Source organism: Rhinopithecus roxellana, chromosome 18 (assembly GCF_007565055.1).
Source record: "Rhinopithecus roxellana isolate Shanxi Qingling chromosome 18, ASM756505v1, whole genome shotgun sequence".
NCBI classification, from domain to species: Eukaryota; Metazoa; Chordata; class Mammalia; order Primates; family Cercopithecidae; genus Rhinopithecus; species Rhinopithecus roxellana.
The window spans coordinates 48573703-49659844 of NC_044566.1; the positions used below are offsets into that span (position 1 = coordinate 48573703).

Below are 1086142 nucleotides of genomic sequence, written 5' to 3' on the forward strand. Positions count from 1 at the left end.
CAAAAAAATTAGCCAGGCGTGGTGGTGCACACCTGTAATCCCAGCTACTCAGGAGGCTGAGGCAGGGGAACCACTTGAACCTGGGAGGCGGAGATTGCAGTGAGCCGAGTTTGTGCCACTGTATTCCAGCCTGGTCACAGAGTGAGACTACGACTAAAAAAAAAAAAAAAAAAAAAAAAAAAAAAACTTACACATTTGGACCTTCCTCTCTTGCTGCTGGGAAACCTGTGACCACATGAAAAAGCCCAAGTTGGCCGGGCGCGGTGGCTCAAGCCTGTAATCCCAGCACTTTGGGAGGCCGAGACGGGCGGATCACGAGGTCAGGAGATCGAGACCATCCTGGCTAACACGGTGAAACCCCGTCTCTACTAAAAAATACAAAAAACTAGCCGGGCGACGAGGCGGGCGCCTGTAGTCCCAACTACTCGGGAGGCTGAGACAGGAGAATGGCGTGAACCCGGGAGGCGGAGCTTGCAGTGAGCTGAGAGCAGGCCACTGCACTCCAGCCTTGGTGGCAGAGCAAGACTCCGTCTCAAAAAAAAAAAAAAAAAAAAAAAAAAAAAAAAAAAAAAAAAGAAAAAGCCCAAGTTAGCCCACTAGAGAGGCCACATGGAGGAAAACCAAGACATCCGGGCTGCCAATTTCCAACTTAGAGCATTCTGGACCATCCAACTCCAGCTGAGATGCCAGCTGACTGCAGTCACATGAATGAGCCTGGAAGTGAGCAGCCTATGAACCATCCAGAGAAACAAAGCCAAAGCTGCCACCTCACAGAATTGTGACCTAGTGAGTGAAAGCAGTTTTCAGTCACTATGTTTTTGGGTATTTTGTTATATAGTAAAGGCTAACGGATACAGAAGTACATTCAATAATAATGTTTATAGTGAGAGCACATGGGTTCTATTTCGTTAAGAAGATATGCATTTATTATTAAAGTATGATTTATTTCACCTATATTTCATCTTTTAAAAATTATTTTATTTGAACATAATAGATGCACATTATATATATTCTTAATATATAATAATAAATTAATATACATATAACTTTTAATGATAAAAGTGAATGATCAAAATATTTGAAAGAATATTCCACGCTGGGGATAAGGGACTCTGGAGACCCAGAAAATTCTTTACAGCCTTCAGGTCCTAGGAGTGCCCCTCCTCCCTCCTAATCTTTCCAGCGGTTCAGCCATTTCTTAAATATGAGATAGTAGGACAGGTAAGTGTAATTCAGAGTGGCCTGCAATTATTTTATGCCAAACAGAACTTCAGCCAACAAATAAAAGTAAAATCTATAAATGTCTACTTAAATTTTTATTTTTAAAAAACAAACGTCCTTGAGCTGTCATTGTTTTTATAGTTGTAAACCTATTGCTGATTCTAACCTGATGTGAGAATTAGTATGAGTCCTTGATGTAACTGCAATTCTTTCAAACTCAGTTTCAATAGGAAGAATCAATATTGTGAAAATGGACATACTGCCCAAAGTAATTTATACATTCAATGCTATCCCCATCAAGCTACCACTGACTTTCTTCACAGAATTGGAAAAAAGTACTTTAAACTTCATCTGGAACAAAAACAGAGCCCACATAGCCAAGGCAATCCTGGACAAGAACAAAGCTGGAGGCATCATGCCACCTGATTCAAACTCTACGGCAAGGCTACAGTAACCAAAATAGCATGGTACTTATACCAAAAAAGATGCATAGACCAATGGAACAGAACTGAGGCCTCAGAAACAACATCACACATCTACAACCATCTGATCTTTGACAAACCTGACACACACAAGCAATGGGGAAAAAGATTCCCTATTTGATAAATAGTGTTGGGAAAATTGGCTAGCCATATGCAGAAAACTGAAACTGGACCCCTTCCTTACACCTGTTACAAAAATCAACTCAAGATGGATCAAAGACTTAAATGTAAGACCTAGGACCATAAAAATTCTAGAAGAAAACCTGGGCAATACTATTCAGGACATAGGCATGGGCAAAGACTTCATGTCTAAAATACCAAAAGCAATGGCAACAAAAGCCAAAATTGACAAATGGGATCTAATTAAACTACAGAGCTTCTGCACAGCAAAAGAAACTACCATCAGAACAAACAGGCAACCTATAGAATGGGAGAAAATTTTTGCAATCTATCCATCTGACAAAGGGCTAATAACTGGAATATACAAAGAACTTAAACAAATTTGCAAGAAAAAAACAACCCCATCAAAAAATGGGCAAAGGATATGAACCGATACTTCTCAAAAGAAGACATTTATGCAGCCAACAGACACATGAAAAAAAGTTCACCATCACCAGTCATTAGAGTAATGCAAATCAAACTACAATAAGATACCATCTCATGCCAATTAGAATGGTCATCATTAAAAAGTCAGGAAACAACAGATGCTAGAGAGATTGTAGAAAAATAGAAACGCTTTTACACTGTTGGTGGGAGTGTAAATTAGTTCAAACATTGTGGAAGACACTGTGGTGATTCCTCAAGGATCTAGAACCAGAAATACCATTTGACCCAGCAATCCCATTACTGGGCATATACATATACCCAAAGGATTATAAATCATTCTATGATAAAGACACATGCACATGTATGTTTATTGCAGCACTATTCATAACAGCAAAGACTGGGAACCAATCCAAATGCCCATCAATGATAGTCTGGATAAAGAAAATGTGGCACATATGCACCATGGAATACTATGCAGCCATAAAAAAGGATGAGTTCATGTCCTTTGCAGGGACATGGATGAAGCTGGAAACCATCAGTCTCAGCAAACCATCACAAGATCAGAAAACCAAACACCACATGTTCTCACTCATAAGTGGGAGTTGAACAATGAGAAAACATGGACACAGAGAGGGGAACATCACACATCTGGGCCTGTCGGGGAATGGGGGGCTAGGGGAGGGATAACATTAGGAGAAACACCTAAGGTAGGTGACGAGTTGATGGGTGCAGCAAACCACCAGGGCATGTGTATACCTATGTAACAAAATTGCACGTTCTGCACATGTAACCCAGAACTTAGATTATAATAATAATAATAATAATGATAATAATAAAGAATTATAACAATAGCTCCCATTAAAAAAAGGTGGCAAGATGCTTAACTCAAATGATATCCATTTTTTTTTTTTTTTTTTTTTTTTTTTTTTTTTTTTTTTTTTTTTTTTTTTTTGAGGCGGAGTCTCGCTCTGTCGCCCAGGCTGGAGTGCAGTGGCCGGATCTCAGCTCACTGCAAGCTCCGCCTCCCGGGTTCCCGCCATTCTCCTGCCTCAGCCTCCCGAGTAGCTGGGACTACAGGCGCCCGCCACCTCGCCCGGCTAGTTTTTTGTATTTTTTAGTAGAGACGGGGTTTCACTGTGTTAGCCAGGATGGTCTCGATCTCCTGACCTCGTGATCCACCCGCCTCGGCCTCCCAAAGTGCTGGGATTACAGGCTTGAGCCACCGCGCCCGGCCATGATATCCATTTTTATATCCAATTAACATCACTATAAATACAGGAATACATTGATTTAAAAACAATCAATCTCTGCATAAACAAAGCCAGTGTTAATTCTAAATAAACTTCAAGCATCATATTCCAACATCAGTTCTCAATTGATCTAGTCTTTTCAAGCAAAAATGCTTATTTTGCTGTAAGCAAGACTACTGGAATATTACTGTTTTAATCCTAATGTGCTTCATTCAGATGAGGGGGCATCTACTTCTCCTATTCTTATTTTACTGATGAAAATACATACAGAAGCATTCTAGTAACAAAGGATTTATCAAAATCTCCCAATAAAAAGATAGTAAATTTCACAAATGGAACCTGGGTTGCCATGCTATTTAGATTTCCCTGTGTATAATACTTTTCATATCCTGTATTATAGCAACAAATAATTGTAATATATTATTTTATGTAATTACTTTAAAATTTTATTTTCCAAATCGAAGATAGATAAACTGTTGGCTCAGAATGCAGGCATAACAAATTCAGCAATGAATGGTTTCTGTCCCTTGTAAATAATGGCCATTTTGATAACCTTGATTCAAGGTGTGAGAAATATTATAATGAAGGTTATGCTAGGTTAATTATATTTCATGTTGCAGGCATTGCAGATTGAATTGTTTATTTACAGCCATTTATTACAGTTAGAAAGTACTGTCATCAATTTTGATTTAGATCAATTTTATTGAGCAGGAGGGGGTTGGTTTAATTGAAAAATTTTGTATTTTAAAACACACTTGTGTTCTATTTTCTGGATTTGAACATGTAAGACCTATACTTGCTACTCCTTAATGACTTCTTGCATGTACTTGATTTAATTGAATTGAGTAATAAAACTTATATCCCTAACAGAAATTTCCAATTAAGATGTACAGGAATATTACAATTATTTGAAGAGACATAACTGTAGCAGATATATGTCAATCTATCCTCTGACAATATAATCGTCTACATTAAGTGATTTCATGTCTTTGAGTAAAGGCCCAAATGTTACACTATCCCAAAAGAGTCAAGAGAACACATTTGGATTAGAAGGACTAAGATCTTGACTTCATGGAAGTGTGTCACGCCATATAGTTTATCGCACACTGTGTTTACAGCTCTGTATTTCCATCAGTTACTATTTGTTTAACACAGTGTGCCTGGAAGTATACTAGGTGCATTAGTCTGTTTTTGTGTTGTCATAAAGGAATAGCAGAGACTGAGCAATTTGTTTTAAAAAAATAGGCTTAACTGACATACAATTCTGCAGGCTGGGCAGAAAGCAAGGCACTGGCATCTATTCTACTTCTGGTGAGACCTCAGGGAGCTTCTACTCATGGTAGAAGGTGAAGCAGCAGCAGATACATCACATGGCGAGAGAGTGAGCAAGAGAGAGACTCTTTTAAACAACCAGATCTTACATGAACTCAAAGTGAGAACTCACTTACTAATCAAGGGGATGGGTGCTAAGTTGTTCATGAGGGATCTGCCTCCATAATCCAATACCTCCCACTAGACCCCACTTCTAACATTGCAGGTCACATTTCAACATGAGATTCGGAGGGAAAAAAACATCCAAAACATACCATTTCACCTCTGAACCCCCAAATCTCATGTTCTCACATTGCAAAATACAGTCATTGCATCCTAATAGTTCCTCAACGTCCCAACTTGTTTCAGTATCAAGTCCAAAGTCCACTCTTATCTTGTCAATTTTACAGCCTCCATTTGCACAAGAATATCAAGACTTTTCTCCTTTCTCCTGTTCTGCTAGCTCTGCTGGGTGAGGAGTGAGTGCATTTCTCCGCGTTTATGGACTCGAGGGTGGGATGAGGACAGAGGAAGGGATCTGACCACTTCTCACAACCTCCACTGTTACCAAGCAGGTCAGAGCCAGCTTTAGCTCTTGCCTGGATCACTGCCCTAAATGCCCATCAGTCTCTCTGTTTCTACCCTTGGTGTCCACCATCTGTCATCAGCCCAGAAGTTAGTGCTGACCCTTTCTAAACATGAATTAGATCATGCCACTCCTCTGCTCAAAAACCTGCAAAGGCTCCTCCTTTTACTCAGAATCAAATCCAACATTCTTACAAAGGGCATAAGGCCCTGTATGATCTGGCCCTTACATTTGCCTCTGCAATACCCCAGCTGCTATAGCTGTGCCCTCCTTGCTTGCTCTGCTTCAGCCACACAGAACTCCCTGTGGTTCCTTGACACAGTCTGTGTGATGCTTAGATCCTGTGCCCTGCCTCTTCCTGGACTGCCCTTCCCTCAGACAGCCATATCCCTCACCTCCCTCGGGTCTCTGCTCAAATGTTAGCTTCTCAGTGAGGCCTATTCCGCTTATCCTGATTAACAGCACACTTCCCATTCCCTGCCACAGCTTTCCCAACCACCTTACCTGCTCTCCTTTTCTTTCTCGTAGCATTTACTAATACACATATTGCTTGTTATGTAATAGGACGTCTTATGTATTTACTATTTTTTGCCTTTGTTTTGCTTGCCAATATATTCAGTGTCTAGAATGGCACATGGTACATAGTAGGCATTTGAGAGATAGTTATTAAATGAATGAGTGAGTGAAGATTAAATTCTGGTCTTGTCGGAAATGGGATGGAGAATGGAGAGGGTCTTGACCTCTCTTACAATCCCAAGATCGTGGCATTATTGAGAGTTCGGGCCAGTAAGGCTTTGCTGCATAGTGTCTAGCACAATGTCCGTTCAGAGGATTCATTTCCTCCTGAAAGCCCTTATCTGGTCTGTACCTCAGACTCATTTTCTCGCTACTAGCTAGCATAATTTTAATCTTATCTCTTGCATAAAAGAGACAAACATTGGAAAGCATTTATCCTTTGTCTACTCCATTTTACATGACAAAGGCTCACTACTGGACTTCTCTTGGAGCTGAAAGGGTTTAGGGAGTGAGAAGTCTCATTGAATACCCCCTCCCCCTGCCCAAACAATATATTTGAAAACTTCCTTTGTAAATTAGATCTTGGCTGAATTCAAGGTGTAAATTACAACTGCAAAGACACTACAGTTATGTGATTTGTTTAGACTCTATTAACGATATCTAGTAAAACTGTCTTTTTTCTTTTGAAGAATCAAAGTGAAAGAGGTGAAGAAAAGAAGGAAAAGGTAGAAAACGTAAGGAAAGAAAACTTCTGCCTCTTTGTGTTAGGATTTCAGTTTCTTATATTGGAATCCAGTGCCTCCAGTACAGTTGTCAATCAGTGTCTTAAAACATCCAGCAAGCACTGCCGACTGACTCTTAACTCAGATTTTAGATGCACAAAAGCCAAAGAAGCTCAATTTTCCATTTGGTTAGCACACTAAATGACACTGGCTCCTTCTTAGACTAGACTGCAAACGTACGCACTTTTACTTACTGCAAAAATAAAATCTGTTAACTTTGGCTTTACTGATTTGTAATATTTGATAATTCTACCAGGGCTAAAATTTGCCTAGTAATTGTTTATATAGAAATAATTTCCTAATTTAAAATGTGAGTAGGAATGCAAATAAATAGTTAAAATATTTGTGGAAACATTTCATTTTAAAAAATCTTGTACTCCTTTGAAATTATTGATTTAAATCTCCACCTGGGGCAAGGGCAAGGAGACAATGTATTTCTCTTTGTAGTCTCACATCTAGGGTGCTCCTGGTACAGAATGGATGTTCAATAGGTTACAGTTGAATGAATGAAATAATTCATACATTAAAAATATTTATTTAATAAGGAAGGTCCCCAAAGAGCATTTTACTTGAAAACAGTGTGTTGACCTAGTCTTATACTGCCTGAATCTGAAAGTAATAAAAATGCTTGTCTTTAAAAATAACCCCTGAATCCAACACTATTTGGCAACATTCAAATGTTAGAGGATATAAACTAAGATGTTCATAACCTCTAACCCAGTAATTACACTTCTGGCATTCAACCCTGAGAATGCAGTAATAAAAACTTAATGTAATTTAAAATAGCAAACTATTTTATGTAACCTCAAATGACCAGCAGTAGATGATAGTTAAGTAGCCAATGGCAGCTATTGACAAAATGTGATGCAGATCTTAAAGGCTGTATTTATAAAGTATTTTATAACATAAAAAGTTCTACCGTACTAAGTTTTAAAAACATGATTTTAATTTACATTTATAATATAAATGCAAACAGGCCAAAACTATGTGCAGAAAAATTACTTGAAAGAAATATAACTTGATGTTATCTATGGTTGTGTGTGGGTGCGACAATTAAGGATTTTTTTCTTTTTAACATTTTTTACCATAAATTCCTTTTAATGTAGTTTATATTCCAAACTGGCATCATCTCATGCCTAGGCCATTGCAACAGCACCCTAACCAGTCTCCCCACTTTGACTATTGTATGGTTTTTTTCCATCTAAATATTAGCTAGAGTGATCTTCTTAAATAAGTTGGACCCTTCTTAATAGATTGGTTTTCTATTACAAACAGAAATCCAAAAATCCTTAACTGGTTGAAAATAATTTGCTTGATCTGACCTACCATCTATGTCCTATATTTATCAGGTACACATTTAAAGACATTTCCCATTTCTCTTGAAATTTATCATTGTCTTCTTGAAAAACGTTAAATCTATTTATGCTTTTCAGTTCACTAAATTTCAACAAAATTGTTGACTATAAATTATATTTCACACTCACCACTTACTCAACTTTCAACAACTTTTACTAATAGAACCTGTGTGTATTTCACATCCTACCCACAGAAATATAGTGTAACCAAAAAAAAGCATCTGAAAATGCTGCTAGTAATATCTACTGAGGTAAGGGAATATGAATGAATGATTGACAAGATAAATTCATGTTAAGCAGTTTTTCCTTTTTTATTTTTATAAGAGGAGTATGCTTTAGTGTCAAAAACCCTATTTGTTTGAGAGAGATGAAAACTATTGCTCTAGGGGAGAATTATATTAACATTTATTGAGTTCCGATCTGTGGTGGTAACTAGTTCATATTTGTTATCTCACCTAAGTTTAGAAGTGTTGGTAGATACCTGACACGAGGAAAACAAACAAAGATTTCCAAAGAGCAAGTCTAAAATAAAGCTGAATCTTTTGCTTAGTTCTAGTTCAGTGGGTCTCCCTGGATAAAAATTAAGAGGGATGGATTAGGCCAGGTGCGGTGGCTCACACCTACAATCTCAGCACTTTGGGAAGCCAGCTGAGGCAGGTGGATCACCTGAGGCCAGGAGTTCGAGACCAGCCTGGCCAACGTGGTGAAACCCCATCACCAAAAATACAAAACTTAACTGGGCGTGATGGCAGGTGCCTGTAATCTCAGCTATTGAGGTGGCTGAGGCAGGAGAATTGCTTGAACACAGGAGGCGGAGGTAACAGTGAGCCAAGATCGTGCAACTCCACTCCAGCCTGGTGTGGAGCGAGACTCCCTCTCAAAAAAAAAAAAGTGGGCGGGCTAGATTACTGCTGTTTAATAGCAAATAATACAAGCCAGATAGATAATTCTTTTTTTGTTTGTTTTTTTTTTTTTTTGAGACAGAGTCTTGCTCTGTCACCCAGACAGGAGTGCAGTGGCGCAATCTTGGCCCATTGCAACCTCTGCCTCCTGGGTTCAAGCTATTCTCCTGCCAAAGCCTTCTGAGTAGCTGAGTACAGGCGCATGCCACCACGCCTGGCTAATTTTTGTATTTTTAGTAGAGATGGGGTTTCACCATGTTGGTCAGGCTGGTCTCGAACTTCTGACCTTATGATCCACCTGCCTCAGCCTCTCAAAGTGCTGGGATTATAGGTATGAGCCACTGCGCCCAGCTGATAATTCTTAATTTCTAATAACTACATTAAAAAAGTAAAAATGAAACAGATAAAATTAATTTTAATGATAATTTTAATGCATTTTATTTAAATCAGTACATTTAAAATATTACCATTTGAATATGTAATCAATACAAAAATTATTAATGGGATAGTTTACTTTTTTTTGTACAAAGTCTTCAAAATCCAGTGTACTTAGAGCACATCTCAGTTCAAACTAGCCACATTTCAAGTGCTTAGTAGCCACATATGGCTAGTGGTCACTGTATTGAGCAGTACAGGACTTGATGATAAGGCAAGAGGAGAAAGTAACCAAACAAGAGAGAGTCAAATTCAGTTCTTTTGGCTCATTGGGCAAATCGTAAACGCTTCTCTGGGATTAGTTGCCTTCAGTTTTTACAACACCAAAGCTGAGAAGTCTGGTTACAAACAGTCTGAGTTGGGTTGTCCAAGATTCTAGCCAGCCAAGAGTCAATCAGTGGATGAGCTTAGTTGCACATGGGTGAAACTTGGCAAGATTTATCTTTGCCATCCAAACAGGTCTGCAGTTCACACCAGATAAGAATGTTATGGTTTTTTCTTATTTAATCAGCCATCCTGATCTTTAGTTAGGATGACCATAGAATTTTTTGTCCAAACTGGCACACTTTTGAGAGACGAAAAAGGCACCATTAACAATAGCTCTGGGACAACAGGCATAATATGAGACTGTTCCTGCTGGCAAATCAGGACCCTACCTTTAGTCAATGTTTCCATCTCTCAAATGAACTTGGGTTACTGCCAGTAGTTACATGTATCTCCAGGATTCATGTAACTCAATGAGGAGGTGCCAGTTCCCACAGCAGCCTATGCACAAAGCCCTAAATTTCTCCTGTAGGAGTCGTCCCAAGAGCCTGCATCATACAGGATCCTTTACTCCCATGTCTAATAACATTGCTTTGATGCAATTTGCAAGCTTCCTGTTTTTCAATTTTCCACTCTGGGTCTTGTTTAAGTTGGGGGTTTAATGAGAAATGGCTGTTGTTAGCTAAATGACACTTCTTTTTGGCAGGGTCTCCCAAGGAAACTAGAGGACCAGTAAACAAACTGCATGAGGGTGGACAGAATAGCCCCCCCTTTTTTTTGGTCCTCTCTTTTCTTTCATTTTCTCTTGTGTATGAAAAGAAGTACAGCAATCAGCTGTGACAGCTGAGAGAAATGTTTCATGGGAAGTAACAGATGGCTCAAAGCCACCTTCATTTCTGAGGAGAGGGAGAGTGCCTGTGGGCCTGGAAAATTAAAGGTTTGGAAACTAATTTTGTTTGACTCTTTAATCCTTTTCAAACATAGGCCCAAAAATGGAAGATTAAAGGATTTTACTTTTGCTGCTCAGTAAATTCAGCTCAGAAAAGTAAAAGATGTAGAATGGCTGTGGATAAAACAAGAAAAGCCCAAACAGGAGGAACTTACCTTTATTAGCCCAAGGATAGTAAATTCCTCTACTTAGGATTTTGTTGTTGTTATAGTTGTTTATGTGAAGACTGGAGTGGTTTACAAGATTGGAAGACAGTGGGTCACCAGACAACTAAAGTTATAGTTTACACAGAAGCTACAGTCAGAATACTCAGAGCAAAAAGGCATAAAGTGATATTTAGAGGTAGGTTTGTATGAGCATTACAGTAAAGTAATGAAAAGCACAAAGGACTCAGATCCATTCATTCATTCACTAGATGTTTTATTGACACCTACTATGTATCTGGCAATGTTCAGTTCTAGGTTCTGGTTTCAGCTGTGAACAAGGTAGAGAAGGACTCTGTCCTCTACAACAGCAAGAAGCTGACAGTAAAGAAGTAAATAAATAGTGAAATAATTTCAGATGTGTATAAGCATGTGAAGAAAGTGTAAGAGTATTGGGAGAGAGTATAACTAGAATGAAATGATGGTACTTTAAATAATGTGGTCAAGAAAGGCATCTCTGAGGTGACATTTAACCTGAAACTGGAATGCTGAGAAGGACCCTTCCAGTGTCAGGAGTACTATATGAAATAGCATATTAGACTACTATGTGCCAGGCACCGTTCTAGGTAGTGGGGATACTGGGTGAACAAATTAGTCAAAATTTTTGCCCTCATAGAGTGTGCTGCTCCTGATTCTTCTTCTTCTTTTTTCTTTTCTTTTCTTTTCTTTTTTTTGAGACCAGGTATCCCTATGTTATTCAGGCTGAAAAGCGGTGGCAAAATCACAGCTCGCCGAGCCTCAAACTCCTGGACTCAACCTTCTGAGTAACACTACAGGCACTCAACACCATGCCTAGCTGTTTTTTTTTTTTTTTTTTTGAGATAGTGTCTCACTATGCTGTTGGTGCAAAGGCTTTAGGCAAGAATATGTGTAGCTAGTTTGAGTAACAGCAAGGAGGCCAATGTGGCTAAAGTTTAACCCTAAAAAGAAGACCAGTGTATACTTAATAGTTAATATTAGAAGACAGTGGGTACTTCGAAAGTAGAGAGCATCTTTGTATTCCAGAACTGTCATCTTCTTGTCCGGAGAAGCTCTTATCCAACAGTGGAAGGCCTGTGTTTAGCTCTGGAAGATAACATTCACTTTAGATAGAGTTCTCTTTTAATATTTTCCTCATCTACCTCAAATTTCACAATTCCTTTAACATATTACATACACCAGAAGTTTACATGTGTCCACAGGTAGTTTGCTTCAATATTTCCAACTTGATTTATTCATTTTTAAGAAAAGATTAAAGATTCTCTGGCCAATGCTATAAGACTTTATTCATGATTTCAACCAATTATTAGTATAATCTTCCATTTTTTAGGGGAACTTCCACGTACCTTTCTGTTATTGATTTCTACTTTCATTCTGTAGTGGGCAGAGAAAATACTTTGTATGATTTCAGCAGTTTTACAAAATTGAGATTTGTTTTATGGCATTCAATGTGGTCTTAATGATTATCCTGTGTGCATTTGAAAATAATGTATATTCTGCTGTCGTTGGGTGGAAGATCTCCGACTATCCATTGTCTACTGGCTTGCATAGCTTCTGAAAATTAGTCTTCTGTAACTTTCATATTCATATTTGCTACTCTGTATATATCTACATGTATATATATATCTTTCTTTCCCCCCTGCTGCTATTTTTTTCTATCAATTAGTGATAGAAATGTATTGAAATGTGTATTTCTCTTTTGAGTTATACCAGCTTTATCTTTATGTATTTCAAAGCTCTATTATAGAGGCATAGATATATATAATTATGTCTTGTCAGGCAATTTGTTAATCATTATGGCAATATTCTTGGAATATATTTTGTCTGATGTTAATATAATTGGACTTTGCTTTTTTGTTCAATCTAAAAATTTCTACCTTTTCATTGGAGTGTTTAAACAACTTAAATTTAACATAATTTTTATATAATTGGGTTGCAATCTACCATCTTGATAGCTAAAAGTTCTATTTTTAAAACTTTTTTTTCTTTTATCCTTCTCTTGACATCTTTTGGAGTAAATACTTTTTATCATTACATGTCATCTCCACTATGGTCTTATTAACTATACCTCTTTTTGTTTTAGCAGTTTCTCTAGAAATTGTAATGCTCATTTCTGAATTACCACTTTCTACCTTTAAATAATCAAATACTATCTGACATACACTATACAAACCTTATGACAGTGTACTTCCCCATTCTGTCTTTTGTGTTATTGCTGTGACAGATTTTTCTTCTACATGTTATAAATGCCACAATACATTAATACTATTTTTGTTTTAAAAAGTTAATTATCTTTTAAGCAGACTACACATGAAAAAAGCTTTTTTGTTTGTTTGTTTTTTTTTTTTTTTTTTTTGAGACTAAGTTTCACTCTTGTCACCCAACCTGGAGTGCAATAGCATGATCTCAGCTCACTGCAACCTCCACCTCTTGTGTTTAAGCAATTTTCCTGCCTCAGCCTCCCAAGTAGCTGGGATTACAGGTGCGTGCCACCACGCCCGGCTAATTTTGTATTTTTAGTAGAGACGGGGTTTTGCCATGTTGGTCAGGCTGGTCTCAAGCTCCTGATCTCAGGTGATTCACCTGCCTTGGCCTCCCAAAGTGCTAGGATTATAGGCATGAGCCACCACACCCAGTGAAAAAAGTTCTATATTTACCCACATATCAACCATTACTGATACTCTTCATTCTTTAGTGTAGACCCAAATTTTCAGGTACTCTTTCTTTCTGATTTTATTTCTTGCATTGCGGTTCTGGCAATGCAATGGCAATGGCAGTGAATTCTTTCAACTTTTTTCTTGTTAAAGAGTCCTTCTTTTTTTACTTAGTTTTTTCAAATAAATTTTTTCTGGATATGGAATTCTAGTTAGATTTTTTCCTTTCTTTCGGTGCTTCACTCCATTGTCTACTGGCTTGCATAGCTTCTGAAAAGAAGTCTTTTGTAACTCTTATATTTGATACTCTGTATATTTATCTTTTCCCTCTTGCTGTTCGTAAGATTTTCTTTTTATCATTGATGTTCTGAAATTTAATTATGATACGCCTTTGTGTGGTGTTCTTAAAATGTTTATTCTGCTTCTTCTATTATCATACCATTTTTATTAACCATCATTCCTTTTCTTCTCATTTCTTACATTTTTTTGGAGTAATCAAATATTTTGTATTATTTTCTTTTATAAGCATATTAATTATAATTTTAGTGATTAATTTAGAGATTATAATATACACACTAGACTTATTATGGCCCATAATAAATTGATATTTTTAACATCTCCCAGACAATGCAAGGACTTTGGATATTTTAATGCAATTTTTTACTTGCTGCCTTTTGTGCTATTTTTGCCATATGTTTTAAACCTTATAACATATAAATATGTTTATTTATAATAATATAAATATATTTATATTGTTACCTTATTGTTTATGCAGTCAATATATTTACTCACATGTTTACCCTTTCTGGTGCTCTTTCTACCTTTGTACATTTCTGTGATTCCATTTAAAATAATTCTTCAACTTCCTGAATAATTATTTTAAATATTTATTATTGTATATTTGTGTTTTTTTGTTAATATGCAAACATTTTTCCCCCTTGATTTTTGAAGAATATTTTCACTCAATATAGAATTTTATGTTGGCAGTTATTTTATTTAAGTAGTTTACAGATCCTATCCCCTTGTCTTTTGTCTGCCATTGTTAATGTTGAGCATCAGTCAATTTATCATTGTTACTTTTAAAGTAATAAGTCTTTTTCTTTTAGCTGCTTTTAAATTGCTTTGCTTGGCTGGGTGCAGTGGCTCATGCCTGTAATCCCAGAACTTTGGGAGGTTGAGGTAGGTGGATCTCCTGACATCAGGAGTTTGAGACCAGCCTGGGCAATGTGGTGAAATCCCATCTCTACTAAAAATACGAAAATTAGCTGGGCATGGTGGCAGGCGCCTGTAGTCCCAGCTACTTGGGAGGCTGAGGCAGGAGAAGCACCTGAACCTGGGAGGTGGAGGTTGCAGTGAGCTGAGATCACACCATTGCACTCCAGCCCAGGTGACAAGAGCAAAACTCTGTCTCAAAAAATAATAATAAATAAATAAATAAATAAATAAATTGCTTTGCTTTTAGCTTTCAGCAGTTTGAATACCTTGTGCCTGGAGTAGTTTTCTTTGTATTTAATCTTTGTTGAGTTTCTTAGAGCTTTTGAATGTGTGGGCTGATATGTTTCACTGGACTTTGGAAATTCTCAGTCATTATCTCTTCAAATATTGCACCTGTCCCATTTTCTTACTCATTTACTTCCATAAGGCCAATCACAAATGTTAGCTCTTTCTGACTATATTTTATATACCCTTACACTCTTGTCATCAATTGTCTCAAAAATACTGATAACAGTAAAGTTGAAGTCTCTTTCTGATAACTCCAATATCTGAGATACCTGTGGATCCATTTCTACTATTTGCTCTTTGTCTCTTGATATTCAATTCTTCGGTCCTATGTCCAGGCATACTCAGTCATTTTCAATTGAATAATTCCTATTACCTATGAAAAATTGTAGTGGCTCTGGTGATATATCTTCTTGCACAAAAGATTTATTTTTCTTCTTGGAAATAATGAGAGTAGAAGTACGTAATCCTGGTTCAAAGGGGAATTGGGAGAAATCGAGGCTGAGTTCCTGGTTTTGTGAGGGCTTGTCTACTTCCAATCTGCCTTTACTCTCAGTGTGCAGTTCTTTCTGGGTCTCAACTCAGTAGCAGAATGTTTACCACTGCCTCTCATCTTTGGTTGGGCTTTGAACTCCAATTTTCATCTCCTAGCACCATGATACGAACAAAAATTTGCTAGGCTTTTAAATCATTTTATGCATCTTTCTGTTTGCCTTCTAACCCTGCACAGTTTAGCAATGGCACAATGTCTCAAGAGGAGGAGCAACAGATAACATTAATTTGTTTCATTGCATTTCCTTTCTTTCCAGGATATTTATCTCCTAACTCCTTTCTGCCTTGATTGTTGTCTAATGCCTTCAAACTGCTGCATTTTACTATTTGTCCAGGTTTCACTGATGTTAATAAGGAAGAGCTGATTTGATATAAGCTACTCTCTGATTCTTAAAAATGTGGATGAACTGTGCTTTTAAATTTCTTTTAATTCTAAATATAATTTTGATTAAAATTTTATTTAAACATCGAAAGATCTTATATTTCTTCCATGTCAAATAACAGTCTGAAGTTAGGATGCCTATTATTTGACAACCGCATTTTTAATAGATGACTATAATGTGGTCACTCTAGAAGCCAAGCGGTAGGAGGGAAGAAACAAACCAAGAGATCATATCACCAGCAAGTTGTTAGTTGAAACCAAAGGGAAAGGTACTGGAAAAAAAAAGCTCTTCAATGTCAGTGTGGGTGTCTGTAGGAGAAAGAGAACCATTAACAGTTCATTTATTTTTAGAAAATATCTATTTCATTCTAAAAATATGACTGTTTATCAAGTAGCACTATGATCAGCGTAATTTTGTAAAATGAGATGTTGACTGAGAATCAGGTGATAATAATCATTCTGTGTCTGCTGAGGTTTTGAAAATAAAGTGGCAGAACTGAGTAGCCCCTCTTCCTTAACTATTGAAAAATCAGCAGTGCATCCGTCATGGTGAGAGTCAGTAACGCATGGTAGCGTTCACAGAAAAGTGATATTCTGTGCCCAATTTATACTAAGGGTAGTTATGTACAGTGAGTGAATTGCAGAAGAAACGAACAAACACAACCTCTGGGGTTTTAATTGGGGTGTCAACCTACAGGAAACTATTAACTTGTGTTCCCACAACAAAAATGTTAAACCACCAGGGAGTGGTGCTGCAGTTCACAAAGCAGGTGATACCAGAAAGTGCACGGAAGAAATCCAAAGAGAGAGTCAAGGAATGAGAAGGAATCTTGGCATCCTTGTGTCTGGAGTTCTAATTCCCAGATTTTGTCACTTCTTAGCTATGTGTTCTTAGTCATACGGCCTAAGTCTTTCCTTCTTCACTTGTAAAATGAGAATAATAGTAATACCTACAGTGTGAAGCTGTTGCACAGATGAGCAATCTCCTAGCAAAATGACAGGCATGAAGAAACTCTTAATAAGTAATTGGTATTCCTGTCACTTCCTCCTCAAGACCTCCAGAATAATAATATATATTTGGATATTTATTGGTGTGTAATAATTTACATGGAGGACAATTTGCCTCATTTTTTTTCAGAAGGAAACTTTCAATTTTTATATTAGCAGAGTCATGTGAAACCAGAAAACAGTGAGATAATGATTTCATTAAAATAACTCATAATAATTATACCAAGAACTATTAGAAATTTCTCATGAGGAAATGAAACAATTAAAAACTATGAGGTTGAGAACGAAGGAAATCAAACTGTGGGTAGTCTTTGTAATTATGATTTGTATTCCATTTATCATTTGAATACAATGAGACCTCATTGTAGGCTTGGTCCTTTGTCATCAGTGCTTAGAAGCACAAAAATTAATTGTGGCACAATGACCTTGACACTGATCAGCATGCTATTTCTCGTACCACAACTTTAAAGGTTATTCAGAAATAAGAGCCTTTACTTTATTGAGCCTACCTCACCCTCTTCTTCATGTCCTCAACTTAGCTTCTTACTGGTTTATAATCCACAGCCCACAATTAAAATCATTCAGTCTCCTTCTTAACTTCCTTGCCCCTTCCTCTTCTATTATGAAGGCTGGCAAAACACCAACTTTCTCACTATCCCTTCATTTCCCTTTATAAAGAAACTTGAGATTTCTAGGCTTGTTTTCCCTACTCTGTCTCCACTAATTTCTCTTAAATCTTCTCCAGTTGGGACACTGTGCCCACCACTCCTCTAAAATTGTTCATATCAGAGGTATCAAATCCAGCAGTCAACTCTACATCCTTATCCCATTGAGTAGTATTTGATTCCCCACTCTGACAAGTCTTTAATTGACGACGGGGACACAAAATTACCCAGATTGTCTCAGATTTCACAGGCTGCTTCTACTCAGTCTCCTCTGAGGATCCTCTTTTTTTCTGATTTCTGAATATGGGAGTGCACTGGGGCAAGTCCTCAAACTCCTCTTCATCCAGATTCACTCCCTTGATGATCTCGTTCAGACAATGACTTTAAATGATATCTACATATTTCATCAAGTCTAATATGAAATGAAGGAAGAGATCAAGTTGAGCAATTAACTTTGAAGTATTTTAAATTATTCTTAATTAATAGACTTGATTTCTTAGAGCAGGTTTAGATTTGCAGAAAAATTGAATAGAAAGCTCAAGAATTCCCATATACTCCCTCTCCTTCCCCTAGAGTCCCCTGTTATTAACATGTTGCAGTCGTCTGATATATTTGTTTTAAGTTATGAACTAATATTATTAAATAGCATTATTATTAAATAAAGTTCATAGTTTGTATTAGGGTTCACACATTGAGTTTACATCCTGGGGATTTTGACAAATGCACAATGCCGTGTATCCACCATTATAGTTTTATACATGATAGTTTCACTGCCCTAAGTAGTCTCTGTGCTTTCCCTGTTCATCCCTCTCCCCTCACCCCCCACCCCTGGCAACACTGGGGTGTTTTAATTGTATGTGACTGAATGACTTGACTCTTCCCAGGAGAGACAAGAAAAAGCCCATCCTTGAGTTTTCTGCTACTCCTGACACACTGCCTTTGTGTTAAATGTTCTTGCTTTTCAAAGTTATTAAGGAACAGCAGCACACTTCTTGGGTAAAAAAAAAAGGAAAAATGCCACTTTACCTAATAATGTTCCATCTTGTACCTCTTTCAGAAAGATTGCTTGGTTTCTAATTATCACTCAGCTGTAGCCTCTGCTACTGACGTCTGAAGGCTGTGATTAGCATGGGAGTTCGTTGGGAAATAGTTTCTCACATAGATTCATTTCCTTTCTAGGATTCTTCCCACTCTCACTTTTTTTCTCTCTCTTCTCATCTCCATTTTCTAATAAGTTTGAGTTATTGAGATGTTTTCATCTGTTTTTATGCAATGCCACTTTAATTAAAAATGCCAAAAGCAAAATGATTTTTCGAGCCAGTCCTGAAGGAAGGCTGTGCTTGAGAGTTTCCAAATGGCAGATGCTCCAATATTGGTATTGGGAGTTGGGGAGTAGGAAGTATGGAGAGCTACAAAAGGCCTTGTGTCTTTCTGGAGGATGGAACAGAAGGACCACTAAGTGGATGGCTTGTCTTTACTGGTAAGGAGAGGGTTTCTATCCTAGTTATCTCAGGACTACTTGCAAAGGTGATGGAAACTTGGCAGGTGGAAATAAAGCATTGTGGCCTTCAGCTTGACTCCTAGGGGGTTCTCCCTCCTTTACTCATAGGACCGCAAGCATTGGATTGTTTCATAAGCCTTCCATACTAGGGTCTCTCCTTGAAAAAACCTGCCAGTTGCAAAATCATAGCTATTACCAAATGCAGAGAAATATTCTCAGTGCTAAGGGAGAAGATCATGTATCCAAGAGAGGAAATTATATTCATTGGGTAAACTGAGTTCTAAGAATGGTTCATTCTCCCAAATGGCTTGCCATTTCCCAAATGCATGTATTGATCCCAAGTGCTCAACCAGTGCCAGTGTTGCCATTTCTTTCTTTCTCCCTCCTTTTCTGTGATGTCTCCTTTGTGGCTCCAGGGAGAGCCAGTCATGCCTTCTTCAATCTCCCCATGGTTCTTGAGACATACCTTTAGTATAACACTCTTCATTCTCCACTAAGTGACAAGTTCTTTCTGAGAGGCAAGAAGTTTATCTAGAGCAGAGGTCCCCAACCCCCAGGCCTGCAGACTGGTACCAGCCCGTGGCCTGTTAGGAACCAGGCTGCACAGCAGGAGGTGAGCAGTGGGCAAGCGAGCATCACTGCCAGAGTTCTGCCTCCTGTCAGATCAGCAGTGGCCTTAGATTCTCATATGAGCACAAACCCTATTGTGAACTGTGCATGTGAGAGATCTAGGTTGACTGCTCCTCATGAGAATCTAAGGATTGATGATCTGAGGTGGAACAGTGTCATCCCCAAACCACCTCTCCCTCCCCACCCCAATCCATGGAAAAATTGTCTTCCATGAAGCAGGTCCCTACTGTCAAAAAGGTTGGGGACTGCTGATGTAGATATCCATGATCCATAGTCAGGTTCTCAAGGAATTGTCAATTGAAAGAATGAACTTTAGACACAGTATAGCAGGAGTCCTGCTATACTGAAAGAATCTTTTAGACACAGTATAGCAGGAGTCCTGGCTAAAGTGCAAGCTGTGTTGACCCTCTGGCCACTCCAGCATGTCTGGAGGATGAATGGAACTAGCCTGCTAACAGGAATTTCATGAGGACTGAGAATATTCTGGGAAAGAATTAGTTCTGTAAGACTTGTTCCTGGAAAAACCTAATCTCTCCTGCCTCCAGGCCTCTACACATGCTCTGCACATGTTCTGCCTGAAACTCTGCCTCCACCTCTTTACTGAGCTAATTTCATTCATATTTCAGAGCTAAGTGTCTTAGGGAACTTCTGCTAGCCACCCAGACCGTCAGCCTCCGTGTTCTTCCTCCCTTGCCTACCCCCTAGCTCCAATTTCTACACTGGTACCTATATCATGCTTAGTTACTTGTCCAATGTTTGTCCTACCTGCTTGTTTGTAAACTTCCTAAGGTCAAAGATCATCTTTGTTATGCTTATTGCTATACCCCTAGAATTAGGCTCAGTTCCTAAACATAGTAGAGACTCAAAAGTATATGTGAACGAATGAGTGTATGCAAATGCCTACTCAGTGTTTCACTGCTGTGTCTCATAAGCATAACAAACCTAGTATGTTGCAGACTTTTGATTTCCTCCCTGCTTTTATCTTTTTGATCTCAGTAAATGCATCATCATCCATCAGGTTGCTCAAGCCAGAAACTTGGTAGTCATCTTGATTCTTCTCCCTTACCACACCTCTATATTGAATCTATCAGCAAATCCTTCCTATTTCAAAATGCATCTCTCATTTACTTATGTTCTTCTCCACTGCTGCTGTCCTACTTTAAGCCATCATCATTTCTCACCTGAATTATTACAAATAACTTTCCTATTTCCCTTCCTGGTCTCTTCCAATCTACTCTCCACACAGCAGCCAAGATGAACTTTACATTTTTTTACAAAGTGAAAACAAAACTGTTCATTCCCTTTCTATTTAATGGCTTCTCAGGTTCAACCTATAGAAGTCAAACATAGCCTGCCCCACCTTACTGTCCAACCCAGCCTCCTCCCATTCTGCCTCTCTCACTTGGCTCTAGCTACACCCACTGCAGCTTTATTTTAGGTCTTTGAATGGCCCATGTGTTTTTCTTCCTTATACTCCCTTTGCCTGTGAAACTCTTTCCCCAGCTCTTTAAATGGTTGTTTCCTTCTCACCCTTTGGGTCTCAATTTAAATGTCATTTCCTGAAGGAGGCCCGCTCCTGACCACTCCATCAGCTCTTATTCCTTATCACAGCACCTTGACTATTACTTTCTTAGCACTTCACTTAAGTAGTTACACATTTAGTAATTTGTTCACCTGTTACTGTTGGTCCGCACACTGGAATGTAAGCTCCAATATGCTTCTTTTGCACATAGCCTCTACATCATCAGCCTATTTGAGTGCTCAGCACATAATAGATGTTTAATAAACATTTGTTGACTGAACAAACAGAAGAATGATTGAACCAAACTCAAGGACGATGGGGTGGAGATGAAATGGAAGGGTGGCCCTAGGAGTGGTACAGGGTCTGTCATAACTGGCTGTCATGGCTCAGACATCAGTTCCTTCTGCCTCAGTCACCATCAACTTTGGCATGGACATCGACAGTTAACAGGTTGTCTAGTGGGCAGTAGAGGCCAAGCTGTCACCTCTGGCAGAGATGAGATGGACGCAGCCCCACAGTAGGCTGGACTGTCTGGGATCCAGTCACAGTTGAGGAGGTTTATTGCCTGAGCCCTTGAGTGGTGCCATATGGGAGGAATTTTGGCCTTGCTAAGACCCACATGGGAAGACTTTGAAGGGACTATGGATTCTACAGAGGAAGTGAGGGCGGAGCCAAGAAAATGCTATTTTGTGAGAGTTGTTGTGGCCAGGGACATGTAGGTCTTGATTGCCTGTCTTGTCTCTCAATTGATAATGTATTTGGAGTGTGGTTTTTACCTTCAAGACGTTTAGAGTGAGCAGTAATGGGATTCACTGGCATCAATAGCAGTGGAAGATGAGGACTCAAGGAGTTAAACAAAACCTCAGTCCCACTGGTGGTAGTGGTTGCAATTTTATGAAGTCACTTTGGAAGTACATTAAAAATCAAATACAAAAGATCTTTGAGCCATGTTCCAGCTGTTATGAAAACCCTTCAGGTATTTATGTCAATGAGTACATTAACAGTCTTAATATGTCACAGGTGGCTGCATTTTATTTTTTAAAGCATTCTTAAAAGGTGATCCAATTTAAGTATATATTTGGGCTAAATTCTCATCCTTTGTGGCTCCATAGGGACATGAATTCATTAGTGAAAAGGCATAGAATTCTTTAAAAGGAAGAATTGTCTACTAGTTAGTGAGTTGGCCTAAAATATTGGGAGCTCTATATCCTGTTTCCACTCTGTTCATGGTCAAATTATTTCCTTCAGTGGGAGCTGGTTTGTCTCAGGGCTGATTTTTTTGTTGTCCTCCTCAACATGAGTCCTGGGTGAGGAAAACGAGATTACAAAGAACCAACATGTATTAGTCTTGCCCAATACCCAGCCTTTTTAGGCTTCCTTGACTTCCATAGCTGAGGCTACTTAAGCCCACTTTCAGACTCAGTCATTTCCCAGGTTTAAGCAGCAGTCAAGTGTTCCAGCACACCCCCTAAATCTCTGCACACAGTCAGATGTACCTCTGAGCAATTCTGACCTTGAGCTCAGCATTGCACATAGTCCCTTCTGTCACCCAAGATCTAGTCTCCACCTCACATGCCAGTTCTGAGAATCGGGCTTCTCCGTTGTTGCTAGTACCTGAGTTTCTGTGATGGAAATCTGATTCTGCCACTGTCTCTCTTTTTTAAAAAATCCATTAAATTTTTTTGTATTAAACATACATAATCTAAAATTTACCATTTTGACCATTTTTAAGTGTGTAGTAGAGTGGCACTAAGTACATTTACACTGCTGTGCAATCATCACTTCATCCCTAGAAGCTATTCATCATCCCATACTTGAGCTCTGAACCCATTAAACAACTCCTCATTTTCCCCACTCCATACCCCTAGTCCCTGATAACCCCTATTTTGCTCTCTGGCCATTGGCATTGTCTCTCTCTCTCTCTCTCTCTCTCTCTTTTTTTTTTTTTTACAGAGTCTTGCTGTGTCGCCCAGGCTAGAATGCAGTGGCATGATCTTGGCTCACTGCAACGTCCACCTCCCAGGTTCAAACGATTCTCCTGCCTCAGCTCCTGAGTAGCTGGGATTACAGGCATGCGCCACCATGTCCAGCTAATTTTTGTATTTTTAGTAAAGAAGGGGTTTCACTGCATTGGCCAGGCTGGTATCGAACTTCAGACTTCAGGTGATCTGCCCGCCTCGGCCTCCCAAAGTGCTGGGATTACAGGCGTGAGCCACTGCGCCTGGCCTTGGCATTGTCTCTTGTACTGAGTCTTGCCTCATTCTTGCCTGCCCACTTCTTTGTTCTTTGACCACAAGGACTAATCCAAGATCAGAGTCTTATATTTTTAAGCCCAACATAGATGGTGAAACTCTGCTATGTGCTTATTTTCTGTCTTTCTAGACTCCTGATGTGAAGGTTAAAGTGACTCCATCTTGGAAGTGAATCCACCATAATGACTTCTGATTAACCCCCTTTCCAGGATTGATTCTGAGATTTCCAGTTTATCTCTGCTTCTTGTGTAAGAGCACATAGTTACCATAAATCCTGTCCTTAGATCAAATCAACCTTCATAAACTCATACTTCCCATAAATCCTACCCTTAGATCAAATTCCTTCCCATTCCCTCTGAAGTATGTGTTCCCTTTTCCTAGGGTATATAATCCCTGGGTCTGGGAGTAATGGTGAGGAGATTTACCTGACTTGCGTCTACCGAAGACCATACTTCTGTCTGTAAGTTCCTCAATAAAATCTCTCTGTAATGCAAGCAGGACTTGTGTGCCTCCTTCTTTGGTTATTAAGTTCCTTCTGCATTTTGGGGGTTGCTTTACATATACAGCCCTTTCATGAAACACCTATTACTCTACCCTTCAGTCTTCATTACTTTTCTCTGGTTGTCTTTCATAATTTTCCTACTAGGTTGCTCTGAGATCTTTGCTTCCAACACATTCTCTCCCCCTCCCACCCCCTGCCCCCATATCTATTTCCCTACCCTTGGATACAGCGTTCTATCTGCTAGACTATACTTCTCAGGGCCTGTAGCCAACATTTCTCCCTACTCCCCAATTTCAGGCCTTGGCTCTCCCAGCATGCTCTATTCCATTGCTCTTCCCCAGGCTATCTGGCTGCCCTTGAGGCATGAGAACATGACCCTTCAGTGCACAGTCACATGGAGACAAAGCCACTGGCTCTGCAATCTTTAGAAGTGCAAAGGTCTCACTCTCTCTAAGAGGATATAGATTCAAATTCAGAATTATTAGCAGAGGGCAGTGAGAATTCGCAAAGCACTGCACAAGGAAAATAGCACTCTGGTAACAAAAGTTGAGATGAGTTTTAATAGGCTAGAGTGACTCAATATAAAATGTCATTTTATATGTAGGTTTAAAAAACTAATTTCAAAGTGATCAACAACATTTCCCCAGGCCCTTCACCCCGACATGTAAAATACGAATCTCTTTGACAACATCCCCAATAAAAGTGGCCCTGACTTTCTTTGGAAAACTCACTGACAGAGATCTAAGTACATCTCAAAGTGTCCCATTGTTTCTAAGTTGGTTGGATTGTTAAAACCTAACGTCCTATTCGGAAGAGATTTCTTCTTCTAATGGGCAGTATTATTCTTTGCATCTGTTCAAGTCTGAGCTCTGCCCAAGAATTGGTTTCTATACATTTTAATAGGAGGTATTTTTAGAGGTCAGTGAAATATTACTGTGAAATTGAAAAGAATGACCCAATTCCTCATTTCCTTTCATTAGAAGTGATACATATTAAATCTTATCTCCCACAGAAGAGAGATGAAGTAGAATTAGATATTCTTAATAACTGAATTATCAAGTACTCCAGTTTCCCAGTGAACCTTTGAAAATAGTGCAGATTTTCGATTCAAAATAGCATTTGGGTCTTCTCTGATCGTCTAATACTCTTTGTCATGTGGTCAAGATCAAGGCAAACAGGAACAGGGACTAGGGTCTCAGCGTCAGGCAGATGAGAGAGGTGATTAAAGCTGAAATGCAGTGTAGAAGGAGAACCAAATAAGGTGACTTCACCAGCTGTGCAGGAATCAAAGACAAAAATGATCAGATTAATACAAGAAACAGAGATGGTGAAAGCATTTGAGGGACAAATTGAAAGAAGAAAATAAATGATAAAACTGAGGCTCAGTGTTGCTCAGAAGAATTTTCTGGTTTGTTAGTGTCGATACCCATTGGGAAGGCCAAAGCCCACCTTGTTGCCTTCACTCATCAGAAGGTGACATTTTTGTTTTGGGTGTCTGATGTCCACTAACATAAGCCAAACAACAGGACAAAAAGATGTCTCGAGTCATTTTTAGTTGTATAAAGGACATTCAGTTTTTATTTGAAAGACCTAGGTTCAAGTTCCAATTCTGCAACTTACCAGATGTGAATTCAGAATCACTGACCCTCTCTGAACCTGTTTGTTTTCTAAATAATAATAACAAAGCCCAGTTCTTAGTCTGTAGGCATCCAATGAGCTCAGGATTCTTTGAGCATTAGGGAGCATTCTACAGTAATTAAAGGTAGATTTTTCTAAAAGAAATAAATCTTGCAGGCTCTGAAAAGAAAAACTTGGCTCTTTGTTTCTCAGGAGATGTCAGCTGCATAAAGAGAGCAAGGTTGGGAGAGTTTGTATTTTCCTGTACAGTTCTGTTCAAATGTTCCATGGCATGTTTTTTCAGCTGCTAATAATGGAAATTCCTGCTGCCAAATATGTATTAATGATAACACCATTTAAACCCTTCCTGGCTGCCACTTTAGCACTAAGCCAGCACATTTGGGTTCCACGAAGCCAGATGGTCACCTTTTTGTGGAATTTAGCTTTATGATGCCATTTCAATTGATTCTAGACTTTGTTATGTGGTTTTCCCCTAATCTGTCTTACATTATTACAGGAAAGAGAAGTGTTTTTTAAAAAATAAACTTGATTTTTTAGAATAGTCTTAGACTTACAGAAAACTTGCAAAGACAGTTCTTATGCCCCATGCTCTGTCTCCTTTGTTATTAGCATCTTACGTTAAGGCACATTGCTGCAATTAATTCATCAATGTTGACACATTATTATTAATTTCAGTTCATACTTTATTCAGATTTCCTTAGATTTCACCTAACGTCCTTTTTCTATTCCAGCATCTCATCTGGGATGCCACATGGTATTTAGTAGTTGTGTCTTCTTAGGCTGAGACAGTTTCTCATGTTTTTCATTTCTGATGACCTTGACAATTTTGAGGCATTTTTTTGAATGTCCCTTCATTGGGAATTATCTGCTGCTTTCCTCATGATTAATCTGGAGTTACAGGTTTGGGAGAGGGAGAACACAGAGGTAAAATACCATTTTCCTCATGTCAGGGATACATTCGATGAACATGACTTACCACTGTTGTTGACTTTGATTACCTGGCTGAGGTGGTGTCCAGCAGGTTTCTCCAATGGAAAGATATTCTTTTATTCCCTGTTTTCTGAAGGAAGTGATTGTGGGCAGACCACACCGTCTTACCTCTTTGAAGGTGGCGTATCCACATGAATTAGTCAGAATTGTTCTGCATGGGAGATTTATCCCTTTTACCCCATTTATTTCTTTATTTATATCATTATGGACTCATGGACATTTATTTTATATGTTGAATTATAATCCCATACTACTTTATTTAATTTTTTGCTCAAAATTTTCCAACTTTGGCCATTGGGTGCCTCCCTTCAGTTAGCTCCTGTATTCCTTTGTAATACCTTCCTGATTGTTGGGTTTTGTTTGCTTTATGTTTGCTTTTGTATTTTGGACACTTCCTTACTTTCTTGCACTATAAGATACTCCAGGCTCATCCTGAATAGGTCTTTATGGTGTTGAGGTACATATCTTCTATACTTAATTTGTTGAGAGTTTTTTATCATGAAGGAATGTTGAATTCTGTCAAATGTTTTTTCTGTTTCCATTAAAATGATTATATGGTTTTTGTCTTTCTTTCTGTTAATGTGATGTATTGCATTTATTGATTTCTCATATATTAAACTATTCTTGCATTTCTGGAATGAATCCCACATAATCATACTTAATTATATTTTAATTTTAAAATTTTAATGATCTCTTAAATTTATTATTACTGGCTTTATGGCCTAGCATAAAATCTATGTTGGAATTTTTTTCATGTGTACTTGAAAAGAATATACATTTTGCTGCTGGTGGTGGAGCACCTCATATATGTCAATTAGATCAAGTTGATTGATACTGTTTAAATCTTTCTAGTTGTCTTATCAGTTAATGAGAGAGGAGTATGTAAATCTCCAACTATAATTCCAAACTATAATGCCAACTATAACTCCAACTGTTTCTACTACCAGTTCTGTCAGTTTTTGTTTCATGCACTTTGGGGCTTTGTATAAATTATGTATTATAAACTATACATTTATAATTGTTTCATTTTCTTGATGTATTGATCTCTTTATTGTTATTAAATATCTCTCTTTGTCTCTAGAAATATTTTTTGTCTGAAAATCTATTTTGTCTGATATTAATGCAATAATTTCAGCTTTCTTCTGGTTACCATTTGCATTAGTGCATCTCTCTAAAGTGTGTCCCTTGGAACACAAATCTGCTGTAATTTATTTTTTTGTTTCTTCATTGTTGGTTATTTATGTTAAGCATTGTTTTGTAGATAGTTTCCTTTCAGTTGTTTAATTATTTTCTTAGAATAAAATTCATTTAATCTTCATCCCTCAAACCAGAAATGTTTCAAAAATTTTTCCATAGTTATATGGGCATAGTGATTATCCTTAGGGAATTATAAATTGATGAAAGTTATAATAATTTTGAAAGGAATTGTACTATATGTTTTATATTTATTACATAGTTTAACATAATCCTTAAAACAATATGGTAATATAGATATTTTTATTATTTTTATAATTGTATTTTGAGATGGAGTCTCACTCTGTCACCCAGGCTGGAGTGCAGTGGTACAATCTTGGCTCACTGTAATCTCTACCTCCCGGGTTCAAGCGATTCTCCTGCCTCAGCCTCATGAGTAGCTGGGATCACAGGTGTGTGCCACCATGCCCAGCTAATTTTTTGTATTTTCAGTAAAGACAGGGTTTTGCTATGTTGGCCAGGCTGGTCTTGAACTCCTGACCTCAGGTGATCCTCCCGCCTTGACCTCCCAAAGTGCTTGGGATTACAGGCATGAGCCTGTAATTTACTTTCATTTTTACAGATAAATACCTAAGGATCATAGAGATTAGGCAACTGGTTTAAGTATACAGAACAAACACTAAATGAAAGAGCCAAGGTTTGAATTCAATTTCTGTTAGACTCCATGAGGTAATACGAAGTTTTTCTTTAACTCTCTCTCCTTTCTTAGTTCATTGCTCTCCCCACACAAGCATTTTTTTTTTTCTCTTGACCTATCCCTGCCCCTTTCTTTTTCTTTTTTCTTTTTGAGACAGAGTCTTACTCTGTCACCCAAGCTAGAGTGCAATGGTGCAATCTCGGCTCACTGCAATCTCCGCCTCCCAGGTTCAAGTGGTTCTCATGCCTCAGCCTCTCGAGTAGCTGGGATCCCCGCCCCTTTCCTTTCAGATACTTAGTGGTTCATAGTGTGAAAGGAAAGTAAACACTTTCACTATGCCAAAAAGAAAAAACTTAAGCTGAAAGCTGAGTCATGCAAGAAACTGCCTTTCCTTTTGTTCCTAAGCAGACAGCTACAGATAAAAGGCTAAACATCTCCACAGGTAGCTACTCTATGTTCACCTTATCTCAATTGACTGAATGTGAAACAAATATATAATTGACTATTCTCCTACCTGCTCTTTATCTCTTGCAACATGTGGATTCAGCAATGTGAACATCCATCCCTTTCCTCTTTCCCCTCCTGCCCACTGTCCTCCTTTAAATATTGAAACCCTCAAAATCATCTCTAGAAAAAGGCACAGATCATAGACTGTTTCTGTGGTTCTGTGTTCTTTTTTCCTGGTCCTGTCCTGGCAAAGTCAACTTCTGAATTGATTTAGACCTGTCTCAGATGTGTTTTGGTTGACAGTAGCAAGTTATTGGTCCCTCTCTGTCAGAGCCCAGAAACTGTGATGAACTCATTCACGGTTGTTGATGCCCTCTATAAAGGTATGGCCACGAGTGGGAATCCCATTCCATAAGAATGTTATCTTATTGTTTCAGTGGAAGGTCAGGAAGAGAAATACGAGATGAGGACTTGGGAAAGGGGAGTTATTTTTGCTGTTGCTGTTAAAGTGGTATATATATATATATTGTGTGTGTGTGTGTGTGTGTGTGTGTGTGTGTGTGTGATGGTGGTGATGGCCTATGTATTCTCAATGAGATTTCCTAAAAATATCCAATCCTGTCTCTCCAGGCTGATAAGTAATATCTGCTTACATAGCATTTATCACATATCATTTCACAACAGTTTCTTGGAAGAAAACCAAAACTGATCATAAAACATAGAAATAATTGGCAAGTAGATTGATGATAGTAAAATCCTTTTGTACATAACTGAAGAATAATATGGGCAAGACAAAGAGGACTTTTGTCTGAATGGGGATTAGTCTATCCATCCATCAATCTATCCACACAGATATACATAAATACACACATCTGTATATTACTCATTCTATATATGCATCTGTGTAGATATAGATATGGCTTCTCTATGTCAAACTAGCAATTACTTTTTCAGCACAAAATACCTCACTCAGCAATGATCCTCATTAATGAAATCAGATTTTGTTGCATCACCAAAGAGTTCAAAAGCTATTCTCCCTTTTGTATTCTCTGCCAATGGCAAGAAACACAAAAGAAGAAGACTGAACTTAAACTTAGCAAATTTGAAGTGCGGGGAGAATTTTATAAATGGCATAAATGATTTTTGATACAAATAGTGTTATTTCATGTTAATACTTTCCCAGAGTCACCATCCTTTTTTGAGTCTTCAAAGTGATTTAATTTTGATCTTTTAGAAATGTTCTTTTCTCCTGAGAAAAAAATTTGTCATGGAAACAGTGGCAAATGTAAAAAGTGTGGGCATTTACAGTTTCCCAAACTGTTAGAATTCTCAAGTCCTGTCCCTGTTTTTTATGATGGTGGGGGCACAAGGGCAGGGGTATGGACTGAGGGAGTGTTTGCACCAAGAATAATATCTAGAAGAGAGTTCTGTACATTTCAGTCTGAATTTCACTGGGTACATGCCTTATGGGGAGAGACTAAGATGTAGAAACAGAGAGAAGAGACCACTGGTGAGAAGATGAGGTCCTTCCTAAGATTCTTAATATAAATTTATAAACATACAGGTGTATGTGTGTACATATATGCTTTGTGCGCATAGGTATTTATGTGTTGTGTGTACACATGTCTGTGCATGTATATGCATATATACACATATATACACACATTACATACATATATACATATGCATACTTTTTCCCACTGAAATTGTTGGAACTCTTGAAAGTTGGACTTGAGTTATCAAAAACAATGCTTATTCTTTTCCATTCAATACCAAGGAAATCATATTTACCATGGGTCCAGAAAAGTCTTTTCTCTCTTTCCCCTCCCCATTACCCACCAGTCTCTACTCCTTTTGCACATGCTATTTGGTCACTGGCCATCCCGAATGGCTCATTTAGACAGAGGTATGTGACCAGGACAGGTTAGGGGTCGAGATAAGGTGGATGTTTGCTGTAAGGCAGTGCCTTCACTCCTTCCTAACCTGGGCTCGTGCTTCTGGGCATGTGAAATGTATTGGTCCTTACTCTGATTTCCCAAATACAACTGGAAAATGTGAATATAAATGCCTCTGTCCTTTAGCGAGATGTCTAGAGGGCTATCTGAGGGCCTCAGAAGTAAAACTGACCTCCCCAGGGAAATTAGGCTCTCAGTTCCTTTCCTAATTCTCTGTATCATAATAAAATATGAAGTGGAAGATCTAGACCACCACCTTAAATTTGCAGATGAGAAAGCTGGAACTCAGAAAGGCTGAGAGGCTCAAGGTCTCACAACTGTTTCTGCTCAACTGGGAGATGAATTTGTTTCTCTGGCCTGTCAGGCCAACATTCTTTCCACTCAGCTATGCCGCCTCCTGCCTCCTAAAAGGATTCTAGCAGGACACTCTGATGAAAAGGACCTTGTCTTTTTACATCTGCTGCTTAAAGTTTATTTTATCATCACACAATTTTATGAGTTAAGCTATGTACATAAACAAATACTATTACTTATTACTTGTTTACTATCGCCCTCCTTTTGGACATCAGAAAACCGAGGGTCTGTGTTGCAGTAATTCCCACAGAATCTCAAAAATGCACCCAGACTGCTCTTGCTTGCAGGACAAACGCACAGCACAAGCTTCCGATGAGGAATGTGGCTGTCGCAATAACAGGACGCCACGATTCAATCCCTTCCCACGGCTGGCCCCGGCTGCCCACTCACATCAAGCAAGGGCACAGCATCCCTTCCGACAGCCTGACCCCTACCCCCAGATAAATCGACATGTGGATTGCAAAGGCATTCATAGGCGATGGTGCTAAGACTGCTTGACGCTGACACCACACTTTGATCATTCAGTCAAATCAAAAAGCATTTATTAAGCATCTGTGTGAGGCTCCCTCCTGGGACTTCTCTTTGTATCCCTAGCATTCACACTTCCCTGCTTTTCTTCTGTGTCTCTTCACCCTTGCCCAAGAAAACTCCCCTATCCACAGGAATCTCACTGCTGGTGTTATCATGTCTTACCCAGAGTGGGATCCCATTTTGGTTTCTCCCAAGATGCTATTCAGTGTCCAGAATGGAACTTGGGGAATGGACCGCTCCTTTCTCCATTGTAGAGTCTACGCATCCATCTCTGCTTTCGGGAGATTCTGTGTGAGAAGCACCTTAGTTAGGAATCAGAGAAAATGACGATGAAATTTCAGTCTGTTTTCTTCTTTCAGAATGCAGAGTGAACATTTAGGAGGGTTTTTAGAAAAGCAGTTTACAGCCAGTAGTTGGAAGCGTTGAAGTGTTTTTGCAAGACCAATGTCTCAGATTACAGATTTATGATTTACTTGAAAATAAATCATTTATTTTAGGCTTGGACTTTAAAAAGAAAAAAAAAATAAAAGCTTAGAATGATTTTCTTCAAGTTTTCTATGACATTCTTTACATCAGGAAGAGAGATGAGGGAAGGCAAGATGGAGGTTTTAGAGAGAACAGGGTTCCAACGTTATTTTTCCCTTGGTTCATTTATAAGACTACATTTTCCTAGCTGCATACGCTATTTCCATTGTATGACTCACACAGACAATTTACTACATTTAAAATTGTGTTAAATTCTTTCTGAAAAGCTTGGGTCAAATACACATACTATGCATACAGTTGGAAATTCTTCCTCATAGATCAGCTCACGGTATGGATGTTGTAGTTGTGTCCTTGTTGTCATGGCAACTAGAAAAGGGTTAAGCCAGGGCCTCAGAAAACCCAGAGGGTGTGCAGTAAAATATCATAAGTGTGTATATACTTCCTAAAATATACTTCTCAAATATGCATTAAGAAATCTTAAAACCACTGTCTTAAAATTAATTTTTCATTCCTAGTATTCAGGTTATTGCCTAAAAAGGGTATTCTTAAAACAATCTCTTTCACCTCACTCCTTTTCTCTCTAAATTGTCATTTAATGACCATTTATCTCAAAAGACAGACTATGTAAATCCATGAGAAGTGCTTTGGTTTTTAGATATGGATGAGAGACATGCCAATGAGAATATGAATGAAGTTGTTTTCTGGCTGAAACAAACTGTCTTTTTTAGATCTCTCTTTTAAATCCATTTATATGAGAGTAATAAAACATTTTTCTCCATTTATTTAAGAGCTTACTAAATAAACTTAGGCAACCCTTAACAATGCCAAGATGTTAAACATTCACCAGCTCTAAGAATTCAGACTCTTCTTTGTGTTGGCTGATGGCCCTCAGGTCCCTGACTACCCCTTTTAATTTTCTTACACACTTTACCCTGTGAGATAAATTTTAAGAGTTTATCCCAAAATAACACTGGGTAGGAGTACAGAATGCAATTCTGTTTGATTTTTTGTTTGTTTGTTTGTTTGTTTGTTTGAGACGGAGTCTTGCTCTGTCACCCAGGCTGGAGTGCAGTGGCCGGATCTCAGCTCACTGCAAGCTCTGCCTCCCGGGTTTATGCCATTCTCCTGCCTCAGCCTCCCGAGTAGCTGGGACTACAGGCGCCTGCCACCTCGCCCGGCTAGTTTTTTGTATTTTTTAGTAGAGACGGGGTTTCACCGTGTTAGCCAGGATGGTCTCGATCTCCTGACCTCGTGATACGCCCGTCTCGGCCTCCCAAAGTGCTGGGATTACAGGCTTGAGCCACCGCGCCCGGCCTTGTTTTTGTTTTTTGAGATGGAAGCTCGCCCTGTCACCTAGGCTAGAGTACAATGGCGCAATCTCAGTTCACTGCAACCTCCGCCTCCTAGGTTCAAATGACTCTCCTGCCTCAGCTTCCCAGGTAGCTGGGATTACAGGCACTGGTCACCATGCCCAGTTAATTTTTGTATTTTTAGTAGAGACAGGGTTTCACCATGGTGGCCAGGTTGGTCTCGAACTCCTGACTTCGTGATCTGTCTGCCTTGGCCTCCCAAAGTGCTGGGATTACAGGCGTGAGTCACTGCGCCTGGCAGAGAATGCAATTCTTATAAGGCCCAGAGCCATTGCAGCATTCGATGAAACACCATATTTTATATCTATACATCTTTCCTATTTATATTTCCATGTGCAAAAGGAGGATGGGTAAAAAAACCTTCACTAAACGGTTCCCTGTCCCACTGCCCATTTCCTAAGGGTATCAGAGAGAGTATTAATACATCCCCTGGTCTATAATGCCTGGCTTAACTTTTAACCTTTGACACAGTACCAAAGTTTTCCACACCCTTTATTTATTTCAATATATTTCTATGTGGGAAATATATTTTATAATGAAATAATAAATGATAAATCATAAATGGCTTTATGATTTTATAATAAACATAAATTTATGGGAATATACTTAAATGTTCACTTCCAACCTTTGATACCATCTCATATTTAATATCAAAGAATCAAAAAAATATTTCAGGGTCAATATCCTGGCCCTTCTTCTGCCATCTGGTGGAGAAATAGAGAAGCAGTGAAACTGAAGAAACCAGGAGTTTCTTCAGTCCTTAAATGCATCAGTCAGCAAATGCTTGTGGGATATTATTACTATTTATTATTATTATTCATCAAACAGTACTCATCAAGACACTTCGTATGATTAAACATCATGCTCTGCAAAGTAACCACATTCAGTCTCTGTCCCCAGAAGAACTATGAAATATTACATGATTGAAATCTCCCGGACGATTTAGTTATTTTCAAGCAATCAGTTCAACATACAGTGTAAGGAAAGGACTCCTTAAGACTATGAGGTTAGCATTTAGCTCATTTTAGTAGTAATTTACTTTATAATGATATTCTGACCCCAAGATGCTAATGCTTTTCTAAGCACTTCTAAAGAGAAAGAGAGAAGGGAAGGAGAAAGAGATGGATGTAACTCTCTAATGCCTTACAAATCCCCAAAATGACATTTTAGGCTCATTTTTAAAACCATTTAAGAGTGTCTGAAAGACTCTTTATGAACAAAAATAACATGTCCATGAGGTATCTGCATTTTCATCAAATTTATTATATAGTTTACAGGGTATGGAGAGCGGAGATGTAATAACAAACATCCTAACTATCACAGATTTGAGGAAAGTGACAGCCTCCTCAAATTAACTGGAACAAAATGATGTTCCAAGCCTGCTGAATTACCCCATACATAGCCGCATCTGAATTCCCATCTTCTTGCCAAATTCCACAGAAAAGAGGCAGCCAGAAATCATGGAGGAAATACATTGATTGCCATTAAATATCCTGTACATTTCCTGGAAATGTGGTTCTTTATGCTGATGGATTCTGGTTGAAGGCACTCAAGACCAAAGGGCCATGCTGTTTTGTATTGACAGTGGCTATTGGCTTGGTCCATTGCCACATGCTCTTTGATTTTAAAAGGGCATTGAAATCTAAGGAAGGCCCTTCACAGTGTTCCATGACATAAATAGAGAAAAAAGCAGTGCTGATGTAACCAATGCTCTCTTAACTCGATGAGGCTCTCGAAGGGGCTATGGAGCAGAGTGAACTCCCACCCCTACTTCCTGCTTCCTCCACTCAGCACCCTCTTGGCCCAAATAACCCTTTGGCTTAAAGAGGGGAGGAAGGTTCCATCTTGAACATTGCCCATTATAAATAATCAGTGTGCATATTTTGGATGTGCACTGGCTATGTGATGCTTTTCTAAACAAAATGAGAATTTATGTAGCCCCAAAATAGACTACATAAATTACATCTTTTAAAAATACATCCTCTAGGGTTTTTGTTTTCTTTCTTTCTTTCTTTTTTTTTTTTTTCTGTAGCTGCTTCTTTATTTCAACTTCCCCACACACATCTTTGACTGCTGTGGCAATGTGAAAGAAAGGTCAATGCAATTTCACAATTGATTCCTACAAATTCTTTCCCTACCAGAGTGTCCACGAGGGAGATCAAGTAACATCTGCCTGTAAGTGGTGGGTTTGGAACCCATGGAAGAGTAACTGGTGATCACCTGGAGCCAATATGGGTTTCTTAATATTAGGTTATGTCAGTCCAAACTCATTTCTTTCATTGAGATTGGTACTGTAGTATAAATGCAGTGTAGCTAGATGACAGCAAAATTTCCTGAAAGGTGAAGGAGAAAAAAATGAACTGAATCCAAATGTGCTGGATTTGGGATAGATAGATAGATAAATAACAAAAGAGGGATGTTTCCAGTAGAAAGCTAAACCATTCTTTTCTTTTTTCACATTTTAATTAATAACTTGAAAGAAATATAACAGGCATGCCTTTAGAAATTTGCCCAATAAACATTCAACTGAGGATGCTCTTGATGACAGAGCATGGGCTGGGATTTGAGAGTAGCAGTACAGGCAATGCAGAAAGCCTGACCTGTGGGAGGCTGCAGGCTCTTTAATTATGCTGATGCTAGCAAGCAGGAAGAACTAAAGATTGGATAACAGAATCACAAGCAAAAGCCGTGCAAACATTTTTTAGGCTAAATTTCTCAGAGATGTATGTGGTATTCTAAATTCAAGATTAAAAAAATAAGAATCCAGCAACAGAAGAATCCTCTTCCAGAATAGGAAGCTATGGTGTTAGTAACTGCTTCATGAAAAAAAAATTAATGGTTTGAGATGACGGATATAGGGTGACAATGTGACGTAGCTCTCCAAAAGACCAGTGCAGTCTTGGACTGCGTAATGTAGACATATGAAACCAGAACAAATTGGCAACCACCCCTTTATACCTTGTGAGGTTTCTAGTGATCTCAGAGTGTTGTATTCTCCAGTGGACCCTGTACATTAGTCGGGCCACAGACAAACTAATGCCTTCCCAAAATATCTACTGAGATGATTATGGGCTAGACACTAGAAGCTATTCTCCAGCAAATGTTTATTGAGTGCCTACTTTGTTTCAGTCACTAATTTTGGTGCTGGGGATAAATGATGGCTACAACAGACAAGGTTCCTGTTCACATGAGGATGATTATTTAATGGCTAAACAAAAGACAAATACATAGTTGATAAGATAACTTTATATAATGATAAAAGCTACTTTAAAAACCACCAAAAGCCATGTCACGTGAAGCACATTGAAAAGTACTAGAGATCTGATGTTTAGACTGGAAGGGGAAAGATGAAAGGAACACACAAATATCTTGTTAAATTTAAGAAGATTGTTTTACATAGGAGACAGACTAAATATATTGTGTAAGGGCCTGATGAATAGAACTATGGCCAGTGAGAGACACAATTGAGTCAACGTACAATAAAACTGCCTATAAATCTAGTTATCCCAAAAGAAATCAAGGCTACTCCAGAAGAAGATATATTCTCCAATCTACTTACCAAACCAGAAACTGCACAACTCTTTTGATCAGGAGTTGTAGGTCCACAGCTGGAAGGTTCAACCTCTGTGTCCCTCCAGTACTTTGTAGGTGCCACTAGTAGCTCTTCTCTCTCAGCCCATGGAAATACCATGTCTGTCTCCCCAGCTAGACTGTGAACCTCACGAGAACGCAGGCTGCGAATACATATTGTGACTTTCCTCCTAGCACGGCACATGACACCAACAGGCGCTTAATAAATGTTCAACAGAAGGAATTAAAGTATCAAATGGGTAGCATGATTGGAAGACTTTTAAGATACTTACCATCATGTGGTTCTATAAGTTGTACGTATTTCAGGGAGTGGGTTATAGAAAATCTTAATTGTTTACTCGAAAATGTCAACTAGGCATCCCTCAAATATCTAAAACCCAATAAATTAAAACATGTACCTCTTTCCCAAAATAACTGTTTCTCTGCTTATATTCAACATCTTATAAGGTGGCATTGTTATTCACTGAAACAAAGGATCTGGGCATAATTCTGGTTGATTTTTTTCCCCTTCCACTCCATAGTCTCTCTCTCTCCAATTCCTGGGTGGTTTCCTTAACTTTGCCTAAACCATCCTCTCCATTCCCTACAACCTTGGCTCAAGCTGTCGTCATTTTTACCTGTTTTCGTAATCAGGAATCATTCAGTCCCAAGTGACTAAAAACTAACTCAAGCTTGCTCAAGCAAAAATAAACTTATTGGTGTATGAGGGATGTAGACTCTAGACTCTAGACTGTTAGAGGCTCAAACAATATTAATACAGCTCTGTTTCCCCTTCTTCTTGTTCATTTTCCTGCAAGTATTGACTTAATGATCAGGTTTTCTCCATGTAACAGGAAAGATGGCCTCTGGAAGCTGCAAAGCTACATCCTTTTATAAAGAAGAAGAAGAAAAAGAAAGCAGAAGGAGGAGGAAAAGGAGTAGGAGAAGGAGAAATAATTCTATGTCTAGGCGTGCATATGTGAATTTTCAGTAGAGAAGCTTGATAAAAACTGCTTGGATTATGTGCCCACCTGAACCAGGGATGGGTACTATAATGGGTTGAGTTTGGGTTATTTGTCCACCCTTGTTTGAGTGGGCCAGGCAATGAGAGACAGGTGATTCTCTTCCAAAGAAACAGATGCTAGACAAAAAAACAATAGCTGTTCTGTACAGTCACGCTCTCCCACTAACTTCCTAATTATTCCGTGTCTCCTACTTCCTCAGTCTATGCTCTTTGTTGCCCCCCCACCAAAAAAAAAAAAAAAAAAAATGATCTTCCTAAATGGCAATTCTAATTCTCTGTCTTCCCTCCTGAAAATGCTTAAGTAGCTCCTAGTGGCCTGTAAAGTCAAGTCAAACTTCATTAGATTCTCACTCCTGCCTACTTCTGATGTATTTCTCCCTAGACTACTCTCCTGGCCAAAGCTCCAGCCATTCTCAACTGCTTGCAATTTATCAAGCATACAAGATTATTTTGTGCCTTCAGTCTTTACTGTGTCCCTCTTCCCTTCCTCCCATTAATTCCACAATCCCATTAATTTCTTCCCAAGAGGTTGCCCAGTAAGCATCTCCCCCCCACCCCCACCCCCCACCCCTGAAAAAGCCTTTCCAGCTCTCCCTCAGGTAGGATTTATCCACGTGTGCCCTGTACACACCTCTGTCTCTTTAGCTCATGCATTCGTTTACATGCCTGTCCCCATCTAATAACTTGTCAGCTCCTGGAGGACAGCGATCAAGCTTCATTCATCCTTGTGTTTCTGGTAATTACCCGCAGACAATAGGCACCTAATAAACCCTTTTGAGAGAGAATGAAAGAGAGGAAGGGAGAAAAAAATAAAAGGAGCTAAGGACAGGAAGAGATTCCTCAGGGCTTGTCTTTTCTTCCCAGATAATAAATACATTTTGAAAATAATATTCTGGGCAAAAGCTCTTGCCTTTGTTATCTAAATCAAGCCATGAGTAATAGTGAGAATTTCAGGTCCAGTCACTGTGAAAGGTAGATGCAGGGAACATGGGAAGAGGGGACAAAAAGGTGACCTTTTATGGCATGGGTCAAGGTAGAGCCCCTGCATCTCCCACCCGTGTAGAGCGGGAGCCGGGTCACAGACTGATGACGTGCCATCTGCAGCAACATGCCATGGCCTCCCTGCTTCTGGCGTGCTTCTGACTGGGCAGTCATGTGGAGAAATGAAAATGAATGGAGAAATTAAAAAGGCGACCTAATTTTCTGCTGAAAGCATTTCCAGTCATAGGTCTGAGTGCATTTTAATTATACCTGGACACAGGGGCCCCCACTCAGACCTACCTGCAGTCCCAAGTGGACTGTCCCTGTGACTGTAAAGAGTTGTCTGAGCTTGTGCTTCTCTCCAGAGCCTGACATCACACTGATCATTAAGCAACTGCGCAGAGGAGCAGCTGGGTGTTTCCATGGCAACCTGCACTGGGTTGCCTGCAGAGCTTGGTAACAAGAGCATTTTATTATGGGTCATTAAGGGCAAAAGGCTTGATTTACATTATTTCCTGTAAAATCCTATTATTTCAGGTGTTACATTCCATCTCCATCTATGCTGCTTTTCTAGAAAAAAATCATGTGGGTTATTAGGTGGAGAAACCACAAGAGGCTTCAGGTAAACCGAGCCATACAGTGATCTGTAGATGAGAAAAGTATTCTGCCAAAGAGATGTGTGGTCCAGAGGTATCTAGTGTTCTCCGAGGCCAGAGAATTCCTGCTGTGAAATGTGAAGTCATTCTTTTTATTGTCTGTTCCCTTTGCCTGAGTCATGCTTTTGACTGGCATTCATGAGGATTCTTGGATTCTGCTAAATAAGTATCTTATTAAATAAGTATACTTATAAATAAGTATCACCAAATCTGGCCTGACTGTTGCTTAGCCACATCAGCTGCTGTCTCAGGTGTCTTATATTCCAGAGTGACCAAAATGCAGCAAATGGTAGCTCCTATCAGCACTTAAGCACATAAAGTTCTAGAAGGCTGTGAGCCTCTCTCTCTCCTCTCATCTGTACTTGGGAGCAGGGAGATTAAGTGTTCAACTCTAGCCAGTGTCTTTCTGGTAGCCCAGGCCCCCAGCCAGCACTGCACACTGACCTGGAGTAGATGGACAGTGATTGCCTTTGAAGTGTGGTAGCATTAAGTCTATTTGGGGAAGGGACTGTGGAAGGCCATTGTCTCACAGTTCCATCTGCTATCTATGATTAAGGATATCGATTCTACAGAGGCCATACCACAAATGCCATAGAATGTGCTCAAGCTTCCAAACCTGTGTAACCCGACGATAGTTAACTTAGGCCTTTCTGAATGCTCACAAGTACTTTATGACTGAGATGATGCTGGGGGTCTTGCCTGTCAGGATGAGAACTGAGAACTAGAGACAAGCAGCAGTGGGGTATCATTCTTAAGTTTTTTGAGCTCATTTAGTACTGTTAGGAATATGTGAGAAGCTTCCCTGTTGAGAAAAAGCATTTGCCTAAATGAGTGGAACAATGGGCATGTCATTGAATTAGTTCACGGTTTCACTGGCATGTCACACCATCCTCCAAGGATGCAGTGATCGACTTCAGATGACCCAAAGCAGAGCAGTGACCAGCAAGTGGGTGATTGTGCATCCTCTACTTATAAAGATGATGCTACTGAATTGCAGGCTATTTTTTAACAAAAGACTCCCTCCTCTTAATATTCACCAGAACTGTTAGAGCTAGAAAAAGTAGATTTTTGTGTCAAATTGCAATCTTTGAACTATAGAATTAAAGCATCCCTAATATGAACAGTGCAATCTCTTCCATTTGGGTTGAGTGACCCCAGGCAGAAGGCAGGAGAATTAAGACAATGTGGAGAATATTCTCGGGTGTATCTGCTGGTGAGAGAGAAGGACCAGAGAGGTGAGAACAGTTCAGATTTCCTGCTGAGCAGCATGAGGCACCAACACATAGGACATCCAGTGTACCTTTCAAGTCCAGAAGATATGACTTGAGGGTCACGACAAAGAGATTATTTTACAACTTGCTTTTCTTGCGCCACCAAAGGGTTTAAGCTAGATTAGATTTGGAAAATGAGGCTATAGTCATTGTATGTTTAATATTGTGAACAGAACATATACAGAGCAGATTTAAGGAATGAAAACATATTAGACATAATAATGACAAAAAAAGAGATACAAAATTTTAAATAAAATCCAATTCAATAAAATGGAAAGGTCCTAAAATTGTTGTGGTGTTAGTTACTTCTGAATGTGCCCTTCCCTTGTGTATTCCTGGCTTCTAAATAGAAAAAATTAACAACGATCTGTATTACCAAAAATAACAGTGAATTATTATAATGGCTTGAGCAAGATGAACTAATTTAAGGAATGAATCAGTTATATCTCAGACCGTTAAAAATTAAAATAATCTTGTTCTGAATGAAAGGTCCGACCTGCTTGTGAACATGTCTCAGAGAAGATTCCTCTTTCATATCATTTCTCTTCTTACTAGTTGTGAAGCAAATCATTACAACTTTCCAGGCCTGTCTCTCCTCAGTTCCTGAAGAAATCGTTACCTTGTCATTTAGCATTGGGCCTACGAAAAACCAAAAAGTGTTGTTGAAAATGAAAGGTTTAGTTATTTCAATACTTTGGCATAGGCAAAACAGTTACTTGAATGATTTTTCTTTTCTTTCTTTAAAAAAGAAGAGTAATATCTATTTACGAGAGGAAATTTAAAGTAATACTGACTCCTGGCTTGACACTTCTTTTCGTACTGCTTAACTTCAACACTCCTCATTCCATACCTTTTGCTAACACTGGTGACCACATGGTGTATTAACACAGTGACATTACACTTCCTCAGTGTGAGACCTTTTATTGTTTGATTGGATGAAATGGTCAAAGATGTCAAAACAGTCCCCTTATAAGATACCTTTACAGGCTAATTGGGAGTCAGCAATGGTCAGGCCTGGAGACCATTTAAGTTACAGCAATCTCCAGGGCTGATTAACAAAGAGATCTATAGTTAAAATTTCATAGACTAGCAAAGCAGAATAATAGCTTTTCACTGTCTGTATCTGAGTCTCAGGAGTTTTAAAATCATTAGAGCTATAACAGAAAACTGGCTATGGGGAGATTCCTAATGAATGATCTCAACTTTACCATAGTACAGCTCTCCAGAGACAAAGATTTTATGACTGCATGGTGGCTTGGCTCAGATTTCCTATGTGTGTGAACGCCACCTAATGATTTTCTGCACCATCTTGGTAGGATAGTAGGAGGCCGGCACACTGGCTATGGAGTGCAGATGGAGCTACTAAGCCATTGTAGTGGGTATGGTATTTATGTTGGCAATGCATTAAGCCACACTCTTTTTAATTTCATTTTTAAGGATTTTAGGTACACAGCACAGGTTGATCATACTCATTAGTCAAAGTCATGCTATTAGCATCAATCTGAGGAAAGTCCTTGATTTGTTTTAATACTTTTCTATTCATCTTCCATTTCTCATCCTATTCCTTTCCCTATTCTACTGGGAAAGTATGTAAAAGTATGTCCTGTCCTTCCAGGCCCACCATATGTAAATGTGTGCATTATGATCCAGCAATTTTGCCCCTGGAAGCAGACCACAGAGAAAAGCTAGTACAGATTCACAAGGAACTGTGCACATGTTTCTTTTTCACAGAGTTGTTTGGGCAGTAAAAAGTTGGAAGCCACATGTGTCCATCACCAGGTGAAGAGATGCATAAATTATGGCTTATACACATGGAAGACTACTATGTAACATTTGGAGGTAAGGAATTAAATTCTCATATAGTAGCATGAAAAATGCATGAAACAGAATGAGATCTAGAACACAATGTCATTTATGTAAAATTTTCAAGCCATACACATAAAACAAGGCTAAGTATTTCTGAAGATACGTGATTATTTCTTGTTTTTCAAGGAAAAAATGGATGTAGTTTATTAAGAATGAAGAGAAGAAGGACAAAGAAAAAGAATAAATATAAGAAAAGGGGAAATGGAGTGGCCAATGGATACAATTCATTAATTACATACCAACACAACAAAAAGTATGTTACAGTCATTCTCTTATTTCAAACATATTAACAACCTATGAGGTAGATACTATTATTTCCCCTACTGATAGTTGAGGCAAAGGAGACTTGGAAAAGCTAAATATCTATCCAAAGTTTCACTGCTGGAAAGTGGCAAACCCAATTCACACATGTAGGAAATCTGGGCCAAGCCACCATGCAGTCATAAAATCTTTGTCTCTGGAGAGCTGTACTATGGTAAAGTTGAGATCATTCATTAGGAATCTCCCCATAGCCAGTTTTCTGTTACAACTCTATTTCAGCTACCAACTAACTGTTAATGGTTTTTGTTTCCAAGTGTCTAGATTCCAGGAAGTATTAAAAGTAGAAGACACAAATATAACCAACATTAATATATTCAGCTTCCTAGAAACACATACATTTGTGTCTGATCTATACCTTAGTGTTTCATTAATTTGGTTAGCGTGAGTTGATATCTAAGAAACAAATAAGGCTAAATGCACTTCAAAATTTAATTTCTGGATGTGGAAAACTGAGAAAGTTTCACAGTGTGGTGACTCATCTCCTTTACTGACTCTGAAAACCTGACTTGACCCTATGTTTTATTTCTCTTCAAATTCTGTAGTCTCTTCTCAGTAGATTATTAAGCTTCTGAGAGTATGTGTTGCGTTCCTTATTAATATAAAATATAATATAGTTGAACTTTAAAATATGAAAGAAAAATGTTAATTAACTGTAATAAGCCATTAAACTTTCTTCCTAGAAGTTTTATGGGATGTGTCTAGGTTGCTAGAGATTAAATTTAATAGCGATAAAATCTCTTGGCTATAAATCTAAGTAAATATAACTTTTTTTCAAAAAAGAGTCTATAAAGCCAGGCCACACACCTATCATTGAGGCTCTTCTTGCTCTGTAATTGCTTCGCGGAAATGTCTTGTGAGAGCTCTGGCAAAGATGGCGCAAAGTCTGCTTCTGATCAATGAAAGAAACCAAGACCAACGCGAGTGGGTCACTCCTTTGGCATCACTAAGTAATATAAATGCTTGAGATTTTCACTATTCTCATAAATATTTTCAGTATGTAATCCAGAAAGAGAAGTAAAAAATTCAATTAGGAAGCCATGACAAAAAGTATTGTCTGTTGATAATCTCATATGAATCCTCAAAAGCTAGAAGAAAAAATTGGGGGTAGAGTGGGAGGGGAGACGAAATTTGTCTTAGATGAACTTTGATATTCATGATTCCAGAAATAGAAAAGGAATTGAATAGTAATAGCGGAAGGCAAATGTAATACTTTCTATCTCTCAGATATTTACTAGCACCTATTACAAAAATATTTTTATTTCCACTAAGAAGAACCTAATTAAAGGAGTCTACATGGATTCTATTTCTTTCTGTAAAGCAATGGTTCTTTGTGGTTTGGGGGTTAGAAACCTCTTTTAAAATTTCATGAAAGTTAAAGACAATCTTTTTGCAAAATGCACACTCATGTGTCATTTTGCATAAAATCGCAGGGGTTCATAAATCCAAAACGCAAGGACCTAGATTAAAAAGATCAAATATATAGACTATACAGCAACGCAATCTACATTTCCCTCACCAGTTCTTTTAAATTTTTTAAAGTTTTCTAAGAAACACCTTGACACTTACCGTTTTTGCAGGTGTTCACAGATTATACAGAAAGAAAATCAATCATACTAATTTGAGCAAAGCCCAATTTTGACATAATTAGATTTTGTTTATTTAACTGGAGCTGCCATTGAATTCCGCAAATTGCAGACATCATAATGATACTTCTAGCAACAAGTACCAAAGGACACAAAAAATATCTGATTACCAAGGAGAAGTCTAGTGATGCCTTGTACTTGTGGAAGGGGGTAATACTAATCAGTGGCTATATAAAACTAATAGCAGACAACTAAGAGTTCATCAATGTTTCTAACTTTTTGAAAAAGTAAATCTATTAGTGTATTCCAGTGGGGTGTAGTTGACACTCAATTAAAATATTCTTGTCTAACCCCCATGACAGGTACATTATTAAAGTTTAATGCAATCATATTTTGGCAGCAAATAGAAATGTTATTTCCCAGGTGCACTGAATCAAATTGAAAACATTTGTTAAGTGATGAGATCAATTCTTTGTCTCGGGGTGGTCTAATGAGAAGCATTTATCCATTAGGAAAGGGTTTAGGTTCCAAAGCTATATGTGCTGCTTACCTTAATGTTCATCTCCATTCCTCAGTGTCTTCAAAACAGGGGTGCAACAGAGATCTAAGATATAGTTAGAATCTGTTCATCGAGTTCGGCCATGCCTGATGAAGGATACCATTTTCTATTTTCAGTTTTTTAAAGTTGTTTCTGTGTGGATGATATTATTTAAAGCAACATGACAAATACAAACTAGATAATGAGAAGGCAGGAGGTATTATGAAGATTCCTGAAACAGGAAGCAGAAAGACTGGGTATGATACCTGGCTCTGTCACTGAATAACTGTGGCAACTTGCATAATCTCTGTGGGCTTTAATTTCCTCATATATAAAGTGAAGATAGAATGCTTATCTGTTAGGGATTTTTCCGAGTTGTCACACCAGCCATTATAGGGAAGTACGTTTTTCTCAACATTCCAAATGTACTTTATATTTACTTTTTAAATTCTTTGTAGTATCAATGTATACAATTTTAAAACATGAATATTACAACAAGACCCAAAACAACAGCAATTTTTAAAAACCAGCAGTTTCCTTTCCAGGGACAATGACTTTCAATCAATGTCCCTGCTTTCCAGGGACAATGACTTTCAATCAATTCTTTTGTTTATTTTGTCTTTTATCTCCATTTTTAATTTTTTTTTTAAGATGAAGTTTTGCTCTTGTTACCCTAGCTGGAGTGCAGTGGCACGAGCTCGGCTCACTGCAACCTCCGCCTCCCGGGTTCAAGAGATTCTCCTGCCTCAGCCTCCCGAGTAGCTTGGATTACAGGCACACTCCACCATACCCCGCTAATTTTTGTGTTTTTAGTAAAGGCAGTGTTTCACCATCTTGCCAGGCTGGTCTTGAACTCCTGACCTTGTGATTCACTCACCTCGACCTCCCAAAGTGCTGTGATTACAAGTGTGAGCCACCACGCCCAGCCTATCTCCATTTTTATAATATGCTTATAATTTCTGGTTGCTTCCTCACATTCTGATATGGTATATTAAATTTGTAAATTGAATGATGTGAAATTGCTTCTTCTACACCACCCTCAATACACACACACTTTCCTCTCACCCATCCTCACCAAAAAAGTTATCACAATTTGTGTTTAAATAAGTATTCAGGGCTTACATTATTATGGCAATAAAAATGTTTAGAGCCGAGCCATGTAATCTACTATGATGCCATTTCTTTCTTAGAGAACTTTTTCTGATGTGATTTGTGTTTGTATATATGCCTTTTCTAGTTTCCTTTTCATTAATTCCTCTTCCAAATCTCCCCCTGAACTACAAATACCCTGTCAACATGATGAAATGCATCAGGTTCAATTTCTTTTTCCTATAACCTTCTTGAAGTCCTTTGTCTTGCTGCTGTAATCATTACTCTTTCTTGTCTTCATTCATCCTCTCTTACCACTTCCTCTCTTCATCTCTCTCCTTACATCCATCCCCCCTTCCCTCCCCCCTCCCTCCCTCCCTCCTCCCTCCCCTCCCTTCCTCCCTTCCTCCCTTCCTCCCTTCCTCCCTTCCTCCCTTCCTCCCTTCCTCCCTTCCTTCCTTCCTTCCTTCCTTCCTTCCTTCCTTCCTCCCTTCCTTCCTTCCTTCCTTCCTTCTGACAGAGTCTTGTTCTATCACCCAGGCTGGAGTGCAGTGGCGTGATCATGGTTCACTGCAGGTGAACTTTCTGGGCTCAAGCAATCCTCCCACCATAGCCTCCTGAGTTGCTGGGACTACAGTTGCATGCCACCATGCCAGGCTAATTTTTGCAGAACCAGGGTTTTGCCAGGTCACCTGGGCTGGAATCATTACTGTTTCTATGGACTCCTAAGGATGTATCCTCCCCAACAACCTGGTGATTTCATTTTTCCCCTGTGATTAGAGCCCCTATTTCCTAAATTTCTTTCTTGTTTGTTTTTTCTTAATTTAGATAGAGTACATTATCTCGTTGCTTCCTAAGAAAGTATGTGTGAAAGGTAAATTTTTGATATTTGAAAGTGCCTCATCCTTAATTGACAGTTGAGTTGTGTATAAAAATAAAGATCAGAAATTATTTTCTTGGAGAAATAATATGAAGTGAGGTATGTTTTTCTCTGTTCAAAGACATTGCTATTGTCTGCAAGCTTTCAGTGTTATTCCTGAGAAGACTGATGCCATTCTAATTCCTAAACTATGGTGTGTGACCTATATCTCCTCTCTGGAAATGTGTATGTTTTATTGTTCATGAATGTGATACCATTTCAGGACCGTGCAGTTTTGTTGTCTTTTCATCTTGCTGTGCTGCTGTACACTTGAAGGGCTCTTTTATTGGAATTCTCATGCCCTTCACTTCAGGGAAAATTTCCTGCATTACTTACATGGTAATTTCCTCCCCCTCTGTTTTCTAACCCCTTTTCTAAGTACACTTCAAACAGTTTGGTTTTCCATGTGATTCCACATTGACCCCTTAAGAAAAACTTGGTATCTTCAAATCCTAATTCCTGGAAAGGATGGACACAGCAATGCTGACTTCATAGGGCTGCTCATACAAGCCAGTCAGCCACTGTCATCCACAACCCTGGGCCATAACTCAGGTCACAGGGATGCAGCTTTGCTCATTGCTTACACAGCCAACCAGAACAAAGATTCTCACATTGCCCTCTTTTTCCTTCTTTCTCCCCACTCTCTTTCCTTCTTCATCCTTCTTCCTCTCTTGTCCTCATTCGTCTTCCTCACCTCTCTCCCTTAGGACCACTTTGTTCTCTTCCTCTTTCACCCTCTTCCCTTTTCCCTTAAACTTCACCATCTGCCTCCATCCTCAAAGCCAGGGACACAAACCCCTGAGCATTGTGCCTAAACATTGTACAGTGCAAATTCCACTGAAAAGGTAGACATTTTTTTGACATGATACAATGCTATTTTTCTTTTCTTGGGCTGCCATAACAAAAAAAGCAAAAATTTAGTATCTTAAAACAACACAAAGTTATTGCCTTGTGGTTCTGTAGGTGAGAAATTCAAATATGAATCTCACTGGACTAAAATTAAGATGTCACTAGGAGGCCATGTGCAGTAGCTCACACCTATAACCCCAGCACTTTGGGAGGCCCAAGCGGGATGATCACTTGAGCCCAGAAGTTCGAGAACAGCCTGTACAACATAGGGAGACCTCATCTCTACTAAAAAGAGAAAAGAAAAACAAAGATGTCAGCAGGGCTGAGTTCCTTTTTGGAGGGTCTGGGGGAGAATGTTTCCTTGCTTTTTCCACCTTCCAGAAGCCATCCACATTCCTTGGTTCCTGGTCTCTCCCTCCATCTTCAATGTCAGGAACAACAGGTCAAGTCCTTCTTACAGTGCATCTCTGAATAGGTAGATTTTTATAGTATATTTGCATTTGCTAAGTCATTAGAAAGTAGTCTTTATATGTTCCAAAGGCAAAAATCAAATAAATCAGTAAAAGGTTTCTAGTTAATTGCTAAGTTTTATTAAACACTTATTATTTGCCATTCATTTTGCATGTGTTATCTGATCGAAGCTTTTTAACAAGTCTGTGTAATAGGTACTCTTATAAGCACTGACTTAGACATGATGAAATGTAGGGAAATTAACTTCTTTACCCATAGAGCCACAAGAGAGGCTCATTCACAAGTCTGTCCGGTTCTCAGATCCATGCTGGTAATTAATCTACCATGGTGCTTCCTGACAAACACTGTTTAAGGCATTAACATAACCTGCTAGGCAAGCTCAAATAATCCAAGTGCCCATACAATTTAAAAATTGCCTTGAAATTTTTCATGCCCTCTGTCTGTTTAGCAATACCTGCCTCTTCCACCTCTTTGCAAATCTCTAGATTCAGAGATGGATGAGTTCTGTCAGCTCCTCCCCATATCCTGAGCTCTCTCGTCCTCATGGGAAAAGGAAATACAGAAAACGTAGAGTTTTCCAGATTGTTTCTAGTTTGGCTTACTTCTTTTTGGATGGAAACATTTGGCAAAGTGATCTTTTTAAGGCTATTATAACAATTATATGCAGCAAGCTTCTTAGGGTTCATTTAAATAGAAGTGATTTTTATCAATTCAAGTTCCTGGTCTGCACTTCAGTTACTGTGACTGTTTTGTTTCGAGCTGTAAATCTAGTCTGACTAATGCAGGATAATGAGCAAAGTCTCCCTGCTTTGTCTTCACTATAACTCAGCCATGTATCATAGTACAGAATCTCGATTCTGACTTTAGATATATATTGAGCAGCTTGTCAGAAGCTCAGCTGGCATTGTGTATGAGGGTAGGAGGAGTTGCTACAATTTAGACGTAACAGAGTTTTTTTCAAAAACTTTTTTCTTTCAAGTGACTTCCACCCCCTGATTCATTTTCAACTTGGAAAAAATATCAGGTACACAAGGGACTCTTAGAGCTGGATTTTGGTAAGCACAATGTATAATTCAGTATCTTTTTTGTAAAGGCAATTTTTATTTTTTAATTTATTTATTTTTATTTATTTATTTTTTTTGAGACGGAGTCTGGCTCTATTGCCCAGGGTGGAGTGCAATGACGCAATCTCGGTTCATTGCAACCTCCACCTCCTGGGTTCAAGCAATTCTCCTGCCTCAGCCTCCCGAGTAGTTGGGACTACAGGTGCCCATCACTGTGCTTGGCTAATTTTTGTATTTTTCGTGGAGACTGGGTTTCACCATGTTGGCCAGGATGGTCTCAAACTCCTGACCTCAGGTGATCCGCCTGCCTCAGCCTCCCAAAGTGCTGGGATTACAGGTGTGAGCCACCATGCCCGTCCTGTAAAGGCAATTTTCAAAAAGCTATTTCTATCATTTTTTAAACTGATGTGTTCTTTGACTGCCACACCAACTTTATGCCTTATTTTCAACATCTTCAGGGTATTTTTTTTAAAATTATTGCCTTAAAGTCTAACGAGTCCAGGCGCAGTGGCTCACACCTGTAATCCTAGCACTTTGGGAGGCCTAGCTAGGTAGGTGGATCACCTGAGGTCAGGAGTTCAAGACCAGCCTGGCTAACATGGCAAAACCCTGTCTCTACTAAAAATACAAAAATTAGCCAGGTGTGGTGGCAGTCGCCTGTAGTCACAGCTACTTGGGAGGCTGAGGCGAGAGAATCGCTTGAACCTGTGAGGAGAGATTGCAGTGAGCCGAGATCACTCCACTGCACTCCAGCCTGGGTGACAAAGTAAGATTCTGTCTCAATAAATAAATAAATAAAAATAAAAATAAAGTCTAATGAACCATATAAAAGATACTCTAAAATATTTCTACCCTTCAAAGCTAGTTAAGTCTAGTACCTGTTTCATAACAAACAACGATCTCAGTGAATGTTCTGCTGTAATTTCCATGGTAAGAAATAGTTCTTCATAGTCATGTGGCTCCCAGGGTTCTTCTGAATTGGTTTGGAATCCAGGACAAATGGTAGCTTGTTACTTTTAGCAGTCACCACCAGGTGACCCTGTATGGTGTGTGTGGGCAGAGAGGCAGGGTCAGCAAGGTCCCTGAGTATACTGGGTTAAATAGTGCCCTCCCCTCCTCACTCAATTCATGTCCACCTGGAACCTCAGATTGCTACCTTATTTGAAAATAGGGTCTTTGTAGATATAATTAGTTAGGTTAGGATGAGGTCATACTGGATTAGGATGGACCCTAAACCCAATGACTGGTGTTCTTATAAGAAGCAAAATAAGAGATGGCTGGGTGCGGTGGTTCATGCCTGTAATCCCAGAACTCTGGGAGGCCGAGGTGGATGGATCATGAGGTCAGGAGTTCAAGACCAGCCTGACCAACATGGTTAAACCCTGTCTCTACTAAAAATACAAAAAAATTAGCCATGGCTGGTAGCATGTGCCTGTAATCCCAGCTATTCAGGAGGCTGAGGCAGGAGAATCGCTTGAGCCTGGGAGGCGAAGGTTGCAGTGAGCTGAGATCGTGCTATTGCACTCAAGCCTGGGTGACAGAGCAAGACTCCGTCTCAAAAAAAAAAAAAAAAAAAAAAAAAAGAAGAAGAAAGATGGCTGTGTGATGACAGAGGCAGAGACTGGAGAGATGCAGCCACAATGCCAGGAGCCACCAGAATCTAGGAAGTGGCAAGGAAGGACTCTTCTCCTTCCTTCAGAGGGAGCATGGTCCTGGCAACACCATGAGTTTCAACTTCTTGCCTCTCAACCTATGAGAGCATAATATTTGTATTGTTTCATGCTGCGCAGTTTGGGGTAACTTGTTTCAGCAGCCCTAGGAAATGAACAAACTGAGGAATCCCTGAAGGATGTCACTAAAAGGGGGCAGGCACAGTCAAGACTGTCCTCTCACTCGGGACTCCTGGGCAGAGGACTCTCAGCAGCTACGCTGTGGGCAGCGGGTGAGAGGAATGTCCTGGGGGGCCAGAGCATAGTGACCAGAGATGGGAGTATCTCATTTCAACCAAAGTGCGGCTGCTGAGATGTGAGGAAAGTCCAAATTTGATGCAATCCTGAGAACACAGAGTTAGAGTTGCAAATTAAATAGACTCCAGGAGTAAACTGGGAGGGAAGAGCCTCCGTAACATGGTGATCTTCTCAGTATACCAGCATGCATAAATTTAGGGCCACTGAGCCCAGCCTGAAATTTCTGCAAATAGTTGAACCACAGTAAATGGAAAGATTTTCATTATGAATTATGGGAAAGTGTTCCTTGGGGAAATCCAAGCTTGGTACTCGAGCCAAGACTCCACTCTAGCTGAATTTGGTCATGTATGCTTATATAATAATGACATTGATACATTCTTTCACTATTTGATGGTCAGAGCCAAATTATTTTTTAATGGTCGTGCTTAATATTTATTTACAAGCAGTCCTCCAGAAGGCATGGATTTCACTGAGGAGCTGACCTTGGTGAGGAGCTGTACTCCCACCATGATCGCATGACTGTGAGGGCTGCTTTGAGTTCCTTTTCTAAAGGGTGTTAGTGCTGGCCGGTGGGAAATTATAAATGGTTACTCTCAGACACAGCTTGGATTGATCCAAGACCTAGTTAACAAAGATGCTCTACATGAGGACAGAAAAGGTAACTGTGGAAACTTTTCTTTAGTTCTGCAAAACTTTTTCCAAACGATTATCTCTTCACATAGACTTTTCTAGACCCAAACCCTCAAGGCTTTTAGGAAGTAATGATTTTCTAGTCTGGATTCAAACCAAGACCTAAAGCCCCGAGTGCCTGCCAGGCCCAACAACATGGTGCGACTCAGCGTCAAACCTGCATGAGTCTCCTCCCTTATTTCTCTTAAAACCAGTGAAGCTGGCCCAAAACCTTATTTCTGAAACTTTTATGTTTCATTTTTCCCAGAGGAATAAGTTACATTCTGATTCTATAATAATCAAATCACAAAAGAAACCATTGAGGGCATTTGCTTTGATGAACTGATGAGATGAATGGTTAATTGTCTGGAATTCAGCTTCCTGGAAAGGCAAATGGAGGTATAGGAAGGCCAAAAATCAATATTAAAATTAAAAAACAAAGGAAAGAGGAAAGAGAAGAGAAGAAAAGGAAAGTAAAAGAGAAAAAGAAAGAAACAAAGGAGAAAAAACTATAAAGTGGAAGAGGGAGAATGCGGAAAGAATATTCCTTTGGGTTGTATATTTGTCTGCTCGGGCCACCACAACAAAATACCACAGACTGGGGGGCTTAAACAATACCAGTTCAGTTTTTTCACATTTCTGGAGGCTGGACATCCAAGATCAAGGTGCAGGCAAGACTGGTTTCTTCTGAGGTCTCCCTCCTTGGCTTACAGTTGTCTGTCATCTTACTGTGTCCACACATGGCCTTTTCTCCGCATGTGTACCTCCCTGGTGCCTCTTCCTCTTCTTGTAAAGATGCCAGTCATATTGGATTAGGGTCCTGGTAAGAGGAGCAAAGGACCTGATGTGAGAATTCAGCACTTGGTTCCAGCCTTGATTTCTCCCTTAGCCAGCCAATTCCCAACACCTAATCCAATATGACTCATTCCAATTGAATGACTTCTTTAGGGACCCTGTCCCCAAATACAGTCATATACGGTACTTGGGGTTAGGACTTCAACATATGAATTTGAAGAACACAATTCAGTCCGTAATAGGTTGTTTGGTGACTACAGCTCGCCTTTAACAGGTTGTTTGGTGACCACAGCTATGCCTTCCCTGGTTTAAACTCTTTAGCTCATTTCTTCTTGTTTACTATGGACTGAAATGCTATAACGAATGACTTCTCAGAGCTTAGGCTAGGCCCTGCAATTAGTTCATCCTTTTTCTTAGGAGAAATTATGTCCACAATAATAGCTAATTAACGTGCCAAATGCATATACTATGTGCATTCACTATCCTCACAACTACATCCAGTTTTTATCTTTGAGAAAAATAAGGTTTACAGAGATTAAGAACCTTGTTTAACACCCTGAAGCTAGTAGATTCAGCACTCAAACCTAGGTCTGCAACTCAAAACTCCATGCCTTTAAGCACCAAACCACACTGCCTAGAATGGAGGAGAAATATCGGAATGTTCTCTCTTGGCATAATTTAGCAGCAGCAAGTGGGTTCTAGCCCCTGGATAGTGTGGTGAGGTGGTTTGCTTGAAGAAGCAACCATAGTTTGTCTTTTCAAATTTCCTTAGATGCAGGGAGATTTCCACCCCCACTCCCTAAGCAAGAAAGGACAGAAGAAATAAGCCTGCTTCTGTCTACCCCAGCCATTTATGCCTCCAGGGAACAGGATCAAAGGACCTCATGTGAGAGCTCAGCACACTTGGCTCCAGCCTCGATTTCGCCCTCAGCCAGCCAATCCCCCATGCGCTCATCTTCTCCTCACTGGTGTAGTAAACTTTCTAGAGCAGTCTCTTTCCCTGGAGAGGGAGAGGCCCCACAGGGGTCCTGCTGAGCCAGGAACCCCGAGGGCAAGGATTTCCAGTTCCCTGAGAACTATAGCAAGCAAATCAGTCACACATCGAAAGCCACATTTTCCAGTCATTTTTATTGGTAAGAAAATGAGTACTTTGATCTGCATCTCTCTGTCTTATTTCTCAACTGAGTTCAAATTCAGAGGGATGTAGGGGGTTTTTAATTGGCCTCTCATACAAAGAATGAGAGTGAATTTTGGAAGCATACAGACCTAGATTTGAATCCTAGCTCTTCACTTACTAGCTATATGACTTTGGTCCAGTTACTCAAATTCTCTGAGCTTCAATTCCCTCAGCTACAAAGCATTAGTCATAATACCCACTTCACAGGGCTCTTTTAACAGTTACATGATGTAAAGTATATAAATCTATGCACCTAATAAGTATTTAACAATTGTTAGTTTCTTTCCTTCTTTTCTCTTCCTCTTAGTCACAATTCAACTTTCATGAGTTGTTTTTATTAAAGAAATATATTTCCTAGTCTATAATCCTTTATTACAAATATTTAAGTTGATTTTATGATATCTCATGGATATTGGCAATAAGACTAAACTTGTATAAATAAGTCTTACTGAGTTGCTATCTTCTGTAGATTTGGTCTTCATAGCTTAAATCTTTGAGAAGATTTATCCTACTGGAAGCAATACATCTGATGTGATTATTTCAGCAGCATACAAACTTTTTAATTGTATGATTTGGTTGTAGTAATTAGGCCCTTTAAAGGAACTACAAAATAGAAATTTGAACATGTAAACAATGTTAAACTTTTTAGAATCCAAAGTTGTTATTTTGCCTTCAACGTATAATACTATTTAGAGAAGGTAAGAAAGGGATAAAATATTTTTAGATTTGAAGCAACAATCTTTCAGATTTCATTATTCAATTCTTTTACATTTGTTCTGATGAGAGAACTAAAAGCTCAGCCTTCAGAGGCCACACAATGTTGCTTGCCCAGTGAGTCCATGATTAAATGTCTTCTCACATAGAAAGAGAGTCAAAACAAACAAACAAACAAACAAACAGCTGACAGATGAGAACTGAACATTTCTCACTGATGTACAGCATCACTCTTCATTTGGACGTGAAAACGACAAACAGGTGTGTGACATTGGCTTCAATAAGTACTCAATCCCCATGAGTAGATCATGGCAGCTCTGCCTTTAGGCTCTATGCTTAAGCAACTTTCTGGTCCAATACAGAAGACGTGCCTTACCAGGGCCCTTTGAACACAGGGTTTATAAAGGCTCTACCTCGGGATGTAACAAGCCGTCATGGAGGCAAAGACTAAGTTAGACAGATTCATGGAGATTTTGGCTTAATTCCTGGCTCAAAGCTTAAGCTCAGCAATGCTAATGATGACAGGAGACAGTGGCAGTCCCAGGTGATACTGAAAATCACCCAGGGCATCTTGGTCCCTTCTCTTGGGTATAGGTGATGGTAATATTACCCTTCTCCAACATGGACTTGCTCAGTGCTGAATGCTGCCTTTCCTTCACCTTTAGATTTCTTTCTGCACTGGCTCCAGATCAAGAAAAAGAGAAATAACAGAAAATAACTCTAAGTGTTTCCTTGAATTCTTGGAGATTGTTTGCCCTGAATCAATGAGGAAGAAGGGTCTGCTGGTGGTGAGAGGGGCACACCAGTTGGTTTTTTCTGTGCCTGCAGTCCATCCTCAACTACCCCCTCAGAAGCCCATCTTTGTTTCCCAAACTCAACACAATTCTTTAAGAAGCGTAACAAAAGTATGACCCTTCCCACTCTCCTGTTGGCTTAGAGGTCAGAAAAGGGAAAATAGAACAGAAACAGGGAGTTGGCATGAAGTCCCAAATTCCACCCCACTGTAGTCATACTCTTAGTTTTAAAGGATGCTGACTCAATATTTAACCTTCCTCCTTAGAATGACATAAGGGGTTATAACTGCCGTAACTTTGAACCGCCACCAGGGTTGGGGATTTGAAACAAAATAAAGATGCCATTTTTTTTTTTAGAGAGCAGCACGCTGTGACTATCTTCAGTATGTAGTTTTTGAAGTGTGATAGAAGTTATTTCATTCAAAAGAAACTTGATCAATTTTTCTACAGTAATTAGTGGAAAATCATATGAGACTGTATGAAGGTTATGCACTGTTTAGTGACTGCCTTTGACATTGCTAGTTGAAACAACTTATTGGAGCAGTAAAATGCTATTGAATGTTCCTTGCCTAGAACATGCTCAGGTTGCCAGCATTAGACAGAAAGAACTGTAAGATATAAGTAGTTGTGAGGCTGTTGAGGTCATGCTTCTTTTAGAATTAAGTTTATCTGAGATTTCAAAGTACAAAAACATTTCAATAGTATATCCAATATTTCAATTGTATAACAGAACACATACGCCCGTGACAGGGCATGTCACTGTGACAAAAGTTAGTACACCATAGCAGCAATCTTGGCATTTGCATTTTTTAGGTTTAACAAGAAAAGGACTTTAACAGGTATGGATATTCAAGGCCAATCTTATGGAGGCTGATTATTTGTTAAATAATTTATTAAAGTGCACTAACTCTGAAATTATAATGTACCCCAATGCATATACAGAGGTATCAGCTACAAGTACAGAGGTCTGCAGACAGGCTTTCCTTAATTAGGAGAAACTGGATGAAGCAAGAACACAGTTGACTATGCTTTTTAAAACAAAAAAAAATCAAAAAGCAATTTCATTATATATTAAATTTTTCACATATATAAGGTACAATACAATATGAAATGAAAGTTGAAGAAATGTGCCTAACTAGAATGTGATCATTCACATTTCAACCATTACCAGCCAGTGCTACTGCAGGAAGACCAAGTCTGCTTTCTTTCCCATCCTTGAACACTTTTGAGTTATCCCCTGTGCTTTTTGATTACAGACAAGTCCCAGATCTTTATCCTGTTTATGGTACCTCTAGGAGCCCAGCATGAAATTCCCTCCACTGCTTCCTCTCCTGTCCCTCTTTCCAGAAGGCTCCTGAAGGTTTCATTTTGTTGCCTGTTCAGTCTCAAGTAGTCCCCATCACTGACTCAAGTTTTCTATCATTTCATCACTGAGCTCTGATAGTGAGTAATGAGGCATAAGACAAGATACTACAACTAACACAACAGTTCAGCTCAGGAAGGAAGTTGCATCTCATCAAAGTTTTGAGGGAAGGAGAATAGAGTCCTGTAAACCAAAATGCCAGTGATGGCCTAATAGTGTTCCTACCTTTGTGAGATATCACACAGTCAGTATCATCGACAGCTCATCCTCTTCTGAAGGAGAGCTGTTTACCCATCTCTTGGGAAGGTTCAAACTATTTTTTTTTCCTATTCTGCAATCTGTCCTTTTCAAGGCCAGACACAGAGTGAGAAGAATGAGACCTGGTCAAAAACATCTCTTTCCTCCTAGCTTCTCACCCTTGATCATTTCCTTCCAGTCAGGAAAGTTACTTTCTAGCTCACTGAACACATGCAATGGCTTCCCCACTTCCTCCTTGAACAACGATTACATCAAGCATAGAACCAATTCACTTCATGCCAATTTTGTGACTCAGAAAGGGCACTCTTCTATTTTTGTTACTTTGAAAATATTTGGGTTTGTGGGAAATGTCTTGGAGGGTTTGCTTTTATTATTTCCTTGCACAGGGCGTTCTCAGTGCCTGGCCTCCTCTCACATTTAGGTGACAATTAGGGTCCATGCACGGTGTGTAACAACACTTCATAGCTGCCTTTCTCTTTCCTGATTTCCATTAAGCAGAGTTATTTACATTGTTTAGTTTTGTTTCTAACTATAAGAAAATACAGTCATGAAGGCAAAAGTGCTCTTGATTCTTGGCCGTGCTCCCCTCCAGTCAGTGGCAGAGAACACCTATAGTCCCCCAGCTCCCACTCAGGCTCTCACCTGAGGTGAGCAAACATATCCGCTCATGGTGGAAAATCCAAAACAGGGACAAAAAAGCATTCCTGAGCCAGGAGCAGAGTCTTCATGGTGTTGCTGATCACTCACATCGCTCCTCCAGCCTGTGCCCTGCTGGGCTCTGGGCCTGAATCTTCACGACTTTATGTCTTGGCTCTCAACACTGTGTGTCTCAGGGCTTGGCCTGGTCAATCTTTGCCCATAGTTCAAGACATAAACTGGTTACCACATAACCTTCCTTTTACCCCAAATGTTGCATAAGATGAAGATGAAACTATGCATGTGGTCATAACCTGGCACCCACATGTGAGGTTCATGTCAGTGAAACTTTTGAAGAATGAGAAAGTGGCTGGGTAGGGCAGTGGTAGCAGGTAAGGCAGTAGCACCAATGACTTCCATAAACAAATAGCAAATTCCATCCTTCCAGGCTTGGAAAATAACAATCTTATTCTTTTTTCCTTAGGTAAACATTTAAAAGTAAAATATCTGGAACCACACACTGGACAAAGAGACATTTGTTTTCTTTTTCTTTTTAAAAATAATCAGATAAGAAAAATTATTAACAGAAAAGAGATTGAGCATAAATGCCCAATATCATAAAAAAGAGTTGTACTTAATACACATCTCAAACAAAGTTAAAGTGTCCCAAAAACATTTAGCATTTCAAAGTAAGATATTTGCAGAAAGTGTAAGAAACTAACAAACAGTTTTTGTTTTTTTTCCTCCTCTAATGCAAAATTGCTTTTGTTATTTGCTCATAAGATCAAGTTGCCCCTTTTTGGCACAGACAGGGGATGATATTTTAAACTGAACTGAATCAAATAAAAGATGCTGGTGGTTTCTTCCTCTTTAGGGCATAGACCAGTCAGGGCCTTGCCAGGTCTTGGGTCTTCCCAGGGTCACCTACGGTCATTTCCTGACCACGGAGCAGGCACTATGAAGGGACACAGTATTACTTTGATATCTTTGCTTCAGAGCTTCCAGGGCACAGGCTTTCATTTGAGTTTCTGGTTGGCAAGTTCCCATAAATATGGTCTTTTAGCCAAAATAACCCACCTCAATATTGTCCCAAAGGATTCTAAAATAGATGTTAGCCAATCAGGTTTGTAACTAGTACCAGTTTCCCCCCAACCCTTCTTCTTGAACAGTAGCTCTTTCTGGAAAGCAAGCAATTACTACTGAGAAATTATTTGTTTCAAACCCATGAGCAGAGTGCAGAAAGAGTATTTTGAGTAGGATGCCAGTTTTGTGATGTTTGTTCAATCATTAACATATTACATTTTCGGGTTGAATAGCTGAAGGTCACCTAGAAAGACGGGGACAAGGATTTTGAACCAGAAACACAGATTAGAGAATTTGACCGATTGTTTAATTTTTCAGATGACATTCAGAAAGTTTAGGATTATTAAATCTGGCCTGAGCTAAAGTTTTTGTTTCAGTATCTGGGAGGAAACGTTTTGCTAAGCAAATTAAGAGTATAATAAAATTATATAGTCCATTTTAACCTACTAAAAAGAATAAGGTATAACTATTTTCTTTTTGTTTTATTTCTATAGATCATTGCTTTGTTTTATAGTGAAAACAATTTTATTTCACATAGTGATTCGTGTAACTTTTTTACATGATAGTAAGAGAATGAAAGAGTATGTTTGGAAAGACTTGAAATTGAGTGGCAGAAGATTTTGTTTCAACATCTCACTTCTTGATCTAGCTCCATATTTTAAAATTAATTTCTATTATATTCAGTCAGTATTGATATAATTATATTATGATTGTAGGTAATTTGATGAAAAATAGCATCAAATCTAATAGGACTAGGAATGACTACATTATAACATATTATGTCTTTGAATCAGCAGTACTATATCAAACTGCTTTTTCTTTACATCAATTACTGTCCTCTTTTCACAGTACAGCTGAAATAATTTCCTTTTTGGGAAGCCAAAAGGCAAAGCAGAATTGTTTCTCAGTTTAAGCAGCAGGACATTTCATATTCAAGGTGTAAGGTGTGAGGCAAGAACCAGGTGAGATGGGCCAGGACCATGGCAGCAGGTAAGAGCCAAGCAGCTCAGCAACCAGACAGCAAGAACCCACTGTGTCTGGAAGAGGTGACCCCAGCTGGTCCCCACTATTGAGACACGGGTAAGGTTTTTCTTGAGTCTGACTCAGCCAAGAAGACCCAAGGAACAAATATTGGTGAAGCACAGGATAATCATGATTTATTATCCAAACGGGCACACCTTCGATTCTGAAAGAAGATGCCATTAGTATTGATGCTAAGACAAAAGGCATACATCAAGCCTACTCCAGGCAACGTAGGACTTCCAGTCACCCAGGTAGGATCTAGACAGGGCTGTACAGTTTCCGCATCAGAAAAACTTCAAGCAGAGAAAATCATTTACCAGCATTTTCATTTACAGGTCAGGCGGTTAAGGTGTGGGCTGTGAAGGAGACTTTCTCAAAGGCCGACAGCAAGTTACTGGCAGAACTGGGACTAGAACTAGAATTTTCTGCTCCCAGTTCAGTGTTTTTCTATCGTACCACATATTTGCATAGTGTTTTATTCTTTTCAAAGCATGATCACAACCTCATGTAGCCCCAAGTTTCCGTAGGTCACAGCATTCAGGAATATAAACAGTCACAGCAATAACAAACTGTTTTCCTGGTTCCTTCTCTACTTGTGATTTCAAAAATTCCAGTTTTACTTTAAATTCCCATTAAACAATTCCTAGGAGTCTCCTGGAGTCAGCTCATGTTTGTTCATGAATAAAATCCTCCCTCCACTATGTGGAATCCATCCTTCCCCTCGGCACCCTCACACTAGGGCAGCAGAAACATCATGTGCTGGTCTGGAGGCAGAGCTGGGCTCGAGTCCCTTGCCAGTATTATGACCTTGAATACAACGTTTAAGGCCTAACATTCTTCTAGGCCTATATTTCTGTAAAATTGGCCCTTTAAAGAATTACTTTATCGACCTGTAACCACTAAATGAAATAAAGTAGAGTTGCTTCTCATTGTTTGTGGCAGTTCCACTCCATAAAGTCACTCCAAATACTGAATTAGCAAACACTGAACCAACGTTCCTCATGGAAATACAGAGTTAGGTTCCTGTGAGTTACTGGTCACAATACTTTTGCCAACCAATCAATACAATTCCCTTGTTTTATGTGTGTTTCTGTTTAAAGGCATTTTATCCGATATATTTGACTGATTCTTTAACATTAAACTCCTAGCCAACAGCACTATAACTCATGCCTGGTGGAGATGTATCTAATCATGTATTCTCTGTAAGGCAGATCACAGCCTCCTTGCACACAGGAATGCCAGACAGCACTTCAGCACTAGCTTGGAGGCTACTTGAAACAGTGAAATATCTACAAAAATGCAAAAAAAAATGTGGTACAGAATAGACCACCCAAAGGACCCCAGTTTATGGTATGAGAGCTGAAACTAAAAGGCAAAGCGTCAGGAGGAAGGTGCATTCTCACTGGGGGACTTAAATTATCCTCTGCTCTGTGCTTGTCCATGAATGACCATGAAAGCATTGCAAGTATTGATTTTGGGGTCATAAATAAATTTTAGCAAGTAGATGAATGCAGAATTTGTGAATAGTAAGGAGCGACCATATATAAAGAGCTTAGCACAGTTCACGTCATGAAATTCCCTAATCGATGTTCACTGTTGTCATTCTTGTGTGGTTCTTGTTAGTGAGGAAAAGCCCCCTACCAAGTCCTAAGACACAGGAGAGTCACCTCTACCAAAGGAGATACTGTGTTCTCCAGGACAAACAGTAGGTGGGTCTAGCTCATTGATGAAGCCTTGCATCCCACATAAGAAAAGTGTTATAAATTTTTCCTAAGAGGTTCCACATTTCACCAATTAATGGGCTCCCAGTGAGCCCATTCCAGGTTCTCTAGAGTTAAACACTACTGAAGCCTTAGGTGAACATCATGTGGGTCTGAAATTAAACATCCCTTTCCCCTCCTGGGCCCCAGCTCTCTGCATCTCACCCTCACCGGGTGTTTATATTATGTGTGCAAGTGCATGCTACAACAGAATGAATGAATTACCCAACATCAAATTCACACTCAAACTTGAACACTTCCCAGCGTCTCATACAAAAGGTGCATTCAGATTTTCTTCTCCCTCTTCTTAGTTTTTGTTTCTCGAGTTTCTCCTTTAACTCTCTCTGTGCCCTTGCATGTTCTCTCCTATTCTTGGAGTATGTTCTTGAAGTGAATTTATTCCTCCTTTGACTGCCCTCAAGGTTTTCTCTTTCCCTCTCCTCCTTGAGGCTTTGTTTTCTGGCTTATTCACTGTCTCAAGTTCCAGTTTCTCCCTCCTCCAGCAGATCCCCTTTCTGCAGATCTTTCTATAATTGAGCTTGTTATTTTCCTCTGGCCGTCTTAACTTCCAAGAATGGCTTCCTCCTCGGCTTGCCCTTTCCTCCCTTGTGGCCCTTGGATGGGGCTGTTTTCTCTGGGGCAGGCCCAGACTGTCGCCTTTCCACAGCAGGGAGGTGTCTTCTCCCTGCTGTTTTCTTCCTGTGCTTTTTGTTTAGCCCTAGCGGCTCTCTCAGTTTCCCACTTCCTCTTCCTCTCTTATCTTCATCTAAATCCATCACCCTTGACTCATGTGATTTGTAGCTTTCCATTTTGCAAAAATTGGACTGTCTTAAAATAGGTTGTACTTGAACACTCTGTGTACCTCCCTTACAGAACGGTGCCTTATTACATGAATCTGGATACACTGCAAGTCACATCCTGACCTCTAAATTGCAACTCCTCGCAGGCCAACCTGTTGTGATTGCCTACCAGTGATGTGCCTTTTGTCTTCCAATACCAGACTCAGAAAGACCTGATGCAGTTACTTCAGTTCCGGAATTTTAAATATTATGCCCAAACATTAATTTGCTCTGTGATTTTGGTACTATGATCTTTGCTGCTTTCACTTCCTCTACCCTGCCCCACTTACCCACTCCACTCTCCAATTACTCTCCCACAACTGCTCTCCTTAGCATTGCCAAGCACTTCCTAAAACATCCATCCAATGACCTTGCCTTAGTACCATTCTCCTTTCCTTCTCAGCAGCATTCAACACTGTTCATTCTTCCTTCAACAAATAGTCATTAAGTGTTTCTCTGTATCAAGCACTGTTCTAGGCACTTAGGATAGGTTAATAAAACAAAGATCTCTGCCTTTGTAAAGGTTATATTTTATTGGTGTAGAGAGGCAGACACTATACAACATATAAAATTGTAAATTATTAGTAGTGGTTATGAATTAACTACACACAAATTAGTAAGTAAATGATCCAGTGTTAATAAACAAAAGCTAGAGAAAAAAGGAAAAATAGGGCAGGGTAGGGAGTCACAGAGGTGCAAGTAGGAGGAGGTTTTGGTGTTGTATGGGCAGTTGGGTACATTTCACTGAGAAAGTGACAGAGGCTTGCAGGAAGAGAGGGAGAGAGCCATGTGGACCTCAGAGAGAGGGTGCTCCAGGTAGAATCTATAGCCAGTGCTAAGGCCCTAACTTAGGACACGTCTGTGTGTTCAGGGAGCAGCAAGGAGGCCAGGTCACTAGAAAGGAAAAAGCTGAGGGAAGGCTCATAGCAAGGGGTCAGAGAGCTACAGAACCCAGGCCATCTAAGGCCTTGTAGGCCACTGTTGATCACACTCTCCCTTGGCCTCCATACAAACGCTCTGTGCTGGTTCTCTCCTTAGTTTATTTCCTCGTTTCCATCTCCAGGGACTCCTGTCCTTGGCCAGTCCCCACACAGTTGGGTTTTCCAGGTGTCTTTTTCGCTGCCTTCTCTGCTCCCTCACCATCTCTCACTTTTTGATCATATCTACTTCCTTGGCTTCTACTACAGCTAATTCCTAGAACTTTTTCCAAGTCATATCTGCCTCCAAGGTACTGTTTCTAACTTGGTATCTCTCTAACATCTCACACTCAGCATGTGATATCAGCTTTCTCTCAAGCCAGTCATTCCTGGGGTCCTCTCTATTTCCATTAATGGCAACTCTATTTCCTCAGCCACTTGGGTTTCAAATCTTATAGTTGTCATTTTCCTCCTTACCTAATCAGTGTTTAAGGGTTCTTAAATCTATCTTCAAAAAAGGAAACTTCACATGGGGATCACATATCCAATAGCATTAACTACAGTTCACCAGGTCACTTTTAGACCTTTATGATACTGTCATATATGCTTACCTGAGTTCTGTATTACAAATAATATTTTCATAATGAGTCTAACAAATCAGAAACTAACTTTGCTTTATGCTCGAATCATTCGAAAGTTTATAATAAAAGGCAATTCCAAGGTAAACAATTCTTGTCTACCTTGTCAACTACACACAGTAGCTATAGTTTTGTAAAAACGGACAGAAAAACAGGACTTGGATTGCAAGTTTTTCTTTTGGTGTGAGAAACTTCAGATCCTGCCATTTGCTGGGCCTTCCCTTGCTCTTGTTCATCATTTGGATGGCCGCGCTGCAGCTCCTATCTGGCACTTTGATTCAGCTGTTTATCCCAGATCCATTCAGGAAGGAATTCAAGGAACGAGCAAAATCCCTGGAAGTAATTTATTGAAAGTAACCCATCCACCCTCCAACCTAATGAAAGATTTCATGGCTTACAAGTCTGAGTAACTCACAACCATCTTCCACTGCTGAAGTCCAGTTTTCAATAGGAAGTCCATCCTTCACCCTATTCCTTCTTGTGCCACAGGGGTATTTTATTTACTCTTTCTCCAGACATTGTTATTTTCTGTGGCACTTCTTTTGCAATAACAAGAAGTCAGGTTAATCACCTTCCCTGCATATCTCTCCCGTTCTCTCCCTCCCTTGCTCCTATCTCTGTCCTGAGAAGCCACTGAATGGCCTACATTTAGGCAAACCAAGAAAGACACAGTTAGACACAGCTTCTCCCTCTTAACAAGTGTTATTTCTGCCTCTTAGGGGCACATAAATTCTCCTTTCCTGTTTGCAAAACTGTCCACTCTTCTTCCTTTGGGAAGAGGTAGGCAGGCTCCAAGGAGGGGCTATGCTCACTGCATGTGGCACGAGCTCTGTGTTCTGTTGGCCAAGATTCAAAACCAGCACTGGAACAAGACCGCATCAGCCACGGGGTCCCTGTGCGGGGTCCCTGTCCATCCCGACAAATGGACGACTCACTTCCAGAGACTGGCCACTCAGCAGCCATGCCCAAGAGGCTCTGACAGTGTCCTAACGTCAGAGCTAAGGCACTGGGGGGTTTGATGGTTCTGAGGCACTCGTGGAGAGAGGACAGGGTTGGGAGGTAGAGGAGTGAAGAAAGAAGGGCTTGAACAAATAAGGCCAGAGGGGATTTCTCCCTTCCCAAGGAGCTCCCAGCCACCACACAGAGTTTCTGGGCCTCACAAAGGCTTTTCCCAGCTCACCAGCCTGTCCGACCACAGCCTAACAGTGAGACCAGAACAGACACATCCTTAAAGCACTTAGACTTACTGCAAAAAGCCAGCGTAGGTGTGGGAAGAGTCCAGTTTATTTGGGCTAGGGTCTATGGGCTGCGGTTTCCTCACACTTGATCTTAGCCGACAGGCTGAGAATTGACTAGGTTGTGATTTCTCAATCAAATTTTGTTGGGAGCTCCGACTCTGAATTCGAGTGCCACTGGCTGCTGTATCTGCTTTGTATCAACTCCAGGTGCTCCTCCCACACCTAAGTCTGAGGTTTAAGAAGCACAGTAAAGCTGCTATGAATTCCCAGCCATGGGAACTTTCCTCAAAGCCTCATTGTCTAAACTCTGAACCTCATCATAACCTCAGTTCTGCCTAGCTCCTAACTAGTAGGTTTCACAATTTGATGTCCTCTTGCTGTGCTGTCCCACTTGGAACTGGTAAATGAGTTCTGGACAGGTATCCTTGGCCTGTGATACCTGTAAAAACCAGACTTGCAGAATTGTTTTCAGGCACGCAGAAGGGCTTTGACCTCTAATAGCCAGGAACGGAGCCTGGGCAGACAGGATATTCCCTAAGTATAATGGGATCTGGCAACCAGCTGTAGGGTGGGAAAATGTACAAGGGGAGGAGATGCTTGTATGTAAATAGAGACTCATCTAGATTCCAGGGGTATACATTTGATGGGGCAGAAATCCTTGAGAAGGCACAGCTGAAACATCCTTTGTTGGCCTGACATATTCTGTCACTGTTTGAAACTAGGAAAACCTCATTGACCAATCTGATTAGCAAATATTAATTAACTAATTCGGTGAAAATGTATTTAACTCAAATGAGCAACAGATGTAATGTTCCATTGTACACTTTATTTAAATATTTATCTGGGCAATTTGGTCAACATTTTAATATTCATTATACATACGGGCATATTCTGGAAAGATACATTTGGTTTTCCAGTTTGCCATCTCTGTCAAGAGGTATCCTGGGTTATGTAGCCTGTGTCATTAGTCGTTGACTAGTTAGCCTTTTAATTGTGTGAAGGAGAATGATGGGTAGAGTACGAAGAGAGAAGTTTCTGGAAATAGTGTTAAATTTTGACATAACTTCCTAAACCATCCTCTTATTCTTTGCCGACCTGAACTACAAGGTCAAGTGCATAGGTGTGCTTAGGAAGCCGACAGTGCCCTCTGCCCCCAGGGCCTTGGAGGTAGAAGTGTGGGTGCACTCAACCCCCACAGAGCTGACTCTGAGCTCACTGCCCAGACAGTTGCAATAAAACCCTCCTTTCACATGAAAGGAATAATGAAAAACATAAAACAACCCTGCTCTGTACCATATTATCCCAGGCAAGTGTAGGAAATCAAGTCTGAGTCACCCATTTAAATCCAAAGTGCTATTTTTAGTTGGCAGTGTCAGCTGTTATTTGACATTCATCCTGATGTCTAGGCCTTTTGGCCAGAGTTCTAGTCATTTGCTGATCATTAATGGAGTGGATGAGACAAGACTTATTAACAGGGTTCAGTTTGAGGGTACGGATTGGTGGCATAACGATCTCACCTCTTTTCTGCAGAATGATCAAAGCTCAGCAGCTAAGAGCCTGTGAACAAACATGACTCCCACCCACATCTTCCCATCTCCACCTTTCCAGAAATAGGCAGGCTTTTATCAAAGAGCTTTCTTGTTCGATGCCACTCTACAAACATAATTTGGGAAAGGTACTATTTTGAAAACCAAGACATTTTTAAAAGGGGCTTTTTTCAAAAATGTAAAGCTGGACTTCACTACTGATGTGTTTATATTCACGGATCACTCAGGCTTTCTGTGTCTCAAGCTTTGTGTGTATTCCCAGAAATTTGGCAAACCTTTCTTAGGCGAAGCCTCTGGAAAATGTCTTTCGTCCTCAGGCCATTCAGCAAGATCCTAGAATCTGGGGATCAAGGACTACAACCCGGAAGGGACCAGGCTCAGAACCCTGTGGGGTACTAGGCAGGAGGTAGGTCCTTCAGCCCTGCTCCTTGAGGTTATGTTTACTGCTACCCCTTACACATCCACCATGCCTTTTGTTTAATCTGGTAGATAAAGCCTTCCTCTTGGTGATTCTCATGTTCCTAGATTCCAGCACAACACACCTGCTGACTGCCAGGAAGTGCTTTTCACCCCAGGCTGACCAGTCAAGGGAATAACCACAGTCTGGGAACCAGAGAAATTCAGCTGCATGTCTGAAGCAATTTAATTTATCTTAATACATTTTCACAAGTGGAAAATGTGGAGGCCAGCACTGTGTAACTTAGTAAATTCAAAATATGGGCAAAAACAATCAAATCTGGTTTTTCCCTGTGTGTCAGATGATTTTTACCATATTATGTAAATGTCTTCAACCAAAGGCAAAGGCTTACGTTCTCTCAGAGCTTCGTTATCATCAGGCATTTGAATTACCAGGAAAACAATTTGGTAATATATGTCAAAAGCCATAAAAACATGACTTTTTTGTGCAAGTGATTCCATTTCTTGACATTTTTTGAAATATATCCTCAGGAAATCACCATTGCACACAAAAATTTAGATGACTGAACAATCATCTTGAAACAGACCAAATGTCCAACAAGAGGAGATTTAGGATAAGTAATGATTAATTCATGTCACAGAATACAATGCAGCCATTTAAAACCTGTATCTGTGAAGAATAGTTAATTGCATGGCGAATATTCCATATCAAACACACAAAAATGATAGAGAGAGAGAAAAAGAGAGAGGGGATTGAAGGGTTGATGGGGTGGGGGTGATGAGATTGGAAGCTGGGAGACAAGAGAAGAATAGAATGTGAACAGCTGTACTTCTGATATGTGGGATCACAGGGCAGGGGCAAGGTGTGGGCTATTCCCTGGAATGTCAAGATGAGCACATACGCTCTACAGAGGACTTGTCTACTGCTCTGTTGGTTGGTGTTGGTAAGCTATTCCTGAAAATTTTAGAGTACTGAGAAGCAAGGGTAAGTGAAATTATGAGCAAATGGAGACCACATACCCTCTGCTCAGAACAGGAAGTCACTCCACTTACGGGGCATTCTTGACATGTTTAATTAAACTCTTCTTTAATTAAAAATTAATACCAATGAAGAGTCCTTCATCTCCAAGCTTTCTTATAACCATAGCACTATGCATCAGTCTTTCCTTCCCAGGTGCACTTCTTGAACTATCAAAGTCAACTTGCTTGTAATCTATTCACTTTTCAGCTCATTAAGACTGGGCTTTGACTTGCAGCACATCTTTGAAATTGCATTGACAAAGATCCCCAGGTGGCTTCCTAATTGACAGTAGACTCTTTCATGTTCTCAACTACTTGGACCCACTTCCATTTTTAACAGCATTTAACCATTTCTTGTTGAAATTTTCTCTAACACTCTTCAAAGAGGTCATTCTCACCTGGTTCCCCTTCTCTTTCTCTCTTACCATTTCTTCTATTTCTCCTTTGCTGGCACCTCCTATTAGGCCTGGCCATTTCCACTGACCTCCTAAAAAATATCTCCTTATCTTTCAAGACTTAGCTCAAAGTTTAATACCACTGTGGAGTCTTTGTTCACCCACTCAGGTTACCTACTGGCCTCCCCAGAGGCGGACTGATGTGCAGGTTAATTAAACTTCAGCATCAGAGCCCTTTATTTGCAAAGACCTTGGGCCTCATATGTTCATGAGGTCCAAGATCTTTGTAAAATTTGCAGCTCTAATCTATTTTAATTGTGACAGGTTAAGTCTAGGGTTTCTTTCTACTCTGATCAGTCCGTAATCCCCTTTGTACAAGTCTCCTCAAGTTGGGTAGCTTGGAATGGCTGAGAGCACTTTGGGGATTCAGCTTAGGGAGAGCTGAGTTAGAGAATCACTTATTTGGCTTTAATAAGCTATATTTACGTGGTTTATAATCACTTCAATGTCTACTGAAGTGACACTAGCTGTCTGGTGTAGCATTGGCTTCTAGGAATACCTCCTACTGCCCATGGGGCTGCCCTGTGCTGTGACACTCAGGGGCAGGCAAGGCCAAAGGCTACATCACAGTAAGAATGGCCTGATGTGCCTAGCACTTTGTGAAGGTACTTAGGTGAAACAAGGTTTTAAATCTATTGAACTTCTTTCCGATCTTTAAGGAATGATTTGGCTTTCAATCAGATCTAGTCAAAAATATCAATAATTTAAAAAACAAAGTTCAATGAACCATGCTGGAGGAGAGACTGAATTATGTTTCTGGTCTCTCTATAGAAAACTATATTTAAAAGTCATTGTTACATGAAGACATTATCAAAGAGTACACAGCCAATATATATGAGGAAAAATCTAACAGAGGTTTGTTAGACAGTTCGTTAAGAAAAATACCATGTAGGGTTTTTTTCCCCTCTGGATTTTGTGATGCTTATGGTATTTGTTAGATTTTTTTTTTAATTTGAAATTTGTTGTAATTTCTTTCCTCACTTTGAATAAAAATTCCCTTTTATACTTAAATTTATATTTGTAATTTAAAATTCTTTTTCTTAAAGAGAGTTCTGCAAATCACACTAACTTCAGGTTGCACAAAATTGAGTTCCCCTGGCCTCCCCTACAGACCCCAGATAGCAGCCTCAATTCTTCACCTTGTAGCTCCATTGCTTAGACCAGGCCCAAATGCCCACTGCATGCTCAAAAAATGTTTGCTGAAAAATATTTATCTAAATATTGATATTTAGATTAATACTTAGATAAATATTAAATATTAAAAACATTTATCTAAAATATTATGATGTCACACTTAGAGTTCACTTGATCTTAATGAACTCAGAGAATAACAGCATTAGTACACCCTCAAAATCCAATCCCAGTTCAGAGAAATGGCCTTCAGTTTATATGCTCCTCTGCTCATATAGTGCTTCCTCCCACTGGATCTCATTTAATCTTTACCATGTCCCCAACTCCTAATAATTTAGAGACACAATAAAGGAGAAGAGTAGGAACATCTATCATAGGTGACTCACAGTATAGTGTGCAACAAAGTAAAAAAGAAATTAAAGAACGATGATGGAAAATACCTGCCAAGCACCCCTTGAAACAGTGGGTTCCTGAAATTCCATTATCTGCAGAGACTGCCCATCAGTTAGGAGAAGAGTCAGGGCCTAATGTCTTATCTTCAAACATCAACTCCTTTGCTTTATGACTTTGCTTTGCCTTAAGGCCTTGTTATTTCAGGTGACAAACTCTACCCAGAGGGCTAAATTATAGCTATCCAGCCAGTTGCTCAGTCTGCAGAGTACACACCCAAGTCTAGCTTTTTCAAGTTTCAATCTACCTCTTGCTGGTCTTCTGGGGAAACTCTTTACATGGGGTTCCAGATACACTTGCCTTAGGCTGAGTCTAATATTGATTCCTTTCTTAAGTCATTGAGTCTTAATTCTGGAGTCATGGCTATTTAATTTGCTCCTTTCTCTGGGTTTTATAATCAGAGTCCTATGACCTCACTGCAACCTTGACCTCCACCCTCATTCAAGTTCTTTATTGCTTTGATGACTAGTCTTTCCCTAACATTTAGGTTTTCAAAACCATGGAAATGCTGTCCTATTCTTTTATCCTTTGTAGATGTTCATCTGACATCTTTATCATCAGATCCTCTACCTTGGCATCCCCTCTCTCTAAAGATATTACAAGCAAATTTTCCAAAGATAATTCACATTTTGCTGAAATATAGCTCCTCTGGTTCAATCTGCTTATCTTCCATATTCTGATCCTGTCAGTCAACTTATAAATAAATATAAAACTGACATCCCCAAACCCATGTCTACAGTCCACTTATCCACTATACACCTGCTTTCTATGAGAGAGAGAGAGAGAGAGAGAGAGAGAGAGAGAGAGAGAGAGAACCCACAGATGAGCCCAGGAGTTATGAATCAAGGAAAAGGCCTGGGTAACCCAATTGAGAAGTCAATAAAAGTAAACACAATATAGTCAGTATAAATAAAAGAAGAGGCCATGGGAAAAACCAGCCATGAAGAAGGCAGAATTTTCATCCAACATTCTAAATAAAATAAAAAGAAGATCTGGAAAACCAAGTTGTGAATGGCTTTCTAGAGAAAATTGAAAAATAAATCTAAAGCCTTGAAGCATAGGACAGATACCTGAAACAAGAAGCAAAATAAAGAAAATATACAAGTATATATCTCAGTGGCAAGAGAAACATTATCTTCTTCTGTAAAGAAAGGCCAACCAAACTGAAGATACAACTTTTGGGCCTTTGAGGTCCATATGGGAAAACAGTGAAGAAGAAAAGCCAATCACCAAGACAAAAATGTGGGCAAATTATCTTCATACCTTGTAAAGAAGAGCTTTGCAGTTCATTTTTTTTAATGTGCTGCATTTTGAGATCTGATATTTAAAAGAATAATAACTAGATTAAAATAGAAATGAATTAGCACAAGAAATGTAGAAGGTTAAAAAGAGAACACTTAAAACATTAATTCATATGAGAATTACTTGGAGGTGGAGTCAAAGTATATTCAAGTCTGAAGATATAGGGACAATGCATTTCAAATACATTAAGAATATTTGCTTCTTGTTTTGGAATAAATTTGGGATGACTCCAATGACCAGTTACTCATAATTATAAGTTTTTCAGAATCATAAATTCAAAACCAATTAACAATAGTCCCAACCTGGATTTCTCCCCAGTTCCCTTGATAAATTGGCTGTGGGTGTCTCTTGATAGAGAAATATAACCAAGTTCCATTAGAATTTTTCAGAGGCTCTGACATTCTGCCACCAACACACAGGAAGCAAACAGGTTTTTTTCTACTGCTGTTGGTGTACTTTGTGCTCAGAGAATAGAATATCCCAGGGGAGTGTCAAACCATGAGAAAAGGAAAGATATAAAATCTGCATCATCTGGTCTCGGCCATGTTTGGAGGATGGTGTTTTGCATATGCTGATAGTGTGACCCTGTGTTTACACTAGAAAACTTGTTGCAGGGTGCGGTGGCTCACGCCTGTAATCCCAGCACTTTGGGAGGCTGAGGCGGGCAGATCAGAGGTCAGGAGATCGAGACCATCCTGGCTAACATGGTGAAACCCTGTCTCTACCAAAAATACAAAAAATTAGCCGGGCGAGGTGGCGGGCGCCTGTAGTCCCGGCTACTTGGAGGCTGAGGCAGGAGAATAGCGTAATAGCATGAACCCGGGAGGGGGAGCTTGCAGTAAGCCGAGATCGTGCCACTGCACTCCAGCTTTAGTGACAAAGTGAGACTCCTCCGTCTCAAAAAAAAAAAAAAAAGAAAAAAAGAAAACTTGTCCTACTCCAAGTCAGAATAAATGTGCACATCTTTGACAAATGAAAGGCTCCACCTGGGAAAACAGGAGCCTCAGGATTTTACTCTCTCCAGGTCACTAAATCTTGGTGTCTTGGAGTAGACAAAGGCCAGTGACAATATCCACACCATTCTTCATCCCCCTTTTCACCCCCTCGCTAGGACTACAGAATTTCCAGGGACTGGATATCAGTTGTTAACCAAACACAGTGACCATCACTGCTTTCTGTCAGTTCACAAGGAATCCCCCAAAAGTAATTCTAGCAGTATGAAACGGCAAGAAAAGTAAGACAGAAAGGTGCTTTTCTTTCTGTTTATCCTAGAAAATGGTCCCCCAAAAGGATTTCCGAAAGCCATTGTACAGGATTGCATGGTAGACAGATATACTCATACCAAGGAGATGTGTTACACTTTCCTGATTGTTACAAAGAAACACACCCCTATTCTTTTCCACCTCCTAACCCCATTCTTGTGTCTGCTTGGTACTCCTGACTTTGGCATATTTCCCTGGCAGGGGAGACAGTTTGTATAATCTCTGAAGTCTTGTCCCAGGAGGAGACCCAACCTTACAAAAAGAGTTGTGTTTCCTGAGGAGGCACTGAATAGCCTCACTGTTTTCTCAGGAAGATGCTGATGTGTCCACTTTGTGCTTAATCAACCACAGGCCCAGATAATTCAAGCAAAGAGCTACTGTAAAGAGTTCACATCTGAACTGTTTCGGACAACTTATTGGCAAGAATAGAAGTGTTCCAAGTTAGGGCTATTTCTCACACAAGAAAAGCAGGCATTACTTGGTTGACATGTCTCCCAACAAGCTCAGCTTTCACTTCTTTAGCTGCAGTGAAAGGTATTATCTCCATGAGCCAAATTTTAGGTAGGTATTGCAATAAGGGCCGTCTTGGTCTATAAGAGCTCATCAACACAGGTCCCAACTGGAATTTATACATCTTGGGAATACTTTCATTGATGAATTGGAACCATATTACTTGAATCAAAGGGAAATATCTAAATTCTAAAAATTTAAACTAGCTCTGATAGTCTCACGAAATTGATATTATTTTGATACAATGTATCAGTGAAACCTAATTTAGATAGGCAAGATTCAGGATTAAGATCACTGGCATTTTAAAAAGGTGACCCCTAAATTATTTGACCCTCTTTCTATTGAGAGACAGGTCTATGTCCTCTTCTCATAAGTCTGGCCTTTATGACTTCTCGATGAGCTGGATTCAGAGAAAGAAACACTATGCTAGTTTTCATACCCAGGTTTCAAGATGCTGGGTTTTCATAATCTATCCCTTGGGATGCTCATACTTGAGATTCAACCACCATGTTGTAAGGAAGCTCAGGCAGCACATGAAGAGACCCACTTGAAGAGAAGCAATATCCCTAGCCCACACTCTCACTGACTTCCCAGGTAACAGTACCAATTTGCCAAGCATGTAAGTGAGCCATCATGAAAGTGAATCTGCCAGCCTTAAGTCAATCTGCCCAAGCTGACCCCCGTGTTGAGTAGATGAGTTGTCTTTGCTGAGCACTAAAAAAATTGTATTTTCATGAGCAAAATAAATCCTTTCTTGTTGTTGAAGTGTTTAAATTTTAGGGTAGATTATTATGAAGCAATATATAACTGATACAGTCAACTTGCCACAAGATATTTTTGCAATCCAAAGATTTAAAATAGATAAGGAGGTAGGACAGATAATCTTGTAGAAGCTATGGAGGATAGAGCCTTGGCCAAGGGCACCCCACATGGCAGATGTGGGGAGACTCGTGGAGATTTACATGTCAGGGAAAGTCAAGAACAGGAGGGTGGGCAGAGAGAGGCCCTCGACCAGTGCAAGTCAAGAAAGAAAGATTAAGGGACCATCAGCTACAAGATACCAACAACAAAATGAGCCTAACTCTCCAAAGCAGGTGGCAGCCAGGGCCCACTCAAAGTCCAGCACCAGGCCAAGGGTCCTCTTCTCTCATGCATTGAGGGTACATGAGCTGCACTCCCATTACCCAGATATCACCTTACACAGAGTTCCAAGAAAAGGGGAGACATTCAAAAGCCTAAGCAATTATCCCAAAGCATTGATTTAACTCTTGGAGACAGTTTAAATGATAGAACCAAATTGAACTGAAATTAGTGTGTATATGGGAAGTGGAGAGAGTTACCACTCAGTAAGCTGGAGCGTCCTGAGGATTTTGTATCCCATTGACCAGTGTCTGTACTAAATGCCTACCTAGCCCTTGATGCTTTCTTATTCTTCCTACCACAGAGTGATTTGATTTCTTTTTTGGCAACACTATTCCCCAGGCTTGCCCAATCATAAAAAATCAACTGGAGAATTTATTAAAAATACGGATTCTTATATTTTATATACAGTCCCACCTAGCTCTAACTGAATTAAAATCTCTAAGGGAGAGTCTGGGAATCTGCACTTTTTACAAGCACTTCTGTTGATTCCTGTGCTCAATTTGACAAACACTGCTCTAAGTTCTAGCTGAGCTTCACCACGTTAAATATGATCCTGCTCTAAGGTCTCTAAGTCCTGCTGCCTGACAGGCTGCTCCTGGCTGTGTTTGCAACTACTATGGAAATATGGTGTTACTCTTCTTGGACCACAATTCTTCCTGATTATATTTCTTTCCCTTAAATGTTTGGAGTCAAAGTGTTATTTCATCATCATGCTTACACACAGCCAAATTAAATTATGTCAAATTTGGTTAAAGATTTCAAGTCCTTTAAGTCATGCAGATGAATCAACAGCTTGGATGGCTGCATTTCCATGTGTGAACCTGGCCATCCAGATTGGTTTGGGGTGGATGGGGCCAATCAGAGCAAAGCTAATGGTTTGTGTTCCCTGTTGAGGCAAGGAGTGCCCTTTCTCTACCCCAGATGTGAACAGGGGATGCATATATCCCTGTTTGCAGGGGTATTAATTATAACCTTTGGGGGAGAATCCCAGAGGTGAAGGTGATTCTACATGTTTAATCTGCTCACCAAGAAAGTTTGTAATTACTACACCACACAGAGAGCAAGAACCTATGATCCTATCAGACGCAGTCTAGACCCTGGAGAAAATAAAGGTAAAGTAGCCAGGAATCCTAGTAATTTACAGTAAAGAAAGAAGATGGCAAGAAATGTGCATGACCTGAAGGCAATTTAAAGAGAATCTGTGGCTCATACAGGAAAAGCCCTTCTCTTCCGGGCACTGAGTCATCAGTGTCAGCCTCTGGAGAGCAGTGCAGGGGATGTGTAGTCAACTGCAGATCAGCTGGACACAGCAGGCCCTCTGGATAATGGACTGTTTGGAAAGGGGGACAGAAGGATGAGTAGGATATGGTCCCTGTCCTCCCATTGTAAACAAACTTTTCAGCCTATGTGGGAAGTGGCCAGGGTGTGATCACAGTCCTGTGGGGGCACCAGGAAGAAGCCACCTGCCCTGCCACCAGGGATCAGGAAGGGTTCTAAGAATGAACCTGATTCTGAGAATGAGTAGACTTTAGTTGTTGGATTGTTTGCATTGTTTGATTCATTTTGTTTTTGTATTTTACCATGTTTTACTATGTTCCAACAAAGATTTGAAGCAATTTTGAGTTGGGATGTTCCAAGTGGAAGTGCACCGAGGGCAGAGAAAACAGCAGGAACTGAGGCATAAAATCATGATAAATGAACACAGCCAGAGTAGTAAGTCAAAAGGGGCAAGTGGGGCAGTAAGAATTGTGGCAATGACATTGTTAGAAGGTGATTTCACCCAGCTGGGCTGGGCACAGTGGCTCACACCTGTAATCCCAGCACTTTGGGAGGCTGAGGTGGGCAGATCACTGGAGGTCAGGAATTTGAGACCATCCTGGCCAACATGGTGAAACCCCATCTCTACTAAAAATACAAAAATTAGCCAGGCATGTTGGTGCACCCCTGTAATCCCAGCTACTACCAGCTACTACCTCAGGAGGCTGAGGCAGGAGAATCACTTGAAGTTGAGAGGCAGAGGTTGCAATGAGCCGAGATAATGCCACTACACTCCAGCTGGGGAGACAAAGCAAGACTCTGTCTCAAAAAAGAAATAAAAATAAAAAATAAACAATAAACAAAATCTTCAAGGCTGAACACATATGGGATGTGGTGACTTAAAGAAAGGGGGAATCATTGAGAACAACTCTGAAGTTTCTAGTTTTGGCACACACTAGATGGAAACATAATTAGCCAAGATGGAAAATACAGGATAACCCTCAGGTCAAAGAAGAAGGGAGATTCTCTCTTAGTCTGTTTGTGCTTCTACAACAGAACACCTGGGTAATTTATAACGGCCAGAAACGTATTGTCTCACAGTTCTGGAGTCTGGGAAACCCATGATCAAAGTGCCGGCATCTGGTGAGAGTCTGCTTGCTGGGTCCTCACATAGTGGAAGGAGGAAGGAAAAGAAAGCAAACTCACTCCCACAAACCCTTTTTATAGCAGCATTCATCCACTCATCAGGGCAGAATCTTCATGACCTAAACACCTCCCAGAAGGCCCTGCTTCCCAACACTGCTGCATTGGAGATTACATTTCCAACACATCGATTTTAGGTGACACATTCAAACAATAGCAGACACCCACGCAGGTGTGAAGCACTTACTTCAGAACCACTCTGTTCAGAACTGAAAAATATAGGTTACGTAAAAGAAACATCTTGGAACAGCTACCAGCCACGGGAGGGCTCCAACCTCGGGAGGGAGCAGAACAAGGTTAATTCCAATGAGAACACAAAAGTTCAAACACAAGATGAAAATAGGGTAGGAACTCAATTTGCACAACACCCTTAAGACCCAGGGACTGCTTTTCTGACTACACATATGCATCATTTCATCCTCTGTTTCTTTGAATTTTGGTGTTGCAATTGTTTTATTTGATTTTGGTTAAACAGAAAATGCTCTGAGAAGTGATAGGGTACCAACAGGCTGGGAGACACCAGCACTAGTCTCTCAGTTTCACTCCAGAGAGGAGCAAGGAAGGGGGACAAGACAGTGGGAAATAATGAACAAAGCAGCTTGGACTCTGGAGCCCAAAAGTCAGCTGAGGAGCCATGGGAACTTGTCAGACCTGCCAATCACCTAAAGCATTAACCTGTGAAAAGACTGTGCCCACCCAGCCCAGGCCTCCGGATTGCACAGGACAAGCCCTGTCCCAAAATACAGCACAGAAACAAACTGTGAGCATACCTCAGCTTTACTGCTGAGTGTGTGAACCACTTTAGAGAAAAACAGTGGTATTTTGTATAAGAAATTGGCAGGACCCACGGTGTTGACAGTGCGCCGAGAGTTCATGTCTGACCTCACCAACTCTCAGCCTATTTGAGTTTCCAGCCCCTCTGAAGCTTGATGACTACACATCACTAAGGCCTCTGATTATGGAAACATTTTCTCTACTGTGTCCTCCAACTGTCAGTTGAATTGACTGGTAAAATTTCAGCAGACAATAGTGAGACTGTCAACAAAAACAGTAACTTTAGCGATTCCAGAGAGATCTCTGGATTTACTTGGAGGATGTCAAGAGTTCAAGCGTGGTGGAGGGGTACTGAGGAAGAATGGCAACAACTCGAGCAAGACATATTATCAGAAAGAAATTGTCCTTTCTGGAAGAAAAGAGGTATCTCTGGGTAAGTAACTTCCTGCCAAATATATAATTAAATCATAGAATAAATCTGTAGGAACCCATTACTTCACTACCTTTGTTAATTTTTCATTCAAATATTTGAAGCCTAGGCAGGGTCCTGAATGTCTAAGAAACAAGGACTGCAGCGGTATTTTAAACAACAGAATAGTGGGAAATAGTGTGTTTCAGCATGAGAAACCCTTTAAGGGAAAATGACATTAACGTGAGTTTTCTGTGATCACAGAGCACCAACTCCGGATAAGAGCACCAATCCTGAAAGGCCAACCCAAGTTGGGAAGAATTGGGTGGAGCCCTGCTCAAGTGGGGTTTAATGTTTTCCCTTACTATCTCTGTTAATATCAAACTTTCATCTGTTGTTAGTGAAACAGAAAGGAGGGATATTTAAAATATTTAATAAATAGAATGACAAGGTCTGGGCCAATCAAAATGGATGTGGGAAAGAGTCTAAGCATGGGGGCAGAGTGTTGTTTCAGTAGCCTTGGCAGGATGCACTAAGAGGCCAAACTAGGTAATGACGGTGGGAATAGAGAGGATGGTTTGAATGCTATATCCAGAATTTATTTCCTTCGGTAGGTTCTTGGTCTCGCTGAGTTAAAGAAGGAAGCTGTGGACCCTGGCGGTGAGTGTTACAGCTCTCAAATATGGCGTGTCCAGAGTTTGTTTCTTCAGATGTTCAGATGTGTCCAGAGTTTCTTCCTTCTGGTGAGTTTGTGGTCTCGTTGACTTCAGGAATGAAGCCGCAGATCCTCGCGGTGAGTGTTACAGCTCACAAAGGTAGTGCAGACCCAAAAAGTGGGCAGCAGCAAGATTTATTATGAAGAGGGAAAGAACAAAGTTTCCACACCATGGAGAGTGACCCCAGCACGTTGCCGCCACTAGCTCAGGTGGCCAGCTGTTTTATTGCCTTATTTGGCCCCACCCACATCCTGCTGATTGTTCCATTTTCCAGAGCGCTTATTGGTCCATTTTCCAGAGTGCTGATTGGTCCATTTTACAGAGTGCTGATTGGTGTGTTTACTATCCTTTAGCTAGATACAGAGTGCTGATTGGTGCATTTACAATCCTTTAGCTGGACAGAGTGCTGACTGGTGCATATACAATCCTTTAGTTAGAAAAGTTCTCCAAGTCCCCACTGGACCCAGGAAGTCCAGCTGGCTTCACCTCCCAATGCGAAGGACATTATGGCATATACTTAACAGCTCTTGGTAACTGACTGGAAGCACGTGCAATGAGGGGTCAGAATCAAAGATGATGGCAAAGCTGTGAGCCTCCATTCCAGGGAGAATGTGGTGCCTTTAACAGAAATTAGTAATTTAGAAAAGGTCCAGGTTAGGGTCATGCCAGGAGGGGATAAAGAAGGAAGGACTCCAACAAGGGCATTTGATTTGATAGACCAGCAGGGAAACCAAGGGGAGGACTGCAACAGAGAGTTGCAAATGTGAGATCAAAGGTGAAGAGAAAACTCGGAGATCGGGAATTAGCTCACACAGACTTAAGTTTTTACTGAGCATAAAAAGACATAGCTTAGTAGCTGCTCTGGACACTTCAATAGGTGGATTAGGACCCTGGTGCTGGTGCCCACTTGCTCATTTGCTAAGGCTTTTTGGTCCTTCTTGTCCCTCAGAGAAAGGTTCGTGGGGCGCATGGAAAGTGTGGCTTCTGAGCCTTCTAGCTGGGCTGCATTGTGCAAAGTGGCTCGGTAAAGAGGCAAGACAGAAGAATAGGACAAGAGAAGAGGCAAGCTTCACCCAGAGCTTTTCTCAACCACCAGAGAAGTACATTTTTAAAGTTTTTAAAAGTAGATTTGTAAATCAGTAAAAACGGAGAAAATATTTTACAAAACGAAAACTTTTACATGAAGAAAATACTTAACGTATCACTAGGAAATGCTAGATCTTTCAGAGAAGTTTTAGTCTAATCCAAAAAGCTCAGTATCAAACTATCAAACTATCCAATATTTTTTTTCCCTCTTAGAACACAAGACAATATTAATCAAAAATTGGTAGTCATTATTAACTTTTTAAATGACTAATAATCATTATAATAATAATAATAATACAAATCTCACCTCATCAAGTAGAATCTTTTTGTATTGTGCTTTAATTGCATTTACTCATTAGTAACTTTATTTATCTTTGCTGGGTATTAATTCACTATTTATTTCATCCTTCAAAAAGATGTCTTTAATTTTTAAAAATGTATTCCAGGCAACTTCTGGACTGGTCATTTAAAAAACTAAGAGTTCCAACAATCCCACCCCTACACAACAACTTAGCTTGTGTGACAAAACACTTATCTAATTAACCATTCCACTTCATCAAAAACAATTATAACCACATTCACTTGGATAATTTTCTTTTCTCCCAAATTTACTTACATTTCAAATAAAAAGGGAAAGTAAAACAAAGTGACCAAGTGTTCACGTTCTGGAGTCGGAGTCCCTCAATTTCAATCCTGGGCCCTGTATTCATTTCCTAAAGCTGCTCAACAAATTACCACCAACTGGGTGGCTTACAATAACACACGTTTATTTTTTGGCAGTTCTGGAGGCTAGAAATCCTAAAGGAAGGTGTTGGCAGAGCCATGCTCCCTCTGAAGGCTCTAGGGAAGAATCCCTTCTTGCTTCTTCTGAGCTTCTGGTGGCCCCAGACATTTCTAGGCTTGTGACACTGTTACTCCAATCTCTGTCTCCATCTTCCCTTTGTGTGTCTGTGCGTCCGTCAGTCTCTCAGAAGGACACTCACAGTGGATTCAGGGCCCACTCTCATCTAGCATGACCTCATTTCTAGAGGCTCAATTTAATCGCATACAAAGATCTTTTTCCAAATAAGGCCAAATTCACAAGTACCAGGAATTAGGATTTGGACATATCTTTTTGTTGGGTTGGGGGTGCAGCAAAATTCAACCCACTCCAGGCCCTACTACCAACTGTGTGACCTTGGGTCACTTATTTTACCTCTCTGTGCCTTTGTTTCCTTGTCTGCAAAATAGATATGGTACTAGTACCCAATAGTTGTATAAATAAATAATACATGCAAGCCGCTTAGCACGGTACTTGAAACATAAATATTAGATTATTCCTATTTGCTTGGTATAACAGAAGAAACACACAAGCGAAGAAAAAAAACAAAATCAATATGACACTGCTCCTTTAACATGCACAATACATTTCTATAGTATGTATTTTTCATTTTAAGTTTTATACAATATTTATATCATTTCTGAATTACCAAATACTTGTGAAATAGAAAAAGGTGTTTGAGAATAATATTAGGCCCATTGTATTAGTCTGTTCTCACACTGCTATAAAGATACTACCAGAGCCAAGTGTGGTGGTGCACACCTGTAATCCAGCACTTTGGGAGGCCAAGGCCGGTGGATCCCTTGAGGCCAGGAGCTCAAGACCAGCCTGGCCAACATAGCAAAAACCTCCATCTCTACTAAAAATACAAAAATTAGCCTGGTGTGGTGGTGTGTGCCTGTAGTCCCAGTTACTCAGGAGGCTGAGGCACAAGAATCACTTGAATCCAGGAAGCAGAGGTTGCAGTGAGCCAAGATCATGCCACTGCACTCCAGCCTGGGCAACAGGGAGAGACTCTGTTTAGAAAAAAAAAAAAAAAAAAACAGAGACTACGTAATTTATAAACAAAGGAGGTTTAATTGACTCAGTGTTCTGTCTGGCTAGGGAGGCCTTAGGAAACTTACAATCATGGCGGAAGGGGAGGCAAGCACCTTCTTCACATGGAGAGAGAGGTGCAAAGGAGGATCTCCCAAACACTTATAAAAACCATCAGATCTTGTGAGAACTCACTCACTGTCATGAGAACAGCATGGGGAAAACTGTCCCATGAAACAATCACCTCCCTTTCTCTACATGTGGAGATTGCAGGTCCCTCCCTTCACACGTGGGGATTACAATTTGAGATGAGATTTGGGTGGGGACACAGAACCAAACCATATCACCCATGTTGCAACTTAATAAACGGAAGAACTGTGTGGTTAAGTAATTGCAATAGTTAATAGCTAAGCTAGAACTTGAACACTGGTAGTGGGGCTGTACATGCAGCACTCTTTCTACTATGGCAACTTATCCCGGCAAGTTATTTTATATTTTTATGACAAACCATCCTCCCACATCCGACCCTTTATCTGGGTATAAAGAAGGGATTGTGGTAAAGATCTTGACTGAAATATACCTCTGACCCCTTATCTGAAGAGATAAAAAGGGAAGATGAATTAGAAAACGGGGAGGGAAAAATATGCGGTGATTAAAAGGTGGGCTTTATTTTAAATTTCCTTTTCTTTCAAGTTTTATATTTAATACTTCAGTGTGTTTGGTTCAAAACGGGTTACCAAGCAACGGCTTCAAGGCAAATCACCTCAGATCTGCTCTCCATTCCCCCAGGGTTGTGGGGGTCCGAAGCACAAGCAGATGTCTGGAGGGAGCTATTACGCACGTCCTCCCTTTCTTAATTTCCCCTTCTTAATTTCGCTCGGTGGCAGTAGCAGCAGTCACAGCCCAATTTCTATCACCTCAGCAAAGGAGGGGGCAGAAACAGGTAAGAAACTGGCAATAAAAGGGCAATAGGAAGAAGGCTTTAATCTAAGCCTTTGCCAACTGTGGTGAAGACAAACCCACTCCATTTTGTTCCAAAGGTATTCTTTGGAAGGAAAAAAATTAGATATGTTGAAAGGAAAGAATATTAAAAAGGGATTCCAGTGTTTTTATCCAGATCACTCAGCCTCTAGTTCTGAAATTCTCCTGAGAACTCTTGCTAGAAGTCAGAGTTCCTTCAACAGAAAAGAAGAAAAGAAAAAAAATTAAGGGGGAAGTGGTGAGATAATTAGGTAGGAACACACGCTTATAAATTCTATCCCCAAAATACAGAGTGTGAATAATTATATAAGGAGATGTAATATGAGTAAATATGGATATTATAACCTTCTTTGCAAATAGGCCTTATACTATTTAAAGTCAGTTTAATAATCTTGTGGTTTATTCTGTAATGTATTTTCCAAATTGCTGTAGAAAGCCTGAAGGCACATGTACAATGAAATCATTCAGCAAAGTTTTTTAAACAATTGATAATAGTAATAAAATGAAAACTGGCTGTGCTTAACTGTAATTCACAGTGAGTGAGATAATTCTCTGCCCTTTTATGGCATTTGTCTCGAAGTGACTGACCTCTGGGTAAGGATTAATTAAATCCCACAACTGGAATGAGAGGCAAAATTCCAGACAAGTACAATTAAATCCTGTTATAAAGCACCTTTTTATTCATAGATTGGGTTACACCTGGGTCAGATTATGCCCCTGGTGTACACGAGAATGCAGAACACATCTTTCACTCTGTAACCCCGAATGCGTATAACACAAGATTATCCTTTGTTCAGGAAAACTGATTTAATGACTGACTCGAGAACATTTTGCTTTTCCTCATCAATCCCCTGCTGCCTTATAGCTGCTAGTTCCCAGATGATGTCCATGTAATCCCACATTTAAAATATTACAAGATTTGACAACATGATACAAGAATTAATTTCCCAAACTCAACTGCTTCTCATTTCTCCAATCTGTCTTCAATAAAAGAAACAAACAAAATGTCCCATGTGCTGTAGCAGCTACTTCAACTAAGCATTAAGAGACTGGTCTTTCTTCCTGCCTTCAGTGCTGGGTTTTATTTAGTTACATTATATTTTTGGAAACTGTATTTTTTAAAGATATGATTTCTTTATACTTGTAACTTGAAGTCTGCAGGGTATATGTCCTCTAGTAACTGAACTAAGAGCCCAAAGCAGGAAATGGCCAAACAGCCGTCAGTTGTGATACTAGGGCTTTGAGCCACGACAGTTTTCAATTGCATTTGGACCGGGAACCTTAAAATGGAACACAGCCCATTCAGGTAACTCTGTGCCTTTTTATCAGCCATCCTTTGGGCCTTCGTGTCTCATTTCCTCTCGCCAAGTTAAACCTGTTGATTAGTTAGACTCCATTAACATCATCCACCATCTGCAGAACATGCTTCTCAAGATCATGGCAGTATCAAAGGACTTCCTTGCCCATGTGGCACAGGCCCAAAGCCCAGGTTAAATGAAAAGATTTGACAATGTGCAAATAAGACACAGAAGTCACATATGTAGCTTGCTTTGGCTTCAAATAAGCTCTGACTGAGCCAACCCAAATCTGAAGCGATCTAGAGAAGGGTTTTCTGAAAAGGCTTCAAGGAGGCCAGAAGCTTTAGGATATGTTTTAAATGTTAAAATTTCAAGGAATCAAGAGACTGGCTCCATGAGAAAAGGGTATGCTAAGGGCTGGAAAACATTTTCAGAACGTCATAAGCACAAGGAGGTGAGCTATGAACATGCACCAATGTGCTTGGCTGAAGGAGACAGAAGTCCAAAACAGCTGTGTTTTACCCAAAGCCTCTCCAGAAAGTTGATAAGCAAATATACCCTTGAAAGAAAAACTGCTTTTCTGTTGTTACATTTAGTGTGGCCTATTACAGATCCTCAGATGCCTCTTCTGGCTCAAATGATAAAACAATAGATAATATTTCTGTATTACTAATCTCTAAAGGACAATGAGTTGCTCATTGTCATTTTGTTCACATATTGAAGATAACACAGACACTGTTACAGTAGGTAGGTAGTCAGACATGAGCAGAGCAGGAGAGGGCCCCCGCCAACCAGGAATGTCAGGCAACCATCAGGTGATGTCAGGTGGTTGTTAACTCTCTCTCTAAAATAATTATTGGTTGCAGTTGGCGCCAGGGAAAGGCAGTCTCCCAGGAGAGAGAAAAAACCAGAAGTGGGTGATCAGCAGCTTCCTGGTAAGATCTCAGGAGTTGGGAGAGCAGGCTCACACATGCACATTAAGAGGTGAAATGGTGGAGTTTAACTGGTATATGACCTTCGAGGAACATTCGGTTGGTAAGGGAAGTGTGCCTCAAGTGAGCATGCATACAACTTTAGTAAACACACTGCGCATGATCCCCTCCCAAGTGCTGGCCGGCCACTGCTCATACAGACAGCCCACCCCAGGGGAATAAACGCAAGATCCCGGAAGCATGCCAACATATAAAACCCCAAGTCCAAAGGTCAGAATGCATACTTCATCTTTCAAGTCACCTGCTTGGCTCTCTTCCAAGTATACGTTACTTCCTTTTGTTCCTGTTTTAAAGCGTTTTAATAAACTTCCACTCCTGCTCTAAAACTTGCCTCAGCACTCTGCCTTATGCCTCTTGATCAAATTATTTCTTCTGAGGAGGAAAGAATTAAGGTTGCTGTAGATCCATAGAGATTCACTGCTGGTAATATACTTTGGTGCCACATGACTCGGATGCATTCTGCTGCTAAAAAAGGACTTCATAGAAGTGTGTAAGCAAGGAGCTACCATAAAGATGATGTCCAAAGGTAATGCCTTAAACATGAACATAGCAGGTCAGAGAAGATTCCAGTTCCAGTATTCCAAGGTTAGACATGATAAGAACACTGAATGCTATTACAAAACTTAAATCCATGTTTCTAGAGATGACACCTGCATTCAGCCCTGGCATTGCTATCTCCATAGCCAGAGCACAAATCCACGCCTCGGGGTAAGCCTATAGAATTCTCCAGTCAAACGTACAGTTACAACTCTTCTTCACCATTTGCTAAAGGAATCTCTCCTAACCACGAGCTCTGGAGATCACAGTGAGGATGAGAGCAGCCAGCCCTGTGTGAAACTGAGAATTTTTTCTCCTTCGACAGCTTTTCTAATCACCACTGATCCTGCTGTTCAAGGATTTCCAAGCTAGCGGAGCAGAAAGCCCCAGAATCCCAAGAAGCCTCCTTTCTCAGTGTCTGGGCCACTGAACTTCTCTAGACCTCATCTCATTACCGAGGCCCGAGGCGCTCAGGGGCTCCCGGAGGGCTTCCTCTCAGGTCGCCTTGCTCATTCTCTAGAGCATAAAAAAAAATAACCTGCTGATTTTCATTTACTTGTAGAGGATGTTCTCCTGGCTCATTTTCACCCAGAGTAAACTGAGCAAAGTAACATCAACTAGTTAATTCACTTTTTCATTAACTCAACAGACACTTTTTAGTCTTACTCTGCACAGGATGCTCTGTTAGGTTTTATGAGGGGTGGGGCATGGAGACAGGGATCTCTGGGAATGTGGCAGGGAGTGCACTCAGAGGCTGACATGTGGTGGCTGCCACGCAACTCTGCCTCCCACCCTGCTCTAGGAGTTCACTGGGTCAAGAGTGTGAAGAAGTTAGGAGGATCCAGTGTCTTTGGGGGCAAACACTACAGGATGAAGGGACTGTGAGGGAGGCTTGGAGAAGTCAGCTTTAAGCCACTTTTTATTTTACTTTTGGTATTTCTCCTTTTATTCAGGTACTTTTTTCTCTTCCTTAGTAGTTTTATGTTCAGGGGCACATGTGCAGGTTTGTTACACAGGTAAACTTGTGTCATGGGGGTTTGTTGTACAGATTATTTCATCATCCAGGTGTTAAAGCCTAGCACCATTAATTATTTTTCCTGCTCCTCTCCCTCTTCTTACTCTCCACCCTCCAATAGACCCCAGTGTGTGTTGTTCCCCAGCCATTTCTGCTGGGTGAACACATTTCCCCTCCATGTGTTCATGTGTTCTCATGATTTAGCTCCCACCTATAAGTGAGAACATGCTGTATTTGGTTTTCTGTTCCTGCGTTAGCTTGCTATGGATAATGGCCTCCAGTTCCATCCATGTCCCTGCAAAGGACACGATCTCATTCTTTTTATGGCTGCATAGTATTCCATGGTGTATATGCACCTCATTTTCTTTGTCCAGACTATCACTGATGGGCATTTATGTTGATTCCATGTCTTCGTTATTGTGAACAGTGCTGCAGTGAACATATGCATGCATCTTTATAACAGAACAATTTATATTCCTTTGGGTATATACCCAGTAATGGGATTGCTAGGTGGAATGTCATTTCTGTCTTTAGGCCTTTGGGGAATTCCCTACACTGTCTTCCATGATGGTTGAACTAGTTTACACTTCCACCAAGGGTGTATAAGTGTTCCTTTTTCTGCACATCCTCACCAGCATGCTATTTTTTTGACTTTTTATAATAGCCATTTTGACTGGTATCAGATAGTATAACATTGTGGTTTTTATTTGCATTTCTCTAATGATTAGTGATGTTGAGCTTTTTTTTTTTTTAAATGATTGTTGACTGTATGTATGTCTTCTTTTGAAAAGTGTGTGTTCATATCCTTGCCCACTTTTTAATGGAGTTGTTTGGTTTTTTTGTCTTGTAAATTTAAGTCCCGTAGAGATGCTGGATATTAGATCCTTTGTTGGATGCATAGTTTGCAAAAACTTTCTCCCATTCTGTAGATTGTCTGTTTACTCTGTTGATAGTTTATTTTGCTGTGCAGGAGCTCTTTAGTCTAATTAGATCGCATTTGTCAATTTTTGCTTTTATTGCAATTGCTTTTGTAAGCCAATTTTTATATCCAAACAGCCACCCTCCTCCTAACTTTGGACAGAGCTTACTCCAGAAGACAGTCTTGGAGTAGAACACCATGGACCAAGTAGTCACCAAGCATGCCCACTGCCCTCGATTGTACATTTGCAAATACTTTCTTTGCCTTTTCAGACATTAGCAGAAACTGTTGAATAAAGGGATAAAGGAGGTGAGAATACTGGTCCTTTATCAGAGAATGAAATAAGCAAAAAGACAAAATCAGAAAAGTAGAAATGCAGAAAATGACTGTGTTCCTTTGTTCTTGCCTCTTTTTTCCCCTCAAAAAAGGGAGAATGCGCCACTCCCTCCATTTTCTAAGAAAAGAAATAAAAACTGAGTGGCTAACTGATGTGCTTTCTAAGGATAGTGCCAGCAAGAATAGAACGCAGACCTCTTTCTCTGAAATTTTGATTTGCATGAATTCCTCATCTTCACCTTGAGAAAGGTTCTCTTTCCCATCTAAGCCTCAGAGTAAGATACGTTTGGGCTCTGATTTTTGCAGAGCATCTGTTCCTAAGTGAGAATGGCCACTGGAGTTTGGAAACCAGAAAGCAAGAGAAATGGTGTCAAGGGACACAAAACTGTTTTAAAAAGGAAAAACCACCAAATCTCTCTCTCAATCTCTCTCTTTCTGCTCTCACACACACAGATGCTCAATATTGGCAATGTTAATATATCTTCTGAAGAGACAGAAATGAATAAACCTAACAGAATTCATCTTTAGAGAAAAACAGATGGTTATATAATATGGCTTTTGAGTGAGAAGAATTCCTAGAAAGAAAAAAAATCAATTGACAATGCAAATTAATTATTGCCACTCACTGCCTTTTTTTCTTTGCACAGAAGATAATTAAGATGACACTAAGAAAAACTGGTTCACAGAAATCAGACCTAACAAGTCAAACAGGTTCTTCCTATGTAAAACCAGTGCTATTGGTGTCCTCTCCCCACCCCCGACCCCTACCATTCTATCTTCCTTCCCTTCCTTCAGCAGCCATTTCCGCTGGGTGTTGCTGAGCTTTTTGTTGAGTCAGCCTGGCATATCTTTCATTTGGCAGGCTTCTGACAGGCGGGATTGACAGATCTTCGAGACTCACTCCCATCCATCAGCCTGAGAGGCTTCACAGGGCTAGCCTTCAGTGCCTGTAACAGCACTTCCCCAGGGCCTGGCACACCAGCCAGGCTAGTATCAGGGAAAAGAGCACACGGCAATTTGCCAGGCATTGCCCTGCATCCTCATGCACTCACTTGCCAGGGTAAATGGGGAATGCTCCAGGCCTCATGTTGTAATCTGGAGGAGGCCAACCTCAGCTTAGTTCACATTTGCGGTGTGCACAAACACATTCATGCACACATAGGTGCACACATACATAGGCATGCACAGGCATGCACGTGACAAAGTGAGCTTAAAAACAATAAATTTTACATATTTCTCTTTTTTTTCTTATTTAGCACAAAAGAATGCTATCAGTCTCCTTAGATGGACGTGCCTATGACACTTGCCACGCTTTCCTTTTTCAATCATCAGCAGAGAATGTCTATTCTTTGCACTCAGACTCTCAGCACAAGATGCACAAATGATGATTCCAGAAAAGTGATCAGGACAAATGTGTGGGGAAATAAGACTGTTTTTTAGTTCAACCTCAGTGAATAATGTTTCTTCACACTGCAAATGTGGGTTAACATGGCAATATTTATCTGCTAGACCCTGTGAAATTGCCTCCCACCCACTCCCTATTCCTGGGTTTCAAATTCTTATTTCCACAAAAATCTGCAGGTCAAACTATTTGGAATATGGAAGAATAATATTAAGGTGTAACTTAAATCTCAGTGGTTTGTTGAAACATTGCTATTTAGTAAACGTGTATTTGTGGAGGAGGACTTCAAGTTTTTTTCGCTTCAAATCCAAGTGAGATTTAAAAAAAAAAAGCTAATCCCCATTGTTTATTGTCAGAAAATCATCGGCCATTTATTAAAGAAGCTGATGCAAGAAAATGACGTTTGCTCTACTCAGATGTCAACCAATGGAAGCAAAGTCCACTATTTGAACCCTGGGTGTCCTGTTATTTAACAAAGATTTCTGGTGCCTTTCTTTAGGAAGGTGAACATATCTACCAGGAGAATGAAGGTATTAAATCTAGTGGTCCTTTGATAGTAAGAATCACCCAGGTGTTTGTTAAATGTACAGATTACCAGCATTCTTCAATGACATTTCCCATTCAAACAGTGTGTATCTGGAGCCCCAGGCACCTAAATTTTTAACAAACTCTTTAGGTGAAGTTAAGCAACTTGCCTAGTAGCACATTGCTGGCTAGAAGTCAAACTGGGGCTAGATCCAGTTTTTTTGACTTTTAGACCAACAGTATGGACAATTCTGTGCTGTATCAATTTTATCGTGGAAAAATAGCAAAGTTGTCAGGCAAAGAAATACAGGATGGTATACCTTTAAGGCAGCTATATTTACATGAAGCTTAGGTGGCAGTGCAACTTGAGAGTACTACTGAGCCATCACTTAAGGTTCTAGTTTTGAAGACCATATGCTATCCTTCTAATTTTAGTAACTATTTTTAACTTTATAAGTTTGTGATAAAACTAGGCTATCCCCCTATACAAATCCCCCAAATGCAATGGTCAGGATTTCACAGTCCAGTCATCACAAAATGTTCAGAAATCCAGCCTATTCTACTTCAAATCTCCATTTCTTCTTTTTTTTTTTTTTTTTTTTTTTTTTTTTTTTTTTTTTTTTTTTTTTTTTAGGCGGAGTCTCGCTCTGTTGCCCAGACTGGAGTGCAGTGGTGCAATCTCGGCTCACTGCAAGCTCTGCCTCCCGGGTTCACGCCATTCTCCTGCCTCAGCCTCCCAAGTAGCTGGGACTACAGGCGCCCGCCACCTCGCCTGGCTAGTTTTTTGTATTTTTAGTAGAGACGGGGTTTCACCATGTTAGCCAGGATGGTCTCGATCTCCTGACCTCGTGATCCGCCCATCTCGGCCTCCCAAAGTGCTGGGATTACAGGCTTGAGCCACCGCGCCCGGCCTCTCCATTTCTTCTTTGTCCCACTTTCTAGGTTCTCTGAGAGTTCATAGGTATCTCAAAGGAAGGAGTCTAGTTTACTGTATGCCAGTAGGGAAAACATATCCATGCCCCCTCCCTCACAGTATCTACAAGTCCAGGACAGAGTCTTGCTTTCATCACAGTGACAATTCAGGGGTGATCTGGGCCATCCTCAGTGTTACCCACAATAAAAGAGGCTCCCAGCACCTCTGGCTATGGCTTTTTGGGTTGAAATCCATGTTATTTCCTCTGCCAGACCCTGGGCTGTCCCAGGATGGCTATGGGCAGGATCTGGATGGAGCTGGGTGGCAGAGATGGGCTCTAGGACACCCCACAATGAAATATATTTTGAGGTCAGCTCAGAAATAGAAGTGTCTGTATAAATTTCTTTTCAAATTTCAGTTTTAGTTCTAGCTTCTTGCAATAAAATTCCCTACTCCTAGGACTTCTAGTCAGTATCAATTTCATACAAGAAGTCTCAGCCTATTTCTTATATGTATATTCTCTTCTTCATCTGAACTTGGGATGCTCCCAAATGATGCCCAAATTTGGTACATTTAAATGAAGTCAAGCAGGAGGAATTCTCAAAAAAAATCATTTTATCCAAAATAGCAGGAAGCCTCATATTGGAAGGTCACCAGCAAAGACTATCAAAAAAACAGACTTTAAAATTCATAGTTAGGACCTACATGATATGCTTTAGCAGCACCAAAATTTATTCCTGAAGCTAAACTATTATTTTGTGTGACTGTTCTGCAACCAGTCATGAACTTCTTGGGGACAGAGACTGTTTGTTCTTCATTATGTGTCCTCAGCACTTAGCCCACTGACAGGCACATAGTGAAAGTTTAACACATGTATACCGAAGAAACAGATTGCGAAAAGTTGTCTTTTCTGAATTGTGCTGGATACAAGTTCAGGGAAAGCAAAGGCAAAAGCCAAAAGCACACACTATTGCTGCCTTTTGAAAGTAATGGGTTGGTCAGGTGGGGTGGCTCATGCCTGTAATCCTAGCACTTTGGGAGGCCAAGGCGGGTGGATTGCCTGAGCTCAGGAGCTCGTGATCAGCCTGGGCAATATGGTGAAACCCCACCTCTACTAAAATACAAAAAAAATTAGCTGGGCATGGTGGTGTGCACCTGTAATCCCAACTACTCGGGAGGCTGAGACGGGAGAATCTCTTGAGCCCAGGAGGCAGAAGTTGCAGTGAGCTGAGATCGCGCCACTGCCCTCTAGCCTGGGTGACAGAGCAAGACTCCATCTCAAAAACAAAAAGCAAAAAAAGAAAGTAATGGGTTAAAAGACTACAACACCATATATGTGTTGTAATGAACCTAGAATGTCCTAAAATATATTAAGATTTGGGCCCTGGTGGTGGAGCCAGGGGGAGCTGAGAGAAGCACTCCGCAGAAAGAATCTTCTTGTCCTTTGTTAACTGTAAAATCCTCAGCTCTCCCGGAAGTAGCCCTCCTTTGGTGGAACTCCCTGTAATGTAGGGTTCACTTGGGGGGCATTTACCAGTAAGCCAATATTCTCTGGGCAAGAACAGCAAGCAAAGTAATGCTAAGCCGATGGGCCTCTTAGGCCTGAGGAATTCAGGGATGACTACCTAGGTGGTTTGATGGCAGCAGGAGCTGTGGGAAATGGACAAATGGACAAAACTGGTGTGAGTTTTTAAGCAATACCCAACTTACCTTTCTTGGTGACATTTTACAACATGTGGCTTTTTTGCTTGATTTACAGCCACATCCAAATCACTGCTGAAGCAGCTTCTCTGCTTCCTACTCCTAAATGCTAAATACCTTGGCAAGTTTGGCACATTCTTTACCGATATTACTCATAGATTTTTTCACTAGAGACTTTGACATTTCTTAAGTAATGCCTGAGACGACAAATTAGCTTGGAGTCAATCTTCCCATCTATTTTTATGCAACGTTTGTTTCCATTTGACTATAAATAGAAAAAAAATTGGGGAAAAAGATAACTAGGAAAATTGATTTTTAAAATTCTCGCATTAAACCGGGTTATAAATGGATGGAAAACTGGGCTTGACGGTTGACATTAAGCAGGTTACTTAGTCTCTTGCTGTCTCAGTTGTATCATCTGTCAAAGAGTAAGATTGGATTCAATAATTGAATTGTCATTTTAGGATTGGCACAAGGAAAATGAAATTTGCTAGCAGCCTTACATTTTTTAAAATAAAATTTCTGCTAAATTTTAACATATGTATAAAGAAAAGTGGCATATTGGCCAGGCACGGTGGATCACACCTGTAATCCCAGCACTTTGGGAGGCTGAGGCGGGCAGATCACCTGAGGTCAGGAGTTTGAGATCAGCCTGACCAACATGGAGAAACACCATCTCTACTAAAAATACAAAATTAGCCAAGTGTGGTGGTACATTCCTGCGATCCCAGCTACTTGGGAGGCTGAGGCAGGAGAATTGCTTGAACCTGGGAGGCGAAGGTTGCAGTGAGCTGAGATCGCACCATTGCACTCCAGCCTGGGCAACAAGAATGAAACTCCATCTCAAAAAAAAAGAAAGAAAGAAAGAAAGAAAGAAAAGTGGCATATTATGATGATCTTGCTTAATGAATTATCACAAAAAGAACTCAACTATCTAAGCACAACCTTGACGAAGAAATCAAACATTACTAGCATCTCATGCCTCTCTCAAGGCCCATTCAATCCCCACCCTGCTCAGCCTTTTCCAAACATAAACACTTATCATTACTTCTAAAACCACAAATTAGTTTGCTTTTGAACTTTATAAAAATGAAATTATACCATATGTTTTTTAATGTCTGTAAGACATATATTGGTCTATAATTTGGCGCTAATCAAAATTTAGATTTATCAACATAGGTGACCAAGGTTTTGGGCCTTCGTGCCTAAGCCTTTATGTCATTCAGAATTACTCCGTATGTGGGGAAGGAAGTGACTCTATGTATTTTGAGCTGAAAGATATTTAATGTACATAATTAGAGTTTCACATAACCATTGAAAGAGCTGGGGAGGCAAAGGTCAAGAAGGCCACTTTAGGAGACCTTGTGGTATAGGGATCACAGAGAAGCCACTGTTGATGACACTGGCTGCCTATCCACGGGAACCCAGAGCCAAAGGAAGCCCTCAGTGAAAATCTCAGCTCCCCAGCCAAGACTGTTGCAAGAAAAAACACATTCTCCTTCTCTTCCACCTTTCAAATCTCATGTGAATTCTTCCTACTGGCAGCTTTAACCCAGAATCTGATTCAGGAAAACGTTCTGTGACCTAGGGAAGAAGAACACTGAGAAGGGCAATGAAGACACGGAGCTAAAAGCAGGTAATGTGGCCAACACTTAGTTATAAACTAGCTGGTGGAAGCAAATTGACCTCTCTGCATTTCTAATCTTCTAGTCTCTCCTAAGTCTTCAGATCCATTTCCAATACAAATCCTATAGTGCCCTCCTTAGGGATACTTAAAAGCCTGCTTCTATTTTACTTATTTCAAAACCAGTGAGTGACTTAGAAGGTCTTCTCTTTTATTGCAGATGCGCAGGGCAGCTTCTGAAGATCAGCAGGCCTGTGCAGCATCATCTGAGGGGCCCCAGAATTAAAGCAACATGAAACTCTTCATACTGAGCATGGCCACTTCCCACTGACCATGACTCACAAATGGTGAGGCCACCTGACAGCGTTGATGATAATTACTATTCCTCATCTTCTGCTAATAGAAACTATTTTCTCCCCTAATCTAGGTTTCCAATTTTAGAAGCTGCTCTGTCCTCATAAAAGAATTACCAGGAAGATAGGAGGTTTGTTTGCTTGCTTTTCTGTGCATCTAAATACCCTGACAATCTAATCTCTGGAGAGTCTCAGTAACCAGGCAACACAAGTCATGCTCCAATTGTGCGGTCCTCAATCCACTTTTCCTGTGCTATTCCAGTTCAAAGTAAGAATACCAAAGGAGAACTGCAGAAGATAAATGTGGATCTTTATTACTACAAGTAGATAACTGGGCCTGCCCACTCTTCTTATTGCTGATTAGAAATTCTGAGGCAAGTGCTTTTAAAAAGACTAGAACAGCACATTTTACCTAAGAGTAAGATTAAAGCTAGTAACCTGTTTTTCTTACAAGAAAGAAAATGGAAGCAGATAGCTTTTGTCTGGTGACAGTTTATTTTAACCCAGATGCTTCCTCCATTTGTAATCTGGCCTCATTTGTGTTTTCAGAAACATTGCCAATTCAGATGGGTTTCTTGGGTAAGGACCTAATGGACAAGGTTAAACACAGCTGTTCTGGTGGCTGAACTCCTTAAGAGTCTAGCAGGACCAGAGCAAGTAAAATAAACTCAGAAAGGGTTGTCTGGATCAGTGTTTCTAGAGACAAAATGAGTATAAATGAGCATGGAGTCAATAGGGCTCCTGGGCCAAGGTCAGAGGCAACCTGGGGACGTGAATTAACAGTGGAAGAACACTGCCTATAGTACATTTGCTATGAGACAGCACAGAATTGGACATTCTGGCCTTTAATCATCAGGCTATCGCAAGGAAAAGTGGTCCAGATTTAGTACTGTGTCAGCACTTTTTATAATAAATGTTTCATTTACTAGGAATTTAGCTATCGAGTTACAGATCATAAAAATGACACTCAAATGCAAGGTCAAACCGCAAACATTTATAATTCCTGTCTATTAGCTAAAATACACAGTCCTAATTATCCAGATGAAAGGGGTAATTGTTTTCCCAAACATTGCTTCAATCTCTAGTGATTTACAAAGTACTTTTACACACATCATCTCGTCACAGTGGTGTGTATGCCCTTGTTACACAGATGGACTGAACTGGAAATTGTTTCATTTGTCAGTTTTAAGTATCTTCCTTTTCCCTGTGGGGGGTTTCTGTAAGGTCTGATGGATGTATTATCATCTGGATCTTCCAGGCACATGGCACCTCTAAAGAGGCCGATGAACTAGCGCTATCAGTTCTAACACCTTAGGCAAGAATCCCTCAATCTCTCTGGGTTTCAGCTTTCTCATATGTATACCATAGATATGTTGTCAAAATTGTGCTAATCTTCACCAACTAATAAGAAATGACAAGAATGAGATTTTTGTGGATATGGGACTTTAATACACAGTGAGAGGAATATAAATCAGCATGACTTTTTGCCGGTGTTATGTAATAAAATTTAAAATGTACATACCATTTCATGCAGAAAATTTATATCCAAGAATCTATCCCAATGAGGTAGTTACATAAATATGCAAGTATACACAAGATGTTCATCACAATTAGAAACAACCAAAATGTCCACCAACATGAGACTAGTTCAAAAAGATACGAGGTATTCATGCAAGAGACTCTATGCAGCCACTGAAAAGAATTATGTAATTCATATTCGTTGACTCAGATAGAAGCTCCATCACATATTTTCAAGACAAAAGGAATTACAAAGCAGTGTGGTTGATGTAATCCCATTTATGTGCAAATCAAATAAATTCCAGATTTCACTGTGGTTCAATTCAGCACAGTGTCACATTCACAGACATAACCCAGCAACAAAAAGGCATTACAGAGTAATTTCAGCCTTGGCTCTCCATTTTCAGAAAACATTAAAGAACCTACAATTCCTAACCCATAGCACCACATCTTAAAATAACATCTTAAAATAATCCCACCTTTTTCATCTTGTTCTCTAATTCTCACATTGTAATAGCTCCTGAAGGCTTTCTCCTCCCCAATACTCTTTTCTACTCTCAACCAAAGACATCACAATGATACCCAAACAGATCAGCCACTTCTCCTTTGTCCCTCTTCCTTCTTTCTTTGTTTTTTTTTTCTTCACTGATTACCACAATCCGAAAAATAAGGTGGAGAAAGAAGAAAATGCTAAGTAGACAAAATTTCCTTTCCAGAGAGTAGGAGAAAAAGAGGTTGACTATACATATACTACAATGTCTTAACCTTGTAGCAAGCGCAAAGTTATTTAAGTGATATCTACTGCATATATGCCTAGAAGCGTCTGCAAGGATGTTGACAAAATTCTTAACAATAATTATCTCAGTTGGGATTTCCCTGTGAACTTTGCTTTTAATTTTATATCTCTCCTTATACCTCTTTGAGTTACTCATGATGAACATGTTTTGGTTGTAATCAAAACCACGACATAAACTTATGTCAACATGTAAAAAAAGAGGTTGTAATGATGCTCACAAGGAACAATAGACATGAAAAAATATACAATTTAAGTACAAAGTATAAGCATTTTAAATAAATACTATTGGACCATCTCTTCCAGTTTCCCACATTAATAAGCTCCATTATTTTGGAATTATTTTAATTACTCCTACATGTTAGAGTTGGTTAATTTCTGAACAACAGTCAAATACTCCCCTATGTTGCTTAATCTGTTGTTTTATTATCAATCAGCTCTGCTTAATTTGCGAGTGCACTGGGTTATGACTTGTACAGCATTTAATGATTTGCAAAATAATGTTAAGTATTTTAAACTCATTGCGATCATTTTTATTCATGTGCTCTGGAAGCCATCATTTTGAGGGGATCTCTTTGGAGAAGAAGGATTTGGTGTATGTATATTTGTATACATTTCAATTTCTCCACACCCACACATCCTGATACCTCTTTCTAAATATATAGCACTTATTTATTTTTATGATTCATGAGCCAGAAAAATTTTCCTCAAGATCAATGTACTTGCCTGTGCAGTTCCCAACATTCTGACTCATGAATCTCCTCTTAGCTGGGGAAATTCTGAAGAGAAGTTTGCAACATGTTGCCGTGGGGCCCAGTCACACAGCTGCTAATAATAAGTGCCAGGCAGCGGGTGCTCCTTGTTCCTGAGAAGTGAGCTTGTCAGTCAGACTCCCCACCCAGAAATGCCAAATGGCACTCTTGCTTACGGCTGGAAATTACATCCTGGGAGTTTCAGAAAGCAGAATTTGTCCCTTAACTACTGTATTTACACCTCAACACTTCTTCAGCATTATAACTAAATACCTGATTCAATTCTAGTCATAGACAACTTATAGCAAGTCTCTTTGTGAGGAGAAAAGAAATAACTACTGTTCAAAAATCCTAAAAGACCTTGAAAAATTGGAAAAAGTGATTGGAATCAGGCTTCAGCAGGCTGGCTATAGAACAGAACCTTCAGAGTGGGGAAAGTACCCAAAGTAAGTGGAAAATGGCTATTTGGTCCAACAAGAAGTAGGTGTCAGGAAGGGACTCTACACTTTAGTGATATTCTATAAATATTAAGTGACATTTTAATACATTTAGCAGGGTGTATCTATTGGCTTTCTTTTTATTCTGGAGAAGCTTGTATTTTTGTCCTTCAAAGGGTCACTTGAGCATCCCTCAGTAATGTGAATAAGGGTGAGTAAGCCCCATTGAACTAGAACTATAATCTGATGGGACTCCTTTACCTCCCATTGTTTAGTGTGACCTGGGAAATATTGCTTCACTTTCTAGTAGGAAGTAGATCAACCTGCCCAGAAACCTAGGCCCTTCTACTCCTGAAAGAAGAGCTTGGTGGGGTTATCACCTCCTGAGGGAAGCCTCCTCAAACTTCCCTCACTAAATGATTCTCCTTTTATGTAATTTCACCTTATAGCACTTCATCCTTGCCTTATCACAGTTGTGGCTTTGCATTTTACACTGTTATTCTTCATTTAATGTTTCAATCCTACCCTGGGCTTTAAGCAACATTACATCAGGCCCAAGGTTTTCTTTGTTTACTATTATATTCCTAATGCCTCACACAGTGTCTGACTCACATTAGCACTCAAAAAATCCAGTACCTGTTGAACAAATAAATGCATGAATTGAGAAGATCTTTTTAGAATAATACCAATCAAGCTCCAGGGACAGAGAGCATTAATGTCCAAATTATAGGTATCACCAAGGTAGAAAGACCTGAAACCAGGAGACATGCCCTAGATTTGAGTTAGAAACAGAAAATGAGGTGGTTGTTTAATTTCTATGATGTGGAAGACACTAGAACTGGTCCTGATCCGTTGTTTCTGGGAAGGCCTGTGCTAGCACCTGGCTGGGTATATAATGAAAAAACAAAACAAAACAAAACCCATGTCTGTGGATGATAACAAGGGCTTCACACTTTATTATGGTCTAAAGTGATCTTAACTGAGCAATGGACAGGAAGTGACCTTCCCTATAAGGATTGCTCCGGTCAGGAAAAGACTCTCAAAGCAGAAGATTTCACTCAGCCCCACTTCCATGTTCTTGGAAAGCATGCAGTGTTTAGCAACAAGAGCAGGCAGAGTCAAATCAATACACAAATCAGGCTTCACCTCCCTGCCTGCCTCTTCTGCTGGAGGGATCTAACAGGTCACCTTACCCCATTGAGGTGCTTCACATCCAGTGGGTGGTACCCCATGGATTGTCACCTACCTTCCAGTCATTTTCACCTGAATCCACCCTACAGTAGATAGTACCTATGAAAGTCACCACATGAGCCGGGCGCAGTGGCTCACGCCTGTAATCCCAGCATTTTGGGAGGCTGAGGTGGGCGGATCACAAGGTCAGGAGATGGAGACCATCCTGGCTAACACGGTGAAACCCCGTCCCTACTAAAAGTAGAAAAAATTAGCTGGGCGTGGTGGTGGGCACCTGTAGACACAGCTACTCGGGAGCCTGAGGCAGGAGAATGGCATGAACCCAGAAGGCGGAGCTTGCAGTGAGCTGAGCTCTTGCCACTGCACTCCAGTCTAGATGACATTATGACAGTGCAAGACTCCGTCTCAAAAAAAAAAAGAAGAAGAAAAAAAGAAAGTCACCACATGAAGGAATTGACATCTTTATAAATCAAAGGTCAGTTGGTTTGAAGCCAGTGCCACCCAGTATAAGCCAGGCCACCCTCAAAGGACAATTTGTACCCTATATCCTGACGCCATTAACTATTCTTGCAAGAGAGAACTTCCATCTCTGTATTTCCAGCAAGCCTGACCTCTGCTAGGAGCTTTTTCCCCTTCACCACCATTGTCTACCCACATGACTCAGAACAAGACTGAATTTCTCCCTTGCCAACACTTAACTGATTCCAGGATACAAGGTATCAATGACATTAGAGCTGAAAGAAGGAGAGACTGAGTGTTTGGACTGTCTGTTTTTATAGCCACTTAAGGACTTGTGTACCACACCCTAGGAACTTCCAGTGCAAGTTATTTCCACCCAAAACTAGGTAGAGAAGCAGTCTTGTTATATAAAGACCAAATGATAATATATCATTAAGCTCAGTCTGCCTCTCACCAGTGTAACCTAGTTCTCAATCTTATCTGTTATCACCCAAAAATATAGATTGAATCTCATCACCCTTTGGTTAAAATTCTCCAGGTAATTCTCATTACCTACAGCAGAGGATCCCCAACCCCCGGACTGTGGCCTGTCGGTTTCCATGCCAGTCTGTGGCCTGTTAGGAAACAGGCCTCACAGCAGGAGGTAAATGGCAGGCCAGTGAGCATCACCACCTGTGTTTTCCCTCCTGTCAGAGCAGTGGCAGCATTAGATTCTCATAGGAGCACAAGCCCTATTGTGAACTGCGCATGTGAGGGATGGATCTAGGTTGCATGGTCCTTATGGGAATCTAACTAATGCCTGATGATCTGAGGTGGAACAGTTTCACCCTGAAACTTCCCCCCTACTCCCTCATGCGCCAACCCCTGCTTCATACATCCTTGAATTTGTATTAATTGTACAAGTTTTAAAAATTTCTTCTTAGATATTTTAAGTTTAAAATAATATGTACTCAAAAATTCAAACAGTATAAACAGTACAAAGAAAAAATATCATGTTCCCCTATTCTATCTCCACATTGGAGGTAAACTATTAATGTTTTGGTATGTGGCCCTTCAGATCTTCTTCTGTATATAAACTCGTATGTACTGGAGTTTCATCATAACTTAGCAAACCAACTAATGCAAACATATAAAAAACATGTAGAAACAGATGGAAGGACACATTAATACAAAGAGAAAGCAATATATGTCTTCCTCAGTAAATCATCTGCTTCTTTAATAAGAGAAGCATGCCTTGCTATTTGGTAAATCTCCAGGGCCTATTAAAATTACAGTATAGGAGCTCATTAAATGTTATATAAACAAAAAAAAGGAATAAAAATTGCCTTTAGTAAAGATCGATCTTTTCTTCGTTTTAATGTGCACCTGAAAAATATGCATTTTATGTGCTCATTGATACAGGGGACATTTGTCAAGCATCTGCTGAATGCTAGACGTTGTGGCCCCTATGGCCATGAATTGGGGCAGGTATATACAAAATAATGACAAATAGAGGTAAGGGCCACAAGAACATCAAAAACGAAGTCCCACAGGCAATCAGAGATAACCAGAGAACATTTCCAGAGAGCCGTGTAAGCTTAGTATAGGTGACCTGCCAGTCAACTTTGAGGTGGGAGTACAGATGAGACTTGATTAGTAGTACATAGTGATTTTCATGGCCAATTTCAGGTAATCGATATAGTTAAGAATCAGTTCTCTTAAGTCAATACAAGCCTTCTCCAGCACACCATTGAATCAGGGCTTGCCAGTCAGCATTTTGGAAACCCCCTTTCTCCTGTCACCATGACCTTCCAGTGCCACATCATTTCAGCTACTGCACCCCTCCCATGCACTCTGCAAGTGAAACACGGTGTTCTGTGGGATGTCTGGGCAAATGGAGACTGGGGGCAGTAGAGAATTACTTCTAGACCTGATTCAGCTTATGGAAAACAGCCCTCTCCAGGGATATATGCTTTTTGTCTATCTTACTGGCCCTCAAGGTGTCCATTCCCCTGTCTTTTCCCTTTCACATGGCTTGAGCTGATGAGTTCCTCCCCAATACTTCCAACCTAGTTTTGTTGAATGAGCCAGAAATCTCTCAGAAAGACAAGGAAAGCCAGTGGCGATTGCATATTGTAAGTAGAGTTCGACTCTAACCAAGCTCACATCCCCTGAGACTTCAACCTGTGTATTTATATATCAGATTTACAGTGGAATACATGGCCTGGAGTCTGAGAGATGAGTCAGAGTGTATTTTAAGAAGTATTGGACACATCTTCAGATTGTATTTTTCTTTGAAGCCAAGAACAAAGTGTACCAGCTACGCCATGAGAAGTTATCATTTCAAGATCCTGTTTTGAGAAATCATACAGTATAAGTTTCTAGAAGAGGGACATTACAGGAATTAGTCCATATGAGTCCAAAATATTTTCAGTAGGAGTATTTGGGTTTTAGCTCCACCGTTTATCGCAAATCTTGAAAAATATAAACAACCAACAAAAAAACTCACATCCACCTCTTTGGGAGTTTGAAATGTGTTTTTCCAAGTAGGGCATCAACCTACAATATTCTCATTCCTCAGACTCAGACTTGCAAATGAGTGTGAGATTCTAATTTTACACTCAAAATAAACCGTGAAAACTAGTAAGTCAAAAGAGGTCTCTTGGAGAATAAATCATGCCTTCGAGGATAAAAACAAAGGGTGGGGGATTGTGGAGACAAAATTTAATCCAATCCAGTTAAAGTCAATGAAATAGTATTTTTTGTTGTTTAAATTAAGAATATCAGTGTACTATCCCTGAAAATTACCAGTGTATGTATTCTTTTTCCATGGAAGATTTCAGACATGGGGTATTATTAAAGTAATTAAATTACTGACACGGAAAAGAAAGCAATGTTTTAAGATGAAGTATAATGCATAAAAAACCAAAGGCTGAAGCAAGAAAGAACTCAGCACAAGAAACAGACCCACGCAACAGATGAAGGCTGGGCTGGATAACCTTTCACACAACATTCCCAGCCAGGGCCAGCTTCATGAACATGCCGCCAGTGCAGTCTCACAGGGCCTCATTCTCACAAGGGCCCCATAATGCTCTGTGGTTGTCATTTTGAAATTCTCCATTTTATCTTTGAATTTGTGTTTTGAAATGAAGTCTAATTAGGCAATGGAGCACGTGCTGGTTTCTTAGAGCCTTAGTCCACAGGAGGGCCTATCTCCTGCCACTTCCCTGGGGAGGATCCTCAGCCGCCCACTCTTCCACTCCCTGGTGCCTAAGGCCATGCCCAGCCTCCCCTTCCTGACCCTTCCTAGACACGGCTGCTGCCCTCTGGCCCCTTCTAAAGCTGGGCACAGGAAGGATCTGAGTGGAACTAGTGTGTCTGGGCTAGGGTGTGCTGGTGGCTAATCCCACCCTAGGCTGACAGCATCACTCTGCATTAGGAAGATGACTTGCATCTTATATTTCATAGGATGAACTGCATGTGTAGGATATACCAACCTTAGTAAATTCCAGAAAGGGTCCTTGGCAGTCTTTTTCATTCACTCAATCAATATCTATTATGTGCTGGACATAATGCTAAGCCACTCAGCATACATTTCTAAAGGGAGCTTAGGGTCTGACAGAAGAAAATGGAGAAGAAGAGGGAGAAATAATGTCAACACAGTGTTATAGTTGAGGAATAGGTAAGATACAGTGCTGTCTCAGAGAAGAAAGTGATCCACCCTAGGGACTTAGAGAAAGGTCAGAGAATGAACCTTGGTTGTGAAGGATAAGTGGTAGTCTGCCAGGCATGGGCATGGTGGTGGTGGAGTGGGGACAATTCAGACAGAGAGAGCAGTAAGCACAAAGACGTGTCAGGAAAATCAGAAACACATGCTTGGAGATCTTTCTAGGAACATGCACTATTTTTCATAATGACTGAGAAGAGACAAAAAAGGAAGGGAAGGGAAGGAGGGAGGAAAGAGAGGGAGGAAGAAAGAGACAAGAAAACAGAAAGAAAGAAAAAGAAAGAAAAGAAAGGAAAGGAAGAAAGAAAGAAAAAGAAAGAAAGAAAGAAAGAAAGAAAGAAAGAAAGAAAGAAAGAAAGAAAGAAAGAAAAAGAAAGAAAGAGAAAAGAAAGAACAGAAGACAAGGAGGAGGAGGAGGAAAGGAAGGAAGGAAGGAAGGAAGGAAGACAGGAAGGAAGGAAAGAAAGAATGAGAGAGAGAGAAGGGGGAGGGAAGGAAGGAAGGAAGGAAAGGGAAGGGAAGGGAAGGGAGAGAAAGAGGGAGGGAGGGAGGGAGGGAGGGAGGAAGGAAGGAAGGAAGGAAGGAAGGAAGGAAGGAAGGAAGGAAGGAAGGAAGGAAGGAAGGAAGGAAGGAAGGAAAGAAGGAAGGAAGGAGAGAAAAAGAAGGAAGAGAAAGAAAGAGAGAGAGGGAGGGAGGGAAGAAGAGAAAGAAAGAGAAAGAAGAAGGGAGAGAAGGAGGAAGGAAGGAAAAAAGGAAGGAAGGGATGCAAAAGGAATCAAGTTTGCTGCTGGTCTGGAGTTTGAGTGTGGAATTGGGATCCAAAAGACAATCAGAAGGTATATTTTAAAATGGAAAGCTAGTGTACAGATTTTGGGAGAAGCTGGATGGAAAACTTCACTTTTACAAAGTGAAGTTAAAAATGCTTAAGGCTCTCCAGAATCTCTCTGAGGTCTTCAGGATAAAATCTAAACTCCTTTGGTGAGGTGCATATCTGTTTTTGGTTTGGTTTGGCTTCCATTTATTTAGGGTTGTTTGTTTGTTGCTTTGCTGTTCTAGCTTCTTCTCCTCCTCCCTAACTTTTTGAAAAGTTGCCATTCCCCATTGCGCATAGGTTTGGTGGGGTAAAGCCCAAGAATGAAACTGTTTCTGTACTATATTTTCTAGTTCCCATTTCTTGGCATTTTAGAGCTCCCTTGGTTTCTGATCATTGCCAAGCCCTTGTTCTCAAGCCTATGATCAGACACATGAGAAGCATGATGTTCTACTAATAACCTTTTATGCACAGATAAACCCAGTCCATTTCAGTGGCTTTCAGTCATTTTGACCATGTGTATTCATTTTCAATTGCTGCCATAACAAATTATGCCACATGCTTGACAGCTTAAATAGTACTTATCTTCACAGTTCTGAAGGTTGGACATCCAACATAGGTCTCACCCGGCTAATATCAAGGTGTTGGCAGGACTGTTTTTTTTCTGGAGACTGAAGGGGAGAATCCATTTCTCTGCCTTTTCCAGCTTCTAGAGGCTGCCCTTGTTCCTCAGCTCATGGCCCCCTTCCTCTACCTTCAAAGCCAGCATTGGTGGGCTGAGTCCTTCTCACCCTGCTGCCTCTCTAGTTCTCTGTAGCTTTAATAAAGGTTTTGCTCTTTATACAAATTACAAAGATTCCAGATTATACCCACCTGGAAAATTCATGATCATTTCCTCCTCTCAAGGTCTACATCTGCAAAGCCCTTTTAGCAATTTAAGGTAATATATTTGCAGATTGCTAGGTTTAAGGCTAGGACATCTTTGGAAGCCAGATCATCCACTACATGAGGTGATCGAGCTTTGCATCATAACTGTAGGATGGTGACGTAGGATGACTCTGAATCATGCTGTCCACTGATGTGATGCCCTGAGAAGAGCAGAGCATTGGGTCTTCAGCATTGCCACTGAGGATGCATGGCCTGGATCTGGGCATGGGGATCTGACAGACCCAGGTAGAAGGAAATTATACAGAATAAATACAGAATTAAAGACAAAGTACAGAAGTTAACACATCAAGGCCATGGAAGATGGGGAAAGAAGAAGGTGCTCTTTTGGATAGAAAGTAACTGAAGAGATGACAACTAGATGCAGTGCCTGATTCTGGAGTGTGGCCTGGGTTCAGAAAGGGAAAAGAGACATTATGGAGACTGCTGAGGAAACTTAAATGGGGTCTGTGGATTGGAGGGTAGTGTAAGATCAATGTTAATTTCTCAATTGGGAAGGTTGGCTTGCAGAAATGTAGGAAGTGTCCTTGTGTGGGGCTTGGTGGGGGGGAAGTACACAAAGGAGGATGTATACATGATGGGGCACTATGTTTGCACCTTTTTGTCAAAATGATTCAGAAAAATACTAATGGTGATGGAGATTATACACACACACACACACACACACACACACACAGAAAGACAGAGAGAGAAATAGAGAGGATGAAGGAATAAATATGGTAAAATATTAATATATGGAAATCTGCCTGAAAGGGATATGGTGTTCTTTAAATTTGAAATTATTTCAAACTGAATTATAAAAAATGATGTATAAGGTTTATGTTTATTGAAATTGAAATATGTCCATGATTTATTTATGTAGAGTATTCCATATATTTATATGTTAAAAGAACTAATGGCCAGAGAATTACTGGTATTAACATTTTCCTTGTACTTCTTGAATTACTAGAGATTTTTATGAGCTTTTAAATTTTCCTAATCAAAGGAAAATAAAATATATTTCCATTTTGAAGCCAATCTTGTAAAAACTTCACAATACAACTTCTTATTTGCAAAACTTTTCAAGTCTGTTTGTTTTCACAAATGACAGGAATGAAATTACAGTATGCCTACAAATAAATGCATGCATATAAGCAACTCATACTTAGGAAAGACACAGACACGTAGATGTAAAATCATCACTTTTTCTAAAGTATACATTTCGATAAGTTCTAAGCAGTGACCTAAAGTTGTCACTAAATGCCCTCAATTACATAATTATAAGTACTCAATTACATTAATAGTCCTAAGACTTATAAGCCAGCAGCTCAGAAAATTAAAATTAAATCTAGTGACATTTATATAATACTTTACAGTTAACCAGATTATTTCATTAAATCTTCAGAATCACATTGTTTTGTCTTGTATTATTATTACACAAAAATCCATTTGTGCCCCAACCCAGACCTCTCTGCATCATGAGACAGGAGCCAGCAAAAGTCTTTTCTCTCTTGGGTCAGGAGAATATAGGAGCGATCAAACAAAACAAGAGTGGGAAGAGCAGGAATGTGATTAGACACTGTTTCTTTGAGACAGGGTCCTGCTCTGACACCTAGGCTAGAGTGCAGTGGTGCGATCACAGCTCACTGCAGCCTTGAACTCCTGGGCTCAAACAATCCTCCTGCCTTAGCCTCCCAAGTAGCTGAGGCCAAGGTGTGTACCGCCACACCCAGCTAATTTTTTAAAGCTTTTGTAGAGATGGTGTTTCACTATGTTGCCCAGGCTGGTCTCAAGCTATCCTCCTGCCTCAGCCTCCCAAAGTACTGAGATTATAGACAGGAGCCTATAACTCAGTATCTAGTTGCCTATAACTATGTATCTAGTTGCCTCTGCGCTCAGCCAACTAGATACTTTTTAAAGCTGGCTCTTGTTGTAACTTCTCACCCTGAACCAGTGATGCAGGCAGTCAACTTGCGGTCATGATTAGGGCCTGGTCTGCTTTCCGAATCTACTTCAGGAAGAGAGAGGGGCTCTGCTCAGAGAGCTGCAGGCATCAGTGTTCACCATCAAGCTCTTCATTCATTAATCCCAAGAGGCCTGAAACTTATGGATGTGAGGAAGTAAGATGTTACATTAAGAGAAGGGAACATAAATCTAAGCAAATGAATGATTAAAGCTACTTTTCCCAAATCAAAAATCATTACAGATCAATACCTTCATTTATTGGGTAAAGGTCAACCTCATTAACAATGAAGCCCATGCCTCTGGAATTCTAGCTGTGGACACTGGAGCTGTGCAGCTAGTGCCTAATTTTGCAGGTATCTCATCTGGTGAGTTACAGATCAGCATAGTTTGTAAAAGGAATTTTGTCTTTTGCATACCTCACAATAAATACCCTGTTTCATTATGGTAATCCAAGTTGGGTTTCTGTCATTTGCAATCAAAGGAGTGCTAAGCAATATGTGTGGAAAAGAACGGCATCTGTGAAACCAGCATTCTGTCCTGGTCTCAAAGCAGCTTGTCTCGGACAAGTAGAAATCTGCCCTAGGCCCAAGGGGGTGCCAGCTTCAAGCCACTCCACAGGTGCTTTGTGTGATGGAGTCCTCCAGAGGGTTATAGGTTCTTGCCAGCATTCTGGGGCTGAGTGGGAAAGGGGGCCATGGTGGGGGTGGGGAGGGATGCAAAACTGGCTTCTTATCCATCATCAAGAAAAAGATTTTTGGCCGGGCGCAGTGGCTCACACCTGTAATCCCAGCATTTTGGGATTGCCAAATGCAAGATTTGCTGAGGTGGGCAAATCACCTGAGGTCAGGAGTTCAAGACCAGCTTGGCCAACATGGCAAAACCCTGTCTCTACTAAAAATACAAAAAATTAGCCAGATGTGGTGGTGGCAGGAACCTGTAGTCCCAGCTACTCAGGAGGCTGAGGCAGGAGAATCGCTTGCACCCAGGAGGCAGAGGCAGGGGTTGCAGTGAGCTGAGATCGCGCCACTGCACTCTAGCCTGGGTGACAGAGTAAGACTCTGTTTCCAAAAAAAAAAAAAAGAAAAGAAAAAAAGAGTTTTCTTCAACTCTCCTAGGAAGACATTTCCATATATCATCTCCTACAGAAGTCTTATCATCTTAAACACCTGCCTGATATGTAGGTTCTGAGAGTCAACCCTGCTGAAATTAACTTTGAAATATTTAAATATTTAACAATTTAAAAGATTTAAAATATTTGGAAGAATTTTAGAAGGATAAGAAAGAAGAAAAAGGGAAATCTAGAAATGCTTAAGTGTTGATAGTCTCTCCCACTACTTCTTACCTTCCCTCTAGACTTACTTTGGGGAGGAGGTGGAGGGACATCTAGAATTTTTTCTGAGTTCCTACTTTATCTAGACAGAAATATCAGTTTTCCTGCTGTCTTAATCAGTTTAGACTGCTATAATAAATATACCATAGACTGGGTGACTTAAATGACAAATATTTATTTCTCACAGTTCTGGAGACTAGGAAGTTTGAGATCAGGGTACCTGCACATCCAGTGTTTGTTGGGGGCTCACCCCCTCGTCTGCAGAGGGTCATCTTTTTATTGTATCTTCACACGGCAGAGAACAGAAAGAGAGCTCTCTGGGGTCCCTTTGGTAAGTCACTAATCCCATTCATGAAGTTTCTACCCTCATAACCTACTTACCTCCCAAAGACCTCACCTACTAATACCATCACATTGGAGGTAGGGATTTCAACATACGACTTTTAGGGCAGCATGAACATTCCGTCCGTAAAATTTCTTTTGTTAGGTTTTCCTTCAAGAGGAACTTTTACACACTTAAGGTACTCAGAGGGTAAAACAACCTTCTTACTCAACTTCCCACTTCAACTCATGCTCCCTTCACCCATTCTTCACATAGCAACCAAAAGGCTTTTTTTAAGATATAAAATCAGAACACTAAGTCCCTTGTGTAAAATATTGCATTTGTTTCCCACCATATGTAGAATCAAAACCAAATTTCTGACCATGATTCCCAGAGCCCAGTATGATCTGAGCCTGTGTATGTCCCTAGTCCCAAAGGATGTCATCCTTTTCCTCACTTAGTCTCTTCCAGCCACCCTAGCTTCTCTCAGCCTCTGGAAAGCACCTGGTCCAAAACTTATTACTCTAAACCAGACAAATTGTGCTTACAGGGAAGCATCTGACAAAACTCAGGTCTTAGCGAAGCCTGTGGAAAAGACTGCAATGCCAGCCAATAAGAAAGTTCTACCCTGGGAGACAGAGACTTTTATGGCAGCAGATGCATACCTGTTATTCAACTGTCAATATACGGCAAAACTGAGTGAGCAACTGCCTAATTTTCCCCCTGTTCTGAGTACCAGGGGATCTCAATCATCACTCGAGTGGCACTAGAAAACTAACACCAGGCTCCTGGCAGTAAACAGGGTCACGGTTAAAAACAGAAGTTAGGCCGGGCGCGGTGGCTCATGCCTGTAATCTCAGCACTTTGGGAGACCAAGCAGACAGATCACGAGGTCAGGAGATAGAGACTGTCCTCGCTAACATGGTGAAACCCCATCTCTACTAAAAATACAAAAAAATTAGCCAGGCATGGTGGTGGGCGCCTGTAGTCCCAGCTACTCAGGAGGCTGAGGCAGGAGAATGGTGTGAACCCAGGAAGTGGAGCTTGCAGTGAGCCAAGATCGTGCCACTACACTCCAGCCTGGGTGACAGAACGAGACTCCTTCTCAAAAAAAAAAAAAAAGAGAAAGCCAGAAGTTTGATGTAGATGAGACTGGGTTTGAAACCTGACTTTCCCACTTTGTGGCTATATTCCTTAAGCAAGTCACTTAATTTTTCCAAGCCTCAATTTTCTGCACTTTAATGTGTTAATAATTTGACTTTGTGAAATTTAAATTAGAAAAAAAGTATATAAAGCCCTTTCTTGAAGCAAGCATTTAGGCACTACTAAATTCTGAGTGGTAACTAAACAGAACTGTAGTCTTGGCTTTTATATTTGCTTTCATACTCTTTATAGGTGCAGAAGCTAAAAGATTGGTTAAGTAGGAAAAGAGACAGTAAACCAGTCAATTTCTTGTTGGTTGTGATTGTGCTAGACTTTGCCTGCAGCCTTTACAATGCCTGGTGCAGTGCTGAGCACATGGTGAAGCAAGGTTACTCAAGTGAAGCATGTAATCTCCTACATCAGAAACACCTGTCATAATGCACATTCCTGAGCACTGCCTAAGAATTCTTAGCCAGAGTCCCTGGGGTTGAGGACAAGCATAGACATTTTAAACAAATCCTCTAGATGATTCTCTCTACACATATAAATTGAGAATATGTAACTGAGTCTCAAAACAAAACTGATGGGTTGATTGAGCAAAAAAAAAAAAAAAAAAAAAAAAAAAAAAAAAAAAAAAAAAAAAAAAATGACAACTCTGGTCCCAAATGCAGACAATCTCCATCTAGCTTTGCATATTTTAAAAATGCTTTCTTCCAAACATAAGTAATATATTATATTTTTTATGAAAGGAAATGCAGCGAACAAAAGGTCAAGAGTTGCTGGGATATTTATTTCAAAGCCTTAGAGACTACCTCTTTGACATTTCAAAGGTCCTCAATGGGCCTGTAAATTAAATGTTATATGTCCCCATGTTCATGAAAATCCCTTCTTCTAGAGAGCTTCCTCCCACAGAGCAGGTTCTATCAGGTAGAGGCTTATAACTTATTGATAATATTAATGTAGCACCCTAAGTTAGCACAAGAGCACTCTTACCACCCTGCATTTGTGTAATAAAGCACCTGGCTCCCCTTTTGATGTTTGATTGCTGATAGCTTTCAATTTACATCATTTCCCTTCTCCTTTTGTCCCATATATTAGTAAGCTGATAAAAAAGCCTGGGTGCTCCCTCCCTTGGCACTCATGGGAAGTTCAAATCAGCACATGTGAGGGAACCCTCACCCCAGCCCTGTGCCCTAATTTTCATAAAACTCCAAGCCAGTGACCTGTCCCTGCTCTCTCAATCCATTTTTGGACCTTCTTGGGAGTTCACTGTGATTTCCTTAGAAAGTCTCATCATGAGAGTAGTGTGTGTGTGTGTGTGTGTGTGTGTGTGTGTGTCTGTGTGTCTGTGTGTGTGTGACATCATCAGTCTAGACACAGGAACTAAATTTTCTGGAGGAGGGGGAGTCTATACAGTATCCATAAAGTGACCTGAGCCATCTGAAAAATGGAAGAAGCCTTTTCATCCATCTCGGTAGTTTCTCTGTCCAGTCTACACAAAGCTGAAACCATCATTTTCACAACGTGCTGCTCTGATTTCGTCATTTCTTCACTTACGTTTAGAATTTAAAATGTTCAAGGGTTCCCTACAAAATCAAGTTCTAAGACCTTAGCCTGGCCTCTAAAGCCCATAATTTTAACCCAATTTATCTTTCCAGACTTTCCCCCCTACCATTTTCTCATACCTTGTTCTTTAGCCAAATAGCTGATCTACTGATTGCCAAAGGAATTTTAATGTCTGACTTGTATTCGTAATTGGACTTGAATGTCCTTTTCCACTGTTTTCTTAAAGTATTACTTTTATCTCAGGATATTATTTTAACTTTCAATTCTTAAAATTTTTTCTCTACTAGATTTTAAGAAACCAGGAACCTTCTTTTGTTCACTCTGTAGGACTTAAGGCAAAACCTGGCACATCATATGTGCTTAATGAATATTCATTCTTCTGATTTGCTTTGATAAAGCATCATAAACCTACTCCAGGATTTCTTAAGGGTAAAAAATTAAAACAAAGGATAATTTTTTATGTGAAATTTTCAGCAAAACGTTATGTTTTAATCATGAGTGACTTTATGGAATTGGGTTTGAGGTTGTGTTTTGTTTTTTTTTTTTTTGAGATGGAGTCTCACTTTGTCACCCAGGCTGGAGTGCAGTGGCATGATCTTGGCTCACTGCAACTTCTGCCTCCTGGGTTCAAGTGATTCTCCTGCCCCTGCCTCCCGAGTAGCTGTGACTATTGGTGCATGCCACCATGCCTGGCTAATTTTTTGTGTTTTTAGTAGAGAGGCGGTTTCACCGTGTTAGCCAGTATGGTCTCCTAACGTCGTGATCCGCCCATCTCAGCCTCCCAAAGGACTGGGATTATAGGTGTGAGCCACTGCGCCTGGCCTGAGAAAATATTTTTAATATAAAATGAAATGAACTAATTTACACTCCCACCAGCAGTGTAAAAGCGTTCCTGTTTCTCCACATCCTCTCCAGCCTCTGTTGTAGAAGACAGTGTGGTGATTTCTCAAGGATTTAGAACCAGAAATACCATTTGACCCAGCAATCCCAATACTGGGTATATACCCAAAGGATTATAAATCATTCTGCTATAAAGACACTTATGTTTATTGCGGCACTATTCACAATAGCAGAGACTTGGAACCAGCCAAATGCCCATCAATGATAGACTGGATAAAGAAAATGTGGCACATATACACCATGGAATACTATGCAACCATAAAAAAGAATGAGTTCGTGTCCTTTGCAGGGACATGGATGAAGCTGGAAACCATCATTCTCAGCAAACTAACACAGGAACAGAAAACCAAACACCACATGTTCTCACTCATAAGTGGGAATTGAACAATGAGAATACATGGACACAGGGAGGGGAACATCACACAGAGGGGCCGTCAGGGCTGGGGAGCTAGGGGAGGGACATACTTAATGTAGATGAGGGGTTGATGGGTGCCGCAAACCACCATGGCACGTGTATACCTATGTAACAAACCTGCACGTTCTGCGTATGTGTTCCAGAACTTAAAGTATAAAAAATAAAAAATAAAAAAAAGAAATGAATCTGTCCTTTAGTATGTTGTGATGAAGAAATTTGAATGTTTCTCACAATTGTCATTCATTAATAATAAAATTAGCTTAGACTAAATTCAATTAATTGGTTTGTTTCAAATGTACTATTTTTTGCAGGCTTTTTCCAATCATACGTTTTTAGTATAGATCTTGATCATTTCATTAGCAATAGTAGGCACCTTATTGCTAAAAAGTACAACATGCTAATTTTTTCCCATAGGATTGGTGTTCACATGGGCATACATAACAAGGACCCGTTGCTCCGTTAAAAAGCACTTTTTCTCACGCCTGTAGTCCCAGCACTTTGGGAGGCCGAGGTGGGCGGATCACGAGGTCAGGAGGTCGAGACCATCCAGGCTAGCACAGTGAAACCCTGTCTCACTAAAAATACAAAAAATTAGCTGGGCATGGTGGTGAGCACCTGTGGTCCCAGCTACTCGGGAGGCTGAGGCAGGAGAATGGTGTGAACCCAGGAGGCGGAGATTGCAGTGAGCTGAGATTGTGCCATTGCACTCCAGCCTGGGTGACAGAGCAAGACTCTGTCTCAAAAAAAAAAAAAAAAAAAAAAACCACTTTAAGCCTCTAGCTAGTCTCCTCTCCAGGAAGATAATAATTCAGAGATCATAACTTTTTCTGTAACATCTCTAGTCATGCCAGTAAAGCTTCTATCACAAAGACAAAAGACACACCATGGCAACTGATAGAATTCTCCAGTATTTACATGATAGACAAAAGGTATAAGTGACTTACTTTTCCCTTATAATTGGTTAATGCAAAGAAAATGATATCTAGCAGAAAGTCTTCTATAATCTAGAAGCTACTTGAACATACCTATACCAATGCCTCTCTCACAAAAGCGACTAATAATATCCCCGAAAACAGGTTCTATTCTCATTTGTTAGACAACTTGCTTCATAAAGACTAGTCTATAGATCTGGACATATAACAATCTGGGAGCTGGGTGCTGTAGATTAGAAATGAAAATTACTTAAGTAACAAATGCAATGGGTCATGTACTTGAACCTCCTCAAACATTTTTGGGAACCATGTTAAAGCTTGAGTTGTTTATTTGTGCTGTGTTTTTGCAAAAGTGACACTACTTTGGGACTGGACCACATGGGTCATGGCTTTATAAGCATCACATCAGTTCGAAACTCTAAATTCTACAACACTTTTTCAGTTTTTCTGCCACAACTTCAGCTGCCATTCACTGAAAAGCTCACTATATTTACAACACTCAAGACATTTTTGGGTGTGTAGTCTTCCCCATCTCACTCAACACTCTTCATATGTCTCCAAAATTGCTTCCAATTGAGCATAAATTCTTTATTCCCTATTCTCCCTCAAAATTCCTGCATACAGCCTCACATGTCTGAAATATTTTTCATTCAGCTACTGTCCACATTTTCCACTTTTAAATGCTCCATGTATTTGGATACTCTGAAAAAAATCTCAAAATTTCTGAAGTCTCCATAGAGAATTTTACATCTGCCCCTATTCATTTGCTACTCTGAAACATACTTTCCCATGTTTTCTTCCTATCTGACACTTTTTCTGGCTATGTAGTATTGATTATAACAGCATCTACATCTAGCTTTAGCAGACTATCCACTATTGATGCGAGACACATCTTTATTCATAATAATGGAGGTTAATGAAATAGTTATTTCGAATAAGGCTGTACAAGTCACTAAGAATGACATGTGAGCAGTGTATCACTAAACTACTCCCATCCAGGATTTATTTTGTCCTTAAAAAAAAATACAGCCTAATTTTCTAGCTCCACAAAGCAACATGGAAAAAGAAATCATTAAAACAAACTGATGTGAAGTTTCTTAACAAATGTGTATTATTTTGAATATCCAGAGTTACCCCTTATGACTGATTATAACACAAACAACTATTTTTTGGTAAAATATGGAAATGATTCTATGAAGACTAAAAGTGCAAGTAGAGAATATTTAAATATGCTCATATATTTAAAACATATCTGGTAAATAAAATCTGAATATCTCATTGATATCCCAAATTAGATCTCTAATATTTGCATCAATGAATAAAGTAATTTCTAAATAAAAATCATGTATTCAATAATGATTATATCTTATTATTTCTTTTGTACTTGTCCTGTAATAATCAAGCCAGCAAATCTAGAATAGCCATTTCGTAATATAATAATATTGCCATCTCTTTGTGGGGATTTTATTCTATTCTTTAAAAAAAATATTTTTTTTAGACAGGAGCTCATTCTGTCATGCAGATTGGAGTGCAGATCATAGTTCTTTGCAGCCTCAAACTCCCAGGTTCAAACTCCCTGATCCTTCTGCCTCAGCCTCCCAAGTAGCTGGGACTACAGTAGGCACGAGCCATTGTGCCCAGCTTTGATTCCAAATATGAGCAGAAAACCAATCCCAAAATGTCTCCTTGGCTGTGATTCATTTCTTGGCTGCCATTTTATTCTATTACATTCCTGAAAAGAACATGTTAACAAGGGGCACTTTTCTTGTCAATCAGCCATTAGAACAACAACAGAAAAAGTGGCAATTCTTATTTCTGTTTCAAAGACTTTTTATCAAGAGCTGGTCACTCTATTTTTGGGCAAGAGCTGATTTTAAATTCTTAAACATTAAAAAACTAGCTTCCAGTTAAAATGCAGATTGAACACAAGTATTTACTATTTTTTTCTCCAGAAACCTCATAGGGAAAGCAGTAAAGGTGCTAAAATATATAAATCCATAAGTACAAAGAAAAGAGGAAAATAAATGACTATAAAAAGTTGAAAATCAGAAATCAGATGGGTGAGAGATTGCTGACTTAGGAAACTAGAAAAATCCTGGAAGAGCTATGGAGTGGGGAAACCTCCAAGGTATGTCCAGACATAAGCAGATGCATATTACAAAGCCACAAAAAGCCTTAGTATTTGGGGTACCAACTACCTCTGAAAGTGGGGGGCTCAAGTGAGGCTAGAAGCCAGAAATTTGATTGAAAATTCATATAAGAAACAATTATCCCCAAAGATCTCTTCCCGCAGCCTGCTCAGGCAAATAACTACCTCTTTTCCCCGCTTGAAAGAAAACAAAAGGTATGTTCGTTTCCTGGAAAGACTGAACCAGAGAAACTCTAGCTTCATCTCACTACACATAGTACAGAAGAACTATACTGAAAACAGGGAGAACACGCCAAATGTGAAATTTCTGAAAGGTGAGCCCTCCCCACCCCCACCACAGCCCCCTTTGCCACTCAGCCCTAGAAATGCCGGCAGGAAGTCATAACCCTCAGGCATGAAAAAGGAGGATGCATACCCAGGGAAACTGACCCAGCAAAAAGGTCTGCAGATACTAAAGCTGGGTTTCCTGTAAGAAAACACCTCAGCTAGATAATATGTTAGAGCTCACTTCTCAACAAGGCCCATCCATACTCATTCAGGGGTTATAAGCAGCCTGTTTTTGTATCTTAACCTGTTTTGTATCTTATCTCTGTTTTTGTATCTTAAGCAGCCTGTTTTTGTATTTTAATCTTGACCTATGGTATACAAGACATAAACCAAACCAAAACAAACAAAAAAGAGAAAAAAAGAAATTTAAAGAAAAAGGCATTGAGTAAAACACTAAGAAACTGTCAATCAAAACATAACTAATCCTCATAATTCTCAGAGAAATAAAAAAGAAATAGCATCCACAAAACAAAAACAGGAGGCTATAAAAAAGCAATATTTTGTGAACAAAAACTCTTGGAAATCAAGGGAACAAAAGCAGAAATGAACATTTTAATAGAAGGAATGGAAGATAAAGTTTAGTAAATCAAGTAGAAAGTCTGATAGTTCAAGAGATAGAAAATAGAAAGATTAAAAATGTAATTGATTTAGAGGTTCAACATCATTTTAATGGAATCTTAAGGGAGATTTAAAAAAAACCCAGGGACATAGAAATTATTTAAAAAAGAATTTGAAAATGTATCAGGATTAAAAAACTTTGAAGGATCCACAAAATGCTCAGAACAATGCATGAGCAAAGATCCATATTGGTTCCTATAGTCAGAACATTTCAGAAGCTGAAGGACAAAGAATTTCTAAAACCTTCTTGGGAGTGAAAAACTGACGAGGATTAGGAATCAAACTAACATTGATTGCATTATGTTATTACAACTGCAAAATAACAAGGGTATTATCAGAAGCTAGAAGATAACGGAGAAATGCCTTCAAAATCCAGAAAGAGAAGTAACTTTCCATCTCACCACCTAGTCAAATGATCAATTAATTACCAGACTAAAACAAAGGCAGCAAGTTCTCAAAACACTTATCTCCTATGAACTCTTTCCTAGGACGCTACTACAAAATGTGCTCCATCAAAACAAAGGGTGAAATCAAAAAAGAGGAAGATGTGGGATGCTGGAATTAAGGAGCCCACACAAGAGGAGAAGGGAATCCCAAAAATGGTAAAAAAAAAATGCTATGGTCAGAATATGTCCCCCCAGATTTGTATATTGAAACTTAATTGCCAATGTGATAGTATTATGAGGTGTGGCCTCTACGAGGTGATTATGTCATGAGGGCAGAGTCTTCGTGGATGGGATTAGGGCCTGTATGAAAGGGCTGGAGAGAGTGAGTTCCCTCTTTTGCCCTTCCATCAGGTAAGGACACAACATTCCTCCCCTCCAGAAAATGCAGCAACAGGCACCATCTTGGAAGCAGAGAGAAGCTCTCACCACACACAAAACCTGCCGGTGCCTTGATCTTGGACTTCCTAGCCTCCATAACTGTGAGAAATAAATTTCTATTGCTTATAAATTACCCAGTCTGTGGTATTCTGTTATAGCAGCACAAATAAATTAACACATGAAGGCAGATTCTTTGGCAACATCTAACGCTCATTGTAGACCTAGAGATCAGTCAGTCCAGACTTGAGGGGGGATAGAGGGCTATGAGAGAGATATTTTCAAGAAAAAAAAAATGTGATAGGTTTCCTGATGTAATTTAATATATTCAAAGGAAACAGTTTTGGCAGAGTTCAAGAATGAATTAATAGTAGTAAACTATATAAAACAAAATGAATGTGGGCAAGGAGGTGATTATTGTCTCTAGGGAAAACAAAAAGGTATAGAAGAATGCTGTGAAGGCCGACTGCAGTGGCTCATGCCTATAATCCCAGCACTTTTGGAGGCCGAGGTAGGTGGATCACTTGAGGTCAGGAGTTCAAGACCAGCCTGACCGATATGGTGAAACCCCGTCTCTACTAAAAATACAAAATTGGCCAGGCATGGTGGCACACACCTGTAATCCCAGCTACTTGGGAGGCTGAGCCAGGAGAATCACTTGAACCCGGGAGGTGGAGGTTGCATTGAGCTGAGATTGTGCCGTTGCACTCTGGCTTGGGCAACAAGAGCAAAACTCCATCTCAAAAAAAAAAAAAAAGAATTCTGTGAAAAATATTTACATGGAAATAATAATAATAATATAACTAACAAATACTGACCTAACAAAAGTGATCTATGTTGAGAAAATGTAAGAGAATTGAATTATGCTCTATAGTAGACATCATCTAAAGCTGAAAATCAAGCAATAAAATTATAAGTAAATTGTTGAGAAATATTAAATTAAATACCAGAAGAATGCTGAAAGACTTGAAAAGCTTGCTTCTTGAAATGAGATTTAGGAGTAAAGGACTACTTTTTTCATTTAAAGGTTTATAGTGCTATTTGACTATTTAAATATGTACATATGTAACTTTGACTAAAAAAATATAAAAAATTAGAGAGTATGCTAGCTATAACTTAGTGGTACAAAATTGTAAAGAAGAGTTTACTTAGAACTGATTCTAAAATGTATATGATAATGTAAACTATCTAGAATCACCAAGATAAGCTACAAATGTTTTTGTAAAGCTTTGTAATTGAGTCAGTGTGATACTCGCACAAAGATAGACAAATATGGCAATAAGACAAAGTAGAATGCAGAGAAGGACCCAGTTATATACAGTCATCTGATATACAACAAAAACACCACTTCAGTTAGGGTGAAAAGACTGGAATTTTCAATAAATGTTGCTGAGAAAAAGAAAAGAGAATAATATGTTTAAAAACTTGGAATAAGAAAAGACTGAAGCAGTTTAAGAAAAGCACTGTTTTTAAAACAAAAAATTGATAAATTAAATTTCATCAAAATTAAGAACTTCTATTAATCAAAAGATACATTAAGAGAGTGAAAAGGCAAGCCACAGACTGAAAAGAAAGATAGTTGCCATATCTGACAAAGGACTTCTATTTAGAATATATGAAGAACTACCACAGATTAATAATAAGAAGTAAATCCAAGTTCAATAATTGGCAAAATACTTGAGTAAGAACTTAGCAAAAGTGGATATCCAAATAAACAATAATTAAACAGGAAAAATGCTCAATTTTATTACCCGTTGGGCAAATACAAACTAAAACTAGAATGGTTACCACTCTACACTCACTGTAATGACTAAATTTAAAAGACAAGTACTAACAAAAGTTGCTGAAGATGTGGAGCAACAGGAATCCTCATATGTTGCTATGAAATTTAAATTGTAAAAGTGCTTTGGAAAAATGTTTGGCAATATCTATGTGCCTATCCTGTGACATAGCACGCCCACTTCTTGGTAAAGACACAAGAGAAATACATGTGTATATCCACCAAAATATATATAAAAGTATGTTCATAGCAAATTTATTCATTAAAGTAAAAATACTGGAAACAACCCAAATGATCATCAGCAATAAAATGGATAAACTGTGGTATTTCATACAATAAAGTGTATGAATACCAATTTTAGAAAGCCACTGTTATTACATGAAACAATATAGACTCTTACGGACATACGTTGGGTAAAAAAAGCTGGACACAAATGTTGTGCATGTAGTGCAATTCCATTTATATGAGATTTACAGGCAAAACTTACTTTTAGTGACAAATCAGAATGATTGCCTCTAAGGGCAGGGATATTGACTGGGAAGGAGCAAAAGGAAGCTTTCTAAGGTACTGGAAATATTTTGTATCTTGAACTGGTTTGTGGATCCATGGGTCTATGCATAAATAAAAATTCAACAAGTTGTACATTTAAGATTCATGCACTCTCCTATATATATGTTATATCTCAATATAAAAGAAAAGTTCATTTGGGGGGACATACTGTCATCTACTTTATGCCCCTTCGCCTTACTCTAGGCCTCATGTCACCATTACTCTGATTTCCAGTACTCCTAGTAAGGCCTGTTTATTCTTGGAGTTCAAACGGAGAGCAAGTTCCCAATTGTTCAGCCCCATGATTTTTCTAGTGTCACATTATACTGCTTCACACAACCCCTGCCAGAAACCATCTTTTGCTTAATCATCTCATAAGTATATACCATGCCAGACACTCTAGCCTTCCATCAGCAATAAGTAAAATGCATGCTTTCAGGAAAAGTGCACAAACTATTTTAAAAATTCCAATGCCATCAACTTATTCCACATTCTAAGTTTGCTAAAGTCTCCATTCCTACTCCACTTCCCTAAAAAGGAACAAAGGAAGAAAAGAGAAAAAAAAAGAGAAAGAAAAGATGGTTCTCTAAATTTCTATTTTTTTTTCTGGTGGCACAAATTCATTTTCTTTATCTTATAATTCTTACATGTTTCTGCCTCTCCCTTTGCTTTACACTCTTCTTATTCCCTCTTTTCTCTCTACCTATATCTGTTGTATTTTAATAAGCCATATAAAGAATGAGGTATCCTTAAATGACTTTTTAATTAATAGATTTTTTCTAAGAGCAGAAAGTACAGAGAGTTTCCATATACCCTCTCTCCAATCTACCCTCCGTTATTCCCAGTTTTCCGATTATTAACATCTTGCATTTGTGTGGTACAATTAATGAAGCAATATTGATACATTATTGTTAACTAAAGTCTATAGTTTACATTAAGATTAACTCTGTGTTGTACAGTTCTATGAGTTTTGACAAATGCATAATATCATCTATCTACCATTACAATTTTATACAAAATAGTGTCCCTGCCCTAAAAATCCCTCCTCTCCCCTTCTCCATCCCCCATCAAACCCACGACAACTTCTGATCTTTTTACTCTCTATAAATTTGTCTTTTCCAGAATGTCATATAGTTGGAATCATAAAGTATATAGCCTTCTAGATTGGTTTATTTTACTTGCAATATGATCTAGGTTTCCTTCATGTCTTTTTGAGGCTTGATAGCTGACTTATTTTTATCATTGAATGATAGTTTATTATATGAATATGTCATCATTTGTTTATCCATTTCCCCATTGAACAACACATTGGTTGCCTTCAGTTTGGGTAATTATGAATAAAGTTATGTAGAGTAGGAGAAAAAAGTTTTCTTTGCCTTCTTAGGTTCAATGAAAGAGGCTTGCAAATTAAACGAACAAAGGACTGATTAATAGGAGAAAAGGTTCATTTTGCATGCACAAAGGAGCTTCACAGAAAATAAGTGAAAACCCAAAGACATGGTTAGACCCAGTACTTATATACCACTTTAACAAAGGGTGATAAAGTGTGGAGAAGTGACAAAACAAAGGAAAGCAGTTTGAGTTTCTAGGGACATTAAATTACAGAAAGGTAAATACATGGGGGAACCTAATGGAGGATAAGAGTTATTTTAGTAAGGTTTGCTTATGCAGACACATCTCATGCCAGCTTTCTGTCTCCTGTGATGAGAGTTGTTTACTGCCTCCTGGCATGGGAGAGCAGAGGGAGGATACCTTCACAAAGGGAAATTTATGCCATGCTTTAGGCAGAAAGAGAGACGTCAGAGAATTCCTCCTATAATTGCCTTGAGCCCAAAATAACACTTATGCCAAAGTGGCATATTTGGGGCTGACATAGTCTGATCCCCTTTGGCTACCATAAACATTTGTATGCAGGTTTTTGTGTGAAAATAAGTTTTCTACTCATTTTAGCAAATACCTGGGAATACAATTGGTAAATCATATGGTAGGACTACATTTTGCTTTGTGATAGAATAACTTTTTAAGCATTCTAAAAATGAAGAAATGAGATACATCTTCAGAATAGGACATTAGAAATAGACTTCCTTCTGTTGCCACTCTAGTCCTACTCAGTAATGAGTCTGATAATTGTTAATTTATTAACATTATCCTCTACATTTCTTCTCTTGAAGAAACCTCTGAATTACTTGGTATAACAAATCTGAACCAAGTAAATAATATGGCTGGGCAATGTGGCTCACGCCTGTAATCCCAACACTTTGGGAGGCCAAGGTGGGTGGATCACCTGAGGTCAGGAGTTCAAGACCAGCCTAGCCAACATGGTGAAACCCTGTCTCTACTAAAAATATACAAAAATTAGCTGGGCATGGTGGTGCACACCCATAATTCCAGCTACTTGGGAGACTGAGGCTGGAGAATCACTTGAACCCAGGAAGCAGAGGTTGTAGTGAGTTGAGATCGTGCCACTGCATTCCAGCCTGGGTGACTACAGAGCGAGTCTCCATCTTAATAATAATAATAATAATAATAATAATAATAATAATAATATATGGGTGGTGAGGAAGAGAACCCAATGTCTTCAACAAAATTCCATAGGAAAAGTCCCTATCTTACTCCTAATAACTTCCACAGAATACCACTGATTCTTGGAATTCTTTTTAGTAATTCAATAATTTTTGAATAACTTCACTGTTCAATAATTCACTTGGAAGTCCTATTAGGGGAGATTTCCTGGTCTCCTGAGCGGGGGTGCCTATCCATCGGTGTTGTCCTAGTGAAGCAGGGAAAGAAAATATAATGTGATATTCAAGTACTTTTAATCAAAAGAGAAAAATAAACTTTTGTTAAATTTTTCCCATCTGCCCAGCTCTGTTCTGTGTCTTTTGCATATGTCATCTAATCAATTCCTCCCTTCAATGCTATTATGCTGTTACTATTATCACTGTTTTACTTTCACGGGAAACTGAGACTATGGGAGGTTAAGTAATTGCTGCAAGGAGCTGAAGAGTAGCAGATCTCAAATTCAAACTTATTTCAAATTCCATTAAACCAAGTAAAAGATAGGGACCCTTCCTATGGAATTCTGTTGAAGACATTGGGTTCTCTTCCTCACCACCCATGTATTTACTCCTTAATGCTCTTTAATGTATTACCATCTCTGGGTATTTGCATTTTAAATAAGGGTGCCAGAAAATAATACAAAGGAATTGGCATCCAGTTGAATTTTATCAATCCTGTGGTTCACTCCCCTTAACCTGCCCCAGAAAATACCAGAGTTCATCTAACTAATTCATCTGAGGATTGTCCATGGAATTCATACTCTTTAAACAACAAAGGAATGTGAGATCGTTATTCCTACAAGGACTTCAGAGTTCAAATGAAAGGAACACTGTGTTGACACTGCTTAGAGTCTTGGGAAAATGAGACTGCGTGTTTCATGAATGAGAGTATAAAAATCATTTTTTGTAGAAATACATCTATCGTTGGATGTGTTAGTCTTACCTACTACTGGGAGTATCCAGTCAAAATTAAGTGATTTCACACTAAGCAAAAGTGCTGAGATTTGCTGATCAGGAATAGGATACGTCAGATACTTTAGAGCTAGCTCTGTGCTTTTAGTATCAAAATAAGTGATTTCTCTCTTTTGTCTCCCTAGATGACTACTGGGGGACTAACAGCTGTTTAAATGCAACAGTATTATGACCTTCTGCCAGTCATAGGTAACACTGTTATTGCCCCAAGATAATTTACTCTCCCAAGTCTCAAGGTTACATTTCCATCATGGAGCCAGTATTTTCCCTTCCTCAGGTGAGTCTTGTTTGTCCAAGTACTTTGTAGCATGGTGCTTGTGTACAATGGTATTAAATATTTACTGGCAAATGCTATAGCCTCATTGTAAAACAGGAAATTAAATATGCAAGTTATTTCTTTACAATGTGATTACTGCCATGATGGTTTAATAATCTGCATTTTGCAATCTGCTATACAACAAGAACAATGTGGTAGTATTAAAAATAATTACAAGAGACCCTGAAATTCTTAACAGATACACCCTGAAACATGTACACATTCCCCAAATCACAGATACCATTATAGCACAGAATTTTCCCATAAAGTTCAGTCAAGTATTACTAAAAACTTATAATTAACCCCTTAAGACCTTTAGAATTCTGTAGAGGGCTAGACTCATTTATAAGGCTAATAATACAAATTCTGTCTGGAAAACTTATTGAAACCGTTTGTGAATTAGCTTTCTTTATTTCCTTGTAGAGCACATGGTAAAAGCATTCATAGCATGGATCCAAGCCGCTGCCAATGTGGCATTCCCACTCCATAATTTATCCCAAACTCCTGTTTTTCTGCATATCATCTGTTTCTTTGTTTTGTTTTGTTTTGTTTTTTAACTTTTTTTCACTTCTATGCCAACACAATTTGCTAATTGGTTTTAGTTTAGTTTTTGTTTTTCTGTTTGTTCCTTTGTTTAGCAGAGACATTTTCCGTAAGATACAGAGGTTTTATTGTTTCACAAAAGGCATGCAGATGGGAAGATGAGCTAAGAACTATGAAGTCAGCCTAAGATAAGGATGCTTGTTATTGGGTAGGCTATACCCCAGGTAAGTTACTCACTCCTGCAAACCAGCCTTTTCTCAGTATATAGGATTCCAATGTGCACCTTGGCAAAATTCAAATTGTTACATTATGTGGACCATTGGAATTACTTGGCAATAGTCAAAACTATACATGTTAATTCTCTGGATGCCTAAGGTCTTGCAATGATTTTTTAAGATTCTAACATAATCTGTAAACGTATACTCTGTTTGAGAGCGGGAGGGAGGGACACTAAATTAGTTAGTCCCATTGTGAGTAAGGAGCTGGGTTATTTGCTTTATGCTTTAGAGACATGACATCATTTAATTCTCATGGTAACTTTATGAGGCAGGTATATTATTCCTATTTTTACATGAAATTAAACTCAGAGAAGATTTAAACTTCTCCAATATTACACAACTAATAATTGGCTGGGAAACAATTCAAAGTCAGGTCTGTCTGACCCAACGATGTTATTTTCACCGGAACCTTGCTACACAAAATGTCCTCAGACCACAGCCTCAGTGTCACCTGAGAGACTGCTGAAAATGCAGCATCTCTGAGAAACGTAAACCAGCTTATAATTACAGATACTGAGGTCTATCAGATCTCATTGTGGCCTAGGAAAGAATGGAAAGCAGAGAAACTGAGACAAAGAGAGACTGAAGGGGTTAACAGAGTTGAGTTCACTACTTAATTAAAAAGGTAATCTAACTCTCTAATCTGTTCTTTTTCTCTGGAAACTTTGTACCCTGTCCTTCGGTAGCTCTAGATCCTCTGTTTCCAAATATGCTCCTCTCTTCTTTCTCTACTAGTGGTACTGCTACTTGCTCAGGCCTAACCTAGGGGTCATCTTTAATTATTCTCTTTTCATGGTCCTACATTGTAATGCATCACAAATCCTTTTGAATTCACCTTCAAAATAAATACCAAAAGTCAACCACCTGTCGCCATCACCACCCTAGTTCAAAACACCCTGTCTCTTTCTTGGGGTGAGACTATTACATAGTCTCATAACAATATATATAATAACTATAATGATTGTCTCTATTCTACTCTTCAAACTCCTGTAAGTCATTTATTACTCCTGTAAGTCAAAGTGGTATATTTAATTACTTCTAGTAACTCCTTATTGCATTTAGAATAAAGTTCAAATTCCATGATCTGGCCACTGTTTCCATCAGCCTCATTCTCATTTGTCTTGCCTGAGTTACACTGAACTTCTTTCATTTTCTGGAACATGTTAAGCTCATTGTCACCTCAGGGCCTTCATATTTCTCTCTGTCTGGAATGGTACATGCTACTCCCCCAGATCTTTCTGTGATCTTTCTCATCATTCACATCTCAGCTCAAATATCAGCTCCTTAGAGGAGACTTATCTGATCATCATAACTAGAGTAGCCTCGCCTTGTATCTGATCTTCTATTTCATTTTGCTGTTTTATATATTTTAATAGTACTGTTGCAGGTGGATGCCCAGGGAACCAGAGAGTGAGGAGTGGTTTTGCATGGAAGAAGTTATTAGAGGTGTTCTTGATCAACACCTGAAGACAGGAAGGAAAATAAGAGTGCTGGGAAAAGGGAGAAATTAGGCTACAACTGTGGTCTCAACAAACACCTCAGCCAATCCCACAGGGATTTCTGAAGCTAGAATGACTTTTTAGAATATACCAAGTTTCAAAACGAGGAGACAAGTCTTTATGCCCCCCACATTGGATGCTAGCTGCCCCAAGAAGGCACAGCAGCTCTTGAGATGAGACAATTTCCAAAGAAGTCTGAAAGCCAAAACTATCTGTTTGCAACACTCTTGGCCTCTTGAGGAGTAAGATTTTTAGTATTGAATAGGAATATGGGCAGCATCTCACCACAGTCCATCCTTTGAATCCACTGCTTTGTATAAATTCTGGAGGCAGCTTAGTTAGGATGCTGGGGCATCTGATTCTCAGTGAAAATTATTGAGGTTTAGTGGAATGAAATATACCTCTAGCCACTGCAGCCAGTCTTGGGATCACATTCTCCCTCCTCTACTCTCCATTCTATATGCTCCCTAAACTCACCTAGAAACTCCATGGGTTTATTTGTCTTGCCTGGTAGCATGAACCAGACCCTTATCTTGTGGGATCTGAGCTCTCAGTCACCATGTCCTTCTCCGATTATGACTTTTGCACTTGTCTACTATTGTCAAACTTGGGCAAAGGAATAACAAGAGGCACCTAAATAGATAATGTAGGTGCCATATATATTCTTCCCTGTCTCCATTGTATAACAGTAGCCCAATGTCCTACTGATACCAGGAAGCATCCCCTTCTTGCCTGTCGGTCCCTTAGCACAAAGATCTCAAAGTGCCTAAGAGTCACCTTCAGCTTATAGTTTAGTAAGATTCCTGCAGCGTCCTCTGGTGAAAGCATTTCCCCTCTGGGAACCAGGACCACCAAACCCACAGAACCCAGAGACGCCAGGAAAGGAAGATACATCCCGCAAGCAGGTAACTGGGAGAGATTAAGGACCATTCATGCCTCTATCCCTTAATTCCAGGACCCATGTATTCTATCTAGTGGTGATGTAGCACTACATAAAATTCATTGATTACTGGTAAGCATCACACCCTAGATAAATGACACCCATCCCCACAAAGTATAATCTCAAACCTCCTGCTTCAGCTGTTCTTTGAACATACCTTTGCTCTGCTAAGCCAGCAGCTTCTGGTGGTATCTGAGAGGACTGGTGGATTTCTTAGTCATGTGCCCACTACTGCATCCCCTTTTCTTCAAAGTGGGACCCTAACTCTGATGCCAGTATGAGTCATTCCGTGCTCATGGACACATACTGCATAGGTCCTCAAGTAGTAGTGCTGGTTGAAGCTCTGTGGAAAGGAAAGACAAACTTTTATGTATATTCCCCAAATATATTTCTATTTCTATCAAAATAAGCCACTACTCTTTCCAGGGTGGAAAATGTCTAATGTGTTTAACTTGCCACCAAGTGTCTAATGTGTTTTACTTGCCACCAAGTGGCTGGTTGGCATCCTGGATGGTTGGTGCTGTACTGGGGACTCGGCATTGGTCTCTGCTGCTGGCCATGCTGATTTCTGTTGGGCTCGTCCATAGTACTAATCTCTACCACCAGTGACGGTGTCTTTACTCCTAGCTAGGCAGCAGGTCATCCAGCCCCCAGATGCTAAATCAGTGTCTGTTTCCTTGATATTCTGCTAGTACTAACTGCTGCAGATCAGGACTCCCAAGAAGTAGATTGAGGTAGAGATTAATAAATAGAAAGTTTATTAGGGAGTCCTCTTGGTCCTCACTGATGGAAAGGATAGAAACAGGATTAGGCAGAGGAAGAAGTCGGGTTGTTATGTGGTCCCAACAAGGACCAGAGCTAATCCTACCAAAAGATGGAATAGACCTTCAGAGTTGTCCTGAGCTGGGTTAAGGGAGTCCAGTTATTGGATATGACTACCCTATAGGCAGGAAACATGACCTTTGGCAAGGTGACTCTCTTCAGCTAAGGCAATTCCCAAAGAAGACTATGTTACTCAGGGTTCTCCAGGGAAACAGAGTTAATAGGATGGATAGATAGATAGATAGATGGATAGATAGATAGATAGATGGATAGATAGAGGATTATGAAAATTGGCCGACATGATTATTGAAGCTGAGAAGTTTCATGATAGGTCATTTGCAAGCTGGAGAACCAGGGAAGCTGGTAACTTGCTTCAGTCTAAGTCCAAAGGGTTGAGAACCAAAGACCAGAGAACCTGAAGTTCTAATGTTCAAGGGCAGGAGAAGACAAGTTTCTCTGCTCCAGAAGAAAGAGCAAATTCAGCTTCCCTCTGCCTTTTTGTTCTATCCAGGCCTTCAGTGGATTGGATGGTGCCACACACATTGGGTGAGGATAGATCTTCCTACTCAGTCTATTGATTAAAATGCCAATCTCTTCCTGAAACAACTCTACAGCTATACCTGGAAATAAAGCTTTACCAGCTGTCTAGGTATTCTTTAATCCAGTCAAGTTGACCCATAAAGTTAACCATCACAGGGTCTGAGAGGTGAAGGCTGTGTATAGACAGCATTCCTAGTGACCAGGGAAATAAGAACATCACACCTGAAGGGGTGTCTGGGAAGGCTATGGTAGAGCTAATTACAAGTATGTGTCATTATGTGAAATTATTTTACTTAATTTTTTCCTCTCATTTATTAAATATCTACCCTAAGCAAAACTAGACACCATGAGGGCTGATAACTTACCTATTTGGCACGCAGTAGGTAGATTCTCAACAAATATTGTTGAATTTTGAATAAGTAAATTAAAACTGGTTATAACTCCTATCAAAATAACCAAAGATAATTTATAGAATGTTATTTGAGGGTACAATTTCACCAATAGATTGGAGGGGTTTTTGTGCGTGTTTTTGTGTGTGTTTTTGTTGCTCTCTTCTTCCTTCCTTCCTTCCTTCCTTCCTTCCTGTTTGTCTTTTTGTAGTTCAAAGCCAGAATATAAAGGTCTGCAGAAGTCATAATCAGATACCTCAAAATCATTCATTTTTTGGATGCCATCAAAAGAATTGTAGTTATTTGGAGGAAAGAAGGAAGGAAGGAAGGACGGACGGACGGAAGGAAGGAAGGAAGGAAGGAAGGAAGGAAGGAAGGAAGGAAGGAAGGAAGGAAGGAAAGAAAGAAGAAAAAAAGAAAACAGCCTTAGAAATTGGTTTGCCCACCACTAGAAGAATTCATATTTAAGAGTAATGGCATGAGGAAAAATAAATTGAACTGGAGTATTTGGGTATGTGTTTATGTGGCATAAACGTAGGAGAGCTGGTTGCTCCCAACAGCTGCTATGGTGAAGCTGAGACCACATCCCTTGCATTTGAAGCCATAATGGTTTCAAGAGACCTCACGTTTGTGAGGCAAGGACTGGAAAAATCCTGTTGTTATAGAGAGCACATTTTGGGGTAAATTCTTCCTTCAACTTGGGGCAAAGTTGCAAGGGTGAACTGGAAACCTTTTTAGGTCCACTACAAGTTTAAAATGCGATGGAGGAGTGAAAAAAATATCAGAGTTTGGTCACTGGAATTTCTGGAGCAGTTCAGATGGTAAAGTTACGACTCCAAGTACCAAAGGGTCACCCTATTCAACTTCAGGGAATGTCTGGGCCTCCAGTGATATTTTACTCCAACTTTAAATCACAACTTCAATTCACATTTTAAAGAAAACTAAGAAAAAAATATATTAAGCTATTTTAAAATTATGTACATTTACCAATTAGATTAAAAACTAGATGCCAACTTGTTACAAAAGCCAAGTGGAACTACAGTTTTTATCTGTAGTTACCTAAAGAAAACCACGTATAAATTTTGTTAATATTTTATATCTATAACTGTTTACCTACATATCTATGTACATTTACATGTGTAGACAAATAAAGATATATCAGATGCCAGCTGACTTCCAGATAGTGATTGGTAATATTCTTTTGAAGATAATACTCTTCAAAGCCATAATTTTTTTTTTTTTTTACTTTTCATAATGGCATGAAATATGTGAAAAATAAGAAAAAATATCTATGAAAACAGCTAGTGCCAAAATCAAACCGAAAATTCAAGGAATGCCAAAGTCTGAAAGGGCGTTATTTGTGCATACTAGTGAGCTGAAGTGGTCAACCACAGTCACCAAACAGTTCTCAACCACAGTCACCAAACAGTTCTCAGTTCACTTGCAAGGTCCATTGTAGGATTTGCTCATCTGGCCTGTTCATTCTTCTTTGGCTTCTGCATGAACCTAAATAAATACATTCTTTACCCAGAAGGGTGCGTCCATCTTGTGGTGTGGGTCTGGTTATTGGCGTCAGGAAGGAACTAAGTATTGAAATTGGCTGTGGACTCCATGGTCTACATTGCCTTTGAGCCGCAGTCTTGTTTGCTTAGGGAGAGGAACAGCCTGCAAGGAGGAGGCACCTTCTTCCTCCACTGCTGAATTTCAATGAGCAGACAGAATCTATCAACAAAGTCAGGGCACTGTAAGGCCTGACAGGCCCCGGGCCTCTTCTAGGCTGACGCCAGATGGGATTTGAGCCTGATGCAGAACTTGTTACATTTAATGTTAAAGAAACATGAAGCAACAGCATGACCCAGGAGGCGCTTTCTCCTGGAAACTGAGGAGTAGAAGTTATCGCCAGGCAGCCTTCTCTTTCCTGCCCTGCTGTCTGATGCTACTCAGAAATAAAGGCATCTTCTTTTTCAGATAACTATATAAACAATACATAATAGGTGCTAGTTACACATTTTACTACCATAATTCACAAAAAGAAAATGCCACAGCTTATAAATTGTGAGTGTGTGAATTTTGAATTTCATTTTGTCCTTAAAATGATTTCCCTTCCCTAAAACTTGAATGCCAGTACATTGAGCTGCCTGTATAAATTAACTCAACAGTTTGGGGTGTGACCAGAGAGCAGGTTTAACTTCAGTACCAGGCTTACCAGATTCAAGGGTTCATAATACAGCCTGGTCTGTTTCTGGTTTTATCTAGTTGTATACTGGTGGGAAAACATTTCGTAGTGGTAACTTGTTCAGTATTACTCCTCCTAGGGTGTCTGAGTCCTCTTAATTTATTTCACTGACAAAAAGCATGTTTTTAATCTGTCTGCATCACTGAACCGACTGAGAAAAGGGAGAGCACAAAATAGATTCTATTCCTTGTGAATTATTAAAGCAAGCTGTCAGCAACTATAAATCCTGCTAACGGATGACAGCCTCAGAAACACAGAATACAATCTGTACAGCCTAGTGGAACAAAAGAAAGAAAATCACTTCTTGAATGGAAAACTGAAGAAATTCCTATTTAAATTTAGAACATGAATTTCAAGGCCATCCTGACAATCAACCCAAATCCAAATTAACCAATAAGTCCTGTTAAGCCATGGTTGGATAAACTTTTATACCATTTTGTTGTTGTTGTTCTTGTCTTTCCTTAACATCTTACCTGGTTGAGATCAGAGTCAGCCAAAGTGATTTAAGCGATGTTTCAGAGGAAAAGTTTGTGGACACTTAATATAGATACCTTTTAAAGCCTTTGTCAAAAGATGTAAAAATTGTATATAAAATAAATGTAATACTTTAACCACTAAATGAAACTAAATGATACTGAGTTCATGTGAGTTCCATTCTCCCTTTTGCCAATTCTAATTCATTGTCTGTTCATTTGGCAAGTGTTTGCTGGAGTCACACAATAATTTATTTCCTCTCTGTTCTTTTTGCAGCAAATACTCTTGGGAAGGTATTTAGAACTTTCTGGCCAGAAAAAGAATATGAAAAAAAATGTCTTTACTATGGTGTTAACCAAAATTTTTCTATTTCACCAGTTTGGGAGTTTCTTTTTATCCATCCTACATTAGTAAATGCCAGGGAGTAGCTAAATATTAATAATGTTGTTTTTCTTTTTCAAGAAACACCATGAGCTCCACAGACTCTCTGATTCAGAATGAACTCATGGCCTAACGTCCATGAGACACAGAGCACCAGACGTCAGGTCCAGAGCTGCCCTGCCTGGGGTGTGAAGGGGCCCCTCCCCTCTCTGAGCCTCGGTGGCCCCGCATTCGTATGACCTGAAGAGTAAATGCCTCCTGAAGTTTTGTACTCGAGGCACCTCACTCACCCACCCTGGTCCAGGCCGTGCCTCAATGTTACTACTTTGGTAAGCTTTATGACGCCAGAGCCAGCGAGTATGAAGGGCTTTCTTTATTCTGTCTCCTCACAGTGTAAGATGGGTGAAAACTTAAACAGCTCACCTTGCCTCCAAGATTAATCACACTCCCAAAGCCCAGCAATAGTGGATGCTTTCTACATGAGCTGCCTCAAGTTGGGGTTAAAGAAGCATTGTTGCACCAAGAGTATTCAGAAATTGCATCGAGGGCAGTGTCTGAATGCTTATACTGGACTGTTTTGCTCAACAGTGATCGCTCCTTTGGTTTCTGTCTTGTGCTTTGGCCCTGATTTTTGCTAACTGTGACTTTTGGCTTTGTTCCTCTTGGGTTTCTGCCTCCTGGCTTCCGCCTTGTCTCAGTAGCAGAACTTCCAACTCTGACCGTTAGCTATGTCCTTGATCTGGTTTGTCGTGTAGATTCCCTTTGGGTTTCCTGCCCTTTTTTCCCCACAGTCCTGGGCTAAGGTCTGGAGGCCATTTCAAAATCCATGATGGTCACTGTGAGTATGTCCTGGAAGGGACAGAGGAGGCCAGAAAAACTTGTTTTCTAATGCTATTTTCCTACCATATAAAACAGATTTTTTAAAATATATTTTGCCCTTCTGGAATGCATAGGTGTGTTACAAAAATTAACATCTGTGAAGCCTGTGTGGATTAATGTGCAAAGCATTCGTGTAGAAGATTGCCAAGCTATTGCCTTGGCAACAACTCCACAATAAAAAAGAAAACCTTTAACATAAGCTGTAATTACAAAGTAAGGCGGCTGTTTTTGTTTTTATCAACACAGCAACTCTGTAGTTCCAGGTGCCAGTTATCCCCTTCAAATTAGCTATTGTGATAAATTATCAGTTATTTCATCTATTTCAGCAGTAAACTTCTGTCCAAAAAATTGTTTGGAGTTACCTTTTGGTATTCCCTTTACGACTGGTAGCAGGCACGTTAAAAAAAAAAAATCCTTAATGGTAAAAAGTCTTTGTCCTACCAAATGTGGGGGGAAATTTAGCCATAATCTAGGAACTATTGGAGAGAGAGAGAGACAGAGACAGTGACAAGGATAGATAGATAGATAGATAGATAGATAGATAGATAGATAGATAGATAGATAATTATGTCTATCACTATCAGACCTAGTTCTAAAGTAATAAGGTAGATGTGTGTACATGCATGCATGCACGTGGGGCAAAGGGGAGGCAGGTGTATGCATGAGGGAGTGAGAAAGAGAGAGAGAGAATATCCTAGGCATTCCAATTTGTTGGTGGAGTAGTGATTTTATTTCTCACCAAACAAAGGAAGCAAATCTAACAGGCTATGGATGCTACAACTTCCACTCTTGTCAGGAAAATTTCTCAGTTTCAGTCTTGATTGGAAGCAGAAATTTTTTTGAAACACAGATGATGTTGTCAGCTGGAAGGCAGAAGGTCTCATGGGACACACCACAAGAGTGTCTTTCCTCCGTCCAGGAGTCACACAGTCTTGTCATCATCTCTGCTGCTGCAAACCAGCCAACATGGTTAGATGTACAGACTTGTGAACACTTTCAATTGGATTTTTGAGGAAAAGGTTATTCTCCAAACTGGTCAATTTGTTCCTAAGCTTCAAGCTCTCTCTCCCTTCCCCATCTAAAACACTTCCTTCTTTTTCTGCTTCTACTAGTCTTTATTTCATTATTCTCTCCCTCAGACCCCTCTCTGCCTCTATAAAGATAAGCAATTATTTTAGGCTTCAAACAAGATGCTGCCCCCTGGGGGACCTTCAAATGTAGTAAGTCTGGGAGAAGGTGGAGGATTTGCAGATCAACAGCTCCCTGGTCGATACTCTGGGATACCTTGCAGTTAAGATCAAGGGACTGATGCTCGTAGTTTTACTACCTATAGAAAAATCTGCAAGTAAAGAGAAACCAAAGCCTCTCCCCTTCTCTTGAGGAATCTGGTTGCTGCTTTCCTTCCCGTTGGCAGACAATCCAATTTTCAGGTGCCCAAAAGAGAAACATTCTTGCTTTATGAATTCTGGTATTTCTTAATTCGTACTATGTATGATTCCAGACCAACATTAACAATGGACTGAATTCCCTGGGATTATAATACTCCCTGAATCCCAGGGGATCTGCCTGTCAGATTCTGGTGAGGACCACCTGAGGCTAAATCAGTACGAAGGCATTCATCCTGCGTTATTGCTCCTAATTCTCCATGGCGCTCTTCAACTTCTTACTCTGTAATTGGCATACCTACCTTCCCAATTTGCCAGAACTGGCGATTTGCCACATTTCAGAAACTACTTTTGTGTATGCCAGATTATACCGAGGTTCTATGTTCATGGGGTTTTTAAAATCTCTTTTAATCCCTTTGCTTGATAGATCACTAAAATATTTCAGGGTGGATTTGTTGGGTCTGTTTTCCTGTTGCATAAATTCAATTCAGTTTAATTTATACCTGGAATTTTACTACAGATAAATATAATCTTTAGTAAGAATTCCATAGTTCCATATTTAAAGCTGCAGAGGGGTACATACAAATTTAAGGCATGGTTTACATTCTAACTGGGTAGATAATTCAAGCACAAAGAGAAACATAATATAGGACAGAGTAAGGTGTTGTGTCCTAACACATAGAAAGTTATTCATTTACTACTATTCTGTCATGTGTTGACCATCAGGAATGGGATACTGATGAGAAAAAAAAGATGAACAACACAAAGAAGGAAAAGGGCTCTATCAAAGAGTTCTTACCAAAGATATGACTAACACTGAATTCTGAGAGGGGACTGTGCTCTTCTAGCTATACCAGAACCCTCTAAATAGTGTAAAGTCAATCTGTTTTCAGGGTATAAGGGTGGAAAGCTATTACATTATTTTTGTAATGGTGAAATTCAAAGGATGGAAGAGACCTCACAGACCACTTGAGCCAACCTTCCAGAAGAGGCTGAATTCCCTCTTTCAACAGAAATCTCCCTGTATCAGGGACAGCCCTTCCAATAAACCAACCCAGAAGTGATTCATTCACCTCCTATTGACCCAGCAGCCCATTCCCTCTTCAGACAACTCTGTTCAACTTTCTTACACTAAGAGGAAATCTGTTTCCCTAAAATCTATACCAGATGGACATCTAAACTCTTCCAAGAAAGCCCTTGGATGTTTGAAAACAGGTATTGTGACCCACAACCCAACTTGTTGCCTGTCTTATCCCACCACATTTTTCTCTTCTACAGCTAAATTCCCTCAATGGATATCCAATTTCCTCAATGGATAGCTCCCTCACAATTCTTTTATTTTGTTAGAATGTAAAAATAATAAACAAATATTATAGAAAACACATAAAAATATAAAGAAACAACCCTAGAAGTGTGTGATCTAGTTGGAAAGATAATGTGTGATAAGGATGCTATAAAAGCACAAAGGAAACTGTATGTGGCATAGTCCAGAGGTAGGAAAGTGCATGATATTTAGAAAACTGGAGGATCTCAATTTGGGAAATGATCTGTATGAGAGAGGGGTAAAAGATGAAACTAGAGATCTAGATGGACATAAACCAAATCACAAAGGACTCTATCTGTTAAGACATTTTATTTTTCTCCTAAAAGTTGTAGGGATACATGCCATTAATGTGTTTAAGGAAAGGAGAGATAAGATAAAATGTTTCTGAAAGGTCATTCTGCTGGCAGAGTGAAGAAAGAATTGAAAGGAGCAAGCTAGGATCAAGAAGAGATCAGTTGGGAGGTTATTACAGATAAAGAAGTGATGAAAAACAGACTGGCAGCAATGTGGGAGTGGGAGAGAGGCATGGAAAAAATATTCAGGTGATAGAGTCATTATGATTGGTGCTCAATCGAAATTTAGAAGTGAAAGGGTCTGGGAACTGAGTGCATGGCAATTTGAGGAACTGAAAGACTCAATGTGGCCAGAACAGAGTTCATTTCAGAGAAGTGGTAAGAAATGAGAGTAGAGATTTGATTGGGCCTGGTATAGGCCCTTGAAAGAGGGGTAAAGGAGTTAGAACTTCATACTCAGGACAATATGAAGGCTTTGAAGAATAGTCATCAGAAGAGTGTCCTAAGTAAGAGTTCCATTTTCAAAAAACATTCAGGTTTCAGTGTGGACAATGAATTTTAGGGGAGGGGGTGAGATAGGAGGTAGAGATGAGAGTATTGCAATAATCCATCCACATGAGACAGCATGGTAGCCTGGATGAGAATAGTAGGACTGGAGAGTGGTGGATTAGAAATACTTAGAATGAACTCCAACAGGACTTAGTTATTGTTATGATTATAACATTATAACATAATACCTCAAGTCTAGTACACATCTACTATGTGCTTGGCACTGTGCTCAGCAGTTGGTAGGGTGAGGTCAGACAGTAAGAAGCCATGGATAATTCTTAGCATTTTGATTTGGTCAACACAGAAGGTAAGGGCAGGGCAGGTTGAAAAGAAAGACAAAAGGTTCTAGTTGATGCAGGAATATCAATGAACAGTGGAACATACATGTCTAAAGTTCAGGAGAGAGATCGGGCTAGATTTGAGAATTATTAGCATATAGGTGGCAACTAAACAGATGAGAGCAGATGAGGTTCCTGGGAGAAGGTGTGGGGTAAGAAGGGACTGTGGTCTAGAGTAAAACACTAAAGAACAGAGGAAGTCGCTGATTTTTCCTGTTGACCCAGAAATGGTACTTAAGCCTGTAGCTGACAACTACTGGTTCTAAGTGCCTAACATTCTAAACATAAGTATCAATAATCTATGCTAAATGTTCCTTCTAGGACTTACTAAGAATTTCAGACTTGCCCCTACAATAGTCATCCCTTGAATAGATTTGCCATGAAGCTAATGAAGCTTAGGGTCTCTCACTTGCACAGGCTGTTTCTATTGTCTCAATAATATATTTCCAAATCACATGTTTTTATAAAGTTTGAAAAAGTAAAATACTTTAAATGCAACCATTAAGACTATTCCAACTTCTCTCCATCACACTTTCCTAGAAACATTTGGTATAACAGGTTTTTGAGTTCTTCTAAGGGGATGTTGAGTTGGGGACTCATTTAGTTTGGGTTTAGTGGAGTATTTTTATGTAGGTCATAGTCACTTTCATGTATAGTTAAGTTATTGCTTGCTGCACTGGTAGAGGAGAAATGTTCGTAAAATGAACATTTCACCACACCAATTCACTCAGAATTGTGACAAAATAATGCATGACCAGAGGACATATAGTGATATGAACACTGCACTTGGCACTGGAAATACATAAGAGGCAAAGAAAAACAATATGAAATGTTTGGAACTAGAAGCTAGCCCTTTAGAAAATTCTTCCAAATCTTACAAATCATGTATGAAACTAATTTGACCAAGGTTTTCCCAAATTTGACAAAAATCCTAAAAATGTATATAACTATTCCTATAATGAGTTGTGAAACCGTTTATCCTTTGAAGAATCAAAGGGTAAAAGAATACACAGTCAAAATTATATTTAAGGAATTAATTTAAGGCTGGGCACAGTGGCTCACACCTGTAATCCCAGCACTTTGGGAGGCCGAAGCAGATGGATAATTTGAGGTCAGGAGTTCAAGACCAGCTTGGACAACATGGTGAAATCCTGTCGCTACTAAAAATACAAAAATTAGCCAGGCAGTAGTGGTGCGTGCCTGTAATCCCAGCTACCAAGAAGGCTGAGGCGGGAGACTCACTTAAGTCTGGGAGGCAGAGGTTGCAGTGAGTTGAGATCGTACCACTGTACTCCAGTCTAGGTGACAGAGTGAGGCCCTGTCTCAAAAAAATAAAATAAAATAAAATAAGAAAAGAAAAGAAAAAGAAAAAAGAAACTAATTTAAAGACATGTCTTTTTTCCGAATTTCTTGTAGTAATTGTCAGGTTTCCAAAATGTGTAATTTAGTATGATCATTACTAAAAAATAAACAGAAAAAGCATAGAGGTATTTATTTATTTACTGTATTATTTTTGTAGAGAAGGTGTCTTGCTATGTTGCCCAGGCCGATCTCAAACTCCTGGCCTCAAGTTATCCTCCTGCCTCACCCTCCCGAAGTGCTGGGATTACAAGCATGAGCCACTAAACCTGGCAAAAAGCATAGATTTAAACTCAACAATCACTAATTATATTAAATATAATTGATCTAAACACACCAAATAAAAAGCAGAGATTGTCAGATTGGATAACATCAAAAAATAACTACATGCTGTCTATAAGAAACCCACTTTAAATTTAAAAAGCAGATGGGTTAAAAGTGAAAGAATGAAAAAAGATCTTCTATGCTAACACTCATTAAAAGAAATCTAGAATAGTTGTATTAATATCAGATAAAGTGCATTTCAAAGAAATAGCTGGAATAAAGAGGGTCATTTTTAATGATAAAGGAAGCAATCTATTAAGAGGACATGACAATTCTAAATGTTTTTGCACCTATGTAGCTTCAAAATACATGAAGTAAAAACTGATAATACTGGAAAAACAAATAAATAAATCCACGGTGAAAGTTGAAGATTTCAACACCCTTCTCTCAATAATTGAAAGTGGATGAAAAATCATGAAATACATAGAACACTCAAACAGCACTATCAACAAACCTGATCTAACTAATCTTTTAGAAGACTCCATCCAACATTCACAGAATACAGGTGGTCCCTGACTTACAATGGTTTGAGTTACAGTTTTTCAACTTTAAGATGGTGCAAAAGCCATACACATTCAGTAGAAACCCTACTTCAAATTTTGAATTTTTATCTTTTCTCAGGCTAGTGATATGCGGTACTATACTCTCTCAATACTGGGCAGGAGCAGCAAGCCAAAGCTCCCAGTCAGTGACAAGATCACAAGAATAAACAATCAATACTCTATAGCATACTCTGTTGCCAGGTGATTTTCCCAATTGTGGTCATATGTAAGTGTCCTGAGTGCGTTTAAGGTAGGTTGGATGAATTAAATACATTTTCAACTTAATATATTTTTAACTCACAATAGGTCTATTGGGACGTAACCCCATCATAAGTTAAGGAGGAACATCTGCATACATTTTTTTTTTAACAAATGCACATGGAACGTTTACCAGGTATATTCATTTCCTAGGGCCACCATAACAAAATACCATAAACTAGGTGACTTAAAACAACATAAATTTGTTGTCTTCTGGTTCTGAAGGCTAGAAGTCTAAAATCAAGGTATTGGCAAAGTTGGTTTCTTCTGGAGGTCCTGAGGGAAAATCTGCTTCATGCCCTCTTTCCTAGCTTTAGGTGGTTACCAGCAGTCCTTGGTGTTCCTTGCTTTGTAGGTGTGTCACTACCATCTCTGCCTCTGCCATCACATGGCATTCTTGCTGTATGTGTCTGTGTCCAAATTTCTCTCTTCTCACAAGAACAACAGTCATTGGATTAGGGTCCACCCTAATCCAGTATGACCTCATCTTAACTTGACTACATGTGCATCTGCAAAGACCTTATTTTCAAGTAAAGTCACATTGACAGGTATGAGGGGTTAGGACTTAAACTTGTATTTTGAGGGAACGCAATTTAACCTGCAAGACCATACATTTAAAAGGATTGAAACAACACATATTCTCCGACCACGATGAAATTAAATTTAAAAATCAATAACAAAAATGCATTTAGAAAATCTCCAAATATTTGGAAACTAGACAACACTTCTAAAGAACAAACCATGAGTGAAATTAGAAATTGAGCTGAATGAAGATAAACACTCTGATTGGCTACAGCATAGTGTTTGCCTTATTTGAACATGGTTCAAACAGTTGGCTATGTTTGACTGGCTAAAACTCAGTAATTAGCACAAGTGTAGGCTGGGTCTGTTTACACCTCCACTTGTTACAGTACACAATGAACAGAGAAACCTTTAGAATGAACTTAAAATATGTAAGGAGGCAGCTTTAGGCTAACCTTGATTTAACAACACAATATATTGAAATCTGTTAGATCCAGCTAAGGAGTTTTAGGGGCATCAGAGGTTTAAGAGCTTATAGTAAGAATGCTTGTATTTGGAAAGCAGAAGGGTTTAAAACGCATGATTTAAGTTTGCACCTTAAGAAACTATTAAGAGAGAAAGAAAAGCCCAAAATAAGCATAAAAAGGAATTAAAATAAAAATAGAAATCAATGAAACGGAACACAAAAAAGCAGTAAAGAAAAACCAGTGAAATAAAATAAAAACCCCAGTTCTATGGGGAAAAAAGTCAATAAAATTAATAAACTCTAGCTAATCAGCTAAAGAAGGGAAAACAAATAAATTGCCAATATCAGGAATGAGAGAGGAAATATCACTACAGATTCTATAGTCATTAAAAGGAAAATTAGGAGCAACTTTATGCCAATAAATTCTTCAACTTAGATAAAATGAACAAATTCTTTGGAGGACACAAATAACCAAAGCTCACCTAAGAAGAATTAGCTAACCTAGATTGCCCCATATCTTTATTATTATTATTATTATTTTGAGACAGTCTTACTCTGTTTCCCAGGCGGAGTGCAGCAGTACGATCTCAGCTCATTGCATCCTTGACCTCCAGGGCTCAAGACATCCTCCCGCCTCAGCCTCCAAAATAGCTGGAACTACGGGCACATACCACCACACTCAACTAATTTTTGCATTTTTTGTAGAGACGAGGTTTCACCATGTTCCCCAGGCTTGTCTCAAATTCCCCATATCTTTTTAAAAAATTGAATTCACAGTTAAATTTCCAAACACACGCATCTTTAAGTTATTTTTGAATGTTGATTTATATATTTTTATTTTTTTCTCTAGTTGTTTTTAAAATCTTTATCTTTTGTGTCCTGTAGTCTTGCTATAATGTTGTCCGGTGTAATTTTAGCATGGGATCCATTGTGTTTCCTCAATCTGAGGATTGATGGCTTTCATCAATTCTGGAAATTTCTCAGTCATACAGTCAGACGTAGGACTATTCACTCTTCACATCGCAGTTTAAGGTTCCCTTTTATGTCTACAGCCGCAGAACATACTCAAGCACACAGCTCTCACCTAGCTCAAATTCCAGTTCCCATAGGCCCTAAATTATTATAACTTTTCTAAATTTAGGTAGATTCTTTTTATAAACGACCAGTACCCTGTCTCTAACTTTAATTAGTAGAATATTGAAAAAATACAATCCTGAAGTAGACACATTTTGGAGTATCTGCAGAGTCCATACCCCTTCTTTGTATTTGATGTCTCACTTTCAACCCCTGTGACTCTATTGTATCATAGTACCTGTATTAGTCAGGGTTCTCTAGAGAGACAGAACTAATAGGATACATACATACATACATATATATATGTGTGTGTGTATATATACATACATGAGTTTATTAAGGAGTACTGATGCACATGATCACAAGGTGAAGTCCCACAATAGGCCATCTGAGGCAAGCTGAGGAGCAAGGAAGCCAGTCTGAGTCCCAAAATATCAAAAATAGGGAAGCCAACAGTGCAGCCTTCAGTCTATGGTGGAAGGCCCAAGAGTCTCAAAGCTGAAGAATTTGGAATTTGCTGTTTGAGGGCAGGAAGCATCCAGGACAGGAGAAAGATGTAGGCGAGAAGACTAAACCAGTCAGTCCTTCCACGTTTCTCTGCTGCTTTTATTCTAGCCTCGCTGGCAGCTGATTAGATGGTACCCACCCAGATTGAGGGTGGGTCTACCTCTCCTAGTTCACTGACTCAAATGTTAATCTCTTTTGGCAATACCCTCACAGACACACCCAGGAACAATATTTTGCATCCTTCAGTTCAATCAAGTTGACAGTATTAACCATCATAGTACCTCTTCTCTCTTAATTAAACTGAAACAAAGGCGGGCACCTAGCTCAAATTGAGTTCCCTTTTTTAGAGTAAGCCAGTTTATAGAAGGCAGAAAGAGAAAAAAAAAATGTAACCAAGGCCTTTTGAAGGAGGGGCAGTAGGATGAGGATCAGAAACACATAATTAGTATTGTCCTGAGAACTGACACACTTCCTAAAAAATTAGATTCCACAGGATTTTAATCCCCAAAAAACCATGCAGTTTACTTAAGTAAGATAGTTGGTGTGGAAATATTTTGGCTGAACCAGAAAATCAGAGCATTTTAATTTTCTAGTCATAGGCCCTGAATCTAGTCTAGTTTAATTTTCTAGTCATAGGCCCTGAATCTTTGAGTCTGATCATGGGAGATAAAGAAATTTTTACTTTTTTTTACAATAGTAAGTTCGCCATTTGTGATAGTTAATACTGAGTGTCAACTTGATTAGACTGAAGGATGCGAAGTATTGATCCTAGGTGTATCTGTGAGGGTGTTGCCAAAGGAGATGAACATTTGAGTCAGCAGGCTGGGAAAGGCAGACCGACCCTTAATATGGTGGGCACCATCTAATCAGCTGCCAGCGAATATAAAGCAGGCAGAAAAACATGGAAAGGCGAGACTGGCCCAGCCTTCTAGTCTGCATCTTTCTTCCATGCTGGATGCTTCCTGCCCCCGAATATCAGACTCCATGTTCTTCAGTTTTGAGACATGGACTGGCTCTCCTTGTTCCTCAAGCTTGCAGACAGCCTATTGTGAGATCTTGTGATCATGTGCATTCATACTGAATAAGCTACCATATATATATTATACACACATATATATATCCTATTAGTTGTTTGTTTGTTTTTTTTTTGAGACTCGCTTTTTTTTTTTTTTTTTTGAGACAACAGAGTCTCGCTCTGTTGCCCAGGCTGGAGTGCAGTGGCACTATCTCGGCTCATGGCAACCTCCGCCTCCTGAGTTCAAGCTATTCTCCTGCCTCAGCCTCCCAAGTAGCTGGGATTACAGGTGTGCACCACCACACTCAGCTAATTTTTGTATATTTATTAGAGACGGGGTTTCACCATGTTGGCCTGGCTGGTCTCAAACTCCTGACCTCAGGTCATCCGCCTGCCTTGGCCTCCCAAAGTGCTGGGCTTATAGGCAGGAGCCATCACGCCCAGCTCTATCCTATTAGTTCTGTCCCTCTCGGAAACCCTGACTAATACACCATATTTTATGTGGCACAGTTGTGTCAGTTACCAATTAGAGTTCTATATTCGGTGCCATAGATCTTGTTTTTTTGTTTTTGGTTTTGTTTTTTGTTTTGTTTTGTTTTGTTTCTGAGATGGAGTCTCGCTTTGTCACCCATGCTGGGGTGTAGTGGTGCCATCTTGGCTCACTGCAACCTCTGCCTCCCAGGTTCGAGCAATTCTCCTACCTCAGCCTCCCAAGTAGCTGGGACTACAGGTGCACACCACCACACCGGGCTAATTTTTGTATTGTAGTAGAGACAGGGTTTCACCATGTTGATCAGGCTGAACTCCTGACCTCAAGTGATCCACTCATCTCAGCCTCCCAAAGTGCTGGAATTACAGGCATAAGCCAGTGCACCTGGCCTGATCTTGTTTTTAGAGGAATTTCTCATAAGATGTTGCTAGCAAACTGTCTTATTAGTGGCTGGTATTTTTTTTTTTTTTAATCAATTCTGTTCTATGAATGTTGTAGCAGAAAGTAGAGGATGGCTCAATGGGAGACTGCTACCTTGACATCCTTTCTTCTATCTCTACATATAGAAGTCTATAGATAGTCTACGACTATCTTGACATCCTTTCTTCCACTCACTTTTACAAAGCAAAGCTATCAATAATGCTGTCTGATTATCTGAACTCTGACTTTTCCACTGTCATAAATAAGCTTTTCCAAAATAAATTTCTTCTTAACAAAAAATTTCTAGCTTCACAGATTTCAAGAATATTCTTCCAAACCTATACACAATCTCAATTATCTTTAATCACTTTAACTCACCCATTAGTAAAATGATTATTTTCCATCAGTTCCTCTATCTATAATGCTTTTCATTACATATATATATATATATATAATTATTTTTTTTTTGAGATGGCGTCTCGTTCTTGTTGCCCAGGCTGGAGTGCAGTGGCACGATCTCGGCTCACTGCAACCTCCATCTCCTGGGTTCAAGGAATTCTCCTGCCTCAGCCTCCCGGGTAGCTGGGACTACAGGCATGCATCACCACGCCCAGATAATTTTGTATTTTTAGTAGAGACAGGATTTCTCCATGTTGGTCAGGCTGGTCTCAAACTCCTGACCTCAGGTGATCCACCTGCCTTGGCCTCCCAAAGTGCTGGGATTACAGGCATGAGCCACTACACTTGGCCTTCATTATATTTTTATAACAAAATCTAGCTCCCTCTTCCAGAATAAATGCCTCTGGAAAAGTCTCAGATATAGCCTAGTACTTGTAATTGTAAGTATGTGACTAGCATGGGCAAAAGCATTAGAATGTTTCACTCAGAGAATTCACTGGAAGATGAATCACACATACTCCTTTTTCCTCCTTTGGACAGTTAGTGGTCAAAAGTCCCAGAGTGCAGCTTAGGGCCATTCTGGCTTGATTTGCTCAATGACCACAAGAATGGTTTCACTACCTGTTCTTTAGTCTCAACAAGCAGAAATAATAATTCCACTTCCTTTATGGGCAAGAGCATTAATATGAATGTGTTGGTAAAACAATTTGAGGTTTCAAATGATCAAAAAGAGAGGAAAGAGTCAAACTGTGAGTCTTGGAAGGAAAAGGAAGGTGATATAGCCTGAATATTTGTTCCCTCCAAATCCTACATCAAAATTTGATCCCCAGTGTTGGAAGTGGGGCCTGGTAGGAGGCGTTTGGGTCCTAGGGGCAAATCCCTTATGAATGACTTGGTGCCGTCCTCTGGCTAATGAGTGAGTTCTCGCTCTATTAGTTTGTGTGGGAACTGATTGTTAAAAAGAGCCTGGCACCTCTTCTTTTCTCTTGCTTCCCTCCTCTCACCATGTGATACCTGATCCCCTTCACTTTCCACTTTAAGTGGAAGCTTCTTGAGGTTCCTTGCCAGAAGCAGATGCTGGTGGCAACCTACTTATACAGCCTGCAGAACTGTGAGCGAAATAAACCTCTTTTATTTATATATTACCTAACCTGAGGTACTTCTTTATAGCAATGCAAAATGGACTAAGAGAGAAGGTTATTATAATTCCAGGAGATTGAAGAGCCTCTGCTTCTGCTTCTCAAGAATATTGCTGAAATCTTAGAAAGGAGTGTTCACACACATTTCTCTCAATTCCTGATTATTTCACCAATGGCAGGAGAAGTTAGGCCAAATCATGCATGCTAATTTTGCTTTTAAAATTGGAGTCAGAGGTCAGGTGCAGTGGCTCATGCCTGTAATTCCAGCACTTTGGGAGGCCGAGGCGGGCAGATCACAAGGTCAGGAGATCAAGACCATCCTGGCTAAAACGGTGAAACCCCGTCTCTACTAAAAATACAAAAAATTAGCTGGGTGTGGTGGCGGCCGCCTGTAGTCCCAGCTACTCAGGAGGCTCAGGCAGGAGAATGGCATGAACCCAGGAGGCAGAGCTTACAGTGAACCAAGATCACGCCACTGCACTCCAGCTTGGGTGGCAGAGTGAGACTCCGTCTCAAAAAAAAAAAAAAAAATTCGAGTCAGAGACAATGATCAGTATAAATATTCAAGTAGAATTTATACTAAGTTCATATAATCTCAACTGCAGATCAGCATTACATGCCAGGACCAAAATAGAGAAGGAGGCGACAAAAAAAAAAAAAAAAAAAAAAAAAGGAAACATAAGATACAGGTATACAGTATTAATAACTTCAAACTTTATTTTCTTAGATAAAGCAGATTAGAGTAAGTGCATGCATATACTATTCACACCTGAATCTACCACCCCTCATACTCAACTCCATCATCCTCATAAAAAGAAAAAAATATTAAAAGTTTAATTGCTTACAATTTAAATGATTAATAAATTACATTAAATCATCCTTAATAAACATTAATTCTATTAATTATTCTTTAGTCCCAAGTATGATCCATTAAGAGAATAAGGGAGAAAAGGGAGTAGAGAGTAGGCAATAAAAAAGAAAATGGTAAATAGAGAAGAGAAATAAATGAGAGAAAGGGGGAAAGACAATGAAGGAGGTGAAGAGTAACAAAAAGAAAGTCAAATATATCAAAACAATTGGAACGAGTACAGATAACAGACGTAATTTTTTTAAAAAACTGAAGTAATTATAAAATGTCTCTCCCTTTCTTTTTGCCTCCTTCTTCATTGAATTTGTAATAATCTTTTAATTTAAATGTTAATAATAGAGGACATATAACACTTGAATTTTAAAAAATATTTTAATTTAAATTTTAAGAAATTTTAAAAATATAGTTTCCTAAATATTAAAAAATTCAAATGAGGTCTCATTTGACCAAGTGTGCTAACTCTGCTTTTTGCACCTTTTGAAAGGCATCATGATACTACAGTTTGTACAGTTAAAATAAAGGAATTTTTCAAAATTCCTTTTTCACCAGAAAATGAACTCTGAGCTTGTATTCAAGGATATGTCAACTGCTATCTCTTTGAAACAACAAAATGAAAAAAAAAAAGAAAAAGAGTACTACTGCCCAATGCCTGGTAGCTAAAATAATGAAGCTCTTGTGGTTTTTTGCAGGGGGGAAAGCAGAGGGTTAAATGGTCAGCCAACACCTCCAATTTTTTCTGTCAAGTAAGTCTGTTAAAACGTTAAATCAGCTGGGAGCGGTGGCTCACGCCTATAATCTCAGCACTTTAGGAGCCCGAGGCGGGTGGATCACCTGAGGTCAGGAGTTCCAGACCAGCCTGACCAATATGGTGAAACCCTGTCTCTACTAAAAATACAAAAATTAGCCGAGCATGGTGGCATGCACCTGTAGTCCTAGCTACTCAGGATACTGAAACGGGAACATCGCTTGAACCAGAGAGATGGAGGTGGCAATGCGCCAAGATCACACCATTTACTCCAGCCTGGGTGACAAAGCAAGACTTCGTTTAAAAAAAAAAAAAGTTAAATCAAGTTAAATCAAGTGAGTGCACATGGAGGAAAAGCTGCTGGTTGTTGTGGCCATTATTCCCTATACTACCTATAGCAGCAACCAGAGCAACATTACTTAATGTAAAAAACATTTTAATTTATCAAATGAAATCCACAGCAAAGATTCTATCCTACATGAACATGAAGATCATGCCTAGTGATTGCTTCACAAGGTTCAACTATTTAAACTTTCATTTAATAGTTCATATTTTCCTACTTCTATGTCTATATTAACAAACTATAAATTCCTATTTAATTGTTATATAAAAGCTCTACTGTGACAGGCATTGGTGCTGAGATTTTTCGGTACAGATTCTCAGTTCTGCAGAATAAGATACCTAGAGTGCCTTTACTACAGAATGGGGCTCACCAGGTCAAGTTTGAAAGAGACATTGATTAATATCCTATCTCCTAGACAAATATTTCTTATTCAAGCAAATTATGAACTCACTTTAAAGGGAAGTGTCAAAAAAAATCTATATTCATATAACACTATTTTACCTTTTAAACACACAATTATGAAACCCAAAGAAATTTATAAATATATACTATAAACACATTAAAACAAAATCAGGAAACCTCAAATTTGCAACCTTCATTTAATGGGTGATGTTGGTTTGCTGAAAATAGATCTCTGATCTCTAATGTAGAAAAACAGAAACTTGGATCTAATTTTAAAATATACTCTTTCTCAGCCAGTGGCGGTGGTTCAGGCCTGTATTCCTGCAATTTGAGAGGCTGAGGCGAGAGGATCACTTGTGCCTAGGAGTTTGAGACCAGCCTGGGCAACAAAGTGAGATCCTGTCTCCACAAAAAATAAAAAAATTAGCCGGGCTGGCTGGCATGTCCCTGTAGTCCCAGTTAGTTGGGAGGTTGAAATGGGAGAATCCTTTGAGCCCAGGAGTTCAAGGCTACAGTGAGCTATGATCACACCACTGCATTCCAGCCTGGGTGACAGAGCAAGACTCTGTCTCAATTAAAATAAATAAATAAATAAATAAATAAATAAATAAATAAATAAATAAAAGTTTTAAAAAAATACTGTCTTCCACCTGTGAAAAAGATACCCCATATTACATAGAATGAAGTTTAGCTCCTTAGCATGGCACTCAAGACACTCCAGTCAGATGCTTTCCAACCTCATTTCTCTCTGCGTTCCTCACTCAACTTTCATCACCTTCCAGCTGGATGACTTGCCATTCTTACAAAAAAACCCAGTCCTCTCGTGGACCTCTGACTGTGCCCATGCTGACTTCTCAGCCTCCACTCTTCTCTGCCTACCAACATTCTAATTTTGCTCTTAGATTCAGCTTCAAAGCCATCTGTTCCATAAAGCCATCTCCTAGTTTCCTGGTCTTAACAACTACACCGTCCCCTGAGTTTCCAGAATGCATTGCTCATATTTGTTTTTATGTTCCCTGGAAATGTTAGCTGTTCATAGATCTATCTTCCTCATTACACTGTTAACCTTGGGGGGAAAAAATACAAGCACAGCTTTATTGAGCTATAATCCCATAGAATTCACTCATTTAAACTACGCAATTGAATGATTTTTAGTGTATTCACAAAACTGTAAAACCATCATCACAAACAATTTTAGAACATTTTTTCTACCTCAAAAGGAAATCCTATACCCATTAACAGTCACTCCTTACCCCCCTACTCCCAGCCCTAGGCAGCCCTTACACTACTTTCTGTCTTTATAGATTTGCATATTCTGGGCATTTCATATAAATGGAATCATCCAATATGTGATGTTTTGTGTACATGTCATCTTCTAAAGGCAGAGATCAAGTTCTATTCATAGATGAAAAAGCAAATGAGCAGGATCTATGAAAATGAGTTTGCAATCAGACCTGAGTTAAAAATCTCAACTCAGCTATTTACTAGTTGTGTGACTTTGAGCAAGTCACTTCATCTCTCTGAATACCAGTTTACTCATTGTAAAATGGGGATAACAATCCTTCCCTTGAAAGATGGTTGTGAAAATTAGAAAGAAGATATGAAAAAAGTTCCTAGAAATGGGTTTGCTCAATAAACAGAAGGTGTTATTTGTATTTATCTTTGTATACCCACAGTATCTGGCATAATGGGTAGTAATGTGTGTTGATTAATTCATTCATTAAGGATGAAGAACTTGAATGCCTTTCCTTCAGCATGCTAATAGACTGTTAACAACTTAGGGGAAGGAGCTAAAGTTAGCAGGGCAAAATCTTTTCTGGAAGATGCAAACTAGTTTCCATTTGTTTCCAGCTACTGTTCTCCCTCAGAAGAAGACAAACCTGGTCAAAGGACCAGTGAGACAACAGAGCCAATAAACAAATCTAGGATCTGAAATCAGAGGGAATCCAGTTGGGTTCTAGCCCTGATACTGCATTCCGAAGTCATTTAGAAATAAAATCAGCTCCATCCATCTCAACTTCTGGTTTCATTTGCATACACTTCATCTAATAATCATTTTTGCTTTCCCTATTATGGGACTAAAAAACCTGAATCTCACCTGAGCAATGTTTGAATTCTCCTTAAGACAGTTGAGCAATACCATCTGAATCATGAATAAAGAAAAGTACATAAAGAGAAAGGCACAGAATAGGTGTTTATCCAAAGGAAAAAAGTTCAACCACCAAAAAGCAATTAAATTATATCTAGAGATGTCCAAATAAATTAGGAATCTTCATCATAGGAACAGTAAGGCTCCCTCGCAGAAAAGAAACGCATTAGAATATCGATTCAATTCCCCAAAATCAAGAGAGGAAAGAGTAAAATAAGTTTAGTTGAGTTATACTTGTAATAGAAGTGATGACTGAATCAACAAACTAAAAGAAATTGAACAGTCTGCCTTAAAACAAAAAGGATATACAAGTAATTCAATCTCTACAGGAGAGAAACATGAAAGAATTTTTAAAGGAGAAAGGAATGTGTTTGCAAAAAATTTCAATGCAAGTTATATGAGTTTTCTATAGGACTTAATTTTTTTAAAAAAACATAACCCTCAAAGCCATAGAAAAATTAAGAAAACAATTATTTAATTAGAATAGATCATTTGGCAATTGACCACTGAAGCAGTTTAGTTTTACCAAAAGAAAAAAAAAAAAAAAACAGAAAATGATCTTGTAAACTTTTGCTATTTTGACCTTTTTTAAATATTCAGGAAAAAATACCTTCTAGCTAAAAGCATTTGTGAAATTCAGATGTAGACATACAAAACCGATGTCACGGAAATGCTTAAATTGATAAATGCCAGCGCTTCCAAGCAGGCTGAGGAAATTTTTAAACACAGCCATGAGGAAGGATCCATAATTGGCATGAAAATAGGTTGAGTGTTCCCATCTCAAATTGCTCTCTTTAATTGACTGGTTTCCAAATAATCCATCCCATCATGAGAGGATGTTTACCTTCCCATCCTAAGGAAGAGGGTCAAAAAGTTCTTCCATCCACTTATCTCTTTAGAAATAAGACAAAAAATTAAAAAGAAGTATATCAATTCCCAATAGATCTAGTTTCTTATGCCAGTGGTCTGCTCATATAGGTTCATAGACAAGTGATTCTAAAATCTCATGCCATCTCCTCACCTCCCTTTTGTGTAAACAAATTTCCTTTCAGAAGATAAAACACCTGAGAATCTGTTTCTGCATCAGAAGCACACAGGTGGGAACAGCCCCTAAAGCTCTCTAAGGGTATTTGCCCACTGTAAATAAATGTTATTCTCTGAGTATCTGGACCTAAAGTTAGGAATGATGTATATATTTTTCTTGTCATTATTTTCTGTAGAGGTCTATTGAAAGTATTTTCTGCCAGGCACGGTGGCTCACACCTATAATCCCAGCACTCTGGGAGGCCGAGGCGGGCAGATCACGAGGTCAGCAGATTGAGACCACGGTGAAACCCCGTCTCTACTAAAAAATACAAAAAATTAGCTTGGCGCGGTGGTGGTGCTCGCCTGTAGTCCCAGCTACTTGGGAGACTGAGGCAGGAGAAAGGCATGAACGTGGGAGGCGGAGCTGGCAGTGAGCCGAGATCGCGCCACTGCACTCCAGCCTGGGTGACAGAGCGAGACTCCGTCTCAAAAAAAAAAAAAAAGTATTTTCTAACACATCTAATGTCGCAAACTACCTGAAGAACAGGTCCAGTCCAGCCCAGTTCCAGTGCTCAGGCCTCAGGAAAGGGAAGCAAGCTATGCAGCTTTGACTGGGATTGTTTGAGAAAGAAACCCTCAATACTGAGACACACTTTCAATACTGAGCGTCCATGGAAGCGATCCTTCAAGCTTGGGAGTTGTGAAAGAAGAGGGAGAACTCAGGTAACAAAACACTGTCATTTAGTATTACCCTAAGCATAACTGGAGCATACTGAAATCAACCCCAAACAACGTGAAACTCACTGCAAAAAATAAACGGAACATAAATATCCTTTAGTATAAAATGATAGCACAGAAATATTGTGATTCACCAAGCCTCTGAACCCTTTCTAATATTCGTAATTATCCTGGTTTTTTGCCCCAGCTTTAAATGTGATGATTCAATCTTTTTCTGACAAGACACACAAAATTAAGCCTTAGAGGTTGAGTTTATTTTTGTGCCCTTAATACTTCCCTAAAACTTTTGTTTCAAGAACCAAAAATCTACTATCCAGGCTAGTAATAACTAGACTCCAGTCCTATCTTTGACTTTTCGAGTGACTTGGTACTTTACCCAAGTTAAGTGCATATTTTCTTTCTCTCTCCAGTTTCTCTTTCTTAACATGGAAACAATAATATGGTACCTATAATTTGCCTTACTAGGGTTATGGCAAATATTCTTCAAACTCATGAAAATTCTTCTGAACAAATATGAAGAGCCATTTTATATTGAAACTGTTATGATACACATTAAGAAAATATTAAAATAAAACATTACAGTAATAGCTTCACAGTGGCTAATAGAGCTGAAAGGCATAATTATACTTACACACTAACCCTAAGGATACCTGATTACTGACCACAGACATTTTACTTCTCAGAAATGAAGGACATAATGGTCTGTTCAATTTATACCTTTGTCATCAAAATCATTTATATTAACAAAAGTTCTATCCACTAAAGAGTTATTGCCTGTGACTCACATATTTTAAAAATATGCAGCCTGACTAAAGCATCCTCCAGCATCTCAGATCTCTCTTAGCCCAAAAGAGGTATGCAAATCTGACTTACTACTTAATATTATTATCAAGATTAGTTTGATGGGCAATCTAAGTAAATCTAACCAAAATAAAAAGAGTAGAATTATGGAGCAGGGGAAAGCATATGTAATTCATTCTACATCTGTTATCCTGGGGTCAATTCACCAAGATACTGGCATTATGTCACCTTACAGATACCAAGAGCCCAGTATCAAGTGAGGTATTAGACTGGATCACCTCTGTGCTCACTTTCAGGGGAAGGTTATGTGGAATGATAGGAAGGTTTTAGTTCCTGCTCCCAAATTTGAACTGAAATTTTAATTTCAGTTTGACCTGTTATATAATATTGGACAAATCATTTAATCTTTCTGAGTATCAGTTTCTTCTGTATAAAATGTCAACAACCCAACCTTAGAGAGTTGTAAAGGCTTTTGTTGCATTCATCACATCCAATTTTATTTTGTTTACAGTTCTGTCTCTGAGATTCCTGAAGGCAGGGACTATGTCTTATCCATCCCTAAATTTTAGGTAGTTAACATAGTGCCCAACAAATAAAAAACATTCAATGAATATTTGTGAAATTGTGTTGAATCAACTATTTGCACTAGTGCAGCCCTTTGACAACATACTGAATAATACTTTTATAAAAACAAAAATTACAGTTTTAAATTCAGATGGTATGGTAGATTAGATGATTGTTCTGCAAATATTCACCTTTGTCCCACTCCTTGATGAGAAAACTATATTCCCTAACCCCTGGAATTTAGTCGTGCCCATATGCCTTGCTTTGGCTAATAGGATGCTAGTGACCATGACCTGAGCAGAGGCTTGAACTGAGCTTGCATAACCGGGCTTGTTTTCTTGAACTGCTGCCTTTCACCATGAGAAGAGCGTGTCTTGTGTAACAAGTAGCCCAAGGAGGATGAGAGATATTTGGTGCCAAGCCCTCCCAAAGCCAGGCTGGGTCAGCCAAACCTCAATTGACTTTTAGATGTGTTAGCCAGAAACACTTATTACTCTACACCGTTTTGGGTGGTTTGCTAGACAACATAATTGTGTTGTGGCTTATTGAAGCAGATAGTGTTTGATTAAAGAATGTACACCATTTGCTATGCTATAAGTTCTCAGAGTGGACTATACTTTCAAGATGAGTCAATTTTTCAATTGAACTCAGTAGATTACCCACTAATATAAATGTGTTATTTGTATCTTATGATTCCAGTGGTATAGTGGTTAAAATTGATAATCTGAGAGCAATTTCCTCAAGCAAAGTATTTTTTTCTAGGTGAAGTTCACCATGAGAAGTTCAAGTTCATTTGAAGTTTAATCTAGTGGGAAGATTTCCCTTCTCCACTGCCTCTCATGTCACCCATGAATGCCTGGTGCCATTTTGGGAAGAACCAAATTTTTTTTCTCTGTAGGCAGTATGATATAGGGAATTACTCATGGGGCCATGTGTGCAAATTGAGGAAGGAAAGGCGATGAGCAGCCTTCTACTCATGGGAGTGGAAGCAAGTCCTGTTAATGTCTTAACACTGCCTTTGAGTTTTTCTCAGGCCCAGTGTCATATACAGCACTTTTATTTGCTGTTTGAGCATCTCTAGACACATTTAACTTTATGATCAGCTAGATCCAAACAATCAACTGATATTGGAAAGCTTAGGTCATTTGTAGACCTATGGTCAGGTATTCACTCCTATCAGGACCTGGCAGTAAGCCACAAACTGTTTTCAGAAGGAAAACAGTGACTTGATAAAGAGGTCATAGACTTGTTGCAAAATCCTACGGGCTCACACCGTGATTCTCTTAGTCAAACTTGGTGCAGGGCCAGGCTCCATTTAGATTCCTTATCTGCCACAGACACTTAAGGAACCTATGTTCCACTGGTTTATAAAAGCTGAAATTGCAGAGCCTCTTATAACTAAAATCTAACCAACCATGGATTTCTTTTTGCTCTGGACTCCATTCAAGGCTGGAAATATTTTTGGTCAGTGATTGAATGAGTCAGAGCAGAACAACCAAATGTAGTATATGTTGCCTCAAAAAATCCAAAGACACCTACTAAACATTGTGCCTCATTCTCAGTGGTAGGGGCACAAAGGTGCAAAATGTTTGCCTCTGGACAGAATAACCCAACATGATGCAGACAATCTGACTCTAGAAACTTTGCTGAGATGGTAGGCACCTAAATGTTCATGGATTTTCTCCTCCAGCTACTGCCACAAATGTGCCTTAAAGGTTTCTAGGGTATCTGTTACTCCCTGCTATGCAGATCTTAACAGTACGTCGTCACAGATGTAGTGTACTAATGTGATGCTCTGTGAGATGTTAGGACATTTAAGGTCCTAGTGGGCCTAATTTTGGCACAGAGCTAAAGAGCTGACATAAGCTTTAGACCAGATTGTTCTTTGGAATAGTGGGAAAATGGGCTAATTTAATGACTGCATGTTAGATGCCAAGAGAGGTGTCAGTTTGTTTCAATAAAAAAGGCCACAGCTGAAACAGCAGCTTAACTGAAGTAACCATTGGTTGAGTTTTAATAATCCATTGTCATTCATGAAACTCCAGTCAAATTTGTATGTTAAATTTGAATATAAAAGGAATCACTTCTCCAAACAAACATAACTTCTAGGTACATAGCTTCTAAGTTTTCAGTGGTGGCAATGATCTCTACGGTGCTTCAAGGATTCAGTATTGCTTTTTGGTTTACTCTTTTGGTAGCATGAGGGAGGAGCTCCAGGAGCTTCTGCTTGGCCCCTGTATTAGCCTTTAAAGCAGTGTTCTTTTGGCATGTATCAGAATCTCTTGAATGGAGAACATAAATTGTTAAACCCCACCCCCGTTTTTGATCCAGTAAGTCTGGTTGGGGTTTGAGAATCTGCATTTTTAGATGTTGGTGATACTGATGCCAGCATAGATTATGACTACAGACTACAGACTGCAGATTGGGTAAGTGAAAAGAAATTTTCAAATAAATTTACCAGCCTCAAGCATTTAACATTGTACCAGCATCAGTCAGTGTGTTTTACAAATAAGAAAGTGGAGACAAGGGTGAAGTTAGTAAGTCAATGCAGTGGCAGCTGGTGAAGAGATCTCCTATTATCCACCTCATATAGTTGCTATAAATTTTAAATGAGGGGATGACTGTAATGTGATCAGCACAGTACCTGGTATATGGAAACACTCAATAAATATTATTTTAGTTTTTTTAAAATTAATTTTAAAATCCACCCAACATAGCCACTAATCACCTACGCATCTTTGTATTAGTTATTTAACCATTTGGGCACTGAGTTTTTTTGTCTATAAAATAAAGAAGTTGTAACAGGTGATCTTTAATGTCTTTAAAAATCACTAGTTTTACATTAAAAGGAATCTGTCATAGCTGTCTTAATTAAGGTTTTATACTCACTGAGGGTGATCTTTCTTTATAGCTCTGATATTCTGAAAATCTTGTTCCTTATTTATCTTGTCTAAATTTTGCATCCTGTGGAATACATACTTTTCTAAAAAGTAGATTGGACTTTAGGCCAGTTTCTACCTATATTTATGCCTGGGAACTCAGAATTGAGGTACTATAAAGAGAAAAACCTAAATAGTAAAGGCTGTCTTTTCTGTTTATAGGGTCATACTTTTCCCATTTGGGTTTCTCTAAGGCTTTACTGGAGAGAACTAAAGCCCCTTTAGCAAAAGTGCCACAGAGACATAAAAGAAGCTGCTGTTGTTTTAATTACATGGGTCTAATTATGGTAATGTGATAGATAATTTACCATACACTGAGGGCTGGAAATTTCAAGTTGTTTGGAGATTAGAACCTGCAAATCATTTAGATTAAAATACCAATGACTTCACTGAAGGGCCACTGTCTAAAATTCTGCACAATGATATTATTCTTATCATGAAAATTTAATATGTCATTAACCACAACTTGATGAGAAAGCAAAATAGACCAAAAATGAAATGTGTGCTTGCCAAAATGGTTAATTTATCATTGACTATTAGTTTGCCTTCTTTCAAAATGTCCTCTTTGAATCTCACTGCCTCTTGCCTGTACAATAACTACCCTCTCTGTATTGTATCACCAATTTTCCCTATTTCCTGCATCTTTGTTTTTGCACGTAAAATACTGTGATTTCTCCCATCTTAAAAACAACAACAACAACAACAACAAAAAACGAAAGCCTCTTTTGATCTCACAGTTCTTCATAGATACTGCCTCTTTTCTTCTCCCTTTTGTAGCAGTGTACCTCAAAGGCACAGTGCATATTCATCTCTCCATTTCTTCTTCTCCTGTTCTGTCCAAGATTCCTATCAGAGTCCCCTCCATTTCAATGAAGCTACTATTGCCTTTACCTCCATTAACTTCCACATTGCCAATCCAAATGTCAACCTCGGTCGTAGCCAATTGTCCTCCTTTTTGAAATATTTTCTCAATTTGGCTTCCAAAGCACTACTCTATCCTGCTTGCCCTTCTCCCTCTCTGGCTATTCCTCCTCAACCTTCCTTCCTTCCTGAACGCTCCCTATCTTCCCTACCACTAACTGTTGGAGTTCCCCAGGCTGAGTCCTCACACATCTCTTCACTAACCACATTATTCTTCAGATGATCTCACTTACTCTATGGCTTTAAATACCATCTATGTGCAAATGATTTCAAAATGTCTCTATGTCCAGGCCTTTCCTGATTATCCTATCTAAAATAGCACTCCCTCCTGTCATTTTCTATTCCCTTTCCTTACTTTACATTTTGTGACAGCACTTACTTTTTAGCAGTGACTTTATATTATATGTCTATTTGTTTATTTGCTTATTGTGTACCTCCCTGACTAGAATGTAAATCTCATGAGGGCAGGGACTTAGTTTTATTCCCTGCTATATCCCAGCACACAGAATAGGGTGATGGTGGTATGGAATATATTAGGTACTCAATAAGTATTTGTTGAGTGAATCATTAATGTTCAAATTTATTATTTCAAATCATTGAGCACTCATTTATGTTATGTAACAGTGCAAGGCAAGCAAATAGCTTTCGCTCTAAGAGTGGGATCACTGCAGCCTGCCTGGGTTATTTACCACACAGCACAATGGTGAGAGGGTGGAGAAGTGGCAGCAATTCTAATTTGTGTCCAAACAAGGGAATGGCAAATCCAGTCTAGTTTAAGGCAGTTGAGGTTGGGATGGGGAAAACAATGGGATGGGTGGGCCTCCGCATAGGGGCACAGATTCATAACTATTAGGTGAAGAATAGAGACAACAGGGCTCCAAATATAAACAAGGTAGTCCAGAGAAACTATCAGTTGTTCTGAAGCAGAAGAAAATTTGCCTAGCCCACAGGAGACCCACAGGAACCCAGAGTCTGGTTCCTTGATTTCAGCATAGGTTCATGGCCACCTGCAGATGCTGGATGATCGATCCCGCATCAGCTGTGGGGATAGGGCTGGGGCAGGTTCTCTGGGGAATACAAAAATAAATATAATCTCTACCTTCAAAGAGCCTGCAGATTTATAAGAGATGCTAAGACACAGCTAATAGAAGTAAGAGCATTACATAACATGTAATGTGCTCAGCAGAGCTGTGAAATCACAGCAAATTATATCTGTAAAGGAGGCTATTTATGGATTGTGTTTAAATATAGAACTAGTCTCTTGGGTGCAAGAAAAAGAACAATTTACTAGTTATGTATTTCTTCATTTGCAAAATGTAGGGTTTAGAAAGAATTTTTTATGTTTCCTTCTAGTGCTAAATTGCTATGATTCTTAATTCACACACGTAAGCTTATATAAGTAAACCTGTATACACCGATAATAAAACCGCATTAATTTGGACTTTGCTTATTTTGAACTTATGACCAACCATCAAAGGTTAGTTGAATTTTCATTTTATCAGTAATATTAGTAGCTTGCTCAAAAAGACTGTAAACAAATTAAAAAGGAATGCTTACCAACTTTAAAGAATAAACTGTTTTCAAAGCATTTAGAACTCTTATTTGCAAACAAATAGCTGAAGTGGATGTCAGCCACTTGGACTGATGTTTTGATGCATTTCACACAGACGCCTGAACTAGGGCCACCTGGAGAGAAGGGAGTTGACACACCAGGTCCCTGACCCTCATCTCACCTCAGAGCACCAGGAAGTCAGAGCTTGCCTTGACTGAGGACAAAACCAGAGGAAATCATTTGCAGCAGCACTGGGCCTGGCAGATTATGAGCCTCCTGCTGTATTTCTTGCTCTGGCAGTACAAGAAACTTTTTTAACAAAGAAGATGCAATCTTCTTTATTAATAGGTTATTGTATAAAATTCATCCATTCAAAATGTTTCTTGAATGCCTACTACGTTTATCGACTGTGCAGGAGGCACTATTATATATCCTTATTACATTATAGATTTTCAGTACCAAGTGTTTATTTCATTTACAGCTCTTGAGGATGTGTTTTAAGATATCTTATTATTCACAGTTAATTTTAATAAAAGTTGCAATTACATTACTTCAAAAGGCTACTTGTGGACCTCACAGTAAATGGGGATGTTACCAAAAGAAGAAACAAGGGTGATTATGGAATACTAAAACTTATCAAAAGCTTTTATGATGAAGGTCAGAAAAGCTGAAAATCAGAATGGAATGCAAATTGAAAAATGCCAGGAAGGGAATGCAAAAACAGAATCTGGAAACCACACAACTAAAAATTTTCATTATACCTTAGACAAATCATCACAAAGTTGATCCTAAATTGAAGACAGATATAAGAAAGTAGTAATAGGAGTTATACAACCCATCAGATGAATTTAGTCACTCTCTGTGACTGAGCCAAAAGGCTGATCAAGGGAGGCCAAGGTCTTCAATCTCCCTTGAACACACCGAAGTCATTCCAACCAGATGTTTTTCCTGATGTTGCTTTCTTCACCCACTGTCTGACTTTTCAGCTATTGTTCTATCTTCAGATCCTTGCTGCAGTTCTAGCTTCTTCGTGCAGCCCTCCCTAATTCCTCCTACCCAAAATGAAAGCCACTTTCTGGATGCCCCAAAAACCTTACAACATTGCAGTTTACCACTAAATGGTTCTCTAATGAGTATGGAGTTCTTCTGGATTAGGCTACAAATACCTTACTTGCAGGATTCATACTTTAAACCTTTTAGTGATTTATTAACTGATAAGAAAAGTCTTACAAGATATAAAAATTTAGTCACATTAAGTAAATATTGAATGACTTGCATTTGTCAAAAAGAAAAACTGTAGAAAAATAAAACTACTTTGGAAAATTTGGGATGTAGGGTTCATAATACCCACTGCACCTAACTCCTTATAAGACATAAAGGAGGCACTTTTGGCTGACAAATCGATTGATGAATGAATGGTAGTAAGAAAGTTTTCTTTACTGAGACCTTTCATATGAAATTGATTAGTGCAAATAATCATGCAGTCGTCTCAAAGTAAACTCAAAACGTTCACCACCACCACTACCACCACCGCCCCCTAAAAACTGCTCAGCCTCCAGTATTCTTTTATGCCTAATTAAAGGCATCACTCCCCACTCAGTGACCTAAGCCAGGAACCTGGCAGTCGCAAAGCACTTTCTCCTTATTTCCATATTTGATTCCTCACCGAATTCTGTTGAATGTCTCAGATCCATCCCTGCCTCTCCTTCAGCAGAGATTTTACTTGGTTCAGGCCTTAACATCCCCACCCACCCAGACTCTATGGTTATTTCCCAACTGGTTGCACATATCTGGTCTCACCTCTCTTCAATCCATGCCACATACAGCCAGAGAGGATCTAAAATGCAAATCTGTTCACGTCATCCCCTTTCTAACTCTTGTAATAGTTTCTAATGCCTAAAAGATAAAGTCCTATCTTATTTGCATGTCATTCAAGGGCCCTTTTAATGTGGTTCCAGCCTTTCGTTTTAAAATCAACTTTGGCCACTTGTCTACATGCATCATACCTCTTCCCATCTAAAATTTCAAAGTCTAAAGTTGTCAGACTTGAAGTACCAAGCCATTTTATCTCACTGTGTAGGACAATATTTGACCCTGTATCCATTTAAACCAGTTGACTTACCTTTATACGTAAACCAAGGACCAATTTATTTCTTGATCACCTCTGCAAGGCTGATACTTTGGTCACCACGATGGCTGGTAAATGTCCCTAATATAGCAATTATTTGATCATATACCCATTTAACCTACTAGAACTTCTCTACTGTCAGAAGGGCAGGGAGGGACATAGCAGATCCTGGCATGAGAGGAGAGTATATAGTTTGGCATTTTCATATATCAGCATCACTATAACAACCACTCAAATATTTGTTGAACATTGGTGAGTCAATGATGAAAGAGTTTAGAAGAAGGAATTTCAGGGAAGTGGAACAGCAGGAGCAAAGGCTCAGAGGCAACAGTGAACTTGCAGTAGGCTAAGACCAACCCAAGGTAGTTTTTTTTCCCTGACACTGCTAAATTGAAGGTTTTTATAAAGGAGCTAAAAATTAGGAAAGCGGCCAGTCTGAATAAGCTGTGACTCAATAAGTAGAAGATGAAACCAAAACATAACTCAAAGACTTCGGCCTGGGAGACTGGAAGATTGGTGACAACTTGATGGAAAACGATAAGCCTGAATTGTACATTCAGACCAATCCTCACCATCTGAATTTGAAAATAATAATAATAAAAAAAAACAGTCTAAGAGGAAAAACTGAATAGTTACTACAAATTACCTACAAACGTCCTTGCCAGTATGAGGATTTATGCCACCTGGTGGCAGTTCACCTAATTTTGTTATTCAATTCTTTACAGTAGTGCAAACTCAAAATTTGTACTTCCAAACTTGAGCACAGTGTCAGGCATGAAGGAGCTATTAATTTTTTTTTTTTTTTATGTAGAATGAATGGATGAGTGGAACGTGTAAATAAATTATTCAATGAAGCAAAGCTCTGTGGTGAAAAAAGCTCTGATCCGAAAGTCAAGAGAGTTGGCATCTAGTTCCACACTAACTGTGGAGTGATTCCCAGGTCACAGACCTCTTTCAGTTCATGTCCAGCTCTAACATTCTTGACTTTATATTTGGGTTTCAGTGTATTTATCTGAAAAAAAAATGATATGTAAAAATTTCTTACAGTTATATTTGAGCTTCTGTTTTATATGTATATAAAACAATATGTTATATATATAACACAAACTCAACAAAAACTCAAATAATATAACTGTAAGAAATTTTTACATATCTTTTTTGCTATATATGTATATTGGGGTTTTTATTTGAAAAATTATTAACTAAGCTCAAAAGTCCTTGAAGAGTCACAACATCAGAGAGGTTGTCAGGAGTGATACGTACACTTCTGGCAATTGAATTTGAACTTACAGCTGGAGGAAACTTGCTGGTTCTAAGTTCTCTTCTGATTATGACATCATTGTTTCTCCTTTGCCAGATGTTTCTAATGATAGCTTTCAGATGACATTCCTCCTATTTGGTCCAGCCTCAGAATCTCCTCCTACACAGCACATTTGACCTCTTCCTATGAGTATTCAGGCCATACTCACAGGTGGGAATTGAAGGGTGAGTACACACTACTATGTGGTGTTTTTTTCTTTTTAGGCTAATATTATGTTTAATAAATGGGATTATGCTATTATATGTGTTTGTCTACTTCTCTCAGCTAAAGGAAAAGATCTATCCAAAAAGGGACTTTTAAAAAAGTTGTATTCCTAACACAAGGTCTTTATGCAATGGACACTCAGTGTGTCCTTTTCAATATTGATCTTTATGATGAGAGTTAAAAAGCATTATCCAATGTAGTGACCAGGGAGGGACTTATGTAACATGATTTGGAAGTACTAGTAGTGCCAGAAAGTAACAGCGTGCTAAAATCACATCCCACAATAATGGGAGTATGTCAAAGGGACACAGGAACACAACTGAAAAAGCACCAATGGCCAATTTAAGAAAAACAAATAAATAATATTAGATTATAATCTAAAGTATATAATAAATATCCATGAGTTCATACTGACTTAAATAAATGGTTGGATAATGGGAGACGGTAGACAAATCTCAGGTATAGAAGAATTTGTAATGATTGATGTAGATATCCGCCATCACAGAGTGAAACATAACCCTTCACTCTTTAAGTGTGGGCTGTGCACACACTGCCATAGAGTGTAGTATGGAAAGGGAATCACCTTGTGATGGAAAAACCTGGCAAACACTGCCTCAGTCAGACGATCAACAAAGGCTAAGTCAGGTTGGTAGCACATACCCTCCATGTGAGGTAATGAGAATAGTTACCTCTGTGGTCTTCCTCCCCCAAATCCATATCCTCACTCTAATCATGAGAGAAACATCAAACAAATTCCAACTGAGGGACATTCTGTTAATACAAGATACCTGACCAGTGCTCCTCAAAGCTGCCAAGGTCATGAAAAATAAAGTCTGAGAAACTGTGATGGCCAAGAAGAATCTAAGGAGATATGACAAATAAATTGTAATAAGTTATCTTGCATGGGATCCTAGAACAGAAAAAGAACATTAGGTGAAAACAAAGGAAATCTGAATAAAGTATGGACTTTAGTTAATAATAATGTATCAATATTGGGTCATTAATTGCAACAAATGTACCAAACTAATATAAGATGTCTCTAATAAATGAAACTGAGTGTTGGGTGTATGGGAACTCTGCACTATCCGTGCAACTCTCTGTAAAATGTTTATTTAAAAAATGAGTCAAATCTCCCATCACATTCATCAGAAACCAGTGCCATGTGGAGATGCAAGGAAATGTCAAACTCTTACTAAATATCTTTTGGAATATCAAATAGCAGAAAATTAGATAGGATATTTTAAAAACAGGGATCTTTGAGGCAGGAGAAAGATAAAAAATGGCTTAAGAGCAGTTATATATTTTTTATTTGAATAAAGTAAAGTTCATTAAAGAAAATACAGGAAAAACTACACAAAAGCAGAAAAAGGAAACAAAAGCTTTCATAATTCTACCATCTAACACAACTACATTAGTATTTTATTTTCAATTTTTAAAATATGTTTATTTTTGTGGGTTTTTCTCATAGTTGTAATTCTACCTAATTACACAATTTAATTTCTTGGAAGGTTTCCCTCTCTTCATTAAAGACAAATCTTACGTGGAGCAAGTTAATTGGTGTCATTCTGCATTTCAGACAGAATTAATTTAAGTGAAAGAGAACGATATGACTTCGCAAGACTATGTGAATATCAAGAATCTGCTCTATTTGTCTAGGAGGTAGTGCAGAACTAAAGGGGTACATATGGTACTATATAGAAGCTTAAAGGTCTAGCTCTTGATTTCACTGTGGAGAGGGTATGATATTTAAGAAACAAAATGGAGAAAGGGAAAAGTCTATTGCCAGACAAGTTCCTCAGAACTAAGAGATAGGATACAGAAATAAGAGGTAGGATAATAGGTACTTGCCAATTCTCATACTAAGAGTATTGTTGGCAGAAGAAAGAATATGATTGAGAGTAAACGGTAGGAAGTATACAATATTAACATTATTATACTCTCCATAATCATCTCTAGGGAGGAGCTTGCATTCAGACAATTGTTGTTTCTTAAGATTCGCTACAATGGCTATTTTCCAGATTAAAAAAAGTTTGGCATCTTTAAATTCCATTAGATTGAAGCAACGAGAAACATTAAATATTCTTGAGTACATACTGCCACCCAGTGGATATATCTGTGTGATGCACAAGCATTTGCCAACGAAGAGGACAAAGAGTTTTTGACCATGATGCTAGTATTAAAGCTTTGCCTGCATTCAGTGAAGGCCATACATCATATGTAATCCCAAACTGAATTACACCACTCATTCAAAATTCTAGATTAGACTTTAATACACATTTTCAAGGTATTCTGATAAATATTGCCAGAGGCTTTTGGCAATGGGAGAAAAATATTATGTGTGCTTACCAACACTATAGATACTAACTTCTTATTAATATTAATAAAACTAATGTCAGTGAATTTCCGATAAGATGAGTCAGAGATACTCAACTTCTAGTAAGGAAGAAAGAGGGATGTCATGGCAGAGACTAGATAGTGGAAAAATCTGGTAAACACTGCCTCAGTCAGATGATCAAAAATACTAAGTCATATTGGTAGTATATACCTTGGATATGGTAATCTTGACTCCCTTGGATGCTAAGAACTCTGGCATGAAGTGTAAGAGAATTACATTTTTGGCATAATAATCTTGGATTTCCCTTTATCTGAAAGCAACTAAAGGTTTACTAGAGTGGAAATACATAGAGACAATGGATGGAATTTGGGTCATTTAAATGAATATTGAGGCCATATTTATGTAGAGACTTCCTGGGGAGTCCTGGTATTCTGTAGATAAGTCCAATACTATTTGTTTCCTAAAAATGAATAATGCAATTTATGAAATTGAAATGACACTGAAAGTCTAAGAAAAACTACTTGTCTGAAACTTTATTTTTTGCTACATTTATAGTTATCTTCTCCAAGAAGTTTACATATCCACAGGTGAACACTTCTGGATAGGAAATCTACTAACTAATGTGTTCTCCATTGTTGGGTATGAGATTTCTTTATCTCACCATACTTACAAGTTAATAAATTAGCCTATCACTGTTTCATAAATGTTGGCAGAAGATACGAGATAAAAGACTTCATTATTCATGCTTACCAAGCAGCATGAACATCATATTTGAGTTAGTTCTCCTTGCCCCCTAAGTTCCATGGAGGCACCATAGAGAAGTTCAGGTATATCTTGTGCATACAGTGGATTTGTGTCCTATGTTAGGAATACTGACTTTGGGAAATCCACTGCTTTTATAATAAGCAGAAAGTAAGGTGGTTCTTTTTTCCAAAGTGGGATCTAAGCTTATCCCTTCAGGTTGCTTTCTGCAAACACAATCTTGAAAAATGGTTGCATTAAAAAGAGGTCAAAGCTTTGCATTTTTGGAATGCCCAGGGAAAATATTCTGGGAGGTTTAAGGCCTATTGGCAATTGTCTTTCCTAACATTCATACAAAGCCACAATCAGCCTTCCTATAATTTCTACTGATTGGACTGTGTTTTCCAATCTCTTTGGTATTTTGGATGTCAAACACCTGCAGTGTGCTATCTTATGGCCACTGAGATTTATTTTCTCCACACTAATAATTTCTAATCCCTTTGAGACCATTCCTCCATGGTCATGTATGGCTTTGGGCTCCCTCACCATTAGTATTGCTTTCCTCTGAACTTGTTTAGGTGTTAATTCCCAAAATGGACTACGATATTCCAAGTATGGACCACGATATTCCAAGTATGGACCATAAACTGTTATTTGGCTATACATTTCTATTCCACTCTTATGCCAGTGGATGGAAACTATGTAGTTTTTCATTAAAGGAATCATCATGCCAACCAGATTTCATTTAATATAACAGGAAGTCTAGGAGTAAGGTCTTTCATTTGAATAGTTGTTTAGCAGTTCTAGCAGGAAAGTGTTAAGTCATTACTATCTGTATTTTAAAAATTATGGGCTGGGCGCGGTGGCTCACACCTGTAATCCCAGCACTTTGGGAGGCCAAGACGGGCGGATCACGAGGTCAGGAGATTGAGACCATCCTGGCTAACACGGTGAAACCCTGTCTCTACAAAAAAATAAAAAAACTAGCCGGGCGCGGTGGTGGGTGCCTGTAGTCCCAGCTACTCGGGAGGCTGAGGCAGGAGAATGGTGTGAACCCAGGAGGCGGAGCTTGCAGTGAGTGGAGATTGCACCACTGCACTCCAGCCTGGGTGACAGAAGGAGACTCCGTCTCAAAAAAAAAAAAAAAAAAAAAAAAAAAAAAAAAAAAAAAAATTATGGACCTCCTCTATATGAGCTCTTTGTTTTCCATGTTAATATAAATGACATATGACTCCCACACTCCTTTTTAGGGGGCAGGAGAGGGGTGCAGCATCTCACTCTGTTGCCCAGCCTGGAGTGCAGTGGTGCAACCATGGCTCACTACAGCCTCGACCTCCTGGACTCAAGCAATCCTCCCGGCTCAATCTCTCAAGTAGCTGGGACTACAGGCACTGCCACCACTCCAAGCTAAGTTTTTTTTTTTTTTTTTTGGTAGAGATGGGGTCTTGCTGTGTTGCCTAGACTTCATATTCTTTGTTCAAATAAGAATCCAACAGTCACAGGCTTTTATTTTCTCCTCCAACTCATGCATATAGAAGAGTAGGGAATTGACAATGTTTGTCTTCTGGTTTAACAAAGAAAACTGACATGTATATTTACTTTTTCAAAAACAGAGATATTACTTTAGATATTATTATAAGTTTAATTTTTAAAAAATTATGACTAAATTACAAACATACAGAAAAGTATGGAAAACAGTATAATGAAGATCCAGATGCTCATCACTCAGATTCAACAATTAAAGACTCTTGCCACATTTGTGTCATCTATGCCTTCTTTTCTTTATTATTATTAAAGCATTTAGTGGCCTCTCTCAGATAACACATCAGTTTATCCCTACATAGTTCAATATGTATTGACATGGATATTTCTAACATAACTTCAATGTCATTAACATCTAACAAGATTAATAATAATTCTTTAGTATCATTTAATACCTATCCTGGATTTAAATTTCCACAATTATTTAAAAACATGTGTCTTTAGAGTTAGCTTATTCTAATCAAACTCCAAACTAGGTCCACTCATTGCTTGTGATTGCCATGTCTCATAAATCTCTTTTAATCTAATAGTCCCCCTCTCATTCTTTCTTTCAATTCTTACCATTGACCATTTGCAAAAATTAGATCAATTGTCCCATACTTTGAGTTGTGGTATCCTTTAACTTACTCCTTCCTTCTCCACATTTTTAATAAACTTGTGGTTAGCTCTAGAGCTTGATTAGATTCAGATTCAACATTTGTGGAGGGAATATTTCAAGATGTTTCTGTGTACTTCCTATTCCAGCAGATTGAGAAGCAACAATGGTTGCCACACTGATGAAATCATGTCAAGGAATTATTCACTGATTCTCATTTTATTGAGTTTTCCTTCCTTACTAGAAATGTGATTTCCCATAAAGCTGTAACAGAATGTAACATGAGATTTTTCCTGTTGTGCAGTCTTTTTTAAGAGGCCAAAGCTGGCCGGGTGCAGTGGCTCACACCTGTAATCCCAGCACTCTGGGAGGCCGAGACGGGCAGATCACGAGGTCAGGAGATCGAGACCATCCTGGCTAACACAGTGAAACTCCGTGTCTACTAAAAATACAAAAAATTAGCCGGGCGTGGTGGTGGGCGCCTGTGGTCCCAGCTACTCGGGAGGCTGAGGCAGGAGAATGGCATAAACTCGGGAGGTGGAGCTTGCAGTGTGCGGAGATTGCGCCACTGCACTCCGGCCTGGGTGACAGAAGGAGACTCCGTCTCAATAAATAAATAAATAAATAAATAAATAAATAAATAAATATAAAATAAAATAAAATAAAGTAAAATAAAAAAGAGGCCAAAGATAAAAGCGGTAGCCCCATATTCTTACAGAGACTAAAGCTTCAGAAGGGAAATAGATCAGAACTTTTTTTTTTTTTTTTTTTGGAGATGAGTCTCGCTCTGTTGCCCAGGCTGGAGTGCAGTGGCGTGATCTCGGCTCACTGCAACCTCTGCCTCCCAGGTTCAAGTGATTCTCCTGCCTCAGCCTCCAGAGTAGCTGGGACTACAGGTGCCTGTCACCACGCCCAGCTAGTTTTTTGTATTTTAGTAGAGACAGGGTTTCACCGTGTTGCTCAGGCTGGTCTCGAACTCCTAAGCTCAGGCAATCCACCCGCCTTGGCCTCCCAAAGTGCTGGGATTACAGTCTTGAGCCATCGCACTCGGCTGAGAATTTTTTAAAGAGCATTATCATAGTCTTGTGTGTTTCCCTTTACTCCTCAAAAAAAAGCCCCATTTCCCTCCATAAGAGACAGGCGCTGCAGGGAACCAAAGCAGATCGTTTAAGTTAAATTCGACCTGTGGTCCCCTAAGTTTGGGAGTTGAATACACTGTGACCTTTGCCTCACTCTCCTCTGCTTCAGTCTGAAAAAAAGGAAGCTGGTTAGTGCCTGGAGCTGCCTGGATAGCAAAGAGACAGGGCTATACTGGGAATCGTTTGCACATCTAGAATTTGATGGGGCAAAAATGTCAAGTTTCCTGTGGGTTAAGGGACAACAGCTAGGCTACAATGGTCTTTGTAAAATAGGACGAGGCTGTGTACAGTGTACCATCAAAGTTGGATGGCTGCGGTCAATGGTCAGTTGGAGAGCACCTTGTCTGAAGGGGTGTGTGGTAGTGGTGGGGAGGCGAGTTGCAGAGGTGGCCCACTAACCCAACCTATTTCTCATCCTTCCTTGCTATCAACACCCTGGCATTAGTAGGTGAAAAAGATGATCACAGTAGGGAAAACAGAGAACAGATTGCGCCTTATGCCCCAGTGCTTGTATGGTCTAAGCTGGGGAGGTGAGAAGCTCTAAATTTAAATCAGGTTAGACTTAATAATATCTAAAGTTTACCACAAGTGAAACAGAAATGTCTAAAGATGGGTAAAGAAACATGACTGAATGCTTTAAAACAGATCTCCACTGCAAGCATTCTTTATTTGTAGTACTTTTATTATTTTATATTTGGAGACAGAGTCTCACTCTGTCGTCCAGACTGGAGTGTAGTGACGCAATCTCAGCTCACAGCAAACTCTGCCTGCAGCGTTCAAGCGATTCTCATGCCTTAGCCTCCCGAATAGCTGGGGGTACAGGCCCGCGACCATGCCAGGCTAATTTTTGTGTTTTTAGTAGAGACGGGGTTTCATCATGTTGACCAGACTGGTCTCAAACTCTAGACCTCAGGTGATCCGTCCACCTCAGCCTCCCAAAATGCTGGGATTACAGGTGTGAGCCACTGCACCCAGCCTGCAGTACTTTAAAGATATATTATTTTAATAAAATCAACTAAACATTGAAGATATAAAAGCACCTAGTGAGAAGGGGTCCTCAAAATTGGTTATACATTAGAATCCTTCAGGAAGCTTTAAAAGCCTTGATGTTGTCCTACCCCAGATTCTGATTTAATTGTTCTGGCATGTGGCTTAGACATCAGGGTTCTTAAAGCTTAACAGGTGATTCTATTATGTAGCCAAGCTTGAGAACTACTCTAAAAATAGAGACTACTGAAAGAGAAAAATAAAAAAAAATTAAAACAAAAAAAAAACTATTTGACTACTTGACTATCAAATATCAACAAAACTATTGAAAAGTTGGAATTTTCATGGAAAAGATCTATATGTTTGGTCTTCACTCTCTGGGTCACTGTCATAGAGATTTGATTAAATAGTTTGTATTTGTTTTACTAAAGGCATGGACAGGGTATGGTATAAGATAAATATTAAAAATATATTATTACAGGAGAGGAAATAATTAATTTTTTAAAATAAGTATTAGTTTTTAACATACATGATTCCCACAGGAGACATGTATCCTAAAGCAGTATTTTTTCTTTTTAAAATTGTTTTGCTTTTATTATTTTTAATTGACACATAATAATTGTACCTTTGTATGGGGCACAGGATGATATTTTGATACATGTATACAATGTGTAACGATCAAATCTGGGTAATTAGCATATTCAATACCTCAAACATTTATACGGTCTTTGTGTTCGAAACGTTTAAAATCTGCTTGTCAAGCTATTTAAAAATATACAACAAATTGTTAATTATAGTCATCCTACAGCACTGTAGAAAACTAGCTCATATACCTCCTAACTGTAATTTTGTGTTATCCAACTTCTTACTATCCCTCCAAACCTTCTACCCTTCCCTGCCTGCCTTTAGTAACCTCCACTCTAATCTCTACTTCTATGAGACCAATTTTTTTAAAGCTTTCACACATGAGTGAGAATGTGCAGTATTTATCTTTCTGTGCCTAGCTTATTTTACCTAACATAATGTCCTCTAAGCTTGTCCATGTTGCCATAAATGACAGGATTTCATTCTTTTTTGCAGCTGAATAGTATTCTATTATGTATATATGCCACATTTTCTTTAACCATTCATCTGTTAAAGGACACTTAGGATGATTCTATATCTTGCCTATTGTGAATAGTGTTGCAAAAAACATGGGAGTGCCTTTCAACATACTTATTTCCTTTCCTTTGGATATACACCCAGTAGTGGGATTGCTGGATCATATGGTAGTTCTATTTTAGGTTTTTGAGGAACTTCAATACTGTTTTCCATAATGGCTGTATTAATTTACATTCCCACTACCAGTGTATAACAGTTCCCCCTTTCTCCACGTCCTTACCAGCATTTTTTGTCCTAAAGCAGTATTTTAAAGTTTATGTTGCTATACAAGTTGAAAACAGTAAATTCTAATGATGGATAAGGAAATACAGCCAAATGTCTTAAAACTTTCTTTTCTTTTTTTTTTTTTTTTTTTGGTTGGCACTAGTGTTTATTTCAGGAAGCAGGTCTGGAAGACCTGGGTCTGTCCAGTGGAGTCCTAGAGCCTCTAGCTTCTCACTTGGCCTTCGGGTTACGGAACTTGCGTCCAGCAAAGACTGCCTTGTCCCCAAGAGCCTCCTCGATCCTCATGAGTTGGTTGTATTTGGCCAGACGCTCTGAGCGGCAGGGGGCGCCAGTCTTGATCTGTCCTGTGCAGAGCCCCACCACAAGGTCAGCAATGAATGTGTCCTCAGTCTCCCCAGAGCGGTGGCTCACCATCACCCCCCAGCCATTAGACTGAGCCAGTTTGCACGCCTGGATTGATTCAGTCACCGAGCCAATCTGGTTGACCTTTAGCAGCAGACAGTTGCAGGCCTTCTTCTCAACGGCCTGGGCAATCCTCTTGGGGTTGGTGACTGTCAGGTCATCCCCCACAATCTGGATGTTCACCCCCGAGAGGAAAGAGGTCCAAGTGGCCCAGTCATCCTGGTCAAAGGGGTCCTCGATGGAGACCACAGGATAGTTCTTGATAAAACTCTTATAGAGCTCTCCGAGCTTCTCCCCAGTGATGTGCCGTGCGGGATCATCAGGCGACTTGAAGTCAAGATCGTACTTCCCATTGCGATAGAACTCAGATGCTGCCACATCCATGCCGATCACCACCTTGTCTGGGTAACCAGCTGCCTGGATGGCTGTCTTCAGCAGCTCCAGGGCCTCATTGTTCTCCAGGATGTTGGGTGCGAAGCCACCTTCATCACCCACATTGGTGGCATCCTTCCCATATTTGGCCTTGATGACCCCCTTAAGGTGGTGGTAGACCTCAGCACCAATGCGCATGGCTTCCTTGAAGGAGCTGGCTCCCACAGGCAGAATCATGAACTCCTGCATGGCCAGCTTGTTTCCAGCGTGGGAGCCCCCGTTGATCACACTGAAGGCTGGCACTGGGAGTATGAGGTCAGGGTTCCCAGCGAGATCTGCGATGTGGCGGTACAGGGGGACCCCCTTCTCAGCTGCTCCCGCCTTACACACGGCCAAGGACACGCCCAGGATGGCATTGGCCCCAAACTTGGACTTATTCTCGGTCCCATCCAGCTCAATCATAAATTTGTCAACTTTTTCTTGATCCACAACACTTAGTTTCTTTTCCAGCAGAGCAGGGCCTAGAGTCTTGTTGATGTGCTCCACAGCCTTCAGGACTCCTTTCCCCAGGTAGCGGCCTTTGTCGCCATCTCTTAGTTCCAGAGCTTCATAGATACCCGTGGAAGCCCCACTGGGCACAGCTGCTCGGAATCGGCCCTTGGCTGTGTGCAGGTCCACCTCCACTGTGGGGTTGCCCCTGGAGTCCAGGATTTCCCGGGCAAAGATTTTCTGCATGGCCATGGCTGACCTGGGATGTCTTCGTTGGAGGTTTGGATGGAGCTCCGAGTCTAGGTGGCAGCTGGGACAGTGTCCCTTAAAACTTTCTTTAGTGACTTTGATATATCATTATTATTTAAATAAATTCAACTAAACACTGGAAATATAAATGAACCTTGTGAAAATCAATAAAATGCAAACACTCCAAAATACGATTTATTATATTTATCCTTCCAGACCTTGTATGAGATTGTTTAAGGATTCTTCCCCCTCTAACACGGTTTGGCTCTGTGTCCCCACCCAAATCTCATATTGAATTGTATTCCCCACATGTCAGAGAAGGGACTTGGTGGGAGGTGATTAGATCATGGGGGTGGATTTCCCCCTTGCTGTTGTGGTGATTGTGAGTTCTCATGAGATCTGATGGTTTAAAAGTGTGGGCACTTCCCCCTTCCCATTCTCTCTTTCCTGCTGCCATATGAAAAAAAGATGCTTGCTTCCCCTTTACCTTCCACCATGATTGTAAGTTTTCTGAGACCTCCCAGTCATGCTTCTTGTTAAGCCTATGGAACTGTGAGTCAATTGAACTTCTTTTCTTCATAAGTTACCCTGTAGTTCATAAATTGCTCAGGTAGTTCTTTTTTTTTCTTTTTTTTCTTTTGAGACAGAGTCTCGCTCTGCTGCCCAGGATGGAGTGCAGTGGCGTGATCTCGGCTCACTGCAACCTCCGCCTCCTGGGTTCAAGTGATTCTCCTGCCTCAGCCTCCCAAGTAGCTGGGACTACAGGTGCGTACCATCATGCCCAGCTAATTTTTGTAATTTTAGTAAAGACAGGGTTTTACCATGTTGGCCAGGATGGTCTTGATCTCTTGACCTCATGATCTGCCTGCCTCAGCCTCCCAAAGTGCTGGGATTACAGGGGTGAGCCACTGTGCCCAGCCCCAGGTAGTTTTTTTATTGCAGTGTGAGAAAGGACTAATACACTTCCCTCTTTCCCTTTTTTCTCCTATAGATACTAGATTATTATAATGTGATAATATCTTTGCTAGGTACCAAAAATATGAAGATAAGTAAGATATGCTCCTTACTCTGATGGAGTCTATATTTAGTAGTAGACAATTAAACAGACCAATATTTAAAAATCAGTTCACTGAGGACTATAAAAAATTATGCTCAGGATGGGTGATAATGAGACAAACAATGAAGGAAAATATTCTGGAAGAGATGACCCCAGATCTGAGTCTTAAAGGATAGTTAAGAGTTATTCAAGAGAAGCAACATTGACAAACACTGTGCATATGCAATGTGTACAAAGAGCCAGCAATATGTACAAAGCCAAGGGGCAAGAGAAAACATAGCTGTGGAAGATGATAGTGATCATGGTGAGAACTGCTGTTGATCCAATAACACAGAAAAAAATATTGTGCACGCTTTTCAATATAGTAAAACTTTCCTCATACGGTAGAAGGTAGACCTTTGAGCATTAGCATGGCCCCTCATGCTGCCCAGTGGAACCAAAGCTACTTAACTTCCATGTACGATCTGGCATGGTACTCACTATATATATACTACATTGACAACTGAATTTTGGCCATATCTCCATAAGAAATTAGGGAGATACTATAGTGTTGTAACCATTTACATAAATGTTTTTATTGTAGCTGTCCTTGGTACTTCCTATTTGCTAATTTAGTAGAAAGCCTAGGTGAAGGTAATCCTAAACAGAAATCTGAGTTCTAGTCAGTCTTTGAATGCCAACCAATCTCTGGTCTGGCCTAGCTTAATGGTATACTCTAGGAAACGAAAAAAGTACAGAATGGCTAAAGCATGTGGCACAGAGTGGGGAGTGGTAGAAATTAAAGAAGTAAGCAGGGGAGAGAGGATGACAGCACTTATACGCTTTAGTGAGTAGGTCTTTATCTTGGAGGCAGTGGGAAAGCCATAAAAATTTTTTGAGAGATGTAATATGACCAGATTTGCATTTTAAAACAATCAATAATGATACTGTAAGAAGGGATTCAATAAGGAAAGACTAGTCAGAAGGCTGCTCTAATGATACAGGTGAGAGATGACGACCTTCATGTCTGTGGCAGTTGAGAAAGAGTCATGGGAACAGATGGTAGATATACAGTCAGTAGTGTGGGAAGGGAAGGGGAGAAGGAAAGGGAGGCATTCAGAGACACTCCAGGGTTTCTGGCTGGGCAACTGCATGAATAATAATTTCATCTTCTGAGATAGAAGACAGGATGGGAGCAGGTTTTGGAGAGAAGATGATGAGTTAAGTTTGGAGGATGTTGTATTTGAGGGGACACAGGATATGTCAAACAGACAACTCTATAGCCAAATCTGGATATGTATTGAAAAGTAGAAAACCAAAGGAATGAAAGTACCTTGTGAATATGAAATATCAACTATGAAAACAAGGCTGATGGGAGGGATAAGAAAATACAACCTTAAAACATGTGCTTTAAAAATTTAAGGAACAGGAAAGCATGGTGAGATGTAAATTGAAGCAGTGTGTGATGCAGAATTCAGAAAATGAAGGACACTAAAAACCCAATTGTTGCCATGAACAAATCTCTTTTCTACAGTTTCTCATGAAACAAGAGTACTCCCTTTACTTCCCCTTTTTGTCTTTTGTTTTGTTTTGTTTTTGGTTAGACAGGAATGTGGTATTTTGAGCTAGTGTCTGCTGGAAATTTTGTTTAACAAAATGTAGTAACTGGACACCCCAACCTTCTGAGAATTAAATAAAACAAAAAGTCTGCTCCAAATACAGAGACATAGCTCACCTCAAGTGCTTGGCACAAGGGCATGGGGAATGTGATGTAAGCATTTCCTTCTCTACAAAAATGCATCTAAGGAGAGTATGAAAATTTGTCTCAACACAATTGACGTGTAATCATTGTGAGTTCAAACCAAATGTGTTAATCTGGAAAAAGCAGTACTGGCAGATTTCTTTTCCTTCATTAAGCAATGACCTAGTACAGAACAATGCATTACTTATGGCAATCTTTGAAATCACAAGTAAACTTTAAAAACACTGCCTACAATGAAAATGCACGTGCCCTAGATCAGGGTTTCCAGAAACACATCCAGTAAGCATATGGACCATGCTTTCCATTCTTCATTGCATGATTTATTAAAAAATCTATAGGGAGAAATCTATGATTCCACTGAATCCAATGTGTTATGTGTGTGTTAATTTATATTAGCTAGGGCAAAGAGGCTATATGTCATATTTAACACACACATATTTCTTGTTTGCCATTTAGCACGTCCACAAAGACCCATGCATACAAACATGATAACACACAGATAACTGAGTAATGCTTTCTTTGAAGTGCTGAATTTTCATAGATTGGTAGCATTCTCTAAGAGTTCACACAAAAAGTAAGATGGATACACTGGAAGTATAACTCTAGGACAATCAAATAAAAATAAATATCAAATCCCACTTTGAGATATAAAAGCATATAACTCATATGTCACTGTTATCTTTCCTTCCAGCTGCTGAATATTTGGGTATTATTTCTGTTTTGCCATGTTACACAGAATAAGCTTCTCTGAGTTTCTCCCAAAAATCTACTTACAGAAAAGCAGTTACTAGAGATTCTGTAGGAATGAGATAGAAGTGGGTGAGGGTTCCTAAATGCTTTTATCTACTTGAACTACCATGTTATTCCTAAAGTAAGAGCAATACATTGACTAACTTTAAATGCACCCTCCCCTCCCTTTTCATTCCACAAGAAAATACAGAGTTTAAGATTGGTTCAACTTTATACCAAGAAATAAGAGTAGAGTTACTTGTTGAAATACTACCTCCTAGTGGTAAGATCATCTCATTTGTTTTATAAAGCACTGGAGTACCGCATATTTGGCCACTGTGCTATATTCTTCACTATTTAAAATTACAGTTGGATAAATGGCCCAGTAAGTTTTAGTTTGATAGTACGTCCAAAAAGGTATTTCATTAATGTTTATTTGATTTACAAACTTAATTCCCCTTATTAATAAAATAGCAATCAATATTTCCTATGTGCAGTTAGTAGCAGTGCTTAGATTAAAAACAAAACTTTAGGAGGAATAAGTTCCAGTGTTCTATACCACTGTAGGATAACTATAGTTAACAATAATATATAGTTTGAAAACTGCTGGAAGGAACAATTAAATCTTCATAACGCAAAGAAAAATGTTTGAGATGATAGACATGCTAATTACCTTGGTCAGATCACTATACATTATATGAATGGAAACATTATTATGTATCCCATGAAGAGGTACCATTGTTATTTATAAATTTAAAATAAAATTAAAAACAAAACCAAAACTTAACTTACTAGAAATCTTTGTTGTTGTACCCCAAAAGTCCTAGAAACCTACATACAAATGTGTGAGAGTGACAGCTATCTTGTAGATGCAATAAGATGATTATTTAATAACCTGATAGTTCTGAGTTACTAAATCAGCACTTTTCATTCAGTAAAACAGCAAGGAGACATCTTTTCATTATATACTTAGGCAGAGATCATCCCAAACCGGATAATCAAAATAATTTTCATTTGGTTGTAGGATGTTGTAGTACATAAAGCAAAATGTGTCTGCAGGATACTCCAAATTTACCAACTTCAAACAAAATAATGCACAGTGAAGAACTAGAAAATTATTAACCTTTCTCAATACATGTAAGTATTCCTTAATCTTTATCATTTTCTTTAAACAAAACAATATTTTGGATGAGTTCAACATTTTTATCCTATGCTTTATGTTTAGTGCCTTCCCTGAATTGGAAAAAATGAGGTATTTTATTTAAATTTAACACTGGGCTAAGGGAGATATAGAATTAAACTAAACAAGAATCAGTTGTCACAACCTCACAACATATATCAAAGTATTGAAATTGCTGGTTTACTGATTGTCACTTTTCACTGGATATTAAATATCCTGAGGGTTACAACTGTATTTTTTTAACCTGTCCCAGTACCTCAACAAAATTTTCACTGAATAAATTATGTTAACAAAAAGTTAAAAATAAAAATATAACTAAGATCCCTTTAATTAATTTTAAAATCTGAGAGGAAAATTGGAGTCACAAAACGTATGTTCAAATCTTACTTCATCACAAATTATGTGATTTTTGACTTCCACCTCAATGAAGCTCAGTTTTCTCAGCTGAATAAAAGGGATAATGCCTGTGTATTTCAGAGTAGCTGTAAAGGTAAAATGAGGTAATGTACATGAAAGTCCTTTGGAAATACCAAACAAATGTTATTTGCTGTCATGCCACCACACATACATGTAAGAAATACATGTATTAAATAAAAAAATTTTTAAGATGCAACGTGATAACTTACATTAAATATATATATACAATTTCTCCCAAATGAAAACTACCTTAAGTTCTCTCTTCAACTGACAAACATACTCAAAACCACTCATCCAAAAAAAGTCCCTTCCCTCAAGATGTAGTTCCCCAGCTTTTTCTCTTCTCTAGTAAGTGCTGTCAAAGAAGAGTTGACACCTATGCATCTTCTTCCTAACGCACTGAAAGCTGACTCAATGACCACTGCCTATAGAACAGTTTCAATGCGCTTAATCCACTGATTTCTTTTTAATCATCACTTTATTTTATCCCTGAAGATTTCTTTTTGAGTACTTTCCACACCTATCCTGGCTTCTTCAAAACAACTACCCTATTTTTTCTTACTTCTGTGACTAATTTTTTTTTACTCCTTCAGCTTCTTATTCTTGAAATGCAGGTGTTTTATAAGGTTATATTCTTGGACCTCCTTTTTCTCATCCTAATTTCTGCCTAGATGATCCAACTTGCTCCAATAGAATCAGGCATCATCTCTGTACCGTAAACCTTGAAATCTCTGTCTCTGTCTCAGGTTTCCTCCTAATTTCTAGGTCTATATTTCTAATTATTAACCAAACATTTCTATCTGGATGTCCTTCATTCTATGTAAAGTCAAACTCATTATCCTCCTCTCTTTTCCCAAACTTTCTCCCTCCCTTTGTTGCCAATCTTAGTAAATAGCCAAGCAGAAATCTTAGTCATTAATGACTTTTCCACTCTTCCTCACCTCTTACTTCCATTATCTAGTAACAGGATCTATTGATTCCATCTCTTAAATGTCTCTCTAATCCATCTACTCTCTTCTCTATTTTAATTTCCACTTCCTTCATTGGATCTTCATTATTTCTTTTTGAAATATTTTGACCACCTCTTATCTAGTCTCTATGCTTTGGTCTCACACAATTTAAATTCATCCTCTTAAATATAATGCCATGGGGGAGGGAGAAAAAAAATCCTTACTTTTTTTTTTTTTGGCTGCCTATTCATTGCCTGGAAAATAAACTGCAAGCTCTTTGACACTGCAGTTGAGACCCTTACTTATCTGTTTCCAACCTGTTTTTCCAGCCCTAACTTCTGCCCACACCCTTTTCTCTCTAGAATATGTTATGCACTTTCAGTTTCATGCCCTGGTTCATGGTGTTCCCTTTACCTGTTATGGCTGTTCTTCATTCGTCAAAAACCTCTACATCTTTTGAGCCAATGTGATATGTGATTTTCTCTTGTAATATTTTCTCTACTCTGCCTTCTGGGTAAAATTAACCTCTATTCCTTATGTTTTCTTCTACTGCTATTAAAATTAAGTTGCAGAAGTGTTTATCTCCTTCATTGTATTCAAAGGAAAAAAGTCGTGTTCATTTCAGTTCACCTATGCTTAACACAATGCCTGACCAATAGAGGGTATTCAATAAATACTGAACTGAACAAATCTATTCCTGATCTGTGTAATAAACAGGGAGAACAAACTTTAAGAATAATTCTCATGCATAAAACATATTAGCTACAACATACTGATTTCTGTCAGTTATTATTATAATTAAATGAAAATCATTTGACTTTGAATAATAGTAAAAATATACCCTAAAGATGAATTATCCATTGTAATCCATTTGGTTTTAAGTAGATCAAACAGCTAAATTTCTCTCTTGCAGTCAGTTTGGAAGGAGGCAGGAAACAGTTATACAAAAATCCAGTCAAGTATCTGTAAAATACATAGAAATCAAATATGAGACCCTTGCAATCGTGAAGTCTATTAAAGTTTTTCTGTAAGTTAAAGAGCTAAAAACATTGTAAAGAGTAAAAAATAATATTAATTCAGCTAGAAGTAACCTTAGGGAAAATTACATATATCCTGAGGGGGTGGTGCTAAATCAGTGCCATGAAATATTTTTATATAATTCCAACAAAACCATCTCTAATAAATACTATTTTAAGAAAATTACACTCAGTCTTGCTCTATGACTTTAGATCATGTGTCAACGAACTATAGCCGATAGGCCAAATCTGGCCCTTTACCTGTTTATTTTATTCTTTAGAGACAGGGTTTATGTTATCCATGCTGTACTCAAACTCCTGGCCTAAAGCAGTCCTCCCACCTCAGCCTCCTGAGGAGCTGGGACTACAGGAGCAGGGCCACTGTGCCTGGCTCTCTCACCTGATTTTTGTAAACAAAGTTTTACTGGAACACAGACATATTCATTCATTTCTATATTATCAGTATTTCTTGTTGCTCTACCTCTACAATGGTGAAGTTAAGTAGCTGAGACATATACTGTATGTCCCACAAAGTCTAAACTATTTACTGTCATTTTAAAACAAAAATTTGGCCAACTCCAAATGCAGATAATCATTTGGAAATCTAGTTGAAAATCAAGCTAGTTTGTATGTGAGAATTTCTTATTATTCTAGAATTTAGAATCTTTATGCAAAGATTTATTTTCGAAAATAACATGAAAATTATAAGGATGTTAGGATAAGGAATGTACAGATATCAAGTACATAGTAGAGAGAAAGGAAATACTTACATACTTTTTTAAAGATTAAATTGTTTTATTTTTATACTTTTAACATAACCCTGGCTAATTATTCTTCATTAACTAGGAAAAGGAGTGGCTGCTCTTTATAATAGAGTGTTACTGACAATGAACTTTGCTAGTACTATTATATCACTAAAAAAGTAGAAACATCATTCTTCCTATAGGAATAAAGGAGTAAAGTTAAACATAACTAACTGTTTTTTCAAAATGAGGGGAGGAAACGGCTAAAAGAGGAAGAAAGAGAAAGGGAGGGAGAGGTGGAGAGAGGGATGAAAGAGAGGAAAAATGGAGAGAGGAGAGAAAACCTACTGTACCTTATTCTCTAATTGATATGAAGCCAATTTGTGTACCAAAATTAAGGCCATCTCGGACATGGGAGAAAAACTTGTCAGGATGGCAAGATGTACAGAGGTTGAGATCTTGGTTCTGGTCCTGAATATTCCGTGGAAGAATTCCTCCCCGTTCTAGAAGAATCCTTAGGAAAAATATTTTTCAAAAGAGAGCAAGAGTTTATTTTCCCAATAGCCAAAGCAATATGAAAAAAAATATGGATGTTGGCATGAAAGAGTTCCAGGAAAGATGTACCTAGAACAATGTATATTGTTATTCAATTACAGAACATGGACTAGTCAGGAAAAAAATGCTACAGTGTATCAGCATTATCACCTAAGTTCATATATGCACAGTACAACCTTCCATATTGTCCTATAGACACAATCTAGGTACAGAGTTTTATAATCAAAATCAAGTGCTTATTTAAGAAGAAATCTCTACAAAAGTTACCAGGATATCAGACAAAATTCATCTGGCTCAGCCAGAGTATGCTTTTTAGTCATCTGGCCCTTCATCTCCTTTCCTTCTATTAGCCAGATTTTTCTCAGAAAACTTGCTTCTCCATGAACACTTTATGATATGAAATATGAGTACAAATTAGTGATACTTGATTTAAAAAGTCACATTTAAGAATCAATTTCAATCTCTTCCACGTCTGTACTAAGTGAGGCAGACTCTGGGTAAGGTTCTGGTGACTGGAATAGAAACATGATTTAAAACACACATTAATTTGCCTTTGTAGTAATGACAAATAATTTTCACCAGTTATTAATAGCAAAACTTCATAAATTCAAAAACGCAAAGAACTGTAAAAAAATTGAAAGTAAAAACCTGTGTATTTATATTATCTAATATTTTTTCTAAAAAATATATTCCTCTAGTTAATTAGATAATAAGAATAATTTTAAAATATCAGCTTCCTGAGAGTTCATTACATCTAGGAGAATTTAGCTGAGGAATGGCTGTGAAGTACATGCCAACTTTTCTATATGAAGTTTAAGTAGATCTCTTAAAATTAAATGCCAGATGTTTCTTCCTTCACTTTCTTTTTTTTTTTTTGAGACGGCGTCTCGCTCTGTCGCCCAGGCTAGAGTGCAGTGGCCCGATCTCAGCTCACTGCAAGCTCCGCCTCCCGGGTTTATGCCATTCTCCTGCCTCAGCCTCCCAAGTAGCTGGGACTACAGGCGCCCGCCACCTCGCCCGGCTAGGTTTTTGTATTTTTTTTAGTAGAGACGAGGTTTCACCGTGTTAGCCAGGATGGTCTTGATCTCCTGACCTCGTGATCCGCCCGTCTCGGCCTCCCAAAGTGCTGGGATTACAGGCTTGAGCCACCGCGCCCGGCCTCTTCCTTCACTTTCAAATCAATGAAAGATACCAGACAAAAAAATTTCTGTTATTCAAACTCACATAAAAACAGATTTCATATTTAAAATGAGTGTTTGTGTACATGTGCACGTCAGCTGCTTAAATAACCGCCACCTAAATTCTTCTTAGAGTTACTAATTGTTCTCTAAAATAAATTTCATCTTAGAGCAATAAGAAAGAATCAAACTTGCAGTTGAATGAAATCAGACATACCTTGTGGCTTTACGGAGGTCAATATAGGGATTTGGTGAATCAAATAGTTGTACACATGCAGGATGAAGATTATGAAATGCCTCTGCTGATTCTCTTGGAAGAGTAAAACAGCAAGGTCCTACTGAAGGTCCAAGTACAACAACAATGTCTTCCAAACTGCAGCCATATTCTGCTATCATAGCATTCACTGTAGCCATAGCAACACCCAACAAAGTACCTTTCCAACCTGGTAAATAGGAATAAAAAGAGATAAGGAAAGTCAAAATGTAGCAAAATTTCACCTGAATTTATGTCTAAGTTAAAAGTGAGCAGATATAGTTTGTATATTTTTCAAAGTTCAGAAATAATTAATGAACCACAAGATTAATTACATTATCATGTGGTTTTTAAATGAGCTATACTACACAAAGCACCTGACACAGAAGAGACACGAAATGGGAGTTTTCTTCATCTTCCATTTAAAGATGCTCTATAGTTTTAGTTTCCACTGAGATCATAGCTTAGTCTTCTCTATTTTTCACATTTTAAAAGATTGTGGTTAAAAAACCACAAAATCCACTATTCTAAGTACACAGTTCAGTAGTGTTGAATTCACATTGTTGTATAACCAATCTCCAGAATTTTTTCATCTGATAAAATGGAAACTCTACAACTATTAACAATAACTCCTTGTTTCTTCCTTTTACCAGCCCCTGGCAATCACCATTCTTCTTCCAGTTCCTGTACATTTGATTATTGTAGGTATATCATATAAGTGAAATCAATACAGTATTTATCTTTTTGTGATTGACTGATTTCACTTAGCATAATGTCCTTAAGGTTCATCTATATTGTAGTATGTGTCAGAATTCTCTGCCTTTTTAAAGCTAAATAATATTCCATTGTATGCACACACCACATTTTGCTTACCCATTCATCTACCAATGTACCTTAGATTGCTTTCACCTTTTGGCTATTGCAAATAATTGTGTTATCAACATTGGTGTGCAAATATCTCTTTGAGTTCCTGATTTCAATTATTTTGGATATACTTCCAGAAAGGGAATTTCTGGACCATATGGTAATCTATTTATACTTGTTTGAGAAATTGCCGTACTGTTTTCCATAGTGGCTACACAATTTCACATTACCACCACCAGTGCACCAGGGTTCCAATTTCTCCACATCCTCAACAACACTTATTTTCTGAGGTTTTAAAATATTAGCCATCCTAATGGATGTGGGGTGATATTTCATTGTGGTTTTGATTTGCATTTCTCTAACTTCTAATCCATGAACACAGAACTTCTCTCCATTTATTTGTGTCTTCTTTAATGTCCTTCAGCAATGTTTTGCAGTTTTCATCTCTCCCTCACTTTTTACACCAAAACCTATTATATTTCAATTAACAGTCTCTTTTTACTCCCTTCCCACTTGTCCAGTCTATCGTTCCCTTGCCATCTCTGTCTTACCTGCCTTGCACTTTTTTTTTTTTTTTTGAGACGGAGTCTTGCTCTGTCGCCCGGGCTGGAGTGCAGTGGCTTGATCTCAGCTCACTGCAAGCTCCACCTCCCGGGTTTACGCCATTCTCCTGCCTCAGCCTACCGAGTAGCTGGGACTACAGGCGCCCGCCACCTCGCCCGGCTAGTTTTTGTTTTTGTATTTTTTAGTAGAGATGGGGTTTCACCGTGTTAGCCAGGATGGTCTCGATCTCCTGACCTCGTGATCCGCCAATCTCGGCCTCCCAAAGTGATGGCATTACAGGCTTGAGCCACCGTGCCCAGCCTGCCTTGCATCTTACAGTGTTCTAAGACAAAACCATCTTCTTTACTTCTGCTACCTTCTTGTTGCCAAAGACAGAAAGCTAAGAATATTGCATTTTTCCTTTATTCCCTATATCTGGGTTTGATTCAGCTGATATAGTTGGCCAATAATGACTCCCCTTACGCTTTCCTTAAGCACTCCATACTCATATCCTTCAAAAGCTAGGCACTCAGGTGAAGGGATCATTTTTTACAGATAAAAGGAGATGATGAAAGCAAGAAGTACTTAGGCGATAGGTTCAGCCTCCACAGGTAACCCACTGGATATGTGGTTATGGGAAGAACAGAATGAAGACATCAAGTTTCTATCTGTAAGTGGGTAGGAGGTCAATAATCAAAACAGGAAACCTAACTGGCAGAGAAGACTTTAGGGAAAATGATGTTGAGTTTTTGACATAATGATTTTGAGGTACCTAGGAAGATGTAGACAGTGATGTTCAAAGGGAAGCAACTAGATATAGGCATTTTGAGTTAAAGAGAGAAATTGTCAGGGCTTTTCTACAGATGAGAGTAGCTCTCTTCTTCAGTGAGCCTCCTTAATTATCCTCTCACTTGTAGTTCATCCACCTCCTTTCTATTTGATTTTTCTCCTACAGCACATGTATATCTATGTATACACATCTGGTTAAAAGATCTTTATTAAAGTAGTCCCATAGAAGAATTTTATTCTTTTTGATATCTGATAAAATAAGTATACAATATATGTAATTATATTATATTTTAAAGTTAATTTATTTTTATTTTTCCAACTTTTTAGGTTCAGGGGTACATATATGCAGGTTTGTTACATGGGTAAATTGCATGTCACTGGGGTTTCGTGTACAAACAATTTCATCACCCAAGTAGTGGACATAGTACCCAATAGACAGTTCTTCAGTCGTCACCCTCCTCCCACCCACCACCCTTAAGTAAGCCCCCATGTCCACTGTTCCTTTCTTTGTGTCCATGTGTACTCAATGTGTAGCTCCCACTTAAAAGATACATATGGTATCTGATTTTCTGTTCCTGCATTAATTCACTTAGGATGGCTTCCAGCTGCATCTATGTTGCTGTAAGAATATGATTTCATTGTTTTGTGTGGCTGCATAGTATCCCATTGTGTATATGTACCATATTTTCTTTATCCAGTCCACCACTGATGGGCATCTAAGTTGATTCCACATCTTCATTATTGTGAAAAGTGCTGTGATGAATATACATGTGCATGTGTCTTTATGGCAGAATAATTTATATTCCTTTGGGTATATACCCAGTAATGGGATTGCTAGGTTGAATGGTAGTTCTAATTTTAAGTTCTTTGAGAAATATCCAAACTGCTTTCCACAGTGGCTAAACTAATTTACATTCCCACTAGCAGTGTGTAAGCATTTCCTTTTCTCCACAATCTCACCAACATGTTATTTTTTGACTTTTTTTTAATAGCAGCCATTCTGACTGGTCTGAAATGGTATCTCATTGTAGTTTTGATTTGCATTTCTCTAATGATTAGTGATATCAAGCATTTTTTCATATGCTTGTTGACCACGTATATGTCTTCTTTTGAAAAGTGTTTGTTCTCGTCCTTTGCCCATTTTTAAATGGTATTGTTATTTGCTTGTTGATTTAAGTTCCTTATAGATTCTCAGTATTAGACCTTTTCAGTTGCATAGTTTGCAAATATTTTCTCCAATTCTGTAGGTTTTCTGTTTACTCTGTTGATAGTTTCTTTGCTGTGCAGAAGCTCCTTAGTTTAACTGGATCCCACTTGTCTATTTTTGTTTTTGTTTGCTCTTGAAGTCTTCACCATGAAATCTTTGCCAAGGCCTATGCCTATGTCCAGAATGGTATTTCCTAGGTTTTCTCCTAGGGTTTTAATAGTTTTAGGCTATATGTTTAAGTCTTTAATCCATGTTCAGTTGGTTTTTGTATATGGTGAAAGGAAGGGATCTAGTATCAATCTCCTGCATATGGCTAGCCAGTTATCCCAGCAACATTTATCAAATAGGGAATCCTTTCCTCATTGCTTGTTATTGTCGACTTTGTCAAAGATCAGATGGTTGTAAAGTATGTGGCTTTATTTCTAGGTTCTCTATCCTGTTTCATTGGCCTATGTGTCAGTTATGGTACCAGCACCATGCTGTTTTGGTAATAGTAGCTTTGTAGTACAGCTTGAAGGGAGCAATGTGACTCCTCCAGCTTTATTCTTTTTGCTTAGGATAGCTTTGGCTATTTGGGCTCTTTTTTGGTTCCATATGAATTTTAACATAGTTTTTTCTAAATCTGTGAAAAATGATATTGGTAGTTTGATAGGAATAGTATTGAATCTATAAATTACTTTGGGCAGTGTGGCCATTTTAACAATATTGATTCTTCCTATCCATGAACATGGAATGTTTTTCCATTTGTTTACATTATCTCTGCTTTCTTTCAGCAGTGTTTTTGTAATTCTTATTGTAGAGATCTTTAACCTCCTAAGTTAAGGCAGCTGTATTCCTAGGTATTTTATTCTTTCAAAAATAACTTATTAATGACTTGAAATTCACATTTATAACTTCATTTTGACTGCTTGATCTTGGATATTTTTAAACTAAATGTTTTCAAACCTAAGAAGTAAAAATATAATATCCTCTTTTTATATCCAGGAGCCAAGATTCAAATTTTAAATAACTTTTTGACAATGTCATGTAGTAAACCTGACTTCTACTCATTCAATCCCATTATTTCAGCTAGGTCAAAATAAAAATATGCTACTTTCTTTTTTACCTATGAGCTAAAAAGCAAAGTAGAAATAGATTTACAAGTGAAGGAAATTTTAAAGATTATCCCTCATTTCACACAAAACCACAGCTATGGGGTAATCTAAAATACCATTTTAAAATACTTCAGAAAACAAAACTCCATATCTTTAACACAATATACCTTCTAAAAATACTTCTTTGCTCTTAGAGAATAGTTGCAGTTAAATACATTAAATGATTTAAACTAAAAACAGTTTTCAAAACATCTTGCTTTTTCCTACCTCCCTAGCTTTACACATGCAGCTCCATCTGGGTGAATACTTTTCTGAAACATGCCTAACATTCCCATTTCCTATGGCCTGGATTTCAAGGATTCTCAACCAAAGGCAGTACCACTCCCCTAGGGAGTGTTTTGAAAAGCTTGGAGGGTTTCATTGTTGTTTGATTGGTTGGTTGGTTGGTTTTGGTTATTACAGTAACTAGAGGTGCTACTGTCATTAAGAATTTCAGGGGCTAAAGACACTTAATCTGCAATGTGGTATTATCTTGCCCAAAATGTTAACAGCACCCTTGCTGAGGAACACTGTTACTCAGCCAAAACCAACAAATTCCTTAGGAATCAACCTAGGTGCGACCTCCTTTGGGAATTCCACTACAATTCATATAATTTGATGTGGATACTCCTCTTGGCCGTCCCGATAATAAAACTATGCCGCCCCTCCCATCATTACATTTACCACAGTATAATGTAATTAACTGTTTGCCATGTCTATCAGAAAGAAATTACAATTTTTCCTGCACAATGAGTAAAATCCTAAATGTTTAATTAAGTATACTTACCAGCATGAGCAACCCCACATGCTTTTTTGACTGGATCTGCAAAAACTATTGGTATACAGTCAGCACCAAGAGCAGCTATTGTGACTCCTCTCTGATTTGTAGTTATTCCATCATAAGAATCAGGCTCCTTTCTTCCCATAATCCAGATGTCATTGGAATGATGAGTCTAATACCAAAAATGTGCAACAAAAATGTTTTGGAAGTGGGATTTCTCATACCACAAGCTTTCCTGAAGGTATTCACTGTAGCATAAAATTATATAACCAGTTTAAGATTACTAGCATTCATTAAATATATCACTTTTATATATGGGAAAACACAAAATTTACTTATAATTTAACTATTTAAGCTTTTGGTATTACACTCTCTGATAGTTTATACAAAGAAAAGCACAGTTTAACATTATAAAATTCATTATAGTGAATAATGAACATCTTTCCATAAAGATAGGTATAACACTTCTTAAAGCACTTTCTACAAAATGAAAATTTTTCCTGTAAAAGAAAGTTAATTACCAAATCAATGATACTTTTACTTTTCCCAGACTCAAGTAAAGCTAGAATTCTGTAAGGAACAAGACATTATCTCATCAACTATGACCCTAGTTCCTCCTGGAGTAGATTTATAAAATAATAGCCTTTCTCTACCACCATGCAGTTCCCTTTCTTCAAATCAAAAAGGGCAGTGGTAGTATACTCTCTGAGAATTAACTGTACTTTTAGAATAGAGGACTCCAGATGAAATATACAGTAGGCTCTTGAATAATGTCATTTTATTCCATATCATTTCATTATAATGTTAATGAAAAAAATTGACTACCCACCCTGTCACTGACTGTGTGAGGTTTGCACCTTCTCCTCATGTCTGCGTGGGTTTTCTCCAGGTAATCCAGTTTCCTCCCACATCCCAAAGAAGTGTATGTTAGATGAATTGGGGTGTCTACATGGTCCCAGTAGGAGTACACGTGTGTGTGTGTAAAAGCACCCTGCAATGGAATGGCGTCCTGTCAAGGGTGGGTTATGACCTTGGATCCTGATCTGCCAGGATAGACTCCAGCTACCTGAAGCCCTGAACCAAAACAATTTGGTAGTTATCTTAATTTGTTTTTATTACTCTTTTGTAAATGTATGTCTAGCTCACATTTATTTCAATATTTAATACTAGGAATGTGTTGGTCTTTATTTAGAAGTTTGGTGATGTTTTTGTGACAAGAAATATGCCTTAGAAACTTTATTCTTATTTATATCAATTAGCCTATGGTAAAATTGGTTTTATTATGTCGTTTCGCTTAAAGTCACAATTTCCAAGAACCCATCAACATTAAAGGATGACTTACTCTGTGTGTGTGTGTGCATATATATCTGTGTGTGTGTGTGTGTGTGCATATATATCTGTGTGTGTGTGTGTGTATAAAATAGAACTGATCTTTAGGCTATGGTGTATAAATCTAAGAAAAACAACCACAGCATTATTCTAAAACTTTGGATAAAAAAGCAGATACAAAAGTTAAATAGCTTAAAGTCCATGTAGTTAGTAGTAAAGTAAAAAATATACTTTAGATCTTTCAAAATATAAAGCAAACTTTTACCTTTATTCGGTAAAATTTCTCCATATTAAATCCTGCAGCATTCGCCAACCTACGCAGATTTTCTTGAACCACTGCCTTGGGATCTCTCCGTTTGGAACTACTGAAGAGATTGAATGAGCTAAGAGTTGGTATATAAGATATCCCACCTGTTCTTGTAGTAAATCCATGAATGAAAATATCTGTTGAAGATAAGCAGTGAAGATTTAAAAGACGCTATTCAAAATACCAGTCTCTCAATTAGACCTTCCCTGATCACTGCTACCTGCCCTTGTTATTTGGCTTCTAATTTCTATGGCATTTTGTATCTCCATACGTTCTTATGGCGTTCTGCTGTGTTTGTTTTATGCTCCCTATGAGATTGTTGCTCTTCAAAAGGTATCTTGTGTCTCATCTAGCTTTGTCATATCTAACAGCATATAGCTCAGAGAAAATACTGTTTAACCAAGAAGCAAGATTGATTGTTTTAAATTTTACTCTTCTATGAAGGTGCCAATGATTTGAAATTTCAGAATTTCTAAATAGAAGATTTTAAGTGTCATAAATCTCATTGCAAAGGAGGGCTAGATTATTTGTCTCAACATCAAATTTTCATAAAGCAAATTTATTTATTTGGGGTGGCTTTGAAGGTGTTATCCCTTGACCCTGATACTATAGGGTCATACATGATAGCTCTGTGTTGCCACTGATGCTAATGAGTAGTAAGCCCACAACAGTCAACAAAAGAAAGGAGGAAAAAAAGACTACCTCTGAAGAAAGACTGGTTTTTCATGTACAAAGTAAAAACAACAGTTAGTGGTTAATATACCTGGGATCAAAGGAGAAGTGATAATAGTTAATTCTCCTCTCAGTGCTGGCAGACTTCTCAAAAATGTTTCTATTTCATTCTGAATTTCTCTTAGTTCTTGAGCTGTGATTATGTTTATTTCAATGGACTGTTTAAAAAGTCCTCCCCTCAAAGTCACTTGCAAATCTTCAAATTCGAAATTGTAAACATCAGTGAAGAGTTGATCAATAAAAGCTTTCATTAATGTCTTCCTGTGCCTGGGTACAATTACCTTAATGCTGCTCAGATTTCTTTCATCAATTTTCTGTTTAATGGTATACAAACAGGCAGCCATGCTGGGACAGCTAACAATCTCAAATTCTTTCAAGAGAGCTGATAATCCATTGCCTGTTTCTAATTCACAATTATCTTGTTCTCCATCCCTTTCACAGCTGATGTTACTGCAACACATTATACAAAGAAACTTGGCCTTGGCGGCATGGTGGTACTGGACAGCATTCAAAGTCTTCAGTAATGTCTGATGGCAGTTTTTTTGAGAGTTCAATTTCAAACCAAAAAGATCAATCAAAACTGCTTCTGCCATCCTTGAAAGAATACTTTTGTGCCAAATCACCTGCAAATAAAAATTAGTATAAGAATATAAAATTATATAAATCCTCTTATAGTTACGACAGAAATTTGTGGTAGATTAAAAAAGAATAATTACATTGATTTTAAAATGTAATTAAAATAGTAAATCTAGGCCCCTCCCAGAAAAGCCAGTCTACTCTGTCACAAGAGAACCATGACAGTGAAAGCAAAGCCATCTTTTAATTCGTTTTGTGAAAATGCTGGTACATCTTTCCAGCAGTACAACAGTTCCTCTGTTTTGTTTACATAGAACTTTTAAGTAAGGAATTACTTGCTGAGTTGAGACAAAGTCCTGTTTTTAAATTGCAGGTTGTCAACCTGTGTGATATATCATTAGTCCTGACATGACTGTCATATTAGGTCTCATCCTTTCATATGCGGGGGCTTAAGTTCACGAAGCTAAATGGAGCTGCACCCGAAATTCGCCTTTTAAGATGACAAAAGCTGAGATGGCTAATAGAGTTCCCCTGAGGATTTGCGCAGTACTCCACACTTAGCAATGACCACAAAAGCTATAATGATTTGGACCAGACAGGCTTCCTCGCAACTTTCTTAATTCATTCTCCCCATCCAGCTTTGCTCACCTCCAGCCCAGCCCTCCCACCCCATCCTGCGGGTCTCCGGTGACCCGCTTTGGCGACGCCCTTTGGCCCAAGAAGGTTTTCTCCTGCCGCTTCCCCTAACCTTCGCTCCCCATCGCTCGGGGCTCCCTCTGAGGTTCATTTAGCCAGTTTTGAGTGGGTGACTGTCCCCCTTCCCTGTTCATTGTGAATTTCCGCCCAACGTCTGTCGCCGCCGGGTCCCTGTTCCTCCTGCCCGCCTCGGCTCACGGGACGCAGGCTGTGGCTCTGCACCTGCCCGTGCACCTCCACCGGCCGCTCACCGCCCATTCGGGACTTCCTGTCGGACAACGCGCACCAGAGGCGATTCGGTCCGCGCCTTCCCGCTTTTCACCTTCGGTTGCACACAGGTCTACAGCGACCTCTGTGACGATTTGCCGCCCCGACCCTCGTCCTGAGCCCCAACGAAATTGGGCAGCCGCGAGCCGGTCAACTGGAGTCGTAAGCTCGGCCCAGCGGCGACGACACCCGCCCCGCCACACCTCACCCACCTCGCCCCGCCTCACCTCACCCACCTCGCCCCGCCTCACCTCACCCACCTCGCCCCGCCTCACCTCACCCACCTCCTCCCGCCTCACCTCACCCACCTCGCCGCGGCCGCACAGATCCCCCGCCTGCCCGTCCCGGGATCCCAGGGGAAACCTGAAGGCCGGGGTCCCGAGGGCCAGCTGCCGGGAGGCGGGAGGGAGCTTGGGCAGGGCCGCCCGGCGTGCTTGGTGCGGACGCTGCAGGCCCAGCGCGAGCGCTGGGGAATCCCGGGATGAGCCAAGCGCCGCGAGCCCGCTGCTGCCTCAGCAGTTCCGGGTCTAGGCGGCCTGCCGAGCCGGCACCCAGCAGCCCGGCCGGCGTTAGAGGAACAGGAACCAGAGTCCCGCGAGGGCCCTCGGCCCGGAGCCAGGCGGGTTAGCGGGCGGGAGTGGGCAGGCCGAGTCCGGAAAGGGTCGCGAGGAGGCAGCTAGGGGCTCCGTCATGGGGGATGGGGCGGCGGAACGACCGACCCCGGGAGCGGGCGCGGGGCGGCAGGAGCTGCAGGTCTCTAGAGGGCACGGGGCGGGGAACTAAGGGCCAGGTTAGAGAGCGGGACGGCGGGCACTGTGAGGGGGCGGTGGCAATGGCGGGTCGCGTGAGGTGGGGCTGCTGGAGCGACCTCGGGACCAAACCGCAGTCTCCCTTCTGCTAACGGAAGCCGTTTCCCAAGAGAGCTGAAGTCCGCGCTTCCGGTCTCTGAGGGACGCCTCGCGACCCAGCAGCGTGGTCAGGACGCTGGGTTTCCTCACCGCAGCCCGGGGCCAGTCCCTTGTCATGTTAGCTCTTGGCTGCTTGTCCCATGCAGGGCTCAAGTCAGGGGCCCTCTCGAGGAGATGTTTTTAGTGTTTTTTTGTTGTTCGTTTGTTTCCAGAAACAAGCTGTTGTCTCTCCTCCAATGCCTTTGTGCTGATTCTTGTTGACCAACACCCCTTCGAGCGCCTTCACTTGTGTTGACAACATGGATGACCTCTATGGCCTTTTAAAATATGTGCCACTAGCAGGACTTAAGTAAAAGGCCCTCATCCGTAACTAAAATCATGATAAAGGTGCAGTTTAGCACCTCCAAGAATATAACGTTCATTTATTTGAAAATAGCAGTTAGGACGTGGAACGCCAGTGTATGCTAAAGGGAAAAAATATCCGACCTTTCAAGAGTAAGAGAAATGGTGCTTCCTGAGGAACTGGTTGTGATGAAACGAGAGGTCCTTTTTACATTTACTGTTGCTCATTTGGTAGGCGCTAAAGAACCTTTGTCTCATAATCTCAGCTGGGGGTTTGAAAGAGCCCTCTGGAGTAGGCATGTTCTCGTGCTTGACTAGAGAATGGGAGCATTAACCCAGAATAGGAACCCACCCCTCAGTAGCCCTAGCACCAGTTTTGTCAAAATTCGTGTTTTCTTTGGTCATTTGTTAAGAACCCCGAGCGGTAGATGGTACACGCAATCAGAAGGTGCACTCTGCCCTGAGTCTATGTTAAATATCATTAGGTTGGTGCAAATGTAATTGCGGTTTTTGCCATTGACAAAGACCACAATTACTTTTGCACCAGCTTAGTACCTCAAGCAAAATAGACGTCTTTTAGTTACAAAGGTTTTAAACATTTATCTCTGTTTTTACGATGGTGGGATTCGTATTCTTTCATGCAACAGTAGTGGCAGTAAAAAAAATGAAAAAGAAAATATTTCAAAAGAATGAAGTTGTCAGGGAAGAGAGAATTTGTTATATTGTATTTGCATACCATTTCCTTTCACCATCTGGTCCTAGCATCATGTCCTAACACTTCCTCATCCCATTTTCACTCTGTCCTACTCCAGTGGTTCTCAGTCTTGACTACAAATCAGAACTGCAAGGCAACTTAAAAAAAAAAAAATTAGTGTAGAGACTCCACCCCAGATATATGTTGAATCATAATCTCTAGGAGTCAGGCCTGAACATGTTTTGCTTTTTTTGTTTAGTTTTAATCTCTATATATGATTCAGATGCATAATTAAGTCTGAAAAAATAAAAATGCCCTATTCCCAAGCCACTCAAATAAAAGCTGTTCTTTGGAGGCCACATGATTTCATTCTTTACATTTGCAATTCCTCTACTTAGGAAAATACCCTCCTCTTTATATGCCTAACTGCTACTTTTTGTTCAAGGCTCTTCAAGCTCAGACATAATCTTCCCTGAATCCCCATCCCTCATCAAGCAAAATTAATAGCTTCTTTACATTTTGTTCATATATAAGAAGCCCTCTCATAGATGTAGTCTGGGCCCCTAGCCAAGCAGTAAGTGGAAAAAATGGTTAAATATTGAATTGTACACTCTAAGGATGAACTTTGTGGTATGTATATTATATCTAAAGAAAGCTTTTTTAAAAGAAAAAAGGTCAATTGAACCAGAGTCATGAAAAAGTATAGCAAATACCTTAAACTGTATTCTGACCTAAAACAACTGTATGTTCATTTGCCAATCTACTGAGAAGGTCCAAGACCTTTTCTTTGCATGTAGTCTACTGATTGGAATTCTGCATACTATCTCTTGTATAAATCATACCCATAAACCATCAGCTAAGATTTCCCAAGATTTTGTTCTTTTAAGGGGAAAATAACTTAAAGGTACTTGTGAAGCAATCTGAGAGCAGATTTATACTTTATAATTTTTTTTTTTTTTTTTTTTGAGATGGAGTCTCGCTCTGTCACCAGGCTGGAGTGCAGTGGTGCGATCTTGGCTCACTGCAACCTCCGCCGGGTTCAAGTGATTCTCCTGCCTTCGCCTCCTGAGTAGCTAGGATTACAGGCATGCACCACCACTCTATTTTTACTAGAGACAGGGTTTCACCATGTTGGCCAGGATGGTCTTGAACTCCTGACCTCGTGATCCACCCACCTCAGCCTCCCAAAGTGCTGGGATTACAGGCGTGAGCCACCACTATACTTTATAATCTTTTACAGTTAATCTCACATACCTTTGTTGGGTCTTTCCAAAATATTAAACATAGATTTTTAAAGAAACAATTTTCACACTCTTTCATTGGTTTATACAATATAAAGTTATGAAAGCACAATATCAAGTACAACTGGCAAAAACAGGTTTGCAAACAAACACAAGTAAGTTGTAAGATTACTTACTTGTAAATTGATAGGACCAGAAATAGGCAGATTTACTAGATAACAGTTTCCTAGCATGATATGGGAATTAGTCACTTATGACTTACAAAGGAAATAGAGTGAGTTAACTAGTTAGAGGTTATGTGTCGACAGGCTAAGACATCAGCTACTGTACCTCTCCATTTTAATTGACTATGTGTCTTTCTACCTAGAGTGTTTTGAGGGCAGAGATGGTGCCTGGCTATTAAGGGAAACTACTGAAGAACTTCCCAGACATTTTTATAATGCTGTGTAAATCTTCTCATGAAAACAAGTATGATTTTAAAAAACAAAACAGTCATTTTTAAGCCATTTACACTAAGGTTTATGGATCTTTCCAGAAAAGGCCATGTAGCAGATGCAAATTTCCTTGCTAAAAGCTTCTGTTCATTTCCTAGGGCTACCATAACAAATTAGCACTAACTGGGTGACTAAAAACAACAAAAACTTGTTCTCTCACAATTATAGAGGCCAGATAATGAAACTGAGGTCAACACCTTAGGAAGTGACAGCACTTACCTCTTCTGTTCACTGACCTCTTCTGTTGTCTAGTGACTTCAGGTGTTCTTTGCCTAGGGGCTAAGTGACTTGGAGCTCCATGCCTCCATTGTCAAATGGTCTTCTATGTGGGTCTGAGTCTCAGATAGCCCTCTACCTTTCTCTTATAAGGATTCTTGTGTAGAAATCAATGAAGATCAATCAAATGAGAACAAGCAAAGGCTATTTATTCAGGCCTTGTAAGGGAGGGAGCCACGATCTCCTGCATTTTAGCAGAGCCAAAGGCAGGCAGAGGAGTGGGCATGCCCTGATTAGAGGCTCTCGGCATGAGGAAGCTGCAGGCAGTCCAACTAGAAGTGGAGCATTCTATGGCTTCTTCTTGTTAGTCTCAACTTGGAAATGGGGACAAAAGTTAGGGAAGATGCCAGTTATTAATCCAGTACTGGTCATTTGGGCCTATTGTTATAGTTTGTCTCCTAGGATTGTTGTTAGTGATAATGATATGACTTTCTACAAGTCTAATTTATAGATTTCCTGGACTGGTTACTGTAGATAATAGATTGGTCTCCTGGGTTGCTTGCTGCAGGCTGTGGGTCAGAGTTCTGTTTTTACATATGGTCTGGCCATTGTCCATTTGCAGATTCAGTCACCTACCCTAAAGCCAGGATGATCTCATCTCAAGATCTTTAACCCAGTTATATCTGCAAAACTCGTTTTTTCAAAATAAGGTCACATTTGCAAGTTCTGGGAGTTAGGACATGGATATATCTTTGGATGTGCGTGAGGGCACCATTTAACCCACTATAAAGTTCCTCTTGGTTTAGAAATCATGTTTACTTGTTTAGAGGGGGAGGAAAAAAAGACCTTGCCTCTTGCCTCTCTGAATGAGACAAGCAGGTAGGTTATAACTGGATTTCACCAAAGGTCTATATAACTTCTGTCCCAGAGGTAGAAATCTTTTCGAAACAGTTGCCTAGACATCCTTTAAAGCTTGGATTTGAGTTGCAGACCAACTCCTTTATGTCTGCACTCCAAAACAAGAGATGTTTTGGTAGTCCAGTACTATCTATACATTCAGCAAAGCCCCTCCTTTGGTAGAAACCTAGAAGCAGTGTGGATAATGTATGAATGTTGCCTATATTTTCTTGGATAGGGAGGTAAGGAGCAGTACAAACCCTCTGGTTTCTTTCTTTTTCAATGCCCTGAAACTCTAATCTCATTGCCTGACCAGAAAAGGAAGTAATCCCTAGTGTCAGCAGATTCAGCAGTAGGGGTATATGATAGGTATACAGTTTATTTTTAATTATTCGATTAATTATTTTTGGATGACTCTGATGATGTTCTAACTTATCTTAAAGACGTATTTGAAAAGACAGTCTTGTCTCTAAAAGACTGTTTCCTTAATTTATGCAATTCTAATGAATTATCAGTAGATGGCAGTAATTTGTTTTCATTTTTCTTTTCATTGCACAATAGAAATCTGGAAAAAAAACCAAAACGTTTCCAATTTTACAGCATGAATTTTATGAATAGTTGGTTTAAATAAATATTATCCAAGAGTTCTTCAATTTATGTTGCTATAGAAATAGAGATCAAGAAGTACTAGTTACTTTATTTTTATTGTATAAATCAAATTTTCTTTATTCTTTAGGTTACTTTATCAAATACTTTAAGGAATACAAAAATGAATAAAACACTGTATTTGCCTTCCCGGTGCTTACAATCTAATGGGGAAAGATACTATAAAATAATGAAAATAATCAAAATAAAAATCTGTTGAGTATTCATTGTTGGACAGGAATCTGCTAAATGCTTTACATGCATTATTTCATTTAGTCTTCACAATCACCCTAATGAAGCAGGCACTAATATTGTTTCCATTTTATGAGTAAGGAGTCTGTGGCCCAGTTGGAAATAATTTTCCTAATAAGTTAATAAGTAGTGTAATCTAGATTCAAAACTAGCTCTGTCTTACTCTAGACCTATACCTTTATTGAAAATGGCATAATGGAAATACTGAAACAATTCTTCTAAAAAGAGAAAGACCATATCTTCCCAGAAAGATCAAGAAAGACCTCCTAAAGAAAAAGCCATCTAAATGGAATTGAAAGATTGGCTGTGATGTTGACGTGATCAGAATAGTGCTTTTGGAGCATTATTCTGTTAGAAAAGGGCAAATTGGAGTGGAGATAGACTATAATTAGACACCTGTTATATGCCAGGCACTTGTAGACCTCTGCCATCATGGAGCTTACATTAGTAGAAGGATATGGAGATGTCAGTAGTGATAGATGCTGTCAAGAAAAATGAGGTAAGGCAAGGAAACAGGGTGAAAGAGAGAGTTATCAGGGAAGGCTTCTCTACTAAGATAGTATTTCGAATTGGTAAGGAGTGATTGGATTCCAGTATAATTTAAAGGTAGAGCCAATGGGCTTTGCCGAAAGAACTGCATGCAGCTTGTAATGGAAAAACAGTGAAGGTTCTGGCTCATCTTTTGAGTAGGTCAATCGGGGCAGCACCCTTGGAGTGTTCAGGATTTCTCAAAGGGCCTATGAAATGTCAACAATAAGATCTCCTTTATTATTGCCTTGGGCAAGTCTAGTTGAATTGCCTTGGGCTCTATACCCTTGTAGGGACCTCCCTGCTAATGAATTCAGGGTTTTTGGCCTAAAGAACAAGAAAAATGAACTTATAATTTACCGAGATAGAGAAGACTATGAAGGTGCAGGTTTAGTGGTGGTAATAGAGTGGACAGAGGAATCGAGAGTTCAGTTTGGGACATACTGAGTTGAAATGTCTATTAAAAATCCAAATGGAGATATCAGGTAGGCAATGAGTATGAGTCTGCTTCTCAAAAGGAATGTTCAGGGTAGAGATATAATTTGGGAATTGTCAGCCTACAGGTGGATTTTAAAGCCGTAGAACTAGATGGCATCATATGTAGAATAAGTATGAGAAAAGAAGGAAGCCTGAGGACTGAGCACTGGGAGGTGTAACATAAGTGAAAAAGATGAGAAAGGACCAACAAAGGAAACCAAGAAGTATGGTGTTTCAAGAAGGCAGTAATTATCAAATGTGTTAAATGATGTCAATAGGTCAAGTAAAATGAAGACGGAACTTGTTCATTGAATGTGGCAATGTGGAGCTCACAGATACCGTGATAAAAATCTTAAAAGCACAGTGATAAATGCCTGGTTCTAGTGGGTTCAAGAAGAAAGAGGAGAGGAAGTGGAGAGCAAGGATCTTGGCTTTAAAGGGGAGCAAAGAAATGGGTCAGTACTGAAGGAGGTTATGGTGTCAAGCAAGGGTGGTGGTGGTAGTGGTTGTTGATTTATGATGGGCTGTTCAGAATAATATGTTTGAGCAAGTAAATAGGGAAATTCTGTTGAGGGGCCATTCAAAGAAGTAATGTCTGTGAGAAGGGAGTACAAAAGTAGAGGACTGGCATTAGATAGGAGCAAGAACACTTTATTTATTGCAAGAAAACAGTATGCTGGTATACAGGTGCAGGTACAAAATCTGGTAGATGGGTAATTTACCATCTTCTCTGACTTTTTTCTTCTATCTCAGTTAAATTAGAAGGTAAATTATCAACTCAAAGGAAGGGAAAAGAGGTATGGGAGGTTTGAAGACAGAGGATAAAGAGTGAAACAATCATCTACATAACTTGGTGCATCTTAAGAGCCTAGGATCAAGGTCCCACTTGACATAAAATGGTCTTGAATTTAAAGTGAGTCAACAGCATAGTTGTATGTCTTTCTTTAAGCATATTCAGCTACTTGAGTATAAGCAAAGCAGCTGGTTGGGATTCTTCCAGGGAATTAGGACAGAGAGTGAGCTGTAAGGGAAATGAGGGTGAAAGCAAAGGAATCTAAGTGAAGTAAGGAGGGAAGAATACAGGAAGGGTTGAGGGAATGTGTAAAGATACAAGAGTTGATGGATTGGAAGTCTTGCGGGGTTAAACAGCACATACTGTCAAAATACTAGATGGGATGAGCTAGAAAAACAGTAGTTTGAATCTGAGATTATGGATGAGGTACAGTTATACTCAATGGGTTGCTGGGGAGAATAAATGAAAGAAGATCTCGAAACAACCGAGAGTTCAGGGTTTTAGATATACCATTTGTGCGGATATTGAAATTCCCAAGGAAATACGAGAGAGTAGTGATAGAGGAACAGTAAGTCAGATGCTATAATCTAGGAATGAGCCTTCCAAGACCTGGAAGACAGCTGATAACAACAAGGAAAGATAAAGCCTATGTAGTCTATGACCTGAATTTCAAAGAAACCAGAGAGGGTTTTAGAGAGAAGAAAAGGAAATATGGTGGCAGTGGAATGGAGAACAGAAAAAAAAAATGTTTCATCTCCAGACTTAGTGGCTTGAGAATGAGGAAGCTGTATCTTTGGACTTCAGTTAAAGCCAAAAGGTAAAAGGGAAGTTCACTGAAAAGGCTGACAATAGAAAGGACTTGGCTGAAGATGGCCCATGAATTTCAGAAGTCAAAGTGGAAGGATAGAAAAGGGTTGGGGAGTGGGTAATACAGCATCACACTAAGGGGCTTACCAAGCTGAATAAGGATGGGTTCTCATGATGAAGAATGACCTGGCTTCTTCTGAAGACTGAAGTTAATAGGGATGTAGAATTTAATGGGAATTATGCCCACAATATTTTAGGCAGCTTATGGAAATTGCACTGTGATTTGGGGGAGAGAGAAATGGGGACTCACCAGAAAGGTAAGTTACCTAACAGGAATGTACTGCTAGGTGAGAGCATGAAGAACTCATTGGATTACCTCTTCAAGCATGCAAATTATGTCGTTAGGCCATTGGAGGCCTGTTGGAGCTGCAGCGGCTCTATAAATGCACTTTACCAGAATAGTTTCCCAAAGAAGAAATGTAGATGGTAGTAGTGGGAATAGAAAGAGTAAGTTGATTAAAGTGACGTGTTAGCATCATAGGAATACAAAATGTAGTAGACCCTTGAACAACACGGGTTTGAACTGTGCAGGTTCACTTACCCGTAGGTATTTTCAGCCAAACTCGGATCAAATATACAGTATACGCAGGACTTGAAATCCCTATGTAAGGGGGGCCAAGTTTTCATGTAAGTGGGTTCTGAAGCACTGACTTTGGGACTTGAATATGCCCAGAGTTTGATATGAAGTGGGGAAGGGGGTGACTTGGAACCAATCCCCTGCATATACTGTGGGATGACTCTAGTTTTATTCTGGAGTGATATATGGAAGACATAATTCTTCCCGTAAAAAGTCATAATCTTGGTAGTCTATCATAGTCTAGCATTAAGAGCATGAACTTTGGAACCAAAATACTTGAATTCAAATCACATAGCTTACATTTAATGGCTCTCTTTGGATAAATTCTTATATCCATTTGTGTACCTCACTGTACTTTTTTTCGTAAAATGAAAATTGTAATAATATCTACCTTATAGGGTTAAATGAGTTCCTATTTGTAAAGTTCTTAGAATACCATCTAGCACAGAATAAACGCTATATAATTTTTTTTTTTTAATCTAAAGCACTTGGAACAACAGTGACTAGCACAAAGTAAGTATAAGTTTTTACCATTGTAATTAATTGAGAGAACTGACAGTATATACTGAAAGTATAAATGTAGAGGGCATGCATTTTTCAAGGTAGATATATTTAAGGATGAAGTCTGTGACGGTGAAACTCAAATGAAAAACTAGAGAGAAAATCAGGTTTGGATTCATTAGCACTAATCTGGGACAGTTCTGTGTGTTGAGCAAAAAGTATGCAATGTGAACGGAGTAAATGGCTCAGCTTCAGGGAAGACTTCATGAAGGAGTAGGTTTCAAGTGAGATTTGAAGGAAGTGACATGAAGGAACAGGAAAGAATTATAAATTTCAAGGAATGGTTATGATAATCTGCTAGGTAAGCCCTCACGATTTCTTTAGCTTGGTTGTATATTTCTAGATAGATTTGATCTCTACACAGGAAACGATTTAACTTTGCCTGTCTTTTTTGTTGCATATATATCAGGTTTCAATCCTTTAAATTTTTTTAAACACGTGTAACTAGTACATGGATGCTTTGTAGTTAATTGATCTTTAGAAAGGTATTTAGTGATTTAAGAAGAAAAATACTTATTCCTCCTATCGTTACTCCTAAATAAAGAGTAGATCAAAATTTGCTTACGGCTTACTGTGTCCAGAATATCACTGGACAGGAGTCCTATATTCCCTGGATTCCACACCCATAGCAGTAATTGTTAATCATTATTGATATCATTTCTCACAGATTCTGATTATAGTCTCAGAATCTATTTTCTCATAGTACTGGAGTTACATACTATTAATACTAACCCAAAATAATTATGCAGTGTATATCGGGTACTGTTCTAAGCCTACTACATATATTACTTTAATTATTAGAACAGCCTTATGAAGTTTTAAAGATGAGGTACTGAGGATCAAAGAAGTTAAGAAACTTACTCAAGGTCACAACAGTGGAAAATCAGAAGAAGCAAAATTCAAATACAGTTCTACTTTCATTCCAAAATCACTTAACCATTGTATTCTAATTCTTGGCACTAATGATGAAATGTCATTGACATCCCTGTGACATGTTTGACAATTAATTTACCTTTCAGGGTCACCAATATACAACAGGAAAAAACAAAAGTGAAAGATTATCAATATAGATTATTGAGTAGGAGTAAAGAAGGTAAATCAAAAAGGGGAAAAGAGGAGATTACAGACACAGAAAATGTCAGACAACAAAGAAAGGAAGAGTCAAGGATTTCCTAAAAAAGGTGATGAAACAGTCTTCAGAAATGAATACTTAAAAGATCAGCAACAACAAAAAAAGTAGTCTGGTAGGATAATTGTGTTAAAATTGATAGCAAATTAGAATAGATGGATGCAGTTACATTTAGCCGGGACAAACATACAGTGTTTAAAAAAGGCGTACTAACCTGAAAATACAGAATTATAATGAAAATGCATCAACTCTAATTGCTATAGAGCTGTTATGGTAGCACTATAATTATAGTATACGTGCAAGTGGTCTGGATAAAAAAATTAGGACAATCAAAATATTTATACTGTTCCATAAAGGAATATATCCTAATTCTAAATTTAGTTTAGGAGGAAAAACATCAAATATTTAATGATTTTGAGTACAGAAGCATAACTTTCTTAAAATAACTGTATTTTAATTTTTATTATATACTTTATTCTTTTGTCTAATTGTAGATAACCAAGACACAAGTTCGTTAGCTGATGCTGTAGAGAAAGTTGCAAAGCAACAACAATCACAAGCATCAGAGATAGAAAAAAACAAAAAAGTTCTGTTCAGTTTGAAGGTAACTTCTTTATATAGTCTTTTAAATGTCTTTACTTTCTTTAAAAGTAAATGACTAGGAGGTTATTAAAAATACTTATTATTGGGAGTCACTTTTAAAGTTATTCTCTGTCAATTATTCTGTTCTCCCTAAGTAAAGTTTACTTAGGGAGAGTATTCCAGTTTTATGGAAAATTTTACACTCCCAACATATAAAGATTCAACAGTGTCATTGCAACTGTAGGATAAGCATATAAAACCTAACATGTTAGATAGAATTATTTTACATTCCCTTATTTGATAGTTTCTCCTAAAATGCTGAATTGAAGGAATGTTAAGTTTTAAGCCAGTGTTCGTAAAGCTATGTATTGTGAGTTGTTTGTTGTCAGTGAACATTTCAAGTAGCCTCCCTCTATGTTCCTTTCCTTTTTAAGTATATTTATAATCCTACTACAGGGAATATGGGAGCCATACTTGGTCTTCACATGCAACATAATTAGATATAACTATACTATGTGAATATGACTAAAGAAATGAAAATGAAAATAGTATCTTGTGCTCTGTAACGATTGTTATTAAATATATCATAGAAATGAGAAGAATAGGCTCAGGAGCTGAACTGCCTAGTTCAAATGGCCAGATTTACTACTTCTTGTTCTGTGATTGAATTTCTTGTGCTCCTGTTTCCTTAGTTGTAAAATAGAGATAACAATACGACGTGCCCATAAGCTTTTCATGAGGATTAAATGAGTTAATGTGTTTGGTGGGGACCAGGTGGACATGGTACTGATAGGGCCCTATTTGACATTGGCTTTAAGTATCATTGGCTTTAAGTGCATCAGCAGATACATGATGACAATAATTGTATTATCATGGTGATGTGGATTTCTTATAAATATTTGTATTATGTTAGTCACTTCTAGAAAAGAATATATCTATACAGTAGAATGTAATTGAAAAACTAATGTCATAGTTTTGTAAAGAAATTTTTTTGTAAAACTTTTCAGTCTTCAAAGAGTTTCATAGACTTTATTCCATTTATATTGAGAGCCTAATTTGTGTTAAGCATTTTGCTGAACACTGTCTTCTCTCTTATGTTACTTACCATGTATTGGGAAGAGAAAGAAGTAAACAAATAATTACATGTAGAGTAGTAGTGTCAATGATAGAGGCATGAACACAACACAGATTTAACACTAGAGAGTGATCCCAAAATAAATGATGTTTCAGTTGAGTTTTAAATGGCAGCTGGAGTTCATCTGAATGATTAGGTGTCTAGGACAGGTTTAAAGGTTAGGGAGTAAGGAAGATGATATTCAAAATAAAAAGGACCTGAGGATATTCACAGAGGATATTTGCAGAGGCCTGAAATAGCATTGGTACATTCCTAGAACCATAAATAGTTTGATGGTAAAGTAAATTACAGTACGTTTTGAAAAATTGTGGAAGATATATACCATGGTAAGAAACTTCAACTTTATTCTAAAGTTGATGAGAAGCATTTGACAGATTTTAAGCAAGAAGCAAATAATTAAATTTATATTTTAGAAAGAATTCTAGATACATAAAAAGCACTTATTATAATCCAATATCCATTCATGATAAAAACTCTCAGCTAATTGGAAATAAAAGGGAACTTCCTTAATCTAAGGAAGAACAGCTACATAAATTCTCTAACCAACCACATACTTAATGGCGAAATAATGAATGTTTTTCTCCTAAGATCAGGAACAAGACAAAGATGTCTCCTCTTACTTCTATTCAAGATGGTACTGGTAGTTCAAGCCAGTACAGCTATGCGAGTAAAAGAAAAAAAATTCATTCAGATTAGAAAGAAAGAACTAAATCTGTTTTTATTCACAGATGACATTATTTTTTATTTAAATAAAATCCCAAGGAAGCTATAAAAAGCTATTAGAACTAATAAGTGAGGTTAGAAAGATTGCAGGGCACAAAAAATACACAAAAATATATTGTATTTCTACACATTGGCAAGAGAAAATCAGAAATTAAAACTTCAAAAGCAATACTACTTACAATGCCATCAAAACTATTCAATACTTAGGGGCAAATTTAACAAAAGATTTAAAGACCAGTATGCTGAACACTGTAAAACATTGGTGAGAAAAATTAAAGAAGGTTTAAATATAGAGGTATGTCATTTTTATGAAACAGAAGACTCAGTATTGCTAATATGTTAGTTCTCTCAATTTTATTTGTACATGAAACGCAGTCCCAGTCAAAATTTCAGCAGGCTTTTGGGAGAGAAATACATAGGCTAATTCTAAAAGTCATATGGAAATGCAAAGGACTTAGAATATCCAAAACAATTTTGAAGAAGAAAAGTGTTGGAAATCTTAACACTACCTGGGACATTTTCTAACACTAACAACCAATTTTCTGATTCTCTGGATGCCAACTGGGTGTCCAATGATTGGATTCTGTTCTGACACTACAACAGTTTTCCCTTATTTGCAGTTTTGCTTTTGCAGTTTCAGTTACCCACAGTGAGCTGCATTCTAAAAGTATTAAATGGGAGATTACAGAAATAAACAATTTGTAAATTTAAAATTGCAAGTCATTCTGAGTAGCACAATGAAATCTCGCACTGTCCTGCTCCATCCTGCCTGGGACGTGAGTCATCCTTGTGTCCAGCACATCTATGCCATATGAGCTACCCATTCTTTAGTCACTTAGTAGTCGTCTCAGTTATCAGATTGATTGTGGCAGTATCACAGTGCTTATGTTTAACTAAACCTTATTTTACTTAATGGCCCCAAAGTATCAGCGTAGTGATGCTGGTAATTCAGATATGCCAAAGAGAAGCTGTAAAGTACTTACTTTAAGTGAGAAAGTGAAAGTTCTCAACTTAAAGGAAAGAAAAATATCATACACTAAGTTGCTAAGATCTATGGTAAGGACAAATCATCCATCTGTGAAGTTGTAAAGAAGGAAAAGTAAATTCCTGGCTGGGTGTGGTGGCTCACTCCTGTAATCCCAGCACTTTGGGAGGCCAAGGCAGATAGATAACTTGAGGTTGGGAGTTCGAGACCAGCCTGGTCAATATGGTGAAACCCTGTCTCTACTAAAAATACAAAACAGCCAGGCATTGTGGTGCACGCCTGTAACCCTAGCTACTTGGAAGGCTGAGGCTGGCCAATCACTTGAACCTGGGAGGCAGAGGTTGCAGTGAGCCGAGATCACACCACTGCACTCCAGCCTGGGCAACAGAACAAGACTCAGAGATTCCATCTCCAAAAAAAAGAGAAAAAGAAATTCCTGCGGGTGGATCACGAGGTCAGGAGATCGAGACCATCCTGGTTTACACGGTGAAACCCCGTCTCTACTAAAAAATACAAAAAACTAGCCGGGCGACGAGGCGGGCGCCTGTAGTCCCAGCTACTCGGGAGGCTGAGGCAGGAGAATGGCGTAAACCCGGGAGGCGGAGCTTGCAGTGAGCCGAGATCGCGCCACTGCACTCCAGCCTGGGCGACAGAGCTAGACTCCGTCTCAAAAAAAAAAAAAAAAAAAAAAAAAAAAAAAAAAAAAAAAAAAAAAAAAAAAAAAAAAAAAAAAGAAATTCCTGTTAATTTTGCTGTTGCACCTCAAACTGCAGAAGTTATGGACACAGTATGTAATAGTGCTTAGTTAAGATGAAAAAGACATTAAGTTTCTGGGTGGAAGACATGAACAGAAAACATGTTCCAAATAACAGCCACATGTTGCTCCAGAAGGCACTAAGTCTATATAAAGACCTCAGCAAGGGATTTTCTGAAATAAGTGACACCAAGTAAAGGATGATCACACAGATTCAGAAATAGGTTTGGACTGAAAAATATAAAAATTAAGGAGAGACCAAGTCTGCCAATAAAGAAGCTGCTGCCATTTGAGTACAGTACAATAAGATAGGAGAGACCACATTCACATAAGTTATAGTATATCATTATAATTATTCTGTTGTTATTATTCTCTTATTGTGCCTAATTTATATGTTAAGCTTTATCATAGGTATGTATGTATAGGAAAAAAAACATAGTATATATAGAGTTCAGTACTGTCCATGGTTTCAGGCATCCACGGAGGTCTTGGAACATATTCCCCCTAGATAAGGAGGGACTACTGTATCTATCTGGAATTAGCATCAGCTCCCAGAAGATAAAGAGCTCAGTCCCATAAGACTGCCCCTGCTTCATGTGCCAGTCACAAGTCCCAGGCTACCCATACTTCTGACCAACTGGCTATAAAATCAGAAGTTCTCACCTTACCATTAACTAAGTTGGGGAACATAGGAGTGTGATAATTTGCATTTTTGGTCCCAATTTTTCATCCCTTAGTCTATCTGTACCCTTTGCCATGTATTATAATGCTTTCCCATAAGGGATGGACACACTTCCACCCCTGACTCTGGATTTGGTTATGTGACTAGCTGGGGTGTTATCAGATGTGGCTCAAACAAAAGCTTTAAAAAACTCTTCCATAACTGAATTTCACTCTTCCGCATCTACTATTATCATTATATGCCTGGGTTGGCCCACTGGAGGAGAAGATACATATAAAGCAAAGCCTAGACACCCCTGTCAGCCCAGTTAAAGCCAATTTAAATCATCTTACAATCAGCCAATCCCCAGACACTTGGACAGATTCAACCAAGATCAGCAGAACCACCTAGCCAACCCTTGCTTCTCCCAGGCTTATGAACTACCTAGCCAACCTCAGCTGCTGCTAGTCATGTCAGCAGTATATACTTATGTATTGTTGTATGCTACTGAGGTTTTGTGGTTCTGGCAACAGATAATTGATACAAGGAGTAATTGGCTGTAGTTGTAGAAAGGATTCATTCAATTTTTGGATATGGTGAATTTGAGGTGGCCAGTGGCAGCTGGGTGTAGAACTCAGCAGCCACTTATATTCTGTGAATCATCAGCAGATATGTAGCTGAATATGTAAATTTGGATGAAATTACCCAAGGAGCATATATAGAGAGTGAGAAGAGAAAATTATGATGAAGACCTATATTTGAAGGAACTGTTGAGATTGAGAAGGAATTCTCAGAAATTTCCAAGGAGAACCGGAGAAGACTGGTGGTGTGAAAACTAGGCTTTAAAAAGAAGGCAGCAGTTAGGAATGCAAAATGCCCCAGGAAGGCCAAGTAAATATCTTTATACTCATTTTACAAATGGAGAAACTGTAGTTTGAATGGGGTAACAAAGTTTGTTATGCATGATCATACAAACTAGTAAATAGCAATAAGGGTGTTAAACCTAGATCTTTTGATTGTTAACTCAGGGCTTTATCATTTTTTATCGTATTGTCTTTCCTGAGTGTGTACTTCTGATGCCTGTAAATAAATTAGTAAGATTATTATAAAGTATCTTACATATATAAAAGTCAAGATAAAACATGAGATTTTAATATTTAGAATTAGATGAACATTAAAAAATATGTAACTGAGATTCCTTCTGAAATTATAAAATAGTGTCTATTGTTTCCTTTTATTAATCAATTTTTTAATATCTGATAAATATATTTTTATGAGTGATTTTTCCTATATTCATATGGATTAAAACATTGATTTTCCTGTCATGTTTAAAATTTTGAATTAATAATGATAATGTTAAAATATATTACAGAATGAACTTCATGAGCTTGAAAAACAAATAGCAGCTATCTCTGCAGAAACTAAAGGAACAGAAAGACAAATTTATCAACAAGATGCTGCCATACAGAATACCAAACTTCATTGTGATAGCCTGGAAACTCAAATCGAATCCTTACATTCAGAAAATGTAAAGCTTAAATTTGACATAGAAACAGCCCAAGAAGATTTTGAGGAACACATGATAAAATATAATGCATATTATGCAAAAATAAAAGCACATAAAAATAGTTTGGGGGAATTAGAAAGCAAATGGTCATTTATGACCGAACTCTATGAAAAACGAGATTTTGTTAAAAAATTAAAGACAATGAAAGAAGAACTTACGCAAGATCTTCAAAATCCAGGAGGGAACCGAATAACACAAGTACAGGTGTGGAAAATTACTTAGTAAAACTATTTTTTCTATTACTCCTTTTTTGCAACTACATACATTAAATGATAAATTTATTGTGAAGTTAATAAAATGCCCATAGCTGTTCTATTACATTCAGGAACTATTGTCACAATTGAAAAAAACTTGGAATAAGTACATGTGTTATATAACAACTACCTTAGATGCTCAAATGCATAAAGGAAACATCCACAAATCCCCTGGATTTATAAAAATATATGGTCAAATAAAATCACAGTAAACAATTAATCTATTTGTTGTAGAAAATGTAATTCATAAAAATGTTGAAGCCTTAGCTTCTATGCCAATGGATCCAGACCAATTCAAATCAATTTAGTACACTTAACACTGTTATGCAAACAATCTAAATGAATAATTGAACCTTAAGCATCTTACTGTTTCTCTGTTATTTAAAGATGATAGAAGACACAAACTTAAAATATTGATCATTTCTTGCTAGAGAATTAAAAAGTGTCTTTTACACTGTTGTTGGGCAATTGCCACCATAAGTACCACTTTCCTTTTTGTCTTATTTCATTTGGTTTTTAGTTCTGTTTCAAATGTAAGGTTTCTTTACATTTTCTTTAAGTAACAGTTCTTTATTTTTGTATACCTATAGAAGTAATATTCTAATGCTATTTATCAAAACTAAATTTTGATTTGGCTAGTTTTCTTAAATTAGAGAAACACTGAAATATTGGATTTATATTGATCATCCTTTTTTGACTTCTATATTTCAAATGTTGTCAACATACAGGAAGACATTACAAAGTTAAAGGATAAAATTTTAACTGTAAAAGAATCCATCATTGAAAAAACTTGTTTTCTTGAGGAAGAAAAAAAGACACATGAAAAATTAAGAAAAGAAATAGAGGTAAGTCTTAATTATCTAGATTTCAATGTTTTATGGGACCATTTTTTAAACTTACACTATATTCATATTTCCATAGTTTACTCTCAATACTCAAAACAGCTGAAGAACAAGAACTATAATCATCAATAGATAACTAGAGATAACCCCCTCATTCAAAGATGTTCAAATATGTGAATGTGTTCAAACAATGCAAGCATTCACTCCTATTTAAATCTGGGCGAGGGTTCTTCCAGGTTATTCTCATTCCACTAAGAACATGATACCCAATTAATGGCTAGAAAGCAGCTATGTAGTCAAAGAGGATGCCCATTCTTAGACATCAAAGACTCCTCAAAATAGAATAAAACACAATGGAAAGCATTGTCTTTTCCAAACCTCTCTGACTTCATATTCGCAGTTATCAAGAGTCAAGTTAAAAAAACAAACTGAAAATATGCAAAATTGAAAGTCAGAGTAAATTAAATTCTTAATGTGTTGTGGTGCCGCCTGTGGACTTCTATGGTCATTATTGTTTAGATGAATGGTGAACAGAAATGTAAAATAATATGCTATTAAGGGCAAATAATTTTCACCTGAATACATTAATTTAGAAAATAAAAATATGCATGATTCAACTTGCTTTTGACTAATGTGGCACAATACAAAGCGTCTGAGGAAATTAAAGATAAAAACCCTCATCTTTACATATTCGCTATTAAAAAATATCATGATTTTACCTTATAGTTTACTAGGAATCTAAAAAAATAATGATTTTTTTTTGCCCTTGTAGACATTAAGGTTCATTATAAAGCAACAAATAGCAAGACAGTGTATTAGTGGTATAAAAGTAGAAAAAAATCTTATTATTATTATTTTTTCTTTATTTTTGAGAAGGGATCTTGCTCTGTTGCCCAGACTGGAGTACGGTGGTGTGATCTCAGCTAACTGCAGCCTTGGCCTCCCAGGTTCCAGCGATTCTCCTGTCTTAGCCTCCCAGGTAACTGGGATTACAGGCACGTACCACCACGCCTGGCTAATTTTTGTATTTTTAGTAGAGATGGGGTTTCACCATGTTGACCAGGCTGGTCCCAAACTCCTGAACAGGTGATCCACCTGCCTCAGTCTCCTAAAGTACTGATTTTACAGGTGTGAGCCACCACGCCCGGCCAGAAAAAAATTATTAATAAAAAAAGAATCCAGAACTTATGCATGCATGAATGGTAAAAACAAAATAGATTACCTCTATGGAAAAATAAAGAAAAATGTTGAAATAAAACTGGATTTCTACCTGATAATACACACATGAGCATGCACACACACACACACACACACACATACACACTTCTGAGTATTGAGTACAACATAGGAGGAAAACTTAACAATTTGTGTCAGAAAAGCATTTATTTTAAAAGAGAAAAACACTCCATATATTCTGTGGTTAAATATCTTTAGTTTTGACTATGCCATAAGTTTTCAGATTATGGGAATACACCATAACAAGAGAAAGAACAAGACTCCATTCTAGATTATTATAACACATGTATGTGATAAGAAAGAGATAAGAAAATGTCACATCAGTGAAACACTGGGCAAATGGTATAAAAAGACCATTTTTCTGAAACATGAATATCAGAAATAAAGAAAAATATGACCATCCTCATTAACAATAAGAGACTGATAATTAAAACCACAGCGAAGTTCCATGTTTAGCCCATCTGATTATCAGTATTACAGTTGGTAAGATGTTGAGCATGGGAATTTTAATACAGTATTCTTGTGAGTGTGAATTACTAAAAGCACTTTGGAAAGAAATGTGAAATTACCTTGTAATGTTTTTACAGTAACATATTTTATTGAGGTATAATTGTCATAAGAGTAAGTACACAAATTATAAATGGATAGCTTGATTTATTTGGACTAATATGTACATATATTTATGTTGGTATTACCTAGATCAAGATATAGAACTTTCCCAGCATGTCCAGAAAGTTCTCTTCTACCCTTTTTATCAAATAGCCACTATTCTGATTTTTATAAACAGCTTCACTAAAATTCACATACCATACAGTTCACCAATTTTTGTCAGATATCCTGTAACAAAGTTTTAAAAATGAAAACAAATTATTCAGAGGTTTTTTTTTTCATTATTTAACTTTTTTTTTGAGACGGAGTCTCACTCTATCACCCTGGCTGGAGTGCAGTGGCAGTGATCTCCGCTCACTGCAAGCTCCACCTCCCGGGTTCATGCCATTCCCCTGCCTCAGCCTCCCGAGTAGCTGGGACTACAGGCACCTACCACCACGCCCCGCTAATTTTTTGTATTTTTAGTAGAGATGAGGTTTCACCATGTTAGCCAGGATGGTCTCGATCTCCTGACCTCGTGATCCAGCCGCCTCGGCCTCCCAAAGTGCTGGGATTACAGGCGTGAGCCACCGCGCCTGACCTTAATTTAACTTTTAAGTTCAGAGGTACATGTGCAGGTTTGTTATACAGGTAAAGTTCTGTCATAGTTTGTTGTACAGATTATTTCAATACCCAGGTATTAAGCCTAGTACCCATTAGTTATTTTTCCTGATCCTTTCCCTCCTCTCACCCTCCTGTGTGTATTATTTCTGATAGGCTCCAGTGTGTGTTGTTTCCCTCTATGTGTCCATGTGTTCTCATCATTTAGCTCCCACTTATAAATGAGAACATCCAGTATTTGGTTTTCTATTCTTGTATTAATTCACTTAGGATAGTGGCCTCCAGCTCCATTCATGTTCCTGCAAAGGACATAATCTCATTCCTTTTTATGGCTGCATAGTATTTCATGGTGTATATGTACCACATTTTCTTTATCCAGACTACCATTGATGGGCATTTAGGTTGATTCCATGTCTTTGCTATTGTGAATATTGCTGCAATGCACTTACACATGTATGTGTCTTTATGATAGAATGATTTATATTCCTTTGGGTATATAATCAGTAATGGGATTGCTGGGTCGAATGGTATTCTGTTTTTAAGTCTGAGGAATTGCCACACTGTCTTCCACAATAGTTGAACTAATTTATACTCCCACCAACAGTGTATTAGTGTTCTTTTTCTCTGCAACCTTGTTAGCATGGGTTTTTTTTGTTTGTTTGTTTGTTTTAACTTTTTGATAATAGTGATGATGGTATCTCATTGTAGTTTTGATTTACATTTCCCTAATGATTCATGATGCTGAACATTTTTTTATATGATTGTTGTCCACATGTATGTCTTCTTTTGAAAAGCATCTGTTTATTTCCTTTGTCCACTTTTTAATGGGGTTGTTTGATATTTTCTTGTAAATTTGTTTAAGCTTATAAATGCTGGATATTAGACCTTTGTCAGATGCATAGTTTGCAAAAATTTTCTCTCATTGTGTAGGTTTTCTGTTTACTCTGTTGATAGTTTATTTTGGTATGCAGAATCTCTTTAGTTTAATTAGATCCCATTTGTCAACTTTTGCTTTTGTTGCAATTGCTTTTGGCATCTTCATCATGAAATATTTGCCCACTCCTATGTTCAGAATGGTATTGCCTAGGTTGTCTTCTAGGATTTTTTATAGTTTGGGTTTCATATTTAAGTCTTTAACCCATCTTGAATTAATTTTTGTGTATGGTGTAAGGGAGGGGTACAGCTTCAATCTTCTGCACATGGCTAACCAGTAATCTCAGCACCATTTGTTGAATAGGGAGTCTTCCTCAGTGCTTGTTTTTGTCAGCTTTGTCAAAGATCAGATAGTAGTAGATGCATGGTCTTATTTCTGGGTTATCTATTCTGTTCCATTGGTCTATGTGTCTGTTTTTGTACTAGTACCATGCTGTTTTGGTTACTGTAGTCCTGTATTATAGTTTGAAGTCAGGTAGCATGATGCCTCCAGCTTTGTTCTTTTGGCTTAGAATTGCCTTGGCTATTTGGACTCCCTTTTGGTTCCATAGGAATTTAAAAATAGGTTTTTCTAGCCATGTGAAGAATGTCATTGGTAGTTTAATAGGAATAGTGTCAAATCTATACATTGCTTTGGATAGTATGGCCATTTTAATGATACTGATTCTTCCTATCCATGAGCATGGAATGTTTTTCCATTTGTTTGTCATCTCTGATTTATTTGAGCAGTATTTTATAGTTCTACTTGTAAAGATCTTTTACCTCCCTCGTTAGCTGTATTCCTAGGGGTGTGTGTTGTGGGGGGCGGGGGCAATTGTGAATGGGATTTGGCTCTCAGCTTGATTGGTGTTATATAGGAGTGCTAGTGATTTTTGCATATTGATTTTGTATCCTGAGACTTTGCTGAAGTTGTTTATCAGCTTAAGAAGCTTTTGGGCCAGGACTGTTGGGTTTTCTAGATATAGCATCATGTCGTCTGCAAACAGGGCTAGTTTGACTTCCTCTCTTCTTGTTTGTATATGTTTTATTTCTTTCTCTTGCCTGATTGCTCTGCCCAGGACTTCCAATACTATGTCAAGTAAGAGTAGTGAGAGAGGGGATCCTTGTCTTTTGCTGGTTTTCAAGAAGAATGCCTCTGGGTTTTGCCCATGGAGTATGATGTTGGCTGTGGATTTGTCATAGATGGCTCTTACTATTTTCAGGTATGTTCCTTCAATACTTAGTTTATTGAGAGTTTTTAACATGAATGGTTGTTAAATTGTATTGACAGCCTTTTCTGCATCTATTGAGATAATTCATGTTGTGTTTGTCTTCAGTTCTGTTTATATGATGAATCGTATTTATTGATTTGCATATGTTAAACCAAACTTGCATCCCAGGTATAACACCTACTTGATGGTGATGGACAAGCTTTTTGATGTGCTTCTGGATTCAGTTTGACAGTATTTTGTTGAGAATTTTTGCATTGATGTTCATCAAGGTTATTGGCCTGAAGTTTCCTTTTTGTTATGTCTCTTTCAGGTTTTGGTATCAGGATGAGTTTGGCCTCATAGAATGAGTTAGGGAGGAGTCCCTCCTCCTCAATTTTTGGGAATGGTTTTGGCAGGAATGGTACCAGCTCTTCTTTGTACATCTGGTAGAATTCAGCTGTGAACCTATCTGGTACTGGGCTTTTTTCAGTTAGTAGGCTATTTATTACTGAATTAATTCCAGAGCTTGTTATTGGTCTATTCAGGGATTCGGTTTCTTCCTGGTTCAGTCTTGGGAGGGTGTATGTGTCTAGGAATTTATCCATTTCTTCTAGATTTCCTAGTTTATGTGTGTAGGGTTGTTCACAATATTATCTGATGGTTATTTGTCTTTCTGTGGGGTCAGTGGTAATATCCACCTTCTCATTTCTGATTAGGTTTATTTTGATCTTCTCTATTTTCTTCTTTATTAGTCTAGCTAACAGTTTATCCGTTTTATTAATTTTTTCAAAAAACCAGGTCTTAGATTCACTGATCTTTTTGAAGGGTTTTTTTGGTCTCAGTCTCCTTCAGCTCTGATTTTGGTTATTATCTTCTACTAGCTTTGGGCTTGGTTTTCTTTTGGTTCTCTAGTTCTTTTAGTCATGATGTTAGGTTGTTAAATTGAGATCTTTCTAACTTTTTGATGTGGGCATTTAGTGCTATAAATTTCCCTCTTAATACTGCCCTTAGCTGTGTCCCAGAGATTCTAGTATCTTTGTTCTCATTAGTTTCAAATAACTTCTTGATTTCTGCCTTAATTTCATAATTTACTCAAAAATCGTTCAGAAGCAGGTTATTCAGTTTTCAATTTCCATGTAATTGTATGGTTTTGGGTGAATTTCTTAGTCTTCATTTCTAATTTGATTGTGCTGTGGTCCAAGAGATTGTTATGAATTCAGTTATTTCACGTTTGCTGTGGAGTGTTTTATTTCTGATTATGTGATTGATTTTAGAATATGTGCCATGTGGCAATGAGAATAATGTATATTCTGCTGTTTTGGAATGGAGAGTTCTGTAGATGTCTGTCAGATTCTTTTGATCCTATGTTGAGTTCAGGTCCTGAATATCTTTATTTATTTTCTCTCTTGATGATCTGTCTAATATTTTCAGTGCGGTGTTAGAATCTCCCACCATTATTGTGTGGGAGTCTAAGTCTCTTTGAAGGTCTCTAAGAACTTACTTTATGAATCTGGGTGCTCCAGTGTTGGGTGCATATATATTTAAGATAGTTAGGTCTTATTGTTAAATTGAATCCTTTACCATTATGTAATGCCTTTCTTTGTCTTTTTAAATCTTTGCTGTTTTAAAGTCTGTTTTGTGTGAAACTAGGATTGCAACACCTGATTTTTTTTCCTGTTTTTCCATTCGCTTAGTGGATTTTCCTCTATCCCTTTATTTTGAGTCTGTGTGTGTCACTGCATGTGAGATGGGTCTCTTGAAGACACCATACCAATGGATCTTAGTTCTTTATCCAGCTTGCCACTCTGTCCCTTTTAACTGGGGCATTTAGCCCATTTACATTCAAGGTTAGTATTGATATGTGTAGATTTGATCTTGTCATCATGATGGTAACTGGTTATTTTGCAGACTTGTTTATGTGGTTGCCTTATAGTGTAACTAGTCTGTGTACTTCAGTGTGTTTTTGTGGTGGCTGACTCTGGTGTTTCATTTCCATACTTAGTGCTTTCCTCAGGAGCTCTTGTAAGGGAGGTCTTGTGGTAACGAACTCCCTCAGCATTTGCTTATCTGAAAAGGATCTTATTTCTCCTTTGCTTATAAAGCTTAGTTTGACTGGATATGAAATTCTGGGTTGGAATTTCTTTTCTGTAAAAGTTTTGAATATTGGTCCCCAGTCTCTTCTGCTTGTAAGGTTTCTGCTGAGAGGTCCACTGTTAGTCTGACGGTTATCCCTTTGTAGGTGATCTGACCTTTCTCACTAGCTGTCTTTAACATTTTTTCCTTTCATTTCAACCTTGGAGAATCTGAAAATTATATGTCTTGGGGATGATCTTCTTGTGAAGCGTCTTACTGAGGTTCTCTGCACTTCCTGAATTTGAATGTTGGCCTCTCTAGGTAGGTTGGGGAAGTTCTCATAAATTATATCCTGAAATATTTTTTCCAAATTGGTTCCATTCTCCCCATCTCTTTCAAGGACTCTAATGAGTCATAGACTTGGTCTCTTTACATAATTAAACATTTCTCAGAGGTTTTGTTCATTCCTTTTCATTATTTTTTTCTTTATTCTTGTCTGACTGTCTTATTTTAGAAAGCCAGTCTTCAATCTCAGAGATTCCTTCTTCTGCTTGGTCTATTCTGCTATTAATATTTGTGATAGCATTATGAAATTCTTGTAGTGTGTTTTTCAGCTCTATCAGGTCACTTAGGTTCTTTTCTATACTGGCTATTTTGTCTGTCAGCTCCTGCATTGTTTTATCATGATTCTTGACTTCCTTGGACTAGGTTTTAACATACTTCTGTAGCTTAATGACCTTCCTTCCCATACTCTGAATTCTATTTCTGTCATTTAAGCCATTTCAGCCCAGTTCAGAATCATTGCTGGGGAGGTGTTGTGGTCATTTGGAAGAAAGAAGGCACTTTGGCTTTTGGGGTTATCAGGGTTTTTGTGCTGGTTCTTCCTCATCTTTATGGGCTTATGCTCCTTCAATCTTTGAGCTGCTGACCTTTGGATGGTTTTTTTTTCTTTTATCCTATTTGATGATCTTGAGGGTTTGATTGTTATATTAGGTGGATTCATCTGACTAGCTTCATTTCTGGAAGATTTTAAGGGCCAGTGCTCTGCTTCCAACTCCTGGACTGTGTGCTCTAACTCTGGGGGACTTGTATCAGGCCCGAATTTTGTTCTCTGGCCCCTCGAGGTTAGGAATCCACTGTGCTGGGGGTGCCAAGGTGCTCCCAGACTACTGATCACTATACTCGTATGGGTTATGTCAGCCAAAGTGGTCAGTAGTGCAGTGACAGCAGGATCCATTCTTGTTTGTGCATGCCAGCAGCAGCAGTAGTAGCAGTGCAGTGGGGTGCAACTCATCAGCTGCAGCAGAGTGCTCATGAGTCCTGGGGTGCTTGCCTCCCTGCGGGCATTCACTACAGTGGCAGAGACAGTGTAGCTGTGGGGAGATGGGGGCCCCTGCTGATGGCTGTGTGTTTGGTCTCACTGGTGGTGGTGTTGGCTCAGGAGCAGGGTGCTAGCAGGCACAGATCTGTGTCCAATTTACCATTTAAAGCATATAATTCAGAGACTTCTTATATAATCAGATATGTGCGACCTTCACCAAAGTTAAATTTAGAAATTTTCATCACCTCACAAATAATCTTGTACTTTTTAGCTATGACCTCTCTATCTCTCTATTGTATTTACTCACATTTTTGCTTGATTATGTTCTTTCTTCCTGACATTCTATGATTTCTTCTTCTGTCATTTCCTTTTTTATATACAACTTCTAAAATCATTCTTTTAAGGTAGCTCTGCTGGTGACACATTCTTTTATTTTTTTCATGGAAGAATGTCTTGATTTCTCCTTCATTCCTAAAGGCTATTTTTGCTGGATACAGAATTCTGGGTTGACAGTTCTTTCCACAGTTGAAAAATGTTATGTCACTTCCTTCTGGCCTCTGTCATTTCTGGTGCGAAATCTGCTGTAATTCAAATTGGTTTTCCTATATATGTAAGGTATTTCTTTATTGGTGTCTTCAAGATTTTCTGTCTGCAGAATGAGCAGGATTGGGGAAAAAACATTTTTCTGTTTTCAGAAGTTTTACTATGACATGTTTTTGCATGGATTTCTTTGCATTTATCCTTTTTAGAGTTCTCTCAGCTTCTCAATTCTGTAGTTTTATATCTTTTGCCAAATTTAGGATTTTTCAGCCATCAGTTACTTGAATCTGTGCCTTCTTTCTCCTCTCCTTCCATAACAAAAGATATGACATCTTTTGTTATAGTCTCATAAGCCCCTGAGGTTCTGTTTATTTCTATTTTGAATCTATTTTCTCCCTTTTGTTTAGATTGAGTGACTTTAGCTTTCTATTTTTCAGTTCACTGATTAGTTTTTCTGTTCTCCCATCCACTCTTGAATTCCACTGAACTCTTCACTTTGGTTATTGTACCTTTTAGTTCTTAAATTTCCATTTGAGTCTTTCTTATATCTCGTATTCCTTTGCTCAGACTTTCTATTATTTCTTACATTTTTTCCAGGCATGTTTGTAATTGTTTATTGAAGCATTTGTATGACAGAGGCTTTAAAATGTTTATCAGATAATTTTAACTTTTGTGTTATGTTGGTGTGGTGCATGTTGGTTGTGATTTCTTGCTCAGTTTGAGATCTTATTTTTTGGTATTATGAGCCATTTTTTATTGAAATGTGGACATGTTGGGTATTATGCTTTAAGACTCTGGATCTTAACTATTCCCAGGTGGCCACTGGGGTCTAGATTCTGCTACCAGTCTCCACTGACTCCATTGTTTCCCATGGAAGGAGGAAAGGCTATTCTGTAGGCCTCTGCTGATATCATTCTGGGTTGAAGGGAAAAGGAATCCTTGCTACTACTCCTAACATGGCCTCCAGTGACACTGCGAGGACATGGCCTGGTTACTACTGAGTACTGGTGAAAGTCCTGATTCTCTACTAGACCTCCTTTGATATTACATCAGGGAGGAGAAGAATATTACTCCTTGATGGGCGGAGAAGTCCAGGATCCTCAAATGGGCTCCAGCGACACCACAGTGTATGGTTTCTTGCTGCTTAGAGAGGATTAAAACTCCTGACTCCACAGTTAAAACTCCTGGCTCTTTAGTTAGCTTTCCCTGAGAGTGCACCAGCAGGGGGATTAGGCACTTCATTACAGCCTTGCAATGGTAGAAGTTTAGGCTTTCCACCCAGCTCTTGCTGGCATGAGTGTTGGAGGGGCCATAGTTTTTTCTGTGGTGTTTGACTTTAGTAAAACAGTTACTGCCTACAAGTTTTCTGTCTCACTAAGCTGCTATTTTCCTTATCTTTTGACTAGATGGAGCAAATTTTTCTTAGGGCTTTTTGTCTGTACTTCTTGGCATTTCCAGATTGCTATCTTCTCTAGAATCCTCTCTGGTATATATGAGGAAAAAAGAAAGCCCATGAACTTACTTGGGTCCTGATGTTCCCTAGACAGTTTGCCTTCTTCTCTCCAACTTTCAGGAGCTTCTGACGTTTGTTTTATATACAATGTCCAGGGCTTTTAGTTCTACTTATCAGGAAGAATAGGTAACTGAAGTGTATCAACTTCATCTTGCCAGCAGTAGTATAAATTGGTAAAGGATGATGTAAGTGGTCACTAATGTTAGATTTAGAGGAAATGTTACTAAGGTTAAGACTTCTGTTTTTTGATGTTTCCATCATAAAACTTCTTGTCATGAAATTTAATAAACTTTTTAAGTTTTTATAATAGGGACACGTCTCTGTTAAGATTCTTTTGAACTTTTTCATTTTAATTCTATTACTTTTAATTCATTTAAAAGTTGTCCCCAATTCAGTTTAAAAAAATGAAAATTTAAGAACTTGAAGATTCTCCACAACAAATTATGAAACCGAAGGACAAATATAGTCAGACCATTGTCTTTAAAATGTTGCATTTGTGTCAGTAATTTTATTTATTCCATGATGAGAATTGATCATTAATATGAGTAACCGTCTTCTCAAAACAACCAGTTTTTAAAGAAGATGAATTCAAATACCAAAAGATTTTTATTATTTCTTTTTTGGAGTCTTTTTTCTATCCCTTCTGAATATCGTTAGCCATGGCCTTGTTAGAGTTCAAGAATCATCTTTTGCCTGGAGTACAGCATTATTTTGTCCTAATTCTTTTAAATATTGTGCTTCACATATTTTAGTTCTCATATTAATCTTGCTTTTACATTTTTTGGTTCATAAAAATAAAAAATGGTTTTTTAATATCAATGTTTTCCTGTCAAATAAATGCTTTCAGTATTTTTAGGCCATATCTGAATGAAAAAAGCCTTTTCAAATATTTGTTCCCAAAATGTCCTTCCCCCCCAATATCTATTGTCTGTCTTCATATATTTTGGAAGAAAGGAACTAAAGATAGAGTGGAGAAAAAAGATGAGCTATGAGTCATTGACAAAAAAAATTGGGGAAGCAAAATACAAGGCATGCAAACACAAAGCTTCAAATATAGCACATTTAAGCAACAATCAGTGGTTTCTAGTTAAAGGTTAAAAAAAAAAAGTGTTATTTCCAAATCCAAGAGTTTTCAGACAAAGGATACTGGAGCAGTTGAGAAGTTTTTAGCAAATGATGAATGTTGCAAGCAATGCTTTGGGATAACAGACATTGTGTAAAGCAGTAATACACAACTATATAATTAACAAATGTATTCATTTATTGAGGTCAGCAACAGAAATGATTACACAACTAGAAAGCCAGTCCTATGAGAAAAACCCAGATCCTGGGCACAGTGGCTTATACCTGTAATCCCAGCACTTTGGGAGGCCCAGGTGGGTGGATCACTTGAGCCCAAGAGTTTGAGACCAGCCTGGACAACATGGCAAAACACTGTCTCTACTAAAAATACAAAAATTAGCTGGGCATGGTGGTGTGTGCCTGTATTTCCAGCTACTCAGGAGGCTGGGGTGGGAGGATTGGTTGAGACTGGGAGGAAGAGGTTGCAATGAGCTGAGATCGTGTCACTACACTCCAGCCTAGGCAACAGAGCAAGACCCTGTCTCAACAAAGGAAAAAGAAAAACCCAGAGAAGCAAAGGGAAAAAAGCTGATCTGAAGGCCAAATAAGAATTATTCAGGTAGATACAAAGATAAGATAGTAACTAATTATTCTCTTTTGTAGAAAGTATAAGAAGAAATGTCCAATGTTATTAAATCTATTATTATTTATTGAATGCCTGGTATTTTTGAAGCACTTTCTATAGGCTGTCCTATTTAAATTCCCCATAATAACATGTCTTACAAAATTTTAGAAAATTTAAATAACTTGCACAAGGTTGTATAGCTAATGATAAATGACAAAGTCGGATATGAATCCAAACCTGTTGGACTCTATTTTCCCACTTCTTTTTTAAATATAGCTTTTGTTTCTAGGAATACATTCTCCTTAAAAAAGATTGAAATGTTAGAAGAAAGGCTATAGTTCCTTTTATACCACCTTCTAGCATGTTGTTCTCTCTCATTACTCTCACCTCTTATTAATGGTACACACCTCTTATTAATGGTGCACACAAACACAAACCCCTGTAGGTGGAAGAATATTATGTAAATGTATATGTATCATTTTGCAACTAATTTACTTATTCAACAATCTGTCTTGTAGATTTTCCATGGTGCAAATTGGCCTGCTAATTATTTTTAACTGCTGCAAAATATCCCACAGTTTGGCCATACTTTATTTAGCCATGCTACAACTGGTGAACATTTAAGTGGTTTCCAGTTTTTTCAATATTGAAAGTAATGTAGCAAACATAATAAACAAAACCTTTGCACCAAGAAGTAGAATTACTGGGTCATGAGATAAAATCTGTGCTCTTTCTGTTACATAATACGTTCTCTTAATAACTATGAACACAACTAATAGTAATAATATCTTATAGTTGAAATAATTTTATACTGGTTTATGGATTCTTACTCCTTCATGAGGTTGGTTGAGTAAATGTTGAATTTTTCCTTATTGGAAGCCCCAAATTTGCATATTAGCTCCCCTCAAAAACTTGGCTGTAACTTAAACTGCACACACGAGGGATAAAATTCCAAGGAGCGCAGCTGGGAAACAATTAGAATGCTTATAAGCTGAGTAGAGATTTCAACATCTGTCCACTATAGCAGCTGCCCAATTCCCACAACTGCCAAACTTTAGGAGTAAAGACCACATCTATAACTAAAAACTAAAACAAAGCTGGACTAAAGGCAAGACCTAGATCTAAGGACAAAATTGAAATAGGTATACTCTAACTTAAAGTATAAAACAAAGTCTCACAAGTTCAAGATGATCCACCAGTAATTTAACTGACAGAACAAAACACTTTCCAGAGAGAAGTAATAAAATTCAGAGTTTCCAACATGTGCACAATGGTTAGTAATAAAACATTACTCAGTGTGAGGAAAAAGAAAAATATTGGCCGGGCATGGTGGCTCATGCCTGTAAACCCAGCACTTTGGGAGTCCAAGGTGGGCAGATCACTGGAGGTCAGGAGTTTGAGCCCAGCCTGGCCAATGTGTTGAAACCCCGTCTCTACTAAAAATACAAAAATTAGCCGGGCGTGGTGGTGGGTGCCTGTAATCCCAGCTATTCAGGAGGCTGAGGCTGGAGAATTGCTTGAACCTGGGAGGCGGAGGTTGCAGTGAGCTGAGATGGTGCCATTGCACTCCAGCCTGGGCAACAATAGTGAAACTCCATCTCAAAAAAAAAAAAAAAAAAAAAAAAGGAAAGAAAGAAAAAGAAAAATATTATCCATAGCTAAAAGTAGAATCAACCAATAAAAATAGCAACAGTTGACTCAGAAGTTGTTAGACAAGGACTAGAAAACTATAAGTATGTTACACATTCTACAGGATGTTTATAGTGGATATACAAACATCCTTTTCATTTTATAATTAAAAGAAGTGTATAATGATTGATATTGTGGGTAAAGAGAGAGGACTTTAATCACATAAAACAACCAAATGGAAATCTTAGTACTGAAAAAATAAGGTGAATTTTTAAAATGTATTGATAAACAACAGTTGGTGGACTTTGTTTCCAATAGACTTACACTATAAAAAATGCTAAAGAAAGTTTTGTTTTGTTTTATTTTTAGAGTTGGAGTCTAGCCCCTGCCCAGACTGGAGTGCAGTGGCACGATCTCGGCTCACTGCAGCCTCTGCCTCCCAGGCTCCAGCAATTCTCCTGCCTCAGCCTCCCCAGTATCTGGGACTATAGGCATGCACTGCCATGCCCTGCTAATTTTTTGTATTTTAGTAGAGATGAGGTTTCGCCATGCTGACCAGGCTGGTCTCGCATTCCTGACTTCAGGTGGTCTGCCCACCTCAGCCTCCCAAAGTGCTGGGATTAAGGCATGAGCCACTATGCCCAGCCTAAAGGAAGTTTTTAAAGCTGAAAGGAAATGATACTGGGAAGGACTAGAAATGGAAAATATATAGATAAAAAGATGAGTCTTTTTTTTTTTTTGAGTAATTCAAAAGTCATTTGACACTTTAAATACAAAACAATAATGGATTTGGGGTTTTATAAGATGTAGAGTAAGAGATATCAAGAATAGCCTTTTGTTATAAGGTTCTTATAGTTTTACATGTACTGATATGTTAATTGAAGACGGATTGTGATAAGTTAAGAGAATATATTAAAATTCCTAGAGCAACTTAAAAAAATACATAAAGGTATAGGCATAGCTAGAAGGACAAAGGAAGAAATAAAATGAAACAACAAAAAATACTCAATTAACCCAAAAGAAGACAGAAAATGAAGAAAGTAAAAGGACAAAAGGGATTAATAGATGACAAACATTATGATGGTAGATTTTAACGCCAAAATATCATTAGTTGCATTAAATGTAAATGAACTAAGCATTCCAATTAAAAGGGGAAAAATTATTAGACTGAATAAAATCAAGTGGCAAGCATAACCTCTTCACAAGAGATGCACTTCTAATATAAAGCCACACTTAGTTTGAAAGTTAAAAAAAGGAAAAAGATAAACTATGAATACACCAGTCTTTAAAAAGCTGGTGTAACTGTGCTAATATCAAGTAGATTTCAAGATAAGAACTACTAACCAAGTTAAACAGGGTCAGTCAATTCACCAAGAAGGAATAACAATTCTCCATGTATATTTACATAATAGAGCTTCAAAATACATGAGCAAAAACAAACAGAACCAAAGAAAAAAAGAGACATGTATAGTCATATCAGAGATCTTAACTTTTTTGAGTAATTGATAGTACAAATCAGAATATCAGTAAACATATAGAAGATTGGAAGAACTTATCCATCAACTTAATTAACATTTATAAAGCGCTGCACATAACAACTACTGATTACACTTTAAGTGTACGTGAAACATTCACCAAGACACACAATATACTAGATTACATATTTCAAAGTTGAAATTCTATTATCACAGCAGAATTCCATTAGAAATCAATAACAGTGAGATAGCTAGAAAATACATAAGCTTTTGGAAATTGAGCATTATACTTCTAAATAACCCATGAGTCAAAGAAGAAATCACAAGAAAAATTAGAATATATTTGAAATTGAAGGATAATGAAAACACAACATATGGAAAATTATGGGGTGAAGCTAAAGCAGTGTTTACAGGAAAATTAAGTTTTTAATGCCTATAATAGAAAAGAGAAAAAGATTTGAAATCAACTAAGCTTCTACCATCACAGACTAGAAAAATATATTCAGCAAAAAGTAAATAGAAGGAATTAAATGATAAATAACAGAAATCAATGAAATAGAAAATAGAAAAATGAGAAAAAAATCAACAAAGTCAAAAGTTGAAAAGAGTAATAAAATTGAGAAACCCATAGCAATACTGATCAAGAAAAGAGAGAGATTAGTAGGGACATTACTCCAGGTTCTGTAGACTTAAAAGGGTGATGCAGGCCTATTATGAAAAACTTTATGCCAATTTGATAAACAGACAAATTCCTTGGAAAAAAAAAACATACTATATATAACACAAGAGGAAATTGCATCCATGTTTAGCCTTATGATCCATTTCAAATTAAGCTTTATGAATGGTGTGAGGTAGGAATCAATGAAATTGAATGAATAATTAAAAACTCTTCCTATAAGTAAGACTCCAATGGACACATTTTCATTAGTGAATTCTAATCATATATTTAAGGAAAAAATAATGCCCAATCTAAACAGACTATTTCAGAAAATAGAAGGGAAAACTCCTCCCAACTCATTTTAGGAGGTGAACATAACCCTGATACAAAAAGAAAAAAAATTAACAGGAATCCTATTATAAAAGAAATCACAGACCAATGTCCCTCATGAGTATAGATGCAAGTCTCTAACAAAATACTTGCAAATTAAATTTAGCAATATAGTAAAAGTCTAGTACATTACAACCAAGCGGGATTATCCTAAGAATACAAGGCTGGTTCAACTTTCAAAAATCAAATGATGTAATTTACTGTAGTGACAAAATGACAGAAGTAAAAAAGATATAACCAATGTAATAGTTTCAGAAACAGCATTAGACAAAATTCAACACTCTCAACAAATTTTCTGAGAGTAACATCTCAGCAAATTAAGAATAGAAGGAAACTTCGTCAACTTGATAAAGGGAATTTATTTTTAAAAAACAACCTTATAGCTAACATATCATACTTACTGGTGAAATGTTGAATGTTTTCTCCCCTAAGATTGGGAACAAGGCAAAGATGTCTGGTATCACCTCCTTTATGCATCATTATTCTGGAAGTCCTAATCAATGTTATAAGAAAAAAATAAATACAAGGCATAAAGATCGGAAAGAAAAAAGTAAAACTGTCATTATTCACAGATAGCATAATTGTCTATGTAGAAAATCTTAAGGAATAGAAAAGACTAGTAGAACCAGTAAGTGAATTTAGAAAGCTCATAGGATAAAAGGTCAAAATACAAAAATCAGTTACATGTTTATGTAGTTTCTGTGTAGTAGCAATAAACAATGAGGAAGTAAAATGAATAAAACAAAACTTTATTCATTAACACTAAATGACATAAAATACTTGCTAATGAATTTTGTGAAAAAATGTGCAAAACTACAATAAAAATTGCTGAGAAATTAAAGATACTAAATAAATGGAATGATATTCTATGTTCATAGTTTAGAAAACACAATATTATTAGTGTCAACTTTTCCTTCGAATGATGTATAGGTTCAACATTGTTCTATAAAAATCCCACCAAGTATTTTTTCCAGGAATTGATAAGCTAATTTTAAAATTTACATGAAAATGCAAAGGATCTAGTAGCCAAAACAACCTTATAAAAGAAGAATAAATTTGTAGGACCTAATCTACCTGATGTTAAGATTTATTAAAAAGCTATACTTACCAAGTAACTGTAGTATTGGTAAAAGAATAAATAGACCAATGGAACAGAATACAGTTCAGAAATTAATCCTATTTTGTCAATTTGACAAAGTTTTCAAGGCAATTCAATGAAGAAAGGAAAGTCTTATCAACAAGTGGTGCTGAAACAACTGGATATCGGTGAGGAAACAATGAACCTGTATCTCCACCTCACAACAAACACAAAAATTCATCTGAAATGGATCATAGATCTAAATGTGAAAGTTAAAACTCTAAAGCTTCCAGAAGAAACTATAGGAGGATATCTTCATTATGTTGGGTTAGCAAAGATTTCTTGGTACACAAACTTCGCTAACCATAAGTGAAAAATATTCACATGTTAGACCTCAAACTTTGAAACTTTTACTCTTTGAAAGACACCATTAAGAAAATGAAAAGGGCTGGGCACAGTGGCTCATGCCTATAATCCCAGTACTTTGGGAGGCCAAGGCAGGAGAAGGTCTTGAGCCCAGGAGTTGAAGACCAGCCTGGGTAATACAGTAAGATCTTGTCTGTACAAATAAAAAAATTAGTCAGGTGTGATGGCGCACACCTGTGGTCCTAGCTACTCAGGAGGCTGAGGTGGGAGGATCACTTGAGTCCAGGAGGTCGAGGCTGTAGTGATCTGTGATCATGCCACTGCAGTACAGCCTCAGCAACAAAGTGAGACCTCCCCACTTCAACAACAACAAAAGAAAATGAAAAGAGAAAATCACAAAAGTAAAAATATTTGCAACACATGTATATGCACAAAGGACTTGTATTCAGGATGTATAAAGAAAGAATTCCTATCAGCCAATAATAAAGTCATACAGTCATTTTTTAAAAAATGGGCTAAAGATTTGAACAGAACTTAACAGAAGACATAGTATGACCAATAAACACGTGAAAAGATGTATAACACCCTTAACACCAAGGAAATGTAAATCAAAACCACAATGAGATACTATTCACACGTTTTTACCCCAGAATGATTAAAGTTTCAATGAATATTAATACCAAATGTTCCTAAGGATATGAAACAACTGTCAAAATCATGCACTGCTGGGGAGATTATAAGATAGTGCAACTGCTTTGGAAAAACAGTTTGAGAGTTTCCTAAAAAGTTAGCATATACCTACTGTATGTTCAAACAATTCTCCACCTAGGTGTTTACTCAAGAAAAATGAAAAAAATATGCCTTAAAAAACTTGTAAAACTTGTATATGAATTCTTATAGTAGCTTTATTGACAAAAGCCCCTAATTAGAAACATCACAAATATCCCTAGAAAGGAGAATGGAAAAATAAATTGTGGTATGTTTATATAATGGAATACTGCACATACTACCTGTGAATAGATAACTTGTCCAGCCCTATTATTCTATCATTTTATCAGTCCATTTAAAAGTAGGTGTTTTGCCCAGTTAGAATGGCAATCATTAAAAAGTCAGGAAACAATAGGTGCTGGAGAGGATGTGGGGAAATAGGAACACTTTTACACTGTTGGTGGGATTGCAAACTAGTTCAACCATTATGGAAAACAGTATGGCGATTCCTCAAGGATCTAGAACTAGATGTACCATATGACCCAGCCATCCCATTACTGGGTATATACCCAAAGGATCATAAATCATGCTGCTATAAAGACACATGCACACGTATGTTTATTGAGGCACTATTCACAATAGCAAAGACTTGGAATCAACCCAAATATCCATCAGTGACAGACTGGATTAAGAAAATGTGGCACATATACACCATGGAATACTATGCAGCCATAAAAAAGGATGAGTTTGTGTCCTTTGTAGGGACATGGATGCAGCTGGAAACCATCATTCTTAGCAAACTATCACAAGAACAGAAAACCAAACACCGCATGTTCTCACTCATAGGTGGGAACTGAACAATGAGATCACTTGGACTCGGGAAGGGGAACATCACACACCGGGGCCTATCATGGGGAGGGGGGAGGAGGGAGGGATTGCATTGGGAGTTATATCTGATGTAAATGACGAGTTGATGGGTGCTGACGAGTTGATGGGTGCAGCACACCAACATGGCACAAGTATACATATGTAACAAACCTGCACATTATGCACATGTACCCTAGAACTTAAAGTATAAAAAAAAAAAAAAAAAAAGTAGGTGTTTTGCTATAATGAGATGCCACTTCACATCCACAAGCATGGTGTTAAAGCAAACTAAATATGGCCTGAGAAGAACTCCATACTTCTATATTTGAGTCCTAGTGGATGAACTGCAACCTAACTTCATAGGTAGACAATATTGAAAACCCAACTTATGAGTATGTGTCTGTAACAACAGCTGAGTGTTGGACAATCCCAGCGGCCATACTTCAACCACTCATAGACTGCTGAGTGTTCAAACTGTGTTCAAATAAGGCAAATGCAGAGCTGTAGCCAATCCTGCTGTTTCTGTACCTCACTTCCAATTCCTATACCTCACTTTACTTTTTTTGTCTATACATTTCTTCTGACCATGGGGCACCCCTGGAGTCTCTGAATCTGCTCTGATTCTGGGGAGTGCCCAATTTGTGAATCATTCATTGCTTAATTAAACTCTTTAAATTTAATTTGGCTGAAGTTTTTATTTTAACGATGGCCATGACCAAAAACATAGATAATAAGTATTTTCAAGGATGTGAAGAAATTGGAACCCTCACACATTACTGGTGTGTAAAGTTACACTGGAATGTCAAATTATACAGTTGTTTTGAAAAACAGCTTGGCAGTTCCTGAAATGGTTAAACATGGACTTACCATATGACCCAATAATTCTACTCCTCACTGTATACCTGAGAAGTGAAAACATATATTCACACAAAATCTTGCAGAGAAGTGTTCATGGCAGTATAATTTACAATAGCCAGAAAGTGGAACCAACTCAAATGTTCATCAACTCATGAACTGGATAAATAAAATGTGGTATATCATATAATGTGCTATTATTTGGCAATACAAAGTAATTAAGTTCTGTTACATGCTATGCCATAGACCCTTTAAAAACATTATGCTAAGTGAAAGAAGCCAGTCACAAAAGACCACCTATTGTACAATTCCATTTATAGAAAATGTCCAGAATAGGCAAATGTATATAAGGAGAAACTAGATTCATGGTTGCTAAGGGTTTTTTTGCTTTTTTTTTTTTTTTGAGGCGGAGTCTCGCTCTGTCGCCCAGGCTGGAGTGCAGTGGCCGGATCTCAGCTCACTGCAAGCTCCGCCTCCCGGGTTCCCGCCATTCTCCTGCCTCAGCCTCCCGAGTAGCTGGGACCACAGGCGCCGCCACCGCGCCCGGCTAGTTTTTTGTATTTTTAGTAGAGACGGGGTTTCGCCGTGTTAGCCAGGATGGTCTCGATCTCCTGACCTCGTGATCCGCCCACCTCGGCCTCCCAAAGTGCTGGGATGACAGGCTTGAGCCACCGCGCCCGGCCGGTTGCTAAGGGTTAAGGGTGGGGACAGGGGAATGGGGAATGACTGCTGATGGGTACTAGTTGATGAAAATGTTTTAAAATTGATTGTGATGATAGTTGTGAAACAGAGTAGGAATGGAATTTAGCCCTCACCATGACTTGGCCCCCACCCCTACTAATACATTTTTTCCATACCCGCCCATTACCAGACCTTGCACCACCCCATCCACTGGGGTCATCCCTGCTGACCACAAGATACCTCTTGAAAGAGAGATAAGCAGCATCCCACTGTAAACCTTACTCAAGGGAGTTAGCCTTATTGCAGGCCTGTGCACAAGACCAGAAGAATGGCTGATCTTTACCCCATGCCTCATTATAATACTAAAATCCTCACCCAGGGAAGAGCTTATCCATCATATTTTGATCATGCAATGTATGTGCTAGTATGATTTCTCACTGTGCCTGCACACTCTGCGCTCCACCATGCACTGTAATGACACTCCCATACCCCATGCACATTCCTGTCACCTTTCCTAAAAACACCACAAAGACCTGCCCTTGGAAAGCCAGCCAGCTAACTCTTGCTCCTGCACTGTCTCCACTGTGTTCAAACATAAGCCCCCAATAAAAGCCTTGTTTGGGAAACTTGCTCAGCCTCGTGTCAATTTCTATTACATGAGAGCCCAAGAACCTGTGGTCGGTAACAGTTGTACAACTCTGTGAATATAGTAAAAGCCATTGAGTTGTACACTTTAAAGGATGAATTATATGGTATGTGAATTATATTTCCATAAAACTGTTTTTTAAAAAGATTGAGTGTTCTTGTGGCCCAACACCAAGACCAATGAAGCACTTTCCACTGTGCTTCATTGCCTTCCAGTGTATCCTCGCCTGGCTCAGCATAAATGATGGTTTATTTAATAGCAAGGAAATGGACTACATGATCTCCTGGATCTTTTAGACTGAATGATCTATGTTTCAGTGAATCACTGGATGCAGGAAATGGGAAATGGAACCATTTTTCTTAACTGATGTTAAAAGAAAAACTTTAAATAAATTCAATTTGATAAATTTAAAACTTTAGACAAATTTAAATTTAATGAAATTAAATTTAACAGAGCTTAATAGAAGAATGATTAGAGAACCAGCGGCCCTCAGAACCAGCAGAGGTTCAGAGAGCTTCACTTCACAAAGTGGGCAGGCAACATTTATGGACAGGAAATGGAAATGAGGTGCAGAAAGAGTTTGATTGGTTACAGCTCAATGTCTGTTTTATTTGAATATGGTGTGGTCAGCGGACCACCTGTGATTGACCAAAGCTGGCTGCTGTGGTGGACTGAGTCACAGCTATTGTTACAAAAATGTACTCCTAGTTAGGCTTTCAGTTAGTTTAAATACTGTTAGGTTGTGGTTCCTCACATAGGGACTCAAAGTAGAGTCCCCCAGGACAAATTTAGTTTAACACTGGTAACTCTCTTAACAAGAAGGTATTCCATTATGGATACTTCATTTCAGCTCAACTCCCAAACTCTGTCACCTGCTAGCTATGAAACTTTGGTCAAATTACTTGAACTCTTTTATCTTTGGTTTCTTCACACAAAAATGAGGATAATAATACCCGTATCATATGGTGTTATAAGAATTTAATTACATGCAGAAAGCTCTTAGCACAGTATCTAACATGTAATAAGTGTTGAATAAATAGTTATAAAATTACTGTTTATTTTTATCATAATTATTTATAGTGTATAGTTTCTAATTAAGTGCTTTCCTCTTTAGAGTAGTCAAAATATTATTTATGGCTGTTTACTATTTATACTTCACAAGCCCTGTTGATGTGTGCTCTTCTTTCAATAGGTACAACATAAGAGATATGATGCAATTCTTAAGCGTTTGCATTGTCAGGTGAACAAGCTTCAGGCAAATAGACGACAGTGGCAATGGAACATTCAACAACTGGAAAAAACTGCAGCTGAATTAAGAAAATGCATTGGAATGCAAGAATAACATTGCCATAGGGCAGTGTGGAACACAGACCATGACAACAAAAATTATGGGACAGAACATTAAGAAAATCGTTTGGATTCTTAATCCAAGCATCCACTATCAGAGGCTTGTCTTAATGACAGATGTCTTTGGTTGTTGTTGTTATTGTTGTTTTTAAATCAGTCATCCATTTGTTAAAATGCCTTCTAACCCTACACTTGATAGCAGTAGACAGACGATAGGAATGCCTACAGGAAAATAGTGCAAGAGTCTCTATGACTATTGGGAGTGTGTAAAAAGTATTATACTCATGAATACCTGTTTATGTTGCATTCGCTACCCTATAAAGTAAAAATTTAGAAGGAAAAAAACACTTGAATTTTCAATGATTTAAATTGTTAAGATATTTTCAAATGTTTGTCTGTTTCAAACTTTTTATTGGAAGTTGCTTTTTTACAACTGCCTTCACAGTAGCCCATAAATATTGATATTTATAATAATGTTTTTGTATGTTCAATGCTTCAAATATTTTACTCCATTTTCTCTTTTGTCCAGAAGGTAACAATCATTTTTCTTTGTTGCAAAATAACATATTTTAGAGTGATACAATGAATAAAATATTTTGTTCACTTTTCCTTCTATAAATTATTCATATTCTGTGACTAAATTAAAGTTATAACATCTTGTAACTCTTAAGAGTATTACTCAGTATAGACTAACATATTTTTTCTCACTGAAAGGCAAAATGTCAAAAATCAAATGGTAACTTGTCCCTTTCAAGATAAAAGTGCTCCCCCTTTTCATGGTTCCATTGAGTCAAATACTTAGAAACAAAAACAAATAGGAAATATGGTTTAAAAATATTCATTTGTAGGATTAAATAATTTCAAACAGACAGCATCAAAAAAATTTAAATCCATTTTCTCCTTACCTTTCTATGTGCCTGAAATTCAGTAAGGGGAGCTGATATAAAATCTGATATTAATAATCTTATTATGTCTAACAGTAATAGTTTTATTATGGCTTAGCATGGCTTACTATGGCTAACACTTCAAACAGCTTATCCTGTAACACAATCAGCTTTGGTCCATGACTCAGAAACAGCTACAGTGAAAATGGTGAAACCTACATTTTCATGTGGGGAGTACACAGTATACTCGGCTGAAGACAAGTCAGAACCAAATGCTGATTATAAAAATAGATTTTATTGTAACTTGCATATTAAAAAGTTATTATACTTTGTAAGTTTAGTTATCGCTTGTAAAAAATTCTAGTTTTCTAAACTTTTAAAGTTTATATTGGGATTCAAAATATTTGTAAATGATAACACTTTGAGTTATAGATTTGAAAGTTTGCTTTTAAATTCAGATATGAAGAAGATAGGTGTAATCTGCTTAAGATAATGTGCTCTGCTTGTAAGTTTTAATGTAGTTTTCTAAAATATCCTTGATAATATATATACCTATTTTACATTTTATGACAGTCAAAAATTATTTGAAAAAGAAACCTTTTTTCCCTGTTTTTTCTTATCTTGGAAACTATTTCAGATAATAGAGGCTTTCAGATTAATGAAGAACTAAAATTTGAGGCATCCAAAGTCTGATGATTTAGTGGATATGATATTCCAACGTAATCACAAACTCTAAAATTAGAAAATTGAAGTTATTTTTAATTTTACTTCTGTATAATTGAACCTAGCTTAAAATATGAGCCCTTTTGCTTATTGGCATTTCACACACATGCTTCTGGTTTAAAACTCAGTCTCTTTGGGATAAATATTCGGTTCAAAATTCTCCTCTTCCTCATTTTTTTTTCTCCATGGAAGTGTTCTAAGTTCCAGCGGACTTGTGTCATCAGGGACACTGCTCTGCACTAAATGTCATTTTCTGATCTCACTGGCCTCTGCAGAGATCTAATCCATTCTTCCTGGTATTGAGGATCATCGTGAGTCTGCGCTGTACCTGCAATTGTTTAGTCAATACAGTCAGCTTCATTGTCCAATCACAAGACCTCTTCTAGCCCTATATCATTTTCTGTCTGTATGCTGGTCAATTTTTATCTCTTTGGGAGCTGTTATTCTACCCATGTATTCTTCCCCACTCCTTGATTTCAGTATAAATGGATTCTTTCAAGGTTCTCAGTGCTTTTAATGGCTTAGCAAGATGTCAACTCTCAAAATACCGAGTCTTCTGCAAAGGAACGCTATGATTTCAAGAATACTGTTTTTAAATACTTTAAATTCAAGAATACTTTTTAAAAAGCCTCATATGAAACTCAAAGCAAATATATTACTTCTGAATTCTCAGTAGTATCTGTCCTGACCCAGGCCTGCTAGGCACCATTACCTAAATGATCAGTAAAAGGTAACAAATGCAAGGAAACAGAGGGAGGGGAAAAAACCCACAGTTAACATCTCAAAATATTAGTACATGTGCAATCTGTGGGCAAATTACAGTTGACCAATGTAAAGAAATTGATATCTACTTAAAGCCATATCTTAAAAACCATGGGAGTCACCATATTTTACACATTAAAGCCAGTTAAGTCAGCCATTATGGACACTTTCATGGCCAATATAAATGGTCTATATATTGTCTGTTAGACTGTGTCTCTTCCAGTCAATTGATTAATCATGCTGTTTTCCAAAAACACTGTAGATACAAAATAACAACACTAAACAATGATAAGGTACTGAGTATGCTATGTCCTATTTGACAATTTGTATACATCATTTCATTTAACTCTCAAAATAATGAAAGCATATATTATTTTCCCTGATTTGCAGATGGGGAAACTGATGCTTAGATTGAGTAACTTGCCTAAGATTTCATCACACAGCACATCAGGGGCAAGGTTGAAATCAAAGCCCTATTTTAGCTACAAGGAACTACAAGAAAATGATTCCAAGGGCAAGATTCAATTTTATTATAAATAAGTAATAATTTATTTCTACATTTAATCTATCATTTTGATATACTGAAAGGCATACAATAAATTTAATGAAGGGGAGAAATTTTGTAATTAAAAATAAATGGCACACAAATGCATAGGTAACAGTACATGAGGGTCAGGGTCAGTATAGTATTTTGGCTGTGGAAAATGGAATCCCATTTATGAAAACTGCTTTGGAGCCTTTTAAAGTTTACAAAGGACATTGCAATTAAAACTCTAAATTTCTATGTTATTTTACATTGAACATGGAATTCACTGTTTATCCATAAAATTTATTAAAGAGCTATGCGAATACTATAGTGATTTGGAACTATTTGGGGGGAGTCAGGAATTCAGAAGAACATGGGGTTTTGGCTTGTTGCTCATAGTTTAGCTTCTTATATTTTTAATATTATAAAAATTTTATTTTTCATTAATAAATGATTACTAAAGGTAATGATCAGCAGCTAAAAGTTATATGCCTGTCAAAAACAGCCCATGTTATCTGTTATTCGAATTTATAATGTATTTTTAAGGGAAGCTTTCTTTTTTTTTTTTTTTTTTTGCTGATAAAAATGGCAATGTAAGCAATGCGTCTTCTATATCACATTAGCTACCATATAATACTTTCTCTTGAATATTACTGAACTATGACCAAAACCAAGAAAAATAAATTGAAACAGACACTAATAGAAAAATAGATCTATTCAATACGTAGCTAAGAATAGGTCGCTCCAAATTGCTTTTTCTTTTCTGTAATGTTCTATTTAAATAATGACTGTGAGCTCTAGATCTTTAGAAAAATAAAAATAGCATATGATCTGGTAATGACAGGGTTGCTGTTTACATAATCCAGTGAAGACAGACATGAAGTAATGAGACTTCAACCTCTTAATTAATGAGATGATGTATTCCAAAAGAAAATTAGAGTTCATGTGGTAAATAGTTTTAAAAGGCTTCTTACCCACAAAGCTCTCTGGCATAAAAATCATGTCAAAAATGGAATAAAACACTTACATTACAGATATTTGCCAGCATTACTCACTCACATAACACAAAGTAATTTAGATGCATTGACATATACTGCCAGTCTAAGATGAATTTTTAAATATTTTTTGTCCAAAATAAGTAAGTCAAGACACATCATCTACTTCATCTGCTATTACTATCTCCCTAACATTATTTTACATGAAATAGATGTATGTAATTCCGATGCTTGTATTGGAGAGGCTTCCTTGAGATGCTTTTGAGACTCTTTCTCCCAGAATCCATAGTGCTTCTTTGTGTATATGACACTGAAAAAAAATACAGCAAGCCTACAATTTGCATTAGTTATTTTGTCTTCAGTGACCTAGTGTTAACTAACTCATGCACAGGAATCTAAGCCAGATGTCTGGATCCCTGTGCATGACCTACACACCTACTTGGCAAATATATCACATGATTTTCTCTTCCACCTTTTCCACAGAGACTGTCTAGCCACTCTCAAGTGTCATTGTTTAAAATGAAACCTCTCTGAGAAAACTTTCTTCACTTAGATGTAATATTGACTTTGCTGGGCAGTTAAATAATGTTGACAGTATTTTAATTTTAATTTGTGGTTCATATGAATAAAACATATAAAACATTCAATTCAGAAAAAGATCCGTCCTTATTCTAACCTTCCACTAATTTAGATTATTTATCTTCTAAGCCTTTCAATCTCAATTAATCTGTCAATGTAATTTACTCATGCACAGTTTTCTAATAATTAGTGTAATTCTCTCATGTTTCATTCATGTCTTTTAATAAAAAAAGCAGCTTCCTCATTCACACCTCAGCTTTTTCAGTCCCTACACAACCATAAGTTGCACCGTCTTCAAGCTCCAATTCTCATTTTTTGTGGTAACTCCAAAGCTTAGTCCAGTGGCCTCAATTTAGATCTCAGTCATTGAAAATGCTCTCTTCATTTAGAACTGACTTATGCAAGAATCTATGATTTCTTTACTTTGACATGCCTGACAAAGAAAAACTTTCTGAAACATTGTGTAATAGACACAGTCACTGCTTTGCCCAAATCCTCTCAGATTTTTAAAAAATCCTTTTTGGGCAGCGCTCTCCCAGTTGAGTCATGCTTTTGCCTCCAAAAACTCTCACCTAAGACTTTCTTCGGGATGTTTCCTACCCTTAAAAGGACTTTCTTTGATATTGCAGCTTTTCTTGGCTTCTTTTCTCCTTACCAGTCTTGCTTCCTTCACCAATTCCTCTGGAGAAGCCTTCAATAATAAATCACTCGCTCAAGAATCTTCATCTCAGAATCTGCTTCTAGGAATCCCAAACTAAGTCACCTTACAAGGTTAATCACACATGGAAATCTCTCTTTTCAAGAGATGACTATTGTTCTACTCCCTGTTCCTCCCTCCTCCCTTGCCCCAGATCAGTTCCACTCAGCAGCCAAAGGAAAGACATCTAATCACTGTCCCATTCAATGTAGTTTTGACATGATTTATTTGCTTTAAATAGAAAAGCAAACCAGGCCAGGCGCAGTGGCTCATGCCTGTAATCCCAGCACTTTGGGAGGCTGAGGCAGGTGGATCTCCTGAGGTCAGGAGTTCAAGACCAGCCTGGCCAACATGGTGAAACCCCATCTCTACTAAAAATGCAAAAATTAGCTGGGTGTGGTGGCGCAAGCCTGCAATCCCAGCTACTCAGGAGGCTGAGGCAGAAGAATCACTTGCAGCCGGGAAGTGGAGGCTGCAGTGAGCTGAGATCGTGCCATTGTACTCCAGTCTGGGCAACAGAGTGAGACTCCATCTTAAAAAAATTAATAAATAAATCTAGATTCTGAAGCCCCAATTTAAAAGTTTAGGATATTTTTCAACTATATTGAGGTCACACAATTTTTTAGACAGATTTATTAGAAGTCTCATGCAACCAGACCAAAAGAGTGATATTTGGGGAAAATATTTTGGTTGTTCTCATTCCAACTAGATGACAAAGACAGGGACATGGACAGGAGCAAATTATGTCTGTACAGATCCTATGTCCTTCTATAATCACCTTGGTTCTCTCAAACCATTCTTTCTCATCTTTTAAAATGAGCTGGTTGGGTATGTTGGCTCACACCTGTAATCCCAGCACTTTGGGAAGTCAAGGCAGGCAGATCACTTGAGGTCAGAAGTTCAAGACCAGTCTGGCCAACATGTCGAAACCCCATCTCTACTAAAAATACAAAAATTAGCCAGGTGTGGTGGCACACGCCTGTAGTCTCAGATACTCAGGAGGCTGAGGCAGGAGAATCACATGAGGCCGGGAGGTGGAGGTTGCAGTGAGCCGAGATCGTACCACTATACTCCAGGCTGGGTGACACAGCAAGACTCTGTCCCCAAAAAATAAAAATAAAAATAAAATTAAAATTAGCAATTCTCCCTTTTAGCCATTTATTGTCACATCTACAGCTCAAAAAACACTAGCATAATAGTGTGATGCAGATGAAGAGCAATTAACTCTGAAAATTAGAAAGGAGTATGGATCTATAGGATGTAACACTGCAAAATATTAGCCACAGCATTTGTCATCATAGTTACAGAAAACTTAGAGTAACTTTAACAGTATTTATTGTCAACCATAACATATTTGTAATATTTTTACTATATCAGAACTTAAAATATAAGATTAGTAACAATTTATCAAAATTAATTGTTAGTGTTGTAAAAATGATTTTAGCTTAGGCTAAAGTCAACATAACCTTTTTTGCCCTGGACCTCAAAACACTTGTAAACTTGTAAATTAATGGTGCTAGTCCTCAACATTTGTAGCTTATATACAAATAATTTAAAACTGCCGCAAAATGTCATACACTTATGGAAGCAGGGCATAGTAATAGGAACAAAACTTGAATATCAACTTTTAAAGAACTAAATTTATTTACTTTGTTCTTTAAATTAAATTTATCTCACACTGACCAGTGTGAGAGCCCAAAACAGGAAACTGATGGCAAATAATTCTAACCAATTTTCATGTTATACCTTCTCTGTGTTAGGTAACTGCAAGAATAAATATGATGTAATTCTTCTTACCCAGGAGATCAATTTAGTTGGCAAGAAAGACGTGTGTGTGTGTGTGTGTGTGTGTGTGTGTGTGTGTGTGTGTGTGTATGTGTATCTCTGTATAAAATAGGCTCAAATATGATGTAAAACATCCTGTAACAGAAGCATAAACCAAGCCCTTATTTTATTTTAGAAACACAAAATAAGGAGAAATTAATCCCAATTGGGGAAGGATGTTGCTTAAAGGAAGACTTGGCATTTGACGTGGCTGCAAAGCAAGTACAAGTTCTCATGGATATTCTCATTCATTAGACTCGAAACATTCCTATTTTATTCTCCATTGTAATCTCCACCAGCTAGCAGACACCTGACACATAATGGTTACTCTGATGTATGTTGAATAAATTAATGAATAAGATAATCAGTCTCATCAAAATCTCCCAATATCCTATCTTCAGTCTTTCCTACCTCTAATCTTCACTGTCAGTACCATTGCTTGAGCTGCCTTCTTTGAGTAAAAATTGAGCATGTAATGCCTCTTCTAAAAAGTAAGAAGAAGAAAAAAACCTTACCATGGGCACAAAATCCTTGCCATGAGTAAACAGTAAACACTTTAAAATCTGTCCCCAACCTGCGTATCCAACCTCATTTTTCCCATTCTGTCTAACAGATAAACTCTGTACTTCAGCCAAAACAGAATTCTAACTCTTCTCTAAGCATGTGCTTTACCATATTATTCCCTCTGCCTGGGAGTTCTCTCTCCCAACATCCAGGAGTCAACTCCAACTCCACCTTCAGGACAAATTTCAATGGTTACAGCTACAATAGAGCTGAACTTCATTTAACATGTCTCAATTTCTCTGCAATGCCACAGTTTAGAAGCACAGCCATCCCTCAGTATAAACAAGGGATGGGTTCTAGGACCTCATGTGTAACAAAATCTGAGCATGCTCAAGCCCACAGTCGGCCCTGCAGAACTTCTGCATAGCGAAAGTCAGCCCTCCATATACACGGTCTTGCATCCCTAGAATATTGTATTTTTCATCTGCATTTGGATGAAAAAGAATCCCATGTAAGCGGACTCATACAACCCACACAGTCCAAACCTGTGTTATTCAAGGGTCAACTGTATCAAAAAAACTGTATCATGATTTCTGAATCAAATTTATAGAGACAGAGGCTTACAACTTAGAGAACTTATGTAAGCCTTCTCGTTTAGAATAGGTTAAAATCATTTTAAGCTTTTGAGTCTTTGGCTCCATTATGGACAGTCTAGCATTTGATTGGCATAAGATGATACCAAATAAAAGATAATTCATTTATGATTTATAAAAGAAAATGAAAATTCATTTTTCCTGGACTATTTCCAAAATCTACTTTTATAATTTTACACCAAAATGTATGAATGTTTATAAATACCCAAGCACTTTTTAAAAATGCTTTTCTGGAAAATGTAATGATACTTTTAGGTAGCTCTAATGAAAGTAAATGTGCTTAACAAGCCACAAGAAATATGCTTTTGTGTCCTTTCATTATAAATACTTTGAACCATGCTTTAAAAGAGTTTGATATATTGAATAATTATGTAAAATGTTCCATCTTTAAAAGAAAAAGCTGTAATAAGCTTCATGAAAATACAGTTAACCAAGTGGGACTGTCTGGGAATAGAAACGAAAATTCTTATTGAAAATGGAAATCATAACATTTCTCTGAATACAGTACTATACATTAGTCATAAATGTAATAAATATTTAAGATGATTTTGGGCAATTTCACTTTGTTCTATTGTTTCTATATGGTTATGCATGATTATGAAATTTAACTATAATTCAAATACAGTTTTTTCCAATGATACGCTTTGTATCGTTCCTAATTACATCTACAGCAAAGTCATTTTCAGAAAACCAGCTTTCTGTGTCTATTAAATTATTATTTTTTGCACTGCTGAAAATAACCTCTATTTTGATCACTTTCAAGTAGTGTTTACTTTTTTCTCTAAAGTTACAATATCCTATTCGTTGATGGCACAGGGGTTTTGAGTACTTTTCAGAGTTTTGGCATCACAGGTATTCTTAACCGTGCTTATTAGACCTTAGAGAGTGCTAATTTTCTAGTACAAAGGGAGTTTTGAGCTTTCATTAGGATGTTTCCCAAATGCTTTAATTATCAAATACAGTTTAGCACAATTATGGCTGCTTTAGCCAGCGATATTTGAGAAATAACGTACACAACAAAATGGAAAAGCACTGGGTAGCTAATAAGTAAACCACCACAGTAACACGATTTACTTCCCATATACCAAAGAGATAGTGTGTGTTTTGTGGTATTAACTATTGTAATTGTGAATACATCACAATTTAGGTAAATAAGTTCAAAAATACAGTGTCCCTGAAATTGTATGCATTCTTTGAATCTGAATTAACAATATAGCACTATTTAATATGGTGAGCACTAGAGCAGAGTGAAGAAAAAATGAAAGGCTAAATACACTTTACTAAATAATGGGGGAAAATAACTTAATAATATGCATGTTTCCAAGAGTATAAATTCACTGAACGGGTTGAGACACAAGTAGATTACAAAGCATTACAGACAATATATTCTATTTGTGTTTTATAAAGAGTGACTATAAGTTGTGTTTCAAATTGCTGGGAATATTTAACCCATGTCCAGATCGAGTACTGTTTTGTCTGTGCTAAATACTTCCAGTTCTTCTTTTCTAAGAATGTTTATTTTTATTTTAGATTCAGGGTGTACATGTCCATGTTTGTTACAGGGTATGCTGCATGATGCTGAGGTTCCACTTCTACTGATCCCGTGACCCAGATAGTGAAGATAGTACCCAACAGGAAGTTTTTCAGCCCTTGCCCTACCCCCTCCTTTTAGAGTCCCCAGTACTATCTTTATGTCAGTGTGTACCCAGTGGTTAGCTTCCAGTTATAAGTGAGAACACGCAAATTTTGGTTTTCTTTTTCTGCATTAATTCACTTAGAATGGTGGCCTCCAGATGCATCCATATTGCTGCAAAGGACATGATTTCATTCTTTCTTATGGATGCATAGTATTCCATGGTGTATATGTACACCAGTCCACCATTTATAGGCACCTCGGTTGATTGCACGTCTTTGCTATTGCGAATAGTGCTTCAATTAAAATACACACCCGTGCAAGTGTCTTTTTGGTAGAACAATTTATTTTCCTTTGAATATATACCCAGTAATGGTACTGCTGGGTTAAATGGTAGTTCTATTTTTAGTTTTTTGAGAAATCTTCAAATTGCTTTCCACAGTGGCTGAACTAATTTACATGTCCACCAACAATGTATAAGCATTCTCTTTTCTCTGCAGCCTCACCAGCATCTGTTGTTTTCGACTTTTTAACAATAGCCATTCTGACTGGTATGAGATGGTATCTCATTGTGGTTTTGATTTGCATTTCTCTGATGATTAGTAATGCTGACCATTTTTTCATATGATTGTTGGCCACTTGTATATCTTCTTTTAAGAAGTGTCTGTTCGTGTCCTTTGCCCACTTTTTAATGGGGTTATTTGATGTTTTTCTTGCTGATTTGTTTAAGTTCCTTATAGATTCTGAATATTAGACCTTTGTCAGCTGCATAGTTTGCAAATATTTTCTCCCATTCTATAGATTGTTTGCTTACTCTGCTGACAGTTTCTTTTGCTGTGCAGAAGGTCTTTAATTAAGTCGAAATTGTTAATTTTTGTTTTTGTTACAATTGCTTTTGAGGACTTAGTCATAAACTCTTTGCCTAGGCTGATGTCCAGAAAAGTATTTTTTAGGTTTTGTTCTAGGATCTTTATAGTTTGAGGTCTTACATTTAAGTTTTTAATCCATCTTCAGTTAATTTCTGTATGTAGCGAAAAGCAGGGATTCCGTTTCTATCACAACTTACGTAGCATAAGTGCAAGTCCTTTCACCATGCTAGTCACATCCCTTTGGATATACTCTTCCTTCACATTGTCCGATGAAAGTTGAAGAAGAGAAAATGATACTGAAGATATAGTCTCAATAGTTGCTTATATAAGAGATCTATTTCATCCCATATTTGGGACTCAAGTTTCTACTAATGCAACCTCAGTTTACATGTGCTTTTCATGGTAGTCATAGCATACTGTTCACTCATATTGAACTCACTCCTCCAATCTGAGATTCCATTGGCATAAAAAGGGTTAAACTCCTTGCTAAAATATGAAATCATTACTTATTGCCATTTAATACATTTTTTGGAGGGCAAAGCAAGACGACCCAATAGAAGCCCACACCACTCATTCCCCCAGCAGGAACACCAAATTCTAACTATACACAAAAGAGTACCATCATCACAAGAACCCAAAACAAGGTGAACAATCACAATACCTAGTTTCAACTCTTATTTCTGAAAGAGGCTAGAAGAGACAGTCTTGAATCGCCAAAACCATCACTCCTCCATAACCCAGCAGTGACTGGGGGCTCAGAGAGAGAGAATCTGTGCACTTGGGGGAACGAAAACTGGGGGACTTTACACTGAACTCAGTGCTGCCCTGGGAGTAGAGAGCAAAGGTATGCTGGGGTCAGCCAGTGCCCACGCATGGAGGAGGCTTTCGGAGCAGACCTAGCTAGAGGGGAATCACCCATCCCAGTGATGGAAACTTGAGTTTCTCTGAAGGCCTTGCCACTGTGAGCCATAAGTGCTTTGATGTCCTAGGTAAACTTGAAAAGTAATCTAGGGCACAAGGATTGCAATTCCTAGGCAACTTCTAGCGTTGGGCTGGGATTAGATTAGATCCTGTGAACTTGTTGGGTAAATGGTCTAGAGTGATACCAGACAGCGAGGCCGAGAGAGTACTTGCACCACCCCTGCCTCAACCCCAGGCAGTGCAGCTAGCAGAGATGAAAGTGACTCCTTCCTTCTGCTTGGGGAAAGGAGAGCAAAGAGTAAAGAGGACTTTGTCTTGCATGTTGGATACCAGCCCAGCCACAGTGAGACAGGGCATCAGGCAGAGTCATGAGGCCCCTCTTTCCAGGCCCTAGCTAGTGGATTACATTTCTAGACACACTCTGGGCCAGAATGAAACCTGCTGCCTTGAAGAGAAGGACCCAGTCCTGGCAGGATTCATCACCTGTTAACTAAGGAGTCCTTAGGACCCAGATAATAAACAGCAATACCCAGATAGTACACCGTGGGCCTTGGGCTCTGAGATGTGTTGGCTTTAGGTGTGATTTAGCACATTCCCAGCTGTGGTGACTACAGCAAAAGACTCCTTCTGTTTGAGAAAAGCAGAGAGAGAAGTAAAGGGGACTTTGTCTTGCACCTTAGGTGCCAGCTTGGCCACCGGGGAGTAGAGTACCAGCAGACTCTTGGAACCCCCAATTCCAGGCCTAGGCTCTTGGATGGCCATTACTAGACCTGCCTTGTACAAGAAGGGGAGCCCACCACCCTGAAGGGTGAGTCCCAGGCCTGGAAGGCTTCATCACAAGTTGGCTGAAGAGCCCTTAGGCTTTAAGTGAACATCAGCAGTGCCCTGGCAGAACCCCACCATGGGCTGGTGGTGGTGGTGGCCACAGGGAGAGGCTCCTCTCTCTGTGAAAAGGAGAGAGAAGAGTGGGAAAGGGTTTGTATTGTGGTTTGAATGCCAGCTTAGCCACAGTAGAATAGAACATCAGGTAAATTGTTAAAGTTTTTGACTCTAATCCCTGGCTCCCAGACAGCATCTTTGGACCCAACTGGGACCTGGGGGAACTTGCCACCCTTAAAGAAGGGACACAAACTTGGCTGGCTTCGCCACTTGCTAATCATAGAGCCCTAGGGCCTTGAGTGATCATAGGCAGTAGCCAGGTAGTGATTACAGGGGGCCTTGGGTGAAACCCAGTGCTGTGCTGTTTTCAAGTCTGAATCGGTGCAGTCCCAGTGGTGGTAGCCTGTGTTCCCCACCCCCAGTTTCAGGGAGCTCAGCAGACAGAGAGAGACTCCATTTGTGGGAAAGCGAGGGAAAAGAACAAGAGTCACTGCTTGGTAATCCAGAGAATTCTTCTAGATCTCATGCAAGGCTGCCAAGGCAGTATCTCTATGAGTCTCCAAGAACCACAGTATTATTGGGCTTGGGGCTCAAGTTCCTTCCAACACCTGAAAAGCCTTCCCAAGAAGGAGGGGCACAAACCAGCCCACACTGCAAAGACGACAATAAATGCCTAACACTTCAATGACCAGACACCGATGAACATCTACCAGTATCAAGACCATCCAGGAAAACATGAGCTCACCAAAGAAACTAAATAAGGCACCAGGGACTGATCCTGGAGAAACAGAGTTATGTGTCCTTTCAGACAGAAAATTCAAAATGGCTGTGTTGAGGAAACTTATGAGAAATTCAAGATAACACAGAGAGGGAATTCAGAATTCTATCAGATGAATTTAACAAGGAGATTGAAATTATTTAAAAGAATCAAGGAGAAATTCTCGAGTTGAAAGATGCAAGTGACACACTGAAGAATGCATCAGAGCCTCTTAATATCAGAATTGATCAGGCAGAAGAAAGAATTCATGAGCTTGAAGACGAGCTATTTGAAAATACACAGTTAGAGGAGACAAAAGACAACAGAGTAAGAAAGAATGAAGCACTCTTAAAAGATCTAGAAAATAGCCTCAAAAGGGCAAATCTAAGAGTTATTGACCTTAAAAAGGAGGTAAAGGGATGGAGTAGAAAGTTTATTCAAAGGGCTGAGATCAGAGAACTTACCAAACCTAGAGAAAGGGCCAGGTGTGGTGGCTCACGCCTATAATCCCAGCACTTTGGAACACTGAACCAAGTGAACCAGGGGGATCACTTGAGGTCAGGAGTTTGAGACCAGCCTGGTCAACATGTTCAACATGTTGAAACCCCATCTCTACTAAAAATACAAAAATTAGCTAGGCATTGTGGGGGACGCCTGCAATCCCAACTACTCGGGAGGCTGAGGCAGGAGAACCGCTTAAACTTGGGAGGTGGAGGTTGCAGTGAGCCAAGATCGCGCCACTGCACTCCAGCCTGGGTGACTTGAACAAAATTCTGTCTCAGAAAATAAAAATTAAAAAAAAAACCCTACAGAAAGGGATCAATACTCAAGTCTGAGAAGGATATTGAGCAGCGAGCAGATTTAACCCAAAGAAGACTACCTCAAGGAATTTAATAATCAAATTCCCAAACTCCCAGAGGTTAAGGATAAAGAAAAAAAATCCTAAAACACATTTTTCTTCCTGGCTTATCCTTATGGAATAGCATATGGAATAAGACATTTGAAAGCATGTGTACTTTCTCTATAGCATTTTTTAAAAGAAAGCATACCCTTCAAAATGGGTAATTGTAAAAACTAATGTGTACTGGACCTTTACTGTGAGCCACAGCAACAATACCTTTACTGTGAGCCACAGCAACAATATAAAGTAGGTCATAAATATTCTCATTTTAGAGATGAGAAACTGATTTATTTGCTGTGATTCTTATATGAAGACAAATTCAGCTTTATCAGCTCTTTGATTTACTGGAAACATGGTTCATAGAAGAGAGGCAGGATTGATACTCAATTCTTTCTTTTTAATTTTCAATGTTTAGAATAATAAGCCAGTGTTCTAGCCACATTCAAAGGTAATAAGCCAGATTCCCTTTTCGAAGCATTATAATGAACTCATAGATTTTTATATATTTGATGTTTTAATCAGTGACAGTATTATTATTGATGTTCAAATAGCCCTATCTTTGACCAGTGAGAGTTTCTCAAGTTATCTTCAATGTCCTTTCGGCAAAACCCCAAGCTTTTCGTAACTTACTTGCTTAAGGAGTGTCAAGTTGTCTCATACTTACCATCTATATTCCCTGCCTTAGACCTGAAACCTGCTACTTTACCATGGAGCTCTTGTGTTTTTTTAAATTAGGAAATAGTATTTAGAGACTACAAGCTGGGCATTAAGGGTGTTCATCAAAACTAGGTTGTCACTATTCCTCAGATTTTTCCATGGGTAGAGGTAGAAAATATCAATATTTTTGGACTTATAAGTAAATCATCAGTTTCTACTGTTATTTTTGACAATAGTTTGGACTGATTTTTAAAAACTCATCAGTTTATACTATGTTTTTCAAGTCAAAGATTACATAGAGTTTTCCTTAACACCTTTGCTTTTATAGATGCACTTTTTTCTCCTGTGCTGAAAATCTTACTTCCTAAATCACATTAATACAAATATTTATTGTTTCAAAATAATAATAACAATTGTGTTGACAATAAAAAAAACTTCAGGTTTTTTTGGTTCTTTTTGTCCTTATGATATTCTACTAGTGATGAATAGACAAAATATGTATTTTGTTTCTCTTTTTTATATTTCTAGAAATCACATTTTTATGTTTTTAGAAATCACATTTTAAATCCTTATTTCATCTTATTTTTAAATTATGTGAGATATTTACATGGTTCCAAGTTAAAATTATAAAATAAGGTAACATTAGAGAGGGCTGGATTCCATTTCTGCTGTCTTATTTTCCTTATCCCTCTGTAGCATACAATTTTTATTTTTTTGATTCATCATTTCATTGTTTCTTTTTAAATATAAAAAAGTACTGTATTTATCCCTTTATGAGACAAAAAGTAGCATAGTATAGGCTCTCTAAGCTTTGCTGGCTTTGTTGCTTCTTTTTACTAAATATATCCTGGCCATATCTCCACAGTGATACATAGAGGTCTTCCTAATTTCTTTTTCATAGTTACATCACTTTTCATTCTAATAGATGTATGTCATCAGTTATTCAACTTTTAATGAATATTTGGAGGTTGTTTGTAATCTTTTGTTGTTACAAATAATACTGCAATGGATGCTCCCTCATGAAAATGTCATTTTCTATTTTAGCCAGTATACCTTTGAAATAGACTCCTAGAAGTGGAATTGCTGGCTGAAAACATACATGCACATATAATTTTGCTAGATATTAGCAAATTCCATCCACTGGTGGTGTACCTACCATTTTTATATTCACACCAACAATGTATGAGACTGTTTGCTTCTCCAAAGCCTTACCATCACTGTACATTGTCAAGCTTTTGAATTTTTCCTACATAACAGGTCAGAGAACTATTATACAAGTATATTTTAATATGCTTTTCTCAAATAAGCGAGGTTCAACATTTTTCATATGTTTAAAGGCCATAAGCATTTCTTTTTCTGCTAAATATTTTCAAGTGTTCTGCCCATTTAAAAAATTGAATTGATTTTTTTTCTTCTCAATTTTTAGAGGCACTTTATAGATAAGCAATAATAATCATTCTTCTATTGGTATTGTGCTAAAATATGTATAACATAAAATTTACCATTTTAGCCATTTCTATGTAGACAGTTCAGTAGCATACAGTTCATTCACATTGTTGTATTATTACCACCATCAGCACCATCTATCTCCATAACTTTTTCATCATCCCAAACTGAAACTCTGTACCATTGAATGATAACTCTTCCTTTCCCCCTACCCCAGCCCTTGGCAACCACCATTCTACTTTCTGCCTCTGTGATTTTGACTACTCTAGCTACCTCATATAAGTAGAATCATAATATTTGCCCTTTTGTGCCTGGCTTATTTCACTTAGCTTAATGTCTTCAAGGTTTATCCACGTTGCAGCATGTGTCAGAATTACCTTCTTTTCAAAGGCTAAATAGTACTTTACTGTAGGCATATGTCAGATTGTTTATCCATTCATCTATCTATTGATGGACACTTGGGTTGCTTCCTGTTTTAGCTATTGTGAGTAATGCTGCTATGAACATAGTGTACAGGTGTTAGAGACCCTGCTTTCATTTTTTGGATATATACTGCTATGAACTGAACGTGTTCCCCAAAATTTATATGTTGAAAACTTTATCCCCAAAGTGACAGTGCTGGGAGGTGAGGCCCAGTGCGAGGTGTTTAGATTAGGGCTCATGAATGGATTAATGCTATCATAAAAAAGGAATTAAGAGAGTGGGTTCACCTGTCCTCTTCTGCTTGGCTGCCATGTGAGGTCACAGGGTTTCTCTTCCTTGCTCTTCCACCTTCCGCCATGGGAGAATGCAGGAGAAGGTCCTCACTAGTCCTGGCCTTGATCTTGGACTTCCAGCTTCTAGAACTGTGAGAAATAAATTTCTGTTCCTTATAAATTACACTGTCTCAGGTGTTCTGTTACAGGAACGCAAAGCAAACTAACACATATACCTAGAAGTGGAACAGCTGGGTCATATGGCAACTCTATATTTACAGATGAGCCTTGAACAACTTGGGAGTTATGGGTGCTGACCCCTACACAGTCAAAAATTTGCATTTAACTTTTGAGTCTCCCAAAACAACACTACTAATAGTCTACTATTGACCAGAAGCTTCACCAATAACATAAACAGTTGATTAACACTTTTTTTTGCATGTTATATATATATTATATTATATTCTTACAAAAAAGAAGCTAGGAAAGAAAATGTCATTAAGAAAATCATAAGGAAGAGAAAATATATTTACTATTCATTAAGTGGAAGTGGATCATCATAAACATCTTCATCCTTGTCATCTTCATGTTGAGTAGGCTGAGGAAGAGGAGGAAAAGGAGGGGCTGGCTTTGCTGTCTCCAGGATGGCAGAGGCAGAAGACTTGGAGGAGGTGGAAGAAGTGGCAGGAGAAGCAGCACATAGTGCACATTTTATTGAAAAAAAAAAATTCAAAAAAATTCAAGTAAAATGAACTTGTGCAGTTCAAATCCACGGTATTCAAGGATCAACTGCAATTTGTTTTCCATGGCATCTGTACCATTTTCCAGTCATACCAGCAATGCACAATGGTTCCAATTTCTTCACATCCTTGCCAACACTTGTTATTTTGTTTTTATTTTTTTATTTTTATAGTAGCCATCTTTATGAGGTGAAGTGGTTTTGCACTGTGGTTTTGATTTGCATTTCTCTAAGTGATATTGAATATCTTTTTATGTGCTTATTTATTGGCTTTTTGCATATCTTCTTTGGATAAATATGTATTAAAGTTCTTTGCCTATTTATTAATCAGGTTGTTTTGTTATTATTTGAGTTCTAAGAGTTATTTATAAATTCTAGATATTAATTCTTTATCGATTATATGATTTGCAGATATTTTCCTGCATTCTTTAGTTGCCTTTTTACATTGTTTACTATGTCCTTTGGTGCACAGAATTTTGACATTTTGATGTAGTCCAACAATTTATCTATTTTTTCATTGCCTGTGATTTTACATCATATCTAAGAAATCTTTGCTAAATCCAATGTCATGAAGCTTTCCACCATGTTTTTTCTTCTAGTAATTTTATTGTTTTAGCCCTCATGTTTAGATTTTTGATACTTTATTTTTTTGAGACAGAGTCTGGCTCTATCACCCAGGTTGGAGTGTAGTGGCACGATCTCAGCTCACAGCAACTTCTGCCTCCTGGGTTCAAGTGATTCTCCTGCCTCAGCTTCCCAAGTAGCTGGCATTACAGGCATGTGCTACCACGCCCGGCTAACTTCTGTATTTTTAGTGGAGTTGGGGTTTCACCAAGTTGGCCAGGCTGGTCTCCAACTCCTGACCTCAGGTAATCCACCCACCTTGGCCTCCCAAAGTACTAGGGTTAGTGTGAGCCACCACACTCACCCCTATCTTTGATACATTTTGAGTTGATTTTTGTACGTGGTATAAAAGCAGGGGTCAACTTCATTCTTTTGCAAGTAGATATCCAGTTTTCCCAGCAACATTTGTGGAAGACTGTTTCTTCCTCATTGAATGATCTTGGTCCCCTTGTAAAAAGCTTCTGACCATCTGTGTGAGAGCTTGTTTCTTGGCATTCTAGTCTATCCCATAGGTCAATGTGGCTGTCTTCATGCCAGAATAATCTTTCGTTTGTGACAGAAGTAGCAATTATTTTCCCCAGCTTGTCATTTATCTTTTCACTTTTTAAAAATAATACTTACTTTTGCCATGCAAAAGTTGTTTTATTTTTATGTAGCTGAATTGATCAATTGTTTTATTGTTTTTGTGTTTTGTGTCACAGGAAAATTTTTCTCGTACTTAGCTTATTAAGAAACATGTCAATGTTTCCTTCTTGAACATGAATAACACCCTGTCAATTTATCTAATCATTGTTATCTTCAATTCTACTACAAAGTGTCCATATAAAAAGAGAAACTGACTCCTTTTAGTCAATCCATAAGAAGAAACCAAATTGAAAAATACTGCAAAAAGACTGATGGCCAAGCTCGAACATTATCTTTTGTTTATAATAATGATGACAATGATGATAATGACAGCTATTGTCTAGCGACTTCATAATCAGTACAAGGCACTGTAGGAGATCTTTGCATACACTAAGTATAGAAAAAGAAGAAAAGCACAGCTTTTTTTTTTTTTTTTTTTTTTGAGGCGGAGTCTCGCTCTGCCGCCCGGACTGGAGTGCAGTGGCCGGATCTCAGCTCACTGCAAGCTCCGCCTCCCGGGTTCACGCCATTCTCCTGCCTCAGCCTCCCGAGGAGCTGGGACTACAGGCGCCCGCCACCTCACCCGGCTAGTTTTTGTATTTTTTAGTAGAGACGGGGTTTCACCGTGTTAGCCAGGATGGTCTCGATCTCCTGACTTCGTGATCCGCCCGTCTCGGCCTTCCAAAGTGCTGGGATTACAGGCTTGAGCCACCGCGCCCGGCCGGCAGCACAGCTTTTAAGAGTTTTAACTTTGGAGTTACATAAACCTGAGTTCAACTTTGTGTTTTATTAAATTTGATTCCAAACTCTCTCACTTACTGGTTGTGTGACTTTGGGCAAGTTTCTTTTGTTCATTAAATCTCATTTTTAAAATCTGTAAAATGGAAAGAATAATAGGGTCACTTCATGGAGTCGTAAGATTAAATAAGATAATGCATATAAAGCCCTCAGTGATCAGCATTGTGTATTTAATACGCATTAGCCACTGTTAATCACCAGTTTAGAAATGAAATTACTAAAGTGATGAGAAATTAAATAAGGTCATTTAACTAGTAAGTGTCAGAATTGGAATTCAAACCCAAGTTCTAATCTGTTTTCACTCCAAAGTTCTTACCCCTCTTCTACATCAGTAGAAAGTATTTTTTACATGAATGTTGGTTTTTAGAAAAGCCTTAGAATAGAGCATACTTGAATGTTAAGGAAACTGCTTTTTTTTTTTTTTTTTAAATTAGAAACAACGGTTTTTATTTATTTGTTTATTTAATTTTTCTGAGACAGCGTCTTGCTCTCTCACCCAGGCTGGAGTGCAGTGGCAAAATCTTGGCTCACTGCAATCTCCTCCTGCTGGGTTCAAGTGATTCTCCTGCCTCAGCCTCCTCAGTAGCTGGGATTTTAGGCACGTGCCACCACACCCAGCTAATTTTTGTATTTTTAGTAGAGATGGGGTTTCACCATGTTGGTCAGGCTGATCTTGAACTCCTGATCTCAGGCAATCCGCCTGCCTCAGCCTTCCAAAGTGCTGGGATTACAGGTGTGAGCCACCACACCTGGCCAGAAACAATGGTATTTACAAAAGAAACTTAGTGTACAAAAACATAGGGCATTACCTATGATCATTGTCTCTTTGTCCACAATCAAATGGGATGTATTCAAAATTTTAGAGCTGAGAAGTTAGAGAAGAAAAGGACTGGGAACGTGTGGCTAGATTGGGTAATTAAAGCCTTATGGTTGATTTGTTTTTATACTTTAAGTTTTAAGGTACATGTGCACAACGTGCAGGTTTGTTACATATGTACACATGTGCCATGTTGGTGTGGTTGGTTATTAAAGCAGAAACCACAGTATGTGTGGTTAAGGAGCAGTGTATACTAGCAGCATCGGGGCTGGTGGAGGCTGGATCAGGGTAGCCAAGATTCGACAAGCTTTCTGGGGGCAGAACAGGAACCGGGAGAAGCCCTAGAAGAGAGAGAGAGGACTGATAGCAGGGAGCATTTATTCCTCATGACTCATGTTTCCATTAAGGGAAAAAAAATGTCGAATCTACTCCCCAGGAATGGAAAATTATGAGAGGAATGCTTTCAGCTTATCTCTGATTTTCCTCTTTTCCTAGTAGATGACTGATGCATCTTCTGCAGAGTTGGAAGAACACTTAACCCCTGACTCTCCATAAGCCAGCCTGCAAACCAAGTGCAGAGAGAATGCATTCTGGGTTGCTGTTGTAGGAGAAAATTCAACTCAGCAAGGCTTTTGACCAAACATCTAAAGATATATTCTCCAATTAGCTTTATCAATAATGAAATTAACATTTTAAGGTTAATTCTTCCAAACATGAGAGGGGGAGAAGAGAGTGTACAAGGGGTCAACAGGCATAAGCTGAAGCAGGTGAATATTCAGGTGGCATCAGTATGCTCAGGTAACAGTAACACAGGCAGAATCCTATCCCAAGGTGGAGCGTTTCCACAGACACTCTAAACTGTGAATCTAACTGCACTAGTTACTCTTCTGTGACTAGATTTAGCCTAGAACCTAAGTGCAAGCTCACCCCCTTACAGGTGGAATTTGAGACCTTAGGTGTGAGAACTAGAAGGATGATATGCCTCAAACCAAAAGAGTAGATAAAGGGAAATAACATGTTTATTGCACGTTTGTGAAACGAGGTAGTAAATGAAGGGCTAGATATACAATAATTTAAAAGAGGGGGATTTTCTAGAGCTTGGGCAATAGTGCCGTTGCAGAGCTCATGAAAAGGGTGACACTGAAGATGCAAGAGAATATAAGGTAATTCACGCAGTGGTCCTGGAAAGCCAGGAGGGGACAAGATCCACGCAGAGAGGAAGGCACAGCCTTGGGAAGAAAGAGCACTCCTGAGACAGGATGAGAAAAATAAGAGAATGATCAAAGGAAAAAGAAAATTGTAAAGTGAGGAGGAAGGAAATCAAAGGAGTTCTTATTTAGATAGAGGGTAAGGATAACAGCTGAAGGTAACAGCATAGAGCTAGTGTAATTGAGAATGAAATGATGTGAACAGACATAAAGCTACTGGGAAAAAAGGGATTGGCATTAATGATCTAAGTAATGCAGATCAGAGTAAATCCATGGTGAGTCCACTGAGCTCAGCTTTGCCATGATTGTCCAGCAATGTTCTGTTGTCCAGGATTAGGAGGCACTGCAAAAGATTGGGTGGTAATTGAATTAATACATTCAATATGTCAAATGCATTTTAATTTCTTTCTTTTTTTCTTCTTTCCTCCCTCCCTCTCTCCTTCCCTTCCTCCTGCTTTCCTTCCTTTCTTCCTTTATTTGATTTTACCTGTAACTGACTTGAAAATCAAACTTTTATTTCTTAATGAGTATGGATTTTTACCACAGGGTCATGATAGTAAACAGTTATTCTCTCAATATGGCAGTAGAGTTGTAAACACAGAAGTTATAAAAGTTAACATACCTGGGAAGTCGCTTGCTTACTTTGTTGGCTTATTTTAAAACCAAATTCAACATCTCAGGTTACAAGTGAAGTATTAATATTTATTGAACACCTAATAAGTGCTAGACATTTTCTAGGGCACCAAACAAACATGTAACTTGACTTAAGGAAGTATTCCAATTGGTATGATTCTGGACCATTTATTCAACAAGTGTACATCTACTAACTGAATCTCTGCAACGTAATGTGCAAGGCATGGTCCCCTCCTTCCTTCATCTCACACCCAGTTGTTCCACTAATACCTGAAGCAGATGAAACAGTTCAGCAGCACTGAAAGAGTGAATATAATGAAATACCAAATATGTTTCACAAATTTTCAGAGGAGTGAACCAGATGAGCTATCTTTGAGATGATGGGTAGGATATGGATGAAACAGAAAGGAAAGGCTGGGATATTTCAAACCATAGCTATTGTGTGCTGGAACAACCAAGGAACTGAGCATGTGGGTCTAACTATCATGGAGAAGGAACAAAGGAGAATCTTTGAATCCGAGCTGTATGGAGACTCCGAAGCTGGGTGGGAGTGGGGAAGCAGGGAAACATGTCTCTGAGGACCTACACCATTGGTTCATGTGCTACTCCCTGGGTTGGTTTAGACATGAAATCATAGCTATGGCAGGCAGAATATTTTTATTTATAATCATTTCATCATTATAATGCTTTTCAGAACATGAAGTCTTTAAGAATCAGTGTTCTCTGTAAACACTAAAGTAAGTCCCTCTCTCCAAAGCAATCCTCAGCTGACTAACCCATTAGTCCAAGTTAAATTGGAAACTACTGACTTTGGAGTAAGCCATAAGGCCTTTAAGAGACCTGCAATTATTTCTTTTTTAGTCTGTGAATATGCTAATTAAATGTGAAGAAGTGGCAACTTAATTTTTAAAATTTTTCTCTTAAAGCCAAACAGTAAGTTGAGGTGTTTCTATTGTTTATAGGCATAAATGTTACCAATGGGTTGATGCCATTTTTTCACACCTCTTGAAAGTAAAAAGAAATAGTCTGGTAATTTTCTGTTTTGACAAGTGCTTGAACAAAACCTATCGTATTATATCTTATAACCCTCAAAGCTATGGCAGGTCATATGTAAGACCAGACTGACCCTGAATCAGAAAGCCCCCGGACAGTTGGGTGGGTTGTAAGGGATCTCAGGAGATGACTTAGTCCAGGTCTACTCACCTTTCCCAAATCCCCTGCTCTTCATGCAAAGTGGCTGAATAGCAGCCTGGTCCTGGCTGCCATGGTCCTGACCTACACCTCCCACCGTACCTGCCACTTTGACAGATTCACTCATTCATATAACAGGAATATACCTATGGAGAAGAAATTCGGATCCACAGTGAAAAAACGAACATAGTTTCAGCAGTCATGGAGCTTGCAGTTGAGCATCAAAGGCAGATGTGTAAGAACTATTAGATTAATTATTTAATTATAAATATGGTGAGTTCTCTGCTTCTCCTCTTACTCAGCCCACATAAAGCACAGGGAAGAAGGCAAGCATATGCTGTATAAAATATGCTATGATTCATTTAAGTTACATTTATCTTCTGTGTCCAACAGCAAAATCCAACAGCTCAAGAATGACTAAATTCCATTGGAAATCAATGTAGAATTGCAGATGGCTTTGATATATAATTTATATTTTTTCCTCACCATTTTTATTTGTCCTTTGCCCTTTCTATACTCATGCCAATAGTCACTACTTCAGGTATGGAAAGTAAAGTAGCCTTTGCCCCTTCTGGCTTTTGTTTCTAAAAATAAAATGTAAGCCCATAGAATAACTTACACTGTTTACAGAGGATATATAAGGGAGACAATATTTGCAGGAACAAGTGGAATTTGAAAAAAGTAGGAGGGAGAGAGAGGTTTCCCCAGAAAGGGAGACCTTGGAGCAGGGAGGAGTCAAATGCAGCCTCCAGGGAGGCAGCAGGAGCCTAGTGCAGAATGGCTTCAAGTCATGGTTTGACTGGGGAGGAAGGAGGACAGGGAGGCGTCAGAGGGCAGTCAGACTGGAAGGGACAAAGCACATAAGCACATCTGTTTAGGATATAATCAGCAAACCACTCTCCACCCATGCCCTGCTAGATACCTCCCTACCACTTGGCAACATCTCAGAGAGATCCCATAGCATTTCTGGTCATTTTCAACCACAACTACAGTCTTATCTTTAGGTATACATAAGTCTCACTTCAATTTTTTTATTTAAACTAAAGCTTCTCTCCTTTTAACTGAAACCTGACTTCTGGCTTTGTTTGGGTACCAGGAGTAGGAAGTACAGGCTGTTTCTACTGCTGTCTTCTTCTAAACTCCAGCTCCCAATACTACATCCCCTCTTCTCCTCCAGTGGGGAAGAGGAGGGCTGAAAGCAAGAGAAAAGGCTTCTTTACTTAGCTTTTGCTGTTTGTGGTTCTGTCTCAATGGTCATTAAAATGTAGTCTCTGTTGGGTTGTATTTGCAGATTACTTAAATGCCTCCCCACCAAGGAATTCTAATCTGCACCATTCTCTATGAGACACTTTCCAAATGACCTCTTACCAGCCTCCTCAGCTTCTGTCCTCTCTTGATGACCTATGGTCTCTTTCCACTTGCTGGGGGTCATTCACTTTAACAGGCAGCCTCTGGGGATGGCTCAAACCTGGCTCCTCCCAGTATCCACTTGGTGGTGTGCAAAATCCCAGAACAATGGCACATTTTGGGCTGGAGGAGGCTTCCAAGAAAGGCAGAGGATAAATTTTCCTCCAAAAAATGGATGATGAGAATCCTAGAGTCAGAAATTAAGTTTAGTTATAGAAAACAAATGGGTATGTCTTGCACAGTTATGTTCATGGTTTGAGATTCCTACCTGCTATGCAAAAATAGTAAGTCATCTGCATGAATGTTATCCCCTGGAATTGTATAACACATGGCCCTAATCATCTATTAATGTAGGCTGATAAGGTTTTGTCCATTGCAATACATTTCCCTAGACTTCTTTGAAATAGTTGCAGAAGAGAAGAAGTCAATTGCCATTATCCTACAAGAGGATGAAGGCACGATTTCTAACCAGCTTGTAACCTTATAAATTGTGATATTCAATAAAGAGTATCTAGGCCGGGCATAGTGGCTCACGTCTGTAATCCCAGCACTTTGAGAGGCTGAGGCGGGTGGATCACTTGGGATCAGGAGCTGACCAACATGGCGAAACCCCGTCTCTACTAAAAATACAAAAATTAGCTGGGAGTGGTGGTAGGCACCTTTTATCCCAGCTACTCGGGAGGCTGAGGTGGGAGGAGGCTGAGGTGGGAGGATCGCCTGAACCCAGGAGGTGGAGGTTGCAGTGAGCCGAGATCGCATCACTGTACTCCAGCCTGGGTGACAGAGTGAGAGTCCATCTCAAAAAGAAAGAAAGAAAGAAAGAAAGAAAGAAAGAAAGAAAGAAAGAAAGAGAGAGAGAGAGAGAGAGAGAGAGAGAGAGAGAGAGAGAGAGAGAGAGAAAGAAAGAAAGAAAGAAAGAAAGAAAGAAAGAAAGAAAGAAAGAAAGAAAGAAAGAAAGAAAGAAAGACCAAAAATATCTTCTGGTTTTTATTCAAGGGTTAAAAAACAGAATTTTCTTTAGTAGAGCAAAATAGAGACAGATTTATTTTCCTCCCACCTCTTGCAGTGTCCCCTTCCTTCTTTCGTCAATTGATCAGTTGCTCAAAACCCTTGAGTCACTGCTAATCACTCATTGTTACAAAGCAGGCTTCTGTTTGCCATCTGCTTTCTAGTTTTACCTTGTCCTTGTTGTGGCAGCAGGGAACCATCATGTTTTGACAATTTTCTATTCTATTGATATTCTCCGTTAATTTTTGAGATAGGAAAGAAAGTCCTTTATTCTGTTCTGGGAAAAAAATCTGTTACCTGGGCATTTACCCAATCTTAACAACTGTTCTAAAAGAACAAAACTTCATGCTTAAAAGTAGTGATTCTGCTGTGTCACTGTATTCTGCTTCATCTCTAAAGAGCTGTTAAACGCTGCTGGGTCAACTTTGACCTACTTAGTTGACAGGGAAAAAGAGAACAAAGAAGATACACCTACCTAACAGGTCTGCAAATTAAAGAGAAGGCAGCATGGTTGGGGGTCTCTCAAGAATCACACATTTGTGTATTCTGTCTCTCACTCTGGCTTTCCGATTTGTCAAATCTTTTTGATTTTTCAGTTACTCATCTATGTATCTTTACAAAAGTAACAAAACCTAGACTTAGCAAACTCTGTTAACATTCTCCAAAGAGAAACAAAAAGCAAGGGAGGTGGAACGGAAATAGAGAAATGGCTGTTCAGAACTCACACAGAATATGTTTTTGGGAAGATGAAACAGTTTCATAACAATTTTGGGCCAACAGTTTATGCTCCTCTTCCAAGGCTCATCCTCCAATTGGTTACAAGTTCTTTTACAATTGTCCTTAAAGTTCCCTAAACACTCATAAAGGCCTTTTCAGTGAGCTGGCAGATAAAAACTCTCATTCTGTAAATGTGTTCAAAACCACATTTTATAAACTAATTATGTATTTAAACCCACTAATTTTTCCTGATAAATTAGATGTTAAGCGTGTAGATTTTATGCCATCATCATTTCCATTGATTGCTGACAGAAATATTAGGGATTCAATAGTGTAGAATACAATTAAATAAAACAATTTCAAATGGATGGAGGAGGGCATTCTGTCCTAATGTGAATCATTTTATTTTAGCTAAACCTATTACACACATATATTTATTAGTCATTCATATATACCCCAGACACTTTATGTGCTATACAAAACATAGTGATGGGCTGAGAAATATCCCATGTCATTGTACTCAATAGTAATTAACATCAAAAATCCTGGAAACGGTACAGAGTGGGCAGCAAACCCAGTTTGATTTAATCATTGGCAGCATCTTCTACTGGGCAGCACATTTGAGTGGGAGTCATGTGTTCTAAATTCTACTCAAGGCAATCCTTTCCTTGAAGAAAATCACATTTTTGACTCCTTGATTTCTCCAGCATTTGAAATTGGCAGAAATGCTTGGGGAAATTGGCAGAAACGCTTGGGGAGAGCGAACATTGGTAGACAGTCTCAAGATCTTGTTTCACCAAATCTTTCAGTTTCATATCAATTTATAATTCATATATTAACTAAGCAGTTCTTAAACCCATTTGGGGAATCTCTAGCCTTAAAACCTTTAAAATACCTGAGGATTCTAGTTATTTCCACAAGGTAATAGAAGTAGAGCAGAGTATAACACTCTTCTATTATACATTATGTTTATATAATTTTATTTGGTTTTATTTTACATAGTCTATATCACTGTCGGCTTTTTAGGTGAATGTCTATACTTGCAAATATTAATTTCTAACAGTTAAACTGTAAGCCAGGGTTCTGCCCTAAAATTGAGGAGAAAGACAAAACAGGAACTTCTTAGCTGAGCACAATGTAAAACAGAAAATGGAGTGTTCTCAATCTGACTGTATGCTAGAATTACCCAAGAGAATGTTAAAAACTTCTAATTCTTGGCCCCCTCTCTAAACCAATGAAATCAAACTTGCTTAGAAGCTTGCATAGCAGTATTTTACAAAGTTACATTTCTAATGTAACCAGAATAGAGAAACCATCAGTAAGTCAGAAGAGGATATGTCTATGGCTGTAGGAGACTGGGGAACAGGACAAACACTATTCTAAGAGAATAACAGAATTGCCTAAGGGGAAGATCTATGTACAGGAAAAAGGCATAGTGAACCAATGAGAATTTGATAGAACTAAGCAGAAGAGGTAGGTGTCTAAGATCACCAACCAAAGAAGGACTTCATCTGGGAAGGATCTGAATCTGAGACTCCAGAGGGTCTCTTACCTGAGACGTTTCCTACTTGGCAGCTTTGTAGTTGTCAATGTGGAGAATATTCGACAAGTCCTACATTAAAAGCACTTTTGAGCACTCCAGCAAATTGCTATTCATGCCTCATTCCTGAAGAGAGATGCGAGAGAAAAAGCTGTATCAAATGAGCTAATATTTATCGAGCACTTGCTCCGTGTGAGTACCACGCAAGATATAAAAAAGACAAGACATGGTCCCTGCCTCCAATGAGCATCTTTCCAGTGAGTTGGAAAGATAATGATAAAGTGAATAATACTTATATTACATGTCATCCCAAATTTTCTCTTTCAAATCATCCTTCTTTACACCTTCTTCTTTGACATAAGGAATATTTCAAAACAGTCTATAACTAGTTTTCATTTGGTGGATCAAAGTATCCATGCTGTGGTTTTGGAAAAGAAGAGATCGCTATGAACAGGCCTGGCCTAGGAGGGCTCCACAGTGGGCTTAGATGTGAGCTGGGTTTGATGGCCAGACTGGCTATAGATAAGTGACAGATGGGTGTTCTTGGTCCTGGAGATAAATGCCTTTACTTGGTGTCACTGTGTCAGGTAGGGAAGTCAGAGACAGCTCTGGTTTGCTGACACCTCACTGCCTTTGTGATGTCCACCATCTCCAAAATAGGTGATAACTCACATGAGTCAACTTCCACAAAGGTCTCCAGAAGCAAGGCTCTGTTCATATTGCCACATAGTTCACAGTACGCTCTGGTCCAACTACACACACTCCCTCTCATAACAAGCTGGCAGCCTTTACCAGGCTAATGCAATGACATTCTATCTAAAGAAGGAGCACTTGGCCAGGTGCGGTGGCTCACGCCTGTAATCCCAGCACTTTGGGAGGCCGAGGCAGGCAGATCACTTGACGTCAGGAATTTGAGACCAGCCTGGCCAACATGGGGAAACCCATCTCTACTAAAAATACAACAACAACAAAATAGCTAGGGGTAGTGGTGCATGCTTGTAGTCCCAGCTACTTGGGAGGCTGAGGTGGGAGATTGTTTGAACCTAGGGAGCAGAGGTTGCAGTGAGCTGAGATTGCACCACTGCACTCCAGCCTGGGTGACAGAGCAAGACTCCATCTAAATAAAATAAAATAAAATAAAATAAAATAAAATAAAATAAAGAAGAAGCACGAAGTCTGAAGACATAGTTGGTTTGGATACTACATTACAATATATGACAAACAACATTTCATATTTCCAGATTTTATACACCACCCTGTGGGCACCTAAGTTCATTAAAAGCTAATGTTTTGGAGAGGTGAGCTGCCATCAACCACCCTTATCAAAAATGGGATAAATGAAAGGAATCAGAGAATTGGTAGTGAAAGAGAGAGGAGGTGCCCACAGCAGGAGGTGGAGTACCAAGAGGAAGGGGAGGCCATATGCAGAAGACAGTGGGAGACAGCAAACATGTTCTGCCTGCTTCACAGTCTTCTGGGAACTGTCTTTGCAGGGGTAATCCTGGAGTTTCCCTAGAGCTGCGGCTTCCTAAGCCTGGCTGTACATTGGTGCAGCCTGAGGAAGTACTCAGTGAATCAGAATCACTGAGATGGGACTTAGGAAGCAGAACTCTTCAAAATGCCACAGCTGGTGCTGATGTGCAAGGCTACATGGTTCTAGAACAATCCTTGCCAGAAAGGCCTGGAATGAAGCATTGTAGGCCCTCCCACTGGCAGTTTGATCTTAGGAACCACAGAGGCTACAAGAGTAAGAATCCCAAGGTTCTGGTCAGTGGTTATCAGTCTCCAAAACGCGTAAGAATAGCCTGTTCGAATGAGAATACATGGACACAGGGAGGGGAACATCACACACCAGGGCCTGTTGGGGAGTGGGGGGTGAGGCGAGGGAGAGCATTAGGACAAATATCTAATGCATGCAGGGCTTAAAACCTAGATGATGGGTTGATGGATGCAGCAAAGCACCATGGCACATGTATACCTATGTAACAAACCTGCACGTTCTGCACATGTATCCCAGAACTTAAAGTAATAATAATAAAAAAGAATAGCCTGTTTGATGCAGATTCCTGGGTGCCAGACCAGAGGTTTATGATTCAGCATGTCTTGGGTTCAGGCCAGGAACCCGCATCTTCAACAAGCTCTCCAGGTGAAACTGCTGCAGATTGTCGAAGGAACACAAACGCTGTGCTGAAGTGCTCCCAGAGGGTGAATCACAAACCATCTTCCTGAGTGAACTGACAGTGACTGAGTCAGATGAGCCAGGGCCCTGAGTCCTCCTTCCGAGAGGATTGGGTCCAGCACACCCAGCCCCCTCTTTCCCACCATGCTGGAGGGATAGAATGATCATTTGTGCACAATACACAGGGCACAGCCTCCTCGCTAGGAAAAGTGGTTCTCTTTTCCCCCTCTTTTTGGTAAAGAGGGAAATATGTTAGCCTCCGGGACGGATCAGACAACTTGGGAAGAAGAGTTGTCAGCTGAGCAGAGAAAGTGCAGCATTTCACAAACTTGTGACAGTTTCTCTCAGGTTTTACTTGGTGATGCTTCTCTGCAGGGGAGTTTAAGTTTCTTCCTCAAAAGGTTTTGCAAAATATTGAGATAACATTTCTTTGAAGGTAATTATTTTGTTTTTCCTGAATATTTCTGTTAACACCAATAATAAAGGGACTTAGAATGTATTCATAAAGAAATAAACATAGCCACTCAATTATTTTTAGGTAGCTTGAAATCTTCATAACAACTAACGGATGTCTTTTCTTATTTATGTATTCAATATACGTAATAGCGATGATCATCCGCAAAACTTATAACAAAGAGAAAATGAAGGCCCAGTAGATGGCAGTGTTTGCTACTTTTTACACATTAATTCAGCGAGGAATGATTCCCCTTACCCTGAAACCTATTTGTTTTCAGATTAGTATAAATCTGATTTCAGTTTTTAAAAAACATCTTGTACGGAGCCCAATCATTTTGTCCTTTTCTGAGCCCACATTGAGTGATTCTGTCACAATTTATTAAATAAGAAAAGTATTTTAAGGGTTATTAATCTTGTCTGAGAGTAGAAAGCATTTAACTTGATCCTTTTCTTTCAGTGTTCCTGGAACTGCTGTTTGTCTCCTCCCCCACTAACCTCCATACACATCGCAGATGCTATTTCATCAAAAAAGATGGAAGTTAAAAATCCATTTCAGGCCAGAACTGCATTTGTGTTTACATGAAATTATGTTTGTATTGGGATTACACCTAGCTGTTCTCTGATAGTATTTTTTAAACATTATAATACATTTATGAATAAATACTTTACTGTGTCTTTTGACATGAGAACTAATATATAATAGATGTTGGTAGGTCACTGAAATTAGAAGGGATACAGGTATGGGCTTTGGAGTCCCAGTCTCTGCTCTAATCATGTAACCCTGGGTATGGTAATTAACTTTTCTGAGCATCAATTTTATCATATGATAAAATTGCCTACCTGTGATAATAATGCCTACTCCATAGGGTACTACAAAAATAAAATTAGATAATGTATAGCATCCAGTACAACGCACGATATACAGTAAGTGGTACTCAATAAATGGTATCTGGTTTGGGTTTTGTTTGTTTTTTTTTTTTTTTTTTTTTTTTTTTTTTTTTTTTTTTTTTTTTTTTTTTTGAGACGGAGTCTTGCTCTGCCGCCCAGGCTGGAGTGCAGTGGCCGGCTCTCAGCTCACTGCAAGCTCCGCCTCCCGGGTTCACGCCATTCTCCTGTCTCAGCCTCCCGAGTAGCTGGGACTACAGGCGCCCGCCTCGTCGCCCGGCTAGTTTTTTGTATTTTTTTTAGTAGAGACGGGGTTTCACCATATTAGCCAGGATGGTCTCGATCTCCTGACCTCGTGATCCGCCCGTCTCGGCCTCCCATAGTGCTGGGATTACAGGCTTGAGCCACCGCGCCCGGCCTGTTTGTTTGTTTTGTATTGAGACAGGCTCTCACTCTGTCACCTCAGCTGGAGTGCAGTGTGCAATCACATCTTGACTTCCCGGCTCAGGGCATTCTCCCACTTTACCATCCCAGGTAGCTGGGACTACAGGTGCATGCCACCACACTGAGCTAATTTTTTGTATTTTTTGTAGAGGTGGGGTTTTGCCATGTTGCCCAGGCTGCTCAAGCAATCCGCCCACCTCAGCCTCCCTAAGTGCTGGGATTACAAGCGTGCACCGCCATGCACTGTACCACCCTGCCAGGTATTTATTTTTTATGTTGTTATATCAAATTTAATCCAATTTTTGCCTGCCCTAGACAAAACATTCTTCAAGAACTTCAGAAAAAATAATTCCATAATCTTCATTAGCAATATATTTTGTCCCAACTCTCCTCCAACCAAAGTGTTGTTAATTTACTGTGTTTTCTCATCATTAGCATCAAGCCTATATTTTAAGCCTCCTGGGTTTTAGAGGCACATGGAGACAATTCAACAAGCATCATTTACTGTTGAAGGTTAAGGCAGCTGCACCCTATAATCTCCTACTCAGCTGCCAATACTAAATCTAATACAGAAAGGTGAACACACGGCTGAAATGTTCAGCACAGTATTTTTCCCAACTTTGTTTAAGATTATGAAAATTATATATTGTCTACAAATGCTGGTATTTCTAGTTAGTGATAGTTTCCTAACATCAGTGCATTAAATACATCAAAGTGCTACAGTATTCTACAATGCATTAAAGTTTGATTATCTGACAACTTTCAATTTAATTAAAATTCAGAAACCAAGCAGGAAAAGATTAACAAAATGAACTGAAATATCAAGAAGAAAGAAAAATATCAAGTGGTAAAGAGAAAAGAGAGGAAAAAAATCACCCTAATAGCAACTTGAATTTTTTATATTTATCCATGTGTATTTGCTTCACTTGGTTGCCAATTTTAATTGGTCTGCAACATGCTGTGGTTCTAATGTATTCAGAATTTCAATTGTTATTCCTGACATCTATTATAGTATCCCCCAATTCAGTCTATTCCTAGTGAATAATAAGGGTTTCTCTCATTATAGAAATAAACAGCTTATTAAATCTATTGTTAGTTTTTATACCTGATGACACAACTCTTCAGAGGTGCAGAAAATGGGAAACTGTCTCTTTCACAAACCATATTTACTTTACTAAGAGCAAGGATGATTCACCAAGGTTGGCTAATTGAGATTTTGTAAAAGTTAAAACCAAGGCAGGTATATACCAAAATGTCATAAGTTCACCACCAAAACTCATGTCTTTCCAATGTAATTATGTTTTGGTTGTCAAGGCTATTTTTCAAAAGAAAAGAATCCTACTCTGCCTGGGTGTATATGTGTGTGAAAGTACATATATTTGTATAAATCTTGATAGTTTTAAATTTTGAGAGGCTACATGCTATACTGAAAAGAGCATAGGCCTTGGAGAAAGACAGATTTGGATTCCTAGACAGGTTGTAGCATTTATTAGTTTTCTTACCTTTGGAACTTATTTAACCTTTTTGAAGCAGAGCTTTGTCATCTATAAAAAATGAGAATAATAATCCATGCCCTACAGGAAGTGATTGGTGTATTTTATCACAATGCCTGAAATGTAGGAGATGTTCGATACTTGATTAAAAATTAACGTAGGTGAGTCTTTAAGCGACTTCATGTATGAAAATCTAGACTTGCAACAACAAAAAAGTAGTTGTGAATAATTATTTTTAAAAGATTATTTTAAGAGAAATAACAACAGAATTACTTTAATAAGCATCTATTAGCATATTTAAAATTTAACAAAAACAACGTGGTGCAGAATATTAAGTATGGTGAAATATACTGGTAGAATTAACAGAACACCAAAGGACAAGACATTGTATTATTTCTAAGTTACTCATTTTCTCACTCCTACTAATAAAAATGACCCCCCACTACCACCACATACACACACTTGAATAACACCCAATAAGTATTTTATATATTTATTTATTTATTTACTTAAAAAATTTTTTTTGAGATAGAGTCTTGCTCTGTCTCCCAGGCAGTGCAGTGGTGTGATCTCAGTTCACTCAAACATCCGCCCCTTGGGTTCAAGCAATTCTTCTGCCTCAGCCTCCCTAGTAGCTGGGATTATAGGTGTGCACTACTATGCCTGGCTAATGTTTGTATTTCTAGTAGAGATGGGGTTCTGCCATGTTGGCCAGGCTAATCTCGAACTCCTGACCTCAAGTGATCTGCCTGCCTTGGCCTCTCAAATTCTGTGGGCTTTAAATAAGTAAACCATATTATTTAGATATTTAGGTAATTTCATTTTTAAATTTAGCTAGTATCAATATGCGTGTAATGAAGAACTGGGACTCACTTTCTCCTGTAAACGTTCTCTGTATATCCCTCAGATCTTTGACTTAATATGAGAAGTTGGTAAAGTACTTACAAATCTTAGATGGCTTCATTAAAGGGATAATAAAACTGAATGACCACATGTTGACACTGAATGCACTAATGAATCCAGGATTGTATATTCTATAATTATTCAAAACGTTATTAGACTATATTATCATAAGGTCTTCACTTTAAGCTCTTCTTCCAAGAGAAATAACTTAATTGATGTTTTGTCAGTTTTTCTGAAAAATGAAAGACTGAACTAAAGACATGAAGTTAGCTGTAATAGAAAAATATGTGTGTTTAAGAAAGACTGTGTGGGTGAAAAAGGACTGGTGGTCTCTTGAGTTGATTATAATTCTGAGAAATAAGATATACTAAGTTCAACCACCAGCTTCCTTGATGAACCATTTTGAAAAGTTATTTAGCTAAAATGCTACTGAAAGACCAAAATGCATCTGCAAACTTACAGTCTATATAGAAAGGATGTTAAGGATGCTGATATGGTCTCTAAGCTAGTGCATACATCATATATGTGCATTGTCATTTGATTTTGGCACAATCAAGGGTTGTAGGGCATTCCTAGCAACTAACATGTGAGCATTTCCTTCAGCCCGAATCTAGCATGGCTAATGTTACTGACTGTCTCCAGCCACATTTAAGGAAAATAGCCACCAAGAAATGCACAGCCATTCTCTTACCCTTCTTTAATTTTCTATGATTCTTCAACTCTCTTATTATAAAATCCAGCTTGTGTGCTCAACATAACACACAAATGTCAAATCTTCAAAGCTCAACATAACACACAAATGTCTTGGAACTCTTATATGCCATTTGCACAAACAGAAGACATGAATAGCAGACGCTCAATTGTAAGTCACATGCGTCCTGATATCAGTGTCTGGCTTCTGGGGCTTTCTTGTCAACTAACAAGGTTTAAATAAACATGTCACACATTTTCTTAGTGAAATGAAAGGGTAAGCTTAAACTTTTAAGGCTGTTCCGTTGACTGCATTTTGCACGATATAATTAAGTTTATTAAAGAAGTGCCTATGTGCCTGAGCTACTGAATAGACGTAGCAGCAGTTGGGAGAATGATATGACTGGAAAGTAGTATTGAAAACTGGCATTACAAGTTTCACTACATGAAACAGAAAATTAACAATATATAATGGTTTTTGTGGGTTGAGCAGCAGCCAAGATGGCAAGGATGTCAGGCGTTGCCATGGATTCAATAATTAGTTCATGAGTTCTGCTGACTTGATATCTATAATATTATTTATTTATTTTAATTAAACAACTATTTACTAAGCAGTTGCTGTGGGCCAGGGTCAGAGTTAAGTGCTTTCTCACAAAGGTAACAAAATAGATATACTTCTTGACATGTTCAAGACCTATCAAGACCCATATCGCTATGAAGTTCCCGCAGCATTAGTTGAGAAAAGCAGGGAAATTGCCACATGATTCAGCAATCTGGGTATTTACTCAAAGGATTAAGAAGTTTGATATCTGCACTCCCATGCTTATTGCAGTATGACTTACAATAGCAAAGGTATGGAATCAACCTAAGTGTCCATCAGCAGACAAATGGACCAAGAAAATGTGAGAATGAAATCCTGTCATATGCAGCAACATGGATGGAACTAGAGGTTATTATGGTAAGTGAAATAAGAACAGGCACAGAAAGACAGATGCTGCATGTTCTCACTCATATGTGGGAACTAAAAAAGTTAATTATATGGAGGTAGAGAGTAGAATGACAGATACTAGAATCTGGGAAGGCTGAGTGGGTGGGAGAGGGATAACACGAGGCTGGTTAATGTGTACGAACATATAGTTAGGTAGAAGGGCTATGTTTTAATATTCAGTAGCAGAATGGGGTAACTATAGTTAACAACAATGTATTATGTATTTCAAAATAGCTGGAGAAAGTGACTTGAACTGTCCCCAACACATAGAGAGGACAAATACTCAAGGTAATGGACACCCAGCATACCCTGACTTGATCATTACATGTAACAAAATATCACATGCACTCCATAAGAATGTACAAATATTTGTACCAATTTAAAACCAGAAGAGCAGCGTAGAGGTCTTGTAGGCTGGGATTTCCCTGATGACGTGGACAAGGCACTTAATCTCTTAGTCTCACTTTCCACTATCATACAAGGACAGCAAGAGGATAACAGTAAAACTGCCCTATCCGGCTTTCTCGCAGCGTCGGTGTGATGTACAAATGAGATAATCGATATGAGAATGCTTTGAAAATTGTAAAGCACTCATTTTATTTTCACCTTGCTATAGACAGAAATAATAATTTCCACCTATTCACCTCATACGGATGCTGTTGCTTCTTGGCATTTATAACAACAACACTTTCTCTCTGATTTACAAATAGAATGAGACAGAGTTCCTGCCCTGTGATTTTAAACTAGGCAGACATGCATGATAAAAAGATGAGAAAGGCCGAGCATGGTGGCTCACGCCTGTAATCCCAGCACTTTGGGAGGCCGAGGCGGGCGGATCACGAGGTCAGGACATCGAGACCATCCTTGCTAAGATGGTGAAACCCCGTCTCTACTAAAAATACAAAAAACAAACACAAAAAACAAAAAAAAAACAAAAAAACAAAAATTAGCCAGGCGTGGTGGCAGGCGCCTGTAGTTCCAGCTACTTGGGAGGCTGAGGCAGGAGAATGGCATGAGCCCGGCGGGTGGAGCTGACAGTGAGCCGAGATTGAACCACTGCACTCCAGCCTGGGTGACACAGCGAGACTACGTCTCAAAAAAAAAAAAAAAAAAAAAAGATGAGAAAACATTCAAGGTAGACAATATTTTGTGATGATCACCAATGTGTTTCTAAAAGGCTTACGCATTTTTTAGATGGAAAGTGCTATGGGCATTTTTCATAGTCCTTAGGATATTTGCTTATTGTGAAAAATGATAACCTACATGATTTAAAACAAGAAGAAAAGGAAGATACAAGAGGATTGAACAAAATGAAATTGGGCAGAATGAAACAAAGAGGCATGGGGCAGGTGACACTAAAAAATTTATTGAACATCTTATTACATGCTTCAAATTACACTGAGTCCTAGATGGGGGAAACATTGATATAGGCATGAGATGAACAACAACTCACTTTGCAAGTGGACTGTTTGCTCTGCTCAGTAAACTATGCCAAGTAGTTCCACTATGATACTATTATTTAGCTTTGAAAATATTAATATTTAAAAATAGTAACAACTATAGTAATACCCCCAAATATGTTAGCATTCGTACAATGCCTCAGATTTTTCAAAATTTTTATGCAAACATTTTAATTTAATTGTCATAATAACTTTGTGGGATAAGCATAATCATTATATTTAATTTAGAGATGAAAAAGTTGGGACAGAAGTTGGCAAAATAATTTACTCAAAGTAAGACAGAAGGAGACCCATGGCTTGAACCTAAGTTTTCTGATGTGAAGATATGTGCATTATTTATCTTCATTTCACAACAATAAATCAATGGTCTAAAATAAAACAGTATCGTAATACTACTTTCTTAAGGAATAAAGACTGCTTTATTATGGCTGGGGAAAAAAGAAACTCTGGAAAATAAATTTAATAGAAAATTCAAAGCAAGAGTTGAATTTGGAAACATTTTCCCTCATACTCCTCATCTTAATCTAGTTCCAGAGTTTACAAATCAATTTTGTTGGCTTTCAAAGTGATGCAATCATTAGAAGAATGTTCTAAAACGTTCTTCCAGGCTAACACTGCCTCCTTAAGGAATGTCACTGTGAGGGTTTAATTGTGGAGTGTGGTTCTGTGTATATATAGCACGTATTTCTTTCATATTTGTTAGGATGCTCAAATGAGAGCCTTGACAGGATATTCATTAAAATGTTTAAAGCACTTATTTTATTGTTATATAGTAATAGGTAAGCATATGCAAAAATGATATCTAAAAAGCGAGTGAAAATGATTTTAGTGAAAAGTAAGACAAAGTCACAACTGACATTTCAATTTCAAGAATTAAATAGGATTCTAGTTAATTGTATTAATGACAAGACTAGACAAACAAAACACATACACATTCAAATAATTAAGCATGGTTGTTAGCAAAAATTTAATGATTTCCTTGAAATCCAAGGAAAGAATTGCTTTCTCGTCCAAGAAAAGATTACTTCATGACCCCTTTGCCAAAGTCAGGGTAAAAGATAACTCTCTCTCTCTCTCTCTCCCCCCGCTCCATCCCCCCCAACAATAGGAACAATATCTTTAACATTAACACAAGATCTTTTACTACAATAAGAACAAAATCTTGTTTCTCCTCTGATGGACTAGTATATCCATTCTGGAATCTAAAATGTAGATTGTCTCACTAAAACAGCTGCTAAAAGCCAATTTCCATTTCTTTACCCTTTCATTTTTTTGTCCTATAATTGTCACAGAACAAAACTACCAAAATGTGTCAGAATAAAACCACAATCTGGAGTTTCTATAGCATCACAGAATCTTTTGACGAGAAGAGTACTTGATTGATCTTCAGTGTCTGGCTCTAGGAAGGACTGTGCATAAATACTTTTGAAAAAAACTATAAAGATCTTCAGAGAAGACAATTCCATCATCTTTCTTATTAACTCATGTTGGGTACAATCACTTTCATTGCCAGGAAACTATACTTTGATTAAATCCCTCATGCCACAGATTAAGAAATATAAATATACAGACTGAATCTCTAAATGTGAAAATTTGACTCCTAGAATGTTTTAGATATGGGAAGAACTTGAATTCATTTATTTCAAAAACTTGTGATTTTTATAATATGAAAAAAACTCACCAAATGTTTCTGGCTGGGTCATACAAAAGAGGCATCTCCTTAATGAGAGGACCTTCATGGTCTGGGGGGCTCTGTCCAGTTTTGTAGTTTTAAAAGTTGAGGAGTGGGCCAGGCACAGTGGCTCACACCTGTAATCCCAGCACTTTGGGAGGCTGAGGTGGGAGGATCACCTGAGGTCAGGAATTCGAGACCCACCTGGCCAACATGGTGAAGCCCTGTCTCTACTAAAAATACAAAAATTAGCCAGGCGTGGTGGTGTGCACCTGTAATCCCAGCTACTCAGGAGGCTGAGGCAGGAGAATGGCTTGAACCCATGTGGTGGAGGTTGCAGCGAGCTGAAATTGTGCCACTGCACTCCAGCCTGGGTGACAGAGTGAGACTCCATCTCAAATACATACATACATACATACATACATACATACATACATACATACATAAAAGTTGAGGAGTGGTCTAGCCCTGAGCAATGGAATCATGCTAACTCAAATCATAGGAAACTGATTTACAAACATGAGAACTGGTGTGACATGAGGGCTGGGGAGTTGTGCTGGAAGGAGGAAGGGCAGATGTATATATTTTCTGCTGGGCTGTTCTTGTACAGATATCAATGTGTCTGAAAAACAAAGTTCCAGTAGTACTTTATTTATTTAGAATGCAGCTTAGATACAGGAAGTTAGTAAAGAGAGAATTCATAATGAAACATAGATGTGCCTGAGTCTATGTAATGGAGTTCTCTTTTGAGCAGATAAGAATCTACAGTCAGTTACACTGAGAGAAACAAGAAAAGCCAGCTGACATCTTGAAGAAGCACAGAGGAACCACACAGGTGACCTCCATGGTCTATTTGGTAGAGGAGGAAGGTAAACTCTACATACCCCTGGTATCCCTTGGGGATCAATGAAAGTGGTTATATCCAAAATCAGTTAACGAGGGGTATGTCAATGTTAGGGAAGAAGGGAATGTTTCACATTGTCTCATTTCATCTTCATAGAAAGTCCTAAGAGATGGGTATTAAATAATCCCTATTTTCAGATGAGGATATCAAGGTTATGAAGTTTACCTAAGTTCACTTGTGATAGACCCATGATTCAAATGCAGCTCAATCTGATGGCAAATCTCATAATACTTTTACTTTTCCATGCTTGCCTATCTTTCCATTAAATATTAATATTGATTCTGGTGATTCTGATTTGTGAATTAAAGGAACAACATACTTCATTTTAGTAGAACTGCCACCAAAGTAGTTACATTTAAAAATCTTTTGGTACTTATTTTCATTTTTAATTATTTTGGTTAAATATGGTTGTATAATATTCAAGACTGGTTTCTGATAATGCAGTCAAAGGAAACAGAAGTGGAGAGCCTCCATCTCTTTGGACTTTAAGCCAGGTATCACAGGTATCTGTTTCTGCTGTCACCTCATTTTCCAGATTTAATGCTATAAACTTGGCATCTCTGAATAAAGACTTCAGTACCTCTTCCTGCCCAAAGTCACTTTTCAGCCCAAGGTGGACCTATTTAAATACATCTACAGCACCTAGCACACAAAAGAATTAAGGTAAGTGCTCCTGTGCAATTAGTTCACCTTTCCAGTTGCTAACATTCTCTAATTTGTTAAACATGATGACTCTCTTTTCAATGATTAATGCTAGAGACATAATACCAATTCTTTGATTCTTCTTTTGCAATTTAGTATTTAACAAAACTTTTCAATGCACATTTTTATACCATGTATAGAGTTTCCAAGATATAGCTTGTCTCATGTGTCGCATTTTATTATCTCAATGTTTTCTTAGAAAAGACTTGCACACGAATTGTACTTAGAACTTCCATAACTTACAATGTAATGTGTATATTCTACAGAGAACTCCTATAGATAATTAACCCCACCTTGTATTCTCTCCCTCCCCTTCCTTCCTTTCTTCTTCCATCAGTTCTCTAGCTTTCATTTTAGGAGTGGCACTAGAATTCTGTCTCAGATTTGCAGAATGGGATGGGCTGGGATTGAAGCTGTTTTACTTTCAGAACCCATATCCCTCTATAAACTAGAAAATTGGCAAAATTATAAACACTTTTATACTTTTTATTAATAATGATATCTTCCTGGGTAAACTAGTGCACATACTGAACTGTAGAAGTACGAAATTCTACTGGAATTTTAACTATCATTTGCATTAATTGTTAAGGATTATTTATAGATTCTTCAAAGCAAAATCAAACAGACTTTCCAAAATTTGCCTGCACAGCAATGGACATAAAACATGAATTCAAATAATTCACCACCTCTGGGCCAAGCTTCTGCAGAGCCAGTATGTAGATGGTCACTCCAATGAACACTCTGGTTACTTATTGAAATCAAGAATCTTTTCTGTTCTATCAGGGAATGCAGTACCAAATCCAAGGTTAGCACTGGACCTCATTTTGGGGGTAGAGGTTAAGTAATGCAAAGCACCCACAGAATGGCCAGAGGCCAAGGGCAGGGCTTGTGACTCCAGAACACGCCAGCATCAGCACAAGGTGAGATTAAGTTTTTAAAAGGCCATTAAAAGTATTAATTATTAAAAGTGGTAAAAGTGGGGAAATATAAAGAGAAGTTTCAAGGATGACCAGTGAAAATCCTGTTTTAAAGGACTTGCTGAGCAAAGAGCCTATCTTGGAAAGAAGGTGTAGGAAAGGTTAAAAGAAACACATTTGAGACTTTTTGTGAAAGTGTTTAACTGTTTGTTTCTAAAATGGTAACATTAAAAATGGCTGAATCTTGACTTGAATGACTTTTTCTATTTTTTTTGAGATGGAGTCTTGCTGTCCCCCAGGCTGGAGTGCAATGGCATGATCTTGGCTCACTGCAACCTCTGCCTCCCGAGTTCAAGCGATTCTCCTGCCTCAGCCTCCCCAGTGGCTGGGATTACAGGCACATGCCACCATGTCCAGCTAATTTTTTGTATTTTTCTTAGAGACAGGGTTTCACCATGTTGGCCAGGCTGTTCTTGAACTCCTGACCTCAAGTGATCCATCTGCCTCGGCCTCCCAAAGTGCTGGGATTATAGGCGTGAGCTAATGTGCCTGGCCAACCTGAATGACTTTTAACAAGAAGAATAAACACATGCAAAGAAAATGTCTGGAAGGGCATACACCAAAATGGTAATTGTAGTTGGTCCCTGAGAGGTAATACTATTGCATTTTTTTTTTTTTTTTTTTTGGAAACAGAGTTTCGCTGTGTTGCTTAGGCTGGAGTGCAGCAGCACGATCTCAGCTCACTGCAACCTCCGCCTCCCAGGTTCAAGCGATTCTTCTGCCTCAGCCTCCCAAGTAGCTGAGATTTCAGGCACCCACCATCACACCCGGCTAATTTTTTATGTTTTTAGTAGAGACAGGGTTTGCCATATTGCCCACGCTGGTCTCGAACTCCTGAGCTCAGGCAATCCACCCTCCTTGGCCTCCCAAAGTGCTAGGATTACAGGCATGAGCCACCGTGCCTGGCCAATCTTTTTCTTTATACATTTTTGTATTGCCTATTTTTTCTCCATAAGCACACACACGACTTTTACAATTGGGATGTGGTGGGGAGGAGAGGACAGTGAACTATTTTTGTTTAAAAGAAAGACATTTTCACAGTTGGTATTAATCTGTAAAATGAATGTTTGCATAGTTAAATTAGCAGGGCAAAGCACCATTGGGGAGGCAGAATCTGTGACAGAAACAAAACAGAGACTAATTAAAAACAAATGAACACAAAGCTTGGGTTTGGTAACAGCAGCAGAATTTATAGAACTACAGCACCTCTAGAATTATGGAATCCACAATTTCCTGCATGTGTCAGTTTCTGCCAACTTTTGGTTGTCTGTGGTTTTCTTAAAATATCCTTGGAAGGGACTCCCAGGAAATCAGCTCAGTTCAACATTATAATAAAGATTTAAATAATTTCTACAGGAGCTTCCTATTCATGACTGTGTTCCAATTTTCTGCCACACACTTTTGATTTAGATCCAAGGTTTACAAAGATTTACTGAAGTCCTACAACACAACAAAGGGACTCTCTCATGTTACTTAATGTAACTTAATGTTACTTAATGTAAGCTTCTGAAGAAACTGATGAGGTAGGTGTTATTATCCACATTTCCCAGACGGGGACAAGTGACGCTCAGAAAGTTTGGTGCCCAATCTCACACAGCAAGGCTGGGATTTGAACTCAGATCTTATGATTCAGTATCCTGTGTTATTTTAATGCTGTGCCAAGACCACCACTGGAAAAGTCAAAAGATAGCACTAATAGTCCTGGCTTCCCCGTATGAAGCCTCTGGGGCCCATCGGGAGGCAGGTTATATAAAGCATTCAATACATGGATGGTTGGGCTTCGAACAGCTCTAATTAAGTAAATGGCTTTATGTCAATTCACTCTATAAGCGCTTTTTGACTCTTCATAATTTTGTCAGAAATTGAGTGAAGAAGTTGTGTTTTTAAAAATTACATTAATTAAAAAGAATTCTGTGTTAGTAAGTGGAAAGAAATTGAGAAAGTGAAAATTAAAAAAATTGTAAGGAGAGTAATAATAAAATGTTAAAATTATGCAAGAAGAGACTTCTGGGTTTTTGTAGACATAGAAATTTCAAAAACAGTGTTCATGGGTTGCCCTATAAATTCTTGAATGGGTTAAATATAAGCTCTAGCATATTCCAACTTATTCCAGTCTGCCCAGGGATCCCAGCGAAAGGTAATCCACAGCTGCCATTGCCCACATGGTCTATCTCTCCTTGTCAACTTCTTCATATCCTCAATCTAAAATTCACACTACAGCAATAGACTAGCTTTTTACATTATGTATGGTGTGATCATCTAAATGATTAATACTAGGGAATATGAATATGAAAATATGCATACATACATTGGCCACTGATAATCAATTATTACTTAAGTGGTTTATTTAACAAATAGCTTTATTAAGTCCTACTGGTAATTCAAATTGAAGTTTGTTGCACCTGGTCAAGTGATAAATTATACCTATGTTCACTTTTTTTGTACTCAAGAATAATGATTACTAGACTGTAGGCTCCTTAAAGGAATAGATCGATCATATTTTATACTTTATTGGTAACAAACACAGCTTGAAGAACAGAACTGATTATGAAGTAGGTACTCAAGAAATACTTGTTCGGTTTACTGAGTTGCTTATGCCTCTTCTTGGTGTTGACAATCAAATAAATTATTAGATTAAAAATAGAAGTAAGATTAGTAAATCTACCAATTCTTTTCTATTTAGCTATAAAATGTCATGGTGCAATGAATCTATATTAGGTAGTAGCTCTTAACGTGGGCTTCAGAGGGAGTTCCCTTAACTCCCCGAAATTTTATTTAAACATTTTTTATACATTAATATGTTCATTTTCCTGAAGAAAGGATCCATAGCTTTCTTCAGTTTCTTGGAAATATATAGCTCTATAAACTGTTAGAACCACTGAAACCAGACATTGTACCCCAAATGTCAGCAATGATGACTAAGAAAGAAAACTAGTCTTCTTTTGCTTAGTAAACTATAACAACATTTTTTTCTCTGATTTTTTAACCTTCCTAAAGATGTCTGATCTCCAGTCAGAATTAAGTTTTCCTAAGTAGTATGTAGAATAAGGCAATGTTTAAAGACATGGATACAAATAGGATGACTTGAGGCCGCTTCTTGTTCCCGTACTATACTTTGGACGAGTTGGTACTTTTGTTCCAGGTGCAGGTCAAGGTGTTTTTTATCATTTAAAACTGTAATGGACTAAGTGATCTGGGACCTCATTATGAGGGAAATTACCTGTATCCTTATGCGTGCCCACAGCCACTAAAATCAACAGCATTTCAGCTAACGGTCCCTGCCTTCTCACTTCAGAGGATTTGGGGCAATGGGCTTCTAGCATGAGGAGTTGACTTTGGAATCCATGGTACATCTCACAGTCTAAATGTATCAGTCTTTAAAAGTGGAAAGCTTTTGTTTTTTTTATTTAGACTGACAAAACAGTTGTGATCAAATAAGTTTAGAGCGTTTCTCCATAGGCCCCACACCTTCACCATCCTGTGTTTTTAAGTTAATGATTGACTAGTTTACTGCACTGCTGCAAACTGAAAAAAACAGTTATGTTAAGGAACATTCCCTTTAGGAAGAAAAATAGAACTTTTACAAATATGCCACTGATTTTAAATCTGATAATAACATATAAAAATGAACCTCTCAGCTGTACATTGTATTACCTAGTACTTAAGTAGCAGAAGGAACTATGGAGTTGATAGCGTATAATCCTAGTTGCTCCTCCAAACTTTTATGTTTAAGTTGGTCAGAAATACTACATGTCTATGTTGTTATTGTTTCTATTGTTTACCTTTTAACATACATTAACTAATTTATTTTTAAGTTAACATACATTAAGATGGCAATGTTTACATTCTTAAATATTGGCTTCTTATATTTATTATTACAAAGACCACCTTTGGTGGTCATCAGATAAATTACAGCTTTATTAAGGTTCTTCTACCCACCAAGTAAGACGAGCACTTGGGAAGCTGTTGAAACTGTAGGGATTTCAACCTTCTGAGGGTTTGCTGAAAATCACCTTGCAAAAAGCAGATGATTTTTCTCCTATTAATAGGAGAAAAGACATACAAAACTTGTTTTCATGTGCGTAACCCAAGGGAATTGCAGGAAAATGACTGCTCAATAACCTAATGGGTTACACAGATACTCATATACCCTTCTTCATAGGGGAAGAATAGAAAGGGAAATGTGGATGATTTTAAGGGGGATAGTAAAGAGTTTTTAGTGGAATTCAGTGAGCTTGGTGAACATACAATGGCCTGGGATAAAGTCTGTTGGGCCCCAGAGCAGTGTGACAAAAGTATGTCCAGTTGTGTTGACAGTCTTCAATCTTTCTTCCTGTGATGTGAGTTAGATTAATAAAAACTCAGAGAAGGCAAGTGTGTTCTTCTTTGGCAGGTCTGGTTTCTAGGCAGATGAAAGACCTTCAGAGAACAATTTCATCTTGTGCTTTGGGTGAGACAGAAGACTGACAGACAGGAGGCAGAGAGAGGGTCAGAGAGACCTTGAGGCGCTTCTTCAGTCCAGCATGTCAAAGTGCCATATTTTCTGGTATCAGTTTCTGAGCCCAACAAAACCCTAAAAGCAACTTTCCAAGGAAAATGAAGTTTTAAAATTGTTTTGGAAAATTCTGACTCATACCCATTCTATAGGTTGGCTGTCAAGGGTCCATTTTCGGTATCAGAATTTTTCTGCTTCTTCTGCAAGTTTTAGAGCTTCCTTTCAAGTGAAAAATTTAAATATCTAAGCTTTCAACCTAAAAAAAAAGCTCCAATATCACAACAAATGTCTTCTAAGAAGACTGTCAATTGAGTGAAGGTAGATTAATCAGGTAAAGGGACCCCCACTAGAGAACACACGGCACCCAAATAAATCCATTTTAACTTTCACTTTATTTCAGTTATACTTCACAGCTGTGGTATCATGAGTGGAGAGAGAAGCAGCTCATAGGCGAGCCTGAGTTCAAAGGAATTGAAATTTAGCATGGAATGCAAAATTGAAGACTTCTGCTTCTAAGACGACGATTGTAGAAATACCAAGGGTGAAGGATGTAGACTTGGTGCTACACCAGGCAGCAGAATTAGCAGTCTGGGGTGACCCTGCACGTATTGTTCAGTGTCCACGAACACTACTCTTTACAGGAGAAAAATGCGTACCTGATAAGCTATTAGAAATGTGTATTTCTGGCCTGGTGCGGTGGCTCATACCTGTAATCCCAGCACTCTGGGAGGCCGAGGCAGGTGGATCACTTGGGGTCAGGAGTTGGAGACCAGTCTGGAAAACACAGTGAAACTCTGTCTCTACTAAAAACTTTAAAAAAAATTAAAATTAAAAAAAAAATTAGCCGGATGTGATGGCCAATGCCTGTAATCCCAGCTACTAGGAGGCAGAGGCAGGATAATTCGCTTGAACCCGGGAGGCATAGGTTGCAGTGAGCCGAGATCGCGCCACTGCACTCCAGCCTGGGTGACAGAGCGACGTTCCGTCTCAAAAAACAAAAAACAGAAACAAAACAAAAGTGTATTTCTCTTAAAACTCTTTTCCCCATCCTTCTGCTCTAGAAGGGACAGTATAAACTGCTCAGGAACAGTGACTTTCACATTTTGAGAGGTTAGATTCTGAGCTTTGGCCCCCTCACACCCAGGGGATCCCACTGGGGTCCCTACAGAGTGCTTCTGCATGCACCCTTTCTTAAGGGTGCACAGTGGATAAGTATTATTTTCTCTCTTTGCACTGGGGTTCTGACCGCCAGGGGGGAAAATAGCCACACACAGGGAAATGGCATAAGTTAAAATCAAGCAAGCCTAGCGGGGTGGTAATGACTTTCCCAGCATCCAAGTCTTTGCCTTCAGGTTATGTGAAGCTAGAAAACAATGTCATTCATTCAACATTTACAGGGAACTCAAAAAGTACAGAGTACTATGCTAAGCACCGGAGGCATGCAAAAGTGTGCAAAACACAATCCCTGCCCGAAGGATTCCTGCCAGGAAGGGTATTTTGCGTATTACCCAGACCTTACAACCCTTGAAGAAATGCTTGTGTGAATGAAATCCCACTCGGAATTTAAAATAAGCAAGGAAAAGTACACTACTAGGACAATATATCTTTTAAGAGGCAGAGAATGTAAATGTGCTTTAAACATTTATTTCTAAAGTATTACAATGTAGTTGGGTTGAAGGAGGAGCGGGGGATGTGGGTGTGTGGGTGGTGGGGGTGGGGGTGGTGGTGGGAGCGGTTCTTGGAAGAGCCTGACTTGAAGGAGGCACTGCCTGGTTGCCTGCACAGCTAAGTTGAATCCTAACAAAGAGGAGGCCGGCACTCTTATCTGGGAAGTGGATAACTTTGAGAAAAAGTAGCCTCCAAGGAGGAAAAAAAGGCAACATGTCACCTGGGGTTAGGATCCCCTCACCCTTACCAACCTGCATGCTGACCGCACCCCGGCCGAGCCACTCTGGGCCGCACACCCCGCATTCTCTGCCCAGGCCGCGCGGCCCAATTCCACCTTCTACCCCAAGCCCACAACCCTGGCACACACCCGCTCCAGCCTGGAGTCGGCCACGTGCGCCCGGGTTCTCCTCTTGGCCCTTCAGCCGGCCCGGCGCCTCCAAGGTCGCCGTAGCAACTGTGCGGTCCCTCTCTCGGTTTCCCCGCTCCTAGTAGAGCAGTCCGGACTGCGGCGGCGGTGGCGGGAGCGAGCGGCCTCGGCCCCTCCCAAGAGGGGGCAGCGCGACCGTGGGCTGTGGGCGCCGCCTCTGCTGCATCGGTGGCTGCGCGCTCCGCTCGGCTCTGCCAGGCTGGGATCCGGGCCCCTAGCGCGCCTCGCTGACTTCCCCTACTCTTCTGCTGCCGCCCGGTGGGCAGCTTCTCCAAGCGAGACGCGCGTTCGATCCTCCTTCCCAGCGTTTACGGATTTCCGGGGGCGCAGAATTTTGCCTCGGTCCCTACGAGCATCTCTCGGCCTCTCTCCCCCTCCCCTCGCGACTCCCCCACCCCGTGGGCGCGCGCGCACCCATACACTCACACTCGCAGGCGCGCGTGCGCACGCCCGCGCGCCTCCAGCCGCGGAGTCTCCAGCGCCCCTCAGCAGATCCCCGCTCTCCCGGGCGCCGCTACTCACACAGGCTTCCAGCCGCCACGGGGCGTCCTCTGTCTGCTGCAGCGGCGGCGGCGGCGGCGGAGGGAAAGGCGACTGCAGCCCGGCCGCGTCTCCCAGCTCCGTGCCCGGGACAGAGTCCGGGAGAAGCAAAGAAGGAGGAGGACGCCGAGGCTAGGAGGAGCCGCGCCGCGCCCGGCGCCCCACTCCGCGCGGCGGGTTGCCTCTGCTCTCCATACGGCGGCCCCAGGTAAGCAGCTCCGGGGCCCGCAACATCCCTGGGGCGTCCGGGCTCCGAGCCTGGGTCCTCTGGTCTCGCCCCCGCCTCGGCACCTGGATCTAGACTGGGAGGGGAGTGGGCGAGGGGGGAGGGGAGTGGAGCTAGAGGTGAGGCTGGTAAGGAGGAGTGCATGGACGCGTGGGGGCTTCGGTGCAGCCCTCACGCTCTTCCCTGACGTGCCCCGGCTCAAGCTCCGTTACTTTTACGAGCTCGGGGGTGCCCAGCGCCCCAGACAGCTGTTCCCCGATCTCCCCGCCGCCCGCCAGCCAGTGTCGGCTCCGGGCTCCGCGCCCGCCGCGCGCCAGTCACCTCCCCTGCACCTTGGACAGCGCACCCCGCACCCGTCTCCCTCGGCGGGCGTCGCCCCCGGGACCCGGTCCTGCCCGCACAGTGCTCCCGCTGCCCTCTTCTTTCAGGTTGTCACCCTCCCGCTCTGCATCCCTTCTCCTCCAGCCTTGGCGGATTCTGCTCTGCTGCGGGCCGGAAACTTTCCTCCCCGCCTAGTCTGCGCTGGGTACTATTGTTATTATTTGTGACTGTCCCCTCTCGTGGGGAGCTCGGACACCTTGGACAGGTCTTTCTCGGCGGGAGCGCGCCCTGCCTGGCCCAGCGCGAGGTAAAGGGGGCACTGGGGCAGCTGGACTCGGCAGCTGCCAGGGTTCAGAGCCCGCGCCTCGGCCGCTGGACGCCGGCCGCCTCCGCGCCTCTCCGGACCCGACACGTGCGAGCCTCCCACGGACGCGGCCCCTCCCAGACCACCCCACGTCCTCCCCCTGCACGGCCACAGCCACCCCATAGGTTGGACACCCAGGGCTCGCGGGTCCTGATTGGTTGAAGGCGCAACCCCGCCCCCTTTCGGGGGGGTGGTTCTGGAGTGTTGTGGTTGTCATCCCGCGGCGAGCACATGGGGAAAGTGGGGTCGACAGGTGGGCAAGCCCAGCTTTGTGTGGAATCACTGCGTCTCATTGTATAGCCACTGAGCCACGCTCCTTCACCCAGATACACTCCTGCTTCTCTCCTTTTCTCTCCCTCAATCTTTCACTGCTGTAACATTACATGAAAAAAGACACTGACAGTGTAATCCTAATTTTGTTAAGATTACATTTGTTTGGTGGTAGCAGTATTTAAAAGCAGACCCAGGAGAATGCAGGAAATACGTGCGTATGGAGAGGTTCCTGGCCAACTGGGCTGCAGATTTGTCTGGTAGTTTGGAGAAAATAATGAAGGGTAATTAAGGGATCTGAAAAGGGTGGAGAAAGTGGGAAGGAAATTGATTCCTGGAGGAGAGACACAGGTGAGCGAGCTTGGAAAGCTGAGAGAGGAAGAAGTGGGTCATTTGTGGGGTGAGATGTGAGGGAGACACCTGGTGGGCCCTCTCGAGAGGCGGGTGCGTGCTGTTTGAGACGGCTCTGTCAAGCAAAGTGGTAACATTTGCTGGTACTTAGCTCATGGTTAACACACTCTGCTTTTGTTTTGCTAGCGTTGCCACTTTGATAGAGACTTTATATTAATAATGTCTATTCATGTAATGGATATTGCTTATTCCAGTTTCTTGTAATATACAGATTTGAAAGTGATAATGAGTTTGAAAAAGTGAAAGGCCTCTTGGAGGGGATGCGTTAAATAGTTGAAGTGCTTTCAGAATATTGTGAGGGAAGACAGATGAGCATTGCATAAAATACAGATTGTTCTGGCATTATTTAGAGCCTTTAAAGAAATATGTGTGTACGTATAAATGATACTGATTTCTCTTCGTTTCAAAGCGTGATTACCTCTAGCATTTTCCGGCTTTAATTCCTTCAGGCTGTTTTGATGTTGTGTCTGTACATCTAAGAATATTGTAATTCTTATCTTTAAGAAGCCTTGTCAATGCAAAACAAATAGCAACTGATGCAAGTTAATGTTGACAACTTTATATTGAGTACACTGTGTGTTATTTTATTTGTAAGCTACTGAAATATGCAAGAGTAACATAGCGTGACTGTTGTTCCCCAGGGACTCATATCAAAACAAAGTGGGGAATCACATGAGGCTATTCCAGGGAGAACAATTCAATTATTTTTAAGATGAATAAAATTTAAGATTCTTGGTTGTAAACAGCAACACTCTTTAAATTATCTTTGTACACATTGGTAGCATGTGATAATAAAACAATATATTAAATGTATTACATGATTCTAAAGTAGATGGTAAAGGCTTTTCATTATTATTTTTTATATAAGTAGACAGAATTGCTTTTCTGACTGGAGGACCTCCTGTTCAAGAAACAGGATTTGATATATGTGACAAATTGGAAGTTATTGCTATTGTTAAGAAAATAATTCTGTTTTTATTTCTCTAGTTCATGCCTTGATTTCCCTAAGGGATTTAGATTCAAGTTGTGGGCCTATTAAATTTAGATGGGTTTGTATGTAGGAGAATGTATATAATCACATATGCATACATGCAAAATATTTGTATGTGTATCAGCACACAGTTGTATATTTATACACATAATTTTAGAGTACATTCAGTGTATTTATTCATATATATGTTATTGTCATCCTTAGAATTTTTTCTCATTTCTTTTTGTCCAAAAGGTGGCCCTGTTTTAAACTGTAGAAAGCATTATCACCAGTAGAATTGGCCAATAGATCATGGAAACAGACAATAGTATTTTGTTGCCTGGCAACCACCTACTGTGAATGAAAAACAAAGCAGTGACAGCTGCTTCCACATCCTGATACTCACATTGTAGCTCAGGCATTGCAACCCTCCAAATGAGACAGATCCACTAAGTTTCATTTGAGTAAGGTGAAGCTGTTTCTTTTTTTGGATGTTTTTTAAGGAATATTAAATGTTTTATTATAATAAGAATTATTGTGGGATGAAATGAAGCATCTAACTTCAATTGCCCTCTTAAGCCTAGTATAAACTGAAAAATGCAAGTTTGGGAGGATTGTTTAGACCCTTCTCATTCTTCCCTTTTTAGTCATTAAGCATTGTAAGCACATTTTCTGCTGCTGCCAGGTGCTCTTAGGATATTACAAAAACTTGGGTTTTCTATGATACCTAAATAGATGGCAGGATTTTACTGCTAGGAATGAAGTAGAGACTGAGGCTCTAGCCTAACCCTTTAATATGGAGGAACACTGAGGCATAGTGAGATTATGTGACACAACCCTGGTGACAGACCCAGTCTCAGGATGTCTTCCGCTGGGTCACACTTGACCATTTCCCCCCTCATTTCTCTCCTTTATTATTCTTTCTTGGTTTTTTATTTACATAACATTTGCAACCAAGATTTTTATCTTTATAAAAACGTAATATTGTAATTTCTAATACTGTACTTAGAAAATACAATAACATTTGAGAATAAAAATTCAACATTGACACGCTAGGCTAGACTGTGGTCTTAGATGCATTGTGTACAATATATTGTGGCTTGAATCTCTAAAAGTCCTGTGATTCCTGCCTCTTTCCATAAACTGGGAAGGCCAGTCCCTTGCTTTGGTAGTTGTCTATGGCTTTGGGCAGTCTTTAATAATCCCTTATTCTGTGTGAATTTTCAACAGGGATGAGATTCAAGATTGTGTTGGTCAGTTGGTATACCTGTACATTATAGCTAATTAATCACTCATTACAATCTCCTATCCTACAATGCAGTAGACATACTGTTGGTGTAGTGATCTGGGCTCTTTAAAGTTCGTGGGGTGCCTGTGTCCCTGCATAATATTTGTTTCAGTTTTTTATCAAAGCCCTCTTGCCAAAGGTGTTACCTAATGCCTGTTAGTGGAAGATGAGTCATCCATCTCTGAGAGAGGTGATAGTGCAGATTGTTTCTTAGTGCTCAAATGATAATGGATTATTGGATGGAAAACTTGGATCATATATGCATTATTAGTCATTTCTTCTAAACTTAGGAAATACATTATGTGTATAATACATTTTGAGGTTCCATGTGCTATTTTAAATAATCTATATTCCATTGTTTACTATTTATGGCAAAAGTAAGCATTTAACTTTAATACAATTCCTTAAGTGGAAAACCTTGACGTTGACTGATGGGAGAAACAATGTAGTGACAGTATTAAGTACCGTTAGAGAGTCCTTTTCACTAGAAAAGACTTACGTTAGTAGATTTGTGGAGGGGAATAAATGGATTTACAGCATGTTAAACCTAGTTTTAGAAGCCTACTATTAACTTGTTCTAGCTAGAAGGATTTTCCAAAAGAATAATAATTTGACAAATTTCAAGTGAACTTCACTTTTAAAAAAATATATTTTCCACTGTCTGGATATAATTTGTCTAGGAGAAAGTACCTGTTTCAGATCCACTAGGATTAATCTGAATTTCAAGGTTAGGTTTCTTAAAAAAATTTCTGAACTATTTCTGCATCCACTTACATAGTGTGATGTTAACTATTCTTTAGTTCATACATTTAATTTAACCTACTGGAATCTTGAGATTTAAATTAGCTTCCCTCTCCTATTTTCATGTGCAAGATAATTTGTGTGTATGTGCAAACATATACAATACTTATTTTTTTCTTTTTGTCACTTTTCATTCCTATGATAGACTATCAGAGGGCCTGATTTGTGTTTCTTTCATACAGTAAAGAGCTTTAAACAAGGGGTATTTATGTTTTCAATTTTGTTGTGTCAGCTTCTGCTATTATAACCTGTAAACTCTTACCCACCCAAATGGGATGATTGCTAAAAATAAGCAAACAAATAAATATATAAGCAGCATTCTATTTGCTACCCTCCAGGATAGCCAGGAAGGCATATTTTCTCACTCTTAGGTACACATATACTTCCACATACACATACAGTTTAGGGTCCTACAGACTCTTATTTAAATAGTGGACAAGGCCGGGTGCAGTGGCTCACTCCTGTAATCCCAGCACTTTGGGAGGCTGAGGCGGGCAGACTACCTGAGGTGGGGAGTTCAAGACCAGCCTGACTGACATGGAGAAACCCTGTCTCTACTAAAAATACAAAATTAGCTGGGGTGGTGGCGCATGCCTGTGATCCCAGCTACTTGGGAGGCTGAGGCAGGAGTATCACTTGAACCCGGGAGGCAGAGGTTGCGGTGAGCTGAGATTGCCTCACTGCACTCCAGCCTGGGCAACAAGAGCGAAACTCTGTCTCAAAAAAAAGTGGACAAAAGTAGTATTTGATTGGGAGAACTGTGTATGGTAGTTTTTCAAGTAAAAATAATGTATGCAGATTTTTAGAAATGTAGCAGCATAGGAAGAATTTATTTGAATTACTCCTTCTGGAAAATTTTCATATGTACACTGTCAACATAACCCCCAGCAGCGAGAACAGTGCCCAGTACCCACAACATATAGCCTGGCATATGGCAGACACTAAGTGTGTATTTTGTAGAATTAATGCATCGTCTCTCCCTCTTTGTATAATGCTGCAAATATCTCAAGCTTCATTTGTGTGGATAGTAAAAGTTTAGAGAATGGAGAAGAAATTATTGTAATTTCTAATTGTTTCTGGCACTGCATATTTTAAGCCAAAATAGCCAACTTAGCCAGTGATATTTGGAATATATTTCTTATCAGTATAGAAAGTAATGCCAGGGCTATTTATTTTCCACAAATACAGCCATCCCAAGTATAGAATAGCCCTTTCATAGCCCACAGCAGCATAACAAAGGTTATGGCAGCAAGTCCAAAGGAATACTTTGTTTAGCTGGTGCTGGAGGATAAAGTTTGCTAGCCCCAATGTAATTATCCAGACTGGAATATGACCAAGGTGCTGTGTTAACATCTCTAACAGTGGGAGAAAAGCCACAGGTGAGGTCTGTAATGACTTCAGTGGCCAAAGCCTTTGTTGTGGTCTCATTTGCAAGAGAGCACCTTGAACATCTCGAAAGCCTCAGAAGCCATTGTGGATGTAAGGGAGAGAGCCCAGAGTTACCATCTGGATCCCAAGTACCACATTTCTAGTCACTGGAAGAAGTCATAATTCCAGGTGTTTGTGCCATTGAAATAAAACTTCCTTCTTTATCCCATTGAATCTTTGTGAGGGAGGAGGTAGTGTCCCCGAAGACAACCCTGACAGAATCACAGGATAGGTAAAGTCTTTCATACCTCCAGTTCCTTTTACAGTGAATGCCCTTTACCTTTCACCACTGCCCAGGTGTTTATCTCCTTTGTAGGGTTTTATTCACATCTGTATATCAGCACATCTTTGTTAAAGTGTAAAAGCTGATAAAAGGTTGAAGTACTTTTCTGGAGGGATTCCTGAGTGTCTTGCATATATTAGGTGCTCAATATGTATTTGCTTAGTTTTAATAGTGGAATTGTACCTACTATTTTTATACATAGGGAAGATTTTTTCTTTTTTTTTTTTTTTTTTTTATCCAGGGAACCTTTCAATACCACTTAAATAATATCATACTATGTATTTCTTTGGGAATTATTTCTTTAATAAACATTTGTTGTATAAACATTCACTGTATAAATGGTACTGTATTTGACTTGGGGATCATACAGATCTTTGTTTTTTTTGGGGGGGGGGCCCACGGAATCGCGCTCTGTCGCCCAGGCTGGAGTGCAGTGAGGCGATCTGGACTCACTGCAAGCTCCGCGTCCAGGGTTCACGCCATTCTCCTGCCTCAGCCTCCCGAGTAGCTGGGACTATAGGCGCCTGCCACCACGCCCGGCTAATTTTTTGTATTTTTAGTAGAGACGGGGTTTCACCGTGTTAGCCAGGATGGTCTCGATCTCCTGACCTCGTGATCTGCCCGCCTCGGCCTGCCAAAGTGCTGGGATTACAGGCGTGAGCCACCGCGCCCGGCCTCTTACAGATTCTTAAGGCACAGTTGCTGCTCATGGAGGAGAACATGGTGCTTGCCCGGAAGTGCACAGATTCAAGTGTGTTCTGGCAAGTGGACTGTGCGTGGAGGTTGGTATGGAGAGCAGGGCAGAAGACGCAGAACATGGAGGACCTGGCAGAGTCCACCAAAGATTTTGGACTTAATAATGTCCAAAAAATATAATATAATAATGTTGTCAGTGTTTTTCAAATCTGTCTGTTCATAGGAATCCCACGATGTGTTTGTCACAATACTGATTTCCAGATCCCACCCAAGACACACTGAGCGGACATCTTCAGGGACATGGCCTGGTGTAGCAGACATAGTCAGTTTGCTACTTATATGCCCCGACACTCCCTTCTTCAGGATGCAGTTCTACAAGTACCTCCTATTCCCCACCTGGCGTTTCTCTCCTGTGTGTGGGGAAGCTTAGTAGTGCAGCACAGTTAATGGCCTCAGGAATAGACCTCAGCCAGTGATACAAGAGAGCTGGGTAATCTGCTAGCATCCTCTGCCAATGGGCACAATAACTGATGCATATTTCACACTATGTCCTGTAGTTCCCATGTGAAACTGAGCCTCAGTTACCCACAGTCATAGCCAGCTAGACAACCTGTGCTTTAAAAATGGCTGTCTCCTTTCTCCATTCCTCTTCCAGTACTTCCTAGGATCCCCTCCCCAAATAAACAACTTGTACTTAAATTCTGTCATAAAGTTGGCTTCTTCAACAAAAGATATGGAAGAATCTGCTTATTTATTTATTTATTTAAATAATGAGGCAAGTTTGGGAGACTTCAGGTGATAGAGACCTACTGATGAGGGCATTGCTCCTTAGATTTGCAGCTTAGAAAGATGATTCTGGCAGATGTGTGGGAAATGGATTGATGGAGGAGGCATTGGGGGACATGGAGACCAGCTAGGAAGTGGCACTGCTCAGACAAACAATCATGAGTACCTAAGCTAAGGTAGGTAGTAACTGTGGGATGGAAATATGGAAAAGGTTTGAGATGGATTGTCTGAAACAGTCAGCATGACACAGCGGCCTGCACCATGTGGTCACTTAGCTGCCGTTCTCCAGATGAGTGTGCAGTCCTCTACCTCGTCCTGTTGCCATGCCCTGCCCATTGGACTTGGCACCCTTGGAAGGGCTGGGAATCCTCTGTCTTGCCTGTAATCTTAGGCTTTCTACAGTCAAGTAGTACATGTCTGAGCATAAATAAAAGAAGGAAAGATAAATTGAAGAATATGAATAATTCACTTTCAGATCATTAAAGGGAGAAAGTTATATTTTACGGGAAGGATTTGTGGAGTTGTAGAGAAGGAGAGCTGAAGAGAGATCTGTGGTGCATCATTTTGTGCTGAATGGTGATTTTTTTCCCCCCTTGCTCTTGGCAAAGAGGTGATTTTCATCCACCATCAGTTTCTGGAAGACCTAGCATGACTCTTTGTGCATTTGTATCTGTTGTTTTCCCTGCTGCTTTGATAGCCTATATTTTAGCTAAGTGAATGAGTGGTAGCTGGGGGTGGGGTTGTTTTTTTCCTCTTGTTCTGTCATAATGCCAAGCTTTTGACTACAATTTTTCCTGCCAGTTCTTAGGCCACTAGCTCCCAAAGGGGATAAAGGGGTAAAGAGAGTGAGAGAAAGAAAGCATAAATCTGTAAAGAGAGCTGTTTTGAATTAAAAGCTTAGTTATGAAATGAACAGGTTGAAGCTTGTTAGAAGATATGAAATAAGATAAGACAGGCTTCTAATTATCCCATGTATGAATACTAATATTCTGACTCTCTCTACAGTCAGAAATGCAAAGGCTGAATAATCAAACAATAGCAACCCGACATCATCCCCATATTTTTGCAAAAGTAATATCAAGTCAATGACAAAGAAAAGACCAAATTATGAGAAGCTGTGGGGTGGGTCAGCAAAGAGCTTACTGGGCTTTGCTTAACAGCAAGAACAAAGAGTGCTGACAGTTGAAATACTGAGCATGTGAGTGTAAGGGGCCCTGGACATACAGTAGAAAAGAAGAGGCCTTGTTAATTGTGGATATTATGTACATATTTATGATATTTTTTATTGAACATTTTATTTTGGGATAATTGTAGATTCACATGCAATTTTGAGAAATAATACAGACTTTGGGAGGCTGAGGTGGGTGGATCACTTGAGGTCAGGAGTTCAAGACCAGCCTGACCAACATGGTAAAACCCTGTCTCTACTAAAAATACAAGGAAAAAAAAAAAAAAAAGGAAGGCATAGTCGTGGGCACCTGTAATCCCAGGTACTTGGGAGGCTGAGGCAAGAGAATTGCTTGAACCCGGGAGGCGGAGGTTGCAGTGAGCTGAGATTGTGCCATTGCGCTCTAGCCTGAACAGAGTGAGACTCCATCTCAAAAAAAAAAAAAATAATAATAATACAGAGAGATTGTGTGTACCCTTCGCCCAGTTTCCACAAAGATAACATCTTATAAAACTATAGTGTACAGTTTTATTAGCAGGATATTGACATTGATACAATCCATCAATCTTATTCAGATTTCCTGAGTTTTACTTGTACATGTGTGTGCGCACATATGTATTTACTTTTGTGGACTATTTATGATATTGTTCATTTTAAAAGTCAGCTTTTTTTTTTTTTAGAAAAAATGGTATATAGTTTATAGCTCTCTTCAGATACTTATTTTCAAATTAAATAAGAACTCATACTTTTTTGAGTCCAAAGGTTACAGTTGTCTCAGCATACTGTGAAGCAGAATTCCCAAAAACAGTTCCATCCAACAACAGAATCGGTATCAGGATGTGGTGAGCTCCCTGTCCCAGCAAGTGTACAGTCAGAGGCTGGCCAGTCCTCTGTTACAAATACTGTAGAAGGATGTGACAGCAGCTGCTGTGGCCAGTAGATTGTCTACCTGTAGTTGCAGAGAAGCCCAAGAGTTTGATGATGAGGCAGCAGATTTGAAATCTTTCCATTTTTAAAACATTATTATTATTATTGTTTTATTATACTTTAAGTTCTAGGGTACATGTGCACAACGTGCAGGTTTGTTACATATGTATACATGTGCCATGTTGGTGTACTGCACCCATTAACTTGTCATTTACATTAGGTATATCTCCTAATGCTATCCCTCCCCACCCCCCACCCCACAACGGGTCCCGGTGTATGATGTTCCCCACCTTGTGTCCAAGTGTTCTCATTGTTCAATTCCCACCTGTGAATGAGAACATGCGGTGTTTGGTTTTCTGTTCTTGCGATAGTTTGCTGAGAATGATGGTTTCCAGCTGCATCCATGTCCCTACAAAGGACATGAACTCATCCTTTTTTATGAAAAGTCAGCCTTGTATAGTGTAGAATTTTTCTTAATTTTTTTTCGCTGGTTTGGACTAGTCCTGACTTAATTGTAACTGAAGAAAGTGTAGCAGAGAATAAATTCCCCAATCCCCTTCCAACCTGGATTCTGCATGGCAGCATCAGGGGCTACTTGAATGTGTCAGGAATTCCTGTCAGTCAGCTATTCCAGAAGGTAGAACTTCTAGTTTATTTATTCCTTTGTGACCATTGTATGACAATAAGCAAACCTTTTAAAAGTATGCCTGTTGTAAAAAGAGCTTCTTATTCAAGCTCACTGGAACTCCTCTTCCTTTCACCAGCATTTCTATCCTCCTCTCTGGTGTTGGGTCCAGCATTCCTGGCTCTTCCTTCCTCCTCTCTGTAGATGAGGGGGCTCACCCCTGCAGGCTGCTTTCTCAGATTTCTGAGTCAGCTGACTTGCTGTGTTTTACCCTTGGGAGGCACTGGTGGGAGACTGCAGGGAAAAGGGTGATGCAGGATTTTTTTGTTTTTTTTTTTTCCTAGCTGTGGGTAGCATCCCTGGCAATGGGAATTCACATCTTGTAGCACAGCTTGTGCTCAACAGACCTTCTCTGGTTCTAGCTGCTTACTAGTGACTTTGTCCCACAGATTCCAGCAATACTACCTCCTGCTATAGTCCAGGGGAGGTAGTGCTTCCTGTCCATGCTAATCTCTAGATTACCTCAGTATCTGGTGGTAGGCTGTCTGCAGCTCCATCACCTGAGTAATTAATTCTCTGCATTTAATATCCTCAGTGGAAAATACTTGAAGATATTTCTATTTTCCTAGTTAGACATTCCCCAGTTCCTCAGAGCATGGGAATGTTATAAATCTGGTGAGACTTTTTGTCTTCTGACATTGTAGCTTCTTCCACTGCAAAAAAATCTTGCTAGTTCCAGGTGGGGTAGAAGTTACCTGCATTTATAACTTCACCCCTGCCACCAGGAATCTCTGCCCCTTTGCTGATTCTTCATTCCCTCCTTGTCTATGGTTTCCAAGCACCTCTTTTTCATACATGTTTGTCAACTTGGTAATTCCCCTCCAATGTCTTTGTTATTCTGTCCTTCAAACCCTCATTTGCTAACACCCCCTGTCTTATTTTCTACCAGCAGTTCTTACTGACCTCATCTCTTATGTGTTATATCCTTAACATACTAACATGTTGGTCTTACGATTCACTACTAAATGTACGTTGGCTTTCAGTTCATATCTCTGCTCCATAGGGTTTGGTTTGGCTGGCACTTTACTGCAAAAAAAATACTTTTTATAGTATTATCAGGCTCCTCCACCTTATTGCCTCTGGAAGTATATGTGGTTATATCATAAAAACAATGTCAAGAACATTAATAAGAATGCTTGATTAAGAAAAAACAGGCCTCAAGTAGCATCTTCAAACATAAGGCAAATTAAGGTCTGTCAATGGAGCAAAGCTGGGGGCCCGCCATAGTGGTCACACACACTGCCTTAAGGAAGGAGGCACACAAGAGCAACCTGGATTCCTTAGGGGTGGTGGTGGGGCATTGTGGTGACTCTTCAGGCTCCCTGTCTGTGTTGGAAAGAGCTTTTGTTAGTTGCAACCATGTAGGTTCCCTAGCAGCTTCATTCTTTCTCCAGGGGCCCCAAGCCAAGCAGAGAGAGCAGGGAGCTGGAGCCTCAATTAAGAACAAGCTTTAGAGCTATCTCTAACTAAGATGTTCAAAAGGGCACATCAATCACCCAATTGTGGGCAGTCCATCCTCAGATGCCAGGAACAGTTTAAGGATTGTAGCACACATGGAGATAGTCTTAAAATTAGTAGCCATGCAAATCACCACCAGGTCTACTGACCTGAGACCTGGGAAAACTCAAAGTTTTGGCTGAAGAAAACTTAAGTATTGAAAAATCACCTGTGGGCTAGGTGAGGTGACTCACACCTGTAATTCCAGCACTTGGTGAGACCAAGATGGGAGGATCACTTGAGGCTAAGAGTTGGAAACCAGCCTGGGCAACAAAGTGAGACCCTGTCTCTACAAAAAATAAAAATATTAAGGATGCACACCTATAGTCCCAAGCTACTCAGGAGGCTGAGGTGGGAGGATTGCTTGAACACAGAGGAGTTTGAGATTATAGTGAGCTATAATCATGCCATTGTACTCCAGCCTGGGTGAAAGAGCATGGGAGACTTTGTCTCTAAAAAAAGAAAAGAGGCTGGGCATGGTCGCTCAGGCCTGTAATCCCAGCACTTTGGGAGGCTGAGGCTGGCAGATCACTTGAGGTCAGGAGTTTAAGGCCAGCCTGGCCAATATAGTGAAACCCCATCTCTACTAAAAATTCAAAAATTAGCTGGGCGTGATGGCAGGCACCTGTAGTCCCAGCTACTTTGGAGGCTGAAACAGGAGAATCGCTTGAACCCGTGGGGCAGAGGTTGCAGTGAGCTGAGATCATGCCATTGCACTCCAGCCTGAGTGATGAGCGAAACTCCATCTCACAAAAAAAAAAAAAAAAAAAAAAAAAAAAAAAAAAAAAAAAAAGAGAGAGAGAGAGAGAGAGAGAAAGAAAAGAAAGATCGCTTGTGGCTTGCGGCATGGATGGTAAATGTGTTCAGGTTTTGATGTTCTGCTGCCCTTGCAGTGAGAGCAGGGCTGGGGGATGTGTTGTGGGCTGATGCACACAGTTATGAACAGATGGATCTTTTTGGAACCTGTCTGTAAGGCCATCCCTTGCCTCTGCTCTCCATAATGATCAGAAGTGGTGAGTGCTGGGCGGGAGGATTGTGGATTAGGCGGCTCTGAGTGAACTGACAATGGAAAAGAAATAAGCTTATTTTAAATGGGCATAAGCTTTGAAGGCAAGTAATTAGACACACTTCAGCCTCATGGACAAATTAGGGTTCTAGTTAATACAAGTGCAAGATTGGAAAAAAAAAGTCAATCACGTGCACACCTATAACACTGAAGAGCAGTTTGTTTAGTAACAAAACACCAATTATGCCTGCCTTTATGTGAGTTTCTCCTCCATTTTCCTTTTTCTTTATCTCTCAGAACCGACTAAGTCCAGGGCCCTTATTTTCTGATAGTACTCTATACACCCTTTTTCAAGAAAGTCATGCCTATGTGAAAGCAGCTAACAGTTTCTCCTGACATCCTTCTGAATTCTAGTCTTTTATCCATTTCAATTGTATCTTTCTGCAGAGATGTACACTATGTTTCTTTCCTTGTTACTTAGTAATGTGCTGTGGCATGAAGAAGTGGAATTTTAAGTGGAATTTTCTTGGGCATTAGAGATTTGATTCTATCAAGCATCACAAAGCAGGTGCTGTAGAAGTCAGAGAAGCTATTTTCTGTGCTTGGTGGATGCACTCTATATTGAGTTGATTCTAAGAAGTTTCTGAGTTTTCTTATCTAGTTATTATGAATTTTAGAATAACTATAAAATTTTAATTTTCATATGATATTGCAATTATAGTCCTTTAATCATTTTGTGGTAGAGATTTAATGTTTTTGGAGAAAAGCATGCTAGATATTCATTGTGTGTGCCTGATGAATGGGTATTTGTTGTGCCAAGTTCACACAAGATGCTGGGAACATGGTGGTGAACAAAATAAGCAGCATTCCTGTCTTGGGAGTCTACAGTTTACTGGAAAAGACATCAAACAGATAAACAGAACAGTAATTATGTAATTGGATCTTATGATAAGTACTTTGAAAAAACTGGGTTTCTCTGAAAGAGCATAATGAAGGGGAAGTGGTCAGAGGAGGCATATATGGGAGAGTAATTTATAAATTCTTACCAGAAGGGTGGTTGGGGTTATCCAGGTGAGAGTCCCAAGTATGAAACCCAGATAAGTGAAAGCTTGGCTTTTAGAAACCAGGAGACCAGTGTGGCTGGAGAGTATAGAGAGAAAGGGTGAACAGTGGTGGGAACAAGGTTGCTGAGGTGGAGGTTAGGACTCAATTATGCCAAACCTAATAAACCATGCCGGGGACTTTGGGTTTTCTCCTATGTGCAATGGAGAGCCACTGAAGTGTTTTTGCTTTTGCTTTTGTCTGCCATTTAAAAAAAAGAGGTGAAATTCACATGACACAAAATGAACCATCTTAAAGTGAACAATTCGGTGGCATTTGGTCTATTCACAATATTGTGCAGCCAGCAAAGGGAAGTTCTCCTTAAGCAGTCATTGAAGGGTTTTAAGGGAAGTGATGTGGTCTGATTTATAATACATAAAACCCTTCTGGCAAGTTTCTGGAGAAGAGATTGGAGAGGGCAAGACTAGAAACAAGAGAACTAATTTGGAAATTTTTTCAAGTGCAGGAATAGATGGTGGTGGGTTCCTGGACAAGGGACAAGAATAGTGACCATAAATGTAGAGAAGAGTAGAATGATCCAGAATAGAGTTACAGAATCAGGTTTGATTATGTGTAAGTGACAAAATCCCCTTGTAATGATCTACATCATTGTTTCCCGAAGGGCGATCCGTACACTATTCAGATCTATCTAGGTTGTTTTTAAAATTACAGGTAGCAGTCCATCTCATGCTACTGATGCCGAACGCTGAAGATAGTCCATGAAGGATTCGTGTTGGAACTGAAGTTTGAGAACCACTCAGTATTCAGTATTGTCTTCTTTCCTTTGTTTTTTTTTTCTTTCTCTATTTCTTTTTCTTTTTTTTTTTTTTTTTTTTTTGGAGACACAGTCTTGCTCTGTCACCCAGGCTGGAGTGCAGTGGCACAATCTCAGCTCACTGCAACCTCTGCCTTCTGGGTTCATGCGATTCTTCTGCCTTAGTCTCCCGAGTAGCTGGGATTACAGGCGTGCACCACCATGCCAGGCTAATTCTTTGTATTTTAGTAGAGACAGGGCTTCTCCATGTTGGCCAGGCTCTTGAACTCCTGACCTCAGGTGATTCACCTGCCTCGGCCCCCCAAAGTGCTGGGAACTTCTTTCCCATTTTTATGCTCTGTAGGATTGAAGGCTGCCAACAGTCCATCTAGGCGGGAGGGAGTTAGAGTCAGACACAGAATAGACAAATGGATAGCGTAGTGCATGCTTGTAATTTTGAGTGGGAGGAACACTTTTTGGGGATGCATCTTTTACTTGATCCCAAAGCCAACATGTAGTATAGACAATTTGATACTTGGTGTTTATTTTAGATTATTTTCTTTGAGTACCGTGGCTTTCTCAGAACAAAATAGTGTCTGACTGTGAATAATGCCAGTATCATGAAATACAATGTAAGTAGCGTAGTAATTACACTACTTGTAAAAGCAACAAATAACTGCTCGAAATTAACTTGTAACTGATGGAAAGTATCTCCTACTATCTTTGCAGTTACTTTGTATTTATAAGATTCTTTTTACTTTAAAGAGATATCACACCAATGAACTGATTTTAGAAGCCAGAGTTTTTGAGACCTTTTTGGGAAGATTCTACAAACTCTGGTAAAAAATCACCAGTAAACAAATAGAGATTTTATCTTTGACTTCTGTTTGCCTTTGATGGATATTTCTAAACCCAGCGTTACCTCTTAGACCTGTCACTTCCAGCCTGAATCTACAGCACTCAGATGTCTCTAACCCATGTTTTTCAAAAATCTTTCAAAGAATCTCTCTTTACAAAATATATGTAATGTACTTATTAATTAAGTTATAGAACTGAAAGATGTCACAGAGAACATCTAGTCTTCTAGTTTCCTTGCAATGATTACTTTTGGAGATCCTGGAGTGACTAGAATGAGGCTCCTTTACTAAGGGGTGAATTAGGTCCTTGGGGGTTTATGCCACACAAAAAAAGGTGCAGATACCTAGCGACAGTCAGGGAGGCACCATCTGTCTAATATGAGAGCACTCAGAACCCCTTTGCAACTTTTACGTGGCCTCAAAGGCTCCTGCCCTTTCTGGAGGTAGCCGTGTCATTGCTCTGCCTATGACTCTGCCCTCCCGCCTTGGGTTCTCTCTTTTTGGGATAGGAAGTGTTCAGCTTCTGGAGGACGTTTCATTTTGATTAATGTTATTTCCACTCTTCTAGAAAGACACTTAGGTACCGCTGGCTGTGTCTCTTTTTCAGCATGTATAAATTGAGATCTGAAAGGGGTTTCATTGCTTCATCGTGGAGTTTTATAATGAATAATAATTTGAGTGCCTGGCTAGTTTTCTTGATTTTTTTTCTCCTGGAACACTTAAGTTTGGAGAGGGATATGAAGCAAAGTCATCCATTTATTTTACACTAGAGACAGACAGAATCAGTAAATAGCCAGTTTTTAGAAGCATATTTTTCTCCCACAAAAATGCATGTGGTTGCACCAGGGTAAACACTGTAGAAGAACACAAAAAGAAAGTAAAATTCCTCAGAATTCCTACTAGAGATAACCGTTGTTGACATATCCAGGCATATCTCTGAGTATATGTGTGTGTGTGTGTACATACATACATATACTATATGCAGATAAAGTAAATAAATGAGATTTTCATTGTATGTACTGTTATATAATCCATTTTTCTTAATAACATGTAATGGGCCTCTCTCCATGTCAACAAATTTTTTAATGCCTTGAATACTTTTATTTAATGCCTTTCATTGTAATACATTTCCCATGGCAAACTAACATAAGTAGAACATACTGAAAAATCCAGTGGATAGGGGATTCAGGCATGATTTAATCAGAATATAGGATTTCTTTCTTTATAATTTTCTATTTCTTACTCTTTTCATACTCCTAATGGTAGCAAAATTTCTGCATCTCTAGGAGCACATCAACTTTCCAGAGAAAAAGAGCTTCTCTTCTTTAACTCCTTCTACTTACACCATTATAGGTCATGTGACCTGGGGAATGCCATTTTTCTCATTGTCTCAGATCTGGGTAGAAGTGTATATTAACTTCATCCAAACTTCATGAATTGGAAACTAAGAGTTTTGTTAGAGAAGAAGGTGAAATGCCTCGCTGAGTAGGCAGCTAATGGTGTTTGTTAGAGTTTACTCTAGATTTACGAATAGACATTTGTTTACAATTTTTCATTCTAAAATTCATTGCTGCTCTAGGCATACTTGTATGTACACCATTTTACACTTGGGCAATTATCTCATTTGGGTAAATTCTTATTAGAGAAATTGCTGGATCAAAAGATATGCCCCTTTTGCATTTTACATAAGCCATCTAAGCCATGAAACTACACTATTGCCAATTATGCGTTGATATCCCTCAACTGCCTGTTGTGAGCTTTTTTTTTTTTAGTCTCCGAACCTTTAAGTGGAGGCTTCAGAATTAAAGCAGAATTTCAGGTGTAACAATTTCTCTGAGCAAGACAGATTGGAAGTGACATCATTTGAGGTTAATCAAAGCTCCTGTGGTTTTTAAGTGTTTCATGAGGAAACAAAGAGAAAGGGATGGAGAGGAATGTATTCTACCAGCTGTAAGCCTAGTGCTTGGTGGGTGATGGCCTAGAGATAGACTATTTGGGAGCACCTGAGTGGCCACCTGTATCTTGCTGTCAACACATGCTTGCTCTGCAGTCAGTCTGTTACTGTCTACTTCCCCATTCCAATATAGGATGTAAAGACCAGTGAAGCATAACTGAAAGTGCTTGGAGCTAATGGCCATCTATGCAATTACTCTCTGCTCTCAACTGTAGTTTTTCTGAAATTCTTGCAGTTGAATTTAGTTAAACAAAACAAAACAAAACAAAACAAAAAACTAAGAAGTCAGTGATTTCTGGGGTGGCAGCACTGAGTGTGCCTTGGTCATCCTTTTGACGAAGTGAATGGGGAAGCTCATTAGGATGGCTCACTTGCAGGGACCTGGTGGCAGAGGGGTGCTTTTTGCCGTAGTAGCCTTTATCAATGTGAAGGAGAAGGGCATTTAGACAGAAACCTAGCAGAAGATTCAGTGTTGTGGGTAATGTCTTTTGAGTAGTTTCAGGCACAGTTGCATATGTCATCCTATTCAATCCTCATGGCAACCTTTTTAATGACAGTAAGAGGAAGCCAAAACATAGATTAAGTAACTTGCCCACTGTGATAGCTGGCAAACAGTAGAAGCAAGAGTTCTGAACACCTTCCTTCGCCACATTGTTCACCATGTTGCTTCTTTTCTCCCCAAATAGAAATTAACTAATGGCAATTTGTTTCTTTTATTTTAACTGATACGAGAAAATAAGCAATACAGTTAAGTATTGAAATTGAGATATGGCATTGGAGCGATTCACCTAATAATTGTAAATGATAAGTGACTGCAAGTGTAAATGGCCCAAGTAAGATTTCTGACCTAGGCAGACAAAGAAATCGGATTGACAATTACAAAGGGAACAGGCTTACTTGTGAAAAATGACTGCTAGTTGGGAGTATTCATGAGCATGAGAAACATGGAAAGAGGCCAAGTGGTAAAAATAGATGAGATAAAGTAATATGGCATGTATATGTTTTAAAGCTATAAATATGCTAAAGAAATGTTAGTACTTATTATTATCAAATTAAATATTTATTTATGTGTTAAGAGGTAGTATCTTGCTTTGTTGCCCAGTCTGGAGTGTAGTGGCACAATCATAGCTCACTGTAACCTCAAAATCCTGGGCTCAAGTGATCTCCATCTCAGCTACCCAAGTAGCTAAGACTGCAAGGCATGTGCCAACATGCCTGGGTATTTTTTTAATTTTTTTTTTTTTTTTTTTTTTTTTTTTTGCAGAGACAGGATCTCACTATGTTGCCCAGGCTGGTCTTAAACTCCTGGCCTCAAGTGATCCTCCTGCCTCAGCCTCCCAAAGTGCTGGGATTATAGACATGAGCCACCACACTCAGCCTAGAAATGTTTATTATGGAAGCATATGTTCATTACAGAAAATTTGATTGGTGGAGATTAGGAGATGTCTGAACTTGTCTACTATGTTTATTTGGGTTCAGAATGCTAGAAGGATATAGAACAATTAAACAGTAATCAAAAAGGAAGAAAAGCACAATATAAATGAAGCACAACTTTATCAGAGTGAAAATATATGTATATAAAAAAGAAAATGTTAGGTTGTAGAGTACTTAGTGGGGAAAAATATGGCTTAAGCTCACTGGAATGGAGTTATGTAATACAGAACCAGTTCATTTGACATTTAGAGTATGGAACAGTTCTTTGTGGGCATCCACTAAAAGAAGCCCCCCCGCACACTCTCTTAGTCTCTCTCCCTCCTCCTCATCTCTAACTGCTGAATGCCAGGTGGAGCTGGAGGGCACTGACAGATTGAGTGGTCCTAGTGAGTCTGGTATTGCATCTGGCATCCAGTGTATTGCTCTCCTCAGGCTCCTGCAGGCTGCTATGCAGTGCCCATATTTGTGGTGTCTGCCAGTGGACAACTGCTTAAGAGCCACGGGGGAGAGTAGAGGGCTTTGGCAAGTGCCCAGCTGTGTATGACAGACCCTGTTCACTGTAAGTGCTTTGGTGGGAGCTGAGTGCATTATTTCCCACTGATGCTCTAATGAACCCATTACAGAATATCTGCTGTACTGTCTCCTTAGTCACCTTTATTGGGAATTGACTTCATTGCCCAATTGCACTGATTGTTAGAAACTTTCTTTTAATGCACAGTCTAAACTTTTCCCTCCTTGGCGTGAGGCAATTGCTGTCTGCCCTATTTGGCAGTTGCTGGGAGTAGCTGTGAACACTGGTGATATTGTTGGCTGAGGAGTAAAACAGAAGCTGCATAAAGTTTGGCTCCCTGCATACTTCAGGGCACAGGTTCTGATCCCAAGGTTGAAAATGTCATTGAGCAGTGCATACTTGAATGGCCTTCGGTGCCCAATGGAGACATCTGTGTTTCAGTGTGGAAGATGCCACTACAAACTTCCAGTGCTCCAAATTTTTGTTCCTGTGTCTTTAGTCTGAAAATCTTAGCGTGAAATATTTAGTACCCTAGGAAAGCTAAATTAATGGTGAGTCAGAGTAATTAAGGCAAAGTAAATAATCTCCAAGGTTCTCATTCCCCGTGAAACTAATTTCATATCTTATCCTTCATGTGTTAAAAATAGTTCTCTGCTAATTCAAGATGCCTGTGCTCTGTGTTGGTGAAGTGCACTTCACTTCTATTGAAAGGATGCAGATTAGAGAGTTATTTTCAATTGGGCAATTTTTTTTTTTAAGAGAGACATTCATTTTGGCACCATGAGAGCGTGAATCTCTTTGGGTGAGCTGAGAGTTGGATACAGCTGCAGCCGGGCAGATGATGGGCCAACTAGCTTATGATAACTTGCAGCTGGGATATCCTTTTCATCCTTTTAGTGAGAATTCTCAATTCCCATTCTTCTGTTCCATGATGAAATTAGTTTAATTTTTTTGCATGGTTTTTGACTGTCCGTAGCTTGACCTTGTCTGTGTCTACAAATTTAGAAACCAAGTCTGTTTTACTCTTCTGAGCAATGGGAACATTGGGACTTGAATATAATTTTAATTATTTGTCATCTTAAAATAATCATGAAATACAAGCTCATAACTGTTCCCTGTATGAGTTTTTAGATTTCAGTGCTCCAAAGTTTACCTTTCTACAGTTGAGCTATAGCAGTGCACTACCCCATTGTCCCAGGGGCTGGGACAATTGTGGTGCTTTGGCTTGAGTGCATGGCTAGGATACTATGCTTCCTCAGGTGAATGAATTGTGTTAGGATTTATTGTTACAGCAATAGTCTTAATCAGATAAGATAATTCTTTCTCTCTCTGTGACCAGAAAGTGTTTTGGCTAGAAAGAACATAGATCTTTGGAGGAAAATGTTTAACATACAGTCCTCAGTTACCTACGGTTAAAATATGAGATCATTATCACTGCTCCTTTGCACCTTCAAGATCCCTCGGTTACCTTTTGTTTTCTTCAAAGAGTTGCCTCAGTCCTTTAGTGCATCAGGGACCTGTTTTTCCAGAGAAACACAATTTTGCTTTTAGAATGTTTTGAGGTGGCAACACAGGAGTGGAATATGCAGTGTCCAGTGCGTATCACAGAGTAGAATCTGTATGTAGTCGCATGTCCCAGCAGAAAAATGCAGCTAATCAATGGGAAGAAGCACATATAAAAAAGCTAATGATTCTTTTGTCTTTTGGAGGTTTAGTTTTAGTGTCATAAGAACACTTTTTGTACAATGCACTCTCCCCTTTTGCTAAAATTTAAATTTCTTTTTATGAGAAGATACTGAAATTGAGTATAGGCAGACTGTCTGTGAAGACATCATACTCTATTTGTATGTTATGACTTTTTAACATTACTATCTTTATTATAATCATTACCTAACAATGTGAAAAAGCATCATTGCATCTTTTGATCACTATGATTTCTGAATGAACTGGGTAATGATTATGTTCCCTGTTTTAAAGTTGATGAAATTGAAAGTTGGTGAAGTCAATTTGTCATTCATTCCTTCCTTGATTCATTGTTTATTTCGTAAGTGTCTACTGAGTGCTTCCTAATGTTACTGCAGCTCTGAATATACAAAGATGACATGGTCCCTACCCTGGAGGAGCACTTAAGCTACTTGAGGAATGGATAGCTGTAGATAACTAACAGTGTGTGATCAGCATTAGGAAGCAAATAGTTATCAAGCATTGGAGGAGTGCACAGCAGGGTGTCAGATTAATTCTGACAAGGGATTTGGGGTGCCGTCCATAGACACGGGAATTAAGCTAGGCTCCAGGGGCTCTCCGGGTGGAGAAGGTCATTCAAAGCAGAGACACAGAAGAACACAGTATGTCTAGCGAGCATAGTATTAAGTGGGTGGGATGTTGAGAACATGTGGAGAGTACAGGAAGATGAGGTTTGGAAAGGTCATATCAGTTGTAAATGACAGAGTCGGGAAGGTACAGGTTTTTCTGCTTCCCAGTTTGATGTTTTTCCTTTAGACTAGGTTCTTTGTTATTTAGTTTTTTTCCCCCAAATACATCATTAGCACCCTCTATACATGCCATGTTGAGGAATATGACAACTAGGAGTTTCACTTGGCAAGGTTATCCATTTAAGCCAGAGGAATAGCTAGGATTTGGTCCATGTACAAATCGGTGCGTGTTCCTATGGATCAGTTAAGGTGATGTGAGTGGGGGCTAGGGCCCAGACATTCTCATTTAAGTGTTCTGCCTGTGAAGCAAATTTCATTTTAATCAACCCCAAGTTGCAAGCACTCTTACCTCATGACCTTAGCCCTAGTTTAGAGGGCTCACAGATTATGTGTATTTGGCACTTTTGCAAATATAAAAGCTTTAGTAATTATTTTGAAGGAGATGGTGTTTTTTTAAGCTGTTTCTTCTGATTGAAAAGTGACTTTTTTGTTCACAGACATGAGGAAATGTTAGAAATAATTGAAAACAACTTGAAGGAGGATAAAGTGAAAGTAAGGCATATTAGCTGTTAGCTGATATTATTGCTTGAAAGCAGGCGTTTTTGTTAGATTTTGTACACTGTATGTGGTGTAAAGAACAAACCTTTCCATTTTTTTTTCTGAGAGCCATGATGTTATCTTAGTAATTGAAAATAATCTTCTAAAGTTGCTCTTTAACTCGATTTACACAATCCCCTTTCAAATCAGCTGTTATCTGCCCTTACATTTCACAGTAAATGTTGCTGTCTGCACAGCCCCTGCTAACAAGAAGATCAAGTGTAACTCTTTTCATGATTTGAAATAAAGTGTTTCCATCGTAATTATCCTGGCTCCTGGTTGTGCTGTTACAAGTGGGCTCATTTCTTAGCTGCCTTTGTGAGGATGTTTCATTGTGGAATATAAGCCCCTCTGTTCAAGCAGAGTTTTCTTTCACAGACATCTTAAGGATTTCTCTAACTCTTCAATCATTTTAATTTTTTGTTAGAATATGTTTTTGTAGATGTTTCAGGGTTGTGACTGCAGTTAAGACAAGGTAGACTTTACCTCTGAAGTGTCACTGAGCTATACTGGGTGACACTTAAGAGGCACTGTATCCCCTGTTTAAATCTTCACTGACCTCGTTTTGGCAAAATTAGAATAAACAGTATGCCTATTAAGCTGCGGCAGGCAGGTTTTACATAGGTGTTTTATGTCGGTGGTAAGAGAGGTAAACCTTAAACTGTGCTACCTGGGAATGTTGTGAAAAGCTGTGGAATCTCCTTTGGGATTCTTCAGGAATCAGATAAATTCTCATAGGTCTAGGATACAAATTCTCTATGCATTTTACATATCTGTGATAATACATGTAACTCTTTTTCTAGATAGTGTTCACATTTTACGTTATGTTGTTCCACATGCATTATTGATCTAAATTTTTTTTCTTGCTTATTCTAGGCTAGCAACATTTTCAGTAATGTTTTCTTTAGCTCAAAATTGCTAATTGCTTACTTTCTCAGGGAAGATGTCAATCAACTGCTATGGAAAGATAATAGGACATGAAGTTCTATTCAAGTTGGAGTATTAAATCAATCTGACATTGTACTTAGTAAGTTCTCAGAGGTATTCGTTTCTAGTATTTTGGGAAGTGAATGAGGCTTGAGGGTTGAACTAAGGTTGGGGTTGGAGTGGGAAAACACTGAAGCAACTAGTTGATTTTCAGACTTGTTTTGAATAGAGTCCTCATAGCTCCACTTCATGATGTTGTTTGGAATGTTTAGATTAAGACCTGCTATAGACTGAATGTTTGTGTCCTCCAAAAATCTGTGTTTAAATCCTAATCCACAGGTGATTAGATCATGAAGGCAGGAGTCTCATGAACAGGCTTAGTGCCTTGTAAAAGAGCCGGGAGCACTCCCTTGTCCCCTTTACACTCTGTGAAAATGCAGTATGAACACAGCCGTCTATGAGCCAGGGCGTGGGCCCTCACCAGACACCAGATCTGCTGGCACCTTATGTTGGGCTTCCCAGCCTCCAGAACTGTGAGAAATAGATTTCTATTGTTTATAAGCCACCTAATCTATTGTATCCTGTTACTGCAGCCCAGGAAAGACAAGGCCTAACTCTTCTGCTTAGCAAACTGTAATTGCCTGAAACATTTTAAGCCTAACTTCCCTTGGATGAAAAGTAAGGTTGAAAACAATTATTTTCTAAGATTTTCAACTTCTCCAAAAATGATGAATTCAGTTAAATATGAAGAAGATTCAATGCATCATATACCATTAATAAAGAGAGTACATTTATTAGCCGTATTTAAACTACACAGTTTGCCTTTTTCAGCTATCCATTGCATTGATTAACTCCCATTAGTAGGGCTAATTGAGAATGGATTGAATCACTTAGAAACCTTTCTAATTACATTAACAAATATAGAAATTTCTCATAAATAGTTCTTGTAATGCCTCAGAGGCTTCATATGTGACGCTTTCTTTTTAAAAAGTATATTCTGACTTTAGGTAGACTAAGCATTGTTTTGCATTGTCAGTAGTAAGAAGTAAATATCTTGCCTAATTCCCACAGTTGGCTACCACGAGTGCATTTTCAGTACTCTAGGATTCCGAGTGAGTGCTTGTCCCAGATTATTAACTTTCATCTGGTGAAAATGGATGCCACTGGCTTACATTTACTGGCGGCTAGAGACTTAAGTTGTACTTCTCCATCTCTTTCTATATCGTGTTTTGATTAGTGCAATGCTTACTAGTACTACCACTTAGAAGACATTGAGGGACAATCGTAGGGAGTTAAATTCAAATTTTATCTCATAGTTAATTATATATGTGAGAAAATTGATAAGAAACTCAAATCGGATTGTGAAGCTTAATTTACCTGTCCCTAATTATCTGAGAAAACTGAGATGTGGCTGTCCTGTGGACTGAATAATAGCTCCCAACCTGCACACCTTTCTCTCTTCTCAACAGTTAGGCTGTTGACAGCACAGGGAGCAATGGGAAAATTGGAGGGAGTGGTTTGCTTAGAGGAAATGGAAATGGCTACATCTGTAGTTTACATTCATCCTCGAGCTCCAGACCGACTTGGGTAATGAAGTTTAAATTGCCCCTGAACTGCTTTAATTTATGAGTTTCCCACTTAATCGAGATGTTGCCAGATGAATTCTACAGACTTTTGCCAACACTGAGCTATCCCTCAAGACGTATCTCAGCAGCCCTATCCATCTCAGATACACCCATGCACATTAAACATTACCCTTCTTCTTGTACCAGTAAGTCCAGTGTTATAGGACATATGGTTTAGAAAAAGCAGACAAGGAGAATATGCCTTAATTCGATTTATAGGAGGAGGCAGCATGACCCTAGAGAAGAGCAGAGACACACTTTTATTTTATTCTGTTTTATTGTTTTTGTTGCTCTTTCTCTTCCTGTTCCGCTGACCACTTGGAATGATGTTTCCAATTCCGTTCCTGTAAAAGTTTGTAATATTTTACTAATTGGAGCTGGAAGGAGACACAGATTTGGCTTAAAGTAGCAAGAACATGGTGAGCACTTTAAAATGTTATATTCCAAGAATCCTGAGTAGATTCAGCAGATGCAGAGGTGAAGAAAGAGGACCCACAGTCCCTTGAGTTGAAGAGCAAGGAAAGGCCTCTCCCAACAGGATGAAATTCTTCTGAAAACAATCTAGTCTCATGCTGAAAAGTGAGCAGACATCCAGAGATAGTGGGCAGGGAGTTGATATTTGTAACATACTAATGCAGAGTCATTTCTGTGGAAGTGTGTAGGTAGCTTTTTATACTCTCACAGAACTGTGTTTTTTCTCTGTATGAAAAGTGCTCTGAGAGTTACTGCATTTATCCGAAGTAATTTCAAGGTGTTTGGAAAGGTGAAGAGTCCATGTGGCGATTTAGAAACGTGAGGGCATTTTCTTTATCGCCTGAGGTAGTTCCATGTGTTTTGATATGAAATAAAGATGGTTTCCTTCAGATTGAAAATGTCTGAATTGAAAAATGTTCACTGGTTTTAGTGCTGAGGAATTTGCATTCTCTTGCCTTAATTTTTCTATACCTGAGGGGAAAAGTAGGTGTCTCGTGGGCATCTCTGCTCTGGGAGCATTGTTTCCTGGAAGGACAATCAGGACAGGAAGGCAGGAGCACTCTCAGACCCCTTTCTGTGACTTTTGGCAGCTCACTTAGAATCTTGGTGGTCTCAGCTTCCCTCTCAAAATATTAATAATTGTACTTGCCTTTTTTCATATCCCAGGAATTTGGGGAAAACAAAGGAGATAGTAGTACAAATGTTTGAGCTTCCTCTAGGGAAAATTCTGTATAATCATAAATCATAATTGACATAATGCTCACTGCCAGGCAGGTGGCATCTGCTTGTTTGCTTGTTTTTTTTTTTTTTTTTTTTTTTTTTTCCACTTAATGCTTTTGGAATATTTGTGATCCTGGAAGTAAAGTCAGGAAAGCGTAGTGCCTCTTGTCCCACTGAAAATATTTTCCACAAATTCTGTGCCTGTGAACTTTGTTTTGGGCAAAGAGTCTTTTTACTTTAAATTTATATATGATGACTGTTGTTTGGATTCCCTTGGAAATTTTTATTTATGTTCCAGCTTATAAAATGCAAGGAGAGGAACAATTTAGCTGAAGAGAGCAGATTAGAAGGGAGGAATGATGGCAGAGGCAGGCAGTGTGGACAAGTGCTAGTGGAATCAGCGGGCCCTAAAGAGAACAGGATACATCACTGATCCAGGGATGTTTAGTGTGGGGGCAAACCTGCACACCCTGGGTTCCAGGCATTTGGGGGAGGGCACGGACAGAAGGCGGGGGGCAGCATTCATCAGGAGTTCTGTTCCTCTACATTCCTCAGAGAGTTCTGTGTCTTCCTGGTATAAATACATAGTACTAACATTCATGAGGATTACCAGGAGCCACTGAAAATAGTGTAAATTACGATCATTTGTCTATTTTAGTGATTCAGGGCAGTGGCTAATGCTGCATTTTAGAAGGACTTGGTTTTAGAAATGTTAAATAAACTTTTAGTACAAGGTGATATATTCTAACCTTCTACAATGTGCACTTAGACCAGGATATTCTTTCATGGTGGCAGACAAATGAGGTGTTTCTTTTCATTATCTAATGAAAAAAGAGTTGATCTATATTTTCTCCGTGTATTCCTATAGGGAAGAGAGTCTGATTGTTGATAACCTTTCAGACAAGTAGATGCTTCTACATCCTGTGAGGTATTCCCAAAGCCCCTCCTTAATCCCCACCATTGTGCATAATTTTGTGATAATTAAGCAGTTATTTTCTTCTCTTGATAGATGTTTTCTAAAGGCAGAGAGTATGCCACTCTTGCTTACAGTTGTAGCTCCAGCATCTAACATGGTGTCTTAACACATAGAAGATGCTCAGTAATTATTTGTTGAATGAATGGATGGGTGGGTGGATATGCCCTAATAGGTTGCAGCTTGATTATGCTGTACTCTGGCTGGATTAAGACATCATTCAAGAAGTAAATACAGTATCTTTAAGTGTTGCCTAAATCTACACACTGAAGAGACATGTTCCAAGGTGATGAAAAAAAGTTATACCTTTGAAAATCATTAAACTCTTATTTTTAAAATGTTTATCAAATGATTCTGATGTGCAGTTTAGAGTGTCATCCTCTGATTTAGAATTAAACAATTATATTTTACTCTACAAGATAGTGGCTTCATCACTAGAAGTTAAGAAAACAACTTTATCAGATATTGTAGAGACTTTCAGTATAGCTTGAGGGGTTGAAAAAGTTCAGTGAGGTTAAGTTCTAATTTAACTCCAAGGTTCTATGACTCTTTGGATATGTGTTTACTTACATAGCTTTATAGAAACTGATCAGTTCTAGCAGCTGGGAGCAGTGGCTCATGTCTGTAATCCCAGAACTTTGGGAGGCTTAGGCAGGTGGATCACTTGAGGTCAGGAGTTTGAGATCAACATGGCTAACACGGTGAAACCTGTCTCTACTAAAAGTACAAAAAATTTGCCGGGCATGGTGACAGGTGCTTGTAATTCCAGCTATTTGGGAGGCTGAGGCAGGAGAATAGCTTGAACCCAGGAGGCAGAGGTTGGGGTGAGCCGAGATGACAACACTGCACTCTAGCCTGGGTGATAGAGAGATAGTCAGTCTCAAAAAAAAAAAAAAAAAAAAAAAAAAAGGAAAAAAAAGAACACTTATCAGTTCCAGGGGCCAGGGGCCAGGTTTTCACTTACTTAACTTTCTGCTTCATTCTCTAGCTGTTTGTAAGGTAGAGCTATTTATCTGGACCTTGAGCAAACAGAGCATCCTTTCTCAGACTGCTGTCTGCCTTGCTACCATCCCCACCAAATCTGGTAGGACTTTAACAAATAAAATTTATGACTATGTTTATTGACTATTACTTGTTACAATTACTACAAATATTATCAACAATAACATTTATTAAATATGAATCATGCACTAAGAATGCTGTAAACATCATTTAATCATCTAATTTAAGCCTCATTAAGTCCTATTTTTCCCCATTTTACAGATAAGGAAACCAGAGCTTAGAGAGGATTAGTAACCTGCCCAAAGCCATTGAGGTAATTAGTTTAAATTAAACTTATTTTGAGCTCTAGATTCCTACACAGCTGTAATAAATAATGCAGAGAGATTCCTTTTACTTAGTTTCTCCAAATAGTCATATCTTACAAAACTGTAGTGCAATATCACAGTCAGGATACTGACGTAGATACAGGACATTTCCATCCCACAAGGATCCCCATGCTGCCCTTCTGTGCACACCCACCTCCCTCTCTTCTTGTCCCTCCTCTGTCTGTGAACTGGCAACGGATCTGTTCACCATTTCTATAATTTTGTAATGTCAAGAATGTTATATAAACACAGTGCTCAGCCTTTCAAGATCATCTTTTTTTCCACTCAGCATAACTACCTGGAGATTTATCTAAGTTATTGTGTACATTAATAATTCGTTCCATTTTATTGCTGAGGAGTAATCTGGGTTTTTAAACATTTATCTTTTTTTTTTTTTTTTTTTTTTTTTTTTTTGAGATGGAGTCTTGTGCTCTGTCACCCAGGCTGGAGTGCAGTAGCATGATCTTGGCTCATTACAACCTCTGCATCCTAGCTTCAAGCAATTCTCCTGCCTCAGCCTCCAGAGTAGCTGGGATTACAGACGTGCACCACCAAACCTGGCTAATTTTTGTGTTTTTAGTAGAGATGGGTTTTCAACCATGTTGGCCAGGTTGGTCTCGAACTCCTGACCTCAAGTGATCTGCCCACCTTGGTCTCCCAAAGTGCTGGGATTGCAGGCGTGAGCCATTGCACCCAACCAATCTTTTGAGAGAATTCTGTGTTGTTTCCAGTTTTTGATTACTGTGAATAAAGTTGTGGTGGACATTCCTGTACAGGTTTTTGTTTGAATATAGGTTTTTATTTGGCTGGATGAAAAAAAGGTCATACATTTTTGGGATAAATGACCAAGAATGTACTAGTAAGTAATTGCATGTTTAGTGTTATAAGAAACTTTTAAAATGCTTTCCACAGTGGTTGTACCACTTTACATTCTCACTTGTAGTGTAAAAGTGACTTTGTTTCTCTGCATCCTGGCCAACATTTGGTGTTGTCATTTTTTGTTTTAGCCACTCTGATAGGTGTGTATTGATACCTCTCTATGGCTTTAATTTGCATTTCCCTAATTCTTTGCTGAAATGCCATGCATCTGTGCTAACATGACAGCGTGGCTCAGAGCCAGCTGGTTCAGGGTGCCCTCACTCACATGTCTGCTGGTTGGCCGACTGTCAGCTGGAGTGATGAGGTGGCCAAGCCACACAACCACATGTGTCTCATCATCCAGTTGGCCAGCTTGTTGGCAGGCAGATTTCTGAGAAAGGAGAAGCTCATAAGACTTTTGGAGACCTAGTCTCAGAACTGACACACTTTCACTTCCCCTGTATCCTGTTTTCAAAGCAAGTCATAAAGCCAATCCAGGTTCAAGGGATGGGGAAATTGACCCTACCAGGTTCAAGGGATGGGGAAATTGACCATAAAGCCAATCCAGGTTCAAGGGATGGGAGAAGTTGCAAAGTCAGATATCAGAGGGAATGGATACAAAGAGGAGCTGAGAATTGAGGGCCATTTTGCAATTAATCTGCCACATCAGGTCTCTCATATAATTATCTCCCATACATTTTTATCTTTCATAACACACATTAACCTTGGAAACAGTATGTTTTAGGGGAAAAATATTCAGCTGGGAGTTTGAAAATCAATATTATGTGTCTATGTTAAGAAATTGTATTAAGGATGCTTACAACCCTAAAATAATCCGGCTTTTTTTTTTTTTTTTGAGTCAGGGTCTCACTATGTTGTCCAGGGTTGGAACCCTGGGCTTAAAGGATCCTCCCATCTCAGCCTCCCAAGTATATCCTGCTTATTTACAAACATTTACCTGTGACATATCCAGGATGGCTTTTGCCTAAATCACAGTGGGACAGTTACAACTAGAGAAGGTCATTTTCATCTTTTTTGTAATGTGTACAATGCAGACTTGTTCCTGCCTGTCCAATTTCAGCTCAACTGCTTCTGGGATAGCCCCTAATGCGCAAATCCTTACTAAGTACTAGGCACTGGGGATAAAAGAGAGGAATAAGATACCTGCTGAGAGCTCCCGGTCCAGTGAGACACATGGATGCACATAAAAAATGGCCAGTGGTGTGTTGCATCTCTGCTTCATGCACATCTCTCTCTCTGCCTCCTTTCCCCTCCCCTCCTCTCCCTTCCTTTCCCCTCCCCTCCCCTCCCCTCCCCTCCCCTTTCCCTCCTTTGCCCTGCCATCCCCTTCCCCTCCCCTTTCCCTCTTCTCCTCCCCTTCCCCACTCCTCCCCTCCCCACCCCTCTTCTCTCCTTTTGACAGGGTCTCGCTCTGTCGTGCAGGCTGGAGTGCAGTGGTGCAATCCTGGCTCACTGCGGCCTTGACCCCCCACAAGATTCAGGTGATTCTCCCACCTCAGCTTCCTGAGGAGTAGCTGGAACTACAGGCATGAGCCACCACAACTGGCTAATTTCTGCATTTCATGTAGAGATGGGGTTTTGCCATATTGTCCAGGTTGGTCTCAAACTCCTGGGTTCAAGCGATTTGCCTGCCTTGGCCTCCCAAGTGCTGGGATTATAGGTGTGAGCCACCATGCCCAGCCCAGAACAATTCAGCCTCAACTCTTTTCCATTGTGTCTCCCGGAATGTGTCAACCACATATGTTTATAGTCTGCTTAAAGCTCCATCTGTGGACTGGACTGTCTCATATGACCTGGCTGAGTGATGGTATTGTGATTTTTAGTTAGTAAGGGATTTCTTTATTTGCTAGTTCATTCTGCTCATCTTGGTAATAAACCATGGACTGGCTAGAGAGAGTTCAGTTCTCACATCATAATTATTTTATGGCTTTGGTTTAAGGTCCAATTATCTCTAATGCTTTACTTATTTTGCTAAGATCATACCAGAAAGTAATCAACGTGTATTCTTGTGATTTTACCTATTTTAGAACTTAGAAAACAATTGTGGATGATTTTATAATTTTATTTTTGTTGAAAATGTTATAACAGAGGAGAAAAGTGTGGGAGGATAAGTACCAGATGTTAGGAGTGGTAGTCTCTGAGTACTAGGTTTAATGATGATTTTAGTTTGCTTATCTAGGCTTAATTGGGTTTTCTAATTTTATACTGTCAACATGTATTATAATTGTAAAAACATTAAAGATTTTTTATAGGAAAGAAATGGAAGGCCCACAAGTGATTATTTAGAGTGAGAGAAAGTGAGAGAGCATGCAGGAGTGAGAGGTGTAACAGCTTCACAAGTACACAAGCCCCTGAATAAAGCAGTGCCCGAGGCCTCCTGAATGACTGTGACACCAACCTGGAGAGACAAAGAAGCAGGTTATGGAATTTTGACCAGATTTCACTCTTTGATGTTAATTCTGTATGTTTTTCTCCTGGTGTCTATTTCTCTCTGCCCTTCATATAGCATGTCATTCATACTCCAAGATGATAGTTCTGACAGTGATGGTCATATGGAGATGTGGAGGAAGCTGTAAAAGCTCATGTTTAACCGAAAATCCTTTCAATTAGAAAATTAGGAGCACGTGTTGATTTTTTCTGCGTGGAATGGAGAAGTGTTTTGTGTTCTGGAGTTTATAACAATGGTATCTTTTTTTTTTTTTTTTAATCTCCTGAGCAGATAGAATTCTGGTGAATTGAAGGATGGAGAAACATGTGACCTCAGAGTTTTCCATTGTGGAGAATCAATGCAGCAAGCAGGAAATGCTGCATTGTTAAGCAAGCATTTTATTTACAGATGCAGGGTCGACAAGAACAGAAGTGGATTTAGTTATATAGGCATACATTAATTTGCAGATTTTAGAGTTGGGAGTCTAAGACCAGTCATTCACAATACAAATAGAATCCCAGCACTTTGGAAGACCATGGTGGGAGGGTCACTTGAGACCAGGAATTTGAAACTAGACTCAGCAACATAGTGACAAAGAATTAAAAAATTAGCTGTGTGTGGTGGCATGTACCTGTCATCCCAGTTACTCAGGAGACTGAGGCAAGAGGATCTCTTGAGCCCAGGAGTTTGAGGCTGCAGTGGGCTATGATTGTACCACTGCACTCTAGCCTGGGTGGCAGAGGAATAACCTGTCTCTTAAAAAAAAAAAAAAAAAAAAAAGAAAAGAAAAAAAAACCCACTAAAATTAAAAGATACAAGTAGAGGAGTTCGAGACCAACCTAGTCAACATGATGAGACCTCGTCCCTACTAAAAATACAAAAATTAGCCAGGCGTGGTGGCACACACCTTCCCAGCTACCTGAGAAACTGGCAGGAAAATTGCTTGAACCCAGGAGGTGGAGGTTGCAGTGAGCCGAGATCACGCCACTGTACTCCAGCCTGGGTGACAGAGTAAAAAAAAAAAAAAAAAAAAAAAACCATATATATATATATATATATATATATACATACACACACACACACACACACACACACACACACGCACACGTAGATACATAGAAGAAATACATCAGCTTATGTACATAGAAGAAATACATCAGCTTATGTCTCTGAAATGTCAGGACTAGATTCCTATTAAGGAAATCTGGTCATAATTGGATAAGAAGCAAAAATCAACCTAAAAGAATCAAGACCAAAAGAAAGGTGAGGCAGTATTGTTACTAGGCTCCTGAGTTGCTCTTCTGTGGTAAGGGATTATACTGTTTCACGTTTCAGAAACTGTTTTGGGAAAAACCATAGATATTACGTATTTGAATTTTTCCCATATCATTTGGCTGATGGGCTTAAAGGCTCGAACTATCTAGGCCAAAGACATAGAAATATAAATGCTGAGGATACACCTCTATTTCTCCTCTCTTCTGAGCAAATGTGTTTCCACAGCATGTCTTTTCCTATCAGTAGCTGTGATCAACTTCTTTTGTCCCCTTAGGCATCGAAATGTTGATCTTAATTCTTAATTCCAGTGTCCTCTGGCAAGGTTCCGGGGTGCAACATCCACACATAAAAATCAATTGTGTTACTGTATACCAGCAATGAACAGTCAGGAACTGAAACATAAATGCCATTTACAATAATATCAAAAATACAAAATACTTAGGGATATATCTGACAAGAATGTGCAGAAGCCATACAATAAGTTGAAGCTTGTGTTTGATAAAAAGCCTCAGTATTGTTATGATGTCATTTTTTCCCAAATTGATCTATAGATTCAACAAAAACCCAATCAAAATGCCAGCAATTTTTAAATTGAAAAGATGAATCTTAAAAGTTACATAGAAATGCAATGAGGCCAGGCATGGTGGCTCATGCCTGTAATCCCAGCAGTTTGAGAGGCTGAGGTGGGTTGACCATTTGAGGTCAGGAGTTCGAGACCAGCCTGGCCAACATGGTGAAACCCTGTCTCTACTAAAAGTACAAAAATTAGCTGGATGTAGTGATGCACGCCTGTAATCCCAGCTACTCAGAAGGCTGAGGCAGGAGAATCGCTTGAGCCTGGGAGGCAGAGGTCACAGTGAGCCGAGATAGCGCCACTGCACTCCAGTCTGAATGAGAGAGTGAGACTGTCTCAAAAGAAAAAAAAAAAAAAAAAGAACTGCAATGAACCTGGAATAGCCAAAACAATTTTTAGAAAGAAGGTTGAAGTACTAAATTTGACTGATTTCAAGGCTTGTAAAGCTACGGTAATCAAAAGAGTGTGGGACTGGTGTCACAACAGAAAAATAGATCCTTGGAACAGAAGAAAGAGGCAGAAATAGATCCACATGTGTATAGACCGTGGATTTTAGACCAAGGCATGAGGGAAATTCAGTGGAGAAAGGATCAATTTTTCAACAAATAGTACCAAAGCAACAAGATATCCATAAGCAAAAAATGAACATCAAACCATATTTTATAATATATACAAAAATGAACACAACATGGACATATATGTAACACCTAAAACTATAAATCTTGTGGAAGAAAACCTAAGAAATAATCTTTGTGACATTGGGTTAGACAAAGGTTTCTTAGATATGATGCGGAAAGTGTAATTCATAGAAGAACAAATTGATAAATTAGACATCAAAATTAAAAATTTCTGCTCTTGAAAAGACAGTACTAAGAGAATGCAAAGATAAGCCACAGATTGGGAGAAAATATTTCAAATATATATGACAAATCATATATCTGATTTGTCGTTCAAAATATATAAATTACTCTCAAAATGTAATAATAAGAAAACAACCTACTAAAAAATGGGGAAATGAATTGAACAGATATTCTGCTGAATAAGAAATGTGGGTGGTAAATAAGCACATAAAAAGATGCTCAGCATGATTAATCATTAGGGAAATGCAAATTAAAACCCCAGTGAGATAATATAATAGACATAGTAGAATGGTTGTAATTAAAGCAACAAACCATATCAAATGTTCATGAAGATATGGAGGAATGGAATTTTTACACACTGTTAGTGGGAATGTAAAATGGCACAGCCTGTTGGAAAATAGTTTGGCAGTTTCTTAAACATACACCTACCACATGACTCATTTATTCCACTCCTCAGTATTTCCCTAAGAGGAAAGAGCACGTGTCTGTACAAAGACTTGTATGTGAATGTTCATAGCAGTGTTCTTTGTAATGACCAGAAACTTGAAATAACCCATATGTCCATCAACAGGTGAAAAGACAGACTCATTGTAGTATAGTCCTATCCATGCTGAAACCACTCAGCAGTAAAATGTAATGAACTATTGATTCATGCAACGTGGATGAATCTCAGTATAATTATGTTGTGTGAAAGAAGCAAGGCAAAAATAAAAAGACTACATAGTGCCTGATTCCATATATTTCAAACCCCAGAAAATGCTAATGACTCTCTAGAAAGCAGATTAGTGGTTCCCTGGGGATGAGGAGGGACAGAGAGGAGTGACAGAGAGCTGACAAAAGGGCATGGAAAACTTTTAGAAATAGTGAATGTGTTCATTATCTTGATTGTGGTGATGGTTTCACAGGTATGGATATATGCTAAAACTTATGAAATTGTGCACTTTAAAGTGTGGAGTTTATTGTGTTTAAACAATTATTCCATAAAGCTATTTAAAAAAAAAAAAAAGTACAGTAAAGTGCTGTGGCAGCCAGAAGAGCAGTGATGCAGGGGATACTGTTAGTCCAAGGAAAGCAGTGGGTCTCTCCTGGGAAAGGAAAGTTGGTAAAGGCTTTACAAGGTTAGCTGACCTTAGCTGAGCTGGGAAAGAGGAATAAGCATTTGTTGAAACTGCTACAAAGACGAAACATTCTAGGTGCCGAGATATTGCCAGTAAGGGTTGAGAGATGGGAAGGAGCATGACAGATAATTTGGGTACTTACAAGGAATGTGGGGTCCTGGCAGCCAGAGAGGTAAATGAAGCTAGAGAAGTAGGTAGGGGCCAAACCAGAGGCCTTGTTTGTCATCCCAAAGTATTAGAATTTTAGCCTGTAGCCCCAGGGGAGCCACTGAAGGTGTTTAATCTGAGGAGCAACAGGCCACATTTGTGTTCCAGGAAGATTATTCTCACTAGAATGAATGCTAAACTAAGGGATTAAGGATATATAGGATTTTAGTTAAATAAGAGGAGAATTTCCAACCAGTAAAGGTTCTATATTATTACTTTCCATGCAACTATTCTGTTTTGAAGGGGCTGGAAAGAAATTTGATCACATGGAACATTATGCACCACATGCCAACTGTGTAGCTGCATACACTTGTAGATACATTTCTGGGTTTCTATCCTGTCTTTCCCTTACCCTACCTGTTGATGCAGAGGGCACATCTGTTAGTCTTGTTCCAAGACTCCTTTGACAGAAAGTTCCAGATCAGAGATCTTGCCTTAATCTGAATTGTGAAGGTGCTCCACTACAGAATCACATCAGAGTGGAGCTGAGAACCAAGCTTCATAACCTGGAGACTTGGAAGGTATCTCAGTGTAGTTGGGCTCCCATGGTGCAAGCACTAAAGACCAGGCCTGTCTACTCTGGGGTGTTTTGAAAAGCCCCCTGCTGTGTTGAAAGCCAGCTGTGTGCTCTGTTGTTAGGGCAGCTATTAATCCCTCAGCTGGAATGTTATGCTTTTGACACTATTAAGGGATGCTGGAAATAATAATACTAGCACAAAGCACGGAGCCCTCTAATGATCACATCTGCACTGATTTTACTGTAGATGTTTCTACTTCCTGATAATCTTTGGTCACTAAAACCTAGAGTATGACAAATTTTATTTTCCTACTCTGGGGAGTAGCTTCCTGTTTTTTCTTCCTCCTGGGAATGGACCTTCAGCCTTATAAGTTGGAAAACTAAATCTCCAAGGGAGACCTCTGTGTGCATCTTGTGAAAACCTAAAGGTTTATTGCTGCTGACTTTTTAACACTAGTGATTTAGTAACCTTTTAATTGTTATAATTAAAAAAAATGGGATCCAGCCAGCATTTGCATTTTTGGTAAGTCCTGGAGATGGTGATGAGTATTAATTTTAGAGTATAGTCAAATTATTGGGGTATGTATCATAATTTGACTTTAATATTCATTGTCTTATATGTTGGGAGGATTAATATATTCAGCAAAGGATCCTGAATTCTTAAAGCTCATAAGTAAAAAACTGAAATAAGATGATGATGAGAATACTTTCACATGATTCATAGTTTTGCTGTGATGACTAATTGTTGAGTTACTAATTACTCAACTACCTTAAAAGATGGAGAGGAGTGAAGTGCTTGTTATTACCATTATTATTGTTTTACTGTTACTCTCAGTACAGAAAATAACGTCAGTCATATTCTCAGAGATTAGTGGTTTGTGTAGGTTTTAAATTAAGTCAAACCTTGCTAATTGCCCGTGAGGAGCAAAGCTGGTTCCCTACTGGGAAACAGGTGCATCTCTGCTACATGATGCTGATGTTGCCCTTTCTGTTGTCACCAAGCCCAGCATTTCCATGGCTCCCTTCTCCAAGGTGAGCTCCAGTCTGGGGCACAGATGCGCCTCTCTATACCTGTTTAAAGGTAAAAAAGCAAAATTATGTTTATTCCTGTAATTAATAGGTTTGTTGCCATAAAAGAAGCATTTCAAACGATAGAGAATCTTTCTTGTACGTGCTTTAACTTGGTTACAAAGCCAAAGGAAATGGGGTCTTCCTAATTCCTCCATGTAAATAATTGTAGCTGAATTTATTCCCTGCCTCGTTCTTATTGATGTCAAATACATTCATGTCAATAATATGATTAATGTGGCTGACTCCACTTCATTTATAAGAAATTTTCACTAAAATTCAGATTAAAGAGGAAGAAAGACTCCTGTGTAACTTGATGTGAAACTATTAAATAATTACTCTTGATAATAACAGCTAGTAATTACAAAGTACCATGTTCTAGGCATGTTTTAATGTACTTCACATGTGGTTACTAATTTGCCCTTCATAACAACCCTATGGTGTAGATATTATTTTCCCTGTTTTACAGGTCTAAAACTAAACCTCAGAGAAATTAAGTAACTTATCCAGAGGCACACAGCTTGTAAGCAGTACAAAAAAATTTAAACCCAGGCAGTCTGTCATTAGAGTCTGTATTCTGAAGCAACATGCTCTCTTATCTTTTAATTATAGAATACTTCAAAGAAATCATCTTAAAGACTCAATATAAAGTTTTACTTACATGAGGTTAATAAGTAAAATAGGGCAATAATATTGCTGTAAGTTATTTAGTACTTACTATGTCTGGTACTGTGCTAAGTACTTTGTATCCATTATTTAGTATTTTGCGTGTATTATTTAATTCTCTTAATAATGCTTTGAAGGAGGTATTATTTTTCAACATTTTGTAGATGAGAAAACTAAGACCTAGCTGGGTTTACCGACTTGCCCAAGGTCAGATAGTAAATTCAAGACAAACTTCAAAGCCAAGTCCTTGATAGAAATACTTACGTTTTTAACTCTGTGCTAACATGTAATAACAAGAACTCAAATCAGACTGTTTCATACATAGGCTGCTTTATTATGTAAATCAGGCCATTAGTTTAGAACTTTTTAGTCAATGTAAATAACTCCTACATATCCGAATGATTGCAGATTCTCAAATAATGTTTTCATCCTTCAAGCAATGGGATTTGTACCTGCGAAACTCTTTTGGTTGTTGGGCATTATAGTTTGGAGCAGGGCTTCTTAACCTTTTTAGTGCTGTGGACATCTTTGGTAGTCTGTTGAAGTCTATGGACTGTTTCTCAGAGTAAAATATGTAAACGAATGAAATAAAACACATAGAATGACAAGGAACCAATTATATTGAAATAGTTATCAAGTTATTAAAACAAATTTGTGTTATGGTAATATGCATGCTTCTTCATTAACATTGTATTGGATCTAGCAGAGCACATAATGACCACGAATTTTAAAGTGGTGATAAACAGATAGTATTTTGAGATAACAAGAATTGCAATGAGATATGAAAATATCTGTGATTTCTGTTGGTGACACATATGCAAGTACTACTAATGCTACCATGATTTGTTGCCTAAATTCCTAATTGAAGCAAACGCTAACTTTCAGTTACATGCTGGTGACAGTAAAGATCTGATTTTTTTCCATCTGAATTCAAGAACTTCCATGAATTCTATCCATGGATCCCTTTGGGATCTGAGGACCTGAATTGACAAACTATTCCAGAGGGTATTGCTGAATCTTAGATCCTTCAAGTAAAAAAGGTATCCAGTTTGAGGGTCTATTCACATCTAGGTCCTGAAAATGTTTTTGCCTCAACATTACCAAAGAATCTGGAATCGTCTTCATTGCCACCACATAGGTGTTGGCACCAGAGGATTCTGCCTGGGCCTGAGGAAGGCTTAGACATGTTTTCTCCTCTGCATGGTTTGTTGGGTATAAGCCTGTCCATGAAGTATGAAGGCACAACCCTCACTATTGCAGAATGTATAGTTCTAAAGAGAAGGCAAAGGATTCAGACATAAACTTTCAAAGTTGGAGATGGGATTACAGATGCCTGGGAAACTTGTTTATGAAGGGCAGTTATGGCAGTGGAAGCAGTACATGGAGGACTTGGATGACAAAAGGAAGTTACTTGACCTTACTACAGTGATAGAATTCACCAGAATACTACCCTTTTCCATACCTTCTTTTTGTGCACAATAGTAATACCATATAGTATCATAACACATTGGTTCATTTGTTCATTCAGAAATATTTATTGAGAGTCTACTATGTCCCAGGCATGGAGCTATCATTTGTTTGTTGCTTGAATCTCACAATTCTTTGAGATTATACCCATTTTTCAGACTTTGAATATGAAGCAGTAAGGGTTGTGATGTGATTGTAAATGATAGAGCCAATCATTTTAATTTTTATACTGAGGCATGCCACTTACGCTTGTCACCATTCCCAGCCTGCTAAACTGGAGGGGAGGTCCCAATAGCTGAAACACTTTTGGCTGCCCTGATTCCTGCAAGTATCTGAGGTATGGTGATGCAGACTAACATGAGTAATGGTGATTTTCAAGTGAAGTTTGCTGAACTGGTTAAGAGGAGACAAACTGCAGTTTGAAGTTCAGATTGCATTTCAAAACAAGAAAGTGGATTTCAGGTTAATGGATTTGGAGTCAGATGACTTTGAGCTTGACTAGCTTTTGGTCAATTGGCCGTATGTTATGAGTCCCCTCATAAATTCTGTGTACTTTCCTCCAGTTTTTCTTTGTGCTGTTTTGTTCTCCGTTACCCGCTAGTTTTCAACCTCCCCTCTTTTTTTTATTTTCTACTTACTTTTTTCTCTCTTTCAAAAATTCCTTGTTACTTTTACTCAGAACTATATGGATGAACAGTGATCTGTTGTACCCTATGAAATACCTTCTCTAGTGTTCATTGGTTTACTACTGGCCAGGTAAGAGTCCAGGTTATCGACCACTTATTTTAATTCCCTTAATTACACTGCCTGTCTCCAACCCTAACCTCCCTCTGCCCTTCAAAGCTCCTCTTAAATTTTAACCCTCATTACCATAAAATAAATTTCCAAAGAATTTTTCCTAACGTGGCAGTTATTTTTTTAAATTTTTATTCAGTTTTTATTCTTTACAGTTTTTTTCTAATGACATATGTAATACAAGGTTACAAAATTCAAACTACAGAAATACATTAATATAAAAAATAAAAATCCCCCATTCCATAATTTCTATTTAGTGTATATTGCTTTAAACTTTTTCTTTCTGGTGTCCACACTGACATATATTAATATAGTTGTCTATATTCATATAAATATGATTATAATATATATTTTTCTCAACTTGCCTTTTAAAAATTTTGCTTAGCCATGTATCATAGACATATCTTTAACTCAATTCAAATAGATATACCTCAAGTTTTAAAGTGGTTATATTAGTCCGTTCTCACACTGCTGATAAAGAGATACCCAAGACTGAGTAATTTATAAAGGAAAGACTCACAGTTCAGTGTGACTTGGGAGGCCTCAGGAAACTTACAATCATAGCAGAAGGGGAAGCAAACATGTCCTTCTTCACATGGCAGCAGCAAGGAGAAGTGCTGAGCAAAAGGGGAAAATGCCCCTTATAAAACCATAGGATCTCATGAGAACTCACTCACTATCACAAGAATGGCATGAGGGTAACTGCCCCCCATGATTAAATCAACCCCCACTGGGTCCCTCCCATGACATTTGGGGATTATGGGAACCACAATTCAAGATAAGATTTGGGTAGGGACACAGCCAAACCATATCAGTGGTATAGCAGCTTATTTTATGCGGGAATTCATTTAATATGTTATTTATAGGTGGATATTTTAGTTGTTTCTATTTCTTTTACCATTACAAACAGAGCTGTAGTGAATATTCACATATACTCTAATTGCCTTTTAAAAATATAGTGTATGTGTACTTATAATATGATTAAAGGAAGTTTCAAAAGAAAACTGGTATGTCCACAATTCTAACATTTTCATTAAGTGGTTTTGATTTTTCTGTATTCCCTTCCAGCTTTCAGACATATATATATATATATATGATTTTATGTTTTTATCATTTTATATTTTGCTTTTTTCATTTAATGTTATTTTATGAGCACCTTTACATGTGGATAAATTTTATTTTGGTTTAAATGGAAGTGTAATTTTATATTAAATAGATATTTCAGTTGACATTTTTGTTGTCTTCTCCCTCTTTTGTTTTCTGTTCCCTGTCTCATGATGCTTCACCACTTCAAGCTTTCTATTGCACTTCTTTTTCTTCTCGCATATTGTCTGTTAACCATCATCTTCTTCCTCCACTCTTGTGAAGCCTTCTGGCCAGAGGCTGTCATCAGCCTGCTACCTCCTGTGTGGAGTTCGAGGCCCAGCATACTCCTAGTGTTCAATAAATAAATGATTCTTATTGGCAAGTGAATGTTTTTCCAGTTATCTCCCTAAGAATTTCCTTCACATTGCAATGCCTCTACAGACACTGCCTTCTGGAAAAACTGTTGGTAATCCATGATGCTAAGATGCATTGTAGATGTAATTTAGATTCACAGCCATTTACGTGGTGCATTATTTAGACAATTCAGCACCAAGGAGAGTGACTATTTGCTTTAGCTTGGGTTCAAGGTCAGTGGAGGATTTACTGTGTTTAGGCCCCTGTAGTACTGTTGGCAAGATGCAATTTTTCCGTAATAGCTGGAAAGCCAAACCCTGTATAAACATACTTTAATAATGCTGAAAGCACTAGCAGAGACGTACGCTGAGGAAATATTAACGTTCACACTCCTGTAGCTAAGACTTAATTGAAGCAAATAGTCTTTTATTTACATTTGGGTTGCTTGTTTTAATATCAGTTCCTAGAGTAGTTCATCACGTCTTGCATTCCTCTAGACATAACTGCCAAAGAGCCCATTTTAGGATTTCATTTGGTCTTTGTCTTGTCACCAGGCCTGAGGAAAGATTTACATCTTCCTTTGTGTGTCTTGGAGATCCTCGACATGGTATCCTAGCCTCCTTTCCTCACTAAGAGGCACAGCTTCCTCATTAGCTGTTGGTACACTGAAAAAACAATGACATGAGGGGTTTATTAAGGTCTTAAACTGAACTCTTTCTGTCTGTTTTTATAACAGGTTATCAGAACTACTTTAGGGTTGCCCAAAACTTGTTTTCAGAGAAGCTCTGGAAAGTATGAGAAAGCCTCATACTTTCACTGTAAAAGAACATTAACTAGTGCCATTCCTGTGCCCTGTGGACTCAGTAGATTTTCACTGAAATGGAAGTTGTTTCTAGGATAGAGAGAGTGAAAACCTGCTGCTGTGGTTTTAAATGTCTCCTCCCAAAGTTCATGTGTTGGAAACCCCATCCCCAATGCAACAGTTTTGAGAGATGGAATCTTTAAGAGGTGATTAGATCATGAGGGCTTTGCCCTCGTGGATGGATTAATGTCATTGTCATGAGAGTGAGTTTGTTATAAAAGCAAGTTTGCTCCCCTCTCTCTGGCTGTCTCTCACCATGAGATGGCTTCTACCATGTTTTTATGCAGCAAGAAGTCCCTGACCAGATGCTGGCCCCTCAATCTTAGACTTCCTAGCCTCCAGAACTACAAGAAATAAATCTCTGTAGTTCATAAATTACCTAATCTTAGGTATTCTGTTATAGCAGTACAAAACAGACTAAGATAGCTGCTAAATCTGGAAGAAATTCCTCCATTGTTATGCAGAAAGAGAGATCTTCTGTGCTTTCATTTCTTCCCTGTGTGTTGCAGTACTTATCCTGCTGTACCTGCCTCTCTTAAGGCCAGGGGAGGAAGATTAAGTCTCTTCAAAGGACACTAGAGCTTTAGGAGCTTTTTTCCAGTTCAGTGGTATGAGCTATTCAAGTTGTGCCTTGACCATCTTCTCAAGGGGCTTTAATAGACCTTGAGGATTTATGCCTGAGAACCCCCTGGGCTGGACCTATTAGAAAATCTACCACAACAGATGCTTGAAAGAGTTTCTGAGTTAATAGGAAATGAGGCTTCTTTGTCTTGCAGTGAAAATATTCTGGAGGAGTGTGATTTGAGGGGTTCCTAAAATTCTATCTATCCTGTAATGTCTTCTCCACTGCCTTGTGGTAAAATTTGTAGTTCTCACAGTTAATTATTTGTTTTAGGTTAGTCATGATGTCTCTAAGACGTTCTAATGACATTTCAAATAAATTCCTGATGAGAGATTATCAAGGTCTCCTTCTGTGAAAGTACGAGGCTTCAGGGTTTCTCTGAAAACAACTTCTGGGCAACCCTGAACTGGTTCTGAGAACCTGTTATACAAACAGACAGAAAGAGTTCAGTTCAAGACCCCGATAAAACCCTCAAGGCATTCTTTTTTCGTCGAACCAACAACAGCCTCTTTCACTGTAAAGGAACATTAGTGTCATCCCTGTGCCCTGTGGACTCAGTAGATTTTCACTGAAATAGAAATTGTTTCTAGGATAGAGGGCTTTCATCCTGTCCCCCAATTCCCTGTTCCCAGTCTGTTGTACACATAGTAGTTTGAGTGATCAGGTCCCTCTTCCCCAAACAAAAATTGCAGTTTGTCTAACCGAAAAACCAAAAATAGTGGAGTCAACTTTGAGTCTTTTCTTTATCTCACACCCACATCCAATCTCTCAGCAGATCCTATCAGCTTCACTTTCAAAACAGCCAGAATTCAACCACTTCTCCCCACTTCCGGTGCTACCCTCTTGGTTGGGCCCCCATTCTCTTATTTGGTGTGGTGGTTAATTTTATGTGTCAACTTGACAAGGCCAAGGGGTACCCAGATAACTGGTAAAACATTGTTTCTGGGTATGTTTGTGAGAGTGTTTCTGAAAGAGATTCACATTTGCATTGGTAGACTGAGTCAAGAAGATGGCTCTCACCAATGTGAGTGGGCATCATATAATCTGTCAATGGCCCAAATAGAAAAATAAGATGGAGGAGGGGTGAACTAACACACTCTCTCTCTCTCTCACACACACACACACACACTCACACATACACACTCACACACAGACACACACTCACTCTCTCTCTCTTTCTCTATCTGTGTCTCTATCTCTCTCTGTTTCTCTCTCCCCCGCTCTCTCTCTGCTTGAGCATCCATTTTCTTCTGTCTTTGACTGGACATTGACACTTCTAGTTCTTAGGGCTTTGGACTTGGACCAGGACTAACACTATTGGCTTCTCAGCCCTTCAGGTTTGGACTGTTCCTATGTCACTGGTGGTCCTGACCAGCATGTGGATCATGGGACTTCTCAGTCTCAGTAATATGTGTGCCAATTCTTCATAATTTCTTTCTATATGTCTCTATATATCCTATTGATTCCTTTTCTCTGGCAAGCCCTAATATACATGATTTATGATAATAGCTTTCTCACTGGCTTCTCTGCTTCTAGCCTTGCCCATTTGGTCTATTCTTAATACGACTATAGAAATTCTGTTAAAATGTAATTTAGTTTTATAAGAGTGCAAGGTAATTCAATGGGAGAAAGGATAGTTTTTTCAACAAATGGTGCCAGGACAACTGAATCTCTACGTGCAAAAGAATGAACTTAGACCCTTTCTCTTATACCATATGCAAAAATTAATTCAAAAATATTTTGAAGGCCTAAAATAAGACCTAAAGCTATAAAACTATTAGAAGAAAACAGATGTAAATCTTCATGATCTTGGATTAGGCAACAGTTTCTTAGATATGACACTAAAAGCACAAGCAACAGCAACAAAAAATGGATGAATTGTACTTTGTCAACATTTTATAATTCTGTGTTTTCAAATAAAAAAGTGGAAAAGCAATCTATGAAATGGGAGAAAAAGTTGCAAACCATATATCTGATAAGGGACTTGTATCTTGGATATATAAAGAACTCATGCAACTTAATAAAAAAGACACATAACATGATTAAAAAATGAGCAAAGATCCAAAGAGATCAAAAAGCACATGAAAAGGTACTCAGTATCATTAGCCATCTCTGAAATGTAAATCAAAACCACTATGAGATACCCTTTCACACCAGCTTAGATGGCTATATTCAAAAAGACCAATGATAATAGGTGTTGTTAAGGCTATGGAGAATTTGAAGCCCTCATACACTGCTGGTAGACTATAAAAAGGTTCAGATGGGCGCAATGGCTCACGCCTGTAATCCCAGCACTTTGGGAGGCCTAGGTGGGCGGATCACGAGGTCAGGAGTTCCAGACCAACCTGGCCAACATGGTGAAACCCCGTCTCTACTAAAAGTGCAAAAATTAGCCAGGCGTGGTGGCGTGTGCCTGTGATCCCAGCTACTTGGGAGGCTAAGGCAGAAGAATCTCTCAAACCTGGGAGGCGGAGGTTGCAGTGAGCTGAGATCACGTCACTGCACTCCAGCCTGGATGACAGAGCAAGACTCTGTCTCAAAACACAAACAAACAAACAAAAACGGTTCAGCCATTTTGGAGAATAGTTTGGCACTTTTTCAAAAGGTTCAACACACAGTTACCATATGACCTAGCAATTCTCCTCCTAGATATTTACCCAAGAGAACTGAAAATGTGTCTGCACAAAACTAGTACACGAATGTTTATAGCAGCACTATCCCTAATAGCTAAAAAGTGGAAACAACGGAAATGTCCTTCAACTGTTGAATAAACAAAATGTGATATAGCTAGACAATGGAATATTATTCATCAATAAAAAGAAATGAAGTACTAACACATGCTACAACAAGGATGCACCTTAAAAACGTGAAATGTAAGAATCCAGACATAAAAGACCACATACTGTATGACTCCATTTATAAGAAATGCCTGGGACTGAGGCTATGCGGTGAGGGTTGAAGTGACTGCTGATGGATATGGGGTTTCTTTTTGGAGTAACAAGGATGGAGTGTAGGAGGAGGGAGAGAATCAGGAAAAAATAACTGATTGGTACTAGGCTTAATACCGAGGTAATGACATAATCTGTACCAAAAAACCCCACAAGACATGTTTACCTATGTAACAAATCTGCACTTGTACCCCTGAACTTAAAAGTTAAAAAAACATAAAAATAATAAAAAATAAAATGTTATAAAGTTCTCTGTGATCATGATTGTACAACTCTGTGAATATACTAAAACTCATTCAACTGTATATCTAAAATGGATATGATATACCAGTTATATCTCAGCAAAGGTGTTAAAAAAAAAACAAGTAAATTAGTTGAGGTCACTTCTTTACTAAAAACCCTCCAATGGTTTCCCTTCTCTTTCAGAGTAAATGCAAAGTCCTTCCAGTGGTTCCCGGTGTTTCCCTGACTTGAATGCCTACTACCTTTTGTCTCATTTACCCCACTACAGGCATATGGTCTCATTTCTGTGCCTCAGAAATGTCATTCTTCTAACTCATGACTTATGAATCTGTTGTTCCCTCTGCTGGGAACGCGTTCCCCATATTCAGTTAACCCTCCAACAATGTGGAGGTTAGGGGCGCTGACCACTCGCACAGTTGAAAAGCTGTACATAACTTTTGACTTGCCCAAAATTTACAGCAAAGTAAACTTGAGAAAAGAAAACGTTACTAAGAAAATCATAAGGAAGAGAAAATATATTTTTACTCTTCATTAAGTGGAAGTGCATCATTATAAGGTCTTCATCCTTGTTGTGTTCAAGTTGAGTAGGCTGAGGAGAGGTTGAGGAAGAGAAGGGGTTGGTCTTGCTGTCTCAGGGGTGGCAGGGGCAGAAGAAAATTTGTGTTTAAGTGGACCCATGCAGTTCAGACCCATGCTGTTAAGGGTTAACTGTATATCACACAGTTTACTCCTTCACCTTCTTTAGACTTTATCCATCACTTTATTTAACATCTTATTTATTAATAAAATACAACCTCATCACAACAGCTTTTTTCCTATGTTATTTTTCTCTCTTGGGCTTAGAATCATCTAATCCCCACACACATTTATATATATTTAAATATATACATTTATTATATAGTAATTATTATTATTTGACACAGGGTCTCACTCTGGTTGCCCAGGCTGGAGTACAGTGGTGCTATCTCACCTCACTGCAGCCTCCACCTCCTGAGCTCAGGTGATTTTCCCACCTTAGCCTCCCAAGTAGCTGGGACTACAGGCGCATGCCACCATGCCCAGCTAGTTTTTTGTGTTTTTAGTAGAGATGGGGTTTTGCCATATTGCCAAGGCTGGTCTTGAACTCCTGGACTCAAGCAATCTTCTCGCCTTGACCTCCCAAATTGCTGGGATTATAGATGTGAGCCACCACACCCGCCAGTGTATTTATTATTAATTGATACATTATGTTAACCTTCCATGAAGGAAAGAATTTTGGCCTGGTATTGTTCATCAGTATATCCCCAGTATGTAGAAAAATGCTGGCACATAGTAGATGTGTAGTGGATATTTGTTGAAGGAATGAATTAGTGTAAGATTATTAATGAACAAATGGTATAAATTAATCTGATTAGCTAGTTGGAACCTAGGAAACAGTTGGTGATAGAGGAAATGGGAGACAGGATTTTTTTTGTGTGTGTGTGGCCTTGCAGATTTGTCTATTTTTGGAAGGGCAGGCACTGTCCGTAAAGGGGCGACCCCACTAAGCCATGAGTATGGAGGGTAAGGGCCCTGGGTGCTAATTGAGAAACAGAGTTCAGAGAGGAAATGGACTGGAAGGACTATCAAAGCAGAAGTGGGCCAGGTAAAAGGCAATACCTCTTTCTTTGCAGTTTTAATTGGGATGAGTGCTGGGCCTCCTTCAGAATTGAGTTACTGATTGGCAATACTAGCATGAATAGGCAAAATGGTTTCAGAGTTTTTGGGAACAAAAACATCTAAATATATATTACTATAATCAGATATCATTGTAAATATCTGAGCAAACATTGCCCAGGAAGCATCAGTTGCCATCTTTGTATGCTTGTTGGACATTTACTTGCTTTATATTTTTTTCAAAACCTCTCTTAATGATATGCAACTAAAGGATTATTGTTTGGAAGACACCTGTCTTTGAAAAGTAGTAAAGGAAAACATTGTTTCTATTTAAATGTGGGTGAGTGGTGGATTATTTAAATAGAGACTGTTAATATTGACTAATTTTTTAAATGGGTAATTTAAGAACTAGTTCCTTTGTAATTCTATACATGGCCTGAGAGAATGGTAGTTAGCCATAGACTAGATGTTTTCAATGTAATATGTTATTTTCTTTATTCATTTAATGTCAGACAACTTTACTGCATTGTTTGACTATATACTTGGCTCTATAGCTACATATCGTTATGTTGAAAAACTGATTAAAGACTTATGTTTAAAATACTATGGTCTAATTTATAAAATTATTTTCCTCTAGGTGGTATCATGTACTATGTACTATTTAAGCTTGGGTGAAAGGGCTTTTGTGAAGGTATTCATACTCTAAAATAAAGAATTTGGCATTTCTAATACTTTAAGATATTTGGAAAATACCATTTAATAAATAACATTTTTGTACACATTTTACTTACATATGATTTTTCAAGAAAACTGATCATGGTGATTTGGGTCTCAATGAAAATAAGAATTCTTCAGAAGGAACATAAAAATGGTTTAAAATCATAGCTCAGATTTTCCTATCAGAAATTATTTCAGTGAGGCTGATCTTCTGATCTGCTGTGGGGGATATAGAACAAAGTAAGAATTAGACATCACATTACTAGGTGTGTTTGCTGTGTAAAGGCCTACTGTGTGTTCTGCATAATTGGAAAATTAGCTGTATGTGTATTTTAAATAATAAAAGTCAAGGTAAATGCACGATGGTCACAAATTATGACTTGTTTGACTGAGTTCTGTTCTCTTTCTTACAAGCTTACCAGTTAGATTAGATTAGGGCTCACCCTAAGGACCTCGTCTTAGCTTGATTGCATCTTGAAAGACCCTATTCCCAAATAAAGTCAGATTCACAGGTACTGAATGTTAGGACTTTAAACAAGTATATTTGTGGATACCAGATCTTTAACCACGTGGTCCCTTTTAGAAGGTCAATCCTGGTCTCCTTCCTTGTTGTGAATATGTTATTCTGCTTTTCACTCATGGTATATAAATATGTTGAATATGCATTTTGGGTAATATACATAATTCATGCAAATGGGTGGTGTCCTTGGCTAGTGAGATCAGTTCTGAGGAAGGGTTCCCATCTATTTGGTATAGTTCACTGAAGGTCTGAACCAAACAGAAGCAGCATTCTGTGGCCTCGGGAACAGTGAAGTTTAGAAGGGAGTGGAACCTGACAGACCATTCAAGCATTTGTTGCCACTGCTGAGCAATGCAGAGATTCTCCAGAGATCTAAAGCAACATTTGCTTGAGGATATCTGCTTTTGTCACTAGTCCAGTGCCCAGGCTTTCTGGTATTTACTGTTAGTTCTCCATGTTAGATATGTGACCCATCTATTCATATTTAGGACCATTCAGTCCAGAAGTGGCAGGTCGTCTTGTTATTGTCTAGAAATGGAAAAACCTAATGGACTTTGGAAGGTGGCAACACAAATGTAAATTACTATTTCAAATTCTGGGGTGCTTTTTAGAGTTTATACTTGATTTTATCATACACACCCTTGCCTTGGTATTGGAAAGAATAAGGTGCGATGGCAAACATATTTGCTGGTCAGTATTCTAAAAGAAATTTAAGTGTGAAGCTGGCTTCCACTGGAAATCACCTATGGCAGGGTAGAATTAAGCCTATTTGAGGACAGTATCTTCTGGTTCAGTTCATTCATCCAAGTTTACATTGACTATTAAAGGCTAGCTGAAGTAGTATTTAAAGGGAGAGATGGGGGAGGAGTTTGCGTGGGAAAGGATGACCATCAAAGTTTCATCTCTTTCCACCTTGAACCTAAATGTATTTTCTGCCTCCCTTTTCTTCAGTAAGACCTCAGCCCCACCCCTTCCACTTCATCTAAAGGCTGCAGGACTTGCCTTTTGTTACAGCCTGGTGGCTGGTTCTGCAGAGCTTCCCACCTAGACAGTCCCCTTAATTCTCATTTTGAATCTAGTACAGAGTATCTGGGTGAGAATGCATCTTACTCTTGGTCTAGAGGGCCACACTGTAGAGACAAGTGGGATAAAGTAATTCACCAGACAATGCATGCCACTTCACAGTTTGTCCACAACTGTTAGCACAGGATCCTATCTTGTGACCATTTTGACAGACAGCTTGCTCACCTGATGGCTCTGTGCAATTTGAAAATGGCCACACTGGAATGGAACACTTGCTTGCCATGTCCAGGGCCAAATTAAAGGCATCACAGTGATAATAATTCTAGAAATTAAAAAAAAAAAAAAGTTTTCATCAGAGACCTGTTCAGGCTTATATAATTATGACTTTAGAAAAAATTCGCATTGCCAGTGCATTTGATCCATAGCCTATTGACTGGCTTTTTCAGAGGGAATAAGCAAACTACCATGTTTCATTTGCTGACAATTTTTTGATAATTTTCTTGTCATAATTTGAGAAAATAAAAAGTATTTACAATGAAGCTCTTCAGGTTTTGTGGCTTACATTAATAATTAAAAGATCAATAAATGCACTGTAGCAGAAGTTTCTACACAAGTATAAATGTGTACGATTGAATCAATAAGGTGCATTAAACGATGTTCCCTGCAACCAAGCTGACTGAGAGAGTGCAAAGTGGGTTAAAAAAAATCAATAAAAGAAGGGAAATGGAAGGAGTTACTCCTGAAAATGGGTTTTGATCATTATTCTCTATTGCTCACTTTACCTTCTGTAATGTTGCACTTTTACGGGAAGTTTGCAGAAGCAAGGATTCTTCCTGTCATTGTCTGTGCTATGGTCACCACTAAATGGCAGGATAGATGTTGTTCTAAGCCTTAACCTTGAGTGATTTTCTGGTGTGATTATATATGTGTGTTTCAACTCTCCTACCAATGTAGAGATTTTGAATTATTTTTATCCATGGTCTTTTATCTCTCACATTTTATTTTTGCTCCACATTTGCGTTTTTTTTTTTTTTTTTTTTGGAGATAGCATCTTGCTCTGTCACCCAGGCTGGAGTACAGTGGCGTGATCTCAGCTCACTGCAATCTCCGCCTCCTGGGTTCAAGCAATTCTCCTGCCTCAGCCTCCCAAGTAGCTGGGACTAAAGCTGCATGCTGCCAGGCCCAGCTAATTTTTTGTATTTTTAGTAGAGACGGGGTTTCACCGTGTTACGCAGGCTGATCTCAAACTCCTGAGCTCAGGCAATCCATCCGCCTCGGCCTCCCAAAGTGTTAGAATTACAGGTGTGAGCCACCGCGCCCGGCCCACATTTGCCTTTTTCCTTTCATCCTCCTTGATTCCACAAGTAGTTGTATTATTTAAAATGGGTGGTAATAAATTTTATTGTTTGTCTCAGTTTGGTAAATACTGTAATATGTTTTATTATATGGCTCTTTTGTTAAATATAGCAGAAAGGAATTTTTTATGTCTGTTTAGAAAAGGCAGGTTGTAATCGTTGTCTTTAAAGGCCCGGTTACTAGTATGTTGCCCTAAATGTCATGCTTTCTGATACATTTAAACACTGAGTATTTGGGGATTTTATAACATGGTAATATGTTCCCCACTTTCCACTTTAAAATGATAGACTTTCCTTTCTTTTTTCTCTCTTACAAAACTTTTTTCTTTCAAACAAAACGAGTTTTAGTTGGGATATCTGAAGCACATAATAAATATTATCATCCTGCCTTTGGAGGTGGGAAGCATTGGGATCACAGTCTGGTAGAAAGCCTGCCTAAGCCAGGGCCCTCAGTGGTGCCTCAAAGATGTATCTTGAGCGTGATTTTTCTCATCTGTGAAATTATGGTATGGGATCTCTAACATACCGTACTTTTATGGTAATTTTTAACTAGCTAACAACAAGTTCTCTGATTCTGTCTTCCAGAGCTGTCCTCTATTTTTGTGACCATATCTCATGTCTTTGTTCCAAACAGAGCAAACCAGTATCTCCTTTAGAGCACATTTTATTATAGCGCCCTCAATAGGAATGCTCTGTTTTCCCAGTTGCTAGCAGTACATGCTGTGATTTCATTGAAAGATAGACAGTTGTCATTGCCTATGTGCTCATACCCACGGATGTCGAAGCATCAAGTTTTTGGGATCTGGGTATTCTGAAAAACACATGACAAGAGTGAAAAGTTGCTTGCTAGTCCTTCTGGATTTGCCTCGTTGCCTCCTCTGCAAGGATTCCCTTAGGAAAGGAAGGCAGGATGACCTCAGCAGTTTTCAAAGATACTTTCAGGTGGGAAAGTATAAACTGGAGTAACACTTTTTTGTTTCTGTTTTGGTTACTGATAAGAATTTCTAATTTGGGAGGTCTTCTCCATTAGGATAGGTTACAGAAGATTCTATAGAGTATAATACAGTCTGCCTATCAGGATTAATTTTCATGCAGCCCTGCTTGCAGGTAAAAGAATGGAAGACACAACCCTTGTATTAGCTCTCTAGGGTTGCCATTAAGTGCAAACTAGGTGGCTTAAAGCAACAACAACAACAACAAAAAACATTGTCTCTTATTTCTGGAGGCTAGAAGTCTAAAATCAAGGTGTTGAGAGGGCCGTGCTCCTTTGACATCTGTAGAGGAGAATCTTTTCTTGTTTCTGGTGGTTTGTCCGAAGTCCTGGAGACTTTCCTTGGCTTACACAGCAGCACTTCAATCTTTGCTTTCACTGTCACAAGGTGTTCTGCCTGTATCTCTTCTTTCTTTATTATTTTTTTCTTTTTTCTTTTCTTTCTTTATTTTTATTTTTATTTTTATTTTTGGTGTGGGGGCAAGAGCAGGGTCTCACTGTGGCACCCAGGCCGTATTGCAGTGGCACAATCATAGCTCACTATAACCTTGAACTCCTGAGTTCTGTTCTCTTTCTTACAAGCTTACCAGTTAGATTAGATTAGGGCTCACCCTAAGGACCTCATCTTAGCTTGATTGCATCTTGAAAGACCCTATTCCCAAATAAAGTCAGATTCACAGGTACTGGATGTTAGGACTTTAATATACCTTTTGGGGGGACACAATTCAACCTTTAATAACTCTGAAACCTTTTTCCATGTCGATGATGCAGAAAGTCTTTTAGTGAAGGATTGAACCTGAAGATCAGCAATTTGAACAGGGTATATTTGGAAAGCAAGTGTCTGGTACAAGGCAAGATGAGAAGGCTTTTTAAAGGGCAGTGCTTTTGGTGTGTTGAAAAACTAGGTCTCTCTTTTTCTATGGAGCATTCAGACAAAGTCAAGGATAAATCACCACATAGGATGTGGCTTACTCTAATGCCTTTTGATGCTTCTGACATGTTTGTAAAGCCCAAGATTCGTTTGTGCATAGAGGTTATTATCTTTCAGTTCTTTGTGTAGAAAATAACTGAACTGATGGTGTTTTTCAATAGCACAGTTACTGTGCCTTCCATATAGCAATTGCTATCTGGTCTTTGCTCTTCTGTTGCACAGAAGGTATTTTACCTACCATTTGTTGTATTTGGGAGGTGGTCGGGGGGGCATGTTCTTATTACTACTGTTTCCTTAAGTGGATGATATAAAATTATTTAGAGTGCATGAAATCCTTATATTTTTGTACTCCAACTTCATAATGCTCACACTATTGTGGGAGATGGGTCTGGTTATCCAGGTATGAAGGTCTGGTTATCCAGGTATGAAGGTATATCCAGGTATGAAGGGAGTTTAATCCTTCACCAGGTATGGAGGGAGGTTTCCAGGAAGGGACCAGATAATAGCGAGATCTGTCTTGCAACTGACCCAGCCACTTAGGTGTGGGCCGCCTTTTCCTCTGCATGTGTGCCTCCGTGCAATTAGATGTAATTTGTGTCAGTGATGTGGACTGTCACTGTGTGCAGCATGGGCACTGACATTGCCATATTCAGAGCAGTCTAATGGGCAAGTGGAGAACTTGCTTTGTCTTGCATTAGTGGGGCTGAATGAAAGGCCAGAGAAAATGCAGTGAGGGTTGAGGGCCAGTAAACCAAAACCATCAATAGGCAGCATTGCTGAACCCACCATCTGCTCTCTGAACTTTTTAAATCTACCAACTAATTCTTGTGTGGATTCTCATTTAAGAAAACCTTGGACCTAGATTTAAGAGGCAACATATCTTAGTATTCTTTGACGTAATTTTGCATTGTCTTTTTCTTTAGGGTACTGTTTTTGGTATTGGTTCTTCAGTGTGTAGCAGTGGGAAGCTAGTTCACTTCTAAATTTTTAAAAAATAGTAGGGGGCTGATTGGGCACTCATCATTACTTGGTATATATTTTTCAATGACTTGGTAGAAAATGAAGTTAATTGTATGAGACTGGAAATACATTCTAGGGGCTCACATTGCTTATACATCAATTTCAAATAGTCTTTGGTAATGAGGATTTGAGGGAATATTCTCATGAACAAACACAGTGTGAGATGAATACGGGTTCAATGTATTTTCTGTCATTGTATGCTTTGTCATAAGGAGTGAGGAAGACAAAAAGCTAAGAGAAAATGTTTATGTCATAAAACAGGAACAGGTCCTTGGAGTTCATCTTATCCATCCTGTATCTTTAGGCAGTTCTGTCCATTGGCTGTGGGAAGCTACACAAGAATCAACCCCATAAATATGCTGGTTATGTGATAGCCAAGTAGGAGAAGGAGCAAGGGGCTATCAGGCAGGCTTGGTAGTGTTACAAGCTTCTTAAATTATATTCACGTTTCAGATGACTCCTATAAGGTTGAAGTAAATTCTGATGCTGTTAATATTGATTTTAATTTTCTTTCCCCTTTCCTTCGCTGCTTGGGATAAAATGTTAATTAACTCTCACCTGTGAAACTTGTGTGACTCATATTGCTTGTTTAATTTAGATTACAAGCCCAGGGGGCAAGCTCCTTTCTTTTCTCTGCAGTGCTAAGGACCTCAATGGCAGAAATGTTTATTATCATTATGTATTATAAATCGTGATGTTTTGCTAAAATATTGTGCTGATTGCATTTACTCAGAAGTGATAGCTTTAGTTCTTTTTCGCTTGAAAATATTTTATTTTGCTTTAAGCCAGTTAGACAGTGATTTCATGAGGAAGACTAAGCTAGATACTAAATTAAATGTAGTTTGAATACATTTTTGAAATATGTTGGTTATTCTGAGCCAAAAGCAGTTACACCTTCAATGGAAAGTGTGTTTTAATAATTTTCAGTCTCCTCTTACTCCAGGATGGCAATTTGATTTTTTTTCTCAAATTCTTCTTGAAGAAAAAAAAAAATAGGACTGGGACCAAGCTTAAAAAAGCTTGGCTGAGGAAAGGAGTTCTGATTGAGTGAAAACAGGTGGCTATACTATTCTGCTTAGAAATATCTTCAACAGGAACTTTTAAAAAAATTATAAACTTTGTCATTTACTATACAAAGCTCTACCCATGGAAAGTGGCAGAGAACTGAGGCACACAGAATCTTTCAGTCCAGAAAACACTCTATGTGAAATATCTCAACAGAGAGAACCTCATTAATTACAACTGACTTGGAAAGGCCAGCCACATTAGTGAAGTTTAAATTAGAGTAATTTTTAGTGTATGGCAAATTGATGTAATTACCCAGGGTCATTCCTAGAATTTGGCTGGGGTTCTTGGGACTGAGGAGGAACTCAGAGAGAAGGTGGGCTTAGTGGGTCTGTGCTTGTCATCACTGGTTACTCGTTTTATTCATTCAGTAGACATTCATTTGGCATACATTATGTAACAGGAACTGGGCATACACAGACGAGTAAGACACTGCCTCTGCCCCCAAGGATGAGGCACGTCATGAAGAAAGAGTTGGGGAGCAATGATAAAGAGCAGCAGCTGCCACAGGGTATCACAGGAGTGCTGAGAATGGATAACTAGACTATCCCAGATGACAGGAAATGCTTCCTGGAGGAACTGAGGCCTGAGCTGAGTCCTGCGGAATGAAGGTGAGGATGAAGGAACAGCTGGAGCAAAAGCACGCAGGTCAGAATTTGCATAGACATTGCAGGGAGCTGCAAATAGTTCCTGGATCACACAGAGTGAGGGTCACGATGGTGAGGCTGGGCTGTGGGCAGACGCTAGATGGGAACCTGTGCTAGGGAGTTTGGGGTTTTGGGCTTTGTCCTATATGTGACATGGTACTACTGAAGGGTGTTAGGCAAGAATGTGATGGAGCCAGTATGATGTTTTACAGGGATTTCTGGGGATTTCTTGATTAGAGCATGGTTTTGAGGGTAGAACAAGGCCAGAGGCATGCAGACCAGGTAGAAGACATTGATTTCTCCAAGCAAAATGGAAGAATTATTAAAATCTTGTTGGTAAACGAAGCAGACTTTGGAGAGTGATTGGATGTAGGTTTTCACGGCAATTGAGAAATACAGAATGAACCCTAGAGTCCTTGTTGGGGTATCTGGTGGATGGCTGGTGCTAACAACAGACTGAGAATAAAAGTGGAGAATCAGGTTTATGGACAAAGATGAGAAGAAGGTCAATTAGATATGCTCATAGGGTATAAATAGTACTCTGGTGTGACGTCAACCCTAGAGATACCACCTTTCTTCCTCTTCTTTATTTTCTTTACTGCTCCCCTACAGAAGTATTTAAGGTAGCCAACCACAGCAAGGATTTAGAAGTCATTAACATAAGGATGGTAGATAAAATTGTGAGAGTAGAAGAGATTGCTCCTTTCCCCCTTGGGTGAGAGGGAATGCCCCCTGAGAGTGATGAGGATCCCCCACAGGGTGGAGGAGATCTTCCATAGATAGAGTGGGGAGCTCTGGAGAGAGGGGAGGGATCCCTCGCAGAAATGAATGGGAAGTTCTCCCAGAGTAGGAGCAGAGGAGATGTCCCTTACAGAGTGGGTGGTAACTCAAGAAGCGATCCACTGCAGTGCTTGCTTTGGCAGCACATATACTAAAATCGGAATGATACAGAGATCCAGTGCAGGGGAGAAGGCCGTTTACACACCCAGATTTAGCTTACAAAGTTCACTTTCTGTCAGTAAAGACGTAGGTACACTCCTTCATTAGAGAGACATTATTGTTTTCAGCCTATTGTTTTGTCATTTGCTTCCTTTTGTAGTTTCCTTTAATATATTAACTTTTTTTTTTTTTTTTTTTTTGAGACGGAGTCTCGCTCTGTCGCCCAGGCTGGAGTGCAGTGGCCAGATCTCAGCTCACGGCAAGCTCCGCCTCCCGGGTTCCCGCCATTCTCCTGCCTCAGCCTTCTGAGTAGCTGGGACTACAGGCGCCGCCACCACGCCCGGCTAGTTTTTTGTATTTTTTTTTAGTAGAGACGGGGTTTCACCGTGTTAGCCAGGATGGTCTCGATCTCCTGACCTCGTGATCCACCCGTCTCGGCCTCCCATAATATATTAACTTTTAAAACTTGATTCCACTTTGAACAAACGATTGACTTGTAGCGGCTGGCAGGGAGACATGGCAGAGAATGCACATGTTAACCCCAAGGCTGCTGTTACTAAGAATATTTCTAGTGCCAATTTATTTTTCAAGATTTAAGTACCACAACAAAACATTACAAAAATATTTTAATAAATAGATGAAAAGTAGATTAAAAAGTCAGTTCTTGGTGGGTTACTGTTAAGATGTTTCCAAATCATTTTTTGTCATATATGAATTAAGTGTTCCCTGTGCTAATTGTGTTATATTAGATATATTCCTTCTTCATAAATAGTACAAGAGTCACATTTACCTCGACCTAGCTGAATTATCACAAATGCCAATTTTGCAGAGTAGAAATTAATAGGCTTTACTATAACTTAATCAGAAGAGTGGTTTAATCTGAGTTAAATAGATGCTTATTTAGATCTTATACTTTATATTGGCGTATATAATTACATCCAGAGTACGTATTGGGTAAACATAATTTCAGGGAATGCTGGATTGTGGAACACTGAATTTTCTGTTCCGTATTCTGCCACTTTCTCACTGAATGACCTCAGGAAAAGCAGATAACTTTTTTGGGCCTCAGTTTTCTCATATGCAAAACGAAGGGACGAAACTAAGTGTTTTTTGTGGTGGTTATTATTATTGATCAAATGAATACAGCTGAGAAAGAACACATCAGCAGCTTAGCTAGCCAAAGAAAGGGAAGAAATTTTCTCCTGGTCTTTCTTTCCCAGTCAGTCAGATTCTTAATGATACTTCCCATACTTCGGTTTGCCATTTAACATAATTCAGAGAAAATATTTCACAAATATGCATGATTGGATTGTAGATATGTGGTCCATTTTTTTTTCCTCCAGCTTGTGTTTTATAGAACAAAGGTTAGTGACACCTCACCCCAAAGGAGTTAGTTGTCAGCTAAGTCTTGGGAAATACTACTTACCATATCCCCCTCTTAGAAATTCCCGGTGCGTCTCCAGTCTCCAAGAAGTTCTGCTGTAAACAAATATAGTTAAGTTTTGTTTTTTTTTAGACACAGCAGTTCCCAAGTGAATTTTTGAGATGCTTATTTTCCTCAGAATCTATTACCATCCCAGAGAGCCCTCGGTCTCAGTGCACATTTTGGGAAACAGTGATCTGTTTGCCCAGGCTCTCCGGATGTTCGCTGAGGGGATAGGGTATTAAATGCCAGAGAGATGAGCAATACTGTGGTGGACTTAGATGTGCATCAACACCCCAGGAATTCTTGCAGTGTAAAAGGACCTGGAAAATGGATATGATATGGAAAGAAATAAATGGTTTTTTTCTCCCCTCAAAATCTTTAACTGACAAGTGCTGCTATTTTGTTTAGATTGACTTTGATCTCACATTAGGCAAGAGAATGGAACTAAGACTTATGATTTTGAACTTTAAACTTTTTTATTTTACTCCAAGGACAGTTCTAGAAAAAGAAGGTTCTCTGACTTGTGGGAATGTGATCTGGTTTGATTCACAGGTCACTTGCCCTAACCCCACCTCATTTCTGTTTTTTCACCTCTCTCCAGAGAAGAAGGAAAAGAAAGATAAAAAGAAAAGAGCAAAGGAGAATAAGAGGAAGGGAAACTGGATTTATAAAAGCCTAAGGGGCATTAAATTCTGGCAGCTGCTGCCATGGCCTTTAGTACATTAAACTATTGTATATTTTCTATAGTAGAAAATAGTGTTGGGGGAGCTTTTGTTTTAAACTAAAAGTAATTTCTTGTTATGAATTGGCAGTATTGTTTATACCAGATGTGTTAATATGGTTGTTTTGGATCTACAATTAGCCTTTTTAAAACTTTGACTTCTTTAAAATGAAAGTATCAATAAGCAAATGCATGATGTTAATGGCAATAATATTAGTAGCCAAAGTTATTTTAAAAACCTCTCAAAGTTGTTAATATATTTCAGATGGTTCTGTACATTTACTTAGAGGTGGGGGCAGTGGGGAAAAGTGAGGTAGAGGGGAGAATAGAGAGGGGCTGCCTAATTCTCTCTTTTACTTAGCCATTTAACGTAAGATTTAATTTATAAGCTCCCCTCCATCCTGTCTGGCCCTTTCTCTCCACCCGCGGCCCCAACAGCAGCCATACATGGACTTCAGCACCATCTTTATCCATCCCAGTTTTCCTTATAGAAAGCCAACTGACAGCAGGAATCCCGTGCCTAAAACAAACTTTCTGGAACATTGTAAGCATGGCCTAGTTCTGTTGTCTGCCAGCCAAATAGAGAAAAACATGGATTCCGTTCATTTTTATCTGTGTCTAAGTTGTCTGCTAAGAGTGATGAACAGTACAACTTGCGGTATCCTTGCAAAGCAGAACTTCAACTGGGGGTAGAGGGGACCCATTATTGCTGAGTCTAGAGAAAGATGTTGGTCTCTTATTCCCACCTGGTTTAACACGTGTTAAGGAATTAGCCGCAGGATGGTTTTAAAAAAGAATGTAACTGGAGTCTGTTAACCTCCTGTGGGGGACATCCGCCTTTGCTCTGGAGTCTGAGATGGTGAGAAGTGCCCCGTGAAAGAGCTGGAAATTCAGTACCAGCACCCACGAAGGAGAGAGCAAACGCTAAGAAGTGCAGGGTGTTCTTTGGTGCATCACTTTGGCTTTGAGACAAAAGTCCATGCATACGCCTGTAATCCCAGCACTTTGGGAAGCTGAGGTGGGTGGATCACTTGAGGTCAGGAATTTGAGACCAGCCTGACCAACATGGTGAAAAACCCCATCTCCATTAAAAATACAAAAATTAGCAGGGCGTGGGGACGTGTGCCTGTAATCCCAGCTCCTTGGGAGGCTGAGGCACCAGAATCGCTTGAACCTGGGAGGCAGAGGTTGCAGTGAGCTGAGATCGTGCCACTTCACTCCAGCCTGGGTGACACCGTGAGACCCTGTCACACACACACAAAAAAGTAATGTGTTTCTTCAGTTTCCTTTTTTAGAGCTGAACTCCAGTCCTAGGAGAATTTCTGCGTTGCCCATCCAGGTCAATTCTTCTCCTTCAAGCGTATGTGTATTTGTGGGGTGAGTTAGGTGTTCTCCAGCAGTTCATTTTTTAAAGCTCATGCAGATGATAGCATGGTCACTGAATGATTAAAGTTGAAACATGAGGCTGGGTGTGGTGGCTTATGCCTGTAATCCCAGTACTTTGGGAGGACTAGGCAGGCAGATCACTTGAGGTCAGGAGTTTGAGACCACCCTGGTCAACATGGTGAAACCCCGTCTCTACTAAAAATACAAAAATTAGCTAGGTGTAGTGGTGCACAACTGTAACACCAGCTACTCAGGAGGCTGAGACAGGAGAATCACTTGAATCTGGGAGGCAGAGGTTGCAGTGAGCCCAGATCGCACCACTGCACACTCGAGCCTGGGCAACAGAGCGAAACTCCATCTCAAAAAAAAAAAAAATTTCTTAACAAAAGTCAGAGTTTAAAACTTTAAGGTTTCTTTTTTTGGTGTGTTCTTTATTGTGGGTTTATTTTTTAATTTTATAATCATACTTTATTTTTTGTTCCTTTGTTGTATATGTATATGGCTAGTTAAAAACAAACAAACAAACAAAAAACAGTATTGTTATCTTATGCTCCTGGGACTGTATCTGGTTACCAAAGAAGGTAAGATAATCAGAACTTTTTTTTTTTTGAGACAGGGTCTTATTCTGTTGTCTAGGCTGGAGTGCAGTGGCATAATCTCGGCTCACTGTAGCCTCCACCTCCTGGGCTCAAGCAACCCTCCTGTCTCAGCCTCCTGAGTAGCTGGGACCACAGGTGTGCACCACCATGCCTGGCTAATTTTTTTTTTTTTAGAGACGAGGTTTTGCCAGTTGCCCAGGCTTGTCTCGAACTCCTGAGCTCAAGTGATCTGCTGGCCTCTGCCTCCCAAAGTGCTAGGATTACAGGCATGAGTCACTGTGCCCAGCGAAAACTATCTTTAAGTGGCTTTGAGCTGGTCAGGGAAGAAAGTGGCTGTAGAAACGAAAACAGCAAAGAGCAGCAGTCACTTTTCTTGCAGAAATTTCAGACGTGTGGAAGTTACATTTGACACAGGAGTCGAAAGATATGCTCTTATTTATAAAATTCTTGCATCCAGCTCTTGTCCTTGTCTCAGGGAGAGGAGCAGACTTTGGCTGATACTGTATTAACTCTTTAGGTCCCGTTGTTTGGGTTCCTTTACAACAAAAGAATAACACTACTATTTGGAGGCCTGTATTCTTCAGCTTAGCTCTGATTAGAAAGGTCCAGTTAGTCATATCGTAATCCCTTAACCTTCAAGCATTTCAGGGAACCAAGGTCTTTTGTAGTCATTGCGTTTGGCTGAGAGTTATTGGCTGATAGTTGCTCAAACCAGTGGGAAGGGAGACCCTATTTGGTTTCCTCTTAAAAGCAGGATTTAAAAATAAAATAATTATACCCTTCTTTCTAAATATCCATCAGAAAAAGCTTATCCTTTCCTGCTGGCCAAATACTCTTGAGTTACAACTTAATAATCAAGGAAGGTGAGCCATATATCCATGTAATCATGTCTGAATCATGTTGGGCTTTGTCATGCCCAACAACAGGGTATTCCATGGAGGCAGCTGTGTCCTCTCTCTCCCCTTGTCCCAGTAGGTCATGATGAGAGTAAGAGAGTTAGATACTCTTTCTTTTGTACTTATCTCATATATGCTGCATTCATAGCAAGATGAAGCAGGGTAACAGTGACTAAATCACTAATGTAAAATGTATTTCTTGCATAGCTTTAGATACAAGCTGTGTATGAGAGAGAACTGGAGAAAGGGAAAGACAGGCAAGAGCCAACAAAGAGGAAGAAAGAGAGAGAAATTTACCTTTTGAGAAAGGGTAAATTAGATAACTATGGATTGGGAAAAAAATCCGGACTCTCTAAGTTCATTTTCCTTTTTAGTTGAATTTCCCCTAAAACCTATTACCAGAATTACAAGACAAAGGCAAAATTGACTGGTTTTTGTTTAATCTATACTTACGGATTTGGTGTTAATTGTTTCTACTATCCTGCTAGTCAGGGAAGATACGCACATGAGTAAAATGGTCCTTGTGCATACGTACAGGCAAATAGATTATTTTATCAGTGTGGTAAGATTGTGTTGCCAAGGAGTGAGGGATGCATAGGTGCTAGGAGAATTCTCTCCCCTGTCCTTTCAGTCCACGTGTTAGAGGTACTGTTGAAACAGAGATGTCAAAATGTGGACACAAGGAGAAGCACTGTCAGACCTCTAAGAGGTAGAACACATAGAGGATAGACCGGGCCTGCTTGAACTCAGCATTCTGGGCCCTGGGGAGGATAGATATGCCACTCCTATCTGTGCAGAAACATGTGCTACCTTTCATGCATGAGAAGTCCTTTGTATATATTTGATTTATTTAATTGGGAGGGACTGATGGAGAGGCAAAGCAGACACTTCCATTTGGGTAGTAGCGAAAAGAAAGAGCATGAAAAATGGATTTCTGGAATATTTTCCTGGTGTTCACAACATTATTTAAAAGACCTAATGTGATGTCATGTATGATTTATGCTGCGTAGGTGTTTTTCTACTGTGTTTGAGGCAGATAGGTATTACAGTATAATTTATGATGTGGTTTCAAATATAAAAACTACCCTAGTGATGTGAAGAGATAAGGTGTTGTATGGCTGATCAGATATCCCAGAATAACTGTTTTCAGTAGCAAAGCTTATATTTGGACATTTTTATCCTAACGTTTTTATCTTAATGAAATATTCTGGAGTCTCATTTTCTGTTTTTCTATGGCTTAAAGGTTTGGTCCAATTCTTCCTGTCATGTGTATGCGTGCGTGCGTGCGTGTGTGTGTGTGTGTGTGTGTGTGTGTGTGTGTAGGTTCAGGCATTTGCATAGATGCTTAAAATGCCACCACCAATTTGAAGTATAGCAACACCTGGACAGAAAGTGTCTTGGGTCCCAGTGATAGTGTGATATCAACCCACTTTTAAATTTTGAGTATCTTCAGTGACTCTCACATTGTCTTGACTTTGGTAAAAGTCTGTTAAAATGCATTTGTACTCGTGGAGTGCTTTGTTACCTACTTGAAATGAATATAAGAAGATTAAGGGTTTGAAGTGCTTTTAGGAATAGCAGATAGAGTCGCTGTCTTCCAATTCTTAATTTTCAGTTGAAATTTGTGGTGATGTCATTTCAAAACAGTCCTAACAGGTAGAATACAGAGTACTTACAAGGCATCTGAGTAATTTTTTTGAGAATGGAAATGTTAAATGAATGTCACAGCTTTGCTTCTACAGATTTTGGTTTCAGTCACGTTCTGGGCTTAAGTGGTGGGGAAGTGAACAGTGTCCCACCAAGAAGTAATTTCACACCTGCTATACTTCTAAGTGCCCAAATATGACTTTCCTAGAGTGATTTTCAAGATGCTTAAATATAAAAAGCTATATAGTATGTCTTCAAATGGGACAAAAGTGCTGTCTGGCAGGCCCAGGCTCCCACTTGCTCTGCCAAGGCAGGGCCTAAGATCTGTGGTCAGGAATCCTCTGTGTAGAGAGAGAGCTCTAGAGCCTTGAGTGTTTCCTAAGGTGTGGGAACAGTTTGGGAAGGGCTAGAAACTCACAAACTGTGTTGATGCCCTAGGAAGGAAACTTTTTGTCTCCCTGATAGTTTTAAAGCTCTGTTTTATGATGATGTAATTTTCTTGGTATGTCTTTTAGGTTTCCTCATGAGTCAAATGATTATTGTCATGTTTGTGTGAAATTGAGGATGCCATTTTGGGAGTCTTTAACAAATAAGTTTGGGATTTGAAATCATTATTATTTCTTTTAGCAGCCAGATAAAGATTCAGCATTGACTTTGAATTCAGTGGAAGGCTTTGTGATCTTGGATAAATTACTTAACCTATTTTTTTTTTTTTTTTTACCTTTAGAGTAATAATAACAGTGATAAGAGTAATTTTACCCACTTTATGGATTTGTTATGATTTTAAAAGATAATGTATGTAAAGTCCCTCTTGTGATGTCTGGTATTTAGGAAGCACCAATAATATCTACCCACCATCATTATGATTATTATTTTATGTCCAGTTGTTACCTGATGTTACATGTTTCTTAAAACTTTAGGTAGTCCTATACTCTCTCAAGGGACAGGGAGATTACTGTATCCTCAGGCAGGTTCACATTTACTTCTTTGGAAATTTTTCCTCATGCTCCTTTCCTGCCTTATTATAAATTTCTTCCCAGAGGTTTTTACCATGCTTTCTTTCACAAGTCACTCTTAAACCTGCATCCCTCTGTGAACATTTAACTGTTAGAAGTCAGTGGCTGTGTTCCTCTTAGATCTTCTCTGCTGCCTAAGGCCCTGCTGTTATGCCGTCTCATCATTCCAGTTAATTTCCTACAGACACCTTCTAGTTAGGATCATAATAACTAACATTTGTATAAAGCATTGGAATTTGCAAAATGGTTTCACTTACCTTGTCTTTTTAAATACCCTTTTATCCCTATTTTGCAAAAAAGGACCCTGAGGCTCACAAAGGCTCATCAATTTCTGTTTGGCTCTATAGCGAATAAGCTGATGAAATCATCTGAACCCATTACCTTCTGATGAGTTCTTCTCTACCTTCCTGTTCAAGGGTGTCCCCAAGAACTGGACATTATACCCCAGGTGTGGTCTGTTTAACAGAGTCGAGAGCAGGGTTATTGTCTTCCTAGCTTGGGACCCTAAGATCTTTTGTTCTTTATACACCACATTCTGTGTTTAACAAGTGTTTACTCAGCACTGAATAAACATAAAGCAATAGCCTGGGTGCTGCAGCTATAGAGTCATGCATGAAGCAGAGTCCCTATGCTCCAGGGACTGATGTCTCAGTGGCAGGGCTGTCTATCTAATTTGTAGGGTCCAATGCAAAATGAAACTGTGGGGACCCTTGTGCAAAAAGCAGGGGGAAAGTGCCAGTAAAGATATAAAATATATAAAAGCTTTTTCTTATTTATGTAGTCTCTGGATTTATGGTGTTTTAAATTTGCTATTTAATAGCCTAAGAAAAGAATAATTAAAAATGTAAATTATTAGCAGGAATTTTACCATTCATCTACATATTGTGCAATACTGCTTTTAAATGTAAGTGTACGGGTACTAAATTTGTATGTGGAATCCCTGAAATTACACAACTCCGTCCTTACCAAACCAGTGGAAACACTGCACAAAACTGACTCAGTTGTTTTAATTTCACTTCTTGATATGTGCACATTCTACCCACCACTCTCTCCTTTTGGGCTACTGGTAAATAAGGAAGGACAGAAAAGAAAATAAACAAGGAGTTGCCCTGTGTTTCCCTTTTCTTCTATGTCATTATTTCCAGCAAGTGGTTGACTACTATTTAGAACAACGTTGCCTTCTTTCTGTCTGTGAATGAAGTTCTGGTTCAAGTGGAAAGCATGCCCTCTCAGGGTTGTCAGTGTCCCTGTTTATTCACTACTTAGTCATAAATGTAATGTGTTTACCTTGTACTTGGCTTTGAGTCTTGTTAGACTCTCTCCCACCCGTTGTGGATCCACTGGAATTCTGTCTGCATGCAGCATCAAAAAAACTATATACAAATCAGGCAGAAAGGAATGGGGGTACGCATGTGCATACCCCGCTGCTCGTGCCCGTGCTCCGGTGTCCCACAAGGCTTCACTTACAAAACACAAATTCAAAAGTAAAGTTCTTAAAACTGTCAAGATGGTGACAGTAGAGCATTAAACTCAGATGGGCCCTCCTGAGAGTGAAGCTCTTTGTGGCTGCAAAAGTCACAGGCCCATAACACCAGCACTGAATGGTAGAGAAAAAGGTAAGTCCAATTCAAAGCAAATGGAAACTGAGCTATAATTGAGACAGCTCAAAGGGCTTGGGCACCTGGGAAGAGTGGGCAAAGTTTCAAGGAGGTGATTTTGAGTAGCCATTGAGGAAGGAAATGATAGAGAGAGGCATTGAATGGGCTTCTGTATGAAGGAAAACTTGTGCTAAGTCACTGAGAGATGGAAGTACAGAAACCGGTAGGTTCAGGGAGCAGCCCTCGTCCAGGGCTGCCTTGTCAAAGAGAACGTAGTGTGTTTATAGAACATTTACTTGTGTGGCACAGGAATATTGAATAAGATCATTGCTTTCTTATTTATATTGCATAGGATCTGTAAGTCTGCAAGCACAGTCCTGAGAGAAACATCATGCTTACATATGTGATTTTTCAATAATAACATGTAATTTATATTAATTTTAGACAATTTCCCTTCAAAATGAAACACTGTTCTCTGTCTTATTTTTAGAGTGATTACAGTTAAAGATATACATCTTGAATTTTTTCAAATGTATCTGCTTGAAGAGAGGATTAGGTAACTTGCTATAGGTTATTTTCTTTACATGTGAAAATTCCAGCAAATTTACAAATGTTGCTCTTATCATGTCTCAGAAATAGGATATGAGGTCTGATATCTTCTCCAGAAGTCTTAGACAGAAGGTCAGAATTGGGCAAGAGACTTGTTCATTTGGACAGGCTAGAGGTTGGGGTGCAGGTATGGCCCCTTAGGCAAAAAGCTCCATAGCCAAAAGGTGTTGCAAGCTTTTTCAGGATTTTGGCCAGCCTTTTTAGGGTTCTGGTGCTCCACTGCATGTTCCGAGACTGTCCACACGTGGTGCACTACATTAGGGTTCTCTGGTGGTTAGTTCCTTTGGATTTCTTATGTTGAAATGAGAGATTAATCAGGTGTTTTGTCTATGAGTGCCATAGGACTTGGTGCATTTCTGGTTTCTAGAATTTCGCGTGTGATCTTCTTATCTCTCATCTTTCCAGCCACAGCGTTGATTATGATCACTGTGACACAGAAGATTCAAGGGGAGCCTGAATGCCCAGGCACTGCATTGAGCAGCTCTAGCATCCAGGCAGAAGGGCAGGCTAGAGCAAGACAGAGTTACAGAAACCAAAGCCCACACCTAACCTTGAACGTGGGAGTGCTGGTGTGTGTGTATTTGAATGAGTACATATGGAGTGCTACAACTCGGTGGCAGGTATAAAAGCATAGTTAACATTGCTGAAGGACACCTGACTTCTAATAGGCAGTTAATACAAGAGGCTTAAGAATCTTTGTGGAAACAAATACCTGGAAGAGTAGCTTCAGACCTTCGGGGAATAGTTGCCAGTGGGAATTAAAATGCTGATTGTCTTATATCTAGATCAGCTTGGAATCAGGCCCTGAGCCTTCAGGGGATAAATCACTTGCCTCCCTGCAAGCTGGAGAAGAATAGTGGGAGGAAAAATAAATTACAGGATGATGATAATTTTTTCCTATGTATGGAATATTTCTTGGTTAATTCATCTTGTCCATTGTATCTGATCTTAATGTAGTCTTTAAAGTTTCTCCACAGAGATCTTGTGCATTCTTTTTTAAAACTATAAATGTGTAAAATCTTGATGAAGAAAATTTAAAAATACTACTAAAGGGCACAGCAGAATACCTGTACAAGGAGGAATATATAACAAACTCTTGTCTAGAGGGTCCAACAGCAATATTAAACAGCAGTATTATATCATTATTCCTAAGCTATTTTAACAGCTTTATTATGATTCTAATTTTGTTTTGTTTTGTTTTGAGATGGAGTCTTGCTCTGTCTCCCAGGCTGGAGTGCAGTGGCGCTATCTTGGCTCACTGCAAGCTCCGGCTCCCGGGTTCACGCCATTCTCCTGCCTCAGCCTCCCAAGATGATTCTAATTTTTAAATAATTTCAACTTTTATTATAGATGAAAGGGTACATGTACAGGTTTGTTACATAGGTATATTGTGTGATGCTGAGGTTTGGGGTACAAATGATATTGTCCTCCAGGTAGTGAGCATAGTACCCAGTAGGTGGCTTTTTCAACCATCCCCTCTTCCCTCCCTCCCTTCCCCGTCTGGTAGTTCCCAGTGTCTGTCATTCCCATATTTATGTCTATGTGTATTCAGTGTTTAGCTCCCATTTATAAGTGAGATCATATTGTATTTGGTTTTCTGTTGTGTTAAGTCACTTAGGATAATGATCTTCAGCTCAATCTATATTGCTGCAAAGGACATTATTTCACTTTTGTATGGCTGCAGTGTATTCCATAGTGCATATGTGCATATGTACCACCTTGTCTTTATCCAAACCACTGTCAAAGGGCACCTAAATTGAGTCCACATCTCTGCGATTGTGAATAGTGTTGCAGTGAACTTATAAGTACATGTGTCTTTTTGATAGAATGGATTACTTTCTTTGGGATATATACCCAGTAGTGAGTTGCTAGGTCAAATGGAAGTTCTATTTTAACTTTTTTGAGAAATTTCCAGACTTCTTTCCAAGAGGCTGAACTAGTTTGTATTCCCACCAGTGTGTATATGTGATTCCTTTTCTCTGCAGCCTCACCAGCATCATATTTTTTGACTTTTTAATAATCGCCATTCTGACGGGTATGGGATGGTATCTCACTGTAGTTTTGATTTGCATTTCTCTGACGATTAGTGACGAGCTTTTTTTCATATGTCTGTTGGGCACTTGTACATCTTCTTTTGAGAAGTGTCTGTTCATGTCCTTTGCCCATTTTTAAATTGCATTATTTATTTTTTGCTTGTTGATTTGTTTTTTGCTTGTAGATTCTGGGTATTAGACCTTGGTCAGATGCATAGTTTGTGAATATTTTCTCCCATTCTGTAGGCTGTTTACCCTGTTGATAGTTTCTTTTGTTCTGCAGAAGCTCTTTAGTTTTAGTTAGGTCCCACATGTCAATTTTTGTTTTGGTTGCAATTGCTTTTAGGAATTTAGCCATAAATTCTTTGCCTAAGCCAATGTTGAGAAGGTTTTCTTCTAGGAATTTTATAATTTGAGGTCTTAAATTTAAATCTTTAATTCATGTTGAGTTAATTTTTGGCTATACTGAGAGGTAGGGGTCCAGTTTCATTCTTCTGCATATGGCTGGCCACTTACCGCAGCACCATTTATTGAATAGAAAGTCCTTTCCCCATTGCATATTTTTGTTGATTTTGTTGAAGATCAGATGGTTGTAGATATGTAGGTTTATTTCTGGGTTCTGTATTCTGTTCTATTGGTCTGCGTATCTTTTTTCATACCAGTACCATGCTGTTTGGGTAACTGTAGCCTTAAAGTATACTTTGAAGTCAGGTAATGTGATGTCTCTGGCTTTGTTCTTTTTGCTTAGGATTGCTTTGGCTATTCAGGCTTTTTTTTTTTTGGTTCTACATGAATTTTAGAATAGATTTTTCTAATTCTGTGAAAAACGATGTTAGTATTTTTATAGGGATAGCGCTGAATCTGTATGTCGCTTTGGGCAACATGGTCCTTTTAACAGTATCTATTCTTCCAGTCCTTGAGCATGGTCTTAATATGTTTTTCCATTTATTTGTTTTCTCTCTGATTTCTTTCAGAGATCTTTGACCTATTTGGTTAGATGAATTCCTATGTAGTTCTTTTTTTTTGCGTGTGTGTGGATATTGTAAATGGGATTGTATTCTTGATTTGGTTCTCAGTTGGAATGTTATTGCTCTATAGGAATGCTACTGATTTTTATACATTGACTTTATGTACTGACATTTAACTGAATTAGTGTATCAGTTCCAGGAGCCTTTGGTGGAGTCTTTAGGATTTTCCATGTGTAGAATTATATTGTCAGCAAAGGGAGATCATTTGACTTCTTCTTTTCCTATTTGGATACCTTTTATTAAATCTTTCTCTTGCCTGAATGCTCTAGCCAGGACTTCCTTGAGCATTCTTACTTTCAAGTTAATTTCAAGATATTTCTTTTATTGTGGATGCTATTTTATTTTCTTTTATATTTTTCTACTTGATTGTTGTTTCTGTAGAGCAATATTGTAGATGTTGATAAGTTAATCTTGAATTCTACCACCTTGTTCAAATTTGTTATTATTTTTCTACTTATGTATTGATTCTGTTAATTCTTACCTATTGGTTCAGCTTACTTTTTTATGTTGGTCACATTTCTCTTTATCTATTGATTGTGTTAATTTTTCTATGTTGATAGACACATTTTATGCTCATCACATTTTTTCTCTCCTCCTTCAATTATTATCCTTCTGATTTCTTTTTGTTTTCTCATAGTGTTGGCCTGAAGTAGTGATAGCAGGTAGTATTATGTGTCTAAAGTTTTTCAATTGAGTGCTTGCTGTAAATTTTGGTATGTAACCTTTATCTTATTAAGGAAGTTACCCTCATTCTTAGTAGTCTGAGAATTTTTAACATGAATCATTGTATACTTTTCAAATGATATTTCTACATTTATTGAGATAACCAAGTGATCTTTTTTCTTTTTTTTTTTTTTTTTGAGACGGAGTCTTGCTCTGTCACCCAGGCTGGAGTGCAGTGGCCGGATCTCAGCTCACTGCAAGCTCCGCCTCCCGGGTTCCCGCCATTCTCCTGCCTCAGCCTCCCGAGTAGCTGGGACTACAGGCGCCACCACCTCGCCCGGCTAGTTTTTTGTATTTTTTAGTAGAGACGGGGTTTCACCGTGTTAGCCAGGATGGTCTCGATCTCCTGACCTCATGATCCGCCCGTCTCGGCCTCCCAAAGTGCTGGGATTACAGGCTTGAGCCACCGCGCCCGGCCGATCTTTTTTCATTTAATCTATTAATGTGATGGATTACTTTAATAGGTTTTTTAATGTCAAACCATCATTGAATTATTAGGAAATTTGTTTTCCAGACATAGGATAGATCTGAACATCGGGATAAACTTTATCTGATCATGATGTCTTTGTTATCTTTGCCATAGTCTCCTTGCCCTGCTGTTGTCTTTCCCTCCTCCTGCCCTCTTTTTCCTCTCCCCTCCTGTTTTAATATTCTGTTGGATGTGATTGACTATGTTTGTATTAACGTATTTGCATCTATGTTGATAAGTGTGATTTTCTTTCATTGACCATATTAGGTACCAGTGTTCTTATCACATATGCTGGGCAACTTATCCTTTTTTTCTGTATACTTTAATAACATATAAAATAGGAATGATCTGTTTGTTGAAAGTAAAACTCACTGGCAAAATGATCTGGGCCTAATATTTTCCTTTTTTTGTAAGAGATTTAAAAATTATTATTTCCAGTTCTGTTTTTTATGATTATTGTTTTATTCAAGATTTCTATTTTATCTCAAACAATTTCGATGCTTAATATTTTCAAGAATATTTGATATTCTTTTCTCATTTGAATATCAGTTTGTGGTTGTTTTGTAATTTAATTTGCAACTTCGACCTTTTTATCTTTTTCAGATTTTCTTGAACTATGTATAATGTAGGAATCTTTTCGAAGAACTAGCTTGCTAATCTTCCTTCTCCCCCCTTCTCTCCTCCTCTTCTTTCTTCTTTTCCCCCTCCTTCCTTTATGAATGTTTTCCACATGGATCCCTGCCCTCACTGTTCTTTCCTTTTTGTGGGTTTCAATTTGTTACTTGCTCTTTGCAGATTCTTGTGTTGACTGTTTAACTTGCTTGTTTTCAGCCTTTTTGTTTCCTTAAAAACATACTTAAAATTATAATTTCTCTTAAGATTTCTTCTGTAATGGTTATTTAATATTTAGTTTGCAAACTTTTTTTTGTTCCTTTGTTATTAATTTCTGATTTTACTACATATTATGGTCATAAAAATTTTTCTATATGATGTTGATTCTTTGGAATGTATTGTGTTTTTCAATATTGTGGCCTATGACCTCATCAATATTTGTGGTTTTAATTCGCATTTCTCAGGTAACTAATGATGTCAAATTGAAGCCATTTCTTATACTAATCGACCTTTTGCATCTTCATTTCTCAAGGTTCTATTTCTTTTGCCCATTACTTATTGTGTTGTCTCTTTATTAAATTATAGAATTTAAAAATATAATTTGTATATACATCATTTGTCAGAAATGTGTATTTTTAATGTTTTCTTCCTTTTTGCCCCAGTAATTTTATATCCTTATTTTAAAAACTATAATTCTCATAGACAAGCTATTTGCTTTTTAAAGCCACTCTGGGAATCTATGGCTTATCTTTTCATTTTCTTAATGATGTCCTTTGAAGAGCAGAATTTTTTTCTGTTTTGTTTTGCCTAACCCTTAATGGGTTTTGTGTATGGAAAGATCTTTTTTACCATCGTAATGTCAGAAAGTTTTTTCCTCTATCAGCTTTATATTTTTAGTTTTTATATGTAGCTCTATGAATCATCTTGGGTTACTTTACCTATATATCATGAGGCCTATTTATTCATTACAGATTTACATTTGTTTCAGCGTCATTTGTTGAAAAGATCACACTTTCTGTCTCTATTGAATTACCCTGGTGCTTTTGTTGAAAATTAATTTGTCCTATTGTTAGCTGCAGCAAATCTATATGGGTCTACAGCAACCTTAATTCTTGCCTCCTCAGAAGAAAGAATTTGACTGAGGGGGCATAAGGCAGTGCAAGAGACCAAGACAAGTTTTAGAATAGGAGTCAAAGTTTATTAAAAAGTTTTAGAACAGGAACAAAAGGAAGTAAAGTACACTGGAAGAGGGCCAAGCAGGTGACTTGAGAGATTCAAATGCACTGTTTGACCTTTGACTTGGGGCTTTAGACATTGGCATGATTCCAGGGTCTGTGTTACTTCTACCCTGATTCTTCCCTTAGAGTGGGCTGCCCACATGCGCAGTGGCCTGTCCGCACTTGGGAGGGGCTGCATGCCCAGTGTGCTTATTGAAGTTGTACGCATGCTCACTTGAGGCATTCTGCCCTTACCAGACGAGTGTTCCTAGAGCAAGGTCATACACCAGTTAAATGCGCCAGTTTGCCTCTTAGTGTGCATGCTTGAGCCCACTCGCCCAGCTCCTGAGATCTTATTGGGAAGCCACTGATCACCAGCTTCAGGTGTTCTCTATCTTCTGGGAAACTACCTTTCCCTGGCCCCAGCTACAACCAATTATTTTAGAGAGACAGTTCAACAACTGCCTGGCCATCACCTGATGGTGGCCTGACATTCCTGGTATAAGTGTGCCCCCTCTCCTACTCTGCTCCTGTCTGCTTAACTACCTACTCTAACAACGTATGTCCACATACATTTCTTAATTCCTTATTCCATTTAATTGATCTCTTTTTCTGTCCTTATATCAGAACCATATTTTCTGATAGCATTTTTGTAAATTTTGGAATCAGGTCCTATAAATCATTCTACTTTGTTCTTACTGCTTTTTTTTTTTTTTTTTTTTTTTTTTTTTTGAGATGGAGTCTCGCTCTGTTTCCAGGCTGGAGTGCAGTGGTGCAATCTTGGCTCACTGCAACCTACAACTCCCAGGTTCAAGCAATTCTCCTGCCTCAGCCTCCCAAGTAGCTGGGACTACAGGGGAGCGCCACCATGCCCAGCTAAGTTTTGTACTTTTAGTAGGGATGGGGTTTCACCATGTTGGCCAGGATGGTCTCGATCTCTTGACCTTGTGATCTGCCTGCCTTGGCCTCCCAAAGTGCTGGGATTACAGACGTGAGCCAGCACGCCCAGCCCTTTTCTTATTGTTTTAATAACTATAGGTTCTTTACATTTCCATACAAGTTTTAGACTCACCTGTCAATTTCTACAAAAATCCTGATGTGATTTTCATTGGGATGGCATTGAATCTACAGATCAACTTTGGGGCAGGTCACGGTTTAATGTTGAGACTTCCCTGAAACATGAAACATCTATTCATTTACATAGGTCTTTATTTTTTTTCTCCAATATTTTTTGGTTTTCCATATAGAGGTCTTGCGTATTTTTTATTATGTTTTTCCCTATTTAATGTTTTATTATGCAATTGTAAATAGTATTGTTTTAAATTTCATTTTCAGTTATTCATTGCTGGTATATAGAAATAGAGTTGATTTTCATATATTCACTTTGTCATTGGGCCTTACTAAAGGAATTTTTCAGTTCCAGTAATTTTATGAGTATGTACATTCCTTAAAATTTTCACTGTAAGCAACTATGTTGTCTGGGTTGGGAGTGAGGGTAGGGTGGGGGCAAAAAACAGTTTTACTTCTTCTGTTATCTCTTTCTTGCCTTACTGCACTATCCAGGACTGCTAGTTCAATGCTGAGTAGAAGTGGTAGGAGTGGATGTTTTCCTGACTTTAGGGGAAAAGCAGTCAATATTTCAACATTAATTGTGATATTAGAGTGAGATTTTTTTTAAATAGTTTTATCAGGTTCCCTTTTATTACTAGGAGCTTTTTTTTTTTTTTTTTGCTTTCTTGATCATGTGTTCAATTTTGTAAAATGTCCTTTCTATCTCTCTTAACATGATCATAGTTTTTATTTTACCCTTTATATTGTTAATATTTTGTTAATCAGATACGGTTTTGAATGTTGAACTAGTCTTGTATTTTGGGGAAAAATACCGTATGGTCAAGCTGTATTATCTGTTTCCGTATTGCTGGGCTTAATTTGCAAATATTTTGTTATGGCTTCTACATCTTTATGAGTGATATTGGTTTGTAATTTTCCTTTTTTATAATATTGCTGTCATGCTTTGTTATTAGGGTGATAATTGTAAATTGTGTTGTGGTATGCTCCTTCCACCTCTTTCTTTCTTTTTTTTCCAAGAACCCAAATTGGCCTTGCTGATATTCATTACTGTCTCTTTTCTATTCATTGTTTTCTTCTTTATTTTATTGCTTCCTCCTTTCAAATTACTTTGTATTAATTTATTCTATTTGTAGCTTCTTAACTTGGCAGCATAGATCATTCACTTTAAACCTTTCTTACTTTTTTAAATATAAGCTTTTTAAAGCTACAGATTTTTTTTTAAGCATTGCCTTAGTAAATCTCACACATTTTTATATGTTATTATTATTTAGTTCTAAATATTTTCTAATTTCACTTATGATTTCTTTGTACCCATGGATTGTTTAGAAGGAATATTCTGAGAGACCTGGTAATTTCTAGACCTCTTAATATTAATATCTAATTAAATACTTTTTAGACAGGAAACCTATTCTATCTGATTTGTAAAAATTTGTTGAGAGTTGTTTTTTATTCCAATATATAGTCTGTCCCATTAAATATTTTTCAATGCACTTGACAAGAATGTGTATTATATGAATTTTGCTTTGTTGAGTTTAGTATTCAAAATATATTTTAAGTTGAAGTTCACTGATAATGTTCAAATCTTCTGCATTCATGCTATCCTCTTGGTCTGTCGTTTTATAATTTCCTAAGAGACGGGTGTTAAAAATCTCCAACTATGTGAATTGTTTCTATTTTTTCCCCTTATTTCTACTAAGTCTTTGTTTCATATATGTTAAAATTCTTAGGTGTCTACATATTTTGGGCTATTATGCTTTATTAAGGAAATGGCCCTCTATAGTAACACCCTATTGTCATTATGAAATTACCCTCATTTTCTCTGGTAATATACATTGACCTGAAGTCTATTTTGTTTGCTATTTATATAGCCAGACAGGTTTTCTTATGTGTGTAATATTTGATGTATTTTTTTCATTCTTTTGTTTAAACTTGCCCATATCTTTACATTTAAAGTGTATCTTTTTTAATAGAGCATGTATTTGTTTGCTTCCTTATCTAGTTTAACAATCTTTGCCTTGTAATTGGAGTGTTACATATATATATGTGTGTGTGTGTATATATACACACATATACACACACACACACACACACATATATATAGTTGTTTTTGTTTGTTTGTTTGTTTTTGAGATGGAGTCCCACTCTGTCACTCAGGCTGGAGTGCAGTGGTGTAATCTAGGCTCACTGCAGGAGTGTTACATATATTTAATGTAATTTTTGATATTTGTTTTTAAGTGTGCAATTTTGCTATTTGGTTTCCATTTGTCTCCTCTATTTTGTTTCTCTGTTCCTCCTTTCCTGAATTTTTTAGGTTAATTAAATATTTTTAGTATTATGTTTTATATTCTCTATAGTCTTTGACCTATATCTTACATATTATTGGATAATATCCAATATCCAATTATGTTACTGGTCAATATTAGGCTTTGTTAGGGTAGGACTGTTTTTGTTTTGTCTTTAGTTGTAAGGAAAATAGTTCTTCAAATAAGTATTTATTCTTAACCCATGGCCCTCCTGTGATGTCACTAGAAAGCTCAAGTTATTTGCCAAGCCCCCACTAGCTGGCAGGACTTAAACTGCAAATTCAAGATAATAATTATCAGCAGCTGAAATATACAGCTGCTGAAATCTTTGTTTGCCTCCTTCCACCTTCCTTTGGTTGGTTTTGTCCTGTGCTCTTTGGAGTCTTGCCCCATGCATGTGTGTACGTACAATTTAAGTGAGCAGCCAAGGATTTATATGCAGGTTTCAGGTCTTATTTCTATGCATTTCTTAGTTTTGGATCACCAGCCCCACACCCTGTTGCTTTTTGCAGTGCTGTGGCAGCCTCAGACTCTGTCCTCTGACTCTTCGTACTAACGAGACTGGATTTCTACTTGAATTCCACCTATCCTGTCCTAAGGGAAAAGATGTATGAAAGTAGATCTTACCCAGTGTGTGTGGTTTTTTTTTTCTTTCAAAGGTCAGTTTCCTTCTTCATTTGGTTTCTCTTCAGTACCCTCAAAGAGTTGTTTTTATGTTTTGTGTGGAGTTTGTACCTATTTTCAGCAAAGTGTTAGTCTGTTATAAGCTACTCCACCATTATTAGAAGTCACAACTTCTCTGAGGGTCTTGATTGGTGGGCTTATACCATTTACAATGACTTTAAATACTGTTACATCAGGACTTATTCCTGTTATCTTAGTCGTATATATTTTCTGTTTATTATTTTTTCTTTTGGTTTTAGTTTTTCTTCTTTTTTGATTTCCTTTGTATACATCACATTTTCTTTTGTTTAAAAGACAGTAATTCAACATTATGTGATTCTCCCTAACTTAGCTAACTTATTACGGTACGCTCTTCTTTTTCATTTTTCTCTATCAGTATCTTAATTTGTTATCCATGGTTCTGTCAAGAAGAATACAATGGCATACCTATTGTTGGTGTCTCTCACCATCCCTGTCATTTTTAGTTCTTTGCTACTAAGGTCATTTTTTTTCAGGTTTGAGCATGATGAAGGGACACAATAGCCTGTTCTAGTTTACTATTTTGCTATGAATTGCAAAAAGCTGTTTTTTTTAAAAAAAAGAAAATATATATTCCATTAGGTACAGGGTCATTTTTTAAAATGGGAAAAACTAATAAACAGCTTCTAAAGGAAGGTTGCTGTAGAACTGGAAGCACAGTGTATTTTTAATAGTCAGTTATTCCTTTTTGGGCAAACATTAGGGGAAACAAAACAGGTAGGGTCTTCATTTGGAAATTAAGGTAAATTCTCTTAACTCCTAGCATACTGCCTGTTTATTATATATGTTGCTTTAAATTTGTCATCTACTGCATAAAATCTACTCTCAAGAAATGTTATTGCGATATTCTATAGAACTAAGGAATAGGACTATGAATAGGACTTCTGAAGTAGAAAGGAAGAGAAGCGTATAACATTCCCAGAGATGCTTCAAAGAGGTATCTAAGAATACTATCTAAAGCTGCCTGGATTTATGGCCCTGAAAAGCAGTCTTCACTCAGGGGAGTAGCAACATTTCTGGTTACCCCTAAATGGAAGGGAAAAGCTAAAAGACAGTGAAAGGGTTAAGGGGGAGAAAATCTAGATTGTTGGCTATCCATATCCAATGTCTATTCCATACTCCTTATGTTTCTACAGAGGACAGAATGTACACACTGCACCTGAGGAAGGAAAAATATGGGAAGAACACTACCCATTTTTCTATGCCTCCCAAGTTGTTTCTCTCCTGGATTTGAGGTTACCTATCTTAGTCTGTGCCTGGTACTATAACAAAATACCATAGAATAGGTAATTTATAAACAGTGGAAGTTTATTGCTTCCTGTTTTGGAGTCTAGGAAGTCCAAGAGCAAGGTGCTAGCAGATCTGTTGTCTGATAAACGCCTGTTTTTCATAGATGGTGCCTTCTGTGTGTCCTCTCATGACAGAAGGGGCAAAAGGGCTTCCTCAAACTTTTTTTTTTTTTTTTTTTTTTTTTTTTTTTTTTTTTTTTTTTTTTTTTTTTGAGACAGAGTCTCCTCACTCTTGTTGCCCAGGCTGGAGTGCAGTGGTGTGAACTCAGCTCACTGCAACCTCCGCCTCCCGGGTTCAAGCCATCCTCCTGCCTCAGCCTTCTGAGTAGCTGGGATTACAGGCACCCGCTACCATGCTCAGCTAATTCTTTTTGTATTTTTAGTAGAGACGGGGTTTCACCATGTTGGCCAGGCTGGTCTCGAACTCCTGACCTCAAGCAGTCCACCTACCTTGGCCTCCCAAAGTGTTGGGATTACAGGCGTGAACCACCGTGCCCAGCCCAGACTTCTTTTAGAAGAACTCTAAGCCCATTTATGAGAGCTCTGTCCTCATAACTTAATCACTTCCTAGAGGCCCATCTATTAATACCAAGTTTCTACATATGAGGTTTGGGGGGACACATTTTGACCATAGCATTACCTGAAAGGTGAGTTACGGAGTAGGAATTCACATGCCCCGTGCTTCCAGATCTGCCTGCCAGTAGTTTTTCATCTATGCCAATGGATAAGTTTAATCCTGTGGTAGAGTATTAGCCAACCCCTCTGGCATCAGATATAAAGCTATATTCTCCCATCAGACTGAACAGTAAAGCAATGATATCTTTTTATCCCCTATCTGCCTGCTTCATTTACCTTTTAATTTGTTTTGGAACCTGTGAGAAGTGCTATTTTTCTATCTGTTTAAACCTCAACAAGATATTTCTGCATCTAGTCAATTTGTATGATGATCAAAATGAGAGTAATATTTCAGAGCACTAAAAAGGGTACAAATGAACTATTGATATGTGCAGCAACTTGGCTGGGTCTAAAGGGCATTATTCTGAGTGAAAAAAAGCTAGTTTCAAAAAAAATTTCTTAGTGTATTATTCTATTTATGTAACATTCTTGAAAGGACAGAATTATGGAGATAGAGAACACATTAGTGGTGGCCAGGGGATAGAGATAGGGAGGGAGTAGCATAAGGGTGTTCCCTGGTGGAGATAGAAGAATGCTGTTTCCTGATGACAGTGATGGTTATCAGAATCTATACAGGGACTAAACCTATGTAGAACTATATATATACATGTATACATACGCATGTACAAATGAGTGCATGCAAAAACTGGCAAAACCTGAATAAGGTTTGTAGTCTGTATAAGGTTATCATACTATTGTAGTTTCTTGGGAAGATGATTATAATTCCAAAAGACACAATCCCAAAAGATAAAATTCCTTCAGTCTAAAATCCCCAAAATCACAATCCTGAAAGATAAAAATCCCAATAATATAGTTCTGGAAAAAATAATTTAAAAATTCTTTAAAAGATATATATTTGCATTTTAAAAGTGGATTTATTTATGAAACATATAAAAACGTGACAGAACACTTCATAGGTTACCTTACACAATAAAATGCGCAATACTAACAGATGTTTTATGTAAGCACCAAGGTATACACACAGTAATTGCATGGGTATAACAGTTATGAGCAGATAAACAGTATTCATACATAGGTAAAAAGGGAAATAATGAGTGCATATCATTATGGTTTGTAACCGTGTGCACATGTACTGTGGTCATCTGAAATACTGTCATGAACAACCTAAGTCTCTTGAGGAGATTGATTAAAAAACCAAGATGAGTCACCACAACATATACAGTCACCCAAATTGCTGAGATCTTGAGAAATGTTACTTTTTACAAATGCACGTGTACAAAAGGTACATCTCTTTACTGTTTTTACATACACGTACAATGCTTACACACAAAAGTTAACATTGTGATAATGCACTTTCGTGGAGTCTCTTTTGCAAAAAAATGCGTAAAATGAATTGGAACTCTCTAAAAGTCTCTACAGAATTTGTACCTCCAGTATTGAAATGATGCGAAGATGAAATACATAGCAAGTGAATTGTAGAAAATACTGCTGGCAATTTAAAATAGTGAAACACTAAAATAATAAGAAAAAATCTTTTAAAATTCCATGTATGAAAAAGTATATTGCAGGAATAGATTATGGGCAGTTTCCTGGAGATAGTTTATAAGAGTTGGGTGACTTTTCACAATCATTGTATCTTAAAGTCTTGTATCATGATGAATAGCTGAGGTTTTTCTTTCAGGACACAGCTCTCCTTAAATCATATTCAATTTCCAAATAAAGACAGTAGCAAGTTAATAGTTTCATCTAACATGATGCAACTATCCTGTGACTGTAATTTGCAGAATTTTGAATTTTAAGATTTTGATTTAAAGGGTGTTTGATATTTAGGGATTTTGATCCTTCGGGATTTCAACATTTGGGATTGTATCTTTCCGGATTATGATCCAAACCAAGTTTCCTGGATTTAATAATTATGTTGAGATGTTACCATCTGGGGAAGCTGGCTAAAAGAACACAGAACATTTGCAACTTCTTGTAAATTGATAATTGTTTCAGAATAAAAAGTCAAAAATAACTGTGCAAACATTGTCACTGAATCTCAACCCCTCGTCACCTAACAGATAGCAAGCAGGGGGATGAACTATAATGTATGAAGGGAGACATGCTACCAGACTCTTTTCAGAAATAAATTCGGTCCCAGCTTAAAGTCATGATGTAAACAATCTCGAAAACCTGAGAAAATATACCACTAAATAATGAATTTCTAAAATTCTATTTATCTCTTCTTGAAGTTTGTTCATTTAACTCAAAACAAGTTTTACTTTTCCCCTTACTAGATGGAATTGTTGGCTGTCTTCCTTCCTGGTTTAAAAACCCAAGACTTACGAAACTCAAACTCGTTTGTGAATGTACAAGTGGGTTTTCTTTTAGTAGTGATTCTTAAAAGTCAAGATGCTTTTTAAAAACAAACGATTATTAACAGGTACAAAAATACATTTAGATAGAAGGAATAATGTCAAGGGTTTGGTAGTATGGTAGGGTGACTATGATGAACAATTAATATATAGTTTGAAATAGAAGAATTGGAATGTTGCCAACATAAAGCAAAGATAAATGTTTGAAGTGATGGATATCTCAGTTATCCTGATGTGTATCATATATGCACACATATTGTACATATGTTTCAAAATACCACATGTTCCCCAAAAATATGTACAACTATTAAGTATTGATTTAAAAAAGAAAGAAAATAAACCAAATAAGTGATTGTTCATGGGGAAAGAAGTGCAGACTTTAAAACAATGGTTTTGGTAACTATTCTTCTCTGCACAAGTATTAGCCAGTTTTCACTCTTTAGCAGTAATATATACTTCAAGCCCTAAATATTCAAAACATGAACTAATTTTTCTTCATTATTGAAATCTCTGTATGCAAACCTAGTAGCATTTGAAAGCTAATCTCCCTATGTGCCAGAGTAATTACAGCAAAGTAAATAATCTCTAGTGTTCTTATTCCCTATAGATATGGTTTAATATCTTATCTTTCGAAACTGGTTTTCAGCTCATTCAAAAAGCCTGAGAAAAGTTATTTAATATTCAGAAAAGGAGTAACTTTAAGAACGCTGTGTTGCATATCTGCCCTCTAGCAATTCCGATTGTGCTGGAGTACAGCATTCTAGAAGGAGAAAAGAATTCTTTCTACTTCTGTTTGCTAGCATGGGGTGTGTGTTCCTCTGTAGAGCACCAAATCAGACTCCTGAACCAGAAGTGCATAAAAACGAAGTGATCTGTTTGACTTGTTGATGATTCCATAGGAGACATTCTTCCCTCAAGTCATTTCTTAGCTGATGCCCCAGTGTGGTATGAGGGGCCACTGCACTTCTCCATGCTAGTACTTGGAGGGACTGAGCAACCATGCTGATTTGTCACCCACTGGAATTTTTTGTCCTTTACAAGGTTTGCAATGTTGGTCCCAGTGTCTGTACAAGCTCCAGAATTAGTCATTATGCAGTTGCTTCCCAAGTTGTGAGGCAGTCATCAGCTGGGATGAGCTCTTTGCTTCTGTATCTGAAATGTTGGATATCAGTGCCAAAATGATTCTTGCTTTTTAAACTGTGAAATTGTTTTTCACAGGCTCTTTACTAGTGTATGGGCTGGAAGCTGTGCCTTTTTTTCCCCAAAAGGTTAAAACTGTAAGAAGAGTTTCTCAGCATATATGACTCATGTTCTTTCTAGAGTAAGATCATTGGGAGACATTTAGTTTTGAATAAATATATCCCTAGTGAAGTGTGCAAAGACTTGACATGTGCTATTTGGCAGTTTTCAGCCTCTTATAATTTTGTGAAAAGTGCAGTGTTGATTGAAAGTTTCTATTTTTGATCATGGTGTTAAGATAATTGTTTTGTTTTACCTCTTGCCTCAATAAAATATGAGGTTAAAAAATCTATTCATTTTTGTGGATTTTTATATGTGTTAAAATAGTAATATTTTAAATTTTCAAAAGATGCCCTTCTATAATATGGTTTAATGGTTTACATTTTAGTTCACAGTCTATTTTATAACCACTGAGTTTTACATTTTATTATTTATGCTGTGATTTGGCATTCTGTAAAATTTCTGATATTTGCCGGCCACTCTAACAATTAGGGCCTTTGGAGGTCTGTATTTCCAACTTTATATAATTGATCTTTTCTTTGTTTTTACTGTAGCTTCCAGGTCAAGATTAAATGTGTTTCCCAAAAGGTACTCATGTAGGAGTTGTGATTCTTACATATTGGTTGCTGAAAACCAAAGGGCTTTTGAAGGTGGGATGATAAGCAAAGCATTATTTGTAATAGAGCATCACTGTTGGATATGATAAAGTAAAATTTTAGGTGAAAACCAGTGACACAAAGGGATTCCCTGGTGAGTCACCCATTTTTTTTTAGTACACTCCTTCATTTTCTCTGACTGCTTCTCTCCTGCTTCATCATTACTCTCTGCTGATGTACAGAGTGTTTGAATGTATTCTCCACTGTGGCTTCTTTTTCTCTCTTCCTTCTTTGCCCTTCCAAATGTGGATATACTGCAAGGCCCTATCCTTTCCTTTCTCCATGCTGATTCTGGTGTGATGGAGCATCTGGAAGCTTAGCTTCATTCAGTTTGTGAGCCTTTCCTGAACAGGGCAGGAGGAACAATAGAAGCTTCATCTACAGTAAGTAGCATATGGGGACCCAAACCAGTCTTGATCCTGTAAGCCAGGTGTTGACAGAGGGGTGGTAGAGTTACTTCTGGTTACTCATATTCAGACCATCCTGTATGCCTCCCATAAAACCTATCAGATCTGTCTGATTTATGTGAACCAGAGTCTTCCTGGAATCCCATCCCTTTGGATGGAACTTGGCTATTTTGCCCAGGTCCTGCTAGTCCTGAGAGACTGGGTTCTGCCCTTCATCTCCTGATCCAGTGGCAGGTGATCTGTCCTGATATGGCTAGCCTCTGATTAGAAATCCCTGCTGCTGTGCCTGACTTTCTAGATTAATCTTCCTAGGTATCAGCACTGGCCTGATTAAGCCTGTGTTTGCACTGTCCATCAGAACATTGTAGTTGAACAGCCAGCTCCCTTCCTCAAGGTTGAGCCCTAAAATTGGGTCAGTTTCCCAAGCCCTTGCATGGCCTTGTCCTGGTCTTCTTTGCTGCTTCAGTGGACTGAGTTTCCTGTTGGAGGTTGTAACAGGCCACTTTTCTTCTCCTTCTGTTCCCACTCTGAAGGTTTCAGCAATGAACTCTATCAGGAAACATATTGCTTAAGCTCCGATTCTATATTTTTATTTGCTTAATGGACCCTACCTACATATGTTCCTCTGATAGCTTAAACCCAATCTATGTCTAAAATTGAACTCATTTCCTTCCCACTCCTACTTGTTCTTCCTTTGGACTTGACAACCCTTTCTGTTAATGACACAATGGTCTATCCCATCTTCCATGCCAAAAACCTAGAGTCATCTTGTATTCCACCTTCTAAATCACTGTTCATATTCAGTGTTAATTGTTTCATTTATTTTGTATCTTTTTCCAACTCCTCATTTGTATGTTTTGCTCTGTGCCTTTTTTTATACAGTTGCTTCTGTCTGAGATGCAACTCCTTATTTCTGCTTGTTTAAAACTTTTTTATCCTTCAAGAGCCAGTGAAGATGATTTCTGTTCCAAAACCATCTTCTCTGATATGGCCAGCTGGAAATATTCTTATATATTCTTTAAAAAAAAAAAGGAATCTCAAAAATGTATCCTGTCATTATTTATGAATCCTGAGTCCCTGACTCAGGATTAAGTCTGCCTTGCAGGATCTTGAAGGGTGCCATAGATGTGTGCAGTTAGTGCTTGTGCTCTTCTCTCTGTGACTTGTGTTTTCTATCCTCACTAGAAACAGAATGGTTGCTGGCCTTGCCTGTGAGAAGAGAATGGTTGGGGCACATGCTTAGGGCTGGCTTTAATTTCTTAGATAAAATGCAGCAGACATTTGAATTGTCCTCTTGAATTGTCCTGGTTATAGTGTAAGCACCTGAGATAAAGGTGTAAGTGCGTGTGTCTATGTGTCGTTTATTGCTATATCATATCAAAACCCACCCAGATCTTCCTAAATTGGTCCCTGAACTCTACTTATCATTGCTAACTAGCATGGATATCCTTTCTATGTGTCCTATAACACCACATTCTGTGGCTCCCAAGCTCATATCAGCCACTCTGTGTTTGTGTCCACCTATAATGGCTAAAAATTGTCCACTATGTATAAAATGTCTTTTGAAGTATCCCAATTACTTTCCCAGTTGAGTCCCCCGAAACCAGAAAGCAGACACAGAAGGAACCAAAATAAATCAAATAGCAAAGAAAATGGCACAACCATTTTGGAAAACAATTTGGCAGTTCCTGAAAAGGTTAAACATGACCCAGCGTATCTCTTAGATATGTATCCAGGAGAACTGAAAACGTATTTTCATACGAGTCCCTGTACATGAATGTTCATAACAACATCAGTCATAATAGCTAAACAATGGGAAGAACCCACATGTCCATCAACTGATGAATGGATAAACAAAATCTGGTGTTAATATAGCTATACCATGAAATATTATTCTGGCATCAAAAGGAATGAAGTACCAATGCACGTTGCAACATAGATGAACTTTGAAGACATTATGCTGAGTGAAAGAAGCTAGTCACAAAAGGCTACATAGTATATAATTTCATTCATATGAAATGTCTAGAATAGGCAAATTCATATAAACAGAAAGTAGAGTAGTAGTTATCATGGGTTGTAGTTGGGGGATGGGGAGTGACTACTGATGGATATGGGGTTTCTTTTGAGGATGATGAAAATGTTCTGGAATTAAATAATGGTGATAATTGCCCAACTCTGTGAATGTATTAAAAATCACTGAACTGTACACTTAAAAAGGGGGAATATTTAGGGTATGTGGATCATATTTCAATAAAGCTGTTATTTTGTAAAATGTGAAGAAAAAATGAGGCTGGATGGGGTGGCTCGTGCCTGTAATCCCAGCACTTTGGGAGGCCGAGGCGGGCCGATCACCTGAGGTCAGGAGTTCGAGACTAGCCTGACCAACATGGCAAAAACCTATCTCTACTAAAAATACAAAAATTAGCTGGGCACAGTGGCGCGTGCCTGTAGTCCCAGCTACTTGGGAGGCTGAGGCTGAGGCTGGAGAATTGCTTGAACTCAGGAGGTGGAGGTTGCAATGAGCCAAGGTCACACCACTGTACCCCAGCCTGGGTGACAGAACAAGACTCTGTCTCAAAAAAAAAAGGAAGAAGAAGAAGAAGAAGAGGAAGAGGAAGAGGAAGAGGAAGAAGAAGAAGAAGGAAGAAAGAAGAAGAAGAAATAATTAGATTATTTTAAAAGTAAAAGGAGAAAGGGGCTGAATATGTTTTGTTGAACCAAGGTGAGCCCTCTGGCTATGATTAGGTCAGTTAAAGCACTTTGATGGATGAGGAGATCAAGGCTCAGAGAGGTTAGGTAACCCCTACTTAGACTCCTGCAGTGTGTGGTGGGAATGGAGTAAGGAACCATTTTTTTAAAAATGTGAGTTTATTCTGCTAATCATGGGTTACCTTCTCAGAAGAGCATGCAGTTCATATCAAGTGTGTCTTTGTGAACATATCACTCTGTGGGGTCTGGTGCCCGCAGGAGATTGAAGTCTAGATGTGCTCAGGACTAAGCCCCACTCACTCAGGATTAAGTCTGCCTTGCAGGATCTTGAAGGGTGCCATAGATGTGTGCGGTTAGTGCTTGTGCTCTTCTCTCTGTGACTTGTGTTTTCTATCCTCACTAGAAACGGAATGGTTGCTGGCCTTGCCTGTGAGAAGAGAATGGTTGGGGCACATGCTTAGGGCTGGCTTTAATTTCTTAGATAAAATGCAGCAGACAATTAAGGAGAAGATTTTAATTAAGCTATTTCAAGGAGGAGAATGTTCACTAATGAGGATTGTCTCAAAGAAACAGGAGAAAACTTGGGTTTTATAAAACAAGGAAGTCACTGAGGAAGGATAGAGGTGAGTCTTGTCTTGGAATAGGAGAGGGCAAAGTGCTCCCTTGCAGCCAGTGACTGCTTTAACCACATCTCTTCTAAGATTAACCACAAATTAAAATTGCGCCTACTTCTACCATATGTGGCATTATAAAGGTGACAGCAATCTTGAAGTATCACTCAAGGGAATATATTGTCATCCCCTTTTTACACAATTGGCATACGACTCATTTACTTCTCAGCGATCAGTTTTAAAGGAAACTCAAAAGACGACCTACCAGAGAGTAAAAGAAAGAGAAGGACTGACTTGTGTGAACCGCATTGTATGAGTGTCCTGGCAAAGCGACTGCTAAGCCAAACCCACTGCAGGTGGGGAAGCAGAAACTCAGCAGGAGAGGAGCTTTGGAGCGATGTGACGGAATTATTTTTCATAAGAGCTGAGAGAGTTATTTTTGAACATAAGAAGTGGTCAAAATTTCCAGGTTTGGGGTTGTTAAGGCTGACTTTGTTCTAGCACCGACTAGCTCAACAAATTAGTTTCTCTCTCTCTCTTTTTCTTTTTTTTCCGTAAGCTTAATTTCCATGATTTTACCATATGGAAACTCTGACTTTTAAAATGAACTTGCTCCATTGAGCAGGCTTGGTGCATTTTTCAAATGTTTCTTGACATTAACAGCTCTATTTCTCAATTAGCAAAGGGAATAAAGTTGATTATGCATATCCACAGGGTGACAATTTACATCTGATTAGCAGCTCTAAGGTAAACATTAAAAGGTCACTATAAATAACTTTTACTTCTTTTGTTCTCAGAAAGACCAGTCACTAAGTCTTAGCTTCCCCATACTCCCAGTGGTTGATAAACCCTATTTTAAAATGATGGACTTAAACTAATATTGAGAATAAAATATGTGGAATTTGTAATATTGGGTAATAAAAAGAATTTAAAGCTTAGTTGATATTTTTGTTTGTTGGATTTTTCTGCCCATGTTCTGATACCCATCTGTTTTGTGAGAATTATTGGCTAATCATAGACATGATTACTGTTCATATGAGAACATGCATACAGACTTGCAACATGTCCTGGGAACCTATGCATGCATTTATCCTTAGAACCGAACGGTCATCCAACTTTTTTGTGACAAAAAATGGGCAAACTTTCAGAGAGAGAGGGAGAGAGGAAATTAGCTTCACCTTTTCTATTATAAAAATGATCAGAGTTGAATGAATAGGAAACAGTTCATTCTTGTTTCACGGCCACTGGAATTAGAAGAGCAGCTGACTGTTTTGTGTATGAGAAAGATTCAGAAAAGGACATCTATAGTGTTGATTGTCCAGGCAGTCTATGGTATTTTGTTAATTGGATTTCGCAAACTTTGTACAAGCTGGACTTTATGAGTGTTCCTTGGTTGTGGTTGATATAATTTAGTTAAAATGGCAGCTTTTTTAGACATGTGACTCTAGCCTTTCACACAAACACGGGTTTTCATCTTTCTCCATTCTTATTAAACAGTAGAAATAATGATACTGTTCATAATAATTTTTAATTATAAAAGTATACATGCTCTTTGTAAAAAAATCAGATAATTCAAAAATCTATGTATAGGAAAGAAGGTATAAAGAAGGAATTCATAGTTCCACCCCTTAGAGATGATGATGATTTACATTTTGAGAAATATCCTTCTAAGTTTTTTTCTTGTCGTACATGTAAACACACCTATTTAAAAACAAGACTGTGGTATAAATTGTTTTCAAATATAGTTTTTCAAATAAATTTATAACAGGTATAGCTTTTTTGTAAATATGCATATTATTGATTTTGATGGTACATGATACTGTACTATAAAGAGCTATTATAATTTAAGAACACCTCATTGATAGACGTTTAGGTTGTTAGGATAAACTCTGGTGAAAATTCTGGGTCATAATTTTTAATATGTACTCTTTAACTACTTCCTGCAAATTTTTATCAGTTTACTCTCATTAGTATTTAGCAGTGCCCATTTTCCCACATCTTCAATAAGTCAGAGTATTTTTTATATCTTTGTTATTCTGTTATACAAAACATTTAAAATTTGAACTTCTTTGGGAGTTTGAAAACTTTACATAAATTTAGAGGCAATTTGTATGCCTGTTCATGTCATTTGTTTTGCTTTTCCTGATAGGAGCCTTGTCTTTTTTATATTGGTTCAAAAGAGTTCTTTATATATTAGGGAGATTAGCCCTCTACATATAAATCAGTTTATACAAAGTAAATTAGATGTCAGGCAATGTGCTGAATATGCAATTTTCTCTATTTGTTGATTGTCTTCTTACTTGGATTTATAGCATTTTTTCCCAATTGAAAAGCTACTTATTTGTGTAATCAAATGTATCAATCCTTATAGTTTCTGGCCTTTGCAATTATACTTGGAAAAAACTTTCTCCCCTTGGATTATAGAAATTGTCCCTTAAATTTTCTTCTAATTCTGTGATTTTAAAAATCATTTAAAGATTTAATCTTTCTCAAATTAATTTTGGGGGAAGATACTTGGTAAGAATCCAAAATTATTTTTTCTATATGTTAACTTGTTATCCCAACACTATTATTTCAGAATCTGTGGCTTTCCCAGTCATCATACACCAAGTTCCCCTGGATCTTTAGGTCTAGTTCTCTTTCCTCTATTCTGTTCCATATGTCAGTTACCATCCACTAATTCAGAGATACAAAAGTAGATTCACATATAGAAGTATTAGAGTTCACTCACGGAGTTAGGTAAAGAGTGTTTGGAGAGGATTAAGAATGAGTCCAGGTGGCTGGGCACGGTGGCTCCTGCCTGTAATCCCAGCACTTTGGGAGGCTGAGGTGGGTGGATCACGAGGACAGGAGATTGAGACCATCCTGGCTAATGGTGAAACCCCATCTCTACTAAAAATACAAAAAATTAGCTGGGCGTGGTGGCACGCACCTGTATTCCCAGCTACTCAGGAGGCTGTGGCAGGAGAATCGCTTGAATCAGGGAGGCAGAGATTGCAGTGAGTCAAGATCACACCACTGCGCTCCAGCCTGGGTGACAGAACGAGACTCTGTCTTAAAAAAAAAAGAATGAGTCCATGAACATTAAAGATATAGTAGGAATGAGCCAAAGGAGGGTGGGGTGATTAATGAGGAGGTTCATACTAGGCAGAGACTTGAGTGTGAAAGTCTCTTAGGTGAGGACCAGCAGCTGTGTGTGTATGGTGTGAAATGTGTGACAGAAGTCATGAGAAATGAGGTTGTAACCATGGGGTAAATGTAGATTTATTCTCAGATGGTGTAATTGTTGTGAGGGTTTATATAGAGGCATGATACCATCTGATTTGTGTTTTAGATATTTTTTTCCATGGAAGATGAGTAGGATGGATTCTAGAGAAATTAGGCAGTAGGCAAGAGGATGATGAGAGGTTTCTGTAGTAGTCTAAGTAAGCAGTGACGGGCACCTGGACTAAGATAGGGGTGGTGGAGGGAAAGAACAGAGGCAGATGAAAGACTTGTTTTGGTACTTATGAAGAGTGATGCTGATGGGAGAGTGAAAGGTGGTTCTAAGTTTCCCAGTATTGGCAAATGGTTTCAATTTTCTAGACATGGAGGAGACAAGATTGTCTTGTGAAGAGAAGGAGATGGCAGGGTTGACTTTGTGGCTTTAGAAGAATGGCAGAGATGAGAAGGATCTGTCTAAACAAAGTTGACAGAGTTCCAGCCTAGTTGCCAATTGAAGGCTAGATAAAATGTCCAAATTGTGAATTTTGCATTCACATATTCTTTTGAACAAATGCCTAAGAAGTTTCACAGGTTATGTCCACATGGTGTTGGCGAACTCTTGCCTTTCTCCCGCCTCAGACTAACTGAGAGGTTCTAAAATCTTCTAAACTACATATTTAACTTAGCCAGTGGGAAACAAGTTGTGGTTTCTCAGTTTCATACATTATCTGCATCAGCAGCGTAATTTCTAGATGTGCTTTGCAGATGATATTTGAAGCTAGCAGACTTTGAATAATGATGACCCTATAAAAGTAGCAATAAGAAAGACTTGTTGGAGCTGACAGAAAAATCTCCTCACAGAAGCCAGAAATGCTGCTTGCAGAGTTTTTCCTTGCTTATATCCATGGGCTGGTCTCTTTCAAATCAAAGGAAAAATTAATTTTGCTAATTGGAAGCCTATTTCCAATGGTTAAATTCATTCCTGATATGAGTTACAGTGTGAAGACGAGTAAAGGAAGAATAAAATGCATATGATTTGTGCTACTGAACTGCCAACTGGGTGTCATTAAGTAAGGAAATATGGGTAGCATTGTCACCATCCTCAATTTATATTTATTGAACACCATGGTGTTCAGGCTTATAAATAGTCACTTGGTCAGGCTGAATACACTAATAATTTATGCTGGGCAAGTAGAAGAGGTTACTAATTTTGTTTTCTATATGAGTGCCTCCTGGGCAGTTTTTTTTTAATATGCTTGTCTTTTTTTTTTTTTTTTTTAACTTATTTATAAGCAAGGCTGGCTGTTCTTTTGCCAAAAAGAGTGTTCCAAATACAAAAATATCAGAACTCCCATGGTTGCCTTGAATACCTTACATTCTAAAGAGAGAGAAGTGGCTAGATTGATGGATACCACTCTGCTAGTTGGTAACATGCCAGCAAGATTTCAGATCTCCCTTTTCCTAGCTGGGATCTCTTGGAGGAAGAGCCAAGGAAGGGGGCATGAGTGTTCTGGCCTGGATTTTTCATTCAGGCTACAGACTCTGTTGTATTCTGTAATAATGGAGAAGGACTTAAAATGTTATCAGGGTGAAGTCCAACTTCTTTTCCTTGGTCTTTCCACTGTTCCATGTCCAACAGACATGCAAAGTGGGATGGTTTGGGTGGTGGAGAAGAAGCCTTCAGCAAAGCAGAGAGCACGGAAAATTGCAAAAAAAATGGAAGTGAAGAAGAAATGCATTTGGTAATGAATCCTGTGAGTGTTGAGTGTATGTATACAATGACAGATGTATATTCATATTTATATTATGTTCATATGTGTATAAGATCACATAAAATGTTTGATGCAGGATGCACATTTCACCTATAGAGATAGCTTGATTTATGGACACAAAAGTAAATGGAAAACATGCATATTATGACACATAGCCCTAAAGCAAGCTCTCTGCATGGTAATGAAAATCTGGCTTTTTTGAGAAGCTGATTTTGCCATTTTCTCTTAAATCCAATTTGGCTTATTTTTCATGTAAGTATCAGAGGCACCAAATAATGTCAGCTTGTCAGAGATGTGCTCAGTGCTTAATGATGAAATTTGTGCTCACATTTCTACATACATTGATTAAGTATCTAACACAGTCTCCTAATTTATTTTTGTTTTGTCATTCTACTTTGCTGGATCTTCCTTTTCTCTCTTCAGTGTATCTCCTAACATGGGTGTTCTTCAGAGCTCTGACCCTCATGCTTTATAGTTGCCTGAATCACTTTTATTCATTTTCATTCTTTCTTGACCTCTGTGTGTATTTTTGACTCTGGTGGTAGATCCTGGTAGCTGTTCACCAAAATTCAGTTTACTCCTGATCCTAGAAACAAACACAGCTAAACTGCATTTCTCACTGCTCTGGCAGTTAAGATCTCTCCATAGAAACCTCCTGCAAGTGCTTGTCTCTGAACTTTCCTCCTTTTGGCTGAGTAGGATAGATGCTTCCATTGGATGGGCTCCTGGAACGACTGTCCTCCCTCAGCCCTGGCCTGAGTTCTATCATCATATGAGAAAAAAATTAAACTTCTTATTACTAAAGCCACTGATTTGTGTGGTCTGTTAGTATATTTTAGATGACCCTAACTAAAACAACTTACCTAGAGCCCAGATCTTTTTCCTGAAACTGAGATCCAACTATCTAACTGCTTATTAGACACATCTTGGGTGATATATTTCAGGTATATTAAACTCAGCTTGTCTAAAACTGGTCACTGCCTCCTTCCCTCTGACCCTGCTCCTTCTCCTGTGCCCCTTTCTCTGCAAATAGTAGCCCTGGACAACCAGCTGCCGAGTCCACATACATGGGAGCCATTTTTACTGTTCTGATTGCCACACTTCTCATTTAGTCCAGGAGTTGGCATGCCCTAGCCTTGGGTCGAATTTGACCTATGGCCTGTTATTTTGTAAATAAGTTTTTATGGGGACACAGGCATGCTCATTCATTTTTATATTGTCTATGTCCACTTTCTCATTAAAACAGCAGAGTTGCGTAGTGGTGACAGGAACCATATGGCTGGCAAAGGCTAAGAGTTTTTTATCTGGTCCTTTGCAGAGAAATTTTGCCAACCTCTCATCTAGTCAATTGCCAAGGCCTGCTAATTCTGTCGTCTTAGTATTCTTTTGAACCCATCCCCTTCTTTCCATTTCAAATGTCACCATTACCATCTTCATCTGGACTACTGAAATAGCATCCTAAGTGATTTCTACACATCTAATCTCACAGTTTTATAATCCATTCTCCATATGGCAGCCAAAGTAATCATGCTAAAAGGAAATGTTGAGGGTCTACTTGTTGCTACAGTTAACCTCCCATAATGATACCACTCCCAAATCGATGTGACTTTACCTACAACCCAGGTCTCTCTCCCGAAACTCAGATCCAAATATCACTACCTTGGTTAAAATCCTCCAAAGGCTTCCCATTGCCCTTAGGATAAGGGCAATGGGAAAATAGCTGGAGCCTGAGTTTGCCTTCTCACTTAAACGCTAGCCCTCCTCAGTGGCTTTGAGTATTTTGTTTATATTGTGTTCTCTCTAGTCTATGGGTCTCCTTCTCCCCTTTCCTACATTCTCCTTTTACCTGGATAAGTCTCACTTATCTCTCAGGTCAAAATGTAACAGGTGTGTTGTCTAGAGGCTCTTCCTGATCTCCACATTAGCTTTGGTTTCCTTCCTATGTGGCCCATAGCACCCTGTGCTTCGTCTGTCTTTATAGTTACTACATTTGATTGACTTTATGATTTATGTCCCTTTCTCCTACTGACTATAAATTCTGCAAGAGGAAGGGCCTTGGATGTACTGAGTCTTCCTGAATATCCAGCCTCCATCATGCTTGGAACATAGCATGCACTGTGGGGTAATATCAAGTCATGTTTCCCGCCCTCCTCTCTCTCCCGGAACTTAAGAAGAGTGCCTTCTTAGAGTAAGGATTTTAATTGAACTAATTAAGTCCAAAGAAAATAAGTGATTAAGGGAGCCAGTCATGAAATAGGCTGGCTTGGTGGGTGCGAGTCGGGAAGAGACAAACTGTAGAACACAAAAGCAGAGGAAACTGCGAGATACATGTGTAACCACACATACGACACTCATTCAGGAATTGCCAGAACATCTGAGACACCCAATACTCCAGACTGACATGATCCATTCCCCTGTCCAATATGACCATGTCAGCCATCTTCAGTCAGAAAGAATAGAGGAAAAAGAGCATTACTTTTTGTCCTAGAGAGAGGCCTTGAGCAAATGCCATTTATTCATTGTTCCATTCAACCTTTCATTTGTTTGTTTAGCAAATATTTGTTAAATGTGATACCAGATGCTTGGAATACAAATAGTAAGGGATAAAAGGAATTATTATACTAGTGAGAAGGCAGACACCTAAAATCTAATTATAGGACAATATGGTAAGCACTGTAATTTAGCAATTTGTACAAAGTGGTATGAGAGCGCAGAGGAGGAAGCAAATTCCGTCGTTACCTATTTCTGGCAACATGAAAATGGAAATGTATGTATACTTTTTTGTGAGGAGCGGAGGAAATGGGTAAAGTTCACGTCTCTTGTGCTTTGATTTTGCATGAATAGTTTTTCACTGCTGCCTTTCCCACCTCTCTTTGGGGCTGTGATGGAGAGAGTATGCTGTTTTCCACATGAATTTGCTTGGCAGATCGGATAATTCATGCTCCAGGACTAGCATTAGCAGCATTTCTTTGACATATTTGGGTGAGTCATAGGAGAGAAGACAGACACTGTTCCCATGATGTCACCACCCCTCCCTAACCTCCCCAAGGAGACGCAGGGGGAAAACTCAGTTTCTGTGGGTTGACTACTTGAAATAGCCAAATGGGGCAAATTGCACTTGAATGAGTGTGATGCCATGTGTGTAAGGTCTCAGAGTCTACATGAGAATCTTTAACCAAAGATTCACTTAGCTGAGAACAAACCCTGGTCTTTGTGGGTCAACATTCATATGGTTCGACTCCTGAACTCCTTTTTCCTCAGTAAGCCAGATTAACACAGAAATGGACTGACAATGTGTTCTTTCTCTTTGTTATCTTCACTTTGTTAAAAAAAAAAAAAAAAAAAAATAAGAAACTCCTGTATTTTTTTTCTGCTCATCTTTTCCTTCATCTTTCAAAATGTATTGGAAGTAGGCTGATCCTGATAGAAAATCTCATTGACCACTGATAAGCAAAAGTAATTGATAGCATGCATTCATATTCCATCTCTGCCACTGATTAACTGGGGAGGCTTGAATGAGTACTGAAGCTTCCTACGCTTTGATTTTCTCATCTTAAAAAATGAGAATATTAATACTACCGGTCTACCTCAAGATATTATCATGAGGATTAAATGAGATAACACAAATAAAGTCCTGGTATATCCCAAGAGCTACTTAAGGTTATCTTTTGTTATTAAGTCCCAATATCTAAGCCTTACCGATTGTTTCTTCTTTGTTTAGAAGGTCAGGCACTTTTCCTTTGCTATTCCAATCATGACAGTGGCAAGAGCCTGCTGGAAGATTAAGTCATACATGACTTTTGACTCCTTGGTTGCTGTGTGTTGGCCAAGACGTCATGTATATTAAGAGATTTCTGAGTGTTTCAACCATGTAGTGTGTGTGTGTGTGTGTGTTTGTTTCCTTCTGGGTTTTCTGAAAGGCAGTGACAAGTCTGTTAGATTCCTGAGGAGGGATTATTTGATAAGTAATGGGTATGCCTCCCAGCAGGCAAAGGTGTTTTCATTTCTCAGAATGCCCAGGAGACAATACTAGCTGAGCTCAAAGTTGAGCTTATAGTCACCTAAAAGTCCAGAAGGAGGAAGACAGCAGAATAATACAGATGTTCATAATTCAGTAGCCTTTTCCTACCACCAGCACCGTAAAGAAAAAAACCTGTCCCCATGTAATGCCTTTCTTTCAGAATTTCCTTTTGAGTTAAGGCCTCACATAGTTTAGGGCATGAGTTGCCAAGTACACTGACTCATTTCTTCATGATGTAAGCCATGAACAGGTTACTGCTCAGAAGTTAGAGGACCTACTTTAGGCCAGCAGTGAGGTACGTACATGGCTGTCAGCTGTGCCCATACACTTTCACTCACCTGGGCTCCCCTGAGAAATGCCATACTCAACTCCTTACCATTAGCTGTGAGTCCTACACAGAGGCCTTGTTAGCATCAAAAAGCTCCTCTTCTCTGCCTTTCTGGCAGTAACCTACCCAGGGGAACAGAACGAAATTATGCAAGACGCACATTGCAATTGCTGGGAAGTGAGATTTCGTGCAGAAAATGCAGATCAACTAGATCTGGATGTAGTGAAGTATGAAGAGACCCATTGTGGAAGAGTGTCATCTGGGTGAACTTGAAAGCTGTGGCAGACTCTTTGGCACCAAGTTTTGTTTAAAGCAAACACTGTAGAGAACGGCCTTGGGGATCCTGGGAAATTGAGGAAGAGCAGCATGGTTTACACAGTGAGGCCAAAAAGAAAGTAAATGCTTAAGGGACAGTATTTTCTAAAAACTATCAGCTCTAAAGAGACATTCTAAATACTATTTTTTTGAAAGCCATTACAAAGTTCAAATATTTATATTGGTATTATTTAGCTATGATCATGATTTTTTTTTTCTTGGTTTGACTGAGGATAGCATACATTTCTATTTTGTAATTAGGGAAAAATATTGCTCCAAAAATCTGTAAAGGGACACAACTTTCACTGTCTATGGTGGACTATGGCTACTATGCAGAAAGGAGCATTGGCTTAATTTAGCTCTTACTCATTCCTTCCCTCCAAAGAGGTCATATCAGTCGTTGTGGTAAATGTAAACATGGGAATTCAAGTGCTTCTGAAGATTACCTGTTCTCTGTAGGGTGATAGTCCTCAGAGATGTTCCAGAGCCTCAAAAACAAATATATTATTATTCCCCAGTTGTTACTGTTACTAGTGTGGATTAGAGGTGCTATCATGGGACTGATGAATCTGTTATAAAAGGACTTTTGATCACCCTTCATGGCCACTCAGAAGGTTGTCAGAACTTCCTACATTTTACATATCTGTGCTAGGAGATATCCTGGGACATCTGACTTTTGCTCATCTTCTTACTTAATTTAACACGCTCTTCTTCCTTCCTCTAGACAATTTAGTTTTAGTGTCCCAGCAAATATAGCTGAGTGAAATCCTTTCTGACTACTTTGTTTACTCAGTAATTGAGATATATCTATGTCTACCACACAGTCAAGAATTTGACATTTTCTGACATATATTGCTCTTACTAGTTATTAAAATATCACTGCCTAAAAAATATTAAGGGGCAATAAGACAATTTCACAAATGGCTAAAATACAAGATAGACAAGGACATAGGAGCTCAAGTGAGGAGATGTTATTTCTGGTTAGGACAACCTCATGGAGTAGGTTACATTTTAAGGTATGCTTTGAAAATAATCGGGTTTCAGCAGGTAAAGCTGCTTCTTTTACAGACATGTACATCTTCATTAGCTTAGAAGGTAATCTATGGAGACAGAACATGAGTTCTCTTCCCATAGTGTCCTTTGCGACACATGGTTTAGTGGCTGACACAGAACCATGTCTAAGTACATATTTATAGACTTAAATTCCGGCCAGAGGCAGGAAATAACCACCCCTCTACCAGGAGGAGGAGGTCAAGGTGGTGTCACCAAGACATTCAACTACATGGTAGAACAAAAAGTTGTCCTTGTTCCAGTAGCCCTGGAATGTTTTTCAGGAGGGCACGTACCCCTGTGCTGGCTTCTTGGATCTGACTGCTTTGATGCCATATTAAAGAGAAGATGAAGGAGTGAGTGGGACTCTAAGGGGACAGCCTGGTTGAGCCTCCAGTTTGGAGGTGGGTCTGTGGCTGTTTCATCTTGGGATGAAAAGAAATCATCCCCAAAACCCAACTGAAGTTGATGTATTTTAAAATCTCACTCTTTTGTCTGGTTCTCTTGTCTTTGTTGCATCTGTCTTGCATGTCATTGGGAAAGGTGATAATGGATTGACAAATAGCCATTACATTAGTGGAGTGCATCTCTCCCCATCACGAGCTGGACCCCAGACCTGCTTCTGTAACTGTGGAGACACGGCAGTCCCTTTTGAGCTCCCCACTTCCTTCCCAACCCTTGCCTCTCTTGCCATAGGATACCGAAAGGCAATTGAGGAACTAGTATGGTGTTGGGTGGGGGCCCTGAAAATTTCTGTTGCCTTGCAGCTTACCCCCAAATAATTGCTCGACAAGTGCCAGAACCTCGAAGTACTACACAACAGCCAGTCATAGGAGGAGAGTTTCTCAGTAGAGTGTCTGCCATTGACCTTGGCCTAATTTGTCATATTTTGGCTGACAATTCCAAAGATAAAGGATGAGATACCTTAGATTTGATGTGCCACATTTTCCCTCTGAAGCTAAGTTTGTTTTACTAGCTAATGATTTTATTCTGTTATATTAAAAATCCAAAGTTTATTTTATAAGCATGGCAACCAGCCCTTATATGAGTAGTATTTCATAGGCCCTAAGCGGAACACATAAAATGTCATTTCAAGTGCCAGGTTTTTTTCTAATGCCTTTTTTTCTTTCACAGAATTTTGAAAGCAGCTTAAATCTAATTGGCTCCCCCAGGATCTCAACTCCTGTTATATTTGTGGCATTTCTTTTTCTGAGAGGCATCTGGAGAGACTGAACTGCCACTGCTAGCTGGCATGCAGGGTAGGAGGATACAGCAATGTGTTTTCTCCCCTTCCTTAGAAACTTTCAAATCTTGGCTCAACTCTTTCTGAGCTTTGAGTGTTTAATTTTTGCAGTTGTTTTTGTAATGTTGAATTCTACTTTTTCTATTATTGAATTTCATATGAATGAGAATGGGAACTACAGCCGCCACCACCCATGGTGGCCAGCCTGCATTTGCTGTGAAAGAAAAATTAAGAGAAAAAGGAAAACAAAACACATAGTAGTAGTATAGATCCATGTAAAAAATACTTACCAAGCATGGTTCTAGTAAACTGGCTTTCTGCAGGTCTAGCCTACTAAAAAGTAAACAACTCTTTAGACCATGGAACTGAGTTGGTTTTAGTGGCCCAGATTCAGATGTTCCTATTATCTAAACAAGTGTGAGAGGACTGCCAAAACCTTTCCTTTAGTCACAGTGAATTCATACCTTTTATGAAGCCCCACATAGTGAATGGAAGAGAAGATCGCTACCTTGAATGCTAGAGAAATGGGGAGAGTACAAACAAACCAGGAGGCTTTGTTTGCTTTAAAATGTTTGCTTTATCCAGATCCTTATACTTAAAGATCTGAGATCTAACAACAATAGAAAAGTATACTTACTGAGTCCATTTAAAAAAATTTATTATAAGGCTCTGGTTTCAGAGCCTCAGTCATTCATTGTGGAGTTGAAAGCTGGGAGTAAGGAACAGTGAACATTTAGGAGGCCATAGACCTGATCTGGGCAAAGCATACTGAGGAGAGTCTGAGGCCAGATATGAAAGCTTATTGAGTACAGTGGGCAGGCAGTGGGGTTAGAAATAGCATATGGAGAAATGGTAAGAAACTTGTTCCTCCTTTGAAAGATAAATGATTTGAAGTCTGTATATTAGAATAGCCTTATAATATTTGATATCTCCTTCTCCTAAACACAGGTCAGAAAAGTGACAATGAGAATGTGCTAAAACTTTAAGCTCCTCTTGATTGTGTGTGTGTGTGTGTATGCATTATCGCCCAAGTGGGAATATGTGTTTAATTGCAGTCTGATTGTCCTGTTATTGGTTAGACAAGACCTGCCCAAACATAGAGAAATCTAATTTCAGGCTTAGCAAGCAATAAAGTTAATCATAAAACATATTTATTAAATTAAAAACAGTAAGATTCTTATTAACTCATTTAAAAAAGAAATCTCAAGATTTTCTTCCCAAGAGAAAAATTTAAATATCTGCCAAATGGGATCGGGGCCAGCCATATTGCATTTGGGTAAAGGTATACATTTTGTTGTCCTAAGGGGAATGGCATGGACTTAGGGAGTCCAGTTTTAATTTTGTTTGTGCCATTATAGAGCTATACAACGCAGGGCAAATGTCTTTGTCTTACGGGCCCTTAGTTTTTCTCATGTATAAATTGAGAGGATTGTGTTAAGTGGTGACTTCTAAAGCCTTTTCCATTCTATAAAACATATAAAGTCTCTCCTCATATTCTATAAAACAAAAGTATAAACAGGGGAAAGAAAAGCACAGAAATGGATAGGATAAAAGTGTGGTAGCTCAGTGCTTGAGGAAGGAGTTTCTGGGAGGAGAAGGGAAAGGGTCAGGGCAGGGTTGCAGCAAGTGTGATCTTCTGTCCAACTTTAGTTCAGTGTCTGCCTTTCTAATGGCTTTGGATAATGCAGAAATGCACCTCCTGTTTGCTCTCTCTCTCTCTCTCTTCTTTCATGTTTCTCTGTTTTTTCTTTCTTCGCACCTCCATTCTCTTCTATCTCTATATCTCTCTGAGGAATAGATGTAGTTAGGATTCATCAGGAAGACACAAGAATAATGATGAAAGTTGGAAAAATAATTTTCCAGATTGTTTTTGTCTTCTCATTTCCTGACATCTGTTATAGCTTCAGTTTCACTTAGAAAAAAGATAGTTAATGGGTTGTATGTTCACAGTGATGATACTAACCTTGAGTACTTGCTGTGTGCTGGGAATCGTTCCTAATGCTTTAGGAGGAATTCTGTATTTAATCCTCATAACAACTCAATGAAGTAGGTACTGTTATCACCATTATGCAGATAAGGACACTGAATCAGAAAGGTTAAATAACTTGCCCAAGTTTTACAATTAATTGTGGTGAAGTTGGGATCTGATCCTAGGACATTATTTTCCAATGTCACTACTCTATGCACTCAGTCTTGCTGCATCTTCTCCAAGGCAGAGATGATGTATTTTTTTCCATTTTTTTTATCCCCTTTAGAATTGGTATAGTGCTTGAGGAAGGTATACTTTAAATTGAACTGAAGGAACACCATCCTTTCTGGAATAGAGAGTTGTCCATGGCTTCTCTTGCCCTGGGCCTCTAGGGGCATAACTGTGTCCAGAATGCCTTCCCAAGGTGCTTGTTGAAAAATATTTGACTTGTTATTTGAAAGCATCCACTTCCTTTCTGTGTACACTTATGAAACTTCTTTTAATTTAGAAGTTTTAGTTTTAATACAGTTAAACCATAGTTTAAGAAAGTTGGATTGCATTTCTGCATAAAGAGTAAAACTGGAACACTAAACAAATATGTGAATAAATTAATATATGAACCAAGTGGTATTTGAGGAAATAACTGTGAACAAAAGGTCAGTGAAGCATTGTATTACTGCATTTAGTTATTAGAAAAACCCCTTTAGGGTTGTATTTGCCTGAATGCAGTTGACTTCTTTTGAGATATGCTAGGTTTTTCATTTATTATGAACATTTGACACAAGGAAAAAAAAAAGGTCAGTATGTTTACACTCCAAGGTCAATATGTCTACTCTTATATATTGTATTCAGGTGAGAGAAAGAAGTAAGAAAGCTACTCTTTTGGGCATTTGTTTCCATGATACGCAGATAATATCTTTTTGATAGGATTTTGCATTCAAAGGCAAAGGATGCATTGTTTATTCATTATGTCCTCTAATACCTCACTTATCCAGTGGTCATATATCCAGCAGTTCTATCATCTGGAGCTTTGGAGTATTCAATCATAGAATATAAGTGTTGAAAAGGATCTTAGGGATAATGTAACCTAATTGTCTTATCTTAAAGATGAAGAAATATAGCCACAAATGAATAAAGGGCCTAGCCATGGGTTAGAAAAACATCTCCAAATAGAAACTACTAGTTACAAAAGTTACATACTGTTTACTCAGTTCACTTCTTAAATATTTGTTGAGTAGGTATTATGTGTAAAACATGAGGGATGGAGCAGTCCTCCTTTGACTAGGGTCCCTCCTTGAAACTTTTACTAAAACGTGTGTGTGTGTGTGTGTGTCATGAGACCACAGATAAGAAATAACTGGGAACTGTTCCTGGTAAACCCTTCGAAGATGACAGGGACTTGATCTTGTTCATTCCCCAGTGTCTCATGCTGCTGATCACAGGAAGAAATGAAAGAAATGATCATGGCATAGAAATCTGGGAACATTTGGTACGGGCAGATCTACTGACTTAAAAAACCCTCAAGGAATTACTATTTTTCATTACAGTGTTAAGTCTAAGTTCATGTTGATAACTGAGTCAAGAAGAGGTTAGAGTTCTTTCAACCTGCTGCTTAGCGTGGTGGTTGAGGGCATAATACATTTTTGAAAGCTATCAAATGAAGAGAGTATTAGTGCCTAAAAGAGTGAGTTTCAATTTCCTGGGATTTTTTTCCCCAAAGTTATCAAAATTTATTGAACACCTGCTATGCATAACAATCTATCTCTAGACCATGAATAAATAAGTTTAATGTTAGTAGAGGGGAAATTGAGTCATTGTAAATAAACTTGATGTTTGGCTGTTAACTTTACAACAGGGTTTTATATACTGAAACACCATTATCAAGGTTGGTCTTATGCAAGGGGTCTGGCTAAATATGAGACAGAGAGAGGAGCGAGGATAAATAAGCTATATTAATGCCTGCAACCTAGGCAGTGTGTCAAGTGTGTGACTTCATTTTATCCTCACAGCAATCCTGTGTGCTACTCAGTGTTGTTACCATTTTGCTGATGAGGAAACTTGGAGTCCAGAGGTGAGGTAACTTGCTTAAGATGATGTAGCTGACAAACAGCTAGATTGGAATTTGTATCTGTGGAATTCTAAAGTTCAGGACTGGTCCATTGTGCCTGATGGAAGTGGCATTTAACTCTCCAGCTGACATGGAGTGTAACTTTACAGACACATGCACTCTTTCATTTATGCATCCGTCTAGTCAACAAATATTTGAAAACCAACTTTATGCCAGACTCTACAAGGACAGGCAGATCCGAATTCACAGAAAAATTTAACTACAGGATAATATATTACATGATAAAGACATGTGACAAAAATCATAAGAATGTGGTGTTTTTTAAAAATTAGCCTGCAGACTAACTACCATTACTTTAAGATATATTTGGGGGATTTCTTTTTGAGTTGTATAAAATGTTAACTAGACATGAATTCAAAATTAAGCCATTTGTAGTTAGCAAATCCATTTAAAAAATTTCATAGTGATGTTAAATTGCTGATGCTGGCCCTGGTGACTAAAAGAAGGCAAGCTTTCTTTCTTTCTCCACTTTCAGGATGGTAGCTTCCCCATTCAGCCTCCTGGATATATTGTATGCAGATTTGTTTAGCACCTCCCAGATTTCCAAGTAAATAGGTTATCAAATGATGTTTTATTACCTCACCAATTCTGAATTAGTGAAGTCTAAATTAGTGAAAGGTACAGAATAGAGAATCAGAGAACAAGACAGACTAACATAAAATATGTAATTATTGTTTGTCAACTTAATATAAAGTGAAACCTAAAAATAAAAATAACAAAAAAGAAATAGACTGATAGTATATTCTAGAAAGCATAGGATCTCAAGTCAGAAGACCTGGATTTTGATACAGATTCTTTCACTTGTGTAGCATTCTGCATGATTCTAAATCTCTTTGAGTCTGGATGTGTGCATTTAATAATGTTTATGTCACAACATTGTGAGAACTAAAAGATCCATAGATGCAAAAAAATGCTTTGCAAAAATAGTTATAGTGTGAAATTGTGTACTTTATAGAATCATCACTATGATAATTGCCACCTCAAGGTATCAAGTGTCAAACATTGGGCTCAAGATTTGAAGGAAAGAAGAGAAAGAGAGCTCTAGAGAGAGGTTGCTTTCAGTATGAAGGGAGAAGTTTGCAGTATTTGTCTTATTTTTGAGGGCTCAGTTTCTTACCCTTTCCAGTTTGGGTGGCATTGGCACCCTACAGCCTCCTGCTTCCAGCCTCAGAGCCACCTGTATGATGTCTCATAGCAGCACCAAAGACCCTCATCTTGACTCTGCTTGTTCCTGACCCGTTGCTTCCTTTTGGCCACTCCCACTCGTGTGCCCTTTGCTCTCCCTGCCTCCCACTGGCAGTCCATTTCCATAGCTGACTGATTCGGGCTTTTCCTGGGAGCAGGCTCTCTGAACCCAGGCCCCTCCAAATTACTCCCAGTTTGCCTTCATTCTTGCCATCTGCCTTTCCTGTATTCTCTGCCAGTCTCACTGACCACACTCCCAGAAAGGAAATAACATTTTAATGATATGAGAAAATGGGAAAGTGATATGTCCAGAAGTAAAAAGGGTTCTGTAGGGCAGATTGGATGGGGAGATAAGGCCTTGATGGAGGGTCTTGGTGGGAGACTCAGTGGGCAGTTTCAGAGGGTGGGCCACCTGAGTGTCTAATAGCAGGGCAAGTTTCAACTGTACTTTGTGTGTGCTGAGAGCATATTACCGTGTACCTTTGTGAAAGTATTGGCAAGACAATCAATAATAGATGGAAATGACTCCATCTTCATACGAAGGCAACACATATGACCACCGTGATTTTAGCCCTGACAAGCGATTTTCTAAATCTGTAGACTGGAGGTCAGATTGCAACTGACCAGCTATCTCAAACTTCTTTTCCCTGAACCCCTTTCTGTGGGTGTTCTCAGTCCAGTTATTTCAGGCCCCAGTAACTGTGACCACTGTGATCGTGCATAATTGCCTGTTGCTCCTTAGGGGGACTGTGCTTGCAAGGTAGGAGTCCTTTGGAAAAATATTATTAGAGAAAAGCAGCAGAGAGGAAGTCTGCAAATCAACTAGAAAACAACCAACCCACGTTTAGTAGGAACAGAAAATGTATGACTCACAGGGACAAACACAGAGGCGGACACCCCTTCACTGTTTCTCTTTCAGACTTCTAAATATGAGGTGGGAGTCCTCACAGCTCTGAGGGAGAGCCTGAGAGATGAAAAACGAAAGTGTAATTTTAAAACTTGTACAGGTAGTATACAGACTAAACAGTGTGTCCAGGCTTCCCAGTCCTGCCCCTAGCATGTGTCTTTAAATATGATCTGACTTATTTTAGTGGTGATTTCATCTAGATAAATTGTATTCCTTTAAGTCATATTACAAAGACCAGACCTCCTGTGAACTCTTTGGTTCTAGTGTTTTTGTTTTTCTCTTTTCCTAAAATGTGTGCAGTGCTTTTGATGTTCTTTGAGCAACCTAAAGACTAGATGAAGAATTCCAGGTGAGGCTACTGATAGGCCTGTGATTCCTGGGCATGAGTGTTTCTTCCATTCACAAGGAATCTCCACCTGTGCAGCCCTCAGAAGGATTTCTGGAGAGCTTGTGCAGTAGACGCCTTGTGGTTCATAATCTAAATGTCTGTCTAAAAATCTATGCCACAATATAGCTTAATATTTCATTTGTTCTCTGTAGAGTTTGCCTTGGTGTTAACGATCTTTTGGCTTTATCAGCCACACTTTATGGATTATTAAAATAGCACCTGCGATGGGATGAGCAAAAAGAAAATGACACGGGTGAGGGAGCAGCACCCCCACCCTTACCTCCTCCGATGATGTTGTCACACTGAGGACAGTGCTTGCAGGGTGCCCGCACACTCCAGATGATAGGCAGAGGGCATGATGTACGGCAGGGAGTCCTGAAAGGAAGCCGGGCCCCGCCTTTCAGCGCTGCTGACTGCTTGCTGTGCTACCTTCGGAAGACCTTTCACCTTATTTGCCATCAGCTTCCTTGCATGTTAATTGGGACAAGAATAACAACCCTGCCTCTCTGTTCTTCGAAAGATTGCTGACATGATTTAAAACTTGCTTTGAATTTCGAAAACAGTATTAAGACATACTTGTTTACATATGTCCATGTATATGTGCAGATATGTGTGTATATGTGTGTACACACACACATTTGCTACTCAAGCTGAGGCAGAGATCAAGCAAGCTGAACTTGATTTCCCTTGGAGGACTGAACATTCCCACTGCTTCCAGAGATCTGTACCATGGCACATGGCACCTTGTGTGGTCTTTGTGGCTGGGGTCTTCCCCATCTCAGTTCATGGTCTCTCCTCTCATTCAGAAATCATCTTTGATTCCTCTTTCTCCTTTATCCCCTACATCCAGTCTGTCCATCACCAATCCTGTCAGCTCCGCTTTCAAATCCATCTACTTCTACTGCTCTGTTGCTACTACCGTAGACTAGACCACCATCATCAGCCTCTGTTGATTGCCTTTGATCCATTTTCCATACAGCAGCCTGAGTGACCTTTCAAAAATGTAGAATACATAATGACAAGCCCTACTTGAAACTATTCAGTGGCTTCTTGGTGCTTTTAGAATGAAATTCAAACTTCTAACCATGGCATGCCAGGCTTACTCTCGCCACTCTACTGGTTACCTTGTTCACTGTGCTTTAGTCAAGCTGGGCTCTTGGGTTCTTCAGCTCACCGCATTCTTTCATACTTTAAGGATTTTAAAAATAGGCTGCATTTTGGGGGACAGTTTTAGGTTGGCAGTAAGATTTAGTGGAATGTACAGAGATTTACCATATAGCTCCCCACAACCCACATCCCTCACCAGAGTGCTACATTTGTTACAATCCGTGAACCTGTAATGACACATCATTGTCATCCAAAGTTCATCATTTGCATTAGATTTTGTTCCTGGTATTGTACATTCTATGGGTTTGGATAAACGTATAATGACATGTATCCACTCTTGTAGTATCATACAGGATAGTTTCACTGCCCTTAAAATTTCTGCCCTCTGCCTATTCCTCCCTCCCTTCCCTCCCCCGCAACCCCTGGCAGCCAGTGATATTTTCATTGTCTCCACAGTTTGAGTTTCCCCTCAATGTCATGTAGTTGGAATAGCACAGTATGCGGCCTTTTCCGACTGACTTCTTTCACTTAGCAATGTGCTTTTAAGGTTATTCCTTGAGGTTTTTGCTGTAGCTCTTTGCTCTGTTTGGCTTTAAATTTCCCCCATATTTATCTAACATCTCATCACCCTGTTGCATTTTCTTCCTAGCGCCTGTTGCACTCTGACATTCTCTTTTTGGTTTATGCCTGCCTTTCCCATTAGAACTTTAGCTCCACGGGAGTGAGAGTCTTGTCTTGTTCCTGGCTTGTATCCCCAGCACCTAGAACAATTCCTGCTGCATAATACATATTCAGCAGACATTTGAAGGGTTAAATGTATGGGTCACTTGGACATTCGTTCTTTTTAGCTTTACTCTTAAGGTGACAAACTCTTTCACTCTGCTTTAGGTTTTGTCCAGAGAAGAGGCAGAAATTCATGTTAAGTCACTGAGTCTGGGAATTATTTCTTGTTCACCTTTGGCTTCTGAAGCTCTGCTGGTTTTCTGCTGAATTTAATGGGTCTCTGGGCAAATGGAAGTTTGCTAGCCTTGGTGGGAATCAGTCACGCTGCAAGAGAGAACAGAGGCAGTAGAAAATGATTAAGGGAAAATTTCAGAAAAGTATGATTTAACATTTTTTGAGTCACACATTGTACTCAAAGCTGTGTATAACATAAAAAGCGAATTAGGAGACAAGTCAGATATAAAATGAGTGAGCACACACAAGCACACAAATACTGCAGAGAGAAAGGTATTTCTTCAGATGCCTTCTTTCATTTACCAAACTGTAGTCTTATCAAAAAATATAGGCTACTTCAGGAGAGAAATAGTCTAGCCAGTGTTTGTGGCCCAGTTATGCCCCGTAGGGCACAGAGAGGCCTCAATTTCATTACTGGTTTTTAAAGAAACTTTCTCTTAGGCTAACAGACTTTCTAGAGAGGCCAAACCAAGTGAAGCTGAGTTAATGTTCTCATTAAAATGTTAAAGAGGCTTTATTCATGAACGACTGAAGCTGTAATTGCTTTATCCTTGTAAACTACGAAAATATGTGGTGATCTCTTATAGAGGCAGTCCCTCTGTCAGGAAGAGCTTTGTTTAGTGGAGGGCTTGGCTGCACTTAGGGACTGAAAAGTGGATCCTCTGGGTGGGTTGTATGTGTCAGGGATATGGTAGAAGTGGTGGTAAGGGGTCCTCCATCCATCTGTTTTAATTTTATAGATCTTGTTTTGTATGCATGATTTGATCATTTGAACTTGAATTCTAATTTGGAAATCATATGAGAATCGAACATGTATATATATATACACACATGCAAAAAAAATATTGTGGAAGGAAGCAGGTTTTTAAAAAGCTGCTTTTTAAAACAATAGGTTTATCTTTCCTGTAAGCCATAGCTTATTGAGATGAGAATAGAAGAAACTGAAAGATGCTGATGTACTGATGAAACTAAAGAAAGAATCTGGAAAAGGTACGACATGTGATTTGCAGGGTGAGAAGGCACTCAGATGGCTTTGGGAGGTAACAGACTTTTTTGTCCCTACTTTTTACTGTCATTCAATGCGCCAGTACAAAACCATAGTGTAGAACTGTAGGTAGTGAATTCAGATGGCAAATGCAACTATTTTTTTCTTTCTGGAAATGAAATAAGCATGAAATCAGATTTACTGGACTGAAATCATAGAGTGGTGGTTTTTATATAAGTAGGAAATTTATGTTGGAAATCTCAAAGTGAAATTTAAGGGGAAAAGATTAGAACATTTTACCTTTTCTCTAATTCCTTATTATTAGAACCCCTGTTTGTTGAATGGTAACAAATCTAAGTCTCACTATATGCAGATATAATATGAGCAGTATCTAGGCATTGCTTTAAAATGGTGTAGAAGGAGAAAATATATTTTCCTCATTCATCCTAAGTTTGTGGCTGATGCCCCTCTTAAAAAAAATTAACAAGAGAAAAGCATACAAATTTATTTAATATAAATTGTACATGACAAAGAAGCCTTTATATGGACATAAAGACCTGATGAAATGGTTAAACTTGTTTATTTTTATGCTAGGTGATGAAAAAGTGGATAGTTGTGGAGAAATAGGATTGGTTAAAGGAAATATTATCTCATGGTAATAAAGTAGGAGAAATTTACCAAGGCTTTACGTTACTTTAGTAAATTTACTATTAAATTTACTTTAGTAAATACCAAAGTTTTTACAAAGTACTTTACTTTGGGTTGGAGTTACACTAAAATACATATATCGTAGAAATGTCTATATTTTTTTCTTAAAAGGGTCAAATCCTTTTCAGATGTCAGTGCAGGGTGTTTGTTAAAACTGGCTCAAGTCTGTGGGGGCAATGGAATTGAAAGTTAACAGGAAGCTCGCTCTCTCTATGATAGATTGCGTCGGTTTCTAAATATGTCTTTTCTGGAGGGGTGATGATCTCAGTCCAATGTTGTCAGTGGTATGAATCTCATAGTTTTTTAATCAAAGTAGATTCCAATATCTGGAACACTATTGATGATATTTAATAAAACATATTTTTAAAATTATTAAGGGATTTAGAGCAAGATATAACAAATTTCCTCTGCTGGCTCTTCCACTAAACTCTTGGGTGATTGAAATGGAGTGACTTGCCATGTCTTTCTTGGGGAACTGCTAACCCAGTCCCTGAATTCAGAGGTGAATCCAGAGAGACAGGGATCCTTGAGCTCTATCCAGACACAGTTCAACTTATCATGTCTCCTCTTCCCCTTCTGCAAAATAGGGTTCCAATCCCTTTCCTGATCTGTAGAGCAGATCTATTCTGGAGGTTTCTTTTTGGCTTGCCTAAGAAATTTTAGTGGGCTGTGATCAGGTCCTCACTTCCCAGTGTGACTCAGAAACCTTTGAAGAAATGTAATGGTGTAATGAGACCTTCAGTATTAATGGGGTATGTATAGAGAGTATCATGGGAACAAACAGAGGGATTGACTAATTTATTCTAGGCTGCTATGGTTTTTGAGAACTTTTGTTTGCTTTCTAGAGTTTTCCATTTATTCATTTGCTGTTAGGATGTTGACGCATCTGACTGCTCAGTGTCTCTGCCCAAAGCAGCACCTCTTTTCATTCTAGTTCTTAGAGGTGAGTTGCATCCAAGACCCTATATTCACCTTACAATTAGATGATGTATTAGTCCATTCCCACACTGCTATAAAGATACTGAGACTGGCTAATCTATAAACAAAGGAGGTTTACTTGACTGACAGTTCTGCATGGCTGGGGAAGCCTTAGGAAACTTAGAATCATGGTGGAAGGGGGAGCAGGCATGTCTTACATGGCAGCAGGCGAGAGAGAGAGCATGCGAGAGCAGGGAAAACTGCCTTATAAAACCGTCAGATCTCATGAGATCTTACTGTCATGAGAACAGCATGGGGGAAACCACCCCCTTAATCCAGTCACTTCCCTCCCTCAACTTGTGGGGATTACAATTTGAGATGAGATTTGGGTGGGGACACAGAGCCAAATCATATCAGATGTCGATGCCAAAAATCTAGAGGAAATTTTCAAAACCTATTATTGTGTGATATTTTCCTTCAAATACTGTTTTTTTTTTGTTTTGTTTTGTTTTTTTGTTTTTGTTGTTGTTGTTGTTTGAGATGGACTCTCACTCTGTCACCCAGGCTGGACTGCAGTGTTGCGATCTTGGCTCACTACAACCTCCACTTCCTAGGCTCAAGCGATTCTCCTGCCTCAGCCTCCCGAGTAGCTGGGATTACAGGCATGCTAGCTAATTTTTGTATTTTTAGTGGAAGTGGGGTTTCACCATGTTGGCTAGGTTGGTCTCGAACTCCTGACCTCGAGTGATCCACCTGCCTCAGCCTCCCAAAGTGCTGGGATTACAGGCATGAGCCACCACTCCCGGCCCTATTTTCCTTCAAATACTTAATTCAGTTGTGTCTTAAGCCTTATGTTGACTGGCCAGTGATTGTTTGACTAGTTAACTCTTTCATTCAGCAAATATTTTGGGAATATGTACTCTATTTCAGGGGCATATATGGTATCTAGGGGCTGGGATAGAAAGATTGGGAAATCAGATTTGCCTGTAAAGTTTTGTTGATAGTTCGTATGTTGAAAATAAGGAGTGAAATACCTAAAGGAAGCCAAATTGCTTTTCTGCATTTCAAAGACTATGTGCAAGATTGGCATATCACAGCCTACTCAGTAGAGTTCTCCATAAGTGCATTTTATGTGGGAAGTGGTACCAGATGTTTTCTATATTATGATAATCTTCATATATTTATTAAGCTGTAACTTGTAAGGCTTCCTGATGGGGCATAATAGAGGCTCTTTGTGTGCTACACTGTGTCATTGTAAAGAAGCACTCTGTTAATTCCTGCCTTGTCATTTATCTGGCTCTTACTGGTAATGAAGCATGTTTCAGTCATTCCAGGAGGGTTTTGGGGATATGCACAAAGAGGAATAAGAGTAACAAAAGGGTTGGTTTCATGGTGGGTTGGAGGGAAATACTCTTAGGGAGAACCAGGGATAGAATGAAACCTTTCACCTAGTATGTTTTACATCTTTATCCCTTTTCAGTACAGCAGCCGAATACTCCAGAATTGTTTTACATTTTAGGAAATGCTAAGAAAATGCTAGGTTTTGAAAGTTTTTCTTTTCTCTCTCAATCATTGACCTGGCAGTGGGTTAGGAGAATCCGAGAACTCCCAAGAATTACAATGGAGCAGTAGAGGAGTCGAGCCATTTTCCTATCATTTCTAAGCTCGATGCTTGGGAAGACAGGTATATATATACTGATAACAGAGATTTGATTCCAGGAAAGAAAAGAGAGGATAGAAGAGGGAAATAAAAATGTGGGGATATTGGTGAAGAAAAGGGAAAAGAGCAAAGAAAAAAAGGAAAAAATATGTTTGGTTGTCCTTCCTTCTCTCTCTTAGCTCCTTCTTCTCACAAAAGGAAGGGGTGGAAAAATGGGCAGGTTGAAAGGGAAAAGAAGGGAGTTGAATTAGAGATAGGAGGGCACTTGGAGATAGTGAGGGAGAAGGAAAATGAGTCAGAGAAATCGCAAGAATAAGTGAGGGGGAAGGAGATGGTATAAGAACTATTTAAATTCAGGAAGAAGAGAGGGGCTCAGAGAGGGGAGTGCATACTTTGGTCACACTGAGAGCCTTCAGTTACTCCCAGCAGGGCATCTGCCAAATAGCCAGTGTCCCTTGCTGAAGACATTTTCCTGACTTTTGTATTAATGTGATTCTCTTTATGGTACCCGTATTGCTGGTTGCAGTTTCATTGACACTCTGTGTGATCAAATAGCAAATGTGGAGGTAAAGTTCTGCTATTCCTGCCCCCTTGCAGTTTGCAGCCGACTTCTGAGTAGTGCATCTTGTGTTTGATGTTTGCTCTTCCTCCTTGTCTTGTCAGAGAGTTGAAAGGGAAGAGACATGTTCCTAAGGGCTGTCACATTTATAGCTCATGCATACAAATATTAAAGAAGCTGAAAAAACTCGGTAAAATCACATTTTGATGTTTTTTTGAAATAAGGTAGTTGTCTCCTTGCTGGTCTAGTGACCTGCCCTAACCTAAGGCCACACTCACTATACCTGTAGGCAGACTGCTTCTTGAAAGATCTTTCCTCATCCTTTTTCAAGACTCAGCTCAGGAAACCTTCCCAGTATTTCCCACCTGCGTCAGGTACTTTCTAAGTGTGTACCAGTACCTTCCCCTGCCCCTGGCTTCTTGTGCTGACCTTTCCCTGTTAGATCTATCATGTCATGTGGTAATTTTTATCCTTCCACTTTGAGGCTCTTTACACAGTATTAGTTACTACCGAGCACCTAGTTATGGGACAAATAATGTCTATCTTGGATGTCTACAGATGCTGGTCTTTAGAGTGTAACATACCTCTAAATTTGGCTATGCTTTTAGATACCTGTTTACAGTTAGTCGACATGTTCTGGAAAGAAAAGAGATTTAGCCAGATGTAAGGTGTTTCTGGAGAGTCTTTACTAGAATATTTGGTACCACAATGAGATCACTTGGACACAGGAAGGGGATCATCACACACCAGGTCCTATTGTAGGGAGGGGGGAATGAGGAGGGATAGCATTAGGAGATACACCTAATGTAAATGACGAGTTAGTGGGTGCAGCACACCAACATGGCACATGTATACATATGTAACAAACCTGCACGTTGTGCACATGTACCCTAGAACTTAAAGTATTAAAAAAAAAAAAAAGAGTATTTGGTTCCAGATTCATGCAACTATAATAGAGAAATTGTGATTCCATTAAGTTTTAGATATCAGAGGATGGTCTTGAAGTTTGGGGCAACCTATTTCTTATGATTCTCGGACTCACAGGCCTGATGCATAAGGCACTTTAAAACCATGCTTCTCAGACTTTCATGTGCATAGGGATTATCTGAGGATCTTGTTAAAATGCAGATTCTGTTGCAGTAGGTCTCAGGTGGGTTCTCAGATTCAGCACTTCAAGCTCACTGGTGAGGCTGATTTTGCTGCCCGTGGACCACACTCTGAGTAACAAGGCTTTAAAATACTTTCTAGAAAATAAAATTGGGATTTATCCTATGAAAATATCTAGGTGTACTTTATAGTTTGAAGAACAACAAATTTCCTGAGAGAAAGCTTGTAAATGTGTAACTCTTATTTCAATTTGGAAACTTGCAAGAATTTCTCACACTTAAAAACAGTACATCTGATACCAGTCAACCCCTGAAACTGCTTTTGAATGACATTTTAGATTGTACTGCCCTTAATTAATACACAGCTTTATTTATTTGGGCTTTCTTAGATTTGGGAGGCCCTGGCCCTAGCACTGGCTTTAGTGTAGCTACTTTAGCAACGAAGACTACTTTTAAGGCAGAAATAACTCTTTGAAAGATTGACAGTTTGAAGGCTTTGTTTATGATGAGACCTTCACATTTATTGATTGTTACCAAGTTAGCATCATGCAGAGACCTTCTCCAAGGGCATTCAATTGCAATGGCCAGAAATGGAAAGGGCAATGTTCAGCTCGAACTTTGCAGGCGAAACCTTGCATCTGCTTACATATATATGTTCAGTCAGCTCTCTGAAATTGATGTTTGAAGTTTTTTCTAACAAGATGGCCTTTATTTTACAGGTCCTTTGCTGCCAGCATGATATCATATTTATAATATGTGGAGGAGAGAGAGCTCACCATGCTCAGGTAAAGGGATGGTATGTGTACCACAAATAACAAGCAGGTTGGTTGTCACCATATGGGAAGGGATATAGTTTAATTATACCTCTGGCATCATCCTCTAATGTGCGTCTTCGTTATATCTGGGGTTCAGAGGGCCTGTGGCAGAAGATCTCAGTGAACTCACATGCATTTGGGGGAGGATTTACAAAGTACCTACAACAGGGCCTCTAAACAGCCAGCAAGGAAATAGGACTGGTCACTTGAAATCTCTTTCCAACTTCTACAGAGGTTATGTAAAGGTACTATCATTGTTCATCTTTATCACCTTATCATGAAGGCTTTATCTTTCAACATTTATGTAAATACATGAATGTTGAAGACTCCTAATTAAAGTCTTATCTCTGTCCCCTTATCTAAAGTTATCCTTCTAAATTTTCTTTGCATTTTCTTTTGAAATAAGTGCATGTCTCACAACTTTGATTTGCCCAAACAGGTCACTGAGATTAATTTTCCATTAACCTTTATTGCTTCTGTTTCTTTCTAATCATCTTCTTAGAGGATTAAATAGTCTCCATTGGGTTAGTCTCTCCTTAGGATATGAGCCATCTTTTTCTTTGATGCCCTTTATAGAACTGATGTAGATGATGGTGATCTATTGTCCTGACCGAACCTGGACCCATTAACTGAGCCAAAGCTTCCGTAGATAGACCCACGCTAGGAGTTCTGATGACCATGGCAATTTTGTTATTGGGCTTGCTTCTTTTGTGACCTGGTCTGTATTAGTTTCATCTGACTGCCTTAACAAAGCACCACAAACTGGCTGGCTTACACAATAGAAATCTATTGTTTCACAGTTCTGGATTCTAGAAGTCCAAAGTCCAGGTGTCAGCAGGGTTGGTTCCTTCTAGGCCGTGAGGGAGAATCTGTCCTAGGCCTTTCTTCTACCTTCTGGCAGGCTTGGGCATTCCTTGACTTATAGATGGCATTCTCCCCGTGTCTTTCCACTGACTTCCCTACATGTGTGTCTGTGTTTATGTCCAGGTTTCCTTTTTGTGAGGACACCAGTCATATTGGATTAGGGCTCACCCTAATGATCTTAACTTAACTCAATCATCTGCAAGGAGTCTTTCTAAAAATGTCACATTCATATGTATGAGGGATTTAGATTGTAGCATCTTTTTGGGGTACGTAATTCAGCCGACAGCACTATGTGGGTATAGGCATACCTCATTTTATTTCACTTGGTTTTATTGAGCTTTGCAGATACTATTTTTTTTTTTTTTTTTTTACAAATTGAAGGTTTGTGGCAACCCTGCATCCAGCAAGTCTATCGGCACCATTTTCCCAACAGCACATGCTCACACTGTGTTCCTGTATCAACACTGTTTTAGCAATAATGGATTTCTAAATTAAGGTGTGTTCATTGTTTTTTAGATATAATGCTATTGCACACTTAATAGAGCATAGTATAGTGTAAACATAACTGGCAAACCAAAAAGTTTGTGTGACTTGCTTTATTGTAATGGTCTGGAACCGAGTCAGTAATATATTTAAGGCATGCTTGAAATGAATTCCTCTAGATACCCCTAAAGCTTCTAGCATGGTGCCTGCTGCTTAATATTTGTTGAATTAGTGAATGGCAAGGACCATAAAGGCCATGGCCAAATTTAATTTGACAAAGCAAAGTGCAGTGACCAGAGGTGGGCAGGTATTATGCTGGCATTTGTCCTCAGGGAACTCTTGCCTTCAGGATAATTCAGGCTAAACAACCTCATAAATGAGATAAGAGTTTTCCTTTCAAAGTAGTAGCAAGTGGGGTTTGTATAAAATATAGCCCTTTGTGTGAGCTGGTACGGCTGTGTCTGTTGGCATCGCAGGTTGAACTGCCAATTTACATGCTGCTTCTATCAGTACATCAAGATATCTTTCCAGCTAATTCAATACCATTTAAATCATACTTAGCCAGGCCATTCTTTCTTTCCAGCTGCATCGCTTTGCACTTATTAAATTTAACGTTCTGTTCTCTGGCTTTAATCTCTAAATGCTATCCTGAAATAGATCTGCCCTAATCGTGTCTTCTTCCTTCTTTATGCTTCCTTAGCTCAACATTATTACAAGTTATCTTTTGAGTGTTCAGATTTGGGTGTTGATAAATTATTGGGATACTGGTCTCAAGGTAGCACTTAAATGATCTGTTCTTTAGAGATGCTTATTTGGGAAACCCTTTATTTCCTCTTGGGGTAGTGCTTTCTAGCCATGCCTACTGTTACTTCCAGGAAAGGATTACCTTTTTAATAGCAAAACGGAGCCTCCTGCTGAGACGAGTGAAAGTCCAGGGGCAGATCTCCTCCTAGGAGCGAGGTAGGCATCTTTAGGAGCCCTGCAAATTCACTTAAGCCCCTGGATTAGTGCTGCGTGGAGCTGCTGCGAGCAGGCAGGCCAATGTCTAGAGATTGACTGTGTGGGTCAGGCCCAGGCCTCCAGGAACTCTGAGCTGCAGGCAGGGTGGAATCATTTACTTACAAGCTTTTCCAGCCCCACAGGAGCTTTTGTGTTCCTGGGGGTGGGGCTGCAGGCTGTCCCATGGCCAACTGATAGCATTGGCTTAGACAGCAGTGGATTTATAAGATGATGACAGGCAGTAGAAAATGAAAATGAAAATAAAAATTCATTTTAGCATTTTTCACACTGACATTAGTCCTAAGAAAATTGGTAAATCAAACAGCGAATATTTATGGCATGTGTGATGCATGTAGGCACAGTTCTACCAAATGCCAGGTACAGATGTATAACTTCATCCTGTGTCTCCCTTGCTTACTTTTCTTTTCCATTTTATGCAAGAGCTTACTACCTTTGATTAGAGGTCTCCCATAACTTTTCATGTGAACTCTCCTAGTGTGGCTTGTGGGCATGTCTATAGGGTTTCATTAAAATTGAAACCGTTAATTCGTTTTGGTTATACAGTGATCAAACCGAGTGATGGTGAGCCAGCCCTTGCTGGCTGCAGGTAGGGCCTGCTGAGCGATTATATTCTGGTAATTCAGCTGTCCCAGAATAGCCAGTGAAGTACTCTGCAGTGTGCACTACAATAATTATAATATCCCAATAAGTCTTATTTTAATAATTAAGTTATCTTATGTGTACCTAACACTTCTCTGTTATTAAAGAGAAAATAATCCAGAAATAAAACCTCGGGTGCCTTGAACATGGAAAACGAGTTTTATTATTATTGCTTTGTCTTTACTCCATTTTGCATTCTCTCATTTCACTAATCTTACATTTCTGAAAACTCAGCTATAAGATTCTCATCTACTTGATAATAATTTGCTAACTTGTTAAACTCTAATTTTAAAAAGGGGCAAATAAGAAAAATGATTCTGATGTCCTTTTAGTTAATAATTAACAGGTAAGTTTTTCTTAGATCTCTGACATTAGAATGTAATTATTATATTATGGAAAGTATTTTAATTAAACAAATTATACTTCAAGATTCTATCAACATTTTTCAAAAAATTTTTGTACACAAATCAATTAAAATAAGAATCTTAATATCTGCTTTCTGTAGGATCTTCTGCCTCTCCCTCTGACGGTTCCTTCTTTGTTTCATTTAAATCATGAGCTTATGTTAAGTGCTTATGAGCTGGTAATATAAAAATGATGAAGAAGAGCAGTGGCTTTTGGCAGGGAACTCAGAAGCTTGGAATTCTCTTTCATCTACGTTTAGTTACCACTAAGTTCTGTCAAATTTCTGTAATTCTTTGATATTTTTACTTTCCTTTTTTTAAATCTACGATTATTCTTTCCAAGAATTTCTTACCTTTTTCTTGCTTGTTCATATGACCATTCTGTTTGGTTTGTTCATTCGTTTGTTCATTCATTCATTCATTCATTCATTCATTCATGTAGTACCCTTTTGACATGTGCAAAAAATTGTTCTGGGCATAGTATCAAGTATATTATAATTTATATGGGAGATAGCAATGATTTTTGCATGATTATGATGGAGCTATAAAACTAAGTATACTTTTTATATAGGAAACAGAGCAACTAAATTGGCTTGGGACAATTAGGAAATACTTTATAGAGAAGATTGTCTTTGAATGGAAATTGGTAGTAGATGAGTGGTAGAGAGAGACCATTCTAAAGGAAACAGAGGGGAGATTAGCAGAGAGGTATGAGGAGGCAGGGCAAGTTTGTGTATTCCATGCTGTTTAGGTATTGCTGGAGCATAAAGTGTGAAGAGGGATATAGGGCTGGATGAGATTCTATAGGAAGGCAGAAATCAAATCTGTAAGGTCCTTTGACACATTGTTGAGCCTTCTTTTGTATGTCTTCAGTTCATCCTGCTCCTTGCAGGGAGAATGGCTATATGAAATAGTGCTTATATCCTGCCAAACTCTTTCTTTATGACCCTTGTCCTGGTCTCACTGCTTCCAAAGGGAAGTCAAGCATTTTCTCTCTTTAATTTACTCCATTGAATCATTTCCTCCACTAGATTTGCCTGCTTTGCTTTTCACACAGAATTTGTTACTTTCTCAGATTCCATTTTCAAAATCCTCCTTTAAGACCTCACTGAAATTCATATCCTTTGTGAAAACTTTTCTTTACTCATGAATGATTTTACCTCTTGTGAATTCCAGAACTTTGAATACTCTGCATATTGCAATCTTCGCATGCTTCTCATATGCCACAAGTTATTTTTGTAACATTCTTAGACTATCCACATGTTGAAGGGAAGGGCATATACCTATCATGTATCCTATGTATGCTGGAAGTGCAGCTTCTTGCATGTATTAATAGTAGACATTGCATGGATGTTTGTTAAAACGGTAGAGGAAAACGGAGTTCCTTTAATTTGAAAGGCTGCTGCAGAGGTAGAACTGAGGGGATTGATTAATTGTCATCTGGAAGGGGTATAGTTAACATAATGTCCAGATGAAACTCTTAGAGGAAGAATAATTGTCAGTCAAGGTAGAAGGATTACATTAAACAAAAGGCAGAAATATGTACAGAAAAAGATGCAATTGAAAATCAGTTAAACTGCCCAAAGGTTTAGACATGGGAAGGAGATACTTAGAAAGCCATTCAGCATGTGTGATTGTCTTTGACAGTGAGTGACAAATGGAATAACCGGGAAAAGCACCTATATTGCATGAAGATGCTCTGCATTATTAAATAAAATGGCCTCTGGAAAACTTGATTCAATTTAAGACTTCTCAGTTGCAGATCTGGAGACAATCACAAATTCAGAAATATATTTATGAAACTCTGTTGCTACTGAGCTCAAAAGACTGTAATCCTATTACTTGTGATTTTGAAAAGGGTAAACATGAAAAACTGAAAAGAGTTATTGATTAAAGAAGTAATATGAACAGGAATAATGGAATTAAAGTAATTGAGGCAATATTGGGCCTAATGGACCTTGTTCTCCTAATGCGTTTCTTCTGCTTTTGTATTGAGTTGGCCCCGAAGTCGATAGGACTATGTGCAAGAAAGAGAAGGACATGATGGAAGAATTAGTATTGCTGTCTATAAAAAGAAAAAAAAATCAATCTGTTGTTCTTACAGAAGAACATCAATCAGTCTGTGAAATCAATTAACTGGAATTTTTTACATTTGGCTTCTAAGATAATGAGACAAATGATGAGAAAAGACTGTATGCCTTGCATATAGTAGATACTCAGTAAATGTTTCTTGAATTGAAAACCAAATGATATCACGGATTTAATTTAAAAACTGCTTCAGTGTAAGTCCTTTTATCAGTCCTAATTCAGTCCCATTTCTTTTACTGGACTGCCTATATCTATAGTACTGTAAATGTAGATTCCTCATTTTTATTGATTCTTGCTCTGAAGCAAGTTCTCTCACATTTTTACTGCCAAGGAGTACAGGCCAGCTTCACATGACTTTGGATCTCTGTATTATTTAGTGTCTTAACTGTTTTCTGTGACCAGACTTCCTGCCCTATATAGTATTGGCAGATTACATTTTTTGAAATATCATTTTAACAACATTACTCTCTATTCAGAAAACGTCAATGTCTCTTCGTTGTCTACAAAATTGTGGGCTCATTGTACTTTAGAGTTCATTCCCCACTACTTGACTTTGAAAGCATGTGTGTTCAGACTTGTCCAGACACCCGTCCGTACTTAACTTCTACCAGCCTCCTGCCCAGACCCTATGGGGAAGACAGATTCGTCTCTTCATTCTGTCATCCCATTTTGCAATGCACACAGTGTTCTGCATTGAATCCTTCCTCTCATATCTATATCCATCCAATTAAAGTCAGTTCTGCTCCAGGCAATATAGTCCTTAAAGCTGCACATTATCAAAAGCTGTGCTATAAAGACAATTATTTCAGGGGCATAAATAGTGTTGAGGACTTGAGGTTTGCAGGGGCACAATAAACAAAGTTGTTTTACCTGAAGTTATTTAAATAATAATGGTATTTTCTATCTCTGTAAAAGTATAACTTTAAAACCTGAATATCACGAAAACATGCATTTTATTGTATCTCTTTTTATAAGATTGTAGTGAACCAAGCTGGTATTTTAAAAAATTGTTTCAACATCTTAATGATCCACTATTGTGAGAAATGGAGAATAAAGACCTTAGCAGCTATGTTGTAAGCAGAGGAGCTTTTTTTTCCTTATGCCAGGAGTCCTAGTATGCATAAAATAAATCATATTCCCCAATCGATTGATCACTTTAGACCTAATACACATTATGCAAGCTCTGCAGAAGAAATACCTGTAACACTTATTTTTCAAAATGCAGTTTAAGGTGCTTTTTCCTCCACTGAGTTTGCCTTTTAGCATTCTTCCTTGCCTGGTGATTTTTCTCTCTGAATACTCTCTTTTAGGTTAATTATCAATTCAAGGACCTGTTTAATCATTCATCTTTTTGAGAATTTTTAGAGACTGTTTTGAAACAGAGACATATTTTTATTTCCCACAATGTCTAATACCTTGTTAGGGCAGTGATATAGCTTATAAGAGCATGCAGTTATTAAATTCAGTTTCATCTAAATCCAAAAAGTACTATTTTCTCTACTTCCTGTTCCTCCTGAACATTGAGCCTTGGCTTAATGTTTTTGGGGGAACAAAAAAGAGTAATCCCCACTTCAATGTCAATGCAAAAGGGTAAAGACTGACTGATAGTTTTCAGATTAAGGATAAATACATGTGTTAGTTCCTGACCCTTCTTGAAACTTCATTAAAATGATGTTTAAGGGGTTTTTATTTTAAAAGGCACACACCAATGAGAGCAAAGAAATAGGGCAACAGTTACAGCATTTTGGGGTTTGGGATATAGATGGATGAGTGCTAACTTAGCAGACCTGAGAAAGTGAAGTTTTAATCTGGCAGAGGAGAAAGGAAAGAGGTAACCCAAATTATACTGATGAACCCTGCAAAAACTCAGGAACAAGAACCCCTGGAGGGGAGAGTGAAGATACAGTTGAGAAGTATTGGTTGAAAGTTCAGATCTGCTTCCTAACTTTATACAAGGAGGAAACTGCTCCTCTATTCCAGTAGAGGGATGAAGATTATGTTTTCTATAGAGATGGTAAAACAGAAGGTTTCTGGATTGAGAAGTATCAGGAAAGGTTAAAAGTGGTATAATATGGTCCTGAAATCAGATGGATTGTGGATTACACTGATTTATCAACTCCGAAGAATGACAATACCTTCTGTTCTCTGTTCCTTAGCCTACAGGCAGCTAAGGATACCTTTCCTACAGGAAACTCCAGGAAACATCCCTGGCACTCTAACCTAAAAAAAGAACTCAAGGATACTGATATCAGAGATTCCCTCAAGGAAAGGCCTAGCCAGAACAATTCTAAAATAAATCCTTTATCAACAACCAACCACACTCCCAACCTTTCTGTGGACCTTCTAGTGCCCTGCCCTTAAATATCGCAGACAGCCAAGGGTCGTGAGACATTTAAGGAAATGTCTGATATCATGAGAGACAAAAACTAAAGCATGCAAACAAAAAAAGCAACTTGGAGGAAACAACCTTAATAGGAAGAATAAATCTATTTATTTATTTGTTTTTTATTTTATTTTATTTTTAAGACAGGGTTTCACTCTGTCGTCCAGGCTGGAGTGCAGTGGCGTGATCTCGGCTCGCCACAATCTCTGCCTCCCAGGCTCAAGCGATTCTCCCACCTCAGCCTCCCTAGTAGCTGGGATTACAGGCGCGTGCCACTACCACCTGGCTTATTTTTGTATTTTTAGTAGAGATGGGGTTTCACCATGTTGGCCAGGCTGGTCTTGAACTCCTGGCCTCAAATGATCCACCCACCTCTGCCTCCCAAAATGCTGGGATTACAGGTGTGAGCCACAGCGCTCGGCCAGAAGAATAAATCTGAAAAAAGAAATCATTGGTATCTCCAGACAGATAAGGCATGATATTATCACCATGAAACACAACAAAATTTATGAGGGTTAGGAGGTGAAATTAGGGAAAATTTCCAGAAAGCGTAGTAAAAGGAGAAAGAATAGAAAATAACATAGAAAAAATAAGAAGCTTAGAGGATTGGTTCATACATCCAAAAATAGTACACCAGATTGAAAGAATATAGAAAATGGAGGATAGAAAACCATCAAAGGAATAATTCAACAAAATTTCTCAAAAACAGAAGTGTCCTGATTAAAAGGGAATAACAATAGATGATCATGAAACTTTACAACACTAGAATGTGGTCCAATAAATGACACGGTAAACTAATAAAAAGAAAGACCTAGTATCCCAGAGATGGGACCAACACAAGAGCGAGGCGAAAAGAATTCACAGGTGATGGTAAAAGAGATCTCAGCAGCTGTGCGCTGGGCTAGTGATCAACTGATCTAAATTGCAGTAGGTAGAGGGGTTCAGGAGAGAGTTCTTCAAGATGGTAAAATTGATTAAACATCTAATGTGTTTGCGCTGAGAGGGGATTTACAGATCTTGGGGAGGCTTTGAGGATAGCATCATGATAAGTACATAGGAAACTAACACAAATGAAATATAACAATGATCAATTCCAAGGAAGACAAAAAGCAAGAAAATGAGATATAATCATAGAACACTACATGATTCTAAGAACGTAAATATGGATATTGAACACAACCAGAATTATTCTCAGAGGATGGAAACATGAGGCATGCGTGTGTGTGGTAACAAACCTAACCCTCATCTTCCTCATTGGGAGGTCAATCAGTAATACCTGAAATTGAAAAACTAAGAGTAGTAAGAGAAACATGTCATTTAAATCAGTGCATATAAATTTTCGTCTTTAGTATGGCATGCCTAGAAGATGATACTAGATAAGGTAGGAAGCTGGAGACATTCATTTGTAGAATATTAAGTAGATATAGAACTTCAAATAAAATATTTTCAGATTTTTCAATGAAAAACCTGAGCTTGCTTTCATAAACATAACTTTTTATATTTCTTATATGCCTGAAATGGCTGAACACAATTCTTGATCAATATCTTAATGATTCTCTCTTCAAATTCTTGTTAATCATTGTCAATGAGATATTACACAAGTAGTGATTTTTAAAAAAACAAGCCATTTCACCACCATTTCATATTCTGTAAAAGTTAGAGTTATCTTTAAAAACCTTAATAGTTTTAGCTTTCTTCTTTGCTAGACAAATGCAATCCTCTGATAATTCCAACAGATTTCCAGTTCAACTAATTTTTTTCCTGTGAAGTAATTAAAAATAATAATGAGGCCCGAATTTATAAAGTGTGTGTTTATTGTTAGAGCAGTCACTCCACAGGTAGCTTGGATGCCGGTAAAAGAGGACATTTGACTCAACTGGAAAGAAATACCTGGTATGTATACGCAGAATCTGGGGGGCTATCACGTGTAGCTTTGCCTACCAGGCCCTTCTGCCCACACCTTTCTAGAGCTCCACTTTCAACCAGCTGTGCTTTCTAACCTGGAATGAAACCTTCTCCAGCGGCTACATGGACTGCTTCTGCACAAAATGAAGGGGTGCTTTCTGCAGCAGCCTGTTGACGTGGGTGTCCATGGATGTTTCTAGTGCCTCTCAGCAGAGCCATGAGGACTATGCCTTTGTACCTTGAGGAAGCTGATGGCCAGGTGTGATCTGCCCTGGCACCTGCTACCTCAGAACCCCACCTGATTCCCTGAGGCTGAGAGACATCCATACCTCATTGCATACCTGGGATCAATTCTTTGCACAATAGTGTGCCAGCACGTACCAGTTGGGAAGCTCTGATGTCCACATGTGGAAACAAATTCCAAAATAATTACTTAAAGAATTGAAAGCAGTTATCTCTGGGCCTAGTCCTATTTAATAGTTGAGACTATATTATGAATAAATTGGTTTAAATAAAAACTAATTTTTAAAAATCTCTTGTGTAGTCTTATTGGATCTTCCAGACCTTTTGCCCTCTCAAAACATTGGACAGAGCCGCTTTCAACTTTGTTTTTGCAAGATGAGATGACAAAATATATACAGCTGTGGACTGTGGTCTACTTCTTAAATGCAGAGGCTAGTTTGTGGATTATTCACATGCCGTACTTTACCCCAAGGATTAAGATAAAAGGAATATAAATCTGAAGATAGCAAGCTTCATTTTTTAATACAAGGAAAAAGAGAAGTTGAAATTCATGATAAATATAGATTGTGTTTTGAAACTTTAATTGATTATTTTCCTGTTGTCCCTTTAACATGTTCCTGGGGAAGTTTGTAATAATGATTTAGGAGAAGAGGTGGGAAACTGATAAATTAGCTGGAAAAAAATAGAAAGGCACTTAAGAATACATAGCAGAGAATATGGTTCTTTCACAGAGGGTACTGAGAGTGTGGTCTATTTGGTGCCCTCCAGATTCAAGGCTGAAATTGGAAACAATGGTGCTTTAATTTGCTGCACAGTTAATGGGCCTGCTGATTTGTTCTCATTTTTTAAGTCCTATAGTATGTCCTTAAAACCCTCTCAAGGGTTCATACTTTTAGCTTGAGGTCTCTATGCTTCATTTTTCCTTTTGTTCTCTAAACACTTACGTTGTCTCTTCCTGATTCATCTTCTGAGAGGCTCAGCATAATGTATGGTAGGAATTAAATAATTTGGATGAAGCCTGTGACATGTCTTGATGATGTTAAACCACTCAGAATCCTAGGAAATAGTCCCAGCTTGCATTAGCAGAAGATTAATGCAGGTGATCTTTAAAGTCTTAATTTTAAAAAATTTACATTTTTGCCAGTGATGATTGAAAAACGCTGGCATTCTTTCTGCCCGCGTTACTGATTACAATTACAAATACTTGCAAAAGTACTAGAATGGCATCTCTCTGTTCTATAAGCAGCGGACTATTATTTTACTCTTTTAATGGCTATTAAATATTTAAAAAACAATTTTCTAAAAATACTTCCATAACTATATGTAACATGGGCATAAATCACAATGGGAAATGTATTCTGAAACACATGCATAATAATACTTGCTTGGATAAGTTTATATATCTAATTCACCAAGAAGAAATTTAAATTTTTGAGAGGTTTCTTATTTGAGACATCATTTTGAGAAAAGGCAAAACTAGGGGTCTTTTGGATGAGGTCAAGACAGTGATTACTCACATAGTTACTACTGTTTTGCCTCAGGATATTCTGAATGTGAGCCCAAACCTTATGATCCCCGAATCAAGAATGGTGGGAAAACCATAGTGAACTAGTTATTTGGAAGGAGGAATCAAGGAAACCACCAGCTCTTGAACTTTTCCAGAACAGGAACGTATTAAGGGGAGAGGTAATGAGAGCAAAGAGTTCGTTCTGCTATGTGGAGAACAGAGGGTACAGTGAGCCTTGGAGAGCAAGGGAGTGTGGGGAGCAGTGAGGCAGGTTGCAGACCACAGCGAGGAAGAGGAGCATCAAGGGAGTCAGCTGTGGACTTGTAGATCTGGGGTTGAAATTTAAATCAAGAGGAAACATTTGGAACATTTGGCAACAAGTGACATGATCAACATGACATTTGGGTAGATGATTGTTGCTGTGTTATAAAATAGCTCAGAGAGGAGGAAGACAGTTGGTGCATGCTAAGAAGGACTGCAGAAGAGTGAGAAGGAGAAGGAATTGGACTTGATGACAGGACTGATAGAGAAGACAGAAGAAAAAGATAAGTTATAGACAGTGTAAGTCAAGGCTGGATTGCTGTCTTGGAGAACAACTCCCATATTTAACAGTCCAAAAAAACAAAAAGCAAAGTGACCAGAAGATTATCCAGTGAATGTCCAAATGCCTTGTGTAACAGGTCGGTTCTTTTCCCAGCTTACAAGCTGTGGAACAGTGGACATGGAACAGTTTGCGAAACATAGAACTTTGGTAAACTGATCATTTCTCTTTTGGATGTGCTATGACTGTAGCCCTTGCCCCTCCCATTCCCAGAAGATCATCCAGACAGCAATAAATAAGGAGCGTGATAGGAATTACAGGTCGGGGAAGGAAGCGTAGGTCTGGGGATCATCAGTGAACACAGCAGTGGGGTCTGAGTGTACGGATGAGCATTCTGTGTCACGGAGTGAAGAAAGGGAGGAGCAGAGGTGTGGAGGCAAATACCGTGAGATGCTTCATGAAAAGGCCAAGGAACAAAAAGAAACAGAGTGGTTGGAGTGGCACTAAACTCCATGGAATTTATGGAATTGTTCGATCTAAATTTAAATGGATACTTGCTTCATTGGAGTAAATGGTCTGATTAGTGTTTTCAGATTATACATAAAAATGAAGGTATAGTTCCATCTCTCAAGACTTAGGACCCACAGAGAATTCACAATATAAATGCAGCAAGCTGAGCCCCAAAACTTTTGGGCTCAGTCACCAGAAAGATTATCATGAGCCCCTTTTCTTTTACAAATAAAATTCACCCTTATCTGTCTTAGGGTTGACTATGGAAATGCCTTAAATGGATATCAAGAAGGAAATCTTCCAGTAAATTCTGCACTGCAAGACAGTAGCATTATTTAAACAAAGAATACATTAATTTTTACATTGCAATCAAGATCAACCAGCACGTACACATCCACCAGAATGCATTATAATACTGTGCACTATTTTAGTTCTACACTGAAAATCCCTTTGAATCCTGTATCAGTGTTCACTAGACAGAATCTTTCTCTCTATATCGTAGATACATAAACATGTATTTATCTGGAGATTTATTTTAAGGAATTGGCTCATGCAAATGTGGGTGTTGGTAAGTCCAAAAATCATAGGGCAGGCCAGCAGTCTGAAAACTCAGGCAAGAGTTGATGTTATAGCCTTGAGTATGAAATGCATAGGGCAAGTTAGCAGGCTGGAAACTTAGGCAGGATGTCTATGTTACAGTCTTGAGGGAGAACTCCTTCTCTCGGAAACTCAGTTTTTGCTCTTAAGGCCTTCAACTGATTAGATGAGGCCCATCCACATGATCATGGGTGACCTCCTGTAGCTAAAGTTAACTGGTTATAGATGTTAATTCCATCTATCAAATACTTTTACAGCAACATCTAGACTAGTTTTGGACTAAAGAACTGAGCACTCTAGCCCAGTCAGGTTGACTCCGATGATTTTGCCATCACAAATCTCATATTTTTACGGTAGCAGAAAGAGCAGAGTCAGCTGCATTTTGCTTCATTTCCCTACTGTTGTAATCTTTATAAGGGAGTAAAGATTCTGTTAGTGGTTCAATGGTGGCATTTTTACTGATTTTTTTTTTCTGTCAGATTGTTAGATAATTTGTTTGAAAAGCTGGGCCATGTTGGCACCTTACCCCTGTCCCACATGGTGCCAAATGGTCTTGTCTTCTTTGCCTGGTAAGCAGAGTGGTACGGGAAATGCACATTTTCATTGAACAAGGTTATTGACTAAAGTTCTGTAGTGAGGCTGCTCAGCTGACTATGTGACAGTCACAGGGGATGTGGGGAGTTAATATTTTCTGGGAAGAATTTTAATGTTAGAATTTACTGTCTTTTGCACATATAAATTTGAAGCCTTAATGTTATGCTCTTCTGGTTATTTGCATTTAATATGCATGCAAATTCATAATATATACTATATGCCAAGAACATAAATTATAAATTGGTACTTTCCCTGGTTGTTAGCAATTTTGGCCGCTTTAAAAATTAATACTTTGAAGAAATATATGTTTTCAAATTTATATGTAGTACCTTCAGTTTCCAAAGGAAAATATGTAGTACACTCTCAACCAGGAAGGTAGATCTCTGCTGTAACATTCTCTGGATTCAAAAAGTTGTGCATAATGCTGAAGTTTAGAATGTTTTTATTTATCTTTCCTATGAATGGGTTCCAATTAGGTGTTGCAGGTATTTTTATTTCCATTAACAATGCTGAGAATTATGTTTCTGTAGCATGATTGCAGCCTACTGCAGTCCAGTATACTTGCGGGTGAGTCTTTTCAGTGATAAACACACCTCCAGTAGCAGAGCAGCATATTGTACTTTCCAGTGGAAGAAGACCTGCCTGTGCTGCACAACTGAGGGCAGGAGACTCCCAGAGAGGGACTCTGTAGCCTCTCTGCCTGCCATTGAGGCTTGTTGTCTTGGCAGCTAAAACACAGCCATCCATCCTTTCCCCAGGCAGGGAGCTCTAGGCATCCTTGACTTTGCCATGACCTTTTCTCCTCCCCTTTCCAATCTGTTTAGGGTTCTGCCATGCATATTCCAGGCAGCTTTGGATTTTCTCTCTCTTGGAAATCTCCAGGCCACCTCCTGGTTTTGTCTTTCTCCTTTGGACAAATGAATGCTCATCACCAGCATCCTGGCTACTCAGCTTGCTTACTTCTTCCTAAGTCCAAAGCAAGGCCTCCCAGACCTTCCTGCCCGCTATAAAAGTCAGGTCATCTTGCACTGTGAAACTCTAGAGTGCAGCATTCTCTGCAGGGTGCAAACATTCGTCCTCAACTTCAGCAGTCTGCTCTGGCAAACTATTTAGAATCATTTTAAAAACATTCTTCTGTCTGCACTGTACATCTTTCATGACTTAGTCACCCTCCTCCACCTTACTAACCCTATGGACCACTTTATCCTCTGTGTTTCTAAGTTATTTCATCTCATGCAAAATCAGCCCTCTTTAAGTGGTCCAGAGCAAGGGTCCTCAGCTGACAAGTTTTATTGGTGGCACCATCACCATCACCGTCACAGTAAATATTATCACTAACTTCTGTGCCAGCATGTTAGCATACTACAAGTAGCTACAGAAAATGGGCCTGTGGACATTGACTCAAAACCTAAGTTAGGGCCTCTGTGTTATTGTGCAGCCTGGTCAAGGGCTCAAGTAGGGATGAGAATCCACCTTGGTTCTGCTCTTCATTTATGTGCTTGGCATGGCTGGATCTGCCAGGATTAACAGGTGACTTCTACCCCTCCACCCCTGACTCCCTTTCCCTCCAAAAAAGTGATCTGTGGATAGTCAAATGGGGCTCGGGCATAGACCTGAAGAGGCATCATTTTCTGATTCACTTTTGGGCCAAGTAGGCATTAGTTACTAATTTGCAACTGGGTACCTTATAGGCTTATAGAGGCCTTCACTTACAGAATAGATATGACAATCAAAAAGATTCAAAGTGAAGTTTTTGTTTGTTTGGTTTTTTGAGATGAAGTTTTGCTCTTATTGCCCAGGCTGCAATGGCGCGATCTCGGCTCACTGTAACCTCTGCCTCCCGGGTTCAAGTGATTCTCCTGCCTCAGCCTCCTGAGTAACTGGGATTACAGGCATGCACCACCACCCCTGGCTAATTTTTGTATTTTTCAGTAGAGATGGGATTTCACCATGTTGATCAGGCTGGTCTTGAACTCCTGACCTCAAGAGATCTTCCTGCCTTGGCCTCCCAAAGTGCTAGGATTACAGGCGTGATTTTTTTTTTTTTTTTTTTTTTTTTTTTTTAGACAGAGTCTCGCTATGTTGCCCAGGCTGGAGTGTCGTGGCGTGCTCTCAGCTCACTGCAGCCTCCGCCTCCTGGCTCCAAGTGATTCCTCTGCCATAGCCTCCTGAGTAGCTGGGATTACAGGTGCCTGCAAGTACACTCGGCTCATTTTTGTATTTTTTAGTAGAGACAGGATTTTGACATGTTGGCCAGGCTGATCTTGAACTCCTGACCTCAAGTAATCTGCCCACCTCAGCCTCCCAAAGTGCTGAGATTACAGGCATGAGCCAACATGCCCGGCCTCAAAGTGAAGTCTTTTATTACAAGGAGAAAGTACTAGGTGAGGATAATTTAATTTTGTAATCATTATTGCATCCTGGCAAAATTTTCTGCAGTAGTTTCTTCTGCTTCCCTTCCGACTTCATCCCTGCTCCTTTTCTCCTCCTTCCCTCCCCTTCTTCCTTTTTCTTCCTCTTCTTCCTCCTCTTCTTCCTTTTTAGATAATAATCATAGTAGCTAATAAATGTATAAAATATTCTGACTGGCTCAGAGATGCATTTTTCCTAGGCTTGATTGTATCTTTGGAAACTCTAACCACAGAGGTCTCATTTGCTGTGGGTGGAACAGCCTTCTAACTGTCATAGAAGTCTAACTAACATGGAAGTCACATGCTAGATTTACATAGAACTTAGGGGCTCTGAGTGTAAGAACTGGAGCTTGACTCATTTTTGGCATTCAGACATGCATTGATCTCTCTCATAGTTTAGGATTCCCCAAAAGAGGCTGGATCGAGGGATGCGATGGGGTCCCTGAACAAAAGCCATGAATGAAGAAGTCTGCTAACGTGGACCAGACTGAACTACAGGAGTTTGGTTTTGTTTTGCTTTTGAGACAGAGTCTTGCGCTTGTTGCCCAGGCTGGAGTACAGTGGTGCGATCTCAGCTAACTACAACTTCTACCTCCCAGGTTCAAGAAATTCTCCTGCCTCAGCCTCCTAAGTAACTGGAATTACAGGTGACCACCACCGTGCCTAGCTGATTTTTGTATTTTTAGTAGAGATAGGGTTTTACCATGTTGCCCAGGATGGTCTCGAACTCCTGACCTCAGGTGATCCACCCGCCTTGGCCTCCCAAAGTGTTGGGATTACAGGAGTGAGCCACCACACCCAGCCAAGCTGAGTAGCTGGTTTGAAAGTCCAAGGAGCAGTGGTTCTAGGTACCTCCCTTGACCTAATGAGCCTCCCCTCAATTCCCCCTACTGACAACAGACTCCTGCTCACACAAAATACAAGTATACTATGGCATGAATGATGGCTGTGTCATAAAGCAGGGGTCCGTGAACTATGGCCCTTGAAGAAAATCCAGCCTATGGCCTTCTGGATTGTTTTTACATTTTTAAAGGGTTGTAAAAAGAAAAGAAAAAAAAAAAAAAAAAACAAAAAGAATATGCTACAGAGACAGATGTGGTCTTCAAAAGCTAAAATATTTACTATCTGGCCCTTTATTGGTAAAGTTTGCCAACCCCTGCCAAGAACTGGTCAGTGATACCTAGTGGTGTTACTTTAGCAGCCCTGTTTTGAAAAAGCAAGACGCAAGAGTGGAAATGGCTTCCCTGATGGTGAGGCCTTGAGGTTCCTTTCCTTCCCTCTTCACACCCTTGTTTGTGCTGTAGAAGAAGTTGTCTTCCGTGAGAATGTTGTCAGAGGTGTTGATGGTGACTGGTGGATGGCAGAGTGATGAAGGCATGTGGAGCAGAGGAAAAGTTGAAGAGAGTGGGAGAGGAGGGTTGTCAGGCAACAGGTGGTAAGTCTGACTGTTAGGGTATCCTGGAGGGAGTAACTGAGGAGAGGGTCCCAGGAAAAGCTCAGACTTGTTAGTACATTCATGAAGCTCAGAGGATTGGGACTTAGGCTGTTGCCTTAAATACAATGCCTTAAATAAGTGCCTTAAATCTGTAGCACTGGGAGGCCAGGGGACTTTTGGTTTGCACTTGTGTTCTATAGTTTACAAAGTCTTTCCCATTTTGTGAGAACCCTGTGAAGCAGGCAGAGTGTGTGTTACTTTTGACCTCAATTCATAGAGAAAAAAAGGATTGATGCTATGTCAAGGAAATGTCTTCTTCAAGGTCATAGAGTTATTATATGATGAAGTTGTAAATCAAATCTAGATACTCTGGCTCTAAAACCTCAGCCCCATTCTTGGAATCAGTGAATTATCGAAGTGTGAACTCTGCACCTCTCACCCCCAACACAAAAGCCATCTTACTAAATATTGCTTATTTGTAAGATCATTATATTAATGTATACAACACTAGAAATGGTTAGAGTAGCTCCAGAACTGGATTCATTTTATGCCTCAGGGGTAGCCCCTTCTCACACAGGAAGGCATCTATAGAACAAACTAACCAGAGTGTGAAGGTAATTTGTGCTGCCCTGCATTGTTTGTGTGTATCTGGGAACTCCGGGTTGAGACAGATTACTTGGATGTCCTAGTTTTACTTTTATAGACAACCTATGACAGGAGTAATTATGAGAAGTAATTATTGACACTATGACAACCTGAATAAAAATCGAAGTTGTTTGTACTATTTTCCCATAGATGTTAGAGCAAGACACTACAATAAATGAATTGAGTGGCCTGTTTTGTGTGTATATGATTTGGATATCAGAGACCATCATTCCTACATGATGTGACACCTTATTTGCCACCTTCACACTTTGACATTTTTGTTATAACTAAATGTGCAGTGGAACCAGCTGTGGTCTGCATAGGCTCTAGCGCTGTGTCTGGGTCTAACCCTGAGCAATGCATTTGGTTTCGGAGCCAGTGTCGCTGATACAGGCTGCAGCCAGCACAGGGGAATCCATCACAGTAACAGCAATGTAGCCATCACAGGGCGTCTAACCACATCCATATTCAGATAAGGAGAACACCAAGTGCTCTCGCTGAAAATGATATCCAGGGACTCTGGGATAATGCTGCCTTCACACCATTCATAAAATATGGTAAAAATAAAGCCTTAAAAGTCATGCTTGTGAAGAGTGGAGACAGGAAAATTAGAGTAGCAATTCACACAGCGCACTTTTCCTTGGAGTGAGAAGTCATATCAATTTCTCAAAAATGGGTATTTCACCTCTTACAGCATCCATAAGAAGGCTAGGTCAGCCTAATGGCTTATGAACTCACTTGGACCTTTGCTTGGCTGGCAAATGTCATTTCTTAGCCTTCCATCCACCCAAATCTGGGGTTTCTGTTTCCCTAGCTCTGCCCTGTGTGTTCTCTATTTCATCATCTTATTTTATTTTCTTCACAGCACTTTCTACTGTTGGCAGTTATCTAATTTATTAATTGGCTTGCTTAATCTCTCTCTCTCAGCTTTGGGTTGTAAGCTGCATGGTTGCAGAAGCTGACCATGGCTCTCTGGTTCACTGTTGTTTTCTGTAGCCCAAAGAACAGTGTCTGGGCTGTGGTACGTGCTCAATATGAATCAAAAAGATGAATCAATTAATGAATTGGTGAGTAAATACGTGCTGTCCTCTTGCTTAACCCTACAGAATAGCCCCAGTACTGGGTTATAATCTTTCCCTAGTGGAAGAATCCAGAGATTCTATTGTTGCCCTAACAAATTACCATAAACCCAGTGGCTTAAACAACACAGATTTATAGTTTCAACAGTTCTGCAGGTCAGAAGTCTAACACAGTTCTCCCTGAACTCAAATCAAAATGTCAGCATGGCTGCATTCCTTAATGGAGACTTTGGGGGAGATCCATGTTCTTGCCTTTTCCAGTTTCTACAGGTCACACACATTCCTTGGTTGTGATCCCTTTCCATCTTCAAAGCCAGAAATGGTGGGTCGAGACCTTCTCATGCTGCCATCTCTCTGATTCTCTATAGCTGAAAAAGGTTCTCCGTTTTTAAGGACTGATGTGATTAGATTGAGTTTACTTGGATAATACAGGATAATCTCCCATCTCCAGGTCATTAATCGTAATCACATCTGCAGAATCTATTTTGCCATACAAGGTAACATATTCACGGGTTCTAAGAAATAGACCCCAGACATCTTTAGGGGTTTGGTGGTAGTCAGCATTCTGCCTGTCACGTGGATTTACTCTCAAAAAGAGTAGAGGGATAGTCAAGCCCAAAGCCTCATTTCTCTTCCAGAATATATATTGCAAAACAGAGAGGCTTTCCGAGTCATTTATTCATTCCACAAGAAATATTTGTGGAACTTATCACGCTCTTCTTGATAATTTGGTTCCTTATGGCAGAGTGAGCCTAGATTGCTGTTTTGTGGAGTTGGATATGGAGACCCTGGGGAAGTTCACCTGAATTCCTAACCCAAGCCTGACAATCAGAAATTGGACTTCTAACCAGAAAGGGATCGGTGTGTCTAAAAGGAACTCAAAGCAGTTGTAGCGGTAGCAATGGTGGTGTCAGATACAATAATTTATTTATTTTATTCAATCTTTATAATAATCCTGTAATAGAAGCACTGTTATTCTCCCCATTTTACAGATGATGAAACTAAGGCACACCAAGGTTAAATAAATTGCCTAAGTGACTGAGCCAGGAGTGACTAGCTAATGAGTGAATGATACAGGACTTAAAATCTCAGGCAATCTAGCTCTTGACTGTGCCCCCTAACCACTGCACTTCCCTGCCCCTTATGAGGCCCATTAAAGAGTGGCCAAAGAAGCCTCTGAGAGGGCCAGAATGAGTGCTGAGGCCGTCTATTGGCCTTCTTGGTTTTGTGAAGTAGAGAGAACATGGAATGGTCAGAAGCTTCTGCTTCCTTGGTTACCAGATCTGGGCCTGGATCAAGCCACTTCAATTCATTGAGCCTCTGTGAAGAGAAAATAGAAATTCTGCTTGTCCGCATCTCTAGTGTGGGAGAAGGATAAAACGATTATTGAGACGTGCTCTGTAAATGTTGCCCATTACTATCCACATGTCTAAATGATGAGGCGAGGAAGGAAAGTGAGTACGATCACCTCAGCGCCCCAAGAATCTATCTGGCTTTTGTCCCCCTGGGGTAAACTGGAGAGCATGATTGAGACGTGAAATCTTCCCGTATCCTCTGTGAGAGAGGGTGATTGATGACAGGGATGTACAGGTTGGCCTGTGACAGCATGTAATCAATCAGGGCATGAGAAGGATAGCTTGTCTTTGGTGTACAGATGAGGATTCTAATAACCCAACAGTGACCACCAGAAGGAAAAGCCTCCTGCGCTTGTCTTCACTTCCTTCATTTTAGTAGCAGCAGAGTCGTCAGGCAATCCCAAGAATTTCATGTATGAAGATGGTATTCCTTAGTTTTGCCCTAATTGCATGAGCACAAGTGACAACTGTGAGTTCTGGGCTTCAGAGGGAGGAGTAAAAATGTACCTTGGAGTTAGCCAACATCTGCAAACACTTATTTAAATAATCAATCATACAGAGCTGTCAAGAGCAGTGAGGGGTCTGAGATTTTACCCTGCCTGTGAGGTAACAAGTTAGCCTGCCTGTTTCATACATGCTGGCAGAAGACACGAAACTCCTGGATCAGACATAAAGGATGTTATTTATGCACATAAGGGCACATCAGGCAGCATGGGCTGCAAGCTCTCATCTTGGTTCCCCTTGAGGGGAAAATCCCTTGGGGGCAATGCAGAGGGGGCCCAGGTGGTTACTTCATGCCTGTTGGGTCTGTGTCACAACTGAGGAACACAGAGTTTAGGAAATAACCAGTCTTATAAACTGTTTCTGGCACACTTGCCCAACCTTTGCCCTGGAGGAAGGCATATATAACTCTTGCCAGGAAACAAAATTATCCTGTGTCCTGGAGGAGGAAGACATAATATTTATCCTCCCAGGCTGTTTGCTTTACAAACATCCTTGAATAGTAGTCTGAGACAAAATGTACCAAGGGTAGAGAATCGTCTCCCAATAGAAACTAGTGCATAATTAGCTAAATTTCTAATAATGACCATAAAGGTGTTTTTTCAATATGTAAAATTTTACAAGTGAATTTATATAATCTGAATTCTGAGAAGGAGAATTATTTTCTAATTCTTTTCACTTACCAAGTTCTACTAAATAATTTGGAATAGGGATTCCACCAAACTTGTTGCTTAAATACTCAATTTCCATGGAGTTCGGAACTTCCAATGAATTGGTAATTAATTGGTTTTGTAATGAAAGATTGTTAACATAGAATGTGCAAAGGGCATATGATTGATTGTCTTTTTAATCACCTTTGATTACAGTAGTAAACGAAAGTATACATTTTATACTTTGACAATGGATGATACCAATTGAATCTTATTAAAGACTTTTGTGGCCAAGCGCAGTGGCTCATGCCTGTAATCCCAGCACTTTGGTAGGCTCTGGTGGGAGGATCACTTGCAGCAAAGAATTCTAGACCAGGCTGGCCTGGGCAACATAGTGATTGAGACCTTACTTCTCTTTAAAAAAAAAAAAAAAAATTAACTGGACATCATGGCATGCACCTGTAGTTCCAGCTACTCAGAGGGAGGCTGAGGTGGGAGGATCACTTGAGCCTCAGGTATTAGAGACTGCCATGAGTGATGATTACACCACTGCACTCTAGCCTGGGTACAGAGTGAAATCCTTCTCTAAATAAATAAATAAATAAATAAATAAATAAATAAATGTTTTTGGCTAAGAAAAACACACCCTTTTCTTTGATTTCCATCATAATTTTTAGCCAAATTCTTAATGGGAAAATTATTACTTGAGACATGTTTCTCTATATTTGATTTTTAAAATTAATTTCCAAAATATGTTATCTTTAGTTATGGTTAATATTACAGACATATCAGCACCTACCCAGTGTGTGGTCAGTGACAAATTGAACCCGGATAACTTGTATAATCTATGAGATAACCAAACCCCGAATATGTTTTTTAGGCTTAAACTTGGTATAAGACCCGAAAGGTGCTGTAAATGTTGGAAGAGCAAGGACCCACGTTGTGCCTGGGGTGGTGCAGTTCTGTGAACGTGGCTTTAAAGGCAGCTGGATCTGGATTGAACTCCAACTGCCAATTCCTAATTCTGCAATTTAACTAAAATATATGAGCCTCAGTTTTCTCATCTGTAAATTGTATATAATGATCACTACATAATAGGATAGTTATACAGTACACATGAAATAAGTTATTTGAAGCTGCTCCATTCCTTTAAAAATGCAAAGAGAATATTGAAGTCAGTTCAGGACCATCATAAAGTTTTTTTGATTACTTTCAGCTTGGGTGAAGCTTTAAATTCTTAAATTCCTTCGCTAAAGCACTCACTTATTGTCTATTATTTTTCTAGTTATCTAGGTGCATTGGGGAATTAAAGTCATCATTTAAAAATCATCCCATGGATATCAAAAGCTCATAAATTGTTAGATGCTAATGAGAAAGTCAAGAATCTGCTTCAACTTATAATTGTAGGCGTTACACAGAGCTATCTAGGGAAATGCAAGGGTTGGCTTAAATTCCCAGAATAAAATACTTTGCAGATTTCAAAATATGTCACTCACTCTAAAATTAATTATTTACCAGCCACTCACATACTAATCAGGGTTGAAAGTATGAAAGACCACAGGAAAGAATGGATGGTTACCTTTCTATCACAAGTGCTTATATTAAGAAATAATGATAGCTCACATGTGTGTGTGATGCCCTCAGTTTTATGGGAAATCAGGAACTGAATATTTTAAAACTAATTACAATTAATTAAGATGACTAAAAGAGCAATGGCAGTTTGGGATTCTATTTTTACCAAATTAATCTCTCCAATGAAAAGTAGGAGAGTGACTTTACGCTTGACAACTTAAAAGCTTTGCAAGGGAATGGAATGAGAAAGCACAATGAGCAGAAGAATATTTACTGAAATTCTGTACTCCTTAAAATAAGTAGCTACTGTATTTTGCATATAAAGGTAGACATGACTGAAGAGGTAGGGAGATGGGGAGAGGAAAGTTAATGTGTTTCAGCAGATGGAATGATGGAAGATAAATGCCTTCTCTTGGTATGCAATCTTGATTTGCTGCTACGATATAGAAAATAATGTAGAAAATAGCACTATATCACAGTGCCAGCTTATATAGATATATATTCATGTATATATGGATATTTATATGTGTGTGCATGTATGTGTATATGTGTGTGTGTGTGTGTGTGTATAGACATCCAGGATGTCTTCAGATTATATATAAAATGTTAAGGGCTTTACTTAGTGGAGATTGGGTTAAATATTTACTTCTTGCTAAGTATTACCATATGCCTAAACTTTTAAAATAGTAGCTATTCCAAAGGAAGAAAACAAACTAAACAATTGAGAAGATATATCAAATCTAGTTTCGGTTGGTAGTTCATGGAGATAACTGGATAACACTGATGTTACTTCCCTGTTGTCCAACTCATATTAAATAGGCATCTGTCATGAATGGCCAGGGTGCTGTGCTAGATCTGTCATGACTAAACTGATCACGATCATTAGCCTGTCTTCTCAGTTCATTCACAGCCGGGAGGTAAACGGTGGGGGAAGACAAACACTATGTACCCACCCTCAGTCCTTGGCATCCAATGTAAGAGGTGAAGTTTCTGAATCTAATCCCTGCCCTTGAGAACCTTATAATACGGTAGGGAAGTTTGCACATTGGTGAGACAGGACAGTTGTAAATATGTAAATCAATTGATAACAGTTCTTCTTTATAAATAAAAAATGTTTTGAGTTAATTTTTACAAGTAATATTTTCCCCACATAATTGTAGTTGTTTTACTTTGAAAGACAGTGAAATAACTTTTTCTTCCTCTTAGTTTTCTATTTGTATTTTCCCTTACATTGGACTGTATGATCATGGACAGAAATATTAATATTTCACACCTTTCAGTACAAACATAGCTGTAGTATAAATCAGGAAGTAGAATATCAGCTTAAGTGAAGGACGTTCAAATTCTGAGCTCTATTAGGCAGGAAAATGGATATTCCAATAAATAGAGTAGTCAACGCTATACCATGTTATCTGCACAAAGCTGTAGGGTCAGCATTTTTTAGATAGTATCATGGATGAGTAGTTAATTAAGTAAAGGAATCCAATCCCAGTGGAATCTTGGGGGAAATGAAGTCTATACTTTCCTCTCCTTGAACATGGGGGCAAATTGGTCTTTGATTCTATTGAAGCCATCTCTTGGGTGCTTCTGCCTAAATTCTGCTTCTGTTACTTCGAAAATCCTTTTTGTTGAAATGACCTTAGTGTCAGTGACACCTATCGGCTAAATTTAATTGCTTTTCTAAAAATACTGTCCTTTTTTCCCAAGAATTACTTCAATTCACAATTAATTAAAGCATAACATGTTGAAAACCTTTTTGTTTAAACTCTTCCTATTCTTCACCTTATTGATTAATTTATTTATTACCAATGACCAACTCAGTGTGGGTAGTGCTTTTCTCAGCTTCCAGCTCCCAGCTTTCTTTCTTGATATGATTGAATTTTGAGATATTCAAAGCAAGCAGACCATAAAGAGAGACAGATAAAACTGGATCTGGGTGTTCGTATGTGTGTGTGATTGTGTGTTGGAGGGTTATTATCCCTTTTTTTTTTTTTTTTTTTTTGAGGCGGAGTCTCGCTCTGTCGCCCGGACTGGAGTGCAGTGGCCAGATCTCAGCTCACTGCAAGCTCCGCCTCCCGGGTTTACGCCATTCTCCTGCCTCAGCCTCCCGAGTAGCTGGGGACTACAGGTGCCCGCCACCTCGCCCGGCTAGTTTTTGTATTTTTTTTTTTTAGTAGAGACGGGGTTTCACCGTGTTAGCCAGGATGGTCTCGATCTCCTGACCTCGTGATCCGCCCGTCTCGGCCTCCCAAAGTGCTGGGATTACAGGCTTGAGCCACCGCGCCCGGTTATTATCCCTTTTTAAAGAACTACTTATAGGATGGTGGCAGGATCTTTGAAATTGGAGGCTGAATTGATTATTAGCATATGTAAATTTGGGTAAGTTATTAAGCAACTCTCAAAGCATTTTTGTTTTCTCTTCTGTAAAATTAGGATGATAATATCTAATGATTTGTTGTGGATTAAATGATGAAAAGCACCTAACAAAGTGAGTGTTATATAGTAAGTAGTCAATAAATGTTATCATGACTATTATCATCATGTTGTTTCTATATTGATTATTTGTATTTTATAGCTTTGTCAAACTGAAAACTTCCTTTTATTTTGAAATATTTTGATAAATGCATGAGACTTCTCTTTAAAAATTTTTAAAAATGGCCCAGCATGGTGGCTCATGCCTGTAATCCCAGCACTTTGGGAGGCTGAGGTGGGTAGATCACGAAGTCAGGAGATGGAGACCATCCTGGCTAACATGGTGAAACCCTGTCTCTACTAAAAACACACACAAAATTAGCCAGGCGTGGTGGTGGGTGCCTGTAGTCCCAGCTACTCAGAAGGCTGAAGCAGGAGAATGGCATCAACCCGGGAGACGGAGCTTGCAGTGAGCCAAGATCACACCACTGCACTCCAGCCTGGGCAACAGAGCAAGACTCTGTCTCAAAAAAAAAAAAATTAAAAATTAATGTTACTGTGTTACTTTTGTGTCTCTGATTTCAGTTATATTGATTTAAATCACACAATTCCTTATAGAGACTCAAGGGCCTTGGGGGCAGGATCATGTCTTACTCTTGTATATTATATCACAAGATAGGGATAGCACTGTTTCAGATTAGGTTCTTAACAAATGTGGACAAAACTCTGGGACATGGAATTGGGAGGCCTCGATTTAGTTCTTGTTTGTTACCTGCTTTGGGCTTTCTTGGGTCACCTCTCTGAACCCAGGATTTTGAGGTCCTAAAGCCAGGTTTGGAAACCAAAGGCCTGATGTTTGAGTTCCAGCTTTGCTGAGGGCTGTTCCAAGTTATGTGGGGTTTCCTGATCACATATAGTTTGATGCCCCTCCAAATCTATATTACTTAAATATTTGATCAATATTTATTTAATGGAGGCATGGGGGCAAATAATTTTTAGTTAATAAAAATGTAGTATAGTAATAGATGCACTAAATCATTTGCTTTCTCTGTCCAAGGCAGGATCAATGTTCTGGAGGAAAAGTAGCGAAAGATTGTTCTATGTTTTACTTCAGCTTGATTTTGCTGTAGGTTACGTATCTGTGTGTGTGTGTGTGTGTGTGTGTGTGTGTGTGTGTGTGTGTTCTGAAACAAGTAATTGGGAGGCATATTAAATAATTTAAATCTTAATAATTAAAATATCTCACTTTCTTCAGTCAGTGAGCACCAGCCATACTTATTTGGTTTTACAGTTTTAATACACAGTATTAGTGAGTTATTCAGAGATAGACAGGTGATACTGGGTAGGTATTCTTTGTGTAGGTGGGTGGAGGGGACAGACTCTTTTCCTATTGAGAATGATAGTTATAAAGGATTATATAACAGAATTTGAGTTGATTGGTGCATATTACTCAGGTAACTACTTTAGCGCTGTAAAATACATTGCCTCCTGAGCAATTGGCCTGTTGTTGTGAGCCTGGTCCTTATAAGTTTCTATGTACCGAGCATCTAGAAGAACCTGGTGAGTGGTAGGCATGCAGAAAATAGCATATTTTCTCATGTCTCATACACCATGGATTGCTGGATGCAATAACAGCATTTTAGAAGATAAAAAAGAACAGAGCCACATTTAATGTAGATACTATTTTAAGATGTATCTTATTTTCAAAAATGTTCAAGTGTGAAAAAAGCATGCATCCTGGAATTGAGCAGTGGAATTAGATATGATAATGAGTACCCTGAAATTTAATTTTTTCCTTAGAACGATTACATTTTTTAATAGGCATAAACTTATTACATGATTTCAACTACTCAAAGATTAAAAACAGATGCCCTTGTTAGGGGGTATATAATCTACTTTTACCATAATAATTTAGGAAAAATATTGTGAGATTAATTTTATAAGTTGGCCAGAATATGTATTTCTTATATAATAATATCAAGAAGAACAACAGGTAAATATTTTTATTTTTATTTTTGAGACAGAGTCTTGCTCTGTTGCCCAGGCTGGAGTGCAGTGGCACGATCTCAGCTCACTGCAACCTCTGCCTCCTGGGTTCAAGTGATTCTCATGCCTCAGCTTCCTGAGTAGTTGGGACTGCAGGCACATACCACCATGCCTGGCTAATTTTTGTATTTTTAGTAGAGACAGCGTTTTGCCATGTTGACCAGGATAATCTCGAACTCCTGGCCTCAAATGATCCACCAGCCTCAGCCTCCCAAACTGCTGGGATTATAGCCACTGTGCCCAGTCAAGATTTTTATTTATTGTTAAAATAGCACAGATACATGTGAAGTATGTGTTTTTTAAAACGTAAAAACCATGTTGGCTTAGAGTCATGAATGTTGGTGGTCTCTTCAGTGACACCAAAAATGCATTATGGGAGGGCATAATTGTCAACTCCAATAATTAAGTGCCTGCTCCTAACTGAAACTATCTGCATCAGTGCCTTTTATTTCAATCCAGGTCTGTTGATAAATAGGAATTGAATCAGGTACTGGTGATCTTAGACAGTCAGTGTATCTTCAGGGCAAAACTTCTTAAGAAAATACTAGGTTCTTAAGAGTTTGGTACAATAAACAGTTTGTTCTCATTAATTAATTTTACCTAATTTCCCAATTTTTTTCTTATCTTAGTGAAAAAATTTGTATATGTCATAGTTTTTATTTCTTATTTTTGAGATGGATTCTCACTCTGTCGCCGAGGTTGGAGTGCAGTGACGTCGTCTCAGCTTACTGCAACGTCCGCCTCCCGGGTCCAAGCGATTCTCCTGCCATAGCCTCCTGAGTAGCTGGGATTACAGGCACCCACCATGGCCAGCTAATTTTTGTGTTTTTAGTAGAGACAGGGTTTTGCTCTGTTGGCCAGGCTGGTCTCGAACTCATGACCTCAGGTGATCTGTCCGCCTGGGCTTCCCAAAGTGCTGGGATTACAGGTCTGAGCCACTGTGCCCAGCCTGTATATGTCACATTTGTTTTCTGGTGAAAGTACTAATGTTCCTGCCAATTCTGTGCTGTCTGTCATTCCCAAAATTGTATTAATATTCCTAGAAGAAAGGAAAACAAAAACAAAATATTTAGATTTGTAGAAAGTTTTAATCTGAGCCAGCAGTCTCAAAAAATTAATCATATAATGCCATCCATCAAAAGTGGTTTTAAAATCCGGTGTTTAGATATATTACACATGCATAGCATCCTTTATCATCAGTTATTTCATCACAGTCTAAAGTCAGATGAATCTATACATTGCCCCCCACCACTCAAACACATGCATTAACACACACAATTTATATAAACAGATTGTGAAACAGCCCTGGAGAATAAAATACACAACCGTAAATAAATGAAGACCCAGCAATGCTGCTGGGGAGACACATGAATTTTTTAAAAATCCAGCTATTTGGTTCTCTTATTTTTTATTTTTTATTTTTTTGGAGAAGGAGTCTTGCTCTGTCACCCAGGCTGGAGTACAGTGGCGCAATCTTTGCTCACTGCAAGCTCTGCCTTCCAGGTTCATGCCATTCTCCTGCCTCAGCCTCCTGAGTAGCTGGGACTACAGGTGCCCGCCACCATGCCCGGCTAATTTTTTGTATTTTTAGTAGAGATGGGGTTTCACTGTGTTAGCCAGGATGGTCTCAAACTCCTGACCTTGTGATCCGCCTGCCTCGGCCTCGGAAAGTGCTGGGATTACAGGCGTGAGCCACCGTACCCCACCGGTTCTGTTATCCTTTACTATGCACTGCACTGATTTAAACTTTTTGGTTTGCTGGCAAGAAAGTTTACTAGGTTAGGAATCAGTTTCTTAAATTGCGGTATTTGCTAGAGCTCAGTGTGTTTAAGGAAACTTTCTCTGAATTAGTGGGTCAAATATTACAGTTTTCCGAAAAAACCCTAGACACTTATGATGATAGTGCACGTTAATTCTATTTCCTTGGGTGAGGTTTCACTATAAGGACACAATGCACCACTTTGGCTGAGATGCTGTTTTCAATAAATATGGAAATTATGGCTTCCAGTGCTGTGGCCTGGTATGAGCTCTCATGGGAAATAGCTTGAGACTATGCGATAGATTTGAAATTAATTCCTATTCCTTCCTGAAGTAACCAACCTATATTTACAAGATGTATCATTATTTCTTGGCCATCCAGAAAGATGGATAAATATAGTCCTATTTTATAGAATGAGGCTCCAGCAATATTTTCTAGTCCATATCCTTTTAGAGGACGAGTTGAACAAAGCATGCTCTGCTTTTATTTGTTAAACAAAGTGGGTTGTGCTTTTTTAAGTTAGAGGTGCTCTTGGCCCCTTTTCCGTTCTATTGCTTTGGCTTTTTCTAATGATTCCCAGCAGAAAATTATGCTGGGAGTCTTTCCTATTGCCAGATAAGGATGGTTTTGTAATGATGGATTTCAAATTAACCCATATTCTTAACTTTGTGAAATCCTGGCAGGACGAAGGTGAAATGTGTCTGTCATTTTCAAATGATTTGTTAGGGAACAATTAGAGACTTAACTGTAAAATTTGGGGACAGCTGTTTTTAATAGTGTGGGAGGCATGGGCGACGAAAAGGTAGTTTGAAAATCTCAGTGGATAAAGCAGAGATAATCAGAATTTGTTAGAGTGCTATTCTTTAAGTCTTGAATGCTATGTGGCAACTACCCTCTGAGATCAGAACAATCTAATCCATACATGTTCTCAATTTGCCTTCTGCTATATCAGTATCTGCAACTAGGCAGGACAGAGAGGAGACCTGGCCTCCCTTGGATGTGTATGAGCTGCAGATGTTAAGGGAACAAAGGCTGTGGACATGCCATTGATTTGGGAGCAGCGTTTTTGAGTATCCTTAACTTTCGGTATCATCTATGGCAGATAGCCTGCTCTCCTTAAATCATGGCTTACCAGTTGAAACAAGACATGAGATTAACTTGCTTTGTTCATTTCTAACCAAAGACAAGGAAACTTTGTAAAGTCTTAATAGATTAGTAAAAGCAAAAGCTTCTGTGGAATATTTTGAGCTCTTGGTAAGTTGATTCTGACTAAATCTAAGCTATGAGTGTTGTGTCAGAGTTGGAATTCCATAAAAGGTAGGGAGTTCTGGGCTGAACACACTGGGCTTTGCATAGCAGCACTCCCAATCAGAACCACTTGAGAGGTACAGTTTGTTTTCTCCATAAAATTAGGTCCATATAGAATGTGGTTCTGCTCCATTCGTCTCATTTTGTTTGAAGTCCACTTATCTGTCATCTCACCAATCCTGATTTCTCATTTTACAGAAAAGAACCCGGCCGGGCGCGGTGGCTCAAGCCTGTAATCCCAGCACTTTGGGAGGCCGAGACGGGCGGATCACGAGGTCAGGAGATCGAGACCATCCTGGCTAACACGGTGAAACCCCGTCTCTACTAAAAATACAAAAACTAGCCGGGCGAGGTGGCGGGTGCCTGTAGTCCCAGCCACTCGGGAGGCTGAGGCAGGAGAATGGCGTAAACCCGGGAGGCGGAGCTTGCAGTGAGCTGAGATCGAGCCACTGCACTCCAGCCTGGGCAACAGAGCGAGACTCCGCCTCAAAAAAAAAAAAAAAAAAAAAAGAACCCAAACCTCAAAGAGTTGTAACTTGATCAAAATCTCACGGTGAACTATGACAGGACTTATGGTCCAAACCTTTCATTCATGGTCCTAATTTCCCCAGTGCACTACAAAACATAGAATATGCGCTTGGCCGCCTACCGTCTCTTCCTCCCTCCCTCCCTTTTCCTTCGTGTATTCTCAAAACTGCATCTTCCTTCTTTGCTAGTAATTGATTACAGTGTCCCAGAATTTCTTCAGTGGCTGATCTCCTCCTCTGCTTAGCACTGTTCCTTCCTAACACGTCTTCCTGGATCTCTGCCACCCGTGCCATTGGTTATGCTGTTGCCATGTCTACTTTCCAAAGGATTTCTGTGAAGCAAGCTGGAATGTTCTGGATATCTATTTTGTAGTGTGATTATTTCCTCTAGATTTGTTGAATAATTGGAAGTGTCAAATATAGGATAATTTTTGCTAAGAGAATATTTGTAAGAAGAGCTTCATGACAAAAATTCATGGGCCACAAGAGTTTTCCAAGGAGGCCAGGGAGACTGTTGGGATGAGAAAATCAAGGCTGTGTAAGCTTTAATGATGATGCTCAAAGTCAAACAGCAAGTTACACTGGAACCTGGGCAGACACCAGATAATCTGCTGGCTCTTCCAGAGTTATCTTCCCATGATTCCATGAAACAGTTATTAACCACAGACTTTAAATGCAAAAACTTCACCTTCAAGAAGATGTTATCATTTGCAATTGGATATGATGTCCTGCTACTACCAATAACAGGAGGCCCTTTTATAGTATTTGCTGTATGTCACTATTATTCGCATGACCATAAGCATGGGACCCAGTGCTCATGACCCATCCTCAGCTCTGCCCACTTGTCTCTTAGTTATAGCAAAACTTCTGTGCCTGAGTTCTCCAAGCTCAGGCAGCCTGAGGCGGTACAGGTCAGAACTCTCCTAGTTATTTGGTCCCCACGCTAGGAATGAAGCCCTACCTAGCTGTGCTGGCAGCAATTCTGGCTGTGGTGGGCTGCGCTTCCCCAGAAGTTCAGTCCCATGATAGGGCCCTGCTTCTTCCCCATTGATTGATAGTTGTGTGCTGACTGGTGCGAGAGGACTTACGAGAATGGCTGGCCCCCTTTCTGCATCTTGCCCTAGTTCCTGAAACTAGCTATTCTTTTGCCCCTGGATTGAGGTCAGAGTGAGCATTATGTTTTGCCCATTTCAGTGCATGCGTGTGCTCGCTCTCTCTCGCACTCTCTCGCGCTCTCGCTCTCTCTCTCTCTCTCCCCCTCTCTCTCCCTCCTCTCCTTTATCTCTCTGTCTCTTTAACTGAAAGTCTAATGCAAGTTTTGGCCCTTCCTTTCCTACCTTATTTGCCTATGAGTAGCTGACAAGATCCAACAAAATCCTGATACACATCATATTTTATATTGGATAATTTTAGACATTCTCACTTCTCACATGTGGAAATTACAGGAAATATATGAGCTGAACATGTATTTTTACATTTCAAATAGAGTGGAAGATTTCCTTCCAGCACATCTATCTCTGTCAAAGACCAAAAAAGTCATATATTCATTCTTTTTATATTATATTTTTTCCTTAGTTTCTTTATAGGAAATGGCACTAGGTGCTGAGTAATTAATACAATTGTGGCTTTGCTTTTTTGTAATGGACATTTGTTGAAAGAAATGCTCATCAGTAGAAATGATAATTTTGATAAATTGCTTCAACTTTCATGCTTACCTGCTGTTTTCTGGTGGTACCAAATCCCGATTTTAAGTCTGAATAAAACTAAGCTGAATTACTTTTCCAGTGGAGCTTCCATTTCCCACCGATTATTTATAGAATTTTTATCTCATACCCTCTTTTGGAGTCTGTTCTCTTTTATCACTTCATAGGTATAATCCCCTTTTTATCCCCTACTGTCTACCTTTATTTCTACCCAGATTTCAGGCTTTCTGTATTCGTTAATGCTTTCCTTCATTCCTTTCCCTCCCCTTGCTTCTGATCTTCCGGGCAGCTGCCATAGAAACGCTTCCCTGTTCTCTGCACACATACACAATAAATGGGTTCTTGGTCCTTGGGGAATTCATACCCTGGAGAGCCACCATGCCTGATTAGTAAGCAGCAGTTATAGCCACCATGGTGTAGAAATGTGTTCTAAGAGTGGTGTGTGCTCACATACACCTTCTGTGTTTATGGACTGTTTTGCCCATTAACATTGTTATTTTATGTTTGAACTTTTAATTACAAAACAACATGTTTATAGTATCATCTGGCTGATTGACCCTGATGCAGCCTTTCCCACCTTTCCACTTACATACCCGTGATGACATAAAAAGATAAAAACATACTGGTAGAAAATAAGACTGATAGCCTTTTACAGGATTTCTAGAGGAATTTCTGCTGATTACAAGACTGATGAAGCTGAATTGAGAATAACTATCATTGGCCAACACTGGATTTCTGTAGCAGTTAGAAAGCCTGGGCAGCCGTCTCCTGTGGGTACTGCTTTTTGACCTGTTCCAAATATTGTTGCAGAGCTCCTTCTCTACAGCACCCTTTTAAAATATCTACATAGACAGCAACTCCCAGAAATTTACTATCCTTGTTTAGTGGGTCGTGCTGGAGAAGGAGAATGAAATCTATCGTAGGTGGTAAAGCTCTCATTCCTCTGTAACACACCATCCAAGTATGTAACTGGAAGCAGGAAGAGCTTGTCTAGCACTGGGTGCATGTATTGTGGCTTTCCTTGTACTCTTCGTTTGATGGGAGTTTTGAGTAAATAAATATTCTACAACAGGAAATAATACACCTCAGCCCAGTTGCTTAGGTTAGTCCAGGATGAAAACTTGCTAAACATCAGAACTGTGGAGACCAACTTGCAGTATAGGATGGAACCCAGAAAGGCATTCAGAAGTTACCACCCGAGGGGTATTACCAGCAGGAGAGTACACATTATCTGTTGGCCAGTTCAAATATGAATAACTTTCTGCCAGTTCAACAGTAAATAAACACACAGACACACAAAGTGGTGATCCATGTAAAGGTGATGTTAATAGTAAGTAGGTTTTGCTTTTAAGTTTTTTAATTTAAAATATATAAATATATTTAAAATTTTTGCTTATTATAAGATTACATTTATGTACAACTAGTATATGTTAAATTAAAACTTTTTTTTTTGAGACGGAGTCCCGCTCTGTCTCCCAGGCTGGAGTGTAGTGGCCGGATCTCAGCTCACGGCAAGCTCCGCCTCCCGGGTTTACGCCATTCTCCTGCCTCAGCCTCCCGAGTAGCTGGGACTACAGGCGCTCGCCACCTCGCCCGGCTAGTTTTTTGTATTTTTTAGTAGAGACGGGGTTTCACCATGTTAGCCAGGATGGTCTTGATCTCCTGACCTCGCGATCCGCCCGTCTCGGCCTCCCAAAGTGCTGGGATTACAGGCTTGAGCCACCGCGCCCAGCTTAAATTAAAACTTTTAAGAGAAATGCCTACATAGTACTCAATTGTACAGACATACTTAGATTTAAAAGTTATAAGCTCTTTTTACTCTCTAACCTTACCTCCCCAAAAGTAAATATTACTATCCTTTTTGTTCTTATCCTTCTAAATATATTATACCTATACACACTACCAACCCACCTATTTACACACACACACATACACACACACACATTTTAAAATGTAAATAGCATTATGTTGGTCACATTGCTCGGAAACTTGTCTTTTTATGTAATAATATATCTTAAAAGATTTTCCCCATGTTATTATGTATATATCTACTTCATTATTTTTAATAGCTCTACAACATTCCTTGTTATGGATACCTAATCATTCCCCTACACATGGACTTTTTTGTGGATCCCAATGTGGGGTTTTTACAAACAGTGCTGTGGTGAACTACCTTGTATCTTTGTGTACATGTGTAAGAATGTCTGTGAGACAGATTTCTAGATGGGGATTGTCGGATCAAATGATACTCACATTCTGCATTAGAATAGATACTGGCAAATTTCCTCTAAAATAACTCTACCAATTTATTTTCTCATCAATGGTCTATGAAAATGACAATTTTACCCATATTTATATCAACATTGAACATTATCAACCTTTAAAATGTTTTACTTATTTGATGGCAAATAGTTTATAATTCCATGGTTAGTAGTGAGTTTGAGTGCCCTTTTACATCTTTACTGCTGTAAACATTATATTTGTCATGAAATTTAAATCAAACTCAAATTGTTGACCCTGAAGTTTATTTAGAAATTTTGAAACTTGAATTGTCAAATCGAAAGTCATTTAGAAGAACAGATAGGGTGAGCTACTTAAAATTTTGAGGAAAAGAAAAAGTAAATGATAGCAGAAGAAAATACTTGTTTTACAAGATATTAAATATATGATACACCTCCACTAAACAGTCTGAGAAGCAACAGACATCACAGTGGTACAGCTAGCAGGGTATAAAAACCTAGTGTATGAAATAATTTAGTATATGATAAAAGTTGTATCAAAACCAATGAAGACTCAAATCTCTCAAAAATGATATTTTATTACTGTTTAAAATTATAATAAAACAGTTAAAATTATTTTAATTTTTTATAATTTTTTAATAATTTTATAATTAAAATTATAAAAATCAGGCCAGGTGCTGTGGCTCATGCTTGTAATCCCAGCACTTTAGGAAGCCGAGGCAGGTGGATCACCTGAGGTCAGGAGTTCAAGACCAACCTGCCCAAGATGGTGAAATTCCATCTCTACTAAAAATACAAAAAATTAGCTGGGCATGGTGGCAGGCACCTGTAATCCCAGCTACTTGGGAGGCTGAGGCAGGAGAATCTCTTGAACACGGGAGGCAGAAGTTGCAGTGAGCTGAGATCACGCTCAGCCTGGGCGACGAGCAAAATTCCATCTCAAAAAAAAAAGTTAAAATTATAATAGAAATACATGATTATAATCTTATAAGGCTATATATATATAAAATACACTAGAAAAAGAAATACACTAGAAAATAAAATATAATTGATGAATATACATAATTTTCAGGTTGAGATGATGTCCTAATTTTGAAAATAAAAACAAATGCTAAAGTAGACAACATTATATAATGCACTAAATTTAAATATTTCTGAATGATAAAATAATTCACCATGTATGAGGTCAGATGGCAATGAAAAGTGGGAAAATTTATTTTAAACAAATATGACAGACATAGACATAGGGTTAATATAAGCTACTTAAAGGGCTTTCTCAAATTCAGAAGAAAAAAATAACATCTCAATAGAAAATTGATCAAAGGGCATAAGTGGATAAAACATTAACCCTTTCCTGCTCAGGCTGCTCCAAGAAGGGTAAACAGCTAATGAATTTTGGGTGTTTTAAAGTAGGGTGATAGATGAATGCTGCTTTTGTGTAAAGTTACTGCTGTTTGTCTTGATGGCAATGGAGAACACTCTTGTTTTAAAGAAGAGTGTTCTTTAATAATTTTAGAAGGTAGTATACAACAAGCCACATTTTTACAATTTAATAACTTTCCAGATTAAAAATAAAAGCCTCAGAAATGCCTAATGACAGCAACATGGGATCAGAGATGAAGCATCACAAGCGGATAATGTGGTAAAACAATATAGTGCCTAAATTTTAGCCAAAGAAAAAAGAATAAAAGAAAAAATAATAAAAGCCTACTTATATATAGATATTGTGTTCCCGATTTTGTTTTAAAGATACTGTTTCCTTGGGGTATGGAAACTATTATATTTGTTCTAAAATAAATTAGCAGACAGGCGTTCTTGCCAAAAAAAAAAAAGTTTCTTACCTTTCTACTGAGTTACACTGGCGGAGTACAGACCAGAGGAAACATACATGTATGACTCAGTTTCCCTGATTCCTAGCAGTTCTTCTAAGGAGCAGAAGCAGCAAATACACCTTTGTGCAAGCTGAAAGAGCCCCAGGCTTACGTGGCTGCACCACTGACAGGAAATAAGTATTCTAAAGAGAACCTCAACAGTGTCTTGCCAGAGGAGTGCAGAATCTGCAATCTCTTTTCAGTGCTGAGGCCAAGAGTGAACTTGGCCCTAACCCAGAACAGGGTTTCCTGCTGTGGAAGGGAGCCTAGTGCAGTTATTAGCTGCAATTCAGTAATCCAAATTCTAGCAGTCTATCCTGAGGAAAATAAACTCAAAGATTTATGGAAAAGGATATGCATTGCAGTGTTATTAAAAGTGGCTAAAATGTAAAAACTTAAATACCCACAAATAGAAGAATGTTTAAGTTATGGCACTTTCATAAGGCGGAATATTATTATTGCAGCCATTAAAGACTCATGTTTTTAAAGACCACTTAACCAAATAGGAAAATACATTATTATGTTAAGTGAAGAAAGCAGAGTTCAAAGTGGTATTTACGGTATGAGCCCATGTAATTATATGTATTACATATATATACACACACGTATGTATGTATATATGTGTGTGTGGTTGTATGTATATATAAATGCCTAGGAAGAGACTAGAACAAAATATTCCAAAAATATTTTACAATAATTTATAGCTAGATAGTATTATGTGGAGTTACATTTTTATGTATTTTTTGTACAAAATATTCTAGTATAAGTACATATTTTATCAGAAGTATTTAGATACTTTTTTTTTTTAGTTTGAGAAGTTGCAGTATGTCTGTACACACACCCTCTCTTTTACATTGAAGTTCACAAGGTAATTGTTTTACTTCATGTGTATGTGTTTCTTTGTAGTGAAGGGCAGAAGCTTCAACTTTTGAGGTAAAACCAACAAAAACCCTTCTGGGGACTGTGTATTAACGGCAATAAACTTTAATTGAGGGGAGAGTGTTTTAATTGTATTCCTATCTGAAATGATAGGGCTTCCTAGTTACTGCTGTCTTGTTCTTGGAATACTCTTTTCACACCAGTGTTGAATGTGGGGTTTAAGGACTACCATACAAACAAGCCCAGAAAATAAAGATGTGGTGTAATCAAGTGTGAGGGACTAAACGGTGAAAGTGGATACTCATCTGGCAACATTGCTGTTGCTCAACCTTAGTTTTTGTACATGTAATGGCTTATTTCCGCCCCTGAAAAGAAGCTGCCTATAAAAGGTATCCACTTAATGCTTCTTTGAATGATAGCAGTCCACCCCATTCTCCCAAAATACTGACTAAAACAGACAAAAATAAGCATACATGGTGAGAATGGTGGGATTAGGGAATAGTCCCAATAAAATACTTCAAACTTCAAGGAAGTTTTGTTTAATATAATCTGATTTAGAATAAAATAGAATACACCAGAAACTGAAATAAAAACTTCCTTCTTGGCCGGGCGCGGTGGCTCAAGCCTGTAATCCCAGCACTTTGGGAGGCCGAGGCGGGTGGATCACGAGGTCAGGAGATCGAGACCCTCCTAGCTAACACGGTGAAACCCCGTCTCTACTAAAAATACAAAAAAAAAAAAAAAAAAAAAAACTAGCCGGGCGAGGTGGCTGGCGCCTGTAGTCCCAGCTACTCAGAGGCTGAGGCAGTAGAATGGCGTGAACCTGGGAGGCGGAGCTTGCAGTGAGCCGAGATCGCGCCACTGCACTCCAGCCTGGGCGACACAGCGAGACTCCGTCTCAAAAAAAAAAAAAAAAACTTCCTTCTCAGGACTCTGTGTAGTGTTCACTTTTGTTAAGTGAAGGAGGCTTGGAAAAGCTCCACTAATCACCTTCAAATTAGATGAACTAGGGCTAGGTGGGAGGCAGGCAAGTTAAAGGAAGGCATCTACTAGAAGCTCACTCCTGAACACCATTACTTCTTTTCTACCCTATAGGAAGAATTTTTCTATAAAAAAAAGTTCTTAAGTTGACTCTAAAATGGCAGATATGAGGACAAAAACAGATGACCAAGAGCAATTTCTGGAATGAAAACCAGTGGTGTAAACCAATGTCCACTCTGCAAAAATGTAATTGGTTCAACTGAAATGTAAATGTACATTGATACATCTATGGAAGGCAATTAGGTAACAGCTATGTGAATTAAAAATACAGAATTCCCCTTTCAAGTAATTGGAGTGGATGTGATTTCCCTATTCCTCCCACTAAATACAACGAAAACTCCTGGACATTCCATATAGAACAAAGGCAAGATTCTGAAAGGCAGAGAGGAGGAAGTATACTGGTTAAGGACTTAAGAACCAGAGGAATAACCTGGTGGTAAATTCCCTATGTTGTCCTCTTATCTTACATATCCAAGATTTGATACTGAAGAAGCTAGCAAGCTAGGAATACCAATGGGCACAGACAAAAAGCCCACAGTGAAGCGTACTCTCTGTAGCCAGAAATGTAGAAAAAGGGACATTGTTGCAAGACAGAACACTTTTAGACACTAATCTCTTTACCAAACAACAGAAAAAATTGTGACCCCACTCTCACCCGTACCAGGGAAGCCTGAGTGCAGAATCTAGACTCTCTTTCATTTTCCACAGGCTATAACTATTCTCCTGTGGGGTAATATCAGAGACAAAGTAGGGAGCTAGGACTTTCATCCCTGCCGGCTGGTAACGACTTGTCCCCTCTCCTCATTCATGCTGCAGTATCAATGGGGAGTGTAGATTTCCACTTCCACCTAACAAAATTATGTACCCCTGCCCCTTCTTGCTGGGACTGTGATATTGGAGACCTAATGGCGACTCAGGACTTTTACCATTGCCCAGTGGTCATGGGGCTACCCCCATATCAGTGTCTGAGGAGGCCACAGAGAGATCCAGAAACCCTTACCATATCCAACAGTTAAAAGAAACTCCCACTTGGGTGTCAGTGAAGGCCAAGTGGGGAACTCGGACTTTTATACCTGGCAATATGAGGTGGCATTCTCCCTTCCCCTACAGGAGCAAGGTCAGGAAAAGCCAGTGAAAACAGAAGGTTTAAATAAGGTTCAAGGTCTCAGAGCATAATATAAAAATGTTCAGCTTTCAATTGAAAATCTCTCTTTATACAAAGAACCAGGAAGACCTCAAATTGTATGAGAAGAGACAGTCAATAGCTGCCAACATTGGGATGACTGTCAGAATTATCTGAAAAGGATTTGAAAGCAGCTATGGTAAAAAAAAAATGCTTAAACAAGCAATTACACTTGAAATAAATGCAAAAATAGAAAGCTCAGCAAAGAAATAGAAAGTCTCAGCAAGGAAATACGAAGAGGAACTAAATGAACATTTTAGAACTGAGAATACAGAAACTGAAATAAGATGCTCATCAGATAGACTCAGCAGCATAGTGAAGGGGAGAAAGGAAGGCATCAATAACTGGAAGACATAACAATAGAAATTCCAATCTCAACAATGAGAGAAAAGAGGATAATGATAAGCAAACAATGAACGGTACCTCACAGACCTGTGGGATTATAACAAAACATCTAACATTCATGACATTGAAGTCCCAGAAGGAAGGAGAAAGACAGCAGTGCTGGAAAAGTACCTGAAGATATAATGACTGAAAATTTCTCAAATTTGGAGAAGATGTAAACCTACAGATTCAAGAAGCTGAGGAAACCCCAAACAGAATAAACACAAAAAAGTTTACACTAAGACGCATTATAATTAAACTTCTGAAAACTGCATTCAAGAAAAATTATTGAAAGTGAGAAAAAAATGACACAGGAAAAGTCAATTAGAAGGACAGCGTATTTCTCCTGAGAAACAGTGAAACCCAGAATAAAGTGGCACAATATTTTTCAAGTGCTGAAAGAAAAATTATCAACTCATAATCCTAAACCCAGTGGAATTATCCTTCAGGAATAAAGAGGAAATAAAGACCCTCTCAGGATAAGGAAGACTAAGGGATTTAGTCACTGTAAACCTACCCTAGAAATGTGATTTGAAAAGTTCTCTAAATAGAAAGGAAACAATAAAAGAAGGGACTCTTGGAAACTAGGAAGGAAGAAAGAACACAGTAAGCAAAAGCATGCATAAACCTGGGTAAATATTAAGCTTTCCTTCTCCTTTTGAATTTAATAAATATATTTGGTAGTTAAAGTGTAAATTACAACACTGTCTGATGTAGGTTGTAAATAAATGCAGAGGAATATTTAAGACAACTATATTTCAAGTGGGGAAGGCAAAGAGACATCAAAGTAGATAGGGTTTCTATACTTCACTCAAACTGATAAAATGATACGAATAGACTGTCTGAATTACACATATATATGTGATACCTGAGCAACCACCAAAATATAAGAAATACATTTAAAACACTTTAGGTGAATCAAAATGGAATTCTAAAATGATTAACCTACTTGCAACACAAGAAAAAACAGAGATGAAAAACAGAACAAACCAAACAAAAAGTAAGATAACAGAGTGAAACTCTAACATATCAATAATTACATTAAATGCAGATAGTCTTAAAACCATCAAGACATAGGCTGTCAGGGTGATTAAAACCATGAACCAACTGTATGCTGTCTACAAGAAACATCAAATATGATGACATATGCACATTGAAAATAAAAGGGCAGAAAAGATATACAAATATTAATCAATGGAATTCAAAGGTGGCTATGTTAATATCAGATAAAGTAGACTTTAGAGCAAAGAAAATTGTCAGAGACAGAACTAGACATAATATAATGATGCAAAGGTCAATCTACCAGGAAGATATTGCAATTCTAAATGTTAATGCACGAGACAACAGAGCTATGAAATATGTGAAGTGAAAACTGATAGAACAGAAAGGAGAAATAGGCAAATCTACAATTATATGTGGAGAGTTCAACACCACTTTCTGAAAAGTTGATAGGACAGTTATAGAGAAAATCAGTAAGGATATAGAATATCTCACAAAGCTATCAACTAATAGGATCAAATTTACATTTATAAAACATTGCTCCCAATAACAGCACTATATATATATATATATATATTCAAATGCCTGTGGACTATATACCAAAAAAGATAATAGCTTGAGTGATTTTGAAAACCCTCAATATAAGATCATTGAAACCATATAGAGTATGTTCTCTGATCCAAATAAATCAAGCTAGAGATAACAGAAATATAAGTGGACAATCTCCAACACTTTGAAACTAAATAATATACTTTTAGTAATGCATGGGTCAGAGTATCTGGGACATAAAAATATATTGAACTAAATGAAAATGAAAATACAACATAAAATTTGTAGGTAGCAGATAAAGCAGTGATAAGAGGGAAATTTATAGGACTAAATTAATACATTAAAAATGAGGAAATAATCTTGAATTAATAAGTTATCACCCCCAAAAACTAAAACAAAGCAAGTTAAACTTGAAGCAGAAAAAGGGAGATAAGAGCAGAAGTCAAAGAAATTGAAAACAGAAAAATAGTAGAGAAAATCAGTGGAACAAAGTGCAGGTTGTTTGAAAGATCAATTAAATTAACTTCTAGCAAGACTGACAAGAAAGGAAGGATACATAAATTGCTAATATCAACAAAGATATTGTAGATGTCACTGCAGACCCTGCAGACATCAAAAGGAAATTAAGATAACACTGTGAGCAACTTCACTGACATGAGTTTGACAACTTGGAAGAAATGGGCCAATTCCTTGAAAAAAACAAGCTACCACAACTCACCTAACATTATGTTTGTAATTTGAATAGTACTGTAATTACTAAGAAAATATGATTTATAATTTTAAAACTCCCCCCCAAAGAAATATCCAGGCCCTATTGGTTTTCCTGGAAAATTCTATCACATGTTTGAAGAATAATTAATACTAATTCTACAGAGTATCTTCCAGAAAATAGGAAAGGAAGCAACTCTTCACAATTTATTAAGCTAGTATTTCCCTGATACTAGAACCAGACAAAAACAGTACAACAAAGAAAACTATCTACCAATATCAATCATAAATAGAGAAGTAAAAATACTTAGCAAAATATTAGCAAATAGAATTCAGCAATATATAAAAGAATTTTTTACCATAACCTAGTGATATTTTATAGATGCAATGCTCATTCAATATTTGAAAATCAATTTATGTAATCCACTACATTAACAGGTTAGAGAAAAGAAGTCACATGATCATATTGATTGATGCAGAAAAAACTATTTGATTAAATTCAACACCTATTTATGATGAAAATTCTTGGAAAAAAAGAAGGAATATTGGGATTTCTTCAACTCAATATATGACAGTCTACAAAAAAAAAAAATCCTAGAAATAACATTTTAGTTAAAGGTGAAAGGCTGAATGCTTTCTCTTCAAGATTGAGAACAAGGCAAGGATATTCAGTCTCACTACTCTTATTCAACAGAGTGCCAAAAGGCAAGAAAAGGAGCAAAAAGCAATAGACTGATAAAGAAGAAAAAGAGTTATTTTTATCTGTAGATGGCATGATTGTGTATATAGAATATATCAAAGAATCTATAAAAAAATCCTGGAGTTAGTTCAGCAAGGTTGTAAGATACAAGCTGAACACACAAAAGTCAATTGTATTTTGATATACTGGCAATGAACACATTGACACAGAAATTGAAAAATATGATACCCTTTACAATTTCTCTAAAAAGAGTTACTTAGGCATAAATATAACAAAACATGTATAAGAAATGCATGCTGAAAACTATACAATGCTGATGAAAGAAATAAAAAAGATTTAAATAAACAGAGACATACCATGTTTATGGAGTGGAAGATGTCAATTCTCCCCAACCTGATATGTAGATATTGCTAGCAATTCCTATCAAAATCCCAAGAATATTTTTTGGGGATGTCAACAAAATTATTCTAAGTTCTGTATGGATTGGCAAAGGAACTAGAATATTTTGAACAATTTTAAAAAATGAAGTAGGACTCAGTCTAGTCAATTTTATGAGATTATATAGATACACTAATCAAGACTGTGGTTGGTGATGGGTAGAACTATATCACTGGAAGAAAATAGAGAACACAGGTAAAGACCCACACAAATATGAACAGAAGTACATATGATTTTTGACAGAGGTGCAAATTCAGTTCACTAGAGACAAGATACTCTTTTAAATAAATGGTCCTGGAGCAATTTGATATCCATGGACAAAAAAATGAACCTCATTCTCAGTATCACACCTTACGTAAAAATTCAAAATGGATTATGGACTTCATGCAAATCACAAAACTATAAAACTATTGGAAAAAAATAAGAAAAAATCTTTGGTATCTAAAAATAGAAAAAGAGTTCTTAGACTTGATGCCAAAAGCATGGAAAAATTTCACTTCATTAAAATTAAAAATTTTGCTCTGCAAAAGACCTTGGTGAGTAGGCAAAAATATAAGCTACAGATTGGGAGAAAATATTTGCAAAGCAGATACCTGAGGAAGGACGAGTACCCTAGAATATATAAAGAACTCTCAAAAGTGAACAGTAAAAAACAGGTCAGCTAAAAAATAGGAAAAAAACAAAAAGAAATATTTTACTGAAGAGTATATAGAGATGGCAAATAAGCTTATTAAGAGATACTGAACATCATTAGTCATTATGGGAATGCAAGTTAAAATCACAATGAGTATCCCTAGACATGAATCAGAATGAGTAAAATAAAAACTACTGGCAGCATCAAATGCTAGCAAAATGCGGGGAAACTAGATCATTTGTACATTGCTGGTGGGAATGTAAAATGGTACAGCCACTCTGAAAAATGATTTGACAGTTTCATAAAGAACTAAACATGCAGCTATCATACAGACCAGTAATGGCATTCCTAGGCATTTGTCTTGGAGATATGAATACTTATGTTTACACAAAAATTTGTACACAAATATTCATAGCAGCTTTATTTACAATATTCAAAAATTGGAAAAACCCTGATGTCTTTCAATGGGCAAATGGTTAAACAAATTGTGATATATGCATATCATAGAATAGTGTTCAACAACGAAAAGGAGGAGCGGGATCATCATGGCAGATGGAGGCAGGACTAGATTGCATCTCTGGACAGAGCAGTGTGCAGTTACTCGCATTGTGAATTTTAGCTCCAGATGGACTGCAAGAACAAACCAGCAATCCCAAGAGGACCCACACTCCCTCTGAAGGAAGTAGACCAGGATACCACCCCCCAGAACTGTGAGTGCCCCAACTGTGAAAGTGGAAAAGGGAGACCATCCTCTCCCGAGCACACACTCCCACTGGAGAAGCTGAAGGTCTGTTTGTGGAAGAAGTTTCCAAATTTACCTGGAGCTGAGTCAATTTGGAGAGCCGAGCAAAATACAGGAGTAGAGGAAACAGTGGGAAGGGCCCTGGGAACTCACTGGGTCCTCTGGCAGGCCATTGCTGCCTGGCACCACAGAGATCCAACAGGAGAGGAGCAGGGGGTAAAACCACACAGGGAGAAGGACAGCTCTAGCTGAACTTTGTAACTATTTGAATGGGTTGAGAAGCCTCCTGGCCAGAATTCAGAGGAGGGTGCAAATCTGGTGTGCAGACTCCACAGGCAGGTGAAGAATCAAGCCCTTTTCTTTCGTAGTTGGAGGCAGGTATCCTGGGGCAGGTTTTCAGACTTATATTGCTCTCTGCCTGGAAACAAACATGGGGCTATTGAGGGGAGCATGGTGGGAGTGAGACTGGCCCTTTGGTTTGTGTGGGAGCTGGGTGAGGCCTGTGACTACTGGCTTTCCCCACTTCCTTGACAACCTGCAATGACTCAGCAGAGGCAGTCATAATCCTCTTAGGCAGACAAATCCAGTGACCTGGGGGTCTTACCCCCATCCCTGAAAGCAGCCTCAGCAAGACCCTCCCAAAGAGAGTCTGACCTCAAACATGCCTAGCTCTGCCCTGACCTTCCCTACCCACCCTGGTAGCGGAAGATAAAGGGCATATAAACTTAGAAATTCTAGGGCCCCGCCCCACCACCCATTCCTTCCCATACTACCACAGCTGATGCTCTCTGGAAAGTGTCATCTCCTGGCAGGAGGCTAACCAGCACAAAAATAGACCATTAAACCACCAAAGCTAAGGAGCCTCATGGAGTCCATTGCATCCCTGACCCCATCCCTGCCACCTCCACCAGAACAGGCACTGGTATCCACAGCTGAGAGACCCATAGATGTTTCACATCACAGGACTCTGTGCAGACAACCCCCAGTACCAGCCCGGAGCCAGGTAGACTTGCCGGGTGGCTAGACCCAGAAGAGAGACAACAGTTACTGCAGTTTGTCTCACAGGAGGCCACATCCATAGGAAAAGGGGGAGAGTACTACATCGAGGGAACACCACATGAGACAAAATAATCTGAACAATAGCCTTCAGCCCTAGACCTTCCCTTTGACAGAGCCTACCCAAATGAGAAGGAACCAGAAAAACAACCCTGGTAATATGACAAAACAAGACTCTTCAACACCCCCAAAAATATCACATTAGTTCACCAGCAGTGGATCCAAACCAAGAAGAAATCCCTGATTTACCTGAAAAAGAATTCAGGAGGTTAGTTATTAATCTAATCAGGGAGAGACCAGAGAAAGGCGAAGCCCAATGCAAGGAAATCCAAAACATGATACAAGAAGTGAAGAGAGAACTATTCAAGGAAATAGATAGCTTAAAGAAACAAAAGTCAAAAATTCAGGAAGCTTTGGACACATTTCTGCTCTGGAAAGGCTCAGCAATAGAATTGAACAAGTAGAAGAAAGAAATTCACAGCTCGAAGACAGGGTCTTCAAATTAACCCAATCCAACAAAGACGAAGAAAAAAGAATAAGAAAATATGAACAGAGCCTCCAAGAAGTCTGGGATTATGTTAAATGACCAAACCTGAGAATAATCAGTGTTCCTGAGGAAGAAGAGAATTCTAAGATCTTGGAAAACATATTTGGGGGAATAATTGAGGAAAATTTCCTGGCTTTGCTAGAGACCTACACATCCAAATACAAGAAGCACAAAGAACACCCGGGAAATTTATTGCAAGAAGATATTCATCTAGGCACATTGTCATCAGGTTATCAAGACAAAGGAAAGAATCTTAAGAGCTGTGAGACAGGAGCACCAGGTAACCTGTAAAGGAAAACCTACCAGATTAACAGCAGATTTCTCAGCAGAAACCTTACAAGCTGGAATGAATTGGGGCCCTATCTTCAGCCTCCTCAAACAAAACAACTATCAGCTAAGAATTTTGTATCCAGCGAAACTAAGCATTATATATGAAGGAAAGATACAGTCTCTTTCAGACAAACAAATGCTGAAAGAATTTGCCATCACCAAACCACCACTACAGGATCTCCTAAAAGGACCTCTAAATCTTGAAACAAATTCTGGAAACACATCAAAACAGGACCTTTTTAAAGCATAAATCACACAGGACCTATAAAATAAAAATACAAGTTAAAAAGCAAATAAACAAAAACAAAACAAAATACACAGGCAACAAATAGCATGATGAATGCAATGGTACCTCACATCTTAATACTAACATTGAATATAAATGGCCTAAATGCTCCACTTAAAAGATACAGAACTGCAGAATGTATAAGAACTTACCAACCAACTATCTGCTGCCTTCAAGAGACTCACCTCACACATAAAGACTCACATAAACTTAAGTAAAGGAGTGGAAAAAGGCATTTCATGTAAATGGACACCAAAAGCGAGCAGGGGTAGCAATTCTTATGTAAGACAAAAGAAACTTTTAAGCAACAACAGTTAAAAGAGACAAAGAGTGACATTATATAATGGTAAAAGGCCTTGTCCAACAGGAAAATATCACAATCCTAAACATATATGCACCTAACACTGGAGCTCCCAAGTTTATAAAACTATTACTAATAGACTTAAGAAATGAGATAGACAGCAACATAATAATAGTGTGGGACTTCAATACCCACTGATAGCACTAGACAGGTCATCAAGACAGAACGTCAACAGAGAAACAATGGATTTAAACTATATCTTGGAACAAATGGACTTAATAGATATATACAAAAAAGTTCATCCAACAACCACAGAATACACATTCTATTCAACAGTGCATGGAACTTTCTTCAAGATAGACCATATGATAGGCCATAAAATGAGCCTTAGTAAATTTAAGAAAATTGAAATTATATCAGGCACTCTCTCTGACTACAGTGGAATAAAACTGGAAATCAACTCCAGAAGGAACCTTCAAAACTATGCAAATACCTGGAAATTAAATAACCAGTTCCTGAATGAGCATTGGGTCAAAAACAAAATCAAGATGGAAATTTAAAAATTCTTCAAACTGAACGACAGTAATGACACAACCAATCAAAACCTTTGGGATATGGCAAAGACAGTGCTAAAAGGAAAGTTCATAACACTAAACCCCTACATCAAAAAGACTGAAAGAGCACAAACTGACATTCTAAGGTCACACATTAAGGAACCAAAGAAACAAGAACAAACCATACTCAAACCCAGCAGAAGAAAGGAAATAACCAAGATCAGAGCAGAACTAAATGAAATTGAAACAAAAAAAAAATGCAAAAGGTAAAGGAAACCAAACGCTGGTTCTTTGAATAGATAAATAAAGTTGAGAGACCATTGGCAAGATTAATCAAGAAAAGACAGAAAATCCAAATAACCTCACTAAGAAAGGAAACAGGATATGTTACAACTGACACCACAGAAATACAAAAAAATCATTCAAGGCTACCATGAATACCTCTATACACATAAACAAGAAAATCTAGAAGAGATGGATAAATTCCTGGAAAAATACAACTCTCCTAGCTTAAATCAGGAAGAATTAGATATCCTGAACAGACCAATAGCAAGCAGTGAGATTGAAATGATAATTTAAAAATTACCAACAATGAAAAAACCCAGGACCAGACAGATTCATTGCAGAATTCTACCAGACATTCAAAGAAGAATAGAAGAATTGATAACAATCCTTTTGACACTATTTCACAAGATAGAGAAAGAAGGAACTCTCCCTAATTCATTCTGTGAAGCCAGCATCACCCTAATACCAAAACCAAGAAAGGATACAACCAAAAAAGAAAACTACAGACCAATATCCTTGATGAACATAGATGCTAAAATCCTTAACAAAATATTAGCTAACTGAATCCAACAACATATCTAAAAGATAATCCACCATCATCAAGTGGGTTTCATACCAGGGATGCAGGGGTGGTTTAACATACATGAGTCAATAAATGTGATACACCACATAAACAGAATTTAAGACAAAAATTACATGATCATTTAAATAGATGCAGAAAAAAGCATTTGAAAAAAATCCAGCACCCCTTTATGATTAAAATTCTCAGCAAAATCAGCATACAAGGGACATACCTTAATGTAATAAAAGCCATCTCAGACAGATCCACAACCAACATAACACCAAATGGGGAAAACTTGAAACCATTCCCTCTGAGAAATGGAACAAGACAAGGATGCCCACTTTCACCACTACTCTTCAACACAGTACTGGAAGTGCTAACCAGAGCAATCAGACAAGAGAAAGAAATAAAGGGCATCCAAATCAGTAAAGAAGTCAAACTGTCAGTGTTTGCTGATGATATGATTGTTTACCTTGAAAACCCTAAGGACTTCTCCAGAAAACTTCTGGAACTGATAAAAGAATCCAGCGAAGTTTCCAGAGACAAGATTAATGTACACAAATCAGTAGCTCTTCTATATTCCAACAGTGGCCAAAGAATCAAATCAAGAACTCAACCACTTTTACAATAGCTGCAAAAAAAAAAAAAAAAAAAAAATTAGGAATATACCTAACCAAGGAATTGAAAGACTTCTACCAGGAAAACTCCAAAACACAGCTGAAAGAAATAATAGATGACACAAACAAATGGCAACACATCCCATGCTCATGGATGAGTAGAATCAATATTGTGAATAATGACCATACTGCCAAAAGCAATCTACAAGTTCAATGCAATTCCCATCAAAATACCACCATCATTCTTCACAGAATTAGAAAAAACAAATCTAAAATTCATGTGGAACCAAAAAAAGAGCCCTCGTAGCCAAATCAAAACTAAGCAAAAAGAACAAATCAGAAGGCATCACACTACCTGATTTTAAACTATACTATAAGGCCACAGTCACCAAAACAGCATTGTACTGGTGCAAAAATAGGCACATAGACCAATGAAACAGAATAGAGAACCCAGAGATAAACCCAAATACTTAACAGCCAACTGATCTTCGACAAGGTGAACAAAAACATAAAGTGGGGAAAGGACACCTTTTCCAACAAATGGTGCTGGGATAATTGACTAGCCACATGTAGGAGAATGAAACTGGTTCCTCATCTCTCACCTTATATAAAACCCAACTCAAGATGGACTAAGGACTTAAACCTAAGACCTGAAACTATAAAAATTCTAGAAGATAACATTGGAAAAACTCTTCTAGACATTGGCTTAGGCAAGGATTTCATGACCAAAACTCAAAAGCAAAGGCAATAAAAACAAAGATAAATAGCTGGGACCTAATTAAATGAAAGAGCTTTTGCATGACAAAAGAAACAGCAGAGTAAACAGACAAACCAAAGAGTAGGAGAAAATCTTCACCATCTATACATCTGACAAAGGACTAATATCCAGAATCTACAACGAACTCAAATCAATAAGAAAAAATCAATCCCATCAAAAAGTGGGCTAAGGCCATGAATGGACAATTCTCAAAAGAAGATACACAAATGGCCAACACACATGAAAAAATGCTCAACATCACAAATGACCAGGGAAATGCAAATCAAAACCACAGTGCGATACCAGCTCACTCCTCCATGAATGGCCATAATCGAAAAAATAAAAAACCAGTAGATGTAGGCGTGGATGCAGTGAACAGGGAACACTTCTACACTGCCGGTGGGAATGTAAACTCGCACAGCTGCTCTGGAAAACAGTGTGGAGATTCCTTAAAGAACTAAAAGTAGAACTACCATTTGATCCAGCAATCCCACTACTGGGTATCTACCCAGAGAAAAAGAAGTCATTATTCGAAAAAGACACTTGCACATGCATGTTTATAGTGGCACAGTTCACAATTGCAAAATTGTGGAACCAGCCCAAATACCCATCAGTCAACGAGTGGATAAAGAAACCGTGGTATATGTAAACAATGGAATACTATGCAGCTACAAAAGGAATACATTAACAGCATTTGCAGTGACCTGGATGAGACTGGAGACTATTACTCTAAGTGAAGTAACTCAGGAATGGAAAATGAAACATCACATGTTCTCAGTGATATGTGGGAGCTAAGCTATGAGGATGCAAAGGCATAAGAGTGATACAGTGGACTTTGGGGATGAGTGGGAGGGGGCCGAGGGATAAAAGACTACAAATATGGTGCAGTGTATACTGCTCAGGGGATGGATGCACCAGAATCTCACAAATCACCAGTAAAGAACTTACTCATATAACAAAATACCACCTGTACCCGCAATAACTTATGGAAAAATTAAAAAAAGAAAAGGAAAGAATTATTGATACAACAGCCTAGATGACTCTCCAGAATGTTATGCTGAGTGAACAACACAAATCCCCAAAAATTCCGTGCTGTATGATTCCACTTACATAACATTCTTGAAATGACAAAATTACAGAAATGGAGAACAGATGAGTGGATGCCAGAAGCTAAGAAGAGCATGGGGAGAGAGTTAAGTGGATATGGCTATGAAAGGGCAAAAGGAGAGATTCTCGAGGTAATAGAAATATTCTCTATCTTAGCTGTATCATTGTCAATATCCTGGTTGTGATACTGTGCTATAGTTTTGCAAGATGCTACCATTGGGGAAAACTGGGCAAAGGTTATACTGTATGTCTCTGTATTGTTTCTTACAACTGCATGTGAAGATAGGATTATTTCAAAATAAAAAGTTTAATTTAAAAATACACATACACTTTGGCCAAGCACTGTTGCTCATGCCTGTAATCCCAGCACTTTGGGAGGCCAAGATGGGTGGATCACGTGAAGTCAGGAGTTCGAGAGCAGCCTGGCAAACATGGTGAAACCCTGTCTCTACTAAAAATTCAAAAAAATTAGCTGGACATGGTGGTGAACACCTATAGTCCTGGCTACTCAGGAGGTTGTGGCAGGAGAATCGCTTGAATCTGGGAGGGAGGTGGAGGTTGCAGTGAGCCGAGATCGCACTACTGCACTCCAGCCTGAGCGACACTCCATCTCAAAAACAAAAAACAAAACAAAACAAAAAACCATACACTTTGATCTTGAATTGAATTTCTAAGAACTTATTCTACAAATATTTTGTACTCACACATATACACAATTATTCATTCGATGGATATTCATTTCAATATTAGCTGTAGTAGCAAAAGATTACCAATAATGTTTTATCCCATCAGGGGTACAGGTTTTTACTAAATTCATATAGGAAATTCTGTGCAGATATTACAAAGAGTAAGATAATACAAATGTATTGATTTATATGAAAATGTACATATAGAACTGTTATGGAATGTTATATAACGACATGGTAATGTTAAAAAATAAGAGCTTATATGTACATTTTTATATGCATAGAGTTCTTTTGGGAGCTCCATGTGACCAGAAACCATGATTGAGCCTAGGGAAAACAGCTGTGTGTCTGATGGGAGCTGTGGGAAAAACCTTACTTACTAGCTTTATACACCCTGTTATTCCACTTGAATTTTGCACCTTGTGCTTGTATTACCAAAGTATATATTAGCATGTTTTTTAAAAAGGATGGAATTTCCAGAAACAGATGCAAGTGTACCTATTCACAAATATGTATACACACACACATAAATACACATTTAGATATGTATATATGTACACATACATGTGCATACTTACTCCATATATCCTAATACATTCCAAACGAAGTAAAGCTATAAATATTACAAATGGAAACAAACATAATGGTGGAAAGTATAGGTAAATATTTCATAATCTTGGAGTGGGAAAAGTCTTTTAAAAATGGGACACCAGTAATATAATCATAGAGAGAAAAGATTGATGAATTTAATCATATAAAAGTTTAAGGTTTTGTGTGACCAAAGCAGCATCACCCAAATATGTAAAATACATTTAGTAATATAATGTCCATCAACAAGAAAATGGCAAAATAACTGTGATATATTCATATAGTTGATTACTCCACAGCAACAACAATGAGTAAACTACAGATACAAGGAACAGCATGAGTAAATCTCATGCATGGAATGTTGAGCCAAAGAAGTTATTTACAAAACCAGTCTATGGTGTTAAATATCAGGTTGGGTTAGTTTCCAAGACGAAGGAGGGAGCAGTGACTGGCAGGGATGTGAGGGAGTCTCCACGGAGCTGTGAATATTCTGTATCTTGACCTAGTACAGAGTGCTACAGGTAGAACAGGGAGGTGTTTGCTTTGTAATAACTCATTAAGCTGTGTGCTATTCTGTATGTGTATTTTACTTTAAAAGTTTAAAAAATAAGCATATAAACAAAAGCAGATTTTTTTTTTTTTTTTTGTCTCTCAGGTTAGCAAATGATGTTTTAAAAGTGAAATTGTCTTTTGATTATACTGTAAATTGATGAAACTCTTCAGAAGGAACACTGGTATTGTGTTTCAAAATTTTATCCAGCAATTTTCATTACAGGGATTTGTCCTCAGGACAAAATGAGGAAAGTACAAGAGGGAGCGTGCATAAGGATATCCATAGCAGCTTCATTTATAAAATGAAAATCAGAAACACACAGAATGCCGAGCATTAGCTGGGCATTGTTTATATTGATAACCATACATATGGAATACATTTGAGCTCATGCTGAGGCAGAGCTACTTTATCTGTATGAAAAGGTGTATCAGTGGTTTGGTGAGGAAGACAGCAATTTCTAGATCTCTCTCTCTCTCATACAGTTATATATACTCACACATACACTCACATGTAACTCTCAAAACCACACTGTTAAAAAACATCTTACCTAAATAGTTTGAAATACTAGTCACTTAAAATGTCACCAGAATTTATCTTTTTTGTATGTGTATGTATGTATCTGTGTGTGTGTGTGTGTGTTTTCTTGTTTTGCCTTTTGTATTCTTTACAAAATACAAGTAGATATGAGTTTCAACCTGAGGAAAATAATAAAACAAAATTAAACAAAAATTCCAGAGGAACATTTTTGGATATTTCCTCTAGTTACCTCCCCACCTCTGCAGTAATTAGGTTTTTATGAAATAGGAGGAAAAGAAGAAGGGAAGAGAGAGAAATGTCAACAAACGATATATTTGTTAAATTTAATCATGTTAAGTGATAACATGGAAAGAAGAGTAAGATATGAACCATATCATTACAAACAGTTTTTCTTACACATAGGCAGAATTTTTCCTAGGTCATGTGTCAATTAAATTGTTATTTTCATTTGTAGATTGAATGGTAGTGATTCAATTCTAAATGTTTCCTAGTGTATTGAAAGGATTTAAAAATATTGTATTTGTTGACTGGGCATGGTGGCTCATGCCTGTAATCCCAGCACTTTGGGAGGCTGAGGCAGGTGGATCACCTGAGGTCAGGAGTTTGAGACCAGCCTGGCCAACATGGCAAAACCCTGTGTCTACTAAAAATATGAAAATTAGCCAGGTGTGGTGGCAGCATCTGTACTCCCAGCTACTTGGGATGCTGAAGTGGGAGGATCTCTTGAAGCCAGGAGGTGGAGGTTGCGGTGAGCCAAGATCATGCCAGTGCACTCCAGCCTGGGCAACAGAGTACGAATCCGCCTAAAACATATGTGTGTGTGTGTGTGTGTATATATATATAATGTGTGTGTGTGTATATATACACATATATACACACACACACATATATATACACACATACACACACACACACACACATATATATATACATATATATATATATACACACACACACACACATATATATATGTGTGCACCCTCACTGCACCCTCCGCCTCCGGGGCTCAAGAGGTTATTGTGCCTCAGCCCCCCACATAGCTGGGAGTATAGGCACCCACCACCACACCCGGCTAATTTTTGGTATTTTGGTAGATTTAATTTTCTTACTACTTATAGGTCTGTTAATACTTTCTATTTATGGTTCAGTCTTGGTAGGTTATATGTTTCTAGGAATTAATCAATTTCTTTTGGATTATCTAATTTGTTGGCATATAATTTTTCATAGTAGTCCCTCATCCTTTAATTTCTGTGGCATCAGTTATAATCCCTCCTCTTTCTCATTTGATTTATTTGAGTTTTTTCTTAGCTAATCTAGCTAATGGTTTGTCAATTTTTTGAACTTTTCAAATAAACAACTCTTAGTGTCCTTGATTGACCCATTTTAAAAACAGCTTTATTAGGATATAATTTACATACCATAAAATTCACTCATTTAAAGTGTACAATTCAGCAGTATATAAATTTTTCATTTACATTCAGGGTGTACAACCATCGTTTTAGAACATTTTCACCATCCTAAAAGAAATCTTGTACCCAATAATAGGTTGAGTCATTTTTAATTGTATAAATACAGTGGACTTCCTAGAACCTGTTTTTGGCTGTAATAAATACAATGAACTTTGGGAACCAATTTCTGACTGTAGTTAATACAATGAACTTTTGGAGATGGACTAGTAAACAATAGATGTGTATTTTATTATCAACTGTTCTAAATTTGTCACTCAAATATAACACTCAAAATTTTTTATAATTGATAAATTTGCATGTGTTTATCATGTACAATGCATTTTGAAAAATGTATACAATGTGAAATGGCTAAATTGAGCTAATAAACATGCATCACTTCAGATGCCATCATGAAATATCAAACGTTTTGATCGCTCGGAACATTTTTATTACTCAGAAATATTTATTACAAAATGTAAAGCTTAATATTTATTTGCAACTGTGCATCAAATATGTTTTGTTGATGATATTGATGAAGTGAGTAAAGAAAGGTAGTGATACATAAATGTTCTTTGTATTATGTTTATGGAGCAAAGTACTATGCTGAAGTAGAAGGCACAGATCATAATGCTTGCTACTGTTGTATTTTGGAAACCATATCATGAAAGTCTATGAGAAAAATACTGAGGACAATTTATGAGAATGAGTTACCAGATTAAATTTTTGAAACAAGTTCTTGTGGAGGAAAAAGCACTAATTTTCAAGTTTACATTATAGGGAATTCTTGAATGTAAACTTTCTAGTAGCCATGAAGTCTGCTTTTGCTTTACTCTTTTGGAAAGTTACCCTGAATCCTGTTCCTCAGGTTTTTGCAAAAAAAAATCTGACCTTTCTAGCTGATGACAGGTGAGGCACCAGCGAAGATGTTGCTTGCGTTTATGTAGGCTTTTTGCCAATGAAAACTCAGTTCCCTTTTTGATCTTTCTCAATTATCAAAAACTCTGTCTCTCAAATATGATACTCTCAAACTAGTGACTGAGAAAATATGAGGGTAGTCTGTACAGGGGGCATCTGTATTTTTCATGACTAACAATTTCAACTGCTGTTAGCTGGGCTGGTCACTGTGAGACATACTCTGTTGGCTCTTCCTAGCTATAATATACGCCGTCTTACTCAAAAAGAGCTTGCCTGGCTCCTTCATCTGCTCTCTCTGACTGCTTTCCAGAGGTCAGCTTCCAGAGTAGTTGAAATGTTTTTCTTTTGGCTTCCCTTCCTGTAGTCACCCCTCATCAGCTCTACCCACAAAACAAATTACCAGGAACTCTTTAATAATACGTTATTAACATTCATATGTGAAGATGCCTGTTGACAGCAGTTGGTTGGATATGAATGACTGAAAAAAACTGCAGAATTGCAACAAGGGAAAAAATGTGTTAACCCTGAATGTGATATCAGACTCTTGGAGAGCATTTAGGGAATATGTGTTCACAAGGCCAGTGCATTAGCAGGCTAGAAAGCAATGTGAACTCATGGAAAAAAGCAAGGTACCATGCCAGGGGCAAGCCTAGGCCTCTCAGCCAAGCTCCCAACTGCTGAGAGGTTTACTTGTTTTGCAAACTGTACAAGTAATTGGGTTGTTAAGTCACATTCTGTGGTTTCTGGAAGTGTTGTGTAATTCTACTTTACAAAAAAAGTATTGCCAGAATGCATTAGAAATAATGATTTAAGATTGAACTGGCTCTGTTGAAATAACCTAAATTACATGCTGCAACATTGTTTTTCCCAGGTGACCAAAATCACTGACTTAAGATATTTAAAATGTCAGAAATGTATATTCTTAATAAAGTTGAAGAATCAGCAGTACTTCAGGGTGTATTATGGATCTTCATCATCATCTAAGTAGCCTTTTGAGACCACATGGGTCGTGACTTGATTTCTGTCATTACACATAAATCCAAAATGACTGATGCATTCTGACAACCAGATGTGTGATGGAGTCATGTTTGCCAGATCCTTGCTTCAAACCCTTCAGTATATATTTAACATTTAACATTTAAACATGTACACCAAAGGATTGTTCTTTATACTGTTGTAATTCTTAATGCCTAACAGATGGATTGATGGGTGCATGTGTATGTCTGGGTGAGCAGAATTGGATTAAAGGATGGCAGTTTCCCCAGGCACCTTGCATTGGAACATCAGCGGTATAAATGGGAAACATGACACCTGTTAACTTAGCTTTCCACATATAACATTTAGGCAGTTTGCAAGCAAAATTTATTACAAGGCCCCCAAGATGGGATAGGAAGGAGGTAACAGTAAGAGTTGCTGCCATTATTGAACTATCTTTATTGAATGTTTTTATAACAATAACAAAAAATCATTGGCATTCTTGAACTCTCTCTATTGAATATTTTGCACAGTGTAACAGCAAGCACCACCACCATCCTATTTTAGAATTTCCTGAATTTGACAGGTCACTGTCCGTTGAAATTCTTACACCGAGTAGTATTTTTACATAGGTGTGTTTTATTGGCAACGAGTGATTAGATTTGTTTTGAATATTAAGTTTAAAAGTTGTTACTGTGCTATCCAAGCTTTTTCCTGGCTTGGTAAGTCATAAAACTGAACTGAAAAAAACAAAAACTGATGGGAAAGTGGGAAATGTTTTAACAACATGCAAGTAAATAAAAGAACTTTGAAATCTGTTTTGTAACTTTGTAACCATATCTGTGAGACTTACCTCTGCCCTCCTGAATATGAATAACTGATGCTGTCCCTTAATGAGAAACCACAAAATTGTGAAGTGAAAGACTGATGCGAGTGGAAGTGCTGTGCTCATTTAGTGCGTGAACTAACCCTGTTTGTTAACTAAGCATAAAGAGAGACACACTTTTCTTAATGGAAAATAAGTTTTCCCCAACTCCATCTAATAAATGTTGAATAAGTATTTTAAAAATAAATATCATTTTGAATGGGTACCAAACCTTTAGCCTTTCTCAGCACTCACATGATCAAATCTCAGTCAGACAGATTGTGTGGGGTGGGTGTGGAGGATGAGTGAGCAGGTACAAGCATACACAGTTGAATATACAGCACAAGAAAAGTGCTCCTATGCATGTAATTAGATGAGTCCCAGTTTGAAAAAGTTACAATTTATTTATCACCTGCAAAATGTTGCAAAAATATTACATAAATGTCAAGAGCACTTTGACTTTATAATATTACATTGGAGAACTATCTGGACCCTGTCCTGATGGCCAGGGCAGATGGTAGATATCATGTGCTAAGAACAGGCACTTTGCAATTCCCAGCATTTGGAAATCTGCCATATAAATTTGAAATGGGTCAAAGTGAAATGCTGAGATTCTTTTATACTTATGAGAAGGTGCAAAATTTCAAAACTTGGGGGGAAAATAGGAAGCTATTTCCTGATAAAACAAATCTAAAAATGTTTGGAACCAAAGATTAATTTATCTTGCTCCTCTGCAGATGAACAGAAGATGGAAAAAATTCTTACATGAATGAAGTAAGTCCCTAGTAGTAGATTAATGTTTTTCTTACATTTGTAATGGTCATTTTAAATATTTGTGTTGATACACCTTACATTAATTGTTATGCCATAATAATGAAGTTATTACTTTTCAATGTAATAATAATATGTGTGCAAGCTTTAATGAGAGTCTGCAAGGAAGTGAAAATAAAATAAAATGACATGGTTTGTGTTACAAATAACAAAAGAACATTTTTCCAATTGCATGTGTGACATTATATGTGGAAAAATAATTAGATGCTGCATGTGCTATACTTTATAATTGCTTTGCCTTTTAGATTTGAATCGTAGACTTTTATCTCTTCTATGAGGTTGTTGTCATTAGATGTGAGGAGGCACATCAGAATGGTGGTGAAGAGATTCTAGAAAGCTCAAATTGTATATTCACAACCACATAACGTAGAACCAGAATTATTCGTTATACCAAAACATAAACTACTTACAAAATATAAATACAGCCACAGTGACTACTTTATTAAATTACTACCACTGGGTAGAGAAAATTTATGAAAGTAAAAAAGAACCTTTAAGCTATCTATATAGTTGCAAATGAGTTATTAAGGTGTAGATAAGCTAATAAGTATCTTACGCAGGGGTAAAAGGAAAAAAAAGCTTCATTCACAGATATGTACAAATAGAAAGTAATGGATTGTGATTTTTTTGGTTTGCTAACCATAAAGAAGAGAAGTACCTATGTATATCCACCTGATCGTAAAAAGACACAGACAGGAAAAATGTCAGATCAAAGACTGGACTATAAAATACAAGGAAAGGGGCTCTAGCACTTACTGAGTGCCTGCTCTGTGTCAGGCACTGTGCTGGACATTTTATACACATCGTAATTTGAGAACAGAGAGAGTTCTGAATAGCAGAATAACTGGCAGAGCTTAGAAGGGGTGACGCTAGTTGGTTTAGAAATTCAAGTGATGAAAAGGAGGTGGGTAACTGACACTGACGTTAGAGGAGGCCCAGCAATAAGGAGTGACATTTAGGTCAGACATGGACACTCTGCAGGGTGCCCAACGGGAAAGGTCTTCAGCTGTTCCTACCTGTATACCTCAGTAATGGCTAATGGTGGTTTTGTGCTGGTTCAAAGCACATTAGTCATAAAGCAGGTCTTTGGTTCATATATGGGATGGGAAGAAAAAGGGAAAAGACCAAAAAGCAATCATGACATCAGGGGTATTTATATCTGCTATCTATCCAGCCCCTCATCCACCCGATTTGAGATGGCAGAAGGCAGTTCTTGGTTAACTCCTATGACCAATAGCCCTGAGCTCCTGTCACACTTGTTTCTAGCTACAGTTGTGCTTATTGTTGTGACCCAGCACATCAGCTGGCTTGGAATGATGACCCTCAGTCATCAAGGAGAAGATGTGTAATATTCAGTGTACTCTTTTAAAGAAGGTAAACACATGGAAAATGTATTCTAGAAAGATGAGTTTCATCTTTTCATTGGATTGGTGATTCCTTGAGGGAAGAAATGATCTCATTCATCTTTACATCCTTTGACATCTAACACAATGTTTTTTACATAGTAGTTAAAATATATGTGACACTAAATAGAATAGAAATAACAAGTTTACGGGAAAATCATATCATATTGTTTAAAGTCCAGTGTTCTTATTCTCAGGAAATTCAACCAGAAATGACACTTTGCCCTCCCCATGCTTGTACCCATTCTCAGACCTCAAAATAATGATGCTTTCATTTATTGAATTAAGGAGTCAATTACTGAAATGTCTTTAGTGAAGAGGATATGTTTCTAAAGCATTTTTCAGGAACACATAACACAGGAAGATATTGTAAAGTGGTGTCACATGATGGATTAATTCCCAGCCATTCTGCATCATATGTGCACGCCTGTTCCTGGATGTTTTTCAGCTCAGGGACTTGGTGCTTCAAGCCTTAAGCCATTGCAACTCCCTGAGCTCAAGAGAAGATTAGACAGATAATACCCAGAGACAAAGACCACAGACATTTCACAGGATGTCTCTACCAGAGGCTTTATCAGAGGATCCTTATATCTACCCATGCCTAACACACACCTCTGAAGATTCCAAACTTCCCTTCAAGAGAATCAGCATCACGCATTAGAAAAAGCAGTAGGGTCTTGAGTCTGCAGGCTGGGACTTCAGCAACTGTATTTACCCTAATTGGTGAGCAGTAACCTCTCTGAGCTTCAGTTTTTATACTTATCTACATGCATAAAATGAGTATTGTAATATTCAAGATTTGCAATATTTGCTCTACAAAATTATTGGTCAGATGATATGAAATAATGTATCTCATATATTTGGGGATTTGGAGGCACTAAACACACATCAAGCCAGGGTTTTTTGTATGACCAGACTAACATTTTTGTAGCTTTGCTCCCATGAATGTATTAACTTACTACCACTGGTAATATTTGAAAATAAGGAAAATTGTAGGGAACTTTTTACTAACAAACTATGCGGTTACAAATAAATTACTTAGGGTATATTCATAACAAGAAAGGAAAAACAGCTTCATTAATAAAGAAGGAAACTCTGTGCACAATAAGCACAAACTCTGTATGTACACTCTTGGCCCAATCCAATACTCTGTGTTTTTTTTAATTTTTAATTTTTGTGGGTACGTAGCAGGTGTACACATTTATGAGATACATGAGATATTTTGATACATGCATACAATGCATAATAATCACATCAGGGTAAAGGGGGTGTCCATCTCTTCAAGCATTTATCATTTCTTTGTTACAAACAATCCAATTATACTCTTAGTTATTTTTAAATGTACAATAAATTATCATTGACTGTAGTCACTCTGTTGTGCTGTCAAATACCAAATACATATATTTTTTGAGACAGGATCTCGCTCTGTCACCCAGGCTGGAGTACAGTGGCACTATCTCAGCTCATTGCAACCTCCACCTCCTGGGTTCAAGCGATACTCCCACCTTAGTCCCCCTAAGTAGCTGGGACCACAGGCATGTGCCACCATACCCAGCTAATTTTTATATTTTTTGGTAAAGATGGGGTTTTCCCATGTGGCCCAGGCTGATCTCGAATTCCTGGGCTCAATGATTCACCCACTTTGGCCTCCCAAAGTTCTGGGACTACAGCCTGAGCCACCATGCCCTGCCATCAAATACTAGATCTTATTCATTCTATCTAATTATATTTTTGTACCCATTAACTACTCCCCTGCTCCCTGCCCCTAGTATTCTTCCCAGTCTCTGGTAATCATTGTTCTAGTCTCTATATCAATTAGTACAATTGTTTTAATTTTTAGCTCCCACAAATAAGTAAGAACGTGAGAAGTTTGTCTTTCCATTCCTGGCTTATTTCACCTAATGACCTCCTTTGCATCCATTTTTGTTGCAGATGACAGGATCTCATTCTCTCTTATGGCTGAATAGTACCCCCTTGTGTAGATGTACCCCATTTTCTTTATCCATTTGTTGTTAATGGGCACATAGGTTACTTCCAAACTGTGGCTATTGTGAATAGTGCTCTAATAAACATGAGATTGCAGATATCTCTTTGAAATTCTGATTTCCTTTCTTTTGGGTATATAACTCACAGTGGGATTGCTAAATCATATGGTAGTTCTATTTTTAGTTTTTTGAGGAGCCTCCAAATTGTTCTCCCTAGTGGCTATACTAATTTACATTCCTAACAACAGTGTGTGTTTCCTTTTTTTCACATCCTTGTAAACATCTACTGTTGCCTTTTGGTTAAAAGACATTTTAACTGGGGTGACATGATATCTCACAGTAGTTTTGATTTGCATTTCTCTGATGGTCAATGATACTGAGAATCTTTTCACATACGTGTTTGCCATTGGTATGTCTTCTTTTGAGAAATGTCTATTCAGATCTTTTGCCCATTTTTTAATTGGCTTATTAGATTTCTTCCTAGAGAGTTGTTTGAGCTCCTTCTGTATTCTGGTTATTAATCCCTTGTCAGATAGATAGTTTGCAAATATTTTCTCCCATTCTTTGGGTTATCTCTTTACTTTGTTGATTGTTTCCTTTGCTGTGGAGAAGGTTTTTAACTTGATATGATCCTATTTATTCATTTTTGTTTTGGTTGCCTGTGCTTATAGGGTATTACTCAAGAAATCGCTGACCAGTCCAATGTCCTGAAGAATTTCCCCAATGTTTTCTTGTAGTAGTTTTACAGTTTGAGCTCTTAGATTTTAGTCTTAAATCCATTGTGATTTGATTTTTGTATATGGTGAGCGATAGGGATCTAGTTTCATTCTTCTGTATATGGATATCCACTTGTTCCAGCACCATTTATTGAAGAGACTGTACTTTCCCCTGATGTATGTTCTTGACAACTTTGTCAAAAATAAGTTTACCGTAGATGTATGGATTTGTTTCTGGGTTCTCTATTCTGTTCCATTGGTCTATGTGTCTGTTTTTATACCAGTGCCATGCTGTTTGGTTATTATAACTCTGTAGTATAATCTGAAGTCAGATAATGTGATTCTTTTGTTATTTTTGCTCGGTATAGCTTTGGCTATTCTGTATCTTTTGTGGTTCCATATAAATTTTAGGATTGTTTTTCCTATTTTTGTGAAGAATGTCATTGATATTTTGACAGGGATTACATTGGATCTGTAGATTGCTTTGTGTAGTATGGACATTTAACCATATTGATTCTTCTAGCCCATGAATATGGAATATCTTTCCATTTTTTGTGTTCTCTTCAATTTCTTGCATCAGTATTTTATCGTTTTCATTGTAGGTATTTTTGTAAAATACATAATTTTTATGTATTTCATTTCATTATAGATATCTTTCTCATTTTTGTGAAATACACAATTTCTGTGGATTTCATTTTATCTGTAGCTGTTGTAAATGGGATTACTTTCTAGATTTCTTTTTCAGATTGTTTGCTGTTGTCATATAGAAACACTACTGATCATTGAATGTTAATTTTGTATTCTGCAACTTTACTGAAATTTATCATTTCTAATAGTTTTTTGGTAAAGTCTTGAGGTTTTTCCAAATATGAGATCATATCATCTGCAACCAAAAAATGTGACTTCTTCCTTTCTAGTTTGGATTCCCTTTATTTCTTTCTCTTGTCTGATTGCTCTGGCTAGGACTTCCAGTTATGTTGAATAACAGTGGTGAAAGTCGGCATTCATGTCATGTTCCAGATCTTAAAGGAAAGGGTGTCAGTTTTTCCCCATTCAGTGCAATACTAGCTGTCGGTTGATTGTGTATGACTTTTATTGTATTGAGGTATATTCCTTAATACCTAGATTTTTGAGGGTTTTTAACATGAAGGGATGTTGAACTTTATCAAATGCTTATTCAGCATCAGTTAATATAGGTTTTATCCTTCATTCTGTTCATATGATGTGTCACATTGATTCATTTGCCTATGTTGAGCTATCTTTACATCCCAGGGATAAATCCCACTTGGTTATGATGAATGATCTTTTTAATGTGTTGCTGAAATGAGTTTGCTAGTATTTCATTGAGGATTTTTGTATCAATGTTCATCAAGGATACTGGCCTATAGTTTTCTTTTTTTGATGTGTCTTCGTCTGGCTTTGGTATGAGGGAAATATCAGCCTCATATAATGAGTTTGGAAGTATTACATCCTCTTCTATTTTTCAGAATTGTTTGGGTAGTATTGGAATTAGTTCTTCTTAAATGTTTTGTAAAATTCAGCACTGAAGCCGTCTGGTCATGAGCTCTTCTTTGCTGAGAGACCTTTTATTTTGGCTTTGATCTCATCACTTATTATTGGTCTGTTCATTTTTTAAATTTCTTTAGATTCAATCTTGGTAGGTTGTATGTGTCTAGGAATGTCTTCATTTCTTCTAGGTTTTCCAATTTATTGGCATATAGTGGCTCATAGTAGCTTCTAATGGACCTTTGAATTTCTGCACAATCAGTTATATTGTCTCCATTTTCATATCAGATTTTATTTATTTGGGTCTTCTCTCTTTTTCTTCGTCTGGCTAAAGGTTTGTCAATTTTGTTTTCCTTTCCAAAAAGCCAACTTGTCATTTCATTGATCTTTTGTATTGCTTTTTTCATTTCAATTTAATTTTATTTCTATTCTGATTATTTATTATTCTACTTTGGGGTTTAAGTTTGTTCTTGCTTTTGTAGTTCATTAGGATGCATCAGTAGGTTGTTTATTTAAAATTTTTCTACTCTTTTGATGTAGGCTGTTACAGCTAAAAACTTTCCTTTTTTAGTACTGCTTTTGCTGTATCCAACAGGTTTTGGTGTATTGTTTTTCTTTTATTATTTGTTTCAATAAATTTTTAAATTTCCTTCATAATTATTCATTGGTCTACTAGTCATTTAGGAGCTTATTGCCTAATTTCCATGTTTTTGTACAGTTTATTGCTCCTTTATTTCTCCCTCCTATTTGAAGGATATTTTCACTGGATATACTTTTCTAGGATAAAAAGTTTTTTCCTATAAGCACTTTAAATATGTCATTTCACTCTCTTCTGGCCTATAAAGTTTCCACTGAGAAGTTTGCCAGCAGACACATTGGAACTCCATTATATGTTATTTCTTTTCTCTTGCTGCTTTTAGAATCCTTTCTTTATCCTTGACCTTTGAAAGTTTGATTAGTAAATGTCTTGGTCACCTTATTTTGGTTACATCTGCTTGGTGTTCTGTAACCTTCTTGTACTTGAATATTGATATCTTTTTCTTGGTTTGGAAAGTTCTATGTTATTATCCCTTTGGATAAACTTACTACCCCGTCTCTCTTTCTCTTTACCTCTTCTTTAAGGCCAGTGACTCTTAGGTTTGCGCTTTTGGGGTTTTGAGGCTATTTTCCAGACCTTATAGGCACGCTTCATTCTTTTTGATGATTTTTTATTTTGTCTCCTTTGTGTATTTTCCAATAAGTTTGTCTCCAAGGTCACTAATTCTTTCTTCTGCTTGATCAATGCTGCTGTTAAGAGACTATAATGCATCTTCAGTGTGTCAACTGCATTTTTCTGCTCCAGAATTTATTCTTGATTCTTGTTAATTATTTCAATCTCTTTGTTAAATTAATTAGATGGTATTCCAAATTCCTTCTCTGTGCTCTCTTGAATTTCATTGAGTTTCCTCAAAACAGATATTTTGAATTCTGTGTCTGAATAGTCACATATCTCTCTCTCTCCCCTGGATATAACCCTGGCGTCTTATTTAGTTCATTTGGTGAGGTCATGTTTTTTTGGATGGTCTTAATGCTTGTGGATATTCGTCCAGTCTGGTCATTGAAGAGTTAGGTGTTTATTGTAGTCCTTATAGTCTGGGCTTGTTTGAACCCATCCTTCTTGGGAAGGCTTTCCAAGTATTTGAAAAGATGTTAGTGTTATAAGTTTTTGGTTCCTGTAGCCATATCTGCATTAGAGGGTACCCCAAGCCCAGTAATGCTGTGACACTTGCAGACTCAGAGCTATCACCTTGGTGGTCTTAGATAAGATCTGGAAGAATTCTCTGGATTACCAGGCAGAGACTCTTGTTCTCTTCCCTTACTTTCTCCCAGACAAACAGAGTCTCTCTCTCTCTCTCTCAACACGGAGCTGCCTGGAGCTGGAAGAGGGGTAACATAAGCATCCCTGTGGCCACCATTATTGGGACTGTGTGTGTGAGACCCGAAGCCAGCACAGCACTGGGTCTTGCCAAAGGCCTGCAGTAACCAATGTCTGGATACCACTTGTGTTCACTCAAGGCCTTAGGGCTCTACAATCAGCAGGTGGTAAAGTCAGCCAAGTTTGTGTTCTTCCTGTTAGGGCAGCAGGTTCCCCCCAGGTTAGAGATGCTGCCCTGGAGCCAGGGCCTAGAGTTGGAAACCTTAGTAGTCTACCTGATGCTGTATTCTACTGTAGCTAAACTGGCACCCAAGTCACAAGGGAAAGTCCTCCTGAATCTTCCCTCTCCTTTCCACCAGCAAAAGAGTCTCTCCTCATGGTCACCGCTGCTCCAGGTCTGCAGTGAGTACTGCCTGGCTACCACCATTGTTCCTTCAAGACCCAAGGGCTCTTCGTTCAACTTGTGGTGGATGCTGTCAGCCTAGAACTCTCCCTTCGGGGCAGTGAACTTCTCTCTGGCCATTGCTGCTCCAGAAATGCTGTGCCAGAGTCAGCACCTGGAATTGAGGATCACAAGAGCCTGCTTGATGCTCTACTCCACTGTGCCACTGTGACGGAGCTGGTTCCTAAACTGCAAGACAAAGTCTCCTTTAATCTTCCCTTTCCTTTTCTCAAGCATAAGGGGTCCTTCCCCATAGCCACTTCAGCTGGCAATATGCTGGGTCACACCTGAAGCCAGCATGTCTCTGAGTCTTACTCAAAGCTCGCAGTGAGTAGTGCCTGGGTCCTACTGCTGATTATTCAGGGTCAAAGTGCTCTTTAGTCAGCATGTAATGCATCACTCAAGACTGGGTCCTTTTCTTCCAGCCCAGAGTGTGTCTAGTAATGTCATTCAGGTGCTAGGGCCTGGAATGGGGGCCTCAGGACTTTGCCTGGTTCCCTTGTCTACTGTGGCTGAGCTAGTATCCAAGTTGCAAGTCCTCAACTTGGACTTGCAAAGTCTTTACTCTTCCTTCTTCTCTTCTCAAGCAGAAGTAAGGAATCTGTCCTAGAGCTGTGAGCTGTGCTGCCTGGGGTTGGTGGAGGGGTGGTACTCGCACTCCTTTGGCTTCCCTGGCTGGTGTTTCACTAGGTCACATGCACCTAGGTCATATGCAGCTAGGTCAAGTCCACTGGCTTTGGGCCCAAAAAAGCACCAGAACTTGTGCAGGAATTGCAGTCCTTTTAGCCTAGACTGCCTTCAAGTTTATCGAGATCTCTAGAGCATTTTAGCCTGAAGTGATGAGGCTTGCTGGAACTCAAGTTCTGACCACTGGGGTGGATGATGTTTCTCTGGTTAGGGCTGGTCTAAATGCTCCCTCTGTAGGTGCCAGTTGAGTTCTGCCTAGTGTTGCTTTCCTCTGTGACAGGGCAGCACTGAGTTTCAATGCAAAGTCCCACTATCACTGTACTCTGCCTTTCCCAAGTGTGTTTAGGGGAGGGAGAGTGCAGTGATGGTGGGATGCACTGCCATGGGATGGGGTAGGGTGGGGTGGCATCAGGAATTCAATATTGTCTTTTATACCCTCTTCAGTGCTTCTTTCAGTGATATGAATTTAAAACCAGGCACTGTGATTTTTGGTTCTTTTGAAGGTGCTTTTTTTGTGTGTGAATAGTTGTCCAATTTTGTGTTCCCAAAGGAAGCATGATTGGTGGAGGCTTCTATTAAGCCTCTTCCCTCTTTTCTCCTAGTTCAATACTTTGATTGTTATCTTAATCACGAACTCTCCCCCGTGCCCCCCGGAATTCTGACCTCTTCCCTCTATCATGTTCACCAAGCTCACGAATGTTCTAGAATTCCCACTTAAATTGAATTAAGGCCCTGTTAACACATTTAAGTGGGTCAGTGACATTCTTTCTCTTTTACTTACCAAAGAGTTATCCTCCATGTATGTGACAGAATAACATGTTTCCTCTGCAGATCCTGATCAGTTTGCTATTTCCTTTAGAGCCTCTGTTAAACTGCTCCTTGGATCCTAAAAAAAGCATTTTACTTTCTAAACAATGTGTTTTTAAAGGGGTCTTCTTAAACATGACCCACAGTTTTAACAAACATTTTTCTATAGTTTTGAACATAGCACATCATATCATCTGTAGTTTAATATTTGTTTTAACAAGTTACAATAAAAATGAAAAACCAGCTTTGTCAAGCTTTTCCCAATTTACTGCTTTGCTGTCTGTGACTTAGAGGCATGTGCAGAGACTGGAGGGCACTGGCAATCCTTGTGTCTTCTGCCCATAGACCATGCAAGTAGAGAGCAGCCCCTGTTAGGAACAGATGGAGTAGATTCAGGATAATGGCCACACTTTCTAAACCACAGAATGTGCTTAGAGCAGTTCTGAAAATGAAGGTTTGGAGCTCTGTACTAGTACTTTCAGTCTGCTTGAGGATAGGAGAAATGTTCACTCATTTAACAAACATTTATCTTGCTCCTATGGTGTGCCAAGCACCAAGGTTCTCTGGAGAAAGCATGGAGCAAAATAGAGAAAAACGCTGCTTCATACAGCATATTTTCTTGTTGGAGGGGGCTGTGTGTTCTTAGGAGGAAAGTGCTGTACGCTAATTTGGCTGTCTTTTTTTTTTTTTTTTTTTTCTTTAAAGGCCTACTTTGTAGTGTTTGCTGATCACAGCTGATTTCAGGCTAGCAATGTGGTATCAATGGATGGGAGCTGGGAAGAGATGAGCACAGTCAGCTGTGTAGAGCTGGGAGACACAAGAGGCAGCCACTGAGCAATTTCAACATGTAAAATATATGTCAGATGGTGATGTGTGCTGCAAAGGGTGATGAGTCAGGGAAGGGAGAATAGGGAATGCTAGAGGAGACTTGCTGTCATACATATGGGCAGGATAGGGCTTGCTAAGCTGGTACCATTCAGAAGGAATGAGAGTTCTAGGCAGAGGGAATAGCAAGTAAGACTCCTGATATGAGAAGAGGCCAGATATATTTGAGGAACAATAGAGAAGCCCGTGGGCCAAAAAAGAGTGAGGAAGAAAGTGAGCAATGGGAGATACAGTGACCCAGACCTACACTGTATAGGCCCCTGCAGGCTAATGTAAGGACTCAGCTTTTTCTCTGAGTAAGATGGGAGACTTTGCAGGGTTTTGAGCAGAAGAGGGACATGTCTGACAAAACATTTTAACAAGACCCAGGTGGCTGTCTCTTGGGAACAGAATAAATAGAGAAAGGGCTAGAAATGGAGAGATTAGTTAGGAGTGGAAGTAATAATCCAGGTGAGAGATGGTTGTGATTTTGACCTGGGTGGTTACATGTGGTTGTAATCTGGATTGATTTTGTGCCAGAGCTAACCAGATTTGCTGATGGATTGGATGTACTGTGTATGACAGGAAGAGGTGAGTCAAAGGTGACTTCAAGGCTTTTGGTTTAGAAGTCTCTTTCTCTCTCTCTCTCTCTCATTCTGCCATGGTAAGACATGCTTTCTTCCCCTTCACCTTCTGACGTGATTGTAAGTTTCCTGAGGTCTCCCAGCCATACTTTCTGTTAAGCGTGTGGTACTGTGAGGCAATTAAACCTCTTTTTTTCATAAATTACTCAGTCTCAGGTACTTCTTTAGAGCAGTGTGAGAACAGACTAATGCATTCCATGAGGATGGGGCATGCTGTAATTTTTACCATTACATTCCTGTTGCCTAGCACAGCACTTGCCTGAGCATAGGCACTTAGTACATGGTTGTGTGAATGTTGTACCTCTCTCCATAGTTTAATTTTTCGAAGTAATAATACTAACTATAAGTAGTTTTAAAAAATAACTGAAAAATAGTATGTCTAAAGTATGTTGTACATCTGCCATTCAGAAAACATTAACACGTGAAACTTATAATTTTTTGACCATATTCTATGCTCTCTATAATGTTGATTAAATTTTGAACACACAGAAAGGATGCTGCTTTATAGAAAAAATAATGATAGGTTATTTTCATCATTTCCATTAAGACTTTGTCATTAAGAGCCATCTCTTGAGTGACTCAGAAATAGAGGTAGGACTTCCATGTCTAAAAGCCAGAAAATATAAACTGGTTTAACTGCATTGCTGCAAAGAGAAAGGATCTGTCCTGCCCACAGGATTAAAGCAGGACGGAAACAGAAGAAACACCCTTCCTAGGAACTTTCTACATACGAGTATTACTTCCTATGATGATTGTCGTTTTTCAGTGGTGAAAAATGGAAGGCCTGTGGTGGTATTAAATGTAGATGAGCAGAGACTGAACTGTTTGAGCAACAGTACACTTCAGTTGTCATGGTACCAAAAAGCTCCCAATAGATCCTTTCCCCTGTCCCCAGATGTTTAAAGTCTATGTTAACATGCCCTAAATGGTGACGGAGCCAGATGTGAATGTATAATGTCATTTTTTTTTTTTTATCTTTAGCAGTTTAGAAAATCTTTTTAAAGCTCGGAGATTGAGTTTAGCTAGCAGTAAGCAAGTGAGAATTTGGTATAACATCTGTGTTTCTGAAGTTTGTATTTTTTAAGCCGTATATGAAAACTCAGTTGCCTTTCCATATGATGCGTTACTTCTACACATTTTGAAGAGGAATTCATAGAAACAATTAATAACAGCATATGTGGTAATTGAGACTACAGAATTTAAAAGGGTCTGTGTAAGTCTTTATTTTCTTGTAACATGGCTTGGGTACCAATTCAGGCTAATAACTGGTAAAGAACAGAAACGAATTTGCAAGTAGCTCCTGAAGTTGACTACTTTAAGAAAAACCTTTCCCTTTATTATAGCTGTTTCAGTAAGTGAAATTGTATATAGGTATTTTCTAAGTGCATTAGATTTTCACTAGTGTTTCAATTGTATAGGATAAAGCTTATGTTAGCCAGTATTTTCTTATGAAAATACCTCTGATGAAAGTGAAAAGTGTTACCCACTTCTTACCATTGGCCCTATGACCCTATGAAAGAATGTTAATTGAGGGCCATGATACATGTTAAAAGAGCAGTTAACTCTTCTTGAGAAAGAACAGTTTTAGTGTTCAATTAATCTGTATGGAGAACGATGAACATAAAAGTCTAATACATAAGAGACCTGCACGTTGTGCACATGTGCCCTAGAACTTAAAGTATAATAAAACAAAGAAATAAAATGTTCATCACAGTTATGTTTTTCTGCTGACTGGAGGATAGAAGAAAAAGGACAAGAGTAAGTTTTCTATAAGGAGATTAGAGTTAGATAATCAAGGAGGAAGAAGAAAACAGGAGACACCAAAGAAAAATGAAATGTAAATAATTCCTTCTACCTGCTATTACTCCACAAACTTCTATTCATCCAGTATGTATACCTCACTTGGGTCCTGGTTTCCCTTCTCACTTAACAGCCTCTTAAAATCTGATACACTAAGCCCCTTTTGATCTAGGTATGCCACTCTTCCCTCCCTGAGGCACCGTCTCTTTCCCTAGCTGTGGGTTCACCCCCAGGGAGCCCTGGTGACTCTGAGGCATCTGAGATCCACACCACTGTCCTTCCAGATCTCCACCCACCTCCCTGATAAACCACCTGAGCCTTTCACCTCTGACAACCTTCTTAGTGCCTGCTAGTTTTTCCCAGACTACTGTCTCAAAAGGAAGTGCATCTAAGGTAAGTCTTTTTTACCTTTGTTTGGAGCTGTGCATTCCGCCAGGTAATCTCTCTGGGCAAAAATTTTCTCTTTGGGGTAATGCTGTTTAATAGAACTTTCTGCAGTGGCAGAAATGTGCTATGTCTATGCTGTCCAATATGGTAACCAATAGCCACATGTGACTACATGGATTTTAATGAATTAAAATGAAATAAAATTAAATATTCAGTTTCTTAGTCATTCCACCCCCATTTCAGATGCTCAGTACCTACATGTGGCTAGTGGCTACCAGATTAGACAGTGCAGCTTTAGAGGAATTCGAGCTTTCGAGCAATGGGTTAAGTCTGGTACCCCACCATGCTTAGATGGGCTGAGAGAAGCCCTGGAAAATCTTGGTCTTGGAGTGAAAGCTGTGGTGATGCAAAGGTATGGCAACTGGAGGCTGTTCATCACCCATGCTCTTTGCAGCAGAGTCTCTTGAAGGAAAACTGGAGCCAGGAATCTCCCTGCTGCCTCATGCACCATCTCCCAATAAATATTGGTTCAACTTTGGTCACGAGGTTTGGAGTTAGGCCTGGGTTTGAATGTTGGCTCTGCTAAGAGTTAGCTATGGGACCATGAGACATTAAGTTCTCTCCCTCTTTGTTTCTTCACTTACACAATGGAGATAATAATACCTCCTTCCCAGGGTTGTTGTGAAAATTCAGTGAGATAATAAAGGGAGGGCAACACAGCACCTGATATATCCTAACCACCTACTATGTAGTAAGCCAAAGATAGATACTGTGGGTTCTGTGTCAGCCTCAACCCCTCTTTCTCAACTTAAACAAAATACTAATTAGCCTTTTGAACTGAAGTGCTAAGTAAACAAAAGAATAATTCAGGAATTGTTGCTACATTGCCTGTAATTTTCAAACACGTTCTTTTATACAAATATAACTCTCCTTATATGAAGATACTATTTTGAGGAATTGTGTGTGGTATGTACAGACTAATCTTTATTCACACTATTACACCAGACAGGAACAGTCCAGCTAACAGTTTTTAAGAAGGGATGACTTGACCTCAGTTTGTAGACCAAAGTAACTTGCTGTTTTTACCACTGCTGTTTATACCTATCACCGAAATGAAAGAATTATACATACCCCATTCCTGGATACCCTGCGTTCCAAATTGTAAAGGGAACTTCTTCCTTTGTAACTTCTTTCTTTGTAATATCTCTGGATGGTGCAGCGACAGTAGAAGGGAAGTATCTGTGCATCTTGGAAGAGTTTCTTTTGCCTTCTTGACTTGTAATCCCTTCACTGCTCCGAGCACAGTGGGGCCTGGCATTGTTGGGCCCAGTAAGAGACAATCACTTAGGTAGGAGCACATCTCCCTGACCTTGTAGAGATACCTCCAGACCTAGAGGGCAAGAGGATTAGACTCTGGCACAAAATCCCAGGTGGCTTTACCTGGATGAACTCCCAGTTTTAGTGTGCTTCATAACTCCATTATTCAATAGCTTCTTTGGTACAAAACAGGTCGTTGTCAATAGAAGAAGGAGGAGAAGTTAAGAAAACTAACATTCACTCCAAGACTTTCCCCAGAAGAAAGCCTGATAAATTGCTTCAAAGGGGATGCCTGTGTGTGTGTGTGTGTGTGTGTGTGTGTGTGTGTGTGTGTGTGTGTGTGTGTGTGTGTGTGTGTGTGTGTGTACAGGGCTTTGGTGGCAGGGTTGGGGTCAGGGAATAGAATTGCAAATCCAAATGGGCCCTCGGGGTGAGGACGCCCTTGTTGGCTACCTCCATGGTTTCGAAGTCCTGCTGAGTATGAACACTCTCCATAACCTCTCCTTAATTCTGTTCACCTCTCAGGTAGGCTTTGAAGGCCTTTTTTGTTTTGTTTTGTTTTGTTTTGTTTTGTTTTGTTTTGTTTTGTTTTGTTTTGTGTTAAGGGTTTCGCTGCAGACAGAGTAACCAAGAAAACAAAGCTGGAGGAGTTGTGGCTGCCTCAGAGACCTAGAAAGACCCTCCTCCAGTGGCCTGTCAAGCTCACTCTGCCCGCTCACCCTCAATTCCAAACTGTTTTATTTCTGATCTCTGATGTAGAGAAGGCTATGGGATCATATATTCATTTTGTTCCTTCTCCCTGAAAGAATGTAGGCCTAAGGATGCATTTTGGGCAAATCAGTAGAATTCTTTCATTGCCGGTGAAATGTTCTCCAAAGCCTGTAGGAAGGTAAACAGATGAGAAGCCACTCCAGACAACAATCTTTGTCAGACTCTAGGCTGCTGGTCTTCTCTACAGTAATTATTAGTGAAATTTTTAATCCAGTCATACAAGCAGTTCTTGGAATTAGTTGGCATTTGTTCTGTTACTATATGAAATACTAGCCAAACATTGCTGCCGAATAACTAACATGATAGTTACTGATATTTTTGAGAACTTCAAGGATGCAGAATACTAAGTAAAACTTCAACAATTTATGAAAGTGTTTTTGCATGGGTATCTGGTAAAGGAATAATTATAAGGCAATACCTCCTTGAGATCCATTTTTAATGTGCCAAAGAATTATTGATTTTATCAGATCCAAATTTGACTTTAGGAGAATTTGTGATAAGCATTAGTGCTTTCAGGGTCTTTCTTTGCAAAGGAGCATAGCAATCTGGCAAATATCAATGCAGTTAAGTTAAATTGGCTTAGTTGAATCATGTAGCCTGTCTTTAGAAAAATCTTAATTTTTTCTTCCTTCCCTCCCTCCATTCTATATTTCATTAAGATAGCATTTGCAGCATAGAAAAATCTATGCCAATAAGTTTTGCATTCTGATGTAAAAACATTGAAAATCCAACCAAACTAATTTTGAGGAATTAACTTAAATCACATTCTAATAGATATTGATATTCTATTATTGACAAGAATAAATCAAGCCATTAGCCTCTAGTGGCCTAATCCTTACTATGATTTTTTTTTTCTTGGAACTTTGTTCTACCCTTTGTGTACTTGTTTTTATTTTTTAAAAAATGCAATGATGGTATTTTACATTATGTGTAAAGCTGCATGAATGTTCCCATAAATTACTTAATCACATATTTTACCTGTCCCAGATGCTCAAGATTTTAAATTACTGCAGTATGTACTAAGTTATGCTTATAAGGACTGAGTGTTTCAGTAAACATATTGACTAGCTGACAAATAGTAACACAATTCTTAAATTCAGAAGTCACTAAATAGTAATATAAGAAGTGTGACTTGTGTACATTCACATTTATATCTAGCCAAAAAGTTGGTCAAATTATTTGTTTTTTTCAACTAAGGCGAATGACTAGGAGCTTGTTGACCACACACGGTGAAAAATATAGAGAGAGTTTTGTGATCATTAGGGGTAACTAGCCCTCTAGAGGGGCTCTGGGAAGCTCTTGTAAGTGGTCCACAGGCTGGCCCTCCAGTCACCCCATTGTGGAGCTGAGTTGTGTGTGGGCTGCTGTGAGAAGGTGTCCCCTGGCACAGGGGTGTTTTAGGGAGGGCATCAAAGCCAGGCTGGTCTTTTGCCTTCAGAGTTTCCGTGGGAAAAGTTACCTCCAACTTCTATTTGCCGACACCAGGATTATCAAATACTCCTTTGGCAGTATTCGTGGATGGGAGCTGTAAGAGGCTGAGACAAAATGCAGGTGGGAGAGGTCTGAGACAAATCTGGCCAAAGCTCCAGTTTTCCCCGGGGTTTGCTGCTCATTCCCAACCCCAATGCTCTTTTTAGAATTGTAATACTTTTAACAAAATATTACATACATATAAAAGAAAGCATGTAACAGGTTATTACATTGTAAGACTAGAAAGACAAACACCTGTGTGTGCACTGCCCAGCTAAAGACCATTGCCAATAAATGGAGTGCCTCCTACGTACTTTTCTCCAGTTTGCTGCCCCTCATCTCTCTCCCACCAAACCTCCTTTCTGTACCTTTTATGTTCTGTCGTATGGTTTTATTCTACATATGTGATCTGTAGACAATATATTGTTTTATGTGTTTTTGAGTTTATATAGAGGGACTCATACTCTTTTTGGCTTTTCTTTTATTCAACATTTTTTCCCTGAGATTTATCTGTGTTAATTTGTGTAGCTACACTTTATTAATTTTCACTGCTGTGAAATATTCCATTGTATGACTATTCAGAAGTTTTTAATGATCTCTTGATCATTTGCATTGTTCATAGTTGGGTTTTTTATTTTTATTTTGCTACTACAAATAATGCTGCTAAGACCTTACATATCTCTGAGACATAGGTGCAAGTGGTTCTCTGGGAAATATATCTGGTCATTGAAATAATTAGCCAGTGGGTATGTGCATCTTCAAATATAATGCTAAATTACTGTGTAAAGTGGTTGTTAAAGTTCAATTCCCACCTGTATTCAATATTCTGTGTTCTTGTCAACATTCGGAAACCACAACTTTTCTTATTTCCCGCAATCTTGAGTATCAAATGATATCTCCTGGTTTAAATTTATGTTTTCCTGGTTCCTCTTTGAGCATTTTAAGTTTTTTGACACTTATGTTTCCTCTTGTTGAAATACCTATTTCTGACATTTGCTCGTTTCTCTATTGGGTTGTCTTTATCTTTTGATACATAGGCATTTTCAATGTTTTTATTTTATTTGATTTGATTTTGAAATGGAGTTTCACTCTGTTGCCCAGTCTAGAGCACAGTGGTGTGATCCTGGCTCACTGCAACCTCCGCCTCCCAGGTTCAAAAGATTCTGCTGCCTCAGCTTCCCGAGTAACTGGGACTACAGGCGCATGCCACCATGCTGGGCTAATCTTTTTTTTGTATTTTTAGTACAGACAGGGTTTCACCAAGTTAGCCAGGATGATCTCAATCTCCTGACCTCGTGATCTGCCTGCCTTGGCCTCCCAGCGTGCTGGGATTAAGGCATGAGCCACCACACCTGGCCCATTTTCAATGTATTCTATGTAACATCCTTTTGGGTTTTATGTTCACCATGTTTGTGGATTAACTTTTCATTTTCTTTATGGTGTCTTTGGATAAAGACAATTTTAATTATGTGTTTCTTCTCATTTTCGATCATCCATGCCTCATAGCCTCTAATTTACATTTTCTGTTTTTTTTTGTCACTCTATGCTGCAATCTGGGGTTACTCCTTCAAGTCTGTTCTAGTTCACTGAATCTTTTTTTCAAGTGAGTTCTAATTTGTGGTGTAACCCATCATTGAGTTTTTTATTTCAAAAGTTTTCTTTTTTATTTATAAAATCATCTGTTTTGTTATTTTTAAAGTCTGACTGGATACTTTTTGATCATTAAAAAATTTTTCCTCTTTCATTTATTTAGCCACTTAGAATATAACAATTTTCTGTTCTATGTCGATTAATGCTAATACCTGAGGCCATCAAGCTTTTAAATTTGTAGCTTGCTGTTGGCTTGGTTCCTCACCTACATATATTAATGTTTGATTGTGAGCTCATACTTGACTGAACTTAATCTGTGGGAATTATGAGGGATGTATATTAAGGATATTATTTTTTTCCAGAATAGACTTACCTATGCTTCATTGGGACACCAGGGCTTCAATAAACAGCGAACTTAGAACAGCTTTTATTTAATTATTTGGCCTGGGCCAGGCATGGTGGCTCATGCCTGTGATCCCAATGCGTTGGGGACAAGATGGGATGATTGCTTGAGGCCTGGAGTTCAAGACTAAACTGGGCAACACAGTGAGACTGAATCTCTCCAAAAAAATGAAAAATAAAAAGTTACCTGGGCATAGTGGCATGCGCCTATAGTGCTGGCTACTTGGAGGTTGAGGTGGGAGAATTGCTTGAGCCCAGAGGTTCAAGGCTGAGTGAGCTATGATTGTGCCATTGCAATTTAGCCTGGGTGACAGAGTGATACCCTGTCTTAATAATGATAATAATTATTATTTGGCCTAGAGTTTTCCTGACACCCCAAGTAATATAAACTTCACACCATCTGAGATCTGGTCTTCTGTTGTAGATTCTAAGGGGAGACAATTATTTTCTTGTTATATTTATCCTGAGAGTGGACAAGGACAGGTAGGCTTCCAATCTGTTTCATCTTCTGCAGGCTATTGGCATTTGGTGCTCTCTTTCACTGAGGGTGAGGCTGTTTCTAGTACCTGTTGAATTTAGGGTCTCAGACTTAACAGCATTACTTTCTGCAGACCCTTTTCTTTTCCTTTTTTTTTCCCCCCATTAATGTCCAAAGCTCTGGATACCTGGTTTGGTCATGTATTTTCCTGCATGGAAGGCCCAGCTTCAGGGTTCGCTTAGCATTCTTATTTTAGTTTGTAGGTTTCATCTTTTGTTAGCTTCCCTTGTTTTCTGGAGAGCTCAACAATGTGTTTACCTGTAAGTTAGTTGTTTATCCATCATGCAAGTGTTTTATGAAAGGAGAGCTTTCCTGAATATTTAGCCTACCAAGGATTAGAAGTCCAAGTCTGTACCAGTGCTCTTTGTCATTAAAATACCACTTCTCCCTCACCCCACCTCTGGCAAGTGCACATGTTTAAGAGACACCAAGACTTGATGATTGAAAACAATCATATCTAAATCTCATCCACTGGTTTTAACATTTTGTTCCATGCTACTGCTGCTGGGGCCGTGGAATGGAGGGTTAAGGTACAAAGTGCCCTGTATCTGCCACATTGGCATCACCAGAGCAGCCCTCTTTTCATCACTCGTTTATTGAGGATCTGAGCAGAATTTCACCTCCTAGAACAAAAACTTGAAACTAGTGTAGTCTATCTGATGCAGTAATGAAGAAATGATGGCTCAGAGGCCATATCTCTAGGAGATAGCGGGAATGAGGCTCCAGTAGGACTTTCAACTTACATTTCAACCTCAACTTCCCTATATTGAAGTGTCAGATCATATTTTAGAAATCATACTGGTCCACATTACAGGCTTGTATTTTAATCTTATTCCTTATTTTTTTAAGGGTTATATGTATTTCTCAGCCACACTCACATCAGAGGGAAGAAGTAGATTGTTGTAAGCGTTACGACGATTACTGATTGTCATTATCATGTAAAAGAAATGGAGATCTTAAAGAGTAATGTGACATTTTTGATCTTATAGTGATTGAATGAGCTAAGACTGTGATCCAGATGTTTTCACTCCAAAGCAGTTATTTATACTCTGTTTTAATAAGATAATGTTCAATCTGTCATTAAAGTATGTCAAGAAATTTTAGATGTATTTGTATGCTTTAATTTTACCATGTCAATATGAGAAAGTGAAATTAACTATATATGTAAATTAACAGAAATATACTTAATCTGGACTGAAATTTTTTAAGGAGTTAATTAGAGATGAATTTTTTTGCTAAGCTAATCCCTTTTCATTTCAGAAGCATAATTTTGGTCTCCCTTTCCATTGCTTTGTTAGAAAGGCAGATAACTTAAAACGCACTCTCTGCCTTCAACTGTCTTTCCTGTTACAGATTTTTTTTGGAAAATACAAAGCGAATTCCATAAATGGAATTGGAGGATACCTCCTAAAACTATTTCCATGTGGTTTATCTAAATCATTGTTTCTGATATTTATGGCTTCTAAAGTGAAGTTGTATCAACTAATAGTTGAAGAATAAGTGTGTTTATTTTTACTTTGAGTGAAATTGTTATGTACCCACATAAATATCTAACATGTTTAAAAATAAAACTCTTAGAGAATTTTCAGAAGTTCTGATTTGAATCTAATGGTTTCAATTATAGAGTGGAACATCAAGTCAGGATGAGCTATACTGTCAGTTCATTAGACAGCTCTTTGCAATAGGTGAGGTTTTTATTATTCCAGAAAAAATTACTGATAGACTATCCTAGCCGTCATAAAGATTGGAATTGACATGTAAGTACTCTACAGGGAAAAAGCCATTTCACCTGTCACTCAGGGATATGTGTCAGCAATATAGGGCTGTTATCAAGAAGGTGAACATGATCTGGGATTGCATTAACCAGAATGTATGTAGTACACAAGAACCATGAAATCTACTCACTGTGTTCAACATTGATAAGGTCTACATTAGAGCCTAATTTTGAGCTCCATATTTTAAACACAATATTAGGAAATTGGAGATGGACCAGAGAAAAGTAATGGATGATTTGAAAGTAAAAAAGTTATCTATGCTGAAAATGGAAAGAAAGTGGAATTCTTTATAACCAAGAAAGGAAAGCATAGAAGTAGTTTTGTGTGGGTCGTCATCTGGAGCAAAATTGAGACTGACAAGTGCTTCTTACCCTAAATCTATCTTTTAAGGTGAAGGTCTTAGCATTAGAAGAAGTGGCCAGGATATCAGGGCTGATTGTTCTTTTACTATTTCTTTTCATTTTTTTCTGAGACAGAGGTCTCCCTCTGTTGCCAGACTGGAGTGCAGTGGCACGATCTTGGCTCGCTGCAACCTCCAACTCCCTGGTTCAAGCTATTCTCCTGCCTCAGCCTCCTGAGTAGCTGGGATTACAGGCATGTGCCACCACACCCAGCTCTTTTTTTTTTTGTATTTTTAGTAGAGACAGGGTTTCACCATGTTATCCAGGAGGGTCTCGATCTCCTGACCTTGTGATCCGCCCACCTTAGCCTGCCAAAGTGCTGGGATTACAGGCGTGAGCCACTGCCTGTTTCACTGTTTCTTAAATCTCGCACCTGCTCACTGAAAACACAGGAGTGTGAGGACATGGTGTCTGACCGGGCAGGTATCAGCTGTTAATTCTGAAAGTAATTCCAAAGCCAAATATGAGCCGAAAGTAAAAGTAAGCTAATGCGGCAGGAAAGAAGGTAGGTTAGTGGTTATGAGAAAGGAAGTCTTGTCCCTCCTGTTCATTCGGAGGGAGGTCTTAAGTAGGCACTGCAGACAAAGAGATGAAGAGAGGTCCTAGCCCTCAAGGAGCTCACTGTCAAGAGCCCACCAACACGGTTTAGTACTGAAAGATATTTAGGGGTTTGGCAGTTAGAGGAGCAGTGAGAGAACTCAGCAGACAAAGGCAGAGTCGTGATGAAGCACCAGATATGAACGTCATGCTGGTGGCACAGCAAGTTTGACCAGGAAGCAGACATTACAGTTGGATGCTTAGGCAGGTGTCAAACTGTGAAAGACATTTTATCAGGTAAAGAAAGGTGATTGTCATTCTACTGTCAATGGCAAACCATTTGTCTTGAGATATTTCAGATTTATGTCTTAGAAAGACCCTCTGGGGCAGTTTGGTGAATGGCCTGCCCAGCTTGGGGTTGGAGAAGGGAGTGGCTTGAGCAGATGCAGGGAGAACAGTAAGGAGCCATAGGCTGAAGGTTTCTCTCAGGGAGTAGCTGTGGAGACAAGGAAAGATGGATGGAACATAGATGCTTTAGGAAAAGACAGGCTTTCACATGTTCTCACCGCAAAGAAATGATAACTATTTCAGGTGATGCATATTCTAATTAGCCTGATTTGATCATTTCACAGTGTACACATGTATCAAAACATCACATTGTACCCCATAAATATCAACAATTGTTATTAGTTAGTAAATAAAAATAAAACAAAACTTGGCCGGGTGCGGTGGCTCATGCCTGTAATCCCAGCACTTTGGGAGGCTGAGGCAGGTGGATCATGAGCTCAGGAGTTTGAGACCAGCCTGGCCAACATAGTGAAACCCTGTCTCTACTAAAAATACAAAAAGTTAGCCAGGGTGTGGTAGGAGCCTGTAATCCCAGCTACTCGGGAGGCTGAGACAGGAGAATCGCTTGAACCCAGGAGACGGAGGTTGCAGTGAGCTGAGATCACGCCATTGCAGTCCAGCCCAGGGCACAGTGTGAGACTCCATCTCAAAAAACAAAAGCAAAAAAAAAAAAAAAACTTAAAAGAATTTAGGAGGCAGAATCAATAGGTCTTGGCAAGTCAAGTGGCAGTGTGGTTAACTGTGAGCGATCAGTGAATAAGGATGCTTTGAGGTGGTGCTATAGACCAAGAATGGAATTGTCTGTCTATAAATTTCGTATTACTGCTGTAACAAATTGCCACCAGTTTAGTGCCTTAAAGCAATATAAATATGTTATCTTACAATTCTGGAAGTCAGAAGTCTAAAACAGGTTTCAGTGGGCTGAATTAAGGCGTCAGCAGGGCTGCCCTCCTTCCCGACCTTCTAGGGGAGAACCTTTCCTTTCCTCTTCTAGCTCCTAAAGGCTGTTCACATTTTTTGCTTCATGGCCCCCTTCCATCTTCAAAATTTGCAATTGCCAGTCAAGGCTTTCTCACATGGAGTCACTCTAACACTGATTTTTCTGCTTCCCTCTTTATAGGACCCTTGTGATTACATAGAATCCACGAGATCATCCAGGATATTCTCCCCATCTCAAGATCTGTAACCTAATCACATCTGCATAATCCTGTTTGCCTTATGAGATAGCATGTTCAGAGATTCTGGGGATTAGGATTAGGATCTCCCAGAGATTCACATCTTTGGGAGGCCTTTATTCAGCCTACCACAATTGGGATGGAGAGAGTGATCCCAGTTTGTGCTTATGATCTGGGTAACAAACTGGGACAGCTGGGTATCTCCTTCGTGTCTGCAGATGGAGATTTGGGTGACATTAAGAATGATTGGGCCGGGCGCGGTGGCTCAAGCCTGTAATCCCAGCACTTTGGGAGGCCGAGACGGGCGGATCACGAGGTCAGGAGATCGAGACCATCCTGGCTAACATGGTGAAACCCCGTCTCTACTAAAAAATACAAAAAACTAGCCAGGCGAGGTGGCGGGCACCTGTAGTCCCAGCTACTCGGGAGGCTGAGGCAGGAGACTGGCATAAACCCGGGAGGCAGAGCTTGCAGTGAGCTGAGATCCGGCCACTGCACTCCAGCCCGGGCGACAGAGTGAGACTCCATCTCAAAAAAAAAAAAAAAGAGTGATTGTAATCAGGCTGGCCTTAAAGCTGTGGATGGATGGATCAAAACGGGGAGCAGGAAATGAAAAGTCACTATTAGATTAGCCTACAAGCAAAGTGCTGGTGGTGTCGACTTCTTTGGTTCACATGGTCTCAAAATAAGCAGGAACTCTTGTATTCAGAATGAACCAGAGATTTGTCATTTCATTGTATTTCATTGTTGTTAAAATTGCACCCAGAATAATTACAGCTGTGTATTGAAAGTCCAGTTCTCCAGAAGTGTATCAACAATGGTTGGAATCTGGCATTTTTGTACTGTTCTAACCTAATGTCAGTTTATCATGTTAGATCCCATAGCCTCTGCTCTGTTTAATATTCTGTTCCTAGCAAACCTTCCGGTGCATTTCTGATAGGACTGTTGACCCTGCCATGCATAACAAATTATACATACATTTTGAAACTCGACATTATGACTCTTGCTAGCTTATACATCTTCCCTGAAATTTTAGGACACAAGTTAATATTTTGGCAGTATGAAAAATGAAAATATGAAGGGGATGGGTGTGTATAGTGGGGGTTGGGTGTGTATGTGAAATACTTGCTTCCAAACCAACAACCTAATGAAACCAACAGTTCCATCCCGACTTCTTTCCTTATTCCCACTTCCGCACCTGGAATTGAAGGTTGTAGATGCTTTTGCCTCCTGCAATAGCTGTTACTGTCAGTTTACTTGCTTGCTGAAGGTAATTCGAGTTTCTTAGTCTGGAGCTTGAGTGCAGTTCATGCTGCTGTGATTCTGGCTATAGGAAGATAGCAGGGTGGGTATGGCTAGTGCCCAGCTGATTTTCAGATTCTAGCTCCATCCTATGCACATGTGGTTACATTTTAAGGGAAACTATTCTTCACAAGTCTTCAGTTTGCTTTTACAATCTGGGTTTTTGTGTGCTCGTGCATCAAAATGTTTAAGTATGGAAGGATTTGTCCTTGGAGTGATTAGAATACAAAGGCACGTAAGACATGGCCCTTACCCTAAAAAAAAAAAAAAAAAAAAAAAAGAAAGAAAGAAAGAAAGGAAAAGTTTATACCTAATAGGAGACATAGAGCCTTTACACAAATATGTGTAATACATGGCTAAAAATAACAAGTGTTTACTTGATGACAATAGAAGACCTGATGTTTTTTAAATATATATAATGAGTGCTGCAAGAAAGATAACATGTTGGTTGTTCAGCAGAAGAGAGGTGTCTGTTGGAAGAATCAATGAAGCTTTTTTGAGTTAATATTTAGATTGGTTTGTATGGGTAGATAGGATATTTAGAACTGAGAGGAAGTTTAGACAGATGGCATTCCAAACATAGATACAAAATTAGCGGAGGTTAAGAGATAGGAAATAGCATAAGTATGAGAAAAAGTGAGTAATATTGTTTGACTGTCATTGAAATAGTGGGATTAATGTGGAAGAAAAAACTGTGTCATCTATAAAAGGCTTTGAATGCCATAATGAGTAATTTGGTGTTGATAGATTTATTTCTAAGTTTTTGGTCTTTTTAAAAAATTTATTTTACATTCCTGAATAAAATAAATTTCACTCAGTTATGGTGTATTATTTTAATTGCTGTTGGATTCTATTTGTCAATATTTAATTTAGAATTTTAGCATTGCTATTCCTAGATGAGTTTGCTCCATAATTTTCTTTTTGGTGCAATCTGTCAAGTTTTGGTATCAATGTTACTATTGCTTTATAAAAAGAACTTGGAAACTGTCCTAGTCTTTTTTTCCCTTATGCTTTGAAGGAGTTTAAATGGCATTGGAATTTTTTATTATTTTAAAGGTTTGGCAAGTTGTGCTATGAAGCCATCTAGGCTGTGTGTCTGTGTGTGTGTGTGTGCGCGCGCGTGCATGTATGTATGTCCAGTTTGGGGGATAACTCTAACAATTTTCTTTATTTGTGTGACAGTTAGTGTAATATTTCTCTCTCTTCTGGAGGTAGGTTGACATATGATATTTTCTAGAAAATTATCTCCTTCATGTTTTGAAATTATTTGCACAGAGTTGAGCAAAGGAATCAATTATAATTTTTAAAAATATCTTTAGCCTAGGCAACATAGCAAGACCCTGTCTCTTCAAAGAAAAATTTAAAATTAGCTGGGTGTGGTGGTATGCACCTGTAGTTCCAGCTACTTAGGAGGCTGAGGTGGGAGCAACCCATGGGCCTGGGAGGTTGAGTGTGCAGTGAGCCATGATGGTACCACTACAGTCCAGCCTGGGTGACAGAGGGAGACCCTGTCTCCAAAAAAAAGAGAAAAATAAATAAAATGTCTTCTATGTTGGCGTTATCTGGCTCTTATTTTTATTTTGTGTAATTGTTTTAGCCTCCTTCCTTATCCCCCTTGATTTGGTGAACTAATTAGGTACCAGCTTCTCAATTTATTTATTGAAAATAAATAATACACTTTCTTTCAATTAATTTATATTTCTGTATGTAATTACTTTTCTGTTTTCTATAGTTTTGTTTCCTTTAACTCCCTAAATGGAATGTTTAGTTTTTATTATTTCATGTTTGTTAATAAACTGTTTAAATCTATGAATTTTTCTTTCAGCATGACTTTAGCTATCCTGTGGATTTTTTAAAAAAGAGTTATTTTCTGCATGTTATTAATTTTTTCCTTGACCTCAAAATTATGAGGGAAGTTTAAAATTTTCAGAAGATAAGACATATTTCTTCCAGTTTTGTTAGATATTGATAGTTTTATTGTATCATGATAAAGAATGCTTTCTATACTTTTCTATTTGGGGGAATTTATTGATGTCTTATTTGTGGCATAATAGATTGTCAAATTTTGTGCCTGTTTAGTAGATATTGGAAAAGAAGGTGTGTTCTGTGTTTCTAGGGTGCAGATAATGATATATACATGGATGAAGATCATACTACATATGATTTACCATTTTAGTTAGGTTTTTTGGATTCTCTGTATAATTCCTTATTATTTTATCCACTTGATTGATCACAAATGGAAAGAGGTAAATCATTTCCTGCTGTTAATTGGTTCTGTATTTTTCTCTTGTGTCCCCATGTTGACATTTTGGGTGGCACAGTCCTTTATTGTGCATGGCTGCCATGAGCATTACAGGAAGTTTTGCATCCCTGGCTCCTCTGCACAGTAAAGGCCAACAGAGTCTTTCAGCTTATTTTGATAATCAAAAATACCCACTAGGAGAGTAGGGAAAGTATCACTCATAATTGATAACCACTGATGTTTGGAAAATGTTTTTAAAACGTTTTATCTCACTTATGTGATGATTCTATATGCCTTGTGCTAAAAGTTAAGATTTTTAGAAAATGATTTTTAATTGTATATGTAAGAGATGGACTTTTCCTCCCTGGGGTTGGAATAAAACTGATGAAATATTGATGCCAGAGGAAGCCATTAAGCATCAAGTAGTGCTAAAATAACTTAGGTCAGATACCTGAGTATCTCTCCATTTTGCTCTGTGTTTAGGTATAAGAGAATACAAGGTATACCAAATAAACTAGCTCTTCCAATAGCCTTAAAATAAATTCATCTATCGTATTTCAACACAAGGTCCTACTTTTATTACCACCTGCTGCAATTAACCTCCTAAAGGACGAGTATATTAAATTGACAAGTTCTTAAATGTAAATATGACTTACTAAATAACATATATGTAAATTTAAAACTTCTTAAGGTTCTAAAATAAACTTCTAAAGACTCAAGCAAATGTCTGTACATACAGTACAAAATAAGAATTCTATTAAGAGAGGGTGGAGGCCGGGCACAGTGGCTCACACCTGTAATCCCAGCACTTTGGGAGGCCGAGGTGGGCGGATCACAGGTCAGGAGATGGAGACCATCCTGGCTAAGGCAGTGAGACCCGGTCTCTACTAAAAATACAAAAACTTAGTCGGGCGTGATGGCGGGCGCCTGTAGTCCCAGCTACTTGGGAGGCTGCGGCAGGAGAATGGCCAGAACCCGGGAGGCGGAGTTTGCAGTGAGCTGTGACCGCGCCACTGCATTCCAGACTGGGCGACAGAGCGAGACTCTGTCTCAAAAAAAAGAAAAAGAAAAAAAGAGGGTGGAACCTTACCTATAAAAATAAACTTTCAAGTTCTTTGAACTCAAAATGAGCTTACCAAAAATTGTGTGCAAACAGTGAGGAAGGACTGTTAACAATTTTGAAGCAGTTTTTGTCTAGCTCATCAGAATTTGAAAGAACTTCCCCAAATGTATACATAGAATTTGCAACAGCTTAACTGAGGCTAACACACACCGACATCGAAGTCTTTTGTAGGGGAGGTGAAAATGGCTTTCACTGCTGCAGAAAGAAGAATGTGTGTATTTTTAGGTATTCACCTGAGCATACAAGAACTGTTCTTAGTGCAGCTATTTTGGTCGGCACTTGAAAATACCTCACAGAGAAGCTGCTCCAAATTTGCCACTGGTGAGAATTAATTCATGCTATGTCTGTGAATGCTACGTAACATTACTTGTTGGTGACAAAAGTGTCCACTAATGTTTACCAAAAAATCCCAAATGGCTAAGGGTCAACTAACTTTGCACACATAAATTGCTGATTTTTAGATAATGTGAATATGATAAAACCCAGTTAACATAAATATTAACGTAGAATGTCATTTAACTGATCTTTTCTGGTATGTTTTGGAATTTTTTTGTAGAGCTCAAGGACATGAATATCCCAGATAATGTTCTGATGATGTCCATGTAGAAGCCCACTGACTCATTCTCATTCTCAAGTCTGCACCTGGATTTAGATTTTTCAGGTCTCTCTTCTTTTGAGAAAGGCATGAGTACTAGCTGCTTGCATGTGGGTGCACCCCTTTTCACAGCCCTCCCCACCCTACCCCTGCCCGCCTTGTTGGCTATATTGGTGGGCACCTGGAAGAACAACTTGAACTCTTTCCTACTCTAGGACCACTTTGGGAGATGTCGGTTGGTTTCCAATTTCCTATCTCTCTACTTATGGTAGAATACGGGCTGCTTTGAATTTGGATACATTTACATTCTTCCTTTCTAATTAAGAATTGTGGTGTTTTTGTTTCATTTTGTTTTTTGACTTATTTGAAGATCTCAAAGTCTTTGCAATTCTTCCCCTTCGGGTTTGCCCTCAATTTTCTTTACCATGAGCCTTCTGAGCAAGCATAGCTCTCAGTGTTCTGTCTCCCAGAATGCCTGTGCTCCATTTCCCATGTTCCTCCACCCTGATTTCTTGTGGTCTTATGGGGAGATCAAGAACATAGACACAGATAGTGAAAGATAAACAGGAAGTTCTGAAAGTACAGAGAAGACGCTGAATCCCTTGTGAAAATAGTAGAAATGCATCTGCTAGATATTGGAGACTGAAATGCACATTGTCTTTGCATCTGGGAATTATACTGTGTACTTCTCAGCTTAAGTTTACAATGGGAGCTTAGCGTTGCAAGAGTAGAAAGGGAGCTGTTAAAAGTTATCTAATGTAATTGGATTTCTGATATATAAATCTTCTTTCTAATATCCCCATCAAGTGGATAATTATCTCCGTTTGAACACCTCTGGATACAGATAACTTATTCCTAAAACCATCTGTTTCTTTGAGACGATAGAAAATCCTACATTTTGTTAAGCCACCATTCTTCCTCATTTACAACTTCAACCCATTATGGAATTTACATTTAATGTGTGCTTAGTAGATCCCAGACACTATTCTCTACACTTTGAATCTTCAAGCAACCCTATGCCATAGCTAATATTAATATTAATCACTTGATTTTAATGATGTGACTAAGTCATAAGAAAGTTAAGTAGCTTACCCAAGGCCACTCAAGTAGAAGGAAAAAACAAATGAAGAAACTAGAATTCCTATCTAGGAATATGATTTCTGGTCTCATATGCTTAATTAACTCTATAATACCTATTAAATCTAGTAAGACTCCTAGAATAGAAATAAAATTAACAGATTTTCCAGTTATAAAATTTTATATATCATTGGGGGAGGAGACCAAAGGTGGAATTAAGTCAAACAATAATATTTTGGTTTTGTATTCATTCACTCATTCTACAAAGGTACCTACTAAGGGTTGGGACTCTACTAATGGTGGTTGCAGACAAAGCCATGAATAAGACCATACCACCTATGCTCTAACAGAGCTTACATTCTAGACAGAGGAGGCAAATGTAAGCAGAAAAGTGATGCATTGTGAACAAAAAAGTGTCAGATAAAAATCTGAAGGAAATAAAGCAAGGGGATTTGATTGTACCTCTTGAGTGGTGCTACTCTGATGGGAAGGCCTTTCTGAGAAGATAACACATGAACTGAGGATAAATTTCATTGTATTAAGTATTAGGTAAATTTTGTTATAAGCATAGTAAGTATGAATTACTAGCATTTCATTATTAAGAATTAGAGATAAAAGTTTTCAAATGTGTCAAAAAATTTTGTAAACAACATTATTCTAGAGCACAAATATAATACATTTTCCTCAAATTACCACTTCTTTTTTATCTAGTTGTTTGCATCAATTCTTAGTTGAAATAAATTTCACTGATATTCCCAGGTTGTTTTTAAATCTTTCCCAGCCACAAGAGAAGCCAAATGGCCCTATCCACCATCATGTATATCCTGTGATTTTATGACCTCTTGTTTTCCTTCCCAAATTGTGTTTAGGGCTCTATATCTTATTTGTATTAGAAGCCACATTGTTTCAAATGGCTGTCCTGTGTTGTCAGGTAAAGTCTAAGCAAACCTGGTTTTTTTCTTCCTTTCTTCTCTCTGATTATATATTACATGCATATTTTGTTGGATTGCCCATAGAGTTGATCAAGTCTCTGGATCCCATTCTCCTTTTTTTTTTTATAGTTTCCCATTTTTAACAACTTTTTGTTCTTTGGGCTCTGTGACTGTGGGTAATTATGGTGACTATGACTTCAAAGATTCAGGCTTTACTCTCTAAGAACTGTCAATCAGGATGGGGCAAGGAAGCAGAAAGTTGTCAGTTAATCTAGAAGGCCAAGAGTTTGAAGAGCCACCTAGGGATGCTATAAATGAGCTTTCTGTCTGGAATACTCCTCCTTCTACAGTTTGCATGGTTAATGCTATGGTCTGGAGGACTCGCCCAAAATTCATGTGTTGGAAACTGGGTCCCCAGAGCAGTAGTGCTGTGAGGTGGGGCCCTTTGGGAGGATTTGGGGTTGTGAGGGCTTCATTCTCATGAATGGGTTAGTGCTGTTATATAATAGCTTGATGGAGGGAATTTCTCTTTTCTTTCTTTTGCCCTTTTGTCTTTTCTGCCACATGAGGACACAGTATTCCTCCCCTTAGGGGAATACAGCCATAAGGTGCCATCTTGGAAGTGGAGACAGCCCTCTCCAGACACTGGTCCTGCTATTTAGGTTGAAAATATTGAGGCCAGGCACGGTGGCTCATGCCTGTAATCCTAGCACTTTGGGAGGCCAAGGCGTGCGGATCACCTGAGGTCAGGAGTTTGAGATCAGCCTGTCCAACATGGCGAAACTCCATCTCTACTAAACATACAAAAACTAGCCAGGTGTGGTGGCGCATGCCTGTAATCCCAGCTGCTCAGGAGACTGAGGCAGGAGAATCACTTGAACCCAGGAGGCAGAGGTTGCAGTGAGCTGACATCGCACCATTGCACTCCAGCCTGGGCGACTGAGTGAGACTCTGTCTCAGAAAAAAAAAAAAGAAAAAGAAAATATTTTTATCACTCTAAAAGGAACATCCATACCATTTAAGCAGTTGCTCCTTATTTCCTTCTCTCCCATCCTCTGTCAACCACTTCTTATTATACTTGTATCTTCAGTGCCTTACACAATGTGTGGTTCAGAGTAAACACTTAATAATTTTTTATTGGAATAATGATTGAATTATGAATTATAAAGGGGATAAAACCTTCTTTAAATTTTTTTGTTTAATCCACACTATTTTGGACTGACTATATGTATCAGGAAGCATGCTGGGTGCAGAACATGAAACAGCTGACAAAACAGACATTTTCTTGCCTAGTGCTGTTCCATAGAAATACTATGCGATCTATATATGTAATTTAATCTTTCTGGAAGCCACATGTATTAGTTTTCTATTGCTGCTGTTACAGTTACCGTAGACCAGTGTCTTAAGACAACCTAAATTTATTCTCTTGTGTTACTAAAGCTAAGAAGACTAAAATTGGTCTCATGGGCTAAAATCAAGGTTTCTGCAGGGGCCCAATTTTTTTTTTTTTTTTTTTCCTGTAGCAGTATGTACTAAGTTTGTCAAATCTGGCATGTGTTTTATGCTAGAGCACATCTTATTGTGAACTAGGCACATTTCAAATGCTCAATAGCTACATGTGACTTCCATCTGCCATATTGCTCATCACAGGTCTGAGGAGAAAGAGAGATATTGAAAAAGTAATTGGAAGTGTGATAAGTGTCAAGAAAAAGTATACAGTCCTACAAGATGATACTCTAGGGAATCTAACTTCCTTGTCAGCTATGGGAAGCTTTCCTAGAGAAAGCAGAAAATAGCGGCAAGTGGATTGAGTCTTAGAAGTAGGAAGACAGATTGCATGCTTCCCTCCCCTCCCAGTTCAAAACCCTTTAATAGCTTCTGTTGTCCTATTGCAACAGTCTGCATTAAGGATTTGGTGCCAGTCTAAGTAGGGAAGTGATGGGGTTAGATATGCATTTCTTAGACAGTTAACTCTGGTTGCTTTTTATGAGTCCTTTTTCTTAATTCTTAATGTTTCTTCCTGAGTTGTGTTATTAATTGAAGAAAATATTTTTTGTTTCATTGTCTTCTGTTACATTTCTCATTAGACCACAAGGGTCAGTACATTTCAATGGAATGTACATTCTTTTAGTTGTTTTTTAGTTTTTAGAAACTTATGTATTACAACATATTGCTAGGATGTGGTTTCTTATATTCTTTGCCCAGGCATTTACCTCGAAAATACAATCAAAGTGAATATCATCCCTTATCACCATAATGACTGTCAGGCCACTCGTGTTGGTTGACTTTACACAAGAGGAACCTGGAGTAAAATACTAAAGGGTTAGCCAAGCATTTTATTGGGCAAGGAGTACTACAGCTGGAAATTTGCTAAATTACCGAGGAATCTATGTCTTATTCTTCTGGTAACAATCCTCATCCTATTGTTTTGAGCCTCTGGGATAAATGGTAGCTGTTAATAACCACAATATAAAAGCATCTTGTGTTATAATCCTCTTGAGAAGATTTTAAGGTCAACAGGAAGGCAGAGGTTCTTCTTAGGAACAGTTTAATAAAACCAGTTGTTCAGGAAGGTGTGACCTGAACACTACCTACTGAAATCTTCTGTGTCACTTACCTCTGCCCGGAATGTAGTTGATGTATTTCCCATCTGTCAGGTGCAGGGCATGGAGAATAGAGAAAGCAGTAGTGGTGTAGCTTCCTGGACTTAACTGAAATTTGTTTTCTGAAAACCGTCTCATTTTGGCAGACTTTCCGCTCAGCTCTCACTTGGGAAGCAGGTACTGTTTGCTTCCTTTTGCAAGGAGGACTCAGAGATTTAAGATGTCAAATGGAGTCAAGCTTCCTAATGGTTCTCATTATACCATCAATTGAGAAAGTCCTGTGCAGTCCCCTGCATTCTTTTAAGATGACTTCACAGGGTTTCTTTTTCAGTGAAGTTAAATATTAAAGGGCCAAGTGATTCACTCCATGCTGGACACTTGTACCTTTTCTCCCAAGATCTAAAATGTTCTTTCATTATAGGTGCTTAAAACAAATTTTAAATTCAATCTTAGGTGAACTTTTAAAGCAATAAGCTCCTAAGCAGAATGTGGCTCTCTCATCATGCTGTCTTCCCAGGCGCACTGCTTTTCCTTCCCTGCCTTCCCCGCCTCAGAACTGCTTAAGAAGAGGCATGAAATTTGGTGTCTCTCCACGTGGATGCCAGTCACTGTGGGAAAATCTTAAATAACCTCAGTCGTACACACCTAGTGTCTCCGCGGTGAATCCTTGAAAATATCCACACAGTGAGTCTAGAGGGAAAGTCCCCTACTATGATCAAGTATGTTTGTAGGAAACCAGTGTTTTCTCTTTACTGATAATTCAGGCATGGCAGATTAAAATAACACAGATGCCCTGACTGAGATGAAGGTGGAAAACAAAAATGGTATGTTTTAGTCAGCAGTGGGAGTTTTAGAATTCTGAGTGTTCTTCCACCTCTCTTATAATTTAGGTTTGTAGCAAATTACAAAGATTAAAAACTTTTGAAACAGTATGCATGACACACGTATTAAATCATTTCCATTAATGTCCTCTAAGCATTGATTTTAACCCAAAACATTAATTTTAGTAGAAATTAATGTATTGTACAGTGAAGGTCACTTAATAGAGTGGGTATACACCATTGAGTGCTCAGGCTGAAAGGATTCTTTCATTTGTAGAACTCGCTGACAATACTGCACTTTTACTAATTGGATGGGAAAAGCTGTGTGGTGGCTTGCTTTCCCGATTGCCATCTTCCTAACCTTTTAGGACCCATGTCTACCTGAAAAGTCCTTTGCTTGGCCTCTTGTTTCTTCCTATCAGATTGACAGATATATTATTACATTTTAAATAGCACTTAGTCTGTCATATGAAGCATTAGCCTTGAAGATTTGCAGTCCATGTTGTAATTTTGAGAGGGAAAATTGGTTAAATGACAGGAGAAATATGGCAGTTCATGAACAAAATTCTTACTGAGTTTCATTTTCTGTTCTAGTCATCCATATCCCTGTCACTAACCTCATTAGGTCAAGGGCTTAAAGGCATTTTGTACAGAATTGGCACATTTTACCACCCAGACAGTGGTTTTCCTTCCTGTTTGGGGAAACAGTGGTTTTCAAATACCTCCAATTTTTAACTTAAAAAATTAATATTGCACAGCGTATTTTGCCTCGGGAGGCCTTTAATGCTGGATACTGAAGTTTATCTCACTTTTCCCATAAGTCTGGGAACTCCTCAAACTTTTATCAGCAGCTGTAAAGATCAAGAAACTGAATTCAATTCTGTGACAGGACTAGGATTTTTTCCAGTTTGGAGGTGAACAACATACTATGGGTTTGAATCTTTAAGGAATGTTAGCCATATTTATATTGAATGGGGATTATGGAATGAAACACGTGTAGCCCTCCATGGGTGTCTGGGTAACATAGTTGCAGTGCTGTGTTGCCAGCTTACATCTGTGAATTCATCTTAATGGCAGGGCATGAGAACACACACATTTCTTCATTCTTGCAGTGACAGCCATTGCATTTTATTCATGCTAATGCCACCCCCTCTCTTTAACATGAATGCATGTATGATAGTGAGTCTTGGATGCATCTAAAGGTAAAATCAAGCAAGCTCCAGAGAATTCATAAAACAGTATTTCTGTGGTATAGACAAATAACTCTTAATATTGAGGCATGGGACTGGAGAAAGAAATGGGAATAAGGGCATGTGGGTTCTAATTTTTGAGTGCCTTCTTGGTTGCAGATACTCAGAAGGGTGCCAATTCAGAGAAATAAATCAGTCCTGTGAAAGGAGAAGTCACTGAGATAAGAAAAATGAATAGCATGAGGATGTGAGGCCGTGACATTCAGTGAGTCCTTGTCAGCGGCAGTCATTAGCATGCAAGCCTGCTATTAGTTTCCCATGCTTTATGTGATTTCCTTGACCAAGCAGGGAGCCTTTGGAACACTAGTAGCAGTTAATATCACACAAGTTATTGTTTCTTTCTGGGATGCCTTATATTTTTAGTGCCAGTGAGATCCTTCACTGTCCCTATGAGCCTCTAAAAATTTAAAGAGAATCAAAGAATGCATAATTTATATATGTCCCAGAGGTAATGAAGTGACTCAATGATATGTATGAGGAGATGATTTTAAATTCCACGTCTTATGCAAGAGGTGATTTTTATGTGAAAATGGCAAGAACTGGCCTCAGGGATAACCAGATCATTATCCCTCTAACAGCAGGGATAGATTCCAGGAGGATTACAGCTGAAAGCTGTGGTGGCTCAGCTATGCCCTTGCGAATCACAGTTGCCACAATGGAACACATAACAACTGATGCACTGCACAGAACACACCTTCCTTCCACCTCTGGAGAGCACGCGCTGGAGACCTTGTGCGTCTCAAAAGGCAGAAGAGCGGTGATTTTCTGTGAAAGAATTCAGTGCAAGACTGAGGGAGATTTCTGTTTAATAGACGACAAAATTTCTTTCTCCACTTTGGTCTGAGAAACGTTCACTGACGAATCAGCTGAAATCCATTAGTGTTGAAGACATGAGTGCCTTGACTCCCCTGCATCATCACTGTTTTCACTGAGCTGTGAGCCTGGAAACCCTCTTCACCTAAGTAAGCCTCTTGGTCTGTGGAATGTTGGAATTGGAAATGTCTTAGTGCTTCCAACAGGCAAGAAAGCAAAATAATATTCCACCGTCCTCAGCTTAGTTCAGGGTCTCTGTTTTGTTATTTGAGCCAAACAATTCCTAGCATTTGCTTTTAGGCATTTTGTGGCCTATTCATTTTTTCTCCTGGAAAATTTAGGTGCAAAGGTACAAAATCTTATAATCTAATGAGGGAAGGGGCTTATGTGAGCACGGAAGGGCTGGTGAATTGGGGAGAATTTTTTTCCAGCCTGATTCAGTATTTTGCTTTTTGTTTATCTCTATGTATTATAATGTATATATGTGTATATATACATATATATATTTTTGTTTATATATACCAACCTTCATTTTTGTCTCAGAAAATGCTCTTGATAAGTAAGCTGCCCTTGAATCTCTTAATTTTTCTTCAGCCTAGGAGACCTTTCTGCTCACTCCTCTGGTGACTGCCAACTCCTGCTTGGAATCCTCCCTTACCTTTTGCCTGAGATTGTCTGACTCCTTGCCTGCCCCCACACCCTCCCCCTGCACCACCCGCCCCACCCCACCGCTTGTCTGCTATGCACACGCACACAGTCTCTACACAATCTCTACAAATGTGTAGAGATTGCTGGGAGGGACTTAAAGATGATCCACTTCAGCCCCTTCATCTCACAGATGAGGAATTGGAGGTCTTCTATTTCTCATACTTTTAAACGATCTCCTTGAAGTGTAATTTTAAGGTTTGATTTTTGTTTGTTTTTTGAGAGAGTTTCATTCTTGTTGCCCAGGCTGGAGTGCAGTGGCATGATCTCAGCTCACTTCAACCTCTGCCTCCAGGGTTCAAACAATTCTCCTGCCTCAGCCTCCTGAGTAGCTGGGATTATAGGCATGCACCACCACACCTGGCTAATATTTTTTTTTTTTTTTTTTAGTAGAGACGGGGTTTCTCCATGTTGGTCAGGCTGGTCTCGAACTCCCGATCTCAGATGATCTGCCTGCCTCGGCCTCCCAAAGTGCTGGGATTATAGGCGTGAGCCACCATGCCCAGCCTAATTTTAAGGTTTTAAGGCAATGATAATTAAGCACCGATTCCCACCTTGAGTTCACATCTAGTTGAGAAGCAAACATGAGAGTGAGACAAACGGAGTGTATACCATGAGCCTTATTACCAACATGACCGAATTGTAGAATGTGACTTATATCTGTAATCACATGGACTTCATACAGCTCCCTTCAATGTAAACTGAGCCCCCAGTTACAGGCATTGGTAGAGAGCCATCATCCTCCCCTGCTGTGGCAGGCGGCTTAAAGCATAACAGAATAGGAGATTCTGTGCGTCTTATGAATTTAAGGGAGGAAGATGGTGAGCTAGACAAGTTTAATTTCTTCTCCCAAACTCAAAAATCAGATAAATTATTCCTTCCTAAGAAGTGAATGAGAAGCCAGAGACTGTATCTTCTGGTGGAGTTGATGTTCTTTCCCCTTTATAGAAACATGAGGAATGAGGGAATAGGCATTTATCAACAAAAGGTATTATGGAACCATTTGCCTAGGGACATCTTGCCTAAAATATACAATATGTGAAATGTTGTCGTGCAAACCGTAGCATCCCTCCTGCTTTGCCCATTAGCTAATTGGTTCTCACCACACCTTTCCATCCCTCTTCCCCTCCACTTCCCACCCAGATGGCCACTGAGGGCTTCCTGCTTAAGCCATAGTTTCTGTAAGGAGTCTGGATGAAAGGCACTCATTCACTCCGACTGACTGCAGTCTGTTCTACCCTGGGCTTTTCCTCTACTGAAATTGCTCTCAATGATGTCTTGCTTTGCCCTGCACATCCCTTTCTTCATATTAGAAAATTCGTCTCATCTGTTTAGTTTTCATCCCCCTTAACCATTATGAGATGCTAACATCGGCGATACCCCTTCTTATTTTAAATTTTAATGTCCTTGGCCTCTGAGGTCCTCTAGGTTCTTCCTTCTCATTCTTCCCAGTCTTCATCTATCCACATGTTCTTCATTGGCTCCTAAATTTGGGGCCAAACATTTAGTGATCTACAGGGATCTTGCCACTTTTTCTAGTCTTTCATTAGGTTCTCTATATGCATCTATGGCTTCCGCTAATACCTATGTGTTGCTGACTCTCAGATGACCATCTATAGCTCCAACCCCCTTTCCCAACTCTAAGCCCAGATTTCCCAACTCTCTAATTTCTTCTGTGGCACATCTAACTGGAACTTTGAAACATAAATATCTCCAAATGAAACAAATGGCATCTCACAATGCAATCTGCTCCTGTTTTTCATTTTCCTTTCTTGGATAATATCATTATTCGCTTTTTCTCCCAAATGGAAAATCTCAAAGGTATCCTCAGTTATATTCAGTGTGTCCTAAACTGTGCTGGGTGCTAAGAAAACAGAAAATTAAGACAAAGTTCCTCTCTCAACCAGTTCGCAGATATTAATTTAAACTAACAAAGCACATGATTCGTGCAACTATAGAAATATTTGTGGGAACGGTGCAGAGCTAACCCAGAGAAGGGAATGGTTAACTTTTTCCAGGGTGTGGTGTGGGATGATTATGAACCAGGTTTTCAAAACCAAGTCAGAGTTTGTCAAGCAGACAAAAAAGCAAAAACACCACGTGAAGAGAAGTAGAACTTTAGAAACATCATGGTGTAGTGAGGAAGCTTTAAAAGGCTCGTTCTTGGAGAATGAGGATTGGTTGTATGAAGCCGAGCAAAACAGCAGGGACCAGATGGAGAAAGACAGTTTTTTTTTTTTTTTCAATCACCAAGGAGCTTGCCCTTTATATTCTAAGGAAAATATTTTAATAAAGGATGAGTTGTCATCTCAATCTGCCTCTTCATGCAGTAATGCTAGAAGACCCTTCCTCTTCTGAGAGTGTCACTAGGAGTCTCTTTTATCTTAATCTATGGGCTACAATGAAGTCAAAGGTTTCAAGAAGAGAACCCAGGTCTGTGAGCCATAGCAAAGAGTCTGAGATATTGATGCAAGGGAACAGAATGCAGAGAATAACCAGCAAATTGATTAATGAAAGTGCCCTAGTTCTATCTATCTGTCTATCTCTACTTAGCCACCTACCTACCATCCATTCACCCCTCTGTCTAATTTATCTATATCTGTCCACCCTAGGTGGTTTTTATATGCTTGTGTGGTATGCTTCCTAAGAGAGCCTTAGGAGAATAAGGAACCAGGGATGGAAAAAGCAACCATGTTCCAAATTAGAAAGGTCATTTTTATATCAGTGTAGCTTGGAAAGAGGTGAGGAAGGGCTAGTGAGGTATTTCAGATGAAAGGTAAGTGAGTAGACGGCTGCATTTCTATCTAAGGGCATATAGCCATTGATTGTCTATTTCCTATGTTTTTAAAGCTTCTTTTCCAAAGAGACCTCAGCCATTCTGCATAAAGCCAAAGTTTCAACAAACTTTTTTTTTTTTTTATTACCTATACATGCTGCAAGCCCTCGGGATCTGACACACCTATACCTGTAGCTAGCAGACATCGTGAAATCACTAGGTTGTACTTTCTCACCATGCTCAGCCTCAGAATTCTGCTCAAATCAGACCCCTAAGACAGCCACTAGTAATAGATAAAAATTGGCTTTTGAAATGAAATCTGTTTGCCTTCTTCTGTTTAGTCTCATAGAATGAGTTTCAAATGTGGGGATGAAAATAATAATTATACTAATAGACCCAAATCAACAAATTAGTGTAGGAACTTGAATTTTGGCAGACCCAGAAAAAAAACACTGGAGTTTTAGGACCCGCTTTAGATAAAAGAATGGCTGAAGCTGGAATTGGTAACTGTGCTAGGGGTGCCTCATTCGGGGTTGTTTCTTTTTTGCATTGCTCTGCCTCCTCTCAACTTCTGATCTGGCTTAACCCCTAGCAGCTCAAGTGGAGTGGGCCACTTTATCAAAGTGTATCTTGGAGGAGGTAGTCACCACCACACTAGTTTGGCTAAGGTATTATTTTCTCACACTTAATGACAGAAAAGACCAGAGGAGTCTCTGTTTTTCTTCACAGGGCACCCTGACATGGCTGCTGAAGACAATTCTTCTTTGGCAAAAGCTGGAATTTTAAGTCAGATACTGTGTGTTCTCAGTGTGTGCCACTCTCTGTGGGCAATTTGTCTTGTGCCTGTCGGCTGCTCAAGAGGTTTTATGCAAAAGGAAGGGGAAAAAAGTTTTCTGGATTAGCCTTTTCAGGCAAAGCATTTATCTGACACCTTCTCTCAAAATATTGTTGCTGTAGTTATATACTATCCTATGTAACTCAAGTTTATAAATACTAGTGCCACTTGTCAAAGAATTGAAAAAAGTATTACTCTATCACAAAGAAAGATTTGTCACCTAGGGATTTTTTGCATTATGCTTTGAAAGTTTAGAGATCAGTATTTTTGTAGTATGGGAGCATTTCTGTGTTTTTTAGAGACGCAAAGTAAACATCTATAAATGTCATAAAGCTTTAAAACTCAAACAAACTGTAGCCTCATTAGAGAGCAGTCTGGCTAGAATTCACAAATCTAAATCTCCTGCCATAAAATGTATTGTAAACAAGAAACCAGGAAAAGCCATGTATGTAATTCAATAAATATCAAGCTCTGGGTTTCTAGCTTGTTAAATGCAAAGATATTTGAAGTTACATAATCATATCCTGACTCATGTTATCAGGATTTACAAATCTACTTTATAAATTCTGTTTCTCTTCCTTGCAGACTATGGGAATAGAGTACACATGTAGATTAAGCACTGATCCCTCATCTACAAAGTACTCATCTCTCTGTGTCTCGGTTCCTTTCCTCTAAATTATGAACATTTATGATTCTCTTTCTCCTATTTTTCATAAATATAAGATTAATTAATTATCAAGCCACATGTAGACAGTGATGAAATGAACTTTTACAGTTAAGTTAATCATTTCAGGCAGCTAATTTTTTTTTTAACAAAGTGTCTCTTGGTAAGCAGTTTATTTCCTGGATATGATTTGTCCCATTTTAAAGCATATTAAACATTGAAAATTATTATTATTATTATTTATTTTTTTTTTTGAGACGGAGTCTCACTCTGTCGCCCAGGCTGGAGTGCAGTGGCCAGATCTCAGCTCACTGCAAGCTCTGCCTCCCGGGTTCACGCCATTCTCCTGCCTCAGCCTCCCGAGTAGCTGGGACTACAGGCGCCCGCCACCTCGCCCGGCTAGTTTTTTGTATTTTTTAGTAGAGACGGTGTTTCACCATGTTAGCCAGGATGGTCTCGATCTCCTGACCTCGTGATCCACCCGTCTCGGCCTCCCAAAGTGCTGGGATTACAGGCTTGAGCCACCGCGCCCGGCCAAACATTGAAAATTATTATAACAGGACTAGATAAAAGGGAGAGTGATAGAACTCACTGGGCTGACGATCACATTTTAAAAATAATAACATAAGTAAATTAGATGAAAAACAAATACTGACTCGGAAAAAGCACATGGTACTGATTTGCATTAACACATGTATTTTGATAACCATTGAAAGTATAATGAATATGTCTTGATACTGACCTTCCTGTTAAGGATTTGGTTATGTTGTTTTTACCCTAACTTCCAGTCCATGAATTATGCTATCAGGTTTTAGTTGTATACATGTTTTCCTCCATCTGCTATGGTGAGTTAAAAAACAAAAAGACCGGCCAGGCGCGGTGGCTCAAGCCTGTAATCCCAGCACTTTGGGAGGCCGAGACGGGTGGATCACGAGGTCAGGAGATCGAGACCATCCTGGCTAACATGGTGAAACACCGTCTCTACTAAAAAATACAAAAAACTAGCCGGGCGAGGTGGCGGGCGCCTGTAGTCCCAGCTACTCGGGAGGCTGAGGCAGGAGAATGGCGTAAACCCGGGAGGCGGAGCTTGCAGTGAGCTGAGATCCAGCCACTGCACTCCAGCCTGGGCGATAGAGCGAGACTCCGTCTCAAAAAAAAAAAAAAAAAAAAAAAAAAGACCTTGGAGAGACCAATGAGGAATTGGCATGGAAATACTTTGTTCAAATAATGAATAAACAAATTGATTTCTTGGATGGAATAACATTTTCCGTTGGCTGTCTCTTCCTCTGGGAGGGCTCATTGTTCTGCTCATTCTTATTTTGATGGTCTGGACCTGGTCACTGAAAAAATAAGAATTGATAGGGCTTTAGCCATAAGAATTGCCATGATAAACTAACTCCAAAAATAATAATGTCATGCCCTTAAATTTTATGGTAGTTTTTAATTCACAAAGCATTTTCACACGTATGAACATTGAAACTTATTTAGAATATAATTCAGTAAATTATTAAATTTTTCAAAGATCTATACCTTCTCTTCTGAGAGTGGAGACAGTATCTTATTATTCATCTCTCAAATGATACTAGATAACATTTAGTACAAATAACTCAAGGTTCTTAGCTTTTAGTCTTTGCTCTATTTTTTTTCAGAAATAATTCTTTCCCAAATAACCAGTGTTCCTTCTGTATTGCTGCAGATATAAGTATTTTTTTAAATAACATTCCAACAGAAGATGGATATGCTATTGCCACTGAAAATAACAATTTGTATATTCCAAACTCAGAAATAAAATATATTTATGGCCCTGGGTGTTCATCTTCCTTAGAAATACTAGTACACTAGAATATATATGGTATAATAAGTATAAAATTCATTGATCTATGCATTGATGGGTTACATTAAAATTACTATACCTGCAATATCAAAATACCTATAATTTGTCACCAAGTTCATTGATTGTGAGATAATCATACTTTTCAAGAAAGCAATATGACCGCATAGAGAAATGTAGTCTTATTATTGCAAGAATAAAAAAAAAAATCGTGTCAAATACAAACTGGCATATTAATTCATGCTAATAAATAACAAATGGGGAAAATGTAAACACTAACATCCCCAGAGCAACTTACTTATATTCAACATTTGTATAAGAAAGCATAATTTTAGTAGCAAAAACATTTAGTTGAAACTTGGCTCAGGAAAATGTGCATTTCTTAAATTTCCTTTTCTTAATTATCATCAGTCACAAGTTATTTTGCTACTGCAACCCACATGGTGATTACGAGGATCAAGAATTTAAAAATGAGGCCAAACAAATAGAAAAATCTTGTTAAAAACTGTCATAATCAGTGAGATTCATTTTCTATCCATCAGTGGATCTCTTTTATTTTTCAGAATGATCCTGAGGGATGTTTACTAGGATGGCATGGTGGGGTTTTTGCTTGTTTGTTTTTTAACATAAATCTTAAAAGATCAGTGATGCACTAGCAACTGTGTCCTAGTTCTCCTGGTCTTGATTTACACATAGCTCACCCTTGGATTTCCTGCTGTTCCTGATTTTGTCCAAACTGCTAATTTGGAAGCTCACAGACAAACTAAGGAAACAAAAGGCAAGAATCTTCCCTCATCTAAATAAATGAACTAAACTTAACTGAAATTCTGCCAAATGGATTGAAATCCTCTACTTCTAAAGAGCGTCTTTGTGGGTACTGGTGCTGTGACCACCCTGGTATCCTTCCCTCCCCTAGTCCTTTCCCTTTCCTCACATCAGGCTTTTGATCGCAAGGCTTCCTCCTGGATCCATGAGAGAGAGCCCCAGGCCACAGGAGTATCTGAGGAACTCCACACCATGCATTTTGTGTCCAGAGCTGAGGAGCTGCTGAAACTCTGGCAGTCAACAGAAGGAAGGGAGAGATGTGTGCTTGATGTTCAAAGTTGGAATTCAAAATTTGTTTTTGCTTAGGACCCGGGCACTTGACTCCAGCCTCACTGCCCTTTCTTTTATTCTGTGAACACATCAAGCTCTTTCCAGCCATAATGTCTTTGTTCTTGCTGTTGCCTCCGCCGGGGACTTCCTGACACTTATCTTTTGCTTCATCATTCAGCTGTCAACTCAGATGTCACTTCCTCAAAGGAGCTTTCCACCCCATGATAGCACCTGCTTTTATTCACTTTATTACACTCTCCACTGTCTGAAGTAATCTGAATATTACTCATCTGTTTATTTTTATGCTCTGTGTCCATTGCTACTCCCCTTCCCCACCCTAAAATAGAAGCCCCACAAGAGTAAAGACCTTGTTTCTCTTTGTTCACCACTATCACTTCTTTTTTAGGAGAGTGATGGACTGGTGGTAGACATTCAGCAGGTGCTTATTGAGTGAAGAAATGAATGGGACTGATGATAGTATAATATCATTACTCTGCCTTTGCATTTGTAGTCAGGGGCTGCAGGGACCAGCCTGGAAAGTCCTCCATCCTGGACATCAGTATTTCTGTGGGAAAGGTGTTTCTTTTTTAAAATATTTGCTATAAAGGTTAACATTTGAAATACTACTCTGGTAACAGCTGATTCAGTTTATTAATTGAGAGCAAAGAATAAATAAATATTTTCATTTAAATAGACAGTTTGAGATGTTGGCAATCTGCATTTTTAAAGTAATCCCTTGCTACTATCCAGTCGCAGTCTTTCACTGCACTCCCACTAGTTTATTCATTGTCCCTGAGGTAACAGTGTTTTTGTAAGGCTCTTCTCTTTTGGAATACACACAATACTTGATTTTCTTTATTTTAGGCCTCCTCCTCAAATCCTGTCTATTCCTTTGTGTTTCTTTTTTCTTTTCTGTTTATTATAATTTTTTTATTTTGTATTTTTGTATGTACATAGTGTACATATTTATGGGGTACATGAGATATTTTGATACAGGCATGCGATGCATAGTAATCACAGCAGGGTAGATGGGGTATCTATCACCTCAAGCATTTATCCTTTGTGTTACAATCTAATTATACTCTTTTAGTTATTTTAAAATGTACAATAAATTATTGTTGACTGTAATCACCCTGTGGTGCTATCAAATACTAGATCTTACTCATTTTTTCTAACTATATTTTTGTACCCCTTGACCATGCGCATTCTCACTACCCATGCCACACTACCCTTCCCAGCCTCTGGTAACCATCCTTCTGCTCTCTCTCTCCATGAGTTCAATTGTTTTGATTTTTAGATCCCACAAATAAGTGAGAACTTATTTTCTCATTAGAGAAAAGAACTAAAGAGATCTCATTAGAACTCATTATGTTCAGTGAAATAAGCTAGGAACAGAAAGACCTCTAGTTCCATCCATGTTGTTGCAAATGACAGGATCTCATTCTTTTTATGGCTGAATAGTGCTCCATAGTGTATATATACTGCATTTTCTTTATCCATTCATCTGTTGATAGACACTTAGGTTGCTTCCCAAAGTGGCTATTGTGAATAGTGCTGCAGTAAACATGAGAGTGCAGATATCTCTTCGAAATACTGATTTCCAATGTCCTGGAGAGTCTCCCCAAGGTTTTTTTGTAGCAGTTTCATAGTTTGAGGTCTTAGACAGTCTAAGTCTTAATCCTTTTTGAGTTGATGTTTGTATATGGTGAGAGAGAGGGGTCTAGTTTCGTTCTTCTGCATATACAATTTTTCCAGCACCATATATTGAAGAGACTTTTTTCCCCAATGTATGTTCTTGGTACTTTTGTCAAAAATGAGTTCACTGTAAATATATGGATTTGTTTCTGGGTTCTCTGTTCTGTTCCATTGGTCTACATGTCGTTTTTATGCCAGTGTGATGCTGTTTTGGTTACCATAGCTCTGTAGTATAACTTGAAGTCAGATAATGTGATTCTTCCCGTTGCTTTTACTCATGATAGTTTTGTCTATTCTGGGTTTTTTGTGGTTCCATATAAATTTTAGGATTTTTTTTCTGTTTCTGTGAAGAATGTAATTGGCATTTTGAAAGGGATTATGTTGACTCTGTAGAATGCTTTGGGTAGTATGGCTATTTTAACAATATTCATTCTTCTAATCCATGAACATGGAATATCTTTTCACTTTTTGTGACTTCTTCAATTTCTTTCATTAATGTTTTATAGTTTTCATTGTACAGATCTTTCACTTCTTGAATTCATTTTGTTAGTATTTTGTTAAGGATTTTTGCATCAATATTGATCAGGGATGTTGGTCTGTAGTTTTTTATTTTATTTTATTTTTTAATGAGTCTTTGTCTGGTCTTGGTATCAGGGTAATACTGGCATTGTAGAATGAGTTTGGAAGTATTCTCTCCTCCTTTTTTTCCCAGAATAGTTTAAATAGAAGTGGCATTCTTCCTTAAATGTTTGGGAGAATTCAGCAGTGAAGCTCTCAGGTCCTGGGCTTTTCTTTACTGAGAGACCTTTTATTATGGCTCCAATCTCATTACTTGTTATTTGTCTTTTGAGGTTTTGGATTTCTTCATGGTTCAATATTGGTAGACTGTATGTGTCTTTATCCATTTCTTTTAATTTTCCCAATGTATTGGCATACAGTGGTTCATAGTAGCCTCTAACAGTCCTTTGCCTCCTTTTTCATCTGATTTTATTTATCTGGGTCTTCCCTATTTTCTCAATTAATCTAGGTAAAGGTTTGTCAATTTTGTTTAACTTTTCAAAAGACCAACTTTTCATTTCATCAGTCATTTCTATTATCTTCATTTTAATTTCATTTATTTCTGCTCTGGTCTCTATTATTTATTCTCTTCTACTAATTTTGTGTTAGGTTTGCTCTTGCTTTTCTAGCTAACTAAGATGCATTGCTAGGTTTTTTCTTTGAAGTTTTTCTTCTTTTATAATGTAGCTATAAACTTCCCTCTTCTAACTGCTTTATTTGTAACCCATAGGTTTTGAAATGTTATGTTTCTATTATCATTTGTTTCAAGAAATTTTTCAGTTTCCTTCTCAGTCTTTTCATTGACCCTCTAGTTATTCAGAAGCATATCACTTAATTTCCATGTGTTTGTATACTTTCCAAAATTCCTCTTGTTGGTTTCTAGTTTTGTTCCACTGTGGTCAGATAAAATACTTGATATGATTTCATTTTTTAAAAATTTTCCAGACTTGTTTTGTGGCTTACCATATGGTCTGTCTTTGAGAATGATCCATGTGCTGAGGAGAAGAGTGTATATTTTGCAGCCATTGGACAAAACGTTCTGGAATTATCTATGATGTCCATTTAGTCTGTACCGCAGATTAAATCTGATGTTTCTTTGTTGATTTTCTGTCTCGATGATCTGTCTAATGCTGAAAGTGGGGTGTTGAAGTCTCCAGTGATTATTTTATTGTGGTCTGTCTCTTTAGCTCTAGTAACATTTGCTTTATATATCTGGGTGCTCCAGTGTTATATTTAAAATTGTTATATCCTCTTGCTGAATTGACCCATGGATCATTCTATAATGAAGTTCTTTATCTCCATTTATAGTTTTTGTCTTGAAATCTGTTTTGTCTGATATCACCATAGCTACTCCTGTTCTTTTTTTGGATTCCATGGGCATGGAGTATCTTTTCCAGTTCTTTATTTTCAATCTGTGTGTGTCTTTATAGGTGGAGCACGTTTCTTGTAGGCAGCGGATCATTGGGGCTTGTTTTTTGTTTAGTTTAGTTTAGTTTTTTCTATTCAGCCACTCTGTGCCTTTTGACTGGAGAGGTTAGTTCATTTACATTCAGTGTTATTATTGATAAGTAAGGACTTACTCCTGCCATTTTGTTACTTATTTTCTGGTTGTTCTGTGGTCTTCTCTTCCTTCTTTCCTGTGTTCCTTTTAGTGAAGGTGATTTTTTTCTGGTGGTATGTTTCGATTTCTTGCTTTTTATTTTTTATGTATCTATTGTATGTTTTTTGATTTGAGGTTACCACGTGGCTTGCAAATATCTTATAACCCATTATTTTAAATTGATGACAACTTACACTTATTGCATAAACAAACAAACTAATAAACATAGAGAAGACTGTTAAAATCTCTACAGTTTAAACTTAATTCCCCAACTTTTTAACTTTTTATTGTTTCTATTTGTATCTTATTGTACTGGCTATATCTTGAAAAGTTGTTATAGCTATTATTTTGCATTGGTTCATTTTTTCATCTTTCTACTCAAGATATGGTGTTCCTATGAGGAAGATGAGTGGTGGAGGCTTCTATTTGGCCATGTTGCTCCCCATCTCTTTTCCTTGCTGCCTTTTCCTCCCTCCATCCTTCCCTTTCTCCCTCCCTCCCTCCCTCTCTCCCTCTCTCCCTCTCTTCCTTCCTTCTTTCCTATTTTTTGGCGGGGTCTCATTCTGTTGTCCAGGATGGAGTGCAGTGGTATTATTATGGCTCACTGCAGCCTCAGCCAGTGATCCTTTCACCTCAGTGTCCCAAGTACCTGGGACTATAGGCGCACACCATCATGCCTGGCTAATTTTTGTATTTTTGTAGAGACAGGATTTCACCTTGTAGCCCAAGCTGGTCTTGAACTCCTGGGCTCACACACCTCGGCCTCTCAAAGTGTTGGAATTACAGGCATGAGCCACTGTGCCTGGCCCTCACCGCATTTTTCGACTGTTCCTTTGGGCTTCCCTTTTCTGTGGTTACATAGTACTAATACTTACTTGATTGTTGTAATGCCTATTGGATTTTATCACACTCTAACTTTTCTATTGTTATACATATAATTATTATATTGATATGCCATATTTACTTAAACTGTGCTATGTGTACGCCAGACACTACTTTACATAATAACTCCATTCACCCTATAGCAGTCCTGTGATGTAGCTGCTCTTCTTATTCTGATGCGACTGTTCCTATATGCATCATATGTATTAAGAATCTGAGGCCCTGAGAGGTTAACTGGTTTTGAGTAATACAGTTACCAAGTAGGAGGGTGAGGATTTGTACCTTGCAACTCAGCTCCAGGGTATGCTCTGACTCTCTATCTGCACAAGTACAGGGATCTCTTTGTCAGCTGTGCTTTTGCCTTGGCGTTCTTTGCATACCATGCCAGTGGTGAATCTAATCAGTGCCCTACACAGAGTACACTCTAGTTAGTGGTAATAAGAGGTAGGTGCAAAACCCTAAAATATAAAATCTAGGGTAATCACTGTGAAGCAGGAATATTGCGAATTTGCTGAATTATTTTATCAATACAATAATAATTTGCTAGGTCTGCCTTTTGATTATGCACCGTTCTCTCTCCCACTCCTCCCAGAATTATTGATAGGGAAGCAGAGGAACAAAAGAGAACAGAAATTTTGATTACTGTCTTTTAAATGACTTCTAGATACAAGGAGCAACCACTTTGTGGTTGAGATTCCAACTGAGATTAAGAAAGGAGGCTGCCAGGTGAGTGGGAACACTTTATAGGGGGCCACTGAGATGATCTGAAACTCACCAGGATTTTCACTAATTAATCCCGGTGACCTTGTTACCTAAGATAAGCATAACACCTGAACAAAGCTCATGGCGGCTGACGCCATACAATCTGTGCTTTACAGTTACCGATATATTATTCAATATGTCTTATTTTCTAGAAGACTGTCTCCTCATTCCAAAACGAAACCAAAATCAACAGACAAATGAAAAATTAGGAATTGCATTTGCAGTACCTATGCCAGATAATGGGCTAATTTCTCTGTGAAACAAGGGACTCAATTAGTAAAAAGTAACAACTCAATAGAAGAAAACAAATAGAGAATATGAATGGGCTATTCAAAGAAAAATATAACAGCCAAACAAAGCTGGCCTCATTAATGATGGCAAAAATGAAAATAAGAGTATTTTTCAGTTGTCCATTGGACACAGTTTAAACAGTTGATACTATCTGGTGGTGGTGAGAAATTGTTACTCTGTTGGAAGGAGTATAGCTTGGAATAATAATTTTTGGAGAAGTTTTAGTTCTATCTATACAAGTTAGAAAGTTATAACTGTAAGAAGGCATATTGCATATTTTTTAATTGTTAAAACTCAGAAGTAACCTAAAAGCATACCAATAGGAATATAGGTATTATAGCATACCTGTTCAATAGTACACAAAATAGCCACTAAAAAGAACAAACCAATCTATGTTAATGATACAGAACAATGTTGCATGAATATTATATATGGTTGAGCACTTTTTAATAAAATAGCAAATGTTTCCATATTTTAGGCCTGTACCAGCAAATACACACATGTGTAAATATGCAGATATATATGCTTGTGTATGTGTGGGCTGCACATGAAACTTTTATGGTTATTATCTCTAGCAAGTGGGACTGTGGTTGGAGGGAAGCCAACATTTCTTGCTTAGTTTATTGAACTACTTGAAGGTTTTAATCATACCTTACTTTTAAGGAAAAGCCGTAGAGTATATTAAAGCATTTTACTAGAGGAGTTTGTGTTTTAGTCTTTTCCAAAAGTTACTTAGCCCCCCAAAATAGATATTTTTCCACAAGGTCCATGCTCTTAGCATGTTATAATTTCTGTTGGAATGCAAGTTGTATTATAAACACATCTTGCTAACCTTCGTCGGGATGCCAACTCCCAGCATTGTTCTGTATGGCACCTTTCCTGCTGTCTTATCTTTTGCAGCTGAGTTGATGGAAAAAACATTCCACATATTCTCTGCAGTTTCAGGTCTTGTTCTGTTGTTCACAGTTTTGGATGGCTATAACTTGGGATAATTTACGCATACCTCAATAACAATAAAATAAGCATTTTTAAATAAGTACTTCTTTTCAGAAGTCATCTAATCAGCCTGAGAGACAGTAAGGCCTAAATCTGCAGTTTGGGTGGGGTCCATAGACTTAGTTTTAAGTCCCTCTGATTCCCATATTGTTTTCCATGTCATATAGAAAAGTAAGGTTGTATATGGAATACTGAATTCCTGTGCAGTTTATAAAGTGTCAGAGGATAAAAATAGTTCTAACTAAAGAAGATGGCTTAGCACCAAAAAGAAAAAAAAGTATAAAAACACCAAATAAGTATGCATGTGTTTGGAGGAGTCATTTATTGTGAAGCGTTTTGTGAATAAGCCCCTTGCATATTTGAGGAGTCAGCAGGCCATAGGGCTGTCTAACTCAAAATGCTGTTCCCCTGCTTCCTTGAACAGGCACAGCTGAATTCTAGTCAGATTGCCAGCAGGCCAGATGTATGTGAGTTTGCCAGATTTAGCTGATTGAATACTGCCATGAACTGAGAAGGTCTTTAGTAACATATTTTTACTCTGTTTGTGTCATCCTTTTTGTTATGGAAGCCGAGTGGTTTGCAGAAAAGAGAGGTGAGGAATTGGGAGACTGTGGAAAACAGAAAACTTTCCTCATATTGTTTTGTCCTCATTAACAGGATGAAGTGTGGCAGGGGATGTAAGTAGAGGATTCGGTGACAGAAAATACATGCTCTTATCAGAAAGATATTCAGATCCAAAGATTATGTTGGCCAGCCTATAAAAGGAAATCTGCTACTTTATAAAACAAATCCAGTTGCTTTTTAATAAAACTCTACTTCTCTTTAGTCTCTGTATCTTTCATTGATTTCTCATCTATAATTCACCATAAGGATCCATTTTCCCTTTACCTGGAAGAGTGAAAAAAGTAAGAAAACAAATGAATCATCCAGTCTGTTTAATGTTGAAATGCAGAAGTGCCTCCTTGTCACCCCGGCAAAAATAAATGAAAGCCTGCCAGAGCAACTAAGGGAAATAGTGACTAATTCACAGTGATCAGGGTTAGAAATGCTAGACTTTTCCTGAAGCCAACACAAACCAGACCCATCCTAGAAACATCCTGGCTCTTTCAGAGTGTTCTGCTGGAATCTTAGTCCAACCTGATAGCCCATCCAGTCTTGCTTTGCCTTAAGGAAGTGAACAACCAGCTAATTGTTTTCGAATTAACTGCTGCTTGAATAAGGACACCCAGAGGAATAGTTCAGACTGGAGACTGCAAAATTCTTCCAACCAGTGAAGCCCCGACAGCAACACAACAGCTGATGGCCATTCTGCTGAAAAACTGACAGTAATCAGAAAGGTGCTCACTGGGGAGCAGAAGGGGCAGCTGCTGACTAGCAGCCAGTTGCCTAGTAAAGATGTGTCCTGTTCTTCCCAGTGGTACCAGAATCAGCAGATGCTGCCTTCTTGACAGCTCAGCACCAGGTTGGTTTCCCAGCTCTCAGAATGACCCCAGAAGCAGCCTTCCAAGTCGCATGTACTCCTGGTGCAGCTCTCACGGACGGGACCCCTCTGAGTCTTCTTGTGATTTCCCTCAGTGGGACACTGGGCCTAGATTTGCTTAAACTTCTTAAGACAAGACGTAGTGTGAGTGTCGGAGAATAGCAGTTGCAGTAAGTAGTACACACCCTGTCAGCTATGATCTCCTAACCAACAAATCTTCCTATATCTTTTTATTTTATTATTATTGGGGGTTTTTTGTACTTATAACCACAACATGAATTTTTTAAACATTTAAAACTTCTGTTAGGGACCAGATCTCACTGTGTCACCCAGTCTGAAGGGCAGTGGCATGATCATAGCTCACTGCAACCTTGAATGCCTGGGCTCAAACGATCCTCCTGCCTCAGCCTCCTGAGTAGCTGGAACTATGGGTATGCAGCATGCAAAACGAATCTCCTGTTTTCAGCTCAACTTCTTATGCGATTTCGAACCTGGCTGGTGAAGTGGGAGTGGGGTGCTATTTCTAGCCCAGAATGAGGCTCCTGCAAGACACCAGTTTCCATTTAGAACAGGAAGATCAAAGCCACCCTGCCTTTCTCATATCTTTTCTCATTTTTTTTTCTCATTTCTGCCTTTCTTGCCTCTCCCAAGCAGGAGCTCCTCACTTAGGCACTCATCCCTGTTCCTGTCAGGAAGTTTCTGCTAAAAGAACCATCCTCCCAGTGCCCCTTTCCTGAAATTGTGTCTTTCCCCGGGGTCTTCTGAAACCCCTTTTCTATAAGAAACAGGCTTCCTGATAGCCTCAGACCGCTTTATGGAAATCCCTACCACCTTCTGGCCATAAATGAAATCTGCTTCTTCTAGAGAAGATATTTCTTTCTATACAGTTTTGACTCCCCAAATGGTCTTGGACTTGGACATGGCATCAGAATTCTCCTGAGTCTCTATTTCTCTCCCATCTGAAGTAAAAGCTTTCCTACCTTAAGATATGCAGTCCAGCCACTGTCTTTCCTGGGTGTTGGGGTGGGACTTTTCTGTCCAGACCCACCACTGATGAACTCTCTCCTGCTTCGCACTGCGCTGTGTGCTTGCACTGGCTTGCCCCGGCTTTTTCTACTGATTGAGGTGTGTGGCCTTTTCTTTTTCACTTGTTCAAATTCTGTATAGCTCAGGTCTTTTACCCTCTCCCCTAGTCCCTTCCCTGGTAACCCCTGCTAATAGAGGTTTCTTTATAAAAGCTTACTGTAGCTCTTCTTTGGCATGTAACCATATATGGCACCTGTGACAATCAACCTTTATATAATTTACATCTTCTAATGTTATCTAACTTTTTAAGTATTGGGTGACTTATGTACCCACTTAGATGGTCAGACTCTTTTGAGAATAGAACCTTCTGGGAACTTTCTTTGATATAATCATCATCCAGCCCAAGCATGATACTCAAGTGTCTAATAGATAATTGTGGAATGCAAGAAATAATTAATCATGAATGAATGTTTCAAGATGTGGGGAAACCCTGCTTTCTTTTGTTGCTGATTTGCCAGTTATGACCTATCTAAATAAATTTCCTGATGTGACCTCTTAGTTCTCAGCTCCAACTTACTATGAGATTGAGAGATCTACAGTAGAGTAATTTAAGCTTGTAAGAAAAAAAAAACTATTTTTAATTAAACAGTATGACTACAAAGCAAAAGCTGTGGTGAAATCAAAATAGTGTCTATATTCACTATAATCCCTATAAGTGAGGAAATACAGTATCCTTAAGGGAAAGCCTAATGTTCTATAATATTAATCTCTGCAAAATGTTTCTTTTGTCTTTTGCTACATATTAGAAAAGAGAAATAATTAGTTCTAGAGTTAAAAAAAAAAAAAAACTGGACAAGTTAGCCTAGTAACTTCTTTTAATTGCTTGCTTGTTTTCCTGGAAGCATCAAAGAGAATGGGAGCGATTAAAGATTTAGAAAAATACAATTATTTATGCCCCATGTTACAGTGAGAGCTCACCATGGGATACTTTTTGCTATACATTGAACATTCATTGGTATCAAAGTTCTTTTCATTTTAGGAAGCCATCCCCAAAGGAGAGTAATTTAAGTAAGGGGAGATTTGAGAAGATTGAGAACTGTTAAATGTGGGAGGAGGTAAGTTATAACGGCCCAACCTTCCTCTACTTTGATTTCTCTGCTCTGTGCTGTCTCTAAAAAGCAGTGTGTCATCCCTCGCTGCAGTGGAGCAGATTCATACATATTTACCATTTGCGAATTATGAATGTGCAACCCAGAGAGTAGCAGTGGTCTTTGCCTTTCTGCTTTTCTCCCTTCACTAATGATTCAAAACTCTTAGCATATCCAGGATCTGGAGACTCCTTTTGTAGCTTGTCATTGCCATTGTACATGAATTGGGTCTTTGTAAATTAAATGGAATTTTATTTTCCAATTTGGAAGCTTCCACGTAGGTAGACTGAGGTTTTCTCCACCCTCTGTCGGGGCTTTGATGTAATGATTTATTAAGGTACTAGCAGAGATATTGATCCTGCTAATAGCTTCTGCCTTGCTACATAATGTTTTACATTTTACTCAGCTGAAAGACCATATTCCCCTTTTCCTCATCTGATGGACCATAAACGCTTTGGCCTTTCCTCAGCAATTATCTCACTTACTAAAGCAGTGGCTAAAAATCAAGTATTGATAGACTAATTAGTGAAGTCAACATGTCTAAATGGAGTACTTCACATAATACCAAGAAGTATTGTACAGTACTGTGAAATTAGCAAAGTTTGCTACAAGGCAAAAAAGCAAGGGTTGAGAACACAGATGGCTGAGGACACATATATGGCTGATGCTAGCTGTCTTTGTGTGATTATTAAGAAACAGCTAAGGTGATATTGTAATGATAGCACTTTTCCTCTGTAGCTTCTCTCCTTAATCCTAACGTAATTTTACTCATGAAAGCTTTGAGATATTAGTGGGATTGGAATTTGTTTCCAATTTTGTTTAATACTTTACTGTTTTGCGATACCAATAGACAGGAAGGTATCATTTGACACTTGAGCCATTAAAGACAGGATAAGAATGCAAGAATCACTTTGTTATTTTTAAAGCTACTTTGTATTTTTAGAATGTCTTTAGAGTGTTAATTCTTGTCCAAGATACAAATAGTTCAGTTTTGAAAACAAGAAAACATTGCTAATGTAAGAGTACATTGGACTAGGGGTCAAACAACATGGTTGGGGGCAGGCACTGTGGCTCACACTTGTAATCCCAGTACTTTGGGAGGCTGAAGCAGGTGGATTGCTTGAGCCCAGGAGTTTGAGACCAGACTCCCGGGCAACGTGGTGAAACTCCATCCTACAAAACATAAGAAAATTAAGAAAATTAGCTGGGTGTGTGGCATGCACCTGTGGTCCCAGTTACTCGGAAGGCTGAGGTGGGAGGATCGCTTGTACCAGGGAGGTCAAGGCTGCAGTGAGCCAAGATGGTGCCACTGCACTCTAGCCTGGGTGACAGAGTGAGACCCTGTCTCAAAAATAAAATCAAAACCTGGTTGGAGTCCTAGCTTTGAAACCAGTTACCGTATGTTTTTGTACTGGCTACACAAGCCCTCTGGGCATCATTTTTCTCATTTTGGAACTAGAGATACAAAAAAATTACAAAAATCAAAGGAGATAATGAATGCCCAAGTACTTTGTAAATTGTATAGCACTATACAGATCTAACCATGTTTTTAAATGCATTCATGCATTTACATAAAGGGCAGCAAAGGATTCCTTTCAAGGTAAATGTACGGCAGAAATAGGATTTTAGCTCAGACTGCTGTTAAGTCTTTAATGTGGCTCCCTATTTTTGCCATAGTTGTTCCTTCTGATTCAATGTGTGCATGGATTCTCATGTATACCTGCCTTTTGCATTCCATATGATGTGGGAGGGATGGAAAATCTCTTTGGAATCTCCAAAGATTATGGAATTTCTTTGGAAGTAATAAGGAATATCTCCTTATCTAGGATCCACCTGTAATTATTTATATTTTCCCCAAGTAGCATTCGTGCCCTTAGAAACATACTTTGTGATTTCTCAGCCAGGCGCAGTGGCTCATGCCTGTAATCCCAGCACTTTGGGAGACCAAGGTGTGTGGATCACTTGAACTCAGGTGTTCGAGACCAGCCTGACCAACATGGCAAAACACTGTCTCTACTAAAAATACAAAAATCAGCCGGGCTTGGTGACAGCGTGCCTGTAACCCCACCTCCTTGGGAGGCTGAAGCAGCAGGAGAATCGCTTGAACCTGGGAGGCAGAGGCTGCAGTAAGCAGTAAGTGGAGATCGCACTGCCACATTCCAGCCTGGGCAACAGGAGTGAAATTCCCTCTTAAAAGCAGAAAGAGAGAGAAAGAGAGAAAGAGAGAGAGAGAGATAGAGAGACAGAAAAAGAAAACGAAAGGAAGGAAGGAAGGAAGGAAGGAAGGAAGGAAGGAAGGAAGGAAGGAAGGAAGGAAGGAAGCAAGGAAGGAAGGAAGGAAGGAAGGAAGGGAGGGAACTTTATTTCTCACAATACTCAGACTAGAATGGAAAACAACAACAGTCAATTCTCCAACATATCTGCCTTAAGTAAACGTCACTGTGTGCCTGATTTATATCATGCTTTTTGTTTGTTCATTATCCTGTACTCCTTTAATCCCTCTACTTGTCATTATCTGCAGGAACTAACAATTTGCAGAACCAGAAACCAAAGCAAAACTGAATCATACAAATGACATCAAAAAGGGATAAGGCAGATATATTTAAGTGAGCCAGTTTTAAAGAAGCAGTGAGTACTTTGACACCAGTAAAATCTGAACTTTTTCTTTGGGCCTTCATTGTCAGAGCAACCAAGTGTCAAGCCCAGTCTGTCTTATGGGATAGCGTTTTTTTTTTTTTTTTTTCTTGTTTGTTTTGTTTGGAAAATTAAAATAGCGAAATGGTGATGATCCTACATTCACTGTTAACTTTAGTTATTACTTATTTATCGACTATTCAATGCAAGATTTCCCAATTCAGCACATATGAATTGGTGTTATGACTATAGCTACATAAACCTACATCAAAAAATAGCATTCATGTTCAATTTTGTTCCTGTATTTCATTTTTGTGTGCCGTTCCCACCTCCTGGTGCCTCCTCACACCTGTCTTTAGGTACCAGTGGTCTCTAGGTTGCCTCTGCCTGTTCAGATTTCCCAACCCCCATCTCCACCCCCCATATTTCCCCATATAGTATATTCCAGGCTCCAAAATTGCCTCCTCTTACTCTTCAATATTTTTACAAACTCCCTTTTTTTTTTTTTATTATGACTAGTTCCATTAGGAAGGAGCAATATCCTTAAATTAATTGGTAATAAGATATCTGTGATCCGTGAAGCTCCTCCCTAATTCTCCTAGGGATGAATTCTCACTTTAACAGAAAATGATAAGATATACTATTTGCTTGGATAAGCAATCATTTGTTCCTTCATTAGCTCAACAAATAACTGATTGCCTAGTCTTACCTTCATGTATTCAGACAGACAGAGGACTACAAGGTTAGGTAGTTCTTTTTGGGGAGTCAGTCCTGGACCTCAGTTAATGACCCAGGCAAAACCATTCATGTCAGGCTGATTTTGGTCCTACTGTATATACCCAGGAGTGCCTACCATGTAGGCAGCAGCAATTTCAGAACAAATGAGAGGAGGAAGAACAGTTGCAGAGATGAGAGGGGATGCAAGCTGGGGCACGGAGATGCAGAGAAATAAAAAGAGAGGAGAATGTATAGCCAGAAGAGTTGAATTACTTAACCAGCAAGGTTTCTTCTGACCCTGAGATTCTGTGTAAATGAGAAAGAAGAAGGGAGGGAATAAGCTAAGGAATGAAAGGGGAATGAGGAGAGATCTAGGAATATACTAAAAGGCTGCATTTTTTTTTTTTTAGTTAGGAGCCTCTAGGTTAATAAATACCTTATGAAGTACTGTTTACCTCCTAGAGCAGAGGTGAGCTCTTTTCTATGGCTTCTAGGAATTTCAAAAATCAATTGGTGGGTGGCCTCCCTGGCATGCTGCTTTCATGACATCAGAGAATGTCTCCCACAATGAAGTTGAAGCTGTCAATGAATGCTTTGGTGTTTTATTTTTAAGCATTTTGTTTTCTTAAGTCAGGGCCCTCAAAGAGGGTTGGTAAGAGATCAGAAACCTCTCAGAGTGACAGGGCTAAAGGTCCCTGCTTCTTTCTGCAGAGGTTGGAGTTGACTCAGACATCAGGCTATCAGGTAGAGACCAGGTCAGTCCAGCAGGACATTAAAATACAGAGAAGCTAAGAACAAAACCCAGTTCCTTATAAAACCAGTGTTTTCTAAACTAAAGAAGCAAATGGAGAAAAATTAAGGCCTGTGTGAAGATTATTTAAACCATTTCATTAAGCTTACTACATACCCTTTAAGTCAAAACAACCTCATCTTGTCTGAGTTGGTGTGTGGACATAATTGTGCTGGGCACATCCTCTCCTGCACTGGCTGGGTATGCTGTAGAAGAAGAGAGGTGTAAGGAACAGCTAGAACAGCTTTGTGGGCAATTTTGCCATCATGATTGGGTGCAATTTAAATTGATATTAAGATACCAAATGTTCTTTTGCTTTTCAGTCATCATATTATCAGATGTAATAATTATTGCAGCTTATGAAACCCATGACTATCAAATTTGACTAAATTATAATGTACCTTTTGAGATAAATGTTTTTGCTATACAAAAATGTTTTTATCTTAAAAGATAAAAAATGGGTCAGTAGTTTCCTGAAGCAGAAATATTCTGCATAATTTTTATTTTTTTCTCTCTTTATTATGTAATATTTTTTATTCCAATAGCTTTTGGGCCAACAGCACCTCAAAAAGATAATACATCATCATCAAATTGGTTTCATCCCAGGGATGCAGGGATCATTTAACATATATAAGTCAATAGATGTGATATATCACATAAATAGAATTAAAAAGAAAGGCCACGTAATTTTTAGAAAATAAATTATCCCCTGAACTTGATCTAATGGCTTCATTTTCAAGCCTCACCATGGACAAATGTAAACTATGTTCTGTGTTAGGTATGCTATACTTGGAAAAGCATTTGAGAAAGCATATCTTGAAATAGCATCTGTAATTTTTATTTTATTTTCAAAATCCCAGTGAAATTAAGTTTAGGATTGTGTATCTTTTTAAGAGGTAGGCAAAATTTCTTTTAAAAAACCTTGTCTCTTGGGTATGATAATATTTGTAGGATGTTACTGGGAAAAAGCACAATGACACCAGGGTTTTGCTCTCTACATATGGGTTACTTGTGATCTAAAGTCTTAAACAATTAAGAGGCAGCATGTTTTGTAATGTGAACTCCTTTCCTTAATAACATAAACTACTGATCTAAATTGCTATTGTAATGTCACAAAAAGCTCATTGGCTAGAGAGGATTGATTCTTTCACACAATACAAAGTACAACTTCTTTGCTATGTCCACATACCCTGAAGATAGGTCTTAGAAACTTTGTAAGGAGGAGGAGAGTTTTTGTAGTTTTTGAGCACATTATCTTATTTTATTTTTATTTATTTATTTTTTTTTTGAGACGGAGTCTCGCTCTGTCGCCCGGGCTGGAGTGCAGTGGCCGGATCTCAGCTCACTGCAAGCTCTGCCTCCCGGGTTTACGCCTTTCTCCTGCCTCAGCCTCCGGAGTAGCTGGGACTACAGGCGCTCGCCACCTCGCCCGGCTAGTTTTTTGTATTTTTTTAGTAGAGACGGTGTTTCACCGTATTAGCCAGGATGGTCTCGATCTCCTGACCTCGTGATCCGCCCGTCTCGGCCTCCCAAAGTGCTGGGATTACAGGCTTGAGCCACCGCGCCCGGCCTTGATCACATTATCATGGGAAAATTACTTAACCCCTTTGAGGCACTGTTTTCTCACCTATAAATTGGGCCAGTAATAATTTAATCCTTTCAGAGTTTTTGTGATAGCTGACTGAGGCACTGAGCAGTGCAGTCACATCTTATCTCAAGCAAGGATTACATGAACCTTATGTGCAGTCAAGTAGAAGATGAGAAAGATGTGTGGGCAAAACTATTCTTGAAATGTGCCTAATTTTTCGTAAAGAACAGCAAATGTGGTTCTTTGCCTACTTGTACCATCTCTTGGGAAGTCCTCACAGTGCATGTCCCTCCAGTATGACACCCAACTGCTGATGGACACTGGAGGAAGACACCGTGTTGAATGAGCAATAGCATATTGTGGGGCTCCACCTGTGTGTAGGATACCCAGCACCATGCTTCGCACAACTTATATTAGTTTACCTTCCATTATTAATATTAGTTCACCTTCTCCTGCACCCTACAGCAGGGGTCCCCAACACCAAGGCCATGAACCGATACCAGTTTGTGGCCTGTTAGGAACAAGGCTGCACAGCAGGAGGTGAGAGGCAGGCGAGTGAGCATTACCGCCTGAGCTCCACCTCCTGTCAGATCACCGAAGGCATTAGATTCTCATCAGGGCGAGAACCCTACTGTGAAGTGCACTCATGAGGGATCCAGGTTGCACACTCCTTATGAGATTCTAATGCCTTGTGATCTGAGGTAGAACAGTTTCATCCCAAAACCATCCCCCCGCTGCCATCCGTGGAAAAATTGTCATCCACACAACTGGTCCCCGGTGCAAAACAGGTTGGGGACCACTGTGGGAGCCTTGATATTAGTCTCTCCTGAATCATTGGGACCTGAATGTGGAATTCAGTACAGCTTTTAAGGCCTTCATCACAGGAGACCAACTTGAAGTGGGTGATTCTGAAACCAGACATGTTGGAACTGGGTTCTTGTAGGATACACCTCATTTTCATTGGAGGCTGAGGAGGAGCCATATGAGCATTAGGCTCAGAGCATATATACATTTGCAAGATACAGAGGAGTATTCTCCAGACTCTATTAATGCAGTTAGTATATTTTAAGTAATGGTAAATTTCAGCAATGTCAAAAATAACATCATCTGAAAAGTCATGCATTGCTGTGCCATAACTATTTTTACATGAGGTATTGATCATAGTAGAATACAAAACTTCCATTCTTGTGAAGTCAGAAGATGAACTGAAAATATAAATGAAGTTAGAGATGAATTAGTTATTTTACTAGGTTTTTTATTGAATAGAGGGACTTGCGCTTCCTAATGAGTCATTTTAAAGTAGTTTTAGCAGTTGTTATATTGCTATTCTTGTCTGAGTTTGAATTCTATTGACTAGGTAAAAATGCATGTCTCAGTTGCTGAGTTTTCAAATTTCTGTTGGTAAGATAGAGACATTAAAGATGGGAGTTTTGCTAGAGACTGTTTCATTGTTATTTCAGAGTAAATTCAATGTGACTGATATTACAGTGGACTGATTGCTACACCCTGAGAGAGAAGGACTGTCTCTGTCAACAACAACAGCCTAATTTCATAAATTTTTACTGTTTTGTGCCAGAGACTTTCCTACATGGCAAGGATAAAATGCCTTTTGGGAATTTATTATGCTTAAGACAAACATATGGACAGAGAGTTTCAAAAAGTGTAATCAATTCAGTGTTAGAGGGAAACATAAGAGTTTTTGGGAGGATCAGAAAGGGCTTCTACACCAAAAGGAGAGACTCTAGGAAGAGGGTTTTTTTTTTGTTTTGTTTTGTTTTGTTTTAATTAACCATTTTCAAATAAACAATTCCATGGAATTTGGGAAGCGTTTTTGCAGAAGATAATATCTGAACCCAGTTTTGATAGGCTTTTGATTGAAAGAGGAGGAAACAGGTAAGTGGAGGGAGAGCCATGGGCATTCCATTAGTGATATCTGTCAGCTTGGATTCCTTTCCTGCCAGCCGCACCTTGGGTTGTCCCTTCTTAGCTTATGGGAATGCACATGGTACATCTGCAGGAATAGGCCACTAGGGCTGCCCATTCAGACCACAGGAATAGCAGACCACAGGGATGGCATGTGGACCCAGCCAGATTAAGGAGACCCAATCCTGAGACATTTGTTGAACTCCCAGAAGAAGTTTTGTTGTGTTTTATAAAACCGAGGTTGCTGTATGACGTAACATAAATCTGGAGATCCTGATAGTCATTTTGCCTCCAGTTAAAGATAACCTACTTAAAAATGAAGCCAATGCAGAGGGCAGCAGAATTAAGAGATGGAGAAAGGTCCTCATAATTTAAGCACCTAGTTCTACCCATACTTGAGCCTTTTATCCCTTGAACTTTCCATTAAGTGTGCCAGTACATCCCTGTTTTTACTTCAGCTGCATTGAATTTGGTTTCTATTATGTGGAACCAGAATAGTTCTAAGAACGGTTTCTGTGGAGGGTCGGGGAGGGGGATGTTAGTTGTTTTGCTTTTATGAAATTTTGTTATTTTTGACTTAAAAAGAAACTGTGGCAGTTTCCGAATAACTATGTCTTCTGAAATAGAAACTCCTTTTCTTTTTCTAATGTGTTCAAATAATCAGGAATTTAAGCTTAGTTTAAAAACTATTATCTTATTTTAGAGCAGAATTTTGTATCACTAACACTCAAAAGAAGAGCCTTTGGCCAAATTCTAGTGAAAGAAAGACATTGTTTTTCTGTGAAAGGTTTATTGTGTTTGTATATACTCTCTAGCCACTCTGTCTTGGGGAGGACTTGGGTTTCTGGACAGGAATGCCCCCAGCAGTGGGGACATGAAACCTGCAAACCCAGTTAGGACTTGCATCTGTCTTTCCTGATCGCACTGGGGGTCAGAGCTCTCTCTCTTTGGGGGTTCACAGTGCTATATCCCTAGTACCAGACAGCCCCACTTTCCAGAAGAGCCTCTCAAGGGGTCATGTCTTTTTTAGCCTCAGTATTGGGTTTGTAGGCAATCTGAAGATTTTGGGGTATATTTAGGCAGAACACGGTTTTATAATATCTGATCACTATTGTTAACTCAAACTACTCATTTCAAATAGTAAAGTTTCCTGAGCTGTTTGCTGACAAACTACTCAAAATGAAAGTATTCCCTTTAGACCTACAACAATAAAACAAACCAAAATTGCCCCTTTATATGTTTTATCTGGTGAGTATGTAGAACGTTCACTTTCAGATCTTTCTCTTTGATGTCTTTATCAGTTACCTTTTTCCATCAAAGATAACTTTTATCTTCACACATCATTAATGAATGTTTCTAGAAGTTTGCTTCTCTTATACACATATCTTGTCATTTATCTGGAAGTACATATTAGGTTAGTGCATTCTTCCACAGGGCTCTCTGATGTCTGAAACTATTTTATTACCATACTTTTATCTCTGGCATGTTTTTATTTAAGGAAACCAAAGCAGATACAGACTTAAGAATGTGAATGTGTCAAAAATTGTGATTGTTTGTGATTGTAGTTGATTATGTTGGAGAAACCATTCTTCATGGAAACAAAATTCAGACTTTGCTCAAGAGCTATATTCCCCAATTGGTCTGTGAACCTGGGGTGCAGCTGTCAGAGATCCTGACTGTGATCCAGTTCAGAGGCAAGAGGATGGGCCAGGCCTGACTCTCCTATGATTTTATGGTTGGCTGAGCCGGCTTAACAAACAATTAGCTTGCATGTATTGTTGAAACAGTAATCCTCAGTTGGCCCAGAGGGAGGTGTTGACAACTCAAATGGGAAGAAAAGCAGTTTAGTCCTGCCTGCGTTATCCACGTCTGAGATACTTTGCAGAAGGCATTCACTTCCAGAGAATCCAATCTGACAACGAACAGGACTTGACAAGTCAATCTCAGGGATGTTGTGAGAAGGATAATTTAGATTAAATTGTACTGTTTTGACTATTTTCTGGTTCTGTTTATTTTTGTTCAAGTCATTGGGATGCATGAGAATGGTAAGTGAGAAGTATGGTGATAGGTGAGAGATCTTACATATTTTAATGATTGGTTTATTTAGAAATAATTTGTCATCGAAGTTCTGTTTTGATAGTCACAAATAATGAAAAAGCAGAAGGTGGGGGTGTGAGGAGCACATCTCTGCTGTTAAAATCTGCAGAGCTCTGGAAGATATGGATCCTTCAGATGTGGTGAGCAGGGCTCCGGCAGTGAGGTGGCAAAGGAGATTTATTTGATGGCAGTCTTAGTGTTTCCCTTTACAGTTAGAGTGACACAGGAACTCCTCCCACCATCCCCAGGCTCCTGTGGGGTCTGGCCCTGCCGCCCTGCTCTGTGACCTCTTCTCATGCACGTGCCTATAGTTGACCAGGCTCCAGGCACACGGCTGAGCTATCCTCCACGCCACTGCATGGCATTTGCACCTGCTGCCTGGAATGCTCTTGATGGGGCTTGGCAGCTCTTTCTCTTCCTTCACCTTTTGGTTTAAATGCCAACTCATCTGAGAGGCCTTCCCTAAATCTGCTGAAATCTGCCCCCTCCATAGCCAGTCTCTATCCATGTTTAACCTTCTTCATAGCACTTATCACACTTTGAAAATTTGTTTTAGCTTGTCTGTTTTGTCTCTTCCTACTAGAACACCTGTCTATGAGGGCAGGGACCTTATTCAGCACTGTGTTCCTAGCACTTAAATATTATCTGGCACAATATAGAGATTCAATTAACACTGAACATTTTATCTTTCAAGACTTGTTCGAGTGCTGATTCATTATTTTTTATGTTTGAAACATAAACAAATAGTTCTACTGCCTCCTGCCATTACAGAGAAAATGCCAACCTATCGAAAGGGCACTCCCTCCAACATCCTCCCCTGCACCTATCAGAGGTCTCTGTAGCTCAGATGCTATGGTTCACTTTATTGAATAAAAGAAGAGAGAGGATAGTAGATGCCAACAACTAGACATATATTACTTGCTTGGAGGAGACATCTTCTGAAGCATCTTTCTGACATAGATAGCAAACTCTTTCCCCCTTGGGGTACATGCACACTGTTACACAGCATGGACATTAAGTTTCCAAAATCAACAAGTCCCTGGAAGTTTCTTGCTATTTCTCAGTCCGTGACCTTTGGTTTTGCTTTAATGAATTGTGTGTTCCTGCTGCTTGGCAATAAACAGGGAAAGAGGCAGGATCCTGGGAAGCTCCGCACTCCCCACCAACCGTCACAGTGACTGGGGCCCACGGACCAGGCCTCTGATGGAGGCCATTCCCAGGAGCCCAGTCCATGCCTCCCCATCCTAACACTGCCTCCACCCCTGGGGTCTCTTTTGTATGTATGAGAGAGGAAACAGAAAGAAACTTAACAAAAAGATGATTTTTGTGAGGTAGTTTAATAGAAGAGTAGACAGCAAATGCCACCCTAGGGTCAGCTGGAAAGGCTAGTTGCATAAGAATTGCATTTTCTTTATCACTTTGAAGACGGTAGGATGGGAAAACTCAGTAGCTTCGTACACCTCAGGGTCCTTTAGAGAAGACTGTCAGTTTAGTGAAACATGCCTGGCCTGTTTTATTTAGAGGCACAGACATTGTTTTAATGATATCTGGAATTCCTTTGAGATAGCAGAGATACCATTGAAGGTTGTGCCCCCACCTCCCTTGGATGCAGCTGTGTGGTCAGGAGAGCATGTGCTGCCAGTGAGGCCAATTGGGGCTAAGAATTTCGAGGATAAAACAATAGATGGAGTTTAGGGATGTGTGTTGTTTATGTATAAATGGAAGCAGAAGAAAGGAATTTTTTGAAAGAAAATAAGTACTGACCTCTGTTCAATATGCTTTGTCAGGCTGGTTTCAGAGCAAAACCACTGCTCTCTCTTATCAACTTGTTCTTTCCTTTTAAAGATAAGCAGAAATATCACTCCCTCTTCAGCCTAAATGCTCTGCTTGTCTTGACCAGCAGATGCTTTCAATTACTGGCTTATTCCCAGAGCAGAGAGACGCACTAAACCTCTGCCAGGTAAGGTGACGCTTACTGGATGAAGCTTGACTTTTGTTCTCTTTGTAGTTGCATCATTTGGGAGATAGAAGGTTCTATTGTGATTATGCTCCCAGCCCCTAAATTAATGAGCTAATTTGGACATAAAACTTGATTTCTGTAATTATTTTGGCCATAAGTGTACTCTCCTATCAGGATAACACAACAGCACCCCACCTTAATTCAATTCTGTCAAGTTTTATCAAGCATCAGCTGTGTGTCGGGCCACGTTTTGGCCCTTGTCGGGGTGAGAGGAGATTCAATGGGCTCTTCAAGGCAGTAGACAACAAGAGGCCTGCTTATATATGAGGTTACTAAGAGACAATTGTGTTCTTGGGTTCTCATTTTATTATAATTCAAAATATCATTTAGCGAGTGCCTAACTTTGGTCAGGCACTTAACATGAATCATCTCCATTCCTTACAACAATCTAGTTAAGGAGATAATATTAGCTTTAACTTACAGCCAAAGAAACTGGCACTCAGAGAGAATGAATAACTTTCCAAGTTTATACAGCAAGAAAGTGATTCTGATTCACTGTGTACTTTTTTTTCCAGTAGACAGTAACTTAGGCTGGGCGTGATGGCTCAAGCCTGTAATCCCAACACTTTGGGAGGCCAACCAGGCGGATGGATCACTTGAGGTCAGGAGTTTGAGACTAGCCTGCCCAACATTAGCCAGGTGTGGTGACTCATGCCTGTAATCCCAGCTACTTGAAACCCTGGAGGCGGAGGTTGCCGTGAGCCAAGATCGTGCCACTGCACTCCAGCCTGGGAGACAGACTACATATAAAAAAAAAAAAAAAAAAAAAAAAAAAAAAAAGACAATAATGTAGATGGGAATGTATTTTTAAATAAAGCCACCTCACATGCCAGTTTTAAAAACCATCTACAAAAGAGATAAAGGAGAGAGACGATCTTCGTAATCTTTGAAAGCTCAGTGATCTGGAATGACTAGAGATTTGAAAACTGTTTATCAGGAAATCAATGTGTGACATGAAATGGGAACAATAAGACAGGATTTCTGAAAAGTCAGAAACAAGGGTTTTTTTTTTTTTTCTTTGCATCATTATGGGTAACAGAAATAAAGAAAAAACTTACTGTTTTGTTCTAAAGGCATAAAACATGAGTAAAAAAATGAACATCAGGTCTTTAACATAACAGTCCTATACTGTGAGAAGCAGGGGCAGGAAACCTTAAATACTCTAGTTCAGTGACTCATTTTTTACTACAAACCATAATATGAAAAGCATTTAATATGACAAATCAACACACACAAATTTATATATACCCACACAGTAACACTCATCTATATGTGAAACAAAATATTTCATATTTCATATTGTATCTATTACATACAATATACTCTGATATCTTCTGTTCTAGCTTACCAAAACAATTTATGTTTCTGATCCATTCACTAATAGCTCAAAACATGATGTTTGGAAAACAGGGCTCTATCTGATCCCCCAGTTTTTTCCCCTCCTCTTTATTCCTCCCTCTCTTTACCACTCAACCCCAGGAGAAACATCACTATAACAAACCGCAGAAGAACAACCTTCACCTTCCTTCACACCCTTCCCCATTCCATGTCCCCATGTGTAACATACATACTCCCCTCCTCTCAGTCCTCATGCATACTTGTTCTTACAGACTGAAAGTTTGTCCCCTGCAAATTCATAAGTTGATATCTTCACTCCAAAGATGATGGTATTAGGTGGTAAGGCCTTTGGGAGGTAACTGGGTCATGTAGCTGGAGCCCTCATCAAGGAGACAAGTACCTTTATAAAAGAGGCCCTAGAGAGCTCCCTTCCACCATGTGAGAACTCAGCAAGGAGACAGCCGTCTACCAGGAAGCGAGCCCTCACTAGGAACTGAATCTTGGACTTCCCAGCCTCCAGAACTGTGAGAAGCTGATTTCTGTTGTTTATAAGCCACCCAGTGTACAGTATTGTATTAGAGCAGTCTGAATGAATGATGACACTTACGACCGGGCACGGTGGCTCACGCCTGTAATTCCATCACTTTGGGAGGCCGAGGCGGGCAGATTGCCTGAGCTCAATAGTTTGAGACCACCCTGGGCAACGTGGTGAAACCCCATCTCTACTAAAATACAAAAAATTAGTCAGGTGAGGTGGCAGATGCCTGTAATCCCAACTACTCGGGAGGCTGAGGCCTGAGAATTGCTTGAGCCAGAGGTTGCCAGGGAGGCAGAGGTTGCAGTGAGCCAGGATCGTGACACTGCACTCCAGCCTGGGCGACAGAGTGAGACTCTGTCTCATTTAAACAAACGAACAACAAAGGCGGGGCACAGTGGCTCACGCCTATGATCCCAGCACTTTGGGAGGCCGAGGTGGGTGGATCACAAGGTCAGGAGATGGAGAACATCCTGGCTAACACGGTGAAACCCTGTCTCTACAGAAAATACAAAAAGTTAGCCAGGTGTGCTGGCACGTGCCTGTAGTTCCAGCTACTCCCGAGGCTGAGGCCTGAGAACAGCTTGAAGCCGAGAGGCAGAGGTTGCAGTGAGCTGAGATCACGCCGCTTTAGCGCCAGCTAGAACAACAGAGCAAGACTCCATCTTTAAAAAAAAAGGAAAAGACACTTATGCGTTAAATTCCAGGGACCTCTGGCATCTCTACTGTTTGTTTTTGCAGTTGAGGGAAGTGTATCATTTGTTATTAATGTTCTGCAGATTGATTGCTAAGGGGAGTTTCTGAAACCCCCCACAGTGCGTGAAGCTTTTCTAGTGCTCAGAAACCATTCTCTTTTTTTGGGAGGGATTCTTTTTGCCATAACTTTTATAACTAGAAAAAGGAGAAAAATGTTCAGTTACTCAATAGTCTTATGATTCCATTAGAAACTTTATCTTTTTATTTTGAAGGGAGCTCAGAACTTGAAAACCTAAATGGAATGCAGGCCCAATAATGATTTGACATTATTATTTCAATTACAAACACGATGGTTGTATAATAGAAATGCTTCTTTTGTAAGCAGCAGTACTGGAGTACTGTGTTAGGGAAAAAACAAATTGTGTTTTGCAAGGACTGCCTATTTCAATTTATTTTCTTGTGAAAATGCAATATGATAAAACTTTCATGTTTTAATTTTTTTTAGAGATAGTGTCAACCTGGTCTGAACCTCTGAGGTTCAGTGTGCTTTTTGTGAAAAGAATAATATAGTGTGTGGTGCGCTGTTCAGTTTTATTTGAAATCATTTTTATTTCTTATTTTTTAGAAACAGCTCTCGCACTTTTGCCCAGGCTGGAGTACAGTGGTGCAATCATAGCTCACTGCAGCCTCAAATTCCTGGCCCCAAGTGATCCTCCCACCTTAGTCTTCTGAGTAGCTGGCACTACAGGCGCATGTCACCTTACCTGGCTAGTTTTTAAATTGTTTTTGTAGAGATGAGGTCTCACTATCTTGCCCAGGCTGGCCTCAAACTCCTGGCCTCAACCAGTCCTCCTGCCTTGGTCTCCCAAAATGCTAGGATTACAGGTGTGAGCCACAGCATCTGGTCCCTGAAATCATTTTTAGCAAAAAAAAAAAAAAAAAAAAAAAAAAAAAAAAAAAAAAAAACACACAAAAAAAGTGTAAGATTGGAGAGTATGGAACTATGAGAGGTTTTCATAAGCTTGTGATATTTGTAATGTATTGAAGAACAGAAATAAGACAACAGAATGATAAGCAGTGGATTTGGTAAATGGTCTATAGGTATTAGACTTTATTTACTGTAGATATAAATTTACTACAAACACCTCTCATCAGCATGTTGATTGATTTAGGATTACCGACATCATCCTTGACATCACCCTGTCTTTACTCCCCACGAGATTCTCATGTGCTATTGATTCCACCCTCAGAGGCATCTCAAAGCCACCTGCTTCTATTTATCAAGTTAAAGTCACCATCTTTTTTGATGGGGGTCCTTCAGAAGACTGAGTGCTTACCTTGTCCACTCCACTCCATTCTTGCCTCCTCTAATTAGTTTTTGCCACAGTTGACTGAATAAACAATTAAAAACGTAAACCTGACCGTGATATTGCGCTACATACTGAGAAGTACATTTCTAACAAAGTTAACCCCACAAAGCTCTGCAGGACCTAGCTCATAGCCATCTCACCAGTCTCACCACTTCTCACCACACTGGCATCTTCACCATTCCTTAAACTCACCAAGCCCTTTCCTCCTGAGAGCTTTCCAACACACTTTTCTATGCCAAAGGTCATGAGCCCTCTTTCTTTTAAAAGGGTCATCTTGGGAGTCTTATCACGCTGCCAATACTTTTTTTTTCTACTTGTCTGAAACTGCATTCAAGAGCCTACATCAGAGATCTTTGAAAAATCTTTAATAGAAGCATATTTAGTAACACAAAGATTGCTTTAGGACATTGTGATTTTCAAAGCACTTGTACAAATCTCATGTAAATGTGTTTAATCCTCATAATACATGTTTAAACTTGATACTGAATAGTGTTAGGGAAAAAAACAAATTACGTTTTTCTGAACCAAATCTGATACTTGGTTCAGAATAGCTGAGTAGATGCTAAGATGATAGACGTAAACTCAGATATGTTTGTAATCGTATTAATTGTCAATAGATGTAATGTTTCAATTAAAGGACAAGACTGTAAGACTGGATAAGGTCCAACTTAAAGCTACATTCAAGAGATATATCTAAATTATGAGCATGTAAAAAGGTTGAAAGTCAGAAGATGTAAGAATGGATAAGATGTAAACACTAATGCTCTCTGCCCAGCAAAGGGTGATGGTAGCTACACTAACACTAATAAGACTTTAAATCAAAAAACATTACTAGATACAAAGAGGATATTTTACAAGTGTGAAAGCTTTAATACACCTGGAAGTTAAAATAATCTCAAAGTTTTAGTTACTTAATAATATAAACTATTTAAATCAAAGATTGACAAAACTAAGAGGAGAAACAGGAAAATTCAGATACTAAGACATTGTGATATATCTCTTTCAGGAATTGAGAGTGCACACAAAACATTAATAAGCATTTAGAAAGTTTAAATAATATGATTAACTTTATTTATGAACACATAAAGATATTGAATACACAAGTGCAGAAAATCATTGTTTTCTAGTATATATAGAACATATAAAAAACTTGTGAGCCAAAAAGCAAATCTAAAAATGTTTCAAAGGATTAAAAACTTATAATCAAAAGTGGATCATAATTTATTTAAGCTACAAGACAGTAACAATAATCCTGAAAACAACAACAAAATCTTGAATACTTCTATATTTAAAAATTAGGAAAAATAGTTCTGTGTAAATAATGGGTTAAAGGCTAAATCACAATGGAAATTAGAAAATATTTTTACCTGAATGATACTGAAATGTCAACGTATCAAAATATATAAAATGCAGCTAATGCCATCTTTGAGGAAAATGTATAGCCTTAAGTGCATATGTTCGAAGGAAGACTAAAAATTAAACAACATTCATCTCAAAAACTTAGAAAAAGGGAAAATAAACTAAAGCAAAGTAGAAAGAAGTAAAGAGGAGAGCAGAAAATAATGAAAATTTAGAAACAAAAACAAGAAATAAATGTACAGCAGAAATCATCATCAAAGCCAAGAGCCAGGTGTTGTGGTTCATGCCTGTAATCCCAGTGACTATGGAGGCCGAGGCAGGAAGATCACTTGAGGCCAGGAGTTCACAACCACCCTGGGCAACATAGCGAGACCACCATCTCTTGAAAAATGAAAAAATTAGCTGGGCATGATGACATACACCTATAGTCCCAGCTGCTTGAGAGTCTGATGTGAGAGGATTGCTTGAGCCCAGGAGTTTGAGGCTGCAGTGAGCTGTGATCACACCACTGCACTCCAGTGTAAATGAGAGTGAGACCCCCGTCTCCAAAAAGGAAAAAAAAAAAAAAAAAAAAAAAAGGCAAACGTTTTCTTGAGAAATCTATTAAAATTTTCAAGCTCAAACAAGGAAAAAGAGACTAAAACGATAGCCACGTGGTAGGAATGAAAAAAGAGGACATCATTCTAGTTCCTTGCAGACATTAAAAATATAATAAGAGGATATTAACAACTTTATGTCAAATAAGTACAAAATCCTGATGAAAATATTAGCAAGTGATGTTATAAATAGTTAATACATGAGCAAATTGGAATTAAACCAGGGACACAAGATTGACTCAATGTAATTTTTCATACTAATTTTATAAAGAAGAAGCACATGATTACCTCATTATATGATGATAAAGTATTTATTAAAATTCAACATTAATTGATATAGTAATTTTTAGTATAAAACCAATGAAAGGAAGTTTCCTAATCTGAATATTATTTAATCCACCCCAAAGTCTACAATAGTTTATATATGTGCACCCCAAGTCTACAATCTAAAATGTGTCACATTAGGGTCATTCTAGCCTTATTCAGACCTGTGACATACCGTTCCACATTTAGTTTCTCATCTTCTCTATGGTTTTTTAAAAATGATGAAATGAAAGAGAAATGAAGGAAACATTTTATGGGAGGATTAAATGTATCATGATGTTAAGTTAGGCATTACCTGAGAGAGTGGCTGTGTCAATGTGTACACACCTGGCAGGAGGGCCAGACTCAGAGGCAGCCTGATCAGATGGGTTGAACCCTGGGACAGGCTGAGCTAAGCTAGCACTAAGAGCACTGTGACAGTCATAGGTCCAGAGAGGCTGGGCTCTGAGCCCAGGAAAGGCCAGTTCACTGAGAGGCAGGACTGTTGTGTGGTTGGAGGACAGAGGCTAAGTACCCTGTAGGATGTCTTCTGCCTCCAGGTATGTTTGAGGAGTGTTCCTCCTGGGTAAAAGGCTGGGCAGGTGCAGGGAGTGCCCCCACACAACCCTGAGACTCCAGGGAAATGAGATAGTGCTTTTTCTACCCTTTAGTTCCAATCAGTAATAAGCTAGGTAATGTTCTCTGTCTGCGGTATATCGTGAGAAAATAGAGGAGACGTTGATTTTCAGCAGTTTCCTCCACCTGGTTTAGTACTTTTGGATAGTGTGTCCACATCACAGCATCTTTTATAATTTCACTTGAGAGCTTATTAATTTTCAGTGAAATATTTTGATATAGTTGTCTTACTTTACAGAAACAATGCAGAGAGCTACATAGAAAATAAAGTGGCTATTATTGCAGTCATCATCATTACTTCTGCAAGTTTCCTATATTTCCCAAGCCACATCATCCTGGGGATAAAAACAAATCACAGTAACAGTTAGAAAACAGCATTTCTTTAGCTCCAGCTGGCTCGCTTAGATTCCTCCCAAATAGCTCTGGAGTCTCCAGTGAGTGTCTCACATATATTCTGTGAATGAGGCCTCTTATTTACCACTAATTACCAGCACGCTATTCCCCTTCTACCCTGGGAAGGTTTCCAGTTGCTGTGCCTTCACTTGTCATTGGTAGCTGGGAGTCGTGATTCTACTGATACCCGTCCAAGGTGACAGACCCCCATACCTAGTGGCACTTAAGTGTAGCTCAGTGATGAGTATTATCTCCCATCAATGGATTAGTGCCAACGTCTTGCCTTTCTAGTGCCCCACTGAGATTTCAGATAAACCATTCTTAATTTTTAGCTCTGCATTTATTGCAGTTTCTCTGCCCAGGACTCGTGAGTGCCTGCTGAACCAGTCTCTCAATATTCAAAGACTTTACCTGTGTGTGGTTTTTTCACCATTACTTTGTTTTTCTGGCATCATTGTGTCTTGTCCTAGAAGCAAACTGTTTCCTTGGCACTGCATTTTCTTCCATTCCATCTGAGGAGGCTCCTTGGTTTTTTATGTAAATTGGTCCAAAGTTAATCCACCTTACATCCTCCATGTGTATCTGATACATTTGATAGAGACAGATAGAAATAGAGCATCCACTCAGATACAGGGTAAATATACCACTAGGATTGCCCTAGCAAAGGGTGAACAGCTGGGCACTTTTTACAGTTAGATCTTACAAATATTTCTTTCTGAGCATGTAAGGTTGTGAGTGACCAGAATGATAGAGCAGATGTTATGGAAGGTGGTGATATATTTTGAAGGAAGAAGGCTGTCATGCAGACACTTCTGTGCCTCCTTTATCATTCTAGTTTGGAATGTATATTTTTTTTTTTTTTTTTTTTTTTGAGACGGAGTCTCGCTCTGTCGCCCGGGCTGGAGTGCAGTGGCCGGATCTCAGCTCACTGCAAGCTCCGCCTCCCGGGTTTACGCCATTCTCCTGCCTCAGCCTCCCAAGTAGCTGGGACTACAGGCGCCCGCCACCTCGCCCGGCTAGTTTTTTGTATTTTTTTAGTAGAGACGGGGTTTCACCATGTTAGCCAGGATGGTCTCGATCTCCTGACCTCGTGATCCGCCCGTCTCGGCCTCCCAAAGTGCTGGGATTACAGGCTTGAGCCACCGCGCCCGGCCTGGAATGTATATTTTTATTGAAGAAGCATTTATAGAGTTGAGAAACCATGGAGTTTTTTTTAATGAAACTCCTTGCTTCCTAAATAGTCCAAAAAGTAATTATCTTGTATCCTCTTACAGTTTGAAGCCTCTCAGCAAAATATGGGATTTTTGTATTACATGCAAGTAAATCAGCAATAAATTTCTCCAAAGCAAATATTGTAAACTTTTCTATGAAAAAGGACTAAAATTCTAAAATGCAAGGCTAGTTACCTGCTTCATTAAAAAACATGAATGCAAACAAATTTTGTGAAAAAATTATGGAAAGCAATTGGCTAGAGAGTGATTATAGAGGTTAATCTCTGTACTAATTGACTTGTTTGGGACATACCACCAAACCAGATTCACCAATCATTTCTAGTTTAAGGAAATGATGCAGCATTATGGCAATTAAAACATGATTCATTTTTCCACAGTGTTTTTACATTAACTTAAAAATAATCATTTGGGTTTAATCCAAATCAACAAAAAAAATACAGCATCTAAATAGAGCTTTTACCTTCCAAGTAATTTTTCCTGCCGCTGAATTTGTAGAACGGTGCAAGAGAGAACCTCATTTCTGAACTGCACAGCTTAAAGGATATTCTCCTAAGGCATATACTTCCCTTATAACCCCTATTTATATGCTACAGGTCATTATTCTAGTGAATGTGACACTGCAGTCATTCTTACAGTTACAAATTGTAATGTGTATGTGCAAATTATAACTTTCCTGCACAGAACAAGGAGCGGAACTGTATCAGGTGATATAAGAAGGATAAGTAAAAGTCACTTGATACAATAAGGAAAATAAATTATGAATAATATTTTAGCAGGGAATTTTCTTTTCCTTGAAAGATGCTTAGTTCTTCTAAATTAAGAGTTTCTACCTGACAAATCCCAAAAATACCATGGGGAACAAGTAGCCTGATGATATGTGCTGACCGTAGCTGTTTATGGGCTGAAACTTTTAACACCTGAATCTTGAACATGGCGAAGATTTCTGAGGTCTTTTCTGAGGTCCACGGGAAGTCATTCACTAGCTTGCTATTTTCTCTTTTTGCGAGAGTAACTCTTTGCTACAAAGTGCCTGAGGTACTACAGTGCATGGAGTTAAACAATGGAGGGAGAGGTACTGGCAGGCAGGGTATGAGAAGACCCAAGAGAGCCAAACATTGCTTCCTGGGATGCTAGAGGCAAATGAAAAGATGGATCTTGCTACATAGTCAGATAGGTCTTCTTGTATGTTTTTGCTCAGCTAGGTGTTTCTGTGAGCTCTTTAGTGATAGGTTCTAAGTCTTTATTCTTTCTTGTATTTTCAGAATACAAGAAAATGTGTTTGTATTTCTAAACACAGTGTCAGGCACCTAGTAGTTATTAAGTCTTTCATGATAATGATGATGATAATGATAGCAGCAGTAGCTAACCTTTATTCACTAAGCACTTTATATGTACTCCATAGTGTAATCTCTCTGACAATTGTGTGGAGGAGTTATTTTCTCTATTCATAGATCAGGTGTGGAGTGTTTAAGCTTCTTGCTCAGGGTCACACAACTAGCAGATGTTAGAGCCAGGCTTAGATCTCCGATAATGAAAACTGTCCATGAATGCAAATAGTTCAATGAACTATCAAGTAATGTAGCAATGCTTTCATTTAAATCCATGGATCCAGAAGCATGCGTTTTACATTAGACTGGGCAGGATTTCTTAACCTGTTGTCATTTTGGGCTAAATAATACTTTGTTTGGGGGTCTGTCCTGAGCATTGTGGGGATGTTTAGCAGCATCCCTAACTTCTGCTTACTAGTTGCTAGTGGCTACACCCCCACCCCATTGTGATAACCAAAAATGTCTCCAGAAATTGCCACATGTCTCCTGGAGAGCAAAATTGTTGCCAGTTAACAAATACTGGACTGAAAAGACCATCTTAAGGCATCTGTGCTTTAGGAGCACCCATTCCTACTGTGATCATCTTGGAATATTGTAATTTACAAAGAGACTAAAAGCATCATTTTCCACAATCCCTAGAAGACCTAGCCTAGATACATCTATATCTTCAGTCTGTGATAGCATTATTATTTACCCTCTAGAAGTTAGGGGATGGGGTAGCAAACAGTTTTTTCCTCTTATCATAGGAGTGAGAGAAGGTAAAATATTATCCCTGGAAATTCATCAGACTCCATACCTGGTGTGGAAATCACTGACCTATTCTGGGAGAGGAAAGGGGTAGACATCAGGGCTGTGGACAAGGAGTGTGGTGGCTGGAAATTTTAACTCAGTGGTTGCCAGCAACACTGAGCCTACTCTTTAGAACACAAGCCTGTAGCCCGGATGCAGTCATCCTAGGCCCAGAGGAACCTGGGTAAGGACCCAAGTGGGTTGCTACTTACTCCACTATGTTTTCTTGAGAAATTATTTCTTGAGGATCCAAAGTATGTTTGTGGTTGGACTCATACAATGGAAAGGGTATGTTGGATTAAGGAGGTTGTGGCTTGGTTTACAACAGTAAAAGCCAGTGCAGATTTTTGGAGGGCAAATTCAACTTTTGCACTTGAAAATCACTAATAAAGATTCCCACACTCATTTTACACTAAATTACAAAATAAACAACATCAGTGTTCACAGTTTGAGAACCTTACATGGCTGGACTGTCATTTAGTTCTATTCTCTTTAGCATTCTGGCATGTATATCCTGGCCTGCTAAAAAATGGGTGCTCAAATGGCTCCATAACAATGAAAATTCCTCAGTACTTCAGAATACATTTTAGGGAATATAGTCTGCTTCAGAGTTATTTAGGTAGGTCTCCCAGAGACCATTCCAGTTTAATGAGGCTAACTCTGTATGTATTTAATTTGTTAAGAAGTAATATAATGCATGAGAGAATGGCATTTTATAGAATTTTGTATGCTTTCAAACTCTGGGCAGACTTTTTTAAATTTCTAAATTAATTTTAAAAATTAATTAGTGTAGGTAATCTGGTTTAAGAAGTCTAGAGTTGGAAAACATATAAACTGGACCATGTCATTAAGGGCCATGTGCATCACCAGTGATGGACTCAGAGGTAGTGAGGACGGGAAGGTAGTTGGGTGACAAAACTCACGTACCCAGGACTCAGCCTAATAGAATGCCAATCAGAAATGGAAAAAATGTGTCAGAGACTTCATGAGAGCTCAAGGAAAATACTCGATTTACTGAAATAAATTTGTATTCCAACTTCTTTCAATGTATTTCTGTGGAAATCCTAGAAAAATGACACAAAATATTGAGAAAGGAGAAAAAACCTCAGCAGGAGAATGAATGTAGCCACCCGTAGCTGAGGGCGGCTTTATCTAGTCCTAGATCCTCCTCTTCAATCAGCCCTCCTCCTGGGGGAAGATGTGATGACCATGAGCTGTGGCTCCAAAATCAGGTCCTTACTCACTGGGTGCACAGTTTTCACCAGGCCTTTTAGGATTTACATAGTAGTCCTCTTTCTCAAGAAATGTATCTATATTCTAGGACTATATTAATTAAGGCGTGTCCATGATCACTGTGCTTTCTATAAAAGTGCTGTTACAAACTGCACTTCGCAAACTTTTTCTCAATACTTCTTAATACTTGTAAAAATTATTTGGGGCTTCAAAAGCTTTTGTTCGTGTGGTTATATCCCTCAATACTGTATTAGAAATTAAAATAGAAAATTTTTATGTATATTTGTTTATTTGTATATGTATTTACACATTTAAAAATAAAACACATTTTTAAACACAAGATACTCTTTTAAAACGTATTTTTGAAAACCAAACGTGTTAACAAGAAGGTTAGTATCCTTTTACATTTTTGCAGATCTTTTTCATGTCTTACTCTGGCTTGATGGAAGACATTTGGATCCTCGTAACTGTGTTACTATTCAACCTGTTATGATGCTTCAGTTAAGGAAAATGGAGAAAATCCAGCCTCACAAATATAAGTAGTTGTAAATAGAGGAGTATTTTAATAATCTTTTCAGATAACTTTGGATATTGTTCTTTGATACTACACCAACAATCAAAACCTGCCTTGTTTCTTTTGAATCATACAGCAGTTTTACCAACCATTGCTCTTGCCCCATCAGTGCAAATGTCAACACAGTAAAAAAGGCAAAAAAATTTTAGTATATGAAAATAGACTTAGCCTCCCAGATCGCAAGAAAGGATCTATCAGGGACATCTAGGGTGCTGTGGACCATACTTTGAGAACTACTGTCATAGAAGAACATTTTAACATGTGAAAAAAGCCCACAATGCATTGTTAAGTGACAAAGGGACAGAATTGTTATTAACATTATAGTTTAAGAGTTACAGATTTTAAATTAAAAATATGAATAATAAAGAGAAAAACTGGAAAAGTATATATCAAAATGTTAAACTGGATAGAAAATAATACCATTTTATTTACTTCTTTTTCTTTATTTTAACAGAGCTATTTATTCAGTCTTTAACATGTTAAAAATTAAAACTTTTTAAATTAAAAATTTAAGGAAAATATAAAACCTCCTACAGCACTGTTACCCTAATAATACTATTTTTACTTCTTGTAAAAAAAAGTATTATTTACTTCTTGTAAAAAAAAGTATTATTTACTTCTTGTAAAAAAAATATTATTTTATTTTAGTTTTTTTCTATATTTTGCATAATGTTTTTTATAGAGTAGGACAATTTGTTTTCCCACTTATTATTTTATAAGGACTTCCCCAGATTGTTTATGGCCAAAAAGCTTTCATTCTAATTATATGTAAATTATTAGCACTCTTATTACTGATACAGATTTTGGTTATATTGAGATTAACTGGCTAATCTAAAGGGTACCCAATGATATAAGTTAATGTAATTTTTTTTCTTAAAGGAATGTAACAGTAATTTTTCATTAACTGAGTTTAAATAAATGTAATCACATTAATACTCTCACAATTTTAGATCCTTAATTATGCTAATTTGATTTTAATGATTTAGCAAATTCCTGTTCTTAAAGATTTAAAAGTAGCCAGAGGTACTTTCAGTTTAGACACAGTTTTGTTTTATACGATTGTTGCTATAACTGTATTGTAGCTATAATCTTTTAACTTTTGATCATTCTCAACCTAATTTATTCTACACACAGCATGGGACTAGTGGGTAAAGGTAACTATTTTCAAACGCCGGGTTGCATAATATCTGCACATGAGATAGTTCTGCTTGTTGGCATTCTGCTACAACCATTTTCTAAGCCATATAATTTTCATTTCTTAGTACCACTTGCATGATGAGCTAGCTCTATGTGAAGAAATTTAACACAGGTAGACTCTGCAGATCACCCCCAGGTGGGTTCCTATCAGAGCTCATAAGTAGGAAATAATTGGGTGGAAGCATCTTTCCTTTGTACAGCTCTGATTCTTTTGGAAAAATTCTACTCTTGTCTATCAGGAAATAAATCCTGTAAGTACATTGTCTACTCTGACCATATACTTTAGTTCTTAACAATATCAATGTCAAGCTTGTTATCTCCATTGAATCAGACTGTTTATGAAAGTTGATAGGTATTGTTTGAAATACTATAAACATTGGATGCTTTGTTTAGTTACTTCTCCTCCTCTCCAAGGTAACCTTCACTCACATGCCACATAAAATATTAGATGAATATTGAAACAGCACGTGGACACAGGAGAGTCATCTGACTTTAGTCACTGATTCAGAAGAATCCTGAGTCAGAGGCATTCTTGGCATTTAAATTCAGACTACCCTGGATTGGACAGGTTAGTATGACAGCTGCATTCATAGTTTGTTGTTTTAATAGCTGTGCAAACAATTTTTAGTTACTGGATTTTTATAGTGATTGGGGCCTAGAGACAGTTGGCCTAGGAGTAAACTTGGCACTTCTGCTTCTAATAGTATCATTTAGGAAAGTTACTTAGCCTCTGTCAATGTCTTCATCTGTAAAATGGTAATACAGTAGTCCCCTGTTAACCAAGGGGGTATGTTCCAAGATTCCCAGTGGATGCCTAAAACCACGGACAGTACCAGACCCAATTGCTGTCAATTGAAACTCATTTCTGTACATGTCTTCCACCCATAAATTTAATGCCTTTTCTATCTTAAGTAAGCACTTATCACACGCTGAGGCCATAACTTTTGCAGTTTGAAGAGATGTGACAGCAAAACTAGCATGAATTTCTTTTTCCTTCTTTATAATTTCATAGATAGTTCTTAGCATAGATCTTAGCAACCTCAGCATATGATTTTTTCTTTCCATATTAAGAACTTTCACTTTTTCGCTTAAATGAAGCACTGTCAAGTTTCTCTTTGGCATCTCTAAATTGCCAGCATCACTACATTGTGCTTTGGGCCCATTAGTAAATCAGATAAGGGTTACTTTAACAGCAGCACTGAGATACAAAGACAGTTGATTTAGCAACTGAGAGGGCTACTAAGTGACTAACTGGGAATGAGTACCTACAGCAAGAATCCTCTGGAGAAAAGGAGGATTCATGTCTTGGGTGGAACGGTGCAAGATTTCGTCATGCTACGGAACAGCACACAGTAATACTTTCAGACTGTGGTTGACTGTGGGTAACTAAAGCGCAAAACAGTGAAACTAAGGATGGAGGGACTACTGTAACACGGTTTCTATGAGGATTAAATGACCTAATACATGTAAAATATTTAAAACAAGCAGAAATGTTTAACATATAGTAGCTTCTGTTATCAATATTGTTATTATTACTTGAGAAATTGAAGCACTCCTCTCAAAATACAAAACAATTATCAAATAAATAAGATAATTTATCTAAATCGAAGACAGATTTATGTCTTCAGATTAAGTGGGTCAATCACTTTCCCAGCATGATGAAAGAAAAATAACCTATATATTTAAAAATCTACCTAAGAAAGAAAGAGGATTCTGTTAGTGGACTTCTTTTTGGCCACCCTGGATTCTGTAATACAGTGAAGCACAAGACTTTAAAATTCTCATGGAAAACTTTTTGAACCTAGAATTCTCAAACATAAGGGCAAAATATTTTTAGAGGTAGAAAACCTTCTATAAAAGAATAAATTACAGCTCTACTGCAGCAAAATGAAAAATAAATATTCAAAGGAAGATAAGAGATACAATTTTTTAAATGGACAATAAAATAAACTCATAATAATTTTGAAATTTTATGTTAAAATAATTTTTGTTCAATAGATCAATGACATTCAGTGTTAATAAATATAGGCAATAGGTATTCTCATCTATATGCTTTTGGTGAGATTATAATAATGTAGTGAAGCCTTTTTGGAAGATAGCTGGGCAGCATATTTAAAATGTGCATTCCATTTGATCCACCAATTCTGGTTCTTGGTTTCTATGGTAAGACAACAGTCCTATGTATACAAAGGGTATATACTGGGGGCACGTCGTACATAGGGTATATACACGTCGTACACGTCGTACTGGAGGAATAAGGCAAAGAAACATATTCTCTGTTGGCTTCTGTACCATTTATATTACTTAAGTAATTATTTTAAGTGTCCAAGAATTCGAAAGTAAGGTGTGTCTAGAAATCTGTCATAGGTTTCATCAACAAAATTAAGCTTGGTCTACTTTTAAAGGAAACACACTCATATGATCAACAGAGAAAAGACTGAATTGAGTTTTTTCTACATACAAGTGAATGAAAACATTCAGTTTTGAACTGAAATCAAGCTTAGAAAATTTTAACCCCAAAGGAAACTCTCTTGGAAAATTATGACAGAATGAAAATTGGATTATAATGGAAGTCTATCTACTCTATAATTTTATGGTTTTCCAAAGAGTATATCATCTCACTTTGTATTGTGTTTACTTAATTAGATGTTTGCAATATGGAAAACAATATTTAGAAGAAAGCAGAAACATAGTCTTAATGAGACTGAAACAGCAGATACAGAAAAGATAAATTCAGGTGTCTTTATGTTTTAATCATAGAAATAATAATTCTGGTATAGACATTGCACTGGCTCACTTTTATTCCTTTCCATCAGTCAGATTCTTTTTCACACACATTATATCAGATTTCTCTTCTTGTAAGATGCATTAAGCTAAATTCAATGGCAGAAAGAATGTTTCAATGATGAAACCAAAAAGCATATTATTTTTAGATTTCTTCTTAGCTGGGTTGAAATGAGCTATGTAATGAACTCTATAAACTATATCCAAAGATTTAGAAATGTAAGCTTCAAAATCAATATATTTTTTAAAAAATTAAGTTCTCCTATCCTTAAGTAGCATATACTAGTATTTTTAGAGGAGAGAAAGCCTGTAACTTGGGTTGGGGGAGTGATGGGGAGAAATATGCAGTTAAGTGTAACATTGTTTAGTGGTCATCAAGTGACCACAGCTGCCTCTGTAGTTGTTGTGACACTGTGAATGTGAAGCACACAGTATGAGGTTTGGCCCAGAACATCCACCAAATTCTAGCTAATGCTTTTAAAATTATTAATTTATTATTAAGTGATATTTGTGAGGGACTGTGCTGGACACCCTTATGAATGGATCTTTGGGAGGAGGGAGCTGAGGTTGAGGGAGGTTATGTCTTGCCATGTGTCTTAGTTCATTAGTGTTGCTATAACAAAATACCTGAAACTGGGTGATTTATGAAGAACATAAATTCATTTTTCACAGTTCTGGAGGTTGGGAATTTCAAGATCAAGGCTCTGGCAAGTTTGGTGTCTATAGGGCTGCACTCTGCTTCCAGTATAGTACATCGTTTCTGCATCCTCCAGAGGGGAGAAACGCTGTGTCTTCACATGGCAGAAAGGCAAGAGGGCCGAATGCTGTGTAATGCCTGTTTCACATGGGCCTTAATCCCATTCATAAGGAAAAAGCCGGAATGACCATGTTACCTCTTAATCCTATCACACTGGCCATTAAGTTTCATCACCTAAATTTTGGAGGGGGCACATTCAAACCACTGCATCATGCCATTTACTTCAAAATAAATAATGATTCCAAGTTAAGAAAAAAGTAAAGTAGGCTACAGTATAACGATAGCTTTCTACTTTAGGACCTTGAGCTGGTACCCCTGAATTGTGGTTTCTTTCAGTTAGTGTGAGTGGGAAGGTAGCGATAAATTATATAGTAGCATTCATTCATTTTAGAATATAAAAGAACATTTAACCATTTAACTCCAAATGTTCTGCTGAACACTGCTTTTCTGTATGTTTTTTCCTGGCCTTCTAGTTCAAAGAACATTACAATTTTATTTTTATTTTTTCAGTATTTTAGAAAGCTATGCCTTTTTATTATTACAGCATGAAAAGCTCATTTAGAAACTTTTTTGCTTTTACTGTTTTTCATACTGGTTTTTCAAGGCCAGAATAAAGAATGAAAATAACGGGTATGAAACAAAGGCTTTTAAGTGGAAGATGTGAAGGTTTTAATTAAAGGATGATGAAAAAGTGCCTAGCCCTCCAAATCTTTAATAAAGCTAGTTAATTCTCCACTAATGCTGTATGAATTATGCTCTAGTGAGCTGGGACATTTTACTCAATCAGGCAACATTATGTGCTTTTAATTAACAGTTGTACTTCCATTTGTCTGCCACGATTGAAAGAAAAGTGATACCAAATAGTACACTAGATTGTTGTATAATCTTCAAAAAACTTTAACCATCGAGCCTGCATAGAGTATTGTTTGTTAAGCATTGCATGATCAAATCAACAGGCACCATCTCTCTTCTCTATGAGTACACTGTCCAAAGTAGAAACCGTTACGGATAGATTAAGAGAACCAACTTAAGAAATGAAGAATATAAATTATTTAGTAACCCTACTGGATGGGAGAAAATATTTGCAAATCATATATTTGATAAGGAGTTAATACCCAGAATATATAAAAACCTCTACAACCCAACGACAAAAACCCAAGCAGCCTGATTAAAAAATGGGCAAAGGACTGGAGAAGACTTTTCTCCAAAGAAGATATATAAATGGGCAATAAGCAGAAGCAGAGGTACTCAGCATCACTAATGACTAGGGACATGCAAACCAAAACCACATGGAGCTGTTGTTTCACACCTGTTAGGATGACTACTATAAAAAAAACCAAGGTAAGTGTCGTTTAGGATGTACAGAAGTTGGAACCCTTGTGCATTGATATTAGGAATGCAAAATGTTGCAGCTGCTGTGGAAAATGGCAGGACGGTTCCTCAAAAAAGCAAAAATAGAATTGCCATATGATCCAGCAGTTCTACTTCTGGGAATATAGGCCAAAGAACCAACTTGGATGAACCTTGAGAACATTATGTTAAGGGAAATAAGCCAGTCAAAAATTGAACTGAATTGATGCAAGCTTTAAAGGGAATTATTCAAGTTTTGCAAATAATGTTTTGTAGTTCATAGGATACCATTTATGTGAAATATCTGGAGTAGTCACATTCATAGAGACAGAAAGTAGAATGGTGGTTGCCAGGGACTGGAGAAGGGAGAAAGGGGAGTTATTGTTTCATAGATGTAGAGTTTCCATTTTGCAAAAAATGAAGAGAGTTCTGTGGATGGATGGTGATGATGCTTGCACAATGCGAATGCAATTACTGCTACTGTACTGTACACTTAAAAATGGTTAAGATGGTAAATTTTGTTAAGTGTATTTTACCACAATTTTAAAAATTTTAAAATATACATTATTTAATATTAAATGTGAAGGAGTAGTTGATAAAATGGGGGATTTAAAGATGAGTTCGATTTTTTTTTTTTTTTTGATTGAGTGATTGACTTACTGAAAACCTTCAGAGTGCCCTGTATCATTTCTAGACATCAGGGACACCGGGTCAGAAACAAAGTTACCACTCAAACTTCATGCTGCTCTGCAATGAATGAGAGTGGAATCAGATAATAAATCTGTCAACTAATGCATATATAATTGAATTTCAGGTGGTGATGTTATGAAGAAAATCTAAGCAGGGTAAAGTAGAGTTGTAGAAGCACTCTTTGAAATAAGGTACTTAGGGAAGACCTCTCTGAAGCAGAGATATTGAAGCAGAAACTTCAATGAAAAGAGGGCTATATCCATGCAGACATCTTGGGGAAAGAGTATTCCAGGCAGAGGAAAAGGCTTGTACAAAGGCCCAGAAACTGGAATGTGCTTGGCGTATTTGAGGACAGCAAAAAAGCCAGGGAGCTGGAGTAGAGTGAGCTGAGCAAGAAGAAAAGTAGAAGATGGGAGCAGAGTGCAAGCCAGGGAGGCATGATGGTGGCCAGGGTGACGGGCGTGAGGAGGGGCCGTGTTTCATACCTGTGGGTGAGATGGGGATTTGAAAGAAGTAAACATGTCAACAATGACTATAAGGATTTGATCTCAACACCTCGGTGAGTGGTGGAATCTGTCATCTCCTGAGCTAGGAACCCAGAAGGGAACACGTGTGTGAGGTGTGGAGCAGCAGCTTGGACCCTGATGACTCAAAAAGACCTCTAGATCAGTGTGCTTCTGAATGAGTGGAGCTAAGAAATGTGAGTGGCTGGGGTTAATGAGTTGGAATTGTCTCTATGAAGACCATGGGGTGAGAACTTGTTTTCAGATGTCACTATCAAGACAATGAGTTGGCAAGATTTGAGATGGACTAAAGGGGTCTGAAGGCTAGGATGACGTGAAGAAGGCAGTTGGGTGGCCTTCCTGAAGCTTGTACGATGGCTGTAGCCACAGAGGATGGAAAGGAAGTGACAGATTCCATGGGTCTGGTAAGGAAAGAAAGGGAGCAAATTATTTGGTAAGAACCTCTGTGTTAGGTGAAGAACAGAAATGGACTAAAAACTTAAGTCTGGTACCTTCTTACTGATAGTGTTTGTGGTGTGCCACGCTGCTTAAGATGTCCTGCACATGAATCACTTTTCAGGGAGAATCTCATGATTGGGTGGCTACATTTTCTGTGCTGATTATATTAAAATACATGGCGTTAGTTAATGGTTACACCTACCTTCTCTGGAATCAGAACAGTACCTCAGAGAGCAAGCAGGTCATTCTATTATCTTCTAGCATAGGGGGCCTCAGAGGTTACCAGGAGGGAATGAGAGAGGGGCATTGATGGGACAGAACTCTGGGCCACTTCTGCTAAAGCAGCTCTGCCTTTGTCAGAAGACATTGCTTTCTTAAAAGATTTCTTTCCTTAAAAGATTTTCTTTGAAAATAGTTTAGCTGCTAACGGGGAGGTTAAAAAGTCACTGATATAGTAAGAAAACTAATTTAAGAATAAATGGTTTGCCCTCCTCACATCTCTTTAGTCCTTATTCTTGTCTTCCTTTCCCTTATTCTCCTCTTTTCTACTTTTATAGCTATTGCAGTTTTCCAAAGGAATTTTATCCTCATAATCTTACCATCAGCCTCTGGTAATTAGAGCAGATGTTGTACACCATCATTAAAAATAACAATTCAGGCTTTGTGCCTTCTAAACTAAACTACTTAAAACCAACCCCATTTCTTGGAAACCTCATCTGGGTTAGGTTCAAGGAACTTGGGTTTTTAATATGCACCTCAGATTATTCTGATGCAGGTAGTCCTGAGCCCACCTTTTGAGAATGACAGAACTAGATATCTTTGAAAGGAGCAACTCTTGCAGAGGATGGGAGTGAGGGACTGTGGTGTGTGTCAGGAATTATTATTGAACTTTATACATAAGAAACAAAACTTAGAAATCAAAATGAGTTGTTCAAGATGCACTGCTTACTGTGATGTGGTTGAAATCCAAATTCTGTGTTCTTGCCACAAAACCACAGCTTCCCAAATGAAGGTCTACAGAACAGTGACTTTCCACATTGAGGATTTTTTTCCTGTTATTCTTAGTGAAATGAGAAAAATGTGGAACCATGCTGTGTTTTATAAATAATTTCTATTTATTCCAAGATTCCTCCAAATGTTTTGAGTTTTAAAGTATCTCTTCTTTGATGACATGATAGTAATTGTACGTAGTCGTTCTTTATTTTTTTTAAAGTAGCATGAAATCCACAAATCTGGGTACCAGTGCACTAAAGCACAAGGGTCTGCATGAAAAGACAGCATGATGCAAAGAGGGGAACTGTGCTCACCAGGTCCCCTCACCTGCTGTCCCAGGATCTTCGAAGGACTTCTACAGGACACTGTTTGGAAATCACTGATATGGTAGATGTGTGCCAGACAAGGCATTGCGAGACCTTGATTCTAATCTTATCTCCTTCATTAATTAGTTATGTGACTTTGGCAACTCACTTCATTTCTCTGGCCTGTATTATCATCTAGGACTCTATGTGCTTAAGGACAAATTTCTATATTTTGAAATATGGAAATTATTAAAATGGATTAGGGGTTATTTTTCTTTATTATGAGTGATTCATCAGCTCTACTATATTTGTATAAAATGACAAATACAATTTTTTATTAAGCCCAGTACACAAAAAGCTGATTAAGCCAATATTGGCTTACCTAGAGTGGTATTTAATTCAAGGCAATTTCCATTCCCTAGTAATCTAGATCTCTGCAGTTTAGTAGTAAAAAGATTGAATTATCTGAATCTAGTTAATGCAAGACTCATTTTTTTCAGTCTCCCTACTTTTAAATAGAGTTTTTCCTCAGATTTCAAGAACTAAATGTGACTGAGAGGCACACTCCAATGAGCACCAGCCTCTGACATTAGAAAGTGAGCCCACCTTGATGTCCACAGTGCTGCTCCAGTGATCTTGTCTACAAACAAACTGGTATACATGTAGGATTGATTCTATTCATGATTCCATACATGATTCTGTACAGTTTCTGTGGTATCTTTTAAGTACTTATGTGCCATAGCGACTTTAAAACTCAAATTTTCATTTGGGGCCCCTCTCCTGCCTTGTAGCATTTGTTTCTTTGTATACTCAAAAAAGTATGTAGTGAGCCTACACTGTCCACTGAGCACTGAATGAAGCCTTGGAGGCACCATTCAGACCTGACCTCAGGGAGCTCCCAGTCCAGTAGAAGAGTTAGGCTTACAAATAAATTATTATGATACAGTATAAATGCAGTATTAGAACATTTATGTTTTCAGTAAGTCTTTACACTCAAAGCCTTCTATTTACATTCACTCCAAGCAAGGACCTTATGGGGCAAAGTTGATTTTATATCTCTTACTTTTTAGGGGGAAGGACATGAAAGTGGTCTTATAAGGCTCAGTAACGAAAGTAATTTGGCATCAAAGGACTTGACTTGTGTGCAGTGTGTCTAAGGCACAGGGGAGACTTTGCAGCCCTCCTTATGTGGGATTTGGGCACAGTCCCCGCGATGAGAGTGGGAATACCCAGCCCAACTCAGTGGTTGTTAAGCAGCCTGAGCTGAGCCTCTGCCATCAGTCTTTGGATAATACTGTCTGCTGCTCTCTAGGGGCCTGTAGTACCCTGCACCATATCTGTCACCACATCAGGTTGTACCCGGATCTGTCTTATAGTGGCTAGCTCATTGGTCTAAACTTGAGCATATCCTTTGGTGTCTATTGATTGGTGTTTTTAATAATATATTCATAAAATATAAAATTCAATTATTCTCTTACTATAGAAAAAAACCTGTTTCTAGGCATGAGTCAGTTTACCTTATTCAGAGGGTCTGGACACAAGTTATGTTTACCTTTTCACACAGCTCCAAATAAGAGAGTAGGGCAAAGTACGCTGTTCTGGGTTTTGTTTGAAACATAGTGGTATGTCCACCATGCATCGCTATGTTAAGGAAAAACCATTGTTTCCTGCATAGTGTACCTATATTACCAAATTTCTAGAAGTAATTACACTAAGAGCTTCCCTCATTCCCCCCCTGCTTCCCTTCCTCCCTTCTCTTAGCTAAGTTGGAAGAATCATGTTGTTTAGATGTGGTGGGGGACCACCATTGATCTTAAATAGAGTCTGTTTCGACCCAGCCTTTCCACTGGGCCTGATCCCAGCCTCTTCTTGCTCACTGCTGGGGTTGTTGCAAAGCATTTTAGAGCCTAGACATGCTTGCTGCCACTTTCCTGACCCTTAAGTGCTTAAATTATGTCTTCTGTCTCAGTACCACTTTCTTCTCAAATCCTCACATGCCATCTCTACCTGACCAGTGGCCCCCCGCCGGCAGAGCCTCCCTGATCCTCCGTCTGCATGGTTCATGTGATGGTGATTCAGTTCATGGGTCTATATCCTATTCCCCTTGTAGATAAAAAGTTCTGTGAAAAGAAAGATGATATCATATCATTTTTGGGCCCCACCCAGCTAGCCTAGTTTCTTGCATATGGTATTTATTAGTGATACTGGAGAGTTTTTAAGAATTTAAATAAAACATTGTCATAAAATTGAAAAACAAACAAACATGGTTTTACTTCAGGGAACTTATTAGTAAGATAATTAAAACATCAAGATACCTTGTGTGTGTGCAGGTTGACTGTTGTACTTACCAAGGATAATGAAAACCAGGGATAATGAAGTACATTCCAGTAAAGTTTGTTGGGGAAGGGGCTCAAGGGCTTGCTTCTGATCCACTATGGAAGAGTTTGAGAATGGGTACTATCCATGGTCATGATAATGAGACTCTCGATCAACAAGCCATGCAGCAATGAGGAAGTACTATTACATTTCTAAACGAGAGTGCACTTATTTATTCAGTTATTTGATGAACATTTTAAAAAGCATTTACTATGAGCTAAGCACTTTGCTGGGTTCTGGGAACACTAAGATGAATGGGGCCCAGGCTCATTTAGGAAATGTATAGCCCAGTGGGGAGTCAGTTGCATTAGTAGATACTTAAAAAGCAAGATCAGCCATTCAAGGAGGGAGATGTAATATATATCACTGGGGGCCTGGGAGGGACACTAAACCCACTGGAAGTCTGGACCAGTTCTGCAGTCTAAATCAAGGGTATACAGAGCAGAGGAAGCTTGACAAAGGCTTTGAGTATGAGTCTGGGACTGCCAAGAAGGTTGCTTATGGCACAAGACATTTCAGGCTTGACGGGGTAAGTCAGAGAAGATCACAGGGGATTCAGAGTTCCTTGGACTTTCTTTGCTTGATGCTGCCTTCTCTTGCTGACTCGCTACTTTGTCTACCTCAGGCCTGCTCCTGGGGTCTGGGGTCTCCTGGTCTTTGGGTGGCCCAGTTTGTGTGGCTGCCAGACCAACATTCAGTATAAGTTTCTGCCAGGTGCTGTGGTGAGACAGATGAATTTACCACATCCTCAGAGCTAGCTAAGGGTAGATTCTTGGAGAGGTATGAAAAGTCATTTTGGTTATTGAGACTAGCTCACATTGACATTCTCAATGGAATAGGAAGAAACGGTCAAAGTAGTCACCAACCAGGCTGTAGAGGTAGGTTGAAGTTCTGTTCTTAGGCTAAAGAATTTGTTTCTTATTAGTAGGCAAATACGTTTTTTTAAACATGCATGTGATTAATGCAGTCCTATAAGCCAGTTGTTCAAAGTTGGCATATAAGGTTGATGGTGAGATTGGGAGAAACACAAGCATGTATTCCGTAATGTTATTTAACTCAATTGAATTGAACCTGTTGCACTTGTCTGAGGAACAACTAGTATGTATCTTAATTGGCCTGACAATACCTCTTAGGGAAACTTTAGCACAAAAATTCCTAACTAAATGGACTTGTATGGTTATTTGCATACCTGGAACTAATGCTCAGGGTTGTTGTTGTCATCGTTGTTGTTCTCTATCCGTGCTCTCTGGATCTCCAGGCTTTCACATACTATAGAAAGGAAACGAGATTTGCTAAGGACTCTTGACATGGGTGGGGGCAGTTTTGACATGTACTGCCTGGAATCACTCATTTTGATGCTGAATTTAATGAAAGCATGTTAAAAATAGAGATTCCACTTATTTTTACTTTCTATAATTTACTTTTAAATGCTTCCATGTGGACACGGTGGAGTGTGTGTATTACATGTGAATTATTCCATCTCTCAGAGATGGTAAACCAATATCTGAAGCACCTAATTGAGAATATTCAATTCAGAGTATTTAGTATTTCAAAGATGCATAAGGTGGTTACCATAAACATTTCAATTATCAACATATCTGATCAACAAAGAAGACTTAGAAATGTATTTTTTTTTTTTGCAATGATTAAATGGAATTTAAGATTTGTGGATTCTGTACTATTGCTTGAACAAAATTTGGGAATCTAGTGATACAAGTCTGGTCACCTTTCTAATATCACTGTAGGTTTATAGCCTAGGCCATTCTGCATGCAGGATTGTTCTGTAGTAACTAAAATAATGCTGAGTATTGCACTAGAATATCAATGCATCTGCCTTCACTGAGCTCTTGATGCCAACTGCCCAGGGGCACTGAGAAAAACAGAGACAGTCAGTTACCATGGGACGGATTACCTGTGCTGTGTCTGCTTGCTAATAGACATCTGCGCGTAGGACAAATTTGGTAGTAAGGTGTGGGAGAGGAGACCTACATATCTCACCTACCAGAAGGAACCTAATATTGATGATTACATTGGCTTAGATCTGTTCCCACAACACACTTCCTTAGAATGAACTGCGTAAAAGACCGGGCGCGGTGGCTCAAGCCTGTAATCCCAGCACTTTGGGAGGCCGAGACGGGCGGATCACGAGGTCAGGAGATCGAGACCATCCTGGCTAACATGGTGAAACCCCGTCTCTACTAAAAATAGAAAAAACTAGCCGGGCGAGGTGGCGGGCGCCTGTAGTCCCAGCTACTCAGGAGGCTGAGGCAGGAGAATGGCGTGAACCCGGGAGGCGGAGCTTGCAGTGAGCCGAGATTGCGCCACTGCACTCCAGTCTGGGCGACAGAGCGAGACTCCGCCTCAAAAAAAAAAAAAAAAAAAAAAAAAAGAATGAACTGCGTAAAAAGGAGGAAAAAATAGAAGTTTTAAAGAGAGGACAACATGTTAATATGGTTGATAAATTCTTCTTGGTGAAGAATGCACTTCTTAGATTGGTTTTGTTTTGGGGATGCTGTTTTTTTGAACAAGCATCTATGTTTCCTGACTAATTGCCCCATAGGACCCATGTTGAAAGGAAATAATAGTACGTTCTTTGACCGTTGGGCAGAGCAGATATCTTAGTCTGTTCAGGCTGCTGTAACAAAATACCATAAACCACGTGGCTTATGAACAACCGAATTTTCCACAGTTCAAGATCAAGGTGCCAGCAGATTTAATGTCCAGATAGGGCCTACTTTGTTGTTCATAGATGACAGCTTCTAGTTGTGTCCTTGCATGGTGGAAGGAATGAGGGTTCTCTTTTGGGTTTCTTTTATAAGAGTACTAATCCCATTCTCATGATGTAGTCACCTCCCAAAGGCCCCCCCACTGAATAATACCACCTCAGAGGTTAGGATTTCAACATATGAATTTTGGGGAGACACACACATTCAGACCATAGTAGCAGAGATAATTGGCCCATACTGGAGTTGCTTAAACCTGTGACCATAGGCAGAGGGCACTCACTCCTGACCTTCCGGTCAAAGACATTGATTGGGATTTATTCCATGAGATATGGTTTTCACAGAACTCCGTATTTCACATGCAACTTGTAGAGAACTACAAACTTAAGGGCATTTTTTTATGAGCTAGGGTTTAGCTTTTGTTGCCCAGGCTGGAATGCAATGGCACGATCTGGGCTCATTGCAATCGCTAACTCCTAGGTTCAAGAGATTCTCCTGTCTCAGCTTCCCGAATAGCTGGGGTTGCAGGTACCCACCACCATGCCCAGCTAATTTTTGTATTTTTAGTAGAGACGGGGTTTCACCATGTTGGCCAGGCTGGTCTTGAACTCCTGACCTCAAGGTGATCCACCCACCTCGGCCTCCCAAAGTGCTGGGATTACAGGCATGAGCCACCACACCTGGCCTAAGGACATTTTTCTTAAATGACCAGGCCAAAAGCTCCGTAAACATATATTCCACCATAAAATATGATTGTGAGGCACACTGTAGTCTGTATTCTGTAAAACACATTGTTTATTTGTGTGGTAATCTGAGCCCTCCATCACTGGATTAGCATAATGACTTTAGCCTGTTTTCGTCTTAGGGTATTGTTTAGAAGGAAAAATTAATATGCCCTGTTTCTACTTATCACAAATTCCATTTGTATTTCTTTGATACACATTCTTTGATGTGACAGAAAACTCAAAATCTCTTTCAAGGAAGAAAAGTGGGAGTGAATGTGTTCAACATGTACACAATCTCAAGAGCTCAGTAAGCTACACAAAATGGGGAAGCTAATATTCTGTGTGTTTGGGGCTGCTTTGTTTGAGGAATTTAATTACAACCCTGGTAGCTTTCTAGGCATGTAAGAAATTCGTCCCCAACACTGCAGAACATTTTGCAACTATCCTGTTTGATTTACTACACCACTGAGAGTACAAGCTAGATAAAATACCAACTAGAGTTTTCCAGAAGCAGGAGCCAAAGAACCAAAGTATTACAGCTTTGTTCTTCCCTGTTGCTCCCTGGGTTCTTCTTGTGCAAAAGAATTTTGTTTTTCCCAGATGGCTTTGATGGTCATTGCAGAGCAGGGAAACATGATCCTTCAGTAGACAGGAGAGCAGAGTTCTCAAAATCTTTGCTTCTACCAGCTGGAGAGAAAAGGACTGAATCCACAAGCTAAGTTTCATGTCCCCATCTGCTTACATGTTGATAGCACTGAGGCAAACCTTCTCTAACGTGTACACTCCCTTTTGTGCAACAGGAGTGTCCTTGGAAAGCTGTGTCTAATTCACATTTTTAGATCCCATAGAAGCTTTCATTATAACTTCAAAGATGTTTTATCTGATATTGGATTGATCTCCAGTTGGCAGTGGCTTTAACTTTCTGTCCTTTAGGCTTTCTGTCATGACATTAATGATATGTCAATGAACACAGGGATTCAGAAATGTTTGGTAAATTCTGTTTTAAAGTGAATAACCATTCTTTACTGTATATTCCACCATTCACTTATTCCACAAGCATCTGTGGAGTTCCTGCTGACTGCTGGATACCTGGGGCAGAAAATAAGGCTCAATATCTACCCTTAGGAAGTTCTAGTTTCCTGTGGAAGATAGGCTTAGATTTGCAGGTATAGGTTAGTATAATTAGTGCCATGCGGCTTGTGTGCACTAAGTCCTGGGAACACAAATGAGGGACATCGGACTCACTCTGGACATCCAGGAAGAGTGTCCAGGTTTTGTCAGATTAGGAGGGCATACATGGCATGTTAGCAGGGAGAACAGCTGTGAAGGCACTGGAGTGTGGAGCAGGACATCCTGGAGGAACTCTGACCTGTTCCATGAAGCTCAGATCAAAGATTTCCATGAGCAGTTGTTCTCCAGCCTTTTTCAGTGACTGTGATTCTTTGAAGCTGCAGCTTTAGCATAGTGTAGTGGTTGACAAATGGACTCTGGAGCCAGATGGCCCAGGATTACATCTTGTGTGTGATTTGAGGGAAGTTCCTTTAGCTTTTCTGTGCCTAAGTCTCTTTATCTATAACATGAGTGTTATAATACTGTTATCTACCTTGTAAGGTTGTTGTGAGAATGTAATCAATTAACAAGACCTAGGATGTAGAAAATATTATATAAGCATGTGACTTGTTCCTAAGACAACTCAGGCAATGAATTTAAAGATCCCAAAAGCATTTCTGATGAAAAACTAACTGATACTCCAAAGTTTAGGAATAGAAGAAAAGACTTAGCCTTTCTGTATCTCTACTGTGAATGAAAATTACCTAGGGACCTCATTAAAATGCAGATTCTTAGCTCCACTCTCAAAGAATGTAATTCTTAGGTCTTGGGTGAATCCAGGAATGTGCATTTTAAAAATCACCCACAGCAATTTCATGCAGATATAGTCTGAGAATTTTTGAGAGACATTGGCAAAGACTTTGCTGTTTTGGAGTATGTGACGCACAGGCACTCAGAAGTCCTGTGTTTTGGTCCCACCTCTGCCTTGTACTGGGTGCGTGACCTTGGACAAATCAGTTAATGCTCTGACCATCCGTTTCTTTCTGTGGGGTTAATATTGTTGCATTCCCATGAAAATGAAACAAAATGTGTATCTGAAAGTTACTGAGGAAGCTACCATGGCTAAGTAGTCTTGTTGTTGAAACTGTGTGTGCCTCAACCTACAATCTGGCATATAGAAAGCCTCAATCCTGGTGACAAGGTTATTTTAGGAAGAGGGGGCTGCAGTTGGAGCTGGACCTCTGGCAGCTGCTTTTCTCCATAGAAACTACCTGTCTCCTCTATGGCATCTTGACAGTCCAACTAATATTCCAGTGCTCAGCAGACGTAGGTGATGGGAGTTAGTTTGTAGAATATTCATATAATAAGAGCTGTTATAAAGGTATAACTTGTAAAGACACAAATATTCTACAAACTAATCCAAAATAGGACTGGCAGTAAGTTTTGCCATATCGCTTTAGACAACTGAGTATGGAAGAGTTAATTAGAAGAGGCTGGTTGGATTGGGTGAAGCCAAAATCTAGAACGTGGGTGGGGAGGAAACAGAGGAAGGTTGACTGGGTGATGGGCTGGCCAAGCTTCTTCATCATTCCCTTCAAGCTGTTTAAGATAATACTCCCAGCTCAACCGATGTGTTTGGCTACAAGTACAAGTTCATATGCCAAAGTCAAGAGAGAAGAAAGAGTGGACTTAGAAAAAATAAGGGAGAGGAAAGACATGTTCTAATTTATTAAGACAAAAATACATTTGGTGCTTGATGCAAACATTTAAATGACTCTTTCCTGAAATATAATTGCTTCTGGTTTAAGAATTTAGCAGCTACCCATAGGGACTTACTGTGATGGAGCCAAAATATTTAGGGCTAAAAGCAAGAAGCTCTCAATTGCACATTAAAGATATGTAAAACTGGGTTGAATTGTATTTTATTCTACCTCACCTTTAATAGAATCCAACAAGAAAAAGAGCTGAAATACAAAATTGCCTCTTTGTCTCAAGAAGTGAACATGAAGTAGATATTATTGTTCTATTTAACCCACAAGAATAAAAGCTAATTATTACTGCTCCTGTAACTGCCTGTTGACAGAAATAAATGCACATGCAAATGTGTGTATAAATGTACCTGAACCTGAAGAAACATTGCATTAATATATATATTTCACTGTTAAATATTGATGTTTTCTATGAAAACAGTTATATCATAAATTAATGCAGAATTGTAATTTTGAGATCCTTATATTTCTTTGAAACCTATGTTGTTGTTTAAACTATGTGATCAATAGCTAAGTGTTAACTTTTCTTTAAAGGTAAAGGAGTATGTGTGTGATTTTTCTCCTTTTTTATTGATTTTAAATGTATTGCTTTTGTGTGATTTGTCCTCATTATAATAAATCTCATAAAGGAAATGTCAATCACAAATGCAGATATGGTCATAAAGCCTGAGGTGTCATCTGTTAACAAAAAACTCAAAATTTCCTGGTGGAATAGATACACAGTTGCTTTGGGTTTTGTTACAGATGATTCACTGGGTTACGAGGAGAGGTCTGTGTTAAGAATAATGGAATAATAGTTTTATTGTATATTATTATTTCAGGATGTGTTGTTAGTTACCCAGTCTAGTATTTATTAAAACTATAAATGATCGTAGAAAAGTGACCAAGGGCAAAGAATGGATCTTAGAAAAACAGTAATAGTCCCAGCCTATGCTCACCTCTCTGGTCTTTTTTCTTACCACTTTGCCCCTTGTTCTCTCTACATACCAGGCATTGTTTTTCTGATTTTTTTTATGTTTTACACCCTTTCTTCCCCTGCTCTATTGCCCAGGCTGAAATGCAGTGGCATGATCTCAGCTCACTACAACCTCTACCCCCCAGGTTCGAGCCATTCTACTGCCTCAGCCTCTCTAGTAGCTGTGATTAGAAACTTGCACCAGCATGCCTCGCTAATTTTTGTATTTTTAGTAGAGACAGGGTTTTGCCACGTTGGCCACGCTGCTCTTGAACTCCTGGCCTTATGTGATCCGTGTGCCTTGACCTCCCAAAGTGCTGAGATTACAAGCGTGAGCCACTGCGCCCAGCCACAAATTATGATTATTATTCCCTTAACTGTGACCCTTCCCAGATAAGCTAAAAACTCCATGGTGGCAGTCACATTATATTGCCCATCATTATCTCTCTGGCATCTAACCCAATACTTGACATATCTTAGGTGCTTAATAAATACTTGTTAGAAAGATGGATGGATGGGAAAATGCTCATAAAAAAGCTCAGATGCTGACCTCATGAGGCAGGATCTTATAGCAATTTGAGCCAAGATACCTGTACTTCTAAAGTTCTCGATAAATACAGGTTTATTACTGACTGATGTGACTGTTACGCAGAAATGCAAGTGATAGGCAGCAGGTCAAATATAGAAGGCAAAGTGTGAAAACTGAGAATATCAGAGTTATTTCTTTGTTCCCAAAATGGAAAAATAAACCCACACACACTGGTTTTGGAAGCTCTCTAAAAATGTACTTCTAACATTTAATTCTTTTTTGTAAATTGTTTTATTATATAGTATGTTAAACATCTCTGGAATAGTGCTGGCAAGTTTTTCAGTCAATTATATGCTCATTGGCAAAGTGTTTCAAAATATTATGGTAGACTTCAGAGCTGTGTGCCATTCGGCAGCTCACATGACATTTCCATGTCAGAATGTTGCTTTTTTAAATACATTTTGTTCACCCATCACTTGAGCGCTTCTTGCCAGCTTTTGTTCTCAGGATAGAGTAGGTTTGAATTTTTGGATGAAAATATGCAAAATGGTATGAGAACCTACCATGTTGGGTAATTAGAAGTATATAGTACATAAGAAGGAAAGCAGGTTAGAATTAGCTTTCTGGGCTCTGTGACTCCAGGACAACTCTCATGTAACTGTAATGGTTTAAATCTCAACAGCCTTTGCAGATCTGCCGGTAATTGAAAAGCTCGACTTGATTCTATAAAATAATGAATACATATATATGTATGGATATTAGATATGCATCTACATACAGTATTCATAGATTATGCAAATATAATATTCATGGATGGCATACGTATAATATCCATAGACACTGTATATACTGTCCATAGATAGTGTGTGTGTGTATGTGTGTGTGTATATATATATATATATATATATATATACACACTGTCTATAGATAGTGTATATATATATAATATCCATAGGCCATATATACATAATATGCATAAGTACACACACACACATGCATACTTCTCAGCCTTAAGCTAGGGAATTGGCATGATCGCCTGTGGAAAGGAAAGGAAATATCTGGTGCTCGCCTTTTGGATTCTCTGGAATGAACCTGGAAGATTATTACAGTTTGAAGCAGCAGTTGCTGGTGACAGTTTTTCCCCTACAAGGAGGTGAAATGATGCAGACCAATGGTCTAACATTTCCCATAGCACTATAAAAGAACGAATAAGAATCAGTGAAATGTGATAGTGCTGTATGCCTTATTTTGGGAATTTTAGAATTACTCTGGCAAACTCCTTTTTCCCAGGAGAACCTCTTGACCTAATTTAGTAAGTTCTAACTGAAAGATCTTGCTCACTGCGCAGAATATATGGTTCAGAGGTGGTGTGTTGTTTCATTTTAGGGTTTGCCTTTTAAAAGTTCTAGAGCAATTCGGGTCAATCTGATATGCTTATACTGAAGTAAACTGGTATTTGGATTTCAGTACTATGGAGCACAAAGTCCACGTAAATGTAACTGCACAAACTCTATTGTGCAGTTAATCTATAAAGCAAGGTCTTCTGAATAAAATTATTGTCTAAAAATATTACCAACACTAAGAATGTTCCTGTAGCAAATCTCAATAAAAATTAAAATTGTTTTATATTTAAAGAAGCTTGTCATGTCCAAGTAACTTTTAAAAAACTTTATGAAAGAGAAAACACATTTAGCAATGTGCTTTGAAAAACAAGCCAAGAATGGATAGAGAGCCTGAGGCTGCTTCTATGATTAAATGCCTCAGCTCATATCCTTATTTTATCCAGAACACATAACTTACTGAGCTGTAGCTCCATTGAGCTCTTTAAGGAACTAAATATGTAAAAGAATAGTTCATGAAGTTGAAACTTCAGAGGAATTCAGCAATATATAATATAGCCTTAAACTTGCATGTAGCATTAGTAGAAAAAATTCGCAGTATAGATATTGCTGAATTTCCTTATATGTTTTCTGCATCACTATAATAATAGGAGTGGAAGCAACAACGCTAGTAGCAGTATTTAATGCTTCCTTTGTACCAGCCCCTGTTTTCCATGAGTTACAGATAGTAATCTATTTAATTCTCACAACCCTGTAAGTGAAGCATCATTATCATCTCTCAATTTACATATAAGGAAATTAAGCATAGAGAGGTTAAATAACTTTCTCAAGATCGTATAGCTAGTAAGTCAGTCATAGAGGTGGGGTTTGAACTCAGGAAATCCAGTTTCAGAGTTTACACTTTGAACAACTGCATTATCCTGCCTCTCCCATGTAGATGAGTCTAATTGTGGCCCAGTAGAAGGAATCAAAATGCAGGCAATGACTTTGTCAGAGCCTTTAGGAGTGGGCTCCAACAGGAATTGGATTATACAGAATAACAACTGCTCACTTTTTAGAATTTAATTTGCACAGCACTTTCACCTGTACTTATTCCTTTGCTCTTTATAGTAAATTTACAAACTGTTTATTCATTTAAAAATTTTACAGAATACCTATTATATGTCAGACACTCTTCTAGATGATTGAATACAGTAGTGGATGATATAACATTCTTGCTCTCATGGAACTTACATTCTTAAAAGGATTGTATAGGTAATTATAATGTCAGTAACAACCATCACTATGTATGAATGCATCGGAAATAGGAGTGCCGGCTGGCAGGAAAGCAAAACCTTGTCTGTTACCAATTCTAGAAGGCCTGTAAAATCTCACATGGATTGATCTGGAGGCTCTTTGAGCTTTGATTTGATCCACACCAAGACAGTCCTATAATATTTATAGGTTATTCTTTTTGTTGTTGTTGTTCTGTTACAAAATTATTTTGGTGACTTCCATCTCCTACTTAGATCTATGTATATGTACAGAGAAACCCTTTCCACAATGACTTCTGACAGACATCTGATGTGTAACACTACTCATGAAACCTTCTGAGCCCTAATTTTGCTAAAAATGAGTAAATGTAAGGCTGTCCAACCCTGAGAACATAGGTCTGGAAACTTCCAGCTGCTGGAAAATTCTCATTCCGGAAAGGGTGGGTGTTGGGGGTTGGGGAGACATTTTTTTTTTCTTTCTTTAGGAAAAGCAAGCCAGCTTTCATTTTTAAGGCTCCTGCAGGAAGGAGAGTTTGCTGTTGAATTTCAGATGTTTGCCTGTATCAAATGACATTGGAAAACCTCTTCATCTGTTTTAAACACTAAGCAAAGGAAATTTGAAGATGAATGAGAATACCATTCCACGGACTCTATAATCTTTCTTATTTGGACATTTGTCTTTTTAAGGTTTTCCACTTCATTTTCACATTTTCCAAATCTATATTGCAGAGTAGTTAACACACTTAGAAAGTCCAGTTCCATGCTACATCAGATGTATTCCAAATTTTAAGTGACAATTTCTGTTGTGTCCTTTGAGCTGTGCCATGATTGACGGCAGAGGTATTAGGTCCTAGAAATGAAAGTTGAGGATGTGTTCACAGACCCTGATTCTAGGGGGCAATTTGTAATATTTCTCATGGGAAATCAGAGGGAATAAATGACAGACTCAAGGTATTTGAGGATGGCTGCAATTTAAGCAGTCGTCCACTGTTGTACTAGTGAGCAGAGAGACCAATGTTCCCCTTTCTCTAACATGTGTTAGATACTAGTAAGGAGACTCATTAGGACAGACATTTATTCACCTCATATTTTTTAACAAATATTTTAACCACAGTTTTATTTCTTTATCACCTAATATCCCTGATATAGGCTAGTTTATCATCTGTTCTAAAATGTTGCTATGATATTTTCTACCACAGAGTAGAATGTGTAGAAGACATTGCTGTTTGAGCTTTAAAATGTAGTAGTTTCTGAATTACCAACAAGACGTTATTTAAATGCTGAGAGTTGCATTATTTTGAAGCGTTAGTCTAGCTGGATGATTTCCAGATGGATTTTTAAACATTAATATATGTTTCACATTTATTTGATCAATAAATGCATATATATGCTTTTAAAAATTAAAGAGTATAGGAGGACTTATAATGAAAAACTATAATCCTGGATCCCACCTCCAGACTTACTGCCCAAAGAAAAACTAATAATTTTTTTTAGCTGTTTCTATGTTTATATTTTTTTAGTTCCTTTATAGTTCTAACGATATAATATTGGCTGAATCAAGTATATGCATGTGTATGTGATCACAATTTCTTGATTTATAAAATTTCAATATTATCTGTTGACTTAATAATCACTGTGATACTTAATATCTAGCTCATCTGTACTGCCAGCTCCCCATTGCTAAAATACCCTCATATTTTAGAGAGTAAAACCTCTAAATATTTTAGAGTAAACCCCAAAGGTTCTCGTTACCTGTATACGTTTGAAGAATATACTTATTCCTTTATTTCTATCTCAGTCATATACAGTATCAAATGATTCCTTTTTAAGATGAGACTATCTTAGTCTGTGTTACTATAACAAAAATACCTGATACTAGGTGATGTATAAGGAACAGAAATTTGTTTCTTCTCTCAAGTTCTAGAGTTTGGAAAGTGCAAGATCATGATGCTGGCAGGTCCCATGTCTAGTGAAGGCCTATTCTATCCACAGTGTGTTTTCATGGAAGCATCCTCACATAGAAGAGGAGGAAGGACAAAAGGAGAAAATGCCATATCCTTACATGGCAGAAGAGCTAAAAGGACCTATGCTAGTTCCCTCCAGCCCATTTATAAGGCACTGATCCATTCATGAGGATGGAGCTCTGGTGACTTCGTCACTTCCCCAAAGCCTCCATCCACCTCTTAATAACAGCACAATGAGGATTGAGTTTCAAATTTTGGACAAATTCAGGCCATAACAATCATTCTTTCTATAACTCCTCCCTTTAATACTTTTCAGTTCCTCTCATATATGCTTTTAATTTTAAATTACTAAGGTTGATATTATGTTTTTCAAATATATTACAACTCTAGTTGTAATATTTGTAGGTTGATTCTAATGGTTAAAAATCAATATATGGGTATGAATATGTAGTTATACTACTGATCTAAGTTGTATACTATGATTATATTGCTTTATTTTGTTTAACATTTTGTTTTTCCTAGAGTTTCTAATTGCTTTTACTTTTCTTTGTGTAATCTGCCTTTATTGCATTCTTAGGTACTTTCACCTCAGGAAATAGAATAAAATATTTAGAAATTCTCTTTTTCCTACATACCTCCCTCTGTCCCAGGTTAGGGTAACTGGTGCCTAGGCATCTTGCCTTTCTCTTGCTTGGATTAATGTCTTTTCTTACTTTAATTTTATTTACTGCTAAAGCACATCCTCAAGAATTTTTCCAAAAAGGCCATGTGGGAAGTAAATGCTCTGAATCTTTGTATATCTGAAAGTGACTTGATTAATATTTTGTCTAGATTTGGCTAGATTAAGATATATAAGTTAAAAACAATTTTCTCTTGGGAATTTGGAGGCATTGCTCTATTTTTTAGTATCCAGTATTGTTGACAAGAATTTGATTCCTGTCCCTTTGTAAGTTACTAATTTTTTCCTCCTTAGTTTTTAGAAACTTATCTATAGGAACTCTTACAAAAACATATCTGGTTATGATTCTTTTCTTCATTGATTATGTTTGCCTCTTGATGAGCCCTTTAATTTTGAAAACATCTGACCTTCAGTTGTGGAAATTTCTTTTCAATTCTTTGATTCCTCTCCTTGGTTTCCTTATCGGGAATTCTCCTTGGCATTCTTAGTAGTGGGTCTTCTGGTTGGATTCTGTATATCCTTTGTCTTTTGTCTTCTTTCATTTCTCTTTCAATTTTTAAAAGCTTTTTGGGAGAATTATTAAACACAATTTTCTTTATATTGATTTTTGTAAAATTGATAATAGTCTGATTATTTATTTAATAAAATCTTGTTTAGGTTTTTAGAGTTTTAAAAGTTCTATTCTCTCAGTTACTCTCAAATTTCCTCAAGGGTTATTTTTGTTTGTTGATTGCAGATTTCTTTATCTTTCCGATTTTCTTCAAATGTCTGTCAGTAAGTGTTATACAATTACATTTAAGAATGAAAATTTGATATTAACTGGTTATTTTACTTGTTAGTTGATGCAGTTTCTTCCTAGCCTCGATGGTCTTTACATTTTGGCATGTTTTTGCAATGGCTAGTACCAGTTTTTCCTTTCCATGTTTAGTGCTTCCTTCAGGGTCTCTTGTAAGGCAGGCCTGGTAGTGACAAAATCTCTAAGCATTTGCTTATCTGTAAAGGATTTTATTTCTCCTTCACTTATGAAACTTAGTTTGGCTGGATATGAAATTCTGGGTTTAAAATTCTTTTCTTTAAGAACGTTGAATATTGGCCCCCACTCTCTTCTGGCTTGTAGAGTTTCTGCCGAGAGGTCTGCTGTTAGTCTGATGGGCTTCCCTTTGTGGGTAACCCGACCTTTCTCTCTGGCTGCCCTTAAGGTTTTTTCCTTCATTTCAACTTTGGTGAATCTGGCAATTATGTGTCTTGGAGTTGCTCTTCTCGAGGAATATCAGCACTATTCACAATAGCAAAGACTTGGAATCAACCCAAATGTCCATCTGTGACAGACTGGATTAAGAAAATGTGGCACATATACACCATGGAATATTATGCAGCCATAAAAAAGGATGAGTTTGCGTCCTTCGTAGGGACATGGATGCAGCTGGAAACCATCATTCTTAGCAAACTATCACAAGAACAGAAAACCAAACACCGCATGTTCTCACTAATAGGTGGGAACTGAACAATGAGATCACTTGGACTCGGGAAGGGGAACATCACACATAGGGGCCTATCATGGGGAGGGGGGAGGGGGGAGGGATTGCATTGGGAGTTATACCTGATATAAATGACGAATTGATGGGTGCTGACGAGTTGATGGGTGCAGCACACCAACATGGCACAAGTATACATATGTAACAAACCTGCACGAAGTATAAAAAAAAAAAAAAAAAAAAAAGAATGAAAATTTGACTGCAAACTTTGTATCAGAGATTATAGCCCGATATCTTGCTTTTTAGGGTATAGTCTAGAAATCTGGTTGTTTCCCTACAGAATTCTCTCAAGTTTCTGCTTTCTTTTGATCATCCTTTCTTCTCACATGTACTTAGGCTGTAGCTTTCTCAGTCCTCTTCAATTCTGTCACGTAGAATTTTTCTAGCATTTCCTCATCCACTCCAGTTTTCTTTGGCTTTGTAGATTTATGGCTATTTGGGAACCTGAGAAGGCATGGAATAAGTTGATGTGATCTGATTACCGTGTTGAACTGGAAGCATCTAAAAAAGTATAAATCTCATGTCTTTTTACAGTTGCTTGAAAGTTAAAATGTAAAATAATTTGATATTACCTCACCAAAAGATAGCTGTTTCTTTTATTTCCTAAAAGAGTCAGTACTATCTACCTGACTTTTGAAGTCAGAGTGGCTTTGGATATTGATCTTTTTAAAGAGAAATCACTTTGAGGTAAGAATAATGTAAAACTTTTACATATTTAATGTATGTAACTTGGTGAGTTAGAGATAAGTATATAACCATGAAACCATCACCATAATCTATGCCATAAACATATTAATCACCTCTAAAAGTTTCATATTATTTTGCAGTAAGAACATTTAACGTAAGATTTAGCAAATAATGTCACTGCAAATTTTAAGTGTTACAAAATATTAACTATAGGCACTGTACTATACAGTAGAGTCCTAGGACTTGTCTTTTATAACTAAACATTTTTATCCTTTGACTAATACCTCCACATTTTGCCTTTCCCCTAGCCCTTGGCAACCACCATTCTATCTGCTTTTATGAGTTTGATTATTTTAGATTCTTCATATTAGTAGTATGATGTAGCATTTTTCCTTCTGTGCCTGGCTTAGTTTACTGAGCATAATGTCTTCCAGATTCATCCATGTTGCTGCAAATGACAGGATTTTCTTTTTCAAGGCTGAATAATATCCCATTGTATGTATATGCCACATTTTCTTTATTTATCCCTCTGTCAACAGGTATTTAGGTTGTTTCTAAATCTTGCCTATTGTGAATAATGCTTCAGTGAGCATGACAGTGCAGAAATCCCTTTGTGATCCAGACTTCAGTTTCTTTGGATATATACTCAGAAGTAGGATTTCTGCTATCCACTGGTAGTTCTGATTCTTTAAGGAATCCCCATACAGTTTTCCACAGTGGTTGTACCAATTTACATTCCCACCAACAGCTTATAAAGGTTCCTTTTTCTCTGCGTCCTCACCAACATTTGTTATCTTTTTATTTTTTATAATAGCCTAACAGATATGAGGTGATATCTCGTTTTAGTTTTGATTTGAAAATCCCTGATGATTGGTACTGTTGAGTATGTTTTCATATACCTGTATGTCTTCTTCAGAGAAATGTCTACTCAGTTTCTTTGCCCATTTTTATGGGACTTTTTTTGCTATTGAGTTGTGGGAATTCCTGATATATTTTTGACATTAACCCTTTATCAGATAAATTATTTTCCCCCATTTTGCAAAGGTTTTCTCCCATTTTGAAAGTTACCTTTTCATTTTTTTGATTATTTCCTTTGCGGTGTAGAAGTTTTCTAGATTGATGTGATATCACATATCTATTGCTTGCTCTTGTTGCCTGTCCTTTGGTATCATATCCAGTAAATCATTGCTGAAATCAACATTATGGAGCTTTTCTTGTATGCTTTCTTCTAGAAAATTTATGGTTCAGGACTTCCATTTAAGTCTTTATTCCATTTTGAGTTGTTCTTGTGTACTGTGTAAGAGTAAGGGTAAAATTTCATTCTGTTGTATATGGATGTCCACTTTTTCCACCATCATTTGTTTAGTCTTGGCACCCTTGTTGCAGATCATTTGATCTTACATGCCTGGGTTTATTTCTGGATTCTCCACTTTGCTCCATTGTTCTATATGCCTGTTTTTATCCCAGGTTATCCTCTTTTGATTGCTATAGCTTTGTAATATATTTTGAAGTCAGGAAATGTGATACTTCCAGATTTTCCTCTGATCAAAATTGCTTTGGCTATTCAGGGTCTTTTATGGTTTCATATACATTTTAGGATTGTATTTTTTGTTTCTGTAAAAAAAATGCCACTGGGATTTTGATAGAGGTTTCATTGAATCTGTAGATTGCTTTGGATAGTGTGAACATTTTGATATTCTCCAAATCAAAATATTTTTGTTTGATATCCCAAGTTTTTCCATGAACATGGGATTTTTATTTATTTATTTGTGTGTGATTTAATTTCTTTCATCAGTGTTTTACAGTTTTTGTGTACAAGTCTTTAACCTCCTTGGTAAAGTTTATTCCTGAGTACTTTGTTCTTTTTGATGCTATTGTACGTAAGATTGTTTTACTTTCCTTTTCAGATAGTTAATTGTTTATGTATAGAAACAGAACTAATTTTTATATGTTGATTTTTATAACCTGTAACTTTATTAAATTTATTAGTTATAATACTTTTTGTGTGTATGGACTTCTTAGAGTTTTCTGTATGTAAAATCATGTCATCAGCAAACAGATGATTTTATTTTTTCTTTCCAATTATTTCCTTTACAAAGTAAAAAAAAAAAAAAAAAAAATTTCTTTTTATTGCCTGGTTGCTCTGGCTACAACTTCAGTACTCATTTGAATAGAAATGGTAAGAGTAGATATCCTTACTTGTTCCCAATTCAATAAGATCTTTCTGTTTTTCACCACTGAATGTGATGATACTTATGGGCTTTTCCTGTAAGGCCTTTATTTTGTTAAGTTCCTCCTTTACCTAATTTGTTAAGTTTTTATTATGAAAGCATGTTTAATTTTATAGAGTGCTTTTCTGCATCTATTGATATTATCATGTGATTTTTATCCTTTATTCTATTAATATGATGTATCACACTGATTGATTTTCATATGTTGAGCCATCCTTGCATCCCAGGAATAAATCCCATTTGGTCTTGGTGTATGACCCTTTCAATGCGCTATTGAATTTGGTTTGCTGTTATTTTGTTAAGGATTTTTACATTAATGTTTAACAGGGATCTTGGCCTATTTTCTTTTCTCATGGAATCTTTGTCTTGGTTTGTATTGGGGTGCCGGGACTCATAAAATGAGTTTGAAAGTGTTTCCTCTTCTAGTTTTTGAAAGAGTTTAAGAATATTGGCATTAATTATTTAAATGTTTGATAAAATTTACCTGTGGAGCCATCTGATACTGGGCTTTTACTTAGTAGGTGGTTTTTGATTACTGATTAGGTCTCCTTATTTGTCCTTGATCCAATTAGGCTTTCTATTTCTTCGTGATTCAGTGTGGTGGGTCTTGTGTTTCTAAGAATGTATTCATTTCTCCTAGGTTATCCAATGTGTTGGTATGTATTGTTATATATAATAGTTTATTATTATTTATTTCTGTGGCATCAATTGTAATGGCCCCTCTTTTATTTGACTTGTTTGAATCTTTTTTTCTTAGTCTGGGCAAGAACTTGTGTATTTTATCTTTTAAAAAAACCAACTATTTGTTTTATCATTTTCTAATTTTTTTTGTTTTCTAGTTTGTTTATTTCTATTCTAACGTTTAATATTTTCTTTCTTCTGTTAGCTTTTGGCCTGGTTTGTTCTTTTTCTAGTTCTATAAAGCATACAATTAGGTCATTCATTTTAGTTTTTGCTGTTGTTGTTGTTAAGGTAGCTGTTTATAAACTTCCCTCATTTCTTTTGATGCATCCAATAAGTTTTAGTATATTTTTTATTTTTATTTTTCTCAAGATATTTTGTAAATTTCCTTTTCATTTCTTTTGGTGAGCCAATAGTTGTTTAGAAGTGTGTTTTTAAATTTCCATGTATTTGTGAATTTTCTCTTTTTTTGTTATTGATACCTTGTTTGATTTCATTGTGGTCAGAAAGATACTTGGTATGATTTTAATCTTTATAAAATAAAGATTTGTTTTGTGACCAAGCATGTGATCTATCCTAGAGAATGTTCTATATGCACTTGAGAACAATGTTTGTTCTACTGCTGCTGGGTAGAATGTTCTGTACATTTCTGTTAGGTCCATTTGGTTCATAGTGTTATTCAGGACAGCTGTCTAATTTTCTGTATGATCAATCCATATTGAAGTGAGTTATTGAAGTCTACTACTATTGTTATCTTCCTGTTGAACTATTTTTTTCACTATATAATGATCTTTGTCTCTTGTGACAGTTGACTTAAAGGCATTTTCTATGTTATAAAAATAGCTACCCCTGCTTTATTTTGGTTACTATTTGCTTGGAGTGTTTTTTTTCCATTGTTTTACTTTCAGTCAATGTGTCCTTAAATGTAAAGTACTTCTCTTGTAGACAACACATAGTTGAATCTTATTTTTATATTTATTTTTTATAATACATTTTATATATATTAAGTTTGATCCACTTAAATTATTGATAAGTAAAACACTATTTTTATATTGTTAGTTGTCTTCTGTTTTATAGTCCTTTTGTTCCTCTTCCTTTTTGCTGTTTTATTATGTGAGCTTTTGTAGTAATAAGCTTTTATTCTATCTTTTATATCTACTATACTTTTGTAATTACCATGAGGTGTACATAAAACTTCTTATAACAGTCTGTTTTAAGATAGCATATCTTGGATAACATACAAAAACTTCATGTTTATTACACACTTTTATTGATGTGATAATTTACTTTTTATATTGTGCATTATTAATATTTTTGGTTATACTTATTAAAACTTTTATCTTTTTACTTTATATTAGGATTATAAGTAATTTATACATCTTCATTACATTATACATTGTTATGTATTAGTCTGTGTATTTACCTTTACCAGCCAAGATTTATATTTTCATATACTTTCATGTTGCTGTTTAGTATCCTTTTGTTACAACTTGAAGAACTCCCTTTCACACTTCTTATAAGGAGGACCTGGTGTTGACATACTTCCTTAGTTTTCATTTGTCTTGGAACATCTTTGTCTCTCATTCATTTTTAAAGGACATTTTTACCAGATATAGTATTTCTGGATGGCAGCTTTCTTTCTCTTTCAGCACTTTGAATATAATATCCCGCTCTCATCTTGCCTGCAACATTTCTGCTGAAAAATCTGCTGATAGTTGTATGGAGATGTATATATGTGATGAGTCATTTTTCTCTTGCTTTCAAATTTGTCTTTGATGTTTAACAATTTAAGATTAATTTCTCCTAGAACTCTTTAGGTCTCACCTATTTGAGTTCTCTCATGAATTTGAATGTCCATTTTCATCTTCAGGTTTTAAAAAGTTCAGCCATTATTTCTTTAAATAAGCTTTCTGTTCCTTTTTCTCTTCTTCTTCTGAACGTCCCATAATGCATATATTAGTTTGCTTGCTGATGTCGCTTGCTAATCCATATATTAGCTTGCTTGCTGATTAGTCTGCTTGCTCTTAAGTCTAGTGGGATTTCCTCACACTTTTCTTTCTTCTCTAATAATTCAAAATGGCATGTCCTTGAGTTTATTCTTTCTTCTGCTTAATTGAATCTGCTGTTGAAACTGTTTTTTAGTTCAGTCATAATAACTGCAGCTCCAGAATTTCTATTTGGGTCTTTTTTATGGTTTCTATCTCTTTGTTGAACTTCTAATTTTGTTCAGTTATTTTACTGATTTGTTCTCTTGTAGCTCACTGAGCTTCTTTAAGATAATTGTTTGAATTCTTTGTCTGGTAGTTATAGATCTCCATTTCTTTAGGGTTGGTTACTGGAACTTTATTTTGTCTTTTTGGTGGTGTCATTTTCCTGATTCTTTGTGATCCTTGTATCTTTGTGTTGGTGTGTGTGCAACTGAAGAAGCAGTCAACTCTCTCCATCTTTATAGACTGCCTTTGGCAGGGAAAGCCTTTCACAAGTAATCCTGGAAAGAGATTCTGAGCAGGACATTTGACAAGGTCTGCAGGTGACACTGTTGATGAGGTCCATGGGTGGGTCAGGTGTCAGGGTCTGTGGGTAAGTAGATTTGTGTCCAGGGTCTTTGTATTGTGGATATTGACCTTTATTATTTATTTTTCTATGGGCAACCTGTGTCTTTTTTGGAAGTAGTGGTTATAGCTGTTACCAAAGATGTTTCTGAATTACTCTTGCTTGTCCCTAAACATAGTGTATTTATCAAACTAAGAAATTAACATTTATACAATACAATTAACTATAGTCTATACTTTACTCTTTTTTTTTTTTTTTTAACTGGTTTTTCACTGTGTCCCCTTTTTGTTTCAGGATCCAGTCTAGGATACCACAGAGATCATATTTCTTTAGTATCCACCAATCTGTGATGGTTTTAGGTTTTCCTTGATTTGCATGACCTTGACAATATTTAAGAGTAATGGTCGATATTTCATGGAACACTCATTATTTCCCTAATATGTTTTCACAGTTAGAAGAGCATTAGGGATATTAGGGGAAAATACCACAGTGGTAAAGTACATTTATCATAATATCAAAGGTACATGATATCAACATGACTTTAAATGGTGATGTGTGAACCTTGATTACATGATTAAGGTGGTGCTTGCCAGGTTTCTCCACAATTACTACTTTCCTCATCCATATTGGTTTCAAGCAAGTCACTAATTCTGTCATCCAGTCAAGGGGAAAAAAATTAAATTCCATCTCCTGATGGAAGAATATGAAAGAATTGTAGACGTATGTTAAAAGCCACCATAGTAATTAATATGTTAGGGATACTACTTTGAGTCATTTTAACTGTCCTACTCCTTGTTAAATGAGTGGCTTTTGGCCACTCATTTTTTGTATTCATCATTGGGTTTTGCCTGTAGCAGGTCTAACTAGATGTTCTAGTTATTGTTTTTTTTTGTTGTTGTTGTTGTTTTTTTTTTTTTTTTTTTTTTTTTTTTTTTGAGACAGAGTCTCGCTGTGCCGCCCAGGCTGGAGTGCAGTGGCCAGATCTCAGCTCACTGCAAGCTCCGCCTCCCGGGTTCACGCCATTCTCCTGCCTCAGCCTTCCTAGTAGCTGGGACTACAGGCGCCCGCCACGTCGCCCGGCTAGTTTTTTGTATTTTTAGTAGAGACGGGGTTTCACCATGTTAGCCAGGATGGTCTCGATCTCCTGACCTCGTGATCCGCCCGTCTCGGCCTCCCAAAGTGCTGGGATTACAGGCTTGAGCCACCGCGCCCGGCCTCTAGTTATTGTTTATCTCATTCCATCTTTAATTTAGAATTCTGCAAGAAATATACTTTTCTCACCCATTTATTGATTCAGTCATTCAGTTGACTATTGACAATATTATGGACTCATGGATAATTATTTTATTCTTTGAGGTATATAGTCCAGTATTATTATTTATTGTTTCTCAAATTGTTGCAGTTTTGGCCATTGGGAGCTCTTTAAGGTTGGCTCCTGTTACTTTGATGTGTCCAGTTCTAGTTATTATTATCATTTTTTAAACATTTTCATGCTTCCTGTTACTGTAAGATGCCCCAAGCACATCTGTAATAGATATCAAGCTAACCAACAGTGAACATATCAGTAATCTCAGAAACACATATTAAATGTTAACAGACTATGCTAAATTCCATGGAGAATAATGAAAGTTTAAGATATTTCCGCCTTTGAGTACACTATAATCTACTTTTTCAAAGGTAAAACAAACGAATAAAGATGATTCAAAACACATGGCAGTGCAAAATTATGTCAGTAAGGGCTGGAGAAGCTCTCAGAAGAGGAAAACGTACCACCAAGTTTAATATACCAAGAAAGGAGGTCCAGGGAAATATATATGGTTTAGTCAAGTGAAGGAAGTATTAATATAGGGTATGAGAAGCCACAAGTAACAAAATCATCTTAGATGAAATGGACAAGTTTTTTGTAAGATAAAATTTACTAAATCTTATATTAGAAGAAACAGAAAATGGGAATAGTTCTGTATTTGTTAACTAAATTGAATTTATAATTCAGAGCCTTCCCACAAAGAACACTCCAGATCCAGATGCTTTCATTAATGAATTCCTTCAAACATTTAAGAAGAAATACCAGTCTTAAACAAAGGCAGGAAATAGAGGTGGGGAGAACACTTCTAGTCATTGTTTGAGAGCTTCATAACTCTAATACCAAGTCCTGATAAAGACATTATTTTAAAAAAATCACACATTGATATTCTTTATGATCATAGACACAAAAATGTTTAACATACAATTAGGAATAACACATAATCACTGCAGTGATGTGTTATTATGTATTAACAAACAATAATACATTCTGACAAAACTGAATTTCAAGTATGTATGCATTCTTTAATATTTAAAATCAATCCACAACAGAAAAAAAAGTTACCTTACTAGTTACAGAGACAGCATTTTATAAAATTCAACCTCTAATCATGATAAAAACTCAATCAAACTAGGAATAAAAGGTATCTTTCTTAATCTGTTAAAGGGAATCTATGAAAAACCTTCAACTAATGATGTTAATAATGAATACCTTCCCTCCAAATCAGGAAAAGAGATATGGGTGTTTTCTTTCACCAGTTCAACATTTTAGGGGGTCCTAACCAATGCAGTCGGGCCAGTAAAAGAAAAAAAAAGTATATAGATTGGAAAAGAATAATAAAAATACTTGGAGACAGCAAGTCAAAAATTTACTTTAAAAATTGTATAGAAAATCCTAAGGAATCTAAAAAAGATCTATTTGAACTTAGCAAAAATCTCTTGAATTTATAAGGTTTCAGGATACAAGATAAATGTAAAATATCAATGCTATTTCTATACAGTAAGAAACATTTGGTACATGAAATTGCAAATGGAAGACTCTATATTAAGATTTTTTTCTTCAAAATATGTGTATGTTTAACACAGTTCCAAAAGTTTGATTTTTTTTGGTGGAAATTGATAAATTGGTTCTAAAATTTATACAGAATTATAAGGACTTATTACTGTCAAATTATTTTGGAAAAAGAATGACAGTGTTGGGGGACTAGGTTTCTGATTTCAAGACTTCTATAAAAGCATTGATAAGAAAATATGGTATTAGAAAAGGATAGACAAATTGATCAATGGAACAAAATATGTTGTCATGAATAGACACAGACTTATACAGTAAATTGATTTAATAACAAAGCAATTTTGTTACATATAGGAGAAAGGCTCATTAAGAAATGGAGACTGGGTGTGGTGACTCACGCCTATAATCCCAACACTGTGGGAGGCCGAGGTGGGAGAATTGCTTGAGCCCAGGAGTCTGAGACCAGCCTGGGCAACATAGTGAGACCCTATCTCTAAATAAATAGTCAAAGTAGCTGAGCATGGTGGCGCACATCAGTAGTTCCAGCTACTTGGGAGGCTGAGGCAGGATTGCTTGAGCTCAGGGGTACTAGGTTACAGTGAGCTATGATCGTTGCATAGTATATGTTCTTTTATGCCTGCATAAAAGAACTGTACTACTGCACTGTAGCCTGGGCAACCAGAGTAAGATCCTGTCTCTTGAAAAAAAAGAGAGGGAGGGAGAGAGAGAGAGAGAGAGAGAGAGAGAGAGAGAGAGAGAGAGTCAGTTGCTAGAGCAATTCTTTTAACTATTGAAACAAAATGAACCTTAACACCTTCTTCAGGCCATACACAAAAATTGATTCAAAGTATATACTTTGAATTAGATCTTTACATGAAAGTAAACTTTGTAAGATTTCTAGAAAAAGTCAAAAGATGATAACTATTTCTTAGGATACTAAAAGCACTCACATTATAGAAAAAAATCAGTAAACTGTACTCCACAAACATTAAAGAGGCCCTATAAAAATTTTTTTAATAGGTAAGCCACAGAGAGGGAAAATATTAATAGTTTGCAATACATATGTATGAAAAAGGAATTGAATATAGAATATATAACAAACCTTTACAACTCAAAAAATACAAAGAAAATATTTCTTCCAATTGACAAATTACTTAAACGAACCTTCACAAGAGAAGATAAGAATGTTTAATAAACATTTGAAGGCATAATAATGACATCACTAGCCATGAGGGAAATGCAAATTTAAGTACCACTTCACATCCATGAGAAAAAGCTAAAAATAAACGGACTGAGCTCACTAAACATTGGTGAGGACATGGTAATACCGAAATTCTTGTACTGTGCTCCTGAGGGTATAACATATTACAGCAATTTTTGAAAACGAATGGGTCCTTATAAACTTAAACATGTATCTTAACTATGCCCTGGCAACCTCACACCTATTTACTTAAGAATGAAAGGATATATGGCTTTGTATAAGAACATAAAGCCTTGATAAGAATGTTCATAATAGCTTTGTTTGTTAATAGCCAAGTACTGGATCAAGCCAAATGACCATAGACAGAAGAATGGATAAGTTATGGTAAATTCATATAATGTAATATTATATGTAGTAGGTTACTAGTCATTTATACAATGGAATACTTATGAATTAACTACTGGAAGATTTAAGAAGAATTGTAATCGTTACCTTGAACAAAAGGAACCAGGCATAAAAGAACATATACTATATGGTATATTGTATGATTATATACGAAGTTCAAGTATAGGCAAAGGCATTTATGGTGATAGACATTGGAATTTCACATTTGAGTGGGGCTTGACTAGAAGGAAACTTTCTGGGGTGATGGAAATGTTTTGTATCTTGACTTGTGTGTAGGTTACTTGGGAAGGTATATTTATCAAAGCTTGGTGAACTGTACACCTAAAATCAGTGCATTTTACCATATATTATACTCACTGAACAATAAATTAAAGCTAGTCTTTGATAGTCTCTATTGATCTTTGGTGAAAGATATATCAAACTTAGATTTTCTGTATTCATAAAACATAGGAAGGAATGTGGCATTTCTCAAACTTGGCGTATCTCAAAGTAAAGTCACTATCATTTTACACTCCCTAAGCATGCAGACATATACCCTCTCCCCTCTTGAATCTCCCCACATTCTATCAGTGTTCTTACAATCTCCCCCACACGTAGGCTCAAAATATTCCTATAATCTTTGACTACATCTTTTTTTCTCATTATCCATTTCATCTAATTGATGGAATTTTTTTCTCTGCATTTTTCTTCCATCCAATCCTACCTTTATATTTCCACTGCTATCTAATTGACCTATTCAAATAGCAGTAGCCTCTTTTCTTATTCTAAACTTTGATGCCACATTCATCTTCAAAAACACTTTTAATTGAAATCTGATACAAATCTGATACTTCTGATAGCTCTAAACCAGCCTACAAAATTTCAAATTTGTTATTCTCAATTTCACACTCATCTTATTCTCCAACTCCATAAAACTCCACTCTGTATGTCACTCACCATGTGTCATGATTTGTCTCATCTCTACTATTTTGTTTATTATTGTGAAATAACGAATATATGTGCCTTCTTACAATATTTGTTAAAGCTACCTTCAATAAAGGTACAAATAAATTGTAAGCAATAAGTTAGTTGGGGGACTGTTCCATCATTTTCTTAGGTTATATGAAGACACTGCTGGTGAAGCTTTATTTTTTACTCATTTGTTTAATAAGAATGTAGTGCACTGTGCTGGACACAGTACAAGATTTGTTTGCAAACATAATGTACGTGGTCTCTGCCTTGACAGAACATGAAGCTTACCATATTAGAGAGGAATCCAAAAATTATTTGGCTTACGGTTCTGCAGCCTATACAGGAAGCATGGTGCTGGTGTCTGCTCCTGGTGCAGCCTCAAGAAGCTTACTATCATGGTGGAAGGCAAAAGGGAGCAGGTTCATCACATGATGAGAGCAGGGGCAAGAGAGAAAAGGGAGAGGTCCCAGACTCTTTTAAACAACCAGATCTTGCATGGACTTAGTGAGAATTTGCCTATCACAAAGGGGATGGTGCTAAACCATTCATAAGGGATCCACCCCCCCATCATCCCATCACGTCCTACCAGGCCCCACCTTCAGCATTAGGAATCACATTTCAACGTGAGATTTGGAGGGGACAAACATCCAAATCATATCAACCATAAACTTCTAGCTAGTATTTATTCTTGTAGTTCATCCTGAAAAGAGCCCAAAATGAGTCATCCTCAGGCTATAATGGAGATAAACATTTGAACTAAAGTGAATACGGCAGGGCACTGTGACTCACGCCTGTAATCCCAGCACTCTGGGAGGCTCAGGCAGGCAGATCATTTGAGGTCAGGAGTTCGAGACCAGCCTGGCTAACATGGTGAAACCCCATCTCTACTAAAAGTACAAAAATAGCCAGGTATGGTGATGTGCTTCTGTAGACCCAGCTACTCGAGAGGAGAAGGCAGGAGAATGGCTTGAACACGGGAGATGGAGGTTGCAGTGAGCTAACACCACTGCACTCCAGCCAGGGCAACAGAGTGAGACTCCATCTCAAAAATAAATAAAATAAGTGAATGAATGCATAGATGAAATAATTCTTAAGATGTAACTCTAATTATGTACATCCACTACTCAAGAACTTACAAGGGCTCCCTATTTTCCAAAGATCAGACCTAAGTTCTTCACCAGAAATATCTGCTCCCACCATCCTCTGTAATCTCAAAACAGACTATTTCTGGCCAAAACCCTTGGATCAAGTAGAAATAGTCTCCTCATTATGTTATATAGTGAATCTCAACTAGAGGTGCATCATAGGTGCATGGGGTGTCACCTATGACAAAAGTGATACATGACATCTCTCTTGCCCTCTTTCTCTGATCAGCTGCTACTTTGTGAACCACCCTATGGAGAGGCCCATTTGGAAAGAAACTGAGGGATGTTTCCAAGACAACAGCCAGTAAGAAATTTGGGCCCTTTGTCTATTAGCCTATGAGAAACTAAATCCTACCAACAACCAGTGAGCTTGGAAATATATTCTGTCCAAACTGAGCAGATGCTGCTCTAGTTGAGATGACTGCAGGCCTGGCCATGGCTTTGACTGAAGCCTTATGAGAGATCTGGAGCTGGAGGACCCAGCTAAGGCATGCTCAGATTCCCAACTGTTGTTTAAGCAAAATTAAAATGGGGCCAGGCCTGAAAATTCCTGAGCAAACAAAACCAGAGGCCTTAAAAATAGCCTTAATCTTGCTTAAATTGCCAACATAAGCAAAACTTAACTCGGGTCACTTCTGATAAATGCTTATGTTAGAACTAAAACTTAACCCCAGTGCATTATAAGCAGCTAACGAACATAATTACGTTACTAAGGACTTTCCAAGAAGGTACCAAAGAAAAGTCCATTTTGTAATTGCAAACCAGTCAAATAATTTTATTTTACCTTAGCATTTTCCCAATAAATACTTGCCTCATTCTGTCATTGAGACACTAAACCTCTTGCAATCTGGTGTTCTCCAACCATAAATTGTTTCTTATTCAACTCTTTAAAATTTTATGTCTTAAATTTTAATGCAGTGATAGTTAATTTTATGTTGTCAACTTGGCTAGGCCATGGTACCCAGATATTTGCAAACAGCAGTCTAGATGTTACTGTGAAGATGTTAAAATTAACATTTAATTAGTAGACACTGAGTAAAGCAGATTACTTTCCATAATGTGGGTAGCCTTATCTAATCAGTTGAAGCACATAAGGCAAAACAGACTGAGGTCTCCCAAGAAAGGGAATTCTGCCTCCAGACTGTCTTTGGATTTGAGCTGTAATATTAACTCTTCCCTAAATCTCCAGCCTGCTGGCCTACCCTGTAGATTTTGGACTTGCCAGTGCCCATAACTACATGAGCTAATTCCTTAAAATATCTTAAATTCTCTCTCTCTCTCTCCCTCTCCCCCCGCCCCGCCCCCCCACCCCGTTGGTTCTGTTTCTTTGGAGAACCTTGACCTTTGAGATAGAACTGATAGGATCTAAAATCCAGAGTCACATCTAAATCCTATATGGGTGAGACTCAAGGCACAATTTATCTCAAGGCAAATTGCTCTCTTGCTATGAACCTGTGAAGTTAAACAAGTTATGCGCTTCTAAAATATTAATACAATGATGGGACTGTGCACAATGGATTATGCCTGTAATCCCAGCACTTTGGGAGGCCGAGGCAGGTGGATCACTTTGAGGCCTGGAGTTCGAGACCAGCCTGGCCAACATGACGAAACCCTGTCTCTACCAAAAACACAAAAACTTTAGCCGGGTATGGGGGCAAGCACCTGTCTACTCAGGAGGCTACTCAGGAAGCTGAGGCAGGAGAAACGCTTAAACCCAGGAGGTAGAGGTTTCTGTGAGCCGACATCCTGACACTGTATTCCAGCCTGGGCAACAGAGCAAGATTCTGTCTCAAAAATAAAGTAAGATACAATGATGGGACAGACATTGGATAGACATTTCCATTCCAAAAGGGAGAAATAGCAAAGAAGAAAGGGGTAACAGGTCCCAAGTCTAAAACCCAACAAGGCAAACATTACATCTTAAGACTTGAAAGTAATCTTTTACTTCGTGTCTTCCCTTCAAGACACACTGGGGTGGGTTGGGTCTCCAAGGCTCCAGGAGACCTTTCTATGACAACATTGTTGAGCATAGCCCATGAAGAAGCTCTCATTGGTTGGAGTTCTCTCAGGCTGGAGATGCATGCTGTGGCTCTACAATAATGGGATTTTATGAGTGAAGCTGCTCCCATGGCTGCACTAAGGATTGCCCTACTGAGGCCTCTCTGCAGTGGCTCTGACCCCACAGTTCCACTAGTCATTGCGCTAGTGAAGGGTCTCTGCCATGGCCCCACCTTTGTGGCAAGCAAGTTCCTGCCTAGGTCCCAAGGCTGCCTGAGACATCCTTTGACATCTCGGCGGAAGTAGCTGTGCCTCATGGCTCTTGCACTCTGTAAGCCTCAGAATTACGACCATATGGAGGCTGCCAAGGTTTACAGCTGCAGCTGGGTCCACTCAAGCCACAGCTGGGGAGGCTGAGGAATGCTGTACCAGAATATGGGGAGTAGAGACTTGAGATTGCCCTGGGCAGTGAGTCCCCAGATCCCCCAGGCACCCTGGGTCCCTTCCTCAAAACCATCCTGCCCTCAAAGCCCTTGCAGTCTGGGCCCGTGATGGGAGGGGCAGCCTCAAAGATCTTCAAATTGTGTTTAAGGTCATTGGTCCATTGTCTTGATGAATATCACCTGGTTTTCTTCTAGCCCTGTTAATCTCCTTACCAAACAGTCACTTGGTCATGCCCTTGGTTTTCTCTTCTAAATACACTTATTTTTTATTCTCCACATGTCCAAGCTGAAAATTTCCCAAATGCTCACAATCTGAGATAATGGAAAATTCAGAATTTACTCCACCAAATATTCTAGTTAATTGCTCTTAAGTTCTGCATTTCACAGAGTCCTAGGACAGGATTATAAAATATATTATAAATTCAGCATAATTCTTTGCCATTTTATAACAAGGACGGCCCTTCCTCCAGCTTCCACTACCCTGTTCCTTATGTCCATCTGAGATCTCAACAGAACGATCTTTACTGTTCATATTTATACCAACGTTCTGTTCACAACCACTTAAATAATCCATAAGAAAGTCAGGCTTTCTCTAGTCTTCTGCTTCTTCTTAGCCCTCACCAGAATTGCCCTTAATGTTCTATTCATGACAGTACAGGCTTTTTCCAGCAATTACCCATTACCATTCCAGCTTCTACCCATTACCCAATTCCAAAGCTGTTTCTACATTTTTACGTATTTATTACAGCATCATCCCATTCCTCTGGTACCAGTTTCTGCCTTTGTTTGTTGTTCCTATAACAAATACCATTGATTAGGTAATTTATAAAGAATACACATTTATTTTCTCACAGTCCTGGAGGCTAGAAAGTTCAAGATGAAGGCACCAGAAGATTCCGTTGTCTGTGGTGCCGGCTTCTCTCCACTTCCAAGATGGTTTCTCTGGAGGGGGGGAGTATTGCTGTGTTTGCACATGGTGGAAGACAGAAGGGTCAGCTACCTGAATGCTGTGTGAAGCCTCTTTTATAAGGGCCTTGATCACATTCATGAGGGAGGAGTCCTCATGGCCTAATCATCTCTTAAAGGCTGTACCTCGTCATACTATCACATTGGCAAGACCTGAACACATTTCAACCCTAGAACTCTCCTTGATTAGACCTTCCACGGCTGGGAAATAGGGAGAGTATAGGGGAATTCAAGCCACTGTGGGCTTTTAGCTCCTCTGTTCAGTGCAATATTGTATGGGTCTGGCAAGGACAAAGTAGTGTGGCTCAGTGAACCCTTGCAAAATGAATGTATTCAGAGGAACTATATGTTAAATTTATAAATGATGAGATTCCTGCCAACCTTTTTTTGAATTAAAGTCCCAAATATGGGGGCAAGAAGAATGTTCATTAATGCAATAAGACATTTCTAAATGAATGTTACAAAGCAAACAGTCTTTGCTTTTATTGCTTCTAGGGAATTATAGCCACCATCATTTTGTGGCTCTGTGCTTGTAAAAGTACAGTACATCTTTTCATTATACTTTCCAGAGTAAAAGGGCGTGTGGTTTCTGTCCACAGTGACAGACCTGTTTTCTTGAACAGTACCCAGGAAAGGTCACATTGGAGATTTGAGTCTCAAGCCCTATGATTTAAATTTGAGGCTAAGTTTAAAATTGACATGTCTAGAGCTTGCCAAGCTCCTTTAAAAGCCATGGTGTCATTTTGGATTACAGTTGAATAGAACAGGACCCCATGGGATCATGTACCTCTCTTGGTAGCAGTACATTGATTTTCTTTGTACTATTACCTGGCTGTGTTGTTAGGTTAGGTATCTACTTTCATACCAAATCCTGGAAAATAATGTCTAATTTCATGAACCTGTTTTTTTCTAAAGTATATGATATTCTGGCTTTTAATTATAATAGAATTTCTATAAATGCCTAATCATGTCTGTGTGTTTACTTATAGTTGATCTTAAATTCTGTCTTCGTCACTGAAGCCTTCTTGATTCCATTCATCCCCAACAGAGAGGATCTCCAATTCCTCTGAGCTTCAGAACACGTTTTCCATCACCGATAACACCCATGATCTGTTATACAACAATACTACTACTATTTCCTAATTTTTTTTTTGCAACAGAGTCTCACTCACCCAGGTCTGAGTGCAGTGGTGCAATCTTGGCTCACTGCAACCTCCACCTCCTGGGTTCAAGTGATTCTCATACCTCAGCCTCCTGAATAGCTGGGATTAATAGGTGTGCACCACCACACCTGGCTAATTTTTCTTTTTTATTTTTGTTTTTGTTTTTGAGACGGGGTCTTGCTCTATCACCCAGGCTGGAGTGCAGTGGTGTGATCTTGGCTCACTGCAAGCTCCGCCTCCCAGGTTCATGCCATTCTCCTGTCTCAGCCTCCCAAGCAGCTGGGACTACAGGTGCCTGCCACCATGCCTGGCTAACTTTTTGTGTTTTTAGTAGAGATGGGCTTTCACAGTGTTAGCCAAGATGGTCTCCATCTCCTGACCTCATATCCACCCACCTCGGTCTCCCAAAATGCTGGGATTACAGGCATGAGCCACCACGCCTGGCCAATTTTTGTATTTTTTGTAGAGTCAGGGTTTCACCACCTTGACCAGGTTGGTCTCGAACTTCTGGACTCAAGTGATCTGCCTGCCTTGGCCTCCCAAAGTGCTGGGATTACAGGCGTGGGCCACTGTGCCTGGCCTGATAATTTGTTTTTGAGTGGTATGAAGTAAACAGAATGCTAGTGTATGAGGGTTTTTTTTTCTTTTTTTTTTTTTTATTATTATACTTCAAGTTCTAGGGTACATGTGCATAACGTGCAGGTTTGTTACATATGTATACTTGTGCCGTGTTGGTGTGCTGCACCCATCAACTCGTCAGCACCCATCAACTCGTCATTTACATCAGGTATAACTCCCAATGCAATCCCTCTCCCCTCTCCCCTCCCCATAATAGGCCCCGGTGTGTGATGTTCCCCTTCCCGAGTCCAAGTGATCTCATTGTTCAGTTCTCACCTATGAGTGAGAACATGTGGTGTTTGGTTTTCTCTTCTTGCGATAGTTTGCTGAGAATGATGGTTTCCAGCTGCATCCATGTCCCTACAAAGGACACAAACTCATCCTTTTTTATGGCTGCATAGTATTCCATGGTGTATATGTGCCACATTTTCTTAATCCCGTCTGTCACTGATGGACATTTGGGTTGATTCCAAGTCTTTGCTATTGTGAATAGTGCCGGCATGAACATACGTGTGCATGTGTCTTTATAGCAGCGTGATTTATAATCCTTTGGCTATATACCCAGTAATGGGATGGCTGGGTCATATGGTACTTCTAGTTCTAGATCCTTGAGGAATTGCCATACTGTTTTCCATAATGGTTGAACTAGTTTACAATCCCACCAACGGTGTAAAAGTGTTCCTAAATCTCCACATCCTCTCCAGCACCTGTTGCTTCCTGACTTTTTAGTGATTGCCATTCTCACTGGTGTGAGATGGTATCTCATTGTGGTTTTGATTTGCATTTCTCTGATGGTGAGTGATGATGAGCATTTTTTCATGTGTCTGTAGGCTGTATGCATGTCTTCTTTTGAGAAATGTCTGTTCATATACTTTGCCCACTTTTGGATGGGGTTGTTTGTTTTTTTCTTGTAAATTTGTTTGAGTTCTTTGTAGATTCTGGATATTAGCCCTTTGTCAGATGAGTAGATTGCAAAAATTTTCTCCCATTCTGTAGGTTGCCTGTTCACTCTGATGGTAGTTTCTTTTGCTGTGCAGAAGGTCTTTAGTTTAATTAGATCCCATTTGTCAATTTTGGCTTTTGTTGCTGTTGCTGTTGGTGTTTTAGACATGAAGTCCTTGCCCATGCTTATGTCCTGAATGGTATTCCCTAGGTTTTCTTCTAGGGTTTTTATGGTATTAGGTCTAACATTTAAGTCTCTAATCCATCTTGAATTAATTTTCGTATAAGGAGTAAGGAAAGGATCCAGTTTCAGCTTTCTGTATGAGGTTTTAAGAAGAGTTGCTATTCATTTCACATTCCTCTCACTTAGTTTAGATCCATTGGTTCAAGTCTTTTTTCCTCATTCTTTGTCAAGCTCACCTTTCTTCTTTCATGCAAAGATAAACTAGCTCTGTTTTCCTTTGTTCTTTTTCCTTTTTCCTTGCGTAATAATCCTAGGCTCTGGTTCTGTAGAACTTGAAAATACCATCAATCATTTTCCCTTGTTTCTTTATTCATGACTGAAGCTTTTGTGGCCAAAAATCCAATAAACTAAAAATTTCAAAAGTTATGCGTGACCTTACTGGCTCCATCATTTTCTAGTCTTATCTAAGGGACTTTTGCTCGTGCAATGGGGCCATGAGCTAAAAGGTTCAGGACAGACAAAGTCTATGGCATCCAAAGCTATCATTTCAAGGAATGTGTTGAAGCATTTATTTGGTGAGCAGTAACCCCACAACACAGTGTGAGAGTGGGTACTGGGACAGCTGGTGGTGGGTAAGTTAGGGGGGTCTCTGTGTTGGCACTGGAACCATCAGAAACAAACATAGAGATAGTTGACTAAAAACGAGAATGGAAATCCAACTAGAGCCCTTGCTTTGTCACCCTCAGCCATTAAGGTGGATGTTGCCACAACGAGATACAGTAATATCACTCAGTGATAGCCACAGAGGATGTGGACTCAGTTCCTGACGCAATCAGGAAAACCAAGTGTTCTCATTCATCAGGACAGTGGAGGAACTGTGGGTCACATGGAAGGGCCAGAGGAAAATGAGAAGTTTGCAGTGCCAGCCTTGATGTAGCGCTGCACATAATCCCACACCAAACACAAAGGAGCTTCTCAGTTTCCAGCAAGTTCTCTCTCTTTGCCTAAGGAAGAAAAGTTGGGAGAAAAAAATATACTGTTTAAAGCTGGGCATTTGTATTTATGTGGGCCTGACTCAATAAGACAATATTTAATATAAAACTAAAGCAAATTAGGCAAGACAAGTTCTTAATTAATTAGTAATATTTGAATTAATTTAGTATGTTGCAGCATTATCTGTTCTCTTGTCAGTTCTGTTTGGGAAATATTTTTCTAAATCACCAAGGCTACAGAGTGAGATGAGGGAAAGTACCTGCCCTGAGGCCTTTGAACTTTGATGGTTACAGGTTCTAAGCCTGAGTTCAGCAATCTGTGCATTGAGTTTTCTCATCTGTAAAATGGAGCCAATACTTTTCAATCACAGTGTTTTTATATTAAAGATCCCAGATTTAAAAGCCACTTGCACACTGCCTTATATCTGGTAGGCACTCAGTAAATACCGTCACCGCTCTTGTGCTCATACCCTGCCCACAGTTATTCAATCCCAGCCTAGATAAGAGGAGAAGCAGAAGTTTGCTTAGTTATAAATACTCCTGACCTTTAGAAATTTCTAAATACAATATTGAAAGGTTACCGTCCCACTCTGCCATTGATGAATAAGATGATTTGGGGTACAAAATTGATAGAAATTAATGACATCATGCTGATAATACATACAAGTGATAATAATACCATTACAGACAGTAATGGTACTTTAGACATTTCCTAACGGTGTGCTTTTCTTTGCTTCCAGAAGCCTCTGGTATGTCAGAACCACGCTGTCTTCCATGGGACTTCCTTTGTGAAGAGCATCCATTTAAAAGACTTTTATGAATACATGGTTTCAATCAAGTCCCCAAAGAACACATTTATCTTCTGAACTGCTGGCAGTTTTAAGGTTTGTGTTAATTTTTTCATTTTTCTTACTGAAGATATTAATTTTAAGGGATTTTTTTAATGGAAAATATTTATACTCTATTTCAGTTAAAACTCTGGGAGTACATTTTAAATATTTTCATTCCCTAATTTCATTGAAAGTCAGATATAAATGAAAATAAATATCTTGTCATACTTATTTGTGTATACTCTGTGGAATGCAACAAGGATATTAGAAATAAAATATACCCCACGTTGGCTTAAAACAAATTTTATTTTTGTGTTTATAAATTCTTGCTGAATAGATTCAATAAATTTATGCCAAGCATCTACATATATCAGATTTAGTTAAGTACTTTCAATTGTTTAAGACCTTGTGGATAAATTATATTTTGAAACATTGAAAATCAAAACTGAATTTGTCAATATCAACTAGTATTATCATTTTTCAAATTATAAAACTCAGTGCCCTGAGTGTTTCCATTTAGTTCTACCAGAGGATATTCACCATATGATTTATAAATGGTAGAATAGGACTTGTTCGGCATTTTGTATGTGTGTGTGTATGTGTACTAACAGTTTGAAAAATTACTAACAATATTGTTGCTTACTCATGGAAAAAGCTTGCTAGCAGAGCAAGCATTTCATTTTGGAAATACATGTTTGCTGTTGAGATAGTACCAAGTAAAACACTTTTACTTTGAAGGTACTTTCTGACAAAGACCTAACCAAGGGCTAAATTCAGTCCATGCATCTTTCAAAGCTGGAAAAAGAAACAGGATATGGGATAAGGCTTGGTACATTGAATGGATAAAAACTAAATGAAGAGCAAAGGAGAAGGATCACAGTACTTTCTAGCATGACACATCTTTTCCCATAGGCATTTATTTCATTTGGTGGTACTGTTATTCTGTCCACAGTGACAAATGCTTTCTCCCTTAGTAGCCCTTTACTGTGGTTCTACTTTTTTTATTTCTTTTATTTCTACTAAGAATCAAAGTAGATTTTACTGTAGTGCTGGGCTAGACTCCAGTTTTCCCACTGTACCCTTCATTGTTGGGCCTCATGATTAACCACCATTGAACAGTGAGGCAGGGGGTATTTACTAGGGTATGGGGTAGATGGGAAGTTGTGCCTCCATCCTCAGCTTTCTAGCCTGTCAATTCAGTAGGATATCACAGTGTGTTGGAACCTAATAACTGTATCCATAGAAACAGAAGTGCTGGGCACGATGTGAGAAGTTACCTAAATGCTCCTACCTAGTCTACAAGCAAGATTCTGCGTGAACTGTCTGAAACCAATAAAAATCCATTTGTTTTCAAACCTTCATACCCAGGGATCCAATTTCCTTTTTCTCTTAGTTTTTTTTTATTTTTTTAATTTATTGTGATTAAAACACACACACACACACACACACACACACACACAACATGAAACCTACCCTTTAACAAATTTTTAAGTGCATACTTTAATGTTGCTAACTCTCTCCGTGCTGTACAGCAAATCCTTACAATTTTTTCAACTTGCATGACTAAAATGCTATACCTGTTGTAAAGCAACTCCCTGTTTCTCCTCCCTTCAGCTCTGGCAACTATAATTTTACCTTATTCTATGAGTTTGACTACTTTAGGTACTTCATATGAATGAAGTCATGCAGTATTTTTCCTTCAGTGACTGGCTTGTTTCACTTAGCATAATGACCTTAGTTTGTTCATGTTGTCACATACGACAGGATTTTCCTTGTTAGGCTTAATAACCTTCTGTTCTACATATAGACCATGTTTACTCATTCATTTGTCAGTGGGCATTTAGGTTGTTTCCACATCTTAGCTATTGCGAATAATGCTGCAGTGAACATGAGTGTGCAAATATCTCTACAAGATCCTGTATAAAGTTTTTTTGATATGTACCCAGAGGTGAAATTGCTAGATCATATGGTAGTTCTATTTTTAATTTGTGGAGGAATCTTCATACTGCATAGCAGAAGTACCATTTTGCATTCTTACCCTCTGTGTACAAGGGTTCCAGTTTCTCCAGTTCCAGTTTCTCCACGTCTTTACTAACACTTGTCTATTTTTTTAAATAATAACCATCTTAAGAGGTGACATTTCATTTTGGTTTTGATTTGCATTTCCCTGATAATTAGTGATTTTGAGTATCATTTCATGTGTCTGTTGACCATTTGTGTATCTTCTTGGGAGAAATGTCTATTCAAGTCCTTTGCCCTTTTTAAAATTATATTATTTGGATATTTTGCAGTTGAGTTGTAGGAGTTTATTACATATTTAATATATTAACCCCTTATCAGATATATGGTTTGCAAATTTTTTCCCATTCTGTAAGTTGCCTTTTCACTCTACTGATTGCTTCCTTTGCTGCATAGAAGGCTTTAATTTGATATAATTCTACTTGTCTATGTTTGTTTTGTTACCTGTTCTTTTCTTGTGATGTCTAAGAAATCACAGCCAAGACCAAATATTATGGAGCTGGGTTTTCTTCTAGTAGTTGTGTAGTTTCAAATCTTACATTTAATTCTTTAATTCATTTTGGGTTGATTTTGGTGTATGGTATAAAATAAGGATCCAGTTTTTTTCTGTGGCGTGTGAATATACAGTTTTCCTAACACAATTTATTGAAGAATAAGTTCTTACACTTTTGTGGAGTCTTGGAACCCTTGTTGAGTATAATTTGACTCTCTATGGGCTGATTTCTGGACTCTGTATCCTATTCCATTGGTCCATGTATCTGCCTTTATGTCAGTACCATGCCATTCTCACTACTGTAACTTTATATATTATAGTGTTTTCATCTTGCATGACTGAAAGTCTATATATAATATATATTAATTTTTATATAGAATATGTTATATAATATATAACATATATTTATTATTTTATAATTAATATATTAATTCTATATATTATACATATACATTATACATTATTACACACATTATATATGCATATACATTATATTGTATGAGTTATATATTATATATAATATAATATATGTATAATATATCGTATATGTATATCATATATGTATGATGTATAATATATAATATGTATATATAATGCATAATATATCTATTATAATATATTATGTAATATATAATATGTATTATATAATGTATTATATATTATGTATGATATATAATATGTATATATAATATGATATATAATATATAATATATGACATATGTATAATATATAATATATAAAGAATTATATAAAATATTAAAATATAATTATAAATTATAAAATAATTATATAAATTATTAATAATTATTAATAAATAAATTATATAAATAAAAATATAAAATAATTATAAAAATATAAAAATAAAAATATTATTAAAATATAAAATATTATATATAATATATGTATAATATATAATATATATAGGATAGAGAGAGTGCTGCATACTGCTGTTGAATTTGGTTTGCTAGTATTTGTTGCCAGCAAAAAAATTACTAGTATTTTGTTGAGAATTTTTGCACTTACATTCATCAGGGATACTGGCCTGTAGTTTTCTTGTGGCATAGTTGACTTTGGTATCAGGCTTATGCTGGCCTCATAAAATGAGTTAGGAAATGTTCCATCCTTTTCAGTTTGTTAGAAGAGTTTGAGAAGAATTAGCATTAATTCTTCTTTAAATGTTTGGTAGAATTATCTGGTGAAGCTATCTGATAGAGGACTTTTCTTTGTTGGAAGATTTCTAACTACTGACTCAGTCTCCGTGCTAGTTATGAGTCTGTTAAGGCTTTCTATTTTTTCTTTATTTAGTCTTGGTAGGTTGTATGTTTCTGAAAATGTATCCGTTTCATCTAGGTTATCTAATTGGTTGGCATATCATTGTTCCTTGTAGTCTCTCATAATCCTTTTTATTTCTGTGGTATCAGTTGTAATGTCCCCTCTTGCATTTATGATTTCAAGTCTTTCTCAAGAAAGCCAGTGTAATTTCTGACCCCATATCATGTTGATTTATTTATGTTTCCATGGAAAAAGAAAATTTATTGGTCAGACTTCCCCTATATCATCAACATAGTCTCAGTTCTTAAATCATCCTTTTTCTCTATGGGAGAGATAAGCTCATTTTTAAAACTTTTCCTATAAATTTGAGTAATCCAAAATTTTAATTATCCTCACAGTTCTTTCCTGAGTCTCTTAAGTTCCCTACATTTCACTTAAGTTTTGAAGGCCAAATAGGTTGAAGGAACGTTAAAATCATCTGTTGATGTTTCTTCATCAGGGCAGTATTGGCATTTTAAGTGGGACAGTTCTTTGCGATGCAAGATTGTCCCATGCATGTTAGAATGTTTAGTAACCAGCTGGGCGCAGAGGCTAACGCCTGTAATTGCAACAGTTTGGGAGGCCAAGGCAGGTGGATCACCTGAGGTCAGGAGTTCAAGGCCAGCCTGGCCAACATGGTGAAATCCCGTCTCAACTAAAAATACAAAAAAATTAGCTGGGCGTGGTGGTGGGTGCCTGTAATCCCAGCTGCTTCAGGAGGCTACAGCAGGAAAATCGCTTGAACCTGGGAGGTAGAGGTTGCAGTGAGCCAAGATCACGCCATTGCACTCCAGCCTGGACGACAAGAGAATGACTCTGTCTCAAAAAAAAAAAAAAAAAAAAAAAAAAGAATGTTTAGTAACCATGGTTCTCAGAAACCAAAGGCCAACATCTCCTCCAACCCCAGTTATTGTAATAACCAGCTTCAAACCTTCTTTCTCTTGTCCAGCAGTAGAGGTCTGTAACTGCCCAGACTACAGACACTTCACTTCAAGCTGACAGTGCCAAAATTGGCAGAAAGATGGAGCTGGGTGTAGCCCCCTTTTTCTAACTCTGGGTACCATTCTCTTTCCACTTTATTGTACTTCTACTCTGAGCTTACATTTATTTTTTAGCTGCCTAGAAATACACTAACATACATAAATGGATGGATAGACTCTTTTGAAGAATCGGAAATTCTGGTTTGGTGTTTAAAGGAGATAATTTTTCTCGATATAGGGACATAGATGGGGGGAAGATAATATTGGAACTCAGTACGGGAAAATGGCAGAGGGAGGACAGCTGTGGGGATGGAGGGAACAGCCAGGCTTGGACTTCAGGAGAAGTGGTGGGGCTGATACCACAAAGGTGGCAGGTCAGTTACTGAGAACAGCAGGGGCAGAAAATCTGAAATCTGCGAGAAGACTGGGAAAAGGTAAGTCATAAGGTAGTTTTTGTGTGTGTGTGTGTGTGTTGTTGTTTTTTCTTTCACTTGCTTTTCACCAAGCACCATAGTTTCAGCTCTCTCTGCTCTAGGCCACAAGCTTCCTCAGAAATTCAAGGATCAGTTTGGGGGAGCTCAAAGAGCCCTCGATTACAGCCTAACCTCTCTCTCTCCCTTTAGTCCCAATATCCTTAGCCTCACCTCCTGCTGTCCCCCTCAACATTTCTGCCTTCTGCCTCACTTACTTGCTGTTGCCAACACCCAGTTCCGTCTTTATGCATGCAGAGTATGGGGGAAATGACTTGACAACTTCTGTTTCTCCTGATTTCTCTAAGGGTTCAAGTAAAGTTATAAAGTAAAAGGAGAGGACATAGAAACAATTGACCTTTGGGGAATTTCTCCTCCAAAAGTTTTGGGGAATTTCTCCTCCAAAGGCTTGGGGAATTTCTCCCCACAAATGGCTCTGACCTCTTGAGACTTTTACCATGATACAATATGAATACGGCCTCTCCATGAAAAACCAATTTATCATTCACTACCATTTCCTTTGATTTAAGAAATCATTGAGTTGCCCGGTACACAGGTTACTTAATAAAATGAGAAGAATTCATGAATTAGCAATACAGTTTCCAGTAGGGATATCTCAATTTTTATAGTGGGATTACACTTAATATCTGCCTTAGCTTCCACAAAATACACACAATGAGTACAGTGTTGAAAATGAGAACTGGACTAAAAGATCCTTTTCTTTGATTTCTAGTAAAATGAGGAATACTACATGATAAGATGTATCATCTACGAAAAGGTTGCATTTATAGGGATAGAAAAAATAATATCAAAAGACTTTAATTATGTTGTGTTATTTAATTATTTAAAGCTTTATGAGTAAGTTCTTGAGTCAGGTTTTTAAAATATGGGGATTTTCCTGTCTTGTCTTCTTTTTTGCATAGGACATCAAGTTATATTTGGCTTCTCAGAATTTCTCATTTCCTGAAATGCACTACTAGCTGTATAAACATGGAAGAATAAGTATTAGCTTTATGAGAACACGTTCCTCTACTAGTTGAAAAATAGCATATAATAAAAAATACAAGGATGTAATATTGAAAATTATAGATCAATATGCCCTCTTATTGTGGGTGTATATCTAATCTTCATGCATGGAGTCTGTTTTTTCAGAAAAATGTACACTGTATAATACCACTTGTGTCTGTGATTTAGTTCTACCCCTTATATTTAATTATATATCTCAAGTGACTCTTGCCTTACTAGTGAAATGTTTCAGGCTTATTTTCTGCTGTGATTTAAAAAATGAAAAAAAAAAAAACCTCTCTGGCTCCTTGCCATTAATTGTAAGAATTACACATGGTCCAAAATTAATAAAATGTTAGTAGGTTTCCTTCCTGCTGGAGTCCCCCAGCACCCAATGAATGACCTCATTGGGGATTATATTAGAAAATGTTTATTGGCAATTTTGAAAGAAAAGGAAGTCTTTGTGAAGAGCTTTAAAAAGTAATATTAATTGTAATCTTGCCCAGCTAATCAACACTTGTAAGTGTGCAAATTGCTATTCCAAAATCCAGACTCTATATACATTTGTAGAAACAATGAAAATTTGGCATCTATTAACTTTGTCCCTTAAACCTCATATTCACACTCCATAAGGAAGAAAAAGAGTAACTCAAATAAGCAATGTATGAGTTGAAACATTCTTTTAAAGCTGGAGGATTCAATATAACTACATTCAGATAATTCACTTCCACCTGGAAATGACCATTCATTTGCCAAAAGTGCCACTGACTTCTCATTGCAAGGATAGTCTTTTCTTCTGCAGTAAATCTCTATTGTTTCTCTTTCTGAAGATGGAAACTAATCAGCCTGTATATTCCCAGCTCAGCTCAGAAATAAGAAAGTTAGACTTTGTTGGAATAGCTCCTTCTAATTGTCTCAATTTCTACAGCTTTCTTTTTTTAAACAACAAATTTCAAAAATATAAATTTTTATTGTCAAGTAGCTTAAACCTACAGAAAAGAGCAAAGCATATGTATTCACCGCCATATTTAAAAATTTTTAAATGTTCTTCAGATATCTACTTCTCCTTTCCCAGAGGTACTATCATGATAATAAGGTTGTTGTATATTATACCATTTACCACATATATAGTTATAATTAATCTCTCTCTATATGTGTGTGTATATATATGTGTATATATACACATATGTGCAGTATTTTTTAAATACTTAAATATTTTAAAATACTTTTACATATATATGTGTGCATAAATATATATATATGTGCAGTATTTTTTAAGTTTACACAGATGTGAACATACTGAATATATACCTTTGAAACCTGTTTTTTTTCTCTCTCTATATATATATGTATTTTTAGAATTCTCTCTGTTAATATATGGAGATCTGTTTCATTCATAGTAGTTAATTGTTATATAGTTTTCCACAAATGAAGTATGTTCACTTCCTCGTAATGGAGCCAGTCTGTTGCTTTTTCTGGACTATCACCTGCCTGCACCCACACATCTCCTCTTTTACAGTGGATATATGAGGTGACTGTATGATGCTGCTGCGTCCCACCTACCACAGAGGAGGCACTTGGGAAATATCTGTTCTGTGCATTCTGCTACAAGAACCTCTCACTTCCTTCTTCTCAACGGTGTTTCTGTTTTGTTGTTTCTGGTGAATGTGCCTCTATCTTTTTCTACTGAATTTTCCATGAGCAGTTTCTAATGTAGCTTTATGCGTTATAGCTCAGTCAACTATAATTGTGTCTGAAGAGTAAGAAATGACAAGGGAAACAGAACAAAGACAAACTAGAGAGAGTAAAAGAAGGAAGAAGGGGTTATTTTCCCCCTTTAGCTTCTAAGGGTTCAGTTCGTGTCCAGGAGAGTTACTTTTTGAAGTACATTTGCACATTCTTTTACACTTCATTATCTGGGAGGTCAGCTAGTTTTTGAGATCTTTTCTCTTCCGTTAGACGAATAAAAAATTTCTTTTTGTCTCTTTGTTTCAGAATCACATTAGAAAAATATGCATTTTTTTAAAGTTTAGTATATTGTTAAAGGTTTCAGATGTATCGCAAGTTAAATGTTGTTTAGTGTCTGGTACCTTCACGAAATGAGAGCTATCAAAAATTCTTGAATGAATATATATTTGTATTTTTGGTAGATTTTAGGCTTGTGTTTTATGGAGTACTTTACCTAGCATGTGCTCAATAAATCTCTTTTTGAATTATTAAATGAATAAATAAAGTAACAAATATTTGTAGAAATTACAGTAGTATTTGTAGAAGTTACATGGTCATTTGACTTGGAGATATGTTAACATTTCTACTAATCATCTTTCATCTGTTGGAACACTCTAACACTTCAATGCTTAGACCTCCTGTAATTGAAAACTGAGATCTGTAAACAAATGGAAGATTAAAGTTAACTGAGAACATCCATTCCCAAGAGTTATTAAAATGGAGGTCTGTGTTTAGGGTTCCCAACTTGCTTAGGGCTCTAAAAAAGTGTCCTTTATGGTAAAATTTTAAGAGCTGTGTATCTTAGAGTTTAGGCTCTTCTCAAATTCTGTTCTGCTATTCTAAGAAATTAAAGCCTTTTTTTTTTTTTTTTTTTTTTTTTGGTCAGTTATGTTTTTGTATATGATTGTGGCCTGGGCCAATGCCACCACTAAGAAAATGGAACTTTTAAAAATTCAAGAGTAAAAGCAACTATTTCCAGAACTGACACAACCTTCCCTAGGTTCAGTCATTACCCTTTTAAATTATTTATTCCCTTCCATATGCTGGAAATTATTAGACTGTAAATGATTTCACCACTTCCCAAGTGTAATTTGCTTTATGAAAAGATTAATTAAGAAGTATTGAGAACTTCCTTTGGTTTTCCTTAGCAATGCTCTGGTCTTTTCTGAAAGTTGAGTTTATAGGGTTTTCCTCTCCTTAATCTTCATTTTTGTTGTATTTGATGGAATTCTACTAAGCTACAATATTTATGCCAAGTTTCATTTTCAGCAGACTTTCATAATTGAGCCTAAATCCTCAGAAAATAGAGTTCCTGTCAGAAATGTTGGCACACATTCCCTATCGCTGCCCTGCTGGCCGTCTGCACACTGCTTAGGCTGTTGTGGACATGTGGAATCAGCAGGGAAATGCTTTTCAGTCTTAACTCACATATGTTTTTAAGTAGAATTTTTCTGTGGTGGTACTTATATCCCCAGTATGAGATTATTAGTGCTATTTTCTTAACGGTCAAATTGTGATATTTATCGATAGCCATCATAATGATAGATCTGCTGATGGCCTTGGGTTCTCATCTGGCATATTTATTTATAAATGTGGTAGAATTCCAATACCTTGTAAACTTTCTGGTGGATTTTACTTTATAAAATCAACTCACTGCTCTGCCAGTCTGTCTGCCTTCAAGTTGTTGCATGTGGACTCAGCTCAAATCACCAGCAAACCTGCGACTTCTTTCCCTCCCTCTCCCTTTCTCTGTGGGTAGGCCCATTCTTTCAGGAATACCAGACAAGAGGGTCAAGCTACCGAGGAACATGAGAAAACATGTCTAGTAATAGATCTGCTGAAATCACTCTATATTTTTCTTTTCTTTTTATATCAGGGTCCATATTAGTTTTTTTAAGAAAGTAATAATTAGACCACCAATGCCTTAGCAGAAGGAAAATTGATCATAGTACTGGATTCTGAATGTTTCAAATACAGTTTGAGAAAGTATTCATCAAACTTTGAAACAGAGTAATACAGAAGAGCGAGAAAAGTTAAGTGTAGGTCTTAATTCCAGTGCGAGGAATCAGCAACTTCATTTCAAATACGTTGAAACCTGAATTTGAAATCTTTCATACAGAAACTGCAATGCAAAATTTAAGGATAATCAATGCATTATTCCCCAAAGTGTTGAGAATACAAAATTAGATTAACAGGTCTAGGCAAAAAACAAAGCTAGTAAGTGTTAGGAACTTAGAAAAATCTTAAATTTCAAGTGTGCTCTTAATACTTGAGACATAGACATAAATAATTAGCCACAAAGAGTTTCAAGGATGCTTGTATAAGAGACAAAATGAATATAGGGAAGCCTACTTAATTAGGGTGAACTAGGAAGAGAGCACACTTGTTGGAAGTAGGTGATGTTTCATTTCAAGGGCGGTTGTACACTCTCAAGTAAATCCAATAACATAAGCTTGTTCCTGATGGGAACCTCAACAACAACAAAAACCCTCACTCTCTTACTTCACGAATCCCTAATTTTCCCCTAAGAGTTTTGCTCCAGGATGATGCATAGTGGAAGGAATCATAAAAGTTGGGCCTTTCACCATCTTAAGCAACTTGTATTAATTTAAAAAAACCTAAGCCAGTGGTAAACTTAATTTGAATATAGCTCTTCTAATATACTTGTTGACAAATTCATTACTATTAAAAGGATGTTTTAAGATTACAGGTGTATTGGTGCTGTAACCCAGAATGATGATTTCCAAGTGACGATGTTCATTTACATCTATCATTTTATTTCCTCTTAACGGTTAGGTTTCACTCAAGGGAAAGAATAATATCACATTAAAGTGTAGGGCACCTGATTTCCTGCTTCTGTCTCCATTCAAAGGAAGAGGTTACAGAGTACAGACATCCCAGCACCCCTAGCACAGGAGAGATAAGGGGAGGAAAAGGTAAGGACTAGGAAGGGAGATTGCCCACCAGCTTTCTCTTCCCTATTAACCCAGAATTTGGCATGTAGCCAGTGCTTCTTTAATTTTTTTCTTTAGCTTCTATTGATAGCCCAGAGACGAGTGTGTATGCTGGAGGTAGGAGAGGGACTTCCTTTTTAAATAGACACAAGAGAACTGCATATTTTTTTGAAAAGGACATCTTTTGAAATTCTTTCCTAAAATATGGACAACACTTGAATAAATACTATAGGCAAACATTTTCAAGATAAAATTTCTGAGATCATTTCCATTCATTTAGAATTTTTCACACACACAAAAGACTGTTAGTTACCGAACAATGCCATCACTGTTAGAAATTCCATCCTAAATTTTAGCAGAGAATGTGTAATACCCCCAAAAAAGAGAAGTTAAGGGAATGGAATGTATTTTTCATTTAATTTAAAAGAATTTTTTGTTGTTTTAAAATTCTGGATAAAAATCCATTAGTCATAGTTTCTTAGAATTATCACAAGAATATATATTCAACAAGCCAAAGGATGGCAGTCATAGTAGGATGAAACAATGTTCAACATTCTACAGCTCAGTTTGCTCATCAGAAAGATTACTAAATTGAAAGAACATGTGAAGAAATTCCACTTGCATGGAAAATATCTGTTGATTAAAAAAAATACAAGACCTATAGAAAATATAATTTATAAAAACCTCTTTTCACTTCTGCCCTTCTTAGCAAAGTGAGACATAACCCACTTAAGAAATTCTACTCCCCTTTTTTCTTGGCTGAGAATTCCTGCCATTTGAGAAAATATGCTGTTGCTTAATTTATTGGTTGGAAATGCTAAAATTGTATTTGTGAAATTAATATTGTAAAAAGAGATGGCAAGATGTAAATAGTATTAACCTTTCATTACACTGTACTTAGAACTTTTTTTTCCCTGAAATTTCCATACCCAACTTCATTTTCTAGAGGTCCTGGAAGACATGCATAGAACTTGCTCATATTAGGCTGCGATTTAAATGTTTGCTGAACAAATAAGAAAAATAATTAAAGGTAGCCTACAAAGGTGAATTTCCAAAAATCCCATAACTTCAGTGGGCTAAATACCAGATGGAGAAGGGTGCTGCAGATACGATGCTCCACATTTTCCTTTTACGCTTCGTCTCCAAGGCCCTACTCTATTTATTGCTGTGGCATCTGGCAGGCTTTCTTTTCTGGGCTCCACATGCTCCATGCCATGTGTTAGAATTTTCCTGGAACGAAAGTCAAGGAAATACCATTTCTAAAAATATGCCTTATGGGGTTTTTTAAATATAATATTTCCTTTCTACTAGCTCATTCACTTAGGGAGCCTAATAAATGGCATTCACATGTCGAAAAAAATCAGGGTGAATCTGATTTTTTCTATGCAACAAACATAACAATTGTTTTAACAAAGTGTGCAAACATTGTCCTCTTTTTCCAGAAGTTTTATTTTTGTGGGTTCATGGCTATAGACGTTCTATGCTTACTAAAAATAGTAGCTAAGACATTTATTCAGTGCTTATTTATACCAGAGACTGTTTTTTACATATATTGGCAAGTAGAGTCCTTTAACAGTCCTGTATAGTAGATAGTATTTTTTATATTTTATAAATGAGGAAATTGTGCCTAGACTATTTATGAAACATGGCTAGTAACTTACGAAGCTGGGATTGCTTTCTCTTTTTTCTTTTCTTTTTTTTTTTTTTTTTTTTTTTTGTGAAAGTCTCAGTTTTGAAGGATTTTTTTATTTAAACATTTGATTATGCAAATGTTTACACCAAATAGTTTAAAGAAGTAAATACTCATATACCCACCACTATGCATCATTCTATCCCTCTATCCATTCATAAATCTTATTTTTTGACGCATTTCTCTTTTTTTTTCTTTTTTTTCTTTTCTTTTTTTTTTTTTTTTTTTTTTTTTTTTGTGAGACAGAGTATCGCTCTGTCATCCAGGCTGGAGTGCAGTGGCACAATCTCTGCTCACTGCAAGCTCCGCTTCCCGGGTTCACACTAGTCTCCTGCCTCAGCCTCCCAAGTAGCTGGGACTACAGGTGCCTGCAACCATGCCCAACTAATTTTTTGTATTTTTGGTAGAGAAGAGGTTTCACCGTGTTAGCCAGAATAGTCTTGATCTCCTGACCCTGTGATCCGCCTACCTCGACCTCCCAAAGTGCTGGGATTACAGGCGTGAGCCACCGCACCCAGCTTGAACACATTTCAAAGCAAGTTATAGACATTAGTACATATCCTCCTAAATACTTGGACATGTGCATTATTACCAGAATTTAAATTTTATGATTCTTTGTTTTTTCTTTTGAGGTAAAATTTACATATGATAAAACACAATTTTTCTGAGTGAATTTCCATAAGTTCTGACAAATGTATCTGCCTGTTGCACCCAAATCTATATTACTCCATAAAGTTCCTGCAGACCGCTCCCAGTATCCCTACCCTACCAAGAGTAAATCACTTCTTTCAGGGCTTCATATAAGTGGAACCATACTCTATGTACTCTTTCGTGTCAGGCTCCTTTCATATAGCATAACGTTTTTGAGATCAAGCTGTTCTTGAGTTCATTGGTAGTTCTCTATTGCTGAGTTGTATTCCATTTTACCAGTTTGTTTATCCACTCTTCCACGTTTCAACTAGTATGAATGAGCTTCTATAAACATTCTTGTACAGATGTTTTTGAGGGCATAGGTCTTCGTTTATAGTAGATCAACATCTAAAAGAAGGATTCTGATCATAGATAGGTGTGCTTTTAATTTTTGAAGAAATTGCCGGATCTTTTCCAAAGTTATTGTTTATATTCCCACCAACAAAATGTGAGAGTTTTAGTTGTTCTACATCCTCACCCATATTTGGTGCAGTCTGACTTTTTAGGTTTAGCCATTTTGGTAGGTTTGTGGTGATGTTTAATCATAATTTAATATGCCTTTTCCTTGATGACTAATATGTTGAAATCATTTTCATATGCTTACTGGTCATTTATATAATTTTCTCGGTAAAGTGTTCATTGCAATTATTTTCCCATTTTTAAATTGGATTATTTGTATTTTTATTATTGAGATATAGAAGTTCTTTATATGTATGAGACCTATATAAAAATATTTGTATATAAATGTATAAACAAGTATTTTATTAGGTGTATTTTGCAAGTATTTCTTTCTAATCTGTGCCCTGCTAATTTATTCTCTTAGTTATGTCTTTTGATGAGCAGAAGTTTTAAATTTTGAGGTCTAATTTATCAGGGCTTTTTTTTTTTCTTTCATGGTTAATTATTTTCTGTATCCTGTCTAAAACAAAGTTATCTCTAAGTTATATATATATATATATATATATATATGTATATATATATATATACACACACACACACACACATATATATATAGTTTGAAAAGCTTTCTAGTATAGTTTTAGCTTTTATGTTTAGATTTATTATCCATATTACATTAATTTTTATTTGTTGTGTGAGGTCAGTGTAGAGTTTTTTATTTTCTGTGGGGATATTTAATTCTTCCAGCTCTATTTGAAGATGTTCCTTTCCCCCACTGGAATTTCTTAATGTTATTCTTGAAGATCAAATGACCACATAAATGTGCATTTATTTCTGAGCTCTCTGCTCTGTTCCATTGGTTTTATAGCTCTTTATATATCAGTGTACCAGACTACACTGATTTCTGTAGCTTTATAGTAACTCTTCAAGTCAAATGGTATAAGCCTTCCATCTTTGTTCTTTTTTTGTTTTTTCCAAAATTGGTTTGTATATCCTAGTTCCTGTAAAATTTTATATTTATTTTAGAATTATTTTGCTGGTTTCTAAGAAATTAGACAAATGGGATTATGATTGAGAATATATTTATTCTAGGGGTCAGTTTGGGAAGAATTGACTTCTCACCAATATCAAGCCTTCCAATCCATGAACATGCGCTATCTCTGCATTTATTTAGGTCTTCTTTAAAACCTTTCAGTAATATTTTATATAAACATCTTAAATACCTACTATTATATTTATTGCTCAGGATTTTATTTTTAAAATTGAAGATAGAATTTAAACTTTTTATTTTTCAAAGTTTCCTGTTAATATGTGAAACTACAATTATAGTATTACCCTGATAGCAAAACCTGACAAATACATAAGAAGAAAGGAAACTGTAGACCACTATTCTTTATAAATACAGATAGAAAAACTCTCAGCAAGATACTTGCAAATTGAATACAGCAACATATAAAAAAGATTATATACCAGAACCAAATATAATTTATTCCATTAATACAAGGTTACTTAAACATTGAAAATTAATCAGTGTAAAGTCCATATTAATAGAATGAAAGAAAAACATACTATCATCTCAGTAAACTTAGAAATAATATTTGACAAAATCCATTTCATGATAAATATGCTCAACAAACTAGGAATATAAGGAAACTTTCTAACCAGCTAAAGAACATCTATGGAAAATCCACAACTAACATTAGGGTTATTAGTGAAAGACTGAAAGTTTTCCACCTAAGATTGGGAACAAGACAAGGATTTCTACTCTACCCACTTCTAGTCAATAATGAACTATTGACTGTGAGCTAATAAATGAGTTCTGTAAGGTTGCAACATATAAAATCAATATAGAAAGACCAGATATATTTGTATACACTAGCAAGGAGAAATTTTAAATGAAATTAAGAAAATAATTTTATTTATAATAGCATCAATAAAAAATACTTAGGAATAAGCTTAACAAAAGCATGTAAGACATGCACACTGAAAACTGCAAAGCATCATTGAAAGAGATGAATCATGACCTAAGTAATGGTGAAACACACCATGATCATAGAAAGCTTAAGTTTGCAAAATGTCAGTACTCCCCACATATATCTACAGATTCAGTGCCATCCCTATGAAAATCTTATCTGGCTTTTGTCTTTTTTTTTTCTTTTTTGTGGAGAATGGGATCTTGCTATATTGCCCAGGCAGATCTTGAACTCCTGGGCTCAAGCTATCCTCCTGATTGTGCCTCCCTAAGAGCTAGGATTACAGGTGTGAGCCACTGCATCTGGTTTGTCTGGCTTTTTAAAAGAAATTTATAGTCCAGGCACGGTGACTCACACTTGTAATCCCAGCACTTTGGGCGGTCAAGGTGGGCAGATCATGAGGTCAAGAGATCGAGACCATCCTGGCCAACATGGTGAAACCTTGTCTGTACTAAAAGTACAAAAAATTAGCCAGGCATGGTGATATGTGCCTGTAGTCCCAGCTACTCGGGAGGCTGATACAGGAGAATTGCTTGTACCCTAGAGGCGGAGGTTGCAGTGAGCCAGGATCACGCCACTGCACTCCAACTGGTGACAGAGTGAAACTCTGTCTCAACAAAAAAAAAAAAAAAAAAAGAAAAAAAGAAATTTATGATTCTGAACTTCATATGGAAATATAAAGACCCAAAATAGCCAAAACAATCTTGAAAAAGAACAATGTTAGAGGACTCACAGCTCCCAATTTCAAAACTTATTACAAAGCTAGAGTAATCAAGAGTCTTTGGTACTGGCAGAAGGATAGACAGATGGAATGGAATAGAGAATCCATGAATAAACCTATATATCTATGGCCAATTGATTTTCAAAAGGGTGCCAGAGCAATTCAATGGAAGAAAGAATAGTCTTTTCAACAAATGGTTCTGGGACAACTGGATTTCCACATGTATTAATAATACAAAATAATGAATTTGAATGTTTGTGTCATACCATATACAAAATTTTAAAAAATGATCCAAGATTTAAATGTAAAAGCTGAAACTATGAAATTCTTTTTTTTTTTTTTTTTTTTTTTTTTTTTTTTTTTTTTTTTTTTTTTTTGAGACGGAGTCTCGCTGTGTCACCCAGGCTGCAGTGCAGTGGCTGGATCTCAGCTCACTGCAAGCTCTGCCTCCCGGGTTTATGCCATTCTCCTGCCTCAGCCTCCCGAGTAGCTGGGACTACAGGCGCCCGCCACCTCGCCCGGCTAGTTTTTGTATTTTTTAGTAGAGACGGGGTTTCACCATGTTAGCCAGGATGGTCGCGATCTCCTGACCTCGTGATCCGCCCGTCTCGGCCTCCCAAAGTGCTGGGATTACAGGCTTGAGCCACCGCGCCCGGCCGAAACTATGAAATTCTTATAAGGAAGCATAGGTATAAATCTTTTTTTTTTTTTTTTTTTTTTTTTTTTTTGCAGAAACATTGATTTGAACCTTTTTTTTTAATTATTATACTTTAAGCTCTAGGGTACATGTGCATAACGTGCAGGTTTGTTACATATGTATACTTATGCCATGTTGGTGTGCTGCACCCATCAACTCGTCAGCACCCATCAATTCATCATTTATATCATGTATAACTCCCCAATGCAATCCCTCCCTCCTCCCCACTCCCCATGATAGGCCCCAGTGTGTGATGTTCCCCTTCCCGAGTCCAAGTGATCTCATTGTTCAGTTCCCACCTGTGAGTGAGAACATGCGGTGTTTGGTTTTCTCTTCTTGTGATGGTTTGCTAAGAATGATGGTTTCCAGCTGCATCCATGTCCCTACAAAGGACGCAAACTCATCCTTTTTTATGGCTGCATAGTATTCCATGGTGTATATGTGGTATAAATCTTTATAACCTTGGATTAGGCAATAGTTTCTTGGGTGAAACACCAAAAGCATGTACAGCAAAAGAAAAATATAGATAAATCAGACTATCAAAATTTTAAACTTTCGTGCTTCAAAGGACACTATCAAGAAAGTGAAAATAAAACTCAAAGACGGAAGAAAATATTTGCAAATTTTATATTTGGTAACGAGTACACCAGATATATGAAGAAATTTTAAAATTCACTTAAAAAGACAAATAACCCAATTTAGAAATGGGGAAAAGATATGAACAGACCTTTGTCCAAAGAAGATATTATAAATGACCAATAAGCACATGAAAAATTGCCCAACATTATTAGTCCTTAGGACATGTAAATCAAAACCACAATGTGGTACCACTTCATACCCACTTGGGTTACTATTTTAGCTGTCGAATTACTATAGTCTATCATTTTTAGACAGTAAATATAGTAATATAGTATATAGTAATGTAATTGTCTAAAAACGACAGACAATAACAGTGTTGACAGGGATGTGGTAAATTTGGAACCTTCATGCATTTTGATGGGATTGTAAAGTGCTGTAACCACTTTGATAAAACACCTTGACATTTTCTCAAAAAGTTAATCATAGAGTTATCTCACTCCGAGGTATAGACCTAAGAAAACTGAAAACATACATTCACACAAAAATTGTACATGAGTGTTCATAGCAATTTTATTCCTAATAACCAAAAGAATCGACAACCCAAATAGCTATCAGCTGATGAATGGATGAACAAAATGTGATATAGGCATGCAGCAGAATATTATTCAACCTAAAATCAGAATGGAATACATTTACATGCTACAAAATGAATGAACCTTGAGAACATTAAGAAGCTAGACACACAGACTGCATATTGTCTGATTCCATTTATATGAAAAGTCCAGAATAGGCAACTTCATGGGGACAGAAAGTTGAGCAGTGGTTATAAGGGACTGGGCTGGGGGGAATGGGGAGTGACTGTTAATGGGTACAAGACTTCGTTTTGTGTGATGAAAGGTTCTGGAATTAGATAAGAAGAATGGTCGCACAAGCTTGCGAATGTACTCGGAAGCATTGAACTGTACACCTTAAAAGAGTGAACTGTACATTACATAAATTATATCTCCAATAAAAAAATAAAGTACTGTATAATTTTTGTAAATCTGCTTACTAGTTCTGATAGTTGTTTGGTAGGTTTAATGGGATTTTTTATATAAAATATACCATTCAGACAGTTTTGTTCCTTTCTAATTTTTGTAGTTGTTCTTTTTCTTTATTATAATGATTCAGACTTCCTGTTTGAGTAGTAAATCCTGAATACAAGTGGTGAGAGTGGACATCTTTGTCTTGCCCCTGATTTTATGAGGAATTTTTTATTATATTAACAATCAAGTATAATTTTCACTGTAGAATTTTCAGAGATGTATTTTATTGTATTAGGGAAGTTCTCTTTCATTTCTAGTTGATGAGTGTGTGTTTGTTTTTAAACCCTTAGTGAATTTTTACTTTTTTCAAGTTTTTTTTTCTGTTTCCATTGAATTGTCGTATCGTTTTTCTCTTTTAATATTGGGATTGTCCACTGTGTCTTATACCTGATATCAAAGAAATAGACAATTTAAGTAGAGAATTCCACAACAGATTATAAAGGCTAGGGCTACAAGTGGTTAGTATCACTTCTACCCACATTCCTTTAACTGGAACTAGACCTATTTAGGGATCATGAGAATTATAGTCTTCCTGGGTGCCTAGGAGAAACATGAAATGATTTGATGAAAACAGAGCAATTAGAGTGATGGTAATGAATAAAAGTAAAGCCCTTTTATATATTATTATTTTAAAGTAACAGAAATCTATCTTCAAAAGAAAACCTACATACTGAAGTTGAACAAATAAATGAATGGATGGTGGGTGGTGCAAGCCAGGTTTCTCATTGCCAGGGCAATTGCAATAAGCTAGGAGAGGGGGCTGCAATAAACCCTATAATGCTGGATTAGAGTTGGACATATCAGCTAACTTCATGTTAGCTTAACTACTGTTTAGTTTGATAAATATACATATGGGCAGATACAGAAACAATTATAGATATGTGTATATACCTGGGTTTGAATATGTATTTATACTTCTTGGCTTTTTCTGCTGAGGGGGCCTGGGAGCAGTGATACCTCAGTAGCATCAAGCACATGCAGTGCCCAGACCGTGGTTTCTAAATATTATTCTCCAATATTAGGAACTAGGGATCCTCAGAGAAATGACTGAGTCTGTGGCTGGGACAGTAAAATACAAGATCTTGGAGCACATGGTATGCCCTTAAAAAATAAATGCTCAAAAACAAAAAGGATGTAGGCATGTGAAAGGCATACAGGAACCAATTTAATAGAGCTCCCAGAGACCAAAGCTGGAACAATTTGAGCCACAATATAAATAACATGGTATTTGATTATAACCCAAAATATAAAATAAATATACCTGAGTTCATCCTAATATAAATCAATGATCAAACAAATAAATAGAGTCTTTCTTCTAAAAGAATTTCAAATTATATATCCCCCTTCAGATAGTGAAGCTTACCCTCCCCCTTAAACGTGGGCTGGATTTACGACTGACTTCCAAAGAGGGGAAATAGTAACTTGGCAGTGAAAAAGCCTGGTAAACATTATCTTCACCAGGTGATCAAGGTTAACATCACGATGATAAGTCAGGTTGATGTCATTTGCCTGCCCCCGATGTGATGTGATGAGAAGTTTACCTTGCCTCGGTGATATTCTTCCCAATAACCCTAATAAGCCAAAAGGGAGGCATGCTTTAAAAATACTTGGCTAATACACGTCAAGACTGTCAATGTCATGGGAAGCAAGAAAAAACTGAGAAACTGTCACAGACCAAAAAAGACTGAAGAGACATGATGACTCAATGCAATGTGATATCTAGACTGGACTGGATCCTGGAACAGAGAAAGAACATTAGTAGAAAGACTGGTAAAATCCAAGTAAAGTCTGGAGTTGAGTTACTAGTAATGCACCAATGTTGGCTTCTTAGTTGTAACAAACATGCCGGGCCATGGTAATGTGAGATGTTAACATTGGGGGAAACTGGGAGAGGAGTATGTAGGAATTCTTTGTATTATCTTTGCAATTTTTCCTGCAAATTTAAGATTATTCCCGTATAAAAATAATTGTCAAAAACAGTAATAGTAAAAAGGCCCAAAAGATGAAACAGATATTGGTGAAGCTCTTGTGGTATGAGTAGGGATGCAGGGCCTGAGTCCTGAATGCTCAGCCTCTTCTCACTCCTCACTCCCTTCCAGGCTGCCTCCCTCCTTCCCCAGGTCCCCAGGGTCCTCTGTCACATATTCTGAAAAGTACTGCCCTGCAGAATTAAATGCAAACTCCTCAACATGTCTTCTGGGGCCCTTCATATTCTCACCCTTGTCTAGCTTTCATCTTCATCATCTGTTGACCTCTTGCCTCCTATATTTATTTCTGTATTTATTTCCTTCATATATTTTGAAGGCACTTTCTTTTCCTCAAGCAGATGCTGATCTTCTTGTTGATTTTGAACATGCTATTTTTTTTCAGCTTGGAAGACCATTCTTAAGCTTATTCACCCTCAAAAACTCTTCAGAATTCATCTTAGAATTCAACTTAAGAGTGAGCCTTCTCTTGAAAGGCTCTAAGGGAACGGGACACCTTTTTGAAACATTTCTGCAATAGCACATAGTTCTTTCTAGTTGCTTGTGTGTGTGTGTCTGTAGACCTCTTGCCTGCAAATAGTCCACAAGCTCCTTAAGGAGATGTCATTCATCTCCCTTTGCCAAATGTCAAGCACAGTACCTGCACATAGTAGGTGTTCAATAACTGTCAAATGAATGAATGAATGGATGAATAAGAGTAGCAATTTTATTGAAATTAGATTATTTTCTTTTTTGTAGCCTTTTAATTTATTTGAATCTAGTTGTCATGAAAATACAAATTCAACGTTTTATTAAGCAAATTGATCCCAGTTTGCTGGTTTAAAAGAAAAACGTTGGCTTTTTAGGAGTAAGTACTAGCCTCAATTCAGCCAGCATGTATACAACATATTGAGAGTGGTTAGGTATTTTTTTCCTTTAAATAACAAAAATTTCACATGGTGCGTACTTTACGGTAAATGAAATAGGCACTATAGTGTTGCTTTTTCAGTCTGCTGGTGTTTAAAGTAGTTGTCAGTAAAGCTACCTGCATACATTTATCTTCATTAGCCATTCCAAGGTGATGCTTTTTGATGCAGGTGGCCCAGCTCTTCCCAGGCACTTTAATTTGCCAATTATTGTACCCACTATCTGTAGAACAGATAGTGATTAGTTTCACATTTTGCTCACTGGGCAGCTTAATGTTCTTGTCACCTTACATTGAGTTTTAAATGTGCAAAGCGCAAAGAATGTGAAACATGTTTCTCAGACTTGGGGGCGGTAGTGGCTGTCATGCCTAGTAACTTGAATTACTCCTGGATACAAAAATTAAAGGGCCTGGTTCATTAACAAAGAATAAAATAATCTGACAAAAGTGCATCAAAAAAGGCAACATGAGTGTGTGTGTATAAAGGTAAGATGCATCTTTTCATTTTCTTTCACAAAAGCATCATTTGCTAGCGAAGCATCATTTGCTATCGTGTGGGATCTGAGTGCTAGTTTGCTGGCTTAGATTACAATCGTTTAAAGAAAGAGAGAGATAATGGCAGGATCTTATTTAGAAAAGAGCATTCTACCTTAATAATTTTCTTCTTTGAGTATTCTAAGGCAACATAGGTCACCCAAAACAGAGAATGAGAGACACCAATTTTAACGTAACGACTATTCACTACCTTACATTTTGGACAATTTTGCTCTAGCTATGACTCATTAACAAAATTTTTTTTAACTGCCAGAGAAAGTTGAGAAGTTCCCTTTGGAAAAATCCAAAACCACACTTAGCAGTTTCGTCTGAGGTTCATTTGTTTAATTTCCTAGGAGTGAGGTTGACTCATTTATGGGGACTTAACCTAGTGCCATTATTAGCAAAAAAGATTATTTAACATTTTAAGAAAACATGGGAAAATGCCAGACACATGGCATCCCAAACATAAACTTTATTTGCTACCCTCTTGAAGAATTTGTTTGCATATGATATCGTTCACACTAGCGATAACAGAAAATGTATTTAATAACTACTCAGAATTAATATGCTGTAGTATGCATGGCTGCCTAATTTAATTTATCTCTGATTAAGCCTATTATGTTTGAGATCACTTTACAGAAGAGATTTTTTTGCCAGCTGTAAGCTTATTTGAATTGTAATATAAGTTAATAATGTGTGAAATAACCAGTGGTGCCTACTTCTAAATGTTAATTTTGCCAACTAACTTCCTGAGTTGCGTACCCAGACCATTAATGGGCATTTAGTTAATATCTTACATGAAGACCAGCTATTGGAATAAATATGAGAATTAACTATTTTAGTAGGCAAAGACAAATGGCACAGAAATTCTTTAATTCTAAAATCCAGAGGAAAAGCTCTTGCCTTGTAAAAGTAATTGAAAATCAATGACTGATAATCACATAACATCACATATAAAGTAACACGTACTTTTTACATGACTTGTGTTCTAAATTTATTTCTTCAACCCTAAGTCGTCTCACTGGATCAGATGGAGTGGGACCCCCCGGATCCTCACTGTGTGATCAGGGCTCTTGAGCGGGCCCAGCACCAGAGGGAAGGGGCTTGGGCTATTGCTGTTCAGTGGCTTGTTCTCCACATTACAGACCAAGCTTTGTATGTTTATCCAGAACCAATTGTTTCATCGGTCAGTCTAATCCTCTTTTTCAATGTCTTAAGTGATTAGCACCAAAAAAGTGATTGGGCTAATCACATTCCCTTGCTCAGCAGTTGGCCTCATACAGCGTTCTGTGCATCCTTAGATACAGTTTGCATGGCTCAGAATGCGAACTGTATTATTTGTATACATACTTAACTTTGGTAAACTGATTCCTCCCTACCCATTCTCAAACTGCTTTTCTCCCTTTTTGTAGTTCTTTTTTTGGCTCTCTAACATTCCAGCCAGTCCTCAAAGCCCCTTAAAAATCATACCTGCTCTATGAAGATTTCCTAACCATCCCAGGCCATGACTACGTCCTCATTGGTTGGCGGTGGGGTCGTTTGCCTTGATCATGTAGTCACCTTTCGTGTATTCTACTTATAGACTCTATGAGGACAGAGACCTTGCAGTTTAAATCGTTATACCCCACGGTGCCTAATACAGTTTCTTGTAAGAAAAAAAATATATATCAATAGATGGTGGTGATTGATGTTCAGAATAAAAACATGACAAGGGAGACGCTTATAGATCTTGAACCCTAGGTGAATAAATAAATGTAGTTGAATACGTAAAGTCAGTTTGTGGTCTTTCATTTGTTTTAAAGTTGAAGTAGAAACTTGCATGTAATAATTAACAAGTCAGAGATCACAAAGTAGACTTTTCCTTGCTTTAAACAGCTCTTGCTAGGCCTATAGTTTGAATCTCAGCATGTGTGTAAAGTAGTGTTTTGTAACCCTGACTTACATGAGAATTGGCTGGGGAACTTCAAACATGTGTGCCCATGACAAGGACTCACCTTCAAATAAGTTAAATCAGGGAGCACTTTTTAAAAAGCTAACCAGATAATTTTAGTAAGAAACCAGAATTGAGAACCACTAGTGTAAAGGAAACTTAAAGGTCATTAAATTCATATGTCCATCTGGTGTTTGATTGTTATATACAGCTGTTTAGCAATGAAAGAAGAGTGTTTCTAACAGGATGAAAATTGCAGCTCTCTGGTGCAGGTTTCCGTGCCATGTCCGATCCTTCTCTGAAGCTAACACCCAAGGTGACCTTGGTTTGTAGAGAGTTATCCCTTTTTTTTTTTTTTTTTGAGATGGAGTCACACTGTCACCCAGGCTGGAGTGCAGTGGTGTGATCTCCACTCACTGCAAGCTCCACCTCCCGGGTTCATGCCATTCTCCTGCCTCAGCCTCCTGAGTAGCTGGGACTACAGGCGTGTGCCACCACGCCCGGCTAATTTTTCGTATTTTTAGTAGAGACAGTGTTTCACCATGTTAGCCAGGATGGTCTCGATCTCCTGACCTCGTGATCCACCCGCCTCTGCCTCCTAAAGTGCAGAATAACAGGCATGAGCCACCGTGCCAGGCCGCTATCCCATTTTTTAACACAGAAAGATCCACATAGTAGGAAACTCCTTATTACTGGGCAAAGCAGGACAGTTGGTCATCCTATTACCAACACACTTATTACTTGGATACCACAGAGGTGGTTTTGGATAAATTTCCCCTTGAGAGGAAGTGGGGTTTCTGATAAAATTTTTAACGAAAAAAATAGAAACAGAACACTTTAAAACCTTAGCAGCCTTGAGGGGAAAGAGACATATCAAGAGAAAAAGGGAAAACATTGCAATAGGTTCTCATAGAATTTCTGCAGTTAAGATGAAGGAGGGGGATTATGGCATGTAATTAATTAAAGAACATCAACATATTCATTCACTTTTATCTCTGTTATGTAGGTAAATTAAGGATAATTTTTTAACATAAGAAGGCATGGAGCAAAAATCCCAAACTTGTAAATATAATTAACTAAACAATAAGCCCCTTGAGGATAATTTTTTCTTGTTGTTGTTTTTGGGTGTTTTTTATTTTTTGTTTTTTTGAGACGGAGTCTCGCTCTGTTGCCCAGGCTGTAGTGCAGTGGTGCGATCTCGGCTCACTGCAAGCTCCGCCTCCCGGGTTCAAGAGATTCTCCTGCCTCAGCCTCCTGAGTAGCTGGGACCACTGGCGCGCACCACCACGCCCAGCTAATTTTTTTGTAGTCTTAGTGGAGATGGGGTTTCACCGTGTTGGTCAGGCTGGCCTCAGACTCCTGACTTCGTGATCCGCCCATCTCGGCCTCCCAAAGTGCTGGGATTATAGGTGGGCGCCACCGCACCCAGCTGAGGATAGTTATTTTTACAAAGAGAAACCAAAGCGTTATTGACAGCTACATGGAAAATTACTGACAGAACTAACCTATGGCTCCAAGATCATTTTCTGGTAGGATCTTTGGCCCTTTTCCTACTACACGTCCTTTTAGTCCCAGTGACATTTATCATAGTACCCTCCTTTCAGATAAAAATAAGTGTTAGATTGATAGAAAAATGAAAGTGTTTTGCTAACAAAAATACTTTTAGCAGTTTGTTATATAACTATAGCATTAGAATTTTTTTCATCATGAATGTCAATTTGAGTTTTATGCTGATATCATGGTAGAGTCCTGCAACCTAAGGATTAACTTATCTCAGTTATTTTCTGTTTTGATTGATCACTGGGTAGCCATTCTGACCACTACATAGTTGATTCATGTTACTTATTGATTGCCAAAATTGCCAGAGGTACCCCGGTCATTTAACTGTCTTTATAATCAAATCAAATCCACTATGCAGCAATTCAGTCAATGGTTTGGTGTTCATCTGTCTAAAATGTTGATGGTACCACATAGGGACAAGATATTAAGCTATACTTAAAAACTAGCTCATTTCATTGAATCATAATAGATTTTTCTCCCATTCTAAAATTTGTATGCTGCTATAGGAGAAAGCATCAATCAATAAAAATTATAACATATTCTGTTTTCCTTTTCTTCCTTAAAACATTTAGCTGAAGTTGTAGAAACTCAGAGAAACATATGTTAGAGTGGGAAGTTGCAGCTCAATTCATCCAGTCTTTTCCAAAGTATGTCAATAAATATTACCTGAAACAAAAGAAAAAAGGGGGAGAGTCTGTAGTCAAGTAAGTTTGTATAATGGAAGGTAAAACAAAATGGGACTGATGCCTTGAATATACTCATATGTGTTTCAGAGCTTCAAGAATGGGGAGGGGGAGGCATGAGATGATCGAGGTATGTTTCAGAATCATCTAACCACAGAACTCTTTGTCATGAACACTTGGAGGGACTTCATCTAGTCTCCTGATTTTGTAGTTAAACAAATAGAATTCCAAGGGGGTCAAGAAACTGATTCTGGGCCAAATACTTTCCTTTATTGTTTTTGTTCAGTCCTCCCTTTCCCCTACTTATATAAAAGTAGATATCAATATATTGATTTTCTTAATATAATCAATATAATGATTTTCTTAATTCTCTATAAGAGCTCTGCACACCCCTTTTCAGTGTCTAATTGATGCGTTGCTTCCAGGTGACCAGCTTACCAGTGATGTGATGCCTAAAAATGGAAATGAAAAACTAGTCACTTGGAAAAGATGTACTTTTAAACAGCTTAAGGTTTCAATATCATCTCATATTCTGATTTGAATAGCTTTTTTAAAATTGAGTAGCTACAATATGCCAGGTTCTTTATATGCATTGTATGATTTAATTCTCATAAAATCCTGCAAAATAGAGAATATGTCAATTTTCCTATTGGGGAGTTTATTTAGTAAATGGAAGGTGGGGGATTTAAAATAAGGTCAGTCTGACTGTAAAGTTGAGCATCTTGTTAAGCTCAAAGATATGATGATGGCTACATTGGAAGTGATGTTGTTGACAACATAGTTAACTTTTTAAAAAAAGTTATTGGTCCATAATTGAGTATGACAGAGGATAGAGAACTACATAATTTGAGGTAGACAAATTTATAAGAAATATAATCAGGAAAATAAACATACATTCAAGTAAAAGGATTCCCTACAAGCAGACATAAATTGCTTTGGGAGATGAGGGGAGGAATACACACATATATACTTTGGTACATACATATATGCATATATTCTTGAGCCAAAAAGTAGATATATTCAGAGCGATAAGGGTCAGTATATAGTTAAAAGTTGATCTGGACATGTAATTGTGAGAATTTATTATATGATAGGTTTTGATGCAGGCTGTACTGCTTTTCATATGCATTTTGTGTACATTTTGTTGAATGATAAAATGTAGTTTGACCATTAACATTCAATGACATAAATTCCTTAACTGCCTTCCAAGTCAGTGATCATTGTTTGGAATTATCTTAAAGCCAGATGATTTTCTGAAATTTCTCCTCTTACTTAGTTAACGTACATAGCTTTTCTTAGTATAGGTATTTAGTTGGGCCAGTCTTCCTGCTGTTCTATTTTAAAATGTTTTATGTCTGTTTCCCTTTTCTCCTTCCCCGCTCCCTCCCTTTTTCCTTTCTTTCTTCCCTCCTCCTTATATTCTTCCTTCCTTCTTTTGATAAATTGATGTGCGTCTACCTCAAATTGATTATTTGTCCAAACTTCTGCAGCCAAGATAACAAAATGTTGTTATCTGGATAAAGATAAAATTTATGGAAAGTCAACTTGACTTTGCCTGATAATCCCTAAAAAATAACAAAGAAGTAAAATGATTTTGTCAATACCCTCCTTAAAAGTAGTTGTGAGGTTGTTAGTAGTTGATTTCTGGTAACTCATAAAGTTCTCTGGACGAACAAACTAGACCAAAACAAAATACGTAAGTACATATAACTACAAAATAAAATGTATAACACTAGAAACTTCTGGTTTTATTAGATTGAACACATGCTTTCATATATTCCTGTTCCAGAAATCTCACTAAAATTACTCTCACTAAAATTAATAAAGAATAAAAAATAAATCTCACTAAAATTAGTAAATAATAAAAAATAAATCTCATTGAAATTAGTAAGGAATTTTAAAAAAAGGGGAAGGGGGAGGGATAGCATTAGGAGATATACCTAATGTAAATGACGAGTTAATGGGTTCAGCACACCACCATGGCACATGTATACATGTGTAACAAACCTGCATGTTGTGTACATGTACCCTAGAACTTAAAGTGTAATAAAAAATAAATAAATAAATAAAACGGCCGGGCACAGTGACTCACGCCTGTAATCCCAGCACTTTGGGAGGCCGAGGCGGGTGGATCACAAGTTCAGGAGATCAAGACCAGCCTGGCTAACACGGTGAAACCCCCGTCTCTACTAAAAATACAAAAAACTTAGCCGGCCGTGGTGGCGGGCGCCTGTAGTCCCAGCTACTCCGGAGGCAGGAGAATGGCATGAACCCGGGAGGCGGAGCTTGCAGTGAGCCGAGATCGCACCACTGCACTCCAGCCTGGGTGACAGAGGGAGACTCTGTCTCCAAAAAAACAAACAAAAAAAAAAACAAAAAACCATAAAGCAAGGACACAAAGCAAATGAGAGAGAACAAACAGAGGAGAGGCTACTGAACGTGAGATGTAAGGCAATTTGTGGAAGACGGCAGTGATGGAGGAGGAATAGCTGAGGTGCATCGAGCGAAGTCTTCACATTCATGCAAGGGTCGCTGCGAAGGCTTTGGAGTATTGAGACTGGAAAAAGGAGAATCAATTGCCAGGAGCTCAGAGCATCATAGCATATGGAGCAGTTAGGCCCTGCCCTCCGTAGCTCACATTGCCACTACCGATTCCCCATCCCTGTGTGAAGCATCAGCGATAGTCTTAGGCTACACTGAATCAGAGATACTCTGGACTCAGGGATTAGGCCCAGGAGAGAGGATGAAACTCCACAGAGAGAACAGGTGAAAACCTCCCGGACTATTCCCTGACATAGCTCCCAGGGAACCTACAGCGAGGGACTGGCTCCTTAGGCAAGGGTTTGGAGTTTCTTATCTGCAGAAATTCAGTCCAAAAAATGACTGATTGGCAGAGTCCCTGTTGAAATGGTAAGATTCCCCACTCTGTTACCTCAGAGGGATGCCAGTCAAGGAAAAAGCACACGCTGTCTACATTCAGGGTTTCCCTTGGAAACTGGACCCACCGTTTTTAAATATAAATGAATGATTTGTTTCATATATAATATATATATGAAATAAATATATATATTTCTTAAATATAAATGAGTAATGAAGGGCCACCCAATATTTGAGGATATCCACTGACATAAAATATGGAATAAAATATAGAGATCAAAACAGAGAAAGGGGCTAAAGGGGCTCAGAGAAGATACAAATATTTCAGGAAGCAAACGGAAAGCTTTTAAAAACCTATAGTAACTTCAGAAAGATGAGAGACACTGTTGTATATATAAAATAAAAAGTATTCTGTAGAACAGGAACAATTAGAAAATAAGAAGGAGGTATTGGAAATTAAACGTATAGAAGAATATGAAATGATTCAGAGGTATAGAAGTGAAACTTTCTAGAAAGTAGATCGTCCAGACGTTTTCACGCTGCTGATAAAGACACACCCAAGATTGAATAATTTATTTTAAAAAGAGGTTTAATGGACTCACAGTTTCACATGGCTGGGGAGGCCTCATAATCATGGCAGAAAGCAAGGAAAGAACAAAGTCACATCTTACATGGTGGCAGGCAAAGAGAGAATGAGAAGCAAGCAAAAGGGGTTTCCCCTTATAAAACTGTCAGATCTCATGAGACTTATTCACTCCCATGAGAACAGTATGGGGGAAACCACCCCCATGATTCAAGTATCTCCCACTGGGTCCCTCCCACAACACATGGAAATTATGGGAGCTACAATTTAAGATGAGATTTGGATGGGAACACAGCCAAATCATATTAGATGGAGATGGGGTGAGGTGAGAAATGTAGTGGATTAATCCACGAGGTTCCACATTTTACCATAGGCATGCCAGAAGAAGAAAACAAGAAAAAAATGGTTCAGAGACAAGTACTAAAGAATAATAGAAGAAGAATTGTCAAAACGGAACAATGCTGTTTTCCAGATTTTAAGACACTATAAAGTGCCCAAAATGATGGGTAAGAAAAGATTCTCATTAGCTCATTAGGCTTCTTTACTCTGAGACTTCAGAATACCAGGATTATAGAGAAGATTCCAAAACCTTCCAGAGGAGTAACACAGGTCACATGTAAAAGATCATACCTGGTAAAAAAGAACAGTAGTGGCCTGAGACTGCAAGGCTGGAAGCTAGAAGACAATGAAGTACAGCCTAAAAATTTTGAGGGAAAATTACATTTTACTTAAAATTCAGTTACAAGTTTAACTCACAAACAAGTATGAGAGTAGCATTAAGACATTTTCAGACACACAAGGTCTCAACAAATTCACCTCCCATGTACCTTTTCTCAGGAAGCCACTAGAGAATGTGCTCTACAAAAATGAGGATGTAAACCAACAAAGAGGAAACCATGGGATCCAGGAAACGGGGGCTCCAACACAGGAGAGAGGCACAGGGATTTCGCAAGATGGTGTTAAAAAGAAGCCCCAGGACAACAGGTGGGCAGCTGGCCTGGAAAACCCCTAGACCAGAGGGGCTGGACGGGAGGTTCCTCCAGGGAAAAAGAGATCCAGTAGACTAACCAGTGGGCTAATTGTGTAAAAAAAAAAAATGGTTTCAATATAAGTTCTGTAGTTATTTTGGATAGTTCATGAACGGTTAATTATAGATACACAAAAGAGGTAAGCAAAATAAAAGACAACACCAGGAAAAATAAGATGTTGAACAACATCGAACGCATTCTCTTTTACTACTTGTCTCGGTAGTAAACAATATTACATGGTCGTAGTAAGGTAAACTAGAATATCAGTTTAACCCCAAGTTGCTATTGGGAGCGTGTAATAGTATCAGAGTGCTAAATTTTCCTTATTCTGCATAGCAGTAAGGCAGATAATCTCTAAAAATGATAACTTAATAAATATTAGTATACACACAGTACTTAAGTATAGGGATAGCGTAGTTAAAAGTGGTTTCCTCTCCCATGGTGAAATTCAACCTCCCTAGTTACAGATGCTGGACAGTGCTAGTTTTCCTGTGCTGGACAAGACTGTAGATTAACCAAACCAAGAGCAAGCGGTTGCAGCGAAAGTCTTACCTATATAATCTGGAAAATAAACATCTTTCATAATAAAAGCAAAAAAACAAAAAAAAAGTTTCCCTTGAGAAGCAGGAAGGCGGAGTGGTAGGCAAAGTGGGGGAAGGGAGTATTCTTTTTTGATTATAGGCCTTATATTACTATTCACCTTTTTAAACTATGGGCATATATTACTTTAATAAATGCTAAGCTGATTTTTGAAAATTACTGGAATAAGAAGTGGAAATTATAAAGCCAACATGCACAATGCTTCCCCCCACCACCACCAAATAAAGTAAAACAAAAGAGGAAGAAGCTGATGGTAATTTTTTAATCTTTTAAAACTCGTTTATCTATCTCGTATCTAATAGCAAAGTAGGACTCAGGACCCTCTGCCAGTCTTACTCCAACTAACATTTCCTGTCATCTACACCTACTCCCCACGTTCTTTAAGCTAAACAGGGCTACTTCATGTTTCCTGTACAACACCTATATTTTCCTTTATCTGGGCCTTTGCTTGTAGTGCAATTATTGTTCACCTTCCATTCACACATATTCCTAACACACACACACACACACTCACATACATTTATCCCTTACCAAGGTCCCCTTGTAGCACCTCCATCCCTTGCACACTTCCCTACCTGTTTACATGTTGGCTCTAAAAGCTCTCTGAGGGATCTTTGAGGGACCCCGGATAATAGTGTTCTCCCCTTTCTTTTCATTCCTGCTGTATTGCCTTTAACACCAGAGGACAAGAACCATATTGCACTGGTATTTGTTCCTCCTATAGTGCCAGGCAGAGTGCTGGCATATTCCAGGGATCGCCTCAGATATTAATCAATTGGATAAATTAATCTTCCATTAAAGGTGAAGTCCACTCTGTCATATGGCCCAGTGTTACACATCTCTATCTGCAAAAGTAAACATCACTGGAATGTATGGCTTTTTGTTTTTGTTTTAAGGAAGCTCATGTGCTTTCCTCCTAAGCACGGAGAGCATGCACAGAGCCCAGAGGGTAAACTGCGCCCTAAAAGTTTGCTTATACTTCCTTCGTGGGGAATGTGGAAAGGTTGCAAGTTTTTATTGGACTCTGCAAGGTTACAGGTAGCTTGGCACTGATGTTGCTGTGGGAAGGATGTCACTTAGGTCTCCAACTGAAGAATCACCTACGTATGACCCTGGGCCTGGTGGACAACAGCACAGCCTACAATATGGCAGGAAAATGGAAACCCTGTCATGAAGCCAGAACAGGAAAATTAAAAAGGAAGTCCACAAATACTCAATGATAATAGCAAGCGTAGCACAGCTAGGACTTTCATTCATAGCTTCCCATGCTTAGTTTAGGTTTCCTTCTATTTAATCAGGCTTTATACCACAAGCCCCAGGTCTCTTTTATAACCATTCAAATGATCATCTAACAGACTGTAACAGGATTAATCTAAAACATCCGCCTATGGAAATAACCAAAGCCCAGCAATGTTATGACACATGCAAACAATAGAGTGCAATGGAGATTTTAAAAAGAATAAGGTAGGCTGGGGCAGTGGTTCATGCCTGTAATCCCAGCGCTTTGGGAGGATGAGGTGGGTGGATCACTTGAGGTCAGGAGTTTGAGACCAACCTGGTCAACACAGGGAAACCCAATCTCTACTGAAAATACAAAAATTAGCCAGTCGTGGTGGCGGGCACCTGTAATCCCAGCTACCCAGGAGGCTGAGGCAGGAAAAGGGCTTGAACCCAGGAGACAGAGGTTGCAGTGAGCCGAGATCATGCCACTGCACTCCATCCTGGGTGACAGAGACTCCATCTCAAAATAAATAGATAGATACAATGATAGACTGGATAAAGAAAATGTAGCATATATGCACCATGGAATACTATGCAGCCATAAAAAAGGATGAGTTCATGTTCTTTGCAGGGACATGGATAAAGCCGGAAACTATCATCCTCAGTGAACTAACACAAGAACAGAAAACCAAACACTGCACGTTCTCACTCATAAGTGGGAGCTCAACAATTAGAACACATGGACACAGGGAGGGGAACATCACACACCGGGGCCTGTTGGGGGGTAGAGGGCAAGGAGAGCATTAGGAGAAATACCTAATGTAGATGATGGGTTGATGGGTGCAGCAAACCACCATGGCACGTGTATACCTATGTAACAAACCTGCACGTTCTGCACATGTATTCCAGAACTTAAAGGATAATTTAAAAAGAGAGAGAGAGAGAGAGAGGATGAGAGCAAGAAAAAAGAAAAGAAAGAGGAGAAGAGAAGAGAAGAGAGAGAGAGAGAGAAAGGAAGGAAGGAAGGAACGAAGGAAAGAAGGAAGAAGGAAGGAGGAGAAGGAAGAAAGGAAGGAGGAGGAATGAAGGAAGGACAGAAAGAAAGAAAGGAAGACGAAGAAAATCCCCATAAGAAGAAGAAAACAGAGAAAACAGGAGGAAGGAAGGAATGAAGGAAGGTCAAGATTACGAAGGAAGGAAGGAAGGAAAGAAAAGAAAGAAAGATCTGTAAGCCCTGCTGTGGTGAAGCATTTAATACCTACTGTTAAAGGAAAAAGTAAGTGTGGAATAGGATTACCTCCTTCAGGTCTGTACTCAACTGTCACCTTTCCAATGAGGCCTTCCTTAACTACTGAATTCATACTTGAAAACATTTTGTCCCCTCTCCCCTTTTTCTCCATTAGCATTTATCCGCATCTGACATAATCGATAACTTATTTGTTTATTTGTGATGCTATCTTCATACTGGAATATAATGTACACAAGGGATTTTGTCTGTTTTATTTACTGCTTTTCCCCCAGTGCCTAGAATAACCAAATGAATGAATTTGTATGAGAAACCCTTATGATTTGCATAGAAACAGTTCTGGAAGGCTATACAAACTTCACAGTAGTTGTCTGTGAGCAGTAGAAGTAGGAGACTAGGAGCAAGACTCACTTTTTATTGTATATATCTTACCGTGTACATGTATGTATCTTTTTTAAATAAAAACACTGGTTTTATAAGGAATCCCATTTAAAGTGTTTTGTGAAGGCTATGATAAAATAATAACGTATTAATAAACACCGTTTACTTCTAATTGTGAGATAATCAATACCATTCTGAATTTCTCTTCTTTGCAGAAGTCAAGTTGTAAATGGGCCACTATTCAAGTTCATGGGCTTTATATTTTATGAAGCCTTTACCAACAGACTTTTTATTTGCCATCAGAGCAGTGCCATGTGTACTTACATTGTGGTGGGGGAAATTGGATTTTTAGGCCAGATACATTTATGTCTTCTACCTTTTAACTAAATGACCTAGAGCAGGTTACTTAACCAGCCTGCATTCCCTTACCTATAAAATTGGGATAATTTTCCCACTAGCAAAGGCTGCCCTTAAAGCAAAACAAGACCAAATATATATATTCAATGCCTTGCAGCGTCTGGTTCAAGGTAGGACTCAGTATGTAAGGTCCTTCCCCTTTCCTGACAGAAGATGAGCCAGAGAGAAGACCTTTAGTAATATTTTCCCTTCTAACTACTCAAAATGTGGTCCCAACATCACCAAGAAGTTTATGAGAAATGCAAAGTCTCAACCTTTACCTAATTTAATGAGTCAGAATCTGCAGTTTAACAAAATACCTGGGTGATCCCTGTGGACAGTGAAGTTTGAAAAGCTCTGTTTTCATGTTTCTTATAGCAGTGTTTCAGACAGGCTTCTATTAATCATGTTGTTGCTGTTTTAAAAATTTCTGTATTTTACAATGCTTTGACATCTTGGGGCTTTGTGGACTTGGGATGCTCAACCTTCCAGGGTCAGTTGATTCCTAGAGACAGTAAACGTCTTGACTGTGAGCTCGCCTTTGATATTCAAGCCAACCAATCCTGAGTCCATGCCACTACCTGCTTCCTTTTATCAGGCTCCTGCAATCCAGAACACTATTTACCTGCCCTGAATCACTCCAGGGCCAGGTACTGCATGACTAGGAACCACCCCTATACCACAGAGCCTGCTGAAACTACTCAAATTAGCTGTCCTAAGCTGCTTACTCTGTCTTGCCCATTCTTTCCATGGAAACCATAATAAAGGCCCTTGCCCACATTTTCCCCTTATTTCCTCTGCCTCCTACTGACCCTGGTGGCCCAGTATGGTCTGACATACCTGCTTTTCTTGGGAACTGTGACAAACTGTCCTCTCAATAGCAGTCACCTCCTGATCTGTTGGCCTGGTCGTACCTGAATAAAACCAAAACCCCAGGTACATTTTCTTAAAAGACTGCCCTTGTAAGCTTCTTAGTTGAACTCTTCCTGCCATCTGCCACCCCCCACTTCACCTTGCAAATTTAAGGTTTATTTGGAGAGGTGTGAGGGTGTCCAGCAGAGCCCGATTTTCTGGCTGGGGATGGCCAACAAGCCAAAATCCATGAGGATACTAAGCTACCTCACCAGCTGGAACTTACTTTTAAATAAAGATGATCAGGGATAACCACACAGAAGATTGTAAATCTGCTTAATATCGTATGACTATGTTGAATGCCAATAATACTCCTTAAGCACAAGCTTTGAACACTTCCAAAATTGCTATTATAAATGATCAATTTTTGCTCATTTGCTATTACAAATGATTCCATTGCTATTACAATGATTCCATTACCTCCGAGGTAATGGAACCATTTGAATTGAAACAAACTTATTTACAGTATTCTAAAATGTCAAAAACAAGTGAAAACCTGCCATTCTATCCTTTCATCTTTCACTGTGGCCTCTTAGTGTGGCATATATGCTTTAGATAGAAATAGCTCCTGCCAGGGAGCAGCTATTATGTTACCAAGCAGCTTCCCTTCCCACATTTGCGTTTACCTGTTGTCTCTTCGGTTGTAGAAAGAATCTTGATATATGGAAGTGAGCTGACTGAAGCTGAGGTTAATAAAAGCAAGTATTAAAAGAACGTAAAAGGGACTTTTCTCTCTGTGACTCAAAAAAAAAATACAGTTTTAAGAAGTATCTATTTTAGAAGTGTTTCATGTTTGTTAGGTAAGACTGTGAGAATAGAAGATATGAACTTTTGCCTTATGAAAGTTATTTTACTACAGTTTTATTAAGAAATTAAAATGCGTTTAACACCTTTTAATTCAAAATATTAGAAAAGGAAACTTTCCACTGATTGTTTTATGATCATCAGTTTTGTTTCCATAAGAAATATACCCATTTATTATTACCTTAAAAAGAAACTGCAGGTAGCAGGATTTTGCTCCCCATAACTGGCCCTGTCAGATTGAACATTACTGCCGAAGCAGTGGATAAAATGTGACTTGTAGCCTGCATGAATCACAGTGTCCCCTGAAACCGCTTGTTTCTAGGAGGGATTTTGTTTGATCGCTCCTTGACCCTTTTCCAAGAAACCTAATTTGCCCAAGGGAGTCTCACACTGGAAAACAGTGTTTGCGTCTGCTTAGGGAAATGTGCCTGAAATAATGACTTATTTAGAACTGAGAACAGAATGGAACGGAACGGATTGATAAGCCAGTTTGAGCAGGCAGAGAGCGACTTGGGCCTCTAAACTCATAAAAGGAGCTCAGCAGCAAAGCACTTTGCCTACACTGTATCTGGCAAGGCCCATCTTCATTCAACAAACATTGTCTCTGTGAACTCTGTGCAGAATTCTTACTCTTATAAATGCCTTCAGGCATGCCATTTCATTTTAAGTTTCACTGACACTTCTAAGATGGTGCGGATTTCTCGATTCAGCCCTGCAGACCCCAGTGTAGAAATTGCTCTCCAAGGTATGTTACCCGTTTTAAACTCAGTCGCGTCCGTTTAGATGGCTGCAGAATGCTTGTTGGTAGTGATGCCGCTCGAGTTAAAGTACTTGCTTGGCTGCCAGGAGAGTTGGCGAGTGTGCTGGTGCATGGATTACCCAAAGAGGGGGCTTGACTCAGCTTCTTTCTCACTTACTGGACTGAAAATGAACCAGCAGTCAAAAGTAGGGAGGTGACATCTCATCTAGAGGAATGAAGAATGAGTTGAGGTAAAAAAGGGGAAAAAAAACGAAGAAAGAACTTTACCACTGGATTGCTCTTTGTGCTGCTGCATCTCCTGTTTCTTTTGCTTTTTTCTTTTTTCTCTTCACTTTTCTGCCAATAAAGTGTAGTCGATTTGTCTTACCACTATAGCCTCAAGGCTAGTAACTCATTGAAATGGCAAAGGTGCAAACAAAAATGCTCTTAAATTTTAAAAACCTGGAGCTAAGTTGATCTTCGTCTTAATCTTTCTTTGCCGTTTGAAGTTTTTTAAAAAATTAAACCATTGACGATATTTAAATTGGCAAGGCTAAGCTTAAACAAAGTCCTATTTAGGTACAGTGGTAATGAGAGTTTACCTTTTTTATTTTTAATTTAAATCTGTCTTTGCACAATTAGCAAATTTTTAAAAGACCTCTCCTGCAAAGTCTGCAAGCAATTGCCTGTTCCAACTAATAAGAGAACATGTTTTACAAGGTTCATGTTGATTAATTGACAAATGCTGATAAAATCAAAGCAGTGGGAAAATGCAGTGCACCAGCTGCAGCATAAATTACTTCTGTTCAATAATGTTTCCAGTGGCTATACATTTATGGTTTACCTTTCAATAAATATTACTGTCTTAATTGAAACATCCATTGTGGAAATTTATCTCTGAAGATGATTGTCAGGAGCCACAGCTAGGACTAAACTTTTCTATATCTGTGTATGCTTTTCTGCTCAATTAAAGACATTGATTGCTGTGAACATTTTAAAGATGAATGCTTTATATTTTGTATGAAAGGAACACAAACACATTTTAATATACTTGGAAAATCATACACTCTTGATTGACCTCAGTGTTCTCTACATTTCTGATAGCTTCAACAATAAATACAAAATATAACTTCGAAACCACTAGCCTTACACCAATCCATCAGCTGTTATGGCAGCTATGAAGGTCTCCATTAGAAGGGCTATAGCTGGCTGTTTTATGCTTGTGTATGTTTCCAGCATCGGAGATGCTTGGCCAGACCCAGATTTCTCCTTTTGCATATGAATGATTAAAAAAGATGTCAAAAAGATCTCCTGCATCCTGGATGAAACCCAAAGGTCCAGAGAATTCCAGTAGAGGGGGAATGTAAGTCAGGGCACAGACTATCTTGCAGGGTTCCTACCCCTCTCCTGTTGTGGTCCATGTCCATCTGATAGACTCCCATGCTATAGTGCCTTAAGAACACTTTGGCATGTAAATTTAGGGGCCCAACCAAGCTGATCCTTTAGTGTAGACATCCTAAGATATCCTGCTCATCCACACTTCACAAAGTGACATTGACATACTTTTCTCAACAAAGTCATTTCAGTTCAACAAATATTTATCAAACCTATTATATATGTCAGGCACTGTACTGGGCCCTTGGTATATACACATGAATCAGACAGTTTATCCAGAAGAAGCTTACAATAGGCAATCATGTCTCTGAACATTTGCAATAGGTTATTTAAAAGACATCTTTCTATAATTTGCCAATTTTTTGAGCTTCTGTTGTGTACTAGGCATTGCTCTAGGTGTTCAAGAAATTTTCTGGATGTTTTCTTTCTTTGGTATTAATCAGAGGCCACTGTTCTCATGGCCTTCTAAGGCAAATGTCATTTGCCAGTGTTCTGTCTGAGCTACCCCACTTGCTGATTGCCAGTTCATATTGTACTCAAGATTATCGCAGCTGCCAGACCTGGATTGAGATTAGGGTTGGACTAGTAGGACAGGACTGACCGGAGACTATCATTCTAAACTTTAGTCAAAGAGTACTGTGCCCCCAGGATGGGCATGAAGACTGTGAAATAGGAATATGGGATTGTTGGATGAGGGAGTTAGGGGCAATTTGAGGCATGTGAGAACCAAGCTGATTGGGGGATATGGATCACAGTAGAGACAGATTAAACTGGCAAGCCAAGGCTGAAGGTTGGGCAGAAGTTAGATGGGGCTTATAAACAGGAGAATTCCAAGTATTTGACTAGAAGGTAAGCCCAGAAGGCAGAATAGCCATGGAGGGCATAAAGAGGCAGCCAGTTAGGAGAGATCAACGGAGGTTTACAAGCGGGTGAGTTAAAGCCATAGGCCCAGTAGGCATTTAAGCATTCTAGGAGATAAGGAGCCACTGGGATGTACTCAACCATCAAGAAACTCAGGTTTAAGAAGAAAAAAAAAACGGAAATCCTTGCCACTGAAAATTCTGGTAATCTAGGCCACAAAGCTCTGAGCAAGTGACAGTGTGATGGAGAATTTGAGTCCAGGCTCATTTTGTTCTCTCAGCCCAGACATCATTAAGACAGTGTCTGGCATGCTGTAGTCATTCCACAAATATTTCACTGACCTGACCTGGGTTCCGAAAAGGAGGTAGATTCCAAAATGAGGCCATTTTTATATGGCAGTGGACAAATTAAATTGTCTTGGCACTTAATGAAAAAAAAAAGGCACAGGACAAACACACAAGAAGGAAGATGATCTTTTGTTTCAAAGATGCCTGCATTGTCTCAGTATTTACATTTGTTTCCTCCCTTGATTTCCTTTCTTGCTGGATGGAATTTAGGAAGAGGGGGGACAGACTACTGTGGAACCTGGAAAGTTCTAAGAGTGTGTGGTTAGCTATTACCCAGATTGGAGATGTTTTCCTCATGGGAGCTTTCAGAAAGAAAGCAATGAAAAGGGAAGGCTGAAGTGATTAAACCCTGCTGAACTCCCAGGTTTATGTCTGTGATGATTTCAGTGAGGAGCCAGAGCTTAGCTGAATTGCTTGCGTCACACCCAGAATCTCTTCTTATCTCCCATCAGGAAGGGGCTGCCTGATGACCTCCATCCCCAGGAGGCTCTTTGGCTTTTGGTGATAGCTGCCAGTAAAAATAATAGGAAAGATTGTTGCACGGGCCCTTGGTAACGGTCCTATTGTGCTAGTGTTGTACATCACACATAAAAGTTGTAAAACACAGTCTTTTTAAAAAATGCCCTCTTTTATAAAGTTGAGTCATTGAGATCCAACAAAAACCACCTGGGCAGCATCCATACCCTTCAATAGCCATTCAGAGCCCCCAAGCCAGGAAAGACCTGAGCGCCATTCCTCATTCTGCAGTCCTGGACCATGTTCCCTGTTTTAACACTAGATGGGGCATTGTTGTTATTACAGTGGCTATTTTTAAAAAAGGAAATGTGTAAGACCCAGAAAGAAGAAAACATTTCTCTAGAACATAATATTGTTCTATAGAATCAGAGAGCACTGGAGCAGAAAACAGCCAGGAAAAGAGTACAGTTCTTGCTTCTCATTCTTACTTGAGAAAACTGTGACCAGCCCAAGTTCACATAGCAGGTCAGTGGCAGACCCAGAACTGGAAGCCAGAACCCACGTCACCCTAGCCTAGGGCAGCCCCTGCCCCCTGCCTCATGGCCACATGCCCAGGGAAGAGGTGTGGGTGGCACGTGGATCCAACAAACCGTCTCCTTTTATACGGAGAATAATAAAAGAGTGAAATCTCCAAGGCTTGTCCTCCTGAATACAACCCTCCTACAACTTGGCTCTGTATGTAGATGACTCAAAGAAAGGTGAACAATGAACACAATTCAGTTTTTGTACGTCTCTTACACACATTTTTTAAATGCCAGTATGAATGAATTAACTTGATTTTTTAAAATGTGAATAAATGAAATATGTTTCTAGCTAACTTAAGAATTTGAAATTTTGGTTTAGTTAGGCACTGTGAAACAGGTCACAGTCTGTCTTCTTGGTCTTCCCAGCCATTTACTGGTCATCTTCACTTGAGCCATTGTCACCCCTGGCCTTTTCCTAGAACCCAGCTGAAGACAAGGGAAGTCCCAGAACTTTTTTCTCTCTCCAGGTCCACCCAGGGGACCTTGCTTTTCCACCCCTTCCTTTGCCCTCTGTGAAAGAGGTAGAATATGAAGGCTGCAGCTCAGCCTTCACCTCCACTCACACCAGTGTGATTAAATTATTGAAAGAAAATGATCCGCTCTCCTTGCTCTCCTTGCTTCTGACTAACAGGTCCCAGCTCAGAGCAAAATCTGCAGACCCTGTGATTGATAGGCCTGGCAGACTATGTTTTAGCAGACTCTTTCTTAAGAAGGTGAAGGCCTGTGTTTTCAGCAGACTGAGAAGGTGTGCTATTGCAGTCCGCTTAAAACACTTTTGCTTTTTCTCAGTTCACTGGTAGCCCTCCCCCCTCACAGGCCTACAGTGCTAATTCTAATCTTTAGTTCAGTTACTGCAGCATTCTCACTTTCTCCGTATCTACCAAAGTACTTCACATCCTCTTCTTACTACCTGTGCTTCCTAAACAGCTAGGGTCCTTGGGAGAAGAGCAGGTTAGTCATAAAGAAACAATCTACATGGTAATTTTTGTTTCATGTTAGACATTGCACATTTAAACCTTTTTGAAGTAAAACGCTTTTAAAAGTCCATTCTGAAAAGCTTGGCATGTGTGGATAATGGTTTTTTTCTTCACTTGGAATGCCTCTCCTCTGCCTGGTCTCATCCTGTTCATCCTTTGCAACCAGCTCAAATGTCACCTCCTCGGGTGAGCTTCCACTCTCTCTACGCGCAGGTTGCCTTCTGGGATCCTCACTCTTTACTCCGTGCTGCCAGAGCCTCTTATTCCTACCACCAGAATATACCAGTTATCTCAAGTACATTACAACCAGTTATATACGTGTCTGTCCAGCCAGCACAGTTGTGGACTCCTTAACGAGAGGGACAGTGGATGGTGCCTGATTCATCTCGCATCATGCAGGTGGAGCATAGTAGATGATGTGCATCAGGACTTCTATGCATATTTACGGAATTAAGTCAAATTATGTCAGTGCCAGCTCTTTTAATATAAAGATTCTGAGCTTTTGGAAGGTGGATCAAGTAAAAGAGTATTTTAAAAGTCATAGTCTTCTGAAATTTCCTGAAGATAGTTCCTGAAGATTTAAAAATTTTTATATTCTTATTTTTAATGTGATCTTGTTATATAAAATTAGCCATATATTACTATGTATATGGGGACACTGGTCATTTATTTGCTCCCCACATCTGAATTGGACAGAATTTTTGGTCACAGATTCTCTTTGCTGTATACGAAAGATTTATACTGGAAACGTGTATAAATCTAATGTCTGTAAATAAAAGTGTGTGTGAAAATGCACTAAGGGAGCTGTTTATAGAAAACATTTTTCAAGTGAATAATATTTATATAAAAGGATAATTTCTGAACTTATCAGAGAATGTGCCTTTTATAGAGTAGTATTTTTCCCAGAATGACAAAGGCACTTCTATATTCCAGTCAAAATTCTCCTGGCATTAATTTTGTTTTTCCATAGTATATTTAAAACACAGGACTTAAGAAGATTTTTAATTTATACAACACATATTCTAAAGTTGGTAACTCCTCTTACTGTCATAAAATTGGTATGTATTATGTATTATTTCTCATCCCATTAATAAAAAATTACTTGCGTGGGCATTTAATGATTTTAACACAAATATTATTTGAAGGAATCAGTATATTATACACTTGATTGGCAAGAAGCACTGAGGGCTGATGTGAACGCTGACGCAGAGCCGAGGTATGGAAAAGGCATAAATCTCAGTGAAACACTTATTGTTCAAAGAACCAAAAATGTTATGCTTGGAACTGAAGTTTTTATATGAGTTTTATTTAAATGTTTCCATTTTCATTTTTTCCAGATTGGCCAAATTCAGAGCAAGGCATGGGGTAGGGTAGTGTGGGTTTGGGGATATTGTCACTGGTGAGTGACTGTCAGTGTCTCTGTGCATTCAGAATGCAGGGTCACTGCTGCCTCTTGCCCTATCTCCCAGTGGTGGGCACAGCAGAGGTCTTTTAATAATGCATTCACTAAGTTGAAAAATAATATTCTTGGCTCTGGAACTACATATTTAACACATTCTCAGGCTATGCCATATGGAAAGCCTAGTGCTTTTGGACTGAGGTTCTGCTGTGCAGAAATAAAACACTTGAGTGTTGACCTTTTTCAGTAAACAATACTAGAAATGTTGAGTACCTTTAAAATTCAAATGCAGGTTTTAAAATGTGTTCTCATTTTCATGGGCAGCTGAGACCAGCCTGCACTAATACCCAGCTAATCTGGGGGCTGTGAAGAGCTGGGGAATCAGTCCGACTCGGCTCCTCTGTGCTTGTTTTAGCTCCATGTACAGAGGCTCTGGGGCCCTGGTCTGTTCAATTCTCCCTACGTGTAGGCGTTTTAATTTCCCAGGAGATCTGTCTCGTGTCTGGGCATTTGTACGGTGAGCATCAAATTTGGACCCACATATATGCCTCTACCCAATTTTAATTAAGTAATAAAACTGATCTTTATTTATTAGAATTTTATTTCAAACCCCAACATCCCTCCTTCTACTTGTACCTTTAAAAACATTTCTCTTGGCTTAAAAAAAAAAAAAAAAATGTCTTTTCTTCCTCCTAAAAAAAATATCTAAGGAGAAAACCTCCACTTCATTGTGGGATCTTGTCCAACTTTTATTACTGGTTCTTGGGATCACAACATGCAGAGCGGGAGTAGCTGGCTAGAGATTGCATTTACCCAAAGATGATGATTACCAGCAGACCTGCAGTGCTGCCTTGGGGCAGGTAGGTTCTAGGGCAGGACCTCCAGGTGGGAGAGCTGTATCTGACCTATTCCACTGAATTAAAAATTAAAATCTGTTTAGAAGCAGGCTGGCCTAGAGCATCTAGTAGTAGTCCTAGGTTAATGAATGTGTTTTAGAATCATGTTTCCTTTCTCTTTGTTTCAAATGGCCCGTCTCCCTTTGTTTTACTCTTCCTGTCTTTTTTTCTATCTGAACAATGGAAGTAACCATGATAATTCCAACAATTCGAGCTGAGATACTGATTTATAAAAACATACAGCCCTTGTAAGAAATGACAAGATGTGTATTTAGCTTAGTATAATGTAATATATAATGTAATTTCAATCAGTTAACTGGAGTCATTAGTTAATATGGAATTTTTTTTTCTTATAAGTCTTGGGGGAAATTGCAGCTAATTTGGAAACAACTTTGCATCGTAACACTTAGTTAATACCCTGGATGCAACATGGAATCATTCCAATTTCTTAAGCCTATATTTATACATCCAATAGTATGTAATGACTACTGATCTTACATTAGAAAGATCAGAAATCAATAGGACAGATCTTCAGTCTTTTTTTGTCTTTCATGACTGTGACATTTTTGAAGCATACTGGTTATCTTATAGAATATCCTTGATTTGGGTTTGTCGGATGTTCTCTCATGATTAAATTGAGGTTATAAAATTTTGGCAAGAATGCCACAGAGGTGGTATAACCTTCTCAAGTGTATTAAGCATATCATGTCAATGTGTCTTGTTACTGCCTGTTTGATAACATCAATTGAAACAATGTTTTCTCCAGTTAGCCAAATTATATCATTAATCAAAACATAGTATTCTTGTATCATTCTTATGATTGAGGTTCATATTTAGTATTTTAAAAAATACACTTTTATAAATATGTATAAATTTTCCTGGATAAAATGATACTTCAGTGATTTGTATTATAATGAAGACTTTTCACAGCATTCTAGTTTTCGGCATTCATCTAAGGTTGCTCTTATTTTTAGTTTTCCGATTGGTAAAGTACAGTTTTTACGGAAACTACCTAACATGATACATGAGAAAGTGATAGCAGATAGTAGTTGCTTGGCAAATTTTAGGTAAAGTAGAATTCTGATTTTGATAATTTTTGTGTTAAAAAAAATCACATTCAATCTCAGGGCAGTAAAATATCTAAAAAAAAAAAAAAAGTCATAAGTTATCTACATATTGTAGTAAGCACTATCAGCAAATGTTTAACTTGGAACCTAAAAACACTTCAATAATCACAATTAATACAGAGATTTTTAACATTTCTGGCTCTTCAAGTTAGCCGCTTGTTTCTTCTTTAATTGCCCTGCTAAAAGACACTTTAAGTTTATCAATAATTCATCTTTTCATTCATTTAGTGGTTTTTTATCTAACTGTTAGAATTGATCATTAGATATAAATGACAGGAAAGCTCTAGATTTATCAGACTTCAAGGTTCAGGCTTCTGAGATCTATTAATAGATAAGGAACAGGAACGAGGTTTCGCTTCTATTTCTCAGGCTAAACCTCTGTGCCTAATTCACCCTTTTTAGACATTTATTCCCTATTTTTAATTTTATGTGCTGATGTAAGGGACTGTCTCACATAACATCAAAGTTCTGGGAGTCAGAGTGTTTCCTCAAGGTAAAAAAAAAAAAATCTAAACATGTTTTGCCTATAGCTGTATGCTTTTGATTATTTCTGAAACCATTTTCTGAATCTATAATATACTCATGGACATACCTATAGGCATATTGAAAATAATGCATTGTGGCTTAAAATGTTTCACCAGAAAAATCTGGTTCGTTGCTCATTTATTGACTGAACATGTGTGTTTTGCTAGGTCAGTGCTTATATATACGATAGTGAACAAAAGAAACAGAATGCCTGCTTTTATGGAACGCCAGTCTAGTAGGAGCAATAGACATTGAGAAACAAGTGAATGAAAAATATGTAAAAGCACACAAAAAATGTTAAAGAACGAGTTGCTCTAAGAAAGGATGTTCATCAATAATGTAAAAAATGTAAGAAAAGATTGAATTTCAAGTGAGTCCAGTGATCTCTCAGCCAGTGTTCTGTCTGCAGGTTGAAGCCAGGAACACTGTAACATCACATTTGTGAACCCTTAAGATTAGAAAATAGGAAGGCCAGGAATGATGGCTCACACCTGTAATCCCAGCACTTTGGGAGGCCGAGGTGGGCAGATCACAAGGTTAGGAGTTTGAGACCAGCCTGACCAACATGGTGAAACCCCATCTCTACTAAAAATACAAAAATTAGCCAGGCATGGCGGCTAAGGTGAGAGAATCACTTGAACCTGGGAGGCAGAGGTTGCACTGAGCCGAGATCTCACCATTGCACTCCAGCCTGGGTGACAGAGCGAGACTCCGTCTCAAAAAAAAAAAAAAGTGATAAAGAAACACAAAAAAATTATCCAGGTGTGACCTGTGGGTGCCTGTAATCCCAGCTACTCGGGAAGCTGAGGCAGGAGAATTTCTTGAACCCGGGAGGCGGGTGGAGGAGGTTGCAGTGAGCCGAGATTGCACCACTGCACTCCAGCTTGCGCAATGAGAGACAAACTCCATCTCAAAAAGAAAAAAGATTAAAAGACAGGAAAGTTCATTTTGTAAATTTCTCACGCAGTGCTACACTGTTGAGCATAGAAAGTCAACCAGCTGCTTCTTCAAAAATTTCAAGAAGCATTCTTCCCTTCCTCCTTTTAACTAATTACTCAAAGAGCTATGGATTGACTGTATACTACAGTGGCTGTCAAATTTGGATGCATATCAGAATCTCCTTTGAAGCTGTTTTTAAAAATGCCTGCACCTCACATCAGACATCAAAATCTCCTGGGGGTGAAGACCAGGCATATGCATTTGGAAAAGCCTCCTCGGGCAATTTGATTCAATTGCAATGCCCATCAGAGGTTGAGAGCCACTGTGTGCCAGGCACACAGCATAGCTTTGTGGCTACTGAGAGATGCAAATAGCCATCCACGGAACAGATACATTTTTGTATGGTTTGTAAGTTTAATATTGAAGCATTTGATTGCTCTATGGAAAACTTACATTTTCCTCCTGAACTAAACTAATCCTTTAAGTGTTCTTGTGCCATGGAAATCCCTATTTTTATCCAACAATTCCTTTCAGGTGGAAACCTGGGATTCGTTTTTGAATGTTACCTTCTTGGGCCCTCTCACATGTCACTCACTCCCTCTCACTTCCACATTCCAATTGCTTACCAAATGCTGCCTCTTCTGTCTCCAGAAGTACCTCCCAAATCTGTTCCCTTTCTTCATCTCCACTGCCACTGCCACTGCCTCATCTTGCCTGGTCTCCCATAATTACCTCCGAATAGGTTTACCCTCGTCGGGCTTGTCTTCCTGTAGAGCTTACTCTGTACTTCTCTAAGAATTATCGCTCTAAATTACAAATTTGACCCCGTCACTCCCCATTTAAAATATTCCATTTGGTCCCCATTGCCTGTGGGAGTTAAACTCCTTAGCATCCTGCCTACATTTTTAGCATCATTCTCCACTTTTTCACCATGTTCCCTTTAAACTACAGCCAAACAAAAGCACTCATTTTCTGTAGCATGCCACATACTTTTCACACAGAAGTATTTTTGATCATAGTGTTGTCAATGCCTGAAACACATTTTAAGGTGTTTTATTATCCCTCCTCACCAATTTTTTCCTCTATTTAACCTTGGAGAAAATCTAAAATCACCTTCAAAGTTAATTGTTTTTTCTTCCGTGCTATTCCTGTGAACCTGTGTTTTAATGCATTTACCCATGTATCTGTATACCTGCTTTATACTGACCTATTTATCCAGGCCTCCCTTCTTTGGAGTGAGTTTCTTGTTTACCTAGAATTTAAAATGGTGCTGCACACAGTGGAAGTTACTAAGTATTCACTGAATGAATGGGAATGAAATCGGTCTGCCATAAACCCTACTAAGGTCCATTCTTTGGCACTAAGTCCATTCTTTGGCGAATTGCTTGACTAATCTAGTTCACCTTCTGTATCTGCTTTACTTCTAATATGTGAAGATCAGTCTTATCCTGTATCTTTGGCCCCAGGTCACAAACCTAGTAAGTTGTCATTCTAAACCTGGCACCAACTCTTTGGAATTCTGGCAGTCATTATGGGCCATTTCCATAGTGGCACTAAGTTCTCAAGGTCAAATGATTGAATCCCAATAAAGTTGCCACAAGCTCAGATTTTCAAGAAAGGAAAGTAGAAGCATTTAACCTAGTGTCATATTATATTGGTTCCAGGATTGGGTCTTACTGGCTTGTTCTGTGAATGTCTGATGCTAACTCTGGGTTGGTGAGTAAATCCCCCCATCACCACCTCAGCCTGAAATTCCATGTTTATTTTGTTTATTCTACCCTTCCCAATGTGTGGATTGTTTTGCTTGCAGGGGAGGACTCACAAAATGGGAGTTGAACAGTTCTGTCATCTTTGCTGTTTATTGTTAATGGCCTTCCCCAAAAGTGTTGCTATTTTTCCTTGTTCTTCCTCTGAAGATATTTTAAAATATGTTCTATAAACATCCCGTTGGTATGTTTTTCAAAATGTTCATTCCTAGTCCTGTATTTAGGCGTCTTCAGCATTCTTCTAGGAATTATTCCCACACACTGGTGTTTGTCTTTACTCTTGTGTCCTTGGTACCATTTATTACTTGTCATTTTAGAATCAGAATTCATCAGAGAAGTCATTTTGTAAGCCATAGTGATTTCTATAGTGACACCTCCTTTTCTTTCACTAGGATTATGACTAATTATAGAATCAACATTTTATTTTTCTAAATCTCTCTTACACTTATTAGCCCTATTACCTGTGTGTTTATATCATACTCATATTTTCTCTGAACCTTAAAAAAATGTTTTCTGTAAGTCAGTGATGTGGATCTGATTAGAATTAATGTTCTCTATCCTCACTATTATGAACTCCAAGCTGCATAGTAACTTTCTTCCAAAAGTCCTGTCATCTTCATATTGTCATTGACTTTTTTTGCAGCTGGTCAATAGCAAGGCTGTTATATAGCTCTTCTCTGCCATGAAAGGTTGTAAACAGACTCCTGCCATTCCTATCCTGGTTTAATTAAAGCATTGTAAATCTGCTCTCCGTGACTTTATTTAAAGCTCTCTTAAAATAGATAATATTTTATGTATTGTTTTTGGTCTCTTGGTTAATGAATTCTGAGATTACTTTTTATGTTGTAAAAAAATGTGCTTTATTTTCTTTCTACTGAAATGATCTATTTTATGCTTTCTTTGAGCAGTAAAACCTAGTTTTAGTATTTCATGAGTTGGTGAGTAAATGTATGTTTATATTGTCAAGACTTTCCTAATCTTTTCAGTCTTTTATAAAGAAGCTCACTTTAGTTTTCTAGTTGATAAACCAGCATCTTTATGTAGGAAAACATTGTACTTTGGAAGCATGAATTTAAATCCCTTGACATTTTTCTCAAAGCAACTTTTTAGAGAATAAAACTCCCATTGTCATTATATACATACGGAGACCAATATAATCTGAATAACTTGACTTAAATGTAAAACAGTAAAGAGGCAGCTATGTCCTTTCAGCAGCCTCCAACGCTCCCAATTTCACACATTTGAGTTTACCATTTCCTGCCTGAGCTGCCTGCACACTTTCCCTCTCTCTTCCCACATAGGTTTTTTTTTTTTAATCTTTTGAGACTCAGCCCATATTATTCTCTGTTCATGGTGCTTTCCTGATACCCCAGATGAAAATAACACCTTTCTTCTGCCTCAACCACACACTTCTACAATAAATGTTTTTCTTTAATATTATTTGTTTCAACATCTAGTTATTGACCTCTAAGGTATTATGGAGACACATTTTTTTTATGAATGGAAATAAAGCCTGATTAGCAGGCAGAAGTTTATTTCTGAACCATTGTATTTAAAAAAGCATAAGTGACAAAAGCTTTCAAAATACCAACAGCATGTAAGTATTTTGTGTTTTTAAAATCGAAATGAAGTATGTAGGTTGTGTGAGTACCGTGGTTTATTTTTTTAAACATATGAATCATAATTATCCCTATCCATTTCAAAAGACCCAGGCACCATTGTGTAAAGGACAGTATTAAACAGAATCTGAAGCTTGGTCCATTGGTCAGTACCTGGGCAGAGAGGACAGGTGCCAATAGGATATCCTAGTACGTACCAGCTTCTCATGGCCTCTGCTTTCTCAGCTCTTGGCATCGTCAGTTGGAATGGAGAAGTGGGGGATATAATGTACAATCACACTGCTGAATAGAATGAGTCCAGATGGTCAACCATGTTCTGGCCAACAGACCACACTACCCGTTAATGCTTTCCAGTGGTGAGATGAGCTCCCAGCATGGAGTGCTCCATAGGAGTCCTGTGTTTTCAGTTGCTCCAGGTTGTAGCTTTCATGGCTGGAATGGCATACTTCGTTGCATGGCCCATCAGTTTCCAGTTTTAGAATGACCATAAGGAAAACAAATGGCGTTTCCTGGTAAGATCTCATCATCAGTGACCAGACAAATCCCTATGACAAGTCCATCTTCTGCGTGCAGGGTATTATGCTAAGAGGTTTGTAATCTCGCCTTGCCTCTTGTATACAAATATCTGGGAAATTAATGGAAGAGAAAACACAAATACATAGATATACAAAAACACACACACACAATAATAAGACATGTTAAAAAGACACATGGAACAGTGGTTGTCAAAATACATTTGTTCAGTGGTTCGATGGTGGATACAAGCTTAATAATTTTTGCTGTATCTGTACCATCAAAACATTTATTTATTCATTTTTATGCAATTCAATAAAGTACTCATTTTAACCTCATCCTAAACAATGATGTCTGGTTTTCTTTTAATATTTTTTCCCCTGACGCATATTAGGTTGAACTATATGAAACTGCCAATATTTGACCATTTTTTAAATCCACAGAAACATCGATTTCACATGACTCAAAGCAAATATAGCTATTAAAAATTAAAATAATGGTGTTGGTTCCCACATTAAATCCTCTGACATACCACCCTTGGGGAACTCTGGAGTTCAGAGGAGCAAGTGGTTGTAGAGAATCGATCTTACACGGTATCTTGGAGGAGGTGGGCCTTTATGTGAGCCTAAAAAGAGAGAAGCATAGAGAAGAGAAGGAACAGCCACACCCACAGTGGAGCAGCTGTGAGCACTGGCGTGTAGGAGGCAGCGTGCAACACCAGGCAGAAAGGAAGGCCGTAGGACTAGAGGGAGAGCGACTAGATCCTTTGATGTCTCAACCCTTGCTTTTATTTGAAAATCATGTTTTCAAAAAAAGTATATGAGCACAGTTTTAAGGCCTTTCTCAAATCTCCTAAAAATTATTCTCTTAGTGTTTCGAATACCTCGAGCAGGGTCAGGTACTTCTGTTAGAGAGCACATGGTTGTCGCCAGGGTGACCATGTTGGCAAGAGCTCTGTAAGGTAAGTAAAGGAGGCATGAATCTGAACTGCATGAAGACAGCTGCATAGGCTATCAAATCCCAGGGAAGGCCCTACTGCCAATGTTAGCAACTGACTGAATTCAGGCTCCCTCCAGTGCATTCTAGAGGTTCCCTTGGCCACTCCTGTGGACATCTTTGTATCTTGCTGGCCCATCTCTGCTGTGCAAAGACTCCAGCTTCAGGCCTGTGCCCTTACCAGGTGCAAGTAATGGGTAATCACCCAGCACATTCCTCTGCGCTTGCTATAAAAATATATTAAAGGTCAGTTTCCCAGGATCAGTTTCCATGGTTGCCATGCCCCTGGAAGGCCCTGACTTAGCCCTGTCTGAGGTGCATTCCAGCAGGGAATGTTGAAGCATCTGGCAAATTGGCCATGGAACAACATGAACCATAGCTTTTGGAATAAAAAAGGAACAAATGTGTTGAAAAAACTCAGAGTGCATCACATCATAGAAATGTGTGTCCTTATTACATTTAGAGCTAAATATAGGAAATTATGGCTAGAATTTATTATTTTCTTATATTTAAAGAGAATAAACATATATGTGTATTTTTTTGTAAGAGTTAATTCTTTTAGAGCACTTTTAGGTTCACAGCAATTTTGAGCAGAAGGTACAGAAATTTCCCATATATCCGCTATGGTTTGAGTTTATCCCCACCAACACTCATTTTTAAACTTGATCCCCAGTATGGCAGTGTTGGGAGGTGGGCCTAATAGGAGCTGTTTGGGTCATGGGGTCAGATCGCTCATGAATGGCTTGGTGTTGTTCTTGAAGTAGTGAGTGAGTTCTCGCTCAAAGAAGACTGAATTAGTTCACCGAGGAATGTTCTCAGGAGAGTGAGTTGTTATAAATAGGATGCCCCTGAGGTTTTGCCTCTTCACACATGTTCACTTTCCCCTCGATCTTCTCTGCCATGTTATGATGCAGCATGAAACAGCCTCACCAGAAGCCAAGCAGATGTTGCCACCATGCCTTTTGTACAGCCTGCAGAATCATGAGCTAAATCTTTATCAATTACTCGGCCCCGGGTATTCTGTTATAGCAACACTAAACAGGCTAAGACATAGCATGTCTCCCCCATAGCACATCCCCCCCAGACTTCAGACGTGCATGGTCTCCCCCATAGTAACATCCCCCTCAGAGCTGTTACTATTGATAAGCCTACATTGACACCAGAGTTCACAGAGTAGATGTGTTTTATTGACCATTGCTGTTTGGTGAATAGAGTTAACGATTTGTGTCTAGCAAAAAGAATAAGGCAGGGCTGCTCCCTTAAGATAATAGTGTCTGAATCCCCCTTAAAAATAAATAAATAAATAAACAAAAAAACTTAAAGGGCAAAAGTAGAAACCAACAATAATAACCACAAAGGCAATCCGTAAATGAATCTCAGGGCTGAGACGGAGTTGAAACTGTACACAGGTCTTTAAAATGTCAAAGTAATTTTCTTTCTTTCTATTTTTATTTATTTATTCATTTTTTGAGACAGAGTCTCACTCTGTTGCCCCGGTTGGAGTGCAGTGGCACGATCTCAGCTCACTGCAACCTCTGCCTCCCAGGCTCAAGCAGTTCTCATGCCTCAGCCTCCCAAGTAGCTGGGATTACAGACATGCGCCACCACACCTGGCTAATTTTTTTTTGTATTTTTAGAAGAGATGGGGTTTCACCATGTTGGCCAGGCTGGTCTCGAACTCCTGGCCTCAAATTGATCCACCTGCCTTGGGCTCCCAAAGTGCTGGGATTACAGGTGTGAGCCACTGCACCTTGCCTGATTTTATTTCTTATGAGTCCAGGGAAACCATAACTTCTGGCAATTACTGTATTTCATTGTCCTTGAAAATACAGTGAATTTTATTTGAATGTTTATTTGTTTGCATTTGAAAATGCAGTTTTTATTATTATTGGGTGTGGTAAGGCCAACAGATCAGGAGATGACCGCCATAGGAAAGATAGTTTGTTACTCACAGTTTGCAAGAGAGGGGCGCATGCCACGCCACACAATGAGGAGCCACACAGGGAGGCGCCCAGCTCAGTTAGAAGGGAGAGGAAGTGAGAGCACCTTTATTGTGATTTCTGCAAAAGAGGAGACAAGGCAAGGTGGGATAAACAGGCACAGGATGGACTAGTTTGAATAATTTAAGCTCTGGGGTATAAGGGCTCTATTACATGATACTTGGCTCTGGGGTGATTAGGCCAGAGGAATGAATGGTGGTTGAGAATCTGAGAGCCAGTAAAGGAGGTGGTCGAGGGTCTGGGCTCTGGATTGGTTGGTTTGCCTTTGACATGTGTGCTCCCAGGTGAGGTGTTTGCTCTCTTGGATTGGCTAGCCCCGAGCAGGGTGATCCCGCCAGTGTCAGCAAGAACCCATATGTCAGAGCATCAGGAATATAGAAAGTCAAACAGTAATGATTAATGCAGCGTGTTTATACATATTTATGTGTGTGTGTATATATACACCCACTCACTCATAATATTTAATCAATAAATTTGTGTATGTGGGAGGGAAGGGTATGTGTCTACTAAGTACTAGGCACTGTTTTGGCTGATGGCAGTTTACCAAGAAAAACATTTTTAAAAGGTTAAAAATAATCCCTCATGAATTACTAATTTATCAAAGAAATAACTATGTAATATAACCTCAGATGCCAAGAAATCCTAGAGAGAAAGAAAATAAGGCTAGTAGAAGGACAGAAGGTAACTGCAGTTGCATTTTAGGTAGAGGTCAGGGATGACATTTTGTCAGAGAAGGCCCAGGTGAGGGAACAGGGTGGTTGCACAATTATCTGGAGGAACCACAAGTGCAAAGTCACTAAGAGAAGATCACACTTGCTAGACTCAAGGAAGAGTAAAAACACCTGTGTTGTGGGAGCTCCAAGAGAAGCAGAAGCTTTAGGAAATGATGTTGCCAAGGTGACCAGGGGCCAGAAACTGAAGGACTTTGGAAACCACCTAAGAAGGATGGGAAACTGTGTCTGTTTCTGCAAAGCTGAAACCCTGAGCCCTATGAAGACAAGAGTTAAGCTTTAAAATCAAAATGCAAATGAAGTAGCCATCAGCCCACTCTATTTCCTTATTTTCTACACTATTAGATTTTTTTATGTTCATTTGAAATGGCTTAGTTTGCAAATAGGGAAGCTTAATATCTTTCTCCCCAAAGATCTACATTTAGAAGTCATTTTTACAGTTTAAAACAAACGAAAACTTCTTCACACAATGCAAAAGGACAGCTTCAGGTCATGACTGAAAATGACTTTCTGTACCATTGAGTTGCCTTGGCATCCGTGTGGTATTTAAATAAAACGAAATGCAGTTTTTTTAACTGCTACACTTTTGTAAATCTAAGAGATGAAAAAGGAGCTACGAACAATCAACAATTTGTTTTTATTTTCTATTAAATTGTAGTGTTTTTTGTACTTGGTATCGTTTACTGAATATAAAGTAAAATTCACTCGCACTCCACTTACTGTAAGAGTGCCTACAAAGAAAACCTCATTTCAAATCTAATTGTGGACATTGTGCCTTCATTAAAAATTCATAGGGTTTGTGAATGTGTCACATAAGTATGAGTCTCCATTATTTCCTCAGCTCTTTTCCCACTGCCGGTTCTGATCAGAATTTTAAAACACCCATATCAAGAAAGGTGTTCTCTGAAGAACAAAAAAAAAAAAAAAAAAAAAAAAAAAAGAGGGAATAAAGAAAAGAAATTATGAATGTAAATAGAAAGACCTTGTGACCAAACATGCTACAGTTTTCCAGTTTTGCTTCAGCATATGTAGGTCAGTGGACAGCGGCAAAACAGCCTTCCCTGACCTCTACATCTTGGTATTGCTATTTAACTTTTCCTCTCCGCAAATTTCAGTGTGTTATTCAGTAGTAGCTGATCAGTTGTTCGTTTTGTCGTAGGTAATGGGAGGACACTAAAAAGTAGACTGTTGGAGTTAGCTTCTTCTCCATCCTAGTTCTCACACTTCTTCATCCACATCAGCAAGACCTCAGTAACATACAAAATGCATATTTTGTGCATGTTGCTCACACAGTGGACAAGATAATCAATGCTACACAGTTAAATCGTTTGGGTAGGCTCCATGTTGAGATCCTATTGTTTATACTTTATATGCATTCGCTGGTTTGCGTCAAGAATGTGCAAAGTCAAGAAAACTAGTGGATAGCATAAAATAAGAACATATAGCTGTAACACAACTGTGATCACATGGCATGAAGGAAATACACCTTTCTGGATTTCATATATAAGTGCACAGTAATCGTATTATGTTTAGTATATTTCGGAAATTACCTTTTCTCCTCATATAATCTTATTTTTGCAGTTTAGCTCAGCAAGGAGCTTCCAAATCCAGAAACAATTTCAGCTCAATACAATTGGAAGGATAGGACTATAACCTCCATTTTATTTTGCATCACATTTTTAATATTAACTCATGTTTTCTCTTTTCCTTGCTGCCCTTCCTAACATGGCCCGCTCATCTCTTTGGTTCCCAAGCATGTGCTCCAACAGCAGATGACATATCCAAAAGATCCCTGCCATTGCTGGTCATTGCTCTGAATTTCACATTACACAAATCTTTCCCCATTTGATCTACTGGACCAGAGGAATTCGCAAACCAAAATCATGATTCTTGTGCCGAACCCTGGTCACATACAGGCTCAAACTACCTAGTTTATTATTCTGCTCTCATGTGTATCAACAGTGAATCAAAGCAAAATACTAGTAGAAAAAAAATGTAGACCAGAATTATGTACTTTTCAGGTGGGAATAGTGGCTGGGAAGTTGTGCTCATGAAGCTGTCCTTAATGGAGTTTTTGCTGCTACTGTCATAGTCAAAAGCATTTCTTTCAGAGGGCCTATCTAAAAGGATCTAGATTTTAACTCTCAAAATATATGACAGTTTTGCTAGTAATGTTTTATTCCTTTCAGCTCCTCCAAAAGGCATTATACGTTAGCCTCTCCAATGACTCGTGAGATGAGGATTGAAAGCATCAAGTGGAAAAGCTCAGGAAACTGGCCCACAGGGTACTTGTGACAGGAGCTCTCCTCTGGTATGCAAATTGTGCTGCCAAACTGCTGTGCACGTTTCTTAGGGGAGTCGGAGAAAGCTACTTGCCCAGATCAGTTCTCAGGGTTTCAGTTTATCGCTACTGGGAATGAAAAAATAGCTGCCACAATGGGTGATGATTCTAATCAGCTTGCAGGGGGACTTTGATTTGAGTGTCCTACGTGATAACTGACATTTATCCTTACTCTCTCAGCACCTCCAGAATGTCAGCGATTCCTTGGGATAGGAGTTAGAAGTTGGGTTTTCTGGTTTATTCAGCTTGTGGCTTTACCCACCTCCACAGTACTCACCCCTATCCCCCATCATAGCTGACCCTAGTTTCTATAGATCCTCTTCCCAATGACAGATAGAAAGGAGAACTGCATTCCAGGCCTCTTCTTTGTAGCTAGCTTCCAACATGATGAGATAGCTTGTGTTAGAGAGAGTGTATTTGGTACAAGTAAGAGAAGTAGAACAGAAAAAGGTTCTGGCAGAAAGGGGGTGAGGTAAGAAAAAGTAGTAGTAACCCGACTCCACCTCCCAGCCTTTCTATACATAATGCTGGGACCAGCCTTTCTACCTTGCCATCCATCTCACTCACTGGTACATTCTTTCAGGCAGTACAGTTGTGGTGAGGCTGTGGGTGATCTAGAGATTGCAAATAGAAGCTGTTGACACGGGGAGAATGGACCCGGACAGTCCTTGATAATGATGATATTTATACCTTCCTTATCCCAAGCTCTCAGCTCAAACCACCAATTTACTCTTAATATATGTATATATATATATATATATATATATTTGGACAGAGTGAAGCCCAATTTGGGTTACAGATCAACCCTAGGTAGACACTTTATATGTTTGTTCTCTCTCTCTTTCTCTAAATACACAATTATTATTCTGACTTATGTAAGAAAAATGTGCCTCTCAATAAAGCATGCGTCTTGAGTTGTCTTTCAGCAGTGATTTCTGCTGGTTTGCCCAGATTCTTTCACTTACCTACTTCTAGAACTGAAGTTGAGGGTTTGAGAAGGCGGACTGGGATAAGGGCCCTGTAAAGGTACAATAAATCTTCAGGTCCTGATTGCCATGGGAACCTCAGACCAGGGCTTGACCTTGCCATGGCAGGCTGTCTCCTGGTGCATTGCTGATGTTGGCACTTTCCCCTCAAGCAACTCACTACTCCTGGCTCATTTTTCTGGTTTCAGCCAACTTTGTTTTCTTTCTTTTTTAGAAGCAGATGTCTTAGCAGAGTTGCCTTTACCAAGCCTAGCAGAAAGCCTAGTAATAACACAAATAAGTGATTTTATTCAGAATCTAGTTGTTGTTTTCTCATAAGAGGCATGCTCCTAAGAGTATCTAATTTGCCATGCTGTAACAAGTTCATGTCTGCCAGTGCTTTTTAGTTTGTTTAGCTACCAAGTGTATTATTGCAAACTTTTTGAAGACAAGGTCTATATCTTGCTCACTATTATGTTCTTGGTATCAAGCACAATGCTACATACAGCCAACATCTTATAAAGATCTGTTGCATAACTGCATCTGCCGCCAGGGATGGAACTAACCTTTACCCTAGACTTCTTTCTCTCTTTAGAGCCAGTTTAACCCAGAGGAACCTTCTAGTCTGACTTTTTGTTGGAGAAAGTTGGAGTTCTCCAAATCTATAAAAACAGAGGTCCAGGTAGGACACATTGGGTCCTGGGCTCTGCCATTCATTGACTTTCTGACCTTGGGTAAAAATCCAAAGGAGTAGCCTTCTGGACCTTAGTTTATTTTCTTTTGTAAAAAGTTGGAATAACATCTGTCTCATAGGTTGTTGTGAGCCTTTTTCATGAGACTGAGGATGTGAGCTGCTTGCCACAGTGGCTGCTATACAGTGAGCTATTTTCCCAGTGGTTGCCTCTGATAAGTGTGGTTGGCTGGCAGATAAGGAGTAAGGGAATGGCACTCCACTTTTACTTTATAGACTTTAGCTTTGTTTGAACTCATTACATGTATCAGCAATAGTACTTTTAAAATAAAAAATTCCCCACCTCTCTAGTGTATATTGATATTTATTCTCAGATTGAAGAGAAATGTGTCATTGCATTTCTGTGCAAATTTTACCGCTAGAGAAAAGGATGGTGAGTTAGCCAGTAGTTAAGAATGGTAGCAAGAGTTTGGGGAATGTGTTTGAATGAAGTTGGTGACCCCTGTTAAAGTAAGGGTTTGATGATACAGTAAGAAGTCTGGACATGATGGTGTATTTTGTTTTATGTTGATTATGTGTCTCACTGTTACGTCTACCTTATTTTTATCTTATTAGCAAAATTCTGTGTGTAGTAGATACTGTGTTAAGTTGATAACTTGGACAAGTATACAAAAATATGTCTACTTCAGTGTGCAAGTAATAAAATCATCATCCTAATTGCCGTAATCATCAAGGCCTGGTGAATATTTGGAGTTGACAGCCACTGCAGTTCTCAAATGCCCTCGCTTCACACACTGCACTGTTTAACCACCACTAGTTGCTGGTTATTTTCTTAAGTTGTTATTTTTCAATAAACATTATCTCATCATAAGCCATAAAATTGAGAATTGCTCAAGAGTAAAGAGATCAGAGGGCCTGAAAAGCAGAAGATCTTTTTCATTAACACTAGAAATGAAAAAAAGTAATAATGCTGGTGGGAATTCTTTTAAAATATTTGTTTAGGTTGGGTTTAAGCCATCTAGCTGTGAAAATAATAAACCATGGTAGCAATAGCAATATACTGCAATTCCCACAAAGCACATTCAGCACGATTTCCTTTTTATAAATAATAAAACCATAAATACATACGATGACTCTAAGCTAACATGAAATTGCATTTGGTACCATGAGCCAGATGTTTTTCTCTCTCATCTATATTCTTTAAGGTCAATTTTTGTTCATGCCTCCTTCTTCTTTTCCACAATTATTTATGTAATCCATGAATAAATAATGGAATGGCATTCGATCCTGAACTGAGTTTGGCAGATTTGAGAGGAAATATGGCTTTATCTTACACACAGTAGGCAGGAAGGAGACAGTACCTCAGAACACAGCCATTTAAAACCTTTCTAGGCAGCAGCAGATTTACTTATTCCATATGAGATCAAACATAACAAGTGCGTTCACATCTGATGTTTAGTATAAGTTTGTTTATAGGAATTTTGGAGAGGATTTTTTGTAATCATTTTGCTTTTGAAATTATTTGCTTACAAGTTATTTCTTTCATTTAAAACCAGCTCTGATTTCTCCATAATGGTACAGACTCAGTAATTTCTGCAAAGTGAGATAGCCCAGTTACAAATGGTTTTCAACTATAATGACTTTTATGTGAATACTGAATTTGATAATTAGAATTGTCATAATGTGCAATTTATAGACATTTAGTTAAATATTTGTTTTAGAGAGTGTGCTTTTCATCGCATGTTGACACAAAATATTTTCAGGTCTCCATCATTATTGTAGACCCTATGCCTCTAGTGCCTAGTTGAGAACACAGCCCTAGTTAGAAAAATAGACTAGTTACTCAGAGGCAGATGGATCCTTCGGTCTGGAAAACTATAGTAGAAAAAGAGACTATTTGAGGAACTTAGTCCTCCAAATGTCATCTCCTTGTAAGGAAGGATTTTTATGTGGCACTCTTAAGAGGCAATTATCTCCTCCTATTGAAAAGGAGACTATGTTAATGAGGGACAATAGGGGTGGAGGACTTTTTTATGCAAATCTGTGACCAAGACAGACAGAGGCTAAAGGCCTTGGGTCTGTAGGAGCAGTGTTTTGTAGTGCCCTTCAACTTGGCCTTCATTGCTGGAGCCTTTCCATCAGCATTTATTCTCTCATCTCTTTTGTTGGGGTAGGAGGCTCCATGGAGGTTTTCTGGGTTATGAGGGCCTGCTGAGATCACTAGGTGTAGCCAATTCCTGCTTTTGATGATGCCTGACCTCCAAAAGCAGCTAGACCATAAAGACCTTTTACCAAGAAATAACCAGGATTCAGCTTCTGAATCATGTATGTCCCTGGAGGTTGGAATGACCTTTCTGTGCCCCCTAACCTGCCTTTAGCCTCAGGAGCCTGAATACCTTTTGGATACTCAGGCCTTTTTCTCTTCTGAGCACCTTCATTTAAATCTTGCTGGATACAACCAGCAGCACTAAAGGTTTGACCCATTTCCTCAGAATGCTCACTACTGAACTAGAACTTTCCAACTGGATGTCCTGCTGTGCAGGCATTTACATCAGGCTCCTGTGCCCCCATAGCCCTCCCCTAACTACCCCATCATGCCTTCTGGGTTACCCCCAACAATGTAGCCATACCATTTATGAGGCCCTGAGAAGCAAAAAGGACCGTCACGGGACTCAAGGCTCCACTGTTCTTGCTCACTGGTTACAGAGCATGAGCAAGGGCTGTGGGTGGTCATTCAGAGAAAGATAAAGCAATGTCTCTGGCCCAGGACAATCCATGCAAGGTGGGTGTGTTCTGCTAAAGCTCCCTGTCCCAGGCGATCATGACTGCAGGGCTAATGCTTTATTCATCATGCTGCAGTGGCATCATTAAGAGCACATTTGTTTAAAGAGTAACTAACATGTTATTTGTGACCCTACTAGAAGAAATGTTAAACAGGATGAGCAACTGGCTCAGGCTGGTCTTGGTCTGATCTGGGTTTTATTGCAGGTAGATTTCCGTAAATTAAAGGGCTCTAACCAGGGCATTTTAGAAAATAGATAACTAATTTGCCAGTTTGCCACCATTTAAGGGTCAGTTATTTATCCACTACAATTAAAATATTCCACTTTGTAGCTTAATATGTTTTCCACGGTTGGGTCAAGGTGTAAAATGAGTACATAATGAAAAAACTGAGCACAAAACAGCACAAATTATAGAATTATATATTGTCTGATTTCCTTTACATAAGAAGACAATAATGTTTACAGAAATTGTTTTCTGTGTATCAGTGCAGCTGAACAGGCCAGGATGTGACCAACATTGCCTTTCTGTACTGTGTATGCATACAAAATTATTCTTTGATTTGTGGCCATGTGTATGGTTTATAGAATTCACCTCTCTTGATGGCTACATCTTTGAAGCCTGACATCCCCCTGAAGTCTTGTCCCAGAGGCATTATCCCTTCCTCAAGATGACTCTTTCCTGTCTCTCTTGCTCTGTCTCAGGAGTCCATAGCTTTGCCATGTTAGTTGACGCTTTTATTTAGTTACAACATTCTGTTTACATTGTCTACTCTTTAGAACTTTTAGAATGTGAATGTGAAGAGAACAAACACAGAAAAAAGTTGACCGGGGGAGGCAAGAATTATCTGATATGTCGTTACTTTCATAAATTTGTTTGTGGCTAGGTAAGATGGTAGTTAAGCCTCAGTATCCCTATTCCAGGGATAGAAGAGTCACTTTCCAAGGCCACATATCACTGCAGAAGTAGGATTTGAGGACAGAATTTAGATTTAGATCTCCTGTTCTTCAGATAGGTGCTCAGGAGGGAGAACGGTGAACTCTTAGGACTATTTGGCACAGTGAGCTGCCATACCCATCACTAGCTGAGGCTGGACAGTTGCCCATCAGAAACATTTTGGAAACATGTTTATTTGGGAGAAGTAGGAATTGACAAACTCAGTTTTTACCTGATTCTTCAAACCTTGATGCATTACTCTATGAACCTGTATGTGTTTGCCCTGAATCCCAGGGGCTTAGAAAAGCTTTGCATAAAGTGGGACTCTTCTAGCTTTAATGGATCCAGGCTTATGTTTACTGATGATATTGCTTTCTTTAATAATTTACTCAACAGCAAAGTCTAGCAGTGATCACGTTTTTTTTACGGTCGGTGTATTTTGGAAAGTAGAAAATAATAACATGACAGTAGGTTGTGTATGTGGTTGATTGATATCCATGAATGAGGGGAAGGAGTTGAGCCATTACGTATTTCATAAACTGTCTTCAAGTCTAATGTTGCCCTTTTCAGAAAATCTCTAGAAGTCTAAATGTGAAAGGTCCTATATTTTAAAACCTGCCTTTACAAAGACTTTAAAATTACATACAGTAGCCTCCCTTCCCCACAGGGGATATGTGGCAAGACCTCCAGTGGCTTCTGGAAACCTCTGATGGTACCAATCCCTGACTACATATTACCATAGTAGCATCAAGGCCTGTTTTCTTTTCTTTTCTGTTTTTAATGGAAAGAGGGGTACTTTATACTTAAGGTCTCAAGATTTTTTTGTTATTTGTTCAATTTAGAAATATAAAGCATATTTTTTTCCAAAAGCAAAGTTTTCCTGAGAAAAATAATTTTTACTTGTCATTTCTCTATACTTACATTTGTAATGCCGAGTGGTATTTTTCTTTGTGCCAAAAGAAAATTGTTCTTATCTGCTGTCCTGCCCATGCTAGTTGAGTTGTCTCTGTGGCAAATTTGGTCATTTTGTTTGACTGCATGATTTTACAGGGGGGCCTTCAGGTTATCTCTCTTTCTGTCTCTTTTTCTCAATATGGAGTTCTTCAAAGATAGATATGCCATGGGTAAAACCTTACCCATTTAGTAACCATGTCCTGTCTAAGATGGAAAGATGATGATTTGTAGTTTAAAACTGGCTGCTATACAAAGTAGAAAAGTGGAGGATGTAATCACAAACCAATAATGGAATTTCATGTTTGAGAAATGGTCGGGTCTGCTTTTCATCCTCTGTGGTGCCTGCCAAATGGAAACTTTTCCTTTCTTCCAACAATTTCACTTCTTTAGTACTGTACATATATGCCTTTGTTACACTAATGTACTGCTTAATGGGTCTGGAGATGCAGTTATTTATAGATTTCAGCTCATTCAAAGAGCAGCTGCAAGAAGTCTCACAAAAGGTGAACATCACTGTAACCTGCTTATGACCTTACATTGGTTGCCAGGGAGGTGTGGAATCTTAAAGCTTAGAGGGTGACTTGTAAAGTGCATCTAAAGCTTATCTTGAAAGATCTGACAGATTTTTTTTTAATTGTCATTCTTTGACACTTTGAATTCATCTTTGTTCTAGTATACAAGAAAAATCCCTCCACCCTCATTGTGTTCTTTAGCTTTAAACTTCCAAGCTTTGGGACTGAACTCTGGAACTGAGATTTGTTTTTCTTGGTTCCTTTATTATTTCCTTCTTTTCCTTTTTTTCCTTCATTTTTACTTTCCTCTCTTCTTTTCTCCTTGGATGAATTAATTTGAGATTACATGTAAAATATTTATATATATATATATATTAGTTTCATAATGTTTTTTTTATTTTTTTTCAACTTTTTTTTTATTATACTTTAAGTTCTAGGGTACATGTGCATAACGTGCAGGTTTGTTACATATGTATACTTGTGCCATGTTGGTGTGCTGCACCCATCAACTCGTCAGCACCCATCAATTCGTCATTTACATCAGGTATAACTCCCAATGCAATCCCTCCCCCCGCCCCATGATACGCCCCGATGTGTGATGTTCCCCTTCCCGAGTCCAAGTGATGTCATTGTTCAGTTCCCACCTATGAGTGAGAACATGCGGTGTTTGGTTTTCTGTTCTTGTGATAGTTTGCTAAGAATGATGGTTTCCAGCTGCATCCATGTCCCTACAAAGGACGCAAACTCATCCTTTTTTATGGCTGCATAATATTCCATGGTGTATATGTGCCACATTTTCTTAATCCAGTCTGTCACAGATGGACATTTGGGTTGATTCCAAGTCTTTGCTATTGTGAATAGTGCCGCAATAAACATATGTGTGCATGTGTCTTTATAGCAGCATGATTTATAATCCTTTGGCTATATACCCAGTAATGGGATGGCTGGGTCATATGGTACATCTAGTTCTAGATCCTTGAGGAATCGCCATACTGTTTTCCATAATGGTTGAACTAGTTTACAATCCCACCAACAGTGTAAAAGTGTTCCTATTTCTCCACATCCTCTCCAGCACCTGTTTCCTGACTTTTTAATGATTGCCATTCTAACTGGTGTGAGATGGTATCTCATTGTGGTTTTGATTTGCATTTCTCTGATGGCGAGTGATGATGAGCATTTTTTCATGTGTCTGTTGGCTGTATGAATGTCTTCTTTTGAGAAATGTCTGTTCATATCCTTTGCCCAATTTTTGATGGGGTTGTTTGTTTTTTTCTTGTAAATTTGTTTGAGTTCTTTGTAGATTCTGGATATTAGCCCTTTGTCAGATGAGTAGATTGCAAAAATTTTCTCCCATTCTGTAGGTTGCCTGTTCACTCTGATGGTAGTTTCTTTTGCTGTGCAGAAGCTCTTTCGTTTAATTAGGTCCCATTTGTCACTTTTGGCTTTTGCTGCCGTTGCTTTGGGTGTTTTAGACATGAAGTCCTTGCCCATGCCTATGTCCTGAATGGTACTACCTAGGTTTTCTTCTAGGGTTTTTATGGTATTAGGTCTAACATTTAAGTCTCTAATCCATGTTGAATTAATTTTCGTATAAGGAGTAAGGAAAGGATCCAGTTTCAGCTTTCTACTTATGGCTAGCCAATTTTCCCAGCACCATTTATTAAATAGGGAATCCTTTCCCCATTTCTTGTTTCTCTCAGGTTTGTCAAAGATCAGATGGCTGTAGATGTGTGGTATTATTTCTGAGGACTCTGTTCTGTTCCATTGGTCTATATCTCTGTTTTGGTACCAGTACCATGCTGTTTTGGTTACTGTAGCCTTGTAGAATAGTTTGAAGTCAGGTAGCGTGATGCCTCCAGCTTTGTTCTTATGACTTAGGATTGTCTTGGCAATGCAGGCTCTTTTTTGGTTCCATATGAACTTTAAAGCCATTTTTTCCAATTCTGTGAAGAAACTCATTGGTAGCTTGATGGGGATGGCATTGAATCTATAAATAACCTTGGGCAGTATGGCCATTTTCACGATATTGATTCTTCCTATCCATGAGCATGGTATGTTCTTCCATTTGTTAGTGTCCTCTTTTATTTCACTGAGCAGTGATTTGTAGTTCTCCTTGAAGAGGTCCTTTACATCCCTTGTAAGTTGGATTCCTAGGTATTTTATTCTCTTTGAAGCAATTGTGAATGGAAGTTCATTCCTGATTTGGCTCTCTGTTTGTCTGTTACTGATGTATAAGAATGCTTGTGATTTTTGCACATTAATTTTGTATCCTGAGACTTTGCTGAAGTTGCTTATCAGCTTAAGGAGATTTTGGGCTGAGACGATGGGGTTTTCTAAATATACAATCATGTCATCTGCAAACAGGGACAATTTGACTTCTTCTTTTCCTAACTGAATACCCTTGATTTCTTTCTCTTGCCTGATTGCCCTAGCCAGAACTTCCAACACTATGTTGAATAGGAGTGGTGAGAGAGGGCATCCCTGTCTTGTGCCAGTTTTCAAAGGGAATTTTTTCAGTTTTTGCCCATTCAGTATGATATTGGCTGTGGGTTTGTCATAAATAGCTCTTATTATTTTGAGGTACGTTCCATCAATACCGAATTTATTGAGCGTTTTTAGCATGAAGGGCTGTTGAATTTTGTCAAAAGCCTTTTCTGCATCTATTGAGATAATCATGTGGTTCTTGTCTTTGGTTCTGTTTATATGCTGGATTACGTTTATTGATTTGAGTATGTTGAACCAGCCTTGCATCCCAGGGATGAAGCCCACTTGATCATGGTGGATAAGCTTTTTGATGTGCTGCTGAATCCGGTTTGCCAGTATTTTATTGAGGATTTTTGCATGGATGTTCATCAGGGATATTGGTCTAAAATTTTCTTTTTTTGTTGTGTCTCTGCCAGGCTTTGGTATCAGGATGATGTTGGCCTCATAAAATGAGTTAGGGAGGATTCCCTCTTTTTCTATTGATTGGAATAGTTTCAGAAGGAATGGTACCAGCTCCTCCTTGTACCTCTGGTAGAATTCAGCTGTGAATCCATCTGGTCCTGGACTTTTTTTGGTGGGTAGGCTATTAACTATTGCCTCAATTTCAGAGCCTGCTATTGGTCTATTCAGGGATTCAACTTCTTCCTGGTTTAGTCTTGGAAGAGTGTAAGTGTCCAGGAAATTATCCATTTCTTCTAGATTTTCTAGTTGAGTTGCGTAGAGGTGTTTATAGTATTCTCTGATGGTAGTTTGTATTTCTGTGGGGTCAGTGGTGATATCCCCTTTATCATTTTTTATTGTGTCTATTTGATTCTTCTCTCTTTTCTTCTTTATTAGTCTTGCTAGCGGTCTGTCAATTTTGTTGATTTTTTCAAAAAACCAACTCCTGGATTCACTGATTTTTTGGAGGGTTTTTTGTGTCTCTATCTCCTTCAGTTCTGCTCTGATCTTAGTTATTTCTTGCCTTCTGCTAGCTTTTGAATGTGTTTGCTCTTGCATCTCCAGTTCTTTTAATTGTGATGTTAGAGTGTCAATTTTAGATCTTTCCTGCTTTCTCTTGTGGGCATTTAGTGCTATAAATTTCCCTCTACACACTGCTTTAAATGTGTCCCAGAGATTCTGGTATGTTGTATCTTTGTTCTCCTTGGTTTCAAAGAACATCTTTATTTCTGCCTTCATTTTGTTATGTACCCAGTAGTCATTCAGGAGCAGGTTGTTCAGTTTCCATGTAGTTGAGCGATTTTGATTGAGTTTCTCAGTCCTGAGTTCTAGTTTGATTGCACTGTGGTCTGAGAGACAGTTTGTTATAATTTCTGTTCTTTTACATTTGCTGAGGAGTGCTTTACTTCCAATTATGTGGTCAATTTTGGAGTAAGTGTGATGTGGTGCTGAGAAGAATGTATATTCTGTTGATTTGGGGTGGAGAGTTCTATAGATGTCTATTAGGTCCGCTTGGTGCAGAGATGAGTTCAATTCCTGGATATCCTTGTTAACTTTCTGTCTCGTTGATCTGTCTAATGTTGACAGTGGAGTGTTGAAGTCTCCCATTATTATTGTATGGGAGTCTAAGTCTCTTTGTAAGTCTCTAAGGACTTGCTTTATGAATCTGGGTGCTCCTGTATTGGGTGCATATATATTTAGGATAGTTAGCTCTTCCTGTTGAATTGATCCCTTTACCATTATGTAATGGCCTTCTTTGTGTCTTTTGATCTTTGATGGTTTAAAGTCTATTTTATCAGAGACTAGGATTGCAACCCCTGCTTTTTTTTGTTCTCCATTTACTTGGTAGATCTTCCTCCATCCCTTTATTTTGAGCCTATGTATGTCTCTGCATGTGAGATGGGTCTCCTGAATACAGCAGACTGATGGGTCTTGACTCTTTATTCAGTTTGCCAATCTGTGTCTTTTAATTGGAGCATTTAGTCCATTAACATTTAAGGTTAATATTGTTATGTGTGAACTTGATCCTGCCATTATGATATTAACTGGTTGTTTTGCTCGTTAGTTGATGCAGTTTCTTCCTAGCTTCGATGGTCTTTACATTTTGGCATGTTTTTGCAATGGCTGGTACCGGTTGTTCCTTTCCATGTTTAGGGCTTCCTTCAGGGTCTCTTGTAAGGTAGGCCTGATGGTGACAAAATCTCTAAGCATTTGCTTATCTGTAAAGGATTTTATTTCTCCTTCACTTATGAAACTTAGTTTGGCTGGATATGAAATTCTGGGTTTAAAATTCTTTTCTTTAAGAATGTTGAATATTGGCCCCCACTCTCTTCTGGCTTGTAGAGTTTCTGCCGAGAGGTCTGCTGTTAGTCTGATGGGCTTCCCTTTGTGGGTAACCCGACCTTTCTCTCTGGCTGCCCTTAAGATTTTTTCTTTCATTTCAACTTTGGTGAATCTGGCAATTATGTGTCTTGGAGTTGGTCTTCTCGAGGAGTATCTTTGTGGTGTTCTCTGTATTTCCTGAATTTGAATGTTGGCCTGCCCTACTAGGTTGGGGAAGTTCTCCTGGATGATATCCTGAAGAGTGTTTTCCAACTTGGTTCCATTTTCCCCCTCACTTTCAGGCACCCCAATCAGACATAGATTTGGTCTTTTTACATAATCCCATACTTCTTGCAGGCTTTGTTCATTTCGTTTTCTTCTTTTTTCTTTTGGTTTCTCTTCTCGCTTCATTTCATTCATTTGATCCTCAATCGCTGATACTCTTTCTTCGAGTTGATCGAGTCTGTTACTGAAGCTTGTGGATTTGTTACGTATTTCTCGTGTCAGGTTTTCATCTCTGTCATTTCATTTATGACCTTCTCTGCATTAATTATTCTAGTTATCAATTCTTCCACTCTTTTTTCAAGATTTTTAGTTTCTTTGCGCTGGGTACGTAACTCCTCCTTTAGCTCTGAGAAGTTTGATGGACTGAAGCCTTCTTCTCTCATCTCGTCAAAGTCATTCTCTGACCAGCTTTGATCCGTTGCTGGCGATGAGCTGCGCTCCTTTGCAGGGGGAGATGCGCTCTTATTTTTTGAATTTCCAGCTTTTCTGCCCTGCTTCTTCCCCATCTTTGTGGTTTTTATCTGCCTCTGGTCTTTGATGATGGTGACGTACTGATGGGGTTTTGGTATAGGTGTTCTTCCTGTTTGATAGTTTTCCTTCTAATAGTCAGGACCCTCAGCTGTAGGTCTGTTGGAGATTGCTTGAGGTCCACTCCAGACCCTGTTTGCCTGGGTATCAGCAGCAGAGGTTGCAGAAGATAGAATATTGCTGAACAGTGAGTGTACCTGTCTGATTCTTACTTTGGAAGCTTCCTCTCAGGGGTGTACTCCACCCTGTGAGGTGTGGGGTGTCAGACTGCCCCTAGTGGGGGATGTCTCCCAGTTAGGCTACTCAGGGGTCAGGGACCCACTTGAGCAGGCAGTCTGTCCGTTCTCAGATCTCAACCTCCTGTTGGGAGATCCACTGCTCTCTTCAAAGCTGTCAGACAGAGTCGTTCGCATCTGCACAGGCCTATGCTGCTTCCCCTTTTGTTGTTTAGCTGTGCCCTGTCCCCAGAGGTGGAGTCTACAGAGACAGGCAGGTTTCCTTGAGCTGCTGTGAGCTCCACCCAGTTCGAGCTTCCCAGCGGCTTTGTTTACCTACTTAAGCCTCAGCAATGGCGGGCGCCCCTCCCCCAGCCTCGCTGCTGCTGTTTCGGTTAGATCGCAGACTGCTGTGCTAGCAGTGAGGGAGGCTCCGTGGCCGTGGGACCCTCCCGGCCAGGTGTGGGTATAATCTCCTGGTGTGCCCGTTTGCTTAAAGCGCAGTATTGGGGTGGGAATTACCCGATTTTCCAGGTGTTGTGTGTCTCAGTTCCCCTGGCTAGGAAGAGGGATTCCCTTCCCCCTTGCGCTTCCCAGGTGAGGCGATGCCTCACCCTGCTTCAGCTCTCGCTGGTCGGGCTGCAGCAGCTGACCAGCACCGATTGTCCAGCACTCCCCAGTGAGATGACCCCAGTACCTCAGCTGAAAATGCAGAAATCACCGATCTTCTGTGTCGCTCGCACTGGGAGTTGGAGACTGGAGCTGTTCCTAATCGGCCATCTTGCTCCGCAATATTTATATTTTATATAAAATGTAAAATATGTTTTATAAATTTGTAACTAATATATATAACTTATATGTATAAGTTATATAACATATATATATATATTTAACACCTACCACATTTCAGGTAGTTTGCTTGCTAGCTGCAGGGTATGCACAGATGACTAGTTTCCTTGATCATCCTAAGCGTATAGTTTATTAGGGAGATAGAGACAAACTAATTAGAATAAGAGTGAAAGTGCTGGGCTCGAGCAAGGTACAGAGTGCTATGAGAGCGTGTGGGAAAGAGTATATTATATATCTCCTTTATCTTTCTACTTTAACAGAAAACTGGAAAAGAATAGGAATGTCATCTCTCTTTAGGTGCAATGTAGTGTGATGTATATAAAACTGTGACACTTCAGGAAAAAGTTCAGTGATTTTATAAACACAGATGGTCCCTGATTTAGGATGGTTCTACTTACGCTTTTGGGACATAATTCCATTGGGATGTAACTCCAAGTCAAAAAGCTCCTTACAACCTGTGATGGGGTTATGGTTTCTACTGAATGCACAGCACATTCTCACCATCATAAAGTTGAAAAATTGTAAGTCAAACCATCATCATCTGAGGACTGTCTGTTGTGTTGCCAGCATTAAATACATTTTCATCTTACTATTTTTTCAACTTAATGGGTTTATCAGAATGTAACCTCATCATAAATTGAGAAGCATCTGTATATGAATAGTTAGATACTAAAGAAGACCTTTTGATGTCATGGGTTTGATATTAAGTGCTGTAGGGTTCACCCCTATCTGAATTGATCTTTGTCCAACTCCATCTTCTGCCCATACTGTTTCCAAGAAATGGCTTTTCTCGCCATCACTGAGAAAGAGCTTTTTAATGTTATTTGATATAATGTTCCTACTTTACAGTCATCTCATCAGAAATTCCCCATGATATGCCTAATCTAAATCTATTCCTCAAAACCTTAATCCTAATATTTCCCATTAATCAGCTGACATTGATCATTAACAGATAACCACCATCCTCTGTATTTAACAGATTTGAGACTTTATTATGCGTTATCATGTAGGATGTTATAAAAATCCCCATTATTAGCTACCTTTCCATTCTTTTCTTGAAACTCCCCAATCCCCCAAAACTTACTCCTATCTAAGAATTAAGGAGCAACATAGACTTAGCTGACATTTCTGAGGAGGGACTGAGGAGAGATTTACACTGTATGCTTCCCAGTGAAACCACCTGAAATTGTTCATAAGTCATTGATCTTCTCTGTAGTTGTCTTTTTTTTCATGGGTGGACACCAAAGATCCCTTCTTTCTTTCCCTTCGAAACATTCAGCTTTTGTGTTTTCTTTTACCACAATTTACAGAGCAATTCCTACTCTGCCCCTAAACTTGCAGATTCCACTCACCTCCCTTAACAATAAAATGAAACACCAGTAGTTAACAGGACCCATTCTCCTTAGAAGCCAGATTAGTAACCTGCTGCAATAATCAGAGAATGTCCTTTGGACGCCTTTTGTATTTGAAGAGATGATAGTGAGAATTTTACAAAACTGATTGAAGATATTAAGATTTTTAGTTGTTCCTCAGTGGGAAGATTGATCTACAGTTACATAGTTTACCATTACAGGAAGCAGAAGTATCTCCCTTACTATTCATAGACAGTTGCTTAAAAAATTGAAGAGTTAAGCATACCTATTTCACAGTTTTCTATATTGTTTTAAACCGTGGAACATTTCCATAACCTCAAGAGAGTATGGTACTATGTGAAGATCGAAGTTAGGTATTTCCTTAGTGATGGAAGAGGAGAGTGAACTTTGGATGGAAATGTATCTTTCTTTTTACTATAAATAGATACCATGATAATGCTAATGGAGAGTTCTTACAAAATAAGAAAGTTACAGATCCTGTATGAAATAAGCTTCCTTTGGTATCTTTTTTTTTTCTTTTCTTTTTCTTTTTGAGATGGAGTCTCGCTCTGTTGCCTAGGTTATAATGCAGTGACTCGATCTTGGCTCACTGCAACCTTTGCCTCCCAGGTTTAAGCCATTCTCCTGCCTCAGCCCCCCAGGTAGCTGGGACTATAGGCACATGTTACCACACCCGGCTAATTTTTGTATTTTTAGTAGAGACGGGGTTTTACCATGTTGGCCAGGTTGGTCTCAAATCCTGGCCTCAAGTGATCCACCCACCTCGTCCTCCCAAAGTGCTGGTTTTACAGGCATGAGCCACCGCGCCTGGCCTGGCCTGGTATCAACTCTTTACAAGACATTAACAAATCTGATTTATTTTTGCTATAATTATGTTGTTATTGAAGTAGGTATAAACCTAAGGACTTAGATCAAACAAAATCATGCTTTTTATCTTTTTTAAGACAGGGCCTCACTCTGTCGCCCAGGCTAGAGTGCAGTGGCACAATCTCAGCTCACTGCAACCTCTACACCCCCCACTCCCCAGCTCAAGCAATCCTCCCACCCCAGCCTCCTGAGCAGCTGGGATGACAGGAGGGCACTACCATGCTTTACTAATTTTTTAAGGTTATTGTAGAGATGAAATCGCCCTATGTTGCCCAGCCTGGTCTCAAACTCCTGGGTTCGACCAATCCTCCCACTTTGGTCTCCCAAAGTGGATTATAGACATGAGGTCATATCTGGGATTATAGATAAGAGCCACCACACCCAGTCTGTTTCTTTTTTTTAATAAGAAGGATTTTCAATACCTAACTGATCTCTACCCTCCTTTAATAGGAATCTGTGTTTTGTGGAAAATTACAGGTAGGCTTTATTATTCATGATGTGTGTATCCTTGCTACCTATAGAAATTGGAGAGGGTTAGAATAAGTTCTATTATTAATAGTGGGAGTAGCCTGTGCCTTTTTTTTTTTTTTTTTTTTTTTTTTTTTTTTTTTGAGATGGAGTCTCACTCTGTCATCCAGGCTGGGGTGCAGTGGTGCGAACTCGGCTCACTGCAACTTCTGCCTCCCGGGTGCAAGCGATTCTCCTGCCTCAGCCTCTTGAGTAACTGGGACTACAGGCACCCACCACCACACCCAGCTAAGTTTTGTATTTTTAGTAGAGACTGGGTTTCTTTATATTGACCAGGCTGGTCTCAAACTCCTGATCTTGTGATCCTCCCGCCTCGGCCTCCCAAACCTGTGCCATTTTTTAAGCCAAATAGTATTTTCATAGACTTGGTAAGTTTCAAAAACTATTTGCCCCATTATCTACCCCAATGAAATACTGAGCATAAATATATTTTATTGAACAGTTACGAAATTGGTATGAGATTTTGTACTTGAATATATCTTAACAGGAAACAGGTTAGATATCTGTTAAGGCCAAACAAAGCTGTACTTTTATCCTTGGCGGTTCATATATCAGATTGTTTGGTGGTGCTCATACTTCATTAAAAGCTGTAAGTAGAAACTGCCGGTTTCATAAATGGTCATGAATCACTTGAAAGTTTTTGTAGTTACAGAGGCAGAAAAAAACCTAGAGAGAAAATATTTATATATCATTTAAGTTACATCATATTATTTATTTTTATTTTGTTTTTATTTATTTATTTATTTTGAGACAGAGTCTTGCTGTTGTCCAGGCTAGAGTACAGTGGTACAATCTCAGCTCGTTGCAACCTCTGCCTCCTGGGTTCAAGTGATTCTCCTGCCTCAGCTTCCCAGGTAGCTGGGATTACAGGCACGCACCACCATGCCCAGCTAATTTTTGTATTTTTAGTAGAGACAGCGTTTCACCATGTTGGCCGGGCCGGTCTCGAACACCTGAGCTCAGGTGATCTACCCGCCTCACCCTTCCAAAGTTCTGGGATTACAGGCTTGAGCCACTGTGCCCGGCCTTAAATTACATTATATTATTTTATGTATTTAGTTTTTTAGAGATGGAGTCTCACTCTGGCACCTAGGCTGGAGTGCAGTGGCGTGATCTCGGCTCACTACAACCTCTGTGTCCCGGGTTCAAGCAATTCTCCTGTTGTAGCTTCCTGAGTAGCTGGGACTACAGGCATGCGCCACCACAGCCAGCTAATTTTTGTATTTTTAGTAGAGATGGTGTTTCACCCTTTTGGTTAGGCTGGTCTCAAATTCCTGACCTCAGATGATCCACCTGCCTCGGCCTCCCGAAGTGCTGGGATTACAGGCGTGAGTCACCGTGCCCAGCCTACGTCATGTAATTTTATAAAGGAATGGTGGAAAATGAAATATTGTGCTCCAACTGAGGTGTGGCACAGAAAACTAGGGCAACACTTACTTTTAGAAATATCAAGTGTTATTCACTGTTTTAGAATTAATTACATAATTATCTACCAGAACACGAAGATCCCAGGGTACCTTAATGGAAACACTACATTTCCAAATAAAATAATAATAATTATCACCTACTGTATTCAGAGTGCTTTATTAGCTGTAATTTTTTAACTCCCCACATCTCTGTGTGTAAATAAACATCACGAAGGAGATTAATCTTTTCTATACTTTAGAAATAATAAAACTAAGGCAGAGAAATTGATGTGAATGATAAATGAGGCACTGTGGTCTTGAATCATTTAAAGAGGCAGGTATTCAATGGGAACAATAGATGCTAACGAAGTACAAAAATCATTCTTGCAACTATTCATAAATTACTAGTTGGTAATTAATTAAAAGTATTACCTTTCTTCCAAAATGAGTGACCGAATCAATTTAAATTTTGTGAACAACGTCACGGCAGCCTTGAGACTATTGGAAATTCCTAAGATGTGACAGAGCCTGCTTTAGAATCACCATCCCAGGCACATGGTAGCTACACGAAGTTGTATGTCATTAAAACCATTGGATTGGGAGACTGAAGAGATGTAATACATTGAATGTCACAAAGTTTGATTGGGGGATAAATCTAGGTTTATATACCACATCTTGCCAACAGAACAATGCTTTGTTTTCAGTGGAACAGTAGCAGTCTGTTACTGTTTTCAGTGAAACACTTGCAGTCTGTTAAGATGGCCATGAAAGTGTTAGGTAGAAACTATGGGTCTCCGGGACACTTGATGCCCCTTTATACGACTGTAATCACTAAGGTGAAAACTGCCATTGGAACAGACTGTTATAGAGTCAAGGAAAACTAAAACCATCCCTAAAACAGGATAGCAAAAAGTCAAGGTGAAATGTGGTGGGTCAGGCACAAGTCATGAGCCTACAAAGTAGAGGGATGTTCTCTGATACAGTGTTCCAGAACTGCAGTCATTAGAGAGAGAAAAAAAATGTGTGATTAATGCCCATTTGGGAAGAATCTGAGGCAGAAGGAGGCTAGCCAGCTAAACTTCATTTGGGGAGATAAGTAAGACAAATAGTGACCTTGCAAAGATCCGAAACAGCTCTGCTCCAGGGCCATTTGAACAAAAGAATGAACACATTCTAGCCTGACTCTGCCAAGCTACTCTGAAATGGTTGGAAGTGGAGAGAGAAAAGTGCTTTGAGATTTCATCATAGAAAGATCGTTGGTGAATGGACCAGACATTTAGGTTAGCTCTGCATTTCTTATGCTATTGAATTTATTTTCTATGGTGAGAATCTCTTTGTCTGATGGCACTCATAGCCTAAGATAATGGATGCACAATACACATGCAGGGTCTGAGTTCATTTGGATAGTATAGTGGGAAGGAATAAAATATTTCTTCTCAGTACAATTTGCTCCCGAAGTTAGAATCATTCACTGTTGGAAGATGATGATGATTCGTCTTCCTGATAGACAATTGGAAAAAAATTCCACACTATCTTACATACCCCTCTAGTTGAGGGATAGGGATTTGTTGACACCATAAAAGCTATTTGCTCATTATTCACCAATCCTTGAGAATTGAACCCTTAGCTTCCATTTGAATTAAACTTCTGCTCAACTGATCAAAAGTTCTTTTTGACAGTACAGTACTCAAGGAATTACTGATTCTTATACCTAAGAATGAAAGAAACAAAAAGACGTGCCATAAAAGGTTCAAACTTCAAACCATAAGATCTAATTATAAAATCACCGTTAACAGGAACATAGTTTAGAAAAACTTCTAAATTTATACTAAAATAAAAATAAATATTTAGACTTAGTTGTTATATCTAATCTGCATAAGATCAAACTTGTCATGTCACCAGTTTTGAACTGGTGAAAGTGCACTTAAAATATATGTGAAAGCTCTATGTTTTTGCATTTCTAAGGGTGGAGAGAAGGCATAGCATTTTATAAATAGTGTGAGATTGAGAAGAACTTTGTAACTTTAATGTTTAATTGTTACTTATATTTATTAGATAAGTATGTTAATATATTTATACATATTTATATATAATATAGTCTTTTTTATATTATATTATATATAATATATTATACATAAATATATAATCTAAATATATAATATATTTTATTATATATAATATGTATTTTATATATATGTGTGTGTGTATATATATAAGCTGGGCAATTCTAAGGAAAATTCAAACCAAAAAACTTGTGGCCAGTTAAATTATCTTTCCAATGAGCTGAAAAAAACCAAATGCTCTTCCTTTGCCTCCCTAACACCCTCTAGATCTTCCTTTGTGTACAGCATGCCATTCTTCTCTTTTGCCTTTCCTGACTATTGTAATTTAGGTACCCTCCTTTTCCAGCTGCATGGTGAATGGGTTCTTGCTTTTTTCTTCCTCCTCCCAACTTTTGATCCTCTCTGAATACATTTCACAGACGACCATCTTCCAAAATAACAGCATCAATTAATTTTTTAACTTAAAAAAAATCTTCTTTAGCCCCGATTCTGCCCTCTCCATTGATGTCTAGTGTGTGTGGAAGAGGCTGTGCAGAGACTGATAAGCCCCCATTTGTGAAGGTGCTTCAGTTCACAAGGCCTTTGAGGCACTCACAAATGGCGCTGTTTATTCAGCCAGCCCCAGCTCCTGGTGATTCCATGAGTTGGCCCACACATCTCACAGGGCTCTAATAACTGAGCCACAAGACAGCCGCTGAGCGATGGGAAGCAGCCTTTCTTCTGTGCCCGAGACTGGAAATCGGTCTTTGTTTTTGATTTTGAATAGATAACAGTTTGTTCCTTGACGTTTTATCTCAGTTAACTATTAAGGTTTCTCACGACACTTCTGTCCCGTTTTGCAGAATCTGATGACCTCCGAGGGGTCCCTGCACTCAGCCATCAAAGTGCTCCTGCCCCGCTGGACGCTCACAATTCAATGGTAGATGCAGGTGGAGGTGAGAACATCACCCAGCTTCCCCAGGAGCTTCCTCAGATGATGGCTGCAGGTAAATGCCAGCGGCCAGCACAGGACACAAACAAGGCTTTTTTGAGTTCTTAGTGGAAAACTTGCCCCACCTTGAAAAATATGCATTGAACCAGGAGCCTGGGCCCTTGAAGAAATCAGTCTGTAGAACTAGTAACAATGAAGAGCACTAAGTCAAATTTGACAATTTTTCTGTTTTGTGTTGGGTTTTCTTAAGCTTTGTGCTACTTGTTTTTAAAGTTTATTTATTTAGAAATCCTTCAGAAAAGTCACTTTAGGTAGACACCTGCATTTTCTTAATGTAATAATGTAAAAGTTTATAAAGGAGGGAATAGGTTAGGAGGTAACACTTAATAAATTCAGTCAGGACCAGTTCTCCTGCTTGACAACGATTTTCTTATTAGATAGAAGGCCTGCCTGCTCAAGAATTACACCTAGAAACAGTAAGCCAATTAACTTGTTTTACCAAGAGAGTATTACTGCTCTGCCTCTCAGCCTTGTGACTTAACTAATGTTGTTTCACTGGGAGAAAGAAACAATTCTTCAATTTTTTTCCAGGGATACCTCCTTAATAGCATGCTGTGTATAATATAAACTACATGTCATTAAGTTTTCTCCCAGAAAGTATTTGGAAACACTTTATGTTTATGTCTGGAGAAAACATTGCTGTAGATTATAGTTTTTTTATTTTTTTGTAGTTTGGGAATGTGCTAAATGAAGCCTCACATCTCTAGAAATGTGATTTTCTTTAAAACAAACACCCTTGCCTGTGAACTCTAAATCATGGTTTGTTTTTCCCCACAGCAGCTGATGGTTTGGGGAGTATAGCAATAGACACGACCCAGCTCAACATGTCCGTGACAGATCCCACAGCCTGGGCTACAGCCATGAATAACCTGGGCATGGTTCCCGTGGGGTTGCCTGGACAGCAGCTCGTGTCTGGTAAGCTTTCTCCTGGTTTCAGAGATGCTTGCAGCAGTACCGAAGGGTGTAGGTGACAGGTGCCTGGTAATCTCTCTGCACTGCGAGTGTTGGACATGGTCTTTTATTTATGACTGGGGCATGTTTGGCAAGTTGTACTTGAGATTCTTTTCCTCATCACCTTTCTCTTCTACCTAATAGCTGTTCTCAGAAAAAAACATGCTAACTATTATTGCTATACACAGTCTTGCAACATCAATTGCATTTCTTAAAATTGGTAAATAGAATGGCTAATATTTGTTTTCCAATTTGCAAAACTCATTCACCTACATTATCCCATTTGATTGCACTGTCTTCCCTTTATGATAGGTAGATATTTCTTGCTGTTATTGCTCTTGTTAATGTTTCCGTTTTACAAATAGAGAAACAGAAGAGCAGAGTTTAGGTGCCTTTTCCACATTGAAGTGGCAGAGCTATAAACTCAGCTCAGGTGACACTAAATTCCCTGTTTTCTGTCCACCACGTGGTAGAATCATAATACAATGCATGCATTCAGTAGAGAAAATGTTTAGAAATACCACAAAGTCAAAAGTCATCTAAAAGATTTAATCATTGAATTTAACAGGTGTTTGCTGAGGATTTTACATGTGCCCTGTAAAAAGTGCTTTGAGAAATAGAATAAATATATATGTATATAAGTGTCTTTGAAGAGCCTTTCTCTCTAAATTGAAAAACACAAAACAGAACACCAACACCTGAAAAACAATGATAAAAATGATGTGTAGAGTCAGGTGTGTTAAATAGTGGTACAGACTGGTAATGTAGTAATCAGATCAGTCACTGGGGCTTTGAGGAAAGATGTTATCAGGAAGCTGGGGCTTGCGCTAAGCCTGGAGAAATGAGTAGGATTTATATATGCACTCACTCATTCATTCATTCAACAATTATTCATTGATCCGCTGTCCGGGTGCAAGGGCTCCCGCAGTAAACAAGACAGGTATGGTCTGCCCTCTCAGAATTTATAGTGGAGAGGTGACAACCAGGCATTATGCAGTAGTCATTGTTACAATGGCAGAAGAAAACTTCACTTTTGGCCATCAAGGTAGGTGAGGGTAGATGGTGTTCATTAAGTAGAAACCAATTGCTTTTGGAATGTTGCTAAATTTTCCTCCCACATACCTGTGCACTTTATGCTGAGTTGACTAAGCATTTGTTTTTTGTTGTGTTTCTTTTTGGTCAATAGTGGCTATAAATGAAAAATTGCAAATTAATTATAGTAATATGTATGTGTGTGTATGTGTACATGTGTGTATGTGTATATGTGTATACATACATACACATATATATATGGTTTCTTTTTTAATATCACAAGAAAGAACATGAAAATGGATAAGAGACTAGGGAAAGTAGGAGACAAAGGAAATACAAAGGCTGAGTTTTAAAACATTACATTTAGGATATTTATTAAATTCTTCAAAATGCTATCAAATTCTTACAATTGAAGATTAGTCTGCTCTAGGGAGGTGGGTATACATAAATGACATTTTCTGTGGCTTGAACATGTGTTTATCCCAGGCCCCTTTTCCCTAAAGCTTACCTAGACAGATGCTTTCCTCTAATAACTTGAGAGTAAAGATTTCTATTTTTCCACCCAAGTTTCCCCAGTTGCCTAATTGAAATATTCAGAAAGCAGAAGTTACTAACTCTTGTCTCACCTCCTACTTCTCTCAGAAAATGTTGTACGACTTCTAGAGTAAGCCAAAACCTTCATAATTCATTATTTTTTCTTGTGATTTTGAGTCTTCTGACGTTTTCACCGTGACCAATTTACGATTTTCCCAGCAACTTGCCATGAAAAGAATTACAGCCCTACTCGTTATAGAAGATTTACCATATCTGCCCCAAATTACTTTTTCTATCTCCTGTGTTACCCAAATTGCTTAAACTGTTTTTGAGCCTTTCAGGGTCTTTCTGGGCTTTCCTTCATCATTTACACAGCCTGGTAATTTAACTGCACTTTGCTTTGTTCTCAGGGCCACCAGCCAACTACATTCCGTGATACAATCTCAGGGTCAGGTTCTGTTGTGTTTGGTTAGTGTTTATATATTTTATTCCAGTCTTTTTTCTGTGTATTTCGATCACACTGAATATAAAATTTTCTGTTATGCATTTTTAACATCTTATCCTAAACTATTTTTCCATTGTATTCTTTTACATTAAAAATTTTAAAATAATTCATCAAATCTCCAGATTACTTAACCATTCTACTATTTACATTTAGGCTGTTTTCATTTTTTCACTGTTAACTAGCCAAGTTTCCTTAAAGAACTTAGTCTCCCTGAGCATGCAAAAACATCTTACCTTTTCTATAAAATGGTGATCATATCTATTTCATGGAGCTGCTGTGAGATTTAAATGGGATAATTTATATAACCGCCATATGGTAAGTATACATTAAATAGTCTTCTTACTCCTTTGTTCTTATTTCTTCCTTTCTCCTTTTTGCTTTTTGTAAAGCAAATAACATTTTGCTTTAAAACATTGCAGTGAAAAAAAAAACAAACAAACATTGCAGTGGACATTTTTATGGATGGGGATTTTTAGCTGTTAGAATTATTTCCATTGGATAGGCCCCCACATGTGGAACTAGTAGGTCAAAAGAAATGAGCATTTTCAAGTTTCTTGCCAAGTACTGGTCGATTAATTCCCAAAATATACATATTGACTTAATATTTACTAATTTGATATGCAAAAATGGTATCCTATTATTTTACCTTAAATTATTCTATAACTACCCTTGTTTGTTTCCTTATTCTCCTTCATTTTCTATTCATATTTTCTCTTTTGCAAATAATTATTCTCTGATAAATGGATAGTATCCACTTATCAGACAGGGTTCTTGGTAATTTTGTTGTTGTTGTTGTTTTTGTTGTTGTTAATATTTGGGCATTTGTTAAACATTTTAATCCTTGGACTTCATATTTCCTGAAAATGTTTATCTAGTCCAGGTTTTGCCTCCTAATGTTAGTTCTTTTTTATGGTTTTTATATTTAATTTTCCGTTTTTGAATTCTTTATTCCATTTCTAAATGCGGAAAGGTTTGCCCACTCTGGAAGTTGTTATATTCCCTATTTTCCATGCCCCCATTGACTTAAATCTGCCTTTAGTTGTAAATTAAATTCTTATGCATATTTTTGTCTATTTCTGAAGTATCTATTCTGTACTACTGATTTATCTATTTTTATTCCAAGACCACGTTGTTTCAGTTCTTATAGTTCTATGGTATGTTTACATGACGTATCTGATGCCCTTTTTACTGTATCTGGTGTGCCCCACTATTGTTTATTTTCCACATAGCCACAGAGCCACGGATGCCACTGCTTGCTCAGGTGTCATGCTGGCCACCTCTGGAGTTCTTCACTGTGAATGCAGAATGTTAGAGGCAGCCTTTAATGTTTCAGAAGGGACTTAAAGATTATTTAGTGTAACCTTCCTTCCAAGAAATCCTCTTTAAAACATTTCTGACAGGATTATGGAGAGGCTGGATTTTATGAGTACTTGGCTTTCTCCCAAAGTTACTGATATTTCTAAATGACCAACCACTCTTCTCATATTTGTTGAAATTAAACTGACACTAAATCCCTTTCCTCACTGCTTCTTCAATTTATTGAAAGATTAAAATTATCAGCAAAGCAAGGCATAAAATTTTTATATCCTCTGATTTTATCAAAAGGGTTTCCCAGGAAATCAAATCCCTCATTACTGTGGTAGCATACCTTTCAGATGTGCTGTCGTGCACTTCCCCAGTGACGCCTCTTCCACTTCCCTCCCCTTTCATCATCACCAAATGTTCCCCACACCATGATTCTGCTCCCACCTTTATGAATTTCTCTGTTTACCTTCTTCATAGGAAGTGCTACTTGAGATCATTACATTGAATTTGTTCCTTTTATCCCAAATATACCATTATACTGTTATACCCTAATCCTAAATCCCATACTCCAAAGTCCTGGCTGCTCTGTGAGATGATATTTACCTCCATTATTGTTTCTTGTTTGTTGTATTTCCCATACTTTGTTTTGGTTTTGTGAAGTTTTTTTGTTGCCTTTGCCTTTTATTGTTGTTGTCAATACTGTGTCCATTGGTGTAGATGCAGGTTTTTTTAAACTAGTCTGTTGGAACATTTGTGTTCCATTGTGGTTGTAAGGTAGAGTGGAGGCATAAGTATTACACTTAGGTGGCCTAACAATGATGGCAAACTCTGGGTTAAACACAGATAAATTGCTTTCTTTGTGGGTTTTCCCAAGGCCTTTACTATGCTAATGTGCAATAAATAGTTCTCAAAGAGTGGAATCTACTATGTAGAATTCCTAACTTAATTTAGCCTTTAAAAAATGCCTGCATTAGGACAAATACCTAAAGCATGCAGGGCTTAAAACCTAGATGATGGGTTGATAGGTACAGCAAACCACCACGGCACGTGTAACAAACCTGCACATTCTGTACATGTATCCCGGAACTTAAAGTAAAATTTAAAAATTAATTAAAAAACAAACTTGTGAGCCTCTCATGAGAAGCTAAAATATTCACTATGGAGATCCTTCTCCACTACCATCCATCCTTCTATGCCTCATATGACATCCTCTGCATGATCTAGTTTACAATTTTGTTGGTTTATGTTTGTGCTGAACAGTGTCACTCCCTAATCTCAAATTTCAAAATAACTCTCTTGTGGTCAGGTGTTGCCTGAAACCTTCTTCTCAGTTTTCTGTGGCACACGTTGTCCCTTTTCAGGGACACCTCTGGTGTCACAAGTTGAAATCTAGGATATCAAATCCTGAGCTTTGGCACCTCTTGCATGACCAGCTGCTCTCTTCCTGTATACCCTAATTTCTTTTCCAAAGTTATAATCATCAACTGGAAGGAGAGCTGAAAAGCAGGAGCTGAGTGCCCAGCTTTTAAGTTTCTTGCCCAGGCCTGCATGGGAACTAATAGTGCTTTCTGAATATTCTCTGGTCATGAGATAATACCTTGCTTTTCTATAAATTTTTGAAATCTCCTTTCTTATTGTCAACAATATTTCTTTAGCCGTTATTGACTCTGGGGTGATACACATCTTTTACTCCAAGCTTCTTAGCATGCCATTTGTGGTATTTTAAATACATGTTCCAAAAAGACATCATACTTCCAAATTAACAACATAGAGCCACATCCCTAAGCAGTGACTAATTTGGAGCCAACGAAAGACGTCTTCACACTTGTAAGGGTCTGTCAGCACCTTTAAGTATTCCTTGGCTCATACTTTGCCGTTTCTTTTTCAGAAGCCCTGGGTTCACTATCACTGCTTCTGTTTCCTGCCATTCTGAGAAGAACTTAGCTTTCTAACTCTTGGAAGGCTAAGATAGGTTACAAGTCCTTCTCTGTCCCCTTCACTACCCTCTCCCATTCACTGGTATTTCCACTTATTTTCATTCTTCTCTGCTTCCTCAGAGTACTTTTTCTAATTTCCTTCTTGGGTTGTTTAATCCTTACAGGAACACCTTCATCCTCTTTAATATGCCCAGATATGAAGAGGGATTTGTTAAATCCTTTCATCTCCTCAAGCATCTCTCTTTTAACTGAGATTTATTGAGCCAGATGTTATGCTAAATACTGGGAATGCAGGACATAGACCTTACTGTCATGCTTTAGAATGGTGGGAGAAACAGGAAAGAGTAAATACACAAATACAAATCAACTTGATAAGTGGTTATGCTACTAATAGATAAAGGGTGCTATAGGATGTCACTGAAGAGAGTTAAGCAGGGGAGTAGCAGGATCAGAATTATATTTTTACAGAGCATGTTTGATTGATGGGGGTGTGGAAAGGTTGGCAACCAGACAAGAGTTACCCAGATAAGAGACAGCGACGGCAGTAATGCCAGCGATTATCCTGAGCAGTAGAGATGGAGTGATCTGAAGGGACTCGTGAGACATTTCATTGTAAAAACCACAGGAATGGATGACTAAGACCACATGGAACATAAGGAGGGTGAAGAATCAACAGTGACCCCTAGGCTTCTAGGCTTGCAAGCTGGGTTAACCATAGAGCCATTTGCTTAGAAGGTGGGGAAGGCTGAAAGAGAAGGGTGGGTAAGATGACTCGTTTCCTTTTGGATATGTTGAGTTTGAGGAAGCTGTTGAAAGAAAAGCTGCGGTGAGCAGGGAGATTTTTGGTCCTGGCATGCAGGAAGGAAGGCCTGATGGAGATGTGGCTTTGGTGGCCACAACATAGGGATGGTTGTTGACACCCTGGGGACCGTAATGCCCAGACACACTTCTACTGTGAAATTAGGAAGAAGCTCTCAGATGCTCCTTCAGGTTTCAGCCTACCCTGCAGCCAGGTCTCCAGATCCCTCTCTTGTGTCCCACTACATTCCCACTATTGCAGGGCTCCCAGATTTGAAATGAGAGAAGTGGTCAGAGATAAAAAATGGAATCTGGAAATCCTGCCTGAAACCATCTCTTCAGCTTACAAATACACTCAGGACTGTCTGTTGATAATCCACCCCACATGCTTGTTTTTAAAATGAAAATCATACTTATACCAGCAAAGTTTGTTTCTTTAGTCCCTTCAGATATTAATGGTAGCATTCTCTGACACAAGCATGATGAAGGGGATACAGACAGCCTGGCAGGTACCAGTGGGGGTCTCTAAAGGACGATGCTCAAAGTTCTCTTTTGTTTTTATTTTCCATCTTGTTGAAAGATTTCTCACTATCAAGTGTCAGAAAACAAATAGGCCCTTGACTTATGTTTCGCAATGTATGTACCTGATTTCATGTACTTGTGATAGTTCTGTTACACTCTGTGCAGTTACCCTTTCTTCCCCAGGACATCAGGACAGTACATTCGTACATTTATTTGCTCACCACAGTATTACAGTATATTTTACAAGGCACTAGAGGAACAGCAATTGGCATGACCGACCAGTGATGCTCTTATGGAGAACACATATCTCTAAAGAAGATGTCATCAAATAATTATACAAATGACTAATTATAATGGTGGGATATTATAAAGGGGAATTGGGAGCCTAACTTTGTTTGGAGGTATTGGAGAAGCTTCAGAAAAGGTTCCTCTAAAGTAGTAATATTCAAACTAAGACCTGAAGGATAAATTAGACTTATCTAGTTAGCAGGAGGGAAGAGCAGAAAGAAAGGGAGAATTTGAAAAGATGAGAAAGTTATAAAAGCAGAAAATGTCCTGTTCAAAGACCTGAGATGAAAGGAGCTTAACCCCTTTAAAGAAGAGAAAAGTGGGTGTTTGTGGGCCAGAGGTAATGCTTGGGACGGAGTGGGATTTGCAGGTTGGTGCTTAACACAAGTCTGGTGGGATAGGCTGGGGCCAGACCATGCTTTCCAAAGCTTGGAGTACAGACTTTATTTGAAGTGCAAACTACTGAAGTTTTAAGGAGATAAGTGACCTCTGACTCATGTTTTTTGTTTCCTTATTTCTCCTAACAAAAAATTATCTGACTTGTTTTATAGAGACTGCATTGAAGAATGGCAAGAGGGAAGGCTAGGTTTATATCTAGAAGGCTTCTGTCCAAAAAGGGATGGCAGAGGTAGATTGGGCAGAGGTAGATAGCCTAGATATATCCAATGGGACTGGAATATGGAGCACCTACCATGTGCAGGCACTGCCATAGGTGCTACACATGCTCTCCTGGAACTTGCATTCTAGTGCTAAGCTGATGTGTGTGTGTCTACAGTATTTCTTTTGTTTGTTTGTTTGAGACAAGATTTTACTCTGTCATCCAGGCCAGAGTGCAATGGCATGATCACAGCTAACTACAGCTTCAACTTCCCGGGCTCAGGTGATTCTCCCCTTCAGCTTCCCCAGTAGCTGGAACCACAGGTGTGTGCCAGCTAATTTTTTGTATTTTTAGAAAAGATGAGAATTCACACCATGTTGCCCAGGCTGGGCTCTCACTCCTGGGCTTGCTTGATCAAGCAATCTGCCCGTCTTGACCTCCCAAAGTGGTAGGATTACAGGTGTAAGCCACTGCACCCAGCCTGTCTACAGTATTTCTAGAGATAAGAGAATGTGTAAAATCTGTTTTCAGAAAAAGATTTGCTTTGGCCTGTTCCATGTACTATATAAGGTAATTGACATCATTTAAAGCAAATCTAAGATTGTTCTCAAATAACTCTCTACAAATGACAAAAGCCTGTATCCTTGTTGGCTTAGAGATGTTACAGACTTCTTGTTAAATGCTTAACATAATATAGTCAGTTTTCTATTCCATGTAATAAATAAGATAAAGTTACTTGCTTAGTATTAGATCGACCTCTTCTGAATTATTAATGTAAAAATATTTTTGCCCTATGTATACTACAACAAATACATATATATTTAAATTTTATTCTAGTTTGCACCTCTTGATTAGCTTAATCTTTATTTGCTCTGTTGTACTCTGGTGTATGTGCTACTCATTAGCCTTTTGAACTATGCTGGCCACATTCTTATTCACTAGACTAAAACTAGAGAAAATATTTTTAAATAATTGCATGTATATATGTACATGTATTAAATATATACTCTATAATATATAATTTTTATATGTGTGTCTATATCACAAATACATACATTCCCTAATTTTCTTGATCAGTATCTTTAATAGCCCGATGAGCTGAGGGAAAATATTTGCATTCCACACTAGGAAATTGTATCCTCTGCTCAGAGTGGACATTCTAATTCAGCAGAGAATAGAAAGAAAAGCGAGACAATTAAATTTCCATATTAAAATGAGTTTGAGTGTTTCTATACTGATATAAGTGTGTGTATATATGTGTGTGCATGCATGTAAATTGTTGTGTATTGGATTTTTGCATTGGGTCAATGTCAAAGTCTTTTATTTGTAACTATGGATTAATTGCATAGGGGACTTCTCTTCCATATCCATTGTTTGCTTTTATTTCCTTTTATTATTCTGCAGCCTGCCCTATAGTTTACAATGTGTTACATACTGCATTCTTGAATTGTAAGAACATGTCATTTATGTGCTAATATAATTATTCTATCATCTGTCTAATAGACTGTGCTGGACTTCTTCTATGGGAAAGAACTGTAGCTAATCATCTTTGTATTTCCTCTATCATTAAAGTTGGGTGCTTGGTAACTATATAGTTGAATGAATATGTAATTTGGTTCATTTATATAAACATTTACATAAAATGCATAATACCTGGAAAAGTCACTTTTATACTTGGTCCTTAGACTATCTAAACTATAGTTTTTACGTCTTCAATCAGTTAGATACGAAGAGTAACTATGACTTCTAGCCCCCTTATTTGACATCCATGATTTATTTTTCTCATAATTGAACATTATGTTTTCAGATGCCTTCTTTCATAAAAATGTGTCTTTCCTGTCTGTCTTTATCATGATTATGCTTTCATCTACCTTCTTGCACAGATGGAGTATATTTATAATAGCTGTTTTAGTGCACTTATCTACTGATTCTATTATCTGTGACATTTCCGAATCTCTTTCTTGATTGATTTTTATCCTTATGATAGGTCTTATTTTTCTGTTTCTTTGCATGCCTACTAATTTATTATTGGTTGCCAGACATTGTGAATTTTATGTTGTCAGGTGCTGGACTTTTTCTTTTTCTTTCCTTTTTTGTCTTCCTTAAAATATTTTTAAGATTTTTTTTTTTTTTTTTTTCCGAGATGCAGTCAGGCTCCTTGGAAACAGTTTGATTCTCTCAAGGCTTTGATTTTATACTTGGGTTAATGGATTTAAGCAGCCTTTAGATTGGAGATAATTTCATCCCATTTCTGAGGCAAAACACTTCTAGGAACTCTTTACTGGTATATTGCAAGGTTTCTTCTCTCTGGATCTTGGGAACTTGAGCTACTCCCTGCCCTTTGTGAGCTTCAGAAAGGTTCCATCGGTGGCTTTTGCCCCAGCCTTCGCACTTCCCTCTGAGCCTCTCCTGATCAACATGCAGCCACAGACTCTGAGAGGACCTCTGAAGATCTCCAAAGCTCTCTGTCTCTGATTGGCCCCTTCCTCTCTTGTACTCTGCCCTGAAATTTCCAGGAGCATTGGTCTTCTCAGATGTCGAATTCAGACAGACCTCGGGCTCTGTTCTGGTTTCTCTTCCTTGCTTTAAACCCTGGAAACTTTCTAGACAATGGCTGGGACTATCATAAGTTTCACTTCATTTATTTCCCCTCTCTCAATGATCACTGTCCTGCACCTCTTGTTGTACAGTATCTGAAAACCATCATTTCATATATTTTGTTTGATTTTTGAGTTGTTTAAAGTAGGAGAATAAATTCTATCCTCGCTACTTCCTGGTGGCTGGAAGCAGAAGTTTACAGACAAAGTCTTTTTAAAATGAATGTACATATTCCCTAGGGATATAAGAAGTTAAAAATCTGAGGCTAGATATGAGTGACTTTACTAGGAATACTAAAAAGAATAGCAATAAAACCTATCATTATTTGGCACCTAATATGTGACAAATACTCTAAACATCTTGCATCATTGAAGCCTCTGCTAGCTAAATATTATTAACACCATTTTATAGAGGAGGGAACTGAGTTTAGGTGATGTGAATTAACTTACCCAAGGTTACTCAGCTGGAAGGAAACGGTGCTGGAATTGATAACCAGGTTTGTCTGCCTAAACTGTTTCCACTATATCAGGATTTGGGGGCAGATGGTTAAAGCAGAACCTCCTATGTTTTTTACCTTAGGCCAGCTCTATCTTTACACTTTTGTTTTTAAAAATAAATACCTTGGGTGGAAATACATCATTGGTGGCGGGAGTAGGGGAGAATCATAGACATTTCTTTGTATTACATTGAAATTTAAATATTTCAATTATTTAATTATTATGCATATCGCTTTTTGTTGTCTTTGAGTGCTGCAGATTTCTATTTTCGAACCTGGGTCCTGTGATCTAGATATTGTACTAAAGTTGAACCAGGAACAACTTAGTAACATAAAGTGGACTTCTATGAGTAACACCATGGTGGTCATGTACTCAGGTTTATGACAATAACCAAAAAGTGATCATCAGTTTGGGAGAGAATATATACATTGCAGTCTGAAAGCAAGTAACACTCTCTCAAAGAAAACAGAAACTTGGAATTTTTAATGTTTAACACGAATGAGATGGACTTGAGTGAACCTGCGTACATCCTGCATGGGAAATCCAGAATGCAGAGCAGGTGGGATTGCTGATTTGGTAACTCAGGTGGAGGTAGTTCCTGGCTAATGGATTCCATTTCTCAGAAAAGGATAGGCAAGGTCATCTGCTGAGGATAAGTAGGTTGATGAGGAATGGAAAGTTGGAAGAGAAGGGAGAACGCTGGAAGGTTTCACTGGGGGAGAGACGGGAAGCTGACCAGAAAAATATGGTAAGATGTCTGGACACTCTTTGAGAGCCCTGCCTGGTTTTCTCCAGCACTTTTGTGTCTTCCCAATAGGCAGGCACGGAGAGGGAAGGTGGAGTTTATCCAAGGTTGGATTGTAACAGGTAGGGAGAATGAAAGGCTAAGGGCACGAAGAAGGCATGAGCATTTTCAGAAGAATAATTTCGGAGCTGGACTACACACTCTTACAAGAGTGGGGGTGGAGCCACGAAAAAAGGGCTGGGTTGATGGGGCAAGAAAGTGGAGGGGTGGTTGGATGGGCAGAACTGAGGACGGCAAGCAGGGGGCTGGAAAGGTGGGAAAGTGCAAGGACAGAGGGGTGTTAGCCCATTACAGCAGTATGTGGGGATCCTTCCTGCGGTCTTTTCAGGAGAAAAAACTTTTCCTTCAACACTGAGGAACTGTCTCTGCAACAGGCAAATGGTGGCTTTAGAACCTGAGGTCTTAGGTTTGAATCCAGGCTTGTTCCCTTAGCTGTGTAAACTTGGGCAAGTGAGTTAATTTCTCGGAGTTTGTCTGTAAAGGAGAGGATAATCATCATCAGAGAACTGTTGCCTTTTCTAGAATCGGTAAAGTGTGGTACACATTAAAGGGATCAAATGTGTTAGTTTCTGTTACCTTCGTTGGAGAGCAGTTTAGGATGGCATGGGGAAGGGGAGAAGAGTGACCTTAGATGACTTCCTATTTTAAGGGAATAAAGAGAGAAAACTTGGCCCCTGTAGAAAATGATCCCCTTGTCCTGACATCCCCTATTGGCGGAGAAGTGACAACCGTTCTCTATAAGCCATGTGGAGGCACCCACACGTACCCAATGCACACTCACAAATCATAGCTCTGTGACACTGTAGCTGACCCTTGGACAAAGCCAGGGTTAGGGCTGCCGACCCCACACAGTAAAAAACCTACATGTAAGTTTTGACTCCCCCAAGACTTTAACTACCGGTAGCCGGATGTTGACCAAAAGCCTCATAATAATGTAAACAGTTGATTAACACATATTTTTATATTTATGTGTGTTTTATGCTATATTCTTACAGTAAAGTAAGCTAGAAGAAAAATAAATGTTATTAAGAAACGATAAGGAAGGGGCTGGGCCCAGTGGCTCATACCTGCAATCCCAGTACTTTGGGAGGCCGAGACAGGCAGATTGCTTGAGTCCAGGAGTTTGAAACCAGCCTAACCAACATGGTGGTAAAACCCTGCCTCTGAAAAACACACAAACAAACACTGGGGCATGGTGGCATGCACCTCTAGTCCCAGCTACTCAGGAGGCTGAGGCAGGTAAATCGCTTGAGCCTGGGAGATCAAGGCTACAGTGAGCCATGATTGTGCTAGCGTACTCCAGCCTGGGTGACAGAGACCCTGTCTCAAAAAAAAATGAAAAAATGATCAAGGAAAATACATTTACTGTTCATCAGGTGGAAGTGGACCATCATAAAGGTCTCCACGCTCCTCGTCTTCATGTTGGGTAGGCTGAGGAGGAGGAGGAAAAGGCAGAGTTGGTCTTGCTGTCTCAGGGGTGTGAGAGGTGGAAGAGATGAAGGAGTTGGAAGGGGAGGCAGGAGAGACAGGCATACTCAGTATAACTTTTATTGAAGAAAACCAGTAATAAGTGGACCTTCAAAGTTCAAACGCATGTTGTTCAAAAGTCAGTTATATTACAGTATTTTCTAGTCATCTGTTTCAGCATCCTCTGTGGATTTCTGGGCCTATTTTAAACCTTCTAAAACATGAGGCCTGGAAACTGCAACTAAAGTTTGAGTCCTTAAAGTACCCCAGGTTCTTGGCTGGTGGAGAAACAAAAAAAACCTCATTTGGCCTTGGAATGGGTAGGGAAGCTTGTCTGATGCTACATTTCTGTAGTCTTACTTACAATGCAATTTTACAATAAAAGTAGCTGAGCTGTAAAGTACCTAAAACATAGTTGCATATGCAAATTAAAACTCCTGTATTGAGTATCTGCTATGCTCGAGCACTGTGCTGTGGTCTCAATGTTTGCATATCCCCACATTCATGTGTTGAAATCCTAACCCCAAGGTGATGATATTAGGACATGGGGACTTTGGGTGGTAATTAAGTCATAAAGGCAGAGGCTTCTTGAATGAGATCAGTGCCCTTTTAAATGAGACCCAAGAGAGCCCCCTCACTGCTTCTACCATGTGAAGGTGAAATGGGAAGAGGCCATCTATGAACCAGAAAGTGGGTCCTCACCAGATGGCACATCTTCCAAGTGCCTTGGTCTTGGACTTCCTAGCCTCCAAAACATAAGTTTCTGTTGTTTATAAGCTACCTAGTCTGTAGTATTAGTTACAGAAGCTCCCCATAGACTAAAACACACAGTATATAATCTCATTTAATTGGTTATTATCTTGAAAAAAGATGTTTTGGTCATCAAGACAAACATGATTGAGCTGTAATAAACTACATTTTCCTCTTTAACAGGGACATTATCTTGCTATCTATCATAGAAGATATAATTTTGACCTTGAGGCTTTACTTCTCAATGTTTATGCCTATAGGGCAAAAGGACTCCTTTTCTTTAAGGGGAAGGAGAAATGTGGTAGTCTTAAAGTTCACTAAGTCTTTCTGACCACAAGGGCATCTTTAAAGAAATATTCCTCACTTCACTGGATAGGCGCCTTGTGACCTCCGTCAGTTAATGCATCCTAGCCATTTATTCCATCTCAGCAGGAAAAATGAGCCTCAATACCCTAACGTGAGGTGACTCCAGTCTCCATGGGGACCCTGTGCACAGAGTGAATCACTGCTGATGAGGTTCTAACCAGAGACATTTTCATGAACTGTGCAATCACTCAAAAATGTTCATTTTATACTTTCAAGACTTAGTGGCCTCTCTTGGAAACCATGTACTTGAGAACATCTTTTTGAATTTGTTCATCCCCAGCTGTGAGAAAATACTGCCTAGTCATGGGTAGGAAAAAGGCAATTTAGAAAAATAATAGAGGAAAACGATGATTTCATCCTTGTCTGAATTTTGTATGTCATTCTTGCTGGGGCTTCGCCAGGAGAGGGGCAGGCCAGAGATTCTGCAGGGGCACCAGAGAAGCCCAGTATGCAGCAGCCTCAGCCACCAGAGAAGACTGGAAAGGGCATGAAAGTGCAGGAAAGGCCACTCAGTATGGCAAGAAGAAAGCACAGGCCCGTGCACCCTGGAGAGGTGGTGTTGCTCCTACCCTGCTCTGTCACATGGTGGCGAAGTGGCCGTGGGCAAGTTACACAGACTTCAAGGGCGTTGCAGTGCCTAGCTGTCAAAGGCAGGTATTCAGGCTCCCTTAAAGCTCTGACTTTCTAAGACTTAGAGGGAAAAGTCTTAAAAATCAAGAACATAAGACATTAATATGCACAATGCTAAAATGACTAACGTCTGGTTAATGTCTGGAAGGAATAAAGCAACATGGTGACTTAACAGGAACCACAGGAAGAGTATCTCCTGAAGTTAAGGTAATCTTGGCCAGGACTGGTGGCTCACGCCTGTCATCCCAAGCACTTTGGGAGGCCGAGGTGTGTGGATCCCCTGAGGTCAGGAATTCAAGACCAGTCTGGCCAACATGGTGAAACCGTGTCTCTACTAAAAATACAAAAAATTAGCCAGACACAGTGGTGTGCACCTGTAATCCCAGCTGTTCAGGAGGCTGACACAGGAGAATCGCTTGAACCCGGGAGGCAGAGGTTGCAGTGAGCCGAGATGGTGCCACTGCACTACAGCCTGGGCTACAAGAGCAAAACTCTGTCTAAAAATAAAAAATTAAGGTAATCTTTTTGGTGGGGATGATGTTGTTTGTTTGTATATCTGGTCTTTAATGGAGGCAGAGAGCTCCTACAGAGTCAGTCACACATACAGCCATGTGAGTGATGCCGGAGAATCTTTGTAAGGAACTCAAATCTTGCCAGGCTTTGAAGAAACAAGTGGCAAGAAAAGGAAGGACATTTTCCTGCCAGTTTCCAGGCTTTTGACGTAGCAGTGGCATCTGCTGAGTAACCGGTACCGGAGGACAAACACGAAAATGAATAGTAATTTAGATGCTAGCGATTAGATGGTCTCAGTTCAAGCAATCTTCAGAAAAGAGCAGCACAAGTAGAGATTTTCTTATCGGTAAAAGGTAACCGGGGTACATGCTATCTGAAATCTCAAATAAGTGGCCATTGTTTGTTTTTATTTGTAATTGTTATCATCATGGCTCTATCTGATGACTGAATTTACAGTTCTGTAAAGAAACTTTGTGGAAATATGAGCAGGAAAGAACAAGAAATGCATATTTTCTCACCTGCATCCCTTTGGCAAACCTCTTGCTGGTCCTGAGCCCATCGCAGCCTACGTGGGATGGGCTTCTTCTATGAATGAGTAAACAAAGTATTCTGCTTTAAACAGCTTCCTGCTGGGCTCCATGCTCGTGGATAAGGCCATGTTTCTTCGGATCACATTCATGAGAACGAAAGCAACACTGGGGCAAAAATAGCGAAAGTATAGATAATTAAGAATTTATTGTGATATGTTTGTCCACTATATAGGAAGATAATCACACCAACTCAATGTTTGTGGAAATCATAAGATTTGGGAGTTTGAAAGGACTTTAGATAATAATATCTCATGCTAGTTTTGTTTTGTTTGGAGACAAAGTCTTACTCTGCCCAGGCTGGAGTGCAGTGGTACAATCTCGGCTCACTGCAGTCTTGACCTCCTAGGCTCATGCCATCCAAGTGATCCTCCTACCTCAGTCTCCTGGGTAACTAGGACGACAAACGCACACCACCACACTTGACTAATTTTTATATTTTTGGTAGAGATGGGGTTTCACCATATTGCCAAGCTGGTCTTGAACTCCTGAGCTTAAGTGATCTGCCCGCCTTGGCCTCCCAAAGTTCCAGGATTATAGGTGTGAGCCAATGCACCCAGCCCTGGAGACAATATTTCATTTAACCTTAGTGATCTGCCCCACAGTAGTGAATGTGTCACGCTATTCCCGTGCTCATGGCAGATGTTGCTAGTCCATCAGAGGACTTTCTTGCTACTGAGGTAGAATGTGTGCTTCCATTGCAACATACCACTCCAAGGAGCCAACACCAGTTCATATGTGAAGAAATCTGTCTGCCAATCTTTCTGCTAAGACTGATCTGGTCCAGCCCTTGCTTTTTTTTTTTTTTTTTTTTTTTTTTTTTTTTTTTTTCCTGTAAAGGTTTTATTATGCGGGGAGGGGAGGGATTCCTCCTTCTTGGCAGCCACTTTCCTCATGGAAGCCATGACCAGAATGTTGCTCAGCTCCTCTCTCTTCCTCCTCCTTGGCCTTTTCTTGGTGAATTTGAGGGCCTGTTTGTCTTTGGAGATTTGTGGCAGCTCCATGGCATGTTGCATGGGGCAAAGCCACATACCTCTCGGATCACATCTCCCATGAACTTGGTGTGCTTGGTGGGATGTTCGTGCCAGCAGCTGTGCCTTGGCTAGCTTGTGTTCTTGGTCACCTCATGGCCCTTGTTTGAGGCCCAGGGCCCCAGAGTAACGCAGAGCCATGGCTGCCGCTCATCATTTGCTGCTGCTCATCATTGGCTGCCACAGCACTTTCATATGATGGACAAGGAGACAGAGGTCTGGAGATTGTCTTGTTTAGTTCTACAGAACAATGTGTCTTGATTGGTTTCTCCACTTTTGATAGATTTGAGAGAAAGACCCTAGGCACTCTTGCTTATTCCTTTCCTTGCCTGATGAACAACATGCCAAGCTCGGGATGCCATTGAATTTTCACTCAGTGAAATTGGCTAGTCATACAGGAGCAGCCTAACCTTGGGCTGATCAAGAGGAGACTTCATTTTTCATTCATTCTCTGTAAGAATTTTGTAGATATTAAAGGAAAATCCTATTGATATTACACAAGTGTATTAGTTCATTATGTATTGCTGTAAAAGAATCCCTGAGACTAGGCAATTTATGAAGAAAAGATATTCATTTGGCTCACAGTTCTTCAGGCTATACAAGCACAGCACCTGCATCTTCTAGGCTTGTGATGAGGTCTCAGGAAGTTTACAGTCATGGTAGAAAGCAGTAGGTATGCCCACTTAGCAAGAGAAGGAGCAAGAGAGAGAGGAGGTAGTGCCAAGATCTTTTAAACAACCAACTATCCTATGAATAACAGTGAGAACTCATTCATTTCCACAGGAAGGGCCATCCATGAGGGATCAACTCCCATGACACGAACACCTCCACCAGGCCCCACCTCTAACACTGGAGATCACATTTTGACATGAGATTTGGAAGGGACACACATCAAACCATATCAATAAGGCAACTGAGATGTGGATCAAATTAATGAACCACATTCATTTCTTTACATTCGTAGAGTCTCAATTATTCCTTGTTTCATTTTTAATTCTTATAACTTTCTTTGTGCTAGAAGACCATACTTAATCATTCATCCTCTCTTTATGCTGTATCTATTTGTCCGTTCACCCATCCATCCATCCATCCATCCACCCACCTGTCATTAGTCCACCCATCCATCTGTCCATCTATCTAATCTGTATGTTCTGCCTAATGATGAGTCTCTTAATGGAAAGAACTATATTTTATTCATCTTTGTGTTTCTTATGCCTCCCGGAACCATTCTTGTTATGCATTGGTATTCAATAAATATGTACTGAATAAAAATATCTTTAGCCTGTGATTTCTTGCCCCTTTTACCTAATCTATTTTATTAGAACACTACAAACCATTTGCCCACTTTCTTTCCAATTTGAAAAGAAGAAATTAAAAAATACCTTTCTTAAAAGCTTGTAATTACCTTTTATCAGGACTTAGGCCTAAACACCCACAGCAGGTAGCTCTGAGAATACTTAAGTTTCTTGGAATCACTTGTACTTCCAGCCAAAGGAGTGAAGTACTATTGTGTTTTGGCTGAAAATGAACTCTCTTCAAGCAGCAATTAAAAAATACAATGCTTCACATTATTTTCTCTTCTTATTGGTCATCTTCCTTTTTATATGAATTATTTCTAATGACTAATGTAAAATATCAGAAATGCCCGCAGAGCTATGCCTGGTTTTGCCTCAGACTTTTTGATAGTGACTTCTAATTGTCAGAATAGGAACCCATCCCACTCCAGCAGCCTCACACCAATTTCTCGTGGCTGAACACAGAGAAAAACACAGCAAAGATATTTTTTCAAAATACTTCTAAGGAGAATCATTCATTTTACACTTTGAATGAAAAAACAAATTCATAAGAAAATCAGTAGCTTTTAAAGAAAAACATATTGATTTTAAATGTGTGTAAATGTGAAACCAAAATATATAGAAAATATTGAAACTAAAATTTTATTCTCAAGAAAAAAAATAGGTATTTGAATTAATATTACATTCCTCCTCCAGAGTTTAGCTCTTGTTGCCCAGGCTGGAGTGCAATGGTGTGATCTTGGCTCACCACAACCTCTACCTCCTGGGTTCAAATGATTCTCCTGGCTGACCCTCCTGAGTCACTGGGACTACAGGCACCTGCCACCGCACCTGGCTAATTTTTTTTTTTTTTTTTTTTTGTATTTTTAGTAGAGACGGGGTTTCACCATGTTCACCAGGCTGGTCTTGAATGCCTGACCTCAGAGGATCTGCCCATCTTGCCCTCCCAAAGTGCTGGGATTACAGGCATGAGCCACTGCACCCAGCCTCATACTAGTTTTAATGTCATAGTTTAGTAGTATCCCTCCTTCACTCCCATATTTATTAACCATCTTTTGTTGTGAATACCTAAAGTTATTCCTGCTGTCATGGAGCTCATGTTCTGATTGTGGAGACAGGTAATAAACAAGTAAACCGATTGATGAACATATCATTAGAAATTGTAATGATTGCTATAAAGGAAATAATACAATGCTGCAGTAATAGACCATAAGGGGAAACTTACCATGAACAGGGTCTTTGTGGAGACTAAATTTAAGCTGAGATTCTGAGGTATGAGAAGGAGCCAGCTATGGAAAGTGGGGAAGGAAGAGCATAGAAGAGGACCCCAGAGGCAGAAGGAGCTTGACTCACTTGGAGAAGTCCTGGACAACCAGCTTGGTGGTTGAGGTGGAATTAGTTATGTGAAGAGCTCAAAGTGGTTGTTAGAGGCCCTGCAGGTCCCGGGAAAGAGTTTGATCTTAATTCTAAAATTAATTGATTGAAGGTGACTTATTTATTCATTCCCTGAAATGGAGGGATTCTATGATTGAATTTAATGTTAAAAGAGAATGGATTTGGGAAGTGGGGTAGGAGTAGAAGCAAAAGACTCAGTTAAGAGGCCACACATGTGCAGGTCCCAGGTGAGTAGGGCTTTGACTCGGGGCATGATAGTGAAGTTGGAGAGATAAGGACAAATTGAAGGACAAATTAGGATAAGCTTTTGAGGTAGAGGACTTAAGATTTTGTGATGGATTAGATGACAGGGGAGTGAGAGAGAAAGAATCAAGATGAATGCTAAGTTTCTAGCTTAAGCAACTGGGTAAATGGGGTTTATGAAGTGAGAAACACAGGAGGAACAAATAGAGGGAGAAATCATGCACTCAGATTGGTATCTCCCGGGTTGGAGCTCCTGTGGGAAATCTAAGTGGTGATATTGAGTAGACACAGGGATATATGGGTCTGGAGTAAGAGATGGGTGGGCCAGAGATAATCGCATCCAGAGAGATCTGTGTTCATCAGCATGACTGGCACCATGGGCATGAGGGAAATGGCATAAAGAGAATAGAGGGAACAGCAGTAGGCTTTGAAAACTTCCAGCAGTTATAGTTTAGGAGGAAGGTGATAAGCCAGCAAAGGGAGTTGAGAAGAAATGAGTAGTCAGAAAATTAGAAGAGAAACAGAAGTGTGCATCGTTATGGGATCCAAGTCACATATTCAGCCAAGTAGTAACCAGCATGATTGATTTCTTCTAAGTGGCAAAGTTGAAAGACTGCAATGGGGGCCAGGGTCATTGGTGACCTTCACAAGGGCCATTTTGGTGGAGTTGTGGGGATAGAAGGCAGGTTGGTGGGCTAAAGTTTGAACAATATCAATATCATAAGGAATGGGTGAGATGGTCCATAGGGAGGTCTTGCAAAACGCCAAAAGGGCTGCACAAGGAAAAGGGATTCGTAGTAGCCAGTGCCTTCAGACAGTAATGGATGTGCTATTTTTCATTTTGTTTTTAAATTGGCCCTCCTTCAAAAAGCAAAAACAAAACCAAAAAAGGGAAGGGAGGGGGGGAGAAAGAAATGAAAGAGAATAATGGGAAATGAAAAAGAAAACTAGAAACCTTCTATAGACAACTCTTTGGAGTTATTTGTCTAGAAGTCAGGCAGATAGATTGGGAGGTAACTTAAAGGGGAAATGGCAATGAGACAGAATTAAGACAATTAGGATATGACGGTACACTTTTGGAAATGGTTTAAGTAGGAAGAAGTATTTGATTCAGGGGTTAATATAAAAAGTAAAGTCCTAAAGAGTCCCAAACTGCCTGATTTGGGTAAAGGTTTTTTAGTTCTTAATATAGATGGTGAAACTGAGACAGAAAAATGGTGAATCCTTGGTCTAGGATTAAGTATTCCAATAAGCCACCAAGAGGGAGCATTTTAAACTCACAATGCATTATTGACTGACACAGTCTTGTACTTGCCAAAAATTTTATAAACTTACTAAATTTTTGCAGGCATTCTCCTTGATAAATAATTAAACAAGTATCGTATGTGTCCATTGAAGTTATTATTAGATGCAGCCATCTGGTGCAATACCACTTCTCCCTTTTGAGTAATTTCTCCTCCTAAAGAGTAAGTTTACATGTCTAAAGCTCATTTATATGCCACGATTTCGTATCTTTGTGCCGTAACTCATTCTAAATATTTACTTTGGCTAATTAATTGATTATTGTGAAATTGACTGAAGGCTGCATGGCTTTTAGAAATGATGAGAATGGGCCGGGCGCGGTGGCTCAAGCCTGTAATCCCAGCACTTTGGGAGGCCGAGACGGGCGGATCACGAGGTCAGGAGATCGAGACCATCCTGGCTAACACGGTGAAACCCCGTCTCTACTAAAAATACAAAAACTAGCCGGGCGAGGTGGCGAGCGCCTGTAGTCCCAGCTACTCGGGAGGCTGAGGCAGGAGAATGGCGTGAACCCGGGAGGCGGAGCTTGCAGTGAGCTGAGATCCGGCCACTGCACTCCAGTCCGGGCGACAGAGCGAGACTCCACCTCAAAAAAAAAAAAAAAAAAAGAAATGATGAGAATGATTATTTCTCCTGCTGTGAAATAATGCCTCACCTCCCCCATTCAAACGTGCTCTCCAAGTATATACAACACGTGTAGATACTAGACCTCTCATAATCCTTACCTCATTTTCAGCATTTACACTGTATCTTATATTTGCACGTAAGTTATTTTTATGTTCTTTCACACAAGCTAGGTCAGAAGACCAAAAAAATTTTTTTTCTCCCCTTCTCTCCCTCTGTCCAGTGTAGTAGAAGCAGTGTTATCATCCCCAGGGAAGAATAGGACAGCCATTGTTTCCCTAGACCCTACTGGCTTGGCTGCATGAAATGGGGCCTATGTCTAAATAAAGAGATATTTTCACATAAACAAGATGACCACATTTAGCCTTGTGAAATTCCAACCAGTTGCATCATGGTTTTTCAGGCATATAAACTTAGGGCTAGAGAAAGTTAAATTCCTTTACCTCTTTGACCTTCAGTTTCCTCATTAGAAAACGAGACTGTCAATAATATCTGTCTTTCTTCCTTTTCTTTCAAAGATCATATGTATTGTGGATAATGTCATTTTTGAAAAAGGAAATAAGGAGATGTTTCAGAGTCAGTAAAGCCCTCTTCGTGGATTAAGTATTTTAACTGTCGATCCCTTCTCAGCGTTTCTGGAGCTGATTCAGAGGAATGCATATTTTAAATTTTGATATTTCCAAAACTGCCCTGTATAAAATTTAAACCCATTTTACACTCACACCAATAGGGGCTGTTTAACATAATTTTAACTTTTATTAACTCCATGGGTGAATGATATCACACATCTGTTTCCATTACTTTGACTACTCTGTTGGTCATCTTCGAGCTGTTCCCAGTTTTTCAATAGTATCAATAACTCTGCAGTTAGTATCTTTGACTTTTTATTTCCCATTTGGACGATTTCTTTAAGGTCAACTGCCAGGTCAACAGATGACATGGTCATTTAGTTACTCTTGAGACATCACAACATTGCTTCCAAAAGAGTTTTTCTAGTTATATTCTTATCAACAGAGACACTGACTTGAATGTTTGCTTTTTAGTATCCCTGCTAAATTTGGGTGTAATTAAAATTGTTTTTGTTGTTTAGTAAGTTAATTTGGTTAATTTAGTAAAAGATGCTGCCTTCTTATTGCCCAAGAACTATAACTTTAAGGGCCTCCTAATGATACCACAGCCAGATGGAAGCCTGGCAGTGGCACCAGTGGTTTGTTTTCTGTTCTTTTCACCTGCTAGTTAATAATTAGACAGTATTTCCAGACTCACAGTTGGATCAGATTGAACTGCTCTTGTTCAGCTGTTAATGATTCAGAGACACTTTCCTCTGCCTCCACCTATCAAAATTTTACCAGCTCCTCCAAGGGCAGCCTCAAGTCCCACTTCATTCTAATAGCCTTCCCTGGTAGCTCTAGTCAATTTCAGAGATGCTCTTTCTTATGCACCCAAAGGCAGTTAGTGCTTTTACCATAGGATTTGGCCCTGGCCTGTAGCCAATTTGTTCCCATTATTTGCTCTGCTGATAGGATTTTGTGAAATGGATACACTCCACATGCCAGGTGGTGTCAACATCATGCCTTTTCTCTTTAGTAGGTTTCACTGTTTATGAGCAGAGACACTTCCTAGTACAGTAGTAGCCACATATAGGTGCATAATTAATACTGTCAGTCACATTGAACTGAGTTCCTTGTCAAACAGGTTTTACCCCAAAGAGTAATGGAGTACAAAGAAACACTGTATTCTCCCTCACAAGTCATTTTTCGAACTCTGAACAGGCAAACCAAATTTATTAATATAGGTGGCTTTCAGATATTATTGTTTTCATATTGTTCTGATTTGCTTTTTAGGTATCTTTCCCTGATGGTCTTTTCCCGTTTAGTCTTCTGGCTTATTCCACTGAGCAAGATAAATTTCTCTTCAAACAAAATAACTTAAGCATCCTCATGCAATGGGTTGAGTTTCTTTCCATTTAGATCATGTCTCTTAAGTGACACCAATCCACTTAATTCTGGCAGGCTTCATTGTTGTTACTCTGTCTCTAATGATAGCATTTTCCAACTCTGCTATTTTGAGAATAGACCTGTTCATGTCATTCATGTTTTTATTAGTAACCTCCAGTTTCATTGACATACTGAGCTTCTCCAGCTGGGGAAAAGCTTCCACCCACCTATGGTTAACTTTTCCTGAGCAGTCTGAAGTACTTCCAAACATTAATATCCAATTTTACCTCCTATACTTCGATTTCTATGCCACTGATTCTCCAGTATGAATCTTTGTCAAATGTTCAAAAGCATCAGTTATGAATAGTCTGTCTGTGGTTTCATATATGTATCTATAAATGTTTATATATGTATATATACACACATGTATTTACATATGTATTTACATATTTATGTTTGTATATATGTGTATATATGTTTATATATGTGTGTGAGTGTGCATGTGTATCTTTATATATCTCCTCTAGCAATCAGAATAAAATTAAAACTACTTACAGAGATTTTTAAACCTTTCTTTTTCACCTTTCAACACTTTTAAATGCCTGTTCAAGCAGAAAGTCAAAGGCATAAAAGACAGTAGTTATCCAGTTGAGTAGTGGGGATGAGGAGGCCCTTGGGAACCCCCTGTTGGATCTCACATCTGTCACTGTACCCTTTACCCACCAGGCTTTGTCCACACTGGCCTCCTTTTAGTTCTGAAACATGCTAGGCTTGCTCTTGCCTTCAGGCCTTTGCTCCCTCTCTTCCCTCTGCCTATAATCTTCTCCTCCATACCTTCCCACCACAGGCCAGCTCCTTGTTTTTAGGAACTGAACTCAAAAGTTCTTTTCCAGACAAACCATCTTAACCAACCAAACGGCTTCCTCCCCCCTCCTCTCTCACCCCAGGTAATTCTCCTACATCCCTGTAAGTGGCACATAGCACAATCTGAAAGAACTTCTTTCTTTACTTTTTGATTATGTCTATCAATCCTCACTGGGAGGTAAGCTTCCAGAAAGTAAGAAGCAAGTCTGTCCTGTTCAAAGTTTTGTCTCCAGTTCCTAAAACAATGCCTGGCATATGGAAGGTACTTATTGATACTTGCTGGGTGAAAAATATTTCAGTAAATCATTTGCTTTAGAGGACTCCAAATCTTTTCATATAATTTTCTTCTCCCATTTCTAAATTAATTGGAGTTGTTTTTCAACATTCCATTTTTTTAAAGGTGTTCCACTAGCTTTTTTCTGTAATATTATCAGGTCAAGTTTTGATATTTAAACTTCAGAATTTGAAAGCTTGTGGTCAAAAGTTGGCTCCAATGAATAAACTAAAGTGTGTGAACATCAGTTCTAAACATTTTAAGAAAATATCCAAGGAGAAATTTCTATTTATAAAGTGAGTGAAATGTCAAAGTTAATTTCTCAAAAAGAATCCCCAAGACAATCTTATTCTTGGACCATTTAGATTCTAATATCAAAAAGTAATTATATTTCTGATTTTGTAATTGTTCAAACGAAATGCTTACCATTTTACATCCACGTCAACAATGGGTGGCTAAAAGTGGTCTTTGGTGAACATGAGTTTCAATTGACTTTCTTCACTTACAGATATACTGAACGGGGAGCAGCTGTCAAACACATTATTTCCTTAGGAAAATCACCTTAATATGATATTGTGATTTGTGTTCTTTTCATTCCTTTATCATAGAAGAGTGTTCCCAGGCTGAACTAGACTTTTTAGACCTAAAAATCATTTTGTATAAAGTTAAATTTTCCCATAGACCTATCCATTCTTCTTAAATAATGGTCTTGGGAAAACAATGACAACATTGTTACAAAGAAATTTCATACATCCTCAGCACGTCCCTGTAAGGACACAGAAGGATGTGTGACATGAATCCTGTCTCTTCTATTTTCCATCAAAGAGTGTTTTTTTGTTTTTTTGTTTTTTGTAAGAACCTCGAATGTACCAAGGAAAGTTTTGTTTGTTTGTTTTGTTTTTGAGACAGAATCTTGCTCTGTCGCCCAGGTTGGAGGGCAGTGGAACAATCTCAGCTCACTGCATCCTCCGCCTCCAAGGCTCAATTGATTCTCCTGCCTGAGGCTCCAGAGTAACTGGGATTACAGGCACCGGCTACCACACCCAGCTAATTTTTGTATTTTTAGTAGAGACGGGGTTTCACCATGTTGGGCCAGGCTGGTCTCAAACTCCCGACCTCAAGTGATCTGCTTGTCTTGTCTCAGCCTCCGAAAGTGCTGGGATTACAGGTATGTGCCATGGTGCCTGGCCCCAAGGCAAGTTTTAATAATATAATTTTGTTATAAAAAATTGAATACACGTAGGTATAAATAAGAAAAAATTTGTAATCTGAAGATGGAGAAATAACCACTACATGTATCTTGATGTATTTCCTTCCAGTTTCTTTTTCTACAAATGTATAAACAAATGTGTTTAATCCTAAAAATTTGATATCATTCCAAATATATAATTGTTTATCAATTTTTCTTACCAATGAAGAAAAAATGGCAAAACTTTCTCATGTCAATAAATACCCGTTGAATGCTAGCTATGCATATTGTTAGCCCAGCCCTCAAATTCTCACCAAAACTATTATTGTTTCTTTAAATATTTGCTAATGAGTGAAAAATATCTTGCTTTTATTTGAACTTTTCCAAATCTTAATTTACCATTTCTATTTCTTCTCTTTTAAATTTCCCTTTTGTTGTTTACTTAATATCTGTTGAAACATTTTCTTTTTTTCTTGTTGATTTACTAGGGTTCTTTGTTGTGGATTCTGCCCCTTTACAAAATAGGTCGTATATATTGCAAACATTTTTACCTTAAGGTTTGAATTGATTTAGACTGTTCTGTTTTTATAGAATTGTTACTTAATATAAAAGTTAATGATTATAAGTTTCCTTTCAAAATTAATCTTGAGAGTATTCTAAGAGTTACTTATTGATATTATAACATAAAATTTTCTCCTGCTTATAGATACTTTTTAATTTTTAATTATGAAATATCCCAAATGTGCAGAAAAAAGGACTCATTTAAGCATCAGAGAACCTTTCCCTCCCATCCAGAAAGTGGGGCACCTTCCACTAAATCCCAGTGCCACAGTCCTTCCAGTTCCAGTAATGCCATGATGCCAACATACCACACACTTTTTTTCTGTGAGCTTTCTGCACAATATCCTTCTTGAGAAGGTAACCAATGAACAGCCTGGTTTGAATCAGGGTACCTAGTAGGGGTCAAGGAAAAAACCGGGAAACAACTGATCATCCTCTCAAGTATATTATCCTGACACTGAGAGATGACCCAGCAATGAGGGTTGCTATCTCTGTGTTCAGGTGTGACAAGGAAACTATGTTTCACCCAGCAGTACTTAAGACTATCCTTTTAATAGTTTCAAAGACAGTGTGCTGTTGGAAACTCTGCCTCCTGACAGATCTGTTTTCTCCTGAATTCCTTTGCTCAGAACACACCACCATATTTTGGGTTGAAAAGGTGCACGGCATAGTGGAAAAACCTGGCTAAGAGCCAGTGGTTCTATGCAGAAATGTTTGTCTCAGCCACGTGAACTGAGGGAAATTATTTAATTTCTCTGAGTCCCAGTTTCGTTATCTGGAAAATGGAAGTTATATCACCTAATTCGTGGGGTTGTGGGAATGAATAAGATAATATATAGATGCATTTTACACACTGCAGTGTGTAGAAGGTATTCAGTAATGGGTGGTATTAAATACAATTATTGTTATTTGATAGGCTGGTCTTGTATGGTTCTGTCTCCCAGAAGATTTTGCTGCATTGTTAGAGGAGGTATTTCTATTTCTTGTTCCTACTGTGCTTGTCATAAGGAGGCAGCTTAGAGTAGATGCTGTCATTCATTCTCCACAAATGTTATTGTGTCAACAAAGCTGTGTTAATAATAATAATTGCTTGCATTTACTGTGTATGTGCTAGGCATTTTTCTAAGCATCTCAATCCTTATCTAATCCTCACCCAGTGAAATCAGTGCTGTTATTACTTCATTTTTAGGAATAAGCACACCAGGGCACAGAGAAGCTAAGTAATCTGTTTGAAGTCTCACTGCTCGTAAGTGGTGCAGCCAGGATGTGAACACAGGGAGTCCGGCTCCACTGCCGATCAGTCTTATGCATTGTGTCTTGCTGCCTCCCTGTAGTGGCAGTCTTTACATTCTGGGATACTTAACTTAGAAAGGTGTGAAAACACCTGCTGGAAGGAGAGAAGAAGGATGCTCAGAATTGAGAGTCATTAACCTGCAGGGTGGTGTCCAGAAGGAGAAAGCCACTGCCAAACAAATTCATGCATTCTACTAGCAACACGCTGGCTTTGTATTTATTTCAATAAAGAATCTCCACAGTGCCAGGAGAATTCCTGTTGATGGTAATGGTGTCATTGCTCATTTTGCTGAGAATCCTTTCTGTAATTGCAGCTCTCTAAACAACAGCAGCAGGAGGCCATGAGGGAAGTCTTTGTGGAGAGAACCATGGGGTCTGTCGCCTTTGAGTTAATAGACCCTATTTATTGAGCATGCAGAATTTATTTAAAATACCAGTTCTAAGGGAAGCAAACAGAAGCATACATGGATTTCCTATGGATTGCAAACCCAAAATAATAATAGTGCAATATTAATAATACTTACACTAGCTTTATCTTAATATTCATTTTAGCACCCAGGATGGTGTTTCTCTCCTCAATTCTATTTTAATCTGAAATACAAACAGCTTGAGGTTTGCTTGCCTTGAATCATTATTACCGTGAAGTTGAGCCATCTGTGTTTTTCTTATTCTGCTCATGGCTCCAAGGAGAAGTCTTGAAATTTAACAAGTTGGGAGAAGAATTTCTGTGGAGTACATTCAGATATACAGTGACACCTAAAACCCTGCAAGTTTTTATGTTATTTTGGAGAAATTTCCTCTCTTGGATTGTGTTGAGAGTGAGAATTAGCATCACTCTACCAAATCATCTACAGTCTTCAAAACCCTTTGAGGTCTGGTACTGTGTTTTATGCTAGATTTTGTTCAGTTCATCCATAATCCCCAATATGCTGCTTGTTGACTTCTAAGACTGTAGAATTGGCATATAACTGGCTGTGTTTGTTTAATTTGAGATCTAGTAAGTATCTCTTGTTAGGAAACTAAAAAGCTTTATATATACATATCTGAGGCTTTTGAGTTGATGGCAGGGAGGACAACCGTGCCCTCCTATCGTGCATTCCCTAGTTGAAACCAAGACCTTGGCTGGATATAGCTTGGTTCACTGTGGCAGTGTTTTCTTTTTTACCTGTGACCTAAAGAATCTGTTAGATTTTATAGCTTTAATGAATTGACATATAATAAACTGTCCATATTTAAATTCTACAATCTTGTAAGTTTTGACATATGTATATACTTGTGAAATCATCACAATCAAAATAATGGACATATCAGCCACACCAAAACATTTCCTGTTCCCTTTGTTATCTCTTCCTCCTGCCTACCCAGACCCCCTCTCTTACTCATCCCCATCCTGAGACAACCACTGATCTTCTGTCTCTACAAATTATTTTGCATTTTCTAGAATTTTATATAAATGAAACCTGTAGAATGTACTCAGTTTCTGGTTTCTTTCACTCAGTATAGTTATTCTGAAAGTCACGCATATTGTCATGTATCTTGATGGCTGCATAGAAATAGAGTGGGTATCCTTGCTTTGTTTCTGACTTTATGAAGTAATACCATTTTAAGTATGATCATTTGTGTAGTTTTAAAGTACATGATCTTTACTGAGGAAATTTCCTTTGATTTTTAGTTTAGTAAGAGAATGGATGTCAGATTTTCATCAGATGCTTTTTCTGCATCTATTGAGATGATCGTGTGTGTGGGTTTTTCTTTTTTAGTCTACTACTTTGGTAAATTACATGAATTACTTTTTAAATGTTAAACCAACCTTGCATCTCTGGGATAAACTCTACTCGGTCATGATATATTATTCATTATACTGTATTCAGTTTGCTAAAATTTTATTTAGAATTTTACATCAAAGTTCATGCTGAATATTGTCCATAAGTTTTTCTTTCTTCTAATGTTTTTATCTCGTTTAAGTATCAAAAAGTAATGCTGGAATCATAAAGCAAATTGCAAGGTATACCCTTTTCTTTAATTTTCTGGAAGAGTTTGTGTAGAATTAGTATTATTTTTTCATTAATATTTAACTTACTAGAGTGGGATTCTCTAGCAAAGTCGTTTAGGCATGAAGTTTCCTTGTGGGAATAATTGTAACTACAGAGTCTACTTCTTTTAATAGATACAAGGCTATATAGATTATTTATTTTTCTTTCAATGATCTTTGGTAATTTGTGTTTTTCAAGAAATCTAGTCCATCTAAGTTGTTAAATTTATTGACATACAATTTTTGTAATATACCTTGATATTTATGTATGTAAATATCATCATTTACATACATAAATACTGTAGTTATGTATGTAATATGTTACATACATGAACTGTAGTTATGTTACATTCCTTATGTCTAATATTAGTAGTTTGTATGTTCTCTGCTTTCCTTCCGAAGCCTGGCTGGAGGCTTATCAATTTCATTGATCTTCACAAAGAACTAGCATTTGGTTTCATTGATTTTCTCTATAGTTTTTCTATTTCACTAATTCCTGTTCTTAATTTTTTTTTCTGCTTATTTCAGGCTCAATTTGCCCTTTTTTTTAATATAGGTGTTTATTTTTTTGGAAGGTAGAAGCAATGGTCAGTGATGTGAGACCTTTCTTCTTTTCTAATATAAGAATTTAGTTCTTTAAACATTTTTAAAGTACTGTTTTAGCTGTATATCATGAATTTTTATTTTAATTCACAATACTTCTAAATTTCCCTTTTGGTTTCTTATTTGACCTATAGGCTATTCAGAAATGCGTTATGTATTTTCTAATTATTTGGTGATTCTCTAGGTATGTTTTCATCATTATTTTATAATTTAATACTATTGTGGTCTCAGAATATACTTTATATGATTTATGTTTTTGTAATTTTATTAAGGTTTGGTTTGTGCCCAGATTATGGCCGATCTTGATAAATATACCCATGTAATCTTGAGAAGAATGTGTTTTCTGGTTTTGTTGGGTGAAGTACTCCATAAATGTCAATTAGGTCAAATTGGTTGATATTATTTAAATTTTTATATCTTTACTGATTTTCTGTGTACTTGTTCTAGTAATTATTAAGAGAGGGTTGTTGAAATTTATTACTGTTAATTGTGGATTCATTGACTGCATCTTTCTATTTTATTAGTTTTTATTTCATATATGTTGAAATCCTATTATTCAGTGAATAAATGTTTGGGATTGTTATATTTTCTTGTTTAATTGACCTCTTTATCATTATGAAATGACTCGTTTATTCATAATTATATTTTTTATCTGAAATTCAGTTTTCCTAATATTAGCATGCCCCCTTTCCAGCTTTCTTTTGATTAATGTTAGCATGATGTATTTTTTTCAGTCCTTTTATTTTTAACTTGTTTATGACTTCGTATTAAAAGTGAGTTTCTTGTAAGTAACATATAGTTTTTACATCCAAACTGATATATTGGATTGATCTCTGCCTTTTAACTGGATATTTATTTAGACTGTTTATATTTAATGTGATTATCAGTGTGATTGGGTTAAAATCAGTCTTAATAATTGATTTTATTTATTCTGTTTTTTATTCCAATTTTCTACTTGTCTGCCACCTTTTGGATTTAGTGTCATTATGATTTCAACTTTATCTCCTTTGTTGGCTTATCTCTTCATATATAGTGTAAGAACTATATACTCTTGTATTATGTTTGCTGTCATATATTTTACTTCTACATATATTATAAACCCAAAATACATTGTTAGTATTTTTGCTCTTTTCAGGCAATTATTTTTTAAAGAGTTCAAAAATAAGTAAAAAATATTTTTTCTATTCAACCATATATTTGCCATTTCCTATATTCTTTATTCCGTTGTGTAGCTCAAGATTTACAGCTCATCATTTTTCTCTGCCTAGAGAAATTCCTTTTGAATATTTCTTATGGTATAGATCTGCTGATGATAGATTGTTTCAACTTATTATGTCTGAAAAAGTCTTTCTGTCACTTTCATTTTGAAAGATATTTTCACTGGGTAAAGAAAAAGTGAAAGAAAAGATTTTTTTAATTTCAGTTCTTTAAAGGTGCTATTCTAGTGTCTTCTGGCTTACATTGTTTCCAACAAGAAATATGCCCTTATTTTTATCTTAGTTCCTCTGTATGGAATATGTCTTTTTTTCCTGGATGCTCTTAAGAGTTTGTCTTTATCATTGATTTTAAGTAACTTCATTATGATGTTCCCTCATATACTTTTATTCATGTTTCTTGTGCCTTCTTTTCTCGAGTTTCTTAGATCTGTGAGCTTATAGTTTCTATCAGATTTGGACAATCTTCAGCCATTATTTCTTCAAATATTTGTTCTCACCCCACCCACGTCAAGTAATTTAATTACAAATATATTAGACTCCTTACAGTTGTCCCACAGTCCTTTTATGCTCTGTTCATTTTGTTGTTGTCTTTTTTCTCCATGTTTCATTTGAATAGTTTCTATTGCTTTTCTTTGAGTTTACTAACTTTTTAAATAAATCATCTAATCTGCTGTTAATTTCATACAGTATATTGTTTATCTCATACATTGTACTTCTCATCCCTACAAGTACATTCTGAGTCTCTTTTTAATCTTCCATCTCTCTATTTAATATGTTAAATCTTTCTTCTACCTTCTTGAACACATGGAACACAGTTATGACTGTTTAATACTTTTGTCTACTAATTCTGTCATCTATGTGTTATTTATTTTTTTGTTCTACTGTTTTATTTTTCTCATTATTATTGCTCACATTTTCCTGCTTCTTTGTATGCCTGATGTGTAATTTCTCTTTTTATTTATTTTTTACTATTGCTACAACAAGCAGCCACAAACTTAGTAGGTTAAAAACAACACACATTTATTATCTTGTAGTACTGTGGGTTGGAGATCTCATGCAAATCTCACTGGGCTAAAATCAAGATGTCATTGGAGCTGCATTTCTTTCTAGAGGCTCCAGAGGAGGATCTATTTCTTTGCCTTTCCATCCTCTAGATGTTGCCTCCATTTTTTGGCTCATTGCTGGCTTCCATCTTCAAAACTAGTAATGGAGGGTTGAATTCTTCATACATCAAATTACTCCAACCTTCTCTTCTGCCTCCCTCTTCCCCTTTTTAGGACTCTTGTGATTATGTTGTGATTATGACAGATCCAGAATAATCTGTCATAAAGTTAGCTGATTAGCAATCTTAATGCCATCTGTATCCTTAATTCCTTTGACATGTAAAATAATATATTGAGAGGTTTTAGAATTATCCTGTCATACCTGGTAATTTTTCATTGGTTACCAGACATTGTGAATTTTACCTTGTTAGGTGCCGGGTATTTTTGTATTTTTATATCCTTGAAGTTTATTTTAGGACCCATTTAAGTTACTGGGAAGCAGTTGAACCTTTTGAGACTTGTTTTTAAGCTTTGTTATGAGAGATTACAGTAGCCTTTTGTCTAGGGCTAATTTTGTCCTACCACAAAGGTGATACCATTCTTAGTATTCTACCCAATAACCTCATGAATTATGAGGCTTTTCTACTCTAACTGATTAGAATAGTCTTTTGTAATCTTTATGGATTCTTCCTTCTAAACCTTTTGGGTGGTTCTTTCTTCAGCTTAGTGTAGTTTTATCACACACATTGATTAGTTCTCAACTCAAGACTTGAGGTAGACCCTCTTTATATCTCCAAGGAGAGATGTGTTTATGGGCACACATGTGTGTGCAATTCTCTTCTCTCTGGTACTTCACCCTATGAACTCTAAGCTGCCATCCTAAACTGCCAACTATTTCTTTACTTGGGGAGGCTGTCAGACTTTTCCAGAGTTCCTCTTCTCTGTGCTATAGTCTGGAAACTCTCCTGGCAATAAGCTGGGGCAATCATGTGGCTCACTTTGTTTGTTTTACTTCTTTCTTGAATCATTGTCTTGCATTACCTCATGCCCAGTATCTGAAAACCATGTGTCATATACTTTATCTGACTTTTTAGTTGTTTCAGATGGAAGAACATATCCAGTCACTGTTACTCTCTCCTTGCCAGAGTAAAAGTCAAACATTTGGTATTTGCCAAACATTTCATTTTGATATGGGCAACAATGATGCCTAAATATTTAACAACTGATAGGTCTTGGGCACTGACCAAACAGAACAGATGCTGGCCTAAAACTGTGATATGGCCATACTGGTGTTTACCAGCTAAAGGTCCATCTTGTCCTGTGTCCTGGCCAGACCCTATAATCCATCCAATTTAGGGTTTTATCATTGATAGCCTTGGTGAGATACAAAAAAAGCTTTGCAATAGAACTGACCTGAGCGTGAGTTCTGACTCTTCTGCTTCTAGCTGACACTTGACTTTCTCCATATCTTAACTTCCCTTGCATTGTTGTCCTGAAGATAAAATTAAATAAGGTATGAAAAAATGCCTAGCACCTTGCCTGGCACCTAGAATACTCGGTTAAAATGATTGCTCTACCTCTTGCCATACCTTCTTCCACAATTCATCTGGAGTCCCAAAAGCTAGATTTTTACTCAGAGGGTAATTCATTCAAGGAAAAAAAGGATCATATCTAGGAGTTTTGTTTGTGGGAAAGCGATCCAAAACAATCACAAATGTGAGGTGTGGAGTATCTTAGTTCATTTATGCTGCTTTAACAGAGTACCAGAGACTGAGTAATCTATAAAGAAAAGAGATTTATTTGGCTCATGGTTCTAGAGATTGGGAAGTCCAAGGGCACAGTGCCAGCATCTGCTCAGCCATCTGGTGAGGGCCTTCTTGTTGCATCATTCCATGGTAGAAAGCAGAAAAGCAAGTAAGCATGTGAGACAGAGAGAGAGTGGGGGCTGACCTTTTTATCAGGAGCCCACTCTCACAATAACTAACCCACTCCTACAATAACTAATCTACTCCCACAATAACAGCATCAATCCCTTCATGAGGGCATAACCTCCCTCACAGCCTAGTCACCTTTGAAAAGCCTCACCTCTTAATGCTTGGCAACATTAAATTTCTAACCATGAAATTTATAATACAAACTATAGCAGGACAAAAGGAAAAATTGGGCAGTGAGCATCATAGCTAAGAAAACCTTCTGGTCAAGCTGGTATAAAGTCTGTCCAAGAGGTAGCTTGTGCATGGTCACAGGTGAGGCCAGTGCAAGGCAGGCCAGCCAAGCCAGGTGTGGAAGGGTGAGGCCAGGGTAGAAATGCCCAGATTTCAGTTGGGAAGAGGTTGGTAGGAGTCCATCTGACCTGGATCCTCCCAACTCATATCTCTCTGCTTCTTATGGTAATAACAAGAGCTGGCCTGGTACCACTTCTGGACAGATGGTGGCCAAGGGCAACAGTGTGAGGGATGCTTTATAGGACCTGATTTCTCTGACATTATCCTGTGGAATTAGGATTTACCTCTTACATGTATGACTTTCTGTTATAATCTATGGTGACTGTGTCAGTCATGTAACTCTGGGTAGAGTTTCAGCTCTTTAATTTCATTTTAGCATGCTTTTCAATAAACTAAAGTACTTTTTTGTCACTTTTACTCTGAAAGTTCCTGTTCCTCTTGAAGCATGAAGCCTAAACACTTGTCTTCAAACTTTCTGTGTTCTTAGCACCTAACATGCCTTCAACACAAGTACTTGATGATGGTATTTAGTGTATTATAGCGTTCTTTGTTCAAGACATCAAGAAAAGACACTGAACAGAAGAGGTCCCAGGGTAAGTTCCCATAATACACACTTCATACATCCAATTTATTCTCTTTTAGTTCAGTTTGACTTAGCTGTGTTTAACAGAAGCTTTATGCTGAAATGATTCACTTCCCTCATGTCTCTGTCCCATCACTCTCTGATACAAGGAAGTTAAATACTTGTGATATGCTTTTCAAATGCTTTTGACTGACTGACCAAATGTATTTGAAAAAATGTGAAGATCTGTTTTTGTTACAGTAAAAAGAAAATAATTGAATAAGGGCATGAATGCCCAAGCTAATATTTCTTTTCTGCTACTCTGGCAAATGTAAATTCCCCGTTCAGTTACAACAAGCAAATATAGATTAGCCAGCCCTTGTACGCTGTCTCTGTGACAGATTTATCCTTTATAACCTCAGTCTTCCACAACATGTGTACTTTTGGTGTGGACTCAGCTTGCAAGAGGCCTACTGATTTGGAATGTTCCTGTGTTAAGAAGAGGAGAAAGGTAAATAATAATACAGATAAAGATAAATAATATAACACCCAACAATCCTCTTCCTGCAAAATGTCTTTTGATAAATGCAGGAAAATGACTGCTATTGAAAGTGTGGCTGGGGCCCATGGGGTAGCCACTCTCTGACTTAGGTGTGTGTTTACAAAATGCTCCATGCTTGGCTTTGGGGATACAGTGGCTTGGCTAGATAGATGCTTTCACTGAGGAAGGCCACATACAATTCAGAGTATGGTCAGGCTCTTTTCAGGTTGATGATATAGGTACTTTGTGTGCCTTGTTAATAATGTTGCCACTTTCTAACACAACTGTGTGCCCAGGTGTCTGCATCACCATGGACTGGGAGTACCTTAGGGTTAGGGATCCTGACTTACCTCTATGCCCCCAGCATCTTGCCTAGCAAACTTGTATGTAATTAATACATGTTGATTGAACAAATATCTTAGAAGGACCTAGGGCAGTATGCCACTCTGCTTCTCAATTTTTCCAACCATAAAAACTGGCTGACCCTATCATGGAGAATGGCACAGTTCTGCTGAGAACCATGGATTACAAGCACTGAGGATACACACATACATAGACACTATCTCTGTCTGTCTCTGCCCCCTCGCTTGCTCCCTCTCTCCCTCTCACCTGTCACACTTCTGTATACTTGTTAAAACATAACAATACACTGAATAATATATCGAATTCTCTTTCTGGACAAGGTGGGAACTTAGCACCATTGTGGAGTCTCAGAAGCCACCAAAACAGGAAAAAATACTGACTATAATTTACATTTGTGTATTGATTGCTTGTTTGTAAATTGCTGGCACATAAACGTCCATCATACAGTTTGGCACTCATAATAACAATGTGAAGTAAGTAGGCAGATTGCAGCCTCACATCTGAGATGAAGAAGCTGAACTTGACATTCAGCTAAGCCCTGAATACTGTGCATCCTGATTCTTCCCCTCTGCTCTTTGCCACCCTGGAGACTACAGACAAGTAGACTCTCTTCACCAGCAGGATAGCGTGAACCACAGCCTATTTCCCTATGATTCCAGTGACATTGTGGGCAGATGTCTTCAGTATGCCAAACCTCAACTTCTTTCTTCATCTGTGGAGGGGGAAAAGTCTTGTGGAGATATAATGAGGACCAGCTTTTTAAATGACTAAAAAAGGATTTTGAAAATATAGCACTACATAAAAACATAGTAACAATTCAAAACTAGATGCTTCTGTGAATAAGAATGAAATGTAGACCCCTGAATGAAGTATAAAATGTTCTTTGAAGTTATAACTGGGCAGAAAATACTTAATTGAAAATGAAAAATCCTTTCTAGGCACGGTGACTCATGCCCGTAATCCCAACATTTGGGAGGCTGAGGCGGGAGGATCACTTGAGCCCAGGAGTTTGAGACCAGCCTGGGCAACATGGTGAAACCCCATCTCTACAAAAAATATAAAAATCAGCCAGGTGTGGTGGCACACACCTGTAGTCCCAGCTTCTTGGGAGGCTGAGGCAGGAGAATCACTCCAGCCCAGGAGGTTGAGGCTGCAATGAGCTGTGATGGAGGTGCTGCACTCCAGCCTGAGTGACAGAAGGAGACCCTGTTTCCAAAAAAAAAAAAGAAAAAGAAAAAGAAAAGAAAGAAAGAAAATGAAAAATCTGGGGGTATAGTCTCTGCTTTTGACCTTGATCTTTCCAGAAAAAAAACGTTTGGGGTATGTTTTTTATGTGAGAAATTAGCTCTCTGAGTTTCTAATGTTGAGGGATCAACACTGTGGAGAAAAACATTATCCAAACAAGTCATTAAGGAATGCTCCTCCAAGTACACTGCACTCAGCCCAAAAGGATAAATTAGTTTTAAATGGCAATTTGTTAGTTAAATTATTCCCTCTTAGCTTACTTCTCTGAAAAATTCACCCCTGGAATTACTCAGGATGTTGCCAGAAATGACAAGCTATGGGGGAGTATGGTTGGCATTGGTGCTTTCTAAATTAAAATGCAAAACAACATGTAAATAAGTTAATCTGGCCAGGGCCTCGGATGTAATGAAGTTTTTTTAAAATTCTGGTACTGCTCAGTTTTAATTTATTAAAAAGACGTGTGTGTGTGTGTATGCACGCAAGTGTGTATGTGTGTGTGTGTGTGTGTGTGAAAAAGCTCAAAATAGACATATTCATTTGGCTGAATAAAATAGAATTACAAAGGGAAAACTCAGTTTAAGGGGAAAGCAGGTATGCCAAACATACGAACAAGTGCAGTTGGTGTGTCGGGTACAACACCTGATCTTCCTGGCAGAAAAAGCAGAGAGGAAACAGCTCCCAGTGCTGCAACTCTCATTTCCAGGCATGAAAAATATCTTAGGTCCTGGGGGAGAAGGGAGGGGAGGTTTCTGATTTCCCTTGGAGAAGTTTATTTTGTAGAGAAACTGTATGGCACTGTCTACTCAGTTGTTTTCCTAGAAGGCCTCCTGGTTTCCACCCAAAGAAGTCAGGACAGATAATAAAACATGAACTTAAAAAGCCACCGAGAAGTAGGATATGCTTTTTTTTTCTTCAAAGGAAGGACGCGAAAGCAGTCTTGTAGCACATACACACTCTAATATACACATGCATACACTCACACACACACATGATACAATGTTCGTCGAAGTGATGGTAGTATGTGTTGAGTGCTTACTCTGTACCAGGCATTCTTTGAAGCCTTGTACATGTTTTAATTCCTAATACTAATCCTCAGAGCAATGCTGTCAGGGTAAATACTCTGTTTAGTCCTTTCTTTTACAGATGAAGAACCGAGGCACAGTTTCTGTTTGTCTACCCTTGAACTAGAACTCGGACGGGTCCCTCCATGTGTCTGCTGCTGCCTCTCCCTCTGACTTACTTCTTTTCTTTCCACCTTCAACTTTATTTCTTCCTTTTATTTCTAATCCCTACTCAGAATCTACAGTTCCTGTGTTTTCTCTATTTTTCCTTTAATTCATGAATTCACCATAATATAGAAGTGAAGATTGAGTTTATTGCATATGGTTTATGCTTCCTATTTAAAATTTTAATAGCAGATGAGTGAAATTTTATTTTTGCCTCTTTCATAAACTTGTTTTGGTTGTCTTGCCTTTCAGTTATGTTCCTGTTAAGTTGTAGTATTCCCCTGAGGCATGGGATTACGATCTTCTCTCCTATCCCTGTTCCTGTCCTGAATTTTTCAAGCACTCCCAAGCTGAATGGTATGAGATGACCTTGTGTGGATTTAGATGAGACCATATTTACCCGACTGCCCCTCTATGTTATTCCTTTGATCTCAGGTCTGGGTTCTTGTAGCCAGAAGGGAAGGGAAATATGAGGTCTGCCTTCCAGATGCCATGTTAACAAGCATTCAGAGACCAATTCTGTCCATTTATTCTGTGAACACACTCTCACTCCTTGTGCCTCTTAGCCTCATTATCTGTGAAATGTAAGTCGTCATCACCATAATTTTCTGATTATAATAAAGGAATAACAAGAATGCTCATGGCTCTTACTGTTCAGTTAATAAGACAAATAGAAAGAATACCACATGTCATTTGCTTAGAATCATATATGAATTTATGCTATGACATTGTGGATTCAACAACCAAATACTACTTTGTCTTGTCTCTTTAGGATGAACTCTGTAAATTCTGTAAATTTTATAATTTCTTTCATTCATTTAACTGATACTTGTTGAAGAAAAAAAAAAAGAAAGTAAAAAAAGAAAATGAAAAATCTGGGGGATAGTCTCTGCTTTTGACCTTGATCTTTCCAGAAAAAGGGCAATATGCCAAGGGCAATGTTGGACCCTGAGATAAGTGATATGTTACCGAGTTCTCCTTGCCCACACAGTCTAGTGGAAAAATTAAATTGATATTAGATCAGTCTGTGATTTACAAACCACACACAATTTGCAGTTCCCTTTAGGAATATTCATGATGTGTTTACCTTTAAAACAGGCTCTATTTTTTCTCTCCAAGTCTACAGCTATATACTGATATTATTTAAAGAGACCAGTTCTGTGTTGTTTCAGTCCCTTCAAGCAGTAAGTTTGAATTGAAACCTACATAAATTGTTTAAAATAATATGATGTGCACGTTTTCTTTGAAACTAAATATTGAATGTTTTTCTTTGTTCTTTTTAAAATTTATGAGACGTTACCTATCTCTCACATGCCTTTGTAAACAGAAATGAAGGTTGATAAATAAAATCAAAAGGTTAACACCTGCATATTGCCTCAGAAAGATGCAGGTTTCAAAGGCAAGATTCCTCTAAAGACATTTACAGGCTGTGAAATACCATCTCTGCTGTTATAAATACTGACTATAGTGGCTTTATATCTATATGGTGTCACCAAGCTATTACCTGACTTCAAATAAAGAGGAAGTTCTATAGAGCAAGGAGGCATTGAATGCCAGAAAGAAATTCTAATTTATTTAGTCTTTCAACATATATTTGGAGTGTCCCCACTCCTCAGAAAGATAGAAGTAGATGTATAAAAATTAAAGACTTCTTAGGGGCTTGACTCAGTGTTCAAAAATATTTCTCAAGATTTAATAATTTTTTGCCTCTACTGTCTGCTCCCCCACCATGAGCTTGTCAGTTAGGACAAAGCAGAGAACACCAAGAGCCAATTCAGTCTTTTTCTCCCTCCCTATCATTATATAACAGTCCTGCTGTACAAAGTCACATAACATCGTACAGACAGAAAATTAATCATCGGCTAATGAGATAGGGATGTGAAAAGAAGTCTGAAAGAAGTAATTTAGAGGCCCCAATTAGGGCCTGTTCTCATGGTTCTCCCATGTGCACCGCTGGCTGATCCCAGTTCCAGGGGTGTGAGAAGGGCATGCAGGGAGGAGGCGGAGGGAGGAAGAGCAGGAGGGAGCGGGGACAGGGGAGATATAGAAGCTACAGTTTGTGGAGACAAAAAGAGTCTTTTGCAGTACTCCAGATGAGAGCTAATGAGGACCTAAATTAGCAATGGGAACAAAAAAGAAAATGATAGAGAAATCCTTTCTAAGGTGGCTCCATCTGAAAGGGCTTGGCGGATGACTAGATGTGGTTACCTATAGAGGTTTAAACCAGGCCTGAGAGAAGGAGTGGTGCCATTAAAAGAAACAACCAAGCCCTAAAGTTACTTAACCCAAAAGTGTCTAAGAGGAGTGGAGTAGGACAGATGCCCAGGATCCTGTAAGCAGTTTGCTATGGAGTACATTCAGACAAGATGGAGAAACAAGTGAGAGGGAGCAGGGAAAATAACTTAGCACACACGAGCTTCCAGCCTAAGGAATTGACAGTGACCTCCGTGTGCATCCCTGAGACCTGGCAATGGCCCTTAAAACTGGACATTTACGACAGACAATTCAGAAGAAATCAGTGTTGGGGAAGGAGTCTAAGAAGATTTGCTTAAGAAGATATTTCTATAAGCACATGCTAGAGTTCACAAACCTGAGGGTGCAGGGAACCTGGCGCACACCAAGGGGTGAAGGTAGAGAGGGGAAAGAACAGAAACAATGCTGTGATGAAAGCAAAGCAACAACCACCTGGACAGAGGGAGGAAGTGGAGGAGAACATGCTCCATGTGCTATCTCCAAGCTCCAGACCCCCAGTAGGCATCTGCCAGGAAGGCAGCTAATGGTTCACCTTCCAACTGTGGCAACAGGAGGATCTTCTTGCCCTCAGTGGTTGAATCTGTCCTGCAAGAAGAAATTTGCTGGTGAATTGGAAGGGACAGGAACTTTAAGAGAGGATTGTCTAGCCATTTATAGCTATTGAGGACAAGGGAAGAGAAATTCAAGACAGGAGGAGAAGAAAGAAGACAGATTTTGGAAAATTAAATGGAAAATGCAAAATCCTTCTTTTAGTTTCAAAATGTCAACTGCAAAGTTGCATGAGTGCATCCTTCTGCAGAGAGACAAGACGTGTGTGTTTTAGTAGAATGAGGTCACTTAGCATTTGTCAACTTTGTGATGGGACTGCCAAAAACATGACATGATGAGATGACACGCAGCTTTCAGCACAGGCCTGTCACAAAGCAAGGAGTAAACATGACCATGCTTTTTAATCATAACATAACAACTTAGTAAAATATATACATACAAGTTCAGAAATAAGAAAGATAGAGACCACCATTAATTGGTTGATCAGCTTCTGCCTGGCCTCTTTCTGTGGATAACCCTGGACCTCAGAAAAGGTGGATTTTTAGAATTTTTAGACCTCAGAAAACGTGGATTTTAGGTCATAGTAGGACTGAGGGAAGAGGGTGCTGAGGCTGAATGACAGAAGAGTCAGGTATTGTTGTGAGCTTTCTTTATGGGTTTGACCAGGAATGGTGGGAAGGAGAATCAGACTTGTTACAGGAACCCAGGAGTATTGAATAAGGGCAATGGATTTAACTACAGGTTATCAAGTCCGAAGTCAACATATTAGAAATAAATTTCTCACTGTGAAAACTGTTAAAAAATGGAATGGGCCATGTCAGGAGTTCATGAGTGCAGTGTCACTAGAGGCATCCAAAGGAAGGCAGGCTGGATGGAGACAGAGAACTCAGGTGCAGTGAAGAAGCGGCAGGACTCTTGATTCTAATTCCAGCTCTCCTCTTAACACTAGCCATGTAACTTTGGGCAAATCACTTCACTTCTCTGGGCATCCATTTTCTCGTCTCTAAATCAAGACGATAGGACTAGGTAATGCCCAGGTTGCTTTCAGCTTTGAAATTTCCTAATCTTTGGTTAGGGCCAGTGTCCGTTGCCTGCTTGTCAAAATGAACCCCTCCACACCTGGTTGTCATATGCCAGCATGGTTTTCACGGCTCAGCTGTGAGTGTGTTTCAGCAGATCCAGGAAACATGGAGCAGTTTGCTCTGAGTGTGTAAACCGCTCTGCCCTTGAATTCCTGGCCCATAGTGTGAGTGAATTTTACAGAAACTTTGATGAGCTCTTACCTCCTGCTCACTCAAAACACGCTTGCTTTTCAAGTGCATGCTCCATGCACAGATTGCTGTAAAGAGCTGATGGAGTTCTTTGAGCAGTCAGTTTTTCTCCGTGCCAGCTTTGGTCAGGAGTTTTGAAATTCTCTTTGCTTCATGTCATGTCATATTTTCAAACATGAGCACAAATCTCCTCACCCAAGTCAACAATACTTAGAATAGCTGTTGACGGCTGCATTCCTCAGTTCTGCCAGCATTGCATCCTGGTCAAAGGAGATAGAGGGTTTTATTGATGGAATGAGGTCTTTGTTTATAAAGTGTGCACAGCAGGGCACCAGGAACTCACTCTGGATATACGTCTTGGGTTCAAATGGAAAACATACCTCACTGCCTTTGAAACTCTTTGGAAAGATTGTAAAAGCATTTTCAATTTCACTTTCTTAAAGATCCAGCTTGTAGGTATTCACTCATCTTATAAAGTATTCTGTTATGTTAACATAATCTGTGTGGTTAATTTGTTCTTAACAAATATGTAGCCATCTTCAGAGTCTGTTTATTTCACAAAGGGAAAACCTAACAGCTATTCTGCTTCCAGGGCACTGGTTTTGAACATTTCTCCTAAGAGAACATTTAGAAATATCTTTGTATTTATGATCCCAATAAGTGTATTTTGGGGATAGCTTTTTACATGCCCATTGCATATACAGATGTCATCTCTTTCAAGAACCTGGTCAGCTGTCACCCCCTCTAGTATTCCTTCCCTGACACTTCCCCGGCACCCACCCGACCCCCGACCCTCAACCCCATTTGTTTTCTAGGTAGGGCTGCTGTATCAAAGTACCACAAACTGGGTGGCTTAAAATAACAGAAATGTATTGTCTTGCAGTTCTGGGGGCCAAAAGTCTAAAATTAAGCTGTTGACAGGGCCTCGTTCTCGCTGAAGGATCCAGGGAAGAATCTGTTTCATGTCTTTCTCTTAGCTTCTGGTGTTTGCCAGCTATGCTGGGGGATCTTTGACTTGCAAGTCCATCTCTCCAGTCATCACATTGCATTCTCCCTGCGTGTCTGTGTCTTTTCTCCTTGTCTTTTAAGGACAGCAGTCATATTAGATCATGCCTACCCTAATCCAGTATGACCTCATGCTATCTTGATTGCATCTGCAAACACAGTATTTCTGAATGAAGTCACACTCATAGGTATGGGGGATTAGGACATTAACATATCTTTTGGGGGGACATAAGTCAACCCTTACAAACCCTATCCCAGACTGGTTTAGATGTCCCCTTTTCAGTGTTTTCATAGCACCTTTTATTTAAATGTCTCAAAATAGGTGTCATTACTGTATTGGTATTTTCTGCTAAGTTGTTTCAGTCACTAGATTTCCACATCTGTGAAGGAAGGACATTGCAATGTCTTTGAATACAGAGTACCTAGCAAAACATGCAACAGCTAGTAGACACTCATATGTTTGTCAAATGAAAGACTTTTTAATCATCATTATGATTGTGTGTCTTCTATGTTAACATATTTCTATAGGGTTATGTAAATATTCTATATATTAATACTCATGTTTGTCAAGTGACTTTTTAATCGTCATTATGATTGTGTGTCTTCTATGTTAATAACATATTTCTATAAGGTTATGTAAATATTCTATATATTATTATTTATTAATGCTGTATGTAATTGCTACCATTTATTGAGTATTTACCATGTGCTGGACATTATGCTAAACACTTTGGTTTTGTTTTATTAATCCCGTTTAATCCTCAAAAGAACATTAAAAACTAAATATTATTCTGTTTTACAGATATTATAAATGAGGCTTAGAAAGATTAGTTAAATTTCCCAAAGTCATACAGCCAGTGCAGACTTGGAGTCTCCACACTTTGATATACTGCCTTCACCCAGATGTTCTTCTTGGATGACCATGAAGACCAGTATGTCTATCTAGTATTCATGTTCTCCTTCCCCTGGTGAAGACACTGAAGCCCAGAGAGGTTAAAAAGCCAGTCAGCCGGCCAGACACAGTGGCTCGTGCCTGTAATCCCAGCACTTTGGGAGGCTGAGGCGGGCGGATCACGAGGTCAGGAGATCGAGACCATCCTGGCTAACACGGTGAAACCCCGTCTGTACTAAAAATACAAAAAAAATTAGCCGGGCGTGGTGGCGGGCGCCTGTAGTCCCAGCTACTCAGGCGGCTGAAGCCACTGCACTCCAGCCTGGGTGACAGTGTGAGACTCGTCTCAAAAAAAAAAAAAAAAAAAAAAAGGCTGGTCAGCCTTAAGTCATCCAGATGTGCCAGATCCCTTGACTTTAAGATCACCTTTTTTAAAATGTTCACTTTTCCTCTGCTGTTCACAAAACAGTTTTTTTAAGAATGCTTGAAAAAAGGAAAACACGGAATGAAAAAGAGCATTACTTTAATAGTTCACAAATTTAACGATATTATAGAACAACAAGACTTGTCAATTGCAATAGGAGACTATTCTGAAAAAGTTTCTCCATTGGAAACTGGTAAACAGAATGTCCTCATGTATCACATGGCTTCTCTGCAGAGTGATGATAGGTCAGTAATTTTAACCTAGTAATTCTGAAAAAAGAAGCAGCACAATTGCATGTTTGTTAGAGCCCTTCCAGCCTGTCTCTGTGCTCTGCACAAGTCCTGGGATCTGGCCCCACACATTCACCCTGTCCCTGGACTTGAGGGTCCATCTGGTGTCAGGCAGGAGGAAGGGGGGGCTCTGGAGCCCTGCATTCTAAGACTCAGCCTCCAATCAGGCTTTATGCTGGTCAGGCTGTGACCTGTGCTGCGTGTCTGATAACTGAGGAGTCTATCTCCTTCCCCCAAACCCCAGGCTTCTATTCTGATGTCTGGATCCTGTCTTGCTTCTCCTGCCTGAATCCTGGCTTAGGTAACCTGCCAGTTGGCCTAGTATTTCTCAACTTGTGACCCCATGATGTTGTTGCAAACTTTATTTCCCCTGGGCAGGGGGTACAGGCCCTGTGACCTGTAGACAGAGTCCTCTGGGCAGCTGCCCTGCCTGGACCTGTGTTTTATCTGCTGCTAATAATCTCTGTGTTCAGCCACTTTGTCAGGACACCCTCAGCCCAGGACTACACCTGTAATGCAACCATTGAGCCTGATTACCGCCTCTTTCTCATTATTTTCTTAAAACACGATGTTCTTCCTTCCAGGCCAGACTTGTTTCTGGTACTGACAACTTCTCTGTGTCCCTTCTCCCTGCCCACATTTAACCTAGTTAGTATGCCCAGCCTTGCCTGGCAAGAGGCCTCAACTGCCTTTCTTTCAAATGAAATCTAGTTCTCGTCTCAAATATGAGACTCTTAACTGAGGCATTGACTAGAAAGGGCAGAAAAAGGAACAAGCCATGGCTAGCGGGCAACAGACAAAGAGAGAAGGAGTGAGGAAGGACGGCCCAGGCCCCGGGGCCCTGGCCTGGCAGGGTGCATTTCTGACTCTGAGTTCCAGGGAGAGCAAAGTTGAAACTCACTAGCTTCAACAGCAGGGTCCCTCTGATCTGATCTAATTCCTGCAGTCTCTCCAGACATTGTGGCTACACTGCCAGATGCACACCATGAAAGAGCCATGAAAAATTGTTTGGAATTCCCCAGGCCTACCAGGCTCTCTCCCAGCAATTCCCTTCCTGGACTCTCTCTGTGTCCTCTGAGCCTCAGCTCATGTGTTCCGACTCTTTTGCTGAGTTTGGTTCCCATCGTTTATCCTCTCCTCAGACTCAAGTGGGGAACTTTACTACTGTTACCTCTGTAACTCCAGATCCTGGCAGTCGTATGTGCACAGGAAATGCTGAATGAATGCTTTAATTCAAATGAATGAGTGCTTTAATTGATTCAACTGCCATGCCTCTAAAATCCTAAACACAAAGCCCCAACCTGCCTTCTGAAAAATGCTCATCCAATTGATAAAACACTGGCCTGTGAATCAGTAAACAGGATTTTTTTGTTTTGTTTTCATCTCGTCCAATTGGGAACAGACAACCAAAAAGAAACCTTTGCCGAGCCTTGGCTGTGGCCACTCTCTGCTTGGAGCGGGCAACACAGAGAGGAGCCAGGCAGCGCCACGGTCGGCGATGAATAACCCTTCCTTCCTCTCGTTTCAGTACAGTGTCGATAATAAAGTTCTACTGTATGTGTAATTGGATTCTTTCTTACTGTGATTTAAGCAGTCCTCCTCTTTGTGCTGAGTAGAATTACAACTCATTATCTCTGAAGTTCACAGGGGCAGCTTTTCCTACCAGGGCATGGAACTCACTCTCGGGGTTGCACTGCCTTCTCACCTTTGTCTTCCTGTGTCTATGTCTTCCTCGATTTTCAGTTTATGCATTTGCTTTAATGAGCGAGTACATCATATGCTCCTGTGCTGTTTGAGAAAACAATTTCCATCTGTACATATATTGTTAAAAAGTAATGGGTTCTTTTTTTTTCTCTTAAAGTCTAATCCTTCCTTACTTTCTCCTCTCAAATACTGAATCTCCAATCCTTTGAGGTCCAACATGATTTACGTGTTAATTCCTTTCTAAGCTCTTTTGAAGCTACTGCACTTGCCATGCAGATTTCATTAAACCTCATAGTCTCCTCATACTGATGTCTCAGAAAAAGCAAAGTAACTCTTGCTGTATATTAAAATATTTTGTACAAGAGTGGTATCGTCTGTCCCCATTTCTGGACATATACTTATTTACTTAGCCTTCAGAAAGAAAACCGAAGTCTGTTAACAACTAAAGAGAATGCAAGCACTGGGTTTCTCTCCTCGTTTGCGGGAAACATCTGCTGATTATAATTCACAGGGCTCTCATTTCAGGGTTTGCAGTCCTGAGTGGTTTCAGCCTTAAATCATCCTGTGTTGGCAAATAATAGCAAGGGCCAGGCCAGGAAAGAAACAGATGAAGCCTATGTACGGAATGAGATTAAATAAAAGCACAAGCATGCCAATATTCCCATTGCCAGTATTTCTTTTTCTAATATATTCACCTTGGAGGCCAATATGTTATTTTAATGATGATGATGTTGAAAACCATTCTGTTCTGGAACTTCTTTGGAATTGATCAGCAGGACCCATCTTGATTTTTTTAAGAGTAAAGTACATTTTAAGAAGTAGTGGCATGTATTAGATGAATAATCAGGTTGGGTCGTTTTAGATGGAAACTTTGAAATCGTCACACTTAATACACGTTTAAATACTGAGACAAAGACCTGGGCCCTCATTCTGACTCTGCCGTCTGTTTGATTTGGAATGTTAGAAGTTTTACTTAAGCACTTTAAGCCTTACTTTCTTTTCTGTAAAATGGAAATCATACTTGTGAAACTTTCTGATGATTGGCAGAATAAACAGAGGCATCTCTGTCACTTACAAAACTTTATGTCTTTTGTGTGTCAGTTTGTTCTGCACAACATCAGCATGGAATCCTGAATTCTTGGAATCCTAGCACTCCGAGAGATAATCCAGTCAAACAGTCCCATATTGCAGATGAAGAAACTGAGAGCCATAATTGTAGAGGAAGTACCTAGAATGTCAGGGTGACTACTTTGAAAGAAAATGCTTATTTGTCATTTATATTTAGGGTTCTTTTTTTAAAAAAAAGAAAAAAAAACCTTTTATTGAAGTCACGCTGGTACACTATGAAATTAAATGGAGTTTTAAATAAATGGGACAGCAGTCCTCTTGGGGTTATAGATCAGAATCACACTGTTTATTCTGTTCAGCCCGGAGGAGGAATGGAAATGTCCAAAGTAGCTGGCGGAATCTGTAAACCTTTTCACAGAAAGGAAACGCTTTTGCTAGACCTTCTGTATCCTCTGGAGCTTCTTAGTAAACAAAGGGTGTGGTTATCCTTACATCTGCTTCTGGGCTCCTCCAGCCTTTCAGCACAGGTAAGCAAAGAGTGAGACCATGTAGAGGCCTAAGGCACAGGCTGTACAGGAGAACTGTACAAGGGGGCTGTAGGGGGTGGCGGGGGGATGGGCAGGAAGGAAGAATGAAAATGATGTAAGATGAGGAGGGAGAAGATAAGAGAGTATAAGACAAGAAGGAAGTTTCATCCTTGCAGAGTAGAGGAGGGCACCATGATCTGTCCTGGCCTGTCTACCTGGGAACATTTTCACGCCACCCGTGAGACTGTTTTCTGCCAACAGGGAAACCCTCCTGAATGGGATCCCCTTGTGGCTACTCAGTACGGTGTTTTCATAGTCCCTGCTGTTAGAAAGGTCTTACTTATTAGTGTCTGTATGTCACCTTTGAAATCACTTGCTTCATTATCACACTAAAAAAAAAAAAAAACAGTGTTTATGCTGGAAAACCCATTTGTTTTGCACACTTTCGATTTCTATTTTCAAGTTTGTGTGTGTGCGTTTTAATACAGGGCCTAAAGATTTCAAAAGGGTGGGTCAATTATTTGTTGACTAAATTATAGGAAGAAAGTGCAATTATCCAATAGAATCCAGAAATGTATATAGCTAATTTTATGCCTGCATGTATCTAACCCAGCCATAGGAATTGTAATCACTCTTTGTTTTGCTTTTTTTTAAATTTCGGGGGAAATAGGTTAGGTGGGACCTGAATACATCATTATAAAGTATGCACATATAAATTGAACTTTCCTAAATCTAGGTCACTTGGGTAAGAAGGCTCTTTTGATGAAACTACGTTGACAATTAGATTCACAGGGCACTTCAATGTTAAATGATATTCTTCCTATATTCTGGGTCATAAGGTGGTATAAACAATACACCAATGTTAAGAAATAGAAAATTGCATTCACAGTAATAGTGAAGCTTCACGGTGCATGCTTTTACACTTCAATATGCTGTGTTCTTTCTGTTGTATTAATATTTTAAGTAATGTAGTTTCCTTTGTGTTTTTCTATGTTCATCTTTTCCTTTTTTTCTCTTTACCCTTCTGGCATAGCTTTCTATAATATTACATCTTATGCCAGGAGAAATTCCTGAAAAATAGAAAGTATAAAGTCAAATCATCTTTGCAGGAAAATGGCAAAAACAACAACAAAAATGGATTTAGTCTCCTGTCAAAATGTTATCTTGTATACTTTACAGACTCAATCTGTGTCCCAGGCTTTGATCCAAGCCTCAACATGATGACTGGAATCACCCCCATTAACCCAATGATCCCAGGCCTTGGACTGGTACCTCCCCCACCACCAACAGAAGTGGCTGTTGTCAAAGAAATCATCCACTGCAAAAGCTGTACTCTTTTTCCTCAAAATCCAAGTGAGTAACGCCTATGAGAACTATTTGCTCATTTTAAATTGTTTTCTTTTTAAATTTTAAAACGGCATTGAAGTCATTTTCAGATGTGACTCACGTAAATGCACAGAGTGGGGATCCGTTCTACAGAAGGCCTTTTGTCTCTCGATTAGAATAAATATACAGGGATGTGGCCACGTGTCTGTCCAGAAGCTGAATCCCCACTATCAAGCCAGTACATGGGATTTGGGGATGTGTATCTGGCGGTAAGACTTTTTGCATGCAGTGAAGCCTAGTGTTTGCTGGAGAACACAGTGTGAAATATGTGAGCACTTCTATCCATCTTCACAAATGTGGGAGAAAAACTCTGAAATGTGTTTTGCTAGATGGAAAATTGAATTAATTTGACAGTTAGCAATTTGGGGGCTGAGGAGAGGGGAGCCTGCATCTCAGAGCTTCTGGACCAAATTGCATTTGCTTGAAGGAAACATACATTTGATGAAGTAAATGGGCCAGAATTGCATTTTTTAATTTTGCCTCAGATACTAAGTTTATGGGCTAAAAAAGCTAGGACTTTTTTTTTTTTTTGTCCATATTAATCAGTGTTGCCTTTTTTAAGTGGACTTTTCAGGAGACTGCTTTAGTAATCTACATATAAACTAGGTAAAATGTTGCAAGAGTGTACATTTTATCTTTTCATACAGCCTCCCCAAAATTTAATAGTTTGCGCATTTAAATGTGAATAATAACAAAGTGTTTTTTTCAGGCCCGGTGTTGCACAGCCAAGTATTGTGCGTGCTTTGGTAGGTTATGCTTCCTGTATTCTGCTTTGCCGCTCCTTTATCTGGAAACAAGACAAAGCAGATAACACGCTGAGGTTCTTCATCATGTTGTCATTTCATCATGTTTTGTACTTTGGGAAGTTTTTTCTGGGCTTCTGTAGTATAAAGGAGAAATGAAATTACGCAAACATTTGCTTTACCTTTGTTCATGGACAAGCATATAGCCACTCTGTGTAGCAATAAACACAGAAAGTAAAGGTTGGGAGTGGGAGGGGAGAGGAACTTAGAAACAAGACAGCCTGGGATAAATGTAAGTTGGCACAGAAATTTATCGTCACTCAGTCTGGAGAAAGCTCCTCTGCAAGCTTTAGTTTTGCCGGGAGAACCAGAGAGAGCAAATAAATGAAAGACAAAACTTTCTGTTTTGTTGTGATTATTAGATCTTCCGCCTCCTTCCACAAGAGAACGACCTCCTGGGTGTAAGACTGTGTTTGTTGGAGGATTACCGGAAAATGCTACTGAGGAAATTATTCAAGAAGTCTTTGAGCAGTGCGGTGATATTACAGCAATTCGGAAAAGCAAGAAGAATTTTTGTCACATTCGCTTTGCAGAGGAATTCATGGTTGATAAAGCCATTTACCTTTCTGGTACTTTGCATTACATAAGGAGTTTTCTAGGCATTTTGTTATGTTTTGTGATGTTAATATGAGCTTATTCCCTTTGGCCTTAATGCAAAATAAAGTCTTCATAGTTTGGGGCTGGAAAAGGAGGAATTCTGCCTTCTTCCTTGGCTGCCAGAAGCTCTGTGCTAAGTCTGTGAAGGTACCTCACTGCAGGAGCAATTTCCCACCATCCAGTCTTTAGGAATTCCATCGAGTTTCTAATTAATGTTCTCAAGTGCTTATTAGATGAGAAGCAATATTATGAGTACTAAGGACCATTATTCTTACTGGATGTAATCCTCTGGGAGAGTAAAGTACTCTCTCAGAATAATTTCAGGTTTTTGGAAGTGGATTCACTTTCTGGACACCAGGGTACCAAAGCAAGGTCAGTTCCCTGCAGGAAAGTAGCTTAGGGGCCCTAGGAGAAGGCACAGTATCATTGCCTCGTTGGTGGTTCATTAAGCCTTGTCCTTTGGTGCCAATTTTTATAGGCGATTTTTACAGATACTGAGATTAGGCCTAGTGCTGCCTTCCCATCTGTGGGTGTTGGGCCAAGTGGATGGAGTCTGTCCACAAGGTCTTGCCAAATCTAAGAATTAGGGGCTGGTTTTGGAAGGACGCATTCTTAGACTGAACTCACTGCCCTTCCCTCACACTCCCCACCTCCATTTTTCAGTCGTCCCTCTGCATTTCACCTCCCTATTCCTGAGGCAAAGCTGATAAGGGAAGATGGGAAAACAATAGGGGTAGGGGGTGGTGTTGGGGATACCTATCTGAACATTCCTGCCAGGTTTCACTTAATTTCTGCAGTCCGCCTCTGTTGCCACGAAATTCTGTGTAAACCTCAGAAGCCTTGAGGTTATTCCAGCAGTGCAGAGACTCTCCTGAGGTAGATAGTGATATGGAGAACTTTAAAACCCCTTATTTCAGTGAAACCTTACAAAGTAGAAAATAAAAACTAAAAGCAATTCAAAATGGATAAGGAAGACAAAGCGTAGAATGAAGACATTTCATAACACACAATCCACTGTTAGACAATGGGGTTTCTGGTGAGTTCATGGCACTGAGTTTCATGGTCTAGAGCCTGCCTCTGTTTTCTCATCTGCAAAATAAAGATAGTAACAGTATGACCTCGTAGGACTGTGAGGAAGAATAAATCAAATAATGATAGTAAGTGCTTAGCAGGGCACCTGCAACATAGAAACCATTCAGGAAATGGTTGTTTTTAACACAAATATCCTGATCATGATAAAGAAGGACTGATTTTTCTATCTCAAGTACCCTGTCCTGGGGGACCTGGGTTCTAATCACAGCTGTACCAATAAAACTGCAGTCATCCCTCAGTACACTCAGAGGACTGGTTCCAGGAACCCCCGCTCCTGCCCCATGTATATAATCCTGCGGAACCCTCATGTATATGAAAAGTCAGCCCTCCATATATGTGGGTTTCACATCCCTCAAATACAATATTTTGGATACACATTTGGTTGGAAAAAATCCACCTATAAGAGGACCTGCACAGATTAAACCCATGTTCACAGGTCGACTGTATTCTTTACCCTACTTGATTAAATGAGAAGGTTAGAGTAAATCAAAGGCCCGTTTCAACTCTAATACCACACAATGTTCACACCCAATCAGAAGCCTCATAAGACACTGACAAAGATGAACAGTCCCAAATTTAGGCATATGAAAGGTGCTCCTTGATTGATTATACCTTGATCCTATGATTTTCCAGCCTGGGCGCTGGTCCTGCTTCCCTCAGCAAGCCCTGATTGCTCCTTGGTCTGCCCCATTACTGTAAGAGGAGAACACAGCTAAGCCTCACCTCCAGCCTCCCTACCTGGGTGCAGAAGAGCCTCCTAACTCTGCCTCCCCGCCCTTGAGAGGCTGCAGCATCAGTCCTAGGAAGATCTGCAAGGCCAATTAACTGGAAAGGCAGGAAGGAAGTCAGGCGGCCCCTCCTGTGTGTGGGCTCCAGCAAGCCCAAGCCCAGCTGGAAGGCCTGTCTAATTTTAGGACCACATTCACATTTGAAGGCCTAGCTAATTTTAGACTCGGCCTCATCAGGGTCTCTTTTAAGTCCTTAATGATGATGTTTCTGTGAAAGTGAGGGTGTTTCTGGAGCAAGAAATGTTTGAAAACGGATTCTCTGGACAATGAGCAGGGGAAAGGTGCTTGGCCAGTTGGGATAGCTGGCCAGTTGAAACAGTCTTGCCTGCTCAACTGTTATGCCTGTATCCCTGTGGCCTGTTGACTTGTTGAGTTCCCGTGGCCCACAACCAAGATACATTTTGCTTTTGCAATTAATTCTGCACATCTGTGATAGGATGTTTTTGGTTTTGATTGGTATTGCTATGTCTTCCCATTTTTAGATAACACTTGAAAATCTAGCACTGAGAAGGGTTCCGTGGCATTGCAGAAACCAGATGTGAGGTCAATATCTTACTTGTAACTTTCAAAGGTGTGAAGTGGCCTCCTGGGGAGGAGCCAGCCTCTACAGAGATTTTCAGCTGAGTTTTATCCCCAAATGCTAAAATAATCCATTGAAATCTACCATGAGATCTTGAACATCAGCACAGTGCAGCCTAGCATTTTACAGCTGTATCTCATTTGCAAAGCCCCCACACTGGAAAAGTGCTTATGTTGTTCTCTCCTCTGGCAGCCCCCAGCAGCCGTGGTCCTGCTGGGACCTGGATTTATGTTCTGAAAATCTGAGTAACCCAAACTGAAGAGCAACCTCAAAGTCAATTCTTCTTCATTTGAAGTTAGGCCAGCTGACTGGTTTCAGTTCTGTTAGTGTTGATTTCTCAGATCAACTTTCTGCTCATAATCTTTATATAAGTTGGGTAGCTCACAGTGAATCCCCCAAAGATTTCCAGGCCCATTTTTTTCTTTGTCTAGCTCTGGGCTCTTGCACCAGGCTCCTGTGGCCTTAAAATATTACATGAACAATTTGTGTGGTGATGCATACCAGATGAGGTGCTGCAGGGCTGTGAGGAAGGCAGCGGTGAGGCCTCTTGATTGCAGGTAAAATATTCTCCCGCGTGCCCCAGAGGATAAGTGGAAATAAAACAGCGTTGCAAAATTGCCTTGGTAATTGTGGCTGTGGCAGCTGCTGAGAGAGAATTGAGCAGCAGCATTTTCTGGGGAATGTAGCAATAGCCTGTGAGTGAGGTGTTCTGGAATTCACTTTGTAGATCTTTTTAAATATCATAGATGCTCTTTATTTACTCATATTTCACCTATACAATAGAATTATAGTAAACTGAAAATATAATAAAACCAAGAACATAAAAAAATAGAGAAAAAAAAATGTTTCATGCCAAATTTGTTTCTGAGCTTCCTAGAAGCCAGGGAGAAGAAGGAATGATCATGATAAGACCCTAGTTCTTGAGATCATCTTCTCTTGGGGATACTGGTTTGGAAGATGGGTAAGCAGCCCTCGGAGACAACTCTCCAAGGTGCGCTTATCCCCAAACCTGTAATAGGCCTAACTTTACAAAGCTTCAAGATTGCTGGGGAAGAGGATAATTGTTTCCCGCCTCCTATGGGAAATGTATCCCTAGTGACAGCAAAGAAATAAGTGAGCATTTGCCTAAGTGTGCCTTGAAGGTCAGGACCAAAAACATGTGGCCATTGTGACATTATGGTGTGACCGGAGTTTCCATTGGTTTCAGGTTACAGGATGCGATTAGGGTCTAGCACCGACAAAAAGGATTCAGGCCGCCTTCATGTGGACTTTGCCCAGGCCAGGGATGACTTCTATGAGTGGGAATGCAAGCAGAGGATGCGTGCCCGGGAGGAGCGGCACCGGCGCAAGCTGGAGGAGGACCGGCTCCGGCCCCCATCCCCGCCCGCCATAATGCACTACTCAGAGCACGAAGCCGCTCTGCTAGCTGAAAAACTGAAAGGTATGGGCCACCCACGCTGGCTTTTCTTCCTGCACAGGGATCCCCAGACACAGAACCCCTGTGTCTTTCTCCTGCCTCTTCGCCATTTCCCTTCAGCACAATGTCTGCTATGCCTTAAGACGGCTGGAAGAGTCCGGTGTAAGCACAGACTCTTTACAGAGCTGGGGTGGGGTAGCTGGGAGGTCCCTGGAAGCTGCAGACACCTGGGCTTCATCTTGTGCCTGGGACAGAACCCTGCCCCTTTCCAGAATGCTCACCGATGTTCTCCATTAAAGTGGATATGTACAGTCACTCAACAAAACTCACTAAATGAGGGGACAGAAAGGTCCCCAAAGCAGGCTATTCTGACCCAGTGTTGAATGAGCCAGGCAAGTATTTGTGCCATTGGTGGGGCGTTCTTAGTGTTCCTGCAGCCCTGTAGAGCGTGCATGTTTACCAGACTCCGAAAGCCTTCGTCAGGCAAAATTGCAGACATGGTGCTGGGGTCCATCGAGGATAGAAAAGAAACACAGCATGGGATCCCTGTCTTCAGAGATGCAGTTGAGGGGACACATGCAACATTTACAGGACGATGAGCAAGAGAAGAGAGTATGTTTTATTTCTTCTAATGTTTTCTGAGGCCCTCCCTGGTGTCTCACGCTGTGGGAAATAAAGACATAGGAAGGCTCTAGTACCTGCCCCCGCGAACTACAGTGATGCCAGATTTTGAAGTTAGGATGACGTGTGAATTCAGTTCTATTACTGACCAAAGTTGTGTGAGCTGAGCAAATATATGGGCATTTTACAGGAAAATGATGGTCAGACCCTCCTCAGGTCATTGAGTGCTGTCAGGATTTGATGAGAGAACGTAAGTCACAGTTGCCGGCCACATGTGGGTGTCTACAGATCAACAATTAACTGTAATACCAAGTCAGTGGCATGATTGTCAACCAACGTATATGCAACATGCTTTGGGCATTCAGGGGCCAGTGCAAATAATGTTGATGAAAGTGTCAAGAAAGTCTTTATACAGGAGGCATAATTTGAAATTTGCAGAATAAACTAGATTTTTTTTCCCCCCAGGAAGAAAAGAGGCATAAAGGCATTCTAGTTAGAGGCTGGAAACCTAAGAATAAAATCCCACAGAAGCAGAAAGGAATTCAGCATAGAAGCTGCCTTTCTAGAGCGAGGTAAAGCTGGAATGGCAGTCTGGGCCAGATGGCAGAGCCCCGAAGGCTATTGCTGGAATTTGGTTTTATTCCGTAAACAGTGGAGAAGCCATAACAGATTTCTGACAAGAAGAGGGATGTGATTGGTCCTTCAAGTGTTTTAGAACATAACTGGTGTATTGCTGGCAGTGTATAAAGTGGATTGGATGTTTTCACTAAGAAAAATGTATGAAAAGCTGCCTAACACCTATTTTAAGAAGATAGGAAGTTGACATTCTACACTTTAAAAAAAAAAAAAAGGTGGCGGCGGGGGCGCTGTGCTTCCAATCTTCCATCCAGGGCTTGAGAATCCTTAATCAACTGCAGTTGCCACTGAAATACCCGCACTGTAACCAAGGAATGCTTCTTGCTGAGGCTCTTGTGGTGTGTTCTGCTGCTTTGAGAAGCCATGTCTTACCGATGTGAATACATAGGCCATAGCTGTCCCTTTAATAAAGGGCATATGCAGTGCAGATACAGACATCATTTCACTTTTCCCTCCAGCCTAGAAACCACAAGGAGTGGCCAAAATGAGATATAGCAGCAATGTTCTCAACAAGGAGTGTTCACTGGAACAATAATTTTTCTTTAATATCCAATGTATTGTGGTAGCAGATTATGATCTACAGACTAACTGTATTCAGTTTGTCCACACTGAGAAGTGACAAAAACTAGCACCTTGATCTGTGACCTCCTGGAGGAATTTCATAAAAGTGTATCATCTAGTTATGTTGTTTTTAAGAACCCAGTACGGAAGTGTCTCCGCACGTATGAAGTATGTGGCATTTGCCTCTCCTTTTAGAGGATAACAGATTGGGATGTCAATTTGGTAAAGTAATTTGCAAGCCTTGCCATTTCAAAAGTATATATTTATATAGATGAGTATAATTTGCAGAATTCAGAAGCTGTACCTTTGCCAAGTACTGTGTGATCCCTTGAGGAAAGAACAGATTGGAAATCTTAATAGATGGCTGTTACAGTAGAATGAACTAGCTGGGGACACATCTTAGGCAAGAGTCAGGTAATATCAAGCTTGACAATTTCAACCCAAGCATAGAGTTTGGAATATAAACAGCATTTAATTGCTTAGGAAATTGACTGCCTTAGAGAGGAAATCCACTCCATGCTCCTTATATTGTTGCAAAGCCAGACAGGAGGAGCTGAGGACACTGTTTCCCTGAAGATGATTTCATTGATGTGGGGACATAAAATACAGTCAAGACCTAAGGTAAAGAAATCTGTGTCAGAGAGGAAATGGAAATGCAATCTGAAAATACCTAATTGGATTTGATTTTTTTCCTCCCCTGAGAAATCTTACTATCTTAGATTTATTACAGATACTTTTCTTCTATTTTCTATCATACTTGTTTATTCTTACAATTTTCTCTTTGAAAATCAGCTTTATTTAGCAAAATCTGTACAAACCAAGTCTTTCTTATGACCCACAATGCCCTCTCCATGTCCTGTCCAATGTGAAAACTGTGCACATAGTAGGGGCTCAGTAAAATAATTCTTCTCTCTCTTCTTCTGCTATTTGGATCTATAAGCACATTGAATTTCTGGCCAGTGGTTCTACTGGGCATGACCAGATGTACATGGAAATGATGTGATGTGTGCTCAGCCATCCTTCCAATCACTCTAGAAGTATTCGTTAATCAGTATTTTACCATATGCCTGGCACTGTCCTAGCCAGTGGTGGAAAGGACAACAGTGAACAAGCCCCTGCCTCAAAGAGTTTAGGTGTCTTGAGTGACGGAGGCAATAACAAATCACCTTGCGTTTGCCACTTATAATAGTGCACTATTATAATAAATATACTAATCCCCCTGTTACATGTGGGAAGTGCAAAGTGCTGTTGCAGGGGAGAGAGCCAGCCCAGATGGGCAGTGCCGGAGTGAGAGAGGGAGGATCTTCCGGGACCAGGTTATCCCATTCACTGGCTACTTGACCTTCTGAAACCAGAGGTAACACTGTTGTGTTTATGTAGTGTCTAAGACATGGAGTCACCCAGTGCATGTTACATTAATACAAATTCTAAAAAAGAAAATTAGTAGGCATCCTGCTGGTTAAATAGACATCATTGTGAGACAGTTCAACTTAATGAAGACCGACTGGGAAGTAACTGCTCAGAAACCCAAAGTTTATAGCATGGCTTTGAGAAAGTGAGATGGAGCTCAATAACACCATAATTACACTTTATTGGAAACAGTGGCACCAGGCAGATGAGATAATGAATTTCAGTGTGTCTAACACAGACCATCCACCCCTGGAGGAACCCTGTGTTTGGACTGTGGAAGGAAGAGATTGATTAGACAGTGAGGAAGGATTATATTCTAATTCACTGGGATTTCTCTTGGCAAGAGCATTTAAAAGTTTTTGTATACTTTTTACCCCCTTAGAAAGCTTCACATAATCTTTCATTTTGTGATGAAATGAAGAGTTTCTCTCTGAATCAGGTGAAGTCCTGACAAAGCCTTGCAAGCAGGGCCTTTGGGATTCCCTAATGTGTCAACAAGAATACCATCCTCCTGGGATCAACATTTATAATTTCCAGAGAACTGGACTCTGATTTGCATATAGAATGGCCCCATGTCAGCCTGCCAGACAGAGGAAGGGGCAGATGTGGTACCAGCATTTTGCTGAGATGGTTGTCAATATTTATGGTTCCATGAAAGTAAAAATCAATAATGTTATGAGCCAAGTAGATGTCCCATTAGCTAAAAGCCAGGCTTCCTTCATAGGACAACGGAAATATGAAACATAGGAGCCTGTTTGCAAATTATTTCCTTATGTGTTATTGACCTTCATAGAGGTAAGATAGGCCATTTTATTTAGAAACATTTTGCTTGACCCTGAAGCAGGAATAATCGGTGCATTTTCATATTGCCACCTTAATTTTCTCATTTTTACAGCTACTAACTAGTTAAGAAGATTGCATGTGTGTTTTGGGGGTAGAAGGGAACATTACCTGTTTGTTTAGCCTTTTATGCTGTCTGTGATCTGGTTAGTTGATGCAGGGTTAATTGAGCAGCCAGGAAAAGAAGACTTGTTTAGGGACATGTACAGAAATTTGGGGATTGTGATAGCAGCAATGCTTTGACCATACTGAAATTCCAAATCTGCTTAGATGACTATGTGACTGTATACTGTGAGCAATTTCCAGCTATCTTTGGAGCCAGAAATCAGTGATAACTACAGACACACCTTTACTTGTGTGTGTATGTGTGTACACATGTGTGTGTCCCTCCATTTCTTTGGAAAGAAAAGCATTTTAGATTGTCTTCCTTGTTTTCCCACGTTCTGTTCAAACATAAAATCCCTGTCTCCTCATTGTTCCTTTATAGACCCAGGTGTAAATAAGGAAACTATAGCCCACCTAAGTTTCATATTCAGTGCTCCCAGCTGGGCTCTTATCCCATCTATTGTTCGAAATTCAGGGCTGCCTCTTCCTGTGCACACAAAGTGGGAGGAAAAAACCACTTAACGGCCAGGTGTGGTGGCTCACACCTGTAATCCCAGCCCTTTGGGAGGCCCAAGTGGGTGGATCACCTGAGGTTGGGAGTTCGAGACTAGCCTGACCAACATGGAGAAACCCCATCTCTTCTAAAAATACAAAAGTAGCCAAGTGTGGTGGTGCTTGCCCGTAATCCCAGCTACTCAGGAGGCTGAGGCAGAAGAATCACTTGAACCCTGGAGTTGGAGGTTGCAGTGAGCCGAGATCGCGCCATTGCACTCCAGCCTGGGCAACAAGAGCAAAATTCCATCTCAAAAACAAAAACAAAAAACACTTCCAATTTGGTTCCTTTTCCCCATCATTATCTATGTATCAGTTTAATTAAAATTCACCAGGTACCCACCACTTTGTGCCATGCCCTGGACTTTCAGATGTGACTGTAGCATGGGCCCTGTCTTTTGTTAAAGGATACTGTGGCAGTGAAATCATGACTGTCTTACAAATATAAAATGAACATGTGCCAATGATTTTATTTAACTCAAGAATTAATGAGGAGACCAAGAAAATGTTAAAACTGTTTCAAAGGAGAATTCACTTTATAAAGATTTACGCTTTCTACTGAACAAAAATTAATTTGCATTGTTACAGAGAGGAATTATTTGTATTGTAATCAGTTTGCCACAATTTATGTTCTACTCCTACAAAGTTGTAAAATAGCCTAGTCAGAGATTAGCCAAAGAAAGTTTCCTCCTGTAGAATTAGGTAATTCATGCCCAGCATTCCATAGTAAGGTTCTGTAGTAGTCTCTATGCCCATTTCCAAGTCTTGAACACTTTTTTTTTTCCTGAATAGAAGTGACAGCTATTTAATTGGTCATAGGGACAGGGATAGAGACTCACAAAGCTCTTAAGAATCACATCTATTCCTTTTGAAAGTCTCTGCTATCTCAGCTGCTGCTTTCCACTTCAGGTTTTCATTATCTCTTAACTTTGGTCAGCTCCTAACCAGTTTACCTGGCCTTCACTGAGTCCTTAATTCAGTGCTTCTCAAACCTCCATGTGCATAGAAATCACCTGGAGTAAAATGCAGATTCCAATTCTGGAGGTGTGAGAAAGGCTGAGTCTGCATTTTTAACAAGCTCGCAAAGGCTGCTTCTGCCTCTGGTCTTTGAATAGCAAGGAGTTCTCCCGTATGCAGTTTTGTAATGCCTACTGTGTGCCAAGTACTCAGTAAACATGGAGGAGAGGGAAGGAGGTTAACAAAGTCTGAAATAACCAGAAATGAAATGAGATGGGCGTAGATTCCAGTGGTGACATCTGATAGTATCACTCTAATATTATTTACTCCTCACAAAGTGAAAGGGCAATTACCTTCCCAAAATTAAAAAGGCTTTCAAAAACATTTTTGAGTTATTTGATAAACCGTTTAGTGCCTCACTGCAGAGGGCCTTGCTTCTGTGGGATTCTCTGACATCACTCTTAACTTTCATTGCCAGTGATAATGACTTCTGGAGCCTGAAGTATATAACAGGATCATTCAGCTTAATTGTCATGAGAACATCTATCTCTGGTAGATAATGGCATATGTGAAAATACTCTTTGACATGAAATTTAAATATTTATTATCAACTATGATGTTTCCTAACTTTTAACCATTGCATTTGTATCTTTCCAGCATTAATTGCTACGAATCTTTTGGGAATACAGTCGTCTCCCCTTATCCTTGGGGGATATATTCCAAGATCCCTAGTGGATGCCTGAAACCATGAATAGTACTGAACACTATATATACTATGCACAAGCTTCTTTTTACTTCTTCACAATTTCATAGATAAATTGTTCTTACCCTAGATTTTAGCAACCTCAGCATACAATTTTTTGCTTTCTTTATTGTGAAGAACTTTTACCTTTTCACTTAAAGGAAGCACTTTGTGGCCTTTCTTTGACATTTCCAAATTGCCAGCATCACTATTCTTGCATTTTGGGGCCATTATTAAGCCAAATAAGGGTTACTTGAACACAAACACTGCTGTACCATTACAGTGGATCTGGCAACCCAGGTGGCTACTGAGTGATTCACAGGGAGGTAGTGTAGACAATGTGGATGGACAGTCAACCCTGGAAAAGGGATGATTCAAATCCCGGCCAGGTCAGAGGGAGACAGCGTGACATTTCATCATGCCATTCAGAACAGTGTGCAATTTAAAATGGATGAATTGCTTATTTCTGCAATTTTCCGTTTATTATTTTCGGTCTGCAGTTGACCACAGTTAACTGAGACCTACAGTAACTGAAACCCCAGACGGTAAAACTGTGGATAAGGAGGAACTACTGTAGAGTGCAATGACATATAAAATACAAAGGGAAAAACTCAGAGTAACCAGAGGACTGAAATACGTTTTGGAAATTTTATTCTCATATTAGCCCCTCAAAACTGGAGACAGATCTGTAAACCAACAATTACTATACAGAGTGACTAATGCTTTAATAGCAGGATATGTGGGGTATTGTGGAAACATAGCAAAGAGTCACCGAATGCATCCTAGGGTTGCAGAATCTTCAGGGAAGAATAAGAGCTGCCTGGGGGACCAGGAGTGTGAGAGACCCAAGGATAAGTGCACAGCATGAGCAAACGCAGGGAGGCATGCCGTGCTGTTTAACGAAGAGGGCTCTGGCAAAGGAAGCAGGATGGACGGATGGAAAGGAAAAAAGCAAGACTCGTGAATGAACCTGTCTATTAACTCGGGTGCATTAACGTTGTGAGGATCCTGATTAGAAAACGGTGGGCAATTTCTAATGAGCAAATGATTTATATTCCCTCCATGATATACCAATGTTTCCCAGTTCTTACTGTGGAAGAAGCACATCTGCATATTCTAGCTTCTAAACTGTATCCACGTTCAGAGTCATGCCTGAGCATGTTCACAGAAAGTATTTGGAATTTTTATAAGTGCGTCTTTGATGTGATTTTTATGAGCAGTGTTAATTTCTTTCCACATGAATAGCTTTAATAATGCTGCAATCCAAATCCTGTTTAAATTAGTTTATATTGTTTTCTGCCTTCTCAGTGATCTTTCCACTGAATACAAAATTGAATTTACAGTTGAGTATTGAAAATGACCGCTCCCAATATCCTCCTGTAGCCATCCAGAGGGAGTTACTGGCTTAGTCTTAATTAATATAAATTAAAGTCACTTCTTACATGGCAACAAATATTGACTGGAGTTATCAAGCATGCCTTAACTAATGTTTTTTTAATTTAATTTGAATGTCAGTACATCAATCATATATCGGCCTGTCAGTTTCAGAAAGTTCACAAATGAAGATGAAATTGGGAGTCTATGAAACTATATTCCTCTTTTAGGCTAATGGAATTCTGCCTCCTAGTACTTGTTAACATGTTGGAAAATCTCTTGGCTACTTACTTTTGAAAGCGTGTATTATCAGTGGCTTAATTCTAAGAATATTGTTTCCTCTTTCTGAAACTATAATCTGCTGGTGAATGTATTGTGCTCTAGGTCTAGGTGTGACAAGCAATAAAATGTGGCTTTCAGACCATTTGAGCAAACTTATGTTTTTAAAATTGAAGTGTTTTTTTCCTGATAGTGAAGTTAGTCTATGAACTAAGCCACCATGAGCAAGAGAAGGAAAAACTACCTGTATATGAGAAAAAGAGGAGAACAGCATTACACTCTGTCCCTATAAAGCTCATAACAAAAATGTTAAGGATTTTTCTTTCTCTGTGTTATGTAGACACGAAACTCATAGCAAAGGGGAAAAAATAGTACATGAAATCAGTGTTCTCTTTTTCTGTTGTTATCTTTTCAAAGGAAAAAAAAAAAGATTTCTTCTAAGCATTAAGTTTATTTCCGCTGTCTTTGCTGAGGTCCATTCTCCTAACATATATTGGTGGGAAGAGAGGTAGAGAGTGTGGAGGGAGGCAAAATTTATTCTGCCAGTAACGGTGGCAGCGGGCCTCTCACAAACATAATGCTAAATTATGGGCCTCTCCATGGACTGAATGTAATGTTAAGTTGTGTGATGGATTTTATCTTATACAAGCCGCTTCAGTCCATGAAATGAGATAAGAAACCATTGCAGCTGGAGTTCACTGAGGGTTGAAGTTAGACTGAAATTCCAGAGTTAACAAAATGGTATAAGCGGCTACAATACTCAGTAAGTGTGTTCTGTGCCTGTGGGTTTAGATTTTCAAGGCAACTTGAGTCTGTCATTCACAGCGTGTTTTGTGAGCACTCCCAGGCCAGTTATCTCCTCTGGTTAAAGTGTGATGGCAGGGGGGCAGGTTTGCTCAGAAAAAAAGCTTTGATCCCCAAATCTAGAAGGCCGCTGTGCAGCAGGAGAGGGCTTAGAATGGTGGCTGAGCATGGGCACATCCCTAAAAGCTGCTTTCTTCCCTGGGGAAGGCAGAGCTCAACCGCAGGACCTTGAATTAGGCTCAGCCCTACCTTCTTTCAGGACATGCACCTCCTGGGCAAGCAGCAGCCATACTAAGGAAGCTGTACTGGTCTGGGAGGAGGTCTTTGGGAGAAAAGACACTAAAGATGTTTGTAAAGCACCCTATAAATTTACAAAGTATTCAATGGTGGGAAGGTTTCGTATGATGTGTAAAATACTAATAAGAACTCAATGATTGATTTTAAAATCTGCTGAGTGAAATGAAATCTTTTGCTCAAGTATGAATCTCCCCCTGTCTATTCATGTGGACTGTATGTATGTTTATATGCAAACAATACATAAGGATGTCTCCGATGCCCCTCCGGTAGAGGGGACAGTGCCTGGCACACAGTAGGCCCTCAGTATTTTTTAAACGAATGAGTAAGAATCTGAATCCTTCAATCTAATTTTGCTCCTGAGTTTTAGAATTCAGAGTCTACCTAGTTTACTTGTAAAAATGTAGGATATTTTTCCCTAAAGCACATTTTCTAGGGATTGCAGAATACAAATGAAAGGATTCTCCCCTCAGGTTTGCCTGGAAAGTAGGCAGTGAGCCCTCAGCAATAGTCAGATCAATTAATGTTATAACAGCTGACATACAACTTCCAGTTCTAATTAACTTAATCACCCACAAACTTCCTTTTTCTCCACCTCCAAGCCACGCAACACAGGTTTGTTCCAGTAACCATTCCCAAGTAGGCAAATCTGTTTTCTTTGAAATAGAATTTATCACTTATTTTCAGGTGGAACTGCATTTCCCACTTCCTGTCCCCCACCCCCACACCACACACATACATCTCAAACCGGGTTCAAATGGGCTTTCCATAGCAATCCAAAGCAAACACTGAACACCTCAGGACACATGTTCTCTTTTGTGGAAAACTAGGAAATATTCTGTTTTTCAGCCTAATTAAATATATGGTATTAGCCCTAAAATGGAATTAGTTTTGAACTATAGTAGAACAAGAATTGGCTTATTCCTACTACCTGCCTTAGGGATAGTACCATACATTACAACCAGTTTTAAAGTAATCCAATCTTTCTTCCACATTTTAACACTAACTCAGCTGATTCTATAAATCAGAAAACTGGTAATACTGTATAATATTTTTGTTAAAGGAACAAAGAAATGAAGTAGAGACCAAGTAGGTTAGTAACAGTTTTTCAAGTCCATCTTAAGAAAGAGAAAACAAGGTTTGGTGGAAGAATTAGGCTGTACCTTATTTCTAAGAATGCCCAGAACAAATCTCCTATAGCTGAGCTCATGGAGTTGGCAGATGAGAGTGTGAACCTCCTGAGTGGTTCTATGGTGCCCTGAAGTTAGATGAGAAAAGAGAAATTAAGTGATTATATGGCAGTCAGTCTCAGGAAAGCTAATTTGTTGAGTTCTGAAAACACATCCACCAGGTTGGACTATGCTCTGTCTTTTGAGAGGAATAAGAATAAAGTGTATTTTCTCATCTTGGCATGATTTGTACTTGGTGGTTTTCCATTTCCAGATGATAGCAAGTTTTCAGAGGCGATCACAGTGCTGCTTTCCTGGATTGAACGAGGAGAAGTGAATCGGCGTTCTGCAAACCAGTTCTATTCCATGGTGCAGTCAGCCAACAGCCACGTCCGCCGGCTAATGAATGAAAAAGCCACACATGAGCAGGAGATGGAGGAAGCCAAGGAAAATTTCAAAAATGCCTTAACTGGGATTCTCACTCAATGTAAGTAAAATGTTGGGGGCCATCTCTTTTGTTGTGATTTTGCCTTTTCTTTTTGATTAATTTTATTTTTTCATTTGGGGGTAAGTAGTTCAATAATCTCCCATTTTTACTCCACATTGAATGGCAAACCTCATAACCTATTTCATGTTCTGTGGCACCTTGGAGGAACACGGACCCTGCCCTGAGAGTTTACTTCTCAAGGTGAGCAACGTTTCTGTAGCTTTTCCTCAGAACAGCAAGCCTGGCCACCAGGGCAGGGCAGCTAGATGCATCTGTGCCTGCTGGACCCACCACAGTTCATATCATAGCTGCAGGGCCGCCGCCCTTCACCCGCAGGCTGTCCACACAGCCCCCTGTGTCCTCCTAGTGCTGACAGCAGAAAGCAAACTTGAACACGTTCTCCTTGGGCTCTGTGTAGGAAAAGGGTACTATCAGAAAAACTCCTCAGGATCTTTTATTTGGGTGAGCTGTGGCTGTCAAAATGGGCAACTCAAGAGCAGGGATTTTTTTTGTCCTTTCTTCATTTGGAAAGCAAATTGCCTTAACTACTTAATGCCAGTGATTTTTTTTTTTTTATGTCCAGAGTCTAAATGATGAAGGGGTGTAAATGGGGCTTTCTCTTAGAACAATAGTCAGGGTAACTACCCAGGGCTCTATTCAAAAAAAGGGCGTATTTTTTTTTTATGGGCACTCTATCTGTGTCTGTAGTTAATGTCACAGCGGCATCATGCATCACAGCTGCCGATGTTCTCTTGCTTGGTAAAAGCCACTGAATGACACTGTAACAATGCCACGCTCCATTCCATACCAGGTGCAGGGCGATAGTGACATGTGGGATGTATATTTCCATTCTGAAGATAAGTACTATTTTCTGTGATGTAGTGTGCCAAAATGCCTATCACCTCTTTCATCAGTGCAAACACAAGGAATAATGTATCTGTCAGGATGGGATGGAAGACAGGGCAAAACCGAGATCTTAAATGGAAAAGTATCTTATATGACTTTATCAAAAGACAGGATTTACAGCAGCGTAGCGTATCGTATAACAAATTCCCAAATGTAAATTCTGGTAAGTGATCTAATATCCAGTATAAGACCAATCGGTCTTTAAAGAAAAGGAATAGGAAAAATAAGACTGCTGTGTCCTTACGCAGATTGATACCAGACCACATTACCTAGATTCACCAGGCTTGAGGAATGACCCTTTCTTTAACAGTGTATGTCTAGAAACTTTAAGGTTATTAGGGATAGAATAAAGAAAAGCAACATTAACAGCAGTTTTTAAAGGAGGGAAGGAAAGAATGGATCAGTGGATGGAGGGAAGGTAAGAGTGAACTGTTAGTGGAGAAAAATAAGAGAGAGCACAGTAAAACAATTCTAATAATACAATTTCTTCAGAGTTATAGTAAGAAGTCATGTGCCTGAACAGTGAAATGGTTACTGTATGTTTACCTTTTGCTTACTGGCATCAATTTTAAATAAGTTCTAATTCCCATGCAGTTTAGAGTCCCAACAGGCAAGGAAGACTCAACCCTTGACTCTAACAATAAAGATAAGAGGGCAGCCATGAATAGGCGAGCGAGAACTTCGTTTTCTTTGGCAGTAACTATTGAAAGAGGCACCTATTACAATGAGGCCCCTATGATGTGGCTGAAAGAACACGAAATGTCTACCTGTCATTATATAGGTGTAAGTTGGCCCATATTTGAAGCAACTGAGAGGTGGACAGAAAAGTGTAGCATGTGGGACTACAAATACTTTTTGGTATAACAACCAAATTGGAAAGTGATGTGGAGATTTACAGCAATAATTGGCTTCTGAATGCTGGACATTGTGTTGAGCATCCAGCTTCAAGCAGTACTGAAGACCCCAGCCACATTCCTGGAGGCTACACTTTGGATGCCTAAGCAGGGAGTAGGTGAGCAGAACAGGCACTCTCCCTGGGCAGGCTGGCTCATCACTCCCTGAGAAGGAGTGAATGAAGGGGTGGAACAGGGCCAGCAAGATCCTATCTCCTGGAAACCACAGGAGTAGAGACTGCCTCTTAGGCACCTCAACTTTGAAATATCAAAAATGAAATCCTTGCTTCTGATCTTCAAACGTGCCCCTCTTTTGGTTTTTCCTTCCCATTCTCATAAGTTCTCAAGCCAAAGTCTTGTACTTTTTATAATTGCCATCTCCCACCACCACAACCGACATCTAGGTCATCAAGAAGTCCTGTTGTTTCTTCCTTCAAAAATATACCCCAATTCGGCCCACCCTTCTTCATTGTAACCACCACCACCCAAGTCAGGCTTTGGTTACCTGATGTGTCAGTTAGACATGGCATCCACGTGTGAGGAACAGAAAATTCTGCCAGACGGTATCTGAGACAATAGAAGATTTTTCTCTTTGGACACAGTAAAATCCAGATGTGGGGTTTGTTGGCACTGGTCCAGTGGTTCAAGGCTGCCAGGGCTGAGGTCTCTCTGGTGCTATTCGCTTTACCTGGATAGTTGTCTATGATGGTTGCTGCTGCTTCACTTGCCATCACATCTTCTTTTTCCAGGCTGAAATCACGTAAGAAAAGAGGAAGAAAGACACATGAAGGAGTTACGTCATTATAGCAAGAAAGCAAAACTTGCCCAAAAATCCATTCCCAGCTAACTTCCACGTAGGTCTCATTAGGCAGAATTATTATACCTGGCCATGCCTAACTACAAAGAATGTGAGAAATACAATTTTTACTGGGCCTGCTGCTCTCCAGAGTAAAATTGGAGTTCTCATAATAAGGCAGGAGTGGATAATGGCTACTAGGAAGAATTTTGCAGTTTTTGTCATACAGAGTGCCTCCCTTTCTACTTCTACTCTAGTTTGATTTATTTTCACATTCCATCTGATACAAATTAGATCATGTCTTCCCCACTAAACCCTTTGAGTAGCTCCCCATTGCATTTAGAGAATATTCACTGTCCCTAGCCGACAGAGCTCTCTGTGCCCACCTCTTTACCTTCAGTTATCCTCAGACTCACCATGCATCATCTCCATTGGCCTCTCTCCCCCTCAGCCCATCAAAACCACCTTCCACCATTCGGTCTTTACACATTCTGTTCCCTCTGCCTGGGGTGCCCTTTCCCATACTCTGTGTGCTTGACGTCTTCTTATCCTGTAGGTCTTGGATGAGGAGCCACCCCTTCAGAGAGGTCTTTCTGGTCCACCCTCTTCTAGTAGATCTGCCATCGCTGCATTTTTTTTTTTTTTTTTTTTTTTCCGAGATGGCGTCTCACCCTGTCACCCAGGCTGGAGTACAGTGGCACAATCTCGGCTCACTGCAACCTCTGCCTCCCGGGTTCAAATGATTCTTCTGCCTCAGCCTCCCGAGTAGCTAGGACTACAGGCATGTGCCACCACGCCTGGCTAATTTTTTGTATTTTTAGTAGAGATAGGGTTTTACCGTGTTTGCCAGGATGGTCTCGATCTCCTGACCTCGTGATTCACCTGCCTTGGCCTCCCAAAGTGCTGGGATTACAGGCGTAAGCCACCGTGCCCTGCCCCCTGCATCTTTATTAAGGTCCCTTGTAACACTTATCCAAATGAGTAGTGATTTCATGATATGTCTGCTTTTAGTTATTATAGCAGGCATCACAAAGGAAGAGACATGTCTTTTTTAGTCATCAATATATATCAAGCCCTATAACATAGAAATATGCAAGAAATATTGGGTGAATGAGTGAGTGAATGAATGAATAAATCAGGAGACAGGCAGGAAGGAACCCTGAAACAGTGAGTTCAGAAATTTCTGGTGACCTCATTGAGTAGTTTGGCGTTGATGTTAGCATCATCTGCAGGAAATGAGGTTTCAACTTGCATGTGTAATGAAGCAAATCAGAGAAAAAGCTCAAGAGCTATACTTTTTATTGGAAATTGCCACACTTTACCAAATTATTGGTCAGAGGCTAGGAAATATTAGGAGAGTTGGGGTGAAAGAATCATCAAAAATTTATGTTGTAGTATTCCCAATTGTAACCATCCAACAGGCTCTGTATTTACCATCTGCCTGTTACTATTTGGGAGTCCCCCTTAGCCCTGTAATTTGATTCTGAGAAGTATTTCAGCAGTTGGCAGATAACAGCCAAGACTGAAAATCCTACAGTGCTGACCAGGGCGTACACATCCCAGCCATGGAGACTCTGAGGAGCCTTCATGTGAATCTTTGACAGCCAAGATCTTTCAGGATGACTTGAAGATGGGTGATACCTTAAATGTGAGCCTGGGCTAGAATTAAGCCTGTGAGGCAGAACCGAAAGATTGCATATCTCATTGAGCAACCTCAGAACTTTCCATTCTCTTCTATGTGCTCTTACAAAAAGGACTGCAAAAAGGAACCCAATCTGTGAAAAGATTAGCAGTAACCTGACTAACCTGGTAACACATCTCTTCATCCTTTAATCCGAACGCATCTCCTTTCCTGTCCCAAGTTTCCCTCTCTCTAGTGAAGCTATATTTGTGTTTCAACTGCACTTCCTGTTTCCACAGCGCTGTTCAGTGTGGTAAGGTGTGTTTGGTGTCAGGACTTTGGGGATGCTGGTAAAACAATAACTGCCAAAGTCCTCAGTGACTGACACACTTGCTGCATTTTCCGAAAGCAGAACCAGTCACACCCCATTTGTCTGCATTAATATTCCTGGCAAACACCACAGGAATCACATTTTGGCTTCTTCCCTTAGAATGAGATGAGAATTGTTAAGCACGAGTATTCAGGGATTGCACCTCAGTTTTCCTTCTTCCAGGTGGCTGGAAATCTCCTGGTTATTCCATAGCAGCCCTGACTGCTCCCTCCCACATAAGGGATCTCCTCAGAGTCAGTGCCAAAAGATCTTCCCAGTGTCAGTGCCTTCCTTCATGGCATTCCATGGTAGCCTGTTCGCTAAACAGCGAAGCTGGTCTTGATCTCCTGACTTCGTGGGACAGGAGGGGAATGTTGGGAAATTGTTATGAGGTGGTTTGGAAGCACGTGTATTGGCAAACTAGCTAACTAGTGGAGCAGGCTGGGTATCCCAAACGGAGGGCTCACTCAGCCGCTTCCAGGGAAGCTCAGGTACATTGCAGAATTCAAAGCACGGTAAAAGCATGTGGGTCCCCTTATGGATTTTGCTGGAAATAACCAGTTGGTTGTATAGGACAAGGGAAACTTCAGGTGTGATCCATGAGCTGGATTAGATGCACCTATCTCCTTTCCGTGCTTGTGTACTTGTTCTTGCTTTCATTTGGAAAGGATTCATAGGCTCACATGTGTGGCCTAGATTGCTCTCCAGCCATTGAGGAGAAAGAAAGCTGAGATATCGTTCCTGAAGTTCAGTGCTTTACAAAAGCTTTTTGAAAAACATCACAAGTCATTTATAATAACATACAGAATAAGCTGTGATTTATTTAAAGGTCTCCATCAAAGTCCAGCAGCTCTAGCTTTGATGGTGTTTAGTTTCGTCCATATTTGCAAAAGTTCTAACTTTTTTATGTCTCTGGTCTTCACCCCAGGACCAGCTATTAAATATCAAACAGTCATTGTTTTTAGCAAAGCCTTGGCTTAAAGTGTCAGGGGACTGTAACTAAACCCCACCAGAAGTCTGGGGAGTATAGCATCCATTCACTTCTGTGTGGGGTGATTTTTCACTTCTGACCATGGATGTCCAGTTAGATATGAAAGACGTTAAATGAGGACATCGTCTATCCTGCTGTGGCACCTAGGGCTTTCTCCTCCCTTCTGGGACAGCTGGATAGACCTCATTTGCTAGATAGAGAAAAAAAGAGAAAAAAAATTTCGGCACAGGTAAATCATCTTTATCATGTCACTAGACTAGCATCCTAGTCTCATCTTTATGTCATTTCCGTCCATTTGCCAGAAACTTCCCCAGGTTCTCCAACTCAGAGACGTTGGAGTTTTGATCTTCGCTTTTTAAAAATCTGTGCTTCATAGGAACTCCCCACAGACCTGCCCACTTTCAGTTTCTCAGTTATGAACAAAGCTTGTCATTTCAAAGCTCATACAGGAGCTGTTTATGAAGTTCAGGAAGCATGGACTACCGCATTCAGTTATTAATGTGCATGCCAAGATGATAAGTTTTGCTTGCCTTTTTGTAATTACAGCACACACATATCTAATAAAAATTTAAACACTCCATGATATCCCCATTTTGCTACTTTCCCAACATGCTTCCTAGTAAGAGAGAAGGGAACAAACTGGAGAAAAGGCGAATGGGAAAGCCAGCGGCAGTGCAGAAGGTTGATTAATATTAATTTAAGAATATGTGCCATCCATATAATGAGCATGGATAAAAAGCAGAAATTATAGAATGTTAGAGCTAAGAGGGACTTTAAAGGGTTGGGCGAACCCCTTTCATTTTACAGAGGAGGAAACTGAGGCTCAGAGAGCAGACGTGAGAGGCCTTGGGTATTTAGTATGGGCAGATTAGAATCAAGACTCTTGGCTCCTTGTACAGTTTGCTTTCTAAGTGTGTGTGTGTGTGTGTGTGTGTGTAAAATGAAAAGAATATTATAAATGTGAAAGTACAGCTTACAGGTAGAGTTGAAGAGGTGTGCTGACATCACACTGAGTATAAATGCTGCTATCTGGCTAGAAAATGAAGTATTTACTTCTGGCACTACCCTCTTTCCAACCTCCACACATTTGCTTCTGCTGTTTCCCTTGCCTGAAATATTTCCCCTCCTCCAAGTGCCAAAATTGAAGCCCACTTCTATCACATTTCCTCCATGAAACCTTGTTTATCCATTATAACCCATAATCATCTCCCTTTCCCCTACCTTCTGCAGCACTTGTTAAGACTATCTACTTGAGCACTTACTTTCTAATTATTTTATGTGCGTCAAGTTTATTGGTTTGTTTGCTTGCTTTTCCCTCTAGCAGGATTTTAGTCTAAATAGAGATATGGGCCACTTACTGTTCTCTTTTCTACCTCACTGTGCCACTTCTGGACCTGGCATAATTCTTGTAAGCACATAGAAGACCTCAGGAAAAAAAAAAAAAAAAAAGATTGTTGACCAATCACAGGTGGAAAGGAAGGCAGTGCTGAAAATTGGGCTAGAACCTAATAATTGCAGAACACAACCTAAGTGTTTTTTGTTTGTTTGTTTGTTTTAGATCATTAGTGAAATGATCTCAATGATCTTAGCTCTAATATGCCATTCTCTTTAAAGTAGAGCACACAGCATATACTTTAGTTGAGAATTTTACAGTAGGGGTATTAGAGTACTGTTATCAATATTATTTCAACCTGGAGATTGGAAAGGTTAGAACTATCATGCAACTTTGCTTTATACATTTGTGATAGGAAATGGCATCAACCTCATCTTAGGTCTTAAAAACTGCAGATGGTGGAAAGACTTTTGACTAGGCAGAGAGATCTGGTTCTAATCCAAGTGTGACCATTAATTAGCCTTGTGACTTTGGGAAAGTCTTTTAAGCAACTAAAGTCTCCTTTTTCTCATCTCTGTAATAAGAGGGTTTAACCATATAATCCCCTGAAGTTCCTTTCTACCCTTAAGATTCTACAGTTCTTATCATATCAACCAGTGAATCCTTTATCATCCCTGGATATCTAAATACAGGTATCTTCCAGGACCCAACCATGAAGTTCAAAGCTCCTAACGTGATCATAGAACAGGTGATCAGATATTACTCTGTGCAAATGTTCTGCCTACACCTTGCTGTGAAGGTTACTCCTCTTGGGCTACTCTGTGAATTTTAAGCCCCATTTCGACCCTGAGATTATGTGCATTGGATTCTGCAGGTGCTGAAGATTGGTCAGAATTATTGCCAAAGACAGCTGCGCAGGGCACTGACAGTTCTCCACTGTCACGCCCTCATCTATCTTCTTGGGTAAAATCGTAAAAGCCTCAAGTGTCTGAATGAATGATTAAATTTATTCCACAAATATTTGTCAAGTGTCAGGTTGTGTGCTAAGTGCTAGAGTGAAATGTGAGGGGTTTCTGATCTCTGTGTACTGTGATCCCCCTTTTAGGCAGATTGGTGTCCTCGTCCACATTTCTTCTGCCTGAAAAGCTCTTTCTGAAATCATTTACTTCTTAGGAACATCTCAGCCAAACATTTTTTATTTCCACCGAGGGAAATTTGGCTTCTGTGTCCCCTGCTGTCAAAAAGGAATTTTATGAAGTGTTAAAATGTTTTCCCATGTCTGTAGCAGTCATTGCTGTAGTTCATCCATGGGAAAAAAAATTCCCCGTAACTGCTTTAGCAATGTGACGGGTTTTCTGTTTCTCCTCAAAATTGTACTGATGGCTGTATTTGCCAATGCATTAAGTGTTGGAAACATTATTTCCATTAAAAAAATACCTCTTTGGTCTTAGGGAATAAATATCCAGAGAAAATAATTTGTGTAAAAACTCCAACATCAAGGATGAGCACAGAATGTTCTATTTCACAGGATGCCAAAGGTGATGGTGGAGGACATTATGCCTGCCAGAACTGAAATGAGTCTTTTATTTATTTTTTTTTTTTTTGGTATCCTTCCTTTCAGTCTCATGGAAAATATATATACTGAGTCAAATCATTATGTTTTTTAAAAAATATCTTTAATAATACCAAAATGTAAAATAGAAATCAAGTCTTACACTCTGGAATAATAAAGAATTGGAGTGCATGTTAAGTAAAATACAGCAATTCAGGAAAGGTATAACTTCTGGGAGCTAAAGATGAAAACTCGGTCACTTTGATATGAGCCCAGGTCTAGGACTGGACTCTAGCCACGGCCCAACGTCAGGCGAGGGGAGTGTGTGTTGATAGCACTGGGGGACTCTGGGAAATAGTCTCTGAGTTACACTGGACAAAATCCACGCATTAAAAAAAAAAATTTACAAAGATTTTTTAAAGCCAGGACACTTTCAAATTAAGGAAAAGTGAGGTGTTAGTAGAGTTACTTTAAAGCAGAGATGATGTGTTCTTGACTCTTTGCATAACCGAAAGAGAAGTACAACTTAGTGTTTGTTTTCCAACCAAAGAAAACTGTACTTGGGGAGAATCATGAAAGAGTAGCCACAGACAAAGTGAGAGGATTTCTATTTAAGGAGACAAACCACTTCTATGTGTAGACACCTTCTATAGCAAGGTAGATGTATGACCTGCAAAGCCAAAAATAATTGCTCTCTGTTCCTTTCCTTATAAAGTTTGCTAAGCCCTGTTCTAAAGGCTCCCGGAACCAGAAAGAAGATTCAGAATGGTCTAGTCCAGCCCGCTTTGCCTTGAGATTCAAACAGATAGACAATTTCTTCAGGTCACACAGCTAATTAGTGATGGAGCTAAGACTTGACCAACACAGGTTTCCCAACTCCCTATTCCCCTCTACATGCAACCCCAAAACACGGTTGTATTCGTAAAAACATTCCCCTGGCCCCACCTCTCTAAGTTTCACCTGCTGAGGCTTATTCAGTGACTTTTATTTCAAAAAAAGTAGGACAGACTGGATTTTAGACAAAATGAGAAGGCTGAGGGCATACACTGAGAGAAATTGGTTCCAGCCTGATAGACACAAAAGAAGTAGGGACCTTTTTCCAGACACTTTGATTCTTCTGCACTGTGGCTCTCATGTTCCTCAATACACTTTTGTAGAGAGGTAAATGCAGCTTCCTGCTCCATCACAACCTCCAATGTTTGGCTTGTTTGCATTGAAAATTCAACTTATCTGCAAGTTTCAGCCAAGGGGTCCTTTAAGTCTTTCTTGGCCTCCCTCAGTGCCCTCTGCAGCTCTCTTAAGCAGTTCTCATCTTGCAATTCAATCATGTATGTGTTGTCTCCCCCAGGGACTCTGAGCAGCTCAAGGACCAGCTGCATATTTGGCCCTTTTTATCCAAATATGTACAAAGTCTAGCACATCACACACCACAGAGCTCATAAGACTTTGGTCCATCATATAATGGTTATAAATACATGATTTGAAGTTGGACAGATGTAATTTCCATTCCCAACTTCACCACTTCTAAATATAAGACCTTAAACAAGTAAATATTCATCTCAGTGAACCTCAGTTTCTTCATCAGTGAAATGGGCATTCATACTAGCACCTACCTCAGAGGGTCGTTGGAAAACTTGGCTAAGATAATGTGTTACATCAGAGGTTCTCAAACTTTAGCATGCCTTGGAATCATGCAGAGAGCTTGTTAAAGCAGAGTCTGTTGGACCCCATCCCTAGAGTTTCTGCTTCGGTAGATCTAGGGTCTGCGTGTTTGCCTTTCTAGTGAGTTCTCAAGTGATGCTGATGATGCTGATCCAGGATCCACACTTTGATAACTACTGTTTTAAATCATCAAGCATGGTGCCTGGCCCAGTAAGGGCTAAGTAATTAGAAATCGCCTATCACAGGGCTGGGCAAGGTGGCTCACGCCTGTAATCTCAGCACTTTGGGAGGCCAAGGCGGGTGGATCACTTGAGGTCAGGAGTTTGAGACCAGCCTGGCCAACATGGTGAAACCCCGTCACTACTAAAAATACAAAAATTAGCTGGGTGTGGTGGCATGCACCTGTAATACTAGCTACTTGGAAGGCTGAGGCTGGAGAATCACTTGAACCTGAGAGGCTGAGGTTGCAGTGAGCCGAGATCATGCCACTGCACTTCAGGCTGGGTGACAGTGAGACTCCGTCTCAAAAAGAAAGAAATCTCCTACCACCATTATATGATTGTCATAACCATTAAGGGAGTTAGTGGAGACCCAGAGGAGATCAGGGTTGCCATTTTGAGGGTCACAAAGAAGAAAAGATCCCCAGAAACCAGGTCTCTCCTCCTACAGCTGTGTGATGACTTTTAGCATCGAGCCAACAACTGAATACGGGGCAGGCTCAATGAGTCTGGACTTGCTTCTGTTATTTGTAATGGAAACTGCAAACATATTACTGGTGCAGACAATTGGTCACCATGTAATTTGTGCCTTTTCTCATCTATCAGGAATGACAAAAGTTAAATTTGATTATGCACTGTTGGCAAAGAGGAAGAGAAACAAACTGAAAAACACTTCAGGGACATAGGGTGCAACTTGCCAGTACCTTTTAAAATTAAAACTTCAGGCCGGGCGCAGTGGCTCAAGCCTGTAATCCCAGCACTTTGGGAGGCCGAGACGGGCGGATCACGAGGTCAGGAGATGGAGACCGTCCTGGCTAACACGGTGAAACCCCGTCTCTACTAAAAATACAAAAACTAGCTGGGTGAGGTGGCGGGCGCCTGTAGTCCCAGCTACTCGGGAGGCTGAGGCAGGAGAATGGCGTAAACCCGGGAGGCGGAGCTTGCAGTGAGCTGAGATCTGGCCACTGCACTCCAGTCCGGGCGACAGAGCGAGACTCCGCCTCAAAAAAAAAAAAATTAAATTAAATTAAATTAAATTAAATTAAAACTTCAGGTGCTCTTTTATCTAGCCTTTCTACTGCTAAGAATTTTTGATAAAGATATTTATGTAAGGATTTCAGACGATATGTTGGAAGATGTTTATAGCAGCCTTGTTGATAACATACATATGAATAGATTTCCAAGAGATGTTAAGTGGAAAAAGCAAGGTACAGAATAGCATATATAATATTAGCTCCTTTGTGTAAGTGAAAAAGGTTTCTCATAGAAAAATACACACCATTTGTACTCTATGCATAACCTTATTTTCTGGATGGATATGCTAGGATCTGTTAATAGTGGTTACTGGTTACTTTTAAAAAGAGAAATTGGTAGAGTTGTCAAGATGGGAAGGTAGACTTGTGTTTTTTAGATTGTCCCTTTTTTCTTCTGTACATATATTACTTTCATTTAGTCAGTAGGGGTAATCTAGGCAGGAGATTTATTGGATTTAAAAAGCTTAATAAATGCTATATATTTTGAGGAACTATTAGATTTATAATCTGATGGATAGATTTATAATCTGATTGGATTGTTACTTTCCAAAATTTTTAAATATATGCATTAATAAAGGGCTCTACAATTCCCTGGAGTATACTTGGAGTGATGCAAAACTTTAAAAGTCACTATATGCCTAATATCTTTCTGTTTTATTTAAACAATTTGATCATTTCTTGCTTGCTTGAAATTTGCTTAAAACATCCTATTTTTTATATACTGTGATCAGTAGGTTTCTCCTTATTCTATTCAAATTCCATTCCCTAAAACAGAGGTCCTCAGCCCCTGGGCCAGTGCTGTCCATGGCCTGTCAGGAACTGGGCCGCACAGCGGGAAGGGAGCACCAGGTGAGTGAGCATTGCCGCCTGAGCTCTGCCTCCTGTTAGATCAGCAGTGGCATTCGATTCTTGTAGGAGCGCGAACCCTATTGCAAACTGTGCATGCAAGGGATCTAGGTTGCGCGCTCCCTATGAGAATCTAACTAATGATGATCTCAGGTGGAACAGTTTCATCCCAAAACCATCCCCAACCCCCTGTCCATGGAAAAACTGTCTTCCATGAAACCAGATCCTGGTGCCAAAAACATTGGGGATGCTGCCATAAAAGAAACAAGTATCTGGCCTCATCTAGCTGGGAAGCTCAGAAATACGATGTCTGCTGTTGGTGTTTTGGCCTCGGGTTTAAAAGGGCTGTAATGGACTCACAATGTCATATGAAGCTTTTTCTACATATTTCAAGACAAAACCCCAGAATGCCCGTTTCCTGCTCAATTTGAAATTCCGGTCCATGCCTTCTTAAAGTATGGGTTTGACGGTATTCATTCCCTATTTCCCGGGCTTTCTGCCAGGCTGACTGCCAGCTCCTTCATGCTCAGGACCCAGAACCTGAGTATCTGTGCAGGACTCTGCCTGGGAATCTCTTTTACAGCAGCAGCTTCCTGTAACGTGCTGTCTGACACTTACCGCTCCTCCCTTGGACTTTGTCTTGTTCCTCTGGGTATCCTGAGAGCTGGAATCACTTACTGTATTCCCTCCATTATAATTCTTCAGTCTAGAGCCAAGGCTCACCAATTCCAGCACTACATCTAAAGCCTTACACTTTTCTTCTGTCCCTTCTTCCCTAGCTATGAGTATTTTAAAACAACAAAAACAAGCTGGGGTGGGAGAGGTCAACAATTTCATTTGTGTCATATGCCTTTGAAAATCTCTCATGGGCTATTCATAGAGGATTTGGGAAAATGTTATTCCTTAAAGGAAAAAAAATTTCCTCTGTACCCTACAGAGTTGAGGCTCTATCATGAGCCCAGGTAGCATTAAAAAACAAAAATTAAGCTTGGAAGATTTGTTTGAGGTACTTTATTTAGGCAAGCCTACTGCCTGTAAGGACTTAATCAGTTTCTCCAGATATTTGGAACACTAACTGGATTAAGGCTCTTTCACCGCTCTTTAGCTGGAACAAGGAATACAAGAGGTGCCGGGCCTGTGAGAAAGAATGCAGTCAGCAGGACATGAAGGGAAAAGGGCTGTATTTGTGTTGTCTGGAGGACCCTAACCTTTCTCTTTCATCACTTCCCATGCGTTACTGCCCAGAGCTCAAAATTCAGGAGTCTTGTGCAGCCCAGAAATCTGAGCTTTTGTGCCCAGTGGCTGCTTTTTCCCAGGGAGCTTGCTTCAGTGTGGTCTGTCCTGGCTAAATGGATATCCTCCTGTTCTGAGCTTTCCCTCCCTGAGAAGGTTAAAGACCAGTGCTTCTCATGATAGTCTGTACATTTCTCTATCTGTAAGAAGTATGCTGTAAACTCAGCAAATGTCCAAACATTTTGGGGTGGGGAAAAGCGCAAAAAAAAAGTTGTTAAATTAGTCTTATGGATTTGTTTAAAATTGGAAGAATATATACATATATGTGTGTAATGTATGTATGCTAGGTGAGTGTATGTATCTCCACACATACACATATGTAAACTAATAAATAACCACTAGTGAGGGTTTGCAGCTGTATGGAGTGATTAGCAACTTCATCAAGGCTCTGTTTATCCCGCCCTTAGGGTCATTTATAGCTGCTGGGTATACTAGGGACTGTACTGTGATATCTAAGACTGGCATTCAGGCGTACTTCTGAAGAATTTGTCATTTCTAATTTTCTTATGATCCTCAAATAACCTAATTTAGGCAAAACAATTAAAACACAGAATTGGGGGGAAAGATTTGCAAGGTGTCAGGGGTAAATTTAAATTTTCTGATGGAGAGCTCTTTCAGTTGCTATTAGAAGATTTGGGAAAATGTTATCCCTCAAAGAAAAAACATTCCTTTACCTGCAAAACTTTTGAGTATACTTTCTTGCATAAGTAAGTGGCAATCAGAACAGAGTCTATGCTTTTTGTCTGATACAGGATTGTGTGGGGCCTCTGGCCACCACTCTGTAGACCACTAAGGTGGTGAAGGCATTGGGTAGGGAGTTAGTCTCAATTTGTTCTACCTGCAGCACAACTTCTATAAGCTGCTTGTTTTGGACAAATGCCAATGCCACCTTGTTTGCTGGTTATATCTTTCTCTGAGAAGCAAAGTTTTGAGGAGCCTGTTCAGATAGTAACTACTTAACAGGTTTTATTGTATATAGATAGAGTAAGTAGTATGAATTATACCAGAGAGGTAGTAAGTAGTCATCTAATTCATGGACTTCCTCTCTGGTGTTTCCTGCTATAAGCACTGAATAGTGTATTTACATCAATACTGGTAGTCATCTTGATTTATGAGTTTAAAAATATGCTGTTTTGAATGACATTCATTAGGGCATACTCTTAGAGGTGCTTTTGCCTAATGATGATGAATTAATGCTGATCCAAGCACTCCTCCAGAGTCCTTTTTCGTGTGTGCCCAAGAACTTTCAATTGCAAGACAAACGGCTGGTTCAGAGACAGCGTGTCCAGCAATGAGAGAAGTAAACTGGGCTTTGTGAATACTGTGGGTGGTTTCCAAACATAAGCTGAGTTACACAGTTATTGGGGTTTTGTTGGATTTTGTTTTGTTTTGTTTTTGTTTTGCTTTTTGATTGGTATAGGGAAAAAAGTGTATAAGTTCATAAGTATAAAATTAAATCCCACTGAGTTTTACATCTAATTAATTACCCTATTGAAAAAGAATACAAGAAATTGAGAATGGCCCAGAAAATGTTGGACATATTTCTTTGAATTCTGACTTCTTTCTGAACCCCTAATCCGTATTTCAGCTCCATTTGGATGGTCTTCAGGCATCTCAAACTCAACATGTCCAAAAGCAAATTCCTTATCTTCTTTCTCAGCCCTCCACCGGTGCTTGTTCGCATAGTTTGGGATGTACTTCCCAGCCCCAGTCATCGTGGTACCTCCCACCACTCTTTCTCCTCCCATGTAGCAAGTCAGCTGCCTCCTCCTATCAAGTCTCCCTGTCACATGACTGCCTGTGCCACACTCCATGCCAGAGCCTCTGCCTTAATTCATTCCTTTGTAATTTCTCCCAAGCCAATTTACAATATAAAGTTCCCAATCAGAGTTAGCATACATGGTCCCTCTTGATTCATACCTAACACTAGCCCCAGCCCCAGCCCCACAGCTGCTTTCACCCCTCCTCCCACAACTCTATACCAGCCTTTGAACAGGCCACCCCTGCCTTCTCTGCCAAGCAAGCATTGCTTCACTATTTAAGACTTGGCAGAAATGTTACCTTATTTGTGGAATGTTTTTTCATTCCATCTATCTACTTAAGTTACTCTCTTCTCTTCTCTGTGTCCTCAAAGCTGTCGTCTGCACCTCTCTTGCACAGGATAATTATCTGCTTGTCTTTCTTTCTCTTCTGAGACTATGATTGCATCAAGGACAGGACTAGGCCTTGATCATATATTTCTAGCAATTAGTCAAGTTCCTGGTAGCTAGTAGGAATCCAGATGTTTGTTGAATGAATGAATGAACTTATGCCCTGGGATATGGTAATAACGTGCTCTAAGTAACTGAGGCACTTAGCCACAAACAGTAAATATCTAATAGCACATGGCTTGAGCAGATATTAGGGAATCTCCTTTTACCCCTAAACCTGTGCCCTATTGGGCCATTGAGTCCTTATTCTTAGTTCTTTCTTTTCTGTACTCCTCCAGGTGCATTACTGGTCTTACCTTCATTCACTGTGGCCCCTTACACGTTTTTATGAACAGATATACTTTCCTTTAGTGTTTCATTTTTATTAACAGCCTTCTCTGATTGATGTCAGAATTTTCACTATTACCACCTAAACACTCAGTCTCAACCCATGTTTTCCTTTCCCCTTAGGACTGCTGTCAGGACATCATAGTTCTTCCTCTTCTAAATGATGCCAAAGAGGTCTGTTATTATAAGCAACGAAGCCCATTACTCTTTAATAACCTCTTGATCACCACCCCTGCCAGCCTAAATTTGGGGCTGACTATTCTGTGTTGCCCCTACAGAAGGCAGCTGAAATTCCCAATGATCCCAGCCTGTGTGCAGACAAAACATGCAGAAAGCCCCAGCGGTCCACCGGAACAGGTTCTCTCCTCTGCTGGCTGTGCTGCAGGGCAGCCAACCAGAGCACTAAGGATCCGTGGTCAGCTGAAGACTAGCACTGAGAGCAGCCCCAGGTGTTTAGTCTGGTGTTTAGTTCTTCCAGTTGAGGTCGAGGAGGGAAGCCACGTGTGCCCAAGGAGAGTATGAGCCAAACCGAAGGCAAATCCTCCTGTTAAAATTGAGTGAAATAAATTCATCATGTGATATGATGACAGGTTTTGCTAAATAAGGAGATTTGGGGTTGGGATTCTCCTGAAGTGGAAAATAGTAAAAAATATTAATAGCAAAAAGATAAAAGCCCTCTGTGAAAATCCGCCATAGATTGAGAAGTAGTTGCTCATCAGCATAGAAAAGTATTCACGATATTGTAAGTGAATGGAATCTGCTTTTTTCCTTCTGCTCCATCATACACTTATTTTGTGTACTGATTTTAAAAATTATGGCACTGAGTGTTGTTCTTCTGAGGGGATTAATCTATTGCTCTTTAACATTCTTTGGACACCAGAAGATTTGGAAGAGCTTTGATGTCCTTTTTTATAATAGAGCCTTGGGAATCATGTATGAAAGATTTATGTTGATAGGGTGTTAGAATCCTTGAGAAGCTAATTTTAAGTGTGCCTTCTTAACTAAAAATGTAGAAGTTCAGGTTTAATCATATGATTAATTCAGTGCTTTAATTTCCTTAATCTCATGCTTACTGGATCAGTAACTGTTTAAGCAAGATTAAGTCTACAGTTACTTGGCCCCACCCGTAATACCCACTACTAAGAACCCATGCCTTTGTCTATGTAGTTTTGTTCACAACCCCTCAATATTTACCAGTCTAGTAGCACCAGGCCTGGAAGCAGCAGAAGTACTAAATTAAGTCAAGATGATAGAGTTAGAACTTCAAGTGGTTTGGGAGCCAAGGTGGGGGGAGCCTTGTGAAAGTGATAACAGGATGTGATCATGAGGAGCTATGGAGGGCGCCATATGGTGGTTGAAATAAGACCGCATGCCATTGCCGCTGGTTGGGTGAGCTTTGGTCTGTCTTGAGGTAGAGGCTATGGTTCCTGTTCCCTGCCAGAGGGCTGGAGGGCTGGCTGCAGTAGGTGCAACGGGGGGAGAAAAAGGAGCCAAGGAGGAAAAATGACCCCCTGAGATTGAAGGGAGGTATGGCACGGCTATTCGTTGTCCCAACTTGGAACTTGGACATGATAATGTCTTGAGAGGACCATGACTGAGTCCTTGAGATAGAGACCAAAAGAGAAAATGATATATGTTTGGCTCTTCCTTGTTCAGCCACTTCTCCCTGGCTTCACTTCTCTGCACCCAACCCTGGCATTACTTTGTCTGTATATCTGGATGCCAACACCAGTGTCTATATATCTATAGATCTAGGTATATAGATAGACCAAATCACATATTGAAACAACAGCTGAAGAATGCTTGCAAGTAGATGCCCATGCCCTTTACCCAGTCATACTTAGAATTTGTTTTAACCTAAAGTTATGGAGACAGACTTGAAGGGAGACATCCCCAACCTTGCTAAAATGTAAGTACGAAAGGCACAAATTGGATGGATATTGATGATGTTGTTTCTATTGTGACATCATCCATAGACTCCTAGTGTCTTTGCTTTGCTTCCCTATAGTGATCACAACATAAATTACTTGTCTTGTTTGACTTCCTTGTTCACCAAAGTTGAGCAGATTGTGGCCGTTTTCAACGCTTCTACCAGACAAAAAGCTTGGGACCATTTCTCGAAAGCCCAGCGCAAGAACATAGACATTTGGCGAAAGCATTCTGAGGTTGGTGATTTTATTATTACTTTTTAACCACCATCACACAGCTGGATTGGCAGCGAATAGCATGGCTGCAGCCATGATGGTTTCTGTTACAGTGGGCAGTCCGCCTGCCATTGTCTGATCTCACTGTCAGTTCCAGATGCAGCTGAGATTTGTTCCTTGTCCAGAAAAGCAGCTGACTTAACACTTAAGGAACAGAGTGTTTTTCTCCCCTGCAATGGGAGAAACTAACTTTCCCCATTCATAATAAAGATCTCAGAAATCAACCAAGACACTTTCCCTAGCAAATTATTTTGAAGAAAAATGAAACTTACAATAGAAAACTGGCTTTTAAATACGGAGGGGTTTTTTTTTTTTAGTGTTCTACATGATGATGACAGTTTGCTCTTTGGACAAGTATGCCTCTCCGTCCATATTTTCTCATCATAAGGAACATCTGAGTCCCCTATGCTAGCCATTAAGTCCAATTACACTTCTCTCCAGAGCCAATGTTGTAAGGGGAGTGAATATCTAGGCCAGCTGGGTTCACCCCTCAGCATCCATGCATGTGTGAAGTGTGAGTATCTACCCCAAAGAGAACAGCCTAGAATTTGACCTCCTTGCCACTTAGAAGGACCAAAATGTGTCATTAGTCGTTGGTCGTCCAGCTGTTATTTTTAACTCCACAGAGCAGTTGTACGCTTTGAACCTGTACTTTAAAAGTAAGTATACTGTCTTTGCTTCTTTTTTTAAGTGAAAGAATGTTTTTCATTTGGATGCCTCTCCATCTCTAGCATGTTAATATTAAAGTTCTCTAAATGATATTCCCCTCTTTCAAAATCCCATACTTATGGAAGGTAAGGTTTATTTATTTAATGATTTTGGCTCACACTTGTAAAATAAGTATTTTATATAGAGTTTGAAGAATCACAAAGTGCTATGGGATCAATCATTTGGGTAGCATTTTAAGTGCCCATTAACTAATGCTAAATTACAGTTGAATACCAATAGCACTAGATGTAACATCCACATGAATACCAAATGAATTTTTATTATCACTGTTATTATGGTGAATACTGAATGACTTCACAATAATGTGACACTTAAAATGCTAGTGCAATTTATTGTTAAGAAGGACATTTTTTATTTTGTTCACTAATGCCTATGGTGGTTGGTGACTGATTCAGTTCTGTTTTTCTGTTCAAGATTATGAGTAAGGAAGAGGTGGGATTTCTCTTTAATTTTTCAGGGACCAGAAAAATGCAGGGTGCTTACCTGATGTTCTCCCTGACTCTGACTTAAGACTCGGGTCAAAGTTGATTTTCAAGATTGAAAAAAAGAGTCCTCTGCTTGTGATGCAATATACAAACTGAGGGTTATGAAAACACAAATTGGAGCCCATAAACTCTGATTCAGATTTGGGAATGATCAATCTGTGAATTGCGTATTTCTTCACATAAAAACCAAACGTGATTAAAAGGAATGTTGAGAGAAAGGCTCGTGGCCTGCTACCGAATAAACCTGAGCATAAAAAGGCCATCATTAGAATGTGAGTGTCAGCAAATGTCACATATTGATCCGAATCACGCTTCCTGCCACGTCTGCCTCAGCTTCTCACCTTCGCTTCACCCTGCCTCTTCCGTGCGGGTGTGGTGGGGAGCAGGATGTGTGAAGGCTTCCATGCAGGTCTAAGGAAGCCTGCTTGCTTTGTTCGGTACTAGGAGACAGAAATGATGCTCCAGAGGGACAGATGGAGTGCAGCTGTCAAAGGTGCTCCTGCGAAGGGTCTTTGTGCCTTCCTGCTACTTTCCCCACCTCTTTTGATATACATTAGGACCCAGAATTCTAAATTAGCTGTGATTTTTCTCTCACATGTCGCTTAATTGATTAAATACCAGTTGGTAATTTAACATTGTGGATGATTTCTCAGTTGCGTATAAGCTTGATAATTGGCTTGATTTTTTCCCACATTCCCATGTATAGCATCTGTTAATTACCTGCAACACCTCTACAGATTTATTAGAGTGTACTAGTGATTTAATGCTAAACCAGAGGCACCCTGTGGAAACAGCCTCAGCATTTTTTTCTCAATTTTTTTTTCTTTTCCACCACCTTTTCCCACAAGAACAACTACCATATGACAGTTTGTCATTAATCGCAGGGACTAAACAACAGGCCCTTTCAGCTGCATTTATTCTTTCCACCTGACTTTTCCTTGTTTCAAGTGTTTTCAAGCCACCTCTTTGGGAATTGGGCTCTTTGTCAGTAGAAAAATTAGCTGTCCACAGCCTAAAAATTTCCCCACTAATCACATGTGACACTCGCCTCCAATGCCTGATGGTGTTATTTAAGATGGAATTGGCACCTCTTTCTTCTGGGTGGCATAATCAAATAAGGAGGCCTTGTCTGCCATCCCTCTGGCCTCTCAGGGCTGCCTCTGATTGGTGCCCCTGCACCCCACCTTGGACCTTGTCTCTCTGCTTTCTCCCTTCCCTGTCCTCTGCAAGGGTGATTCCCAGGGTACAGAGCTGACCATTCAAATGCTGTTAGCAGTAAATAATTTCCTCTCCATCATGCTGTAGTTAAAATCTGTGAGCTAAGGAGAGAAAAGAATTGAGAGAACCCACAACATGGAGAGATATATGCATGTCCATCAAATGGGCACTGGAACCACATTTAAAGTCATGCCCCTAATAGTTTTAATAATTTAGTTTTATTGTTACTCATATGTTTATTGATCATAACGTGAAATTATTTTAACTATTTGATTTTTATTTGGAGACTTTACAGAGGGAAAAAAGAATAATGGAGGCTTTCCCCTGTTTTAAGTATTTCTTTTTTTTTTTTTTTTTTTTTTTTTTCTGAGACAGAGTCTCGCTCTATCGCCCAGGCTGGAGTGCAGTGGCCGGATCTCAGCTCACTGCAAGCTCCGCCTCCCGGGTTTACGCCATTCTCCTGCCTCAGCCTCCCGAGTAGCTGGGACTACAGGCACCCGCCACCTCGCCCGGCTAGTTTTTTGTATTTTTTAGTAGAGACGGGGTTTCACCGTGTTAGCCAGGATGGTCTCGATCTCCTGACCTCGTGATCCACCCGTCTCGGCCTCCCAAAGTGCTGGGATTACAGGCTTGAGCCACCGCGCCCGGCCTGTTTTAAGTATTTCTGAAGATAGTACATGTGAGAGAACAGAATGAATAAGGAAGGATTCACAAATATGTAATATACACCTTGATACAAAATAATAATATAAATACTTAGCATAAGTGATTACAATGTTCTGATTTTAGGCACAGTAGTAAGAAATGTACTGTGTGATTCTTTACTCTTTACAATGAGTTTTCACATATGCTACTGCATCCAAACAGCTTGTATTATTATTCCTCACTTGTGAGTGAACAAAGTCTCAAATAAATTAAATAACTTGATGGTAGCCACTCCCCTAATAAGTGGAGAAAGTAAAATGTGATCTTAAGATCTGTGGCTCTAAACATGATGCCAAAGCAACCACTGCAACAAAAACAATAACCGCTACATGACCATGTGCAATACAAAAGAAAAGGCATCTGTTTGTGTTTTGTTCCCTAACATCTTACTGATTTTAAATTTTGGATATCTGAATGGTGTGTGTGTGTGTGATCACACATGAGCACATGCACACATGCAGGGGCACTGTGTTTGCATGAGAAATAATAATGTCCAGCATTATCAACTGAGCAAACCAAGTGTCTGGCATGATGCCAAGTATTGTACATGCATTAACTCATTTCATCCTCAAAACTATTTTTAATCATAATACTCCAGTGAGCAATTTAGGTTAATAGAGATGAAGAATCCTTCCTAATGTCACACCATAGGTCAATGGCAGAACAGTCCTTTTTAAAATTCCAGTGTTCATGTTCTTCACCATAATTTCTAAGTCCTTACTGTGCATGTGCCAGCCATGTAACAGGTATTTCTATGTAATCTTTGCAGCCCTCTTAGGTGGATGTTATTATCCCCTTTGTACAAATGAGGAAATGGAGACTCAAGAGAGATTAAATTATTTGCTAAAGAGCCCTTAACTAGTCATGGGTGAGCAGGGATTAATCTAGGCCTGACCTTGGTCTACCCTCTACCCCACACCCCTCAGAACCTCCTTTAGGTTAGGTGAGGTTATATTTGGGAGATAAAAGCCTTGGATTCTGAATGTTAATATGCCAGTCATATATACCCAAAGACCATTGGGGAAAGCATATGTGTCTGTGACTCTGACTTGTGTGCATCCTCTACTTGCAGGAGCTCCGAAATGCCCAAAGTGAGCAGCTCATGGGCATCCGCCGCGAGGAAGAAATGGAAATGTCTGACGATGAGAATTGTGACAGCCCTACCAAAAAAATGAGAGTCGATGAATCAGGTAACGCTGATAACTGCCACAGACCCATGAGGTATCATCATGATCTTCCAAATCTCAGATGGGGAATAAGTATTGGGAAATGGCCCTATAACTCACTTTTATTTGAATTATACTAAACTTTCATCTTTGAGTGACTCTGCTTTTTATTAATAGAACTTTAAACTCCTTCTTGGGAACAGAGTGATTTAAATTGTTCCAGTTGTTTCTCCATACGCAGATCTGGGGTCATGATGCTTTTTTCAGGGATGTTTGGCTGTTTCCATAAAAATCCTTTTCCAGAGTACGGCAGCCACAGCTGATGCTAAAATATGGATACAACTTGGTTTTAGTCAGTGTACTTCTTACATGGGAATTGTTTAAGCCCTGAAGAAGCTCTCTAGCTTCCGAGCCAACATGCTGGAGAATTAGACTTCTTTTCCCGTAAATCTTCTGTCATCTAACCTGTAATTAAAAGGCTGGCCCCATTTGGTACCAAGCTAGGGGTGTCACTCCTTGGGTTGTAAAAAGAAGAGAAGCTTAGAGAAAACCTTGCTTTGTGTGCTCTGTCTATTGGGAGTTGCTGATTTAAAATGCTCATTGGTATTGTTTTTACAATACCAATGGATATATATAATTGAATTTACAATGAGTTTTATATATAATTGAATTATGTATAAATCCATTGGTATTGTAAAAGCAGGCAAGGGAAAAGCTCATTCAAAACATGAGACACCAAGGGAGACTGCTTGTCTGAGTGGAAGGGCATTGTCCAAAGGACCTAGGAAGAACCATCATTGCCATGATTGCCAAAAAAGAAAATTACAGAGATGGTATAGATTTGATCTGTCTCCTCATCTGTACAAGTGAATAAAACACACACCTGTTACAGACTTTTTAACAGAAAGATTACAGGTGACCAGGAATCGAGGATCTTTGCTAATTTATTAAGAAGCCAAAATCAAGACTCTAAAAGGATCAGGTCACCAAGACTGCAGAGTGGTCAGGATGCTCTGTTTCTCCAGGGCTGTAGAAGAGAATTGTCAGGGGTGCGAGTGATGATCGTAAGAAAAAGCTCCTGCATACAGGCATATAGAGAAAGGGCTTTAATTTCCTTGAAGTAGTGGTTCTCAAAGGTGTGGTTCTCAGTCCAGTAGCACCAGCATCATCTAGGAACTTATTAGAAATGTAAGTTAGCGGGCCCCACCCAAGACCTACTGAATCAAAAATGTCTGGTGGCCACGGGAGTATTGGGAAGTGAAATCCATCAGTCAGTCTGATGTAAGCCCTGTAGGAAATTCTGATGCCAAAGTTTGAGAACCACTGTCTTAGAAACTTTCCCTTTCACCCTCAAATTCCACTCATTTTAATCTTTCAGAAGCTTAACATACAAGTGGGCACCGTGCCACTATTTTCTGAAGCCATATATCCCTCGTCTGAAAAAAACCCAGCACTTACGTGTCAATGACATATGTCTCCTACTAAACCCAGAGCAGATTCCTCAGGACTGCTTTACTCTCAGGTTTGTCTATTTGAGGAGACCACCTTCCGCACAGGATCTCTATTCTACATACCTTCACGTAGCAAAACAAGAGAGCAAGGATTTGTGTGAATTTCTTAAGTTCAACAAGATCTTCAAATAAAGAAATAAATTCTTTCTATCAAAAGCACTTTTCGTCCTTTGTGAAGCTTCTGGATGAGGGGCAAGTTGACATGAAACTTGGATTCTTAATGTCCTGACAAGGTAGGTGTAGGAGAAAAGAATGGCGTCAGTCAGAAATTCTCATTTGAACCTGTGGCTTTTGTGTGTGTTTGTTTTGGTGATGTTTCTTCTCCAATAACTTGTCAATTTGAATTGTGTAAGAATTGTGTATCATTTCATAGTCTGCTTAGGATAGGACCAGAATAAGGAACTGTATGCTCACTGAGGAGGTCTTGCAGCACATATATGCCTGTAGGATCAGGGCCCGGCCTCCGCTGCAGAAGCATCAACGGAGATGTGATCCCCTGACACCTCTCTCGGTTTATTCCCCAGGCATCTGATGAGAGCGTGAAGTAGAGCCTGAACTTTTAAAAAACTTTCACCAGTCTTGTTACTTGGTCAGCAGCATTAATGAGCAAAGTGCAGGGCATGTTGTATACCAGGTTCTGAGGGAAGAGATGAAAGAACCGGAGTTCAAATGCCAGGCCCCGAGGAGTTCAAAGTCTTTTCATACTTTTCAAAATGAGATGGACCAGAGAATGTGGCATGTGGTTTCTGAAGAAAGCACAGGACTGATGAAAGGGAAAGGAAGGCAACTAACCTTTTTTATTCCACGGGGCCCTGAAGATCTGGCCCAAAGGCAGGCAGTTGTTTTGCTTTCAGCCCTGCATATTTGAGGACACAGCCTGACAGCAAGAATTCCCATCTGGTCTTTTGTTCAAACCTCAGACAAATCCCTGCTAACTGTTGCTTGAAGAGGGGAGGATGGAGGCCGTTGCCCGAGGGAAACACCTTCCAGCGGTATCTTCTTAGGTGACACATCACTTGTTTTTAGGTACATATTTGCATCTGCCAGTCACCTACATAGGAGCAGTCCTCTCAAAATGTAGCACTCTAATTCACTAACAGGGGAATTGCCAATCCTGAAATGGAAGTGAAATCCTCCATCCTTTAAGGAATCCCCTGCCTATTTCCTCTCTGCTCAAACAGTGGGTTTTTTTGCCTCAGACCTCCTGGGTAGTAGCTGACCCAGGAATTCTTGGAAATTCCAGAAGAAAATATCCTTCAGTTGTCACCTGCCTGTGCCAGGAGGAGGTGCTGAGGCTGCACCCACTGCAGGGTGCTCTGTCTCTGGTCCCCCAGGGCCAGCTTTGCTTGTCACCTCCATACTAAGACAAAAAGTACCCTGTAATGGGTTTTATCTGGGGGAACAGGGAGGAGGTGGAAAGAATTGACTTGCTTGGTTTTTAGAAAAGTCACAATTTATTGTGTAAGGACTTATATGATACCTTGGGTTTACTTTTTAAAAAATAATCAGATTGTTTCAATGTATCTCTGCTTTTTGGTTATGAAGGATATTTCATTGTACTTTTGCTTTTTACCATATATAATAATTTGCAGTATATTTTTGGCTATAATTCTCCAATACCTACAATAGAATTCTGGGGTGGGGTGTTCACTCTTCTTCATCAGTTGAATCTTAAAGAGGAAAAGGAGTTCACTGGAGCAAAACTAAGATGCTTATAAAAATGAAAATGAATTTTGCTAATAAATTTTAAAATGATGACAGATTTATTGAAGCATTCATTCAAGAAGATCGGCATCCTGCTCTGAAGGCTGTGAAGATAATTTTTGATAAAAATTCAAATGTATTGTTGTTTAGTCTGCCTTCTACTGAAATGAAGCCAGACTTTAAAATCCGAACCTGTTCTTCCTTTCTCTCTCTCTCGCTCTCTCTTCCTCCCTCCCTCTCTTTCCCTCTCTCCTTCTCCCTTACCCTTTTCCACTCCCTTCCTCCCTCTCTCCCTCCAGGTTGACTCTGTGGGGCAGGATAGTGTTCACAGGAAATAAAAAGGAGAAAGGGAAGAGGAAGGCTATCCTAGACTGTAAGGCCTCCGATGGCAAAACCCGATTCATTTTAGTATTGTGAGAGTCAATGCATGTAAGGTACTTCTGACTTCACTTACAGTGTTGATCATCTAGTAAGTACTCAGTAAATGTTAACTCTGCTTGTAATCTTAGTCATCCTCCAACACCTGGCACTGGGCCTTTCCCCAAGTACGTAATCAGTAAAAGTCTATGGACTTCACTTCATGTTCCCCTTCTTCTGATCTTAATGTTTTTGATGGCTTTATCCCAGAAGTTGATAGGAGGATGATAACCCTGAGAATATTTGCTCTAATTGAATCGAAATGGCAAGTATTAAAGAGGCATGTTCAAACAAAATGTTCAGAACTTTATACGTACACAATTCAGTGTCGCATGGCAAACAGGCCATGGCCCCGAGAGCTGTAACCTGGCATTGTTTTGACTATCTACATTTTGTATGCTCAAGATGCTGTGGACCCAGGGGACACAGAGTTAGTTAGATACAGGGTACCCTGTCCTCTAGGGTGTAAGACTCATTTACAAAAAGTGTTTTAAGTTAAAAATATTAGGGATGTCCTAAAGCCAATAAATTAAATTTATTATAAACCAAAATGAACATCACTACATAGTGTGTATACCTCACCCAATATTTGATGAGTATACTTTGAACACAAATTTTAGAAGAGTGAAACTAAAAAATCCCTTGCTCAGTAGGCAATCATTATTCCTTTCCATAATACACAAACAAATGTTTTTGGATTTTAACTACATTTCATTTAAACTCTGAGCTCTTTATAGGAGCAGACACTCTTAATTATGAAGTTTTCTGAGATGTCAATTTTTCATGAAAATTCACCATAACATAGGTACAAAGGAACTTTTTTTTTAATTTCGCTAAGAATTCAGACAAGGACTTTCCAAATCTTTCAGCCACTAAATCAAATTAGGAACTCATAATTAGGTTCGGTTGGAACTAGCAATATCAGCTTATCTGAATAGTTATATATGTAGCTGGAAGCTTTATGTTAAAAAAAATAAGTAATAATAATAATAATAGGACTCTGACCATCCCATTGATTTCTTTGAATAGCAGGACAACCTATTTTTTCTGATTAAGTATTTTCTCTGTGATAGTGCTTCTGAAAGATCCTTAAAAATGCCCATCAGGAAGATTATAATCAGGCACAAGCTTAAGAAGAGTCTCACTGCTACCCCATCACCAGCCACGCACAGAAGAAGGAGAGGGTTACTAAATACCAGACCAGGGTGCAGCAGCTGACTGAAGGGGCCCACTGCAAGGGGCTCCATCATTCTCACTGGTAGAAACTTCCTTTTAGGAAGCACTGAATGTAACCAAAAGTAGGCTCACCCGAGACTGGCTCAGAACTTGGCAGAGGACCAGAGAATTCAGACACTGAAAGTGAGATGGCTCAGTCTGAGGCCACATGCCAGGATCCAAGCTCTGGGCACCTGCAGACGCCAAGGGCAGGGGTGTCTGTGCTGAGTGGAAGCATAGAAGGATAAGCTGTTTTCACATGTAATGACAGCCCAGGGCACCATCTCCTGAAAGAGAAATAGACCAGTGGGGTGTGTCCATCAGTGACCGCTGAATTAAAGACAAGCACTTTCCCTTCTGGGAACCCAAGGGGGCCAAACAAGGAGATGTGATGAATCAGAACTAATGTGGCTTAAAGAGGATAAAAGAAATCTTGCAAGGTGGGCTGAGTAGCCTGCTTTCTTCCTAAACTCTAAACAGAGTTTCATTTGCAAAGGAGCCAAGAATTTCCTGTTTCTTTCTTTTTTTTTTTTTTTTTAATCTTGCTAATCTTACCCAAGGAATTCGAATAAATGTTTATTTTGGGTGGGTTTTTAAGTTCCCTAATTTTGTGTGCAGTTACAATTCCCTTTCCATAATGGACATGCTTCTGAAAAGTGTAGACTTTTTTTTTGTAAATTGCTTCACCTTTTAAATGCAAGAAAACAGATGCTATTTAAATTGATCCTGTCGCGGAAGATTCCATTTCAATGGAAGCACTCCTTCTGCCCAACCAGACTGTTTGTTTTGTAAATTCACACTTGGAGCCTAAACTGTCTTTAAGCTAAGCCCCTTTATAATCCTATTTTTGTGTAGCACCTATCAATGCCATGATTCTTGACATCTCTCTCATATATGCACAAACTTTCCAATAATCTGGTATTTTATGTAAGATTAATCTGTGTTGCTGACATTGGTGTCTACGGGACCAAAGGCTTTCCCTAATACTCTTAACTACTCAACTGTGCCACACCTCCGTGAAACTCAGTTGAGGCCTAGCTGAAGTTCTTAAACAATCCATACCTGTTTGATCCTAGCTTAGACCTGGGTGGGGTCCCCACAAGGTTTCCTGTGTGGCAGCCCACCATGTTCCCAGCTCCTGTCGGGCCCTGGCTTCTTGCTTAGCGCCATGAGTCCCTTGAGCCTGGTGGAGGGCTTGGGCTGAAAGGCAGTTGGCAGGCAGTGAAGAATGAGGACATTAGCAACCAGTCTTCAGAAAGGGAGAGCCGCCGAGGTCTTGCCCTGGGAAAAGTTAAGACACATGGCCAGGGAGCGGTACAGGGTCACCGCACTGCCGCCTGTGTGCAACCCAAAGTACCCTGATGCTTACTGACTGCCAGGAACATCATTATCTAGATTTCACATTATTATGTTTTCTGGGCATTTCATTCTGGTAAGGTTTGATGCAGGATCATTACATAGGAGAGTGGATTTAATCCTGTTTCTGTAGCAGGTTTTAAGGACACTGAGGGAATATTTATGTAATAAGATGCAAAGTTGCTATGGAAAATACTATAGCAACCTAACGTCTTCCCAGAGCCAAGCAGCCACTTGTAACAGCAATCTAAATTTACATTTATTTTAGTGTCATTTTATCGACACTCTTAGTATCTCATTCTGACAGGATGTTAAAATATGTTTTCAGCTTGCATTTGAGCAAAATTAACACAGTGTTGTTGGAATTTAAGTGCGGTTTGCACAACTTCTAGAACAAATCAGAATATTTTTTGAAGGAGTTTAGATGACAGAATCTGGGCAAGTTTGTAAGCTTTTGTTGTTGTTCTTTCCTAAATACAGGAGAGAATTCTTCAGTCGAATTTATTCCTGATTTTCCAGTTTCATTTATAAGCAATACGCAAAATCTCTGATTATGAAAAAGGGATTATCCTTTACAACATCAATGAATGTTGTCAAATGCTCACCTGTGATTCCAGCAGATGCTTGTAGAAAACACTCAGTAGCTCACCTCCTTGTGCTCTAGCAGCATGTCACATTTTACAAAATAAAAGTTGTTTTCTGAGTAAAAATAATACCTGGTCATTTTTGAAAACCTAACAACTAAGAATCATGCATAAAGAAGAAAACAAAATTGTGTTATAATATTGCAGAAGAATGTTTTGGCTTCTGATTTTTTTCTTTTCACAGTTAGCTATAGAAGTATTTTTCCGTGTATTTTTTTTAAAGCTCGGTAGTAAAATTCTACATGATTTTGGTTTCAGACAAGAGTCCTTGTGTAACAAGTGAGGCTTTTTTTAAAGTTTTCTTTTTATATATTAACGAAACAGAAAGTAGAGAACAAATAAATTTGTATTCTTCCTGGATCATAGGCTCTTTCCTGTGGACCTTTGAGAGTTGAAGCTAAAATCTTTGAGGTGGTCAGAGCAGGTTCCTGAGGTTATTAAAAGCGTGGTAACTGGGCCAGACCTTCCAAAGGCATTTTTTAGGTCCCTTGAATGTGATTATGGCAGAGAAGCTATAGATATGTAGGCCAGTTAGTAGTGGAAAAATAGTATCTATTGATTTTCTTCTCTACCTCTCCATCTGAAATCTTAAAGTGTGACTGTAGCATTGTTAAGAGTAGGACACTGGCCAAAAGAATCAATACTAGGCCATATTAAAACACACACTGTTACCAGCCTCTTAGCACAGTGATGTGCTGTTTATGAACATCATTGTCCTAATTCTCCTCTGCTTTTATACTGTATTGTTCATCAAAACACAGTAGGTACATAAAGCTATTATAGCTTGACTCCTAACGCTGTTGCATATAAGCTTCGTTAATCAAAGACTTGAAGATGGTAGATATACTGCATGAACACAGAAAATGAAGACAGGATGATGTCTTGTAGAATTCTAGTTAACCATAGGTAGTTAAGAGCCACATAACTAATTTAAAAAGTAAGTACTTCCTTCCCTTTCTTGGAAATTCCACTTGCCATTATATGATACTGAGAAGTCCTGGAAATTGAAGTTTGAAGGAAATTATTATTATACTAAGCTCTCCCACATCGAAATGGCTTAGCGTACCCTTCTCTTTCACTTGACTGAATGCTCTTGATATCAAAGAGGGAGCAAGAGCTCAGCAGCTCTTCTCCCCAGTTCCAGGACACAATGTGTGAAGCCTTCTAGGAAGTGGCTAGAGAAAGAAAATTTTATTTTAGACTCCCGTCACTAGCAGAGAAGTAGGAAGAAACATTTCTGGAGTGAAAGTTGCAAGACAGAGTCTATTAATTGTAGCATTTCTGGCAGGGCGTTGCAGCATCTTTAATCAGCCCCCTTTAAGTTCTAAAGCTGCTGTGTCCCAAAGGCCCTTACTTTCTATTTGGGGCATGCTGGTCATTGCAGCTCGAAGCAGTTACCTAAATTTTCAGTGCTCAGAATTAGTTTAGAAACATCTAAACATTGAACACTAGAGTATTTACTGGTTAATTAATGGTATATCCATGAGCAGTCTTGAAAGAAACCATGGTTTAGACTATATAATGGAATGAGAGAAGGTTCTTAATATATTGTGAAGTGATAAAAGAAGTTACAAACCAGCATGGATAATTCCATTTGTGTGTGTATGTGTTATATTCACAGTTTATGTTGGGGAAAATATGTGAGGATATAGGTCAAAATATTCAGACTGATTACCACCAAATGGTATAATTACAAGTGACTTTTGTTTTTTCTTCCTGTGCATTTCAAAAATGTCCTCAATATATGCACATATTATTTAAATAATTAAAACTACAATAAATACTAATTTATAAATTACCTAGGAGAATCTATGAAAAAATCCGTGTTTGTTGAGGAATACTACCTAGACACTTCCAGTCATTCTGGAAAGTCAAGAATAGTAAGGAATAGTAACTAGTATCAGATAATGATAGTTTATTGAATTGCCTTCTTTTGCTTTAATTAGGGAATTTCCACATTTAACTCACCATAGTATGTTTACCTTATCAGACCACATAATCTTACAATTTCCTATTCTAAGAGCTAGTCATATTGGCATAAATATTAAATAATGGATCCAAGAAATAATTCAAGTTCTAAACCAGGCAGAAATGTTGAGTTCTTACCCACAGAGAGATTAGCAATGACGAGAAGTTATGTTATTTACCCAAGATTGTAAGTGGAAAGTCTAGAGCTCAATACTAGCTTTCTCCTTTAGAGGTTAATGATCCTTTTATGACACTACTGAATTTTATGGGAAAAGGACTCCAGAATCTCTTTCAAATGCCTTCAGTGACATCATGAGAGTCAGTAACCAAATAAAATCAACCAAGGATTTTGAGTGCCTGCAGGGTACGTGGTGCCATAATGCCTTCTGGAGGCAAAGGTAGCCTGGAGATGCTTATTACCTTAAAATGTTCATCCCACAAAGCCAACTGGGGCTTCTGCTTGGTCTTCCCAACTGTTTTTTGTTTGTTTTTGTTTTTTTTCCCCACTAACTAGAAAGAGATTTGCTTCAACATAGGCAACATACCCAGCGAACTCTTTATAAGCCCATCCCAACAGAAATGCTGCCCTTAAAAACTATTCAGGAAATTGGTACCACCCGTTTCCTAATTGAGTGACATTTGTTTCCTGAAAGCAGAGTCCGCTGTATGGCTTTAGACAAGAAAAAGAAGAAAAGGAAATGCCTTGAAGAGGTGAAGTGCATAGGGAATGTTCATTGCCGTGTTATCTGTTTCCTTTGGTAACCATATACACTGTCACAACCCATGTCTTCCATTTAGCAAGTCCCCAAAAAGATAAAGAGAAAAATGAAGACATTTCTCAAACCTGAGGCACATGGTTGATGGTTGATCTGAAATGATCTGAGCTACAATATCAGCCCTTTGATTTCCCATCTCATCCCATGTTTTCTTTGCACCCTCAGGGTCTAGGAGAGCCTACCTGAGGATCACCAGTTTATTGACTCACCATCTAATTTCAAGACTTATTGAAGTGCCTCTCCCTGTTTCTCTGCTCCCGAGGCTTTTCTTTATGAGATGTACCTCTCAATATAACTTAAAAATAAGAGTCTGAGGGACAGCATCTACAGTAATATCAATCTTCTTGAGATTCACAGACTCAGGGAAATTCTGATTTGGAAGAGATTTTTGGAAGTAATATGTCTTCTCCCTTCCCCCAATGTCCTAAATTAATGAGAAAAATGAATTTTGGTACCTCCAAATAATGATCAGTTGAGCTGCTGAATAAATACCACAAGTTTATATTGGATACTTGTGATTTTTTTTATAATTACAAGTTTTCAGGCACAACTTTATCTACAACATGTATTTGGCAAATCTTTTGGAGGCAGGATGAGAGATTTTATTTTTCTTATAGTGATTTACCAGTCAGTTGTTTATGAAATGTCTGCATCTGCAAAACTAGACTTTTCTAGTGCAGTTTTTCTACTGAGCATCCTAAAGCCATCCATTTCTCTACCCTCAGTTCTTTGCCTCCACAAATTGTCTTAAACAATGTCATAATACAAAGCAGTGATAAAATTAAAACAACAAATATTCAGTAAATTCTCACAATGTGTGTGGGAGCATATCCTTTGTCTTCTTTTTTTTTTAATACTTTAAGTTCTAGGGTACATGTGCACAACATGCAGGTTTGTTACGTATGTATACATGTGCCATGTTGGTGTGCTGTGCCCATTAACTCGTCATTTACATTAGGTATATTGCCTAATGCTATCCCTCCCCGCTCCCCCCACCCCATGACAGGCCCCAGTGTGTGATGTTCCCCTTCCTGTGTCCATGTGTTCTCATTGTTCAATTCCCACCTATGAGTGAGAACACGCAGTGTTTGGTTTTCTGTCCTTGTGATAGTTTGCTGAGAATGATGGTTTCCAGCTTCATCCATGTCCCTACAAAGGACATGAACTCATCCTTTTTAATGGCTGCATAGTATTCCATGATGTATATGTGCCACATTTTCTTAATCCAGTCTATCATTGATGGACATTTGGGTCGGTTCCAAGTCTTTGCTATTGTGAAGAGTGCCGCCATAAACATACATGTGCATGTGTCTTTATGCAGCGTGATTTATAATCCTTTGGGTATATCCCCAGTAATGGGATGGCTGGGTCAAATGGTATTTCTAGTTCTAGATCCTTGAGGAATCGCCACACTGTCTTCCACAATGGTTGAACTAGTTTACAGTCCTTTATTACAGTCCTTTGTCTTCTTTACAGTGCCAGATTAAGGGGAAAGAATAGCTAACAAAGCCTTAAAAGACTGAGAATCAGACTTGGATGTGAGAGGGTTACTTGTCTCCTCTGAAAAATCCTCATAGCATAACATCAGTTCTGCTTTTCCTGGAATAGTGTCAGATCATGGGTCCTCACAGTCTCTGCCCACTGTGCCCTCCGAAGTCATAGCCAAAACTAGTAGATAAACTCTAACATAAAGAAGTGTGAGAGCATAAACTTTAACATAAAGAATGCCCAGCCCACGACATTGTACATGGTAGGGGGGCAAGATTTTGTTAAATGAATGGATAGAAAATTAAAACTAGGAAGAACTAATTTTTAATCTGTTGGGGGATATTTTTTTCATTTTAAAGAAAAAAAAAAAACCTATCACCTATTTAATCCTCAGAGTACTGACTATGTTTTTTGGATGAGGACCCTGAGGTCTCTTGGAGGTTTAGTTTCTTGCCCCAAGCCTCATAGCTGGTATCTGGCTTCAGAGCACCTTGTCTTTCTCTAGCACACTTGTACCTCTCTTCTCTATTTAATCCATGTCCCCTCAACTCTCTGAGGTTGGCAGGGGTAGATATGTGGGATGCAGAGGACTATGTTATGTCATGTGTGTCTCTCAGGGTGACTGTGCCTCAGACACACCCAGTAGTCCCCAAAGTATCATCTGTGTGTGGTGCCCCTTCCCCTCTGTGGAATTCTGCTTCCATCATTATATATCAGACACTCTGTATGTTACTCTTTTTTGGCAGGAAGAATGTGATGTTCTTTCAGGTCATTAAAACATGGGGGACTACGGCAAGGAGAAGGATGGGGCTAAGAGGAAGATGTGTAAAGAAATAGGTAACAGTTGAAGCTTTTTTCTGTAGAACTAGGTTGCAATTTTTGCAAATGATAAACTATATCTTGATTTAATTTTCTCTTTCTTCCTTTCTTTCTTAGTAATTGAAAGTCATTGGGTTCTTGAACTTTGAAATAGGAAATAAAATTTACAATGGACTTTTTGACTCTTCTAAGTAACACTTAGGCTCCTAAGGAATATTGTAAGTGATGCTCGATCATCAGTGTCATGTTAACAAAGCACTTTCTATGAAATGATCCATAGTCCCTTCCCTCTCATGTTCAATAAAAAGCTAGTAACAAGAGAGCTGCCTTCTCAGAGGAATTCTTTTAACCTTTCAGAAACAAAATATTTTATGCTAATTTCTGCTTAATTGGAAGGAAGTCATTTTTTAAAAAAATCATTGAATATGGGTTTGAGGTCTGTTCCATCGCTGACCTCTTTAATTCAATCAAGGTCACCTCGTAAACTTGCCCAAACAGCTCTGTTTCTCAATTAGAAAAAAAGGTAGAGCTGTTTAAAAAGCGTTTAGTGTTTGATTAATAGTGCTTAACTGGCGCCTCAGCACTTGCAGAGTCTTTTTAAGGAGACTCCGGTAAGAATAAAACATGGCTACCTGAAAAATTATACTCATCAGAAATGTAAAACAAATCATTTTAATGAACAAAGCAAAAACTGGTTTTTTGTGGGGATGTGAGAAAGGTTATCATGCTCAATATATAGAGGGTTTAAATGTCTGAACAACTCTCTCCCAGGGAAAAGTTGCTGTAATTTATCCATCCAGACACTTTATAAAATACATGCATTTCCCCTGCCCAAGGACTCCAAGAAGACTAATGCTGAGTTTGTCGAAGCAAGATTTTGTAGCACTCAGGTTCTGGGGATAAAAAGAAGTGATGATGTGTCCAGTTGAAGAATGTGAACTGAAGCCATCTGAATCACTGAAATATTGAGAATTCCGAAAATAAGTTCTTGGCTTTCTTCTGCATTTCCTCCCCACTATCGGGCCTGACTGAGCACTGCCAAGCTCACTATGATACTCTCTTTGGAAGAAAGGCTCATCTGGGTGGTCAAGCGTTAGAATGGCTCTGAGAAAGGGACCTCTATGAGTGAGAACCAGTGTTGTTGGCAGGGGGAGTTTAGAGTCACTGATACAGTAAACAAGTAACTTTGAGGCTGGGTGCAGTGACTCACACCTGTAATCCCAGCACTTTGGGAGACTGAGGTGGGCGGATCACTTGAGGTCGAGAGTTCCAGACCAGCCTAGCCAACATGGTGAAACCCCGTCTCTACTAAAAATACAAAAATCAGCGAGGTGTGGTGGCGCACACCTGTAATCCCAGCTACACGAGAGGCTGAGGCAGGAGAATCGTGTAAGCCTGGGAGGCAGAGGTTGCAGTGAGCCAAGGTCATACCACTGCACTTCAGCCTAGGTGACAGCGAGACTCTGTCTAAAAAATAAAAATTTAAAAAATTAAAAATAACTTTGAGCAGATGAGGTCAGAGGGCCCTCGAGGTACCTTGGTTCTATTTCTGGCATGGCTTGACAAATAATGTCCCTTCTCTAAGCCTCAGCTTTCTCAGCAATGACATGAGGCTCATCCTGGGAGTTCCGCAATAAGGCTGTGAGAAATAAACAATTAAGGGATTCTGTGGTATCTTGCAAATACCAGGCACTGTGGCAATGTGCAGCGTTGATACTGGTGTAGAGCAGAAGGTGTGGATGTGTGGTTCACGGCCCCGTCTGCACATGAGAATCAGCTGGGCAACTTTATACTCATACCAACGGCCGAGGGTTAATACCCAGGCATCTGTGTTATTAAAACAGTCCCCAGGTGACTCTACTGCACAAAGGATTGAAAACCACTGGCCTGTAACGTGAGGATGAAGGCTGTCAGATAGTGCTTAACTGGCACCTCAGCACTTGCAGAGGCTTTTTAAGGAGGCACTGGTAAGAATAAAGCATTGCTACCTGGAAAATCATACTCACCAGAAATGCAAAACAAATCATTTTAATGAACAAAGCAAAAACTGTTTTTTTGTGGGGATGTGAGAAAGGTTACCTCTTTCCCCACCTATTAGGTGGGAAAGAAGGACAAGACGGGTTGAGGTAAGTTAATGTGGGAATGAGAAGAAAACAAAAATGGAGTAAAGGATAAAAATCTGTAGTGGACAGGAAGTGACTGACATAGGCAATGATAAAGGAGCAAAGAAAGGAGAAGTGAGAGGGAGGTAGTTTAAGCGGAGCAGGCAAGACCCAGGTGAAGAAGTCCCCTCACAGGTCTGTGTCGGGCGCATTTGGAGTATCCTCTGGCTCACTGGAACAAAGGGCGGCTTGAAAAGGGAGGGCTGGGGAGGAGGGCAGCCTGATGTGAGTGGTGATGCAAGCCAAGGACAGAGGCCCTGCCTTTCTCTACCTCTAGGAGAATAGACAGGAACTGTTTGCTCATCCATCAGCAGTGAGAGAGGGAAGCAGGCATGCCTGGCCCCTCGCCAAGGAGAAAAGCCTCTGCGAAGCTAGAGACTGGTGTGGTAAGCACGTGTACGCAGAAGCAGCCTCATCTCCCACAGTGAAAAGGCTGATCCCGGGGCCCAGTCAAGGGCAATTAGTTCCAGAGGCTCAGCCTGGCCTCTCCTGGGTGCAAGCCACAAACATGCCATAGCAGAAACTTTCTCCAGACGTATGGCTGCAAAGAAAAGTAATGCACAACAACATCGAGCGGATGAGAACAATGTGTTTTGGAGACACTGCCTGTAGGATTTATGAAAGCATTCAGTCACAGACAGTGTCATTCCAGGAGAGTCAGGCGGAAGCATTCAGCAAGGAGCAGGCTGATAAGTTAATGGAATGTGAGAAGACATGGCAGAGGCAGAGAAGCCCGGAGGGCTGTGCTGGTTGTAAAAGCAGGAGAGAAGGTCCTTTCAGCTATTGGAAAAGGCTGAAAGAAAGCAAGTATGAAAACTAATGAAAGAAATCTAAGACTAGAAGAAAGTCATGAAGAAAGCATTAGAAAGTGGGGAGCTGGTCCCTAAAGGCCAGGGAAGTGGATCTAAAATGTTGGCATGCATCAGAATCACCCTAGAAACTTGCTGAAAGGCACATCCCTGGCCTCATTCCAGAATCTCAGATTCATAACATCTGGGATGAGTCCATGGTTTCTCATTTAAGAGATACCAAAGTGGTACAGATACCTCAAGATGCCAGCTAGCTGTTCACACTGGGTCCTCCTACCTTGGTTATACATTTAGAGAGGATGCAGATACATTTTGTCCTATTGCCAGACACAAGTAAGTATTCCTAAGTCAGTGTCAATGTTGGTAATGAGAACCGTGGGGAGGAGGAGGCTCAGAGACAGCCCAAGCACAGTCATTGCCCAAGCATAAAAGTGAAGTCTTGGTGCCCAGTTAGTAGTCTGGATAGTTAGGGTTTACCTAAGGCGGAAGTAACTTTCGAAAAAAGTGTTCTGTTCAACTCGTTATCACAAGTATTTGGCATTATAAAATAAAAGCCTTACAAAAAAAGATGCTACTCCTTGCAAAGAGCCATGCATAGAACTGAGAAGACACTTTAGGTTTGGGCTGGCCGTCATTTCACATTTCATAGCGTGGATGTGTTTTACATGGTAGAAGCACCAGTTCAAATATTAATATAACTCTGTGTGTGTGCGTGCGTGCGTGCGTGCGTGTGTTTCTGTGTAGGGGGTAGAGCAGGAGAAGGGAAATATCACTTCTTAAGGGGAAAGTTTCTTGATGAAAATTAGAAGTGACCACTTGTTAAAAGGAAGGACATTTCTAAGATGGGAGGAAAAAGAGGTCACTGCTTTTATACTGCAGACTGGTGAGAAAATCAGAGGAGTTGTTTTGGAGGGAAGGATTGCTGTTTAAAGTTTCTCTCTTTGGACAAGACCAACTACTAGTTAGGATGAAGTCATACAGGGCTGAGCCCATGGTGGAGTACTACACCCAAGGGAGGTGCACTGTCTGCAGGGGAGGGGCTACAATTCCTGAAGGCCAGTGTCATTTTATGATCTAGCTTGGCTTAGCTAAGTCTGACTTTCCTTAAAAAGAATCTTTAAAGCCTTTAGAGGATTTTTAAAAAATGTCCCTATAATCTTGGAAATCAAAATAGAGACTGAAAGTGACAAAGAAAACTAAAATCTAATTAAAAGAAAAGGAAGAGTGGGGGAAAATGCCCCCTCCTGAGATGCTCCTGCCTGGCCTTGGGGCTCAGTAGGAAGCAGCCTGCTCTCCTCTCCTCCATAGCCGTGGCACCTCCTCCTGGAGATCGCTGAATCTTTTGGTAAAGCAGTGTCCACTGTGCAGCAGTCCCACTCTGCTTCCCTTCAGCTTTTCAATGTGTGAGCTCAACCGCTGCCTTCCAGAAAGAGCCTCCTCCAGCTCTTAAGTTCCAGCCAGAAGCCTTCTCTCCCTCATTTGACTCCCACTACACAGTGTGAGGATGGCCTCTCCTGGAGCCCTTCTAACCAGCTTCTACCAGGTTCCATATCTGTGGCTCTCCCTGCGGCTGGGCTGGGAGCTGCTGAGGCCAGGCCGGGCAGGGGCTCAGAGCCTTGCTTCCCCACCCTGTCCCTGGCTTGGCCTAGAGTAGGGGGCTCAGCTCATGCTTACAGCATTCACTTCTGATGTGTTTCCCGGAGGTCTCTAAAGGCATCCTCACCTGACAGAGCATCCTGCAACAGTGTTTTAAATGACAGACTTATCCTACTTTTGCAAGAAGTGAACATGTCTCTTTCCTTTGCTTATTTTCCTCTGAGGAAAATGGGGATGGTTTTGGATGGATCAGAGGATAATAATGTAAATGGAAAAGTGATAAGGCATGATGTGAATTCTCCATAGTGGCAGTAGCCCAGCAGCACCTCCTAGTTTTGCTGCTGGTGCAGACTACTTCCTCAGGAAGAGTTCTAGGGAGGAAGGAGCAGAGAATTTTTTTTCCTGAGCCACCTGCTGCCCGTTGTGCCTCCAGACTCACATTTAAGCCATCATAATAACAGGATCTAGCTTACCTGTATTCTCCAAATTATCCTTACTCCACTGGCCTCACACAAAGATGAAAATAGACACTGCATTGTGCTTCTGTTTAGCTTTCCCTAATAATAGCTAATATGCAGAGTCGAATACACACTGCACATATGAAATGTTATGTCAATGCTAAGTTGTAATAATAATAATCCTGCAAAAATGTAGCAGAAGAAATTTCCGTGAGCAATTTGAGGAAGATTACTGCTTCAGTGGTGACACAGGTATTATTGAAAAGCAGATCAATTGTACTTTCTTGGTACCATAAGAGGCTCTCTAGCAGGAGACTGGCTGTTGGCAGATGTCATCCCAGGATACTTTCCAGCTCTGTGCCTGGCCACTGGGAGGCACTCATGGCAACAGCAGCCATCGAGAATGAGGCCACCAACAATGAGGGACCCCAAGCCTCTATTGGTCTTCTGAGCATAGTACTGGTCCTTGTGTTTGGCCTTAATTAGCCCAAGCAAAGTAGACTCAGGGGACAGAGTTCATGGGAGGTTAACACAACAGGAGAGGAGTTTCTGTCACCTTTATTCTAACTGAAGGCACAGACACTTTAAAAATCAAACATAGGTAAGTTTAGATGGATGGGGTGAATAGTCTCAAACTGGATCTTTGGAATCCTGAGATCAGCATGGGTCTATGGACAAAACTCTCTCAATAAAGCATTATTTGGAACTCAGGCTCTTGAGCTCTGGGATTAGTGGGTATCACTGTGGCCGTTTGAGAGAAGAGAGACACAGGGAAGAAAGTAGGATCCCTAAGTGGTTCAAGCCAGGCCTCAAGTTTTCCTGAAGGGTGAGTTTAACTTCTCCATAAATCATCCCCAAGTTTGTCCTGCAGAAAATACATGCATGTTTATTTTAAAACAGGATCATCCTCTCTGCTTTTGTAGCAGAGTCTCTCTCCAGCAGAACACTCCCAAGATAGAGCCAGAAATTGAATGTTTTACTTCTGTTAGGAGCAAACTAGCCACTACAGTAGGGTCCCTGGTTCACTCCTTTCTCTGGGATGGGTAGCACTTATGTGGAGCTGAGCTGCCATGGTGGCAATACATCGAGGAATACAGTTCTAGAGCCACACTTTGTACCTCCAACCAGCCACCTCTGTCTCCCAGAAACTCATTTCCATCATCTGGAAAATAGAAATAATAATCATATTGACTGTATCGTGTTTTCATGAGGGTGAAAGAATACTGTGTAAATAATATGCTTACCACAGTGCCTGGCACATGAAAATCATTAGCTGTCACTACCACTATTGCTATTCCCATTACTGCTACTATTCTTTGAGGAAAACAGAATAGTGACTGTACCTTTTGCCTAAATCTTCCATAGAAGATAGCCAGGGCACAGGGCAAGCTGAGCTCATGGGACTTGGGCACAGGGATGCAACAGGGCTGCCTTCCCAGGTGCAGAACATGGAGCTGGGGCTCATACAAAAGAAGATCAAGGAATAAAACCAGAATGACAAGCCAAGCATGTGGTTCTTTCAGAAGCATTTCTCCAAACAAGCCAACCACAGCCCCAGCTTAGGAATCGGGATAGAATGAGGAGCAGTCTGAGCAGTGGCTCTCAGAGTGTGGCCTCTGTACCAGCAGCATCAGCAGCACCTGGGGACTTGGAAGAATGCTAATTCTTGGGCTTCCTCCCAGACAAACTGAACTGGAAACTCTGAGGGTAGGGCCCAGAAATGTGTGTTTTAATATGCCTGTCAGGAGCCTGTAATGCATACCAATGTTTGAAGAACACTGGGCTAGAGTAACATCAGCTGCTAGATAAAGAAGTCCCGAATTTTCAGTGGCCTAACCAAAAAAAAAAAAAAAAAAAAGTGTTACTTTTTCGACACACAACAGTCCAAGGCAGATATTCTGGGCCTGTGGGCACCTTTCCTCCATATGGTGACTCAGAGACCCAAGCTCATTCCAGCAGCAGGCAGAGAATGAGGGAATGTGCAGAAGGCATCCCCACTCCCCCTCACACTCCATTGATGAGAACTGCTCACATGGCAACCTCTGGGCAGTCACCTCTCAGGAGCAACACTGCTGTATACAAAGAGAAGCATGAGTTTGAGTACACAGTGTGATAATGTCTCTGCCACAGAACAGCATCTAAAGGCCTCAAGGCACCTCACAAGAAGATTCAGAATGCAGAGAAGCAGATAGAAGCTGGAGAGAGTCCCTGTCTCTGGGCCATAACTACAGCTCCCTTTCATAGGGGAGCAGGAGGCAGGATCGTGACTGAGGAGGCAGCCGTTGAAGGCACACAGATACTGTGGTGACATTTGCCAGGCCAGCCTGCCTCCGGCCTCCTGTGTTCAGGGGCCTATCGGTACAACTGCCTGCCTTGGTAGCAGCCAATGAAATTCTTGAAAAAGACTTTCTTCGCATGTGGGAAAGAAATCTACAGTTCAGCAGTGTCCTTCCAGCATTTCAGGAGGACATCTGGCAAAGTGGAGGGGGAATGTTAAACACAGAGTTCCCCAAACACACAAAGACTGAGAGTTCTGGAGAAACACAGATATTGTTAGAAACAATATGTTAAAATGTTTTATTATTTAGTTACATCTTGCCTGAGCATGAAAAAGATATTAACAGACTGTCAGCTTACTGGGACATAACCCAAAATAACTTACATTTTTCATATATTGCTAATTATTTTTCTGAGGCTGGCTCAGGCTGGTAGGAGAGATTTCAAGGCTTTCACCAGATTATTTACTTAAAGAAGTTAGGCATGGTATTATCTGTTCCCATGGAAACACAGACAGGAGACAGAAGAGGAGGTCACTTTGACCATAATTAATGTAAAGAATAATGGTTTATATAGAATCTAGTAAAGAATATAACAAGATGCTGCAATACCTTTAAGCCTTTTCTTCAGCAGTGCAGTTCAATCTTTGGATTGATTTTCATACACTAGTGTCACTTTGGTCGTTTTTTAGTTTTAGTGCTAAGTTTTTGAAGTATACCAATCTTGCCTAGCAAAATTTTTCCAATATTATTATTTCATTTTTGATCCAATCAGAAAATTCCAGTATTCAGAATTTTTCTAAAGTACTGAGTAAGTAGAAATGGATGACTGTGCTGGCCTTAAGCTTCTTGTGAATGCTATAGATCCTCACCATGTTTTCTTAATAAATACATAAATGGGTGGTTGGTGAATTAATTGATGTAATCTAGAGGCACCACTAGATTCAGCAGTGCCTTTAAAATCACCAACAAAAGATTTAATCACGTTCAGTCCGGTTTACATTTAAGGTGTCTAATTCTATTCTTTTTTTTTTTTTTTTTTTTTTTTTTTTTAAGATGGAGCCTCGCTCTGTTGCCCAGGCTAGAGTGCAGTGGTGCGATCTCGGCTCACTGCAGCCTCCGCCTCCTGGGTTCACGCCATTCTCCTGCCTCAGCCTCCCGAGTAGCTGGGACTGCAGGTGCCCGTCACCACGCCTAGCTAATTTTTTGTATTTTTAGTAGAGTCGGGGTTTCACTATGTTAACCAGGATGGTCTTGATCTCCTGACCTCATGATCCACCCGCCTCGGCCTCCCAAAGTGCTGGGATTACAGGCGTGAACCACCGCGCCCAGCCTAATTCTATTCTTTTTTTATTAGCGGAAATTAGTAATCCATATGGGGTGTCTCTTAGATATTCCATTTATTGGCGCTCGGTGCACTCCTTAGGAATTCCTACTGAAAGGTGCACACTGTACTTTTTTTTTAATCCTTATGCTCATTTGGATAGTGGATTCATTGTGCAGTCTCATAAGGTAAATTTTATCATGGAAGCTTGATGACACATTTTTCCAAAACTCTTTAATTTAGTATGGTATTCCAGAAAGAACTAAAGAGAAAGAAATGAAAGAGTTGCCCTTTCCAATTTCTGAATTTTTAATACACTGAGAAATTAGATTAAGTCAGAAATTATTAGGATTTTTTTCTGTTAGAGCTCTGGCCCAAGAAACATAACATAGCCTCTTCCAGGCAGGCTTGTCTGAGGAATAGATTCAGGGCTGCAGTATGACACTGAGTGATGTTTACAAACAGGTGGCCTGAAGCTAAGTGGAGTCAATATACAATTTCTCACCCTTTAGAAGATAACTACCTGCTGCCACATGAGTAACGAAATTTTTTTTGTAAAAATCAAGCTTGAAATCATTTAATCAAGAATGTAAATCAGTTATGTGCCCCCATTATAAAAATGTTGATGGGATTTGCTATGGTATTGATTTTTTTTTTATTTTTTTGGTGGGGGGAATTACAGCTGTTACAGGTTTTTTTTAATATGATGATATCACATTCCTATTCTGGGAATGCAAACAATATTATATCCTGCTTGGCACGCACTGTGGTCACTTGGCTTAGCCAAGAATAAGAACTCTCAGCAGTACCATTCCATAGGTTTGTAAGAGATCCCCTAAAATAATGGATGGTATACTTTCCTGTATGTATTTATGTTCAGATAATTTATTTAAATAATGCTGCTGGCACATGCTTTATAGCTGCTTGCATTTTGCTATACAGATTTCAGCATATCTTGCAGACTATGCAATTCATTTGGAAAATGTAATTTCCATCCCTGCATACTAATCGATTTCTTCACAAACACCTGCTATCAGTTATGATAATAAAAATGCCACTCTGAATTGAAAAAGGGCCAAATAGAGCTTCCTAAGGAAATGACTTAAGTGTCTTTGAATGCTACTAAATGTAGTAATGTGCCTGTGTAGTGCCAACACTTTTTTCATCATTTGCATTTTCTGTGATTTTGCCCTATTACAACATCCCTCTCACAAATGATTCCTCATAACCATTTCCTTCTGGCTTGGTAAACGGAGCTGTCAGGAGGTGGTATCTCAGGGTGTGGACAAGATCTGAAGCTGGGCTGCAGTGTTAGAAAGCACTGGCTCATGCCGTGGGGTACATGCTGGATAATTTCTGATTTTATGAGTAAGTCTCTGAAAACCGTAAATGTGGCTGCTCCTTGGTTTTGCACACACATACACCAAATAAAATCTCCTTTATTCATTCTCTTCAGCCTCCAGTTCATTCCATGCACCACTGCCAAACTAATGTTCCTAAATCCCAATTTCATCATGTCCTTCCACCACCCCAAGCACTGTCAGTGGTTCTCAATTGGCCGCTCCATTGAACCTAACCTTCCCCATCGTCTCCCATCACCTGACGTGGATCACCTTTCTCTCACTGCTGCCAGGCAAACGCTTGGCTTTTGGTCAAGTTTCTCTCCTTCTTGCCCCAAGTATTCTACCTTTCATTTTCATCTCTGGGCTTTTGCTTATGCTCTGGCTCCTGACTGAGAGACATCCTTCCCAAGTTCTTGGGTTTTTCATCTTCCAAAGCCGTCATTTATTCCTTCAGTCTGAATTTTTCTTTCTCTTCTCTGAACTCCTATAGGATACTTTTTTTTGTCATGCATCTAGACTCATTTATTCATTTATTCATTCAACCAACGTTTATTGAGTGCCTGCTGTATTCCAGACATCACATTATCCTTTCTTCCTTTGAAAGCAATCGTTTCTTTTTAAATGTGTCAGTTTCTACTAGATTTTAAGCTCTTTGAGAGAACAGATGTATTCTGTCTCCTCTTTTTGTGGTCTGAGATGCCCACACAGACCTGAGCACAGGTAAATATGCAGTAAATGCCTGTTAAGTAATTGATCCCTACTGACTTGAGGTAGGGAAATGTCTGGGTAATTACATGTTCTGTTTGATTAGTAGTTCAGTGTGTACCACAGAGAGATTATTTTGCAAGATGGAATACTGTGAAACACTCAACTATAAAACTATTATTAACATAATTTGACGTTTGATATTTGAGGAGAGAATTCACCATGGTCTCAGAGCACCTCGGTAAAGCTTTATCACCATGGAACTGTAATGTGTGGGTAGAACACCCAGGAGGCGACCTTGATTCAGTCCTCTAACACGGGCAACAGGGGCTGCAAACGTGCATGCACTGACGCCCTGGTGTGCAGTGGGCTCCACACCGTGCCCTTATCTACTGGAATTTACATGTTTGAAGTTTCTGGTAACAAGCGTTTCAAATTTTCTTTCACTTTTCTCTTGCTTACACAAGTGGGGAATGGCTTTTCTGTGAGGGGGAAGATTAAAGGGAGACTGGTGGGAGAGTTGGTGGGGGAATGTGAGACTGGTTTTGAACAGCCTGGTAAGAACTGAACACATGGACCGATGTAATCAAGAGCAGAGACTCTGGAGCCTGCCTGCAGCCTGGGTGTGAAGGCTTTCTGCTACTTACTTTGTGGGATTGGATGAGTTACGTAACTTCTCTGTGCCACATTTTTCTCATCTGTAAAGATGGGGATAAGACCAGCACTGGCATCACAGGCTTGATGGGGCTATGAAGGGAGTGAGTTCATACAAAGCTCATGGTCCAGTACTTTGTGAGTGCCCAGCAGGCTATGCTGATTTTCAGAGAGCCCCCTAAGCAGTAAGATAGAAACTAGGGAAAGGGATTCCCTACCCTGAATCTTTGTTTTGTACCATTTGTTTTCTTTTTCGGTTTCGGCTATTTCTGAAACCTTGAGATGTGTGAGACCCCGAGTTAACTGTCTTGGTTTCTTAATAAGATGGACATATGAATGAAGTCTGAATCTAAATGTGGAGAATTGGGGGTTTCAGGGAGAGGTATTAGAGTAACCACTCAGCCTTGTAGAGGAAAAGAGTTTTAATCTGTTGGTGAAACAGATGGAACTAGGTTCCCATTCTGATAGGAGTTGGAGGAAAACAATCTGTGCAATTTGTCCCAGCAGTAGAGCAGGAAGGAATGGTGTGCATATAAATTCCTCTGTCCCCTGGGAGGCTGCCGCATGTCTCAACCTGTAGAACTGCTGATTATTTGAAAGAAAGCAACCCTCCAAGGAGCTGAGCAATCCTGTAGAAAGGGGGAAGACAACATTTAGCAGATATGATTGTTGCCTGGAATTCTGAATGTTGTCACCACCTAGCACCACATACCAATGTCTGTGAGGGTGCCCAGCATTGAGGGAGAGGTCAAGGGACAAGGATTTGGGAGGAATTAATCCCGTGCCCATAAGAAACGTTCATACATAAGACAGGACAAACGGAATCGATAAAAGTGAAGCATACTGACTACAAAACAGACAGCCCCGGGGTAAGGCATTCTGCTTTTATTTCTGAGCTGGTACAAACATTAAGAACTTGGGTGGCAGACTCCCTTTCCCACAGAAGGCCTCCTCAAGCTAAGCAAGAAGGTAACTCACTTGAACTCATTCTGTTTGTCCTTCAGCTCTGGCTGCTCAGGCCTATGCTCTGAAAGAGGAGAATGACAGTCTCCGCTGGCAGCTGGATGCCTACAGGAATGAGGTGGAGCTGCTGAAACAAGAAAAAGAACAGCTTTTCCGAACAGAAGAGAACCTCACCAAGGACCAGCAATTGCAGTTCCTGCAGCAAACCATGCAAGGCATGCAGCAGGTACCTGGCCCAGATGGTTTTGTGAGAGAAAGGGATATGTGTATTAAATGAAAATGGAAAGGCAGCTGCATGCTGGAAAGGGTGAAGGAGAAGAAATGACAACCAAAAAGCTAAGTTGTTAGGACAGAAAAGTGCTAATAACTGTTTGTGGAAGGGTAGAATCTAGAGAAAAGCCAAGCCAATCACTTTTCCTGTATTGCACTTAAGATCTAGTCAGGTTCTATGAGCACATTACGTGTTTAAGAAATGTTTGTTGATGGAACAGATGATGCATCAGAGTTTTGGGAGACAGGTAACTTTAGAAACAGGACAATAGCTGTGTTTCTGTTGAAGAGTGCCAGACTTCATCCTAGCATACTGAATTTAAAGATGTGTATTTATGGCAATTGTTAGAAAGGAAATGAAAGTTGAGGGCTTTGGAGGATGGAAAAGGAACAGGTACCGTGGGAAATAAAATGTTGACGAGGGGGGAGATTGACTGTTGGCGGTGAGGGAATAGAGTCAAAGATTCACAGCCAGATTTGTATCTGAAAACCTCAATTGGTACATGATATTCTTAAGGTGTTGGGGCCTTTGAGTTACCTTAGAACAATAGAGCATAAATTATCATCATGGGGATTTTTAAATTACTCCTCTGAATATACAAATCCGATCAATATTTCCTTTAAAAAAGATTGTTTTTATTTAAACAAGGGAAATATAAGTAGAATGATGGAAAGTTAATATACAGAGAGTCCACTTTTTTTTAATTCCCCCATCCATATTGACTGCTGTGTAACATCCAGAGCATGGATTGCCTACAGAAGTATCTTAGTGATTAGAGGTAACTACTACAGAAGCATCAGCCTAACAGGGAAAAATAATTGAGAGGGAGAGTATAAAAAAGAATCATGGATTGGGAAGTGAGAAAGTTAATGACCAACTTGCACAAATTATGTCTTAAACATCTCCTGCCATTTTAAAGCAATTTTTGAGTTTTGGCTTAGAGTCCTAACTGGTTGATGTTCACTGTGTGTGTTAGACTAATCAGTGAGATTCAGAGGTCAGAGCCAGCCAGGAAAATGTCACTACAGTTATTGCTCAGGTCTCTGGACTTGGAAATCGATGTAACAGCTGCTGTGTGAGACTTCTGGGGTTGTCCATATGCCCCAACATTGGGTGTCTGTCGGTGCCCTCGCCAAGATGAGAGGCCATCGATTTCCCCAAAGGAAAATCCTCTCAAGATGAGAGGCCGTTGATTTCCCCAAAGGCCATGACGCCAGACCTAGCCCAAAAGCAACTATGCTACACTTTACACAACTCTCCCTCTTTCCCTCTAGAAAAGATTATCCCAGTTGCTTTAAAGGTATATAAAGTATTTTAGGTTATTGCAGATTCAAATCAAAAAGAAGTCAGAGGAGGCGAGGGCGAGCTGCTCCATCAGGGCTGCAGCAGCACTGAGGAGCCACGTGCCTGGTCCGCAAAGGAGCAGTGTTCCAAATCACCACCTGAGCCATCTTCCTGAACGAGGGATTCGGTTAAGGGAGCTTCTCATCTCTTTTCAGCATCTCCTTGTCAGTAGGAAATGTACTTTATATAACTAAAAATGTAGTTGAGACAGAAACGTATTATCTCACAGTTCTGAAGGCTACAAGTCCAAGATCTAGGGTCTAAGAGCAGGGTTGGTTCCTTCTGATGCTGTAAGGAAGAGTCTGACTCCTGCCTCTCTCCCAGCTTCTGGAGGTTGGTTGGCAATCTTTGGCCTTCCTTGACTTGTAGACACATCACCCTGCTCTCTGCCTTCATCATCCCTTGTCATTCTCCATGTGTGTGTGTCCAAATTTCTGCTTTTTATAAGGACACAATTCATACAGGATTAGCGGCCCACCTGCTCCAGTATGACCTCATCTTAATTACTTATATCTGCAAGGACTTATTTCCAGATAAGTTCCCAGTAGGGGCTAGGACTTCAACATTTGGATTTGGGGCTGGGGGGCAGGGCACAATTCAATCCATAACAGACACATAGTAGACAGTCAAACTATCTATGTCAAACGAAGGACTGAATAGACAAAGGCCTGGAGGCAGGCCTAGCATGGTGACTGTGGGAGCTCTGGACTGTGTGGGATCCTGGATCATGAAAAGCAAGACAGGGAGTGGGAGAGCCAAGGCCTAAGAGGTGTGTGTGGTGCCTCCTTAACCTACAGAAAGCACTAGGTCCCTAGTGGCTGCTATGATTTTAATGTTTACTGGTTGTTAGGCAGATGTATGGCTATCTCTGCGGCAGAACATTTTTAACAGAGTTTTAAAATATAGGTGCTTTTTAAAGTCTTATTTCTATCATGACCTACCATGTGTGAATAAATTACCACAATTCACTAATTTGAATCCCACCACAAAGAATTAGCCTGACTTTAAAACCTACCTTCAATCTCCACACTATCTACTTTATAAATCAGAAAATCATGGTTTCACATGAGAGATGACAGAGAGAGGAGGGGTCAGCCTCCCATATGTCACCATTTCCACAGTCTATGTTTGGGAAATCATTTCTGTAACAAACAATAAAAAAAGAAAGAGCCTTAATGACCTGAGGACTAGCAGACAGCTTTTGGAATCGCCTTCAAGTTTAGCCAAAAGTTTCTAACCTTTGTTTCTTTAACCCCTTAAGGATATGTTCACTGACATCACACAGTTTTTCATGTGTTCATGAAGAAAACGCTATGGGCAGGGTTCCTAACAAGGAAAAACCCTTGGGTGACTTTGTCTGGATGTTTCTGAGTTTACCCCTGCACCATGTGAGTCACAATGTATAATATGAAAGGTTTCATACAAAAGAGAATAACAGCTTGTATCTATGGTAACACAGTAGCCTTTACCTGATCATAAACTGGCAGTGAAGTTAACTTGTCTCTGCCTCAGGGATAGTGAGGCTTTTGACTTTCATTTGTACCTTTAGGTGTACAAGTAAAGACTATACATATGTTTAACTCTTATTTTTCTTCAGGTTACCACACTGAATTCTTTCATTAGGTTTATTGAGGTAAAATTTACATACAATGAAATATATTCTTTTTAGACATACGTTCTGTGAAGTTTGACAAATGCATACAGTCACATAACCACCGCTACCACAATCTATATATAAATCAGTTCCATCACTCATTCCCTCTTGCCTCTTTTGATTCAACCCCACTCCCAGCAACCACTGCTCTGTTTTCTACCCTTGTAGTTTTTCTTTTTCCAGAATATCATATAAGGGGAATTGAACAGTATGCAACCTATTGAGTTGGGCTTCTTTCTTTAGCATAATACATCTGAGACTGATCCATGTTGCTGTACGTATCAGACATTCATTCCTTCTGATGCTGAGTAGTATTCCACCATAAGAAAGAGCTGTGGTTTGTTTGTCTAGTCAATAGTTAGTGGATGGATAGTTTCCAGTTTGGGACAAATAGGAATAAATCTGCTATAAACATTCACTTACAGGCTTTTTGCTTAGACACAATTTTTCATTTTACTTGAGTAAATCCTAGGAATACGATTGTTGGGTCATATGGCAAGTGTGTTTTACTTTCAGAGAAACTGCCAACGTCTTTTCCCAAGTGTCTGTAGCATCATACATTCCCTCAGGACTATCTGCAAACTCCAGTTCTGCATCCTCATCAGATAGCACTGGCATGGTCAGTTTGTCTTTTTTCATCACTGTAGTACATTTGTAGTGATATCTCATTATGGTTTTATTCACACGTAAATTTGCAGTATTTTTATTTTCATTTATGAGGATAGGTCAACATGTCATAATTTTTGAATAATCTGCTTTTAAAAATCAGAATTCTTTCTGAAGCCTTGTGTAAATCATATTGACAGGACTAATAAATATTTGGATAACAGCAGGATACCATTAAAAACTGCTGATCGTAAAAGTGTGTATGACTAATGATGATTCTGTCAGAAGGCTTCTTCCTAAATACTTTAAGCTGATGCTTTTGAACAGTGTTAAATCTAGTCTGAGGACCAGCTGTCTTAGGCCAGCAAGCCATTGGCCCATGTGGAGCAGTGGCTCTCTCACACTCTCAGCCTGACATTAGTAAGGTGCAGGCCTCGTCCGCTGTCTTGACAACTTTCAGCAAGGGAAGATCAGGGAAAAACAAAAATGGGAAAAGTAGGATGATTATGATCAAAAGCATTTAGAAATTAAGTGACAAGCATTTTTTTCTTTATAGTCAAAGTAGAACATATGTGTGATTTTCTGTGTGTGCATTGTTAAAATCTCACCCACTTAGACTAATTTTATGGAAGATGAAGAAATATAACATTACTACTTTCCTAAAATACAAAGTAACCCCATTTAGTTTTGTCAGATGTTGGGTAAGAGTCAGACTTTGGAATATCTATTAAGGAATAAATGAAACTAGTTTTGAAATTAAACATAGTGATTACATCTGACCCCTTGGGTAAGTTCAACATGTCTTCTGCAATCTCGTTGAAACTATTTAGTTGCTTAGTAAGTACTTTTTTTTTAAGAGGAGAAAAGCTTGCATTCAGTTCCTCCCCAGAATTCACATGTAATTAAGTCTGATGTTATATGTCAAAATCAAGATCATAATAATGTTAGCGGTGGTGGTGATGGTGGCTGTGGAGATGAAGGGACTGTGGAGGACCATGGTTGCCATGGTGGTAAAGGTGACTGCAGTAGTGATATTGGCTCTGGAGGTGAGGGTGATTGTGGTGAGGATGGTGGCTGTGGTTGTTTTGGTGACTATGGTGGGGGTGATGATGAAGGTAGCTGTGGTGGAGAAGGTAACTGTGCTTGTGAAGGTAGCTGGTGGTGAAGGTGGCCGTGGTGGGGGTGCTGGCTGTGGTTGTGTTGTTAGCTATGGTGGTAAAGGTAGCTGTGGTGGCTGTGGTAGTGACGGTGACTGTAGTGAGAGGATGGTGACTGATGGTAATGTCAACTGTGGTGATGAAGGCGTCGGTGAGGGGGATGATAACCTCCGTTGTGTTGCTGGCTGTGGTGAGAATGGTGGCTATGGTAGTGAAAATGGCTGTAGTAGCTGTGGTAATGAAGGCAGCTATGGTGAGGATGGTGGCTGTGGTTGTGTTGTTGGCTGTGGTGGTGAAGGTGGCCATGTTGGTGCTCGTGGCTGTGGTTGTGGTGATGGCCATGGTGAAGATGGTGTTAAAGGTGGCTGTGATTGAAAATGGTGACTGGGGTGGAAATGGTGACTGTGATGGTCATGTTGGCTGTGGTGATGAAGGTAGCTGTGGTGAGGATGATGACTATGGTGGTGAAGGGGGCCATAGTGGCAATGGTGGCTGTGGCTGTGTTGGTGGCTATGGTGGTGAAGGAGGCCGTGGTAGCATTAGTGGTGCTTTTAATGATTAGAAAACTTTAGGGAAAGAGAGAGAATGAGCACATTCACGAATATTTTATGGGATTTTTTTTTTTATTTCTTAAAACCTTGTCCCTTAAAAATTGTAGAAATCCTCAAAAGTGCAGCAGACCAGATGCTCCCAGGCAACTTCACAAGGTAGTGCTCCAGAGAACTGAGCAAATGCAGGGCTGTAGGCAAGAGCACAGAGGAGTGTCACAAGACCTTGTGACAGGAGGCTCTCCTTTTTCCTGATCATTTTTCACTTTCGTATTCTGTTTTTAATTTCTATCTGAAATACCCACCAGTCCGATAATGGACCTAATAGGTGGATGCGCCATGCCCAGCATCTTTTTCCTATTATCTTCCATTTTAACTTTATCTTTGATCCTTCCAATTGAAGTTTCTGCTTGGTAATCATATTATTTTATTTTCAAGAGGTTATTTTGTCCTCTAATCATTCTTTTCATGCAATCTTGATTCGTATCTTATGGGTGCAGTATCTTCTCAAATCTTTTTAAGAATACTAAGTAGGAATTTTAAGATCTTTCTGGTTCCTGAATCATGTCTCTTTACTTCAGGATTGGTTGTTTAGCTATTGTGTTTCAGTCTGTCTCTTTTATGTACAGGTTTCTTCACGAGCAAGGTGATGGCTGGCAGCCTGTGTATATTTAGGTGTGGAGGGCCTGGTTTGCTTTTCTGTGAAGTTCTGTGGCTTTGCTCATTGCTGTGTCTGGATCTCCTGCATGGCCGAGTCTTTCTCCTGGGCAGTGGCCAGCCAAGAGCTCTTTGTCAGGCAGGCTTCATTTTAAGGAGATTTGGGGATCCCTTGAATGCCAGAACCTGTCATACACAAGGAACTCCTGGAACTCACTTTCCTTTCTCCTTGTTTTTGTAAGTTTGTTCATTGACAGACACTTTAATTGAGCCTCTGGAGGAAGAAAATACAAACACATTGCCTCTGACATCTCGAACAGGAGCCTGTTTCAGGGGCCTTTACCTTTCACTTTAACCCAGTCTTTGAATGAGTTCTTGGTTGCCATGTGGCCAGGACGGGTGGGGTGGGGTGGGGCAGTGGGAAGTGTGGGGAGTATTGCAAATTGTTCTGGCTGCCTGGAAACATACAGGGAAAGGAGGAGCAGCAAGCAGGTTCCTGAATGTCTAGGAGGAAGGACAAGGGAACTTAAGGTGGCATACTTTGGAGTGAAGATAGCTGTCTTAGCAAGAAGAGGCAGATGCACAAAGTAAAATAGTTTCTGAAAGCAAGAAAGGAAGACAAATAGGAAAAGGTGACATGAAGAGGCTGAAATATGGAACAAAGACACATAAATAGTGAACTTGCTCTCCACGCTATTTCTGTTTCCTTGTCCTAGAAGAGAAGGTGGCAGAACTAATGGTCCAGAGTAGGGCGCGCCTAAGTTCCCAAGCATATGCAGGACACAGAACAGTAGAGTCCGTTCCAGACACAGGGATGGGAAGGATGTGCAGAAGGAGTGAGGGATGCAGAAGAACAAACAGTTCTTCCTCTCCAGTTAAAAACTGCTTTCAAAGGAAAATGCACAAGCACAGAAGGACAAGAAAAATGGAAAAAGAGAAATCCCTTTAAAAGCAGAAATTCAACATTTTGTAATGATAAATTATATTTTAAGAGCTTTTAAAAAAATTTTTTCACCTTTATTTTTTTGAGATGGAGTCTCATTCTGTTGTGCAGGCTGGAGTACAATGGCGTGATCTCAGCTTACTGCAACCTCCACCTCCCAGGTTCAGGTGATTCTCCTGCCTCTGCCTCCTCAGTAGCTGGGACTACAGGCATGTGTCACTGTGCCTGGCTAACTTTTGTATTTTTAGTAGAGACGGGGTTTCACCATGTTGGCCAGCCTGGTCTTGAACTCCTGACCTCAAGTGATCTGCCCACCTCGGCCTCCCAAAGTGCTGGGATTACAGGCATGAGCTGCTGCACCCAGCCTCAACATCTATTTTAGATACAGGGGGTACATGTACAGATTTGTTACATGGGAATATTGCATGATGCTGAGGTTTAGGGTACAGATCCCATCACCCAGGTAGTGAGCATAGTACCCAACAGGTAGTTTTTCAACCCATGCCCTTCTCCCTCTCTCCCCTATAGTAGTCTGCAATATCTGTCACTCCCATATTTATGCCCATGGGTACTCAGTGTTTAGCTCCCACTTATAATTGAGAAGATGCAGTATTTGGTTTTCTGTTACTATGTTAATTCGCTTAGGATTAAGGCCTCCAACTACATCCCTGTTACTGCAAAGGACATGATTTCATTCTTTTTTATGGTTGTATTCGTATTCCGTGGTATATATATGCCCCCTCTTCCTTATCAAATTTATCATTTATGGGGACCTAGGTTGCTTCTGTGACTTTCCTATTGTGAATAGCATAGCAATGAACATGTGAGTGCATGTGTCTTTTTGATAGAATGATTTCTTTTCCTTTAGGTATACACCCACTAATGGCATTGCTGGGTCAAATGGTAGCTCTATTTTAAGTTCTTTGAGAAATCTCCAGACTGCTTTCCACAGTGGCGTTACTAATTTATATTCCTTACCAACAGTGTATAAGTGTTCCCTTTTCTCCACATCCTCACCAGCATCTGTTGTTTTTGACTTTTTTAATGATAGCCATTCTGACTGGTGTGAGATGGTGTCTCATCGTGGTTTTACTTTGTATTTCTCTGATGATTAGTGACGCTGAGCATTTTTTCATATGTTTGTTGAGTACTTCTGTGTCTTCTTTTGAGAAGTATCTGTTCATGTGCCTTGTCCATTTTTTAATGGGGTTATTTGGTTTTTGCTTGTTGACTTAAGTTCCCTAGAGATTCTGGATATTAGGCCTTTGTCAGCTGCCTAGTTTGTGAATATCTTCTCCCACTCTGTGTAGGTTGTCTGTTTACTCTGTTGATAGTTTCGTTTTCTTTGCAGAAGCTCTTTAATTAGGTCCCACTTGTCTATTTTTGGTTTTGTTACAATTGCTTTTGGGGACTTAGCCAAAAAATCTTTGCCAATGCCAAAGTCGAGAAGAGAATTTCCAGATTGGCTTCTAGGATTTTTACAGTTTGAGGTCCTGCATTTAAATCTTTGACCTGTTTTGAGTTAATTTTTGTAGACAGTGAAAGGTTAGGGGTCCAGCTTCAATCTTCTGTCTAGGGCTAGTCAGTTTTCCTATAATCGTTTATTGAATAGAGAGTCGTTTCCCCATTGCTTGTTTTTGTCAGCCTTGTCAAATATTAGATGGTTGTTAAGTGTGCATCTTTGTTTCCCAGTTTGCTGTTTTATTCCATTGGTCTAGGTGTCTGTTTTTGTACCAGTATCATGCTGTTTTGGTTGCAGTGGCTTTTTAGTATATAATTTGAAGTTGGGTAGTGTGATGCCTCTGGCTTTGTTCTTTTGGCTTAAAAGTTACTTTGGTTGTCTGGGCTTTTGGTTCCATATGAATTTTTTAATAGTTTTTCTTAATTTTGTAAAGAATGACATTAGTAATTTGATAGGAATAGTGGTGAATCTGTAAATTCCTTTGGCAGTATGAACATTGTTATGATATTGATTCTTCCAACCTATGAGGATGGAATGTTTTTCCATGTATTTGTGTCATCTCTGACTTCTTTTAGCAGTGCTTCATAATTCTCCTTATAGGGATCTTTCACCTCCTTGCTTAGCTGTATTCCTAGGCATTTCATCTTCTTTGTGGCTATTGTAAGTGCAGTTGTATTCTTCATTTCACTCAGCCTGGACATTGTTGGTGAATAGAAGTGCTACTGATTTTTGTACAGTTATTGTATCCTGAAACTTTACTAATTTTAAGGGCCTTTATGAAATATTTAAATACTTAGATGTAGAATGTAAAAAAAAAAAACTAAAGATAGAAAGTCTGGAAATTAAGTTGCAGTATATCAGGAGGATCTACCTTCTAAGTTGAGTTCATGAGCCTCAAAAATGTTCAATTAGAAGGAAGGAATAGCCCATACACAATGATGTGGTTATTGGCTCATTCAGAAAGAATGATATCATAATATCTTTAATATATGACAGATTATACATTAGCACAGAAAATAATTCAGTATCACTGGACAGGGCAAGAAAATCTCATTACAGTGTAGAGAAAGGAGCTTTTAGACTCTCATGTACAAGTAGTCAAATATTCAGCTTTAAAAAGTTCAAAAAATAAAAATGTGTATGTATAAATAGACACTCATACACATATAAAAACCTGGAGTCTTTACAAGCTATGGCTGCAAAGACATACCCCATGTTTATCTGATTCTTCGACAACCCAGATTAAGTTTACTTCTTTCTGAATAGGATAGAATAGAATATGGATGTGAGAAATGCAGAAGACATTTCCCACATTCATATTAAAAGTCACTGACATTTTACTAGAATCAGAAAAATCATAAAACATGTATACCTCTCAGATTACATGGCTTTAAAAAGGTTCAGTGACTTCAACATCAAGGTTCACAAGAATTGCCAAATTTGGGGTCCACCATGGTCTTCCTTTCTCTTAACAACCCCAGGGTTTGTAATTTCATTTTTTATCCATTCCTCGGCAATGAATATTGGGATGGTGCATTATAATAATAGGCCACAAGATGATAATTCTCATAATTCCTTGGCACCTTTCCTTAGGCTGTTCAAGGTCATTTGTAGGGTTCCTGCTGGCAGTGTGTGCATTTTCTGACATTTGCAGATTACACTCCTGGTACATCCCAAGAAGGTAAGTATCTCACTTCAATGTGTGAGACTCTTGAAGGAATGGTTGGCTCCATTTGGAACCAGAAATAGAAACCAATTCTCCAATTCTTGGCCCAGGGCTTTACATTACAAAGCCCTACCTGTTTGAAATGATCACACATGACATCTGTTAGAGGTTTGGGAGTTTTCAGAGCACTTTCCCTTTTAATTCTGGACAAGATACAAAGACTAAAATGAAGATGAGAGGAAGCCTCCTTATATGTTTTTAGCAGTTTTGAGTGAGGATGGGTCACTGAGTGTCTTGCCATCTTCACTGACCAGAGGTCATAAGATGAGGAAGAAGATAAGCTGTACTCATGCCACCTAAGGGCATGAATAATGAAATGAAAACACTGAACTAGTAGAAGGAAAATGTGACTCCAGCTTCACAGTTTTCTGTACTTCTTTGGGAAAGTCAGGATGTCTGGACCTCCAGTTCTTCTCCTGGAGACTAGGTGCTGCCAACCTCACTAAGGGCTTGCTATGATAAAATCATACATCACATGGGATCATGTATATGAGGACATTTTGAAAAGCTCTTCACAAATAAATGTGAACTGTCATTGCCATATTCCAGGTGAAAGTATGAAAAGATGTTGAGACTTAAAAGAAGACTCAGGATCACAGAGTTAGTCGGGGCAAGTTCAGGTCATAATTTCCTGACACAAGGTGGCCTGTGCTGTTTGCTCCAATGCCCCTTACAACAGGAAGGCCCAGTTTCTACAGTTAACTCACAAAAGCACCTTCACATTATTTTATGTGGTCCTCACAACAACTCAGGGGTATGTGACTATCCCAGTGTGTCAAGTAGGAAACTGAGAGCTAGAGGTGAGACCTGAGACTGGCCCAGGGCACAGGTATACCACGTAGAGTCAGAACTGCATCCTAGGCCTGTCTGACCCCAGCCCCTGTGTTCCCTCAATAACCCCACACCATGGCTTTCCAGAGTGTACCCTCTGTAGTGCTTCAGAACTGCAATCATCAAGACAGCAGAAGACTAGGAAGTTCCATCCTTCATATGCTTGGAGATCACTAAAATATTACTGGCAAAAACTCATTGCCTATTTTCTGACTTTGTGTCATAGCCCCTACTCTGGTCTTTGCATTAGCAGAGTAAGAGCCTGTGAAAGGAAAGTAACATACATGCAGCTTTTATTTATTAAATTTGAATCATGAAAACAAATCTCTTCACTTCTGGGAAGGGGAAGAGAAGCCCTAATAAAATTTAACTATGAGAGGCTTCTTCTCATCATTAGTTATCCTGCTCTGCCATTAATCAAATGCATCCTCATTAGTAATCATTCCTTCTCAAAATAATGAGGCTAGCAGACGAATCAATGTAGGAGCCAGGGGCAGAAATAATGGCATTGCCCTGCAGACTATTAAAATCATTTGGCTTCTGCCTTTTGCTGCTTTCCCTGATGTCTGCAATGGGAAATCCTGACTCTCCAGTAGACTTCCATTCCCAGGATAAAGGAACTCTGCTTTTCCCAACACTGTGTCCCTGGCAGTCTTTGGATGACCTTTGAATGACCTTCCCTTTCACTGCCTCTTTTGGAAACTGCCTTCTGACTTAGAGTCTATATCACATTATGAGTACCAGATTTATAGTGAAATGGATCTTTTCTTAAATGTAATACGTCAGAGCAGACTTTTGCTGCAGACACATACTGGCCTTCCATGCTGACCATTGTCATCTTTCTCCCTCCAGCTACAGACACTAAAATGATTCCTTGTGGTCTGGCTTTGACTTCATTTCTTTCTAGTCTACCAATGCCAAGAAGCCGACTCATTCACACTGAAGCCCTGAACCCTGCCAGCAACGTGGCTGTCTGTCTATAGCAGGTGTCCTGCTCCCAGCCAAACTGATGTAATTACCCATCTCAACTCCCGCCGCAGTTGGGGGTCTTCATGCTCCAGGGCTTTCTCATGCAGCTGGCTAGGAGAGGCAACATGAGGATTAGGAAGACCAGGCAATTCCCTTCTCATCAGAAATGAAAGCAGTGAAGAAAATGCAGGGAGAAATTTGATGGGAGTGAAGAAATACAGCATAGGAACAAAGAAGAAAGAAGAATTAGAGGGGAAAAAAACTCTTTTTTTTTTTTTTTTTTTTTTTTTTTGAGACAGAGTCTCGCTCTGTCGCCCGGGCTGGAGTGCAGTGGCCGGATCTCAGCTCACTGCAAGCTCCGCCTCCCAGGTTTATGCCATTCTCCTGCCTCAGCCTCCCGAGTAGCTGGGACTACAGATACCCGCCACCTCGCCCGGCTAGTTTTTTGTATTTTTTAGTAGAGACGGGGTTTCACCGTGTTAGGATGGTCTCGATCTCCTGACCTCATGATCCGCCCGTCTCGGCCTCCCAAGGTGCTGGGATTACAGGCTTGAGTCACCGTGCCCGGCCCCCTTTTTTTTTTTTTTTTTTAGACAAAAGGTCACTGGGTCACTCTTGTCACCCAGGCTGGAGTACAGTGGTGCAATCTCGGCTCAGTGCAACCTCTGCCTACCAAGTTCAAGCTATTCTATTCTCCTGCCTCAGCCTCCCAAGTGCTGGGATTACAGGTACCTGCCACCACGCCTGGCTGATTTTTGTATTTTTAGTAGAGACGAGGTTTCACCATGTTGGCCAGGCTGGTCGCAAACTCCTGACCTCAGTTGATCTGCCTGCCTTGGCAAAAAAATCCTCTATATATGACTAAGAGAAAACACAGAGGAAGAGAAACGTAGGTGTAGCAGTTTTCCTGGGTCTAGGTTTGTCATTTAAATTTTTGTTTTATTTTTTCATTTTACAAAAGAATTTATGCTTAACGCACAAAACTTGGAAACATAAAAGAAATATATAAAAGGAAATAAAAATCATTCATGGTGTCGCTACGTAGATGTAACTGTTGCTAACATTTACATATAGCCTTTCAGTCTTTTTCTCCATATACATATAAACATAGAGTGTTAATCGTTTTTAAATACTGTCCAATCAAACAGCCAAACTTAGTCAGTTAAAGTGTCTGGAATTGGAACTGAAGTGTGGAATTGGGAATTCAGTTCCAAGATGTTAGATGATTAGTTAAAGACTATGTTTTCTCTTCTGTTTAACAAAGCACCCTGAATAGTCATCAAGGGAAACTTAAACAAGCTAGGGCCCAATCTGGTCCTCACTTTATAGACCACCCATTTCACTCAATTGATCAGTAAATACACCCTGCATCGCCAAGTTCTTATCTACATGCAACTTCTTCCATTTGGTAATTACCTGTCTCGTTTTTGTACTTTCTGTTTCTTCTGTCTGTGTCTCTGACTCTCCTTCTCTACATATTTCTTTCCCCTCTTTTATAATTGCCTCTCATTACCTCTCCAGTTTCCAGTTTTTGTGCTTCCTGTTTCTTCTCTGTGTCTCTGTCTCTATTCCTATCTCCCCTCTCTCTCTTACACACACACACACCTTTCACAAATAGCCACAACAGCCTTATTTACTGGGGAAGAGAATGAAGAAGAAAGTATATTTGAACTTTGGCAGTAAGTTTCCCAGGAAGAATGTAACAAGTAGTGCTTATAAATGAAAGACTAACACAGTGACTTTTCAAAGAGATTTTAAAAATTATCTTATTTTCTTCTTCCTTTTGTTCTCTTAATTCATCCTGCTGACCCACAAGACAACTGCATTCTATTTTTTATGCCCTCCACCACCGTTACCATCTTAATTTATTTTAAACCAGGTACCACTCGGGGATTCAGTCAGAGTGGGTTTCCTTGGCCAGCTTTGGAACTCTCCTTCATGGTATTAAGATATGTATATTTCCACCTATGATTTACATTTTTATACTAAGTCATTTGCTGAGCCAGCGTGTTATGCATTTTTCAGTCATTTAAACGTAGGGTGGTACGCTATGATTTTGTTCTCTCATTCTCTGTGCACCTTGTCCTCTTCTCTCTGGTATTTATATTTCTTTCCTGATGGTTTGTATATCTTATCTTCAGTGCCACTTACAGTTTATGTCAGGAAGTTTTTGTAAAGGCCTAACTGTAAAGTCCATAACATTGTAACTGTAAGCTACTATAAGCTCAATATGTAGGACATATAAAGAAAATCATACTTTTCAAATATACTGGGAACATTTACAAAAATTAATCCCATACTAGTCCTTAAAGCAAATCTCAACAGATGTCAAAAGAATAGTATTGTATTTTCTGACCACACTAAATTGTTAGAAATCAGTGCCAAAAATGATAACTAAAATAAATTCCATACATCTGGAAAGTTTAAAACATACATCATTTTTACAGCTTCAAAAAGAAATTAGAATTAACTTAAAAATACTTAGAAGTAATTGATAATTAAAACATAATATATCAAAACTTGTGGGATGCAGCTAAAGCAGAACTTAGAGGAAAAATTTTAAACTTTGTTTTAGGAAAAAAGAAAACTAGTAACAGTGAGGTAAGCATCCCATTTCTATTGAAAAAAACAATAGGCCAGGTACAGTTGCTAACACTTGTAATCTCAACACTTTGGGAGGCCAAGGAGGGGGGATCTGGTTGAGCCCAGGAGTTTGAGACCAGCCTGGTCAGCATAGTGAGACCCCATCTCTAAAAAAAACATAATAAGTAGCTAAGCATAGTGGCACGTGCCTGTGATCCCAGATAACTAGGAAGCTAAGGTGGGATAATTCCCTTGAGCCTGGGAGTTCAAAGCTGTAGTGAGCCATGATTGCACCACTGTATTCTCCAGCCTGGGTAACAGAGTGAGATCCTGTCTCGAATAAACAAAAAATAACAAACACAAAGTAGAGGGGATAATAGAAAGAATAAAAATAACTAAAATAGCAACCAACCATACAATAGAGAAGATCAACAAAGCCAAATGTTTGAAAAGACAAATAAAATGGAAAATCTTTGGCAATAGGTGTCAAGAAAAAAAGAGAACAACCTAAAAACAGTATTAAAAATGAGGTATGACTCTAGATGCAACAGAGACTAAAGAAATATAAGAATATTAGGAATAGCTTTATGACAAAAGTTTTTAACTTTGGTGATACAGAGAAATTTCAATAGGAAAAAATAACTAATCAAAACTCAATTGGAAATAAATTGAAAGCTTGAATTAACAGCTTAAACTTCTTTTTTTTTTTTTTTTTTTTTTTTTTTTTTTGAGACCGAGTCTTGCTCTGTCGCCCAGGCTGGAGTGCAGTGGCGTGATTTCGGCTCACTGCAACTTCCGCCTTCTGGGTTCAAGCGATTCTCCTGCCTCAGCCTTCTGAGCAGCTGGGGCTACAGGCGTGTGCCACCATGCCCAGCTAATTTTTGTGTTGTTTTAGTAGAGAGGGGGTTTCACCATATTGGCCAGACTGGTCTCAAACTCCTGACCTCGTGATCTACCCGCCTCGGCCTCCCAAAGTGCTGGGATTACAGGCGTGAGCCACCGCGCCTGGCCACTAGCTTAAAATTTTACATCAAAGCAACAGACCCAAAACTGCTTTTTAGGCAAGTTCTACCAAACATTCAAGAAAAATAATACCAAGGGTGGGCGTGATGGCTCATGCCTGTAATCCCAGCGCTTTGGGAGGCTAAGGCAGGCAGATCACTTGAGCCCAGAAGTTTGAGACCAGTCTGGGTAAAATGGCAAAACTCTTTCTCTACAAAAAATTAAAAAATTAGCCAGGCATGGTGGCACATGTCTGTAGTCCCAGCTACTCGGGAGGATCATTGAGCCTAGGAGGTTGAGGCTGCAATCGAGCCACTGCACTCCAGCCTGGACAACAGAGCAAGACCCTATCTCAAAAAAAAAGAAAGAGAAAAAGAATACCAATCTTTAACTAACTCATTCAAAGAACACAAAAGGAAGACACACTTTCCAACTAATTCATAAGGCTAGTATACTTAATACTGAAATAAAACAAGAACAGTTAAAAGTTAAAATCGAAAAATTATAGGCCAGGCTCAGTTATGAACAAAGATTTATAATTCCTTTAGAAAAGCAAAATTAATCTGGTATTTTATAAATCACCAAACTGGATTTATTCTAGGAATGCAAGGTTAGTTCAACATTTGAAAAATCTATCAATGTAATATATCTCATTAACAGGCAAAACCAGAATAATACAATCATTTTGATGGCCACCAAATATCCATTCATGATTTTAAATTAAAACAACCAAAGAAAAATGAAGCTTTTAACAATTTAGAATAGAAAGGAACTTTCTTATTCTGATAAAGGTTATCCCTAGCAACTTCAGTGACAAAATGTGATTTTTTTTTTAACCTTCCCAGATTAATCCCAATATAATCTCTCTCAGTCCTCATATAATCACTTGGACTAGAATGCAACTGATTTATGTCACTTGATTTGTATCATGATTCACATTTTCAAATTGTCCCTGGAAGCAGAAAAAGATTGCTACATGAAGTCTACCAGCAGACCCTAAAAACGTGGTCTTCTTATTCTTCACTTTTGAAAAATCATCAACACTAACCTTGGTGTTATCCCTCGCCTATTTCTACAGTGAAAACTTAAGTACCCATATATCACAAATGATCATCTTTTCTGTGCCATCACTGTGAGCAGCTGGACTTTCAGATGACTTCAGCAAAATTTGTGATTGGAAATTTTCACGGGTAAATGTCACATGCAATGTTAAAATGTATGCAATTGCGAACTGAGAGTAAGGGGATTGCTAAAGCTAGAGGAGCACTTCATCACAGGCACGTGGATATTGATAATAAGTGTGAAGTTGGGGCTCTAATTTCTCTTAATTTTCATATCTTGGAAGCCTTTTTTGCTGTTACCATTCATGGCCATGCTGACACCATTTATTGCAAAGGGTCTAACTCAGCTCACTTCTTTAATGCTTTCTATATTTAATGTTTCTGAAGTAGAGAAGATTGGTTTAAGATAATTTTCTGCACTTTGGAATCTATGCAAGATGGTGTTGCTGTATTGTATTTTGCCAGATAGATTTCAGCAGCAGGTATTAAGAATATGTGGCACATTTCACAATGACAGTATTTGTTGAGGTTTTCGGCTGCTGCTGCTGCTGCTGCTGCTGCTGCTGCTATTTTTATTTATTATTTTTTTTCCTTTCAAGGAGTCTGAAGTTCAAAAACAGGACAAATCTGAGATCGTTCAGAGGTTCAGTAGTTGCTACAGGTGGTTGAAAGCCTGTGGGGAAACTGTTCCTGTCTAATGCAGCCCTCACCTGTCTATCCAGGGCTTGAACCTGGAGTAGGGAATAGGTGAAACTTGGAGACCTCCAAAGGTTCTAGTTACTCTGACACTCCTAAAATGTTGGGTTCCAGACCAGCCTAAATGTGTTTAAATAACTTGGAAACTTTGGATGAAGGAGCAAACTTCCTCTCCCTCTCACTTCCGTTAGTGATTGATAAATGTGCCATTTACATATCTTGTTCCAGAGCCACCTAAAGATTAAATGTGCTCAGTTCAGGGCTATTCTTCTCTCTTTACCCTACCCCTAAATGTCTGATTCTCATAGTCATAAAAATGTTTACTTGTGTTAACAAAGAAAAATTGGGAATATTGTAATCATTGAATTAACGTCACTAAAGTTCTACAATTATCAGGAGTTAAGTAATATAGGTGATACAGACCTTGTAGATCCATAATAAAGTTTTCCATCCTTAGTCAGACATCTATGGCTGATGGATCAGACCTTCAGCTATATTTTCTCTCTTCACTGATCTGCAAAACAGGCTAGATCATTGCAACTCTCACCACTAAGATTTAACTAAAAGCGCTCTGGACTCCAACACATATTCTTACTCCATAATCATTAAGGCAAAAGCTTCTTTCCTAAAACTGCAACCAAAGAGACTAGTGATGATGGTAGTATCTGTTGTTAATGATGCTAAAAAAAGTTATTGTTTGGTTCTCCAATGTAAACCGAATGAGGCCCAGATCGCTTTGCAAAAGGCACCTCCAAAGAGGGCCACAGGCCTTTGGTTACAAGTCACCCATAGGGGTTTTTCTAGCCGTAATCTCTAATCATAACTAGGTTATAAAATCTGTAAAGAAAGAACAAATTTCTGTTGGCCTTCAGGGCATAGTGCAAGACCCAGCTGTTCAATCAGGTTCTTATTTGATTGAAGTAAATGGGCCAACCTGGCTGGAAAGCATGTTAATATTTTAAATTTCTACATTAACAACTGTACATGTGCCCAGAAGTTGGGTGATGACCACCTCACATAATTGCAGAAAACAAAAGTGATAAGAATAAATAAATCCAAGCAAATTGGATTATCATTTGCAGGAGAACTGCCAGCAAAGGCAAGGGAGAGAATATCACTGATACATGTTCCTACTTCAGCAAGGTATTTGACACCTTCTCTTGTGAAATGCATGAATGGTGTTAATTCAAATTGGCTGGCCTATGTTTTAAACATGGGTTGAAGGAGGACACCCAGCATGGCTAGGCTGGGGCTGAACAACTGACCTTTCTCTCTGAATATTAATCCCCAGTACTGCCCACTCATATGACTTAAATGTCACTTCACCTTGTGGGTCTTAGTGTCTCCATTTTTGCAAAGAGGATAACGGCAGCAGTTTCATTTAACTCCGTGGGCACCCTTTGCCCTTCAAGGAGCCTCACATACTTAACGCATGTTCTTTAGTGATACAATATCCCACTGGTAAGTATTCTTATATTTATTTAACATGTGAAGACAGTGAAAAACAGGAACCTGAGATGACCCTGCAAATTACACTGTGAAGAAAATTATCTGTAGAAGAGAAAATAGATTTTAGAGCCTTCCAAACCACTTTTACATCCACCTTTACTGTGTTCTGTAGTCAAGAAATTCATCGATATCTTGCTTTGCAAATGATCAGTAATTCCTCATGCGACACTTGTAAGGCTAGAAGGCTTAGGGAAAAGAGGAGCCCAGAGCAGGAAAGTAGCTTGTTCAAGCTTGCACAGCAAGCCGATAATGGAGCTAATCATGCTAGCCTTTGAAATGCCGACATGCAGCTTCATTTTTGCCTTTTTGCCAGTCCTTGACCATATTTCTTTTCAGAACCATGTTGCCATATTGGGATATAGTACATCATAATTAGTAACTCCAGTGGATTGTGGGACTGCCATGAAGCATCCGTCTTTCACACCAGTCCCCCCCAGGGGCACATTCAAGCAAAGGAAATGGTCTCTAAAATCTTGTCTGATGAAACAGTTCTCCCCAGCCCCCAGCCCAACAGGCCAAGGTCATGACTCTCCCCGTCTCAGGCACTGGCTGCCTGATAATTGTGTGCCTAGTGAAATTTAACACTCAGAGGATCCTTTTTTAAATATTTCCTCCTCTAAATTTAGACAACATTATTTTCATTAACTATCATAAAATGGAATGAATAATAATGGCCAAGAAAGAAATGCAGACTAAATTTTTTCTTCTTTTGAACTTCATGTATATTTATGCCAGTAAGAAAATAAAATAGTGTGATAAAAGGAAAAAATTGCAACTATCTATTCAATAGTTTTCTTTACCTACCAGTTTGAACTTTGATTCTTGATTATAGTTAACATATTGCTGTATATAAATAATTGTCCAGTAAATCATAAGTATCAATAAAATTAAATGCAAAGAGCACAATTTAGACAAGTATTGTGTCTCTGATGTAACATTTTCTTGATTTGTCTTTTGGTTTTAAAGCTAGCAATCTATAAAGAAAAATTTCCATTTTAAAAATACTGAAACATAAACATATTTCACATACGAACTAAAATTTTCACTTGCCAACTAAAAATGTTTCATTGTTTTAAATTTTAAACATAAAATTTCTCAGAGTGGTGTTGTGGGATGAACGGAAGTAGCTCAAGTTCTAGTTCATCGTCTTTGCAAAACTGTGCTGTCAATGTTTATTTTGAATCTAGTATAGAAATGCAGAATATATGTAGTGCTACAGGAGGCTGGAGACACAGTATCCAAAGCAAGCTCAAATTAGAACAAATGTGTGCAGCTAAGTCCACATGTGAGAGAGAGCTGGGGCAGACTGTATAAAGCTAGAAATTTTCCAAATCAGTTTCCACATAAAACGTTTGTTAAAAGGCAAGCAACAGAATATGCTAATTTGAAGATTACATACATATTATTAAATCTCAACAGTAATGGCAACAATTAGAATTTAGATCAGCAAGAGATTGCTGTGAGGAAGGACAGTTTTTCAATGATTTTGCTTAGAATTGCTGGTGCATAGTGATGATAGATGGATACACCTTTAGATTTATTATCGTTTTTACATTTTGTACAATTGTACCTGCTTAACTCCTATACCGAGGCAGGTAGCCTAGGCCCTGTCCTTGGTGCCCCACCACTTCCTGCAGACTTAGGCCCTCAAATCTGCATCTCAGATGGCTTCCTGTGTTTTCTCAACCTCTCTGTGCCTCTTGAGGTCCTGAAAAACCTCACTCCTCCCTTTGGAAAATTTTCATGGCTCAAAGATTCTTGGATTTTTTTCCTTTTCTCTGCAGCAGAGGAAATCCCACTGCATTCTAGGCCAGCCCTGGGGAACCTGGAAACATTTCAGCTCTAAGTCCTTGTTCTCTGGAGTTCCTCCATGCCCTCTCTTCCCCTAGAGAACACACAGCCTGTGCCCTCCCTTCAACCTTGCCCTGGGAGATACTGCTCGGATGTACGCACACAGTGTGCATCCTTCAGCTCGTGCCTTACTCATTCCACAGGAATCCTTGCCAGGTCAGGGGCAGCAGGGTCCTTCATGCCTCAGGCACCCCCATGAGAAGCCAGACCCTTGAAAACACTTACTTGAGCTTTCTCACTCCTCTCCATAGCTGTCCCAGGCTCCCAGAGTAATGATAGGCATGACCCCAGGGATCACTGCCTTGACCTCTCAGAGATCAACCCAGGCAGGCCTGCACCTGGGCTGTGCGGTCTGGCTGACATTAGGATCTTAACAGCAGGGTCAGGGAACAGGGCCATGCTCCCACCATCTCTCAGCTATAAATGAAGCCTGATCTCATCACGAACAAGAGATTGCCTTTCTGCCTAGCAATGAGAATGGCATTTAAAATTCAATATCAGAAAAGATATTGATGAGATTAAAGGCCTAGAGGAATTGATTTATGAGGAAAGACCCAAGGAATTAAATATGTATAGCCTAGTGTAATAGGATATTAGGCTCTGAACACAATTTCATTTCTATGATCCAGCGTTCCTGTTATCAGTCATCTGAATGGTGGAGTTCTCTCCAAGAGATGTTTCTCCCCCAGGGGTCACCATGCCTGAGGCAGAGAGGGGGGCACCAGGGTTAATACACCGGCCATAGGCTTGGATACCCTCATACCTCAGTGTAAATTGAGTGCAGTTTCATCCCCAGGTGGAAGCAGATGACATTTTAAACTAGAATAGATTTTGAGTAGTCTTACCAGCCCATGTAACAAGAAAATTCAAGCTAGTTCAATTCCTTTTTTCCCAAGGAGAAAAGTGAGCATTGTAGATACCAGGTGGTAAATGATTGTCCTTCCCCAGAGACAGGTTCTCTCCTTTGTCAGAAACCCTGTTAGATGTGTTTGCCTTTAGGCAAAGCTTTGCTCTTAGGTTGTGATAATGTTCACTTGATTTTTTACATCTCAAACTTTCTCTAACAATCAGGGATTAGCTCAGGATTCAGTGTCAGATGGAAAACAAGCATAGGTAGAACCTCATCAGTGGGACCTAAGGCTGACATTCCTAAAGAGTTCTGAAGTCAGTGAGAACCAAAACTTGATGGAGCAGTGGACGGTCTGGAGAGTCCTGGGGAGACATGAAGACACAGTAAGCTGTGGGGTGGTGGGATGTAACAGGATCCCACCAAGAGAAAGGGGATGAAGAGGTGGATACTTCCATCTACAGTAGGACAGGGATCTGGCAGAGCTGGTCACAGGTGGAGTTCAGATTGCAGGCTGAAATACTGGGAAAAATCAGGTTGGCAACAGGGTACAGAGGCAGGATGGGGTAGGACACTCTGAGGGTATCACCACGTAGAGCAAATTGTAAAAGGACTGCTGGGATGAGATCATCAGACACAGTCACACCCACCATCTCCTTTGGTGAGAATTCCCTTTGGAAACCTCTGGGCCTCATTTCCTTAGGTGATATTCTGCTAGCCTTAAAGGATTATCCCACTGAGTAGGACATCTGATTTATAGCAAAGTTATAGAGATGGAACAACAGTTATTAAAACTGAACCAAAAGAGTAAAAACACATTGAATTTAAATTGATAACATTCTGTGGGTTCAACTATTTCCAGACTATTATCGTGAATATTCAGTGGCTCATTTCCAATAAGTGGAACAAGTTGTGATTCAAGATGGATCCCCTGAGCTCATTTTCCTGACCCCTAAACTGATCCCCAGAAATCTGGATTCCTATGGAAACCACACCAGTTATAGCCACTATAAGAGTATTTTGTACTGTCCTGACTTAGTTATCCTGTACGTATAAGAATCTTTGTGGCCCAGCATCTAGAGGAGAGGCTACTTACTGCTGTTTCCTCTGTGTCCTTCACATTGCCCAGCCCAGGGCCATGCACACAGCAGGAGTTCAGTGTTAACTAAAGGAATGAATGGATAAATATTAGCAGATTGTTTTAGAACTAAACGAAGAGCCAAGCACAGGGGAAATCCTGAAACAGAAGAAGAAAAGAAATTGTGTGTGTGTGTGTGTGTGTGTGTGTGTGTGTGTGTGTGTTGGTGTCAGTCACTGTCTATATCTATCGACCTTGTGTTAGTTTACCTGACCCACCACCAACCTAAATTTAGGAAGGGTACTTCCTCTCTCCCACAGAAGTTCCCCTAACCCCACACTATCCTGCCAAAGATTCCTGAATTATCACAATCCTGTGAGTTTCAGCTTACAACGAGACGTGGCTGATGTGTTTCACATAGGGTATTTGCACTGTCATCTATGACTTTCATGGAACCAACCTTATATAATCTGTTACCGATATAAAAACTTCACCTTGGTAACAAAATTGTACAATTTAAGAAAAAAGACAAGGAAGGGATTATTGTTCTTAAAGGGACGTCAAATTTTACCACTCTGCTCACAGAAGTATACACAAAAGCATGTCTCTAACAAGCCTGGCTCCTACATGGAAATGATGACTGTTTAGATAGAAGTCGTTGCTAGGAGGATTTTACGTTTGGCATGTGCTGATTTCCATTCCAAATTCACAGCACAGTGTGATTGCCAGGCTAGAAACCACGGGTTGAGGGAGGAAAATTGAGTAGTGCAAGTGGTGGGTCTCTCAGACAGCATGACCTTGGATATCTGACTTAACCTCTGTGTGCCCATGATTCTCCAACCTGTAAAAATGGAAATGTGACCTCACTTATTCTAGGTCGCCAAATAACATTTGTAATGCTCTTTGATGATCCCATTAAATCAGTGGCCTGGAAATATCAAGATGTGTCAGGTACAGCATTTATTTACCTGCTTATGGTCTGCCCAAGTGTTTCCACTTGATTGGCATATGGATAATTGTCTAATTGGAACACACTCAATTGTAACCACCAAAGAATGTAATAGTGCATCTGTTTAACGCCACACTCTCAAATGTTAAATTAAAATTATGCTGCCATCAGCCAATCCAACCAAGAGACTCTTCTGATTAAGTTCTAGCTGCTTATGAACTTCCATAATTGAGGCACTTTAGTACTTAAAAATTCAAACTAGAAAGAATATTATAGACACTCATACATTTCAAGTGAAAAAGACCTGAAAGGCTGACTTAAATGATCTAGTTGTGAACTACCTCCCTGCTTTTATAGGACCTCTAGTCAAATGAGTGGCAGTTTTGAATCATCGTTGTTTTGAATACATAAATATTAGATTATGAGTTTATACCTTGAAAACAAAAGAGCGCATTAACTTTATAGAATGCAGAAAACAGTCTAGGAGTGTTGATTTTATTTTTCTGATAGTGGTGATTTTGTGCTTATTGTGGTGAAACTTGAAGAATAAATTACATAATTATAAATTCATTGATTAGAGTTCCTTAGCCTGTTGAGAAATATTTCTTTTCAGATTAAGAAGGATATCTGGAACTGCCAAGTAATGAATCAAAATGTCTTAAATGAAACTGCTCTTTTCCTCAAAAAGTTTTATATACCCCTGTGTTTAGAACAATACATTAGTAGTTTATCGTTCCTCAGGTGGTTTTCTGGGGGGTTGTTTTGTTGTTTTGGTGGGTTTTTTTGTTGTTGTTGTTATTGCTGGATCATGGTTTAATCCCATAGAAGTGGGGAAACAAGAGCAAACATTCATTTATCCCTTCATGTATTCATTCAGCACCTATTATATATTTGAGGTAACCTAATCATTGACCTTAATATTGGTGAATGTAGTCTGGTTGGGGAGACAGATATGAAATATGGTATACCGTATTAAGTGCTTTGGGAGCAAGAAGGTAGATAAACAAGAAGGTTGCTTCAGTGATCAGAAAACATTTTTATGGAGGAAGAACCCAAGGCTACCGCATTTCATAGTGTAGGTTCTGCCCTGGACAAGAGCAGCAGGCCAAAGGGGTAAGTGGGAATGAAATCAAGCCTCAAAGCCAGTGCCCAACCATCTGCCTGGTGAGGGATTGTGTCTGCCTAGAGAGGATGGGGCTCTTTTCAATTTTACAAAGGCATCATCTGAGTTGATCTTGGGCCAAAAGCAGCATTTGAGGTGGTGCTTAAGGAATGAGTAGGAATCAGCCAGACAGAATTCTGAGTGGGAAACTTACCATAAGTCATGGAAGCAACAGGCATGTCTGGGGAAGGATGAGTTTAGTGGTTTAGATTGTTATCTATAGGGGTTAGAGAATTTACAGTACTTTTAATCATGGGAGCACTTTAATTCATGGGAAGTCAACTCTCTCAGGAGTGTCGGGTAAATGGCAGGGAGAACAGGAAGAACCCAGAGAAGAGGAGATGGTAGCCTTCACTACGACAGCAAGGATGCGATGGAGAAAAGGTCAAGGAACCGGCAAAGAGGGTGTGAGAGTGATGAAAGGGCCAGCGTTGACTTCAAGGTTTTAACTCTGGATACCAGGGGAAGAGGTTTAGACTGATTGGGGTGGGAAGGGTAGGTGTGCTAATGGGCACAGTTGGAAACACAGGAAGTGAAGGGTCTGGTAGGTGGTAAGAAAGAGGCAGAGGCTGTAAAGGCAGTCTTGTGAAGCACCAGCACATTCGATATGTAGTTAAAGCCATGGGCGTGACTAGGATCCCCTGGAGAGAGCATGTAGTGAGAAGAAAAGAACCTGGAATACTAGTTGGCAATTAGCAAGGCACTGGTGACTGTAGTGAGAACAGTTTGAGTACAGTACTAGGGATTAAAGTCACATTATAGTAGAATGAAGATTAAATAAGCATTTCAGGATACAGTGGTTTTCATCCCCAGTTACACATTAGAATAATTACCTGTGAAGGTGTTTTAAAAATGATCAGTGCCTGGGTCCCACCTCTCAATATTCTGAGTTAATTGGTCTTCTGTCAAGCCCAGAAATATTTTTTTGAAAATCTTCCCAGATAATATTAATGCAGAGTCAGAATTGAAAACCACTGCTCTTGACTATTTTAAGAATTATAAATAAACCCCCATAGCCAGCAAGCATATAAGATGCTTAAAATCACAGGGAATCAAAGAAGTACAAAATTTTTCAAAGATGAAGAATCCTGGTGTTCTATTAAACTGGCAACAATTATAAAGCTAAACAATGCTTTTAGTGTTATTATTCAGTGGAGCATAGCAGCTCTTACACACCACTGACAGGCAGGTAGACTGGCATAACCATCCCAGAGAGCAGCTTTGCCAGATTCACTCTTTGACCTAAGAGTTCTACCACTGGATACGCATCCCAGTGAAATCCTCCCATAGGGCCATAAGGGAACTTGCACTAGCATGGTCCACTGCAGGCTTGTATACAGTGGGAAGAGTTGGGGTAATCTGAATGGCCTTCACTGTGAGAGTGGGTTGGGTAAAACTGGGTGGATGTACCCCATCAGAAGCATGGATTAGATACATAAAACAGTAACGTGTATACCTGTGTAACAAACCTGCACGTTCTGCACATATATCCCAGAACTTAAAGTATAATAAAAATAATAATAAATCAAGCTCAGTAAAATCTCAAGGGAATTTCAAAGTTTCCTTATGTATAGCACATTTTGGGAATAAAAAGGGAAAATCCATTAGGTTTTTTTAATAAATTCATTTATTAAAAAAATAGCAACATGGATGGATCTTAAAAACATAATGCTAATTTAAAACATAGTAAACAATAGGAAACATAATATCACATAAAAATACATACAAAACAATGACAATATATGTTCTGGAAAAACACATTGAAATAAAAATCTAGATACCATGTCATTGAAGTGATTGCCTACACATAAGAAGAAAAGGAAGCACTGATGAGAGGGAAGACATAACATTTAAAAAGTGTGAATCCAAGAAGGGATGAGATAAGAGGGAGACTAAAAGAAGAGTGGTCAAGGGAAAGGTGTGTGTCTGTGTGTATTTTAAGAGAAGGAAGAGTTGTGAGTGTGTGGATGAAATGAAGATTCCAATGCACTTCTCCCTCTTATTTATTCACAATATTGGTAATAGCTGAGAGATGTGTCCAAGTAGTATTCCTTTCTTTGTTCTTCCCCAATCTGAAATTCATTTGATTTTTTCTCATTACTAAACCAGTGTGTGTTTGTTACAGATATATCAGAAAATTGACAAGCAAAACAGAAAGATCCATGAACCCACCCACCTAGAGACAGCGTCTAGATCCTTTCCTACGAATATGCTGCAAAGTTAAATTTGTAACCTGAATGTATTTTTTGCTGAGCAGTGCTTTTTGAGCTTCTGTGTCATTAGAAGACATTTGTGCAACTTCATTTTAAAGGGCTGCATAATGTCTGATGATACAGATACACCATTATTAATGTCCACCTCCCTTCTTCTGGACATCAGTTATATTTGGTTTTGCCACCTCAAGCGCTGCAGTAAGCAAACATAAGCTACCTACCTTTGAAGACAACTTCCTATCTTTCATTTGGCTCATTTTTCAAAAGAGATTTAAGGATTGGATTTGAAATTGTCTCACAAAGTAAAATCCACTCAGCATTACCCAAGTCAGGGCACCAGTTCCCTTTGGAACTGTTCTGGGGCCAGTCAGGAATGTGAATGAAGGAACAGAGCCATTCCCCACTGTCTGGACACAATATAGGTACTTGTCACTATGCCAAAGTGCAATATGGGCTCCTTGGTTTCTGTACTTTAATCAATGATGCACAATTAAATCCCATAAATTGTTAAGTGAGAGAATGTGGAATGTGTACATTACCTCACATGTGATTGATTATTTCATGAGCAGGTGGTGAAATAGGACGCACTGAGCTTTTAGAAAATTGCAAGAAATCACTGTTTATGCTACAGGACCAAAGTAGGTTCTTACAGCAGTCAACAGAACAAGCAAGCCCAAGGGAAAGCGCAGTGTGTTTTTCTGAGTATTTCCTACCCTGCAAAATTCCCCCAAACCAGTAGTTTTGGAGATTTAATTTAATCCTTCCAGTTGGTAGGTTTAAGCCTGAGAAATCCAGTGCCAGTGTTTCTCCAGGCTTTGATGGTTAGGAACTGGCCAGGCAGCTCTGCAGCCAGCTTGTCAAGGCCCTGAAGATGTAGCCTGGCTGTTGGAGACAGGTCTCTTCATGGCAGGAATCCACTGACATTTCCAGATCATTAGTACAGCAGTTGTTATGTACGGTAGCAGAAGAAATGCACTTCTGTCTTTTCCAACTAGTCCTTTGTTGTCAAGAAGCTTTGAATAGTCAGAGCTGTTTCCAGGGTCTGGTTTGAAGCTCTTGAATGTATTCTCCGGCCTATGTATATATTAACACATCACTAGGTCCCAAAGAATTCGCACTGCGCAGCACTGTGCTTTTGGCAGACAAGGAAAAGCCTTCACATGAGTTACAGTTGATAGGGCAAGGGAAGCTCAGGGCTTACAAAAATCCCTTCAGTGGCCCTGCTTAAAAATAGCAGTGTAGGCCATAGCTTAGTGTTTTGACAGTTTATACCAGCAGTTTTCTCGGCTGATTTATTGATTGCAGTTTGGACTTCAGTCCTGCTGATCTAATAAAACATCACCGTCATAACAGAGAAAGCAAAGGGATCTTTTGTGGTCCCAGCCACTTGGCAAAGTAGCTTTATAGAGTTTCTGTAAAGCTAGCTTTACTGCAATATGTAAAATGAAGCAACACTGGACAAGTTGACTATATTATAATTTTTTCGTCTGTCGATGTAATGTATTAGCACTATTCTGTATATTTTTACAAATAGGCATTTGCTCAAAGGAATATAATGATTCCTTCACAAATATGAAAATGAGTTTTGTGCATCAGTATCACAAACAACCTAACAGTGTGTCAAAACTGCAATGCCCCTGATACTTAGTGTGGAAATACACAAGGTCAACTGAGGTCTGAATTAAGCTTCAAGACATGTAAACATCTTCTGCTGACAATTCTGAATGGATATTGTGGATATTTTTTAATCACCTGGCCTTCGACCCTACTTATGCTAAATATCCTTTAATTTCACAGCAATTGCTAACTATCCAGGAGGAGTTAAACAACAAAAAGTCAGAACTGGAACAAGCGAAGGAAGAGCAGTCCCATACGCAAGCATTATTAAAAGTCCTGCAGGAACAAGTAAGTGAATGAAACAGCTCCGATTTATGAATCAGTCCAAACACCCCAATGCCTGCCTGCCCTTGCGTCACCCGTGCAAACGTTTACGAAGGTAATCTGCAGTACAATTAGCCTGAAATCTCCTAGCAGCTTTGCTGTGCGGAATTTATAACCTCATTTCCAGCATCGCTTTCCTCACTCCTGTACCTGTTTAGATTGCCCAGGCCTGCCAGTGTTGTGTGAAAGTTTCTTCCAGAAGACAAACAAATTTTGATAAAGTTTCAAAATACTGGCAATGAGGTATGTTTCAAAGTAAGCAGCTGGTTTCCTCTTAAGTCTAACAGTGAGGAAAATGAATTTAACATAACCCATGAGACTCCTGCAGACACATAAACAAGGACTGATTCAGAGCAACATTTAAAAACTATCCTCCTTGTGCCTCAGGGTACTTATCTAACCGTGGTGAGCAACAGACCTTTTATATGAAGTTTGTAAATCTGATCATTTCCTTGTGGCTTTCTTTGATACAAAAGTGTGGCGTGACATTGATAAGTGGATTGGAAAGTATTGTCTTACAGCAGTGTAAGATGGAGTACGTGGCACGCAGCAGAGTGAAATCTAAGCCCACTATCTACATGAGAGGAACCAGGAGAGCTCTTGAAATGCCTTCCTATTTCTGGCCTTCACTTGCTGCCAACAATGTATGAATGGCAATTTGAAGGAAAAAAATTGCATACAGTAACCCCAACCCCCTGTGGGTAATCAAATGAGATTGTTTTAAATTTTTCACTGGCACATCAAGGTTATTTATTGTATAAATAACCTTACACTGTATATATAACTTCAAAGGTGACATTTGAGAAAATATAAAGTCAGCTCTATGTCACTTTGTGAGTGATTTTTGATTTTTTTTTTAATGGTTTGGGGTCCAGAAATATCTTTTTAGTTATTTTCTCCTAAAGGTATGATTGATTTGTGAGAGAAAAGTACAGATATTAGTTTATAAACCTTTATAGCTTTGGAAGAAAATGCTTTATAAAACTAATAATTATCTTCATGTGATGAATATAGATTCAGTAACTTGTGCTGAGGCTGACTCTGTATGATTTCAGATATAAGAGATTGAAGTGAAAAATCTAGTTGACTGAATTCACAATGACCTGCAGTTGAGGAGACCTGAAATCACTGTCCTTTCCACTGTTATATTATGAAAAAACTCCCAGCAAAGTGGAACTGAGTTGGTCCAAATTTGCTCCAAATCAACCGACACAGCTCTGAGCTTTTGTTGTTTTCTGCTCTCTCACCCTGATTTTTTTTCTTTTAGAGAGCTTTGACCGGAGTGGGGAGGGGTGAATTTCTCTTTTTCTCTAAATGACTCAAATCCTTCATCTTGAAGTCCAAACCCTAGTCATAAAAATAGATTCTGAGTTTTGCAGAAAGTATTGATACATCTTGTTATGGCATGCATTTTTAAAAAGAAGAGCACACACAGGTATGGGTGACACATCACACTTCACTCTCCATTATTTAAAAAACAGAGAACATGAAGAAGATTCGAAACAGCTAAAATCAGTAAAGACCTAGAAAATACAATTGAGAAGGAAGAATTTCAAGTCTGAAGTATTAATTAAAATGGGATCACTCTTTCCAAGCAAAGATACCAAGAATCTTTAAGCCTGAGACACCAAATGTATTTGGGTGCTGGTGCCATTACCAAGCTGTTTGTCCAAGAGGCCCTCACCTGCTACCCCTTGGTGGTTCTTGCAGAAGGGGCCATGCAGTGTACAGGTTCTTTCCATGCCTCTGCACCCACACACAGATGTGCACTGAGGACACCTCTCACCTCCACTGACCACTGCCTTTGAGGCTTTCTTTGGATTTGTGTAGAGTAACTCCACGTGTAAACAGTTTCAGTGCCCACATAGATGTGGCCTAAACAAATGGACACATGCAGGGAAAGGTACACCCTTCTCTGCAGACTTGGAATGTTGCTATTCACACAATTGCCTCGTGCTGGGAATCCTGACAAGCAAGGACAGATCCTGAGGGCAGACCTTTCCCACCCTCAGGCCCCAGCCCCTCCAGGGAAGGCCAGGCTACCCGCTAAGCTCTCAGTCTTCCCATTTGTGAAGATGCAGCTTTTCTGGGTCCCTCCAGGCCCCACTGACTCCTGCCTTTCATCTCCTTTACAATGAGGATAGCTTCCTACCTCTGGAGCTTGTTCACAAACCTCAGTTTCATCAGACAAGATGTTCAGCCCTACCTGGGGGAGAGTAGCAGCTAAAGGAGAGAAGAAGAGGGGGCAGAGAGGAGAACAAAGCAGCAGCTGTCCTGGAGCTGCAGCTGGAGGAAGGAGAGGGGCGGGCTGCAGCGGGGAGGGGTTTCTTCCATGGTTCTGGCAACAGAGCACAGCAGAGTGAACAATGCCAGGAGACAGGGAGTGAGGGGAGAGTAAACAGCAGAAAAAGCAAGGGCAGAGTTAGAAGACATCATGGAATGGGAAGAATGGAGTTTATTTAAAAGGGAGGAGAGCAACTGGCACATAATGTTGGTAAACACGTGAAGGTGGAACAGACATTCATAAAATAGTCCTTTACTTCTGCTGAAAAAGAACAAGACCTTCTGAGCTAACCCCACTCAAACTCATGGGAGCACAAGCTACAGGACCTAAGGTGGGATGAGCAGAGGGGTTGATGAAGAGGAAGATGAGGGCTACCTCAATAAGAAACACTCAGCTAGGAAAAGAGCGAGGGGGTTTTTAAAAAGTCCTTTTGTGTCCTGTGATAATAGATAGTATTCCTATCACTGTGGCACACCTCTGCCTTGTCATATATGCCATACATCGCCCATGCTCCCCTGTGTCTGTCATTGTGTAGAAACATCAATGATGTTGCCCTAAAGAACAGTGGGCAGACTGTCTTCTTAATTGGGAGTGATACAGAAATGAGTCAAAGAGGCTTTGGTCCATAATCAACTACCCGATCCTCAGTGTCTTCATGTTACCATTCCTTTGGCAAAACCCCTCCTTTGGCATGGAGTGGGTAGGGTTTTTTTGCTGGGAGTTTAATACTGGCCTTAAAAAACTGAAGCAGCTTTCATTTTAATACGCACAAGTAGCCAGAAGGAACCAATGTTCTGAATCAAACACATTGGTAGTATATGTGCATTGATTTTCTTTCAAATCTTGTTTTTTTTCCTACCATGAATACTTTGTATTAGGCATAAAAAGGATAATAGAGGAGATGCTGCTTCGTAAATCAGGAAAAAATACTGGCAAAACAGTTTCAAGACATCTCACCCTCTTCCTTTGCTGTCTGATTCTAAATGTCTGTTTTGAGTCAGGATAGGATAAAATGACAATTAAAGGTTTCCTGAAATCTCCTGATAACTGATTACTCCTAAGCCTCTGAGAAAAAGAAGTGTTTTCAAATGTTCACTGTTAAAAATCTCATTTGAGAAATATCGTTTCTTCTAATGCTTCCGTGGCCAAGGAGATGTCATCCAAACTCTTTCTCTACCGAAGAAGCAACCGTCTTTAGTCCTCCAGAGATGTCAGTCGTTCGAATATATTCTCAAGGAGGACATGTCTAACACAGTAGCATGTTAAAAGCAGCTGAAAATGTATCATTCACGAATAATCATTAATATGACATCATTTTGCTGGTGGCAACTTGCAAACACTGCAGGGTTTAAATTAATAGCAATCCAACTAGGAAATGAAATCATTTATTATTCTTAAGAACCGATTTTATACATTTTATGCCTATGGAACTGCTTTCTAATCTTATTATTTAAAAAATAATGACCAAGACCCATTTATTCTTGTGCCAGGCATCAAACTTCATGAAATATTGGTCTCAAATTGGCTCCAATAAGGCTCATTAAAAATATGTGCTCCATCTGTTTTACCTTGTTGGAAGTTTTACAAAGTACAACCTCAGATAAATCAGTTAACAAGATGATGTACTTAAGAGATTTGCTTGCTTATTCATTTTTTTGTTTTGTGTTGTTTTTCCTTAAAATTTGCAGTTAAAAGGTACCAAGGAATTGGTCGAGACCAATGGCCACAGCCATGAGGATTCAAATGTAGGTACCACAAACCTGGTATTTGTTCTTCTTGCTTGATGTTGAACACATGGGGATGTGGCACTTTATCTACCACATAAAGGAAATCAGAAGCTCTGCCTCTCAGCAGCTCAAGCTTAATATATAGGGTTTGGCAAGAAAATGTGATTGACAGGCACTGCTATTGTTAGCCTGGTTTATCAAATGTCAATTTAGAAGTATATGAGTTAATCCCCACCATCGAAAATTCTAATCTCAGTGAGTCTGTTTGAGCTCTTTGTATTTCCAAAACTGTAACTAATGATATACTGGGAGGGAAATGGAAAGAGACCCGACAGGGTAATCAGTTGAGCATTGCATGTATATTCATTAAGTTTGCCTGCCAGCGAAGGTGGTACCTAAATGACTGACATGCTGAAAAGGTCTCAGAGCAAACGCCTTCTCTCAGAATAGCCCTTGAAATGTATTCCTTCTCTGTTCCTCACCCAGAACAGTAGCACAGTGCATCCATCTTCTTGATGACAGAGAATAATGTGTGATGGTACAAGATCCCAGTTACCCCATGACTTCCTTTCTTAGTGTTCCTTGAATATCCAATTGTCAAAAAGTAAACAAGTATTCTTTTTGCCTTGAAAGTTCTTTAGTCTCAGATGGAATATTACACTATGTAGATCATTGCTTCTCCATATGTTTGATGATTTTGTCTTTTTTAAATCTCTCTGATATCTGTATGTATTTGATTATCCTCATCAAAGAAAATGCTTACTAAGCAGTTCTTTTCACAGAACACAGAATTAGACATGATAATGAATGCCTGATTACACTAGAGCCAGGAGAAATTATATATTTCTTGTTCACTCTTATTTTAATTATATACAACAGAGAGCCTAATATTCAGAGTATCAAAAAAAATCCCACTTAATCATTATTGTTCCTACCCAGCAGATACTTAACATATGATGTTTATTGAGGACTTACGTGTTCATAGTGCTCTGCTAAGTTCAGGGGAACAGAAATGGGGGTTACAAAGAAATATAAGACTAGTTGTCTGCCCTCGGGGAACTTATAACTGAGTTAAGGAATTAAGAAACACATGACAATATACAGGACATGGTAAGTATACAGGAAGTTGAGGCAGCTATGATATGATGTAGTTTGAAATCCAGACGTCACTGCTTATTACATGTTTTAGGCTGACAAGTTACTTAACCTCTCTGAGCATCCTTTTTCTCACTTGCAAAAAGAATGGCAAAGCCTATCTCAAAAACATGTCATAATGTAATGAGCTAAGGCCTGGGAAGACCTTAAGGTGTTACCAGTATGGTTTTTTTGTTTGTTTGTTTTTTAATTTAAGTTCTAGGGTACATGTGCACAACATGCAGGTTTGTTACATATGTATACATGCGCCATGCTGGTGTGCTGCACCCATAAACTCATCATTTACATTAGGTACATCTCCTAATGCTATCCCTCCCCACTACCCGCTCCCCACAATAGGACCCGGTGTGTGATGCTCCCCTTCCTGTGTCCAAGTGATCTCATTGTTCAGTTCCCACCTATGAGTGAGAACATGCAGTATTGGGTTTTCTGTTCTTGTGATAGTTTTCTGAGAATGATGGTTTCCAGCTGCATCCATGTCCCTACAAAGGACACAAACTCATCCTTTCTTATGGCTGCATAGTATTCCATGGTGTATATGTGCCACATTTTCTTAATCCAGTCTGTCACTGATGGACATTTGGGTTGATTCCAAGTCTTTGCTATTGTGAATAGTGCCACAATAAACGTATGTGTGCATGTGTCTTTATAGCAGCATGACTTATGATTCTTTGGGTATATCCCCAGTAATGGCATGGCTGAGTCAAATGGTATTTCCAGTTCTAGATCCTTGAGGAATTGCCACACTGTGTTCCACAATGGTGGAACTAGTTTACAGTCCCACCAACAGTGTAAAAGTGTTCCTATTTCTCCATATCCTCTCCAGTACCTGTTGTTTCCTGATTTTTTTTTATCACATAGTTCTTTTATTTATTTATTTTATTATATTTTAAGTTCTAGGGTACATGTGCACAATGTGCAGGTTTGTTACATATATATACATGTGCCATGTTGGTGTGCTGCACCCATTAACTCGTCATTTTATTTATTTATTTATTTTTTTTTTATTGTTATACTTTAAGTTCAAGGGTACATGTGCATAACATGCAGGTTAGTTACATATGTATACTTGTGCCATGTTGGTGTGCTGCACCCATCAACTCGTCAGCACCCATCAACTCGACAGCACCCATCAACTCGTCATTTACATCAGGTATAACTCCCAATGCAATCCCTCCCCCCTCCCCCCTCCCCATGATAGGCCCCAGTGTGTGATGTTCCCCTTCCCGAGTCCAAGTGATCTCATTGTTCAGTTCCCACCTATGAGTGAGAACATGCAGTTTTTGGTTTTCTGTTCTTGTGACAGTTTGCTGAGAATGATGGTTTCCAGCTGCATCCATGTCCCTAAAAAGGACACAAACTCATCCTTTTTTATGGCTGCATAGTATTCCATGGTGTATATGTGCCACATTTTCTTAATCCAGTCTGTCACTGATGGACATTTGGGTTGATTCCAAGTCTTTGCTATTGTGAATAGTGCCGCAATAAACATACGTGTGCATGTGTCTTTATAGCAGCATGATTTATAATCCTCTGGGTATATACCCAGCAATGGGATGGCTGGGTCATATGGTACTTCTAGTTCTAGATCCTTGAGGAATCGCCATACTGCTTTCCATAATGGTTGAACTAGTTTACAATCCCACCAACAGTGTAAAAGTGTTCCTATTTCTCCACATCCTTTCCAGCACCTGTTGTTTCCTGACTTTTTAATGGTTGCCTTTCTAACTGGTGTGAGATGGTATCTCATTGTGGTTTTGATTTGCATTTCCCTGATGGCCAGTGATGATGAGCATTTTTTCATGTGTCTGTTGGCTGTATGAATGTCTTCTTTTGAGAAATGTCTGTTCATATCCTTTGCCCACTTTTGGATGGGGTTGTTTTTTTCTTGTAAATTTGTTTGAGTTCTTTGTAGGTTCTGGATATTAGCCCTTTATCAGATGAGTAGATTGCAAAAATTTTCTCCCATTCTGTAGGTTGCCTGTTCACTCTGATGGTAGTTTCTTTTGCTGTGCAGAAGCTCTTCAGCTTAATTAGATCCCATTTGTCAATTTTGGATTTTGTTGCCATTACTTTTGGTGTTTTAGACATGAAGTCTTTGGCCATGCCTATGTCCTGAATGGTATTCTCTAGGTTTTCTTCTAGGGTTTTTATGGTTTTAGGTCTAACATTGAAGCCTCTAATCCATCTTGAATTAATTTTCGTATAAGGAGTAAGGAAAGGATCCAGTTTCAGCTTTCTACTTATGGCTAGCCAATTTTCCCAGCACCATTTATTAAATAGGGAATCCTTTCCCCATTTCTTGTTTTTCTCAGGTTTGTCAAAGATCAGATGGCTGTAGATGTGTGGTATTATTTCTGAGGGCTCTGTACTGTTCCATTGCTCTATATCTCTGTTTTGGTACCAGTACCATGCTGTTTTGGTTACTGTAGCCTTGTAGTATAGTTTGAAGTCAGGTACTGTGATGCCTCCAGCTTTGTTCTTTTGGCTTAGGATTGTCTTGGCAATGCGGGGCCTTTTTTGGTTCCATATGAACTTTAAAGCAGTTTTTTCCAATTCTATGAAGAAAGTCATTGATAGCCTGATGGGGATGGCATTGAATCTATAAATTACCTTGGGCGGTATGGCCATTTTCACAATATTGATTCTTCCTATTCATGAGCATGGTATGTTCTTCCATTTGTTTGTGTCCTCTTTTATTTCACTGAGCAGTGCTTTGTAGTTCTCCTTTAAGAGGTCCTTTACATCCCTTGTAAGTTGGATTCCTAGGTATTTGATTCTCTTTGAAGCTATTGTGAATGGGAGTTCATTCATGATTTGGCTATTTGTCTGTTACTGGTGTATAAGAATGCTTGTGATTTTTGCACATTGATTTTGTATCCTGAGACTTTGCTGAAATTGCTTATCAGCTTAAGGAGATTTTGGGCTGAGATAGTGGGGTTTTCTAAATATACAATCATGTCATCTGCAAACAGGGACAATTTGACTTCTTTTCCTAACTGAATACCCTTGATTTCTTTCTCTTGCCTGATTGCCCTAGCCAGAACTTCCAACATTATTTTGAACAGGAGTGGTGAGAGAGGGCATCTCTGTCTTGTGCCAGTTTTCAAAGGGAATGCTTCCAGTTTTTGCCCATTCAGTATGATACTGGCTGTGGGTCTGTCATAAATAGCTCTTATTATTTTGAGATACGTTCCATCAATACCAAATTTATTGAGTTTTTAGCATGAAGGGCTGTTGAATTTTGTCAAAGGCCTTTTCTGCATCTATTGAGATAATCATGTGGTTTTTGTCTTTGGTACTGTTTATATGCTGAATTACATTTATTGATTTGAGTATGTTGAACCAGCCTTGCATCCCAGGGATGAAGCCCACTGGATCATGGTGGATAAGCTTTTTGATGTGCTGCTGGATTCGGTTTGCCAGTATTTTATTGAGGATTTTTGCATGGATGTTCATCAGGGATATTGGTCTAAAATTCTCTTTTTTTGTTGTTGTATCTCTGTCAGGCTTTGGTATCAGGATGATGTTGGCCTCGTAAAATGAGTTAGGGAGGATTCCCTCTTTTTCTATTGATTGGAATAGTTTCAGAAGGAATGGTACCAACTCCTCCTTGTACCTCTGGTAGAATTCGGCTGTGAATCCGTCTGGTCCTGGACTTTTTTTGGTTGGTAGGCTATTAATTATTGCCTCAATTTCAGAGCCTGCTATTGGTCTATTCAGGGATTCAACTTCTTCCTGGTTTAGTCTTGGGAGAGTGTAAATTTCCAGGAAATTATCCATTTCTTCTAGGTTATCCAGTATACTTGCGTAGAGATGTTTATAGTATTCTCTGATGGTAGTTTGTATTTCTGTGGGGTCGGTGGTGATATCCTCTTTATCATTTTTTATTGCATCCATTTGATTCTTCTCTCTTTTCTTATTAGTCTTGCTAGTAGTCTATCAATTTTGTTGATCTTTTCAAAAAACCAGCTCCTGGATTCATTGATTTTTGGGAGGGTTTTTTGTGTCTCTGTCTCCTTCAGTTCTGCTCTGATCTGAATTATTTCTTGCCTTCTGCTAGCTTTTGAATGTGTTTGCTCTTGCTTCTCTAGTTTTTAATTGTGATGATAGGGTGTCAATTTTAGATCTTTCCTGCTTTCTCTTGTGGGCATTTAGTGCTATAAATTTCCCTCTACACACTGCTTTAAATGTGTCCCAGAGATTCTGGTATGTTGTATCTTTGTTCTCATTGGTTTCAAAGAACATCTTTATTTCTGCCTTCATTTCGTTATGTACCCAGTAGTCATTCAGGAGCAGGTTGTTCAGTTTCCATGTAGTTGAGCGGTTTTGATTGAGTTTCTTAGTCCTGAGTTCTAGTTTGATTGCACTGTGGTCTGAGAGACAGTTTGTTATAATTTCTGTTCTTTTACATTTGCCGAGGAGTGCTTTACTTCCAACTATGTAGTCAATTTTGGAATAAGTGCAACATGGTGCTGAGAAGAATGTATATTCTGTTGATTTGGGGTGGAGAGTTCTGTAGATGTGTATTAGGTCTGCTTGGTGCAGAGTTGAGTTCAATTCCTGGATATCCTTGTTAACTTTCTGTCTCGTTGATCTGTCTAATGTTGACAGTGGGGTGTTAAAGTCTCCCATTATTATTGTATGGGAGTCTAAGTCTCCTTCTAAGTCTCTAACGACTTGCTTTATGAATCTGGGTGCTCCTGTATTGGGTGCATATAACTATTAGCTCTTCCTGATGAATTGATCCCTTTACCATTATGTAATCCCTTGTCTCTTTTGATCTTTGATGGTTTAAAGTCTGTTTTATCAGAGACTAAGATTGCAATCCCTGCTTTTTTTGTTTTCCATTTGCTTAGTAGATCTTCCTCCATCCCTTTATTTTGAGCCTATGTGTGTCTCTGCATGTGAGATGGGTCTCCTGAATAAAGCAAACTGATGGGTCTTGACTCTTTATCCAGTTTTCCAGTCTGTGTCTTTTAATTGGACCATTTAGTCTATTTACATTTAAGGTTAATATTGTTATGTGTGAACTTGATCCTGTCATTATGATATTAGCTGGTTATTTTGCTCACTAGTTGATACAGTTTCTTCCTAGCATCGATGGACTTTACATTTTGACATGTTTTTGCAATGGCTGGTACCGGTTGTTCCTTTTCATGTTCAGTGCTTCCTTCAAGATCTCTTGTAGGGCAGGCCTGGTGGTGACAAAATCTCTAAGCATTTGCTTGTCTGTAAAGGATTTTATTTCCCTTTCACTTATGAAACTTAGTTTGACTGGATAGGAAATTCTGGGTTGAAAATTCTTTTCTTTAAGAATGTTGAATATTGGCCCCCACTCTCTTCTGGCTTGGAGAATTTCTGCCAAGAGATCTGCTGTTAGTCTGATGGGCTTCCCTTTATGTGTAACCCGACCTTTCTCTCTGGCTGCCCTTAACATTTTTTCCTTCATTTCAACTTCGGTGAATCTGACAACTATGTGTCTTGGAGTTGCTCTTCTCGAGGAGTATCTTTGTGGCATTCTCTGTGTTTCCTGAATTTGGATGTTGGCCGGCCTTACTAGGTTGGGGAAGTTCTCCTGGATGATATCCTGCAGAGTGTTTTCCAACTTGGTTCCATTTTCCCCATCACTTTCAGGCACACCAATCAGATGTAGATTTGGTCTTTTCACATAATCCCATACTTCTTGGAGGCTTTGTTCATTTCTTTTTACTCCACACTTCTCTTCTCACTTCATTTCATTCATTTGATCTTCAATCACTGATACTCTTTCTTCCAGTTGATTGAGTCAGTTCCTGAAGCTTGTGCATTTGTCACGAATTTCTCGTGTTATGGTTTTCATCTCTGTCAGTTCTTTTGAGGTCTTCTCTGCATTGATTATTCTAGTTATCCATTCATCCATTCTTTTTTCAAGGTTTTTAGTTTCTTTGCGCTGGTTATGTAGTTCCTCCTTTAGCTCTGAGAAGTTTGATCGACTGAAGCCTTCTTCTCTCAACTTGTCAAAGTCATTCTCCATCCAGCTTTGTTCCGTTGCTGGTGATGAGCTGCATTCCTTTGGAGGGGAAGATGCACTCTGATTTTTTGAATTTCCAGTTTTTCTGCACTGCTTTTTCCCCATCTTTGTGGTTTTGTCCTCCTTTGGTCTTTGATGGTGACATACTGATGGGGTTTTGATGTGGGTGTCCTTTCTGTTTGTTAGTTTTCCTTCTAACAGTCAGGACCCTCAGCTGTAGGTCTGTTGGAGTTTCCTTGAGGTCCACTCCAGACACTGTTTGCCTGGGTATCAGCAGCGGTGTCTGCAGAAGATAGAATATTGCTGCACAGCGAGTGTTGCTATCTGATTCTTGCTCTGGAAGCTTCGTCTCAGGGGTGTACCCTGCCATGTGAGGTGTCGGTCTGCACCTAGTGGGGGATGTCTCCCAGTTAGGCTACTCAGGGGTCAGGGACCCACTTGAGCAGGCAGTCTGTCCGTTCTCAGATCTCAACCTCCATGCTAGGAGATCCACTGCTCTCTTCAAAGCTATCAGACAGGGGTATTTACCTCTGCTGAGGTTTCTGCTGCTTTTTGTTTAGCTAAGCCCTGTCCCCAGAGGAGGAGTCTACAGAGGCAGGCCGGCCTCCTTGAGCTGTGGTGAGCTCCACCCAATTCAAGCTTCCCTGTGGCTTTGTTTACCCACTTAAGCCTCAGCAATGGCGGGCACCCCTCCCACAGCCTCGCTGTTGCCTTGCAGTTAGCTCTCAGACTGCTGTGCTAGCAATGAGGGAGGCTCTGTGGGCATGGGACCCTCTGGGCCAGCTGTGGGCTATAATCTCCTGGTGTGCTGTTTGCTAAGACCCTTGGTAAAGCTCAGTATTAGGGTGGGAGTTACCCGATTTTCCAGGTGTTGTGTGTCTAGATTCCCTTGGCTTCAGCTAGGGATTCCCTTTCCCCTTGTGCTACCCAGGTGAGGCGATGCCTCACCCTGCTTCAGCTCTGGCTGATCGGGCTGCACCAGCTGACCAGCACCAATTGTCCAGCACTCCCCACTGAGATGAACCTGGTACCTCAGTTGAAAATGCAGATATCACCCGTCTTCTGTGTCACTCACGCCGGGAGCTGGAGGCTGGAGCTGTTCTTATTTGGCCATCTTGGGCACGCCCCCCAGTATAGTTTCTTTGTGCTAGATAATCAAGAAAGGTTTCCTGGATCTGTGGGACTTGGATTTGGTTTTGGGGAGTGAATAGGATTGAGAAAGTGGAAAGCCAGAGGATGGAGCCATTCATATAGAGCTCCCCATAGGCAATATTGTGAGATACGGTTTATCTTCCCACTCTGATATTCATGACCCCCATCCTTACCCTAAAACCCTTCTTCAGCACCCTGTCTTCCAGGGACACATGGCTGCCACATTCTCAACCAAAACCTTCATATCCACTCCACACAGGGCCAGCCCCTCTGTGGCTTCCAGGGAAGCTGCTGTCTGTTCCAATAAGCCAAAGTGGCAGTGGGCCTCAATTTCCTAGTTTGTAAAATGGGAATAGCTCCTACCTTGCCTTCCTTAAGGCTTATTGTGAAAAACAAATGAGATAATATATGTGGAAGCACTTGTAATTGTGAGTTTCTATCTAAGATGTTTTGATTATAAATTGATCTGCTGATTGAATTAGATGATACATGTAAAGACAGGCCTAACACAATATCTAGCCCGTAGGCCCCTTTTGAAAAATTTTAAAGGTCTTTTGTTATTCAATGGAAAAAGTAAAATGAGATAATCTTTGAGGTCTTTGTCCCTTCTACAGGAAAGTTTTCAGCTTTTTCAGATACCTGTCTAGAGTCTATGACGTAGGCTTTGTAATCAACTCAAAGCAATGACTGTTGAGAGATGGGGTTCTGGCCCAGTAGGAGGGAAGAGCAGCACCTTGACCTGGGGGTGGGGGAGATATTTGTGAAGTAACAGAGCCTGACCATCCTTGCCAGTCACTGCACATGGCCACCTCCCTCCCTAGGAAGAGGGCTGGGCTCATCTTTACAATCACTGCCTGTTTTATAAGGGGTTTCCCAGTTGGTGGATTACTCACTCATCCTCTTTTCTGTCTGACCTTTTCTCCTTTTGGCAGTTTCCCCAATACCTCCACAGGGTATGTGAAAGAAAAGAAATAATCATCAATTATTTTGCCCTCACATTAGGAGCACTGGCAACATATTTTGCAAATTTGTTCTTAAATGTCTGAAATGAAGTCTAGTCTCATCTGAAGTTGCCACCAGCCTTGTGGTGGTTCAAAGAGATGAGGCCTTCAAACCTGACTGAGAGGGTTTGAATCCACTTTGATCACTGAGTAGATGTGACTGAGGCAAGTTATTTCTGAACTTCACCTTCCTCATTTGTGTGTTAAATGAAACCATGTACATTAACACCGAGCCTAGAGTACATACTCAACAAGTATTAATTCTCTCTTCATGCATCAATAGTATTTAATATAGGCTGGGTGTGGAGGCTCATGTCTGTATTCCCAGCACTTTGGGAGGCCGAGGTGGTGGGGAATCTCTTGAGCCTAGGAGTTCAAGACCAGACTGGGCAACATGACGCACCTGTAGTACCAGCTACTTGGGAGGCTGAAGCAGGAGCATCCCTTGAGCCCAGGAGGCAGAGGTTGCAGTGAGCTGAGCTCACACCACTGCACTCCAACCTGGGTGACAGAGCGAGATCCTGTCTCAAAAACAAACAAAAAAAAGTATTTAATATAGCAGACAAGACTTTTGGCAGGATGAATTTTAAGGCACAAAGCAAGGTTTAAAGCCTCTGGCCCAAAGGCTATTGACTGAGACAAATAAATTACTTTTCATTATAATTATTTATATCGGGGGCAGGAATTTTATGCATTATCATTTATTAATAACAATTATACAGTGGACTGGTGCCAACTTAGCTGAGTGTTCTTGTGAGAGCTGACAATTGTTTTTTTAAAACCAGTATGTTTTATTATAAAAGTAAAAAACAAAAGTATGTTTGGAGGTTGCAAATTATAGAAAGAATACAGGGGTAAGGAAAAAATATCTTGGTATCTCATTACTCAGAGATAACCATTAACACTTTAGTTTAGTTTTTCCAGTCATATATATGACCAGAGGGAAAAACCCATAAATAAATGAATAAATAAATACTATCCTCTTGTCTTCAGTTTTGTACCTTTTTGATTTTTCATTATATCATAAATATTTTTCTTGTCACCAAATGTTCCTCAAAGACATGATTTTTAATGGCTGTATAATGTAGATATGAAATAACTGAACCACACGCCTGTGTGTCAGGCATTTAACTTCCTGTTTTTGCTATTATAAATACTTCTGTAATTAACATATCCATAAATCCTGGTTGCATCTCATATTTGTTTCTGGGGGATTCTGTATATTAATAGCTGTGTGGTGGAGTCTGGCAAGGGGCTTCAAACTTCTGGAATTGCCTGGCGTTCAGAATGCCAGTATGGCTGCTGCACACTTATAGTATCTATCTATTAGTCGTCCTGAAGGAATCCACTAAAGGATATGTGGAGTCTTGAATTTCCTCATTTGTCTTAGTCTCAAGACTCATCTAGCTTATGGTCTGTTAGTATTACTTTTCTGTTGTTTTTACGTTCTACTGTGTACCACCAGGATCTGACCAACACATTGTCCAGCATGCTTGAGGTCTCAGAACAGATACACCCTTAAAAAACCCAACCCTTGCCCCTTACTACAAGATCTTCTGTGAACGCATGACCAACAGAAAAGTTTTCTGAAAGCAGATTTAAAACTGTGAGGGCCAGAAACTGAAGTCAACTGCAAAGGCCTTGTTCTCCAAGAGGACTTGTGCAGTTCACGCTCACCCTGCTGGTTGTTTTCTCTTTGTATTTGGAACTGGATATATTAATGACAGACAGGCAAGTCAACCATTTAAGTGTAACCAAATTTAAAACTAATCTTTATTCCAGTTTCTTTAAGGATTTCAGTTGTTTCAGACCCAATTTTCTTTCCTGGAAAGCAAACCTATAAATTTTCTCTTCATCTCTGTCTCTGAGCTATCTCCACATTCCTAGGACTGTTGAATAACTAACCTGGTCCTTGGTAATTATGTATAACAGATATCAACATCTTAAATTGTAAATATATATATATATATAATGTTCTTATCTTGCATCTTTTTTGATGACCTTCTTCCCAGCAGGATCGCCACCTATGATCCTTGCATGTGTGTCTGGTGCAGGGGAAGGATGGGGAGGGAGAACTGTAGGATCAGTTAGGAGGAATGAAATGCAGTGACAGCTTCAGCCAGCAATGTTTAAAAGAATTTGATCTAAAAGCTTTCCATGAATTTTCTCTCCTCCCATCCTTGTTTCTGTTATAGGAAAGTTGCAACCTCACATTCCTCTATTTGCTCAATTCACACTCCCACACTGGGGTTAAAAAAGTCACTGGCAATTTGTAAAGAGGTTTAATGGGTGATGCTGAAGGTTGCCACTGTCAAACAGAACACCCTTCCCATCCACCAATAAAACAAAAACACAAAAGAAAAAAGACTTTTCAGTTTTTCACGTCACCTCCTTAAGAAAGTAAATCCTCGGAGCTGTCTTTAAATCTGTCAGAGTAAAGACGTTAGGAGCGTATGGAAGAGATATGTGCTAAGAACATTCTTCAAGTTTAGTACAGCACAGCAGAAGGCTATCGTTAACCATGTGTTTTAATGATGTATGTAAGGAACCTCCGCACGTGCTGAGTCCTCTGCTCAGTTTCTGAGTATAGCTTCCACCCTTTAGGCACGGAGGCGTGAGAGAGAATACATACTGATGTACCAAACAAAGCAAAAAAGAAAAAGACCACCTCTACGAAAGAATGGGACCATGTTTTCAAAAGGGAAAAGCAACTCAGGCTGGATTCTTTCTTCCCAGAACTTGCTGCCTGGTCTAAGGGGCCCCGATCTTGAACTGGGAGAGGAGCAGACAAAACAGAAAGGGACAAATGTAAGGTTTCACACCCCACCCACAGCTCTATCAAAAGGAAAATGAGGCCGGGCGCGGTGGCTCACACCTGTATTCCCAGCACTTTGGGAGGCCGAGGTGGGTGGATCACGAGGTCAGGAGTTTAAGACCAGCCTGGCCAACATGGTGAAACCCCGTCTCCACTAAAAATATAAAAATTAGCTGGGCATGGTGGCGCATGCCTATAAATCCCAGCTACTCGGGAGGCTGAGGCAGGAGAATTGCTTGACCCAGGAGGCAGAGGTAGCAGTGAGCCAAGATTGTGCCACTGCACTCCAGCCTGGGCTACAGCAAGACTCTTAAAAAAAAAAAAAAAAAAAAAAAAACGGGCCAGGCACGGTGGCTCATGCCTGTAATCCCAGCACTTTGGGAGGCTGAGGCGGGCGGATCACGAGGTCAGGAGATCAGGACCATCCTGGCTAACACGGTGAAACTCTGTCTCTACTAAAAATACAAAACATTAGCCAAGCATGGTGGCAGGCGCCTGTAGTCCCAGCTACTCGGGAGGCTGAGGCAGGAGAATGGCGTGAACCTGGGAAGCAGAGTTTGCAGTGAGCCAAGATCGCACCACTGCACTCTAGCCTGGGCGACAGAGTGCGGCTCCATCTCAAAAAACAAAAACAAACAAACAAAAAAAAGGAAAATGAGCCCAGACCCACTAGGACTGAACCCAGCAGACACTGGCGTGGGACCAAAGGTGTCACAGCTCTTGCATCCTGCTCCATACATTTCTCCTTCCAGCCTTCCTCCTTGCTGCCCCCGACCTGTACAGAGACCTCATTTGTGTCCCCACACAGCCTGACATTCTACTTGGTACACCCACAAACATTCATTGAGGGAGGCAGCAGAGTGTAGAGGTTAAGAACAGATCTGGACATGAAGCAGCCCAGTTTCAATATGGGTGACCCTGAGCCATACACTGAATCCCTGCACCTCCATTTTTTTCACCTCCAAAATGAAGGTAATAAGCATACCTACCTCATAGGGTTACCGTGAGCCTTGCTTTGCAGTGCGGATGTGATCAGCACGTGTTAGACATTACTGTTACCCAGCCTTGGACACACTGGGCACTGGGCAAGGTTGTGGAGACCCTGGGGTGAGTAATAAAGATGTGATTTCTGCCCTCGCATGGAGCTGACTCCATGTCCTCATGCCTTTCACTTACCAAAACCGGCTAGTCTTGTTTGATTCCATCAGGACTCATCCTCTGCCTGCAGCTCAGTATCAGCGTGGGAATGATAAGCTTGCAGTAATTTATTTGTATTTTTCCAGCAATCCTCTGGAGACGAGACCGTTTTTGGAAGGACTGGCTCCATGGTAGGCTTGGGAGGAGAGTCTGGTAGGAGTGGGGCACAATGAGCAGTACAGAGAACTTTACGGCCTCCAGAAAGCTCAACTGGAAAATCAGCAGTCACTTTGTCTTCCCTTTAGAGAGGGATGGGCCCATATCTGTAGATGTGTGAGGTCACCGTTGCTCTACAGATGCCTGAAGTTAAGAAGGTGAACTTTTCATGGACTAATATTTCCTTTACCCTATTGAATATATTACCCTGTCCACATATTAAATGCTCATACCCAGAACTTGCTCTTTTCCCCCAGTTATAGCCCTGTAACATTATTGCTTTTCTCCTGCCAATGCTTCCTTCCTCACCTCTACACCCCCTGCCCCTATGCAGCAGCCTTCTTCCAGCTGTTTCACCACGTTTTCTGCTGTGAATTAGCTGCATGTGCTGCAATTCACTGTGAAACCCATAGTTCCATCTGAAAAAATCCATACACATCCCAACCCAGCACCCTTGAAAAGGTCAGTGATTACAAAGGGACCCTGTTAGGACACTCCCATCCCAGCAGGTACAGAGGGCCAAGGAAGGATTAGAGAGGGAACTGCTGTCATAAACAGACAGAAGCTGGCTCGTGGTGAGTGCTCTTGTATCCAGTCAAGGCTCAGAGAAGTTTCCTTCCCAGACACCTCAATGCCAACTGACTATGTTGCCACTGCTGGGGGTTGGGGCTAGAAGTTTGTCCTTTTTATAAGGGCAGGAGTTGGTGGTACCTGCTTGGTCATTAGTGAATTTGGAGCATGTAACAGGATTAGCAGGCTTAATAAAGCTGACAGATTGGGTTTAGAGAATTGAAAATACCTTTTTCCTCCAGGCCAGGTTAGAGAAAATTAGGCAAAGGAAACAAATTTCAGTGCTGTGTGAAATGGTCTGACATGGACATGGATACCTGTATAAGTAAAACCAAGATCTGAACAAAAGTTATCCATTTTGGAGACAGAATGTCCTTCCCCAGAAAGGCTCATAATCCTACCAGAGATAAATGCAAAAGCAATTGTTTAGAATGGAGATTAGTAACTTTTATAGAGCCTATATACATACATGTAAGTATGCACAAATACCATTATCCCTAAAGTACCATTTTCTTTTTGTGAAAAATGTAGAAATGCAGGGGAAAAAAAATAACCATTTGCCATCTCACCACTCACAAATTAATTTCCACTTCTTTGTATTTCCATTATCTTTGTTTATGTGCATGTATATACATTTTTACCAAACTTGTAGCATATCATATGGACAATTTTACAACCTACATTTTTATCAATAATGAGCATTTGCTCATGTTATTAAATAGGTTTTTAAAATATATTTTATCAGTGCATAGGAGATGTACATATTTTCAGGTATCTGTGATATTTTCATATATTCATATAATGTATAATGATCAAATCAAGACAACTGGATATCCATTGCCTTAAACGCTTTTATGAACACTCAAATTCTTCTCTTTTAGCTATATTGAAATATACAATAGATTACTGTTAACTCATCAACCTACTGAACTATCAAACTCTATCTATTCTATCTAAGCATATTCTTATACCCCAAAATCAATCTCTCTTCATCCCTAACCGTAACCTGGCCTGGGCTACGGCAACCAATCTACTGTCTTCATGAGATCCACTTTTTTAGCTCCCCCATATGAGTGAGCCCATGTGGTGTTTAACTTTCAGTGTCTGGGTTATTTCACTTTACATAATGACCTCCAGTTTCATCCACGTTGCTGCAAATGAGAGGATTCCATTCTCTGTATGACTAAATAGTATTCCATTGTGTGTGTGTGTGTGTGTGTATCACACTTTATTAAGTTCTGGGGTACATGTGCACAACGTGCAGGTTTGTGATATATACATGTGCCTTGTTGGTGTGCTGCACCCATTAATTCATCATTTACATTAGGTATATCTCCTAATGCTATCCCTCCCCCCTAACCCCCACAATAGGACCCCAATGTGTGATGCTTCCCTTCCTGTGTCCAAGTGATCTCATTGTTCAATTCCCACCTATGAGTGAGAACATGCGGTATTGGGTTTTCTGTTCTTGCGATAGTTTTCTGAGAATGATGGTTTCCAGCTGCATCCATGTCCCTACAAAGGACACAAACTCATCCTTTTTTATGGCTGCATAGTATTCCATGGTGTATATGTGCCACATTTTCTTAATCCAGTCTGTCACAGATGGACATTTGGGTTGATTCCAAGTCTTTGCTATTGTGAACAGTGCCACAATAAACATACATGTGCATGTGTCTTTATAGCAGCATGACTTATAATCCTTTGGGTACATCCCCAGTAATGGGATGGCTGGGTCAAATGGTATTTCTGGTTCTAGATCCTTGAGGAATTGCCACACTGTTTTCCACAATGGTTGAATTAGTTTACAGTCCCACCAACAGTGTAAAAGTGTTCCTATTTCTCCACATCCTCTCCAGCACCTGTTGTTTCCTGACTTTTTAATGATTGCCATTCTAACTGGTGTGAGATGGTATCTCATTGTGGTTTTGATTTGCATTTCTCTGATGGCCAGTGATGATGAGCATTTTTTCATGTGTCTGTTGGCTGTATGAATGTCTTCTTTTGAGAAGTGTCTGTTCATATCCTTTGGCCACTTTTTGATGGGGTTTTTTCTTGTAAATTTGATTGAGTTATTTATAGGTTCTGGATATTAGCCCTTTGTCAGATTAGTCGACTGCAAACATTTTCTCCCATTCTGTAGGTTGCCTGTTCACTCTGATGGTAGTTTCTTTTGCTATGCAGAAGCTCTTTAGTTTAATTAGATCACATTTGTCAATTTTGGCTTTTGTTACCATTGCTTTGGGTGTTTTAGACATGAAGTCCTTGCCCATGCCTATGTCCTGAATGGTATTACCTAGGTTTTCTTCTAGGGTTTTTATGGTATTAGGTCTAACATTTAAGTCTCTAATCCATCTTGAATTAATTTTCGTATAAAGAGTAAGGAAAGGATCCAGTTTCAGCTTTCTACTTATGGCTAGCCAATTTTCCCAGCACCATTTGTTAAATAGGAAATCCTTTCCCCATTTCTTGTTTTTGTCAGATTTGTCAAAAATCAGATGGCTGTAGATGTGTGGTATTATTTCTGAGGCCTCTGTACTGTTCCATTGCTCTATATCTCTGTTTTGGTACCAGTACCATGCTGTTTTGGTTACTGTAGCCTTGTAGTATAGTTTGAAGTCAGGTACTGTGATGCCTCCAGCTTTGTTCTTTTGGCTTAGGATTGTCTTGGCAATGTGGGGCCTTTTTTGGTTCCATATGAACTTTAAAGCAGTTTTTTCCAATTCTATGAAGAAAGTCATTGATAGCCTGATGGGGATGGCATTGAATCTATATTAATTCTTGGGCAGTATGGCCATTTTCACAATATTGATTCTTCCTATCCATGAGCATGGTATGTTCTTCCATTTGTTTGTGTCCTCTTTTATTTCACTGAGCAGTGCTTTGTAGTTCTCCTTTAAGAGGTCCTTTACATCCCTTGTAAGTTGGATTCCTAGGTATTTGATTCTCTTTGAAGCTATTGTGAATGGGAGTTCATTCATGATTTGGCTATTTGTCTGTTACTGGTGTATAAGAATGCTTGTGATTTTTGCACATTGATTTTGTATCCTGAGACTTTGCTGAAATTGCTTATCAGCTTAAGGAGATTTTGGGCTGAGATAATGGGGTTTTCTAAATATACAATCATGTCATCTGCAAACAGGGACATTTTGACATCTTCTTTTCCTACCTGAATACCCTTCATTTCTTTCTCTTGCCTGATTGCCCTAGCTAGAACTTCCAACACCATGTTGAATAGGAGTGGTGAGAGAGGGCATCCCTATCTTGTGCCAGTTTTCAAAGGGAATGCTTCCAGTTTTTGCCCATTCAGTATGATATTGGCTGTGGGTCTGTCATAAATAGCTCTTATTATTTTGAGATACGTTCCATCAATACCGAATTTATTGAGAGTTTTTAGCATGGAGGGGTGTTGAATTTTGTCAAAGGCCTTTTCTGCATCTATTGAGATAATCATGTGGTTTTTCTCTTTGGTACTGTTTATATGCTGGATTACATTTATTGATTTGAGTATGCTGAACCAGCCTTGCATCCCAGGGATGAAGCCCACTGGATCATGGTGGATAAGCTTTTTGATGTGCTGCTGGATTCAGTTTGCCAGTATTTTATTGAGGATTTTTGCATGGATGTTCATCAGGGATATTGGTCTAAAATTCTCCTTTTTTGTTTTATCTCTGTCAGGCTTTGGTATCAGGATGATGTTAGCCTCGTAAAGTGAGTTAGGGAGGATTCCCTCTTTTTCTATTGATTGGAATAGTTTCAGAAGGAATGGTACCAACTCCTCCTTATATCTCTGGTAGAATTCGGCTGCGAATCCATCTGGTCCTGGACCTTTTTAGGTTGGTAGGCTATTAATTATTGCCTCAATTTCAGAGCCTACTATTGGTCTATTTAGGGATTCAACTTCTTCCTGGTTTAGTCTTGGGAGAGTGTAAGTGTCCAGGAAATTATCCATTTCTTCTAGGTTTTCTAGTTTATTTGCATAGAGGTGTTTATAGTATTCTCTGAGGGTAGTTTGTATTTCTGTGGGGTTGGTGGTGATATCCCCTTTATCATTTTTTATTGCGTCTATTTGATTCTTCTCTCTTTTCTTCTTTATTAGTCTTGCTAGTAGTCTATCAATTTTGTTGATCTTTTCAAAAAACCAACTCCTGGATTCATTGATTTTTTGGAGGGATTTTTGTGTGTCTATCTCCTTCAGTTCTGCTCTGATCTTAGTTATTTCTTGCCTTCTGCTAGCTTTTGAATGTGTTTGCTCTTGCCTCTCTAGTTCTTTTAATTGTGATGTTAGGGTGTCAGTTTTAGATCTTTCCTGCTTTCTCTTGTGGGCATTTAGTGCTATAAATTTCCCTCTACACACTGTTTTAAATGTGTCCCAGAGAGTCTGGTATATTGTATCCTTGTTCTCATTGGTTTCAAAGAACATCTTTATTTCTGCCTTCATTTCATTATGTACCCAGTAATCATTCAGGAGCAGGCTGTTCAGTTTCCATGTAGTTGAGCAGTTTCGATTGAGTCTCTTAGTCCTGAGTTCTAGTTTGATTGCACTGTGGTCTGAGAGACAGTTTGTTATAATTTCTGTTCTTTTACATTTCCTGAGGAGTGCTTTACTTCCAACTATGTGGTCAATTTTGGAATAAGTGCGATGTGGTGCTGAGAAGAATGTATATTCTGTTGATTTGGGGTGGAGAGTTCTATAGATGTCTATTAGGTCCGCTTGGTGCAGAGATGAGTTCAATTCCTGGATATCCTTGTTAACTTTCTGTCTCGTTGATCTGTCTAATGTTGACAGTGGAGTGTTGAAGTCTCCCATTATTATTGTATGGGAGTCTAAGTCTCCTTGTAAGTCTCTAAGGACTTGCTTTATGAATCTGGGTGCTCCTGTATTGGGTGCATATATATTTAGGATAGTTAGCTCTTCCTGATGAATTAATCCCTCTACCATTATGTAATGGCCTTCTGTGTCTCTTTTGATCTTTGATGGTTTAAAGTCTGTTTTATCAGAGACTAGGATTGCAACCCCTGCCTTTTTTGTTTTCCATTTGCTAGGTAGGTCTTCCTCCATCCCTTTATTTTGTGCCTATGTGTGTCTCTGCATGTGAGATGGGTCTCCTGAATAAAGCAAACTGATGGGTCTTGACTTTTTATCCATTTTGCCAGTCTGTGTCTTTTAATTGGACCATTTAGTCCATTGACATTTAAGGTTAATATTGTTTTGTGTGAACTTGATCCCGTCATTATGATATTAGCTGGTTATTTTGCTCACTAGTGGATGCAATTTCTTCCTAGCATCGATGGACTTTACATTTTGACATGTTTTTGCAATGGCTGGTACCTGTTGTTCCTTTCCATGTTTAGGGCTTCCTTCAGGATCTCTTGTAGGGCAGGCCTAGTGGTGACAAAATCTGTAAGCATTTGCTTATCTGTAAAGGATTTTATTTCTCCTTCAATTATGAAATTAGTTTGACTGGATATGAAATTCTGGGTTGAAAATTCTTTTCTTAAGAATATTGAATATTGGCCCCCACTCTCTTCTGACTTGCAGAGTTTCTGCCAAGAGATCTGCTGTTAGTCTGATGGGCTTCCCTTTGTGTGTAACCCGACTTTTCTCTCTGGCTGCCCTTAACATTGTTTCCTTCATTTCAACTTTTGTGAATCTGACAACTATGTGTCTTGGAGTTGCTCTTCTCGAGGAGTATCTTTGTGGCGTTCTCTGTGTTTCCTGAATTTGGATGTTGGCCGGCCTTACTAGGTTGGGGAAGTTCTCCTGGATGATATCCTGCAGAGTGTTTTCCAACTTGGTTCCATTTTCCCCATCACTTTCAGGCACACCAATCAGACGTAGATTTGGTCTTTTCACATAATCCCATACTTCTTGGAGGCTTTGTTCATTTCTTTTTACTCTTTTTTCTCCACACTTCTCTTCTCACTTCATTTCATTCATTTGATCTTCAGTCGCTGATACTCTTTCTTCCAGTTGATCGAGTCAGTTACTGAAGCTTGTGCATTTGTCACGTAGTTCTCGTGTTATGGTTTTCATCTCTATCAGTTCTTTTGAAGTCTTCTCTGCATTGATTATTCTAGTTATCCATTCATCCATTCTTTTTTCAAGGTTTTTAGTTTCTTTGCGCTGGTTACGTAGTTCCTCCTTTAGCTCTGAGAAGTTTGATTGACTGAAGCCTTCTTTTCTCAATTTGTCAAAGTCATTCTCCATCCAGCTTTGTTCTGTTGCTGGTGATGAGCTGCGTTTCTTTGGAGGGGGAGATGCGCTCTGATTTTTTGAATTTCCAGCTTTTCTGCTCTGCTTTTCCCCCATATTTGTGGTTTTATCTGCCTTTGGTCTTTGATGATGGTGACGTACTGATGGGGTTTTGATGTGGGTGTCCTTTCTGTTTGTTAGTTTTCCTTCTGACAGTCAGGACCCTCAGCTGTAGGTCTGTTGGAGTTTCCTTGAGGTCCACTCCAGACACTGTTTGCCTGGGTATCAGCAGCGGTGTCTGCAGAATATAGAATATTGCTGAACAGCAAGTGTTGCTGTCTGATTCTTGCTCTGGACGCTTCGTCTCAGGGGTGTACCCTGCCATTTGAGGTGTGAGGTGTCGGTCTGCACCTAGTGGGGGATGTCTCCCAGTTGGGCTACTCAGGGGTCAGGGACCCACTTGAGCAGGCAGTCTGTCTGTTCTCAGATCTCAACCTCCATGCTGGGAGATCCACTGCTCTCTTCAAAGTTATCAGACAGGGGCATTTACCTCTGCCAAGGTTTCTGCTGCTTTTTGTTTAGCTAAGCCCTGTCCCCAGAGGAGGAGTCTACAGAGGCAGGCCGGCCTCCTTGAGCTGTGGTGGGCTCCACCCAATTCGAGCTTCCCTGTGGCTTTGTTTACCCACTTAAGCCTCAGCAATGGTGGGCGCCCCTCCCTGAGCCTCACTGCCTCCTTGCAGTTAGCTCTCAGACTGCTGTGCTAGCAATGAGGGAGGCTCTGTGGGCGTAGGACCCTCTGGGCCAGGTGTGGGATATAATCTCCTGGTGTGCCATTTGCTAAGACCCTTGGTAAAGTGCAGTATTAGGGTGGGAGTTACCCGATTTGCCAGGTGTTGTGTGTCTCATTTTCCCTTGGCTAGGAAAAGGAATTCCCTTCCCCCTTGCACTTCCCAGGTGAGGCGATGCCTCACCCTGCTTCAGCTCTGGCTGGTCAGGCTGCACCAGCTGACCAGCACCAATTGTCCAGCACTCCCCAGTGAGATGAACCCGGTACCTCAGTTGAAAATGCAGAAATCACCCATCTTCTGTGTCACTCACGCTGGGAGCTGGAGGCTGGAGCTATTCCTATTCGGCCATCTTGGGCACGCCCCCATCACAGTTTCTTTATCCATTTATCTGATGATGGACACTAGGTTGATTCTTTATTTTGACTATTGTGAATAGCACTGCAATATATTAATATATCTCTTCAGTATATTTTCTTTCTTTTGAATATATACCCAGTAATGGGATTGCTGGATCATATAGTAGCTCTATTTTTACTTTTCTGTAGAACTGCCATACTGTTTTCTACAACTGTACTAATCTACATTCCCACTAACAGCATACCACAGTTCCCCTTTCTTCACATCCTCACCGCCATCCATTATTTTTTGTCTTTTTGATAAAAGCCATTTTAACTGAGGTGAGATGATATCTCACTGTGGTTTTGATTTGCATTTCTCTGATGATTAGTGATGTTCATATTTTTTTTTATTTTCATACAACTGTTGGCCATTTTTATATCCTCTTTTGAGAAGTGTCTATTCAGATATTTTGCCTATTTTTAATAGATTATTTGTCTTTTTGCTATTGAGTTATGTTATTAATTCCTTATATTACGGTTCTTAATCACTTGTCAGATGGAGAGTTTGCAAATATTTTTTCCCAATGTTTTCTTCTAGTAGTTTCATACTTTCAGGTCTTATATTTACGTATTTAATTCATTTTGACTTGATTTTTGTATATGGTGAAACATAGGGGTCTAGTTCCATTCTGCTGCATACTGTTTTCCTAGCACCACTTATTGAAAAGACTGTCCTTTCCCCATTCTATGTTTTTGACACCTTTGTTGAAAATCAGTTGTCTAGGTTCTCTACTCTTAAGTCTTATGTGTTTATTTTTATGCTAGTGGCATGCTGTTTTGGTTACTGTGGCTTCATAGTATATTTTGAAGTCAGGTAATGCGATGCCTGCAGCTTTGTTCTTTTTGCTCAGGACTGCATTGGCTATTTGGGATCTTTTGTGGTTTCATATAAATTTTAGGACTTTTTTCTGTTTCTATGAAGAATATCACTGGTATTTTGATAGCACAAGATGTATAACTTAGCACTGCCTGATATCCTGAGCAACAAGGAACAGGAGGAACGTAGCATCTATGGAAAGAGTTGGGAGCCGAAAAGGTAGACAGAAGCAGAAGATTGCCCTAGTGCCTCATGAAGACAGCAGGGGAGGGGAGGGAGTCTCCTTTTCTCAAGCACCTTCAGTCCCCACTGACAAGGCACCAGAATTAGTGGTATAAAAACCACCAGGAGCAAGGATGCACCAGCAGGTGAACTCCCCTTCCTCTTAGTTCTGTATGTCACTCAGGAGCCACAGGGCTTCCTAGACTTTGTTTTTATGATTTAGATTATTAAATATTCCATAGTGATTTCTACACCACTTCATTTCTGCTAACCACACAAGACCAGGAAGGGGACAGTTGTGAAATGCACCAGCCAGTGCTGGTCTGACTCCATCCTTGACGCTAGTCTTCCACAAGGATTCCTTGCCTGGTACTCTCCAGCTCTCCCAGGATGGTTCTGCAGTGCTGCAAAGGGTGGTCATTCTCTATTTCTTCACACACTGCTCATCTCCAACCTCATCCATCTAATTGACACATAGCTCACTGGGATATGGCATTTCTTTGAGGAAATATGTAGGAAAATGACAAGGAAAAAAGTAGGTACAAAGATAGAATGAAGAAAAAAGGGAACAAAGGTGGGAAAGACTGGAACAGGAAGAGCTGCCTAAGTTTCATGGTGCTCTGCACGTCAGCCCTTGTAAATTGACCCTGGCAGGCAGCAGAGCAGCAGTTTTCACCATCATGCAACTGCCCTGCCAACTCCAGCTGTGAAATCCGCTTGCATCAAAGGTATGTTTGCAGTTGCACAAATATCCACACTTAATGAAATGCTTATCCTAAAATAAGGCTCTTGAACTGGAAGCAAAAAAGCTCAAATGTCAGTCTACAAGTAACATTTTTGGTGAGCTTCCTGGGGGAAACAAAGATTCAACTTGGCAATAAATATGTTTAAATTTCCCACTACAGACTGAAGTGTGTCCTAATCCTTCCAATCTCAAAACTCTTCCCAGCTCTGATGGAGACCCCCCTCTCCATGCCCACCCCCTTCTCTTGCTGGGGCCTAACAGTGAGAAGTGTCCCCAGGTGTGAGTTCATGGCCACCAAATGCAGCTACACCTTCCCTCCTTACTGCCCTCCCCACCATGCCCAGGGAGACCTGACGTCCTGTTTGTAACCACCTATAACTCGGAATTTAAATCAAACCTCCAAGACTATGAACCCCACACTGGTGGCTTTAAATCAAACCTAGGGTCTCACAAAATGTCAGCAGTTCAGCAAACTGCACCTCAGTGTTCACCTCCTCCACATGTTCCTAATTCAGGCAGAGCAAAAGTTGAATTTGGAAGGAAAGCTGTTGCCCAAAGGAAAAGGCATTCACATGTTTTGTTACAATTTTAAATTATGTTTTTATAGAAAGACAGCAAGCGTTTCCTGAAGGAAAAAAAAAAGAAAAAGAAAAAGACTCTGCATTTCTAAGCTGTGCAGACGTCAGAGTCAGGGAAATCTGTATGTATTGGGATCTTTTGTGGTTTCATATAAATTTTAGGACTTTTTTCTGTTTCTATGAAGAATATCACTGGTATTTTGATAGCACAAGATGTATGACTTAGCACTGCCCCTTGCCAGGTATACGGAGGCCATTCTCTGAAAACTCTAGGTTCCCCTGAAAACATTCAACCAGGCTTGGAACACTTAATATAACAGAAATCTATTAATTATTTTTTTCCAAGAAAAACCTCAAAGTCTCAGCTTTCCCAGCTTGAAACTGTCCTTGCAGGGGAGACTTGTGGCCGTGATGCTCACTAACATGTCGTTTCTATTGTTCTGTCAGCCTCTTTATGAGATCATAGAGTGGCTTTCTCTGTCTGGACAATTTCCAGACTGTTCAGTGTCTGCTGGTGAGCTACTTATGTTTATGAGACTCGCAGAATCTAATTTGCAAAGGCAATTTCTTTTCATGCCAAATTTTAGGAAGATGACTTGAAACTATGGGAACGGTATACAAGTACAATCTATATCAAGCCCCGATATCTGTGTCAGTATAATTCTCTGGCCCCCTCACCCCACACATGCACAATCACACATACGTATATGCATAACATATAAGCCTCACAGCTGTAAGCATATATACCATTCCTGACCATTTTATATGACAGTATTCAAACTAGTCCCTTTGGTAAAAACAATAACTATCAGCCTGGTATTCAGAAATAATGTTGGCCTGATTTCCTGAATAAATGGCTTGAGTCAACAGGTCAAATTCAGCCTGGTGCACCATTCATTAAAAATTCTAAATAATTAGATTTTGTATTGATAACTCAGCTTTTCCATCTATCTTATTACCCTTTTTGTCTGCAATGCAAATTCTGCCTGTTTTTAAGCCTAGCTCAATTCCCATTTCTTAGGTCCTTACCCTAAAATCAGTCCAATCACCATCTTCTCCAGATTCCTACAATTTATCATCATTCCAACCATCTTGAACAACCCACTTATGACAAGCTTATCTCCCCGGCTCAGATCATGTTCCTTAAAGTGGAGAGTTTGTATGTATTCCTTGCAGAACCTAACACAGTAATAAGCCTATGTAGGTGGGTACATTAGTAATACTCATTGACTGATGATTGCATTGATGGAACTACAGCAGCCTCAGTCAGCTCTGTGAATCTGTTTGGAGAGGTTAGGTGAGAAGTACAAACTTCCCTTCTGTATATTATCTGCAGGTGATCTTGAAGATAAACACGCATCACTCCAGTTAACTTTAAGATGTGTATAAAAGTCTTGTGGACTGACAGTTAAAACTGAGGTGGTAGAGATCACATCATCCAACTTTCTTATTTTACAGGTTTTAATTAGATATATGTTTTCTTATCTAATTGTTGTATCTGTGAGTCTTATGTTCTCTGAGGTTATACTTCTCAAACTTTAATAAGCAATAGAATCTAAGATAGGTTTTTAAAACACAGATTGTTGGGCCCCAACAACATTGGGCAGGTCCAAGCTGGGGCCTGAGAATTTGCATTTCTAGTAAGCTCCCAGATAATGCCAGTGCTACCAGCCTGTGGACCATACTTTTCCACAGACTCTCCACCCCAGGACAGGCTAGGTGCCCCTCTGGGCTTCCCCAGCACCCTGGCTCTTCTTTGTCATGGCATGTATCATACTGTATTTAATATACTTTACATGGCTTATGTCATACTGTATTTTAATGCATTTTACATAGCTGGCTGCCCTCTAGACTCCTACATTCTTTGATAGCAGGAACCACGATTATTCATCTTTGAATCTTGTTGTGTTAACACAAAATGTACCCTTCTTGTAGGTGCTCAATAAATGAAAAGAGGTGGAGGCTCAATAAATTCCAATCAAATTATACTGAACTGAGGTGTACAGATACTTCATTTAATCCAAACGTGGAACCTTACTGCCATTCAACCCCAAAAGAAAATACATCATTAGTAATTGTGAGACTTTGGTTCTTAAGAAATCACATTGATTTGGATAATACACAAAAAAGATCACTGGACCCATAACTAGCCACTCCTAACAAGGTCCATCCAAGTCCACATGACAGGCACAGTGCCGCCTGTTGGGAGCACACTGGATCACAGAACAGTCACTGTCCTCCAGGAGCACGTGGCCCAATGAAGAGAGGGCACATAACTGAAAAGGGAACTCACTCAAGACTGACTGCAGACTTCTCAGTAAGGAACAGACTTGGGGTGGGATCAAGGGCTTGAACCAAGTGGAGAAGCTATAGTTTCCTGAGAGGTCATTCAGACAGAAGGCAGCATGGACTAAACACCCTGGGGTATGACTGCCTGGGGCCCAGTCATGATGCCACTAACTTCTAGGTGTGTAAACTTAAGGAAGTTACTCACTATTATTATCTCCATTTTACAGATTAAACAGTGAGGCATACTTGTACTTCAGTGTTTAATCTGTAAAATGGAGATAGTAAGAGAACAGCACCTGTCATCTACCCAGCACTCAATAAGGGCTGTTAGTATTATTATCACCACTATTATTTGTATTATTTGGTTTATAATCAGAGGATCTCCAATGCACCATGCAGGAGTAATCAGAAACACTTGGTTCCTGGCACAGTTGTCATATGTGGCATATGCAAGGCAGCAGTGAATAGAGAGAATTCAATTTGGGGGTGTGAGAGAAGGAAGATATTCAGTGTTTACTAAGATCTCACAGTATGCCTGGAAAACCTTGTAAAATTTGATTTAACTTTAATAATAATCAAATCTTTCTCTTTCCCATTTATCAGATTTTGTCCCATCTATTTTGATGACCTAATTTACCACTATAAAGGTCAAACAACCCTCTAAGTTTTAATATTATCATTAGTAACATAAACTCAGCAGGTGAAAGTTATGATGGTGGGTGCTTTGTAGCAGAGAAAAAGAAGAAATGTCATACTGAGAAATGAACTGAGAAAATAACATGCCAAGAGCACCATAATACAATTAATCTTTCCCAGCAATAGAGTTAGTATCATACAAGATAAATCAAACCGACTAATTCTGGATGCACATACATACATTTTTTAAAAGTATTTCACTTTAGTTTCTTCTGTTTGCTGCTCTATTTTTATTGGTTGAGGAGATTTTTCATGTTCGTACTTTTACGGGCTGTGAAGGGCGTGGACTTCAGTAGCTATAACAGTGTGGGTTACATTTTCTATATACTGAAGAGAAACACACAGCTATTTTTGAGATCAAGTGTATTTTTTCATTTGGTTATGTCTACAGTGGTATATAGTAAAACTAAAAATAAAATACTACAACTTAACAGTTTAAATAATGAATGCGGTTACTGGATACAAAGGGATTTTTTTTTCTCGTTTTTAGATCATTATTAACATGACTGTCACAAAACTAGACCAAAAGAAAGTCATTTAATTGCCAGCTTGAGACCACAATTTAAGCATGGTGTGAACTGTGATAGTCATTATTAAGTTATGATCCAGGCAGCAGTGATCCTCTTAGTATTTAATGCGAAACATTAAGAAATTGAAATGATCCTTTCCTATCAAAGTCTCTGTTCTTTACGTAGAATATTCTATTTAGGGGCTATATATGTATCATAATCCTATTTTTCAAATAAGAATTAAACAATATATACATACATGTATATATGCAAACACATATATATCTTATATATATGTGGGAGGGGGTTATATATAAACTATAAAAGGCAAATATCTGAATGTTAATAGCATTTATATCTCAGTAGAATTTCAGTTAATTTTTAATCTTTATTTCATATATTTTCTACAGTGAATACATTGTATTTTTATTTGTAATGAGAAAACAAAGGTTATTACTAAGAAAGTCAATTAGGAAATATGTCTTATATTTTGGAAAAGAAAGGAAAAAGGTTGTAAGTTTATGGTTTGGTCTCCAAAAAAATTAAAAGTTAATACTTGAAACCCTGAAAGCATTAATAATAGATACAAATGAAAAATTAACTTCCTTACGTCCTTCAGTCTATGAGATTAAAGAAATTGTGTTATTTTAAAATGATACTACAATAAATGCATTTAGGGACCAAAAGGCTGTAAAATTACATGCTCAAAGTGACTGCATAGTTTTGTTCACTATCCGCTATACGTATATATTCCTCATAGACTTCTAGCTGACTCCAGGCCCAGGGTACTGACCAAACCCTTATGATGGCCAGTCATTTTCACCCATGAGGTGTGGCCTCTCTATGTAGTAACAAATTCATTTGATGTAATATTAGAGGGTCTACTATTGATATTTTTTCTTTTAAAAATACCAGTTGCATCTGTGTACAGAGCACTGTGCCAGGTACTGAGGACATCGTTGCTGTGTAGAGACTATAGGTACAGTGATCACATAAAATTCAAACCGATGTCTTTGAGGGTGAAAGGCAGCACTGCTGCTACTTCTGTAGGGACAACAGGTGCACTGGGACCATGCAAGAGAGAGGCCAGAAAGGGGTATTCCCAGCCTGAATGCCACTGTGGACATAACCAAATGAAAAAATACACTTGATCTCAAAAATAGCTGTGTTTCTCTTCAGTATGTAGAAAATGTAACTCCCACTGCTGTAGCTACTCAAGTCCACGCCCTTCACAGCCTGAAGTACCACCATGAAAAATCTCCTGAGGCTTCCCTTGGGCAGACCTTGACCATGGAAGGCTGCTGGGAAAGGGCACAGGTGGTGAGAGCCCGTGACCCTCATCTTCCCTATTTCCAGCTGCCTTTCTAAGACCTCAACTCCAATATTTTAAAATATTAGAGGCAATACTTATTTATGTATTTATTTATTTATTATTGTTTTTGAGACAGAGTCTCCTCTGTAGCCCAGGCTGGAGTGCAGTGGCGCGATCTCGGCTCGCTGCAACCTCCACCTCCCGGGTTCAATCAGTTATCCTGCCTCAGCCTCCCAAGTAGCTGGGATTACAGGTGGATGTTGCCATGCCTAATTTTTGTATTTTTAGTAGAGACAGGGTTTCACCATATTGGTCAGGCTGGTCTCGAACTCCTGACATCAGGTGATCCACTTGCCTCGGCCTCCCAAAGTGCTGGGATTACAGGTGCAAGTCACCGTACCCAGCCTAGAGGCAATACTTCTAATTCTTCATGATCTCTGATTCTGGTATCTATATTCTGCTAGCTGTATAGACTTGACTTGTTTAAATGATTTTAACTCGCCCCTCTCTGCTTCACACATAGAATCTTTCCATTCTTCCTTCAGAATGGCTTCTGTATCCACCTTTTCTCTCTCTTCCCACCACCTTTGTGGTTCCATCTTATTGCCACATCTTTGGGGTGTGACTGGAGAAGCACCGGGGTCCTCCTTGCCTGAGCCTCTCCACCTGCCCAGCCAATCCTGCATGTGGCCCAGCCACAGTCTTTTGGAGTGCTGCTTTGACCTTGGCTTTCCCACACCCACATCCTTCAAGTCAAGAAAGCATGTGTCCCACCTCTTCTTCTTCATTGGCCCCAGCACTCTGCCTTTAGAAATCTCCATTGCACAGACTGTGGTTAAAAGTCACACTAACGAAGTCCGTCACCACCAACGCAGCAGCCAGCCAGCCCCCTCAGTCCCTGCTAATGCTGCTCCTCAGCCAGCCCCTGGGTGGCTTCCTCCCTGCTCCCCTTTCCTTTCATGTTTGTGCAAAAAGCACAGCTCACCAGGCCTGCATGGAGACTTGTTGGCTCCTGAGTGAGCTAGGACTATAGACAGCCCTCAGGAGGGATTTGGTCACAGAGCGCCACAGGCACTCAATATCCACGCAACCGGCAACCTAGTGCAGTGGTTAGGACTCTGGAGCGAGACAACATTGGTTCAGATCCTGAGCCTACTTGTAACTAGTTGTGTGACCTTGGACAAGTCATTAGCCTCATTATTCATTTTCTTAACCTGTAAATTGAGAATGTAATAGCCTGACTTCGAAGAGCGCTTATGACAATTAAGTGAGTTTATATTTGTCAAGTGCTTATAACACTTCCTACATATAGTAAGTACTGTACAGGTGTTTGTTAAATAAATATAACCAATGATGACCTAGAAAGAAGGCCACCAGGATAAATGCTGTATCTGGGTATCTCTGGCACTAAACTACACTGGTTTCATCTTTCTTTAAAGGGTCCTTTGTGTGACCCGTAACTAGTTCTTGCCTATTTTAATCTTTGCAATTGGAAATCTTAGAAAACACAGTTCTTGGAGTTGTCTAAAGACATAATGTATGTGCTCCCGATCCAGCAATTGAACCCCAATGAGGTGGAACATCTCAGAATGTAAAATATGGTCACATCATGATGAATCACTGCATCTTGGAGCCCCACACATCTGCTTTCAGATTGTCTCTCTGGTGCTGAAAACTGTTGGGCCTTTGAGGCTCCCCTTGTACAGACCTTGATCATCAAAGGCTTCTAGGAAAGGGCAGAAGTGGTGAGAGCCCATGACCCTCAGGATGGGCAGTGCCAAGATTTCACAACAGATCATCAAGGCCTCAGGATTTCTGCCCCACAGGAAATTCCTGAGATCCTGCTCACTCTTTGGGGATGGGTGCATTCTTATATTCTCGTAAGAAACCATAAAAAATTCTAAAGCTTAGTCACTCATGCTTATCAATCCTTTCCTCATCCATTTGGTTTTTAATTGTTTTTCTCACTCTGCTTCCTCTTCCCTCTCTAATTCTTATTGGCATCAGAAATAAAGGATAAGTTTATATGGTCTGTACCAAGCTGGCTACCTGAATCTGAAGGGAAGGTCCAAGTCAGGGAAAAGGGCACAGAGCAGGCATGGAATCAGGGAGCAGGAAGACACTGTGGAGGTCATTCACTTCAATCCTGTCTTTGTACAAAGAGCAAAAATGAAACAAAGGAACACAGCAGGCCAGTGGCAAATAGAACCAGTGTCTTCTATGTCCAAATCATCATGTTTACAATATTCCAGGCCATTGTTTGTGGCTCATTCTTTCATGTATCAGCCACTGGGCACCTGCTATGTGCTAGTCTCTGGCTCATAAAGGAAAGTGTGAGGGGTATCTCCATTCCCCATCCTCCCCCAACCACAGTTCTAATCATATAAGGAATAATTTGAAGGTTATAGGCAACTGGCATATCATTTGATGAATTGCTTTTGATACTTTGCAAAATGGGAGTAAAGGATAAGAATGTCGCTGATAGACATCTTGACAATTATCTATAGGGCCCCAGATTTCAAGAAGTATGACATTTAAGAGTAGGGCCTATGAGCATTAGCAGAACTGAGCCAACAGCAAAAGGCGGCCATAGAACAAGCGGGCAGGGAAAGAAAACGAGCCTTGTGGTATGCTGGTGGCAGAGTCAGGTGTGTCATGGTGAATCTTTACCACACAGATCTTATCAACTGTCCCACTCCCCTTGCACTAGCAGCTATGGAGGCCACCAGCCCTTGGAGGGTCATAGGGGAAGTCACATGATGGTGGTTTCTCTATTTAGGGGGTGGGTGGTGTCACTCAGTATGTTAATTAAGTATTCAGCAACTGGCTATCCTTACATATAGCTCTTCAAAACAACAACTGTATATCATTGGTTTCTTTTTCTTTCTTCTTTAATTATAAGGATAATAATAACACTGACACAGAAAAAGAGAAAATAGAAAATATCCACTATTTGAACACAACTACAGTTATCATTTTTGCAAAAATATTTTTATATAATTTTAGTCAAAGTCTTACACAGAATTATTGCATGGATTCAGTACCCCAAGTATATATCAGCGCTTGTTCTGTATCCAGTCAATCCTGTGAATCATAAAAGTGAGTAATGGTTGTAATAATGATGCTGCAATATATTCCTAGAAATTTATAGTTTTGAAAGCACTGTCTTACTTATATTTGGTCCTCACAGCAACCATGGGGAAGAGGCATAGGGTATTATCCATGTTTTACATTTAAAACAGTTAAGGCTTAGAGAAATGCCCTGCCTAAAGTTATCTAGTATGTAAATAATATGACAGATTCAGAACACAGCTTCCATTCGGCCATTCTGCCTCATGTGCTTAGATCACTGTGATTACTGTCTAAAGGCGGCAGTGGTTTTGTGGAGGAAACAAACAGGTGAAATGTGATATATAAGTGATGAACTGCTATATAAGTGGCGTAGGAAATGTGTGCAGATAAGGAAGCCTTGCAAGTGGCCTGAAACAGATGCCTCTGAGAGATACGGGACTTGTGTTATGTGTAAAATGTACGTAGGAAGTGGCAAGGAACAGGAGAGAGCTTTCTAAGAGCATTTCTGGACATAGAAAGAAGATAGGCTAGTTTGATAGGAGTAAGCCCCAAATGCCAAGCAGTAGCATCTGACTTTTTCCTGTAGGTTGTCAGAAAGCATCTGAAGTTTTAAACCAGAGTTGAATGAGGTAAGAGTCACATATTAGAAAATTGACTGGTGGTATTATGTAAGACAGACTGGAAGAGGAAGAGCCTAGAGGCAGAGACAAAGTAGGAGGTTCCTGCAGCAGTCAAAGTGGTCAAAGTGTGAAATCAGCCAGGTGCAGTGGCTCATACCTGTAATCCCAGTGCTTTGGGAAGCTGAGGCAAGAGGATCACTTCAGGACAGGAGTTCAAGACCAGCCTGCTCAGCACAGTGAGACCACATCCCTAAAACAAAGTATGAAACAAGTAGAACCGAGAGTAGAGCACCAGTAGTGGAGATGGGAATGCGGCACGAGAGACATCTCACAGACACGTGAGAGAATCTGGATTTAGAGACATCTTAAAAGCACTTAGGGAATAGTAGAGAATGAATCAAAGACAAAATGAGGGTTTGAGCGCCAGCAAGTGGAAGAATGATGCTGACATTAATAAAAACAGAAAAGTCAGAAGAGGATGCAGTTTGATGAGTGAGGTGAACTGGGTTTTAGACATAAAATTATAGAATTTTAGAAAATTACATCAGGAAAGACCTGGACTCAGACTTTTTTTTTTTTTTTTTTTTTTTTTTTTTTTGAGACAGAGTCTCACTCAGTTCCCCGGGCTGGAGTGCAGTGGTGTGAACTCAGCTCACTGCAACCTCCACCTTCCAGGTTCAAGCAATTCTCCTGCACCACCATGCCCATCTAATTTTTGTATTTTCAGTAGAGACAGGGTTTCACCATGTTGGCCAGGCTAGTCTCGAACTCCTGACCTCAAGTGATCCACCTGCCTCAGTCTCCCAAAGTGCTGAGATTACAGGTGTGAACAACTGCACCCGGTCTAAGGACATTTCTTTAAATGAAGCTTTACATAGGAGCCCTGTATCATTGAACAAAAGAAAGGAGTAAAAGAGTAGAATTCCAGAGATGTGTCCCCGTGGACCATCCATGTCACCTCTATAAAGCTAATGAGGTTCCATCAACTACTATTCAAAGATGATTGGCCCTACCCAGCACCCTCATTTTTAGACAAGTGATCTGGGTCTTGAAGATGCTGAATAATTTGCCAAGGTTATCCGGCTGTTGCAGGAAGAGCCAAGACTGAAACCCAAGTATTTATAGTGTCTCTTCCACTGCCTCATGGCCACCTCCCATTCTGAATTTGAAGTGGGCATTGGTAAATTCAAACAGACAAGCCCAGTGGTCAGTTGGTGGTAAAGAACAGAAGCTTAAAGAATTAAGTTTGATCATAGCTGAACCCATGAGAATGAAAGAACTCTAATAAAAGGGAACAGAGAAGAAAAATTGGGGACTACACTTTGGAAAGGGCCAAAGCTAGAGAAGAGGAGGAAGAGAGTAGCCTCTTTGTTACATTCACTGGGCCAGCAGAGGGAACAAAAAAGCCAGTGAAGACTAAACAAGAAATTAGGAGGAAAAAGACCAGGACCTCCTGTGTAGCAGATGTGAGGCAGATGGTTTAAGAGGGGCCAGTGTCAAGAGTGTCGAATATCACATGGTGAGAGGACTGAGAAAATAATCATTTGGCAAGAAGAGGGTCACTGGAAATATTTCAGAGTGGATTTGTTGGAGTGACTGATGAAAGAGCTGAGATTTCAGATGATGAGGCAGTAGACACAGGTGGACAATATGTATTCAAGAAGCTTTGCAACAGAAAGAAAACAGCCCTAAAGGTAAGGAAACCACAGGAATAATTAAGTGAAAGCAGTAACAGAAGGATTTTACAAGCCGGGGAAGCCATTTTCTTGGTCCTTAGGGGCTTGGGTAGGTGGAGAGAAACAAAAACTAACAAAGCACTATTCTAGCTCAGTAAACTATTTAAAAAGAGCTCCTCTAAATGACAAATTACTTTGATCATTTCTCAAAGTAAGTGATGAGGACTCTTAGAAGGGAAATTTCTGCCTTCAAGTAGCTAACTCTTTAAGAAGTCTCTTAAAAAGTCTGTGATATCTAGTTTCCAGTTACTGAAAACCTCTTCTCCAGCCCTTTAATGACTCCTTCTAAGTATCACAGAAATTAGAGTTAAAAGGTAGACTGAGAAAAGATTTATTAGGTAATCTCCAATCTCATGTCAAGTGCAGAATTGTTACTTACCTGCAGTGCATTTTCTAGTCTGGTGTGCTTTTACTGTGTTCCTGCCACTTCCTTTGGGAGACTACTTCATAATCCAATAGATCTCACTGGGAGGAAACTCGATCTCCATCCTAATGTTCCCTTCCCGCTGTATACTTTGTATACCACTAACAATTTGTACTTAGTAACCTTCCTCACCTCCCATCCCATCCCCGCTCACTCACTCCTCCTTTGTAATGGCTAGGCATCTGGAACTTCTTTTCTGGAGTATCTGTAGACTCATCATTCTTCTGGGCATGTTGCATCTATCAGGCTAAAGGATTTTAAGGTGATAAAAGGATAAAGGGTCTTCATAACTTTATGTTTCTAATGATAAAACTTTCCCATTCTGATAAGGTCCTTTCCATTCTCTAGAGACTTGGGGTGGAGAGAGTAATAAGGACCATGAATTTTTTAAGAAAGGAGCAAAACCATGCGTAATTTATGATTCAGTGTCCCATAATATGTGTTCCCCAATTACTAAAAAGATTAGTTGGAATGTCCTGTGTAGAGAATATGAAATCCAACCGAGAGACTGTTCCCAGAAAAATTTTGGCTTCACCAGACTTCCTCTCACAGATCTTATAACCTGAGCATCTCCGTAGAGGGGCCCAGAAGGATGCCAGTACATGCAGTGGTTTGTGTTACAAGATAGAAACACTGAGCTTGGGAATCTACATTTTTTATGTCAAGTGTAAGCAAGCCTGCTCTTTGTCCCCCAAGAAAACATCAAGATTTCCTGCTGCAAACAAAACCAGAGAAAGGCCCCATAAAAAGAGCTGTCAGAGCCTTGCTTCTAAGTTCAGAAACGTGCACATCCTACTTCCTCCAAAATATTTTGACAAGATGCTATAGAAACCTTAAGTTGAACGTTTCCAAAACTGAACACGCAATCTTCTTCCAGACTAGCTTCTTTCTCCATTTTCCTATTCACTGAGCCACCTACTTGTTCTCAATGTTTTCATCAGCCACCAGGTCACCAGATTTTTTTTTTTAGTTCTACCTCTTAAATGCTGTTTGCACTTTGCATACCACTGATTTTGGGTTTTGACTGTCATCATCAAAAGGTAAAAATGGATACACTTTTGCAGTAGGCTGACTCCAGTTTCATTTGCCTCCAAACCAATGTCCTAAAACGCAGAGCTGAAAACTCTTCACTTGTCAAGCCTCCCAGATAAAATCTAAACTTCTTACCATGATCTACCTACTTCTCCAGCTTCATCTACTCATATTTCTTTCTTTTAGACCTTTTATAAGAATTGCTTGCTGGTCCCTGGGTAAGCTTGCACTTCTGATCACTTTGAATGCCATATCCTTAAAAACTTAGAACTCCTTGGCATATAGTAGGCATCTGATGTCTGTATGTGGCATAAATATTTATTCAGTGGCTGAAAGTAAAAACAGACTTAGCTTAAATGCAACAGGGAATTGGTTTGGGAATTAATTAATTCCACATTCTGTATATTCCCTTCACCTTAACCAATCATGATGATGGAGCTCTATTTCTAGACATTAAATAAAAACAAAGAGAGAGGGTACAGTTGTTGCTTATATCTACTTTGTAGACTACCCCAAACTTGGAGATTATCAATACTTGTCATTATCTTGTTCAACTGAACAATACCAATATAAATACAGACAAATCAACCTTATTTTTCTAAGGAACACATGATTAAACCCATGATTAAAGTCATTAAAACAAAACTCTCCTTTTTTAATAGTTGGAAAAAGTAAAACCACAACATATAATGTGGCTGTCTAAACTCACTATCCTGTCTTCTATCCCTTGAAACACAACTATATTAACTGTGCTCTTTGGCAAAACGGATGACTTAAGCATTCACCCATCTAATTAGCTCTGTGACTCTGTCAGCAAGAGCCTGGGCTTATACCATGCCCAAGGCAGGCTGAGGATCCAGAGCTTAGTCAGTAGTGACTCTTCTGAGTGGTCACAAGTTGGTCCACTTCACTCGATGCTATAGACTATTTAATATGCTTGGGCACACCCTTGATTCTAATGGAAATGATGTTTTCCCTTTTGGAGATTCTTGAGGCCAGTTTATTATAAGATGCAAACATTCCTTGGAGCCTGCCTGATCAGCTTCAATGATCCTGTACCACTTCCAGCATAGCTCTTCTCCCTCCTAGAGGAGTCAGAAAAACAACTCTGTCTCCAACCTGAACAAAACTCACAGATGTCCCCAAAAGCTGGGATATCTGCCAAGCCTTGGGTCTCCATCAAGCCCAGGCCTGCTGGACTGTTGTGGGAACCATGCAGAGAGATGTGTCCACTCCAGTCACTGGCCATGACTGCGTGAGAGCACACCATTTGTGGTCAGCAGAGCACACACTCCAGTATCCAATCTCAAGAAATACTTCCACAGAATGGTGACCCTACGATTCTTATCTTTCCATATTAATTTTTCCAACCCTAAAACATCATCTAAGCAAGAATCACTGAGTCTTACCTGGTTCCTTGTAGACACTGTTGATTTAGCAGCATTTCTTTGAGCCTTGCTCAGAGTGCCCCTTTCTATGTGACTCTACTTTTGGACTTGGGAAGAAAACAGCATTCTCAGGTGGTCTGTCTATTCTGCCCTTGCCTTTCTCTGCTGGCTCCTGACATCTGCGTGCCCTCTGCAGTCCACTTCCCTCAATGAAACTGGATCTTCAACTGTGTGATGGCCCCAGGACACCACTCAGTCTTGGCAATTAATGTGGGCCTGTTATCTGCTAAACTCATTCTGAATAATTTCATTTGGCCCCAGTTATCATCTAGGCTGTGAACAGATCACCCTCTCTTGGAGATATTATTTCCACTCAGCTCCAGTGTTCATTTTTTTGTATTTTTTTAATGATGCAGTCATTATCCTAGTTAATGTTCTTCCATCCTCTTTCTTCCTACACCTCTCTCGGGAGACCGTACAGAGCCTCAGCCTGCATCTGCTTAGCAATCTTAACCTCCCAGGCCCGGAAGTCCAGTGTCGAGTCCCTGTGGGACCTATTTGTCCTTAGGGCATATAACTAAGAATTCAGCAGGCCCACTGACCCCACTACCCCAGAAAGATGATGTGTACACACAGACCTGCTCTGCTCCAATCCAGAAAGTACCTAATCAGCCTAATCGGAAAGTACCAAATATTTTTTTTTTTATAGGAGGAATTTCTATTTCCTTTCCTGCAATTCCTCTTTATAAATGTTCTAATCCCATATACATAATAAGCCCTTGGATTTGTTCTATTTTAAAATTCTTGATTGTGTTTCCATTGAGGCTGGCTCCCAAGATCCTGTTTTTGATTTGTAAGAGCATTTTTCATCTCTAGTAACCTTTGATGTACAGCTGGCTCCAGACTTAGCTTAGACCACTCCCCAAACTCTTTCTGACTCCTGTCCTTATTGGGATTTTCCTACCATCAGCCTGAGGCCTGTTATACCCTTTAGCCAACCAAGGTCTTCCCTGTGATATATCATCACATCATTGTGATTTTCTCAATTCTTTACCTTATCCATTTTCATTTCTCATTCAGTCTTCATCACTTGGTCTTCAGCAAATAAGTGGGACCTTAAAAGGAGCCTCTAAAATGCTCATCAGATATTACCAACTGCAGTTTCTCAGCAGAGCCTTCTTTCTTGGCCATTTCTAATCACCCCTGGATTACTAAGTAGTAGCTCATAAGTTAAATTAAGCTCATAGATCTGTTTTGATGGCATGTGCTGAGTTTATTTTTCTTTGAATGCCTTCAGGTGTGGTTTTCACTTTTTGCAGGCTCGGCATGCTCCCAATACTTCCTGTATTCTTGGATCTGACCAGTTTTGTTACTTTGTACTATCTAAATCTCTCCTATAACTACTTCCTGTTCTGGGAACATCTGTCAAACCATTTGTTCAAACCTTCTGAATTCTTCTTCGTCCATTTGGCTCTCCCTACCTGTTCTCTATCATTCCTGCAGGTTCCCCGCCACTGCTCAATATACTGGTCCTTCTTTGGAGCCATTTATCAGTGAACAACTTTACTCCAATAAGACTCAACTTCTTTTTTGAGTTTGGGGAGTGGTCTAAACTAAGTCTGGAGCCAGCTGTACATCAAAGGTTACTAGAGATGAAAGATGCTCTTACAAATCAAGAACAGGATCTTGAGAGCCAGCCTCAATGGAAACACAATCAACAAAAGGATTCTACTATCCCATATATGCAGGTCATATAGGCAGATCATTAATTTGACTTTCCGTTAAGTCACTCTCCATTTTGAGTCCTAATATCAAAAGTCTAGGATGGTATGAGTTAAATCTTCGTCTCTGTTTTTAAATGTAAAAGACCACAGAAAGAACTAAAAATAGTCCAGCCTCAATGTTTCACATGTTATTGGCTTGTTGTACAACTCTTCATTTTTAGTTTTCAAAAAAAAAAGAATTTTCCAAGCTTTGCTTTATCTGCCTCTTGCATTTATTCATGAGGATCCATACCTACTCAATTTAAAAACACTTCTAACAGTTCTCTTAGCTCCCCAATAGGCCCTGTTTCTCCACACACTCCCACAAATTTTTAGCATGGTATTATAAATCCGTTTCCTGTATGCTTTCCCAAAGATTATTCGTATTTGAAATAAAACATGTTAAAGTAGTTATAGTCAAATACAGTTTTAGTGAACAGAGTTTAATGAAAACATGGACAAAAATCTACGGTAATTTGTGCCAAATTTGCCAGTTGTGCAGAGAATTACTTGGTATGCTGGGAGCAGTATCTAGGAGCCTAACTTTACATAATTACTTTTCTACTGTTGGGCAAATAGATCAATTGTATAAAAGATTTGATCTTTAGTTATAAATAGAAGTGATGACCTCATTTATAGAGTTTAAGAGATCTGGTGTTTTTTATTGACATGCACAGAATCTACATAAACCCATATATGGTTTTTGGTTTTTAACTTTATAGGAAATCAATGTGTTGACAGTTGCATTAGTCAACCAAGACCGAGAGAATAATATTGAGAAAAGAAGCCAAGGCTTAAAATCAGAGAAAGAAGCTCTGCTAATAGGTAAGGAAATTCTGTTGTCTTCATCTGTTCTCTTAAATAATTATTAGTAATTAACTTAATATGTTAGTTATTAACTTACTAATTTAAACATTGCCTTCTGGTAAAAGGTGAGATTAATTTCGTCAAGATTATATTACATACATTTCAAATTAGTGGCATACAGACTAATGGGGGTTTTGCCTTTCTGTAACTGTATATATTAACTGATTGTCGGACATAAAACTGAGTTCAAGAAGACACTAATTTGCATCTCATGTGTCACAAATCTGAATTTCAAATATTGGGCATGCCACTTCCAACTGGAGGCCAGGTTGCATCTAGTTCCAAACCAAGCCAATCCCCAGGCTCAAGAGTAGCTTTGAACCCTGAGATTAAACTCTAAGCCCCTTAGCAGAGGCCACACCCCAAAGTCACCCCCAAGGCTAGACCTGCAATGCTGACAAATAGGGCCATGCAGGATACTGATGCTAAGCTAATCCAGGACAGTCAGCTCCAGGCTTCCCTGTCCAAGTTTGGATCCTTTTGTCCAGGATGAACAAAAGAAGCATCCTTAGTAGATCCAGATGTCGTACTTATTTTCATAAGGAAGAATTCTTGATGAGGATGTGCCGGCAGTGTGCGTGGAAGCCCATCTTAGATGCCTGTATGTTTAAGGCTGTATTTGAAGCCCTCAAATTCAGAGAAAGGGAAGCCACCACCCTCATGCTGTGATGCACAGAACTGATTCAAGCTGCACCTTGGCACTGACCCCAGCGTGGGGTTGCCAGGTGAGACTGGCTCTGTGGTGGCATGGTTAAGACTGAATGAGGCCAATGTACGTGCAAGACAAATTGTTCTTCAGCAGTTCGTTACCTGGCAGAAATAGTGCCTGGTTGCTTTTTTGTTTGTTTTGTTTTTTGAGACAGAGTCTCACTCTGTCACCCAGGCTGGAGTGCAATGGCATGATCTCGGCTCACCACCACCTCTGCCTGCCGAGTTCAAGTGATTCTCGTGCCTCAGCCTCCCTAGTGGCTGGGATTACAGGTGCACACCACCACACCCAGCTAATTTTGTATTTTTAGTAGAGACAGGGTTTTGCCGAGTTGGCCAGGTTGGTCTCAAACTCCTGACCTCAGATGATCCACCTGCCTTGGCCTCCCAGAGTGCTGGGATTACAGGCGTGAGCCACCATGCCTGGTCCCTGGTTGCATTTTGTAAATACTGCATGTGGTCACCTAAAAATGACAGGTACAACAGGGCCTAGAGAAGCTGGCACAGGAGGAATTAAATTCAAAAGATAGTCCAGAGTCCATCCATCATATATAGATTTTTCAACTACAGGGTTATTGAATATGACATCAACTTAGAGATACCCCGAGGAAAACCAATTATTTTTTTTTGCTCTGATGATATACAGCTGTAATAACATGCCATGCACGAGTCTCAGAAGACATGCTGATGTGCTGTCAGTTCCAGGAACCCAAAATGAACCGATATGTAGTTGGTAACTGGATTTTTCTTCTATTGGAAAACATGTCTAACTCTGACAACTGTTTCTCTGTCACTCGGTGTGACCAAAGTGTGATTTTTCCCTATGTTTTTAGGGTATGAACAAAGCAATTAATGATCTGCAGTAAACTTTTCCCTCTTGGTTTAAGTGGGAATAATTCTGTCCACTGAAGTTTAAAAAAATGGGAACTGATCTCTATTTTCTTTATTTCCTTCCTTTCACTAGAGATTGCTGCTGCTTTTATGTTTTAATTGGAGAACACAGTTCATTTACAATGTTTTCTAAGCAGTTATTAGGTTTTATTTATATATGTGCACACATACATGTACTTTTTTCAGTTGGCTACTTCAAATATTTTTAAATGATGTGCTTTATATGCGGTACATTAATGGGAATAAGTAGGAAGATTACATTTGTAACATGCTATGCCTGCTGATGTCTTTGGTATCACAAAAAATATATCAAATTAGTTAATTCAAGTGTGTTAGAAAGAAAAATATTAGTCAGGATCTCCAATAAAAAGCATACACAACCAACACTAAACTTTTCAAGACTTTTCCCCTCACTGTTGGTCTTTTGAACTAGTTTACCAATATTAGCATTTGAAGTTAGGAGCAGAGCAACAGAGAAACAGGGAGTGACACTTATTTTGAATCAATATATGAGAATATTTGGGTAGAAGGGAGGCCAGAGACTTAAGTGTTTGATTAAAATAAACTTAGGAGTTTAACTTTCCCTTCAGTTATCCATTACCTTGCTACCTTTCTCGATATTTTATTTTATTCTTCTTAATGACAGTTTGACAACAGATGTGATTTCCTGGCCAAACCCACTTCCAAAACATCTATATGCTTCTACTCTTTTGTATAATCCTCCAAAAGAGGATAATCTTCCAAAGAGAGAAAAATCCTCCAAAAGAATACCACAATGGGGAAGAGTTTCCAAGACTGGCAAAATGGATCCTGCCAAAAGCTGCAGTTGCTGCCTGCCACTAAATGATCCTATCTGCTAATTGAGTTTGGTCATTCATACTTTGTAGATACCTGACTCTTGGGTCCATAAAGAGCTCCCCTGAAGCTTCTGGAATCTAGATACAGACTGTGATAGGGACAAAACTGCACTGGACCAGAATAGAGAAAAAGGATTTTCTGGTGCTGGGGCTACACTTTTCTGAAGAATTCTCATACACTGAATGATTCTAGGAGCCCTCTGGCCTTCTGGTACATCTGGAGCAGTCATAAATACTCTGCAATTCCCCTGAAGTCTTCCCCTGGAATAAAGTCAGTAGAGAGGACACAATAGTCATGCTCTAGGCCAGCCTAGAAGACCAAGGATACAGCAGAAAATCTCCCACAACTTGGAAACATTAATTGGCAAAATCTTCATCACATCTGCATGCTTATAGTGTATGCTGTATGCCAATGTAGTCAGATGACCAGTGCCCTCTTGGGGCACATAAATGTTATATAAGAAACGCACACTGGTACAAAGCATTCCCTGGAAGACAAAGGGAGTGAGAAAAAAGCTCTTCAAATGGATTCCATCTACAGAGAGAATACAACGGAGGCTAGAACTTCCTAAACAATGAGCAATTCTAGTTATGTATAATTATGTGTGACACTGATTTGTCTGGGCAAAAGGGTATATTCTGTCCAGACATTCTCATGACCAGTGTATAAAACTAGAGTCTTTATTTCAAGGCATAAAGTTGGTACTTATTAGAGAGGATCCGTGGGATTTCACTGACATTATCTGGAATTTTGCAGATCTGGATCCTGAGTATTGTTAGAATTCGACCATTCTGACGAACTTTCTTGACAATTAATGGGTCTTCCAATTCAACTAAAGAGAGGCCCCTGGAAAATATTTTATTATTGTGATTTCTGGGTTGTTCATTTTATAATCAATTTTTGTGGAGACAGGTTGACATACAATTGGACCTTAGGGAATTCTATTTTTATGGGGGCATTGCAGGGTAGCAATTTATGTTTCATAATGCTATAGTAACCACACATAAGGTCAGCTTGACATTGCTCAATGTCTATGCCAGAACTCCTAGTTCATTTCACATATGGCCTACATGTTGGATTGGCATACACTGAAGTTGTTTGGGATAGAATGAGTCATTACTTTTGGTTTGGGGCCAATTTTTGGAGCTGCGTTTGGCTGGATATTATGAAGGAAAAATGGATCAAATTTTTTTATTGATAAGCTACTAGTTCTGCAGAAAACTGAGAGTATAACTCTCTGGGTCCATATCACTCTATCTTCTCTTGCTTTTTATAATAATTCCAACACAATAGATTTCAATCCCAGCAGCTCTGATTGGCACCCTGTTGATGATAGTCATTGTAAATACTATCCAGATACAGTCAGAAACTTCTCCACAATTTTTAACTGTAACAAAGCAGCTTTTCTCTAAAACCTCCCTGGTCCCCTGAGAACTGTCCTCAGGTTGACAATGAGCAAACTTCATTACATATCCTGAGTCCTCTGCAGATCAGGACACACACATCATTTCCATCACAGTCACCATCTCACACATGCACAAAACCAGAAAAAACAAGAAGCGGAATGCTCCTTCTAATGTGGGTATTAAGAAACAGCTGAATAGAATATGGAAAAACATTTTTAAAGAAGGTTAAGCAATAACTTTTTGGTGATTTCGGTGAATAAAGTTGAGGCTATATTTAGGCTGTACCTGAGAAAAGTAATCTTGGGAGTATGTTCCTCTCTGAAAACTACTGACCATAAAGAATGAGTCATTGACCTAAATCTTGTTTCCAAGGCACAAACGTCCATATCAATAAATCAACAAACATTTGTCAAGAGCCTACGATAAGAATAATCAGTCTTCATTGTGGAAAATCATTATCTAGGCAGCCTATTTAAAAGGCAGAATCTTTAGCCCCACACACAGGTGTGGTGGCTCACGCCTATAATCCTAGCACCTTGGGAGGATGAGACAGGAGGATCACTTGAGCTCAGGAGTTCAAGACCAGCCTAGGCAATATAGTGAGACTCCCATCTCTTAAAAAGAAAAGTTAACTGGGCATGGTGGCATGCACCTGTAATCCCAACTACTTGGGGGGCTGAGGTGGGAGGATCTCTTGAGCCCACGAGCATCAGGCTGCAGTGAGCTGTGAGCAGCACCACTGCACAACTGCCTGGGTGATAGAGTAAGACCCTGTCAAAAAACAAAAACAGAAAGAGAGATCCTGTTCATTGCAATACTAACATCTGAGGGGATACTAAAGTAGGCATATCTGGTACTATGTTTTGAGAAACGCTGGCCTGGTTTATGCTAACCCATGCGTTAGCTGATGGTGGAAAGATGATCTTCCCTCAAGAAGTTCATAGATCGTGAGAAAGAACGCAGTTAATTACAATGAACTGTGTGGTTTGTACTAAAATCAGAGACACAGAGAAGGGGCTACTTATGCCACAGATGCCTTGTCAGAAGAAAGGACAGCTGAGCTAGTCCTAAAGGATGAAGAGGTTTTTGCTGGATGGATAAAGAAGTTGTCAAGGGCATTTCAGGTACCAGGAACAACTTACTAAGAGGCCCAAATACAGTCTGAGGGGTTTAATGGAAAAAATAAGACAGACAAATATTACAAAATAAAACTAACTAACCAACCATACAAGATCAGGTTTTGTACTCACCAAGTAAGTGGAACAAACTGCTTTTTTGGAAAATTAAAGCTTTTTAGAATCCCAAGGCACTGAGAAGCATCAGCCCAAACCACAAGTGTTTGATCAGTTTCGTACAGTTTTTCTCCACTTCCCATATGCGCTTCATCACTCTGCAGCTGCCCACAGACAACTCTCCCCCATGGCTTACTAGGAGACCCAGATTTCACGTGGCTTTTTTCCCGCTGATTCTCTAGTTCAACATCCATGGAGCCTTTATATAGGCGTCAACATGAAAGAAGACTATTTCAGGCTGGTTTATGGTCAGGCCTCTGGTGATTCCCAGCAAGATGTGACTGTGTCTCGAGACACAGCTGTTCATCTGCAGAGCCAAGGTCTCTGGAAAGCCCCAAGGTATCCCTGTATCCCAGTGAGCTGATGGGCCCAGGGTCTTTTGAAGCTTCCTAGGAGACTATCAACCAGTGTGGGTGTACAGAAAGCTAATCTCAGCCAGAACTTTAGAACCTGACACAGAGAGTTTGGAATAAAAACTCCAAGCAGCCTGGGGGAAGAGGGGAGTATATTCTAGAAAGATTCCATTTCTCATTCCACTCAAAGAGAATAATGTGCTGACCAAACTGAATGCACAAAGTGATAGTTTATTCTTATCGGGTAACCAATATAATTAAACTATATCAGGGCTAACCTATCCCACTCCCATCTTTTGCATAAGGATGCAAAGGAGAAACCATAATACCTAATGATCTCTAAGCAGCCCTGAGTGGTGGGGGAGTGGGAGGGGTCCTAAATATTTGTGGATTGAGGCATTTCATCCACTGGGTAATCTAAGGCAAATCACTTATCCAAACCACTGTGATAAGTGTTTAAGCCCTCATATTGTATAAAATTAGGAGGTTTGATTAGATGGTCCTTTTCAACTCAATTCTCTAATATATAAGGACTATTAGGAAAGCTGCATTGCCCCTTAGTGATCTTGTATGTAAGTAGAGGCTCATGTGCATCAATATATAAATGTAAACTCTACTATCTTATACCTTTACAACAAACAAGAAGGAAAATCTGTCTTGACACCATGACCTCTTTCCACCAACAGTCCATTTCCTGCCCCTGTCCAAAGCAGGATTCCTCCAACGCACTATGCTTACAGTCACCATTCCCTCCCTCCCCTCTCTCTCCAGCCTACTCCAGTCTGGCTTGCATCCTCACACCGAAACCATTCTTTTCCGCATCACCAGAGAATTTTATGTCACCAATTTCTCAACTCTGTCCACCTGGCAGCTACTTTAGTGTGGTTGACTACTCACATCTTCTGGAAATACTTCCTTCTCTCCGCCATCATGATGCCACACTTTCTTATTGATCACACCCTCTCAGAGTCCTCTGATGAGTTTTCTTCAGCTTACCTCTAAATTTTGGGCTTCTTCAGGCTTCAGTCTTGAGGCTCCTTCTCTACCTAGGTAATCTCAGTGAATACTTTGGCTTCAAATCCCTTTTTGTTGCCATTGCAAATTTATACCATCTCCAGCTGCCATTTAATATTCTTCATTTAAATGCTAATGCACATCTCAAGTTTAATGAGGACAAAACAGAACTCCTGATTCCCCTTTTTCCTGCCCTAATGTGCTCCTGCCCCAATATTCTCATCTGAGAAAATAGTCCCACCCAGTTGCTCAAGTGAAAAATTGTTTACTCATGTTTCATTCTTCCCCAGCCTCACTGCTCACACCAGCCCCCTGGCTCTCCCTTTGGAGTCTGCTTCTCCCTTTGCAGTCCAGATCATGACTTACCACTCCAGTCTCATGCAAACACTTCTGACTGGCCTCCCAGTTCCCCTCTGCTCTACTCTCCATACAGCAGCTTGAGGGAAGTTTTTAAAACATAATTCAGATCATGACAAGCACCTCCTTAGAACCACTCTTTTGGTTTCCTGCCATATTTAGAATTTAAATCTAATCCAAACTCTCACCTGGCACACAAGGTCCTGCATGATCTGGCCCCCATCTACCTCTAAACACATGCCCCTCTCCAGCCCAGTGTATTCTGCCAGTTCACTTCCACCTCAGGGCCTTTGCACTATCTGTGGCCTGTACCTGGAATGGTCTCCCCCAGGCTTTCCATGGCTGGCTCCTTCTCATCTCACACTTGAAAAGGTCTGCTTTCTCAGGGAGAGGCCTTCACATAATCACTGTGTTAGTCCATTCTCATGCTGCTGATAAAGACATCCAAGACTGGGTATTTTATAAAGAAAAAGAGGTTTAATGGACTTATAGTTCCATTAAACTATATTGTGAGGGCTGGGGAGGCCTCACAATCCTGGCAGAAGGTGGAAGGCAAAAGGCACATCTTACATGGCAGCAAAGAGAGAAGTGAGAACCAAGTGAAAGAAGTTTCCCCTTATAAAACCATCAGATCTCGTGAGACGTATTCACTAGCATGAGAGCAGTATGGGGGAAACTGCCCCTATGATTCAGTTATCTCCCACCGAGTCCCTCCCACAATATGTGGGAATTATGGGAGCTATAATTCAATGAGATTTGGGTGGGGACACAGCCAAACCACATCAATTGCTTTGTGTAAGGTAGCATTCCAGCAAGCTGCAGGTTGCTCTCTCTCCTGTCCTCTTCCCTGATGTGTTTTCTTCATTGTGCTAAGCACTATCTAAAAATTTTTATTTTTCATCTTTGTGTTTATTATCTGTGTTGCTCCCCTAGAATAAAAGTTCCACAGACCAGCCCCTTACCTATCTTATACAATGCTGTGCCTCTGGCACCTTGCCACCTCCTGGCTGCTAAGTGTTTCAAGTATTAAAATAAGTGATGAAGCAGTACAAATTGGCACTATTTGGTTAATTTAAATACTGCATCCTTAGTCTTAGTGAGGTCCAATAGTGAAAATAAACTTGATGGTTTTGATGAGAGAAGCTCAGAGTGCTTTGGTTAGACAATTTAAATGGGCCTTCCTAATGAGGTTTGCCACAGGCATCTAGAGCTAGTTTCTGTTTCTAAAGTAGTTTTTAAGATTCTGAGATGTGTGCAAAAAGCCCAATAGTACTGACAACCTCCTTTGTTCTTTTAAAAATTTTTTTAATTAGGCACTTAAAATGTTTTTTTGTTTTTTTTTTGTTGTTGTTTTTTTCCACTTTTGGAAACCCATTCTCAAATATGGAGGCCTTCTACATCTCCGTGGAAACAAGCAAGTCCAATTGTTGAGCCATGCCCTTGGAGATCCACCAGTTCAGTAACAGCTAAATCCCCCACCCTCTATTCCTTAGCGTTTCTTTTACCACAAGCCTTTAGGTCCATTCCAGAGGATCATAAAATAGTCTCCATTTTCCAGGTTTGTGGTATTTTTCATTAACTTTTGAGTTACAGTCATCCTTTTTCTATCCCCAGGGAATGTCCCAGTTCCTTTAAAAAAAAGCTGCAAAGAGGCTTTACTTGTTTATTTAGAAAGATCCCCTCAAATGAACCTGATCCAAAATCACAGGGCCTAGAAACATTTTCTCAAGTGGCATGACTGTTGCTTCTGTGGTGCTACAGGGATGGACAGATGCAGGAGTGGGAGGTGGGCTGAGGAGAGGCAAGGTACCGGGGAGGATAATGACTCATGCTTTCCTTTCTGCTGTGTCTCTAACAACACTGGATAATTGGGTTGTCATCCACAGGAAAAGCTTGGGAAGCCTATTTGTGACTGCCTGCCTTGGCTCTACATATATCTAGTGGCAACTGCTGAACTCTTATAAGGAAAAGCTAATGGCTTCTTAATATCAGCTACCACAGAGATGGTTCTGAACACCCTCCCTAAAAGAATACTCAAGTCCACGTCAGGATTTCTAATCTGATTTTAGAATCTGATTTTCCCCTTAGTTATGAGCAAAATAGTTTCAATGCAAATTTTCCTTGCTCAAAACATCCAAGTTACTCCATCCTTCTAAATCCATGACAGGACAGGTTAAGAAAAAGAATTTTCAGGCCAGGCGCAGTGGCTCAAGCCTATAATCCCAGCACTTTGGGAGGCCGAGACGGGTGGATCACGAGGTCAGGAGATCGAGACCATCCTGGCGAACACGGTGAAACCCCATCTCTACTAAAAATTACAAAAACAAAAACTAGCCGGGCGAGGTGGCGGTCGCCTGTAGTCCCAGCTACTTGGGAGGCTGAGGCAGGAGAATGGTGCAAACCCGGGAGGCGGAGCTTGCAGTGAGCTGAGATGGGGCCACTGCACTCCAGCCTGGGTGACAGAGCGAGACTCCGTCTCAAAAAAAAAAAAAAAAAAAAAAAAAAAAAAAAAAAAAAAAAAAAAAAAAAAAAAAAAAAAAAAAAGAGGCCGGGCGCGGTGGCTCAAGCCTGTAATCCCAGCACTTTGGGAGGCCGAGACGGGCGGATCACGAGGTCAGGAGATCAAGACCATCCTGGCTAACATGGTGAAACCCTGTCTCTACTAAAAATACAAAAAACTAGCCGGGCGACCTGGCGGGCGCCTGTAGTCCCAGCTACTCGGGAGGCTGAGGCAGAAGAATGGCGCGAACCCGGGAGGCGGAGCTTGCAGTGAGCTGAGATCCGGCCACTGCACTCCAGCCTGGGCGACAGAGCGAGACTCCGTCTCAAAAAAAAAAAAAAAAAAGAATACGAATTTTCAGTGAATAATACCTCAAAGTTACCTGGTTTTTGAAAAATCTGTTACTACTTGTAGAAATGTTTAAGGCTCTTATTTATTCCCATTTATCAATAATAGACTAATAGAATTTTTAAGCAAGTATACTGGCGATTTCCAGTTCTGGCAAATAAATACATTCAACATATACCTCTTACGAATGTGTACTGTGTTGTGGATATGGAACCAGAACACACAAAGACCAAGAGCACAGCTCCTTGGGCTGCAGACCCAGATTGGGGGTGAGAGAGAGCAGACAGTGGAGGAGCAAATCCATGTTCACAGAGGGTGCCAACTTCACAGAGGCAACAAAAGGGGCTACTCTAGGTCCTCCCATTTCTGGTGTCGCTAAATGACCCACGTCAACACTTTATCTCCTAGGCTAAGGGTTATCAACTTCCCCCCAACCCACCCCATCCTCCTCTGACTTGTTCTATTCATCCTACTAAAGGCATTTATGTTGATAACCATACACCCATGGACATTTACAAAAGGCTGTAGGTTATGCAGGAGATTTTGAAGACTCTCTGGCCAGGGGGGATATTAAATATGAAAAATGTTATCTATTTGCCTGGGGACTTATGCCCTCTTTCCCCATGGGAGACTTATACACCCTTGTCACCCCAAAGTCTGCAGTGCCACTGCCACTCCCTGTCTTAGCCCTACTGCGTAAATGGATTTCCACCCAAGGAATGCTGCTCCCCACCTTGCAGCAGCCCTCACCTCCCTGGGAGAACCCAGCGATAGAGGAGGAGAAAAAAGCTTCCGGCTAGGAGCACCCCCTCACCTGCTCACAAAGCCAAAGCTGACTCTTCCTTCTCCCTCCCCTGTCCTTCTCCTGCCCATCACTTGTGGGAGGCTCTCTGTGGAAAGCAGTGGCCATAGTACCTGGGATGGTCAGTGAAAGCCCCACTCACCATCCTGAAACAGGGGATTCCCTCTACACAAACTGTGATTCAGCCCTTACTCTTTCATTCAAAAAATAGAAGGACTAAGTTCTAGTATTTGATAGTACAGTAGGGAAATTACAGTTAACAATAATTTACTGTATACTTCAGAATAGCTAGAAGAAAAGATTTGGGATGTTCTCAACACAAAGAAATGATAAATGTCTGAGGTGATGGCCATGTACATTACCCTGATTTTATCATTACACGTTGTGTACAGGTATCAAAATATGCCATGTACCCCAAAAATATGTACAAATATTATATACCAATTAAACTTTTTTCAAACAAAAAAGGAAATGCAAATGAAAATAGTTGTTTTTAATAGTTCTACTATATTCTAATTTTTTGAAAGAAATCACTCATGAGCTTTTATATTTTAACTCTTATTAGTAATAGAATTACTTACAATGCCACTTCACCAGAATTGAGAATTTCGGACCCAGGGAAGTAGCTGCCAGGTCTCTAAAATTAAAGTATAAGTAAATAAATAAGGGGAGGGGACAACCCAATACTGCCCGAGTACGTTAAAAGTGGGTATTTTTCCACTTAAAGATATTTTTTTAAGTACCATCATTGCCTTCTACCATTGCCATTATTTCAAAAAAGGACATTTTGACAAGAAAAAAGGAAGAATATAACCTCAGAATGAAATGGTAATTCTTTGTATCTCAGGAAGAACAGGTCAGTCTTTAAAAACAGATATTCTACCTTTACAGGGAAATGTGGGCATTGTTCCCACCTCCCCATCTCACCGTCAGCCTCTAGAAGCCCTGGAAAAGCAGCATTCTGAGGATAGGTCTTGGAGAGTCCCTTTGGTTCTCTGTTCTCAGCCTGAGGATGAACTGGGAACTTTTCTTTAAAAACTTGACACTCATCCCATAGCATCAGGGAGCCATGAAAGCCTATGGCAGATCAATCCAAGGTCACCTGCAAATATAGGATGACGTAGTACAAGAATGCTGTGTGCACCTGTGCCCACCCAGATGGCATTTCATACAGGTGAGGGTCTGTCCTGGCTGCCAAGCATGAAGGCTCACAAAAAACAGAACATGAAGGCTTACCTTCAGATTTAATTCATCTTGAAACCTGTGAAACCTGTTTAACAGAAAGCTAAAAACTATCAGTCTGAGGACAACTTTTCTTTTTCTTTTTCAACTTTTATTTTAGAATCCAGGGGTACATGTGCAGGATTGTTACAGAGGTCTATTGCGTGACTCTGAGGTTTGGGGTATGACTGAACTCATCCCCCTAGTAATGGCATAATCCCTAATAGGTAGATTCTCAGCCCTTTCTCTTGTCCCTCTCTCCCGCCTCTAGCAGTTCCCAGTGTCTACTGTTCTCCTTATGTCCATGAGTACCCACTCTTAAGCTCCCACTTACAAGAACATGCAATATTTGGTTTTATTTCTGCATTAGTTCACTTAGGATAATGGCCTCCAGGTGCATCGATGTTGCTGCAAAGGGCATGATTTCATTCTTTTTTATGGCTGCATAATATTCCATGGTTCGTACCACATTTTCTTTATGCAGTCCACCACTGATGGGCACCTGAGCTGATTCCATGTTTTTGCTATTGTGGATAACAAGTGCACAGCTTCTTAACAAAAAGCAGTCTGCAGTCTATGGAGCTGACTTCCTCATGTTCACTATTTTGATTTTGGATCCAGGAGCAGGGAGAAGAGGAAGGTACTGCTTTTTACTTCATTCCTGACATCAACATCCAACTTTTTATTTGTCAGTACAATGTTGACAGCTGATTTTCACGATGGAAAAGCCTTATAATTTATAATCAAACTGCAGCAAAACCATCCATTCCCAGACCTTTTAAAATGATCTTGTAAATTACAGCAGCAAGAAGGGGAGAAAGAGCTGGCTCCTTTTAAACAAGAGCTACAACCAGGAAGAACAGCAAATCTTTCAGGAAGAATTTGGGCTTCCTTCAATGGCAGTTGGGGGAAATAAAGATTAAATACTCTTCACAACTAGCAACTGTAATTATCAGGAAAACTTGAGGCGGTGTGATTTCTGACACAGTTGTATGAGCCATTTTCATACTGCAAAGTCCACTGAGGGAAAGAAAAGAAAATTTTATCCTTCCAATAACTATAATTTTATATTGGTAAATCAAGCATAAAATTGGTAGTTGAAATGCTTCCAGGAGTCTTTGTTTTGAAATACCTTTATTCAGCTGTATATTATCTCAGAGTCTAGCTTTGCTAACTACTATCATGCCAGGAGATAAAGTGTTCTGTTTACCATGTTACTCTTACTGCCTTCAGAATGTGCTATTATTGAATGCTTGTTGAGCGCTGCTAGAAATGGCAAGACCATAACTCAGCCTGCCAAAACAGTCACTGGGGTTAGATAGCATTATTTAATGGAGACTCTCTTTTGCCTCTGAATAATTTCCAGTGTTTGCCTTTTTAATTCAGGTATCATATCAACGTTTCTTCACGTCCATCCTTTTGGAGCCAACATAGAATATCTTTGGTCATACATGCAGCAGCTGGACTCCAAGGTAAATTATTTTGCTCGAGTGAACTTTCATTGCTAAAATTTAGCATGTTGACTGCTGGCTGCAGGTGGACTCTGCATGAACTGCGCTAGGGCTGTAGCAGCCTATGGGGGTTGATCAGCCCTTTTCTTTTGCAAGGACCTCAGTTTTTGGCAGATTGTTCTCTCCTTTTTGCTTGCTTTTGTCTTTGTAAAAAGAAGAGCAGTTATCCAAAATGACAATGACTTTTAGCAGATGCCAAATTAATTTGGAAAGGGTATGAGATATTTAAAAATATAGGTTCACCTGAAAGTTCCCAAAATAAGGGTGAAATCAGGTGAGTGTGGCTAATAGGGCATCATCCTCAGACCATATTATTGTAGGATTCCATGTTCTAGACTTCACGCAATCGAGGAAAAATCATCCCAAATAACATAAAGATCTGATACGACTCAAGAAAGCTGTATTAATGGCTGTTTTCCGGCATTGTTCTCTAAGTAGAAAAAAGTGACTGCAAAATTCTTCTCAGCTGTGCCCCTCCAGGCTTACATCCAGAGCCAGACATCACTCCTCACCTCCCTGAAGCTCAGCTTTTCCCATCCACAAATCAGCTGTACTCCTATCCCATTGCAGTATTGGTGTGCCCAAAGAGAAGAGACAAAAAGAACGTGATTTATGTGTCAAATTCATGTGAACAACGGGAGGGGCCCTGACAAAATAAAACATCATCATTAACCAATACTAGGGAAGCCCAGGAGCGGGGTGGACACAAAAGCAAAACAGACAAGCTAGAGAAGCCAGCTAGTCGCCTGTCAAATTTCTGGTCATGAAGGAAAATGGAAAAAAGTAAGAAGGTCCTCCATAGAGCACAGCAAAATGCATGGGATTGGTACGACCAGACCAGCAGCCTGCAGTGCTGTGTCCCTGAACAGATACAGATACCTCATGCTAAATTTTCAATGGCTAGCATGCACCAAATGACTACCTTGTGTTCTTATTTTGATTCAAATAATCTTCCCAATACATGATCCCAAAAGTGTTTAACCTCTTCAATAAATCTAACACTTCCCCTTTGAGAGGAATCTTTTCAGTTATACAGATCCATGCCTTTCATGACAGGGTAGAACAAAACAGGGTGAAAGGAGTTAGAGAATTTTAAAATTCTGGAGGTTCAGAATCATCTATTTGTTTCTCTGTGGTTTTCCCTCACATGCACAGGGAAGTAAGAGAAAGCATTCATGTTAAATTCAGATGAAATGAGAAGGACTTGCTGCAGTGTTCCTTTGTTGTCATATAGATTTGAAGGATTTCTCTGCTGTTGTTTCCTCTTTACTGGTATCATTGTTCCTTAATATCACCACCACCTTTGCCTGGAGGATTAAACAAAACACTGCTTGCACCAATGCGTTTGGCAAAGAATAAGCCCTTAAGAAATGAATCCTATTGTTGCTACCATCCTTCCCTCGTATTGTTGACATTTCTGTTCTCCCCTTTCTGGAAGTCCCAAGTGGGAAGCCTTTGTCGAGAAGCAGTTGTTGTTTTAGTAGAAGCTGAAATGGCCAAGAATCCACTTGTCGTTTATCGAAGAATTTCAGGACTCTTTGTTTCCTCCACTCCATCATCGCAGGCTGACAATCTATGATGATCACCAGTGAAGTGTGTATGCCTGTGTGTGTGTGTGTGTGTGTAAAATCATCTCCTGGGAATGGGCAGGGAGGGATCGATAAGTAATGAATTGATTTGTTTTGGCTGGGGTTGGGGGCCGGGGAATGGTGGAAGCTCTTGTTCTATTCTTATCCTCAGGGCTCAGGTAACATTTGTGATGTTCCCTTACCAGTCTCTGAGGAGAGAGAATTCACGTGCCTGGTCCCTGGCCATTAGATGATGGGCCTTTCTGGATGGGATTCAGTCAAGGGAAGTGCATCTCATCACAGACTGGTACTTTTATTTTAGAAGATGAAGAAAGTATTTCCCTTACAGAGGAAACACATGAGGTGTCCCCTGCCTACCCCCAGATAGTCCTCCATCTTCTGAATGAAATGCCCACTAGAGCTGTCAGGTTCCTCCTCATGCCTGGGGTAGAAAGTATATTGAAAAAGAACTCTAAAACTGCTGGGCACCAGGGATCATACCACATGCTCCTTCTATTCCAGTGAGGCTGAGAGGATAGACTTTTTAATCCAGACAGCAAAATCCAAGGCCCACCCTGTACTGATGAGAACAGGGAAAGCAGGCTTAACCCAGTCCTGTAATGTCACTGTTGTTAGGATTTCCCCCAAGGCTACATATGGGCATAAGAATGACTAGGAATGGAAGAAATTAATTTAAATTATGCTGGGCATGTACATTGCACATGGCTTCCTAAAACCATGTAGCCCAACAATAAGCTATCTTCCAGTTAAATATTATTCCTGCTCTTGATATTTGCGTATTTTTCTCTTCTTGGCCTTTTCTAAATTACCCACTCTCATTCACCCTGTTCTCTTGTATCAGAAATACTTGAAAAAGAAAGATTCATTCAGAGGAAGACAGGGTAAGGGCTGGGGGGTGGGCATGGCTTCTGAAGCTTTGCTGAGTCAAAAATCTTGCCCAGAGCACAGCAGGCAAACTGTTTAAAATAAGCAGCCCTATCTTGAAAATGGTTTCTATCAATACATAGAATCTACCATGTCAGCCCCAGGGCCCATCAAGTCCAACCTCTTGTCTGTCCGAAGCACCCCAGAAGACACATTTGACTGGAGCATTAGCAGATGAATACTTCTTATAGTCAAGAGGAGGGTTCGTCTGCTCTTCCCTGTTTATGTATCCTTTAGGAGATGAAGGCCCAGTTTTCCAAGCGTGTCTGGTTGCCCCTCTACACACCTGCAGCCTCTTCCCAAGGCCCATGCTATGGAAGATTCGGTTCTGAAAACCAGACTCGGCGTAATGTGGCCACAGAGGCTGGAGGATCTAGAAGGACCTGCTATTTTGGCACGACACCACTGTGACCAGCTTGAGAGGTCATGGGCATGTGTTACATTTCCCACAGAGGGGAAAATCATCTGTACTAATAGCATACCTCTGTGAACACCTAATGAATGCTGGGATCATTCACTGCTTTTCATGTACCCAGCACTGTCTTAGGGACCAAAGAAGAACAGGGGATGGCCAAGACACAAAAGAAATCTAAGATAGAACCCTGTTCTCAACAAGCTTGTCGCCTAGTTATGAAATGACTTGCGAATCAGACATGAACTAATGAAGTGCTAAACTGGGTAGGGAAGATACTCTGAACCAGGAGTTAAAGAAGGGTGAAATCTGTGGGAGTCATGCTTAACATAAGGTACCCTCAAGTCCATGCTTCTTCCGGTGGCTTCCCTCTGGGATGCTTTAGCTAACATTGCCACATTTCTTTCTGTTCTCCCCTTTCTAGCCACCCTTTCTTCTCTCCTTCCTTCCTCATTTTCCTTCCATATTCTTTGCTCCTTTTAATTCTCTCCTATTTATCTTCTTTCATCACAAGTTTTTCTCCCTCCTTCCTTTCCTCTAGCAGTTTCTTGCTTCACTCCTTCGAATTCCTGGCTTGTCTTCTTTCCTCTTTTCCTTCTTTCTCCCTTCCTTCCTCCCCTCCCTTTGCCCCATCTACATTTTGTATTTCTCTCTGTGAACCTTTATTGCGAGGTGTCTGTGTTGTGCTAACACTGTGCTCTGCCCAGGATGTGAAAAATGAACAAGATTTAAATGTGCATTTAAAGGCTAAAAGTCAGTTTTGCCCATGGAAGGAAGTCTAGTTTTCAACTGGCTTCCCTGACGCTCCGGCCTCTGCTGGGGTCTTTTCAGTAGCCCAAACAGGGGCCCCTCTTCACCAGGCTTCCCTTGCCTGATGATATGGGATATGGAGCCAACCATGATGAGACAAATTGATTCGCATCTGCTTGTGTCCATTTGTACATGTGCTTAGAGGCCAGGCAAGGAGGCAGTAGGCTTGGCCTAGAGTCAGCAAATTAAAACATAAATCAAGCAGATTTTATAAATGACCTCTGTGGTATTAACAGCACACAAGCTCCTTGGTTACACAGAGCCTGTTTCCTTCTCCTGTTTGCTTTCTTTCTTTTTTGTATTTACAGCAGATAAATCCTTCCTAAAAGAATAAGTGTAAGAAAGTTTCAAACAAAATAGATGGAAGAATCCACTGACAATATCAAAGATTGAAAATATATAGGCCACAAATTTCTTGGAACAAAAGCCAGCTGGGTAAGAGGGTAATCAAAACTTCAGGGTTATGACTATCCTCTCCACTTGCTAGAGCACCAAATACATGGTGTATGGCAAAAAGATTTCATAGTCATGGCATCTATCTCTAATCTATATCACAGTGCTGCACAGTGCTCCCTTAACCACATGTATTGCAATCTTCTCATAATATGCTTGGGAATGAGGGAATGCGTCACTCTGAAAGCCGGGCTGGATTTGCAGGCCCTGCTCCCAGTTCTACTCCTTTACTTACCTGCTGGCCAAGCAACAGCTCTTCCCTGGACCGCGGGGCTCCACGTGTGAACAGGAGTAGGAGCTTAGAGAGAATCCCTGGTTTCAGAAGTGATTCTCGTGCAGGATGAGGAAAGGGGTAAACTTCACTCAGAGCTCGGCCACTGAGGTCTGGGGGCTTGGTTTTATGTAATGACTCCAGAGTCTCAGTTCTCAAGACAAAGAATGTACTGGTGGGAAGGCAAAGGATATTGTGACGGCAAGATAATAGCTGACAAATTATTAGGAAGAGAACAAAACTGAAGTAAGTGGAAGTATTTGTAAAGTAAAAATTATTTGGCCATAGGGAGAAAATGAAGGACAAATTGAATTTTCTCTTGAATTTGTCTTAAAAATCCCAAAAGATATCATAAAGGTTATTTTGTCAGGGTAAGGGAAAAGTTTGAAAATCATAAAATTAACTTACTTGATACAGGTTTCACCCTGATCTTTCTTCTGTCATGAGACAGAAATATCTTTAAAGAACTTTAAGGAATTCTTCTAGAATTAGCTGGGATCCCTTTTTTTCTTGTGACAGGGTCTCAGTCTGTCGCCCAAGCTGGAGTGCAGTGGAGTGATCACAGCTCACTGCAGCCTCCAACTGCTGTGCTCAAGGGATCCTCTTGCCTCAGTCTCCTGAGTAGCTGGGACCACAGGGACGTGCCACCGTATCAGCTAATTTTTGTATGTTTTTTAGAGATTGGGTCTCTCTATGTTGCCTAGGTTGGTCTCAAACTCCTGGGCTCAAGTGATCCTCTCACCTTGGCCTCCCAAAGTGCTGGGAATATAGGTGTGAGCCACCATGCCCAGCTGCTGAGAGCCTTATTAAATGAATATTTTAGATACACTTTTATTTGAAGTGGTCTGTTCCATAATTGTGACACAACTCTATATTATTTGCATCTTTGTGGCAGAACCCAGCTGTTAACCTTACACTACCAACAGAAACTACAGCTAATACATTTGGGATTAATTCCCATTACACTAATTTCTGGCCTCCTCAAAATCTGAAGCATGTGTTAAGTAATTACGAGGATTTCAAACCCTAGTTTCACTACTTCTTAGCTGTTTGACCTCAGGCAGTTTATTTAACATCTCTGTGCCTAAGTTTCACCATCTGTAAAATGGTTTTTGGGGGGTTATCCTTGTATTAAATGACTTAGTAGATGCAAAGCATTCCAGAACAGTATCTGGCACACAGTAAGTGCTACTAAAGTGGGGACTGTCATTTGTTTTGTGCTTTAAGGTGCGCAAAAGACCTATCACATCCTCTCATTTTGAGATCTTTGCCACAACCTAATTGACAGATAAATTTTGAATGGCTTATCCTAAGACTAGAGCTAGGATATGGAGAGGCCAGCACTCAAACCAAGTCCTCAGGGCATTCCACGTGTTTCTTTCCAATTCCCTTGTCATGCAAATGAGAAAACCGGCGCAAAGAAATTAAGTGACTGGTTACTTAACTGGTTACTAAACTGGAAGAGGTTACTGATTGTTCTATCACTGTGATCCAAATCTTCTGTGTCTGCTTTTCTTCACTCCAGCAAGTGAGGGGTGCAATTGCTTGTTTATTGAGCTTTCTAATGAGATAATGCAGGTGAAGCACTTATTCGTCCCTACCCCACAGTGAAGACACAGCAGATGGTAGCTACCTCTCTCCTGCTGCAAGCCTTGTCCTGCTTCCTTTGTGGTTAAAGTCTAGGCTCAGGTCAAAAGACGCCATGGAAAACAAGATGTTGCCACATTTCAGTACGTGCTAGCCAAGACTTGCCACGATTTGCTCACTGTTTTGGTGGATCGTTCATGTGGGGGTGCCCAAGCATCAGCAATATGAATGTGTGTGAGCCAGGTGAGTTGGGAATTTTCAGTGTTTTGCTGTTGATGTTGATATCAGTCCGAGAGTATTCATCACAGAAGAGCCCTGCCCTCCTGTACACAGATGCCATCCATGGCATCCCCACCCACCCAGGGCCAGAGGGGCAGTGACCAAGAGGATTATTTCCTGTCCTTACTCCATGGTCCCCTCCCTGGTGGAGGTGGGCAGGGGTGGTTAAGAACAAGGCACCACAGCCAGGAGGTCTGGTCCACACTTATTGCCTATGTTAACCTGTGGGACTTACTGGGTCTCTCGGAGCCTCAGTTTTCTTGTTGGTAAATTATTCCCTATCTTATGAGAGTGTGGTGAGAATTAAACAGTGTTTTCAGAAGAGTCTGGCAAGGAAAAGTTTCCTGGTGATTGTAAGTTGTCAAATTTTTTACAGCCAGCTGCAGGGCTGCTGGATGGGACTGCCCCTCCTGACCCCAGCTGGCCTCCTACACATTATCTTTAAATCAGATATTTATTTTGCCCTCAAGAGCTTGGCTTTTTCTCCCCTTCCTAATGAATGGCACAGGGCTTCTTCCCTACATTTCCAAGGGAGTTGGCAGTTACAGGAAACAAGGTGCTGGTGGGCTGGTGTGCACCTCGGCCTGTGTGTTCTGCTATGGCCTCTCTTGATCTGGGGAAGGACATGCCAGGGGCGGCACTTGAATTTGACTGGAGACTAGAGCCCACCATAGATGATCTGTGCTGTACTCCTCCAAAAGAAGGGAACTCGTTGAGAAGATAACTTGGTCTCATAAGGCTTAAAGAAAACTTCCTCCTGGACCAGTGAAAAACTAGGTTTGACCACATACCACTCCATGCCACAAAAGGTTAGATAATAGTGTCATTTTCTATCAGTATTCCATACACACACATATACATATCTACATAAGAGACAACTTGTGCCAGGCACTGTGTTACATTTTACACATAATCCTTACAATGCCCTGATACGACTTCTATTGCACACCTGAAGAAACTGAGAATTATAAATGTTAAGTAATCTTCCCAAAGTCACACAGCTTGAGCCCTAGCCAGAGTAAAATCCAAGCTTGTCTGGCTTAAGTCCCCATTCTTTTTTTTTTTGAGACGGAGTCTCTCTCTGTCTCCCAGGATGGATTGCACTGGTGCCATCTCAGCTCACTGCAACCTCTGCGTCCCAGGTTCAAGTGATTCTCCTGCTTCTCAGCCTCCCGAGTAGCTGGGATTACAGGCACGTGCCACCACACCAGGCTAATTTTTTGTATTTTTAGTAGAGACAGGGTTTCACCATGTTAGCCAAGATGGCCTCCTGACCTCGTGATCCGCCCACCTTGGCCTCCCCAAATGCTGGGATTACAGGTGTGAGCCACCACGCCTGGCCTAAGCCCCCATTCTTAACCAAATATGCCTGACGATAAGAATGATCTGGGATGGTCGTTAAAAATAGATTATGTGGGCTACACCCAAGACCAGCTGAATCAGGATCTCCAGAGAAGAGGTTGGCTGGGGGATCTGATTTTTTTAACAAGTGCCCCAGAAAGACCTCTCAGCAGCCCTGGTTGTTCAGCCCTGGCTGTTGACAATCATGGGACGTGCTTAAGGCACACCAATCAAGGCCCAGGCCCCAACCCATGAAAGAACCCTTGGGTTCTTTCCCAAGTTCTGTCTTTGATAAAACACTTAACCCTCTGTAGTTCACACAGTTTTCTGAGCTATAATGTGGAGATGCATCATAGTATCTGCTCCCAGATCTCACCAGAGTGCTGTGAGAATGAAAGGACACTGGTGGTGAAGGTGTTTTGCACAGTGCTCACTGAAAGAAAATTTACTTCTCAGTTATTATGAACCTTCACATAATCTGTCTCATAGGCTTTTGTCGGTTGACCTGGGAATTTAACCATCCTTCTAATATGGTGTTTATGGGAAAATGCATTCAGATTTCAAAATAATTCACAAAAAAATTTAGAATACAATTTATTTCCATTTTCAGGACTGCCTCTATTTAACTAAAGTTTTGTATTATAGGCCCAGGAATATTGAATGTATCATATGAAGTGTTTTCTATGAGAACATTAAATGAACAGTTGATTAGACTTCTTGGTCTATTTGGTGTCTCTTTTAAATGAATCCTAATATTGTTAAATGGAAAGTGTAGACTCTAAAATGATATCTTTACAGTGATTACACCATGAAAAAGTGTAATAGCTCTGATTCATTGAACATTTCTATGTGCCCAAGTCTGTGCTAAGCCAGTCGTTTCCATGCTATCCTTATTAAATGTTATTTCCATTTGCTGAGGCTTAAAGAGACTAATTGCCTTTGTAAGGGTCATTTAACTTGTAAGACTCAAGATACAGGATTCAAACAGAATATCAGACCCCAAATTCTGGGGATATTCAAACAGAGTATCAGACCCCAAATTGGCCACCCTGTGATATAAAATCCTCATGCACACACATGGATTGGCACACTGACACATGAAAACAAAAGCAATCACTGTGCTAGAGCAGAGGGACTATGGCTGATTTGCTCTTTAAAATGAATTATTGGTGTAAAACTTCATCTAACAAAAATATGGAGAAGAAAGAAGTTGCATTAAAAAATATACCTGAATTTTATGACTGGATATCAAGACTTGTATTGTTGTAGGTTTTGGAGTTTAGATTCCATTCTGAAACCTTCATGGTGTCCGGTCCATGTGAAAATTAAGGAAGAGAAAGAAATGTGGGTGGCAAGAAATCTACCCGAATGTCCTCTGCTCCTGGCAGCATTAAAGAAAATTGCTGTCCTTCATAGATGAGGATGAAGCCACTAGTAGCTTTCCAGGAGTAGTGATGGATTTGCTCTGAGCCCTCTTAAATTCCCTCCCCATCTCCTTTTATATCAGGGGATGGCTGTTCAGGCCTGGTGCTGCCAGTACGGTAGCCATCCACATGAAGGGTGAACTCAGCACTTTCCGCCCAGCCAACTCATGCCCCACCCTGCCAGCTGCTCGGGAGATGGGATACCCATATTCAGTACTTCTGAATGTTCCTTCTGTAAGGACATCCCCTGACTGCCCAGTAGAAAACTAAATGCTGTTTAGATCGCTGGGAAAGCTCATCCTTCCCCAATCCATTCCTCCTTTAAGATGAGTTTCTTTCCCCAAAGTGACTTTTCTTTCTTTCTAACAGATATCTGCAAATGAAATAGAAATGCTTTTGATGAGGCTGCCACGCATGTTCAAACAGGAATTCACGGGTGTGGGAGCCACACTGGAAAAAAGATGGAAGTTGTGTGCCTTTGAAGGAATTAAAACTACCTAACTGTGAAGACCTAAACATCTCTGGAAGTGAAACCATGTGAACCTGGCCAGGGCTGTGCGATGGGGGAGCAGGAGGTGTGGGGTTGGTCCAGCACGCAACCTTTGTGGAGCCGTCGAAGCCTGCCTTTAGTTATATCTGTGGCGTTCTCTTGTGAGTGGAAATGTAATTGTGTACCAGTTCCTTAAAATAAACAAAGCTTCATACTGTGACAGATCTGTTTCCTATGAAAACCAAACAATGATTCCACAGTCATAATGATGGCAAAATCTTAAAATATGCTACATTTGAGAATAGCTCACCAAGCAAAATATTTAAAGTTAATGATGGTGTAGCGATGATTGTTGCTAGGCTACAGAGTTGTATATGTAATGTATAGCTGAAATCATTAAATGACATTTTCCTGAAAGTCTTTCTGTTTTAGTAAAAAAAAAAAAGAAAAGAAAAAAGAAAAAATAATTTTACAGTGAGGGAAAATCATACCAAAAGAAAACTTGAATATGTGTCTAAACAGTTATTGTATTTTGTAAATTAAGTTATATGCTGTTCCAGGGACTTTTGCCTTATTGAAAAGGCAGAAAATATGATTGGACACATTGAGAATGCTTTATCAAGAATATTATTTTTCTAATGTAACAATTCTCCATCATAAGTTCTTTTAACATGGACTGCGTAACAATTTTCATAAAGTGTAAATAAAAGAAAAACGAGTGTTATTGTCTTGTACTTGGTATGTAGCATTCAGGTTTATGCATCAAAATAAACATGCAGTAAATATTCCTGTTACAAATTTTATAGCAAAGATATTAATTTTTTTCAATAAATATGACTTCTACCATATTGGTTTTACAAATTATTCTTTGATATATTTTATTTCTCCCTTAAGAAGTCTTTTTCTCATTATTCAGTCCCATCTCATATCCTATCATTTAAAAATGATAAAATACATGAGTGACATTAAGACATAAAACATTATTTCAAATAGGAATATATAAAAATTGTGGAGTGGAAATTACCAAGAAAGGAGATTATACAGCATTAATATACAGTATTAGAGTAGATTTTTAAAAATAGTAGGACATAGAATCCACAAATAATAAACAAATTTTTACTTTGCTTTTTGTCCTCCTGGGCAGGTACAAAGTAGTCCATTAATCTTATTAATTCTTGGATTTATGTATCTGTATGTTTACTGGAAAACACATTAGAAAAGAAACGACGGAATCTATACTCGGACCAACAATTTAGACAGAATTTGGGCTTCCCCTCTTTATTTTAGTAACAAATTGGATACGACTTAAAATTTTGTCCCCTTCCTGCTATCCTACATAAGAATCACAAAAAAGACAAGTATCCTTAACCATAATTGAAACATTTTTTAGGAAGACAGCTAAACAGTTAATGTTCTCTGATATTATGAAAAGATACTCATAATTTCCTATTGGACTTTTTGTCCTTCATTGATATCTTTATTGATAAGTACCTTTATTGATCTCTGATAAATTAAGGTACTTACTCATACCTCCCATAAATATCTACACATGTGTTTTGTTCAGGCTTAGGGCTAACACTATGAATATATAAAGGTAAGTAAGAAAAGACCCTCTCCTTAATGTGCTCAGAGTTCAGTGTGAAAAAGACATTTTCAGCCCAGCACGGTGGCTCATGCCTGTAATCCCAGCACTTTGGGAGGCTGAGGCAGGTAGATCACTTGAGTTCAGGAGTTCGAGACCAGCCTGGCCAACAAGGTGAAACCCATCTCTATTTTAAAAAGTAGCTGGGCGTGGTGGCAGGCACCTGTAGTCCCAGCTAGTCAGGAGGCTGGGACAGGAGAATCACTTGAACCCGGAAGGTGGAGGTTGCAGTGAGCCGAGATTGCGCCACTGCACTCTAGCCTGGGTGACAGAACCAAGACTCCGTCTCAAAAGAAACAAAAAGAAAAAAGAAAAAGGCATTTTCCCAAAAGGTTCTATGTGATGTGATTCTGGTAACAAGAAAGATATGATAGGTGCTATGGCATTCAAACTATATGTCCATATCGTATTAAACCCTACACACCTTCCCTTACCATCAGTCCATGCCTACTACCACCATCATCCTGACAGATTTATCTCCAAATCAGGAGACACAAATAAAGACACAACAGTCAGAAAGCAGAAGACATCATTTACAGATGATGCTATTATTGTAAAATAGAAAACCTAAGCAGTTCACCTGAAAAACAACAAGGAAAAAAGAATTCAGTAAAGTGGCTAGTTCTATAAAGTCATGAAGTGTAGTAAGGACACAGGGGGAGGTACCACAGCCTATGCTATTTCTAATGGAAAGCATGGTGGATATTTTCAAACATGCATTGATACTTTCAAGTATTACTGGCAGTCACTTTAGTAGAAAGACATCCTGCACAGGGAAACCCCTAACTCTGAGCTCTGTGCTCACACAAAGCTGAGGGACCTCATGTTAGATCTGACAAGAAGATATCATTTCCAAACACATGGATATGAGCCCTACGGGGCAACTTGGGGGAGTGAAATGGTTAATTCAGCTTCCAAAAATATTAGAGTCGTTGCTGGAGAGAAGCTTCTACACTAGGAAAATCTATTTTGGCTGTAATTTTTTAATTTATACTTGAATTCTATTACTTGTCTAGAAATATGTTGGTGATATATTTTAACTTCCATTATGTGAATAATTGATTTTTGGATTTTTTTAATCCTCTATAAATTATTTCAGACTCTCAAGTTCAGATGGGACTTTGGCGATCACCTGGGGAAGGAACTAACAACGGTGCCTATGAGGGTGGTCTGGAGACTACGTATATCTGTCACCCCATTCTCTTTAATCCTCCTGATAACTCTATATAAAGATAATATTATCATACCCATTTGTCACACAAGGATAACGAGGCTCCTAAGTTTTAAGTAATTTGGCCAACTTTGCAGTTAGTAAATTTTGTATCAGGATTTGAACCTAAGGCTAACTGGCTCCAAAACATCTTCTCCTTTTCACCAGTCATACTTCTATTAATAATTCAACCCATTCCACTCAACTGTGAGCCCAGTGCCATCCAGTGCCTTTTGATCCCTTTTTATCCTCCTTTATTCTCCACCATCCCTTACACATAGGTAGAGGGGTGAAGACTCTTCACGCCTTTCTCTCCTTAGAATAAGCAAAATATTGAAGGTTTGGAGATCCTTGTGATCTGGCCCCAAAGGGCCTTTCCAACTTACTTTTTCACCGTTTCCCTGAAAAGGATTCATCCTTTTTCTTGCTTTTCTGCTTTTGTTCATCTATTTGAATGAAACAAGCGTCATCACATCTAGTTATCACAGTTCTACCCAACCTTAAATGTGAAATAAGCCTTCATGCCCCAGCAGAAGTCAATCCTCCTGCCTCTGCACAGCCATCCCACACTGTGTCTGAAGGCACTTGCCATCCAGCTGTCCTTGCCCTATTACATTATAAGCTCTTGGATGGACCTGAACACATCTCATTTACTTTGAATTATTTCTCAAAGTGGTTTTGCTTACAAATATTTAGAAAGTAAGACAGAGAATGATCCAAGATGTTTTTCTACCTCCGGGGACCAATCTGCCTATACTTACCCAAAGGGAAAATACTACAAAATATTTGAAAAGGCTGCAAATATCTTAGATCCAAGATTCCAAGGTGGGAAATGTGAGCGAGAATGTACTGCATATTATTGAAATAAAAAATCAGCAACCAAATTCCTATTCAAACTTCAAACCCAGATCAATTATCAACTGTTCTATGAGGTCCTGATTCCCTCAGGAGTCCTTCTCCTGGGCTTCCCCTACTATTCATTACATATCTATTGCAGCCCATTTACTGTATTTTAATCATTTTTTAATGTGGCTGTCTTTCCACTCTTGCAGGCAGGAGACCTCCCTTACTCAACCCTCTAGTCCCTCAGAGTCTGACATGACATATCATTACTTTTAAATAAATATTTATCACATCAATGAAAGAAGAACTCACACAGGAACTTTCTGAAGTTGTTGAATCAGAATCTATTCAGGTATTAGGTCCAGCAATAGAGGCTAAAACTTTGTGTCTCTCCATTGTAATGCCTTGGCAGAACCCTTATTTTTTAATTTTTCTTTTTTACTGTGGTAAAATAGAATACTTAACAATTTAGCCAGTCATAAGTGTACAATTCTGTGACATTAAATGCATTCACAATATTATGTAACCAATCATCACTATTTATACCCAAAACTTTTACATTATCCCCCAACAAAATTCTGTACTCACTATACAATAACTCCTCATCCTCTTACCCTTGTAACCTCTGGTAACTTCTATTCTCTGCATCTCCACAAATGTCCCTGTTCTAGGTATCTCCCGTAAGTGGAATCTTACGGCATTTGCCCTTCTGAGTCTGGTTTCTTTCACTCAGCATAACAATTTCAAGTTTCATTCACACTGTAGCATGTATCAGAATTTCATTTCTTTTTAAGGCTGAATAATAGGCCGGGCACTGTGGCTCACACCTGTAATCCCAGAACTTTGGGAGGCTAAGGCAGGTGGATCACTTGGGTCAGGAGTTCAAGACCAGCCTGGCCAACATTACGAAACCCCATCTCTACTAAAAATACAAAAATTAGCCGGGTGTGGTGGCACATTTCTGTAATCCCAGTTACTTGGGAGGCTGAGGCAGGAGCATTGCTTGAACCCGGAAGGCGGAGGTTGCAGTGAGCCGAGATCACGCCACTGCACCCCAACCTGGGTGATAGAGTGACACCCTGTCTCAAAAAAAAAAAAAAAAAAAAAAAAAGGAATAATATTCCATTGTAAGAGAACTCTTCTTGCTGGCTTAGGTGTTTTTTACCTATTACAGTAAGAAAAAGTCATTGATCAGTGTTGGAAAATATTTAAATACCACATCAAAAACAACATTTGAAAGTGTAGGGAAGCTTATTTTTAACTCAATAAGCTGTTCATTTTCGTTGAGGGTAAAAATGAAATGAAAAAAAAAATTGTTGGTAGTAATTGTGTAGAAAATGAGACTGACTCAGCAAATATCCATGCAACAAATTACGATTCACAACAAGTTGTTTTTTCTTGGTAAGGGTCGGGGATGTTTTACTTTGAGGTTGGTTCTTGGGGTTTTTTTTGTTATTGTTGGCGGGGGTTGTAGCCCTTTTCAGAAAATGGCTACTGTGTTTATTTATTGGACTCAATAATAGGTGGTTTATCTCCAAAATGTAAGACCTCTTTTCCCCTAGTACTCAGTTTATTCTCATAAACTGAGAAAATAGAGACATCAGATCACTAAAAATCTTATAGCTTGACTTATTTTTCATCAAAATGGTAAAAGGTTCACATGTATATTAAATAAGCCCGTCATAAGTAACTGAAGAAACTATCCTGCGTAGCGCACTGAAAATGAGCATTTTCAATAAGCTATAGTGAATATGTTTACATATTAGATCACTAAAACACTGTCTCTCTAGTTCCACCACCTCCAATTTCCTCCTCTACTTGCAAGTGGACTTTCTTTCATTCCCAGGCTTCAAATGTTTGGAAATGTCTCCTACTGTGTAGGCGAGCACTCAGGCTGCACTGGGGTCAAGCCCAGCCCAACATTCACTGACCTTGTGGCCATGGCACGTCCCTCAACCACACCGAGGTGCTAGGCCCAGATCGATAATATAGGACTAATGTCTATGTCATAGGGCGATGATTAAATAAGAGAGCAAGCATAAAGCACCTCCTAACATACAGCCAGGCAGACCGAAGGCATTTGTTTCTACAAAAATAGTACTTAAACTACATCATTCCCAGAAAAGGGAACGAACCTTTTCCCTATCAGCCTATTCCTATCCTGACCATTGACAAAGTCAATCATATGCTTCTAAATACAAGATAAAATAAGCATAAAACAAGCATAATCCCCACCAATAGTCCATTAAACATGTTCAAGTGTAAGACTGACATTAGCAAGATAATTGTAATTTTCTAACCTGCAAAGACTTCCGCAACTCTTATAGACAAATAAGTAGTGACCATCAAAGTTCTCTCATCACAGAAAAAATTAAAGCTTGAATTCTTTGTTACAGCTCCCTTTTTACTTGTTTGGTATATTTCCAAAAAGCAGTAATTAGGGTCAAATACATTCAACTGTGAAGAAACTATGGCTCTGGGCTACTGCCATTTTGAATGATGGTCAACTAGGTATACAGTACACAAAGATTAAATAAAGTATTAATTATGTTTTTTTTTTTTAACCCAGCAGAGACATTGTCAGGAAAAATTATAGTTGTAGCTGCAACAGTATTATTTTCGAGAACATACACATCTATTATAGTTGCTGAGAGTGTCAAAGTAAAGGACTCCAGTTAATCTAGTAATTACAGACTGGTTGTGTTAATAAAATTAGCTGTTGTGGTCCAAAATTTTAACTGTTGCCTGCTCACAAAACGGTACAGATACCCAACAAGCTCAGATGTTTGCTCTGCACATTTCACCTCTCATATAATGTACATTTATCAGTACAGGGCTATTCACTTCATGGGAAAAACAAGCATAAAAATAAATTGCAGACATTTTACAGTAGAAAATGTTACGTCCTCAATACAAGGCAAAAAAGTGGTTAACGTACAAGTGCATTGCATGTAATGAAATGCATTTTTTGCCTAGCAAATATATTTAGTGTGTGTTGAAAGTTGTAATATCTTTCCCTGCACAAAGAAATTTCTATTATAAAGCTCATTTGCTATTGCAGGGAGTGAAACCCTTTTTCTTGTTTACTAAAGTAGTCCATCTTAATATCAGCCCACAACACTGTCAAGTTCACTTAAGAAGAGCTATGTGTAGATAAGAATAGGACTGAATCAGAAACCAGAATATTCCATTTCATCTGCTTTCCATATCTGAGAAAGTGCTATGTAATTCACTACATCTGGTAGCAATCTCATTTTGGAAAACATTTTTCTTTTCAGAAGAAAAGGCTAAAAATTGGCCAATTTGAGGCTCTCATCAATAAATAAATCTTTTGCCTTTGAATATGTTTATGCATAAGTGAGGATTTGTTTCTCTAGTATTTCTTGAGATAAAATAGCAAGTATGGTCTGGGAAGTCAAACATTATCTTCAGGTGGAGATAACATATGAAAACCATTGTGGGTCTTTTATTAAAAAGACATTATTATATCAAAATCAACATATCATGCATCATTTTTAAGACTTGCAATCATAGTAAATCATGTTTCAAATATGAAGTACTATTAATTCTATGATTAATTGTCACTGTCTAAGGCTGAGCAATAATAGAGTAGGATTTTGCACCTCACTCTCTGTTCCTTGAGGTGATAAAGGGAACTTTGGTTCAATGTGTATCTAAGACAAGGTTTTGTAGGCTGAGCCTTGTATGCAACTAGACTGTGGACAGTGGGGGACAGTATGAAACCTAGACTGTGCTAACCTATAGTCAACTTTTTTTTTTTTTTTTTTTTTTTTGGAGACGAAGTCTCGCTCTGTCGCCCAGGCTGGAGTGCAGTGGTGCAATCTCGGCTCACTGCAACCTCCACCTCCCAGGTGCAAGCGATTCTTCTGCCTCAGCCTCCTGAGTAGCTAGGATTACAGGTGCCCGCCACCATGCCCAGCTAATTTTCATTTTAGTAGAGACAGGATTTCACTATGTTGGCCAGGCTGGTCTTGAACTCCTGACCTTGTGATCCACCCACTTCAGCCTCCCAAAGTGCTAAGACTACAGGCGTGAGCCACCACGCCTGGCCTAGTCAACCCATTTTTCTATTGCTGCTCTGCCACGGGGGACTGGTAAATGAAGTACACAGCATTTTGGTCTGGAGGGGATAGATCACCTGCCAGAGAGGCAGTAGAGTGAGGTGCTCAGGAGCATTCTTCTGGAATCGTCCAATTCAGTGATCATGGCCACATGATTTAATCTCTGAAGTTTAATCCCGAAACGGGATAATACTAACCCTTATAGAGTAATTCTGTAATTTTATCCATTGACTAAGTAGTACTAGGTCATCTAAGATTACAGAATTCTTCAAGCAAAAGTTTTCAATCTCATGGCCTCACCGTCCCCTGCCAATTGAAAAGTGCTTCCCCTCAGAGATCACCACTAATACATCAAGTGGAATCAACTTTCTGATTCCTCTCTGGAACAACAAATGCGTCCATACAACATAACAGAAAATCTCCCACCTGTCTAAAGAGGTTTGTGCCCTGTGTGGGACTAGAATTAGGACTTCCAAAGAACCCCAGATTCCTGACACTTCACTGAGAGATTCTGAGAACTCATGAAACCAGTGAATAACAGGCAAGCTCCTAACTCAAACCAGGCCTCTTGGAAGAGAGTCTTGGCAAAGACATACCTGATATGTTTTCTCAAATATAAAAAGTATTTCGGAGGAAACAGAACAGCATCCCACTTTTGAGACAGAGAAGGGACTAGATATCTTCTCCTGGGTCCTCTATCTCCAGTAAGGATGGGGCACTTTGGTGGGAGAATCAAAGGGATAAAATCCATCTTGTGCTCCTCGGTTTCATATTACTTTATGGAAAGGCAATGTGGATGTCTTTATCCCATATTTCCCCAGTGTTCAGACTGGAGGAAGGACATGGGGAGAGAAGGAGTTAAAAGGTCCTTAATGCCATTTGGAATTTCTCAAACTTGGAAGTTTAAGCTGGGGTGTAAGAGCCCCCAACTCCTGCTTTGTTCTTACAACCCTTTTGACTCCATGTTTCATATTTCCTTCTTTTCCCATAGGACTTTGCTCTGTGAGTATATATGTAACTGGCTCATTGATTAATCAGGTCATGTGTAGTGATTTTCAATGAACTGGGAAGAAATACCCATTACCACACACATATACATTTGCTAACACAGAGATATATACACATCCACACATACCCACACTAATAAAAATTCCTGTACACACTCATGTAAATATTACATCTGGTACAAGCATATACATATGTAGCCACATTTACACACATTCACAACTTCACTGACATCCAGATACCTCTGGGTTTGGCAATCATTTTTGACCCCTCAGGTTCTTCCCTCTCCTCCCTCTATTTCTTTCAGCTATTCACTTTTCCCAGGAGGATGACCAACCTGGGACAAACAACAGAAGGTGACACTCAACCCTGTAGGTAATAAACATATGGAATTTACTTTAAAAAGATGATACTGGCAGGAAACGTAGGAGGATTGAAAATATTTCTAACAAATTTATGAAAGAGCCAGAAAAGGCAAAGAAACTGACACAGTTAACCCACAAGGACATCAGAGAACTCTGTTCCAGGGAGGCACCAGCGCAAGGTTGTAACTCAGGAATTCTTTTTTTTTTTTTTTTTTTTTTTTGAGACAGGGTCCCACTCTGTCGCCCAGGCTGGAGTACAGTGGTGCAATCTCTGTTCACTGCATCCTCCACCTCTCGGGTTCAAGTGATTCTCCTGCCTCAGCCTCCCCAGTAGCTGGGATAACAGGTACCTGCCACCACGCCCAGTTAATTTTTGTATTTTTAGTAGAGATGGGGTTTCACCATGTTGGGCAGGCTGGTCTCTAACTTCTGACCTCAAGTGATTCGTCTGCTCAGCCTACCCAAAGTGCTGGGATTACAGGTGTCAGCCACTGTAACCGATAGAAATTCTTATATTTACACAGAAATAATTTCTATGGCATACAGAGGTTATTAATGGCACTATTTAATGGTCTATCTATATCCATACCTCCAGTTCTGTAACACTGTAATCTTGTCCTATTCCAGCTCTGGACTTGATCATTTATGCTGCTTTGGCCAATGAGACAGCTGCAGAAGCTGGAGAAGCCCCTATGCTTTTCTGCTTGCCCTCTTGCATGGTTAGGTTTGCATACTCTTGTACTCAGACGCTACTAACGAGAATGCATTGTGCTAGCTCACTGGGCTAGCCATGACACATATGTGCAGCTGAGTCAAGTGGCCCCAGCCAAGCCCATCTGGATCTGCTGATGGCCAGTGGATTCCTTAAGAAAATATGTCAGAGACAAGAGGAACAATTCGGCCTCAATAGTTGATCTGCAGACTTGTGAGCTAAATGATTGTTTAAGCCACTGAATTTTGGGGTGACCTGTCATGCAACATTATTTGTGGCAACAACTAACACTGAAATTGTTATTTAAAACTAGGGTGCTGCGACTAACAAAAAAAAATGGGCAGAGGCTAGAAAAATTATGAGGAAACTGCTACAAGAGGATGGAAAGATGACAACATGGGTTATGCAGTAACAAAAAAATGAGAAAACTGCTACATGTGTCAATTCAGATGGTAGAAAATGTGCCTAAGAAACTTGGGATTTGAGCAATAACATTTCCAGGCATAATGTTGAAAGTGTCTGCTGCATACTGCTAAGATTCTACAAGAAATGAAAGGGCTAAAAAAAATAACTGTCCAGTGCATAAGCAAATTGAGAGAGACCATAGAGGAAACAGGACTTCTTGGCTGGAAAAGAAAATTGCTTTTCATCTGTTTCTTCAGCTGGCAAAAGAGTTTCAAAGTAAAATATAGCCTGGGACAAGGATCTAATTAAATACTTGTCTTTAAGACCGTCTATTAAGACCCTGGAAAGAAACAGGACAGAAAACAGCAATCCTCTAAGCTCAAGAAATGTGCTACTAGAAGTCTTAAGAAGCTCAAGAAATGTGCTACCAGGAGTCTTAAGAAGCTCAAGAAATGTGCTACTAGGAGTCTTAAGAGCACTGTCTCACCGTATTTAATTTGCCCAAATAACTATGGTTGAATCTAGAGAGAGACCTAGCTCTAAAAGTATTGTAGGTGTTGCTTTTGGCCCATTAGATTTATAAGAAACTCACAAAAGTTTTGATGGTACTATATTGACAAAAGGATCACCAGTTTATACTAAAATATACTCAGACTATTTAAAACGTAAGAAAACCTCTAGGTCTCTAATTCCCACAATCCGGAAACAGGCTAAGAAAGTTGTTTAAAGCACACAGGAGTAGCCAAGGGGGTAGAAAAGACCACCCAGATGGTACAGAACAGAGCCTTAGGAAACAACGGACTGGGGAGTCACTTCCAGGCAGCAGAACCAAGGCCTAATCAAGAATATTCCCTCCTCTGGAAGAGAAGGTCCTGGCAGCATTTTCAGGGATAGAATTCAGGATTGCTATGAGCCAGTGCCTCTTACTAGCTTTCCATTCTTCCACTTTTTGAATGGGATTGTCTACTATACTTATTCTGTCCTTACCCTAATGCATTAGGTTTGAAGGTCAAATTTCTTGTATTTTTCACTCATAGATCTTCAACTCAAAGCAACTGTACCCAAGGAGCCTCATTAGGACCTGTTTTACACCTTGAGATCCTGGACCTTGAGCCTGATGCTATGATTAGATGAGACCTTTAAGGATCTTGGGAAGAGGGAGAGAGTGTATTTTACATATGAGAATAAAAGAAAAAGTTGGAGCCAGAGTGTGAACATTCGTTTCCTATCAGTTTCCCTTCCAATTCCTGTATCAGTTTTACATTGCTACACATAATGCTACATAACTGACCACACAAAAATGAGTAGCTAAAACAACCATCATTTATTGGCTCACAGGCCTACAAGTTTGTAATTCAAGTTGGAAATTTCTCCTGATCTTGGTTGAACTCACTTACATGTTTTCTAGGTCAGTTGGCTCTCAGCTGAGACTCACGTTTCTGGTGGTGGTTGGCTAGTGGTTGGCTTGGGGCAATAAGGTCATATGACCTCAGCTTTGTCAATCCCACTCTCCCCCACATCTTTCTCATTCTTCCAGCAGGCTAACCCTAGCCTATACTCATGGTTAGCATATGGTAAATGCCAAATGACAGCATTAACTTAAGCATACCCTGAGAATGACCCTATACAGCAGGTGCACCTGAATGTGTATTCTGAGCTAGGGGGTTTGGGAGTGGCCAGTCTGGAGATTCATTCCTTGTCTATGAGGAACATCTGAGCTCCCTGCCTGTCCAGTGGAACATGGGCTGTATGGGGGACTGAGACCCCGAGATTGGGGTTGCATGAAAATTGCCAAGTGGAGGCTGTCAGGAAAGGGTGTTAAGTGAAAATGCTATATAAGCCACATGTTTTTTTGCAAGCGGTTGTGGTTCTCCTGCCCAGCCCACCACCACTAGGCCATGCAATTATTCTGTCCAGCCCATCGCCTCTGGACTCTCTCCCCCGTATGTAAGCCCCCAGTAAAACTCATGTCTCATTTACTGGCTCTGGGTCTCTTCTTCCGTCTCTTGAACCTGGTACCATCCCCAGTGGAGTCTATAGGGGTTCAGTGCAACAGTTATGATGAAGGAGCCAGGGGAGATTAAGATTTGTAGTTATAAAGAGCAGCAAGACAACAAGCCTCAATGCACAAGGACTTTCTCAGTCTCTGCTTGCATCATGCCTGTTAACTGCTGATCAGCCAAAATAAGTCACATATCTAAGCCCAGAAAAAAGGAGTGGACACATCAATATAATCAATCTACCATAATTCCCAAACTGTGTCCCATGGAAACTAGCATCCCACAAGATATTATCAGATGTTCCACTTAAAAAAAGTTCTATGGTCATACATATTTGTGAAATGCTGCTTACTACATTCTCTTATTAAGTCACACCCGTTAGCCTATCAAAGGCTCTAGGAATTCCTATTCTGTTTACCTTGATTTAACTGGTGTCTCCTACAATTATTTAGCCATGAAACACATTAATTATTTAAAATCTTAAACACATCTTGAGAACTGTTCCATGAATCACAATCTGAGTAACACCAGTCTATGTCATAAAAAGTCAATGTAATAACTGCATTATGATAAGGAGCTTTATGAGGCCTAGAAGTTTTCATGACACAGGTAAGTAAACCACTAATAATAATTATTTTCTCTACTTTCATATGAGAAAACCAAGAATCAGAAAAGTTACGCAAGCCCCACAGAAAAGGAGCAGCAAAGCCGTGCTGTATCCTCACATCTGCCTGATTCCAAACACCTATCATCTTATCTCTTTATCTCCCTACTTGTCAAAGGTGGAATGTCAGATACCACGAGAAATGGCAGACAGAGCAGCACAGGGTGATGTTCTCATAGCCAGGAAGCTGGCTTTAGTCCTGGCTTGGCCACTGACTAAATGATCTTGAGCAAGTGACAGCCTCTTAAACACTTTCGATAGGAAACACCATTCTTCATGCTCCCATACAGCTAGAAGAATCTGGAAAAGATTTTTGTGAACAGTCTTTGAGACACAGAAATCTTCTGAAGCTTCCCCATGTGCCACAGTAAAAATGACCTCCAATGTACTGCCCTGTCATAAATCTAGTCCTGAACATAACAAATTCACTTTTTAATTTGTTTATTTCAATCACTTAAGATATTCAAAATAGCCTTCGGGCTGAAACTCATCCCTTGTCCTTTCTAATTTTCCAGTGAAATCTCAATGATGTATTCCAGTGAGGGTATATTAATATTCTGAAGAAATAGAATACCTGCATTGTAGACTCTAATTTTAGAACATTCATCACTGAGATGGCTTTCTCCTTCCTGTCCTAATTTTTTTTTTCAGGTTGTCAGGCTGTTGAAGTATACTAAAGTAGGGGGTGACTTTCCTCTATGAAACATTTCTTTCTTGAGGTCCTGCCCTTTGTGAGGACTGGAGGGAGGCCCGGGAAACGGAGGATCCGCAGCCCTTGGCCACTCTGAGTTTGCACTCTAACTGGGGAGATCAAACAAGGAGCCAAAAGCCCCAGCTGAACAGCGGGAACAAAGTCACTTCATCAAAGCCATTTCACCGTCATGGACTCTGTCCTGGCTGTATGTTACCATCATGCTGAGGCCATCGGTGAACTGGTCCTAAAGTCATTTCCAAATCAATTCTGAAATACACCTGGTTTGGGTGAGGCAGTGCTCACAGCACCACACAAGACATTCGAGCAAATTCATCGTCTTGGAGGAAACATCCAAACACATGTGAGCCTCCTGTTCTCCTATGAGGAGCAATGCGACTCCTGTGCTGTTATTGCCGCCAGTTTAACAGTCCGTACCAGGGCTGCTTACCCTTCCTTTAAGGCACGGAGGGCTGCCACAGCAGGATTTCTCAACCTCGGCACTACTAACATTTTAAGCCGAGTATTTTCCTGTGGGGCTGCCCTGTGCATTGTGGGATGTTTAGCAGCTCTAGACACCCACTAGATGACTACAGCAACCCCGGCCCCCTTCATGACAATCAAAGACTCCAGACATTTCCAAAAGTCCCCTGGGGGGCAAAATCTCCACTGGCTAAGAACAATTGCTCCAGAGTATGAGAGAAGAAAAAAAAAAAAAAATTTTTTTTTTTTTTTTTTTTTTTTTGGTAAAAACTGATCCCACCCCCGACCACCACCAGGTAATGACCGTGGGGTGCCAAGCTTCCCTCCAAGCCCCTGCCCTTGTGTCCAGCTGAGACATCTCAACAGCTGTTCAGCTGTTCACACTAAAAGCCCTCATCATTTAACAGCTGTTCTTTTCTCTTTTCCACTTGTCCTCGACTGCCAACACCTTTTGCTGCTCTACTCACCAGGTTTTATAGCTCTTCATTAGGCTTCCAATGGGGAGAATGTTCTCTAAGCTTTTATAGCCATCACTCTTGACCGATTTGGGATGAATTTAGTGGCAAAACTGGGGAATAGGACCGATTTGGGATGAATTTAGTGGCAAAACTGGGGAATAGGCACAATGAAGTCTTGCGTCCTAGAGGTGACTAATCAAAGTCATGTGCCAAGCATGTGTCCTCCAGTGCCTTCCTTTTCAGGGTGAATTCTCTGTGGACCCATCTAAGCACATTCTCAAGACCTCCATCTCTACAGAGCTAGGGTCGAACTAAGGGTCTTAAAAAGTCCTGAGTCTCAGAAAGGTAATATACTTTGCTGTAAATCATGAAGTGGTAAGATGTGAGAACAAGGATTGAAGGGTGGATTGATCCACCCTTACATGAAATGAAAATGCCGCTGCATTTTCCTTCACCAACACAGCAACCACACTCCTCCAGAAAACGAGAAGCAATGATTCAGGAACAACATGAAGGGCATTCCACATTTCTTCCCGCCTTCCTCACATACTAGAACACACACGAACAATTTTATATGCCTACAACATGAAATCAATAGATTTGATATTATATCAAATAATTGTTCTTTTTTATTTCTTTGGAGATAGAGTCTCGTTCTGTTGCCCAGGCTGGAGTGTAGTGGCATGATCTTGGCTCACTGCAACCTCCATCTCCCAGATTCAAGTGATTCTCCTGCCTCAGCCTCCCAAGTACCTGGGATTATAGACGCGTGCCACCATGCCTGGCGAATTTTTGTATTTTTGGTAGAGACAAGGTTTCACCATTTTGCCCAGGCAGGTCTCAAACTCCTGACCTCAGGTGATCCACCCATCTCAGCCTCCCAAAGTGCTGGATATGTTTTAACATACACGTTTTAATTTTAAAAACATAACATTTACTCTGTGGCACATCCTCGTTTAATCCTCATGACAACCTAGCAGCAAATACCCTATTCGTATTTAACAGTTGAGTAAACAGAGGCAGCGTGATGTTTGCAACTTCCCCAAGATCACACAAGAGGCAGAGCTAATAAGAGACAGGGCTGGGGAAGCTCCAGAATGTTCTAATTACCTTCCAGTCCTTTGTAGAGAAGGAAATGTTGAAATTAACTAAGTGTATTAGTCACTTAATGTATCCGTGCCTCTCTCCAGAGAAGCAGAACAAATAGTTTGAGTGGGTAGTTGGATGGATAGGTAGACAGACATTTATTTTAATGTATGGTTCATGCAAATACGAAGGATGGGAAGTCCAAAATCTGTAGCGCAGGTAGGCAGACGGTAAATACAGATAAGAGTCAATGCTACAGCCTTGAGTCCAAAATCTTCAGGGCAGGCCAGCAGGATGGAAACTGGTAGAATTTCTACATTGCCGTCTTGAAGCAAACATTGCTGCTGCTTTAGGAAACTGGTCTTTGTTCTTAAGACCTTCAACAGATTGGATGAGGCCCATCCACTTTATGGAGGGTAATCTACTTTATTCCAAGTCTACTGATTGAAATGTTAACCACATCTAAAAATTACCTTCACAGCAACATCTAGACAAGTGTTTGAACAAACAATGGGGCACCACAGCCCAGCCAAGTTGACACACAGAACCATCACCCCAAGGAATAAGAATAAGGCAGAAGTATTATTCTTGGCATCCATTGATTGCTCAAAGGGAAGCTGACCCTTTCAATTCCAGGTGCTTTGCTCAATGTGTCAAAAATAAGAACAAAGCAGTAGAAGAGCCACAAAGAGGATTATCACAGACACTAGAGGGAACATGTCAAAACCCAGCACTTTCCTCAAAGGAAGGCGGAGGGGAGCAATGCAGGGAGTGACAACCCAGGATGCCACAGGAATGAACAACAGGGTGGCTTACTGCCTTGAAATCTATGCTTGGAGATTAGATCTGACTTATTTTAGGTAGGTCTAAATGTTAACATGTTAACAGGGCATGCCAACATCATGGGCATAATGGAATCCTGACGGGCTCTGAACCAGCTTCCCACCTAGACTCTTCTTCTATCATCCAAAATGGCTTGTAAGGGTGCTTAGGGGTGGTAAGCACAGGAAAATACCCTCTGAGCTCCTTCAGATCATTTCATCTGGTGACAAGCCTATGGGGCCCGAGCGTAAGTTAACACGCTTCCTTTGCAAGAGAGTGTTTCCACTGCCTACAGTCCTGTCTGGTGCTGTCTGCATCCCTGGCTTGCTTTCAGTGATTTTACGTTGTTGAGGTTTTTTGGTTTTAATATGTTTTCCTCCTAACAAAAATGATTAGTGGAGAGAGGTCCTGTGTGCTGCAAAGAGAATACATTGTAGGATGGTATGTATTAAAAACTGGCTTGGGATCCAGGTGTCAGCTTCTTCCTACAAATCAGCTCAAAGCTGGTTCCAATTCTCTTTGCTATGCTCACACTGGCCTCTGGAGAGCAAAATGTCCATGTGTAAAGATTTTGTGAAATGGTCATATTAAAACACACACACACACACACACACAGATACAGAGAGATGACTCAGTTGTTCAGGAGGGAGACCATAGCTCCAGATATATTCCCAGTTCTCCTCCTTGCTATGTGACCTTGGGTACTTTACTACTCTGTGCCTTGGTTTATCTACTTAATACTTAAATGGTAATAAGACTTGTCAGTCTTCTTCCTATCAGTAGTAAGTTAGGATGTTAGAACACTCGGTAATCTTAAAGTATGTAAATCAAGCACAGCAAGATACAGAAACCATCAATAGCATCATTTTAGGTCAAAAACAAGTTTTAAATTCCAGGTTCTGGTGATGAAAGGCTAGTGGTCAGAAACGCTCTCAGCTGGCCCACAGCTCTTGTCTCCGTGTTTAACGAGCTCGCCTTCAGATCAAGGAGTCTTTAATGAAAGACGACCAGAGTACACTAGCATGGCTGTAACAGCAGATTGACAAAAATGGAGACAGATGGCTGCTCAGCAGCAGGTTTTTAAAATGAATTTACTGTTTATGAAATGTGCTAGATTGATGGTGCCAGTGACTGAGTCTACTGCTTAAAGGGAGAGATCAGTGGGAACAAGGACAATGACCTGGGCAGCCTCCCCTCCATCCCCTTGCCCCTGCTAATCTCAGGCAGGAGGTTCAGGCTAGATGCCAAGTCCCCAGAAGGGAAACAGTATATGGACTTAGGGCGACACCATGGAATAAGAAAACAGATTCAGCCCCGTTTGTTCTTTACGTTGGCAAAGAAAATGTCAGTGAGCCCCAGTTGTGTGAAGACAGAGGAAAGCTGAGGGCTCTTCCCCTGGTAACTGTCCTGTGTTCATTTCTTGGGAAATAGCTTGAGGATGGGGAGAATGCATTCCCCAAAAGCAATGCGCACAGTCTTTATAGCATAATCAGTAAAGAGACAGTGACTGTCCTCATCAAATCCCCTGAAGTTTGACAAGCCGCAACATCATTCCTTCCAATTCTGTATGATCACCAGGCAGTCCTCCCAGGCTGTGGCAAGTTTTATGATGACCTTCTTTAATGTCAAAGAATTTCTGCCCATCCCTAATAGTCTCATTCTATTTCCTCAACCATTTTCTTGAAAGAGATTGAAACTTTGTAAAACCACCTCTGGCACTTTTGAGGCACCTCTAGCGTCTTTTGTCAGGCATTGTGGGTGAAGAATATAAGGAGAGATCACAGCTGAGGAAAAATGACCCTAAATCAAGGAGAGCTAGGTCTCTGTGACCTGCAAGTGTCACTGCCTGAGAGCTTTGAAAGTGCTCCCTCTATTGTCAACCTGGGGTTCTTTCATCTTTTTACTGACTACATTGTTTGGCACCGTAATGGATTTGCATTTGTGTGTATCATAAAAGTATTCCTGAGACAGCCAGCCCTAAGTGAATCAGGTATGACCGTAAATTGAAAAAGCATTCTGGTTTTACACTTAAGATACAGCAGCAATCTTTACAAAGTGCACAGCCCGTGTGCTTCTGGGAGCCTCAGATGCTTGCCCCAACAGTCCCGGTCTGACTTGCCAGGGACTCGCCAGTCCTGTCTGACTTGCCAGGGCTTGCCACATCCAGGACACTGTCCCTGATGCAGCCCGGTACAACGGCTTTGCATTCCACAGCAGAACCTCTCTCGGACATGGCTGGACAACCTAGTCAGAAGAGCTGGACAATAGGACCTACAGTGACAGCCACCAGAAAGGAGAATGTACAGAAACTGGGAGAAACTCCAAGGCCAGACACCAGGCGGAGGTGTGAGGTTGGAGAACAGCAAGAAGCAGTCAATGGGAATAGCAGAGGCAGACCAAAATCACTGTCATCACAATGGTGGAGAGGCAGGTCAGGGAACAATCTGTCCTGCTCTCTTGATCTGCCAGGCCTTGCGGAGACCTTGTCTATAAAATGCTGAACTGGTTTCCAGTCTCCCTGGCTTCCATGTATTTTGTGTTTTTTAAGTGGGTTAACCTTAGCATGCTCCTGTTTCTTGAATCGCACAAGAGCCTAATACAAGTATCATCTCACTGCAGCTAACCAGTGGAATGTAAGGGTCAGTGCCTGCCCTGACCTGGATTTTTACTGGCTACTAATACTAGTGTGAGTCTCCTAAATAGCCTGTGGCTAGGGGAGGATTTATTCACTCACTTCTTCAGGCATTCAGCAGTCTTTCTGAATGCCTGTTATATGCTAAGAATGTGCCAGGAACTCCAGATACAAAAGATAATTAGAAATGGACCTCAATCTCAAGAGCATTCCCAAAACGCAAACTTCCCTGTCTGCAGTTCTGATTGTCAGGCAGCTTACAGATGCAAAGGTTTCTCATCCTCAATATTTTCAGTCAGAGACTATGGAACAAACACCATGGTTATATAAACACACCTTCACTGCCAGTGGATCAACAAGAGCTTAGGAGGGTTTAGTGATATAGACAATTGGGAAGAAAAAATTAGAGGGAAACATCTAAGGAAAATGATTGGAAGTTTAGCTCTTCTACTCAAAAGAGCCCAACAAAAATAAAAGATAAGCAGAAAAAAAGACACAAGCCCTAAATATTGCAAAACACTTTTTTCATGATATGTTTCTAATAGAAATGCAATTCCAACCTGCCCACATTTGGTCAGCAGATGGGAGAAGGAGAGTAATGAAGGGTTTATTGAGATACGAGGAAGCCCGGATCGAAAAGAAAGTAGAAAATAACTGTTTTCCCTGGTAATATTCTAGGGAAGGAAAGGGCCGCTGTTAGCCCCCAAAACACTTCTATGTACATTAGAAAAAGACGCCTTCTCTGGGCAGAGAAAATCCCATGGCAGCACTTATGCCTCAGCCAGTACAGTGTAGCTGGATTTCTGCCCTCTTTTCTCCTTTTGCCAAGGGTTCCCTGTGCACTTCACAACTTATAAACCCTTCATGTCACAGAGAAGGGAGGAAAAGGGAGAGAAACAGACAAGAATCACTCAGAAACTGAGATAGACACAAGGAGGAAGAAAGAAGAGAAAGAAAGGAGAGAGGGGAGAAAAACTCAGAAGGAAAAAAGGAGGAGAAAGGCCACGAATGTACACGCACACCAGACGCCTCAGACTTGTTTCTCTATGGTCAACTAAGGCTTGGTAGTGAGAGAGGCCAGGCCAGGCGGCTCCTCTAAAACATTCGTTTGGGTTTAAATGAACACATTCATCTTAAGGACTGACTCTTGCGATGCACTGGGCTTGAGACTCTGGACACAGATCCGGGAAATGGGCTTCCTGTCCTAAAAGGCCTACTGCCTGTTGGGGGAGCAGAAAATGAAATAAAATGTCTACTGACCACTCTGGGAGCACCAAGGTACACAGTTAATTCTGACCAGAAAGGCTCCTTTCTGGCAAAGGCATGGAAGTCTTATGACTTTATTACACATTTAGAAAGTCAAGCTTGACCAGAAAAAAACAACCAACTAACCATCCACCCATCCACCTACCAATCAACCAGGCAGAGTCCCTCATATTACTAAGGTGTGTAGTTGCTGGAGGCTTTAATAAAAATGCCAGCTGTCTTGTCAGTTTCAACCATCACCATTTTCTGTTAAAAACAAAAACAGCTGATCTAATTCACTCCACCTGCATCACCACTGCCACAAAAATGTCCCTCCCACCTACCCCCATCTGCTGTGCGGCCTCATTTTGGAGATTCCTTTAATAGTATGGGGGAGAATCTTCTTATAGCACATGATATTTCCTCGATCACTACCTTGGTTACCAATTTAAAATCTTCCAAGCAGCTAAAACTTAGAAACATCTCTGTTGTTTAAAATTCTCCAAATATAGCTGAAAACACCCCTGGTCATCGTCAACTCTGTTCGTTAGCTGAGGAAATACCTAACAGTCAACTGGGAGCTACGTCCTATAAACATGAGCCCGGCGTGTGTGGACGTATGCAGGAGGAGAGATGCTACCAGAGGGAGAATGAACAAAACAAAACCCACCTGCTGCATGTTTTTTATCATAGCCAGCGCTCCAGGGTCCTAGTTTTTTGTTTCTCATGGTAATTCATTCAACACATACTTGCCAAGCCCTCACCTGAGTATTAAATACTGAGCGAGGTTTTGCAGATACGGCAGCGAATGAAAGACTTAATTCCTGGCCTCAAGAAATTGACAATCTCATTTATAAAAAGAACTACAGCACACAATAAATTAATTATTCAATAAGCATTACTGAGTAGTAACCACAAGTGTGACTGAGGCAAAGTACAAGGCTCTAGGCAAGTGTGTAACTGGGGCATCTGATAAGGTTTGCAAGACAGAGAAGAGCCCCACAAGGCATGCACCTAAATTAAGACAAGAAAACTTGTCATGTTGAATCCCTATTCACTTCAGTAGGGACGGCACTAAGTTCAAGAAACCAAAGAAGAGTCCCAGAACCAGCAAAGGAGACACAGGGTTTTATCAGTGGGGAACTTACCCAAAGAGATGGTGCGGTGGCAGCAGGCTAGACAAGAGAACCAACGCTGCTTGTTAAAAAGCATGCCGTTTGTACAGCACCTTCACTTAGAACGCTCTCCCAACAATCCCCACCTGGCAACCTTAATTTAATCCAACACAAAAGGGCCTAGATCCCCTGTATGACCCAGGTTCCAGGGAACAGGCTGGGGGCTCAGGTGTTCCTCACTGATAAAGAATGACTCTCCGGGTTGGCCGCTCCCAGATTCCTGAGCTTGGAACCCACATTCAGATGTGTCTGCCATAAGGGTCATTCTCAGGGTATGCTTGTTAAGTTATTGCTATCAGATGTGTCTACCATGCACCACTAAATAGGAGTTAGTCTGACAAAGAGGTAGCTGAGAGCAGGCCAAAGAGAGAACAGCCACACCGAAAACCTTGAGGCCAGTGTGACTTCCACTCAGATCCTGAGAAGTGATGGTGGAGTATGTGGAGGTTAGATCATGGGCTCATAAGGCCAACTTAAGAGTAACCTCCGTTTGCTGTCTTTGAGTCTCAAGTATGGTTTTTCTTTTCGTCTCGGTTGTCTGAACAAGAAATATCTAGAAAGAAGTACCTGATCTTTATTGTGAGATGGCTGCATCATGTGAATGCATCCTAAAAATGTCAATACAAAGAAGACAACCTTTGCATTTCAAAATATAGGACTACATGACACTCCAGTAGACCCTTTCCTACCTTCTCAGTTCCAAATACAGCTGCTGCACCGTCCAAGAGACCCCACCCCCCGGCCCACCTCTCTTAGCAATGCATTCAGAGCTTCCAGTAATTTCCATTAACTTGAGCTTCCTGACAGCTCACCTAAGGCTGCCCTGCTTCTCTGTGGGAACAGAGCACAGCCTCTTAATGTTAACATCATCAGTTCCCTCTAAGAAGTTTTAATAGCACAAATGGCTTTAGTATATCCTCTTTGGGTCTACATTCCTGCCATTTATTCATTTTAATTCCTTTCTCATTCATTTTAATCAGTGAAATACTTAGAAAAAAAGAAAAGCTAGGAGAGGAAAATCCCAGAATTATAAGTTTAATAGTCCAAAAATGTATAAAAGATTTCAGTCCTTTTAAATTCCTTCCTCCTAGTCAGATTCGACTAAAGGCACACAATAGAGGGAGTCAAGGTATTCCTCTGACATTTACAATACAGGATTTTGCAGCTGAGTAAGAAATTGGCAGAAATCTTTCTGTTTCTGGCATTGCCAGAATTTGAGATACAGTGTGGTCTCCAGGGATGGGAGTTAAGTTCGGCGCTGGATTTCAACTCCGTTTAACTGCCAGTGGCAGTCGACAGCAGTCGTGATGATTCCTAGGCTGCAGGAAGGCGGTGTGTGGTCAGTGATAGGGTACAGGAGTGCTGCGTCACAGTAAGCATGCCACCCATTTCCCATTCCTGGCAGAGTTCTTGAGAAAATTCATGGGTTTTTGAGCGTGACAACCCGTGGTTGAATGCTGGCTTAGCTGTTTACCAGGTTTATAATCTTGAAATGGAAAGGACAAGGCCATAGAAGGGTCATCGGTCCCCGAGTCACTAACATCTGCTCTGACCTGGGGAACGTTTTTCCAGCCCTCACTACTGAATGCGCACAAACATGGTCACTCGAACAGTAATAACTCACATTTGATTCCTCTGAGGCCCTGCAGGATCACTGAACCTTTGGAAATTCTTTGCAAGTCTTTCTATAGGTCTCTATAAAGTCATCATCACAGGTGCATAAACAGGTCTATTCCTGCAAGTGCCTCTAGCCTACCAGGCTTAAAGGATCTTGCTGCCTCTCCCAGAAGTAGCCCATTTCCCTTCATATGCCCCATGGCAAAACAGTTCCCGACAAATGGTCTTGCAGGTACAGTGGGGACCACTGCTCCTCCATCAGGTAACACTCTGATCCCAGGAACCCTCTCAGTGCCTAGCTGGATTGTGATGTGCGGCAGAATTCTAGGAATGACTCACAGTGTGGGTCCTTCTGAGTGTAAGTGGGATCTGTAAATATGATGAGCAATCACTTCTGTGATTATGCTACCTTATTTGGCAAAAGAAAGATTATCCGGGTGGGTCCAACATAAACCTAAGAGACTCTTTAAAAGCAGAGTTTTCTCCAGCTAATGGTAGAGAGAAAAGGCAGAGAGATTCAAAGCACAAGAAGGATTTGAGGTGCTGTTGCTTGCTTGAAGATGGACGGGCAACGTGGGGGAGAAATGCAGGTGCCTCTAGAAGCTGAAAGTGGCTCCCGGATGACAGCCAGAAAAAACATGGGAACCTCAGCCCTGCAACTGCAAGGAACTTAATTCTGCCACAACCTGAATGAGCTTGATACCAGATATTTCCCCAGAACCTCCAGATAAGAGTCCAGCTCAACCAAGACCTTAACATCAGCTGTATGAGACCCTAAGCAGAGAACACAGCCAAGCCTGCCTGCACTTCTGACCTACAGAACTGTGACGTAATGATGCTGTCTGGTATTGTGTTACACACGATAGAAAACTAATACCTGGTGAAAGGGGAAGAACACCATTCCCAGAGCAGTGTTGTGCCCGCACTCATATTTTGTAGTTCGGGTAAACGAATCTTTCTGATCTTATTTACAACCTCATTGTTTTCCAAAGACCAGCCATGTGTCCAGTGGGCATTGGGCCTAAAGATAGTCATTATTTTGCTTTCAGAATTACCTTTCTCAGCTCCTGGTTAAAACTCTTGTAGGCCTTATTTCTTTCTAACGAGTTCCTGTGGAAGGCTTTCCAATTCCACATTGAAGAGATGTATGAGCTTATCTTGATTCATTTACTCCTTCATTTATTCATTAAACAGTGGAAGCCCATCACAAGCCAAGCTCTGTTCTAGGTTCTGGATACAAAGAAGGAACACATTAAAGTCCTATCTCTCATTTCCATAAGGGGCAAAGAGGCAAACAGATACATATCTGTATTAGGTGATGCCAAGTGCCATGAAGAAAAATAGAGCAGAATAAGGGGATTAAGAGCAACCCGAGAGTGGAGAACGAATTTTACAGAGTGGTCTGCAAAACCTGAGAAGGGTGCCATTTGAGCAGGTGAAGAGTTAGCCATGCAGATGTGTGGGGGAAGAACATTGCAGTCGGGGGACTTGAGGGTAAGGGTGCTGAGGTGGGGCAGTGCTTGGCACGTTCAAGGACTGACATTGCTGGAGAGAAATGAGCAAGGAGGAGAGAAGCAGCAAATGTAACCAGTGAAGTATCAGAGCTAGATCATGCCAGGCACTACAGGCCACTGAAGAACTTTGCATTTGACCCTGAATGAGATGGAAAACATTGGATGGATTTAAACAGATGAGTTTCATGATCTGACTTGCATTTCTAGGGGAGGGGAGATACAGGGGAGGAAAGACGAGCTAGTGGGCTAGTGCAGTTGTCCGCTGAGAGTGGATGGTGGTTTGTCAGGGAGGTAGGGAGATAATGAGAAGCTATTGGATTCTGGATATATTGGAAGATTGTGGTAACAAATTTGTGGATGTCCTAGATATGGAAGGTAAATGAAAGAGAAGAGTCAAGAACAGCATATGCCTCTGTCTGAACTCCAGCAGAAGACGTGACTGAAGTTGTTTCCCAGGAGACACCCAGGTTTCCAGTCTGTTCTACCAGTTCTCCAGGAGCCGCCAACATTCCTAAAGCCCAGTGGTGACATCCACATTTCACTTGAGACCCCTGCTTTGATGAATAAAAATGTGGACACAGCCAAGCTTCTGTCAGGAGGCAAGAACCCAGGTGAGGCAAAATCTTCCAAGAAACAAAGATCCCTGGCTCAGCAGTCAGTCTGTTTTTGTTAACCATGAAAGGGCAAAATGAAGCATGACAGTGGCTCCTCAGGCCCTAATTCTAACACATTTACACATTTCTGCCAAGCTCGTTTGAGTATGACATTGAAGTATGAGGATGACGTCTGCAACTGCGTCCTAGGTGATCCTGAGACTCAGCTGGAGAACTGGTCCAGACAATATCACGGGTTCTGTACCACCTCAACCCAATCACTGCTTTTGTATATGAGCAGAGAACAAGCCTTGGAATCCTGGCATTAAAAATCACATGTGGTCTCTGAAGGTAGAGTGTCATTTTAGGAATAAGAGGAGAAGTCTGAATAGAAGAAACCTTTTATACAGCTAAAAAGAGCTAGTCTACACAAAACGGTGCAGAGCCACTTCTCCCAGCTCCTCCCACTACACACACTATAAAATTTGGAAATAGTGCAGTAGGCCCCAAAGAAGACCAAAAAAACAAGGTGAGCTGGTGTGGGATTCCAGAACTTGAAGAACAACACAAAAGGAAAGTGATGGGGCATCTTGTGTCCCAAATCAGGCCAAGGGACCAGCATGAGACAGCCAGTTACAGTAGGTGGTCAGTCCTAAAGCCTCTTGGTCCCCATAGTCCCGAGACTCTTCTCCCCAACTGAGAGACACTGGGTTGAAGGGCAGGGGGGAAGAGCCAGCAACCAAACTGACCCAAATAATACCACAAAGGTTCAGAAAATTAAAAAGCTAAAAAAAAAAAAACTTTAGCTCATAAATGATTCTGATATTTTTGTAGCTAAGGATTAATAGGATAGGCTGGCATATATAGCAGAGTTGAGCTGCAGGACCAATAAAATGTTCTCAGTAAAAGGTTTTCTCTAGAAATAGAGATGTCCAGGTAGGGTTGCTAGCAGTGAAAGCCCTTAACCTTACCTTTATATTTTAAACACAGGCAGATTGAGGTTAAATTGAAACACACAATTTTATTGGTATACAGGAAGTAAGAAAGAGACATTGGTCTGTATAAAGCTCTAAAATAAAATGTGATTTTCAGCTAAGGTGCTTTGGGGGAATACACATAAAAGAAGCTTTTGAATAAAATTGAAATGTGCTTTTGAGCAACATTTCAGGGCAGTGGACCCCTACCTGTATCAAGAAAGCCTTACTTTTTTCAGGCCAATTTAAATATGAAAATAGACCATCTTCCTGAATCAGACCAGAATTTAGGATCCTAGTGCCATCATGAAAAGTATTATTACAGGTGAGCAATGAGAAACTTTCGATAGTTCCCAAACTGTCCATATCTGAAGCAATAAACATCATAAGGTTGCCCGTTATCTGAAACCAAGCTGGGGAAGAAAGTAAAGTGTTGGGGTGGGTGGGAAGAAGATTGGTTCACCAACATTTCAAAGAAAATAGAGGTCAGATATAAGAAATCAGTTAAGGATTAACTCAAGAATGTGAAATGAAACATCCCATATGGAGTTGCTACGTAATCAGTCAAATAACCAAACTGCCCCTTCTCACCCTCCCTCTTCGAAGATAAGATCCCTCCATAAATGATCTGTTCTGTAAAGAACAGTGGGAAAAATCGGTTCTCATGAAAATCGATTTGAAGTTTTTTTGGGGTTTTGTTTTGTTTTTTCCTTTTTTGAGACAAAGTCTCGCTTTGTCACCCAGGCTGGAGTGCAGCAGTGCAATCTTGGCTCACTGCACCTCCGCCTCCCGGGTATGAGCAATTCTCGTGCCTCAGCCTCCCAAGTAGCTGGGACTACAGGCACACGCCTCCACGCCTTATTTTTTGGTAGAGATGGGATTTCACCATGTTAGCCAGGCTGGTCTCAAACTCTTGGCCTCAAGTGATCCGACCGCCTCAGCTTCCCAAAATGCTAGGATTACAGGCGTGAGCCACCACACCCAGCTGGAAAATCAATTTGGAATTTCAAGAAGAGAATTTCCCTAATACCACAAAGAGGTTTTAAAAACAAAAATTGTAGCTAATAAAATCTGGTTGGATATATGCCTTTCACAATGAAAAAGACTTCAAAATCTGTTGTACTTGTGTAGAGAAGTATTCTTTCAATCAATACGAATCTGAAGACCACCAAGTCTGCAAAGGCTGAAACCTCTGTCAATTATTGAAAGGACAGCTAGAGTCACGCAGCCACCTTCTCCCTGGAGCATGATGAAAGTGCTCACTGTCATCTCTCCAGCAACATCCTATGTGGTTTTCTGCAAGTGTCTTTCTCTTAATTTCTAAGATTTTAAAAATGTAAAGAATTTCTAGCTTGCTCTATATTAAAAGAATGGAATATAATCCGCCAGATTAAAAGTGAGTTTAGGTTTTTTTGTGACTTCATTACAAAAATAGCACATACTCAATATGAAAAACCTTTGAAAATGCAAAAATGTATAAAGAAGAAAATGTTTAAAAACCGTTAATCTCACCATCTAACATTAAGTTCATTAAAAATTGGTTTGTATCTTTCTGGCATTTTCCCTAAACACATAATTTTTTTTTTTTTTTTTTTTGAGACGGAGTCTCGCTCTGCCACCCAGGCTGGAGTGCAGTGGCCAGATCTCAGCTCACTGCAAGCTCCGCCTCCCGGGTTCACGCCATTCTCCTGCCTCAGCCTCCCGAGTAGCTGGGACTACAGGCGCCCGCCACGTCGCCCGGCTAGTTTTTTGTATTTTTAGTAGAGACGGGGTTTCACCATGTTAGCCAGGATGGTCTCGATCTCCTGACCTCGTGATCCGCCCGTCTCGGCCTCCCAAAGTGCTGGGATTACAGGCTTGAGCCACTGCGCCCGGCCTATAATTTTTTTTAAATTGGAATCATGCTCCATGAAAAGTATATATCATTTTCCTCTTTATATCTTATTCTTCTATATCAATAAATACTTTTCAATACATGATTTTGAATTACCACATACTATTCTATCTCATAGATGTACCATAATTATCATCCTTATCATTGAATATTTAGTTCAGAACCAATTTTCTCTATTAAGAGTTTTAATGAATATCCTTGTATGTAAATATATTTTCTGCCTCTCTAATAATTTATTTCTGATTTGCTCACAGAATTAGAACGGCTGAATCAAAGGGTATAATATGTTTAAGACCACGGGCTAACTGACACACTGCTTTTTAGAGAAGTGAACTAGATTATACTCTAATCGGCCATGTGTAAGAATGCTTGCTTTACCATATCCTTGAAAGAAATGATTCTTAACAAATTCGTGGGTAGGCTTCTGTTTCCAGCATCGGCCAACTAGATTGTTTCAAAGAAGCCTTCTGGCTGAGAATAACCAGAGAAGCAGGATAATACATGTTTTTAAAATATTTTTAAAGACATGAGACCTATCAAGAAAGTAAAACTTGTGAGGCAAAGATATGGCAGAGGAGAAAACCAAAAAAAAACCCACAATTCAGGGTCACTTTGATACTTACGGCTGTTACTGATGTTCAAAGTGAAAGTGGCAGCTAAGAGTCTGAGAAACAGAGAAAGGCTTTTAACAGCTCCAGATTTAACGGTCAAAACTTGGAAATCACTAAGAAGGAGGGACCCTGGTAAACACCCTGGGCTTTCGGGATTGGAAGCCTAAAATGTATGGGTGAACCAGCAATAGACCACACCTCACAGTTAAGTCAAGCATGATTGGATTAAGGTGATCAGCTTCCCTGCCTAAATGCCTTCCAGAAATGAAGTAAATCCTCTCGGGAAGGGATAGGATAATCCAGAGCCACAAATTATCTCTGCCATTTTTCATGAAAAATATCTGAAAAGTTCAATAAAGAATAAATGGGTATACAAAAACACAAGGCTAAAGAGAAAAGAAAATGAGAGGAAAAGAAACAGAAACAGAGTGGCAACAATGAAAACAATCCAGATACTGTAGATATAAGACACAGCTAGATATGTTCAATAAATTAACAAGAAGTTCTAACAAGAGTTAGAACCAGAAAATATAAAAAAGAATCAAATTACATTCTAAAATTGAAAACTATCAGTGAAATATAAAACTCAATAGATGGAAACAACATAATTATCCATCAACAGATGAATGAATAAATAAAATATGGTACACGTATACATTGTTATTCAGAAATAAAAACAAATGAAGATTGATACGTGGTACAACATGGATCCACCTTGAAAACTACGCTGAGTGAAAGAAACCAGCCACAAAATACCACATACTGAAAATGTCAAAAACAAGCAAATCTATAGAGACAGAAAGCAGACTAGTGGTTGCCCAGAGGTGGGCATGATGGGAGGTTAAGTGGTGATGGCTAAGGGGTCAGGGTTTCTTTTCCAGGTAATAAAAATGTTCCAAAAATGTTCTAAATGTAAAAAAGAAATGTGGTGATGGATACACAACCATGTAAATATACTAAAAGCCACTGAACTATACACTTTAAATGGGTGAATTGTATGGTGTGTGAATTAATGTCTCAATAAAGCTGTTTTAAAAAAATCCTCATAGCATGATTCCAAATGGACAGATTTAAAAGTCAGTTAGGTACAGTTCAAGATAGGTGTGGTGGTGCATGCCTCTTGTCCCAGCTACTTGAGAGGCTGAGGCAGGAGGAACACTTGGGCCCACTAGTTCGAGGTTACAGTGAGCTATTGCACACCATTGCACTCCAGCCTGGGTGATAGAGTAAGACCCTGTCTCTAAAAAAAAAAAAAAAAGAACAGACAAGAAAAAGATACTATTAAAAAGATGGTTAGTAAACTGGAATATAGGCCAAAATAAAACATATTGACTGACACAAAGGGACAAAAAGATGGAAAATACAGGAAAAATACTTAAGAGTTATATGGGACATGGTGAAAAGTCTGACAGACCTATAATGGGAGTTCTAGGGGGAGAAAATAGAGCAAAAGTAGCAGCTGAAGAAATAACCATGACCCTCAATGTTCCAACAGAAAAAGGATACTAACCAAGCTCCATTAGCCACAAGAAAGATACATAGAAGGAAATAGCACCTAGAAAATATCACACTTAAATTTTCGAAAATAAAAGCCAGGAGGAAATTAGAAAGGCAGGAAGATAAAGTCTCATTATAAAAAAAAGAAGATAAAGACATTTTTCAGTCAAACAAAACTAAGGGAAAAAAATCACCATAGAAGCTTCACACTAAAGGAAATACTGACTTTTTTTTTTTTTTTTTTTTTTTGAGATGGAGTCTTGCTCTTTTTACCTGGGCTGGAGTGCGGTAGCACAATCTCGGCTCACTGCAACCTTTACCTCCCGAGCTCAAGCAATTCTCCTGCCTCCGCCTCCTGAGTAGCTGGGATTACAGGTGCCCGCCACCATGCCCAGCTAATTTTTGTACTTTTAGTAGAGACGGGGTTTCACCACGTTGGGCAGGCTGGTCTTGAACTCCTGACCTCAGGTGATCTGCCTGCCGTGGCCTCCCAAATTGCTGGGATTACAGGCGTGAGCCACCGCACACGGCCAATACTGACGTATTCTTTAGGTTGAAGAAAGATGACTTCTCAGTGAAGCAAGGACATGCCAAAAGGAGTAACAACCAAGAGAACTAGTGACAATATGGGTAAATGTACAAGAATACTGACTCTGTAACACAATCACATCCTCTAGGATTTGAAATTTATATAGAATCAGCACATATGACAACAATATTACATAAGTTGATGGGGAGAGAAGTAGATTTAAAGTCCTTACATTGTTTGGGAGAGGTAAAGGCATTGTTTTATTTTCTAAAAAGTCAGTAATTTAAGATAACTACTAAAAGATTATAAACATTAACAGAGAACATTTGAATTATGAGAAATAATTAATTCACAAGAGCCAATAAAGATTAGGAAAAGAAAGATAACAAGTGGGGAAAATAGCCTTTACTAAAATATATCAGTAAATACAGTACATCTGTATTACATACTCAAATTGAAATGTAAAGATTGGTAGATTAGACTTAATAAAAAATCAGTCATATACTGCTGATAGGCAACAGGTACTAATTGTAAGAGCATTTAAATATTGAAAGTAAAGAATTGTGTGATGTGTGAATCCATTGGTCAGATTAAAAAAGAAGGAAAAGATAGGACACTGGAATGCTGAGCAAAGAATTAGCTACTACAATTTATTAAATATCAGGAAAATAAACATTGAGGCAGGGTTAATTACCAGAGATAAATAAGGATGTTTCACAAGATAAAATGGTCAATCCACCAGGATCATATACAATTCTGAAATTGTATGTACCTAACCCATATTTGTATGAAAAATATATAAAGCCAAAATAACAGAAGTAAAAGGACATGTAAAAAAGCCACAATTACAATGAGAGATTATAACATAACTCAATAATAGAAGAACAAGCAAACAATAAATCAGTAGGGATACAGATTAGGGAAACAGGATTACAAAACGAGCCTAATTGACATATTTAGAACACTGTACATAATTTCAGAATGCACGTTTTTTTCAAGTGCGCAGAGAATATTTACCAAAATTGACCATATGTTGGAGAATAGGGCAGGTCTCAAAACTTTCAAAGGAAAAAATCATACATGCTATATTCCCAGAGGACTCCAAAATTCACCTAGAAATTAACAACAAAAATAACTAGAAATATATTTGGAAAGTAAGAAATCCAATGCTAAATAACCCAAGATTCAAATTAAAAATTATAATGGAAATTAGAAAATATTTTGAACTAAATGATAATGAAAATATATCAAAGCTTAAGAATCACAATCAAAGCCTTATTGAGAGGGAAATTTATGGCTTAATAATCCAGTCAAGAAAAAGAACTGGAAATCAATTTATCTGAGAAACTATTTCAAGAAGTTTTTAAAAAGCAAATTAAATTTAAATAAAAAATAAAATATATTACTGAAATAAACACAGGAGAGGAGAAACTAAGGAAAAAGTTGGTTCATTCAGTAGACTAATAGCCTAGATCAGGAATAAGATAACTTCTTCTGTAAAGGACCAGATAAATTTTTTTTTTTTTTTTTTGGTTGTTGCAGACTTTACGGTCCCTGTGAAACTCTTTATCTCTGGCATTGTGGTGCTGCTATAGATAATATACAAATGAATAAGTGTGATTGTGTCCCAACAAAACTTTATTTTATTAAAACAGACACCAGGCTACAGTTGGCCCAGGGCTGGAGCTGGCCAGCCCAGCAAAATGAGCTGTGGTCAGGGGTATGAGTTTCCATGAAGAGAGAGCGCTCACACAACTAAAATTAGGACCGAGAAGGAGCACATCATTACAGGTCCTATTAGACATTAGAAAGCTCATAAGAGATCACTGTGAACAACTTTAGGCCAAATAATTTAACATTTTAGATGAAATAAACCCTAAGGAAAGTGCAACTTATCAAAACCAAATGCAAACTCAAAATAGTTCTCTAACTATTGAAGCCTTCCCTTAATGAAAATTCTAGATCCAGAATTCACCAGAGACTTCCACGAACTATCTATGGAAAAAAATTACCTAAAATAGACAAATTCTGTAAAGTATTAAGAGACAATCCTCACCAAATCATGTTATGAAGACAGCATAACACTGAAACCAAAATTTGCCAATGACATTACAATAAAAGACAATTAGAGCTCCAGCTCGCTCACATTTATACAGATGCAAAAAATGAAATACAAAATTTTAGTAAATCAAATGTAGTCACCTACAAAAGAGATAACACACCATGAACAATTTGGGTTTAAGAAAAAAAGTTGGGTTTCACATTCAAAAATCAACGTATTTTTAAAATAACTTCCAAAAGAGGCTATCATGACCTCCAGGAAGGAGACACTCACCTTGCCCCTGAAGTTGTCCAGCAGGAGGAGGAGCTCAGTTCATGGAAGCAGATGCCCGTGGAGGCTTCTGGCAAAGCAGAAGCCAGAGCCTGAGCCCCTGGTTCTGTCTTCGGACCGCCGCCAAGTCAAGACTGCCCTCAGCCAACAGCTAGTGCTGCCTGCGCTGGCGTGTGCCGAAGTTTGCGCACGACCATGTACCAGCAGCGAGGGCTGCAGTTTGAAGGGCTGGCTGGCCTGCTGGGCCTCGGCCTTTTCTGCCTCTGCTGCCTCACCTTGGCCATAGATGCATTTTGAAAGTCCAGGCCCTCACACCAGACACTGCGCTGACCTGGCCTGCCGCTAGGACCTGATGGTGACTGTTCGGACAACGGGCAGTTCACCACGTGGTTAATAAATGCTGGTCAGCCTCTCCTGCGCTTGGAGGACCAAGTGACAGTCTACCATTTGCTATCCCTTCGTCTTCCCCCAAACCACTTCCAACCAGGCAGACGGAGTGTGGGTATGGCACATCCAGGGGTGGCGGTGAGACTGGGGTCAACGTGTAGTAATGGGATGCTGGGTTGTCTGCCCATGCTGGAAGTGCTGAGATCTCTGCTGTTTGGGCCTCTTCGCAGTAGCAGCCTGTTGCTCTTGTGTCTGAAGTTGGTTCCTTCCTGTGGGTTCTTGGTCTTGCTTACTTCAAGAATGAAGCTGGGGACCTTCCCTGTGAGTGTTACAGCTCTTAAAGGTGACACGCACCCAGAGAGCAACCAGCAGCAAGATTTACTGTAAAGAGCAAAAGAACAAAGCTTCCATACCCTGAAAGGTGACTTTCATACAAAGCTTCCATAACCTGAAAGGGGATTGCCACTGCTGGCTTGGTGGGGGGGGAGGGGGGGCGCGGGGGGGGGGGGGGGTCCAGCTTTTATTCCCTTATTTGTCCCTGCCCACGTCCTGTTGATTGGTCCATTTTACGGAGCGCTGATTGGTCCATTTTACAAACCTCTAGCTAGCCATAGAGCCCTGGTTGTTGCGTTTTTACAGAGCACTGATTGGCGCATTTTACAAACCTCTAGCTAGCCACAGAGCGCTGATTGGCACGTTGTACAACCCTAACTACAGAGTGCTGATTGGCGCATTTTACAAACCTCTAGCTAGCCACAGAGCGCTGATTGGCACGTTGTACAACCCTAACTACAGAGTGCTGATTGGTGCATTTTATAATCTTCTTGTAAGACAGAAAAGTTCTCCAAGTCCCCAACTGACCCAGAAGTCCAGCTGGCTTCACCTCTCATTCTTAGACACCTTCATAGGGTATTTCCATAGTATACAGTTGCAGCGTGCTTGTGGGGCCTGCCCACAGTGACAGATCTGGAGGACTACAAGGCATTCTGTGGCTCCTCAGTGGTGCTCCCTGCAGTTGCGGAAGGTTGGAATTCTATCACAGACTATAAGCGACTTCTGGATTCTGAGACAACCCACCTTATGCGGGACATCAGCCTCAAATGGTGGTGGATATGTGTCATTTGACTCATGCCCTACACATCCCTTTGAAAACTTTAAAATAGAGAAATACCAAAGAGACTGAAACTGCTAAGAGAAGCAAACCCAGAAGGGAAGTCAGGCAAACAGGAAGAGGCAACTCTTCCCTTTTGTGTGATTTGCAAACTGAGCCAAGCTTCCTAGAAAGCGTTGAAGATCCTGCAGTTCTTAACAGTGACCCAAGAGTTAGACTCTAACAGTTCAGGATGTTGTGGTGGGGCTTCATGGCCTGAGCTGCCAAAATTGATTAAACATTTCTGCAGTATATGGGACAGTCTGACCTGAGAAAGATGTGGATTACCGTAGTACTTGAAGATCGATTCCTTTGCATTTTTCAGAGAAGAGCCTAGAATTCTACAATATCTGTAATTATATGGACTTCTTTTGTAAGGAGCTCTTTGTAGTTTACCAGATAGTCATTTTATGCCTGGAATTGAAGTGTAATAAACTTAGTCTTACTGAATTGATCACGGATGATATACGTAAAGACAGTTTATTGTTTTGTAAGGCATTCTTTGGGTCTTCTCATTCAAATGATAGACTGTATTCTACAGAAATAAGTGTTTTAATATGTAAATTTTCTTAACTATCAGAGAAGTCATTTCATTAAACATTTTGAATTAATATCAAAGTGGGATATTGATAGGTTAGGAAGATAAAGGAAGCAACCTTGGTAGTCTGTCAGTTTCCCTCACAAATTACTGATGTTTTCTTAAAGTTAGCCTCACAGTCCACCTTATGTTGTACACATATGACATTTTCTAAACTATGTACCATGGTTTCACTTGCTTTGGAATCTTTAAGTTCAAACATCCCCCCCCACCCCTCATCCTTTAATTCATCTTTTCTATTTTCGTTCAATTTGTATTATTCAACATTCTATAGCCATGTAAAATTTAGGTGTTTTTGCTTATTTACATACCTAACAACATTTTCACCAAATGCCTGATAGTCTGCCCAGATTCAAAACTATACAACATAATTAGAAGGAGAAATTTGATATGTGAGTATCAGTGGCAAATTTAAGAACACACGTCTTGGCCGGGTGCGGTGGCTCAAGCCTGTAATCCCAGCACTTTGGGAGGCCGAGACGGGCGGATCACGAGGTCAGGAGATCGAGACCATCCTGGCTAACACGCTGAAACCCCGTCTCTACTGAAAAATACAAAAAACTAGCCGGGCGAGGTGGCGGGCGCCTGTAGTCCCAGCTACTCCGGAGGCTGAGGCAGGAGAATGGCGTAAACCCGGGAGGCAGAGCTTGCAGTGAGCTGAGATCCGGCCACTGCACTCCAGCCCGGGCGAGAGCAAGACTCCGTCTCATAAAAAAAAAAAAAGAACACACGTCTTGTAAAAAGGGGCTCTTTATTCTCCAGCTGATTTTGCATTAAGGCTCATTGTTACCAATTTTTTAAAAAAGAGAAGGCAGAAATCACAGATGTAAATGTAAAATTGTTGTATTCCTGGTGAAGAATTAAGACAAAAACAAAAGCTTAAAACTACTTTGGGGCAGATAAAACCATCTACAGCCCGATTTACCCTACTGGTAACCAGTTTGCAACCCCTGGAATGGGTTTTTGTTTTATTTTAAAAGCCTGTGTTGTTTAACAATCAACTTCAAAATGGAGATAGTCATCACTTTTTTATTGTGGAATATATGGTAATTCATGCTTTGAATAGCTAGGCTTTAAGTATCCTATGCCCTTCTCTGCTATGAAGATGGAACAGGCCACTTATGACTGCTTCTCTCAAGGAGTTGTAGAAATAAATGACAGTCGGAGAGGGGAGACTGAAAACAAAAAAATCAAAAACAACAAAAAACCTCTTTGTTCACAAAGAATAGAAAGGAATATCCTTTATCTATTAAAGAATACCTATCCAAACCTACAGCAATCGTCACAGCTGATGGTAAATTGTTGAAAGATTTTGCTCTGAGAAATAAAATGAATCAAAGACTCTTGCCATCACCACTTATATTCATGTTGTAATAAAGGTTATAGCCAGTACAATGCAACCAGAATAAGAAATAAATATTTGAGAGTTGGAGAGGAAGAAATAAAACAACCAGTTGCTTTTTTCTTTTTATTCTAGAAGGTAAGATTATGTATGTAGAAAGTTCAAAGCAACCCAAAGCTATTAAAATTTATAATTTATAAGTACTAGTTTCATGGTAAATACAACAATTATATATCTTTGTGCTAGTAAAAAAGGAAAACAAAACTTTTAAAGAGATTCCATTTGCAATAACATCCCATTTATAATAAATATGAAAAAAATCTAAAAATATATATATGTAAAACCTTTACATAGGAAACTATAAAACATTACTGAGATAAGTTAGAAAATATCTAAATAAGTGGAGAGATGTACCATACAAGGGGCCTTCACAAAGTTCATGAAAAATGCGTATTATGAAAAAACTAAAATAAACTTGTACTAACTTGTTATAACATATCTGAACCAAATCCTATTTGATGCACTAAGAAGTATAAGATGTCAGTTTGAAAAGAGCTTCTTTCAGGGAAATAATTAATCTTGTTTGTGCTCTAATCAAAGAAGACCAACCACAGCAGAAACAATAGTCAATACCATCTCAATTGGTTCGGCTTACACAATCCTGACTAAAAAATAAAAATAAAAAAATAACGTTGAACAAACTTTCCACTCAATAGGTGCCAAAACCATGTGCCCAGATTAGCTGCAGACAAGAGCAGAACTTTCAACGAAAATTTTAAAACAACTGAGATCAAGATCCTGAAGCATTTCTTTGCAGAATTGTAACAGGAGATGAAACGTGACTTTACCAGTATGATCCTGAAGACAAAGCACAATCAAAGCAATGGCTACCAAGAAGTGGAAGTGGTTCACTCAAAGCCAAAGCAGACTGGCCAAGAGCAAAGGTCATGGCAACAGTTTTTTGGGTTGCCCAAGGACCAAAGAACAATAATATCTCCTTACTATGAGAGTATTTTGAGAAAGTTACCAAAACTTTAGTAGAAAAATGCCTGAGAAAACTTCACCAGAGTTCTTCTCCACCATGATGATGCTCCTATCTTCTTATCAAACAAGGGCAATTTTGTGAGAATTTCTATAGGAAATCATCAGGCATCCACTTACAGACCTGATTTGGCTACTTCTGACGTTTTCTAGCTGTTGGTTTTTTTTTTTTTTTTCTTATCTTAAAATATCTTTAAAGGGCACCTACCATTCTTCAGTTAATATTGCAAAAAATGACTGCATTGACATGATTAAGTTCCCAAGACCCTCAACTCTTTAGGGATGAGCTAAATGGCTGATACCATCACTTATAAAGGTGTCTTGAACTTGATGGAGTTTATATTGGAAATAAAATTTATACTTTCCATAAATGTTTTGAAGTACCCTTATATACACATATTGAGTCAATACTGTCAAGATGACAATTTATCTAAATTGATTTATCAATTCAATGCAATACAAAACAAAATTTTTGCATATATGCACCTAATAACAGAGCACCAAAATACATGGAGTAAAAGCTGACAGAAATTGAAGAAATAGACAATTCAACAATAATAGCTGGAGACTTCAACACTTCACTTTTAATAATGGACAGAACAGCTAGACAGAAGATCAACAAGGAAATAGAAGTCATGAACAGCTCTGTAAGCCAGCAGGAGCTAACAGACATCTATAGAATATTCCACCCAAAAGTAGCAGAATAAAAACTCTTTGCAAATACACATAAAACATTCTCTGAGATAGAACACATGTTAGGACATAAAATAAGTTTCAATATATTTTAAAGGATTGAAATCATACAAAGTATATTCTCTGACCATAATGGAATGAAATTAGAAATCAATAAGGGGGAAATTTATAATATTTATAAATATCTAGAAATTAAACAACACACTTCTGAATAACCAATGGGTTAAAAAATAAAACATGAGAGACATTAATTTGAGTTGCGTGAAAACAAAAATACAACATACCAAAACTTAAGGGAGGCTATGAAAGCAGTGCTTAGAAGGAAATTTATAGCTATAAGTATCTGTATTTTAAAAAAGAAAAAAGATCCTGAATCAATCATCTAATCTTTTTCCTTAAGCAACTAGACAAAGAATGGTAAATTAAACCCAAAGCAAGCAGAAGAAATAATAGATCCGGGTCTAAATAAATTATAGTCTTTTCAACAAATAGTGAACTGAATATGTATATGCAAAAAGATAAAGTTGGGTGTGTACCTTATACCATATTTTTACTCAGAATATATTTACTCAAACATAAATTTACTCAAAATGTATTGAAGACCTAAGTTATGGACAATGAAGATAGCTTAGGTTAAATCTTCCATGGCCTTGCATTAAGCAATGATTTCCTAGAGATGACACCTAAAGTATAAGAAACCAAAGAAAAAATAACGTTGGACTTCAAAATTTAAAAATGTATGTATCAAAAGACACTATCAAGAAATTGAAAGAACCCACAAAATGGTATAGAGTGTTTTCAAATTATATATCTGATCAGGGTCTAGTACCCAGAATATTAGAAGAAGTGTTACTCAATAACAAAAAGACAAATAACCCAATAAAAATTGGGAAATAATCTGAATAGACATTTCTCTAAAAATGATATATAAATGGCAATAAATACATGAAAATATGCTCAACATCATTAATCATTAGAGAAATGCAAATCAAGTCAGAATAAGATACCACTTCACACCCACTAGGATGGCTCTAATAAAAAATACAGATGATAGCAAGTGTTGGACAGTTTGTGGAGAAATTGAAACTGTTGTCATTGTTGGTGGGAATGTAAAACAGTATAGCTGATTTGTAAATCAGCTGGGCAGTTCCTCAAAGAGTTAAACGGAGTTGCCACATGACCCAGCATTTCCATTCTTAAGTATATACCTGTATTAGTCCGTTTTCACATTGCTATCAAGATACTACCTGAGACTGGGTAATTTCTAAACGAAAGAGGTTTAATTGAGTCACAGTTCTGCATAGCTGGGGAGGCCTCAGGAAACTTACAATCATGGTGGAAGGCCAAAGGGAGGCAAGGCACATCTTACACGGTAGCAAGAGAGAGAGGGGGGGGTTGAGGGGGAGAGAGAGAGAGGGAGAGAAAGAAGAGAGAAGAGAGACAAAAAAAAAAAAAAAAGAGAGAGAAAACTGTCACCATCTAGGATCCACAATTGAGAATCACTGGGATGTATATGTGAACTCATTCAAACTCAACCCTTCAAAGACATGGATAATTTAGCATTCAACACCATGCACTTTATGAAATAAGGCTCAAATGCCCTTCCTCCTATTTCTCTCCTCTGTTTCAAGGCAGAATAGATTTGGCTGATGACAGATGTGGTGTAAATAACCACTCTTGGAGTGTGACCTGATGCTTCTGGATTCCCATTCGTAGATTCTTGTTCTCCAGGAGAAATAATAGGATTCAAGTCATAGCAAAATCTGAACAAGCAGCTCCCATCCAAATGAGCCTCTGAACAAGCAGCCCCTCCAAACTGAGCCTTTTCACAGAGCCCCACTTCCTGTCTTTGCCAGGCCCATATCCCCAAGCCCTTACTTCAGATCCTGGTCTATCCCCATAAGGTCTTTTCAGACCTTTTAATTATTATTAAATTAGTTATTTTGGTGATTGGTAACATTCAGCAACTAATTTAGTAATATTTGATAAATAACCTTGTAGCCAGGGTATGGTAGCCTGGACCATAAATGTATCTCTGATTCATATATTTATGAAAGCTTTCTAAACTGAAAACAATTTCAATATGACTTTTACTTTTCCTAATTCCAAGGTGAGGTCATCGTGATAATCATAGAAATATTATGAGATATGACAGCATAAGGCACTATGTGGACTTTTTAAAACATTGCATCAAACATTTACTAATCCATGTGATTGTACCAACATGCATTATTCCAGTAGGCTATCGTGAATGACTTTGTCAAATGTCAGGCTAATATCCATATGTACTTGTATTACATTCTCCTAATCTAGCTAATATATTAACTTTTCCCAAGAACAATAAAAACAAAAGAATCTTCTCAATTTAAAAGCACACAGGGGGAAAAAAATCCTCCAATCTGATATGTCTTTTATATGATCTTGGAAAAGTCTTTATTTATATTATGTTTTCATTGTTATCATCTCTAAGGGAGGCATTATGAGGCAGTGGATAAAAGCCTGGATTTGGAGTCAGGAGACAGACCTGGACTCTGCCTCTCATTGCTGGTTGACCTTGGTAAAGTCATTTAACTTTCTGCTTATCTCTAACGTGGTAAGAATAATGCTTTCTTTCTACTTAGTATCTAATTAAGAAAACAAAATCCCATTCAAATATTTACAGCCCAGGGAATTTAATACAAGGCATTGCTTACTCAGGTGGTGGAGACTTTAAGAGTCATAAGGGAATGGTGAAGTAAACCAGAGATTTCAACAATAGGAAGCTATACTACTCCTCAGCAGGAGACCAAAGGGAAGAAGCAGAGTTCTGGAGTCCAGACACAGAAGGCTTGTCTCATAGGAAGTGGACCCCCAGAGGAGAAGCAGCTACCTGCTGCTTAATGGAGAAGGCCCTATCTCCCATTGCTTCCCATTAGCCAGACCCAACTGGCAGCCAGCTAATAAGGATGGGGGCATAGTTTGCAAGGTCTGGCCCCTAGTAATACAAAGCAGAGCAGAGAAACAGTGAGGAATAAATCTGGGGGCAAATAAAGTACTGTTGTAGGGTTACTGTGAGTATTAATGTAAACCAAAGAACATATAGGAAAGGCCTTTGTACACTATGGAGTTCTACAAAACATAATGAAGTGTTGATTTATAAGATGCATTTCATTTAAGACATCAGGGACATCTCTCTCTCCTCTGATCTATAACATTTTACCTTTACTTTCCCTCCACCTACTTTCTTTCTGCCCAATTCTCTTGATTTTTAAACACATGTCACATCTTTCTCTGCATGACTTTAATCCCTGAGGCCAAGCCTATGTCTGATTCATTTTCATAAGCATCACCATCCACTTCCCTTAGTAGATATTCAGTAAGTATTGGAAGGAGGAAGGAAAGAAAAGAAGGAAATAAGGAAGAAAGGGAAAAAAGAATAAAGAAGGTGGAGGGAGGAAACAAACAGCATATCCTGAAGTTAAACTAACTTACAGTATAAAAGACGATTCCTGCCGGTTGCGGTGGCTCACGCCTGTAATCCCAGCACTTTGCGGGGCCGAGGCGGGCGGATCAGGAGGTCAGGAGATCAGACCATCCTGGCTAACACAATGAAACCCCGTCTCTACTAAAAATACGTAAAATTAGCCAGGCATGGTGGCACACGCCTATAGACCCAGGTACTCAGGAGGCTGAGATAATAGAAATTGCTTGAACTCAGAAGGCAGAGGTTGGTTGCAGTGAGCCAAGATCGCGCCACTGTACTCCAGCCTGGGTGACAGAGGGAGACTCCATCTCAAGCAAACGAACAAAGATGATTCCCATATTGCAAATGGCATTAAGTCAGAAAATTCTTCCTTAAAAGGATTTGACTGGAATGTTACAGGATGTTTAACATCCCTGAGCCCCACCCATTAAGAGATAGAAGTTCCTTCTATGATAAACACAGTCATCCGCATTTCATAGCCCCTCAGAGATGGCTGAAGCCCATTCTCAGCTGAAGGATACATCTCCATCAAGCCCAGCCTCGTGGCAATTCCAGGCATCCTTTCTTCTATGCTACCAACCCAATATACTTCCCTGAAATTATTTCTCTATGACAAAGTTCACCTCCTCAAATCTCCTTTGGATCACTTTGTTGCATTGCATGTAGATGATAAATATTGAGAACATTTATACTTAATTTAGTCATTTTCTCCCCAAACAGATATGACAATGAATAATTTTATCATAAAATCAAATAAAAAGTGAAAGGGAAGTATATTAGCCAAATTTACAAACTCCATGATTCTCCAGTTGACAGTGGGGTTCAGGACACACTACTTAACAGTATTCTAAGCTGAAGACATTTGAGAAAACTGCAGAAGCAGGAAGATCACTGTCATCTTCCTCTGCCCTTCTTCCCTGAAGCAGGTCATAAAACCTAGGATTTCTTGACATTCCTCTGAAGCAGGTCATAAGACCCTCATGTGGGAGGTACCCTCCCTATACCAGGAGGAAAGGAATATCCTTATCTCTGAAGGCAAAAGGACACAGAGAAGAAACTGAATAAACAGGCCTTGCTAAGTTCCCCCAATTTGTTACCATTAGATAATACTCCTTGCCCTATCATATTTCTCCATGATGCTCCACTCTTCATCAAAATGACTGTAAAACATTCAAGTTTAACTGTTTCTTTGGGTCTTCATTTCCCTATGAAGGCTTCTGTGTCACATAAAACTTACATTAAATAAATATGTATGCTTTTCTCTTGTTAATCTGTCCTTTGTAATAGGGAACTCTCCGATAAACCAAAGATGGAGAGGGGAAAAATATTTTCCTCCTCAACAAGACAATTACAACACAGTGTGTTAAAAGCTGTAACAGTAGCCAAGAGCCTTAGGGACATGCCTGAGTGTGTTCCATTTCAGCAGCTATTTAGGGACACTTTGAAAAGGCCTGGGCAATAATTGGTCCACACTGTGGACTTCTAGGAACTTCCCATCACAGTCAGGGCAGGGACCTTGGAGGGCAGAAAGGATGATGGTGAGTTGCCTGATGTGGTAATATCCTGATGTGGTAATATCCTAAGTTACAACTGCAGGTTCAATTCAAACCCTTGAACTGTGGGACCTACAAACAAGCAGACAGCTGGTACCAAAGCACAATCCATTTTGATTTGACAAGATGATCCTTGTTTGTCTTTCCTACTAGGCCAGCTGACACATTAGCCTCTCTGTTGCTTAATGATGCAGTTGTTATTGTTGCTTTCCAAAACGAAGCATCACGTGGATATACAGATGTGTGCAAAAAATATTTATGGCCTCTCCCAATGAAATACCTGTCACGGCAAGCTCTCCCACTGAATGCATTCACTTATAAATGTCACTCCACCCCCCATTTGCCAAGAAATAAGGGTCCAGGAATGGCAACACGACCCTATAAAGATGTATAAAATATGCACTGTGAATTAGTCCTTAAAAATGAAAGGCTCTGTGCTTGGAAGTACTTAAATCATTGTTGAAATTTCAGATTTCTCCTGCTTGAACTGTGCATGCTGACTGTGATTCATCAGGACCTCACTCCTGTTTGGCTTCAGACATGCTGAGAAATGACCCAATAATCCCAGAGGAAGATGAGCCCATCCGTTCTCTGAATTTTCAGAAACTCAATATATATATCTACTAAGAAAGTAAGGCCGTAATGTCTCAGTCATGGTGGCCTGTTGTGTCAGGGTTACCAGCCCAGGACCCAGGATCAATAGACACTGAACCAATGACTTTGTCTATGGATTGACAGAGGCCTTGTATCTCAGGGAGCTTTACGTGAGCATCACACGAAACAGTGCTGCACACGAGTCTGCATGTGTGTGCATATGCATGTGTAGCCATCCGCTGTTATGAAGCCCTTATTTGCAAATCCTCCAGGCATAAACTGAAAAGGAAATTCATTCAAATGAGACAATAAAGAATTTGAAAGTGCTTTCTAAGCTGTAAAACACATGCTAATGATGATTGGTAGTTGCCATTTTATTATTAGTGCCATTTAAATCTTTGATTGTCATAATTAGTTATCATTATCAACATATATAGAGGAGAATTTTTGTTATCTAAAAAGCTGCAACTTGAGTTACTTTCAGGACTAGAACTATCTTTAAGACAGAGAGTCAAATCATGAGTGAACTCCCATTCACAACTGCTACAAAGAGAATAAACTACCTAGGAATGCAACTTATAAGGTATGTGAAGGACCTCTTCAAGGAGAACTGCAGACCGCTGCTCAAGGAAGTAAGAGAGGACACAAACAAATGGAAAGAAATTCCATCCTCATGGATAGGAAGAAGCAATATCATGAAAATGGCCATACTGCCCAAAGTAATTTATAGATTCAATGCTATCCCCATCGAGCTGCCATTGACTTTCTTCACAGAATTAGAAAAAACTACTTTAAGTTTCATATAGAACAAAAAAGAGACCATATAGCCAAGACAATTCTAAGCAAAAATAACAAAGCTAGCGGCATCATGCTACCTGACTTCAAACTATACTACAAGGCTATAGTAACCAAAACAGCGTGGCACTGATACCAAAACAGACATATAGACCAATGAAACAGAACAGAGGCCTCAGAAATAATGCAACACATCCACAACCATGTGATCTTTGACAAACCAGACAAAAACAAACAATGGGGAAAGGATTCCCGATTTAATCAACGGTGTTGGAAAAACTGGCTAGCCATATGCAGAAAACAGAAACTGGACCCTTTCCTTACACCTTATACAAAAATCAACTCAAGATGGATTAAAGACAAACGTAAGACCTAAAACCATAAAAACTCTAGAAAAAAACCTAGGCAATACCATTCAGGACACAGGTATGGGCAAAGATTTCATGATTAAGACACCAAAAGCAATGGCAACAAAAGTCAAAATTGACAAACGGGATCTAATTAAACTAAAGAGCTTCTGCACAGCAAAAGAAACTATCATCAGAGTGAACAGGCAACCTACAGAACGGGAGAAAATTTTGCAATCTATCCGTCTGACAGAGGGCTAATATCCAGAATCTATAAGGAACTTAAATTTACAAGAAAAAAACAACCCCATCAAAAAGTGGGCAAAGGATATGAACAGACACTCTCAAAAGAAGACATTTATGTGGCCAACAAACATATGAACAAAAGCTTATCATCACTGGTCATTAGAGAAATGCAAGTCAAAACCACAATGAGATACCATCTCACGCCAGTTAGAATGGAAATCATGAAAAAGTCAGGAAATAACAGATTCTGGAGAGGATGTGGAGAAATAGGAATGCTTTTACACTGTTGTTGGGAGTGTAAATTAGTTCAACCATTGTGGAAGACAGTGTGGCAATTCCTCAAGGATCTAGAATCAGAACTGCCATTTGACCCAGCAATCCCATTACTGGGTATATACCCAAGGGATTATAAATTATTCTACTATAAACACACATGCACACGTTTATTGCAGCACTATTCACAATAGCAAAGACTTGGAACCAACCCAAATGCCCACCAATGACAGACTGGATAAAGAAAATGTGTCACATATACACCATGGAATACTACGCAGCCTTAAAAAAGGATGAGTTCATGTCCTTTGCAGGGACATGGATGAAGCTGGAAACCATCATTCTCAACAAACTAACCCGGGAACAGAAAACCAAACAGCACATGTTCTCACTCATAAGTGGGAGTTGAACAATGAGAACACATGGACACAGGGAGGGGAACATCACACACTGGGGCCTGTTGGGGGTTTGGGGGGCTAGGGGAGGGATAGCATTAGGAGAAATATTTAATGTAGATGACCAGTTGATGGGTGCAGCAAACCACCATGGCATGTGTATACTCTATGTAACAAACCTGCATGTTCTGTACATGTATCCCAGAACTTGAAGTATATTTAAAAAATTAAAATTAAAATAAATAAATAAAAATAAAAAAAAAATTTTTTAAGAGCAAGAAAGTGCTGTATTATAAATTTTTTGGTGTAGAAACTAAAGCCCTAATAATTTTATTCTAAGTAGACAGAGAAATAAGCAAAGTTAAGGAAAAAGACAACCAGAAAAGAGATAAGGAGAGGGCTAGAGGCTGGGGACTGTGGAGTCAAAGGACTTTTAAGAACTAAATGTCTGGTCGGGTGCAGTGGCTCACGCCTGTAATCCCAGCACTTTGGGAGGCTGAGACGGGTGGATCACGATGTCAGGATTTCGAGACCAGCCTGGCCAACATAATGAAACCCCATCTCTACTAAAAATACAAAAAATATCAGCCGGGCATGCTGGCAGGTGCCTGTAATCCCAGCTACTCAGGAGGCTGAGGCAGGAGAATTACTTGAACCCAGAAAGCAGAGGTTGCAGTGAGCCAAGATAGTGTCATTGCCCTCCAGCCTGGGCAACAGTGCGAGACTCCGTCTCAAAAAAAAGAAAAGAACTAAAGAACTAAATATCTTCAATTCAAATCTAAGTTGTGTAATGCCGCAATTTAAATCCTTCTCATTGCCCTAACACTTCAGGAAGCCTCTGCATCCCTGACTTTATCGGTCAGAAAGTATCTGAAAGAGTGAAGGAATCAAGGTAGCACTGAACAAGGGGTTATAATACAGAAAAGAATCAGAGAGCACGATATGTCAAGACAGTTCCTGAAACTGGTCTGTTTTGGTTGCAGCAGAAATTCAGAGCCAAGAGTAACTAGAAGAAATGTAAATTCATCCAACAGGGTCTTTCTTCCTCATGGGGCAGGGTGAATGGTAACATTGTATGCTCGCCATTGTTCTTAAGGCTCCACTTGCAATAGTTTATTGAATCAGCACCCCAAACTTATACAGGTATTATTATGCCCATTTTACAGACCAAAAAATAAAATAAAATAAAATAAAATAAACAGAAATTAAGTAGCCTGCACCAGATCACGGTGAGTAAGAATAGTACCCAAATGTAGGATCTGGGCTGATGGACTCTAGGACTCACGTTTTTGTTCGCTATACTCTGAGGCCAATGTCACTTGAATCTCAAAAGTCAAAAGGATCCCAGCTGATATCTGGGGTACAAATATCTTGTGATTAACAGTTTTCAATGAGTGAACTTGGGGCTGAGCTGAGTTTTGATTGCAGAGTCTTTCCATGTTCTTGGAAACCAGAGTCAGATCAGTGCTCACAAACAGAAGCCCCATTAGCCCGTGGAGGAGAGAGCCCATTGGGACAGCCCTGGTGTGGAGGGCGTGCATCGTTCCCATCTCTGGGAGCCAGACCAGCACTAGCCAGATGTTAGGAATGTGAAGGGGAGCAGAGGAACTGACCCTGATCTAGAAGAGTTGCAAGCCAGATCCAGGAAAGTCCTGAGGAAGCCAGTTCAAGTTGAGCTGGACCTCTAAGGTCCAGGCAGTTTCCACAATTACAACCTCTTTTCTTGGCTTGCAATGATGAACTTGAGAAACCTGGGGAGGCCCAAGGAGTCGGTTCTCTAGAAGCCTGGGGTGGTCAGTGGGGGACTGTGGGTGTGCCCTCAACCACCAGGGAACAAGCAGAAATTTGTGTCAGAGACACGTAGTGGAGACATGTTGGCGAAGCAGTGAGGACCCAAGGAGCAAAGACCAAAACAAGAACTGTGGGAGGGATGTGTGAGAGTTGTTTGCATTTGCTTCCCCAGCCCTTTGGCATAGTAAGTCTGGGCCAATTTAAATGGCTCCTGCCAGAAATGGCAATAATGATTACGTGGTTGCCTTTGATTTTTTTCAAGGCACTCTGACTGGTTTAGACCTCTGAGTCTACAATCAGCCATCAGCCAGGCCTGCTTCCGGAAGCGGCATCTTCTGGAAACTAAAGGGACTTTTCTCAGAACCCTTTTAAGAATCCTGAGATTACAGAAATTCGGAAGATAAAATTATTGTGAGATAAGAATACTGTTATTTGGCAAGTGGCATTCGTGTTAAAATAAATTAAAAAAAAAAAAGAATGATGTATGCGGAAAGGTGGATCAGCAGCTTTATAAAGTGTAAGTTCAGGGGCTAATGAAGGCGTAGTGCTCCCCAGTACTGTCCCAGCCTCCTCATGGTGGCTGAATTTGCTCCATCAGTAATGTGTCGTCTCTCCAACGGCCCTCTCCAGTGCTCCAGCACAGAGTTTTCTGGAACATATCTATCCCCCAGCCCTGGACTTGTGTACTCAGCTCACTAGCTCCCTAGAAATAACAAGTACCTGGGGACCTCATAACTATTCAGCACTGGGGGAAGAGGGTAGTGGGGAAGGTGGATTTGGGCTAATTTTCTCCCTTTTCCCTGTTCTGCCAATACCTCCTATCCTAGAGAACAATCAGATGCCATCAAATGAGCAATAGAAACTAATATGGATTTAATGAAATGAGGGCCTTGGATTGACAGTACTTTGTTTTAAGGACTCTCTGGGCTCTGGCAGCATAATTTATTCATAACCTGCTACTCCCCAGGAAGGGAAGACAGATGGTTTATCTATTTCCAAGTTGGAGGCTGGAAAACTAAGATCAATAGGCATGATCCCATGGCAAACACTGCTGTCTGGCTGTGCTCCAACTCCCTCCCTGCCTCTGTCCTCCTCCCACTCTACAGAATGAAAATGCCAGAGATTCATGTTACAAGCTTCCTTTGCAACTGAAGGCAGTGTAACAGAACTATGCCAGTAGGCCTCTGGGAAGGATTTCTCTTCTCTGATCACAGGTGGGAGGCATGCAAAGGTAACACTCTTGTGTGACCCTCCTTCCTGCCTTTGGATGTTGTTAGGTGAGGATAACCCCGGAAGCTGTGGCAGCCATCTTGTGGCCATGAGGGGAAGGCCAGAGACTGGCTGCAATAACAAGCTGGTGCCTCGATGTCATGGAAGTGCTAAACGTACCCTGGAACCACCTTTGTCCAGACTTCTTGTTGACTAAATAAAATCCTTTTTATTGTCCTATCCTCTGTTACTTGTAGCCAAACACATTCCTTTGAATTTAGTTGCAGTAAATAGAGCAGCACAGATAATATCTGAAAATACAGAATGGCCAAGTTGAGGTGGCAGGGCAGAGGGCAGTGAGGGCCCAGCTAGAATAGGCTAGATGTCTGCAACACTTGCTGGGTGGCAGCAAGACATTTGCTTTGGACTCTTGCTTGTCATGCCTTGAGATTCCAATCATGTGCCAGCTGAGGCTGTAGTGTTAAGGGAAATGGTGGGAGATGTTTTGGATGTTGAGTTATGTTGGCTACTTCTTGAAGCTTTTGGCAAAGTCCTACAAGAAAAAGATGAATGCAGATTAGAGAAAATCTGTCAGGAGGGAGGGAAGAAAAGGAACTTTTCTGAGATGTTCTCTGTTAGTAGTCTGAGGTCTGAATTGACTGAGAGTTTCATAATTTGGATACATGCTGGAGTCTGAAGCAGGGGAGTGTAGACATAACAAGAAATAAGACTGACGATATTCCCAAGTTCCCAAATTCCCCTCATCCAGCATTCTTCGACAGGCAAAGAGGGCAAGTGTGCTGGCAAAGGTCTGATCAAAATAGAGCCTCCCCACCCAACCTCTTATTTTGAATTGCTTCAGAACCACCACCATTAAGCCTATAAAGAGGGGAGACTGATGAAGCAGCTAGACCAGATCCTGGGCCATGGCCACCATGGAGGTGCCCTAATCAGATCTCCCTTCAAGGAAGCACTTGCAATGAGAGTGGTTAGCTGACAGTCTTTGGGATCCCACTCCACTTTGGAGTGGAAATCTTACTGTTTCTGAGCAGCTTCTAGACAATGACAAGTACAGCAGGCATCCAAGGGCCTGGCTATTTCTGCCCAATGTGGAGCTCTCCTAATGAGCTGCTTTGCTCTGCAGTTCCCTGTTGAGTTGGCAAAGACTTCTGCCAGATCTGTGTCATAGTCTGAGGATTTTCCTGCCCAATCCTACTTCTACCCCATCTCTTGTGACAGGTGTGAGATTTACATCATAGTCTGAAATCTCTCCCGTTCCAATCCAGCCTCCTTAACTTTTAACTTTCATAAGTATCACCCCCTAAAAATAAATCGCTTGCACTCCTAACTCCATCTCAGTGTTCTGCTTCCTAAAGAACCCAAAGACACATTGGTTGCAGGAATTGACTTGAAGCGAGATATCAGAAAGCCCAGTAAGATTTTGAAGCAATTGCATTGCCAGATAGACCCTAAGGCTGCTCCGCAACAGGCTATGACCATTGAGCTCTGTTTAACTCCTAAGACAATATCAAGATCCCAAAACCTTGATCTAAAATGAAGTGAGCTGGGAAGGCTGTGCAATTTCTAAGTGGAGTGTCTTCTCTAATGTCTCAGGTGGGTCACAGGGGACATGAATAAGGAATATTTTCCCAAAGATCAGTGTTATAGGCTGCCAGATGGGCTAACCAAGGAGTTTAATCCTCTCTCAAACTCATTATTCCAGATCAACAAAACTAGATATATGGGAAGAAAAAAAAAAAAAAAAAAGCAGTGGCTGTTGTGTTTCCTGTCATTCTTTTTTCCAATTGCAAGTTTTAATGGAAGGTAAATTAAACTTCAGCATCATTGCATTTGAAGCAGATAGGTTTTCTTTTTATTTATTTATTTGAGATGGAGTCTCTCTGTGTCACCCAGGCTGGAGTGCAGTGGTGCAATCTCACCTCACTGCAAGCTCCACCTCCTGGGTTCACGCCATTCTCCTGCCTCAGTCTCCCGAGTAGCCGGGACTACAGGCGCCCGCCACCACGCCCGGCTAATTTTTTGTATTTTTAGTAGAGATGGAGTTTCACTGTGTTAGCCAGGATGGTCTCGATCCCCTGACCTCGTGATCCGCCCGCCTCAGCCTCCCAAAGTGCTGGGATTACAGGCGTGAGCCATGGCGCCCAGCAAGTTTTCTTTTAGTTATCAACTGCTACACCATAGGAATCTACACTGAGATGTGATGGCATGGAGACTACAAATCACCCAGATATGCAAGATTTGGTGCTGGCTACAGTAACTGGATGATCCTGTGGAGTTGTTCTCTCCCAGATAATGGGCCCCAGCATTCCACCCACAGTGGCTGTGGGAGAGGAAGGATATCTACAGATGGTGGGTGGCCTGCGGGATGGATTCTGGTAAGCACTTTGGCAGCCTATCCACACACATGCCCAACTTGCTCTTCACTTGTCTTCCTTCCACAGCAGAGGCTGAAAACCACAGATTTCTGCTTTCTCAAACTTTCTTTGCTGCTGAGACAGAGGAGAAGTCAGCCGGGGAAGCTTCTGGAAAGGTGTTTTTCTCTCTAACACTAGGAGAGAGGTACAAAGGGAGAGGTCTGTTCATCTCCCCTGCTTCCTTTCTGTAGTTACAGTCATCAGTCAGGTGAGAATTTGATATCTGCAGCTATGTTAGTTATCTTGTGACTAGGAAAAACCAAGAGAATGGTAGAGACACAAATCCAGGCCCTGACACCTGGAACCACCCTCTCCAGACATCTTGCTGGGTAGACAATAAATGTTCTTAAGATTTCCATCACCGCTAGTTGGGTTTTGAGTCACTTGTTAGGGAATGCATGCTAACTGATCCAGTTGCAGATTTCTCCAAAAGGAATATCCAGTTATTTTTGTTACCTATGTACATCTACCCTAAACTGTAAATAATATATCTTCATATGGATCATACAAAATATTAGAAAGCACATTAATATCATAGCATTGTGAAATCTTATTCCTATGCAGTTTCATATTCACTAGTTAAGGAATATATCATCTATTCACTGTCACATCGTCCAACTCCAAATCACTTGTTCAATTGGAAGTGCTAATAAAATATCTAGTCCCATGAATTAGATCCCGTACAGTGGGCCAGGCCTAGAGATGCTTTTTCATTCTTGCAAGTGATAGAAGTAAACAAAGCACGGCACCAGGACTCAGGCCCCTGGTATTAGGAGAGAACTTCCTGCTAAACCTAACTTTGCCACTAGTTTCTTCCATCATTTGTCCCATGAGAGGGACAGAGCTCTAGAAGTACAAAACACTGTTATGCCTTCCTGCCAAGCAACTCCAGTAACTGGTGCGAGCCATCCAGAACAATGACTTTCTAATCCCTAATATTCTTTAGACATCATCCAGTCTAATGCCCTTACTACACAGATAACAAATTGAGGTCTGGAGCTATGAAGTGACTTGCTAAGCTCACCTTCACTACGTAACAACAGAATGAGGTGGGAAATTAAACCCAGGTCTCTTACTCAATGCTTACTCTTACTCAGTGCTCACTCTTACTCAGTGCTTACTCTTACTCAGTGCTTATTCTTACTCAGGAGCTTTATCTGTTTAACTTTTCTTTCCAAGTGGGCAAGACCCTGCACAATCTCCTCTTTTGTATCACACTTTTCAAGAGCTCTAATCCAGAGCAGTCATGATCATATCTAATAGATGTCCAATAAAGTTTTATTGAACAAATGAATAAATGGCTGTAGTGCAAACATGGGAGAGTTGCTTTGTGACTGCTGAAGTCAGACTTAGGAGCTAAACATGTTTAGAAGTTTTTCATCCCAAATTATCCCACTGAAATGAAGCGTTCTATTGCCACACTACAGGCATTTGACATCATAGGCACTTAATTAATACTTGCTGAATTTAACTAAATGGAACTGACTCTTTATGGGATCAAAAGTATCACAGACTTATACTGTACATATTTGAAAGACATCTTTGCTTTTCCATTACCATATTAAACAGAGCTGCTGGAAAATGAAGTTTTCTAAAAATATTGATGGGAGAAGACAAAGATGCTTACATTTCTCAAAAATATGTAAGAAAAAATGATTTCAAATATCATTTGCTCATGATTTCATTCATTAATTGAACTTTATGGAACATCTCATGTCTGTCAGTGCAGATTACAGGCATTGTGGGAGAGTCAAAGGTGAAACAGACACAGTATCTTCCTATTTCTAAAGTATTTCTATCTTAAAATGCAGATAAGATATGGATGTCTATATCCAATAATAATTTGTTACAATAATTAGGTTATAAATACACATCTATGTATATACCATAAGCTCCCAGGAGAGGGCAGCTTCATGTACTTGGCCTTGGAAGGTAAGTGTCTCAGGCATTGTGGATCCTCATTCATCCACCCTGAGGTTTTGGTGGTGCTTGCTATGGTCACATGTCAGCATATCTTGACTTGGTAGCAGTTCTGTGAAAGCAAATAAAGGTCTTTAACATATCCTGGGGATCGGGGCAAGTAGGTGGATGGCATATGGGGTGGGTCAGGAAAAGCTTCCTAAGGAAAGTGATAATTGAGGTGACAAGAGAAGGATGAGTAGGAGATAAGCAGGTGAAAGAAGAATGAATAACATTCAACTTAGGGGAAGTAGCAGAAGGGAAAGAGGAGTCTGGGGCTAGGCAAGACTGGAGAGGCAGGCAGGGTTCTAAGCAGCCATGTTAATGATATTGGCATTTATCAGAAGAGAGGTGGAAAGCAGTTGAAGCATTTTAATTAAGAGGGCTTTTTGATATATATTTAAACGTGCTTATTAGTGAGTCAAGGCTGAGATGATTTCTTTAACTACCTTGCAAGCTAATAATAGACTTTGGATACTGGTGATAGACTTTGCAAACCATTCTCAGAAGAATTCCTTCTTCAGATTTGATGGTCGTGAGAAATTCCACAGGTCCCCTTTGCTGTTCATCATCAGAGACACTTGAGGGGCACTGGCAGTGATCTGGTTGCTGATCTGGGCTGGATAAAAGTGTAGTGCTGTGTTTGTATCATGATAAATTTAATGTATGCTGGCTCACGGCATCAATGCTTTATCAAAAGAATAAATGGAAAGTTATTCCGGGCTGAGAGGGTAAAGAGATCAGTTTATGGGAAAGAGAGCCTCCTTATGCACACATTCTGTAAACTACAGATCAAAAGCCAGAAGAGGAATGCTGACTATGAATAATGAAATCACACATGCAAAGGGTGGATGGAGTCAGACATCCTGACAATTTCTTTTTCAAGGAAAAATCAAGGCTTTTGCTTGATGCTGAATACTTTGAAGATAAGTGCTCTGAAGGCAGAGCGAGATAGCTATCACATTCAGTAGAGATAGGTGAACTTTCAAAATTGAGTTCATTTAAATAGCATGCCCCAGAGGGCCCCTCCAGACGAGGAGGGTCAGAGTGGCATTCACGACAGTTGAGGGACACTTTAATCTCAAATAACTTGGTTATTCCACGATGTCCTGTGGTTAGGGACTGAGCTGACCTTACCGAAGACTTTAAATTAAAAACCCAAGCCCATATCCTAAGTAAGAAAATTCCAAATGTGGTTGAATTGTCAGAAAAACAGCACAACCAAAATCACACCCCAGGCAAGTACATTTCTTAAGGCTCACTCATTCCCCAACCCATTAAGCTTCAGCCCTGCCTTCTCCCCACATTCAGTTGTAATAGAATCGCTGGTGCCCAGATAGAGTGGCCAACCATTCCAGTGTGCTTGGTACTGTTGGGTTTTAGCACTGAAAGTTCTGCATCCTGGACTGCCACTCTAGTCATGGAAAAACTGTGTTAGTCAGTCACCCAACTGCAGTTACCAGTATTCTCTGATGGTCATACACAGTGACCTGCTTGCATCCCCACCTGGCCTCTCAGCAGCTATGAATGTGGTCTGTCTCTCCCTCTCTTTCTCTTTCCTTTGCTAACATTCCCTTTTAACCACTAGAATGTTCGTGCTTCTCATGATTCTGCCTTTAGCTTTCTCTTTTTCTCTCTTCACCATTATGGTGGGTTAAATAGTACTTCCCAACCCCAAATTCAGGTCCAACTGAGAACCACAGAATGTGACCTCAGTTGGACCTAGGATCTTGCAGATATAAATAGTTAAGATGAGGTCCTGTGAGATTAGGGTGGGCCCTAGATCTAATGTGACCAATGTGCTTGTAAGAAGAGGAGAGGGTACACAGAGATAGGAAGACACAGAGGGAAGAAGGCCATGTGGCGATGGAGGCAGTGATAGGAGTGATGTAGTTGGAAGCCAAGGAATGGCAAGGATGGAGAGAAACTACCATAAGCTAGGAAGAGGCAAGGAAGAGTCCTTTAGGGACTTCAGGGGGAGCACAGCCCTGCTGACACCTTGATTTTAAATTTCTGGCCTCCGGAACTGTGTGAGAATAAATTTCTGTTGTTTCATGCCACCCCGCTTTGTGGTAATGTGTTATAGTAGCCCTGGGAAACCAATATAACGCTCTTCTTAAGTAATTTTATTCAACCCTCATGGCTTCTATTTCACCTACACTCCAGTGACTTCTTATGTGCTGGCCTGGAGCTCTTTCCTGAGATGGAGACCTGTGTTTCCAAGCACCTCCTGAAACAGTAGACACAGTAGAGCCAGGCATTCCACACCTACTGTGTGTGTAATACGTCTAACTCTGAGTTAGTCTCTTCCACATACCTCCTCTTCCCTTAATAACCTTTTCTCTAGGTTAATGGATTCACCAAACACCTGCCTCCCCAGTCTCAAATCTTGATGCTACCCTTGATTATTTCTCCTGCTCTACATTTATCTGTCCACTAAAACCTCACAATTCTCTTGTACGAAATTCTCTCTGTAGAGAGTTGGGTGAGGTATAGGGTGTGTCCAGCTCAGGCGACCTCCACGGCTCGGTTTCAGACAAGTTTCTGAGCAGGTCTGATGGCCTGGGGCCTGGGCCGGGGGCAGAAGGTCCAGCCAGAAGCCCATCTGGTAAGAGATGTGTATGAATTTTTGAGAGAATAGCCTACATATTTCTGGCTCACCAGCTTATAATAACCAAACAAGGTCACACTTCCCTTTTATAATCCAAATTATTATGGCAGAAGACTTCATCCTGCTTGCCTGCAGGAAACAAGTCTTCCTCAAAGTGTCCTTATGCTATTTCCTAAAGTTCCTGGAGGGATGTCTCATCTGTATTCACAAATCAAACTGGCACCTGCTGGCATCAGAAAGTGCATTAGGCAGGGCCCTTTCAGCCATGTGTGTCAGAGCCCATCACAAACTCACTTATGAAAGACAGGAGAATAATGGGCTCCCATTGTTGAGAAAGATGCTGCAGCTTTTCATGTAATTGAAGTAGCAGTGGAGGGCACAGTGGCCTCGAGAGCCAGGCTAGTGCTCAGCACCTCCGCTGCACTGCTTCTCTTTTCCCGTTTCTCATTTCTGTCTGTCTCTGCTCTCTTTTATGTACCAGCTTTGTTTTCTCTGTAACCCATGGCACACCACATGGCAGTCCTTGCTTAGCAAACCCAATGGAAAGGAAGCACCTTTCTCTCCCAACATCTATGAATCAATCCCAGGGACAGACTGGTGAACTCTATGTGGAACTCACACCCATGCCTGGGCTGTTGCTATGTGCAGGGAAAGGGGCACTGTGATTAGCCAGGCCTGGATCAGGAGCCTGTCTTTTCAGCTAGGAGACAAGGTCTGTAACTAGGGAGGAAAGAGCGGAAAGCCAGAATCAATTGCTACCACAGGCCACCGCAGCATTGTCCTTTGTCTTCCTTTCCTGCTCTGGTTCCTGAATGCCCATGGCTGCTGCCTCCAGAGCCACATGGTAAAGCCTGGGCATAGGTGTCATGAGACTCAGAGAACAAGCAGCACTGCTTAAGTCCCAGTGACAAAGCACATCACAAAGAAGAACTGAAGGGGATTATTTTATGCAACAACTCCTAGCCTGACAGCCAAGGGCCCCTCTTGAAAGCAGCAGTCACATCAGGCAAAGGATGTGAGAGGAAGCAAGAGGGCAATATCCAGGGTGCGGAGCCATGTGAAGAGGAGGCGAAGGTCATCCGACCCAAGGACCAAGGACCAAGGTCAGCCTCATGGTCAGCAGTTCAGTCAGGACCAAATGGGCCCAAGGGTGGGGAATTCAGAGACGGAACCAGCAGGTAGAGTCTTACTGACCCAGGATTTTTTCTAAAAGGTTGAGGTGTGTATGTGTGTGTGTCCCCTTACAGAGTAGAATAACCCACATCAATAAGCAGTCAGTTCTAGACAGATTCAGATTCTGGGACATTAGTATTCCTGACTATTTCTGTCCTCCTCAAAGCATCAGGCCGTGGAGATGCCCCTGGAATCCCATTGTAAGTGTTTACCTTGCACTTCTAGGCCCTGCTGCCACTTCTCATGGCAACAAAAACAAAGCACAATGCCCCATTTGGATCAGGGCCAGCAGAGAGCCAGACGGGGGTGGAAGCAGTGGTATGTGAGCAGGACTGCCTGCTCCTAGAGTGGGAGCCCGGGTACCACCCTTTGTCCCGGGTCATTTGTCATAGGATGTGAGGCTGGTAGCTCTGCTGCAGCCCATTCTGGTCCAATATGGGCCAAGACTGCTGGCCGTGCCATCGCCTGGGCCCTGACAAGTCAATAGAGCCAGAGTTGGCAGCCAAGCTGATTTAAAGGGTCCATTTAGACTTATCCTCACTTGCAGCGTGAAACACAAATGATTGTGCTTGCCTAGAGAGGCTTGGGGAATAGAAGTTTGTGGCTTGACAGAGTGTAATTAACACATCAACTACACAAAGCCCAAAGATGGACTCCGCAGCAACACCATGATTACTCCCAGGAAACATTCTGGAATTGTATCATCCCATCCAAATGCGTTGGGACAAGCGTTTATGTGTCTGGATGAAAGTCAAGGCAGATTAAGAAGTGCTTATGCCAGAGGCAGTTTTTCTGACCAGCATGAGGAAGCAAGAGGTGAGATGAAACCAGAAGGGGCTAAGTAAATAATTCCACAGCTATAAAACAGAATATGATGCGCAACTACGACTTATATTATGGAAGAACATGTAGTGACACACTATAATGTAAAAAGAGCAGGATATAAAACTGAAGAAGCAGTATCATCCCAGGACTCCCAAATATTTAGTAATTTTGTGTGCTTTTAGAATAATTTTTAAAAATTTGTGCACCTGGGTTACTTGCATAATCAGAACATCTCAAATAGTATTATTTTTAAAGAAACAACACCAAAGGTCAGAATGACCTTTCTCAAGCTAGTAAATATCTTTTAAATCATTCCTACCCTTCTCTCCCCATTCCCTGACATTGACTCTTGACCAGCAGTCTTGATTGAGAAAGTGAGGTAAGTCCTTTTCCCTTTTCGGCCCTTACTAATAGTTCAGGCCATCAAGGGGCAGAAAGTCCCAGGGTCTAATCTCATATGAGAGGCACACACAGATGGTAAAGAGAGCCATTTCCATGGAGACTTGAAAAATAAACTGTTTAACTTAATGGTGTTCTATAAAAACCAATTACTAAATAAAATAAATTACAACAAAGCAACACCACAATGGCCATCTGTCGTATGTTGTAAAGGAGATTTCTGCATGGAGAAGGAAGTTGAGCCAAAATATCTCTAAGGACTTCTCCAAACCTGAGATTCTACGAAATAAATAGCGAGCTGGAATAAAGGAATATCTATAGGTTCTGCAATCTAGATTCAATCAAACACGGATCAAAAATATTTGAAAGAACAATTAAAAATATCAATAAGAAAATAAAAATACAACTTTTAAACAATACAACAACAATTTGCGTCGCACTTACACTGTTAGGTATAAGTAATCTGTCGTCGTTTTAAATTAAACAGGAGCATGTGTGTAGGTTATGTGCAAATACTGTGCCACTTTATATCAGGGACTTGAGCATCCATGGATTTTGGTATCTGAGAGGGCCCTGGAACCAGTACCCCATGGATCCTGAGGGATGACTGCATGAGGAAAAACTCTGCTTTGACATATATTCTGTGACTTCTGGCACCACTGCCTGAGCAGCCTCAGATTGGTAAGGTGACCCTTCTTTCATGTTCCAAAAATCTTACCCCATATGTAGCCTGTTTCTCCCTGAAGAACACTTGGCCATTGCCATGCTTCCGTCTGCTTCTCTGTGTCTGTCCTTCTGACAGTGCAGTCCCTTCATTCGTTCTGCCAGCGGCATGCAGCCTGAATTGTGGCAAGAAGCTCCCACATAACCAGCAGGCGCCCAAAGGAGAGTGTCTTCTCTGAAAGGGCTCAACTCAACTCCTTCTCATTCTTCTACCCTAATGGCTCTGGCACAGGATCAAACGCCAGAAAATACATGGGGCAATTTCTCAGGGCATAATGCAGTGGGAAAGCAAGTAGGCGGGGCTCATGATGGCTGCACACTACGCTGCCCATGTATTTTAGGCCAGTGTATTTACGTATGGTATGCTGGGTTTCAGGAATTATTTATCATATCTAAAACAGAATTTTTTTCCCCCTGGTATGTATGTGGCAAAGGAAGGAGGAAGAGGGAGCTAATATTGGCTAATAATTGGGAGGCACATTTTAGATGCTTATCTTAACTCATTTCACTCTTCTCAAGAACTCTATAGAGTGAGGACTGTGAATCTTAGAGTGCTCAAATATCTTTCCCAGGATCGTGCAGTCAGTAAATGGCAAAGCAAAGGTTGGAACTGGGTTTGTCAGTTTCTTAAGGTTTTATTTAGCCAATTAAAAAACATAAGATTGGCTGGGCACGGTGGCTCAAGCCTGTAATGCCAGCACTTTGGGAGGCCGAGACGGGCGGATCACGAGGTCAGGAGATCGAGACCATCCTGGCTAACATGGTGAAACCCCGTCTCTACTAAAAAAAAAATACAAAAAACTAGCCGGGTGAGGTGGCGGGTGTCTGTAGTCCCAGCTACTCGGGAGGCTGAGGCAGGAGAATGGCATAAACCCAGGAGGCAGAGCTTGCAGTGAGCTGAGATCTGGCCACTGCACTCCAACCCGGGTGACAGAGCGAGTCTCTGTCTCAAAAATAATAATAAATAAATAAGATTTTTGTTAAATTTTTCTGAGTATCATGTCATTTGAGAAAACATTAATAAGTGGATGTAAAGGTCATACTTGTACCTCACCAATATTTCAGCTTCAAGTTACCTGTAATTAAATTGTATAATTTAGAACATAATGATGCCACTGTATTAGCAAGATAGACACACTTAGTGATGCTGACTACTGAACACAAAAGAGCCATTTAATTTAAACAAGATCATTCAAATGTTTGCTTTGCCTAAAGCTTATAAAATGCCATTTCATTAAATCATGTTTTCATTTATATAAGATGACTGTCGTATCAAAGCTATTTGACTGTTATAGAATTTAGAACAATATGATGTTTGTTATGAAATTATGAACATATAGGGAAAAATACTATTTAGAATAAAATACTCTTGGCTATATTCATTTATTTGCTAGTTTAATAAATCACAGTAGAGCATTTACAATGTGCCTGGTGCCCTTCTAGGCACCTGGGTGGGGTACAGCTGATTTCCCCCACAGAGTAAGTGGAGGGCAGCAGAAATTATAGGAGGCTGGGTGATGGTTCCCATAAAATATCAGGTCCTAATCCCTGGAACCTATACATGTCACCTTACGTAGAAAGAGGGTCTTTGCAGATTTGACTACATAAGGGTCTTGACATGAGAAGATTATCCTGGATTCTCAGAGTGGACCCTAAGTACAAACATAGGTATCTTTCTGATTGAGAAGCAGAGAGAGATTTTTTTCTAAGAGATGAGGTCTCACTGTCTAGCCCAGGCTGAAGTACAGTGGTATGAACATGGCTTACTGCAGCTTCCATCTTCTGGTCTCAAGTGATGCTCCTGCTTCAGCCTCCCAAGTAGCCAGGACTACAGGTGTGCACCACCATTCCTGGCTAATTTTTTCAAAATTTTTTGTAGAGATGGGATCTCACTATGTTGCCTAGGCTGGTCTTGAACTTCTGGGCTTAAGCCATCCTCTCTCCTTGGCCTCCCCAAATGCTGGAATTACAGGTGTGAGCCACCACATTTGGCCCAGAGAAAGATTCTGACATCGACACATGGAGGAGAAAGCAATGTGATGATGGATCATAGAGACATTTGAAGGTACTAGCCCGGGGAGTTAGAGTGATGCCACCACAAGCTATGACACAGTGCCAGAAAGAGCTGGGGCAGCTCTTGTGGAATCTGTCTGCCAGAGTATGGAGACTGGATTTTAGATTTGAGAGTTGTGGAGACATTGAAGGATGTTAATGGGGAACAGCAGGATCCGCTTTACATCATGTAAGAGTTGCCATGTAAAGAATGATTGTAAGGGACAAAGAGACATAATTGCAGCACTGCAGATCAGAGCTTCTGGTGGCTGACTGGTGTACCATCTTCACCTGGAAACCAGTCCCTCTTCTGGGCACCCCTATTTTAATTGATATTCCCACTATGTCCCCAGTGACCTATGGCAATAAGCTGGATGGCCCTTTCCACTTCTTCTCCCAATCCACCTACCTCTCTCATGTCATCACATCTGATCAGGTGGCCTCCAACCCTGTGATATCCCAACCCATCTCCACCTTCCCATGACCACCACTCCGCTTTTGCTCAGTTCCTCGTTGCATTTTGCCTGGATAAATAACTGAGCACCTGGATTGTACCCTAGGTTCACCACTTATTAGCTAGGTTACCCTGGACAAGTTACTTCTCTGGTTTTTAGTTTTATTATGTGTAAAACAGTCTCACCTCACAGGAGGGTGTGGGGATTACATAACAGATACAAAGTACTTAGAATAATGAATGTCATTAATAAACAATGAATCTTAGCTGCTATCATCTTTGTCTTTGTCATGATCTTCATCATCTTTTCATCACCATCATCATCCTTGTCCTAGCTGACGGTCCCCCCACCCCTGCCTTCCTGTCTCTCCTCCAGTCCCTCCTACACACTGTGACGGATTAGCCTTCTTGAAAGGCTGCTTTGATCGGATCATTCTCCTCAGACACTTCCAATAACTGCAGGATACTCCCATATGAAATATCAACTCCACAGCCTGGCTTTCAGCCCCTTCGCCTTTTCCAGTCTTCTCACTTGGTTACTGATTTTCTATACCACAGCCAAAAGCTGACCCTCCCTTTTCCTGAACACAAACCACAGCTGAATTTGCTTTTTCACCCAAGGCCTCTGCTCTTTCCTCTGCCTCCCCCAACCTCCCCCAGCGCTGCCTCCAGCGTGCATCCCTTACTGCCTGTTAGGTTTGAGCTTTTTCCTCTTTGAAAACTTTCAAAAGCTTATTGATACTTCCTGTGGGGTCTCACTCTTCCCTCCCCTGAATAAGCTCATTTACCTATGTGTCTATATTGGAGCAACCTACAGACCCCTTTTCCTGCCTGCTTTTATCAGAAGAAGACCTACAAACAATTTAATCCAGGGCACTGCCCCGCACTTGACATCACCACTCTCTGCAACGAGTTTCTTCTGATGGCCTCATAAGGCAGCCAGGCCTGGGAAGGGCAGAAGAGGATCCAATGCTTCCTTGCCCTGCAGTGAGGTGTCCACTGTCCCTAAGAGGCAAAGCTAAAAGAAAGGCAAATTGGAAACATGCCCCTTTCTCCATATAGGGTTATAGGGTCAGGCTGTGTGATCTCTGAGGCAAGGTGCAACTTCATAGATGACTTGTAAGGTGACAAGCCCACCTGCAGCTTTTCCCTGGGTCCCATTTAGGAGTTCTCAGCCCACCCTCACCCAGCAGCTGTGGTGACCGAGCAGAAAACATAATTATACATGTAGCTGAAGCTCTACGTTACAAGAATCTTAAATCAACCCTTAGAGAAGCACGACATTTTCCCTGCACAGATGTGGTGTTCCCGCACTCACAGACTTGAGGAGATAGCTGCAGAGTGGATGATCAGAGGGAAGAAATTCGGGACCAGCACTCACAGAACATCTGAGGGGACAGCCTCCTCAAGCAGGGCCAAAATGGGAAGGTGCAAGAGAAGGAAATGTCTACCTAGAACTTCAACTCGAATCCCCCCTACATACTTGGAAATAGTCTTGCGAGGTTTTGTCTAGTAGTGGTTTGCTTGCTTCATTGACAGAAACATTCTCAGCTGCTTCCCCTACCCAATAGCACATCCATGTTTTCATAGAGGAAAGGAAATTTCCACTCCAAGATCAGAAGGAAGTATGGGAATGTATATTTTGATCCCCATTTTTACTGTTTTCCCCTTCTTCAAAAAAAGGAGGAGGAACTGGCTTGATTCATGATCCAAGAGAGGCAGAAATTCTTGGGATCACATCCCACATTCCAGTGGGTGGGGTGCTTGGTTTTAAAAGTAGAAAACAGGCTCAGCCCCTCTCTTGCTTTTTTGGCCCATCTATGCTCAGGCAGGATGGGTCCTTTGTATTCAGGCTCCATGCTGGGTCACAAACCAGACAGGCCTGTTATTGGGAAGCCCAGCCCGGTTTCTCTCTCTCTTCTATCTCATCTTTATCCTTCATTTACGACTTGATGAGGCCAGCCTGATATTCACTGGGGGGCACATAACTTCAATTCTGGTGGAGGGAAACAGAAGGAAGATTTTGGTTCTAGGGGCCCTGCAATGCTGCAGTCCAGTGTTGCCCAGGAGCCCTGTGTTCTCGAGGTCACTGGGCACTTGCTGTGTCTACAATAAAATAGATCCCACTTTTTGTTCCCCCTGGGAACGCTTGCACCATTGCTCAATTGGTTAGAACTCAAATGGAAACTCCAAACCAATAGCCATTCAGTAGAGAATTCCATGTGTTTAAATTGTAGTCTCAAGTATTGAATCTGGCAAGGTCTAAAGTGTAGGTTGGCCCAAGGAGAAGTGGGCCTGTACCACCCTTTGGATGGGATGCTTTTGAGATCACTTGTAGGATCAGCTGCATAGAAGAGACTCACAACCTGGGAGAAGCTAGAGAAGATTCCAGACTTGGGAGGCAATATGTCTTAACCTCTGGATTGCCCTCCGGGGACTGGCAAAGATCACCCGTAAGGACAGAAAATGAAAGGTCCCTGTCACACCTAGGTAATGCATCTCATCCCCTTGCCAGATTAGAAACTCCTCATAATCTGGAGCTGTGTCTTATTCATCTTCATATTCAAATGTCAAGCACTGAGCCTGGCATAAGATACGAAATCAACCCATATGTATTGGGCTGAATTAAAGCTGGACTGAAGAAGATACGGGTGTGAATTTAAGGATAGGGTTCAAAGACATGAGTTCTGTCAGGGTCCAAAAAGAATTCCCTCAAACTATCCCTGGTCATCTCATTTGAATAAGAAGCAAATGGATATCACCAAATGGAATAGAATCTTTAAATACAAAAGATATTGTGAAAAGAGACAAAATTATTAAAGGAATTGGTTAATAACATAATTAATAATTAATTCTAATTAATTAGGTTTTCTTTTTCTTATCTCCCATGTATTTTCTTATACATCCTTCCATAAGTGATTGCAATATGGATCCTCTAGTCCTTCTCTTCTGCTGGTTGTGCTCCATCCATGAACACACATGCACATGCATACATGCAGTTATCCCTCTCAATTGTGTATGTGCTAAGTTGTTATTCAGAAAGGAATCCAGGAAGAAATAGTCCCATTGAGATTATCACCACAAATCTTTTCCAAGGCCCCGAGACTCTTCTGCCGTGGCCTCTTCAGTGCACAGCAATGATCCAGAGGCCAGCTATTTTCTGGAGATTAAGAACCAGGTAGGTTCAACTGAGGACCTGAGGTTCTGCCTTGGGGCATTAACTTCCGCCAATTATTGAAGTGACTGCTAGTTTTGAAAAAGTGTTTGCTTTAAATCTCAAATAATGTAAATCTCACAGGCAGGAAGAGTCCCTCAGCAGCCATTCCAGCCCCAGTGAGAAACCAGAAAAGATGCTGAGACATTGAGACAGTAGAGACAGGGATCTATCATTGGACTAACACAGCAATCATCTTTAACATGCAGAGAGGAGAAGAATTGTTTCATCTCATTCATGTTGCAGGGAGAAGCCACCGATTTAAGTTTCAAATTATGGCATAATAGCTCATTTATGCAAATCATAAACAAGATTATATAATGTTATGAATGAAATATACACACCAATCTAAGTAGGCCTTTCTCCCTTGTTAATTCTTATATTTTGTTTGTATTTAATCTACCCTTAAGATTGAAAGTCCTACATTTGTTCATTCAACCAAAATGTACTGGCACACACTGTGTTTGTTCTGTGTTAGGCAACGGGATCCAGGGAACCCTAGGAGCTTCTAGTCTATTGCATGAGATCAGATATGCTCGCAAGCAAATGCAATTACCTACCTCCTCTAAGGGCCATGTGAGGTGTATTAGTTTCCTTGGGTTCCCGTAATAAAGTACCACAAACCAGTTGGCTTAAAACAGAAATGTAGTCTCTCAGTTCTGGAGGCCAAAAGTTGGAAATCAAGGTGTTGGCAGGGCCATGCTCCCTCTGAAAGCTCTAGGAGAGGATCCTTCTTCGTCCCTTCCTACATCTCCGCCTTCAGCAACCTCTGGCTTTCTTGGCTCTGGCCTCATCCTCACTTGCGGCTCTCCCGGTGTGTCTCTGTCTGCCCAGGGCTGCCTTCTTATAAGGACACCAGTTTTACTGGATTCGGGGCCTGCCCTATTCCAGTCTAACCTAAACTGATTACATCAGTTTGTGTTTACAGTTTACAGCAATGACCCTATTTCCAAATAAGATCACATCTGTATGATGGAGGTTAGGACTTCTTATCTTTTTGGGGAGCGAAGGGGAGACACGATTCAAACCATGGCAAAAGAATCTTTAAAACCTGATGCCCTCTTGTGAATGGCAGCAAAGCATTAAGGGTTTGTTCTTACTCTGCGAGCAGGACTCGAGGCGTGAATATAATTCAGCTCATCTGAACAAGGGTCAGCACCTCACACTGGCCCCACATCGATGTTTGTCCTCTGAGCGTCAGGGCAGCCAGACCAGAAACCCACGGAACCTCTGAGGTGGGACTTCTGGGAGTGTTCTTCCTTCTCTTTTTTTCTCTTCTTTTTCCCGTGGTATCTTATGCTAAACCTAGAATGCACTTTGTAGACATTATCCTACAAATTCTTAAGAGGGGTCTGAAAGTTTTAGTAGTTTGAATGGTTCCACTTCCAGTCATCTATATGTCTTGAGCAAAAAAGAATGTGGGGATGCCTATCCTGAGCCGTCTCCTTGGACCCGTGACTGCAGGACAAAGAGGCTTCATAGGTGAATTCAAGGGCTGCCAGTAACCCAGGGAAAGGTCTCATGCCTGCAAACTAGTCTTCAAGGCAAGGGCCACTTTTAGTGGGGATTTATACAGCTTTCCTTGAGGGAGAACAGTTTATGAGACCAAAAACGAGAAAAATCAAATTGCCAAGTCTGAATTGCTCCGCAATGAGAGTTGCTTTGAGGATGTTCATTTCCCGTGACATCTAGAAGAGGGCTGATCTAGGTCATTACTTGGTAAGTACTCTTGTTGGAATTATCCTGGGAACTAGCAGACAGCTAAGTTAGGACTCAGGTCACACAGAGGGCAGATTCCTAACTGCGGATGCCAACGGCTCAGGTGAAAAACTCCTGACTCCCCTTGCTGCTCCTCTGCCCTCTCCCAGTCCAACCTGAACCCGAAGCAGCAGAGCAGCAGGGGAGGCCACGGAATTGTTCACACCTTCTTTCCCTGCAGGTTTCTGCAGGAGTCTGGTCTGAGCTAGAGGGAGAGGAGAAGCTTGAAACAGGATGAGAGATTAGTTTTGAGATCAGGTTGTTTTTGAAGTTTGTCATATCGGATGATAAGAATGTACATCAGTACCTGGAAGTAATCAGAAAAACTATTCACTTGGCCCTAGATACTTTCCAAGGTCAGGGAGGACTGGGGTTGAAAGACAACATTAAGAGAAAATGAAGGGGTTTTCTGTGGGTACCCCATTGTGTCCTGCTGATATAGGTATGATAACGAGATTGTAGTGGTGCTAGGAGAAAGTTATTTATTGAAAGGTCAGATGTAGCTCAAAGTAGCATTACCATGAGTGAGCAATAGAAATCCTAAGTAGATTTCATTTAACCATTGAATTCTATTGTGGAAGGACAGCCTTGCCGACTCCAGTCTTTGGAAGGTGGAGGTTGTAAAGGGCTTCAGCTTCCCATGGAGACATCCCTCCCTGTCCTTTGTCTTTCTAATGCCCTGTTTTCTCCATCCAGCTCCCTCCTTCAGGGTCCCTGCTTCCGTTCGGGTTCCCTCCCCCATTCTACCTCAGAGAACCCCGTCTCTTCCCAGGGGAGTTTCCACCCCTTGGTTCCTTCCTTTGTGCTGCAAGCTTACTGAGCCAGGGTTCAGCAGATCTTAGAGGAAGTACTCAGCCTAGTCTGATAGACACTGGAAAGATGTGGGTATTCTCCTGGCAAGAGTGAGGAGGAGGTGGATCCTGCACCTGTAGCTCCAACATCACCTGGAAGCTCAAGAAACAAGAATCTCAGGCTCCATCCAAACTTACTGAACCAAGATCTGCAATTTAACACAATCTTCTGGTGATTCATGTACACATTAGCATTCGAGAAGCACAGCTTTCCTCAGTAGAAATCAGGAAGGCACTGCAATCTGGTTTTAGCACATACCCTTGTTGTTGTCAATGACACTGAGAGAAACATCAGGCCAAATACCACTTCCTGCATCTTCTATGACGCATTTGAACCTGTGGATTCAAAATAGTCTTGTTTCTCCCAGTCATACTCTGCATGGCAATTTCTCAAGATCTCCCTGATGATATATATAAAATATATCTTTTTTTTAATTTCTAAGGTTTCTGTAGTCATGCCCCATCGTCCATCTTTTGCAAAGTGTACAGCTGCAACAGATGCATAACCAACTGCCTAGCAGAACTGGCAACCCTGTTACCCCAGAGCAGGCACTAAAATCCATTCTCCGGCAAGGTACCCGAATGCCACTTGGTCACCTGCCTTCCAAGCACAGGCCTCTGGAAATCGCAGATTCTAAGAAAGAGAGAAAGTTTTGAGGTACAATTGTTGCCCTCAGAGCACTAGGAACAAGAATCTTGATCGGAAATGACTTCAGCGTTCCTTAGGGAATGTATTTCATAGAACCCGGCTAATTTAAAAAGCAAAACAAAACCTCTGGAGGAAGATGTAACATTCTCCAAAATTCAAAATGTGTACAAAGTATAAATCTCTGACTTTATTTTGGAGTTGTTTTTTTTTCTTCTTCCAGTGACTATCCTTAAAGCTCTCATGATGGAAATTGAGAACTGTTCTCCATTTCCTCCCAGCATATTTTAACACTTGATTTTAACATTCTGAACTTTGCTGGGGCCTCCTCCCTAGCAACCACAGCATTAAATCCACAGAGCAGTTCAAGCTTCAAACCCCTCATTCGGGATGTGGAGCAAAATGCATCCAAAATCTACTCCAATCTATAGATCATGTATAAACAATTCAACAACCCCTTGAACAACCCATGACCCATGCTTTTTTTGGGGGGGGAGGGGGGAGATGGAGTCTCGCTCTGTCTCCAGGCTGGAGTGCAGTGCCATAATCTCGGCTCACTGCAACCTCTGCCTCCCAGTTCCAGCGATTCTCCTGCCTCAGCCCCTTGAATAGCTGGGATTATAGGTGTGTGCCACCATGCCTGGCTAATTTTTGTATTTTTAGTAGAAATGGGGTTTCACCATGTTGGCCAGGCTGGTCTCGACCTCTTGACCTCAAGTGATCCGCCTGCCTCAGCCTCCCAAAGTGCTGGGATTACAGGCATGAGCCACTGCACCCGGCCACATGCTCTTGTTCTCAGAATGGCTTCTAACAAAAATATATGCTCAGACATAACAAGGTCATTTTTTTCTAATCCAAATTGCAACTCAGGTCCAAGAAGTGTATTCTTTTGCATGAAATAATCTTTCCAGGAAGTTTCTCCCAGGTGAGAAATTTTAAATGTGCTTCTTTCAACAGGGAAGGCAGACAAATGACTTTGGCTGGTCAAGGGTTATATTTCTCACAGCCAGGATATTCCAATTGGTTTCTCATTCCAAGGGATCAATAAACAGCCAGGCTTATATGCATAAAACTGTCTTGGCCTCACCAGTGCTAACACAGACCATTTCTTGAGCTTCCCCTAAGGTGGAGGCTTAAAAAAAAAAAATCCTGACATCACTGAAATATGTACAGTAACAAAAACAATAAAAGGAGGAACATGAGAGAGACAAACTCGGCTCTGGATGTGCCCTCAAGACAGTTGAGCACAGTTCAGGCTTTCTTCTTGTGCAGAGGAAACAGACCAAATTTAACTCTGTCAGCAAGGACAAGCTGAGATTTCTGTCATAGTTGTCTTTGCCCCAGATAGGACCTATAAGAAAAACAGTCTATGTGAGAAGAATTAATGTGACAGGGGGATCACTGTTAGTCTGAAGGGCCTCAGACCTGCAGAAGAGCATAAAGATAAAAAAATTTAAATGCTATAATCCCCATTTAGAGAATTCCTTAGCATTTGGGCTTCAGGTGGGCAGACCTGAAATCCATCCAGTCCTCTCAGCCAATGTCTGTCCCTGAGGATCAACCATCGGCTTCACAGCTCTTTCGTCCCCGAAGGGGCAGAGTACATGTGGGATCACATGTTTACTCCTGGAAGCAGAATCATGGCAAAGTTTGCCTCTCCACTTCCTGGAAGGGGTTTTGTGAGAACCTGTGCTCCTCTCAAAAGTAGGTTGACTTTTCTAAGAAGCTTTTGTGAGAAGGTAGGATCAGAGCCCCTCTGTCATCTTTCACCCTCTCTCATTGACAACCCTCTTTCTCTTGAGTCTCCAAGAGACGCCCTTTATCACTGTGATTTAAAAAAAATGACCTTGAGATCCCAAGTGCAGGAAGTTTGGCTACCCATTATTGGGTTCATTTACCGCTATACCCTTCCACCAAATCATAGGAAGAACCATTGAGAAGACCAACTTGGATTTGTACAAATACAGTCATCATGGCAACCATACTTGTTCAGTCATTCAACCATGGAAGAACTTTCTATTAATATTGGTAAGGACCAGCCAGATGAGTCCTCAATGAGGATAGGCAAATACAAAACTCAGTGTAAAAAACACAGGTAAGAATGTGGAAGACAGGCATCACAATGAAACATGGTTACAGGACAGCATCCTTGAAGTTCCCTAAACCAATGGGAAAAGAGATTTCAAAACAATAATAGCCACGAGCAGATATTTACAGAGCTTGTGTGCTGAACAATAGTCTAGTCCCTGCAGCCAGAGAGGAGCACACTTGGTAGAAAAACAGCTTTGCCGCTGCCCTGGAGGACCTTGTGGATTAATGAGGACACAGAAAGGTGGGTGTGTTTTTACAGCCCCACAGGGAGGTTCTACAACACACGGGTGGGAAGAAAGTCATCTGAGGGCAGAGTGAGGTACCGGCTTTTTTCAGAGCAACTAGCAACAGTTTCTCAGAGGACGTTCATCACTCAGGAATCTGAAAGGACAAATAGGATGACAAGCCAGCCGTGTTTGCAATGTCTTGGGCTTATTGAGCAGACAGTAGTGTTAGAAGTCAAACAGACCTGGGTTTGGACCATAGCACAGACTCACTGTGGGATGCACAGTCCTGAGCAAATGACGTTGTCTTGGTGAGCCTCCATTTCTGAATCTGTAAAATGGGAATAGTAATAAATATCAATCTCAGAGAATCATTAGAAGGATAAAACACCACAAGACATACAAACTGCTCACTCTCATGCCCAGTACATTTGAGGCTTTCGATAAAAAATGACTTTTTTTAGTTTTTATATTTTGTGCTTCAGTTCTTAAAACTGAATGATGGACCACATTTAAGAGAGAGTCCCAAAAGAGAGAGGATTGTTGTGGTTTCTGCCTTCCACCCCCACAACTTTGCACTAAAAAAGAAAAAAGAAAAAAAGAATGTAATGCAGCAGCTCCCCCAAGGCATTACATTAGTGAAAAAAAAAGAACTTGCTGGTTTTCCCTTTGAGCCCGGCAGGCTTTGAGAGAAATCTGAAGAGTCATCCCTGCGAAAGTGAAGGCTGACAACAGTACCCCATTTCAGCGTGCCTACTTGGTTTACGGACAGCTGCCTGCGCGATCAATACTGCAGGGCTCAAGGTACCAGGCTGTGTTCCAGCCCACCCTACCCATCAGGGCTGCTTATTGATTCCAGCTGCTGCTGGAAAAAGCCAGGGCTCCTATTCCTTGATTTGGAAAGGCAGAATTGGGGATCTGGAGCTGACTCTTGAGAAAACGGGGGGCCCAGATATTCTCACAGGTAACTCATAAACTTGGGTCATCACAGAGCTGAGCCAGCACCCAAAGGTGGCCGATAAATTGGCTCTCTGGTGGCAGAACTCTCCAGGCTATTTAGTGTAACAGGAGGGGACTCTGCCCTGGAGTTCACAGAATTGGTAAGTAGCATTTATTCAGCATCACATACTGATGGCCAGACTTAGCAAATAAAAATACAGAATGTCTAGTTAAATTTGAATTTCATATGAGCAATGAATTTTTTTTAGCATAACAACATCCCAAATATTGTAAGACATAATTATACTTAAAAATTGCACATAGTTTGGCTGGGTGCGGTGGTTCACGCCTGTAATCCCAGCACTTTGGGAGGCCGAGGTGGGTGGATCACTTGAAGTCAAGAGTTCAAGACCAGCCTGGCCAACATGGTGAAACCCCATCTCTACTAAAAATACAAAAACTAGCTGGGTGTGGTGGTATGCACCTGTAGTCCCAGCTGCTCAAGAGGCTGAGGCAAGAGAATAGCTTGAACCCAGGAGGTGGAGGTTGCAGTGAGCCAAGATCATGCCACTGTACTCCAGCCTGGGTGACAGAGAGAGACCTTGTCTCAAAAAAATAAAATAAAATAAATTGTACATTCTTTATGTGAAATTTAAATTTACCTGGGCATCCTGTATTTATGTCCCAAATATTTCATAGGACATTTTTTTTTTTTTTTGAGACTGAGTTTCACGCTTGTTGCCCAGGCTAGAGTACAATGGCGTGATCTTGGCTCACTGCAACCTCGGTCTCCTGGGTTGAAGTGATTCTCCTGCCTCAGCCTCCCTAGCAGCTGGGACTATAGGCTCCCGCCACCGTGCCCAGCTAATTCTATTTTTAGTACAGAGGGGGTTTCACCATGTTGGCCAGGCTGGTCTCGAACTCCCAACCTCAAGTGATCCACCTGCCTCAGCCTTCCAAAGTGCTGGGATTACAGGCATGAACCACCGTGCCTGGCTTCATAGGACATTCTTATACTGCAAACTTATTTGTTGTTAATCTGAAATCCAAACTTAACAGAGTTTCTCTTGCATTTTATATCTGGCAAGGCTACACCACACACACTTATATGCATACGGGAATAGACATGGTTCTGTCTGCTACAGTCCTGCCATCCAAAGCAGAGAATCACCCTCAGCAAAAGTCCAAACTTCTCCAGCTGGCATTCCGGGACTTCCACAATCTGCCTCACTCTCTGCCAGCCCTTTTCCTACACAGCTACTCCATTCTAGCCTAGATGGTCCTCTTCGTGACTCCTGAACATTTCCAAAAATTCCTACCACCCCTCAAAGGGACAATGACTTGTCATGCTCTCCCTCCCATTTGAAGATTCATACTCACCTGTGCTTCAAGACCCACTCCAATCTTATCTGCTCCTCAAAGTCTTCTGTAATTACCTTTTCCTCCATGCCCCTCAAAGTAGCCCCCATGTGGCTCCTTCCTGCTTGGAACCCGGGAAGTGTTTGCTTTCTCCTTCATTCAATTGCCCTGGGGTTGCCTTGCCGGTTAATTTTCATTTGTTTCCTTAGCAAGCATGAGCCGACGTCTGTAACTACGGCTCAAGAAATGACACAACCCTTTATCTGTGCTGAGCCCCCACCTGCTTGGCTGGTGGGCAAACTAATCCCATTCCTTGTGTGGGCCCCCATGGTGGGACCATATAAGCCTCATATGACTCTCAGGCCGGTAGTGTGTATGAGTGCATGGGGATGGGAAGGGTGAGGGAGAGGCAGGAGCAGATGCTAACTCCACTTTGTCTTCAAGTCTGAAAACACAGCCTGGTACACACACATTATCTCGCAAATTACACGGTCAGTCTGGTAACACCTGCTTCAGCTGGAGTGCAGATGAATGAGTTAACACTAATCAGCCCCTGGGATCTGACTAAGAAGCAACATCTTTGATGAAGGCTTTTCTAACTTTTTGAGAAAGAAGTCAAAGCCTTTGCAAGGGCCTGCAGACGCCACCTGATTCTCCTTCCTCCCTTTTTTCTTGGCTGCATCTCCCATCCTGAGATGGAGCAGAGATCCCTCTTAGGGATCTGTGCCCCTCTCACCACCACCACAAGCATGGAAATGAAAAATCTTAAGTTCCTTCAAGGAAAATTGCAGGCACTTAGCTGGCCCTGAAAAGTAAATGAGCAATTTGATCAGCAAGAAGGTAATAGTAGCCTAAAACAATAGCCAAGGAAGTTAGAGTCACGGGATGTTTGGTTCCCTAGAGAAACTAAAGATTAATTCTTGATGTATGTCCCCGAGTTGTTTTGCAAAAACCTGGACCCTCACCAAATGTATCTGCTGGCACACAGACCTTGGATAAGGGGGAACCGGGGACTGAACTCTGCTCTTCGTTCTTTCTTTCTTCCTGATGGGCCTGGAATAAGTCACACCTGTGAGCCAGAGCTAACATTCTTTTCTGCTAACCCCAAATGTTTAATCAAAGCTTCTCTTCCTTAACCAATTGCCAATCAGAAAATCTGAACCCACCTATGATCTGTAAAGCTCCCACTTCAAGGTACCTCACCTTTTTAGGCCAAACCAATATATAACCTCCATGTCTTGATTTAAATTTGCCTGTATTAACTTGTTCTCCTGCGAATTTCCCCTGCCTTTAAAAACTCTTGCTTGCAAACCTTTGCAAGGGGTCAGGTCTTAAGCATGAGCTGCCCAATCAACGTTACCTGGTGCCCTGCAACTAAATGCCCTCCTTTCTCCCCCTGCAAACCTCGGTGTGGATGTTTGACCTTATTGCAGCAGGTGAGCAGACCCCAGTTCAGTTCAGGAACATCGCCTCCCCTTCACTCCCTCTGCCTCAGCCACACTGCACCCCTGCCTGGCTGTTCCTCAAACACGCCAGGCACTACGCATGCTCCCTCCTTGCCATTCTCACCTTTGCTCTTCCCTCTGCTCTCTACACAGCTCGCTCTCCCTCACTTCGGGTCCTTGCCCTAACATCACTTTTCATTGAGGTCTACCTTGACCATCCTATTATAGTTGGAGTACCCTTCCTAGTGACCTCTGTCCATTTCCTGCTCTATTCTTCTTCAAACTTATGGTCATGTAAAATACACATTTTTTTACTACCTTTTCCTTATTTACTATCTATTGTACCACCCTCTCCCCCTGGAATTTAAGCTCCAGAGAGCAGAAATTTTAAAATCTATTGTGTTCACTATTGTATTTCTAGTGCCTGAGACATAATAGGCAGTCAATATTTGTTGAGTGAATAATTTTTTTCTTGAATATTTTCACTAAACATTATGCCACCATCTGTAACGCCACCTAGTTTTTTTTCTGATGTCCACAGATGCACCTCTCCAATAGGCCGTGTGTTCTAGTAAAAGAATGGATGCCCAAAGGAATTGAGGCAAAAAAAGTGTGCCTTACTCTTTAACTCGTAAGATGTAATACTTGCCAATTAAATAAAAAGGGAAAATTTGAAAACATACATGCCCACGTCTTCTAACCTTAGGATAAAAGAAGCAGTCTTGGGGGAAAAAAAACAAAAAACACAGTGCTGACCTTTGCAGGGGTTGAAGGTGCTAAGGGCGGTGGCTGTTTCTCCTGCAGACGTGGGGACTACACATTGAATCATCTCCTCCTTTCCCTCTACCCCTTTGCCCTTCGCCCAGTATATATAACACAAGCTTCATTCAGAGCTGTTGAGTGCAGCCGCTAGCCACGGAGCAGGTGAAGTTAACTGGCCCCCTTGGGGATTCAACCTAGGATTTGGCCTCATTAGCTCCAGCTGCAACCAACTAGTCACACACAGGCTCCACACAAACAGAGAGATCACGGGATGCTGGGCAGGTGCATGAATAAACCAACACACCCGTAAATAATGAAATATTTACACGAGGCAGGGTGAGCAAGACTTTGTGAGGAGGGCATTGAGTGAGAGAGGAAGAGCATCAGTTTTCTTTCCTCCGGACGGGGAAAGGCAATGCCCCTCTAAGTGTGTGTTATTTAAGGGAGGCTTTAGGTCTCAGTTCATTTGTAACTCAGGGTGTTGCTACTATTGCTATTTTTCTTTTGATTATTCAAGAACATTTCTTTTCTGTTTTAAAGAAAACTAATTGCAAACATCTTTGAGGCAAGGAGGCTTCATTTTCCACCAGTCAAGCCCTTTGTCAATTAAGTAATAAGGCCCATTATACTGCTTCTTAAAAGCAATTAACCAACCAACCAACCCTTCCTCAACCTCAGCTTTCAGGAAACTTGCAGCTTCCAGAGGTGGCTGTAACATCAGCGGTCATTTAGCAAATGAAGGGGAGAATCTTTGGATTGATTCATAGAGAAAGGCCATGATTTTCACCACCCACTCCTTTGCCTAAAATGCTTGCCACAGGGAGGAACTCTGAGTGTGACTCATGTAGCTAGTTTTTCTAGCCTCGGTCCTCCATACAGAGCCTGAGGCAAGGATTAGAGTGTGGCTGCTTTATTTGAGAGGTGTAACCTTGGAGACATGAGGAAGGAAAAAAGATGAGGATCAAGGTGATGCAATGGTGCTGCTCTAGATGCTGCTTCTTGGTGAGTGGCTAGAGACACAGGCTGTTCTGAGTGTGTCCGCTCAGCTCGTGGGACTTCTGCAAAAGGTTAGCCAGGATGAATCACACCTCAGGGTGGAGGGAGGACATTCTCTCCACCTCCAGTTACCTGGGTTCAGGTTCACACTCCAGGGAGGTAACACCCTGCATTTCTGGCTATCATCTGGTTCCTTAGGAGCTGCTCAGGAGGCCAGGTCCCATGCCCATGGCTGTGACATTTTATCCAAATCCTGGAGTGGAAAGGTGACCTGGAATGGGGATGCTCAGCAGTGGGGATGGGGTTGTCAGAAGTATTCAAAGCAGAGTGACTCCATCTCGAATAGGAGTTGGGTAAAATGAGGATGAGACCTGCTGGGCTGCATTCCCAGGAGGTTAGGCATTCTTAGTCACAGGATGAGATGGGAGGTCGGCAGGACTAGTATCACGGGATACAAGTCAAAAAGCCCCTGCTAACCAAACAGGATGCAGTAAAGAAACCAGCCAAAACCCACCAAACCCAAGATGGTGATGGAAGTGACCTCTGGTCATCCTCCCTGCGCATTATATATTAATTGTTATATTCGTGTGCTGAAAGACACTCCCATCAGCGCCATGACAGTTTACAAATGCCATGGCAACACTGGGAAGTTACTCTGTATGGTCTAAAAAGTGGAGGAATTCTCAGTTCCAGGAATTACCCACCTCTTTCCTGGAAAATTCATGAATAACCCACCCCTTGTTCAGCATATTATCAAGAAATAGCCATAAGCGTAATCAGCCAAGCAGCCCACGCCGCTGCTCTGCCTATGGACTAATCATTCTTTTGTTTCTTTACTTCTCTAATAAACTTGCTTTCACTTTACTCGATGAACTCACCCCAAATTCTTGTGCAAGATCCAAGAACTCTCTCTTGGGGTCTGAATCGAGACCGCTTTCTGGTAACAGGGTCACACAGACTCGGGGCCTCAACCGGATTCCGGGCGGTTCCAGAGCTCGGCAAAGACAGTGATGCTGTTGGTGGGGTGAGGGGTGTGAGGCAGCACCTTTGGAAATAAGGTGGTTTTGAAGGAAACGAAGGAGGCTGTCAACATTTGTGTAATACAGTGGGGATCTCAAAGAGTTCTTCCTACTTCCAACTCACAAATAACAACATTTCTCACAGAACGTCTTTTGAAATCCACCGGTCATGCCTTTTGGCTGGTTTGTCTGCTTACATCGAGATCGGGCCAGAGATTCACCCGAGTGGTTCTGCTGAATGGTCACTTTCCCTTCTGAGGCCCCAGGCTGTCCTGCTCTTTGTAAATGCCATGTTCCCAGGTTCCCCTTGCTTGGGCCCAGGTGGCACCTTTTCCCTGCTCAGCCTCTTTCCTCAGCAGAGGACTGACGTTCTTTGAGGTTACAACCAGGGCCTTGGGCAACAAGATTGTGACCTTAAGTGACACAGAAGCCTCAACCAAGATGGCTCCACTTTTCAAGGTGGCAGTTGCAATGAAGTTGGTGCCAATGGGAAACACATCCGAGATGGAATGACGCAGGGAAGGATATGACTTGGCAGTGGTCCAGGTGGACAATCTGTCTTTCCTTGTCACAGTTTTTATTCCTTGTGGCTTGAGTGCCATGCTTGCTACTTGCAGAGACTGGCATGAGAAGTCAGGTCCAGAGCATGGCACAGCATCTCTGTGAGGGGCTGATGAGATGCTTCAGTGACATTTCAAGGCACCAATGTCCACAGCTTTCACAAAACATTAGATATAAGTCAGAGGAGATGGTTTGGGGTCCATTTAGCAATTTCTTTCAAAAAAAAGTGGTGGAAAATGCATATTTTTTTCAGCAAGAATATGCATTTTCCCACCATTTTCCCATAGACCATTCATTGCTTTGCACCTGAGAGCCTCTAAGATGTGTGTGTGTGTGTGTGTGTGTGTGTGTGTGTGTGTGTGTGTGTGTGTCTGTGTGTGTGTGTTGGGAGTTGTGAGGACAAAGAATAAGACAGGAACAAAACAAGAAACAAATTCTTTGCCCCTTCCCACCCTCCACAGCAGCAGAAAGCAAATCAATGCAGGAGGCTATTTCAGAGGCAGCAGATGAATAGAAATCTCCCTGCTATTGCCCTCTATGCTCAGAAGAGACAGGAACTCTTCCTGCTCTTTAACTGTTCTGCCTACAAGATCCATTGCCATGCTTTTTTTCAAGAGGAATTCAAAATTAATTTGATTTTGCTGCATCTTGTCCCATTTTTATAGAAGTGTTAACTGTTCATTCAAAAATAAAAATAAAGGATCATACAAGATGCATGCAGCTGCCTTTTATACTCAGGGATGAAAAACTGGTTATGAAGGAGGTTAATGTTGTTATTCCAGAGAGATAACCCTGGTTGCTATGGCGAGGAATCTTCTGTCAATCATCCCGATGAAGTTGGCTTCTCTTACCAGAACAGCCTCTATTAGAGCTGCAGTTTGAATATATTTGCCACTGAGCCTTGACTCAAATGTTTAACTTAGTGGACAGGTCTGTGTTTTATCAATTGGAACACCGTAGATGGAGACTTGTAGAAAATGCAGCTGAGGAAAGCTGCATGCTCTCAGAATGAGCCAATTTAACCACCCAGGTTAGGTATACCTTAATCTCCGAAAAAGAATGAAAGGATTTTGGCCAGAATTGAGCTAACCATGACTAGCAAAGGAAAAGCTCAAAAGAAGACGTAAAAACGTGTGCTGTGACTTGGTTTGTAAAATGGGAATTTCGTTGGATGGATTTAAGTTAATTGATTGATTTTTTTTTTTAATCCAATGGTTTTGATCTGTGACACTCACAGCTTAATGATCTGCCGTTCCTGCTGAAATTTATTCAGGCAATAATCCACAAGAAATTGGTTGTTTTCAGCAGTTTATGACTTGTTATTTAACATTTAACAGAATGGCTATTTATTTTGGAAACAACCAATTCTGAGAGGTTTATTGCTATTGTAAACCATAATCAACTGCTTGTATCATTACTAGTTTTGCAAGAGATAAAATGGGCAGCTGCAAGGGGAAAATTGTTGAGTAGCTTTAAACATTTGCATTCGCGATTGTACAAGGGAGTTCCTTCACCTTGAAGTTCGCCTGCATTTATGGCAACTAGGCACTTGCCTTCAGTATGAAATTGTCAACATTCTGGTTAAAATTGGATCCTAATATGATGTGAAGGTTTCTGTAATTGTTTTTCTCCCCAGTTACTTACACAGAAAAAGAAGATAAGATTTGGATGGGCAAGGACAATGCAACAGATTACATTTTGTTTATCCCAATATCATAGCAGGAATTAAGTGTCACTACTTTTGCAGAAATCCAAGTGTTTGAGTAATGTATTCTACCAGCCCCTCAGAGGGCTCCTCTCGCCAGGGTTTCTGCTGCAGCTCTGGCTGCATGGTGTAAGATTCACTGCCAAGACCTGAGCCCGAGAACGTGATTATATCTCTGAGCTGTTCAGCCTGAGGATGGTGGGGGCACGTGCAGTGGGAACGATGCCTTACGTAGGACACGATGTGCAAAAAGGCCACACAGATTCTCTCTTGGGCAGGTTTGGTGGGAGATGTTTGGGATTCCTGGCGGAAATCACAGAGTCCTAGAGCTGATAGGGGCGTGGACGGGCACGAGAGGGGCTCATGGTCCCTAGGGGATAAGTGTTCTGTGCCCTGGGGCACTGAAAATAACTCCTTGACAGGGAGCAAATCATTGCATCTTTATGAGTATCAGTTCCCATTTTTAAAAATGGAGATCATTGCCAGGCGCGGTGGCTCAAGCCTGTAATCCCAGCACTTTGGGAGGCCGAGACGGGCGGATCACAAGGTCAGGAGATCGAGACCATCCTGGCTAACACGGTGAAACCCCGTCTCTACTAAAAAAAAAAAAATACAAAAAAAACTAGCCGGGCGAGGTGGCAGGCGCCTGTAGTCCCAGCTACTCGGGAGGCTGAGGCAGGAGAATGGCGTGAACCCGAAAGGCGGAGCTTGCAGTGAGCTGAGATCAGGCCACTGCACTCCAGTTTGGGCGACAGAGCGAGACTCTGTCTCAAAATAAATAAATAAATAAATAAATAAATAAATAAATAAATAAAATTTTAAAAAAATAAAAAATAAAAATGGAGATCATAATAATGGCACCTCTCCTACTATGAAAAGGTTATACTGGGCTATAGTGTGGCTAAAGTATCAAAGAAGAGTGGGCTAAAGTATCAACAAGTAGATTATGAAAGGGTGAAGATAAAACGCAATGCTTTCACCATAAACTTTCTTATTCTTGGTTATTCTGTGTGTCTACCAGTAGACTAAATCAGTTGAACAGCCACAAAGATTTTGTTTCAAGACATTTGGTTTTTGAAAGTTTGTTTTGCAAGCATCGCAAAATGACTTCCTCAACCAGAAGTTTTTCCAGGCAGGACCCCATACACAGTATTTTCTCTGTAGGAAAAGGGGCTGTAAGAAGAGAGATGCATTTTTATCTCAGGCCAAGGGGAAGCGGATCCACTTCTCAGGCACTGTGGTAAGGACTTGGGGTGGTTGGGGTTGGAGTGGGGCATACTCCTCCTTATGACTTCCTGTGCTCAGACCACAGCCCTCAGAGGGGCTTAGAAGATTTAAGGGACATGAAGAGCCAGCCAAAGAGCCACAGACGAGGGAGAGGAGAGGGACAGAAATAGATGCACACAGAAAGATGACGACAGAGAAATACATACAGAGAGGGAGACAGACAGAGCCAGTGAGAGACAGAAATAGCCAGTTACCAAGAGAGACAGAAAGATTACAAAGATAGACACAGGAAGAGAGAGAGGGAAAGAGAGAACGAGATGGGGGAGACATCATAATCATAGCAAATACTTATATCACACTTATTATGCGAGAGGAAGTAGAAGAGATGATGAGATTTGGAGAAAAAGAGTCACAGGAAAGATGGAGGAAGAAAGTGTGAAAACAGCAAGATAAAGGGCAGAAGATGGGGGAGAGGAGGAAAAGGAGGACCAGATGAGAAGGGCAGCTCTCCTGAGTCTCTGTGTGTGTGTTTGGGAGAGAGAGACAGAGGGAGAGGGAGGAGAGTGAAGGCAGCTCTTCCTGTCCTCCCAGGGAGCTGACAGAGGCCCTCATTAGTAGCTGCAGGACTCGAACAGAAGGGAGGAGAAAAGGCAACAGAAAGAAAACTGAAGAGTGTCCCTGTTTGGTGTGGATTTGCTGCAAAGGGCAAACTCATTTGCAAGGATGACAGATCTCAAATTAAAAAAAAAAAAAAATCCCTCCAAACCCCCATGGCTTAAACCAAGAAGCATGAAAAAGTATGAGAAGGTTGGCAGTGCCCTCTTGCTGGGAGCACACAGTGGGGACCTGGCCCAGTTGCCCTGTGGGTAGAAGGCTGGGCTGTCAGGATACAGAAATCACGCCCAGGCCCAGAGCTTTCCATCCCCACTCCAGGGGGGAGGGAAGCAACAGCCACAAAATGACAGGGACGCCGAGAGTCCCGCTCCGCTCTATTGTTATCACATGGATTTCTAGTGCAAAAATAACAACAATTGCTCCCTTGTACTTAGCATTTATTATATGCCAAAGGCAGCGCTGAATTTTTTCATGCATTATCTCATTTAGTCCTTACATAGCCAAATGAGGTAACAGCTCCCATTTCACAGAGGAGGACCATGTCTGTCAGAGCATATTCTTAACTACTCTGATATGGGTAACAACAATGTTGAAGGAATTTTAAAAGAAAAATATGTCCATATCTCCACATTTCTTTACACATGTAACCAATTTCTTTACATTTTTATAATAAACTCATATTCCATATTTTCATTTTTTCACATACATGTCATCACTCTCATTATCATCATTATTACTGTGTCGCCCCCCTTCCCTTGGACTGAAAGGAAGACACTCTTCATGGAAATGATGGTCATACATCACGTCCCTTGGGATCTGTGTTACATCCATGTGTACCCAGTGAACGTTTGCTGAGTGCTTTGATGTGTCAAGCACTGTGCCGGGTCCTGGAGTAAGTACAAAGCCCCTGCTCAGCCCAGTGTGAGAGACAGAGAATACAAAATCTCATTTGCATGACTCATTTATTTGTGGAAAGCACTTATTTGCATAACACACTCATTTGCATACCTGAGATGGCCTCTGCACCAGCCCAGGAGGCAGAGCCTGGTCCAGGTTCCAGGATGATGAGAATGATGGTGAGAACTTGACCCAAGGTTGTCTTTACCTTTGTTTCCCCCTGAAGCAGCCAACAACAAGCGGCAAAAGGGACTTAGACGAAGATGCAGCAGGGAAAACAGGGTTCCCGGAGCCTTGGCCCAGTGCTCTGTGGTCCTGGCAGCTGATGCGGATTTCAGACCACCAGGATGCAGGAGGGTGGAACTGCTGCCTCATTGCTTGGGAACTCCCAGCCTCGTCAGCCACCAGAGCGTTAGGTGTGACTCAAAAAGGCAGAAATCCTGCCACTCAGCCTGGAATGTTAAGGTTCTAGGCCATCACTGTGCAATGGAACCTTGTGCGATGCTGGACATGTTCTCCATGTGTCCTGTACATAATGGTAGTCTGTAGATTCATGTGACTGCCAAGCATCCATAAGTGGCTGATGTGCCTGCAGAAACAGATTTTTAATTCTATTTAATTTAAACTAATTTAATTTAATATTTTTAATTTTTGTGGGTGTGTAGTAGGTGTATGTATTTATGGGGTACATGAGCTGTTTTCATACAGGCCTGCAATGTGAAATAAGCACATCATGGAGAATGGGGTATCCATCCCCTCAAGCATTTATCCTTTGAGTTACAAAAAATCCAGTTACACTCCTAGAGTTATTTTTAAATAACAATTAAGTTATTATTGACTATAGTCAACCTGTTGTGCTATCAAATAGTAGGTCTTATTCATTCTTTCTACTTTTTTATACCCACCTCCCCGCCTCCAGCCCCTGACTACCCTTCCCAGCCTCTGGTAACCGTCCTTTTAGTCTCTATGTCTATGTCCATGAGTTCAATTGTTTCGATTTTTAGATCCTACAAATAAGTGAGAACATGAGATGTTTGTCTTTCTGTGCCTATCTTATTTCACTTAACATAATGTCCTCCAGTTCCATCCGTGTTGTTGCAAATGACAGGATCTCATTCTTTTTTATGGCTGATTAGTACTCCATTATGTATTAATATATGTACCATATTTTCTTTCTTTCTTTTTTTTTTTTTTTTTTTTTTTGTTTCTGGAGACGAAATCTTGCTCTATTCCCCAGGCTGGAGTGCAGTGGCATGATCTCATGATCTCAGCTCACTGCAGTCTCTGCCTCCTGCACTCAAGCGATTCTCATGCCTCAGCCTCCTGACTGGCTGGGATTACAGGCACCTGCCACCACACCCAGCTAATTTTTGTACTTTTAGTAGAGATGAAGTTTCACCATGTTGGCCAGGCTGGTCTTGAACTCCTGACCTCAGGAGATTCACCTGCCTTGGCCTCCCAAAGTGCTGGGATTACAGGCGTGAGCCCCCGTGCCTGGTCTATGTACCATTTTTTCCTTATCCATTCATCTGTTGATGGATGCTTAGGTTGCTCCCAAATCTTAGCCATTGTAAACACTATTGCAACAAACATAGTAGTGCAGATATCTCTTCTACATACTGCTTTCCTTTCTTGTGGGTATATACCCAGCAGTGGGATTGCTGGATCCTATGGTAGCCCAAGTTTTATTGTTTTGAGGAACCTCCAAACTGTTCTCCATAGTACTAAATGCTCATTTAAAATCATATGTAAACAGTAACATGTGACTACTGGCTACCATATTGGACAGTATAAATCTAGACTGTGGATTCCGGGCTAGCCAGCTCTGGGACAGTATTTCTGCCCCTGAGTCTGTGCTGCAGGCAGGGCCCACAAGTTTTCTATCCATCTATCTATCACAGGAACTCTTTGAGCAGACCCAGCTTGTGTCCTTATGCATGTATGTATCCTTGGTTTCCACAGCAGTTTGACTTCCCTATGCCTTGCATGTAGGTGAGCGGGGGGCAGAGAAGAACAGCTGCTTGCATCAAGCAGGTTTTTTTCTTGCAACCAAGCCAACTCAGGCTGATTTAAGCAGGATATACACTCATTACAAGGACATCGAGAGGATCACATATTCAGCAGGAGGGCAGAAGAACTAAGTTCAGGCTCCTATGGCGTGGACAGTGGCTTGGGTCAAGTGAGGAGGTCACAGTCTCCATTGCTGATACTGCTAGCTCCAGTCACTGGATGACCCCATTTACTGTGCTGCTGCACGTGCTGCCCTAAAAAGATTATCCTTCTGGAGCCACTGCCAGCACCCTTGTCATGGTTATAACTTGGGGGCGATGTGTCTGTTTGGTGGTGACTGAGCCATCTGGCCACCTGCTAGCTGCAAAGGAGGCTAGAAAAGCAAGTAGCTGCCACTTTCAGCCTCTATAATGGGAGGCAAGATCTGCCTTAGCTCAGGGAATTCCACAAAGCCAAGGAGCGGGCTCAGATGCTCAGCGATGGTGAGAATGAATATTCATTCATGACTACTGCATAAACTCATTCAAATCTCCATTGAGGCAAGCGAGAACTGTATCCTGAATCCTCTAGATTCCGGAAAGCCTATTGTGAATGTAGGCAGGCTAACAGGAAACTAGAGCCAAGGCCCATTGTATTGGCCACCCTGTGGAACTGCCCTTCCCGAAGGGCATGGTGATGTGGTGCCATAGGTGGACAGAAAGGATGTTATATGACACAGCCCCGTGAAACATATGTCTATCCTAAGAACAATGTCCATGACATGTTGAGGACATTGTTCATGACCCTGCACAGGGTCCTTTTTATGAGAAACTATGAGTGAAGTTGCTCTTAGGCCTCAGAACTGGAAAAGCCATGCCTTGGCTGACCAACTGTGAACAGCATGAATCAAGGAACTGATAGGCACCAGCTTCGGGCTGGCTGCTGGAAAGCTGAGGGCCAAAGCCATGGCCCACCAAGAAGACCCCCGAGTAAATATTTTACACAAATTTTTCGTATTTCCTTTTGCCCTGATCTTGCCACCAACTTTCAAGTGAGTGATTTATTTTAAAGTTCAGTTATACGTTTGTAATCCACCTCAGCTCCTTTTTGGGGCAAGTCAAAAAAAAAAAAAAAAACCATAATAATATCAGCCCATAAGTATGCCAACAGGTCATTTCAACATGCCGGAGATGCAAATGGGCCAGTGGGCTCTCTGCCTGGAGAGGTGGGGATGCGGAGGCTGTGGGAAACTGCGAGGGCACCCTTTGGAGGCTGAAGAGGTGAATGTTCATTCATGGAAAGGACAAGGCAAGGGAGACCCTTCCAAGCACCAAGGAGCAAAACCAATATTGACGTTTGGTTTTCAGCCCTTTTTTTCTAACATTCCCCGCTGCAGTCTGGAGGTGGGGTTTTAACACCCAGGTTCCTGGATGGTTTTCTCTGACTCATATTTGTTCCTTCCACATTTTTCCAATTGTAGTGGGGCTGGAGCAGAGTGGGAGAGGACTCTGGTGCTAAATTAAGAGGCTATTTTCTGGCCCCACTTCGATCCCATCTGCCCCATTTGGCTTCCATCCCCACGACAGGTGGGCCTGGCACAGCAGCTCGGGCCTTTCAGTTAATTGTGGGCGGCTCTGAAAAGGCCTGTTCACTCACTTAGGAAAGAAACACCCAAATAAATCCACCCCCTTTGGTGGATTTAGCAGCCAAAGTAGCTTTCTAGAGAGCAAATGGTGCCAGACCAATTTAATTTCCTTGTCTGATAGAATGAAAGAGCACACAGATAAGGAAACAAGCAATAGATGCAATCTCCCGGGCTGCACAACAGCTGCAATGCCGCCCGACGGATACCCTCATCAGGCGAGCAAAATGGCAGGGTCACAATGGGGTAGAAACAGAGGAGTCAAGCAGCACTTGATGGGCCAAATGCCTGAGGCCCTGGAGCCCTGGGTGGAACCTAGGCTCTGGGGCCAAGGATTGATGTGCAGTGTTTCAAAGATCCTCCTGAGACTGAAGGGTTCCTTTATTTTACAGTTTGGTGACCTTCCTGATGAGCTTCAAGCAAGGTGCAGAGGATCTCTCATGGGAGGGGGTGGTGTGGCTGCAGGACCCCTTGGTGGTGGGAAGCTTTACTGGGCTATGGAGCCACGGCTGTCCTGAGAAGGGGCTCCTCTTCCCTGGGCCTGGCACCTTTTGTGTGAAACAGCATTTTATGTTTTAAAGAGCCTGGTCTCAGGTGTCTTGGGTGTCAGGCAGATACTGAGATTGGGGTGCCATCTTTGATTCTTCTTATTAGCTGGGTGTGCTCAGACGCGTCACTCACCCTTTCCAGACTTCAGTTTCTTTGTCTGTGCAATGGGAATAATTCTGTGTACCTTGTTGTACACCGAGCATTAGAGGTTGAAATGAGTGTAAAATGCAGTGCCTGGTACTCAGTAGGCACCAATAAATGTCTTTCCTTTTTCCTCCTACAGTCATGCTTCCCAGTGCACCCCAAATGGTTCATGCCCAATGAAACACCACTGGTTACATCAGCCCAGATATAACATTGTCATAAGGGGTCTATGTAATAAAATGAAAATCCCTCAGGGGCCCAGAGTCCCAGGACAGGAGCTGTGTAATGAGACATAATCAAATAAAAAGTAAAGCACACAGGAGCATAATCACAAATGAATACAGCCAGTTGGACTTTGCATTAGGGCACTCCAGAGAAACAGAATCAATGGGAGGTGCAGATAGAAGGGGAAATCCATTTTAAGAGATTTGCTCAGGAGGTTATAGAGGCTGCTGGCAAGTTGAAAATCTGCCAGGTGGGTCACCAGGCTGGAGACCCAGGGAAGAAGTCATGCTGCAGCTGAAGTCGGAAAGCTGTCTGCTAGCAGTATGCATTCTCGCTTGGAGGAGGTCAGTATTTGTTCTATGAAAGTATTTGACTGACTGGATAAGGCCCGCCCACATTATGGCAGGCAATCTGCTTTACTTAAAGTCCTCCCATTAGAATGTGAATCTCATCCAAAAACATCCCACAGAAACATCCAGAATAATGTTTGACCAAACACCTGGGCACTACAGCACCCAGCCAATTTGACAAATTAACTATCTGCTCAGGGGAACCTCCTTTCAGTCCCCACCTCTTGCCCCACTGGGTTAGGGGATACCCTTCTCTGCTCCTAGGGCCCATAGTTTTCTTAGGGCCAAGGCTCATGGCCTACATGACTAGCAAAGGGCCAGGCACATAGTAAGTCCTTAATGAATGCTTATTGAATGTACAAGAACTAAGAGAGTGTAAGTGCTTCATGATTTCACAGATAGCCTTTCTGTCATCTTCTTGAACTAGGAGGATGCAGGAGTCCTTAGCCTGTCTCCCAACATCTGGACGTAGCTCCACCCAGGAATATAAATGGCAGCGTGGAGACTACTCGCCAGCTTTCCCACTTAATGGCTGTGTGATTCAAGACAGCATACTTCACCACTGGGGCAAAGAGCAGCCACTCAACACACAACAGCTCTCATTCCATAAAACCAGGATTAGCCAGAGAAATACCTGCCGGGAAAGTTGACCAGACAGTGTGATATTCTGACATACCCCCAAGAAAGTCTAGAGAATCTTTGGCCCAGACTTAGGACAAAGCAAGACATGACAAGTTGGGGAGGACAATCAGGGCACTGTTATTTGAGTCTCTATAAAGTGTTGGACACATTTGATTCCATCACTAAATCATCACAACAACTTTCCAGGCAGGGAGGGCTTGTAAAAGTGTTTTGTGCCATGAGTCTATGGACCTCTCGTCAAATAATGTTTTCAACTGCATATAAAAAAATTATAAAGGAAACCAATTAATTTAAAATGCAGCTTTTATAAAATTAAAAAAACATGTGTGATATCATGGTGTAAGTGCCTCATTACTAATGCATTAAATATCTAGCAGCAAGTCTAAAAGCAACTGTAATTTTGAACTGGATGAATACAAATGATATTTGAAGTTATCTGTAACAACTGTAATGTAATACAGAAATATGTGTGGTTTGTTCCGGTGACAAAGTCACAGGCTGCTAACAAATGTTGCTGACATTCATCATCAAAGACAATGCCAAATTTTAGTTAGAAATTTGTGAAAAACAAAAGTGATTTTTTTTTCCAATCCAAACCCGAAGACCCCCCTCTATTTCATTCACAATTTCCTTGGATGTCCATTATTAAGTTAAATCGTTCTATCCCCAATTTACAAATCAGGAAACAAGAGTTCAGAGAAGTTAAGCAACCTTTCAAAGATCACACAGTAAGTGAAAGAGCCAGGGCTCAAACTCAGAAGTGCTGTTTGCCGCCTAAAGTTTGCTCTGTTTTCACTCTACACAGCAGTGCTTCTCAATCATGCTCACTTGTGAATTTGTTAACATGCATATTCCTAGGCTCCACCACTCGAGGTTCTGACTCCGCAGGCCTGCGGCAGGGTCTGAGATTCTGTACCTCTGACCAGCTCTCTGATGATGCTGCGCTGCTGACCCTGGGACCACACTGAACTTCCCAGTAACGATTCGGGGAAACTCTGTTCAAAGCAATGAGTCACCCAGTCCTTGACTTCTGAGCGGGTGAAAAAGACGATCACTTTGGACAGTTGCACTGACAGTCAGAGAGCCTTCGCAGTCAGATGTGCTGGTGCAGACTTGTTCTCACCACCCCACTTGACTGTCTGCTTCCCCCTTTCCTTACCATCGCTTTTTTTTTTTTTTTTTGTATTTTTAGTAGAGACGGGGTTTCACCATGTTAGCCAGGATGGTCTCGATCTTCTGACCTCGTGATCCGCCCGTCTCGGCCTCCCAAAGTGCTGGGATTACAGGCTTGAGCCACCGCGCCTGGCCACCATCGCTCTTTAAGCTGCCTGCTTTGATCCTAATCCTTCTCCAGGCTGCCCTTTTGTTCTGTTTCACTTGGATAAAAGTGCTGTGGCAGAAGAAAAGCCCTCAGAGTGATTTGCCCTCAGTTAGGCCCTGGGGATGGCCTTGCCTGCAGCTCTTGGAGTGAGCTGAGAGGTCCCTTCCACGCTGTCCCAGGCCCTGACCCCTGCTGCCTCCCTGAGCTGTGTTCCCGCAGAGCCCTTGCAGACAGGTGAGGCTCTGTACCTGGGCCTCACTCAGCCTGCATCTAGTCCAGGGATGCTCAACGTTGGCTGGATATGGAGAAATACTGTTGCCTGGCTCCCACCCCAGAAAGTCTGATGGTCTGGGGTGTTGCCTGGGCATTAGAACTTGTAAAAGCTACACAGGGGATTGTAAGAAACAGGCAAAGCAGAGGATCACTGGTTTAGTGAAAGGAATTGAATTGTGCACACATTTACAGAGCGCCAGCCATGTGTCAGGTACTATGTTCAGTGTGTGACACGCATCACTTTATTTCATTCTCACAGCAATCCTGTGAAGTAGGTGATATACTTCCATTTTACAGTAAATCGTCGAAAGCCGCACAACAAGTAAGTATATGACCTGGAATTTAAATCCACATTAGCCTTTCTCCAAAGTCTGAGTTCATGAAATCTGCTATTTCCCTGTGAAGATGACATAAAAATGGCAACATTCTCTCTTACACCTAGGCCCTGCTTCTTCCTTTTAAATCAGTGTTAATTCTTTTTGCTGTGATCAAGTGTTTAAAAAACGTCACGGATCTGGAATCCATCAGGCTGTACCTTAAGGATGCTTGAAGATCTGCAAGGTCTTTTCCAGTTCCAGCTTTGGCTTCCAAAGTCTATTTTTCACAAAAGTGCCTCCTGTTCATTTCACTGGATGCCTCCTCTGGCGTCCTAAATGCAACATGACAAGTGACAAATGTTCTGAAAGGAAGGGAGGTCCTTGGACTACAATCATGTTGGAATGAATGACTACCCCCAAGCAGACTAAATAAATTACCCAGCATTCACTTTAAGCCAGGAGAGAAGTTTTCCGGAACTTAGGCTAAGAGTCTTAAGCTCCCTAAGAGTCTTAAGGCAGCAGGATAAGGGGGAAGAGGAGATTGGGGGGTAGAAGACATGGGAGCAGATCCAATCCTACCCCTTCCTGACCATGTGGTTCTATGAAAAGTACTTATGCTCTTGAACCCCTTCTTTGTGAAATAAATCTTGATATTTAATGCATTAATAATAAGCCACATACATTACTATATCACAAATGTTTTTCAATTTTATAAAAAGTGTTGTTTTAAAGTAATTGGTTTCCTGTGAAATTTTTTTTTTGTTATGCATTTGAAAACATTATTTGAAAACAGACTCATAGCTAACTGGGTGTTGTAAGGACGAAAGAAATAATACAAAGAATGTTTGACACAAATATCAGGCACTCAGTAATGAACAGCTATTAATATTATCATACCTTGCTTTGCCATAAACCTGGCCAAAGGACTGTTTTTTTTTTTTCTCTAAATGCTCTTGGATAAAGTTCTCAGCTGTTAAACATGTATTCTTATTTAGCCACAAGTATTAATAGTCAGTTATTTATTTTAATAAAAATATTCAAACTGCATTACAGTGTCGTTGTAAAATACTTTGGTTCAATTTCCAATCTAGAGATGAGCATATTTGTCTACAGGCATTTCCTATAAGATCAATTCCTAAGGCTTTATGTGAATATATACTAGAATAGACCCCAGAAAAAAAGAATATAGTTGAGGTTAAGATGTTGGAAATACTGGTAGTTATCCATTCTTTTAAAAATTCACTTGGAATATTTGTACAGTACTTGAAATAAAATAAAAGCAGTGGAGTCAAAAAGATAGGCACTGAAAATGAGCAGTTTTTGAAAAGCTATCATGTACAGGCACTAAGCAGGTATGTCTGTATCTATGAAATCATTAAACTCTGAAGTATGTATTATTATACCCATTTTATGGGTCAGGAAACCAAAAGAGAGGTTACAAAACTTCCACTAGATGACTGTGCTAACAGAGTGGGTCGGGGATTCAAACTTAGGTCAGTGTGACTTGGAAATGTGTGCTTCTTCTACAGGTCCTATGGCCATCAGTGAGCACCTAATGCAAGTGGCTCAGCAAAGGCTGTCCTGCCTAGAGTCACACAGCTCTAGATTCATAGTCATTGAATTCATAGTCACATAGTCATTCATAGTCATATAGATTCTAGGAGACTAGAATCCATGTCTTTGTTCCTCAAAGTTACAGGAACTCAGATATATTCTGTCTTTGAGGAAAAAAAAAAATTGCCTCCATCAGATATATTTTTTAAAAGAAATTTACAAAGTTCTCAAGTAAATCTTTATTGGATAATTTAGGTTAGACCACATATTATCAGCAAATGCCTTGATGGTAACCTAGAGATGGGTTGCCATACCCCCTCCCCTCCCTTCTCAAAGCACTTTGGATTAGTACAGTTTTCCAAGAGGCATCAGCATAAATATTAGATCATGAAAAGAAACACTAGGCACGATCCTCCTTTGAAAGTGGATCAAATTGGCAACACATGTAGGTGTGTCTGCTTAATGGAGTCGAGGGAGAACAAGACCAAAGATGACTTCATGTCAAGTGAAAGACATCTTCATATAGAGCTGAACATATGCAGCTCCCATTAGAGCAATGCAAGTCACTTGCAGATGTTACCTGGCAGCTTTGCACCTGGCTCTGTGAAAAATACTAATTGGCTTCAAGTTATAGTCAGACACCTGATTGGCTGGGATGTTAAAAAAAAAAAATTAAATCCATCAGTGTGGGAGGCTTGTAGCATGGAGCCTATACCAGGCATTCTATGCACAGAGTCTGTGCTTGGCATTGGTGAACTCCTACACTGAGCTCCAGATAGAAAACTTAAAATGATGCAGTATTACCCAACGTGGATTTAAACAAACAGAAGATTTTCCAGCTACCTGCAAAATGGAGTAAAGATTCACGCCTGGAACTGAAAATAAAAAATACCAACTCAAATTTGGTGCTCTTAGGGCGAGGATGAGCCACTTCCTCCATGTACAAAAGAAAATGGTTCAACACTCTAGTGACTACTCTGTGCAAATGCAAAATGCTTCTTGGATGAAAAAAATCAATGTTACTGTGCCTTGCAAAAACATTAATAATGCCTTGAACAAACACTTCTCTTCGAGGAGTCCAGAACATGCCGTGCATTTCTTCTTGTTACTCCCTATGCCCTGTCTCTCTCTGTAGGCAGGTAGGTGGGTGATATTTCAGAAGGGGAAAACAAGGTGAGGCAACTTGGGGGAAGCTGCCTCAGTTCTGTCACGGACCCAGAGCTCCTTGACTGCCCAGCAGGAACCACCCCCCGGCACCCTGATGTTGTGGGTGTCTAGCAGATGGATGCAAGTGTAACTGCTGCAAAAGCGAAGGAAGGCCAAAAGTAGGAAAGGACAAAGGAGGAGGGAGAAAGAAAAGCTTTCACTGCCATTGTGGATTTGTAACTCCCAGACAGCAAAGACCAACAGTTCTCAGGCTAAGCAGCCTCAAGAACAAGAAATGGTTGCTGATGGGGGTTGGAAGGGAGACACAAAACCTAGAGGAGAGCAGAGTCAACTGCCATGCATTTCATCACGCGATCCAGAAAGTCGGAACCCTTGTCAGTAACCCGAACACCAAAAATCTCTAACCCTCTTTTGGTTGATCAATTTGGCCCCTAAAACCAATTTACACTACGGCAATTCCCACTGCTGCTAGTGAACGAGGCACTGAGCAATTACTGCCTGGCCTATTGCTGACCCCACTAACTAGGTGTTCATGGCTCCAGATATTTCTGGTCAGTTTACATGGGTGACACATTTGTCAGCCAGATTGTTCTTCTTTCTCCAGGAGTAACTGCTGGCCAGGCTTTGAGAGAAAACACTGTACTCCCTTGATATTATTAGATACAAGAGACCCTCATACCTTCTGACACCCAGAGACTTTACTCAGAGCCCTAAGGGAAGAAGCTGCATGGAGCTGAGGGTATTACTGAGCCACACACCAGATCTGAGGGACTTCCCTTTTGGCATTCTTGCTCTATTAAAAATTCAGTCCATGTAATCCCAGCTACTCGGGAGGCTGAGGCAGGAGAATCGCTTGAACCCAGGAAGTGGTGGTTGCGGTGAGCCAAGATTGTGCCATTGCACTCCAGCCTGAGCAACAAGAGCGAAACTCCATCTTAAAAAAAAAGAAAAAAAAGTTCAGTCCAAAAAAGAGATGGTGACACATTACAATCATCTACTTGTCTCTGCATTTCTACCTAGAGCATTTGTAGGGAATAGCTGCTTCACAAATATTTTGAGTAAAAAACGTAAACTAATAATTTCATCAGTTGTATCTGTTTTCAGGTTTCCCACACACCATACATATTCTTGCATGGTTTCAGATCATGGTAATATGTATTCAATTATGTCTATACAGAAAATTGTTGTTCCATACATAAATCCCATCAACAGAGTCAAATAGAACATGCTCGCTGTGGGATTCTGTGTATTGTTCTTAATTCACCAGACTGCTGTGAAGAACACATTCATCTCCTGACAAAACAAATCCAAGCTCCTTTATGTTATGTAAGCCCAACACTACCAGTCCTCCTCCTTCTACAGATTTGAAAACAGATCACTTGATGGTGCCCATGACATCATAAGACCTCTAGGCCAGTTAAGCAACTGCAACACACACTCGGCCCACAGAATGTCTAACTGGCCTCAGTAGATACTAAGATGTGACCACTCCATGGGGCAGGATGTGTTTGTATGTGTGTGTGCCTGCCTGCATGCACACACACACAAGAGCCAGGGAAAGACAATGGAAGAGCCAGAGAGGGGAAACAGAGGGCACATCTGTCTGTACTCTCCTCCTGTTGGAAGACGAAAACAGTGGCCTTATTCTTCACGCTAAGTATAGGTTCCCAGGCATTTGTGCAGTCATATTCAATAATATATTCTGGGGCCGACAGTTCAGATGTGTCAGCATTTCTATTACCATTGCCTATGTTTGGAGTTCTTTATGCAGTCAAAAGTGCTAAGGCCAAAAATTGATATGAAGATAACAGAGGCAAGATATAAGTAAATAAACCAAGGAACTAGGTACTTTTCTTTGGTATTTGCATTACAAGATAAATATAAAAATCAATTTAAAGGTATTGTTAGGCTGATTTCTGTTTTTTCCCTTCTTTATTTTGGTATGAGAGGTAAAAATCCAAGTTTCAATAATGGCTTCTGAGAAAATTCACATGTCTATGATTTGGGTTTCTAATAGCTGCTTTTAAAAGTGAACCAATCGATACTGTGTCCTGAGGGACAACTGGGCTGAGCATCTCATGAGGAAGTAAAGGGAAGTGTAGAAAAAATGAAAGACTAACATTGACTTCTAATAAATAAAAGTTCACAACGTAGATGAAGTTACATAACACACGAGGTGTTCTTCAAGAGTTAGACAACAGAAAAATTGAGTGTAAATTCAATTTTGGCAGGTTAGGTTTTATTTTAACTGCCTTATTGTTTATCCTTTACAATTTTAAAGCAAAACAAACACAACAGCATTTTATTTAATTGTATTGTATACATATTGGCTTTAAAAAAATATCTGCTTACAAGAAAGAAAGGAAAGCCCATACAAGAATGTAGTATGTAAGCGAGTACAAAATGGGATACAGTATAAGGCAAACTGATTACCTAAGTCCCAAGAAGTCAAGAAACAGTGTAACTCAGATCCAAGCAGGGTTAACCAGGAAAGGCTCCACTTCTGTGTGTACCTGCTGCTTTCTTCGGCACTGCACTACACAACATTCTGGGGCAGCCTGAGAGATGCAGACTATACAAATATAGTCTCACATCTCACCACCAAAGCACAAACATTCCAGAGGCATGGAAGCCAAAGTGTAAACACTTCTGCAGTCAACCCTTAACTATTCACATTTACAGAAGGAAAGAGTGAAGACACCGCTAATCCAATAGATAAATGGAAAGATCACTGAGGTAGCTTTGGAATACACTCTTTTGAATATAGGTGTGTCTGTGTTCAAGGAACTCACAAGTCTGTTATGAGTATGGCATAAGGAGTCATAAGGAGTTAGAAACTTTCTCCAGGAGTTAGAAACCTTTTCACTATTTATTACAGCTACCAGAAATAGAGAATTAACTGGACAATCTCAAAGATACATTCTTAGACTGGTAACCAAAGTTCCACTGATTCCACCAGACAACTGTAAAACTACATAGACAGAATTTTGGAATTTGGCAAATAAGTATGGCATGAACAAATAACCCTGTTCAAAACTGAAAATAAACAGCAGAAAACAATTTTTTAAAATTCTACAAAAGTACTGAAATTCCCTTTCAATTGCTGCAAGTTACCTCATTTCAGTTGCCTTGTTTTCATTGCCTCTCTGCTCCTTTCAATAAATTCGGTCTTCTTGTTTTCATCTTTAATACATTGAGCTATCTCTTCATTTCTCATGCAAGGTCTTGCTGCTTCACTTTCATGAGCTGTCTTCGGAAACTTGCTCTGGATGTTCTCCTTGAAAGCTCTTGTCCATGAACATTTCAGATAAAATCTCATCAACGCTTCCTCCATCATCACTCTGAGTCAGAGAAACTCACTCTGCTAAACTTTACAACAGAATTTTTGCTACGTGCACTTGGATAGACGTCATCAGCTTCCAGGGAAGAATTAAAGAGATTAGGTACTCCTTGCTCATGATGCACAATGACACTGGATCCTTTTGTAAACCTCATTTCACATTTATAACTCCAGGCCACGTGCATCAAAGAATGAGCCAAAAGTCATACAAGTCCCTTCATTCTGACTCCCACATTTTTAGAACGAGTGCAATATAATATAAAGAGGATGTGTTTCAGAGTCTGAATTTGGATCTTAGTCCCATCACTTACTGGCTATGTAACCTTGGAAAAGATCCTAAACTCCTCTGAGCCTGTTTGTTAACCTGTAAAATGGGGATACATAATAGTACCTCTTAGGCTAGCTATGAAAATCAAGGTAACATAGGCAAAATGTTTGGCACAGGTACTAAACAAATGCTAGCTAATATTATTGCTTTTCTTAAAATGAACTTATTCTAATTATTGGCCTTTAGCATTATAGTTTAGATGTCCATATTGAACTATCTCTATGTGATTTTTATCCTGTCATAATTGAAGTTTGCCACTGTTGATTCCCCCCCGCTAAGTTGAGATACTAATTTGAAATTTATGGCCAACATCTAAGTGATCATATTCTACTCATGTGAAATTAAGCTCCCCCTTAATGCTGAAGATTGAATATCTATTTCTCTACATCTATGTAATATAGTCTGCTCAGACTTAAAATTTTGACCAGTGCTGCTAGACACTGTTCAATCGAACAGAGAGGGAAAGGGTTATTATGGCAGGAAGAGAAATGAACATTACTTAATGAACTTGCATTTCAGTTGAGCAGGGTTTTTAATACAAAAGAAAGAGCTTTTTATAAATTCTTTTGCTCAGCAACAATAAAAAGAGGAAAAGAGCACTCAGCTGGGAACAATAGCTACTCAGCTCATAAAAAATCATGAGAAGGAACATTTTCTTTGTCCGCCATGCCCAGCCATTTCGCTGGTGGGCAATGATCCAGATCACTTAGGTTCCACCTACAAAAATGAGTCCAGAGAACCTTCTCAACTTTTTCAGCTAATAAATTATGCTAGCAAAAATCCTAATCTCTTAATGTGTGCACTGCCACCATAACTAAAATGTTGACTCATAATTCATGGAATGTTTTTGACAAGCAGAAGATCCTGATCTAGCCATTAATAGGATTTGCTCTTGAGGCTGCTTTTCCAGTAGAAGGGAGGGACTATGCTGACACATTTACTCATTCCCATCAAATCCTCCTTGCAGCCAGGAGCCTGTATCTGGTTGATGACTGTTGGGCAAGGTGCAGGGTGCCAGAGGACAGCATGGTTCCACTGTGTGAAATAAGCTGGTGTACTTGGATATTTCACTTTTCACTGCAGTCTCTGTAGCTCATCTTAAGTTGGTGGAGTCAGAGAAACTTCATATTCTTGACATAAAGAGCCTGGCTGATTCATCTTCTCTCACAAATGATATTAAACCGTTTTAAGCTAATTATCAAGTGTGTTGAATTACCTTATCAATAAAAAGCTCTTTTCTGTGTTCAAGGTTCCCAATGTCTAAAATATATTTCACAAGAAGTAAAGTGCTTTGAAGACTAAACAATGTATCCCAAGCCCAACATTTTTTCCTTACTAAACTTCTCTCCACTTTTGACTTTATGCTGAAGATTGGCACCATCAACTAAAATCTAAATAGCATTCTATGTTCCCCTTTAATTAACTGTCCATGACTTACACTTTCTCTGCAATCTGAATTGTTTTATTTTTAAAAGGCCTTCCTAGTCCCTCAGATTGCATCTAAGATATAAGAATACACACAAACTGCAATATCAACAGAACTTAATTAAGCAGAATATGCAACGACAGCAAATATGCAAGCACAATCTTTACTGAAGACAGGTAACCAAACAAGCTTTTTACAGATAATAAGGAGTTTGGGGGGAGGGGTGTGTAGCGGTGAAAATTCAGTTTTATAAGTATACTGCCATTGAGAGAATTACACCTGAGTATTATTACTTATTCACTTATTTATTGTACTTATTCACTGCAACTGTACTTATTCACTGCAACAGTAAACAAGACAGATAGGATCCCTGTTCTCAGAGAGCTCATAATTCATGATATTACTTTTGCTGGATGCACCAGAAAGAGAGGGATACATTTTAGCTTGGCCTTCAACTATGTAGGTATAGTTGTGGAGATCTGGGGATTAGGATGACATCCTTAGGTACAAGGATAACAGCAGAAAAATAGTAGTTGTATTTATTACCTGAAACTTTCTGAGCTTATACTCCAAGTAGCTGTAGTTCAATTATATATGCCTGATTTTGTTTTTAAGTAATGCCTTCACGGACTCAAGGGGAAGAAAAAATCCCAACCCTGTCCTGCTGCATATTAAAGATGACCACTGATTCTTTCAGTCCTTTCTATCCTCTCCCTTTGAATGGAGGCAGGCTCTGTAATTCTTAGACCAACTGAATATGGCACAAGTGACGCCCTGACAGTTTCCAGACCCAGGGCAATCTGGCAGCTTCCATTTTTTGTCTCTTGGACCACTCTGTTATAAGACAGCTGCTATGGTGACGATGCTCTAGTAGCCCTGTGGAGAAGCCTGTGTAAATAGGAACCTAAGCAGAGAGAAACCGAGGCTCTCAGCCAACAACCAGGCCCAACTTTGCTGGCCGGATAACTGGTGCCTCCAGCCTGTTAATGCTGCAAGCAATGCAGACGAGCTGTCCCCACCATGTGCTACCCAAATTGCAGATTCAAGGGTGAAATAAATGATTACTGGGACATACCTGAAACTTTACCCTGAATCCAAGGTATTTTTAAAGATAAAACTAACTAAATGAGGCAGTGAAGAAAGTAAAAATCATATTTTTTGAACATTTACGTGACTAAATGCTTTACACATCCTTATTCTCTACAATAACCGTATTTGATAGGATTATTTTCTCTATTTTATAGATACAGGTTATTGACTAGAAAATTGAGTAACTGCCCAAGGTCACATAACAGGAAGATAGTATTCAAAAGCAGACCTGACTCCAAGGCACCTGCAAAGAAAACGGGAATTAAGGAAATTCTAAGCTAATGCTGGGGTGACTCAAATTCTCATGAATAAAGTATGGATTAGGAAAATATGACACCAATTAAAAGGTGCAACTGAGGGTGCCCCAATATTCCTTAGCAGAACTTTCCAAATTAGTGGTAACATGTTTTGATGCATAGTATTCAGAAAACAGCAACATTTTCTTAGTATGTAAAACTTTATGATGCCTGCTAAATGCAAGTGCTCCAGAGTAAAGAGGTTACAAAGATGAATGGCAATATTCTTGCTCTGAAGGTTCTTGCATTTTAGTATGAGAAATAAGGTATGTTACACCAAGAGTTGCTTCGCAAGGTACCAAGCTATAGCCCCTATAGGTATGTATCATGTGAAGAATAAAGTACTATGGGAATTTACTCATTCACTCAACAAATATTTATTGGCTGCCAATGTAACAGTAAACAAGACAGATATGATGCTGCTCTCAGACAGCTGATAATTCATGATATTACTTTTGCTGGATGCACCAGAAAAAGAGGGATACATTTTAGCTTGGCCTTCAACTATGCCTAGCCTTTGGGCAGGTGGGGATCTGGGGATTGGGATGGCATTCTTAGGTACAAGGATAACAGGAGAAAAATGAAAAACACTAAAGCATGAGAAAATTAGTAGGACATGTACAGGGACTTTAAAGTAAGAACCATATTTTATCCACTTTAAGGTTCCATCAATTTAATTCAGGATCATTATTTTATAAACCAAAAGAAAAAATAGTAATTAAAGTTTTACCGAAATGGTTCTCAACTGGGGGCGATTATTGTCCTCTAAAGGGCATTTGGCAATATCTGGAACCATTTTTGTTGTCACAACTGATAAGACTAGTCTTTAGTAGATAACAGGTCAGGGATTATTGCTAATCATCTAAAACGCACGAGACCTCCCACAAAAAAAGAATTATTTGGCCTAACATATCAATAATGCCAAGGTTGAGAACTCCTAAACTACAGAATGTTACAAGTTGAAAGATGCATCTAGGATATTTAAAAAGGATTTTAAGATACAGAAAATGCAGTAGTTCAGTTTACCTGAAACGAACCCAAGATTTGTAAAGGATTACTGGGAAACAATGCTGGCACTCTGTATCTGAATCTGTTCTTTCACCTTTGGAATAGTAAAGTGATAATGATCAGGGACTATGTTTTAAGAAATTAATTTAATGCAGTGTAAGTCACAGAGCTGGCCTTTGATGACCACTCTGTCCAAACTTTGCTTTCTAGAAACCCTGCACTCTAATCACTCCAATTGATATATCTATTTCTGCTAATTCTCATCTCAGAATAACACTCATCTCAGAAGAAATAACACTGACTCACCTCACCAATCATATGGTAACTCTGATTATTTTTCTTTTTTAAAGCCCAGCTCTATGCCACTTATTCCTCCTCTCATGCAGTGTTTAACATATTATTTTCTTCCTTTGAACTTTTAAAATATATCACCTGTATCTAACAGCATTCACTATGTGTGTGATTTATCCTTCCTCTACATGTAAGTTCCTTTGGGTCATGATCCATGATTGCTTCATACTTGCAGCTCTCAGGGGACCCACGATAGTGCCTTGCACATCAAAGGGGTCAATAAATATTTGTAGACTGAGTAATGAATAAATACACAGTACTGGGAGAATATAATTAAATACAAATTCCTCAGACTTCTCTCAACCTTTCCTCACAGGGCTCATTTTGTAAACGTGAATCATTTTAGTAGCTCTCCAAGTCCTCATGCTTTAGCTATAGGGTCTCAGAGGGAGCGGGGTTCTTAAACCTTACTTTACAAAATACCATTTAATAAATTCCATTACATTTCAGATCATATCTCCAAGGGGTATCAGCCAGTACTTGCTCTCAAGACATTTAAAACATCTTATATAGGCAGAGTCCCAAACTCCCTGAAAAAAAGAGACAATCAGGGTACAAATATAAGCAATAAGAAAACTTCTACTCATTGTTCACAAATCCCAATTGCATTCTTGATAATCATACTTTTTGCACACGTGTGTGTGTGAGGGGGGATTTAGAACATAACAAAAATCTTAAAAAATGTATGAATGTAACAAAGAAAATAAGAAAAAAGGTCAGTTATAGAATTTTAAGGAGATCCTTTAAAAGATAATAAAAAGCAAGACTATTATTATTTTATTGTTATACAGCTTAATGGTGGAAGATAAGATTGTGGTCAATCCATACAGAAAATTAAGAAGACCATGTTTTAGAATATTTTGCAGGGTTTTTTTTTTTTTTTTTTTTTGAAGTCCCCCTTTTTTTTTCCTTCAGCGTGTCCTTAAGCATCAATCAACGTTTGGTGCCAGATTCTAGCAAGTCTTTTGCTTCATTTATTTTGGCTGCTACGTAAGGAGATCCACCTGAGACAACAAAGAAAAATGAATTAAAATATACTTCATCATTGATACTAAAAATACTCTTCTCTGATATTGTCTCACACATTAATCCTGACAAATTATTTTATAAGCTAACCTGAAATCAAAACAGTATAAATTAAACTTGATTAGTGAAGTCCTACAACTATCCAACAATTAAAAAAAAACCTCTGAGAAAAATGATGAAAGAAAGTTATGATCGGGAATAACTTGAAAAATACTCAAATACTTCATGGGTCAGACATTCACCTTTCCAGTATTTGACCAGAGAATTTTCTAAAATTAAGTGGATGGTTAGGTAAATAAAATAACAGTCTTTTCCATGACTGTTTTTTTTTTTTTTTTTAAAGACACATTCATCTGTGAAAAGGGGTATCTTTTTGAAGAACATAAATCAATTCAAGGGGTCTTTTTAAAGTATTAATCAAGTCTTATGATGTCACAAAAATAAAATGCACGTTTAAAAAGGCAACTATGTACTACCCAGTGCTAAAAACCTACTTAGTTAATAGAGATAAATGATTTAATATTAATAAATGAGAGATAAAAATAAGGTCAAAAGAAATTTTTGTTCTCTGAAATGATTCTGTTAGAATATTGACAGAGTGTAGTTTTGGATTTACAGTGCCCAAAATAAAACCGAGTCAGTTTCTTTTTAGAGTTCTTTGCAATGAATTCTTTCTAATGTAAACAGCAAGTGGAAAATTGCGGTGAATTTCAAATGCAGAATCGTTGTAAATCACAAACAGAACCTATCTGACATACAAAAATACTAGCCCCAAACTGTCACATGAAAGCTAAACATCATACGCCTTCTAACTTCTAGTCCTGAATACTGTCATTGTTTAATGCTCAGACTAACAATCATATTACAGCTCACCAGTCTCTCTGTGTTTTTTGTTTTGTATTCTCCCCTTAAGTGCAAACCATCTATAGCTGCTGAAAACATCATAAGGTCTCAGTAGCTTACAACAAACCAAAAAGCATCTAGCTAGTATTGGTGTACATTGTCCTGACTTTTTTCCGGCCTTTTATTGATATCATACCACCCAACTTATGAACGGAAACGAAAGCAAAGAAAATACATCAACAAACATGGCGTTGTGGCAGAAAGGGTAATGCTGGAGAAAGCTATATTTAGCTCTTTGCCCTTGAGGATATTACTGACATTTTCATATCAAGATCTGAATTGCTATAAACACTTCTGGAATATATCACAGTATGTCCTTGAATGTCACAGTATGTCCTTGAATGTGCTATAAGAGTTACAAAGAAAGCTGATAAAAGTTTAAAGCACTTGGTTATGAAATCTGTTGATTTCATGATTATCTTTGAAGACGATCTAGCAATCAGGAATTAGGTAATGTCAATGTGGTAAGCTGTTTAAATTCTTAGAGTTATCAGGGTGATGTCCTCAATGTCTTGAATATCCTCAGCAAATATTAAAATATTAATTAAACAAACATAACATTTGATTGATATGCATTCTGGATATTTAAATCATAGGCTGTAATATGCTCACTCAGCAGTTTGAAAAAAATCAAAGGCATAGATGATAGAAAGTCTTATACATTTTGGACTGGTTCTTGTGACTCTCATTCTACCTCTAAATAGTTGGAAAAGTTCTTCAGTCCAAAACTACAATTCCTATAGTCTCTTCAAGCAGTGTTTGATTCACATTAGGTTCCATTAATTAGCGCCATTCTTGTAAGACTTGGAAGGCTGAAATGAGGGAAAGCCTTTCTTGCTGAACCTCTTTATCATTATCACTACCAGTAAGCAAGAGTGTGGTTATAGTGGTGGCAGCAACTGTGCTTCTCCCACAGTTCTAGTGGCAGCCTTGTGAGGCGGCAGCTTCCCTGACACAGTAGCTCTGTAACTGTTTAGGAATGATTCTTGTAGGTCAAGTGTAGAACCTGCTCCTTCAGATCTTCGAACAACGTGTAACCTGTGCTAAATGTTCTCCTGGTTAAAATACCTAGTTGCTGGCAGTGAATCCTGACTCATAACACAGGATAGGATGCATACCCTAAATTTAACGAAAACAAAATACTCTTGGCTGTACACAGTGGCTCACGCCTGTAATCGCAATACTTTGGGAGGCTGAAGTGAGAGGATTGCTTGAGCCCAGGAGTCTGAGACCAGCCTGGGCAACATAATAAGATTCTGTCTCTACAAAAAATTAAAAAATTAGTTGGGTGTCGTGGTGCACACCTGTAGCCTGAGGCTGCAGTGAGCCTTGATCGCACCACTGCACTCCAGCCTGGGCGACAGAGTGAGGCCCTATCTCCAAAAAAAAAAAAAAAGAAAAAGAATAAAGAAAATAACACTCTTCAACCCCTCTCAGTTTTCTGGGGTAATTCAGTGAGTTGCATTTAATTAGAACACTCACCTTCACCCTTGGTATTTCTGTACCTTTGTACTTCTACCACTAAATATTGCCAGAGGTCTTCTGCTTCTGGCTACTGTGAACCATCATGTTTAAGACCAACTCTCCTACTGACACCCAACTAGAAGAGCTAAATAAAATATAAACACATCAGTATAAAAGCACTGGAGGGCTACCAAGTCAGTCAGGTCTTGAGGGCCAACATCCTGGAGATAAGGGAAATGTATTATGATGAGTCCAACATTCTGCACTGCTTTTTTCCTTCAAAGAAGCCAGACACATAAGAGTATATAATACTATACCATATATATGAAACATGTCTAAGGCCGAGCACAGTGGCTCAGACCTGTAACCCCGGCACTTTGGGAGGCCGAGGCGGGCGGATCACGAGGTCAGGAGATCGAGAGCATCCTGGCTAACACATCTCTACTAAAAATACAAAAATATAAAAAATTTTAGGGAAACCCTGTCTCTACCAAAAATAAAAAAAATTCACCGGGTGTGGTGGCGGGCACCTGTAGGCCCAGCTGCTCAGGAGGCTGAGGCAGGAGAATGGCATGAACCCGCGAGGCACTGGTTGATGTTGCAGTGAGCCGAGATCGTGCCACTGCACTCCAGCCTTGATGACAGCAAGACTCTGTCTCAAAAAAAATAAAATAAAATAAAACAAAATAAAAGATATGTCTAATCTATAGTCTATGGCAGAAAAAAGAATGGTGACTGCCCAGGCTGTGGACTGCCCAGGCTGTGGGAGGGATTGGCAATGGGAAGGGGCAAAAAGGAACCTTTGGAGCTTATGGAGATGGTGTATGTCTTGACTGTTAGTGGTTACATGCACATATATATTTGCCAGAACTCATCAAATTATGCATTTAAATGGGTGCATTTTATTCTATATAAATTATATCTCAATAAAGTTGATTAATAAAAATCCAGCAGACTATATATTAAGAGACTATACTTTTAAGAAATAGAAAAACATATACACTATCAAAAATAAAGCTGACATTGTTATACTAATTATAAGATAAAGTACATTTTAAGGTAAAATGCAAAACTAAAACGGGCAATTTCACAGTGTTACAAGGGTCAGTCTACTGGTAAGAGAAGGCAATTGTAAATTTGAATATACCTAATAAGATAGCCCTCAAAATACACAAAGAAAAAAAGAAGAAAATCAAAAGGAAAAAACACACAAATCCACAATCTTAGTGAGTGATCCCTCTTCTCAACAATGCATAAAACAAGTAGACAAAATGAAAGAGTAAGAACACTGAAGTTGAATAACATCAACAAACTTGATTTAACTGACACACATAAAACATTCCGCCCTACAAGTGTAGAATGTATCTTCTTTTAAACTGCACATGGAACATTTACTGTAACTGACCATGTGCTAGGGTATAAAGTAAGTCTCAACAAACTTCAAAGATTAAAATAACAATAAATGGTGCTATGTAAAGTGTCTTCCATGGATGAATGTTGATTTACAACTGCTATTAGACCATAGGTTTGGAAATTGAGATTAAGTGTTCAGAAAATATAGCTGTTTGAAATAATAGTGTACCCCTGTAAAACCTGGATCTTATATAGATACTTTTTTCCTCAATTTTCTCATTTCATTTTCATTATTTTACAAAAGCTGTCAGTCCACCAGAGATTGAGAGAGAAAAAAAAAGTCCTCCAACAGAGTTTGAGAAACACTGAGACAGAGTCTGTTAGCTGACCACAGGAGAACTAAACTAGAAATCAGTAACAAACACATCTAGGCGATCCCAGCGTTTGAATATTAGTCAATACACTCCTAAATAACTCACGCATCAAGGAAGGCAGCACAACAGAAATTAGCATTGGAGAGAGAATCAACACAGTGAAAGATCAGTTCTCTAAAAAAGTAATCAACTTCATGTCAGAGCACGTAAAAATGTAAAAGATAAATTCCAAGAAAAAGAAAACCTTTCAAAACTAATATAAGAAGAAATGGAAAATCAAAAGAATATTTAAGAAGCTAAACATGTAATTAAAAATCTTCCCCAAAAATAATAATCCTGGCCATGATTTTGTTGAATTTTTCCGAAAAATAGAAGAGAAAACACTTTCAACTCTCTTCATGAGGTTAGCATATCTTTGATAACAAGCCCTAATGAAAATGTCACAGGGAAATCACAGATCCAGATCTCTCATGAGCACAGGTGCAAAACAAACAAAATATTCACTTATCAAATCAGACTAGATATGATGACCAAGTTAGGTTTATATCAGGAATGCAAGACTGGCTTACATATCCAAAAATTAATTGATGTAATTTACCACATTAACAGAATAAAAAAAATATATATATATATATATGTATTTATTTATTTTTTTGACACAGAGTTTCTCTCTTGTTGCCCAGGCTGCAGTGCAACGGCTAGATTTTGGCTCACTGCAGCCTCTGCCTCCCGGGTTCAAGGGATTCTCCTGCCTCAGCCTTCCAAGTAGCTGGGATTATAGGCATGCACCACCATGCCCGGCTAATTTTGTATTTTTGGTAGAGATGAGGTTTCTCCATGTTGGTCAGGCTGGTCTTGAACCCCCAATCTCAGGTGATCTGCCCGCCCTGGCCTCCCAAAGTGCTGGGATTATAGGCATGAGTCACCGTGCCCAGCCAAAATAAATATATGATCATGCCAATAGGTTCAGAAAATTCAACACACATTCATAATAAAAGCTTTCAGTCAAGCTTCTGCACAGCAAAAGAAATAATCAGCAGAATAAACAGACAACCCACAAAGAGTAGGAGAAAATCTTCACAAACTGTGTATCTGACAAAGGGTTAATATCCAGAATCTACAAGAAACTCAAACCAATCAGCAAGAAAAAAATAAATAATCCCATCAGAAAGTGTGCTAAGGACACGAAAAGACAATTCTCAAAAAAAGATACACAAATGGCCAACACACACATATAAAAAAGCTCAATATCACTATTTATCGGGGAAATGCAAATCAAAACCACAATGCCATACCATCTGACTCCTCCAAGAATGGCCGTAACTAAAAAATCAAAACATTATAAATGTTGGCATGGATGTGGTGAAAAGGGAACACTGTTACACTGTTGGTGGGAGTATAAACTAGTAAAACCACTATGAAAAATTGCACACACATGCTTATAGCAGCACAATTCACAATTGTCAAAATATGGAACCAGCCTAAATGCCCATCAACCAACATGAGGATAAAGAAAATATGGTACATATATGTAATGGAATACTATTCAGCCATAAAAAGAAATAAAATAATGGCATTTGCAGCAAACTGGATGGAATTGGAGACCATCATTCTATGCGAAGTAACTCCGGAATGGAAAACCAATCCGTGTATATTCTCACTATAAGTGGAAGCTAAGCTATGAGGACACAAGGGCATAAGAATGATATAATGGACTTTGGAGACTTGGGGGGAAGACAGAAAAAGGAGATGAGGGATGAAAGACTACACATTGGGTACAGTGTACCCTGCTTGGGTGATGAGCACACCAAAATCTCAGAAATCACCATAAAAAAGCTTTTCCATGCAACCAAACACCACTTGTTCCCCCAAAACTATTGAAATAAAAATAAATAATAAATAATAACACTAAATGAGAATGGATTAAACAATCTAGTTAAAAGGCAAAGGCTGTCAGACTGGATTAAATGACAACATGATCCAGCCAGGTGCAGTGGCTCAATGCCTATAAACCCAGCACACTTTGGGAGGCCGAGGCAGGAGGATCACTTGAGTTCAGGAGTTTGAGGCTAGCCTGTGCAATATAGCAAGACACTGTCTCTATTAAAAATAGAAGAAAAGCAAACAAGCATGACCCAGCTATATGTTCTCTACAGGAGACACACTTAGATTTGAAGACAAAAATACTGAAAGTAAAAGGATGGAAAAAGACATATCCTGACAGCAGCAATCACTGAAAAGCTAGAGTAGTTAACGAGACAAAGTAAACTTGGAAACTAAAAATGTTATCAGAGACAAAAAGGGACATTCCATAATGAAAAATGGGCCAATCAATCTGGAAGACGGAACAACTGTAAACATATGTGTACCTAACAATAGAGCACCAAAATATATGAAGCAAAAACCAACCAAAACAAAAACAGAAACTAAGAAATGAAGAATAAATATTTTATAATTCCAGCTAATACCCCACTTTCAATAACAGAACAACCACACAAAAGATCAACAAGGAAACAGAAGACTTAATACTATAAACTAACAAGACCTAACAGATATTTATAGAACACTACCCAACAACAGAATACGCAATTCTTCCCAAATGCACAGAGGATATTCTCCAGGACAGAGCACATACTAGGCCATAAAACAAACCTTCATAAGTTGAAAAGGACATAAATAATACATTATATTCTCCAACCATAATAGAATGATCTTAAACGTGAGTACCACCACCCATAGCTTATGGGACACAGTGATAGCGGTGCAGAGAAATTTATAGCTATAAATGTCCACGTTAAAAAAAGAAGATGGCTGGGCACAGTGGGTCACACTTGTAATCCCAGCACTTTGGGGGGGGGGGGGGGCGCAGATCTCAGGAATTTGAGACCAGCATGGCAACAGGGCAAAACCCTATCTCTACAAAAAATACAAAAATTAGCTGAGAAAGGTGGCATGTGCCTGTAGTCTCAGCTAATCAGGAGGCTAAGGTAGAAGGATCACTTAAGCCCAAGGGGTCGAGGCTGCAGTGAGCTATGACTGTGTCACTCCAGTCTGGGTGACAGTGAGACCCTGTTTCAAAAAAAAAAAAACTTCAAATCAATAACTTAATATTCAACCTAAGACAATGGAAAAAGAAGAGAAACTACTGTATGTCAATAAATTAGATAATTTAGAGAAAATGGACAAGCTCCTAAAAGGTACAAACTACTGATACTGACTCCAAGAAGAGACAACTTGAATATTCCTGTGACAAGAGACTGAATCAGTAAACAAAAAACTACCCACAAAGAAAAGCCCAGCCCCCGATGGCTTATAGAAGAGAGAACATTTCCTAATTTATTTTATAAAGCCTATATTACCACCACGCCAAAACCAGATAAAGATATCACAAGAAAGCTACTGATCAATATATGTTATAAGTATGGATGCAAAGATACTAAAACACAATACTAGCAAACCAAACCCAGCAACATATAAAAAGAACTATAAACCATGACCAACCAAGGGATGCAGGAATTATAAACCTTGCATCCCTGTGGGATTTAACACAGGGATGCAAGTTTGGTTTAAGCACCAAAAAATAAACATAACCAATCTCATCAAAAGAAAATAAAATTCACATAATGATCTCAATACACGGAGAAAAAGCATTTGACAAAATTCGACACCCTTTCATGAAAAAAGCACCCAGCAAACTAGGAATACAGAGAAGCTGTCTAAGTGTTAGTATGTTTGTAGATAAAAAGCATCTACAAAAAACCCACGGATTGAATGGAGAAAGACTAGATGCTTTTCCCTAAGACCAGAAGCAAGACAAGGATGTCTGTTCTTAATGATCCTAGTCAACATTGTAATGGTGGTGAAAATGAGGTTAAAAAAGAAAAAGACATCCAGACTGGAAAGCAAGAAGTAAGACTATCACTATTCCTAGATGACATGATCTTGTATAATAAACAAGTTCAGCAAGGTTATGGGATAAAAGATCAATTACAACTCAACTGTATTTCTATACATTTATAATAAACAATCTGAAAATAAAATTATAAAAATAATTCCATTCACAATAGCATTAAAAAGAATAAAACAGGAATAAATTTAACAAAAGAAGTACAAAACTCAAAGACTTGTAAACTATAAAACATTGTTGAAAGAAATTAAGGAAGATCTAAATAAATAGAAAAACATCCTGTCTCTGTGGATCAGAAAACTTAACACTGTTAAAAGGGCAAAATTCCCCACTTTACAGATTTAATGCAATCCTTATCAAAAATCTCAGCTGATTTCCCTGTAGAAATTGACAAGCTGGTTCTAAAATTCATATGGAATTATTACAGAAGGACCAAGAATAGCCAAAACAATTATACAAAATAAGAATAAAGTAGAAGGAGTCATACTTCACAATATTAAAACTTACTACAAAGCAACACTAATCAAGACAGTGTGGTACTAGGACAAGGACAGGCAGACAGATCAATGGCTAAAGGGGTTTCTTCCTGAGGTGATGAAAATGTTCCAAAATTAAGTATGATGTTTGCACATGTCTAAGAATACGCCAGAACTACTGAACTGTATACCTTAAATGGATTAACTGAATTGTATGGTATGTGAATTATATCTCAATATAGCATTAAAACAATGATGCAGAGACAAGGGGATCTGAAGAAAAATATTTGAGTCTGATTCGGTTTATCAGATCATTAGAGAATCACAGAAAACCAGAGTTGGAAGGGTTCTACCTCTTACCCAATAAATGAATTCCTTCTATGACATCACTAATAAGTTGCTCTCTAGTAGTTTTCAATCAAATTACCTTTGCTGCCTCTATCTGCACATCACTTTTTCCATTGCTGTAACTCCAGCGTCTAGAAGAGGACCCTGTTCTACCGACTTCCAGAAGCCTCAATAATTACTAGCTGACTGATGTCTTGCGTTCCAGCTACAAGAAAAGTCTTCCTTATAGGGGTCAAATTTTCACTGCTTAGAGTTTCTTCTCAGTGAACATAACTCTGTTCTCATAGAGGCATAGAAGAGGGACTTCACATACACATGCCACATTTTAGGTATTTGATATTGCAAAGATCCCCTCTAAGTTTCTCAGCAAATTTTCTTTTTCTTTACCCATTGCTTTGGCCAAAAGCCTAGGAGTCATCTTTCTTCATTTTGTCTTACCCCTGATTCATAAGCTTTGTTGGGTATTCCTTCAAAATATATCCGGAATTAGACCTTTTTTTTTTTTTTGAAACAGTTTCGCTCTTGTAGCCCAGGCTGGAGTGCAAAGGCTAGATCTTGGCTCACCGCAACCTCCGCCTCCCGGGTTAAAGTGATACTCCTGCCTCAGCCTCCCAAGTAGCTGGGATTAGCTTCCCAAGTAGCTGGGATTACAGGCATGCACCACCACACCCAGCTAATTTTGTATTTTTAGTAGAGATAGGGTTTCTCCATGTTGGTCAGGCTGGTCTCGAACTCCCAACCTCAGGTGATCTGCCCGCCTTGGCCTCCCAAAGTGCTGGGACTACAGGCATGAGCCACCGTGCCTGGCCTAGACCCCCCCCTTTTTTTCCCCCTGACCTCCTCTACTACAACAACCCTCATCCAAAACAGTATCATTCTCTTGGATTACGACAATTTTCTCTAGTGACCTCCTTGCTTCCACTCTTGACTCCCTATTTGCTTCATAGCTGCCAAAATAGTGTTCCTAATATAGCAAAACAGGTAATAGCATTCCCATAATACCTAAAAATAAAACCTGCAGTTTGTAGTATGGCTTGCAAGCCACTCCATCATTTAGCCTTGGGCTTCCTCTCCAATTGTATTTCCTACCACTCTCCCCTTTGCTTGCTAATGCTCCAGCTGATCTGCTTGTAATTCCAGAAACAAACCATATGCTCTCATTTCAGGACCTATGCACTTGGTGTTTCTTCAGCCTGAAATACTCTTTCTTCATTTCGCATGACTTACTGCCTTAGGTCTCTGCTCAAATATTATCTCCTTAGACAGAATTTCTAAGAAGGCTATAAGTAAATCAGCATCCGCCTCCCCTCCAGCTGCCATTCTCTAACTCATGCTCTGCTTTTTCTTCAAAGTGCTTATGATCCATGACATCATGGGCATTTTTTATATCAGCCTTTTCTGCATAACAAACCACCCCAAAACTTAGTGGCTAAAAGCAACAATGTTCTTTTTATTTCTCACTTTTCTGTGGATTGGCAGGGTGGTTCTTCTGAGCTGGGTGGTCCAGGATGGCCTCATTAGGGCCTAAGCTGGGATAGCTAGGCCTCTCTCTACTTGGTCTTTCATCCTTCAGGGGGACAGCTTCGTCTTCTTCACTTGGTGGTCTCAAGGATCTAAGAAGGTAAGAGCTGAAGCTGCAATGCTTCATGAGGCCCAGGCTCAGAAATCACACAATGTCATTTTTTGCTATATTCTATTGGTCAAAGCAAATGACAAAGGCCAACCTGAACACAAAGGGTGAAAAATCAGACCACCTCTTGATAGAGGAGCTATGAAGAATCTGCGGCCATTTTAAAACTACCAATTACCTATCTACTATTGCCTCTCACAGTGGAATATAAGATTCCTAACAGCAAGGTCTTTGGTTATCTTCTTCAGTATCTAGTGCATTATCTGGCTTATATTAAGTACTCAATACATTTTGTTGAATGAATAATTGCTCATATGACATTGTTTCCAGACACTTCATGATCCTATTCAATTTCCTCTGAATATGTGATTTGTCAGTATCCTTAAAAAATCTGGGATCCAGAAACAGACACAAAATTCTAGATAAGATCTAAATGCCTAGCTCAGTACAGCTGGATAAATGTTAATTGAATCAATGCATAACACATAAACACAGAGGACTGCAGTAATATTTGGTCTTTAATAAAGATACTATGTGTTCTTTATGCAGCTTAGGACCACATTAAAAATTTAGCAGCTTTTATGCTGTTGAATCTTATAGGCCTTGAGATCAAATACATGTCCTATGGCTCTTTTCCATGTGAAACTCTGTCAAATCTCTGTCCCATAATTATACAATTGACTTTTGAGACTTAAAACACTAGATTTATTCCCCCCAACATTTAATCTCTTCTAAATCATCACCTTCTCTAGTTGATCATTACCACTGACATACAAACCTGCTAAAAACTATTCAACAAGCTTTTATAATTAAAAAAAAGTAAAAAGCAAAAGAAAACAAAAAACATAAATGTTTCCCTTAATGACTCATCCCTCTCTTGCAGATACTATTCCACTTCTCTCCTTCTCTTCCTCACAAAACTTCTCAAAATAGCTGTGTATATAAGCTAACTCAACTTCCGTATCTTTTCACTCCTTAGCCCAGCACCAGTTAAAACTGTTTAAGGTCATCAAAGTCTTTCAATGTGGAAAAAATACTCTGGACCCTCCTCTCTATCCTTATTTTAATGGTTCTCACAGCAGCATCCAGCCCAGTTTATCACTTGGTTTCCTGAAATATATTCCTGTCTTAGCTTCTATGGTACCATTTTCTCCTTACATTTTTTTCCTTCTGTCTCGTTTGATGATTTCCTGTTTTCTAACTTGATCTATACGTGTTTGGTTCCTTAGACCTGGATGTTCGGGATTTTTCCCTCCTATTTCTATCCTTACTTTCACTTTTCATGACCTCTTAAAGTTGGTTTCAACACCATCTTAAATTGATGATTCTTAAGTCCAGTCTGCTTCTCTGAACTCTAGAGTCATTTATTCAATTCCTATTCTCCATTCCCACTTGGACAATCTACTGACTAATTCATTTAACATCAAGACAATATTTTTTTTTCTTCTAAACCTGTTTACAATCCACTTGTCCACTCTAGATCATCCCCATTTCAGTAAATAGCTCCACCATCTATCTAATTTTTTGACTCAGAAATCAAGGGGAAATACTAAATGCCCTGTGTCAAATCAAGTGGCAGTAACTGTTGCTTCTGTTTCTAAAACATATCTCAAATTCACTTTCTTGTCTCTATCCTAAACTAGGTCATCATTATTTCTCACTCAGATTACCCTACCAGCCTCCTAGATGACCGGCTAGTCAATTCATTTGTCATACCGTCTGAAAAGTAACTTTCTTTAGTTTTGTTTTTGGTTATGATGGAGTAGTACGTTAAATGCTCACATTGAAAGCAACTAAAAAAAAAGCCAGACAAAATTCACAGCAAAAATGAAACCACTACTAAAAAACCCCACCTCTTGAACTAGTGTTATAGAGAAACTTCTAAGAAAACTATGACTTGAGGGTCCAAAGATTCCAGGGGAGTTTCAGAAAAAGTATTCTGAAATTGCTTTTTCCCTTAGATTATTTGACGATGCTTGGTGTAAGGCAAGAAATTAAAAGTATGGGCAAAGGACACAAGAAGGCTGCTGCTGGGGCAGGCAAGGTATCACAAGCTGCTAAGACAAAAACTGTAGACTCAAAGATTTAGAACTCAACTGACAAAGGCAAGCTTGAAAATAGAGCCTGATACACAGCTGATTTTTCCCTCTAAGTACATACCAAATTCTGAACTTGTACAGGGTAGAAGCAAAGTAGAAAGTTTCTGAAAAAAGCAAGAAGCTTCTGAAAAGCATAGTAAAGTTTTTGGAAGTTTCAAAATGTTAAGGAGACTGTGATTAGAGATCAGAACCTTCCAGGCATAGGAACCCCACTGAACACCCCACAAACCCAGTTGGAACCCGTAGAGCAGTGGTTCTCAAACATTAGTGTACATTAGAATCAACTGGAGGGCTTCGTAAAACACAAAATGCTAGGCCCCAACCACAGGTTTTCTGATTAAGTAGGTCTAGGGTGGAACCCAAGAGTTTGCATGTCTAACAAGTGCCCAGGGGAAGCTGCTGACAGTGTGGGGACCACATCTTTAGAAATACTGATAAAATGAAATACATCAACACTTGGATGATTTGTAACTCTCAGTGAAGCAGTATTCCCCAAATGGCCAATGAATGATGTTACAAAATCACAGATGGGAAAAAAGAAAATTCAAAGTAAAAGATAGACCAACGGATTTTAATATAATAGACTTTGAAAGTTCATTGGCATGGTTTCAGGTTCCACAATGCAACTAATCTTTAAGAAACTACCACTTGTTGAGTTCTGGTTCAGTAGCAATGAAGAATATCTGCAATTATCTGAAAACACGAATAAAATACTATTTCCTTTCCCAACTACTCGTTTGTGTGAAGTCGTATTTTCTTCATACATTTAAACAAAACAATGTATCACAAGAGAATAAATGTAGAGGTTGACATAAGTATCAGGGCATTTTCTGTTAATACCTTCTGTTAAGCCAGACCTTAAAAGAGAGGTGCAAGAAGGTAAAACAATGTCACTTTACTCATTAGTCTTCACAAATTTTATTGTGGAAAAGACAAATTTTTATAAAGATTATGTTATCTATATTAATATAACAAGTTTAACATTTTTAAATGAATTAATAGGTAAATATATTCAAACTTTCTCAGTTTTAGGCCAACACAGTGGCCCATGCCTGTAATCCCAGCACTTTGAGAGGCCATGGTGGGAGGACTGCTTGAGTCCATGAGTTCGGGACCTGGGCAACATAGTGAGATTCCATCTCTACAAAGATAAAAATAAAAAATTAGCTGGGTATGTTGGTACACGCCTATTGTCCCAAGTACATGAGAGGCTGGGGTGAGACGATTGCTTGAGTCTGAGAAGCCAAGGCTGAAGTGAGCTGTGATCACACCACTGCACTCCAGCCTGGGCAATGGAACAAGACCCTGTCTCAATGAAAACAAAGAAAAAGAAAACAATTACTCAGTGTTAATTTCTATTATTGTAAATACTCACAGAATCCATATAAAGTCTTTTTTGGTATGAGACAAAAAAGTTTGAAAACTGTTGCTTTCATACAAAATGTATGGCACTTTAAAAATTTACTTTGCATACAAACAGAAGGCCTGAAATCCAAATAACTATGAGTAATATATTTAAGAAAATAGAGGAAAGATGAAAAAGATACATAAAATTATAAAGAATTTCACAGAGAATTGGATTTCATAAAAATTTTAGAAATGACATTAAGAGCTTAATAGATAGTTAAGACAGTGTAGAAGAAAGAACAATGAACTGGAAAAAACTAATAGTCCCAGTATTACTTGAGGAGTGGCCAAAGTAATATTTTATTTCAGACTGTAGTAAGTCAAGAAAGTACGCTGTAGTTTTTTCTGTTTTGTTTTGTTTTGTTTTTTGAGATGGAGTCTCGCTCCGTCACCTGTCACCCAGGCTGGAGTGCAGTGGCGTGATCTCGGCTCACTGCAAGCTCCACCTCCCAGGTTCACATCATTCTCCTGCCTCAGCCTCCCGAGTAGCTGGGACTACAGGCACCTGCCACCACGCCCGGCTGATTTTGTTTGTATTTTTTCTGGTAGAGACAGGGTTTCACCGTGTTAGCCAGGATGGTCTCCATCTCCTGACCTCGGGATCTGCCCACCGCGGCCTCCCAAAGTGCCAGGATTACAGGCGTGAGCCACCTCGCCCAGCCAGTATGCTGTATTCTTTGGATAGTCACTAAAGAAATTGTTTTGTTTTGTTTTCTCTGAGACAGAGTTTCACTCTGTCACCTAGGTTGGAGTACAGTAGCATGATCATAGCTCACTGTAGCCTCCATCTCCCAGGCTTAAGCAATCCTCCCACCTCAGCTTCACAAGCAGCTGGGACAACTGGCATGTGCCATGATGTCCAGAAAATTTTTAAAAAATTTTACTAGAGAAAGGGTCTTGCTATGTTGCCCGGGCTGGTCTTGAATTCCACAGCCCAAGCAATCCTCTTGCCCAGGCCTCCCAAAATAAACTGTCTTTTAAAAAAATGTATCTATCAAGTTATTAAATAAAAAATTATAAAATTTTAAAAAAACTGAACCAACTAAAAGTCAAGGAACAGAAAAAGGAATACAGGTGAGTCAAATAGAAAACCAAAAGTAACAAAAAGTAACATGTTTTATATATATATGTATGTATATATATACACACACACACACACAAACACACACACACACACGGCCAACATATATATGTGCATGTGTATATGTATATATTCAAATACCAGTAACTACATTAAATGTAAAAGGACTAAATAGTTACATTAAAAGTCTAAAATTATCATACTCAAAGAAAACAACTGCATGCTGCTTGGAAGAGACAAACCAACAAGAGAGACACAAAAAGGCTGAAAATAAAAAGATGGAAAAAAGATATACCACGTAAACACTAACCAAAGAAAAGTTGGTACAGCTATACATATTTTCGATAAGGTAGGCTTTATGGCAAAAAGCACTACTATAAACAAAGAGATATTTAAAACAAGGGAGAAATCCATATGTAATATATAACAATCCTAAATCATTTGTCCCCTAAATGAAGAAACAGACAAACCCACAATCACTGTAGGAGGTTTTACCCCTCCCTATCTTAACAGATAATGGAGTAGACAGACAAGAAATAGTAAGAATGAAGAAGATCTGAACAATACAGTCAACGAACTTTACTCACATATCTAGAACACTGCATTGAGTAACTGCAGAATATACATTCTGTTCAAGTGATCATAAATTTTTCCCAAAATTGACCATATGCTAGATCACTGAAATCAGAGTATGTTCTCTTCCCAAATGGAATTAAGCTAGAAATCAGTACTATAGAGATAACTACAAAATCCTCTATTGTTCAAAAATGAGGGAATGCATGTCAACTAACACACAGGTCAAAGAAAAAAATCATAATGAAAATTATAGTATTTTGAACTGAATGACAGCTGAAACCAGTGATCTGAATATTCATTTCAAAAAATTAGAAAAAGAACAGCAAATTAAACCCAAAGATAGTGGAAGGAATGAAATAACAATGATGCAAAAATTTATTTTATAAATAGAGATCAATAAAATAAGAGATGATATAAATAAATTACTAATATTGGGAATAAAAATGTGGCTTAACTCTGCAATTACAAACATTACCAAGGTAATAAGAAGATATTATGAACCGACTTGTAACAATAGACCTGAAATTTTAGGTGAAATGAACAAATTCCTAAGAAAAAAACCTAATAAAAACGATATTAAGGAGAAATGAAAGATGTGAAAGAAATGTGTATCTTTTAAATAAATTGAAATGGCCGGGTGCAGTGGCTCACGCCTATGATCCCAGCACTTTGAGAGGCTGAGGCAGGCAGAACACTTGAGGTCAGGAGTTCATGACCAGCCTGGCCAACATGGTGAAATGCCATCTCAACTAAATCTACAAAAACTAGCCAGGCGTGGTGGCACACACCTGTAGTCCTAGCTACTCGGGAGGTTGAGGCAGGACAATCACTTGAACTCAGGAGGTGGAGGTTGCAGTGAGCAGAGATCGTGCCACTGCACTCCAGCCTGGGCGACAGAGGAAGATTCCATCTCAAAAAAATGAAGAAATAAAAATAAAATAAATAAATTGAATCAGTAATTTTAAACCTTCCCACAAAGAAGTCTCCAAGCCCAGATGGCTTCATTTGTGAACTCTTACAAATACTTAGAAATAAGATTAATGGGAGGCCAAGGCGGGTGGATCAGGAGGTCAGGAGATCGAGACCATCCTGGCTCACACAGTGAAACCCCGTCTCTACTAAAAATACAAAAACATTAGCCAGGCATGGTGGCAGGCGCCTGTAGTCCCAGCTACTCAGGAAGCTGTGGCAGGAGAATGGTGAGAACCCAGAAGGCGGAGCTTGCAGTGAGCCAAGATTGTGCCACTGCACTCCAGCCTGGGCAACAGAGCAAGACTCCGTATCAAAAAAAAAAAAAGAAGAAGTTAAGACTAACCTTACACAAATATTCAGAAAGTAAAGAATGCTGCCCAATTTCTTTCAAGAGGCCAGAGTTTCTTGATAACAATATTTATCAACTTTCAAAAAAAGGCAAAATAAACAGTTAATTTTTTTCATAAACAGAGGCAAAATTTTCCCCTTTAATTTATGCCCTGTATAGGAAATCTTTGCCTAAGTCTATGTTTTTTTTAATATGGAAGTTTCTTTTACCTTTCATATTTAGGTTTGTTAAATTAAATAAGCAGGATGTCATTAGCCTGGGGCTGTCTCTGTGTCTCTGTACTTAGTTCCCACATAATGAACCACAACCTAACTTAGTGCTTACACAAACGGAAACCCAACTTAGAAGTATAACAGTTTCCGGAGATCACAAGCAGTCAACTCATCACACCATGCTCAAACAAGGTAAATGCTTCACCATACCATGCCCATGCCAAATAAGGCAGATGCCTAGCTGAAGCCAATCAGGTGATTTCTCTGTTTCGCTTTTGTAACTGGCCTATAAAAGCTTGCTGCTCATGCTGTTAAGGGGGTCCTCTGAACCTCTTCTGGTTCTGAGTGCAGCCCAATTCATGAATCATTCCTTGCTCAAATAAACTCTGCTAAATTTGTCCGAAGTTTTTCTTTTAACAGGTTATAATCCATTAAGAATTAGTTTTGTAGGCCGGGCGCGGTGGCTCAAGCCTGTAATCCCAGCACTTTGGGAGGCCGAGACGGGTGGATCACGAGGTCAGGAGATCGAGACCATCCTGGCTAACACGGTGAAACCCCGTCTCTACTAAAAAATACAAAAAAAACTAGCCGGGCAAGGTGGTGGGCACTTGTGGTCCCAGCTACTTGGGAGGCTGAGGCAGGAGAATGGCATAAACCCAGGAGGTGGAGCTTGCAGTGAGCTGAGATCCGGCCACTGCACTCCAGCCTGGGCGACAGAGCGAGACTCCGTCTCCCAAAAAAAAAAAAAAAAAAAAAAAAAAAAAAAAAAAAAAAAGAATCAGTTTTGCATATGGCATCACATGATTCATTTTCCCCATATACATATATATGGACAGATTGATGTCACCGCCTTGACTAATGTTAAGACACCACCAGTTTTACTCACCAATATTTTTACACCATCAGAGCAAAGGTTGGCAAAGTGAAAAAGGACTATAGTTATGATTTGTGCACTTTTCTGCCCATATATTATACTTCAATAAAAAGTATACTTAAAAATAAAAAAAAGTGGAGTTTGAGGATGAAAGAAAAATGACCTCTTAAAAGGTATACTGAATTGTATCACTCCAGTGCTTAAAAGCTGACAGTAACTTCCCTTTGCATTTAGAACAAAGTTGAAATCTTATATAGAACTTACAGTATTTCATTATCATAATACGTATCTAGTTTTTAAAATCTGGTTACCGCTTTACCTCATGCTATCTTTCCTCTTGCCTATTATATTCCTATCACACTAATTTTCCTTCAGGTCTTTCAGCACACTAAATTCTTTCCTCCCTCAGAGGCTTTGCACGTTAAGCCCCTTTACTTTCTTTACCACTTTTCACACAGCTAGCTCTTTCTCATCCTGTCTCCTCACAGAGGTTTTCCCAGTCATCCTATGTAAAGTTGCCTCTCTCCTACATTTTATATCTTAGCTCATACTTTTTATTGCCTTGCTACAACTTGAAGTAGGTTTACTTATTTTTTTGTCTGCTCCTTCATTAGAATGCATGCTGCCATGGGGACAGAGATCTAATTGTCTTGTCGAAGTTGTCTTAAGATTTAGCACAATGCCTGCCACATAGTAGGTGCTAAATAAATAATTTTTGAATAAATGGAAGATTAGTGTCAGGTTGTTTCCTGTCAATCTAATCTAAGAAATTATTTAATATATTAGTTATCACTCCCAATTCTGTTTTACCTACCAACTGTTTGCCTTGTTTTTATCTATTTGTTTATTCATTTACTCACCAAAAAAAATTATGAATTTAGAGTTTATGATGTGTCAGCAGTAAGTTATAAAGAATAAGCTATGTTCTTTACTTTTAAGGATCTCAGCATTTATCAAGGAAAATCAATGCATGATTAAAACCAAATTGTCTCTTTACCAAAAAAATTAGTTAACACAAAGGTTTAAATCTAAAATGTTGAAATGAAGGGAAAAGATGAACCCTCCAAAACAAATAGTCTACTAAATCTATCCAAAAAAAAAAAGAAGTTAATTAGGCATCGCCTTTTCTTAGTGAATCCATGTTGACTCTTGGTGATCACCTCTTTCTTTTTCTAAATATTTAGAACACATTTTTAAATGTAATGTACTGTAAGAAATTACAATATATTATTACCAGGACTTCAAATAAAAATTAGCTTCTTTTACAATGAGAGTAATCAGAGAAAATCCATTCAACAGCATAATTACTTTGACTTGTTTTTAATCCCAATATTTAATTTAATTTGGACTTAAACACTCTAATAAGGAAGTGTGAGAATACTGTGTGTTTATTGAAAGGCATATGAGTGGGAAAAGGTTGAGAATCTCCCCACTGCAGACAGACAGATTTCATCTAAATACAAGAAAGAACTTTCTAGTAGTTAGAGCTGTTCACCAGTAGAGCAAGCTGCCTTGTGAACAGGAAGCTCTTAATCACTAAAAGTCTTGAAGGAGAGCTAATAGGACATTTTCCCCGGGACAGAGCAGAAAGTCCAGATTTAGGAGGCAGCATTGATTAGATCAGCGCCTCTCAAGCTACAGCAAAGGAGTACTTTTTAAATGTTTTAAACATTTCTAATCTGTAGTGGACCAATACTTTTACACAGTGTGAAAGTATCACACATTTGGGTATCATGGCGATGTTATAAAGCTTTCTAAATGTTTACTTCTGATTTCTGTTTTTAACTTACACAAACTGGCCTGGCAAGAATAGGCAAAATACACATTGATTAAGACTGCATTAGACAGCCTGTAAGAAATCTCTGAGCAATCTGTCCTCTTCCCTTCTACATTCACTATGCATTACTGTAAAACCATTCATTTCATAACCACCAACCTCTTTCTTCATCAATTTAAGGAAAGCAGTCATCTAAAAGATATTAGCCTTGAAAGCATTAGATCAAGGACCTGAGATGTTTTTACTACGTTAATTTTTTATCTCACTACATTGAAAAAGAAAAATTTCCTTTTCACCAAAATACATCTGAATGCTTATTTAAAACTAATTACAAAGATTTATTTTCAGCCATTTCCCACACCTAATTTTCTGGTGTCACTTTCTTTGCACAGCTGATAATGAAATGTGTAACAAATTATAGTTGGTCACACATGTGAAATTCCAAACTTGTCCTATCAGGTGGTAGCAAAACCAACCAAAAAGTTACTTGGGGGTGGGGTGGGGAAACATATTCATGAATTCAGAAGCACTAGAAATGAGATGTAAGTATTTCCAACTACCTATAATACCCAGTGGTGACCTGGCCCAAGTAAATATGTTGAAGGATTCTAAGAAGAAGAAACAAAATTAAGAGCTGCCCATTCTCATACTTCCCCAAATACTCTTGGATTTCTCTTTCCAAAGGCAATGAGGCATTTTTGAAAATCTGTTGCCTTCCCATTGAAAACAAAACAATCTTCCTTCTCAAAAGATAATTTTCAGGTTTATGAGCTATCATCTCCCAACTCCATCAAAGACAGAAGTTCCAACATTCCTATCACACTACACTTCTGCTAGAGCAGGAGTTCCTAACTGTGACTATATGGATGGGTTTTAGGAAGTGCATGAACCTTCTGAAACTCCAAATGTTTTTAAATTTTGGGTGAATGAGCAGTTATGTGAAAAAAAGGTCCACAGTTGTCAATATATTCTTAAGAGGGTACAACAATCCAAAAAAAAAAAAAAAAAAAAGCATTTTTCTCATGTTAAAAATCTGGTCTGAACAGAAACATAGGGTACAGCCTCTGCATTAATTGAACAGGCATAAAAGGTTATTAAATAATGCAAATAAAAATGACTTTAGAAATAAGTCCCTTCATTTCATAAACAATAAAACTCATATTTGGAGTTAAAGGAGTATTCGAGGCCACAATGCTGGCCAGAAGGTAGAAGCCAAAGAAAAATGCTGACCCCTCGCTCCCAAGTCCATTCTTTCACACCCAGCTACCCACACAGGGCCAGACTAAAGGATATTAGTACTAGCCCACTACAGTCAACAATCCCACCTCGAATAAATATACCATCTCAAAATAAATCAAGTAATTCTTTAAATACTACTGGCTCATAAGATAGACAAACATTTTCTTTTTTACTACAATTACCTAAAAATACATATTGTTAGATACATTTTAGAACTTGGTTCCTTGCCAGCGGGCACAATCAACAACTTGTCAATCATCGGAAAGACAGACAGGAGTGCTTGACCCTACTGCAATCAATCAGAGAAGGGTATTCACTTGACCTGGAAGGAACAGGGACTGTTTAGGAAACAGAGGGCTTCAAGGAGGCACTTCACATTTCTTTCTTAGCCAATTACTCCAAAAGCCCACAATGCAAAGTAAATTAGCCGAGTGAATCTTTCAGTAACTGTTGAAACTGTTTAGAAATTTTTAGCAAAACCTCTTTTCAAAGTTTATTCTCATGTTTATTCACACTAAAGAACAGTAAGTGCAAAAACCAACAGAGATGATGCTCAGCGAAAAGAATTTTTATGGTAAGTAATTAAGTGAGAAAGCTGAAAAGGAATGTCTTATTTTGGTATTGGTTAGGATGGAGAGTAATCCAAAATTTGTTTTTAATTTTTTTTTAAATAATTAGAAAACTGAAAGTCTGTAAATAAGAATCCAAGAAACCCTTCACTCTCCTCCCCCACCCCCCTTTGACTTCTGAAATACAGTGTAACTTTCTACCATCTGTTATTTTAAAGCAGAAACAGCAATGAACATATGGGCTTTCTCTCTCAAGCAGCTGTAGTGTAGTTAAAGTTATAATAATTGTCTTTCTGTAAGATAAATTTACATTAAAAACCTGGCCAGTTAAAAACAAATGGCTCGGCCTCAGAGTCTTCCAGAATAAAATTAAGAAATTCAGTATCATCTATGACATATTACATTCACAGATTTGGAGGAAATCCTCTAACTCTTGTGCTTTTACATTTAAGGTTAAATAAATATAACTTGTTATGCCCAAATCAGTTCATAACTCATGTTTTTTATTTTTCTTGATCAAAATGGCAGGTGCATCACATGGGTTCGGGAAGTCATATATAAAAACCAGCAACTAAGTTATTGAAAGCAGATAATATAAATCTACTTGTGTGAATCACTCCAATCTAAATGCTCTTCTATGAGAAAAAAAATCACAATACATGTGGCACACAAACTTCCATCTCAAATCATTTATAATGACTTTAAGTAATCTGAAAGGAATTCATAGCATATTTTGATATACATATTATGAAAAACAGGAATTCTACTTACCTTTATCTGGGTGATTCAAAATCATGATTCTCTTATGAGCTGTTTTAATCCTAGCCTTGCCAGCAGATGGGCTGTAAAAAGAAATTAAAGTGCTTATAATAAATAGTGACAAATACAGATTATAAATTAATGGTTTATATGGGTTTCAAGAAACTAAAACTTAATGAGAATTTCACCATCTTGTGGACAAATACGAAATTACAGCTTTCCACTTAATTCTACTAACCATCAAAATAAATCAGTGATTCAATGTTACATGTGTTTTTCTTCAGTCCTTTGTAATGCCAGTCCTTATTCTCAATTTAAAAAACAATATACAGGTTAGGGGAGTCAGCATCTGCAGACAACACTGTAAGTTTGAAAACTTATGCTTCTAAATTATTTGGGGGGAAGGCAGTATATATGGTGTAGCAGAAAAGTATTTGGATTCCAGAGGTACACTGCTGGACTTTCCCCACGCCCCCACCCCCTGAGAAGGAGTCTTGCTCTGTCACCCAGGCTGAAAGTGCAGTTGCATGATCTCAGCTCACTGCAACCTCCACCTCCCGGGTTCAAGCAATTCTCCTGCCTCAGCCTCCCGAGTAGCAGAGATTACAGATGCGCACCACCCCACCCGGCTAATTTGTGTATTTTAGTAGAGATGGGGTTTCATCATGTTGTCCAGGCTGGTCTCCAACTCCTGACCTCGTGATCTGAGCAACTCGGCCTCCCAAAGTGCTAGGATTAAAGGTGTGAGCCACCACGCCTGGCCCACTGCTGGATTTTAATCCCAGCATTGATATTTAAGATTGGGTAAACTTGATCAAATTTTTATCCTCCTGGTGCTTCAGTTTCCTCACTGTAAAACAGGGCTAGAGCAACTACAAGGATTAAATGAATTAATGCCTACGAAGTGTTAAAACAGTACCTGGAATGTAGCAAGTGCTTCATTATAGTTATCTTTTATCTTTACAAAGGATCTCAAAACTCTTTATATCTCACAGTTGTTTAGCTTTGTGGAAAAAAACCCATGGGTAAAGCTTGGCTGTTAAAGCCTATGCAGTAAACAAACATTAAAGTAGATAATTAAATAATCCTAAAATTATTTGGGTAGAACCCAATTTATCCAGTATTGGAAATGTTGCTCATAAGTACATTTTCTAGGCAAGGAAAAAAATTAACACTAACAACAACAAAATCCTACTACTGCTACTTAATAGCTATACTATCTTGTTTAAGCTACTTAACTTTTCTGAGTCTCAAATGGGGATAATAATAGTTGACTTAAAGCACAGGGCAATTACTGTAAAGCTCAAAATAATTTAATTTGCATGGATGAACCACAACATAATAGTTAAAAGCATGTACAGATTCTACTATTCATTAGCTGTGAAAGTTTGTCTTGCTTAAACTCAGTTGCAATTTTCTCAAATGTAGCATACATGTAATAAAACCTACTACTTCCCAGGTTTATTTTAAAGATAAATTAGATAATATAAGTAAAAAGATTAATATAACCTAGCACACATGAAAGTAAAGGATGCTTATGAGAATGTATTAGGTATCTCCTGTGTTTGGAAAATAAAGTATGAATAACCTAATTTAACATTTCTTGGATGGCTCGCAGCATTGTCATTACCACCAATTAAACTCTCAAGGTCTGCAGATGTTTGCTTGTCCTCCTACTAAATAGACCTAGAATGTTATTTGTTTAAGTTCCATTTTGAATAGTGCCTCCCCCACGCTATCACTGGTCAATCCTTGATTCTGCTATTGTTCTAGTCTTTGGAAGTTCCTTGCTAGTTACTTGCTACCTCTAATCCGTGGGTAAGTGACAGATCACCAAGCACATTAAAATGCACTATGAACTGCTGAGTAAGCACATAACATAGTCTTCCATGAGTAAAATGAATTAAATATTTTCCTAGAAGGACTTAAGAGTATTCCTTTTGGCTGTTTACCTATGTCTTTCAGGCAGCATTCTAAACTTACTTTTTGGCTTGTGGGTATCTCCCAGATAGACAATTAAACATTGTCTGGTTAAAAGACTACTGAATTTTGAGAAACTAACTATTAAACATCATACCAGATGTATGAACACTATACTGTTTAACTGCCTATTAAGAAATAAAAAACATATTACATTGAAATATTACAGTTCAATATTTCGAGTTCTGTGGCTAATCTACATTTATCACCTCCTTTTTTTTTTTTGCTACACAGGCGCTCTGTAGCATGTTTTGCCTTTATTACTCATGTTTTCTAGCTGTTCTGTATGTATTTGGCATGTCGTGTTATGTAGATTCTAAATAACTTTAGGGCTGAAGCTATGACTTGTTTCTTTCTTTTTTTTTTTTTTTTTTTTTTTTTGAGACAGAGTCTCACTCTGTCGCCCAGGCTGGAGTGCAGTGGCGCGATCTCGGCTCACTGCAAGCTCTGCCTTCCGGGTTCACGCCATTCTCCTGCCTCAGTCTCCCGAGCAGCTGGGACTACAAGCGCCCGCCACCGCGCCTGGCTAATTTTTTGTATTTTTAGTAGAGACGGGGTTTCACCGTGGTCTCGATCTCCTGACCTTGTGATCCACCCGCCTTGGCCTCCCAATGTGCTGGGATTACAGGCGTGAGCCACCGCGCCCGGCTGATTTGTTTCTTAAAACAGAATTTAGGATTGCATATAATGCAGATGCTTATTAATGCATTTGACATCACCCTCCAAAAATGACTATAAAAGGTAAACTCCTTAAAAGAACAAATACTCCATATTAGTAAATACTAATATTATAAAAGATTACTATGCAAGTAATTTTACAGCAAAAAAGGGGGAGCTTTAAAAACGTCATTTCATAAAGCTCATCACCACGTGGCCCTCTAAATAATGAAGATCAAAGTTCAGTAAAACCCAAATTTCACATACACAACACACACATACACACATATATATGTCTCTGTCAAATTTCCTTGATAATCAAGTACAATGCTATGAAAATCAGTCCACATGGTTTTGTACATAAAATTCCATAAACTATTATGCATACTGAGGTACACCAACCACTGAACTAAAGTAAACACAAGGAAGGAAAGTTCATATGCTGGCCGGGCGCGGTGGCTCAGGCCTGTAATCCCAGCACTTTGGGAGGCCGAGACGGGCGGATCACGAGGTCAGGAGATCGAGACCATCCTGGCTAACACTGTGAAACCCCGTCTCTACTAAAAATACAAAAACTAGCCGGGCGAGGTGGCGGGCGCCTGTAGTCCCAGCCACTCGGGAGGCTGAGGCAGGAGAATGGCGTAAACCCGGGAGGAGGAGCTTGCAGTGAGCTGAGATCCGGCCACTGCACTCCAGTTCGGGCGACAGAGCGAGACTCCGCCTCAAAAAAAAAAAAAAAAAAAAAAAAAACAAAGTTCATATGCACAAGTATGGCATTCAAAACACTCTGCCTTTAAGATAATAATGATCAGACTCCTAATGGTGAGCTCTGGAAATGAGACCTATTCTGCTTTGCTGGCAGTGTTTATTTCCTTTTAGTCATTATTATATTAAGTCTCTTGGACCTTAATACATTTTAATATTAATACATGCTTGCTGCTGTAAAGATTAAACAACATGAGAGACACCTAGTTTTTTTTAGTATAAAAATTAGATGTAGCTATGATGATATACCTCCAGTATACACAACTTCACTATGAAGCTGAAAATTTAACTTTAAATATGATGTTACCCAGACCAGAGATTTCAAACGGTTCCCTAGAATGCACCTGGCTGGCAGTGGGGCTATGTGCAGTGGTGTTCTTGGACCTTGTGGCAAATGGAGCAGTTTTGGTTTTGTCTTTTTTTTTTTCTCACTACTGAGCTTTTGAGCAACATATAGTGATATGGTTTGGCTCTGTCTCCACCCAAATCTCATCTTGAATTATAACTCCGATAATCTCTGCATGTCATGGGAGGGGAACCGGTGGGAGGTAACCGAATGACAGCAGCTGGTTTTTCCTGTGCTGTTCTCATGATAGTGACTAAGTCACATGAGATCTGATGATTTTATAAAGGGCAATTCCCCTGCACATGCTCTCTTGCCTGCTGCCACTATGTAAGATATGCCTTTGCTTCTCCTTGCCTTCTGCCATAACTGAGGCCTCCCCAGCTATGTGGAACTGTGAGTCTATTAAACCTCTTTTTCCTTATAAATTACGCAGTCTTGGGTATTTCTTCATAGCAGTGTGAGAATGGACTAATATAGTTTATATAAACAGAGTTCCACAAAAGTTTTTAGAAAGCTTAGAAATCATAAATGTGCTGGGCGTGGTGGCTTACGCCTGTAATCCCAGCACTTTGGGAGGCCGAGGCGGGTGGATCACAAGGTCAGGAGATGGAGACCATCCTGCTAACATGGTGAAACCCTGTCTCTACTAAAAATACAAAAAATTAGCTGGGCGCGGTGGCCGGCGCCTGTAGTCCCAGCTACTTGGGAGGCTGAGGCAGGAGAATGGCGGGAACTCGGGAGACGGAGCTTGCAGTGAGCGGACATCATGCCACTGCACTCCAGCCTGGGCGACAGAGCAAGACTCCGTCTCGGAAAAAAAAACAAACATAAATGTGCATCATTTCAGACAATACACAATGTTGTTGATAGGTTCTTAAAAACTGTGATTTTAAGCAAAATAATGTATGGCAGGTCCCTGAATAATGTCATTTCCTTCAACATCCATCCTTTATAACATTGATGAAAAAAAAATTGGTTTCATTATAGTCATTTTAAGTTGCAGTTTACAAGAACCCATGGGTGATATTAAGTGAGGACTTACTATACCAGGTATAAAAACAATTTTCCTGGGCAGCTTTGTAAAATAATTCAGGCTTTTTGTTATAGACATCAGTTATAGTGCAGGACACTACTCTCTTGCAAGGAAAAACATAAGGCAAAGACTCAAGTATGTATTTCAATAAACAATTCTCATTATATGTAATATGTCAGAATGTACAGAATCATCTAGTACACACAGAGCATTTTGAAAATAGGTTATCCAAAGGATCGGCTCCGTTTCACCTTCATCTGCCTGTTATAGAGTCTACATAGCTGAGAATCAAGGATCACAGAAAATGGAACCATAGCAATATACTCACATCTTAAATCATCTTGTCATAATCAACATTGCCTAACTGAAAAGAAAGGGCTAGATGAAAGCAGGTAAGTTTTATTTACCTTTCCACTTAATGTGTTAGGGGGCAAATGTCTAGCTTCTGCATTCATGACAGCCATGGAAAGAAACAGGAGCTAAATTTTTTTCAGCACCTGATATTTGGTAGGTACTATATACAAAGGTATCATCATATCATTCTTACATTGTTCCAACAAGGCAGAATATTATTAATCTCAATTCAAAAATTAAGAAGTCAAAGTATAGAAGCGCTAAAAACAAAACAAAACAAAAATGCTTGACCAAGATCATACAGGACAATGCCTAAGCGACAGAATCAGGGGAAGAATCTGCTTTGCTTGGCTGACATTTATTGAGTAGTTAGTAAGTACCATGTGTTGCAGACACATGTTCACTGTGGCACTATTTACAATAGCAAAGATAAGGAATCAGGCTAAATGCCCATCAGTGGTAGACAGGATAAAGAAAATGTGGTACATATTCACCATGGAATACTATGCAGCCACAAAAAATAATGAGATCATGGGCTCTGCAGGAACATGGGTGAACTGGAGGCCATTATCCTCAGCAAACTAATGCAGACACAGAAAACCAAGTATCACATGTTCTCACTTATATGTGGGAGCTAAATGGTAAGAGGGGAAAAAGACACTGAGGCTTACCTGAGGGTGGAGGGTAAGAGGTGAGAGAGGAGCAGAAAAAATAACTATTGGGTACTAGGCTTAGTACTCGGGTGACAAAATAATCTATACAACAAACCCGTGACACGAGTTTATCTTTATAATAAACCTGCACATGTAACCCTGAACCTAAAAGTTTAAAAAAGAAAAAAACAAACTTCCAAAAAAAGAAGTTCACATATATTATATAATTTAATCTTCACGGCAACCTCATGCAGTTAAAACTAACCTATTATCTCTATTTTTCAGATAATGAAACTGGGGTCACCCATTTAGCAGGTGGTAAACTGGTATTTGCACCCAGATCTACTTGATATCACCAGAGTCTGTGCTCTTAATCACCGAATCTTCCAAGTGAATTTTATACAGCTTTCAGTTCTATGGGATAAAACTTTATAAACATATCTTAAGAGAATGTAAAAATATAGGCAATTCCTGTCTGTCCTAACAACATAAGTGCCCTGCATAATATTAAAGGATATCCTCAAAAACCTTTGTACTTGGTTTTATAAAGTGTTTCATACTCAGATTTCAAGATCATTAACAGGGTATTTTGGGAGGCCAATAAAAGTTCAGGAAAAATAACAATGCCATTCTGAATGATCTGAAGCAAGAAATAGTTGGCAGTATAGCTAACTTCCTAATCTAACTTTCATGCTTAAAATGATTTTCTATTTTCTATCGTCTGATAAGGAGAGATCTCATCTCTTCTTAGATAATAAAATATAATAAAAAATAATAAAATGTTTTGGCTTTTTAAAAAAATCTTTAAATTTTAAAAAATTTACAAGATATCAAAAATGTTTTGTCAATATAGGACTTTATTATCTAATTTGCTTAATTGTGTTGATTATATCATCAGAAGATTTGTTGTACATGACATACTGTAACCAATTCCCACAAAAACTTGAGAGTAGGCTCTAAGGGAATATATGGTAAACGAATGAATATCGTAGGGGAAAATATTCTTCACATTAAATGTTAAATGATATCACACAGCAATCATATATCATTAATTTTCTCTCATATTGTCCAAAGTTAGACAATAAAAGGATACTAAGGTGAAACAAGCACAATAAATATGCTTGATGTCACAATGCAGAAGCAGAAAAGAACTATGAAACATATCCTGCATTATAATTTTAAAAAACGATACATATCAAATTATAAAACTGAGTCCAGAGAGAATGTCACAAAAAGGGATATTTTGATTAACTGAAACATTAGTATTCAATTATAGATCCTTGTTAAAGAATAAAGGTACTTCACAACTTTGCCTGTTTTTTTGTTTTGTTTTGTTTTTTAGGGAGCGGGATACTTTTATATTTGAGGCTTTAAAATGTAAAAATTTGGTACTTTTTCCTCTGCCGCCTACTCATAATTTTAAATGTTAAGTATAACCTTATTGTAACGTTTTCTCTTTTTTAAAGATAAGCTTGGCCACAGAACAAAACAATACTTATGCTGCACACCTACCTTACACCTAAAATAAGACCAGCTTCTCGCCTACTCATTTTCTGCTCAAATCCTCCTTTATAGTAGAATGAAAAGCTCTGTATAGGAAAGAAAGAGCAAGAAATCATTAGTTCCACGTATGAGGTGGCATGACCTCAATCTCATCGTGTAGCTGCAGTGAGAGTAATGCATTTTACTAGAAGTCAACTCAAAATTATGGGCGGGGCGGGGGGGGGGGAGCACCAAACAAAGAAACTTCTCAAGAAATTTTGACCAATAGGAAGTCTTAAAAAATGTTAACTTTTTTTCACTTTAAAACAAATTAATTTTTCTACACCAAGATACAACAGGAAGAACAAGAGATTGGTAGAAGCAAAATGCTTGAACTTTTTCTAAGCTCTGTAGTACTTTTCTCATTGGATAACCTTGATTAAGTCATTTATGTTGATATGGCAGACATTGTTTAGCCTTTTACACCAGCCAACAGAGAATGGGGAGGAACTGATGAAGTGGGGAGTATGTCACACGAGCAGACAGGCAAGCCAAGAGAGGCTGGGAAGCTGGACTGAAAGGTTTCAATGCTCCTGGAGAGGTGTGAACAAGGAGAAGAGGAGGATTCAAGATGTAATGGGAACCAGATTGTGAACGGCCTTGTAAACAATGGAAGGAATTTAGAATTTTAAGTGGGAGAAGAAGCCAGAGCACTGGAGTAACAATCTAACTTCGATTTAATCTAACTGCCATGTAGACAATAGAAAGGTGCAAGCAGCAGACCAGTTCAGAAAACATAACAATAATCCAGACAACATATGATGATGGTATGAACTAAGGTGGTAGCAGAGCAGGTGATAAAAATGGTTAGATTCTGGATGCATACTGAAAACAGAACTAACATCTGCTTGATGGATTGAATTTGGGATATGAGTAAAAGAAAAATTAAGAATGATGTTGAGGACACCGTTATGTGTTCACCAGATCCCGCATCAGGAGTGAAGGACTTACTCCCCAGACACTGGGGCTGTGGCTGGCTGATAGCTCCCAGCTGTCAGACACTTTAGGAATTGCTTTGCCTAAAGGAAGTCAAGCTCATCCCACTTTGCAGGGCAGCCTGTATCTACTAACTGGTTGACATGGGATGGAAACATTGTAGTTCTCTAGGGTTCAGTCCTTGGACTTCTTATATATACTCACTTCCTGGGTAACGTCATTTAATCCTATTACCCCTTGCCCCAACTTGGGATAACTGCAATTGTCATCCTTGCTTAGAGGTTATTGTGAGATTGGCTTGAGGCTTTTGGTAGGACTGCACTGAAGCCTAACTTACCCTTCCCTTTCTTTCTGGAGTTGTTTATGCTAAGAGTACTCTTTAATAAAGGTATGGCTTGCTAATCTTTATCTCACTCTGCTTTCAAGAGAACCCAAGCTGTGCAAATGACTTCAAGGTTTCTGGCCTAAACTGTCAAATTGCCATTTAATGACTTAGGAAAGGCAGCTGTTTATTTGTTGTGAATAATAGACATGAGGAGAATGATTTCAGATATATTAAGTTTGAAATGTCTTAAATATCCAAGTGGAGAAGGTGTGACTTAACATCAGACTTAACATTTGTGAGTCATTAGTGGACAGACAGCATTTTAAAGCCATGAGACTGAATGAGATCGTTTAAAAATTAGAAGTCCAAGGAGTGTTCCCTAAAGACTGCTACACTTAGTGATATAGAAACGGAGAGGAATCTTTAACAGAGGCTGAGAAGGCCTAGCAGTAAAGGAGGAAGATAACTACAAGTCAACAGTGAGGAAACTAAAAATGGTTTCAAAGTTTCTGATAGGTAAGGAAAAAGGAGAGCCAAGAACTGACTTCTGGATTTAGCAAAGAGGACATCAAAAACTGAGAGGAGCTGCAGACAGTGAGATGAGCGTACGATTAGTGTGTTTTAAGACCGAATGGGAAGAGAGGAATGGAGACAGCAAGTAAAGACTATTTTCAGTAGCGCTAAACAGAGAAACAGGATGTACAAACTCAGCTTTTAGGAGGAAACATACACATATATGATTACAGGCATATATCTGTCTAAGCATGAAATCATTTCCTTACAAAAGTAGGGAAAAATAGGTATGCTTACATGAAATAAAATCTGAAAGCATATAAATAACTTTAAACTTATTTTTAGCTGGTGGGATTATAATTTTTTTTCTTTTTTTCAACTTCTAAATTTTCAACAATGAGCACGTGCTATTTATACAATTAAAGAAAAAGAATACTAAAAGAAACCAAGGAAATGACTAGAGCTTTAAAAATGGGTTGTAGGGAGTCAGATCTGGTCGTTTATATAAGCTATACTCTTTGAACAGCTTGCTATAAATTTCTACTCGGTAATAAATAATTGCTGGCAATTAATTCATTCAATAAACACTTCAGCAACTGCTGCGTACCAGGCACTTTTCAAATGAGAATCAAGGTCTGTCCTTCATCACACAGATGCTAATCTATCAATGAATCAATATTGTGAGAATATAATGTACTATCCAAGTTTCAAGTAATTTATAATCAGTAAAAAGACAAATAGTACCCCACCCCGACACAAGTTTTGAGGAGAGGAAGGATAACAAATTGGGTTAAGTACACATACTAACCTGAACAAATTTTATATCTTTCTAAACATACACAGAGAGTATGTACATATATAAAGAGAGAAATAGAGAGAAATACAGATACAGATACAAAGGGAAAGAAGTAAGGCGGCCAATTGTGGTGCCTCACTCCTGTAATCCCAGCACTTTGGGAGGCCAAGGTGGGCGGACCACCTCAGGTCAGGAGTTAGAGACTAGCCTGGCCAACACGGTGAAACCTTGCCTCTACTAAAGATACAAAAATTAGCTGGGTGTGGTGGTGCACGCCTGTAATCCCAGCTATTCTGGAGGCTGAGGCAGGAGAATTGCTTGAACCTGGGAGGGCAGTGAGCTGCGAGTGCACCACTGCACTCCAGCCTGGGCAACAGAGACAGTCTGTCTCAAAAAACGAGGGACTTAGAGGAATAGGGGCTGGTTTTAAGGTTTCCTTCAGGAAACCAAAATTTGTCCTTGATGCATACCTTACTCCCTAAATTAAAGGTAATTAGTTCATTTAGTCATAACAAAATAGAAGTATCACCAAATATTTGTTCTTACTTTTGTTTTTAAATCATGCCTCAACTAATACATAGAGTAATTATTCAGGAAAAAAATATTTCAATGAGTCTTTATTTACCTTAGGGAGCTCTAAAATTTGGAGCCAGCATAATAAAAAAGATAAATTTATCATGTTTCATTAACTGTCATTCCCACTATAGTCACAAAGCTCATTAACCTTAAAAGCAGGTATTGGTATCTGAGCAATTTTTTCACTTTCAGTTTTGCCCAGGTAGACATAGAGTTTCAGAAAAGGCTACCTAAAATCTAGTGTCAGGAAGAAGTTCATATGAACACTGATTTTATTACGAGTAAGTCAATCTGTATATACATATAATCAACACAACCCTTCCAAAAGAACTAGACCATTTTAAGAACAGAGACTTAACATTTGGGGCTGTGTGCAGAAAAGTATACAAAGAGAAAACAAAAAATTGCTATGTTACTCACTACTAAAATACATTCAGCCCTCAGTATCTGTGGGTGACTGGTTCCAGGACCACTCATACTAAAATCAGCACATACTCAGGCACCACGGTCAGCCCTACAGAAACCACAGATACAAAAACTTGGCCTCAGTGTAGGTGGGTTTTACATCCCATGAATACTACATTTTTGATCTACATTTCATTGCAGATGTGGAGGGCTCATTGAGTTTATTTTTTAAAATCATGATTAAGTGGACCTGTGCAGTTCAAACCCAGGTTGTTCAAGGGTCAACTGTATTTACACATTTCTTCAGAGAAAATCGTGCTTCCTAAACTTCTAGAAATTTTAGGTCTTTTTTTTGGGGGGGGGGGGGGGGGGGCGGAGTCTCGCTCTGTCGCCCGGACTGGAGTGCAGTGGCCGGATCTCAGCTCACTGCAAGCTCCGCCTCCTGGGTTTACGCCATTCTCCTGCCTCAGCCTCCCTAATAGCTGGGACTACAGGCGCCCGCCACCTCGCCCGGCTAGTTTTTGTATTTTTAGTAGAGACGGGGTTTCACCGTGTTAGCCAGGATGGTCTCGATCTCCTGACCTCGTGATCCGCCCGTCTCGGCCTCCCAAAGTGCTGGGATTACAGGCTTGAGCCACCGCGCCCGGCCATAGGTCTTATAATATATAACTTTAAATAGAACAAAACTGTCATCACAGTATTTTAATCTATTGTTATGTCTGAATTAATATCTATGCATGAGCAAGCACAAAATTGTAACTCTGTACTCCTCTTCACTAATAAAACTGAAAGGTCCTTTTAAGCTTGAAAAGAATATACCCATATTGCATTATATTAGGACTTACAGATATAAGCCACTGCAGAACCACTTTCTGACAATGCTGTGGTAGGTCAAAGAAAATGTTTAGATCCAAAAAATGAGATTACTATAAGGAACAAGTATACCATCAAATAGATGGAGCAAATCGTCCTTTTTTTCTAAAAACAGAAACACATCGTGGACCTTACAAATGATTATTTTGTACTATCCCATTCATAAAATATTGTATATATAAACAAGAAAAATCAAAATCATTTTCCTTCTAAAATTAGAACTACATGCTGTAGTGCCATGTTAGATTATTTTGTGTCTCCTTTACTAAGTTAAACCAAAGTCTTCATTAGCTAATTCATTCATTCAATAGCTTGAAACACAAAAGTCCTCCAGGCAACTAGAGAAGAACTGGATCATCCCACAGTTTTAAAAGAATACATTTATCATAAGCTATAAACTTTATTATATACAATAATCTATTTGATATATAAAGCTAACGAAGGATGATTTTAATTAGTATATTTTTCCATAAATTTCACTTGACCATAAAACAAAATAAATGCAATTTAGAAAATAATATTCAAATAAAATATTCAAATAAAAGGACAGATTCACAAATAGAAAATTAAAAGCCTCAAAAACAAAGATGAAGGATGGGTTTTCTCCCCAGAAAAAAATTTAAGGGTAATTAGCCATTGGCTGAGTCAACAATATATATTAATACATTAATTTAAAAATCAAGCAAAAGGGCACTGGTTCAAAAGAGCAGACTGAATCATAAAGTTATTTTGCTTTCCAAAGTGCCTTTGAAATGAGAAAAGACAGTGTACATTTTAAAACACCCTTAATAGGCCTGGAAAACAAGAAATGGGATAAAGAGCAAACCAGAAAGTTTAAAGAAATCCTAGGTAAAATTTGCATGTACAGAAAAATCCCAGCAGCCTCAAACACCAGAGAAAAGAAGAAACCCTTTTCAGAAAACAAGAACACTAAATTCAGAGTCAACAACAATAAAAAATCAGCGTAACTTATTAAACCAGAACAATATAAACAGATCATTCCTACTCTACTAATATAGAGCCTAAGACGCCAGGCACCTGTCACTTTTGCCCTTAGGCTGAGAAAGAGAACCACATGCCTCTTTCTCTGATATGCATCTTATTCTGGGTGGTAGGTACTAAAAGAACCAAAGATGCATACCAGCAGATCCCATTTCAGAACCCAGAAGTGTAGGGAGGTGAGAAGCTATGCCAAGGAGTAAAATGTACGCAGTGCTCAACCTCTCCTGGACTCTCCAGGTACCTGCCTCTAGTCTCCTTGCTCTGAAAGACATGCCTGTTAACAAACCCACCTATGTTATTTACAGCCCACGGTCAACACTCTCATTCCATTAAGTTGTTGAGGCAACCCTACCAAACTGCTGAAGAAAAGTTAAGAACATTACTTCTATTAGTCAATTTAGTCATCATAAATGTAAATCACCAACCAAGGATCTTTGGACATTTGAGCAAATCCAATATCATGGAGGGGAAAAAAAGAACCAATATGAACACCTAACAATTGGCTTTAGGAAAAGGAGATAAATTAGGAAGCAGAAGAGAATTTGGCCAAATTCTAATTAATGGCTTTAGAAATATTCAAAAGGATACCACATAATTAAAAAATAGTTTGCTAGAAAGAAGAAAGAATTCTTGGAAGTTAGAAAATTACTAATGTTGGCCGAGTGCAGTGGCTCACGCCTATAATCCCAGCAATTTGGGAGGTTGAGGTGGGTGGATCACTTAAGGTCAGAAGCTCGAGACCAGTCTGGCCAACATGGTGAAACTCCGTCTCCACTAAAAATACAAAAATTAGCTGGGCATAGTGGCGAGTGCCTGTGATCCCAACTACTCGGGAAGCTGAGGTAGGAAAATCACTTGAACTCAGGAGGCAGAAGTTGCAGTGGGCTAAGATTGCGCCACTGCACTACAGACCGGGCCCTGTCTCCAAAAAAAAAAAAAAAATTACCGATGTTAAGAATTCAGTGGATAGACTGAATAACAGAATGGACATTGCTAAAGGTCAACCTGGTGATCTGGAAAATAAGCTGTGAAAACATTGTAGAATGAAGAGCAAGAAAGATAAGGAGATGGAAAATAAGAGATAAATTGGTAAGAGACATACAGGATAGACATCTTTTTATCAGGTCCAACATCTTTCTGTTCGGAGTTCCAGAAGCCGAGAAGAGAGACAATGAAAGGAAGAAACAATAAAAGAAAAAAATGTAAGAAAATCTTACAGAACTAAAGACCATTTTCAAATAAGTTAGGGCTAAGAATTCTTGCGAAATTCCAGATCATCAGTAAGAAAGAGAAAATCCTACAAACTTTCAGAGCAAAAAAAAAGCCACCACCACCAAAACCTAAAACCCAAAACCCAAACAACAAAAACCAAAACAACAGGTTGTCTACAATGGAATAAGAATAATAAGACCACCAAAAAATCTAGCTGTGAGTATGCAGGAATGCAGGAGTGCAGGCACTGAGGCTTAGTCTCAGCAGAGATTTCTATACTTCTCTAATGTTGGCTCCACCAAATTTCAAGGAGCTAGCAGCTGATAATTAACAGTGAGAACAAAAGAAACAAACTGTTTAACAAAGCAGAAAAAACATTTATCATCCATGTGTTCCATATAAAAAACTTATTCTACGCACTATTTCAGCAAAATTTTAAAAAAGTGTGAAAAAGAGAAAGGTAAGATTGAAAAACAACATGTTAAAGCTTAGAGAAAAAAAAAATAAAGTTTAAAAAACCAATGAAAAGAGACCCCCATTGAAACTTGAGCCCTGGACAATCTCCTTTGAACGACAGAGACTTAAGTGACACCCAATTACAGTTCCTGTCTTTTTAGTAACCCTATTTGGTTCAATAATTAATAATATTTACAAAATCAAAACACTATATATACTGTGTTTATGAGGTGTGACATTGGGATTCATTAGTACCAAGAGAAAGTAGGCACATACTTCATTTCTCAGTTTCCTTGGAATGATTACTATTTTTTAAATTGTTTAAAAATACTTGCATCTTTACTGAGGTAAAAATATAATAATGATTATGATAAAGATATTCTAAGATGTTTTACTGTAAACTCTAAGAGTAGCACTTTGTGAAAAAGAAGCCAGATTTATTGAAAGCTAGGTTTCTTACCTTGAGGCCCACAAGGAGGGAAAGGGGGGTACACATCATTTCCCTTTAAGAAATGCAGGTACCAGGCTCAGACTCTTTATATTAAATAGGACAAATAAGATTCCTCTGAGAAGATGAGGGAGCAGGTCATGTAAGCCACTGAAGAAAGAGTTTACATGAGCGTATCCCTTATAATCTCCTGAATTACCCTGCCTTATCTGTGAGCCTCTACCAAGCACTGAAGATTTTCTCATTTTCTTGCTCTCTCTTCCTTTACAGTGTTAAATAATGTAGTTCTGCAAAGCTTGGTAATTTTCTATTTACGGTGTACTGAAGATCACCATAACAGAAAAGAAACAATTTCTGAAATTCTCTCCATTTATTATTTATAAACATATGGAAAGATATAAATAGAATTCATTTAAAGAACTATGTTACTGTGTCCATTGCTACTACTCTATTTCAAGCCATCATCATCTATCACCTGGACTATCTCAATACCTGCTTACTGGTTTCACAGCTTCTACTCTGACCCTAGGTAGCAAGTAGAGTGATAACCTAAAATGCAAATCACATTGCCTCCTTGCTCAAACCCTTCCAAGGGCTTTCTATCATGCTTAAGGTAAAATTTGAAGTTTTTTTTCATTGTCTATTAGGCCCTAAGGGATCTGGGCCCAAGCTACCACTTTTTCCTTCAAACACTCCTTTGGAGATACTCTTGCTGCTAGGCTCATATGCACCTCAGGACCTTTGCAGTGATCCGACCACCCAGGAAGCTCTCACACCAGAGGCTCGTATGGCCTGCTCCCTTATCTTCTTGGAGAAACCTTACCTGGCCTATCTAATGTAAAGATTCCTCACTGCTGTTACTCTTTAGCCTCTTACCCTGATTTAGTTTTCTCAAAAGCACTCAACACTTCTAGGTATTATGTATCTTACTTCATTTTTCTTTTCTTTTTTTTTTTTTACTGTGTCTCTCCACTAACATGTAAGCTCCTAGGGCAATGTCTTTGGTCCATAACTATATTCCACTGTCTATGATAATGTAGTATGTAGTAGGTGCTCAAAGAATATTTACTGAATACCTACCAATATTTTAGCTGAATAAAATAAAAATAGGAAAACAGAAAATACACCTATGTTCCCCTCTCATCACAGACATGCATTTACAGGACAGTAAAATCACTTGCTGTTTTTTTGAATCTAAGTTTAATTATTTGTCAGTACGTCATCCTTTGGTGCTGTCATTGTTCATGGCTAAGCCTCGCAAGCCTGTAACGCCTTTGCTAAAAGAAACAATTCATTTTTTGTGACCTATACCATAATATAAATGTAAGATGCTATACATAAACATTGAAAATTTCTAGTTTTATGATCATGAACTAGAACTTGATAAATTTAATAGTTGTGATAATGGTATTAACATGACATTCTGTCCTCCAATAAATTATAAATTTGGAAAAAACTAGTCTTTCTGGTAAGTTTTGAAATATTTATTGAAAAAACATATATAAAATAGGTAGTTTAGTAGTTTCACATTTAGTAGTATTATATCAACTTTGACATAACTTACTTTCCCTGTTTAATTAGTATTCATTTGTTTAAGAAACATTTAGTGAGTCCTCATCCCTGTGCCAGGAACTTAGAAAAGCTGATGATCAACTTGGTTTGCAGCAATTTGAGAGTCTCAAATCTCAACCAAGTTGATCTATCCCAGATCTGCTTCTTCCCTGAAGCCAACGTTGACACTGCAGGGCCTCAGTGACTTTTCTTTATATTGTCTTCAGTGGTTGCAAACTACAATCCATACTGTTGCTTTTATGGATACACACTGTCATTCATTTTTTCACTTATATTCAGCTCCCCAGAGTAGCTATAATGCTGGTGCAAAAATGTATAATAAGTTCTACAGGATTTCACGGTTGGAATCTCATAGTTTTATGTTTGAGATGGCCAGGCATGATGTTGTAAAGGGACTAGTTTCAAATTTCAAGATGGCATCAACTCTTGAGTAAGATTCATCAGGACAAGAACCATGTCTTCTTTGTTCATCAGCTATTCCAAGCTGCTGGCACAGGGATGGGGACTCAATAAATGTTTATTGAATAAATGAACAGTAACTAAATGGAGAAAACAATTACATCAAAGTTGACGTAATACTACTAAACAGATTATAATAATTAGATGTCAAAACCAGGAATAAAGTTAGATATAAAAATAATGTGACCAAGAAATTAAAAGAAACTGAGCCAGTAAATTAGACAAACTCACCAATGATATAGTGAAGGAAATAAACTTCTACAAATGTTGGAAAATCCAAGACCATTCTAAGTTAACTCAAATATGTCACACGAACAAAAATCAAAATGAGTTTTCTAACTAAAGCCACGTTTAACTTACAGGAGTTGAAATCTTCTTTGCAGTTTTCGTGATAACTTGTTCTAGAGGTTTCCAGATCCGAAATGCATAGCGACCTAAATAGTAAAAGGAATAAAAGCAAACATATTTTCTATAATCAAAATCAATCAACACCTTCAAAGTGCTCGCCACAGTATTTACTGATAGTTTACATACGTCATTTCAATAAGTATTTCAAAACTTACCAGAAAGATGGTCGATTTTTTTCATATTTTTAATTTATTGGAGGGCAGAATTTCATGTTAATACCATTATCATAGCCGTTAAATTTATCAAGTTCTGGTTTATGATCATAAAACTAGAAATTTTCAATGTTTATGTATAATATCTTACATTTATATGATGGTATATATCACAAAAAATAACATCCTAGTATTCTTTCTACAACAAACTGTAAAGTCCTATTATGTATAAAAGATACTTAAAATACTAAAATGATTAACTGTATTGCTTTTTATGATAATCACTTTGAAATATATAGAAAACAAATTATATTTATGATCTATACTGCACAGAAATGGTTTTAATGGAATTATCTCTAAAGTAAAAAAGCAATTACATATGAAATATTTACCAAGGATGTTGATTATCAATTTTTCTCACTGAGGATGGCTACTCTCTCCAAAAACTTATTTTTAGTTCTTTCCTTAGTTAGGAATCTTAATAATCAAAACTCCCCTGAGTTTTAACAACTAAAAGTCAATAGTAAAACAGGTTCTAAATTATTTTCAGGGCATATTATCTAGCTAATTTATCTTTTGTACCCCAATCAGATTGTCTTCTACCAGTATCTCTTTCTCCAAAAGTCTTGCTAGAAAATCAGTATATGACACTACATGCTTTAATTCAACTTCTAACCATAAGTCTATTTGCAAATCAAGAGTTCTACTGCAAAAATTCAACTACCTAGACCTTTTAGAAAACTTTACCTGCCTATGTATAATGTTATTTCTGTGCAAACATGTTACAGTGAAAGATAGGATGCCAGAAATGGGAAAATGTGAAGATAAAAAGCTCTTGAGATAAAGGAGAACATTAAATAAAGTGAAATTACATGAGGCTGATTCCCTAACTTGCCTGTATCTCTTATCACATAGATGTCATCTTCCATTTGATTTTATAATAGTATGAAATGTAGCTTTTATATTACCTCAAAAGTCTTCAAAACCACAGTGATTGACTTCTAATTTCAGTTAAAAAGCATTTGAATGCTTCAAGAAGTGACATCTGGAGGTTTACTCTAACTAGAAGACCTAGTGCTAACAAATCTAAGTGTACTTTCTCCTAAATTCTACTATTTGGTTGTATTTGGCTCTGGAAGAGATCTTGCTGTTATTTAATATAATATTCTAGTCAGTAATATGAGGTTGCGAATAGTGTGGTCCATACAGAATACACACACCAATTCTTGTCATTTTACAAAGATGATACTGGAAAAATATATCTTTAATTTCAAATCAAAATCTTACATTTGAATTCATAACTATGCCTACTCTAATTAATACTAAAATTCTTTTATGCTTAGGGGCAAGTTTGCCAGAATTCTGTTTGAGACCTGATATTCTTCTCATGAAACCTCAGAAATTCATTAAGTTATATAACTGAGACATAAGACCCTGACGACAAAAACACCAAGAGAATCTGAACCACTGATCAAGATTTCAAAGTTCTGATTGTTGAAGTGTTTCATCACTCCCAAGATAAAAGATTAAAATAGTGTTTTAAATGATAATTATGAGAAATTAAATGCCATACAAAACAAGACCCTCTTATTTCTCATTTTTCTATTAGATCTTAGTAAACTCCATATAGCTACAATGGAATGCAGCTTTGCCTAAAAGATCCAATTAACAAGATCAAACTGATAGAACTTACAAACACAAATGCTAGAACAAAAAAGTAAATCTTTATCAATAAGGGCATATTTGCAAATTAATATTTAGGAAATAGCTATGTAATTTAAAACTATGGTAAGTTAATGGCAGACTCAGCAAATTTACTTTAGATCTTCAGAACTATTCTTTCCAAAAAGGTAATTTTAGCAGTGAAAAACATTCTCCTGGATTTATCAAGGTAATTATACCAATATGTTGAGAGACAAATTAATAAACTATACAGAACAACTATGCTCATGAGAAAGAACTGACAGCTTAAAATGTATAAACCTATCTGCAATAAAAAATAAATATGGGAGAATAAAGGAACTCCATGCCACTTACATTGCACAATATTAAAATTTCTTTTTATAGTATACTATACCTCAAACTGAAAAAAAATGCTAGGAAGATAAACTATTATTGGAGCTAGTTTTCCTGGCTCTTGTATCACTAATTTTCTTCCCCATAAAGTTTATCTAGATTTTGCTACAATGACAAATGTTCAGTAACTACAAATGGTGGAAAGAGTGAGAATGTATTATGTCTGAAAACCAAAACCTCAGAATACTAAAGGTCTACTCAATGAATCACTGTAGACACTATTTGGAAATATTTCTCCTGCAATTTATTGGCATATATTCTTTATCTTACCTGCAAATGCAAGAGCCGCAACACCCAGTCCTACAGCTATCAAACTTCTTACCTATGGAAGAAAAAATGAGTATTACTTATGATGTAACATGCTGGGTTTTAAAAGTAAATCATTTTTAATAATGAGAATAATTACGTTACAATACTACATTTTCTTTAAGCTCTACTGTGACGACCAGGACTTTAAAAAATACGCAGTCTATGGGATTATATCTGCTGCTCACTGTATCAGCTAATTTTCAGTGAACTGAAATGATTCTAGATTTTCATATAATTTCCATATATTTGAATCCATTCTAACCGAGAGCTTTTATATTACCTATTGCTAAAATGTTTTCTATAGACAATTTTGAAGTAGGTTTGATATATTTATCTTCTATAAAGATAAAAAGCACCTATTTCCTCCTCCGTATTTTACATTTGCAATGTTCAACAGCATTTGCTATATTTAAAAATTTCATGAAATCTTACATCAATGTTTAGGAAAGAAGTCAAGCTTCCAAACTTAACAAAAACGATAAAAAATTCAAAAGTTAATGTCTACCCTTCTAGACCAGTGTAAAAATTTTAAAATAAGGGCCCAAAATTCAGAATGTCAGATATAAGCTAATTCTGATGAGAATTTATTTTAAATTGGCTATATACCCATATTATTCTGAGCTTTTCTCCTTAAACATCTTAGGAAACTATTAGTGTCGCAATAACAAAAGATTTGTGTGGCAAAGATCAACGGTAATCCTCAATATCTATTCTCTTTTTTTCAATAGGATCAGGAATTCCTGTTTTTAGCTAGATACATTTTTCCATGCCTCCTTTAGACTTAAGTATGGCTATGCTAACTAAGCGTTGGCTCATAAGATATAACCAGAGTAGTGTACGCAACTTCTGAGAAGTCCTACAGAGGGGTAGGGAGATGTCCTTCTCCTTTTCCATTTCTCCTTCCTGCTGGCTGGAATGCATACATTATTGCTGGAGCAGCCCTCTTGGATAAAGTAGGAAGAACAATGAGATGAAAAGACATTGGTTCCAGATGGAGCTGCTTTCCCACCCCTGAATTGCCTCTATTTATTAATACATGGGATAAAAATAAAAGTTCTATCTTCCTAAGCCACTATATTTTGGGGTTTTAGGCATTTGGAGCCAAAACAAATTCTAATGGCTACAAAATTAAGCAGTGAAACCGCAGAAACATTTTTGTCTGATAAGGATTTGAGAGGCAAATTCTGAAGAGTCGGCAGAGACTTTAAAAACACTAGCATAATCTCCCTAGGGAACAGAATGAATATACTTCTTCATCGGTGCAGACACAGTAAGATGGAGGCTGACACTAACGGGAGGCTAAAACCAAAAAGCCATTCAGCCATCGGCCTTCAAGTTCTGTAAGGAAATATACACCGAGTCATAGGAAATCAAAGTCCCAACCTTCAAGGAATGACTTTATAATGAGAAACATCAGGTTAGCAAGGGCAGCCTCATGAAGGTGATCTAACTTTAATACGCAAAAACTCTGCGAAATCTAGAGCCAGAGGACAAGATGAAGGACTTTCCTCTGGGCTTCTCTCCCCATCAGTTCCAGCTTTAAGTCACACCTTTTCACCAAGCAATGACATCAAGGCCATTTCAGTAATAGAAGATTCATTCCCTGGCAGAGCAGTGAAAGCCTAGAGCTACCTACCAGAGAGGCAAACGATCTTTAGGGTTCCTTTAAGGTTGTCTAGTCTGCCTGAAACAGGTTATTCCTGAACAGAAGATGTATTGATTTAAAGAAAATGTTCTGCTGAGGTATATTTTTGCCATTTTCTAGGGTTTCCCTGGTGTTATATATTTTGAGCTTTCTGGTCTTAGTCCAATCAAACTATTCAACTATTTCATATGTGAATTATATCTTCTTCCCTTACAATTTTGTTTATTCTTTCATCTCACTAGAAACACTCATCTTTGCCTACCCAAATCCTACCTGCTCTTAATACCTCAGCTTGAATCTGAAACACATGACACAAGTCATCTGCAACACAAAGCTAACGACACATATTCAAATATACATATAGAATTCCTCCGAATTAATAATAAAAACACAGACAACCAAATAGAAAATGGGCAAAAGACTAAAAGTCAGTGATTTCACAAAACACACACACAAAACTAAATGGCTAAAACATATGAAAAGGTGCTCAATTTCAAGAGTAACCAGAGAATACTAACAACAACAGAATGGTATAGAAATATTAATATCAGAATCTAAAGATCTGTAGCCTTTGTGGAACTTATTTTGTACAATGATGCATCCCAAGGGCATAGAAACAGTATCGACACCTCACAGGGTTATGTGAGGATAAAATATAAGAATATATGTAAAAGATTTAGCACAGTGACCTGGGATATGTCAAACAAACAGTAAATGTGAACTGCTTTTAATATTACCAATAAAAGCTGGGCACGGTGGCTCATGCCTGTAATCCCAACACTTTGGGAGGCCAAGGCGGGCAGGTCACCTGAAGTCAGAATTTCAAGACCAGCCTTGCCAACGTGGTGAAACCCCCATCTCTATTAAAAATACAAAAATTAGCTGGGCATGGGAGCATGTGCCTGTAATCCCAGCTACTCAGCAGGCTGAGGCATGAGAATCACTTGAACCTGGGAGGTGGAGGTTGCAGTTAGCTGAGATTGTGCCACTATACTCCAGCCTGGGCAACAGAGTGAGACTCTCAAAAAATAAAGGCTGGGCATGGTGTCTCATGCCTGTAATCCCAGCACTTTGGGAAGTCGAGGTAGGTGGATTACCTCAGGTCAGGAGTTCGCGACCAGCCTGGCCAATATGGTGAAACCCAGTACCTACTAAAAATATGAAAATTAGCTGGGCATGGTGGTAGGCTCCTGTAATCCCAGCTACTCAGGAGGCTTAGGCATGAGAATGTCTCAAACCTGGGAGGTGGAGGTTGCAGTGGGCTGAGATCATGCCTCTGCACTCCAGCCAGGGGGATAGAGCAAGACTCTGTCTCAAAAAAAAAAAAAAAATTTAAAAAGTTCAATAAAAATGACTACTATTTAATGAGTATTATAACAGAAGTTCAAAGTTCTATAACCTTTAAATATGTAAAAGTAACAGAAGATTCAGAAAAGTGTTTTTGAGGTAGCCTCTGGAAAATGAACTGGTCTTTGCTAGGTTAACTACCCCAGTTTTCCACATTTTGAAAAATGCACATTTGAAATATATAAGTCTCAGGCCGGGCGCGGTGGCTCACGCCTGTAATCCCAGCACTTCGGGAGGTCGGGATAGGCGTATCACCTGAGGTTGGTAGTTCGAGACCAGCCTGACCAACGGAGAAACCCTATCTCTACTAAAACTACAAAATTAGCTGGGCATGGTGGCACATGCCTGTAATCCCAGCTACTCAGGTGGCTGAGGCAGGAGAATCACTTGAACCCAGGGGGCGGAGGTTGCAGTGAGCCAAGATTGCACCATTGCACTCCAGCCTGGGCATCAAGAGCAAAACTCAAAAAAAAAAAAAAAAAAAAAATGGAAGAAAGAAAAATATAACGTATTAAAAAGCTGAGTTATTTTAATATCAAATTTTTATAGATTAATTTTTGCAACTTTTTACTATTTCAACCATTCAAAAGATGAAATAGTTGCCTCCAAAATTTCAAAGAGATTTTTATTTCAAGGATTAAAGTTTTGTATATAAGAAAACATTAAACCATCAGGCATTTGCTTGTTTTCCACTTTAAGAATACGTAAGGCTAAATTATTATTAACAATAAAAATTCAATTTGATTCAACAAATAAGTATTGAGCACTCTGTTGATTATTTCCATTTTTCTCCTGCCAGATCCATTTTCAAGTTTTATCTGCCTTGCTCTGCATCTCTACCTCACCTTATTTCTAGGGATTCACTTGCCATTTAGCTTCTGGTTTCACCAGTGAGAGGAAGTTTCAGCAGAAAAAGAAAGGGTGGAAGGAAAGAGAAATAATGGCATAATTTATTCCCCATTTCTTCCCTGCCTTGTTTCTTGTTTGGCCACAGCTTCTGTTAAGAAGGCTCCTCTTTCATGCCTAGAAGTCTTACTGAGTTCTGGAACATGATTTCTACCCTTGCCCTGTCACCTGGATGGATAACAGTTTCCAAGTGTTGCTAGTTCCTTAGTGATTCATCATCCTTTCTTGGTTATCTTAAACCATGGTCACACCTCTGCAAATAGTCCCTTCAAGAAACTATCTTCAAAAAAAAAAAAAATCCACCTACTACCAGGATCCTCACTGATGATCATCACTACATACCAGTCACTGTATTGCATGTGAGAGATGGGGCATGAAACAGGGTAAACTTGGCCCAAGGGTCTATTATCAAATGAGTCCTACATAGAAACTTGAACATGATAGGCAGGCTAATCTCCTAAATCTCTATGCTAACCTCCTAAAGATCTTGCTTTTTATCCTTATTACAACATTAATTGTACTTAATTAGTTAGATGAGTTCTGTCTTGATATTAAGGGAGGAGACCATCCCTCATATTGTCTTAGGCCCAATTTTTGCCTCCAAAGAAAGAAGAAGTAAAAACTAAAAGGCAGAAATGAAATCCACAGGCAGACAGCCCGGTGCCGCACCCTGGGCCTGGTAGTTAAAGATCGACCCCTGACCTAACTGGTTCTCTTATCTACAGATTACAGACATTGTATAGGAATGCACTGTGAAAATCCCTATCTTGTTTTGTTCCGATCTAATGGGAGCATGCAGCCCCCAGTCACGTACCCCCTGCTTGCTCAATCAATCACGACCCTCTCACGTGCACCCCCTTAGAGTTGTGAGCCCTTAAAAGGGACAGGAATTGCTCACTCGGGGAGCTCGGCTCTTGAGACTGAAGTCTTGCCGATGCCTCCGACCGAATAAACCCCTTCCTTCTGTAACTCCTTCTGTGTCTGAGGAGTTTTGTCTGCCGCCCGTCCTGCTACAATATAGTTTGAACATTTGTCCACACTCCTATCTCATGTGGAAACATAATGAGGTGGGGCTTGGCAGGAGCTGCTTGGATCATGGGGGCAAATTCAGTGGTGGAGGTAGGGCTTGGCAGGAGATGTCTGGATCATGGGGGCAAATCCCTCATGAATGGCTTGGGCCATTCCCTTGGTGATAAGTGAGCTCTCGCTCTGAATACAAATGAGATTTGGTCATTGAAAAGTACTTGGCACCTCCCACCACTCTCCCTCTCTTGCTACTGCTTTCGCCATTTGAAATGCCTGCTCCCACTTCACATTATCTTGCACCACCGTGCTGTTATATGGGCTGAAAGGGGTTTCCTCACTATGCAAGGGTCCTTCATCATTAATGCCTCTTTAATAAAAACCCCTCTCAAAGCTGCTTTACTTCCAAAGGAAGCTGGAGTCATTCACTGCAAAGGCCATCAAAAGGCATCAGATCCCATTGCTCAGGACAACGCTTATGCTGATAAGGTAGCTAAAAAAGCAGCCATCAAAAGGCATTAGATCCCATTGCTCAGGACAATGCTTATGCTGATAAGGTAACTAAAGAAGCAGCTAGAGTTCCAACTTGTATCCCTTACGGCAGCTTTTCTCCTTCTCATCTAGCCACTCCCACCCACTCCCCCACTGAAACTTCCACCAATCAATCTCTTCCCACACAAGGCAAATGGTTCTTGGACCAAGGAGAATATCCCCTTCCAGCCTCACTGGCCCATTCTATTCTGTCGTCATTTCATAACCTCTTCCACGTAGGTTAGAAGCCGCTAGCCTGCCTCTTAGAACCTCTCATTTCCTTTCCATCGTGGAAATCTATCCTCAAGGAAATCACTTCTTAGTGTTCCATCTGCTATTCTACTACTCCTCAGGAATTTCTCAGGCACCCTCCCCTCCCTACACATCAAGCTGGGGGTTTTGCCCCCATCCAGGACTGGCAAATTGACTTTATTCACATGCCTTTATTTAGTCAGGAAACTAAAATACCTCCTGGTCTGGGTAGACACTTTCACTAGGTGGGTAGAGGCCTTTCCCACGGGTCTGAGAAGGCCACTGCGGACAAAATTCCTCAGTTTGACCTTCACACTTCTATATAGTCCAGTAACAGACCAGCCTTTACAAGTCAAATCACCCAAGCAGTTTCTCAGGTTCTTGGTATTTAGTGGCTCCTGGTTTTACCTCAAATTGCCACCCTTAAGTCTCTCTAAGTGGATAGAAGACCTTCAGTGACAAAGTACACTCCAATACTTTCACCCTGATGAAGTCCTATTCTTTACTTTTATACTTACCCTTATTCTGGTTCCCGTTCTTATGCCACCTCTCCCCAGTCATCTCCACCACACTATCAATCTCACTCTCCTAGCTGTTTCTAATCCTTCTTTAACAAATAGTTGCTGGCTTTGCATTTCTCTTTCCTCCAAAATCATCGAGGCCTCGACTTACTCACTGGACTCTGTTTATTTTTAAATGAAGAGTGTTGTTTTTACCTAAATCGATCTGGCTTGGTATATGACAACATAAAAAAACTCAAGGATAGAGCCCAAAAACTCTCCAACCAATCAAACAATAACGTTGAACCCCCTTGGACATTCTCTAATTGGACATCCTGGGTACTCCCAATTCTTAGTCCTTTAATAATTCTTTTTCTCCTTTTATTCGGACCTTGTGTCTTTCGTTTAGTTTCTCAATTCATACAAAACCGCATCCAGGCCATCACCAATAATTCTATGCGACAAATGCTCCTTCTAACAACTCTACAATATCACCCCTTACCCCAAAATCTTTCTTCAGTTGAATCTTTCCCACTGTAGGTTCCCAGGCTGCCCCTAATCCCACTTGAAGCAGCTCTGAGAAACATCGCTCATTATCTCTCCATACCACCCCCAAAATTTTTCGCTGCTCCAGCGCTTCACTACTTTGTAGTGAAGAGGAATGTGAGGCCTCTGAGCCCAAGCTGAGCCATCATATCCCGTGACCTGCACGTGTACATCCAGATGGCCTGAAGCAACCGAAGATCCACAAAAGAAGTGAAAATAGCCTGAACTGATGACATTCCACCACTGTGATTTATTTCTGCCCCACCCTAACTGATCAATGTACTTTGTAATCTCCCCCACCCTTAAGAAGGTTCTTTGTAATTCTCCCCATCCTTGAGAATGTACTTTGCGAGATCCACCCCCTGCCTGCAAAACACTGCTCCTAACTCCACCACCTATCCCAAAACCTGTAATAACTGATGATAATCCACCCTTTGCTGACTCTTTTTGGACTCAGCCCGCCTCCAGCCAGGTGAAATAAACAGCCTTGTTGCTCACATAAAGCCTGTTTGGTGGTCTCCTCACACGAATACTCAGAAAAACACAAATAAATATATCACAAAAATCTGTATACAATTTGAGGGGATTCCGTGGGTTTTCTCGAAGTCTTTCAACTCACAAGCTCCAACATAAGAATCTTTCTTTAGGCCGGGCGCGGTGGCTCAAGCCTGTAATCCCAGCACTTTGGGAGGCGGAGACGGGCGGATCACGAGGTCAGGAGATCGAGACCATCCTGGCTAACACGGTGAAACCCCGTCTCTACTAAAAAATACAAAAAACTAGCCGGGCGAGGTGGCGGGCGCCTGTAGTCCCAGCTACTCGGGAGGCTGAGCCAGGAGAATGGCGTGAACCCGGGAGGCGGAGCTTGCAGTGAGCCGAGAACCGGCCACTGCACTCCAGCCCAGGCAACAGAGCGAGACTCCGTCTCAAAAAAAAAAAAAAAAAAAAAAAAAAAAAAAGAATCTTTCTTTAAAAAGAAACAAATCCTGGGTGCGGTGGCTTACGCCTATAATCCCAGGCCGAGGTGGTCAGATCACCTGAGGTCAGGAGTTCCAGAGGAGCCTGACTCTACTAAAAATACAAAATTAGCCGGGCGTGGTGGCACATGCCTGTTGTTAGGCGGGAATCTAGACCCAACATGGCGGCGTTACCCGGCCTAGCATAGCAGGCCCTTTGTTCAAGACTTCCTTTCCTCTTTGAACACACCCGCAGACTTGCCTAAGTCTGGGCAACCACACTCCCCCATGACCTGCAGCTCACCTGCATTCCACAAGTTGGTATAACAGTTTCCAAAGACCCCTTCCTCATGACCCTTACTCGATTCCTGCTCTAGTAGTTTCAAGACCCCCCCCAGGCCCTGTTTGCACAACCAGCTTCCCTACCTCTCAGGCTATAAAAAGCCCCTACCCTCCTCCCTCAGCCCTCAGCCCACGCCTTTGGACCGAGGAACCTCGCCCGCAAGCCCTAATAAAAGGCTATTCTCACTGCCATTTGCCTTGTGTCTTCGTTCCGGTTCGGCTCCAGCCTCAGTTTACCTTTACACCTGTAATCCCAGCTACTCAGGAGGTTGAGACAGGAGAATCGCTGGAACCCGGGAAGCGGTGACCCAAGATCGCACCGTTGCACTCCAGCCTGGGGAACAAGAGCAAAACTCCGTCTCCAGAAAAAAAGAAATATAAATATATGAGCTCACTGAAGTCAGAGAGGATCTCTCATTCAATTTTCGACTCCTAGAGCACAGCAGAAGACCTGTCACATATATTTCACTTTTCATTCATTCAATAATATAACCAAAAACTTTAATTTTTAAATAATAAAATTAATAGACTACTTGTAAAGACTTACTTTACAGAAAGAAAAAGGCCTTGTAACCTTTAAAAACAACAAAAAGAGAAAAAAATGGTGGAGGAGGCTGGACTAACTTCCAGCTCCCACTCAGACGCACAGAAACAGCATGTGGAGACTCACATCATGAACTTTTGCTCCAACAACTACTCCAGAAACATACCAGGAAAACCAAAAGAATTCACAGACCCTTTGAAAGAAGCAGCTTGCCGTTGCAAACTCCATGAGACAGCAGAAAAACTGTTAAGTGCCCGAAGTGTGAGAGGAGGAAAGTCTGCCTCTGAACATGCATCCTCACTGGGGAACCTGAAAGTTCCAGAATCAGTAGAATTTAACCTTACCTACAGCTGAAATGAATTTGGAGTGCTGAGCGAAAAATAAAAGTAGAAGCAACAGCAGGAACCGCCCTATAAGCACTCCGGGTCCCCAGGGAAGCCATTTCTGACTTTTATCTCACAGGGGTCCTTCGGGAAGCCTGCCATTGGAATTAGGGAAGGACCACAGGTAGAAGGAAACTTCCAGGTGAACTTCGTAATAATTTTAATTGCACGTGAATTTTCCTGGGAAGAATCGAGAAAGGGGTGGGAGAGGGTCAAACAGGAAGTGCAGATATGAACACAGAAGATGCAGCATGCAGGGAGCCTGAAAGCCATGCTTGCTTTCTCAGTGTGAGGCTGGTAGCCTGGGGCATGTTCCCAGGGCTGAGAACCACACCCCCATGCCTTCACAGTTTCCTTCTACCTGTGGTCCTTCCCTAATTCCAATGGCAGGCTTCCCGAAGGACCCCTGTGAGATAAAAGTCAGAAATGGCTTCCCTGGGGACCCGGAGTGCTTATAGGGCGGTTCCTGCTGTTGCTTCTACTTTTATTTTTCGCTCAGCACTCCAAATTCATTTCAGCTGTAGGTAAGGTTAAATTCTACTGATTCTGGAACTTTCAGGTTCCCCAGTGAGGATGCATGTTCAGAGGCAGACTTTCCTCCTCTCACACTTCGGGCACTTAACAGTTTTTCTGCTGTCTCATGGAGTTTGCAACGGCAAGCTGCTTCTTTCAAAGGGTCTGTGAATTCTTTTGGTTTTCCTGGTATGTTTCTGGAGTAGTTGTTGGAGCAAAAGTTCATGATGTGAGTCTCCACATGCTGTTTCTGTGCGTCTGAGTGGGAGCTGGAAGTTAGTCCAGCCTCCTCCACCATTTTTTTCTCTTTTTGTTGTTTTTAAAGGTTACAAGGCCTTTTTCTTTCTGTAAAGTAAGTCTTTACAAGTAGTCTATTAATTTTATTATTTAAAAATTAAAGTTTTTGGTTATATTATTGAATGAATGAAAAGTGAAATATATGTGACAGGTCTTCTGCTGTGCTCTAGGAGTCGAAAATTGAATGAGAGATCCTCTCTGACTTCAGTGAGCTCATATATTTATATTTCTTTTTTTCTGGAGACGGAGTTTTGCTCTTGTTCCCCAGGCTGGAGTGCACAGTGGCCACAGCAAGCCCTGCCCAAGGACAATCTAAGCTCAGACAAGCCTCACCCTTCCCCAACCTGGTGATCCTTCTCAACACACTGCTGCCAGCCCCCACCACCAACCCACCATGCAGCCAAAAACAAAGGACATAATCTCTTGGGAGTTCTATGTCCCCACCCATCAGCTGAAAAAAACAAATATTTGCCGGGCGCCGTGGCTCAAGCCTGTAATCCCAGCACTTTGGGAGGCCGAGACGGGCGGATCACGAGGTCAGGAGATCAAGACCATCCTGGCTAACACGGTGAAACCCCGTCTCTACTAAAAAATACAAAAAACTAGCCGGGCGAGGTGGCGGGCGTCTTGTGGTCCCAGCTACTCGGGAGGCTGAGGCAGGAGAACGGCATAAACCTGGGAGGCAGAGCTTGCAGTGAGCTGAGATCCAGCCACTGCACTCCAGCCTGGGCGACAGAGCGAGACTCCGTCTGAAAAAAAAAAACAAAAACAAAAACAAAAACTTACCCAGGTGACCTTAGGGCAAGCTTGTATCCTCCCATACTGCCACAGCTGATTCTCTCTTGAAAGCTCCACCTACTGACTAGAGGCCAACTAACTCAAGCCATTATAGCAATCCTGGCTAACCGGAGGTCCTGAGTCTGTCCACGTAACAACTGCACTGCTAGTACATCCAGTATTCAAGAAAACCAGTTCAGTAAACAAAACTACATAGAGTCCACTTCACTGCTATGCTACCTCCACTGGAGAAGGTGCTGGTATCTACAGGTGAGAGACTCAAACACAGATCACATCACAAGACTCTTTGCAGACACTCCCCAGTACTAGCCCAGAGCCTAGTAGCTCTGCTGGGTGGCTAGACCCAGAAGAGCGGTAACAACCACTGCAGTCTGGCTCTCAGGAAGCCCAATCCTTAGAGGAAGGGGGAGTGCACCACATCAAAGGATCACCCCATGGTACAAAGGATCTGAACAGCAGCCTTTGAGCCCCAGATCTTTCCTCTAACATAGTCTACCCAAATGAGAAAGAACCAGAAAAACAATTCTGGCAATATGACAAAGCAAGGTTCTTTAACATCCCCAAAAGACCACACTAGCTCACCAGCAATGGATCCAAACCAAGAAGAAAGCTCTAAATTGTCAGATAAAGAATTGAGAAGGTCGATTATTATGTTACTCAAGGAGGCACCAAAGAAAAGTGAAAAAATACAGGATATGGATTAAAAATCTCCAGAGAAATAGATACCATAAAGAAAAAACAACCACAACTTCTGGAAATGAAAGACACACTTATGAAATGCAAAATACATTGGAAAGTTACAACAACAAAATCAAACAAGTAGAACAAGAGCGAGACTCCTCAAAAAAACAAAAAAATTAAAAAACAAGTCTCAATAAATTTAAGAAAATCGAAATTATATCAAGTACTCTCTCAGACCACAGTGGAATAAAACTGAAAATCAACTCCAAAGGAACCCTCAAAACCATGCAAATACATATAAATTAAATAACCTGCTCCTGAATGACCTTGGGGTCAACAATGAAATCAAGCTGAAAAATAAAAAATTCTTTGAATTGAATGACATTAGTGACACAACCTATCAAAACCTCTGGGATAAAACAAAAGCAGTGCTAAGAGGATAGTTCATAACATTAAATCAAAATGTATGTAATACATCAAAAATTCTGAAACAGCACAACAGACAATGTAAGGTCACGCCTCAAGGAAAAAGAGAAACGAGAACAAACCAAACCCAAACCCAGCAAGAGAAAAGAAAGAAGGATCAGGGAGTAACTAAAGGAAACTGAAACAACAACAACAACAAAACAAAAGTGAAACAAAAGTGGTTTGGTTCTTTGAAAAGGTAAGTAAAATTGGTAGACCCTTAGATTAACCAAGAAAACAAGAGAAGAAGATACAAATAAGCTCAATTAGAAATGAAATGGGAGATATTGAAGCAGCCTCATTGTCTGGGGTAAATACCAACGTTCTTGGTCGAATGGTCAAGGAGATAGAGGTCGTGGACACACACTACACACACAGAACTTGAGTTTGGAGCAGGAGTTTAATAGGCAAAAAGAAAGAACAGCTCTCCCTTGCCAAGAGGGGTCCTGAGCAGGTTGCTAAGTTGTAGTAAAAATGTAAGGGTTTTTATAAATGGGCTAGTGAGGAGGGGATTAGTGGCAGGTGGCGTGGGCGGTGCCAGTGAGGAGGGGATGTCTTATCCTCCTAGGGCCTGATGATTTAGTTGGGACCAGGTGTGTTATCTGTATAGCGCGGAGTTTTTTCATTTTTTTTTTTTTTAATCAGCTCTCACTTCATTCCTGGATCACATGGGCAGACTTAGTCTGTGATGCTTTCTTTTGCTTATCTGGGAGGGAGAGTTTCTGTGTCTGTTCCCAGACATCTTCTTGCAGGTGCAGGCATCCCCCCAGCCCCCCAACGCTCCCCCCAACCACCCCACCTCTCCCCCCCGCCCCGCCCCGCCTCCCCAAGTCCACTTTTAGCTTCTCTATCTTGGTGTCCTAAAGGGAAGGGAATGTGCTTATTAAGGCCCACTGTTTTTACTGGGGCCCATTGTATGAGTGTGAAGTTTGGTGATTACCCAGGAGACTCCCCGCCCTCCCCCTGTGCTCCAGTGGTTTATCTGTGATTTACAGCCTGATCTTTCAGGCTGCTTGTTGTTAGAGAAGTTATTTCTTTGAACTGCATGAGGTTAGAAGGGAGCTATTTCTGAGCTGTTTTATATTAGAAGGAAAGTTTTCTGCTGGGGACTCCCTTCTCCCTGTCTACCCAAATACTTTATAACAATATTACAACCAATACCACAGAAATAAAAAGATCATTCAAGAGTACTATGAACACCTTTACATGCACAAACTAGAAAACCTAGAGAAGATGGATAAATTCCAGGAAATATACAACCCTCCAAGATTAAACAAGGTAGAACTAGAAACTCAGAACATACCAATAACAAGAAGTGAGACTGAAATGGTAATCAAAAAAATTGTCAACAACAACCAAAAAGTCCAGGACCAGATGGATTTACAGCTGAATTCTGTCAGACATTCAAAGAAGGACTGGTGCCAATCCTACTGAAAATATTGCAAAAGATAAACAGGGAATCCTCCCTAGATCATTCTTTGAAGCCAGTTATCTCCCAAATACCAAAACCAGGAAAGGGTATAACAACAACAGCAAGAACACCTATAGACCAAAATCCCTGAGGAACATGATGCAAAAAACCTCAGCAAAATACTAACCAAACCCAACAGCATATCAAAAGGATAACCAACTATGATTAAGTAGGTTTCATACCAAGGGATGCAGAGATAGTTTACACACATGAGTGAATAAATGTGATATACTAAACAGAATTGGAAACAAAAATCACCTGATATCTCAACAGGCACAGAAAAAGCATTTGACAAAATCCAGCATCCCATTATGATTAAAACTCTCAGCAAAATCAGGACAGAAGGAACATACCTTAGGGTAATAAAAGAAAAACCCACAGCTAACATAATACTGAATGGGGAAAAGTTGAAAGCATTCCTATTCAACATAGTCCTGGAAGTCCTAGCCAGAGCAATCAGACAAAGAGGGAAATAAAGGGCATCCAAATTGGTAAAGGAGGTCAAACTGTCACTATTTGCTGAAGATATGATTGTATACTAGAAAACCCTAAAGACTCCTTCAAACATCTCTAGAATTGATACATGAATTCAGCAAAGTTTCAGGACACAAAATTAATGTACACAAATCAGTAGCTCTGCTATACACCAACAGCAACCAAACTGAGACTCAAATCAAGAACTCAACCCCTTTTACAATAGCTGCAAAGAAAAAACAAACAAACAAACAAAATACATAGGAATATACCTAACCAAGGAGATAAAAGACCTCTACAAGGAAAACCATCATACAAAAGACTGCTGAAAGAAATCACAGACACCACAAATGGAAACACATCACATGCCCATGGATGGATAGAATCGATATTGTGAAAATGACTCTACAGCCAAAAGCAATCTACAAACTCAATGCAATTCCCATCAAAATACAAGCATCATTCTTCACAGAGCTAGAAAAAACAATCCTAAAATTCATACGGCACCAAAAAAAGAGCCCACATAGCCAAAGTAAGACTAAGGAAAAAGAACAAATCTGGAAGTATCACGTTACCTGACTTCAAACTATACTATAAGGCCATAGTCACCAAAATAGCATGGTACTGGTATAAAAACAGTCATATAGGTCAATAGAACAGACTAGAGAACCCAGAAATAAAGCCAATTACTTACAGTCAACTGATCTTCCACAAAGCAAACAAAAACATAAAGTGGGGAAAGGACACCCTATTCAACAAATGGTGCTGGGATAACTCGCAAGCCACATGTGGAAGAATGAAACTGGATCCTCATCTCTTACCTTATACAAAAATCAAGTCAAGATGGATAAATCTAAGACCTAAAAGCATAAAAATTACAGAAGATAACATCAGAAAAACCCTTCTAAACACTGGTTTAGGCAAAGATTTCATTAAACAACCTGCTCCTGAATGATCAAAAAGCCAAAAGCAAACGCAAAAAAACTAATACAAATAGATGGGAACTAATTAAACTAAAAAGCTTCTGCACAGCAAAAGAAATAATCAGCAGAATAAACAACCCACAGAGTAGGGGGAAATCTTTGCAAACTATGTATCCAACACAGGACTAATATACACAATCTACAAGAAACTCAAACCAATCAGCAAGGAAAAAACAAATAATACCACAAAAAAGTATGCTAACGGTGGGGCACGCTGTCTCATGCCTGTAATCCAGCACTTTGGGAGGCCAAGGCAGGCAGATCACCTGAGGTCAGGAGTTCGCGACCAGCCTGGCCAACATGGTGAAACCCTGTCTCTACTAAAATACAAAAATTAGCCAGGTGTAGTGGCACACACCTGTAATCCAGCTACTTGGGAGGTTGAGGCAGAAGAATCACTTGAACTCAGAAGGCGGAGGTTGTAGTAAGCTGAGATCACACCACTGCACTCCAGCCTGGACAACAAGAGTGAGACTCAGTCTCAAAAAAAAAAAAAAAAAAGTAATGCTAAAGACATGAATAGACAATTCTCAAAAGAAGATACACAAATGGCCAAAAAACATGCAAAATGCTCAACATCAGTAATTATCAGGGAAATGCAAATCAAAACCATAATGCCATACCACCTCACTCCTGCAAGAATGGCCATAATTTAAAAATCAAAACATAGGCCAGGCATCGTGGCTCACGCCTGTAATCCCAGCACTTTGGGAGGCCAAGGCAGGCAGATCACAAGGTCAGGAGATCGAGACCATCCTGGTCAATATGGTAAAACCCTGTCTCTACTGAAAATACAAAAATTAGCTGGCTGTGGTGGACCGTGCCTGTAATCCCAGTTACTCAGGAGGCTGAGGCAGGAGAATCGCTTGAACCAAGCAGTCAGAGGTTGCAGTGAGCTGAGATCATGCCACTGCACTCCAGCCTGGGCAACAGAGTGAAACTCTGTCTCAAGAAAAAAAAAAAAAAAAATAGATGTTGGTGTGGATATGGTGGTAGAAATGTAAACTAGTACAACCCCTATGAAAAACAGTACAAAGATTCCTTAAAGAACTAAAATTAGAACTACTGTTTGATCCAGCAATCCCACTCTTGGGTATCCATCCAGAGGAAAATAAGTAATCATATGAAAAAGATACTGCACATGCATGTTTATAGCAGCACAATTCACAACTACAAAAATACGGAACCAGCCCAAATGCTCATCAGTCAAAGAGTAGATAAAGAAAATGTATACACACACACACACACCGTGAAGTACTACTTAGCCACAAAAATGAACAAATAATGGCATTTGCAGCAACCTGGATGGAGTTGGAGACCATTACTCTAAATGAAGTAACTCAGGAACGGAAAACCAAATATTGTATGTTCTCATTTGCAACTAGGAGCTAAGATATGAGGACGCAAGGCATAAGAATTGATACAACAGATTCTGGAGACTCGCAGAGCAGATAAGGGGTGGGAGTGAGGGATAAAAGACTACACACTGGGTACAGTGTTCAGGTAATGAGTACACTAAAATCTAAGATGTCATCACTAAAGAACTTATCCATGTAACCAAACAACACCTGTTCCCCCAAAACTTATTGAAATAAAAAATAAAATAGCTGGGCACAGTGGCTCATGCCTGTAATCCCAGCACCCTGGGAGGCTGAGGTGGGTGGATCGCCTGAGTCAGGAGTTTGAGATCAGCCTGGCTAATATGGTGATACCCCATCTCTTATACTAAAAATAAAAAAATTAGCTGAGCATGGTGGCAGATGCCTGTAATCCCAGCTACTCGGGAGGCTGATACAGAAGAATCGCTCGAACCTGGGAGGCGGAGGTTGCAGGGGGCTGAGATGGCGCCATTGCACTCCAGCCTGGGCAACAAGAGTAACACCCCCTTAGTCTCAAAAAATAAATAAAAGAAAAGAAAATACCAAGAAATAAAAACAATAAAAAGAAACCCACATTAGGTAGATCACTAGAGTAAAAAAGGATGTTCAGTAAATAACCAAAATTGTGCAATCAAATCTTACTTATCCACACTAAAACGATAAAATACAGCACAGCTAATCAAAAACCCATTTATTTACTGGAATTAAAATTTCTTATTCAATTTCAAATCAAGGCTGAAGAAAAAAATTAAAATCTTAAAAATTCTCTATTGAAAGGGTTTAATCTAAATTACTTTTCTTTGTATTTTAATTTGATATTAAAATAAAACTTTTTGAGCATGAACCATTGATAGTAAACAAACAAAAAACATTAAGAAGTTGAAATCGACTTGAAATTTTTTTTAAAATCATGTATCCTATACAATCAGATTTTGCAATCTGAAATAAGAATAAAAGTCTTCACTTTGGGAGGCTGAGATGGGAGAACTGATTTAGCCCAGGAGTTTGAGACCAGCCTGGGCAACACAAGAAGACCCTGTCTCTACCAAAAAAAAAAAAAAAAAACTTAGTTGGGTGTGGTGAGGTGTGCCTGTAGTCCCGGACACTTGGGAGCCTGAAGTGGAAGGATTGCTTGAGCCCAGGGTATTGAGGCTGGAGTGAGCTGTGATTATGCCACTGTACTTCAGCTTGGTGACAGTGAGACCCTGTCTCAAAAAAACTAAAAAAAATTTTTAAATTTTAAAGGAAAGAATAAAAGTCCTTATAAAGTTTCCTGTGGAAATAGTAAGACTGTTAGATCTACAAACAATTAAAACTGGCCGGGCACAGTGGCTCACACCTATAATCCCAGCACTTTGGGAGGATGAGGCAGGTGGATCACCCGAGGTCAAGAGTTCAAGACCAGCCTGACCAACATGACAAAAACCTCATCTCTACTAAAAATATAAAAAATTAGCCAGGTGTGTTGGCAGGTGCCTGTAGTCCCAGCTACTCAAAAGGCTGAGGCAGGAGAATTGTTTGAACCTGGGAAATGGAGGTTGCAGTGTGCCAATATCATGCCATTGCACTCTAGCCTGGGCCAGAGCAAGACTCTGTCTCAAACAAACAAAACAACAAACAAACAAAACTTTAATTGGCCCAGAATAATATGAACTGTTTCCTAGAAAAAAGTTTACCTACTACCTAACATTTTTTTATTCACTAAAAAGCCATTGGTATCTCTTTTCAGACACAGATTTCGTGAGTTGTAAAACAATAACAATTCTCCTCAAACTTCCACATATGTGAATGACTCAAACAGGAAAAAGAAACTAGTTTCCAATGCAGAAAACAGTAGTATAAGAGAAAGGGAGTCAATCTAAGTCTAAGTAAGTAACTCACACAGAACTCCTGACCATACCTTTCTTTGGCTTTAATTTTTAAAAATAACATCTAAAACACACTGGGTTTTTTGAATAACCTATGGTTTACCTGGCATAACTGTGTAAATATCAGATAATTCCATTAACATGTTCTCTATTTTACTATTGTTGGAAAAAAATTAGCATGCTTTCTTTTTCTTTTTTCTTGAGACGGAGTCTCACTCTGTCGCCCAGGCTGGAGTGCAGTGGCCAGATCTCAGCTCACTGCAAGCTCCGCCTCCTGGGTTTAGGCCATTCTCCTGCCTCAGCCTCCCGAGTAGCTGGGCCTACAAGCGCCCGCCACCTCGCCCGGCTAGTTTTTTATATTTTTTAGTAGAGACGGGGTTTCACCGGGTTAGCCAGGATGGTCTGGATCTCCTGACCTTGTGATCCGCCCGTCTCGGCCTCCCAAAGTGCTGGGATTACAGACTTGAGCCACCGCGCCCGGCCCAGCATGCTTTCACCACTATGCTATTTCTCATTTACTAAACTTCAGTATCATATCCTTGGGCTAAGAGGATCTGTATCTTGTTTCTTTTATATGCACAACACCGTATCTGATCCAGTTGTAAACACGGAGATGTACTTCAATTTTTATTCTGAATGTTTTTTAAACAATGATGCTTTAAAACTGCCAGTAACAGAATGAGAAAAAATGACATTGAAAAGACAGTAGTAAAATGGTGAATCAGGCATTGTGTTAGTACCACAGCTACACTCATTTTCTACCAACTAGGCAATAACCAGGTTAAATGTCAAAAACTGTTCACGTGATTAGACAAACAGAATAGCACATCTGTGAATTCTGCAGAAACAGAAAAACGTTGCTGTTTCTTTGACTTAGGAAAAATTGAGATATGAAAATAAATCAGGAAGTACGATGTTAAAAAGTTAAGTATATTCCTGTACCCTAGTATAGGCTAAAACTGCCGTAAGTGTCACATATCTGTAGCAGTGGATGATGAATGTGGATGCCATGAGGCATGTTTTTTTTTTAATTCTTATTTATTTATTTATTTATTTATTTATTTTTTTTGAGACGGAGTCTTGCTCTGTCACCCAGGCTGGAGTGCAGTGGCCAGATCTCAGCTCACTGCAAGCTCCGCCTCCCGGGTTCACGCCATTCTCCTGCCTCAGCCTCCCGAGTAGCTGGGACTACAGGCGCCCGCCACCTCGCCCGGCTAGTTTTTTGTATTTTTTTGTAGAGACGGGGTTTCACCGGGTTAACCAGGATGGTCTCGATTTCCTGACCTTGTGATCCGCCCATCTCGGCCTCCCAAAGTGCTGGGATTACAGGCTTGAGCCACCGCGCCCGGCCTTAATTCTTTTAAAAAAAAAAAATCACAAGGCTGCCTTAGGCAAGTTTTACTTTTGAAACATTTTCTTTGAAGATTCAGACGTTATGGCTTTAAAAAGTAGCTAACATTTTCTAGGCCTGCAGAAAATCTAAATAAATTACTGGGTATATTTTTGTTGTTGTTACACAAAATTAGGGTAGCACATACTTCTACTTATAGAACAAGCTGATCTTTCCATAAATACATGCACATATATACTTAAAAATGAAACCGGCCGGGCGCGGTGGCTCAAGCCTGTAATCCCAGCACTTTGGGAGGCCGAGACGGGCGGATCACAAGGTCAGGAGATCGAGACCATCCTGGCTAACCCGGTGAAACCCCGTCTCTACTAAAAAATATAAAAAACTAGCCGGGCGAGGTGGCGGGCGCTTGTAGTCCCAGCTACTCGGGAGGCTGAGGCGGGAGAATGGCGTAAACCCGGGAGGCGGAGCTTGCAGTGAGCTGAGATCTGGCCACTGCACTCCAGCCTGGGAGACAGAGCGAGACTCCGTCTCAAAAAAAAAAAAAAAAAAAAAAAAAAAAAAATGAAACCAGTTACAAATGCCACCAAAAAAATTATTTTACAACTGGTCCAGCATGTTTGGGAACAGTGGTCTCTATGTAAGAAAAACCAAAAACCTAACATTCTACTTATGTCAAATTTAGAAATTTAGTTTTAACAATCTTGTCATGGTCACTATGGGGGAAAAAATGATATATATTCAAAAATCAAATTTATGTGATATGGGACAAGGGTATTCAAGTTTTTTGGGTTTTGTTTTGAGGCAGAATTTTGCTCTTGCTGCCCAGGCTGGAGAGTAATGATGCAATCTCGGCTCACCACAACCTCTGCCTCCAGGGTTCAAGCAATTCTCCTGTCTCAGCCTCCCCAGTAGCTGGGATTACAGGCATGAGCCACCATACCATGCCTAGATAACTTTTTTTTTTTTTTTTTTTAGTAGAAATGAGGTTTCTCCATGTTGGTCAGGCTGGTCTCGAACTCCCGACCTCGGGTGATCCACCTGCCTTGGCCTCCCAAAGTGCTGGGATAACAGGCGTGAACCACTGTACCCAGCCTAAGTTTTTAAAATTCATGACTTTAGAGTACACTTCTCAAAAATTACAAAAAGCATAGCTTTCATTGCATTCTCTGTGACCATATACAATGCATGAATATTTTGGATTTAAAAACTTCCAGGCATATGCATAATAGCACTGCAGAAAGCAACAGATGGCAAATTGTCAGCGAAATAATTGATTGGTTTCAAAATGGTGGCAGAGTTACCACAGAGAATCCTCGTCCTAGACTGCTAGGTCTAGCTAAAGAAAAATCTTGTGTTCTCACTAAATAGCATCATTACACAATTAGTTTCTGATGCCCGCTGGCCCTTCAAGCCTATTCTGTACCATCATCTTCCTCATCATTAATTAGTACCCTTTCCCATTCCTCATGGCTCTTACTAAACTTTTACTTTCTACATAAGCCTTCAAGTTTTTCATCCATGCAGCAAGCATGAGCCCCTTACACTTTCTACTCCTTCGCACCTGAATGCTATGTAAGGGGCTGCTATGGAAAGTCTATGGGGTTCAAGTTAATCAGGCCTGGGCTCCAATTCCAACTCAAAATTCTGCGATCCTAAGCTATTCTCTCTGGGCCCATTTCCTCATCTATAAAATTAAGATACAAATACCTGTATCGTAATATGCTCATAATGATTCAAACAAGGTCATGAAAAATGACCAGCACCTATGTGAACGTGACAGATATTCCATGTTGGTCCTTTTTTCATTCTCATATTATTTACTCTTACTCCTTCTGTTCCTCTCTGCTTTACTCCTCCTGCGAAATCTTACTCAGCAATCAACTTCAAGCTCATCTTCTTAATAAAGCTTTCTTCACTCACCTCTCACCCAAACAAAACTCTTCAGTACTCCATAGTACTCAGCAGATCTTTCTACTGTAATATATGTTACATTAGTTAATACTCGTTTACCTATTTCAAATCCCTCCCAACATGTAGGCTTCTGGAGGTAGGGACTGTGTTTTATTTCTTCGGACTTCCAAAATCTAGCAAAGCATCGTTTTCTAAAAGTTTGTATAATGACATGATCTTAAGAAGCTTTCCCACTGTTAAGGGCAGGTCTTTGTTCTTAGAGCTCCCAATATGGGGCGGGCTGCTCCCAAGATGGCGGCAAGCCCTTTGTTCTCTGACCTGGGGTTCTTGGCCTCAAAGATTCCAAGGAATGGAACCTTGAGCCATGCAGTGAGTGTTAATAGCTCTATTAGAAGCCGCGAGTGACGGAAGAAAACCGTGGAACCCAGCAACCAGTGTTCAGCTCGATTAGGACAAACCCAGGCACTTAGCCTGCAGGAACCAAGGAGAGCCTTTAGCCTGATCAGGTGCGGCAACGGGCACCTCCCAGGATCAGAAACACAGCGGACATCCTGCCAGATCTGGAGGGGTGGAAGTCAGCGGCAGGTCTGCGAGGGCAGCAAACAGCAGTGGTGGAGGGCAAGCTAAAGTTCAGCTCGAACCATAACAAACACGGATCAGAAGAGTGTGCAGCTGCAAGATTTAATAGAATGAAAACAGCTTCCGTACACTGGGAGGGGACCCAAAGGGGGTTGCCCACTTCCTGTTCGAATGTCTGGGTTTATATCCAGATCATTGTCCCTCCCCCTGTGCTCTCAAGTAATACATGATTTGACTATTTCTTTACCTCCTGCTTTTAGCTTAATTTGTATTTTAGTGACCCCTCTTTACTACCTGATTGGTTGGGTGTGAGCTGAGTTACAAGCCCCGTGTTTAATTAAAGATAGGTGCGGTCACCTTCCCCAGCTAGGCTTAGCCGGCCTAGGAAATCCAGCTAGTCCTGTCTCTCGCCATCACCCAGATGTCTCTTGTAGCTCATATTATATGTGTACTACACTGGTGACTGAAATTATGTTTTGAAATGGGAAAATATAATGGACAATGCTAGTTAAACTTAATTAAGCATCTAACATATGGTCATGCTTCAAAATATCCTGGACCAGGTAAATATATCCAAAAGTCTCACGAAAGACAACGAAAATAAAGTTAGGACCTTACGTCTGGTAAATTTCCTTACAAAAAAAAAAAAAAAATTAAGATAATCCACAGGTTATGTGGAAAACATGAAAGAGTAACTAATTTGTTAAACAAACATTAAGAAAAATAAACTTCCAGGCCGGGCACGGTGGCTCAAGCCTGTAATCCCAGCACTTTGGGAGGCCGAGACGGGCGGATCACGAGGTCAGGAACCATCCTGGCTAACACGGTGAAACCCCGTCTCTACTAAAAAATACAAAAAAAAACCTAGCCGGGCGAGGTGGCGGGCGCCTGTAGTCCCAGCTACTCCGGAGGCTGAGGCAGGAGAATGGCGTAAACCCGGGAGGCGGAGCTTGCAGTGAGCTGAGATCCGGCCACACTGCACTCCAGCCTGGGCGACAGAGAGAGACTCCGTCTCAAAAAAAAAAAAAAAAAAAAAAAAAAAAAAAAAAAAAATCTCCTGCCCTAAAATCTTCAAGTCAATATAAATTTCACAGACTTTCATATCTAAATTGAATTAATCTACAATATACCCTACCCTTACCATTATTGTTCCACAGACAAAAGCAAGTACATTTGAACTTCTCCCAAAACACGAATTCCCATGAAAGCCTTACCTTACGGAAAAAAGAAAGGCAAAGCTAAATACATTTCTAGTTGCTGTTTTTAAGTTGCTTAATTTCTCTTAAACCACAAGCAAGCATTAGTATCTATAGCAAGACTAGTGAGTAAATAAAAGAGCAAAACAACAAAACAAAATCAAAAGCCAAACATGTTAAGAAACAAAACTCTTAGGCTTACCCCAAATGAATGCTACTCCACTCTCCAGTATAATTAACAAAAAACTCCTCAAACTTAAAACTTCACTATAGATAATGATTTTTGGCCGGGCGCGGTGGCTCAAGCCTGTAATCCCAGCACTTTGGGAGGCCGAGACGGGCGGATCACGAGGTCAGGAGATCGAGACCATCCTGGCTAACACGGTGAAACCCCGTCTCTACTAAAAAATACAAAAAACTAGCCGGGCGAGGTGGCGGGCGCCTCTAGTCCCAGCTACTCGGAAGGCTGAGGCAGGAGAATGGCGTAAACCCCGGAGGCGGAGCTTGCAGTGAGCAGAGATCCGGCCACTGCACTCCAGTCTGGGCGACAGAGCGAAACTCCGTCTCAAAAAAAATTAATAAATAAAAAATAAATAGATAATGATTTTTTAAGAATAATCTTTTTCACACTGTCAGAAAAGGTCTAGAATAAGTAAATAAATAATAAAAAGAATGATCTTTTTTAAGTACTGTTTTGCATTTACTCAAAATAATGGTGTGAATCATGGCTCTACTTTCTCATAATATAAGAAACTTTTGAAGTCGGGCATGGCAGCTCACACCTGTAATCCCAGCACTTTGGGAGGTCAAGGTGGGTGGATCAACTGAGGTCAGGAGTTCGAGACCAGTCTGGCCAACATGGCAAAACCCCGTCTCTACTAAAAATACAAAAATTAGCTGGAAGTGGTGGCACAAACCTGCAGTCCCAGCTACTCGGGAGGAGGCTGAGGTGGAAGAATCGCTTGAACACCGTACGCAGAGGTTGCAGTGAGCCAAGATTGTACCACTGGACTCCAGCTTGGGCGACAGAGCAAGACTCCCTTTCAAAAAATAAAAATAAAAAAATATAAAAAGCAACTTTTTTTGTTCATATTAAACCAAAATGTGATTAAATGTAATTGGTCAGAAAATCTTGTCCCCGTCATCAACCATGTCCTTCCTGACAGCCTGGAGAGCACCTGGAGCCCCTGAACTCATCACAGGCTTGCCAAACCAGGTTGCATATTTGGCTTTAAGTTCTCAAACCCACGTACATGGTGACAGTTAATTTTATGTGTCAACCTGGCTACACTATGCTTACCCCGTTAGTCAAACACTGACCTTGGGGTTGCTATGAAGGTATTTTGGAGATGTGGCTAACACAGATGGAGTTTATCTCTGATAATCTATCTATGTGGGCCAATCTATATGGACCAATCATTTACAAGGATGTAAGAACAAAATTCAAGTTTCTCTGCAGAAGAAGAAATACTGCCTCAAGAATCTCATCCTATCTGAAAGCTCTCAGACTGTGGGCCTGCCCTACAAGTTTTAGACTTGCCAGCTACAGCACCACAGCTGGTCCCTACCCTATGTGGCACCATGATATTTTTTCTCAAAATAAGCTCTCCCTCTTTTGAATCTGCTGGCTTTCAGTTTGGGGGCTGGAGCACTTGAGTCATATCCCCCCCATCCTAGTTGACTCTTAATGACTCCTAGACACTCAGTCACACACTTCTCCCCTCAATGCCTCTTAATGCATTTCTGCCCTTCTGCTTCACCACCCTTCATATAAAGATGTTATGATTGATCCCTGTCCCTAACACAGGAGACTACCTGCTATATATTGCTTCTCAGCTACTAAGAAGGAGGAAGAAACAAAACTATAGTAGTCCTCTCTTACAGTTTTTGCTTTCCATGGTTACAATAACATATTTCCAGAGAAGGAGAGACCATATTCCCATAACTTTTATTACACTATAGCTATTATTATTCAATTGTATTATGTTACTGTTAATCTCTTACTGTACCTAACATAAATTAAGCTTTATCATAATTATGTATATATAGGAAAAAACATTGTATATGAAGGGACCAGTACTATAGGAAAAAAATACCATATATGTATGTAGGGTTCAGTACTATCCATGGTTTCAGGCATCCACTGGTGGTCTTGGAACATAGACCCCACAGATAAGACGCGGCCTACTACACTACAGACAGGCAGGAGGATTAAGTAAACATCCAACCGTGAAAGACGTCAATGTTAGTGTTATGGTCTTACCTATTTAAATATCACCACCTGACTACTTCCCAGCTTACTGCTCCATTGTGATCCCAGGTCACACTTCAAAACTTCCCTCCCTCACCATGCTATGAACCTCTAGAAGGCAAGAGGTAGGCTTCATTCACCTTTGTATTCCCAGTATATAGTATAGGCTAAATAAAAGTTAGCAGTTAATTGAATGCATGGATATATATGGATGGAGAGACAGTAAAACAGACAGCTGCTGGCCAGCTGACTGAGCACTCTGCTTCTGAATCAGATTGCTTCTTAGAAGAGTGGAGGTAAAACTGAAGCATAGGGTCAAGGTTAGGCCAAGGAGGGAAATGTGAGGATACAGGGAGAGAACAAAGGTTAGATGTCGAATTCTGACTGAGATTCTGCCCTCAACTCACTGTTACCTTATGTTACTGCCATCTAGTCTATATGTGTGTTGGGAGGTAGGGATCATCTACAAAATGTTAAATACCTATAGAATATGTTAAAAACAGACTAGGCCGGCAGAATATTTTAAACACAGATTAGACCAGACAACATGTAAAATATAAAGTCAACTTCCATCTATATAACATTATGGAGTCATTTCAAGATGATAACCAGGTAACAGGTTATTACCCCCACAGATAAACAGGTAAGTCAAAAAGAGACGAAAATTTCAAAGCCAAAACCAAATTGTAGTTGGAAAATTAAGCCAGAAAAAATATTTTAAAAAGACTTCAGCATTTGAAAGAATTTGTTAGGATGAAAGAACTACAGTAGGCTCTATATCTTTGCTTTGTGGGGCTTGATGGCTGGCACATATGTCAAGTCTAGTAATGCAACTTCTGAGAATTGTTCTTTGGCCTGAAGCTTCAGATACAGCTGCTCTCAAAGGTTCAGTCTTCTGGGCAGCTCAAGGTTCATTTGAGTCTGGGGTGATAATTCTTTAACTTGCTCATCCCTGCTATTTAATTCACTAGTCCTAAATGTATCTCCTTTTTTTTTTTTTTTTTGAGACTGAGTCTCGCTCTGTCGCCCAGGATGGAGCGCAGTGGTGTGACCTCAGCTCACTGAAAGCTACGCCTCCCGGGGACCACCAATTCTTCTGTCTCAGCCTCCTGAGTAACTGGTACTACAAGCACACACCACCACGCCCGGCTGATTTTTGTATTTTTAGTGGAGATGAGGTTTCACCATATTGGTCAGGCTGGTCTTGAACTCCTGACTTCAGGTGATCCACCTGCCTCGGCCTCCCAAAGTGCTGGGATTACAGGCTTGAGCCACTGTACCCAGCCAAATTTATCTCTTTCAAGTTTAAATAGTATCCTTAGTTTTGTTTTCTAACATTTGAAGGAAAGGGCCTTTTTCACCCAACCAACACCGTTTATCATTTTATTATTGTAGTGAAATTTCTTTTTTTTTTTTTTTGAGACAGAGCCTCGCTCTGTTGCTCAGGCTGGAATGCAGTGGCTGGATCTCAGATCACTGCAAGCTCTGCCTTCCGGGTTCACGTCATTCTCCTGCCTCAGCCTCCCGAGTAGCTGGGACTACAGGCGCCCGCCACCCCGCCTGGCTAATTTTTTATATTTTTTGGTAGAGACGGGGTTTCACCGTGTTAGCCAGGATGGTCTCGATCTCCTGACCTCGTGATCTGCCCGTCTCAGCCTCCCAAAGTGCTGGGATTACAGGCTTGCGTCACCGCGCCCGGCCTGTAGTGAAATTTTAGTAGAATTTTTTGGCCAATGAATTTCTAAAGTCCAGAATTAAGTTCTGAACTATTTTGCCTATGTCTTCAAATTACCCTTCCCGTGGTGTCCCCACCCGCCGACTGCTAGACACTCAATCACATACTTCTCCCCTCAATAAATTTACTTGTTGACCCTTTCTGGAAATTTTTCATTTCTGTTTGATTGCACGGAAAGGTGCATGCAAAAGCACACGCAGACTTCTAGGTACAGAAACACTATAATTTTATACAAAAAGATGTTTCTGTTTCATTTTCAATAGTTTCCACAGGATGTTTTGTTGACATTTCTGACTGTAATAATAAATTAAGTCAATGTCACAGAATCATAGAGTTGAAAAAAATGACAGAGAATATTAGTCAAAACCCACATTTTATGAGGAAGACACTGAGGGCCTGAGAAGTTACATGCTTGCAAACTGCAGCCACAATTATCAGTGTCTGCACCGGACTACAGCCCAGGGATCCTACTTCCAGACCACAGCTCATACCTTCAAGCAACAATCTGAAGTCACTCCCACACTCCCTTTAATGGATTATAAAAATTACTCAAGATTGGGCCGGGCGTGGCAGCTCATGCCTGTAATCCCAGCTCTTTGGGAGGCTGAGGCGGGGTGGCGGGTGGATCACGAGGTCAGGAGATCGAGATCATCCTGGCTAACACGGTGAAACCCGTCTCTACTGAAAATACAAAAAATTAGCTGGGCGAGGTGGCCTGTGCCTGCAGTCCCAGCTACTCGGGAAGCTGAGGCAGGAGAATGGCGTAAACCCGGGAGGCGGAGCTTGCAGTGAGCCAAGATGGCGCCACTGCACTCCCGCCTGGGCAACAGAGCGAGACTCGTCTCAAAAAAAAAAAAAAAAATTTGAATAGTTTGATAAGTATGAAAGTGGCATTACTAGTCTCTCTTTCAGGTTTTCTTCTGGATAGGGCCAGGTGACAATCTGTTATATCTCCAGTACACAGCCTGTTAATAACGAGAGGTATACATTTTGGCCAACAAATTGAAGTCTTACAAACTGTCAAAAGAATGGTTCAATGAACAATCTCCTGAACTGATGCTGGGAATACAAATTAGGACAATGTGTCTAGAGGTTACTTTCATCACAGGAGTCAACAACCTTAAATATACGAATGTCTTGAGGCTTAGTAACTACAATTCAAAAAATTTATCCTAAGAAAATAATCAGAAAAATCCATTAAAACATTTAAGAGAAAATTCATCAGTGTGTTTTATTTGTAATACAAAAAAAAAAAAAAAAAATGGAAACAATCTGACTATCCAACAATGGGGGAATCATTAAATAAATTAAGGCACGTGTAAAATACGGATCGACAATTAAATATATTATTGAGGAATGTTTAACAACCATATGTTAAGTACAGAATAAAAGCAGGCTATCAAAAAAGAACGTTTTCATTAAAACATAGTCTTGGAATCATCAGACTTTAGAATCAAAGAAATATGCGTTTTGGCTCCTTACTTGTCAGCTCCATGACCTGCCCAAGTTACATGACCTCTATGTGTTCCTTCATCTGTAAAATGAGGATGATGACTGTACCCAATTCCTTGGCTTGATACGAATTTTTGTAAGTTAGGTCATTCATATACATAAACTAGTATATTTAACATGGGATAAACAGTCAACAAATGGTAGCTATTACAATTACTATATATTACATAATCATTTCTTTTTAAAATCGGGGTAAAAATAAAGGTTATTTAAAAAAGAAAAATCTTAGGAAGATCTCACCTAGTGAGATGGGTTTAACAAGTTTTAACTTCAGAAGGCAGTTTAAAATAAACTGTCTACTGAACTGTCTACTTTAAAATAAACTTTTGAAATGAATTCTTCCTGACATTCTTCATAAGAACAACTACATTGATCTTTGGTGTCTCCCTTTTTATCCTTGCACTTAAATCTGCACCCTGATCATAAAAATGATCCCACCGCGTCTCTAGCTGGCCTCCTTCCTATCAAGTACTCCGACAAGCTTTTATTATACTGACTTTGAAGTCTCTGGCAAGAACCCCTCAAACTCTTTTTCAGCTTATATCTGATGTACACCTTATCTGCAACATTTTGTAGTTTTGCGTATTTCTTTTTGCTTGGGAAACCATCCCCTTTAATGAAAGCTACTTTTACTCCCTTAAAGCAAACCATTTTACTTTAAGGCAGTGGCTGCTACGGCCTGTCTGAAGCGGCCCCCACAAGGTCGCTACCTGCAGAGCGGAAGGTGCTGTGGGGGCTGGCCATTCAGCAGATCTGCCGGGAGCTGGGAACAGGCAGGAGGCTCCCCACCTACCAGCTCAGCAGGGTTGGAGCCAGTGCTCCTGGGCGCAGCTGCAGCTGCCCAGCTGCACTCTCAGGGGCCCAGGAAGCCCCCTGCCCCTGCAGGCTCATAAGTGCCTGCTCCCGCTCCCTGGTCTCTCCCCACTCCCGACATCCACCCAGTGTGGGGCAAAGTTGTGGCTAAGCTGAGGCTCTGTCTCAACCCAGCTGGGCATGCATGCACTAAGAGCGGGTGCTGACAGGCCAGCCCCCTGCCACTTCGGCCCCCTCTAGACTTCGGGCACAAGCCCGGGAGGGAGATCCGGCCGAGGGGCTGAGGGTAGCTTGGCACGGGCCTGTGGGCTCCCCGCAGCACCTAGAGCCAGGGTGCCGTGAAGGGCACGTTGGTGGCAGCAGGATGTTGTGAGGTTCCTGGGCAGGAAGGGTTGGGTCCCCGTGGAACCCCCCTCCTTGAAGCTAGGATTGGCCTGAAGCCTGGGGACCAGGCTGCCAGTTCTGGGTGAAGTCCACCAACCGGAGTATGAAGTTCATTGATGACCAATCGGCCAATTGGATGGTGCTTTTTCCAGGCCTGCCCATGGCCACCCACGGACCAATCAACAAGCAGTTCCTCCCTTCTGAGCACAGAAAACCCTGCAGACTCAGCCAGACACCCTTACAGGATGACCTGCCTGCAGACAGGAGCTACACACTCCGGTCTCCTTTCTGTTGAGGGCTGCACTGGGTGTGGTGGTGCGACCTGTATTCCCAAGCTACTCAGGAGGCTGAGGTCGGAGGACTGCTTGAGCCTGGAAGGCTGAAGTTGCAGTGAGCTGAGATTGCATCACTGCACTCCAGCCTGGATGACAGCAAGACCCTGTCCCAAAAAAAAAAAGAAAGAAAGAAACTGAAAAACATTTTGTCCAATCACAATAAAAAAAAAAATAACAAAATAAAATGGAATCTGGAAAAAAGTCTTCAGATAAGAAGGCAGACCTTTCAGAATCCAATTTTTAAAATGTAAAATTAAATTGGTACTTTGGACTGGACACAGTGGCTTACACATGTAATCCCAGCACTTTGAGAAGCAGAGGTGGGAGAATCCCTTGAGCCCAGGAGTTCAAGACCAGCCTGGGCAACACAGCAAAACCCCAGCTCTACAAAACATAAAAATAAAAGAATTAGCCAGGCATGATGGCACACTCCTGTGGTCCCAGCTCCTTGAGAAGCTGAAATGGGAGGATCACTTCAGCCTGGGAAATTGAGACTGCAGTGAGCTATGATCACGCCACTGTACACCACCAGCCTGGGAGACAGAGCAAGATGCTGTCTCAAAAGAAATAAAAGTTAAAAATTAAAAAAAAAATTGGTACTTTGAAAACAATTATTATTTACAAATCAATATGGAAATTATTCACAAACCACATAATACATATAGAAATCTCTTAAGTACTATATAGTAACGAAGTCCTTGAATTAAACTCTAACATCACTGCAGCTAGGCATTATTTGGGGAGGAAAGTGCAGTTTAAAGGACCATTCTTTTCCCCCTTGGTTTACTTCTCTTCAGTTCTAATGCCTACTATATAAAAACTAGTTTTTCAGTGTGGTGGTGACTGTTGAATTCTAGGTATTCCAAAAGTAAGTGAAAATCATTCTCCTGAAGACCATATTCAGTCCTTTAGAGGAATGAATATGCAATAATATTTTACCTTATACCCAGAGATAGGTTCTTTACTGTTCACTTGACCTGTACTAAGATTCTATAACAAACTTGAAATATAATGACAAATGGCAGAAAGGTTAATGAGTCTCTTTCTCTCTACTTCCTTTCACAATCCCCTAGCAGCACCCTCCCTCCATTAGCAGTCCCTAACACCAGATATTGAAAAACAAAAATAAAGCCCAAACCAAACACACACAAATGCGCTTTACTGAAGCTTAGGGAAAAATTTTACTATCCTTGATGGACTGAAAGCAGCAGCCATGTGTACCGAGACAAGGATATCTTTTACTCTCATCAGTTATATAGGGAAAAGACAAAGGAATTGGGGAAGATTTGGGTGGGAGGACAAAAATGGATTAGGATCTGAAGTTATGACCCAGAATGAAGCTCCCCATGAGATCAAATGTTATATACACTGGATTCATTGGAGAAATGCCTGATTTTAGGACTGTGGCAGGAAATACACAAAATGAGCCTAGAGCACCATGTAGTGCCAGAATGCAAGGAAGTGCTCAAAAAACCCCCCACAATGTTGGGGGTGTGTCAAAGGTACACAAGGGTCAACTAAAAGAGATCCCAGGTCGGGCGCGATGGCTCAAGCCTGTAATCCCAGCACTTTGGGAGGCCGAGGCGGGCGGATCATGAGGTCAGGAGATCGAGACCATCTTGGCTAACATGTTGAAACCCCGTCTCTACTAAAAATACAAAAAATTAGCCGGGCGTGGTGGCGGGCGCCTGTAGTCCCAGCTACTCGGAGGCTGAGGCGGGAGAATGGCGTGAACCCGGGAGGCGGAGCTTGCAGTGAGCCGAGATCGCACCACTGCACTCCAGCCTGGGCGACACAGCCAGACTCCGTCTCAAAAAAATAAAATAAAATAAAATAAAATAAAAGAGATCCCAATGGCCAAAGATAAAACAGCTTGAGCAACAAAATATAGTAGTGGATTATAATCCAAAGCATAAAATTAATATCCATGAAACCAAACTAATATAAATAAGTAATAAATGGGTATAAAAGGACAAATCTCCCACACAGAAGAATTCCAAATAATCTGACAGATTACACTTAAGGAGGGAGAGCATAACTCTCTATTCCTTAAATATGGGCTGCACAAAGTGACTTTCCTTCACAAAGTGCAGTATTCAAATAAAGTTTACAGTTAAGGAAACTCAAATACTACCGCATCAGATTAGATCAACATCAATTGCAATAAATACGTTTACAGTATGTACACTTCATATGATGTGATGAAAACGGCACTTCACTTTTCTTTCTTTTTTTTTTTTTTTTTCTGAGATGAAGTTTTGCTCTTGTTGCCCAGGCTGGAGTGCAATGGCATGATCTTGGCTCACTATAACCTCCACCTCCCAGGTTCAAGCAATTCTCCTGCCTCACCTTCCCAAGTAGCTGGGATTACAGGTACGTGCCACCATGCCCAGCTAATTTTTGTATGTTTAGTAGAGATGGGTTTTGCCATGTTGACCAGGCTGGTCTCGATCTCCTGACCTCAGGTGATCTACCTGCCTCGGCCTCCCAAAGTGCTGGGATTACAGGCATGAGCCACTGTGTCCAGCCTGGCACTTCACTTTTCTGATCTTCCTCCCAAAAACCTAAAACCCAGTCCAATCATGAGAAAAACATCTAAGAAATTCCAGTAGGGGGTATCCCACAAAATACCTAACCAGTATGCTTCAAACCTGTCAAGGTCATCAAAAATAAGGCAAGTCTGAAAAACTGTCACAGCCACAAGGAGCCAAAAGAGATGAGAAAACTAAATGTAATGTGGTACCTGGTTGAGATCTTGGAACAGAAAAAGGACATCAGCTAAAAAGCATGGGAATCTGAATCAAATATGACTCGGGTTAATAATAATGTATCAATATTGGTTTATTTTATTTTTTTTCCAATTGGGTCTCATTCTGTCACCCAGGCTGCAGTGCAGTGGTATGATCATAATTCACTGTAACCTTGAACTCCTGGGTTCAACTGATCCTACCACCTCAGCCTCACAAGAAACTAAGACTACTGGCATATGCCACCACAAGTGACTAATTTTTTAAGTTTTCTGTAGAAATGGGGTCTCACTAGATTGTCTTGATGTGGTTTCGATCTGTGTCCCTGAGCAAATCTCACTTTCAACTGTAATGCCCAATGTGGGAGGTGGAGCTGGTGGGAGGTGACTGGGTCATGGCGGCAATTTCTCATGGGTGGTTTAGCACGATCCCCTTGGTGCTATTCCTGTGATAGTGAGTTCTTTAGAGTGCGGTGGTGCGACCTGGGTTCACTGCAGCCTCCACCTCCCGGGTTCAAGGTATTCTCCTGCCTCAAGCCTCCTGAGTAGCTGGGTCTACAGGTGTGCGCCACCACACCCGGCTAATTTTTGTATTTTTTAGTAAAAGTGGGGTTTCGCCATCTTGACCAGGCTGGTCTTGAACTCCTGGCCTCAAGTGATCTGCCCGCCTTGGCCTCCCAAAGTGCCAGGATTACGAGTGTGAGCCACCATGCCTGGCAACAGTACTTATTTCATCCCCAATAGCATGGAAATTATATTCCAAGAACATAAGACAGTGCAAATGGAATTACTCAAAATAATACTCTATTTCCCTTACACTGTGGATTAAGGGAATACTTAGCATTTCAAAAAGTTTTTTCTAACACTGCTTTAAGGAGACTGTGCTTTCAAATTTCTCAGTATCAGTGGAATTCAAAATACAGCTGAAAACAGATGTGTTGGTCCCAGGCCTAGCTGCATTCACCGATCAATTCCTTGGCTACTCTCTGTACTGTTAGAAGAGCTAAGTCCTACAGGCTCTTGTGTCAGCTGGCTCCCAGTAGAGTCAGACCAATGGGATGCGACAGTGAAAGACTGGACAGTGAAAACAAGGAAGAAACCACGGCATTACCGCCCCTTCCTCTCCGTCTTTAGCAACTGCTCCAGCAGCAGCAGTGGCTCCAGTTCCCCCTAAGCAGACATCCATGGTTCCAATTAATGCAGAGTAGTTTTGAAAAACACCAACTCCTCCCTTTGGCCCTATAGCTCTAGGAGTGCTACTGGTTCCTTGCTGTTCCCAATCTCTGGATTGCTTCACTATCCTGTTTCGCTTCTCAACAACTCCATTAGCTATGAAACCAATTCCTGGAATTACATTTCCCTTGTTTTACATATTTAAGTTATATGTTTTCCTAGTTAGACCTTGACTGACATAATTAGAAAAGTTTAAGGGGAAAGAGAAACAAAGAGAATATTCTGAATAAGAGCAGAGGCAAGCACAGTACCTCTGGGATTCATCTACTTCTCAAATGTGTGACCTTGCACAAATTATTTCAGTGCTTTAAGCCTCAATTTATTTGTCTACAAGTAGAGGGTTATAATAGTAATAGTATCTATACCTCCTAGGGTTACTATATAGACTAAATGAGCTCATGCATTTAAAACATTAGCATAAGGCCTGGCACAAAACACTTCAGCTATCATCACTATTACTGCTGCCATCATCTCCTCCTCTATACTCCCAGAGTACTGCCCACCGTAATGTATGTGATTCTCCTGAAGGCCTCCACTGATCATACAACTCCTACAAAACTAACTGCCTACCAATTTGGTCCACATTCCTTAACCTGCCATTTGGAGCTATCTACAGTCGTAACCCAACCTACCTTTCCTTATTTTTCTCCCTTGATATAACCCACATTTTAGAAAAACTTGTTTTTCTCTTTCTGGTTTCTTTTGAAAAATCAAATGTCTGGTAATAATGGTTTATTCCAATGATCTGCCTCCTTTAGAAAAGCAAGTGCTCTCTCATTTTGCTAGAATCATCACTCATGTAATACAATACCATTTAACCCAGTCATCCCCTCACTTGTTTCTGCTACCTGCCTAGCCCCTTTAAGCATCTGAACTTGCTACCTCTGCCTAAGATTTTTTTATCTTTTTAACTTAACTCATATTCTTCCCTTTTCTCATTCCCTTTTCTCAATGTTCAACTCATTCAACTCACTTTTCACAAAGTTTTCTGATTCCCCAAATAAGAAACAATGGCTCATTCCTATGAAATCAAGCAGTTTATCCATATATCTCTCTTACGACACACCTATGCCTTAGTCTTTCATTCACTTATCCTCGAAAAGACATTTACTAAGTATCTGCAACCTATCCCATACTGTGATTGACCCTAGAAGTCATTCTCAAAAGTGCATCAGACAGGATCTCCGCTGCGGGGGAGTTCCCAGTCTAGGAGTCTAGGTTTAGTTTCTGGTCAAATCCCTTGAGGAGAAAATGCATATTTGATTAATCTTTGTATCCACTATAGCACTTAGGCTCAGAACCTTACCTAATAATGTATGACTCCATAAATAGTGTTAAATGGATGAATAAATAAATGAACAAAAATATGACAGCACTTAGAGAGCCTGTCTTTAATTGGGCATTTAAATTTGATCCAAATTTGCCTCCTAGAGCAACTGTTTTCATAAAGTTTTACTGGAACATGGCCACATTTATTTATTGTCTATATGTTCACTCTACAACAGTGTAGTTGTGATAGAGGCTATATGGTCTGCAGAGCCTGAAATGTTTACTATGTAACCCTTTACAAATTAAGTTTGCTATCCTCTGCCCTTGAGGGTGGCAATCCTGGTTTATCTATATCCTCCCCATACACACTTAGTTTATAGCGTCCATATATTTGGTGTTACCCAAAAATCTATTAAAATGAATTTAATTGACAAATTAAAAACAGAACCTATTTTCTTTTAAAAACAGAACCTATTTCTAAGTTGGAGACTGCCTGTGTTATTGGAAATATTAATAAGCAATGATCAAAACTTGAAAAAGCACATCAGAAGTCAGAGTATTACACGTACTCTGATTACACACATATTTATTAGATGCTTACATTTTAGGCCTCTCTTGACTATTACAAAAGTCAAAGAGGCATAGTCTCATTTATCTTATTCTTTTTTTAATTCCTTAAGGCTGTCCGTTCATCACTCTGTAACATTTCCCTAATCTACTTATCTCCAAGCTAGTTGGTTTCATTTGTTTGTTAATTTAATAATTCAACAAAAATTTATGAGGCAGAGCAATCATATGCCTGGTACTATGTTGGGAACTGAATGAGTATTCTTAAAACTTCATCCCCATCTATAAAGAATATCTAATTTTAGTTAAAAAGGCATATTTCAAAGAGAAGAAACATTATCTAAATAATGGCAGCAAATCAACAAATGGACCGTGTCAGGTATCTGGTACCACTACCTGGTTTCAAATATCCACTAGAAAGTCAAAATAACAACAACAATTAAAAAAAAAAAAAAAAAAAAAAAAAACAGAAAAATTACTTCAAACGTTCCACTACCATGAATCAAAAAATTTCTGGAAACTGGGAAAACAGATCACTCCATCATAGCTGCTACAGCTGAGGGGGGAAAACAAGGCATCAAAATTTTTTACAAATTCCCTGAGGCATTTTATTCTCTTAAACAACATAAGCAGTAAATTACCTTTTAGATAAATATAAATTGCCTGAAAGTGTTATAAAATGCTAAATCTTCCATTTTGAGACTGAAAATTTGAGTCCAAGAAAAACAATAGTTGTACCAGAGGGAAATGAAGAAGAAAAAAAAGTATTCTTCCTCCTCACAAGAGGGGTGGTAGTTGTGATGGAGACAGGAAAGACGGAGACTATTCACTCATTCAAAAAATACTTACTTAGCTTTTACCACATAAACATTTATTTGGCATGTGCCAGGACTTACGCTAAGTTCTGGGGAAAGAGCAGTGAGCAAGACAGACACACACCCTTGCTCTCCCTTAGAGGTTAACATGTAAGAGGACTCTACAAGGAAAAAATACAGGTGTCCATATGATATTAAAATCAAATATCCATGTTTATTTATTAAGTTGCTCAATAATAACAGAATAGCTATTTCGTAGACAAACAATTAAATAACTATCATGTGCCAATTACAATGCCAATCACAGATACAGTGTTTTCCCTGAGGACTTCACACCATAGGTGCTTATACTAATATAAATTATTTTGATGTATCTTAATAAACTATAATAAAAACTTGTGCAACTTCCTAAGGAAACACAGTATAAAACAATTTTCTTCTACTAGGCAAGGGGAACTGGGGTCAGGGAAGGCTTCACATTGGAAGTGTCTTAAAAAAAAAAAAAAAGAATATGAGTTAGCCAGGAAAAGAATTTCAGAGAGAAGAGAAAGCTCTATTAAAGTCACAAAACCATAAAATTTCATGAAGGAAACTTAATGTAACTATAGTACAGGGTACAGTGCAATGGAGGGGATGAGAATGTGGCTGGATATGTCATTTGAGGATCAGTACATGAAGAGTACTGTATAAGATCCTGAGAAAGGTTTAGATCGTGTTAAACTCATAAAAAGGGACTTTGGGAGGCCGAGACGGGCGGATCACGAGGTCAGGAGATCGAGACCATCCTGGCTAATACGCTGAAACCCCGTCTCTACTAAAAAATACAAAAAAACTAGCCGGGCGACGAGGCGGGCGCCTGTAGTCCCAGCTACTCGGGAGGCTGAGACAGGAGAATGGCGTGAACCCGGGAGGCGGAGCTTGCAGTGAGCTGAGAGCCGGCCACAGCACTCCAGCCTGGGCCGCAGAGCAAAACTCCGTCTCAAAAAAAAAAAAAAAAAAAAAAAAGGGACGGTATCATTAACAAGTCTGTATTGCAGAAAAATAACTGATGGCAGTGTGAAGTTTAGAAAGCATACAATGCCAGAAGCAAAGAGACTTGTTTTTAAAGGCGATCACTACAGGCCAGAGTAGAGATGATAAAGACTAAGAGAATAGCAAGGGAAGGAATAGCAAGAAAACAATTACAGATATGAGGCTAAGTGACTGATGAACTGAATGGTGGAGGTAAAGGAGAAAGTGGAGTTGATGATGGCACTAGTCAAGAAAGGGGAAAGAAGAGGAGAATCAGCCTGTTCAGGGAAGACTATAATGAGCTACATTTTAAATAAGCTGAATTTTCTATTTTTGCTTATGGTTCTCACTGGTAGACATCTGGAAATTCTTACTGACTCCATTCACTAAAAGAAAAGTTCTTCTCATTTCTTCCCATTCAAGAATAACATTCATTCATTCAACAATTTCTTTTTGGAATGTTTACCACACATCAGGCACCATTATAAATGCTAGAAATACATATCAGAGAACAAATAAAGTCCCTGTCCATGAAATTTAACATTCTAGCCTTCTACTATGGTGTAAAAAACGGTGGGGAAGAATCAGTTAGGCTGGGTGCGGTGACTCATCCCTAAAATCCCAGCACTTTGGGAGGCTGAGGAGGGTGGATCACTTGAGGTAAGGAGTGTGAGACCAGCCTGGCAGACATGGTGAAACCCCATCTCTACTGAAAATACAAATATTAGCTGGGCGTGGTAGCAGGCGCCTGTGGTCCCAGCTACTTGGGAGGCTGACGCAGAAGACTCAGGTGAACCTGTGAGGCGGAGGCTGCAGTGAGCCAAGATCCCGCCATTGCGCTCCAGCCTGGGCAACAGAGCGAGACTTCATCTCAAAAAAAAAAAAAAAAGTGAAAAATATAGGTATACAGTACATAATCCATGTGATTGATTACCAATGTAAGCTTCAAAGTATTGTTAAAGCATGTTTTAAAACATGTTATCATTACAAAATAGTAAAAGTACTGTCTTATTTTTGGAAATGAATGCCTGAAAATATGTGTGTTTGACAGGTTTTAGTTTTCACATATCAGGATTGTTTATAACGAAACATGCATGTGTCTAGTTTTTTTACACGTTACACTATCCTAATAATAACAACAGTTGTGAGGGTGGGAGGAGAGCATCAGGAAGAACAGCTAATGTATGCTGGGCTTAATACCTAGGTGATGAGACGATCTGTGCAGCAAACCACCACGGCACACATTGACCTGTGTAACAAACCTGCACATCTAGCACATGTACCCCTGAACTTAAAAACTGAAGAAAAATAAAAATAATAGGAGTTACAGTTTTCAGGAAAGTAATGAAACTAACTGACTACCATTTCATACAAACTGAGTTTTGTTCAAACTGCTTTAAAATTTGATAATAATCTCCTCTTAAAGTTTCTTTTCTACTTTTCCATGAGAAACAGCTTTGCTAGTGCAAAGTTTGATCACGACTTCTATTAAACCATTAATTGTAAAATGCTATTTTATTCAAGATGCTACATAGATATTTTGCCTATTTTTAAAAATTATTTTAATCTTTTAAATAGGCTACTGAACACTAGTTCTTAGTTTCAAAAGGGAAGCTTACCTAAGAAAAAGTTATTTAATAAATATGACAAGATATATTTATTTCTTTTTGATTTTTCTTTTTAGAGAGACAGGGGTCTCACTATGTTGCCCAGCCTGGGTCACGAACCCCTGGGCTCAAGTAATCCTTCCACCTGACCTTCCCAAATTGCTAGAATTACAGGCATGAGCCACCATGCCCAGCCCAAGAAGATATATTTCATAAACCTTAAAATGAATTACATTTATAAAATAGCGTGCAAGTTTTTTTCTTTAACTCATTGACAAACATTATTTTCTATTTTCAATAAGATTACCAAATATGCCCCACACCTAGGCCATTTTTTTCCTTTCCTAATATTTACCTTTTGTCAGCTTCTCACTGCTTTTAGTACTTCCAAGTTGCCTAAAGTTGTGATCAACAATCTTCTGCTTCATTATTTGTCATTGCCTGGACCAGGAACTCCCAAAAGAAGCAGAACAATCCCTAAGGGACATTCTGAAAGTACATGAGGCCCTGTTTGGTTGCACAATAATTTGAATAGAAAGGAGGGTATTTGGTGGATGGGGGACTATTGATCCTAAGAAGTCCTAAAATACATGAGACAATCCTGTATAACAAAGAACTGTTTGCATCCCTCAATTTTAAAAGATTAAGTAGGGAGGGGGGAGGGATTGCATTAGGAGTTATACCTGATATAAATGACGAATTGATGGGTGCTGAAGAGTTGATGGGTGCAGCACACCAACAGCCACAAGTATACATATGTAACAAACCTGCACGTTATGCACATGTACCCTAGAACTTAAAGTATAATAATAAAAAAAAATCAGAATGAAAAAATAAAATAAAATAAAAGATTAAGTAGGTGAAAAGTTTATGATAATCTTAGTCCAGAACTTTATTATATATAAATATGTCATTATTACACTGTTTTAATACAGACTGAATCTTCCACAAGTGCAAGTGCCATGTAAATTGAGGGAGATTCCACTCTTTTGTTCAAATTTTTACCAGAAATAGTTCGCCATTTAGGAAAAATAAGTTTGTAAAGAACGATGGTCCTTCTGCTATTTGAAGAGCCAATATAATACATTTGATAAACAATTTGCATTGGTAGCTGTCACACACACAGTGATTCTATGAATTGGTGCAATATGCCAGCAACTAATAATTACTCATTATGTTTTCTAATGTAGTAATGTCTAAGTATTTACATATTTAAATTGTAGACATGTTAACATGTTATTTTCTTTTTTTTTTTTTGAGACAAAGTCTTGCTCCATCGCCCAGGCTGGAGTGCAGTGGCGTAATCTCCGCTCACTGCAACCTCTGCCCCCTGCAACCTCTGCCCTCCAGGTTCAAGCAGTTCTGCCTCAGCCTCCCTAGTAGCTGGAATTACAGACATGTGTTACCACGCCCAAATAATTTTTGTATTTTTAGTGGAGACAGGGTTTTGCCCTGTTGGCCAGGCTGGTCTCGAACTCCTGACCTCAAGTGATCCGCCCGCCTCAGCCTCCCAAAGTGCTGGGATTATAGGAGCGAGACACCGCACGCAGCCTGTAGACATGTTTTCTAATAAAATATTTCACCTTTATGTCTCAAAGCATTATATTGATTATTAAAAGTTATGTTTATAGGTAGATTATATTGTCTATGAATCTGACTTCAGGATTTCAGGATATTACAGGACACAGACAGTTTCAGAATCACTGGACTACACTTTAGCCTTCATGTACCTGGACTACTAAAGATGCTTCCTATCTGATACTCTGGATTCTGTAAACTCTCTCCTCTTCCAAGTAAAAATACCTACAGATGTAAAAATCACCAATATTAGTTCTATCTTCCAATTACCACAGCTCCCAACTACCTTGAAAGCCTGATACTGGCTTTCAGTTTTTACAATTCTCCACAAAACGATCACTTCTGCCTAATCTTGTTCAGCTATATCATACACTGAATACTATATCCAGAAATCCGTATTTCTAAGGAGTCAGCAAGTCATAACGGAAAAGGTGTAGCATTTGGAATCGTAGATCTGCCACTTACCAGGGATGATCCTGGACACGTTAATTAAAACTTTCTAAATCTCTATTGCCTCTTTTTTTTTTTTTCCTTTGTTGGAGACAGGGTCTAGCTCTGTCTCTCAGGCTGAAGTGCAGTGGCGAAATCATAGCTCACTATAACCTCAAACTCCTGGGCTCAAGTGATCCTCCAGACCCAGCCTCCCAAGTAGCTAGGACTACAGGCTCACACCACGACGCCCAGCTGATATTTTTCATTTTTCTTTTGCAGAGATGGCGTCTCCTATGTTGTACAGGCTGGCCTCCAACTCATGGTCTCAAGTGATCCTCCTGCCTGGCCTTCCTAAAGCGCTGGGATTACAAGCCTAAACCACCACTTGGACAATTTTTCATATTGAATGTTGAAATATTACCGTGCAACTGTGCATGTATCAGGTTAAAGATAATACATCGTTAAAATTAAACCCATCTGTTTCTCTTCGCTTAACATGGCTACAGAAAACGTAAAAATACGTATGTGGCTCACAATATGTTTCTGTTGGACACTTCTCTGTTAGACCCTTCCTTTTTCCACCTCCACGGTTCATCCTGAATACACCACTTGCAGTTTCCAACAGAGCCCTGTTTCTGTGCCGTAGACTTTGGAGATACTACTCCTGGTACCTGAAACACTTTTTCCCCTTCTCTTTGCTGAATGAACTGCTTTTATTCATTAAGATCTTCATTTTTAACTACAGCTTTCTCCAAGAAGCGTCCCTGATCCCACCACGTCCCCTGCAAAACGGTATTAGTGCCTCCTATGAGATAGGAAAATCCACATACAGCACTTACACTGTATTTGCAATTGCCTATTTTCTGGTTTGTGTCCCAGACAAGACTGGAAGCTCCTTGAGGAGACAGATCCTCAGAACTGCTCCGTCTTCCACGCCCAATCGTCAAAGCCAAGCACAAGGCGGTCTCTCCACTGAACAAATGAGCGTTAGGGCACAGACAGTGAGCGAATACGGGGGAGTACAAAGGTTCAAAGGTGAGGCGGTAGAGAGGGCTGAAGCAGAAACTACAAGGGAGCCAGAGAGGGGTGGAGACCGCTGGCAGCACTCACCAGTCCCTGCTGGTCGACGTCGGCGTCGGGTCGTTTGGCCGAGGGCTGCAAATACTCAGCGTAACGCAACCCCTCGCCAACTGGGGCGATGACACCACGGGCAGCCATGGCAATGCGGCCCGGAGACGCAAGGCGCCGCGGCGATGACTACGAGGCGGCCTTAGGGACAAACTAGTTAGCGCGGTTTCTTCTCGCAGCTCCACTGCACTCTGCGCTCCCTGTGCTATTAAAGGCAAGGGTCCCAGAAGCTACCCTTCTCACCCGAGCTGGGCAATGTGTCCCGTGCAAGCTCGGGGTCAGATTCCGAAAAGAGCCAAGGGCACTGGGACGTTTTCGAATCACACTCGCAGGCGCAGAGCCAACGCCGACCCTCAGGGAGCATTATATACTTGGGCCTGGCCCCTCCCCAGGCCTCCCTAAGGGACTGGGCTTAAGCCCTGTGATCTGATGTTGGTCGAATCAGATGCCTGCCCATTAAGCTCGGAGTCTAGCTCTAGTGCCTGAGGGTGGGCTTGCTTGAGCTTTCCTGACCCCCTTCCGGGCAGCCTTTCTTCCTACCCTCAACTACTGTTCGCACTTCTGTTTAATGCCACAGTTCTCCCACCCCAGGAGAGAAATTGAAGAGACAATTTGCTTACACCACCCCCAAGTAAATGGCTGTATTTAAGGTGAAATTACACAGAAGAAACTTGTGGCCCGGCGCGGTGGCTCACGCTGTAATCTCGGCACTTTGGGAGGCCGAGGCAGGTGAATCACAATAGGCCAGGAGTTTGAGACCAACTTGGCCGACAAGGTGAAATCAAGGCTCTACTAAAAATACAAAGGTTAGCCAGGTGTGGTGGCGCGTCCTTGTAATCCCAGCTACTCAGGAGCCTGAGCAGGGAAAGAAAGTTGTAAGCAAGTCTGTAAATCTTACTCTCCCTCAAATGAGTTTGTGCTGATTTGTATATATAAAAGCTCATTTTATTATTAAGCTTTTTTTTTTTTTTTTTTTTTTTTTTTTGAGACGGAGTCTCCTTCTGTTGCCCAGGCTGAATGCAGTGGCGCGATCTCCGGCTCACTGCAACCTCTGCCTCCCGAGTAGCTGGGATTAAAGGCACGTGCCGCCACACCTGGCTAATTTTTGTATTTTTAGTAGAGACGAGGTTTCACCGTGTTGGCCAGGCTGGTCTCAAACTCCTGATCTCAGGTGATCCGCCCGCCTCAGCCTCCCAAAATGCTGAGATTACAGGCATGAGTCACCGCGCCTGGCTTCCATCAAGCTTTTTAAAGCAAAAATTAACCAGCAGTTGAAGCTTATGGTGTTTTCCAACTCCTGTACCAACTTGGCAGCTCTTTTGCTCCTTATACCCTTTGCAGAATCAGTTGACAGGAAGAAAAATCTTTATTTTTGTTTTCTATTCCTGAATTTAAAGTTTTGAGGGTCTATTAATTTGTTCACTGAGTTAATATTATTAGCATGCCTAAGAAGTTAGGTCCTAGAAATTTACAATCTTGTAGGGAAGATAACACTGACACAGAATAATGATAATACATACCAGAACATGAACACATGCATTGCACAGCACTATAAAGAGAACTGGACTGGGAATGAAACCGCCATTGCAAAATTACAACCGAGAAAGAGATCTGGCCCAATCAACACCATCTTGCTTCTAACCTCCAAGCTGTCTTGTTCATTACTGGCCCTAGGCCAAACTAACTTTGGGAGGAATGTAATTCATAGTTTATAGTTTGAAACAAAGACGACAAAAGCCTTTTCCCAAAACAAACCTCCTTCTTGCCTGGGGACTAGACTGCCTTTTTAGGACTAACAAATTAGCCACAAGATTAGAAATTGGGATTTAGGAGTCATGCAGCTGGAGGCTACAAGATTCTGACCCTCCCCAAATTGCTGCTGGAGCTAACATCACTATTGTAAAAACTACCACCAGTGCTTGAGATATTTTGCAGGCCCTGCACTTGATGCATCAGCTGGCATTGCCCAGATCAATAAACTGGCTCATTTGATCTCGTGGCCCCCACTCAGGAACTGATACCGCAAGAAGACAACTTGGACTGCCTATGATTTCATCTTTGACTTGGTCAATTAGCACTCCCAACTCACTGGCTTCCCCCTACCCACCAAGTTGTCCTTAAAAATTCTGATCCCAGCCAGGCGCAGTGGCTCACGCCTGTAATCCCAGCACTTTGGGAGGCCGAGGCGGGTGGATCATGAGGTCAAGAGATTGAGACAATCCTGGGCAACATGGTGAAACCCCATCTCTACTAAAAATGCAAAAATTAGCTAGGCGTGGTGGCACGCACCTGTAGTCCCAGCTACTCGGGAGGCTGAGCCAGGAGAATCACTTGAACCTGGGAGGCAGAGGTTGCAGTGAGCAGAGATGGCGCCACTGCACTCCAGCCTGGGTGACAGAGTGAGACTCTGTCTCAAACAATAATAATAAATAAATAAATAAATAAATACATACATAAATAAATAATTCTGATCCCTGAATGCTCTGGGAGACTGACTTGAGTAGAAATGAAACTCCAGTCTCCCACACAGCCAGCTCTGTGTCAATTACTCTTTCTCTATTGCAATTCCCCTGTCTTTATAAATTGGCTCTGTCTAGACTGCCAGCAGAGTAAACGCATTGGGTGGTTAGAGGAATAAGGAAGAGGTCTGAGTTCTAGTGTACCTCCATTATTTTCTGGGCTTGTATAACTGAACATGTCCATTAACCTCTCCAAAGCTTACCCGTAAAAGGAGAATAACATTTGTCCAACATTCTGACTCAGGGAAGTTGTGTAAACAAATACAAACCTCAAAGAGCCAATCCTTCAAGATGGATCCCAACTGGCTAACTAGGGCTAACTTAAAATAGAACCAAACCTTCCTTTTACACCGAAATCTGTGGCTCTCAGGTTTGCAAACTGTTTATTGGGATAGTCTCTCTCCTCTAAATTCCTTTTCAGAAAACTTTTCGTTTACATAAGGATAAAGAAAACAAGAGGATATGAAAGCAATTTGTATAATGCACTTATGAAAAGAGCTATAACTATAGTGCTCTCAGAGTTTACAGGAGGGAATGGCCACTTTTAACAGGGGTCATCGGAGAAGGTTTAGTGAAGACTTAGCCATTGAGATGAGGTAATGAACAATGGGTAAGATTTTTTTAGATGAAAGAGAGGAAATGCCAGAAATTTCAACTGGAAACAAATGGAAGGAAATGAAAAACAGTGATTCACAGGACTGGGTAAAAAGTACTCCAGGACTCTCAGAGAAATAATCTCATTACAGAAATTAATTTTTGTTAGGCGGATCCACAACTATGAAGGACACTAGTAAACTAAGCAAATGAATTGGATCAAGGCCTACAGGTCATTCTTCCATTCATTTATTTATTCAATAAATATTTATTGAGTATCTGTTAGGTATGAGGAACTATGCTAGGCATTGGACCTATAGAGTCAAACATACAAATAAGGTCTCTGATTCCTTGGAGTTTGGAGTACCCTAGCCCCTGGGCCCTAGCAGTAGCAGGCTGCTGGCCTGGAACAAATGAACAATTAGAGCAAGACCCAGGTTAGCTTCAGCTCCTGTTAGGGCAGCTACTGCTCCTGTTCAGGGACTGGAGAGAAGCTTTCAGAGCAGAAGCCAGGAAAAGGGGGAATAGAAGAAGTGGGAAGGGGAGAATATAGCAAGGTGGAGGTGAGGTGGACTCAGCAAGGTTGCATCTCAGCTCAGACCCCAAACTATTGAGAGCAGATGGCTGGCTGCTTGTAAACTTGACTGACCTCATTCCACTGCTGCCTCAGGTGTCCACTCCTGCAGATGTAGCCAATTTTAAAGAAAAATTTCATCCGCAAAGATTACTCAGTTCCCAGCCCTTGGTTCTTTGGTAAATTCACCCTCCTCAGGAAAGAAAGGCTGGAAAAAAGGGCAATGAAGTCCTTTTCCTCTTCCCAACAAGGATCTCTTCCTGATTTAGCTAAACTCAATTTTCTGGCTTCTTGAGAACAAAGAAAAATATTTTTGTGAAACCCAAAAGGGAGGGCACATTAAATTTTCATTGGCCTGCTTTTATTAGTTATGCCACTTCAAAGACAGATTACATTATGTTCAGTAGACTTTTTAAAAGAAAGGCAGATTGCATTGGTAGTATGTCTTCGAAACATCTCAGTGGAAAATGTTCTAAAAATTTGTTGTTTGAAAGGACTTTTGACAAAGACAACTGACCGCTCAGTGCCTCAGTTTCCTCATTAGTAAAGTAGGTGATAATAATAGCACTCCCTTGTGGGAATTAAATGAGTTCACTTTTGTAAAGCTCTTAGAACAGTGCTTCATACCTAGTAACTTCTACAAAATTGTTAGTTACTATTTTCTTTATATTACCTCTTTCACCGATTTATTTCTTCGTGTATTTTCTCTCACTAGCTCTGCCTCCTTCCCCCAGCAGTTGTGTTGATCCCCAAGCAATTGTCTTGTCTTCGAAATTACAAAATCTGACTAACATTGTGTCGTGATAAAATATAATTGTGGGAGAGGAAATAGTTGTTTTTATGAAAATGAAATTAAATGCCTTGGAAAGATTTAATAGAACAAGTTATTTTTAAAAAGCTGCTGAATGGTGAGCATGGGAAGAGAATCACAAACACTGACTATGATTCTATACTGTTTGCTTTTAAAATGTCTTGCTCTACCTTCGTTCTAAACAAACTCAAGTTAGGAATCACAGAGGATGGATTATCAGTGTGGAAGAAATCCAAGGCAGAACTGAACCAGAGGACCCACATCCAAATAAAAGGCCTTGGCCCTGCAGCCCTGCAGATATACATAGAGCACATGAATAGATATACAATATGTCTGTTGTGACACTAAAATTTCATGTGGGTGGGTAGAGGGAGTGTTATTAGGGAAAAAGTCAAAAAAAGCTTTTGGGTGGAGATAATGAAGAAAAAAAGATTGAGAAACAATGACGTATATATGATGTAAAAGAAAAAAATGGTTAAAGTGGTCAGGCATGGTGGCTCATGCCTGTAATCTCAGCACTTTGGGAGGCTGAGGCAGGCGGATCATCTGAGGTCAAGTGTTCGAGACCAACCTGGCCAACATGATGAAACCCCATCTCTACTAAAAATATAAAAATTACTGGCCGGGCATGGTGGCTCACACCTGTAATTCCAGCACTTTGGGAGGCTGAGGCAGGCGGATCATCTGAGGTCAAGTGTTCGAGACCAAACTGGCCAACATGATGAAACCCCATCTCTACTAAAAATACAAAAATTACTGGCCGGGCATGGTGGCTCACACCTGTAATTCCAGCACTTTGGGAGGCTGAGGCAGGCGGATCATCTGAGGTCAAGTGTTCGAGACCAACCTGGCCAACATGATGAAACCCCATCTCTACTAAAAATACAAAAATTACTGGCCGGGCATGGTGGCTCACACCTGTAATTCCAGCACTTTGGGAGGTTGAGGTGGGTGGATCATGAGGTCAGGAGTTCAAGACCAGCCTGGTCAAGATGGTGAAACCCCATCTCTACTAAAAATACAAAAAATTAGCCAGGCATGGTGGCAGGTGCCTGTAATCCCAGATACTCGGGAGGCTGAGGCAGAGAATTGCTTGAACCCGGGAGGTGGAAGGTGTAGTGACCTGAGATCGTGCCACTGCACTCCAGCCTGGGCAACAGAGCAAGACTCTGTCTCAAAAAAAAAAAAATTTGCTATGTGTGGTGATGGGTGCCTGTAATCCCAGCCTCTGGGGAGGCTGAGTCAGGAGAATTGCTTGAACCCGGGAAGCAGAGGTTGCAGGGAGCCGAGATCGCGCCATTGCACTCCAGCCTGGGTGACAAGAGTGAAACTCCGTCTCAAAAAAAAAAAAAAAAGGTTAAAATATGTATATTGTTGTGATCTCAGATTTTAATTGGTTTTTCAATTAACCCACCAACCACTATCCTGGTCTGGTCAGAAAAGAGGCTGGCTTTACTGTATGACGAAGTGCAGTGGGCACCAAAAACAGGGCTGAAATGTTCATAGAAGGAGTCGGAGAAGTCAGCATCAAGATGACAATGGGAGGGTGAAAACAAATTTGCTGACCTGATAAATATGAGGCAGACTTGGGGAAACAAGGTGTGAGAAAGCCTTGTATGTAAACAATACTAAAGTCATTCAGGGCCGGGCGCGGTGGCTCAAGCCTGTAATCCCAGCACTTTGGGAGGCCGAGACGGGCGGATCACGAGGTCAGGAGATCGAGACCATCCTGGCTAACACGGTGAAACCCCGTCTCTACTAAAAATACAAAAAAACTAGCCGGGCGAGGTGGCGGGCGCCTGTAGTCCCAGCTACTCGGGAGGCTGAGGCAGGAGAATGGCGTGAACCCGGGAGGCGGAGCTTGCAGTGAGCTGAGATCCGGCCACTGCACTCCAGTCCGGGCGACAGAGCGAGACTCCGCCTCAAAAAAAAAAAAAAAAAAGACTATTGCCGGGCGCGGTGGCTCAAGCCTGTAATCCTAGCACTTTGGGAGGCCGAGACGGGCGGATCACGAGGTCAGGAGATCAAGACCATCCTGGCTAACATGGTGAAACCCCGTCTCTACTAAAAAATACAAAAAACTAGCCGGGCGAGGTGGCGGCCGCCTGTAGTCCCAGCTACTCAGGAGGCTGAGGCAGGAGAATGGCGTGAACCCAGGAGACGGAGCTTGCAGTGAGCTGAGATCCGGCCACTGCACTCCAGCCCGGGTGACAGAGCGAGACTCCGTCTCTAAAAAAAAAAAAAAAAAAATAAATAAATAAATAAATAAATAAATAAAGTCATTCAGTTTTGCTAAAGTTTAAAGTATAAAGAAGAGACTGAAGATGGATGAGGGTGGACAAATAACCAGACAAAGGCCAAGTATTGAACAGCTTTATATAATAAGCAGAGACATTTAGATTTTATCTCATAGGTGAAAGCAGGACATCAAAAACTGTTGAATCTGGCGGTGACATGATCAGATCTACATACTAAGAAGATCATTGTGGTGGCAATGTAGTGATAGGCCAAAGCAAAAGGAGGGAGATCAGCTAAAAAGTTATTGCAATAGTCTAAGAGATGCTGAGCCCTAAACTACAGCACTGGCAGAAGATATGGCAAGGAGGAGTGACTTTGACTGGATTCTTCCCCACGTTTAATCCCTCTTGGCCCCACCTACCATGGACCCATCCATTGACTTTGTCCCGTATTCTCAGGGTAGCCCCTGATTGACCTAAGCCAACCAATGCATCCCATCACTCTAGCCATGATATCTGTTTCATGCATGGACACCTTGCCCTTCTGGGACATTGGGATTATAGGAAAGGTTTGTTGGTTATTTCTGGGACAGCAGCTTCTCTCTTTAGCTGGACATGAACAGAGAAGCATGAAGCACTAATTGTGGTTGGCAGTCATTTGACAACCATAAACTAGGGTGACCATTTAATTTATCATCCAAAACGAGGTCACATTTGAAAGAAAGATAGTGCTATAAATAATTATGTTAGGACAATAGAAGTAACTGAGACTGTCTAGCAAACCAGGATATATGGTCCCTATACCATGAAAAGAGATGGCCTTAGGATAAAGCAAACACCATTGAAAGCCATGAGGAAATTAAAAAGAAACTGAGTCCTTGATGATACTGTTGACTATATGAAGCTTCACTTGATGGCTACCCCGTTTCTAAACATTTTAGTTACGAGAGTAAAAATTTCCTTTATTATAATTTTGTAATTGTGTATTTAAAATTGTAAGCATTGAAGAAGTAGAAAGAATAGTATAATGAACTCTCATATCTCCCAAAACCAGATTCAACTATTTTCAAGATTCTGCCACAATTCTTCATTTATTTTCCTTTTTCCGATTCATTATTTAAAACGCATCAAGAAATTTCACTCTGGACATTTCAGTATGCATTCTTCCCAAATATGGACATCATCTGCCATAGCTGCACCATTGGGACATGTAACAAAAATTACTGATCACCTTTTGTGTCATCTAATATCCAAATTTCATTGTTACAGAAAACTTTTAAATAGCTAGTTTGTTCACCTCAGATCCAAACAAAGTCCACACATAGCAGTAAATGGTTGCTATAGTTTGAATGTCCCCTCCAAAACTCATGTTGAAACTTAATACTGAATGCAGCAGTGTTGGGAGTTGAGGCCTAATAGGAGGTGTTTAGGTAATGAGGGCTCCTTCCTCATAAGTGGAGTAATGCCATTTTCACGGGACAGGGTTAGTTGTTACTAGAGTGAGTTGTTATAAAGCAAGCTTGGCCCCTCCTGCTTTTATCTTTTGCATGTGCTTACTTGCCTTTCTACTTTTCCACAGTGGGATGATGCAGCCCAAAGGCTCTCACCAGACACCAGCACCATATGCCCTTCAACTCCCCAACTTCCAGAACTGTAAGAAATAAAGTTCTCTTCTTTACAAATTACCCAGTCCGTAGTATTCTTTTACAGCAACAAAAACTAGATGAAGACAATCATTATGTCATATTAGTCCTATTTTATTTTAAAAATTCCCTTTCTCCACCTTTTTAAATATATTAACTTGTTGAGAAAATCATTGCCTTATTTTAAAGCCAAGTTTTAGTTGGGTTTTCTGTATTTGCAACCACAGCATTCTAACTGATCCAAGGAATGAACTTGATGATAAAGGGATAGAGTCAAGATGATTTGGGATTGAACAAATAGGAGAGATAAGGAAAAGGGAGGATCCAAAGTGATTGTTAGATTTATTTCATTGGCAACTACCAAGCTAGGAAAAAATATACAGAGTAAGAAAAGAAAGTGAAGATTACGCTCTAAAGACACCAAGACTCAAGGAATAGACAGTGGAAGGAGAGGGGAGGAGGTGACAGAAACTATAGATAAAAAACGAAAAGGGCCGGGCGCGGTGGCTCAAGCCTGTAATCCCAGCACTTTGGGAGGCCGAGATGGGTGGATCGCGAGGTCAGGAGATCGAGACCATCCTGGCTAACACGGCGAAACCCCGTCTCTACTAAAAAAATACAAAAAACTAGCCGGGCGAGTTGGCGGGTGCCTGTAGTCCCAGCTACTTGGGAGGCTGAGGCAGGAGAATGGCGTAAACCCGGGAGGCGGAGCTTGCAGTGAGCTGAGATCCGGCCACTGCACTCCAGCCTGGGCGACAGAGCGAGACTCCGTCTCAAAAAAAAAAAAAAAAAAAAAAAAAAAAAAAAAAAAAAAACGAAAAGATAGAAGAAGCCAGGAGAGAGTGGGGTCATGGGAACAAAGCAAGTTTTAAAAAAACGAAATAGAGCCGGCATGGTGGCTCACACCTGTAATCCTAGCACTTTGGGAGGCTGAGGCAGGCGGATCATGAGATCAGGAGTTTGAGATCAGCCTGACCAATATGGTGAAACCCCATCTCTACTAAGAATACAAAAATTGGTCGCTGCACTCCAGCCTGGGTGACAGAGTGAGACTCCGTCTCAAACAACAACAACAACAACAACAACAACAAAAAACTGAGAAATGCCAGGTGCTCACAGATAAGTCAAGTAAGGATAAAATGTAAGGATAAAATGCTCCCATGAGATTTGCAACTAGGTGATCACTGGTGACCTAAGCAAGAAGAGTTTAATTCATACTAGAGACAATGATCACCACCCATCCCACATTCTAGAATATTCTAGAAAGTATTCTTTTAAAAAAAAAGTATAAAAAGAACAACATACGCTATTTTTCTGTGTAGCAATGTCAAATAGTTTATACAGCAAAAAGAGAAGAGAAAACCAATTCATGTGGAGCTTATCATCATCAGTCAGATGATTAGGTCTTTGAAATGACTATTTCTCACTCTGTGATTGCTTGGATATTTGCTAAAATATTTGTCCCTTGAAACACTAAAAAACCACCATAAGGTAGGAGGACAGTGAAATGCTCTGCCTTCTTCTCTTTAATAATATTTCACTGAACTGCCTACAACAAGGAAATACAGCTGAGGAGTGGTTTCAGGGCTTTATTTCTAATCTTTTTTTTTTTTTTTTTTTTTTTTTTTAGGCAGAGCCTCCCTGTGTCACTCAGGCTGGAGTTCAGTGGTGCCCAGGCTGGAGTGCAGTGGCACGATCTTAGTTCTCTGCAACCTCTGCCTCCCAGGTTCAAGCAATTCTGGTGCCTCAACCTCCTGAGTAGCTGGGATTACAGGCATTCACCACGACGCCCAGCTAATTTTTGTATTTTTAGTAGAGATGGGGTTTCACCATGTTGGCAGGCTGGTTTCGAGCTCCCAACGTCAGGTGATTCTCTGGCCTCTGCCTCCCAAAGTGCTGGGATTCCAGGCATGAGCCACTGTGCCCAGCCTTTATTTTTAATCTTACAACCAATTAAAAATCAAGAAATAAGCTTAAAGGAAGCCACAAGGGGATATGCCAAACAAAAATGTGGGTTCATTTTTTTAACCTTAACATGTATTTTCAATTGACTGACAGCCAATAGTTGGCAAGCTAGTTTTGGCCTATGTCAAAGCAGTAAAATAAGTCCCCTTCATGATGGTGTCCACTGTCTGATCGAGGAAAATGGGTATCTACATCATGTCGATTTGTCTAATGGTCACCCAGAGCAGCCTCTGCTGCTCAGGTGCCAGCTAGAGATAATCCCATGAAAGAAAAGCTGGCACCCGTACACATATGTTGCTTTCTGGAGCCAATTTACATTTTGTGCTTTTGTCTAGCTGAGCCAAAACAGCATAAACAATGCCAAACTCGGTTTTCTGATTATTTTCAGGCTGATTGAATCTGGCACATGACATGGTTTTATCTAATTAACCCACATGTGGTACAAAACAAAACAAATTTGAAATGGAAAGCTCTTTCTGCCTTTACTAAAAGATGGAGGTGAATATATAATTATTTTGTCCTTGTCTCTCAGCCAAATTTATAGTTGAGAGAGGAGGACTTTTTCTACTAGATAGCAAAACAAGTTCTGTGTATTACCTGTTATAATTAAAATTTATTATGTTTTACATTTTTTCAAATTCAGCTCTTCCCTCTTCTCTCTCTGTCCTAAAAAGAGAAGAAATGTGTAGAAAGTAGGTTCCTAATAAACACATGGTCTGTAAAAGGAAAAATCGTTTCTGGCTACCCACACAACACTTTTTATACCAAATGTGTGGGTTTTTTTTCTCATGCCAAACAGTTCTTCACACTCCTGGAAACCAAGTGTATGTCCTACAATTCAGTTCTGACACTAACTACCCTGTAATTACCACAGACCCCACAGGTTACGGGCTTAGTCCCATGACACTGCCCCCACTTCAGATGCCAATTGCGAGTCCCAGGTTTCCATCTGTACTTCGGACTGACGGCTATAAATCAGAGGTTCCCATGACCCCCTGCACTCCCTCCTCAGGTACAAGGATTTTCTGTAATGGCTCACAGAACTCAGTGAAACATTTTATTTATTACTACTAGTTTATTATAAAGGATATAACTATTATAAACAGACACATGGCAGAGATGCGCAAGACAAGGTATCAGGAGGAGGGGTGCACAGAGCTTCTATGCCCTCTCCGGGCACCCCATCCTCTCATCATCTCAACGTGTTCACCAGCCCAGAAGCTTTTCAAATCCTGTTGTTTAGGGTGTATATTTTAATAAACGTAAGGTTTTTTGTGTGTGTGTGTGTGAGACCGAGTCTCACTCTGTCCCCCAGGCTGGAGTGCAGTGGCACGATCTCGGCTCACTGCAACCTCCGTCTCCCGGGTTCACGCCATTCTCCTGCCTCAGCCTCCCGAGTAGCTGGGATTATAGGCGCCTACCATCACGCCCGGCTAATTTTTTGTATTTTTAGTAGAGACGGGGTTTCACTGTGTTAGCCAGAATGGTCTCGATCTCCTGTCGTGATCCGCCTGCCTCAGCCTCCTAAAGTGCTGGAATTACAGGCATGAGCCACCGCACCCAGCCACATAAGGGTTTTTTAATTGCAAAAAAGTAATAGGAAGTTCTATTACATATGCATGCTTGATTAAAACATTAGCCATTGGTGACTGAACTCAATTTCCCGCCCTTCTTCCCTCCCTGAAAGTTAGCGGGTGGGGCTAAAAGTGCCAACTCCCTAAACACATGGTTGGCTTCCCTGGCAATTAACTTCCATTATCTTCCCTGGCAATTATCTTCCATAAACTCAGTAGGTTTATGATATAGTTCATATGTTTGATATGGTTTATGTCATATGTTTGATATGATTTATGTTATGTTTATGATACAGTATGGTTGAAAGGAGCTTCTTATGAGTAACAAAAGATGCTCCTGTCACTCCTATCGCTCAGGAATTCTAAGGATATTATTAGGACCTCTGTGCCAGGAACTGTGGATGAAGACTGCTATGATTTGAATGTCCCCTCCAAAACTCATGTTGAAATGCAATTGCCAATGTAATGGTATTGGGAATGAGGCCTTTAAAGGGTGATTAGATTATGATAGGATTAATGCCATTATCATGGGAGTGGGCTCCTGATAGATACAGTTAGCCCCTGCTCTTTCTCTTGTGTGCATGCTTCCTCACCATGTGACGCCTTTCACCATGCTATGATGCAAGAAGGGCCTCATCAGATACTGACACCATGCATAGTCTTGTACTTCCCAACCTCCAGAACAAGGAGTCAAATAAACTACTTTTCTTTATAAGTTACCTATTCTGTGACAGTCTGTTACAGCAGCAGAAAATGGACTAGGACAAAGACTAAATATACGTTTTTGGAATCACTGTTTGTTTACAAAAACATCTCAAAATGACATGAGAGATCATTGAGTGGTGTTAAAAGAAAAAACAAAGCAACAACAACAACAAAAACCAGATGAGACAGTCTATCAGGTTCTGAAGAGAAGTGTCAGGCAAAGTACAAGTTCAGCTACCCATTCAGGGTCCTAGTTCTTCCATGCTTTACCACATTAAAAAATGGGGCCAGGCGCAGTGGCTCACGCCTGTAATCCCAGCACTTTGGGAGGACGAGTTGGGTGGAATCACAAGATCAGGATTAGATCAGGATTTCAAGATCAGCCTGGCCAACATGGTGAAATCCCATCTCTACTAAAAATACAAAAATTAGCCAGGTGTGGTGGCAGGCACCTGTAATCCCACCTACTTGGGAGGCTGAGGCAGGAGAATTGCCTGAATCTAGGAGGCTGAGGTTGCAGTGAGCTGAGATCACAGCACTGCACTCCAGCCTTGGTGACAGAGCAAGACTCCATCTCAGACAAGAAAAAAAAAAAATTGGTGGCCTCCCTGGGCATGGTGCCTCTCATCTGTAATCCCAGCACTTTAGGAGGACTGCTTAGCCCAGGAGTTTGAGACCAGCCTGGGTAATATAATGAGCCCCATCTCTAAAGAAAATTAACAACAACAACCTAAAGCCGGGCATGGTGACACACACCTGTGGTCCCAGCTACTCAGGAGGCTAAGGTGGGAGGATCACTTGAGCCTAGGGGGTCCAGGCCACAGTGAGCTATGATCCTGCCACTGCACTCCAGCCTGAGCAACAGAATGAGACCCCCCGTCTAACAAAAGACAAAAAACAAAAGGTGGCTTAACAGTGGCCATCATGTTGCTCATCTAGAATTGCTTCAGAATATCTAGCCAGTACTTGTTTTATTTTTGCTCTTTCACTCAGGCTGGAGTAAAGTGGCACGATCTCAGCTCACTGCACTCTCCACCTTCCCAGGTTCAAGCAATTCTTCTGCCTCAGCCTCCCCGATTAGCTGAGATTACAGGCACCCGCCACCATGCCCAGATAATTTTTTGTATTTTTAGTAGAGATGGAGTTTTGCCATATTGGCCAGGCTGGTCTTGAACTCCTGACCTCAGGTGATCCACCCGCCTCGGCCTCCCAAAGTGCTAGGATTACAGGCGTGAACCACTGCCGCCTGGCCTATGCAATACAATTCTGAGAACAATGGGACTTAGCAAAATCCTGTTTCATATTAATGGAAGTGATAATGCTGTTAGAGTAGGAAGTGGTATATACCTACCATTTATCTCTCAAATAATTTGTCTCTGAAATGATGCTAAGTAAAGTAAAACATACATAAATATAAATCATCCATGGGTCCATAGGCCAGGGGCAACTTGGTTAGCATAGGCCCTGTGAGTGATGAGGTCTGCCTGGGAGCCATCTCAAACAGCAAGATTTACTATATGTGATAGGATCGGGATTGAGGCGCACTTAACCAGCACAACCACTGTGTGCCGTGGGACCAAGGCCAAGGAGATGATCCATGTGGTAAAGAGGTTGGTTACATATGAGGGGATTGAGCGAACAAGTAAATATCTTGAAAATAGTGGGAATCGGGTTATTAATTTTTGGAGGTACAGATACGAAAAGGGGAAACTAGAAAAGCTCAGTGGCATTGGATTAGAATTCGTGTAAACTCATGGTTTTATTTTTATATTAATATCTATCTGTATTGGTTTTCTATTGCTAATGTAACAAATTACCACAAACTTGGTGGCTTAAAACAACCCACATGTATTAACTCAGAGTACCATAGGTCAGAAGTCCAAGAGGGCTCAGCTGGGTTCTAGGCACAAGGCGTCACAAGGCCCAAATCAAGGTATCAGTCAGGCTAGCCTTTGTCTGGGGGCTCTGGGAAAGAATCTGCTTCCAAAGCCATTGTTGGCGGAATTGAGTTCCTTGCATTTGTAGGACTGAGGTTTCTGTTTTCTCGTCTTTAGCTTGGAGACCACCTGTATTCCTCATCACATTTATCTAATCCCATCATCTAGCCAGCAACAGCACATCAAACTTTCTTATGCTACAAATCTCTCTGACTTCCCTTCTGTTCCCAGCTGGCAGAAACTCTGTGCTTCTAAAAGATTCACTTGAATTGACCAGGGTTACCTGAATAATCTCATCTTAACGTCAAATAATTTAGTACTGTAATCACACCTGCAAAAATCCCTTCACTACAGTACCTACTGTAATGTTTGATTGAATAACCAGGAGACAAGAATCTCAGAAAAGCCGCTTTTAGAATTCTGTCTACCAAAAAATACTATCTATACTTTGTCACTGGGTCAATAGATATCTATATGAATAGATACAGAAATAGAGACATATGTACACAGGTATACATACACATATTTCCTATATATGTCTTCTGAAAGGGCCTAGAAGCAATGACACCCCAGTAAAAAGCAGTACACTTTGCACCCAAATCTTGGTTTCTAAATACCACTCCCCACTAAAAGGAAACATGGCTCCTTGTTGAAATGGATATTTTCATGGCTGAGGCAGGAAAGGTACAAGAGAAATCCGAAACATCTTATACCAGAAAGCAAAGAAGCACTCAAAGAATGATAAGGACGTGCCAAAAGGATACAGGGGTCTGGGCAACAGTGGCTTACACCTGTAATCTCAGCACTTTGGGAGACTGGGTGGGAAGATTTGTCTGAGCCCAGGAGTTTGAGGCCAGCCTGGGCAACACCGGGAGACCCCATCTCTATATTTAAAAAATTGGGCCGGGCGCGGTGGCTCAAGCCTGTAATCCCAGCACTTTGGGAGGCCGAGACGGGCGGATCACGAGGTCAGGAGATCGAGACCATCCTGGCTAACACGGTGAAACCCCGTCTCTACTAAAAAATACAAAAAACTAGCCGGGCGAGGTGGCGGGCGCCTGTAGTCCCAGCTACTCGGGAGGCTGAGGCAGGAGAATGGCATGAACCCAGAAGGCGGAGCTTGCAGTGAGCTGAGATCTGGCCACTGCACTCCAGCCTGGGTGACAGGGAGACTCCGTCTCAAAAAAAAAAAAAAAAATTGAAAGAAACAAACAAAAAGGATACAGGGGCCAGCATGAAGCTGATTTCACTGTTCAAATGTGACAATCAAAGTAATGACAGTCATGAATTATAACCTATTGAATAAAATAAATATCCATGAGTGCTTATTTGTATAAATGAATACCAAAGGGAGAAGGGAAAGCTCTTCCTTCAGCTGAATGCCAGCTAATAAGTATAGAAGGAATGATGGGGTTAGAAATTACTATTTCACAATCATAAATGATTCAGGCAGAAAACATCAATGGATGCTAAAACCAGTGGGTAAAAGTTTGATGAGGAGCAGGATATTTGCATGGCCTCAAAGTATCTCCCTGAAAATTGCATATCAACTGTTTCTTAATTATTCAATAACCACAGTGTAGAGAAACCCAGCCTGTTCCATCACAACCAAGTGATAATAGTCAGCACTACCCATAATGGGACAAACTGGCATCCTATGTTTCCCGATATGATGCACTGAGAAAAACACAGCATCTTTTCTGTGATCGTCCTGTCCAAATACAGAGGCTTATTGGAATCTTGAGGAAACATCAGACAAACCCGTATTAAAGGACACTGCAAAGTTATGAGCCTGTATACTCTTCAAAAAATGTCAAAATCATTCAAGACAAGGAAAAACTTGGGAATGGTTCCAGCTTGAAAGAGATAGGACAACTAAATGGTCCTAGATTGGATCCTAGATCATGAAGACAGAACGCAACATGGGAGAAATTTGCTTTTGGTTTGTTTTGTTATGAATAATTTACTGGAACGATTGGCAAAATTTAAATGGAATCTGTGTATTTGATGGTAATAGGCATTGATGTTAATTTCTTGATTCTTATGGGTATACTATGGTTATGAAGGAGAATGTCCTGATTTTTAGAAAATACACACTGAAGTAGGCCAGGTGTGATGGTTCATGCCTGTAATCCCAGCACTTTGGGAGGCGGAGGCAGGCGTATCCCTTGAGTCCAGGAGTTTGAAACAAGCCTGGACAACATAGCAAGATTCCTTTTGTATTTTCTCTACTAAAAATACAAAAAATTACCTGAGCGGGAGGCTGAGGTACAAGAATTGCTTGAGCACATGGGATGGGGGTTGCAGTGAACCAAGATCATGACACTGCATTCCAGCTTGTATGACACAGTGAGACTGTCTCAAAAAAAAAAAAGGAAAATACACACTGAAGTATTCAGGAGTAATGAGGCAATGTGATTACAACTTACACTCAAATGTATCAGCAAAAAAAAAAAAAAAAAAAAGTTTTAAAAACCCTCTGTGTTTCGAATTGTGCCTTCCCAAAAGAAATGTTGAAAACCTATGAAAACCTACCTCTGGTATCTGTGAATGTGATGTCATTTGGACATGGGGCCTGTGCAGATGTAATCAAGTTAAGATCATACTGGATTAGGGTGAACCTGTGTCCTTGAAAGGAGAGGGAGATTTGGAGACACACAGACACATGGGGAATAAGGCCACATGATGGCAGAGGCAGAGATGGCTGTGAGGCAGCTGCAAGCCAAGGAATGCCAAAAGATTTCTGACAAACACCTGCAGCTGAACGACAAGCATGGAACAGATTCTCCCTCAGATCCTCCTGGAAGGAAGGAACCAACCCTGCAAATATCTTGATTTCGAACTTCTAGCCTCCAGAACTGTGAGAGAATAAATTTCTATTGCTCTAAGCTACCCAGTTTGTAGTACTTGGCTATGGCAGCCCTAAGACACTAATACTATAACTGAGAACCCTGGTTTTAAGGGTTTTTTCCCCCTTTTCCTTTTGCCGCCCTTCGTATTAACTTTTTAGTGATAAAATAATAATTACTTTCCTTCTTTCCACCATAAACTTGCATTGATAGCTTATCTAGTTAAGTTTGCTTAGAAGTTCCAGAGACTGGCCGGGCGTGGTGGCTCACATCTGTAATCCCAGCACTTTGGGAGGCTGAGGCGGGCGGATCACGAAGTCAGGAGATCAAGACCATCCTGGCCAACACAGTGAAACCCCATCTCTACTAAAAATACAAAAATTAGCCAGGCGTGGTGGCACGCACCTGTAATTCCAGCTAATCAGGAGGCTGAGGCAGGAGAATAGATTGAACCTGAGAGGCAGAGGTTGTAGTGAGCCAAGATTGTGCCATTGTACTCCAGCCTGGGCAATGGAGTGAGACTCCATCTCAAAAAAAAAAAAAAGAAGAAGTTCCAGAGACCGGGTCTTGAGACAATTCAGGTGCCTGTGGACTTCTCCCCTGGCAGGAGATTACCTCAAGACTGCAGCTAATTGACAACCTGGACAAGTCTGAGATGGTGACAGCCCATTCACCAGTTGGAGCAATAACACAAGTCGGCCGGGCGCGGTGGCTCAAGCCTGTAATCCCAGCACTTTGGGAGGCCGAGACGGGCGGATCACGAGGTCAGGAGTTCGAGACCATCCTGGTGAACACGGTGAAACCCCGTCTCTACTAAAAAATACAAAAACTAGCCGGGCGAGGTGGCGGCGCCTGTAGTCCCAGCTACTTGGGAGGCTGAGGCAGGAGAATGGCGTGAACCCGGGAGGCGGAGCTTGCAGTGAGCTGAGATCCGGCCACTGCACTCCAACCTGGGCGACAGAGCCAGACTCCATCTCAAAAAAAAAAAAAAATAAATAACACAAGTCACTGGCACAGGTCATGTAGACCTGTACTGCCTCACCACCTCCCCGCTTCTTAAACCTCAGCATTTTGCCTGAGAATTTTAAAGTGGTTTTCTTAAGGCAGGAGCCTGAACCACTTCGCCACCGCTAGCTTCAAAAAATGAAGTCACCTTCTTTGTACTGCACTTCGTCCTTGTTGTTGGATTTTGCAAGCAGCCAGTGGCTAAACCTGCATTTGGTCACAATATAAATCCTTTGTTTGCTTGCATTAACATCAGTTTCTTAGGTATGCAATTTTCTGAACTTGAAATTCTAAAAAGTCATCCGAAAGAGATTTATAACAATGTATTCCTATTGTAGGGAAACTTCCCCTTTGCCCTCTAAAGGTTCACTAAAAAAATCAACTCACAAAAGGCAGAGTAATTCACAAAACGGCATAGGAATTTTTTAAGCTGTACATAGGGAGAACCACAAAGTGATTACTCATCTCCCAACAGGGGTTCAGAAGCTCATACACCATGCTGGCCAAACAAGTTATGGGAGGGGGAAAAAGAGGAATTCTGTTGAGGGGTTTACCAGGAAGGAGGAATAGCTCAGGGAACAGAGATTACATTATCTTGTGAAAGGGTTTATTCAGGTATGTTTATATCTTGGTCTTTCAGGGAGGGGAAAAAATTTGTTCTTTTTGGTTGGTCTGGATCTTAGGCAGATAAAGGAATTTCAACTTCATTCTCTGCTTTAGGAGAGACAGTATGGGGTAGTGGGGAAAGTCAGAGAGACCTTGAGGCTTCCTCAGTTCAGCATTTCAAAGTGCCATATTTTGGAGTATGGGCTTCAGAGCCTCGGCACTATGTATGTATAAAGAATATTTTGGCCGGGCACGGTGGCTCACGCCTGTAATCCCAGCACTTTGAGAGGCCGAGGCGGTTGGATCATGAGGTCAGGAATTCGAGACCAGCCTGACCAACATGGTGAAACCCTGTCTTTACTAAAAATATAAAAATTAGCCGGGCTTGTTGGTGTGCACCTGTAATTCCAGCTACTCAGGAGGCTGAGACAGGAGAATCGCTTGAACCTGGGAGGTGGAGGTTGCAGTGAGCTGAGATGGTGCCACTGCAATCCAGCCTGGGCGATAGAGCAAGACTCAGTCTCAAAAAAAAAAAAAAAAAAGAATATTTTGTCATTTTTCTCTGCATGTGTCTTTCATCCACCATATACCTACAGGAGCCTTGTGTATGATGTCACTATATATTTTAATTCTCACTTTTTTGCTGCATAGTGCCTCCTTTAAATGCCCAATAAAAGAGAGAGTTTGCTAGTAAAGAGAACATTAGAGAGTTTAATGACTTAGATTTGAAGCCTGTTTTTGGAACTAACATAACATAGGTGAAAATGCTTAACAATGGCTGACACATAGCAGTAGCCCACTAAATGTGTACGTAAATATGTGTGTGCATATTAATTACTGTACAATATGTAAATATGTATGTGCATATTAATTATTGCACAATAATTCTGAGCTCCTTGTGTCATCTTTAAAAATTGAAAAACTAACATTCTTCACAGGTTCTATCAGGACAAATAATGTGGTAATAAATGTAAAATTTCTTTTTGATCTTTAAACTCTCTTGTTGGGAACATACACATTATCTCTAAAAATGGTACCATCACACTAATGCATGCTACAATACTATCTGCAAGTGCAGATTATCCAGCATGCCATTGTTAACTTGTTAAATACTAACTATAAAAAGCACTTTATAAGTTTTCATGTGGAATAATCACATTTGTCCCCGAGATCATGTAAAAGCAAATAGCAGAGGCTTTACAGAAAAGGAAAATGAATTTAAGAAGAGTTGAGTAATTTGCTCAAGGTCATGTAGCTTTTAAGAAGAAAAGACAATACAGAGAATGTTCTTGTTTAACATTCCTAAAATACCAGTGTCAGTCATTTCCTTAGTACACAGTTTGGGATTCTAGCCAGAATTAAACATCTGGTTTGAAGCACAGGTTGCTGATAGTACTCAAGAGCTAATCCACCCATTACTATTTACAACAGGATACATTTGATTGCTATATTTATTTTCCCATTGAGTTTAAAACTCAACCTTAGCATTCTATAACACAGGAGCACGTTTTTCTTGGATTATATACACCCTACAACAGCGTGATGATCCAAGTCCTTTTGTCTCAGAAAAAGCATTGCTATCAAACAACTAAGAAATAGAAAACATTGTGTTTTCGTTTGGGTCTCAACTTTGTTTTTGTGGCCAGATTCTGCATGAATACGCGAGGTTTTGGGACAAAGTCTGCTGGATTGTCTTAACCTAAATTAAACACCAAATCTAATGCTGACATAGAACAAACTGTACCACTTTTCTAGCACTTTGCTTGTCCTCTCTACATAGGGTCATGTTAAGTTATTGAAAGCAAAAGAAACTTAGGGTGATATGGGTTTGCTCTTCAAAATACTTTTATCTTTCACGATTCTGTGCCATGAAGCCTACCTGTGTCATTAACGTGATGTCCCTATACTGTAGCCACAAGAACAGAGTGGCCTTTTCAGGGTCAACTAAGTGGGGTTCAGATGGAGCTATACTCTGGCAGACAAACATAGAAATATGTCTGAAGGAATTCTGAAAGCACTATTCAAACAGTTAAAAATGTCTTATATCAATAAACAATTTGTGGCCGGGCATGGTGGCTCACACCTGTAATCCCAGCACTTTCGGAGGCTGGGTGGATCACATGAGGTCAGAAGTTCAAGACCAGCCTGGCCAACATGGTGAAACCCCAGCTCCACTAAAAATACAGAAATTAGCTGGGCGTGGTGGTGGGCACCTGTAATCCCAGCTACTCGGGAGGCTGAGGCAGGAGAATTCCTTGAACCTGGGAGGCAGAGGTTGCAGTGAGCCAGGATCACACCATTGTACTCCAGCCTGGGTGACAAGAGTGAAACTCAGTCTCAAAAGAAAAAATAAAAATAAACAATTTGTATATACTTACCTATTCTACATTCTTCTGAAAAGTGTTAAATTCACTCACATTGCCTATGTCTGAATACACTCTGTCCATGCTTTGTGATCCTTCCCTCACAAACCAGCCAATGATTCTTCTGCTGTACTGCACACCACTTACTGTGGTACAAACCAAACAAAAAAGCCCAAATTGTTATTCCGTTTACACACATCCTTATGGTCTTGCCCTAATGCTCTGAGAAATACCTACTTAGAAACAACTTAAAATACATGTTTAATGCTTCTCCCTATACTTTTTTTTTTTTTTTCTTGGAGACAGAGTTTCACTCTTGTTGCCCAGGCTGGAGTGCAGTGGTATGATCTTGGCTTACTGTAACCTCTGCCTCCTGGGTTCAAGTGATTCTCCTGCCTCAGCCTCCCGAGTAGCTGGGATTACAGATGCCCGCCACCACACCCAGCAAATTTCTTGTATTTTTAGTAGAGATGGGGTTTTGCCATGTTGGGCAGGCTGGTCTTGAACTTCTGACCTCAGGTGATCCACCCTCCTCAGCCTCCCGAAGTGCTGGGATTACAGGTTTAAGCCACCCTGCCCGGCTACTTTGTCTATTTCTAGCCTCCTGAGCTGTCATTCTGTCACAGTTTAGTCACTTCTCTCTAACATCTTTCTGAACAAACAGCAAACTTATAAAGATGCTTGTAAAGGTGCTGATAATGATGACTTATTAACTGTAGTGTTCTTTAGCTACTGAGATACCTTGGCTGTACCTTAGAATCCCTGGGGAACATTTTAAACTCCCAGAGTCTAGGCTGCACCCCAGACCAATAAAATCAGAATCCTGGGGTAGGACCCAATCCTCAGTGATGCTAAAGCCTGCCAGGTGATTCCAAAGTATAGCCAACATTGAGAACCACTGATTTTCCAGCTGCTAGTCAACAGCATTTCCCCCTTGTCCATGACAATATTCTTGATTGGACTTCAGATTCAGAGGCTCAGATATGTCTTATCTGTTCTTACACTGTTAGTGTTGACCCTATACCACTGGGACATTGGCCCAGCTCACTAATATCCATCCCTGGAAACCATGCACTCTTACTAACTAAACTTCTGAAACTGGAGTGAGCAGGGAGAGAATTCTAGTTCTCCTTTGATAGTGTTAAATTTGCACCTACAATTTAAAGCTGTGGACAAGGCTACCCAAACCCTTTTTGATCTAAACTCACTACTGTGTAATCTCATTTAATCACCTGGCTTTGGATATACTCTATGTGACAATGAGTTCCAAACTCGTATCTTCAATCTGGGTATTTTCCCTGAATTCCACACTTGCACTTCAATAACTTACTCCACTTGGATATTTAGCAGGCTCTCAAAATGTAACAAGTCCAAACATGAGCTCATGACAATAACTTGGTTCATCACGACTACAAGAAATGCCTCTCACATCCTTCCCCAACTTAGCTGATGAAAACTTCATCCTGCCAGTGATTGAAATTCGAACTTTGATATCATCCTTGACTCTTTCTCTATACCTGACATCCAATCTGTTCTTGTTCATCTTACTTTTTAAATCCTGCTCATTATACTTTACAAATATATCCAGAATCTCACCACTTCTCACCATCTCTGCTGCACCGTGCTGGCCTAAGCCGCCATCATTTTTCATCTGAATTATTGCAACAGCCTCCCAACCAGTCTCCCTGCTCCCACCCTTGCCTTTTGTTTTAGGCAACTTGGGCTGACATAACAAAATACCATAGATTGAGTAGCTTAAACAACTAAAAATTATTTTCTGACATATCTAGAAGCTTGAAGTCCACCAAGGTGTTAGCAGGGTCAATGTCTGGTGAGGACTCTGCCCTGGAGTTGCAGAAGGCTTCCTTCTCACTATCCTCATACAGCCTTTCCTCTGTGCTCACATGGAAAGAGAGAGATCTCTCTCTCTCTTCCTTTTCTTATAAGACCACTAATCTCATCATGAGGGCCCCACCCTCATGACCTCATCTAAACAAAGGCCATACCTCTATATACCATTGCATTGGGGGTTAGGGTTCAACACAGGAATTTAGGGAGGACACAAACCTTCAATCTATAACATTTTGCTTCAGTCTGTTTTCAGTCTAACAGCCTGAGCGATGATGTTAAAACATGTAACACCATGTTCCTTTCCACAAAATCTTTCAAACATTTCCCGTTTCATGCAGAATAAATGCCAAAGGCTTTACTATAACTTAAACGACACTATACTGTATGGCCCACATGTTATGTTATGTTATATTTCTCTCCTCATTTCCTCCTGCTCTCTCCCTCTGCTCATGTTGGCCTTTTTGAGGTTTATCAAACACTGGCACTCTCCTACCCGGGGTCTTTGACTTCTTTTCCCTCTGCTCGCAGCTGATATGCAGCTGGGGCTCCACGTGAGGCCCTGATGAATGTTTATGACCTGTCTCAGTGTTTATTTGTTTGGGCACCTATTCTGGTTTGTCAGTGCCCGTGGCATATGGGTTGATAAACACTTTGACTATAAACATGATTTTACCCAAAATACTCTTCCTGTACTCACACATCCTTTATATCCCTACTCAGAGGCCACATTAATACTTCTCCTGGCCACTCCATCTAAAATTTCATACACCACATCCCATTCTCTTTTCTTGTTTTCTTTTTGAGATGGGATCTTGCTCTGTCACCTAGGCTGGAGCGCAGTGCCACGATCTCGGCTCACTGCAGCCTCGACCTCCTGAGCTCAAGCAATCCTCCTGCCTCAGCCTCCCAAGTCCCAAGCTGAGAACACCGCGACATGCCACCACACCTCTAATTTGGGTATTTTTTGTAGGGAAGCGATCTCATCATATTGCCCAGGTTGGTCTTGAACTCCTGGCCTCAGGTGATCCATCCACCTTGGTCTCCCAAAGTGCTAGGATTACATGCGTGAGTCACCACGCCCACCCCAGTTCTCTTTTCACTTTAATTTCCTCTCCTCAATTCTTGTCTTAGTTATCTATTGCTTATAACAAATTATCCTGACATATAGTGGCTTAAAACAACATTAAATAGTTATTTTCTCAAATAATTTCTAAGAGTCAGAAATCCAGGAGCAGCTTAGCTGCATGTTTCTGCCTCAGGTTGCAGTCAAGATGTCAACTAGAATTGTAGTCAACTTGATGGGGGCTGAAGGTTACACCAGATAGTCCTGTTCAATGTTGGAGGAAACAAACAGCATAGGAATATAAATGCCTGAAGGCAAGAGCCATTGGAGGCCACTTTGGAGGCTAGCTACTACAGTATGCCTACATCTAATTAAGACCACATTTCTCAGTTTCTCTTGTGACTGGGTTTGGCCATGTAACTAAATTTTGGCCAGTGAAACGTAAATAAAAGCATTGTATGCATTCTTTAGGTTGTACCCTTAAAGGGAATGAACTTCCCTCCAGTATCCTTTTCCCCCTTCTCACTGGTTACATTGTGTATGTGTTGGATGCAAATAAGAGCAACAGGGTAGATAGGGCAGAGCAAAGCAACTGGAGAAGCCTAGATCCTTGACTCCACTAAGTCCTCATCCTAGCCCCTGGCCTGCATATGCCTGGACTGGTATCTCAGAGCAAACTTCCATGTGTTTAAACTATAGCTATTTTCATTCTCTACAATTGCAGCTGAGCCTAAAGTTTAACTAATATAAGTTATATAACTTTTATAAGATGAGTTAGAAGTCCAACGACACATGGGGATGGCCTGAGGAAGTAAGATAATGGCCAACTAGTACTTACAGAATAACAAATATAGCAACTCCTCATATGTAGTATTACATTGTAGGAATATACTGCAATTTATTCCTCTATGGTTGATAGGCATTTGAGTAGTTTCTAGTTTTACACTCCAATGAATAATGCTGATATGAACATTTTCATATACGACTTTTGGTGAATACGTGTACACAGTTCTGTTGGACATCTGGGAATGGAATTGCTGGATATAAAAACATTCAGCCTTAGATGATTCTGCTAAACTGTTTTCCAAAAAGGTTGTATTAATTTACAAGTCCACTAGCAGAGTGCAAGAATTTTAGTTGTTTCACATCTTTGCCCAAAACAGTCTTTCTCTTTCATTGTAACCATTTTGTTGAGTGTATAGAGATACCTCATTATGATTGTAGCTTGCATTTCCTCTGTGACAAATTAAGTTCCTTTTTATATATTTGTTAGCCATTTGGATATTTGTGTGTACATGTTAAAGTGCTTGTTCAAGTATTTTGCTCTGCTTACTTTGTTTTTTCAGAGCTTAAATAATAATGATCACTGCATTTATTGAATATACTATGTTGGATACATGATATGAAGCATTTCATACTTACCTAATGTATACAACCACACTATTCAGTAGGTCATGTAAATATTATTCCTGTTTCACAGGAGAAGAAACTGAGGCCCTGAGATGTTCAGTAATTTGCCCAAAGTCACTCAGTTGTACATAGTAGTGCCAAAATCTAAACACAGGACTATTTGACAAAACCAGAAGCTTAAACAGCTAACTCTTCGCTGTGAAGCAGGTTTGCTAATTACTAATCCTGAGTGAGAACCTCCACTGCATGGAGAATAGCAAAGTTCACTATGCCAGACATCAGAAACAGGAGTCCATATATTTATGCCCACTGCATTGTGGGCTACTATTTAGGTCCACCATATACTGGTCATCTACTTGTCTGAGTTTAACGAGACAGAACACACTCATACACAAGTTATATGAAACTGGTTTACTACTTACAGATAGCGAGGAACAGAAGATATCTCACATACATTGTGAACAAGTCCCTAAGGCTCAAGAAAGCTGCCCAGGGAGGATGCAGTCTTGACTGTGCATGCCCCACTTGCACCACAGCTGAGGGACCCCGAAAAGCAATCTGCCCTGGGTTATGCACTTTAGAGGCCATGCCACTGGGCAAAGCTTTGAAGGACATCCTGTTTCTAAGGGACAGAGGAACAAAGCCTGGGCTGTCCCAGGCAGTCCCTCTCTAACTCAAGATGTTACATTGTTTAGGAGGGACAGAAACAAGGCCTGGGCTATTTCAGGCAGTTTCTTTCTATCTCAGGATACAACATTCCCAGCACAAGACAACCACGCACAAGAAATGAGGGAGAGGCCGGGCGCGGTGGCTCAAGCCTGTAATCCCAGCACTTTGGGAGGCTGAGACGGGTGGATCACGAGGTCAGGAGATCGAGATCATCCCGGCTAAAACGGTGAAACCCCGTCTCTACTAAAAAAATACAAAAAAACTAGCAGGACGATGTGGCGGGCGCCTGTAGTCCCAGTTACTCGGGAGGCTGAGGCAGGAGAATGGCGTAAACCCGGGAGGCGGAGCTTGCAGTGAGCTGAGATCCGGCCACTGCACTCCAGCCCGGGCTACAGAGCGAGACTCCGTCTCAAAAAAAAAAAAAAAAAAAAATGAGAGAGAACTGGATTGGTCCATGGCCACTTGGAGAAGTGTCCTGCATTGATGGATAACACAGGACCACTCACTTTCTTCAGACCGCACGTAACCTCATTACCTTAACCATTTTCATCACTCTCTCGGTCAAAGATTGTCTCACTGGTAATTCAAGGAGAGGAGCCATATATTTAGGTAGGCGCAAAAGTAAATGTGGTTTTTGCCATTATTTTTAATGATAAAAACTTCAATTATTTTTGCACCAACCTAATAATTGGTCGGCTACTGGGGACTATTCTGAAAAGTCTTGAACTCTAACCCATGTGATGTGCCTATGGCGAATCCCAACCCTATATCCCAGTCCTGGAAACATGAAAGGTCATGGAAATTCCTAATAAGACTCCTTTTCTAAGTCAAGTCAGACAGGAGAACACAAGGCCTTATCCACAGAAATGAAATTCTTGTTAGCTACCAGAAGATATCAGGATGGAACATTGTCACAAAATGTCTATGGAATGCCTGGTGTCTCCTAGTTATGACAACAGAGTTCCAGCTTCACTGGAAACTGTATTCTGTGCCAGGCATTTCTATATTGGTAAGTAAAGCTATAAACACTACTTTATTTCTATTCTGAAAGGGATTTCAAGATAAAACACACTCACCGGGTGTGGTGGCTCATGCCTGTAATCACAGCACTTTGGGAGGCCAAGGCAGGAGGATCACCTGAGGCTGGGAGTTCGAGGCTAGCTTGACCAACATGGAGAAACCCTGTCTCTACTAAAAATGCAAATTAGCAGGGTGTGGTGGTGCATGCCTGTAATCCCAGCTACTTGGAAGGCTGAGGCAGGAGAATGACGTGAACCTGGGAGGTGGAGCTTGCAGTAAGCCAAGATCATGCCACTGCACTCTAGCCTGGGTGACAGAGTGAGACTCCATCTCAAAAAAGAGACTCTGTCTCAAAAAAAAAAACAAAAAAAACAAAAAAACAAAGATTTGGCTCTGTAATGCTTTAGCAATTTAAAACCAAAAGCCCCTGAAACTGAAGTGAAGAATTCCTTGAGGACAAATTTAAGTATTATTAGAAAAAATATATAAAGCTCTTACATTGACAACTCAAAAATTATAACATCAATTTATATTGCATCAAGGTGCAATTTATGGCCCTCACAAGCTTCTAAAAGGTAGATAGGACAGGTGGGGTTATTATGATTAATATTTCCATCATACAAATAAAGCAACCAAAGTTCAGAGAGTTTCAATGATTGCCTGAGGTCACAAAACTCTTTAAATGGCTTTGCCAGGTCTCAAGTTCAGGTCTTCTGCCTTTGTGGCCATTACTCTTTCCACTGTACCACATGTTTTCTTACATACCTGGTGATATTTACAAAGGACTATGAAGCTCACAAAAGTGATGGCTTGGAGTGAAAACATCAGAACAATTAGGAGTTCCCTAAGAAGGGGCATCTTTGAAAAAGGAACAGATGTTGGGTAAAAATAACTGGTACTTTAAGGCCGGGTGTGTTGGCTCATGCCTATAATCCCAGCACTTTGGGAGGCCGAGGCAGGCAGATCACTTGAGGTCAGGAGTTGGAGACCAGCCTGACTGAGCAACATGGTAAAACCTGGTCTCTACTAAAAATACAACAATTAGCTGGGTGTGGTGGTGCACACCTGTAATCCCAGCTACTCCAGAGGTTGAGGCTGGAGAATCACTGAAACCTGGGAGGCAGATGTGGCAGTGAGTTGAGATCATGCCATTGCACTCTGGCCTGGCCGACAGAGTGAGACTTCGTTTGAAAAAAAAAAAAAAAGTACACACAAAAAATGAAGAGTACTTTAGAGAGTTTCTGTTTGATTCATTTATCACAGCTAAAGAAACCCTTCAGGGTAATCTCCCTGCCAACGCCACTGACAGAGTCTACAGAAGTTTCCCCAAAGTTAAGGGAAATTCCTTCCATTCCTGTAGCCAGCAGACATCTTGTGACAGCTACTACACAGTGTTAGAACCCAGATATGGCAGCTGTTACCTACTCCTCAGATTTGAATTTACAAACAAGGAAATTCCTACTTATCTGAGGGTAGGAAATATCATTTAAAGCACATTTCTCCATTCCTCATTTCCCCAAGTGACAGTACACATTGCCATCTGAAAAACAGTATATCTTTCCATTCTTAAGTAGAATTCTTTGCACTACACTATAAGGCTTACTATTTTAACACCGTTAAAGAAAAGACATTTTAGTCCAAATATAGCATGTTTGCAATTCATGAAATGTTGACAAGTTGTATAAAACAATATCATTGTAGAGATCATTTGATTGTGTAATTATAGGGATAAATATTGGAATGTTAAGATTTTTATTAATGTTGATTCTGATAGGTTCAGAAACTTCGACTTAATCATTTTGATTTTAGAAAGTAATGCACAGCTGCTCATTGGGATAATTATAATAAGTAAAAAACATGCCAAATTCTGAATTTTGTCAAAAGAGACATTTTGTCACAATCATTTTCCAAAATATGAAAAGCTAAACTTGGGGCTCAGAAGACTTAAATTTATGTTCTAGCTATGCCAGTAGTTTGTGCACAATGCTGGTGAGTCATTTGGCTTCTCTAGCCTCTGTCTCCTTGTTTAAAATAAAGTGATTAGATGCTCTTAAATATGAAGCTGGAATAACAAGATTCTGTCTGTTTACCACTGTAGCTCCAGGGTCTGATGCAAAGAATGATATATGCTTATCATTCAAAAAATATTTCTTGTGTGAACTTACGGTGACTCACAATTGTACCATTCCACAATTCTATGGCAGGATTTGAAGAATTTCACATGAAATTGTCACAATACAAATATGCTCAAACACATACATACACACACACACTAAAAATGAGGAGATACCAAATATTCAGGGAGCTTTATATAACTCCTTTGTTAGAAGAGAAAAAAAAACCTTTAGATAACTGCTGTCCTAAATCTCTTAGATTAATCTAACTTTCCACTGAAGAATCAAATTTAAGTAAATATAACTTTCTTTTTAGAGACGAGTTTCACTCTGTTGCCCAGGCTGGGGTGGACTGGCGCGATCTCGGCTCACTGCAAACTCTGTCTCCCAGGTTCACACCATTCTCCTGCCTCAGCTTCCCTAGTAGCTGGGACTACAGGTGCCTGCCACCACGCCTGGCTAATTTTTTTGTATTTTTAGTGGAGACGGGGTTTCACCGTGTTAGCCAGGATGGTCTCGATCTCCTGACCTCGTGATCTGCCCGTCTCGGCCTCCGAAAGTGTTGGGATTACAGGCGTGAGCCACCGCGCCCGGCCAGAAATGTAACTTTTTAGAATTTTCAGAAACTAAGATTTTTTCCATTGACACATTTTATGATGAGGAAATGTCTTAGAGTTTATATGTCTCTCTCTGTATTTGTACATATTAATACAGGAGTAATCTAAGGCAATTAATTTAAAAATCAGATATATATTCCCATTTATTTTCTTGAAAGATGAACACACACTTACACATGTTTGCAGTAAAATAAATTGGTAAAGTTTCTTTTCTTTTCTTTTTTTTTTTTGAGACAGAGTCTCGCTGTGTCTCCCAGACTGGAGTGCAGTGGTGCAATCTCAGCTCACTGCAAGCTCTGACTCCCGAGTTCACGCCATTCTTCTGCCTCAGCCTCCCGAGTAGCTGGGACTACAGGTGCCCACCACCTCGCCCGGCTAGTTTTTTGTATTTTTTAGTAGAGACGGGGTTTCACCGTGTTAGCCAGGATGGTCTCGATTTTCTGACCTTGTGATCCACCCGCCTCGGCCTCCCAAAGTGCTGGGATTACAGGCGTGAGCCACCACGCCCAGCCAAAAGTTTCTTTTTGATTTAATCTTCTCTCTTAAAGCTCATAGGACTGGCTAAAATTGCTCATTGTATTTCTGAATTTCCATTCCCCAACAATGCCTCATTTTACATTTTTCTTTATACAACTTTTGGAATCCTTTTTCTTTTCACTCAGTTCTCCTCTTCCCCAACCAAAATGTCTTTTGCTCAGATTAAACTCATTTACTGGCCGGGCGTGATGACAGAGACAGACTCCGTCTCAAAAAAAAAAAAAAAAAAAAAGAAAGAAAAGAAATAGAGTTTCTGATTCAGGTCTGGGATGGGGCCCAAGGATTTGCAGTTCTAACAAATTTCCAGGTAATACCAATGATGCCAGTCTCAGGATCACCCTTTGGGAACCACTGTTGTAGGCAATGTGGAAGGCACAGAAAGTTTTTCAATAAGGCAGTCACACTAATAATATCTGTTTTACAAAGTTAGCTCTAACAATGTGAAACGGAGATTGAAAGATGAAGAGACTGAAATTGGGAAGATAAATTCAGAACCTAGTTATGGCTAGGTAAGAAATACAGATCTGAGCTAAGGCAATCCAGAAAGCAGGGAGCAAAATCAAGACATTTCACATGGGCCAGGGTCAGTTGCTCATGCCTGTAATCCCAGCACTTTTGGAGACTGAGGCAGGAGGATCACCTGAGGCCAGGAGTTTAAGGCCAGCCTGGGCAGCATGGTAAGACCTCATCTCTACAAAACAAATAAATAAAACATGAAAGACACTTCACATGAGAGATTAGCATAGATAAAAACTAGAAGAGAGAATTGAGTACTGGAAGGCAGCAGAGAGAAGGGGAGATGGCTTTTATAGTGCTTTGAGACCAGCTCTGCCACATACTAGTCACACAACCAAGACCAAGTCCCTTAATTCCTCAGAGGTCCAGTTTCCTCCTCTGCCCCATGTGGGTATTGTGAGGAATAGAGATCACACACATCAGTGGTTCTCAAATGGAGTTGATTTTTCCTCTAGCAGACATCTGGCAATGCCTGGAGATATTTTTGATTGTATAGCCTCAAAGTGGGTAGGTGCTACTAGCATGTAGTGTGTAAAGGCCAGGGATGCTGCTAAACATCCTATAATGCACAGAATAGGCCCACACGACAAAGAGTTATCCTGCCCCAAGTGTCAGTAGTGTTGAAGTTGAAAAATCCTGATCTTCACGATATGCCTAACTTAGAGCCCCAGTAATTTAATGGTTGCTGTCTTTATGGTGACTTTTAACTTTGTGACTGGATAGGAGAACCTAGAGGAGGGACAAGCTTTGAGGGAAGTTCTAAGAGTCTGTTTAGGTGCTGTTGAGTGTGAGGTACCTGCGGGGTGAGAAACGCAGACCTAGAGATCAACAAAAAGAGGAACAGCATGGTCTTTCTGGAGGCCATCTTCCACATTGTACTTTACTAGGAAAATACCCCTGGAACTCTTGTTTCAAAGGAGAAAATTATTTTGGTAGTTGGATGAAATTTAAAGTTTGAGGAAGGGAAAACCCACATTGGGGGAAAACCGATTCTCCAAAAGGAGCTAATAATAGGCATGTTGGCCTCAAGAATATACTTAGTTAACGATATTTGTTTCACAACATAACCACATCTCACACCAAAGTTCCAAACCTGCGATTTCTCACTCCACTCACTTCTTGTTTTGCCGCATTCTCAAAGTGTTTATTTGTTTTGTTGTTGTTGTTGTTGTTGTTGTTTTTTGAGACGGAGTCTCGGTCTGTCACCCAGGCTGGAGTGCAGTGGCTGGATCTCAGCTCACTGCAAGCTCCGCCTCCCAGGTTTACGCCATTCTCCTGCCTCAGCCTCCCAAGTAGCTGGGACTACAGGCGCCCGCCACCTCGCCCGGCTAGTTTTTTGTATTTTTTAGTAGAGACAGGGTTTCACCGTGTTAGCCAGGATGGTCTCCATCTCCTGACCTCGTGATCCGCCCGTCTCGGCCTCCCAAAGTGCTGGGATTACAGGCTTGAGCCACCGCGCCCGGCCTCTCAAAGTGTTTTAAAAAATATGAATGTGATTTATTATGGCAACAGACATCTACAGGCTCCTTTTGGATGCCCAAGAATGGGCTCTCTACTTGTGTATCATCCATTCTTTCACCGTAGGTGTGTGCATTTGGGTGCAAATATGGGCTGGCCTCTTACTGGAGTTGTTCTGGGGTGCGTTCTTCCACAGCGGTGGCTGGTGAAGAGAAGCAGAGGTGAGCAGGGAGGGTCCTGGGCCCCCATCCTCATTTAGCCAAGTACTTTAGCCCTTTATCTCTTCTACTCACTCGGCTACTGCCTAATTTTATTGGAAGCAAGAATTCAATGGCTTTTAAACGTTGAAAAAGCCAACTTTTCGCCATGTTGGCCAGGCTGGTCTTCAACTCCTGACCTCAGGCGATCCTCCTGCCTTGGCCTCCA

General features: G+C 39.5%; 4 protein-coding genes, 2 long non-coding RNA genes and 1 pseudogene across 21 annotated transcripts; 2 read left to right on the forward strand and 5 right to left on the reverse strand.

The window, feature by feature from the left end:
• Positions 1–170993: 170993 nt before the first annotated feature.
• Positions 170994–172499, reverse strand: LOC104666085 (annotated as a pseudogene). Its single transcript, XR_004054671.1, has one exon. The product of XR_004054671.1 is annotated as a beta-enolase pseudogene (transcript).
• Positions 172500–176914: 4415 nt separating this feature from the next.
• LACC1 (laccase domain containing 1) lies at positions 176915–191841 on the reverse strand. Of its 4 annotated transcripts, none has more exons than XM_030922116.1 (7): positions 191746–191841; positions 189930–190521; positions 189125–189303; positions 187537–187702; positions 182178–182403; positions 180581–180741; positions 176915–179431 (listed from the first exon to the last, which is right to left on the reverse strand). In XM_030922116.1, the coding sequence occupies exons 2-6, from the start codon at positions 190489–190491 to the stop codon at positions 180582–180584; spliced, it is 1293 nt and encodes a 430-aa protein (XP_030777976.1). In that variant the 5' UTR covers positions 190492–190521; positions 191746–191841; the 3' UTR covers positions 176915–179431; position 180581. The 4 variants fall into 4 exon arrangements, with proteins under 4 accessions (XP_030777976.1, XP_030777977.1, XP_010366364.1 ...); XM_030922117.1 differs by lacking the exon at positions 191746–191841 and adding an exon at positions 191493–191618; XM_010368062.2 differs by lacking the exon at positions 191746–191841 and adding an exon at positions 191422–191500.
• On the forward strand, positions 191386–232474 carry CCDC122 (coiled-coil domain containing 122). 7 transcript variants are annotated; one of them, XM_030922124.1, is made up of 6 exons: positions 191386–191508; positions 200854–200881; positions 201949–202110; positions 208271–208669; positions 209448–209564; positions 231809–232474. In XM_030922124.1, the coding sequence occupies exons 4-6, from the start codon at positions 208478–208480 to the stop codon at positions 231956–231958; spliced, it is 459 nt and encodes a 152-aa protein (XP_030777984.1). In that variant the 5' UTR covers positions 191386–191508; positions 200854–200881; positions 201949–202110; positions 208271–208477; the 3' UTR covers positions 231959–232474. The 7 variants fall into 7 exon arrangements, with proteins under 7 accessions (XP_030777984.1, XP_030777985.1, XP_030777982.1 ...); XM_030922125.1 differs by lacking the exon at positions 201949–202110 and adding an exon at positions 202553–202662 and having other exon boundaries at positions 191415–191469; XM_030922122.1 differs by having other exon boundaries at positions 191493–191599.
• Positions 232475–280933: 48459 nt separating this feature from the next.
• ENOX1 (ecto-NOX disulfide-thiol exchanger 1) lies at positions 280934–868012 on the forward strand. 5 transcript variants are annotated; one of them, XM_030922275.1, is made up of 18 exons: positions 280941–281265; positions 395912–395977; positions 455263–455299; positions 580741–580884; positions 658024–658167; positions 658950–659087; positions 709083–709256; positions 710455–710661; positions 714357–714590; positions 725185–725397; positions 743508–743614; positions 747863–747980; positions 772186–772370; positions 801061–801168; positions 805177–805233; positions 844582–844684; positions 857863–857948; positions 867447–867787. In XM_030922275.1, the coding sequence occupies exons 5-18, from the start codon at positions 658098–658100 to the stop codon at positions 867576–867578; spliced, it is 1932 nt and encodes a 643-aa protein (XP_030778135.1). In that variant the 5' UTR covers positions 280941–281265; positions 395912–395977; positions 455263–455299; positions 580741–580884; positions 658024–658097; the 3' UTR covers positions 867579–867787. The 5 variants fall into 5 exon arrangements, with proteins under 5 accessions (XP_030778133.1, XP_030778135.1, XP_030778134.1 ...); XM_030922273.1 differs by lacking the exon at positions 455263–455299 and having other exon boundaries at positions 280934–281265; positions 867447–868012; XM_030922274.1 differs by lacking the exons at positions 395912–395977; positions 455263–455299 and having other exon boundaries at positions 280942–281265; positions 867447–868012.
• On the reverse strand, positions 606633–618046 carry LOC104666075. Its single transcript, XR_748504.1, has 4 exons — positions 617950–618046; positions 611314–611358; positions 607662–607675; positions 606633–607206 (listed from the first exon to the last, which is right to left on the reverse strand). It is a non-coding gene; the product is annotated as an uncharacterized LOC104666075 (long non-coding RNA).
• On the reverse strand, positions 724862–901415 carry LOC115894587. Of its 2 annotated transcripts, XR_004054714.1 has the most exons (5): positions 900652–901415; positions 752897–753090; positions 749415–749530; positions 727702–727946; positions 724862–725309 (listed from the first exon to the last, which is right to left on the reverse strand). It is a non-coding gene; the product is annotated as an uncharacterized LOC115894587 (long non-coding RNA). The 2 variants fall into 2 exon arrangements; XR_004054715.1 differs by lacking the exons at positions 749415–749530; positions 752897–753090.
• A 65063-nt stretch (positions 901416–966478) lies between these two features.
• Positions 966479–1053593, reverse strand: DNAJC15 (DnaJ heat shock protein family (Hsp40) member C15). The gene is made up of 6 exons (XM_010368067.2): positions 1053062–1053593; positions 1010681–1010732; positions 1008135–1008208; positions 998172–998248; positions 990884–990954; positions 966479–968480 (listed from the first exon to the last, which is right to left on the reverse strand). The coding sequence occupies exons 1-6, from the start codon at positions 1053167–1053169 to the stop codon at positions 968410–968412; spliced, it is 453 nt and encodes a 150-aa protein (XP_010366369.1). The 5' UTR covers positions 1053170–1053593; the 3' UTR covers positions 966479–968409.
• Positions 1053594–1086142: the final 32549 nt, after the last annotated feature.

Coding starts and splice junctions, on each gene's coding strand:
- LACC1 (XM_030922115.1), bottom strand. CDS start 191,261: ATGAACCTCAGAGGGAGCCCCGAGCGATGGGGAGCGAAG. Junction 190,522..191,222: donor CCGAGCGATGGGGAGCGAAG/GTTAGGGGAAGC, acceptor TTTTATTTGCAG/GTGATTTGGCACAAAAGTAT. Junction 189,304..189,929: donor CACTTCTCCTTTGATCCCAG/GTATATTAACCA, acceptor TATCTTCAACAG/ATATTTTCATTCATGGATTT.
- CCDC122 (XM_030922124.1), top strand. CDS start 208,478: ATGATAAAATATAATGCATATTATGCAAAAATAAAAGCACATAAAAAT. Junction 208,670..209,447: donor ACCGAATAACACAAGTACAG/GTGTGGAAAATT, acceptor GTCAACATACAG/GAAGACATTACAAAGTTAAA. Junction 209,565..231,808: donor AATTAAGAAAAGAAATAGAG/GTAAGTCTTAAT, acceptor TTCTTTCAATAG/GTACAACATAAGAGATATGA.
- ENOX1 (XM_030922271.1), top strand. CDS start 611,637: ATGGTGTTAAAAAGAAGCCCCAGGACAACAG. Junction 743,615..747,862: donor TTTGGCGAAAGCATTCTGAG/GTTGGTGATTTT, acceptor CTCTACTTGCAG/GAGCTCCGAAATGCCCAAAG. Junction 772,371..801,060: donor CCATGCAAGGCATGCAGCAG/GTACCTGGCCCA, acceptor TTAATTTCACAG/CAATTGCTAACTATCCAGGA.
- DNAJC15 (XM_010368067.2), bottom strand. CDS start 1,053,169: ATGGCTGCCCGTGGTGTCATCGCCCCAGTTGGCGAGGGGTTGCGTTAC. Junction 1,010,733..1,053,061: donor ACGTCGACCAGCAGGGACTG/GTGAGTGCTGCC, acceptor TTTCTTCCATAG/GTAAGAAGTTTGATAGCTGT. Junction 998,249..1,008,134: donor CAAAGAAGATTTCAACTCCT/GTAAGTTAAACG, acceptor TTTCCTATACAG/AGCTTTTCATTCTACTATAA.